Below are 1046845 nucleotides of genomic sequence, written 5' to 3' on the forward strand. Positions count from 1 at the left end.
TCTTGTTATTCATTTATTCATTCACATTCATTCACCAACGAATAAATATGTTCCTGTTAGCAAATGTTGGCTTGCAAAAATAGGAAAACAATTTAAATTAGCTTAATGAGCAAAAAGGATTTACTGGCTCATTTAACTGGAATGTCCAAAGGAAGAGCAGGCTTTAGGGTTGATTTTTTCAGTGGTTCAACAACGTGTTTCTCTTCATAGAGGTATTACTTTTATCCTCAGGCTGCCTAAGTGTCTGTATAAGTTTTAGATTCACATCCTCAAAACAGAAGAGTTCTGTTGTAGCATTCACTCTGCTGGGAACAGCTTAGGCCAGTGGTCCAGGGACTGTGGGCCAAGGAATGGGAAATGCTGACTGACTATGCTAACAAGTGTGTGTATGTGTGAGTGTTGGACATCCATTTGGAAATCTAGCCCTGTAAAGATGAGAAAAGGAAGAAATGCGTGCTGGAGCAGCAGATGGGAAACATTTAGTGCAGAAATTGTTTGTGCTCCATTCCTTGTGTTTGCGTGCTAAGTCGCTTCAGTCATGTCCAGCTCTGTGCGACCCTGTGGATTGTAGCTCGCCAAGCTCCTCTGTCCATGGGATTCTCCAGGCAAGAATACTGGAATAGGTTATCATGCCCTCCTCCAGAGGATCTTCCCAACCCAGTGATCGAACCAGCATCTCTTAAATCTCCCGCATTGGCAGATAGGTTCTTTTACCACTAGCTCCACCTGGGAAGCCTGTGCTCCGCTCATTGGAGATAAAAATGCAAATTAGAGCACTGGCACTCTCCAGGACCTCAAAGGGAGATAGTTGAGAGAAGACTTATTTCCTGAATGACTACACATCAATGTGCTTTCAATACACTATTACCAAACTTTTATGCTGTTATCAGTCTCAAGAGAGAGACCAATGTTACATTTTGCTTGACTTATGGGCACTCAGTTCAGTTGCTCAGTCGTGTCCGACTCTGCCACCCCATGGACTGCAGGACGCCAGGCTTCCCTGTCCATCATCAGCCCCCAGAACTTGCACTCTGGAATCACAGCAGTTGTCTAGTGAAAACACACCCACACACAAAATGTAAAGGAAGCATTGGGTAAGAAGAGAAGAAGCCTAGAACATCTAAGATTCTAATTCTTTTTGTTTGTATTTGTTTGTAACAAGTTTCTCATTCTGCATTGGAGAAAAGAAAATGAAACATATTCTTCCTTCCTAGATCTCCTTTATTTTAGGATATTCCCATGTATTTTAGGTGTTCATGTGACTTGTCTCTCACTTGCAAACTATCATTGTAGTAGACTGAATAATAGCCCCTAAGAGATGTCCTGTCCAAATCTCTGGAACTGTGAACATAACCTTATATCCGAAGGGACTTTGCAGATGTGACTAAGGATTTTTGAGATGGGGCGATTACCCTGGATGATCCAGCTGGGTCTGCTGTAATCACAAGGGTCCTAATAAGAAGGAGGCAAGAAGGTCAAAGATGGAGGGGACGGGATGACAGATATAGAAGTTGGAGGGAGGCACTGTGAAGGGGGAGGAAGTGCATCAGGAGCCAAGCAATGCAGGTGGTCTCTAAAAAGTGGAGAAAACAAGGAAACAGATTCTCCCCTGGAGTCTGCAGAAAGAACCAGCCCTGCCAATACCTTGCTTTTTAACCCCTTAGGATTCCTTTTGGACTTTGGACCTTCAGAACATGAAGAGAATACATTTGTGTTTTAAGCCACTAAATTTGTGATAATTTGTTACAGCAGCAAAGGAAACTAACATAGTACCTCTCCTCTGCTTTCAAACTCACCCCTTTGCTCTCTACCTTGCAGCCACCTTAGAGAGATCTTTAGATTATACATTTTAGGTAATATATAATGCAAACATGTTTGCTTAAAGCTCTTCACAGGCTACTCCATAGTTTAGAAGATAAAGTCCAAATTCCTTTATAAATTGCCTTCATATACCTTCGCCACCCTTACCTTTTCTCCCTCCTCCTGTCTTCCCTTTCCCTTTCTTTTCATTGGTTCTCATTCTAGACGCTGGGCATTTGCCATGCTGTTTCTCTGGCTGGAAGGCGGTGTCACCCTTCTCCGTTTCTTTCAAGGTCTTCTGAACCATGAAGACATCAGGACCGCCCTGGATAGAGTTGATGGCTCTTTTCAAAGTTTCCATCACACTCCCTATGCACCTTGATGATAGGTACACCTTCCTGACCGTGAGTCAGGAAAGGGGCAGGGCTCAAGTTTTAAAAGAATGATATAGCAGTTGACAATATTCCATAAGCTGGTTAGAACCACCCAGGTCCAAGATGGCAGAAGAGTTGACTTCCAGTAGACCTTGAGCCTCATTGTATGTCACTGTAATATATTAACGTATGAAGGAGATCAGCCCTGGGATTTCTTTGGAAGGAATGATGCTAAAGCTGAAACTCCAGTACTTTGGCCACCTCATGCGAAGAGTTGACTCATTGGAAAAGACTCTGATGCTGGGAGGGATTGGGGGCAGGAGGAGAAGGGGACGACAGAGGATGAGATGGCTGGATGGCATCACTGACTCGATGGACGTGAGTCTGAGTGAACTCTGGGAGTTGGTGATGGACAAGGAGGCCTGGCGTGCTGCGATTCATGGGGTTGTGAAGAGTCAGACATGACTGAGCGACTGATCTGATCTGATCTGATCTGATGCTACACAACACAGCCACAGGCACCATGAGAGTTCTGAAGTGAAAGTAAAGTCGCTCAGTCGTGTCAGACTCTTTGCGACCCCATGGACTGGGGTCTACCAGGCTCCTCCGTCGATGGGATTCTCCAGGCAAGAATACTGGACTGGATTGCCATTTCCTTCTCCAGGGGATCTTCCCGACCCAGGGATCGAACCCAGGTCTCCTGCATTGGAAGCAGACACTTTTAACCTCTGAGCCACCAGGGAAGCCCTGAGAGTTCTGAAACTGACCATAAAAGGCTAAAAAGTGGGTGGTGATGCAATTCCTGGAAATTCCCATCCCTTCCCCAAAACAGTCCTCCCACTCATTAGCCTAGGATATTACCCTGTTCATAAAAACTAACCACCCCCACACCTTAGGGCCTGCTCTCCCTTTCTGAGACAGAATGCATTCTATCTCTGAAGAAACCTACTTTTACTGTACAATGGCTGGCTTGCACCTCACTTGGCAGCCAGTCTCAGGGGACTCACTTGAGACCTGAGACATGACTGTCCTCTCACATCCCATTTTTCCCCTGCGGCAATAGCACATACTGCCTGGTGTTCTCATTGTGCCATTTACATATGATGCTTCTGAAAGGCACCGATCCTATGCAAGAAAACCAGAAGAGCTCAAGAAATATTTGTCAAAGGGATCACTTATCATGACTGTGTCACCCAACCTGCCTCTAAGACTCCAGTGAGCCATGCCATCTCTCTTTTCCTCCTCTAGTGCAGTGTAGTTGGGCTTTTTGATGGTTCCTCTGAGTTGACATTTACCAAACAGACCTACATCTTCATAGGTTTTCACCCCTCTTTAGTCATAGACTTTCAAGCCTGACAAATGCTCTAGGAGGCACTGGAGTGGGAGGCTGGGCCAAAGGATGTCCTTAGTTTGAGCACACACCTTATATCTATGGAAACAAACACAGGAAGAGCAGACCTAGCATGGGAATATTTTTAGAAGAAAAGATAGATAAGAATTCCAAGTCATGGGAAATTAAAGTCAACCTTTCAGTTCAGTTCAGTTGCTCAGTTGTGTCCGACTCCTTGCAACCCCATGAACTGCAGCATGCCAGGCTTCCCTGTCCATCACCAACTGTAAGAGTTCACTCATACTCATGTCCATCGAGTCGGTGATGCCATCCAACCATCTCATCCTCTGTCATCTCCTTCTCCTCCTACCTTCAATCTTTCCCAGAATCAGGGTCTTGTCCAATAAGTCAGTTCTTCACATCAGTTCAGTTCAGTCTGTAAGTCATGTCTGACTCTTTGTGACCCCATGGACCACAGCAAGCCAGGCCTCCCTGCCCATCACCAACTCCCGGATTTTACTCAAACTCATGTCCATTGAGTCAGTGATGCCATCCAACTATCTCATCCTCTGGCATCCCCTTCTCCTCCCACCTTCAATCTCTCCCAGCATCAGAGTCTTTTCAAATGAGTCAGTTCTTTGCATCAGGTGGCCAAAGTATTGGAGATTCAGCTTCAACATCAGTCCTTCCAATGAATATTCAGGACTGATTTCCTTCAGGATTGACTGGTTCAATCTCCTTGCAGTCCAAGGGACTCTCAAAAGTCTCCAACACTATAGTTCAAAAGCATCAATTCTTTGGCGCTCAGCTTTCTTTATGGTCCAACTCTCACATCCATACATGACTACTGAAAAAACCATAGCTTTGACTAGATGGACCTTTGTTGGCTGAGTAACATCTCTGCTTTTTAATATGCTGTCTAGGTTGGTCATAGCTTTTCTTCCAAGGAACAAGCATCTTTTAATTTCATGGCTGCAGTCACCATCTGCAGTGATTTTGGAGCCTGAAAATAAACTGTTTCCATTGTTTCTCCATATATTTGCCATGAAGTGATGGGACCCGATGCCTTGATCTTAGTTTTCTGAATGTTGAGCTTTAAGCCAACTTGTTCACTCTCCTCTCTCACTTTCATCAAGAGTCTTTTTAGTTCCTCTTCACTTTCTGCCATAAGGGTGGTGTCATCTGCATATATGAGGTTATTGATATTTCTCCCAGCAATCTTGATTCCAGCTTGTGTTTCTTCCAGTCCAGTGTTTCTCATGATGTACACTGCATATAAGTTAAATAAGCAGGGTGACAATATACAGCCTTGACATACTCCTTTTCCTATTTGGAGCCAGTCTGTTGTTCCATGTCCAGTTCTAACTGTTGCTTCTTGACGTGCATACAGATTTCTCAGGAGGCAGGTCAGGTGATCTGGTATTCCCATCCCTTTAAGAATTTCCCACAGTTTGTTGTGATCCACACAGTCAAAGGCTTGAGCGTAGTCACCGAGGCAGAAGTAGATGCTTTTCTGGAACTCTCTTGCTTTTTCGATGATCCAGTGGGTGTTGGCTATTTGATCTCTGACTCCTCTCCCTTTTCTAAATCCAGCTTGAACATCTGGAAATTCTCGGTTCAGGTACTGTTGAAGCCTTTTAGCCTTTAATGATTTCAAAGTACTTAAAAAAAAACTTACATGAGGGTGGTGATTCCTTCATTATTATTCCTCACCTTTCCCAGGATTGCCTTCCCCACTTCCTTACGTCTGCTTCCGGGGGTTACTCCTCAACAAACCATCTGCCCCCAGGTTCTTGTCTCAGGGTCTATTTTCCAGAAAACCCAAGATAAACTTCATGGTTACACATTAGTGAAAGTCAAGTCTTTGTGACTTAATCAAGGAGATGAAGCTAAGAAAATTTTCCTATCTTTTCATTTAGAAGTCTCACTGCCTATTCTAATCATCTGGCAACTTTGAGGGTACCTGTTTTTCTTTCCCCAACTGGCAGCAATTCCCTCTTGAGGGGCCATGTCTGCCTGCATTCCCAGGTTATAACACCCAGAATCAAGCCAGATCTGATATAGCCCTAATGTAGGACTATCTAATGCAAACATGTCATTAAAAAAATAAAGACTGTTTTCTATCACTCTTGAATTTGACCTGTGAAGCTTTCAAAAAGACACATGGAAGCAATCACAATGAAAAGATTTCATGCATTTTTGGAGCAAAGCTTTTTTATTCAAATTATATTTGGGTTTTGCCATATTAGAGGATTTTGGAGAAGCTCTTAGGTTTTCTTTTCAGAGCTCTAGATTTCTTTCTTTTCATTTATTTATTTGGCTGCATGTGTCTTAGTTGAGGCGCAAGGGCTTAGTTACCCCGTGGCATGTGGGATCTTAGTTCTTCAACCAGAGAGGGAATCCCCATTCCCTGTGTTGGAAAGCAGATTCTTAACCACTGGACCACCAGGGAAGTCCCAGGGCCACAAATTTCTTTCTTTATTTTTTTAAGACCCCAAAACTTTAATAGACCCCAGAACTTTTCATAGTTTTCAACATGAGGCCATAACATATAGCTAATACTATATACTCACTCTGGAAAGCTAAGATAAATTTGCAATGTTAACAGGTTCTAAGAACTGTCCTGAACATAAAATCAGTGTATGGGTTGTTCAACATCAGATTTTTTGTTGTTTCTTTTCATTTAAATGGATTTTTCAACTGTGATAGGTTGAACTATTTATACAACATTTATAAACGGGCACTTATCTGATTGTATGTTCAAAAGCCACAAAACACTACATCAAAGCCACGTCAGTTTAGCAGCAACATAACTGTAATATACAGGCTTTTCTGGTGCATCTTATTTGAATTTACAAGAAATATTTCTCTGATTAATTTTAAAACAAGGTTTGGCAGGAGTATCGCACACCCTACAAAGCCAGAGTGAATAAACGTCTTTTTTCCCCTAAACATATCTGCCCTGATTTGTGAGCATATTCTCTTAGACCACAATTTATCTGTTTTTGAAGTTCACTGAATTTTTACCACTAAAACCTGCTGGCTAAGCCATGAAGCACTCAAACATTCACTCAGTGCAGCATGATGGGGGGAAGGGAGGCTAAGTGGCAATGGTTTACCATTTCATACATCAAATTTCTGCCATACTGTGCCCTACCACTTGTTCCTGTGTCATTAGGCTCACTCCCCTACTTGTCACAAGTTTCTGTATACTCCTGTGGTTCTCTTGGGTTTGTAGTGTTCACGCCCTGCTCATCTTGTTACCTCCTTGACTCAGCTTTGGCTCTTAATAATGCCATTTTTAAGAAAAGGCCATTTGTGCCATTATCAAATCTTTGAACTTTTACTGACTATACTTAAGCTTTGCCTCATACCTTCTTTTCATGTGTTTGTATACTTTGAGGGCAAAGCTGATGCAAGAGAGTGCCCCGGAATAGAATATTTTGTTTATTTGTTTTTTATGTTTTTCTAAGAATCCTTGAAACTACTTGGTCAGGAACAACATGGAAGAAAAATGCTACATATTGTACCTTTCCTCAGGAAATTCAGTCTTAAAATGTTTTATTTAAGGATGCCTGCTCTGTAGCTAAGTCAAGTCTGACTCTTTGAGACCCCATGGACTGTAGCCTGCCAGGCTTCTCTGTCCATGGGATTTTCCAGGCAAGAATACTAGAGTGGGTTGCCCTTTCCTCATCCATATAGATTTCTTATTTGATATTTATTTAGAAATAAAGTGACTCAATTTGAAGTTTCAGTTACAATTTTGTATTATTCACTGGAAATTTTTCCTATTGAATATGTAAATTATTCTTTTGTTTGAGGATCCTGAAGCAGTTGTTTGTAACAATAGCTTCTCACATTTTCATAGAAAGGCCAACTCCATTTAAATTACCAACTGTAGATGTTTTATTTTTTATTCAAATGCATCACAGCCATCTTGACTTTTGATTTTTATAATGTTGAATGTCAGAGAAAATTCATCATCTTGCTCCTTTTAAAGCAGATGCATAATGACCTCAATGTTTAGAATAAAAATGATTAAATTAACCCGAGTTGTCATGCATCCGACTGTGGACTCCAAGAGCTAGGAAAGCTCTGATTTTTCAGAAAATTGAACTTTGGCTCTTGACTCATACTGTAGTATGGAGTCTCGACCTGACACTTTTTAACCTGAATGGAGGTAAGAAAACACAGAGTTCATGTGTTGCCCACAGAAACAGCTGACCCTCGCATTTCCTCCTCAAGGCTTGATTATAAACAAAGAGTGTCTCTGCCTGTTTCTGTAGAAATGGGAGATTCTCTACCCTGACCTTTCAAACACAGTTTAGGTCTGACGCTGAGCCACTTCATGCATACAAACAAAGTTCCTGGAGTAAAACACACTTTGACCACAGATCAGAAAGAAGGGGTCTTACTGGCTTTCACACTCATTTCATATATATTTGTCAAATATGAATATACTGTTACCAATCTACATAGCTTAAAAGAGTGAATTTTACTGTGTATAAATGATACTTCATATGTAATTAAACTCAAGTTAAAAAAAAGTTAATCAGTGCTTGGGAAACAGGTTTTGATGCAGAAAGACTGGAATAAATGGGTTTATTTCATTTAGAAAAGATAAATGTGTGAATTGTTTAATAATGTTTAATAAAATGCCAGTTTTTCCCTCCACCTTAAAGGTCACTATGCACCATTATATTTTATAAAAAGGAAAAAACTTAGATTCAACTATTTGTAGTCTAGTGGTCTTCAGGAGAGTTGTAGTGGGCTTTGTCTTGCCATTCTAGAAGACACACATAGAGTGGTTATTAGTCCCCTGAAGTCCAATCTTCTTTAAGGACTCATTGCAAGGGTGATTTATGCAGATATATTTATTTGTTCTTTTAATTCTCCATAAGGTTACCATTAATGCCACAATACAGCTGCCAGAACTTACACAGGGCTGGGGAAACAGACTCTTGGAGGGCACAAACAAAACCATGTGCCCACCAGGACCCTGAAGAAAGGAGCAGCGACCCCACAAGAGACTGAACCAGACTTGCCTGTGAGTATCCAGAAGTCTCCGTGGAGGTGTGGGTCAGCAATGGTCTGCTGCAGGTTCGGGGACATGGAATGCAGCAGTGCATGCATAAGACTTTCTGAAGGAGGTCGCCATTATCTTCATTACCTCCACCATAGTTTGGCCTCAGGTCAAACAACAGGGAGGGAACACAGCCCCGCCCACCAACAGAAAATTGGATTAAAGATTTACTGAGCATGGCCCCACCCATCAGAACAAGACCCAGTTTCCCCCTCAGTCTCTCCTATCAGGAAGCTTCCATAAGCCTCTTATCCTTATCCATCAGAAGGAAGATAGAATGAAAACCACAGTCACAGAAAACTAACCAGACTGATCACATGGACCACAGCCTTATATAACTCAATGAAAGTATGAGCCATGCCCTGTAGGGCCACCAGAGACAGATGGGTCATGGTGGAGAGCTCTGACAAAATGTGGCCCACTGGAGAAGGGAATGGCAAACCACTTCAGTATTCTTGCCTTGAGAACCCCATGAACAGTATAAAAAGGCAAAAAGATAGGACACTGAAAGATGAACTCCCCAGGTGGGTAGGTGCCAAATTTGCTACTGGAGATCAGTGGAGAACTAACTCCAGAAAGAATGAAGAGATGGAGCCAAAGCAAAAACAACACCCAGTTGTGGATGTGACTGGTGATGGAAGTAAAGTCCGATGATGTAAAGAGCAATACTGCATAGGAACCTGGAATGTTAGGTCCATGAATCAAGGCAAATTGAAAGTGGTCAAACAGGAGATGGCAAGAGTGAACATCAACATTTTAGGAATTAGTGAACTAAAATGGTCTGGAATGGGTGAATTTAACTCAGATGACCATTATATCTACTACTGTGGGCAAGAATCCCTTAGAAGAAATGAAATAGCCCTCATAGTCAATAAAAGAGTCCGAAATGCAGTACTTGGATACAATCTCAAAAATGAGAGAATTATCTCTGTTTGTTTCCAAGGCAAGCCATTCAATATCACAGTAAACCAAGTCTATGCCCCTGACCAGTAATGCTGAAGAAGCAGAAGTTGAATGCTTCTATGAATATCTACAGACCTTCTAGAACTAACAACCAAGAAAAAAAGAGTCCTTTTCATTATATGGAACTGGAATGCAAAAGTAGGAAGAGAAGAGATACCTGGAATAATAGGCAAATTTGGCCTTGGAGTACAAAACGAAGCAGGTCAAAGGTTAACAGAGTTTTGCCAAGAGAACACACTGGTCATAGCAGAAACATAGCAGAAACACCCTCTTCCAACAACACAAGACAAGACTCTACACAAGGACATCACCAGATTACCAGATGGTCAATATTGAAATCAGATTGATTATATTCTTTGCAGCCAAAGATGGAGAGGCTCCATACAGTCAGCAAAAACAAGACCAAAAGCTGGCTGTGGCTCAGATGAAGAACTCCTTATTGCCAAATTTAGACTTAAATTGAAGAAAGTAGGGAAAACCACTAGAACTAGACCATTCAGGTATGACCTAAATCAAATCCCTTATGATTTTACAATTCAGTTCAGCCGCTCAGTTATGTCTGACTCTTTGCAACCCCATGAATCACAGCACGCCAGGCCTCCCTGTCCATCACCAACTCCCAGAGTTCACCCAGACTCATGTGCATCGAGTTGGTGATGCCATCCAGCCATCTCATTCTCTGTCATCCCCTTCTCCTCCTGCCCCCAATCCCTCCCAACATCAGGGTCTTTTCCAATGAGTCAACTCTTCAGATGAGGTGGCCAAAGTATTGGAGTTTCAGCCTCAGCATCAGTCCTTCCAATGAACACCCAGGACTGGTCTCCTTTAGGATGGACTGGTTGGATCTCCTTGCAGTCCAAGGGACTCTCAACAGTCTTCTCCATCATCACAGTTCAAAATCATCAATTCTTCAGCACTCAGCTTCTTCACAGTCCAACTCTCACATCCATACATGACCACTGGAAAAACCATAGCTTTGACTAGACGGACCTTTGTTGGCAAAGTAATATCTCTGCTTTTTAATATGCTATCTAGGTTGGTCATAACTTTCCTTCCAAGGAGCAAATGTCTTTTAATTTCATGGCTGCAATCACCATCTAGAGTGATTTTGGAGTCCAAAAAAATAAAGTCTGACACTGTTTCCACTGTTTTCCCATCTATCTGCCATGAAGTGATGGGCCTTAATCTTAGTTTTCTGAATGTTGAGCATTAAGCCAACTTTTTCACTCTCCTCTTTCACTTTCATCAAGAGCCTTTTTAGTTCCTCTTCACTTTCTGCCATATGGGTGGTGTTGTCTGCATATCTGAGGTTATTGATATTTCTCCCAGCAGTCTTCATTCCAGCTTGTGCTTCTTCCAGCCCAGCATTTCTCATGATGTACTCTGCATATAAGTTAAATAAGCAGGGTGACAATATACAGCCTTGATGTACTCCTTTTCCTATTTGGAACCAGTCTGTTGTTCCATGTTCAGTTCTAACTGTTGCTTCCTGACCTGCATATAGGTTTCTCAAGAGGCAGGTCAGGTGGTCTGGTATGCCCATCTCTTTAAGAATTTCCCACAGTTTATTGTGATCCACACAGTCAAAGGCTTTGGCATAGTCAATAAAGCAGAAATTGATGTTTTTCTGGAACTCTCTTGCTTTTTCCATGATCCAGCGGATGTTGGCAATTTGATCTCTGTTCCTCTGCCTTTCCTAAAACCTGCTTGAACATCTGGAAGTTGACGGTTCACATATTGCTAAAGCCTGGCTTGGAGAATTTTGAGCATTACTTTACTAGCATGTGTGATGAGTGCCATTGTGCGGTAGTTTGAGCATTCTTTGGTATTGCCTTTCTTTGGGATTGGAATGAAAACTGACCTCTTCCAGTCCTGTGGCCACTGCTGAGTTTTCCAAATTTGCTGGCATATTGAGTGCAGCACTTTCACAGCATCATCTTTCAGGATTTGAAATAGCTCAACTGGAATTCCATCACCTCCACTAGCTTTGCTCATAGTGATGCTTCCTAAGGCCCACTTGACTTCACATTCTAGGATGTCTGGCTCTAGGTGAGTGATCACACCATTGTGATTATCTGGGTCGTGAAGATCTTTTTTGTACAGTTCTTCTGTGTATTCTTGCCGCCTCTTCTTAATATCTTCTGCTTCTGTTAGGTCCATACCATTTGTGTCCTTTATTGAGCCCATCTTTGCATGAAATGTTCTCTTGGTATCTCTAATTTTCTTCAAGAGATCTCTAGTCTTTCCCATCCTGTTGTTTTCCTCTATTTCTACAGTGGAAGTGACAAATATTTTCAAGGGATTAGATCTGATAGAGAGTGCCTGAAGAACTATGGATGGAGGTTCATGACATTGTATAGGAGGCAGTGATCAAGACCATCCCCAAGAGAAAGAAATGCAAAAAGGCAAAATGGTTGTCTGAGGAGGCCTTACAAATAGCTGAGAAAAGAAGAAAAGCTAAAGGCAAAGGAGAAAAGGAAAGGTATACCCATTTCAATGCAGAGTTTCAATGAATAGCAGGAGAAATAAGAAAGCCTCAGTGAACAATGCGAAGAAATAGAGAAAAACAATAGAATGGAAAGACGAGATCTCTTCAAGAAAATTGGAGATACAAAGGGAACTTTTCATGCAAAGATGGACACAATAAAGGACAGAAATGGTATGGACCTAACAGAAGCAGAAGATATTAAGAGGTGGCAAGGATACACAGAACAACTATACAAAAAAGATCTTCATGACCCCATTAACTACAATGGTGTGATCACTCACCCAGAGCCAGACATCCTGGAATGTGAAGTCAAGTGGGCCTTAGGAAGTATCACTATGAACAAAGCTAGTGGAGGTGATGGAATTCCAGCTTAGCTATTTCAAATCCTGAAAGATGAAGCTGTGAAAGTGCTGCACTCAATATGCCAGCAAATTTGGAAAACTCAGCAATGGCCACAGGACTGGAAGAGGTCAGTTTTCATTCCAATCCCAAAGAAAGGCAATACTAAAGAATGTTCAGACTACTGCACGATTGCTTCATCTCATATGCTAGCAAAATAATGCTCAAAATTCTCCAAGCCAGGCTTCAGCAATACGTGAACCGTGAACTTCCAGATGTTCAAGCTAGATTTAGAAAAGGCAGAGGAACCAGAGATCAAATTGACAACATCTGCTGGATCATCAAAAAAGCAAGAGAATTCCAGAAAAACATCTGCTTTATTGACTATGCCAAAGCCTTTGACTGTGTGGATCACAATAAACTGTGGAAAATTCTTAAAGAGATGGGCATACCAGACCACCTGACCTGCCCCCTGAGAAATCTGTATGCAGGTCAGGAAGCAACAGTTAGAACTGGACATGGAACAACAGACTGGTTCCAAATCAGTAAAGGAGTCCGTCAAGGATGTTTATTGTCACCCTGCTTATTTAACTTATATGCAGAGTACATCTTGCAAAATGCCTGGCTGGATGAAGCACAAGCTGGAATCAAGATTGCCAGGAGAAATATCAATAACCTCAGATATGCAGATAACACTACGCTTATGGCAGAAAGCAAAGAAGAACTAAAGAGCCTCGTGATGAAAGTGAAAGAGGAGAGTGAAAATGTTGCCTTAAAGCTCAACATTCAGAAAACTAAGATCAAGGCATCTAGTCCCATCACTTCATGGCAAACAGATGGGGAAACAATGGAAACAGTGAGAGATTTTATTTTTGGGGGCTCCTAAATAGCTGCAGATGGTGACTGCAGCCATGAAATTAAAAGATGCTTGCTCCTTGGAAGAACAGTTATGACCAACCTAGGCAGCATATAAAAGCAGAAACATTACTTTACCAACAAAGGTGCATCTAGTCGAATTTATGGTTTTTCTAGTAGTCATGAATGAATGTGAGAGCTGGACCATAAGGAAAGCTGAGCACTGAAGAACTGATGCTTTCGAACTGTGGTGTTGGAGAAGACTCTTGAGGAAGAAGGGAGAAGACTCCCTTCGACTGCAAGGAGATTGAACCAGTCAATCCTGAAGGAAATCAGTCCTGAATATTCATTGGAAGGACTGATGCTGAAGCTGAAACTTCAATGCTTTGGCCACCTGATGGGAAGAACTGATCATTTGAAAAGACCCTGATGCTGGGAGAGATTGAAGGTGGGAGGAGAAGGGGATGACAGAGGATGAGATTTTTGGATGCCATCACCGATGCGATGGACATGAGTTTGAGTAGGCTCTGGGAGTTGGTGATAGACAGGGAAGCCTGCCGTGCTGCAGTCGATGGGGTTGCAAAGAGTCAGACACGACTGAACGACTGAACTGAATACTGTTGGGACACTTGGAGCAGTGTAGATCTGTAGGACACCTGGGAGATCTGTAGGTTGTGGGTGTCCCAAGGCAATGGAGTCAGGGCAGAGCCCTATCACGACCCTTCCTGTTTCCTTTCCATCCTGAGATAGATTGCCTCCTTCCCAGACCACCCTACCCTGCCTTTGGACTTTAAATTCAAAACACTCCCACTCAGGGAAATCTGTTTCCTCTATTTTCTCACCAGTTTTTTCAACCTCAGTTGGGGGGAAGGAATTCACAGTTGCTCAGCATCTGGGTGGGATATATGGGTATTTTCGAGTTGACACCTCGGAGCACACTTCATTGTTCCTGCTTAAGAGTAGATGTGCCTAATATGTAGAATTTTTCAAAAGTTTTTTTTTGTTTGTTTGTTTTTTATTTTTTTTTCCTGACAGCACAAGAAAACAGTTTTAAAATGCTGTTTATATGTTCAGATACCTAAGTGAAGGATTATGCTTTTCTGTCTCCAAATAAAAGAAAATGTGTTAGCAGCCTCACAAACAAATCTCTTCTATGCTTAAAAGAAGGAACCCCTTTGAATGGATGCTTGTGGAACCCCACCCAGACAGACTCATCAGCTTGGTGTACCCATCCCCCAACTCCTGAAAGTGAAAGTCACTCAGTCCTGTCTGATTCTCTGCGACCCCTTGGACTGTAGCCCGCCAGGCTCCTCTGTCAATGGAATTCTCCAAGTCAGGACACTGGAGTTGGTAGGTGTTCCCTTCTCCAGGGCATCTTCCAGACCCAGAGATTGAACCCAGGTCTCCTGCATTGCAGGTGTATTTTTTAGCTTCTGAGTCACCAGGGAAGCCCAATTTTTTCTTTCTTTAGGCTGCGCAGGCTCTAGAATACATGGACTTCAGAAGCCCTGGGATATGTGGGAATCTTAGTTTCCCTGATCAGGGATGGAACCTATATCCCCTGCAGTGGAAGGGCTGATTCTTAACCACTGGATCATCAGGGAAGTCCCTCCTCTGACTACTCTTAAGCAATGGTTGCTGATGGCTCAGGGCTCCCCTTTCTCTGGAGAACTACCCTCTGCCCAAGGGAGTTGGCTTTCTAGAGTTGTCTGGAAACTTTGTCCCCTCTTTGTCCTGCAGCCAATGACGGCCTGATATGGAAGCCCCAAGAAGCTTCTCAGTTCTGCCTTCTTAGCGCAGCAGGCAGCGCATCAGTCTCATAATCTGTAGGTCCAGAGTTCGAACCCCAGAGGGTACAGTTCTTTTGGGGCTTCCTTTGTAGCTCAGTCGGTAAAAAGTCTGCCTGCAATGCAGGAGACCAGGGTTCGATTCCTGAATTGGGAAGATCCTCTGGAGAAGGAAATGGCAACCCACTCCAGTATTCTTGCCTGGAGAATCCCATGAATAGAGGAGCCTAGTGGGATTGCAAACAGTCAGACATGACTGAAGAGACAGCACGCGCACACCCTTGCCTGAAGCAGGCTTAATTGTAGGTGGTCATCTGCATTCAGATCTGGCTGGGTTCCGACTATGGATATCTTTGCTGCCTTCTTTCCAAGACCTCTTGCTTCCCCTTCCTTAACCTACTACTCCTGAGAGCACCTCCAATAATTCACTTGCACTAGAATCCCTGTCTCAGACTCTGCTCCTAGGAAATCCCACCTAAGATAACCTTCAACTAACGGAGAATGTATTAATGTGCTCTTGTTTCAGAATGAAGAACATGGGAAGACTAGAGAACTCTGTGATCCTGGGCCCTCTTCCACATTTTGTTTTCTTTGAAACACATTCCTCAGGAGTGTGTGGTACCATGGCAGTGGAAAATGACTCTTTAAATCCGTGGATGATGGTTTAGGTGGAAGCATTTCAGGCAGGAAAGGAAATGCTACCCATGTCCAGAGTAACTGTCTCCTAGTAAAATAAGGCACTACTCCTTCCATGTTTGAAGTAGGATAATTTAAGCAACACATCACCAGGCAGCTGGCTGACTCCCTGGGGAATGGGGCCATGTTGGAGGTTGCGTGTTGGCCTCTGCTGTTGGCAGACTGGGCACTCAGGAGTGGCTGCAGCCAGATTGACCTGGGTGAGCGAAAGCCCCTGTTGCTGAGTTTCCAAGTAACCTCCATCCCAGTCTCCAGGGCACTTTGTTGCCTCATTGGACGATCACAAGAGTGTTGAAGTGATTGAATCTGCCCATCACGGAAAAGCTGGTGTTTCTATAAAAGCAATCTGTACAATCAAAATCCTTTAGAAAAGAGGTATAAATAAAGGAGCAGTTCAAGGACTTTCGTGGCAGTTGAGAGATTAAGACTCAGAGCTTTCACTGCTGTGGGCTGGGGTTCAGTCCCCAGTTGGGAACTAAGATTCCACAAGCTGCATGGTGTGAGAAAAAAAAATTGTAAATCCCAAGATAGACATCATAGGTTAAGAATTTCAGGAATATCACAGAGCAATATTTTGGGAATACTGAAGAATAAAAGCAAATAATTGAATATACAAAAGGAATGAATGGTTAGTGTTCTCTATCTTCTTTGTTTCTCCTTTTTAATTTGTATCCTACCAAGAAGAACATAAGCTATGTGTGATGCAGCAGGGGCCAGTTAAAATCAGGGAGTCCTCAGGGTCTTCTGAAGGAACAAGTGTTAGGGGCCTGTGGCTCTCTGCAAGTCATTTTTGCTTTCTAAAGCTGTACTTTCTGCTTCTACAGCCCCATTTCCACTTCAAGTTATATGCTATTGTTGCAATTTTCTTCTTCTCAGGGGAGGAAAATGCACCCTGGATTTTTACTTTCCTTATTGTAACTATTTCAGTTCAGAGATGATGTTGCTATCAGTATATAAAATAGTAAGGATGTAGAAGTAAGCATTTGGTGGCCCATGTTTCATTATGTTTAGGTCAGCATTAACTAGTAGAAGTATTGTGTGTATTTGTTACTGGGTCACTTGAGTGGGTTTTTCTAATTAACATTTTGGTGTGTGTCACTGGCTGATAAACTGTTTTCCTTTTGCTCGCTAAAATTAATAGTTCAAAGCCAATTCATAAAAATAACTGAGTTTTAGAACATTTCATTAATAGATTTAACCATCCATGGCATTGTTTACTTTTATGCCTCTGATCCCAACATTTAAAAATGATGTGGAGGAAAAATCACTGGCCAAGGAGTCAGTGGTCTGCGTGGCAGTCCTGGCTTCAAAGACATGGGCACCTCATCCAGCCACTCAACATCTGTGGTCTTCAGTTTATCCATCAGTCAAACTAGGAAGCCGAACCAAGGACCCACTCTGGAGGAGATACTAAAAGGATATTCTTCAAGAAAATAGGGAAAATAATTCGAAATGGAATGAAGAAATGGAGAACAATAAAAAGCATACATATTAAACTATATATATATATATATATATATGCCTAAAATCACAGATTTAAAATACAAAATAGTAACATCAGAGGGAGGTAAATAAAAATATTCTAAAGTCTTTTCATTGATCGTGCCTGTGAGCTCAGTTGCTTCAGTTGGGTTCAACTCTTTGCAACTGCATCAACTGTAGCCAGCCAGGTTCCCCTATCCATAGGATTTTCCAGGCAAGAATACTGGAAAGAGTTACCATTTCCTCCTCCAGGGGATCTTCCTGACCCAGGGATGGAGCCTGTGTCTCCTGTGTCTCCTGCTTTGCAGGTGGATTCTTTACCACTGAACCACTGGGGAAGCCCTTTGTGTTGATCAGGAAGAGGGTAAAAATCCCAGTCAATATTGCATATTGGTTTTTCTATATATGTTAGTATATGCATTTATTTTTGGCTGAGCTGAGCTGAGTCTTCATTGCTGCTCGAAGTTTTCTCTAGTTGTGGCGAGCAGGGGCTACTCTTGCTTGCAGTGGCTTCTCTTGATGCAGAGCAGGGCTCTGGGGCACACGGGCTTCAGTAATTGCAGAGCATGGGCTCATAGCTGCAGCTCCCAGGGTCTAGAGCACAGCCTCTACAGTTGTGGCGCGTGGACTTTGTTGCTCCACTGCATGTGGGATCTTTCCTGACTAAGGATCGAACCCAATGACTCCCGCATCGGCTCACAAATTCTTTACAACTGAGCCACCAGGGAAGTCCTGCATATTGGCTCTTAATGAGTGTGGGTGTAGTTTGCTAGAATTTTGTTTAGGATTTTTGCATATATACATATATACATACTATATATAGAATAGATTATCCTGTATGTAATCTATATGTATATATATACATATATAAAATAATGGATTATGACCAAATTGGGCTGATTTCAGTTTAGTTTCATATTTGAAAATTAATCTGTATACATCACCTATGTAATTTTTTGTTTTTTGGCCAAAAATGTTTAACCTGAATTTAATCATGAGGAATATTATATAAATTCAAACTGAGACATTCTTCTAAATGTCTAACTGGTTGAAGCATTCTAGGTGAAAAGAAACTAAACAGAAGTGACAACTAAATGCTAAGAAGAATCTTTGATAGAATTCTAAATTTGGGAGACTTCCCTGATGGTCTAGTGGTGAAGACTCTGTGCTTCCAACCGCAGGTGGAGGGGATTTGATCCCTGGTTGGGGAACTAAGATCCCACATCTGAGATGTGCTGTACCTCTCAGCCAAAAAGAATTCTGAATTAAAAAAAAAAAAAAGGCTACAAAGGACATTATTGACATAATTAAAAATGTGAATATCAATTATATATTAAATGCTATTATAAACTAATATTAAATGCCCCTAATATAATAATTGATTTGTAGGAGAATGCCCTTGTTTTGGGGAAAGATAAAACTGAAATATTCAGGGTGAATTGCCTTGATGCCAGCAATTAAATTCCCAATGGCCCAAATGGCTTAGTCAAAGCCAAAAAGTACATGTGAAGGTACACAGATAGGAAAGTAAGTGGAGCAAAATATGAACAACTGATGAATCCCAGTGAAGGCTACATGAAATATATAAAACTTTCATGAAAGTTTAAAATTTTTCAAAATAAAAACTTGGGGAAAATATATGAAAACATTAAAATATAACAACAATAATATAACAAAACAAATGGCTATAGATGTGAAGGAAATTAACAATGAATGCCAAGTGATAATATAAGGTGGCTTTAAGAAAATACACAGTTATCCTTCAATTAAAAAAATAAATTAATTTTAAAAAATACATAGTAAAAGTAATTCCTTAAAGAGAAGACTGGACTCTCTGATGAGCAGTTAGTAAGAAGGGATCATGCTATAGAAAGAGAGGCAGCTGATCTGCTGGGAGCCTCAGTAAGACACGTTTGCTCAAGATGGTGGGAGATAAACCCTATGAAGAATCAGGGATCTATCACTTCAGTAAAGTGAATGATGGCCCCGTGCTAGGCACACTCAGTGCTGGCCTTGAAAAGCAGTGGCCAGGGAAGATCTTCCCAGTGCTAGAACTTTGAAAGGTGCACCTGGTCTTCCATGTTGCGTGGGGAAAAAAAAGCAAGCATATATATGCAATCATGAGCAGTGGGGAGTGGTTGCATGGCTGGTCAGGAGCCTGAAAGAATTAGAAAGTCTGTGGCAAAAGGAGGTGTTGGGAAGAGGCATATGAATGAATATATGGAATAAATACCACAGGTTAAGATTTTCTGTGTCACATGTTCATGTCCACCAAAAAGCATCCACTAACAGAAGAAGGCTGAACAACCAAGTAGACAAGATGACTTGGCCGGTTGACATCAGTCACTTGGACATTAGCCACCCCCACAATAGGCATAATGGTACATGAGCAGGGTGGCCAAGGCGGCAGAGATGGAAACAGTTTCTTTCAAGGAGACAAGCACTTTCTCAGCACACAAGGAATGTTCCCAGGAGTACTGACCTGTGCTGTAAAAGGTCTAATGGTCCTGGAATTAACCTTGGTTTCGTAGAAGCAAACCTCAGAGACCTTCATGCTCTCTCCTCTCTACCTGTGAATCAATCTCAGTGCAATCCAACTCAGATCAGATCAGATCAGTCGCTCAGTCGTGTCCTACTCTTTGCGACCCCATGAATCACAGCATGTCAGGCCTCCCTGTCCATCACCAACTCCTGGAGTTCACTCAGACTCACGTCCATTGAGTCAGTGATGCCATCCAGCCATCTCATCCTCTGTCGTCCCCTTCTCCTCCTGCCCCCAATCCCTCCCAGCATCAGAGTCTTTTCCAATGAGTCAACTCTTCGCATCGGGTGGCCAAAGTACTGGAGTTTCAGCTTTAGCATCATTCCTTCCAAAGAAATCCCAGGGCTGATCTCCTTCAGAATGGACTGGTTGGACCTCCTTGCAGTCCAAGGGACTCTCAAGAGTCTTCTCCAACACCACAGTTCAAAAGCATCAATTCTTTGGCGCTCAGCCTTCTTCACAGTCCAACTCTCACATCCATACATGATCACAGGAAAAACCATAGCCTTGACTAGACGGACCTTTGTTAGCAAGGTAATGTCTCTGCTTTTGAATATGCAATCCAGCTCAGACCCATAGTCAATTATACATTTAGGAGACGAAACTATTTTAACAACAAGACCTTGCATTTTCACAGCATTTTATTATGATGAACTCATAAAGGAAGCTTTTTACATTTAATTCCCCCCCCCCCAACATCTTTCTCAGCTATCATGAAACGGCCATAGCAAAATTATGTAACTCATCTTTATAGAACAAAAACCAATGCACAGGGAATTCCCTGGTGGTCCAGTGGTTAGCACGCTGTGTTTTCACTACCACACTACCAGGGCCCAAGTAGTGTTCAATTCCTGGTTGGGCAGTTAAGATCCCACAAGTCATTAGGCACAACCCCAAAACAAAGACCGCTTCCCCCCAAAAAAACCCAACATACAAAGCTTAGTAACTGTTAGGAGGGCAATTGAGAAATAATGAGAAGTCAAGGCTAAAAGTCAAATTTCTTCCAGGTCAGTACTCGCACAAGCCTCCAAGTCTCATGGCACTTGCACATTTAAGGAAGAGATTCTTGAAGTTCTCTCTGTGTGTCAGGGTTGATAGGCTGGATGAGAAGAGGATTGCTTGCAAAGTTAATTTCTCATCTAGTAGCTAAGTGACTTGCCAAGACGACAGTCTGATTAGCCAGAGCCAAGGGGAATGTGGTGCTCTGGCTATTGCTCCAGCTCCATGTTTAAGAGTGTTTCTGGGTCTACTCCTTGTCTGGCCTCTGCACCTGTGCCCTCATCCCCAGAGGATCACGATTAACCTAGTTCCCCAACAGGAGTCCAGATTATTCATTCCCTTCTTCACATTTGCTATGTGATTTTTCCCCAAATGGCTTTTGACTTTACCACCCAACTCTATGATTCTCCGAGAAAGAACAGTACATACTTCTCTGGTCAAAAAAATTTTTTTTTGGTTCTTATCATCTTTTATTTTATTATAGCCATAAATATTTATAAATTAAATCATTAAAGAATTCAATATTTTAAGGCACTAAGTCTCCAAAGTTCAGGAACCTACTGTACTTTACTCTGTCATGTCAAAGATTAAAATATTGAAGTAAAACTGTCAACAATAAATATTTCATTTGATGCTTAAATTGAGTAGAATAAAGGAAGTACTTGCAGAAATCTCAAGGAATTAATAGGCTAAATGCTGAACTAATAGTCTTGACATGGTTTGATTATCATTTGGATTAATCTTATTACTCACTGACTTTATACCTCTGAGTAAATGCAAACATTTCTTTCAGAGGGTACAACAGAGCTTTAACAGAAGGGACATTTGCACTTATCCTCTATAACTCCGGACATTTATATTGTAAAATGCTCATCTCTCACGTCCTGAGCCTCTTGCTGAGCAGTGAATCTGTGCACAATCCATTTCTCTTTTGGCTGGGATTTTCTCTGGATTCCAGGCTGCTGTCTCTGAGCAATTCTGACTGTGCTTCCTTGGGCATCTGTAAGACAAGTGTACAAATTCCAGAGGGCAGCCCACTGCTAACGCGCCCAGCCTCCAGCCTCCGCAGGGCTAACTCCACAGGAATGCGGCATGTGGGAGAACACAAAAGCAACACAGCACAACACAGGAATGCTGTGTTAGGGCGCTGTTCCTCTCGAACACTGACTACTACCTTCCATAGACACCAGAAATGTAATAGCAACCTAAAATCTGGGAGTCCAAGCCAAACTCAGAAAGGCATGCTAACTTTGCTAACTCCACAGTGGCATTTCTGGTGGGGGAACTCTTTTTTCAGAGCCCCTTTTCAATAAGCTCCTTTTCAATGCTTATAGGCTTCCCAGGTGGTGCTAGTAGTAAAGAATCCACCTGCCAATGAAGGAGACGAAAGAGACACTGGTTCCATTTCTGGGTTGGTAAGATCCCCCAGAGGAGGGCATGGCAATCCACTACAGTATTCTTGCCAGAAGATGGACAGAGGAGCCTGGTGAGCTACAGTCCATGGGGTTGCAAAGAGTCAGACACAACTGAGGGTCTGAGCACTTTCCAAAACTTGCTAGATTCAGATAGCCGTGATTCTGCCCCAGACTCTCTATGCGACTCTCACACAGCAGAGAGGAACTGATCCCTAGCATTGGCTTGTATTGCACCAAGAAACAGAAGCACCCTGTGAGCCGATCATTTGCCCTCATTCAAAGGGCCTCATGCTTTTCACTCAGGGAAAGGGCTTTTCTGACTACACTCGATGTGTAGGCGGACTGGAGGTACCGAGGGTTCCTTTATGCGTCAGAGTCATAAACAAATAACAGATTATGCAACAGAGCCTCTCAAGGTTTTGCCTTTCTGTTTCCCGACCTGGGGAGCCCTTTCTTACAGCCTGGGGAGCTTGGGGAGAGAATGGGGAAGCCCTCTGCTGGCAGCACATCAAATGCAGAAACTAGGCCACTCAGCGCCAGACAGTTCCCAGGCCCTGTTGCCAGTCGAAGTTTCTACTTTAATTCAATGGAGGATCAAACTCTGGCATTTTGAAGTCACACCACCGAAGCTTTTGTTGATTAAGAAGTGGGATGTGGGACTTCGAAGCAGTGTCAAGCATCACTCAGAAAAACAGGAAGGAGCTCAGGACATTTGCTATCCTCTCTCTCTATATTTTGAAGGCCCTCGTTGCAAGCCTGAAGGTTATTATGATTATTTTCAGCATGGGAATGACCCTGTAAAAACGGTTCTTTGCTTTTATAGATGTCAAGTGGCATGACACTTGCCTTGGAATTTAATTGTGCACTCAGAATTGCAACAGTAAGCCAACTCTAGCAAAGGTGGGTTTGTTCTAAAAGTCACTGTACAATTTTAAAACATTTGCATTCCTTTTTATTAAATTTCTCCAATTTTAAACTTTTCCCTTAAATATTAAGCAAGTGACTCTTACCTTGGTTCTGCAAGGAGTATTCTTAGAGATCCCACTCTCAGTTTCAGCTCCAATGGCTTCTTCTAAACCTTCATCAAGGTAGATAAGATGGAAAAAACCATAAAACATAAATATAAGACATTTTTAAAAATCCTTAAGAAAAACAAAAAACCCATTTTGGTAACTATAGGGATACTCTTACTAGAGAAAAATAGAGAGGTCCATGTGTTTTAAAATCACTCCTCTTCAACTTTTTTGCATTTCACCATTACGCGTGACTCTCAGCCTGCATTAGCTCCATCTCATTCACATTGTTAAAAGAATTGTCCAGCCCCACTGCTAAAAATGTTCAGGCTCTGAGCTGAATTTTAAGTAATAGTGACATTTGTCCCAACCTGTACTCTGATCCACCTGGCCTTCAAGGGACCAGAGGAAATAGATGTGTGAGGACTGCTGGCCAGGTTTGGGCGTCTCTTAGTCCAAAGACAGTGACCGTATTACAAATAACTTGGGGCTGCCTCTCAACTTTCCAATATTAATGATCTATTTTGTATACTGCACTGATTCCTGGCTTATCAGCCTTATCCCAACCCCAAGAGGCTGAGCGGGAGCAGAGAAGTAAAATTTTAAAAATGTACCTAAAAGCTCCAACATTTGAAAGGGCTTTATGTTTTTCGGTATGGTTTTACATTGCTCCCTTACTTAGCTAATCTCAATTTATGAAAAATAAATTAACCTAATTATTTAATGTATATGCTCAGTCACTCAATCGTGTCCAACTCTTTGTGACCCCATGGATGGTAGCCCACCAGGCTCCTCTGTCCATTGGGATTCTCCAGGCAAGTGATTGCCACTTCCTAATTCAGGGGATCTTCCCAACTCACGGATCAAACCTGCATCTCTTGTGTCTCCTACATTGGCAGGTGAATTCTTAACCACTAGCACCACCTGGGGAGAAGACAATGGCACCCCACTCCAGTACTCTTGCCTGGAAAATCCCATGAACAGAGGAGCCTAATGGGCTGTAGTCCATGGGGTCGCTAGGAGTCGGACACTACTGAGCGACTTCACTTTCACTTTTCACTTTTCACTTTCATGCACTGGAGAAGGCAATGGCAACCCACTCCAGTGTTCTTGCCTGGAGAATCCCAGGGACGGGGGAGCCTGGTGGGCTGCCGTCTATAGGGTCGCACAGAGTCGGACACGACTGAAGCGACTTAGCAGCAGCAGCACCACCACCACCACTTGGGAAGCCCAACCTCATTATTTAACAGAGGTCAAAAAAGATTAATTCCTATGACAGGCTATAATTCTGAATGATGAACAAACCCTCAAAAATGAAATTGTAATAAGTGAAGCGCAAAGTCAAATGAGTCAGGGCATAGCAAATAACTGTTAACCTATAGCCTATAAGTTTTATTAACAACACTTCAAGTATTTTCAGGGTATAAAACTCAAAGACTCTTACACTGCAACATCTGTGGTTTGTGGTACAATGAAGACATGCAATTATTTTTTAAAAGTGAAAATAAATGATAATGTAAATTTACACAGTCATTTCCACCCTCCTTCACTTCTACCATGGACAGCAAGATGCACTGTCGTGTATGACCAGGATGGAGGTGTGGGGGGCATCTTATTTAAAGATCTGTGGACAGACCTGTTAGAATACCATCAAGTTGTTCCACCATAAACTTGGCATCTTCCTCAGTGAAGCACATAGGTGGTTTTATTTTAAGGACGTTTCTGTGAGGTCCGTCAGCACTGAGAAGCACTCGCTTTTCTTTCATCCTAATTAGTGCAGGAAATAGATGTGAGTGCAGAAAAGCAATAACTAAGATGATTTCAGAATGATGTGAACAGACAGCAATTTAGTATATGCATGTAAGAAGTCACGTTTGTAATTGCAAGAGTCTTAAACTTTCCGTATTCAGGGAGAAGAGAGGAAGTAAAAACATTCAAGAGAGTGGACATCATTCAAGCTGAGATACCAAACAGGTGAGGGGTGGTTTACTTGTAGATGACGTGCTGAGCTTCTGCTGTGGCGGGGGTCCTTTGCTGATGGTCCTTCACTAAGTCAATCCCGATAAAAAGGCCAACGCCCCTGAGGGAGATAAAGAAAGGAAACTTGACATACACTCTATCAAGCACCACATTGTCACAGAAAATTAACAGTTGCCAAACTCAAGTTTGATTTGAGGCTGAGTATGAGTCTCTTTAAAGGTAGTTGTTACTAGTTCTAATTAATCCATGATACCAATCCAGTGTCCACAGGACTCCTTAGTTTCTGAAATTAGTTTTTGTAATCCATTTTTTTTTATCACGTAATTGCAAAAAAAAAAAAGGCTTAAAAACAATCTTATACTATTTAGTTTCATATTACATCAATGATGATAAATACATATATGAAAAATAGTGATGTTTCTTAGATGTCATTTGAATTATTTTTTCATAGATCATATAGAGTTACTTTAAGTTTCTTCTTTTCATCTTCTAGCTGTTGAAATTATCCTGGCTTAATTTTTTTTTTTTTTAAGTGTAAGTCAGGAAAGATATATACCCAAAAGTTAATAGTGATATATCTGGGTTCTGAATGAAAAAGGTTTTTTCAGTGTTTTCTAGATTTGGTTTTGTGTAATTTATTTTAAATTTATAAGCTCACCAATATTCATTTGGACATACAAATAACTACAATTCCTTGATAAACATACCTGATGTCTCCTATCAAAGTATGTTTAGTCTTCTGCTTATTCAGTAACTCAATAAGATAATTCCCTACTCTTGTGGCATTTCCTTGAAGGTCTTCATTTTTTATTACATCCAGGACGGCCAAACCAACAGCAGAAGATACTGGATTTCCTCCATACTGCAGAAAAAAGATAAATGAGAAAACAGACTAGTTGAATTCGTGCTGTTGCTTCATCTATGAGAAATCTGGCTCATATTTAAGCAAGTAAAGTTATAATTTCAATAAAATTTTCCCTTGTGATATTAGCTTTTTAAGTTTAGAATATAGCATGATTCTATTCATTCAGGATTGAGAATATAATTCTAAATTATATATATGCTACATAACTGGTATGAAGGACTACTGGAGAATGTATAAGTTCATCCAAACCAAACACAGATATTGTGTTGGGAATTAAGGATTTCAGAGTGTGGTTTAGTTAGAGGGATGTGGATTGCAGCACTTGAATATCTGTGTAAAAAAAAAAGCCAAAAAATGACATTTTCTCCAAGTAATTTATGTTCCTAGATTTTGATTCTGACTTTTAGCCGAAACAAGTCCTATTACACATATTGCACAAACTATAACAGTCTTTCCAAACTTGAGAATTTTACAATTTTGTGGGGCAAAATCAAGGAAATAAAATTTCCAAAAGATAGAAATTTAGTTAATATCTCCTATGACAGCCATATAATATTTATAGTACTGAATCATCTAAACACTTCAGATGTGTTTTGGGGATTTAAATGTGATACAAAACAAAAAAAGATCATATCATCTGTTAATGAAATATCATAACCTCTAGAGTTTACCAGGGCCATCTATCACTGGAACAATCAATAGGAACATTTTAGAAAGGGGAAAGATACAAGAAAAAATACAAGGAGGATTGTGCCAAACAGAATAAAATATGGTTAGATCAAAGTCTGGCTTCAGTTCTGGGGTCATTAGCTGGCAACAGTGAGATTTATTCTTTATTACATTGGAAAGAAATGTAAGAACACACAGAATTTTTCCCTCTTAGCATTAATGTGGGAGGTCAAAATTTACCGTATTGAAATACTCCATCCCAGAGGCACTGAAGGCTTCTGCAATTTCTTTGGTTGTTACCACGCATGCCATTGGGTGCCCATTGCCCATTGGTTTTCCCATTGTGACTATGTCTGGAACGAAGTCTTCACCAAACATTTGGAAACTCCAGAAATGTTTCCCAACTCGGCCAAAGCCTACTTGAACTTCATCAGCGATAAACACACCTCCTGCTCCACGAACATATCTGAAAAGCAAAAGGGCAGCATGATGCTTTCAGGTCACTGACAGCCCCCATATCCTCCCTTCAAGATTCGGATTATTGAGGACTTAAAAAGAATGGTGTTAACCTGAAGTCTGTAATCTTTGTTAAAAACATTTCAGTGCTCAAATCCCCAATGACATCTATGTGATGTCATTGACTTTGAAATATAATCACGTCATTTCCAGATAAGATATAGTTTATGTTGTTTGGGTTTGTGCTGCTTAAAGTAAGCTCTACTGCAGTATTTTAAGTGGCAAGAGAAAAAAGTGAACAAAAAGTAATGTTAGCAGAGTTAGTCTTCAACTTTTTACTAATCAGCAAAGCTTGGACACCAATCAATCAGAGAGGATGCCAGGTGGGTAAAGTGGGGCAGAGCCCTCAAGGACCCCCTGGCTAGACTGTGTGCAAACCCTTTATTAGCTGGGATCTTGGAAGGTGAGGAGTTCCAGGAGTCCTGGGCGGCAGGCACTCCCAAGTGGCTATTTACCATCTAATCCCTGGTGGCTCAGCAGTAAAGAACCTGCCTGCCAGTGCAGGAGACTTGAGTTTGATCCCTGGGTTGGGAAGATCCCCTAGAGAAGGAAATGACAACCCACTCCAGGATTCTTGCCTGGGAAGTCCCATGGACAGAGGAGCTTGGTGGGCTACAGTTGGTCGCAAAAAAGTTTGACATGACTCAGCTACTAAACAACAATGGGAAGTACTTCCATACTTCTCCAACAACCAGATGACCCTGCGGAACTGTCACAGTTCCTTCTGTTTGACCAAAGATGCCCAAGTACATACTCTGCCACTTTCTGGAAGTAGCCTGCTGGAGGAATTATTTGTCCGCCACAACTCTGCATGGATTCAGCAATAAAGGCAGCAATCTATACAAGAGAAGATGGGGTCAAAGTCCATTCGGTCCCCCTCCCGTACCCCCTAAAAAAAAAAGAGGACTTCTTATAGAGAGGGTGACTTAAACATGGTTGGGAATGGACCCCTGGCAAGAGGCAAATTGGCCATTTGATTAAAAAGAAAAGATGTTCATGCTGGAAAAACAAGTGATCTGAAGCATTAGTTTCTGAAATTTTAGGTTTCTTATGAAACTACCACTAGAAATGGTGGAAAAGGTGCCTTCCATCTCTCCATAATTAATTTAAATGCAGTGTTTGCATTAGGATCAACTGAATAAGACGGACATCTTGATCAGTCTTTGATACGAGCCTCTACAAAATTACCCAGGTTGCAAACATATCACTGTAATGCCTATTTACTCAACTTGTTGAATTAGACTGCCTGAGTCTGGAATTTTCACCAGGGAGGTGAGAAGGTGACCTGTGGTCACAAACCTTAGTTACTGGGCTCTTTCTGGTTCTTGCCCTGAACCAGGCTTACAACTTAACCAACGTAGGCAATTCACCATAGAACTGCAGAGGAAATGGTCTAGAGGCCAAGAAAGGAGAAGAAAAAAATCACTAAATTCAGAGGAAGCATGGAAATAGTATGAGATAAGAAGTCAAGCCATCAACTATACTTCAATTAAAAACAAACATACAAGGGAACCAAGGTTCTACTCTAGACTACCTCTTTTAAGATATGAAAAATGAATGGGTTGGGAAGAAAAAGAAGAAAATAGCTAAGAAAGGCAAATGACGCTCCAGTCATTAAGATAAAAATACTTGAACTGGAAAACACAAAGTCTTCATTTTTCTCTCAATTAATAAGTTTTTTTAATTGCCATATTGATGCCATAAATCAATTTGAAGGCAAAGCATATGTCAAATCACATTAAAACTTCATATAAGTAACCCCTACGTGGGTTGAGAATTTAACATTAGGCTGAAGGTGGAAGATAGTAGAGTGAAGGCTGAGAAAACAAAAGCTCTTCCTACTCGGTAGGATTTTGGTTTGTTTTAGAAGTGCAGACCCCGGGATGTCCCTGGCAGTCCAGTGGCTGGGACTTCACCTTCCAATACAGGGAGTGAGGGTTCGATCCCCAGGGAGGGAGCTAAGATTCCACATGCTTTTCAGCCAAACAAAACAAAATAAAACACTAAAACATGAAACAGAAGAAATATTGTAATAAATTCAATGAAGATTAAAAAAAAAAAAAAGTGCGGACACAGATTGGAAGAGCATTTTCCTGCCTGGTCTTACCCAGGCTCAGCACCTTCAGGAAAGCTGAACCAATCCTAGGGAAAACTAAGGCTCCCAGGGTCCAGGAGCCTGCATTGATCCTGAGGCCCTGGGGCTACCCTGCCTCTTCACCTTATGTTAGCCCCTCATGTTACTCTCATTTGGAATGTTCTGTCCATGGGCTATCACCTTTCTTAATTCTCTCCTCCTATCCCTTTGCACCAGAGTCTGCATCCCACTGGGAAGGTTAGAATTTGACCACCAGTTCTGAAACAGGTACAATAATTACATTTCCAGGATAAATAAAAATAGTCTTAGAGGCATGACTACAATAATACATTTTTTGATATATGAACTAAGTGAAAATGTAACCAGAGAAGAACAGAAAGGATTTGCCGTCTAATCCTTTTCCACGTCTCTAGTGTATCATGATAATTTCAATCTATTTTATGAAAGATGTTAACGTGTTTCCAAAGCTGTAAATACAAACCTTCCTTCCGCTGTTATGAGCTTCGTCAATAATTTTCTTCACTTCATCTGCATAAGCACTGGCCGGGTCTGCATGGTCTTCTCTGTATTTTCCTCTGTAAGTATCTGGAGCTGGTGCCTGAAAACATCAAAAGATAACAGTTTCTCATGATCTTTCTCCTGGACAAATGAGCTTTTAAGAACGGGTATTTCCCCACAAGAGCATAATAGAAAGGTGACCTATGGATTTATGTGACGCGAGGTTCTTCTGCTCTTTTTCCTTAACATTTCTGAATTTAGTGACACTTGAAATCTTTGCATTGTGAACAGGAGCTTGGATTTACTTCTAGGCCCTTGGAAGTCAAAATTGCATCCCTGATCACATAAGGGGCAATTCAAACAACAAATGTGATTATGTTATTTGAAAATTTCAGTGAATGGAAACTATACTAACTGTTCTATGTAGAAAATAGGGACCTCCCTGGTGGTCCAATGGTTAAGACTCTGAGCTTCCAAAGCAGGAGGTGTGAGTTCGATCTCTGGTAGGTGAACTAAGATCCTATGTGCTGTCTGGTGAGGCCAAGAAACATTTTTAAAAAAGAAGAAGAAAATAAACCAGCACTTACCAACTATATAGCAAATTGTAATCATTCAGAAATTCAGAGTGCTTTAGGAGTAATTTCAGATCTTAAAATTTTGAAAAAATGTATTCATGATTCTCTTAAAAACATCCACTGATCCTTAATTAAGCCAAATGAGTTTTACTGCTTCATCAACTTGGTTTCTTTATTTTCTTTCATTTAATATTTATTTGACTTAATAAATTTACACAATAATTTAGCATAGAGTAATTTTAAGACAGTCATACACACCTGATGCAACTCTGAGTTTCAAATTGGCTTCAGTGATAGAAAAAGTAATTGAAGATCCAGGGGCAAGAAAAATAAAATAAGAGCTGTGAATAACAGCTGTCACTACCACTGTGCTGATTTGTATGGTACTCATCAATTTTGGAGAAGGAAATGGCAACCCACTCCAGTGTTCTTGCCTGGAGAATCCCAGGGACGGGGGAGCCTGGTGGGCTGCCGTCTATGGGGTCGCATAGAGTCGGACACGACTGAAGTGACTTAGCAGCATCAATGGATTTTAACCCACATCTTGTCATTAACTAACTCTCTGACTTTTAGCAAGTCATATAACAGCTCTGTATCTTAGTTTCCTTCTTCGTGGTTTCATTTCAATGCAAAGATTGGTCTGGATTATCACTGGGCACTCTTCCAGTAGTAACATTCTGATTCTTGAATTCCAAGATACTTACCACATGCACAAATTCTTTCTTGACATCTTTGCCCTTTTGAAATTTATATGGACTGATCTCAATTAAAGATGATAGGTGACCGTGGTAAGCACTGAAACAAAAAAACGGTAACCAACATCATTCAAAGCAGGATGCTCTTCCAGGATGTGAAAAATAGTATTGCGTATCATCCAGGGAGAATCTCAACATTGGTGCCAGATTTAACTATATGGAATCCAATTTTTCATGGTAGGACTGGCCATTAATTTGTCCAGCTCTCCTGATTCAGGCAATAAAACACATAGAAAGCCAAGTATGTATCCTTGTAGGCAGTTTTTAGCCAGAAAAAAGCTTAATTTCTTTGGATTGTATTAGCTCTGCTAAATTAGATTAAGTATAAAATATTATTTTCTCTAGTTTCATGAGAAATATCAGATGTATGTATTCTTTACATGTATTCTTTACATTTATAGTTATATTCTAGTAAATTTTAACAAATTTATATCATAAAATGGGCTGTGTTTCTGTTTAGGATGGTTTCTAAAGGATGTCCAATAGCACATTTTGAACAAATGCAAATTGGTAAGGAATAGGAGGTTTTTTCAAAAAGAACTAAGGTTGAGAGGTGATCAAACTTAGTTCTTCCTAAGGTTGTGAAATTCCTTTCTTTCACTTAAAATACAGGTGGCTATGATATTCCCCTGAATGTTTTTTTCTTCCAAGATATATATAATCAGGAGACTGGAAATTATAAGGGCTTCCCAGGTGGTGCTAGTGGTAAAGAATCTGCCTGTTAATGCAGGAGACATAAGAGACAGGGGTTTGATCCCTGGGTTGGGAAGATCCTCTGGAAGAGGAAATGGCATCCCACTCCAGTATTCTTGTCTGGAGAATCTCCATGGGGTTGCAAAGAGTCAGGCATGACTAAATGTCTGAGCATGTGCACACACACAGTAGATCAAATGTTGATGTCTCTCTTTCTGTGCCAGCACATAACAGGCTCTGTCTCTCTCTGGAAATTATAAAAGGCCTATGAATAGATAAAGCAAAGAGGGAGTACTTCCTCTACCATAGATTAAAACATCCTACAAAGCAATAGCAATGAAATTAGTATGGTATTGGAATAAGAACAAAGTTATGACTGGGACAGAAGCAAGCTCAGCCATACGTAAATGGCAACACAGTGGCCTCTAGGTGGAGTTAAATGAGGAGCAGTTACAGACAGTAGAAGAAAATGAAGAGCATCTTTGTGATCTGAGGGATGGTGATGGATATGTATGGGGGAAAGATTTTAACAAAACTTAGAAAACCAAACCATAGGAAGAAAATGCAAACTCTTGGATTCAATCAAAATTTTTTTTGAATAGATGGATGTCATAGACAAAGTTAAAAGGCAGGTGATAGATTGGGAAAAAATATTTGTAATGTCTCAAATAAAAGAGGCTAACTTCCAAAATGGTCTGTGTGCATAAAGAATCACTTGGGAAACTTGGTTTCCTGGACTCTGCCTCTAGAGACTCTCTTTAACTGGTCTGGGGTGGGGCCTGGGCACTGACTGGCACTATAAAAAGAACATTTCCCCAGATATTTCTAAAACACAGTCCAGGCTGAGATCCTTTGATCCAGTCTATGCATGCAACCACAAAAACAAGGATGGGAATCCCAATGGAAAAACTGGGTAAAGAATATAAGCAGATAATTCTCGAAAAAAAGTGGGTCAGTCGCTTAGGTGTGTCTGACTCTTTGCAACCCCATGGACTGTAGCCCACCAGGCTCCTCTGTCCATGGGATTCTCCAGGCAAGAATACTGGAGTGGGTTACCATTTCTTTTTCCAAGAGATCGTCCCAATCCAGGGATCGAACCTGGCCTGTCTCATTGCAGGCAGATTCTTTACCATCTGAGCCACCAGTGAAGCTAATTCTCAGAAGGGGAGTCACAAATGTATAATAAGTATATGAAGAGATACTCAATCTCATAATTAGAAAATTACAAATACAAACAACATTGATATTATTTCATACTTATTAGACCAGAAACTATTAAAGGAAAAAAAGGCACAATACTCTCAGGCTTTGCCCAGGATATGGGGAAATGGAACATTTCATACACTGGGTAGAGTGTTTCAACCACTCTGGAGACCGACCTGGCAGCATTTATTCAAATCAATGTTTACAGTATCCCTATGGCCTAGCAATCCTGTTTCTGGGTGCTTATTCCTAAGAGATCCTCAGAAAGGTCCATAAGGGCACATGTCTAAGGGTGCTTCCTGCAGTGCTGCCTGGGGTAGCTGGGCACAGAGGGCAGTCAGTGTCCATTCTGTGATAGGCAGCATCAGCCTGCCCTCCCCAAAGATGCCCACGTTCTAATCCTCAGAACCTGAGAATATGTTACATGGCAAAGGGGACCTTGCAGATGTGATTAAGCATCATGAAATGGAGTGATAATCCTGGAGGGGCCAATGTTATCACAAGAGTCTTTCTAAGTGAAAGAAGGCGGCAGGGGGATGGTGGTCAGAGACAGGGATGTGATGGAAGCAGGGGCTGGAGTGATGGCATGGCTGGCTCTGAAGGTGAATGAAGGGGCCCAAAGCCAAGCAAGGCAGGCAGCCTCTAGAAGCTGGGGGCAAGGCAACACATTTCCCCCTAGAGTCTCTAGGACTGCAGCCCTACTGCTACCTAACTTGCAGCCCAGTGAGGCCCATTTTGGACATCCCACCTCCAGAACTGTAAGAGAATAAATTCATGTTGCTTAAACCACTATGTTTGTGATAATTTGCTACAGTCACAATAGAGAATGACTACATCAACCAACACATAAAACAAGAGAAGCCTATAGATGGGCAAGAAATGAGGTGCATGTTCAGTTCAACCCTGTGTGTGAGATTAGTGGGGTGGGCAGGCAGAAACAATTAAAAAAAAAATCTCAGTTAAGATAGAAGTTGTCAAATTGTAATGAATTTGGGACTTCTCTGGCAGTCCAGTGGGTAAGACTTCTGCTCCCAATGCAGGAAGTCTGGGTTTGATTTCTGGTGGGGGAACTAAGATCCTGCATGCTGTACAATGTAGCCAAACCCTACCCCCCCCTTTTTTTTTAAACTTGGCTGCTTGTAGTCATTAAAATTTGCTCTAAATTACTGTCTTTTAAATCAATTACAGTGGATAATCACATTGCAGTGGCTCAGTAAATAGTTAATGTGTGAAAGTAAATTCTAATTCATACAAAGCCCATGAGACCATGACCACAGTACCCAAAAGAGCCTCCAGGTGCTTGGAAAGAATTAAGTGTTCTCTAGGCACGAGTTGGCCTTGAAATCTTAAACATAATAATAAAAAAAAAATCCTTGTGCCATCCAGCCTCCTCTGTACCTACTTCTGGTATTAGTGTAGATAGAATCAATGTGTTTTCATCTCGGAAGGACCTTTCTGCTGAGAAGTTTTGTGTCCAAGACTTACTGGTCAAGAGTGATCACATCTTGGTGGCCTCTGAACTGCCGAGCCAGGCGTAAGGCTAAGTCATTGGCTTCCGATCTATTAAGATAGCAGAGAGAGAGGAACAATGTGACATAAGCTCTTTAAAAATCCTTTGAAATGCTATTTTCAAAGTTGAGGATTTCAACTACACAGAACTGCATAAATAAATAAGTTGAGGTCCTCTCTTCCCCCTCAATCTTGCCCAGCCAGCCATCTCACGTCATCCTCCTAAGTTCCCCAGATGTCTTCAAAAAAGAATGAGATGCACGAGGAAACTCAGCACAAATTAAGGATATACTGCTTATTTCAAACTCTGGCCCAGTTCAGCCATATCATAGGTGACTAAATGTGAGGAGCCCAAGAAACCTATATTAAGTGTGATCTCAATGGGAGGAATTGGAGTCTAAGGTCCCACTAACCAGAGGGCCACTGATCCGTGTTGTGCTGACCTAATACTTGATTAGTTTCTTATCTGGAAAATGAAGATCAGGGCTTCCCTGGTGGCTCAATGGTAAAGAATCCTCCTGCCGATGCAGGAGACAAGGGTTCAACCCCTGGCCCAGGAAGATCCCACATGCTGCTGCTGCTAAGTCGCTTCAGTCGTGTCCAACTCTGTGCGACCCAGGAGATGGCAGCCCACCAGGCTTCCCTGTCCCTGGGATTCTCCAGGCAAGAACACAGGAATGGGTTGCCGTTTCCTTCTCCATCCCGCATGCTAAGGAGCAGCTAAGCCCATGGGCCACAACTACTGCGCCCACTTGTGGCGACTACTGAAGCCCGTGTACCTGGAGCTCATGCTATGCAACAGGAGAAGCTACCAGTGAGAAGCCCACATACCACAACTGGAGAGCAGCCCCGCTCGCTTCAACTAGAGAAAACTCCAAGCTGCAACAAAGACCCAGCACCGCCAAAAATAAGTAGATCGATGGATAAACGAGACTTTAAAAAATGAAGATCGTAATCTTTCTATCTGCTGTAGAGAGTCTAGATATACTACTCAGACACAGGTGGAAAAGTAATCATTTGTGGCATGTTTATCATGTGCCAGCTATTATACTGTTTTACTTATATTGATTCTCATAACTACTCTTCAAGGCAAGTATTGTCATCTTTTTATGGGTGAAGGCTCAGAGAGGTTAAGTAACAAGGATAAGTTCTCACAGCTACGAAGAGGTAGAGCCAGTGTTGACTGAAGCCTGGTTAACTTCCAGAATGTTCTTTGTATTAATACTATTCCAGGCTCTGTCACCTCCAGTCTTTGGTGACAGTGCTCTTTAAGGCTAATCATTCTTTGACAGCATAGGATTCTTTGGAAGGGAAAGTCAAATACTATGCTATTTAATTCACTGAAGGCAAGAATGCTTTAAAACAACAAATTAGATCCTAACATGTCTTAATTCTTTACAAAGAAAAAAAAAAAACAATTTTCTGGTTATAAATTAGGTTTTAGAATACCTCATTGAAAAGAGAAGTGTGGAACTCCCCTGGCAGTCCGATGGTTAGGACTAGTTTCTACTGCAGGGGGCTGGGTTCTATCCCTGGTGGGGAACTAAGATTCCACAAGCCTCAGGCGTGGCCAGAAAGAAAAGGAATCACAGAATCTCTTTTAGTTTTAGTATATATGTACATATATATCATTTAAAAAATAAGAGTCTGTGTTGTATAGACAGCTTTCCTCCTAATAGGTAAGCTTTTCACCTGTCTATAAACATGTATTTTCAAAAACATACTTTTTTTTTTGCTGCACTTCCCGGCTTGTGGGATCTTAGTTCCCTGACCAGGAATCAATCCCAGGCTCTCTGAAGTGGAAGCTTGAAGTCCTAACCACCGGGATGCCAGGGAGTTCCCCCCAAAACATACTTTTTAATGTCTGCATAATATTCAACAGAATGGGATACAATCATTTGAATTTACAGAATTTAAAAGTTGTAACATATCTATTCACTTGAATTTATTCCTTCCTCCTTTGTGTTTGTGCTGGGGAAATGTTTAGGGATTCCCTAAACATTTCTTCCCCATCTATCACCAAAGAAGCGTGGTAGTAAAAAGTCTTGAGTGACACGCACATGTTAATCATGGGATTGCACTTCTGGGCTACATCAAGAGCCTTGGAACACGATGTCACGTATCTTATCTACAAGGAGCTGGTGGGCCCAAGTGAAAGAACCAGGAGGTCAGGTTCCCCATGCAGGGTCATTAGTAAGAGTCTCAGGAAACCTGTTTAGATATTCCTACTCCACCAGCAATCAAAATAGAAAAGACGTGTGAGAGAGGAAACAAGGAGATTCATGGGAATGGGGATGGCTGGAAAAACCTTGAAACCTACCCTGAATTTGTAAAATAGCAAACAGAGAGTCTGTCCGGCAGGGTTGCTGAGAGGCGCTTGGCATACTCAACAATGTTGTCGTGGAGGAATCGAGAATTTGTATTTAGTAGTTCCATCTGTTTCTGGGCAGCTTTGACCACTTCTGGGTGGCAGTGTCCCACTAAAATTTAAAAGACAAAAGTCCTCAAAATGAGTTACAATTCGAAATGCCTGGGAAGTGAGGCAGATTCTGAAGCAAAAAAAAAGAAAAGTTGATCCTGTTCCTCTCCCACATTTTGTTCTAGCTTTTCCCAGCCTAAGACTAAGGGCCCTGTTCAGCTGAGGAACTACAGCCACTGCAAATCCTGGGACAAATATCAATGGTGCCAAAGCTGCCTTAATCCATAAATGTACTCTTCAAGGCACAACAAAGACAGCACATTACCATGGGCAACATTGTTGATGCAATCCAAGTACTGGTCACCTTTCTCGTCAAACATGTACTGCCGCTGGGCTCGCACTATTTTGATGGGATCCGCAGCAAAGAAAACTTTGCATGAAGGCCTAGAAATAATGAAAGGAAACACTTTGGTCTGGTAGGACTGCTCAGTGTTTGCCCTTCTCGGTCAAGGTCACGATGGGTGGAAAATTACAATTACATAAAAGAAAGGGAAAACACAACCTAGGTGACATACTTTTTTCTTTTTTTTAATTTCATATTAGCCTGGAAACTTTTACCTTAATCCCCCATCCGTGACATTGCTCACATTTCTTATGCTTGTTATATTAAATTTGCCACGATCCGACAATACTTTTTAGAGGCACATGGATCAACTCTGACAGCTCGAATTACACAAACCAAGAACTAATTTTCCTTTGGGAAATTTTGTTCAACTAGGAAAAAAAAAATTTTTTTTTTTAGCCTTCCTATATATTAAGAACTGATAGCTACTACAAATATTATCTCATTTAATCCTTCCAACAATACTATAATAGGAGTTATCATCATTCTCACTTTTATAGGTGAGAAAACAGGCACAGAAAAATTAAGAAGCTTGGTTCAAGCCAATAAGAGAGAAAACCAGAGTTTGGAAGTAGATTTTTGTCTTGATTGTAACTAGATTTACCACAGTGACCATATTGAAATGTATGGAAATATTGAATCACTATATTGTATAGTAGGAATTAACACAGTGTTGTAGGTGAATTATGCTTCAAAATAAACTCATAGAAAAAAGAGATTACACTTCTTGGGAAGAGCTGGGAGGCAGGGAAATCAGATGAGTATAGTTAAAAGGTGCAAACTCCCAGTTATAAGGTAAATAAGTATTATGGATATAATTTATATGTACGACATGATAAGGGCATCTTACCTTTTAACATGATTGATTATAACACTGCTGTATGTTTTATACGAAAGTTGTTAAGAAAGCAAACCCTAGGGGATTTTCTATTTCTTAAATTTTGTATTAATGGGATGATGGATGTTCACCAAACTTAACTGTGATAGTCATTTCATGATGTAAGTCAAATCGTTATGCTGAGAAATTCAAACTTAATACAGTGCTGTATGTCAGTTACATACCAATAAAATTGAAAGAAAAAAAAAGACTGTCTTATGCCCTTGCCCAAAATAGAGCTTGCTTGTCATCTAATCTCTCCCTCAAACCTACTTGTAAAGAAATGAATACACTAAAAGCTACTACAAATAACTTAGTGTTAAATAGTGTGCAGGAGATTTTACAGATCATTTTCATGGCTTTTAATTGGTTCTTGTTCTGCAGCAAATGGATTTTCTATTCTTAACTAATACGATCCAATTATTATTCTAACCTTTTAACCCACTCTTTGGAGTCTAATACAATGTCATCCCTATTTATGGTTACTTGGTGGCTGTCTGGAGTACAAGTTTTAGCAACATGAAAACATTACAAACATTTCTGATCTTGGCTCCATGGATGTTTAGAAACTAAACAAGATATATTATTATTATTTATATTTATTTATTTATTTTATTTTGGTCATGCCATGAGGAAATGTGGGATCCTAGTTCCCCAACCAGGATTGAACCCAAGCTCCCTGCATTTGAAGCAAGGGGTCTAATCACTGGACCACTAGAAAAGCTCCCAAAATATCGTTTTATTTTGGTGGCTTTGCATGCACAGAAAACATGTTCCCATGTGCACTAGAGTAGTTTAGAGGGTAAATAGTTATGTATTAAATTGATACACAATAGTTTAGAAAGTATTGTAATTATTGTGAATAAGTAATAAAATTTTAAAAATACCTAAACTTAAGTGTCATTAGCTAAAATGAAACTAATGAGAAGTTCTTATTGGTTCAAATTCAGTTGTTAGTTTATTAACTACAAGTTAAAATCCAGAAAAGTTCTTCCTTATGAATGTGGGCTGAAAACTGTGGACTTGACCTTGCCTCTTTGTTAATGTACTTCCCACCTTGCCACTCAGATTTTCATAGAAGAGGAATTTAATGTGACAGAGATCACAAGGTAACTTGACACTCTTCTAGGACCAGAGCCCAGGTCTGACTTAAGTATGGGTCCTGTACGCTCACTCACCAAGTCGTTTATACTATTAATGTGAGCAAAACGAAAATAGACCCGAGAGAACCCTGCATCTTTACGTTGTAGAGCGGGCACATCTGGGGAGACCAAGGTGAGTAAGGGCATCTTACCCTTTAAAAAGTGTCCACGCTTTTTTTTTCCCCCCTCCACTGGCTAGATTAACCTTTTACTTCTTAACGAAGCGTGCAAAAAGGAAGAGTTCGCTTTCAACAAAAGTTGTCAGAATTAGTTTTCATAGCCATCGTCAAAAATATTTCAGAGTTCATAGTTATGGAAAACTTTCGAGTAGGTGAGTGTGGCGGAGAACTACCCTTCTCCCCTTCCAGAGCCCAGCCCTGGAACGGTGTTCTTCAGTGGCTATCAACCCTCATGGTCAATTCCCCCAACCGGCCCGCAGCCCTCAGCCTCGCCGCGGGCTGCAGAGCGCGGGGATCACCCGGGACCCTGCTGCAAGGAAGCCCCCCTGGGGTGCGGGCGGCGGCGCGTGTACGCAGGTGCGGCGGGCAAGCGGCAGGTCCCGCTCCCCGCGGGACCCCAGCCAGCCAGCTCCCGGCCCCGCTTTAGCTCTTCACTCCCTGCCCTGGTGACCTGGTGATTCCCACTCTCTGCGCCTCTCGTCTGGGCTGGGGAGCCCTTACCCGATGTGCTTTCTCCTCAGCGCCAGCGTCTCTTGCTTGCTGTACAGCTCGCACATGGTGGCAGGGTGCCGGGCGCCCCCAGAGGTCTCCCTCTCCAGTCCCTGCGCCGGCGTCCGGAGCCCGCGGACGGCCTCAGCTGCGGCCCTTCCCTGTTTTCCCTCGTTGGTTCCCCTGGCCCTGGGCGTCGGAGGTCGAGGTCGGTGTCAACCAGCTGGGGTCATCTCCCTTTTAAGTCTTGCCCCGCCTTTGCCCTTCGCCAAGCCCCACCCTCCTCCTCCCTCCTCCGCCTGGTGCCCGCCCGGCCAGTGCCTGGGCTAGCCACTCAGTCGCCACCCCCCACCCCCGCCTCCGCTCTTGCCCCAGGCTAACTCGCTCCCTTCCCGCCCTGCTGCCCACTTCCCCTCCCCATAGTTGTTCTCCTAACTCGCCTTTTATTTTTCTAAGCCTGCCTCGCCTTGGCCTTTCCTCCTCTTCTGCCTATGAATTCCCTCCTTCCCACTCTCTTTTTAAAATATTTATTTATTTGGCTGCACTGAGTCTTAGTTGTGGCACGCAGGATCTGGGCCGCTTGCATAGAGAGCAGGGAGTCTTAGCCACTGGACCACCTGGGAAGACTTCCTTTCTTTTTTTCTTTCTTCTCTTTCTTCCCCCACTTCTTCTTTCCTTTCTCCCTTTATTTGTACACATTCAAAGATAGGCACTCCCTGGAGATAAGAGGACTTTTGTCTCCATTCTCCTTTTGAGCAAGTTTCAATACCAAAATCGGCTTAACAAGAGTAACAAGTCACACGCCCAAAGGGTAAATCACAGGAACTCAGTCTGTTATTTGTTGGGAGGGATAATATATACCCCGGTTTCAAACACCTGCTTTAGAGATAATTGCACTTGTCGTTTCTCTGAAACTGTACAGTTTACAAAACATTGTAACAACCCTGACTGAGGTAAGCCTGCAAGTTACCACCTTATTTAACATATGGTAACAGTTAGTTATTACAGGTCTACCTGATGGGGAACCTGAATTCATTCCTAGGTTTCTTGACTTCCTTCAGGGTTCTCTTCTCTCACTGATCAAATTTAAAGTTAAATATGTGGACAGAAGTAAACCTAATTAACAATACCATTAAATCATAAACTATTTGAAGAGGTAGAGATCATCTGATTTATCCCCTGTGCTTTGTAGATAAGGACACCTAGGTACAGGAAAGGTAAAGTCTTATTATTCAAGGTCACACAACTGCTTAGCCATAGAGTTTAGATGAGATCGTTTCATTCTTTGTGTTTTTAAGACAGCAGAGGAAGCTTATTTTACCAGTAAGAACATGCTTGATAAATGTTTGTAACTTACCTTTCTCTTGAATAAAGTTATTAATTAATATTGATTTCCTGCAGGATTAGTAGGATTATTTCATTGCCTAAAATAGGTTGAGAAATGGAGTTCTATGAGGAAAAACGTGTTAAGAATTCTAGGTGTTATCAATGAAGGGGAGAAGACATTTAGGAAGCTTGCAAGAAATCCCAGTCATGTAATCTTGGTCTTGTTCACACACTTGAAAGATATTGCCAAGTGTACATCGACTCTCAAACCAGCTAGTGAAGCCACATACAGGCAGGCGCCCTCCATAAACCTCCAGCTATTTCCAGTGCTTTAAAGTATGTTCTTTAAATAAATAATCCTGGTCTTGAGCTCTCTTTTATTTATTCTGGCTGCCCTGCTGTAATGTGGGGGTCTTAGTTCCCCAACCAGGGATTAAACGGATGCAGCCTGCAGTGGAAGCTTGGAGTCTTAACCACTAGACTGCCAGGGAAGTCACTAGGGTCTTGGGTTCTTGACCTAGTTCTTGCATAAACTAGCTGGGTTTCTTGACCTTTTGGAGGCCAAATTTCTTTAAAATGTTCAAATTTCGTATTAAAGAAAAAACCTCAATCATTCTCTAACTAAAAGCATTACAAAGCAGGGCTAAAAAGAGATCATGATTGTGAAATGTGTGTCAGGATAATTGTTAAGGTCTCAATGCTCTTGTATTCTTCGTTTTTTATTCTCTGTTTTTTTTGTTTTTTGTTTTTTTAAAAACCAGAACTTTCGGCAGGGCTGGCTACTCCTTTCTTCTTGAAACTCTTCATTTTTTGATTTCTTGACGTGACCACACATTCCTGATTTTCTTCTCTAGCTCAACATTCTCAACATTTCAATGTTGGTATCTCTGCGCATAGGGTCCTAGGCTTTCTCTTTGCTCTGCACTCTTTCCTCAGGTAATCCAGAAATGATTCCCTTGGATTTAGAAATCATCATATAACAAAATTACATCTTCACTCAGATTTCTCTCAGTCCCAGATTCTCATCTCCTCTTTCTTTCTTCCTTCCTTTTCTTCCTTCCTTCCTTCCACCTTTTCCTTCTCTTTTTCTCATTCTTTTACCACCACGTCCCATCCACTTCCTTTCTTGACATCTTCATTGTGAGGTCTCTTAGATGCCTCCGACCAAGTTGTCTGGACCAAGAGGAATCCAAGATGGAAGCTTTGAACCCATCCCCAAAATTATGGCCTCCAATACACACCCCCCATCACTAAGCATCTGTTCGCTCATTCGCGATATATCAAATACTCTCTATGTGCCACTGAATGTTTCAGTTGCTGGAGAAGAACAGTGAACCAGACTGAACATGTCTGCCTTGAGTGCCTGCTACTGCAGATCTGCAGTGCCCACCCGGTACAAAGCCACTAGCCACAGGCGGTTATTAAGGACTTGAACTGTTGCTAGGCTGACTTGAGATGTGCTATCGGTGGAAAAGACACACCATATTTTGAAGACTCAGTATAAAAAAAGTAGTAAAATCTCTCATTATTTCTGATTTTGTTTGCTTATTGAAATAATATTTTGGATTTATGGGATTAAGTAAAATATATCGTGAAAATATATAGTGGTTAAGACTCAGTACTTCCATCACAGGGGGCATGGGTTCAATCCTAGGTTGGGGAATTAAGATCCTGCATGGTGCATGGCCATATATATATATTATATATATAATTTAAATTAAATATATATAATTACACATCTTCTTAATGTGACTATTAGCAAATTAAAAATTTTAAATTACCTATGTGCTTTGCATTACTTTTAATTTTTGATTTTTAAAAAATTGAAGTATAGTTGAATTACAATGCTGTGTTATTTTCATTTGTACAGAAAAGTGATTCAGTGATATGTATATATATGCTTTATATATAAACATACTCTTTTTGAGATTCTTTTCCCTTACAGGTTATTACAAAATATTGACTATAGCTCCCTCTTCCCAGTTGGTTCTTGCTGGTTATCTATTTTAATATATGTTGTTGTTGCCAAGTCATGTCTGACTCTTTGCCACCTATGAACTGTAGCCCATCAGGCTCCTCTGTCCATGGAATTTCCCAGGCAAGAGTACTGGAGTGGATTGCCATTTCCTTCTCCAAATTTATATATACAATAATGTATATATGTGAATCCCAAACTCCTAATTTATCCCTCTTCTCCCTTTCCCCTTTGATAACCATAAGTTTTTTTTTTCCTGTGGGCCTGCCTATTTCTGTTATGTATACAAGTTCATTTGTATCTTTTTTTTTTCTTTTTAACATATAAGCAACATCATATGGTATTTGTCTTTCTGTCTTTGGTTTACTTCTCTCAGTACGACAATCTCTAGGTTCATCCATGTTGCTGCAAATGACATTATTTCATTCTTTTTTATGGCTGAGTTATATTCTATTATATATATGTACTGCACCTTCTTTATCCATTCATTGGTCAGGGGACATTTAGGTGCTTCCTTGTCTTGATTATTGTAAATAGTGCTGCTGTAAACATTGGAGTGCATATAGCTCTTTATGGTATATGCCCTGGAGTGGGATTGCTGGATAATGCATTACTTTTCACCTGGACAGCATTATTCTTCCTGGACTCAGTTCAGTTCAGTTCAGTTCAGTCACTCGGTTGTGTCTGACTCTTTGCGACCCCATGAATCACAGCACGCCAGGCCTCCCTGTCCATCACTAACTTCCACAGTCTACCCAAATCCATGTCCAAAGAGTCGGTGATGCCAACCAGCCATCTCATCCTCTGTTGTCCCCTTCTCCTCCTGCCCCCAATCCTTCCCAGCATCAGGGTCTTTTCCAATGAGTCAACTCTTCACATGAGGTGGCCAAAGTACTGGAATTTCAATTTCAACATCAGTCCTTCCGGTGAACACCCAGGACTGATCTCCTTTAGAATGGACTGGTTGGATCTCCTTGCAGTCCAAGGGACTCTCAAGAGTCTTCTCCAACACCAGAGTTCAAAAGCATCAATTCTTCGGTGCTCAGCTTTCTTCACAGTCCAACCCTCACATCCATATATGACCACTGGGAAAACCATAGCCTTGACTAGTCGGACCTTTGTTGTCAAAGTAACGTCTCTGCTTTTGAATAGCTATCTAGGCTGGTCATAACTTTCCTTCCAAAGAGTAAGCGTCTTTTAATTTCATGCTTAGTGGAGAGTGAAAAAGTTGGCTTAAAGTTCCAACATTCAGAAAACTAAGATCATGGCATCCGGTCCCATCACTTCATGGGAAATAGATGGGGAAACAGTGGAAATAGTGTCAGGCTTTATTTTTTGGGGCTCTAAAATCACTGCAGATGGTGACTGCAGCCATGAAATTAAAAGACACTTACTCCTTGGAAGGAAAGTTATGACCAACCTAGATAGCATATTGAAAAGCAGAGACATTACTTTGCCAACAAAGGTCTGTCTAGTCAAGGCTATGGTTTTTCCAGTGGTCATGTATGGATATGAAGGTTGGACTGTGAAGAAAGCTGAGCACCAAAGGATTGATGTTTTTGAACTGTGGTGTTGGAGAAGACTCTTGAGAGTCCCTTGGACTGCAAGGAGATCCAACCAGTCCATTCTAAAGGAGATCAGTCCTGGGTGTTCTTTGGAAGGAATTATGCTAAAGCTGAAGCTCCAGTACTTTGGCCACCTCATGCAAAGAGTTGACTCACTGGAAAAGACTCTGATGCTGGGAGGGATTGGGGGCAGGAGGAGAAGGGGACAATAGAGAATGAGATGGCTGGATGGCATCACTGACCCGATGGATATGAGTCTCAGTGAACTCTGGGAGTTGGTAATGGACAGGGAGGCCTGGCGCGCTGCGATTCATGGGGTCGCAAAGAATCGGACACGACTGAGCGACTGAACTGAACTGAACTGAATTTCATGCCTGCACTCACCATCTGCAGTGATTTTGGAGCCCCCAAAAATAAAGTCTGACACTGTTTCCACTGTTTCCCCATCTATTTCCCATGAAGTGATGGGACCAGATGCCATGATCATAGTTTTCTGAATGTTGAGCTTTAAGCCAACTTTTTCACTCTCCTCTTTCACTTTCATCAAGAGGCTTTTTAGATGGTGTCATCTGCATATCGGATGTTACTGATATTTCTCCCGGCAATCTTGATTCCAGCTTGTGCTTCTTCCAGCCCAGCGTTTCTCATGATGTACTCTGCATATAAGTTAAATAAGCAGGGTGACAATATACAGCCTTGACATACTCCTTTTCCTATTTGAAACCAGTCTGTTGTTCCATGTCCAATTCTAACTGTTGCTTCCTGACCTGCATACAGGTTTCTCAGGAGGCAGGTCAGATGGTCTGGTATTCCCATCTCTTTCAGAATTTTCCACAGTTTGTTGTGATCCACACAGCCAAAGGCTTTGGCATAGTCAAAGCAGAAATAGATGTTTTTCTGGAACTCTCTTGGTTTTTCGCTGATCTAGCGGATGTTGGCAATTTGATCTCTGGTTCCTCTGCCTTTTCTAAAACCAGCTTGAACATCTGGAAGTTGACGGTTCACATATTGCTGAAGCCTGGCTTGGAGAATTTTGAGCATTACTTTATTAGCGTGTGAGATGAGTGCAATTGTGTGGTAGTTTGGGCATTCTTTGGTATTGCCTTTCTTTGGGATTGGAATGAAAACTGACCTTTTCCAGTCCTGTGGCCACTGCTGAGTTTTCCAAATTTGCTGGCATATTGAGTGCAGCACTTTCACAGCATCATCTTTCAGGATTTAAAATAGCTCAACTGGAATTCCATCACCTCCACTAGCTTTGTTCGTAGTGATGCTTTCTAAGGCCCACTTGACTTCACGTTCCAGGATGTCTGGCTCTAGGTGAGTGATCACACCATCATGATTATCTGGGTCATGAAGATCTTTTTTGTACAGATCTTCTGTGTATTCTTGCCACCTCTTCTTAATATGTTCTGCTTCTGTTAGGTCCATACCATTTGTGTCCTTTATTGAGCCCATCTTTGCATGAAATGTTCCCTTGGTATCTCTAATTTTCTTGAAGAGATAGCTAGTCCTTCCCATTCTGTTGTTTTCCTCTATTTCTTTGCATTGATTGCTGAGGAAGGCTTTTTTTATCTCTCCTTGTTATTCTTTGGAACTCTGCATTCAGATGGGAATATCTTTCCTTTTCTCCTTTGCTGGACTCAGTAAGAAAGTAAACAAATCAACAAGATAATGCCTTAAAAAGCTTTAATTGTGGTAAATGCTTTGAAGGAAATAAACTGAAGGAAATGATCCTAAGCCAGAAGACTAGGAGCCCTGAATAATCTTATCTTTTTCTCAACTCTGTCCTCCTGTTGAATTATTTTAAGTCCTGCTGCCTCCACTTTAAAATATACCTTTAAATCTATGTGCTATCACCTGATCTACTACCACCCTGTGTAAGCCTTCTGCATTTTGCCAACACTCTGTAAATACACTCTATTAACTCATTTCCTTGCTTTCCCTTCCAACCCTATGCAATGTCCCTTCCCTCCTTGAAACCCATCAGTGACTTCCAGCTTTATTCTCCAGGCTCATTTTTGACACCTTCCATCCCACCCCTACCACCCAGCACACACACACCACACCTAACTCCCTTGTCTTTAATCACTTCATATACTGTATTTGTTTCAGTTTATATTCCATAGTCAGCCTCAGAGATGTCATCCTGGACTATTCTATTTCAAACAGTTCTTAGTGAATATAAAAAACTAATATCTCTCCTGTTCCTCTGTCTTAATTCCCTCTTTGTTGGGTCTTTATCTGTTTTATTCATCAACCCCAGGGCTAGCCCAACCCTTGGCATATGGTGGTGGTGGTTTGGTTGCTAAGTAGGTTCTTCTGTCTCTGGGATTCTCCAGGCAAGAATACTGGAGTGGGTTGCCTTTTCCTTCTCCAGGGGATATTCCCCCCCACCCAAGGATCAAACCTGGGTCTCCTGCATTGCAGGGAGATTCTTTACCCACTGAGCTTTGAGGGTGTATGGCAGGCTGATAAATGTTTGTTGACATACTGAAAGGAAAACCCATTTAAAGACTTACTAATCTTGTTTTGAAGATTTTAAAGTTCTTACCATCATTTAGCTCTTGGGTGTTGACTGCCAGCTTACCTCTTAACCATTTTTTTAGGAGAGAAATACTTAGGACTCATTGTCTTTAATGGGAAAGCAAGTTAACAAAAAACATTTCCCCAAATTGTTTAATTTATTTCACACTGTAGGATATATAATATTAACTAAGTACCACAAATGGTCTTTAAATATAAAGACAGACACATAATAGCACCAGAATAAAGATGGATAAAATCAACAGATTGCCCTATGCAATACTTTGTCAAATAACAGAGGTATTTTTGATATATTTTCTCTTGTGCTTCTCCATCCTAGGACTGTTTGGTTAGGGGTGGGTGCAGAAGTGCCTTCCTCCCCACAGATTGACGTTCACTCAGCTTGGGTCCTGACCCTATTGATTGGCTCACCCTGCTGAGTGGGTTCTGACCTGAACATCACTGATTTCTCAACCATCTAGGTTGGATCAAACAAACCACACTGGTACATACATGCCTGAAATGAGAAAGCACAGCCCACACGAGTTTGGGACTTAAAGAATTCCACCCAGTAGTTGCTGAGAAGAGTTTGAACAGCAGGCTTTAATGTTTTGGTCAGTGAGAAACGTGCAAAGGTGAGTGCAGTGTATGTGCCCAGCAGCAGAGGTTCTCCAGCTGTTGCCGGACTCAAGTTTGTGGGTCCGATGCACAGCGAGGCCAAACAAACTGACATGTCAGAGTTTGTAACAGAGAAAGATTTACAACAGAGCCAAACAAGGAGAATGGGTCCTCAAAAACCTTGAAGTCGCTGATGCTTTTCAGAGAAGGCTTTTTAATAGACAAAATTTGGGGTTAGGGCTGCAGGGTATGTGACTCTCTAATGATGGGTTAGTGGTGAGGTAACAGGAGTCTTATGCTCAGCCTGAAGTTACCATCTTCCACCAAGGGGAGGAAGAGGCTTAGTTCTTGCAGAAGAACTCGGAGATATATTGTTATGGATATTCCCTGAGAAGGAATCAGGACCCTAACCCACTGGGTTTCTTGACTTGTTGTTGCTCAGTCGTCATGTCTGACTCTCTGTGATCCCGTGGACTGTAGCACACCAGGCTTCCCTGTCCTTCACCTTCTCCTGGAGTTTGCTCAGTCTCCTGTCCATTGAGTCATGATGCTAACCAACCATGACCTTTTCCAGCATCAGGGTTTTTTTCCAATGAGTTGGCTCTTCGCATCATGTGGCCAAAGTATGGGAGCTTCAGCTTCAGCATCAGTTCTTCCAGTGAATATTCAGGGTTGATTTCCTTTAGGATTGACTGGTTGGATCTCCTTGCTTGACTGCTCCTCCCCTGTTTCTGCATTCCTTTCCTCCCCTGATTAGCACCTGTTTAATCTGCTCTGTGGAACTCAGAGAAGGTCAAGGAGGCCGAATGAACTCTATTTCCTACAAACAAGAAATGGGAGGGAGGGCCAGCATACTAAAAGGATTTGTACCTGGGAGGCCCCCACAGAGTCCTGCTTGGTTTCAAGATGAGGACACAGACATACACATATACAGAGGGAAGACCATGGTAAGACACAGGGAGAAGATGACCATCTGCAAGTCAAGGAGCAAGGCCTCCAAAGAAACCTCTGAAGAAACTTCTAGCTTCCAGAATTGTGAGAAAATAAATTTCTGTTGTCTCAGTAGTTCTATGAGCTTCCCTGGTGGCCCAGTGGTAAAGAATCTGCCTGCAAGGCAGGAGTCTTGGGTTTGACCCTAGGTTTGGGAAGATCCCCTGGAGAAGGAAATGGCAACCCACTCCAGTATTCTTGCCTGGAGAATTCCATAGACAGTGGAGCCTGGTGGGCTACAGTCAATGGGGTTGCAAAGAGCTGGACACAACTGAGTGACTAAACAGCAGCAACAACCATGCCATTCTATTGCAGGAGAATGGGACAGGAAAGAATGATCACATTCCAGGTCAAATCCTTGTCCCAGGCAACTCCCTGGGACAGCACACCAAGTAGGGGTTCTCAGCTTCATGCAGGAAAGAATTCAAGAGTGAGCCACAGTAAAGGAAGAGTGAGTTTATCTAATTCCACATCATATAGCAAAATGTAGTCTGCGTCAGATGCTGAAGATGAAGCTCTGATACTTTGGCCACTTGGCGTGAAGACCCGATTCATTGGATAAGACCCTGATGCTGGGAAAGACTGGAGAAGGGGATGACAGAGGATGAGATGGTTGGATGGCATCTCTGACTCAATGGACATGAGTTTGAGCAAACTCAGGGTGAAAGTGAAGGACAGGGAAGCCTGGCATGCTGGAGTCCACAGGGTGGCAAAGAATTGGACATGACTTAGGGACTGAAGAACAACAATAGTCTGAAACAGAAGGTGAGAGTGGCCCCAGGGTATGGGGTCGTTTAGTTTTTATGGGCTGGGTAATTTTATATGCTAACAAAAAGAGGAATATCGGTTAAGCTTACTATTTTGTTATGTTAATAGTTATGCTATTTTGAAGAAAGGGCAGGAATCTCCAAGAATGGGGCCACCACCCACTTTTTGACCTTTTATGGTCAGCCTGGGAACTGTCATTCAGCATATGCTAATATTACAATGAGAGTACAGTGAAGTTCAAGGTCTACTGGAAGTGGAATCTTCTGCCATCTTGGCCCTAATTGGTTGTAACCAGATTCCCCCCCCCCCACCCCCCTTAATAAAAATATGGAATGCTTCATGAATCCTCATCCATCCTTGCTCAGGGACCATATGAATCTTCTCTGTATCATTCCAGTTTTAGTAAATGTGCTGCCAAAGTGAGCATTTTTTTTTTTCCCCTTTGAAGTAATCATATGATTTTTATTATTTGATTTTTTAATAGTGGCAGGTTACACTACTAGTTTTCTAATACTGGCCCATCCTTGTATTCTTTTTTCCTCTTTTCTCTTTTCTTTTATGTTGGAGTGTAGCTGGTTAATAATGTTGCCATAGTCTCGGGTGCACAGCAAAGCCGCTCAGCTATGCATATACACATGTATCTATCCATTCTCCCCCACTCTCTTCCCATTCAAGTTACTACATAATATTGAGCAGAGTTCCCTGTGGTGAGCACATTTTGTAACCAGTTTTTGTGGTGTCCTCAAAGGCTATTCTTTTAAAGGTTCTGCCCTTGGGACTTGCCTCATGGTTCATTGGTTAAGACACTGTGCTTCCAAAGGGGTCATGGGTCCAATCCCTAGTTGGGGGAGTTCTGCATGCAGTGCTTAGTTAAATAAATAAATACATAATGGGGGACTTCCTTGGTGGTCCAGGGGTTAAGACTCCACCCCTCCAATGCAGGGGCCATGAGTTTGATCCATGGTTGGGAACTAAGATTCCACATGTCTGGTGGCACAACAACAAAAAGTTGTCCCCTTGCCGCTTGTCTCAATTCAATCTGTGGTACTTTGTTATTACAGCCTGAACAAAGTAGTATACCATAATTATTTTGGTTTTCATGTGTGAAAACTGAAAAGCAAAGAGATTAAGTAACTTCTCCAATTAATACCTGAAAGAGATCAGGACTTGAACTTTGGTAGACTGATTCCTAAACTTTTCCTTCTACCCACTGTGTTATGCTCTCTGTGTAGATAAATTGATAGAGGATAACTGGATGGATAAAGTGCAAAAAATTCCTTCTTACTCCACCTGGATCATATGCAACTAAGCCAATATTGGAAAGCATTTTCCAAGCACATAATCCATGTAAGGTCTTGATGTTTTCCTCTGTAGAAGCTGGCAGAGGTTGGGGGCAAGTAAGACGTCCCCAGGTCAGCAGCTGATGGTCGGGAGAGATGGGCTGAGTTCTGCAGGATGTTTATAGAACGAAGATAGAGCTAGATTCTAGCTCCATCTATTGTTCTACAATCCTGCTGTTCCTGGTAGTTTTTGCAGAAGTACCTCCTTTTTGCCTCTCTTGACAGCTGCACATAAATTAATACTACAAGGAAAAAGAAAAAAAAAAAAAGAAGAAGACTCCCCTGGTGGTACAGTGGGTAGGAATCCTCCTGCCAATGCAGGGGACATGGGTTCGATCCGTGGTCCCAGAAGATTCCACTTGCCACAGAGCAACTAAGCCCTGGAGCCGCTACTACTGAGCCTGTGTGCCACGACTACTGAAGCCCAAGCTCCTAGATCTTGTTCTCCACCACTAAAGAAGCCACTGCAAGGAGAAACCCATGCACCATAGCTAGACGGTAGCCCTTGCTCTTTGCAACTAGAGAAAGCCCGCGTGCAGCAACTAAGATCCAGCACAACCAAAAATAAAACAAATAAATTATTAAAAAAAAAAAAAAGAAAAAAGCTCATGTGTGAAGAAACACACCTAAATGTAGGTAAACCACAAATGTAGGTAACCTAAAAGTTGGACCTGTATTACAGCGGAAGTGCCAAGTAGGGAATGCATTCTGTGAACGGTGAGATTTCTCCTGCATCCTCTGCTGACTGAGGTCATGAAAAGCACCATCTTTAGAAACTGAATTATTTTGCAGGGGAAAGGAAGGTCTATTTCTCAGTGTACACTGCAGGGTAACACGGGACAAGTTTGTCTACTGAAAGGAATCCCTCAGGAAGTTTGTTTAAAGTACAGATTCCCAAACTCCACCCCATTGCAGCATGGGACTCTGGGAACCTGTATTTTTAATGAACGTCACAGATTCTTATCAGGCAAGTGTGAGGAACATTTCAGTAGGAGAAAGGCCACAGGGCCATTTCAACATGGCTGTTATTCCTAGTCTGAGATCTCATCATCTCTTGCCTGAATTACACCAGCAGCCTCTTAATTACTGCTCCAGGGTTCTTCATGGGTCCCTTCCACTGCCTCATCCTCAGAGCAGCCAAAGAGACACATTTAGCATGAGAGCTGCGTCATTCCACGTCCCTGCAAATACTTCATGATTTCACATTCATCTTCGGAACACAATCCACAGTCTCAAGCAAGGGCTGCTAGCCCCGTGTCCCACAGCCTTGCTTCTTGCTTGTTCCCTCTTTTCAGCTCACCTCCAGGCGCACTGGCCCTGCTTGGAGCTGCTCTCATGATGCGCACCCTACCCTCATCTCTGCACACTCCACTCAGACCCCAGCTTCAACCATGCTCGATGCTGGTGTCTTCAACCTCCATCACCCTGGCTGCTCCCCACTTAGGAAGCCACCGTGGCTGCAAGTCAGCCTATCTTTTTCCAGTATTTTCACAGCATCTCATCCTTTCCCTTTGTAGCACTTGTCATGATTGTAATTAATAAATTAGGTGTGTTTAAAGCTGAATTTTTCCTCTCAGGAATTAAAGGTCCATGGGCCAGAGACAGGGTCTGACCTTTCCCCACTGCATCCCTCGTGTTTTGTCCAGAGCCTGGCATATAGTAGGTACTCAAAATAATTCTAAGAGTAAATGTAAATTTAGGGACTTCCCTGGGGAGGGAACCCATTGGCATGCTGCAACCTCTGAAGCCCATGTGCCCATGAACCACAGTGAAGACTAACTCCTGCTTGTCACAATTAGAGAAAGCCCACATGTGACAACAAAGACCCAGTGCATCCAAAAAAAAGAGTACACAGGGGAGATGGGAGTGCCAGGGACCCAGGCCAGCCGCCAGCAAGCAGCCTCCCAGAAACTGGCAGGCCTTCGGAGCCGAGTGGCTGCCAAAGACTTGGTCAACGAGATTCCTTTCTTCTCCCTTTGCTGCTGGGATTGAGGGATGTGGAGATGCAGGCTGGAGCAGCCAAGGTTATGAAATATATATGTTTTATTTTTTAAAATGGCAGTCAATTGGTGTCTAGTTTGAAACTATAAACTTCAAAAAAAAAAATATGCTGAGGTTTTCTTGACATTCAGCTTTGGTTGCCTTGAAATTCCTCCCCAGCCCAGGTTGACCTGATGGGAAGATTTAAGGTGGGTTTTGTAGTGGGGGCAGCTGCTGTGGCCAGAGCCAGAGTCATGCCTTTTCTGAAAGGGAGAACTACTGTGGAGAGGAAAATGCCTTAAGGAACTTTCTGGATCTGAGACTGTAGGCGTCAGGGAGGGTCTTGGGTCAGAGGGGTCATGAGACTGAACGGCGCTGCCTGGGAAAGTGGAGGGATTCTTGTTCCGGAGATTTGGGGTTCAAGGTGAAGAGAGCAGGGGGAAGGAGAAAGAGAGGAGGGTCATCAGTGGAAGCTGGAGCTCGGGTGTAGGAGAAAAAAGTCAAGGAAACAGTTCTTTAAAGAGCAGGGTTGTCTGGTATGCACACCTGGGGACTGCTGTGGAAATCAAGGGACTGGGGTTGAATTCCATCATGGGGTCCACGGTGGAGAGTGGGAACCAGGACTCAGCACAGGTGAAAACTGGAAGCTGAGCTGGCCAGGAGAAAACACTTCAACCCCTCCTGGGACTTCTCCCAACATGTACAAAATAGTTTATAGACACTGTTTCCTAGATTTCAAGGGGGCAGGGGAGACCCCAGCTGACATCTGGTTTGCGTCTGCAGAGAGTTCCTTTCCCAGACCTGTCACTCATCTTCATCTTTGGCATCTCTTTTCCTTTTAGGGAAACCATGGTAGAAGGAATAGGAGTTTTGGAGACAGACTGACCTGAATTTGAGCTCTGTTTCAACTGCTTAACCCATTTGAGCCACAATTTTGTGAGCTGTAAAAAGCATCTCCCAGGACAGAATTATGAGTAGGCTTAAATTAAATGACATATCATACGTTCATGGGTTAAGCGTTTAGGTCTTGGAGTCAGATTGCTTGATACAAATGCTGGCTCTGTTGTTTGCTGGCTGTCTAATTTTTGGGGTATATGATTCAATTTCCTTTTATGAAAAATAAGGCAAAAATTAGGTTGTTGGGAAGATCAAATGAGATAAAACAGTAAAGCACTTAGAATTATGCTTGGCATTACAGCTCGTGTTTAATAAGTGTTAGCCATTACTGCGGTTGTTACTATTATTATATATGTAAGATGTCTGGTTTTGATAGGACATTAATTAATGACTTCTGCTCTTTAATTTGTAGGAATGGAAGACCTGAGAATTCCCATGTTACGGACATCTCATTTTCCCGGAGGAATTAACTAAAAGAGAATCAACTGATCACATACATCAATTATGAAGGTTCGTAGAAGCTTTAATCATTTCTTTCCTCACTTCATCCTTCATAAAGATCTGTCGCTAAGGGGTTTAAGATGCTGTTGATACAGAAGTATTTTTATTTGGAAAAAAACAATGCTGTCAGTTTTAAGAAATATACTCTATGTTTTTCTTTGCTCTTCAACAAATCTCCTTGTAATATAAATCGCCAGGCCTCATGCTTTCCTTGTGACGGGTCTGCTCTGCCTTTGATGCTCTTTGACTTTCTTACATTTAAATTCCTACTATTGGGATTTCCCTGGTGATCCAGTGGTTATGGATCTGCCTTGCAATCCAGGAGACATGGTTCAATCCCTGATCGGGGAACTAAGGTCACAGGTGTTGCAGAGTAACTAAGCCACACGGGGCAGTTACTGAGCCTGTGTGTTCCGGGGCCCACGTGCCACACCTAGAGTGCCCGTGTACCCCAACGAAAGATCCTGCCTGATGCTAAGATCCCGAGTGCTGGGACGGAGACCTGACAAAGCCAAACAAATAAATATTTTTTTTAAAGTAGATTCCTATTATTGCTTTAGGTTGATTGTTATCAGATTCCTTTATTTTAAATATAATTTTATTTATTTATGGCTGTGCTGGGTCTTCCCTGGTGCTCAAGGGCTTTCTCTAGTTGCAGAGAGTGAGGGCTACTCTTCATCACAGACTCTAGAGCATGTGGATTTCAGTAGTTGTAACACAAAGGCTTGGTTGTTCCACAGCACGTGGAATCTTCCTGGGCCAGGGACTGAATACATGTCCTCTGCATTGGCAGGCAGATTCTTATCCAGTGCACCACCTGGAAAGTCCAGTTGTTACCAAAACTGCAACATTCACGTGCCAAGATTGTGAAAGCCATTCTATAACTTTATTTAGTTATTTATTTCTGGGTGTGCTGTGCCTTGTTGCTGTGTGGGCTTTCCTCTGGTTGTGGTGAGCGGGGCTACTTTTCCGTGCAGTGAGGGCTTCTCATTGCGGTGGCTTCTCTTGTGGAGCACGGGCTCCAGGGCTCTCGGGCTTCAGTGACTGAGAGGTATGGGTTCCTGGGCTTAGTTGCTCCACGGTATGTAGGGTCTTCCTGGACCAGGGATTGAACCTGTGGCTCCTGCATTGGCAGGTGGACTCTTAACACTGAGCCACCAGAAAAGCCCTGTGAAAGCCTTCTAAATAAAGGGTTTTTACAAGCAAGCTTTCCAGGCCCTGTCACTGTAGAGCGGCACTCTTTAGTGCCCTGGCTGTGGTGGTCCCTCCTGGGGTAAGCGTAACTAGGTGGGCAGACGGCCTGAGTTCAGGGCCTGGCTCTGAGCGTAGGTGTGTGATCTTGGTCAAAATGTGGTCTTATGTTTTCTCTTCTTCAGTTTCCTCAGGTAAAGTAAGATAGCTGATGCTGGAAGGGAGGGAGAGGAAATAGATATCTGTATAGTCCTGAGATGTGGTTAATGCTCTGCAAGCGTTGGGTCTTGCGGTTAATGGCTAGAATACTTTAGTAAATTATTTTGGGCCCCAAACCAGATTCTTTCCCACCCCTGGCTCACAAAGTCATGAAATCTAGTAATGCTGGAATGCCAGGAAGGGCTCAGAGTTGGAGGTTAGTCTTATTCCTCAGCCCTGAAAGGGTACTGTCCTCCTCTATGTCGCTGTCTTCATTTTGTATAAAATGGGTCTGAGCCTCCCCCCTCATTACCTGCAGTCCAGAGATCTTCTCAGACCCGTGTACTTTCTCCTGCCTGGGACAGGATTCAGTCCCCTCTCCTGTGGGGGACTTACAGCCAGGTCATTTCACTTTCTCCAACTGGTTCTTATAGATTCTATAAGATTCAGATGATAAAATCAATGTGAAATGATTTTTAAATTGGGAAATGTTAGAAAAATACGTTATCTTATAATAAGTTGGTAATAATGCTTATAGTAATAAATACCCAGGCTTATCTGGAGCTTGTTTTTGCTTGTAGTCATAATGCTGGTGCTCTTAGGCATCCAATTCCCTAACTTTTGCAATGGTGGTCACACTGAGCAAGGTTCTATATCCAAGAAAGTTTGTGAAATACGTGTTAGTTGATTTTTGCTGATTATTAGCCACAGGATACAATTTGAAACAGGAAGATAGAGATTTTTTTTTGCGGGCGGGGGGGATAATTATGGGGAAGGAAATGGCAACCCACTCCAGTGTTCTTGCCTGGAGAATCCCAGGGACGGGGGAGCCTGGTGGGCTGCCATTTCTGGGGTTGCGCAGAGTCAGACACAACTGAAGTGACTTAGCAGCAGCAAATTATCCATGTGTTTTAAATTTGGATAACCTTGAAGAGTGTAAAAGGGGTTTATTTTCAGGCATTATGTTATAGATGATTTCAAGCTCCAAAATGAGTGAGAATTTCTTTATCTCCAAACGTCTGTCCTTTTTTGGAACCCTCGATCTGCTTTCTCATTTGCACCTCAGGAAGCACAGCTGGTCATCAGTAGAGGTTGTGGGAGAAAGTGCATGCCGTTCTCCTCAATCTAGCTGCACTCTTTACTGGAATGTTTGTAAGTCTGAGCAGGACGACCAGTCTCCATGTTTGGTGGGAAACCCCATTTCAAATTCCTCTAACCTTGAGGGTCACCACTGCCCGAAGTCACCCCTTGTTTCAGGGACAAGCCGCAGGACTCTGGTCTTCTCCAGGACAGGCTTCTGTTCTGCCTGTACAGTGTCCATCAGTAATGTGAGCTTTTCTACACTTCCTTATATGAAAGGTTTTTATATAAAAGGTCCATGCTGCTGCTGCTGCTAAGCCACTTCAGTCACGTCCGACTCTGTGTGACCCCATAGACGGCAGCCCACCAGGCTTCCCCATCCCTGGGATTCTCCAGGCAAGAACACTGGAGTGGGTTGCCATTTCCTTCTCCAATGCATGAAAGTGAAAAGTGAAAGTGAAATCTCTCAGTCGTGTCCGACTCTAGCGACCCCATGGACTGCAGCCTACCAGGCTCCTCCGTCCATGGGATTTTCTAGGCAAAAGTACTGGAGTGGGGTGCCATTGCCTTCTCGGTAAAAGGTCCATATGCAGACACAAACTCATTTGCAAGTGGACCAGAGCCTCTGTTCCTCTCCAGTCAGAATATCTCTTCATGTGCTAAGAAAAATCTGATTCAGGACTTGAAAATCATGACCATAAAGATTGAAGGCAGGAGGAGAAGGGGATGACAGAGGATGAGATGGTTGGATGGCATCACCAACTCAATGAATGTGAGTTTGAGCAAATTCTGGGAGATGGTGAAGGACAGGGAAGCCTGGTGTGCTGCAGTCCATGGGGTCACAAAGAGTTGGACACGACTGAGCAACTGAAATGAACTGAACTGAACTGAATATGAAAGCACCTTTCTTCTGTTTAAGAACCATGAGTTCAAGAACTATTTAATATTTTTCTTGATTTCCCCCACAACATTTTATTTGTGTTACCATTATTAAATTTATTGTATGCGTCCAGGGCTTTCCAGTGGTTGATGGTGTCTGTATAGATTGCACATACCTTGAGGACAGAAACTTCCCTTTGCTCATCATATCTGGGAGCTTTATATGTGTTGTGTGCTAAAGTGTTTTTGACTGGAATAAAGTGTGAGGTTGGGGAAGGTAGCTTGAGAAATATTGAAAGACAGCTACTAGACAATTTTCACTTTTTGAACAATCAAATGGTTTTATATTAATCACAATTTTAGAAATGGCTATCAAATCAGTCACAGTAATTTTATAAAAGATAAGGTTATTGGTTATTGTTTTAAAAAGCACATAATTCATTTAATTTTAAAAAATCAAGGATTTATTAGTGGGAAGACCCTACATACCATGAGGCAACTAAGCTAGTGTAGGTCACAGCTACCCAGCCTGTGCTCCAGAGCCTGTGCTCCAGAGCCTGTGCTCCAGAACAAGAGAAGTCACTCCATGAGAAGCCCGAGCACTGCAGCTAGAGAATAGCCTGCATGCAGCAATGAAGACCCAGTGAAGCCATAATTAAATAAATAATACATAAAATAAAACCCCAAAAGAATTTATCAGCAGTAAGGCAAATTTTTTTCTGCCAGTTTTCAAGTAGGTGGACCTTTCTAGGGCAAATATTTTGTTTATAGCTTATTTATTTTAACCGATGTTTGCCAGTTAGGCCTCAGATTTCTGAGTTTTATCAAATACACATCTGTCCTTGGGTTTGCTGGGAAAGCTGCTAATGGTATATGTAAGTTTTATTCTAATCCTTGCATTATTAGGATTTGGAATTTGTAGAAGCATGTAGTTTGTTTTTGATACTGTTCTCTTAAAAATAAGACCTTACTTCAAATAAATGAAATAAATTTGGGGTCACTAATATAACCAGAAGGACTGGCAGCTATAACTCTTTATTATATGTGAGCTTATATATAAGGAAACTGGGTCCAAGGGCATTTAAGGATACAGTTTTCTGGGCGTTCAGGGTCTGCCCTCTATTGGTGAGATTATTTAAGAAGCCTTTACCCCTCAGAATTCTGTGATGGGAGGACAGAAAACCTTTTTAGCAAGTAGTGTGAGTCCTAATTTCGGTTCTGGTCTTAGAGAGGAGGGGATGATCATCCTTCCAGTTCCCAGTTGTTAGAAGCATACATTTGGAGTCTTTTAGGGTTCGTAGCCCAGGAGAAGGAAATGGCAACCCACTCCAGTATTCTTGCCTAGAGAATCCCATGGACAGAGGAGCCTGGTGGGCTGCCGTCCATAGGGTCACGCAGAGTCAGAAACGACTTAGCATGCATGCATGCATTGGAGAAGAAAATGGCAGCCCACTCCAGTGTTCTTGCCTGGAGAATCCCAGGGACAGAGGAGCCTGGTGGACTGCCGTCTTTGGGGTCGCACAGAATCAGACACGACTGAAGCGACAGCAGCAGCAGCAGCAGTGTTCGTAGCTTCCTTCCTTGAATCCAGCCATAATCCTTTCCAGCATTCTTGACATGCAGAGTGAGAAATGAAGGTAGTTTTGCCGCAATGTCCCTTTGTGCCACACTATATACCCTGAACACACCTCTAACTTTAAATTGACTGCAAGGCCATTAGTTTTAGCCTCGTGGTGAGCGTGGAGAATTAGCTTCGTTTCAGATTCTGGCGCTGCTATTTTCTAGCTGTGTGAGCTTGGAGGAAATCACTTAAGATTTCTTTCAGTTTTGTAGTGTGTAAACTGAGACCAGTGGTTTCTGTTGTTGGTCCCTGGTGGTCCAGGGGTTAAGAATCTTCTTGCCAATGCAGGGGACACAGGTTCTATCTCTGGTCCAGGAACTAAGCCCCTGCGCTGCGACTACTGAGGCCCTCTCACCCTAGAGCCTATGCTCTTCAACAGGAGAAGCCACAGCCGTAAGTCTGTGTACCGCAACTAGAGAGCAGCCCCTGTTTGCCACAACTAGAGAAAGCCCAGAATGAAACGTCAAGCAATGAAGACCCAGCACAGCCAAAAATAAACATAAATGAAATTTAAAAAATCATATCTAAATCCCAGGGTGATATAAACGAGATAATGTTTGTGATGACTTAGCATGCTGGAAGGCGGTGCACACTCATTAAATGACAGCTATTACTATTACCTCTGTACTTGTAGAATCCCTTTGTGTCTTATTTTTACAGACCTTGATAGCAACTTCTGTGACTCTTTGTTGAGCTGAACTGATGGAGTAGAGTTTGGTCACAGGGCCCATGTGATATTAAACTAAGAACCCAGTTAGGTTTGGATGGGTTGGAAGATCCCTTAGATTCAAGCCGTTGGCCTCGAAGGACCTTGAACAAGAGTGCTTTCTTGGTTTGTTGTGAACCTATTGCTAGTATCAGAAAATAGCTCAACTGCATGTGAGAGGCATGGCCTCTGCAGAGGAAACATCATTGGAGTTACTTACTGACTTCTTGCTGAGCTTCAGTGCTAGCTGGTTTTTAGATAAAATGCAAATGTCTTTAAGAGAACACAAGTGTGAACTGAACTGCTATATGACAGAAGAGTTTATGAGTTAACCTTTATTGAGTGTCAATAAAATTCTGCACTATTAACTTAAACAGGAAGAGACTATTTCATGAAAGTCTCAGTACCCTAAGCTTGGTGTTAATCTCTTTGTCTTTGTTACTATTACAGTACATTGTGTAGTGCCAACCTCGGAACACAAAAGTTCAGTGTTCTGGCATGTGGAACTGCTCAAGAAAGACACTGGAATTCTAGCTTGTCCAGCTTTGATTACACTGTGCAAACCACACAGGTGAAAATGTACCAAAATGCCTCTACTTCAGTGGTTCTTAATGCAGCTGTCTCTTGATAGTCTTTCCTCTCATTGTTCATTCCTGAGTCCCATGTATTTCCCTTGTCAATAATAAACTAGTGGTGATATGCATTGTTTTTGAACTCAAGTTGTAGAGGAAAACTATCTGCAGTGTTATTTACAATTGTCAAGATATGGAGGGGCTTCCCTGGTGGCTCAGTGGTAAAGAATACACCTGCCAACGCAGGAAACAAGGGTTTGATCCCTGATCTGGAAAGATCCCACAGGCCTGGAGCAACTAAGCCCTTCCACCACAACTCTTAAGCCTGGGCTCTGGGACCTGGGAACCACAACTACTGAGCCCATGTGCCCTAGAGCTCATACTCTGAAACAAGAGAAGCTACTGGAGTGAAAGCCCAGTAGCCAGAGAGTAGCTCTAGCAGCTAGAGAGTAGCCCCTGCTCGATGCAACTAGAGAAAAGCCTGTGCAGCAACAAAGACCCAGCACAGCCATAAATAAATAAATACAATTTTAAGAAAGGATATGGAAACACTGTAAGTGTCTATCAACAGATGAATGAATAAAGAAGATGTGATATGTAATAAGAAAGAAAAATATTGTGTGATCTCACTTATATGTGGACTCTAAAAAAGTTGAACTTATTAAAGTGGAGAGTAGAATGGTAGTTTCCAGGGTCTAAGGAGTAGGCAAAATGGGTGCAAAAAGTCCAAAGTTTCTGTTATGTAAGATGAATAAATTCTGGAGGTCTAGAGTACAGTTTCATGTAGAATCTAATGACTATGATTAATAATACTGTATTCTCATCATGCACACACACCAATGGTAACCATGTAGGGTGATGAATCTGATAATTAGCTTGATTTTGGCAGTCATTTCAAAATGTATACATATATCAAAACATCATATTATATACTTTAAATATATACAATTTTTATTTGTCAATTATATTTCAATAAAGCTGGGTTGAGGGGAGAAGAAAACTACTTATCCTTCTCATTAGCTCTCCTATCGGAGTCGGTGCTTACATTATACAGATGCTTTTGTGACAGTAAAGGCATCACTGAAATGCAAGAGAAAGCACTTAGCTTTTAGCAACGAATATAGATTGGAACCTTCTAATCGCTGTAATCTTTCACTAAGATAATAGATACGCAAGGCTTCTACTCTGTAGAGAATAATAGCTAGTGCTTACTACTACTGACTCCAGGCCAGGCTCTGACTTAAGCCTGTGTATGTATTAAGTCACTAGTCTAGTCTAGAGTTAGTCGCTCAGTCACGTCTGACTCTTTGCGATCCCAGAGACTGTAGCCCGCCAGTCTTCTCTGTCCATGGAATTCTCCAGGCAATTCTCCAGTACTGGAGTGGGTTGCCATGCCCTCCTGTAGGGGATCTTCCCAGCCCAGGGATCTAACCCAGGTCTTTCACATTGTAGGCAGATTCTTTACCATCTGAGCCACCAGGGAAGCCTGTATTATGAACTCAGTACCTCGAGGGAGTGAAATGAATCCCATTTTACATACTAGGACACTGAAGCCCACTGAGATGAGATAAATTGCCATGGTAAGGGGTCAAACAAGGATTCAAATACAGGCTTTTGACTCCAGCAACTGAGTTCTTAAACATTAAATGACTTGCCTTTTGAATGCCAAGAAAGACTTCAAACATCAATTAAGAACATTCTAGAAATAATTTACTCCTAATATAACCCCCTCAAAATAAACTCAGAAGAAAATGATGAGACTTTAGAATAGATTATTTCCTGCCCCCAAACATCTCATGGAAATACACGTTAAAAAGGCTTTTGGAATATTGTGTGTTTTGCGGGTTTTTGCACTTATATTTCTTGGTGTAGGTCAGTGTTCTAGAAGTTAGGAGACTCTGGTTCTATGGTCTGCTAGGAAAAACTGTGTCATCTGGGCCAATCTTCCTCTTTGAATCATTTTCTCACATAAAATATTAATATACTGCTATTCATCTTGTATGTTGTGAGAATCAGATGTAATTGATATGATGACGGCTTAAGTACACAAAACGCTATGTAAATTTAAAGCGATATTATTGTTGTTTACCGTCACTAGTCACTTATGCAATCATGTCAGTTCAGGGTGGAAGAAATGGTGGTGGTACCAAGCACCTCCAAGAAGGCAGAGAGATGGAACTGTACAGCGGCAGAACTTCCCAGAGCTGTAATGTTTGTCTTGCATTAAGATACTCATGCGGTCACTTATTTCTGGATAACCAGTGATCCAACTTCTCTGAGTCACAGCTTTTCTATTTGTGAAAGAGAGAGAATAATATTTGCTTCTCCCCATTATGAGGATTCAGTGTGGCAGTATGTAAAATAACAGCCGGTCACATGCTCTTTCAGGAAATCCTCAGATAGCTTAATATTTTGAAGATGAATAGAAGTCAATAAAATTTAAATATGACCATATTGAGAAGAGTTTCAAGTATTCTTACTAGTATAGCATGAGAAAGGTATGAGCTATAGATGGCATCTTTATTTTACAAAAAACATTGGTGCTATAACTACTTAAAAATTTTAGCAAATGACAATACTACAAAATCTGATAAAATTATCAGTTCCTTTGAATTTATTTATATACACAATCAAATAATTCAAATAATCTGTGAATAATGGCATGTAGTGAGCAGAATAATGAATCCCCAAAGATGTCCATGTCCTAAATCTCTGGAAAATATGAATATGTTATGCTATCCACCAAAGGAGAATTAAGATGCAGAAAAATTAAGTTTGCTAACCACCTGACTTTACAATAGGGTGAACCCTAGACTATACAGGTAGACGCGTATAATCAAAAGGTCCTTAAAAGAGGAAGAGGGAGGCAGAAAAGGGAGAACCAGAGAGGTGGCAGCCTCAAGAATTGGCCTGATGTTGGCTTTAAAGACAGAGGAAGGAGGCCATGAGCCAAGGGGTGCGGACAGCCACCAGAAGCTGGACAATCCAAGGATGCGTCTTTCTCTCCCTCTAGAGCCACCAAAAAGGGATGCTGACCTGCTAACACCTTGACTTTATCCCAATGAGACCCATTTTGGATTCCAAACTATGGAACTATAAGATAATATATTTGTGCTGTTTCAAGCCACTAAACTTTGCTAATTTATTACAGCTGCCAGAGACAAGGAACACAGGCAGTTTTGTTTCTTTCTTTCTAACACTTTTGCTTCATTTTTAATTTTCTGATTGCATTGACTGAGACTTTCAATACAATGTTTAGTAGCAGTAGTGATATTAAATATCTTTTTCTTGTTTTTGGTTTTAAAGGAAATGTTTCTAACATTTTGCTATTAAGAAACATGTTTGTAAGATTGTGGTGATTTTTTTTTTTTTTTGGTCACCAGGCATGGCTTGCAGGATCTTAGTTCCCCAACCAAGGATTGAACCTGGGTCCCTTCTAGTGAAGGTGCAGAGGCCTAACCATTGGGCTGCCAGGGAATTCCCAAGAAAATGTTCTTGTTTTTTTTTTTTTAATGAACAATGTAGATTTCCATGGCAGTCCAGTGGTTAAGACTCTGCCCTTCCAATGCAGGGGATGCAGTTTCCATCCCTGGTTGGGGAACTGAGATCCTATTAACTGTGTGGCATGGCCAAAACAAAAAGTAAAAAAGAAAGATATTTGCTGTAGGTTTCTAATATACATGCCTATATCATGTTAAGGAAACTCAGTTCTTTTCAATTTTTATCAGGAATAGCTATTGAATTTTATCAAATGCTATATTTCAGTCTCCCCATTCTTTGTTATGTGTTTCCTCTCCCTCCCTCTTTTTTGGTATCAAGAGCATAACATAATTAGATTATTTTCCCTATCCTATATTTTTGGGAGGGGTGATGAGTCAGGGAGGAAAGTACTCTTTTAAAATCAATGAGTCCTTTGGCCCTTAAAGTAGAAAAGGTATCTTTACTGTTGTGGAACTCTCAGAGCACTGCTAAAATGGTTAGATGAATTAAAAAAGAGAAGTGAGAGCTAATTATGACAGTGTTTTGTGGACAGTAAATTTAAAGTAGCAAATAGTGCAAAATATGTCACTAAAATCTTTAAAGATAAGTTCTCTCATCCAACATTTTGAACCAATTTTTCCGTTATCCCTTACATTGGTTTATGTTTGTTTTGACTCATATTTTATGAAAGGGAGACTGAATAGGAAACTCCACAGTTATTCAACACCACGCGGCTCAGATAGTTGATGTTTTATCTACCCATCATTTCAGCCACAGGTGGAGCCAACAGCTCTTTCTTCCACAGTCTGACAACGTCAATGTGCCTGTCTGTTCAGTCTGTGACTTGATATACAGGTTCAATATAAACGTGGTTCACCTGCTTTTCTTGTTCTCATATTCCAACCTGCCCTTCCACTTGTAAGTACAAACTCATAAATTAGCTAGAAAAGTTTGTGTCTGGTTGGCTGCCTATTGTATGCTCTGCTGAAACACGTTTTCCACATGGGACTTTATTACTCTTGGCTCTTGTCATTGCCTTGAATGATAGATTTGAGTTGACACTCAAATCAAGTTCCAATTCAAGCGAATCCGAGTACATTTTAGAGTGGAGACGTGAACCAGGATTGAGGATAGCAATGAAGATGAGAAGGTGGAGTGGAAAAGCATGCCAGAGGGTGAGGTGTATGGACGAGGACAGCTTTGAGGAGAGTCGCTTCTTGGAGCAGCCCCTGTGATAGGAATGCTGACTGAGCTACAAGACACAGGCATGCAGACTCCTGCATGTCTGAGCTGTGGCAGGTGTTGATTTAGATCAAGTACTATTGGAGAGCAGCATTTTCCAAAGTGTTCTCTGGAGACTATATCCTTTATCCTTTTCATGGACATTCCAGTACATATTCTTATATTTAATGATTTTTTTTTTGGTGGAATACCCATTACTAGATCATAAGATATTTCTAGGGAACACAACTTGATCCAAAAGAAATAACGAATAGATCCCTTAAGTCTTTTTTGCTTTCACTATTTGACATTGATATTGATTCGATATTGATGTAAGAGAACAGACAAGAACAGGCCTATAGAACTCTGTTATCATGTCTGAGTTAATGGAATAATCATGCAATTTTTAGCAAGAATTGTACTCTCACTGTTTCATATTTTCACACTCAGTTGCTCATAATATCCTTGGATGGCTTTTCTGTATCCTTGTGGGTTATTGCTTTCTTCCACTTATTTATTCAACAGATATTTATTGAGTGCCAACTCCCTGCCAGGCATTGTGCTGGACATTCAGAACTAAAGAGTAAACAACAGAGACTCTCTGTGGAACAGTACCATGGGAGTGCTGTGAGAAATTAAATCCAAAATGCAAAGGGAGCACAGAGGTAAGAATGTCTAAATTGAGACACGAAGGATAGATAAGAGTTGGGGAGGTGAAGTGGGGTTTTAGGTGAAGAAGGGATGAAAAAGTGACAGACTGGGGCTCTGGAAGTGACAGAGAAGAGCTTGGTTGAAGAACTGAAAGACAAGGGCAGGTTGTAAAAGTACAGGAGAGAGAATGATGAGAGGTAAGGCCAGATAATTTTTTTTTTAAGTTTACTTACTGTTTATTAATTGATTATAAAAGGATATAGATGAAGAGCCAGATGGAAGAAATGAATAGGACAAGGTATGTGGGATGGGCACAGAGCTTCCAGGCCCTTTTTGGGTCCATCAGTCTCCCCAAATCTCCATGCATTCACCAACCTAGAGGCTCTCGGAACCCCGTACTATTAGAATTTTATGGTGGTTCATCAAAGACATTAACTCGATTTCCAGCCCTTCTCTTTTCTCATAAGAATGGGGGGTTAGGCCTGAAAATTCCAAGCTGTCTAATCATGATTTTGTCTTTCTGATGATCAGTCCCCATCCAGGAGCCCACCCAGAGTCACCTCATTGAACAAAAACATTCCTATCACCCAGGAAAGATGGGTGCTTTATCCATTATGTGCATTAATAAAATAGGTAAGTCTAAGTGAGTTTGTTGTTTTTGTAACTTTTGTCTCTCATTTATTCATTTGAAAATATTTACGGAAAATCTATAAAAATTGGGTTCATCTTTGGTACACCATCCAGTAGAGGAGAGAGATAAACATGTAATTATCAACAAGTTGATAAGTGTTTCAGCCGTGACAAGTAAAAGTAATTATTGGAGCATAGAAGATGGGAGAATTTAAAGTTGGCAGGAAGGGGTGTTTAGGATGTTGACACATGGATTGGGTCTTGAAAGAGCAAGAATTCTTTTTTTGACAGAAAAGTAGGATTTACTGGTGGAGAAGGGGATGACAGAGTATGAGATGGCTGGATGGCATCACTGACTCGATGGACGTGAGTCTGAGTGAACTCTGGGAGTTGGTGATGGACAGGGAGGCCTGGTGTGCTGCAATTCATGGGGTCTTAAAGAGTCAGACCCGACTGAGCGACTGAACTGAACTGAACTGATACTTAAGGAGGGGCTTCCCAGGTGGCTCAGTGGTAAAGAATCCGCCTGGCAATGCAGGAGACACAGAAGTCGTGGGTTCAATCCCTGGGTCAGGACGATCCCCTGGAGTAGGAAATGGCAACCCACTCCAATATTGTTTCTTGGAAAATTCCATAGACAGAGGAACTTGGCGGACTATAATCCATGGGGGTCACAAAGAGTCGGACATGACTGAGCACACAACAAAAACTATGAGTAAGGAAGGGACGGCACTAAGGCTCTGCTAACTGCTGCTGCTGCTAAGTCACTTCAGTCATGTCCGACTCTGTGTGACCCCATAGACGGCAGCCCACCAGGCTCCCCCGTCCCTGGGATTTTCTAGGCAAGAATATGGAGTGGGTTGCCATTCCTTTCTCCAATGCATGAAGTGAAAAGTGAAAGTGAAGTTGCTCAGTCGTGTCCAACTCTTTGCGACCCCATGGACTGTAGCCTACCAGGCTTCTCCATCCATGGGATTTTCCCAGGCAAGAGTACTGGAGTGGGGTGCCATTGCCTTCTCCCTGCTAACTGCAGAGACTGTCATTTGTCCAGAGGTCATGGTTAGGGATGTGTCTGACCTGTAGCCACCTGGGATGAGCTGCTTTTCTGCCACCATGTTTTCAAATTCATCCACATTAAACCAGTAAATCCCCATTTCTTGGGGATGTGGATCTTTTGGTAGCCAGGGAACTTGAACTTGGTTCTGCAGAGGGCCTCAACCTCATGCTCCTTGTTCTGCAGCTTGGTGTGGATGGACATAATGTTTCATCTAACATAATGTTTAATGGCTACTGTGCCCTGGGGCTTTCCAAAGGCACCATGCATACCCGTCTGGAGCCTAGATTGGAGATAGCATGCCAATTATAAATGTCCACCAGAAGTTGTCTCCAAGGTCCCTTAGGGCAGCCTATACAGGCCACAGGCTGCGCACACCACCAAGAAGGCTGCTGTTTGCGGCTATTGCACACTGGGCCCCCATGGGGAAAAGAGGAAGGTCAGCTCAATTGGCTGCAAAAAATTTAACAAAAGAGCAAGAATTCTTCAGATGGATGGTGAGGATGGGAGGGAGACTGTTTCAGGCCCAGGAAGCAGACAAAGGGATCCTCATATAGTTTAACATGGGGTGAGGGTTGCTGACCAGCAGGAAATGATGCTAGGCAGAGTGGGATCACAAAGGGCTTGCTACTTTATCCTCAAGTAAATATCTGCATGATAGTGGGGGACCACAGAGGATTTTAAGCAAGGGAATGGCATGGTTAGTCTTCTGAATAACTGTTTTCATTGACGGTTTTGGCACATGCACTTGACGTATAATGAAGAACATTACAAAAATCTGCTGTTGGGTTCATTGTAATTGTGCCCTAAACAATAGCACCCTCCATGAGAAATCTCACATAAGGTATTTCTTGTCAATCAGCTTTGATTCTTTTGAGGAAGTAGTATTTTCACTTTACAGATGATGTAAACATGTTATTGACATATTTCTTTTTTTGTTATGGACACTGGGAAGCTCAGAGTCACACAATTTTAACTCATATCTTTTCACTACAACTTTGTGACCTTGAACTTTGTTTAAGTCTGGTTTTCTTGATTGTTTTTAAATGTATGTATTTCATTTCTTTCTAAGTGTTTGTTTAATTTACTTCAAAGTCTATAGGAAGTGAAATAGATAAATTCATAAATAAGACATGACCATATTTGCTTTCTTTAAATCTATCATTACCCTCAGAGTGACATGGAGTATGATGAGGTGGAGGGGAGTTGGTTATTAGAGGCAGGGAGGCCACTTAGAAGGTTCTTCTAAAAGTCCCCCCAAAAGAACTGGGGGAAGCCTAGACTGACACAATGGTAATGGGGACAAGGAGAAAGGAGGTGGATCTCAAAAGATATTAGGGAGATAGAATTGAAGGGATTTGGTAATTAGATGCTTATGTGTGCAGCAGTGGGTGGGTAACGAGAGGCAGGTGGTGTCTAGAGGGATTCTGACATTTCCATCATGTTTGCTTAGATGGCAGGTGGGGGACAGTACATTCACTATAATATGGAAGCTTGGAAAAGAACCAGATGTGAAGATGAGGACAGCCTGTGGGACATCCAGGTAGACGTGTCTGTAATAGTTGGTTTGGAAGTCAGAAGAAAATCTGCATTGCCAATAATAACTTGATCTTTGTGGGAGTAAATGAGCTTTCCTGGAGGAAAAAATATGGTGGAGAAGAGCAAAAGAAGCATGGAGGTCAGAATCCTGAGGATTATCATTTAATGGTCAGGAAGAGGGGAAAGAGCTGGCAAAAGAAAATGAGAAAGAAAAGCAGGAGATATACTATTGGTGGGAAAGTAAACCAGTACAACCACTATGGAGAACAGTATGGAGGCTCCTCAGAAAACTAAAAATAGAGCTACCATATGATTCAGGAATCCCACCCCTGGGCATGTGTCTGCTTAGTCGCTCAGTCGTGTCCGACTCTCTGTGACCCCACCAGGCTCTTCTGTCCATGGGGATTCTCCAGGCAAGAGTACTGGAGCAGACTGCCATGCCCTCACCCAGGGGATCTTCCCAACCTAGGGATCAAACTGGGGTCTCCCACATTGCAGGTGGATGTTTGTACCATTTGAGCCACCAGGGAAGCCCCCACACAAAACTATAATTCAAAAAGATACATGCAACACAGCAGCACTATTCACAAAAACCAAGACATGGAAGCAACCTCAATGTCCATTGGTAGATGGATGGATAGACAGCATGTGGTATATATATGATGGATATATAGCATGAGTAATGGAATATCACCCAATCATAAAAAAGAATGAAATAAAGCCATTTGCAGTGACATGGATGGACCTAGACATTATCACCCTAAGCAAAGTAAGTCAGAAAAAGACAGGTGTCATATGATATCACTTATATGTGGAACTTAAAATATGACACAAATGAAGATAACTATGAAACAGACTCACAGACACAGAGACTAGGCTTGTGGTTTCCAAGGGGGAGGGGATGGGGAAAAGAAGGATTGGGAGTTTGGGATTTGCAGATGCAAACTTACATATAGAATGGGTAAATAACAAGGTCCTACTGTGTAGCACAAAGAATTATATTCAATATCCTGTAATAAACCATAATGGAAAAGAATGTATATATATATGCATATTATTTGATCACTTTGTTATACAGCAGAAATTAATACAGCATTATAATTCAACTATACTTGAATAAATTTTTTTTTTTTTAATGTAGGAGAAAACAAGAGTGAAGGGACATGATACAGGAACTAAAGGAAAGAGTGTTTAAAAGGGTGGCGATGGTACTCTTGCCTGGAGAATCCCATGGACAGAGGAACCTGGTGGGCTACGGTCCATGGGGCCACAAAGAGCTAGACACGACTGAGCGACTAACACACGACTGTCACCTGCATCGAGCACTATGCGTAAGGGCAAGAAAGACGAGGGCTCTTTTAGTGAGGACCCAAAAATAACTGATGCCTTAGAGAGGCATTCAGTCACTCATTATTCAATACATTGATGTGATTGCTAGGTACTACACTCGAATCCCTGATGTGATGTGGCACAGGTAAGAGTCAACTGAATACAAGGGAGTTTAATTCAAGATGGATGGTTCTGGAAGAAAAGTGAACTTGGAGGAGAGGCTCAGTATAGTTTTTACTATCTAATTAACAGAAAGTATGAGTCTTTTTTTTTTTTTTTTTTTTCCAGAAAATCACTATAGCTGAGCGCTAAGTTGAATGGTAGTGTTACAGTTCTGTAGAAAAGTAGAATAAAATTCTTCATGGACTGTGTTTAAATCAGAGAAGACAGACCGCGCTGTTCGTGAACATCAATAAAGCTTTATAACAATACAATTCATGACCATGTTTGGATTAATATTGTAATAATTACACACTTTTTACATTATGAAAATAAGTCATAAATAGTGTAAAAATAATTATGAAGATCAACTTCTCACAAACTAGGAACCCTGAAAACAAGTTAAAAAAGCAAATAAAAACAAATCAGAAACTGAACACAAGGCAGTTATCTCCAGGCTGCAAATCAAAAACCACTTGTGTCTTTTGATTCCGTAATCTCAGCTGGAGAAATGATCGTGAAATGAAACAAGAAATCAAACAGGGAGAATTCAATCTTTCAATTATTTATACTATCAAGAAAAACAGGTTTGTGCCATATTTACAGTGGTAAGACACAACACATTCTTAGAATAATCAATTACATGAGACTGGCCCACAAAACAGTAAGAAAAATATGCAGTGTAATGCTTGCCAAAATATTTTTTTTGCATTTTCTCTCATTTTGTATTTATGTGATTTTTTTTTGGCAATATAAAAATAGCTGCACATAGAGATGAACTTTAAAATGTAAAAAATACAAATAAAAATATATTTTCTAAAGGAAAATCAGATACATACATCTTTTAAAAATGTTATTAAATTGCATGAAACATTTACAACAGTATAAAGAATATTCACATAAATGTCAATGATATGTAAGACATTCTTTTGTGAATCCAATTTATTAATATTTCTGAGATATATGAGAATATCCACTGCATTTTGAGAAATGTTGGTACTTTGTTATCAGTAAATCAAATGTAATAGGTCAGGTTGAAAAAGTCTTCTTATTCCCCAAAGGACAGTTTTGTCAATAAGCAGCATAGGATAACTTCTGCATTTAAATACATTAAAAAATGAGAAATGCCATTAAAATGTTTCAGTATTGAATTAGCAAAAACAAAATCCACTTAAAATTTAAGTTGTAAGGGTATCTCTGCTATGGCATATAGTAAATCCAGCTGATATGAAGCTATTTCAACAAAAATGGGAAAGATTAGGGACTGAAGGTCTTTATATTCTAAAATAACTTAGCAGAATTATAACTGGTCAAGTATGTTAATTCCACTAGGAATGAATTGTTTTAACAGCCAGAATCACAGGTGACTGTTCTTAATCTTTATTCTTGAGAATATAAGATTAAGTTGTTGTGGTCCTGACTTTTTAGATACAGCAAGGTTTTTGTTTGTTTTGGTAAAAATTTTAAAAGTTCATTTTTGGTAATAGTAACTATTAATATAAATTCATTATCAAGAAGTAGAGAAAAACAAGATTTCAAATATCAATATCTGCATGTTCCTATGATCATTTATTAGGAGACATAAAAACATCACCCACCTTAACAAGCATTGTGTATTTCTGGGCAAGATTATATATAATGGTCAAAAAAAAAAGAATGAAATATTGTGTTAACTTTTTATGCTACAATAGAAACATTAAAAATAAAACTTTAGAAAATTAAGCATGTTTTCTAAGTGATAAAGATATGATACCAGTTATTTTTTCCTTTAATTTCCATTAATTTTTCCATTAATGTCCTAATTTGATCATTGTGATTTGATCATTTCCAAACTAGCAGAGAGGTGTGTGTGTATATATATATACATATAGTAGACAAAGCATATATAGATTGAACTACTGGGTGAATCAGAGTTCTTACTGTCTCATCAGAACATCATGCACAAGGTTTAAGAACAGATAATTTCTGGTAGAAATTAAAGATATTCTCATGTTTTCTATGAAATCAAATAAGAAAAACCTTTCATGACTGCTTTTCATAATGAAAATGAAAACTAGAAGAAAAATTTCAGCATATTTATGTGTCAGGTACTCTATGAATGTATGCAGATTTGTCCAATGTTGGTTTTGTCACTCAATCAAATTATATAAGCTAAAAGATGAAAGTTGATAAAGGCATATGATACATGAAATGAACATGAAATAAGAGGATCCACAATCCAAACAAATACACATCATCTAAGGATACACTGTTTTGTTTTCTTTTACATTAAGAAAGACTGGTCATTGAACCATAATTATAGTAAATCCATAAACTTTAAAATTAAAATCACACACTAACAGTTTAGGAATGCTGTTAAACAGAGAAATGAAATTATCCATAGTAGAATTGCATTTTCCATAAAGAAAGAGAAATACATTAGCACCAACATAAATGGAAAACAATTTAAAAGCTAAAACACATACCAATTTGACATTCTTAAAAGATGCCTATCAGAAATAGAACCTGATCTTGACTTATTTTCAATGTGTCTCTCATGTATTTTTTCTTAATCTTCTATCCAATGAGAAATTAAAAGAAAGAAAACTTAAAGAAAGATATGTATCTGCCAACACATATATCAGCAGACACATTCATGAGTTCATTAGGCAATTACTTGAGGATTTTCTATGTTGATAACAAAATGGATGATTTAAAATATTTTAATAACAAAAGCTGAAAATTATGCAAGATGGTTAAGACCTAGTAATTCCATGGAACAAAGAGGAGGACCACGGTCCTTTGGTTTTCCCCAAAGAAATAAATATATTGAAAGTTTACAGCTTCCTTTAATCATGGAATAAAAATCAATTTTGTCAAATCAGTTATAGAGCAAAACCTCAATATACACATAGGATAGAACAGTATTCTAAAGGGCCATGTTTAAAAAATATATATATTTTTTGTACGTGAAATGTTTCTCTTTTGATGTTGAGGTATTCTCTTTTGAAGCTGTGCAAGTTTTAAATAGTGATCCATCTTGATTCCCCTTTCTGCTGGAGGAGTAGAAAGAAAGATAGACAGGAAGAAATATAGCCACCAGATTTTTCTCAAGACACTACTGTTTGTTCTCCTGAAGAGATTGTAGCTTTACCCGCTTTAGTTCATTTTTCCAAACCATTTAAGACAAATTGTTTCAGACATTGAAAAAACACCATATCCTAGCCAGCTCATACAAGAGATGGGTAGAAAATGCCCTCTTTTGTTTGAAAAATGCTGAATTGGTTTCGGAGTGTGGAATGTTACTAGAAATGTTACCAACTGGATTGATAGATTCGTTCAAACATCTTTCAATTCTCGAAAACGTAATCGAAACAAAAAGAAGGCATTTTGTATAACTGAGCATTTGGTTATATAATCTGAGAGAGATCATAAGGATCTTAGGATCCCTGTCTTACAATCGTATCTTAACTGTTGTCCCCAGAAGCCAGTGGTGAGGTCATTTCCCTTCTGCTGGTGAAAACCTATACACGAAACCAGAAAATTTCCCACAAAACGGCCCGAAATGAGAAACTGTATTGTCTAATGGGTTGGAAGACTGGCTGTCACTGATGATGCCCTCCTGACGTAACCCTTCCACTAGAACAAGTCATTTCAAAACACGCTGGCAACTCTTCCTGTGCAAAGAAATGCTCCGTCTAATACAATTAGGTAACTTTTGAGCAAGTAGTTGAAAAAATACTCTTAATGGCAACTATATTTCACAGCTTTCTGAGATCTCAGATTTGGTCTGTGCATAAGACAAACATTTAGAAATATAAAAAAGATAAAAGAAATTTAAAATATAGATACAACTTAGATCTAAATAGAACTACAAGAAATAGAAATGAGTTAATACTATCAAATGTGACCAAATCTTGACTTTATCAACTGATAATCACTATGTATGTTATAGTCATCCTACAAAAAAAGTCAAAAAGTACTGAAAAATGGCTTAACTTTGATGCTTTACAATGACTGAACTGAAAGTGGAGCTTCTTTTATATTCTCCTCAATTATTCAGAACAAGAGGGAAGTTAGCAAAAGCTCATCTGGACCGTTGGTGTACCAAGTTGCAAGGCTTTGAAGACAAAAAAAAAAAAAAAAATTGTTCAAAATAAATGTGACAAAAGCTGAAAAAAAAAGTTTCCTGAATATTCCTGGGGCTAAAAGAAACAAGTATTAAAAAGAATGGAAAATATTGTTCTGTTTCTAGAAGTTTGTAGAAAATGTTTAGCACGGGTTGGATCTTGGATGGGAGCATGCTCTCACATCAGCTTCTGTAGACAATGTAGGGTGAATTCTCCTACATCTTCAGGAAAGGTTGTCTCATCCACCCGCTTCCTGGGATTTGTGATTTCTTCAGCAACCCAAGCTTTGGTGAGATGTACACATGCTTTGTCTTCAGCAACAGAGACTGCCATTCCAAGAACCTCCTACCCCAAAGAAGTGCAGTACGCCTCTGTCATTTTCCAAACGCACCCATTTTAACACTTGCTGGAATTTGGTTTATTAAAAAAAAAAAAAAAAGTCCACTATTCTGGGTGCCTGCCTTTTTGTAAACCTCTTTTCTGCTTGGTCACACGAGAGACAGCGCAGGAGCCTGAACCAATCCTCTATCCTTGTCTTCACTGCCAAGGGCAGCCCAAGGAAAACTGGTGTCAGCAACTAGCTCAGCCCCTGGACGTTTTAACCAAGGAGGCCACATGAGCCCACAATCCTGGAAGCTGAAGATCTGTAGCTGGGACCGCAGCGCCCGTAAAATACAAGACCATTTGTGTGTGCGCTCTCCGCCACCTTATCACTTTTTGGCAATAAGCCACGGTGTAACCCCCTTGAGATGACAAAAGAAATAAAAGCTCCATTGTGATCAAATGACTCATCACGCGGCATGCTAGCATCTGAAGGTGCACAGCAAGCAGGCTTGGCACACAATCATGCTCTTTAGTCAGTTTCAGTGGGTGGTGTGGGTATGAACAGCAAAGGTGAGGAGGGCTGTGATGATAAACTCTAAACTCAGTCCATATAGTATATTTTCATAGCTTTGAGTTCATATTTGGTCACAATTTCATGTAAACTATCTCATGGCGCTTTTTTTGACCATGCAATTAACAAGCCCAAGGTAGGAAAATAGCAAGAACAATTGATTTCTATCACTGGGTCCATATCTTCACATAAGATAAAGAGATACTGATCTATATTTTCTGCAGGTTTCTTACTGGTTTCACATCTTGCCCGATTTTAGATGTAAGGGAAGAAAAGATGGATATGTGTACTACAGCCAACAGGAAGAAGCAGCTACATGTAAACATATCTCAGACTTGTACAATCTGCAATCCAATTTCAACTATAAATATAAAAAGTGGACCATTATATACACAACGTCATGCTCGGAAGGTTAGATTCATCACTGCAGGAAAACAAACAACAAAAAAGAGAAATACAGAGAATTAGTAGTTTAGGATAAAAATTCTCAATTGGCTTTATTTTAAGAAAACTGGTAGAACCCTGAATAGAAGTTGTTTTTTTTTTTTTTTTTTTTTTTTAAATCAATGAGCCAGTTGATATGTCCTATAGATTACTTTTCTAAAACTCATCAAACATTTTATCCTCGGTTCAACCCACATTTTTATTTTGCTACTGAGAAGTCTGTGGGAAGTGTTTGTCTCAGTAACTATTCTGGGAAAGCAGAAAATTAGAATTTTATCACAGACACACCATAATTAAAATACATGTTCTATGCATGGGTTATGTAATCGTCTCCAAGCATTAGAACACAAGTGCAAAGGCACTGCTTATTTCACTGACACTCAATTGTAACACTCCACTGTCCTTGTTCTTATTTCCTTTTCCAGGCCCTGCCCTGCTGTGAAGGGCGAGCAGGACCGACCTCTGTTGTCAAGTCTTCAAGCTGTATGACAGGTTCTACTGTGATCTAAAGATCTAGAAATGCCCGGTTCCTTGTTCTGGGCGCAGCCATAATTACTAAGGTTGCCCTGGAGCTGAAGCTTTAAGTCTGAGAGAATAGAAGAACAAAAGTCTTTGAGGTATAACTTATAGAGCAGATCTTGGTGGCAAACTTGACTTTTTCGCAAAGAAAAATCAGTGAGAAAAGTAGAATGTCCAGAGAAGGACAATGATAAAGATCTCTCATCTCCCCATCACAATGGTGACTCATCCTCAGTCATCTTTCATTTCACTAATTAAAAATATTTGCTTTTTTCTCTCCAGTAGAAATAGATGCTATATTAAGTATATGTAAGAGGCTGGGTACTCTGTGATCTTTAGCAATAAAGTTCACTTAGTGTTACACACATCATGCTAATGCCAGAGAATGTGTACAGGAAGTATTATTCTTTTCTCCACATACCCACTCATCTCAAATTTCAAACATATTTTTTGAGAAACCAATGTTTTGTAAATAGTCTCCAGAATTTTAAAGATCCTTTTTTCCCCACAAGCTTTTAAAACTTAATTTAAAAAATCGGTCACCTTACTTTAGGAAGATTCTGTTGCAAGCCTGCCCTATCTGAAAAAACAAAATTTCATGAAACATTTAAAAATGTGAAGGCTATAGGTATTTTTCCTATGAAGTGGCTTTTAATCTCCGGATAAGGACAGATGATAACTTTAATAGCTTGTAAGGATTTTCTGAACCATGAGTTCTGCCTTTTACTCACTGTATGAATTACAATGTGAATTGATACATCATTATTCTCCAAATACAGATAACTGAACTATATCTAGAAAGAAAAGTAATTTAAATAAAGATAAAATAGTTTTACATGAAAAAATTATTATTGAGAGCAGCATAAAAACAATAGGAAAGGAAAGGAAAGTCGCTCAGTCATGTCTGACTCTTTGTGACCCCATGGACTGTAGCCTACCAGGCTCCTCTGTCCATGGGATTTTCCAGGCAAGAATACTGGAGTGGATTGCCATTTCCTTCTCCAGGGGATCTTCCTGACCTAGAGATCGAACCCAGGTCTCCCGCATTGTAGAAAGATGCTTTACTGTCTGAGCCACCAGGGAGGGAATTAAAAAAAAAAAAAAAATAGGACTTGTTCATTAATCACAGTGCTTTCTACTGTGGCTACAATCTGAATTTTCAGTCAAACATTTATCACTGAGTCTAGAGACTGTGTGTGTGTGCTCAGTCACATCTGACTCTTTGTGACCCCCATGGACTGTAGCCCACCAGGCTCCTCTGCCTGGGATTTTCCAGGCAAGAATACTGGAGCAGGTTGCCATTTCCCGATCCAGGGGATCTTCCCAATTCAGGGTTTGAACCTGCATCACTCTAGAGACTACTGAACTTAATATTCAAAAACGTGGTCTACTAAAACAGGACTAAGTAATCTCCTGGCCTTCTTTTAATAATATCACTCACTTAAAATTAATTTGATTTGACCAACAGCATATTTGAGATGGCTAAGTTGACCACAGAAGAAATTTTAAAACATTTCACTTTTCTAACTGTTTTTTTTTTTTTTTTAACTGAAGTATTGTTGGTTTACAATGTTGTGCCAACTTCTGCTGTTACAGCAAAGTGACTCAATTTTACCCATGCACACACTTTAAAAAAAATATTCTTTTCCATTATGGCTTATCCCAGGAGATTGGATATAGTTCTTGTGTTATATAGTAGGGCCTTGTTTATCCATTCTAAATTGAATAGCTTGCCTCTACCAACCCCGTCTAATTGTTTTCTTTCTCTCTTTTTGGTGCAGGAAGATGTTGGGAGAGGATGATCACAATGGTTTGCATTTGATTGTGTTGGGGAATGTGGTAAGCAATATTGAAGCTTTATCACTGAGTTATTCTCTTTTTTACCATTTAAAAATTTTTACTGAAGTCTAATTGATTTAAATCTTGTATATACTCTTTATATAAAGAGAGGCTAGATTTAGGACAGCCTTAATCTTATACAGGGCATAGTATATATTCTGGGGAAAAATAAGTACCTAAAAGGGAAATTTCTGATTTTCTGAGCCACTCACATTAGCTCATAAAATGGTCTGGCCATTTTATGAACCAACAAGATGATGAATCCTTTGCTTGTTGCCATTATTTTTATGCCTCACGAAAGGGGCATGGTTTAGAAGAGGCTGAAAATGACGTGAACCCAAGTTCCGAGTAGTGTCAGAGGCTGAATAAGGTAGGCCTTTCACATCTCCCTCCATGTAAAGTGTTCGGATGACTGGATTAAAAAATCATGACAGGATCAGATTACAGGGCCAAGGTTTAAAGAGCAGATGGTAATTCCAGCTCAGGATGGTATTAAAAATTCTGAGAAGAGGGGTTATGACGGTGAAAGGATAGTTTTCTCAGGTGAAGAAGACGATGATGACAGGCTCATCTTCCCAAGAACCAGTTGACCTCCAAAGTGAGGGAGCCAGTGGTCTGACAGGCTGAAAGTGGAGTATGGGAAGCTACTGAATAAATGACTGGGAGAGAAGGGTTTTCTTTCCCTGGCCAAGGCAGTGTGAAAGTAGTTAAGCAAGAGAGGGAGTTTCACAGGATCTCCTCACCAATAGAGTTGATGAGAAGAGAGGTAAATAAGAGTCCTGTCTCTCCATGTCTCTCTGCCTTCCTACAGTTTTGCCCGTGAAGCCTGCCAGTCAAAAACACCTGAAAAATGATAAACAACAAGGTCCGAAAGTATAGCACAGGGAACTATATTCAATATTTTGCAATAAACCATAATGGGAAAGAATATGAAAAAGAATATGTGTATAACTGAATCACTGCTGTACAGAAGGAAGGAACACAATATTACACACTAAATTAACTATACTTCAATCCATTTTTAAAACAATGACTGAATAAGCCACAGTGTTAGAGGAAAAAATTCAAAATGATAAAAATGCACGTATACTTCCCTCTGGTTCCAAATAGGAAAAGGAGTACATCAAGGCTGTATATTGTCACCCTGCTTATTTAACTTATATGCAGAGTACATCATGAGAAATGCTGGGCTGGAAGAAGCACAAGCTGGAATCAAGATTGCCGGGAGAAGTATCAATAACCTCAGATATGCAGATGACACCACCCTTATGGCAGAAAGTGAAGAGGAACAAAAGCCTCTTGATGAAAGTGAAAGAGCAGAGTGAAAAAGTTGGCTTAAAGCTCAACATTCAGAAAATGAAGATCATGGCATCTGGTCCCATCACTTCATGGGAAATAGATGGGGAAACAGTGTCAGACTTTATTTTTGGGGGCTCCAAAATCACTGCAGATGGTGATTGCAGCCATGAAATTAAAAGACACTTACTCCTTGGAAGGAAAGTTATGACCAACCTAGATAGCATATTCAAAAGCAGAGACATTACTTTGTCAACAAAGGTCTGTCTAGTCAAGGCTATGATTTTTCCAGTGGTCATGTATGGATGTGAGAGTTGGACTGTGAAGAAGCTGAGTGCTGAAGAATTGATGCTTTTGAAGTGTGGTGTTGGAGAAGACTCTTGAGAGTCCCTTGGACTGCAAGGAGATCCAACCAGTCCATTCTGAAGGAGATCAGCCCTGGGTGTTCTTTGGAAGGAATGATGCTAAAGCTGAAACTCCAGTATTTTGGCCACCTCATGCGAAGAGTTGACTCATTAGAAAAGACTCGGATGCTGGGAGGCATTGGGGGCAGGAGGAAAAGGGGATGACAGAGGATGAGATGGTTGGATGGCATCACTGACTCGATGGACGTGAGTCTGAGTGAACTTCGGGAGTTGGTGATGGACAGGGAGGCCTGGCGTGCTGCGATTCATGGGGTCACAAAGAGTCGGACACGACTGAGTGACTGAACTGAACTGAACTGAACTGATACTTCCCTCAGCTCATTTTCACATCAGTGGAATTCCTTTAAACTTAGGTAGCGTACGCACAGTGCTTTATGCCGAGGTTTGCACCGTTACAGTGTAAAGGTTTGGTATTCTCTGCACAGCACAGCACACAGATCTTTTCCCTCCTCAAAGTTCTGCCACTGCTTCCCACTGTCTACTTCTACTTCTGTAACATACTAGGTCTGTGCCCTTGGCAGTTACTTAACTTTTCTGAATTTCATTTCCCTCACAGCATTACTGGGGTTTTAACACCCTGTGCCATGTGCCCAGTTGTGTCAACAGGCTCCTCCATCCATGGGATTTCCCCAGCAAGAATACTGGAGCTGGGTGCCGTTTCCTCCTCCAGGGGATCTTCCTGACCCAAGGATCGAACCTGCATCTCCTGCCAATATTGGCAGGTGGATTCTTTACCACTGAGTCACATGGAAAGCCCAGTGATACCCTATAGGATTATGATGAGGATTAAAGTGGTGTCACTTATATGAAAGGGCTTATCACACAGCCTTTGTACACAGGTTCCCTATGAAGAATAAGTTCCCTTCTCTACTGAATACACACATGGTGACTATGGGTGGCTACATGTAGAGTCTAGAGCAAACTGCTATCATAAAGTATATCAACTTAAATATAACCATATTCTCCTAAATAAATCAAGGCATCTCTGAATAAAAAAATCATTCTTACATTTTCTGCTTTCTCAGCTTTGTGACTAATATTGATCGACAGGGTTCTACCGTGTATTTGCATATTTTATCTAAGTAATTGAGTATAAATAGGAAAGGAATCACAATTAAGAATAATTTTAAACAATAGGAAGAAAAGGAATTTGACACAAGCAAACCATTGTCAAGATGCACTGCCCCTTTCCATTTTGAAGAAAAGATTAAACAAGGAGAGGTCCAAATTACAGTGTTTGCTAGGTACTATTTTCACTTATCCATTTAGAAATAAATTAGCAGCAAACACCATCAAAAGGTAGTCCAGAGATGGAATCTTTTGCTTTTTAATACCCATATACATTCCAAGAATGTGAAATTAAAAAAAAATATCTGTTCTAAATGGAAAGGGCTAGGCCAGGTGAAGAGAAAGGGAGAGTGCTTCTTTTAGAAATAACTCCGTAATGCCTACCTTTTGCCAACAGCCAGGCATGGGTAATCCATCTGGCCCCTATTTTAAAAAGAAGAATAAAAATTCCTCAGCTTCCACAAAAGTGATCATACGTCATAATTAATAAGCTCAGAGGCTTAACAATGGATTTATAGCTGTTAGGTGGCTTTAGTCATAGGCATCTTTTATCCACCCCAAATAGACTACCCAACACTAGTTAAAATGAAGGAAATTCAAATGTTTTCCAAAGTGAGTACACATTTTGCAAATAAATAAAATATAAAAATATTTATCCTTAACGTTGAACAATGATTTGTAAAACCTAGTGGTCTACTTGTTATATCTTTAGACAATAAATCTGTACTATTTCTCTTAATTTCATTAAAATGCCTTTTATAATTATCTTTATTCAATAAATGAAAATAACTTCTCTTCCTGATCACTATGTTTTATGGCTAAATGCATAATAATGAGTAATCAGTGATGAACCATTTCTATCTGAAGTTTATAGCTCTTCACATGGCGTATTTTTCAACTTATCTAGATTGAAAGCAGAAAAAGTAGACCATTAAATTGATTGGATTCAAAGATAAGTAGTGTCTATATCTTTACAGTAAAATGTTATCCAAAGTCTTTGTCAATTTTTTAATTGAAATTCTTCAGAAGCCAATTAACAAGTCCTGAGTAAACAAAAATGTTGCAAAATTTATTTTCACTTAAGGTGTAAGCACTCTTCAGATACAAATGATATAAATAAGACAAGAAGAACCGACATACTATGAAGCATGCTTGTGTTTTCTCTCAGCGAAATGATTGTAAACCATTATTTATTGTCAATATCAAGCAAACAAAATAAAAGCCTGGGCACATCATATGGAAATCTTCTAACTGCAATTATTGACTGAATAAAAATTTCTTCTCTTACACAATCTCTTAAAAGACTTGAGAAGCATAAATTTATCTTTAAAGAATCATGCTTAGTACTTAATAATACGAGAACATGCAGACCAAATATAACCATCAACACAATCATACAATTTTCCTTTACACCTCAGAAAGTCAGAGTATACTTTTTAATTGTTTTTTTTTTTTTTTTTAAAAAAAAACAACCTTAAAATGACTTTATTTGGGAAAAAATTGGTAATGCCAGATTGGTACAAGGAGAAGGATCACCCAGTAGAATTTTAGATTTTAGTGTAAGAAGGATTTTGAGTTCATGCCAAATGGAGGTAGGGAAGATCTTTCTACTTTAGGAAAGTGAGTTTCAAAAGGAGAGGCCATTAAATTGAAAAGGTTATGTGACAAAGAAGAGGATATGGGCTACAGACTATTATCACCTTTAGAAGCTTCAAGAAGTTTGGTTTTTGTCTCTATGGTCTCTTAACAGCATTCCCTCGAACTGGTTAAATCTTGACCACAGAAGCTTAACTTTGTAGGTTTGGCCTTGTTTACAGCCTGACAGAAATTTAGTGGAAGTGGCAAAAATGCCTTTATTTCTTTTAAAGAAAAAAAGCTAACTTTAGGGGAAAAACCCAAAGTTAAAGCCTAGCTGTACCTTTACTTTTTTTTAATGTACTTTTAATGTCATCTTGAAATAGTTACTGGATAAATTGACATTCCCCAGGACACAGACATGGCCATGTCAGCTGTGAGAACAACGTCAGGAGGTTAGTTCGCAGTCACTGATTGAAACACATGCTTGCTCTCTTCACTCTGCAGAGTCGCTGAAGGAGCTATTCATGCACATGCATGTGGTGTGTTTATCATGGAAAGCTCGCTCTGGAAGTACCACTTTACACTGAGAGGGATGAATACATAATAAACAAAGGAATGGCATGCAGGGTGGTAGGAAAGAGAAATACTGTACCAATTGGCATGGGGCATCCAGCCCATCCAGGCCAGGCTGGCCTGGCTCCCCTTTTTCCCCCTTAACGCCACGGAATCCCTGTTTGTAAAGATTAACTCATAACGTTACTAAACAGAAGAAATCACTTGAGCACAAATCCTGCTAAAGAAATAACCAAGGTAACAAAAGACTGGGAGAGGAGCAACTCTGAAGGGAAAGGCAACAGCCAGCAAGGTTGGACAAAAGACAACAGAGCTTGACGTGGTCCTATAACCAGGGCTTGTCTGGGCACCTGGACCTGCTCTGGGGAGCGTGAGGGAAGAGTCCTGGTTCCTCCTCTGATCCTGCATTCACACCCTGGATGCACATCAATCCTTGATTGCTGAGAAACCCAAGAAGAGCTAGTGACCAGAGGCAAGGAGTGGCACACACCAGGAAAACCCAAGGGACTTTAAAGTCTATGTTAAAAGACCCCAATCAGGAGAGTGGATACATGTATGTGTATGGGTGGGTCCCTTTGTTGTCTACCTGAAAGTATCACAGCGTTGTTAATCGGCTGTGCTCCCATAACAAAATAAAATGCTTTTTGTCTTTTGAAAACAGACCCAATCAGAACTGCGCTGGTACGGCCCCTCCAGCTTGCTCCTCTCCCAGCTCAGCCTCCGCATGGGACACCTGGAGACGGTTGCACAAGTCAGACATACCAACGGGCACGGTGCATCTAATCCAGGAGCACCCTGTTCTCCTTTCTCCCCTTTAGGCCCCTTTTTGCCTTTCTTTCCCTTTTCCCCCTGTGGATACAAGGGTTTAAATAAAAGACAGTTTTTATTTGGGATGGGGGAAGTAATGGTGATTCAAAAGATGGTTTAGCCAAGAAAGTCTGGAAGGGCATTTACCACCGTTTTCTGGTTTAGATAAGGCATGACGTTATGAAAAAACAGACTTTCAGCGTGGCGATGGATTCTGGGGAGTGAAATACAAGATTTCATTAAAACGACTCAGCAAAATGAAAGAAGAACTTAAAAGCTGACACGTCAGAAAGGAGGATTGGTGCTGACTTAGACCCAATGCCGGGGTCCTTGTGAATGACGTGTTCCCGCCACCGCTCCGGTGAAGACGGCAGATACCAACTGTATTGAAGTCAGCCGGTGGCAGGGGAAGTTGAGAGGAATAATGGAGACTTTCACAGCCAATTTGCAGTACCTACCAACTTTTTTCCTCCCTAATCCTATAAGAGATGAAAGCTGCATGAGCCAGAGGAAAAGGAAAAAATATTAACAGCTTGTATCTTTTTGAAATGTATCCAACTTTCTGACATCATTTTTTGTAGCTCTCATTTAAACATAGTGTGTTAAAAAGATCCTTCTCTTTCTTTTAACATTCTTTTTAAGGAAACTAAAAACAAATACTTCCCTTATTGCCTCAGGTAAATAAATTTTAAAAGTGCTAAGATTTCTTAGCAATGTCAGTTGGAGAAACAGACTTATTTATAAACCAAGAGATGTTTTTTAATTCACACTTATTGATGTCATGCCAGGTATTCACAATGGTAAATGGGTTTCCAGCTCACTCACAAGGTAACAAAAGCAAAAAAAAAAAGTTTTGTTCCAGAGGGGAAAAGCAGTTTGGATTCAGTTGAGCTAACACTAAAAATGAGGTAGGCAGGATAATTACATAGTGGGAATGTAGCCATGGGAATTAGTATTTAGGAATCAAGGTAAAGGTTGTGGAAGTCTGCATGGATCACAGGGATGGAGGAATTAAGGAAAGGAGGCAAAAGGAGGCGAAGGAAGGAATGTACCTCAGCTGTTTCATATTAACATAAATATCTCTGCATATTTATAGACAAGAAGCTGGTGCAGTGCAGAATACAAAATACTATGCGATACATATTTAAATGAGTGTATTCATTCTGCAATCAGAATGAAAGATACAGTAAATCTGAATAATTTCAGAAGCAAAACAGCATCAATATTCAAAGACATATACATAACAGATATAGATGAGATATGCATTCAGATTAATGCATTCATTCTGACTGTGTGAGTGAAACTCCACATTGATCTCCTGTGTGCCAAAAAGATTGCATCAGAAGGCTCAGAATCAAAACCAGTTGGGTTTCTCTACTATTGGGGAAAGAGAAATTCTGTGTGGTTTAGTTGATCGCAATCAAAAACAAAGACTCGAGATGCCAGGGTGAAATGAAATGAGAGCAGGTGTGATAGGAAGGACGATGGGAGGAGCTTTGGGAGTAAATTGCTCACTCATGCGAGATGAATCAACACTCTTCTTCAGCAAACAACATCCGTTCTGTGACATAAAACTGACTTAGACTTATTTGGGAGGCAGTGGACTCCTCCTCACATAGGTGTGACTGACACCAGGTGTGCTGGGTGTTACTAATTTAGGACTCCATTCCTTCTTTGGTTAATCAACTCAGATTAATCATTCAATGAAAAATCGTTGTCATATGAATGCTGACTGTAACAGGCAAAGGGAATCATTTTTTACCAATATTTTAGTGAACCTCAAGCTTTATGGAAAACAGATACTATTGTAGAGAATAATGTGTCAGTGTTATTATTAATCAGCATAGTTTTGCAACTATGTCTTTGTGGGTATGAATACATAGGGGCTCTTGCTAATTTTTATCTCCACTGTCAAAGAATGATATACATAAAGTGCTCACATTTGGATCTAATTTCCTAAGTATAAAACTTCTAATAATGGAATCTGAAGTACAGAAATACTTTTGTATTGAGTGATTAACATTATTCTGAGGATTAAATTTGTAGCTTTAGGTTTTCATAAGTTATAACACTGGTAATTTCTTCTTTGTTTAAAAGATCATTAGAATGAATATCTTCATAATGCTAACATTATTTTGAGTGGATGAAGTTTTAGACTCATACAATCCATTAGGTAAGTATAAAATAAATGTCTATAATCTTGAAGGCACACACACAGACACAAACACACACACACCTTGGGCCCAAAGCTTTTACCTCAAAACATGTATATTTCATAGTTACAATTTATGGTTCAGAATAAAAGAACTTTTTTATGCCTCAGTTTCCTTGCCTATGAAAATGGGGACAATGATAACGCCACCCTTAGGGGGTTGTTATGAAGATTAAAAGACTCTCATATGTAAAGCTCTAGGAAAAACATAAAAACACATCAATAAATGTGATGATATTGACAATGATGATGGTGATGTTTTATATAACCACTCACATGCACTTTCCTAGGAGTGGGAAGCTAAGTATTATTTAAAGCCCAAAGAATACACAGAAGGCTTAATATCCTTTTTGGGGCAACTCTCATTTGGCCTTGCTTTTTAACATCTATGAACTTCACTGTTAAAGAGAATTTATAGGGTTTTGAAAATAGTGTGTTAAGTAGAGCATAAATTAATCTGAGAACTGTGCGTGTGTGTGTGTGTGTGTGTGTGTTCAGTCATTCAGTCATGTCCTACTCTTTGTGACCCCATGGACTGTAGCCTGACAGCCTCCTCTGTCCAGGGGATTTTCCAGGCAAGAATACTGGAGTGAGTTGCTATTTCCTCCTCCAGGGGATCTTCCTGACCCAGGGATCGAACCTGTGTCTCCTGCATCTCCTGCCAATACTGGAAGGCTGATTCTTTACCACTGAGCCACATGGGAGGCCCAATCTGAGAAAGAGAATTGGTTTAAATTTGAACTGTGGAAGTACAATTCAGCCACTTTAGTATTTTCATTATTCTATAGAGGTTTCTTTTTTTCCCCCCTTCTTCATCTGTGTCATATATATATATATAAAACTATATAACTATATATAACTTTTCTTCAAAGAAGAAAAAGTGGTTTAAAATAGCCATAATCCAAACTTTGTTTCCAGACATAAAACCATTTTGTCTGATATTGGCTCCTTATCTATCTTGAGATAGAACCTAAAAACCAGTCTCATAAAATACACTAATATCTTCATTTAAAATGTCTGCGGTGTTTGAAGGCAACAAGTCCTGGTCCCTGTGTAATGGTCTCAGAAACAATGCTTGTCTTCCACTTTCCAACTAAAAAAATCAAGATACAGGACATATCCTGTCTCTACCGGGAATGTTGTGGAGATAAATGAGGTGCTGGCTTTATAGGCTTAGGTGAGCTCTGCCAGAAGACTGCTGCAGATTTGTGCTATTTAATATTATTAATGTAATAAATGCCTACCCCTCTCATTTTTGACACCTCCTGGAAACTTCAGTTTTTCAACTAATTGGTGTCAGGTAGTCCAAAAAATTGTAGCCTGATTTTTGGGGGATTATAATTCTTTTCTTTTACACTAACATTGAGTGCCCTTATTTCTTTCAGTGTAGCCTTCTTTATTCCTCTGTGAAGACCTGGTTCATTAGATCAGACATCAGTGTCTTTTTGGAGCACAGGATGGAGAAAGATGAGATGTAAGAAAGAATCACACAGCTTGAACAGCAAAGCAGACAGAAGCAGAAAAATCAAGCAGGCACATGCTAGGTTGGAGAGGTCACCTTTTCCCCCTTTTCTCCCAGGTCACCCTTCTCGCCTCGCGGACCAGGGAAACCCTACAGGATAAAAAGCAAACCAAAAAGATCTATTGATGTAACTGTGGCAAAACCATACTGAAAGAAACAAGATTTCATGTTTCCGAACGCAAATATAAAGAAACATGGCATGGCCCCAAATCTCAAAACTTAGATGGGTAAAGTAGTGCTTGGAAATAACAGTTTCCTAACATCTCAAGTATCTATAAACAAAGGGTTTCTTGCTGCTTCTCCAAAGAACTGCAGAGTGGAGAGAATATTAAGACCCTAGTGTGAATCCTGGCACTTTCTTGGATTTGTGTGGCTGTGGGCAAATCACTCACCTCAGCATTTTAGTCCTTTGACCATAAAATGAGGTTAATATTTACTACACAACTCCCAATGTGAGCATTAAACTCGAAGATGTATATAAAGTACCAGAATGATGTCTGTACACCACAGTGCCTTATACACAATTACTACTAACACTTTTGCTTCTGCTACTGTTCACATAATACAGGACGAGCAGTACACATTTTAAGAGGGATTGACTTTAACATTATTTTTAGAGAATTATGTTCCTATAAGATATATAGAGACTTTAATGCTAAAAAGAAAAATACTGTATAACAGCTTTAAAAATAAATATAACCGTTTCCCTAAGGGTAGCATGTAAAAGATGTTTCAATTTTATGCATATTTTAAAATAAGTGGTTCAGCCACAGATGTTGAGTGTCTCTAATTTGGGAAAGTATTTTGGAGTATATCAACTGTCAGTTATTAATTTTATACCAAACTAATTATGGTCTTTGCCTCCATGTCTGTCTCATGCAGACACTAGCGGTAGATTTCATATTGCTGTCTACATGCAGAGCAATATATGCTGTATGCGTAACTATGTGCACAGAAAAAAATTAGAACTATTCTTGCTGGGATTGATGATGGAGACCATCAGCATCTATTATAATGGGAGGATGTTTACTGTATGTTTTACTTACATCAAGACCAGGCTCTCCATCTTTCCCCTGCCAAAGAACCACAGTGGCTACATTAGTGTTCCTACGTTTCATGAATAGGCTATTGTTCTATTTAAGGCTGCCTGGACATGCAACACTAGTATTAAAACAACTAATTCAGAAAAGTGAAAAAAATCCTCTATTGATTAGTAATGCAAATTTATTTCACTAAATTGAGTGAAGCGACTGTTAATGTTGCAGTTAAGGGTGATGGACATGTTTTAGTATGTATCAGGTTAAATAGTGTGATATTTTGCTGAAGTTTAATTCTTGGAATCCAAGTTATTTATCTAGGAGTAAGTCAAAAGCAAAAATACTGTTTAGTTGATTTAAAAACACACAAGCACTAATAGAATATGGAAATCAAAACTACTTTACTTTGACAGCTTAATAAATGAGTGAGCAAAGAATGTGAAAACTGTTTGTTAAATACAGCTTTAATTTGTCTAGAGGTGCACCTTGTCTATAAATACTGAGGGTGTGAAGCTCACAATTTTAAAACTGTTTGTAGATGAATGGTCCCCTATCCATTCACCCCTGTGGAGCAGATTTTCTGGGCAATGACTAGGGTCACACAATGGATCCACCCAAAATTTGCTGAGAAGATGCTTGATTCCATCAATTAGATTTTGAAATCTATTTCAAAATCGGCATCTCTTTTAGCACTCAAATAATCATGGCTGACGCTTTTATTTCAGTTTATAAAAACTAGAATGTGCAAGGTATGTAGAAGCTACACAGTGGTTAAAAACCTTGAGATGACAGTAAGTATGTGCTTCTACTGAAGTCCTATCTTACCCCATTGCATCATTCACAATTATCCTAAAAAGAATATTCTGAAGCAGACCCCAGGCCCTCAATTTGAAGTGAGGGTAATTGAGAATTTTCAGAAGATAGAACACTATCAACATTCTCTGTTCTGAAGATCACTTGTCATCACAGTGATTTAGAAAGGTCAGAAACAGCAAAACCATTGTAAATATCAATTTAGAAATAACTTTTATTAGCAAGACAGTTTTTGTAAGTTATCTATGAGAATGGATAAAGTCTGAAGACAGTTGTTTTAAATAAAGCTTCCACACCCACTTCTGGTACAATGACCTCCCAAGGAAGGGCCAAGTATGGGTCCAGTCAGATGGCCCCAAATCCTGCTTTCAGCTTAGCCCTGTCCATCTCATGGACAGCCTCTGATCCTCTCAGTCTTGTGAAGCACGTGGATGAGTGTCCCTAAGTGTGAGAACATGGCACAAATATGACCTATCTCTGAAACACACAGTTACACTGGTGTTGAAGAGAATTAGTGGGTTGCTCTTTGCTCCTCTAATGGGATTAGTCTGCCCATGAGGGGAGAGTTAACTGCGCCAAAAACAGATCGTCTACACATGCTGGGGGAAACACCGAGAGACACAGAACTCACGGGCAGACCATACGGCCCTCGGGGTCCCGGCTCTCCCGTAGCTCCTTTTTCACCCTATAATAAAAGATGAGAGTTCCAGTCATACACAAACGTCTATATTCATACACTTTCTCTAATGCTTTGTGTCTAAAGCCTCTATTTGAAGCATCATTCTATCAAAATTCTAAAAAGGCAGACTCTTCCAGGGTTGCTGCCAGTGATACAGCAAAAGAAAATATTAGTGCATTTTACAGAATCACCTTTGAAAGGGCTGTAGGTCAGACTGACGCTGTCCAACTGTGCAAAAGGACTTGCCTATCTAGTGTGCTGTGCTTGGGTTTCTTTGGCATTCATGTGAAATGTTTATTCATTACTAATTATTTTAAGTTACTACTCTTTCAAAAATGTAAGGATAAAATGGTTTTTTTCCTCCTACCAAATGTCTCCTCTTCAGCAAGCCTTTCCTGCTTTACTCCCCTCCCCTCCATCCTACTTGAGTTGTATTTTACTTGAGAGTGCTCATATACCAGGAGACATACACATGTTATAAATTGTCTATTCTCTGCTGAGTCCCTCCTTAGAATATGCACATCAGGGTATCCGGATCCTGGCTTTGTTCCCTACTGCATGCCCACAGCTTAAATAGTGTCTGGCACATCAGTAAATATTTGTAGAATTAATGAATCAAGTCAAATCACTAAGTCGTGCATGTTTTTCTTCCTTTATGAAAAAGAGGGTTTAAAAACTTTTATGCCTTCTCTTCAATGCTTGATAATGTAGGAATTTACTGCCTTTATTGCTCTCTGCATGTACCTATTGAAGGAGAATAGTTCGCCTTGGCTTAGACAATAATCTGAACACTTATAAAAGTGCAATTGGAGGTGGTCCCAGGAATATGATATAATTGTGATAATAAAGAAATAAATGTTCTGCATTTCAAGTAGTATTTTCTTCTGCTGCCATCTCCAAAGTTTGACAGTCCATGTCTAGTATGAAAACTTGAGGAGGAATGGCAATGTTTATATGAGGGCCAAACAGAAAATGTTACCTTCTTTTATCACCACCCTTGAGGAAGTTTAAAGGTGCTAAATCTCTTTCAACGGTAACATGACAAATTCAGCTGATAACTGTGCATACAGATCCAAGGGTTATTCTGTGTTTCTCTACTCTCTAGATTGCCACGGGGGCAAATTTCAACTCACTGTTAACAATCTTTAAATTTAGGAGTTGTTGGTGCTAATTAACACTGTCACTTAGAGGCACATATAGTATCAGATTACTGGGAATAAATACAATAAAATCTTGTTGAATTTAGTAAAAGTTCAATTAATACTTCATGTTTATTACTGAAAGAACAGGAGTTGCATTCAGGAAAATAGCCAGGCTTTGAAATGAAACAGATTTAAATTTGAATGCCAGTTCTGGCACTTACTAGTGTGGCCTTGAGTAACTTTCTTAACCTTTCTGTGTCTGTTTCACTGGCTGTAAAATCAGAAGAATACATATTCTGCAATAATTTTTCTAAAGATTAAATGTTATTATAAAATATGAAATATATTTTGCTAAATAATATGTCCATAAATAATGACTATCATTGTTATTATACAGTTAAAGGTCTTGTTTTTAATGAAAAGGGCTTGGCAACCCAAAGAGTACTTATTCAAAATAAGTGCTGCCATCTGGCAGTGTTATTTATGATTTTTTTTACAATGTAGTGGTGCTGGCGGTGATGATGTGGGTGGGTGTGTGTGTGTGTGTAGTGGGAGGTGGGGATTTAGAAGGAGAATTCACATAACTTGGAGCCTGTCTAATTTGAAGAAACTCAATGGATTAGAGTAGATCTAGTTTGAAATATCTCCATAGATTATTAAGATATACCTAGTCCCTCCTTCCTCCTCTGATTAAATACCTCAGCTTTATTGTTTTTAAAATTAATACACCATGACTGATTTGAATTAAGCCGTCATGAAGCATTTGTCTATGGAAAACTCCATTTATAGAACTGCCCATCCCAAATAATTACTTTAAGCTAATAATGACCACTGCACCCCCCTCGCCAGTGACTGTTTCAGAAATGGACATATGACCCAATTCTGGTCACTGAGGTGTCAGGGGAAGTCGCTGGGAAGCTTGGGCAGAGGTTTCCTTGATGCTAAGGAAGATAAAGGAGAAGAGGGTTCCTGTGTGTGTTCTCTGCTGATGCCTCTCCAGAGGGGAAGCCTGGAACCACTGTGACCAGCTTGCCTGCGGTCAACAGGCAAAGCCAGCTCAGGGAAAGGGCACAGAAGCAAAGACTAGACTTCCTTCTTCGAATATTTTGCTACATAAAACTATCAATTTCTTTACTGTGTAAAGCCATTTTGAGTTGGGATTCTGTCACTTAGAACCAAAATCATCCTAACGGTCCTCATTTGAAAACTTTAAGGAGTGAAATATTAACACATGGTTTTGAATGCGCCACTTCTTTTCCTGGATTAATTCATTCCAAAAGAATGCTGAACCTCTCTCAAATTTAACACATTCTACAGAGTTTCTAAGTAGTTACAAGGCCAAGATGAAGAAATCAGCTGAAGGGAGGACCATCGGGTGCTCTGAGGAGCTGTATACTAAGACTGCTCGTCATGTGTACTAACACTGCTAGTCACGCGTACTCAATACTGCTAGTCATGCATACTACTACTACTAGTCATGCATACTAATACTGCTAGTCATGTATTTGACAATTCTCAAACAGTACTGTCCATCAAACACCTATTTTCTTTTAGGCTGGTCTCGTTTCATTCAGGATTTTTAATTTGCCTGTCTACACTGAGGGATTAATCTAGAATGGCCCCCTTTCTTGATTCCTGCCTCTTTAAAATGTGAAACTTTTTCAAGAGAGTCCAGATGGCACCTCAACTAATTAACTTTGAGAATCACACTCCAGTTTAGCACTTAGGGTGAGGGACACTTGGAGAGTACTGCTATCTGATCCAGTTAAGATAGTTAACAGGCCGAATAAATATAAGCATAACACTTTACACTGCACACCATTTGACTTAAACTATGCCTGCACAAATTCTTAGTCATTTCATTTGCTCCCCTGGTGCATTCCGCCCCAGCGCTGAGACCTGATACTCTTGTGACACTGCAGAGCTCTCGGAAGTAACAGCTGATTTACCAAACGGTAAACCCTCTTGAGTCCCAGGGCCTTCTGCCAATAGACTACTTGAGATCTGATGCTCCATTTTTAGTTCACGTGCTGGATCTCTTGATACAATGCTTGAATGCATCAGCAGCATGAGACTCTTGGCTTTTAAATATTTCTAAGTAAGATGATCTTCATAAGTCTTTGGTTTGATCTTAGGAATAAGACAGTGATAATCAGGTTCATATGATTTCTTCCTTTAAGAGTCACTTCTTTCTAGAAGCATTCTTGAGTAACACCAGCTTTCCTCATCGCTGAATCCACAGTCTGCACTATTTGTATTCATTTTGGCATCATTATCAAGTTATTCCTTGCAGATATTTTTTTCCTCTACAATTAGATTATAAACTCTTTTAAATCATGGAATACAGCTGATTCCTTTACTGTACTGAGTAAATATATACAGTGTATTAATAAAAGGTTATAGGATCATGAATCAATTATAATAGTATTATGCAATTCACTAGAACAATTAGCAAAACAGATTTCACAAATGGGAGGAGAGCATTTCCATTTCACACTAGAGTACACTGTGTTTTGTATATTGTAATGTGATAAATATTTACTAAGTGATTTCACTTTATAGGACATGATATTATGGGATTGGAATGTATGCCAAAGAAATCTCTATATGGCTCTTTGTTTTAAAGCAAATTATCCCAGACTGATGAAACTCTTATCTAGTTTTAAAAGACCACAAACATGCACAGCAAATCATCCCAACATTTTGAAGACCTCACTATTAGGATACTTTCTTTATATCCATCCTGGATGGTGGGAAAATTGATTACACAGTTCTACTCAGACACAAAAAAACCTGCTAAGTTTTCCAAGGTGAGGAAAAGAAAAAGAGAGAGAAAAACAGAAAAAAAAGGGAGAGAAGTTCTAGAAAGATAACCAGCTGCTGATGCTTTAGTACATTTCTTTTTTGTGTCAGATATTTATCTTCTACACTGAATTTCTTTTTCCCCCTCAAAGATATAGAGAGGTTGTAAAAGGTTTTTGTTTTATAAAGCACTAAAATTATTTCCTTATGATTAAAGAAAGGCTATTCTTTTGCTTAAAATAAAAGAAGCATGTGTAACTGTGCAGAGAATACTTAGGTTTTGTAATTTGCCTTTAAAAAAGGTTATAACTTATTCTGAATGAATACAAGAGCTTTATATAAAAGATTATCCACCAGATTATATAATCCCGGAAATTTTAGCCCTATTGACTTCAACTTTCTGGATAAAGGCCCAATGAAAATATCTTCCTTATGGGTTAAGAAGCAATGGTCTGAGCTATTTATTTTAGCTATGAAAATATATGCATTATTTTTGCTTTTTTTTTAAATTAAAGCAGTCATATTCTAATACTCTGTCATTCTCCCTGTATGAGGACTTTGAGTAGAACTTAAGACGGTATTTATTTCCATTTACTATTAGATGGTCTTTTATTTCTTCTGGGAAATGAACATGTCAGATCAGCTAAACAGGAAAAGCCACACTTTGTGTTTTCTTTAGACCACGGCTCTATAACCTCAGGAGTGACTTACTCTTTCTCCTTTGGGACCTGCAGGGCCATGGGGTCCCATAGGGCCATCTGTACCCTAAAAAAAGATAAAAATAGGAAGATATGAGACATATCCCAAGGGTTGTAAGAAATGCAGTTATAATTTATCCTGGACTTTTCCTGGGTGAATAATGCCTTAGAAAGTAAGACGACACATCTCCTTTCAAACTGCTTTATTCTTGATTCTTTCAGGCCAGTAGTTTTCAAGAAACTCATGCAAAAGGGATGATTTATATAACTGCATATTTCAGTGAAAGGCACACACACAAAACTGTGCATCAACTTTAATTATCTATTTCCTCCCTGGCTAAATGGAACATCTTCACTTTGCCCCTAAAACCATATGAAGAAAAATGTAATTGTTCTTGCTTCACGTCACCTCTTATTCACATCCATTCTCTGGCCCCACAGTTACCCCCCACTCCTCTTGGCCACAAATGCTCTGAAGTCTTGTTTTCAGCAGCTTAAGAGGCTCGAACAGTTATACAAGTAAAAAAAAAAATTCAATAAATAAGAACAATGTTTTAACTGTTCAAACTTTCTTCAGCTCTGTTGGAAGGAGCAGGAGGCTTAGAAGGAAGGAATTCCTCTCCTGGGTTCTGCGGCAGTGGCTCAGGTCTGTGAGCTTGCAAGGCACAAACCAGGCAGCCAGGTGATCTAATGGCATAATTGCCCTCTGGCCTTCTGATTCAGGATTAGGATTTTTGTGGCAGACTAGGCAATATTTGAATGAACAAAGGAACACTGAGGTCCAGTGAAAATAATAACGTCCTGAAACAGGTTTTTAGAATTGAAGAGCTTGGGAATTCCCCGTGGTCCAGTGGTTAGGACTTTGCTCTTCCATTGCAGGGGGGCATTGGTTCGAGGCCTAGTCAGGAAACAAGGATCCTGCAGCCGTGGGGTGTGGCAAAAATAAAAAATAAGTAAATAAATTGAGGAGTTTGGAATTTCTTTTGATGCTTAAAAATGTAGCAAGGGGCTTCCCTGGTGGCTCAGTGGTAAAGATTTCGCCTGCCAACACAGCAGACATGGTTTCAATCCCTGGGTTGGGAAGATCACACATGCCGCGGAGCAACTGAGCCCTTGCACCACAACTATCGCGCCTGCGCTCCAGAGGCCGGGAGCCATAACTACTGAGCCCCTGTGCCCAACTGCTGAAGCCTACGCACCGGGAGCCTGTGCTCAGCAGCAAGACAAGCCACTGCAATCAGAAGACAGAGCTCTGCACCTGGAGAGCAGGCCCCACTCTCTACAACTAGCGAAAAGCCGGGGCAGCAACCAAGACCCGGCACAGCCAAAAATAAAAATAAAATAAATAAAATTATTTTAAAATATCTAGCAAGGACCTCAGATATATTTGTTCATTTTCAGGAAGACTATGCTTAGATTTGTAATGAATTTGTTATGGCATTTACAAACATAGGAGCTATTCCAGCACAATTTTTTTTAAACAGTATTCCTATTTCTCTTTTACTCTTCTTGTTTACAATATTAGAGCCTTGTGACATGAAATAATTCAGGGTTTTAAACTCATTCTAGTGTTGCTGCATTATCATCAAGTTTGATCTCTCTTTTACTGCCTGAACTCCAAGCTCATCTTCAGAAAACTTCTAACTATTGAAGACCTGAAGCTGAACTTTAAGAGAGGGACCTCTGAAGAACCATAGAAAAGAGACAAAATGACAGAAGACAGATGAATCATTTCGATGCACAGAGATCTGAAAGTTAGTTCCAGGGAAGAAGTTACATTTCTAATATAGACATGAACATAAAAAAGGAAAGCAAGTTAAAATGATGTCACATGATTTTGATTCCTTCAGAGGGCCTCTCACATGGAATTGCAGGATGTATCCATTGGTTATGAAAAAAGTCTGTCTGGGATTCTAAGACAATGAAGTCAATCAGACCAGTCATTCTTCCCATGTTGCAAGTTATCCAGACCTGAACCCAGGCTTCAGAAGATGTTCTGGAGTGTAGGCTGTGTCTCAAACAGGCCTGCCACCCATGCTCCCTCTGCTTCTCCCTTTTTTGATCACTCTCTTTGTCCACCTTCTCCTTCCGCTCCAGTCCCATGCACTCCTCATCATTTGATGGGAGTCTGTTCTAGAGCATAAAATTCATAGCCACAAAACATGTTGGAGCAAGTTGAGGTGCTGACTCACCCGGGATCCTGGCTTTCCGTCTAAGCCAGATGCTCCCTGTGTGTAGCAGGGTTGGTGGGTATGACACAAATGACAAGAACAGAGATTAGTATGAGGCGCTGATGAACAAATGTAACACTTTAAACAACATAATACGCGGTCACAGGGTTCTGAGATGAAAATCACATCGCTACAAATTGTTAGTTAAAAAAACAAAACAAAACACATGACAATAAACACCCCACAGATGATGGCATTTTAATGACATTTCCATTCAGCAAATTCTTATTTGGAAATCAAGTGAATGAGGTTTATAAAGTGGGCTTTGAAATAGTTACCAGTAACAGTCCGGGTTGCTAATTTCCATATGAAATTAAATTTTGTAAAGACTGTGCTATTCACAATATATTTCTTTAGGTTCTGGAAAAAAGATAATGGCCAGTCTCCTAGGTAAGGGCTCATTATAATAATCAAGTTAGAATTTCAGAGGAGAGGAAAAGAGCTCTAGTTTTACTTGTTAAAATAGCATTTATGAAAAAAAAATGCAGAATTTTAACATGTCAGGGTGACTCTGGATTTTACACAAAGAATAATTGTTTCTGCGTTGTTCTTACTGTGTTCACATTAGTCACCACTAGAGGGACTTCTAGGAATGGGAAAAAGGCAGAAAAATTTCCTGAGTCCAAACAAAAATTAACTGCCCCAAACATTGTTCCTCAGCTCACTACAAACAATCAAGCATCAGAGTCTGAGTGGGAAATGCTTTAAAAATCTAATGCTGTGTTCAGGCAATGCATGCTTTTATTTCCTCATCCCTAGGCTATGTATAACGTATGACCAAAAGATGACATTTTCAATGCTTAAGAGTAAGCACAATTACTTTTTTAATATGGCTTTTGTATCTCAAAACTCAAATGTTTATTTATAGTCCTTGAAAATGTTGATTTGATCAAGGAGTATTTAAGAAAGACAATGCACTAGTTCTATAAATTCTCTTGGCAAGGTTGCAGAACTATTTCCCCATTTTATGCTTCAGATGTAGTTAATAATATAAAATGGAAGAAAAACAATCTATTCCAGCTGCAAACTCTACCAATGATGCTATATCATACATTTGGGGGTACTTTTAGTTTTTTTATTTTACAATTCCTTATGTACAATCCTATTGTGAATCAGATTATAACTGCAAAATTTAATTTAGCTAGAAATGATTAAAATTTTTAAAAATGTGTTTGTTATTGTTTGTTTAGAGCTAGAAGATGTAGAGCTTTTGGCTAAATGTTGCATAAAAATGGTCGACCATCCTAAATTTGAAATTAGGGCAAATTTCAAAGAAATAAAATTGAGGGTTTAAGTAAAATAGAAATCCAAATTTTTACTTTGCTTTTGTGATACTTTCTTCAGAGCCGCCACTATTATAGCATTTAAAAATAAATAAGGGGATGATAAAATTTTTACACAAATAATATTATATTAATATTTACCTGGAATGTGAATTCCTGACTCACAGTCGTTATAGAGGTTTTGGATTTCACACTTGTGGCATGATTTAATTGGTGTGATTTAACCTATATTCTAATGTAAGACTTACATCATTCATTCAATAAATGAATGCATATTAAGCATCTACTATATGCCTGAAATTATGTAAGGCATTGGTTATCAAGAGGAATACTTTAGTACTTATAATACAGTACCTGTGGAAAAAGTAAAATAAGTAGTCACCAATTTTTTATGCATAAAATATGCATATGAAATATTTTCTATTACCATTTTTATGTAATATTTTAATAATGTAATCTATAATGTTCTCTACTAATTTTTATCTGCATTCACTGAATATAAAGAATATTAAAAAGCTTGAAACTAAAAAAAAAAAAAAGCTTGAAACTAAAGCTCACATTTAGGAATTCCCTGGTAGTTTGGTGATTAGGACTGTGTGTGTCCACTGCAGGGGGCACAGTTCAATCCCCGGTCAGGGAACTAAGATCCTGTATGCCACACAGTGTGGCCCCAAACAAAAAACCCTATATTTAATGATCATTTAATAACTTTTTAGTTATTGCAGAAAGAAGACCGGCATAAAGAGCATGAAAGATGCAATCTTTTCATTCAAAATAAAAAAATCTCTAAATAACTGCGAAATACTTCTTCCATACTATTTATAATTGCCACAAGAACCTCATAAGAGGGCATTTCCAACACAAACAACACACAACATTTAGACCACGATATGACTGATTACTGTAGGAGCCACGGCACTGAACTCACGCCTTCAACAATGGCCAGTTTCATACCTGCCACTGACAAGGGGCTGTGCTTTCCAGTATCGAAGAAGAAAAAATGAAAATTGAGGGAGGATCTTACACTACACTAAACTGTAAAAGCGTTTGGGAGAAATTATGAAACAATCCGTATAACATTTTTTTTAAAGGGGAGGGTGATGGGGGAAGAACTGTCCGCTGTAAAAGAGGAAGGCTGGCACATATGTAATTGAACACTCATGGTGTTGTTTGTTATGGGGTCTTCCTCTGACACATGAGCAGACATCAGAGAAAATAAAACTGGGCTGAGCTCCGCTTGAACACAATATGTTTTCTAATTACAGAAATCTCAACTGTATGGTAGTCACCGAGTAAACCAGAGTTGTTACTTAGGGTAGAAAGAATAGTCTGAGATTTGCACCGAAATGGAAAGTTTTCTTTACTTACTGGAAGACCAAGGGGTCCTCTGTCACCCTTTTGACCTGGTTCACCCTTCAATCCTTTAACACCATTTAACCCTGGTTCACCCTAAATGCAAAAGCAAATGCCAATTTTGGTTGCTATCATGGGTGTTTCAACTGTGAGAGAAGAGAGCCAGTCTGACACGGTTGCAGATTCCAGTTTTAGGTAACAGCAGAGTCAGGCTAGGTTTGTCTTGCACCAGTTCAAAACTAATTTTAAAAATGCAAAAAATGGACAAGCTGGAATTAAATAATGTTCTAGGAAGCAAAATTCCTTAGAAAATCTGCTCCTTATGACCAAAAAAGTATATGGCTGAGCTCCAATATTTTCAGTTTTAGTTCAAGGAAATTAGTGTTATGCTACATTGTTCTGACCAAGCAAATCAAAACAGTCAGAGTAGAGGATGCGCAAGGATGTTCAGCAGGAAAGAGCCAATCTGCTGGAATAGAAAACTGGAATATGCAGGACAGTGTTACAAACGAATATTTTAAGCCTTTAAGCATTTCGTCCAGGGCAATGTGATAAATGTAGAGCCCAATGTTTGAAGTAATGCCATTTGGTGACTCCTCATTCATGGACATTGCCAAGTCAGGTCCCTATGTGGATTAATTGATAGGATAGACAACAAATAGCCAACCCTGGAAGAGAATGTGAAGATCACAAAACTTTTATGGGTTTTACTAACCATAAATAGAGTAGAAAAAAATAGTTAATAAATTAATAAATAACTAGTTAGAATATTCTAAATATTTAGAATAATTAGTTAAAATAAATAATAATAAATAAATAGTTAGAATAAAGGAGGTTTGAAGTTAACTTAATGTGACATTATAAAAGTCACGAAAAGTGATAAATTCTCAACTCTGTTTTTAAAAATCTAAAAATGCAATATGCTCTTTTCTATCAGCAGCAGCATGTTAGAAATAGAACTGTGACCTGTCCACTTTCACTTTTTAAGTATAGATACTAATTTAATCATAAGATCTTGAAAGACTTGAGAAAGAAAGATGGTTTCATTTTCAAATGCCTTATACAATCTTGAGTGGTGGGGGTGGGAGAGGGGAGAGATTATGCCTGCATGGCAGGAAGGATTATTAACCTGGGCAGTATTTCTCCCCTATTTGCCTGAAGATGAAAGTCAGTGCAGTGCTTGGTAAAGAGTCGAGGGCCCCACCTAGGCCACAGTAGCACAAGATTGTTAATAGGAACATTAACATTAATATTAATGATATTGTTAATAGGAACATTAACATTAACGATATTGTTAATAGTAGGAACGATATTGTTAATGTCCCCCAGGTAATTCTCCTCATCAGGAAATTCTAGGGAACAGTGAGCCAGACTCATCCATGGAACCGTGCTCTATATTTGAACTTTCAAAGGGGTCACAAAATAATATACACCTTGGCATGACCTAGTGGATTCAGGCAGTTCCGAGATAGGAAGTCTGCAATTCTGCCACTATAGGAAATCCAAACATGCTATGGTCAGTGACGTATGATCCTGTGACTGTCACAGAGCTAGAATCAATGTGAGATTAAAGCCAAGGCTCAGCAATCAATGTCAGTTAACTGATTTAAACTTGAGATTCATGGCTTTGCCTGTGTGTGGACTTTGATTTAGCAAGTGATCTTGAGATGATGAATAGAAAGGGCAGCCTTGGTAAGCTATGAATTTCTTTGGTGAGGAATCCGCATTGATAGCAGTGAGCATTAATTGAGAAGGTAGCCTACTGCTCAGTTGCTCAGTCATGTTTGACTCTATGCGACCCCACGGACTGCAGCATGCCAGGCTTCCCTGTCCTTCACTATCCTCCAGAGTTTGCTCAGATTCATGTCTGTTGAGTCAGTGATGTCATCCAACCATCTCATCCTCTGTCAACCCCTTCTCCTCTTGCCCTCAATCTTTCCCAGCATCAGGGTCTTTTCCAGTGAGTCAACTCTTTGCATCAGGTGGCCAAACTATTGGAGCTTCAGCTTCAGCATCAGTCCTTTCAATGAATATTTGGGGCTGATTTCCTTTTAGATTGATTGATTTGATCTCCTTGCAGTCCAGGGACTCTCAAGAGTCTTCTCCAGCACCACAATTTGAAAGCATCAATTCTTTGGTGTTCAGCCTTCTTTATGGTCCAACACTCACATCCGTACATGACTACTGGAAAAACCATAGCTTTGACTATTTGGACCTTTGTCAGCAAAGTGATGTCTCTCCTTTTTAATACACTGTCTAGGTTTGTCATAGCTTTCCTTTCAAGGAGCAAAGGTCTTTGAATGTCATGGCTGTAGTCACTGTCTGCAGTGATATTGGAGCCCAAGAAAATAAAATCTGTCACTGCTTCCACTTTTTCCACTTCTAGTTGCCATGAAGTGATGAGACCGGATGCCATGATTTTAGTTTTCTGAATGTTGAGTTTCAAGTCAGCTTTTTCACTCTCCTCTGAACCTCATCAAGAGGCTCTTTAGTTCTTCTTCATTTTCTGCCATTAGAATTGTATCATCTACATATCTGAGGTTCTTGATATTTCTCCTGGCAATCTTGATTCCAGCTTGTGATTCATCTAGCCTGGCATTTTGCATAATATACTCTGCAAATAAGTTAAGTAATATACAGCTTTGTCATACTCCTTTCCCAATTTTGGGCCAAAAATTTCCACTCTGATCCTAAATTCTAGTCCCAGATCTTTCACTTACTTAGCAGTGTAATTTAGGGAAAACAACCTAAATCTCCTGAGCCTATAGTTTAATATTTATAAAATCAAGGGGCTAGCACAGGTAATCTATATAGGGCTTTCAACTTTTTAATTCTCTGAAATCTATGATTTAAGTAACAATTGAAGTTAAGTGTAAGCAAAGTAAATAACTGCATTGTAGATATCAAAAGGATCTTGGGCATCTATTAATTTAATGGTGATGGGGTAACTGAATCACTCATAGAATTAAAAATGATCTTGGTGGCTTTGGCCTGAGTCATTACAATTAATCTGGTCCTTAGCAGTACCTTAAACTCCAAAGAGAGACCAAGAGAAGGAAATAGTATTTAGTCCAGTGTGAGAAGAGAGATCCAAGGAGGTTAGATAAGTACTAAGACAAAGCTGATAGATAATCTCTCTCTTTTGACCCCTCCAACAGTGCCCTTATCTTAAATAATAATTCATGCCACTGAGACACTGTCACTCATTGGCCTTACCAGAAGGTAAAGTATTTTAAGAAGAATAAAGAGGCATGAACTTTTTCCTTTCTTGGCTGAGTCACCTGCTTTACCTCAAAAAGGAAACTCAGGTTTCTGGAGTCAGAGCAATCCCTGTACCACCCCGAAAGTGGGGTGGGCCAGAGGGAATCCTCAGAAGAGACAGTGGGCTGCCTATGGGCTTTTCGACTCAGTGTCAACGTTGCATTTATGTGGTCCCCCAACCCATCTCCACTAAATGCATCAACTCACTACTGAGGAGCTGTCAAGAGTCATGAATCTTCTTTCAAGCAGCCTCACATGCATGCATGCATGCTAAATCGCTTCAATCATGTCCAACTCTTTGTGGCCCTATGGACTATAGCCTGCCAGGCTCCTCTGTCCACAGGATTCTCCAGGCAAGAATACTGGAGTGGGTTGCCATTCTCTTCTCCAGGGGATCTTCCCGACCCAGGGATTGAACCCAGGTCTCCTGCATCGCAGGCAGATTCTTTACCATCAGAGCCATGAGCGAAGCCCCCAAGCAGCCTTGAGCACTAGCTAAATTTTTCTGTTCAGAGCAAAGCATCAAAACAGGAGTGCCACAACAGCTGACATGTAGTGGGTGTTTATCAACAGCTGCACAGACCTTCTGCTAAGTGTTCTATAATCACACCTCATCCAGTCATTACAACCCTCTGAGGCAAGTTCACTCCTTGAGTAAAGGAAGGATTAGAGAGGGGACATGATCTGCCCAAGGTGACGCATGGCCTGTCAGTGACAAAGCTGAGATTAGAAGATGGGTCCTTATCCCAGACGCTCGCTGGAAGAAGTCTGTCTCATATTAATCCTCCAAGGTGTCTTCTTGGTCTACACAAAGGCAAAGAACATATCTTCATCCATCTTCACGATTTGACCTGCACTAATTCTGACAAGGAAGGGCTATCCTCCATTGTTCTCTTGTTAGTTCAAATGTAGAATACATGTATGTGATGTGATCTTCTTCTCAGTAGAGCACACTTGATACGCCCTACCTCATTATACACCAGTGACTTACAGGGAAATGCAAAATTAAGATGCTGGACAATCAAAGCATTTAGATGCAGTGCTGCTATATGACAAACAAGAAGTGTCAACCAATAACATCTGAATATATAACTAGAGACACCACACTAAGAAAGAGCATCTGGACTAGTGTCAGAACCTCATCAGATTCACTTTTTTTTTTTTCCCTTTGGAATGTTGATTTTGAGTATAATATTGTGATTAGTAACTTAAGAAACTGACATAGTGACAAGGAAAAAGGCAAAATGAGGACTAATTAATCTCCAGGTGATATCACTTATATTTGTGGTAAATCATTCCTTGTGAAATTTAAACATCTGGATACTTAAAGGCTTAAAGATTATCAACATTACTTGACAAATAAATAAGACAGGACAGGCATGCGTCTGTCATGCTTCTCCATGATTAACAATGAAATAGAATCAAACAAACAAGGGATCTGTTGGATTACCTTTGGTCCAGGAAGTCCATGGGGTCCCTGAAAATGGAAAACACAGCTTTTAATTAAGAACTGAATCACTGTTTCTCAGCAGAAGTGACTATTATATGAAGTAACAAAAGAGATGTAAAACAAGAATCTTGTTTGATCTACAGCTAGAGGCAGGCCAGTGGGTATTAACACTCAGTGAAAGTTCCTTCCAGCTCGTGGACGGCTCTGCAATAGGAAATACATTAATAGCAATTCTTTCTGCTGAGTATCTCTGACAGGCAGAGGGGAATCTGCCAGGGTTACAAGGGAGGGAAAAAAACACCCAGAAAAAAGTGTTTGTGAACCCATACTACTTCTATTTCTCAAATTCCTATTCAAAAAAAAATCTAGGTGGACTATGTGAGATACATTATGAATTTATATGAAATAGAGGTCAGCCTTAAAAGACAGAAATTTGCCAAAAATACGTTTGGAACTCTTAAGTACCAGTAGAGGAGATCTTTTCAATTATTAACTCCTCTAACCTCAAGGTTTTGAAAAATCTAGAGGAGGAAGAAAGTGAGGAGACTGATAGTCAAGTTTGGAACCCTGTTGGATCATTTCTTTAATTTAAGGCTAAGAAAAGGATTCTAGGAGAGGAGTGCTAAACATTGGTATTTAGAATGCATTTATTTTTACAAAGACGAATTATTCAAGGCTCAAATGTAATAACTCTTTACCAATGGAAGGAAGTCATAACACATCCACGAGTCAGGGCTTTTCCCATGTATTTTGTGGAAAATCTAAATATAGAGACTAATTAGCTAAGCTAAATTAACTAAATAAAGGTTACTGTGGATTGCTTTAAATTTCAAGTCATTTAAACTATTTGGAGACAGTATTTAAATACTTGTCAGCAAAATCATGCAAGAGGAAAAAGTTTTTTTTTTTAATCAAGCAATAGATAGATTTGTTATACATGTCTACTTTGGAATAACATTTTCCCTTTGAATAAGTTGTGGATAAACGTTTTCAGGAAGTGGTCATCTTATCAAGTATTATTTCATTTTAGAAGTGGTTTTAAATTCCTTTAAACTAATTAATTTTGTAATATGAACGGATATAGCATTTTAAATTTAATTTTCTAACAAAGTGGTGGGAGTACAGAAAAGCCAAAGGTATGCCATTTTCTTGATTCTTAAGGAACTGTTTAGGTTTATAAAAATATGGTTAATTATAACTGTTTTGTGGTATGAAATAGAAACCCAGTGGATGATTGGGATCTGGTGCTATGCTCTGTGGTTTAGACCATTCCAATAATGCTCTTTCTTGGAGCACAACTGGAGTAAAGAGAGACTGACACATTGTTTAATCTCTGGGGTTGAAGACATATGGTTTATCAAGACACCTTCGAGATGAATGTGACCTAAGAGGCTGCCTGACTTGTTCCCAATCTGTCCCAGTCAAAAGCATTTGGAGCATTCTGCCTTCTAGTTCCAGCCTTAATACAACAGTCATTAAGTAGACATTTGGAGAATTATGCTGCTTTAATGGCTACCTTCTTCACCGAACATGAATTCTATGAGGACATAGTCATTTCTCCACTGGTCACTGAAAGATATCTGCGGTGAACACTGTATTTGCCAAAGCACTTAAAAAGGGAAAAGAAAAAGATCCAACAATATATTAACATATCACGTGTAGAAGTGAGCTTCTGTTATCATACTGTTTTATAAATGTTCTTATTGAATGTTTCATTAAAGGGTCACAACCCTCAAAGTTGGTTCAGTTCAGTTCAATTCAGTTCAGTTCAGTTGCTCAGTCATGTCTGACTCTTTGCGATCCCATGAATCGCAGCACGCCAGGCCTCCCTGTCCATCACCAACTCCAGGCGTTCACTCAGACTCATGTCCATCGAGTCAGTGATGCCATCCAGCCATCTCATCCTCTGTCGTCAGAAACATGGAATTCCCTGGTGGTCCAGTGGTCGGGACTCTGAGCTCTCACTATCAAGGACCCAGGTTCAGTCCTTGGTCAGGGAACTAAAATCTCAAAAGTCATGTAGGGTTCAGACCCTTCTCTCCCACCAAAGTTTGTTAAAAACATTCATTAATAGCTATAAATATTAAACTTGTTATGGTATTAATGGCCTAGAACAGTGATTGGTTAAAATGATTTTTCAGTGTTCATACTATGCGAAAGTGAAGTGTTAGTTGGTCTGTCGTGTCCAACTCTTTGTGACCCTATAGCTGCCAGGATCTTCTGTCCATGTAATTCTCCAGGCAAGAATACTGGAATGGGTTGCCCTTCCCTTCTCCAGAGGATCTTCCTGATCCAGGGATCAAATGGGGGTCTCCCACATTGCAGATTCTTTATGGTGTTAGTCACCAGAGAGGGTACAGTAAAACTTGCTGAACCTATTTCTTCAAATTTCCTATCACAAAACTACCCTACTGCTTTCCAGCAGATATGTTTGGGACAGTGAAAGACAACACCGTAAAATCAGAACAGCACCTCCTATTTTCCGCCTGGGAAGTACCAGATACAAGCTGGCTGTTTTGAGGGATGAGTTCATGCTTTCTCTGGAGGTATGCTCTTAAACAAATGATTCCATTTTGGAAAGAAGGGAAACTTACCATGGGGCCTGGTGGGCCATGGGGACCTGGTGGGCCTGGTGGGCCTATGACCTGCATGTCAGGAAAATAAACATGGATTTGGTCACTTCATTCAGATAAGGCAGTTAGGCTTGAGTCTCAAGCTAGGGTTCTGCTAAGGCCATTAATGGTTGCAGAGGAAGGATACTGGAAGAAATAACGTGCTTGATTCTGTACATTTGGAAATTCCTTTGTGAGAAAAAAAACAAACTTAAAAAAATACAATTGTTCTACAAAAGCCAGAATAAATCAAAAGCACATTAAAAGAAAAAGAAGCAACTGATTACCAAGAAATGCTATAATGCTACAACCACGATCAAACTCTCAAATATTTCACTAAGCTCTGGAGAAAAAAATCAAGAAAAAAACGTAGGTTCTACATGCACAGAGCTCGACCCACAAGCATCGTGGGAAAACCACTGATTTTCTCCTCAGGATTAGACAGTCCTCTGAGAAATTGCTTCAAACTCAGACCTCTGAGACACTTTTGTCTCTCTCTGTACAAGGTTGACAGATACTTCTTGTATAGCTTGACAGACCAAGAGGATCATGGTCTTTCTACTGTTGATAAGCCATCTGGCATGAGTTGAAGTTGGTGAATAACTGGCCCATTTCAGGGTTTTTCGGGAACCGTGAACGTTGAGCCACCACGGACTTACGGAAGGGCCCTGAGGACCTGGCAATCCCGAGTCTCCTTTTTCTCCTTTCATTCCATTGGCACCCTACAAATAACCATTAAGAGTGGAGCCAGTCAAGTTACTTGCAAAGTATAAGGAACAGCTGAATTTTCTCCCCAAATCCATCATCCTCTTGAAATTGTTATAATATCATGCAACATGATATATAAGACAAGGATTTATCTTCTTGCATTTTAGTTTCAAGCTAAGCAGCAAGCTTCCTCAAATCCCTAGGATTGTGGATGATTTCTGAAATAAACTATAAGGTAAATAAAAACTAAGTTATGCTTGATGGGTTAAATTATACATTGCTAAATATGTCCTATTATAACTTATATTTTAATGGTGGTGCTGACTTTAAATAGCAGTCTTTTAGTTTTCACTGACATTTATGCATTTCCTTGTTTTAAAAAATGATCTAGGGCAGTGAGGTTTTCTATATTTTTTTCCTATATTTTTCTACATTTACCTCTCCAAATTCTCAGCAAAAATTATGGGGAAAACCATAAAAACATCACCCCATAATACTGCACACATAAAGAGAACACTTTCTATTGTAATTTGTTTTCAATTATTCTGTATTTTTTTGGTTTTAAAATTACTATTTATTTAAAAATGATTGGTTACACCTTATGTTAATGACCAACTCTATTTATTTTACTACCTTCTAGTGAAAATAATTCAAGAAAACATAAAGGTTTATTTTGTAATTCATTTGGTTAGATGCTTTAAAACTTCTTCCAGTGCCTTAGTTGTAGTTATTAACCAAAAATACCTCAAATATTTAAAAATAAAAACATTATATAAATCATTGGGTGAGACTGCAGCTAGTAATACAACTATTTTCTGATTATTTGATTTATCTCAATATGAACACATCTTTAAAAGTATAAACATACCGGTAGTCCAGGAAGTCCAATTCCTCCTTTTTCACCTGGCATACCTGGGTCCCCCATGTCTCCCTTTGAGCCTTTGAGTCCCTACAAATGACATGGTTTGCACTTAAGAATCATACTGACCATTGATGGTTACATAGTAGGGAAAATGGAATTCCAGATCAATTTTGTCAACAAATGGATCCTATGCTGAGATGATTCTGATTTTCATTTTTAGGTAGAGTTATCTCTTACAGCAACCTTCTACATTAATCACTATAATTTCCCCTTGTAATGGAAGAGATGAAATTCTACTACTTAGGCCATTTAAGTATGAAAAGCATAAGCATAAGTGTTGACGTAATTTCTTCTGATTCCACGTTTTTACCTGGGAGCTACTTCTATGTCATCAGTCCTGAAAACAACTTAATGGACTTAACGCATAACAGAACAGTACACATTTTGAACCAGGACCTAGTGTTATAGTAACAAAGGTACAAATGAGTTTCTCCCATCTCCATTCATTATACATCCCCTATCCTTCCTTAACTGTAGGCAGAAGTTCCGGTCACCAGTTTTCAATGGTTCAATCTACAGACTGGGAGATCACTCATTACACACTCATGTTCAATTAATGCTTAGAAATACTTCCACTTTGCATTCTTATTTTGTTCTCATGACATCTCTCTGAGGTGATCCAGGATGTGATTTTTATTCTTGTTTTTCAGTGAGGAAATAGATATATGTGGATTCTGAAGGCAAACATAGGAATTTTGCAATACTAATACTGAAATTAATGTACATCATTAAGCATTTTTATCCAAGGAGGCTTACTGCACTATGACCAGATGGCCCACTCTTCAGCAGAGATGATCATAGCTATTTCAGGTATGATTATAGGGCTTCCTGGTTGCAATAACCTGTCCAACTTTTCTGTACTAAAAACTCCTTAAGGATAGGAAGGTTCTTTTCTTGTTACTTACACCTATTTCATAGCACCTACTTCAGAGCCATCTATTAGGAGGACAGGTGGGTACCTAAATAGATAGATGGATCTTAAAGCTAATCAGATCCTGGTTGGTTTTAGGAATCTAGTCATAGCAGCAGGATAGCCAACCCAATGGACCTAGTATAGAAGATTTTGTAAAGCCTATAGAAAAAAATTCAGCTATTGTATGTGTAGGGATGTCTATGTAGTATATAATAATATATATCAAATTATTTATAATGATTAATGGGAAATCCACTGGGTTTTTAAATGCTAATGTGATCTCCGATGGATACAGTGGATCATCTAAAGTCTTTTTTTAGCTACCACGTGTTAACTTAGTGTGACATTATATGATTTCAATATACAACTCTGATATTAAAATAACTCTTCTCTTAATTTACTTATCTAATACAATCTTCTGTTGTGTATTCCACAAGCTGTATAAATAACGTCCTTGATTTCTTATGATCTTCTTGATTTTAGTCATTTCTTGAGTAAATTATGGAAGCCCAGAAAACATCAGATATCTTGAAACTAATTCCTGTGATTGGACTCTCTGAATATTGAATATTGTCCACATTTGCCTGGTCATTTCTTTTAGGGGTGAGCAAACCATGGCATAGGGCCAAAGTCAGCTCAGAAATTGCTTTTGTACAGGCTGAATGTTTAAAATAAAATTTAAACATTTGATAGAGAATGTATATGGTCTGTAAAGCCTAAAACATTTACTCCCTGGTCCTTCATCGAAAATGTTTGCCAATCTCTCTGTTAGGGGGAAACCCTCAGAGATACTGTCATATTCTACAAAACTACAAGTGTCCTGCTTGTTTCTGTCTCTTCTAATGATCTAGAAAATTCGGTGTAATCTTTATTTGGGAAAATAAAACAATATCAAAATAACATGTGTAAGCAACATCTAATTTTGTAGAAACTACGGTCACAGATTTAAATCTTAAATTAATTTGTATTCACTGATAAGAATTAGATAATTCTTACTAAATTGGTAATGATCTTACAAGTCTAATAAAAATTCATATGTCATTGGTAGATTGATCAGAGTTATTAAGACAAATCTAAGGTATTATATAACTTGCATGTTTCTACAAAGAAAAGCAATGTCCAGTTAAAACTAATTGCTTTTTAAAGTTAATGTCGTCTCTAGAACAGAAGGTAAAAAAAGAGAATATTATATATCAACAATGTATTCAAACCTATAATAAAAGGTGATTAATAATGATGCTTTAAATGACAGTGTAAAGCTTTGAAAATTACCTGCTCTCCATCAACTCCTGGGACTCCTGGAGATCCTGGCTCTCCCTGTTAAGACAAAAATTAATGGCTAGCTTCTTCTTTATTATTGGTAGCATACTACACTAAAAATGATGCAAAAAATGATGCTAGCTGGTAACAGTACAATTTAACTTTTCAGCAAATGCATCCTAACTTGAATATGTTATTACATCATACCACATCATTACACAAAGTGAAATAACATTTTTTGAATATTATGTATAATAATATTTATCTGTAGCTAAATAAGATCTAGCATTTTTAAAAATTTTATCCCCTTATATGAGATTCAGGCTAGAAAAATTGCTATCATTTGATGGCAGAGCATATCCTATAGCAACAACCTATATGCCTCAATTAATTTTTTTCTCCTTAAAAAATCTGTATGATGTCTCTTATTTTCAAATTTGAGAAAAGAGCAAAAACATAGAAGTTAACTTAAGAAAAAATAACATGCAAAGCCACATACATTTATAATATTTTACCTGGCATTGTTTGAACAGTGAATACAAATTCATAATGATTGTGAATGTGCTATTTCCAGATAAGCCTCACTGAAGGATATAATAAATCAGATAATATCTTAATCCACAGAAAATTACTTTGGGATCAATTCAATTTCCTATACTATGCTAGGAATGAACTAAAGTTACTATTCATATTATGATTTATTAGAACCCTTGACAAACCTCAAATACATGGATTTATTTTTCTTAACTGAAGATGTTCCATTAAAAACAAATTTAAACAACATGCTGGAGATTTATTCAAACAACAAATGTCCAGTCACCTTTCAGTCAGAAATGTACTGAACAAGCAAATTCTTTGAAAGATAAGATATTGTATCAATGGGTCATTTAGGTAGATCCCATTATAAATATCTCTGATTTCCACATCATGGAAACTTTGTAAAACGAGTTCTTTGGAGTGAGTGAATGGTTTGCCTTACAGACAGATTTCCAAGGAAGCTGACTTGAGGCTGTTTTTTTCTAGAAAGCCTTGTTTGGTGATGTTATAAACCACAATATGGAAATGGTTGGAGCTTCTTTCCCTGGTAAAAACTTTAAGAGCTGTTTGGTCATAGTGTGAAATTTGATCCTTCCAAATGTTAAAGGAAGGCATGACAAACAAATGAAACAAAGAAAAAACCTTTTTTTTCCCTTTAAATTCTAGATTTCCTGCTCTTTGTGGTAGTGGCAAAGTTTATTTTGCCACAAACAAGTCTGCTGAGGTTGGCTGCAACTGGTTAAGCCCTAGTCTCATGCAATCTGAATATCTGTCAGCACTCTGGATTGGATAATGGTTGCTACGTTTTTCCTTCCAAACTGTGACTCACAAATGTTTAAAACAAAAATACAGTTCATGAATTATTTATCCTTTACCCACCAAATGTAGTTTGTAAAGAGTTATTTGATGTATAGGGCTTCCTAGGTGGAGCTAGTGGTAAAGAACCCACCTGCCAATGCAGGAGACATACGACATGGGGGTTCGACCCCTGGGTTGGGAAGATCCCCTGGAGGAGAGCATGGCAACCCACCCCAGTATTCTTTTTTTTTTCTTCTTTTTTCGTTTTTTTGTTATTTTATTTTCTTTTTTATATTTATTTCTTCAACTCCAGTATTCTTGCCTGGAGAATCCCATGAACAGAGGAACCTGGCGGGCCACAGTCCACAGGGTTGCAAAGAGTCAGATGCTACTGAAGCAACTTAGCTTGCACATTTGATATATAAGAAGTCAAACAGTCCTGGTTTGATAAAGAAAGGAGAAATACTCATTGACTTGGTTCACATTCAGTCTGAGGCTCTGAGTTCTGAGCAGGAATGAGTTTTATATTTGACTCACACTGCATTTGCTGACTCCAGTTCATAGGCACATCTCACTCCAATTATCCCAACTTTCTCAAGGGGAGCTCATGGAAAGCATCAAAGACTGTATCAGCTAACCCAGGATCCCAATTACAAGATCATTGTCAGTGTAGGAGGTGGGCCAGCGTACCAGCAAGGTGGGAAGGCTAGCAGGTAAGAGGTAAAGGAGGATGACTAACCCCGTCTCCACCCTACTTGTCTAGACATTCATTTGGCCAATTTCTGTTGCTTTCACTTTCAGTTCGAAGTCAATCTTGACCCCAAGGCAGAGAGCACACTTCCTATATGCTTTTTACCCAATGCACTTACTCTGTGTACTAATAACTGTGCCTTTACTTTCCTTTCTCCATCCTTGAACTGACAGCTCCTTGATGAAACCCTTTACTATATCTTCCTATCTTTACTAGGTAATAGTACTTATCATGGAATAGAGGTCCACCAATTAATTATTGATTGATATGATTACTAAATGAATAGCAGTTGAATTATAAAAAACAGGCGATGTAGGTTTAAACAACATAGATTTCTTGGCTAGGTAGTCCCTCTTGCCTCCATTGGGTCAAGTCCTTTTGGGCTTCTGCAGGCCTCTGAGCTACAAAGAAGAGTCAAGTCTCAAGTTTTTTGAAGTTTGTACAGAATAAGGCACACATTTAGCATTGAGGACAATTTTGCTTCAGGAGACTTAGTCAAGTGAGAGGATAAAGCAGGGAACTCTGACCTTGGTTGACTCTACACAGAGAAAAAAGGAATCTGCAGATTTTCTTTTAGATTTTCTAGTCTAGCTCACCAAGATATTAAAGAACAGGGATCCAATGACTTTTACATACCGTATCAAATACTGCAATGGGATTGCAGATCATGAATTTATTTTATCAAAGAAGAGATAGACTATTTTAATTTAATGACATAAACCACTCTGTATGTCATGACTGTCACCATCTCTTCAAGGAACCTCTAGATGCACATACTATTTAAGTTCTATTTCTTTAAAAAAATGCTTCTTGTCTCTAAAATAACTGAAACAACCTATATTACAAAAATTACAAACTGTACTATCAATATTTTAAATTGTGTACTTAAATCTGAAAGTTTAATTTATTTTTATAAATTTAGTGAATTATATTAAATATTCAAATCTAGGAAAAAAAAATAAAGAAAAGGGATCCAGATCAACTTGTTTACCAGGAATATAGGCTGTATATTATTGGAGCAATTTTTTGTGTTATATCTCTTAGGGACCAGAATGTGGTGGAGAAACAAAAAGTAAAAAATCCCCAAACTTACATTAGTGTTATACATGAAATCTGTTTGAAATTAGAGTCTTACATAGCCAAGGACCTTAGTAATATTTTACTCTGTATTCCTTTTTCTAATAGAAAAATAATTGTTTCTATGTGCTAGTTTTCTGTTTTTAAGTATCTTGAAAGAGAAAAGTACAAAAACTGATGTGTGCATTTGCATGTGAGTGTGATAGATTTTGCAAATAAACTGCCTTAAGAGGCATAAATAAAGGATGGATTTTGACACCACTTGAATCATCTACAAAAAACCCAATGACAAAAGTCATATTTCAACATACGTAGTTCAGTCCTGAAAAGACAGAATTGCTGGCCATGTGTTAACTGATTGAGCATGGTTGAATAAGCTTTAGTTTGCAGAGGAAAAGTTAATGCTACCATTAAATTTTTGATATAATCAAGTAATTTTGTTCCTTCTGTTTATAGTTGGTATGGGATTTTCCAGGCAAGGGGACTGGAGTGGGGTGCCATTGCCTTCTCCAGGTATGTTTTATTAGATGAAGTTTAAATGGCAGAACAACTGAATGTATATACAGTATGTGTTGTCAACATGACTAAAAATTGTTTCTAAAATTATCATTTGTGAATGTGTCATGCTGAAGCTTTTCTCATTCTTTTTTACAAAAGCATTGAAGATAAGGATCTTTCTTAATGTCAGAGCAAATCTTCCTTTAATCCTTCTCGATTTAAACGTTTGCCTTTTTTCCATATACCACATTAAGTGTTTGTTTACACTTACCATTTCTGTAAAACGTATTTCTCCTTTGTTGAATACTCTGTTTTTCTGAGTGTTCTCCCTCTAAACTTAATGCCATTTCTATTTCTTTCACTTCCTTCCTAATTTTTACTTTTTTCTGATTCCTCTTCCTTCAGTCCAGAACTCAGTTTCTATTTTCAGCTCTCTTAAGCAATATTGCTGATCTCAGCTCTTCCAGGATTTCATAAGACTGATTTTCAAAGACACATATATTTAATATGGATTCTCTGCACCATATGTAGTAAATGGAAACAAATAAAACAAAGAATAACCTTTGGCCCTTGTAGTCCTTGAGGTCCAGGTGGTCCAGGGGGACCCTAAATCCAGAAAAGACAAAGTTTTAAAAGATAGCAACTATCTGTATTAAAATGTATGCTTTAAATAATAAGCACACTATACATTTCCCTAATTTCTATCATAATCAAATATCCTCCAGTATTGATTTGCAAAGAGGAAACATTTCACTGGTTACAGAATTACAAAAACTACCTAAATATATGCAAAAAAAACCACCCCACCATATTTGGGTTAAAATAATGCTCTCAAGTTGATTTGTAAGACAATGTAAAATAATTGCTGCCCTGTTCCACATTCATCTTTCAGGGTTGAATTAACTTCCTAATATTTCCTCTGTTTCTAGAAACACTTCTCCCACCCGCCACAAACACTTTAATTTCCCAAACACTAAAGAACAAAGCTGTATTACTGAGATAAGGCCAAAAACTTTCAAGAAAAATAGCAATAAATTTTTTCTTGACTTTTTTTTTTTAACTAAACAGACAAAGTGATTCAACTGGGTCAAATGTTGTAAAAGGTTATTGACATAAGAAAATATATTAACTATCAGATAAAAACAATGGCTACATTAGTACCATTATGACCAGCATGCATCAACACTGAATACAAAGTCACAAACCACAGAAATCATGCAATAGGAGTTACCGTGACTGTTAAGGTGGTAATCCTCTGTTGAGAAAATGTATTGATAAAGACAGTTACCTAATTGTGTGCCAAAGTACAGTAATACATTTCTGAAATAATCAACTTTTAGATTATGTTTTGGTAAGAACTGACAAGAAACTGAGAACATATCATCCTATTTTTGAACAAATACCATAGATTGTAAAGATTCTTTTTACAAATTATTTTTAGAATTTTATTTAAAACCCTATGGATAAAGGAGAAAGAAAATGTCAAAATTTTAATTCACTTGACTTAAATTATGAAGTAAAATAGTCTAGCTCCTGTGATTTGTCAGTATAACTGAGCTAAGCAACTCTGCTATTCATAAAAGCTCTATTTCTAGAGCACCTTGATTAGAGAAAATGAAACATCTAACTGTATAAGTTATGCTTTTGCCTTTTAGTTTGTATCTTGTTTGTTGTATTATAATTAGCTTAAGTGTATGTGTGTGTGTGTGTGTGTGTGTTTGTGACATGACTAAGACAGGAACTGACATGGGATTCACCTTGTTTCTTAAAGGGCTTGAATACTGTATCAAAATATATTCTCTCAAAGTGTGAATCTCTAAAACAGCCAATCCCTAATCTATGAAATGTTTGTGTATTAAGATTTTCTAGTCTAAGTGTTACACAAAAACTTCTGTAAGGCACTTTTTTCTTTTCTTTTCTGCACCACTTTTCTTTTTTGCTGATTTAAAAAAGCTTTTTTTCTTAAAAATTATTTATTTTTGACTGAGCTTGGTCTTCATTGCGGTGCACAGGCTTTCTCTAGTTGCAGCAACCAGGGGCTACAGCCAGTGGTGGCTTCTCATTGCGGCGGCTTCTCTTGTTGCGGAGGATGGACAGTGCTCGGGCTTATTGCCCGCTGAAGGTCTGTGCCACTTTATGGGATTTTAGAGGGGAGAACATTTTCTATTAGGAGCTCTGGTCCTAGAAAAAAACACTGTCCAGTTACATGTGACCTTGTGAATATCAGTTTAACTCCATCCCTTTGTCTTCTACTACTCCATCAGTTCAGTTCAGTCGCTCAGTTGCTCAGTTCTGTCCTACTCTTTGTGACCCCATGGACTGCAGCACGCCAGGCCTCCCTGTCCATCACCAAGCACTACTCCATTCCATTATCTAATTCAAGGTGCTGTTTTTATTGTGTTGTAAAAAATAATTTTAACATTATCCATCTATCTCAGTTCAGACACTTGAATTGTTTGTGATATAGTGTCATCATGTCTTGGAAACAATGTATTTATGCACAGGCAGAGATGGTGCAAGTTTGTATTCTATGGTAAAATCAGTCATAGTCCTTACAGCTTCAGAGAGAACAGGGTAGGAAAAAACAACCCAGTAAGGTTTGCTTCTAAGGTAAAGGGCAAAATGGCCACAAACTGGGGGCAAGGTTATAAAAAAATCAAGGTCCAGATTTTTATACCATCATATATATGTAACATAAGACACCACTTATTTTATACTTAAAGGATTTACCTAGGCCAAGAGTTGAATTTATGGTTATGAGAAAGCTACTTCTCAGCTCCCGTATATAGATGAGTCACTTTTAAAAGGCTATTAGAAAATTACTGAGCAGAAATAATTTCCTTGCCATAGCCTTCCAACTAAAAATTCTTTTTTTTAACTAGAAAGCAAATCCAGAAAAGCTTAGAAAGGGGAGTAGTTTAAAATTTGAACTCTCAGAAGTTTTCCAATCTGTGCCATACATGTTTCATTTTCCACCTAAATGCAAAACTAGTTTGTCTTTTTCTTTTAATTTAGGGATAACAACATGTTTTATAATGAATTGCATAAATAAAAGAATATTATTATTAGAACCTGAACTATTGAACAGATGGGGCTTAAATGACTTTGTTAAATAACTATATTTGTGAGACCTAAAAATTATACAGGGTAGTTTCCACCCAATCAACAGAAGAACAAATGACAGAAAACTAAGGTAACTTCTCAAAAACATAATGTTTACTGCCATCCTGAAGAACCAGTGTGTAGACACTCATGGACTTCGCAAGTATGTTGGCTCACTTTGGATTTCTTGTATGTGGTTCCTCTAAGTTAACATGACATAAACTCGGCAGGATTCTCTGCTGAACTTCAGTAATGATTTGAAAACCAGAATTTTGGGTAGTGATGGAGAAAGCCATGTCATTCTCTACTGAGCTGCGATGTGAAATGGAAGGCATGAGATAGAAAAGCTGTAAATTGGCTGAAGGCTAGAAGGATGCTCGGTGATTTATTCTCTGAGATGCTAATGTGAATCGCTTTAAGATTAAAGGTTATTTTCTTTCATGGCTTATAATGAAGCAAGCTTAAAATCACCTCTGACTTACCCTAGAGAACAGGTTTAGTTTATATGGTGTTGAGAAATTTTAAAAGCTTCAGTTAGAGCTTTTAAGAGCTTTTAAATGAAAAGGTTTTACTGCTAATTGTGGAAACATAATCACCTTAAAAAAAAAATGACTTATGACAAATGTCCATGTAAATACAGGCATACCTTGGAGATATTGTGGGTTAGGGTTTCACACCACTGAAATAAAGTGAATATTGCAATAAAGCAAGTCATACAAATTTTTGATTTCCCAGTGTAAGTAAAATTATGTTTAAACTGTAATGAGGCCTATTAAGTGTGCAATAGCATTATGTCTAAAGAACAATGTACATACCCTAATTGAAAAATACTTTATAGCTCAAGGATATATTGTACAACAGCCAATATTTTATAATAACCATAACCTTTAAAAATGGAAAATCAGTGTATTGTTTACCTGTAACATATGTAATATTGTACATTAATTATACTTCAATAAAAATACTTTAACACTAAAAAATGCTAACTATCATCTGAACTTTCAGAGAGTCTTAATCTTTTTGCAACCGTAACGTCAAAGATCACGGATCACAAGGAATTCCCTGGTGGTCCAGTGGGCTGGGGTTTGATCTGGTCAGGAAACTAAGATCCTGCAAGCCACATGGCAGGGTGAGGAAAAAAAATCACAGATCATCATAACAAATATAATCAAAATCAACAAATTTGCAATATTGTGAGAATTACCAAAATGTGGCCGAAAAACATGTAGTGAGTAAATCCTGTTGGAAAAATGGAGCCAATAGACTTGCTTGGCACAGGGGTGCCATAAACTTTCAATTTGTAAAAAAAAAAAAAAAAAAAAAAAAGGCAGTATCTTCAAAGTGCAATAAAGTGAAGCACAATAAAAGGAGGTGTGCCTGTAACAATTTTCAATAGAGGCAACAGTAAAATTTTATATTTCTGGGGTGATATTTTATAACTATAATATGCTCTTATTTATCTAATTACTCTAGATTTTTTTTTTTTTTTTGCAGGCCTTTTTTTTAAGAGGAGGCGATAGTGACATAGAATTTGCAAAACTGTGACTATCCATCACTGGTTAGAGAACTAGAAGAACAAGTGTCTATTACTTCCTCTCAGTCTAATGGCTATTTAACTTATTTATTAAGTACTCAATCTGCTAGAGTACTATATTGGGAAAACAAAGACATAGTTTTGAAGCGAAAAAATAACAATAAGCTATTTACAAGCACAATGCTTAGTTGCCTAAACAACTCCATAAGAATAATAAATTTTAAGGTTGAGACCAACCTAGACAGCATATTAAAAAGCAGAGACATTATTTTGCCAACAAAGGTCCATATAGTCAAAGCTATGGTTTTTCCAGTAGTTATGTATGGATGAGAAAGTTGGACCATAAAGAAGGCTGAGTGCTGAAGAATTGATGCTTTTTAACTGTGGTGTTGGAGAAGACTCTTTAGAGTCCCTTGCACTGCAAGGAGATCAAACCAGTTAAAACTAAACGAAATCAGTCCTGAAAATTCATTGGAAGGACTGATGCTGAAGCTGAAGCTCTAATACTTTGGCCACCTGATGTGAAGAACTGACTCATTGGAAAAGACCCTGATGCTGGGAAAGATTGAAGGCGGGAGGAGAAGGGGACGACAGAGGATGAGATGGTTGGATGGCATCACCAACTTGATGACCATGAGTTTGAGAAAGCTCCAGGAATTGGTGATGGACAGGAAAGCCTGGTGTGCTGCAGTCCATGGGGTCACAAAGAGTCGGACACAACTGAGAGACTGAACTGACTGAGTGAAGATTGAGATATAAACATGAACTAGTTGATTGTGATGAATAGTGACTGCTTTACAGTCAAATAGAACTGAAGGTGAAAAAAGAAAGTGAGTGCACATCTCTTCTTTCATATCAAGATGTAGGTGTTAAATTTTTAAAAAAGTACAGTGTATTCAGGCACATCAACAAAGAATATTCAGCTCCTAAAAAATACTCTAAGCATAATATTCGATTTTATGGATCTTAGAAAAGATCCATTTAGAAACATTCTCATTTAACGATCAGATCAATGAAATATAGACATTTTGTGATTTCCCCAAAGGGACACACCTAGTTAATAATAGAGGGGAAATCAAAGCAGATTTTGGTTTTAGACTAAGGGTAGTTTGCTTCAGGCCAAGCTCTTGTTCATGTAAAGGCTTTAAAACTCTTCCACAATTTTTCTATAAAATGGCCATGGCCAAAAATATTGGGCATATCTTGGAAGATAAGAGAATGGATACCTCTTAAAGGTAGTTAAAAGAATCACGGTACCACTGGAAGCAGTTCAAGGGAAATTGACAATATTGTTCAGAAAGTTGAAAATGTGTCCCTACATTTTATAAGAACTCTGACAACATAGTAGGCAACCAAAACTTCCTGTTCTTTTCTTTCTTTATACATGCAGACAGCAACTTCTGGGGAACAGGGGGGAATTTAGAAAGCATGTTCTAGAACTCAACAGGAGCCCAGAATCTACTGCTTGAGTCTAATCCACTTGTGCTGAGGAGCACTCATGCAAGCTGTTGACTGAACATACTGCCCAAGGGATGTTTCTCCAAGCAGTAAGCATGCTTTTCTTTGTGCTTTACCAGAAGAAGAAAAAGAATGAAAAATAGGCTAAGCTGAGGATAGATTCTGTAAAAACTAGGTAATAAATGCTTTATTAGTTAAAAATGACAGTTGTAACAAAGGATCCATAGAAGTGTAGTAGATCTACCATAATTTGGTAATGCTAGTTCTTGCCTGGAGAATCCCATGCATGGAGAAGCCTGGTAGGCTGCAGTCCATGGGGTCGCACAGAGTCAGACACGACTGAAGCGACTTAGCAGCAGTAGCAGCAGCAGTGAAATCACATAGATGGAAAAAAATTGAAGCAAGTACAAAATGGAAAAATATTTAAAACAACTAATTCGACTTTTAAGCAGAAAAATGGATTGTGCATATGAACTAAGTGTAGTCACTAATTCAACCAATAACTTTATTTAATATTTACATTCCCAGACCTGGGTTGGACACATTGTGGAGTCAAAATAACCATACAACAAGTTTTCTGTCAACAAGTAATTTACAATTTGGTAAGAGGCAAGACTAAAGTAAATCAGGAGATTTGGGAGAATAATTAAATGTTAAACTACTTGGTCCTGACTGCTAATATTTAAAAGGATTCAGAGGAGGAACTCGTCTGGGTGGCAGCCGTGAACTGTTGAAGAGGATTTAGAGATGAATGAAAGGAAAAGATGAACCAGGAAAACAAAAGGAGCTATTTTTATAGATATGATAACTATGTTGTGGAGAAATAAAAAAATCTGTATAGAAAAGACAGGGTTATAGGGCTTAAACATCAGATAGAGAGGCTTAGACTTGATAGAGTAGGCAAGGGGGTCACTGAGGGTTCTGAACAGATTGGGGTCATCAAAATAGTGATAATTTAGGAAAATCAGAAGAGTAACCCTCTTGACTACCCTCTATGTGTTTTTACTTGATGGAAGAAAAAGTACTGAACAGTAGCAGTATTAAGAAGCAATGATAGAGGACTCATGTGCCAGGCACGTTTCCAAGTATTTAGCCATGTACTTCTCACAACAGCCCTATTTATGCTTTGAGGCAGATGCTATTATTGTCCTCATTTCACAGAGAACTAAATAACTTGCTCTAGCTCATGCACTTAGTAAGCAAGAGACCTGAACCCAGGCAGCTCCAACTCCAGAGCCACAGGGCTCTTAATGGTTTTGCTAAGTTCACTTTTCAAGAAAGGAGACGAAGATTGGCAAAACCAATATAAGTTAAACCAGATAAAGCTAAATATATCTGGAGGAAGAAGGAAAATAAAAGGAAGGATTGAAAAACACTAGGAAATAAAGAGGGTAAACTGGGCCGGGGAGAAGAAGCTGGGTTCAAAAGATGAGGGAAAAGGTGTGCTTTGAGAGGTAGAGCACTCTGAGAGCTGAGGCGGATGGAAGGTGATATTTCCACACATTCCAGGTCTCAGCGGTGTCCCTGTCTGTGTCAGGATGGGGAGCAGTCACTTGCCTGCAAGGCTTCGTGGAGGTTGCCATTGTAGTCTATGATCTCGGTGGCTCCTGGATCTCCCTTTTGACCAGGTGGACCCTATGAAAAAATAAACCAGGAGAACATTAGGCTAGGATGGAGAAGGGACTGTGGCAGAAACAGAAATAGCAACACGCACGCTCTCTCTGACCATCAATTCTCGATTGAGGCCCAAATACATGTTAAAATAAATGAACCATGTTCAAAGTTTGTCCTTATTTCAAAGCAGGCAAACTACTTCCAACTTCCTGCCTGTGGTATGTTAAAGATATTAAGTCAGATAAAAAAGAAAAAAGATTCAATATCAAAAACTGCTCCCTGAAAATTATTATATGTAGGCTAATCTGATTTGACTGACAAAATCTTGCTGGCTTTATCCATATTTCTTAAAGCAACCCCTGACATCTTTCTCCACATCCATACCACAAAGACTGCTTCCTCATTCTTTAAGAAGATAGAACATTATACTATAGGAAATGCTTGCTTTTCCAACAGGAATAGAACTCCATTAAAACTGAATCAAACAGGGAATAAATATGCATGCATATATATATATTTGAATATATATATATATGGAGGGAACAAATATTTTTAAGACATCTACCCTACTCAGTAGCTCTGCCACTGAATTTCCATTAGTTATGTCCTAATTCTCTGTGTTTTAAAAAGGTTCTGAAAATTTGGACTATTTCTTTCTTTACAATTGAGTTACTTGAAAAGTGGAAAGTTCTACTGTTAGATGGCTGTGGGTTTGCGACTGCTCATTTAGCAAAGGGAAAGCAGAGTTCTTCACTTCTTCTTGTGGAGCCTATCTTATGTGTCCAAATTTACAGACTCAGTGCTCCCAGTGACTACACTAAAAAATAGGAAGAAAGGAAGCGGTAGCAGGAATAATCCCAGTGGTCTACCTCCTGTGCTATTATTGGGTATGATTAATCCAAGTGCCTTGTGAAAAGCCACATAGACACATACTTCAAATCTAGGCTTGTCGGAGGCCAAAGCTGTAGACGAGACACACTCACCCTTGGTCCCAGGGCTCCAGAGTCCCCCTTGTCTCCACGATCGCCCTTTCCCCGGTAAAAAGAGAAAAAGAACCTAGTTAGTTAGTAGTGAGGCCAAGAGTCCCCAAATATCTCAAATCCAAGGATTTGATATCCAAGTATTTAATCCAAGGATTTAAATCCAAGTATTTACTATCATTCAGTGGCACCTTTAATATGAACTTTTGACATGTAAAATAGCAACTTGAAATACAATAACCCCTGACATGGCAAACGCTTCTTTAAGATGCCCCTTGAAGTGAATTAAATTTCCCCCTTCAGATGACAGAGTATCTTGAAACGACAATACATACAGTAACTTGTTTACTAGGGATCTTCAAAGGCAAAGTAAGTGGCTTCTATGCCACCCAAAGTTAGGCTTTTATCTCTCAGATTGAGCCATGTTCTTGCCTTTATATGAAGAGATTTGGTGCAAGGGGGAAAAGAGCCAACCGATTAATAGGTTGTATGTTCTTTAAGAAGAAAAAGTGTAGACAATCAGGACAAGGAAGGAAGAGAGATCAACGGGGAGCTCAGTGTTGGGAGATTTAGGAGGGAAAGGTCCCCAGCTGGGTCTCCCTCTGATGATAAGGATCTAAGGAAAACTTTTCTACTTAGGAAGTGCTGAAGAGGACAGCAGCCTGTTAGACCAGGGTGGCCAGGTTGAAGGTCAAGAGCTGGGCAAACCCGGCTCTCTCTCTTTTTTCCAGTGTAATAAGAAAAGTCTTTAAATGTCCATTTATAGTGTTATTGCCACCTCACCCTCCTCCCTGGACAGACACTAGGAATTACCTACGCCTCAAACTCCAAAATATATCACTAAGAATACTTCAGAAAGTCTTGGAAATCTCAACAGAAAATTTGGAGGAGAGATTTGAACCTGTGTAGAACTGAGAGTTCTTTCAAATAGCCTAAAATTTATAGAGCCCTTTTCCTAAACATAATTCAAAGCATTTTTCTGTTATCTTTCTACATATCCTTATAAACTGGATAAGGACCAGTGAAGATAAGCAGTAAAAAGGATTATGATTTTTTCTATCCACAATATGCTAGTAACATGGACCATAATAATTAAATTTGCTTGAATGGAGAATTACTAATATCTGTTTTCTATTTTCCCCATTTCCCATGCTATTCATTAATAGAATTTCAAATAACATGATTCTGCTAATAGTATACAGATTATTGCAGGTTCTATAAGAACATGATAAAGGAGAGAATTTCCACTGGTGGTGAAGTTTTAATGCAATGGAGGGAGTCAACTGACTTAAAAGCAAACTGTAGTTGAACACTTATCACAAAGACAGCCAGGAAATAAAAAATATTATATTGCACATAATGTAAACTAAGTACTTAATTTTTTCCAAATAAGCTATATTTATGAAACAGGAAGTACATTTTCTCTTAAAGAATGGTCTGAAGCACAAGAACACAAAAATAAGATGAAACAAACCAAGATATCATCATAAGGGTGAAATTACTGCAATGCCAGTGTGTGAAAGAGTCTAACCCAAAACATGACTTTCCTGTGGAAAAGGCGAGAAGCACAGCTCTTGATGGCCTCATGTTATGTTAAAATGGTTACCCGGGTACTGACCTTTGACCCTTTCGGGCCTCTAGTTCCTGATTCACCTTGTTTGCCCTATTATAGAAGAATATAAAGATGGAAAAGAGAAAATAATAGAGGGAGACAACAATAGGAAAAGGAAATTAGCAGTGACTCAGAATAATGAAGAAAAATGGAAACACTTTATTTTAACTGCTTTAATAGATGGCTCTCTATAATGTAAACTGTTATAACACTGAACATAAGCATTATCACCACATCATTAGTTCACTCCCTGGTCTGTTCACCAACCTTCACGTCATTATAATTCTAAAGTCTGACCACCCACTGGTGGATGGGAAGAGTTCTGCAGATAATTCTCAGTAGTCTCAAAAGTGTTTGCTTATAAATTTCCTTTTCATCAAAGAGGAAGTCATTTCCCATGTCTCTAGGATGGGTTACTAAAATAAAGTGTTACCATATCAGTTTGCAGGAAGCTTAGAGGAATAGCGTGAACAGTCAAATAAATCCTTAGTTCTCATATTTTCAAGGTGTTACATACCATCAAGTTACCATGGAAACTAACGGTCTGGAACCACATTTTCCTCAGTAGGTTTTTGTTTGCTTGTTTATTTTTGTTTTATATATATATTTTTAAATGCAGGGACTTTTTTGTTTTTGGCCATGCCGCTCAGCTTGAGGGATCTTGGTTTCCTGATTAGGGGTTGAACCTGTGCCTTCTGCAGTGAAAGTGCAGAGTCCTAATCACCCGACTCAGTAGGTTTTAATACGCCTTGAGTGGTAATGTGTTAATGTGACAGCCCCTCCCCATTGACATTTGGATGTGTTATTAAATTTGTTGACCGAATAGAACAGAGTAAACTGGAAAAGTTGAATTGTAAAACCCCTTTTAGAAAATAACAAATTGGTATGCATTTCAATGAATTATTTGTGACTTTGGGCTGTTTTAATACCCCTTGAATAATCTTATTTTAGTTGTATGTTCTAAAAGTAAGTGGTATACATTTCCAAACTGAGAATGTTGTTTTCCAGTGTGAGAATAACTGACCTTCGGTCCAGGGGCTCCGGGCTCCCCTCGATCCCCTCGTCCAGGAGGCCCTGCCTCCCCACGTTCACCCTGTCACAAATCACAAAATAAGTAAATGGTGACCCATCTTCCCCCAACCGGTCCCTGTCGATTAATGAGTGAGGTGAATAAAACCAAAGAAAGTAGAAAGTGACCATTTATTTACAACATGCTCAGCATTGTATTAACTTCAACGTGGATTACCTCATTTAATAATCAAAACAACTATACAGTGTTTGCATTTTCATCCCCATTTTTATAGACAAGGAAATGGTTTGGTAAATGCCTGTCAGACACCTACGTTGGTAAATAGAAAGACCTTTAAAGGGAATTGATACGGGCCATCATTAAGCCTCACCACACACACTGGCATAGTCTTCACTCTGCAGTGACTTTTTAAGATCTACTAGGAAGAAGCATGGCAAAATGACTAAGCACCAGGTTTTGTAATTTGACATTCTCTACTTTAATCTTGGCTCTATTACTTACCAGGTCTGTGTTTGGGGGAAAATTAGTTAAGTTCTGAAAGCCTCAGTTTCCTCTATAAAATGGAGAAAATTATAGTACTGGTTTCATAATTTAAAATAAAAAGTCCTCGTCACAGTATAAGACATGTACGTATTACAGTTTTTGCTATATTTATAGATCTGGGAACGATGATCGTGGCCCTCAGAGGGCCAGTGCTCTAGTAAGATAAGATCCACATGAACAAAATAGTTTAGGGTTAAGGAATAATGTAAAGTCATATGTGAGAGAAGAAGAAACTCCACAGGGTTTTCAATAGTCTGGACTGACTTTTTGCTGAGACCTGGGTCAAGTCCTGAAGGATGCTGCTGCTGCTAAGTCGCTTCAGTCATGTCTGACTCTGTGCGACCCCTGAGATGGCAGCCCACCAGGCTCCCCTGTCCCTGGGATTCTCCAGGCAAGAACACTGGAGTGGCTTGCCATTTCTTTCTCCAATGCATGAAAGTGAAAAGTGAAAGTGAGGTCGCTCAGTTGTGTCCGACTCTGAGCGACCCCATAGACTGCAGCCTACCAGGCTCTTCCATCCATGGGATTTTCCAGGCAAGAGTACTGGAGTGGGGTGCCATTGCCTTCTCCGCCTGAAGGATGGGTAGGGTGTATTTTACAATTATTATTGCTTATGACTGTGCTTTTGATGAGTGCACACAACACTTTACATGCATTATCCTACTGAGTTCTCAAGACAAATGAGAAAGGTGTTAGTATCCATAGTCTACAGATGAGGAGACTGAAGCTCAGAAAGATTAAGTAATTTTCCCAAAGCCTTTAACATGGGAGAGCTGTAATTTAGAATGGATTGTACTCAATCTTCAATTTTTGCATAGATGTTTTGGTATGTAAATATTTTGCACATCTCTGGTCATTTTCTCAGAATAAATTCCTAGTGGGGAAATGTCTGTGTCAAAAATAAAAACATTTTAAAATCTTGCCAAATCACCCTCTAGGAAGATGGTTCTGTTTTTCCCTGAACACAGAATTGAGAGTTCAGCTTCCTGTGTGATGGGTAGAATTTCAGTAATCAAACAAGTTTTGACTTCTGGTGATGGCATGTTAACGGATGAAGGAGGCACCCTCCTCACTAAAGGATAGATTCATCTTGGAAAGGAAAAGAAAGTAGGGTTGGATTTGTTATGGGTGATGGAGAGTTTTGAATTCCAAGATCTTTATCTGTATCATGGCCACTTTGGGAAGACTCTAGTTTTGCAGGGGAGGTGGGATAGATTAGGGCCAGGATTATGGAAGACTCAGTAAATTTCTCATATGAATCAAAAGGGAGTAGGAGAATGGAGAGGCTGGAACTTGACTGGAGGCAGGAGATGGAAAAGATGCTCCAGAAGGGATTTTCCAGGGATTAGAAACTGAAGTGCTTCTACTGGTATATGGAATTTACATTTATAAATGTTTGGTTATTTGCTTAATATTTTACAGATGAATTCTAAAATGGTAACTATAATCTTATTTTAGGGAAAAGCAAAAATCTTAGAAAATCATTTTTGTATAGCATATATATCATAGGTGTGAAGTCTATATATATTTACCTAGAATCACTTATTAACATCATACCCCTAATTAATTGCTTATTATTCTCTGGAATTACATTTTTTTTTTTCCTTCCATCCCTTTCTCACACATATTACAGTGTAAGCTTCAGTAGAAACTGTTTTTCTTGCATTTAATCTCCATTCTCAATAGAAAAATGTCTGGGAAAAAAATGTGTTGAATTAATGAATAAACAATATTATTCAAAGTTTTCTAAATTATTCATGATAAAGTCCTATTTCTTTAGACTGATGTAGATTTCTTGCAGGCACTGATACAGATGCTGAGAATACAGCAGCACATAAAACAGGTTTTTAGATACCATTATACATCTTCATTATGCTCTCTCTTCATTGTGCTGGGGATAAAATATGCAGTGTTAGTTTTTTTTAAATCTGAATTTATTGGTACAAATCCTGACTGTCTACACAACTGGAAAAAGACTAGTATTTGGCTGAAAGAGATTTTTAAATAATCATGATTTTTCCATTATGATACCAATTTCATGTTAGGCAATTTAGCCAAAAATTAACTTCAAAATATTCTTAAATGAATTTCTTATTCACATCCTTTCTGTGGAACTACAAAGCAGTTACAGTACAGTCTTTACTTTTCTTGGGAGTGCAAAGTAATATTTGTTATAAAAGTATGAGATCTGTAAAATCAGCCCAGGTTCTTCATGGACAATAATTAATGTTGATTTTATAGCTCTACATCTGGAATTTTTTGACTATGGAACAGTTTAAAATAAATGAACAAAAGAAAAGATATTTAGGGATGAACTCTACTCTCCAGGGGTCTGTCTGTGTTTCTTCTATTTTTTCTTGTTTCGCAAACAAGATGCCACAAACACTTAGAAATCACATTCATGCCTGGTCCTCGCTGGCACTCAGCAGGTTTCCCGCTTCTCTGCACTTATCCACAAAGCCACCTCTTTCCCTGCCTGACTCTGAGGCTGCAAGCTGTACAACAGTTCTGACATGGACACAGGATGCCCGTTATCCTCCTGATCTAGCTCTCTTGATTCTAGAAAGTGCATTTTGTGTGTAAATCTGTTCAGGCTAAAGAAGGCATTCCTCTTATTTTGTTAATAAGCTTGTCAGCTCATTATGTGAAAAAGAACTTGCTGAGAAAAGAGCAATTTTGCGTAAATTCGACCGAGCTTCAGTCCCCCTTAGGCCACGCATAGTTTCCATTTACTAGGATTAGAGTTATTTTCTCTTGACCAGCGGAAACGAGGACTCCTCTGTCAGAACAGACCAGAAACATATTTCTCGAGCTCTTGGAAGTCATCCTGGCTTATTTCTGGTGAAGGAAATACACATTGAGGCAAAGACTGCTACGGTTTAAAAATAAAAGAATGTAGTTTGATCTAATTTTGCTTTCTTTGATTCATGAGTCTGTCATGAATAAAGTTCCATCCTCAGAACGGCACCTTTTTATGTCTTTCCGGGTAGATAAAAAGGGAACCATGGCTCTGACTGTATCCACAGCAACATAATTTTTTATTTATTTATACATATGCGCATATGTATGCGGCATACAGATTTTGCTTTCAGGGCCCTCTCTTGGGTTGCCAAATGGAAGATCACGAGATGGTTTTCATTACAGGATTTTTCTGCAGACGTTTTTCAGGATGGATCCTTTCGGGATGACGCACTAGGAATCTATATGACATCAGTACTTGCCTTTGCAATCTAGGGAGTGATGGAGGAATAGTAATCATGTTTGATTTACAAGTATGTCTTAAAATGGGTAACGAGGAGCTGGAGTTAATGAGTTCTACCTCTCCTTCTCAGAATTGCCTCACTTTTCCATATGGCCAGAAGACTAACAGCATCACATCAATTTAGGTGCAACTGGGGGACAACTGGAACAATGAATGTATCCCACCATCCTGTTGCCTTGCCTAAGGCTTTCTGGAATTAACTTCCTATTACTCTAATTGTAATAATATGCTATTACTATTAGAAGTGTTGGGAATGGGTGCTAAGCTGATTTTAGTTCTCTATTAGGCAAGACTATCTGGTCACCTGAGTAACAAAATGGACTAAAAATATGCCACAAAAATTTTTCAGAAAGAAAGGAAGGGGAAAACATTCCACTTACCTTGGTTCCTGGTAACCCTGGTAAGCCTGGTTCTCCCTGAGGACCAATGAAACCTGGTTCTCCCTTTAAAAAAAATGGACAGATGAGATCACCACATGTTTGACAGTAAATATGTGAACTATTGTTCATCCCCGGTGGCTCAGCTGATAAAGAATCCGTCTGCAATGTGGGAGACCTGGGTTCAATCCCTGGGTTCTATCCTTGGGTTGGGAAGATCCCCTGGAGAAAGGAACGGCTACCCACTCCACTATTCTGGCCTGGAGAATCTGCATAGTCCATGGGGTTGCAAAGACTGAGCGACTTTCACTTTTCACTTCACTGGGATTTTACTTCTTTGATTGTATACAGCTTTTGCTGAGATCCAGATACTAACTATAAAATTAATTAGAATTGGTTTTGACCAGTGACAACACTTTGAGCAAAACTTTGGAGAAGCTCTGAAAAGTAAAAGTGACAAAGAGACCAGATAAATGTCTTTACAATTTCCTTTCTCATCTATTGTCTCGTGCTTCTTATCATCTACCAAATCAGGTCCATTATGTTGGGGTGGATGTGGTAGGCAGCCTGTAAGATGGGCCTCAATGATACCACTTGCTGGTATTCAATTCCCTTGCAAAACCCCTCTGCTTGAGTGTGCCCAGGATTTACTGACATATCTAATGAGCAGATTATGAAAGAAGTAATAGGATATCATTTCTGAAACGAAGTTATTAAAAGACTGTAGCTTCCATCTTGAGGGCTCTTTCTTGTCCTCTCTCACTTGAGTCAATTTACTTTGGAGAAAACAAGCTGCCATGCTGTGAGTAGCCCTATGGACAGGTCCCCAAGGTAAGGACCAAGGTCGGCCAATGGCCATATGTGTGAACTTGGGAGCAGGTGCTCCATCCCATTAGGGTCTTCAGATGATATCACAGCCCTGGCTGACAGCTGGATTGCATCCTCCTGGGAGACACTGAGCTAGACATCCTCCTTCCAGCTGAGCTGCACTCAGATGCTTATTCCTTCCAAAATGTGAGCTGACTGTAGTTCTAAGTCACTGCCGTTTGGGACACCTATATGGTAGGCAGCAATGCATGACTGATGCAGTGGGTGTGGCTAGGGAAGAGATTCAACAATGTTCAGCATAAAAAGCAAAAAAATCTCTCCTTGCCACACCTCCAAAATCTCTTCTCTATTACCTGGAGGAAACCCAGTTGTGGTATAATAGAAAAATATATTTGGTCTTGTTCCTAGTTTCTAAAATCTTTGGAATTTCCAAGAGTAATAGTCCCTTGGACTGCAAGGAGATCAAATCAGTCAATCCTAAAGGAAATCAGTCCTGAATATCTATTGGAAGAGCTGATGCTGAAGCTGAAGCTCCAATACTTTGGCCACCGGATGCGAAGAGCTGACTCATTGGAAAAGACCCTGATGCTGGGAAAGACTGAGGGCAGGAGGAGAAGGCAGACAGAGGATGAGATGGTTGGATGGCATCACCAACTTGACGGACATGAGTTTGAGCAAGCTCTGGGAGATGGTGATGGACAGGGAAGCCTGGCACGCAGCAGTCCATGGGGTCGAAAGGAGTTGGACACGACTGAGTGACTGAACTGAACTGAAGAGTAAATAGGAGCGTCTTTTGTTACTCGCAACAAGCTCCTTTTAAAAATACCTGTTGCTAATGGGGTGACTGTGGTGGGCCCCTAGAGAGCTTCAGGATCAGGCTGTGATAAGAAGGTTGGAACTCTCAACCTTTCCCCTCCTCTTACCATCTCTCCAGAGGGGAGAGGGCTGGAGACTGAGTTAACTCAGCAGTGGGCAAAGCTTTAATCAATCATGCCAACATAACACAGCCTCCGTAAGATGACCTAGGCAATGGGGACTGGAGAGCCTCTGAGCGGATGAACATCTCCATGTGCTGGCAGGATGGCACCCCAACTCCACTGCGGTCACAGGCTCCTGCACTCAGGACCTTTCTGACTTCACCCTCTGTATCTCTTCATTTGGCTGTAATGGTGAGTATGCATTTTCCTGAGTTCTGTAAGTTATTGTAGCTGATTATCGAGCTTGGATAGGGGTGGGAGTGGGCGGCTGTGAGCACCCTGGAATTTGTAACCAAGTCAGATGGAAGTGCAGGTAAGGAGGGGTGGTACTTGGACTGGGGTCTGAAGTGAGGGCCGTCTTGTGGGACTGAACCCTTAACCTGTGGAATCTGAAGCTAACTCTGAGCAGTGAGTGTCACAATAGGACATGAGTTGGTGTCAGAGAATGAGAGTTGGAGAGCCAGTGTTGGAAAAACACCATATATTTGGCACCAGTGAACACCCGAGACCAGTGTTCACATATAAACTGTAAAGTTTTATTTTCTTCTTAACTACATGAGCTCAAATGTAAAATTCTAACTTCTTGAAATCTGTAATGATGTTTTAAAGCAAAACAAAACAAAAACATAATGACTCTGTTTCCATATTTCCTGGGATTTGTTTGCTTATTTGTTTTCCCCCATTGGATTATTTCTGCTAAAGTTGTTTGATAAATTTGATTTTCTTTTAAAGTAGCTATATTTCAACATTTGTTTTTTTTTAGCGCTGAGCAGAAAGATGCAGAGAAGATGTTTTATATGAAGTGTTAGAATGCCATCAAATATTTTTGAAATACTGAGTTTTTAAAAAATATATGCCATATAAAACCTTGGTATTGGGTAGGGAACAAAAGGATCACATTGATGAATGACTCAAATGGATTTATTTCTAGCTCTGATGCTCATGGTACTGGTTTAAGAAAAAAAAATGTAGGGGAACTAATCTCTAGGTTTATTGTTTGTGAACTTTCTATAACTCTATTCTACCTGTCTCCATACCCTTACACATAGTGGAGAGGAAAAGCTGAACAAATAACCTTGGATGGATCTTGTAATGGCCTAAAATGAGAATCAACTATATTCAGAAAAATCAATGACGACCATTCTACTTCTTGTAAAAAAAAGTTTAACTTATTTGAAACAACAGCAAAAAAAGTTAAGAAACATTTATTTACATGTAAGATATTTCTCTCAATAAAATGATATATACAAGCATAAAAATTTTCCCTTTCCACCCTCAAGAAAAAAGGCTGTATTAAAGTCAATGTATATTATTAGTAACCACTTTCTGTCATGAAAATATTATGAAAATATAATACAACCACATTATATCATGAAAATATAATGCAAGTTAACAGGTGGAAAGTTTAAAGGTAAACAAGATTCATATATCTCCAAGTGGAAATAAAGATTTCACTGCTAGCAAAGCAAATGGAAGCACCATTAAAGCATACTAATGAAAGAGAGGAAAAAAGAGTAAATGCTGCAAAAATGTTTTTCTTATTCAGGCAAGTATTTAGTTTATAAAAAGACAAAGCATGCAATTTCATAATTCACAAATAAATAAGGCTTTGTGATCTCAGTGGCTGAAGTGTTTTTTTTTTTTTTACCTTTTTAAAAACAGAATCTATTTAAGTTCTCCTGAGTAAGATGGATAGAAATTTCCTTCAAGCAGAATGTTCAGGGTAAAAATTTCTATTTCAAGATATAAAATTAGCAAAGGACTGGACTCTCAACAACTTTAGCACTATTAATGCTGGCTAGTTTTAAAGACTTTGAGTATGATTAGTTATACTTTTTCATGCCACTCTAAGAAAGCATTGCCATCTCAATACATTCATTTCTTCCTTCAATTTACTCAAGGGAAACAATAGCATACTTAACTTTAGGACCACAGTTTTATCATTATTTAACTCCAGAGCTCTCAATTACTTTAGAGACATTGTATCCATCTAGTCTATGTCTTGGCAGGATGGGGAGGAAATAATCATTGGTCCCTTTTCTGTCTCAGGCTTGAAAGAATTATTGAAGTAAATAAGGCATAAATATATCTGCTGCTGCTAAGTCGCTTCAGTCATGTCTGACTCTGTGTGACCCCATAGACGGCAGCCCACCAGGCTCCCCCGTCCCTGGGATTCTCCAGGCAAGAATACTGGAGTGGGTTGCCATTTCCTTCTCCAATGCATGAAAGTGAAAAGTGAAAGTGAAGTCGCTCAGTCGTGTCCGACTCTTAGCGACCCCATGGACTACAGCCCACCAGGCCCTCTGTCCATGGGATTTTCCAGGCAAGAGTACTGGAGTGGGGTGCCATTGCCTTCTCCGTAAATATGTCTACTCATGACTTTAAGCTGGTTGGGCTGCTTCTTACTTTCCTAAACTTATACCAGAGGTCTCAGAGTGCCTATTCACTTACCCTTATTATTGTACACAGTAGGAAAGTTTCGTTGACATGGTTTCAGATTTCACATTGTACCTAACCTTTAAGTTGAAACTACCACTTGTAGAGTTTGGGGTAGTATTAAAAAAGAACATGCACACTTTTATAGAAAGGCTATTAAAATAATCTTCCTTTGTCCAATTACATATCTATATGAGGCTGGTTTTCCTTCATGTGCTTCAACCAAGACACACTGCAACAGAATGAAAGTCAAAGCAGGTAAGAGAATCAAGCTGCCTTTGATTAAGCCAGATGTTGAAGAGATTGGAAAAAAAAACAACATAAAACGATAATAATGTCACTATTCCTGTTAATTTTTTGTTTGTTTTGTAAAACTCAGCTATATTTCATAAAAGGTTATTTAATTAACATATAATGACCTGTTTAAATTCCTCTATTTTAATTTCTAATACAGATACATCAATAGGTATAAACAAATAAAAACTCTTTAAATCTTAATTTTTGGGTGTGTAAAAGGGTTTTGAAGTTAAATCTTTGAGAACTGTTGGTACAAACATACAGAATTGAGTTAAAGCCTGACTTTGCAAGCTGGAATCCTGAGGTGCCAAATAATGTAAGATTCTGGTGTTATTTGGGGGTGGCTTAGTCAAGACTTATTAGATAATGCAAACAAAGCAATCAGCACCAACTCTAGAACAAAATAAGTGAATGATAAATGTTATTGTTGCTCTTATCTTACAGGCTCAAAAATGCCAGCTACCATTATTATTATTAGTAGTAGTAGTAGTAATATTAGTAGTATTATTACAACATCTCAATAACTAGTTAGTAATATACATGGTGACTTCTTGACTCTTTTTTTTTTTTTTTTTTTGACTTCTTGACTCTTTACAACCTGTATGGGGTTATATTCAGTACTTCTTCAATTCCTTTCAAGAAGTAACCCTAAATTTTCTCATGTGACTATGTAATCATTTTATGAGTCAATATCCATCTGCCAGAACATTTAGGATTGAAAAGCCAAATACATGTAAGGTAGACAAATGACACGTTTACTAAGAATGAATTTTCTTCCTGTAAGAAAAGAAAAGGAGAAAATGGTCACACCAGTTAAATTTCCCTAAATAATATAATCCTTAAAAAAAAATCTTGCCTCTTTGCAAGGATTGATATAGAGTTTAAAGGTCCTAGAATCTCCTAAAATGTCTAGCAGAAAGGTTATGACAACCTATGGTTCTATAAATACTTTGATGTGATTAAAAAATAAGCAACTGATTATTCTACTCTAGCCATAATTCTAGTTATCCAGGATAAAGGAAGGAGACTGAGTCAAAGCAAGATAGGGGAAAGCAGCTAAAATATGACTCAAACACAAAATGCTTTTGCAAAATCATCTTTGAAGTAAATCAGACTACACAAAAATGAGTTTTTGTAACTTTTCAGGACAATATGCAGGAGAAGTAACTATTTCTATTGAACTGTATGATGATTCACAGAGCTGTTTTTACATATCTAATCTCATATAATCAACAGGAAATAGAATATTGCTAAATTAGAAGTTATCCACACAGATTGCCTGAATAGACAAAGTGTGGGAGAGATGCAATAGAGGAAATTGGCACCATAATGGAATTAAGCTCCTATCATACTTTTAATTAAGAAACAATTAAATCCAGAGTTTTTTTCCCTTTACTTTTCTACAAGGCAATTACCTGAACTAGAAAACCCAATTATAATTTGAGTGGGCCACTGTTGGAATAACATGAGAACATGAGGCAGTGATCCTTTGCAAAGGGCAGATGTTGGCTGTCATTATCAGAGAAATGTAGATTTATACAGGGAAACAGCAAGTAAAATAGCTCTACCATTCAACTGAAAACAATAAAATATGACCTTTTCTGAAACAATATTAATCTTTTCAATTTACAATGTGTTAGTGCTTTTTTAAAAAAAAATGACAACCAAAAAATGTCTAAGAAAATGAGAGAAAGTCAGAGGCGTCAAACATTGGTTTGTTATAAACATCAGGACATCAATGAATAGTATAGGAATAAATTAAGAGCATAATTACTTCAGAGCCACTTTAATCTGCTTTACTCATATATATATGTACACACATATACAGTGCTTCCCTGGTGGCTCAGGCGGTAAAGTGTCTGTCTGCAATGCGGGAGACCTGGGTTCAATCCCTGGGTCAGAAAGATCCCCTGGAGAAGGAAATGGCAGTCCACTCCAGTACTATTGCCTGGAAAATCCCATGGACAGAGGAGCCTGGTAGGCTACAGTCCATGGGGTAGCAAAGAGTCAGACACAACTGAATGACTTCACTTTCACTTTCTTTCACACACACATATATATCTCATATATATATATATATATATTAAATTTTCCTTCATCTCTCTACCTATTCACTCACTATCTCAAATGTGATAACATTTTAGGTTTTTACTTTTGTTATTATTGAGAATAAGATTACAAAGTAAAACAGAGTTCCATTCATATTGGAGTTGTTGATCTCATTGGAAGTGAATCAAAAGAGTGAAGGCAACCAACTAGCGGGGAGAAAGATAGAGGAAGAGAAGAGGGGAAGAATGGAGAGGAACAAGCATCCTAAAATGTTCTATTCCTCTACCATGATCATAACAATTAAACCCAGGATAATCTGCTGTTTTTCTTATTGTTTTGTCTTCACTGGTCCTGGCAATGCCAAATGAGATCTACCCTATTAGCAAACAGAAAAATATAAACAATGTAATGGCTAACTCTTAAAATAAATACAGAGATGTGATTTAACCAAAGCCTGGAGACTAAAAAAAAAAAAAAAAACACAACACTATTTATCAGAACCCTTAATACAATCCAACCTTTTAATTGCTAAAACACAAGTAATGGCTGGCCACCAGGTTCTGCTGCCCAAACCACATGCCTGTCAGGGATCACATTGTCAGAGAAACAGAAATCGCAGCTCTGTACATGCTATTGGAAATGGCATTAATGCAGCATCAAATTTCAAATGAAAAAAAAAAAATGGTTTAACTTTCCTGTCTTACCTTAAATATTTATCTTTAGTTGTTTCATGAGTTTTGTCTTTTGTTTCACCTTAACATCAATTAATTAGCTCACCACCAATTAGTTTGAAAACTAGGTCTCAATACCCAGATGGTAACACATCTTCCTGTGTTGAGCTGGTAGAAAAGGTGAATAATGGGGTGACTGTGGTTTTGGCAAGTAAACTGGGATTTGGGCTGGGCAGAATAAATGCTATTAATTTAGGATAAAGCACAATTGGTAGATCTGGAAATAAACTGGGAGCAGCAGTAGCAGCAAACAGAGCTCTCTGAAAATCTGACACAGGTTGCTAATTTGAATGGGAACTTTAAACAGTGGGGATACTTAAAGATGCAGAATCAAATCTACAAAGAATAGCTATAGCTGAAATCAAAGGTGTACTTTTACATGACCACATTTGGAGGGCCTAAGGATCTCACACTGAGTTTTCTAATTGTAGCTAAACCTTTCAGCAGCCACAGCACTGATCTTGTACTATAAAGCTCAATGAGCATAAGTCATAGTAACTCATATGGGGCTAAATTTCGAAAAATTATCTTCTCTTCATACCTAACAAAACTTTCCCCTGTTGATTAGTGTCAATATTAGAGTTCCTCTCTCTGTTTTCTTCTATAAATTGGCAGTATGTACACAGAGAAATAAAGTAAACCAAAAGATAGTTAAGTTATGGGAAGGTAGGATCTATTCACTCTGCAAGATAAAAGAAGATGTTGCAAAGATAAGATTTTTGACTGAAGCCACTTTTCATTCACCATCACTTTAAAAAAATTTAGACAGTCTATTGAGATAGCTTAAGCTCTATGTATTCTGGCCAAAAAGCCCTCAAAAACAAAACACAAAACCCCCAAACAAAGCAAACAAAAATCGTTACCAATTAATAAGGCAACAAAATCTGGCTTTATTACAAAAGGGTAAAAAAACATGTCCCTTAAAAACATGATCTTTCTGAAATCTAACAATTTACCATTAAGTCATTAAGTCCTGAAATGCCATAATAAAATCCTGATTGACTCACATTTAATACATGGCAAGAAAGTAGGGTCAGCGGGTAAAGAATCTGCCTTCAATGTAGGAGACATAGGAGACACGGGTTCGATTCCTGGGTGGGGAAAATCCCCTGGAGGAGGGCATGGCAACCTACTACAGTATTCTTGCCTGGAAAATCCCATGGACAGAGGAGCCTTGTGGGCTGCAGTCCAAAGAGTCGTAAAGAGTCAGACACGACTGATGACTAAGCACAGCATGTGTACATATATACGTGTACAAGAAAGTATTTTTACCCATCAAATGGCTATTGGGACAGTTCATTTAATACCTCTTTTGGTCAGATATAAAAAGGGTGTCCTTTATATAGGTGAGAAGAGTCAAAAAATATGTTGATGGAATTACTAGTCAAGGTAAGAATGTAGAGACAGCTTCATTCATAAAGAAATGGTTCAGCAGTTGTTTCCCTATAAACTTCTAGAACCTATCATCTGTTAAATGGAATGGTGGCCAGAAAGTCTTAACTGATTAGTTCTTGCCCATAGAAAATTCTCTGGTTTTTCATTTATTACCATTTGTTTTATTTTTATGTCATTATCAATTAAGGAATAAAAGATATTATTTTTTTAACCTAATATACCAGCTTAAACCAAGTCATGCTTTCCATGATATTTATTACCCAGAACACATCCAATTTTCATTGCCCAAAAAATGGTACAACAGGGTTTGGAAAATATGTGCTGATTTGCCTGGGTGCTAAAGGCATCACCAATAATTTTGATTAATTTGTCTTGACACTGAATGCATTAACCATACAATATTCTTCTAGCTTAAGGGCTAATTAGGATTCAAGTCAGCATGATACCTACTTTTGAGGATAACAGCAAGAACATTTGTTGTAATAAGAACCTCCAGGCAGTCAGTTTTGGTAATGATTGATTTGTAAAACTATTGAGGGGGGAAAAAAGAATGAGAAATGGAATCTGTCCCCAAAACACTTACTTCCCTGAAGGATCACATTTGAGTACAAATTAAACATTTTGGTGGCTATGATGAAAATGAAATACAATAGCAAGTTTATTTAAAACTCGCTAAGAGTCGGACACGACTGAGTGACTTCACTTTCACTTTCATGCATTGGAGAAGGAAATGGCAACCCACTCCTGTGTTCTTGCCTGGAGAATCCCAGGGAAGGGGGAGCCTCGTGGGCTGCTGTCTATGGGGTCGCACAGAGTCGGACACGACTGAAGTGACTTAGCAGCAGCAGCAGCAGCAGCAGAAAACATAACTTTTTTTTTTTTGAAAACATAACTTTCTGATTTTTTTTTTCTTCATGGGATTGCATCATGAAAGCATACTTGTATTTATTTATTCGAGGTTTCATTATGGCTGTGAAAAACTCTCTGATTTCTGGCTGTATGAGTTTCCTAATTGAATTCTTAAACTACTTAACTGCTCAGACACACTTTGTGCAAGCAGGAAATAATTATAAGTAACAATAACACAATGTTATCCTTCCAATCAGTATTTCTTCCTTTTCTTTTAGGAATTCATTACACATCCCATGTTACTTCCAAGAACTTTGTTTATTTATTTTTAAAATGTGATTTGGTATTTATGAGGAAGGAACCTCATCTTCAGTGGATTTAGAAGATAAGTTTTCATAGGTTAGTGAGCACTGTTTTTAATCCTAAGAATGACAAAGCAACATTTCTGCCACCTGTAAAAGTTAGTCCTTATATGAGTTAGTGTCAAGGATGATTTTATATAATGAGTTAGTTACTGTCTCCCAATCCTCAAGCTCTTGATCTGAATGTCAAATTTTCACTAATGTGGAAGCCAGAACAAAAATATCAAGCTTTTGAGGGAAAACACTGTAAACATTTCTTTGCCACCCAAATGGTTTGTTTTTCTGATTTATTGTAATTTTTCCTGTATTATGTCTCTCTACTGCATTCATTTTATTGTATCAGCTACATTTTTTTCTGAATTTACTTCCTGAATATGATGAGATAAACTGGTAGTCAATGTTGAAAGGAGAAAAGCCAGCATTGAAAATCCATATCTGTAAAAAATGCCTGGGGTTAGGCAACGCTATGGATGGGGCCTAGAGTATTTCATTATTACATGTCAGGTTTTGCTTTTGCTTTTCCTGTGAACAGTGTCAGGAAGGAGAACTTAGCACCACGTCTTACGCCCAGAAAGCTGTGCTCCTTTATCCTTTGTTCTTGGAATGTACTGGGTCAGAGGAAAAGATGAATGGTGTGATGTAAGAAAGTAGGTTATCTTACTGCTCTTAAAGGTAACATTCAACAATCACTTCAGAGGAGTTTTCAGTTACATCTATGAACCTGCAGGGTATAAATGGCCTTATCATCTCTAGGTTGAAATGACTCACAGGAGCTAAGACTCTATAGAATGGTGCATAATCAATGTTTCCAATATTCTGAGCTGCTCCAAGAGAAAGAATTAACAATGGCTAAAATTTATATCTCATTCACTATATGTTTGGCACTATTTTAGGAGCTGCACATATATTAATTTATTTAATCCTCACAACAACCCCTTGAGTTATGTACAATGATAATTTCCATTTTATAAGGAAACCGAGCACACAGAGATTAGGTAACTTGCACAATATCATGCCACAGCTTCACAACTGGTGAGGGGTAGAACCAGGATCTGCATACTGGCAGTCTGGTTTTAAAGTCAAGGCTATTGATCACTGCCTGTCGCGACTTAATGACTAGGGTAACATAACCATGAAAAGGGTAAATAATGTTTCAAAATGTATGGAAAGGAAAAAAATGTTTAGAAGTAGGAACTTTGAAATCTTCCCCTTTTAAGTGATATTGGAAAAGCTAGTCCCAATAAGCTTTACCCATGAAAAATGTATTTAAAGGCTTATTTATAAAAATAATTTTCTAAGCTCAATTCTTATTCCAGAAGACCGATGTTTGCATGGTACATTGTACATAATTTAATTTTTCCAGTTGAACATCTTAACACTACATGAACCATGAATGCATGAAATAGGAATTCCAAATGTCTTCCACATGGTGAGCGCACTTTCCAATACTTGTGCCGGAAGTTTGAGAGTAGTTTGAAATTAAGCAATGCCTGTTCTTAGTGACTTTTATGTATGCCAAAGGTATTAGCACTTTTCTCTGAGTGGGACTCTGAGGTGATAGATGGATGAGCCTGCTGTCTGTACTCAGGCACTTTGCTCATTTCCTGAGAGCCGTGTGCAAGGGCATATGGATACTCATTAAGTTTCCAACCATTCCCGGAGAGCAACAGGTGGCAATCAAAGCTTCCCTGGTATGTCATGGCTGGTTTCCTCAATGTCTTGGAAATAATGGATGGCATTTGCATGCTCTCTGGAGTACCAGCAGATAAGGAGATGAGTAGCAACAGGAAGCATTTCCAAAGGGTAAACAAAAACACAGGTCTAGGAAGGTTATGACTAATGCTCTTGCTACCACGCATTCTAAATCCATACATAATAGTTTCATCTTCTAAATATTATTACTCATTCAAACTGTGAAATCAAGGTTAACTGTCCTATGGTTAGCTACCTAGTAGAAGCAAGACATATGAAAGGAATAAAGAATATCCCAAATTAATGAAGCTTTATCATAAATTTATAAACTTTTAACTCTACATTTAAAAATATCCAATGACTACTACTATGATGTGTTTTTAAATTGTCTCCTTTACAGAATTACTGATTTATATTGAGCATGTACTACATTATAAGGCAAGCATATTGCTTACATTCTGAACTAGAGAAGATAGAGCTATTAATCCAAAATAGAACTGGTGATTTAAATTGAATACTGACAAGTTACCCAACAGCACTTGATAATTACCTAGAAAAGTATCTCTAGTGAATGACAGAAAGGTTTTTGTCAATCAATAGCTTCCTTTCACCATAGTCACCAGTCAGCTTAGAAAAACAATGGAAAATGTCAGCTATAAGATTTCAACAAAATTTGTCTGGCAACTTCCCATGACCCTAGGAATAAAAACAAAAACATTAAAGATGGCAAATCACCATCTTTCCCAATTTGAAAATGCTCAAAACCTCTGGACTGGTCCACTGATGACTAGAGAAATGCACTGGTTTATCTTTCCTGGCGGGGGACAGAAATCAAAGGTAATGAGAAAAAATAGTAGCTTTGTTTGTTTGTTTTGGAGGGAAAAACCCCAATACCTTCACCTTTATGTACTCTCTCTCAACAAGAAAGCTCACACTCAGGAGAAAGGACAACCGGATTTCCACACAGCACTGAGATTCCCGGCATGTGACTGATGTTGGTGGCAGAGCCCAGCTGACCTACAGGCAAGTACTGCAGGAAATCCTGCCCTAGTCTTTCCAAAACACTCCCCCTTTTAAATGCATCCCCTTCCCCTCTTATTTAAAATGCCATCAGGTTCTTTTAAAGTAGTGCTGAATATAATTTTCTTAAATTTGTTTAAAAAAATCAATGATTTTCCAAATATTAGTAAAAAGTTTTTTTTTTGTTTTTTTTTTTTTTTTTAATGTGTGGGACTCCTAAAGATGGGTAATGTGGGATTACTAATCCCATATTTACAGTATGAGATCACATACAATTTATTAAGTTATTTTTGCTAAATATCAAAAGATAAGGAAATTATTTCAACTCTTTAGTAAACTGTTGTCATAGAGTGTACTTTTCAATGGAGAAGACAAAAGATTATATATTAAAAGGACCTATCCAAACATCTATAATACTAACCTGGAAACATCAAACAAAACACAGAACGAAAATTTCTGAGTGCCAACCTGGAATTCATAGCTTTCATATCTGTTAATTATAACAAATATCCTCATAAAATACTACATATTATACCATATGATGTCTGGGAACTCAGTAATTTAATATATTTATTCTAAAATCATATTATGCATTTAAGACATTTTAAATACAATCTTCATAAAGCAGTATGTACAACTCTCTTACTGAAACTAGGAATGTTAACTTTAGAATCATCTAAAGCACTCTTGAGATTAATTTAAAATCCTATAAGATAAGAACAATGTAATGAAAAATCTACTTGCATTCTGTTTTCATATCAAACAGTTCTAGAATTAAAAAAGAACCTTAAAATAAGAAGCTGATTTTAAGGGAGTGACTACAGCCAAGGCAATAGAACTTTTAAGCCTTGTCAGTTGCCACATGAAAAATTTTAAACAAAAAACCCATTTCTTAACATCTTTAGATGATTTAAAAACGTGTAAAACAATGTTTTCAAACTAAGCTTTAAGCAGTTATTTTAAAAGACACATACAAATTTTATGGGAATAGTACGTGGGTCAATAAAGCTTAGTAATATGATTTGTAGTTTGCAGTGAGAACTATTGACAGGAAGTGGAGGCACAAAACACTTTGGAGGGATTATTATAATGGGTGAATCACAAAAACAGCTGCCTGGATGTTAGATTTATGGGGATGTTAAGACTCTAATTCTGGTCAAAATCTGATAGGATTTTAAGAGTAAATTTAAATGTGAAGGGAGACATTCCTAGACTTGAAAGAATTCCTATGACTTCAAGTGATATGATTTTTACATTTATTTAAGGGGCATAGTAGGTTATATAGTGGAATATATATCCAAATAGCCATGACAAACTCAGAAATGCCTGTGCTTCATTTTCTTTTTTAATTGACGTATAGTTGATTTTCACAATGTTGTGTTAGTTTCAGGTATACGGCAAAGTGATTCAAACTCCTAATCTATCCCCCTCCTTGCTTTCCCCTTTGGTAACTATAAGTTTGTTTTCTGTCTGTAATTCTATTTCTGCTACCTGTGCTTTGTTTTTAATTTAAAAATTTAATTGGTTGAAATGGCTGGTGAGTATTTAAAGAACAGCAGTATATTTTTAGCTTTCACTTTTTTTTTTTTTCATTTTTGTGACTCCCGCAATTACATTTCTACGAAGCCAAGACTGTCAGTGCGTATTTACCTTTATCCCCGGAAGTCCAGGAAGCCCAGGAAGCCCTGGTTCACCCTACATAGATAGGAAAATCACACAGCATTATAGAACAGTATTCACTCAGGCACAGTATCTGAGAAAAACATGGCAAATGCTCCCAGTTGAATTCTTGCTGTAGGTATATATATATAATATATACTGTCTAGCTTCAAGACATTTGGTGAGATTATACAGTTCAGTCAACTCTTGATTCAGGGATGGGTTGACCTTTAGGTTTTTCAGGAGTTTCCCTTTGGGGAATGAGCAGTTCCTTGCTCATTGTTATTACTACCAGAAGGTGAGAGAGGGAAAAGGAGAAGGAACCCGTCTGGTAAATGACTTGCTGCAGAAGCTGAAGCTATCAGCTGAAATGAGGATTACTTGCATTTGAACAATGCACCCTACTCCAGAGGTCTCTTACCTCAGATAATCAAGAGTTGGCTGTATGAACAGATGGTCACATCAAAACAATACACATGAAAAGTCTTCCTCACTTAAAAGTATAACAGTATTTCCTTTCCATTCCTGAATGATGAGAAGATAAACGCATGGTTAAGATTATACTGAACTCCAGCCCATGTAGCTGACAATTGTTGAGTCGGGGTAGCCCTGCTTAGCCACTGAGAGCTAATGGTACCATGCAGCTGTTTCTGAATACAGGTTTGAGATTAAGTGGTACAGTTTGGGTGAGCACACTGGAGTCGAGCTAAATCTTCTCATTTTCACAGGATTGTCTACATTATTTTAAGCACAAAGTATACTGATAGGCAGTTCTATTGCTTAGAAAATCTCCTGAATTCCACTAAAAAAGCATAAAAAAATTGCTAAAATAAAAAATTGCTAAATTTCACGGGATGAAAGCCCATCCCGTGTTGGGCTGAGGTGACCAAATATTGTGGAAATAACATTTGAAGGTAAAAGGGTCACACTGTTTCAGGATTGCAGGCCAGTGCTGTGCCAACCATACCGAAAGAGACAGAAGCATCAAACTCCTTCTACTCTAAACGCTTGAACAATCCTTATTTCAAGGAAAGTCTACTAACAGCAACCAGACATTTGATCTTTAATATTATTACTTTCAAACAATGGAGAACTATAATTTGCTCTGGTATGATCACAAAATGACTTCAGATACTGTTTATATGAAACTGTATAATTAGACATAGGAAGAACAATGACTTTCCTAATGGTTTAGGTCAAAGGTGCTTCAGGAATGCAAAAGAAAAGCTATTCTTTTTGAAACTACATGAATAAAAGTTTGCCTTGTGAACAAGACTAAGATGAGATTAAGCCAGAGAAGAAAGAATCATTATTAAGAATTTGATACTCCATTCAAAGAATACTTATCCAAGCAGATTAAACTTTACACAGATACAACATTATACCTTTGATTTTCTTTTTTCTTTCCCTTTTCCCCTTCAATAAATAACTTTAGAAAGATCTAGTAAAATGATCTTATACATATTTCACTGAAGATTCTCTTTTACAAAGAAAAAAGTATAAGACCCTTCAAAATACAGTAAGCTGCAGTATAATAAGCAAATAATAAAAGTAAGCATATTGCTGACAAGTTCATAGTTTTGTTTTGTCTTAGAGAAGCCCTGCCCCCAAACTCAAGACATCCTATTTAAGACATGTGGAAACCCTATTTAAACATATGGGTTGTAACACTGTTTTTCCAAAAGCTTTCTCACAAACTCTTCCCTCCCACCAAAATAAAAAGATCAATGACTAAAGTAAGATATTTACATACACATGCATACATAGACATACACCCATGTTTCTCACAATGAGAAAGATGTATAAGACATTATGGAATATTTTATAATATAGATTGAATACTTACAGAGTTTCAGCATTTAGCTGTTCCCTATATTATATGCATATGTATGTAGGTATAAACATTATAAATTTACTATTTAATGAACAAATATTTCAGTAATTAATATTTCATAGTCTTGGATTTTTATAAATTTGACCTTTCCAAATTTATGTTTACTTAAAAGTTCACATAATAAAAGATTATAAAACATTTAATTTGACCCTTCGAGAAACATCTCAACACTTTTAGGAAGATGTTTCTTCTTATATAAATTCTCTATCTTTATACCATCAAGGCTTATCTTTTAATTAAGAGACAGTTCTTCAGTTAATATCTCCATTCTTGCCTATTTCTTAACTCAGAGCTTTTTTGAGCTGAGTTCTTGGGCATGTACAGCCCAAGGTCAGGTCTAGGTCATAACTAAGAATTGGTTTGTTATTCCACTCAAAGACTACTTGTCCAAGTAGATTATACTTTATACTGATACATTATACTTCTGGTTTTCTTTTTTTCTCTCCCTTTCATTCTTTATTCCCCATTATTGGAGACGCAGTCTACTGTTAAAGTCAGTTCTCTGCTTTCACCCCATGTCCCTGTGACAATGCCCGGTGTTTCTCGATACACTTCTACTGTGCTGGTCCCTTTCAATGGAGCAACAAGCATTTTCACTCCTTTAAAACTAAAAAATATATATGTATTTCAAAAAGATGTGGAGCAGGCTCACCACCTTACCACCAGTGCCACTGGATGTGGAGAAGTTAGGAAGGAAAAAAATCGTGATGAAACACAATGCCTATTTCATACATCTACACACTCACCTTATAATACATATACCCTAACTCACATATCAATCACAGACTCTCCTGTTGAGTTTATAAAAGAAAAAAAAACTGAAATGAAATCATTCCTACATTATGAACGTTACTAAAAATCAAATTTCATACTGCCAAATACCAGAAAGGGGAGAACTAATCAATGCACTTCAATTCTGTCAGGATATCCTCTACTTTCTGAGAACATCCCCAATGCATAAGCTTAAATATCAAAGAACCCACAACACAGTTCTACGGTGGTGAGACAAACGTTGTTGAAGAGTCCTTGAATGGCTTCTGTACTCATTCTGTTTGTCATTTCCAATCTAAGCAACCAGCAAGCATGGGAACACTCTACTTTTAAATCAATGTTGGAGTAAGTATTGCCAAATCCAGATATTAAACAAAGGAAGTCATAAATATTTGTGGGAAACTGATATTGCATCAAAGGTTAGAATCTGGCCTAAATATTGATGAAAAAGATATTGCTCGTTTCAGGGCACATTTTATTTCAGATGAGTTGTAATATTCATACACATATTCATTCACACACATATTCATTCAGATATAATCTAATTCTCTCAATATAATTTAAAACAGGTTTTAAATAAAATGCAAAGAAAAGCCAATGTTTCCATAAGTAAACCTACAAACTTTCAGAAATGAATCTAAAATGTATTTTTAAGTAATTATGATAAAGGCACAGTTTTATTAACCAATTGAAAATCAATTTGGATCTTCTACCCTGAAAATAGTGAAACCTATATGAAATTATAGCAAATTTGTTTTGTGTTTCAAAAAGACATACCAGTTTTGCAGACATTTCTTTTACCTTATCACAGATTTGGAGAGCAGCTTAAATTTAGCCTTCAATTTTTAAAGACTAAGGAACTTAAAATTAGTTCATTAGAGAAAGTCAGATGCTCTTTCACACCAAAACAGATCATGGATCTCTGTGACATCACTAATTTCAAATTTCTTACATAAAGAATCAGTAGGAAATTTTAGGCATTGGACAGAAAAATTTGCAGCATTCTGCTGGGCTCTTCAGAAAAGTCTCATCTTTATCTAAAACTAAGCTTAATGAATCATTTCTCTCAGATTCTTATTTCAAGAGAAAAACCTATTTTTAAATTAGGGAAATATTAAAAGATGTGAAAGACCTTCTCAAAAAATACTTTAATCCTACGTGCTTAAACAAAGCAATGATCCTCTCAATAACTTCAAGAATGTGGGAATAGTTTTGAATGTTATTTTTTAAGATTCCAAACTACTACAATGGGATTTATTCTCTCTTTCTCTTTATACTAATGAGGTATATTCTATGTCTCTATTCATGTTTTTTCTCTATAACATCAGTTACTGCTAGACAAAGGCAGAGTCATGATCTTAGGAGGTTTAACCTAGTGTGGAATTCACATTTACTTGTTAGCTACATCTGTTATCTGAAATCTGCACTGGGCATTGATATCCAGATGCTTAGACGATAAACTACTAACAGTTGTTTCCAGCTTCAGACTCAAATGAGAATAAACATATTCACTACATGTCCTCTAATTTATCACTAAAGTAAGGCACAAATGATAAAAAAAATTAATGTATGTGACTACAGATTGGTTAAAGTGGTTTGGCTAGTGTCTACAACTAAAGTTTAGTTCATGAACAAATCTCTTTGTACAACATAACATTCATTGCTTAGGTAGATATTATTCACATAAATAAAACTATCAGCTGGGAAGTATTTGAAATGAGAGGAAAGGAATATAATCTTAAAAGAACTGTCCATCATCCCCTACTGACACAGTTTAGTAAATATTCATTTCTTCTCATGAAAGATAGAAACATGCAGAGTATCTTTAAACATGCAAGACAAGTTGTTGGCATTCCAACCCAGATGATCCTTGTTAGTATTAAACAGCTCAGTACATGCAGACTTTAGTTCATAAAACTTCCTTTCACATGTACAGAATGTGTTTATACTTTTGCTATGGTCAGCATCAACCCTTTTAAAATGAAAAACAATAACACTGCATACAAAGCATGAAAACAGCAACATTTTCAATAATTGTTCTCATATTACACAGTGGATAGCAGATATGGTAAAATGGTGAATATAAAATAGTACGAAAACCACACTAGAATAGGGAAATTACCTTTTGCCCTGGACGACCAGATTCTCCGGGTTCTCCCTGGCCAAAGAAAACCAAAGATGGAAAAGGCAGTCTTAAAAGAACTCTCCAGAACCCTTAGACCCCTGGACACTTCCAGCCTCCCTGATGACACATGCATTTCATTCACTCTATTACTCTCTATATTACTAGACATAGGAACCTTTTTTTTTTTTTCTGCTTTCACTATGTCTAAAGCTTACGTACAAATCCACATTTCCATTAAAACCAATCAGAAAGGCATTGTTTAAGCCTTTATTAGACTTCCAGTGGATACTCCCTGTTGTGTTTGGAAGCCAATTATTGCAGGAGAATAGAAACAGAGTTAGAATCATCCAAACTGGTAAAAGAGAAGAGAAACAAGAGACATACAAAAGTCAAAACTGTAACTCTTGGGGTACAAACACTTGAAAGCATATAGTTACCTTAATTCCTGCAGCAGATGATCCTGGGTCACCCTAAAACGAAACCCAGGAGAGATTATTCTACAAGTTATGAGAAGAGGAAACACACAAACACACAGAGAGCCGTTATTGACAGGAGCGCCCAAGGGAAATGCCATGACTAATGGGTCAAACTATGCTCCCTAAGACTTTGTATCCATATGGCTGTGAGGATGTCAATAATTTCCAAGATCCACAATATACTTTCTAAAACTACTTTGAATGCAAAATACATGAGGACTACATTCCTAGAAATAAATAGAAATATATGAATAGGAATCTCTTCCCCTGATAGAGTGCTACCGCTGCTGCTGCTGCTAAGTTGCTTCAGTCGTGTCCGACTCTGTGTGACCCCATAGACGGCAGCCCACCAGGCTCCCCCGTCCCTGGGATTCTCCAGGCAAGAACACTGGAGTGGGTTGCCATTTCCTTCTCCAATGCATGAAAGTGAAAAGTCAAAGTGAAGTCGCTCAGTTGTGTCCGACCCTCAGTGACCCCATGGACTGCAGCCCACCAGGCTCCTCCGTCCATGGGGTTTTCCAGGCAGGAGGACTGGCGTGGGGTGCCACTGCCTTCTCCGATAGAGTGCCACAGATGTATTCTAAAGCAATACATTAGCAGATCTGGAGTTTCCGTTTTCTCCATTTCTGGAATTTATTAATGTCACTGGCTATCATTTGCTAGTTCCGTAACTCTTTTGGTCTTCAGAAAGTCAGGGTTCAACAGATGAAGTCAAAGGGTTAACGATGTTGAGCTGGAAAGAGCCACGGAGCCAGCCAGTTTGCTTTCCTCATGAAGCACACCACAGTTGTGATGGGCACGTTTTTTCTGGCCCTACACTTACTTCACTGTGACACGGTCACCGGAAAGTTACAGGATGATGGATGACTTGTGGGTGACAGGGACACACAGAAGATCTGAGAGGAACTCGTGAGATAGAATCTGGTTTTCTAAAAGGCATTGTATTCCATCTGGATTTCATGGAGGGTGACTTCATTCCTAAGGCAAATCTGCTCTCCATGGGCAGATAGATGCTGCTGGGAGAGAATTCATGGGGTGCTTGGGATGTTGCTTATTTCTGAGGTGATGCCAGACAAAGGCTTTAGATTTCCAAGCTCCTTCTGGTCCTCTCTTTCATGAACAAGGAAAACAAAAGGGAGCAAATGTAGACGATGACTGTTAAGAAAACAGAAACAGCCACAAGGAGAGAGACACCTACTGGGGTCTCCTCGGCTGTTCTCTCTGCGAAAGTGCTCACAGAGTCCCAGGGTCTACCTCCTCGTCATGCGCATCAGTCTCTTCCAGAGAAGAGGCAAACCTCAGGCCTCTGTACAGGGGGTACTTGCTCCCTCCCTCAGTCGCTGTCTTCTTTTCCCACGGCTCGCAGCTTGTCTGTTCAAGTCTTGAGTGGCTTCGCCTCAACTCCTCACCGACCAACCTAGACACTCACCCCTCATATCCACATCTCACTCCGCACATCTCTATGTGTCCTGCATGCTCACTGCCTATGGATTATGTGTGTGTGTTTTCTGCCGAGTCTTTCTTTGTCCCTCCATTAGAAGATCAGCCACATGGGGGTAGGCTTAGTACCTATTTTTATTCAGTGTCTAAATAAAATATGCTGGATACATATATAGTGAATGAATGAACATATCTCAGAAAGAATGGTTTCCAGCAGGTCAATAATCAAGAATCAAAATGAAAAACACAAAAACCTTGAGGAAGGAAAAAAAGAGCTTAGGAAGGAGAAGGAAATAATAAATTAGCTTATTTGAGGAAACATATGATTTTCTTTGACATTTGTAGTTGCTATTACTCAAGGAAAAATTAAAACATGATGAAACATGTAGAAGAGGACCCCAAATACTGTCTTACTGTAAAATGATACTGGTTTCTTTTCCCCAACATTAACACTGAATTGAGCTCTGAATGGGAAGTGAAATACATGTGGTTAATAAAATAGTACTTATTTCTATTTCTACTACATCAAATCTGAGAGCCATCAACACCAATGAGTCAGGGCCGCACTAGTTTGCACAATAAGACCTTTGTATTCATAAAAGCAAGTTTGACTTTGCTAAGTCCCTTTTTTTCATCTCATTTTTACCTCACAACCCTCCCAAGAGATAGGACAGATATTACTACTCTCAATAGATGAGGATATTGAAGCAACTTGAAGCTAAGTAAATTTTGGACTTCTTAAATGCTATTGCCATTTGCTTTTTTTTTATTAGAATAAGAGAAGAATTACTGGTTTATCTCATTTTGACAATAAGGCATAATGGTTGTAGTAAACTTGTAAATAAAAGGAAGTTGCTTGTATTAACTGTAGATAAAAACTTTTTCATTGCAGTGTTTTAATAGAAAGTGAAAGTGAAAGTCGCTCAGCCGTGTCCGACTCTTTGTGACTCCATGGACTATACAGTCCATAGAATTCTCCAGGCCAGAATACTGGAGTGCGTAGCCTTTCCCTTCTCCAGGGGATCTTCCCAATCCAGGGATCGAACCCAGGTCTCCAGCATTGAAGGCAGAAAGTGACAGGATAATCCACTAGTGAGAATAAGGGCTAGATTTAGTTCTCAGAGAAAGGGAATATGAAGAAAAGGTCAGTTTCCTGAAAGGCTGATTTATTTGTGGACACTGGAGTAGTTTCCTTTGATGGACAACTATAAGTGATATTTCAATTTTCTTTTCAAAAATTAGAACTGTGAAATCTCAAGGAATTTTTATAACTTTTAGAAAGTGGCAAGGCAACTGCTGGAAGACATTTCTAAGTTAAACATTTTAAAGGATGATGCTGCAAGTAGTGAAAATAAAACAGTGTTTATAATCCTCTTTCCTCTAAAAGTAAAAATGAATACGGGATTAAAGTAGGAAAAACACCCAACTGTGTCTCTCTAAGTATACTCTTAGCTTCATAAATCTGTTGGTTTTGAAATGAAAGGGTAAATCTGCAGGGTAAATCATAAAATGAAAAATACTTTTAGAAGACACTTGAGGTAGATGAATTTGATTTTGCTATTGATCATTACAAGGCCCCAATGGAAAAGAACTTGATGCTGGGAAAGATTGAAGGCAAAAGGAGAAGGGGGTGGCAGAGGATGAGATGGTTAGACAGCATCACTGACTCACTCAATGGACATGAATCTGAGCAAACTCGGGGAGACAGGGGAACTTGGCGTGTTGTAGTCCATGGAGTCACAGTTGGACATGACTTAGGGACTGAACAACAACAAATCAATCAGTCAAGTACAGAAACTTTCTGTCTTGGGCTGTGATTATTTTTAAACACAACATTGATATGTAGATAAATGAAGTGAATGTGGGGACATTTCTATCACTCATTAATTCATTCAGTAAGTACTTATTGAGCATCGGTTTTGTGCCAGCCATGTTCTGGATGCAGGGATACTAGGAGAGAGGGAGACAAAGTTTCAAACCCTGTCCTTGTTCTGTTCTTACAATACAGTTGCCCCTCCATATCCCTGGGTTCTGCATCTGTGGATTCACCCAACTTCAGATCAAAAATATTTGGAGAAAAGAAAAATTACAGGAAATTCCAAAAAGCAAAACTTGAATTCCTGGGTCCCTGGCAACTGTTTACAAAGTATAGGTATAATAAGTGGTCTAGAGATGCTTTTTAAAGTACAGTTGACCTTTGAACAGCATGAGTTTAAACTGCAAAAGTCCATTTGTATGTGGATTTTTTTTCCAAAAACATCTACAGTAAATACTGTAGTACCACATGATCTGCAGTTGGTTGAATTTGGCAGATGCAGAACCACAATATGGAGGAAATGGGGATATGAAAGAAGCATGTAGAAGGTGGGTCTTTTATAAAATTATATCCTAATTTTCAAACGTGGCAGAGTCTCAGTACCCATAAGGCCCACATTGTTAAAGGGTCAACTGAATATGGGAGAAAGTTCATGGGTTATAGGAAATTCTACCCCACTTTAAATAAGGGACATCCTAGGATTTTGATATCTTCGAGGATCCTGGAATCAATCCCCTTGGGATACCGATGGACTACGGTAATCAATGGTATATATGTATAGAACCTCTCTGCCAATGCAGGAGACCCAAGAGATGCAGGTTTGATCCCTGTTGGGAAGATCCCCTGGCAGAGGGCATGCCAACCCACTCCAGTATTCTTGCCTGGAGAATCCCATGGACAGAAGAGTCTGGTGGGCTATAGTCCACAGGGTTGCAAAGAGTCAGAGATGACCAAAGTGACTTAAATGCACCAACATTTACTTTCAAGTGTGGGAATAAAAGGTAAGAAATCCATTTCTACATTAGTTGGTGAGGTTAACACTCCAAGAGCAGAACCTAACCTTCCCTCAGTAACTCCACGTATGATTAAAATCAGTCTTTGGCAGGTCATTCTTAAGTCCAGAGTGCATCGTAGCTGCTGGCCACAGAGAAAACCCAGTCCTGAGGTTTTTAACAGTCCCACAGCATTTCCAGATGACCAGTCTGAAAAGGTTTAGATTGCTTTACCATCCAAAGGCAGAGTTGGATCAAAGGGAAAAAAATTCTATTAAAGTGAATCAGCCGATGACGTAATTTACTACATCAATGGCAGAAAAGAAGCATTTTTTGATTTTACATCTCAAACTTGGTAAATGATGAATGAGTTTCACATACTGAACCCAAAGGCCGTGAGAAGAGTGTTTCTAACATGCTGGAAACAAATTATATGACAGAAGCAGGAAATGTTTAAAAAACACATCAAAAATTATATTCCAATTACAGCATTCTTGGGAATGAATGCTACAGGTCAGATTACATATTATATGTTACATATTCCTATTTACAACCCTCTGTTTAGACTCATTGAAAGTTTATAGAAATGATTTCCGTTTTAACTGAAGCATTTCTTGTACCTAATTTCAGTTGACTAATAAAACTTTTTGATAAAAAAGAAAAATAGCCAATCTAGTTGATTTCCATTTCCATGTGGTAAGAAAGCTAACATTTATTGAGAGTTTACTATGTGTGAGTCGGTATGGTAAATGATTTGCATTAATATAAAAAATAAAAACAGTATTCCTTTGAGATGAATTTAGCCTTTACAAAGTAAAAAAGTTGCTTTAGTATTACAATGTTAAATTTTAAAAATGTGTGAAATAATTATTGGCCTACATTCAAAATATGAAGCTCTAAAAATACATCTTCTAAAGTTTAAACCTCTCTACAGAAATCCACATAGGTGTAGCTCAGACTTGGCATAGATTGTTTTCACTTGAAGAAACTGCTCTCTGTTTAGAAGATTTCCTTTCTTCAAGCAGAGGTTGGCAATTATGGCCTGGGAGGGCCAAATGCAGCTAGCCACCTGTTTTTGTGTGGCCCAAGAGCTAAGAATGGTTTTTGCATTTTAAATGGTTAAAAAAAGTCAAAAGAATAATATTTCGTGACATGTGAAAAGCACATGAAATTAAAATTTCAGTGTCCAGAAATAAAGTTTTATTGGAATAGAGCCACTCTCATCAGTATACATATTGTCTACGGTTGCTCTCATGCTATGATGACAGAGCTGAGTAGTTGTGACAGACACCATATGGCCCACAGAACCTAAACGATTCATTTTCTGGTCCTTTACAGGGAAAGTTTGCTGACCTCTGCTTTTAAGCAAAACAACAAAGTTAAATATAATATCCATGTTTATAGATCTGGGGTTTGAAATTTTTACTTCAGAAAGTCAGAGAGGTATATCATTGACCTCATTAGTATTAAAACATACTCGTGTTGTGGTGGATTGCAGTGTGACACTTGAATCTAGCAGATAATAAAATGGGTTTTACAGCAATGGTTCTCAACGCGGGGCAGTTTTGTTCCCCAGGGGACAACTGGCGCGCTCTGGAGACAAGGTTGGTTGTTGCAACTTGGGAATGCTATCGGCATCTAGTGGGAGAGGCCAGGAACGACGCTAGACATCCGACATTTACCCCATGGAGGATTATCCAGCCCTGAGTGTCAGTAGAATCGATGCTTTTGAAGTGTGGTGTTGGAGAAGACTCTTGAGAGTCCCTTGGACTGCAAGGAGATCCAACCAGTCCATTTTGAAGGAGATCAGCCCTGGGATTTCTTTGGAAGGAATGATGCTAAAGCTGAAACTCCAGTACTTTGGCCACCTCATGTGAAGAGGTGACTCATTGGAAAAGACTCTGATGCTGAGAGGGGTTGGGGGCAGGAGAAGAAGGGGACGACAGAGGATGAGATGGCTGGATGGCATCACTGACTCGATGGATGTGAGTCTGAGTGAACTCTGGGAGTTGGTGATGGACAGGGAGGCCTGGCATGCTGCGATTCATGGGGTCACAAAGAGTCGGACACGACTGAGCAACTGAACTGAACTGAACTGAACTGAGTGTCAGTAGTGCTGAGGTTAAGAAACCCTGGTCTGCAAGAAACTGACAGTCTATCCTAACATCTAGACTGTGTGTGTGCTCAGTTGCGTCTGACTCTTTGCAACCCCATGGACTGTAATCCACCAGATTCTTCTGCCTGTGGAATTTCCCAGGCAAGAGTACTGGAGCAGGTTGCCATTTCCTACTCAAGCAGATCTTCCCAACCCAGGGATTGAATCCCTGCCTCCTGTGTCTCCTGCATTGGCAGGCGGGTTCTTCACCACTGAGCCATCTGGTGCCAGAGAACTTCTAGACTACCCCTTGAATACAAACACAATTGCTACTCAGTGACACTATCATTAATCTATCCCTACCACCCACGCCATATTTATATTAATATTTATAAGAATAAGAAAGACAAATTTCTCTTTATTTTATGGGTATGGTTTTATGACTAACAATTACCCATCTGTACAGTAATAATTTTCAAATTAGACCATTCCTATTCTCAACTACAAGCCTAAATGAATCGTTCTTTGTCTCATCAATTAGCCTGATTTACATTAAATCTGACTATTCCATTTTCATCTGGGCTTTCCAGGTGGTGTTAGTGGTAAAGAACCCGCCTGCCAATGCAGGAGATGCAAGAGATTTGGGTTTGATCCCTGGGTTGGGAAGGTGCCTGGAGCAGGAAATAGCGACCCGCTCTAGTATTTTTCCTGGGAAATCCCATGGAGAGAGGAGCCTGGTCAGCTACAGTTCTTGAGGTCAAACAGTCAGACACAACTGCGGGGCTGAGCACACATGTTCCACAATTCTTAACATATACCACAAACGAAGTAAAAATTTCCTTTCTACGTCAGAGACATCTGTGAAGTAAGAAACCAAGCAAAAGCTGTGATAGCCTGGGGAAAAAAACACGAGGTAGGAAGATGAACCAAAGATCACTGCAATGTAAAGGCTAGTAACGGTTGAAAATTTTTAAAAAAGGACAATATGAAAGCTGACAAAATATTCGGGTTTGGTACATTTTAAGTCGAGGAAAATTTTCAAGACTGCATTAGAGGTTCTAATCAAGAGACACTAACTTTTACCAAACTCTTACATCTCATCCCAGTCCTGCAATCTTCTGTCCTAAAGCTGGGACAAATGGAATCACTTTAGGAACTCTATTTTTACATCTCTGTGTATAAAGGGAGTGCTCCATTTACACATAAATAGGGGGGTGTTTTTGTCTTGAGTCATATTACTAGAAACCCAGCTACACATTTTCTAGAATTTTTGAAGTACCATTTTACTTCTAAAATATTTAAATTTGTAGCTAGAATAATCACTTCTTATCAATTAAATATTTAAATGCTTTCTAATCTTGTAAAATTATCTCTGATCTTGTCATATTAAGCTATGATCTCTCAACTTTCTCAAAATCTCCCATTTCATGTAAATGAAATAATATTCTTGCTCATATGCTTGCTGTCCTATTTTTGAAAAACACTGTACCTTTTCGCCTGTGTCACCTTTGGGGCCATTCTCTCCAGCATCTCCCTAAGAGGGGAGAAAAGAAATATATGAAAACATAGTGGTGATTCTCAGCAATGAGTATCCTTATTTTGAGTTTTCCTTATTTTAAGTTTCCTTTCAGAGGCACTATATATTAATAGCTGTTGTAAATGTTCAACAGAGCTAATGTACCTTACTTGACCAACTGCTTGATATCAACCCGTCCAAATAAACTTTATTACAATGAAGATGACTGAATAGTTTTAAACTACTCCATGATATTAACAGAAAGTAATTTCTCTGACTTTTAATAGCTTATTCTGGCACTTAGAGCTGCTTTAACTTTCTGTTTCCTCTGCTCACTCTAACAAAGACTTTCTCCTGATTCCCTCCATATGCTTTCTGCTTTATCCCTTCTGTCTCCTTCTTTGTCCCATTCCTGATTCCTGGACTCCTGCCCTCTCCTTTCCCTTCCATCTGTGTAAATTCTACTCTGTCGTTGAGCCCATCTCAAATCTCTAGGCTCTCAAAGTGCATGACACAGCCCTCAAAACTGTGCAGTGAATATTGACTTATCTAGGCATACATGTTTTGCATTGAGAAATAAATGTTTTAATAAAGTCAATAAATAAAAATTTTACCTTATTAGAGAATCTTCAAAAATCATAGCAAAGTAATCTGAGGAGTTTATGCTTCCTTTGTTAGTTTTGAGAGCTCCTATGCCTATTTTGTCACTGATATCTCCTTTCTACCCACAAAGCAATGTAGTAGAAAACAAGTCATTTGTGTATTATCCATGTTTTGTGTCCTAAATTCTGAATTCTTTAAGTCACTCAGCATGTTCTAGTGGAAACATCACAGACTTCGGAGCCTGAGACCTAGCCCAGCTCTAGCACCTACTGAGCAAGTGAAAATCTATTTGCATCAAGTTTCTCCTGTGCAGCACAAGGACGAGAATATTTTACAGGGTTATAAGAAATAATTCCTGTGTCTAAAGCAACTAGGACCATATCTGACACAACGTAAGCTGTTAATGGTGGCCATTAGCAGTAACAATGCATTATTGTTCTTGTATTCCATAAGAATACCCTTCTGGCTCCCATAGGAGGTCCCGATTCTATCATTTAACGTTTTCCATAAAATAAGAGAGAAGCTATTGATAATGATCTCCCTGAGAGAAGAAGGAGTGTTGAGAGAGGGAGATTTTAACGTTTTCTCTTCGGTTTCTCTTCTTGTTTCAACTAAGCATGAGGCTAACCTGCCCGGGAATTCTTTTATGGAGACGGGTACACCAGATTGCCTGGGAGTCTGAGTCACTTTATCCCATGAGCCCCTGGAACCATGCTGGCACTGCTGCTTTCCCCTCCTTACTTTCTACACAAAAGAGTCATCTGATGACTAATTAATTTCACATTAATTACCATGAACTGGTTGGATGCCAAATAAATATACTGATCATCAGTTATGAAGGACTTTTGATAGGCAGCCCATTAGCATGCTTTAAAAAATTGCTTGGAAATCCCTTTGTTAAAAAACAAAACAAATAAACTTTCTTATTAGGAAAACTGGTTCAGAGAGGTCAGGAGGCAAAGGGTTTGACTGAGCAAAGCCACCCTTCTGCTTTGCTCACCTTCCGTTTAAATCAATGTCTTTTATTTTTGTTTTACAATGGTCAAAAATACAGTTAAATTCACAAAGCTTGCTGGATCTGTAGATGTATTTCTTTTGGGGTTAGTGGTGATGATACTGATTTGTCAGAAAGATGTCACTTATGAAGAGCATTATGTGATATCTTGGCGATTGCCTACACAGACATCACACGTTTAAATACCGGTAAAGTACATAGCAAGAGAACATTCCCCAAGGTGGGAAGAAGGGTGTCTGTCTGAGAGAAATTAAACACACTCACTCTGCTTTTCCTTTTGTTTCTCTTTTTAGGTTTTTATGGGAATTCTTTGTGGGACAACTTTCAGTATGTTTGCTGCAGGTAAACATCTGTATCCCTTTAACCTAATGACCTAAGAAGTAATAGAGGTACGGATGCTTAGAACAGTACTGGAATGGCATTGGCAAGCAGGCAGAACAGAAATTTTGCAGGCCTAGAGGTTTTTGAAAGCCATTTTAAAGCCTGACACAGAATGTTTAAATTTGCTTTCTCCTTTCTTTAAATCTTTCTACCCAAACTTCTGAACATACATAAGAATCACCCTACTTTCTCCTTCCATTAATTAGCAGTTTGAAAGAAAAAGTGGCCAGTATATCTATCTACATCTATATCTAGGCATAGCTTGTTTATTGCGCTTTGCTTTATTGCACCTCTAAGACACCGCATTTTTTACAAATTGAAGATTTGTGGCAACCATGTATCAAGCAAGACAAAAGGCACCATTTTTCTAACAGCATCATTTTTCAATTAAGATATACATACTGTTTTGGAGTTATAATGCTATTGAACTCTTAGAGGATTACGGTATAGCATAACTTTTATGTGCTCCGAGAAAACAAAAATTCATGTGCTTCATTTTATTGCAATATACACTTTATCGCTGTGATGTGGAATGGAACCTGCAATATCTCCAAGTTATACTTGTATACCTGTACTTATCTATCCATCCACATATAAATACAGTTTAGTTTGGTACCTCTTGGGGGGAGGAGATTAAAAACAGGCAGAATCATCTCACCTTTACTCCTTGTTCTCCAGGTTCTCCCTGCACAAAAGAACAAAGTGAGTAACACATTAAATTATAAAACACCTAATTAAGCGACATTAAACAAAATCAAATATTGAGAATACTAGTTAAATTATATGTGATATTTTCTATTTTGCCAATATATAGTGAAAGTGAAAGTGAAGTCACTCAGTCATGTCCGACTCTTTGCGACCCCATGGACTGTAGCCTACCAGGCTCCTCCCTCCATGGGATTCTCCAGGCACGAGTACTGGAGTGGGTTGCCATTTCAGTTGCTTTCTAAAAGCAAATGATGAATTTCCTGGAAAATTGAATATGGATATCAATTGCAAATATTACCTTAATTCTTTTCTTTTAAGGACTAAAGATGATCAGCAAAGCCTGGCTTTTAGGGCACTAAGGAGAGCAATGTTGAGGCAATTCTGATATTATGACATCTTATTCCGACCAGACTCAGACTCAGTAAGGTGAGCTAGCACATCCCTCTGTGAAACCTTTCATTCAAAGCACCCCCTGGTGCATGGATTATTTCTGGGGTCTGGAGTACCAGTGTAGTTCACCAGAATATCTTGCCCTGACATGACTAAGGCCTGAACTTGGACCCTTTCACAACGTCATGAATGCTCTTCAATCTGTTGTTAGCCACCGTGTTCTTAAATCAGGTGTACTTTAGGAGTCATTAGTTTTTTCAGAAAAGATACTAGATTGAGGCAGAATCTAAGTGAGTTTAGGAGAGATGTCTTTATACAAAAACGATGATCATGACAGTATAAAGACTAAAACGCAAAACTGTGTTCTGAAAAGCCTCATTTCCATTTTACCCAGGAAGAGACAGGGAACAGAATCAGAGAGTAAATCTATAGCAAATCACACACATTACGATAATATCCTTCTTAAGAAAAGCTTGAGGAAGTGTTGCAAAAAGGTCACACTGCTTTAAAAATTATTTTTAAGGCGGTTATTGCATTAAAAAAAAATCCTAATGCACTCTTAAAGTCAGTTTGAAGGCAGCACTCTTTTCACTCCCTGAAACTTGGCTGGACCCTTTGGCTTTTTGAATTTCTGGTTACCTTTCACTGCTTAACAACCATCCTGATGGTTGCTAGGCAACAGAAGAACAGTACTGAGAACAAGCATTAAGCATTAACTCTTATCATTTGACTTTTTAGCATGGAGCTAGAGAGGGAAGAAGACAGGAAAATGGCTGTAGTCCCAGAAGGAATATTTTCTTTCCTCTCCTGCAGGACAAAGGACAGGTTTATAAATTTTAAGTCTGTTCTAGGCGCCTGTCAATAGCAATGTGATCTGTAAAATCAGCTGACGGGCATCTGTGGGTATGGATACACAGCAGCACAGCTGATGGGATTAGACATTAGTTCTGTACTTCAAGGGATGGTCACTCATCAAAGGATTTGGGATTTGTCTGCCTATCTGGTTTAAACTAAACTGTCACCAATCTTTTTATATTTAACTGATTCATTTGTTCTTCAGAAACAAAGGAAATTTGGAATCACCCCCCAAATCTCCATTGCATTTTTTTCCTATTTAGTAATGCAGACTACATCCATTTTTAAATTTCAAACATGCTACATTTTTCTTATGCTTTTCATTTGATTAACTTGTTGGGTTATATAAGTTTTAGAGGCGGCCAAATCCTGAGGACAAGTCACAGTGGCACTGTAAACATTTTCTCTAGTATATCTCATAAAAATTATGCGAACGTTGGTAGTGTGGATGTGACCTATGTTTTAATACATTCATCAAGTGGGAAAATGACAATAGTCATATTTGAAATACAGGCTTTCTCACATTAAGTATCCCAGAAGTCAAAGTGTAGACAATCATATCCTACACTCTCTGTGTGTTTTTAATGTAATGAGAATCATGAACATCATTTATTCTTTAGTCACAAAGTTTTATACTATACCATATTTTACTATTGACAAGAGATTCCATCCAAGTAAAACCAGTGGGATATAAAAAATTGTAACAGCTTAAAATTTCATGAAAAGTCATGCCTCAAATGACTCTGCTTGGTTTTCTTTGTACCAACCTTTAGCCCTGGTATTCCATTCTGTCCTACTGCTCCAGGTAACCCGGGTTCACCCTCAAAATAAAAAAAAAGATACTACTAAGTAAAACACACAAAGTCAACACGTTATACAGATTGTTAGAGGATATAACCAACCATCCAATAATACTCAAGAAGTACATAGTATGCGAAACTAGTTATACAAGTTAGCTTGTTTGGGCCAAAATTCTGTGCTATGGACCAGGGATACAAGAGGGCTAATTTTCTTGTGTTCAGTCTTTTCTTCACTAAGAAAGCAAAAGCAAATTACCAGTGGAAATGAATATTTAGCACGGTGCTAGGTACACCAAATAAATATTTGCTGAATGAGTAAAAGACATCTGAAAATTTAAGACTTGATGGAGAATTTTCAAGCGATTCCTTAGCTCAGGAAAACACAGACTAAATCATCGTATTTATTAGAATTAAGGAAAATGAGCATCTCCAAACCTAAATCTTAAAGCATACACACATCTACTTAATTCCTTTAGACACATCTGACACAAAAATAAAGATGGCTTTGATTTCTCTCCCCAGTTTCACTGTAAAAATGATTAAAATAAACATTCACAGCTGTGGTTTTCATTGTCATATTGAGTGACAGATATTTGAGAAAATGATGATGGCTATTAGCTAGAAAGATTACACATTTCAGAAAGATAACGAGGTATATCAGTCTTTCTAGACTCTGAACCAACAATTGTTTGCCAAAGAAGAAGAGGAAAAATCTTTTCAAGTCCTCAGAAGCAAAGGAAAAATATTCTTCATGATGACTGCAGTTAACAATACTCTATGGTATATTTGAAAGCTGTTAAGAGAGTAGGTCTTAAAAGTTCTCATCACAAGGAAAAAAAATGTAACTATGTGAGATGATGGATGTTAACCAAACTTATTGTGGTAATCATTTCACAACATATACACATATCAAATCATTATGGTATACACTTAAAACTAATTCAATGTCATATGTCAATTGTAACTCAATAAAACTGGGAGATGACAGAAAGCAGTGTGGCTTTTGTTATTTTCATGAAGCTTAAAAGTACAGCAACTAGAATTTCATGTAAAAACATTCCCAAGTCATTTATTATGTGCTTCAACTACTGGGCAAGTTTCTTTCCACTGAGAGTTAAAAAGCTGCTCCTTAGTTGATTTTTTTTTTTTTAAGTTGACTATTTTTTTAGAGCAGTTTTAGGTTCATAGCAAATTTAGTTGATTTTTTAAGAATGTTCTCTAAGCTGCCTGACTTAGGACTTTCCTGATAAGTCAGTTGGTAAAGAATCCGCCTGCAATCCAGGAGACCCTGGTTCAATACCTGGGTCAGGAAGATCCACTGGAGAAGGGATAGGCTACCCACTCCAGTATACTTAGGCTTCCCTGGTGGCTCAGCTGGTAGAGAATCTGCCTGCAATGCGGGACACCTGGCTTCAATCCCTGGGTTGGGAAGATCCCCTGGAGAAGGGAAAGGCTACCCACTCTGGCATTCTGGCCTGGATAATTCCATGGACTGTATAGGCCATGGGGTCACAAAGAGTAAGACATGACTGAATGACTTTCACTTTCACTTCTTTTTTTTTTTTAATTTAATTTTATTTTTAAACTTTACATAATTGTATTAGTTTTGCCAAATATCAAAATGAATCTGCCACAGGTATACATGTGTTCCCCATCCTGAACCCTCCTCCCTCCTCCCTCCCCTCTCCCCATACCATCCCTCTGGGTCGTCCCAGTGCACTAGCCCCAAGCATCCAGTATCGTGCATCGAACCTGGACTGGCAACTCGTTTCATACATGATATTTTACATGTTTCAATGCCATTCTCCCAAATCTTCCCACCCTCTCCCTCTCACTTTCACTTCTAAGCTGCCCGGAGGGCAGAAATTGTGACATTTTAATATCTGCGCTGTTACCTTCAAAAACACATACCCTAGTAAAATGGTAACATTTTTTAAGTGCCAGGAATTTTACATTCATTAACTCACTTAATTCTCACAAGTTTCTATGAGATAAGTACTATCTTTATTTCTCTTTAACAGGTGAAGAAACTAAGGCACAGAAAGGTAAAGTAATTTTTCCAGATTTACACAACTCTGCCTTAAGAGGTTGTGCTCTTAATACAATTATGCATTGGTGAATGAATGCATCTAGAAATTGGGAGGGCTGGTGATGAATATTTCTATCCTCGTTATCATTTGGTTTATACTCCTCATTAATAAATGACCTCCAGAATGTATACAAACTTGGACTAAATGTAACTTATTTAAAGATGATTTTGTACACCTACCAGATAAAACTAGGCAATGTGAAGCATATAGTGTCTTTCTAAAAGGGCAAAAAATGTTTTACGATCATACTGGGTTATTGTACTATTTGTACAATTGTACAAATAATATTGTACTAATTGCTAATGTCTTAACTTATGGAAGAAATTCTTCTTCCTCTATAAAGTTACATTGCAATCATTTGCATTTTCCTCGAGAAAATGGCAAAAATGTTGACTTGGAATAACGATGGCCATTATAAGAAAATTTTGATATGCCCTTTGTAGGTGGCTCAGATGGTAAAGCGTCTGTCTACGATGGGAGAGACCTGGGTTTGATCCCTGGGTTGGGAAGATTCCCTGGAGAAGGAACTGGCAACCCAGTCCAGTACTCTTGCCTTGAAAATCCCATGGATGGAGGAGCTTGGTGCAGGCTACTATCCATGGGGTCGCAAAGAGTCGGGCACGACTGAGCGACTTCACTCACTTTCACTAAGGGTAAGAATAGAAGATCCCCTAGAGGAGGAGATGGCAACTTGCTTCAGTATTCTTGCCTGGAAAATTCCATGGACAGAGGAGTCTGGGGGATCACACAGTCCATGGGGTCACAAAAAGTCAGACACAACTGAGCGACTGAGCACACACAAGGGTAAGAACTCCATAGGAAATGGAATACACCCCTAAAGAGGACTCTCATTTACCATGTAACCATAAAAAGAGCTACGGAGTCTGCTTCTTCAAAGAACCTACAACAGGATGCACTAATATCATAACTCATGGTTTAATGCAAACAAGAAATGCTGCCAGAGAACAATACAAACTTTGTTTAGACTTTCAAAGAATAACTATGGTAGCCAGAATTATTTTTTTTTTAATGGTTAAGCCCCTGGAACCAGACGAAATACATGCTGAGATTTTGAAGCACGGGAGACAAATGCTGCTTAGGTATCTGCATAACATCCTTCTTAAAATATGAACATCGAGGGACTAAAACTTGATCCTTTTCTTCCTTTGATTTTATGTTTTGTTAAAATAATCTTTTAACGTAAAAGGAAGCAAAACATTGCATCCATAATCCCATCACTCTATAACTGTTTTCATTTTGTCCTGTTTCCTTCTAGTCTCTTAAATTTATGCTTACATATTTCAAGCAATTGTAAACTTATTACATAGTTTGACGTACTGATTTTTTATTATTTTATACTGCATGTTTGGTTTTACACAGTATTTGTGTCTTATAAATAGTTTATCATCTATCAAAGTCAGGTCTGATCATTTGTTTAATCTGCCCCAAATTGTTGAATACTTACATTGTTTCCAATCTTTGCTATTAAAGATAAATTAAACATCTATGTAAATATTTCTAAGTTGCTTTCCAAACAGGATCTGAGCTTTATCTGCTTTTCCAGGCACCCACTCTGTTACTTTTTCCCAACTTCATCAGCATTGTATATCATAAGCTTAATTACTTTTGTGGCTATTTTAATGAGTACAAATAAGAACTTCCTAAAGTTCAGTTCTACATTTATCCCTTGTAAGGTTAAATAGGTATCCAGCAAGATTTTAAAGCTAAAAAGTGAATAAGGCTGTTTCCTGAATGAAGCAAGGCAAGATAAAAAGAAGGAAAAGTGGCTCATAGCATTTTACCTTTCTAAAAAGTTATAATAAGAAAAATACACTCAAATTCAGATTAGGAGGTTATGAAACATTCTACTATTGTTCAAATTTAGTTTCCCAGGTTATGGTAAAGTAATGTTACAGATGAAACATTGTACAACTTTGAGTACCAAGGCCAAGCAGTGGGATTCTGGAAGACATTAATTCTTTCAATTAACATTTAGTGAAGATTTACTACATGTTTTACTCTGAGCAGTGTTTCCTGGGATATAAAGACGAAATAGACATGACAAGTGCCTGTGCCCAGAGAACTTATTTTTGAGTGAGAAAAGAGATATCTACATAAATAACTTAAAAGGATATCTAATTGAGATGGAACTTTTTTCTTTGAGCAAAATGTTCTTCATAAAGAGGCATAATAAATAGAAATCAAAGGAGAGTCTTAATGAAGAATAAAGCATACATCATATAGTGTATTAGTATTTTCTAACATATGAGGACAGAATATTATTAATCTCATGCTGCTGCTGCTGCTGCTGCTAAGTCGCTTCAGTCGTGTGCGACTCTGTGCGACACCATAGACGGCAGCCCACCAGGCTCCCCCGTCCCTGGGATTCTCCAGGCAAGAACACTGGAGTGGGTTGCCATTTCCTTCTCCAATGCATGAAAGTGAAAAGTGAAAGTGAAGTCATTCAGTCGTGTCCGACTCTTCACGACCCCATGGACTGCAGCCCACCAGGCTTGTCCATCCATGGGATTTTCCAGGCAAGAGTACTGGAGTGGGGTGCCATTGCCTTCTCCGTATTAATCTCATGAGGCTTCCTCAAATAGTTACAGCTACATTACTTTATTGTTGTACATAATACAGTATAAAAAGTACATATACAGAGAAATATATCAGAAAAGTATAGACCAAAAAAAGAGGAATTAAGTTTTATGTGTATGTGTGTGTGTGCATGTAGAGAAATAGTCTCGTGTTTATTGGATATTTTATTCATCTGTTTCTGAATGCATCTCATATTCACAAGTACTAGGGACATTATAAAGATAGTAATAAACAAAAATAGCAGCCAACATCTTAACTACAGGTAGATTGATGGATTTTTCTTTATTATACTTTAAATTCCCAGTGTATTACTCTCAAATGACAATTTGTGCATTTAAGCTATAAATAAGTTGAACTGACTTTTGAGAAGGATGACACTACTTTCTTTCTTTTTAAACCAGACAGTCACTCAAGGCTTTTACAATTATTTCAGGTACAGCTATTCAGGGGCGATTTGAAAGAATACTTAAAGGTAGAAAGGAATGTAGTTTCCTTACAAAACTGAGTGCTAAAGAGAAACAGGTCATTTCGTAGTAATACTGCTCCCTGTCACTTCAATCACAATGGGAATTTAAAATGAGTTATTGCTTAAAAATTTTAGCATGGTATAATTTTACATTCACCTTGTCAATATTATTTGTTTCCTTTAAGTACTACATTTTCAGAAAGAACTCATCTAAACAGAAGATGAAAATAATTGCAATTGCCCCCCTTATCCTTAGGTTCGTTTTCTTTAGTTTCAATTGTTTAGTCACTAAGTCGTGTCCAACTCTTTGCGACCCCATGGACGGTAGCCTTCCAGGCTCCTCTGCCCATGGGATTTTCCAAGCAGGAATATTGGAATGGATTGTCATTTCCTTCTTCAGGGCATCTTCCTGACCCAGGGATTGAACCAACATTTCTTATGTCACCTGCATTGGCAGGTGGGTTCTTTACCACTGAGCTACCCAAGGTTTTAGTTATCCATGGTCAACTAAGGTCTGAAAATATCAAAAGGAAAATTCTAGAAACAAACAGTTCTAAACTGGGTGCTGTTTTGAGTAGCATGCTAAAATCAATGTCATCCTGCTCCATCCCACCCAGGACATCAATTATCCCTTTGTCCAGCATATCCCGCCAGCTAGTCACTTCGTAGCCAGGCTACATTATCAGATCGACTGTCTGAGCATCACAGTGCTTGTGCTCGAGTAATCCTTACTTTACTTAATATTCGCTCAGCCATGCCCAACTCTTTGCAACCCCATGGACTGTAGCCTGCCAGGTTCCTCTGTCTATAGAATTTGCCAGGCAAGAATTCTGGAGTGGGTAGCCATCCCCTTCTCCAGATGATCTTCCTGACCCAGGGATTGATCCTCGGTTTCCCACATTGCAGGTAGATTTTTACCGTCTGAACCACCAGGGAAGCCCATTCTACTTAATAATGGCCACAAATGTGAGCAGTTCAGATAGTCTCTTATTGTACCTAATTTCTACATTAAACTTCATCATAGGCATGCACATATAGGAAAAAAACAAGTATACCTTAGTACTCTCCTCCGTTTCAGGCATCCACTATGGGTCTTGGAACATACTCCTTGCAGATAAGAAGGCGGGGCTGCTGCCCAGAACATGCACCAGCAGCAAATGAAGTGAGTGATATTGAGCAAAACATGGTCAGTCTTAAGGCTGTTCTCCTACCTCTGGAGTTGGTATGGTTGGTGCATATGTGTCATAAAGACTACAAATGGGCAGCATTGGTCACTGATACCTCTCTAAAACACTGGATGGACTGGGTCTTTCCTCCTGACAGTGACACTTCACAGAAGGATCTCAGTGGCCGCTGGTGTTTCCTGTCCTGCAGGCAGTCATGGTGGGCAGGGGGGCAACCTTTTGTGAGGCTTCAGGGCTTGAGAAGCTTTGGCAGCTATTAGGTAGATAACCCTTGGTAGAGGAGGATTCTCTGAAGGCAGTGAAGTGCCCATGGGGACTTCCAGCTAGAACTATCCAAGAAAAAGTCAGGAAAATGGGGTTTATGTTCTCCATTCCTGTTTATTCTCTTTCTCTAGAGGCTTTCCTGATGGTTCAGCAGTAAAGAATCCACCTGCAATGCAAGAGATGCAGGAGATGTGGGTTGATCCTTGGGTTGGAAAGAGTCCCTTGGGGGGGAAATGGCAACCCACTTCAGTATTCTTGCTAGGAAAAAATCCCATGGATGGGGAGCTGGGCGGGCATGGAGTTGCAGAGTTGGGCATGACTAAGCAGGCAAGCAATTCAGTGTAGTTTAGTCTCCCATACTAGTCCCTAATGCAAGTGAGGATGAACACAAACTCAGGTGAACACAAGAGGTAGAAAATGACCAACATATTTGACCTTGAAATTTCTAGAATGTATCATTTTACCATACACAAATAAAAAGAATAAGACTCCTATCCCTAACTTTAACGTGTCACTCATGGTCATGTATGGATGTGAGAGTTGGACTGTGAAGAAGGCTGAGCACCAAAGAATTGATGCTTTTGAACAGTGGTGTTGGAGAAGACTCTTGAGAGTCCCTTGGACTGCAAGGAGATCCAACCAGTCCATTCTAAAGGAGATCAGTCCTAGGTGTTCTTTGGAAGGAATGATGCTAAAGCTGAAACTCCAATACTTTGGCCACCTCATGCAAAGAGTTGACTCATTGGAAAAGACCCTGATGCTGGGAGGGATTGGGGGCAGGAGAAGGGGACGACAGAGGATGAGATGGCTGGATGGCATCACTGACTCGATGGACGTGAGTCTGAGTGAACTCCGGGAGTTGGTGATGGACAGGGAGGCCTGGCGTGCTGCGATTCATGGGGTCGCAAAGAGTCGGACACGACTGAGCAGTCTGAGCAGCAGACTGAACTGAACTGAACTGAAATAAATTCTTTTTAGACACTTTAAAAAATGCGGCTAATAGAAAGTTCATATTTACATTTATGGCTTGTTTTTGGAGCTCGTTTTATGTTTCTATCAAACAGCATTGGTTCAAACTATAAAATTTTGTAATTATTATAAGGCATGATAAACAAAATGCCTTTAGAAGCAGAGGATGAGCACATCAGTATTCAAGCAAGTCAACGTACAGTGAGACTTCAGAATGGAGATGCCCACTGTGGTGTTAAAATCGATCACCGGACTCTGCCAAGTTTTGCCAAGACTTTGCCAAGGTGGAAAGCAGAGGGCAGATCTGAAGCAGAGGCTGCTGAAGGGCTGGGGGAGCCACAGTCAGGGTGGGGCTAGAGGCTGACTCTAGCAATCTCCTAACCCATCTCCTTGCCACCCACCCAACTCCAGCAGTCTCCGAAAAACAAGGCAAGCTTATAAATTCCTTCCCTTCGTTCTCGCCAAGGCTGTTCCATCGCACTGAGTGAGGGTCCCAGCCAAGGTCTGGCTTTGCTGTTTCTCTGATCTCCCTTTCTACCACTCCAGCCACACTGAACTCTTTGTTCTCAGATACTAAGCAGGAGCCACCAGGGTCTTTGCATTTGGGCTTCTCTCCTGTGGACCATCTTCCCTCTGATATCCAGGGATTGAGTCTCACCTTCTTACCCTTGGCACAACTGTCCCCTTATTACAGGGGCTGTCCAGAATTCCACCCTCCCTGCCACCACTCCCAGTGTCCACCTATATCTGACTTTGCTTCCTCTACTGCACTAATTACCACCTAAGATAAATTTTTTTCTTTTCTGTTTCCCCTACTAGGATTGCCATATTTGGGAAATAAAAATATAAGAAACCCAGTTAAATGTTGATTCTGGATAAACAACAAAGAGAAGAATTTTTAATTAAATGTATCCTAAATATCAAATAGACATAGCACATGAAAAATGATGGGCTGTTTGTTTATCTGAAATTCAAATTTGATCAGGCATTTTATATTTTACCTGGTGCCCCGATTTCCCACCCCCTCTCCACCACCAGAATATGAACTTGGTTTCTCTTGTTTACTCCTCTTTCCACATTGCCTTGGAACTGTACCTTACGCATAATAATTGTTCAGTACATCTACATTGGAGGAATGAATGAATGAATACAGGAGACGCAAATAATATACATTAAGTCGATATGGAAATGTGAAGCCCGTACAGGCCTGGTGAGAGCTAGAGACAGCAAGTCTTCTCTGCTGGGAAACTGGAAAAGACCAACAACTCTGGTGCAAGAGACAGCTCTTTGTCTCAGCTTTGGCAAAAGAGAGACGAGAAAAGAGACGGGGACCCAGGAAGAAGATGGGAGAGACACTGACCCAGCAGTTACACATCCACGTTCCGCAGGTCAGTCTAAAATAAAGTTGAAAAATAGAGGGACAGCCTGGGGTCAGTGAAGGGTGGGAGGAGTCCCCTGAGAGGCAGGATGCTGAGAATGAGCAGAACGTCCACAGCCACCAAGGAGAAGCACTGAGCCAGGACTCTGTCGGGGGAGAGTGGCTGCCTGGGGGACGGGAGCCTCCAACAGTTGTGCCTGTGAGTACGGGGACCCAGTCTTTATAAACGTTTCCACCTATTCGGTTATCGGCCCTCTTCCATCTGCTCCTCCCCTCACCCTGTGTGCCTCAGTGAAGGGGGAATAGCAGCTGGGACAATGCCAGCTGTGTATTTATCATGTCATCTCAAGTTCTTCCAAGACCCTTTCAGAACCTACGTGTGTCATCATTTACCTTACAGACTCACTCTAACATCTGCATTTCCCTAAGCAGAAGCACTCACAGAATAGGCAACATATACATATATGGTGGTGGTTTAGTTGCTCAGTCCTGTCTGACTCTTTGCAACCCCATGGACTGTAGCCCACCAAGCTCCTCTGTCCATGGGATTCTCCAGGCAAGAATACTGGAGTGGGTTGCCATTTCCTTCTCCAGGGGATCTTCCTGATCCAGGAATTGAACCCGGTCTCCTGCATTGCAGGTGGATTCTTTACCAACTGAGCCACCAGGGAAGCACATTCTGTCAAATGTTTTTTATGCATAAATTGATATGATCATATGGTTTTTCTTTTTTAATCTGCTGATGTGGAAAATTGCATTGATTGATTCTCAAATACTAAACCAACCCTGAATTCCTGGTATAAATGCCATCTGGTCATGATAAGCTACTGTTTTTACATAAAATTGTTGCTAGGTATTCACAGGGGATTGATTCCAGGACTCCCAGGGATACGAAAATCCAGAGATGCTCAAGTTCCACGTAGTCAGTCCTCTGTATCTGAGGGGTCCACATTGGCAGAGTTAACCAACTGCACATCAAAAACTATTATTAGATTTGATTTACTAACATTTTGCTTAGAAATTTTGCATTTATGATCATGAGAAGCTCAGTGCTTCTCATCAAATTTTGCATTATGATCATAGTATTTTTGAGGGGAGGGGCGGGTAATGTCTTGTCTACTTTTGAAATAATAACACTGCTGACCTCACATAGAAATGCTGCCAAAAAAAATTTTGCCATCCAGAGGGATGGTGTGGGGAGGGAGGAGGGAGGAGGGTTCAGGATGGGGAACACATGTATACCTGTGGCGGATTCATTTTGATATTTGGCAAAACTAATACAATTATGTAAAGTTTAAAAATAAAATAAAATTAAAAAAAAATTTTTTTGCCTATAAGATGATTATCACTAGTTGAGTTTATGCTAGGTTGTTTTATTCTTGTCTGACTCTTTGCAACCCTATGAACTGTAGCCCTCCAGGCTCCTCTGTCCATAGGATTCTCCAGGCATGAATACTGGATTGGGTTGCCATGTCTTCCTCCAAGGGATTTTCCCGACCTGGGGATTGAACCCACATCTCTTATGTGTCCTGCATTGGCAGGTGGGTTCTTTTCCACTAGCACCACCTATTAATTTCAGACAAAGTAGATTTCAAAGCAAAGAACATTACCAGGAATATGGAAGATCATTTCAATGGGGTCAATTCATCAAGAGGGCATAGAAATCCTAAATTTTGATGTACCTAATAATACAGCTTCAAAATATGTAAACAAAAACTGATAGAACTGCAAAGAGAAACAGACAAATCCATGATTATGGTTGGAGTTTTCAATACCCCTCACTCAGTAATTAATAGAGCAAGTTAAATATAAAATCAATAGGAATTAGTCAACTTGAACAATATTATCATTGATAATATGGGGATCTTATTTCTTATTATCTTATATGGGGGATCTTATTTCTCTGACCATGGATCAAACCCATGCCCCCTGCAGAGGAAGCACAGAATCTTAACCACTGGACTTCCGGGGAAGTCCCAGGGGCAATGTTTTAGTCAAAAGCAGCCAAGCAAGCCATTCTTGATAGATGAAGAAACACACTCAGAGAGGGAAAGTACCTTTTTCAGAAACAAAAAGCTGCAAAGAGGCAGATGTGAGATTAGAACCCAGGTCTTCCAATTCCCTTCTATTTGAATTTGTGTTCTAAGGAATTTGTGTTCCCTCTATTTGAATAAATTTTGGTTTCTTTGTCTTTCATTTTTGCATAAATAAGAAAGCAGCTTATTAGGAAGGCCTCCATCTAATTTAAGTTTTCTATTCTGGTCTGGGAACACAGAGCAAATAGGTTTAAAGGATTAAGATTTAGTTGTTCTTTTATTAGTAGCAGTTGTTGTTTTCTTGGACTAAAGATGTCAGTGGTGGCTCTGTGTTCCTCCAACATCTGATTAAACTTGCTTCAAGTCCCAATTTCACCCAGTATGGAAGCCCAGGACCTGCTCTGGGGTCCTGTGCTCAAGTTCTTGCATCTGTATGTCTTCTCTGTTTTGCTGCAGGCCAGTGATTCTTCACCAGCTGCCCAGGAAATTCACTCTTCTCAGGCCTTTTGTGAGCTCAGGGTTGAGCACCTGGTGCTCCTGAAAGGTGTGTCATCACAGAGCACTCAGACTTTGCTCATCTCACCGCCTTCCCCTCTCTTCCGCTCCCACCTCACCTTCCTCCTTCCTTCTTCCCACCTTCCTCAGCCACACTGGGAATTCAGCTTCACGCCCTCTGCTGCTGCTGCTGCTGCTAAGTTACTTCAGTCGTGTCCGACTCTGTGTGACCCCATAGACAGCAGCCCACCAGGCTCCCCCGTCCCTGGGGTTCTCCAGGCAAGAACACTGGAGTGGGTTGCCATTTCCTTCTCCAATGCATGAAAGTGAAAAGTGAAAGTGAAGTCGCTCAGTCATGTCCACTCCCAGCGACCCTATGGACTGCAGCCCACCAGGCTCCTCCGTCTGTGGGATTTTCCAGACAAGAGTACTAATGTGGAGCAATTCAGGAGTTTGTAGCTCCTACTTGCATACTCAGTGCCTAATGCTTCTTTTGTTTGTTTCCTGGAGGCAGAGGCTTTGTTACTCATGGAAGAGAAACAGAAAACTCTGACCAGTTGGGTTTGGTCGTACATCAGAGAACTGACATCCCTGTAGGGGAGTGCTGTCTTATTTATCCAATCAGCAAACTCCCTCCCTAAAATGAAAATCTCTTTGTCCTCCTTGGTAATATGAATAACAGTAGAAAAGTAGATGGTTCTATCAGTCAGAAACAATGAAAATATCTTATTTCAGATAATCTACTGAAATGGGTTTAACTGCTTAACATAATACTTAAGCTAAACCTAATAACCAAACATTCATTATACTTTTAAAAAAGTACAAATATCTAAAAATGTAAATGAGAAAACTTGATAGTTGTCTTATTGTCAATACTACTACAGTAAGGAGAAGGCAATGGCACCCCACTCCAGTACTTTTACCTAGAAAATCCCATGGACGGAGGAGCCTGGTGGGCTGCAGTCCATGGGGTCGCTAGAGTCAAGACACGACTGAGCGACTTCACTTTCACTTTTCACTTTCATGCATTGGAGAAGGAAATGGCAACCCACTCCAGTGTTCTTGCCTGGAGAATCCCAGGGATGGGGAAGCCTGGTGGGCTGCACAGAGGTGTCCACACACGACTCCAAAGGCCCTTCCTGAAGAATAAGAGAACTGGAAGAGATCCGGGAGGGAGACATTAGCAGGGGTTGCACAGGGTCTATGGGGTCGCACAGAGTCAGACACGACTGAAGCGACTTAGCAGCAGCAGCAAGGACTATTTCAGAAGTAAGTTCGTGGTTAACACTTTTTAATCGAGTTTTTGTACTGCTAATGCAGACAGAAATGAACAAAATATAATTTGAACAAAGAAATTCAAATGCAAAGATACAGCTAAGAATTTAGGGGTCACAGAAAACAGTTAAATGGAGTTTATTTGGGTGAAATTTACACAAATGAGAAGAATGATCTGCCTTGAGCATACCCCTGAAAGGTCTAGGGAGAAGTACACACAGATGACACCCCCCATCCCAATCCCGCCTGCTAATGTCTCCCTTCTATCTCTTCCAGTTCTCTTATTCTTCAGGAAGGGCCTTGGGAGTCGCGTGTGGACACCGCAGCCTGCAAGCTCTGCCCACAGCTCCCTACCTTAGCTGCTCCAAGCCACTCACAAGTAAATGGGTGCACATGCCAGCTGGTGGTTCACCCTTGGGAAAATGGACCTGAGGAAGAGGCCACTACAGACAATGGAAGCAGACTCAGCACAGCTAGGGCAGGAATTCTTGGGTCCTGGGTACCTGGGCTGTGATCTCCAAGTGGGCAGCTGAGCTCTGAGATGGCTTGTCTCCTAGGCCCTATGGACTCCTTACTCTGGGGTGGGGGATACACCATTAGAGGGACAAAGAGGAGCAGAGGAACACTGCCTGGGTCTAGGGAAAACACTGTCTAGTATTCCCTCTTAAATAACTTATAAAAGGTGCGAAAGTTGCCAAAACCCAGCCAGGGAGCATGATGTCACAGTGTGGGGTGGGCTTCTCTTTTCTGTGTATCAGAGAAATTATTCTCTGTGAGCACTCTTATGGAGAAAAACAGATTAAGAACAAAGGCTTATGTTTCAGGAAGACAAAATATCAAAATGGATGAAGGGGGTACGTGATGCAGAGGAGTTTGTTAGGACTGGGATAAGTCAGAAACAACACACTTGCTCAGCTCCGGTGTCTTACACGAATCTCTCCTAAATTAGATAATTAGTGTTTACTGCAACTTTCCACATGACTGGGGTTGCTAGAAAAGGAACCACAGTGGTAACAGCTAATTAGCATCTGGCATTCCCCTTGCTGGGAAATGAGGAAAAGGAGGGGACCTATGTGTATCCAATAACAAGGAAACTCAAAAGCAGTGTTGGATGTTTGGGGAAAGACACTCACTCTGGATGTAGATAGGAAAGAATGAAGCCCCAGGCATGATCAGCAGCTACCTCAGAACCAGGAGAGAGGGAATTAGGCTGACAGCAGCAACATGAAAGACAGACGATGAAATGGAAGAAATGGGCTCTTAGTGACGAAGCTTAGGTGTCAAGGCTGCAGGCTGTGTTAGTGCTGGATTTCCACGTTGTGAACTGAACGTCGCTCAGTCGTGTCCGACTCTTTGCAACCCCATGGACTATACAGTCCATAGAATTCTCCAGGCCAGAATACTGGAGTGGGTAGCCTTTTCCTTCTCCAGGGGATCTTCCTGACCCAGGAATTGAACCGGGGTCTCCTGCATTTCAGGCGGATTCGTTACCAACTAAGCTATGAGGGAAGCCCTGGAATTCCACGTTACAGACCAATAAATACCTTTATTTAAAAAATTGGCTCTGTTAAGTATTCTGTGACTTGCAATATAACATGGCTTTGATAATATACCCACTTTTAAAGTTCAAAATCCCAGCTAATTTCTTTTTTCCTAAGTACAATTCCTAATAGTAAGTCGATGTATTACTCTTTTCACTTGGGAAAAGATGTGCCTAATTATTCATGGAAATGGTAAATGGTTATGTCTAATGGGAAAAATTGGACATAGTTTTCAAAAAAGATCAGTGAAGAATAGTAGAAAGAGACAATGGCTCTTACAAACATTCATTTACATACTCTGGAGGTTTCTGAGTCATGGAGTTCCTAATGCTCCCATATCAAAGTGGAAAATAGTGTTTCCTTATTTAATAGTGTTTTAAATTAAACAGTTACATTCATTACTTCCTTTATTTTGTCCAATTAAACTCTGCAGTAAACATGGCAATCCTCATTTGACAAATGAGGAAACTAAATTCAGAGAAGGAAAGTAACTTGTCTAAGACCATGCAAATACTGAACGACAGACCTGGGATTCCCTGAATTTAAAATCCATATTCTTGACAGTTGTAGCAGACTGACTGAAGTTGAAATCTACTACAAACACCTTGGTGACCATAGGCAAAATATCCTTTCTGTGCCTTGGTTTCCTCATTAATGCAGTGGAGATAATAATAGTATCCACTTCACAGCACTGCTGTGAGGAATAAGTGGGGTAAACTTAGGAAGCGCTTGACAGTCAATGCTGAATACATGTTAGTAAATATTACACACTGCTCTCTTCTATTGTCTGTGTTAGGCAGAGAAGACACAGCTGGTCGAGAAGGAAATTTGATCTCTCCTAAATTAACCCCACTGATGCTGTTTCATGGTTCCTCTGTGGCTCAGATGACAAAGAATCTGCCTGCAATGTGGGAGACCCAGATTCGAGCCCTAGGTCAGGAAGATTACCTGGAGAAGGGAAAAGCAACCCCCTCCAAGTATTCTTGTGTGGAGAATCCCATGGACAGAGAAGCCTGGTGGTTGCAGAGTCAGACACAGCTGAGCCACTAACACACACATATACACATGCTGTTTCACAGTTGGATAATGGTTCCTATCCCCTTGGCAATGTCACCTGGTATGGAACAGGTGTGGGTGCGTGTGTTTGTGTGTGTGCGCGTGTGTGCTCAGTCGTGTCCGACTCTTTGCAACCCTATGGACTATAGCTCACCAGGCTCCTCTGTCCATGGGATTCTCCAGGCAAGAATAGTGGAGTGGGTTGCCACTTCCTCCTGCAGGGATCTTCCCCACCCAGGGAACAAACTCACATCTCAGTGTCTCCTGCACTGGCAGGCAGATTCTTTACCACTGAGCCACCTGGGAACTGGGTAAAAATTAAGCCACTATAATTGTCAAAATAAGTTATTTCATTGAAGCCTTATTTTTAATGCAAATCTCAAAATCAAGAGTGTCATTCAGAGATCAGATATAATGATAAAAGAACAGGCTTTGTGATTTATATCAACTAACTATTTTAGTGATAAGAAATTTGCACAAAAAAAAAAGAGTAGTCTAGGTCCTATAGTGGTTAATAATATGGTGTTTTAGAAACAAAATTCTAAGACCAAGGTTGTCTAACTTGATCTGGAAATACTGCAATGTGGTGATATTTTCCCTTCCCTTTGCCAACTGCTGTTCACTATTTAAGCTGCACCTAAAGTCGCAAGGAAATCCAACCAGTCCATTCTGAAGGAGATCAGCCCTGGGTGTTCTTTGGAAGGAACGATGCTAAAGCTGAAACTCCAGTACTTTGGCCACCTCATGTGAAGAGTTGACTCATTGGAAAAGACTCTGATGCTGGGAAGGATTGGGGGCAGGAGGAAAAGGGGATGACAGAGGATGAGATGGCTGGATGGCATCACCGACTCGATCGATGTGAGTTTGAGTGAACTCCGGGAGTTGGTGATGGACAGGGAGGCCTGGCGTGCTGCAGTTCATGGGGTTGCAAAGAGTCGGACACAACTGAGCGACTGAACTGACTGCCTGACTGAAAGTCACCTATTCAGGGAAGCATTCCTTGCCTTTTTGCACCAGGACAGACTGCCCTGTGCTTCTCTGCTGTAGTGCTTAACAGTATTGCCATTTAACAGATTTTTAGTGTACCTGTTTATATCATGTCTCTATCCCTTTATTGGCTGAAATTCCATGAGGGCAGAGACCACTTTAATGTCAGTGCTCAGATGTGCCTTGCACTTACTAGTAAGGACTGAAAAAAGATTTGTTGAATGAAAGATTGAAGAAACTGGCAAATAATCAACGAATACATTTAACATAAGTTCCCTGCCCCCGCCCCAAATCACTATGTTATATATGTAGTTTAATTTGATTTAGTAAATAATATTTTGGTGATCCTATCTATAAAATATAGTGCCTTTTCAATTAAAATGGAATATAAGTGGACTTGAAGTCATAATTCAGTCAAAGATATTTGCCTTCTTGTTGCTTTGTTTTGCAACATCCTGTGATCAGGTTTCTTTGCTCTCATACCCAGTCCTATTGGATTTCCCCACCAATCCCATTTCCTCAATTATTTATTCTTACCTCTCCCAGTATCTTCATTTAGTAGGATGGTAATGAGTATTAAAATTTATAGCAATATGCCTAAATGAAGTCAAAGGAAAGTGTATTTTTTAAAAAATTACCATCATTTTTAAAATTTCAAGTCAGGAAGCATTACATTACTTCCTTCAACCAACTTTTTATTGCCTTCTAAAGGAACTTAAATTTAATTATATAAAGGATAGAAATATCTTTTGTTTCACTCAATAGGTAAAATTAAGTGAAAAGTTTCTTTAAGAGTAAGCTTATATATAAAATTGCCTCTGAGTATATGCATAGAACTCAGAGATGATGTGATTTTACTATATGAAATATTCTGTAGATGAATGGCCAACAGGCAGATGAAAAGATGCTCAACATCACTAATCATCAGGGAAATACAAATCAAAACCACAAGGAGATATCTCATGGTGCCTGTCAGAACAGCTATCGTCAAAAAGACACAAAATAACAAACGCTGGTGAGGATGTGGAGAAAAGGGAATCTTGTGCTCTGTTGGTGAGACTGTAAATTGGTATAGCTACTATGGAAAACAGGATGGAGGATCCTCAAAAATTTAAAAATAGAACTACCACATGATCTAGGAATTTCACTTCAGGGAATATATCCAAAGGAAATGAACATGCTAACTTAAAAAGACACCTACATCCCATGTTCACAGCAAAATTATTTACAGTAGCCAAAACATGGAGACAGCCCTAGGGTCCATCGACGATGAGTGGATAAAGAAGTGTATGCACAATGCAATACTATTTAGCCATAATAAACGAGGAAATCCTGCCATTTGTGACAACATGGATGAACCCTGAGGGCATTATGCTAAGTAAAATAAGTCAGACAGAGAAAGATTAAAATACTTTATGATCTCACCTTTATGTGGAATCTAAAACAACAACAACAACAACAACAACAACAAAAACCAAACTCATAGAAAGAGATAAGATCTGTAGTTCTCAGAGGTCGGGGTTGGAGGTTTTGGGGAAGGAAGAATTGAAGGAAGGTGACCCACCTGGGAAAGGTGACCTTCACCAAAGGTACAAACTTCCAATTTATAAGACACTGGAGATGTAAGGCACAAGACGATGCCTATAGTTACCACTGCTGTACGATGTATATGAAAGTTGTTAAGAGAGTAATCCTGAGTGCTCGCTATAGAGAGAAACATTTTTTTCCATTTCTTTTTATTGTATCTACATGAGATGATGGATGTTAGCTAAATTTATTGTGGTAATCATTTCATTATATATGGAAGTCAAACCTTTATGTTGTATATTTTATCTCAATAAAACTAGAAAAAAGAGAAATATCCTACAATAGGAAAGCAATGATGCTGCTTCAAGAAGAAAGAAAGCATCCTATTTTCATAGTTATCAGAGAAAACACAATCATGTATTATTAGAACTATAATGTACACAGTTACCAACTTTCAAAGATAGAAAAATTAATAAAAATAATTTAATTCTCTACTTTAACCAGCAAAGTAGTAAACTGCTGTAACACACTTTCCCCAAACTATTAATTAATCTCAAATAAAAAAATCAGTCACTTTATTTACACTATATATCTTTTCTTAAAGTGTAAAATTGGAAAGTTATAAATACATTTGGTAATAGATCACTGGGTAAATTTAAGCTAACTAGACAGGAAATAAACAGAACTATAATATATTCAAATCCTTCAGGAATTTAACTCAGACATTTTAATGATAAAGTCAAGGTTGCAAAAGAGAAGAGTTTTATTTAGTGGTTGCAGAAAATGAATCAGGAATAAAAAAGTATTGAGTTCATTGTATACAGCTTACTGTATAGACTTGAATAAACAGCTTGACCTTTGAAAGTCTGAGGGCTTCCATTTATCTGCTCTCTAGATATGCTTACAATAAAAATGCCATTAGAAGTACGCTGTGAGGATTAATGTCAGTGAAAAACTGTGAGACTCATGGATAAGAGATGAAAAGGAACTCTAAATACCATAGCCATAAACTAATTAAATTTTAATGTTACTTAAAAAAATCACATAGTTATCTGGGATAGATTCATGGATGATACATTAATATCAATATTTTATTTATATTGTATTTGAAGTTTTAGATATAATAAACCCTAGCAAGCATTTGAAAAATACATGAAACAAGATCATCCGATACTTATCTTTTGCTTTGGAAACAATCCGTGTGATTCTGGGTCCTCAGAAAAATTCTAGCCTGCTTAGACAAAATAATTTGTTCTTAATCCTGAAACTCTAATGTTAATTTTATGGTAACAGAGATAAGGATGTGAACTAAGGGTTGCACAAAGTAGACCTGTAATGTCCCCTCATTATCCCTAGCCCTCTTCTCCTATGGCATTTGCACAGTGCTGGGCACCGCTTGCTATTCAAATACATTGTTATTATGATGATTTATTCCTAATGCAAAAATGTGGAAACAGTAGAAAAATTCAGGGTTCTAATAACATGTTAAGAGTGGAGATGTTTAAAGTTCTGAGATACACATATATATATGTATATACATACAAAAAATTACAGCCAGCCATTTATTGTGTTGAGCATTATTTAGTCTAAAAATTTTTTTATCACAAAATTATTCTGAAGCCCACTTTCCATAATATCTCAGAAGCAGAGTTTAATTGACAAACATTCAGTTATATGGGCTTCCCAGGTGACAGAGTGGTAAAGAATCTGTCTGCCAATGCTGGAGATGCAAGAGATGCAGGTTCAATCCCTGGGTCTGGAAGATCCCCTGGAGTAGGAAATGGCAACCCACTGCAGTATTCTTGCCTGGAAAACTCATGGGCTGAGAGCCTGGTTGGGTTATAGTCTATGGGGTCACATAGAGTTGAGCACGATTGAGCATGTACACATGCTGATATGTATCTCTTCATGTATGTATTATGTGCCTGAGTGTCTGTGTGTGTGTGAGAGAGAGGGGGGGAATGAATCAAATAGGATAAATAAAATGTTTGTAATATCTTTGAACCAACAAGATCTATTTGTGAGAATTACAAAAGTTTCTGTGCTAAATAAATTAGCCAAAGGCAAAGAAGGCAACATTTATTTCTTTTTAGGTAAGACCTAGCATTAAGTTTTCCCTAATTGCTTTGGCTATGGGAAACAAGTTCAAATTATGGAAACAACTGCTTTTAGAATTGGGAACAGAGAATGGAAAAGAGACACCTGTGACTTTTTGTGGATGCACAGTATCTCTAAGAGACTTAGATATAAATTAGAACAGCCCCTTCCCTCACTCTACAATGAAGCCACCTTGAGCCCATACAGGAAGAAGTTTCAAAGGCGGCACATGAGCTGTAAGAGCACAGAGTGTCTGACTCCAGACAGCACTCCTTCAAGACCCCACACCGGTGAGTGAGGTTTCAAAGAGGTGTGAGAAATGTCTTTCTCTTTTCTAAGGTACTTGTATTCCTACTATTGGGAATGGGGTGCATTGCAACTGGAGACATAGCAGGTAGCACAGAAATATTTTACCTTCTTGTGTGAGTTTGCACCTTCATTTTCTTCCTGGCTTCTCATCCCGTTAGAGGGTAAGCCTAGGGCTCATTTGTTGCAATTCTTGAAGTGTTATACTATTAGTACTACAGATAGTTGATAATATTTATTGAGTACCTATTACATTATGTTCACTTTAGACATACTATCTCATTAATATTGCAAAGTCTATATTAATATTTTATGCTGGAGCCTTAGAAACATTAAGTAACTCACACAAAGGAGGACAAAGACTTGAAGCTTCCTCTCTCAGACTGCAGGGACCACAGACCACACTGTCTCCCACTTTTCACAGAAGGGTGTTTAGAAGCCCTTGATAGATTATAAGGCTGCTGCTGCTGCTGCTAGAAGGGGCTAGATTGGAGTTTAATGCCATGTTACTGCTTCTGTAAGTCTGTTTTCCTTATACGATCTGAAGAATTGGAGGACCATTGCAAAAATAAGAAATATTCAGATTAACAATCAAGTTGACCAAAACTGAAAGGAAAGTAATGTAAAAAAAAAAAAAAAAATCACCATCAAGTTACTGGCCAAAGTCAATCACCCCAATCTGAATGGATGGAAAATATTTTAGTGGAAGACAAGTAAAATATTTGCTTAATACAGTCATTTTCTTTCTCTCTTATAAAAGAGAAGTTTCTAAAAATTTTCTAGTTATTTGCCATGTTTCTGATAGCTTAGAAATAATATCCTTTCTTAACCAGTACTTGAAAATGATCCAAGCATCAAAAGTTCTTCTCTGGAAAAAAATGAAATAGTATTATGCAAAGAAGATATTTTCTCTAGACAGTTTAAACACATCAAGGTGCTTAAAAAATTATTAATGTGATTCTAGGCTCTCTTTCTAGAGAAATAAATTTTAGAGAACCAAGGCAAAGTTCATAGCTCTAAGTGTAAATTATTAATATTACTCTATTTTCAACTTTGTTTTTACTGTCTAAATGACCTGCTACTTCAGTGATGTGGACTTAGGTTTTTTTGTACTTTATTGTCCTAAGATGATATAGCAAATATTATAGGTGTTAGATAATGGCTATCATTAAAAGAAATTCTATAAACAAAGTTTTAGTTAAGTTATATGAATTAAAAACAAATCTTGAACTACATTTTGCTGATACCTTCATAAAAGTATGAAATCATTTAGCTTCCCTAGATTTTACAGAAAACCCTTAAAAATGCCACAAAGATGTATAACAAGACATAAAGCTGCAAATATTAACTATTTCCTTGAAATATAATTTAAACTTGGTGACTAGGACAAGAAAATGTCACATTCCTTTCTCTTGCTAAGGAAATTGCATACTTCCTTTGAAAAAAGAAAGAACACACAGTCTTCATAAGCATATATGTGACAGTTTTAAACTTGTGGACTTGTTTTGTTTCAGGGTAAAGTTTTCTATAAATTTTCATGATTATCTCAAAGATGAAACAAAGAAGTAAAAGCAAAACATTAACCTTACGTGTACAAATATTATAAACAACATTTACATTATATTTTGTCCTTTCTAAATATTATCCTCTTATGTAATTTTCAAATTCATCCTAGAATAAATATGCTCTCAAATTTTTACTTATGTTTCCCTCCATGATCTACAATATTCTAAATGGAATAGTAATCCTCTGTCTTTATCAGGATCTGGGAAGCAAACAGGTATGCATTTTACTAAGTGGAAAACGGCAGTGACACGGGCATTGAACTATTGATTAGTGCCCAGTGTTTGATTTATGGACCACAGGCTGCCGTAAGATTTGGTTAAGAACACTAACTTTACTTGGGAGTCAAGGAATTCTGGAAATAGAGAATCTTTTACAACAGAGGTCAATCAAATATCCAGGATTTCACTAAAATGAGCTGAAGAAAAAGTTTAATAGCAATATCAGACATGGATATAAGGGCTTTATGCCTATTTCCTCATTTAATCCTCACAGTAACCTTATGAGGTAGGAATTGCTTGTCTCCTTTTTAAAGATGAAGAAATTGAGGCCAGAGAATTCAAGGACTTTGTCAAAATTTACATTCTCTGAGCTGCAGATCCACATTCTTGGTCACTTCGTAGGTTTTAAATTCCCATCGTCTATATCTCATTGGAGAAAAAAGATGGACGAGCTAGAAGAGGTCAAGAGGAGGTCTATTCTGTCCCTAAGGGCTGGGCCCTTTATGATTTCAATTCAGAATGCCTGGATTTCAAGTCCTCCAGGAAGACAAGCTGGGTCACAGGATCTCAAAGGGCCAGCCCAGAAGCTCTGAGGGAGACAGGAAAGTCCCTGGCTCAGCTCCCCAGCCCCTGCCAGACTGGCCTGCAGCAACTGGTAATTGCTTTGTCCCACTGGCAAATATGTTGCAGGAAAAAATGCACACAGGCACACAGATATGTCTATGTAGAGCTGTGGGTTTTTTTTTTTTTAACTTTTTTTCCCCCTTCATTATTAATAGTACAATAAAAGCATGCTATCAGAGTTTAGCAAATCTATTTAATTCTTAATTTTGCTTAGCTGTAAAAAAAGCTTCTGAATTCACGATTCCAATAGCATCTCTCTGTAGAAATAACTTTTGTTAATGCAAGAAATAATACATATTAGTCTGCAATAACAAGAATAAACCAGAGTGCACTTTATCACAATCAATGTTAAATACTATATTTTTCCTACTCCAAATATATTTATGAGAAAGATACCACTGTATCTCATATATATCAAATAAAATGAAAAATTGTCTAAGAACTTTTGGCTATTTAATGCATTTGTTTAAAAATTAAACTAATTTGATCATTTGCAACACAATTTTTCTATATTTCAAAAGTATATATAATATTTTTATATGCATATAAACTTATTACCAACATTACTGATTAGAACAACTTTGTGATTTTAATCCTCCTCAAATGATCAAAAGTAGTATATTCTATGGAACTCACCTTTTGTCCATTCATCCCTGGAATTCCAGGTACTCCAACAGAACCCTAAGGTGACATATGGTTAAAATAAGTTAGTATCATAAGCACAAAATAATTGAATTCTAAATTTATGTCATATTAATCATGTCAGCTATCACTTTATCTTACTAAAACATATCCGAGAGGCTATGTTTTTCAGATCTTATCCACTGTGTTCTAACACACAATATGGACGTGAGTTTGAGTGAACTCTGGGAGATGGTGATGGACAGGGAGGCCTGGCTTGCTGCAATTCATGGGGTCGCAAAGAGTTGGACACAACTGAGTGACTGAACTAACTAACTAACACACAATAATGTAAACAGAATCATCAAGCTTTTCCAGAAGCCATGAAGTTAAATCTCACCATGTTTGTAAGTATCTACTTGACCCTAATATGATTTTAAAGAATTTCACATCATAAATTGAGATCCAAAGCTATCAGAAGGCCTCATGGCTCCAAATTTGGGTGCTTTTGAGAATTAAATAGGCTTAGTTTCATCTCAAAAAAGCTTAGCTGTACCAGTAACTCTTGAATTTCATGAAATTAAATACCATAAAATAAAAGGTAATGAAAACAGCAACCACTACAAGGGACCCATGTTGTAAAGTGAAGTTTGTTGTATTTGAAGCACTTCCCTCAGACTCAGGGAGTATGTTTAAACCATGTGAGGGTGAATATATCTTCCAAAGTAGACTAGACAGGATGTCGCAAATGGTGAGCATAGACTAGGAACAATACTAGTCCTATACATTGAATATGATAATAATATGTTGTCCGTGTGTATGCACAAGCACTTGGATGTGCGCACACACGAGCACTGGGGTGATTAGAATAGAAAAGAAAAGTAGTTACTACCTGAGAAAATCTTACATTTAACTAGATACAGAAACAGTAACAAATGTTTTCAAATAGCGATGTCATTTTCCTCCACACATCTTCCTTTGAGGCTCTGGAGAAACCATTTTTTAAATAGAATGTGCTTATTTTTTGTTTAGCACTATAAAACAGATTTTTCTTAGTAGGTGTGTGATATTAAATTTTTTTAAGAATAATGGAAAAGATTAAAATAGTAATTAGAAATCCAAAACTTCTCTAAAAAATAAAGTCTATTAAAAATATAGTCATTTCATGCAAAAAAAAAAATTTGAGATGGCAAGCTCCTTAGTGCTTTCTTGGTGATTATATTGAGTGGGTCATTAAAGGACTTCCCAAAGCCTGAGGCAGTAATTTTATCCTGGTAGCATGTGGATTAGGGTAGCTTTACAATTTCACACCATACTTAATAGAGACATTATTGCGAAGGACAAAGTGTTCCTGTACACAAGTTGTCTCACTACACACTGGCTTTTACTTGGTTCGTGGGATCATGTTTCAACAGATGCCACATGCCCAAGCTTGGGGGATAAACGTCTCTATCTTTGATGGATTCCAAAGATAAAGAATAATCACTTTTCCACCTGTTGTAATACAATTATTATTATTATTATTATTTTGGTTATCTGCAGGTTAAATATCCTTTTATGTCCTCCTTGTAGGGTGGGAGGTGGATGGGGAGTGGGGGTTTAGTGATGTTTTGTTCACAAAGGGCCATCTACCTGCTATTGATGCATTTTCTACTGTAGAATTGATGTAATTTTAGAAGTGTTAGACTCTCTTCTCCAGAAGGTAAAGGGTCAAGTCTGATGGCTCTGGATAATGTTGAAATAACAATCGGGAAGCCATTTTTTGGGTTGCTTCAGCAAAGGGGGATACTAGTGGGCCACTTGAACATAGCCACCAAGCAACAAATACATTCTTTGTTCTAGTCTGTTTAATGGTCCTTTGACAATCATATATTTGTGCAAGACCATGCATTTAATTTGCTATGTCTTATGACCCTTCAGATTTCTAAGTTTTGTCACAATATTTTACTAGTATTGGAATTAAAAAACTCAATAACCTACACATTTGGCAGACAGCTTAAAAAAAGTCTGCTCTGGATTTATTGGACTTTCTATAATGAAGTCAATTAGAAATCTAATGGCTCACATTATATGATTGTATTTTTAGAAAGCAGAACGCACAAACCAGACTGCTTTGGTATGGCTCACAGTAGCTAATTCCATTCCCTTCTCACGCCAGTCATTAGGCGATGGGGACATAATTACTTTCACAGTATTTTTTATACTCTACCTTTTGTCCTGGAGGTCCCAGAGGACCCTAAAAAAGAAAAACAATTCAATTAACATAATATTGTAACCATTTTAAACTTAAATGACCAATTAAAGTTGTCGTATTCTGTAAGGTTCTCTTTGCTGAAATATGCTGATGTTGTGTACGTCAAGGAAAACGAGAATTTTCCGTTGGAAGTACACAATGGGTCTTTTCTTCTCTCTTGTTCCCTTTTTTTTTTCCTTTTTTCTTTTTTTTAAATTTTATTTTATCTCTCTTGTTTTCTTTTGAAGAACGTTATGCAGTAGGATCCCGATTTTTGCTTTTAAAAAAAGAATCACAATATTGTAAATCAACTATAAATTAATTAAAAAAATAACCTTTGCCCTTCCAGTGCATCTGTTTCTTCAAACACCTGCAAATCTATCACTTCAGTCGCATTTAAAAGGCTGGAGATGTTGCTTCTAGAAACACTTAAAATGCAATGCAGTTCCCAGCCCACTGACTTGTTCTATGACTTCTGCATCTGCAAAACTTCAGGAAGCAGATTTGCAAAGGAAATCATTGAATGGCATTATGAAGAAACATGTTTTGTTCTATTCTTCCTCTTATGAAATGTGGCCAATCGACCTGCACAAAAACTTGTTTCCAAACTAGGGGATGCCAAAGTCAATTGTGGTAACTAGTGTGCACCAAAAAAGGGAACAAAAGATGCTGTCAGCTGTTGCATAAACTATGACACTGGGGTGGGAGGGAGGGGGGAGAAGAAATATAATATTTAGGAAGATGAATGGGAATATTTACATTTAAAATGGAAATGTGGCAGTTCTGAGATTTAGGGTTCTTTGACCGCCAAGTCAATGTTGGGGATCTGTGGGCTTTATTTAGAGCAAGGCATTCTTTGAGATGGTAGGAAAGAGCACAATGAGAGCTATAATTCTGACTACTGAGGTATATTTTTAAATAAAAATATTAAGCACTTTTCCCCCAATTCTTTCAAAAATGCTTTTAACTTCAGTGTATTTTAACAAAGTTATAGATCCTCCATCATTCCATGTATTAATAAAAAGCTCTTTATTCCATTACACTTAATGGCTAACTTATTTTCAATGTGTGACATTTCAGTTAATCAGCATCTTACATTGGACTCTAACATAAAATAAAGCAAGAGAATGGTAATTAGAGGGAGAATTGGTCATGCATAATTTTTTAATTAAAAATACACTGTTTAAGAACATTCAGAGAATCTGTTCCTCGTAAATTATTTTGCAATCCTCAGGAAGACTAACAATTTCCTCATATAATCAGCCTTAGGTTTTTGAAAGTGCACTGTGCAATATCACCTTTATATATTCCTTTTTTAAAAAATGTAGGATGTAGCTTTATTGACTCAGTGACAATAGGGGTAAGGAGATAGAATGTTCAGACATATGAAAAAAATACTGGCCTACAAGCCTAGGAACTGAAAGAAAGTGAATTTTTTTTTTCCTTTTTATTACAAAAAGTTAAAAGCATGATAAAGGGTAGGAAGAGTAATATAATCTACACTTATGTATCTATCATTTATATGTTACACTTATATGTAACCATTAATGTTTTGCCATATATATTCCTTTTTGATTTACTCAACCAACCATTTTCTTAATGAACTTGTTATCTCATATATCTGCATGGTCTGACTGTCTCACTTATCTTACTCCTTCAATTTAAAATTCTCTGTTTTAGATTTTGCAGAGAAAACAGAGTCTCTAGGAATAAATTTCCCAGCATCATGTCTCTCATCAACTCAAATCCACGTGGCTCTCCTTCCTATATCAGAGGGGGAAGATGCCCTCCTCCCACAGGGTAGAGGCATCCATAGACTCTGGGATCCATCCTTGCCTCCATCCTCAGGGATCTTTCTCAATCAATTATCTCTGTAACCATATCAGAGCCTCCTGCTCTGCACGGGTTCCTTCCGCTTAGCACATAAACATGTGTAATCATTTCCTCACTTGGGTAAATTGTTTGGGAAGTGAATGTTAATGCTAAGTAAAGGCAGAATCTCGAAGCTGCAGTGATAGGAGATCTGAGAGTGAAGAAAAGACTTGGGTTTCATCATTGTCTAGGATTCCATTTTTCCAAGTGTCTCCAGAGTATTTAACTTTTTAAAATGTTGATGTTGAAAAGGAAATCATATAACAAAAAGTACATTAATTCAATGTTTAGACTGAGAATGTATATGTTCAATTCAAAAAGGTTTGTTTCCCATTTTAAACCTAACTGTCACTTGAAAGAATACTGTTCATTAAATTGGACATTTTGTACATTGACATATAACCCTGGAAGGGAAATTTTCAGATGAAAATAAGAGCAAATTTTAAATCAGATGTTTTAACTAGAGATGAACATATCTGGTATTTTCTAATTTTGTCTTTGTTGCATGATCACAGTAAGTCAGAGATTTAGAAAAACTGCTCACAGCTCTAAAATCTGTGAAATCTTATTAGTTGCATATTTTAATACAATACTTAATAAAAGTCAAAGGAGGTTATAAAAATCACATTTTCTCACTGTTAGAAAACTACTGCAATTTTTGCTAAACTCCAAAAGTAAAAGCAGTTTTAAGATGTAGTGTTAATTTTAAATTGTGAATACATATCTTGTATTTTCATGACAACGTTGCCAAGGATATATCCTCAGCTACCAAAAGTATGCATATACTCCTGTGATCGTGCTGGCACGAAAAGTGGTTGCAAGTCAAAGATAGTGTCATTTATCATTAGAAGGGAACTCGGAAAAAGCAGTGTTGAATATAAGACGCAGACACACATTCAAGTGAGTACAGACACACACACATACACACACACAGATAGCTATTTTGATCAGTATTTTGCTTATGTATATATTTTTTGAGTATGCACTAATAATCCCATTATATATCTGTGGCATTGTGGTTATTAAATTTAAGCTTCAGTTCAGTCCAGTTCAGTTGCTCAGTCGTGTCCGACTCTTTGCTACCCCATGAATCGCAGCACGCCAGGCCTCCCTGTCCATCACCAACTCCTGGAGTTCACTTAAACTCATGTCCATCGAGTCGGTGATGCCATCTAGCCATCTCATCCTCTGCTGTCCCCTTCTCCTGCCCCCAACCCCTCCCAGCATCAGGGTCTTTTCCAATGAGTCAACTCTTCTCATGAGGTGGCCAAAGTATTGAAGTTTCAGCTTTAGCATCAGTCCTTCCAATGAACACCCAGGACTGATCTCCTTCAGAATGGACTGGTTGGATCTCCTTGCAGTCCAAGGGACTCTCAAGAGGCTTCTCCAACACCACAGTTCAAAAGCATCAATTCTTCGGTGCTCAGCTTTCTTCACAGTCCAACTCTCACATCCATACATGACCACTGGAAAAATCATAGCCTTGACTAGATGGACCTTTGTTGGCAAAGTAATGTCTCTGTTTTTCAATATGCTATCTAGGTTGGTCATAACTTTCCTTCCAAGGACCAATCAATGAAAGCTTCACTGATCAAAAATTGATTTTGAAGTTAGGGTATGTTGCTACCAGTTGGTTAAGATGTCCACATCTGAGTAGTTTTGTGGCCTCTAGTGTAAATACAAATTTATAAAACAGTGAGCAAATGCCATAGAACCACTGACTGACTTATCTAATCTTTCGTAAACTTACTTATATTCTTAGTCCGAATAATGATTTGGATGAAGACTCATAAATTCATTATTCACCAGTCAAGCTAGTATTTCCTATTATTCCTAAAATTAAAACTGTTCTCATGTTCTAAGTTTTCTAAAATAAATCCATTATTGTTATCCCATGTCTTAAAAGTTTGAATCAAATAGTTTTCAAAACTGAGTCAATCTTTTTAGTTCATTCTTATCAATCAATGAATTGTTCCTTTCTTAAGTATTTCCTTGGCGGGCACTTTGATGTTTGCATTTACTTTGTAGACTCTTTTATTTTCTGTTATCATTTCTTTATCCTTATCTACAGATTGAAAATTGTGTAACATTCAGAATCTCAATATGATAAATTATATTTAAGTTCAATTCTAGAAGTGTTAAACTATATCTTAAAATATACTCACTCTGACATAAGCTCTTGGTCAGAATGTATGAGCTTTTTTCATTAAAGGATCTTGCATAGTGAACATAACTATTCATAAGGATCAAATGAGCCACTGAAAACTTCTAAGCGTGGAGTAATAGCATCACTCATCTGCATATAAATGTTGGCACCTGAGTTTTCATGTTCTTTCAGAAAAGACTATAGACAGTGATGACAAGTTAAGCGAAAAGTTATAAACAAGCAAGAAATTATACAGGGCACTGATTCTCATTCCTGTTCCTGCTCCACTAGATTCCATTTTTAAAGATTATATAAAATATTATGTATAAAAGTGGCAGCCAAGTAAGTTAAAGGAATATTGTAGTTCCCATTTAGTGATTGCCTTTACCAAGTGGTGGATTACTCGGGCTTGAGGGTGATCTTTTACTCCTCCAGATACTTAACTCGAGAACAATCTCCAGTTCACCCTCTTCTTCAGCAGCATTGCTCTGTTCTTGTTCAACCCTCATCTCTCTCACCTAAGCAAATGTCACACCCAGCTAAAAGCCACCGTGTTTTCAGTCTTCTTCAACCCTTTCTGCATAGTGATGCCTAAGGACCTTTCTTAAAAGGCTTTCAGATTCATACCTTTCCTCAGTTGAAAAAGCCATGCTTTCTCATCTCTACACCTCTGCATCGTCTGGCTTTCTGTTCCCTTAATGGCCTTTTCCTCTCTGGTCTTGCCTCCTCCACCCATTACATAATTCAGAGCTCAGGGCCACCCCTCTCAGGCTAGGTCCCCTTCTTTTGTTTTCCAAAGTACCCTTATGACTGCACTTCTTCCCAGAATTTACCAACAGAGTTGTGATTGTTGGGTTACTTTTTTCTTCACTCTAAACTTCTCTTATCATGCACAATAGTTGGCATAGTAAATGCTCAGTTCTTTTGGGTTCATTCATGAATTCATCCACTTAGCAGTTATTTAAATACCCATTAAGTGTCAGGCAATGTTCTAGGCACTGGGGATACAGTAGTGAACAAAATAAATGAAAATACAAGCCTTCCTGGACTTCATAGTCTAGTTAATGGAGAAAGATAGCAAATAAATAAATAAATAAATAAAATAAACAAGTAAAATATAAAGTTGTGTCAGGGGGTAAGTGTTAAAGCAGATAGGGGGTTTGGCACTGGGAGATGTGTATGTGGTGGGATTTTAAATTGGGGATTTGGTGAAGGCCTAGGGATAAAGTGACACTTGGATAGAACTCTAGAAGAGACCAGCAAGACGGTCAAGCATGTAGAAGGAGCAAGGATATTCCAGGCAAGGGAAGAGGAAGTACGAAGGTCAAGAGGTGGGCACATGCTCAGAGTATTCAAAGAACAGCAAGGAGGCAATAGGTGGGTGGTAGAAGGCAGGGCTGTGGAGAGGGAAGGCAGCTCACATGTGTACGGACTACAGATCGTCAGCAAAACGGTGCTTACTCATTACTTCTTGGCAAACAGATGGAGAAATAATGGAAACAGTGAAGACTTTATTTTCTTGGGCTCCAAAATCTCTGCAAATGGTGACTGCAGCCATGAAATTAAAAGATGCTTGCTCCTTGGAAGAAAAGCTATGACCAACCTGGACAGCATATTAGAAAGCAGAGACATTACTTTGCCAACAAAGGTCCATCTAGTCAATGCTGTTTTTTTCAGTGGTCATGTATGTGTGAGACTTGGACCATAAAGAAAGCTGAATGCCAAAGAACTGATGCTTTTGAACTGTGGTGTTGGAGAAGACTCTTGAGAGTCCCTTGGACTGCAAGGAGATCAAACCAGTCAACCCTAAAGGAAATCAGTCCTGAATATTCATTGGAAGGATGGATGCTGAAGCTGAAGCTTCACTACTTTGGCCACGTGGTGCAAAGAATTGACTCATTGGAAAAGACCCTGATGCTGGAAAAGATTGAAGGCAAGAGGAGAAGGGGGTGACAGAGGATGAGATAGTTTGATGGCATCACCAACTCGATGGACATGAGTTTGAGCAAGCTCTGGGAGTTGGTGATGGACAGGGAAGCCTGGAGTGCTTCAGTCCATGAGGCTGCAAAGAATCAGACATAACTGAGCAACTGAAGTGAACTGAGGTTGATAAAAATTATAGGAATGAATAATGAATACATGGAGTAAATCAAGTTTCCCCTGATATCTTAGACAACAGTGTCTCAAGATAAGAATGACAACACAACTTAGAGAATGAATTTCTGGTTGCCAGGGTGAAGGGACAGTTAGAGAGTTTGGGATGGATATGTACACACTGCTATGTTTAAAATGATAACTAACAAGAGCTTACTGTATAGCATATGGAACTCTGCTCAGTGTTAAGTGGCAGCCTGGATAGGAGGGGGGTTTGGGGGAGAATGGATACATTGTATATGTATGGCTGAGTCCCTTCACTAGTTGTGAAACTATGGCAACAATGTTAATTGGCTTACCCCAATACAAAATTAAAAGTTTAAAATAAAAAGAAAACAAACAACAGAAAAAAATTACAATGACAAGATTTTTCACTCCTGTTCACCCAAGTCATTCTAATGCTACAAGCCTAATTTCATAGCCTCTAGATTACCTCTAAGTGCAAGAGTGAGTAGAGTAATTCAATTCATAGTTTCTACATTAAAACTGCAAAACAAAGATCATTTTGTCTACGTGGTCTCATTCGTTCAGACTGTCATGGATGTGAACGTAGGTCTAAGGTCTCTAATGCACTTCAGAAAGCCATCATGCAAAGAGTAAGTAGAATTATCAACCCATGGTAATCTTCAAAGCAGGCAGTTATGAAATGGATATTTCTATAGCTATTATGCATTGGCTTCACTTTCCAGCTTGTAAAAATATCATTTTTTTAATTAAAAAGTCTTTTGTTTGAAAGATCATGGAATAGAAAAAAATTAATGAATTTTTCCGACACTACTGATGTTAGCACAAATTTGATTGAGGCATTAATTACTTAAACAGGATGTAGAGTTTCTAAATGATGTGCTTTAGGATGCCTCTTGGGAGGTGTTTTAAGGCAACTTCTGGTTGCCTGCTATTAGGAGATGATGTTCTGTGTGAGCAGGGGGCGGACATAGTTCCTGCTCTGTCCCTGATGGCTAACAGTAAAACTGAAGCTCTGAAAGCTGCTGGTCATTCCTAGATGCAAGAATATGCAACCAGCTTCTGTAATAAAAAACAAAGGGAACGAAAGAGAGGTGGTCCATCTGTGAAGGAGAGAATAAAAGCCCCAATCTATTAAGCCACTTAAAATTATTTCCTTTTTGAGTTAAGAATTGTTCCATGATTTAATAAAAGTTAGGCAAAATGAAGAAAATACTTTTTAAAGTCTGTTTCTATGGGAAAAATGATAACATGTAATCTAACTTATTGGAGTCATAAAACGTTAATATCAGACTTTCTCCAGAGTTTGCTGCAACAGACTTTAATTATAACTTTGTGAAAGCTATTAACCTGGTCACAAGATCAGAAGATACAAAAAATTGGTTTCAAAGAGTAAGGGGAAATTTGAAATAAATAATAGAAGCTTGTCTTACTTAAGAGGGATTCATGTAAGATGTACTTTTATAACATTTCGTGTTCCACTTGGATGTCTGATGAGAGAGGGTCAAGAAACATAAACTCTAGCCACTATTATATGGGAGTCTGGAGTATAATTCAAGTGATGTTTTACAAGATTCAGATTTCATGGCTTAAGTGTGTGGAAATGCCAAACTAGAAACTTAGGGGAAATGTTTAGAATATAACGTGTGCTGATATGTTTTCAGTACAAAAGCCAATGATTCAGATGGACTGGGTAAGAAGGAGCACAGAATAAACAAAAAAAGAGAAGAGTGGGACAGAGCTGAGCTGAGAGAGCCTCATTTTTGTTTTGAGTCCTCCGTGGATTCTCTCTTCAGTCACACCAAGTCATCCATACATGAAGACTTCATGTAAAGGTCTTCATCCTTTGAGGTTCAGCAACCTTCACTCACTTCCTCTTTGAACCTTCTCCGGTTCACCCAGACAGAGCCTGTTTTTGTCCTCCATGTTTCTCAAGCACATTTTAACTGGCTGAATTTTAGTATATTTATAAAATCTACTTGACTAGGAAGCAAATTCTTCAGGTCATATATTTTACATCCTCAGCACCTAGGTCAGTTCCTAGCAAATAAATCATTATTGACTGCATTGCAACAATGAATTAGTAAATATGAAAATTACAAAACTCCATTTACCAAACTTCTGCCATTGTTTTACAAGTCAGGCTATCTTCCTTCTTATCACTGGAAAGAGCTTGGTGTTTTTTTTTTTTTTTTTTAATAGATGGCTGTCTGAAACTTTTAGTCAAATTTAAAAAGCAAAAATCTCCCAGTATATATAAACAATATTTTGAAATAAAAATGGTTGCCTCACAGTAGTACTTAATAGAATCAAAACACTAGGGTGATTTGTCCATCATTATCTATTTAGAAAATGCATGGACAAGCTCCAATACTTTGGCCAGCTGATGTGAAGAACTGACTCATTAGAAAAGACCCCGATGCTGGGAAAGATTGAAGGCAGGAGCATAAGGGGACGACAGAGGGTGAGATGGTTGGATGGCATCACCGACTCAATGGACATGAGTTTGAGCAAGCTCCGGGAGTTGGTGATGGAGAGCCTGGTGTGCTGTAGTCCATGGGGTCACAAAGAGTTGGACACGACTGAGCAACTGAACTGAACTGAAGCTCTTCTTATGGGAAGTTAGACATCATTCTATTTTTCTCCTTAAAGTCCTCAGTTTTGAGGCAGTTGTTTCTGCTCAAGTATCTGGGATTTTTTCATTTCAATAATATCACTCCATAATTTCTTTTTTTTTTTTAATTTTATTTTATTTTTAAACTTTACATAACTGTATTAGTTTTGCCAAATATTGTTTGAAGAAGTTTCTCTAAAACAGGTCTCCTTTAGAGCCTATCTATAAGATGACATGTTACTATATTTTAATTCATGAATATTTGATGAAAAAAGTTTTAAATGCAGTAATTAATTTTTTTTAAAGAATAAATTATTTTTGACTTCTCTATCTCATGTGCTGACTTTTGGGGAAAAATATTAAACCCAGATGATTCATTTGTTGGTGTTTCTCAAAATCTTGAAGCTCCAGCCTCTTTAAGGGAGGTCTCTTAACGCTCAGGAAATTAAAGAAGCTATACATTTTTCTTACCACTTGATGAAACCAGGACCCAAGACAAAAAACTGAACGTTAACTACAGCAAACAGATTTAAGACAGATCTAGGTATTTGAGAATCTATGCTCTGATTAGATCCCCAAACAGAGACTCTATCACCTCCTACCAGATATCCAGGGCCAAAATTAGCTCACTTTATCCTTTCTAAATATTTAATAAATTGTTTCTCAGTGCTACATCCAAAATGGAAATGATCCGGAAAGAAAGAAAAATGAACAGGCTTCCTCTGCCCTCTGTGATTAGCATACTTCCCCAGTGTACCATAAAGGCAGCAAATTTATGGTTTATGAAGGCCTATCACCTGATACTACGCTCAGGAAAAAATATTTCTAAGGAGTAACGTGTAAGTGCTTTTCCCATGTTAAATCAACAATGCTAAAAAACACTAACTGCTAAAATTTAAATATCCCACAATCAGCAGAAGGAAGACTTAAATTTAGGACCTTAATATATACTCATCTACTGTTCAGATCTGTTTTCTATCTAGACCAGTCCTGTCCAATAGAACTTTCTGGAATAACAGAAATAGTCTCCATTGCTCAACCCAGTATGGTAGCTAGTAACCGCATGTGGCGACTGAGCACTTGACATGCGGCTAGTACAATTATTAGGAACTGAACTTTAAATTTAATTTTGTTTAATTGCAGTTTAAATGGCCACACATGGCTAGTGGCTACTACATTAGAAAGTGTAGATCTAGCAGATCTAGGGTGTAAAATGCATAAGACTGCAATCAAGTGACCTGGATTTGACCCTGCTTCTGCCATGGACTACTTTGTGAGCTTGATCATGTTATTATTCATTCTGATGCTGTTTCTTTATCTTTAAAGTGATTAACTAGATGATTCCCAAGATTTCTTCTAAATCATTTATGCTCTACTTAAAAAATACTCATCGAATGTGACTAAAAATTGTGAGTTATTATTTCACTCTCCTCATGAAAATCAGTCTTTTAGTTACACTATGCCTATTCATGAACATTCATATTGCAAATTATCTATAATACATGAATGAATACACAGTGATGCAGAAGAAAAAGTAGTTTTGTAGTTGTATTTATCCCGCCTAATCCTACTCCTGGTGTGCTATGACAATGGATAAAATAAATATCTAAATAGGATTTCCTTGCATTGGTACTTGATTTATTGAATCATCAATTCATACCATTCAGTCACTCAGTTTATTGAATATACTAAGCTCCAAACACAGTTAATATTATATGTGATGTGATAAATGTGCAGGAGGGGAGAAGACAGTTTCTAACTTAGCTTAGAGAAATGTGAATATCTATGAGTGTGTGTGAAGTTTTCTCAAAGGAAGTGACCGACCAAAGCAGAAGTCTGTTTGTTTGAGTCCATTCAGACACATGGCCTTGGTATTGCCCTTACCCTGGGCATGGGGGTTCTTGCACCGGGGCCCATGCTTTAGAGACCTCTTTCCTGGTTGCAGTCCTCCTCCTTTGGTAGCCCTCTCCTTGACCTTTGACTGTGCTCTGGGTACCTGTGACCCTGGAATTCTCCACCCCAGTGACTGGAGCTCACTTCAGGGACTGTGAGTTGCCGTCTTCCCAGGTCTGCTCTTCTGAGGGTGAGCCATACCACTACTGTGCACTATAGTAATGGGGCAAAGAGGTGGGTATTTTGAAGCACGTGGGAGGAGTTTGATCCTGTGAGCATTCCAGATATCTCCATGTGAGAGCTGGAGTCTAGTAGAGATTTGGATATTAGGTACATGTGAGAGAACAAGGGAGCAGGCCTTGGCCAATTTGGAAAACCAAGTATTATGGGCTCTAGAGAAAAGCACTGTAGGTCAGAAGAACTCTGTTGGTGTGGCATTTACAGGTATTTCGTGGGCAGTTAAATTAACTGAAGATAATAAAGCATTAGAACGGTTGCTAAGGCATCGCAGCAGGCAGTGTGTATAACTGAAGTAACGCAGTTTTATCAAAAAAAATTTCACTGTTAAATCTAGTCTAATAACTAAATACCCTAAGATGATTTAGGTCATTTTGGTTATTTGTGATTTGAAGGCTTGTTTGCTCCACCAGGGTTTCCCTGGTGGCTCAGATGGTAAAGAATCTGCCTGCAATGTTGGAGACCCCAGTTTGATCCGTGGGTTGGGAAGATCCCCTGGAGAAGGGAAAGACTCCCCACTCTAGTATTCTTGCCTGGGGAATTCCATAGACAGAGAAGCTTGGTGGGCTCCAGTCCACAGGGTCTCAGAGTTGGACATGCCTGGGTGCCCATCACTGTCACACTTTTTCTTGCTCCACCAGATTAAAATCATGAAGGGAATCCTTCTGCTGTGTCTGATTTCTATCATCCTGCAGATTAGTAAGGCTGAGAGAGCAAAGTACAATTAAGTAATATGATAAGTTTTTATCAAATCTGTGGCATAGCCGTACATTACAACTAAATATGTTTAAAGTAAATCTTCACATATTGGTTGATTCAATTTTATCTTAAATGAAGCAGAAGCAATGATTTATGCTTATGTTATTAGCTACTATGGAAATACATTGTATTCACTTGAATACAATTCATTGTATTCATTTGAATATTTAATATATTCAAATATATTAAACGTGTTTGCAGACAAAACAAAAATAAACTAAAAAAAAAACCCTATAAATTTTTGGATATGATATAAATTCCACTTTAAGGAACAATAACAGAAAAAAAAATTTCTGAGGTTTAAACTCTCAGACACCACCAGGGCCCAATGAATGACACAGTAAGTACTCTTATAACTCATAAAGAGATGAACGGATACATTATGGAGTTTGCGTTTATATAGGGAGAGGGAGAGGAAGAAAGAGTTCAGTGTAGGGAAAGGGATATGGTCTAGGAAACCTTGCTTATAGATACTTTGGACAAAAAAAATAATTTCCAAGGACTTCCCTTGTGGTCCAACGGCTAAGACTCTGACCTCCCAATGCAGGGGTCTCAGGTTTGATTCCTGGTCAGGGAACTAGATCCCACGTGTTGCAACTAAGAGTTTATATGCTGAAACCAAGGCCCAGTGCAGCCAAATAAATAAATAAATATGAAAAAAAAACCAAACTGGGACAAGTTGGTATACTGAATATACATCATTTATCTTTCATGTTTTTGAGAACTTCTACTTTCGTCAAAGAAAGAAACTGTAAGAATATCAAAAGGAAAGACAGCTTCAAAAATACTATTTCAATACTATTCAAAGTTCTAAAGAACTGAAAAATAAAGATAACTTGTCCTGGGGTTCAGAAATTTAGCAAATCCAGCTGTGGTCAGTTCTTGGTTTGATTCATGAGTCTAGTTTTACAAGCCAGAGCGATTTTCTCCGTATTTAAATAGGGTCCAGTTTATTTTAGCTCAAGATTCTGCCTTTTAAAATCTCCTCCAGAACTACTTGGAAAACCTGAAGGCCTTATTTATGGAATAGATGCACAGCAGGGCTAAATAAATGTGGAACTGCTTGACAAGCAAGACTTCTCTTTTATTCTATCAGAGATGCTGTTAATCTGCAGATGATTATTTTTGCAATATAAAATATACAGCCTGGATTACAAAAACAAATTCCCCACCTGACACACTCATAAACAGTTTTATAAGAGCTAATTTTAGATCATTCTTAGTATTTTTCCATTTCATCATTAGAGATACTTAAACTTTTAAAAAATTCTATAGTGCCTCTCAAGATCCTCATGTAAGCAAACACTCTCCCATGATAGAACCCAACAGATGTAGTGGGTTTAGCATATTATGCAAAAGATGAGAGCAGTGGCATTTATTATCTTCTCTTGGTTGAACTGGTGGTGTATTGTGAAAAGCTGATGATGTAAGAAGATGTGATACATAAGAGAAGGCCAAAAACAAGGACAGCAACAAATAAGACAAAAGGAATAAGGTGCATTATCAATCGCAGTATTTGACACACTCTAATTGATAGCTATAATCACTCTGTTAGCCCTTAGGGCTCATCAAGGGGGCTTTCTGCAAGTGAAGTTATGGCATCTGACATTTTTATCTTAACAGCAATACTTCTCACTTATGGCAAGTTTTTGTTTCATAAAGCATTTTCACATTTTTTGTTATTTCACTTGCTTCTTACCATATCCCAGTGACTGGGGTAGAATAGAAATCATTGCCTACATTTTATAGATCAGTAAAAAGGGTCACAGACTACAGTCATATGCTCTTTAAGTTGTTCTGAGGTCAGAATTACTGGCATGATGTACTTTTCTTTCTACCAGACTTTGAGTCAAAACACACTCACTGCTCTCCATCCCCTACATGTAATATTTGAAAGAAAAAGAAAATTTCAAAGGAAAATTTTCTCCTCATGAAAACTGCTGTTATATTTTTAGTATCTCTTCTTTGAGATAGGTTAAAATACCCAGGTGTTATTTAAGTTAACAAACGTAAATAGTGATTTCTTTAAAAATAGAAATATTTCCCTTTAAGCAAATAATATATAAAAATTTGGTTTTCTGGGAAGAGGAATTAGGGGATTATGTTCCTTTACAAAAAGACTCTGAATAGGATTGCCTTAAATAGCAAAATTTCCCAGTACATTTAAGCTATGTTGATTTATGAAAATCTGATTCATATAGAACTTTACAGGAATACATCTGTTATATAAATCCATGCTCACCTGTAATTTACTCTAGAGGGAACAATTGAGTGATAATAATAATAACATACTCATACAATTCTTCATTATATATTTTAAAGTGCTTTCTCCTAATTTATTGCATTTGTCTTTGGCAACCTCGTAAGGGAGGTAGAGAGGGTATTATTATCCTTTCTTTACAGATGAAAAATTGAGAGGTTAAGTGACTTGCCCAAGGTCAGACAGACTATTCATTCATTTACTGCTATTTGAGTGATGTAGTTTTAACAGGGAAGTCAAGGAAGTAAGGTTCTTCCTCTTAATTTTTTTTTTTTTTTTTTGTAACCAGCTGTGAAGGCTATTAAAATAGAGGTGGATGATCTCACAAATATAACGCCGGATGAAAGAATCCAGACACAAAAGTTACATATTGTAGGATTCTATTACTATAAAATTCAAATGCAGGCAAAATTAATCTATTTCAGCAGAAGGCAGAAGAGGGGGATGGTGAGGAAGCAGGGCAGGTTTTCTAGGATATGAGACATTCTATTTCTTGATCTGGTTTGTGGTTACACAATTATGTACATTGTGAAGATTCATTGAGATGTATACTTATCTACTTTTAATAATATATATTATACAAGTTTTCTTTAAAAGGAGAATTTTACATTGTTAAGAACAGCACAATGCACTTTATAAGATCACTATATTATACACATCCTTCAAACATTTGTGATTTCAACTGAATTTGTTAGCTGCATTTTTAAAAATGAGAGTATGAACTAAATCTGAAGAGTTTAAAGAGAAAAAAAAGTTGAGAAAAAATATCCAAGGATCGCCTTTATCTGAAAAGTAGCTATATGAAATGGGAAATTGGAGCAAATTAAGGCAATGATATAATTCATTTAGGACTAGATGGGACATTTATACTTAATGACATTAAGCTAGGAAGAGTAGGGAATTGGGATTAAGTTGTTCTTCCCAAAGTGTATCATAGAGCACATATATGAATTTAGAGAAGATAAGATTATAATTTTAAAAACAGCCATTTTTATTTTAGAACTTTATCTATTATGGTGCTGCTTTGGACATTGGGGTAGAAAACCATTTATCACTGGCAATGATAAAAATCTGAGTTGACTCTGCATACCTGGGCTCCTGAGAATCCCAAGTAACCTTTGATAAAAGAGTGTATGGGAATAAAATGTTTTGACCATTATCCATGATAAAAATTACAGGTGCATTCAAATGCTTAAAGATTTCCAAAGATCCTTCACCTTCTGTGATCCTATAATCCTGAGAGCTAATGCTGCACTTGTATGAAAAGTTACCACAGATGACAGATGTTTTGTTTAATTTTCACATACGCTCTTTCACTGTTGTTGCTTTTCTTTCATTTTACTTGTTTTTAAAAAAGAATCTGTCCTGCCTGATCATCCATATCAAATATCTATCTTGATCCTATAGGTCAGGAACAGAGAATTTCCAGGCAGTGGGTCAGGTGTGGTCCCAGGATGCTTCCACTTCATCAGTGACGTTCTGAAGACAGCTCCATGACAGCTAGGACTACAGCTTGCTGAGTGTCTTCCCAGGAGGGCTGCTAAAGGCATCCTGTGTAGGGAGAAGCCTTTGACCTTTAGCCTATGCACACATTTGTTTTAATTACTGGCCAACTAGTGTGTTTCTGTGCATTCACTACGACCCAGCTAACTTTTTTTTTTTTAGTACATTTTATATCCTGAACATCTGCAGGCTGCATGTCACACATCGCGTGGAATGGACGTGATCAAGTTGATTGTCATCACTGTATCCAGGGCGAGTGTGAGACATCAGCATCCTCTGGAATTTGGGTTATTAGACCACAACCTGTGTTCCCCAATATTGCTTATGTCACAAAGCAGGGCAGAGAGGCGACTCCAGAGAGAGACAGGCAGGCAGAGACAGGAAGAGGGAGGTTGAAGGAATTCTACTCTTTGGGGCTCAGCAAGCTGCCCCAAATTCTTTATCTCTGGCAAAGGATAAACAAACCTGAGGAGCTGGGACCCACATGTCTATGGGCAAGTCCAAGAGGAATCATTTAATGATCTTTTTTAATGTCAGAAATCAGGAAGGCACAACTGTTTCTGGGTGGAAGCACAAATGATATTCACACCATAACTGCTGATGTTTTAACCATTAACTTTACTGTTTTATTATCAATTTTGGGGGTCAAAAAGGCACAACTGCTCTCTCCCTTCAACAAAAGAAAACCCCCTTGAATCGCTGTGGAAGGTTTGCTCTACTAATTCATGGGAAGTCACACCTGGTTCTTTTGATGTCTCATTTCTGTTTAACAGGCGTATCCCTGAATTTCATCTCTCTTATAGAAGTCTTCCTCAGCGTTCTTTGTCACTTGCTTCACCTGGAATCTCCCTCTTTCTTTTCTTCCTGTATCAGTTCTGCAGATGTGTTTTCATGCTATCCTTACCATGTGATGAACAGAGTCTATCACTTTTTTTGCTTGTTTATTTTAAAGGAGTCCAGGGCCTTCCCAGTGACTCAGTGGGGGAAAGATTCCACGTGTAATGCAGGAGACACAGGAGATGCAAGTTCAATTCCTGGGTCGGGAAGATCTCCTGGAGGAGGAAATGGCATCCCACTCCAGTATTCCTGCCTGAGAAATCCCATGGACAGAGGAGCCTTGTGGGTTACAGTCCATGGGGTTGCAAAGAGTTGGACGTAACTAAGCGAGCACACGCACATACACACACACACACATTTACCATTTGAAAAAAATTGAAGTACAGTTATCTTACAATGTTGTGTTAGCTTCACGGGTACAGCAAAGTGATTCCGTTATCACTATCAGTTTTTGCGCTTTTACTAATTCTTACTCATTTTTGTTATAGGTTACACAATTGATACATTTGTTACACACAGTATTGACCACAGCTTTGAGTAACTTGTCTTTCCATTCTTTTCAGCATAGGAAAAGATAAATTCAGATACTTGCCATCAAGCCTTGTTCTCCTGGTTTCCCTGGTTCACCCTTAAAAAAGAATAATGATAATTTTATTAATGCCATAAACAGTACAAACCAATGTCAATCTTTTTTTTTTGTCTTTTTCACAATATCCACTGGGGATTGAGAATGTAAATACATACTTCTAAGGCTAAAGAGAGGAATGCAAACATAATGAAATTTAAAGAGTACTGAAGTTCTTTCTTCAAATGCATTTTATAAACATTTTAAGATTTAATATGATGACTCTATGTTACTTACTGTAGAAATTTAATAACTATGCCAAGAAGGTTTTCTAAATAAAACTAGTAGGAGTGATTATATTGTAAAGCAGCTATGGCTTTCTCTATCTTTTGGGGTTTCATCCTGAGAAAAAGCGAGACCTTAGAAGACAGTTTTAAGATGAAACCTCTACCTCTGATGGTCCAGTGAAAGCAGTCCTAACAACCAGAAAATTATGCTGAAAGTCATCTTCATTCATAAGACAAATTTACCACAGCTTTTGGAGAGGGGGTTGTCTCAGAAAAGGTTTAAGGTACCCTATATTCACATAAATAAATATGTGAATATAAAAATTAAATAGGCCAAACATTAATGACTATGGCAGATTTTTTTCTTTTTTGGTTACCTTTATTTTCAATTTTTTCTATTTGTGGATTAATATTTTATTATTACCTTTGTACTGTGAAAACACTAATGAAAATAAGTTAAAGCAATATATTAAATAAATAGTTTAATTCAGCAATAAACCTAAACTTCTGGTCCAAAAGTCGTAAGTGTACAAATTTTTTACCTTTTCCATGTATTTCTTTAAATCGCTGACTTGCCTCTACAAAACTAAATCATTTATCTGATGTCTTGTGTCACTCTATTATTGACACTTCACCAATCTAAGTAAGTACTTAGTAAATTAGTACTTAGATTAAAGTATTGAGATGGCTAAGTCATTTCTATTCATAAGCTTCACATATAAAGGACAAAGGATATTCAAATCATAAATGCTGTTGTTTTAACCATTAATTTCACTGTTTTATTAGCAATTACTTGCAAGGGATTAAACATTAGAATGATTTATCTCTTTTACTTTCTGTAAATTGCATACGACTTTATTGTCTCTGTTTTGGTCCTTTGGGATGTTACCAATCTCCTGTCTAGTTTTTCAAGCCAGTCTTCCATTTAAACCAAAGGTTTTGAGGTCCTCCATGGCAGTCAGGACGCATGTGATCAGGCATCTCTACCCGCAGGCTTCTTGAGACTTACCTGAACACCAGGTCAGTCGCTGTTTCCGGGCCTCTCCTGTGGTTTGCATGGGTGCCCAGTGGGTTGAGTGTGGAGCAGAATCCTGTTGGCAGTGGCCTCTCTGACCGGTGACTTTCCTATCATTCCAGTTCCCTCAACTGACTCCACTCACCTGACCTCCACCAGCCCCTCGTCCCCAACTCCATCCCAATTCTCAGCACTTCAAAGGAAACAAAACCAGTGAGAACAACGGATCCAAATGAGCAACTCACGGGCATGCCTGGCATTCCGCGAGGGCCATCCTTCCCTGTGTCCCCAGGCGGCCCTCTTGGGCCCGGTGGGCCTGGAGGGCCTGGCGGCCCAGCCTGACCTTGGTCACCCTGCAGTAGAGAAGGGGACAGACGAACAATAACTGTGAGAGATAAAGACCCAGGTCTTCTTTTCAACACTTTAAATTTGTATTATCTAATCTACATTTATACTATAAAAAGAACCCGAACAACCAGAAATGTAAAGCCTGTAGGCAATTTGCCTGCCAGCAGGAAGCAAATAAATATTCATGCTGGGTGAGCTGAGTAGACACTGTTGAAATCAAAGCTCAGGAACCAGCACTCTCAGCTCTTGGAAGTGGTGTGCACGTTATCATTATATCAGAGCTGGCGGAAAACTTCTGCATAACTTTATCCATGACAATGCTGCATCGGTTATATTCACCTTACTTAATAAAATGGCTGCATTTATAATTGGACAAATATCTACTTTTTCATAACTTATAAAATTTGACACACAACGCTCTAGTCATGCTGAGAAATAATTTATACATTTCTAAAGCTAGAGAGCTTAGAAACTGGATCTATCGCTGGATATAATTTTTAAGCTGTTTTCCTTTTTCTTCATTTAAGAAAAAATTAGATAGACTTTCTATACCTTTTGCTTTGGGTATTTTCATATACATTTCAAACAAATGCAGCTCATGAAACATAATTTCACTGTAGTATATTTTAAAATAAATACCCACCACCCACACCCCACCCATGAAAGATAAATAGTTAAGCAACAGTATACAGAGTAAAAATTGAATGTAAAGGAGAAATCCAACTTGAGCAAGAATAAGCACTACCTTAATCAGGCGGCGTTTAATGAGCTGCTGATCAGCAGAGAGAAACCCATGATTGATTTTAGGAAACACCATCTGATCAGTCAGGTGAGGTCAAAGGTTGGAGTTCAGAGGTGAGAGAATTGAAGAATAGGCATCAGAAGACCCCAAGAAAGAAATAAAGATACACGCATTAGACTTATAATAACCATCCAGAAAAACAGAACTGGTACTTGTGTCTGACATTGGACCCTCTGGCTCTTCTTGAAAGAACCATAACCCTGAAATGGGGTGGTGAAACCAGATTTTTGGTTAGAAATGAATCTTTTTCTGTTTGCTGTGGGTGTTGGGTCTTTTTAAACATTGTATATAGCGAAGCAGATAACGAGTCACCTGTACTCCAAGCAGAAAGTCCAGAGACAAAGTGCCAGTTCAAATTCTGTCAGATTCATCAACCAGCATAATGTGGCGTGAACGCGACTGTCATGTTATTGATGCCCGAAGTCCCGAGTATTTAGGATTATCTGATGTACTGAAAGCTTTCACAGAGCATGGTGATGCATGCCAATCAGACTACCAAGGCATGGCACAGCCTATGAGAGCTTGCCTGCCTTTCTTTGACTTCAATATCCTCCCCTCTTTCGGGCTCAAGAGTCTCCTTTTTAATATACATGTGATCTCACTGATGGAGGTGAGGTCCTGGATGCCTGATGACCTGCTGTGCGGGATGAAAGGGAGTGACTGGACTCGGCAAGCCAGTTGAGCTGTTCTTGCTCACTCTTATGCTGATTGCGGGCTCTGACTGAGCAGCCATGCGTGCCAACCACAAACCTTGACGGTGAGGATCTGATTACTGTGCAGAGCGGCAACTGTGGGGAAGCCTGGCAGACCCTATGGACAGGGCACAGCAGCAAAACAACACGACACAAAACGTCACACAGACATTCCACCCGTGGACAAACAAAACAAGCATGCACCTAAAGCCACCCCATCCCGGCTCTAAGTCTTGCCTTGTTTGACACACCCTAAACAAAATCAGACACAGGAGGTCCCCAGGCCAAGCATTCCTTCAAGGGAATGGTCAACTAGAGAACCCAGGTCCACTGGGATTCCACGTATGTACTCAAGATTTCTGGACTCTTACATATAAAATGTTAGTACAGAATGGAGGTAACTACAGACTCTGTTACAAACACAACACTGTAATTTCCTTCTACTGGAATTCTGTTTACAACTCAGGATATACATGTATTAAATCTTTTTCTGGACAACAGTGAACAGAATTTTGCAGTCAGATCAGACGTATTCCTCCAAATAACTGCAGTATGCCTCACAAAATATAGTCTTACCACCCACATATCAAAATTTCTCTCTCCGATCTTATGATGACTCTCAGGTCTTTCCTGTCTCAGGAATGCCTGCAGAGGTGGTGGATGGAAATCTGTCTCTTATAACATGCGGATTTCGTGTTGGGGGGATTTATGGTCACACTCTGCAGTAATCGCTTCTGTCACGTAACTTTTCCAAGACAGCTTGACAGTTCACACACCCCCCTGAAGCAGAAAAGTGGTTTTGAATTCCGTAACAGAGGAGAGCAAGGGAGGGATGCTTTGAACGGCCTGAACTTTACTAGCTTGTACTAATTTGTCTTCACAGGCTTTATCAATTGGGTAGGTCTGAGAGAGAAATTTTGCCTGTGTTCGATTTCTTTTTCAATGACATGGGATACCAGAGGCTTGTATTCCAATTTTTTTCCCACACAGAATGCGTTTACCATACAAAAAGCAAACAACAACCACGACAATATTTGGCCTTGAGCGTCTGCAAGATTCCTTCCTAGGTTTATGCCTCACTCTCCCCACTTCCCACCCAAATCTATTTTAAGGATATTTTTGGGGAAAAGCCAGACATTTTCTAGTTTTTAAATTTTATTAGTTTGGGTATATTTTCTCCCCTATTTCCCCTTATTAGGAATCTTTTTCTCTTAAGAGAGCCAGTAAAATTATGTTTGTAGTCTGAGACAGCTCTTCAGCCCTAATGCCTTTGGTTCTCCTCCTTTAAGAGTTGGGGCTTCTGAGGAGGCAAAGTCAAGGACATCGCATCGCTTTTGCCAAATCCTTTCCAATAAGGTTATTGGGTGGCTGGGTAGTTTCAGGGTGACCCATAGCCTCTTTTTGTTCTCCTCAAGAAAAGTTCTTTAAACATAGACTCTCCACAAATTCAGCAATGCTACGAGTTGGAAAACAGATGTGTACAATTTGCTTTTGTTTTACTATGGAATATGAGTTTAAAATGTTATTAGATGGTTACGTGCCAGCATCTTTCCATCTGTGACTCATTAGCCCTATATTACACAGTCAGAATTTTATATATAAACCTCATATTTATGTAACAAAGAACAAAAACAGATACAAACAAGAAGTCTATGAGGGATCGGAATCTTGATTAGTGGCGATAAATCATAGTGTCACTTGAAACGGGATTATCTAACAAAAATAATTTAAAAATAAAAAACCTTTTTAACAGCACACATGGTAGATCTTACAAATGTTTTGAAATTTGCATGTATAAATAAGTCACTTTTTTTACTCATATCTGAGCATGACCAGCTTGCTGTTTGATTATATTTTCTAAATGCTTACCAACAAAGCATTAAGTTTTAGAACTTAGTTTGGTTTCCAGTTGCCAGTAAGATCTAAAGAGAGAAGTGGATAGGTGATTCCCATCTCAGACAGACCCTTTTTCTCAAACAGAAAATCTCTGTTTGAGGAAGCTGATTTTATATTCCTCAATCATCTTAACTGTGGACATGCTGCCAATTAGGTGCTTAGAACAACATTTAAAAGATTTCATTAGCAAGCTAGCCAAAAGGACTTCAGGAGCTTACATGCAGTGAAGTAGAAAAGAGACAGGTGGACAATTCTCATGAATTCTAACAAAAAACTCACGGCCTGGGCTACAATATCCTAGGACTCTGCGCGTTTCAAACTGGGATAATGCTTAACCAAGATCACGATGAGAGTGTCCTGTGAAGAGCTTAAAGACAGTAATAAACGTGGTGCCTCTTCCTTAAGACTCAATTTTAATGAATGGTAATTTTTTTTTTTTTTTGGTTGTGGCGCTTGCAGGATCTTAGTTCCCTGACCAGGGATTGAACCCATGCCTCCTGCAGTGGAACTGTGGAGTCCCAACCACTGGATTGCCAGGGAATTCCCAATGGTAAGTAATTTGAAACATTTTGAAATAAAGCAAATGTTGACATAATATGGGGTAGAATGTAACCCTGGCACAAAACTTTAAAACAATGTTACCACTGGACAGTGGTAAAGAGCCTGATCTCACAGGGGAGACCCCCAGGTCACACACGCACCCTGGGCTGACCCTGCTTCCTGCAGGAGGTCCTTGGAGGGCGAGTCTGAAAGCACTGGTGCCGAGTGCCTGTCTGCACACCCAGGCTTCGTGTGACCACAACTGCTAGGCCGCCCTAGCTGTTCACAGAGAGGGCACTTTAGCATTACACATGCCATTCTTCCACAGTATCATTACTTACAGGCCTTTCTAAATAAATGGAATGGACATATTTCACTTGGTTTTACATCCCAGAAAATTTGCCTGGTACACAGATGGTTTGAGTGGGTGTGGAAAGAAAAAATCTGTCTCCAGAAAAACACGGAGAAAGAGCCCAGGAATCAGCTGAAATCCTGAAATAATTTGTACTCATTTTCACCCCCAAAGATTTTGAGTGTTTAAGAAATTGGATACACAAGAGTATAAAATTACTTTTTATAACCCATTTTCCTGGGCATAAAGACTTAGACAACTTCATGAATCTTCCCCACATTCTGTGAAGAAGGTCACCAACCAGGACTAGGGTTCAGATTCCATTACAGGAGGAACTCTCTCCCCCTTCATTGCCTTCTAGAAGGAAAGGTGCTGGCCTGCCCCAGAGGGATGGAGGGCAAATACATAATTCATAAGAAATGCTGCTAACTACTTGGAAGCCATTAAATACAAGATGCTATTGTCATTTTTATTGTGTACTCAGTAAGGATGAGTGTTATGTGATTACATTATACTGAGAAAATTTTGTGTTTTGTCAAAAGTATGCAATAAGGCAATGATAGAGCCAGAAATTTAATCTAGGAATTCTGATTCAGACTTTGTCATCATGAAATTTACATGTTTATAATTTCTCTCTACTGGTTTTATAGTTTAAATATCAGAAAGCTGAAAAACTGACTAACATACAGCAATATTTAAGAAGCATTTACTGAGTGTCTTCTGTGTAGTCTTCACTGGACTAGGCCCTGGGGATTGCATGGCGAGTAAGACCCCAGGCTCACTAGGTTTAATGTGTAGTGGGGAAATAGGGAAAAATAAGTGGGTAAAGATAGGAAGTGATAACCATTATAATGGAGAAATGGAGAGACTGCAAAGGAAATAAGATGTGTACCTAACACTCAGTTGGCAGAGTCATGGAAGACTCCCCAGTCTGGTGAATGAGGGCTCAGGGGTTGGCAGAGCCATAATAAAATCAAAGACAGGATGATCATTTAGGAAAATGTTACAGGTGTCCCTGGTGGCTCAGATGGTAAAGAATCCACCTGCAATGCAGGAAACCTGGATTTGATCTCTGGGTTGGAAGATCCTCTAGAGAAGAGAATGGCAACCCACTCCAGAATTCTTCCCTGGAGAATCCTATGGACAGAGGAGCCTGGCAGGCTACAGTCCACAGGGTCGCAAAGAGTCGGACACGACTGAGTTACTAAGAATGTACAGTGGTCTAGTTGAGGGACTATGTTCTAGAACTAGAGGAGGACAAATTCATAGTTTCATGTGAATTAAGGAGGTAAGACTCACAAGACTTGTAGCTTCGCTGAGAACATGCAGAAGATACAGGAGCAGAGTCCTATGTCGCTACCTTGAGCAACAGGAGGATGGTAAAGGGAACACTAGAAGGAAGCAGGTAGTTGGTTTCGAATGATGGATTCAGTTAGATGGCTGAGTTTGAGGTGTTTATGGACAGCCAAGCGGCAGCAGTTGGATATGCATATAAAACATTCAGGAGAGAGGTAGGAATCTCAAGTCACAGGGCTATGTGAAGTCGCTTAGAGAGGCGGTAGAGAGAATAGACCTAGGGAGGGAGGAACCCTTGGAAAGACTTCAATTTAAGGGATGAACAGAGGAAGAGGCAACTACAAATAGAATTAATAAAAAGTGGTTGTAGAAACAGGAAGAATAGGAACTCTTCTAACAAAAATTCTAAACAGGCAGATGACTCAAAATGGCATACACATATACTTGACTCCAGTGTTTACTGCATCATTAAATAAATGACCCATAGTAAGAGCAGGCTAACAATGGCCAATATTACTAACAATAAATGCTCACTAATAAGCACAAGGGAGTGTCTGTGAGGTTGTAGATGTCTGGAGGAAAATATTAACAATTATGTTAATTATAAAGGTGGTCAAGGGGGCCTCATAGCAAATTTTAAGGAACAAATGATAAATGTTATGCTGAAAAATGAGAAACTCTGAGTATCTCCATAATGTAAATAGTATCATAATTGTTTACCCAAAGCATATCATGCATTGCAGCATAACCATTATAGTGGGTATGTGAGCAGCATAAATAAAGACAAATATTCCCATAAGTTGATAAAATGATTTCTAGCTAAGAGAGACCAGATGGGGAAATATTATAATAGAATGCAAAAATATTTAGGTAAAAGAATTACTTTAGTTTAACAGCAGGAACTCTTAGAAGGCTAAATAAGGGAAAAATTAAAAGAAAGAGATTTGCTGGTAAATCATTCCATATTGTAGTAGATGGTATAATCTGTCTGAATAGAAAAATCAGCTGTATGAAGCTAGAGAGCTAAAAGAATTCTTTGAACAACCAAATAAAATGAGCATCAGAGCCTGTGAAAATCAGTATTTATAGCTGGCTGAAAAAGACCGTCTTATGATAATTATGGAAAGAACTAGCTTTGCATAGTTAAATAAAATATTTGGCTCAGAATATTAATATTTGTTTTTTATGGGTACTCTAAGTTCTATGCTATTGTTCAGTTCAGTTCAGTTCAGTTGCTCAGTCGTGTCCGACTCTTTGCGACCCCATGAATCGCAGCACGCCAGGCCTCCCTGTCCATCACCAACTCCTGGAGTTCACTCAGACTCACGTCCATTGAGTCGGTGATGCCATCCAGCCATCTCATCCTCTGTCGTCCCCTTCTCCTCCTGCCCCCAATCCCTCCCACCATCAGAGACTTTTCCAGTGAGTCAACTCTTCGCATGAGGTGGCCAAAGTACTGGAGTTTCAGCTTTAGCATCATTCCTTCCAAAGAACACCCAGGGCTGATCTCCTTCAGAATGGCCTGGTTGGATCTCCTTGCAGTCCAAGGGACTCTCAGGAGGCTTTTCCAACAGCACACTTCAAAAGCATCAATTCTTCAGTGCTTAGCTTTCTTCACAGTCCAACTCTCCCATCCATACATGACCACAGGAAAAACCATAGCCTTGACTAGACGGACCTTCATTGGCAAAGTAATGTCTCTGCTTTTCAATATGCTATCTAGGTTGGTCATAACTTTCCTTCCAAGAAGTGAGTGTCTTTTACTTTCATGGCTGCAATCACCATCTGCAGTGATTTGGGAGCTCAAAAATATAAAGTCTGACACTGTTTCCCCATCTATTTCCCATGAAGTGATGGGACCAGATGCCATGATCTTCGTTTTCTGAATGTTGAGCTTTAAGCCAACTTTTTCACTCTCCTCCTTCACTTCTATCAAGAGGCTTTTTAGTTCCTCTTCACTTTCTGTCATAAGGGTGGTGTCATCTGCATATCTGAGGTTATTGATATTTCTCCCTGCAATCTTGATTCCAGCTTGTGCTTCTTCCAGCCCAGTGTTTCTCATGATGTACTCTGCATAGAAGTTAAATAAGCAGGGTGATGATATACAGCCTTGACGTACTCCTTTTCCTATTTGGAACCAGTCTGTTGTTCCATATCCAGTTCTGACTGTTGCTTCCTGACCTGCATATAGGTTTCTCAGGAGGCAGTTCAGGTGGTCTGGTATTTCCATCTCCTTCAGAATTTTCCACAGCCTATTGTGATCCACACAGTCAGCTATTGTGTTCTACCATAAATGTTAACCTTAGTTACTCCAGGAATTATCTCTTCATATGTAAAAAATAAGTGTGAGTTTACAAATTATTTAGAAGAGAATAGTGCAATCTCTACATTGACAAAGTCATGTCATTAAATATTATAGCTACTGAAATGCCAAGTAGGCAAAGACAAACTGCAAAGGATCTTGTAACTAAGCAGAAAGATGGTGGATAAATTTCAACACGGGAGGATGTAAAGGATAAGAAAAACTACCTGAACTATACATAGTGAGACAGGATTTCCTTGGTACATACGATCTGAGAAGGGGTTTCAGGAGGTGTTGTGTTTACTAAGGACATACAACTAAGAAATATCAACAAAAGACGAGACCCCCATGAAAACAGGTAGCATTCCTGAAGAATCACTGCCTGAGCCTGAGGAAATCAGAGGTGCATAGATGTGGGACACAGGGAAGAAAACAAAATAGCCTCACAGTATGGGAAATAGTGCAAAATTAAAATTATGTCGATTTTTAAATAAATATTTTGCTATCATTGGATCATAGCATCACCACCTCAATGAACATGAATTTGAGCAAACTCCAGGAGATACTGAAGGACAGGAGAGTCTGGTATACAAACAGTCGGATACGCCTTAGCGACTGAACAACAACGAAGTCATTGGCTCAATCCTGTACTGGGGTTTCTTAATAATAATGAGACAATAAATAATGATAATGATGGTAATGATAGTGGTCAATACTCATATGATACTAGAGCTTTATCAATTTGGGATCTTAGTTCCCCAGTCTAACTTGTGCTCCCTGCAATGGAAGCAAAGAGTCTTAACCAATGGACCAGCAGGGAATTTCAATGTTAGCTTTTTAATCCTCAGAACAACCATCTGAATGATGAGGAATTGGAGGTACAGAGAGGCTATGTGTTTGGCCCAACTAGCAATAAGTAGCAGAGCCAAGATTCACACACTTGCCATCTGCCCCAGAATCTACCGTCTAAGCCACCATACTTTCCATAAATTCTTCACAGTCTCTGAATTTCATTCCCATCTATTCATTCATTTATTCAAGAAGAATTTATACTGCTATAAGAATTTATCCTTACTATAAAAAGGCAATATTTGGATATTGAGATTAGAAAGCCTTGTCCCAGGCTTCATGGAGCTTAGGGTATAATGAAGAAAGGTAGACGTTAAACAGGCAATTATAAATGTGGTTGGGATCTCTTTTCACATACATATTTACGCTCTTTTTCTCTTATATTCCTCCATTTCTTTTAATCTCTCAATAAAGCTTTTGGTTGGCCATCTGCTACTACATCAGGAGAGGTACGAGGAGACAGTGGAAAACAAAACCTGTTTGCCAACATTGCTAGAAACCAAAAATATCCAGGAAGATACTCCCCAAACTGGAAGAGAGAAGGAGATGTGTGGCCCCCAAGAGTAAAGGGGGCCCAGGTTTGGCTTCCCTACAGCACTTCCAGCAAGGCAGTAATACTGCAAAGAAGAAATGGCTATGTGACATGCCTAGATGCACAGGCCTATGGGAAGCCCTGAAAAAGATTTCTGTGTCTGAAGTGTGGCACAGAAACAGCAGAGTCCCCCGTGATGCCCTGGTGACGCAGCAGTGGCACATGGTCTCCAAAGGCCATGCAGTTCAGCTGGGTCACGCTGCCTTCTCAGCAGCAGACTGTGGGCCGATGGTGGAAGACCAGGTGTCTCTCCATTCCCATCCCTAGGCTTTTTGCTGCTAGAAGACCCTAGAACTGTGAACTGGTCCAAAAGGAGAAACAAAAGTGTAGAAATCCCAAGAAGACTGATCTTGATTGTTTTGTTGGCACAGGCAAACGGAGGTTTAGATTCAAAAATCAAGTTGCTATAGAAAATTGAATCATAGTTCTTACTCATTGAGAGTTTGGATTGAGAATCACACCCCCAAAGCGAATATGATGACTGTTGGCAAAACAAAGGCCACAAGAATCCACAGAAAGGGGACCGAAACCGAGGTGAGATGGTCAGGGAGGACTTCCGAGGGAAGTGATGTTTAAGGTAAGACCCGGAGAACCAAGTTCCCTGTGGTGGCTCTCCAAGGGCCCTGACATTCTCCTTCCAGACAGTATCATCAAGATGAATATTAGAGCCAAAGAGAAAGCGTATTTTTCTTTTCCAAAGAAATGCTGAATCTACACTTGGATTACAAAGATTAGGTAATGTTCTAGGTATTTCCTTGAGACCTAGACCTTGTTCTGCACTTGGGGAAGGTTAGGATAAGGGCAATAGCAGTGACCATGGGGTGTGGGATTGCTGTGGGAAGTCAGATTGATGAGCTGAAAGAGATTAACTGAAACGTCCATTCCTTCAGCTAACAAACAATATGCAAAATATAGTAACAGAAGCTGTAGGGGTTTAAATCTAGTGGGGAGGAGAGGTTATCACAAGACTATCAATTCAAATAGAAAATATACTGAATTACTGCTGATTGCTTTGGCTACCTGATGCAAAGAGCCGACTCACTGGAAAAGATCCTGATGCTGGGAAAGATTGAGGGCAGGAGGAGAAGGGGGTAACAAAGGATGAGATGGTTGGATGCCATCACTAACAAAATGGACATGAGTTTGAGCTCTGGGAAATAGTGAAGGACAGGGAAGCCTGGCATGCTGCGGCCCATGGGGCCGCAAAGAGTCAGACTTGACATGACTGAGTGATTGAACAACAACAAAAATGCTGATTACAGGAGCAAGCAGTATGCTCTCTAAGCACATTCTGACTTGGGGATGGAGTGGTGCTTCTGTAAAGTTGGGATTTGAGATGGGCAAAGAAGAATGAAACAGAAAATATATTCGAGGAGGGGTGGGGTGTGGACTTGGGGCCTCTGGAAGAAGGCATTCCAGTCTGAAGTATAGTGAGCAAAAAGGTAGAAGGTATACTTGGAAATTGCTGGTAAGTTGAGTTTAGATGGGGTGAAGCATACAGTTTTTAGGAAAAAACCTAAAAAAGCTGATATAGTATAGAAGCGGGAGGTCTTCAAAGAAGCATTAAAGGCAGACACGGTGGTAAACCATGAAGGTGTTTATACAATGAAGATGCCATGCCATACATGCATTTGAGGAGGACATGCTAAGTCACTTCAGTCATGTCTGACTCTGTGACCCCATGGACTGTAGCCTTCCAGACTTTGTCAATGGGATTCTCCAGGCAAGAATACTGGAGTGGGTTGCCATTTCCTTCTCCAGGGGATCTTCCTGACCTGGGGATCGAACCCATGTCTCTTATGTCTCCTGCATTGGCAGGTGAGTTCTTTACCACTAGCACCACCTAGGAAGCAAACCCTGGCCAAATTACCAAAAAAAGATTAAGAATTAAGATGCAGTTCACGATCCTTTCTCTACAATTCCAAAATCCAAGGTCCCTGAAAACAAAACATCTCTTAAGTTTAACTAAAGATCTTTATAACTTTGCAGCAAACTCATTTGGTGACAAAAACTTTTTTGAGCAGATGTGAGGCTATTTATGGTCACTAATAATCCATCTTAGCATGAACATGCATGTGCTCCACTGCAGAAACTGATGGCTTGATTGCATGGTGCCGCAGGCCTCGCTAACAGTGTCAGACAATATGTGGTGGATGGAAAATAATAACTTTCTAGTGCCTAAAAACTCTAAATTCTGAAACACGTTTGACTCTGTGGGTTTCAAGAAGGGACTGTAAGCTTGTTCCCAAGTTGATGACAAAGATCCTTTGAACAGAATTAAAGATTGTAGAAAGAGTAGTAAGTTGTGAAGTTAAGGCAATGCATTTAGTTTTGAACGGTACAACTTGTTAATATAGGCTAGATTGGCAAATGTCCTGTTTAAATACATGGTAATCTGAATTACATATTATAATTAATATAAGTTTACAGTAATTAGAAATAAATTTCCCTTTATGATTGCAATGTTATATATTAATCAGGACTAGCCTGATCATTTGTTACCTAGTGTCTTTTAACAAATTGCTTTAATGAATAAATAACCACAAGGTTAGCATACATGTTTTGCAAGTAAATGCAAAAACAGACCAGAAAAAAATTTTGATCTTTTAGGAAATTAAAAAAAAATCCAGAGATTTTGTTTAGAGCATTAATCAGATTACAAAGCAGTACATAATAATTTGCTTAACAACCTCCCCCCTTTAAAAAAGGAAATCATGCTAAAGTAAGCTTTAATTCAACCCATCTGATTTGCATAAAATTTGCATTTGAAATACAAATTATGAATTATTTAATAAAAGACTAATAATCTTTTAATTCTCCAAGAATCTTCCCTCAAAGATAGTACAGTATCACGATAACGTACAATACAATAATATGCTGCACGATGAACAGGGAGGCCTGGCGTGCTGCAGTTCATGGGGTCACAAGGAGTTGGACATGACTGAGCGACTGAACTGACTGATACTTCTACAGGGCTTCCCTTGTGGCTCAGATGGTAAAGCATCTGCCTACAATGCAAGAGACCCAGGTCGATCCCTGGGTCAGGAAGATTCTCTGGAGAAGGAAATGGCAACCCACTCCAGTATTCTTGCCTGGAAAATCCCATGGTCAGAGGAGCCCAGTAGGCTACAGTCCATGGGGTTGCAAAGAGTTGGACACAACTGAGCGACTTCACTTCACTTCCTATACTTCTATAAAACCAAGCATGCTTTTCACTTGAGGTTGCCAGTCAAGAGCTTACCTCATATTGAATATATCCTATCCACTTTCTGGAAGGAAATAGTCTATATTTGGGAGAGGAGGCACAGTAGGATTAGGAAAGAGCAGTGCCAGGCAAATAGGGGGTTCATTTACTGATGGTACACTGAAAGGAAAATCAGCATTTGTCCTGTAAGAAAAACTCAATTTTTTTGCATTTTTCATTCTGGGAGAAAAGCATAAAGAAGTGTCCTGTTATTCCCTAGAGACTCTATTTAGTGTCTGGCTTAGTGGGTGTTTGCTAAACTTCCTTTGTATGATATTAGATTGGCTTGACTCTAAAATTCCTTGGGCGTGCTTCCTGGATGGCAGCATCTTTTCTTCTTTCTGCAGACGGGGCAGATGGCTGGAAGCCCACCTATAAAAGAGCTGGCGAGCATCCCATGGGGCTCAGTTATAATGAGTGGACAGTCATCCTCATATTTCCCAATCCAGCTCTGAAGTTCACCCTCCTGCATAAGTAAATTTGAGCCCACAACCAACACCTGATAGCCCCTTGGGATAATGGAACTCTTCAAAACTGACCTTAGCAACAAAAGACCATGGAGTGCTTGGAAGAGTTCACCAGGTAGAACTGTTACTTGGAGTAATACCACTCTAGGTACATTCCTCTAATATTTAACTAGTCCCGTTCTCTAATATCCCCCTTTAGTCCACATCCTAAATTTTAGTGTGTTCCCAGTCTGTTCAACTACTCAAAACTAAAATAGTCTGTGTCTTGAAACATCCTTTAAATTTGCAAGTGTCCATATGGACCTCAAGTACTGGATGCAACTTAGGACATTTGAATGCCCTGCACAGAATATTAATCAAGGAATTGAGAAAGGAATATGTCAAGGCTGTATACTGTCACCCTGCTTATTTAACTTATATCCAATGGCTACAATGGGAGAAACAATATTTATATTTGATGCTATTTGTTGCACATGGGGTAAATGCAAATGGCTATAAGTACCAGGCAGATAACATAAATAAGTGAGCAGGTTTAAGGAAAGAGGAAGTGGGGAGACTTGGCTGAATAGGAGTCAAGCTGGGACTAAAAGGAAATGAGGAGGACTCGAATGATTTTGCCTCAGGGGAAGGTCTACATAGTGCTGCTATATCTTTACATGCTTCAGGAGAAGCAAGAAATCTCAGGTGTTGTTTGTGTGTTTTTGTTTTGTGTGTGTGTAATGAATGCTTCATATTTTAAACATTTGCTACCAATTCAAAGGCCATGCCAAAGAAAGTTCATACTACCGTACAACTGTGCTCATCTCACACACTAGCAAGGTAATGCTCAAAATCCTTCAAGCTAGGCTTCAACAGTATGTGAACCAAGAACTTCCAGATGTACAAGCTGGATTTAGAAAAAGCATAGGAACCAGAGATCAAATTGCTAACATCCATTGACTCATAGAAAAATCAAAGAAATTCCAGAAAAACACATACTTCTGCTTCACTGACTATGCAAAAGCCTTTGACTGTGTGGATCACAATAAGCTGTGGAAAGTTCTTAAGGACATGAGAATACCAGACCACTTTACCTGCCTCCTGAGCAATCTGTGTGCAGGTCAAGAAGCAACAGTTAGAGCTGAGCATGGGACAGCAGACTGGTTCAAAATTGTGAAAGGAATATGTCAAGGCTGTATATTGTCACCCTGCTTATTTTAACATATCCAGAGTCCATCATGGGAAATGCTGGGCTGGATGAATCACAAGCTGGAATCAAGGTTGCTAGGAGAAATATCAACAACCTCAGATATGCAGATGATACTAGTCTAATGGCAGAAAGCAAAGAGGAACTAAAGAGCCTCTTGATGAGACTGAAAGAGGAGAATGAAAAAGCTGGCCTAAAACTCAACATTCAAAAAATGAAGATCATAGCATTTGGTCTCATCACTTCATGGCAAATAGATGGAAAAACAATGGAAACAGTGATAGACATCATTTTCTTGGGCTCCAAAATTACTGCAGATGGTGATTGCAGCCCCCAAATTAATAGATGATTGCTCCTTGGAAAAAAAGCTATGACAAAACTAGACAGCATATCGAAAAGCAGAGATACCACTTGGCTGACAAAGGTCTGTATAGTCAAAGCTATGGTTTTTCCAGTAGTCAAATATGGATGTGAGAGTTGGACCATAAAGAAGGCCGAGTGCTGAAGAATTGATGCTTTTGAACTGAGGTGTTGGAGAAGACTCTTGAGAGTCCCTTGGACTGGAAAGAGATCAAACCATCAATTCTAAAGGAAATCAACCCTGAATATTCCTTGGAAGGACTAATGCTGAAGCTGAAGCTCCAATACTTTGGCCACCTGATGCAAAGAGTCAACTCAGTGGAAAAGATTGAGGGCAGGAGGAGAAGGGGGCAACAGAGGATGAGATGGTTGTATGCCATCACTGACTCAATGGAGATGAATTTGAGTGAACTCTGGGAGATAGTGGAGGGCAGAGGAGCTTGGCATGCTGCAGCCCATGGGGTCACAAAGAGTCAGACACAACTTAGCGATTGAGAAACAACAATAATCAATTCAAGTTTACTTTAAAACACAGGAAGCTTGGGCTGGTGCACTGGGATGACCCAGAGGGATGGTATGGGGAGGGAGGTGGGGGGTGGTTCAGGATGGGGAACACGTGTACACCAGTGGCGGATTCATGTTGATGTATGGCAAAACCAATACAATATTGTAAAGTAATTAGCCTCTAATTAAAATAAATAAATTTAAATTAAAAAAAAATAAAACACTTTATAGTCCAAACAAAAATACATTTGAAGGGTGATTTGGGCCACAGGGAACCAGCTAAAGGTCTCTGATCTATGCTTCTGAATGTTGACTTAGAAACAAGGCAAGTGTGTGAGGGCTTTGCTTCAGAAAGGAAGTGATTTGGTTAATCTCTTGCAGGAACTTTATTTATAACATTTGTCACGTGAAGAAAGGGCTACAGGTTCTCACTGAATCAACTACATGCTGCAATCCAGACCACTGGTTCTTAAATTATAAAAACCTTCAGAATATGACTGTTATCCAGGACTTCCAGGAGACAGAAGAAAACAAGGAATAATTCCTTTCTGGAAACCAAGTCCTGTACCCTATAGTGACGGATCCAGTTGGGAGGAGTTCCATGATTTAAGCTCCTCGTGAAAGAGGCCACTGTAATCTATGTGAGAGTTATGGTTTCTTTGGGAATCTCAGAATGGAAGTCCCTGACTTCTGTGAAATTAAGTCTAAACTTTATAATGATATGGCTATAGAAATCATAATATGAACTTTCTACTTTTTAGTTTTCATTTCCTGGCTATGCTCGTGATGATGTTATTTCATGAAGTGCTATACATTTTAAATACTTAGTTATAACATACTATGATGCTTATTATATCCACTTTTAAAAGTCATATTTATGTGCAGCTGTAACTGACTCGAAATAAATACACTAATACTCAAAGTCTTTTTTAACCTCAAATTTCCTTTTATACCTTCAAGTTTCAAATGTTTAGATGATAATCAGTCAGTCAAAAATGTTTAAAATAAAGATTAACTTGTCTTTGAAAGGTACTGAAAATGAGAGCTCAAAATAAGCTGTAGCTGCAATTTCTGATGGGGTCAATTTTCTCTTTATTTAGAAGTACTTAATCTGCCATGTATCAAAGGAATTTGCCACATGTAACAGGAGCAAGTTTTGTTTTTTTTTTCCTCCCTATGATTATAGGAATTAATTCAAAGTGTAATACTGTCTTTTAATTTAGTAAACATTAAATGAAATGTTTGCCTTATTTGTGGGCTTCCCTGGTGGCTTAGATGGTAAAGAACCCGACTGCAATGTAGAAGACCCAGGTTTGGTCCCTGGGTCAGGAGGATCCGCTGGAGAAGGAAATGGCAACCCACTCCAGTATTCTTGCCTGGAGAATCCCCTGGACAGAGGAGCTTGGTGGGCTACAGTCCACAGTTCGCAAAGGGTCAGACACAACTGAGCCACTAACACTTTCACTCCTTGCCTTATTTACTGGTAAATAACAATAAAAAAGAATGAATGGTGAATAACTGTATCCTGTGTATGAAATGAGGGAATTATACATAAGTAAAACAAAGGACAAATATTTCTCCGTTGTCTTTAAAGATAAGAGTTAATAGCTCAGTTTCCAATTTAAAAACATATTTCATAGGGCTTATTTTTAACTCAATGCATTTCCAATTCCAGTACCCATAAAGAACAAAGTTTACATTTCAAAAACCAAATGGCATCTGGTATACTCAGATAAGTAACCAGCGCTACCACCTCATCAGCTGCAACTTTTATGATTACCATACGTGGCTAAAAAATTACAGATCTATGCCTGTCATATCATTATTGAAACTGAATTACTTATTTACACATAAGGCACTGTCAGCTTTTCTCCTTGAGTGATGTGGAATATTAACAATTACGGTCACAAAGTAAAAAAGAATAATTTACCATTTTCCAGCTCTGGGATGAAGCTTCATAACATTACCAACAGATGAGATGAAGCTTCATAAACATTTACCCATTTGTACAACTGTCCATGCTTCTTGACTTGTGAAATGTTTGGGAAAATTATTCAATATTGGGAAAATGGCATGAAACAAATATGAATAAGAAAAAAATAATTTTCAAAGGCATTGCTAGAGTCAACTTCTGTACAAGGGATCATCAACCAATTTGTGAATTATTAGGCTCTTCATTTCTCTTCTGGGCTTCCCTGATGGTGCAGATGGTGAAGAATCTGCCTGCAATGAAGAAGACCTGGGTTCCATCTCTGGGTTGGGGAGATCTTTAGCAGAAGGGAATGGCTACCCACTCTAGTATGCTTGCCTGGAGAATTCCATGGACAGAGAATCCTGGTGGGTTACAGTCTATGGAGTCACAAAGAGTTGGACATGACTGAATGACTAACACTTTTTTCACTTCCCTTCCACTCTCCCAATCTTTGTTGGATTTCCTTTGTAATGACTGTCTTATTAGATGGAAGGGAGGGGGAAAAAAGGAAGTGAAGTCAAACTACAGATTAATAGAGAAGAGTGGCAGTGAAGGTCAGGAGCACTAAGGCCCCACAGGATCTGGGGGAAAATAATAAGGGTAAGGAGAGCATTTGCCATTAGAACTGGAACCAGAAGAAGAATACAAGAACAGGCTTTTTTCTGGGCCTTCGGTCAACCGAGAGTAAATTGTTAATAATGAAATCAACGGCATCACTTTCCTATTTAGTTTCTAATTCTTTGTCAAACAGAAAAAATACAGATATTTGGATTAAAAATAATAAATACTGGTAGTATAAAATGCTAGTGAAGAAACTATCAATGAAAACTTTGGGAACCTAAATGACAAAATGACTTTTAAAATACTGAGCATTTGCCAAAAAAATTACCAAACCATTCAGATTATTTTTCAGGAAGTATAGAAAGTAAGAGAAGTAACAAGAGAAAACAAGGAAGATGGTAAATCCTGCAAAATATAGATAGACTGGTAGAATTTCATTGACTTAAGACTAAAATAGATTATTATAAGGATTGTTGGTAAAAATCTGGAAAAGTTCAGTTTAAAAATATGATCTTTTTTGCCTTTTTATAAAAAGGTTATTAGATGGATGTACATGTATAACCGGATTACAGAAAGAGGTATGTTATATTATTCTCATATATTAATTGAGAAATATGAACTGAAAGCAAATCATCAAGTGGATTTATAACTAGTTGAACACTTTACCTTGGTAACAAAGCTTAACTCATCCCACAATTCTTGTTTTCAGTCTTAACTCCATTCAATAGTTATATCATGGATTAGGTTAGTCTTCTTAAAATTTAGATCTAGGAATAATTTCTCTCTCTGTGTATCTGTTTCTATAGGCTTCCCTGGTGGCTCAGATGGTAACGAATCTGCCTGCAATGCAGGAGATGCAAGAGATGCAGGTTCTATCTCTGGGTTGGGAAGATCCCTGGAAAAGAGAATGGCTCCAGTATTCTTGCCTGGAGAATTCCATGGACAGAGAAGCCTGTTGGGCTACAGTCTGTGGGGTCACAAAGAGTTGAACACGACTGAGAGACTAACACTTTCATTTTTCGGGTCTTCCCTGGTGGCTCAGATGGTAAAGAATCTGCCTGCAATGCAGGAGACCTGGGGTTCAATCCCTAGGCTGGGAAGATCCCCTGGAGAAGGGAATATCTCAAATCTCCAGAAAATGGAGCCACAGAGAGATGTAATATTTGCTGGATGGCAGAGTCAGACTTTAAGAGAGGATCTCAGCAGGATGGAATATATTTACAATGTGGAGATAAAAGTAAAGAATTGTTTGGGTCCAATAAACAAGCCATATTGATACACAGTGAAGGAATTAAGGGCTAGTAGCGGGGAGAAGGCAATGGCACCCCACTCCAGTACTCTTGCCTGGAAAATCCCATGGATGGAGGAGCCTGGTAGGCTGCAGTCCATGGGGTCGCTAAGAGTCAGATACAACTGAGTGACTTCACTTTCACTTTTCACTTTGATGCATTGGAGAAGGAAATGGCAACCCACTCCAGTGTTCTTGCCTGGAGAATCCCAGGGACGGGGGCGCCTGGTGGGCTGCCATCTATGGGGTCACACAGAGTCGGACACGACTGAAGTGACTTAGCAGCAGCAGCAGTGGAAAAAAAAAAAACCAGGCTTTAGAATTAAAGTTGATAATAAATGTATGTATTCATCAATACACGATATGATTGCCAATGTGTTTTAAAGCTAATCTAATTCCAGGCATATTAATACAAACAGAGATATAAGCAAGTCGGTTCTACCCAGCTTAGGCCAGGCTACATCTGAATTAATGTGTTTAATTTTGGAGTATTACCCTTTAAGGGCAGACAGAAGCACATATAGAGAACAACCAGGAGAGAAAGATACAAAGGTGTCACATGAGGAATGGATGAAGGAGCCGGGATGTTGGAGCAGAAGAAGGTGATCTAGGAAATGAGAGCTGTTTTGAATAGGCTCAGAACTGCCTGGGGCACGTCACAGGGAGTAGTCAGGCTGATGCTCTTCTTGTTGAGAGAAGCACATCTGAACCAACAGGGCTTTAGGGGTCATTGCAATCCTGAACTTCACTCAGTGTTTCTATAAAATCCCTGATGGGTTGTCATGTGGAAGAGGAATTAGTTTAAAAGGCAGGACGAAAACTAAACGATAGGAAGCAGTGAACAGCCGACGTTAATCCAAAAGAAGGAACAATAAATACTTGTTGAATGAATGAATGATTAAGTTACATTGTAATATTTAGAACTGTCTAGGAGTTGGACACGACTGAAGTGACTTAGCAGCAGCAGCAGCAGCAGAATTAGAATAATCTGCTTCTCAAGAGAGCGAGCTCCTTGCCACTAAAGTTGTTGGAACAAAACTCAGGAATCATGAGCTTAGGATACCCTATGTGAATTTTTAGTCAGTTGACTGGCTGTGAAATGAGTTTATTTTGCAGTTATAAGAGAAAATTTAATACAGCAGCAAGTGAATTTCTCTTACTCATATTATCTGCCCTCTCACCTCCCTTTTAGAATAGGACAATCAAGATTTACCTGGAAATCCTTTCTGACATTGCCAAAATATTTTATAATTCTAATAAAAAGTCAGTTTTTAGTTTCTATACTATCCAGAAGTTAAACATACTATAAGAAAAAATGTTTCAAATGCATGCAACTCTTTTTTATAAAGGGAAATATGATCTACTTTATAGGATCCTCTTCATGCCATCTTTTTAAAATCATTTTAACCACACCCTCAGATTCTGTATTTGTTACACTCAGAGAAATCTGGTTTCAATTTATTTTTACATCAAGGAGAATATAGAGAAAAGAGGGTCAAATAATAATGACTCGAATTAGTTCTGTTCCTTAGGATTTGTCAGTATAGGTACAAAGAGCAATACCAAACAATTTATTAACTTATTTTTTTATTGATGCTCCATAAAGGCAATTTATTCAGAAATGTTTATAAGGGGAGATGTTTCCATTAATATAACTAAACAGCCAGAACAACAAAAACCCAGAAGAAATATACAGTGCCTTAAAGTATGGATGTCTCTAGAAGTATACTGACTAATATAAAGGAAATTATTTGGGTCCAATAAAAACATATGGAACTAAACTTTTATTATGATTTTAAATATCTGTGAACTTTAGCTACAATATACTATTATCTTAAGTAATAAGCCAACACACTATATACTGCTAAGAAAAACCTAGAGGAAATTCTGTAATTAGGGGCTGTCGTACTGTTTCTAATTTTAAACATATATAATTAAAGGACTAAAGTATATCTTTTAATATTATTGCATGTCACTTAATTACTATTCTATATATAAAGGGGTAGCTTAATAAAAATTCTGTTATTTGCAATTTATATTTCAACAAAATTTTGAAAGATAGCATAAATTATATTTCCACCTTGGTATAATACTATCACCTTGAACTATTCCTAATTTAGACCTTTGAACAGACTTGGTATATTAATTAAAAAATTCTTTAATACCATAGGTTGACAATTACCACTGTAAGAAGAATTCTATGTAATTTAAAAACAAATTACATGTAAATTAAATCAAAGGCAATAATGTATTCTTATTCCTAGAAGACAAATGATTTGTCATTGGATGTATTGTTACCTGTGTCTGTTTTGATGGGATTGAAACAGTCTCTTACGTCTCTTGCAGGATTGATCCCTGGGTCAGGACGATCCCCTAGAGGAGGGTAAGGCAACCCACTCTGTATTCTGCCTGGCGAATCCTCATGGATAGAGGAGCCAGGCGGGCTGCAGTCCATCAGGTCACAGAGTTGGACACGACTGAAGCGACTTAGCACACATGCACGTCCTTATAATATCAGAAGCAAAATCATCTTCATCTCTAATTTGAGTATTACAAACTCCAGTGCCAACACGGGCTATGCATACATGTAAATAACTGAAGTGGGCAGAATACATGCCCTATCTAAAGCAGAGAGATTCCATCCAGCTTCGGCCAACTGATATTATAAAAGAATATGTACCCAGTGGTGTCAGATTCTCTAATTTTCCAAGAGGAGTCTTAAAATAAGATTTTGTGTGAAACTGCCCAACATTAAAATATTAACAAGTAATCTGGGTAAGCCAAATACATTGTATCTACTATTGGAATCTAGTACATAGTTTGTAGCTTCTAATCTGTCTCATGAGAATTATTGATGCAAAACAAAACATAGAGGGAAGATGGTACAAAATAGTATAGCACATTTCAAAAATAAGGAAAAATAAAGAGATTGCACTCCTCTCCACCACTACAACCAAAGATGTTACTCTCCACCCTAAAAAGAAATCTCATATAAGCTGTGACAACTTCTCAAACTACAACCCTATTGGCACATGCCATTTCATTTGACACATTCTGAAATTTTTGAGTTACTATAAAAGTTACTTTATAAAATTCTAGGTAGATACCATGACTCAAACTCTGCATTCTTCTCTGACACATTTTATTAAAACTATAGGGATCCCAAGTGGAAGTAATACCAAAAGAGTAGGATAGAGTTACACCATTAATGTTCAACATTGTACTGGTGACATAGAAAGCTTTTTCTATGTCGATTTTGTTTGACTTTTCTGCCTCTAAGTGTAAAATGAAAGATAAAGTGGTAAATCTCTACATTAATTTTCTGAACAGATCCAAAATGTCCAAATATTCCCTTCTTCCTGTTATTCCTCAAAGTTCATTTCCTTTTACAATATTATTGACTAATTATGAATGACTGCAAAACAAAAGGTGTAAGGCTGAAAAGTAACTTTGTACTGAGCAAAAAAGGCAACAAAAATGCCTTTATAAAGTTGTACTCTAGAATTTCCCAACACTGAAAATTCTTTAGAAACTTTGCTTTGTCAAAGTAGAAGTAATTTATGTTTATCTATACCAAGAAATAAAAGTGGTGTATGTAAGGGATGAAGTTTTTAATTTAAATATAGTAGTTATCTACTTGGTGGATAAAAAATAACAACATAAAGGTAAAATATTTCTTATTATTGTTTTCATTATCAAAATTATTGCAATTGTCATATAGACTATCAATTTTTTAAACAAGACATAATATCAAATAAATGTAAATAATTAATAAAAATGGTTAATTGTAGCTGGGGGCTTTTTGCCATATGCTGTATCATGCTGTGCTTAGTCACTAAGTTGTGTCCAACTCTTTCTGATCTCATGGACTGTAGCTTGCCAGTCTCCTCTGTCTGTGGGATTTCCCTGGCAAGAATACAGGAGTGGGTAGCAATTTCCTTCTCCAGGGGATCTTCCTAACCCAGGGATCGAGCCCGGGTCTCCTGCATTGCAGGCAGATTCTTTACCATCTGAGCCACCAGGGAAGCCCATGATGTATCATATGTCATGCTAATCATCAGTCATGCTGATTAAGACAAAATAGCTTCCGATTTTCAAAACATCTGATAAAACTATACCAATGATTTACAATTTTTCCAATGTTTACCTTCTCAAAGAACAGTTCTTCAGAATAAAAATAAATTAAAAGTAAGGAAGAGCCAAGACTGAAAAATTACAAGGTGCTTCCATAACTTATGTTAAATGCAAGTGTTAGAGTCTATTCTAGAAAATTCTGATGTCTTCAACCATTAAGAAATATAAAGAAATAAGGTAGCTAAGAAACAGCCTGAAGAACTAAGGACAGAGGTTAGTAACGTACAGAAGATGGTGATCAAAACCAGCCCCAAGAAAAAGAAATGCAAAATGGCAAAATGGTTGTCTGAGGAGGCCTTACAAATAGCTGAGAAAAAGAAGAAAAATGAAAGGCAAAGGAGAAAAGGAAAGATATACCCATCTGAATGCAGAGTTCCAAAGAATAGCAAAGAGACACAAGAAAACCTTCCTAAGTGATCAATGCTAGAAATAGAGGAAAACAATAGAATGGGAAAGACTAGTGGATCTCTTCAAAAAAATTAGCGATACCAAGGGAACATTTCACTCGAAGATGGGCACAACAAAGGACAGAAACAGTATGGACCTAACAGAAGCAAAAGATATTAAGAGGTGGCAAGAATACACAGAACTATACAAAAAAGATCATAATGACCCAGATAACCATGATGGTGTGATCACTCACCTAGAGCCAGACATCCTGGAGTCCAAACTCAAGTAGGCCTTGGGAAGCATCACTACCAAGAATGCTAGTGGAAGTGATGAAATTTTAGCTGAGCTATTTCAAATCCTAAAAGATGATGCTGTGAAAGTGCTGCACTCAATATGCCAGCAAATTTGGAAAACACAGCAGTGGCCACAGGACTGGAAAAGATCTGTTTTCATTCCAATCCCAAAGAAAGGCAATTCCAAAGAATATTCACACTACCGCACAACTGCACTCATCTCTCACACTAACAAAGTAATGCTCAAAATTCTCCAAGCCAGGCTTCAACAGTACGTGAATTGAGAACTTCCAGATGTTTGAGCTGGATTCAGAAAAGGCAGAGGAACCAGAGATCAAATTGCCAACATCTGTTGGATCATATAAAAAGGAAGAGAATTCCAGAAAAACATCTACTTCTGCTTCATTAACTATGCTAAGGTCTTTGTGTGGATCACAACAAACTGTAGAAAATTCTTAAAGAGATGGGAATACCAGACCACCTTCCCTGCCTCCTGAGAAACCTCTCTGCAGGCCAAGAAGCAACAGTTAGAACTGGACATGGAACAGACTGGTTCCAAATTAGGAAAGGAGTAGGTCAAGGCTGTATATTGTCACCCTGCTTATTTAACTTACATGCTGAGTACATCATGTGAAATGCCAGGCTGAATGAAGCACAAGCTGGAATCAAGATTGCAGGGAGAAATATCAATAACCTCAGATATGCAAATAACACCACTCTTATGGCAGAAAGCGAAGAGGAACTGAAGAGTCTCTTGATGAAGGTGAAAGAGGAGAGTGAAAAAGCTAACTTAAAACTCAGCATTCAAAAAACGAAGATCATGGCATCTGATCCCATCACTTCATGGCAAATAGATGGGGAAACAATGGAAACAGTGACAGACTTTATTTTCTTGGGCTCCAAAATCACTGCAGATGGTGACTTCAGCCATAAAATTAAAAGACATTTGTTCCTTAGAAGAAAAGTTATGACCAACCTAGACAGCATATTAAAGAGCAGAGCCATTACTTTGCTAACAAAGGTCCATCTAGTCAAAGCTATGGTTTTTCCAGTAGTCACGTAAGGATGTGAGAGTTGAACCATAAAGAAGGCTGAGTGCCGAAGAATTGATGTTTTTGAACTGTGGTGTTGGAGAAGACTCTTGAGAGTCTCTTGGACTGCAAGGAGATCCAATCAGTCAATCCTAAAGGAAATCAATCCTAAATATTCATTGGGAGGACTAATGATGAAGGTGAAGCTCCAATACTTTAGCCACCTGATGTGAAGAGCCGACTCATTAGAATAGACCCTGATGCTGGGGAAGATTGAAGGCAAGAGGAGAAGGGGACAACAGAGGACAAGATGGTTAGATGGGGTCACTGACTCGATGGACATGAGTTTGAGCAAACTCCAGGAGATGGTCAAGGACAGGGAAGCCTGGCATGCTGCAGTCTATGGGGCTGCAAAGGGTCGGACATGATTGAGCGACTGAACAACTACAACAAAGAAACAGCAACTGAGTTCTGAATTAGATCTCGAACTTTCCTCTGATATTCAAGTCAAGGAAATTCTTTGTTCTTAAAGATGATCATGAGAAAGCTCAGTCAGTAGACCACTGCAGAGTCAGAGCCATGTTGATGTGATTGTCAAGGACTGTCACTGTGATCATTTCCATCTTACTTTGCAAAGGAACATCGAGAACAGTGTTCCTTGCAGGCTAAGACACGCACAAAGACAAATTAAGCATGCAACTATTAAAGTTAATTTATAATCCCTTTAGATAATTCTAAAATGCCACACTGAGCACAAAAATGCTGTTTTAAAAAGCAGCTAAGGAAGAAATATCATTTACTTCCAAAATAACTTAGCAAATCGCTTTCGATATTTACATGCCTTTTTAAATAGGAGTCAGAATATGAACAAGAGTGGGTTGGTTCACATTTCTATGTGTTTATAACTTGTATATATGAATAATAATCTATGCTTATGGAGAACTCTTCGCTAAGACAGTACAGGCGGTGTAATTGTAAGTAAATATCCACATACACATATGTGGATATATCTATCTCTATAAGTAGAATAATTCCTATTAATGAGAATGATATCTGTCTTAACACCTACATACAGAATAACAAGCATTATAATATTTTAAGCCATTGTTGCAAAAAAGCAAGTGTTTGATATGAGAAACCACTTGTACACCTTGAAATAAACAAACTACCAAACACAGGGAACTTGTGTTTTAGAAGATTCTCTGGCGAGTTCTGTGTTTGGGCGCAGCTCCTCAGTCACATCCCTCATTCCACACTTCCTACTTCACCAGTGGAAGAATCTCCCTTCAGCCATCCCGGAAATGTCACATGCTGATAGCCTCTCTTTATGATGCAGTCAAGAGCTGGGTGCGATCTTTCAAAGCTGGGCCACAATTTTAACAATCTAGATAAATAGATTAACTCAGCTTCTAAAAATAAACTGATGAAAGACCCATGCAATCAAACTATGTTTTAAAACCATTGAATGTATTCTTAATTAAAAATCTGGTGGTGTCTCTGGGTAGCTTTTTTCTCACCTGCCAATAAACTTGGAATGTTCAGGCTGACATGTCCTTTTGAAGACATGGCGAATGAGACAGGAATTACCAGCTGTTGTCCCTTTGTACTTCCTAGGGTTATAGTTAGTTCCTTTTATTTCACATCACATCACACAGGCTTCAAGCCAGAAGAGCAGTGACTCTCTGCCATGCCGGTTTCTCCTAGTTACTCACCAGCATTTCGCTATCTTAATTCTAATGAATTCCTTTAGGACTGGAGCTAACTGTACTTCCTGTCCTGGAAAAACAGTCTGACATTCCTAGTTCTTTGATATTTTAATGCTATACTGGAGGATGTGGATGCTACCTTATCCATCACTTAGACTTCTTCATCAACAGATTTATTCTAAACTTACAAGGTCATAAAGTATGAGAAGAAGGTCTGGAAGTTTTCTTGGTAGTGAAATATAAAAACAATAATGTTGCATTGTTATTAATTATTATTACTTGCTATGTGTAAGTCATTTAAAAGTTTACTTGTGAAAATAAAAATAATAGTGGTCAACAAAGGTTCATCTGAATACTAACATTTTTCAAATAAAATTTTACTGACTTCTAAAGAATGACAATCAAATCTTCCTGACTTTCTCTAGTCACTTTAGAATTGTATGAGAAGTAGGACCTCACAACTGACATCTTTTTCCTACAAAGCCAGTCTTGTTGGCCACTTGTGATTTACAGTCTGTGTCTGCTACAAGGAGCTGCTGGACACATTAGTGGAGGTATGCTTATGAAAGGATGCTGCTGTCTGGCACTAAATGACTTTCCAGAGGCCCCTCTCATTCAGACCTACAGGAACTGTTCTCCCTGAACATGATCTGTCAGTGAATAAGCCATTTTCCCACCCATTCTGAAGGGATGAGTCAAAAATATAGTCTTGCATTCTACTCCCTTCTGCAAATCCTGATGCACCATTAAAAATCTGCTGTTTCATACTTTCATGATTTCTATTTGGTTAATCCACCTCATTAACATTTTGTTGCAACTATAATTTTGCATTTAGGAGTGATAGAAAAAGAAAGGTGGTAATTGTGTTGGATTTTATTAGTGTAAATTGCTGTATTTGCTATTTGCAATATGTAAATCATAGCTACATATTATATGGTTTAACAAATCTAATTAACTAATCACTTGAATTCTTGTGAATTCAGGTGAAAACTATCTCACTTAAATATAAGACAAAAGAATAAAATCATCCATCTAGTTTTGCATTTCAGAAAAGATCAATTTTCTATCAAGGAATTCTTTAAATTATTTAGAAAATATTTCACAGAAAGCAGCACTTGCAAAATTCCAACAAGAGAAATATAAATGGGATAATATTAAATATATATATATATATACATCTAAAATCTTTTATTCCACTAGTTTTCAAGAAAAATGTGAAATAAAGGATATTAGCCTGAATAGATTGTAACGTATAAGTCAAGATATATAAATCATGAAAAAAGTAAAATAACTTAAAAAAAATATTGCATTTGATATAAGCAATGAGTACAAGTGTAGACAAATGAAATCTTTCCCTTACTTCATAAAACATAATGAGTAGCTATTTTAGTATGAAGGTCACTGCATTAAAAAAGACTAAAAGGAAATCCAACAGTTATTTAAACCAGCTGGCATTATTCTCCAGAATTCCTTGTCAAAGGATATACTTAGGAATGAATTTGGTTTTATTTTAATACATCTATGGTCATTGATAATTCCACTGTTAATTATTAATTAAAGCTCTTAATTTTCAGTTAAGGACTCAAACCTCAGGCTTTTTCAACTACTCTATGTGTGTGTGTATTGTTTAAATATAAGAGTTTTGTGAAATGTTCACTTTTACTTCCAAATATTTTGTATAAAAGCTTATCCCACTGGATGATTATATGTACTATACTGATACTTCACATTAGACAAAAATGTCAAGACTTAAAGTGATGTAAAGAGAGTCTCTTCCTCAACATCTCATAATACCTCTTTTTCTTTTCCTTAATGGGCACAGTTATAAAGTCAATAACTGAGGTGTAATTTCCAACACTGAATTCCAAGGGAAATATTGTCTACTTACCAAGAATTGTTTGTAAAAATAATTTATTCCTTAAATTAACCCACATTAGGACGAATTTACAAATGCTCCTGGGCTCTTAGCGGTTTGAAGTATGACAGAACACTTAAAAAAGAACTCTGATTATAAATTATAACAAGAACATTTGCAGATTTTAATGAGCTTGCAGTTTCCATGCCAACTTCTCCTGAATCTGGAAATCATTAAAATAATTTTCTCACAATTTATTTCTTTCCATTGTGTTATATTCATTCCCTTTTCACAGGCAATACATTCAGTACCAAATGAGTAGTGTATTCATTAGGGCTAAAGAGAAAGGCAAGGGTTAAGTAAATAAGAACATCAAATTAATATCCAGGCCTAAATGCTTTAGCAGAGCCAAAGAATCTGTTTAATCATTCAAGTCAACAAAGGTTAAGATAATAAAATAAACTTCTAAATGCTTTCCTTTTCTGGAACTTAATCTGTCTTGCTGAAGATGTTTTTAAGATGCTATCAATTTTTCATAGTCCCAGCTGTTATGAAAATTTATTTGAATACACTGGGAAGAGAAGAGAATTTGATGAAAATAGTTAAGCCGTGCTCCTGGGTGGCTCATTGAAACTGTGAGGGCTCAGGACTCATTTAAAACCAGCTGTTGGCTGATGATATTGAGACCAATAACCACTAAATCTTTTATTTATCAGGCCTTTGTGTTATTTGGCAAGGGGATGGTAGCCAACTGATTAGAAGATTAATATGTAGCCAAAAGATAACTTCATCACGTCTGTTCATTTTACTGCCTAAGTTTGACTAACAAATGTACCACAATTTCAGAACAACATAATACTCTAATTTAAAAAGACAGTATGAAACATTAAAATAGCTTTGCTTATTTTTAAGGCTGTTTTTAAGTCACTAAGAAGGAGAAATGAAATTTGAGTCATTAACATCAAAGCCCAGGGCTGTGGTTCATGATGAGGGCAGAAGTCTGCATGAAGTGGGCAAAAGTCCTTTTTGATAATGAAGGAGAGAGAGGTCGGGAGTAAGAGTGGGTGCAGACAACAATGTGGAAATGCTGAAAAGTCTCGAGTCTTTTACGCTTGACATTCAGGTTCAGCTTCTGATCTAGAAATATAACTCAGTCTCTTTTGCAAAGAGAAGCTTTGCCACAAAATCCTCGTAGAACATATAAGCACAGCATTATGAACTACAGAAAGCAGACTTCATTCATTTGGCTATCCTGAAGAAAAAAAATCACTAACAGCAAATTCACCAGGGTCTTGCTATTATACAATTTCCAAATTGGTGCCCCTGAGCTGAGAAGTGAAACTATATCACAACAAGCTAATTGGATATTCTGACACACTTTGGATGGAAGTCAGCATTGCCCTGCCTCTCTAAGCTCCATGACAAGAGGTCCCAGGGTTTACTAAGTGGCACTCAGCCATTCCTTGGTTTCCCGGAGGGTTGACAGCGCATGAATTGTAAAGACTGTGACTACCATGATTGCAAAGAAAAAAGACGCACTTATTTTCATGTGTGCTCCCCAACTTTTTCAAGCTGATTCATAGAGGAATGGATCCTAGAGTTGAAAAAGGTCCTACAAGTGATCTGGAGGCAGCCTAACATTATGGAAAGAGGGAAGAACTTGATTTTCATGTTTGAGTTCCAGCATTGTCTTTTGGGAGGTGTGTGTGAAAGAACTAGAATCGGTCACTTAACCTGTGTGAGCTCAGTCTACATCAGAAAAAAAAAAAAATATATATATATATATATATATATATATATATATATCATATTAAAATCGGTGCTACTGGGACTTCTCTGGCAGTCCAATGGTTGAGACTTTGCCTTCTGGAGCAGTGGGTGGCAGGTTCAATCCTTGGTCGGGGAGTTGGGATCCCACATGCCTTGTGGCCAGAAAGTCAGGGCATAGAACAGAAGCAATGTTGTAACAGGTTCAATGGGGACTTTGAAGGTGGCCCATGTCAAAGAAAAAACAAAAAAATCTGTGCTACTAACTCACCATTGAGAATAAATGATGGAGTACATGGAAAATGCAGTTTGTGAGTAGGTAGGTTTAGTCGCTCAGTCATGTCTGACTCTTGAGAGCCCATGGACTGTAGCCCACCAGGCTCACAGGCAAGAAAACTAGAGTGGGTTGCATTTCCTTCTCCAGCGGATCTTTCCACCCAGAGATCGAACCTACATCTCCTGTATTGACAGGTGATTTTTTGCTGCTGAGTCACCAGGGAAGCCCCCAGAATTGTTGAAACACATGTCTTCATAGCTGCTGCTGCTGCTGCTGCTGCTGCTGCTGCTGCGTCGCTTCAGTCCAACTCTGTACGACCCCACAGACGGCAGCCCACCAGGTTCCGCCGTCCCTGGGATTCTCCAGGCAAGAACACTGGAGTGGGGTGCCATTTCCTTCTCCAGTGCATGTAAGTGAAAAGTGAAAGTGAAGTCGCTCAGTAAGTGTCTGACTCTTCGTGACCCCATGGACTGCAGCCTACCAGGCTCCTCCATGCATGGGATTTTCCAGGCAAGAGTACTGGAGTGGGTTGCCATCGTAGAGTGGCTGGCATATTTTAAGAACTCAATAAATAAATAATCCAGTCTTAGATATTTTGGTAACCCCAGCTTTTCCATATTGAGGTTGATGGCCATACCAACCACTTGATTGACAGGGAAGTAGCATGATCCACTAGGAGATGCACAAACCAGAGGCTGAGAGAGTTGGGTTTGAATCCCACTTCTATCACTTACAAATTGTGTGAACTGGACACGTTACTTTACCCTAGATTCTTCGTGTGAAACTTTAGGAGAATAATCAGCTATGACCTGTTGAGGGCTTATTATAGATTCTTCATACATACATTATTTTATTTAATCCTTCTCATAACCATGAAGACAGATAGTGGCAGAATTAGAACTGATCCCTATCCAGCCTGACCCCAGCCCATGTGGATATAATCAGCTCTCTCTATTGCATTCACTTTTCCTATTTTTCTTTGCTGATAACGTACTTTGCTGAACTGTAGTAAGGCTTAGAGATGATATGTATAATTTACCTAGAAAGATGTTCTGCAAGTTGCACAACTCTAAGTGATGAGCAATTACAACTGTTTCATGAGGTATTATTTCTCAGTCCAACTTTCGTTTGGCTTAGGAAACCCCCTACGACTCCCTTATGGTGGGTCTCCAATTTCTACTTGAACACAAAGTAAATGCTTAGCTTCGACAGTCTGTAAGACAGATCCCTGAGGATGAAATGAAGAAAATTGTGCATGAGTATGGTAACTGACAACATAAAAAAGCACCCTCCTGACCATACAGCCTAAAGGCCTAACTGCTGAAGTGCAATGTCTGACTGCAAAAACAAAGATTAATAGCAAATCTGTAATGACATCTCCCCAAGAATCAAGGAGGGAAGTGCAGTTCCAATGTCAGGATGCATTCATCTGTGGAAATCTAACTCTCAGTTTCTTGTAGAAGAAAACCAAATGATATCTATGGCTGTTACATTATACCTAAAACTGTAGGCTTGAAATTGGTTCAGTGTATACTGACAGAAAGCTCACGCCAAAAAAGTTAATCATTTCTTCTGCATTAAATCATATGCCATCAACAGCATTCAAAGACAGTCATCTTTCCTACCATTTACTTTTAACTTCTTGCAATCTGACTTTCACTCTCACCACTGAACAAAATGCACCTCCTTACTACCCCAGGACTCCAGAACACCAAGTCCAAAAGTTTTTTTTTTTTTTAATTGAAGGGTAATTGCTTTACAGAATTTTGTTGTTTTCTGCTAAATATCAACATGAATCAGCCATAGGTATACATATGTCCCCTCCCTCTGAACCTCCATCCCACCTCCCTCCCCATCCTACCCCTCTAGCCCCTGGTTGTTGTGGTTTTTTTTTTTTTTTTTTAATAGCTCTCATCTCTGTGGCTTTTTTTTTTTTTTTAATTACAAACAGTCTGATAGCCACTTTTTAAAAAGTAATTTGGCCTTATTGTTCAAACATTGCAGTGCTGTGGTTTTCCCTTTGAATGCTCAGTTTCCTGAGTCTCCTTTTCATCCTACTCGCTCAATGTGGATATTTCTAAAATGCTTCTATCTTCCTTCTGTCACCCTTCATTTTTCTCCTCCTATGGTTTCAACTGTTACTCTGTGACAGTTTTGCTATGTTACTGTTCTTTCCAGTTGCAACACCACTTCAGACTTTTAGTCTCATATTTCCAACTGTTCGCTACACTATTCCAATGGAGTAATTCATCAAGATCCCAAATTCAACATAACTAAGATTCAGCTTATCATTTATTCCCTGACTCTCTTCTGGCCAATTTTATCACGGAATCAAGCTGGAAACCTCAGCTCTATCTTTATCTTCATCACCCTCAGCTCCAACATCCAGTTTGCTACAAGACTGCTATTAAATTTTCATCTTGATATTTTTAATTTAATCCCTGATTACTTCTCTTCTTCTTTTTTAGAAAACTTAATATGGTCACAACTTTACCCATGATCACTGATTTTGGATGTAAATCCAGTGTGAGTCAAAATTTTCTCTCACTTTCTGCTTTAAGACTTTACTTTTGTCAAATTCTCCTCTACTAGTAATAATCCTGGTTTTCCCTTTCTGTCTGCCCAGGTTTTTGCTTGGTGCTTGTGGCAGACAAGATTGATGAGATGATGCAACTTTCCTTTCGAATTCTACTGCAAACATAGAGCTTTCTCCAATATTCTGGTCACTCTTTTGGAATATCTGCCTTGGCTTACCAACTTAGCCACACTCCACTGCTCATTATGGTACTGAGTTCTGCTCAGTGTGGCCCTGTACTTCCAATCACACCTGATGAGCCAGTCCATGCCCTCTACTCAGTTCTCCATTGAGGACTGGACATTATCCTTATAGCCCAGACTTTTGTGACCTTGACCAGATGACTGACATCATTTCCTGATCTACTTGGTCTCCTTCCTTTCAGTCTTTTCCAATTCCTTTCCATACTTAATACTATTACCATATAGATTTTCATAAGGAACATTTGGTAATTATACTGAATAGTCTAGTGGTAATATACAATAAATGTTATACTCAAAAATCTTCAATGGTTCCTTATTGCCCACCACACAAGACATTAAAAATGTTCTGCTACTCTGCTCTGCTAAGTCACTTCAGTCGTGTCCAACTCTGTGCGACCCCATAGACGGCGGCCCACCAGGCTCCCCCATCCCTGGGATTCTCCAGGCAAGAACACTGGAGTGGGTTGCCATTTCCTTCTCCAATGCATGAAAGTGTAAAGTGAAAAGTCACTCAGTCATGTCTGACTCTTAGCGACCCCATGGATTGCAGCCCACCAGGCTCCTCCGTCCATGGGACTCTCCAGGCAGGAGTACTGGAGTGGGCTATAATGTAACTTTAATAAAGGTTTTACAGACTTATATGGGTACAATTTTTCTATATTTAACTTATTTCCTTGGCAAATGGAATTTTTTCCTTAAATGAATACTGTCATTTCCTGCTTGTGTAATATTATTTGAACTATTTCTTCTTCTTGGAATGCTTATGTCTTGCTCTTCATTTAATCTTTTAATGATTACCCATTTATCAAGTCCTAGTTCAAATGCCATATTTTCTATAGTCTCCAGTGATTATTTAAAATGGAAGATGCAAACCAATACAATATTGTAAAGTTAAAAAATAAAATAAAATAAAAAATAAATAAAATAAAATACCACAAATAAAAAAAAATGGAAGATGCTTCACTGATCTAGCATGGCTTAGTATAGCTATTCAAGACATATAATCTACAACCACATAGTTTTCTTATTCAGGCACCCATGAGATCACCAGCTCCTTGAAGGCAGTAATGATGAAATAATATTTTCTTTTAACATTAAACAAATATTCATTTAGTTCTTATTGTCCTATGTGATGGAGGTATGAACTAGCCCTTATTCTCATGGAGTTTTTGTTTTAAAGAAGGGCAAGGACTGATGCTAAAGCTGAAGCTTCAATACTTTGGCCACTTGATGTGAAGAGCCGACTCCTTGGAAAAGACCCTGATGCTGGGAAAGACTGACAGCATGAGGAAAAGGAGACGACAGAGGATGAGGTGAGGATGGCATCATTGACTCAATGGACATGAGTTTGAGAAAACTCTGGGAGTGAAGGACAGGGAAACCTGGCATGTTACAGTCCATAGGGTCACGATGAGTCAGACAGAACTGAATGATTGAACAACAATGTTTTGCAGATGCCCTTCCTTAAAAAGAAGCAAGTAAATAAATAAACACAATAGGATAATCTCAGATTTACAATGAAGCTAAGAAGTTCTTCCCAAGGAGATATTTGAGAGGAAATCTCAATGATAAGAAAAACCCAATCACAAGAAGACCAGTAAAGAACAAATGGAAAGTCATCAAGTTGAGAGTGTGCTGTGTTTAAAGAACATGTGGATGGAGCATAGTGGGCGGAGATCAAGACAAGTAGGGAAGGGCAAGAGCAAAAAGGAGCCAAAGCAAAAATAACACCCAGTTGTGGATGTGACTGGTGATGGAAGTAAAATCCAATGCTATAAAGAGCAATACTGCATAGGAACCTGGAATGTTAGGTCCATGAATCAAGGCAATTTGGAAGTGGTCAGTCAAACAGGAGATGGCAAGAGTGAACATTGACATTCTAGGAATCAGCGAGCTAAAATGGACTGCAATGGGTGAATTTAACTCAGATGACTATTATATCTACTACTGTGGGCAAGAATCTCAGGAGAAATGGAGTAGCCATCATAATCAACAAAAGAGTCCAAAATGCAGCAATCTCAAAAATGACAGAATGATCTCTGTTCGCTTCTGAGGAAAACCATTCAATATCACAGTAATCAAAGTCTATGCCCTGACCAGTAATGCTGAAGAAGCTGAAATTGAATGGTTCTATGAAGACCTATGAGACCTTCTAGAACTAAAACCAAAAAGATGTCCTTTTCATTATAGGCGACTGGAATGCAAAAGTAGGAAGTCAAGAAATATCTGGAGTAACAGACAAATTTGGCCTTGGAGCACAGAATGAAGCAGGGCAAAGGTTAATAGAGTTTTGCCAAGAGAATGCACTGGTCATAGCAAATGCCCTCTTCCAACAACCCAAGACAAGACTCTACACATGGACATCACTAGATGGTCAATACCAAAATCAGATTGATTATATTCTTTACAGTCAAAGATGGAGAAGCTCTATACAGTCAGCAAAAACAAGACTGGGAGCTGACTGGGGCTCAGATCATGAACTCCTTATTGACAAATTCAGACTTAAATTGAAGAAAGTAGGGAAAACCACTAGACCATTCAGGTATGACCTAAATCAAATCCCTTATGATTATACAGTGGAAGTGAGAAATAGATTCAAGGGATTAGATCTGATAGACAGAGTGCCTGAAGAACTATGGACGGAGGTTCGTGACATTGTACAGGAGGCAGGGATCAAGACCACCCCCAAGGAAAAGAAATGCAAAAAGGCAAAATGGTTGTCTGAGGAGGCCTTACAAATAGCTGTGAATAGAAGAGAAACAAAAAGCAAAAGAGAAAAAGAAAGATATACCCATTTGAATGCAGAGTTCCAAAGAATAGCAAGGGGAGATAAGAAAGCCTTCCTCAGCAATCAACGCGAAGAAATAGAGGAAAACAACAGAATGGGAAAGTCTAGAGATCTCTTCAAGAAAATTAGAGATACCAAGGGAACATTTCATCCAAAGATGGGCACAATAAAGGACAGAAATGGTATGGACCTAACAGAAGCAGAAGATATAAAGAAGAGGTGGCAAAAATATACAGAAGAACTATACAAAAAAAGAACTTCACGACTCAGATAATCACAATGGTGTGATTACCAACCTAGAGCCAGACATCCTGGAACGTGAAGTCAAGTGGGCCTTAGGATGCATCACTATGAACAGAGCTAGTGGAGGTGATGGAATTCCAGCTTAGCTATTTCAAATCCTAAAAGATGATGCTGTGAAAGTGCTGCACTCAATATGCCAGCAAATTTGGAAAACACAGCAGTGGCCACAGGACTGGAAAAGGCCAGTTTTCACTCCAATCCAAAAGAAAGGCAATGCCAAAGAATGCTCAAACTACTGCACAATTGCACTCATCTCACATGCTAGTAAAATAATGCTCAAAATTCAACAGTACATGAACTGTGAACTTCCAGATGTTCAAGGTTGTTTTAGAAAAGGCAGAGGAACCGGAGATCAAATTGCCAACATCCGTTGGATGACTGAAAAAGCAAGAGAGTTCCAGAAAAACATCTACTTCTGCTTTACTGACTATGCCAAAGGCTTTGACTGTGTGGATCACAACAAACTGTGGAAAATTCTGAAAGAGGTGGGAATACCAGACCATCTGACCTGCCTTCTGAGAAACTTGTGTGCAGGTCAAGAAGCAACAGTTTAAACTGGACATGGAACAACAAACTGGTTCCAAATAGGAAAAGGAGTACATCAAGGCTGTATATTGCCATCCTGTTTATTTAACTTATATACAGAGTGAGTGAGTGAGAGAGTGAGTGAGTGAAGTTGCTCAGTCGTGTCCGACTCTTTGCAACCCCATAGACTATAGCCTACCAGGCTCCTCCGTCCATGGGATTTTCCAGGCAAGAGTACTGGAGTGGGTTGCCATTTCCTTCTCCAGAGGATCTTCCCGACCCAGGGATTGAACCCAGGTCTCCCACATTGCAGGCAGACGCTTTACCGTCTGAGCCACCAGGGAACATCATGAGAAATCCTGGACTGGAAGCACAAGCTGGAATCAAGATTGCTGGTAGAAATATCAGTAACCTCAGATATGCAGATGATACCACCCTTATGGCAGAAAGCGAAGAACTAAAGAGCCTCTTGATGAAAGTGAAAGAGGAGAGTGAAAAAGTTGGCTTAAAGCTCAACATTCAGAAAACTAAGATCATGACATCCGGTCCCATCACTTCATGGCAAATAGATGGGGAAACAGTGGAAACAGTAACAGACTTTATTTTTTGGGGCTCCAAAATCACCTAGATGGTGACTGCTGCCATGAAATTAAAAGATGCTTACTCCTTGGAAGGAAAGTTATGGCCAACCTAGACAACATGTTTAAAAGCAGAGATATTACTTTACCAACAAAGGTCCATCTAGTCAAAGCTATGTTTTTCCAGTAGTCATGTATGGATGTGAGAGTTGGACTATAAAGAAAGCTGAGCACTGAAGAATTGATGCTTTTGAACTGTTGTGTCAGAGAAGACTCTTGAGAGTCCCTTGGACTGCAATGAGATCTAACCAGTCCATCCTAAAGGAGATCAGTCCTGAATATTCATTCGAAGGGCTGATGCTGATGCTGAAACTCCCTTACTTTGGCCACCTGATGTGAAGAACTGATTCATTGGAAAAGACTCTGATGCTGGGAAAGATTGAGGTAGGAGGAAAAGGGGAAGACAGAAGATGAGATGCTTGGATGGCATCACCAACCTAATGGACACGAGTTTGAGTAAACTGCCAGGAGTTGGTGATGGATAAGGAGGTCTGGTGTGCTGCAGTCCATGGGGTCGCAAAGAGTTGGACATGACTGAGCGACTGAACTGAAGTGAACTGAAGGGCAAGATCTTGAAGGTCCATGGAGGCCAAGCAAAGTGGTTTTTAATATAAAGCATAAAATGGTTTCTGGTTGCTGTTTAGGAAATGCATTGTACAGGGTAAGAGCAGAAACAAAATCAATTGGAATAGTACAGTAGCGATGAAGAACTGAGAATAGGCTGAATTTGCTGATATTAGAAGAGAACGAGAGAAGTGGATACATTTGTAGTCTCTATAGTGTTAAGTATGGTACCTTGAGCATAGCAGACACTCAATATATATTGATAAATACATGTCCAAGTATTTCAAGATAGCTCTACTTTCTTAATATTTATTTTATCTTCGAATTTTTCCTTCTTTGATTCACATATTATGACCTATTATATTCCTGTCTGGCATTTGGGGAGCAAAAAAAAAAAAAGAGAGAGAGAACTTCACTTTCAAGAAAATAGCATACATCCCAGTGGAAAGTTAGATAACAAAGAATTAAAATAATGGAAGATCATATAGTTATGGAAAGAAATAAATTACTTGGAATGACGTTTGTTCAAAATTCAAAATTCTATGATAGGATGAAAATGGAAAGGATATTTAAATACAAAGATCTACATTTTTAAAAAGAGAGCCTCTGGCAGCATCGGCTGGAATAGTGTGCTCATAAAGAATATGGGAAATGTTGGTTTTCATTAAAATTAAAGACATGTCCAGTTCTAACTAACTTTGATTTTCCTGGAAATGTAAAATCTTCATTTTGCCATATGATATGTGAATTTTCTAATAAGTAGCTGACACTACTTATATTATAAATCTAAGATTGCTGAATGTGTCCTGCCTTGTTTCTAAATTAGGAATCTGAGAAAAGCCAGGCAATTCCATAAGTTTTCACGTGCACATTCATATATACTTCCCAGGACATTTAAATTTTATCCATAAAGATTCATCTTGCATTATGAATTCAATCGAAATTGTTTCAACCCAAAGCAAAATCCAGATGAAAATGGGATCCATTTTTGCCACTTTCCAGCTAAAATGCTAAGTGGCCCCTGAATTGTGTGAAACTTGGCCCCCGTCAGTGTGAAAATTGGCTGAAATCTGTATGAAAGGCAGTCTGGGTTCGTCAAAGTAGTTCATGAACTTTGGCCACACTTGCAAGGAACCTGGTCCAAGTCTTAGTTTGTAATGCAACATGAAACCAGGTGAATTTCACATGGTTTCAGGTTTCATCCTGAAAATTTGGCCTCGCTTTATAATCAATCATCACTTTTTGGAACGATGAAAGCCAACACACCTTTTTGAAAATGAGGGCTGTGTGCACACTGATGATAGCTAAGCTGTGAACCACCCTTTCATTTCCTTTGCCAAAAGAAGATTTAGAATAGAAACAGTTTCTCTCTTACCTGGAAAGGGCAAATCGAGTGATTTTGATATTGCATGTGGAAAGAAATGATACTCAGTGCATGGGAACATGCCACGAGAAAAAACTGCCACATACAGGGAAAGTGGCTACATTCTAATCATTGAAGGTTATGAGAATTTTATTCCATTCACATCCATGCTACTCATGATGTTAAATCCTTGACCATTAAGATGAAGTTTCAACTGGACATCAGACAGAAAAACTGCCATGAGAAACAGAATGCTCTGAAGCATAGTCATTATTTCTACATGAAGAAATGGCATAAGAATAGAAAGGAAAGTCAATCATACCATAATTTTCATCTAGTTTACTAAATAGGAGGAGTAAGACTACAAGCTTTTCAAGTTTTCATTGACTGTATCTTTCATGATACTGCAGTGTAAGTAAATTCCATAATTAATTTCACAGAGTGAATTTCACAAAGAAACCTACACAGTTCTGTTTTCAACCTGAAAGTTTTAAAAGTGCTTTTCCACTGTAAAAAATGACTCTCTTCAACCAAATACTCGCGTTTGTGCATAGTGACACGAGAAAATTGAGAGGTATGTCTGCACAGAGCCACTACATCATTGGAACAGTATGTCTGAACATTTGGGTAATAAGGCACAGATGTGAGGCAGAGGATTTGGCACTACCAAGGTAACAACAAAGCATTCACTACTGTGTTTTGATGGGTTAAAAAGCCACATTTGAGAAGAATAAAAGAATGCCCCTCCTCCCTGGAATGCTAAATGATATTATACCTTTTATCTGTTTAAAATTCTATAAAGAATAAGAAATTCAAATAACTATTATTCAAACTTTTGAAGAAAATATATAAAATGCATTAATATTTTCATCTATAATACAACATACTTATGCAATGGCACATAGAGTTTAACTGCAAAAAAAGCCAAACTCAATAGGAATCCACATGGCCTCTATGTTACAAAACCATGCATACTAATCTGAAGGACCCAATAGCCAATGGAAGGGTGGTTGTTGCTGACTTTTAGTTGTGATTCTGGCCCTTAATCAGAAGGGATCATTGTTGTAAAGTGTCCTATTTACAGGCATCAAGATAATGCAACAAGATATAAACATTAGTTATAATTAACGCTATTTCAGTTATAAGTAGTATGGTATTTTTGTTAGCCATTACTAAACTACATGACACAACATAGTTATGGGTCCAGGGCTACTTTAATTCAATGAATTTGGAACTAAAAACTAATTTTCTGCCCAGGAAAGGAAGAGAACAACTTACCCGAGGTCCCTGATCACCTTGTTCTCCCTGTAGAGTAGGAAAATGAGAAGATAGATAGTTTTTAGAATAAAGTCTGTAGATGATGCTCATTGAAAAGATCTAAATATAACATAGTATAAATCAGGCCAGTATGGATTTCCACTAACTTAATTTGTTTCTTCTATATACTTTCTTACCTTATCACCTTTTGGACCAGGAGGGCCCTGAAATAAGGAAAAAAGAAAGAGAAAAAAATTTTTTTAATGAATTTTAAAATATAGCTTGAATAGATCAGCTAGGGTTAGTCACAGATTCATGCAAAGGACACAGATTTGTACCTGTCAATGAGGTTTCTCAAGGAATTTTAGGTTCTAAAACTATAATTATATAAACAGGAAAGCATACATGTCATAAGTATATAAAATGCTTAATAAATTTTCACAAGCTAAACATATCTAATGCACATAGAATATAGCTAAAGAAACCCAAAATCTCCTGTTGCAATGTTTCCTTGTTCTTTCTCACCACCAATAATAATAACTATTCTGACCTCTGATAGAAGAGTTTACCTGTTTTTGTACTCTATATAAATGTACTTCTATAAATGGAATCATCCATTCAGTGTTTTAGCCTCTTTTGCTTAGCATGTGTGAAATTCATGCAAAATTTTGTGTGTAGTTGTAGATTGTTCTCACTACCTTATAATATCACTCTGTGTGAATAAACCATTATTTATTTATTTGTCCTACTATTGATATCCATTTGTTTCCAGAAGTTTTTAGGTCTTGGTTATTATAAATATGCTGCTATAAACGTCCTAGTGTATGTCTTTTGCTGAAAAACTGTATACATTTCTATTGGGCGTATATCTAGGAGTGGAATTTTTACATTACAGAGAATACATATGTTCAGATTATTAGTTAGTAGATACTGTCAAACAGTAATTCACTATGGCTGGAAGAAGCACAAGCTGGAATCAAGATTGCCAGGAGAAATATCAATAATCTCAGATATGCAGATGACACCACCCTTATGGCAGAAAATGAAGAGGGACTAAAAAGCCTCTTGATGAAGGTGAAAGAGGAGAGTGAAAAAGTTGGCTTAAAACTCAACATTCAGAAAACGAAGATCATGGCATCTGGCCCCATCACTTCATGGGAAATTGATGGGGAAACAGTGTCAGACTTTATTTTTTTGGGCTCCAAAATCACTGCAGATGGTGACTGCAGCCATGAAATTAAAAGACGCTTACTCCTTGGAAGAAAAGTTATGACCAACCTAGATAGCATATTGAAAAGCAGAGACATTATTTTGCCAACAAAGGTCCATCTAGTCAAGGCTATGGTTTTTCCTGTGGTCATGTATGGATGCGAGATTTGGACTGTGAAGAAAGCTGAGCGCCAGAGAATTGATGCTTTTGAAGTGTGGTGTTGGAGAAGACTCTTGAGAGTCCCTTGGACTGCAAGGAGATCCAACCAGTCCATTCTGAAGGAGATCAACCCTGGGATTTCTTTGGAAGGAATGATGCTAAAGCTGAAACTCCAGTACTTTGGCCACCTCATGCGAAGAGTTGACTCATTGGAAAAGACTCTGATGCTGGGAGGGATTAGGGGCAGGAGGAGAAGGGGATGACAGAGGATGAGATGGCTAGATGGCATCACTGACTCGATGGACATGAGTCTGGGTGAACTCAGGGAGTTGGTGATAGACAGGGAGGTCTGGTGTGCTGCGATTCATGGGGTCGCAAAGAGTCGGACACGACTGAGCGACTGAACTGAACGGAACTGATGGTTCTAACAATTAAACTTCCATCAGCAATGTATGAGAATTTTCAGTTCCCCTGTATCATCACCAATACTTGGTATTTTCCATCTTTTTCATTTTAGACATTCTGGTGGGAGGTATAGTGGTTTTATAGAGTGTTTTAATTTTTGTACTTCTCCAGTGATTAAGTTGAACTCTTTTTAATAAATGTATTGGCTGTTTTGGATCTTTATATCTTCTTCCATACAGTATTTATTCATATCATTTTCTATTGAGTTGTCCTATTATTTGCTAGAGTTCATCATATATTATACATTGGATAAATAGATTAGATAGATAAGAGCTCTTTACATATCTGAATATGAGTCTTTTGTCAGAAAAGAATATATTTATTACAAATATATTCTCCCACACTGCATATTGAGTTTACATTCTCTTAAAGGTGTTTTTGATGAATAGTTCTTAAATTCAATTTAGCATTTTTTATGTTTATAGTTATCTCTTTTAGTGTTCCACTTAAGAAATTTTTGCCTCTTCCAAGGTCATTTATATGATGTGAGGTCAAAGTCAAGATGCTTTTCTTTCCCATATGGCTATCAAATTAACCCAAAAGCATTCACTGAAAATGCCTCCTTTCCCCATCAAAGTACAATGTTATCTTTGTCATAAGTCAGATGATGGGCGGGTCTTTTGGTGATTTTTATTTTGTTGGCCAGTTGTCTATTATTCAGCCACACTGAGATTTTTTTACCTTTGAACAAAAATACTAGCAGGAAACATGAATTCTAGAGGCATCGATTTTTTTTCCCCTAGCTCTCAAAGTTTTTAAGAGCTAAAGATGCAGAGAGCTGATCATCGGAAAAGACCCTAATGCTGGGAAAGACTTAGGACAGGAGGAGAAGGGGACGACAGAGGATTAGATGGTTGGATAGCATCACCGACTCAATGGACATGAAGTCTGAGCAAGCTCTAGGAGATAGTGAAGGACAGGGAAGCATGGTGTGCTGCAGTCCATGGCGTCGCAAAGCACCGAACAGGACTGAGTGACTGAACAACAACAACAAAGACGAAGTCATGTCTCAGGACTCAGCCCACCAGAGGAAGTGGAGCATTTCAGCTACCTTCAGTCTCTCACCATCCTCCTTAGCAGGGTTGGGAGACACACACAAGTTAAGATGGGGGTAAAGCCAAAATCCTAGCAAAGTGTCCCTCCCAAGGTCCCATGAAGACTGCTGTCTCATTTCAGGTGGGAATGTAAGAATGCTCTACCTACCAAAAGATATACTGCTAAACATGAGTTACAGAGGAGCTGTGCCAAATTTCCACTCTGCAGCACTTCTGGCAACAGCTGTAAGGTTAGCATGACATTAACAAGAACATCATGTCTTCTCTTTTGTACATTTTGCCATCAACAAAGGACTTTCACCTGTTACTACATTTACTCTTCTCCCAATCTAATGAGGAAAGTATCATGATATTCCTGTTACAGATTCCAAAAATAAAACTTGAAGATTATCAAGGTTGGGTCTCTTGTAAGTGAGGTGGCCAGGACCATAAGCTAGTCTTGTGTGGCTTTAAAAGCAGTGGATTAGGGTGCTAAGTGTTGGGATGCAGCTCTAGAACTCGATTCTCAGAAAACCTAATGGGTGCCTGCTTTCACTAGATGCTCTCTTGAATGCCTCCCAATTGCCTTTCATAGTGTCAAGGACAGTGAATTCAAGATCTCAAGTTCAAAATGTGGAAAAGAGGAATTTTAGAGCATCTGGGAGAGCAAGATGGGCTAAGATAATGGAAGCAACTAGACAAACCCTTTTTTTTCTTATGCCCTGTTAATTTTGCCATTAAAATGGGAACCTAAGAAAACTATGTTTCTTAACATTTTTCTTAATATTTTCGGTGAATCAAGTAGCATGTAATAAGAACAGTTTGGTATCTCTTAAAATTAAGTTTAAGAAATGTGTTGGTCATTCTTGATGCACACAAAATGCTCACTAATGCTCTACAAGTAGGATTTTGTTTTTGGTGGAGCAGAGGAAACCCAAAGAAAAGAATGAGAGGATATCTAGCATCATGTTTTAGAATTACAATGGAAATTCTGGTCTTGGTTTGATTAGGTAGCATGTTGTTTAACTAATTAGATTTTTATGTACATTCAGTGAATGCCTATAAAGAGTTTGGCAATGTTCTAAACACTGGTGGAGGATATGGTGGGACACGCTGATTTAGAAAAGCTAAACAGACTCTTCTGGAAAAGCTAAATAGCCTATTGCCAAAGTCAAACACTTTTCATACACTGGTGTTAAGAAAAACAACCCCTAAAACAGCCAGCTACTGTAAGGTCACTTACAATTACTGCCAACTCGTCTCCAATCTCTCCCTCCCACCGCCACCAAAAGATTCTCTTTATAGTTTAGTTTTCTTTTGCGTGCAAGATTTCAGAGGCCAAGCGTCTCATTGTTTCCGTCCCCCAAATTCACTTTGTTAGCTGATATGGCAGGTCTGAGGTCAAAGCTTTTTTGAAATTATTTTACAGTGGGCAACAGAAACGACTCTTTTCCCCAAAGTCCAATTACTAACGCGAAAGCCACGTGTGTCCACTAGAGTCCTTTAACAACTTGCCATGAGCGGGGATGCTTAATTCGTGAACACATGAAAATTTGCATTCACAATTGAGCACTAAATACTGCTGCTTCAAAAGGGAGTGTTTCTGAGCAGACAGAATGGCGTCCTGGCACCTGCCAGCTCAAGACAGAGCCGAAGCAGGGGTCAGCCTCCATCCACAGCTGCGGTGGCTGCTCTGGACACTCCAGACCCCATTTGTGCTCCCGGGATTAACGCAGGTGTTTTCTTTTGCTCTGAGTGAAATCCCACCCTTCTTTCTAAACTGGATCCTTTACACTGCAAATATGAGTTAAATGTGCAGAAAAACGTGAGCTACCTTAGCAACATAGGTAGTATTTAAAAATTTGGAAGCCATGACCCTTTTAAATTAAAATATTAGAATTGAAAGAAGGGTTACTTTGATTATTAACTTTTAAAATTAAAGCTGGGTCATGATTTAAGTTTTGTGTTTTGTTTTGGTTTTTTTTTGTCTTTAGAGTAAAACAAAACAAAATCCTCTGGTATAAACTAAAGGATAGGCAGCAATACAAATAAATGAATTATTTGAATCAGAGTATTTTATAATGGCTTTTTGCTGCTTCCACCTACACTGAGCTAACAATCTAATATTTAGTGAACAAATATGTTGCCCAGATATCAGTATCAATGGCTGGTTGGTAACTACTTGAAGGTAAAAGCCTGTTGCTAAAACAAGGTTGAGGTCAGTGGGAAGGAAATGCAGTAAAATTACTCATCACAAATAGGTGAATAGAGTCACAGCTTTATATGAGGCTTTTTTTTAGGATTCCTGTCCTTCCGACCTTGTCTGGTATGTTGAAGTCAGATGTTTAATAATGTCTACTTTAATAAATAAATAAGAATATTTGAAATAATTTTATAAGTAGTTTTATGTAACAAGCTCTAATTGCATAAATTTGAAGGTGTTAACAAAATCTTTATTATTAGTGTTGTTACCTAACAGCTGGAACATTTCTTTTAGAGCATTGTTAGTGTTCTTAACTTACTACCAAAGTATTTATAAATTTCAGTGGCAAACTTCAAATTAGTTCCTATTCAAGTGACTTCAAATACAGAACTTAAAGCAACAAACCTATTCGTAACAAGACTTTAATGTGGGCCTATAATAATTTCAGTCTCCTAAATTCTATTTCTATCCAAACAACTAAGGTTTCAGCTCTTCTTCCACAGTCTATTATCTACTTCAATTAAATGATAAAACCAAATTAAAAGCACAAGAATAAGAGGCACAATAAATGAAATTCAGGAAAATATGAATTTCAATCTACATAAAAGTAATCCAAATATATCTGAAAAAGACAGATATATTCATAGGGGTTGAATGGACCAATAAAGGCATTTCACTCACAAGAACTGTAAATTTTGTCTACTTTGAATTGGCAACAGCTAAAGAGGGAATAATTTTTACAAGACGGCAGTCGTGAAAAAAATAAATAAATTCTGCTAGAGGTATACAAATGGAAAAGGAGCAAACCCTGGAAATTCTTGGCAGCCAGAACTGCTGAAATAAAAATGATGGAATAAGAATCACAGAAAAGTGTAAATCATTTGTATTTTTGATATAAAACAATCCTTTTTCTGATGAATCTCTGCATTACTGTAGAATTGTGAGGACAAGCAAGTTTCATTTTCTAAGCATTTATGACCAACTGTAGTGGCTCAGATGGTAAAGAATCTGCCCGCAATGCAGGAGACCTGGGTTCAATCCCTGGGTCAGGAAGATCCCCTGGAGGAGGACATGACTACCCATTCCAGCATTCTTGCTTGGAGAAGTCCATGGACAGAGGAGCCTAGCGGGGCTACAGCCGGGGGTTGTAAAGAGTCAGATATGGCTGAGTGACTAACACTTTCACTTTTTCATCAGTCAGGCAATGTGCTCTGAGTCTGGACATGCAAATATAATTATAACTAGTGAAATAGATGCTATGTTGTCTGAGTACAGAAAGGAATGAAGGTAGGAGAGCTGGAATTTAAAAGATGATATTGGAACTGGCTCTGGAAAGTTGGCTGGGATAAGGGAGACTGAGGTAGGGGGGTGGGGGGAGTGGGGCTGTTCAGGCAGAAGGAATGAACATGTAAATGTGTGAGAGGCTATCTGGCCATCAGAGAAAGATGAGGAGTTCAGAGTGGTAAGAACCTATGTGGTGTGGGGAGTAGAGATAGGGAATAGCAGGAAAGAGATTTGGGAAGACTGGCTAACAATACCTAGGTCCCTGGGCTGATTTGGTCATCAGTTTAACAAGGGAGTAGCAAGATCAAGTGTGCTTCATGGAACTTTGATGAGAGCATGGAATGCTTTTCTTCTTAGGAAGTTGTTGCCTTGGTCCAAGAGAGACATGGCAAAGATCTGAATTAAAATCATGACAATGAGGACACAGGGAAAGTTCTAGATTTAGGAGACATTTCTGAGGTAGAATTAACAAGCCCAGTTAACTCTTTGGACTTGGGGGCCACTGACAGATCATCATGGTTGAAGAAGTCCTACTTATTTGAAGTTTGCTATTTAGTGCATTTGAAGAAAAGCACTGACCTAAGCTGGTTTAGGGCTTCCCTGGTGGCTCAGATGGTAAAAAATTTGCCTGCAATGTGGGAGACCCGGGTTCGATCCCTGGATCAGGAAGATCCCCTGGTGAAGGAAAGGCTACCCACTCCAGTATCCTTGCCTGGAGAATTCCAAGGACAGAGGAGCCTGGTGGGCTTAGAGTCCATGCTGTAGAGTTGGACACTACTGAACAACTAAAACTTTCACTTTTCAAGCAAGATCAACCCTGATAAACACAGCAGCTCCAGAGGGAAGTGAACCCCACGAAGTATAAAATCTGGTTTTAGGGATGTATTTCAAATCCAAAGAGAGTATTGGCAGATTTGGCTGACCTAATCAAAAATAGCTGAGAGAGAGAGAGAGAGTTCTCTATCATGCTATGCTATGCTATGCTAAGTCACTTCAGTCGTGTCCAACTGTGTGTGACCCCATAGATGGCAGCCCACCAGGCTCCTCCGTCCCTGGGATTCTCCAGGCAAGAACAGTGCAGTGGGTTGCCATTTCCTTCTCCAATGCATGAAAGTGAAAAGTGAAAGTGAAGTCGCTCAGTCGTGTCCGACCCTCAGCAACCCCATGGACTGCAGCCTACCAGGCTCCTCCATCCATGGGATTTTCCAGGCAAGAGTGCTGGAGTGGGGTGCCACTGCCTTCTCCGGTTCTCTATCATACTGTTGGGTAAAAAGAATATGGATGATATACGGTAGTCATACTATGCTGCCACCATACCAAAACCATCCTTCTTCTAGGTTAACTTACACATAAAGTATATTTCCCTTTTAAACTGTAAACTGAACATGGAATCATATATTTTAAAAGCATTTCTGTAGTCTTTTAAGGATAAAGAAGACAGAGTCTGCTACACGGCCATTCTTTGGAAGCACAGCACAACCTCAGTGGCTACTACATGTTTGATGTCTGTGTGCTCAGGCACCCTTGAAGACATTTCTTTATCAATATCCACAGTCTCTCAGGGATGAAGGAAACATGAAGTATCTGTTGTTCTCTTTTAGGATGGAAGCCTCATTTCTAGTCATTGCAAGATTTCCATCTTCTCCCTGACTATATCATTCACTTGGCTCATTGTACCAATGAAGATACTCAAAACCATATAGGCATGAAGAAACTGAATTTGGGACCATGGCTCTCGGCATGCATCTGAAACTGCACAAAATCATACTGCAAATAGCATTAACAATGAAAAAATCTACCATTTACTTGAAAAATAGGGACCCTAGCTATTTGCATGTGAATAAACCTACCTTCCTTATGAATAAAGTGCACTTTCGCATAGGTTCACCTCTAACTAAAATGTGAACATGTGTTCTTCCAAGGCTATACCTCAACCTTGAACTCATACGTATATACCATCTTCTGCTTTAACACCATAATATATTTTTAGGAACATTTCTTTCTCAAATCACCAATTTTTTTGTTTCACAGAATTCCAACTTTGCAAATAACTTCAGTTAATAATGTGCAAATATAAAGATTTTTATGGAAAACCTGATGTGAAAATGTAGGAGCTCCTATGTATAAGTATAGATCAGTGTATGGTTATATGTGTGCTTGTGTATAATTTCTTTTTAAACGTTTCAGAAAACAGTAAAAAAGAAAGAAAAAAAGTATAATTTGGGGGAATTATTTTTAAATAAAATACATAAAATAAATGATCTTGGTGATTAAAAGCTCAAGGTTTGGAGTCAAACAGATCCAGACTTAAATTCTGGTTGTCATCACCTGTGTGATCTTGCAGGTTAAATATTCTCTTTGAGCCTCAGTTTCTTCATCTGAAAAATGGGGTAAGCAATACTTACTGTTTGCTTAAACAAAACATTGTCCATGAAGGAACTTGTAGAATGCCTGATCTACTAATGGTAATAATTATGATTCACACACTCAACATTTAAAACATTTTAACCATTCTAAACATAAAAGTAAATTTCTTTTTCAGATACTTGACCTGAGGATGAAGAAAGTAAACATATTGATTTCCTAAAATCAATAAGCAATGCAGTGAGAAATGTATTAGGTAGAAGGTTGAAAACATTTGAAGACTCTGCAGGTTTACTATAGGTTACTTCAATGTTCAGGAATTATCACCAAAAACAAAATAAAACACTTAATTGTCATTTTAACCACATTACTTTGACAAAATAAGATCAAACTTTAGGCCCTAGAACTACCTAGTCATCCTAGTATACAGTAGGTGCTCAATCAAGTCTTGTGAATTGAACACACAGAAAGATAAAAATGCCTCAAAACTTTCTGTGTTCAAAGAAACAACATACAAAAGAATTATCCAAGAACCAGATTCAATGTTGCTGCAGAAGAACTGTGTTTATTACAATGTCGAACTCTGCTAAGCCAGGGTAGGGAGTTATAGCTATAAACAGATTTATAGCTTCAGACTTTACACCTTTCATTTTGCATTGAAGATTAAAAGAGACGAAGCAGAAAAAGGGGATCAGTATATACAGAAATTTAAAATATCAAAACCAGCCCCTCTTACTGAGAAACTAATCTTTACAGCTCTTATTTCCTGGGCCTTTTCTGTAGTAAGATCGTAAGTGTAAGTTCTTTTGTGATGTCAGCTTGAGCCTTGAACGAGGGACTATATGTACCCATGATCAGTTTTAAATCATGAGTAGCTGCCATAAGGAAACAATTAGTAAAGTCTAGCACTAAAAGAAAATTTAGAAAAACCAAACATTAAAAAAAAGGACTCTCAAAAGCAAGGTTGATGTAGCTCAATGGAGTTAAGGGCTTATAAAACAGCAGGAACCAGGGAAGCTCAACTCTGGCTTTCTTTCCTAACACAATACAAATTAAATACAGTCAAATTACTGCTCCTGCCAATCAAAACCAAGAGGTCCCTTCTTTCTAGAATCATCCTTTACATCCAAATATTCTAAGAGATTGTCAAAACTTTTTTTGTTTAACTTTGCTTTTTTTTCTTTAACTCATTTTTAAGAGGTCAAATAAAATGAACTCCATGGTGAAAGACTTGGAATCCTAAACATTCCTTTTGTCGAAAGAAAGTATCAACTTGCTCTCTAAATGTCCACAGTAGCCCCTGTGATTTTACAGCTAATGGTGTAAACTATCCTACAATACTCTTAGTGTCCTCAACATAACTAAAATGTATTCAGAAGTAGCTTCATCTTTAAACCTTGTGTTTAATTTACAATCGTCTATTTTTGCATGGTTCCTAATATTCTGTCTCCAAATCATTTTGCCCAGGCTATTTAAGAAACACTGGTTTGAAGGTCACTTTGATTCTTGGCTTCACTTGAAGTATCTCACAGAGCAATATTGATTTTGTGAAGGGCACCTAAACAGATCCCAGGGATGGGAGTATCATGTTCCCTTTGAGTCTAAGGAGATTCAGAGATGGGATGGAAAAAAGAACTGTCAGATGGGGCTGGGAGAGCCTGAACGTGGTTCTTCTATGATTCCTGAGCTTCCTATATAAATTAGAAGCCCAACCTCCCTCATTCTCAGCTGATGACTAAATAGAGCAAAAGCTTTTAATGGAAGCTTCTGCAACTACCGTGCTCTCCATCTCGATGTTTTCCTATATCTTCACCTCCTCTCTCCTGGGTGTGAAGGTAATATCAGATTTATTCCCTCAACACTCATGCTGCTCTTCATTGTTGCTCTCACTTGTCTTTTCACCATTACCATTAATTTCCAAAATATATGAACAGTTCATACAACTCAACAACAAAAAAGCAAACAACCCAGTTGAAAAACAGGTATAAGTCCTAAAGGGGCATTTCCCCAAGGAATAAATACAAATTGCCAATAGGCACATGAAAAGATGCTCAACATCGCTAATTATTGGACAAATGCAAATGAAAACTACAATAAGGTACCACCTCACACTGGCCAAAATGGCCATCATTAAAAACTCTACAAATAACAAATGCCAGAGAGGATGTGGAGAAAAGGGAACCCTCCTATACTGTCGGTGTGAATCTAACTTGGTACAGTCACTGTGGAGAACAGTATGGAGGTTCCTCAGACTACTAAACACAGAATTACCATATGATCCAGAAATCCCTACTGAGTATACTTGGACAAAATCATAATTGAAAAAGATACATGCACTCCTATGTTCATAGCAGCACTATTCACAACAGCCAAGGCCTGGAAACAACCAAAATGCTCATCAACAGAGGAATGGATAAAGAAGATGTTTACATAAATACAATGGAATACTACTCAGCTATAAAAAAGAACAAATTAATGCCATTTGCAGCCAAATCAATGCAACCAGAGATTGTCATACTGAGTGAAGTAAGTCAGAAAGACAAATACCACATGACATCACTTATATGTAGAATATAAAATATGACCCAAGTGAACTTATCTATGAAACAAACAATCACAGATACAAAACACAGATTGGTGGCTCCAAACGGGAGACGACTGAGGGACAGGTGGGAAGTTGGGGTTAGAGATGTAAGCTATTACACACAGAATGGATAAACAACAAGGTCCTACTGTATAGCCCAGAGAACTATGTCAGTATCCTATGAAAAACCATAATGGAAAAGAATATTTAAAAAGAATTGTATGTGTATATATATATGTATATATATATCTCTCTGAATCATTTTGCTGTATAGCTGAAATTAATACAACATTGTAAGTCAACTATACTTCAATAAAAAATTTTAAAAAATAAATAAAACTTAAAAACCCATTATAGTGCCCTTGGATTCTTCTTCTCAGTCTTCAAACACATTCCCGCCCCCCCTCTCCTAAAGTCAAAGGGAAGAAAAGTTGCCTTTGCCCTCTATTTCACCATTCTAAGGTCCTAACTTCATACCATCTCCATCAAACTTCCCTAAATAATAGACTGGTCATAGAAAGAAAGGAAATTGAATTTGAGGGAAGAGAAAGGAGGTAGCAGAGTAGAAGTCATATTTTTACATTCTGGCCTTGGGAAAAATAAAGTAACATGAGTTGAAATACATATTGGCCTTGAGGGCATTTCTTTCCATCAGAAAGAAGAAAGCTGAGCTATGGGAAGGGAAACTGCTGAGCCAGTCATCGGAGGCCTGGAAATGAGTTACCTTGGGCTAAACCAAAACTAAATAAACCAGAGCTTTGAGAAGGAGGGTTGACAAAGCCCATAAATGTCAAGATTGCCCACATTTGTGTCTAAACCTTTTGTCTTTTCATTTTACTTCCTTCATCAGCTATCAAATATACTATTTGGCTTTAAGTATTACCTGACTTATGTCCTAAATTCTTTTCCAAGCTGCAATCCTGCATTCACAACTGCTCACCAGATGTCTAAGCCAAGATATGCCATCATCAGCCCAACATTCCCAAACCAAACTTCTCAGTTTCTACTGCAAGCCAGTCATGACTTCTTTTTTTTTTATTTTATTTTTAAACTTTACAAAATTGTATTAGTTTTGCCAAATATTGAAATGAATCCGCCACAGGTATACATGCGTTCCCCATCCTGAACCCTCCTCCCTCCTCCCTCCCCATACCATCCCTCTGGGTCGTCCCAGTGCACCAGCCCCAAGCATCCAGTATCATGCATTGAACATGGACTGGCAACTCGCAGTCATGACTTCTGACTTCCCTCTTTTTGTTGAACACATTGCTACTCTGCAAGCCTAAAAACTCAAGTGTTATCTCTGATTCAGTAAATGGACTCTATTGACAAGTTCAAGATTCATTCTCCCCCAAATCCTTTGAGTCTAGCTGTCCATTTCGTTGCTAGCACCCTGTTCCATGAAAATAAGAATTTAGTGTGTAAGCATCTTTAGTCTTCCTTTATGCTACTTCACCCTACATTCTTTTGTCAGCCTCTGTTTTCTAAGGCACATTTCTGAACATATCACTTCTCAGCTCAAAAAACATCCAGGGTTCATTTGTAATCCACAATGAAAAAGTTGTTAAGGCAATGAGCCTCCAAGGATGCAAAAGCTATTAGTTGACAGGTTGTGGAAAGCAGGCCAATACCACTGACCTGTCAATCAACCAAACATTTTATGCCTCTTGACATGATGACATAAGAAGTAAATTATGCCTTTATAAGAGACTCTTCCTGAAAATCAAGCCAGAACCTAATCAACCCTCTAAATAGAATTTACAGAAGATATTTAAAAGAAATACAGAAGGTAAGAGAATAAGTTAAACAGCACCATAAGAAAGTCAGATCAATCCAGAATGTGGAGCATTCTATATATAGGACAAATGTCCTGGAAAAATTGATGACATGAAAAAATAAAATGAGAAGGAAGGCGACTGTAGAATAAAAGAGATTGGAGAGCTATAGCAATTAAATTCCAAGTGTGGGTTTTGGATCTTGATTCAAACCATCTATAAAGGGATGTTTTTGAGACAACTGAAGTAGTCTTAATATGAACTGGGTATGATGACATTTAAATAATTGTTGTTTTTATTAGAGTCAATAATGAAATGATGGTTATGTTACAGAAAGGTTATCAGTTAGAGATTAATATTTCAGCATTTATACATGTGGTGATATGATATCTAGGTTTTAGTTTTAAATACACCATCAGAAAACAAAAAATAAATGAGAGGGAGAGATTCATGAAACAAGATTAGCCTTGGATAATTCTTTTTTTCAATTTCTTTTTTTATTGAAAGATAATTGCTTTACAGAATTCTGTTGTTTTCTGCCAAACCTCAATATTAATCAGCCATATGTGCACATATATCCCCCCCCTTTTGAAATGCCCACCCATCTCCCACCTCATCCCACCCCTCTAGGTTGATACAGAGCCCCTGTTTGAGTTTCCTGAAAAGCACAGTTGCTCAGTTGTGTCCAACTCTTTGTGGTCCCTTGGATTGTAGCCCACCAGGCTCCTCCATCCATGGGATTTTCCAGGCAAGAATACTGGAGTGGGTTGCCATTTCCTTCTCCAGGGGATCTTCCCAACCCAGGGATCAAAACCAGGTCTCCCACACTATAGGCAGATGTTTTACCGTCTGAGCCACCAGGGAAGTCTCATGAGTTTCCTGAGCCATACAGCAAATTCCCATTGGCTACCTATTTTATATATGGTAATGCGAGTTTCCATGTTACCCTTTCCACACATCTCACCCCCTCCTTCCCTCTCCCCATGTCCATAAGTCTATTCTCTATGTCTGTTTCTCCACTGCTGCCCTGTAAATAAGTTCTTCATTACCATTTTTCTAGATTCTATACATATGTGTTAGAATATGATATTTATGTTTCTCTTTCTGACTCACTTCACTCTGTATAATATGTTCTAGGTTCATCCACCTCATCAGAACTGACTCAAATGTGTTCCTTTTTATGGCTGAGTAATATTCCATTGTGTATATGCACCACAGCTTCTATACCCATTCATCTGTCGATGGACATCTAGGCGGCCTCCATGTTCTAACTATTGTAAATAGTGCTGCAATGAACAATGGGATACATGTGTCTTTTTCAGTTTTGGTTTCCCCAGGATATACGCCCAGGAGTGGGATTGTTGGGTCACATAGTGGTTTTATTCCTAGTTTTTTAAGGAATCTCCATACTGTCTTTCATAGTGGCTGTATCAATTTACATTCCCATTGACAGTGCAAGAGCATTCCCTTTTCTCCACAACTTCTCCAGTATTTATTGTTTGTAGACTTTTTGGTGATGGCCATTCTGACTGGTGTGAGGTGACATCTCATTGTAGTTTTGATTTGCATTTCTCTAATAACTAGTGGTGTTGACCATCTTCTTATGTGTTTGTTAGCCATCTGTATGTCTTCTTTGGAGAAATATCTGTTTAAGTCTTTTTCCCACTTTTTGATTGGGTTGTTTGTTTTTTTGGCATTTAGTTGTATGAGCTGCTTGTATATTTTGAAAATTAATCCTTTGTCAGTTGTTTCATTTGCTATTATTTTCTCCCATTCTGAAGGTTTTCTTTTCACCTTGCTTATAGTTTCCTTTGCTGTGCAAAAGCTTTTAAGGTTAATTAGGTCCCACTTGTTTACTTTTGTTTTTATTTCCGTTACTCTAGGAGGTGGGTCATAGAGGATCTTGCTTGATTTCTCTCAACGAGTGTTCTGCTTATGTTTTCCTCTAAGAGTTTCATAGTTTCTGGTCTTGCATTTAGGTCTTTAATCCATTTTGAGTTTATCTTTGTGTATGGTGTTAGGAAGTATTCTAATTTCATTCTTTTACATGTAGCTGTCCAGTTTCCCCAGCACCATTTATTGAAGAGACTGTCTTTGCCCCATTGTATACTCTTGCCTCCTTTGTCAAAAATAAGGTACCCATACATGCATGGGTTTATTTCTGGGCTATCTTGTTCTATTCGTCTATATTTCTGTTTTTGTGCCAGGACCATACTGTCCTGATGACTGTAGCTTTGTAGTATAACCTGAAGTCAGGAAGGTTGATTCCTCCAGCTTCATTCCATTCCTCCAGCTCCATTTCTCAGGATTATTTTGGCTATTTGGGGTCTTTTGTGTTTCATATGAATTGTGAAATTTTTTGTTCTAGTTCTGTGAAAAATGCCATTGGTAATTTGATAGGGATCACCTTGAATCTGTAGATTGCATTTAGTAGTATAGTCATTTTCACAATATTGATTCTTCCTACCCAGGAACATAGAATATCTCTCCATCTGTTTATGTCATCTTTGATTTCTTTCATTAGTGTCTCATAATTTTCTGTGTACAGTTCTTTTGTCTCCTTAGGTAATTTTATTCCTAGATATTTAATTCTTTTTGTTGTAATGGTGAAAGGGATTGATTCCTTAATTTCTATTTCTGATTTTGTTAATATATAGAAATGTAAGTGATTTCTGTGTATTGATTTTGTATTCTGCAACTTTGCTAAATTCACTGATTAGCTCTAGTAATTTTCTGATACTATCTTTAGAGTTTTCAATGTACAGTATCATGTCATCTGCAAACAGTGAGAGCTTTACTTCTTCTTTTCTGATCTGGATTACTTTTATTTCTTTTTCTTTTCTGATTGCTGTAGCTAGGGCTTCCGGAACTATGTTGAATAATAGTGGTGAAAGTGGACACCCTTGTTTTGTTCCTGATCTTAGGGGGAATGCTTTCAGTTTCTCACCATTGAGAATAATGTTTGCTGTAGGCTTAACAAAGCCTTTGACTGTGTGGATCACTGTAAACTGTGGAAAATTCTGAAAGAGATGGGAATACTAGACCACCTGATCTGCCTCTTGAGAAATTTGTATGCAGGTCAGGAAGCAACAGTTACAACTGGACATGGAACAACAGACTGGTTCCAAACAGGAAAAGGAGTTCGTCAAGGCTGTATATTGTCACCCTGTTTATTTAACATATGCAGAGTACATCATGAGAAACGCTGGACTGGAAGAAGCACAAGCTGGAATCAAGATTGCCGGGAGAAATATCAATAACCTCAGATATGCAGATGACACCACCCTTATGTCAGAAAGTGAAGAGGAACTCAAAAGCCTCTTGATGAAAGTGAAAATGGAGAGTGAAAAAGTTGGCTTAAAGCTCAACATTCAGAAAACTAAGATCATGGCATCTGGTCCCATCACTTCATGGGAAATAGACGGGGAAACAGTGGAAACAGTGTCAGACTTTATTTTTCTGGGCTCCAAAATCACTGCAGATGGTGACTGCAGCCATGAAATTAAAAGACACTTACTCCTTGGAAAGAAAGTTATGACCAACCTAGACAGCATATTGAAAAGCAGAGACATTACTTTGCCAACAAAGGTCTGTCTAGTCAAGGCTATGGTTTTTCCTGTGGTCATGTATGGATGTGAGAGTTGGACTCTGAAGAAGGCTGAGCGCCAAAGAATTGATGCTTTTGAACTGTGGTGTTGGAGAAGACTCTTGAGAGTCTCTTGGACTGCAAGGAGATCCAACCAGGCCATTCTGAAGGAGATCAGCCCTGGGATTTCTTTGGAAGGAATGATGCTAAAGCTGAAACTCCAGTATTTTGGCCACCTCATGCGAAGAGTTGACTCACTGGAAAAGACTCTGATGCTGGGAGGGATTGGGGGCAGGAGGAGAAGGGGACGACAGAGGATGAGATGGCTGGATGGCATCACTGACTCGATGAACGTGAGTCTGGGTGAACTCCAGGAGTTGGTGATGGACAGGGAGGCCTGGCGTGCTGCAATTCATGGGGTTGCCAAGAGTCGGACACGACTGAGTGACTGAACTGAACTGAACTGAGAGTATTTTTAATTTCAGTAATTGTGTTGCTTGTCTCTGTATGTATATTCCTTAATTCTTCTAGGTCTTTGTTAGTTGATTCTTGCATTTTCTCCATTTTGTTTTCAAGGTTTTTGATCATCTTTACTAGCATTATTCTGAATTCTTTTTCAGGTAGTTTGCCTATTTCCTCTTCATTTATTTGGACTTCTGTGTTTCTAGTTTGTTCCTTCATTTGTGTAATATTTCTCTGCCTTTTCATTATATTTTTTTAACTTATTGTGTTTGAGGTCTCCTTTTCCCAGCCTTCAAGGTTGAATTCTTTCTTCCTTTTGGTTTCTGCCCTCTAAGGTTGGTCCAGTGGTTTGTGTAAGCTTTGTATAGGGTGAGTTTTGTCCTGAGTTTTTGTTTGTTTGTTTGATTTTCCTCTCATGGGCAAGGGTGACTGAGGTGGTAATCTTGTCTGCTGATGACTGGGTTTGTATTTTTGTTTTGTTTTGTTTAGATGAGGTGTCCTGCACAGGGTGCTACTGGTGGTTGGGTGTTGCCAGGTCTTGTATTCAAGTGGTTTCCTTTGTGTGAGTTCTCATTATTTGATACTCCTTAGGGTTTGCTGCTGCTGCCGCTAAGTCGCTTCAGTCGTGTCCGACTCTGTGCGACCCCATAGACAGCAGCCCACCAGGCTCCCCCGTCCCTGGGATTCTCCAGGCAAGAACACTGGAGTGGGTTGCCATTTCCTTCTCCAATGCATGAAAGGAAAAGTGAAAGTGAAGTCGCTCAGTCGTGTCCGACTCTTAGCGACCCCATGGACTTCAGCCTACCAGGCTCCTCCGTCCATGGGATTTTCCAGGCGACAGTACTGGAGTGGGTTGCCATTTAGCCTTGGATAATTCTTGAAGTTGGGTGATGGGCCTTGGACAGTTTATGACACTATTTTATCTTCCTTTTAAATATGCTTGAAAATTCCCCAAAGAAGTATTTGCATAAATAAAATTCAGTTGAGATGACCCTTCTGATGCCTACCATATAAAGTTTTAACTCTGTGCCCAAAGTTCTCTATTATCTGCTTCTAACTTTCCGTTTCTGCCTAATCCCCCATTCCACCCCTGTCTCCATTCCCATAAGAATCCTCCCCACCAGTCAGCCTTGAATACCAGCTGTGGTCAGAATGCCCCTCACTCTCCTCACTTTCTGTATCTTTGCTTATGCCATTCTTTCTGCTGAATAAACACCATCCACTTTCATTTTGCTTGGAATAACTACAACACACCTTTCTTGAAACCTCTTACCTGGCAACCTTCATGGCAAATAGATGGGGAAACAGTGAAACAGTGACAGACTTTATTTTGGGGGGCTCGAAAATCACTGCAGATGGTGACTGCAGCCATGAAATTAAAAGATGCTTACTCCTTGGGAGAAAAGTTATGATCAACCTAGACAGCATATTAAAAAGCAGAGACATTACTTTGCCAACAAAGGTCCATCTAGTCAAAGTTATGGTTCTTCCAGTGGTCATGTATGGATGTGAGAGATGGACTGTGAAGAAAGCTGAGCACCGAAGAATTGATGCTTTTGAACTGTGGTGTTGGAGAAGCCTCTTGAGAGTCCCTTGGACTGCAAGGAGATACAACCAGTCCATCATAAAGGAAATCAATCCTGAATATTCATTGGAAGGACAGATGTTGAAGCTGAAATTCCAATACTTTGGCCACCTGATGCAAAGAACTGACTCATTTGAAAAGACCCTGTTGTTGGGAAAGATTGAAGGCAGGAGGAGACAGGGACGACAGAGGATAAGATAGTTGGATAGTATCACGGACTCAGGGGCATGAGTTTGAGTAAACTCTGGGAGTTGGTGATCGACAGAGAGGCCTGGTGTGCTGCTTTTCATGGGATCGCAAAGAGTTCGACATGACTGAGTGACTGAACTGAACTGAACTGACCTGGCAACCTTAACTATGGAGCTACTTGGGGGAAAACACAGTAGGAATTTGAGGGACTTCCCTGGTAGTCAGTGTTTAAGACTCTCTACTTCCAATGATGGGGCCCAGGTTTGACCCCTGGTCAGAGAACTAGATCCCACATGCCACAACTAAAGATCCTGCATGCTATAACAAAGATCAAAGATCCCATGCGCTGCAACCAAGACCCAGTGCAACCAAATCAAATGTTTTTAAAAAAACACAGTAGGAATTTGAGTTTCTAAAAGCAATATTAGTCCTTGCAGTAAAAGTCCCATCTCTGCCTCCTCTGTGATCCCACTACCATTGTTGCTGGTCATTGATGGCTCATCTCAGTGACCTCTCTTCCCTAAGCTTTACTTGACCCTTTTTTGGATATACGCTTTCCTTATTTTTGAACTCCTAAAGTACTTGTAACTTTTTAATAAAACTTAGTTTGTGCTAGCTAGGTATAAGATGTATGCTTCTCACTAAACTGCCAAGACCCTTGAGGGCCAGAGGAGAGGTGTATGTATGAGAGGGAAATGTGACAAACACTGGCTTTGTAGGGTTTACTATATCCCAGCACATAACCTTTGGCAGGTCACTTAACCTCTTTGAGTCTCAGTTTCCACATCTGTAAGATGGAACAAACAATAGTTACCTCATATGGGAGTAACGGGAAGTAACTAAAAGAACATATCATCTTCTGTAAACAGTATTTCCCTTCCCCTACTCTCTTAATGGGCATTCCAGGCGGCACAGTGGTAAAGAATCACCTGCCAATGCAGGAGAGGCAAGAGACGCACATCTGATCATAGGTCGCAAAGATTCCCTGGAGAAGGAAATGGCACCTCACTCCAGTATTCTTCCCTGGAAAATTCCATGGACAGAGGAGGCTGGCAGGCTATAATCCATGGGGTTGCAAAGAGTCGGACATGACTGAGCACACACACACACACACACACACACACACCTATCTTACTAATTCAAATGTGTAGTGTCATACCTTATGTGCAGTAAGTACCCAATAAATACATTAGCAGATTTCCTGCAACAAAGATTTCTAACAAGACATCAGAGCCAAAATTAATATTCTCTTAATACTGTGTTGACAGTCAAAAAGTCACCGATCTGTATGTTCAATGTGCTCTCAATGAATGCTTATGAGGATACATTTGACTTTGGCTAGAAACTATGCCTTTCAAAGTCACTACCATTTCTCATTTGTAGACTCATGACCCTAGTTCAGATGAGCTAAAACTAACAGTAAAAGGAACAAACAACTTCGCACAGTCTCTTGAAGATAAAATGAACTCTGTTCAATGAAAGATTTTTTTTCTCACATCTCAACATGGGCAGATATTTTTGGCTCCTTTCTCCCTCCTGCCTGTGACTCCAAATTTTGGAAAGAGGATATTCTATTTACACTCTCCCTACATTTTCAATACTGAGTCACTCCTAAAACCATGGCATTACTGCTTTGAAAAACCACAGATGACTCAAGTTACTAACTGACCTCCTAATTGTAAACCCAGTAACAAAGTTCACATGGCTGAATTCTCCAGTTTCTTGGCAAAGTTTTCTGGGTCTTCCACTGTCTGATGGGGCTTCCTTTTCCTCGTCCTCTTCTGTACTTCTTGACTAACCCTCCCTCACACCCCTGCCTTCTTCTCCTCCCCTCTATACACACTCCCTTAGCATTTCACTCATTCCCATAGTTTCAGCTGCTGCTTGTCCATCTCCTCTACACTCAGCGGTGGCTTCTCTCCAGGATGATGCCTATTGCCCACCACAGATTTCCTTTTTTTCCCCCCAATAATTTTATTTATTTGTGGGCTTCCCAGGTGGCACTAGTGGTAAAGAGCAGGCTTCCCATAAGAGACTCAGGTTGAATCTCTGAGCTGGGAAGATGCCCTGGAGGAGGAAGTGGCAACCCACTCCAATATTCTTGCCTGGAGAATCCCATGGTCTTCGTTGCTACGTGGGCTTTTCTCCAGGTGTGGCAAGCAGGGGAGACTCTCTAGTTGCAGTGTGCAAGCTTTTCATTGCAAGGGTTTCTTCTTGTTTCACCGCATAGGCTCTAGGGCATGAGGGTTTCAGTAGTTGCTGCACATGGGTTCAGTAGTTGCCACACATGGGTTCAGTACTTGCAACTCCTGGGCTCTAGCACAGGCTCAATAGTTGTGACACACGGCTGAGCTGCTCTGAGGCACGTAGGATCTTCTCAGATCAGGGATAGAACCCGTGTCTCCTGCATTGGCAGGCAGATTCTTTACCACTGAGCCACCAGGGAAGCCCCACACATTTCCTCCTGGATGCACTCTTCTCATCACAGATCCTGATGTCCACCATTAAGACTTCCAATAGTTTTCTTCAGTGTACTCTCCATGCACTTCATTCAGAGTCCTGATGACTCAAATTGAGATTCGCATTAATGAGATAAAGAGGCTTTCCTCCAGGCAGATTTAGCCCCCACCAGCCTGGCAAATTAAGCACAAGCTGAGCAGCCTTGTGCACAACTGGGACAAATGTAAACTGTGCCCTGGTGTTTACTGCAAGGAGTAACATTTCTTTCAGGAACTCAAAACCTCACTATGCTTATTTACTTTTACAAGTAGGACCATAGCTCAGGTTGCCAGGTAAGAGGTTGCAAAGAATCTGTGCCATAACTATTCTAAGCCAAATGCTAATATATGATATTTATTCAACACTATCAACTGAGGATGTATCGCCATTGATTTATTTTTAATTCCATGTATTTTTTAATAAAAATGATATTTGCTGAATGTGAATTACTGCGATAGATTCTGCCTGATCTAAGATCTTAAATAATTAATACTGAATAAATGGATCACTTGAAAAAAATAAACCTGAAATGTAAAGGTTCACATTAGCTTAGCGAGGTAATGGAGCCTTCTTCAGTCATTGTTTAAACTAGGTTTAAATGTGGTCTAGTCAAAAGAAAGAAGATAGGATAAGATGTTTCTTGAGTTATCTTTCTACCTACTGTCTTACAACATTGTTCTATTTTAATCTCTACACAATTCACAATTTATATTTTGTATAAAAATGTGATATCAATTGAAATATGACTGGAAAAAACAGCAAAAGAGACACAGATGTATAGAACAGTCTTATGGACTCTGTGAGAGAGGGAGAGGGTGGGAAGATTTGGGAGAATGGCATTGAAACATGTAAAATATTATGTATGAAACGAGTTGCCAGTCCAGGTTCGATGCACGATACTGGATGCTTGGGGCTGCTGCACTGGGACGACCCAGAGGGATGGAATGGGGAGGGAGGAGGGAGGAGGGTTCAGGATGAGGAACACATGTATACCTGTGGTGGATTCATTTTGATATTTGGCAAAACTAATACAATTATGTAAATTTTAAAAATAAAATAAAATTAAAAAAAAAAGAAATATGACTGGAGATACATAGAAAGAAAATAAATTTAGCTATTAAGAATTCTCATAGGAAAAAAAAAGAATTCTCATAGGATAAGAAATTCATAGACATATATGAGAAATTACATATGTATATATAATAAACTTGAGAACATTTATAAAATTCATAAAGTTTGAAACACTTCAAACTAAATTAGTTTTAATTCACTAAGAACAATATTTCTTTTAAAAATTTTTTAAAGTTTTTATTTAATTTACAATATTATATTAGTTTCAGGTATACGACATCAATTTGGTATTTTTATAGATTATTGTTCTTCTTTGGGCACTAAGTTGTGTCTGACTCTTTTGCAACCCCATGGACTATAGCCCACCAGGCTCCTCTGTCCATGGGATTTTCCAGGCAAGAGTACTGGAGTGGGTTGTCCTTTCCTTCTCCAGGGGATCTTCCTGACCCAGGGATCAAACCCGGGTGTCCTGCATTGGCAGGAGGATTCTTTATCACTGAGCCACCAGGGAAGCCCTACTCTACTTAAAATTACTACAAAATAAGGGCTATAGAGAAATAAAAGTTTGCTGTTTAAGCCACCCAGTCTGTAGCATTCTGTTGCAGCAACTAAGCTAAGACACACATGTACTGATGAGCTGAGCTCTCAGTGGGGACTCTCTACATATCTTCTGAGCTCTTCCCATATGGCTTTTTGCTCTCTAGCCTGACCCCAAAATTCCAACTGCCTTAACCTCCTCCAAGGTCAGAGCCCACTCTGTTTAGGTGCTCCTTTCTGTGCTGCAGCTGAGAAATTCTCTCCAGGCAGTATGCTCAAGCAGTCATAAGGTTCACCTTGTTTGTCTTCCTTCTCTGTGCTGCCTGTTGTCCAGTGCCTTAAAACTATTATTTTACATATTTTTTTCTAGTGATTTAATTGTATAGGGAGGAGGCTAAATCTGGACCCAGTCGTTTCACCACAAACAGGAGCAGAAGTCTTACAGAGTGTTGCAAACTAAGTCTCTACTGTAGACTCAGGGCTCCAATATCTAGCAGGGAAAGTTGTCCCACATTTTTCATTTCAAAATATTCATGGTCACTAGGGTCCCTTTCTCTTTCAAATGAATTGTAGAACTAGCTTGCTAAATTTCTTAAAAAGTCCTCTTGGGTCTTGGACTGGGACTGAATTAAATTTATATAGCAATATGAGATATAACTGATATCCGTACATTTTATATACCTTGCCCTTGTTTGGGATAAGTTAATATTATAAAATACTATGAAGAACGATATTTCTAACTAAAGCTTTTTGAAATCTTTAGAAAGAATTAGATACACAAATGTGCACATAAATGTTTATTTCAGATAGAGAATCTATACAATAAGTATATCTAACAGTGATAATCATTTTTCATGAATTACTTAAGATTAAACTACTATCCTAAACCTCTACCTTTGGAGGCCATTATTCTCTGATGCTGGGAGGGATTGGGGGCAAGAGGAGAAGGGGACGACAGAGGATAGGATGGCTGGATGGCATCACTGACTCGATGGACGTGAGTCTCAGTGAACTCTGGGAGTTGGTGATGGACAGGGAGGCCTGGCGTGCTGCGATTCATGGGGTTGCAAAGAGTGGGACACGACTGAGCGACTGATCTGATCTGATCTGATTCTACTGGATATATATCCATCATAAGAAGTATCAAGGGTAATATATCTTCATGGCTCTGTCTCAGTATGAATGCCTATATAAGAAGGTATGTATGAAGGTGTCTGTGTGTGTGTTAGTCACTCAGTCAAGCTCGACTCTGAGACCCCATGGACTGTAGCCCACCAGGCTCCTCTGTCCATGGAATTCTCTAGGCAAGAATACTGGAATCTTCCTGACCCAGGGATTGAACCTGGGTCTCCTGCATTGCAAAAAGATTCTTTTTTTTTTTTCTTTTAAAAAATTAATTTATTTATTTTAATCGGAGGCTAATTACTTTACAATATTATGGTGGTTTTTGCCAGACATCATATGAATCAGCCACGGGTGCACATGCATCCTCCCATCCTGAACCCCCTCCCACCGCCCTCCCCATCCCAAGCCTCTGGGTTGTCCCAGAGCACTGGCTTTGAGTGCCCTGCTTCATGCACTGAACTTGCACTGGTCATCTATTCTACACATGGTAATATATGTGTTTCAGTGCTATTCTCTCAAATCATCCCACCCTCACCTCCCACAGAGTCCAAAAGTCTGTTCTTCACATCTGTATCTCTTTTGCTGTCTTGCATATAGGGTCATCATTACCATCTTTCTAAATTCCATATATATGCGTTAATATACTGCATTGGTGTTTCTCTTTCTGACTTAACTTTACTCAGTATAATAGGTTCCAATTTCATCCACCTCATTACATCTGACTGAAATGCATTTTTTTAAATAGCTGAGTTATATTCCATTGTATATATGTACCACAACTTCCTTATCCATTCGTCTGTCCATGGACATCTAGGTTGCTTCCATGTCCTAGGTATCGTAAAACAGTGCTACAACGAACACTGGGGTACATGTGTCTCTTTCCACTCTGATTTCCTCAGTGTGTATGCCCAGCAGTGGGACTGATAGGTTGAACGGCCATTCTATTTCCAGTTTTTTAAGGAATCTCCTCCCTGTTCTAGTGGCTGTACTAGCTTGCATTCTGACCAATAGTGTAAGAAGGTTCCCTTTTCTCCACCCATTCTCCAGCATTTATTGTTTGTAGACTTCCTGATGGCAGTGCAGGCAGGTTCTTTACTGTCTGAGCCATCAGGGAAGCCCGTGAAGGTGTTTAAATTTAATACTGACACTCATGAAAGTGTTTAGATTTAATAATAACCTTTATGTGTGCCTACTCTGTTTTAAGTGCTTCATTAAATCACGTAGTAAGTCAAACCAATCACCCTTATATTACATTGAAAAACTTGAGGAAAAACATAACTTGGCCAAAGTCATGCGGCTGGTAAGTGGTAGACCAAGGTGTAAACCCAGGTGTCTTCATGGAGCCCGTCCCCCTAACCTATTCAATGTATTCCATATGCTGCTTTTAAAATGGACTGTTAAAGCTGATATTTTCAGTTCTTTCAGTCATGTCATCAAGAGAATATAAAAATAGTTTTAAATCTAAATTGTTAAATACATTTATTCAACAAAACCTTATTGTACATTTTCTATATATCAACATTGTATTAAAAATTGAGACACAAAAATAAGTGAGTTTGGAGAATGATAACAGTTTCTACATATGCAAATCCGTGTTGGATTAATTATTCATGAAAGATTATGTGTTATTCACCTTTATGCAGGTAGAATTAAAAGGAATATGTTTAGTAGAAACTGGAGAAGGAAATGGCAGCCCACTCCAGTATGCTTGCCTGGAAAATCCCGTGGACGGCGGAGCCTGGTAGCTACCTTCCACGAAGTTGCAAAGAGTCGGACATGACTGAGCAACTTCACTTTCACTTTCACTTTAGTAGAAATCTAATACAGTTTATAAAGTTTAAAAATAAAATAAAATTTAAAAAATAAAATAAAATAAAATAAAATCCTATTAGCACTGTCAAAAAAAAAAAAAAAAAAAAAAGAAAACAAAATACAAAGATGGCAGTAAATTTTCTTCAACTAATTTCAGTAGGAAACAATCCTAAGGTAACATTAAACTTTGAGGTAATGTTACCTCAACGAAGCAATGAAGAACCACATTTCCATTGATTCTTCTGTCTGGGTTTGTTGTTGTTACTGTTGTTTCATAACATAAATCTCTGAAAGAGCTAGGTGTCACAATTTGAGTTCTCTGGAAGCAGATGCTGGGGTAGTTAGAAGAGTGAAATATTTATTGGGGAGAGAACCCGTGAATGGGCGTGAGGAGCAGGAGTGGGCAGAGAGTGCTGTTAGCTTGTGTGCCAGCCTAGAAAAGTGTTTGCCAGCCAAGCGGCAGGTCAGAGCACAGCATGCCCAGTCGAGGGATGCTGCGCTGAGTAGAAATGGCAGACCTTTGTATCTCTGCTTTGTTCAGTCGGTGGCTGGAAGCTGCTGCAAGAAGAGCATGCCCTTAGCTGCCATTGTCTGGCTCAGTCATTGGCTGGGGGCCACCCTACAGGTGGTGTGACATCAGCTGGAAGATGGAGGCAGCCTCTGATGGACTACCAGCTGGAGGCTGAGAGGGCACTACATCCTTCACAGCTGGGCAGCAAGTCCTTTCTGGAAGGGGAATCGGAGTGCCGTATCTCTCTGAGTGCCACATGGTGAACAACACACTTCTCTTTGATTGCAATTCAATAAATATTTTTTTAAAAAGCCATCTTTCTATGTTAAAATGCAATCTGCAAATTATTATTGAAATATTCACTATTTTTTTTTTTATGGAGAGTTACATGAAGTAGCCAGATGCACCTAAGTATGAATTCTCAGGTTTACCTAATGAAAGACCACAGCCTAAGAATAACAGTGGGCATTCAAAATCAGACATTTTACCCACATTGTTTATAACCTTCCAACAACCTTGCAAGATGAGGACTATGATTCAGTTTTTCAGTTGAAGAAGCTGTACGTCACATTGTTTAGGAGATTTTTTTTCTGTAACCTTTAAGTATTAAATGGCAGAGCTGATATGTTAGGTTTTTATATTATTCTGAAGGTACTTTGCATTTTACCAAGATGACTGATGCAAAAAATTACAATATGACTGCCTACTTTGTATTTTGTCAAAATAATTCTTATGTACTTTGGTCCAGATTCTGGGGATATTTGATATAATCTTTATTGTAGTAAAATAAAACATTACAGTTTTTGGCAAAAAAAAAAAATAAAGAAATATGGTTATAGTACAATAAATAAGCTGTTATGTGTACTCTTAATGGTATAAGCTATTTGGAGTACAATGGGGTCTTTCATGTCATGTTAACCATTTACTTAATAAAATACCTCAAAAGTCTTAATCTTAAGACTTTTATAATCATTCTCTTTATCACACAATCACCACATAAAGTGTAGCTAATGGGGCATGATAATACTTTATCATTTCTAATATAGTTTATTCAGAATAGGATACATTACTAATTTGACAGTTGTATAGTGAGTAAAAGACTCTGTACACATGTACACACACATGCACATGCATGCATACACACATGCAGGCACAGACACATGCATTTCAGATTTCTTGGAGAATGAATACATTTTCCCCCTGCCCCCAAGTCAGACTATATGGATCTGACAAAGCCTGGACTAAAACACAAACATGAAATATAGGAATTGCTAAAGTGTTAGCTTAGAAGGAGCTTACAGTATAATTTAAAACATATGAGCAAAAAGTTAAATACTGTCCCCAAAGATAGTATTTTTTTTTTTTCAGGAATAATTCCTTACAAGGCACATGCAGCTTTATTTTTGTAAATTTTAGTAAAATGTTGTGAAATGGCAATGACAATGTCAAAGCAAAAAAAAAAAAACAACAAGAAGTAAAAAAGAGTTTGGGGAAAAAGGCAAAGTGACATCTTCCATTTCTTTTCTAGTGCATCTGAACCAGTACAAATGGAAGGCACACGCGTCCATGTGCAGTTGTCTAATGGTATTTGCTTGCGGTTTTTCTCTTGCATTTTTTTCTCAGTGAGTAATACAGAATTACACCATGCACGCAGCTTTAGTCTTCCAAATTCCTAAGGGAATTGTATCTCCTTTATGTTCACATGCAATTCCAAAGGGGAGTTACAAGGAGGGTTTTATACTTCTACAGAGCTTATGCAAAAGAAATGCCCTTGTCATAGAAGGGGTACCTTTCATTAATGTAATGATTCCACTGTTTCATTATCCTCTACTGACTATGCTGATGGAGTTATTCAGGGTGAAGAGAAGGCCGATATATTTTATAAAGTGTGCAAGACAGAATCTTGAGAAGGTTTTTGTTTTTAAAAAAACAACTAGTTCCTACAATTTGTATTAAATTATTATTAATGGGAGAATATTATTGCTTAAGCAATGCCATGTTGCAACCACCATGAACCACTTTCTATAGCTGTCCTGATTGTTAAAAATTAAATCCGGGCTTTGAACCCTACACATAAATGGCTACAAAATATAATTACACATCATAAGTATAGCCCTGGGCTACTGCTATTTGTTTATTTTCACCAAAAATTAAATATCAACATGAATAAATGACTATAATGAAAGGAAACAAAGGCATCGAAGCCCTTCCAACCACGTGGATGTTAGATATTAACAACAATAAATGTTCAGAAAGATCTCAGAGCTTAGAAACCTCAGACCAGTTTTACATGGTATAATTGATAACAGATGGTATTACTGCCTGGTGCTCTTAGAATTATGAAAAGCTGAAAGTTTTCTCTCCTCCTCAGCTTCCTTTTCCTTAAGCTCTTGTATATACCACTTGTGACTCAGTAAGATTTGTTGAACTTTGACTACATACAAGGAACTGAGTTAGATGTTATAGAGGACACTAAAGACTGAAGAAAGCATGGATTCCACTCCTGAGAATCATCAAAGCTAGTAACAAAAAAGAAAAGATGTTTATAAATGATTATGATAAAATAGAAAGAGGAAAAGGGAGGGAGGGAATTAACATATACTGAGTGCCTGGCACGTAGTAGACGTTGTGTTAAAAGTTGACGTTTGGCAGAAACCAACAAAATTCTGTAAAGCAGTTATCCTTCAATTAAAAAATAAATACATTAAAAAAAGAAAAAAGTTATATACATGTTTAACCCTCACACCCTCCACTGAAATAGGATTTTATCATCTCTGCTTTACAGATGGGGGAAATGAGACTCACAGCGATTGAGTAACTCTCCCAAGATCACAGAGCTTGTAAGTGGTAGAGCTAGGATTTGATTTACGATCTGTCTGGATTAACTGTCTACATTCTCTCTGTTTTAAAACATAAAGTAATATAAAAAGCTGTACAGGATAAAATGCTGTGTGGAATCAGCAAAAGGGAAAAATTATATTCAGCTAAGGGAAGTAACAACATCTTGATGGAAGAAGTAACATGTAAGCATGAAGGGTTATCCTATTTGGGTGTGTAGAATCTGAGTGTATCTAGGTACTGAGAGGGAAGCAGTTCTGGAGAAAATACTGGTTTAAGAAAAGACAAATGAAGGAAAACAGACTTGAAGAGAAGAGAATTAATGGTTTGATTCAGTTTGGATGAAGCATCGTGCCCAGGAAGAAAATTAATTAAAAATCAGTGGGCTAGGGGCTTCCCTGGTGGCTCAGTGGTAAAGAATCCACCTGTCAATGCAGGAGACTAGGTTTAATCCCTGATCCGGGAAGATCCCACATGCTGTGGAGCAACTAAGCCTATGCACCACAACTACTGAGCCTGTGCTCTACTGCCCAGGAGTCACAGCTACTGAGCCCATGCACCCTAGAGCCTGTTCTCCACAAGAAGGGCCACTGCAATGAAAAGACCACGCACCGCAGCTAGAGAGGAGGATTTTACTGCAGTCTAAATGGTAATCATCCTGAGATTTAAAGTTTGTGAGTCAGAAGAATGACATAATAAGAACCATGATAGAAAAACTTTGTCTGGAAAACATATATAAGTTGATACTGATTGATGCTACACTTAATTCCCCCTTGATGATTCCACTACAGGCATAGGAAAACCTAAATGTCTACTTTTTGGACTCAGCTCCTTTGCAGCAGTGACAGGCCAGGCAACAGGCATGTCTGCGCAGTGTGCAGAATGGCAAGAGGGATTCAGGGTCAAGAGAAATAGAAATGGAGAGTCCTGTCAAGGAGGCAGTGAGCTGGAGGCATCGACCTGTTCAGTCAGCCATTAGCAAGGCTGCACAGAGTATACACACCATGACTTAACACCCATGGTGCGTGGGGGCTAAGTCGCTTCCGTCGTGTCTGACTCTTTGCAACTCTATGGACTGTAGCCCACCAGGCTCCCTGTCCATGGGATTCTCCAGGCAAGGATATTGGAGTGGGTTGCCATTTCCAACCCAGGGATCAAACCCCACATCTCCTTCATCTTCTGCATTGCAGGTGGATTCTTTACCGCTGAGCCAGCAGGGCAGCCCAGCAGTAGAGAGGAAAGGAAAAGGAGGACCTTGGATGAAGATGATAATGGAAAAACAGTGTAGACACGTGGAGCTGGGAAAGGACTCAAGTCATCAGAACGGGGTGCCTGGATCTGGGCAGAATCCCATTATTAGGACTAAGGCATGGCACGAGGGCCACACTCGGAGCAGTGGCACTGATGATGGTTCACCTGTGTGTGTAGGAAAAAGGCTTTCTTAAATGCCTCATGTCAAAGTCCCAACAGAACCTGGGGACTAACCAGATGTGCAAACACAGAGTAGGACTCGCAGGTATGATTAAAGTCATCCTCAGAATGGCGGGTCTGCAGAACTGACAGAACTTTGACACTCTACTTGACTATTATTATTAAAAGAACTACCAAAACAACAGAGACTGAGTCTGTCTTGTTCACTACAATTTCACAGCCTTGTACCTAATAGAGGCAAAATAGACACGAGTTATTGAACTGAATTATGTCAATATGGATTAATACAAAATATCAGGGTGACTTTCATTTCAACAGATTAACTTTGCCCCACCCCTGAATAACTCCCACTACCTTTAGTTTGAAATATAAATGTTCATCTGTCTGTTTTCTCATTTCTTCCCCTTCTTTCTTCCTTTACTCTGTTGTCACGTTATTTTTTTTTCTTTTTCTACCCAATTGCTTTTTTCAAGTTTCTGTGACATTATTTACTCTAACCCATCCCTTTTCCTCCCCAAGGATTTGATTTCCTCTGATTCAGTGGATTCACAGCAATATCCTCTTCATTCATTCCCCTGCCTCTTTTCCTATCTTAACCACAGCTGCTAGAACTGCCTTTTTTATTTTTTCTTTCTAATATCCTTTCACCATCTCATTTCCCTTGTCAAGAACCATTTTCTCACCCATTTAGGTAAATGCATAGATTCACCTCTTTTCCCTAAGGTCTATTTTCGTATTCAATTTTGTACTGTTACTGTAACAGAGTTCACTGCTATTTAGCTTTCTAGTCTTTGCAATTTTTTAACAATCTAAGTCCATCCAAGCCGTCTTCAATTTTAGAAAGACGATCAGAACTCCTTGATGATAAGATATTTTCCCTTTTTACCACTGGTCTGCAAAATAAAACCCTATTAATCTGGAAGTCCTTATTAAATAATGTGTGATAGCAAAGAAAGAGTACTGAGTTTTTCTAAGAGTTTTACATCATACAACAATGTGAATAAGATCATGTGGCAATGTTCAACCTATGCAAGAAAACGCTAATTGACATAAACATTTGTATATGAGTAACAAGCAGTTAATAATCATCTAGTACTACGTGAAAACTTCATTAATAATTCTCTAATTTAAAATCTAAAATTGGAAGTTTCTTTTGAAAAATACTATAATGATGTAGGAATAAGAAGAAGGTCAGACTTTTCCTTGGAGACGTAGCAACAAAACTCTTTGCCTATGGTGTAGAAAGACAATGTGGGGGTATCTCTTGGCTTCTTAAAGTGCCACGAAACACTTTCAAATTTCAGCTACCATGATCCCTCCATAGATGTTCCTGGTTCTGACTATTCTTGGCTTCCTGTACTGGTTTATCATCCTTCATCTGCTCATTCACTATGGCTGTGCATTCAAAATTTGTTATGACCATGTTCTTTTTTTCCCATGTTCTTCTTTTATAGTTATCCTCTCTAATGTCTCATGCTTTTCATGCTGTCTTTCTGTCCAGTTTTCTAAGTCCTTATAGCCCTATCTGAGTTTTCCTCTCTATTTCGTCTATAGGACACTGGACTTGAGTGTTGTAGCAGATGTAGGTGCCAACACACGCCGCTGCCTCTCTCCAAGACTGTGCTAGAATGCAGGTCCCATATGTTCTTACGGCTTCCTGCATTCCTTGAACAGCTGGAATGTGTTATACCTTCTAGGGTAGGCCAGAAGTGCCAGGGAGTTAACACCCAGGTACAGCTTTCACCAATGAAGAATGGGAAATTAGTGATTAAATGCATTAGTTTTCCTGCCCTGCAGCAGGGCAGTTCTAAGGCAAGCTCTGCACTGTTTCTCATAGGTTCTCATAGGTTGTGTGTGTACATAGTTCTCACAGGTTCACAGACACAGATACATATATAGATAAGGATATATACAGAAGGTACATATGTGTTCAGTCACATCCAACTCTTTGCGATCCCAGTGACTGTAGCCCACTAGGCTCCTCTGTCCATGGAATTTTTCAGGCAAGATTACTGGTGTGGGTTGCCAGTTTCTACTCCAGGGGATCTTCCTGACTCAGGGACTGAACCTGTATCTCTAGCGTCTCCTGCATTGGCAGGCAAATTCTTTACCACTGCACCACCTGGGGAACCTAGCATATATACAGAATAAGAAGAGATCAAAAATACATATCTCTTAGATCTAGATCTAGGATAATATTACTTTCAGGGCTGTTGTAAGCATTAAATAAAATAAAGCATGCAAAGCAACTTTCACTTTGTTTTCATCTCATTATAATGTAGCAGTTTCGAATTTAGGGAAGAAACTATGACTTTCTTTCATGGGTTTTTTTCCTCTAGTAATTAGCCTGAGATTACTTAGAACATAAGAGTGAAAATTAAGAACAAAGTAATGCCATTTGCAGCAACACAGATGGACCCAGAGGTTGTAATACTGAGTGAAGTAAGACAGACATAGAAAGACAAACATCATATAATGTCATTACATGTGGAATCTAAAAAAGAAGGGTAAAAGTGAACTTATTTACAAAACAGGAGTCACAGACATAGAAAACAAACTTGTGTTTACCAAGGGGTAAAGGAAGGAGGAATAAATTGGGAGGCTGGAACTGACATATACATTATGTTGTTCAGCCACTCAGTCATGTCCAACTCTGCAACCCCAGGACTGCAGTATGCCAGGCTTCCCTGTTCTTCACTTCTCCCAGAGTTTGCTCAAACCCATGTCCATTGAGTCGATGATGCCATTCAACCATCTCATTCTCTGTTGCCCCCTTCTCCTGCCCTCAATCTTTCCCAACATCAGGGTCTTTTCCAATGAGTCAGCTCTTTGCATCAGGTGGCCAAAGTATTGGAGCTTCAGCTTCAGTCCTTTCAAAGAACATTCAGGGTTGATTTCATTTAGGATTGACTGGTTTGAACTTAGATCAATGGCATACTACTATACTACATACTACTATCTATAAAATATATAACTAATAAGGATCTGTCATATAGCACTGGGAACTCTGCTCAGTACTCTGTAATGGTATATGTGGGAAAATAATCTAAAAAAGACTGGATATGTGTATATGTATAACTGATTCACTTTTCTGTACACCTGAAACTAACACAATATTGTAAATCAACTATACTCCAATAAATATTTTTTTAAAAGTGAAAATTATAAATAATGAGAGTATTCATTATTGTGAATAATGAGTGAATATAAATTAATTACTTCTCAAGATATTTCTCATGAGTAGTGTGAAAAGGAATATTCTACCAGGGGGGTTTTTGTTTGTTTTGTTAGATATCCTTATATTCAGAGCTCATAAAAAATAAATATATTATCATGGTCTAGTAGGAGAATCAGCACATAATAGACAGTTTGTGGCATTGGCTCCACTTATTTGGGAAAATCACTTATTTAGGAAACAATCTAGGACAGAAAAAGTATTCAGCATATCGAGGGGAAAAACATGAAAAGGGAACTCAATAAATAACTATTTTATTTACAGGTATTATGGTGTTAGAGGTAAAACATTAATAATGGCATTTCCTTCTCTCTGGTTTCCTACTGACTACAATAATTGCTAATATTGAGGGTTTTTTATTGACTGTTCATTTCTGACAACTCTCTTCTTCTGTGTGTTTCATCTTTATACACATTCCTCCCCTTCCTAATATTTCCTCATTTTCTTCACTATGATTTAGGGCTCAAAAGATTGTCTGTTGACTGCATTCATAATGATAAATCATATCTTCAGCAGTTAGTTTATATTGAAAATGTAGGGAGGGGAGGGAGTTGATATATATTTAATTATGACTGATTTTCACTGCTGTACGGTAGAAACCAACACAACATTAAAGTAATTTTCTCCCAATTAAAAATAAAATTTTTAAAAAAGTTTAAAAAAAGGAAATGCAGAACAAATTAAATATCTATCTATAATAAATCAAAATTAGTTGATAGGATGGCAATCTAAATAATCAGTCTGTGGGGACTGACAACAATGTATTAGTAATGATGAATCAATACCTAATGCCAACCAGTTCCTACTCAACATCTACTACTAAGTCATTTTTTCTTACATTACATCTTACATTTTCTTACATTTCTTACATTTTCTTACATTACAGTGCCCTGTGGCACTGTCTCAGATCTATTAAAGAGTCTTGCTTTATATGATAGTACATTGTTAAACTTGCCATCTGGCCCAACAGCTGATATGACTCACACAATCCTGAAGAGGCCCCAAAGATTTACTCCTGGGAAATATTTGGTCTACTGGGTGGTATCATGATTACTGGTTCATAGCTTTTTTATATGCTTTGAAAAGAATTGCAAAACCTCTAGGCTGGAAAAATCTTAAAGTGAAATTAATTTGTGAGAAGAAAAAGTGTTCACTTACCTGAGGACCAGGCTGACCCTGCAATTGAAAAGGAGAAAGAAAGGAAAATAGTTACAAAATTGCTTCTTAAGTGAGTATTTTCAGTATCAAAACTTAAACTAGTTCTGAACATGTTTTCAAAATACTTCTGAAAATAATAATACCTAACTACAATTTCACTTTGTGTTTTAATAAAGTTATTTCTTAATATTTTTACTCTATGCTATTTATCTAAAATCTTGATGTTATGATCTGTTATAGGTAACTCCAAAATGACTCAAGAGTTTTACTATGCTCTAGAATTAAAATGGAGAAAGAAAAGGCAAAGGGTGAAATACATCTCACATGATAATAATGAATCGGTTACATAAAGGGAGGATCTTCTAGAACATTATTATTATCAGCTACATATTCAGAGATGGCACAGAGAGAAGAAAAAAGAGGCAGCTGTTTAATTTTAGAATTCACCAACTCTTTACATTTCTCATTGTTTCAATAATATTTTAAGTCTATTAAAAAATAAACATCTATCTTTTACTCTGCATAATCCAACCTAAGGGCATTTTAAAAGAATATGAGAGGTCTTTGGCTCAATTAAAGTGCATCATAACTCCTCATACAAACAAGATTATGTAACCTCTGGTCAATCAGATTTATTTTGAACGTCACTTTCTTGTTGCTTAAACTAATAAAAATTTCAGAACAGCATAATTGCAAGTGCTTCTTACTAAAGGAAAATCACCTGTGAATAAAAGTATTGATTATATATCACCTTCTTCAAATCTCCAATTGGATTTTGTATAGATGAGATGAAAGAAAAAGTTCACACTGAATTAGGGAATCTTAAAAAGCAAATAATGTATAATCTCATTATATCACCTGTATGCCACTGAGTATTACACAAAAAAAACAAGGAGCTAATACAATTCCCAAAGAAGGCTTTCTTTCTTTCTCTTTCAGCTTCTCTTCAGACTTGGAATTCCTCTAGGCACATGTTCTCTAACTGACTGGTGATAGAACAGATCCAAGAGCTCTGTCTAGATTTCATCTATCAAACCAGGAAGGGAAGTTATACCAAGCTACTGTGGATGTGACTCACCCCACCCCTGACTCTAGTGATGCAGAGGGATAAGAGAATACCAGTCATTCATTCCTTATAGTCCCAGGCAAATTTGGATGTGTTATTCCATTTATTATAACTGTCCTGCCTTTTATAAATGAAGAAACTGAGACTCATAGAAAAGTGAAGTCGCTCAGTCGCATCCGACTCTTTGCAACCTCATGGACTGTAGCCCACCAGGCTCCTCCATCCATGGAATTTTCTAGGCAAGAGTACTAGAGTGGGTTGCCATTTCCTTCTCCAGGGGATCTTCCTGACCCAGGGATCGAACCCTGGTCTCCCGCATTGCGGGCAGATGCTTTATGGTCTGAACCACCAGGAGATCACAGACTCATAGAAATAAGCTAAAAAATCACACAGTCTATAGGCGAAAAGGGCAGACTTTAAATCCAAACTGATTCCAAAGTTCAAATGTTTTGCAGCAGGCCATTTTGCCTTTCACTCTGGAAGTTTAAACTCAGAGCTGTACGCAGACTTAACTGAGATCAGCATGGTCCCAGAGCATGCTTAACTTGAGTGGGCACTAAACTCCCCAGGTACTCCCAGACTGCAACAGCTTCTCTCTGCTTCCAGATGAAGACCTAGGGCCAGAGGGCACCCAGCCTCCTAACTGATACCTGTACAGAAACTGGGTCAGCAAAGGTTCTTGAGGGTAGCAAACAGCTTTAACATCAGCTCTAAGCATGGAGAACCTGTTCATCTACATATAAATATGGATCTTCCACAAGCTCTTGCATTATCACTCTTCCTCTAGATGCTTTACGTTTTTGATCTTTCCAAACTTTTAAGCTAATGCATACTCTGAAATGTGACCATGAACCTTTTATAGAACCTCAGAATAAATTACCTCTCTTATATAGTTTTTTTTTTCTTTTTGTAAAGGCTAAAATGTAGACATCTCTAAAATCAGAAAGAATTTCTTCAAAGGAATATATTTTAGCATCATTGCTGAGATTTTTTCATACCTATGGTTGTTTTACAAATTACAGGCTTTTCTTGCCTATCTTTAAAAACTAGCATTTTTGCCATTACATTTAACAAATGACTTATAGCACAATGTTTGTATAAACAACACAAATATACATTGCATTATAAACTTTTTATGAGTGATAGTGAGAACAAATAGTAAATGATGGTAAAGATAAAAAGTTGACTTTTATATAGGCACTGGAACATATACAGCACCAGGGAACTCAGATTACCCTAATGTCAGATATGAATCTGAGGTGTGTTTGCTGTGTGTATATGTATGTGTATATGTGCAAGGTGGGGAATGTGAAAAAGAGAGATAGGAGTGGGTTGACAGAGAGGATTCCCAGAAAAACAACGCAAACTAAACGGCAAATTTGGCAACCTCCCTAAAACATGGCTTACACAATGCAAGTCTTACAAATCATACACAGGATTCCAGGGCTGCCTGCACCAAGTCTCCTTAACTCAGTGTGATGCAACAAGCTATTCACCTGGAGACACGTAGAATACCAGGTGTCTCCTAGTGAACACCTATAAGAAAGCAGTCTAGCAGCTGGAATCTGGCAGTCATGGTACAAAGCCATCTGGCTAAGTGAGCGAAGTGTTGGAGGAGAGGTTTCAGAGGGTGTGGAAGTGTTAAGTTCCCCCATGGAGAGCAGAGCATAGAGAGTAGACAAGAGCCCAAGAAGAGCATCTTGGAAATATCCTTGGTGATCCAAGACACTATGTGACGAAGACTTCTTCACAGACAAATCATCCAAAGAAGTATCTCAGAATTTCTTTGTTGCCACTGTGTAGTACAAGTGTTTTCATATACTAGCGGATCATTTTCAAGTCTATTCTAACTTATAGGTAGTGAATATTATTAGCAATCAAAAATGAAAGTGAATTTCTTTTGGTTTTCTAAAATGCACTCTGAGGAGTTAAAAATTATGATGAAGGTAGGCAAATAAAACTTTCAAGTTGAATCTTTAAAAATGGCTGAAAAGGACCTTTTCCCCCCAAGCGAATCATCAAAAATGTTTCTATAAATAAAAACCCCAAAGAGTACAATCTAGCATAATCAGGAGCCATGCCAAGAGAAGTAGTTAAATCACAGAAATACTTAAGTTTAGGCCAGACATTTAAAGATGGAGAATGGAGTTGCTGATTTACTGTACGTCAACAGCTCAGTGCAATGCCCTCAAGGCAGCTAAGGCACCAGCGTGAAGAAAAAGAAACAGCAGGAAAAGCTGACTTGAAAACGTGGTAATCAGAACAGCATGGCGGAAAACAATCAGCCAGTAGCTGATGCTTGACAGAAAAGTCTTCAAAACAAGTTAAAAGTTTCGTGAGGCAAGTAAACCAAGATGGAACGTGATAAATGAGAAGACATATCGCTGGAGTATGTATTGTTACTTTAGGCAATTAAAGAGCAGTATTAACCAGTTTTTGCCAGGCTGTTATCACAGCTATGGTTGCCAGAAAGTACTAACACCCTTTTCTAAATCAACCAAGTTATTTAGATTTTTGACTGAGGCAATTAGTTTCACCACATGATACTTTTTCATGGCTGGTGATTCTGGGTTGTTCTTTTTCAGATGGGACAAATGCCATTTTTCCGTTAGTACATGCACAGACAGGCACACAAAATTTGTACTTTCACATTCCATCTTATTTTGAAATACTGATTAGGATATCAGACCCACATACATTTTTACAGTGATTAGTTTTAAATAAAATTACTTTCAGTTTTAAAAACTTGAGGATGATTGTCCATGAACCTCTAAAAGGTGTTCCCTCTGCTTCAAGGTAATTGCACTTAACTTAGAATCTCAGCATTAAGAAACCTAAGCTTGACTATCACTGTTAGTATACTCAGATTCAGTTTATTTCACTGTCTTGAACTGGAAAAAAAAAGCTTTAAAATAATCATTTCTATGCTTTTGCACTTTCGAACCTTTGCAGTCTAAAAAGATCATTTGAAGATGATTATCGTAATGGCTCTGAGGTTAAAGCGTCTGTCTCCAACTCTGGAGACCCGGGTTCGATCCCTGGGTTGGGAAGATCCCCTGGAGAAGGAAATGGTAACCCACTCCAGTATTCTTGCCTGGAGAATCCCATGCACAGAGAAGCCTGGTAGGCTACGGTCCACGGGGTCGCAAAGAGTCGGACACGACTGAGGGACTTCACTCACTCACTCATCGTAACTTCATCACCTCTCGAAAAGGTTCAAATCCACATATTCAGATGTCAAGTTTATTTTTCTTTTCAGGAGAAAAAAGCACATGAAGCAAGCATGCAGGTAAAGCTTCAGATTGTCTCAGCTGGCAACAGGATTATTCTGGTGGCAGCCATTCTGAGAGTTGGAATCCTATCATAGGAACCATCAAGCTTCCCAGGTGGCACTAGCGGTTAAGAATCTGCCTGCCCATGCAGGCAGACTTAAGAGACGAGAATTCAATATCTGGGTCGGGAAGATCCCCTGGAGCTGGGCACGGCAACCCATGCCAGTATTCTTGCCTGGAGTATACCGTGGACACAGAAGCCTGGCAGGCTGCAGTCCCTAGGGTCGCACAGAGTCAGACACGACTGAAGCAACTGCACGCACACGCACGCACTCATGTAGAACCATCTCAGTGGATCCCTTAACCTTTCCTGAGTTGCAGTTTGACCTAAAGCCTGTGCCAGTAAGCAGAATATGTGTACTCTACATTTGCAGCCCCAGGAAGCAGGAATCTTGCTCATCCTGTGAGTCTATTCACATTTAATCCCTGACAATCACTGAATTGCTGAAAGGTGAGAATTTTGGATTGGTCCTCAAATTGGTTACAGTATTTTTAGAGAACCATTAGAGAGTCGGCTATCCTTACATTTCAGAGTTGTATTTTCAAAATATAACTTCTTAATCTCTTGGCTTCTGCTTATGCAAATAAACACATCTATGTTGAAGAGGAAGTCTCTTCCCTCACTGGAATCTTCTTCAGATGCTAGAGATGGAGCTAAGGCAGAAGCCTGCAAGGGTGTCAGAGGAAGTTTAAACACCTACCTATACGCCTTAGGACAAAAAGCATGAGTCTGATATCTTGAAGAAAAATCACTCCCTAGTTTGATTAAGCCTCTGTATCTAATTAATGTGAGAATATTATATCAAATGACTTTGCAAATTATAAAATGCTATACCATTGTAGCATGGCAATTCAAAGTGGGCTATAAAACCAACACCAACAATTCATTCGACTAATTCAAATTTAGATAAAAAAGTGTCTATTAATTTTAAAAACAAATTAACATGGGAATGATGAACTACAGAGAAAAACAATTGAAGAAATAAAGCAATACAGATTATGTGCATTAAGAAATGGCTTTGCAAAGACTGCCTATTCTCGCAGTGTCTGTAAACTACTCATGCTTCCAAGGACTCTTACACACTTGGCTGAAACAAACCTTATTCATAATTTATACTGCCTGTTGCGTTACCCTGCAGGATAGATATTAATAATTCTTACCTTAGTCACAGTCACATAATATTACTTAGATAAGAGTATTTCAATTTAAGCTTTTCTTTTGAAAAATACTTAATCCTCCATGGTTTTAATTCTGGGAAGGAAAAGTCATACTCTACGCAAGAGGAAAATAAATAGCTATAGACTCAAGCCTGGTGGATATGTCTTTCTTGTTCATTTGAAAGAGAAAAGAGAGAAAGTGAGAGTGAACATGGAGATGGTTTTGTTGGGTTCAATGTAAAGGAAACAAAATTCATGCACAACTTTGAAGATTTCTTCCATGATGTTTACCTTTTATAAATAAATAACATGATTTATTTAAAGATTTACTCATACTTAAGCAGATTAAGTCCTTCCCACAGTAATTTTAAAACATTATTATTTTTCTAACACCATGCTATGTTTATCTTATGATTAAATGGTCACAGTGGGAACATAAGAAAGTAAAGAATTTTATCAGCTGCATTTTTTGTCATTAAAAGTTTCACATACAGAGCATAAGAAAGATAAGGATTTTATTTATGCATTATTTTACAATATTTAAATGTATTGAATGCTTAATATTCCACTGAGGTTGATTCAAATTTTTGCTATTATAAACAGTGTCTACTTATTTCTATACAAATATTTGACTATATATGATTAGTCCTTAGGACTTCCCAGGAGGTGCTAGTGGTAAAGAACCTGCCTGCAATGCAGGAGACGTAAGAGATGAGGGTTCCATCCCGGGTGGGGAAGTTCCCCTGGAGGAGGGCATGGCAATCCACTCCAGTATTCTTGCCTGGAGAATCCCATGGGTAGAGGAGTTGGGTTGGCTACAGTCCATAGGATCCGCAAAGAGACAGACATGACTGAAGCAACTTAGCACGCACAATTAATTCCTTATGATACAACAATGATAAGGCAGTGTTATTCCAACTATACAATTCATATATTTTATTTATTCATATTGTATTATATAAAATGCAGATTATATATTTTTCTGGGGTATAATTCTACATGTATATACATATATGTATTTATTCAGACATATATTTGTAAATATATCTATATGAAGAAAGAAGGAAGGAAATAAAGAAAGAGAAAATGAAGGAAACAAGAAAGGAGGTGAGGGAGGAGAAGATAGGAAGAGAGGAAGGAAGAGAGGAAGAATACATGAAAATGGTAGTTATTTCTTGGTGGTGGAATTATGAGTAATTCTTTCTATCCTGAGACTTTTCTATACTTCCCAACATTTTTCTAGCCCCATGTCTTGATCATAAAAATATTGAGCATGATACCTAATTCACTGCAGAAATTTTTAAACAGAACCAAATTTTTTCCATAGTACATTCATTCACTCAAAGATCTAGGTCAGTGATTTGAATTCCATTTTCCAAGTTTCTCAATTAAGGGTGTTTTTAATTACTTGGAAGAATTTGAAAGATTCTTCAAACTATTCTTTAAAATTCAATAAATAAGGGTTTTGAATTCACCTTCTACGTAAGCACCACCTCATTTCTAGGAATGCGGCTGTCACAGACACGGGTAGGAGAGTTCTAGAGTCAAGAACCAACTATAGAAGGCCACGGTTCATGTAGACTGGAGATCCCTGCTCAGCTGAGTTTGTTGGGAAACTGCAATTTTGCAGACCAAAATATTTGGGCTTGGGGATTTAGCTGTATTATTTTATAAAGCCATTTAAAGATGTATAATTTTGGACATAAATGTATATCAAACTTCTAAAACAAACTACATCTCCAAGTTTTTTCAGCAACTGGCATGGAATCTGGAAGATGTAAATAAATGACAAGTTTACAAACATACGTTTAATAGGATACAATAAACACATAGAATATATGTGAGTCGAGACACCTGCTCAGCTTCCACTGTTTTGAAAATACATGCTTTTTAAAGAATACAAAGGCAATTTCTACTGCCTAACAAATTTTTCTTAAATTGTATATAATGAATAATTTGGCTTCTTCCAATTTTATTACATCTTTAAAAGTGTGCTATTTTGATTGTGCCAGATAATATGAGAAGCCAATTTGTAAACATCTCTCAGTCTGATTAAATTTATGTAAATGCCCAATTTTCTAAATATTGTGCAAAAAATGGACTTCGTGCTCTCTGCAGCTGCCTTACATGTTTGCATTAATAAATTAATTAAAGCAGAGTCAACTAATTGATAATACATGAGTCACATAATGCTTTTTTGCTCCAATGAGACAGAGCCCTAAAAATGGAAACCTATTTCAAAATTCAGGCAGAGAGGCTCTGCAAGCCCAGAAGCTTGTGTACTTTAGGGACCAAGGTCTTTGGGGCTGTATCATAACAACTATAACTTACGTACTCCCACAAGACACCAAGAGCTCCAAGAATGACATTTCTGTTACAATAAGCCTACAAATTAGGGGTCATTTCCATCATTTGTAGTTGAACAAACCAAGTTTCAGAGAGGCTGGGTAACATTCCCAATCACACAACTTCAAAAAAAAGAAAAGCTATGACAAACCTAGAGCATATTCAAAAGCAGAGGCACTACTTTGCTGACAAAGGTCCATCTAGTCAAAGTTATGGTTTTTCCAGTGAAGTCCCTCAGTCGTGTCTGACTCTTTGAGACCCCATGGACTGTAGCCAACCAGTCTCCTCCATCCAGGGGATTCTCCAGGCCAGAATACTGGAGTGGGTTGCCATTTCCTTCTCCAGAGGATTTTTCCGACCCAGGGATCAAACCCGGGTCTCCCGCATTGTAGGCAGACGCTTTACCATCTAAGCCACCAGGGAAGTCTATGGTTTTTCCAGTAGTCATGTATGAATGTGAAAGTTGGACTATAAAGAAGGCTGAGTGCCGAAGAATTGATGCTTTTGAACTGTGGTATTGGAGAAGACTCTTGAGAGTCCCTTGGACTGCAAGGAGATTCAACCAGTCAATCCTAAAGGAGATCAACCCTGAATATTCACTGGAAGATGAAGCTGAGTTCCAATACTTTGGCCACTGGATGTGAAGAGCTGACTCACTGGAAAACCTGTGATACTGGAAAAGACTGAGGGCAAGAGGAGAAGAGGGAGACAGAGGATAAGATGGTTGGATGGCTTCACTGACTCAACAGACATGAGTCTGAGCAAACCTCAGGAGACAGCCAAGGACAGGAAAGCCTGGCGTGTCCACAGGATCGCAAAAATGTCAGACACAACTGAGCGACTGAACAACAATCCAGAGGAAGCAAGTAGCGGTCATTCTTCACTCTCCTTTGAACTGGATAAAAGATATAGCTGCTCTAGCTAGACATATCCATACACCAAACACTTAATATCCAGCACACACAAAACACACATTTTAAGTCCATCCGTGGATTCTCTAGCAAATCTTTCATCCCAGGTTAAGAATCCTTGTGTAGACAAAAATAAACATTTTATGGGGAAGAGAGGAATAGAGTCCCCAGAAGGTAACTGAGGAGGAAGAGAATGAAAAACAATAGCAACAAACATGAGTTTGATAAAGCCAATATTGGAGAGAATTTCAAAAAGAGAATTAAATGAAGACTGCAAAGAGTCCATTGCATTTAACCCACAGGAAGTAAGAATATGAAATGTAATTGTTTGAGCAGTGAGGTGAGAAAGTTAAGGATAAGCTCCAGAAGTGGCAAGCAGGTGTCATCCCAAGTGGCAACTCTAATTGTGAATGGCCACTTGGGATAATGTGTGAAGAGAAGGCTTTGAGGCCGGGTTATAGACTTTGAAAATGGCACTGGGATTAATCAGCAATGTATATAAAAGGCAAAAAGTGGAAAGCATGTGTACCAACTCTTCATCAATCTCAGTCGACAATTCTTTTGAGTAGTTGTGTATAAAGGGAAGAAGAGAAACAGGATAGAAGCTAAAAGGGCTGTAGATTAGAAGTTTTGTTCTTTATTTGTTTTTGCAGTAGAAGGGAAGGATCTGACAATGTTTGCAAACTGAAAGAAAACTCTTAGCTGAGAGGAAACAAAAGGCTTTTAGAGCACCATATATCAATATAAGAGAACACAAAAAGAGGTGGTGTCAGAGAATCAGGGCAAGGAGAAGAGACATCACTCTGAGAAGAGGAGAAAAGAAGTGAGGCTAGACGCAAATAATACATTTGGGTGCTCAGGGGCAGAAAATGGAGGTGTGCTAAAGCCCTAAATCTCAAAGCGCTCTGAAGTAGAAGTTGTCTGGGTGTGGGATGAAGGTGGGAAAACTGTGGTTGATAGCTCATTTATTCAATGAATCAATATTTGTAAGCCACTCCTGTGTGTTAGGCATTTTTCAAATACTAGGAAAAGTAAATATGAGAAATAAAAAAGTCCATGCCAACAAAGACTCAGCTGTTTGTAGGGGGAGACAGACTGTAGGAAAATGTTTATAAATAATCCACCCAGTAGTGATAATGGTTAAGAAGAAAAATATATGAAGATAAGGAGGACAGAGTAAGAGGGCCCTGTTGTATAGGGTCATCATTGAAGGAAAGAGGAAAAGACAGAAAATGAAGAGCAAGAGGAATGCCCACTAAAGAGATAGGATCTTCCAGTCCAGGGTCTGGATGCAAGGGAGCGATAGGAAACAGGCAGGGATGCAGTCATAGAGGTGGAAGAGCCAGGTCATGTAGAACTTTGTAGGTTGTGATAAGAACTTGGCTTTTAGTTGGGGTGAGGTAGAAAGCCATTGAGAGCAGGTTTTTTACAGAGAAGTGACATAACCTAATTATATTTGAAAGGAACTGCATTTACTGTGGGGAAAAGAGTGTAAGAAGGCAAGAGTGTAAGCATGGAGGGAAGTTAGAATCCAAATAAAAGGTAAATGATGGGATGGCCCAGGAGAGCAGTAGAGGAGACAAAATGATTAGATACTGCATATATTGGGAAGTTGCCATCATAGTCAACAAAAGAGTGTGAAATGTAGTACTTGGATATAATCTCAAAAATGATAGAATGATCTCTGTTCATTTCCAAAGCAAAACATTCAATATCACAGTAATGCAAGTCTATGCCCCAACCAGTAATGCTGAAGAAGCTGAAGCTGAACGGTTCTGTGAAGATCTACAAGACCTTCTAGAACTAACAACCAGAAAAGATGTCCTTTTCATTATAGGGGACTGGAATGCAAAAGTAGGAAGTTAAGAAATACCTGGAGTAACATGTAAATTTGGCCTTGGAGTACAGAATGAAGCAGGGCAAAGGATAATCGAGTTCTGCCAAGAGAACGCACTGGTCATAGCAAACACCCTCTTCCAACAACACAGCACAAGACTCTACACATGGACATCACCAGATGGTCAACACCAAAATCAGACTGATTATATGCTTTGCAGACAAAGATGGAGAAGTTCTATACAGTTAGCAAAAACAAGACTGGGAGCTGACTGTGGCACAGACCATGAACTCCTTATTGCCAAATTCAGACTTAAATTGAAGAAAGTAGGGAAAACCACTAGATCATTCAGGTATGACCTAAATCAAATCCCTTACGATTATACAGTGGAAGTGACAAATAGATTCAAGGGATTAGATCTGATAGGCAGAATGCCTGAAGAACTATGGACGGAGGTTCCTGACATTATACAGGAGACAGGGATCAAGACCACCCCCAAGGAAAAGAAATGCAAAAAGGCAAAATGGTTGTCTGAGGAGGCCTTACAAATAGCGGTGGATAGAAGAGAAGCAAAAGGCAAAAGAGAAAAAGAAAGATATACCCATTTGAATGCAAAGTTCCAAAGAATAGCAAGAATAGCTAAGAAAGCCTTCCTCAGTGATCAGTGCAAAGACATAGAGGAAAACAACAGAATGGGAAAGTCTAGCGATCTCTTCCAGAAAATTAGAGATACCAAGGGAACATTTCATCCAAAGATGGGCACAATAAAGGACAGAAATGTTATGGACCTAACAGAAGCAGAAGATATTAAGAAGAGGTGGCAAGATACACAGACGAACTATACAAAAAAGAACTTCACGACCCAGATAATCACGAAGGTGTGATCATTAACCTAGAGCCAAATATCCTGGACTGCAAAGTCCAGTGGGCCTTAGGAAGCATCACTATGAACAAAGCTAGTGGAGGTAATGGAATTCCAGTTGAGCTATTTCAAATCCTAAAAGATGGTGCTGTGAAAGTGCTGCACCCAATATGGCAGCAAATTTGGAAAACTCAGCAGTGGCCACAGGACTGGAAAAGGTTAGTTTTCATTCCAATCTCAAAGAAAGGCAGTGCCAAAGGCAGTGTCTCAAACTACCGCACAATTGCACTCATCTCACACGCTAGTAAAGTAATGCCCAAAATTCTTCAAGCCAGGCTTCAACAGTACATGAACCATGAACTTCTAGATGTTCAAGCTGGATTTATAAAAGACAGAGGAACCAGAGATCAAATTGCCAACATACGCTGGATCATCAAAAAAGGAAGAGAGTTCCAGTAAAACATCTACTTCTGATTTATTGACTATGCCAAAGCCTTTGACTGTGTGGATCAAAACAAACTGTGGAAAATTCTTAGAGATGGGAATACCAGACCACCTGACCTGCCTCCTAAGAAATCTGTATGCAGGTCAGGAAGCAACAGTTAGAAATGGAAATGGAACAACAGACTGGTTCCAAATTGACAAAGAAGTATGTCAAGGCTGTATATTGTCACCCTGCTTATTTAACTTATATGCAGAGTACATCATGAGAAATCCTGGACTGGATGAAGCACAAGCTGGAATCAAGATTGCCGGGAGAAATATCAATAACCTCAAATACGAAGATGACACCACCCTTATGGCAGAAAGCCAAGAAGAACTAAAGAGCCTCTTGATGAAAGTGAAAGAGGAAGAGTGAAAAGTTGGCTTAAAACGCAACATTCAGAAAACTAAGATCATGGCATCTGGTCCCGTCACTTCATGGCAAATAGATGGAGAAACAGTGGAAACAGTGACAGACTTTATTTTGGGAGGCTCCAAAATCACTGCAGATGGTGACTGCAACCATGAAATTAAAAGACTCTTGCTCCTTGGAAAAAAAAGTTATGACCAACCTAGATAGTATATTAAAAAGCAGAGACATTACTTTGCCAACAAAGGTTCATCTAGTCAAAGCTATGGTTTTTACAGAAGTCATGTATGGATGTAAGAGTTGGACTGTGAAGAAAGCTGAGTGCTGAAAAATTGATGCTTTTGAACTGTGATGTTGGAGAAGACTCTTGAGAGTCCCTTGGACTGCAAGGAGATCCAACCAGTCCATCCTAAAGGAAATCAGTCCTGAATGTACATTGGAAGGACTGATGCTGAAGCTGAAATTCCAATACTTTGGCCACCTGATGCAAAGAACTGACTCATTTGAAAAGACCCTGATCCTGGGAAAGAATGAAGGCAGGAGGGGAGGGGGACAACAGAGGATGAGATGGTTGGATGGCATCACCGACTCAATGGACATGAGTTGGAGTAAACTCTGGGAGTTGGCAATGGACAAAGAGGCCTGGTGTGCTGCAGTCCATGGGGTTGCCAAGAGTCGGACCTGAATGAGTTACTGAACTGAACTGAATATTGTGAAGAAAGTGGTATAAGATTTTTAGATCGATTGAATGCAGGGTGTGAGGAAAAAGAGGAGTCAGGAGTGACTCCAAGATTTGCCTGGAGCAACTAAAGGAATGGCGATGTCATTTACTGTTGTGGAGAAGACTAAAGAGGAGCAGGGTTGGAGAATTTGGTTTTGGACATATGGTTTGTGATATCTGTGAAACAGCCATGTAGGGATGTTGAGTAGATACTTAGAAATACAAGTCCAGAGTAAAGGAGAAGTCTAGGCTGCAGATATGAATCTGGGAACCTTTGACATACAGATGATATTAAAACCATGAGATTACATGCAATCACCTAGCAAGTGAATGTAAATAAGGAAGAAAAAAGGTCCAAGGACTGAGCCTTTGAGCACAACATTTAGAGACCAAGAAGTAAACGCGCTAGCCAGGCTGAGGAGAGGCCAGTGAGATTGGAAGAGCACCTTGAAAGAGAGATACCCACCAAAGAGATAAGCAATAAAAGTGTTCCAACAAGAAGAGAGCAATCGGCTCTGTTAAATATGATCTAGTAACATTTGAACAGAACCCTGATCCCTGAATTTTTCATAGTGAAGATAATCAGTGACCCGAACAAGAAGGATTCAGCGGAGTGGCAGATATTAATATCTTGTTTAGTTATGGACAACTCTTCCTAGGAGTTTTGCTGTGGACAGTGGAAGCGAAATGCAACAGTGTCTAGAGAAAGATACAGAGTCAAGGAAATTTTTTTCCCCTGAGATGGATGATATTATGGCTTCATTTGTGTTAACAGAATTATTTAATGGAGAGGAAAAATCGATGATGTAGAAGAGAAACAACAATTGAAGAGCAATGACCTTGAGCAAGGCAGAGGGGATTGGTTCAGCTGCACAAGGAAGGAACAGTTCGTTTCTTGTAGCACGAGGAAAGATCTGAGTAAACTATCAGATTTGGTGGTGGGAGTGCATAGAATTCTATTCTGATGGCTTCTATTTTCTCAGAGAAACAACGAACAATACTTTTTAACAACATTAAGTGTGAAGGAGATGCTAGAAAATTGAGTAAGGAAAAAATCTGAAACAGCTAAGAAAGTTAGACAGTGACTGGATCACAGATGTGGATAGCACTGTGCATCCTCAAGATTAGTGGTTGAGAATTTAAAATGAGGCCAGTTAGCAGGGTTGTTTTCCTCCATACACCTTCAGCTCGGCAGGCGCAGGCGCAGAGTGGAGGGTGACTTGAATTTAAGTAGGTTTGTGGTCTCCCCAGGGCAAGACAGGGGGAGAGAGGGAGTTAGAGGTGTACACAAACAAGAGCAGGAGTGCAATGATCAAACAAGAGCAGGAGTGTAATGATCGAACAAGACATCTAATCTGTTCAGGAGGAAAGTGAGGATATGAGAGGGCCACAGAACAGTGTTTTCCATTTCTTTGTCAGATTAATTTTTTATTCTTTCCACATTACATTTGTGATATACCCAGTAGACTATCTTTAATAAGTTCAATTAGTAGAATGTCTGCTGTGATCTTAATCTATCATCATAGTTTTTAACCAGTGATGTTTTAACAGTTTTTAAAATCATACTTCTAACTTTATTTTAGTTATGTTTGCAGGAATACAGTTTCAATAACATGTACTATAACAATAATAAAAATATTATCTATATTCAATAGAGACTCAAAAATTATTAGAAGTATGGAGCAATTATGCAAAGTATGTTGCCTAGTGAGTGGACACTCAGTTATGTCTGACTCTTTGAGACCCCATGGACTGTAACCTGCCAGGCCCCTCTGTCCATGGGATTTCCCAGGCAAGAATAGTGGAGTGGGTTGTCATTTACTTCTCCAGGGGATCTTCCTGATCCAGGGATCGAACTGCATTTCCTGTGTCTCCTACATTGCAGGCAGATTCTTTATCACTTGAGCCAGCGGGGAAGCCCATATGTTGCCTAAAAGGCTATGGATTTCCTATAACTCACCTTTCCAGACATTGTTCGTGATAAGCTACCATAGAATTTCCATGAATCACAATTTCCTACATTTTCTGTAATAAGGCCAAAGAAACTTTACGAATCAAGTCACAGAACTTTAAGGATTACAGTGGCTATGTAAACAAAGGGCTGCTGAAATGCCAGAGGAAGAAATACAGCACTTGGAGGACTCAAGCAGTCCCAGCAGGATCTGACCCAACTTCAAAACTTCAATTTTGCTCCACCAAAGATAATGACATCTCATCTTGACCAAATCGAGGCCCAGTTAGACGTGGGAATCCAAGCCCCTGGCTCAGCCACTGGAGGGATCCATGGCCCCTGTGTGCGTGTGTGTGCTCAGTTATGTCTGACTCTTTGTGAGTCCACGGGTTGTAGCCCTCCAGGCTTCTCTGTCCATAGAATTTTTCAGGCAAGAATATTGGGGTAGGTGCCATTTCCTCCTCCAGGAGAATCTTCCTGACACAGGTATCGAACCTACATCTTCTGTGCCTCCTGCATTGCAGGCAGATTCTTTACTGACTGAGCCACCTGGGAAGCCATGGTCCTTGTGACCTCCCTCCTACTGCTCCAGGCTCCTGATCTCCTCAGAGATTCTTGTTCCTGCTATCCACCCAGTCTGGCTGCCCTCCTGCCCACTTCACTTGTTGAAATCCCATCCAGGCTTTTAGAGCTTTCATTTCTTTCAAAGACCTGCCTGTTTTCTCACAGCAGATAGGAACTTTATTTCTTCTGAATAGCCACAGATCATTTCTTTAATTATTTTATAACATTATATTCTGCCTTCAACTATGGTTCTTGGTATCTTGCTGCTGCTACTGCTGCTAAGTCGCTTCAGTCGTGTCCGACTCTGTGTGACCCCATAGACGGCAGCCCACTAGGCTCCTCTGTCCCTGGGATTCTCCAGGCAAGAATACTGGAGTGGGTTGCCATTTCCTTCTCCAATGGATGAGAGTGAAAAGTGAAAGTGAAGTTGCTCAGTCATATCCGACTCTTAGCAACCCCATGGACTGCAGCCTACCAGGCTCCTCCGTCCATGGGACTTTCCAGGCAAGAGTACTGAAGTGGGGTGCCATTGCCTTCTCCACTTGGTATCTTACTTCTCCTATTAAAGGGTATGCTCTTTGAACAGCTAACACTTACGGTGCTCTGACAGTTAGACAGTCCTGTGCCTTTTGTTTCGTGAGCGTTAATAGGTACTATTGTTACCCCCATTATACAGTTGTGGAAACTGAGACAGACAGAGTGAATGACTTGCCCAAGATCACACAGCTAGAAAGTGGGAGTACTGAAATATAAATTCAGGTCTTTCAGATTCCAGAACCTGAACTTTTTAGCTATTATTCTAAACTCCATCCTGGATAGTAGCAGGCATATAATATTTGATTTTAAAAGTTTATCTTTATATGAATTTTTATTCAATCAATCCACTAAATGCCAAGCACTATGGTCGTGCTAGAGGAACAAGGGAAAATAAGGCACAGACCCTTCAATGGGGGAATTTGCAGTTACAAGTGACACAGAGAAATTCGTACATTGTCAGATTTCCATATTTTATTGGATTTTTTTCTTCCCAAGCAACTGGAAGACCTTTTGACATAGGTTTGAATTGTGGAAATTAGTTAATCCTCTCTTCTTGCTGTGACAAAAATGATTGAAAAGTAAACTATCTTAATTTATTTTAATAGATACCGTTATGCAGTTAATGATGCTGGGGCTAAATTAGAGATTGTAACATCATCAAGAGTACACTGAATACATTTCAGTTCTCCTATAACATAAATGTTCTCAGTTGAGACTGGGACTGTAACTTAGCATTTTTAGAGCCACTGGCTAAATTACCTCTATTGATGAGGCTTAGCAGTTTCTTTCTGAATGATTCTAAATAGCTGCTGAGGGCTAAAAGATAGTCTTCCCTGGGCTGTGGCCACAGCATGCCAGGAGCCTCCTGGGGAGAGAATAAAGCTCGAGTTCCCATGCATGAATGGTTCTATGTCCTGCCTGGAGCACGCACGCTGACTGGGCATCCTTGAAATTGTATAAATGAAAGGAAGTAGGCACAGGTAGAGGCTTGTATTAATAATTGGTGTGCATGAAGCAAATTAGGCTGACCCACCAGGTCCTTCCGAAAGGGGTGGAGGGGCGGTGCAAGCCTCCAGAAATCAAGTCTGCTAAAGCCATCTCTTCAAAGCTTTTGACAAACTGCAAACCTTAGCCATTTCTTTCTTTTTCCCATGGAACGGGGAGTTCGGGGAGAAGTTTTAGTTCACACACACCCACATGCACACACACCGTATAGGTGTATGAAGCATGAACTAGGACATGAGAGTTATGTAGCACTGTCCTTATTCACAGAGGAAGTCGAGGGACCTGGTTCTGCTATTAAGTCGAGGGAGGATTTTTCACCGATGTCGGAGGCCAGGTGTGGCGCGGTTCCGGGCTCCTTTAGCCCCTGTGTCTATTCCCACGTGCACCATGGGTACTACAGTGGAATCCGGCCTCCTTATTTGTACAGTTCTGTTGTGACTGCGGCAGGCACAGTGAAGGGCAGTCCCCATCAGAAGAGAGAGCTCAAGTATTTCAGCCAAACCATGATTCATTTTCAAATTTTTGAAGGAAACAATATGTTTGAAACCATTTTCCTTTATGACCCTAGATAATAGAGTTTTCACCTATTTTCTGTGTAGACATTTCCCAGGTTTCTAATTCTTTTCAGCATCACCCTTTCATGAAGAGCCCATAGTTGTTAAGGATAATAAGAAATATCAAACCTAACAACGTGGTGGAATCATATTTTCTTCCAACCCTTATAGGAAAAGAAAATAATTTGTTTTTGCAGCAATATCCTTTACAACAAACATACATCTCATTCAGTCTTATGTCATTCTGTAATACATTTTTATCATTTCATTTGCATAATAATTAACTTTGTCTAAATAAGGTTTGAATCCAAAAACCAAAAAAAAAAATAAAGTTTATAAATAACGCCAGTAATTCAAATTCTTCGATAGCAAATAGATTCTCAAGCTTTCTCTTAACCCTATTTTCATTTAAATTAAGGTAAAACAAGCAATTAGAGATCAACAAAGTTTTGAGGTTTAATTCAAGTCATTAGAAACTAATATTATTTAAAAGTAGGAAATATTTCCTTCATGGTGCTATTCTATTTCTTAACCACACAAATATTTTTAAAATGTCAATGTAAAAGCTTATGGCTGATTGAAACTGAAAGGCATCTTTGCCTAAAAGTTCTTTCTTTTAAGAAACCAAAACCAGCATGTGCAGAAACAGAATGCACATGGCTACTTCATCTTGAACAGCACTCAAGAAACACATTTGATGTTGGTTTGTGTCATTATGATAAGAACACAATGAACGGTGAGAAGGGTCATTTCTGGATAATTAGTTGGCCGTAGATCAACAAGAGATGGATCTTTGTAACAGATGTTACATAAGGACCTTGATGAACTGAACTTTTTAAAATAAGGAGGTTTTAAAAGACATCCTCTTAGAAATAAATTACTCTAGATAGAAAATACTGTATGCCATTATTCATAAGTCCATTTTCATCACCGCTGAATAGTTCTATGTCAGTGTGACAATGTCTTTCTTTGTGTTTGGGATCCACTTTTAGTTAATTAATTTAAAAAGTAAAGGGAAAACTTGGACTCTATCTCTGAGGTTATCATCAACTCAAATTCTAATTATAGTATTTTATGCACTCTGAAACTTTCCCTAATTTGAAGATAAAAATCTCAGGAAAAGATCCCTTTTCTAAAAAATTTTTTTCTACTTAACAGAAAAGTTAAGGGTCAGTATTTTGGTCAATTGCTACAGATGAACTATTTCTAAATTTGTTAGAAAGAAATTAAAAGCCAGTAAATGCCAAATATTAGAACGTTAATACTTCATTATGGAGGTTTCAGAATTCCATTACATATACATTTAGATGTTAGATGAGGAGCTAGTTTCACATAAGCACACACATTCATTTACTGGGCTTTATATGATGCCCTTGTTAGATAAAGCCAAACATGTAACTAGCTTTGGTTATAGTTTAAAAGTAAGAAGTTTGAAGATCTGCAATTTAGGATGCTATTTAGATACCATTCTTGATATGCTAAGGTATTTATTCACTAAAAGGCTAGCCAGTACAAAGTGAGACAAAGTGGGAACAAATATACAACAAAAAAAGATGTCATTTTCTAAGAGACTTATAATAATTATTTTAATAGTAAGCCACCTGTGGTAGCTACTGTCAACAAGCAAAGCAGGAAACATTTCACACCTGAAATGTCGCTGACTTCTAGCCCCAAACAAGAAACATTCTAATAAAACCATGCCCTTTGACTGCTACCAATACTCTTCCCCAAAGAAATGTTTATATTGTCTGTGGGGTGTAATCTACCGACAATATAATAAGGATACTATAAATCACTGAAAGTACTAAAGTAGGTCCCATTTTTGTAATCACTGTACTTTATGGCAATGGATTGAGTTCCTACTACTATAGAGAGAAGATTCAGGTCAATTTCCGGTAATAATTTACATAAATGAAAACTTTCTATTTAATTTACTTTAAACAGAACACAAACTTAGAAAATGATCCAGGTGCTCTATATTAGAGCTTTTAGAAAGTATCAAAAGTTACTGAAATGAATAGGAATGAAAGAAATTGCCTCATCTTTAATGCTACTTTTTGATGATAAAATAAAAACTTCTCACTATGATAAATAGGAGGAGTTTCCCAATCTAAATTCATTTGCCTTGTAGTTTTGATTAAATATATGCATATAGGAAATTTCACATTGTAGGAAATACATAATTTCTGTAGTGAGTTTCTTATGAATTACAATACTGGGTACAAGGTCAAGCAATTTTTCATTTTGTTCAAAATGTTCCAACTATCTGAAATCGCCATCCATTTGTTTATGCCCTTCAAAGTCTCTCCTCCTAAACTCTATGAACATTACCAAACCAAAGCTAAAATAAGGAATTTTTTTCTCCTCTAAACATGGGAGCTAATGCCTATGGGAAAATAGCATTCTTAACAAATAAAGCCCAGGGGATCCAGTCAGGCGGAGGAATAAATCCTCATCTTTCACACAACTTTCAAACTGGTAAAGAACACAAGAATTCAAAAATAGTTTCTTTTCAGGTCACACCATATAAGGTACAAAGTAAGTTTGTATGAAATGGTGATGCTGTATCAACTTTCCAGACATGAGGGTCCAATGATTAGAGGCTTAACTTTAATATGCAAAGTAGAGGGTTGGATGGAGATGGGTGGGGGGCATCTGGATAAATAATCCTGCGCAACTGGAAGTGGGAGTTTAGGTCATTTCCTATGTGAGGACATAGAGGGCATATTGGATAATGGTCAGACTACCTGAAGGGAAACCACAAGCTGATTAGTTCCACTCCAAGGGCCGGTTTTTAAAAACCAGTTCTTATTCTTTACCATTGATTAGAAGTCTAAATGAAAGGCTACATATGGTGAAAGATATATCCATCCAGCCATTACAACAGAAGCGCGATAAATTATCCAGGGTGCCTGCAGAGAACCCTCTAATCCACTCTTTCGATTTTCAGTCTCACCTATGAAAAAGTCTGAAACTGTATGCCAATTGGTTGTTAATAATGCGCTCTGGGAGGGAGCAAGTTGAAACTGTTCTCCAAACTGCAAATCAAGAGACAAAGCATGTGTGTCTACTACCGTGGAATGAAATGATATATCAGAACAAAAGATGGTGTCTGCAATACAGGACGAGAGTATGCTTTTATGTGTCCTCTAAAAGCCATGACTCTGGGCAGCAAAGCTCTGGAGCACTTATATTTCTACCCCCAGAAGAGTATGCTAACATAGACGTAGCTAACGGAAGCCTCCAAAAGGAAGTTTGTGATATGAAATTTTAAATAATTGCTTTTAAATTTGTAGTTTCCAGATTGGGTTTCTGCTGAGCCTTCCAAACATTCTTCCTTTTCTGTGGGTTAGCTACACAAATATGGATCTCATTTGTTTACTGATAGGAAGACGTGGTGACTTAGCTGCTTTGTAAAGACACGTTAGTTTTCCTATTTGTACTCTCCTTCCACAGAACACTAAAATAGGACCAGCCTGAAGCTGGGGGGAAGGCAGAGCACAGTGGGGCAGGGTCTAGGAAGAGCAAGCCCCTCACCTCTCTGGTTTGGGCTGCAGCCCAGGCTGCTCCCCTGGGACTCCCTGACTCCTGCTCACCTCAGGCCCAGGCCAGCTCAGGCTGCTCCATTCCTGTCCTTTTTCTCAATCTGGATGTGGGCTCCAATCAGACTTCAGCGTCATCTCCTTCCCCAATCTGCTCTTCTTTCTTTAGTTTCTGTCCTGTGGTCTGCACTATTATTCTCCAGAACAAAGCCTGAGAATCACCCCTACTTCTCTCTCCTCCTCATCCCTTCACCTAGTCACACATCTTGCCATTTCTACCTCATCAATCCACCCTGAATCTATCCCCTTCTTTACATCTCTCCAGGCCCTTTTATTTTTCATCTGAATAATTGCAACTATATCTTAACTATCTCTCTCTCCCCATTTGTCTTCCTCCCATCCTTTAGCAAGAGTGATCTTTCTAAAATGTCTGTCTGATGATGCTACCCAACTTCTTAAATCCTTCAGATTCTATACTTTCAGGACAATTATTAGCATGGCATGCAAGGTCCTTTACAGTCTCTGCTTTCTGTTTACTTCCTCATCTTCTCCTCGAACTTTACATTTCAACCTTATTCAATATGCAGTTTCCCCAAATGCCTTTCTTTCTTGTATCACAAAGGCTTTGAACATGCAACCTCCATGAAAACACTGCTGCTGCTGCTACTGCTAAATCGCTTCAGTCATGTCCGACTCTGCGCAACCCCATAGACGGCAGCCCACCAGGCTCCTCTGTCCCTGGGATTCTCCAGGCAAGAGTACTGGGGTGGGTTGCCATTGCCTTCTCCAGAAAACACCGCATCATTTATTAATAAGATTTTTCATATTGACAACACTGTGACTTAGATTCAGAGGCATCTTGATCTCTTCCCCACCCAGATTTGGATGATTTACCCCTCTGTGATTCTCCCATTGTACCTCGACATATCCTGAGCATATTTTTCACATAATATTACTATGTTTTTGTTTTGTTTAGTTCCCACTAGACTCTAAAGTCTTTGAAGGCAGTGGGTATGTTTACTTGCTATTGTATCCCCATCATATACAGCAGAGGGCATGGCAAATATTAGGCACACAAAATGAGCTTGATGAATGAATCAGTGAATGAATGGGCATTAAATTTTAAATAACTTTATGAACTAATTATCAATAACCCTTTAAAGTCCCTCTTGCCTCTATATCCCATGATTCCATGCTTTATTCATTTCTTATCTCACAGAAATAATTTCTATTAACACATTCTGCAAAAATACAAGCATGAGACATATATATGTATTTTTGAGACTGAAAACATTAATGCATAAGGAAACAATAAAAAGTTTTATTTTATTCAACCCTAAGTAAATCTTAGGGTTAAATCTTAGGATCTTCCCTGTAGCTCAGATGGTAAAGAATCTGCCTGAAATGGAGGAGCCCCGGGTTTGATCCCTGGATCGGGAGGATCCTCTGGAGAAAGGAATGGCAATCCACTTCAGTATTCTTGCCTGGAGAAACCCATAGACAGAGGAGCCTGGTGGGCTACAGTCCATGGGTTTGCAAAGAGTCCGACACGACTGAGCAACTAACACTACGACACTAAGTACATCTTCAGAAAGTATGAGGGCTGTGAAGATAAAAGGTGTCTCAAAAAGAATCATTCATAATGACTTCAAAAAAGCCCCACAAGAACATTTAGGTAACCTGGAGTACTTTAGATTCCAAGGCTTGATGTCCTTTTAATTCCACCAAAGCAAGAACCAAAGTTTATTTCATAACTAAAGGAGGGAATTCTTTCTATGTTATAGTTTAGGACTCAATTCACATCAAACAAGCCACTTAGTTAACTTGGGCCAAATGTAGGTCAGCATCACAGTATATGATCAGAGACTAGGCAGGAGCCACTCTTTGTGTAAGAAAAAATCATAGTATTTATGCAGCCAATTTGGAAGATTGGAGACACTGAGGTCTTCTCTGCAATCATGTGCTGCCAAAGAGTACTAAATGCTTAGCCATTCATAATGAAACAATAATGTAGCCTTAAGTCGCTCATTTGACCTTGTTCAAAATATATATGAATGCATATGTGTGGAATCTAGAAAAATGGTATCTTATTGATGATCTTACTTGGAAAACAGTAATAGAGACACAGACATAGAGAACAAATGTAGGGACACCAAGAAGAGGAGTGAGAGAATGGGATGAACTAGGAGATTGGGATTGCCATACATACACTACTGATACTGTGTATAAAATAGATAACTAATGAAAACCTACTGTAGAGCTCACGGAAACCTACTCAGTGCTCTGTGGTGACCTAAATGGGAAGGAAATCCAAAAAAGAGGGGATATATGTATACATATAGCTGACTTACTTTGCTATACAGTATAAGCTAACCCAACATTGTAAAGCAACTATACTATACTCTAATAGAAATTAATTTTTTTAAATGTTCATTCACAAATGTGTCCAAACTGCTTCTCTCACAGCACTTTATTTTAGAGTGGCTTTCTTGACTATGGCTCATTATTGCCTCATAAATCCATAGAAGTCATATAATTACTTCCCTAATTTGTTGTATTCATCATTACTGGTCTGTATACACAGACAGCCTTAGGAATTTAGCCACACAACTAAGTGTTTGGACATAAGATAGTCAAATAGGAAGAAGTGACATGCCACCCCATTTGTTTATAGATTGGATATTTAAAAAAAGTATGCAGGTGCCCCATCAGCAACTAAAAGCAAAACTGAAGGGCTCATTTTTAAGAGTTCTGCTGGCCTGTGCTACCTGTTTCTTGTTTTTGTTTTTTATTTTTTATCCTAAAAAGAAACACTCTTTTAGCTCTTCCTTATTTCATCCTCCAAGAATCTTTGGAATAGAAAAGATTCATCCCTAAACACTCACGTTTTTGTTTTAATTTGGGCTTCCCAGGTGGTGCTAGTGGTCAAGGCTTGCCTGTCAATGCAGGGGAAGAGCCTCAGGTTCAGTCCCTGGGTTGGGAAGATGCCCTGGAGGAGGGCATGGCAACCCATTCCAGTATCCTTGCCTGGAGAATCCCACGGACAGAGGAGCCTGGCGGGTTATGGTCCATAGGGTTGCGAAGAGTCAGACACGACTGAAGTGACTTCGCATAGCAGCGTGTTTCCCACCACAAGAATGGCAGTTGCTCACTCTTAAAACCTTATAAAAGTGACTCTAAAAGTATATCATTTTTTCATAGACGCATTAGTAAAAGTTAAACTTGGATGTGAGACAATTGGGAATATGAAACAAGATAGATAACAGAACAGTTCCTAGTTAAGAAGGTCACCTTGGATCCACTGCAAGGCAATGAAGTTGGTCAGTGGGATGGGAAACAGTCAGGAGAAGAAAGGCTGGGCTTCCCTGGTGGCTCATCAGTAAAGAATCTGCCTGCCAATTAAGAAGACACAGGTTCAATCCTTGGGTTGGGAAGATCCCCTGGCAAAGGAAATGGCAACCCATTCTAGTAATCTTGGCTCTGGGAAATCCCATGGACAGAGGAGCCTGATGGGCTATAGTCCATGGGGTCACAAAGAGTTGGACACAACTAAGCAACTAAACAACAACAGCTTAATGATGCTTTCAAATCATAGTGTTGGAGAAGACTCTTTAGAGTCCCTTGGACTGCAAGGAGATCAAATCAGTCAATCCTAAAGGAAATCAACCCTGAACATTAATTGGAAGGACTGATGTTAAAGCTGAAGCTCCAATACTTTGGCCACCTAAGGTGATGAGTCAAATCGCTGGAAAAGGTCCCAATGTTAGGAAAGACTGAAGGCAATAGAAGGGGATGGCAGAGGATGAGATGGCTGGATAGCATCATTGACTCGAGGGACATGAATTTGAGCAAACTTTGGGAGATAGTGGAGGACAGAGGAGTCTGGCGTGCTGCATTCCTTGTGGTCACAAAGAGTGAGCCAGGACTTAGTAATTAAATAGCAACAGGGAGAAGAAAGAGAAAACCATAACAGTGTCAGTTGGTGCTTGAAGATTTTGTAAGTGCTTAGAGATAATAAGTCTTCATTATCCATGAAGGTACGAAGTAACTTGGGGAAGCTGGGGATCCTAATTTGGTGTTCATACCCTGTTTTTACAAACCGCACCATAAACTGCTATTTTGCTCTTTTTTTCAAAAAAATATTTTCTCTTCCTGTTTCTGTTCAAAGTTTCTAGTGATAATAGTTTTGATAAAATGTTTCTTTCTAAAATTTTACAAAGACAGAGATGACATTATTCCCCAAGCGATATACCTATATACATCTTTCTGGACATTTCTGGTTCTTTCAATTTCTCCAGGAATTATTTCCAGACAAGGCAGCAGAGATTGGCTATTCACCAACTTCGTTTAGCTTTTCGTCTGAGCCCACAGCTATATTTCTCTCTCTCCCTTGCAGTTAGGTGTGAAAATGTGACTTGACACTTGCCAAAGAAATGTGGTCAGAAATGATATAAACCATAAAATCTTGTACTTCTAGTGCTGGCCAAAAAATTCCTCCCACCTGACCGTCCAATCTCTTTCTTTATTTCTCTTATCCAATGGCTTCATGCCTATGTGCAGGGTAACATCAGAACACACATGTGAAAGATGGTAGAGTCTTGGTGAGTCTGGATTCCTGCAAGAAGCCATGCTCTTTATCATGTGTAAGAAATCAATGTCTATTGTGGTAAGCCACTAACATCTCCGAGTTTGTCTGTTAAAACAGCTAAAGTTATTCTAAAACAGATGGTATCCAGAAATAGACCAAAAGAAAGAATAATCTTGCAAAAATATATTGTCAATATTTTTGTATGTCTTTTCCTCCACCTTCTCCTCCTCCTCTTTCTTTTTTTAACTTTAATGCCTTTATTTATTTCAGTTTGGGGATTTCTTTATCTATTATCTCTGCTACTTCCAGAATTTCAAAGTTCTGCTTAATCTGGCACTAAGTCTATGTAAACAATATCAGAGGAAGCAGTGAAACAAATTGCCACTGCACTCATGTTCCCTCTTCAAACATGGCAGCTTGAACCACTCAAAACAGAAGACATGAAAAACACTGGGGAAATCTATTCTATGTAAGGATTACAGTTGTGTCTCTTTTTCTACCTTTTGTTCCAGGAGATAAGGTCTGAAAATGAACTACCCATCTGTGACAGCCTATGGTCATTCTATTATAACTCTGTTTTCAACAGCCATCAAAAACAAATTAATTCTCCAGGTTTGCTTTGATTGCTTATCTGGTTTGTTACGGTGACTACATCTGAATTAATCAAGCCATCCCAGTATTTTGTAGGGATATTGTTTCCTACAAAATACGTGCTTTGCTTCCCTCCAACAACAATGGCATCTTATTATTATAGAAAAAGTAATAGCAACCACACAGTCAAAAGCACACTATTTGAGCCCAAATAGAAATAAAAATATTTTGATAATTAATCAAGAATATAGAGAAAGTAATTAAAGGAATGTTTGCTGAAAAACTCCATTACAATTTTTATTAAGTTTTCTCAACTTAAGATCCAAAGCTCATGTCTTCACCAATTTACTTCTGTTAGATGAGAATTAGATGATTCATAAGTGTGTTTTGAATCAAGAGCAGTATGAAAGATCACATACGAGATGTAAGATCTAGAGGTAGCTAAGAAAAGCTTAAAATAAACCTTAGATAATAGAAGACAGGATAAGATAAAACAAAGAAGATACTTGCAAAGAAGGTAAAAACACTTAAAGTTTACTTGCCTAAAAAACAACCTGTAGAAATATGGGGGTGAGGGGATGTGGGCTTTGAAGAGAAATAAACCTGGGTTCAAATTCTGATTCTGCTTTCTACTAGATGTGAGTCCTTGGGCTAGATTTACTTGACATGCCTCACCCTCTGTTTCCTCCTCTGTAAAATGGGTGGGTATAATATATCTCTAGTTTACTGGGCTGGTATGGGAATTAGTATGTAAAGTGATACATATTAGGTAGTTATTATAAACTGCAGTTATGGATGTATCTGGAAAAGATTTACTATTGACCTAAAAGTCATATTGGTTTTTTTCCAATATGAAGTAAAGATATCAGAGTTTCTCATCTAAAAGTTCTACAGAGATTTCTTTTCCTAATTCATCTACCACATTGGCAGAAATAGCACTGTAAGCTTAACTTGGCTAAAGTTTGCTTCATTCATCTGTCAACAAGATTCCGGGCTTCAAATCAATTGTTGACAATTGTTGAAGGTGGACAGAACAGAACAGGTGTTGTATTTCACACCTCGGAGGGTTCTACTCTACTAACAATAACATCATATCTTTGTCAGTCAGGCATAACTATAGCACTCGATAGACTGATACAAATGAAAAAGCCAGTTAAAACAGATCTCCTGACTCTGTTCTGGCCACCGTTATAGGACTTGTTTGATTCTGCTGCATGTGAAGCAGAATGGCATCTCCTTTGGGGACAATAGGACAGAGAGAAGGCATCTCCCACTGACTCTAAAAAGGCAAAACCAGCGCACAATCTGCCACACTTAAAAATGCTGAAGTTATTTTGTACATTTTGGTCATACTCTTTGCTTCTTATTGAAACATAAATGTGTTTTTGAGATATCCAAAATAGAAGGTATAATTTCATGCCATCTGGAATCAGGTAACACAGTGGTCAGACAAATCATTCTACCAAATACATTTGTAAAATCCAAGCTAGGTACTCCAAGCACTTGCATGGATTTCTTTATAGCAGTGTTTTAACACATATTACTTTTATAAGAACGAATATAGAAAAAAGCACCTGATATTCACATAAAATAAATTACATACATTATCATAAAATTGTTCCACTGCAGCTGTTTATAGCAAAGATTCCTGTGGTAGCAATATCTTGTTGTCAAAATGGATAAGGCTGAGTAAAAAGCTGAACAACTTCCTAAAGAGTATATCGATATGTGGGATCTATTTCAAGTTTTATTTCAAGTTTTAAATTATAAATGATCTTATTATGCAAGAAATAGAAACTGACAGAAGTAACACTCCAGCCACAAATAATTCTACTGTGATATTGCCAAGTTTTCCAAATATATCAAATAAATATGTTAAAGTTTCTAAATTAAATTCTATTAAATGTTTTTCCCTCATCAGTCTTACTTGAGAGTATTACTGCAGGAGGGTGATAAAAAAAAAAGGTGACTCTCAGTGACAAAAGAGATCTATCTGCTATTGTCCCTTGGGGAAAACCAATCTTCCATCTATTTGTTTGTTTTGATGAGGGCCCCAATGCTGTCTTTTGCACCAGTGATCACATATAACAAAGTGAACGACAAGAAAATATACATCAGGACATAAAGTTACACTTCAGTCTTTCTGTACATGTAAAATTCCAGGACCACAGAGGTTCACCGTTAGATGGAAGTTGGAAGGATTTATTGGATACTTGATACAGATTCTATGCCACGCATTGTTCATCAGAAACAAGGTTATTTATTTTTCAGACTACCTTTCTGTGTTACATTTAATTTACAGAATGGAGGCATGGCAATTATCATTAAAGCCGCTGCATAAACCTTGATATTTTATCCATTTTGCATTTGTTGAGATAAATATTTTGTGTTAAACAGAATTAGGGAAATAACATTTCTAAAAATAAAATTACAGAAACTTTAAAATTTCACTTTATCAAAAAGAAATGGAAGGAAAAATACACATAAAATTAAAATGCTAAAAATAGGAGGAGTATGGTCACTGCAAGTTCCAATTGTCAATAATTGGATACTGCATCTAAAAATATATAAAATTGATCATTCTGTTTAATCACAATAATGTCACTGTTCATCCATTTTTATTCAGATGCAAGAAATACAACAGAAATATTTTACAAAGCCACCTAAAGCAAAATTTGATGAAAAGCAAATACTTCTTAAAAATCATATATGGGGGTTTGGAGACTTGAGGATTTCACCCATAAGGGCTCCAGGAGTATGGGGTCCCAAGTACTTACTACAATACAAGACTATACTTGCTTCTATAGTAAGACTCCATCCTATTAGGAAAGGCAGCACAATGAATAAACATTTTTTTCTTTTTTTCATGAGCAATGGTTTTTTTAATCTTGAGCTAGTTTTTAGTCAACATAAGAACTCACAATTATACCTTATTTCTTTGATTTGATGCAATTTGCTAAACACATTATAGACATTATAACTTCTTTAAATGCAGCTGAGAAGCCATAGTATTAATGCCTGTTATGTTGATTAGCCATTTTACATTTTTATCATGCTTTTATTACATGTAATTATTTATATCAAGAAATATGATTTGGTATTGAATTGTTATGTTGTATCCCTGAAACTAATAATATTGTAAATTAACTATACTTCAGTAAAAAAACAATTATGATTTGGCCCATAGCCTGCCAAAGCCGTGTAGCAATGACCCATGTTATAATATATTCATGATTTTGAGGAAGAAAGATAATGTGGTAAGCAGAAAGTATTTAGAATCGAACATATCTAACTGAATTCAAACTTTGCAAATACTCTTTAGCTGTACATGCATGCCTGCTAAGTCGCTTCAGTCGTGTCCTGCTCTTTGCGACCCCATGGACTATAGCTCACCAGGCTCCTGTACATGGGACTCTCCAGGCAAGAATAATACTGGAGTGGATTGCTATGCCCTCCTCCAGGGTACCTTCCCCACCCAGGGATCCAACCCACATCTCTCATGGCTTGTGTGTTGGCAGGCAGCTTCCTTACCACCAGCACCACCTGGGAGGCCCAACTGATAATTAACCTTCATGAGCCTCAGTTTCCTTGTTGAAAAATGGTAATGTTTAGGGATATTAATGATAATGGGAATGGTAACATCAGAGACGAAATAAACGTTATGTGAAGTGCCTAGAATATTGCCTGTACAATTTTAAAAAGTTAAATCAATTGAAATCCTTTAGAGTAGAGAGCCTGCACTAATAGAAAGCCCCTCAAAAAGCAGGAGCCACATGGCTGTCTAAATTTGTGAAGGACCAAAGAGGAAATTCTAGCATCCTGAATGTCATCATAAAGCAGAGATGAAATAGAACTACCTCTGGTCTACCTAATATGTACATCCACAAAAAGAAGCCTTGAACACTCTATTTTGGATGTAATCTCCAAGGTTTCCTTTGAGTGGTAGTGGTTTGTTTCTAGTTTAAAAGACAGAGGTTTACATATGAAGCCAAAGACCTGGGGCATGCCATCTGCCTAGCATTAAGCCAGAGCTGAAAGTCAGTTACAGAAAAAAAGCCATTTCTAAGATGATTTATGTTCCATCCTTGAACATGGCAGGAAGACTGCAAAAGATATTTGGAAGCCAATGCTTCCTCTGAATCAAGTAAACGAGTATATTCTAAGCCCCTCTCCCTGGACCAAGCTGGCCTGTTAGGGAAGTTGCCAACGCGGAGTCTGTGAACCCTGGAGCACACTGGCTACTTGGGATGAGAAAACAAGGCCAGCGATCACTGCTACTGTAGAAGTACAGCTCATAGAACGGCACTGGGGTCAGACGACAGATATCCAGGATATTACTCAAAAACACATCGAGCTCAAAGCTGACAAGATAATCTGTTCCTGTGAGTGCAAAGCAGACTGGAATGCTGCAGCTATGACCCTACTCAAGGAAAGAAAAAAGAAAGTGCAACTCTCCCAGGGCCCCAACCCAAGCATAAGCAGGCAAAACTCCAGGGGACTTCAAAGAGAGTGTTGCCTATGGAGTGAGCTTGAACCAAGCCCTCTGGGGGTATCACTTCCGTGATCATGTTGCCATCTACATTTCGTGTACTGGCAAATGTAAATATTTCAGATACAGGCTTAAACGAATGAAAAACGTGTGAAAGAGCTTGGGGGTTTGCTCGCAAAGAAACCTCAGGATTCCAGGAAAAACATTTAATATCAGGAGTTATTAATAATTCATAAGTTATTCCAAAATTACCAAGAGAATAATTGGTTTGTGATTATATTAAAAATAAAGTTTTTTTAATCGACACATACTGCACTCTAACACATCATATGATCATACAATAGTATACTTAAAAAAATAATTTCCCAAAGTTAAGTACTAAAGGTCAGCAACATTTTTCTAATTGAAATGCAGACTAGACTTTGATATTTTAACAAAGTTTTAACATACGTGGTCCTGATTAACGCAGAAGAGCCAAAAGTCAGCAAATATACTTACAGGAGGACCTATGATCGGAGGAGAGTGGAGAGAATAAGAAAAAGAGGAGAAGTAAATTAGTGAATATGCCAAATAGTAAGATGAAATAAAACATGAGAGCATCATCATAATCATCAACATAATCCAAGAGACACAGAAGCCACTTAAGAATTCAGTGATTCTCAGTCATTTTTTGATCATGGACCTATAAGACCACATCAGAAAAATACATTTACGTCTATGTGCACACAGAATTATATGTAAAATTTCAAGGAATATTCAGATTCCCTGAGGCCTGTTTATGAATTACTGAGAGGTTCATGTATTTTAAGCAAAGACTGTCTAATTTATATATCCAAAATTTAGATAATATGAATCAGGAGGGTCTTTAGCCTTCATGATTGTAAACAATTGATGGACAATTTTCTTGAGTTTGGTAAAATGGCTAAATCAGAAATGTACCATTATTTTTTTTTAAGAATCTTTACCATTCAGTAGTATTTTCAATCTGTAAAAGACTAAGTCCTGATGTTTATATGTTTCTTTAAAACTGTGTATTCTCATCAAAATACAGGCAAAGTCTAAGAAAATTTCAATGTTTCACACACCATATGCTCAATTAAAGCACCAGTTCTCAGTAGTCAGAAAGTTGGGAACTGATTTTTTATATTTTCTGTAAAATTGCCTAAGTATAACTTTTCACTTTTTTCCCCTTAATCATCTTTCTTTCTTTTGACACAAAGATCAATTCAGTGATTATTTGGGTCCACCAATGTTTTATCATTTTTTTCCTTGAAAACAAATTTATAAAGCATCCTCTATTATAAACCTTCACAATTCATGAAGGGGATATCTATATAACTTTCCAATTATTTAAAGTGAATGAGGTTTAAAGATAACTTTTGAGAATTTCTTTAAAGGAATTAAGCAGATACTTTTTCATAAAGCCTTTTTACTTTGACATAATTTTTCCAAGAGGGAGCAGATGAGACAAAAACCCAATCTGCTGTCTTATCTTTTTTGTTGTGTTAGTATTTCCACTGTTTTAACCCTTAGTGGATTGTTTTTAATGCTAATAAATACTTGTAGGTAGAAAATATTGAAAAATAATATTTCTTACTAAAATCAGACTTTTAATTACCTTCCTCTTATCTTTGAAGAAAGAACTGATACCCTGTTAAGACTTCACATTTACATTTACATTCTTGGAGTCTTAGACTTTATAAAAGTATTAATAATACTGTAACTGAACATACTGATTTGAATATCTTGGTTTCAAAAAATAGTTTTTATTTGACTTTGCATATAGTGATTTGGCCTGAAACCAAAAAAAAAAAGAAAGAGAAAAACACTGAAATGGGTATCAGGACAATTGGTTGTGCTTCAAGTTCTGCTCATAAAAAAAACTGCACGAGCTTTGCTAACCACCTGATCGCTCTGGGCCACCATTTCCTGAACTAGAAAATGAAAACTCTGGACTGATTACTAAGGCTCCTGTCATCACTAAAATGCTATGGCTATACAAGAAGAATAAAAATTCTCAAGTTTTGAAAAGAATGAGAGTAGAAGCATGACAAAATTTTACCAGTTGGATAAAATAATAATAATCTTTCCAAGACATATGCCCTGGTGTCCCAAGGCGGATGTTTCTGCAGAGAATCTGCCTGCCCTGACTGACCACCTATATGTAGATGGAAAGCAGGTGATGTTGTCACACTGTGTGTGGCTAAGAAATTCTCCACTGTACACTGAAAGGGCAGATTTCACCTAAACAAGCCAAAATAGGGGGCCAGGGGTTATTAAATTGTAATTAATAACATTTTGCAAACTTCTCCTTCCTACAGCTTGATGGAAATAAGATTTTTTAAAAAATTCTAGATGTAGCAGAGAAGATTTAAACATCACACACACACGCATAGACACACTACCCAAAAAAACAATGCAATCACTAATTAGGAGGAACAGATGTGGGAACCTAACCAGGATATGAATGACACAGGACAGCTGAAAGAGAGACTTACCAGATTCTCCTCTTCGGCCCCTCTTACCTCGTTTCCCTGGAGGACCTGAAAGACAAAGAACAATTTTTGGAATTTTTTTATTCCAAAATGGCTAGTAAATGATTTCTATATATTTTATCACTGTTTTGACTAACATGAAAAGGACCAGAGATTTGTAAAGGCTAACTTTGTCTCTGGTATTCCAGCATAACTATTTAGCTGCATTTAATTATAAAAGCTGTCCTAGATCTCTAACCAATGATGTGTTACTAGAAACACTAAAGATTCAGAATTTTTGTCCATCCTGCCTAGATATCATCAGTAAGAAAGGGTTTATAAGAAAATTGGTGGTGTTGAGATTTCATGTCTCTTAGGAAAATTTCTTTTCTGAAGATTTCAGTATATTAATAATTAAAAGCACTAAGTAAAAATGATTACAGCTTCTCTTCAGTCACATTCATCAAACTTCTTTTGAAAATATTTAGTTGGCAGTTAGTTAAATATATGTACTAGTAATGTAGATAATTTTACAAATATTTCTATTTTATTAAACATTATTATTTTATTTTATTATTAAATGTGAATTTTTATATATTGGAATTTCTCTAATAACACACTGACTTAAAATCAGAACGCTTTTAATTGGAAAGCATTTAGGGAGTAACTATTGGTCTCATTTTTCTAAAGGGCTAGCTCATTATTGTCATTCAATAAGTGTTTGGTCTTTATGATGATCTCATTTTTAAAGTGGAGAAAAAAACTCTTTTTCTTCAGTGAGTTGCCTATGAAGACCACCAAGCTAGTATGTGTCAGACTTGTACATGTTTCTAGATATTCATGGATTTCAAGCCATTACTCTCAATTATATAATTTCTGCCCTCATTTCCTTGGTTAGGAACAGCTCCCACTGAATTATGATCCCGTTATAATCATGTTAGAAGAGAATAATCAGCTGACAATGAGAATTGAGATCTTATTATATTTGCTGAGAGAAAGAAGCCAAGGAAAATACAGAACTGCCTGGTTTTGAAGAACAAGTTGCAAAGGCAGATCGAAGACTTCTGAACTCTAAGTTCAAGGCACAGAAGCACAGGCCTTGCACCCAGGTGACTCTTAACTGTAATCTTGAGCCACTGACTTCCACATGGAGACACCATCACAGGAAATGAAGACATCAGTGGCCAGATCAGTTTCCCAGCAGGCCCTTAGACAGAGTAAGTCTGGCCATCTGTGTTTTCTAAGAGGTTTAAAAACCAATCAAACAATAAGATCAAATGAAAATATTAGGAGAAGCATTTTTGAAGCAGAGTTCAAATTTGAACTGGCATTTGAAATTTCAGACTTCTTTCTGTATTCTGGAATAAAGAGAGATTTTCATCAGACTCAAGGTATCTTTGGCCAGATGGGGAGCATAAGGAGAAACATAAAAATAGGTAAATAAACCCAGGGAATTCTAATAGGTATGAAAAATATGCATTTATATACACATTCAAAAACATACATATTCATATATATATTGACATTCTGATATATAATATACAATGTCCTTTGGATTAGGAATCAGAATTTTTATATTACAAAATAAAACAAGAAGTGTTTAGCAACTACTAGATACTTATGTTGTCTGTGATCTGCATAGTTAGGACTATAGGTCCTCATGTATTAGATGTATATCTGCTCTGAAGAAGCAAAGAAGTTGAAAAGATTAAAATAACATGCATGAAAAATCCATTAGTAGTATGTTGTAAACTCATGGCACATGAGTTTATGCTCTGATTTGTTCCTTCTACTCTAAACATAGTCAATTATAAAAAGCAAAAAACATTTAGAAGTATTTGTATTTGAAAAAGACGGGCATGTCTGCAGGCCAGAAACAGACGAGAAATGCAAAGTGGAGAGCAGAGATAAAGCATGAACCTGCCTGGCTCTAGTTCTAGGGGTAGAAATGGTGCCCATGGTTTCTATCCCTGAAGAATAAATGCTCAAAACTTCTCTCATCAGAGCCAGACTCACTTTTTGAAGCTGGGGGCTTATAAATGCTGAAGAGAAGCTGAAAAGAACCTAGATCTCTGGAATATAATTTCTCAACTGGAAAATGAAGTAAGCCTCTGTTGGTTTGATACCTAATTCTGTGATATTTCCAACATAAATCTGGGACAGGAGTCCTGAAATGCCATTTTAAAACAAATCTGCTCTAGAAAGCTGGGAAGTCAGGTAAAGACAAACAAAATGATTAGGTAAGAAGGGGTGAATACAGAGAAAAGAAAGGCAGACACACACACAGAGAACACTGTACACCCACAGATACACTCAAAACCTCCAACTTACAAAGAGTTAGAAATCAAAGTTCCAAAACACATGAAGAAATCTAATGCTAAGAAAGGTAGCACTCAATAATCAGATCACGGATTTGTTTCAGGTAAAATTAATTAATTTTAAGAAAGCATCAGACAAAGATTAGTATGTTAATTGTGCTTTAAGAGATAAATTAAATAACATCCATTATAGACCAAGGGATTTTAAATATAAACAAGGAAAAAAGGAACAAGTGGATTTGAAAGAAAATCCTTTAGAAACCTTGAAAATGGCCACTGAAATTTAAATAAAAAGATAAATCTATAAATGCTAACCTGGATATGGTTGAAGAAGGAATAGATTTGGAAGATGTAGAATGCAGCTGAGAGAAACAGATCCAGTATCTATCGATGTATCTAACTATCCACTGTGGTCTGAATGTAAGGGTATCATGCAAATTCACAGGTTGAGATTCTAACCCCCAAAGATGGTGATATTAGGAGTGAGGTCTTTTGGAGGTGTTTAAATCATGAAGCTGGAGCCCTCAAGAATGGAACTTATAAAAAGATCCCATAGAGATTCCTAGTCCCTTCCACTATGTGAGGACACAGTGAAAAGTCGCCAGCTATGAATCAGGAAAAGGGCCCTCATCTGAAGGTGACCGTGCTGGCACCTTGATCTTAGACGTCCCAGCCTCCAAAACATGAGAAATAAATTTCTGTTGTTTATAAGCTACCCATCTGTGGTATTTTATTATAGTAGCCCAAACAGAATAAGACTCTGTCATCTATCTAGCTATCTACTTACCTATCTATCCATCCATTCATCCATCCATCTATTGTTGTTGCTGTTGTTTAGTCACTAAGTCTTGTCTGACTCTTTCATGACCCCATGGACTGTAGCCTGCCAGGCTCCTCTGTCCATGGGATTTCCCAGGCAAGAATACTGGAGTGGGTTGCCATTTCCTTCTCCAGGGGAATCTTCCTGATCCAGGGATCAAACCTGTGTCTCCTACATTGGCAGGCAGGTCCTTTACCATTTAGTCACCAGGGAAGTCTCATCTATCCAGCCTAAGAGGAAAAATTTTACTTATAAGAGAACTCAAAAGAAGTGATAGGGAAGCCTTTGTTTAAGAGATAATATTTGAGACTATGCCAGAATTGAAAACGGGAGATCTAAGATAGAACTTATACTCAAGTGGCAAGTAAAAATAAATCACACAAACACAAAGAAGGAGAAACTTAGAAATATTCTAGGATAAAGAAAAAAATGTTAAGAACTACCAGAGAGAAGATTACCATGGGAGACACTTAAATTGATTGCTGTCTTATCCATAACAAAGGTGCCAGAAGGGTCCAGACCTGATTTTTATGAAAAGTTTTGGAGCCTATAATTATATCTGTTTATTGGAATTACTTTATCACTTTCTTTATTTAAATATTTCTTTTAAATGTTAATAGAATTTATCAAGTAAAAACAATAATTATATAAATGTCTAATAATAATTTGAAACGAACTTTAAAAAATATTTTTAAAATATCAGATTATAAAAGAATGATCAAATAAGCAATATATTTGAAGAAATCAAGCAACAAAGTTAAGGGGACTCCTTGGCAGTCCAGTCGTTAGGACTCAGTGCTTCCATAGTCGTGGGCCTGGGTTCTATCCTGGTTGGAGAACTAAGATACCACAATCCATGTCAGGAAAAAAAAGAACATGTTTACCTTAAATACTTAATTTGAAGACTTACAGAAATGAACCAAATACTGTGGGAAAGTTGCTTATTATTTTGAGAGTTGAGAAAAAAATAAAGTCTAAGGAAACTGAGAAGATATTTGGTAAGACAGATACCTATTGACTATGACAAGGTTTTCCAAAGAGTTTCATAATATTTGAGAGAAAAAATGAAGCTAAACTAAGTTATGGGAAATGAGAATCTAAGCCCTGTTGGATTTACAAAGAAAATACTAGATTTGAGAAGAGCATGTTATAATCGCTGTAAGAAACAGAAGACTGGAATGAGCACTAGACTGATCTTGTGAACTAATAAATTATACAAAACACACGTGACACATAGAGATCTTGCATACAAAGAAAATAAACAGAAGCTTTTAAGAAGTCTACCATGCAGATCATTTGATATTACTTTTGAATTTAAAGCAAAATTAATTTAAAATGATATGCATGGAATGAATTTGACAATGGACAGCTGGCAGAGCACCAGAGTGAAAAAATTAGAAAAGACAAATGATAGATGCTTCCCAGACCAGACCGATGTTAACAATAGTTAACATTAGTTGAAAAAGATAATGACCATTCCTATTCCAAACTGAGTGATGAAGCGTCAGCCAGGCATGAGCTGTAAGAACAAATATAGAAGCTGGAACCTGATTCTTATTCACTGAATTTGGCCAGATCCTTGCAGCATAAATTCTGAGTGAATTTTCTCAGCAGAAAAACATGACTCTACAAAAGAAACTGGTTCAAGAACATGAATGAGAAGAGGAAAAGCAGAAGCTATCAGCAACAGAGGAAGTAAAAACCTACAAATAGACAATTCATGAAATAAAGAATAAATTATAGAAAACAGAGGGAGGTGATAAAACCAGACTGCTCTTCAAAATAAGAAAATTCATGGCAACTGATACTGTTCACGCTTCAGAAAGAGTTTTTGCTTCAAAGATGGTACAAAGGCTGTCATTCTGAGACAGAAATTAGTAAAAATGAGCCATAATGGCAATGTTGTACAGACCAGTGTTGACAACTTCAACTGCAGACAGATCAAGGTCATCAAATCACATCACAGCAAGGTGTCTTAAGCCAACCCAGTTCTTTTGGCTCACAACTAATATTGTTGGAGCCCTCTACTCCTTAGTAATGATGTATCTACCTGTGATTAGGCTATTCTCTAAGGTTAGAGATGTATCTAGAAATAAACATATGCCTGTATATGGGTCTTCCAATGGTCTTCAGGGTGGGTAGTTATTACAGGTGTCTAAAATACCCTTTTCTGGTTTATCAGATAAATTAACAAATCCTGTCAATTCTCTTATGACTTGGGTTGTCTTCTCTTCTCCACTCCTAGTTCAGTTCAGTTCAGTCACTCAGTCGTGTCTGACTCTTTGTGACCCCATGAATCGCAGCACGCCAGGCCTCCCTGCCCATCACCAACTCCTGGAGTTCACTCAGACTCACGTCCATTGAGTCAGTGATGCCATTCAGCCATCTCATCCTCTGTCGTCCCCTTCTCCTCCTGCCCCCAATCCCTCCCAGCATCAGAGTCTTTTCCAATGAGTCAACTCTTCGCATGAGGTGGCCAAAGTATTGGAGTTTCAGCTCTAGCATCAGTCCTTCCAAAGAACACCCAGGACTGATCTCATTTAGAATGGACTGGTTGGATCTCCTTGCACTCCTACTAGCTGAACTGAAACAGACAGATACTTTGAGGAAAGATTTTTTTTAACTGGAATTCTCTTTGTATTAAAAAATATTTTTACTGCTAATAAGCATTTGCAATTAAATACACAGGAAGCATTCAAGAAAAGTTTCAGGATTCATAATTGGCTGGATATTTTGTCTTAACCTCTGGCTTTCTATTTCAACACACATTTCTGCTGTGTGTGCTTTTCAGGGAGAAGAAAAGGTGGATAGAAACAAAGGGAAGAAATCGACTAAAATGGATTAAAGACTTAAACATAAAAGCTGAAACTGTAAAACTCCTAGTAGAAAATACAGTGGAAAAGTTTCTTGACATTGGCCTTGCACTGATTTTTTGGATATGACACCAAAAGTACAAGCAACAAAAGCAAAAATAAATAAATAAATAAAACCAGGATTACCAAACTAAAAAATCTCAACTACAGAATGGAAGAAAATATTCTCAAGTCATGGATATGATAAGGGGTTAATATCCAAAATATGTAATGAACTCCTACAAGTCAATAGCAAAAAGCCAAATTATCCAATTTAAAAAAATGGGCAAAGGACCTGAATAGACATTTTTGCAAAGAAGACAGACAAATGGCCAACATAGATTTGAAAGGATGCTCAACATCACTAATTATCAGATAAATGCAAATTGAAACCACAAGGAAGTATTACCTCACACCTGTTAAGATGGCTATTAGTCAAGGGGAAAAAAAAGTGTTGGAGAGAAGAGCACAGAGAAGAGAGCCCTGCTACACTACTGATGGGAATGTAAAGCGACGCAGCCGCTACAGAAAACAGTATGGAGATTTCTCAAAAAATTAAAACTAGAACTACCATATGATCCAGAAGTCCCATTTGTGGGTATTTATCCAAAGAAATTGAAATCAGAATCTCAAAGAGATACCTGTACTCCCACACCCATTGCAACACTTTCCACAACGGCTGAGATATGGAAACAAATGTCTATTGACAGATGAATGATGGATAAAGAAAACGTGTGGTATATATCATATATACATATATATATATGCAATGGAAAATTAAAGAAGGAAATTCTGGCATTTGCAGCAACATGGATAGATCTGAAGTATACTATGCTAAATGAAATAAGCCAGAAACAGAAAAACAAACACTGTACAATCTCATTTATGTGTAGAATCAAAAACAGTCAAATTCACAGAAGCAGAGAGTAGTGGTTGTTGCCAGGGGATAGAGAAAAGGAGAGATTATGGTTAAGGAGTACACAGTTTTAATTATGCCAGATAAATAAATTCTGGAGATCTACCATACAACATAGTGCCTATAGCTAATAATTCATTGCTAAAATTTGCTAAGAGGGTATATCTTATGTTACGTTCTTACCACAGAACAATAATAAGAATGGTGAAGGAGAGATGATGGATTGTCTATGCCTTTATGATGGTCATGGTTTCATAGACGGATACTTATTCCAAGCTCATCGGCTTCTTCACATTATAGGTACAGCTTTTTACGTGTCACTCATACTTCAACAAAAGTTCTTTTTTTAAAAAAAGAAACGAAGCAAAGGCTCATGCTTTTAGTGACTGTGCTTAGGTCTGCTAATGGTCACTAAAGGCTTGAGTCATCAGGGAATTAATTCTTGACTGAATTTCCATGAAGGTGGGTAATACATGCACAAACTAATGGCTCAATAAATACTAGCTCCCTCTTTTGCTTTATTTATATTCTCTTTGTATATTTAGTCATAAAGCGATCATAATATATTTGAGTATTTGATAAAAAACACCGATTATATGTGTGAATGAAACTGTGACATATTAACATTACCTTCCATATATGGTAGATATATTGTCAAAGTGGCAATTTAGTATAATAAAAAGAATACGACACAGAGAGTTAAAAGACATAGGTTTTCAGTAATGCGTAAATTGAGCTAACTTCCAATTAACCTCTTTGATTTTGGTGTGCCAAAAAAATCTGGTAAATGGCCTTAACTTCACTACGTTTATATGATTATCTTGAGGGTGAAAACTAAACGGCTTTCTATATTAACTGTCTCCTTTATTTTTCATTATTGCAGTAAAACTTATAAGCTATTTCTATGCTAATATTACTGTCACACTGTCTATAAAAATAGCAAGACTTCTAAACAATTCTACCTATTTAATAAAAAGATAAAACTTAGAAGAATTTCATCTCTAGAAACATGGAGACTCTTTAAGGACATCAAAGAAAGTACCATAAAGTACTTCATGGCTGTTCCTTGATATCCACAGGGGAATCAGTTCCAGGACCCCCTTCAGATACTAAAATCTTCGAATGCTCAATTTCCTATATGAAACAGTGTAGCGTTTGCATACAACCCGTGCATGTTCTCCTGCATAATGTAAATCATCTCTAGATCACTTTCAGTACATAATAAATACAATTAAATGCTATGTAAATAGTCAGTAGTGTGCAATAACTTCAAGTTCTGCTTTGGGGAACTTTCTAGAAATTTTTTTCCTCATCTTTTCCATCCACAGTTGGTCGAATCCACAGAACCCACAGATACAAAGGGCCAACTGTACCCTTATCCTAATTCTGAAGACAGAAAAATAGAAATGTAAGGCAAAGGAAATAGCAAGCACCAGGGCTTGTGGGTAAGCAGGGAACGATTGAGTAAGAAGCAATTAGCAGATGGAGAAGCCCTACGGGCAGATAAATGCTGGGGTAAGGAGGCCTAGAGAAGAAACGAGTGCAAAGTTAGGATGCCCCTCCATCTCAATCAGTCCCAGGAACTGGCCTCCAACAGCTGCAAATGCCCCCAGGGAGGGAGGAACCTGTCCAGACACAGAAGAGACGGCGGATCATCCTTTCTGGATGGTCCATCCTCCCCCATCATCCAGCTACTTTCAGAAGTCTAAACCAGGTTTACCTTCAGATCTTCCGGATTAGCCTCACAAGGAGGCACAGTTGAATTTCAGGACTTCCCCAAAGTCCTCTCACCTGCTCACTTGTCTAATGCCTGAGATTCTTTCAACACAGACCAAAGCTCTGCATTCCACAATTAGAAGTAAAGGCTTAAACAGGAAATGCCTAGTAGAAGTCGAATATTAGCTAAAATGTGTTTTCTCCATACTCGTAGAATGTCTGTCCTTTAACAACCCCAGGAGGTGATTCAGCCTAAAAGTTTTCACCCTGTGCTTCGTACTGACTACCAGAGTAGCTCCAATTTGCATACTGAACTGCAACCATTTGCAGTGAAAGTTTGTTGGCTAAATGGGTTTATAAATCAGAATCCTGCAAACAAAAATGAAGGCCAGGAGCAGTGGGTGAAAACAAGCTGCAGAAGGTCCCTCACAGCTCCCTAATGGCAGACTCAGCGCTCTTTGACTCACCGCGTTGTCTCTCCATTTTGAACTCGCACTGCATTCGAATTCCAGAGAGACTGGACACAGCCAGGGCAAACGTTCCAAACTGCTTCATTTGACCAATGAAAGTGTTAGTCGCTTAGTCGTGTCGGACTCTTTGCGACCCCATGGACTGTAACCCGCCAGGCTCCTCTGTTCATGGAATTCTCTAGGCAACAATACCAGAGTGGATCACCATGCCCTTCTCCAGAGGATATGTCTGACCCAGATCAAACCTAGTTCTTCTGTATTGCAGGCTGATTCTTAACCATTTGAGCTACCAGGGAAGACACCCATTTGATCAAGAGCCTACTTCCTATTCTTATAACAGGGCTACTTAGGCAGATGTGTTATTACTTGTTACTGCCTCACGAGACTATGAGCTCTTGAGGGTTGGGATTCCCTTACATCCTTACATCTACAGCAACTGGCACAACACTTATTCCTTGACAAACCTTTAAAGAAATTCAGCCCAAGGGCTACTTGATGCATGCCAATGCTATTTCACACCACATTAATTTTTCAAAGAGATAATTTTTCTTATTCAGGAGATTTACTTCCCAAAGTATTTTAAATCAACCTGTACTTCACTGTACATAACACAGGCTTGTTCATTTTAAATATATTTTATGTGTGTTTTTATTACAAATTTCCTCAAGTTTCTTATCTCCGTGGAATGTCAGCTTATAAAAGAAAGTTAATCATAATAAATAATAGGTAATAATTTAAGTTTACAATAACCAAGCTCCATAACTCTCACTACAGAGAATTTTCCAGATATACAGTATTTATTTTAAAAGCAATGAATTTAATTGAAAAGCTGTAAAAGTATTTCCTGTTTTTAAACAACACAGGAGACATACTATCAAATGTTTCAGGGATTCTATTCTTATAAGTTATCAGAGTAATAAAAAAATGAATAGTTTCTTAGCACAAATAGTTCATTAGTATTTTAGTTATAAGCACTAAGCAAGAAGTTGCAAAATTTTAATTTCATACCCTTACCAGGCCAAATCACAATTTTAATAGACTGTGGTGGTGGTTTAGTCACTAAGTCGTAGCCAACTCTTTGAGATCCCCATGGACTGTAGCCCACCAGACTCTTCTGTCCATGGGATTTCCCAGGCAAGAAAACTGGAGTGGGTTGCCATTTCCTTCTCCAGGATATCTTCCTGACTCAGGGATAGAACCGGAGTCTCCTACTTGGCAGGCAGATTTTTTAATCACTGTGCCACCTGGGAAGCCCTTTAATGGACTATGAATATCTAAAATGTACTAGCACCCTAAGATTAATAATTAAGGTTGTTTTGCCAAAATCTATAGGGGATTTAAACAAATCGAATAAAAACACCAAATCTTTAAAGTAATTTTGTGAATATTCCTTTCATAAACATGCTTATTATAAAGCTTTCATACCAAGAACTTTTTGACAATTCCAAGTAAAACTTATGAAACAGAAAATATACACCAAAAATGTCTCCAATTAATGAGGATAAAACTGTAGGACACATGGAAGGTACAAAAAGAGAAAAATGGCCAGTAAGTTTGAGTACATTAATAGTGTACACATTAGGCCACCTAAAGACAAGTGGGTGAATAGGTATGGGTGCCCTGGTTTAAATGTAAAATGCAGCAGGTGCATACCTTGTTTTATTGTGCTTCATTTTGTTCTTTACAAATACTATGTTTTTTGTTTTGATTTTACAGATTAAAGGTTTTTGGCAACCCTGAGTCCAGGAAGTCTATCAGTGTTATTTCTTTTCAAAAAACATTTGCTCACTTCCTGTCTCTGTGTCACATTTTGGCAATTCTTGCAACAGTCATACTTTTTCATCATCGTTATTATGTTTGCTATGGTGCTCTGTGGTCAGTGATTTTTGATGTTACTACTGTGACTCATTTTTTGAAGGCTCAGAAAATGGTTATCAGTTTTTAGTAATAAAATATTTTAAAACTAAACTATATACTTTTTAAAAGCATAATGCTATTGCACACTTAATAGACTACAGTATGGTATAAACACTACTCTTATATGCACTGGGAAGCCAACAAATTTGTGTGACTGGCTTTGTGTGATATTCGCTTTATTCTGGTGGTCTGGGACTGAAGCTATAATATCTCTGTGATACGCCTGTACTTCTTTGGGGTAGTAGCCAAAATTGTGAATAGCCACTAGTTTAGAAGAAAATCGGAGAAGGCAATGGCACCCCACTCCAGTACTCTTGCCTGGAAAATCCCATGGACGGAGGAGCCTGGTGGGCTGCAGTCCATGGTGTTGCAAAGAGTCGGACACGACTGAGCGACTTCACTTTCATGCATTGGAGAAGGAAATGGCAACCCACTCCAGTGTTCTTGCCTGGAGAATCCCAGGGACAGGGGAGCCCGGTGGGTTGCCATCTATGGGGTCGCACAGAGTCGGACAAGACTGAAGCGACTTAGCAGCAGCAGCAGTAGAAGAAAATGGGCTAGTTATTACAGAATACACTGCTCACTAGAGGAGCCCTTAAGCAGTAAGCTATACCTTTCTGGCAGAGTACGTTTTTACTTTCTCATGAAATACACTGAGAGCAGGACTTTTGTCTTATCTAGTTCTATATTTTTCCAATTTTAAATAAAGGAAAATTTCAGGGTGGGGAACACATGTACACCTGTGGTGGATTCATTTTGATATTTGGCAAAACTAATACAATTATGTAAAGTTTAAAAATAAAATAAAATTAAAACAAACAAACAAAAAAAATTTAAAAAAAACAATTGTAATTAAATAAATTTAATTACAAATAAAATAAATTTAACTTAAATTAACTTAATTATTTACTTTAAACAAATCAATACAACTTACATCAGAATTGTGGTGAATCTAATTCTTGACATTACTTGATCATTAGGATTGTTTTTAAAGTGGCTGAGTTTCTACTCCTTGTGGAGATAGGCCAATGGCCTTCTGAAACTTTTTGTTCCCAGTTATCTCACTGTAAGTTCAGTTCTTGCCTAGACTAGGCTTAAATGAAGCATTTCATGTTTACCCAAGAATTAACTGATATTTATACATTTTATAAGGAGAAATGAGCATATTTATGAGATAAATGGAAACTCTCACAAGAATATACTAGAAAAGTACTGCACATAAAGGGATTTCTAAATCTAGTGCAATGAAATGTTTTCTGAGCTTTGTGCAGATGCTTTGCTTTCAGAAGCGGAATTCTCGCAAATGAGGAGCTATCCCTATTGCTGTTTTCAATAGTTAAATAATAAATATAGTAGAATATTGAATAGAAACTGTTCAAGACTACAAATAACCGGTGTTGCAGTTCATTGACTTTAATGAGGGCTGATGTGGCACAGTTGTTATTTCTATCATTCTCCCACACATAAAGTGTTTCATTATTATGGTACTAGAATGTTTTACCCTGTGATCCTACAGGGGATTTGTCATGACAGCTTTTTAAAAAATCTCTACTTGCAGGGGAGAGGGGCCGCAAGATGTCAGAGAATAGGGGTTGGGAAATGGGAAAGATGTGTTTCTTTGTGAGATTATATGCTACATAATGAATGATCGTTACCTATACAATGTCACATATTAACACGAAAAAAAGTTCAGTTCCCAAGCTTGCAAAAAGGTTTAAATAAGGTCTCTAGATTCCATGTTTTGATGGAATGTGGGGTGGTAAACAGATCTTTTAAAGATTAAGAGATCAAGGGTTGAATGTAGTTTGTCATACACTCAATGAATTAAATAATACTAATTCTTAACTTATCGAAGATTGAAACAATCTTCCTTATGGGAAATGGAAAAAGGAAAGTGGGCTAATGGAAACCGGGACTTGTTTTCACTGATGACTTTGCAATGCTATAAACTTTTGCCAAATAGCGATGGATGATGAATATAGGAGCAGCAATACACCAATACACACATGTAAATGGCCCACAAGCCTTTAAGCTGACGCTAAATTAATTATTCATGCCTTTGCCAAAATTAGTCATAATAGGAAAAGTAATCATAACAGCACTGGCTTAACTCTGATAATTAGTCATAGAGAATGAGTAAACAAAAGTCAAGATGAAGCCACCAAGGCAGGAAGAGGAGCACAGCAGAGGAAAAGGGCAACGTGGAGGTCTGGACCTGATGAAACAAGCATCAAGCCCCAGTGCAGTAGAGCAATGAGAACAGGAAAGAGAGAATAGGAGGCTGGCCCTGGAAGCCAGCAAACACGATGACCACACGTGCCCTGGGAAAAGAAATCCACAAAATACCTGAACATGACACAAAGGGGAATGATGGTGGTTAATATTCATGAGTGTTCATCACCCCTCTGGCACTGACTGACCAAGCATTGTTCCATTTATTCATACTAATTGTATGATCACAATGCAAGTTTGGAAAGTCAGGATACGGAGAGACTAAGTCAACTGCTCAACATCACATATCTAATAAGTGGTGGGTTAGGAATTTATACCCAGAGAGTCTGATTCCCAAATCGTGAATTCTAAAACTAAAAGATGGGCTCGTTTACCAAGCACAATATGGATCACTATTTTCTGATACAAACACTGAGACCTGCCATTAAGGAAAATAGGAGCTTTAAATAAACTCAGAAAGAACAGGTTCAAGAGTATTTCTGCAAGTCTGTGTTTACAATTTCAGTTTATAGGCTTATTTTTTGGCTTCTTATTTTAAATGTAAAATAATCATGAGAAATCACTGGACAAAAACTGATAAACTTTATTTTATAAAAGTAGAAAGGAACTGTTCTCTCTCCATACACTGAAAACATTTATAGTTAACCTATTGGGGTGTGATAGTACATATTTATGTAGAAGCTCAGTTAATATACCCTTACACAATGCATGCAATTTTTAAAAATTTTTATTGATGGTAAGAACACTTAGCATGAAACCCATCTTTTAAACAAAATTTTAAATGTATCATACAGTGTTGTTAACTACAGCATGCACACCAGTTTTAACAAATCTTTTACATGTAAGTATTTAGAATGAGATAAATAAGAAAAATATTGATCTTTTAAAAATATTGGGAGAATGGCATTGAAACATGTAAAATATCATGTATGAAACGAGTTGACAGTCCAGGTTCGATGCACGATACTGGATGCTTGGGGCTGGTGCACTGGGACGACCCAGAGGGATGGAATGGGGAGGGAGGAGGGAGGAGGGTTCAGGATGGGGAACACATGTATACCTGTGGCGGATTCATTTTGATATTTGGCAAAACTAATACAATTATGTAAGTTTAAAAATAAAATAAAATTATTAAAAAAAAAAAAAGATAAAACTAAGGGATAGTGTCTGTCTTGTTCACTATTTTGTTCTCAGAACCTGGATATGTTAGTTAAATGGATGACTGTGTTTTTTAAAAGATGAAATAACAATAGCATTTTTGTAACATTTCTTCTGGTTAAAAACAGCACAATACAATTAAAAAAAATAAGCCTGTTATAAATAAAACAACAGGCCCAAAGTGGAGTTACTTATGCTAGACCTTACATCACTGAATCAAGACTTGATTACAGTTTTGGTCTCTCCCAGAAATGGATTCTTTAACCAGTCAGTCAGGAATAGCTTGATTAGCACCAGTTAGGTAATCTGCCTGATACACCCTTGTCATTTCCTAAAGGAAAGTAAGCCTGCAAAACCAAACCACCTTTTGGCTAGTAGAACTCACTTGTTCCTTCTCCCTTTTGCCTATAATAGTTTCCATTTTGTGCAGTTCCTCAAGCCCCTTTCTAGCTACTAGATGAGATGTTCCCCAATTTACAAATTGTTGAATAAAGCCAGTAAAGCTCTTTGAAATGTACTAGGTTGGATTTTGTTAACAAGCCACAGAGACATATGTTTGAACTTGACTCTGCCACATACAAGTTGTGTGACTGTAGACAGATTAACCTTTTACAACCTGCTTCTTTATCTACAAAACATAGAGAATATCTACCTCAGATGTTTTGGGTTTTTACTCTTCAGCTCTGAATGCTTATTGATCTCTCTCAAATCCATCTGCATATAAGTACTGGGGTGATTATTTTAATACATTTTCACTGTGCAATTCTCCGGATCAATAAGCTTCCATATATATGGAGGAAAATATACTGGCCCAAAAGATAAGGTTTTCCCACCAGTGAAACTGAGCAAGACCCTGCAGGGCCTTCCTGGGTACAAAAGCCCTTCTGTGGTCCACACTTCTCATTTGCAGAAAAAAGACTTTAGTCTCCTAGCCCTTTCCTGAGTTCCAAAGAACGGACCCAGTTAGTAATTAGGGAAGTAAGGGAATGAAGAAAAACAGGAAGAGCAAACAGTTCAGTGATAAAACAGCCTTGAGTGCCTTCTCAAGGGATATCCATGGCAATCTGACAGGTATCTTTGAGTTGCTCTGTAGAAACCAAGACCCCCCTCCCCATGGAAGATGGTGACAGCACATGCACTAGACCCCAGACTGGCTGGAACCAAGCTGATGATAAAGACGCCCAAAGCATCACCTCATACCTCACCACCAACCCACCAGAAGAAAGTCCACAAGCTGCAGCTCTCATGCAAAATGTTCTTCAAAACCTTCCCTAAGGGTATACCTATGGGCGATTCATGTTGCTATATGGCAGAAACCAACACACTATTGTAAAGCAATTATCCTCCAATTAAATTTTTAAAAAAAAAAAAAAAAGAAAAAAGAGGAGGAGGAAAAGAAAACACTTTGAGATTATATTCAAACATAAAAAAGAGAAAAAGTCCAGAGTCTAGGTCTTTTGAGCATGAACTGCCCATTCTCCTTGCTTGGCAGTCTGCAATAAATGCTATACTTTCCTTCACTGCAACCCAGCATCGGTAGAGCAGCTTTGCTGTGTGGTGAGTGAGCAAATTCAGGTTTCTGTTTGGTAACACTGGGAACACCTAACCCCACTATTACTCAACCCCAAGTCTCCACCCTACATAAGAGTCTCTTTTGCCTAGATCCTGGTTTTTCATCATTCCTGTTATCTTCTTACTTAAACTTTTTTCCCCTATCATATATTTCTGTTGGCCCATTGTTCTCCTCCAACCTTTCTCCCAATATGCTGCTCAGGTGGTCATCACACCGTGAACTGTAGCCCACCATGCTCCTCTGTCCATGGAATTTTCCAGGCAAGAGTACTGGAGTGGGTTGCCATTTCCTTCTTCAGGATAGAACTCATGTCTCTTGTGTCTCTTGCACTGACAGGTGAATTCTTTAGAATAGGCCCCCTAGGCATACTCATGAATTTATTCTGTTGTGATATAAATTCTGTCTTCTTACAACATCACTATCATAATCATTTTAACAGAGTTGTTAAGTAAAAACACACAATTCTTTTATCATTATTCTGGGTTTCCTAAATAACAATAGGAATGGCATTTCATCCTTCATACCATAGTTTAAGCAGGAACTACCATTTGCCTATACAAGGAATTAATTTACTCAATGCTATGAGGTATTTGAAATGTCATGCATATGAAACGTACTCTACAGAATGTCAAATTATCTTGTTAAACTAACTGAGAACAAAATGCGGTGCAGGTTAGGATAATGATTGGCCTCTCATAGAAATGCTAATATAGGTGATCTTCACCAGAAAATCAAGTCCCACTTGGCCATTAAAAAGATACTTGAAATCTCCCAACCACTCCACAGAGTTTCATTGCCTCCTTCAAAATAAACAGAGTTGTTTCCTTACAGTTAAATCTCAGATTCATCCTGACAGGCAAATTCCCTAGAATACAAAAACATTATGAACAGATTATTATGTATAAAACGTTTCCCCATATGATTCCATAATAATTCTGGCACCTCACTGCTGCTATTTCCATCACATGGCAAGCAAACATTTTCCAATGCGACTGTGGAAGGGCCAGTCCAAGACATACGATTTTAACTTGGGAAAGCTGAGTTTCTTTTCTATGCAGTACATGAACCAACACAGAGGTTTTTTTTTTAAAAATAGCAAGTCGTTTATCTTGGTAGACACACACTCTTACAGCCTTAAGTAACAAAGAAAACATATACCAAAATTGTATTGGCTTTCTACCTGACGTCCTTTGTTCTAATCAAGATGGAAGCCTCAAGGCACACCAAGGTTTGGATGCATGTCAGAGGCCAGTAAGTAATATGTTTAAGACCAACCTCAAATGCCAGTTATCCTTAACAGACGTATGAAAGAGCCCTGATAAAGTAGACCAGGAACTCAGGAACTAACTATCAAGGGTGAAAGTTCAAGAGTTACAACTTTAGGTTATAAGGAAGAGGGTAATTTCAAAATAAAATTTGAGTTCTTTTATTTTGCAACTTGCTCTCACGAGAGTTTTTCATAAAATAGAACAATTTTAAAATATGGCATTTTATAATGATACCAGGTAACATTAGAGGGGAAACCTTCAGGGAAAAGATTGACTGTAGTGAATATAGAAGGAACCATGATGCTCAGAATGGAATTGGTACTATAAAACCTATTTTATGCTCTTTAGTAAAATGACTCATATTTTTAGTGTGCCAGTAAATGAGCTCATTAGTTGTCTTTCAAAACACAAAAGAAGATATCCTGAATAAGACAACTGTACACTATGATTAAAATGAATTTCTTACACAAAGAGCTTTATGTAAAATCTTCAATAGGATAATTTTTCATTTATAGTGATTCTCCATATCTATATTTAGATGTGAACAAGATGAGGATATTAGGATTTTAATCAATTTTGTCATTTATATTCCATCAGCATGCATATTTGTGAAAATGTATGACTTGATCAGGTCGTACATCATTCTCCATATTCAGCCTCCTTATTACACAATGATCATTAAGGAATTCGTAAGTTCTACCAGGAGGCTTTGAAGTTAGTTGTTAATATTCAAGGTGTAAAAGGAACCCTATAAATAAAATAAATCCCTTAGATACTTGATTGAGTTTGATTGTTCTCTGAATATCTCCTGCTGAGATAAAAGTGGGCATACCTAAAAAAGTTGTTGACTTTTAAAATACTTTAACTCAAAGAATAGGCAAGAATGCCTCATGTTATTAGCAGCATGTATGTATGGATTCTTCCTGAAAAGATCTTGTGATCTTGTTAGACATACAGGCCTAAAACAAAAACAAGACAATAAGCATGAAGGAGTAATATTAGCCAGCATATAACACTGTGTTGTACTGTACATGGCATTGGTTATAACACAAAAGCTCAGAGAAGAGAATCAAGAGATGCTTTTCAAAGAGGTGAAACTCTAGCTTGATTTAAAAGAGTACTCAAAAAAAGGACAAGGCAGAATATTAGAGCAAGACATGAATAAATACAGCTAACCATGTGCACTGCAGCTAACCATGAGCCCACCTTCATAGGAATATGAATTTTTGGTTGAAATGAGGTTGGATAAGTAAGGTGAGTCTAGAATATGGAAACCCTCAAATGACCAGAGAAGAAGTTAGGAAATTCTCCAACAGATAATAGGAAGCCGTTATAGACTGAGTAACAAGATAATGACAGGAAGAAAGTGGTACATACTTCGGGGAAACTAATGCGGCAGGAGTTATCAAAGCCAATTTTGAATCTCTCATAAAAGCTGTGGCATAAAGTTATATAGTGGCAATAGGGACAAAAATAAGATACTAAAAGTAATTTGATAAGAAAAATCAAACATGGAGACTTAACTAGATACCAAGCATGAGTAGGGAAGATTGAAAGTCAAAACTGGCTCTTAGGATCTAAGCCTTATAGAATAAAAACCTGATGGTACTATTTACATATGTTGGGTAGATAAAACAAAATGTCCTTTTATTATTAACACAGTAATCAAATGTCAATCTTGTGCCTTAGACATGGTATCAGAATTCTGACATGTTAATATGAATGAGATTCTCTGCAGAGTCTGTATTTTTTTTTCTTTCAAGATGTAACACACATGCCTTTACAATTGAAGGTGCAAGCCCTCAAACTAGGAAAACCTTGCTCTTGTATTTAGACATTGATAGCATTCAAGGTCACTTTCAGAGACATAATTACAAATTACAAATTACAAAGACAAAATTCCACCCAAGCAAAATAAGTAATTATTTGATGATGATATTACATAATCTGCAACAAGTCACAAAACTGAGGCCAAACCTATTAGGGTTATTTGTATCTTTCTATTGGTTTCATTGGAGAAGGCAATGGCACCCCACTCCAGTACTTTTGCCTAGAAAATCCCATGTACAGAGGAGGCTGGTAGGCTGCAGTCCATGGGGTTGCTAGAGTCGAACACGCCTGAGCGACTTCACTTTCACTTTTCACTTTCATGCATTGGAGAAGGAAACGGCAGGCCACTCCAGTGTTCTTGCCTGGAGAATCCCAGGGACGGGGGAACCTCGTGGGCTGCCGTCTATGGGGTCGCACAGAGTTGGACACGACTGAAGTGACTTAGCAGCAGCGGCAGCAGCAGCATTGCTTTCATTTAGAATCTGTGAAACCATTTCCAATATTTCTACTCACATAAAGTGAATGAATTCAGGATTTCCATCAGCAATTATTGATTTGCATTATCCCTGAAATAAGGATGTAGCAGGATAAGTGGCTTGAGAACCAGAGACCACTTATGCTCTGTTGTCATGGAGTTTTGCAGAATCTTAGACTTTTTATGTCTAACACCAAAAGATTGTACTAAAGCACCTTTCGGCAACATGCTTCTCTAGGAAACAAAATGATTTATTTCCTAATACCCACTCTCAAAAGTGGCAACTCTAGGTCCACCAAAGTAAAGACAAGAATGTCAGTCAACTGATTCTACATCAAATAGGCAGGCATATCATTAAGCAGGTATCATAACAGCTGCCATCTTTTTCTGCCTTGAGGAGGTGGAAGGTAGAGATTGAAGCTGTATCAAATGAAACGCAAGGAGGTCAGCCAGGGCCCCCAATTCTTTGGTTCTTCAGAACTGTGGCAAGAACAAGGCAGTGGTAATGAATGAGAGCAACGTGGTCTGTTTCTTTCAGGCTCATCTAACCCTTAGGACTGATGGCTGCAGCTGAGAAATTCCACAGGGATTGTGGAGGGGAAGTGCCCAGGGCATGATGCAGGCACACAAATCCCCCTGGAGTCCTAGTCATTCTGCCTGAGTACCCACAATCATGAAGCACAGTTGTTTGATCTTGCTACACACTCTGGCTCCCTCAAAAGAAATATTCGGAAGTAAGACCATGTCCATTCAATTGGATCACAAGTTGTAATAAATCAATGGCCAGTCTTTGTTCAGCTTTGTGAATTGCAATCTAACCAGATGAGTTCTACATTCCAGAATAAAGTAGAGACCCATCTTCTGCAGTTACCTGACAGAAACACTTGGCTGTGATGTAAAACATTGACGCAGTAACCCAAATAATGCCAAAAGACTTGTAAATACCTCTTTTTGTGTTTTATAGATGCGAGTATGTGTGTTTAAAGAATAAGTTTCTTTTCAACTTTCTTTACTTTTTTCTATTGGATGAAGACGAAAAATATTAATTTAGAAGAACACATACAAAGATAACTACGGAATAACCTATATTTTTACTTAAAGACTAGCACCAGTTTGGTCATTAGCCTAGATTTCTTGAGCCAACATTGACAAAGCCTTCTTTATGATGACAGATTAAAGTATTCACTGTATGGCAAGGTTTTTCATTTCACTGCAGCAACCAACGATGAAATGCAATATGGTCAGATTAAAGGTAGTAACAGAGCTACCCTTTTGTAATAGTAATATCTTTGGTGAACGCACACATGCAATCAGTCATTTAAATCCAGAACCTCAAGCTGAGCAGAATCCCATCAAAGTATTTACATGGCCCACCTGCCCTAGGGTGATACATACATCATTTGAAACAAAGCTTAGTGACAGCTGCAGAAATGTACTCAATGAATCTAAAATAGACAGCAATCTAGAATAATCGTCCTGGCACTATCTGGACATTCATATTTAAATGAATTGCAACATTCCAAATCCAGAGCTGTTTTGCAGCTGGTATACATAAGCCCTACCTCATTGGTTGTTAGTTAGCCAGTTTTGAAGGCACCCCCCACCCATCAACTCCCTGCCAAATACCTCTCCTCTTAATAACCCTGGCCATGATGGTTCCTTGTTGGAAGCCTCCAGGATCTCCATGCAAAAAAAAAAAAAAAAATGACCTAGCCAGCAGGATATCTCTCAAACTCTGTTCCAGAATGAATGCTGGTATCTATTCTGATTCAAAGATAGATGGCAAAATGAGAAGGGGACAGCAGAGGATGAGATGGTTAGATAGCATCACCGACTCAATGGACATGAATCTGAGCAAACTCTGGGAGACAGTGGAGGAAAGGGGAGCCTGGTGTGCTACAGTCTATGGGGTCTCAAAGAATCAGACACAACTTAGCAACTGAACAATAACACAACAACAACTATTCTGATTCATGGTCCCTGAACCACACTGTTTGATTGATATTTTGAATATCATCTTGCCCACCTCCATCACCTTTATAGCACCTATTAAAGTTGTACTGTGATTATTCCTGTAAAAGTTGCATCTACCATTCTCAAGTACTTGAGGACAAGGAATCAGTCTAATTCATCTTTGAGCCTTAGTGCCTAAGAGAATGATTCAGTATTAATAGATGTCTGGTGAATCTATGAACAAACAAGCTACCAAAAAAAACACACCATATTTCATTGTGTCACTTTGAGAGTTTAACATTTATAGATAAAGTATTCTCATACTTACACAGTATTTGTGATTGCTTGCAAGGATTTTCCTTTAGACACTATAACCTTCAAATTTTCTTTGACTTTTATGTAGAGAGGTAACAATAATGAACTGAAAATCCCAAGAGAAAAGCCTTTTGAGTTAATTGTGCTTTTTATGTTATTCCTGCTACTTTCCAGGAGGTATGATAAGGTTTATAAGAGATATCCAATAAATAAAAAAATATGAGAAAAAATTTAAAAACCGCTTTTATCTGACTCACTATAGAAATCATTTTTAGAACTCGCATTCTTCAGATATCCATACTTTTTGATTCCTGAGTGACTCCATCATGCCCTCAGCACCCCCTTCCCCTGCTTGAATGGGTAGGCTCATCATCTAAATACAGTGTAACTCTTTGACCTTCAGGGGGAAAGTACTGAAACATTTTTTTACCTCTACAACACTTTAAAACACAAGTCACAGAATGTTTTTAATGCTTTGGTGCCAGATGAGAACCCACATTTTGTTTCATCACATTGGGGAACATTTAGACTATCAGGGCACGCAGTGGGGAAAAAAATCTCTTTATAAAGAATATATTCTATAGCTCCTGCTGAACGCTTTTTGTTTTCTTTTCCAGGGAGTAGTTTATGTGCTATGTTTAGGCCACACATGAAAGTAATATATCCCTCATGAGACTGCCTTTGGCTTATGCTGATTTTTTGAGGCCAAAATTATGGTAATGATTTCAGGCAGAAAGAAGCAAAAATGAATAGAAGGAGAAGACAGAAGACAAGGGATTAGAGAGGTGAAAAAAATGTCCCAGTCTACTTCTGTGTAATTAAAGAATGCCTTAGGACACTGAGAGGAGAGTCTGATTGCAAATAAAATCAAGACACTGGGATAATTCTTCATCAAGCAAACACTACCGTGTGTTCTTTAGCCTGATGCACCAAAGGAATGTCAGAGGCCAGCAATAACCTAAAACTGAAAGCCTGTCTTTTAAGTGTAGGTCCTACTCTACAAAATACCCAGAAGCCTCCTGCGGCACGTGCCATGGCTTTCAGAGGCTCCTCCAAGGCCAGCTGCACATATCTTCAGTGGCTTGGATACTGGCCAGTACAGTAAGCCTGTGCTGGACTTGGGAAGCTAATCCCCTCTATTATTGCTTTTTCACAGGTGAGACACCTGCCCTTTTCTTTTATCAAGGTCTTCCTAATGGCACATTAAAGGCTCCCCACACTCAACACAGCGTTTATATCATTATACTTGAATGAAAAGATGAATTCTATGAAGAAACACTGGCAATGGGTAAACAGGATATTTGGTCTAAGGGCCTAGTGACCATGCAACAGATTTATCCTCTTTGACAGACCAAAAGGGAGGGAGGGAGGAAAGGAGGAGGAAGGAAGAGAGAACTCAGTGCAAATCACAACACGTGCACTTTAAGGGTTCTATGAAACATGAAATACTCATATCTATCTCTGGCTCAATTTTCTGGGAGAGAAACAAGAGAACTGGAGTTGCCTAGGAGACACGGAAGCCTCTGGCATCTAACAATTTGAAAACTCATTGTATTTATTCATTTATAAAATAGGCATAATGTTGCTTACCTTAAATAGCTAATTTTTTTAAAGATGCAATTTTTAAAAAATGAAAAAGCAAGATAACTATATAACAGGCAATTTCGAAATTTTTCATTTTTTAAAAAAATTGTTTGTTATTGGCCATGCCACGAGGCACAGAGGATCTTAGCTCCCCAAGCAAGGATCAAATCCACACCCCCTGCACTAGAAGCAGAGTCTTAATCACCAAACCTCCAGGGAAGTCCCCAGTTTAGAAAGTTTTAAAAAACAATTTAAAATAACTCTCAAGTCCCTAACAGAACTACTGTTTTACTACAGTATATTTTCATGACTATATATTTGATATGCTTGTTTCACATACACAGAATTTTTAATTCTTTAATTTTTTCCTTTTTAAACTTAATCTCACATAATAAGCATTTCCCATATTTTATCAGTGTTCATAATCATTATCTATAATCATGTTTGTTAGGTAAAGTTTTCCTTTTACAGTAATGTTTGATCCTGTCGAACATTTTGGTTGCCCACACATCTGGTCTATTGTTAACAACAAATCATGATGAACCTATTTGTGCATATGGTTAGTGATGATTTGAATGTTTGTGTCCTAAAAATTCATATGTTGAAATCCTAACTTGCAAGGTGATGGTATTTGGGGAGGTGGTGCCTCCATGAATAGGACTAGTGCCTTTATAAAAGAGGCTCCAGAGGGACCCCTTACCCCTTTCACCCTGTGGGGATGGCAAGACATTGGCAGTCTGCAGTCAGAAAGAGGGCCTTTGCCAGAACCCACCAATGCTACTGCTGTGTCCTTGGACTGCCAGTCTCCATAATTGTGAAAGATAAATTTCAGTTGTTTATAAGCTACTCAATCTATGGTGTTCTGTTACAGCAACCTGGATAGACTACGACAAGCTGTTGTTGTTTTTTTTTCCTTAATAGAAATTATTTCCTTGGGAAGTAATCTCAGAAATACAACCACTGAGCTAAGAAGTCAAAGATCCTTCTTGTGGAAATTGACTAGAAACATATGATACTTGAGGTCTTCACTTCTGCGCCAGCACTATATAATGCCATTAATCTTGAAATTTCTAAGTTAATAGATGAAAGATGCTATTTAGAATTAACTAACATTTCTTTCTTTACTAATTGGAGTAAACATTTTTTATTTACTAGTTGTTTAACCTCAGATATGCAGATGACACCACCCTTATGGCAGAAGGTGAAGAGGAACTCAAAAGCGTCTTGATGAAAGTGAAAGAGGAGAGTGAAAAAGTTGGCTTAAAGCTCAACATTCAGAAAACTAAGATCATGGCGTCTGGTTCCATCACTTCATGGGAAATAGATGGGGGAACAGTGGAAACAGTGTCAGACTTTATTTTTCTGGGCTCCAAAATCACTGCAGATGGTGACTGCAACCATGAAATTAAAAGACACTTACTCCTTGGAAGGAAAGTTCTGACCAACCTAGATAGCATATTCAAAAGCAGAGACATTACTTTGCCAACAAAGGTCTGTCTAGTCAAGGCTATGGTTTTTCCAATGGTCATGTACAGATGTGAAAGTTGGACTGTGAAGAAGGCTGAGTGCCGAAGAATTGATGCTTTTGAACTGTGGTGTTGGAGAAGACTCTTGAGAGGCCCTTGAACTGCAAGGAGATCCAACCAGTCCATTCTAAAGGAGATCAGTCCTGGGTGTTCTTTGGAAGGACTGATGCTAAAGCTGAAACTCCAAAACTTCGGCCACCTCATGCGAAGAGTTGACTCATTGGAAAAGACTCTGATGCTGGGAGAGATTGGGGGCAGGAGGAGAAGGGGACGACAGAGGATGAGATGGCTGGATGGCATCACCGACTCGATGGACAAGAGTTTGGGTGAACTCCGGGAGTTGGTGATGGACAGGGAGGCCTGGCGTGCTGCAATTGATGGGGTCGCTAAGAGTCGGACACGACTGAATGACTGAACTGAACAGAACTGAATCTCATTTATAAACTCAGTTTACAGCTTTTGTATGGGTGAATTTGGAAAGAGAATGAAACAATGAGAATCCTTTGTGTTATTTTCAAAATAGGTATTTGAGGTCATTATTATCACTAAAGTATTTTTTCCAGTCTAAAGCATAACTCATATTACAAGGATCCCAGATTTTGGAACTTTGTTCTTCCTGCAATTATAAGATCAATATGGGTCTCTCGTATCTAGTGGCTGATAGTGATTTTATCATTTCTTTCCTTCCTGAAGTCTGTAGTACAGATTCACCCACATTCTCAGCTTGCAAACCCCTCTGCAAATTTTCTGTCTTCTTTCCAAAGCCTTCTGATTACTCTGAAATGACATGCACCATGACCACTGCAGGCTCCCAACCTCACCAAGATGTCTTATTTCTCAACAGTAAGTGTTGCAATCAGCATTACAGTTGCCAAGCTATTCCTTGCCCAGATGTGCTAAATCAGTTACATGACTCTATAGGGGGCCCACAAAAAAGTTTACATTCCTCCTCACCACCCCACTCAAGCTCCCAACAAGAGCTGCCCCAACTTACACAGTGTAGGGTTTAATGGTTTATTCTCCTTCTCAACTGTGTTCTGGGCTGAGGCCGAGACCTGTAATCTGGTTTTATCAGGTTGGGGCTTTTCTCTGAGGACAGATTTACCATTATTCCTGGTGTTTCCAGATGGGATCACTCTACTGTTATACACACAATCTGGGCTATCTCAGAGAATCTCTGATAAATTCCGTGTGTGTGTGTGCATGTGTGTGGGTGGGTGTCAGGTAGATGGAAGAAATTGGGGAGTGCTTTAGAATGAGAAACCAAGACCTGGACAACTCACCTCAGAATAAACAAACTCTTTATATACTATTTAAACTCCAGAACATAATTTCTGCTGTCAATTTTCTTTGTTTTTAACTTTTTAAAAAAATATTGGAGTGAACAATGTTGTGTTATTTTCAGGTGTATGGCAAAGTAATTCTGTTATACACAAACATACATCTATTCTTTTTCAAATTCTTTTCCCATGTAGGTTGTCAAATAATATTGAGCAGAGTTCCCCATGTTAAACAGCAGGTCCTGTATTGGTTATCCATTTTAAATATAACAGCATGTACCTGCCAATCCCAAACTCCCAATCTATTCCTCCCCACCATCCTTCCCCTTGCTAACCATAAGTTCGTTCTCTAACTCTGTGAGTTTGTTTTGTAAATAAGTTCGTTTGTATAATTTCTTTTTAGATTTCACATATAAGTCATATCATACAATATTTGTCTTTGACTCATCTCACTCAGGATGACAATCTCGAGGTCCATCCGTGTTGCTGTAAATCATCTTCTATTAACAACTCTCTAGGGTTTGAAAATGATCCTAGAGATAACCTCCATGAGACTATTGAGACCTATTAGACCAAAGATTGCATAATGACAAAACCCATTTTCATCCTTTGGGCAGGCTCCTTCACCTAGGGTGTATTTGTTCTAAAAGAATAACACAGTTGCAGCAGATCTTCTTTAGGAAGTATTCCTTGGAATTTTAGCTTCAAAACATAGCATTTCACTGGTAATGCTAGCTACTTATGGTTTAGCTATGCATCACGACAAAATATTGCAGCTTTACCTGTTTCTGTGGCCTACTGAAAATTAACTTTCTTTTATTTATTCTAGCATTACTTTACTTTATATAATTTAAGATGCAGTCATATCTTTCTTGGTTTTTTCCATCAAGGCTGAAAACACTCAATTCTTCAATATCCTCTAATAGATCATAGCTTCAAGCCTCTTTTATTTTGCTGTTTACCCTTGGATCCTACTAATTTTTTTTTTTACTGTTGTTTCCATGACACAATAGCCACAATTAAGAACAGTGGTTAATATACAAAAAGAAAAACCAAAACAATGCCCTTCTGCTGAGACACTAATCATTTGACTCACATAAAAAGATGTAATAAATTATTCAATCGGGGTCAACAGTCAGATTTACATAGCAGTTTGAATCAGTCGAAAAATGAATCAAAAGGGATCCAGAGACTATGACCAACTCTAGCCACCACACCCCATATCCCTGCTTCACACACACAGTATTACTGGCTTTTTTGCTTCAAAGGAGAAATAAATAACTACTCTTGAAATTTTCTATTGCTATCATAGAGCAAAACATACAACATGAATATACCAAATGATACAAAATATTAAACTGGGTTAGCTAGTGTATAAAATTCAAAGTGTTCTCTCCAGCTAGTTAAACTGCATCCAAACCTAATTTACAGGCAGATGGATTCCTGATGATGTGACTTATGAGAGTAATGAAATTAACATAAGATTCAAAGGGAGCTCTGTGTATTATTCTCATTAATTATGAGGGTATGATTAAATGATTTATACCACAATAGTGCCTTCATTTAGGCGTTCAGTAGAATATTATAGTTCAAGAAAATCACAGATCTTTCATTTAAGAAAACCGTGTTTGTTTTATTTTTATAAATTTTTATAAAATTACTAGAGTGCCATTGACACTACTCAGGCCCTAGTAAAATACAAAGTTCTTTCTTAATAAGACTGAAAGGGGTATGCACACGGCTAAAACACTGGTGATCCCAACTCTTATGTATCTACCCAAAAAAGTTTTCTACCCACAATAGTTCCCCTTAGAAAATACTCAAGTAAGGTGAGCCTTTTATTATATGTAACCCTAGCAAAAAAACAAAAAAGGCAAAAAGTCAAGGAAAATGTAATTTCCCACCCAAACAGTGATAGATTTTCTCAGTAACAGATACAGACAGATCCTCTAAAGGCTGGTAACATTGCTCATATGGCAACATCATCTCACAGTTTTATGATGGGAAAATAATTGTCAGATATCAATTCAAAACCCAGAAAACACCAACATTTACTGAATTTTAGTATCTATGATGGTGGTCCTAATAACCAGGACAGAGTATCATTATTAGTCTTATTATTTTGATCTTTGAAACTTAATTTTCAAGTGGTTTATAAACACTTTCTATCCTATTGTTATTAAATACTGAATTACTAGATTAGTCATCTATATATACATTAAAATGGGAAATATTTTAGATGTACATCCTAGATGCGCATATAGTTAGGTGTACATACTAACAAATAAAGAAGAAATTTTAAGTTATTCTATAAATTTTGGAGTACAGTCAAGACATGACCAGAATCATGTTTGAAGGGGAAAACAGTCATAAGAGCTAATATTTTGTAATCTGAAAAAGAATGAAAAAATTGACAAAAAAAAATCTCATTTTGTATGTGTTAGATTTTCTCCATAAAATTGTGGGAGAGTATACATACTTTTATATTTTATATTTTCCCTCAAAAATTGTCATTAACATTGAAAAGTAAATATATATATATATATTTTATTAACACTAAAAATATATATAGCCCAAAGGAAAAACAGTTAACACAATCTATAATAAAAATATATTAAGAATTTTAATGTTTACATTTTTAATCTGTTTACATTTTCTGTGTATATTTTCCTTCCACCTAATCCATTTAGATTCAGTCAAATCACCAATCTGTATAATTTATGTGTTCACTTCAACGTTCATATAAATGTACAAATCATGTGCTTCCTGGGGTTCTGACTGACAATGTAAAACCTGAAGGTTTAAACATTCACAATAAATATGTCTATATTCTTAGCATTTAGCAGAATTTCCTAAATGGAAGAGTCACATATACATGATTTTTCAGGTGTTTTAAACCATGTAAGTAATACCTGCTTTATGCTGCTGCTGCTGCTGCTAAGTTGCTTCAGTCGTGTCCGACTCTGTGCGACCCCATAGACGGCAGCCCAACAGGCTCCCCTGTCCCTGGGATTCTCCAGGCAAGAACACTGGAGTGGGTTGCCATTTCCTTCTCCAATGCATGAAAGTGAAAAGGGAAAGTGAAGTCGCTCAGTCGTGTCTGACTCTTCGCGACCCCATGGACTGCAGCCTACCAGGCTCCTCCGTCCATGGGATTTTCCAGGCAAGAGTACTGGAGTGGGGTGCCATCGCCTTCTCCGACCTGCTTTATACTTCACAGTAAAATTATAACTTTCTCTTTAAGTAGAACTTATTCTCTTGTCCCACTCACTATCCACCTTTATTGACCTTAGGTAATTGTTCATTTATTAATCAATGACCATTTATTGAGTGCTTATTATGTGCCTAACCCTGGTGTTCAGAGACTCCTAATTGAGAAAGTGACCAAAAAATTTGCATATCATTCCTAATAGGAATACCTATTACGTTAATAAGTAGACCTGAGGTTCCCTGGTGGGTCAGTGGTAAAGAATCTACCTGCCAATGTAGGAGAGGCATCTGGGTTGGGAAGATCCCCTGGCGAAGGAAATGGCAACCTACTCCAGTATTCTTGCCTGGGAAACCCTATAGACAGAGAAACTTGATGGGCTATAGTCCATGGGGGTCGCAAAATAGTTAGACACAACTGAGCGACTAAACAACAACAATAAGTAGAGTCAGAGGATCCTGCAATGATGCTAATGCTCTGTTTAAAGTAAATCATGAGGTAAGCTAATTGCCACATACGAAGTGAACAGTTTGATAAGTGAACAAGGGCTAAATGAAAATGGAAAACCAAAATCAGGTAGCATTAAAATCATGTAAAGGAGAAAATTTAAGCCAATAAATTTTTAGAACAGAAATGTAGTAGAGAGCAAAAGATGGTGGGATAGCTATATACAACAATGTTTCAGCACAAGGCCAAGTCGCCGCTCCAGAGAACACAGGACAGACTGTAAGTCTGTGCAATTTCTTTCCAGATTTATAATTTCATAATTCCATTAAAAACAAAGCCAGCCTCCCACTTCTTCCTTCTTCCCCACCAGCCACCAGGGGGAAAAAGGTAGCAACACCTTTAAACAGCTCAGTTAACACTGCTACTGCATCTGGCAGTCACAGGGCCTAAAGGCAGCCTGTGGGCCCATATCAGTATTAGACCCCACTGAACACCAGCCTCAAGCACTTCAGCCCCAGAACAATGAGCAGCCATTGACACATGATGTCAACTGTCTGAAGGGTAAGAATAAAGCCATTTCAAAACAGAAACCAACAAAAAGGCAAACTCCCTCAAGCATTTTCAAACTAGATCATCATCGATGGTGTTGAAGGCTGTACTGAGATCAAGTGTGGAAGGATAAGACTGGAGGAGAAAGCAAAGTCTGCCCTGTAAGGAAGTCATTTGTTACTCTGATGAGGGTAGTCTCCCCAACATTGTGGTAGGTGACTGAAATCTTCACATTTAGAGTAGTCTGGCAGATATACACTCGACTCTTTGGCTATCACCCACCGAGGGTAATTCCGGATCACCCATAGAGGACGGGTGTGATTTGGTTGTAGCCCATGGTGGTGAGGTGTTTTCTTGTCTTTGCTCTTGGCTGATCCTGGAATATCACCATTTCCAGGGTCCATCCCGAGAGCCTCTTGACTAGTCTGTTTCCTAAGAAGCTTTTTGCTATGTTTGAGTTTCTTGGTTAAATTAATTTTTCTAAACCCTCCAGAACGCAAAGAAACATTGGAATAATATCACACATGATTCATTTCCTAGAACATGCTGGAAGTTTTTGTTTTAACTTTAAAATAAGAATCAATGGCTGTAGTACTATTTAAAAGTACCTTGATATTTATGATTCTCCTTTGGAGGGTTATTATAGTCTAATTAAATTAATTGTACTACTTTGAGGCATTTAAGCATAATTTAAGTAATTTTTGAGATTATCTACTTCTCATATATTGCCAGACACTCTCAAATCTGTATTTTTCTTTAGCTGAATAAAATGAAAGACATGAAGCATTTGCATCATCAGAACTGCCAAGCAGGCTTTTGTCAAAAACCCAAAAAACTAATAATGCTTTTAAAAAGTATTTATCATAAAGCTGCTTTTCAGTGCTTTCTAGCATCAGATTAAAAATATACATTTATTGAAACAGATCAAGATTCAAGTGGATTATGGCAAAAAAAAAAAAGGCACCATTTAATCATAACCCCATTCAAATGTGTAAGTAGGGCTTATAACATGTAGAAGAGTTATTTCTAGGTGAAATGCTAAAATTTATAGAGGGAAAAACTTAACTAGCAGAATCACAAGGCAGGAGCGTAGTGTGGACTATGTTGTGTGAGAGCAGGAACACTGCAGAGTGTCTGCAACTCAGCATCACGGGCCACCTTGTGTGGAAGCCCATGCTGAAATCCTGGGGGGTGTTCTTCCTGTGGGCCCTTGTCTTAAAGTCCGGCACCTCCCTGGTGTGTCCAACAGCTGCAGCTGGCTCCCAAGGATGGTTCTGAAGGTGAGTGTTGGCAGAAACTCAGCCCACAGAACTTGTGAAACTTGATTTTTGTTTCTCCCACTGCATGGTGCACCAAATGCAAAAGGCAAAAAGAAAAACATGCATGTTTTCACTGGCAAGCTTACAGAGCCTCGTGGTCAGAGGGATCTTACAATTTCTGCTGATGTTCTTGGAAACAGATTGATGATCTAGGTTACTGTGCCTTTTTTTTTTTTTCCAGGAGGAGAATGAAAGAATGGTGTTAAGTAAGACAGATCACTCTGAAATATAGTTTCATAATAATCTTGAGCCTCAGACTGAACTAAAGCAAAACCTCACAATCTCTTAGATGGATTTTCTTCTACCTAAGATTTTCATTTTTTCTTGATGTCTAGACAGATTCTCCTGCTAGTCAGTTGAATGCTCTCATTGTTCTATTGGGGAATATTCCCCATTATTCACTATTAATCCACTTGAACTGTATAGGATTGTATTTAATATACACTAACTTTAGAATAACTTGAGCAATCCTTTTGAATTGACTCATACATTCATTCAACAACAGCAAAAATGTTGGTGCTTTCTGGGCTAGAAACTGTGCTAAACCGGTAGGGGGTGAAAAGCTGAAAAATAACACATTCTCTTATCCACAGGAGGATACCAGTATATAAGGGGAGACACACAAATAATTAATACCATAAAATTATGATAAAAGCCATAAATCTTCCCTGGTGGCTCAGCTGGTAAAGAATCCGCCTGCAATGCAGAATCCGGGTTCTATCCCTGGGTTGGGAAGATCCCCTGGAGAAGGGAATGGCTACCCACTCCAGTATTCTTCCTGGAGAATTCCATGGACTGTATAGTTCTTGGGGTTGCAAAGAGTCAGACACGACTGAGTGACTTTCACTTTCACAAACCATAAAAATTCAAGTTCAGAGAGCTAAAATTTTTCCACAACAAAAGAAGTTAATTCTGTCTTATTGTGGCAGTGGCTGAGAAAAGTCTGTCTTTCCACTGCAAAAAATAAGAAGACAAAGATTTTTATTTATTCAGAGCAGGTTTCCTCATTTTGGAGCTGACACACCAATTTTTGTGTCAGATGCTTCCAGTCTTCCTGAAAAAGTTTTATTTTACATTTCCAAGAGTTGAAGTGAGTCAAAGCTAGTAGTTTTGAAATCACTTCAAATCTACTGAAATAACTAAAGTTGACAGTAGCAATGTGGAATAGGAATCAATGATATGGAATTCAAACTCAGACCACGAAAGGGATAGAAATGGGAAGTGACTCAAACGACTTGCTTTCCAGCCAGTATAAAGCTGTTTATACTCACAGAAGGTGCCTGCCTGTTTTACTCAAGAAAACTGGACTGTGCCAGGTTCTATTTGCATGTAATCATCACAAAATTGTGTTTCATCACCACTACCATATTAATAACAACCAACACATATACAGCACAAGCCACTCTGCCAGGCACTGTGCTATTACAAACATTAATTCACTTAATCTTCACTTAACTTTATATGATAGATACTATTATCCCCATTTTACAGATAAGAAAATGGAGGCATAGGGAAGTTAAGTATCTTCTTAACCACTTAGTAAGTAGCTGCTGCTGCTGCTGCTAAGTCACTTCAGTCGTATCCAACTCTGTGCGACCCCATAGACGGAAGGCCACCAGGCTCCCCCGTCCCTGGGATTCTCCAGGCAAGAACACTGGAGTAGGTTGCCATTTCCTTCTCCAATGTGTGAAAGTTCCTTTATATTTCTCACCTAATTAAACACAATTTGGGAAATTAATTTTAAATATGTTATTCATTAAGCTTACCTTAAGGACAGTGATGAGCAGCCATATTTTTCATGTAACTATCAAAAGATGTTAAACCCAGAGCTCCAATGAGTAGCAGATGGGATTCCTACATGCTTTATGTTCTTTGGACATCTCAGACTCAAACTCCCTCATATTTATTACTATTTTTTCACAACTGTACTATTAAATTAAATCGCTCAAATTTTATGAATATTTCCTAACTATATCCCTCCCTTCTCATTCTCAATGAAAGTGTCCTCTTTTTAGCTTTTATCTCTCACGTGAATTATTGAAATAAACCCCCTTAAATTACTGAGTTCTTATTATATGCTATTTATTGTGATAGAAGCATAGTATATTCATCTCATTTGTTCCTCATAAAAGTTCTGAGCAGAGGAGTAGTATCCACACTGAACAGGAAAGGAAAAGTTTCAGAGATTCAGTCACTTGCCCAAGGTTGCACTACGGGTGAGCGATACACCTGGGAGAATTCAAGACCATTTTGCTTATGTTTCGCATTTTCCCCAAGATTCCACCCTATTTTATGGGCAACTCCTCTGCCTCACACATATGAATTGATTAAGACCTGCTTGATGCATAACAGGAAAAATGTACAAAGCTCTTTCAGTCTACTATTCCGTAACAATTTAGCTTTCAATACTCTATCACCCACTGGAATTTTTTGCTTCATATCAAGTAACTATGCTTGGATCATCTCTTCAGAAAAAAGAAAGGAAAATCTTGAGTAAATGTCTTTAGATCTGAAAGATAGAAATTAATTCCATTTTTTTTCAATTTTTCACTGTTAAAAATTTTAATAAGCATTAGTGATTAACCCAAAAATATCTATGTGTACTGTATTTTCAGGATTGATATTTTAAACAAAACAATATTGTTTCCTTAAGAAAAGAATCCCTCCCAGAATATTATTGGATGAGAAATACAATACGATGAGAGAAGGAAATGTATGAAAATGGTAGTATATAAAACAAGTTTTATAAAACAGCCATTTTCTAAAACAAAACTTTCTAGAGGAAACATGTGGCTTAAAAATCTGATATTGTAATGAAAATTTAATAGGACTTCAAAACAAAGAAGCATTCATCTGTTTCAGGATTTTTTGAGAAACAAATCCAAGTATTTGCCTAAGAAATCTAGCCTAAATTTTCTGATATTGCTAACTGTAAAATAAAAAATATATTAATTTGGCTTCCCGATATACATTAGATTAATTACTGCTTCTGAAAGCCAAAAAAAGTGATTGTGACAAGCTAAAAAGTGAAAAACAACTTCTCAAGGAAAGTATAACAATTTGCATTACTCCATATATTCCAGACTGCTCTATTTCTTAACTACATATTCATTATAATCAAAACATAGTAATGCCAATAATTATGCTAAATTAAAATAGCTTTATGCAGTACTTTCACAAAGAGTAGGCAGGTTTCTGTAATTAGCTTCCAGAAAGATACAGAATAAGGGGACAAAAAACCCCAAAACCTAACCTTTCATCTCCCTAGTTTTTCAAGTCGGCTTCCCTTCCATCTTTTCTCTTTTCCCTCTCATCTATTCTTTTAAATTCAGCAATAGAAAGACAACTTAAATTGAAGGGAGAAAGATTACATGTACTCTTTTGTAAGAGGAAAGAACAATCCATCTACCCATATTTCAAGACTTCAGTGTCACAAACTTTCCAAAGCTTGTTCCTAATGACTCTGCCCACAAGTAGAACAGAGTTCTCTTGTTTTGTATCCTCTGAAATCATGTATATTGTCTTAGAGGCCACAACACATTACTGCATTCATTTGTTTCATCTGTTTCCACTACAGGGCTAGAAGTTCCTTGAGGGTAAAGGACACATTTTCTTCATCTTTGATTCCTTGGCACCTGGTACAGATTTTGGAAAGGACTTAATTAACTAATATTTGTTGAAAGAATAAAAGATGTGAACGAAAAAAAGGAATACAGAATACAGAGCTCAAAGAATAGCAAGGAGACATAAGAAAGCCTTCCTCAGTGATCAGTACAAAGACATAGAGGAAAACAATAGAATGAGAAAGACTAGAGATTTCTTCAAGGAAATTAGAGATACTAAGGAACACTTCATGCAAGTGGGCACAATAAAGGACAGAAATGGTATGGACCTAACAGAAGCAGAAGATATTAAGAAGAAGTAGCAACAATACACGAAGAACTGCACAAAATAGATCTTCACAACCCAGATGACCATGATAGTGTGATCACTCACCTAGAACCAGACATCCTGGAATGCAAAGTCAAGTGGGCCTTAGGGAGCATCCTTATGGACAAAGCTACTGGAGGTAATGGAATTCCAGTTGAGCTATTTCAAATCCTGAAAGATGATGCTGTGAAAGTGCTACACTCAATATCCAAGCAAATTTAGAAAACTCAGCAATGGCCACAGGACTGGAAATGGTCAGTTTTCATTCTAATCCCAAAGAAAGGCAAAGCCAAAGAATGCTCAAACTACTGCACAATTGCACTCATCTCATACACTGGTAAAGTAATGCTCAAAATTCTCCAAGCCAGGCTTCAACAGTATGTGAACCACAAATTTACAGATGTTCAAGCTGGATTTAGAAAAGGCAGAGGAACCAGAGATCAAATTGCCAACATCCATTGGATCATAGAAAAAGCAAGAGTATTCCAGAAAAACAATCTACTTCTGCTTTATTGACTATGCCAAAGCCCTTGACTGCGTAGATCACAACAAACTGGAAAATTCTTCAAGAGATGGGAATACCTGACCACCTGACCTGCCTCCTAAGAAATCTGTATGCAGGTCAAGAAGCAACAGTTAGAACTGGACATGGAACAACAGACTGGTTCCAAATAGGGAAAGGAGTATGTTAAGACTATATATTGTCACCTGTTTCTTTAATTTATATTCAGAGTAAGTCATGAGAAATGCTGGACTGGATGAAGCACAAGCTGGAATCAGGATTGCTGGGAGAAATATCAATAACCTCAGGTATGCAGATGACACCACACTTTGGCAGAAAGGGAAGCACTGAAGAGCCTCTTGATGAAAGTGAGAGGAGTGAAAAAGTTGGCTTAAAGCTCAACATTCAGAAAACTAAGATCATGGCAACCGGTCCCATCACTTCATGGCAAACAGATGGGGAAACAATGGAAACAGTGACAGACTTTATTTTTTTGGGCTCCAAAATCACTGCAGATGGTGACTGCAGCCATGAAATTAAAAGACGCTTGCTCTTTGAAAGAAAAATTATGACCAACCTAGACAGCATATTAAAAAGCAGAGACATTACTTTGCCAACAAAGGTCCGTCTAGTCAAAGCTATGGTTTTTCCAGTGGTCATGTATGGATGTGAGAGTTGGACTATAAAGAAGGCTGAGTGCCAAAGAATTGATGCTTTTGAACTGTGGTGTTGGAGAAGACTCTTGAGAGTCCCTTGGACAGCAAAGAGATCCAACCAGTCCATCCTAATGGAAATCAGTCCTGAATATTCATTGGAAGGACTGATGCTGAAGCTGAAACTCTAATACTTTAGCCACCTGATGTGAGGAACTGACTCATTTGAAAAGACACTGATTCTGGGAAAGATTGAGGGCAGGAGGAGAAGGGGACGACAGAGAATGAGAGGGTTGGATGGCATCACCGACTCTATGGACATGAGTTTTAGTGAACTCCGGGAGTTGGTGATGGACAGGGAGGCCTGGCGTGCTGCAGTCCATGGGGTCGCAAAGAGTCAGACAGGACTGAGTGATTTAACTGAACTGAACAGATGCTTTTCCCTAATTAAGGCCACAGTATTAATATTTTTCTTGCAGAGTTGAAATGTAAAAACCAAAACTGTAATGAAGGAAACTACTTAAAATTACCTCTTAAAAAATCAGCAATACAAAGTATCAAAAAATCTATTTTCCACTGAAAATTCTCAAGATATGATCATTTTTGGTAACTGAGATTGTTGAAACATGTTTATTTTCACATCACATACTTAATCTCTCTAACACTACAGGGGAGCCTAAACTACTTTTTACATTAAATTGAATTTCTTGAGAATTTATTCTGGTATGATACTATATAAGCAACACCATATCAAGAACCACATACCAGATTTTATGCCCAGGGTTCAAGCTCATGTTCCACTATGTCCTGTGGGCCCAGTATGACTTATTTATGATGCAATACCAATCTCTCACTTTGTATAAATCAGTGGTTTGCACTATTAGTTGGTGTCTAGATTGTTTTATTTCATTCCGTTTTGTTTTCTGGGACATATGCTTAGTGCTCCTCTGTTTTCTCAAACAGTGATCCTAATTAACATTTCTATATATGTCTATTCTTTCTTGCATTTTGATTTTTATCCTACAATTCCAAAAGAGCTCTCTCAATATTCACCAATAACTTTCCAAATGGAATGACCTTTTTCTTTTTTCTAAGTCCTGTCCTTAGACTTCACAGCAGCATTTGAAGCATTTGATAATTCTCCTCTGGCTTCTGGGGCGTCAGTTATTCAGTTCTCATCCCACTTCTGACCTTTGCTTTTCAGTCACCCTTAATATCTGTGTGCCTGTTCTCCACATTTCGGTTCTTCCTTGTCTCACTGACTTCCCTGTACATTGTCTCATTTTCTGTATCCTGGGCTCCGTCCCCTTGTTTAAAGAGCCAGCCCTAGGACGCATACAAGATACAAGCCTGCACTCCTAATAGTCTTATATGTCTACACAGAGAACTTTCCAATTTCTCCAATACAAAATTTTCAAAACATAACTTATCTTGCCCTCATATGTACCCCTTGGGTTTCATTTCTCTTAAGTGTTATACTTTCCTTCAGGTTCTAACCTTACAAACTTTGACTACTTGCTTTCTTTCTTGCCCATTCTGCAATATATCTTACACCAATTATTTCTTCTGATTCCACTTATTTTGCCTCAATTTAGGTCTTCAATTCCATCTACCCAGATAATTATAAAATTCTAAGTGAAAAAAAAATGAAAAAAAAATTCTAAGTGCAATCCTAGCTCCCCCCTCCAACATAATAAACATATTGCCCTTAATCTTCCTTACGGACATCTCTGACTACATACTTCCACTGCACAAAGTGCCATCAAGGGATAGAATGTAAAAACTTTAGTCTAGCATTCAGAATTCTCTGCACTATCTACCACTTTTCCAATCTCATCTTCCTCTGTTCCCTCCAGGTATTCAGCATCTCAGCAGAACCGACTTAGTAATTCTTCTTTGTGCGTGCTCCAAGTGAATATGTTATGTTCCTCTAGGCACAGCTAGCACCAGGGACATTGCCTAGCACATAAAAACGCTCAATAAAAAATTGTTAAGAAAATAAATGAGAACACATAAGAGTTTCCAACCCTAAAAGTAGTCCCAGTATATTTTAAAAGGATAAAGTAGAAGCTACCACAATGTTTGTTAAATGCAGAGAGTAGAGTAAGCCAAAGGGGTAATAGATGTGGAAGCTCTAAGGAAGCTCCAGGAGGACCCTGCCCTAAAAATATTATTAACTCTGCTGGAAAGCACATGAGGTTTCTAGACTTAAAGTAAAAGGGCAAGTGGTAACTTGCCAAAGAAGCTCCCAGTACTACACATTTTTTTAAAAGAAGAAATTCTGCTTTTGCTGTTCTTTATTTACTTAAAAATGGGTGTGACCTATCAGAGTCATCTGTCAAGGACTGAACAGTTGCAGCATAACAAATGTGAACCTTTCACTATGAGTAATGCATAATTACGGAGACGGCAATGGCACCCCACTCCAGTACTCTTGCCTGGAAAATCCCATGGATGGAGGAGCCTGGTAGGCTACAGTCCATGGGGTCGAGAAGAGTCAGACATGACTGAGCGACTTCACTTTCCCTTTTCACTTTCATGCATTGGAGAAGGAAATGGCAACCCACTCCAGTGTTCTTGCCTGGAGAATCCCAGGGACAGGGGAGCCTGGTGGGCTGCCATCTATGGGGTCACACAGAGTCGGACACGACTGAAGTGACTTAGCAGCAGCAGCAGCAGAATGCATAATTAACATACGAGCCGAAGGATGCTGAATGTTCAACTCAGAAACATTTGGGTACCAAAAGGAAAATAAAGAATTTTACTTGGTAAATTAAAACATATGTTGTATGTTTGACTCTCAACATCCATAAAACTGAAGGAATAGATGCCAATTTGCCTAATAATGATAAAGTTGAAGAATGAGGTGGGGGAGGGAAATTAGCCTTTAAGTGACTATACTCCAGGTAACATCTCTCCTATCTATGCTTTGAGATATGTTTTGTGATGGAATCTTTGTAATAGGATTGGAACTATATAACATTGAAATTATTAAAAAATAAATAGAGGAGCTGTGTGGGCTCTTCTCTAATTAATTAACAATCTTGATTCTGTCTTTATTTTAAAATATAGAGCTCTTAATATTTCTCAATAAGAAAGCACTGTTATATCTTGCCCTATGCTTGACCATTGGAATTATTTCTGGACTATTAATAATTATTCATCACCCACACCTGACTATTTTAGTTAACTCTTCTAAGATGTGTCCCCTCTAACTCATAGGAATCTAGGAAAATTGCATTTTCAAAATATCAGAATCCCTTAGTTAAAGGTGTTAGTTGAAAGTCTCTTGAAAGTACCCAAAGAATTATTGTGCTTAGTTGCTCAGTCCTGTTCAGCTCTTTGCAACCACATGGACTTTAGCCTGCCAGGCTCCTCTATGGGGATTCCCCAGGCAAGAATACTGGAGTGGGTTGCCCTTTCCCACTCCAGGGGATCTTCCCAACCCAGGTTTCCCATGTTGGCTTACCGTCTAAACCAAAGTACCGCAAATATGGAGAATCCAATCAGTGATTTAGCCATATGATTAAAGTCAACAACAGTCATAAATCCTGTAGAGAATAACTACTTTTGATATGATGTGATGAAAAGGGTACTTTATCTCTGTGGTCTTCCTCCCCAAAATCCATAGCCCCAATCTAATTATTAAAAACATCTGAAATATCCCAACTGAAGGACAGTCTACAAAATAGCTGATGAGTAAGTAATCTTCAAAACAGTCAAGGTCATTAAAAACAAGGAAAGTCTGAGAAACTGTCAAACTCAAAAGGAGTCCAAAGAGAGAGTATGATGACTGAATGTGATGTGGTATCATAGATGAGATCTGCAATAGGAAAATGACATTAGGTAAGAAGAAATGTGAATAATACATGGACTTCAGTTTATATTACTGCTATCAATGTAGTTCATTAATTGTAACAAATGAGCCATGCTAATGTAAGATGTTACTAATAGAGAAGGCTGTGAAGCAGTGATGGGGTGTATGGAAACTCTCTGAACTATTTGTTAATTGTTTGTAAATCTAAAATCATTCTAAAAATATTCATTCCAAGAAAAAAACCCTATTAATTTTAAAATATCACACTAAGTTCACTGATCGGACCTTTGACACAGGGGGGCTGTATGACATGGTTCAGCTGGGAGAGGTGGTGGGGGGGCAGGGCAAGGAAAGGGTCTGGCAGATAGTGAACAACAGGACACCTGCTATCACCTAGCTGGTGTGGAAATGTGACTGTGAGTATGATGAGGGATGATGACGGACCTGCCTAACAATCACTCAGTGGGTGGGCAGGATGTTCCAGGGAGCTAGTGAAGACAAAACTTTCAAGTACTCCCAGAGCCATGGCTTAATCCTAGCCTTTAGTAATGCTACTGTTAGTACTCATGCTTTGGCATCATTTTTTATTTTAGTAAAAAAGAAAACCCAAAACTCTTTGAGAGAAACAGCATATATAGGATGACTAAGGTCAACATCAACAGTCGTCAATTACGTAGACAGCAAATACCCTAGGTTTCATAAAGTCTTTCAACTGGACAGAGCAAATAAGAGGCTCAGCACCCATAACATAAATACAAACATACTCCTCATCCCCTACCCTTCCCTCCTAACACCAAAATGGCAACAAAACCACCTAACCTATTCCTTGAAGTCTCACAACCTTCTCTCAAGTGATCCATGCAGCACACTTTCCTGTAGATGTAAGTGGACTCTAACTCATCTGCACACACGAAATAGACTCTTCTCCAACATGCAAGGTCCCTGTTTCACATTGGGTGGCTCCCTGCTCTTTCTGACCACTTCAGGTTTAAGATCATTTAATCTATTACTGACTGACCTGGTTGCTACACCTCTAGGAATATATGTTACTTTTATTCTGCCTTCTTTATTCTAAAAAGCTCTCTTATTAAATACTGATACTCAATCATGAACATTAGAATTTATATTCCTCAAAAATTTATTGCCTTCTTCATACTATGTCTTACCTGTATTTTTTCTTGAATAATTAGAATTCCCATAATAGTTATATATTGGGTCAATAGCTGCAGTGTACTCAGATATACACTGTTCTCTGATTATTATTTAAGCCTTATTCTATATACTATTCATATCATTATGTTTTAAAAATAACATACAACTTGACTGGCATCCAAAAAGTTAGTACAGGAGTTATTTAATACCCTGAAGTTTCTGGGAGGTAATGAATAGACTCTAAGTTTCTTTTTTTTAATTGAAAATGCTTTTATAAGAAACTTATTTAAATTTGAAATAATATTAAAAAAATAATCAACACACATGAAAAGGCATAGTTTATGCTGCATCTTAGTATTAGGTAAGTGCTTTGCAAATTTTAATCTTACCAATTTTGCCTGATACTTGAGGATGTTAGCTTACACAGCTCAAGGCCTGTCTCAGCTGAGTCTAATTTTTGAAAAGTATCTTACACAGTGTTCTGCACAAGTGTTCACCAAAACATTATTCTGCAGATACAAAGAGAAGATGATTTATAAACCAGAGAAAAAATCATCAAAAAAACCTTTTAATCTTAGATACTATACTAATCATTAAAATACCTATTAAAAAGGAAAAGGGGACAATGAGATATATCATGCAATTTAGGTAAAATATCAGAGGTATTTTATGTAATCCACAATTATCAAAGTTAGTGCTAATACCTGTGATTCTGTTTTATAGATTCTGTAACCTCATCATTCTCTAAGTTGCAAAAACAAGCAATAGGTATGCAACATTAAAAATATTTCTTCTCTAATCTCATGACATACAAAGTTAAGTTTAAGGTCACAAATGATAGTGAAATGTAAACAAAAGTAAACTGAAGACTTTCTCAGCTTCCTGAGTCTACATTTCTAATATCTAATATCAGTAGATGACAAAAATAATTCTGAATTTAAGAACTGGAGTAATTGTGGCTTTACAATGAGGGACAGGCATAATGGCACAATTTAAGGTTCTGGTGCCAACTGTAGCCAAATAGAACTGAGGTTCAAGTCAGTGATTCTGAGATCTCGGCCACACACAAGTTGCAAAAACCAGTTCAAAAGTAAAAAGTTCGCCTGAAACCATAAATTCTTAAAACTTTCTAGTAGTAAGAGGACTAAGTTGTTTTCAATCCATAAATAAAATTCCTAGCCTGCTAATAAATATTTCACCATGAATATGTTCATAATGGAGAAATTATTAAACAAGATCAAAGTTTACTTTTCCAATTTTACTGATCCAAAAAATACAACATTCAAACTACATAAATGAGAAAACTTTGCATTGTCAAGTTCTGTTGGGAGGATCAAGATGAAAGTCATCAATGGTAAATAATTTTGCCGTTTCATGAAAACACCAGTATCTTTAGTAAATTTTTTAATAGCTTATATTTATTGTTTGTAATGTTCCAGGTACTATGCTAAGTTCCATGCTCATTATCTACAAAGGTTACAAAATGTATGCCAATTCAGTCTTCGCTACCCACTAGAAACAGAAGTAAAGATGAATCCAATGATAAAGTCTTAAGGTACATTTTAAGAGAATTATTCAATTTTTAAAGTATCTTATTTTAATTTTGCCATAATCCCACAAATTAGGACCAAGTATCTTTTCCCACTGCTAGATAAATTCCCTAGTAGAACTTAAGATCGGATCCAGGACTAGAATCCAGTTTATTATCTAAATTGCACTAAAGACATTAAAATTAAATCTACTATAAAAACTGTGCATGCGTGCATGTTAAGTCACTTTGTGTCCAACTCTTTGCGACCCTATGGACTGTAGCCCACCAGGCTGCTTTGTCCATGGGATTCTCCAGGCAAGAACACTGGAGTGGGTTGCCATGCCCTCCTTCAGGGGATCTTCCTGACCCAGGGATCGAACCAGTATTTCTCAAGACTCTCGCATCTGCGGATGGGTTCTTTACCAGTAGCGTCACCAGGGAAGCCTGAAATACAGCAGTGACTTTTAACAGGATTTTTTTTTTTTAAGTTCTCAGAATATTCAAGGAATAGATCTGAGATATTTGTTCTTTCAGTGAACTTACTGGGTACCACTATTACCATACGCATCATGAATGTACTAAACTGGTTGGTTTAATCTGTCTGTCTCCCCATAAATCTGTAAACTTCTAGACATCAGGGACTTTCTTCCATTCAACTTGGTCTCAGGAAACTTGGGGCTTCCCTGGTGGCTCAGAGGTTAAAGCATCTGCCTGGAACGCGGGAGACTCGCGTTTGATCTCTGGGTCGGGAAGATCCCTTGGAGAAGGAAATGGCAATCCACTCCAGTACTCTTGCCTGGAGAATCCCATGGAGGGAGGAGCCTGGTAGGCTATAGTCCATGGGTTCGCAAAGAGTTGGACACGACTGATCGAATTCACTTTCACTTTTCACTTTCATGAAACTTAACAATTCTTTATCAATAAAAAGTTTGAGAGGACTTAAAAGGGAGCTGTGCCTTACACCCGAAGAAGACAGCTGGACAAGCACAATGGGAAACTCGGAAAGAGTAGCTCAAGAAATCCAAAACAAAGGAAGATATAAACTACTTCCAGGAAAACGAACACAGGGTAATCAAACTGGAGACATAAAATTTACAAACAAAGGGTCATTTAATCATCCTGACAGAAAGATCCGGTCATTACTAAGAGAGAGAAAAAATCAAACTGACCCCCACCTTCCCCATGAGAAAACTCAATAATAAAAGATAACAGAGTCATGCCTATAAAAACCCAGGAAATAAGTGTTCTTCCAATGAAACAACTGCAACCCATTTTGAGCAGGTCAGTTTTATTTCTGATCATCAATTTATTCATTAGAATGCCTACCTCACAGAATGTAGGGAAGGTGCATGGCATCACCTATTATTAATAAACCTTAGGTTTTCTTCCTTTCTACAAAGTGGAGAATTCAAAAGTGCTGAGAAGTAATTTCTCATATGTAACTGTACCGATTTGATTACTCTGTTCTTTCATTAAAAATGCAAAGGTAAACTTCACCTCCATTCTTATATGAGTGATCATAAACAATGAGGTCAGATCTGCTTGAGACGTTTAGTGCAGTTACATCTACTATGTGACTTATTTGAATATATTTTACAATTATAATTGCTGAATAGGTAATATTTTCTATAGATTCAATTGAACTGACAAAAATATGAAGCACTATATTCTGCATGGTTTCAGTTTACAAAATTCATTATATATAAATATAAAATGCTTCTATTTCAGAATAAAGTTACTCTTTAAGCAAATTTCATTTTCTCTACATAGAGTTTAAGTTCAGATTAGTACCTTTGAGTTACAAAAGTATAAGGAGCTGATTATTCTACATAATCCCTTCTTGTAACAAGCCTTTGATATTTTTTATCTATGAAAGTCTAATCTGAGTCTTTATCTTCTACTGTTTCCTTGTTAACAGGTTTCTTTATTTTTCTTCTACACTCTATCTTCACATAATAATTTTTTCCCTTTGGCAAATGACTTTGCATCTTAAACACAGAGGAAGATATCTTTCATCAGTAATTTCATTACATTTATCAAAAATTCAAGAAGCTGTTAGGAAATCCTGAATGTGTTTTCAGAAAGTAAATTAAAAATATATAGTTCTAGAATTTATAGCAACCAGAACTAAACAAATTGCTTGCAAGTGCTGAAATGTAGTTATGTTATGTCTAAATGTCTTATTAAAGATAATATAAGTAAGTGCTATTTTTTAAAAAACAAAACATTCTTTACTCCTTAGGTTTCATATATTAGTACTTACTCTTGGTCAGAATGCCAAGAAGAACATATCAGTTTTAAATTCCACTTGAAAGTTTATTTTCTGAATTAACATCATTGAGAACTGTACTGAATCACATGACATGATATAACAATGAAGGAAACTGTCTTTTGGACTCAGCCTAGGGGCTGGCATTTTTAAAAGATGAATGCATATCACCAAACTGAAGTCAAGGTTGCTAATAATTACAGCCGGGATTGAACACAGAGGTAATTTTTGTGAAAAAGATCTGGGGAAAGTCTTCTCTTCAGCAAAGCCTATATTTTTTATGTACAGGAATAGATTCTAAATTTGCTCAGTTTCTTTTCTTTTGGAGAAAGAAATGGCAACCCACTCCAGTGTTCTTGCCTGGAGAACCCCAGGGACGGGGGAGCCTGGTGGGCTGCTGTCTATGGGGTCGCACAGAGTCGGACACGACTGAAGTGACTTAGCAGCAGCAAAGGGCAAAATATTAATACAAATTTGGCAACAGCCCCTAGAAGACAAAGTGTTGTATAAATAGCTGAATAGGAAGTTGGTGAAAGCTTTTTTTGCAGCGCTTCAGGGTAAAGCTGGGTCCATTTAAGGGCTTCTGTAATCTGGCCTACAGTCTTTCTGCTTGTTTTTAGTATTTATTTATTTACTAGGCTGTACCAGGTCTTGATGGTCACTCGAGGGATCGTCCATCTTCCTTGCAACATCTGTAATTGTTTCATGGGAGCTCTTAACGGTGGCATGTGGGATCTAGTTTTCCTACTAGGATTGAACCCAAGTCCCTGAATTGGGAGCCTGGAGTCTTAGCCACTGGACCACCAAGGAAGAACCTGGACCACAGTCTTAATTTCTACTTTGTTTGCTTCGATTCTCCTTCCTGTAAACTCTTAACTACAGTTAGACTCATTTCCCTACTCTCCTAAAAGGCTTTCACTTTTTCTATTATTTTGCTCATGAATACTCTCCTTTTTGTCCCTTCAAATCCCATCACTCTTTAAAATACAACTCAAACTTATTTCACTAAGGAAGTCTTCCTCAGTGCCAAGTACTTCTCTGCCCTCAAAACTTTAGAGCCATTATCTATACAATTCTCATGCGTTTCTGAGTTGTCCAATATTTTTGCTTAAAAGTTATTTTAATTTGAATTGTCTTTGTGTGTGTGTCCATCCTGTACTTTAAAACATATCCACAACACTTAACAGAGTTCACAGTAGAGTGCTCAAGAGCATATATCACTTCCTGAGAGCTCTTTTAGAAGTCAGCCAAAGCATTTCCAGGACAATTCTTCCCTTTCCTGCATAATGGCTCATATGTCTGACTAATAACTCTTTGGGTGAAAAAAAGCCCTGTGCAATACTGTTGTCCTTAACACTAGACTCACAGGGAATCCATTTTAATCTGAAATAGGCCAGGACATATCACCACTTATTTTGAAGAGTCTGCCTGCTCTGCATGAACACACAAATGCAAGAGCAAGTTTTCCAAGATTCATTGAGATGTGAGCCCGAGCTGTAGACCTCAGATTAGAACCACGCTGAAAGAGCTGCAGAGTCTTAAAACATTTATGACATGTTGGTCAGAGGCAATGGATGACAGCCCAAGGAAACAGTAACGTGATACTGAGCTTTTCACCTTGAGGTGACTGGTTAAAACTCAGCTTGGGATCACGAAAAATTTATAGCCCTCTAAAGCAATAAAGAAAGCTATTTGTGACCCAGGGAAAGTGACCATAAGACAGGGGCCACGACCACTGGTCCACAGTGAGATCTGAGACCAAGGCATGCAGACCGACGAGAAGTTAAAACATATAAATGCACGTATTCTTGCAAACACATACCCCCACACACACCCAGGGGAATAAATATTGCTTTCAGCAAAGAACAGGGGCTTCCCAGGCAGTTCAGTGGTAAAGAATCCACCTGCCAAGGCAGGAGACTCTGGTTTAACCCCTGGATCAGGAAATCCCCTGGAGGAGGGCACGGCAACCGACTCCAGTATTCCTGCCTGGAGAATCCCACAGACAGAGGAGCCTAGCAGGCTACAGTTCATAGGGTCATTGAGTCAGACATAACCCAGCGCACACGCACAAGATTTATTCCCTTACCCTCTTACTCTTTTAGAAGTTACCTTGAATTTTAAGGTATTAAATTATGGGCAAAATGAAACTTCAAAAACTTGTTTCCATTGAAAGTGAAAATGTTACTCACTCATTTATTTTGCTACCCCATGACCTTTAGCCCACCAGGCTCCTCTGTCCATGGGATTCTCCAGGCAAGAATACTGGAGTGGGTTGCCATTTCCTTCTCCAGGAGATCTTCCTGACCCTGGGATCAAACCCGGGTCTCCTGCATTGCAGGCAGACTCTTTACCATCTGAGACACCAGGGAATGCCAAGTTAAAAAAAAAAAAAAAAATATATATATATATATATATATATATATATATATGAATTTCTAACTTCATAGGTAAATAATGGCTTCCCTGGAGGCTTAGATGGTAAAGAATCTGCCTACAATGCGGCAGACCTGGGTTTGATCCTTGGGTAGGGCAGATCTCCAGGAGAAGGAAAAGGAAACCCACTCCAGTATTCTTGCCTGGAGAATTCCATGGATGGAAGAACCTGACAGTCCTTGAGGTCGAAAAGAGTTGGACACAAGTGAGTGACTAACACTTTAGTGACTAACACTTTTCATTTTAGGTAAATAACAATGTTTACAAAACAATGCTAGTTCCTCCTACATGCATAGCATTTTTTTTACGAATCCCCAAGATTTCTTGGAGGTTCCTAAGTTGTAATGAAAGAGCATATATCTTGGCATGAGAAGATTTAGTTTGAGTCTCTGTCCAACTGAAGTTGGAGGACCTTGAGCAACTCCATCTGTATGAACCCCAGACTGCTTATCTACAGAACAGAGATAACAATCAACTGCGATCTCAAGAGGTTCAGAAAGTTGAAGGTTAAATTAAAACACATTAATAGAAAAAATTTTAACTCTGACTACCACTTTACAAACTAATATAAAACCACAGTCACTTTTTTGTCTTTACTGGTGAAAGTTACACCAAACACTGGTCAAATTTACTGCTCTGGGTCTGAACAAAGCAGGAAATCTTGGACGCAGCTGATCTTCTAAGCACATACAGAGCATGGATTTTAAATTAAAAGAGGACTATTGGACACAACTTTAATAACGTTTTGAAAAAGACAAACTGAAACTAAAAATCACACCCCCATTTCCTCCATTAGTGTAAAATGGACTTTCCAGCCCTTTTTAGGATTACAACTAAAAATCCTCTGACCTATTAACTAATTTAATCCCTCTTCTTAAAAAGTACACACAGCCAAACATGCACATACACAAACATATAGTTGTTTCCTAAGAGTCACGTTCTAAGAAAAATTGCCAGAACTAATAACTTGTTAAATAATATCTGAGGCAAAGCATATTGGGACCAAAAATTTTAATAGCATGTTTTTGCATCAATTAGTCATGTAATCTGGATGATAATATTTTGGTTACTTCAAAATTATCATCAAAAGACTTTAGCTTTTTCTGAGTCCATTGTAAATTTTAACTGATTTCTTTCAGTATTTCTCACTGCAAAAGTGTTTTTAACTTTTTAAGGGAGTTGAGTTGGAAAACATCCATGACAAATCAAAGAAGCCATAATTTTTAAAGGTCGGTTCTTTAATATTATGTGTTTATTCAAATTCAGCACACTGCTTTGAAGTGCTTCAATAAATGTTTGTTGAATAAATGAAAAGATAAATGAAAGAAATAATTTGCCTTGCAGGGTTTTCTAAATCTTTCTCCTTATGTATAATATCCTTCTAGTGGGGGTCAGTGAGCTTTTCCTTTCTTCATTGACAATTGCATAAAAATACAAAGGAAGTCCATCCAAGCCACAGGCACATGTTGGATAAGAGATAATATCTAGGGTTGACTAGTCAAACAAGTCCTCATTCAGATCCTGCCAGAAGAACTGAGGTTTCATAAAGCAAACTCTTGAATTTAATTTTCCTCATTTCCATTACATTTGCTTGGCACAGACACTGGAACTCCATCAGAAGAGAACCATTAAATACATCACCATAATCCTCTTGAATATTCAAGTTCACTTTGTGCCATGATTTTTTTTTAACTTTCCTTCCTTTTTTAAAAAAAAGTTTTAAAAATGATTCCTCAAAAATAATGTGTGGCTTTATATTTATTAAGTTAGGAATCTTCGATTCTTTTACTTGTCGCTGTGACTTTCTTTTGGACTTAGTTTGATTCATATTCATACCTAGTACTTGACATAAGGTTCTTATGTTTGGTAGTTGACTGTCAACTTAATCAAATCATTTACATCACACAGCATTAAGATACTGCATTTTGGCACTACACTTCATGCCACATGTCTGAAAACTTTAGGATTTCAGACATTCATCAGTGGAAATGTGGACTGTTGATGATTAGTTTGAAAATCCTCCCTCTTTGGAAGTCAAAATAAGCCTTCTTTTAAGTCATCTGATGAATAACAAAGACTACATTTGAAAACAGGTTTTTCAACAACCACAGAAGGTAAAGCAGAGACTTTCTCACGATTAGTCAAGAACAAGTAGCTTAAATATGTGCCAGTCTTGCCTTTGAATGATCAGCTCACCTTTCTTGTCTATTTTGTCCAGATTTTTAAAAGAAAATCATTTGCTTTATTCTCAGCCCATATAATCAGCCATCACTTGAAGTTCATATGGAAAAACATTGTCCCAAATAAAAGTTTTTAGCTTGAATATTTTTGCAACACCTGGAAATTTCAAGTAGCTGCAACAAAAGGTTATTCAAACATTCAAAGTGATGAATTAAAATTTCTGATACTCTGCAAATCCTAATTCTTTAAATGATAGTGAATAGATATATACTAACACTGCTGCTGCTGCTGCGTTGCTTCAGTCGTGTCTGACTCTGTGCGACCCCATAGACGGCAGCCCACCAGGCTCCCCCGTCCCTGGGATTCTCCAGGCAAGAATACTGGAGTGGGTTGCCATTTCCTTCTCCAATGCATGGAAGTGAAAAGTGAAAGTGAAGTCGCTCAGTCGTGTCCGACTCTTAGCGACCCCATGGACTGGAGCCTACCAGGGTCCTCCGTCCATGGGATTCTCCAGGCAAGAGTACTGGAGTCGGGTGTCATTGCCTTCTCCTCAGAAATGACTCCGTGGCTCAGTGGTAAAGAATCCATCTGCCAATGCAGGAGACCTGGGTTCAATCCCTGGGTTGGAAAAATTCCCTAGAGAAGGAAATGGCAAACCACTCCAGTACTCTTGCCTGAGAAATCCCATGGACAGAGAAGCTTGGCGGGCTACAGTCCATGGGGTCGGATATAACTTAGTGACTAAACGGCAACATGCACTGATAATTCCTTCCATTTCATGACTATCAAAATGCCAACTATGTACTTTCTAAAGATTCAGCATCCATTAGAAGAAAATAAATGAATAATCGATACAACAAGGCTGTATATTGTCACCCTGCTTATTTAACTTATATGCGGAGCACATCAGGCAAAAAGCTGGGCTAGGTGAATCACAAGCTGGAATCAAGATTGCCGGAAAAAATAACAACAACCTCAAATATGCAGATGATACCACTCTAATGGCAGAAAGTGAAGAGGAACTAAAGAGCCTCTTGAGGAGGGAAAAAGGGGAGAGTGAAAAATCTGGCTTAAAACTCCACATAACAAAACTAAGATAGCGACATCCAGTCCCATCACTTCATGGAAAATAGAAGGGGAAAAAGTGGAAACAGTGACAGATTTTATTTTCCTGGGTTCCCAAATCACTGCAGATGGTGACCGCAGCCCTGAAATTAAGACTCTTGCTCCTTGGAAGGAAAACTATGACAGATCTAGACAGCATATTAAAAAGTAGAGACATCACTTTGCCGACAAACATCCATATAGTCAAAACTATGGCTTTTCCAGTAGTCAAGTATAGGTGTGAGTTGGACCATAATGAAGACTGAGACGGAAGAATTGATGCTTTCGAACTGTGGTGCTGGAGAAGATTCTTGAGAGTCCCTTGGACAGCAAGGAGATCAAACCAGTCTAAAGGAAGTCAACCTAGAATATTCATTGGAAAGACTAATGCTGAAGCTCCAATGCTTTGGCCACCTGATACAAAGAGCTAACTCATTGGCAAAAAGACCTCAACGCAGCAGTCCACAGGGTGGCGAAGAGTCAGACATGATTTAGTGATTGAACAACTAAAGACTCAGCTTCCATTAAAACAAAACAGATGAATGATGCATTAAAAAAAAAAAAAATACACTAGTGGGTTTTTTTAAAACCCAGAAAGTGTGAAAACTGGGGGCCGAATCGTGCTTTCTGAAACAAAAGAAACTCCTCCCATTATTCTTCGTTAGAATGGGGCATAACAATGCAAGACCAAAATGCCAGGAAACAGATATAGACTGTGGATTCTCTGACTTATCTTCTCAAGAGCACACAACTGGACTGCAGCACATGTGCAGCCAATATGTCCAGGCCCAAAGGCTTCATACCAAGAGATCATACAGAGACAACGCATGAGCAGCTCATGCTTCTCTTGGGGAAGCTTGAAGGATCCTAAGCCAAAGCTCCCCAGACTGTGAAAATCAGCTGCTCTTCTGAAAAGCCTTTGAAGTATGTTTCTGAATAAGACAACGGTAAAATGAACCAAGATGGGGTTGGAGGCCAGGGTATTTGTAAAACAAGGCCTAGCTGGACTTAATAAGGTGACCCTCATACTTACCTAAGGCTTTTATCTAGAAAATGCGAAAGGAGATCAAGTTATCATATTATTCTTGGCAACCCCTGATGGGCATGTCCACATGCACAGAACTAATCACATAAAGACAGCAATAGAAAAAAGTAGGCATTAGCTCTTTGCCTTGCTGTTACTGTTTAGTCACTAAGTCGTGTCTGACTCTTTTGTGACCCCATGGACTGTAGTCCACCAGGCTCCTCTATCTGTGGGATTTCCCAGGCAAGAATAGTGGAGTGAGTTTCCATTTCCTTCTCCAGGGGACCTTCCCAACCCAGGGACAGAACCTGTAGCTCTTGCACTGCAACCAAATGCTTTACCACTGAGCCACCAGAGAAGCGTAGTTCTTTGTATACCCAAAGATTTACATTTACCCAGAAGTTGAATAGGAATCCATTAACTGAGCAAAGATTTAGGGAATTAAAATGGAGTAAAAGTGTTTGGAATTGGAATGAAGAGTTAGACAGCTATAGAAAATAGTTGATTGGTGACATGAGAGCAAATAGACATTGTCATTATCATGTGACATTTAATGCTTATTTTTGTCATGCACAGCAAAATAGAGTATTAAAAAATTTTGCCGTATTATTTCCTCAGCAGAGAATAGTTTGTTCTTCAAGCGCACTTCTAAGACTCCTGCTTTATTATTGTTATTATTAAGTTCTGCTGCTGCTACTAAGTCGCTTCAGTCGTGTCCGACTCTGTGGGACCCCATAGATGGCAGCCTGGCAAGCTCCCCCTCCCCTGGGATTCTCCAGGCAAGAACACTGGAGCGGGTTGCCATTTCCTTCTCCAATGCATGAAAGTGAAAAGTGAAAGTGAGGTCACTCAGTCGTGTCCGACTCTTAGTGACCCCATGGACTGCAGCGCACCAGGCTCCTCCGTCCATGGGATTTTCCAGGCAAGAGTACTGGAGTGGGGTGCCATTGCCTTCTCTGATTATTAAGTTCTATATATTTATAATTCCATTTGCCAACTAGTTAACCAAGTTTAGCTACTCCTATTTTTAATTTTATATAAACACACCAACCAGAGCATGCCTGTCACAGAATGTCACTCAACAGCACAGCTCCCAGCCAAGAGCTCTTTCCACTGTCTGATTGTGGCAGAAGAGGCTGACTGGTGAACCACGATCACTGCAAGTATATTATCTCACATAAACAACAAATGTCACCTTTTAAAATGTAAATAACACTCATTTGGATGATGGAAGAATAACATTTACCAGGCACAGAAAGCATATCAATTTCGTAGAAGTCTCTGCTTCAGTAAACTGTTTCCATTGCTCTCTGAACGCACATACATGGAGGCCTTTCCATTGTTCTAGACAGCATTTTGAGCGCCTTTATCTGTATCATATACTTCCTGAAAATTCTCGATTTATGGGATGCTATGGTGTGCTATGTTTCTTTAAACAGAAAAGGAAGTGTTAAGTTGCTTAAGGTGATACCTAGTTTCTAAGACCCAAGCTGTCCTGCAGATAAGCAACCATGAGCCAGAGGAAGGCCCCAGGTAATCTGATGCAGAACCTGGTGGTTGAGCAAAGATGCTCTAAAATACAGGGAGACTGGGGACGAAGAGAACATATCTCTGGACAAGTGCGTGTTTCTGCTGTGATACCAGCACTTGCTTCAAGTGAGAAGCCCCATAATCCATGTGCAGATATAACATTTTTTAATTAGATGATCAAGGAAACTGTCCTATTTAGGTAAGTAAATGTTTTTCTGTGTGGTAGAGGCAATTTAAGTATAATTCAAACATCTTTGATATTATGAACCATTTTCACTTTCTGAGTAATAATTAAAAACTCTTATTCTCAAAGAAAAAACAAAACTTTGATCTCTTCTTTATTTACATTTGTTTTCTTTACTAATTTAAATATCTGTACTGTCTGTGCCAGGTAATTTCAACTGAAAACAAGAAATATAACTCATCAAGAAGATAAAAAACAAAAGGACCCATACTTTCCAAACCACTTCAAGAATAGGACATTTATATAATCACTGTTAATCATAAAATTTGAGAGACTAGAAAACCAAATGAAATAATGTAGAGGTCATATTAACTCTACTGATTCTATGGATTTTGGAATCATACTGTCTTGAGTTGTTACTGGCTCTAGTACTTATTAGTTTTGTGATACTGGATAGGTTACTCAACCTGTGAAAACTCAGTCTCCTTATCTGTAAAATGGGTATTTTAACATAAACTACTTCAAAGCATGTGGTCCTTGTAAAGTATTCAGGGTATACAGGACTCACAACACATGCAGGAGGAATGTTAACTGTTATTATTTCACACAATTTTCTATTGATCTATATATCTTTAAAAGATGCTTTCCTTTAAGAGATTTTATGTACAGTAATAAAAATATAGTCAAGTCAAAACTTCTAAACTGAATCTTTTGCAGAATTTTATACAGAGTCAGAATATTGCTTTTTTTGGGAAAGAAAGATTTAACAATAAATATGGAACTATTAATAGAAATCTATGTTAACATAAAGATTGTGTTAAACTGACTTGGAAAAGCCAAAATTAATCTGATATCCATCTGAAGTATTTGAATTTCTAGATAAGAGGAAAACATATTTAATGTTATATGTAGCTTTTTTTTTTATAGAAAAGAGAATATATGGCAAAAATATAGCATTCTATTTTTACCAAATGTTCTGTTTAACTTCCATGAAAGTGATGCTTTGGCTATATTAGGAATAGAATATTTATATATAATGTTGCAAACAAATGTTGAGAAAAATTCAAGAAACTATGAGAACATAAAAGAAACATGCAAGATAATAAAGATCTTTAGAGAGGGGTGCAGAAATACAGAATATATAAGCACATTTATGAGGGCCAAGACTATTTACGACAAAATTTAAGGTTAAACTAGATTTAAATTATGTGCAGGCACCTTAAAGTTGATTAGGAAACGTTAAAACAGTATTGCAAGTTGAGGATGCCTGCTTATTGCCCCTCTAGCATTTCTAAACCGAAAGAATGAAAATTTTTATTAAATAATCTCCTTCTTAATACCTTTACCATCAAGTTTATCTTTCCAGAGAAAAAGTTAACCTCTAATAATTAAAGCTAATCATAAATTTCCACACAAATAACTCTGAGAAGGTGTGTTTCAGAGGGTGCACAGTTTCAGATGTGACATTGAAAAAGGATGTCACATGCTATATCCTGTATAGCTATTTCTGGTCTCAGAATTCTAGAATCAGCATTGCAGGAAAATTTAAGTGACTACTTCAGAGGAGCTTTAAATGAAAATCTAAGTGGACGATAAGGGGACTGGGAGACAATTCATAATTTCCTTTTTAAAGTATGATGAGACTATGTTGTTTACATCATGAAATACCTCTGGACAATTTGAAAATACTTCAAAGTAGAATTCAAACAGTCGGAAAAACCATAAATATTCAACATATTTTGTCAAACCCTATGAGTCTTAGCCATAAACATGAAAGGTAGAGGCTGAGGAGGAATGGACAGGTAAAGCCGAACTCGCAATGATTACAAAGTGAATAAAAATGCAGTAAGCAGTGAAGTTTGCTAAAAAAGCTAAAGTAAATAGTTTTTGATGCTCCAAACCTAAGTTAAACTGACCTCTTGAAAGATAAAGTTGAAAACAAATTGTTTGCAAAAGAATAGTGTGATTCAGGGGTGGGGGGGCGGTAAGAAGCTTTAAAACAGAGATTGAAGATACATAAAAATGTAAAAAGTATACAAAGGAAAAAAAAATCTTTCTCAAGGTAACCATCAGTCACTTTGTTTGCAGAAGCTAATACAACTCTCCTGCTTTCCTAGACTCATCAATCTGTTTTCTCCAAAAACAAGTCTAAGTGTTTCTTAAATTCACCTAAGCTCTCCTCCAACTGCCTTTCCCAGTAATTTATTCCATACATTTATCATCTCGCTCATGACATACTCTCCCCATCATGGAAAGCAGACAAGGCTACCCTTCAGGCTGACATCTGGCTCTTTCACAAAGCTGAGACCCTTTCAATGCTCTTCTTAGGTTTCCCTTTCACACACTCTGAACTGATTGAGCTACTGCTGAAATGTTCTTCCTCATCCCCTGTGAAAACTCACAACTCACAACCAAAAGTTCAGTGAACTTCATTCTATAAATAAATAACCCATTACACATGTCCAGGCTATTATTTTTATAAAAAAGCTTAAAGAGTAACATTAAATGCTCTGTATTTCTATTTTTGTGATATTTTGCTCCCTTTGGGAATTAACTTCTTTATAAGAAGCATTTTCCATTATACAGAGTTGCAGCATGATTATCATGCTTGCCCTATAGAAATCTATCAGTTACATTTAATTATTCTAACTCCATTTATTTCAAAGAAGTATGAAACTTCTAACTTTAAATGTATGCATGCACATATATTTATATGTAAATGTAACATATAAAACCATAAATGTATAAAAATCACTTACACAGGTGGATAAACATGTATTTGATAATCTTGTGATTTTTTTTTTTCTTAAACTTTGTACAGACATAGAAAACAAACTTACGGTTGCCAAAGGGGAAAGGGAGAGGGAGAGGAACAAATAGGAGTTTGGGATTAGCAGATACAAACTACTAAATATAAAATAGATAAACAATAAGTTTCTATGGTATAGCTTAGGTATAATTGATTATGGTATAATCAATAGCCTATAATAAACCATAATGGAAAAGAATATGAAAAAGAATATATATATTACTGAATCACTTTGCTGTGCACCAGAAACGAACACAAGTTGTAAATCAACCGTACATCATTTAAAAAAATCTATTTTGTCTAATATTAAAATAGCCACTCCAGCTTTCTTTAATTTCTGAATATATATATGGTTGAGTCTTGCAATTTATCCAAAATAATACTATCTGCCTTTTAATTGGGGACGTGTTTAGACCATTTATACTTAATGTAATTATCATTGTGCTTAGTTTTAAAATCTACCCTTTTGCTAAGTAAATACTTACAGGTCACATAAACACTGAACTCTCACAGTGGCTTGATAATAGCACTACCACTCAAGAAAAAAAAAGATTCCTTAACACAAAGAACTTTAAGAGTCACAGACACAAACTAATGTTCTGAAACTTTCATTCTTGTCCCCAGAGAGTGCTACAAAGAAATCTAATTTCATTAACTTCAATCAACTATGTTAAATACATAAGAGACCATTATCAAATTATTTGTTTTCATAGTAAACTCATTCTATTTCTTAGCACCCAATCATACTTTTTAAGTGATGGTTTCACAATCAAATTTGCATGTCAAATTGTTAACTCTATAGACAAATTCAGCAGGACATTCAAACTACATTCCTTTAGGCAGCATTCAGTTCAGTTCAGTTCAGTCGCTCAGTCATGTCCAACTCTTTGCGACCCCATGAATTGCAGCACGCCAGGCCTCCCTGTCCATCACCAACTCCCGGAGTTCACCCAAACTCACATCCATCGAGTCGGTGATGCCATCCAGCCATCTCATCCTCTGTCGTCCCCTCCTCCTCCCGCCCCCAATCCCTCCCAGCATCAGAGTCTTTTCCAATGAGTCATCTCTTCGCATGAGGTGGCCAAAGTACTGGAGTTACAGCTTTAGCATCATTCCTTCCAAAGAACACCCAGGACTGATCTCCTTTAGAATGGACTGGTTGGATCTCCTTGCAGTCCAAGGGACTCTCAAGAGTCTTCTCCAACACCACAGTTCAAAAGCATCAATTCTTCGGCACTCAGCTTTCTTTACAGTCCAACTCTCACATCCATACATGACCACTGTAAAAACCATAGCCTTGACTAGACGAACCTTTGTTGGCAAAGTAATGTCTCTGCTTTTGAATATGCTATCTAGGTTGGTCATAACTTTCCATCTAAGGAGTAAGCGTTACCAAATACTTTCATTTTCTGCCTTACATTATGCACTCAAAGTCTGTGCTAGTCAACAGTTCCATTATTAAAATAAAAATTAATTTATCACCTATGTTTTAGGATCATGTCTAAAGTCATGCGATCAAGCCTACAAAGCACTAATATTTTATTTGTATCTGTAGCCATGTATCTACTTTCATAAAGTAGCAAACAAATTTCAAAGTAACAGTTCTTCCAGAAACCAAAAAACCCAGAATGTTGACATTAAAATACCACTTGCCATGGAAAGAAACTAGAATTCCTTGGAGAAATGTCTAAGTTCAGGTCTGGGATAGGAAATAATCAAGAGGAACCTGCAGTTTTTTGTCAAACTATGTAAAAAGGAAGTTATCAAGACAACCAGAGTTTTGTGAAAGGGCTCAGAAGCCAGTTTGGATAAAACATGGGGCAATTTAAGTACTAATAAAGATAATAACTACAAAGTATTGACACATTAAATTCATGAGTTTTTAATGATATTAAAAACACAGACAGACATTGATCAATTTGGGCAGATGCTAGGAAACCAATTCATTATTCTGAACAGTGATAAATGAAGGGAAAGAATTAGGTATGGCTCCTTCCTTTTCTATAGAAATTGTAGCTCAGAGTAATTCGAATAGATGATGATAAGAAGTTCCTCTTTCAAAAATATTTCAACTAATAAGTGAAAAAGGAATACTAAATTAGAAAAATCACTTTTTTTTTGCAATCCTTAATGCATTGACAGTTCCAATGAGTGTTCATCTAAGTCAGATTAGAGAGAGCAAAAATCAGATATTATTTTCCTCCCAGCAGAAGCCCCAAATTCCCATTGTGGTACAGTTTTGCCAAAACATGAACTTAAAGCTGATTAAGCCTCAAACTCTAACTACCAATTTGAAGGAAATACTGGGAACAGAGGGACACATTAAAAGACACCTTTGGGAATGCAATAATAAAGTCCAGACTGTAGGAAACTATAGGACAATTACCTAACTTCTTCACCAACAGTAATGAATGAGAGAGGCAACCTACAGATGAAAAATATGTATGAGACATATCAACCAATTTTGAAAAGCTTGGATTCTGATTCAAACAAGAGAAACACTAAGTTTATATAAAATCAAGGAAATGAAAATACTTGTGAATCTTTGGTGATATTCAGCAATTATTGCTAAGTATTATGTATGATAACAGGATTGTGATTACAACAGAGTCCTAAACTCTTAGAGATAAATAATGAAATATCTGCATATAAAAGAATATTTTATTTTGAAACTTTTCAAAATAATCTTAGCATTGGGAGAAAGAAGGTAGGAATACAGGCTGTATATGGATCATTGTTCAGGCTGGTTGAGGAAAAATTAATTTCATTAAGCTAGTCTCTATGCTTTTGCATTTGTTTGTAATTATCTATGACAAAAAATTATATTAAAAAACTCTGGTCGTTTTATTCAAACTAAATGACAAAGAAATTGGAGAAATATAAATAATTTTATATTTGATAATCTCATACTGCATAACAAAAAGAAAATGGAGAGATATGAAAAGGTAAAATCAAGAACTATGAAAATGTCTCCAACTACTTGGAAATAGGCCATTTTCCTTCTTTTAAAGAGTGCAAAACATCCTAGGAAGAGTTCTGGTACTTGTCCTTAAGACTGCTTTTCTCAAGGAAACAGACAGTAAAGATATTAAATAAAACCCCAAAACTTCTTCAGCAAACTTTACTGTACCAAGCAGCAGCTTTTCGTTTTAAATACACTTCAGTCTCCCCCATAAAATCTATCAATTATATTTCCATTTATTGAATATGGTTCATTCTAGAAGAAACTTCTAGAAAAAATTTCCTGTCAAAACGACCTTACTCTATAACAATCCTAAGTACCACTTTTATTCAGGAATATATTATTTTCTTGGAGAAGGAAAATGGCAACCCACTCCAGTATTCTTGCCTAGAAAACCCCAGGGACAGAGGAACCTGGTGGGCTGACGTCTATGGGGTCACATGCATGCATTGGAGAAGGAAATGGCAACCCACTCCAGTGTTCCTGCCTGGAGAATCCCAGGGACGGAGGAGCCTGGTGGGCTGCCATCAGTGGGGTCGCACAGAGTCGGACACGACTGAAGTGACTTAGCAGCAGCAGCAACATATTATTTTCTAGGATGTCAAACATGATCCCCGAATGCATTTAATGACAAACTGTTGGGGTCTTCTACATTTTAGTGTGAGAGCTACCGCTCATACAATCAAGATGAGAACACAGGGAAAGGGACATTCTTAATCTCTTTACTAAAAGAAAACAAATTTTTAACACAATTATCTTTCTTCTCTGTCTCCCCAGTTCCATCCCAGAATATCCTGTTACAGATTATTGTTACAGTGACCTATGACATATTTTTTAAATCTTGAGAAAGATGAGCAGTGATTTTCTACTTCAATTGGTCATGCCTCATCTTTTGCACAAACTGCTGCTGCTGCTAAGTCACTTCAGTCGTGTCCAACTCTGTGTGACCCCATAGACGGAAGCCCACCAGGCTCCGCCATCCCTGGGATTCTCCAGGCAAGAACACTAGAGTGGGTTGCCATTTCCTTTTCCAATGCATGAAAGTGAAAAGTGAAAGTGAAGTCACTCAGTCTGCCTGACTCTTAGCTACCCCATGGACTGCAGCCTACCAGGCTCCTCTGTCCATGGGATTTTCCAGGCTAGAGTACTGGAGTGGGGTGCCATTGCCTTCTCCTTCGCACAAACTACACCTACTTAAAACATTGACATTTATATTTATTTTGTGAGTGCAAGGGTGTTTTCTTTACCTTAAAATTTGCCCTCCCCAAAAGGGAGATCTACGAAATTCTGAAACTATATATTTTATGAGAGGCTGGCCATAAAGACTGACATGCTTTTTCATCACAGCTACTTTATAGTATTATTCATGACACATGAATACCTTGAAGAAGCATTCAGCTATTTCAGAAGCCATAGAGAATAAATAAATAAAATTGCTACATAGGAAGAATACAAATAAAAGCATTTGTCTCTATGTCTTATCAACAATGGACAGAATATATTAAAGAACAGAAATTAAAGTTCTCATCCAAACGGAGCAATATTTCATTTTGCATGTATAATTCCATGCATGTATAATTCTCAATATTCTTTCAGAATGTAATAAGTGCTCCAATAAAAGGTTTCTTAACTTAGTTTAGTGTAAAACCTAATAATAGATACAGTACTTACCATAAGTCCCAATGAAACAATTTAGACAAAAAGTGATATTAAAGAAAATGAGGCTGTTTCTAAAAACACTTTTCCCCACCTCCATGAAATTCCCAAGGAAACATTTTTTTCTAGGTTTCTTACCTTCATGAGATCTCCAAGAGGTATTTTCCACAAAATCTATTATTTACAGATTTCACCCCCATGTCATCCTCAAAGATGACTAGACATTTTAATGTTTAGACCTCAACATAACAGTTCAGAAGTGGGTAATATGTATTACAGTTCCCCTTGAACTAATATAAAATTTTTCATCTATTTCTATCACGAGAAGAAACTAACCAATTGTCATATAGCAAGATAACACTTTTTACTGTTGACAAGAGAAACATGGAAATGTCTGGGGTGGGGAGAGGAAAACAGAGGAGATTAAAGTGAGTTATCCCTCCCCTTTCATCATGCAACTTCACCTAAAATGAACAGAGAGCAATACCATCCCCTGTACAGAGAATAATGCTGACATCTCTAAAGTCACAGGAACAAGTATCAGAAACGGATGGGCTTTCCCCAAAACCGGGTCACCAGTATGACTACTAATGACTTCTCAAAACAAAGACATACTTTAAAATAAATCCAAACTCTTTGTTCTTTTTCTCATTGTCTGTGTCTCATGGGTACATAGCGTACCTTTGAGTAGAGAAAGGGATCGATGTATAACAACATTTTTTCTTTAAATTCCTTTAACTTTGAATTCCATGTGATCAACTCTTCCCATCCTTTTGTTTTTAAAATACAAATCTAAAAAGTATCAGCATAAAATGTTCAACATACCTTATAAACCTATTTATGTACATGTCCAAGTTACATGAAATCTATATCTTGTGTGAAAATACAGCCAATTGTTTAGAGCATTTGGTAGGAAACGTTTTTTAAAATTTTACCCTTTAGGTTAAAAAAATGCCTACTTTTTTCCTTGGACATAGAAATAAAATATTGTGTTTAGTTTATATTTATTTCTGTGCAGACTCTGAAACACAAAATATATACATATGCATACATTATAGAAACATTAAAATATATGCATGTGAAAGTGAAAGTCACTCAGTCACATCCAACTCTTTGCAACCCCATGGACTATACAGACCATGAAATTCTCCAGGCCAGAATACTGGAGTGGGTAGCTGTTCCCTTCTCCAGGGATCTTCCCAACCCAAGGATCAAACCCAGGTCTCCCGCATTGCAGGTGGATTCTTTACCAGCTGAGCCACCAGGGAAGCCCAAGAATACCAGAGTGGGGAGCCTATCCCTTCTCCAGGGGATCTTCCCAACCTAGGAATCGAATCAGGGTCTCCTGCATGGCAGGCATATTCTTTACCAGCTAAGCTACCAAGGAAGCCAAATATATAAATAGAGTATTTAAAAATTCAAATAATTTTATTTCTAATGTAGATACACCTTGAATAACATGAGAAGATTCAGAGAGACTGAGTGTGTGCTATAGAGTCAAAGAACAAATAATTGCTGGGAAGAGCTTTTCTTTTAAAGTTCTGCATTAACTCCTCATCACTCAGGGTAGAAGAAAGTAGTAGCCATGGATCACCAGAAATGTCCAAGATCACCATCTACTCACGTCTTCTGTATTTCTTTCCCTTCAGGCCACACCACATTGTCTCCCTTAAGGCAGGGGTCCCCAACCCCCAGGCCACAGACCTCTCCCCGTCTGTGGCCTGTTAGGAACTGGGCCGCACAGCACAAGGTGAGTGGTAAGCAAGCAAAGCTTCATCTGTATTTACAGTCGCTCCCCATCCCTCACATTACCACCTGAGCTCAGGAAAACAAGTTCCGGGCTCCCACTGATTCTGTATTATGGTGAGCTGTATAATTATTTCATTATATATCACAATGTAACAATAATAGAAATAAAGTGCACAATAAATGTAATGCTCTTGAATCATCCCCAAACTATCCCCCTTGCCCCTCCCCCATCCACAGAACTGTCTTCCATGAAACCAGTCCCTTGTACAAAAAGGTTGTTGTGGACGGCTGTTATAAGGTACAAATTTAAGGAAATTCCTGGTCCTGTCATTCAGTGGTGAGCGAGTGCTACTGAGAATGCTCAGGACACCCACCACAAAGGACAAGGGGGCTGCAAACGCTGTTCCAGGAGCACTCAGAGATTTGAGTGAGCACCCACTCCATTTTTCCCCTTCTCTATTCTCGCCAACCTATAGCTATTTGTTACTTACTGTCTATTGACCAAAAACTATTAGTACCATCCTACTTTGGACCTTTCTACTATATTATAAATAACTCCCCATTGGCACCCCACTCCAGTACTCTTGCCTGGAAAATCCCATGGACGGAGGAGCCTGGTGCGCTGTAGTCCATGGGGTCGCTAAGAGTCGGACACGACTGAGCGACTTCACTTTCACTTTTCACTTTCATGCATTGGAGAAGGAAATGGCAACCCACTCCAGTGTTCTTGCCTGGAGAATCCCAGGGATGGGGAAGCCTGGTGGACTGCCATCTATGGGGTCGCACAGAGTTGGACACGACTGAAGCGACTTAGCAGCAGCAGTCCTCTATCCTCCACTAAGATGATGTCAAGTAAAACATTAAAAGAGCTTTCATTGTCATTTCTTCTGATATTACCTAATGGCCATGTTTCCTAAAACAGTCTTGAATCACAAGGCTGGAGGAAACCAGGTACATCTAAAAAGGGACTACATCACTGATTTGAAATCTGTCCCCTAGGGTTGATATTCAGCTGGTATTTATTCAGGAAGCCTTATTACTTCCTGGATAAATTCTCTATCATGTTTATCATGTTTATGTTTTAGCAGTCACTTTGAAATTTCTTTACTTTTGTTTTCCATAATTCCATTTTGTGATTTACAGACTCACTCCACTTTTTCTCACTGTCCCTGGAATGTTAATGCTTTCCAAAATTCATATCCTTTACTCTCTTCTCTGTTAGCTCTTTTTCTTGTAGGAGTTTACCTACCTCTATGGCTCAACCTCGGAGAAGGCAATGGCAAGCCACTCCAGTACTCTTGCCTGGAAAATCCCATGGATGGAGAAGCCTGGTAGGCTGCAGTCCATGGGGTCACGAGGAGTCAGACATGACTAAGCGACTTCACTTTCACTTTTCACTTTCATGCATTGGAGAAGGAAATGGCAACCCACTCCAGTATTCTTGCCTGGAGAATCCCAGGGACAGGGGAGCCTGGTGGGCTACCGTCTACGGGGTCGCACAGAGTCAGACACAACTGAAGCAACTTAGCAGCAGCAGCAGCATGGCTCAACCTAAATATTTATGCCTCTCAAATCCGTAGCTTTAAGTCACATATCACTCCTAATCTCTAGGTAAATGTCACCAGTTTCACATGGGCAAAGTCTCCAAATGCCTCGTTTACAATTTGCACAAAACTGAATTTTTCAGGTTATTCCTTCACTCTTCCCCATTCCTAGCCTCAAACTCATGCTTTACAAGCCCTCAGTTTATCCTGTTCCTATTCATTCTCTAATTTCAATCAAGAGTAATGGCACCACTGTCCACCAAGAAATTGGAGACAGTGGACAGTGGATAAAAGTCCATTATCCTGGACTCTTAGTGTCACCGCATCTAATAGGTTTTCAAAATCTATAGAGACTGGATAACATATATACGTTTCCCTTCTCCCTTTCCATACCTACTACCACGGGTTCAGCTTGGCCCTTCGTCTGCTCTTGTCTGCAATTGCAACTGCATCCTACCTGGTCTCCGTGACTACAATTACAATCCCATTTCCCTGAAAGGTATTTCCAAGTCAGCTCCAGAGTGATCTTTCTAAGATTTTAAGCAGATAACATTTATCCTTCAAGAATTCCTCATGGATAGGATCAGTTCAAAACTTCTACATGGCACACTAGGCCCTTCAGAATCTTTCCCTAGTCACTGCTTCATATTTTCACTCAGCTTCTCCTTGTACATCTACACATAGGATCCTTATTCAGCCATAGTTGTGTTTCCTCAGTGTACTGTGGTATATTTTTGCAAATACTATTCATTCTATGTGGAATGTCTTTCCTTCCTCTTCTCTGCATCCAGCAGGAATTAACTGCTATATGTTTATGCTTTCTGGCTCAGTAGCAAGCCAGTAGAGTGCCCTGTCTTGGCTTTGGAACCCTACCCCTGGAACTTCCCTGATGGACACTGGTGGGTACAGTCCAGTGCTTCCGGACTAGATTTGGCCTCGGCCAGTTGGGTAATGGCTAGACCACCTGGAAAATTCTTTTTATTCTTTAAGCCTCAGCCCAAACATTATACTCCTTTGTGAAGCTATCCCTGATCTTCCATCCCTGATCTTCTTGGACTTTAAATACATTCCATTACACAGCTTTCGTAATGTTGTAGCCAAGTGCTTACTTTTCTCCTTCATTAGTTTATCAGCTCTTTAAAGGAAGAATATAGTATTTATTTTAAATCAACAATACCAAATAATGTCAGGAATATAGTAGATGTTTAATGCTTAACACATAATGATTTAAAAAAGTTTATTTTTCAATGTCATTTTTCTACAGTGAATATTACCCTAAAACTAAAGAAATGCACACTTTAATACACTGGAAGAATCTCATATTTAGTCTTTGAGACTGAGATTATGGTTTCCTCAGATTTCTGTTTATTCTCTCTAGTTTCTGTTTGTCTATTTCTATCCTACTGCCTTTAATGTAATCTTTTTTTTTTATTTGCACTAAATAAATATTTACTGAGTAAAGAAATGGTAAATAAATGGATTAATTTAGTAGTACAAATGAAATCATATCATTATATTTCCATTTTCTTATAAATAAACATGGGCAATAACTGTTGGATGTTTTAGAAGATCCTCTAGATATTTAAATTAAGTCTGAGGCTCCTCCTCATTCTGTAGTGATTTATTTCTTCTCATGGGAAGTAGATGTGATTAATGATAATGACTGTCTACTCTTCTTAAGAAACATTAAGGTATTATACATATGTCCTTTTAAGATACATATATCCTTTACAGGTTAAAGCTTATCTGTCCATAGTAAATGTGGTGAATTGTGGGTTAGAAATCTCCTTCACCCCAAATTCCTGTTTGAAAAATATGCTTCTTTGCTCTTTCAGTTCAGTCGCTCAGTCAAGTCCACCTCTTTGCGGTCCCATGGACTGCAGCATGCCAGGCTTCCCTGTTCATCACCAACTCCCGGAGTTTACCCAGACTCATGTCTATTGCGTTGGTGATGCCGTCCAACAATCTCATCCTCTGTCGCCCCCTTATCCTCCTGTCTTCAATCTTTCCCAGCATCAGACTCTTTTCTAACGAGTCAGTTCTTCGCATCAGGTGGCCAAAGTATTGGAGTTTCAGCTTCAGCATCAGTCCTTCCAATGAATATTCAGGACTGGTTTCCTTTAGGATGAACTGGATGGATCTCCTTGCAGTCCAAGGGACTCTCAAGAGTTTTCTCCAACATCACACTTTGCTCAACTTTACTTTTTAGAATATGTGATTGTTGCAAAAGATTAGAGAAAACTGCTTGAGAATCTAGTATTAAACTTTTCATAGCCTGTGGTTAAGAGCACAGGCTAAGAAGCAGCAACCTGCTTGGGTCTGGACTTCAGGCTACAACTTGTTAGTATATATGAGATGTTGTTGGCCACCTCTCCAGCAGCCATAGTCCCCTGCCCACTAATCTTCCTTGCTAACAAAGCCCCATTTTGTTCACTTTTCTCTGAGGGTCTATTTGGAGGAGAAATAGAAAACAAAGGTAAAAAGGCAAAAAGAGAGGACACTGAAAGATGAACTCCCCAGGTCAGTAGGTGCCCAATATGCTACTGGAGATCAGTGGAGAAATAACTCCAGAAAGAAGGAAAGGATGGAGTCAAAGCAAAAACAACACCCAGTTATGGATGTCACTGGTGATAGAGGCAAGGTCCGATGCTGTAAGACCAATATTGCATAGGAACCTGGAATGTTAGGTCCATGAATCAAGGCAAATTGGAAGTGGTCAAACAGGAGATGGTAAAAGTGAACATAGACATTCTAGGAATCAGCGAACTAAAATGGACTGGAATGGGTGAATTTAACTCAGATGACCATTATATCTACTACTGCTGGCAGGAATCCCTTAGAAGAAATGGAGTAGCCATCACAGTCAACTAGAGTCCGAAATGCAGTACTTGGATGCAATCTCAAAAATGACAGAGTGATCTCTATTCATTTCCAAGGCAAACCATTCAATATCACGGTAATCCAAGTCTATGCCCCAACCAGTAACGCTGAAGAAGCTGAAGTTGAACGGTTCTATGAAGACCTACAAGACCTTTTAGATGTCTTTTTCATTATAGGGGACTGGAATGCAAAAAAGATGTCCTTTTCATTATAGGGGACTGGAATGCAAAAGTAGGAAGTCAAGAAACACCTGGAGTAACAGGCAAATTTAGCCTTGGAGTACAGAATGAAGCAGGGCAAAGGCTAATAGAGTTTTGCCAAGAGAATGCACTGGTCATAGCAAACACTCTCTTCCAACAACACAAGAGAAGACTCTACACATGGACATCACCAGATGGTCAATACCAAAATCAGACTGATTATATTCTAGGCAGCCAAAGATGGAGAAGCTCTATACATTCAGCAAAAACAAGACCGGGAGCTGACTGTGGTTCAGATCATGAACTCCTTATTGCCAAATTCAGACTTAAATTGAAGAAAGTAGGGAAAACCACTAGACCATTCAGGTATGATCTAAATCAAATCCCTTATGATTATACAGTGAAAGTGAAAAATAGATTTAAGGGACTAGATCTGATAGACAGAGTGCCCGATGAACTATGGACGGAGGTTCAAGACATTGTACAGGAGACAGGGATCAAGAGCACCCCCAAGGGAAAAAATGCAAAAAAGAAAAATGGCTGTCTGAGGAGGCCTTACAAATAGTTGTGATAAGAATGGAAGCGAAAAGCAAAGAAGAAAAGGCAAGATATTCCCATTTGAATGCAGAGTCCAAAGAATAGCAAGAAGAGTTAAGAAAGCCTTCCTCAGCGATCAATGCAAAGAAATAGAGGAAAAGAATAGAATGGGAAAGACTAGAGATCTCTTCAAGAGAATTAGAGATACCAAGGGAACATTTCATGCAAAGATGGGCTCGATAAAGGACAGAAATTGTATGGACCTAACAGAAGCAGAAGATATTAAGAAGTGGTGGCAAGAATACACAGAAGAACTGTACAAAAAAGATCTTCATGACCCAGATAATCATGATGGTGTGATCACTCACCTAGAGCCAGACATCCTGGAATGTGAAGTCAAGTGGGCCTTAGAAAGCATCACTATGAACAAAGCTAGTGGAGGTGATGAAATTCCAGGTGAGCTATTTCAAATCCTGAAAGATGATGCTGTGAAAGTGCTGCACTCAACATGCCAGCAAATTTAGAAAACTCAGCAGTGGCTACAGGACTGGAAAAGGTCAGTTTTCATTCCAATCCCAAAGAAAGGCAATGCCAAAGAATGCTCAAACTACTGCACAATTGCACTCATCTCACACGCTAGCAAAGTAATGCTCAAAATTCTGTAAGCCAGGCTTCAGCAATACGTGAACCGTGAACTTCCAGATGTTCAAGCTAGTTTTAGAAAAGGCAGAGGAACCAGAGATCAAATTGCCAACATGTGATGGATCATCGAAAAAGCAAGAGAGTTCCAGAAAAACATTTATTTCTACTTTATTGACTATGCCAAAGCCTTTGACTGTGTGGATCACAATAAACTGTGGAAAATTCTGAAAGAGATGGAAATACCAGACCATCTGACCTGCCTTTGAGAAACCTGTATGCAGGTCAGGAAGCAACAGTTAGAACTGGATATGGAACACCAGACTGGTTCCAAATAGGAAAAGGAGTACGTCAAGGCTGTACATTGTCACCCTGCTTATTTAACTTATATGCAGAGTACATCATGAGAAACACTGGGCTGGAGGAAGCACAAGCTGGAATCAAGATTGCTGGGAGAAATATCAATAACCTCAGATATGCAGATGACACCACCCTTATAGCAGAAAGTGAAGAAGAACTAAAAAGCCTCTTGATGAAAGTGAATGAGGAGAGTGAAAAAGTTGGCTTAAAGCTCAACATTCAGAAAACGAAGATCATGGCATCCAGTCCCATCACTTCATGGGAAATAGGGAAACAGTGGCTGACTTTATTTTGGGGGCCTCCAAAATCACTACAGATGGTGATTGCAGTCATGAAATTAAAAGATGCTTACTACTTAGAAGGAAAGTTATGACCAACCTAGACAGCATATTAAAAACCAGAGACATTACTTTGTCAACAAAGGTCCATCTACTCAAAGCTATGGTTTTTCCAGTGGTCATGTATGGATGTGAGATTTGGACTACAAAGAAAGATGAGTGCATAAAAATTGATGCTTTTGAACTGTGGTGTTGGAGAAGATTCTTGAGAGTCCCTTGGACTGCAAGGAGATCCAACCAGTCCATCCTAAAGGAGATCAGTCCTGGGTCATTGGAAGGACTGATGTTGAAGCTGAAACTCCAATACTTAGGCCACCCAATGCAAAGAGCTGACTCATTTGAAAAGTCCCTGATGCTGGGAAAGATTGAAGGCAGGAGGAGAAGGGGATGACAGAGGATGAGATGGTTGGACGGCATCACCGACTCAATGGACATGAGTTTGGGGAAACTCTGGGAGTTTGATGGACAGGAAGGCCTGGCATGCTGCATTTCATGGGGTCACAAAGAGTCAGACACAACTGAGTGACTGAACTGAACTGGAGTGAATCTTTACTGGGATAGGCCAATTGTGTGGGAATTGTCTCCTTTCCTTGGTGATTGGTTTAGACTTGAGCATATAATGTGATTCCAGCCAATGAGGTGACAGTACAAGACTGCCTATAGAATATCCTGGAAGGGACTCCTCTTTCTTAAAAAGAGAGCTGAGAAAAGCGCTTCTTCCTTTTTCTTTCTCTCTGGTGACAAAGTTTTCTGCCTACGATGTCTGAAAATATAGCAGCCTGTGGCGGATTCATTTCGATATTTGGTAAAACCAATACAATATTGTAAAGTTTAAAAATAAAATAAAATTTTAAAAAATAAATAAATAAATAAATGGTAGCTGGACAAGACAATTTGCTAAGGACAGCAAAGTAGAAAGATGAGAAGAAAACAGGTCTCTGATGATGTCACTGACTTAACCCTGGAGTAGCTCTAACTCTGGACTGATAGTTAGGTCAGATAGTAAATGTCCCTACTGTTTTATTTTCTCTTCTTGTCATCAAAAGCATACTAACTGAAATACTGTCTGTCCTTAGGAAATTTTCTTAACTTCTCTATACTTCATTTTCCTGTTTTGGAGAAGGCAAATAAGTAAATTAATCCTCATAAGATTCTTGTGACAATTAAATAAAATGATATATGTAAAACACAGATGAAAGTTCCTATTTATAAAAATTAAATAAGTGCTCAATAAATGATTATTATTTTTGCCACTGTTACTATTAATGAATTTAATTAAGAAACCATAGAATTTTTCTTCCCTGATGCCTTCAAAGGTTATCTAAATAGGTGAATAAATGATAAAATCCAACATTTCTATTTTGGTATGCTATCTATTAAAAAGGCAATTTTTTTTTCCTCTCTCTAATATCTCTTCTCAGTCTATATTAAAATTTTAAGTAAAGTGAATATACAAATATTTCCTTATTAAAAATTCTCAAAAAATAAATAAAAATTAGAGTAGTTCCAAAGAAAGTAAATTTTACATTTGATATAGCCTGAAAAATTCATATCATTACAGAGCAGAGAAAAATGAGGAAGCACATGATATAAACTACTCTATCACATTCCCACAAAGGTTTTTGTATTCTCTATGTAGTGTTATTCCTATTCTTATCCCAGATCTCTTAGAGATGGAATCTTGCCAAGAATGCAAAAGTCTGCTGAACTCTGTAGTAGTTTTACAAAATTGGCACATGTCCACAAAGACTTGAAGAAGGACCACCAAATTCAGCTGAGCTTTGAACTAAAGCTCCCTATACAACCAAGTTAAAATCTGATTGATAAGGGGGAAACCAGAGAACTGAAACAGCAGAGGTGGCATAGGAGCACTTATTCAATTTCTTTGATAAGTGAACAACAGGAAAGGCTTCCACACAGGAGAGACAAAAAACAACCATTTTAGTAGCACTGGGGCAAATGTGAGTAATCTTCTCTTCTGATGTATTTCCCTGACCTCCTAGGGAAAAAAAAGTCTCTCAACAGCACAGGAAGAAAACTGCCTCTTTAACCCCCTGATGACAGAAACAAATTGTTTTGCAGCTCTGGGAAGAGATTTGTCACAAATGTGCAAACCAGATCCTGTATCCTGGACACTGTGCAGAGACGTAATATCACATTTTTAGAGAATTCCAAAGTGATCCCTTAATATCACAAGAGATTTTTTTCTAAAGCAAAGCTCTATCTTGACGGCTTAACATGTATGGATTTTTGTGTGTGTGATATCAAATGTAACTTTTAGTTTAAGTGTTGTTATTAATTTTCTGTAATTCTCAAAGTGTCCAGGGGACTTTATTTTTATAGCAGCATAGTTTCTGAAAATGCTCACTGTGGTTGTTTAATGGACATGTTTAAGGCCAAATATATTTAAAACTGAATAGCTACTTATGATAAGTTGGGGAATATAAGGGTATGATGACTGAGCTAACCATTCTATGAATCACTCCTTTAATGCTATTTCCATACATAAGGATCTTCTTCTAGGAACCTTTCATGAGCACTTTCTATACATCAAAATAAATACAACATACATAGTGCAAAAAGGAGGAGCTCTAAATAATTGATAGACTTAGAATCCAGATCCTAGCTCTGCCATTTAGCAGATATGAAATTGAAGGGTTCAGGATGGGGAACACATGTATACCTGTGGCGGATTCATTTTGATATTTGGCAAAACTAATACAGTTATGTAAAGTTTAAAAATAAAATAAAATTAAAAAAAAAAAAGAAATTGAAAAAATTACTTAGCATTTCTTAGTGTCTAGGTCCTTGATTATAAAGTGAATAAAATAAAAAACCAATCTTAAAGGGTCATCACAAGCATTAAATGAGAAAATATACTAATCTAGCAGATCTAGCAATCACAGATGATCAGTAATTGTCAATGTCCATCTATCACACACATACAAAGAACAATAATGATAATAGTTCCAGGAAAAGGTCCAAATATTTTAAGAAATAAAAAGTCTTCTCTATAGAATATGTGGGTGACTTAGTGGATTGGTGAGCTTCACATACATCATCCAGGTACAATAGAAAAACCAGAATGAATGCTTTGATAAGTACCCACAAGCAATATTTCCCTCAGTTCATTAAATATTAACTGGTCATCTACTATGTGCTGACAATACAGACATAAGTGGCATTAGTTCCTAAGATCACTGGGCTTACCAATTAGGAGAGATTTATAAAGCTATAAACATGTAAAGGCAGATAATTTTGTGTAAGTATAACTGCAGGGTGGACATTCAATCCAGGCTTCTCCAGACGGAGAAGGCAGAATTGAAAAGCTTTCCAAAGGATATGACATCTGAGCTGAGTTTTGAAGGATAAGGAGTTATGCAGGTGTAGAAGGTGATGGAGAATGGGGCTGAGAGGTGGAATGTGACTTCTGAACTAAGGGAACAGTGTGTGGAAGTCATGAAAACATAAGAAAATAGTCTATATCCTGGGAATTCAAACCGCTTCAGTAAGTCTGGAGCATAAGATTCAAACACATTTACAAAGAATAGCAATGTGATGTAGAGCAATTTCATTTTTGGCAGGTAGTAGAGTGTGAGGTTGCCAAAGATAGGTAATTGGGTATTTTCTTTATGCAAGGCATGCATAGCACTGGTAGCATATAAGTGGCAATCTGAATGCTGAAATTACTCTTGCATTTAAATTGTGTTAGTACTACATCTTCAAGACCACCCAATTTTTGGTCTTCTGAAGGAAGGAATGATTATATATTTAAGGCATAAGAAAACTGCCAGACAGTAAAGAACAACTTCAATAGAGTATTTGTTAAGGCAAGAATCAAACTTCAATCAAATTAGACAGCTAGACCAGTAATTCTTAGAACACTAAGAAATTATTAAAAATTTGTGAATATAGCTAGCCATTGAAATACTTGTAAGATGGAAACAAAATGCATCAGTCCAAAAATCAAATTCCCATGTTTAAATAAAATTCAAAATAAGGTGTAACATTTTTGTAGTGATGCAATGAACATTTTGTAGCTGCAATGAACATTGGGGCTTGTGATCTATTTAAAGTGAAGTTGCTCAGTCATATCCAACTCTTTGCCACCCAATGGGCTGTAGCTTACCAGGCTCCTCTGTCCATGGGATTTTCCAGGCAAGAGTACTGGAGTGGGTTGCCATTTCCTTCTCCAGGAGATCTTCCCAACCCAGGGATTGAACCCAGCTCACCCACATTGTAGGCAGATGCTTTACCGTCTGAGCCAGCAGGGAAGATCTGATGTTTACATAAAATTCAAAATAAGGTGTAACATTTTTGTAGTGTTTAGAATCATAAAATTATACATCAGAAGTTTTCATTAAAATTATCCAGTAGATTTTAAGCAGCAACTGAAATACCTGGACCCTGACTTCTGGGGGATTGGCTCGAACAGAAACAAAATGGATCTCTTCATTTTTCTCCTTTCCATGTCCAAAGATTATTATAAGTGACATGTTAGCTAAGAATTTGAGTTGGCATGAGCTACAGGAAAGTATAGCTTTTAAGACCATGTTAAGACAGCTAGGGAGTGGCCATCAATTGGCAGGTAACGCATAAGCCTGGTAATGGACTATTACTTATGGTAACGGACTATTCCTTATGTAATATTGACCTCTGAGTATGAAATGGTAGTAGAATGGTTATGGGCACAGGAATCTGCAAGTTAGGTTATATTTAGGAAAATATATTTAGCTAGTATGAATCTCTACTGTTCTTTAACAAAAATTACTTTTATATTTGTCTGTGTGTAGATGTATATGGGCACATGAGTGTATTTGATCCAATAGTTGGCCACTCTACAATCATAAAGATGAAGGTGCAGAGCAATAGTTTGTATGCTCAGGGAGACTTCAAAAGGATATAGAATTAAAGTAGAAAAGCCCACCCAGATGGTTCTGCTGGAGTTTTACCATTTCACATAGCATTTCTTTTCCCATGCTAAACAGTATTTCAGACTGTGCGAGCTGCTGTAGGATTCATGATCTCAAAGACTTTCTTGTGTAGGAAGAAAGATAAATCCTAAGGACACTAAGGTCTATGGGGTGGGACTGCTGGGTACAGGCAAACAGAAAGTCAAAAGGTAGGTTTATGAAGAACTCTGTCAAAAGCCAAGAAAATGAAGTGTGCAGGGCTTAATATTCTTAGTTTTTTACATTTGAACTAGATGGACAGTCATAACATTGATTTTATATCTATTTTTTTTCTGTTCTACTTTCCATCATCCATTTCCATTCCTTGGGTAATGTTGATGAAAACTGTAGAAAGGAGTGTGGAGATGTGACAGGGGTTTCAGTGGGGAGAAGGGTGAGATATTAGGCAATAAAAAGAACTGTGTAGCTTTTCTTACAAAACCCCTCTCCTGAAGCTAGGGTAGAATAGATGCATCAAGGAGTCAGTAGTTCCAGAATTCCAGCTCCTGGTGCATCCATGTGAGAAGCAGCCCCAGCAGTGCTTAGATCTGCGAAAGGAGCATGAGATCTAGAGAAGCTGCTGCCAAGATGATGTCTCAACAGTACACACGAAACCCCCTCTGCTTAACATGTATCTTAGAGAAGGTGACCTTTGACCATATGATTGAAGTTGGGACAAATTCCAGTCACATATTTCAATTGTAGATTCACTGTCCAGACTTGCAACAGTGGAGATGTCACACTTTAGGACAGATGAGTAAAAGCAAAACAAAACAGAATTTCAACAGTAGAAAGGGATCACAAAACAATTTTTGACAGTGTAGACACATATCTAGTCATTCATTTGAGAGGACTGAGAACTAACTACATAGGAGCACCATGACAATTACACTGCTGCTGCTGCTGCTGCTAAGTCCCTTCAGTCGTGTCCAACTCTGTGCAACCCCATAGACGGCAGCCCACCAGGCTCCCCCATCCCTGGGATTCTCCAGGCAAGAACACTGCAGTGGGTTGCCATTTCCTTCTCCAATGCATGAAAGTGAAAAGTGAAAGGGAAGTCGCTCAGTTGTGTCCAACTCATGTGTGACCCCATGGACTACAGCCTACCAGGCTCCTCCATCCATGGGATTTTCCAGGCAAGAGTACTGCAGTGGGGTGCCATCGCCTTCTCCGATAATTACATTAAGGGGATGTATAAAGATGACTTATACATAATCAGTGCTTTCAAGGAACACATGTAACTTTAAGTTTCCAGTCCCACAGATAAAGAAGCTTAAAAGTTACCATTCTTCCCTAACAACAAGTAAAAAAGCTTTAAACCAACTAAAAAATCAATAACTCATTCTTTCAGAGAAGTTAGGTGACATGGCACACAGCAAGCCCAAATTAGAGAGAAAGACTGGCAGAAAAAGAGAATCACAGCGTTCACAACATGAAAGAGGAAACCCACAAGCAAAAACCACCAGCAGAACTAGTGCCAGGGTAGGGAAATGTACAGTATCACTGATGAATTGCTGGAGGCTCAGTGTGGACAAGTCTGAGAGTTAAAAATTCCACAAGGTCTCAATTATAAGGATGCCCACATACTTCTGTTTTATCTCTAGGAGTTCAAACATGTCCTCATAGGAATACTGAAGACAAATTCTCTCAAAGTTCTGGAACCATTCTGAAATATGGCAGAGTATTCTGTTCTTCTTTAAAAGGCCCACCCTCAGGCCTTTTATCAGTGGAAACAATTTTACCACTGCAAAACCTGTTGGGGTTATAGCAGAACCTAACACAGAGGAAGGAAAACACCCCCTCAAGCCATTCTGTCCCACCTGAGAGGAGGAAAAAAAACAATAAGCACTGCTGAAACTGACAGTCCATGATCAGAGGCTCACTAAAGACTGAGATCTAATCATAGAACTGTAGACATCTCCTCTCTCCCAACATCTATCACATTACTAAAGGCCTAAATACCACACTTGCCTTTTCTAATATATCATGTCCATTTTCCAACAAAAAATTACAAGACATACTAAAAGGTAAAGAAAAAAAAATACAGTTTGAAGACAATAAACAAGCACCAGAGTCAGAAATGGCAAAGATGTTGCCATTATCAGACCAGGGTTTTTTTTGTTTTTTCTTTTTTTAAACTATGACTAACATGCTAAAGATGTTAATGGGAAAAGTACACAACATGCAAGAACAGATATAGATAATGTCGGCAGAGAGGTGAAAATTCTAAGAAAGAATCAAAAAGAAAAGCTAGAGATCAAAATCACTGTAACAGAAATGATGAATGCCTTTGGTGGGCTGACTCATTAGTAGATTGGACATGGCTAGGAAAAAAATCTCTGAATTTAAGAATAGGACAATCGAAATTTCCAAAACTAAAAAATAAATCAAGAAAAGACTTTTAAAAAAGAACCAAATATCCAAGAACTATGTGACAATTGTAAGAAGTGTAACATATGCCTAATGAGAACACTAGAAGGAAAAGAAAGAGAAAAAGGAAAGAGGCAATATTTAAAATATTGTGCTCGGTTGCAACTCTTTTGCGACCCCATGGAATGTAGACCACCAGGCTCCTCTGTCCGTGGAATTTTCCAGGCAAGAATACTGGAGCGGGTTGCCATTTCCTCCTCCAGGGGATCTTCCTGCCCAGGGACTGAACTCCTGTCTCTTGCATTTCCTGCACTGGCAGGTGAACTCTACCATTGTGTCACCTGGGGAGCCCATTAAGGGCTAAGAATTTCCTCAAATTGATGTCAGACATCAAACCACAGGTCCAGGAAGCTCAGAGAACATCAAACTATAAATGGGGGTGGGGGGGTGGGGGGAAGGACACTTAGGCATATCATATTCAAACTTGAGAAAAATCACAGATTTTTTTTTTAATCTTGAAAAAGTCAAGGGGTGAGAGTGAGGAAAACACCATACCTATTGAGCAGCAATGATAAGAATTACATCCAACTTCTCAAAAAACACTCTAAATACTTTAAGTGTTGAAAATTCTGTACCCTTTGAACCTATGCTTTAAAATTGAAACCACTAACCTAGAATTCTATACTCTGTGAAATTATCCTTCGAAAGTGATGAAGAAATAAAGACTATTTTAGAAAAAGAAATTGAGGAAATTTGTTGCCAGTAGACTTGTCATGCAAGAAATGGTAAAACAACTTCCACATAAAAAAGAAAAATGAAGTAGTTCAGAAACTGGGATCTACATAAAAAAGGAGGCATCAGAGAAGGAATGAGTGCAGGTAAAATAAAAACTTTTATTTTTCTTCTGCTTAACTGATCTAGCAGATAACAGCTTGTTTAAAATAATAATGACAATAATATATTCAATTATGTACAAGTATGTACAAATGTACATTATATATATTTACAAATTCTTTGAATTGAATGACAACAAAGAGACAAGGTACGAAGGAAAGGAATTAAGATTATTTTGTAAATATAAGATATTCACACTATCCATGAAGTGGTATAGTGTTCTTTGGAAGACGACGGGGATAAGTTGTAAATGTATATTGTGAACTCTAGGGAGACCATCAAAGAAAAGTGAAAAAAGAAGTGTAACTGATATGTTAAGAAAGGACAGAAAATAGAATCATATAAAAAGCTCAATTCAAACCTAAAGAGCAGAAAAATTACAGAAGACAAAAATAAGAACAAAAACAAGGGCAACAAAATAAAAAATAGTAATAAATACGGTAGATATGAATCCAGCTATATCAGTACCCAATTTAAATTTCAATGATATAATCACTGCTGCTGCTGCTGCTAAGTCGCTTCAGTTGTGTCTGACTCTGTGCGACCCCATGGACTGCAGCTCCCAGGCTCCTCCATCCATGGGATTTTCCAGGCAAGAGCACTGGAGTGGGGTGCCATCGCCTTCTCCGGATATAATCACACCAATGATCATATTATAAAACAAGGCTCAACTGTACGTTATCTATAAGAAGCCCACTTTTAATAAAAAGACACTTAAAAGTAAGTGAATGAAGAAATAGATCTAGGTCTAGATATACCTTGTTGATGCTACTCAAAAGAAAGCTGGAATACCTATATTAATTTCAGACAGAGCAGACTCCAGAGCAAGGAAAGTTATCAGGGACAAGGCGGGGCATTACACAATCATAAGGGTCAAATATTCTAAGAAGACATAACAATCCTCAGGTGTAGGCACCTAACAAAAAAGCATCAAATCACACAAGGCAAAAACTGATAGCACAACAAGGAGAAATAGATGAGGCTACTATGGTAACTGGAACTCCAACACCTCTCTATCAGAAATGATCAGTAAGGATGTAGTTGAATTTAATAGTGCCATCAACCACCTTTTAACAACTGACATCTATGGATGTCTACTTTATCCAACAATAGCACATTGTGCAGCTCATCACTACTCATATTCATTACACTCAGGTGATGAAGTAAGTTATCTGCAGTGAACATTGCAGACCCTCTAAGGCTGTGCAAGAGGAATCAAATATTCTTATACTTAAGCTCACTATTGAGAGGCTGTAAAGACTTCTCAAAAATTCCAGTGATATTTATTTGACACCTTTCACATGCAGAGCAGATTATAATGACTGATGTGTGGGGAGTTTAATTTTTCTCTGTTAACAAGAACTTTAATAAGGAAGTCTTCCCTTCTCAAAAAATAATCAGGAGCTAGAAAAATAAGGAACCAATGTTAACGATGCCAGATTTACTGCCCCAAACCACAAACTTTTTGGTTTAATTTAAATCTAGAGATCTCTGCTTAACACAGCAAAATCATATCATTCCATTAATTGTGTCCTTCTAAATGAAAATTCATTTTTCATTATTTTCACAATCTGACCAATAAAACCAATAAATAAGTCCCTATTTATAGTAATAACATTTGTTGAATGGATGAATAAATGATTAAGATGCAATGATTAAATTATGGCATAAACAGGGCTTGGTTAAATCAATAAGTACATGGAAATACAGTTAAGTATACTGAACTTCTCCCTAACAAAATATGTATGTAGTAATGTTTATTTGGAGGCCAATAGTTAAGAAATAAGGCATCCCACAATTACAAAGAAAAAATACTCATTGATACTGAAATTGAAAACTGAAATTATTTCCACATTTGTGTAAAGAACCATAATATATTCTTAATTATTTTAAGCATTTGATGGGGCCAGCTGTTGTTCTTGGACCTGGGCCTGGGCCCTAAAGCCACCGTGGATTACTTCTGTCTCCCTAGGATTTCAAGTTCATCTTGAAATTCTGCATCTCCTGATGGTTCCTCATGGCCTCTGACACACAATTGCAAACAAACAGCAAGGTAAGTTTATACAAGTTGAGGGACAGATATATAAAACCTACATGCTGTTTCAATCCACTCTCCTGAGGCCCAGAATGTGCACCGATGACCTCACATTAAAAGTTCAGAGTATATTTGATTCATGAAGAAAAAGAAATTCACAAAATGCAAGTCTAGACACACAAGAAGTAAAATAATACATTCTCTGATCATTTTTATCACACTATTCCACACTTGAATAGTGTCAACATGAACTTTAAAACATATCAAATTAGCATTTTACTTTGTGCAAGATGGTATTTTTTTTTTTTTGCAATCTCTGCTCCCTATTTAATCAATGTTTAATTTAATACAGTAAGACAGTTATTCAGCTTCCACTCCCACTCCCATATCCCATGTATTTCTCAGAATTTTATCCTGACTTAAATTGAAGGTTTTAATTAACATCCTAAAATGTAATGTTAAATTACACCATGTAATTATGTGGGCAAACTACTCAGTGGAGGCTAGACATTATTAGCTATAATCATTCTCTAAAATAAAAGTCTAAAATACATGATTTTGTGAAGTTTTCCATTCTGGCTACAATCTTTCCTTAATGATGCACAAATTTTTTATTTTTCTGTTCTACAAACAATTTTTAAAGGAATATCACATAAACTCACAAAGATAGATGTGAAAATAGAAACTGTAAAAATGGAAATATTTTCTTTATTTTCCTTCCAGAGTTTAATCTTTTACTGATAGTGGAGAATGAATAGTTGTTATACTTTTTTTAAAGGTGTATTAATAGTTGAAAACTAATAAAGTTTTCAATATCGTTGAAATATTAGTTTTCAATAGTTGAAAACTAATAAAGTCTATGGCAGACACTCAACAATAACTGAATTATTCTAATTTCTAAAGAGGAACAATTGTACCCAAAATCAAACAAGCAAAGCACAGACTTAAATAGCCAAATAGTTCAGTTCTACTAATTCATTATCTATTTTGGATAGAGAAACATTCTCTATTCTCTTCTTTGGATAGAGCAAAAGATTAAAAATACTTATTTTATTCTCCCTTTTATTATAACTGGGAATTTCTCAATAAATACATTTAACTTGTTTGATACTTGTCCTAAAACTGTGAAGTAGCCTATTTGTTTATCATGTTTGCTTAATACTTATAGAATTTTTTAAAACAAAGAAAACCCTCATTTTTTCCCTTAGAATAACAATAGCAACAAATCAAGGGGAGGACTCTGACATGGAATTCTACCTAACAGGCCCCTACTCTGCAATTGAACCAATGTCAACAGATAGGATACTTCTTTCTTAGAGCTATCAAAGGGATGTTTAATATTTAACTTTTGTACTCAGTTGCTAAGTCATGTCTGACTCTTTGCGACCTTATGGACTATAGGCTACCAGGCTTCTCTGTCCATGGGATTTCCCAGGCAAGAATACTGGAGTGGGTTGCCATTTCCTTCTCCCAGGGATCTTCCTGACTCAGAGATCAAAACCTGCCTCTCCTGCCTGTGTCTCCTGCATTGGCAAGAGGATTCTTTACCACTTGAGCCACCTGGGAAGCTGCTAAACATCAACTTTTAATCCTACATGAATGTGTGGAAGAAAGTCATGTAGCAGATTGCTTTCCCTTAGGGAAAAATATGATGATATGACATTACTAATGGTTACAAGGATTTTTTTTTTCAAGGCAGTTTGCTATAATCTAGGTAGTCCATTCAATACATAGATTTATCCCCAGTGAAAGAGAACCCCTCACTTTGGTGGGCTGACAAGATGAAAATTGCAACTGCCAGTAGATATAAACATAGAAAGAATGGCTCACTAAACATGATTTCAATATCACATAAAAACAACTTTTGCCAGTTTTCTGGTAAGGTTATTAGGAAAGAAGTATTTTGTGACTTTAGAAGTACGACTATAGACAACAAAACATTGCCTGCTATCAAGCCATATGCCACTGCAGCAGCTCCTGGATGGTTTGCCTGGAGGGGAATTCAAGATAGAGAAAAAGAGGATACAGGCCCTAGATATTTGAGTATCAAAGGAATAACTTCAAAAGTCCAGACTCTTACATCTTCCCATACATATATTTGGCAAAACTAATACAGTTATGTAAAGTTTAAAAATAAAATAAAATTAAAAAAAAAAAAAAAAAAGAAAGGCACTGAAATCATTAACTTGAGATGTTTGTTTTTTGTGGTTAGCAGTAATTTTTTAATGTTTGTCTACGTCTTTTTTTCTTTCCTAGCATAAACTCCTATATATTCTGGCTCCTCCCTTACCTGTTTGGAAAAGTCCCTCAGAGCTATCTGAGAGGCTTTATCCCAGGTTGTAGTTCTCAGTAAGGTTCCTGCTGCTGCTGCTGCTAAGTCGCTTCAGTCGTGTTCAACTCTGTGTGACCCCATAGACGGCAGCCCACTGGGCTCCCCCATCCCTGGGATTCTCCAGGCAAGAACACTGCAGTGGGTTGCCACTTCCTTCTCCAATGCATGAAAATGAAAAGTGAAAGTGAAGTCGCTCAGTCGTGTCCAACTCTTCGCGACCCCATGGACTGCAGCCTTCCAGGCTCCTCCGTCCATGGGATTTTCCAGGCAAGAGTACTGGAGTGGGGTGCCATTGCCTTCTCCGAAGGTTCCTGAATAAAACATAATTCTCAAATTTTAGGTTGTGATTTTTTTTTCCTTCAGTCAATGCTACCTGTTATTGGTTCTTCTTTTGAAGAAAACAAAAAGGTGGGAAGAGAGGCACAGAGTAATTTCAATTCCTATTCCAACACCAAGTCTTGTTCTCATTCACCAAGATCTATAATTAACTTCTATGTGCTTTGTTGTGCTGTAGCCTTCTTCTTAAGGAAGAAAATGTGTATGTGGAAAGTCTCACCGTTTTGCTAATTTAAATGAAAAAAAGATTTAAAATTCTAGAATTTTTTCATACATCTCATGATAAAAAAGTAAAGTACACAAATGAAAAACATACTTTCTTGATAAATGTTCAAGTTCTTTCTAAAACAAGACAAACTGACTCATTAGAAGCCAATTTACTCCATTTTGTACCCACTTTTAAATCAAGGCTTTTAGGTATCTGAACATTTGTAAGCAGTGAAATTCATACCTTAAATTTATTTCTGGAAACAGGAAGGTAGAACAATATTTCCTAAACTGACATGCTCTGATTTGAGAATAGAATTCAAGCATATGTCATCATCATATCACCATGTCCTGTACTAAGAATAAAAACAAAACACAATAACGAAATTCGATAGTAATATAAACACAAACTAGTGCACATTTTAATAATATTCCAAAATATAGCAAATCTTCTTGTTTCAAGGACAAATAAAACTAAATTACACCAGATATCTATTACAGTCTAACACAAAGTCTATTGCATTTATTCCAAATATGAGATAAGTGGTGACCTGATAACTTTCACTTTAAAAGCTATGGGATTCTAGGACTTCCCTGGAGGTGCAGTGGTTAAGAATCTGCCTTGCACAAGAACAGAGACACAGACAAAGAGAACAGGCTTGAAGAAACAGTTGGGGACAGAGAGGGTGGGATGAGAAAGCAGTATTGAAATGTATGCATTTACATTATTATATGTAAATAGATAGCTAGTGGGAAGTTGCTGTATAACACAAGCTCAACCCAGAGCTCTGTGACAACCTAGGGGGGTGGGATGGGGTGAAGGGTGAGAAAGAGGTTCAAGAGGGAGGGGATGTATGTATACTTAGAGCTGATTCACGATGTACCAACACAACATTGTAAAGCAATTATCCTCCAATGAAAAAAAAAAAAGCTTATCTTAAAAAAAAGAATCCGCCTCAATACTAGGGATGTGGATTTGACCCCTGGTCAGGGAACTCAGCCTGTGAGCCGCAGTTACTGAGCCCACACACCACAACTAGAGAGTCTGCTCCGCAACAATGTTGCACAATGCAACTAAGACCCGACACAGCCAAATAAACAAATATTTAAAGATAAATAAAAGCTATAGGATTATGCTTAATAGGATACTTCTCTCCTCACTTTACAGTCTCACTTTCAGAACAACTCATTTTTTCATTCATTAAAGAATTAGATAAGTGTGATAAGAGAAAGGGAGGAAAAGCTTCAAAATATTGAATAAGAATCACTCATGACCAGGCAGAACATTACATTGGAACAGCATATTCTATCCTAGCCATAAAACATTCTACAGCGCTTTGACCCATTTGAGTATTAGGACCAGTCCTTCATTCCTAAGTATGTGCTGCTTGAATCAAACATTTATAAGGTATAATGGAACCTCAACATGGTTGAGTTACAGTTAGTCCACTATTCTTTCCAGTACCCAAAGAGAGGATGAGTTATTGATGCAGAAATAAGCTCTAGTTGAAATGGTGTGCTAAAGTAGGAAAGTCATTGATTTTGGATCGAGACGTATGAGGCATGGAAACACAGCTCTATCATTTACTAGTTGGGTGATCTCAGGTAGGTTACTCTTTAAGCCTTAGATTCCTCATCGGTTAAAAGAAAAAAAAAAAAAAAGGGACAGTAAAACCAATCTTGGAGGGCTGGTATGAGGACTAACTGGACTAAACACCACTTAGTAAACAGCCAATGTTAGTTCCTTTTGAGATATTGTTTGTTTATGTTATGTACCTATACACAACGTGGATCTAGTTAGCAAAGGAATATTGTTGAACGTGATGATGGAGTGGTGGCCATCAACATTCGAGTGGGGAACAGTGCATATTGATCTGTACACACCCCAAACGTAAACACAACACCTTGACACCTGTATGAACAAAGGCAACACTCATACCATACGTCAGTAGTGAAGGGCAGGGAAGCCTGGCATGCTGCAGTCCGTGGCGTTACAGAGAGTCGGACATATCTGAGTGACTGAACAACAGCAAAACTTTGCATAAAAGAAACTTAAATAGAATTGAAATCGTCAAAAACAATGAGAAATGACAAATTTACTCCCTGAAGCCTCCTCTGGGCTTCCCCAGTGGCTCAGCAATGAGGAATCTGCCTGCAATGCAGGAGACGTGGCTTCAATCCCTGGGTGGAGGAGGGCATGCCAACGCACTCCAGTAATTCTTGCCTGGAGAATCTTATGGACTGAGGAACCTGGCGGGCTATAGTTCATAGGGCCGCAAAGAGTCAGACATGACTGAAGCAACACAGCACACATGCATGCATGCCTCCTCTGGTATCTAAAGAGATGCTATATTCCGTTCTATAGCAACTGAGCCCCCACCTCTCCAAGGAATATTTCAGCCAATAAATCATGGTAGGGATTTGGCTTTGCAGTCAGCTCTATACCAAAGTGTGTTTGGCTTTTCTGTGCCTGAAAATGCTTGAATATCTATGGCTAAGAGTTTAGCCTTGGCCAGGGAACATCCACTCCAGCTTGAGAGTTAACCTGGCCCTAAGAAATGAACATGATGAAGCTGTTATCTTGCAGTGCATCCCAGAGTAGGGCAGGGACTGTCTTTATACTAGAGTAGGATTAAAACAATGACCCATGGTACACAGGAGGAAACCTCACAATGGTGATTTCAGGGGACTGTCTGCTATCTAATCACCAAAGACTCATCTGGAGAGGAGAGAATCAGAAAAGTTAATACCCAGATTCTTTTCCAGTTTATCTGTCTGGAATTACTACTACTTTAAGAAGTTTAGTAAGGGATTCCCAAACTAGAGAGAGTATAAAACAGATTCCAAGGCTAAGAGAGCTTGGATCATCTCTTTTCATCTTGTAAAACTGAAACTATGTACCCATCAAACAATAATTTCCCTTTCCCTTATTTATTTGTACGTATCTTATTTTGTCAAATATTTTCTAACACTTTTGTGTAATTTTCACTCAAATCCCAATTGCTGTGCTCAAATATAACAAACCTTATAAAATAACTTCTCATTTTCTTCAAAACTAAAGAGATAACACAAAAATGTTCAGAGAGGACAATATACCACTAACACAGGTGAAATATGAGTTAAATGGTGACTGTATGATGTGATGACACTGGAACCTGGGCCAAGCTGGGGTTTGATTTGTGAAATTTGTCCCGTTCCTTTGACGGACGTCAAATGTTATCTTCTCACCTATATCATGTGACAACATTTCTGCTAATAAACCACCCTATATTTCCATTCCTGCCAGATTGTCACAAATTATGGAAGATTATATAGAGTTAGCCAAGTTTACTAAGCCTTTCAGGGAAAGTCTCTAAATTATCCTTATCTCTTACAAAGACAAAGTTGTTTAAGGATAAAAACCATGGAGTTCTGAGATATCATGGAGTCATGAGATAACAGAAAATTTCTTGGCTACACAAAGCAACTATTTATTAAACCCATATTTCCATAGAACATACACATTTATCAATAAAATCCCTCTAGACCACAGAGAATAAGATAGGCCATCACAATGAGGATGATTAAGGTTAAAAACAGGAGTATTTAAACCTTAATTTTGTTTCAGCCTAGTGTTAATTTATATAATGTTATGAAGCTCTGTACACTATAATAGGTGCTAAAAGGTCAACAAAAGACACACAATGTCCCTGCTTTAAAATACATAAAATCAGTTGAGAAAACAGATTATATACATTAAAAAAAAAGGTAAACAATAATAAAAGATCGTCTATAGATAGATGTCAAAATAAATAGCACCAAAAAAAAAAAAAAATACAAGAATTCAAGTCAAAAAGATAGTAACATAGGATGGAGTAACCATTCTAGTATGATTTCCAGGAAGTGGAAATTGTGCTGAATCCTGAAAGAAAAGATTATTTATTAGGTAAAAAGATGAAAGAGAAGCAAACAAGAACATAAGCTTGAGCAAAATCACAGATACAAGAAATAAAATGTTGAGTTAGAGCACACAAATCAAGGAGAATCAGGCTTTCTTTGGTGGCCTTAACTTAGAGGAAACATGGGGGAAGGCACTGGTAGTTTCAGTGGGGTTAATATGTGGGTAAAGTAAAAGGTTCCAAATAGGAAAAGGAGTACGTCAAGGCTGTATATTGTCACCCTGCTTATTTAACTTATATGCAGAGTACATCATGATAAATGCTGGGCTGGAAGAAGCACAAGCTGGAATCAAGATTGCCAGGAGAAATATCAATAACCTCAGATATGCAGATGACACCACCCTTATGGCAGAAAGTGAAGAGAAACTAAACAAGCCTCTTGATCAAAGTGAAAGAGGAGAGTGAAAAAGTTGCCTTAAAGCTCAACATTCAGAAAACAAAGATCATGGCATCCAGTCCCATCACTTCATGGGAAATAGATGGGGAAACAGTGTCAGACTTTATTTTTTGGGCTCCAAAATCACTGCAGATGGTGACTGCAGCCATGAAATTAAAAGACGCTTACTCCTTGGAAGGAAAGTTATGACCAACCTAGATAGCATATTCAAAAGCAGATATATTACTTTGCCAACAAAGGTCTGTCTAGTCAAGGCTATGGTTTTTCCAGTAGTCATGTATGGATGTGAGAGTTGGACCATGAAGAAAGCTGGGTGCCGAAGAATTGATGCTTTTGAACTGTGGTGTTGGAGAAGACTCTTGAGAGACCCCTGGACTGCAAGGAGATCCAACCAGTCCATCCTAAAGGAGATCAGTCCTGGGTATTCATTGGAAGGAATGATGCTAAAGCTGAAACTCCAATACTTTGGCCACCTGATGCGAAGAGTTGACTCATTGGAAAAGACCCTGATGCTGGGAGGGATTGGGGGCAGGAGGAGAAGGAGAAGACAGAGGATGAGATGGCTGGATGGCATCACCGACTTGATGGACATGAGTTTGAGTAAACTCCGGGAGTTGGTGATGGACAGGGAGGCCTAGCATGCTGCAATTCATGGGGTCGCAAAGAGTCAGACACAACTGAGCGACTGAACTGAACTGAACTGAAAGTAAAAGGACCTTAAAAATGAACTGAAATATTTGGACTTTACCCTGTATACCAATGGTCATCAAGTATTTTTGAACCTGCATTTATAATGTATTTATATTTATTTATAAATTATATTCATCATCCACTAGTTTATAATTCATATATAAAAATAGAGATTTTTAAAGAATAATATAAAAAGACAATTTTAAATACCTTGCTCATCACAATAGTTCCATACCATCACTACTTAATATCTCAAGGCACATTAGCTACTGAGGATGCATTGCAGCATAACAGCAGTGAATGAAAGCTCTTAATTCACTTGATCTTAGCCAAAAGGCTGAGAAGAGATGAAAGTTCACATTTCTAACAAGCTTTTGGCTTGTTTCAGATTTTTTGGCAATAATATCTGATTAGACAATTACGTTTAACCTTATAAGACAAAGAGCTCTTAAAAGGAGATATAGAAGTTTAGTACAGCAGAGGATTCCCAAAGGACAGCAAGGGATTCCCAAACTGGAGAGAGTATAAAATGGCTGTGCCATTTTTGAAGACTTAGAATGGAAAAAAAAAAAAAGAATGACAAAATCTCAGTAATGTTTTTGTCGATTGTTTGTTGAAAAAATATTTTTGGATACATATTTGGATACTGGGTTAAATAAAATATATTATTAAAACTAGTTTCACCTGTTTCTTTTTACTTTTTTAAATGTAGCTATGAGAAAATTTTAAATTGTGCAAGTGGATAGCACTGTGTTTTTATTGTACTGCTCTAGATATCGAAGTGACTGAAATGTGAAAGATGATTGAAAGCAAGATTATTCTGAATAAAGTTTTTAATATACTGTTGCATTCACTGTCTGATTTAATCAAACTATCATTTCTAGGCCATATAATTTGCTCTGTTAATATCACATATTTTATTAATATTCAATGAGAATATACAAGCAAAAAAGATGAGGAGAGTCTGAGAGGTACAGGGGGTTGAAAGATACAACCAACCAGGACTGTAAAATCCTTCATCTTATCATCATAATCCAGATATAACCTGTATTTGAGAGATGAAGAGCGGGGTGCATATGGAAAGCAAGACAGCACATACCAGGGCAAATCCATCACAGAAGCCAGCCCCCCTCAACTCTACCTTCATCAGGAACCCAGCCAGTACACATGAATATTGACAGTGTAAGACCAGGTATGCTGTAGTGCCTGATGACAAGCATGTGCCACTGCTGGACAATGTCAGCACAGTTGCCAATGACATCATTTAATGGAGGGCAGGGGGGCAGAGGGGTGCCTCCAGCTCTTCCCCAGTACCCAGCTGCCATGGAGCCAGGCAGGAAAGAGGAGCCAGACTGCAAGGAGCACTAGCCTCTGAAACAGATAAAGGTCACTAAGTCAGTTCATTAGAACTGGATTTGGAGACCCATGGTGCTGAAAAGCGTCAGTGAGGTTTTAAGGTTAAAAATGTTAGATCTGAAAAAGAAAAAAGAATGGGGTAGAGGAACAGGGTAAGGGCTTCCCTGGTAGCTCAGCTGGTAAAGAATACACTTGCAATGCAGAAGACCCTGGTTTGATTCCTGGGCTGGGAAGATCCCCTGGAGAAGGGATAGGCTACCCATTCCAGTATTCTTGGGCTTCCCTGATGGCTCAGCTGGTAAAGAATCCACTTGCAATGCAGGAAACCCTGGCTTGATTCCATAGACTGTACAGTCCATGGGGTCACAAACAGTAGGACATGACTGAACGACTTTCGCTTTCAGAAGAATGGTTAGTTCACAAATGCATCAGTAAACAATGGGAGTGAGATAAACAATGGTTGGTGCTCATTGAAGCAGCAGTAAATGAGGGAGGAAAAGCCAACAGATTTTAATTAAAGTCTCTATATATAGCTTTAGTTTCTTATTGAAATTCTGCTCCCAGATTCTCAAGAAAAGTTTTCAATGAGGCTACTTCCAACACCCTTTGGAGAACTAATTTCTTGGAACCTAATACTGCTAGATAGGCTATGAATGGTAGGTAAAGGATAGGGTCTTATCTCAGACTTGCAATTACCCACTTTCATTCCCCCACCCAACCAGGGATGGAACCTAGATCCTGGCAGTGGAAGAGCTGAGTCCTAACCACTGGACTGGCCGGCAATTCCCACTTTCATCCTTGCTATGCTATGCTAAGTCACTTCAGTCGTGTCCAACTGTGGGACCCCATAAACAGCAGCCCACCAGGGTCCTCCATCCACAGGATTCTCCAGGCAAGAATACTGGAGTGGGTTGCCATTTACTTTCATCCTTGACAATATGTTAAAAAGTTTTAATTTAAATAAAACTTCAAAAAGTCTAGTAATTTGATTCAATAACCACATTTTGAATAAATTATATTAAAATTTTAATTTAATCATAGAAGCAATATTTTTTTAAAGTGAAAGAAGAAATTTTGATGTTATTAAGAAAACCTGTTGAGCCAAAATAAAGGTTTTGATATATTGGAGCGTGCTTTGGGGAGTTATGCATTATCATCTGAAAATAAGGAATTAATGGTACAGGTGCTTTTGTTTTTTTGTTTTTTTCATTTTTAGGAAACATAAGGGTGGAAATGATAATTTTCAAGTTTTCTAATAACATAATTCTTTAAATCTTCCAGCATCTACCATTACTTTGTGGAAATATATAAACAGCCCATTTGTGAAAATATATTCTATTTTCATTTTACCAACTGAAAATACTAAATAGTAGTATTTAGGTCGTGAGGATTGATTCATGGTGATATGTAATGCCATAAAAAGTAGCAATATTCGTGTTACGTGTTCATTTACATTTTTCCTAATGAAATAATTGATTTGTGAACCTGACTTTTTCCTCCCTAAAATGACTATATTATGGTTTAGAATGACAACTATTAATAAACAGCCCATTTATAATATTAATTAGTAAAGCATTTACTACTGTTAGACTAGAGCTATAGACCTTTTTTCTACACTCCTAGTTTCAAAGATAAGATATAATTCCTCTTTCTGGACATGATATTTAGTAAGAAATGTCTGTAGTGAAACCAATTTTACAATTTCAATTTGTCCAAGTATTGGAGAAATAACATATTTTGTAATAATAAGATATTAAAGAAACGTTTAGTGTTGTGGGCCAAGTAACAGAAGTTAAAATTTAACTGAAACACAAGATCCTATTTTGATATTATTTTCTACTATTGTCCAATACTTTTTAGTATTCACTATGGTTTATTTGTGATTTATAGGTTTTTTTCATAATTCTACCTAATAAATGTTTGCCCAGGAGAAAATGTTGGAGGAAGAAATATCCAAAGTACAAATTTGAAAAATACTTGGCAGAGATTCATTCATTCACCAAGAAAAAGCCTAACTTGTTGAATGTTTATCAAAATGTTCATGTAACTATCAACAGCTATTATATCAACCCATATTAGCAAAATAATCTATGGGGGCAGGAATTTTTTAACTTTTATAAAAAGTTTTTACTACAGCAATCTGTGTACAGAGTGATGACTGTCACACAGTAGGTATGCAATAAAAATATTTAAGTGAAAGAAATGGATAAACAGCTTAAATCTATTAATTCACCTTTCTCTTCCACAAACATTTATAAACATACAAAAAACCCATATACACACTAGAGACAAAGATGAATGAGATATGGTCCTCAACCTCAAAATATTCTCAGTAAATGGAAAGAAAATAAAAACACATACTAACAGTAAACATGTGCACATGCAATTATTTTAATTTTCACAAAATTCTACGTGCACATGTGGAACACTTAGAACACACTGATTTGGGGAGGACTGTGGGGCGAGGGATGGGGGTCAGGAAATGTTTCTTGGAAGAAATGAGTATTAAATGATGGACAACTGTCAGTCAAATAAAAAACAAAGAAAATACTACCTCAGACAGAGGAAGGGGATACTCAGAAAGGATGAGTTCCATGGAACTGTGAACTAAACAAAAGGCAGAGAACTGGGAAGGAAGACAAAGGCCAGACTATAGAACTACTTATGGGTAATGGTGAACCTTTAAAAGTCTCAAGTGGAGATAATAGGTTTTTATATTAGATAATTACTCAGGTAATTATGTAAAAGATAGATTAGACTGAAGGTGAAACAATATTCCAGTCATCAAGTAGAGAACTGGGATAAGGGTTACCACTAAATCAGAAGCATCTGCTAGCTAGAGAGCATCCGATTCTCACAGCAGTTAGGACAGCAATTCTCAATCTCTGAAAGCTATAAGAATCATGTAGAGGCTTGTTTCAGACTACCCATGGCCCCTCCACTCCCTCTAAGGATTTCCCCTAAGGAGTGCACCCTTATTTCCAATAAGAATCACTGACATTGTGACCCATTGTTAATGACATCTATACGTCTGTCACAGCTCTCAGGTGTGTAGAGGAGAAAAAGGTTGAAAACCATATATTTAGAAGGTAATAATAAAATCATCTGGACTTAGTAATTAAATCATTGCATGGGAGAGTGGACAATAAAATCTAGAATCATTGTGTGAATTGGATGCATATGACAGAGCCATCGACTGAGATGCACGAGAGGGTACAAAGAAGAAGCAAGTTTCAGAGTTTGAAGTGCTTGCAGAACATTTGGGTAAAAAGGTTAAAAGTGAAAGAAAAGTGAAGTCGCTCAGTCTTTGCAACCCCATGGACTGTAGCCCATCAGGCTCCTCTATCCATGGAATTTTCCAGGCAAGAGTCTGGAGTGGGTTGCCATTTCCTTCTTCAGGATATCTTCCTGACCCAGGGATCAAACCCCAGTCTCCTGCATTGCAGGCAGACGCTTTACCACCTGAGCCCTCAGGGAAGCCCCAAAAAGGTCAAGAGAGGGAAATGAAAGTCTGAGGCCTGGGGAAGAAGTCTGAGCTGGAAACTTGAAGTCATCAAGATATAAGTGACAGATAAAATACAAGTAAAAGAATTTCTTGTAGACCAAGAAGAATTGGAGGGTCCAAATAGAAGCTGTAGAGCCCTCCTTAGGGAGTGGGAAAAGAGGAGCTCCAGAAGACAGCTGAGAAGAAACTGCAAGAAAAAAAAAAGTGATGAAGAAAAAGGAAGAGAAGAAAGAGGAGAACCACCACCGCCACCAGCAGAGTCCTATTCTGAAACCTCCAAGTGAGAAGAGTTTCAAAAAAGAGGCAGTGATCAAGAGTGCAATGCATTAGAAAGTTTCCACTAGATAAACGCCGGGAACCTCCTGCTTTGGGCAGTAAGTCGGTTTCGTAAGCTTTGCCAGAAGAAATTCCACGAAGACACAGAGATAGGAGACACGTTATATGGGACTGAGGAGTTGGAATTGTGGAAATGACTAAGACACAAAAAGTCTGCTCTTTGAAGAAGTTAAAATACATTAATTATTTCTCTCCGCTCTGCTTCATTTTTGTGTTTACTCACGAAAAAGGATTTGTTCTCATTTTTTTTAACTGAAAAGAAATGCATAATCACGTAAAGTTGCCCCAACTGTGAAGCCAGAAAATACAAACTATCATGTCCACATTTTCAATGCAAAAATTTTAAAACCACTTATGACTCCACCTAGACTGAAAGTAAATATACTCAAACTAAATCCTTTTTGATTCTTGGCATTGCCTGCTATCAACTTTGAAAAAAAGTGAGGACAGTTTAAGTCAAAACAAGGTCTGGTTTCTGCCAAACAATTGAAAACAAACTTTGCTTAAACAGAGCTTTTTTCCTTACTCTTACTCTCTTAACTCCAAACTCAATCTGTAGCATAGTCATAAAACTGGGAGGAGAAAATAGAGAACATTATATAAAATAGAAATTGGCTTTTTTAAAGCAACAAACTTGGGACGTAGGTCAATGAAATGTATTCAGAGGCTGTTACACATAGTGGCTCTCTGATCCATATTTATGGCACTATAAGCTTGTTGCAACTCTGTATTCACATGGGTATATCTTTCCTTATCTCCTTTGCCTTTTGCTTCTCTTCTTTTCTCAGCTATTTGTAAGGCCTCCTCAGACAACCATTTTGCCTTTTGGCATTTCTTTTTCATTGGAAAAGATCCTGATGCTGGGAAAGATTGAGGGCAATAGAAGATGAAACGGTTGAATAGCATCATCGACTCAATGAACATGCATTTGAGCAAATTCCAGAGACAGTGAAGGACAGGATAGCCTGGTGTGCTGAAGTCCAAAATCCATGGGATCGCAAAGAGCCAGACAAGACTGAGCAACTGAACAACAACAGCAACAAAATAAGTTTGTTGATCACACTGACCACATTTTATGGTATTCATTCAGCTATTCATTTAACAAATATTAATAAGTATCTAGTATTGTGCCAGGGAGAAGCCCTTGTGTTAAGGATATAGCTTACGGTTGGTAGAAAAGGCACACTAGTAAAAAGCAAGAATCTTAAATCTGACACATGCTAAACTTGAAGAAGTTCAGTTCAGTTCAGTCCAGTCACTCAGTCGTGTCCGAGCTTTTAGGAAATTGAGGGGACTGGGAAAACACAGTGAGGAAATGCTTCCTGAGGAAGGGTACATGAGCTGGAATCTACGGGACACGTGTGAGTTAGCCAAGTGAAGAGGGGAAAGTCTGCAAGCAAGCGAGAGCATGGAGCATTTCAGGAGCTGAAGGAAGTTTGACTTGGCTGGAGTCTAGTGTGAGTGGAAACCTGGCAAGGCATGAAACTGGAGAGTTGGGTAGTTAGGGTCCAGATGATGTCAGCCATGTGTGGTAGGCGGCCTCTGAGAAAGCCACAGGGATCCCTGGCTTGTGTAGCCTTTAGTTCTGGAGTGTGGGCTGAATTATTGCCTCGCTCCTAATTAATAGCTTACAGGCACAGTTCAAAGATACTGCAGGTTCGGTTCCAGAACACCTCAATAAAGCAAACACGCAATAAAGCAAGTCACACAAAATTTTGGTTTCTCAACATATGTAAAGGTTATGTTTACACTATTCTGTAGTGCATTAACTGTGCAAGAGCATTACCTCTAAAAAAACAACGTACAAATCTTCACTTAAAAATACTTTATTTCTAAGAAAAACCACTAACCATCACCTGAGCCTTCAGTGAATTGTAATCTTGTTGCTGGTGGAGGGTTTGAAATATCGTGAGAATTATCAGAACATGACTCAGACACAAAGTGAGCAAATGCTATGGGGACAATGACACTGATCGACTTGCTTGTTGCAGGGTTGCCATAAACCTTCAATTTGTGAAAAATAAAAGATCTTGAAACACAATACAATGAGACATGCCTGTACAGCAAAAGTGATGGGCTGTCACTTCCACGATTAGGTTATTCAAAGACTGTGGCTTCTGGCGTGAGTGTTGCCTCTCCTTCTGGACCACTCATTTATCTCTCACTCTGGGAGAAGCCAAGTGACATGTCATGAGGCAGTCTTTTGGAGCCCACATGTCCTCTGAGGTTCACATGAGTAAGCCTGGAAGCAAATTCTTTCCAAGTTGTGCCTTGAGATGACTGCAGTTCTGGCTGACACCTTGACTGCAGCTTTGTGAGAGACCATGAAGTTAGTACTATATATGTGTGTGTGCTCAGTCATTAAGCCACGTCTGACTCTCTGTGACTCCATGGACTTGTAGCCCACCAGGCTCCTCTGTCCATGGAATTTCCCAGGCAAGAATACTGGAGTGGGTTACCATCATCTTCTCCAAGGTATCTTCCCAACCCAGGGATTGAATCCATGTCTCCTACATTGGCAGGTGGATTCCTTACTGCTGAGCCACCAGGAAGTCAGTATTACCCACTCCTTAACACCTGACCCAGAGAAACTGTGGGATAATAAATGTGCGTTGCTTCCAGCCGCTAAGTTTTGGAGTAGTTTGCTAATACAGCAGAAGATAGCTAATATACTATGTTTAAAAATTGGGTTGAGCATTAACCTAATGGAATGAGAATATGTTAAAGGATTTTAAGGAGAAAGTATTAAACATATCTCTACTTGCAATTTTAGATATTCTATAAAACTGTCACAATAAGCCTGAAAGAATAACCTAGATCCATCCAGGAAAATAAACATTTAAACAAATAACAATTTCTTTTTTTGTCAAAGTCGTATTTATTAATATTAAACTTTTCTGAGGCAAAAATGAGCATTGCATGTTATACAAACAAAAAGACTTTGATGCATTTTAAGTGTTCTTATAAAATTAGATTGCTATACATTGTAAGGGATTTTTACAGATTCTTAGAATAGGATCTCCTTTATATGGAAGATGGGCATGGGGGCAGGCAGGGCGGGAGAGAGAATGTACTGATAACAAGAACAGGTCAAGTATGTCTTTGGCTGACCAAAGAGAACAATGTAAATTCCTTACTTCATTTATAAGTCCTGACTCTGTTGTCCCAGAAGCACTCTGGAGCTACTGATAATCTACTCAGTTGGGGGGTGGGGGGGTTCCCAATAAACAACAATTTCTGCTACAAAATTCTAGTCTAAAGTTCAATACCCTGTGTAAAACTTCCACCTCAATAATCACATTAATCAGTCAACAATCAACCTGATCAATTTCTTAAAAATCCCCCTTCTGCTTCACTGATTTAATTTAGGCCTCTGTCATCTCCAGTCTAGACCACTGGCATGTGGGCATGCTCAGTCACTCAGTCGTGTCTATGGACTGTAGACTGCCAGGCTCCTCCTGGAATTTTCCAGGCAAGAATACTGGAGTGGGTTGCCATTGCCTATTCCAGGGGCTCTTCCTGACCCAGGAACTAAACGTCTCCTGCACCTCCTGCATGACAGGCAGATTCTTTACAACTGAGCCACCTGGGAAGCTCCGAGACCACTGGCAATGCCCTATTTATTTCCCCACCTAGAGTCTGTTGCCTCCCAACCCATTCTCAAACTGCTGCTGCTGCTGCTGCTGCTAAGTTGCTTCAGTCGTGTCCAACTCTTAGCGACCCCATGGACTACAGGCTACCAGGCTCCTCCATCCATGGGATTTTCCAGGCAAAAGTACTGGAGTGGGTTGCCATTGCCTTCTCCGATTCTCAAACTACTACCCCCCAAAAAAGGTAGTCTAAAGGGATTACAAAAGGAAGTCTAATCACATTATATTCCATCAGATTATAGGGAGAAATTTGATCTGCTCTGCCAGTCATACATACATATTAATGACATGGTGCCTGCCTCTTTTGCATCAGCTCCCAAATCACAGCTTGTTACACTACACCAAATTCAATGGGCTCTCAATCTGTAGAGTGCTTAGGATAACTTTCCATCAAAGTAAAGGAGTTGAATCCCTTAATCAAGAAGTTTGTCCTCGGTGCATCTCAAAGACAGAGCATTTTCAATTGTTTTCACAACTTCCAGATATAAGCTCCAATTTAGAGAAATTTTATAAAACACTGGAAAGAAAAAAAAATCAATTTCACTCTGTTTGATCAGTGAAGACAAACTCATTAGGGAAGAAGTTTCAGACGCACATCTCATCAGGAAACTATTCCATTTACCAGCTTGACACCTCAGTGTAGCTCTTCACAACATAGCATCAGTCCCTGACCCACTCAGGGAGACACAATTCTGTAAGTATTCAGAAACACGGGAAGGTTAGTACCTGAGGAACCATTAGCATTTCCAAATGCATTATATGAATTGTTCCTGTGTGAGACATTTAATTGTAAAAAGGAAACTGGTAATTAATTCACAGTCATTTCAACTGCATGATTGTTTCAAGTAACATTGATGTCATAAAATCCTTTAGCCAAGTAACAAACTATTAAACGAAGACAAAAAATTCCAATAATCAAGAAAGGAAAGGTCACTTTCTCCTTTAAAATCCAATAATATTAAAATTTAAAATCCAAGCAATAAAAGTAAACAGAAGTGTTCAACTAAAACCTTAGTTGTTATTTATCTAAATGATGTGGCCATCTTCTGAAGATTAATGAAAAATTACACATAATCATTTATTCTTAAAATTGCATTCATTGAGCAAAACTCTAATCTTTTTCATCATTCCTTTTATTACTTTTGACAAGGTCAAATATTGAAGTTCAGAGGTACCATCAAAGTAGAAAATGAAAAATATTCTTTTTAACCACTACAATATACTTCCAAATATGAAATAATCCTCCATTCTAGAGTAATGCTAATTAGTCTATGAGGTAATTCTGCAGATTGAAACCCATTTTTTAAAACCATTTGTGTGTAAGTCAAAATTAATGTTAAAAAAGCTTCTGTAACTTATTAAGTAAACAATCAAATAAATTATTCATTAACATTCAGAAATATTAGCATCAAAAGGAAATGTTCAACTTGCTGTAAGGTCAGTTTAGAATGACTCTGAAGAAATCTTTAGAGATTTTTTTTTTTTTTAATTCTAATCAAGATTAGAATAACCATGATGAAGAAGTTTAGATAACTATTAGGTAAACATATATTTTCTAACATTTTTGAGAAACTGTCATTAAGTAATATCACCTCTATAAATACTACATAACAAGAAAAATCCATTTATGTCTTCTTTGCAATTTACACTTCACTTAGATGGTTCAGAATCATAAAAGCATCTATGAAGAGAGATTTAAAAATCATTATATGACAATGTTTGTTTAATAGAAAGTGATGGCTTAAATGCTACAATATGTTTCTTGAATATCTTCACATTAAATAGTAATTGAACAAAAAGCCCCCTGGTTCTCCTCAAGGGCAAGTCCCACAAAGCTCCTCATTATTGGAATTTCCAACTTGGAAGCCAAACTAAATAACAAGGAGTAATTTGCCAATTAGAACTTCCTGCTCTTTTCTCTTTATTCCTTAAACACCATTCAGGGGCTGAACTGGTCAAACACTTTTAGCTTCAAAACAGCAACTGAAAGGATTTAATTTGTGTCTCTCCAAGGTGAAGCTGTCAAGAGGCAGCCGTGATGCAGTCCATGTCCCCCTGCAGCGATTTCCCTTCAGGACACAGAAATAGGTTTCCACTCTTACAGAATACGGAGTTTCCTTTTCTCATTTCCCATTATTTCATTTCAATTAATGACCTCCAAATTTTATACTTGTATAACTACTGGGCTTGAGAAGCTCGAGCCAATGTGTCTCTGGAACCTGCTAATGTCTTCTGACCAAACCTGTGTTTATACCGGAAATAAAGAACTTCACAGGGGCCTGACATGGATTGGAATGAGGACCAAGAAAACTGTGTTAAATCCCAAACTGTGTGGGCCAAGACAGGATCACATTATTCTCGTATTAGTGTAAGTCATGGCGAGAGAAGGAGTAAAATAACTTAGAAATCCTTCACAACATTTGCATGCCTTCACAGTATTTGCATTTCTTGCCTGCATTTTCCTAATTTTAATCCCAGTCGACATCTCAGCTTGTTATTCAGTTTTAAATGCCCCAAGATGAACAGAACTTACATGCAGACTTCTAAATTGCAAACATACTTCAAATTAACACTACATCATGAAATCTGGTCCTCTTTTTCCACCTAAGGAGTCCTGACTTGAGCACAAGGCTTCTCCATCATAGACTTGCTAGCACTAGAAAAAGAGGTTTCACTTTCCTCACTCTGAGCCTGCACATGACCCCAAGGGACTGCTCACTCCTCTGAACCCTGGGCCAGGAAAATCAGTTCAGGAGAAATTATTTTTCAAATGTCTACTTGCAGTAAGTATTGATATTTGTAATCAGGGTGTCCCCCCTGCCCTTTATACTATTTTGGATCTGTACTGATAATTGACTGAAAATACAGTAGAGTATTTCTATTTGTATATCTAAAAATCAATCTTAAAATGAGAATGTGTTACCTCTATTAATGAACCGCTTCAAAGATTACCCAGGTTAAGAGAAGTTATTTTTGTCATTGTAGATAGCAGATGGTCAAGATCTCTGAACTAAGATATGATGAAGATTGTCTTCATGGCCAAACTTAAGTCAAGCTCCTCTGATCTCTTTTTCAACTAGTCCTCAACTTCTGGGCTTCCATGTTCTTCTCTGTGTTATCCAATATTAGTGAGAATCTTACTAAGTTGGTTTAACCAGAACCTCTATGATCACCTTCAATATCTGATTGACCTGGTGATGTGTGATCACTCAGGCCCGCCTTCAGCAAGAATCCTGTTAGTTCACTGTAACCAGAACTAGTCTTAAACCTGAGATTTCCTCTTAGTAATTTTCATCTGCTGATCCCCAGCCTGCTCTTTGGCTACAAGTCCCCACTTTTCCTTGTTGTATTTGGAGCTGACTGCAATTTCTCTCTCCACTGCCCCCGCTGCAAAACTCCATCACAGTGGTTCTTATACCTATCCTAAAATTCCCCTGAAAAAAATTTGCCTTACTGTTCTTTCACAGTATCGTGAATAATTTTTTCTTTAGCAGAGGTCAGGAGAGATTAATCCTTTTTAAAGTAATTGTTAGGACAAATTTCCTCACTTCCTACTCGGTTTATGACCACCTAGATAGCATATTCAAAAGCAGGGACATTACTTTGCCAACAAAGCTCCATCTAGTCAAGGCTATGGTTTTTCCTGTGGTCATGTATGGATGTGAGAGTTGGACTGTGAAGAAGGCTGAGCGCCGAAGAATTGATGCTTTTGAACTGTGGTGTTGGAGAAGACTCTTGAGAGTCCCTTGGACTGCAAGGAGATCCAACCAGGCCATTCTGAAGGAGATCAGCCCTGGGATTTCTTTGGAAGGAATGATGCTAAAGCTGAAACTCCAGTACTTTGGCCACCTCATGCAAAGAGTTGACTCATTGGAAAAGACTCTGATGCTGGGAGGGATTGGGGGCAGGAGGAGAAGGGGACGAGAGAGGATGAAATGGCTGGATGGCATCACTGACTCGATGGACTTGAGTCTGAGTGAACTCCGGGAGTTGGTGATGGACAGGGAGGCCTGGCCTGCTGCGATTCATGGGGTCGCAAAGAGTCGGACACGAATGAGCGACTGATCTGATCTGAGGCAGTGTAAATTAAAGTGAAAATAAATATTGTAGAGATAAGGTATCAGGAAATATAAAGAACTTGAACTTCATACAGTGTCTTCCCATCACTGTACTACTATGGGAAAGTTTCAGTTCAAAAAAACTAGATCAACAGAAATTTATAGTCACAGAATTTAGAACTTGAGCAAATCTTAATGATTAATGAATTAACGATCATTTAATTCTTAACCTAAGCCACACAATTTTCTGGATAAAGAATTAAACTTACAGAAATAAGACTTAATAACAATATTTTTAAATTATAACAGAGGTTGCTTTTACTTATACATATTTTGCTATCAATTTTAACTATCACTTAACATGGGAAAAGAGTAGCTTATTCTTACCTTCATAAAAGAACTTCAAAATCAATTTATTCAAAGGAAATATCCATTCTACCATCTTGTCACGTGCCCAAATTAGAAAAAATGAAACTTTTATTGATGCCTGTTCATCTGTCAGCACTCAGATGTGTCCTGAATCTGCAACTTGCTCTCCCTCTCTTCCCAGGAAATCATCACATATCTCCCTGTGCCAGGCTTGCTCAGTTCCAAGGCACCCTCCATACTGTTGCAATAATGATTTCTCATCCACAGTTTCGTCTTGTCATTCTCTCACTTTCCAAGTTCTGGTGGTGCCTCGTCACCCTCCTCTGCCCCAAACACAGCATGGCAGTCAATGACTTCTTACCCTCTTGCTTTAATTTCTGACCAGTGTCCTCTGTGGTCCTTCCTCCACTCATTTTAGGGTGCAGCTGCATCCGCCTTCAACCTTTCACAAATATTCATACCTCTGTGACTTGACTTATGCTTCTCACTCTTTTGGAGTCTTCTTCCCCCCCACTTCTATTCTCTCCTTTCTCTATTTTGCATATTTCCATATATCTTCACCTTTCATGTATCTTCTCTTTGAAGTCTTTCTCCAAAATCACCAGATTTCCCCAGTGGCTTGAAGGGTAAAGAATCTGCCTGCAGTGCAGGAGACCTGGGTTCAATCCCTGGGTCAGGAAGATCCCATGGAGAAGGGAATGGCAACCCACTCCAGGATTCTTGCTTGGAGAATCCCATGGATAGAGGAGCCTGGCGGGCTACAATCCATGGTGTCACAAAGAGTCTGTACTGAAAGACTTTCACTTTCCAAAAACACACAATATATCAATTGATTACTCCCCCACAACAGTTTCTTATCACAGCACATTTATTTGGATTATTATATCCACATCTTTGAAATAAATTTAATCTCAATCTCTCTTCCACATACACTCCAAAATTGAGACCTGCCTATTTTTGAAGCCCTATTTTCCTTACAACACAGCGCTTGTATACGGGGGGTGGGAAGTGAAAGCATCAGTCACTCAGTTATGTCCGACTCAACTCTTTGCAACCCCATGAACTGTAGTCCACCAGGCTCCTCTGTTCATGGAATTCACCAGGCAAGAATATTGGAGTGGGTTGCCATGCCCTTCTCCAGGGGATGTTCAGGGTCCAGGGATCGAACCCAGGTCTCTCATATTGCAGGCAGATTCTTTACCATTCGAGCCACCAGGGAAGCCCATCTGAGCCACCAGGGAAGACTGGTATACAGAAATAAAGTAACCTTTTTTGTAAATGTGGAATAGAATCGCTTTGGCAATGAATCCAAATCGTCAATTGTCAATGGTCAAGAGTCATTTCAAAATGATTTCCTACTGGATCACTTGCCATCATTAAAGAAAGCTGAAAATCATTGAAAAGTTTAATTATATATTAAATTTTAGCAATCAAGTAATGAAATATATGGAAGGCTACACTACTCTTAGATGTTCATTGATTAATATTAATTGAACCTATTGAAGTACATGTCAGAGCTATGCCCTGAGGTGATTTTAAATAGCATTAATAAAATATAATCTCTGCCCATGGGAATTTAGAATCTAAAAATATGACACTGGCAACATACACAGTTCTGACTATAAGCCGTAAGAATAACATATGTCACTGAGGTTGGGAGTTGCTAAATATAAATGAGTCTACAAAACACAGAAAAGCAGACATCAATAGGAACAATGAATTGAGATCATTGGGAAATACTTGGCTCAGAACTATATATTTTACTTACAGCTTCTTTCTTAAATAATTAGGATTTTTAAAAAATGGATGTAATATATATATTAATGAAAAATGATGTGAAGCATGTAATAACTGGCTGCTCTATTGGATTAGATGGATGATAATGTGGAAATACATAAATGATCAAGAGGCCATTTCTGGTTTTCAAATGTAATGAATGTTTTTGGATTGATTGTTCCTGAGAATGATTTTATATGAATGCCTAATGAACACGTAATGTAAATACATACAGTCTCTAATTTACCTAATCTACTTCCCAAAATTGGTTATTATTACTTTGAGATAAAGAAAGTAAAGCCATACAGAGGCCATTGCAATATTATGAATGATCACATTTTGATCTATTTTTTCTGTGATTTTTCTAAAAGTTGTCTAGCCCCACTGCGATTCTTAAAATGAGAAACTATTAGGCTTCTTAAGTTTCGAAGGTCTTTGGCCATTCTCTCCTGTCTAGTTAATCAAGTAATACCTCCTAAGGGTACTTACGAGATGAGTAAAAACTGTGGTCATAATTTCTAAACTGTCAAGAAAATGGGAATTTATACTTTGGATAAACCCCAGGGATGTTACATAGCAAGCAGTTCTATTTCAGTCTAGGGGGTAAGAAAGAAAAGGAGAAATATAGAGATGTGGTGAAAAGTTTCTTGCAGCTATCCAATTTATTTTAACAGCATGTTTCTAAAATAATTATCATTAATAGAATCAACAGTTATGTAAGACAGGAAAATCGCACCCAGAGTGAACGTGGGAGAAACAACTGTTCTATAAGAATTAAACTTGACACTGGGATCTTCATGTCTAATGACAAATTTCAATACTGAAATATATTATGTGTACATTTATATTCTTCATTATTCTGCTATCTGAATAATTTTAGATCTCAAGATGACCTATACATCAAAATGTCACCGAATTTGTTGTGAAACTGTTTACCTTTTTGAAAAAACTGAAGTATAATTGACTTAGAATAGGATACTAGTTTCAGGCGTCCAACATAGTGATTCAATATTTTTATACATTACAAATGATCATCACAATAAGTCTGGTTAAAATGTGTCAGTACATGAAGTTATTACAATCTCAGATCAGATCAGTCGCTCAGTCGTGTCCGACTCTTTGCGACCCCATGAATCGCAGCACACCAGGCCTCTCTATCCATCACCAACTCCCGGAGTTCACTCAGACTCATGTCCATCGAGTCATTGATGCCATCCAGCCATCTCATCCTCTGTCATCCCCTTCTCCTCCTGCCCCCAATCCCTCCCAGCATCAGAGTCTTTTCCAATGAGTCAACTCTTCGCATGAGGTAGCCAAAGTACTGGAGTTTCAGCTTTAGCATCATTCCTTCCAAAGAAATCCCAGGGCTGATCTCCTTCAGAATTGACTAACTTTTCTATGCTGCATATTACATCCCCATGACTTATTTACTTTATAACTCCAAGTTTGAAATTCTCAATCCCCTTTACCCATTTCCCTTCCCTCGCCTCTCTGACAGCTACCACTTTGTTCTCTGCATCTATGAGTCTATTTCTGCTTTGATACATTTTTTTATTTGTTCTGTTTTTTAGATTTCGCATATAAGTGAAATCACGCAACTGTTTACCCTTAATATTAAATTCCTTGACTGAAGCTTTGAAATTGCAAATTACGTTCTCTATTCATTTATCAATTTAATAGTTCCAATTGAATCAGCTTTGCAAATGCAGGGAAAATAATTATAAGATATCAAACCCTGTTTTCCTGACTTCTCTTTTGGTTGGTTGAAAATCAATTAGGTATGATCTGCAAAGAGACAAATTTCAAACCTTTTAAAAAGGCTCTTAACTTGATAAGTAATTTCTAAGAATGCCACAGATTTTATTATTTAGCACTTAGTAAAAAAAATAATATATTGTTTTCACAGCATTGTAAATGTACATAATACCACTGAATTATACGTATTAAAATGATTAATTTTTTCCTATGTAAATTTCACCTCAGTAAAAGAAATGTGAATGTTTTAGAGGTCATTTCTATGCCACTGAGATTTACCTACAAATTAACAAATGTCCTGATGAATGATGTCTCCTTAAATACAAAGAACCTTCTAGAATTACTGACCATTTCATGTCTCTTCTAGGACACACTAGACTTAGCTGGCATTCACTTCATCAACTCTCCCATAATAATATAACTGACACTGACTATTGAGTAATCATGGAAAAGTATTTTATATCCTTTAGAGTTTTAGCATTACTGTTTTACTAAAATTTGCTTGTGGAGTAGTAATTTATGTAAGATAGATATAGATTTTTTTTCCCTCCATTAACCTGACTTTTTAAAAATTCTTAATTGTCCTGAAAAAAAAAAAATTGAGTGACATCAGAAATTCTTCAATTAGAATCAGTTGGTTTCAAGAAGCCCTCCAGGTTATCCCTAGGAATCCTAGAAATATTTGGAAATAACATTTCACACTCTTGGAATACACAAACTATCATTGTCTGACTAACCTTTCACTTACTCCAAAGTTGGTTCATCTCTCATTGATTCTTAGAAATAGAACCTTTTATGTTTCAAAAGATACTCTGGCTATATGACTAATCTTTTTATCTGATCTAATTACATCAGGCAATATAAACTAAGACTAAAGAAATAGTTGTTGCTGTTGTTCAGCTGCCTAGTCATGTCCTACTCTTTGTGACCCCATGGACTGCAGCATGTCAGGCCTCCCTGTCTCTCACTATCTCCCAGAGTTTGCCCAAGTTCATGTTCATTGGTTGGTGATGCCGTCCAGTCATCTCATCCTCTGACACTCTCTTCTCCTTCTGTCCTCAATCTTTCCCAGCATCAGGGACTTTTCCAATGAGTTGTCTGTTCACATTAGATGACCAAAATACTGGAGCTTCAGCATCAGTCCTTCCAGTGAATATCCAGGGTTGATCTCCCTTAAGATTGACTGGTTTGATCTCCTTGCAGTCCAAGGTACTCTCAAGAGTCTTCTCCAACACCACAGTTCAAAGGCATCAATTCTTCAGTGATCAGCTTTCTTTACAGCCCAACTCTCATATCCATTCATGACTACTGGAAAAACCATAGGTTTGACTAGATGGACTTTACTTTATTTGTAAAATAATAAAGTAAATACTTTGTCAGCAAAGTAATTCTCTGTTTTTTAATATGCTGTCTAGGTTGGTCATAAGTCCACCGGGTCGCAAAGAGTCGGACATGACTGAGCGACTTCACTTTCTTCACTTTCACTTTCAATAACTATACAGAAATATCCTTAACTGCCTAGAACCAATAAGTTCCCAGTCTTTGCTGATGGCCAGTATGTGTGTGTTGGGGCATGTCGTTCAACTTTCTTCCAAGGAGCAAGTGTCTTTTAATTTCATGGCTACAGTCACCATCTGCAGTGATTTTGGAGCCCAAGAAAATAAAATCTCTCACTGTTTCCATTGTTTCTCCATGTATTTGCTATGAAGTGATGGGACCAGATGTCATGATCTTAGTTTTTTAATGTTGAGTTTTAAGCCAGGTTTTACACTCTCCTCTTTCACTTTCCATGAAAGGGGACGCTTGACTAGATCTAGCCAAATATTCCCTAATGGTGTTCCTAGATGAAGCATATGTGTTTAGAAGAACTGCAAGTTCAAGTTTACCAATTCTCTATACGAACAGGTAATTTCAAGAGAAAGCATGTCTTTTTAATCAAAAGAAAGTGAGAAATTAAAATCCCAAAGTGTGTCAAGTGAAGCAAAACATGCAGGAAGTTTCTCTTCTAATTTAATTTCCCTATTCTTGAGATTTCAATCATGAGGAATATTTTCTAACACTTAGAGACTCTTTCTTTAGTGGGCATGAAGAAGGGCCTGGCAAATACATTATTAACAAGCAAAGAGGAAAAAGATGATCCTATTATATCTCCATATACATAGACCTTTCAGACTGCAAAGGAAGCTCTGGTATTAGTCAAAGTATTTAAAGCAAGGCAGGAATGGCCAATAAATACATGAAAAGATGCTCTACATTGCTCATTATTAGAGAAATATAAATCAAAACCACAATGAGGTATCACGTCACACCTGTCAGAATGGCCATCATCAAAAAATCTATAAACAATAAGTGCTGGAGAGGATGTGGAGAAAAGGGAACCCTCTGCATTCCTGGTGTGAATGCAAACTGATACAGTCATTATGGAGAACAGTATGGAAATTTCTTAAAAATCTAGGAATAAATCTACCATTCAGTTCAGTTCAGTCTCTCAGTCGTGTCCAACTCTTTGCGATCCCATGAATCACAGCACACCAGGCTTCCCTGTCCATCACCAACTCCTGGAGTTTACTCAAACTCACGTCCATCGAGTTGGTGATGCCATCCAGCCATCTCATCCTCTGTCGTCCCCTTCTCCTCCTGCCCCCAATCCCTCCCAGCATCAGAGTCTTTTCCAATGAGTCAACTCTTTGCATGAGGTGGCCAAAGTACTGGAGTTTCAGCTTTAGCATCATTCCTTCCAAAGAAATCCCAGGGCTGATCTCCTTCAGAATGGACTGGTTGGATCTCCTTGCAGTCCAAGGGACTCTCAAGAGTCTTCTCCAACACTACAGTTCAAAAGCATCAATTCTTCAGCACTCAGCCTTCTTCACAGTCCAACTCTCACATCCATACATGACCACTGCAAAAACCATAGCCTTGACTAGATGGACCTTTGTTGGCAAAGTAATGTCATAAGACCCAGCAATTTCACTAGTAGGCATTACCCTGAGAAAATCACACTTCTAAAAGACACATGTACCCCGAAGTATATTGCAACACTATTTACAATAGCCAAGACATGGGAGCAACCTGGATGACATGTCAATGTCATCCATTGACAGATGAGTGGATAAAGATGCAGTACATATATACAATGGACTATTACTCAGATATTAAAAGGAATGCATTTGAGTCAGTGATAGCGAAGTGGACAAATCCAGAGCCTGTTATACAGAGTGAAGTAAGTCAGAAAGAGAAAACAAATATCGTATATTAAAGTTTATATATGGAATCTATAAAAATGGTACTGATGAACCTATTTTCCAGAAAGGAACGGAGATACAGATGTAGAGAAGGACTTGTGGACACAGCAGGGGAAGGAGAGAATGAGATGAATTGAGAGAGTAAAATTGACATATATACACCACGCTGTGTAAAACATATAGCTAGTGGGAAGTTGTCCTATAACTCAGGAAGCCCAGCCTGGCGCTCTGTGATGACCTAGAGGGGTGGGATGGGAGAGGGGAGGGAGACTCAAGAGGGAGGGTATATGTGTACAAAATTTTGACTGGTTCGTGTTGTTGTAAAGGAGAAACCAACACCACATTGTAAAACAATTTTCTTCCAATTAAAAAATAAATTTAAAAAAGAATATACTAAAATAATAAATTACTATTTACAAAAACAAAACAAGGCAGGAAAGATGTTCATGAGGTTAAGTATATTCATAATATTAAATTTTCCCTTTTTTAAAAAAAAATTATTTATTTATAGGCTGCTTCGTCACTGCACAGGCTTTCACTAGTTGTGAGCGGAGGCTAAGGTCCACGGGCTTCTCACCGTGGGGGCCTCCTGTTACAGAGCAAGGGCTCTAGGCTCTGCAGGCTTTAGTAGTTGGACACATGAGCTCAGCTGCTCTGAGGCACATGGGATCTTCCCAGACCAGGGACCAAACCAATTTCCCCTGCATTGCAAGGTGAACTCCCAACAACTGGACCACCAGGAAGCCCCTGATTTTCCCATTTTAAGCAATTCTGGTCACGCGAGCAGAAAACTAACCAAACTTCATAGTATTTAAAGATAGGAATCACTTGGCACTCTTATTTCCACTTTTCAGAAAAAATACCTCTCCTTCTTCTGCAAGAATATGACAAAACCAAAGACAGAGAAACAGACTTAAGTTGTCTGACCTCCACTGTTATCCCTCAGGCTGTTGGGGAAAAGCAACACATACCTCCATCTTCAATTTATCACTTCTATTTTCACAGTCATAAATTACTTCTCAGGCTTTAAAACAACAGGATTCTAAAAGGACACTGTAAGGTACTTAAATTCCAGTACCTTAGATGAGCTTAGATGTATGAGGCAATTTAAAATCTTTATAAAAACTTCCTGTTTCAAAATTACCCAAAATGGAATCCTAGAAAATCTGTGTGCCAAAATGCTACAGAAGGTTAAAATGAATGCGCTAAAATCTTGGTACCTGGTTGAAAAATCTATGAATCTTTGGCAGGTGTCTTCAGTTATATCCTGTCTTTGCTAAACAATTAATTTTGGTTGTGATAATGCTGAATGTAAGTTATTACCACCTAATCTATCATGCATTATCTTCATCAACAGACCAACAGAACAGTCTAGGTGTTCAAAGTTTTGTTTCATTCAATCAAGCAGAGTGAATTTTCCTAAGAGGTTAATACATCCAAAAGGCTGATTAAGCCAGTCACCCTTACGTCAGTATGCTAGATAAACATACATAAACAAGAAACACTTGCAAATGTTTTTGAACAAACTGAACCATGGCAAACAAAAGGCAAAAGCAAAGAGAACAAAGCAGAAATAGAGTGCTTAAGGAAAAACGATGGTTTTGGCACTGCTCCAGAAGAAAAACAAAAAATGTCTATTAGGTACACAGTCAGAGTAGGGCCATTTGTCAAAAGTCTGTAGGAACAAGCGCTAAGTGGCTGTCTTACGTATCTCAAGGGGAGGAACCGAGCTGCTGCTGTCAACGGCCAGGGCTGTAGTCCCAGTCTCAGGAGCTCTAATTTGACCCTCCTGAGAAAGAATCCCAATTAGAAACACATAAAGGAAGCCTTTTAGACGTGGTGCTTTGGGACAAGTCTGACCCAGTGTGGCAATGTCAACTGAGACAAAAGAACTAAAGGAACTTTCTCAAGTGCGTTGTCTGTTCTAGATAAAAGCTAAGGATCTTTGAGACCCAGTTTTTGAAGTAGGCCTCCCTGGATGAGAATGAGGACAACTAAAAAACTGAAAGCTGGCTTGCTTTTTTATTTCCATGTCTACTGGTATGCTAAATAAAAAAAAGCAGGAGAACCAAAGCAAGTTGTATGTCATATTCTAGCAAAATTAGCTAGTTAAAAATGTTTAATTCTAAACGGTCAAGCAGCAAGCTCTGAAGAGCATTCATCTGTAAGTGATTTTAAATCTGGTTTTCCATCTAAATTTGCCACTTCTGACTATTCCTTTTGGAATTGCCTCAAATCTATACTATGTTGGTGTTACCTCAACTACAAGGCAAAGTGATGTGTAGAGATACAACAACTAGGGCCTGTTTGGGGATTTAAGTGGGTAAGAGATATGGAAAAAAAAGAGGATAATTTAGGATTTCAACTGTAAATCACACAGAAACAAGAAAAGAGAATAAACAAAACAAATATTCACTCTATTTCCTCCAGTTCTTGTTACCAGTGAACCACAAACAGATCAAGGGTTCTTACTCTCACTTCAGCAAGTCTTTGATCCTCTTAAGATTACAAGCAAAAAGCTTCACATGAGTACTTTTTTCTGTGTATGGCTAGACTCTCAAAGGAGTCTGCAATCCAATAAAAGTCAGGAGTCACTGTTGTAAATCTATGTGATTTTGCATGTGAATTCTAGCTACCCAGAATAACATCTGGAGACCTTTTTCATTTTCAGCCTAAGCTTGATGAAAGCACAGGCATCTAGCAGACAAGAACACAAGATCCAGTGCAAGATCCTACACTTAAATTCAAGTTTTTAACGGATAGTCAATTGCCTTACAGATAGCTCCTGAATTTGAAGACACTGAGATGAAAGTTCACAAAATGAATTTTGACTCCACAAAAATTACTGGGATTCTAGAACGCTCATATCTTCAAGATCAAGTCTCAACTGAAAAACTTGAGTTAAGACAACTAAAATCCAAAGAGCATACTCCAGTAAGATGATAACAATTTTCAATTAACTCGCCTTGGGAAACTCTCCTTGGCAGGTGACCTCCAGAGTACAGTGCAGAGAGTCAAGTGGTTCCATAATTTAGTCAACAAAATAACTTCTGGTGTTTCCTGTGGGGCTTCCCCAATACATTTACCTGTACTATTCCATAACTCCTCAAGGGAACCTTGAAGACAGTATGTACAACATGTTTTAGCTCCTTAAAGAAAGATGGCAATAAATTCAAAAGCATATTAATACTCTTGCTTCTGATATATATTCTTAGCTATAACTAACTGAAGCAAAATAAAACCACTGCTGCAACTTTATTTCATATTTATTTTAAAATCACAGTCTTGCTTTGTAAGAATTTTGAAGGCTATTGGTAACAAGACAACCATGTAGTATATAAAAAATACATCTTTTGCAAATACAGCTGCTTGTTCCTGCCCAGGAGGAGCAGTCACTGACTGCTGTTGGCACAGAGAAACCAGCCTGCTGGCGCTGAGCACACAGTCCCACAGGCTCTGCCACAGAGTGGCGTGGAGTGCCGTGCCATGCCCGACACCAAAGCACACACGGGATCAAAGGCATGCACATAGCTGGCATGCCATCATTGACAGCCTAAAGCCTCTGAATACTCCTATATAAAATTACATGGATGTTGACAAACCACCTGTTGGACTAAAGAAAAAAATAAATGAAACTGTGCATCACTTTTCCCTATATGCTCCTATAAAATTTATTGATTTTTTTTCAATGCAAATACTCTATTTTAAATGTATTGCAGTATCTAGCCTGTGGAAAGTTATGACAATTTAAAATAAGAAAGAAAAGAAAACAGAAAAATAGTTTTCAGTTTTAGCTTATCAAAATGCTCTAAAGCTGGCAGGGTTAGGTGGAGGTGGGGCAGGGGAATTATCCTTGTTATTTACCAATCTGTGTGCCTTCCTATTGTTGGCAATATTTTAAAGTTAATGAAAAACACAGATAAGACATTTTTTTCAGTGACACTTCTAACTCTCCCCACTAAAAGTTTCTAGGAAATGCTATCAAGAAGCTGCATTATGATATGCTATATAGTCCTTTATTCAAAACATGTTGAATATACAGCACAATGGTAATAAGGCAAGGTAGAAACAAACATAAAACCCATCAAACAAGATGCTTACTCAATCATTAAATTCCTATTTAAGTAAGCACAATATTCTAGTAGCAAATCTGGGCTCCAGATAAAAAGAAGAATGAGTCATGGCCCTACCATCAAAGTTATCTGTAAAGGAGACAGAGAGATGGACAATTGCTGGAATTAAATATAATCAGTGGATTCATAGAGGTATGTACATGGTACTGTGCTTCAGTGATTTATGGAAGGTTTTACAGGGAGCAAGCTTCAGAATTTTAAAGAGAATACCTTAAGCTCTAAAGATTTAACATGATTTTTTAATAGGTAGTATCATCACCTGGTTCAAAATTCAAAAGAAACAAATGGCTATACAGTGAAAAACTTTCCTTGCCACACCTAGTTGCTCTCCCTATAAACATCCAATATTAACATAAGAGTTTCTTATAACACCAAATTCTGTTTATCTGCTTATAAAGACTTTGGCTACACTCATAAGTCTATAATAACACTCTCATAAGTCTATTATATTTTATTACATATTGATGTAATATACATTTAATTGTATGATTAAAAGCAATTCTGTAGTTGCATTCATTAACTAGATGGGAGGAAACCTGTTCAGAATGAGATATATGGATATCACATCATCACAATGTACACTTTTAAACATCTTACAATTTTATTTGTTGACTATACCTCAATAGAGCTGAAAGAGAAAAAAGCAACTCTAGTAAGTGGCACAATCCATATAAACAGACTTTCAATGTTACAAATTATCAAGTAAAAATATTTATCATATGCTAAAATTTCTTATAGTACTCCAAAATAGAGATAATGAACAGAAAAAAACTAAAAAAATATGATACATTCTACATGAAAAAAGAAAATGGCAAGAATGTTGTGAAAGTATTCTCTAGCATAGGAGGCTTTACTCAGTCGTTAAAAAGAATGAAATAATGCATCCAGCAACTTGGACGGACCCAGAGATTGTCATACTGAGTGAAGTGAGTCAGACAGAGAAAGACCAATATCAAATGATATTGCTTATATGTGGAATCTAAGAAGAAATGATACAAATGAACTTATTTACAAAACAGAAACAGACTCACAGACTATAGAGAATGACCTTAGGGGGAAAGGATGGGGAAAGGGATAAATAGGGAGTTTGAGATTAATTTCTACACACTGGTTTATTTAAAAATGGATAACTAACAAGGACCTACTGTATAGCACAGGAAACGCTACTCAATATTATGTAACAATCTAAAAGAAAAGATATATATATATATATGCAAAAAAATAAGTAAATAAAATAAAGAACAAATAGCTATGAAAAAATAAAGATACTGTCACAAGTTCAGTAGAATATACTACTCAACTGGCTCTTACTACAATCTGAATTTCTCTAATGCTAATAGTGCTTTTGGTGACAGGTGTTTTTTGGGGTTTTTTTTTTTTGGTGACAGTTTTTTAAGGAAATAAAAATATAATTTATGAGTGAGTTCTCACCTTTCTTCATAATGAAGACATCATGAGAACACTAAAGTATGATGGAGAACCATCTGCTCCTACGTCTCACCATCAGCACCATCCTACTCTGCTGGGTCCTTCCCCTCACTGCACGAACTCCCCTCAGGCTTTCTTCCAAAATCACAATGGCCAACAGTTAAGTAATTGGACAGTAAGAAGCAGGATGTGCAGTACACAATAGGTGACTAAAAAAGAATGAGCCATGGAAAGCATTCATTGTGAAGAAAAGGATCAAAAAAAGACCTCAACCTTGGGTACTCCAAACTCACAAGACAGGTTTCTGGATTTGGGGTTGGAATGGCTGCGGATCTGGTATATTATCAACACTGGGAACCAGTGCAGCATTCTGAAAGGGAGGAGTGGAATCCGTAGGAACAGAAGACATATTGGTAGGCTAACTGAGAGGGTCGAAAGTATGAAAGGCTGTTCTCTATGTCTGCTTCTCCACTGCTGCCCTGCAAATAAATTCTTCAGTACCATCTTTCTAGATTCTTTATATATGCCTTAGTATACAAAATCACTTTTCACTTTCTTGCACTGGAGAAGGAAATGGCAACCCACTCCAGTGTTCTTGCCTGGAGAATCCCAGGAACAGAGGAGCCTAGTGGGCTGCCGTCTATGGGGTCGCACAGAGTCGGACACGACTGAAACGACTTAGCAGCAGCATACGATATTTATCTTTCTCTTTCTGACTTACTTCACTCTGTATAATAGGCTCTAGGTTCATACACCTGAACAGGCTTATGGACACAGGGAGAGGGGAGGAGAGGGTGAGATGTATGGAAAGAGTAACATGGAAACTTACATTACCATATGTAAAATAGATAGCAAATGGGAATTTGGAGTATGACTCAGGGAACTCAAATAGGGGCTCTGTATCAACCGAGGGGGTGAGATGGAGAGGGAGATGGGAAGGAGGTTCAAAAGGGAGGGGATATATACATATATGCCTATGGCTGATTCATGTTCTGGTTTGACAGAAAAGAACAAAATTCTGTAAAGCAATTATCCTTCAATTAAAGAAATAAATTAAATTTTTTTAAAATAAATTAAAACAAAAAAAGTACGAAAGGAAGGCATTAGGAACAAACAGAATAATCTACGTAAAAAAACAAGACAATCAGAACAAAGAGATTAGTAGCACAATAGGAAATAAAATTGATTACCAAAGAATAAGTAGAAAATAAAGTAAATACTGAATACCACACACTTTTGAAGAGGTCAGAGGGTAAAACAACAAAAAATTATAACTGACTAAACCAATGTCTCTTAGAATATGTAAATAAAAAACAAAAAGGCATCATGCTTAGGTAGGAATAGAATAACAAAACGATGACTACAGTTTAAACACAAGGGCCAAGATCCTCATTGCTTTTTCCAAATTATGTTCTAGAATAGAAATTTACATTTTTTTTCTTAACTTAGGGTCAAGAGGTATCCATGAATGAGTAAATGTCTAAGTAAAAATATAATTCCATTACTCAATATAAGAGCTCCCTGAAAACTGAGCATATGTAAAAAGTTGAAGAAAAGAAAATAACAGTCTTTGGTTCATTTTTAGAAACGCTGAATTAGTAATATGAAGTTAACAAAAATTTTATTATGTTTATAAATAGAGTAAACTGTTAGAAAATAAAACTGCCTTGGAAATTGGCCATAATTTAACCCAAAGTAATAAATATTGTCATGCATTTATCACTCATTTTTAAGGATGTAGAAGCCAAACCAATTTTAAATTAAAGGAAAAGAAATGCTGAGGAGACTTTCACTTATTTTATGTTTTCATCACTAAGTTTGCTTTGCTTCAATTGATTGTGGATAAGCAACCACCACCCAAAAGTTCTCTGGTGACCAGGCTCTGTCCATCTGCACAATTTAACACATTTGCTCTAATTACTGCAAGAGTGGCTTATTGTTGCTCCAACAGACAGCCAGGGAGCCAGAGGTCAGCAGGAAGAGCTATGTGACCCAACCACTGACCCCAAGGGACTGCCAGTGACCTGTTGGCCTGACCTGTAAGTGAGGAAAGAACTAAAAATTCTCATTAGGATTCACTGTTTTTCAAATTCAAAAAATACAGTTTTAAAATAAAGGTACCCCCAAATCCTTTTAACATCCTACATACTAAATAATTGAATTATTTCTCCTCATTATAATTAATAATTTCATAAATTTGAATATTGTTAGACTCTGGATATTATATACAATCAATACAAGAAATACAATACTTTACATATTTCAACTCCTTTATATGGATTTCAACATGTTCTAATTCAGTGATTCTCAACCAGGGCAATTCTGCCCCCAGTGGCATTTGATAAATTCTGGAAATATTGATTCTCATGAGTGGAGGGTGGTATTGGCTTCCAGTGGGTAAAGACCGCAGAATCCTGCTAAACGTTTTATCATGCATAGGACAAGCCCTTCAAAACAAAGAATTATCAGGTCCAAAATGTCAAGAGAGTCTACACTGTTCTCAATGATTGAAAATCACATTAGTTCTTTTTACTCGATTTTGCTTTATGACCTAATAGATCAATTCTTCTTTTCTTTATCTCAAACTATCTACATCCAGTAATATTATATCATACCTATAACAGAATACCTGGATTGACTGTTTAAGCCTCCTGAACCCTTGACACTGAGTCTGAGTTGTTAGGGAAGGGATGAGAGAATTTACATTTATACCTAGACCCTGTTGCTTTTCCAGCACTCTAAATTTTAAAGCCAAATATTATCTTCATTTTACATAATAAAGGGTTTCTTTTCCACACTTAAATTCCAAAATTTATGGTCTATTTCCTTACACAATTCAGAAAATATATGTTATTCCAGTACTACATTAATATTTTAAAGTTATACTGAGGTTAGAAAAGATGTTGCAGTTCATTATAAGACTCATTTTTAGATGTGAAAAGTCAGATAAGATCACAGAACCAGTTAGTGATGTAACCAGGGATCTTATGTGAACTAGTATAAAGTATGAAGAAGCGGTTCACGTCCAACCTCGCGCAATGTACTACATACTGAACCTCTCTCTACATAGCCCTGAATCTCCTAAGTGGTATCTGCCAGTCATTCCAACACTTTTGCCCAAGGCTCTGCACATGGGGCCAGGAGAGCAATGTTGAATAAAGAACTCTGAAAGCGACTTAAGAACGTGTTTAAGATACTATAGAAATCGGTTCAAATTAACATAATATAAAGCAGTTGACATAAATACAGGCAATTGAAGATATAACAAGGGGAAAGCATATCAGGAAAGGCTTCCTGTAGCAGGTGAGTTTTTAATCAAATTTTGAAGGATGAACAGGAGAAAAATTAATCAGGAAGAATGGAGGGCATTTTTTTATTCAAGTACTGATACAAGTAAAAACCCCAAAATAAAATTAGCAAGTCAAATATGGAGGACTGCAAATAGTTTCAAGTTTCTGGATTGGGAAGACCATGTTGGAGAGGAATCCGAGATGAATTTGTTGAAGTTAGCAAGGCAACAGAGAGAGGCAGGGAAAATGGTAAAAGCCTCCAAACACCAAGCTGTATGGATTCTCAGCACCTGCAATGACTATACGTCACCCTGCTTTGTTTTCTAAATGGTACTTGCTGTTCCATGAAATTATCACAGACTGTTTTACCTGACTTTTCTCAGTCTCCCTAACTACAACGGAAGTTCAAGACACTAAGAATTTAGATTGCAGTGAGGAATGTCTAGAGTCAAGGAGATCACTTTAATATGAATTGCACTCATATGACAGTTATGGAAACCAGAATGGGCATGGCTAGAGCGAGATGCAAGAATCCCAGTTTACTGCACTCAGTTTACACGCCCTCATCCTTTCCTCCTACTCCCCTCCCCCAATTCGGACACTGCTTTCTGGCCAGAAGAGCCTCAGCAGTCGTGACTCCTGAGGTCCTGCAGACAGTGGCTGCCACAGCAGACGCACTGGCTCAGATGCAGGGGCCCTGGGAAGCCCTGTCTAAGTGAGACTAGCAGGACCAGAATCAGGGGCAACTGCCTGGAGATGCAAACGATACAACCTGAAAGGGCTGAGAGTTAGTGCCCTTCTCCCTCGGGGAGGGAATTTTAACGAATTTTAACAGGAGAGAGCCAGTGAATAGATTCTGTTTTCCACTTCCTGAGAGACTGCTCTGACAGGCAGTAGCTCCTTTGTCCTCTTCGACGATGTGTGAAGCCGTGGCCTGGTTGGAAACACACTCCTTGTACCTTCCACCCTCCCTGCCTTGCTCTACATTTCTCCTCACTTCTGCTTCCCTGGGTTTGCACTCCCCAATAAAGTGCTAACAAGTAAACTTCTTAGGCTGTTTCCTTGGCATCCCAGGCTAAGACAAAAGTTATCCTATCTGGTAAGTGAAATACAACCCAAGAACTTAGCTGCACTGATTTCCAGTCTCTTTGAGTAAATCCGGCAAGGTTTAGAGGTGTGTAAAAGGTTAAACTGGTGGCATCAACTTTAAGTTGCCAGTTCATCAGCCCAAAATTGTTTCCACCAGACACTGTGGTCTTTGCTGCAGCTATGTAGCAATCAAAACTCCAGAGTGCATTGTTTATGTGACTAGAGGATATGCAAGATAGGCTATGAAAGAACTGAGGGTGAGAAGGAGGTGGGCTAGAAACATGCCGAAGGGAAGCAGTGGGAAATTGAAGCAGACTAATTGCAGAAGATCAACCATTTCCCCATAGCAGGAAATTCTGCTGCGAGTGTTGCATGGCAGCCTTTGGAAGCCTAAGCAGCATAAATGGCTAAAGGTGTTTTTTGATGAATAGGCTTTACTTCCTTGGCAGGTAACCCAAATCTGACTTTGGGAACAGGAACACCTGGAAGCCAGCTCAGCTCTTGAACTGCTCCAAATTTCTCATATCGGGTTCATTATGGGAAGCCACCTGTGTCTCTGCTCATCCAATCCTACCAGTTTCTGGTTCTGATCTGTTGCAATACACCAAAGAGTCATTTCTAATTATAAAAGTAAAACAAATAATTCAGGGGGATTTCCTGACCTCTTCAGCTTAGAACCAATGTAAAACTGGTCTATGTTGATGATCACAGAACTGCAAATTGCTTCAACACTTTTGCTAAGTAATTACCTAGCCCAAGTTGTAAAACCTAAGTAATGTGGTACGAGTGGGATGGTCAGTCTTAATTAGTGAAAATTATGAACTGCAAAATCTTTCTTCAGGAAATGCTTGTGGATGAGAGTGCTGTGTATTCACCAAACTGTTTCCTTTTGTGCTTGGGCACATAATGGGATGTGAACAGAAATAATATGGACCACTCTTAGCCCTAGTGTTAGTCGCTCAGTCCTGTCCAATTCTTTGCTACCCCATGGACTGTAGCCTGTCAGGCTCCTCTGTCCATGGAATTCTCCAAGCAAGAATACTGGAGTGGGTTGCCATTCCCTTCTCCAGGGGACCTTCCCACCCAGAGATTGAACCTGGCTCCTGCTTTACAGGCAAGATTCTTTACCGTCTGAGCCACCAGGTAAGTCCTTTTAGCCCTGGCTTATGCAAAAAGCCCTCTATGCAAATCCTCCAAGATTTTCCTCTTTTCTTAGCCACTGTGGAAGACAAGGCCTTGAATGGATGTTAGCACAGAGATACAACGAAAGGATCCTGGAACCCTGAATGAATGCAAGAGCAGAGACAATTCCTCCATCTCACACCTCCACACCACCCCCACACGCTGGAGTGGACCTGAGCAAGAAATACACATCTTTATGCTAAGAGACTGGATTTAGGGAGAATTGTTAGTTAAAATAGTGTTGCCTCCTCTGACTAGTTCAAGATAATTTTAATTTAGTAATCCAGACTAAGTTACAGCAGTCATTTAATCATTTACTTAACAAGGGTTATTCTTCTTATTCATTCAACAGGTCTATGGGAATCATGTGTTAATGAATAATTATGCTGATCAATTTCTCTAAATAATTCAGTCATGAGTCTGTTAGTCGCCCTGTTGTGTCCAGCTCCTTGTGACCCCAAGGACTATCACTCCCCAGGCTCCTCTGTCCATGGAATTCTCCAGGCAAGAATACCGGAGTGGGTAGCCATTCCCTTTTCCAGGGGATCTTCCTGACCCAGGATCAAATCCAGATCTGCATTGCAAGCGAATTCTTTACCATTTGAGTCACCAGGAAGCCCAATTCTCTCAAATGTGGGTGTTTTTTGTTCTCTTAAATATTTGAAGCATTTTCACAACTTGGTTTATATTATCAATATGAACTTTCAGCCCAGGCTGTATCTGAATAATCACTATTAAGCCTACTTTGATATATGACTATCTTCTCGCTGTTTTAATAATTCATTTCTTACCAAGTCTGGTTGGATGGCTTGGAGGAATGTGATCCCTGAACTCCTATTTAGGTTCCAGACCTGAACTCAGAGAGGCATCTTTCAAATGTATTATCTTCAATATACAATGACAGCCAAGTAACACCATCTGTACCTAGAACTAGATTCTCTAAGTTCAGATAATCTAAGTTCTCTTAGATTCTCTAATTTAACTTCGAGAACTAGATTCTCTAAATAAGAATCTAGTTCTCTAAGTTAAATAAGAATTCAAGTAGATAAATTAGCTCAAGTTTAGGCTTTAACTTCAATAGTTAATAAATTAAAAAATGGCAATTTTTTAAATATTTAAATAAAGTTCATAACTTTCAAGCAGAATATATAGAGTTGTCACAAAGTCCGTGTGCATTAGGTTGAGTCAGAAAAAGCTTGTCAACTCTAACAACACTAAAGACCCCAAATCAGATATCAGTGTCATCTCTAATAATTTTCAACCATCAACAAGAAAAAAGAAAACCAAGAAAACATGGATACAAATTAAAATTAGTACATACATATTCATTTTAAAGGTTTTTGAAGGGAATTTTGGGCTTCCCAGGTGGCAGAGTGGTAAAGAATCCACCTGCTAATGCAGGAGACACCAGAGACATAGGTTCGATCCCTGGGTCAGGAAGATCCCCTGGAGGAAGAAATGGCAACCCACTCCAGTATTTTTGCCCAGAAAATTCCATGGACAAAGGAGCCTGGCGGGCAACAGTCCATGGAGTTGCAAAGCGTTGAGCACGACTGAGCACACACACACCACAAAGGCAGTTTTAGACATTCTACATTATTTAAAAAAGAAAAAGTCATGCTGGTGTACCTGGTAGGAAATTACAATTCATATCAAGCATGTGCTATTTCAGTATCATTGTGTGCTAAGTCACTTCAGTCATGTCTGACTCTGAGATCCTATGGCCAGGAGCCTGCGAGGCTCTACAGTCAGAGAGATTCTCTAGGCAAGAATACTGGAGTGGCTTTCCATGCCCTCCTCCAGGGGATCTCTGACCCAGGGATCGAACCCGTGTCCCTTATGTCTCCTGCATTGGCAAACAGTTCCTTTACCATTAGTGCCACCTGAATGTAATGTAAATAATTTGTTTTTATAGGGTTTGTTTTAAGGATAGGGCTTGTACATAAATAGGTGTTCAAATAAATGTTTCCTGAGACTGAAGCATCTTCAGCATCTGAAAGCACCTGGGATTTCAACATTAAAAAACTCTGATTTCTTGAGCCCTTGCTTTACAAAGATGACATTAAGTTTAGATTTCCATTTTTATTTTTTGAAAACCATGGAAAATGAATAAAATTAGTTCAAATTTTCTATTTAATAAGAGTGATAAACATGGTACTTGAATTTCAAATCAGTGCAGTTCAAATCAATGTGAGTTTTCTATGAGTGTGTGACAGTATGTGTATTTTTAGTTACAATGTATAAGATGAGATGAGCTAAAGGTATTCAGTGGCATAGTCCAGAGGCCCCACTGAACAACAAATGGATTTCATTTGCCGTGTCTGTTAGATCAATTATCCCAATCTCCTTCCTTCCATGACTATTCATGCTTTAAAAACCTTAAAGCTTCTCTTTTAAATACAGCTGGGACTCATTAGCTTCTTTCTGCCAATCTAACTATCATTCTGTCACTTTTTCTTCTTTCTCTTTATGTCCTCAATCAAATAAGTGTCATTTTCCTGCTTTCATTTTGGCTGGAAATTCAACTGAATCTGCTTTCCAACCAATCTGGTGTATAAAATTCCAATCTTCCCTATTACTTTTGGCTCAAAAATAAAAACAATGAAGCCAACTTCTAGTGGTGCTCTGACTCTGCTGTTTATTTGGGTTCTGCATTCAGAGTTGGAACAGGTGCCATTTTTTCCTAGGGCCTAAACATCAAAATATTTGTGAAATGGGCTTTGCACTCTGCTGATCTGTATCAAGTCGGTTACAGTGAAGCATATTTCCAATGAAAAGATTTCCTGGAGCTGTGAGAACACAAGTCTTATTAAGGTTCTGATTGTTGCACTACGCCATTGCTTTTGTCTTTGGAAATTAATGCCAAATAACGCATTCATTAATATAAACCAAATATGTAAATTATAGTCTGTGGCTAGTGGCTTTTTCAAGAATTCTGAATTCCTTTATTTTTTTATTGCTGAGTGATATTAGACATCTTTAGTGAATTCGATGTATCTGACAGTTTTCATTCTAGTTAGGATTGGGAAATCTGCGAGAAGAAATTTGTTTACAGGCAGTGGAAAAGAATCATGTAAATAACATGCCACTGAAATTGGAAAGTGAATTTTAATCAAATTTCTAGAAAATGGATATGCTCAATGAAGTCTTTGTTAGGAATTTTTTAACAAGTATGGTTTTCTTCAATTTCATGAAATGGAAGGAAAATGGAAACTTTGTCCTTTAGACAAAAGTTTGTAAGAGGGAACAAAAACCCTATAGGAATTTCTATAACATCTTAAGTAGATTTAAATAATCCTTGAAATTGAACCAGAAGTCCATTTTATAAAACTCATCTTTCTCTCTCAAGAGTCCCATTCAAGATAACATGTGTGCAAATCCTAGGCAATATATGGCTGCAAAGTGAGGCAAGGGACACATCAAGAGTTGAGCCAAGTTCTTCCTGAGTTATGCCCCATAACTCCTCTATATTTTCTATCACTAATTCCACCTACGTAGCACAAAGTAAAGCCTTTTGCCCACAGCTTATTCAATGCATGAAGAACAAGTTTGAGAACATTCAAGAAAAACAAATATTCTTTGTTTCAGGGACTGCTCTTGAAATGTATCATCATAATGTTTTTAGCATTTTAAGAAAAGGGTCAGTATAATTACACTTGTAACAGTGATTAAAATGATGAGATTTTGTCTTGTCTTCTACTTTCTGAGACTAGCTTCCCCTCTTTTTTCTCTCCCTCCAAGCTTCCCTCTCCCTTTCTTTTGAGACATACTTAATGTGCATTAGCTTAGGGCCAGACACCCCATTGACAACATGGATATATAGGCTCTTACGGTCTAGTAGAAAAAGACCACCACTGATCAACTTATCAACAATTTTAGATAGATAGAGGTGGAAGGTTGATGGATTCCTGATTTCTAGAACTAGAGAAACAATTTAGTAAAGACTGTTCATCTTGCCCTCCATTCATATATTAATATATCCTTAAATCCTTACACCAATAAATCTGGGCAGAGAGAACACGGATTACAGCAACCAGTTGAACCTTTAGATTGCCATTTCTGAGGATCCTAAGAAAGAAAGATGAACTAAGAATTGACCATCCAACTCTCCCATAATGGCTCATTAGTTCTTCTGAAGGAGTCTCTGCACCTTCTTGAAAAATTAAATGAATCATGACAGTCCCTTGACCAGGACTATTTTCAAGGTGAAGTGAAATTTCAGCGATCTCTCTCTAAACGCTTCCTACACATTCTTGGTTTCTTTTCTGGCTTTAAAATGCTGAAGATTTTAAGTGAATTTATTACAGAACTCTCACCATCACAGATGCAAGAAATACTACCAAATAAATACTAAAGATCAAAGCAAGTACCAGCAAGAGAGGGGAAGTTTTTGCTAGATCACTTTGCAAATGCAATGTAGTTCTCTTGCTTTGCAGTTTCTCTGTGAGTTAAAGTTCTTTCTTTAACTTACAAATAGGAAGAAATAATTATTATATCATTCCAATGCATTCTACCACATGCATCTCACACAAACATGCATATAAACAATGCTCAGTCATAAGATTCCAAATTTATATTATTATTATCATTATTATTTATAGTATGTCCTTTGCTAAACTCAAAATATACCTATGAAGTTCCAGTTCCTGTTGACATATATGACTCTCAGGAGCTGTTATATATCATATTAACATTTCCTTGCAGGGGATGCTATTTCAAGGCTGTGCCAAAAATTTAATCTGGAACCAGACAAAACTAAACCAAGCTGTGATTCAAACTATGCCAAAATTTGACTCAGAAAGTATTACAAGCTTATAAGACAAATGAAATATTAACCATAGTAGAGAGAATCTAATATTTTTAAATTAAATTTCCTTGCATCTCTTTAGAAACTTATGATGAGAATTCATCCAACGGCTCCAAGTTGCCCTTCTTCATCCCCATGTCCAGGGGCTCAGCACCTCTCACCTGAGCTATTGCATGTGTCTTGGGCTACTCTTCCCAAATTCCCCCTGCTCACACTATTCTGAAAATCATCTGGCTAAAAATCTAATAATGTCTTTAAAATCCTCTGCATGCTCCCCACTCTCTACAGGATACCCTTTAGTTTCCTTTACATGGCCTAAATGTCCTTATTCAAGTTCACTCCCACAGCACCTCTCCAGCCTCAGCTACTATTCCACTTCACTCACTCACTGTGTCCAGCTACACTCGATACCTCACATCTGCCTGTGTGGGGTCCTTGGTAAATTTTGTCCTGTACATACTACTTTGCGTAAATTTTCTTTCCCTCTGTTCTCAGCCTTCTCTAATTTAGCCAGGAATGATTAGCAACACTGTCACAGGAATCTGTTCACCTCTGTTATGACATTTACTCATATTTGTCTATATTCTCTTGCTGTATAAGACCATGTCTCTATTATCTTAGTGTGTGTACATATACATCTATAGCTACCTACCTATCACCTACCTGATGCTTAATATAAGCACTCAATGACAGCTAAATAAACAAATTTTCAAAATGCATATTTAGGCTGAGTTGGATCATTTTGGTTAGGTTGATCAGATTCCACCCAGTTCTAGGGATTTTAATGAAGACTAAATAGTCCAAATTAATATATGTTAACGACTTATTTCTATCCTAATATAATGAAACATAGCTTTCCTTTAACTAATTTGTTTGGATTTATATTTAAAATCTTATCTAAAGTCAAATGAATATTTTTTCCTCCCAAAATGGCAAGCAACAAAAGAGACAAACTAAAGCATTTTATATTTTCGTATCACAGAGCATGTTTCCTGGTAGTATATTGTTATATTGATATTGTCAAATTAGCCCCAAGAATTCCAGAATTCAATATTTTCAATTCCATGATTTATTTTTAAAAACAATGTAATTTCATATATTCATTTATATATGTGTATTACATAATACATGATTTAACCTCCATATTAATTGTACAAATCAATGAAATAATTTGTAAAATAAAGGATTTGGTGTTTCCAGCTATGAACATTAGTTCAAAGGAAAATAAACGTCATAGAACTAATCTGAACAGAGGGTGTAATCCATAGCATTTTCTAAATCAATATTTTCCACTGGGGAAAAAATGCAAGTAAGGAGGAAATTAAACAGTGTATTATATTTTTTTCTGACATTTTATTCATTAGGGAGAAGAAACAATTCCTTAATAGGAAAGATGAAAATTAGAGATAAAATTTACTTACCTGCTAAAAACATATTGCTCTTGAAACAGGAAATCTATAGCAGGTCCTTCTAAAAAATACTCTTAATAAGCAGTTTTCATAAGCTCTTTTGTTTAGTTCAAGTGGAGAAATGAATTTACTATAGTTGAATGCAGGCTACGCAATTCACACTTTTTAGGTCTTTCAACGCCCGTAACCAGTGAGAACTTTTGCTGTTGCCATAGGCTGGGGTAAGGGGGTATGGGGTGATGCTGGCAAAAAGGTACAAAGTTTTGGTTGTGAAAATGAGTAATTTCTGGAACTCTAATGTACTGCATGGTGGCAACAGTAAACAATACTGTATTGTTTACTAGTCATTTGCCAAGAGGATAGATCTTAAAATTAAACCTTTCTAACACATACACAATCATGCAGAGGTAATGATAATAAAGAGTTTCTCCTCAAGGGATTAGAACCTGACAAACAGCTCCAGGCATCTGAAGGTCTAATATGTTCTGCTGGGTCACCTGAACCACCGTGCTGGAAGCCTGCGAGAACGCAGGGACTAAGCCATTTGCTTCTTGCTCACTGAGAACATTTCCTGGTACTTAAACCTCCCTTTGTTTCTCCCTCTACTCACTGTTCAGCAAACATTCATTCTGTGAGGCATGCGCTAAGGGATAGAGATTAAAAACAGTAAACAACATAGTTACAGTCTTTGCCATCCTAAGATTTATAGTCTAGCAGGGGAAGCGTATTTCAGGAAGCAAATACAATCAAATGTGATAGAAGAGAATAGAGGAAGAATAATAAGACACTTGGCAAGGACACTATCCCAAGGGGTGGCAGGAGGGGATAGAAAGGCATCCCTGAGGTCCTAATGCCCTGGTTGGGACCTGAAGATGAATTTGGTTGATTTTAGCCTTCCTACAAATCCATGTCCTGACCACAATTGGATCCTGCTTGCCTCCTGTGGGTCTAAGTGTCCTGCCTGTAACACCATAATCCATCTTGATTATAATCCATCTTGATTATACCACTTTGCCACAAGCCATTTCAATTCTCCAACTAATGACTAGACTCCTTTTGGTACTATTAGAACACTAAAATTCAGAATCCCTCTTTGAGACCAACATTTAAAAGCTTTTGTTTTCAATGCAATTCAGTTAAGTAAACAGCATCCTAGAATCTCTAAGGCTGAGAGTAGCGCTATAATCTCCTGTGGGCCTTTAAATCAGTCACCCTCCCCTTCTGTCAAGCACTCACTATACCTATGCTGAATGGGAAAATAAATCAAATCTACATCATGGAAAAGATCATGGTGGGATAAACAGTAAACATGGTTGACTAGTCAACTATAAATACAAGATACCATAAAAATACTCAAAATAAAATGTCATACTTAAGCACTTAAGATGCCTTAGAGTAAGAATATCCTAAATAGTAGCTTTCAATACAGAAGAGCTTGATCCTTAAGAAGGTACTGCTAGGAGTTGCTGGAGTTCTTAAAATTGAACATGGTAAAAACCATGCAGTGAGATGTGAGAAAATTTTTGATAAAATAAATGTCCTTCATTGAGAGTCTTATGTATCTGAAACAAAACAGGAAATATTGAGTGTATCAATAAATTGCACTAAAGAAATATGTAATTTTACTGTACTTAAGGGCATGCGAAGTTACTTTTTTTTAGTAAGACATCTACAGTGATTGTTTCTCTCTGAACCTGTTTTATGAGCCAACGGCAAGCCTGAATTGGCAAAAATACTAGTGTAAAAAAAATCAATTATAGATCTTCCTCAACATATGATGATGAAGTTACGTCCTGATAAAACCATGTTAAATTGAAAATATCAGAAGTCCAGTCACCTAAGAGATTATAGCCTAGACACATTATAGCTTAGCTTCACCTACCCTAAACACGCTCAGAACATTTACAGTTGGGAAAAATCATCTAAGACAATGCCTATCCTATAATAAAGTGTGAATCCTGTACTGGTAGCAAAAATTAAAATGGGTACAGAATGATTCTACATTTATTGAAAGTTGATTACATGCCTATTGATTACATGCCTGATGGGGAGCTGCTGCTGCTGACACTGCCCAACATATCAAGAGAGTATCATACTGCATATCACTAGACCAGAAAAAATATCAAAATTCAAAAGTCCAGTTTCTACTGAATGTCCATTGCTTTTGCACCATCATAAAGTTGAAAAATTGTTAAGTTGAACCATGATTAAGTCAGGGATCATCTTTATAAAAATTCTCATAGAGTTAAGAACTCTGTTACCAAAGCAACAAAACAATAATTACAGTCTGCTTAAAATAAATCATTCTAAACTCAAAATGTAATCATTGTCAGATACAATTCTCACATATACTGAATATGCTATATTGTCAAATATAAAAGCTAAATGTTGAGAGAGGTGCTGCTGCTGCTGCTAAGTTGCTTCAGTCGTGTCCAACTCTGTGCGACCCCAGAGACAGCAGCCCACCAGGCTCCCCCGTCCCTGGGATTCTCCAGGCAAGAACACTGGAGTGGGGTGCCATTTCCTTCTCCAATGCATGAAAGTGAAAAGTGAAAGTGAAGTCAGTCAGTCGTTTCCTAGTCTTTGCGACCCCATGGACTGCAGCCTACCAGCCTCCTCCGCCCATGGGATTTTCCAGGCAAGAGTACTGGAGTGGGTTGCCATTGCCTTCTCCAGAGAGAGAGGTGCTAGAACTTGTAAAACATAAACCTTAGGCCACCTTCTAAGTCCTGTCCATAGACTCCAAGAAAAAATTGATCACCCCTGAGTCCTTGATGTCTATGAGAAATGAATATACTTCTGTGCCTAAAAATATTAAAACCCTGTGAATCACAAGTAACAAGTGAAGCATAAGGACTAAAATTAAGACCCATATTATGTGCTCTCTTGACATTTAGTAAAACTGGGAGGGCCTCAAATGGCCTACGCTCCCCTCCCATCTTGCTCCCACAAGTCCTCTAGCCAAAATACCCTTTTATCAAGGGGCATAGGCACAGTTCTTGCTAATCCCTGAGCAGTGAGTTTCAGTTCCTTGTCAATTGATAGAATTTTTCAAGCAAGCCAATTACATCCTCCCATAGGAACCAGGGCCACCGCACCCTCTTCATACTCTGAAGCCTGCCTCTCACAGCTTTTGGTTATGCAAACCCTGTGTGACCCTCCATGACATGCAGTGTCCTCCTCCCCCAGCTATGAGATTACGTGTGACCAGTAAACTGCTGTCCATCTGATCTGTCCAATCTCAGGTGCTCTGAGCTCAGGCATCCCTATAACTCTTGGGCAGGAATCCTTCCTCCACTAGTAGGGTGAAAAGAAGGCAATTAAAATAGCAACTTAATTGGTTGTTCTAATGCAAAATCACAGACTTGCCTTGTTTTATACATACAAATCATTTTAGTTGCATGTTAAGCTTTATTACCAAAAAAGGATATGGAAACTTCCATGGGCTTCTACTCAGGGTCAAGGTCATGAAAAATGACATTAAATTTCTAGTACTACAAAGCACATGGTTTGTACCATTTTCAAAGCTGGTTTTTGCACAGCTAACATATTTTATTTGAAAGTTGGGCTCCTGAGAATGAATCTTTACCACTCAATGATTATTCCATAAAGTAATCATTATTAGGCTTCCCTGGTGGCTCAGATGTAGCCGGACTGCAATGCAAGAGACCCGAGTTTGATCCCTGGGTCAGGAAGATCCCCTGGAGAAGGAAATGGCAAGCCACTCCAGTACTCTTGCCTGGAAAATCCCAAGAACAGAGGAGCCTGGCAGGTATAGTCCATGGGGGTCACAAAGAGTCCGACACAACTGAGCAACTAACATACACAATCATTATTAACTAACTTTAGTTTATACTGGTGATAGGTTAGGGAAATCTTGTCTAACTGAGGCACAAGATTGGTGAATGTACATTATCCCAGTAAAGTTACTCATACAAAATACACAATTGTGATTGTATCTTAAAAACATAATTTTTTTTTATCTTCATACATTTTAAGATTAAATACTTCCCTGCTGGTACATAACGTCAATCTACCCAAGTATTCAAAAATATTACTTATTTATTTATCCCAAGATATTTAATTTTTGCAAACAAATAGTCTTTCTGAGAATAAAGTGCTTCAAAATCTGTTGAATTTGTAGTCGTTCAACAGGTAGATCTAAAACCACACAAAATACCATCAGTTCGGTTCAGTTCAGTCGCTCAGTCGTGTCCGACTCTTTGCGACCCCATGAATTGCAGCACACCAGGCTTCCCTGTCCATCACCAACTCCCAGAGTTCACCCAGACTCATGTCCATCGAGTCAGTGATGCCATCCAGCCATCTCATCCTCTGTCGTCCCCTTCTCCTCTTGCCCCCAATCCCTCCCAGCATCAGAGTCTTTTCCAATGAGTCAACTCTTTGCATGAGGTGGCCAAAGTACTGGAGTTTCAGCTTTAGCATCATTCCTTCCAAAGAAATCCCAGGGCTGATCTCCTTCAGAATGGACTGGTTGGATCTCCTTGCAGTCCAAGGGACTCTCAACAGTCTTCTCCAACACCACAGTTCAAAGGCATCAATCCTTCAGTGCTCAGCCTTCTTCAGAGTCCAACTCTCACATCCATACATGACCACAGGAAAAACCATAGCCTTGACTAGACGGACCTTTGTTGGCAAAGTAATGTCTCTGCTTTTCAATATGCTGTCTAGGTTGGTCATAACTTTCCTTCCAAGGAGTGTCTTTTAATTTCATGGCTGCAGTCACCATCTGCAGTGATTTTGGAGCCCAAAAAAATAAAGTCTGACACTGTTTCCACTGTTTCCCCATCTATTTCCCCTGTTTCCCCATCTATTTCCCATGAAGTGCTGGGATCAGATGCCATGATCTTAGTTTTCTGAATGTTGAGCTTTAAGCCAACTTTTTCTCTCCTCTTTCACTTTCATCAAGAGGCTTTTGAGTTCCTCTTCACTTTCTGCCATAAGGGTGGTGTCATCTGCATATCTGAGGTTATTGATATTTCTCCCGGCAATCTTGATTCCAGCTTGTGCTTCTTTCATAGCAGAGCTAAAAATTCAGACCAAATACTGTCTAATGAAGACCTACAGATGTGTATGTGTGCTAAGCTGCTTTAGCTGTGTCCAACTCTTTTGTGATCCTATGGACTATAGCCTGCCAGGCTCCTCTGTCTATGGGATTCTCTAGACAAGAATTCTGGGGTGGGTTGCCATGCCCTCCTCCAGGGGATCTTTCCACTTGGGGATCGACCACACCTCTCTTAGGTTCCCTGCACTGTCGGGCGGGTTCTTTACCATTAGCGCCACCTGGGAAGGATTTGCACCTAGTAAGTTTTTCAGTTCAGTTCAGTAGCTCAGTCGTGTCTGACTCTTTGCTACCCCATGGACTGCAGCACACCAGGCTTCCCTGTCCATCTCCCAGAGCTTATTCAAACTACATCTTTATAGAGGGCCCATGGTATCAGTATTTTGTCATTTTAAATAATTTTTAAACCACATTTCATGACCTACCAAATGCCTTTTCCAATAAGCATCAATCTCTACATTAAAAATGTTGTTTGATAGAACTGCATTAGAGAATAGTATAATGGATCATGAACATTTGAAAGGTTCTACTAATTGTCATACAGCCATTCATCTATTCAACACTTACCAGACACATACCAGGGCCACCCACTGTAGCTACAAAGATAAAATACATAGCCTTGTTCCCTAAGGAGTTGACAGAGTATCTAGAGAGGGGACTTGACTCATCAGAATAGAGGACCCATTAATGATACAGAAAACATTAATGATAATTAATGTTTCTCTCAGAGACTAAAAAGGGTCAGTAAAAACAGGTTGCAATAGGGAAAAAAAGTTAAAAATGAGAAAGTTCCTATAAACAGAGGATTGAGTGAATTAAGACAGCATGAAAATGGCACAGTGGATTGAATTGTGTCCCACTCCCCGAAAAAGATATGTCCAAGTCTGAACCCCAGTGTCCATGAATGAGACTTGTTTGGAAAAGGGGGTTTTGCAGCTATAATTAAAGAAGGGTCTTGAGATCATCCTGGATTAACCAGGTGGGCTCTAAATTCAATGACAAATGTCCTTGTGGTAAGAGGAGAAGACACAGAGGAGGAGAAACACAGAGAAGGCCACGTGAAGACAGAGGAAGAGATCTGAGTTATGCTGCCATAAGCCAAGAAATGCCTGGAAATGCTGGCAGAGAAAAGGTAGGATACCCCCTAGAGTTCAGAGGAAGAATGGCCCTGCTGACATCTCGATTTTGGACTGCTGGCCTCCAGAACCATAAGAGAATAAATCTCTGTTTTCAGCTACCAGGTTGGTGGTAGTTTATTACAACAGCCCTAGGAAATTAACACAGGTTGAGTATCTGTATATTGATTTCCTGGTCTGGGGACAAATAGCACAAACAAATACACAAACAAAATCAAGTTTCTAAATTGGGAAATAACCTTCTCCCGTATAATGACAAGAGATGGAAGGGAGAGAAGCCTGTGTTGGCCTGAATTAGGAGCCCCCGTCTGTCACCGCTTCACTGTGTCACTTGGACACATTCCTCTCAGAGTTTCAGTTTCATTGCCTGTAGAGTGAGATGGAGGAAGAAAAGTTTAAAGGTAAAATACACAGGGTAAACAAAACTTGAACAATCGCCGAGAGAACTACCCACCCATCCTAGCACTTGTGGGTTGCTGGTAAAAATCTAAACTCAAAAACAAAACAGAGGATCCAGGGACCAAAGTGAGAATACAAAACTTTATTCGCACAGGTTTCTTCCTAGGACTTGCCCCCATCTCCAGACCCTATTCCTTCATTTTTAAACTGAACCTTTTAGGCCAGATGGAGTGGGCACCATCTGCTATCAATACAGCCGACACTCTTCCCAGCCAAGATGAGTCCCAGGCCAAGTTTATTTTGTGAGTTAACAGGAGGCGACAAGCCTGGCAGGACACGAATTCTCCCTGCGTGATTGACTCAGCCTGGCTGACTAGCTCCATGCTAATGAGGATGTGCCAGAGCTCACAACAAAAACATTTTTGAATAATTTAAACTTTAGAGCCCGATTTGCCAGATAATGTGACTCACTGTGTAATTATGGCCCCAGTTAAATCTGCTTCTGTGGGTGCCTCTGCAGCAAATATCAGAGACTACAAACTGCCCGTTATCAAAATTAACTATATAAATAATGCAAAAGAGCAGAGATATGTTAATCTTGTGAGGAAGACAGCAAAGGTAACACTGACCTAAGCTGTCACAAACTGCTGCTTCATAAAGAACTGAGTAGTGTTTTGAACGTAGTACTCTAAAACGGGTCAGTGACTTAAATGCAAGCAAAATATCTATTTTCATCTCATATTGTAGGCTTAATATAGACTGATCTTACAATTTCTGGGGAATTAACTTTAATTTATTACCCTAATTCAGTTATCTACTTGAGTAAGTTTCTTTTTACTATTCTGGTTGATGTTCCCTCCTTTATACATCCCCATGCCAGTAATTCAAATACAATATAACAAATTCAAATATCTGAAACATTCTTGAAAAGAGGGAATTGTCAAGTGCCTTTCTCCTGAGGAAAGGAAACTCCAAAATGTTCTTATCTGTCGCCGGTCAGAGTTTAACTATGGACCCACAAGGTATTTTTTAAAAACAAACATGAAATTAAGGGAAAAATAACAATAATTAGGGGGCTTCGCTGGTGGCTCAGTGGTAAAGAATCTGCCTGCAAATGCAGAAGACGTGGGATCAATCCCTGGCTTGGGAAGATCCCCTGGAGAAGGAAATGGCAATCTACTCTTGCCTGGAAAATCCCATGAACAGAGGAGCCTGGCTGGCTACGGTCCATGGGGTGGCAAAAGAGTCAGACATGACTTAGCAACTAAACAACAACAGACAATAACTAGAACTTTCCATCTAGACGGAGCATTGTATTGTAGAAAGAGCACTTAAACCAAATGTGAAGCCAATCAATTTAGACTGACACTTCACCTTGCATTTGTTGGCTATGGTGTTCCAGTGACAAACTAATCTAAGTTTCAGTTTCTTCATCTGAAAAATAGATTTCATAATACCTAGCCGACATTTGAGCTTCAGATCTAATGGAAGAGCTTACAGTTTTTCTGTAACAGCAGGCCTGAAATAGGAGAGTAGGATATCACGCAAGCAGGCAACATCAAGGAATAAACTCATGGGAGCAATATCAGACTTCCATTTTTAAAAATAGGGGGAAACAATTGTCCAGAAATGTTTTTCCAAGCATCGCCTGTCACTGAAGACAAGCCTCCGGGCAATTATATCTTCACTTCCTAATCTGAAGGCACAGCAAATCATCTGCCACTAATGACAGGAAGACCGTCAAGGTGACAGTCACCACCTGTGTCCCACTCTATTAAATCAACATCTCTGAGATGCCTCTGAACTGGCACACGCCGCATATCCTCTTCTGAGTCACCGACGGCCTTCCGAGCAACCTGCCCGAACCAGCCTCCCCTCCCCCCACGCCCCCCGCACCTGACACAGCAACTGTTTGGGCAGCTCCCGCAAGGGCTGAGGATTTCAGAGCTATGCACGTCCATCCCATCCTCTGACACCACAGTCATCTGAGACCCCAGATATGCATTCGTGATCCTAAACATTTGCTCCTCACTTCAATTTCTCTGAATTTCAGAAACCAGACTCCCTGTTAGAAACCTGGCCGGCTAGGGAAGAGAAAGGTAGTGTCCATGTGAGTATGCAGTCTCCATTTGTTTCACAAATTACTTGATTTCAGATAACCAGTCACAAAAGCACTTAACCAACACCTGTCACTGATTACTTCCTGGGTTATAAACCTATATATACATACTTTTTCAGATCATCTGCACAACCAAATTTGAAGAGTTTATCTTGTGTTTTTGTTAATGCAGTCTTCTCTAGAATTTGAACTCTTGGAGACGTACTAGAAAAGCTTATCAGAACGCTGCTTTATTTTTAAATAGAGGATTGGAAAGTTCTGTGTATGTTTCTTATTATTTAATCAACAATTAAAACTTAATAACAAAATGCTTCACATCTGAAATCAATTGGGATTTTCTATGAGCAATGACTGTAAAATCAGGCCATTATGAAGAGATTTGCATACTTTAATTATTGTGTTCCAAGGCTTTTGTCAAACAGATGCTGCAATGCGGTAAGCACCATGCGATTTTGGTAAAGGGTGAACTTTCTGCTCTTAGAATATGTTGTTAAAAGGATAAATACATTAAGACAGGAATATGTTTGGTTAGAGTGAGGTCTTCACTTTAGTGCAAATGTTTAATATCTTGCTCTAAAATTTTATTTAGAGAATGGGAAATTTAGGAAGACTAAAATGCTGACAAATTGCTTGTAGATCTCAAGTTAGTAAACATATGCAAATGACCATAATATAAGATCTTAGGCAACACTGCAAAAGCAGCTTCAAAATTCAAAGCTAAATTCTGAAATAAATTTGATTTTGAAGCCCAGATAATGAGTCAAATGCATGTGTTCAGGCTTTTAATACCCCAGCTCTGATGACCAGATATAAAGAAAAACCAGGATAGTGAAATTTAAACATACATTTTTTTCACACATTTAAATTACAGGGAGAAAGTATGTTGGGCAACATATTTAACTTCTTTTTGTTTCAGTTTTCTTATCATATAATGGGGCTAATAGTAGTACTTACTGCATAGGATTATTATAATTACATGAATTAATACATGAAAAGTACTTACAACTGTGCCTGGCACAGTTGGCGATGGTGATGATTATCTACAGGACTTTCAGAATTCAAAAACATTTTTTTAAATCTCTTATATTAAGAAGGTCTCCACTAAGAAATTTGTAAAGCACACTTCAAATTTGTATTTTTGAAATTTAAAAGCCCTTTGAAATAATGTCATAAGGGCTGACATTCTAGAAAATAAAATCAGTTATTGCAAATTACTTAAATTTTCAAAGGAAAAAATGGTTATTTTTTTTAGAATTTGTAAAATACACTACTACAATAATACTTTGATACACATTTATAACATTTATAGAGCTTTTTGTTTTCAGAAGAAAAAAGAATTGAACATATAATATCCTAATTCCTAACACTAATGTCATCTATGCAGTGAAGGTCCTCGGAAGGTCTGTACCAAAGGAAGAAAGTTCTATACAACAGGAAGCACTTGGAAGCAGTCTTAGAAATAAATCCTTAAAATCTTTTCACCAGCTCACCAAGTTTTTGCTAGTCCCTTCTACTTTATATTAATCCTCTGATTCTTGAATATTGTGTGTGTTTGAGGGTATGGGTGAGGGACAGAATCTCTATGAGAATGACAAAAATTATGGACCTTCTCCCCAAAAGGTTCACATACATGAATGATTTTACATTCAGTTTCAGGGGCTTCACAGACCAGAGTTCCATCCAGAAAACTCCCTACTTTGAATGGTGACTACTTGATTTGAAATTAAATAAACTTAATATTAATAATTCATAAAACTTACCCAAATGAAGATCAAATTAATTAATAGAAATTTAATTTCTATGGGAAAAGATTATATTATTACCTATATTAAAGATATTACTATCTTTTGAAAATAGAGACCAATTTCTAATTGTCCAAATAGGATACACTATACTCCTTAAAGGTAGTTTGCTATAATTTTAAATTATTTGTAAAAAGCACAGAGCAGGGGATATGGGCAGAGGGTAGGTTTCATTCAATATTAAGTAAAAGTAATCCAAAAGGATGAGCTATATGGCATGATTATATTGATCCCAACAGCTATATATAATAATGTTTGAATAAGACAGACATCAGTTTTAAAAAAAAAATCAATATAACTATTTGAAAGTAAAACATTTGGTAAACAAGGTAAAAGTTGAGGCAACGTTTCTGGTTCATAGGTGCTACTGGCATTTCCCAACTGTTCTACAGAGTGTTCTAAAGCACTAAGGATGCCCAGGTAATAGCTGCAAACAAAATTCATTTAGATAGCTCTACACACAGTTCATCAAAACATTCTTATTAAACAAAGCTTGGGCTATAGAGACTTAAAGTTCCCTCACTGTATGAGCGAGGAACTGAAATCACACACACCATAAGGCCCCTGGAATTAGAGGCAGACTCAGAGCCTGGGGCCTACCACAGCAGGTGTTAGGATAAATTGCAAACTTGCAGCCTGAGAACTTTTTGTACTATAATATAGAAAAGGTTTCCTATTAGCCCTTCAGGCTTCAAGCTGCTTTTCTGAGAACAACAGAGGTTACAACATTAAAAAAGAAAAAGTGGAACCAGCCTAACTTTATCAGAATCCTTTTTGTCCCCACTTCACTGTTCATTATACTGCAACATTTTTACCTAGTGTCAGGAATATTTAAAACAAGGGTTGGCCTAGTTACTTTCATTATATGCAACCATTAAAACTATCATGTTAAAAAAGAATGAAATAATTCCATTTGCAGCAACACAGGTAGACCAAGAGATTGTCATACGGAGTGAAGTAAGTCAGAGAAAAAGAAATATCGTGTGATATCGCTTACATACGGAATCTTAAAAAATGTTACAAACGAACTTATTTACAAACCAGAAACAGACTCACAGACTTAAGGAACAAACTTATGCTTACCTGGTATGGGGAGACATAGTTAGGGAGTTCGGGATTGACATGTACACGCTATATTTAAATAACCAAATAGAAAAAAAAAACCTATCATATATTAAATCTTATAGGACCATTAACCTAAGTGATATGGTGACTGAGAGAAGCCCCTCTCCCCTCCCATAGCTATTATCATATTTCAGGATACCTTAAAATAAATTGAAATAAAACAACGAGATTGTTCACCATTCCCCAGCATCCTGATTATACAATATCAAGTCCTATACCCACCTGCCACAAATCTAGAAAGGAGAAAAAGAGAAGAGAATGTAAAGCAAGAGTGAGGCAGAAAAACTGATGATGAAGTTTATACTCGTACCAAATGGTGAACAAAAATGAAGTTCATAGGGTTCCTTTCATCAACCACATCTCAAGTCCCAGGAGCAAAGAACAAACATTTGTTTGGTAGCTGGTGGGAAAAAATGCGAAAACTTTCATTTTACAAACTCCACTTTCCTGTGCTTTTTTTCTTTCTCTTTCTCCTACCCTCAAGTGATTTCAAATATAAAAGGTCATTTTAAGGACAACTCAGAGATACAGCAAGCACAGTTTTTCATCTGTACACTGGTCAACTATATGATGCATTTCAGATTCTCTAGATCATCTCAAAAACATCTGAAACTCTAACGTGAAAAAAATGCTGTGCACTTTAAAGCATTCTTTGTCTTTAGAAATAAATGCTGATCCTAAAAGCACAAAATTTCAAGGCAGGCACAACACAGAGGCCGGTATATACATTTCCCTTGCTGGATTTTAATAAGACAGCTAGAATACTCAGAATGGCTTTGTGATTTACAGTGTCCAAGCCGAAATAGTAAAGACTAAATTGATTTTTAAACTTAAAGTATTCATGAAGCCTATTTGCTAATACCTTTAAAACACACAGCAGCTTTTAAAAAATGACTGAGCTCCGGAAACTCCTTTAAAGGTTCTTTCACAAGTTTCCTTTGAAGCTCCCTTCGTGAAAATGCTGCTGTCGACAATTCTTCAGTTTGGAGAATACAATGTTGTTATTGTCTTGCCTTCAGAGCTAGGGAAAGTATATATTAGTCTTTCTGGCTCTAGGTTTCCACGACTGAGCAAGCATATGGCTTTGTTCCAGATGGAAGTTTTCAAGGAATTTTGCTTACAAGGAAGTCCTAAACCCTGTATTTTAATTAATATTCATATTTACTTTGTTGCTAAATGAAGCTACACATTCTATTGGCATGGATTAACTCTCACTCTCATAAACCCAAAACCCTCTAGAGAATTCTACTCTGGGAAGAGAGTGAGATGCATTAACACTCCATTAATATCTTCCTTGGAAACATTCTTTTTAACATTTATCTCTTCATCATTTCCTGAATCTGTAATGAAATGCTTGCGCTGGCATCTAACAACAGGATCATGTCCAGAGCCTAATGAAGTGTTAGACACCAAGGTAAGAAGGAAGTCTGCTGCACTGGCTGAGTGGCTGGACACACAATGGTACTTTCTAGGCTATTTTTAGCTCCAAAGTCATCATCAGGAGCCCTAAGACATAAGGAACAATCTGAAAGAACTTCAAGTTCCACAGCTGCCTGAACAGACCAATCAGGGTTCTATTTTCTAAGTCATAAGCCAGACACTGAGGTAACTGCCGTTTGCACATCCTTTTCTAAAGTGAGAGACTTCCTGAAAATGACATTCTGTAATCACAGAAGTTTAAACTAGAAGAAGTCTCTGAAGTCCTATAAGCAGCTTCCTGTCCTCTTCTTGAAACCCTACAATATTCCTGCCAAGTGGTCCTTGTTCAGAGATAAGGAACTCACCACCTCATGAGAAAACTCATTCCTTATTCAAATAGCTCAGACTGTTCTGCAGTTCTCTCTTTAGTTGAAATTAAATCTTTCTTCCACAAAAGCCCATCACTTGGTCCTGATTCTGCCCTCTGGGATCCCCAGAAGAAGGTGAGTCAGTGATAACTCTTCCCTGGTATAAAATGATTTAAAAATTCAAAGATTTGTAGAGAAAAAGTGTTATAAACAGTCAAGAATCTTAAGGCCAAAGAAAATAATTTCAAAGCCATTTTTTAAGGTATATATAGCTTTGCTTCTTCCCTAAATACACACATAATTATAGCTTTACTTCTCCTAAGATTATTCATATCATAAAATACTTTAAAGACTAGGGAATATTTGCTTACAATAGTTTTTCTCGGATAAGGCAAATTGAGTCCTTGCTCTATACTAAATCTATGAGCTAGTAATAGTAATCATTTTCATATATTGAGCACTTGACCATATGAACAGCACTGTGCTAAGTGCATTCTACAGTAGTCATGAAGCATTATCATTACCATTTTACAAATGAGAACACCAAGACTCAGAAAGATTAAAGAATTCATCCATGGTCATATAGGTACTAAATAAAGGAGCCACAGGATCAAATCCAGATGTGTCTCATACAAGATCTAAGTTTCTTCCCTCTTGCCTATGATTCAGATAAAACTAAATGTGTTCCCTGCTATGATTAGGAAACACTACAGTTTTGTTATGCATTGAGTATTTGCATCCCCCCCCAACCCTTAGAGTTCATATGAACCCCCTAACCCCCAGTGTGGCTGTATTTGGGGCTAGGGCCTCTAAGGAACTAATTAAGGTTAAATGAGGTCTTTAGGGTGGGGCCCTAATCTAATAGTATCAGTGTCCTTATAAGAAAAAGACATCAGAGAGCTCATTCTCCCTCTGTTGTCATGTGCTAATACAGCAAGAAGGTGACCATCTTTGAGCCAGGAAGAAAGCTCTCAGCAGAAACCAACTCTGCCAGACCTTGATCTGAGACTTCTAGACTCTATAATGGTGAAAAAATCAATTTCTGTTGTTTAAGCCACCCAGACTGTAGTATTTTGTTATGGCAGCTGAAGCGGACTAAGGTAGGGTCTTTCTGCTATTTGTCATATAGCATATTGAAAAGCAGAGTTATTACTTTGCCAACAAAGGTCCGTCTAGTCAAGGCTATGGTTTTTCCAGTGGTCACGTATGGATGTGAGAGTTGGACTGTGAAGAAAGCTGAGCGCCAAAGAATTGATGCTTTTGAACTGTGGTGTTGGAGAAGACTCTTGAGAGTCCCTTGGACTGCAAGGAGATCCAACCAGTCCATTCTGAAGGAGATCAGCCCTGGGTGTTCTTTGGAGGGAATGATGCTAAAGCTAAAACTCCAGTACTGTGGCCACCTCACATGAAGAACTGACTCATTGGAAAAGACTCTGATGCTGGGAGGGATTGGGGGCAGGAGGAGAAGGGGACGACAGAGGATGAGATGGCTGGATGGCATCACCGACTCGATGGACATGAGTTTGAGTGAACTCCGGGAGATGGTGATGGACAGGGAGGCCTGGCCTGCTGTGATTCATGGGGTCACAAAGACTCGGACACGACTGAGTGACTGAACTGAACTGAACTGAACTGAATATCTGAGAGAAGAACAGCAATGAGGCATCTTTCTCACCAGAACTTTGGTTATTCTCCCAACCTTTAAGTGACGTGACCTGGTGGAATGAAAGTGAACCACACTGAAGTCTCTTTTCCATGGCCCAGTTGCTGCCTGTGTCATTTTAGAGAAATCAATTCCTTGTGATTCAGTCTTCTTAGTAAACTGAAAGACCTCACTTCTAACACTCCATCATCTTATATGTCTGAATCAAACTTTTTAAAAAATATCTATTCATTTATTGCATGCTTCTTCCACTGTCCTCTTTTCTCGAATGCTTCTTACATCTTTGGATTTTTAAAGTAAAAACACTGAAGAAATACTTGGGAGAACTATAAAATGGTAGAAATATTCAGGGGGAAAAAGGACCTTCGGTTTTAAAGTTAATTTTGTTTGTGAATGCATGCCATACCTCATCTTTTATATTATTGCATGATGCCTACCAAAACAACCCAAAACATTTTTTAAAGCATCCCAAGAATGTTCTAGTAGATTCAGGAATTCTTGAAAATGAAAAAACAAAAAAACCTCACCAAAGACATTGAAGGCCCTTCTGGGGTAGCCCTTTCAAATGGTCCTCTCCAGAAGGGTAGCTCATTCCACAATGTGACAAATGACGCACGGTTGCTACACCCAGGAGACAATAAAATGTAGACTTCTCCACCTGGGGATAATTCTGAGTCCCTCTAAACAAACATGGGAAGGAGAAGCATTTACATAATATGTGCCTTCCAGATGTAAATAATCTGTTCCCAGGAGCTGATTTGATTAGAGAATGTTTCTGAAAAGATCCAAGCCATGAATTTAACATTACTGTATGATTTGCTCTCTTTTATGGCCAAAACCTAGGCTCAAAACTGTGTTTATCCATCTCACAAATTCAAACTATTGATGGTCTATGGAAAGTGGTATGAGAAAATAAAGAATCAGCCAATGCAATTTTTTCATTCTTATAGCGGAAAACTCTTATGAGTATGATACTGGGAAATCACGGGTATTATCTCTATATACCAAAGAAGGCAAAGTTATAAAAATTACTTTCAAAATACTCGGACGAAAAGAGAAACAATAGAAAGAGGTTATTGTGCTGGAATAGTACCCTTTTCAATATTAACATACAATGGACTTCTCTGGGGGTGCGTGTGTGCTCAGCTGCTTCAGTCGTGTCTGACTCTTTGCGACCCCATGGACTATAGCCCACCAGGCTCTTCTGTCCATGGGATTTTCCTAGGCAAGCATATTGAAGTAGGTTGCCATTTTCTTCTCCACGTGGTGCCGTGGATGGGACTCCACCTGCCAGTGCAGAGGACATGGGTTCAAACTCTGGTCCAGGAAGATTTCATATGCCACAGAGCAGCTAAGCCCATATGACACACCACTGAACCCAAGCTCCAGAGCCCACAAGCCACAGCTACTGAAGCCCATGTCTCCAAGAGCCTGTGCTCCACAGAGAAGCCGCACAACGGGAAGCCTGTGCACCACAAGGAAGAGAAGACTCCACTTACCACAACTAGAGAAAGCACTTACAAAACAATGAAGACCCAGTGCAGACATAAATAAATACATTTTTAAAAAATATATATAAAGTTCTGTGTTTGTGTTTCTGTGTATTATAGGTTAGATATAGACATAGATAACAATCAACAAACTTTTCCATCCTTCTTCTCAAAGACTTCTCCAGGTTTCTTTACTTATATTTAGATTACTAATAAAATTTAAAAAAAACAAAACAAAAAAAAAACCCTGAATTTGGGATTTTAGGAGAAAAAATTTACAACGCTCTTTTTTTTTTTTTTTTTAAGCCACACTGCACAGCCCATGACCTCAGCAATGAAAGTGCAGTGTCCCAACCACTGGACCACCAGGAAATTCCCTAGAATGCCACCTCTGACAGTTACCAGCTATAACACTTTGAGCAAGTTACTTGACTTCTCCATACCTCAGGTTCTTCATCTGTAAGACTTTAAAAAGAATACTTACCTCGTAGAGTTAATGGGAGAATTAAATGAATTAATAAATACAAAATGTTCAAAACAGTACCTGGCACATTGTAAGAGCTACAGGAGTTAGCATTCTGAATTCATACATTTACATCATGGCATAGCTTCAACATGAAGCTACTGTATAATTCCATATAATTATGTTTTTTTTCTACTCTCAGTGACTGGCAGCTTCATTTGATTACAATGACATAATGTGGCAAAGCTAAGTGCAATGGAAAAATGTGATCATTTTGCTAAAATAAGCTGTACTGCTTGCCCAAGCTACAGAGATATGCCATCTTCTCTCTCATACTAGAGCAAGTAAAGTACAGTAACTGGAGAAGAATGGTTTAAGGATTAAAAACATCTTTTTCTCCTTCTTCCTACTTAAAATTGTATTTCATTAAGCAGCCCCTGAAGCAGTCTTTTCCAACTTCATAATAAAGTTTCCAACTATAAGTATGAAGATAGCCTCTCAACATGAGAAAAGTCACATTATAAAAAAACGAGAGTAATGGGAGAGCTACGAATCTGGAATAATATGCCACTAATGACCAAGCCAATGAGACAAATCAGGAAATCACAATCGATAGGGAGTAACCGCAGTGTCAACTCTAATGTGGGCCTAGAGAGCCTGTGTTCCTCCCCTACCATCTCTTCTCTGGTTCACAAACACAAAGGTGACCACAAACAAAACTGGCCAGCTACTCTTTTTCCTGCTTGCTTCTCAAGCCAGCTACCCTATCCTGTTCTCTCCTCGCTAACAAAAACCAAGCTAGAAATACTTGGGCATCAAGATTGGGAACAACTGGTGATACATATCTCTAAACACAATCCCTCCATGTAAGTTTCTCATGATTCCATTTGTTCCCAGTGTCAGAGAAATGTGCAGTAAAGGGAAAGCACAAGAGAAACCACCATTTCAGCCCAGCTGAGCTGTACTAGATGAACGTCAACCAGACAGGCAACATTGGGCAAGATAAATGAATCAAACTTCTAGGGCACCGTAGAACTTAAGAGTGGGATTGCACTCAAGTGGTCCAAGCATGAGGCCAACGGTAACTCACTGGCCATCATCAATCATAGGCTGATCTCTCATCTCAAGACTGCATAAAGAAAAATCCAATTCATAACCTAAGGAGAAAGGTACTGCAAAACAAAGTAAGGAGACATCTAAACATATTTACGGGAGGAAATCTTCCATACGACACAAGATGGCATGCCTTCCATGATAAAGGAGAAATTCAGAAGAGAATGGGCTGTGGTTAAAAGATCAAAGGATGAACTAAATAGTAATAATAATAAATGAAGAGTGTGTGTGTATGTGTGTGTGCATGTGTATGTAGACAGAAAACAACAGGTTATTTAGTTAATGAGAATCATACACAATCTTTATCCTTTATTTCCATTAATATTAAAATGTTTTTCCCACATCCAAAAATTCTCTTTTAAAACAGATTTTTTAAAAGATGCATATTACACCATATATGTATTCTATCATGTATGATTCTCTTGAATCGGATATTTAACTTTTTTATTTTCTAATTTTTTAAATTTATTTATTTTAATTGGAGGCTAATTACAATTTTAAAGCATAAGAAGCATCCCTGTACTTATACTTTTCATAAGACCTTTGATAATTTCTTTACAATAACTTTCCACAAGTAAGATTGCTGGATCAGTGAATTCTTTTTTCCTTTTTAAGTTTCTTGACATATATCAATAAATTGGCTTCAAGAAGTTTATTAAAGTTTGCTCTGCTGTTAGCAAGATTTGTGATTATCCATTAAGCAAATATACTTCAGCATTGTATCTACTGTTTAATCTTGAAAGTTTATATTTAAAAATTATGTTGGTTAAAATAATAAACAATATATTTACTGATTAGGTTTAGCACTTGTCCTGAGTTTGTCTATTTGTCATCTTCCATCAATTGCTTGCAATTGCCTCTGATAGCTTCTCTCTTAGAGAATTGTGAAAATATAGAAAAAAATATATGTGTGTATGTATATATAATATATATTGGTCTCTGCCTCAGGCCATAGCACACACCCCTAAAGTCTCTGTGATATCCTAAGTGATAAGAGTATTAGAAGCAACTTTTGTTCTCATATTTGGTCTTTGACCCCAGTTCCTGACACAGGGCTCCTGAAACACTTTGAATTTCCTGGTTAATAGGAGTGTGTTTTGTTCCAAGGAGGCGACTCTGGGTGGGCTCCAGGATGGGAGCTTGTCACCACAAAGAACAAGGAGTCTGGAATTTTCAGCCTCGCCCCTGTTCTCTTGAGAAAGGAGGACTGAAAATGGAGGTAATGATTGCTCATGCCTAAATGAGGAAACCTCCAAAAATCTCAATCGCACGGTGTTCAGAAAGATTCCAGGCTGGTAAATCCAGATACAAGAAAGGTAATGCACTCTGACTCCAGGACTGAAGCTGTGCTCAGGACCCTCCCAGACCTCACCCTACGTACCTCCTCAATGGGCCATTCATCTGTATCCTTTATCCTGCATATGTGTGTGCTCAGCCACTTTAGTCATGTCCGACTCTTTGCAACCACCCCATGGACTGTAGCCCACCAGGCTCCTCTGTCCATGGGATTCTCCAGGCAAGAATACTAGAGTGAGTTGCTGTGCCCTCCTCCAGGGAATCTTCCCGACACAGGGATCGAACCCACGTCTCCTACACCTCCTGCATTGCAGGCAGACTCTTTACCCAATGAGCCACCTGGGAAGCCCATCCCTTATCATATCCTTTGATAAACTGGTAAATATAAGTAAGTGTTTCTCTGAGTTTTGTGAACTGCTCCAGCAAATTAATCAAACCTAAGGAAGGGGTGGGAGAAGGCAATGGCAACCCACTCCAGTACTCTTGCCTGGAAAATCCCATGGACAGAGGAGCCTGGTAGGCTGCAGTCCATGGGGTCGCTAAGAGTCGGACACTACTGAGCGACTTCACTTTCACTTTTCACTTTCATGCATTGGAGAAGGAAATGGCAACCCACTCCAGTGGTCTTGCCTGGAGAATCCCAGGGACGGGGGAGCCTGGTGGGCTGCCATCTATGGGGTCGCACAGAGTTGGACACGACTGAAGTGACTTAGCAGTAGCAAGGAAGGGGTCATGGGAACCTCAGACATAACAACTGATCAGCAGCACTGAAGTACAGGCAACAACCTGCCCTTGTGATTGGCATCTGAAGCGGGGGACAGTCTCAGGAGACTGAGTCCTCAGCCTCAGGAGGATAGTGTTAGAATTATGTTGCAGGAAAATCAGCTGGTGTTGCAGAGAATTACTTGGTGGTGTAAGGAAAAACCCCTGACATTTGGTGACCAGAAGTGTCAGAGTGGAGAAGACAATGGCACCCCACTGCAGTACTCTTGCCTGGAAAATCCCATGGAGGGAGGAGCCTGGTGGGCTGCAGTCCATGGGGTCGCTAAGAGTCGGACACCACTGAGCGACTTCACTTTCACTTTTCACTTTCCTGCATTGGAGAAGGAAATGGCAACCCACTCCAGTGTTCTTGCCTGGAGAATCCCAGGGACGGCGGAGCATGGTGGGCTGCAGTCCATGGGGTCGCTAAGAGTCGGACACGACTGAGAGACTTCACTTTCACTTTTCACTTTCCTGCATTGGAGAAGGAAATGGCAACCCACTCCAGTATTCTTGCCTGGAGAATCCCAGGGACGGCGGAGCATGGTGGGCTGCCGTCTATGGGGTCGCACAGAGTCGGATACGACTGAAGCGACTTAGCAGCAGCAGCAGCAGTGTCAGAAGTGAAATGTTTTGTGCGATAATGAAAGAGACACACAGGAAGCAAGGACTGCAGGTTCTTTAAAACAGGTATGGATACTTTTCTCAGTTGAAAGAGCTGTTTTCATTAAGCTTATAAACCTCAATACTGGTGGGGTTTTCTTCCTCCACCAAATATTTGTCCTTTGCCTTTCATTTCATTTGTGGTATTTAAAAAATAAATGATGTTTCAAAATTTCATGTTTAAAAAAAAAAATCTAACCAGGCAGGGATAAAATAAATTGAGCAGAAAGGCAATAAAGAGCAAAATTATGCTTCATAAAATACAACCAGTAATGTGAAGGGAAAACTTCAGATGTTCTCTATTAATGAGAAAGAAAACAAATTTAAAAAAACAAGAGCGAAGATGACATGTTTGTAGACAAAAGAATGGAGAGACAGCCAATGATTTTGGTATTTCACTAAATCGACTGGAACAGAAACAATAATAAAAGACAAATCAAAGAAAAACTTCCTTAGACTGAAACAAATCCCAGGTATTCAAACGAATGGACTCATCATGTTTCCAGCAAAATCTATGGGAAAAAAACCAATGCTAAGAAACATATTGACAAATATTTTAATCATAAGAATAAGGAAAATATTCACTAAGCATTCAAATAGAGAAGGAAGTAAGGGAGCAAGGAAGGGAGGAAGAAAGATACATATTCACATATGTATATCCACATATACATATATACATATGTATATCCACACATATACATATGTATATATGTATATCAACACCCTTGTAATCTAGTCAGTTCCAGTGTGGAGCTCCCCTGATTCTGCACCATAAACAGTGCAGTCTGGCAGATGCAGGTGAGAGACTGCAGTTATAAGTAGAACAGTAGCTTGGTCAGTGTCTTAGGGAAAGTCGTGTGTGACATTAACAAACTTAATGAGTGTGTACAATGGAAATTTTTTAAAAAATGGATCTTGAAATTATCTGATCAGCTGATTCAATTTCTTCTTGGAGAAAATATGAAAGAGATGGATATAATAGGAATTGATTAGTTATTTTGTAGAGCCTATATATTCTAAACACTGCTATTTCATTACTGTTTCATAATCCATATCTTTTTTCTTTTCTTTATTAGTCCATAGATTTTAATGCTAACTAATAAAATCAGGCACACACATCAGACCTGACATTTAGAGCTGCTGAGAGGCATCTTTCATGCACCGCGACACATAAGGAAGCAAAATGGTGATCCAAAATAAGACTTGGAGAATAGCCTTAATTCTTGAGTTCAGAAATTATTTTATATCTGCTGCATAAAGCATATCACCCTTCTGGGCTAGAATAGTGTTATTTTTAAGAGAAGATGGCAAATTGCTTCAGCATTTTCCCGCAAGGCTACTAATACACACCAGATCGTTATCCCAAAGCAGAAAGTTTGCAGGAATAATATACAGAAAGCAGTACTTTAAATAAGCCACAAACCATGCTTCTTGGTTTTGTTTACATTGATTCCACACGCTAGGAAAACAGTTGGTTTCATAGTAAATTCAGTGATGAAGCAACTTATGCATTTGCCCATCTGCTGCTGCTGCTGCTAAGTCGCTTTAGTCATGTCCGACTGTGTGACCCCATCGACGGCAGCCCACCAGGCTCCCCCATCCCTGGGATTTTCCAGGCAAGAGTACTGGAGTGGGGTGCCATTGCCTTCTTCAGCATTTGCCCATCAGGTCGGGGAAAAATCACATTCTTGTAGGAAGCTGAGAAAGACCACGCTAAAGGGAGAAGAGAATTTGTGCTATTTGAGCAGAGTGACAAATTCAAACAGCTGAGGCCATGAACCCCAAATTCTCATTTTCATACCCTTGCGTGCCTTAGAGATTTGGTACTTGTCACCCACAAGAAAGGGACACACGAAACACAGAAACCTCAGCAGCTGCTCAGAAAGATTGAGGGCTTAGTAGGCTGCTTGCCTTTAGCCACATTACTGAAAGCCACTCCCTGGGACCAACCACCTTTGGCTTTGAGGTCTCCCCTGCACTCCACAAGGAACACATTCTGCCTTAAGAGTATCCACTACATTTTGGGTTAACAGATCCAATATCTACCATCCCCCCAAAATGGATATTACAGCTTAAATCATTTATTGAGTGTTGATAGCAATAAGAACTATGAAAAGCACTTACGCATGCTGCAATATTCTGACTTTTAAAACATTATGCCCCAAATTGCTGAATCTCTGAATAAGATAGCACACTCGGCATCTGAGAGCCCTCTAAGAGTGAGTTTCTATTCCACCAACTGTAAGAAGGCACTAGAGGAAACACAAGATTCAGTCTCTGCGCTAAAGGAATTTACACACTGGTACCAAAGAGAAGCATCCTATAAATCACTACAATCAAGGAGAAATGGCAACTTCTCTAAGAAAAATGAAGTGCAATAAGAATGTGCTGAGAGAGAAATTAGTTCCAAAAAGGATGACAGCAAGAGCTATATAAGTTACGTAACCATTTAAGCTGATTCTTACAGTTGGATTAGAACTAGAGAGGGATGGCCCAGGGAAACACAGAATCTGCTTGGGATGCAGCAGTAATTTCGCTTGACTAGAACAGAGGGTATGTTGAGTAACTATAGCACCCAATCCTGGAAAGTCAGACGTGGCCATGTGGTGGATGACCATGTATTTCAGGCCATCAGACATCAGTCAGTGCTGGTCACAGAAACAGCAACACCAAAAAGTGAGGATGAGAGCTATGCAGGCCCCCAGGAGAGGGAAGGGTGGTGCTGGTGAGGTTTAGACCCACCATCACCCAAAAATGAAGAAAGGGGATGAGAGGTGAAAAGCAGATGGATAGCCCCCACCCTCTGCAAATCCTGAGAGCAGCTGGTTAAGTCAGCCACAGGCCGAAGAGAGGACAGAAGATTTAAGTCAAGTTTGAGATTAAAGTTCTGACCTGGACTGAATTTTCAATCAATGAAAATGACCAGAAAATTATATCATTTAAGATATCATTAAGAAATAGAAAAAGAGAATTCAACTGAAAATTAAAGGCAGTGACTGGAAACATTTTTAAAGTTTCATGGTGGGACTCCTATAAAGTTGTGACTCTTCAATAAACTAGCTGTTCACGCAAATCTTCGTATGCCAAGCACTGTGTTCTATGCATCTGTTTATTCCAGGAAGCCTACATAGATGAATGGATACTTTTGAACTGTGGTGTTGGAGAAGACTCTTGAGAGTCCCTTGGACTGCAAGGAGATCCAACCAGTCCATCCTAAAGGAGACCAGTCCTGGGTGTTCATTGGAAGGACTGATGTTGAAGCTTAGACTCCATTACTTTGGCCACCTGATGAAAAGAGCTGACTCATTTGAAAAGACCCTGATGCTGGGAAAGATTGAGGGCAGGAGAAGAAGGGGACGACAGAGGATGAGATGGTTGGATGGCATCATTGACTCGATGGACATGGGTTTGGATGAACTCGGGAGTGGGGGGTGGACAGGGAGGCCTGGCGTGCTGCGGTTAATGGGGTCGCAAAGAGTCGGACACAACTGAGCGACTGAACTGACTGACATAGTGTTGAGAACAGAAATGGTTAATACTTTAAATGCAAAATTTAAAAAGGCCCAAGGAGTAGTTAGTTTGCGGTACCACTACAGAGAGGCAAAGGATGACACAGCTTAAGAAAAAGTTGTGTCATCTGCGTCACAAGCCCTCCTGCAGTAAAACAGTCCCTCATTAGCTTACTGTGGGCTCAGAAAGTGAAACTGAAATTCCATCCTAAACTCTCTAGAAGTGATTACTGGATATATTGTTAATGCGCTCTTTATATAGGCCATTTTGGAAACATTTAGTATATGCTACAAAGAGTCCTTAAAACATAAATTCTTTTTGAAAAAAAAAGAAAAAAAGCTTTGGATTAGGAACTCGATCCTCAGGAAGCAGTGGCAGAAGTGGGGTCAGTCTGGAATATGGCAGGTAAAAGAGGAGGTGGGCGCTAAGGAACTGGAAACAGCCCAGGAAGTATACATAATGCCTTCAAGAAATTTGCCAGTGGAAAGAAGAGAGATGGTATGGTAGCTTTAAGAAGTCAGATCAAAGTTTTAGGATATAATCAACTTGATTCTTTTATATATCAAGAGGAAGAAACCACCGAAAAGGGAGAGAGGAATCAAGATATTAATTGATGAAAATAATAACTAATACCTTTCTCTTTCCTTAAAAATTAGACCCTTTTTTGTCAAACACGAAATTTCTTTTAAGCACTAACTGTTAAAGTATTTCAACTATATCCAGTTAAATATCCAGACTCAACGATAAGATCTCAAACATTCACGTAAGACAGAATAAGTTTGTTAGCTCAAAAAGATATGATAAATAAGTAAATACTTTTTAAAAGATATCTGCGCCCCCATATCCACTGAAGCATTATTCACAATAGCCAAGACATGGAAACAACCTAGGTATCCACCAGTCAAATAAAGAAAATGCGGGGTGTATATTCAATACAATGGAGTATTATTTAGCCAAAAAAAGAAGGAAATTCTGCCATTTGAGACCACATGGATGCTTCTTGAAAGCATCTTTTGCTAAGTGAAATAAGTCATCAGAGAAAGACAAATATTCTATGATCTTACTTATATAGTGAATCTTTAAAAACAAACAAACATAAATCCAGAGAGCAGACTGTTAGTTCCCAGAAGCGGAGTGCAGGTGAAATGGGTGAAGGTCGTCAAAAAGTACAAACCCTCCATTGTAAATAATTCCTGGGGGTATAATGTAGAGCATGGTGAGTATAGTTAACAAAGCTGTACTGTGCATTTGAAAGTTGCTAAGACAGTAGATCTTATTAGCCTTCATCACAAGAAAAAAAATTGCAACAATGTGTGGTAATGGATGTTAACTAAATTTATTTGTTATCTAGCTATATAATTATGTTGTATGCCTAAAACTAATAAAATGGTATATGTCAATTATATCTCAGTTAAAAAATCAATGAGTTTGTTTTCCTAACTGATTCTGGGAGAAGCCTAACTTTAATGTTCACTAATTCATTGAAATAATGTATGTTTTGCTTTCATGCCAACAACTATTCTAGATCCTGGGCATAATATAACAAAGAAGATGTCATTACTCTGGGCTTCCCTGATAGCTCAGTTGGTAAAGGATCCACCTGCAATGTGGGAGACCTGGGTTCGATCCCTGGGTCGGGAAGAACTCCTGGAGAAGGGAAAGGCTACCCACTCTAGTATTCTGGCTGGAGAATTCCATAGTCTGTATAGTCCGTGGGGTTGCCAAGAGTCAGACACGACTGAGTGACTTTTTCTCTTTTTTCTCATCATTACTCCACAGAGCATATAGAGGCAGGAGAAAAGCGTATAATTAGGCAATTATATATTTAATCAAACAATTTAATAGACCAGTATTATTACTTTGTAAACTTCTTCCTTTGATTCCTTCAATTCAGTCTATTTGAATGTTCTGTTCTTATCAAGAGTATGAGAAAAAGCAATAACCCTTATGGTAAGCTGCGTTAATGGCTTTAGTTCTTTACCACTCCCTATAACCAGGTATTTTTGAATTCCTCCAGTAGAGAGGATGAAAATATTTCTCTGCTCCTTGACTTTGGATTTATCCATGTACCAAGCTTTGACCAATAGAACACTAATGGATATAATGTGACACCTCCCCTTTAAAACACCGATCTGCACATGTATGATTGAGCTTGCCCTCTTATACTTCTACTGCTGCTGCAAGAAAAACATGGCAGGTATAGCCCTCTGTCCCAAGAGGAGAAAGAGATATGTGGAGCAGAGCAGCCCCAGCCAGTTGCCCTAGATGAGATCTGCTGCCCAGTCTAGATCTGCTGACCTCCACAAACATAAGAACTTAATACATGCTTTTTGTTTTATGTCATAGTGTGGCTACTTGTTACATGGCATTATTATAACAATAAGTGGCTGGTACACCTTTATGTATATTTATCTTAATAGATCCTAACGTTCATCTGATAGAATAGAATGGATGCCAAACAAACAGAAAAAAACATAAAGTAGGACACGCCTGGACACATAATGAGGTGCTCCAATCTCAACAGTGAGAACTAAAATCCAATAATGTGAGTTGCATAAATGAAACAAACAACTAGAATATCAGTTCATTTCTCATTACCAGACTTCTTATCCTAACCAAAATGGAGTTCACGACTCAGCCCTAAGACCTTGGTAAAATTTACCATTTCCTAGTCTGTCATATTGAACAGATCATGACATACAGAAGCCAAGGAAAACAAATGAAATTCTTGTTTCACTGGGTCCCACATGCTGTGATGTTTTCAAACCCACATGCATCCACCAAGAAGCATTCAGAATGCTTGATACTGAAAATGAATCCGTAACAAGAATAGAGTACAGAACAAAAATCAACTCAACAAGTCACCCCATGTGTTTTTCATTTTCTGGTATTCTAAAAAGGAAGTCAATGTGGTATAGCATACTTGGCTCCCAACATAGAGATTTCCAGCTATTCTTTTAAATTTCATATTTACAGAGAGCTCTTTTTTCCCCTCTGTCCTGTCTCTGAAAGAGCAGCAGCAGTGAAGGAAGCAATCCACCAAGGAGTAAATGTGGTATCTTTCCTGGGGTAATTGGTCTGGGCTCATGCTCCATGTCTAATACAAAGATGTTCTCTGTGTATTGCAAACAGGTTGCTGGGACTTGCTAGAGAAGATAACAGACCTTCATTACAGGGAGATGAGACCTCTGGCAAAGCACTACTGCAGTGCTGAAAGCAAACTCAACCAGACAGCCTTCTTTCCTCTTTAAACCCAAAGCAATATTTAATGACATGAACACAATCTGATTACTTACTTAAATTCAGTTATCTAAACAATAAAAGAGAGAAATCGCTCTCATAGTTAGGAATGTGTTAACATATATGTATAAATATACTATATACGCTATAACATATGTATACAGTGGAAGTGAGAAATAGATTTAAGGGACTAGATCTGATAGACAGAGTACCTGATGAACTATGGATGGAGGTTCGTGACATTGTACGGGAGACAGGTATCAAGACCATCCCCATGGAAAAGCATTGCAAAAAAGCAAAACAGCTGTCTGAAGAGGCTTTACAAATAATTGTGAAAAGAAGGGAAGTGAAAAGCAAAGGAGAAAAGGAAAGATATTCCCATTTGAATGCAGAGTTTCAAAGAACAGCAAGGAGAGATAAGAAAGCCTTCCTCAGCAATCAATGCAAAGAAATAGAGGAAAACAACAGAATGGGAAAGACTAGAGATCTCTTCCAGAAAATTAGAGATACCAAGGGAACATTTCATGCAAAGATGGGCTCGATAAAGGACAGAAATGGTATGGACCTAACAGAAGCAGAAGATATTAAGAAGAGGTGGCAAGAATACACAGAAGAACTGTACAAAAAAGATCTTCACGACCCAGATAATCACGATAGTGTGATCACTCACCTAGAGCCAGACATCCTGGAATGTGAAGTCCAGTGGGCCTTAGAAAGCATCACTACGAACAAAGCTAGTGGAGGTGATGGAATTCCAGTTGAGCTATTTCAAATCCTGAAAGATGATGCTGTGAAAGTGCTGCACTCAATATGCCAGCAAATTTGGAAAACTCAGCAGTGGCCACAGGACTGGAAAAGGTCAGTTTTCATTCCAATCCCAAAGAAAGACAATGCCAAAGAATGCTCAAACTGCCGCACAATTGCACTCATCTCACACGCTAGTAAAGTAATGCTCAAAATTCTCCAAGCCAGGCTTCAGCAATACATGAACGGTGAACTTCCAGTTGTTCAAGCTGGTTTTAGGAAAGGCAGAGGAACCAGAGATCAAATTGCCAACATCCGCTGGATCATCAAAAAAGCAAGAGAGTTCCAGAAAAACATCTATTTCTGCTTTCTTGACTATGCCAAAGCCTTTGACTGTGTGGATCACACTAAACTGTGGAAAATTCTGAAAGAGATGGGAATACCAGACCACCTGACCTGCCTCTTGAGAAACCTATATGCAGGTCAGGAAGCAACAGTTAGAACTGGACATGGAACACCAGACTGGTTCCAAATAGGAAAAGGAGTACGTCAAGGCTGTACATTGTCACCCTGCTTATTTAACTTATATGTGAGTACATAATGAGAAACGATGGGCTGAAAGAAGCACAAGCTGGAATCAAGATTGCCGAGAGAAATATCAATAACCTCAGATATGCAGATGACACCACCCTTATGGCAGAAAGTGAAGAGGAACTCAAAAGCCTCTTGATGAAAGTGAAAGAGGAGAGAAAAAGTTGGTTTAAAGCTCAACATTCAGAAAACTAAGATCATGGCATCTGATCCCACCACTTCATGGGAAATAGATGGGGAAACAGTGGAAACAGTGTCAGACTTTATTTTTTGGGGCTCCAAAATCACTGCAGATGGTGACTGCAGCCATGAAATTAAAAGACACTTACTCCTTGGAAGGAAAGTTATGACCAACCTAGACAGCATATTGAAAAGCAGAGACATTACTTTGCCAACAAAGGTCCATCTAGTCAAGGCTATGGCTTTTCCAGTGGTCATGTATGGATGTGAGAGTTGGACTGTGAAGAAGGCTGAGCACCAAAGAATTGATGCTTTTGAACTGTGGTGCTGGAGAAGACTCTTGAGAGTCCCTTGGACTGCAAGGAGATCCAACCAGTCCATTCTAAAGGAGACCAGTCCTGGGTGTTCTTTGGAAGGACTGATGATGAGGCTGAAACTCCAATACTCTGGCCACCTCATGCAAAGAGTTGACTCAACTGGAAAAGATCCTGATGCTGGGAGGCATTGGGGGCAGGAGGAGAAGGGGACGACAGAGGGTGAGATGGCTGGATGGCATAACCGACTTAATGCACATGAGTTGGGCTGAACTCCAGGAATTGGTGATGGACAGGGAGGCCTGGCGTGCTGCGATTCATGAGGTCGCAAAGAGTCAGACATGACTAAGCGACTGAAGTGAACTGAACTGATACATATACAAAGATATGTATATGTTAAATGTGTTTGCTCTAATTCAGTTGTAATCCTAGACACAAATCATGCATCCTCACTTGCATCTCTACCAGGATTCTATACAATGAGTACGACAGTACTCTCCACTTTAAATCTTTCAGAAGAAGGTGTTTTTTTAAATTTGGCCTCAGAAATATGGAGCCTATAATTTATAAAAATTTAATGCAGCTCACAGATAAAGTGCAGCTATTACCAAGCATTCTTCTGTGTGCGAGGAACTAAAAATAGAAAACTGTACTTCATCTTACAAATCTTATACCTCAAAACCACTACCTCTGTAGTGGTAGTAAATTTAACAAGAAAGCTCTATGGTGCTCCTGCTGCTGTTGCTGCTGCTGCTAAGTCACTTCAGTTGTGTCCGACTGTGCAACCCCATAGACAGCAGCCCACCAGGCTCCCCTGTCCCTGGGATTCTCCAGGCAAGAACACTGGAGTGGGTTGCCATTTCCTTCTCCAATGCATGAAAGTGAAAAGTGAAAGGGAAGTCGCTCATTCGTGTCTGACTCTTAGCGACCTCATGGGCTGCGGCTACCAGGCTCCTCCATCCATGGGATTTTCCAGGAGAGAGTACTGGAGTGGAGTGCCATCGCCTTTTCCGATGGCGCTCCCGCACAGCACAGAAAATCAATCAACCACTGAGACATTTTGATTATCAGTGTGTAAATACTGATAGGTGCCAGAGTTATTTTACAGAGATTCATCTTTAACCTAGTCATCATGCAATGTTAAAACACAAACTTTTAGATAAATAATATGGCTATTACTTATTACTTATGGTCCATTTAAAATCTATTAACCTATGTAAAAAATCTATTAATCTATGCAAATCCCACAAACACATATATTTAGTCAAACTATATGCTCAAATATTAAATGAAGTCACGTGACAATATTTTTAAATTTCACATTAAAATCTATAAGTACTCATGCATGCTCAGTTGTGTCCAACTCTTTGCAACACATGGACTGTAGCCTTCCAGGTTCCTCTGTCCGTGGGATTTCCCAGGCAAGATTATTGGAGTGGGGTGCCACTTCCTACTCCAGGGCATCTTCCCAACCCAGAGATCGAACCCACATTTCCTGCACTGGCAGGTAGATTCTTTACCAACAGCACCACCTCGGAAGTACTCATGGGAAATACCTAAATTCAAAAGCCTATATCTTATTTTCATGAAAATAATATTATTCAGGCTGTTTCTAAGCCTCAATTCCACTTAACATTCCAGGCCAACATCTTAAAGAAAAAAAATTCCAGGCCAACATTTTAATTCAAAATCCTTGAAATCAACTAAAGAGTTCTAAGACTTTATACCTGACAATATGCTGAGTATTATTAGATTTAAGGTGACTGGTTCAGCAGATGAATAAGTCACTTATCCTGTCAAAATATTTTATATTTCATTAAATAATTAACATGTATCGTGGAAGTGCACATGAATTTGAACAAATTCCAGGAGATAGTGGAGGACAGAGGAGCCTGGCGTGCTGCAGTTCACCGGGTTGCAAAGAGTCAGACGTGACTTAGCCACTGAACAACAACAGCAGCAAATCAGTGGAAGGCCTCTCTAGTATAAGCTAAAATTTTATTTAACTTATACGCAGAGTACATCATGAGAAACGCTGGACTGGAAGAAACACAAACTGGAATCAAGATTGCCAGGAGAAATCTCAATAACCTCAGATATGCAGATGACACCACCCTTATGGCAGAAAGTGAAGAGGAACTCAAAAGCCTCTTGATGAAAGTGAAAGAGGAGAGTGAAAAAGTTGGCTTAAAGCTCAACATTCAGAAAACGAAGATCATGGCATCTGGTCCCATCACTTCATGGGAAATAGATGGGGAAACAGTGGAAACAGTGTCAGACTTTATTTTTTTGGGCTCCAAAATCACTGCAGATGGTGACTGCAGCCATGAAATTAAAAGACACTTACTCCTTGGAAGGAAAGTTATGACCAACCTAGACAGCATATTGAAAAGCAGAGACATTACTTTGCCAACAAAGGTTCGTCTAGTCAAGGCTATGGTTTTTCCTGTGGTCATGTATGGATGTGAGAGTTGGACTGTGAAGAAGGCTGAGCGCCAAAGAATTGATGCTTTTGAGGTGTTGGAGAAGACTCTTGAGAGTCCCTTGGACTGCAAGGAGATCCAACCAGTCCATTCTGAAGGAGATCAGCCCTGGGATTTCTTTGGAAGGAATGATGCTAAAGCTGAAACTCCAGTACTTTGGCCACCTCATGTGAAGAGTTAACTCATTGGAAAAGACTCTGATGCTGGGAGGGATTGGGGGCAAGAGGAGAAGGGGACGACAGAGGATGAGATGGCTGGATGGCATCACTGACTCGATGGACGTGAGTCTCAGTGAACTCCGGGTGTTGGTGATGGACAGGGAGGCCTGGTGTGCTGCGATTCATGGGGTCGCAAAGAGTCGGACACGTCTGATCGACTGATCGACTGATCTGATCTGATCTGATTCATGATACACATGAAACTATATGTTCCCAGTGGTTATATCCAAGCAATACGTTTTCTCATTAATAAAAATCTATTTCAGAGCTTCCCTGGGGGCTCAACAGTAAAGAATCCACCTCCCAGTGCAGGAGAATGGGCTTGTTCCTTGTTCAGGGAAGATTCCCACACACCGTGGAGCAGCTAATCCTGTGTACCACGCCTATTGAGCCTGTGCTGTAGAGCCCGGCAGCCACAGCTACTGAAGCCCACATTTCTAGAGCCCATGCTCTGCAACAAGAGAACACCAAGGCACTACAAGTAGAGAGTAGTCCCCACTCACCACCACTAGAGAAAAGCCCGAGCAGAAATGAAGACCCAGCACAGTCAAAAATAAATAAGTAAAATTACTTTTAAAAAATCTATTTTAAACAAGCCCTGATCCTTGATAACAAAAATATTTTGATTTTTTTTCTTGGATTGTATATGTCTTAGAATTAATTTTTCCTCGTACTTTTACACTGTTTGCTTTTACTTTGAACCTCTTCCATTTTGTCTTACTCCGGTTGCTTAAAAAATGAGTGTGGTGTCTAGCCAACACTTACCTCTTTTGTAGATTCTTTAAACCAACACAACCCTAGTCAAAAGGCCCTTTTTGGAAATAACTAACATGTCTAGTCAAGGCTATGGTTTTTCCTGTGGTCATGTATGGATGGGAGAGTTGGACTGTGAAGAAGGCTGAGCACTGAAGAATTGATGCTTTTGAACTGTGGTGTTGGAAAAGACTCTTGAGAGTCCCTTGGACTGCAAGGAGATCCAACCAGTCCATTCTAAAGGAGATCAGTCCTGGGATTTCTTTGGAAGGAATGATGCTAAAGCTGAAACTCCAGTACTTTGGCCACCTCATGCGAAGAGTTGACTCATTGGAAAAGACTCTGATGCTGGGAGGGATTGGGGACAGGAGGAGTAGGGAATGACAGAGGATGAGATGGCTGGATGGCATCACTGACTTGATGGACGTGAGTCTGAGTGAACTCTGGGAGTTGGTGATGAACAGGGAGGCCTGGAGTGCTGCGATTCATGGGGTCCCAAAGGGCCAGACACGACTGAGTGGCTGAAGTGAACTGAACACTCTCTTCTCAGCTCCCTAAACAGTAAAGTCTACCTTTTTTTAACCACATCAGATTCTACCTAGGCACCCAAACACACACACCAAACTTATATGTAGCTTTAACACTATGCACTTAATCAGGAGAAAAACAATGGCTAAAGCACATTGCATTTTATCTCTCTGGCAGGCTTCTAGACATCTGATTTCATTCCTTTTATGTTCCAAAGAAACTTTATTAGTACTGCAGAGAGAGTCTCCTTTTACTCTCTTAAATTCACTGACAGCCAGGTAAAACTCACTCAACAATCACGTCCTACAGAGAAACTCTCGCAAGACTATACAGGACATCAAGGAAATGGATGTCACCCAACAGTAAAAGCACCCTGACTGCGTTCTATTCTGGCCCTGGATCCTTTTTAACAGACACAGCAAAGTATTGCAGATAGGTCTGTTACAACTGTGATGAGAAAATATTTCAAAATCCATAAAATTACCACACCTGCCATCCCCATACTTAAAATCGTTTACAATCTAAATCCCTATTAATGCTACAAATGTCTAGGACGCTTCTCTGAAGACTTCTAAATAAGTATATTTGTGAAGAAGCTGTCAGATTCATGAGATGATGCAGAAACTTGAAACTAGGATAATGAAGTATAATTCTTGTTTGAACACTAAACACTTCCCTGTACAGCATTTATAAGTTGCAACTGGGAACTGAATCTACGCTGAACCAAACGGGTACCATCACTTGTACAAAGGAAATGTTTCCTGTTGGGATAATACGGAATGTTTTAAACTGCAACTGTACAGTTAGAGGGAACTAAACTCTTAGCCTGAGAATTGGGTCAGATCTTTGTTTCATCTTCTATTTTCCTCCTTTATAGAACCTGACACTATTTAAAGGAATTATCTAGAATTTTAAAGAATGAAAAGGGTCTTTAGTCAACAAGTTCTCAGAAAAAATGTTACTTTTTTTTACCAAAGTTCATTATTTCACATTTAAAAGTGATAATTTGTAAAACCCAATGTATTCCTTTTATGTTTCTATTATCATATTGTATACTTCTGAGACAGAGTTCTGAAAATGACATTGTAACTGTAAATGAGCTCTAATTCCAATCATATTTTCCCCTTAGGAGCAAAGTTGTAGTATAGGATTATTATCCTGAAGAAAAATGTACTGCTCAACTATTTATAGAAATGATCATAAATGTTAGATTTTTGATAACTGTAACTCAAAATGTAGTACTCCAGGTAAATATATTCCTTATGGTGCTCATTAGGACTGTTTGCAAATACTCTGGTTTGCAAATATTCTGCTCTCCTTCCTGGAAAGTATTAAATTAAGATTGTACTTCCCATCCCTGGGGAGACAGCACAGCCATGTGACTTGATTTGGTGAATGAACTGTGAGGGCAAGTGACCAAAAGTCACTTACAACTGAAAGCTTAAGAAGTCAGTGTTTAATTTATCATGTCTCTTTTTTCCTGTACCAGAGTGACTAGCAATCCTCAGAAAAAGAGCTGTTCTATTACCCTGGATCCTACAGTAAGAATGAACTGCAGCAAAATCCCCAGCTGACCTGTTACATGATATACATGGAGTGTCAGCAAGAAATACAACTTAGTTCTTTTAAGCCACTGAGACTTGGGGATTGTGGATTACTGAAGAACAGCCTCAGCTAAACTAACTGATATACACCTTTATATAGTAAAGCTTTCTAAAAGACATCTAAATCATTCAGTAACCGATCACTTACATGTTGGCTTATTTTGAGGCAGTATTAAATGGCAACCTCATTCTGTCTAATATTCCCTTTCCATCTTGAATCTTCACACTATCTCTCCAGCGTCTCCTTTGACGCAGCAATCAGACATGCTAAAACCTTACTGCTGATGAGATACCTCCTTCAATCTTGCTATGCCTTTGAATTAACTTCTCTCTTCTTTTCACTGTCAACATTTCCGAAAGCATAGCCTACAATCACTGCCTCCACTTCCTGTTTTACCTTATGCATTCTAACGTCCACTCCTTATACTTTAAAGGGAAAAGTTTTATCAATGAACTTATATTTATCAAATACATGGCTCTTTGTTTGGCTCCCGTTTTTCCAATTTTTCTTTCACATTCATTGTTGATTACAATCCTTGGTCCTTGCAATTCCTTCTTTTACTTCTGTGATATTATAACATTTTGGTTCTCCACTGATATGCATCTTCTCTATCTCTTGTTGATTCTCTTTTATCTATCTATGTATAAGTATTCCTGAGTGTCCATTTCAAACCTTTCATCTTTTTTCCATTCCCCCACTTAACAATATCATACACTTATACAGCTTCAACTGTCACTAATACATAGACAATTTCCAAAATTCTCTGTCTTCAACTTATTTTCTGCTTATTCAGTTACTTAGATACATACCTCTTTCTGGCCATAATACTGATGCTGCTAAGTCACTTCAGTTGTGTCCAACTCTGTGCAACCCCATAGACTGCAGCCCACCAGGCTCCGCCATCCCTGGGATTCTCCAGGCAAGAACACTGGAGTGGGTTGCCATTCCCTTCTCCAATGCATGAAAGTGAAAAGTCAAAGTGAAGTTGCCCAGTCGAGTCCGACTCTTAGGGACCCCATGGACTGCAACCTTCCAGGCTCCTCCATCCATGGGATTTTCCAGGCAAAAGTACTGGAGTGGGGTGCCATTGCCTTCTCCAGCCATAATACTAGAACCACGAAAATAAGTATTCTTTAATATCTTTTGAAATACTTTATTTTTGAATATCTATTTCTCCTCTTTTCTTTTCCATCTCTTGTCTTTTCCTTCTCAACAAATCTCAACTGTTTAGAGTGATCTTCAGTCATGTCCTCTTACTCACCAAACACAATCAGTTTCTAAATCCTATCTATATTAAGAAACATTTATTACAAGACTACTATGAAAAAAAGGCTACATTTTCTGTTGGTGATTACTTGGTTCAGTAATTTATCATAAAGAACACAGTAAATAAACATTATAGAGAAATTGAATCCTATTATGTTTAAAAATAACTATATGCCACAGGCAAGTAAGATTTATTCCAGCCGTGCAAGACTGGTTCAATATTCAAAAATCAATTAATGTAATCCACCATATCAACAGGCTACAGGAAGAAAATCCCTATGATCATATCAACAGATGCAGAAAAAAATACCTGGCAAAATCCAATGCCCATTCATTATAAAATTTCCCAGAAAACTAACAGAAGAGGAGAACTTCTTCAACTTGACAAAGAACATCTACTAAACACAAACTTACATCAGACCTAATGCTGAGAAACTAGAAGCTTTGTCTCTAATACGAGGTCAACACAAGGATGCCCACTCTTACTACTCCCATTAAACATCATACTGAAAGTTCCAGGTAATGCAACAAGACAAGAAAAGGATATTAAAAGTATACAGATTGAGAAGAAATAAATAAAACTATTTTTTCCATAGATGGCAAGTTCTTAATGTAGAAAACCCCAAAGAACTGGAAAAAGAAAAAGAAACCTCCTGGAACTAATAAGCAATTATAGCAAGACTGCAGGATACAAAGTTAATAAACAGACACAATTGCTTTCCCATGTACCAACAATAAAAATTGGAATTTGAAACAAATACCATTTAATTTACAAAAATAAAAAATAAAAAGGTATAAATCTAATAAAATATGTAAAGATCCATGTGAGAAAAACTATAAAACTCAAATGAAAGAAATCAAAGGACAAAATTAATGAAGAGATATACCACAATCATGGATAAGAAGACTCAATATTGTTAGAATGTCAGCTCTTCCTAACTTGATCCACAGACTCAATGCAATACCAATCAAGATTCCAGCAAGTTCTTTTGTGGATACTGACAGACTGGTTTTAATATTTAAATGGAAAGGCAATAGACTCAGAATAGCCAACACAATGTTGAAGAAGAGCAAAGTTGGAGGACTGACACTACCAACTTCAAGACTTATTACAAAGCTACAATAATCAAGACAGTGTGCTATTAGCAATATATATATATACAAATAGATAAATGAAACAGAAGAGACATCCTAGAACTAGATTCACACAAATAGAGGCAACTGATCCTTGAAAGAGGAGCAAAGGCAATACAATGTGGAGCAAAGATACTTTTCTCAACAAACGGTGCTAGCACCTCTGGACGTTCACATACAAAAGCAGAATCTAAACACAGACCCTGTACCTTTCACAGAAATTAACTCAAAATGGACTGCAGACCTAAATGCAAAAAGTATAACTACAAAAGTCCTAGAAGACAACATTTGAGAAAACCATGTGACTTTAGATCTGGCAATGACCTTTCAGATACAATACCAAAACCACAATACATGAAAGAAAAAAAACTGATAAACTGGACTTCATTAAAATTTAAAACTTCTGATCTGCAAAAGACATTGTTAAAAGAATGAAAAGACAAAGTCACAGACTGGGAGAAAACATTTGCAAAACACACTCCCTATCTATCTCCCTATCTATATATCCATCCATCTGTATCTGTGTCTTTATAAGTGTGCAGACAGATAGATATATAGGTATATATCTAAACATATAATTCTTATATAGTTATATTTTTATAGATTATATATATGTATATGGAGACTGAGAGAGATAGAGGGAGACAAGAGAGAATGAATGAGATGAGTAGTGGCAACAGAGGGATAGAAATAACGAAATAATACTCTCTTCTCCTAAAATCCTAGAACAAAGGAAATTATAGATTGAAAAGTGCTTTCCATGAGTATCCATCTTACTGACTGAAAATAGTCACACAAAAGTGTATCACACTAAAATTTCAGACAATTGTAGATAAACAAGAGCTTCATAAAACAAAGACAGAAAAACAGGGCACATATGAAGAATAGAGAATCAGTAAGGCACTAGAGTTCTCTAATACAATAGTGGTAATCTGGTAACTAGAAGACAAATGGAGCCATGCTTTCAATTTTTTGAGCTAAAATGATTTCCAACTTAGAATTCTTTACTAGCTAAGTATAAAATACAGACATCTTTAGAAATAAAAGGCCTGAAAAACTTACTTCCCATATACCCTTTCTCAGGAATTAATGGCTGATGTAGTCCACTCAACACAGAGATTCACCCAAGAAAGAGAATATGGAATAAAGGGAGGAGGAAGAGGAAGCAAAAGAAATTCATAGGCTGATGCTGGACAATGCTTCTCAGGCCCAGAGAACACCAGTCTAGAAGGGACGAAGACTGGGAGTTCTAAGAATGTCGCCAAGAAAACAAAAAGAGCCCTATAGGTTGTCTGAGTTTTTTGTTTGCTTTTTGTGTCTTGGTTTTGTTTTTTTGTTTTTTTTTACCATAGTGAGATGAATTTAATCTCTTTGGCAATGTTTTAAGGTGAAGTAATGGTGAGATGAAATAGAAAGATAAAGAAAAAACAAAGCAATGTTTAATTCCAAAAGAAAATATAATCATAAAACACTCCATGGCTCATCTCTGATCAATTTCTATATAATCATAGTACTATAACCACTGAACTGTGACTGAAGCACAAATAATAAAACAGCTCTTGAAAGGGAGGATATCTATGTATACTGAGGGCATATGTAGTGGCAGGCAGAGTACAATAAAATTGTTAAAAGCTAGACATCAATTTTTAAAATGCATGCTTTTTACTTTAAAAAGACTTAAAAATAGTCCCACAAGCATTTTATTTAGAAATAGAGAAATAAATAACAGAAACAATGGCTAAATAGTTTCAAGTGTTTGCTTCTGTGGAATAGAAATTAAGGGTAGAAAGAGTGTGGGGCAGAGAAAAGTTTTTTTATCATCAGCATTTAGATTTCTTAAACTATCTGCCTGCTGCTGCTACTGCTAAGTCGCTTCAGTTGTGTCCGATTCTGTGTGACCCCATAGACGGCAGCCCAACAGGCTCCCCCATCCCTGGGATTCTCCAGGCAAGAACACTGGAGTGGGTTGCCATTTCCTTCTCCAATGCAGGAAAGTGAAAAGTGAAAGTGAAGTTGCTCAGTCGTGTCCGACTCTTAGCGACTCCATGGACTGCAGCCCACCAGGCTTCTCCCTCCATGGGATTTTCCAGGCAAGAGTACTGGAGTGGGGTGCCATTGCCTTCTCCGAACTATATGCCTATATTAGTGCAATTTAAAAATTTAAAGAAAAATATTCAATCCCAAAGGATCCCAAAATGGATGGATCATTCCCAACTGGACTTCAGCAAAGGTTAATATTTGCATTATAAGCTGAAAGATTCTGTACCAAAGAGTGAGAGACATATCACAGCCAGAAAGCTCTTTTCCTTCACATCTTAGGAACAGTTTGGAAAAGTGGCCTAATACACTTTTATTAAGACCAAAAAAGCCAAAAACAGTAAAAGCAATTAACAAAACAAACAACTATGGCAAGCAATAGAGTATTTAGAAAATAATATAAATATTGCACTAAGGTCATATGGGGCTTCCCTGCCGGCTCAGTGGTAAAGAATCTGCCTGCAACGCAGGAGACTCGGGAGAGAAGGGTTTGATCACTGGGTCGGGAAGATCCCTTGGAGCAGGAAATGGCAACCCACTCCAGTATTCTTGCCATGGACAAGAGGAGCCTGGCAGCCTACAGTCCTTAGGGTCGCAAAGAGTCAGACACGACTGAAGCAACTGAGCAAGGTTATATGAACAATTATGAAATTTAAAGAAACTGAAACCAAAGAGAACTTTTGTTTATAGAAAGATAGGCTGCTTATAGACACAACACAGCTACTTCTTTGATATCAAACAGAAACAGATATTTTCATAAGTTCAATCCAGTAAGTAAAAATATTTTCTAAAATCTTTCAAAAAAACATTTTTTAAAGTTGTTGCAATACTTATGAGACCAAAGAAGAAAAATATATACCTTCACCCCTAAAAACTAATCTTTAGTATTCTGGTCAAATGGCTCCTCACCCTTTCTTGTAGCTAAATGGTATTTCTAATTCTACCATGACTGACAAATTTGATTTTGTAATATAGAGTTGATAAATAAGTAAATTCTTAGTATTTCTTCCAATTTTACTATCTTAATGTGTGTGTTGAGAGTAGGGAGGAGTGTTAGGGAATTTTTTACCAAACTATGATTACTCCAATGCAAAGTACTACGGAACACGGCAAAAGTAACCAAATTTATATTCACCCTTTTAATATAAAAATACACAATTCGTTATCTTAATGATTTAGCTGTCACAAATCTCAATTGAGTTAAGGAAATCTATCAGATGATAGACATATTCATATATTCATCACCAATGTTGTCTAGAAAGCACATTTTTATTCTGTTGTTTAGTTGTTAAGTCATGTCCAGCTCTTGCAACCCCATGGACTGTAGCCCGCCAGGCTCCTCTGTCCATGGGATTCTCCAGGCAAGAATACTGGAGTGGGTTGCCATTTCCTGCTCCAGGGGATTCACCCAGGGATTGAACCCATAGCTCCTGTCGCATCTCCTGCGTTGCAGGCAATTCTTTACCACTAAGCCACCAGGGAAGCCCCAGAAAGCACACTGGGTAACATTTAACTCTAAAATAATCATAGAATTGATACATTTCAAAATAGATTAAAATTTTGCCCCATATATTTCTGTGCTGGAGACTGCTGGGTTTTCCTCAATATACTTTCTCCCCTTCTTGACTTAGTATCAGCCCTTCACATTTTAGCCGAGCATATGGCTACCTAGCTAAAGACTTTATGTCCCAGGCTCTTTCAAACTAAATGTGTCCATAGGACTCAGGTTTGACCAATGGATAGTGGATCTCTCTTGCAAAGTCACTCAGCTGTGTCCAACTCCTTATGATCCCACGGACTGTAGTCCACCAGGCTCCTCTGTCCATGGAGTTCTCCTGGCACGAATACTAGAGTGAGTAGCCATTCCCTTCTCCAGGGGATTTTCCCAACCCAGGCATCAAACCAGGGTCTCCCACATTATGGGCAGATTCTTTACCATTTGAGCCACCAGGGAAGCCAAGTGGATAAACACTGATATATAGGGCTCTGATTGGTACACTGTCTCTTCCCCAACCTTCAACCCCCCAGCGATTGGAATATTGACATGGTAAAGAAAATAAGGATCAACTCAGACCATAAAATGAAACACTGAATTAAAAGACAGAAGGATCCTAGGTTCCCGATACTGTCAAGCTGCCAGACCACCCTGGCCACTTACCCAGACTTACAAAAAAGGACGAAAACTTCTATCCTGGTTGTCGAGATATTTTTAGATTCTGTTGCCTTAGAAAACCTTGTATCCTATCTAATAAAATTCCCCCTAACACTTTCCTCAAGTATACTTCAGGGATTCTTGACAACATACTTAATTTACCAAACACCTTTTTTTCCAAAAGAGTCCAATTCAGTTCCCATAATTTTACATCATTTTTTTCTTCACAGCATCTCTGATGTAATACAGTAACAATGCTTTAAATCTGGCTCAACCCCCAGACTCTGTGACCAAGGTGTTCATGTCAGGCTGCTTTCTACTCTGGAAAATAACATCTGGTTCTGTTTCGTTACTGCTGGACAAGTTACATTTCCAGTTTCTAAGGACCAAGAAAAAGATTATTTTAACCCATTTTCCAGACAAGTTTGTTTTCGTGCATAACTTGTTCAATTCACCAAAACCAGACAATATACAAAGTGATTTAATAGCAACTTATGCTTACCCTCTGAAGTTATCATATGGCACAAAATGGCTAACACCTTTCTACTGTATACAACGCGCCCATAATAAATAGCTTCCTCATATAATAAAGAGTATTTTCATCTATTTGGAAAGAAAAACACTACAAAACATAAACATTCTGTGACTCTCTGGTTTCTCTGGACACCCCATTTCTCTCTCCATAGAGTGGATAATTATACCTGCCACAGACTGTTTCATGCTGATGTTATGAAGATAAATGAGATAACCCATATATGAAAGCATTTTGTGGTCTTAGGAAGAATAAATGCACCTAAATCCAAGATGGTATAATTCTTCATAATGTTTTCCAGGGACTTTCTGAATAGCTCCAGAGAGGTCATTACCCACAACAAACTTTTGGCACCAAAGAACTACCTTCCTAAAAAAAAATTCATTTCTGCACCTGACAACACTTTTCCATTAATTGGGGGCAAGTCCAGATGCTGTTCTGTTTGGTCATCTCCAGTGCTCTAAAAGGATCCAGATTTCTCACTTTAATTTCTTGCACCAATGAAATGAACAAAAAGCCTTCTAAATCACAGGGGTTTCAGTTGACAGGTTAACAGTGAGACCCATTTCAATCAACTTCAAATGCAAAGCAGACTTGGCAAGAACCAGGGAGGGGATATGGGGGGCGGGAGGAAAGCCCCGGTGGCAGTCTGACAACTCCCTCATGTCTACCGTCTGGTGTAATACATCAGTGGCCCCCAAGGACCCATCCAATCAGCTGAACTGGGCCTCAAACTCCACCAAATGGGGTTCTTTCTGTTGAAATTCCTCAGAAGTGTATAAAAATCTGCTTTCCGTACCTAATTTCTGCACAGAACTTAGAAATAAAATTTACGATTGCAAACAAAAAAAGCCGGAATCTTACCAATACAACCCATAAATTACACCCCTTAACCTGAAATCCAACACATTAGAGACCCTAGTTAACATCCCGTTTACCCTCAGGCGAGGGTTCACCAACGGGACTTTGCTTTTCGGTGAAGAGCCCGGCATTTCTGCTGCCCCACGCTGCCTTAGGAAGTTGCCCAACAAAGAAGTCGGCGGTGTGGATGCCGGCGGCCTCGGGACCGCACTGTGTGTATGCGATACGGCTGAGTCAAGACATCCGGGTCCGATCATCAGTTAGCTCTGGGGGGCTGGAGAGGGAAACCCGGACATCTTGGCAGTCTTCCTGGAGCCTGGTTATAGTGATGTAGGGGAATAGCGGAGTCTGAGTGAATCGCGAGAGGATCGCTCAAGGTCCTCAGCGCAGTTCTGTTCTCACTCGTGATGGCTTGTCCCTGAGGCGTCCGTCACTGACAAAACACGTAGGATACAGGTCAGGTGCCTACTGGCACTTTTCATGGAAATTCTTCAGAACACTACTTTTCTAGTTAGTGCATAGTTTTTCCTTAGGCAAATGTTAGTGAGAAAAGAGCAGTTTATTTGTTTGACTAATGCATAAGAGAAGAGAAAAAAAAACAGGCTATCAATTGTTTTGAAATAAGCACTAAACATTGCCCCATAATGTAAGAAATGTTCCTAACTTTATTTACATCAAGTTAGTGATTACTATAGGGTCGCAGAGAGTCAGACACGACTGAAGCAATTTAGCACACATAGTGATTACTAGGGATTCCCACGTGGCCTTAGTGGTAAAGAACCCGCTCCTGCCAATGCGGGAGCCGCAGGATACGTGGATTTGATCCCTGGGTTGGGAAGATCCCTTGGAGGAGGGTATGGCAACCCACTCCAGTATTCTTGCCTGGAGAACCCCCTGGACAGAGGAGCCTGGCAGGCTACAGTCCATGGGGTTGCGCAGAGTCGGACACGTCTGAGCAACTAAATACACATGCGTGCACAGTGATTACTAACCATATTCATTATTGTTCATTGAAGAGAATCTTCAGGATGTTGAAAAAGCTTAGAAACAAAAGGGAATGTTTATTTGGCAATTCATCCAAATAGACCTGAAGGGTTATGTTTTGCAGAGCAATCTAACCTGCACAGAGCTTCCCGGAACAGTAGTAGGCACACTCCATTAAAGAATAACTTTCCTGGGACTTCCCTGATGGTCCAGCAGTTAAGAATCCACCTTGCAATACAAGAGATGTGGGGTTCAATCCCTCGTCAGGGAACTAAGTCCCACATGCTGTGGGGCAACTAACCCTGAACACTACAACTAGAGAGTCCACGTGCTACAAAAAAGATCCTGCATGATGCAATGGGCCGCAACTAAGATCCGCAACTAAGAAGCCAAAAATACGTAAATAATTTTTTTTTAAGTTTTCCAACATGATATCACGAAACCTGTTGCTAAGACATTCTAAAGCTTCTTCCACAATCACTGAAAGGCCTTTCCTAGTCTTTCTAAAGGAGACACATGGTAATCACCTCTTTTCCCAGGGATCATAAACTAGGTGCCTTGTGGCTTAAAAGAGAATTATAGAGACACACATGTGTACCCTTCCCGTATGTCCTCAGCCAATTAGAGTTTAACGTGCAATAATAGAAAATCATATGACTGGAAGAGCTAAAATATAAGCACTGAATAACAACTCTGAAGTGAACCCTTCCATTTACCATGCATCAGTCTAGGAAAAACTGCTTTGACTGGAGCTTTTAGGCTGATGTTTATGCTTCTGAACACAGGCAACCCAGTAAACCAAAAATAATAATCACTTAGCACGGCATGTTCTTGTGGACTACCTGCATTCATTCAGCAAACATCTACCAAGGCCTCTCTTTTTGTAGCACACTGCTCCATACTCTAAACATAGCTGCAGCCTCTACCTCACTTCGCCCAGCAGACCTTGCAGATCCCTGAAGGCAAAAGTTTTTTTCCAAGAAAAAAAAAATTTAGTCAATAAGAAAAACTGATATTTTTAGATCTCATTCAGGTGGTTTAAAAACAGGAATTTTTCTCAGAAGGTATCAGCACAGTGATTTTAGTTAGTTTATTGTTGTTTTTTAATCCAATCTACTGTTCTGTAAAGACTATTTATTTTATCAACGACTCTACAAAGACTCATATTAGGGAGGAAAATGTTAACTCAAATATTTTTGCTTCCATTTTGGAGAGCAGCAGGTACAAATACATCATGAGTCCGCATGCTTTTCTTCAATGTACCGCATTTCCTGAATACTCACCTGTGGGTGTGAGGCACCATCTCACACGGAACACAAGGTGCCCTGAGCATGACCATTTCCTTCTCCATCCTCTGGCTTCTCATTCAAGCACACAGACATAAACCAGACATTTCTTAACAGTTTCCTACTTCCTGCTCTTACCACTGCCCTAAGAAAATAAGTAGTGTATAATTTTAACTGAACGAAAGTTACTTTATTATTATATTATTGATCATATTCAGTGAATATGTCTTCCATTTTTATGATCAAAAATGTTAAATATGGCATTTTTTTGCAAATCTTCCTTCTCCAGATATCTGTGGTGAAAGCAAGAAGACTTCTTAACATTTCAAGTAAATTTAACAGCCTCAGTGAGAGTTCTATGCAAGAAAGAAAGGCCAGAAAACAATGGGTATAACCTGCTCCACACATACTGGGAATAAGCTAGCATCTATTTCTGTTTCCAAAAGCAGGTGAAGTTAAGCACATAATAATACTGAATGGTAAAGACTTTATTTTGATTATACCAAACAGCTGATAGGAGATTAAATGAGAGATCCTGATTTGACTGGATGACCCAGTGAACTCCTTCAGAGATAAAATCTCATCCTAATCAATAAGAGTATTTTACTCAATAAAAATAAAGGCAGCATTAAAATGTAGGAAAAATCAGAGAAGACTAACTGACAAGCTCTTTCTTTCCAGATATGCAGCAGTAGATTTTCATATCTGGAAAGAAAGAGCTTATCAGTTCATCTTTTCTGTTTTATTTTACATTTAATGCTGCCTTTACTTTTAATGAGTAAAAGACTCTTATTTATTTGAATGAGATTTAAAAATTTTGAGTTTCCCAGGTGGTGACAGTGGTAGAGAACCAGCCTGCCAGTGAAGGAGACATAAGAGACTCAGGTTCAGGTTCCCTGGAGAAGGGTATGGCAACCCACTCCAGTACTGTTGCCTGCGAAATCCCAAGGACAGAAGAGCCTGGTGGGCTGTAGTCCATAGGGTCGCAAAGAGTCGAACATGACTGAAATGAATGAGTGTGCAGCAATAAATTTTAATGTCTTTGGGGAAAATAATAATTCATTTACAAATCCAAAAAATACAACAGAAAAGGTCATCAGTAATGACATTAATAAATTTCCTTTGCTTTATTTCAACAATGTTTGGTTAGTAAAACACAATCATTATCTTTGCATGAAATATGAGCATTTCTATATAATTATCTGTCTCATTAAAAAGATTATATGATGTTGCTATGTGGGAAATAGATGGGGAAACAGTAGAAACAATGTCAGACTTTATTTTTTTGGGCTCCAAAATCACTGCAGATGGTGACTGCAGCCATGAAATTCAAAGACACTTACTCCTTGGAAGGAAAGTTATGACCAACCTAGATAGCATATTGAAAAGCAGAGACATTACTTTGCTAACAAAGGTCCGTCTAGTCAAGGCTATGGTTTTTCCTGTGGTCATGTATGGATGTGAGAGTTGGACTGTGAAGAAGGCTGAGTGCCAAAGAATTGATGCTTTTGAACTGTGGTGTTGGAGAAGACTGTTGAGAGTCCCTTGGACTGCAAGGAGATCCAACCAGGCCATTCTGAAGGAGATCAGCCCTGGGATTTTTTTGGAAGGAATGATGCTAAAGCTGAAACTCCAGTACTTTGGCCACCTCATGTGAAGAGTTGGCTCTTTGGAAAAGACTCTGATGCTGGGAGAGATTGGGGGCAGGAGGAGAAGGGGACAACAGAGGATGAAATGGCTGGATGGCATCACGGACTTGATGGACTTGAGTCTGAGTGAACTCTGGGAGTTGGTGATGGACAGGGAGGCCTGGCGTGCTGAGATTCATGAGGTCACAGAGTCAGACACGACTGAGTGACTGAACTGGACTGTTTATTAACACTAAACCTTCAACAGAAACACTTGCTTTCAAGAATAACTATCAAAATATAATATTTGTGCTTTGTTATATATTAATTTTGTTATAGTTTGGTGATGAACCAATTTCAGGAAGGGAAAAGAGAGGGAGTAAGATAAAGGAGAGAAGCCTTAAAAAAATTACCTGAAAAGTTGAAAGGCCTCTAACAGCATCATCATCAAAACGAAATGCAAGTCACATAATATGGTTATTAGAAAACTCCATTTTATATTGAATAATTATAATATTTTTACTGAAATTTTAAGTTTTAATAAAAAAGGTATAGAGTCTCTGAGTACGTCTATTCTCTCCACAAAGAGATCTTTCTTTGCTTAAAAATTTTAAATTCACTTCCATTCCAAAAGAGCTCATAATCTAACCACATTCATTCTTAGGTTTCTGCTCACCCTATGAAACACTGCACAGTGCAATTTAGCTGCAACATAACATAGGTGACATAGCAGCCCAACTCAACAGATAAAATCGCAATGACCTAATTTAGTCTCCCACTGTCTTCAGAATTTACGCAGTGGGTCAATTTTTTCCCTTGCCATGGCTGGAAACTCACACAATCATGACACTTTTGATAACTCCTAGATAATAAAAATGCCTATATTTTCTTTAAGTTGGAAAATATCTCAATCTGATAATCTATAAAGCCAGTCTCATGTTATTATTAAGATTGCCATTATCACTCCCCAGTCCAGCAATTTCACCTACCCCTAGGCAAAGCTGGGCTTCGCTGGTGGCTCAGATGGTAAAGAATCTGCCTGCAATGTGGTAAACCAAGGTTGGAGTCCTGGGTCAGGAAAAATCCCCTAGAGAAGGGATTGGCAACCTACTCCAGTATTCTTGCCTGGAGAATTCCATGGACAGAGAAGCCTGAGAGCTACAGTCCATGAGGTCACAAAGAGTCAGACATGACTGAACGACTAACACAGACAAAGCTTTCCTGTGACCTGGGAGGCAGCTGAATGGACTTATCTAACTCACCTCCTATCCTGCTCACCAACTCCCTATTCTGACCCTTCCAGAACTGGGTGGGGAATGGATGATCATAATTTTGGAGACAGAAGAGGTATGGGCAACAAGAAATTCTTGTTTAACTGTTGTTGCTGTAAACTGGTGTCCTACTCTATTAACCTGGAAGATTTTTAAAGCTTTTTCTTTTGTAGGATGACTACAGGGTTTTTCAGAAACACCTCCATTGCTAGGGGTTCCTGACACTGCCAATTACTTTTCTAATCTGGCTGGGGTTTGTTTGTTTGTTTGCCTCTTTCCAAGCCCTGAGGAATCCAAGGATCCAACAAAAGCTTCTACCTGCCATGGTCTGTTTGTGCTCAGTTGCTTCATGTTCAATTCTTTGCAGCTCCATGGACTGCAGCCCGCCAGGCTCCTCTGCCCAAGGAATTTTCGAGGCAAGAATACTGGAGTGGAGTGCCATTACTCCACTCCAGTGGAGTTGGTTGGGATCTTCCCAATGCAGGGATCGAACCCACATCTCTTGAATCTCCTGCATTGGCAGGCGGATTCTTTACAATTAGAGCCACCTGGGAAGCCCTACTATGGGCTGTTTAGCAAACCAGATAACCATGTTGAATGACATTAATACTATTTCACAGTGACATGCAGTCTGACATGAAGAATGCTGCAGTAGAAAGAATATAAGTTCTCATATCCAAAAGACCTGCGTTTTTAATTCCAGACCCTCTCTTCCTGACAATTTGACCTTAAAGAGATTAACTAATGTCTCTGAGCCTCAGTTTCCTTGTCTATAAAAAACACACATTTTAATGTTCTTAATGAGATTCTTTAGTCATGACTCATGTGTGTGTTTGTGTGTGTGTGTGTGTGTGTTAGTTGCTCAGTTGTGTCTGACTGTTTGCGACCCCACGGACTGTAGCCCACCAGGCTTCTCTGTCCGTGGAATTCTCCAGGCAAGAATACTGGAGTAGGTTGCCATTTCCTTCTCCAGAGTCATGACTCATAGGAGGGCATTAATAATTGGAAGACCAATCAATAGCATAAGGAAGAATATGTTCTGGTTATCTACTGCTGCATAACAAACTGCCTATAAACTTAGTGACTTAAAAGAACAATTTGCTCTTTTCTCTCATCATTCTGGAAGCTTGACTGGGTGCTTCTCTAACATGGTCACAGACGATGGCTGGGACTAGAGTCATCTGAAGGCATGAGTGGGTTGGACATCCAAGATGACACACTCACCTGGCTTTCAGCTGGAGTGGCAACAGGAGCACGTACACACAGATGATCTATATGGCTGGGCATTCTCACAACAAGGAAGGCTAAGTTCTAAAAGAGGACATTCCAAGAGACAACATTCTAAAAGGCCTAGAGGGAGGTTGCATGCCTTCACAGAACTTCAGACCTCATACAACCTAACTTCTGCTACATTCTACTGATCAGGATAACACCAAGCCCAGCCCAGATTAAAGAGGAGAGGAATTAGATCCCCTTTCTTAAGATGAAGAATGAAACGCTCATATCAAGAGAGAAGGAACTATTTTCAGACTGTGTGCCAAAAATGAATAGAGAATAAGGTGGAAAGCCAAAGAAAGAGAAAAAAACAGTACTCTAGAGTTCCCTACAATGAGGTGTGCAAACCCAGGCACACAAGGATAATACATTATAAGTTCTTAATTTTTTTTTTTTACTTTTTTAATTCCTAATATTTTTTAAGGGAAATAAAATATTAGTAGTCTGATACGTACTCAAAAATTTTCATTCACAGAGACGGAGGCAAGGAACCATCTGTCCTCTTCTGCAGGAATAATAAAATATAACATTCTTCACTATAGATGGAAAAAAATAGAAGAAACTTTTTTACAAGTAATTATAGAGATGCATAATCCACCTCATGCGAAGAGTTGACTCATTGGAAAAGACTCTAATGCTGGGAGGGATTGGGGGCAGGAGGAGAAGGGGACGACAGAGGATGAGATGGCTGGATGGCATCACTGACTCGATGGACGTGAGTCTCAGTGAACTCCAGGAGTTGGTGATGGACAGGGAGGCTTGGCGTGCTGCGATTCATGGGGTCGCAAGGAGTCAGACACGACTGAGCGACTGATCTGATCTGATAATAGAAAATATTTTGGGACCACTGACAAAAGGATGGATTATTTCTGCCTAGAAATGATGATGACTTCAAGTTTACTATAGGAGATTCATGTGTTGGTACACACCTAGAAAGAGAAAAATACGCAAAAAAGGTAGAGTGGATTTCTAGAATGCTGCTTGTCAGATCATGATATCTGTTGACCTGATTCCATTGTTTTGGGATGTGACTGACAGATTCTAACCTAAGATTACAGAAGTGGCCAAGTGCCTATATTTTCCCAGAAACAGTGATAATCTTCCCTACTCACTATAAGGAATATGATGATAGATTACTTGACATTCTTTCCACCAAGGGGTGAAGGTTATGTTCCCTCCCGGTACATCTGAGTGGGTTCTGTGACCAGTAGAATTTAGCACAAGAGATAGTGAGCCAGTTTCTAGACCCATGTCTTGATACGCTGGCATAACCTGTTTCCCGTCTTTTGGAACACTGCTCTGGGAATCCAGCTGCCATGCCGTTGAGGAAGCCCAAAGAGCCCAACAGGGAGGCCCACATGGAAAGGACCTGAGAAGCCTGGTTAACAGCCCCAGGTAAACTGCAGTCAACAGTCAGTACCAACCTGTGAGGCATGTGATGAGCCATCTTTGAAACAGGTTCTGAAGCCCTATTTGAACTACCTTGTTGATTCCATGTCAAACAAAGACAGACTCCCTCCTAACTGCATAATTGTGAGCAAATTAAATGACTGCTGCTATTTTGGAGGTGGCTTATTCCACAAAAATAGATAACCAGAACAATGTCCCAACCATAGCTGTCCCAAGTGTAAGCTTGCTTATTAAATGCCTTTATTTCTCAATAAATTAAAAAGAATGAGTTTCATCTAACATGAGAACTCACCATCTTATTTTATGACAAGTAACACAACAGATGGCAACCCATTCTAGTATTCTTGCCTGGGAAATCCCACGGACAGAGGGGCCCGGTGGGCTATAGTCCATAGCGGTGCAAAGAGTTGGACACAACTTAGCAACTAAACAGCAAATGCAACAGAACTCTGCTATAACATGACACAGACAGGGTTGTGTGCTCTACCCAACATCCATCACACATGAAAGTAACCCTACTGTTACACATGAGAAGCTGGTGTCTCAAAGTGATTAGCCTCAAACCATTCCACCATTTTGCTTGAATTCTCTGTGTAGTCAATGACACACATATGGTGAGATTGCTGATCTGTGATTAAAGGGACAATGTGTGATCAGGAAAGAGAATAAAACTTCAGATTCAGAGGGAATACATTTGTTTCTTTAGCCTCACAAATGTTGCATTTTAACCAACCTAAATCCCAAGCAAAAAAAAAACCAACAAAATACATTAAAAATTTCGTAATATCAATTACACTGTTTCATACTATAGAATTAAAATAAAATTCCATTGTAGTAAACCCAAAAATTCTAGAAGAAATATAGATAGCATGATTCCCTGACTTATAGTTAATAATACATATACTTAGTCTATAGGAAACTGGGAGTGGCCCGGAAATCAATACACATTGTTCGTGTATAAAACCACTAAGGTCAAGAAAAGTCCTAGATTATCGACTTTGTTAGAAAAACCAATAAGCAGTAGTTTCACAATTATTAAAATGTATATGTTTTATTTCCTAACAGTCTCAGCTTGGATATAATAAAAATATGTAAAACAAGTTACATATTGGAGGAGGGCCAAGTGGAGAGAATAAAAAAAGTATCAACTTGAGATAAAACACACCACAAAAGGGAGGCAAGGACACATCTACCCTCTGCGTCAGTAAAGCTGGAGAGCATCAGAACCCGAGATGTAATTCAGTCAAAGATGCCAGACAGGACGCTTACTAAGCACTCACTGAACGCCATGGGTGCCCTTGGATCTTAGCATGACTGGCATAACACCAGTGAAGAAGATCTTGGCGGGTTCCATTCTGGTTTAATCTGGTTTTCAGGCCAGTAACAGATGCGTTCCATAATTTTTGTTTTAACATGATATATAAGAAAATCTACACGTACAATCTGCCTGTGTGTCTGGAGACTTTTCCTTTAGCTTGATGCATTACCTTTTGATGAACATTTAGCTCAGCAAATTTTATTTCTGTACACTAAGGAATTTTATAGTTCTAAAAGAGCTTTTAAATCCTCTGGCAGAGATTCATTCATCTTAGTAAAACAATAGCTGGCAGATATACACAGTCTACAGGAAATCAGGGTAACAACTTGGGTCATTTTTTTTTTTAGGTGAGCTACTCAGCAAACTTCGATTTGTCCTCTAAGAAATGAAGATTTGTTTTCTTAAATGAAAGTACATGGTTTCTTTTGGTTTTATATTCTAAAAGTCAATAAACAAATCGTCAAATAAAATTTGGTCTCTCCCAGCTTTCGTATTTCACAGCTGGGCTATGCAGCTCATAATAATATTTTCCACTATAATATTTCTGTAAAAATAACCCAAAACTTTAAACCAAGGAAAACAACATAGTTTATCTGAGGTTAGCCATCAGCACTCATACCCCAAATTTTCTTCCTCCCTAAAATATTGATACATGGCCTTTAATCAATAAGCTATGAATATTTAAAAGATATCATTTCAACAACTAATGAATTACATTCCATTCTTTTGCTTTGAGATCAGCAGGAAACACATTAGTAAAGTCAGATTCAAACTGACTCTTCCTCACATATACCAAAGAGCTGCTGGGTCTTTGTTATCTGAGAATGATTTCCACATTACATCAGGATTTGAGGGGCAGCCCTATAACATACAGTTCCAGGAGGGCAGAAGCTGCCTTTTTCTGCTTACAATTTTGTATCTCCCGCACCTGGCAGAGCTCTTGGCACACAGAATACACATAACACTGGTTAGCTGAATGAATACAGCAAGGGACATTCCTCAAAGCCATTTTTATAAAAATCAAGTTTGTATTATCTATATTCGACCACTTGTCTAACTTTAGGAATTATTTCTAGGAGGATGTTTTTACTATATTACATGAATGAGTCAACACATTGGCTAGTGATCACCAACAAGTTCAGATGTATTCATTTAGCAGAGCAAAGAGCTGACACTGATTATCCTGTCTGAAATGTAGCTGCCGTGCACACGCCATGCCTATCATCCCCACATTTCTTGATATTCTTTCATGCCTAATTTATCTTCATAAAGTGAAAGTGTTAGTCAGTCAGTTGTGTCCGACTCTTTGCAACCCCATGGACTATAGCCCACCAGGCTCCTCTGCCCATGGAATTTTCCAGGCAAGAATACTGGAGTGGGTTGCTATTCCTTCTCCAGGGGATCTTCCTGACCGAGGGAATGGACTTGGATCTCCTGCGTTGCAGGCAGATTCTTTACCCTCTGAGCCACTTATCTTTGTAAGTTATTATGAAAAAATGCTTTTATATTTTTAATGGCTTGATTGTCTGTCAACCTCTAATAGAATGTAAGTACAGGCTGTCACACAGTAGGTTTAGTTTTGTTTGTTGGATGGATGGATGAATCAATGAAACAAACAAGATTCAAAGATATAGTAAACTGAATGGATTTTCACAGAAGCGCTTAGGAAACTAAAGATAATATATAGGCTGAATTGTGTCCTTCCAAAAGAGATGTTCAACTCCTAATCACTTACACCTGTGAATGCAATCTTGGGAATGGGGTATTTGTCAACCAAGTGAAGATGAAGTCATACTAGATTAGAATGAGCCCTAATCCAATATGACTATTGTCCTTATGAAAAGGAGAGAAGAGACATTGATACAGACAGAGAGATGACATGGGTGTAAAGACAGAGGCATTGACTGGGTGATGCTGCCATGTACCAAAGAACACCTGGGGCTCAAAGCTGGAAAAGGGAAGGAAGGATCCTTCCCTAGAAGCTTCGGGGAGGGGGGGGGGGTGGAGCATGACCCTGCCAGCATCTTGGTTTCTAATTTCTAGCCTAAAGAATTGTGAGAAAATAGGTTTCTGTTGTTTTAGGCCCACAGTTTGTGATGCTTTGTTAAGGAACTAATACAACCGTACATATTAAAGAGAAGTAGAAGATACTAAAGACAAACTTTGCCTACCTAAGGCATGTGCCTTCATACTGATCCAAAGCAACTAAGAAAATCTGTACTAGGAGTTTTACTTAAAAGGTAAATTCTGAGAGCAACAGGTAAATTATTCTTTTTAAAAATCAGGGTTTTTTTCTTGATTTTCTAAGTTAATCTCTTAGTTTAAAATATCTAATTTTTAAGAAAGGGAAGTAGGAGAGAGATTCAAGAGGGAGGGGACATATGTACACCTATGGTTAACTCATGTTGACGTATGACAGAAATCAAACCAATATTATAAAGCTATCATCACTCAACTAAAAAAACAAATATAAAAAATCTAATTTTTACTGTGTTTGCCTAACAAATGCTTTATGTAAGGTTTCCAAGATCTTAAGAAAAAGTCTAAAGTCAAAGTTCAGCTTCTCAATGAGTCAATATTTTACTTCAGATGTCAAAGTGTAACTTTTCAGACTGCAGCTATCTAATTATTGCTACTTTTATTATTTTGGTAATTTCATTACATTTGTTATTATGAATGTTTTAAAGAGGAGACCACTAACTTGGAGATACTTTCTATTTCATTAAACTTCTTTTCCATTAAATCACTAAAATGCTTTCCCCAGCCTAGTAAGTTCAAAGATCATTTTTCAAATTACTTAGCTGGTAAAAATATTTGGTCTCTACTTTCAGTCTTTTAAAAAGCTAAAATATAACTTAAAACAGGTACATCAGGAGGTGGTTAGCTTTATAAAAACTTTTTATATTATCATTTTACAATGGTAATCTGATTGGTAAACTTGACTTGTATATTTTAAATTATTCTATTTGTAAACATTTAATTTGCAATTTTCAGGAATATCATTACCGTATATAGTATGGTACAAACATGAAAGGAACTCTTGGTGCAAGCCAGTCCCTTAACCATCACCAGACCCATTATGCGGATGGGAGAGAGAACAGGAGCTCATGAAGAGAAAATCAAGACTGAATGAAAGGGTCCTCCCTGGTGGTCCAGTGGCTAAGATGCTATGCTCGTAAAGCAACGGGCTCGGGTTCAATCACTGGTCAGGGAACTAGATCCCAAATGCCTCAACTAAAGATCCTGCATGCTACAACTAAGACCCAGAGCGGCCAAATAAATAATCTTAAAGAAAAAAAAAAGACTGAATGAGAGACTAGAGAACTAGGTTTTGGGTTCATTTAGCCCTAGCTGATGAGGTCCTTGAATTTAATTTTATCATCAGCTTCTTCAAATCCATTAAGGAAGTTTGGAGAAATGAATTTTAACCAGTTGAATAAAATCCCCAATAATCAAAGAGTATCAAGATATTGCTACCAAAGAGGGCACAGATTTTATTATATTTTTCATTAAAGTTTCTAAGAGGAAAAAAGTTAACTTACCTTCACGTTCAAATTTCACTTTTTCCAAGTCCACACAAAATCTGAACACCTGATGGATTTTGCCAATAGCACTAGCATGTCATTGCATGAGAGTGTTAGGGGTTACGTTAGAATTTGTAATTGACATTATGGCCTTAGTAAGCCTAAAAGGTACATGAGAAAAGGAGAGAGACTGTGAGACTGCAAAGGTGATATCTAAATTTTGGCAACTGAATTAATCAAATAGATGTGGCTTATTTTGTAGCTTGTGCAGGACCCAGGCAAGACAATGTTTCATAAAAAGGAAATTCTGGGAAATAATAATAAATTTGCAATTTGAGTATACTGGGGTTTACAGAAAGGGTAATGGAGGATTTCATTATGTAAGTTTTACTTCTGTTTTGGAAATTATACTAGATTTTTAAGTAAATTTCTTCTGAGAGCTATGAAACGTCTCCCAATCTCTCTAATTGTGTTAATGTTAGAATTATTCTATATGACCCTTTAGTTATACAATATTATTTTTTTGACTACTAAAGATATCTGTTAGGGGTTTCCCTAGTGGTTCAGATGGTAAAAAAATCTACCTGTAATGCAGAAGACCCAGGTTTGATCCCTGAGTCGGGAAGATCCCCAGGAGGAGGAAATGGCAACCCACTCCAGTATTCTTGCCTGGAGAATTCCATGGGCAGAGGAGCCTGGTGGGCTACCAGTCCATGGGGTTGCAAAGAGTCAGACACAACTGAGTGACTCAAACACACACACCCACACCCACACCCACACACATACACACACATCAACAAATGAATTAAAGAACTAGAAATACAAGGGATGTACAACTCAAATTCTTTCTTTTAGTAGACACAGGCAACTTCCATTCAAATTAATATTTTTCCTCTGAGTATAAGGAACATTTAAGTAGAAAGTTAATTTAGTAAAACATTGCAAGGAAGACAAAGGTCATTTGACTTACAGAAATAAAAGAAAATTAGTTTCAGCTGAAACATAAAAAACTTGGTGTACTAATAACAAAGAAACTGCCAATGGAAATGATTTATCAATTGGATGAAAGGAAAGGAGACTTTATTATAAAGTATATTTAAGAAAAATCATACTCAGTTTTCCATTTAACTGGAACAAATTAGATAAAGTCTAGAATTTAAAAAGGATATGGGACTTATATTTATAGTCAACTGATTTTTGACACAGGAGCCAAGACCATTTAATAGAGAAAAGACCACCTTTTCAATAAATGGTGCTGGGACAACTGGATGTCCATGAGCAAAATAATGAAGTTTAACCTCTACCTCTCATCAGACACAAAAATTAATTCAAAATGACTCACAGACTTAAATGTAATAGCTAATAACTATAAAAACTCAGAGGAAAAAAAAAGCAAATCTTCATGACCTTAGATTAGGCATTTTTTTTTAATTTTATATCAAAAGAAAAAATAGATTAAGTAGACACCAAAATAAAACATCTGTGATTTCAAGAACATCATAAAAAAATGAAAAGACAATCCAGAGAATGGGAGAAAATATTTGTAAATCGTACATTTGATAAGAGACGTATCCAGAATGAAGAACTTCTAAAAGTCAATAAAAAAAGACAAATTTTATCAAAAAGACAATTTAAAAATGAGCAAATAATTTGAATAGATATTTCTCCAAAGACATTATACAAATAGCCAGTAAGTGTACAGAAAGATGCTCACTACTAAAAGAACTCGGTTTTCTTCCAAGCAGTATAATCACCATTGTTGTGGAGCTCTCTCTTGTGCTTGGAACGAGGCTTTCTTGCTATACTTTCAACCATGATTGAAAGTTGGAAAAAAAAATAACATCTGGTATGGCTTGTACATAAAATGATTGTAACAATCAGTCCTCTTTACATTTCTTTGAAATGAGATTTTAGATTTTCTTTGGCCATATTTTAAGGCTAATTCCATTTGTTTCTTTGGCTATCTGACCATTAACGCTGTATTTCATTGAAACGTAAAACAAATATAATCATATAATAACTAATATTTAGCACTTAGACACACGACCTTTTTTGTGGACTAGATAATTAAACCTCAAAAACAGCCTTAACAGATACAATTAATATCCTAATATTAATCCTGAAGCTTTGAAATGTTTAATGCAACAGATCTCAAAGATGTCAATTCAGTTATAGGTAGGACCTGACAAGCCAGAAGCTGAGTCACGTGAAGTCACATGTAATCTGTACATTCCCACAGCCCAGGCGATCTGGCTCCACAGACTATGCCTTTGTGTACTATTCTATACTCATGTCGTCTTCTTGGAGGTATGTGTTTATCCTAAAGTTGACTTACTCATATAGATGATTGACAGTAGTATCACATATCAAGTAAGAGCTGTACAGTAAAATCATTTCTCAGTTGCCAATAATGATGAAAATAACATTCACCTTTAGGATAAATCCTATAATATGGGTTGTTCTGTTTGACAAGATGCAATTTGGAGGCTCCACAATACTTTATAGACTAGGAAACATGATTTATTATTGTACTACAGTGGAAAGTGTTACTAAATACTAAAGTTCTGTAGAATCAATCACTACTATTTTTTTTTTTTCTTTTTGGCTTTTGAACTAAACTTACACTTTATGGCAGCTAAGGGGCTTCATGTTATCCAAACGCTGGATAATCTAAATGTTATCCAAACTCAAGACAATCCAGTCTCTGTGTAGATTTTGCTTCCACCCATTTCAAATTTTGATATAATTTGTCATTCTGCCATGTCCTTGTTCAAATTATGCAATCTGTATTTTCTCAGCTCTTAGGCCAGAAACCATGTAAGTCTCCTAACTTCAGGAAAATGTTGGATACATATTCTTACCCATTGAAATGCTTTTGAACTTTTATTGGTTTGAAACTAATATGAAGTGTGAAAGTGAAAGTGTTAGTCACTAAGTCCTGTCCAACTCTCTGCTACCATGGACTGCAGCCTGCTAGGCTCCTCTGCCCATGGAATTCTGCAGTAAAGAATACTGGAATGGGTTGCCATTCCCTCTCCAGGGGATCTTCCTGACCCAGGGATCGAACCAGGGTCCCCGCATTAGAGGCAGATTCTTTACCATCTGAGCCACCAGGGAAGACCCAAACCTAATATATATATCTCACTAATTTTCATCTTCTTCACTTTAAAAAAATTACCCTTTAAATACATATTCTGAATAAGTACACCCTGAATTCATCTAGCAAAAATGACCAAATGAGTACCATTTTCATGGGAGCTAATGAGATTATACTGATCTCTACAATTTAAATCTAAAATAGATTTAAGATCAAAGTGATTATCAAAAAAAAAAAAACAAAGAAAAAGTTTAAAAAATGACACCAAAATGATCATTTTCCTCCTTCATAACATTCTCTACCTAATAGGTTCATAGCTAGAATACCTCCACAAGACTCTTGATGCCTCACTAGACTTTTGTAATCTAATGGATCTCAACTATGTCAATCTAGCTATTGGTGGCATTTGACTAGCCAGTTATAAATTCAAGAAATTAATCAAGGATAAACAAATTTAAATTTGTATAAATGAATCAATATAAACTTTTCCTGGTAAGTTGTCTAGTTGGAATCGTTCAAGTAGAAAAGCAAGTAAGCTAGTCCAGTTTATTTATAGAATTACCAAATCACAATAAGATAGGACTAGAAGGTATTGTACAGATAATGTTTTATAGGTGATAAAGTTGGGGCCACAAAGAACTTTGATTTACACATGACTAGATTTCCGGGTTCTTTTATTTCTGACTTAGTGTATTATCCAGTTTCCCACTTGTCAGAAGTGTGCATTTCAAGGCAGTTACTATAAATGGTCATAGTAAGATTGAGGTTTTATGTTTGGGGGTTTTTAAGGTACAAGAAAGGCTGAAAACAAATAATTTAAGTCTTTTAATGGCCAGATTTTAACCTCAGTCTCCATTCCATGTTACTGGCCTCTTCTTCCTACTCTCCTTCCCGTGACCCTTAAGCTCCTGCCCCCTCACTCTGTGCCACCCACCAGAAGGAAACACAAACCTAGGTATCAGGTTTTAATTTCTTTTTACCTCTCATATGCCAGGCTTTTATTTTCACCAATTCCTGTCTATCATTCTCAGTGAGATTGACAGAATCATTGTACATCCTAGTATAAACAGCCTCTCATGACTTTGTAGAGTTTACTTTAGTGTAGCTTAGCCTGAAGAAAAAGGCTAACACTTCCTTGATGTCTAAGCTATAGCTATAATTTTCATTTCTATCTTGAGATCACCTACCACATGACATTATAAAGTTACAAAATATCAATTTATCCTCTAATAAATCAGCTTCTTTTGCGATCCTGTTTTGAAAAGTCATATTAAAATAAAAATGGCTCTATGTTTATTGTTTCTATACTATTTTAATCCCTTGAAAAACAAGTCATGTGTATTTGTATCTGTGCTCATTAATGCAATGGAAAATCTGTATCTATTATTTGTTTCCTAATTAGAAAGCAGGCTAGAAGGTGCCATATGTCGTTTTTAGCCTTACTTCTAATCTAATAAAGGAGTTCTCAGTCAATTGAGTCTTTGTATATTCTAAAAGAGAAAAATTCAGCAAAATCATACTATGAGAAGATGTCTATTTCCTGGAATACATTTAGTATGATGTCAGCGACTTGAACTGTAGTTCTTTTATTGGTTCATTATATTTTATTTTAAAGATTAACTGATCTTGCTTTTCAGTGAACCCATATTTCTGAACCTAAAGGTTCCTTGAGATTAAGCAGACATGTAGTTCACTTTAGGTACTTGTGGTTTATCTCAAATGAAGAGATACTCAGAAGTAAGTCTACATCACAGATGTTTATGAACAAAAGCAACTCAAACTGGACACAAAGACTATCCAAAAAGTTTTTCATCAAGCACCCTGTGGTTACCCCAATGAAATACAGATAATGTTAATGTTATTTTTTAATGAAGATCTGAAAATTGAATACACTGCATGTTTTAAAATGGTAATAATATTTTTACTATCATATCCATAGCACTGTCTATAAAGAGTAGAATTTTTTCATAATATACAGAAATGTGTTTTGCTATTAAGATCAAATCAAACCTAACAGGAATAACGTCACTCAGATTAAAATAATAGAAAAAAGCTCAAAAGTACATTATTAAAATCTAAATTTGGGGAACTAAATTCAAATTTCTTTAAGAACATGGAAATAATTTTCTTTTCTTTTAGTAACCAAACATAATATGATTTATTTCCAATAATACTGTTATTTCACTTTTCAGAATCACATTATTTATGAGGTTTCTACATTTACAATTTCTCTGAAAAAAATATAAAATCAACAAGTATCTTACTAGTATATATAAACATTTTTCCAGAAAATTTTATAGCTGACATATAAAACTAAGACTTAACAATGCACAAACTGAATATGAGGGTAGGTCTTTAGATCCAAAATTCCTAGGAAACAAGAGTTTCCCAACCTAGCATAGTGTCTTATCCATATCAAGGGCTAAATAATTTGGAGTAAATTACTGATAAAACCCTATAGGGGAAAAAAAGCCCATATTACTCTTTGTGTGAATAAATTATTCACTGAAAACTGAGGCAGTTTCAAATTTTCTCAAGTTTGCTTAATTTCCATTAAATTAGAGTAGAATGAAAATTTATGTGATTTCTTTGATGAGTTCTGAAAGCCTCAACCCATAGGGATCACAGAAAACTACTAAATTTCTTTGAAATAGTAATGGATGAAATCCCAGGTAATGTTTTCAAGAATTTGCAGAAATATATCTGAACCCAGCAGGTTTCTGCTGTCCTTAAAACACATTATGTAAATGCTTCATTTCTAATACCCCAAAACACATATTCATATCTGTTATAACAAGAAATTGGGTTTAAAAGGCAATTAAGATATAAATACAAAATAACTCTTTTAAAAAACTTGTATTATTTTAAGCAATAGTGCTTTTGAATATCAGATTGAGGGCATGCAATACTGTTAACAGTCAGGAGACTCAACGCATACCTTCTGTGTAAGGGGCTCCACACCAAGGTTACTACACACCTGGCTGTCTTGGCCTTCCTTTCACGATTAACCTACTACATGCATGGACTCATGATCACATCTGAAATGCAAAGGCTTTATCATTCAATAACTATAGCTTAATATTCCCTTTATGTCAGTCTTCTTCAGTGATATAAATTTTAAAGATCTTGTTTGCCAATAAAACCCTCATAAGGGCACGGTCATGGGCCAATGTTGCTGTGATATAACCCCTAAAAGAGGTGGCAGGAGGATCGAGTGAGTGCAAACTCAGCATACAGACATAAAAGCATCAAGAAACTCATAAAATTTTAAAATAAAATTAGACATAAATCATATTTTTGAAATTATATTACCATGTATTTTCATTTAAGCACAGTGTTCCAAAAAACTCTTTATTCTTCAACCTCAATTCTAATACTTCTCAACATTTGAAACAATACTATTTTTTTAAAAGTTGATATTCAGAGAAACTTGATAAACTAAAAATTCAACTATATAAGCTCTGGGCTTTACTAAGTACTTATTAGGGTTTATTTCTCAAAAATTAATATTAAGCTATTTAATAATCAACTTAATAATTACTATACAAACATCTTAATATGTTAACTTATAAATTTCATCTCTTTAGATTAATGCTAAATGTAGAATGTAGAAGCCTTACTTCACACACCTAGTCAACTATTTCCTCAGTGACCCAAGAGAGTTTTAAAAGGTCATATTGTCTTTGCAGCTATAAACCAGACATGTTCCCAAAGGAAGCTGTCGGTCCTGGGCTCAGGATGAAGTAAATCTACATTGCTGAGCGGAAAAGCTGCGCTGCTGCCTTTCGGGTTTTGTTTTCCAGTGTTCTAAATAATTCCCTAAACAGATTCTCTACAAATCCACTTTATTGTTTCAATAACTCTGTCTTCTATACATCTAGAAAGAAATCTGATTAGTTTCATTAATTGCCTAAAAATGATTAGCACTAAAAAACTAATTAAAAAATGGATGGTTGCATGTATATGAGCATGTAGGTACATGTATCGGAGAAGGCAATGGCACCCCACTCCAGTACTCTTGCCTGGAAAATCCCATGGATGAGGAGTCTGGTAGGCTGCAGTCCATGGGGTCGCTAAGAGTCGGACACGACTGAGCGACTTCACTTTCACTTTTCACTTTCCTGCATTGGAGAAGGAAATGGCAACTCATTCCAGTGTTCTTGCCTGGAGAATCCCAGGGACGGGGGAGCCTGGTGGGCTGCCGTCTATGGGGTCGCACAGAGTCGGACACGACTGAAGTGACTTAGCAGGTACATGTGTGGTGTATTCTGAGGACTAAACAGTACCACAGAAGCGGATCCTCTTGCCTTCAGCTGATATTACACATAAACCAACTCAAAGAGACTAAGGATTGACTCTAAGAGTGAAATTTCAGTATTTTTTCCTACATATGCTCTAAGTCCATACATGATCAGGAAGTGCTTCTTTATTTTCAGGCTAAATCTCCTAATGCTATAATTTTTAATTTTATGTCATCCATAGAAATAAAGAAATAATTTAAATTAAAATGTAAATTTATGTTGTTATAGATATTTGCACTTTTCTAATCTGTATCAGCCTATTTATCAGGCCACCATAGCAGACCTTATCTAAAAATAAACATTACTATCTTAATATATCTATTGTAACCAAGCAGGTCTCAATCTTATTCTTAAATTTTCCCACAGAAATCTGGAGTACATTTTTACATGAAAACACTGGACATTATTATTACAAGTTCACCAGCAAAACTGCACTATGAAGATTCTGTGTCCTAAATACTGATTTAAAAACCCTGAATCCCCAAAGTTTAGGCCTAGGGGGAATCAGTTGTTGAGAGTTTCTAATAGCTAGCAGCACTGAAACAAAGTCAGCAAAGGGTTCTGAGAGAAAGGGAATGGGGCTGATCTCTTCCATCCCCACCTTGATCTTAATTAATAGGGAAATCAAACTATATCTTTATTTGAGTAAAGATGATTCTCTTCCTAAAACATTATAAGCTTAGTAGACTCAAAACTCCATGGAACTCAGGAAAGTGCATCTTATCTACTGTATTTATTAGTTAAATCTTATTAATCAGTCTATTAAGAATTTTCCACAGTTTGTTGTGATCCACACAGCCAAAGGCTTTGGCATAGTCAATAAAGCAGAAGTAGATATTTTTCTGGAACTCTCTAGCTTTTTCAATGATCCAATGCATGTTGGCAATTTGATCTCTGGTGCCTCTGCCTTTTCTAAATCCAGCTTGAACATATGGAAGTTCACAGTTCACATATTGCTGAAGCCTGGCTTGGAGAATTTTGAGCATTACTTTGCTAGCGTGTGAGATGAGTGCAATTGTGCAGTAGTTTGAGCATTCTTTGGCATTGCCTTTCTTTGGGATTGGAATGAAAACTGCCCTTTTCCAGTCCTGTGGCCACTGCTGAGTTTTCCAAATTTGCTGGCATATTGAGTGCAGCACTTTCACAATACCATCTTTTAGGATTTGAAATAGCTCAACTGGAATTCCATCACCTCCACTAGCTTTGTTCGTAGTGATGTTTCCTAAGGCCCACTTGACTTCACATTCCAGGATATCCGGATTTAGGTAAGTGATCACAGCATTGTGGTTGTATGGATTATTAAGCTCTTCTTTCTTTTTGTATAGTTCTTTGGTATATTCTTGCCACCTCTTCTTAATATCTTCTGCTTCTGTTAAGTCCATACCATTTCTGTCCTTTATTGAGCCCATCTTTGCATGAAATGTTCCCTTGGTATCTCTAATTTTCTTGAAGAGATCTCTAGTCTTTCCCATTCTATTTTTTTCCCTTTATTTCTTGCATTGATCATTGAGGAAGGCTTTCTTATCTCTCCTTGCTGTTCTTTGGAACTCTGCATTCAAATGGGTATATCTTTCCTTTTCTCCTTTGCCTTTCACTTCTCTTCTTTTCACAGCTATTTGTAAGGCCTCCTCAGACAACCATTTTTGCCTTTTTGGATTTATTTTTCTTGGGATGGTTTAGTCACTGCCTCCTGTACAATGTCACGAACCTCTGTCCACAGTTCTTCAGGTGCACTGTCTATAGATCTAACCCCTTGAATCTATTAGTCATTTCCACTGTGTAATCATATATCGTCACCCTGCTTATTTAATTTATATGCAGAATACATCATGAGAAATGCTGGGCTGAATGAAGCACAAGCTGGAATCAAGACTGCCAGGAGAAATATCAATAACCTCAGATATGCAGATGATACCACCCTTATGGCAGAAAGTGAAGAAGAACTAAAGGGCCTCTTGATGAAAGTGAAAGAGGAGAGTGAAACAGTTGGCTTAAAACTCAACATCCAGAAAACTAACATCATAGCATCTGGTCCCACCACTTCATGGCAAATAGATGGGGAAACAATGCAAATAGTGACAGACTTTGTTTTGGGGCTCCAAAATCACTTCAGATGGTGACTGCAGCCGTGAAATTAAAAGACACTTGCTCCTTGGAAGAAAAGCCATGAACAACCTAGATAGCATATTAAAAAGCAGAGACATTACTTTGCCAACAAAGGTCCGTCTAGTCAAGGCTATGGTTTTTCCTGTGGTCATGTATGGATGTGAGAGTTGGACTATAAAGAAAGCTGAGCACCAAAGAATTGATGCTTTTGAACTGTGGTGTTGGAGAAGACTCTTGAGAGTCCCTTGGACTGAAAGGAGATCCAACCAGTCCATCCTAAAGGAAATCAGTCCTGAATATTCATTAGAAGGACTGATGCTGAAGCTGAAACTCCAATACTGTGGCCACCTGATGCAAAGAACTGACTCATTAGAAAAGACTCTGATGCTGGGAAAGATTAAAGGCAGGAGGAGAAGGGGACGACAGAGGATGAGATAGTTGGATGCCATCACCGACTCAATGGACATGAGCTTGAGTAAACTCTGGGAGTTGGTGATGACGGTGAAGCCTGGCATGCTGCAGTCCATGGGGTTGCAAAGTGTGGGACACGACTGGACTGAACTGAACTGAATCAGGCCATTGCTTAACAAAATGTATCCAGTAGGCTCAGTAAAGGTAGTAAATAATAATGTCCTCCACATTTATTACTAAATAATGCCTTTTACAGCCAAGCATAGCATATAAACTAGCTTACGTCTAGTGTTGAATATAAGATGTTTATATCAGTAAGGATATATGAGTATATAACTATCAATATTAATAGGAAATATACCTATATCTACTAATTTTGAAACATACATCTCAGAACTTCCATCATCCTCTTCCAAGTAAGCACCTTAAGATGTTATCTTGATATTTATTTCATTGTTTTAAACAGATTCTGAACTCCTGTTTTGGTATTTTTAATATCCTCAGCATTTTCTTTTTTTTTTTTTAATTTTATTTTATTTTTAAACTTTACATAATTGTATTAGTTTTGCCAAATATCAAAATGAATCTGCCACAGGTATACATGTGTTCCCCACCCTGAACCCTCCTCCCTCCTCCCTCCCCATACCATCCCTCTGCATTTTCTTTTAAAAGTACAAGTGACTTTTAGAAATAGTCACAGTTATTCTGAGCCAGGACTTATGATAACCTGATGAACCTGATGGATAATGTCATTTGTATTTAAAAAGAAAGAAGAAGGAGAAGGCGAAAAAAGTGACCAGACTGCTTTGGGAAGTTATCAATCAGGTTCTGAAAAAATCTGAAATACCAAAAAAAAAAAAGTCAGAGGAATTGCCCACATGGGGAAAACATGTATGAAAGGATATGTGGAAGACCTATACATGGAGGTCCCTTGAGTGATTGCACTGAAAGTAATAAGACTTCATACTTCTAAGTTAGACATACAGCTCTAAATATCATAGCACCTTAGAGTTTATCTCTATTTTCACATATTAGGTTTACTTAATGTGGGCTATATCTGTACTCCTTGGAGATTTTTTTGAAAACCAAATCTATTTTTGGCAAAGAATGTAATTCACTTGATTAAATAATATATAACACTCTGGTTTTCCACAAACTCAGTAGAAGAGTAGTGTACCCAACATGTTTGTTAAAAAAATACAGGTACATGAGCAACACTCCCAGAAAATCTGATTTAATCAAGCTGGAGTGGGTCCCTAGGGAATTTGCAAACTTCATAATCCCCCAGCTAATCACAGGGCAGGTGACCTTGGAATCACACTTTGAAGAACACAGCAGTCAGATCTCAAGAAGGTGAGACTTTCTAATTATATGATCATTTATCAGTAGGTGTCTGACAACTACTTCTAAAATAACCCACAAAGAACTGTTAAAAGATAAACTGAGGCATATTAAAATTTTTAAGAGTTTATTTGAACAAAACCAGATTCGAACTGAGCAACACTGGAAGTGGTCAGGAACATTCCACCAACTGGAGCTCAGGAGAGACTTATAGAGAAAAGGCAGAAGTAAAGCAAGGAAGTTATTGACTGGCTTCAGCTTAAAGCCTAGTGGGCTATTTGTGATGGGCTGTTCTTAGGTTTTGATTTCATAACCTTGAGGCATTTATGGGCTTAGATTTTGGTTTGCTTTCATAGGCTACCCATGGCATCAGACACCTTGTTTTAATTAATTTAACAGAACTGTTTTCAGAAAAATTACCCATAGAAAAACAGCAGAGATTTATGCCAAGCACCATTCAATCCCTAAATAACCATAGTAATATGTTCAATGTTAATCAAGCCACATCTCCTATCCAAGTTCAGCTCAACTCAGTTGCTCAGTCATGTCCAACTCTTTGCGACCCCATAGCCCACAGCACACCAGGCCTCCCTGTCCATCACCAACTCCCGGAGTTTACTCAAACTCATGTCTTTTGAGTCGGTGATGTCATCCAACCATCTCATCCTGTCTTCCCCTTCTCCTCCCGCCTTCAATCTTTCCCAGCATCGGGGGCTTTTCAAATGAGTCAGCTCTTTGCATCAGGTGGCCAGTTATGGAGTTTCAATTTCAACATCAGTCTTTCCTTTGAATATTCAGGACTGATTTCCTTTAGGATAGACTGGTTGGATCTCCTTTCAGTCCAAGGGACTCTCAAGAGTCTTTTCCAACACCACAGTTCAATTCTTCAGCATTCAGCTTTCTTTATAGTCCAATTCTCACATCCATACATGACTACCGGAAAAACCATAGCCCTGACTAGACAGACCTTTGTTGGCAAAGTAATGTCTCTGCTTTTTAATATGCTGTCTAGGTTGGTTATAACTTTTCTCCCAAGGAGTAAGCGTCTTTTAATTTCATGGTTGCAGTCACCATGTGCAGCAAAGCACCATTCAATTGCTACTTAACATACTAATATGTTCAATAGTAATCAAGCCTCATCTCCTATCAATCCAAAGGGAAACATCTAAAGAGTTCTCTCCTTTTTTGGGCCATCAGAATGAATTCTTCCAAGGCTTTTCCTACAATGTGAAAACCTACTACAGCTTTCTAAAGATCCCTTCTTAACCAGAGACCAACTACAGTAGGAACATCATCCCTTTTTTTTTTTTTTAATTTATTTATTTATTTTAATTGGAGGCTAATTACTTTACAATATTGTAGCGATTTTTGCCCTACATTGACATGAATTAGCCATGGGTGTACATGGGAACATCATCCCTTAATATGCAGGGTCCACTGAAGTTTGTCGCATTGCAATTCCTAATAGTTCAGTAACTGAGTGAACTGTAAGGGAGACTTTTTCTATCTCTCTGCTTATGAATAGCTTATCTTGTAGTTATTTGCATTAGTCTTTAAACAAAATTTCTTTTAAAAGCCCAACTGCATAACTAACTAAAATGTCATTTTTGTACAATTATACAATAAGTTGCAGTATATGTCTAAAGAAGCAGTAAAATTTGAAAGCGAGAATGAACAAAATGTACAAGAGTAATGTTAATACCTTAAGAGAAATCCCAGGAGAAGCATCTGGCAAAAGCATAAAATAGCTTTACGTTGTGGGGTTGCCCCCCCTTCCCTAAGAAAAATTGATTTCAAAAATAACAACATTTGAAAAATCTCCCTAACAATTTTGGAGCTATTTTGTTGTGACTCGAACTGTAGTCTATTCTTTTTATTTACAATAGTTAAGTTTTATAAAGTCACCACACATGTTAAATTAGCAAATTCTGAAGCACTGGTGTTCTGAATGGAAAGAGGAAGTTAGGTTCCAGTGAGCTTTTGATTCACACCATTTTTGTCAACTGCTTTATATATAAGCTATTTTATGAGTGTTTCCATTTAAAAATATCTTTTTAATAGATATTTTTGATTCATTAATGTTGAACAGGTTGGCACTCAAGATTAAACAATGCTTGCCTAATACAGAATCTGTCACATCCTGGCTTTCCTGTGCTTAGAAACTCTAGATAGCACTTAGCATTATACCTGAGGTCATATGAAACGGTGAGACAATAAACAAAAAACACAAAAATCCCCCCAAAAAATATGGTACTAAATAGACTGAAAAAAAAAAAAAGTATTTGCTGTTCAGTTGTTGAACCAAGAAGGGCAATCATCACCTTGTTGACTTCAGTTGGACATGTGAGCTTTGGGCAACTCAAATTTTTCACCACTCTATGCATATCCATGAATAACTGCAAAAGTGCTGCAGGAACTGACTTGAGGGTTACAAACAAATTTTTGCAAGTAGGTAAATTGTAAATATGGAATCTATGAATAATAAGAATCTACTGTACTTTCACTATCAAGGTAAAAGTCTTTATCTTAGGTTTGATACACACACACAGCAATTTTCCTAAAATCCTTTTTAAGTGATATAATACTGTAATGAATTATATTATTGCACCATAGTGATGTTATTTGTAACATTTCCAATGATTTATCTTTCCTGCCTCAGGACAATCAACAGCTGTGACATTTAATTAAAAGTTTCTGAAATAGTCTTAATTACAGATATGTGTTTAACATTGTTTAAGGATGCAGAAGTTGCCAGAAAGTGTACCACCAATATGTTAATAACCACAAATGTACTGTTTCAACTATCAAAAGGGGGAGCACTTTGGCCAATTCAAAGGTTCTATTTCAAAAGCACTTAATTTAAAAAAATTTTAAAGATGGAAAAAGTACATTCAAACAGATTACTTAAATTGGTGGCACAGAAAACAAATGGACGTTAGGTGTCATAGAAACAGAAATAGATTTCTACTACCAAAAATATAAGCTCAAAAGTGCTGATAAAAATTAGAAGTTAAACAATAAAATTATTCCTGGTCAGTGAAGGTTACTCAATGTAACTACTGCTATGACTTATGGATTGCATTTCAGTCTTCAAAAACTACTTATTGACTTATAGTCAAGACCCATGTTACATGACAAACTCATCTGTACATCTTGGAATTCTACAGTTTAGAAGTTCCAAGATAGAGCTGTTTTTCATTCAACATCCTCATTTTACACATAAGACTTTAGTGACTACAAGTTCCGCTTAAGCCAGTCTCAAGCTGCATCACATTCTTGTTTGTGATGTGTGATATTATATATCAAAGAGGGCAAACTTTCCCAGGGAAATCCAGGAAAGACAACTGCAAGGAGACAGTGGCTCTTTTTACATGACATGAGGTGTGTGGTCAGGGATGTGATAAAAGAAGTCTATTTGGATGGGTACTGTGACTCGGCTTGCTTTATTTTTTTATACTATGAATTCTATCCTGATGGTTGAAACTAAATGGCATTTTCTAAGCAGATTTATTTGTGTTTACTGAAATAGATGTTTCTCTATGGCTGACTGGCAACAGGACAGAAGAAAAAGCGTGCCTTGAAATTCACAGACCTGGTTTAAACCTCAGCTCTCCCAGTTACTGTGTGTAATTTGGCAAGTGAGAAACTTGCTGAGATTGTTTCCTCAAGTGCAAAATAAGGAAATTAGATCCTTACACTAAAGGTTGTGTTGTGAAAACGACAAAGGCTAAAGCATAAATAGCATCTCATATAGAACTTATATATAACTACTCAACACATGACAGTTCTTTGACATAGGATAATCAATTTCTAAGGATTCTGAAGTCATCACTTCAATATCTTGGGTTAACCAGATGTTCGTAAAAATCCAAATATGATTACTATTGATTTCAGAAGTCACCCAGTTCTCTACACAATCAGTTTGTAGAGTAAGTGGATAAAAAGAGAGAAATGTACCTTCGACTCATAAGTACAAGCATCAGAACTTTGATAATAAGCCACACCATGAGCAAGAGAACATATCAGAATCCATTGCTGACAATTTTTCTCTACCGGTCTCGGACACAAAATACTCAGAATTCATCACATTGATTGATTTTCTAACATGTCACAGAGAAAAAAATGAAACAGGTAAATATTACTATTTCAGTCAATAAAACTGCAAGATGACTTTAGATATTGGATCAGAAAATGTTGGTGCTAAGCAACACTCCTGTAATTTTGGCTGAAATTCTGACTTACTTTTTATACATATAGAATGAACAAAACTTTGTCTTCAACAAAAACACTTTCGGACTGAATTATCCTAGTAGCTGTGTCATTGTTTTAATGCCTTTGTGAAGCTATCAAGAAAGACATCAAGAACCTTAGTCCATAATAATTCCCAAACGGAAGATGCATTATTCTTTAGCATGAAAAAAGTCCATTCAATTGTTCTGCAGTTACTTCAATAGCATTTTTTTTCCTAAGTGATATACATAGGTAACCTCTGTGACAAATCACGTAATCTGGTCTAGATCAGAGAACAATACATTATAAATCAGTGTCTCATTTTGCTATTATTGCCTCCTTAAAATAGCTGTAGCAGGATCAATGTCTCAGATTCTGTTTTATTATACACGCATTCTTAAAAACATCAATGACAGAACACTAACTGACTAAGGCAGAAGAGCAGCTGGCTCCATGGCTCCATGAAAAGAATGTTCTGAAAACAGTTCAAGAATGCTTGATGCACTTCACAAAGATTCTGTTCTAAAATTTCAAAGCCACATTAAAAAGTGATAATTGCTATCTTCAGTGGAAAAGAGGAAGTCCAAAATGTTGGAATTAGACCGAACGTTAGCAACAACTATCTTTGGATACTTAATGAATTTTGCCTTCTTCCTTTCTGTCAAATACGGCTTTACCCTACATATTATGAATTGCAGGACTTGGGGCTGGTTTTATTTTTTTAAGGGAGTCACAACTCCTTAATGCTAATCAGCTGTATACAGCATTCAAATTCACTTAGCAAGACAGAGGAATGTGCTGCCTAATGAAAATATAATCACTCTCATAATTAAGTATAATAAATATATTATCTATAATTTTACTTTGAGGCTGCTAAACCATATTCTCTTTCTCTTGTTCTTTCTTTGTTCCTCTATGTTAATTACCCTGGATTTCCTTCTATAGTACCCTGGCTGCCAGATTCATTCTAGTTCAACAAATACAAAACTATCTCACCTCATGAACATCAGGAAACAGAGAATATTAAAAGATAGTATGTAGATATTTTTCTTTTCCTGAATATTGGAAGAAATAATATTTAAGGCTGTTTGTCAAAGGAAGCTCATTGAATGAGCACTGAACAAACACTGGAAGAAATAATTGAAACATTCATAATATAAGCTATGTGCATGATCTTTAGTAATGTGATTCATATTTTTGAGATTCAATGTATTCATCATGTAGGAGACAGGTAATGACCTATAATAACACTGATCCACTTCACAAAGATAATAAATGGGCCATCTGACATTACTCTATAGAGCACGAAGCTCCATTACTCATGCTGCAGTGTTCTGCAGTGGGTAATTAGAAGCTTCTAGGGGCCAAAGAACACAATGTACCATACTTAATACCACTTAATAGGTACAATCCTGTTACCATTCTCCAGCTACTGAATAATTTCATGTTCTAAAGATCATAGTTATTGCTTCCAAACATAATAGTGTTCCCCAGCTTGAATAATAGAAATTCGGTAGAATATTTCTCAGTTTCAAATATTTTCTGATTTCCTACCTACCTACTCCTTACAAACTTTTTCTCAGTGTTCATTACATTGCCCCACACTGTTTCTTGAAGCAACCTCATTCAAATCTTACTGCATTACAGAAAATTTAAAAAACGAGTAGAAGCTTATACAGACAAATTTGAAAATTAATTTTAGTGTGACTAAAGTAAATATTCTTCCCACAACAAACTTCATCTTTGCATAAATAAAGATGAAGGCAAGAACAAAAAGCCAAGCCTTGGGCAAGAATTCTCAATCATTGTCTCCAGTCTTCCATTTTTGAGCTGTTTCTATCTTTCAAGACTGTGCCTTTCCCTTATTGAAGGTTATTCTCCAGAAGTTAACTCTGCTAGCCATGTGGTTGGCTCTCTAACACTCATTCCAACTCCAAATGTTTAAATTGAGCCAACTATGACCATGTTCTTCACTCTGCCAGCAATTAACATTAGTTTCAGGGAAGACTTAGTCTACGTCGATTTGGTTTGCTCAAAGAAGCTGGTTCCCTCTGCCCACCCTCCCACCCCAAGGAATGTGCGGTACCAGTTGCTGCCGGCAGCCATCTTAGAACACGAGAGAAACCTGTCCCAAAATAGAGACTTACTGTATTGATTTGAAGCATTTAAAGAAATCTCTACTCAGTCATCAGCTAACAATTAAGCTAACTGAGCAGAGATTTCAGTGGCAGCATCTGACAAAGAGCACAGACCTCACCAAGTTCAGTCAATTAATAAAGTCATGAAACGAACGACAAGGAACAGGCGAAGCTCAGACTATGCCATGCACTGTGCAATCAGGTCTCTCGTCACCTGCTTGTGTAGTACAGATGTTGCAGTAGAGTTCAGGGGAAATATCCTCTATATCAGGGATATTTATTAATTATTTATGGCAAAGTTATGTCTAAGTATATAACCTGCTAATCGGCACAAATTCGGCAGTTAGCTCTAGGTATAACCTTTTCTGTGTGCTTAAATATCTAACACTGATTTCTTGTATACTGATTATACTTAGTAACTATTTCATTTGTATTCTTCATAAAATTGCTTGAAGATAAAACTTTACAGCCTATTGTAAAATAATAATAGTTCAAAAAAACACAAAGTTACAAATATTTGGAATATAAAACCTTGGAGAAATTTTGCCAAACATTTCTTCACTCTTGTAATATTTAAATAAGTTCCAGTATGTATTTAAAAATCTAACTTATAAAACTTTGTTATACAAAAATTTTTCTAATTTAAATTTATTTAATTAGAGGGAAAAAAATTTTTTTCAAGACTACATCTGTTGAATAAAACAAGATACACTTCAGAAACTAAGATAAATTTGTATACATAATAGCCATTTTGAACTTTCTTATTTGCCAGGCATCAGAAGCAATAGAAGCTAGCAGAGAATATTAGTCCTGAATTGGAGGAAACCCAAAGCCATTCCCCAAACATGTTTAACTTCTCCAGTTTACTCTTTGGTTTTTTTAAATTAATTTATTTTTTTTAATTGGAGGCTAATTACTCTACACTATTGTAGTGGTTCTACATTGACATGAATCAGCCACGGGTGTACATGTGTTCTGCATCCTGAACCCCCCTCCCACCTCCCTCCTCATCTCATCCCTCAGGGTTGTCCCTCCAGTTCATTCTTAAAAGCTCTCATAAAATTTATGGGTACAACCATAAATGGCCACTTCCCCCATTCAGTACTTCAGGAAATGAATAAATAATGGTCAGTCCATAAGCCTGGCACAAAATGTAGTTGATTGTTAAATATTGTTTATATTGAAAAAGTTATCCTAATCCACGAAAGGTATTTTGACTCTGAGTCTCCTCTGAATAACTATTTTCTAGAAATACATCATTATTTATTATTTTACACTTTAAGATTATCTTGTTTGTTTTGAGATTTAATATTTCTCTCTAATGATTTATATTTTCTAAATATCAATTTATAGACCATGTTAAAAGCTAGACATATTATATATTAGTCTTTTTATTATCTTTGTTCCTCAACAGGAATTTATATAGAAGATAATCAGACAATAGTGAGCTCTTTTTTGCTCCTCAAAAAATTTTTCTAAAACATTGAAGGAAAATTTTCTAGAAACATTGTTATAAATTATGTATAATGATTACTGAAAATGAAGGAATGGCTTCCAACTGTTAGAAATATGTAACATTAAAGTTTATAAAGAAATATTTTGACTAGCAGCTATGCTACCAGTTGGTCAGTTGAACATGCTAAAAAGCTAAGTGACTGATCTGAATCAGTTATTACAAGAGATGTAATTTACAACAAGCCCTATTTTATTACCATGCTAGATATTATCCCAGCATTCAAGTAGCAGTACTTTGTTCTCTTTTGTGGATAACCAGAAAGGAAATATAAAAACATCTCCAATGTGATCTACACATTACAAACAATAGGTGCTGAGACATGACTGCTCAAATAAATGGCACAACCAGAAAAATGAAAAGCAAGAGTAATTCATCTGTCAGTGGAGATGAATAAAACATCTCATGCCTCAGGCATTTTGAAAAATTCTCTTTCAGAATTCAACATATTTGGGGAGAAATTGGGTTTCAACCAGATGGAACTCTTCAAATACAAAGTTTACAAGGGTATAAACCTTCAACTGAGGCAGTAAAAAGAGAAATAAAAATTATATGAGTAAACAAGGGAGTTACCCTAAGGATTATTTAAAGCCAAGATTGGAGAATTTCCACTCTTATTACTGCACAGAATGTACATTGGTAAAGGAATGGTTCAATGGCAATCTTTGAACCAACTATTCTGGAATCCATTCCATTATTGCTCAAAGAAGATATGACATCTTTAAACTTTCAGGATCATGCTTCTCAATAATATCCAACTAAAATTTACCATCCTTCAAAGGCCATTACAAGGACCACCATCTCCCAGAGACCTATTTCCAAGCCTACCCTCCACCTTGGTCCAAGCAATTTTCTCCAATAATCTTTCAGTTCCACGTAGAAGTCCATATACATCTTTCCTACAGTACACTTACTAGTGTACCGCCTTGTATCGTCAAAGGCACAGTAGTGTCAGTTATGAACAGACTCTGCAGAAAGATAGACTTGAGTTCAAACCCTGAGACTCTCACTTGAGCTAGCGGTTTCATCTCTCTATGGTTCAGTTTATTGAGCTGTAAAATAGGGAGGATAATAATATTAGGACCTTATAAGGTCAATGTAAGAATTAAATAAGATAATACACTTGCCTGCCTCGGAGTTTAGCAGTCCATTAAGTTCAACCACTGCTACTGAATTGTGATCACTTGTACATCTTATCTCATATAAAATTATAAATCTTTTCTGAAAATTATAAATCTTTTACAACTAAAAAAATTACAGATCTTTTTAATTCCATGAAAGCACTTAATTGCTTTTCCTAATATCAATTTATTATGTGTTACTTTGAATGAAGATTAATTCTTCCAGAACACTACACAATACCTCCCACATTTATTTGTTGAATAACTGTTCACTTCCTTAGTATTCATCCCACCAGTGTTTCAGTTGAATACAAAGACAAAAGAAAGGAAGAATTTTCTGCACCTCAGGGTATCTGTCTGCTTGTTTGCTATTAATCTATAAATTTAAAGGACTAAACTAGACAATCTCTAAGGTGTCTTTAAATCTTCACATTCTGGAAACCTGTAATATCCATGAGAGTCAAATCATTCTTGTTCTCCAGTGAAGCTGCTGCTTTTTAGCTTTGCCAGAATTCTTTATCTTCCCACTTGAATGCCCTCTTTCTTTCCAAAACATCATCTATAAGGTTTATATTTTCTAGAGTGCCATATTTCTTTATTTTCACCTTCTTTGTCCAGTCCCTAAAATAACAGACACCTTGTTTAAATCATCAAGATCTATTGCTAAAAATTGTATTAAGTCATATATATATATATATATATACACACACACACACCAAAGAGGGTGGTCTTATTTTCTAGATGGTTTCTGAACACACTGTCATTAAATCACCTGTTAGCTACTTAATGGGAGATCTTTAAAGGCAACAAGTCATGAGATATCTCAAATCTATGAAATGTTTACCTAGCAGAAAACATTTGACCTGAGAAATAAACACTACCAGTTTTAGCCTTGGCACTCCTTTAGTCCTCAAGTCCTTCTGAGTTTACAGATGGTCTTAATTAAAAAACAAGTAGTTTCTAATTTATAGCACAGGAAACATTTAGAATTTGTTGTTGAAGTAGAGTTAGTGGAACCTAGTAACCCCAATCTTACCCCCAGAAAACTACCTCCATGACTTTAATTCATCTGTACAGATTCCTGATGTGTTCATAAGTCTTTTTTATTACATATATAATACACTTCTATTGCACTTTAAAAAAACTGACATAAAGACACCATATCAAGTCTTGACTTTTTCCACCTGTGTCCTTAAGTTGTGTCAAGCATGTAAGTGTTGCTGAATACAAAGACCAAGAGCCCTGGGTCTGGAATATTCATGGCTGATGGGCTTCATCTTTCACAGACCCCACATTCTCTAACTGTGACATCAGTGTCCTGAGCCTTTATAAAGTGGAACACTGCTTGCTTTGCACATGCCTGTGTGCTTGTCATCCCAGCTTTTCCTACAAAAACTCCAATAGCTGCTGTGTTTCACAGCCACGTTTCCTCACCTTTATATCATTTGTGTAACAAGTCATTTTCCACCACCAGTTTTTCTAATAGTCTATTCTGCTTGAAAGTCTTCAGCCTCATTTTTTAAAGGCAAACTCTAATCTTGGAATAATGAATGTTCTTAACCCATATGCACTCCATTTCACTCCCTGTAATAAACACACACACCAACACACAATCTGTCAAAGTTTGTCAAGAGGTGGAGCGGTGGGGTTGAAGGTCAAATTAAGAATGGTAGCTTTATGGTCTGGGAGACTAGCCAATATTAGTGTTCATAAGATGTAGCTTGAGCTGGACAGGGTTTGTGGTATAAACCCAGTAGACCAGAAGTCATATACTATATTTGAATTATTCTTCTTTGTTACTTAAAACTCACATTCTATGTAAAAGTTACCTTGATATTGACATTATTTGCATTTAGACACTCACACTTTTATAATAACAAGTGTAAGTAATTGGCATTTTTATTTCATGAAAACTTTCTTCGCTCTTTTACTCCCACAGTTAGAGACATTCTTTACACAAATGATTATTCATTGTTAACTTAGCAAACCTATTTGTATTTCTTTCATTAAACTAAAAGAAGCTTCCTCTAAGCTGTTTTTTATATCTTTAAAAACTTTAATTTTTCAATATTAACTAGCCTACTTAAAATACCACTTCAACTAATAGTTATATTCATAAACTAAATAAAATTTTGCAATGTAGGAGGGGGAAGAAAATAGGAGTAAATGGAGTATCACCTTAATATTAGGGCTTCATCTCTTTTTGACCCCATGAGTCTTCATGCCATCAACACACATGGAAAACATTGTGCTGTGAACTTGGAAGGAAAAGGTTTAGGAACCAACTCTGTCTCTGGGATGAAAGGGGCCTCTGGGTGCAGCTGGAACACTGCCAAAAGCTTCAAGGACCAGATAGTTGCTCTTTATTCTAAAAGGAATGGTTTTTTAAAACCTGTACCCAATTTGTTGGGTCCAAATTTAACTCTACTAAAGTGGAGAAGAGCCACAAAGATGATTAAAGGGTTGGAAAGTAATATCTATGGGGAAAGATTAAAGCAACAGAGATTATTGCGCCTGCTGAAGGGAAGACTGATGGATGATTTAATAACATTCTTAAGGTATTTGATCAGTTATCCCAGTGACCAGCTGTTCTCTATCGACAATGAGGACAGAACCAAAGGAAATAACCTTAAATTCCAATATGAAGGACTTAGGTGAGATCTAAGAGATCTCTCAGAGAGCTGGGTTGTTTAATAATGGAATGGGCTATCATCTCTAAAAGTCTTCATGTCTGACATAGATGACCCTCTCTGGAGTTGGGAGCTGTGGTGCTAATGGAAAGTTAGGAGGATAAATTCTCTCGTGTCTCTTCTGTATCTATACATCTGTGATTTTGAGTCAGATTCTCTTATGTCTATTTTAATACACACATGAATTGTGTAAAAAATTACTGGAGGCAGTGAAGTTAAAAGTCAAAGTCAAAAGAGATCTGGAAGATAAAACTTCTACATAAAGGGTTTTTAGAACTTGCCCAAAGCCCCAGACTACAGTAGACCTCCTTTCTTGACTTTACAATCATGTTAAAACACTATCCTCTTTACCTATCCTGAAATAGGCAGAAGGATATCAGAAGAAAAGAAACAGAAGCAAATCTGTTTCATCATAAAAATAGCCCAAACATAAGACACTGAACTCCCTAAGTCAAGGTAAATTACGCATGTGTAATGGAAAAGCATAGTGTCTATACTATGGGTTATTCTTTTTTCCAGATCTTAGTATCCATTGAAATATTAGGAAAAGCAGGATAGTAATATCTGTAAAGTTCACAGAATTATCAGAAAAAGTGCTGTGTCACCTTGTAGGCCTTCCAATGATTATATTTTTCACTTAAATGTACTCACAAGATCCCACTGTTTTCTTTCTGTTGAAGTAATTTGCAATAATTTTAGGGGACTTTACAAAGTGAATAAAAAAGGAACTGAAGCATCTGCAATTCAAGGCATTTAAGCTTTAATTCACAGACGGCAGCCCTGAGAATAATTACCAGGGCCTAGTCATTTTCTGCTGCACTGAACTTGAAAGGCACGCTAGCACTATTTTTTAAAAGATATCTTGAGATGCTGTATTTTTAGAATTGTTATAATTCCTCACTTGAGTGATTCAGTAACTGCATTACTTGCTATATGGTCCCCAAAAGAGCTTACATAACTAAACATATACAATTATAGGCAATCAAAATTAAGTGTCTTGGACAGTGGGCTGCTTTCCAGAATATGTGATAAGGGGAAATGAAACAAATCTTTTAAAATTGGCTTCCTAGGAATTCTTAAGCCTATAATAATATATTATCCAGAAATGTGCGGACCTTGAGAAAAATCTTTGTGTCTTGATCTGTCCATTTTATATCCTTATATATTTTTTTTTGACTTTTACTTATTTATTTGTTTTTTTTTCTTTTCTTTTTTTTTAATTTTATTTTATTTTTAAACTTTACATAACTGTATAATGTCTTTTCAAATAGCTGTAAACTGAAAATCATTTCATAAACTACACAGTTTATGTGATCTGATTTTAAAAACTAAACCTCAAAGTTCCTCAATATGGCACTAAAATTGAAACACACAAAACAAAATGTTAAAGTTTGGCTACTGTCACATCTTAGGAGGAGGTTGCTGCTGCTGCTGCCGCTGCTAAGTCGTCAGTCGTGTCCGACTCGTCGCAAGCCCATGGACTGTAGCCCACCAGGCTCCTCCGGTGACCATATTACATATCTTACTTTTGAGAGTGAAGGGGGTTCTATTAATAATTAAACCAGAATAGCAGGCAAAACCCAGAATTGTCCTAGGCAAACTAGGAAATAGAGACACCTGTCTCCTAGACCAACATGATCCTGTTTGTTATAAGCAAAGACAGAAGCCTGAAAGGTCTCCAGGTACTTGGCACTCTGGGTTGGGACTGGTATGCAGGACATAATTAACTAGTATGAAGGTGTGGAAAGAAAGCTTATTTTGAAGGTCAAAGCATCTATTGAAGGGTCACTCCAGAGAAGTGAAATAACATTTCTGAAATAACAGAGATGTTCTACCATATGTAGAGAGCATAGTGATGGGCAAAGAAAAGGCAGAAAAAACTCAAGACAAGAAGAAATACAATCAGCAAATAGCAGGTTTGATTGGAATTCAAGAGGTGGATCCATTCATCCAGTCTGTGCAGATATTAAATGAACACGGACTAGATTAACCCTGACTGAGGGACTAGAGCAGTGGTGATTACAAAGGCAGAGTATCGGGCAAAAACACAGCAGATGATAATTAAGAAAAGTGCAGCACAAAGTAAGGATTAAATCTGAAAGAAAAATATAAAGAAGCCTTATGTAAAGAAGTATATCTAAGAAGGAAGGGGGGGAATGCAGAGACGGGGCCTTAGCTACTGGTTTTGGGGGGTTTTTTTGTTTTGTTTTTTTTAATAGGTGATCTTCTAGTTGTGTTTTATTAAGTAATAAAAAATAATATTCTAAAAAAGCATAAGTAATACACAAAACAAAAACACTAACAACAATAAAAGCATCCAAAGTGTCAGAAAATCATTTTTTAAGTAGGAAGATAGACATTATCTCAGAGGGATATTTCAAATTCCGTAAGTCTGCTCAGAAGCAACATTATAAACAGGGCAATTATACTGATCAATGTTCAGATTTTCCTTACAATACTGCATGTAAAATTGCATGTTTTATTATAAAACTAAGGCAGGAGAAGAAGGGGACAACAGAGGATGAGATGGCTGGATGGCATCACCGACTTGATGGACATGAGTTTGAATAAACCCCGGGAGTTGGTGATGGACAGGGAGGCCTGGCGTGCTGCGATTCATGGGGTCGCAAAGAGTCAGAAACGACTGAGCGACTGACCTGAGCTGCACTGAAGCACATGCATGTGATAAACCTTTATAGTCAGCATTACAGGAGAGCCAGGGAGCTACTAGTTCCAACAGCAAGCGAGTCCTTACAGAGAAAGCTTCCGAGACAAAATCACTGTCAGTTCCATCAGTGAAATTTGGATCACTGGATATTAAAACAATGTAAGAAATGTACACAGTGTTCTAATTGGTGATGAGTGAGTTCCCCATCTTCCCTGGTGGCTCAATGGTAAAGTATCCACCTGCAACGCAGGAGATGCACAAGACACGGGTTTGATCCCTGGGTCAGAAAGATCCCCTGGAGAAGGAAATGGCAACCCACTCCAGTATTCTTGCCTGGAGAATCCCATGGACAAAGGAGTCTCGTGGGCTACAGTCCATAGGATGGCAAAGAGTCGCACACAACTGAAGCAACTTGGCACTCACGCACACGTGAGTTCCCCATCATAACTCAAGGCACTCATTTCTCAGAAGTGATTTGAGATCATACTGTATGAACTTTCTTAACATATTTATTATAATTAGTGTATCTGTATAGCCAAATCAAAATATATCTGAATACACACTCAACAAATCCTAAAATTTTATAAATATTTTAGGATTAAATTGCACTCTAATTTAATTCTTTTGCAGAGTTGACTCCACTGTGCTCATTTTTCCTTCACATATGAATCGATCCTCTTTCTCCTATTCATTCCTCCCAGCTCTCTCATTAAGCATCTTCATTAATATACGTAGTCATTCTACAAACTTGTTAAGTCATCTAGGAAGAGGTCTCTGTTCTGGAGTTTGTGAGGGAATCAAAGATGAAACCACATGAGTTTTACCTTTAAGAAGCTGATATGAAAAAATCCACATAAATAAACAGTGGAGTAAAAATATTATAATCACTGTAATCAAAAAGAAACAGAAACAAAAAGAAAACAATAAATGAATAAACCAAATAAACACATACATACAGAGAACAGAGTAGTGATTACCAGAAGGGACGAGAGAGGAAGGGTGAAATGAGTAAAGGAGATCAACTGTATGGTGACACATGAAAGCTAAGCTTTAGGTAGTTAACACGCTGTAGTGTGTACAGACGGAGAGGGCAATGGCACCCCACTCCAGTACTCTTGCCTGGAAAATCCCATGGATGGAGGGCCTGGTAGGCTGTAGTCCATGGGGTCGCTAAGAGTCGGACACGACTGAGCGACTTCACTTTGACTTTTCACTTTCATGCATTGGAGAAGGAAATGGCAACCCACTCCAGTGTTCTTGCCTGGAGAATCCCAGGGACGGGGGAGCCTGTTGGGCTGCCATCTATGGGGTCGCACAGAGTCAGACATGACTGAAGTGACTTAGCAGTGTGTACAGAAGTTAAAATACAATGCGGTGCAAGCGAAAGTTATAAAATGTTACAAAACCAATGTTACCTCAATTTAAAATGTTTAAGAAACAGAATAGGTGCTCTAAAGTTTCAGATGTTTGTCTGAAACATCAACCCAGCTCTCTGGAAGACAGCTGATTAGTGAGGGGTATGGGAAATAGCCACCAAGCAGCTGCACCATTTTTCAGGGATAAAGCCTGATGCTTAATGAAGATGAATGTAGGGCAACTAAGCAGTTAAAGCCCTTGATAAGTGCAGAGGCATTGCTTAAGTCGGCACCTGGGCAGAAATTTTCCAATTATTTTTCTGACAGCATTCTTATAAGGAAGACAGCTAGTGGCATGCAATTAACCTTCTGGTTCATGCACGTATTCAGCAACAATACTGAATGCCCACTGGATGCTGGAAATGGTAGTAAGAACTAGATATTTTAACCACCTTAACTAATTCATAGGCTTCCCTGGTGGCTCAGCGGTAAAAAAAAAAAATCCACCTGCTAATGCAGGAGATGCAGAAGACATGGGTTCAATCCTTGGGTGAGGAAGATCCCCTGGAGAAGGAAATCATAACTCACTCCACTATTCTTGCCTGGAAAATCACATTGACAGGGGACCTTGTGGGCTACAGTTCATGAGGTCACAAAAGAGTCAGACATGACTTAGTGACTAAACAACAAACTAATTCATATACATAGTGGAAAATGTTCAGAAATACCTTCCTTATGCTCAAATCCAGTCTTGCCTTTAAGAGCCCAGCTCAAATGCCAGCTCCTCTAGAAAGGTTTTCTCGAGTCTCTCAGGCCAAAGTAACAGCTCTTTTCTCTAAATTCTCACAGCATCTTGTTTGGATCTTTTCGATGGGACATGATATTATCCCCACATTGTAATTATTTCTTCATATCACCTCTTAATAGACTACTGGCTTTTCCCTAGTGGCTCAGATGATAAAGAATCTGTCTGCAATACGGGAGACCTGGGTTTGATCCTCAGGTTGGGAAGATCCCCTGGAGAAGGGAATGGCAACCCACTCCAGTATTCTTGCCTGGAAATTCCCATGGACAGAAGAGCCTGACAGGATACAGTCCACAGGGTCCCAAAGAGTTGGAAACAACTGAGCAACTAACACACAATAGACTACAAGTAACTTGAAGCCAAGAGTCATTCATCTTAACATTCTCATCATCTTCTTATTCCTCAGGGCATAAGGTAGTTCCTTGCAAAATGAATTAATGAGCTACCTTCTGTCCACCCTGGTCCAAAACAAATTATTATATATCTGGGGGAAAAAAACATTGTCTTATTCTCTATAGTCAAAAACAATCTCGAGGAATAAACAAAGATTTTATATATGTATGTGTGTGTGTGTGTGTGTGTGTATATACACATGCAACACAGTAATAACCATAGTTTTAGAGTCTATCACATTTTCAAGATTAAACTTAACCTGTGCATCTACTAAAGAAAGTGTTTATTTAAAAAAATAACCTGTAAAGCAATTATTCTCCCATTAAAAATAAATTTTAAATGATAGAAAAAAATTACCAAAGTAAATATGCATGACCTACTTAAACTTCCTAGGTGAACTGTTTTTAAGTACTTTAGAACATTAATTACACTTGAGCTTTTTAGGCTCATTAAAGCATGCCCAGTAAGATTTCTACTGCCCTCTATGCACACAACATTAGTTAGCAAGAAAATTGGGTTACTGTGTGTACTTTAAATATTTTAAATTTATGCTTACTTAGAAATAACCTGTAATTCATATAGTTTGCTAATCCAGGCACATTTCCTTCAATGCCCTAATTAGTGAAAGAAAGCTTAAAATTCTGGAAATATACTGAAACACTTATGGGTTACACCAACTAAGTCAATGGAAGGTGGGAATTAAAACCCACTTTCTTTCTTGAGAATTCACCTGCAATGCTGGAGACCTGGGTTCGATCTCTGGGTTGGGAAGATATCCTGGAGAAGGGAAAGGCTACCCACTTCAGTATTCCGGCCTAGAGAATTTCATGAACTGAATAGTCCATGGGGTCACAAAGAATCGGACATGACTGACTTTCACTTCACTTCTTTCCTGAGAAGCTGTATATGGTATAATGGAAAGAATAATGGGTTATAAGTTTTAGAGACCTGGACTCTACAACGTGTTATGTGTACATGTGCATATGTTTATATTATATATGTGAATGTGTGTGTGCATGTATATACACACACACATATATATAATGTTACATTATGTTGAATATATGTCCCCCTCATTTTAATCAACCATGGATTATAAGCTACATAGAAATTATGTTGCACTCATCTTTCTATCCCCTAAAATGTCTATTTAAGTGCCTTGTGTGTGGTAGATAGCAAATACATTTTTATTAACTTGAGCTGAATTTAAAGAAATTCCTTTAATAAGCTTGCCTGTTACTACATTTTGATCAACATGCTTGAGAATGAGACACACTGCTCAGCAGTGAGATTTTTCCAATTTTTGACAGGGCTTCCAAATCAATAGATAAATTCACTGAAATAAATTCTGTATGTCTTTTGAGAAGAAAGAAAACAGAAAAAAAAGAAAATTAACATTTCTTGGGCTTTACCATGCACCAAGCACTGTGCTAGGTATTTATGCAGAATTCTCTTAGTTTCAAAAAGCTAATGCAAATTTAAAGCCTACAAAAATCTCATTTGTTAGGGATGCCTTGGTGTCACTGGGCAAAGAAAATGCTATCTTTTTTCTACAAGGTGAAATCTGGCAGTTGAACTAATAGAAAAAAAATGTATCTTGTTTGAGTGGGGAAAACACCTCTTCCCAGTGAAAATTTTTACTTAATGGGAGTATTCTGTTACTTGGAGCAAATAAAAAACAAAAAAAAAATAAAACTTTTGATACTTTTCAAGAATTCTGAGCTTAGCCATAATGAAAAATTATTTTGCTCATAAATAGTATCCTTGTGACATCTGAATTCATAGATTTCAAGAGTAACTTCATATACTACAATTTAATTTAAAAATAAAACTTAAATCATCAAACCCAAAAAGTGCCATATTGCTAAAACAAACCCAGACTCTATTGAAGTTGAAAATTTGGTGCAAAGCTCACAGGCCTTGTGGTTTGGGTGACTTCCAAATTTATTTTAATTCATTGCTCCAGAGCCATGGTTCTGCCCAAGACGCTGTGTCTCTGAACGGGAAACAGGGTGAATATTTGTGGTTGGGAAGGCCATCCAGAGAATTCCTGTGTGCTTCCCCTTCTCTCCCCTCAACTACACTCCCTCCCAAATGAAAACTACTGCTTGCTCATTCATTCAAATAATCTTTATTAATATGTTCTAGACTATTTTTTAAAAACCTTTATACATTTTTTTTTGGTTTTCCCCTAAACCAATAAAGCAGAAGTGAGAAGCTGATGAAAAATCAAAACAGCAACATCATATAAATTCCTCTCATTAAAATAATGGGTAACTTCAAACTACTGACACTTTCTGGCAATCTCAAATATATTAAACTCACAATGAATACTGCATCTGTTATACACTCTAACCAGATTTTTTTTGTTTTGAGTTTTGAATATATCCATTCTGCCCTTGTATCTTTACTTAGTTAAAATGGGTATTTTACAGATTTCAAATGACAGTCCAGAAGTCATAACTGGGCTTTAGAACAGAGCAAATCAAGTTCCCACACTGTCTGCTCATTAATGCTAATCTCACCTCCTCCACAGGAATCTGAAGCCTTTCAGAAAAGAGCCATATAGAGAAACTACACAGAGATGGGAAACTGTTAGTCACTGTCCTATGTGTATGACGTATATGCAAAGTACATCATACAAAATGCTGGTCTGGATGAGGCACAAGCTGGAACCAAGATTGCCGGAAGAAATATCAATAACTTCAGATACACAGATGACACCACCCTTATGGCAAAAAATGAAGAGGAACTAAAGAGCCTCTTGATGAAAGTGAGAGGAGGGTGAAAAAGCTGCCTTAAAATTCAACTTTCAAAAAACTAAGATCATGGCATCTGGTCCCATCACTTCATGGCAAATAGAAGGGGAAACAATGGAAACAGTGAGAGATTTTATTTTCTTGGTCTCCAAAATCACTGCAGATGGGGACTGCAGCCATGAAATTAAAAGACACTTGCTCCTTGGAAGAAAAGCTATGACCAACCTAGACAGCATATTAAAAAGCAGACGTTACTTTACTGACAAATGTCCCTCTAGTCAAAGCTGTGGTTTTTCCAGTAGTCATGTATGGATGTGAAAGTTGGACTATAAAGAAAGCAGAGCACCGAAGAATTGATGCTTTTGAACTGTGGTGTTGGAGAAGACTCTTGAGAGTCCCTTGGACTGCAAGGAGATCCAACCAGTCCATTCTGAAGGAGATCAGTCCTGAGTATTCATTGGAAGGACTGATGCTGAAACTCCAATACTTTGGCCACCTGAGGCAAAGAACTAACTCCTTGGAAAACACCCTGATACTGGGAAAGATTGAAGGTGGGAGGAGAAGGGGACGACAGCATGTGAGATCGTTGGATGGTATCACCAACTCGATGGACATGAGTTTGAGCAAGCTCTGGGAGTTGGTGATGGACAGGGAAGTCTGGCATGCTGCAGTCCATTGGGTCTCAAAGAGTCGGACACGACTGAGTGGCAAAACTGAACTGTCCTGTGTGTGTGTGTGTGTGCATGCGTGTGTGTGTGCATGTGTGTGTCAGTGTATGTATGGGTGTTGGTATTGATCTAACTTAAGCAGGAATGCAAAAGAGTTTACCACATTGTTTTAAAGTGGCCTTCTGGTAAAGTAAAGTCAAAGTCAAGTCGCTCAGTCGTGTCCGACTCTTTGCGACCCCATGGACTATAGCCCACCAGGCTTCTCCGTCCATGGGATTTTCCAGGCAAGAATACTGGAGTGGGTTGCCATTTCCTTCTCCGGCCTTCTGGTACTATATTTCTAATAATTTTCAAAAAAAATCAAATTTGATCAACAGCTAAACTGTAAGAGTTCTTTTCTCATTCAGAAAATGTGTAACAGTTATTAATAAATTAATTTTTTCAAATCAAATTCACCTTGGGTGAATGTGTACAACTGCAACTATCCTGACCATAAGTGGCTTTTGAGGCATCCTCTCAAACTGGAGTTCAGGTCCTCCAGTGGATGTCAGAGCACAAGGTACCAGAGTGACAGATATTCCTGAAGCATCCATTTCATGTGAATATTTGAGGATAGCTGAATTTTTGTGATCTCAGAAGTCTATAAATACTCCCCCAATTTTTTTCAATTTCTCAGAAGCCTCATTTCTAGACCAGTGTTTGGTTGAAATACTGTTCATGCTTATGGGGCTTTTGTGGTAGAGTGGCAAGAATACTGGGAATTAAGAGACTTAAGTTTGACCTCTGACTTACCACTGTCGTTATTGGGCATCCTAGCCAAGTTCCAATCTCTAAACCTCAGTTTCTGCCTCTCTAAAACAATGGGTGTATACTAGATCATACCTAAAACCTCTACACTCTATGTTCTGAGATTATTTTTAATATTTTACTCTTGAGATCAGTTCAGTCACTCAGTCGTGTCTGACTCTTTGTGAGCCCATGGACTGCAGCACGCCAGGCCTCCCTGTCCATTACCAGCTCCTGGAGTTTACTCAAGCTCATGTCCATTGAATCAGTGATGCCATCCAACCATCTCATCCTCTATTGTCTCCTTCTCCCCCTGGCCTTCAATGTTTCCCAGCATCAAGGTCTTTTCCAATCAGTCAGTTCTTCACATCAGGTGGCCAAAGTATTGGACTTTCAGCTTCAGCATCAGTCCTTCCAATGAATATTCAGGACTGATTTCTTTTAGGATGGACTGGTTGGATCTCCTTGCAGTTCAAGGGACTCTCAACAGTCTTCTGCAACATCACAGTTCAAAAGCATCAATTCTTTGGCACTCAGCTTTCTTTATGGTCCAACTCTCACATCCATACATGACTACTAGAAAAACCATAGCTTTGACTAGATGGACAATTGGAGTTCAAAAAGTTAACTGATTCAGAAAAGAGTCGCTTGTGGGTCATCTTCAAATCCTTAATAAGAACTTACCTAATTTGATCTCAGGGCTTCCCCGGTGGCTCAACAGCAAAGAATTCACCTGCTATGCAGAAGATGCAGGTTCGATCCCTGAGTTGAAAAATCCCCTGGAAGATGGCATGGAAACCCACTCCAGTATTCTTGCCTGTAGAATCCCATGGACAGAGAAGCCTGGTGGGATACAGTCCATAGGGTCGCAAAGAGATGGAAACAACTAAAGACTGAAGTGACTAAGCACTCATGTAAGTTGAACTCACTGACTGGTTGACCAGTAGCAAATATTATTGTCTCACCCATCTGCAAAGATAGTGCTTCCTATTAATCTATGTGCATCAGCATCTTACTGAGATCCATACTCTTCACAACAGCATTTTCAATCAAATGAAATCCCCATTCTAACTGCTATATAAAAGATCAATCATTGTATCATTCATAACATCTGTATAAATAAAATTTCTAGATACGTCAGAGCTGTGGAAATTTCTATATTTCACATATCATGTTCCCACAGCTTGTTTTCATACTGCACTTAAGCCGATCTGAAGATAAATTTTCACCCCTAGTCTGAAATGTAATTTCACATAAAACCAGTTTATGATTCCACCTCTTTGTAGTTCATATCTTATTTTTTTTTTAGAGTATTAACTCATTCCATGTTTAAAACAGAAAGACAATCACTGTGCTATTAATCCATGAATGATGATAATGTAGAGCTTAACATCTGGCAAGCAAAAGAAAATCACAACTATTCCTCCAAAGGTAGGGAGAGCCTCCATCAGGGAAACTTGAACTGAAGGAAAATATTTGAAGAGGAGTAAGAGGAACAAAAGGAGCAAATAGAAGAGGACATCCCTTGTGGTCCAGTGGTTAAGACTCTGTGCTTCCAATGCAGGGAGTGCGGGTTCCATTCCTGGTTGGGGAACTAAGATCCCACATGCCCAGAGCCAAAAAATCCAAAAAAAAAAAATTCTTTTAAGGAACAAATAAAATTTGGTAAGGAACTAGTGTGTTTGGAGCTTTTTCCCTGGATTCATTTAGTACTCATAATAACTGCATAAGGCAGGTATCCTTCCCATTTATAAATGAGCGAATTAAGATCAAAGGCATTGTTATTCCACAGCTACTAATGTGTCGTTGGGACTCAGGCCCAGCACTTCCTCCTTCCATGAGGCCACACTGCCCCTGGATTAAAAGTTAACTGGACAGCATATACACTCTATCATGAAGTGGGCATGTGAAAGTAAAAGAAATGTTTCAGATTGAGGCTTTGAAGACTTTGCACTACAGGAAAAAACTCTGAAGGAGGAATTAGGTAAGACGAAAACCAAGATTTAACAATCGTCACCAGCAGAAAGAAGGAAAAAGAACTTCAAAAGAAGGTTAGTTGAAATGTTAAGTATTCGGAAGGTGGTTAAAGGCGAGGACAGACCACCTCCTAATGAGATCACCATTAGCCGAAGTCAAACAGCTGCAAGTCATCACTGACACCTCGGTCTCCCTTACCAAGCAGTAACAAAGCCCAGTTGAATCCTCCTTTCTGGCACTTCCTTCCCATTCTTCCTGCTCCCTTCCAGTCTCAGGCCCTTACAGTTTCACAGCTGAAAACTGCAGCAGCTTGGTCTCCTGCCTTCCAGTCTGTGTCATTTACACTTTTGAGCTTAATCTCCCTAAAACACTGTCTGACCATATTATTCTTTGGTATAGAAATCAAAATGGTTTTCTACTAACCACACAACATTCATCCTGATAGTCTTTTCCGTTACCCATAGGCATTTTAAATTTAACTGCTCCCATTACACTATACATCTTAAACTCATATGTCAATTACATCTCAATAAAACTGGAAAAAAAATTAAAATTTTAAGAGTTGAAAAAAATAAATAAATATATAACCTATTCCCCAATATAACCCTAGTCAACCTTATGAGCTCTGTGACCATTATACTAGCCATTGGACTTAGTGCAAGTCTATCTGTGCCTAGTTTATCATCAATGAAATAGGAATAAATAATACTTGCCTCATAATTAAATGGCAACCCACTCCAGTGTTCTTGCCTGGAGAATCCCAGGGACGGGGGAGCCTGGTGGGCTGCCGTCTATGGGGTCGCACAGAGTCGGACACAACTGAAGCAACTTAGCAGCAGCAGCAGCAGCAACAGCCTCATAATTACTTTGAGAATAAAATGAATTTAATGCACATAAAACACTTGAAACAGTGGCTGTACTGCTCAATAAGTGCTCAATAAACATTAACAATCATTATTATCATTTTAAATTATTGCTTTTACTACCTTTACAGTCAAATATTATACAACACCACAACATAAATGTAATCTGTAAATCCATAAATAATGATACAAACTATTGTTATAATTATTATCATTTTAAAAATAAAGCAACCAAGGGAGATTTCCTATGAAGACTAGGAGGTAATAAAAACCATAAAAATGTTTAGCAGCCTTATTCCAAAGTATAGTATTTCAACGTTATGTTTAACTTCTTAAAGTAAAAAAGAACACTCCTCAAAGCCAACATCATTTCATGTTTATTATACATTACTATTGAGGCTTTTGAACTGTGGTGTTGGAGAAGACTCTTGAGAGTCCCTTGGACTGCAAGGAGATCCAACCAGTCCATTCTGAAGGAGATCAGCCCTGGGATTTCTTTGGAAGGAATGATGCTAAAGCTGAAACTTCAGTACTTTGGCCACCTCATGCAAAGAGTTGACTCATTGGAAAAGACTATGATGCTGGGAGGAATTGGGGGCAGGAGGAGAAGGGGACGACACAGGATGAGATGGCTGGATGGCATCACTGACTCGATGGACGTGAGTCTGAGTGAACTCCAGGAGTTAGTGATGGACAGGGAGGCCTGGCGTGCTGCAATTCATGGGGTCACAAAGAGTCGGACACGACTGAGCGACTGATCTGATCTGATCTGATACCATTGTTCAAGACATGAGGTTCCTCCCAAGACTGTTTAATTTAGTTCATAACTGAGATACAATGACATGAAATAAACAATGCAAGAAGATAAATTATTCGAGGCTACATCAGAGGTCAATATGTTAACACCACAGCAAAGTCTGAGGAAGAAATCACACAGCTAGGATCTGTCAGAAGTGCTTCATGCAGGAGGTGGGAAAGGGGAAAATAAGCAGTGTTCATTTAAGTATACAGGATCTGAGGATCATATGTGATTTAACCATTGGGCATGCATACGAGCTCAGTCATATCCAACTCTTTGCAACTCCATGGACTGTACTCCACCAGGCTCCTCTGTCCATGGGATTCCCCAGGCAAGAATACTGGAGTGGGTTGCCATTTCCTCCTCCAGAGGATCTTTTTGACCCAGGGATTGAACCTGCGTCTCCTGCATTGCAGGTAGATTCTTTACCATTGACTACCTGAGAAGAGTTAACAGTACTATACTATATATTTGAAAGTTGCTAAGAGAATAGATCTTAAAAGTTCTCATCACAAGAAAACAAATTTTTTAAATATTGCTCCTCACAGTATACAGTTTAGTGCTAGACATATTACAAATGCTAAGTAAATACTCCTTGAATGGAAATCAGCTTTTACGTATAAAGAAATTAACAGTGTTCTCCTCTAACAGGTGACTTTGCCCACTTGAGCATCTCTGAAGCATCTATCAAGGTACTCTTATAGCAAATCATTGATGTAGTAATAATATTTTATTTCAATGTACAGTAATTTTATTTTATATTTTAAAATACAGTAATTTTAAATGTCCTTGGCCTATATTATTTCCCTTTTGTTCTCTCATAACAAGGAACTTTTGATTCCTGTAAGGTGAAGGTCAGCCTGATCTGGATTTCTGGCCTGTACATTTTCAGAGCAATTCTCCCATTTTCCCATACATTTACCTACTCTACTCTTAAAAGCATAGTGTAATGCAAGCTTTAAAACTCCCCCATCCTAGCCATAACTGATTAAAAAAATTATAGCATATAATACAGCATCATTCTATATATCTAAACCACAGTGGGCCAGACAGAGCCATTCTTAGTTTATTAGCAAAAGTTTCTTTTTTTAAAAGTATCATCTAATTTGCAAAGTGCATATTCCTGCCTTCAGCTTTTATTTGTCAAAAGGGTCATAATTAAGCTCAATCTGGAAAAAATGCTGAGAAAAATATATTTATTTTTAAGTTTTTTATGCACAGTAGCATTTTATTAGAAGGAATGATTTTGGGGCAATTTGTCCATCGAAATCTTTCAGATTAAGGGCAATACTTTTTTTAGTCACAAATTATGAAATCCTTTACAATATATCAGGCAGAGATTTGCTAGAGACATATTTCAAAAGAACACAATAATCAGCCTTAAAAGTAGTAATCCTTTCACTGTATTCATTACTAACCAGTTTTTGATGACTCTGGTTTATGACATAAAGGATGGCATGCTGCTGCTGCTGCTAAGTCGCTTCAGTCGTGTCCAACTCTGTGCGACCCCATGGACTGCAGCCTTCCTGGCTCCTTCATCCATGGGATTTTCCAGGCAAGAGTACTGGACTGAGTTGCCATTGCCTTCTCCGAAAGGATGGCATACTCAGGTTCAAATACTGGCAATAAGTGGGAGGGAGGTTCAGGAGCGAGGGAACATATGTACACCTATGGCTGATTCATGTTGATGTTTGGCAGAAACCAACACAATTCTGTAAAGCAATTGTCCTTCAATTTAAAAAAAATAAATTTTAAAAAGTACTAGCAATAAGAATAATTAAAAGATTAGAAAATAAGATACAATATGAAAGAAAGAGGAAAAAAGAAACCTCATATATTGGAGGAAAACAGAAAAACATGGTAGTAACACAAGTAGGTGTATAAAGTTCTTAATTTCACCTAAGATCAGAAATGAGTTTATATTACAGCAAAAGAAATTAGTTTAGATATTAGAAAGACATGTCTAATTTGAGGTTTTTGGTTCCTACAATCCAGCTACAGACTCTGTTTCAACAGAAATTGTTATAAGGTTGATGGATAGATTAATAATCTGAACATTGTTTAAAACAAAGTCCTCTCTGCCTCTGGAATTTTATACTATATTCCTGCCTCATTTTCTGTCACTGAGCCATGTGTGTTCTCCCACTTACATTTTCTAAATGTTCTTCTTTCGTGCTACCTTGAGAATGTACTTTGCATAGTAATGAAAAAGCCACTACGTGCTGTGCTATGCTTAGTCGCTCAGTCCTGTCGATTCTTTGTGAGCCCATGGACCGAGCTCCTCTGTCCATGGGGATTCTCCAGGCAAGAATACTGGAGTGGGTTGCCATGCCCTCCTCCAGGGGATCTTCCCAACCCAGAGATCAAACTCAGGTCTCCCACCTTGCAGGCGGAGCCTTTACTGTCTAGGCCACCAGGGAAGTCCAAGAATACTGGAGTGTAGCCTATCCTTTCTTCGGGGGATCTTCCTGACCCAGGAATCAAACCCAGGTCTCCTGCATTGCAGGTGGATTCTTTACCAGCTGAGCTATCAGGGAAGCCCAAGAGCTACTACACTCTACCACCCATCCCCCCAAAAAAGGCATACCTGAATCATTCATACATTAAATAAATATCTGCTAAGTGTTCTCCATGGGCTATGAGAAACTCTTGAACTTTGGGCACACAACACTGGGGGAAAAAAGTTCCTTCTTACATGTACTTTAGAGTCAAACCATCTTAACATATTATAAAAAAGAATTACAAGTGCAGAAAAAATTTTTAAGGACTGCATTCTATGGAATCCAGACAAAAGAACATAAGCAGGAGAACTTAAGCTCCAGGAAGAGAAGAAGGTTTAAGCAGGAACTGGAGGCTGAGGAGGACGAAGAGTCTCCTGTGACGTCATGGGTGGAGGTCCAGAGGTTGCAAAGAAGCACACGGCATGGGAGAGCAGAAAAGAGTGCTATATGGCTCAAGAACAGCCGGAAGGGCTCGAGATGAGGGTGGAAGGCGGATGCAGCTCCAGTAGAGGTCCGCCCTGTTCAGATATTTGGAGTTGTTTCCAGAGTCACCAGACTCCACTTTGGAAAGACCACTCTGGCTACAGTGTGGAAAACAGACTGGAAGAAAGCAATAACGAAGTAGGGGAAATCAGGCTGTTACCATCACCCAAGGAAAGATATGGGTGGGCAGGACGAGAGTTGCAGCAGAAGCAGCAGAGAAGAACAGACAGATCTGAGACATCTAGGAGGACAGACATGACCCGGTGAATGAAAAATTACAAAGTCAAGAATAGTTCTCAAGAGGTTGGTTTGGACAATGAGCACCATTCACTGAGAAAGGTGCAAAGGGAGGAGCAAAGTTGATTTTTATTATTTATTATTTATTAGGGAATAATAAATTCAGTTCAATCTGCTTTGAGTTTTGAGCTGCCCAACCAGAGATCAGGCTGATCAAGTCCCTCTAAGGAGATTTCAAATGAAATCCAACAATGCATGGTTTTCACCGCTGATGTTGAGAAATTAATTAATTGTATTATATTTTGAAGACACTAACACCACTTTTGTTGAAGGAAGTAAATGTTTTCTAACTTAGAAACACAGTCTTGCTAAAAGACAGGTTAATAGGTACACTATAATTTCTAGTTAATCTACTTATAATGTCTTTTTTTAATAAAGAAAATTGAAAACAAGTCCAGGCTCAAGTCCATGAATCACACTCTTGTTCAGGCATTTTTGACATTTCCAATTTTAACCATGTCACTAAGATGGAAAAATTCATGATTTAGTAAGCTGAGCAGCACTGACTGATCATCCAGTATTTAATTAGAAAATCCTCAGGTTTTCAGGGCAAATCATGAGCTATGTCGGTTCAACTCTCTTATTCAAATCTATTAACCTATCTATTAAAATTTGAGAACTGAGACATTGCAAAATATTCAGCATGGGCTAAAACTTTGGACTAAAGATCACATCTGCAAAAAACACTAGCTGAAAGTCAAAGGAGCAGTTTAAACAGCACCACTTTCTTTAAATAAACTATGCTTTCTCTTTGGTATTTTTTATCAATTAACAGTGATATTTTAATATGTTTTCACTAAGATGACATAATTAAGGCAATAGATACCTATTTTAACATGCACTTTTTTGTGTAATAACAGTATATACTATAAATCATTTGAATTACACAAGGAATTAAAGATATAACAGCAGAATACAAATGAATGTCAGGATTATTCTCCAAAACAGCCATTGTTGTGGCCCCATGCTATATACCACCAGACTTTTTAAAATTTCACTTTCAGAAAAACTGATCTGCTTTTTCTGATAATCTGCATACTAAATGGCTATTAAAAACAGGCAACATTAAGAAGGTAAGTACTCAGAAAATCAACCTAAAAAAATTAAAGCAGTACATGATGTATCGAATTTTACTGGTATACTTGTTTTCAAAGCACAGAAACTATACAGGAGCCATTTCAGTGAATACAGCCCTTTTTCTGCAGTCCTTTCATATTAACATAAGACGGAGACTCATGCTGGAGAAGACTCTTGAGAGTCCCTTGGACTGCAAGGAGATCCAACCAGTCCATCCTAAAGGAAATTCCTGAATATTCATTGGAAGGACTGATGTTGAAGCTGAAACTCCAATACTTTGACCGCCTGATGTGAAGAGCTGGCTCATTGGAAAAGACCCTGATGCTGGGAAAGACTGAAGGCAGGAGGAGAAGGGGATGACAGAGGATGAGATGGTTGGATGGCATCACCAACTCATTGGACAGGAGTTTGAGCAAATTCCAGGAGATGGTGAGGGACAGAGAGGCCTGGCATGCTGCGGTTCATGGGGTCACAAAGAGCTGGACACAACTGAGCAACTAAACAACAACATATTAACATAATTCTTTTCAACAGTCCTCTTCTCCCAGGTGCTCTTTTATTCCCTATGCATCCTTCCTGCTACTAACAGTACCTCCAAATATTTACTTTGCTAAAGTTTTCTTTTTTTTAATAGTCTCTTATAGTAATAGGTATACATGCTTGCCTGTTGAGTTGCTTCAGTCATGTCTGACTCTTTGCAACCCTACGGACTGTAGCCCACCAGGCTTCTCTGTCCATGGGATTCTCCAGGCAAGAATACTGGAGTGGTTTGCCATGCCCTCCTTCAGGCGATCTTCCCGATACAGGGATTGTACCCATGTCTCCTGTGGCTCCTGCACTGCAGGTGGATTCTTTACTGCTGAGCCACTGGGGAAGTTCCTAATAGGTATAATAGTTAAGAAGTATAAGCTTGGACTCCATAATAACTAAGAACTAAGCTCAGGGAGTTGGAAAGGGAAGCCTGGCATGCTGCAGTCCATGGGGTTGCAGAGTTGGATAAGACTGAGTGACTGAACTGAACTGAACCTCTATTTTAAAAAGCACCTGATATGTGAAAGTTATTTAGCCTCCTGGGGGGCTCATTTATCCCATCTATAAAATTGGGTTAATAGGTTATTATAAGGATTAACTGAGATATTATGTGAAAAATACTTAATGCTTGATACTTGGTATAAAGCATATCAGCTAATACTTTTATTATTTTCTGGAAGGCTATGGAAGAGCAGCTAAGGAAGCTACTCTTATTCTCTAGAAATAAAGAGGCAAAGATAAATGACCTTCAGAAACATGCATAAAAATGGGATATATCAAAGAAAGAATGCTAATAACCGAGCTTATGCTTTAAGCATAACATCCAATATCCTAAAAAGTCCCCATTCACCTCAAAATATACTTTATAGATTGCTTTTGTTGTTGGCACTAGGTTTGTCAAGAGAAAGAAGCCAGGAAAGAATGTATTAATAATCTAGGGCGAACCTTCAAAACTAAATGGGTGCCTCCTGACCAGTCAGCACGACCTCCTCAGTCCATAATGTTTACACCCATTTACTAGTAAATACCAACTTTTAGTTAGATATTTTGGGGAATTCCCTTGCAGTCCAGTGGTTAGAACTTGGTGCTTTCATTGCCATGGGCCCAGCGGTGTGCCCCGCTCCCCCAAAGAGGTATTCTCTGAGGGGAAAAAAAAGACCAATAAATGAGTATTCACTGCAGAAGACAGGGTAAAGATTATTCTCAGCCACAGGAAAAGTGACATAAAAATATAGACACAAATCTTTTTCTGTACAGTTGAATTGCATGTTTGTTCAAGTGAAAAACAAGTAGTCATTTTGGTTATAAACTGAACCCAGGACTTTCATTGTGCCAGCCTTTTGGGGGTTCTTTGAGAACCTTCACTACTGTGTTTCAAGCTTACTTTGCATTATGTCTTAATTAGATTAAACTACATCACTTGAATCTGAGATCATCCTAAATCACATGATGGAAAAGCTAATGAACTCAAATGCTGAGCTACAGCTCTTAAAATCAGTGAGAAACATCTACAGAGTTTTTGATGGGTTTGTAAAAACTGTCCTTTTAGTCACCTTTCCAAATACACTATCAGAAACCTCCATTTATCTAGCCCTACTGGTAGCAAATACAAGCCCAAGCTCTCATTCCTATGACTGACAAAATAAGAGGGCTTAATACATCTGCTTAAATCCCATATTTACCCATTATTTGAATAAAAGTTTTCCAAACACACAAAAGTTCTTTTCACATTCAAAACATTAAATGTTCTTTACTATTCAATTGTATTTATAAGGATCTAAAAATGAAAAAAAAAAAAAACTCAAAGAAACTAGGAAATAAGCCAACTTTTTAAAAATATTCAATGTCCCTGATCAAGTTAAACAAAATTCCATTGTCAGTTTTCAGTATAATAGTCAAACAAAAAAATTTCACACTTCATATTTTTTTTTAATTTAGTCAGTACAGCTTTGTATATGTCCTTTATGAATAACCTTTATGAATAGTACAAAACTACCCAAAAGACCTTTAATCAAATTAGACTTTATCTGAGGTTTGGATTTAGCTCATATTGTCTTATCTTATTTATGACACCCATTCATCAAGATTATTTTGTGTTAGTATGGAAAAATTGTAAGAGAGATTATCTGGGAGAAAGAAATCTAAAACTTTAAAATGCTGAATTAAAGTTACCATAAAATTTGGACTATAAGTAAATCATCACACTGACGGAAACTCACCTTTAAACATTTTTTAAAAGGTGTGAATATCTGCAGTGTATTACAAAGACAATACTGTTTGAACAAAGCTCAATTATTTTCACCACAGGTAATAGCATATGCATGAAGAGACTGGAGTGACCAAAGGATGTCTATCTGCAGCTATTTGAACTTTTTTTTCCCATTGTTTTTTCTTTTCAAGAAACTGTTACAATTAGGGTAGGTACTTATGCACATTTAATCACAAGGTTTGTGTACACTTTATGTTGCAAACTCCTGCTGTTGTGAGGTCATAAGTGGTGACTATTGTCCTAATAAAGCATATGGAACCTACATGAAACAAAAAGCTGACAGTGATAGTCGCTCAGTCGTATCTGACTCTTTACGACCCCATGGATGTAGCCTAGAAGGCTCCTCTGTCCATGGAATTCTCCAGGCAAGTATGCTGGAGTAGGTAGCCATTCCCTTCTCCAGGGGATCTTCCTGAGCCAGGGATCGAACCTGGGTCTCCTGCACTGCAGGCAGATTCTTTACCATCTGAGCCACAAAGGTATACTTGCATGCATAAACCACCTCTGGAAAGATTATGCAAGAAACAAACTACTGTGATGTCTTCTGGAGAAAAGAGCAGATTTTTAGGAAAAAAATACTTCTTTTATCTTTATATTCTTGTACAATGAACCTGGGTAACTCCTTCAAAAATAAACTATTCTGGAATGAAATAAGTGGAGCCAAAGACATGCACAAATTTAATACTGTTTATGTTTATGAAACAGAAAAAGATTAAAAGTCAGTCATGATAACCTAATATGTATGAACCAGAAAAGGTATTTGCTAAATGGGACTACTTCCACTGCTCAGGAGGGCAAATCCATACATCCAGGCCTCAGCACAAGGCTGGCCTTAGAGTGTGAGTTGGTTTAACAGAAGGTACCCAGTCTCTGAGATCTGAGGGCACCCCTTGTTAAGGAGACCGCCTCCTCTTGGTTCCCTCCTTCATGGTGGCTCACCATGTTGCCTCTTTACCATCCACATAAATCTGTAGAGAATTAAAGGGGAGGACCCTCTCCTGGAACCTTCCCCCAGAGGATGCAGTCCAGCCCTGCTTCATGACAGCTCAGGCATTTAGAGCTACTTCTCCAACTCCTCCCAGTTGGTGCAGTGGTAAAGAATCCATGTGCCAATGCAGGAGACACGGGTTCAGTCCCTGGGTTGGAAAGATCCCCTGGCATAGGAAATAGCAACTAGCTCCAGTATTCTGCCTGGAAAATTCCACAGGCTACAGTCCATGGAGTATCCAAAGAGTTGAACATGACTGAGCACACACACACACACACTCCACTCGACCTTTTTCTCAGTTTTCCCTGTTTACTATTTATACTACACAGCACCAGTGGTTTACGTGAGCAGGCCCTTCTTGCACAAAATCACACTAGTTCATTTACTTGGTAAATATTTACCAAGACTCTGCCATGTGTCAGGCTAAGTGTTAGGCACTGAAAATTTTATGGAATTAATTCTTTCAATAAAAACTAGAATTTAAAGACCAGAGGCATCTACAACTTAGCCACCAAAATTATTCTATTCCATTTGTTTAACACCTTCCTGTGTGACAGCATGATGCTAGATGCCTACTATACTTTGTTCCTGATTCTTAATGGATGTTAGCATTTCTATTTTATGAATGAGAAAACTGAGGCTGGATGGATTTCAGTCATGTGCCCAAGGTCAAACAGTTGGTAAGTCTGAGCATCAGAGCCAGTTCTATCTGGTTCCAAAGCCTAAGTTCCACTCACTGGCTACACCCCTGCTGCCTCTGTGAAAAACAATCAACTTTCTTGTTTGCATTAATTTAGAATATAGTGCCATTTTCTCTTCCATTTATTATTTTTACTCAAAAACACTTAAATGCAAAATTCCTAACAACATAGAAAAGCAGAAGCTAAAATGTAAATTTAAGGAAGGCAAATAAAATAATGTTGGCTGTTAAAGAAAGCTGGGAGAGAAAATGCCAAATTTTATAGTGCACTACATTCTATAAAATAGAACCTAACTGAAATTGACATCACTTCCTCTGGCCTTCTTTACCCTTTGGCCTTAAATAAGTGGCTATTAAAGAGAATAGTCTTTCTTTCGCTAAAATAAATTAAGTGAATATAGCTCCTTCATTCGTGTGATGAAACACCCCCAGGAGGCCAACTATGTCAACTTCTACCCTGTCTTCACAGTCATGTGAAAATCCCATCTACCATCTTGGATTTGGTCTTTAGAGGCCTAAATTTTCAAAGACTCTGTAATTCATTATATTAAATATTATTGAATACCAGTTACATGCTATGAACTGTGCAAAAGAGAAATTTGACCAGCACCTTTCCAGGGAATTCTTTATGTAAAAAACTTCAACCCTGGACACCATAGTTGTTTTTCATACTGATGAATTCCTTTTTACTTCAAATTTTAAGATGTGACTTAGAACCTGGGGAGAAAGCATATAATTTTTATAGTGTTCATGCTAAACGTTTTCAAAGAATCAGCAGGGGTAGGGGGAGGGAAATTAAATCCTTCCAAAATTCCACCAATGTTTTCATTGTAAAGACTTTTTCTCTGGAAGTCTTCACTTAGCATGCAGGGCATTTTTGTAAATTTTTGAAAAGCTGGGTTAAGAATCAAGAAGCCTCTTTCCAATTATATCACAGTGAAATCATGGAGGGGGCTGAAGTTTTTCTTTAATGTGTGGAACAGTGTGCAAATGAAACACCACTTCCTACATGCCATTATTAAAATATATCACATTGTTACTCTCCTTCAGTTCAGTTCAGTTCAATGGCTCAGTCGTGTCCAACTCTTTGCGACCCCATGAATCGCAACACGCCAGGCCTCCCTGTCCATCACCAACTCCCAGAGTTCACTCAGACTCATGTCCATCGAGTCAGTGATGCCATCCAGCCATCTCATCCTCTGTCGTCCCCTTCTCCTCCTGCCCCCAATCCCTCCCAGCATCAGAGTCTTTTCCAACGAGTCAACTCTTCGCATGAGGTGGCCAAAGTACTGGAGTTTCCTCTCCTTACATGGCCAAATTTTAAGCAAGTATATACTTTGGAAATCATTTAATCCAACTCCATAATTTAAAGGATATAGAAACTAAGATAATCATGAGAGCATTATCTATGATTAGCCAAAAAATCTTTTTTGTAACCTGAGTTCATTGATAGTTGGGTTACCCAACTCTTCATAAAGCTCTTTGAAAGCAGAGATTCTCCAGCAAATGCTCACTGAGTATACACTATGAGGGAGGCACTGTGTAGGGTAGACAGGCCCCCAAATAAATAACTGAGATGTGAAGAAGTATTCCTATGAGAGCAATCTATCGAAATCCTCAATAGAGGTTCTAACTATGCCTGGAAGACTTGAGGAGAGGCATGTCACCTGGATTGACATTTGAGCAGGTTTTGAAGCATAAGGAGGCAGAGATGAATAGAGAACACTTCAGGCAAAAATAAGAAAGCAAAGACACAAAGTAGAAACCAGCATATCTGAGGGAATGAAGACTATAAGCACAGTGTCAAGTGGGCTTCATCCTAAAAGCAATGGGGAGGGCTCTCCCGGTGGCTGTGGTAGAGTCCACGTGCCAATGCTGGAGACACGGGTCCAATCCCTGACCTGAGAAGATCCCAAGGCCTTGGAGCACCTAAGACCGTGTGCCACAGCTATTGAGTCTGTGCTCTAGAGCCTGGGAGTGGCAGCTACTGAAGTCCATGCACCCAAGAGCCTGTGCTCCAAAAAAAGAGCGTGGCCTTCCCACTCACTGAAACCAGAGAAAAATATCAGAGCAGCAACGAAGGCCTAGCACAACCAAAAATAAATAAAGTAAAATTATTTTTAAAAGCATAGTGAGTGAATGGAGATATTTAAGCATGACATAAGACTTGCATTTTAGAAATGTCCTCAGACGGCCTTTTGAAGAACCACCAGAGGTAGAGATGTAAAGGATTGGGTAACATCTGAACTAAGTTCCAGACAGAGAAGATCAAGAGACATTAGATGCCACACATTGGATTGCTTTCTTTGTAACCCCACCCAGCTCGGCAAAATACTCCAATCTCACCAGAGTCTCAATTAATACAAAAAGAAAGATTATTATAATTGTCTGAATTACTAAGTCAGTACTTTGGAAGTCACTAAGTCACCAAATTGGAAGACTAAGTCTTCCAACAAAAAGTAATGAGATTTAAAAAAAATAAATAAAATAAAGTGATCAGGTAGGAAAAAAAAAAAAGTAATGAGATTTTTAAAAACTAAGCATGAGTTGATTGTTTAAGAAATATATCCCCAGATATTTATTGAACTAAATGCTAATAAATGAAATTTCAAATCTACCTCAAATTTGCCAAGTACCACATAGAATCTTATATAGTCTTGTGGAAGAACTAAATTGGCACTGAACTACATCAGCAAATTGGGCTGCTTAAAAATCATTAATCTACAGAAAATGAATGTAACTTTTGCATTTCTTGCTTGCCAGAAGATAATAATACACCAAGTTCTCAAAATAATGTGTTTTCATATGATTATTACTTCTGAATAGATGTAATTAGTTGATTGAAAGCAATTATGTTTGACCCAATGGTTTCTAATAGCATCAAAGGTACTAATGGCCACCTGTCTCGGTATGTCAGCAATCCTATTTTAAGGAAATTATTACTCTTTGCATAAGCAGGAGACCCAGCCTAGCAATCAGAAAAAGAAAAGGCTGACACCTCCAACTTGGACAAGTGTGGCATTACCTGTGGGTCTTGGTTTTCTTCTGTGCAAATTGTGATAATAATGCCTGTCATACCTGCTGTCCAGGTTGCTGTAGAGATCAAATGAGTATAAAAACAAAGAATTTTTAAAGGACATTTCTTCTTTACGTGGCAAAACACAGGGTTACCTGACACACAGACGCAAATCCTCTTTCCTCCAGATAGCACATACCATCAGTACCACTCACCTTAGAAACCAGTCATGTATCATGTGATGCCTCTTTGTATTTATATTACACAATCTCCAATTTGTCAAAGTATATTTTATTTTCCTGTCAATCAGATGTTTTATTCTCTCAATTTGAAAAAAAGTTGACAATCAAAACTCAATTCAAAATCTGCTTTTCTGGTTCTTTAATTAAAAAACACCTTAATTTTCTATGTAAAGATTATTTTCATCTCAAATTTCCAATTTTGAATATAACAGAAAGAGATGAAAAGAAAAATACACGATTTAATAAGATTCTAATAAATTAAACCGATATTATTCTTTTTAGCTTTAGACTAGTTTACAGTGGGAGAAGTCATTTCCACAGATTAATTGACAACTATCAAAAGCAGATTATATTTCATTTAGTGAATTTATATAAAATTCTTTCATCTAATATTTTATATTAATATTGTTGAATATGTAGGAAATATGCCAAGTCCTAAGGGACAGAAGCAATCGCATAAAAATGCTAGAAATTATCTTTCCAATTAATTTCTATTAAAACAAATAATCTAAGAATTCAAAGAAATATACAAAGCTACCTCTTTCTTTGTAAAGCTAAATTAAGTATTTAGGACACTTGAAAGTATAAATGGAAAACCATATTCTATGTATAACTGAAAAATTATGACTAAATTCAGCAATTAAAACTGGTATAATAGATATTTAAGTAGCTTGGTATAGTACATATGGTTATGATACTTAAATTGTCTAGAAATAATATACTGTGTATCTTATATAATACACAGATGATTAACTTTCTCTATGAAAATTTTCAGCATGCATTAACACAATAAAAACCATTGATTATATTTTACCACAAATAATTGAGACCCAGAGTTATTGATTGTTGAACTTTCCTTTGACTGTGTTTAAAATACGTTAGTTTTTACACTGAAGGTACATGTATACACAATGACCCTCTTTATGGAGCCAGTGTTTTACTAAATCCCTTTTTGTCCCTCTACAAAAGGGCAAGCTTAGCCTACCGACAAAACAGCTGAAAAGAACAGTAGCAACGAGTAAATGTCCCCCTGCTGGGTCTATAAAAAGTGTCCGTTCCCATCATGAAGAAGGCGGGCATGTAACATGGTTAGAAGCAAGTACTGGAGCTATTGTGCATTGTGTATGATCTCGAGTAGAGAAAACCATCTGTCCTTTTGCCCTGAAAAAGGACCCCCTGTGAGCCTCTTCTCATGGACCATTACAGCTTCCGTCAACCCTAACACTGCACAGGCTTTGAACTGATGTCTGTCTGTCACAGAAGTTCATCACTGACCACTTTTCCCCAGGGGTTTCATGGGGTTTTAGGCTGAAGTGACCAACCACGACCTAACAAAAAGATTAGTGTGTCCAGACACAAAGCAAGATAGAGATATGAGGGACCCTCTTTGTAACATCCTGCCACACAGAATAGAAAACAGTGGATGTAGTCAACTACAGAATATGCAGAGGCGCCCGAGGGAGAAGAAAAGAGGATTTGGAAAGGGACTCTGTCTTCCCTTGGAAACAAGTGCTCTTTACTGCCAACAGGCATTTTCCTGAAGAGTTGTAATAATTCTGTCTCTTTATATAAGAAATATTACCAGAAATGACAATTTCATTCAACCTCAGGCAAAATGAAGAATAGAGTGCAATGTTAGGTTTCTCTCTGTAAAGTTTTATTTTAGAAGGCAATCATTGGTAGAGCTATAGAATTATAACAGGCCCTGGGGTTTGTCTACATACCACCCTGCTGCCAAAGCAGTAAACGCCTTCCTACAAAACCTCTGACAGGAAGCCACGTGAGGGTCCTCTCTCAGCCTCCCTCCTCTGGGCAAACGCCCATACACTGTCCAATGTTAACCTCAAAGACAATCTCTTCTCTAGTCCTCCCTGGCTCACTCTTCTCTGCTTACACTGCTCTCACAGAACTGATAACATTTAACTATGCTTATTACATGTGTCTCTTTTTACTAGATGATAAGCTCTCAAGGATAAAGGGGCTTCCCTGGTAGCTCAGCTGGTAAAGAATCCTCCTACAAAGCAGGAGACCCAGGTTCAATTCCTGGGTCAGGAAGATCCCCTGGAGAAGGGATAGGCTACCCACTCCAGTATTCTTGGGCTTCCCTGGTAGCTCAGCTGATAAAGAATCCACCTGCAGTGCAGGAGACCTGGGTTCAATCCCTGGGTTGGGAAGATCCCCTGAAGAAGAGAAAAGCTACCCACTCCAATATTCTGGCCTGGAGAAATCCATGGACTGTATAGACCCTGAGGTCCCAAAGAGTCAGACATGACTGAGCAAATTTCACCTTCACTTTACAAAGATAAAGATTATGTCATATTATTGCATATACCTAAGACAGTGCTTGACACATAGTAGGCAATTAATAACTATTTTCACTGTCATTCTTGAAATCTCCCCATGATAGACAGCCCACCACAGCAAAAGGAAGCCACTTTTTGAAAAATTGAAATGTAGTTGATTTACATTGTTGTGTTAGAAAGGAAGCCATTTTTAAACAAGAACGTTGTTGGGAGTAAGGTACCAAGATTTACTCCTGTTAACTTCTTCCCAGATCCAAGTTCTGCCCTGCAGTTCTAAGCAGACATCATCCACCACACATCTGACAATAGCCACCCTGCTTCCTTAACATCACTACCATCTCTAGCTCTTGTCTTTTTCAAGCTAAGTGTTCCTATTTTCTTCTGCTGTTATTCCTTTAAGATAAATTTCAGATGTTAAAAAATATATATTTTTTGGATGATTTTCATCCTCATTGCCTTTCATCCCTCTAGAACTGCTCTCATTTGTCAGTATTTCCTTCAAAACTAAACAAAATACCACATGCATGGTTCAGTCTGTGCATCACACAGGAGAACTGCTACCTACTTGTCCCAGGCACAAGTTACAAATGCAGCCTTATATGTTCCTCTTCACCTTCTCCTTCTGCCTGTGCTTCTGAAAGGGATGATTGAAAACTTCAGTGGGATTAGCACCTCTGTTTTCTCCATGAAAATATATTTTACCAACCAGACAGGAAACCCCTGTGCAAAGTCCGTCATCATTCACACGTTTATACTAATTTCTAAAAAGCCTCAAATAAGCAGTTGCTTCGAGTAATTAGCCTGATTGAAAGACAAGAGGCAGGAGTGGGGCAAGAGATGGAGGAAGGAAAATCTTACTGATTTCTCCAGTTTTGAAAGAGAATTTCTTCTCAAAGTATGTAGCAACTAATTTGGATTTTTCCTGTAATAAATATCAGAACTATGTCCCAAGAAAATCTGGTTTCCTACACTTCAATAACAAATAAGAGTCTTTATTGAAAATATTAACACATAGTTTCATAGAGAAATTTCACTTAGTAGTAAATATCAATGCCTTGGAAGTCTTTCATAGACCTGAGATCATTTCCATGTATCTGATTCTGTTAGGGGAAGCACACTGACTGAAACTGCCCCCACCCTCCACCCCGGCCAGGCCCGTTAGTAACCATTCGCATGAGTTGTTTTATGACATGAGATCCTGGTAAGGAATACAGAACTAATAAGCCACCACCAACCGGAAGAGTTCGGGAAAGGTCAAAAGGAGACACCTCGTGTCCGTCCACTTCCCAGAATCCCTCTCGCTAGCATCCATCTTGGCTGGGCGATGCGTGCGCCACCAGGAAAGACTCTGAATTAGAATGATTGGCCAAAGACAACCCGGAAACTAATTCCATCACCATAAAACCCGAGACTGCGAGACACATGGCAGATCAGTTCTCCTGGGTTCCCTTACCCTGCTGCTCTCCACCCGGGTGCTGTTTCCCAATAAAATCTCTTGCTTTGTCAGCACATGTGTCTCCTCGGACAATTCATTTCCAAGTGTTAGACAAGAGCCCAGTTTAGGGCCCTGGAAGGGGTCCCCTTTCCTGCAACAATTCTACTTCTTGCAGTTCAATATTAGAGTTTTTCTGGCCCAATTAATATATCTTATTATCATTATGTTACACCATGACTTGCATGTGAGTATTTTCTCAACTCAATATGTGCTGTTATTTTAATGAACTTGAGTTGAATCAGCACATCAATCCAGGCCACCTCTCTGCAAACACAATAATAGAACTTGATCTATTCATTTTCAAATCCATTATAGTCTACTAGTCAGACAGCATGCAACTATGGAACTTTATAAATGTACAATGATTATATCTTCTGTCTAGCATTCATATTTCATATATGTTAAAATGGTATACTGAAATAAATATTTGGCAGCTTCATCAAAGAAAAAGGCTAGATGCCTTAAACTATATATTTTTTAAAATTTAGTCCTATAGTTTCTTGAGAAATGTTTTTTATGTTCTTCCTATGAAAGCTATTTTATAGAACTGAATGGCCATTTATCAGTTCTTACAGAATTCTAAAGAACTAAATATACTATCATACATATAAGAAATGCATTTCTTATGAAAATTTACAATATGCTACACTGAGTCCTTAGGTCTGGCTAATTATGAGAAACAGCCTTCTCTTAATGAGGTAGTTAAAATAAGAATATTTCCCCCAAGGACTACCTTTCAGTTTCAATTCTGTTCATGAAGAATTTGGTGACTTGGACAAGGGGTTCACCTCCCTTGAAGAACTCTCAACAAATGATTTTTTTTAAGAAAGTAAACTAATCCTCCAATTTGTTACAACTGGTTTAATGTTTAAGTTTAAAATCTTTTTAAACTGTAGTTATGAGATTTTCATAGTCAAGGACCAAGGAATGCAATTGATTTAGTGTTTAGCCATTAAGAAGGTAATTTTGTGATTTTTTAAAATATATATATATATACCTCTCATAATTAAAAGCAAACTATAAGTTCTTGAAAAGTTAAAAAAAGTGTATAAAAGCAAATAATCTAATATAAAAGATATGTTAAAAAAATATGTTTTCTAAAGAACAGATCACTTATGAAAAAAAATCCTACAATTAAGGGTTCAAACATGAGTCATTGTTGTGTTGTGAAGTTGCTCAGTCGTGTCCAACTCTTTGCGAGTCCATGGACTGTAGCCTACCAGGCTCCTCCCTCCATGGGATTCTCCAGGCTAGAGTACTGGAGTGGGTTGCCATTTCCTTCTCCAGGGAATCTTCCCAACCCAGGGATTGAACCCGGGTCTCCTGCATTCCAGGCAGACACTTTAACCTCTGCACCACCAGGGAAGCCCCTTAGTCAGATCTAATAAAGAAATCCCAATCTAATGATTCTAAGGGTACTGAAAGATGTGCCAGGGTCTAGCAGCTAGCAAAGGGTCTACATCATCTTATGAGGCAGCTACTTTTCATAGAGGTCTTCCACAAACTGACCTACACTCCCCTGCTTCAGAGCAAGCATATTCTCATAGAAGCCTTCAGAACAGAGCCAATGCAAAAACACTTTCTTCTTTGGTGATGATCCTTTTAACAGCCTAAATAATCACACTGAGATTCAAACATTTTCATTGACCTTCAACTGTTGTCTTTCACATAGTGAACGCTCCCTCTCTGGGTCTGCTTTAGGACCGAAGAAAGCATACAAATATTAAACACTTCAACAAAGGCCTGAACAAAGAAGATGAAAATATGAGCAAATTTCAAGTATTCTCCTCTCTTTACCAAAGTGCGTTACTCTATGTTGAAAAGATATTTTAAGGTGAAAAACAACCCAAATGTTTATCCATTGACAGTCTTGTTTCAATTATACATCCATTCAGTGGGATTGTATTTAGCTGTTAAAGCAACAAAGAATGAGACAGTATTGCCTATAAAAAATTCTTGCCAAAAATGCTTAACCTGAATCTTATCGATTTTAAAGGAAACACACCCTTTTGGCTCTGCGAGCAGCACCATGGCGGCTGGCAAGAACAAAAGCCTTATGGAAGGCAGAAAAAACGGAGCCGAGAAGAAAATGGTTGATCTATTTTCTAAAAAAGATTGGTAGGACAGGAAAGCACGAGCTATGAGAACTATGGAAAACACTAGTCACAAGAAGTCAAGAAACCAAAATTGACCTGATGGCCTCAAGGGTCATGTTTTTGAAACAAGCCTTGCTGATCTGCAGAATGATAATTGCATTCAGAAAATCCAAGATAATTACTGACGATGTTCAGAGAAAAAAAACTGCATGACTAACTTCTGTGGTATGGATCTTACTTATAAAAAACGTACTCTATGATCAAAAAAACAGCAGACCATGATTGAAGCTCATGTTGATGTCAAGGCTAGTGTTCGTTATTTACTTCATCTGTTCTGTGTTGGCTTTACTAAAAATCTCGATAATCAGAGTCAGAAGACCTCTTACACCAAACACTAGTAGAAAGACCTACTGAAAAAACCTACAACTTTTTAAGACATTGTTTAATTTTTCTTTTGTGATTAAGAATGAAACCCAGCAACTATAGATTATGAGGTTGCTATGAACTGACTTTATGTCACAACCTGAAAATTGCTGTCTTGAACAAATCCCTGACATCAGCTTGCTATATTTTTAGAATTTTTCTCTTTTCCAAAAACAGGAAAGAAAACCTAGGTTCCAAATAAATGCGGTATTTTTTAAAGTTGGGGGTGTGGGAAGAACAGTTATTTTGACATTTTTAGATTGCTTTTTAATCAAACAGTAGAAATTCTAACTTTGCAAGGACGGACTAGCACTCCATATCTCAAGCCATCTTTGGAATGTTTAATTGGCCTGAGTGTCCATTCTGGAAGGTGCATGGATCTGAGCTGACTATGCCCTAAAGGGGCAACTTGGTCCCGCAATGGTCACAACTAATAATCTACTCAAAGCATATTTTTATATGCAAGAAGTACAATAGCTTTCAATGGGAAAGGCCACCTCCAAGTTCTTAATGGTTATTAATCTGTTTTTCCCCAAAATACTGGATTAACAGATTATGCCCAGCTGGTTAATAAGGAGCGACACTAAAGTAAAGGGGCTTCCCTGGTGGTTCAGTGGTGAAGAATCCGCCTGCCAGTGCTGGAGACTCAGGAGACGTGGGTTAGATCCCAGGGGTGGGAAGATCCTCTGGCAAAGGAAATGGCAACCCACTCCAGTATTCTTGCTTGGAAAATCCCATGGACAGAGGAACCTGGTGGGCTACAGTCCATGGGATCGCAAAAGAGTTGGAAACAATTTAGGGACTAAACAAAAACAACTAAAGTAAAGTGATTAATAGAAGGTGTTTTGTTTTAAGACTATAGCTCTATTTTGTAGTAATATAAGCCCATTTCCTAGGCACTGTAGTAACTTTCTTCCTTGAAAACACTTCTCTTCTCTGAAAACCTCTAGAACAGGGACCATTCTTTCTAAGTTACAGTCAAATGCAATTCCATTAATATAATCATGTATTCTCACTGAGTTTCCAGAACATGTCAATATGCCATCTTGCAGGCAACAGAAAACCAACCTAATGGGAAACTGATGAGTCACACTGTTAAATTATGTTTTTGCTTCAAGTATATTTTTGAAACTAGTTCACCTCTCCATGAAATCCTGTTTTTATATGAAGAATAAAGTTCATACTAAGCAATTCTTCAAATATTCCAAAAATACAGTAGAATGTTGATAGGCTTCTGGCTGCATTTTAAATCCATCTTTCCAATGAATAAAAGCAATAGAAATCAAAGTTTCTGCAAAGCCTCAGGACAAAATTTCAAGAACAGTCAAGTGCTTCAGAAATGATTATTATAATCAGAATACTGGCTTCCCTGGTGGCTCAGTGGTAAAGAGCTCGACTGCCAATGCAGGAGACTTAAGAGACATGGGTTCGATCCCTGGGTGGGGAAGATCCCCTAAAGGAGGTGATGGCAACCCACTCCAGCATTCATGCCTGGAGAATCTGATGGACAGAAGAGCCTGGCAGGCTACAGTCTATAGGATTGCTGAGTCAGAGATGATCGAAGTGACTTAGCACGCACTCACTCTTATGAACTTACGAAACTACAATATTTTCCCATTTATAGCACAAAAACTAAACTAGAGCTAAAGGGTGAAAAAATGAACAGACTTTGGAAGGAATTATGAGGAGATTTCACTTAACTATAGAATCAAGAAGAATTTTTAAATATTTTAAAATACCATTTCCTAATTCCTTTTACTATGGCTGTATTACCACCCCACTTCAAGAATTCCCTACCATGCTAGAGAGGGCGCCAAGAGACCAACGCTTTTATTCACTTTCTATGTAATTCGTATGCATTATGGGATGTAGAAACATTCATAATATTTGAATTACCAATTCTATTTATAGGTAATATAGGCAATCCACACAAAGGCATAAAGATATAAGATTATTCACTGTGAAGTTATTTTTTATAACTTAAAAATAATCAAAAGGCATAAAAAGAGAAAAATTGTTAATGGGGAAAGGGAGCAACATAAAGGTAAGGGAATAAGAGATACAAATTACTAGGTGTAAAATAAGCTACAAGAATATATTATACAACATGAAGAATATAGACAATATTTTATAACCACCACAAATGGACTATAATTTTAAAAATTGTGACTCATTATACTGTACACCTGTAACCCATAAATACTATGTAGTAGATCAGTAAGTTGCTCAGTCGTGTCCAACTCTTTGCAACCCCATGGACTGTAGCCCGCCACGCTCCTCTATCCATGGAATTCTCCAGGAAAGAACACTGGATTTCCTGGAGTGGGTTGCCATGCCTCCTCCAGGGCATCTTCCCAACTGCAGGGATGAACCCAGGTCTCCTGCATTGCAGGCGGGTTCTCTACCTGGGCCACCAGGGCTATACTTGAAAAGAAGAATGTTTTAAGTTATCTGAATGCTGTTAGGTGGCTGTTACACTCCAATCTGAAGACAGAACACCCTAGTTTAACGAAAGCATTTATCCACCCATGAACAGGTGGCTCTTAGACATATAATTTTATCTAAACAGAAAAGTGTTCCATGACCATAAATGTTTAAAACATGATACATTATATTCCCCATTTTGGACATCACAATACACATATCCTACAGTAAATAAATCTGCTTACTCAGTGCATCTCTAACTTGTCTTGAAACTTGTTTGTTAACATGAAGAAGAAATGGTGTTCTAGGGAACACAGCTGGACACATTGAGATAAACAAAAGACAACAGTACATGGATAACTGTTATAAAGACAATTCCTAAGGTTCTTATAAATAGATGAATGGTAAGCAAAAGGGAAAGACTACTAGAAAGCCATTTGGTTCTCTCCTGAGCTCTCTTAAGCTTGGGCATTTCATCACAGAATCAGAAGAAAACCATGTTGGTCAGTTCATCAAATTTCCAGATCATATGAAGCCAAGAAAAGTTGGAAATGTATTGAAAGAATCACAATCCCAGCAAGTCCTGAAAGGCTGGGATTTGGGTCTATAAAAATAGATGAAAATCTAGTGAATACAATAGAAAGTCTTGATTTGCCTCCCCACTCCCCAAAAAACCAAAACTGCAAAATCAAGAGTGAGAAAGACCTTAACAGAAGCATATGTGAAAAATACTTAGAGGTTTTCATCAATATTAAACTCAGTGTCAGTTAATAGAATTATGGAACCAGAAAGAAAATTACTGTCATATTAGGCTGCATTTGCAGTAGAGTATATAAAACCAGGGAAGTTTTCTTCTCTTTCCTCCTCATAGATGACCACCAGGCATCTGAGGCTTTATTCAAATCAATGTGCAACATTTTAAGAAAGAAGCAGACACCCTGAAATGTCTCAATAAGTCAATGGCATTTTAGAACAAAACTCTCAATAAGAAATTAGAATAGATGATATCACATATTTGAAGAGTTGTCACAAGACAGAGATATTTGAATTCTTTTTTATGATGCAGGGCGGGATGGTATACAGAATCAAATGGTGAATGCCCAAAAGATGAATTTTAACCTAACAAACAGAAGAAGCTTTGTAATAAACTGCTCGAAAGATTGAATGGTCTATTCAAGACATAATAATGAGTTATGATCATTTAGTCAGAATGTCACCGAGGGAATTCAACTATCAGGTACAATGTTAAGTTTGGATAGCCTTTAAAGATCTTCACAACACTGAGATTCTAAAATACTATCAAAGACAGCATTAACATTTGGAGACATTATCAAGAACCACAAAATACATTCTATATGGAATCAGGGATACCAGTGCCAATGGGTACTGGAGGCTGACTCGGGAAATCCAATTTTCACTTTTCAGGATTTAGGAAGTTTATCGTTAAAACAGTCATTATTAAAATTTAAACTATATAACCTTACAATGAGATAAATTATATGAAAAACAAAACTAGTCAACACCCAAACTTATCGCTTCCTAATGTCACTTTGTTAGCTTTCAAGTGACTCTGGTGGGATAGTCACATCTTGGAAATCTACAAATGCTATAAATTGGGGCTTCTTTTTTTAGAGCAGTTGTTAAATATTTGTCATCAGCATATCACTAGAAAACTCAGCAGTGGCCACAGGACTGGAAAAGGTCAGTTTTCATTCCAATCCCAAGGAAAGGCAATGCCAAAGAATGCTCAAACTACTGCACAATTGCACTCATCTCACATGCTAGTAAAGTAATGTTCAAATTTCTCCAAGCCAGGCTTCAGCAATACGTGAACCGTGAACTTCCAGATGTTCAAGCTGGTTTTAGAAAAGGCAGAGAAACCAGAGATCAAATTGCCAACAATTGCCGCTGGATCATTGAAAAAGCAAGAGAGTTCCAGAAAAACATTTATTTGTGCTTTATTGACTATGCCAAAGCCTTTGACTGTGTGGATCACAATTCTGAAAGAGATGGGAATACCAGACCACCTGACCTGCCTCTTGAGAAACCTGTATGCAGGTCAGAAAGCAAAAGTTAGAAATGGACATGGAACACCAGACTGGTTCCAAATAGGAAAAGGAGTACGTCAAGGCTGTATATTGTCACCCTGCTTATTTAACTTATATGCAGAGTACATCATGAGAAATGCTGGGCTGGAGAAAGCACAAGCTGGAATCAAGATTGTCGGGAGAAATATCAATAACCTCAGATATGCAGATGACACCACCCTTATGGCAGAAAGTGAAGAACTAAAGAGCCTCTTGACGAAAGTGCAAGAGCAGAGTGAAAAGTTGGCTTAAAGCTGAACATTCACTTCATGGAAAATAGATGGGGAAACAGTGGGAACAATGTCAGACTTTATTTTGGGGGGCTCCAAAATCACTGCAGATGGTGATTGCAGCCATGAAATTAAAAGACGCTTACTCCTTGGAAGGAAAGTTATGACCAACCTAGAAAGCATATTAAAAAGCAGAGACATTACTTTGCCAACAAAGGTCCATCTAGTCAAGGCTATGGTTTTTCCAGTAGTCACGTATGGTTGTGAGAGTTGGACTATAAAGAAAGCTGAGCACAGAAGAATTGATGCTTTTGAACTGTGGTGTTGGAGAAGACTCTTGAGAGTCCCTTGGATTGCCAGGAGATTCAACCAGTCCATCCTAAAGGAGATCAGTCCTGGGTATTCACTGGAAGGACTGACGTTGAAGCTGAAACTTCAATACTTTGGCCACCTCATGCGAAGAGCTGATTGAAAAGACCCTGATGCTGGGAAAGATTGAAGGCAGGAGGAGAAGGGGACGACAGAGGATGAGATGGCTGGATGGCATCACCGACTCAATGGACATGAGTTTGGGTGAACTCCAGGAGGTGGTGATGGACAGGGAGGACTGGTGTGCTGCGGTTCATGGGGTCGCAAAGAGTCGGACACAACTGAGCGACTGAACTGAACTGAATACCTTTCATCAACGAGTATTTATTAAGCTGCCACATGTACAACATCAGGGTGTGTAGAACAAAAGTACAAATCAAAGCAATCTTCCTTCAGGAAATAGGAAAAGAACTAGGTAGCAATGCTTAAACTTTTTTAAGTGATCTGTCTTCTTATTGTATATATTGTGGTATGTCTATACAACAGATTACTCTATAGCCTTGAAAAAGAATGATGTAAATCAATTTGTATTGGGAAGATACACAACAAACTAGTAACAGCAGACTCCTCTGGGGGAGGCATTGTGTGCCATACAAATGTTTGTTTGTTGTCATGTCATATGTATGTATGATTTAATAATAATAACAATGTTATAATCAAACACAAAGAAGGAGGTCGACCTGGGGCAATACTTTCTCTCTTTTACCACAAGGAGGAGAGAAGGGAGCAACCTTGACAAAAGCAGTAGAAGCAGAGATAGAATGCTTAAAGCTCAGAGGGTCCTACACCGGCTGCCTCCAGATGAGGGGATGATACTGTTAATACGTCCTGAGTGTTCTGATCACCTTCCATCTCCTATTCTTCTAGAGGAGCCTGCTGAGGAGCTGATATTCCTGCCTTCCTTACTCACTGGGTATCCAGATGGCTCAGTGGTAAAGAATCTGCTTGCAACGCATGAGTCGCAGGAGCTGCGGGTTTGATCCCTGGGTCAGGAAGATCCCCCTGGAGGAGGAAAAACCAACCCACTCCAGTAGTCTTGCCTGGAGAATCCCACGAACAGAGGAGCCTGGCAGTCTACAGTCCATGGAGTTGCACAAGACTGAGCATACAATCACATCCTGCAATCACTGGCAGTGATTTCGACCCCTGGGGAACATCTGGCAATGTTGAAACATTTGGTGTATTCTAGAAAGGGAGTGCAACTAGCATCTAGTGAGGAGAGCCCAGGGATGCTGCTAAACATTCCACAGTGCACAGGACCACCCCACAACACAGAATTATCCAGCCCGCAGTGTCAACAGTGACAAAGCTCAGAATCCCTGCACTCCTGTTTCCTTAAGGCCACCTGAATGGACTCTGTCCTTTAAAAGCCAAAAGTCTAGCCAAGTCCCAGAGATTCTGTCCTCACTAGAAAACATGGCCATAGAATCTGAACTGACTTTTAAGAAAGCCTGCAACTCTCTGTAAAAATAACTGCCAATGGAAAGTAGCCTGCAGAAGGGTTAAAAACGTTACACTTGACCTAACAACCAACTCACAGAGATAATTTATCCTGAGAAAAATCACCTAATTGGCATGTAGCCAGCATTTCTCCAAAGTATCACAACATTCATTAGAGAACTTTTCCATTTTCTAGAAAAAGTTTTTTAAAAAATCCAAGTAACTTCTTTAATAACATGTTGCTATTTTTGAATTCATGAAAAGTAAATGAACTAGAATTATGAGTTCAAATACCAATTATCATTGTAGTTTTAAACCCATTAAAATTAGATACAGTTGGCTACAGGCTATATTTTTCTAGCTTTTACTTCCCTTGTAGTCCAGTCTGCAGTTTCAACACCACTGTTCCTTTGTAAGAGTTTAGCAGCCTACTTATTTCTTTAAATAGTAAGGCATATGGCACAGGGTGTCATTCATAGTAAATGGCAATATATATTTTATTAGTTGAATAAAAAGATATTTAAAGACTACTGTACACACGATCCCTTAGTCTTTGTTAGAGTTGGTTGGAGTTAGGTAATACCAGAGGTCAGTTACTACCTATAAAATAGAAATTTTACATACTAATATACAAAATATTTAATATTTATAATTAACTCGCTCCTCCATCTAGTAATGAGACTCTCAGAACATAAACTGCTTCTGAAGAAGGTAAATATTTCCCTACCAAAAAAGCTGGCCAATGACCATGTAGTTCAATGCATCACCACCCACCCAGCCCCTATTCTAACACACTTTCTTCCAAGAACATATGGGAGGGCCATTATATAGCTTCAGTCCTTCTTCTGCCAAAAGTTCAGTGGGTTTAGTCAAAAGGTGGAAGCAACTGAAACAGGCTGGAGCAGAGAAGAGTGTCTATACCCCTGGGCAGCTGAGGGCTGAGCTCTTTGAGATGGTAAGTGAACAGTGTCCACAGGTATCAGGAGAAGGGAGGAAGATCAAATAAAACAGAGACAACAGGAGAGGTAACTGGCCAAGAACAGGAAATAAATCTCAGAAAGTGAAAGTGTTAGTCTCTCAGTCATATCCGACTCTTGGCGACCCCATGGACTGTTGCCCACCAGGCTCCTCTGCCCATGGAATTTCCCAGGCAAGAATACTGGTGTGGGCTGCCATTTCTTACTCCAGGGGATCTTCCCGACCCAGGGATCGAACCCAGGTCTCTCACATTGCAGGCAGATTCTTATACCATCTGAGCCACCAAGGAAGCCCAGTATGGACTAAAGACAACTATCTGAACTGGAAACACATGAATGAATATGAAGGGAATTGGTTGGAGTGCCCAGTGAAAAGCCAAAGTAGTAAATAAGATAACTGAAGTCAAAGCCAGGACGTCCAAAATAGCAGCACAGAACCCCAGAGCCAGCCACATGCTCACACCAAGCACATGTGGTCTGTGTAGAAATAATTGCTTGGGCATCGTATCCCAAAACACAAGAGCAAGGTCAGCAATTCCTCCTTTTACATTAGAAGAACTACTCATTGATACCCAAACACAGGAAGCTGAGTCTTCCAAAGTGGTTTCTCCCTTAAACAAATTTTCAGCGTTACCATTTTAAAGGCCACTTATGTCCAGGATACTAGTAATACAGGCCTAGCAATCAACACTGCCACCAAGGGTCTAGTAAATGAAGCATTTAAAGTCAAACTGAAAGGACAAACATTTTTTTTTTAACCTAAAAGAATTTTTTCCTGTAAAGTTGCTTTCATGTAATGTGGGGGAAAACATATGCTCCAACAGAAAACTATGCATAATCTAGAGCACACCTGTCCCACTTACCCGATTCTTTGGAAGGTATTGTAAAATGCTGTAAGTTGTAGATAACTAATACCAAAGTCACATAACTAGACACATGGGTGGACCTACAGACTGTCACACAGAATGAAGTAAATTCAGAAAAAGAAAAAGAGATATCATATATTAAAGCATATATGTGGAATCTAGAAAAATGGTACAGATGTACAGAGGCACAGACATAGAGAACAAATACATGGATACTAAGGAAGGAGATCCAACCAGTCCATTCTGAAGATCACCCCTGAGATTTCTTTGGAAGGAATGATGCTGAAGCTGAAACTCCAGTACTTTGGCCACCTCATGTAAAGAGTTGACTCATTGGAAAAGATTCTGATGCTGGGAGGGATTGGGGGCAGGAGGAGAAGGGGATGACAGAGGATGAGATGGCTGGATGGCATCACCGACTCGATGGGCGTGAGTTTGAGTGAACTCCGGGAGTTGGTGATGGACAGGGAGGCCTGACATGCTGCGATTCACGGGGTCGCAAAGAGTTGGACACGACTGAGTGACTGAACTGAACTGAACTGAACTGAAGGAAGGGAAGGAGGGGTGGATGAGATGGGAGATTAGGATTGACATATACACTACTATGTATGAAATAAATAATTAATGAGAACCTATTTTACAGCTCAGGGGATTCTACTCAATGCTCTGTGCTAAATGGAAAGGAAATTCAAAAAAGAGGGGAATTTATGTATACATATAACTGATTCACTTAGCTGTGCAGCAGAAACTAACACCACACTGTAAAACAACTAAGCTCCAATTTAAAAAACTTAGTGCATTAAAAAAATTAACTGTTGTCTATAGACATGCAAATTCTGCGTGCAACTGATTTATCTCCCTTACTGAGGAAAAGTCCAGTTTTCCCTCCATTTATATATTAATTTCAATATTCTAGATCTATAAATATATCTGTCTTTAAATTCTACTTTGAACTGGTTATCACATCTTACCAGTTACTTCTTTATTGATTCAAGTAAAATCCTTAACACATGTTCATTGATTTTACCTTTTTTGGAAAATTATCTTTTAACAGTAATTTTGGGGAAGCAGTTACTTTCTGAAATTTGATAGAATACTGACATTTGCCATTGATGTTTTCTCAGTTATGTTGCTGGATTTAATCACAAGTATAATATTGCCCAGGAAAAGCCTAGAGGTTTGGGGACCTAAGGATGACAAAGCTTCTGAATGGTCAATTTAGAGGCAGACTATAAGCCAGGTAAAGTGTTATCCACAGAGTAGAGGAAAAATAGAGTTATATTCATGCTAGAGAAGAAGAGAGGATGGAGAGGAGAGAGGTTTGACTAGAATGGGAGCTTTTATTTGAGAGCATAGAAGATCCTCTATTTTTGCAGTTTCACAGATACATGGCTACACCCCAAAGATAACCTTGTCCATTCTATTTGCCAACAACAGCTCACTTTAGCGCAATGCTTATTCATGGATACAGCCTGATAGAGAATCACATCTGTCTCTGGGTGTGTTTGCTGCATTCATTCTTGGTAAATTTTTAGGAGTTCAATGAACATTATTAATTTCACCACATCCTATAACTGCAAAAGCAGTGTGAACATTCAAAATGCTAGTGGTATAGCATTACAGTTAAACAAAAATGGAGACCTCAAAAACCAGAAAGTGTACCTCAGACGTCTCAACTCAAGGATACTTTCTGCCTTAACTTTTGGGGGCTTCCCTGGTGGCTTAATGGTAAAGAATCTGCCTGCCAATTCAGGAGACACGAATTTGATCCCTAATCTGTGAAGATCCCACACGCCACGGGGCAACTAAACCCGTGTGCCGTAACTGCTGAGCCTCTGCTCCACAGCAAAAGAAGCCGCTGCAATGAGAAGCCCATTCACCGCAAGTAGAGAGTAACCCCCGCTCACCAAAACTTGGGAAAAGCCAATGCAGCAACAAAGACCCAGAACAACCATAAATAGATTTTAAAAATGTTTAAGTTTTTCTAAAATTAACTTTTTAACATTCTAAAACTGGCATTAATAACATAAATTTTACTACCAACACATAGCATTCCTTATACAGAACTTGATTGCAGAACCAAAGCAATATTCAGGACTATATCCTCAGAAATAGTGGAAATCTAGAACATTAAATAACTATGCACAGAAGGAAACTATACAAGAACATAAAGGCCCTAGCTCCTTTACGTGTGTAATTTCTCCATGCTAGAGTTCTTTTATTAAAAACTTCCAGATGCATAACATGTATCGTAATACTAAGCCACGCTGTCAAGCTCACTGCTTAAACTCCTGGGAAGTTGTCAGTATATCTCTACCGTTTTACAGTAAATTCAGGGAATACAGTTTGTTTGATTAGACTTTTTACAGCTCACAGTAGCTTTGGCTGGCATAAATGGTCTTTCCAGCCATTAGTACCAGGTCAGCCTATCTTTGCTGCTCTGTCTTCTCTCAAAAGGCAAAGTAACTACAAAGTCATTTAAAAAAGAAAAGTCATTTTTCTCTTCCAGACTTCCTGAAAGCCCATAGTGTATTAAGAAGAAAATAAACTGCTCACCAAAGTTCAGTAACATGTACAGTTGTCTCTTATCTGCCCAATAAGACAATCAATGTGTTGCACTTGCCCAAACTACTGTCCACGACTAGCTACTCAGTACAGTAAACAGCACCGCGGAGGATACTGGATGTTCATTTCAGAGGGAGGAAGAGTTCAGTCTTTCAAACTTATTTTTGAAGTATTTGCTACAGAATGCTTGTACCCAGATTTACACTTTCTTTCTGAAAGGTATTACATACATCCCTTCAGCATTGGCTAAAATGTTTTTAATTCCTATTATTATTTAAACACAGATGTGCAATTCACATATTCACATTACCCTGTCAATTTAAATTTTAATACATAAACATCAGTTTAACACAATAAGAATCAGATCAAAAAGACAGTCTCAAAGATCTTACAAGTATCTTTAATGACAACTTTTCCACAATATAAATTTTCTATAAATAATATAATTTGGGGATAGTTATCCTTTTTATCAGTTCAGTTCAGTCGCTCAGTCGTGTCCGACTCTTTGCAACCCCATGAATCACAGCACGCCAGGCCTCCCTGTCCATCACCATCTTTTGTATACTACTTTGCAAACCAAGTATTCACTATTAGTTTAGAAAATCAATTCCTTTAAATACATATATAAAAGAGGCAATGGATTGCTCTAACTTGGTTAGGAAGCTTCATAGACATATCCAAAATTACAGAATAAATAAAAATACATAGGAAAAAATATGAAAACACACACACACACAAAACTGTCAAAGAAAAACAACAATACTGCGACTTGGAAGCTTAAAAAATAAGTGACTTTAAGAAAAGGGATGAGATGATTACCTGACAACATAGTCCCACGTTCAGTTATACAATGCACTTTTACAGCTTTCCAGCGCTAATTCTATTATTACATCTCCTTTGCTAGACTACTAAAACTATTAAAGGACAATATTTTATTAACAGTCCTTTCTGGATTCCATTCATTTTAACATACAATTTTGTTTCCATCCTCCCTTGTAATGTTTCTAGTTACAGAATTTTGGAGAGGGTTTATGTATCAACAAACACATAGTGTGTCTAAACACAGGAGCTGGGATCACACTGGGGCTTGGACTTTGAGTAAACTATTAACAGTATCCAAAGGATTTCTAAAATTCTCTGGAGTTCTTCAGGGGCCACTATGGGGGAGTGAGGTGAGCAATGGAAAAAAAGATCAAATAAGGTTTTGGCCTCTGTCTCCTCTGACCTCCAAGGTTAATCACTGTGTGTGTGGCTAACATTATATACAATTTTATATACTGGATTTCCTCATAAGATTTCATTTTTTTCTAAAGTTTCAGGCTCTTTGAGAAATGTTGGAAAAACCCCTGAACCACTTGACCTCTAAGATTTGTATTAACTTTAATATGCTTTGGCCCTGAAAATCCTCAGAGAAAATGTTTAAAAAGCCTAGGGATAAGGATAATTAGTGTATGTAGAGATAAACCACAAAAAAAGTTCTCAACCAAATCAAGTTGACAGATCTTCATTATGATCATTATGAACTTTTATAGCTAACTTTCTATAGAGAACTCTACAATAAGCCCTAGAGATACACAGATACAAACCAGAACCCCAGCCATGGAGCTTATAAATGAGATTGGTAGAAATGGACTCCCAATCCACTCCCTCAGGAAGTCGACTGCAATTACTCTGTGAAACCACATAGTAATTAGCATTAGGATCTGCCCATGAGAGACACATGGCCCTTGACACATTTAACTCATCTGACACCCAACCAGGTTGATAACCATCCTCAGAAAGGCATATATTTAAGATCCTTGTGTCCATTCAAACTTTGTCTGCTCTGACATTGAGCCCTAATTTTTTCAGTAGAAAGATGATTTTTAGTATTCCAAAGTTCACTGGCAAAGCCCTAGAATTTGCCAGCAATTCTATATGACTTTCAGGTCAAAAGGTTGTTTTTTTTCCATGGTTTATGGGAATGTGTTATCTTATGATCATGTCCTGCACATTTTTAAAATGCCAGCTGGATTTTGGAGCCCTTAAGACACAAATCAATCCTGGGTGTTCACTGGAAGGACTGATGTTGAAGCTGAAACTCCAATACTTTGGCCATCTGATGCGAAGAGCTGACTCATTTGAAAAGACCCTGCTGCTGGGCAAGATTGAGGGCAGGCGGAGAAGGGGACAACAGAGGATGAGATGGTTGGATGGCATCACTGACTCAATGGACATGAGTTTGGGTGGACTCCGGGAGTTGGTGATGGACAGGGAGGCCTGGTGTGCTGCAGTCCATGGGGTCGCAAAGAGTCGGACACGACTGAGCAACTAAACTGATTTGAAGACACAAATTGGAGTTTCACAATTCCTAGAAAGGTAATACAAACAACTTACCTTTAATAACTGTCAGAACTGACCTAAAGATACAGGAATATTGAGAAAGAACTGTGTCAAAGTTCCAGGCACATTTGACTTTAGTATATAAAGGATCAAAAATAATACCACCATTCTGGCTTTGTAATTGACTGGATGGAGAGACTCCTACAAGATTTTTCTCTCCCATTAGCTTCTGCAAGAGTAAAAGAGGATGTTGGAGACAGAGAAAATTGCTCTTACTCTCTTAACCATTGTCCAGATTTATAATAGGAACTCTAAAGTACCAAGCTTGCTACATGATGGTAAAGAGATATGATTTCAAGAGATTACAAGATATAGGTGGCTTTTTTCTCCCTTCCCACTCTCCTTACATCTGAAATATTTGAGAAAAGAAGAATACATTTTACCTTTGCCACAACCAGACCTATTTCTGCTGTTGTTGCTGCTAAATCGCTTCAGTCATGTCCAACTCTGTGTGACCCCATAGACAGCAGCCTTCCAGGCTCCTCTGTCCCTGGGATTCTCCAAGCAAGAATACTGGAGTGGAAGTGACATATTCTGACTATATTACCATAATGCACAAGCTAGGGCTGGCTACAATTCATTCACTTAGCCTAAATGTGAAAACAATATTTAAATATGTGCTGATTACATTTAAAATATAAAAATAAAAACTTTGTGTACATAATCCAGAAGCCTAGAACTCCTAAAATCAAAATTGTTATTGTTGTTTAGACACTAAGTAGTGTCCAAGTCTTCTGCCACTCCATGAACCATAGCCCGCCAGGCTCCTTTATCTGTAGGAATTCCCAGGCAAGAATACTGGAGTGGGATGCCATTTCCTTCTCCAGGGATCTTCCTGACCCAGGAATCGAACCCTCAACTCCTGCATTGGCAGGCAGATTCTTTACCACTCAGTCACCTGGGAAGAAGCCCAAAATCAAAATTATGATTATCCAAATGAACACATAGTTTTTGGCATTTCTGGCAAATCAGACAAACCAATCAGACTAAGAGGCACAGTTTGACAAAAATTAAGAATACATTCCAACTAACGTATTATGTGATGACTGAAGTTGCAATGGAGCCTCCAAATGAAATTATGTCAAAAGCATGATAGCAATTCCAAACAATTCTTGATTCTGAGAAAGTACAAAATAGAAGCACAAAATCTTCAACTGATAAGCTCAATTACATTTAGTTCGTTTATTCTAGTGGAATACCAGCCTCAAGTTCATATATGTGAATTTATCTGCTAAATAACTAAATTTTTGACTAATACAGAAGTGCAATTTACTAGATTATTTTAAATATTTTAAAGCTGATAAGACAGCCTAGTCTTCAAATACAGATGGAAGAGATTACTTGTTCCTTCCATTAAATTTTTTTTTTTTTTGAAATTAGACAAAGCATTTATTTAAAAATCCATGGGTTATTGGCAGAAAAATGGGAAAAGGAAACAAAGATCTAATGGGATAAATAGCAAAACAACAAACAAAGTGATAGATTTAAACTTCATCATTATTAATAATTATACTGAGTCCATTAAACTTTTCCACAGTAAACAATTTGAGAGGTAGAAGTCTACTAGGAATTTAAGTGAGAAGCAGGTGACATAGTCCTACTGGTTCAGCTCAGTTTCTCCTCCTAGTGGTCACAAAGGGAAGGTGCCTGCCCTCTGGTGGCATTTCTTCAAGGAATCCTGTTACTTAAACAACACAGAATATTCCTATGAAGAAATATATGATACCAGTGAAAAGTGCTCAATTTTAAGTCATAAGTGAATTTCCAATTACTTTTGCCTCCCACTTAAAGCATCTCCTCCTTTTTAAAAGTTGACCATAAAACATTTTTACGTTGCAAGGTTGCCGAACACAATCCAAATGAAACAGCAATGACGCATGTCTACACCTTATCTGGGTGTGCCGCAATCATTTTTAACACAAATTCTTTAAAAAGGTGTTAAGTATCATGGTGCATTAAATCACTGCATGGAACTTGACATGTATTGGCAAACCAGGGAGGACGGGAATGATTCTGGGTTTAGCTGGGCTACTGCGTCAACCCAGACTGACTCATAACATGGTTTTCATATTCTCAGCTCCCAGCAAACCACCAAGTAGCCTTTATGAAGTGGTTCATCCTCAGTTGCTCCACCATGTCCAACTCTGCGACCCTACGGATTGTAGCCTGCCAGGCTCCTCTGTCCATGGAATCTTCCAGGCAAGAATACTGCAGTGGGGTGCCATTTCCTCCTCCATTAAATGAAAGGAGGAACTAAAAACACTTTTTCATAATAGCTTTTAGATGGTATCCACTCAAGATAACATAGATTGATGTCATTTTGATGAGTGTCTAGTGAGGCTCCCCCTGCAGAAAACAGTGTCCCCTTGAACTGTAAGAGTCCTGATTCTGGCGTGTTCCCCACTAGCCCTCCATTCACCTAATCTTGTCAATGAAGCAATGCCCTCCTTCTCCATCCCTAAACCTAATCTTGACATTCAAACATGCCAGGAAGTTGGCTTTGAACACTTACAAACCATCAGAAGCACAGAGGTTATCAAGGTCCTGAGAGGCTACTTGTACCTATACATTCTTCAGCTGAGCTGGAAACAACAAACCCCTGCACAGAATGTATACCCTTCTCTTAAATAACTCCCAGCTTGAGGAAAGAAAAACAGAATTACTAAAGTAAGAAGGAGAAAAGAGTATTTGAAGGATTTGCTTCTCAATGACTTTCAGACAAGAGAAACAGAAGAGAAGCTTAAAAAGAAGAGAACCTGCTTCAACAAGCAATTTGTCCTCCGCTCTTCAGGTGAGAGGGCATTTTGTCAGCTGTCACTGCTGGACCAACTAAAAGTGTTACACTCAAACGGCTGTACTCATTAGGACTGAAACCATTTAACGTGAAGGCTTGGAGGCACTCAGATGTCACATTGTATTGTTTGGCCTGAGTAGAGGAGGGGAATGCCTGCTAGTCTCATTTAAATAACATTTATGGCATTTTAATTTGCTTTCTTTCTGCAAACTGCTTCTGACTATTCTTTGCCTAACATAATTGAAAATCTATACATTATTATGTCCTTACTTGATTCACTCTTTCCATTCATTTTGTAGCCGGTAAAGAAAAATGTACAGCGGTAAGTGAAAAACCATGTTAGTAGGAAATACAGTTTTATATGATAAAGCAGATTTATGTTAGCAAGGTAATTTAAAGGTCTTTTCATGTGATGGGGAAGGACGCACAACCTTAAAGTTACAGCTAACATTTTCCACCCCAAATCGAGAAGTTGCCACAAGAGGAGTCACCAGAGACTGTGGCATTCATATTTCTGAATCAGAGGTATTTCTACTTACCGACATTTAATATGACTTTGTATCCAACCATTTTCATGCACTTGAAGGGTGTGGAAGGACCTCAGAAATTATGGGATAAACCTTTTTATTTCTGGCTAGACTCACTGAGTAGATGACTAGATGCGCTACACTACGTCATCATAACCTGCAAATGCAGAGGAGCCAGATTCAGTGGAACTTTTCAGTACCACCAAGTAGGAAGTTTCACCTCTTATTCAGCCCAAATCTCACTGTTTTCCGAAGAAATGTAGAAAAACAGATCAACCTGCTCTCTACCACAGCCTTTTATATACTAGAGGCGCTTTTTGTTTCAGTTGGAAGCAGTGTAAACAGCTATCAGTGTACCTTCATCTGGCCATAAATTCTTGGAAAGACAAAAGCCAGGTGCACTTTTATCCATTGCTAAAGTTCTTATTTGTAATCAGAAGCCAGATTGTCTCATGTTATGAGTTTCTCCTACTATGAAAGTCTCTTCCCGCACGAAAAGGAAAGAAAATCCATAGTATTAACAGTATGGATGAAATTTTGGTCATGTGCTCCAAAGCACACTGTACTTTCTCTGGGTTGTACTTGTCAGGCTGGTGAATTCAAGTCATTTCAAATATCTGCCATCCTCATTGAAATGTAAGTGCCATGAGGGCAGATATCAAGTCTGCCTTGTTCATCAGCCTTTTCCCTGTATCAAGATATTTAGCACACAACAGGCTCTTCATACCTGGAGGATTGACAAATGCCCTTCGAAATCATTCTAGTCCAACACTGCTATCTGGGAGATACGAAAATAGAGTCTGTAAAAGTCATTCCTGAAAGTGATTTCCCTGAGATTGTATAACACATTAATGGCAAAACCAGGGTTAGAACTCTGGGTTTTTTTTTTTTTTCCACTATATTTTTATCAAAATTTTGTTATAAGAGAATTAATATACCTTATTCAAAAATAAGATTTAAGAATAACCTATATATACTCAATCCTAAAGGAAATCAACCCTGAATATTCATTGGAATGATTGATGCTGAAGCTGAAGGTCCAATACTTTGGCCACCTGATGCAAAGAGCTGACTCTAGAAAAGACTGATGGTGGGAAAGATATAACGCAGGAGGAGAAGGGGATGATAGAGGACAAGATGATTGGATGGCATCACCGACTCAATGGACATGAGTTTGAGCAAGTTGTGGGAGATGGTGAAGGACAGGGAAGCCTGGTGTGCTGTAGTCCATGGGGTCACAAAGAGTTGGACATGACTGAGCAACTGAACAACTCTTTGGGACTCCCCCAAAGTTCTCTCACTTGCCAGACAAAATAGCTTCAGGATTTTTTGTTGAACTAATTTACAGATCTATAGTCCATGACCCCAATGACAAATAAGCAACCCCTTGGTCAGGACAGGCTCTCTATCTGAATATACCAGGGTCTATCATTAAAACAGTCCTACTGGTAGATCCTGATTGCTCCTCCAGAAATGCTGTCATGGAAGAAAGTTCACTACCAATCATCACAATTAGAACTCTGGATTCTTTATTGCCCATTCACCTTCTCTGCCCATTTCGCCACAGAGGTTCTTTTCTCTAAGACTCTGGGCAGGCACAGCTGATGAGTAAGGTACAGAAACCTTTGTTATCTAAATACCATTTGTTTATCTGTCTGGTTCCCAGTGGTCTTTATAACTGGAACATAGAAGCCTTCCCATAAATATGCCTAATCTGTACATACCTTATGTAGGACTCTAAGAACAGAACCCCAAATGGGATTCTACAGCCATTGGAAAGAGCCGATTTATTCTCTCCTATGAGGCTCAAGCTTTACAGAGGCCAAGCCACAGAAGTCAGCTGAATTTCCATGGTTCAGCTACTGCTAAATCAAATATTCTACTAAACAGAACTCTAATTTGTATGGTTTTTAACTTTTTATTTTGAGGTTTCTTTAAAGCAAATATTCAAAAAATAGACCTTCTCCTGAGCACCTGAAAAAAGTAAATGTGAATTTTGGGGAATAATGAAGTGATCTAAAATTGGGTTGTGGTGATGGCTTCCCAGCTCCATAAATTGTTTTTAATTTTTTAAATCATATCCTTAAATACTATAAAATATACTTCAATAAAGCTGTTAAAAAATAAGCATGAAAATTAGTCAAAGTACTTCTTTTTGTAAACATCTGGCATCAAAACTGCAAAGACATTCTTTATTCCCATACTCTTTTAAGCCATGGTTCTATCCACTACAATCATAATTTACCTACAAGGTCAAAACCTTTTCCTAGAATTTTGGTAAAAATAATTTAGTAGACTAATATAGTATCTGTAACATCTTCACTGATGTAGCACCAAGAGATACTGACTCCTTTGATTATCTGCATAAATGGCCTACAGATATGTTTGCTTAATTAAGCACAGTGTTCCCATCCAAAACCTGTCATTAACTAGCCATGGGGTTTTGAGTAAGTTACACATCTTCAGGTCTTAGTTTTCCCACCTATAATCACATGTCCCCATGGACCAGATCAGAGTCAAGTAACACACAATATATTAAAAAGAATAGTAACTGATATCATCTAATGAATAGCCACTAATATGCCAGAATTTAGGTAAACTATCAACTTATGAGGAAAATAATATTAGTCCCTTTTTTAACAGATGGAAACTGGAACACAGGGAGGTTCATTAGTCTGACCAAGGTAATACAGTTATTTAGTAGCAGACCTAGGATTCTAATCCAGAGCTGTTGAGCTCCAAAACCTATACGCATCTTCAATTCCTCATTAGACTTTGTGTTTGACTCAGTCAGATGTGGGCATGAATCCTGACCTTGCCTTTACCATGTTAAGTTAGTCATCTTCTCTGAGTCCCAGTTTCTCCACCTATAAAATGAGATTACTAATATTTAACTCTTAGGGCTGTTGTGAAGATTAAATGCAAGATTGCTTCCCCTACAATGAAAAACGGTTTGACAATAGTTTATTATCAAATAAACTCTCCCACAAAATTTCCTTCTTCTGTTAAGCTTTCAATAGACGTGCAGACATAGAGAAGGGACTTGTGGACACAGGGCAGGGAATAGGGGGGAGTTTGGGAGGAGAAGGGGGGGTGAATAGCGAGAGGAGCACTGACATATACCCACTACCCCGTACAAAGCAGACAGCTAGTAGGCAGCCGCTGCATAGCACAAGGAGCTCAGCTTGGTGTTCTGTGATGACCTAGAGGGTGATTGGGGGAGCTGGTGGGGAAAAGGCTCAAGAAGAAGGGTTTGTATGTATACATATAGCTGGTTCACGTTGTTGTACAGCAGAAACTAACACACTGTAAAGCAATTATACTCCAATTTAAAGGAAAAAAAAATTCTATGATTGTTTATAGCCTACCTAGATAAACCTCACTGGTATTGAATTCTACCAAAAAGTGAACACAAATAACACAGCAGCCCTCTGCTATCAGTCCTTGGCTCTGTGATGGAGGCTGTCAACAAGAGTGTCAACTTCAAGGGGTGGGCATCTCTCCACAGGAACTGAGCTGAGGTCACAGACTTGTCTCACTCTGCCCTGCAAACAGATGTCTGGGTGACAACTCTGAGTCACTGCAAACAAAGGGGAAAGCCAAACCAGGTGGGAAGTGCTGTATCTCCTTTCTAATCCTCTTGGCCAGCCCATTCCCTAAAACAATATCTTGCTGACCATAACGCAAAATAGCTGGTTTTCCCCCAGGATACTATTTTCAACATATTGCCTTTATTTTGATGATGTCTCATTCTTCCACAAGCAGAGTACAGTGTTTTCTATAACAGCAATTTGTCAGCAAGAAACCCGTCTAATTCTGTGTATTGGAATATGCACCTTCAAAAGTTTACCTCTGAAGTAACCTGGTGAAAACTGGTGTAATGTGGAGCTCTAGTGGTGGCAAGAAAGTAAAGCAGCCATCCTAAGAGCCAACAGGAATGCCCAGGAAATCACTTACTTAACTGTTATTATGGTGAAATGGCCGTTTATTGTTAAATTATGTTTAGAAGAAAAATGGTTCCAAATGATCATCCCAGATTATCTCCGGTAGACTCTAAACGTAATGACTTTCTTCCAGATTGCAAATTAGACCTCAACAACCAACTCACATCAAACATCATGAAGCAGTTAAAACCCCTAAAAACACAGAACTCGGGGCTGTGGTTGTCACTTTTCTACTTTTTACCAAGTTCACTAAGAATCCCATTAATTAAATACTAAGCATTTTTCACACAGCTAGAGAGAATATTCTATACAGAAAACGCTGCATTCTGAGTGGTATGATCAGTGAAGTCCTGTACCAACTGTCTTGGGAATTTAAATAATCCCTACAGGCTGATGAGGTTGTTGTGGGCTAATTCCTGCACTAGAAAAGGGCCTTTCTTGAATTTCTGACTTCTGAGATCTTTCCCAACTTGAAACAACTAAGAATGAAACATGCAATGTAAACATTAATTCTTTGTTTTCCTGTTACCTAATTTATATGCCTTCTCAATTGAAAGGGCTTCATTTTCCAAAAATACAGCTCCATTATGGTCGATAATATAGCAAAATATAAACAGTGACATTTTAATGACATATGATCAGGAGCTGACATTTGAAATTTCTAAATATGGTACCTGGTTTAGCTGTGTCAAAACAAATTGTCATGAGGCAAAAACCTCAGAATGTGAAAAAAATATAGGAACTAGTCTTTCCATACAGTGTAAGTAACTAAGTATCATATTCCTGAACATGAAAGAAAATGTAAGAGGCTTACTTTCCTATACATGATGATAAAAGAAACTAATTTGTTCAGAAATACATTAACAACATTTATCTGAAACAAAAATCTCAAGACTCATGGGAGTTTTTCATGACTTCTCTCAGCTGAAGCCACTAGATACTTTCCAATGGACATATTCCAAAGGCTTTTAAATTGTAGGTCTACAGAAGACTGACCACCAAGCCTCAGAGGTCTGTGAAGGAAGATTTAATGATTACCCAGAGATTTTGATTCATTGATGTCTTTCTCCTCCCTCCTTCTACGAATATAGAAGGAGGTCATTAATATAGTTTCCTAAAGCCACACAGAAAAATGGTAAAAATGTAACAGCCTTTTCTGAGAAGTCATTGAGAACACAGTAGTTGGTAATGAGAAGCTCAAGAGAAACAACTAATTTCTTTTCAGTCCTCATTGCTATAGGATAGGAGAGAGAACCTTTCTTATAGAAAATAAAAGCAGGCAAAGAAGTGAAGGTGGTTTGCTATCATGATCGTCCATCAAGGGGAACAAACAGAAATCTGTACTAATGCAGTATCAGCCACGAAGGAGTTCAAGTTTAATGTGTTCTGCAATCCTTCTCACTATAGATAACAAAAGGAAGTAAAACCAAAGAATAATTTTCAATCTGTGAAACTAAGAACTTTGTTTTTGGACATCATCTTGCAGGTATTTTCTTTGATGAAGATCTCTATCTTCTTCGCTTGCCCTTAGCAGACCTTGGTATGCTGCTTAAAATAATATTTGTGGCTTTATCTGCCATTCTTTTACCCAGACATGTTGATTTTATTAAAGTAAGTTGGGTCTGCATTCTTTCTTTACTATTATTACAGGTAGACTTGACAGACATAGGACCTTTGTTTTAAAATGCTCTGCTATGGAGGAAACCTTATGAAATAAGTTCCATTTTACCTGCCGGGCAATTGCATTCTGAAGGTGCTTCTCTCGCGATTCTTATTTTAGCCATATGTTCATAGGACTTCTGGAGGAAAAGAAGAGGTATTAACAATCATCAGTAGCATTGCAGAGAAATGGATTCTTTAGGGACTCTCTGGCTATATGCCTGATTTACCAGCCTGCATAACTAACGTTTACATATGTACTTGGACTCTAGTCAAAAGGTAACAGTACCCAGGCCCTAAAAAAAAGAAAACGACCATTGAGATGGTATCAAGACTGTGGGACTTGTATAACATCGTTCTTCATTCTTCAACTACCATCACCCTCCCTCTCAGCTCAGGCACATGCAGTCATTGTACAGAATCAGTATTAACATGCTGCAGTTTTAGGTAAGCTAAGAGTTTTAAAACAACCAATATTTTACCCATAAATGTCAACTACTTATCCTGCTGTGCTGCCACTACTGCCAGACAACCTCTCTGTTGAAAGAGCAAGTCCCAGAAAATCCCCTAACTGGACTCTAAAGCACTCCTGGTTTTGATGAACAAAACACAGATTCCTTTCAACTCTCAACTCCAATGGCTCTGCATTCACAAACACCCATGGCACTGCATCCTTTACCAAAAATAAATAAACAAGGCAACTATTTTTTTCTTTTAAACATTTAACATGAAAATATTCAATGCGTGAAGTAATAAAATCACATGTAGTTATTTCACTTTTAAGAGTGATTTCCAATCCTATCGCTATGTTAATGACACAAATGACCCTAACCTTCTTATACCGTATGAAGGATCTAACAGATGTTATCTCTGCAAGAAATATTCTCCACATTGGGAAAGATCCACACACAGCTTCAGAAACTAAAAAGAGCTAAAATGCCAGCCTAGGTGCCATTCTAGCCACCTTTCCCCCTTTTAGACTTCCATATATGTTTAGCATGCAAACATTAAGAAGAGTAAGGGAAGATGATACAGAGAGGGTGGTATGAGAGGATGTGCATATACAAATATATGCTACAGTAAGCAGAGACGGTGGCCTAACACATATGTGTACACAAGCCATACCACATCTGCATATAGTAAGGCAGAGGTTGGTCATGTACACAGACTCGCGACTGTAAGATGTTATCCACGTACAAAATACACCCAGCCTTTCACACCTGAGCCAGAAGTCGCTCCACTTTCTCTTGCACCATTGCTTTGAGCTGATCCACACAATCAGGCAGCAGACGGATGGAAGGGTCTCCTTTGGCAGACTCGAGGGCAGCGATCCTCGCCTGGAGGTCGTTGGTTTTCACCCCCAGGTACAGACAAGACATCACGGCCACCACCGACAGGAGGGTCGCCAGGGCCGCGCACGGCGACACGGGGCGGGCACAACGCTGCCCGGCTGGGCTCCGGTCCTCTGAGCCCGGCTCCCGCCCCCCTCCTTTCCCTGCTTGCTTCTTCACCAGCATTGTGGCGGGGTCGGCTGTCTCGGCTTCGCCTCCCACCCTCTAGCACTTCCAATAATCTTAAAAGAAAAAGGATGATTCCTGCAAAGTTCGTCCCGATAGCTGCACAACTAGTTGGCGGAGTCGGAGCCGGAGCCGGAGCGCAAGGATGGATCAGCGCCGAGAACAGCAGACCTGGACCATCCTCCGCTTTCTTCTCCCCTCCCAGCTGCGAGGGGAAAGCACCCTCAGTCCGCGGACCGGTGGCGATAAGGTAAAATCCCGAATGAAACCCACCCCCCGGTGTCCCTCCTGGCCCCTCCGAGGACGGGGACCTCCTCTGAAGAGAGCGGCCGCGCGGGGTCCAGGGGACAGCGGCAGAGGCGCTGCGATGGGCCGCCGCTGACCCTTGCCACAGAGCACCGGACCTGTTGCGCCTCTGTTAGTTTCCCTTATTTCTACCTATTCGGTGTTTTATCTCCGTTTCCCACCTAGATTCAGTTCCAGGCAAAAAGGCTGACACAGACCACGAGAGCGCAGTGCAAAAAGGGTGGCCAAGTGGGGAAGAGCAGAGAGGAGAAAGAAATACCCAAGGAGAAAACGCGAGTCGCGAGGCCCGAGTCGCGGCCGCCCGAAGTATCTCCGCAGCCCGGCGTGTACGAGCCTTAAATACCCTTCGGGATGCTCGTGTATGAGCGCGCGCGCGCTCCGACGAGCGGCGTCCCTCCCCCGACCCACTCTCGACGAGCGGCCTCCAGCCCGCGGCTCCCGTGGCAGTGCGCCCCCCTTCCCGAGGCTGGCAGAGGCCCGCCTTATTAGCATAATATATTCACCTTCGCCCAGCCCGTGGGCGGGACCGGGGAGAGCCCCGGAGGGGCGGGCCGCTCGGGTGGGAGCGGAGCCGGAGGTCTTTCATTAGCATAATAGATGCAAATAACTGGAGCTGCCAAGGCGATTGGAGAGCAGCTTGGCGAACCCTCCCTCTTTCTCCGAGTAACTTCAGCGTCCCCTAAGGCCAGTTCGCCCCGCCTGGGCCGGGGGCCGAAGCAGGGTCGGCAGTTGGGGGATGGCGATCCTGGCTTGCTCTGACTCGGCGCGGTGCCCCCATTTTATCCCGGTTAAATGTGGAGAAATGGCCTCCAGGAGAGAAGAGGGGGAAGCAGAAAGCTCTAGCTCTCTATATCTTCCCTCGGAAGCAGTGGCGGGAGCTCCGGCGATCTCGACTTGGTGCAGAGCCTTCTTCCCTCCTCCCTCGCCTTCCCACATGCCTGGAGGCCGAGTGTCTGGCTGACGCCTGAAGTACATTTCCCCACTTCCCTGTCTTCCCACGGCCGCACTGCCGTCTCCGACTCGGGAGATTCTCTCTCCCCTCCCCCAGTTTCCTTCTGGCTTGCTGGTGTTGAGCCTCCTCTCCGCCCGGTGCTCCTAATCTGTACTAGGGTGCTAATGCATTTTCCTGATTCCCTGTTTTGTGGGACTAAAGAACGGAGTGTTGAGATACACACATTTCTCAGAATTTCTGAAAGGACTGAAGAATGAGGTCAACTTTTCCTTTTACCTGTCTCTCCTCCTGCTGAGCCCTCTGGATCAAATTACAAGTTTCCAGGGGGGTTTTTGAAAGTAGGTAACAAGTAGCATTCTATATCTAATCGACTTCAAAGAAAAAAACAATTCTACCTCTTACTCCAGAGTTCCTTCTTAGCTCCTTCTCCCCACGAGAAATACAACATCATGTTTTTCATATCCTTCTTAATCAAGATTAATCGGCAAATTGTTGCTCACTCTTGTAAACAATCAACAAAATAGTAAACTGATATGTCATAAATGTAAACAAGTATTGCTAGGTACAAGGGCTTCCCAGATGGCTCAGTGGTAGAGAACCTGCCTGCCAATGGGAGTCGAAGGTTCCATCCTTAGGTGGGGAAGATCCCTTGGAAAAGGAAATGGCAACACACTCCAATATTCTTGCCTGGGAAATCCCATGGACAGAGGAGCTTGGTGGGTTACAGTCCATGGGATTGCAAAGAGTTGGACAGGACTGAATGACTGAACAACAGCATTACTAGGTGTGAAGCAGGGTAGAGATATTTCAACAACCTTGCTGATGGAGGACACAACTTTAAAAAAAATTAGGGTATAAAACCCAAATCAGAGGAAAACAGTGAATTCTGCTATAAAATCAAAAGCCTAATTCCTTACATTTGCACTACACAATGGATTACACAGTAGTTCTCATAGAGGGGCTCCAGACTGAAACATCAGTATCTTCTGAGATCTTATGCAAAATTCAGATTCTAGGTCTTCACCCACCACCTAGAGCCTCTCAGGTGGTGCTAGTGGTAAAGAACCTGCCTGCAATGCAGGAGATCTAAGAGATATGGGTTCCATCCCTGGATGGGGAAGATTCCCCTGGAGGAGAAAATGGCAATCCACTCCAGTATTCTTGCTTAGAGAATCCCATGGACAGGAGGAGTTTGGCGGGCTACAGTCCATGGGGTCTCAAAGAGTCTAACACACCTGAAGCGACTTATCATGCACCCAACATCTACTGACTCAGAAACTACTACTTATTAATCAGAAACACTGCAATCTGCATTTTAACACATCTTCCTAATGATTTTGAGGCAAACTAAAATTTGAGACCACTGGAGTAACACTTTGCAAAATATTTTCAAATATACTTTTTTCATTTAAAACACATAATCCTGTGATGCAAGGAAGAAATTACTGGCTCCATTTTAGATATAAGGAAACAATTTGCAAGTCACATTTAGCTGTGATTAAACATGCTTCAGTATTCTTGCCTTAGAACCCCATGAACAGTATGAAAAGGCAAAAAGATAGGACACTGAAAGATGAACTCCCCAAGTCGGTAGGTGCCCAATATGCTACTAGAGATCAGTAGAGAAATAACTCCAGAAAGAATGAAGAGAGGGAGCCAAAGCAAAAACAATACCCAGTTGTGGATGTGACTGGTGATGGAAGTAAAGTCCAATGATGTAAAGAGCAATATTGCATAGGAAGCTGGAATGTTAGGTCCATGAATCAAGGCAAATTGGAAGTGGTCAAACAGGAGATGGCGAGAGTGAACATTGACATTTTAGGAATCAGAGAAGTAAAATGGACTGGAATGGGTGAATTTAACTCAAATGACCATTATATCTACTACTGTGAGCAAGAATCCCTTAGAAGAAATGGAGTAGCCATCATAGTCAACAAAAGAGTCCAAAATGCAGTACTTGGAGGCAATCTCAAAAACAACAGAATGATCTCTGTTTATTTCCAAAGCAAACCATTCAATATCACAGTAATCGAAGTCTATGTCCCAACCAGTAATGCTGAAGAAGCTGAAGATGAAGACCTATAAGACCCTCTATAACTAACACCCAAAAATATGTCCTTTTCATAATAGGGGACTGGAATGCAAAAGTAGGAAGTCAAGAAACACCTGGAGTAACCGGCAAATTTGGCTTTGGAGTACAGAACAAAGCAGGGCAAAGGCTAATAGAGTTTTGCCAAGAGAACACACTGGTCATAGCAAACACCCTCTTCCAACAACACAAGAGAAAACTCTGCACATGGACATCACCAGATGGTCAACACCGAAATCATACTGATTATATTCTTTGCAGCCAAAGATGGAGAACTCTATACAGTCAGCAAAAACAAGACCAGGAGCTGAATGTAGCTCAGATCATAAACTCCTTATTGACATTAACAGACTTAAATTGAAGAAAATAGGGAAAACCACCAGACCATTCATGTATGACCTAAATCAAATCCCTTATGATTATACAGTGGAAGTGACAAATAGATTCAAAGGATTAGATCTGATAGACAGACAGAGTGCCTGAAGAACTACAGACGGAGGTTCATGACATTGTACAGGAGGCAGTGATCAAGACCACCCCCAAGATAAAGAAATCCAAAAAGGCAAAATGGTTGTCTGAAGAGGCCTTACAAATAGATCTGAAAAGAAGAAAAGTGAAAGGCAAAGGAGAAAGGGAAAGATATACCCATTTGAATGCAGAATTCCAAATACAAGGAGAGATAAGAAAGCCTTCCTCAATGATCAATGAAAAGAAATAGAGGAAAACAATAGAATGGGAAAGACTAGAGATCTCTTCAAGAAAATTAGAGATACCAAGGGAATATTTCATGCAAGATGGGCACAATAAAGGACAGAAATGGTATGAACCTAACAGAAGCAGAAGATATTTAGAAGAGGTGGCAAGAATACACAAAAGAACTATACAAAAAAGATCTTCATGACCCAGATAACCATGATGGTGTGATCATTCACCTTGAGTCAGACATCCTGGATTATGAAGTCCAGTGGGCCTTAGGAAGCATCACTATGGACAAAGCTAGTGGAGGTGATGGAATTCCAGTTGAGCTATTTCAAATCAGCTAAAAGTTGATGCTGTGAAAGTGCTACACACAATATGCCAGCAAATTTGGAGAACTCAGCAGTGGCCACAGGACTGAAAAAGGTCAGTTTTCATTCTAATCCCAAAGAAAGGCAATGCCAAAGAGTGCTCAAACTACTGCACAATTGCACTCATCTCACACGCTAGCAAAGTAATGCTCAAAATTCTCCAAGACAGGCTTCAACAGTACATGAACTGAAAACTTCCAGATGTTCAAGCTGGTTTTAGAAAAGGCAGAGGAAACAGAGATCAAATTGCCAACATCCACTGGATCAATAAAAAAGTGAGCGAGTTCCAGAAAACATCGATTTCTGCTTTATTGACTATGCCAAAGCTTTTGACTGTGTGGATCACCACAAACTGTGGAAAATCCTTCAAGAGATGGGAGTACCAGACCACCACCTGACTTGCCTCTTAAGAAATCTGTATGTAGGTCCAGAAGCAACAGTTAGAACTGGACATAGAACAACAGACTGGTTCCAAATAGGAAAAGGAGTATGTCAAGGCTGTATATTGTCACCTGTTTATTTAACTTATATGCAGAGTACATCATGAGAAATTCTGGACTGGATGAAGCACAAGCTGGAATCAAGATTGCAGGGAGAAATATCAATAACCTCAGATATGCAGATAACACCACCCTTATGGCAGAAAGCAAAGAAGAACTAGAGAGCCTCTTCATGAAAGTGAAAGAGGAGAGTGAAAAAGTTGGCTTAAAGCTCAACATTCAGAAAACTAAGATCATGGCATCTGGTCCCATCACTTCTTGGCAAATAGATGGGAAAACAATGGAAACAGTGAGAGACTTTATTTTCTTGGTCTCCAAAATCACTGCAGATGGGGACTGCAGCCATGAAATTAAAAGAAGCTTGCTCCTTGGAAGAAAAGTTATGACCATCCTAGACAGCATATTAAAAACCAGAGACATTACTTTGCCAACAAAGGTCCATCTAGTCAAAGCTATGGTTTTTCCAGTAGTCATGTATGGATGTGAGAGTTGGACTATAATGAAAACTGAGCGCAGAAGAATTGATGCTTTTGAACTGTGGTGTTGGAGAAGACTCTTGAGAGTCCCTTGGACTGTAAGGAGATCCAACCAGTTCATCCTAAAGGAGATCAGTCTTGAATATTCATTGGAAGGACTGGTGCTGAAGCTGAAAGTCCAATTCTTTGGCCACCTGATGTGAAGAAATGACTCATTTGAAAAGACCCTGATGCTGGGAAAGATTGAAGGCCAGGGGAGAAGGAGACAACAGAGGATGAGATGGTTGGATTGTATCACCGACTCAATGGACATGAGTTCGAGTAAACTCCGGGAGTTGGTGATGCACAGGGAAGCCTGTTGTGCTGCAGTCCATGGGGTCACAAAGAGTCAGACACGACTGAGCGACTGAACTGAACTGAACCAAAACATATTTCCAATAATAGCTCCCAAGGCATGGGTACAAAATTTTTAACACGTCAACTCTTGCAGATTTCCCAGTTACCTGTTTTACCATTCCTTAAGCTTCTTTTCAGGCTTTTCCTCTCCCTATTCTCTAAATATCAGTGCTCCTCGGGACTCTATCTTGTGCCATCTTCTCTTCTAACTCTGTACACTGTCTCCAGTCTTGCTCTGTGTTACTGTATTTACACTGATGAATGATAAACCCATATTACAAGCCCAAACCTCTCTCCTGAGCCATATAACCATTTCCACTTGGATGTCCTAAGCAATTACAACTTGACCTGCATCTTCCCTCCAAACCCTGCTCTTCCTCCTTTATTCAGTGAATGGAGCCGCCATTCATCCAGCATCCCCAAGCCAAAATACGCAGTAAATAACCCTTGACTTCTCCCATGTCCTCCTCTCCCTATCCACCTAAATTCCTTCAATACTTTCTATTGTCCCAAGGGTGGTAAACCCTGTCTTATACGTCAACACCTGATGTCTGTCATCTCACCTTCCTCTTTGTTCATCTTTCCGCTCACACTCTCCATGCCAGTTTCTCTAATGAAGGTACAGAAACAAAGAGTATGAGGAACTTTTCTTTGGGGCAAGGCACCATGCTGTTAACACTTAAATAGAAAAGCCATTTTCTGTGCTGATGGAGGCTGACAGTAGGTCACACATTTAATTAGGGTGATGTAATGTTCTTATACTATCCTTTGTGGAAATTGGCCCTGAGAAGGTATATTAACAATTCTTAAATGTACCAACAAGGACCTATTGTATAGCACAAGGAACTCTGCTCAGTGTTATGTGGCAGCCTAGATGGGAGGGAAGCTTAGAGGAACATGGATACATGTACATGTATTGCTGAGTCCAATTGCTGTCCACTTGAAACTCTTACAACTTTGTTAATCAGCTATACTCTAATATAAAATAAAAAGTTGAAAAAAAGAATTCTCACAGCCTCTCAGAATTGCCAGATCTCAGTGGAAAGGGAGAGCTGGAATTCTGTGGATTTGGAATCATTATCCAGAGGATCAGTGTTCCTTTATTTGTTTGATGGGCATTGTATACCAGAAATGTACCAGTCATTAGCGCTAGGATTTCAAAACCTTGATTTCTCTGCATCAAGCACAGAGAATATCTGGATCAAGGATACTCTGGGCATTTGAAACCCTGTTGTTCTGTTTGTTTTGGCTCCTTGTATGAATAAGGATTCAAAAAAGTAAAAATCGCACTAAAAATGGTGGAGTCTAGCTGACCCCAATTTATCTCTTGGATAATATCAATGGCAGCTGGTTGGTGATTGGAAAAATAATGGATTTCCAAAGATGTCTACATTCCAAAGATGTCTACAGGTCTTCCAAAACCTGTAATGAGGAATGTTACCTTACTTGACAAAATGGATTGCAGGTGTGAGAAGTTAAGGATCTTGAGATAGGGAGATTTTCTTTGATTATGTGGGTGGGCCCAATATAACTGCAAGGGTCCTTGTAAGAGGAAAACAAGATTTCAGAGTAGGAGGAGATGCAGAGGTCAGAGTGATGTGAATACTAGCTTTGAAATTGGAACTCAAAGCCAAAGTCTATGGGCAGTTTCTAGACAACGAAGAAGTCAAGAAAGAAATTCTCCCCTAGAGTGTCCAGAAGGAATATGGCTTTGCCAGTTCTTTGATTTTAGGACTTTTTATTATCAGAAATATAATTAATGTTTGTATTGTTTCATTCACTGTGGTAATAATAATTGTGGTTACAATAGATAATCTGTTAGAAGCTAACAGATTCAGAGTCACAAGAAATCAGTCTTTATCTGTGACAGCTTCGTAAGCGGTATCGTAAACAGCAGAATGGCAAGCAGGCCCCACAATAACAATCTCTTTTGATGCATTCTTGTTTTACTGACACACCCACCGGGAAAAAATTGGAAAGATATGTCTTCTATCGCAGCAAAATTAGGATGCCCTCTATTAAGACATATTAAGCAGTAAAATATGTTCTGTTTCTTTGATGCCTCCCATTGGTGCGACTCAAAAAGAATCAACTAGTCAAGCTATTCAATCACTCTCATCTCTCCTCCTTCTAATGCTAGCCTAGCCAGCGTCCTGACCCAGAAGACAGCGCTTCTGCTACAATTCCTGTTATCAATGTTCAGACCCCAGAAAAAAGAAATAAACAAAGACTTCTGACAGAGAGACACAGTAGGAAGTTAAAGTAAGAAAAAAAGGTGAATGTAAGAAAAACAAGATAAAGAGGAAAATTGAAGATAGAAGGAAAATATTTTAATGTAGTTAAATGTGTTCATTTTTTTAAAAAGGCAGGGGAGAACATAATCCATTCCCATAGGCTTCTAAGAGGTTTATCAATAGTGGATATATAGCAGAGAGGTGAATTAACACACACTCCAAATTTTGATGTCTTACTTGTATTTAGAAAGATTCTCTGACCAAAATAAGGCATTGAATAATCATGTTATGTTATTTTTAGATATTATTATGTGAGAGAAAAATATTTCACTTTAGAAAATATCTTTTTTTAGCACTATTAATTTTTGAGGTTAACTTGTCCTCCAAAATCCCATTTCTCTCTGCAGAGTCAGTTTTATGTGGTTTGCTATTTTGTTTTTGTTTTGTTTTATTTGTCTTTAGAGAAGAGGTGAATTTTTTCTTAAACCTTAAATTATGTGGGATTATAATCTCACTTTGGAGAAGGAAATGGCAACCCACTCCAGTATTCTTGCCTAGAGAATCCTGTGGACAGAGGAGTCTGGTGGGGTTACCATCTATGGGGTTGCACAGAGTCGGACATGATTGAAGCGACTTGGCATGCATACATGTATACATAATCTCACTTACTGGATTTTCCCAAAAATATGCCAATTATATTGCTAATTCTAATAAGAAGCAACATTTCATTGAATTTACCAAATCAACCGACTTTTTGTTATAATGCTAAGTAGACAAAACATGTTTGTAGCATTGACTCAGATCATGGTTACAAGTCCAGACTCCAAGGCCAGACAACCTAAACCCATAATCCAGCTGCACCATTTGATAGCTATGTAATTGGGGGTAAATTGCTTAACTTTTCTGTGCCTCAGTTTTCTCATCAGTTTAGTATGCCTCTATAGAGCATGCTTTTGGTATGGTTCTCAACTTTCAAAGTTGAGTGGGTCTCAGCATTGCATGCTGAAATCACCTGGACTCTCTGGAGCCAGGAGCCTTACTGTCATTTGCATTTCTCAGCTCTAGTACCTGTTCCCTCAGGGCCTCTTCCTCTTCACTTAGCTTCTTTGTATAGTTTTTCTGTGCTTCCCTGGTGGCTCAGTAGTTAAGAATCCACCTGCCAATGCAAGAGACACAGGCTCAATCCTTGAATCGTGAAGATCCCCTGGAGAAGGAAATGGCAACCCACCCCAGAATTCTTGCCTGGGAAATCCTATGGACAGAGGAGCTGGGTGGGCTACAGTCCATGGGGTCACAAAAGAGCTGGACATGTCTTAGGGACTAAACAACAAAAGTGGTCCTTTCACATGGTCCCTCCAGCAGGGTAGCTAGGCTTCTCAAACAGCAGTGTCCTTTCTACCACATTTTAGGGGTTAAAGCACGTCACATAGCTAGCATTATTTCTAGTGGGGGTTGGGGGTTGGGGGGGACTACACAAGGGCATGAATACTAGAGGCAGGATTCACTGGGGGCCGTCAATATAACCACATAAGGAAAGTATAAACGCTAGAGGTATGAGGGACAGTGAAAAGATGCTGAGATGAGTCGATTATAAATTCCAATGGAAGATTTACTGGAATTAGTTTATTCAAACCAGTGAGATGGAAAATTAGCAGGTAGCACCTGAGGAGTGGAGTATTTGATATGAGGCATGTTATAAAGTGATTGGTGATGGCAGTGTCTGGGCAGTGATTCTCAACCCTGGTGTCACATTGGAAATGAGGATGCTCAGGTCATATCCCAGGAGGCTTTGATGTAATTATGCTGGAGAAGGACTATCACTGATATCATTTAAAAACTCCCCAACCAATTCTAATTAAGAGCTAATTCTGATTCTAACTGAGGACTACTGATCTAGAATATGACCTTGGAGGCAAATGGCTGAGGTAAGCTGTACAACAAGATTATTAGGTTAAATAAAATACAGACACACCAGGATATTTGAACAATCATCTGCATGGGCCTTGAAATCTATTTTTTTTTTTTTTTGAAAGGAATAGTGATAGAGAATGGGGCAGTGATCACTCACAGGCATAGAGGTTTTCCTCCAGGGTGATGAAATAGTCTTAGAACTAGGAAGCGGTGGTGGTTACACAACAGTGTGAATAAACTAAATGACACGAATTGTATACTTTTAAATGGCTAATTGTGCATCGTGAACTTTACCTCAGTTTTTAAAATCAGAAAAAAACTTGGTTATTAAACCGCTTTCCATTAAACCAAGTATTCAACAAAATGCAAACATTAAAATCATCAAGATTTAGCATCTCATTCATAAACCTATCTACCACAGACACGTATAAAAATTGAAAGACAATATTACAGTTAGAATCTATAGCTAAAAAGAAAAAAAAAATTAACAAATTGTATTCAATTCTCCCAACAGGACACGTCTGACATGTTGTTCCAACACCCCTAAATAATCATTAAAACTAAAAGTGCTTGTTTGTGAAAAGCAATCATTTTCCTCAAGCATGTTGACATTGCGAAGAATATTTGAGGTCTCACGTTTTGAGATGTCATTTACTATAATGAACAAGGGATATGTAGCTCACTGCTAATATGGTAGACATGTTCTTACTCTTGTCACTAATGCGTCCGATAGACATGTGTTTACATAAATTCCTAGAAGTTAGTATTGGATGAAAATCATTGCAAATGGGTAGAGTGTGGCATCAGGAGGGGTCTGGCAGTAGGCTATAGGCAAAAATCCAGGTAAGTTATGTATTTTAATCACCTCATTATGTTTTTCAGACCACTCATTATATAGTCATCTATTACACATCTCACACCTGAATAGGAAATTTCTCTGACTGGTCTTACACCAAGACTGATGTGAAATACAATTTTATCAACAAGTTGGCAGCTCGTCATGTTATCATAGCAACAAGTCCAATTCAGGGAACCTTATACAATCTCAGCTTCACAAAGTTCCTAGAATGATTGACTGTTTCTTTTCAGTAACCTTTTTCTCAACTAAGTAACCTCTTTTCCAAACACTTTTGTAATGATAGCAGATGGTGAATTTATACAACTTGCAAGTTAAAATACAATGCATACAAAACTTGTCTAGCGAACAATTAGAAAAGCATCATTTACAAAAGTAAATCTGCTTCAAGTGGCTAAAGAACTCAAGCCCCATATTTTGATAATTATTGATATGTGAGTCTCCAAGGTCTCCATCTTTTTTCCAATTCTATCCCACCTATGGGTTTCTTCCTCCTTCCCTCTGTCTCCTTCTACTCAGTCTGAAGGCCCCCATGAAGAATAAAAGATGTATCTGTTCACCAGTGTGCGCTCTTACACTCCCTCTGTGTTCTCAGAGCAATTCCCCATTATTTTGTTCAGCTTTTGATGTTCTTAACAAGCGTAGCTGCTCAGTCACATCTGACTCTTTGCGACCCTATGGACCATAGCCGGCTAGGCTGCTTTGTTCATGAGATTCTCCAGGCAAGGATACTGGAGTGAGTTGCCATTTCCTCCTCCATGGGATCTTCCTGACAGAGGAATCAAATCCATGTCTCCTGCATTGGCAGGCAGATTCTTTACTGCTGAGCTCTAGGGGAAGCCCCTTGATGTTCTTAATAAGATGTTTTCTATATTTATTTTACAAAAAAATTTGGAATGAATTATCATCAACTATCACTGAAAGTGGAAATCCCAAAATGGCTTTCAGATACTTGTTTTTTGGCAAATTATGTTTCAGCAAATGGGCCCCACGTAGAGTTTTTGATTTCCCCGGACTAGCTTTGCGCTTGCATTAACAAACACTTGTCAAGCCAGCACTGACTGAGTGTTGCTCTATTTAAAGCTCTATAGAAAACCACAGAGAAGATAGGAAACTGAACAAGATGCAAGTCGTGCCATCCAAAGAATGTATCGTCTTGAGGGGGCATCAGACATGTGTGTAAATAATAAAAGAGTGAAGGAGGAAGGTGAAGTACAGAGAATGAACTGATTCTGGAAGGAGCAAGCCTCGGGATTACAAACTGGAACCGAAACGTCCTGTTCCACGAGGGCTATAAATCAAAGGTCTCAGAATGGTAGGCCACAGGCTGAATGCAGCCCATAATCATGTTTGGTTTGGCCCTCACGGCATTTTAAAAATAGGAGATTTCCCATTTTAAAAAAAATCTGGATTTCCATCTTCTGAAAACTCAGAAGGTCTGGCAACTGTTTTCATTGCCAACTGGCAGCCATCAGCTGGGGCTAAGTAGACGCTGCGTCCCCGGAGAAAGATTAATTTTTCCTGCTGGCCACATTTCCCATCAGTCCCCCACCATCACCTTTCACACCCTCCACGTTCACTTTCTCAATCTAATGAAAAACGTCCTATAAATGCAGCTTTCAGCCCTTTTCCTTGCCATCAGTGAATTTTAGACCCTCAAATCCACACCCCCTACACACATACACGCACACACATTTTAATCCTATTTTTCTCTATGAAAAATCTAGACAATAAGGCCTCACCACCTCTGCAGTCAGTCATTTAAATAAATGTCCCTTCTGTAGATATATGAGTTTATGATCTCTGTGTATTGATCCTGTACCCACAGAGATGAAGAAAGGGCATATTTCAAGATCCACCACTCCTTGTTCTCCCCTTAAGAGAAAGACACCAGGCTCTCTTTGTCATAGACGACTGGGGAAGGAAAGAAGAGACCGCAGCTCACACTGAAGGATGATCAAAGGGAAGCAGAGGCTGCATGTAGGGGTGGGGAGAGTTGAAGGCCAGCCTCACAGAGAGAGGGAGGGTCACCCTAAGGAGCTCCATTCAAGTGCACAGGAGCCGTATTGTGCTGTGTCTTTGCCAAGGATGAGCCAAGCTTTCCTGAGAGAGATCTCCCACCACCTCCCTCACCTGCTGATTGCTTCGTGTGGATGTGATCCAGCTCTCATGGATGAAAAAAGGGACCTAGTGGGGGCGTGAGGATGGCCTTCTCTTTTTGGTAAGAGCTGAGTTGTAAGGAAGACTTACAGGTACATTCACTGAGATTTGAAAGCATTTTTATGTCTGATGGCTAAATATAGTTGACAGGATAAAACTGAATACAGTCTGCAGTCAGACTAACCTGGCCTTGAACCCTGGCTCTGCCCCTCATCACTGTACACCTTTTCCTCTAAGTTGCAGGATAATTGTGAGAATTAAACAAGACAGTGTAGATGTAAAATGTTAAGGACAGTGTCTCATATACAACAAGTACTCAGTAACCGTTAGCTTTTTTTATTGCTTCACTTTACCTGGGATCCACAAATCAGTTGTTGTTCAGTTTTTAAGTAGAATCCAACTCTTTGCGACCCTATGGACTGCAGCACACCAGGCTTCCTTGTCCTTCTCTATCTTCTGGAGTTTGCTCAACTCACGCCCAATGAATGGATGATGCCATCCAACCATCTGTCAACCATAAATCAGTGGGAATTTTATTTGGGGTCTTTTTCAGTCTTAATTGTAACTCTGTATCAAAAAAGACTGGGAATGAAATGAGTAAATAAGATCTGGTTTACTGGGACTTCCCTGGTGGTCCAGTGGTTGGGACTCCGCCTTGCAATGCAGAGAACATGGGTTTGATCCCCAGTCAGGGAGCTAAGATCCCACATGCTCTCTGGAGCCCGTCTGCCACAACAGAAGATCCCACATTCCACAACTAAGACCTGATGCAGCCTAATTAATTAATTTTTAAATATCTGACTTGCTTGTTACACCATGTTTTACGTGTAGAAGTCAGAGCATAGTTTGAAAAACAGAAGGAAATTTACAAGTAGCAGATCAGATCAGATCAGTTGCTCAGTCGTGTCCGACTCTTTGTGACCCCATGAATCGCAGCACGCCAGGCCTCCCTGTCCAGTATAGGGCATGACTATGTGATAACTGATTTATAAATAAAATGGTAAGTCATGAAGTCATGTCATTTTGTTTTCCAGCCTTCCATATAAACCTTACAAAGTTGCCCAGGCCTCATGCATGAGCAACAGAACTTTAAACCCACTCATGGTTTTGCAGGCCCTTCATTCCAAAGTACCATATGATACTCTGTTTATATATCAACAGTTTGCCTTTTCAACTCTGGCATTTCATCTTGTCTTCTAGTCTTATTTGTCCCTGTTCTTTTGAAAACCATATCTGTGACTATTCTGACTTAAGCTTGAATCTCCTCAGATTTTCTGAATATTAATGGTGAGTCTATATTATTATTTATCATGACCTCAGATTTTATCAAAATACTCATTGTATTCCCTTAAGTGATCATAGACTGAAGGCATTGACCACAACACTCTCCCAATTTTTCTTCCCTTTTGTAGAAAAGGGAAGTTCTTCCCTAAAGTTCTTCCCTTAGGGCTTGAGTTCCCAAGCTTCCATGAGGCCTATACTTATTGAGGATGAAAGTAAATTTTTTATTGAAAGCTAACATGCATCCAAAAATAGAAAACTGCACAAATCAAAAGTGTCCGGCTCCATAAATGCTCACTAACTGAACCCTGCTGGGTAACCTATGCCCAGATTAAGAAACAGGCACGACTCGCTCTGCCATTCCACAAAGAACTGAAGCCTGCTTCTTTTTAACTTTCTATAAATGGATTCAAACAGAACAGACTTGTCTTCCCCTGACTTCTTTGCTCAATGCTATGTTTCTGAGATTCCATGTAGTATCCATATTTATTCCTGTTACTGTATCCATTGAGTTGCCCAAAATTCGAGTTATATCTTATGGAAAAACCTAAACTAACTTTTTGGCCAACCCAATATTTCTATGCTTGACTATAACACAATTTATTTATCCATATTACAATTGATGGATATTTAGGTTGGATGCAATCTTTGGCTATTACAAATAGTGTTCTATAACTTGCTTGAGTCTTTAGGTAAATATCTATGCATTTCCATTGTGTGTGTACCTAGAAGATGATTGGTTCATACATTTTGCAAATGCTCAGCACTAAGAAATACCGCCACACCATTTTTCAAAGTGGGCACAATTGATACTCCCACCAGCTATGTATGAGAGCTCCAGGTGCTCTACACACGCCCCAACACTTGGTATTACAAAGCCCCTTTTTAAAAATATTTATTTTATTTATTTGGCTGCACTAGGTCTTAGTTGTGGTATGAGGAATCTTTATCAATATGCAAACTCTAGCTGCTGCATGTGGGATCTGGTTCCCTGACTACGGGTGGAACCCAGGCTCACTGCATTGGGAGAATGGAGTCTTAGCCACTGGTCCACCAGGGAAGTCCTGCAGAGCCCTTTTTAATTCTTTTGAATATATGCAATTTTCAGTTTCCCATCCCACCCTCTATGCCAGCCCTCCCAGTAGCCTCATCTTAGCAACATCACTATAGTAATTAGTATTTACATTAAAACTAAATTCACCCTTCTAGTTCTGGTACTACTGTGTATGCACTATCAGTGAAGAAATGATATTGCACATCATATAGTCTTCTTAGGCTTCCCATAGTTATTAATAATTTTCCTAACTTAGAGCTGGTTGTTTAAACAGTACCCAGTATGTACATCTGATGCTAGTGCAGTGGAATAAGCAAATTTTATAAACCTTCTGTTTCAAAAATATTGCTGTATTAGGTCTTAAAATCTATAGGATCCTTTAAAATGATTAAAAATTAAAGTGGATTGGAAGGAGATAGCAATATTAGAGACTTACTGTTTTATAATAAGTATGACTTCAGTACCATAATACTAGAGATATAGACTAAAGGATTAAAGCTTAATGCAAATGCATGATATCAAGTCCCTCTAAGATCTGCTTCTTATTAAACTAAACCAAAAGAGAACTCTCTCACATTCTTCTTCCTAAATGTAGTTCCTTTTGCTAGAAAAAAAGATCACGTCAGTACTGACGCATTCAACTTCTGTCTAAAGCATTTCTCAGTGCTAAACCCAACTTTTTCCAAAAGCAGAGGAAAGATAAGACACTTCAAAGAAAACACTTCAAGCAAGACATTTTTTATTTCCAAATCCACTTTCATCTTCATTTATTCATCTTTACTTAAATATTTGAGAACCTATTTAATACACATAGAATCATGAGGACTAAGGCAAAGGATTACAACATGCCTGGTTTCAAATAATGCATGGCTTATAAGACATAAGTAGTAAATACTCATAAAGAAAACTTTTATTTGTAACCATTAACTTTTTTCTATAAAGAAAAACATCCTTAGTTTTCTATCTCTTCTGGATGAAGAACTTTATTGTTCACTTGAACTACTGCAAAGTAATCACAAGGTTTCTTCCAGAAACAATTTCTCCCTTGATTATGAGATTTCCATCTGCTAGTTTGTGTACCATTATGCATTTTCTTCAGAGAAGGCAATGGCACCCCACTCCAGTACTCTTGCCTGGAAAATCCCACGGACAGAGGAGCCTGGTAGGCTGCTCCATGGGGTCGCGAAGAGTTGGACACAACTGGGCGACTTCACTTTCCTTTTCACTTTCATGCATTGGAGAAGGAAATGGCAACCCACTGTAGTGTTCTTGCCTGGAGAATCCTAGGGATGGGGGAGCCTGGTGGGCTGCCGTCTATGGGGTCGCACAGAGTCGGACACGACTGAAGCGACTTAGCAGCAGCAGCATGCATCTTCTTAAAAATTTGGTTTGATTATGCTCCGTTTTATAAATAACCAAAGAGCAGAGTTTTGTCTCTGTGTAAATGAATCTATCTCTGACTGTCTCTGTCTCTCTCTCTCTCTTTCTTTCTCTCTCTTCTTTCTGACTATGAAAGCTAGGAAAAATGGACAGTAGTTTGAATTCCTTATATGACTTCTAATTTGAATACAAATTATAAATCTTTCACAAGGGATCAATTTTACCATTTAGAGCACAAAATATATCATTTACCTTTAAGCAATAATTTTAAGAGCTAAATTTAGGCTTATTTCCATTTGCCATTTTTATAACTTCTGTCTTAAGTGAAAGAAAAACACATTATTCCATTGATTAAAATTAAACACCTTTCTTGCAGATCTCTATAAGTCTATTAGAGTCCTGAACTATCATCTGTGGTTTTTAACTGACTTTTCCTAGACTTCATTTAACTGCATATACACAAGTCACTCTATTCTCTGCGTGAGTCATGCAGTTAGGTCTATTAACACTAATGGAATTTATATGTATGCACGCTGAGGGAGAATAAGCCCTTTAAACACCTTTTTAATGGAACAGTTTTGTTTCTTTCCATTTCTCTTCACACTCCTCTGTTTGGACTTTTTCTTACCAGTGCGTGCTTCCAAATTAATGTAGTTCTGATTTCTTTTTCAGCTCTTTTACTTGGTTCTTTATTGAACTCCAGTGTTCAAAGTAGGACTTGACTTCCCCTCTTTTATTGATCACGCCTGGAAAAAGCAGCATGACGAAATCATTATTACTGTATTAGATTTTCTGGTTTCAGAGTGAAATTCAGATGTTGCTTTCATTCCACTCCTATAGTTTCCAGCAAAAGTATTTTACCCACAGACTATTTTTTATCCTCCCAAAGACTTAACTAGCCAGAAGTCAATTAAGATAATGAATATTTACCCAGGAGGCTAAAGAGTTTTCCACCTTAACATGAAAAATAAACAGGCATGTTTTCAGACTTTCCCACTTTCTAATGTTTTTATTTGTTTACACTTTAGGAAGTTTCTTTTCATTTTCTTTTTTAAGTACCTATGACATAGGACTTCATCAACATGTTCAAAATGTAGAACAGTAAAGTATCAGGAAAATGAATGGTCCCACAGGAGCTGTCAATCCACAGGAAGCAAAACTACACCTCCAATGCATATACTAACAAGCATATTTTTGTTTAGCTCTTAGAAATGTATTATTCTTTATTGTTCTTATAATAGTTTTATCAACAGACGTTACAAGCTAGCTTTATTTTCCTTTCTCATTTGTAAAGTGAGGGACTGGATAAGACCATTCTAACTAAGCACTTAACAGAGTCCCAGACATACAGCATTTATTTGACTCACATGAAATTGCCATTTTGGTAGATCAAACATAGTTGAGTAAGTGTTGGAAAATATCTAATGAAAACATCTGTTTAAAAAAGAGTGAATGAACGAATGAATTTTCTTTCAAGTCTAGAACTTAATCTTTATTCTACTTTCAAAAATTAAAAATACAGAGTAATTACTCTAAGGTGGTAAAAATGTTGGAGAAGGAAATGGCAACCCTCTCCAGTGTTCTTGCCTGGGAACTTGCACGGGCAGAGCAAACCTGGCAGCCTACAGTCCCAGGAGTCCCAAAGAGCCGGACGTGACTGAGCAACTGAGCATGCGTACATGCATGCATATATTAAAAAATAATTTAGAAAAACTTTAATTTCATATTGAACCTATCCAAGATTTACTCTTTTAAGAAGTCCAAGTTGGAAGATGAGAAGTTAGAGTAGAAAAGGAGAACCCAGCCCCCTTCTAAGTGATCTTAGTTTGACTTCCCAATATTCCTTCCTTTATCTGATTCCTCACTAGTTTCCATCCACTTTCTTCTCACAGTTGACTGGCACTTTAGGTAGTATGGCCAGAATGGAATAAGAAAAATAGCATTCAAGTGCCTAAGTTTTCCTGCTGTAAGCCTCAGTGCAGCCTCATTATTTTGACATTAAATTTTGCATGAATTCAATAAAATAATTTTCACTATATTACAATGACATAAAAAGTGTAAGACAGTAATAAAATTCATGAAAACTATGACTTTGTATTCACTGACTTTCAAGGTTGGAGAATTTTAACTCTGCAAAAACGTATCTACAAAATTTTTCATTACTATATTCTCCATTATGTCTAATTTATTATGGAAATATATCTTTTCTCCAATAATTAATCAAATCAAATAATTTGGGGCACATTCTGAAGCTGTGATGTCTGGAATCCTTGCATACGAAAGTGAGCATTATGCACGATGTATGGTACTTAGTACTTACTTAATCAGGAAAGATTTTAAGTTAGTCTTGCAGTTGAAGGAGGGACATAATGAAATAATGGCATTTCACATTAGCACCCTGATGACTCAAGACAAAAAGGAGCCCAGAAGTGGGGACCAGATCAGAAGCAAAATAACTCAAAAGGGGAGAAATAAAATAGGTAGTATTCAAAAAGAAAAACCTTCAATGGACCCATGTCTAAGAAAGTCTCTCTGTTGGTGAAAAATGGCAACCCCCACCCCAGGTCTGCTGAGAGTCCTCTGGGAGTGAAAACCTACAGCAACCCCAAGACTACAATGCACTCAAATTCCAGCTGGAGTTCCAAGGTGCAAGCCATTGGCAGCCTCCTCCTACATAAGAGGTGCTTCCAGACCATTGCTCTAACTTGCTCAATCAAAAACCATTTTTCTGTGAGTCCCTCAGCATCTTTTGTAACCATTTTCTTAAGAGAACAAGCAAAGCATATTGCGATTGTGCTAAGTATGGTAAATCGCTTCAGTCGTGTCTGACTCTTTGTGACCCCATGGCTCCTCTGTCCATGGAATTCTCCAGGCAAGAATACTCGAGTGGGTTGCATTTCCTTCTCCAGGGGATCTTTCCAACCCAGGGATCGAACCTGCGTCCCTTGTGTCTCCTGCATTGGCAGACATGTTCTCTACCACTAGCACCACCTGTGAATTGCAATTAGGAGTATGAACTCCTAGGTTATATCTGAGTTTTAACCCCAACTTCTCCACTTACTGGGTATGTAACCTTGTCAAATTACTTTTACTTCTTTGGCTCTCAAGTTCCTCATCTGCAAAATGTGAGAAATAATAGTACCTGTCTCATAGAGTTGCTATGAGTATTAAGTGATTTATCACATGAAAAAGAACAGTGCCAGGCACATAATAAGTACAGTATAAATGCCAGCTGTTGTTAAACAGGCTGAACTCAATTGGGTCTCTCTCTCTCACTCTTCCTCTGTCACTCTCATATACATATACAAACACACACACACAGTCCCTTTAAATCCAATCTAAGAACTCGTTTCTTCCTATACTTTGAATGAAATCATGAACTGGGCCTATAACTTTTCCATCATTTTCTTCTTGACTCCAGTCTCTCTCTTCCCCAAGAGGTTATATTTGAATAATTAAGATATCCAGTTATGTGAAATCATCATCTCTAACTTTTATTTACTGTAGAGATTTTCCTCTATCAGTTCAAAGCCCTTTCGACCTGGAAGGCTTTGTGTGGTGGACAGAGTGGGAGAGAATGGTATGTGTCATCTTTTATTCTCCCTCCTAATTTCGCCTCCTTCTATTCCAGCATCCTGTCAGTATCCTTGACCTTTCCATGGTCTGCACCAGGGAAAAGGGTATTATGGGAAAGCCTGCAGTCATGGTTGTTATGGTAGCTGCTGCCACTGTGATCTAACACTGGAACACTCGGAGCCTGGCTGTTGATTAGAGCTGGAACTTTCTCCAGCAGAGTGGTTTTGAAGTTTCCTCAGAAGTCTACATTTTTTAAAGGAAGGGGCCTTTTTCTCTGCTGGTCACTAATAACCCCAACTCTAATCTCCAGAGCATTTGGCAGTACACTCCAGATTCTCTCTGTTGGGATTCCATAACCCTCCAGGCAGCCCTCTTGGCACGATGACTTTTAAGTTGGCTCTAGGCTGAGTCTATTCCTCTGTCCCCAGTCCTGATGGTTTTACTTGCTCCAAAGGAAAATTCGTGTATCCTTTCCTTGCAGTTAGTGACGTACACAGCTCTCCCTTTTAATCTTCCCAGTGGTGTGTCAGTATCAGCACATATGCATTGTCAACCCCAGCGGACATGTGCCAGGTTTCCAGAAGGGCTCCTTGAAGCCTCTCTCACGTAGCTTACAGTGTGAATGTGTACAACCCAAACATACCCACTCCCTTCGCCCATAGGAGAACCGGCTACTCATACCACAGTTCTTTCCCCCAGATCTTTTTCTTAGAGCTTCTTCGACCTCCATCATGTAGCCTGTCCTGAAGGCAGAATTCAGGACCTACCTCTATGCGTGACTGTGACCGGGCATGTCCTGTTTTATTCTCAGTCTTTGGAGGCTCAGCCCAAACTGTGATTGGAAGTTCCCTATCTTATACGCGTCACACTTGTTTTTAACAACTGCTCACCTCCAAGCCACTCTCCACATTCTCTGAGGTCTTTGACTGCTATATCAGTTTTCTTCTACATCCAGATGTCTCTTTCAGTAGAGGGATTTAAATTATGTGAATTTAATTATACGTGCTTGTGGAGTGAAGGGTGGGGATCCTGAGAATATAAATAATTTAAACAATTCCTGCAGTTCTATGGCTGTTCCTCTCAATGAATGTATAACCCTGTGTAAGCTTGAGCTACAATAAGATCTGCTATTCCTTGGGACATATTCTGTTCCTGACACTCTCTTTTACTATGAGTACCTCACCTTACTGAGCATGTGTCTATGATCTAAGATATATCTTTTTCATACAATAGCCCCCTAAATATGTCAACTATTGAATATGGTTCTTAATGAAGAAACACTGATCTTTTCTAAAAATGGAGAGAAAACTTAAAACTAGCTTGTGTTTTAAAAAAGAGTTGTTGCTGTTGTTCAGACACTAAGTCCTGTCTGACTCTTCGTGATCCCAAGGACTACAGCACACCAGGCTCCTCTGTCCTCCACTATCTCCTGGAGTTTGCTCAAATTCATATCCACTGAGTGTGATGCTATCTAAAAAAAAAAATCCATATGTTTATTTTCTATGTCTGTGTCTCTATTTCTGCTTTGCAAATAAGATCATCTATATATACCATTTTTCGAGACTCCACATAAATGCATTAACATGCGATATTTGTTTTTCTGACTGGGATTGATACATGTACACTATTGATCCTATATATAAAATAGATAATGAATGAGAACACACTGTATTACACAGGGAACTCAACTCAATGCACCTGAATAGAAAGGAAGTTCGAAGGGGAGGGGACATACATATTATATGTGGCTGATTCATTCTGCTATATAGTAGAAACTAATACAACATTGTAAAGCAACTATACTCCAATAAAAATTAATTTTAAGAAAAGAGAGAGAACACAAGAAGGTTGACTAGCTCATCCTGATTTGCTCAGGTTTCCTGGTTTGAACACTAAAAGTCCCACATTCTGGGACCCATTCCCCCCAGTCTCAGACAAACAGGAATGGTTGATCACTCTACCAGAAGAGTTTGGGCATTAGAAGGAATAGAGAGTCTTATCATAGAAGAGTGTGAGGCTGCGTCTGAGCACATGGAAGACCTGGTTCCAGCCAACTCTCCTTCTCCACATCACCCTCTCCCAGGTCATCTCCTGCCTTTCTCACTGTTTTTGCCTCAGGTAGGTGGCACAGTGGTAAAGAATCCGCCTGCCAATGCAGGAGACATGGGTTCAGTCCCTGGGTTTGGAAGATCCTCTGGAGCATGAAATTGCAGCCCGCTCCACTATTATTGCCTGGAAAATTCCATGGAGAGAGGAGCCTGGGGGGCTACAGTCCATACGGTTGCAAAGAGTCAGACATGACTGAACACACACACACACACCAGAAAGAAAACTAAGCCTCAACGGAGTCTTGACTTAAGCCAAAGGACTAGAAAGTTACGTTACTAATATTTTATGCAAAGTTTTTTTTAATGGATCTCTAGAACTTTTCAATGTATGTTTCTCAGAGTCTTTTACACCGCAAGGAGGAAAAGGAAATGAACCACAGATAGCAGCAGGATCTACCCTTAGCCACACAGTAATTATGAGGAAGATCTAGGGTTTCCTGTTCTTGGCCTGGCCTATGGAACCATTTTGTCTTAGAAAGTTACTTAACCCCATCTGGGCCTCAGTTCTGTTTTGTTTTCAAATAAACTTTTAAAAAAAGATATAATCTACTTTCTAGTCAACTCATTGAGTACTTTTTCCCAGGATCAATTTTTGGCTGCCTTCAATGTATGTATTTTGTTCCATTAAGTCTTTAAAAAGAGGATGGGGTAATCCTTTTGAAGGGGAGAAAAATTTCTAGATGATCTAGATGAACACAGAGGGTTAATAATCCAGAAGATGAGATTGCAAAAGCCAACGTGGATTTTTATGAAAATAAAGGTCAACAGGTAATTAATCCAGAGAAGTAGCTGGTAGACTACAGTGGCTGAAAGTGGGTTTTCATACTGTTTTGGGGCTTCTGTCAAGTTACTCAACTGACATAAGGCTTCTTGTGAAGTACATTAACCATGTGGTGTCTTTACCTAGTCGATAGTATTAAATATTAGAAAAGTTCCATAATGGACACTGTGGATTAGAGGCACGATGAGCAGACGTGATCTCTGGAAAAAAGAAGGTAGAGCAAGACTGTGAACCCTGACTTGCTGTTATAATTGCATGCTAATTAAACTCTTATAACTACAAGTTAACCAAACTCTTAATCAATTAGGTACTTTATTCTTCAAAATTAAAAAATGAATGTTGCCTCTCACCAGCATTAAACTTCAGAATCAGCAGGCCTAGGTTTGAACTCCAGCTCCACCCTTTTCTAACTTAGGAGACCTGGGCAAAAACACTCAACCTTAGTTTCGTTACTGGTAAAAATCAGGAACTAATAGCTACATCAAAGTATTATTTATGTGTTCAAATGATGTAGCCTGTGTGTAGTAAATACTGTACTGCCAAGCCTACAGTATATTCCCAGTAAGTAGCAGCATTATATACACTCTCTTTGCTCTTCAACAGACAGAAACTCTTAGCTAACAAGTGTACCAAGACAGAATTCTTTCAGGAAGTATTTTAATACTTTGAAAAATGTATAAGTATTGGGTGAGTTTCATTTCAATGATAAGAATCGTATTAAGATTCAATCCTTGCACCTTTTAGTATCATCAGAATGTGGTGAGAAAGAAAAAAAAAAGTTTATTTTAAAAGTTTCTAATAGCAGGTATCTGAAAACCAGCGCAGAACATCTTTTACAGAACTCTGGCCAAGGAGTATAATTTTGTCACTGAGGCCCAGGGTGCTATTTAGTGATTAGAAATCTAAAATAGAATGGATTGACACATATGTGTACTCACTTGTCCATTCAGTTAGTATTTACTGAGTATTTACTATGGGCCAAACCCTGTCTTAGGCACTGGGAATTGAGCTCTGAAGAACACAGGAATGAGTCCTGCCCTGCGGTCTATGGGGTAGGGAGGAAAAGAAAAGCATAACAGTTACACGAACAACTCTACACTGCAAGAAGCGTTGCTCACACCAGGACGTGCGATTCAGTCTCAGCGCTGTTGCAAAGAATGTAGTCCAGGAACTAACAGGTAATTCCAACAGGGAAGAAATACTTATCCTCAGCAACACTTCCACAAATTCCCTCTCCTTGTCACTTGACTCATTCCTTGAAGTCACAAAACATTTCAGCCCCCAGCCTGAGGCCATGGCGGCCCTTTATTTCTACTTTGTTCCCCATTTCTCACCTCCCTGGTGTCTTCTCCACTTCCCCTTTCCCCCCACCTTATATAAAAATTTCCCTGGAAGTTGTGAAAGTGGAAGAAACAAACTAACACACTCTTTAGCAGCTGAAATGGAAAAGGCCAGGATCATCCTGTGATCGAAATTTTTATTTCTACACAGAAGGAAAGCTACAGTTGTTTCATGGAAGTGTTCAATAGGAGCCCTAACTGGCCTGGTTTTAAAATGGAGAAAGTTCCCTGGGAAGGTAACATTAAAGTTGAGACTAGAAAGGGAATGGATTAGGCAAGAGAAAGAAGAAAATCAGACACTGTGAGTGAGAGAGAAAAGCACATGGTGTTGGAGGGGGAAGGAGAAATTTAGGTAACAATGCAGATCAGTGCAGAGCAGAGAGATTCGGGAGATAAGGCTAGGCAGGCAGGGAGGGGCCTGGTCATACAGGGTTTTTATCCGCAAAGCAATAGGAAGTCACGCATGAGTATTTCATTTTTTTTTTTAATTTTATTTTTTAAACTTTACATAATTGTATTAGTTTTGCCAAATATCAAAATGAATCCGCCACAGGTATACATGTGTTCCCCATCCTGCACCCTCCTCCCTCCTCCCTCCCCATACCATCCCTCTGGGTCATCCCAGTGCACTAGCCCCAAGCATCCAGTATCGTGCATCAAACCTGGACAGGCAACTCGTTTCATACATGATATTTTACATGTTTCAATGCCATTCTCCCAAATCTTCCCACCCTCTCCCTCTCCCACAAAGTCCATAAGACTGTTCTATACATCAGTGTCTCTTTTGCTGTCTCGTACACAGGGTTATTGTTACCATCTTTCTAAATTCCATATATATGTGTTAGTATACTGTATTGGTGTTTTTCTTTCTGGCTTACTTCACTCTGTATAATAGGCTCCAGTTTCATCCACCATATTAGAACTGATTCAAATGTATTCTTTTTAATGGCTGAGTAATACTCCATTGTGTATATGTACCACTGCTTTCTTATCCATTCATCTGCTGATGGACATCTAGGTTGCTTCCATGTCCTGGCTATTCTAAACAGTGCTGCGATGAACATTGGGGTACACGTGTCTCTTTCCCTTCTGGTTTCCTCAGTGTGTATGCCCAGCAGTGGGATTGCTGGATCATAAGGCGGTTCTATTTCCAGTTTTTTAAGGAATCTCCACACTGTTCTCCATAGAGGCTGTACTAGTTTGCATTCCCACCAACAGTGTAAGAGGGTTCCCTTTTCTCCACACCCTCTCCAGCATTTATTGCTTGTAGACTTTTGGATCGCAGCCATTCTGACTGGTGTGAAATGGTACCTCATAGTGGTTTTGATTTGCATTTCTCTGATAATGAGTGACGTTGAGCATCTTTTCATGTGTTTGTTAGCCATCTGTATGTCTTCTTTGGAGAAATGTCTATTTAGTTCTTTGGCCCATTTTTTGATTGGGTCATTTATTTTTCTGGAGTTGAGCTGTAGGAGTTGCTTGTATATTTTTGAGATTAGTTGTTTGTCAGTTGCTTCATTTGCTAGTATTTCATTTTTTAAAATAATTTTATTTATTCATTTATTTATTTCGGGCTGTGCTGGACCTTTGCTGCTGAGCGGGCTTTTCTCTAGCTGCTGCAAGCAGAGGCTACTCCCTAGTTGCAGTGCTTGGGCTTCTCATTGTGGTGGCCTCTCATCGTGGAGCACAGGCTCTGGAGTGCACAGGCTTCAGTAGTTGAGGCGTGTGGGCTCAGTAGTTGTGATTCGCAGGCTCTAGAGCATGGGCTCAATAGCTGTGGCACACAGGCTTCGTTGCTCCTTAGCATGTGGGATCTTCCCAGACCAGGGATCAAACCCGTGTCTCCTCCATTGGCAGACAAATTCTAAGCCACCAGGGAAGCCCTATGTCATCTTTATGAACGTAAATACTCTTTATATTTTCAGATCAAATTTTATTATTGTTTTTGGTAAATACTATTCTTTTACCAGGGCTTCCCTGGTGGCTTAGATAGTAAAGAAACTGCCTGCAGTGCAGGAGACCCAGGTTTGATTCCTGGGATAGCAAGATCTCCTGGAGAAGGGAATGACTACCCACTCCAGAATTCTTGTCTGGAGAATTCCATGGACAGAGGAGCCTGGCGTGCTACAGTCCAGGGGGCTGCAAAGAGTCAGACATAACTGATTAACACACATGCATTCTTTTAAAGCCAAGACCTATGATCTTTTACTCTGAACCGTTCTTATTCACTGCGCAACATTCACCAAAGGTTTTTATTTTGGGATGAGAGTGATCTACATCCATTCTGTTTGTCTAATTCACTATTCTTTAGGAGGAAAAAAAAATCACGGGAAAAATAAATGTATCCTCCATCTATGCGAACTTATCCCAGTTTGTATTGCTATAGACTCTGTGCTAAAACAAACACTTCAACTAAGGTTGTTCCAAGAAATAGAGAACAATTGTAGCTTGACATGTAGCTCTCCTGGACTATATTGTGAAACCCAGAGTGGACTCGTGTCATAGGTTAGTTTGTAAGCATTCAGACCCACCAATTGTGGGCTTCTCATTGTGGTGGCTTCTCTTGGCTTGGTGGTAAAGAATCCACCTGCCAGTGCAGGAGACACGTGTTCCATCCCTGATCCGGGAGATCCCACATGCCACAAAGAAACTAAGCCCTTCCGCCACAGCTATGGAACCTGCGCTCTACAGCCAGGAGCCACAACTTCTGAGCCCACGTGCCGCGGCTGCTGAAGCTGGCGTACCCCAGAGCCCGTGCTCCACAGCAAGAGAAGACACTGCAGTGAGAAGCCCACGCACCTCAACCAGAGAATAGCCACCGCTTGCTGCAGCTGGAGAAAAGCCCGCGCAGCAACAAAGACCCAGGACAGCTAATATCAATACACTATTATTAAAAAAACAAATTCGCCATTTTTTGTCTTCCTCTATGCTTGTCACAAAGATTCCTTTTCTCTGTTCACAGTGAATGCTTGTGTTCAGCAGGAAAGAAACCAGTCTCTCATGCTATTCTTTTCCTAAACACCTGGTTGTTCAGTTTTAACAAGGTGACTGGTTTCCACCATAACTCAGCTATTTTTTCCACTTGGCTGGGCTCCCCTGGACCTTACAGTAAAAATCTATGTAACATTAGCTTTCCTGCCAACACTGTGCGGGGTTTCTCGCCTACATCACGTCACTAATTTATGGGTGATTCTATGAGTAATGCAAATGGGGATTCCTCCCTCTGTTCTTTTTTTTAAATTTCTGTTCACTATATTGTGAGGCAATATGGGTCAGGTCTTTTTGGTTCTGTGTTCTATCACAATCTGTATTTCACTGATTTCTAAGAACCAATAGATTTTTGCTTCTGCTACTGGCTCCTTTCCTACTTAATTGTGTATTTGAAGTAACCATAAAGTGAAAGGCTTTTTCAGCTTCTCTTATTTATAGGATTAGAATAATGGATACCATTTACCTTTCAGACCAAAGTTCTGTCAAATATAACTAACTGGGAGGAGATGAGTCTGCATTTGCAGTCACCCTTCCAAAGGCTATAGAAAATGCAAGGGAGGCATGATCTCCACGTGGAACCACCGGGTTTCATATTTTATGTTCAGCAGTAAAGAGTCTACCTTGTCTTACTGAAATCGTTCCCAGTTTGAGAGCAGATGGGCCATAAACACCAGGTAAATAATTACTGGCTTTAACCGTACTTAATTAAATGGAGAATTTAGAAGTTAACCACAATGTCTTCCTCCCTGCCTGGCCATGGAGGGAACAATATTATAGACTTCGAGGTTTGAAAGAAAAGTATTGTCCTAGACCCAGGTAAAGGGGCCCTTGTCTCGAGCTTCGCGCTGATGAGTGCTCCTATCTGGCTCCCCTCCAGCCCTACCCTTCCCCCTGCTGCAGGGGAGTGGGATGTGCCCCCTCAGAGCCTGAGCTTTCCCTCTGGACCACTTTCTGAATTCTAGGACCATAGAACTCCCAGCTTAAATAGTCCCCAACCTGCTTCCAAAATTCCTAGTTCTAAGGTGACCAAGGGGTAGCTATAGGCAAGCAGATGGAGCCTAGACATGTGAGTTGGGGCATTAATACATGTGCACACGGGCTTCCCAGATGGTGCTAGTGGTAAAGGATCTTCCTGCCAATGCAGGAGACACATGAGATGCAGGTTTGATCCCGGGTCAGGAAGATCCCTTGGAGGAGGGTGTGGCAACCTATGCCAGTATTCTTGCCTGGAAAGTTCCATGGGGAGAGGAGCCTGGCGGGCTACAGTCCATGGGATCACAAAGAGTTGGTCATGACTGAGCGACTAAACACACGTGTGCACATGGAGCCCCAGGTGATGGAACAGAGTCAGTGATGGCAGAAGAATAGGACTGACTTCCTCCACACGTCCCTACTCTGGTAGGCAAGTCCAGGTTAGGAGAAAGAACACCTCCCATTTAACAATTTGCTAGCTTGATTTATAACTGATAAATTTGTGGATCTAAGATAGGTGGGCCTTATTTATTTTCTTATCCCAAACCTCACAAATGTGAGAGGTAGGTTTTCAGAAGAGCATACTGAATTCAGAGAAATCATTGGCTAATGATAAATTGGGAAACTTTATATCCTTTTCTAAACACAGATCACTAAGACTGTAATACAAAAGATGGGAGAGAGGGTCCAGGGAATAAAGCTCCACCATTTAGATCAAACAGTAGGTTCAATCTCTTAAGTTACGCTCTTTGTTCATAAAGCTTGGGGAGCCAGATAGAACATTCTTCTCTCTGCCGCAAGAATTCCATCTGTAGAACAGTGGCTCCCAGGCTGCCAGCTGCTCTTCACTCCCCTGTTGTAAGAATGCAGCTGAGGTTGAAAACTTGTCCCCAAGTTGGAGCCAATATCCACCTGTCCCTCTTGTCAGTCTCATTCTGCAAAGTCTTCCTGGGATTTAAAAACTGGAGCCATAAAAATGGGATTTGCCTTGACTCTTTCTAGAGCAGCAACACGCCATACATGCACGCATCATATATCCCAGGATGACGGTGTCTCTTTAAAATTGTGATATTTAAGTAAAATAACAGTTGTGCAGGACTATGAACAGCTATTACACGTATTTCGTAAGAATTGTTTTCTTATTTAAATCTTTGGTTGTGGATGCTATTTTTCTCTAGTTTTTAAAGTATTTCTTTATCCATTTTAAAATTCATTTTTCGTTATTTCATACTTTTTGTTAGTTTGGGGTGTTATTTTTTTTAAGTGAAACCCCCCAAAAGAATGATGAAAGAAGAGAGATATTCACAATTATAATTTATATAAACATCTTATCAGTAAATTAAGTCCACTTCTCATAAAAATTAAATATGTAATTATATATGTCATGAGCATATGTTTTTCCCCTGTAGCATGAAAGTATTTTTGTATAGTGTTATTTGATTAGTCGTGTCCAACTCTTGGTAACTGTATGGACTGTAGCCCACCAGTTTCTTCTGTCCGTGAAATTTTCCAGGATTGGATAGCCATTCCCTTCTCCAGGGGATCTTCCCAACCCAGGGAATGAACCCGGGTCTCCTGCATTGCAGGCAGATTCTTTACCATCTGAGCCACCAGGGAAGCCCACTTTTATACAATAGGCATATTAACACACTATTTTTGTGGTTCTTTTCAATTTTTTAATTTAACATACTATTGTTTTAATATATCATATATTTTGAAAATATATGAAGCCTTAGGGGATTTTGCTTCAATGTTTAAATTATATTTTAAAACATGTTTATCTTTTCATCAGATCATTCATAAATGGAAATGGTTATACATGACATTTAAAAATAAACTATATGGAAGAAAAGTAGTATATAAAGATGTTTTACGTAATCTCAAAACTTTTGTCTAAAATCAGAGGCAAAGTTTCTTCAGGGTCTAAAAAGTGTCTAAAAAGTGAATGGAGACTCGCCCAGGCCCCAGCTATAGATCCACATGCAAGGACCCCCTGCAGCAGACTAGAACAGGGTGATATGAGTTCCAATCAGGTCACTATTGGGGGACAGTGAGCAAGTATTCATACATCCTGAAATAATTCCCTTGTTTCATGATTGTCCCTGTTGCCAAAAATGTGTGTGTTTTAAAACAGCTTTGCAAAACCTGTGATCTGCTCAACCCTTTCAATGAAGAATTCAAGAAGAGGAGAGAAAGTTGACTTCTACACCTCTCAGCACTACGCAGCTGTTACTTTGGAACCAGAAGGAGTCATGAGTTAGGTGTTGTGTATGCTAAGTTTATTCGTTTTGATTCTACAGATATGGATTTCCAAAAGGACATCTTTTTCACATCTCTGAACAGTGCTCAAGCCGCATATACTAAGACCATTGGAATAATTAAAATGCAAGAGAACATGGGAATTCCCTGGCGATCCAGTGGTTAATACTCTGTGTTTTAATTGTGTAGGGCCCTGGAAGGCATGGGATCAATTCCTGGTTGGGGAACAAAGATCCCACAAGCTGCATGGCATGGCCAAAAAAAAAAATACAGGAGAAGAAGAGCCAGTAGACTGTTATTGTTGTTTAGTCAGCTCAGTCATGTCCAGCTCTTTCGTGACCGTATGGGCTATAGCCTTCCAGGCTCCTCTGTCCACGGAATTTCCCAGCAAGAATACTGCAGTTTCCATTTCTTTCTCCAGGAATTCTTCCTGACCCAGGGATTGAACCTTTGTCTCCTGCATTGGCAGGTGGATTCTATACTACTGAGCCACCTGGGAAGCCCTCAGTAGGCAGACTAGAGCAAGACAGATTACATCTACCAACACAGAATTACTATGGTAGAGTCATGGAGAGCAGATTCTTAGAGCACAGTCACTCATTCTCTCCTTCAGAGTCAAATCTTTAAAGAGGGCATCCAATTGAGAGATTTGGGGTGAGCTCAAGAGAATGACTGAAAAATGATATTGATCCAATTTGGATATACAGTGATCTTTGAAAATCTTTCTTAATTCTAATTTTTCAAAGAGAAAACATGTATTTCTCTATTTGAGAGGTTGAAAGTGGGTATATCTCTGAGAAAACATACTGGGTACTTACAGAACCTCTGAACATATACTTTTTGTTCTGCTGACACTGAGGTCATTAAGTAATAAAGGAAAGGGATTGCAGTCATTGACTCCATGTGGCTCAGCTATTCCTGGAACAGAGCTTATCAGTGAGAAATTGGCTTGGAAAGTCACTTCTCAGCTCTCAGTATTTCAATCAGGGAAAGTGACATAAATGTCACAATCACATTTTTCTAACTCCCTGATTTGTTTTTCCTTGTGCATACCACTGTTGCCTTTGGAAAGCAAGTAGCAACTGGAAGCCAGCTGCTGAGAGTTGGTCCACTCAGCCCGTTCACTTACTTCACACTCCTCGTTGCCTCTCACTTTACCACCGTCTTCACCTTTAATGCCATGAGGTTCCAACATACACCAGGGAGCCAGGAAGAGCTTTGTAGTAAAGCTAAGGTTTAACAAAACCTCAAATCTGTTCAATCCCTTCCTAAATCAGAACATGTTACTCCATCTGGTAAGGACATAGCCTTTTAAATGATCCACTGTACCCAGCTTCAGTGTGAGCTCTCAGTACTAAGCATGTTAAATAGTAGTAACTTCAACATTTGCTCACCATAACCTCTGTGTATGTTCAAATATCACTGGCTACTAAAATTTCACCACACATGTACTCTTCTACCACCTCTCCTACACAGAAAGCTCATTCAAATTTAAGTCTCAGCAGCATTGGAACATGTTTATTTATAAGAGTATTTTCCAGTTTGGGTGGAGAGCCAATTTACACACTTGCAATCATTTCAATAAATAAATAGACTGTATCCTTCCTATCATAGTCTTCAGTGTGAGTCTATTATGTACAACAAGATTATTTTATTAATATTGATCATGCCACATGTGTATGTGTGTGTACATTGATAGGGACCTAGACGTAGATGCAAAGAGCTGCCATTCATCAAATGCTTACTACATGCCAGCAATGTGTGAATCACTTACTTCTTTTATTTAACAAGTATTTGTTGACCACTTCTGATGTGTCTGGTACTTGGATTAGGTACTAACTAGGTGGGAACTCAGCAGACAAAGTCCTAGTCTTCATGAAGCTTATAGTCCAGCAAAGAAGACGGGCATCTAAGGAAAACATCATAGCAAGGTATCTAAGAGAGGATCTGCCTCCATGATAAAGTAGCCTTTCCGCTGAGACCTGAAGTACAGTTCAACAGATGAAAAGTGGGGGCAGAATGGACTTGTCAGAGGAAAGAGTATGTGAGGAAGAAAAAAGAACTCAAAAGGAAGGAAAGAGGTAACTGATGATATTGGAGGAACGGTTTTTTAAAGCAAGCTGAGATACCTGGACTTTCCCCTGAAGGCAATGGGAAGGAGTTTAGAAACTTTAAACAGATTGGTGAGACGATCAAATTTGCATTTCCTGAGATACTCTTGCCTCGGTATGGACCACAGGTTAGAGATTCAGCGATTATTTAGAAGCCACTGCAAGTAACTAGGTTGGAGATAAAGATGATCTGGACTAAGGTGCAAAAGTGGAGAGGAGCAAGGGGAATGTATTCAAAAAATTGATGTGTTGGTTTCATCAGGACCTGGGAACAAATTGATCTGTGGGAAGGTAGGTGAGACCTGTAGGGGAGACCTGTAGGGGAGAGAGCAATCAAGGTCTCAATAATTGTCTAATGGGTGTAACTGTGCTAAAGTGTCAAACCAGATACTCCACATGGAACACAGCCAATGGTTTCTTTAATGTTGTGCCTCAACTGTCTTAGTTTTCCATTTGGAAGACAGATACTCCTAGGTCCCTACAATGAGGAAGACTCAAAACATTTTTTAATTGATTAGCAAGTGCTATCTTCATTCCACTCATGAAGAAAAAACATATTTTATAAAAAATGATTATTTCCACTTCTCTCCTTAGATTCATCAAAAGCTTTTTGTGAGGGCATGAATAGAAATTAAGATAAAACTTCCAAAGGAGTATATTTTTCTAACATTATATCTCATCATTAAAATTGTCATGTTATCTTCTCAAGTACTTTATATCCTAATGTTAGTTTTAATTATTGTCAGGAATCACAGAAATAAGTGGTTTTGAGAATCCAACAAGCAGACTCTTAAAAAGTATTTAGTTGCTTAGTGATCATGCTTACAGTATCATGGGATTCCCTGGTGCCTCAGATGGTAAAGAGTCTGCCTGCAATGCAGGAGACCCGAGTTCAATCCCTGGGTTAGGAAGATCCCCTGGAGAAGGAAATGGCAAGCCACTCCAGTACTCTTGCCTGGAAAATCCCATGGATGGAGGAGACTGGGGGGCTATAGTCCATGGGGTCGCAAAGAGTCAGACATGACTGAGTGACTTCACTTCATTTACAGTATCATAAAATCTAAAGCTGGTGAGAAACCAACAGCACCCATTTCAAAAACCAGCAAAAATCTATCCCAATAACTTCCTGTAAGCTTCTAAAACTTGAAAATTAGCCCTTAAGAATAGTAAGGGATTGTTAAGGGAAAGACTGGAAGTAACCCCACAGAGCACACTTATCGATAGGATAAAGTGCCATTCCTTCTGAATGTAGGTAGAGGTTCCTATAGGTCAGATGTGGGAGTGGAGAAAATAAAGTGAAAGAGCGACATTGATAACTCCATCTTTCCCAAAATATACACAAAGTCATTGTTAAGATGGCTCAATGGTGTCTGCTGCCTCTTCCAGTGGTGTCATTATAAGAATCAACTTCTGTGTGAGAGCTCCCTAGGATAGAGTTCAAATCTCTGCTTACATGATAGGGAAAGAGAGAGGTGGAGTGGGGCATCTGCTGAATGCTTTTTCTTATTCTACAAATAATTTCCCCCAAATAATGCAATGCTGATTCTTTCATCACTTACAGAATGAAAACAAGAAAGAATTAAAATTTAGGACAATGTCACCCAAATGACACACACAGGAAAAACAAGCCAAGTCAAGTGATTGAAGTCTTGCTCCAAAATGGCAATATATAAAAATAGATTCTCTGAGACACTGACTAAATGGGCAAAGATGGATATTATTCACAGCTGACCATGAAGAATATGACGGAATTCACAAGTTGAACTATCTAGCGGAAATGCACACAGCTACACAAGGCTATGCACTCTGATTGCCCTAGAACACCACAGAAGTGCTTTACTTTTTAACAAAAGCGGTCAACTCGTTGTTCTTATGTTACAAATGTGAAAATGTACTAGTTGGAACCAACTCACAGAAGATTGTCTCTGATGGCTTTTACATACATAAAGAAGAGCTGGTGTCAGAGGAACAGTGTCAAAAGAACAGAAATCACCATCCTAATCAACAAGGAGGATAGAGGTCAGTAAATCTGCTTTCCTCAGGGAAACCACAAAACCTCTATCTCTTCTCTGGAAAAAAAATGATGTAGAGATCATCTTTCCCAGGATGAGTACTTTAAGTCACAACCTACTATAAGCCAAGCTTCCTAAATATTATTAACAATGATGAGTGAATTCACCAAGGGCTCATAACTAGTGCTAGCAGAAAAGGTCATGATATCATCTATTTCAACAGGAGAAAGAGAGGAGTGGGGAGAGGAAAAGAGGGAAAGGAGAAGGGAGAAAGGAGATGGAAGGAAGGAAGGAAGAGGACAGAAGGAAGGAAGGAAGGTGGGAGGGAGGAAAGAAGAAAAAGAACAAAAAATAAAAATCTACAAAATGGTAAGTAATCTATCAGTTCAGTTCAATTAAATCACTCAGTCATGTCCGACTCTTTGCAAACCCATGGACCACAGCACTCCAGGCCTCCCTGTCCATCACCAACTCCTGGAGTTCACTCAAACTCATGTCCATTGAGTCGGTGATGCCATCCCCTTCTCTGTTGTCCCCTTCTTCTCCTGCTTTCAATCTTTCCCAACATCAGGGTCTTTTTAAATGAGTCAGCTCTTCTCCTTAGGTGGCCAAAATATTTGAGTTTCAGCTTCACCATCAGTCCTTCCAATGAACATTCAGGACCGATCTCCTTTAGGATGGACTGGTTGGATCTCCTTGCAGTCCAAGGGACTCTCAAGAGTCTTCTCCAACACCACAGTTCAAAACCATCAATTCTTTCAGCACTCAGCTTTCTTTATAGTCCAACTCTCACACCCATACATGACTACTGGGCAAACCATAGCCTTGACTAGATGGACCTTTGTTGGCAAAGTAATGTCTCTGCTTTTCAATATGCTGTCTAGGTTGGTCATAACTTTCCTTCCAGAAATAAGCGTCTTTTTATTTCATGGCTGCAGTCACCATCTGCAGTGATTTTAGAGCCCCCTAAAATAAAATCTGCCACTGTTTCCACTGTTCCTCCATCTATTTTCCGTGAAGTGATGGGATCGGATGCCATGATCTTTGTTTTCTGAATGTTGAGCTTTAAGCCAACTTTTCACTCTCCTCTTTCACTTTCATCAGGAGGGTCCTTAGCTCTTCTTCACTTTCTGCCATAAGGGTGGTGTCACCTGCATATCTGAGGTTATTGACATTTCTCCCAGCAATCTTGATTCCAGCTTGTGCTTCCTCCAGCCCAGCGTTTCTCATGATGTACTCTGCATAGAAGTTAAATAAGCAGGGTGACAATATACAGCCTTGACATACTCCTTTTCCTATTTGGAACCAGTCTGTTGTTCCATGTCCAGTTCTAACTATTGCTTCCTGACCTGCATACAGGTTTCTCAATAGGCAGGTCAGGTGATCTGGTATTCCCATCTCTTTCAGAATTGTCCACAGTTTATTCTGATCCACACAGTCAAAGGCTTTGGCATAGTCAATAAAGCAGAAATAGATGTTTTTCTGGAACTCTCTTGCTTTTTCCATGATCAAGCAGATGTTGGCACTTTGATCACTGGTTCCTCTGCCTTTTCTAAAACCAGCTTGAACATCTCGAAGTTCACGGTTCACATATTGTAGAAGCCTGGCTTGGAGAATTTTGAGCATTACTTTACTAGCGTGTGAGATGAGTGCAATTGTGTGATAGTTTGAGCATTCTTTGGCATTGCCTTTCTTTGGGATTGGAATGAAAACTGCCCTTTTCCAGTCCTGTGGCCACTGCTGAGTTTTCCAAATTTGCTGGCATATTGGGAGCAGCACTCTCAAAGCATCATCTTTCAGGATTTGAAATAGCTCAACTGGAATTCCATCACCTCCACTAGCTTTGTTCGTAGTGATGCTTCCTAAGGCCCATTTGACTTCACATTCTAGGATGTCTGGGTCTAGGTGAGTTATCACACCATCATGATTATCTGGGTCATGAAGATCTTTTTTGTACAGCTCTTCCGTGTATTCTTGCCACCTCTTCTTAATATCTTCTGCTTCTGTTAGGTCCATACCATTTCTGTCCTTTATTAAGCCCATCTTTGCATGAAATGTTCCCTTGGTATCTCTAATTTTCTTGAAGAGATCTCTAGTCTTTCCCATTCTATTTTTCCTCTATTTCTTTGCAATGATCACTGAGGAAGGCTTTCTTATCTCTCCTTGCTGTTCTTTGGAACTCTGCATACAAACGGGTATATCTTTCCTTTCCTCCTTTGCTTTTCGCTTCTCTTCTTTTCACAGCTATTTGTAAGGCCTCCTCAGACAGCCATTTTGCTTTTTTGCATTTCTTTATCTTGGGGATGATCTTGCTCTCTGTGTCCTGTACAATGTCACAAATCTCTGTCCATAGTTCATCAGGCACTCTGTCTATCAGATCTAGGCCCTGACATCTATTTCTCACTTCCACTGTATAATCATAAGGGATTTGATTTAGGTCATACCTGAATGGTCTAGTGGTTTTCCCTACTTTCTTCAATTTAAGTCTGAATTTGGCAATAGGGAGTTCATGATCTGAACCACAGTCAGCTCCTGGTCTTGTTTTTGCTGACTCTATAGAGCTTCTCCATCTTTGGCTGCAAAGAATATAATCAACCTGATTTCAGTGTTGACCATCTAGTAATGTCCATGTGTAGAGTCTTCTCTTGTGTTGTTGGAAGAGGGTGTTTGCTATGACCAGTGCATTCTCTTGGCAAAACTCTATTAGCCTTTGCCCTGCTTCATTCTGTACTCCAAGGCCAAATTTGCCTGTTACTCCAGGTGTTTCTTGACTTCCTACTTTTGCATTCCAGTCCCCTATAATGAAAAGGACATCTTTTTTGGGTGTTTATTCTAAAAGGTCTTGTAGGTCTTCATAGAACCATTCAACTTCAGTCTCTTCAGCATTTCTGGTCGGGGCATAGACTTGGATTACTGTGATATTGAATGGTTTGCCTTGGAAATGAACAGAGATCATTCTGTCATTTTTGAGACTACATCCAAGTACTGCATTTTGGACTCTTTTGTTGACAATAACGGCTACTCTATTTCTTCTAAGGGATTCGTGCCCATAGTTGTAGATATAATGGTCATCTGAGTTAAATTCACCCGTTCCAGTCCATTTTACTTCTGTTTCCTAAAATGTCAACGTTCACTCTTGCCATCTCCTGTTTAATCACTTCCAATTTGCCTTGATTCATAGACCTAACATTCAAGGTTCCTAAGCTATATTGCTCTTTACAGCATCAGACCTTGCTTTCATCACCAGTCACATCCACAACTGGGTGTTGTTTTTGCTTTGGCTCCATCTCTTCATTCTTTCTGGAGTTATTTCTCCACTGATCTCCAGTAGCATACTGGGCAACTACCGACCTGGGGAGTTCATCTTTCAGTGTGGTATCTTTTTGCCTTTTCATACTGTTCATGGGGTTCTCAAGGCAGGGATATTGATCAAAATCTAACCAATCTAATCACATGGACCACAGCCTTGTCCAACTCAATCAAACTATGAGCCATGCCATGTAGGGCCACCCAAGACGGACAGGTCATGTGGAGAGTTCTGACAAAATGTTGTCCACTGGACAAGTAATCTATAAGAGAGTGGAAGCAAATCACCTTAGTTCCTATAAGACCAAAATTTACTTTTAACGTTTCCCCAATAATAATAGCAAAATCTTACATGGTACTTTCTTGATGCCAGGCTTTGTTCTAAAGTTTACACATCAATGAATTCACAGATACAATTAATATGTCCACTTGACAAATGAGATTCCTGAAATACAACAAGGTAAGTAACTCACCTAGAATTGCTGAACAGTGGAATCAGGATTTGAACCTAGGCAGTTCAAAGGCTTCTGGGTCCTTTTCACGATGTCCATAATCTTTATTCTAAGCTTCCAGGAAACAGAGCTACTGCAAGTGCTGGTCCATGGAATATTTGTCACTGATCCACGATGAGATGAGGCACTTGTATAGAGCGTAAGGACTAGGTGACTAGACACTGTCCAGTTCAGATGATTTTTTTGTTTTGTTTTGTTTCAGTCGGTTTCCTGGATAAAAGAAGCAGTGCACCTAATTTACGGATCAAGCTGCTAATCTCACTTCTAACCAGGAACAAACAGTTCATGGATGAGTGACAGTCTGGAAATTACCCTTTGCATAGCACAATTCTAGATTTACTTCCCTGGATGCAGAAGAGGGCAGGGTAGATATTTTTGAGCAACAAAGCCATCTTTAGCTGTGTCCAGTGCCTTTTGATCCTGACAACAACGTTTTGAGGTGGGTGGTGATCCACAAGCTGAAGCAGAGACTCAGGAGCTATTGAAATGTCTAAGGTCCATCTCACAACTACTAAGGGGAACAGTCAGGATGAGAACTCAGCTCTGACCAGAACCCATGCCAGGCAAGACTAAGAACAAGGAAGAGAGCAGGTCCAGGTCTCTGGATTTGTGAAGTAGGAAAATTTGCGGACGGCTCTCTAAGCTTCCTGTCCTTGCTTAAACAGCATCCTTCTACCCCTCTCTTACCCATTCACCCTCCAGAGATGTCCTCTTTTGACACATGTACTCAGAAATGTCTCCTTGAGTTCCTCTCAAATTAAGCTAGATGATTTGTTTCATCAAGCTCCTTCCTGCCTGAGCAATGATGAGTTTTCCTGTAAGTCTGATTAACATGTGCCTGATTACAAATAAGGGCAAAGAACCATGGGGTGTGAGTTTAATCCCACTGCATTCATATTGGGAAAACAATTTTACATTTAGGAAATAAGAGTGCTTCCTCCTATCCATCTCCAAGGCGCCTTCGGCAGAGAGGTTGCTTCTCTTTCCTATGCCCATGAAGCTGTCTCACGCTGTCCCACCCTGACACTGCCTTGGGTGCCTAAGGAAGCCACCAGGTAAAGGGCAGAGGAATCACAAAATTCACAAGTTAGAAAAGCAACCTTTACCTAAAGAACCTTATTCCAGAGAGTTGGTCATCGAAGTCTGCATAAACTTTCGTGACAAAGAAAGACTCACTTTGAGCAGTAGAATATATTAACTCAGTACAGCCCCAGTGGTTAAAAAGGTCTTTCTTAACATTAGGCTAAAATCTGCTCTTCTGTCTTGTTTCCATGGCAAGTTTTAGTTCTGTCCTTCTACAGCAACATAAAGATTTCACCCTTCCACCTCATCCCTTCACACACTGGAAAAAGTCAGGTCCTCAGAAATGTTCTCTTTTCTGAATAAAATACTAGTCCCTTCAGCCTTCTGTCCAATGGCATGGTTTCTGGAATCCGGTCACTCTGCTGTAGATACACTCTGGCTCTAATGAGTGGTTAAAAATATGGATTCTGAAGTCAGTTGCTTGAATTTGAATCCTGGTTCTACCAGCTCTTAACTGTGTGACTGGGGCAACTGGCTTAACCTTTCTATGTCCCTTTTTATTTTTCACTGACAAAACAGGGTCATACTTTATCACACTGCTGTGAATAGGAGGTATAATCGTGTATATAAAGCATATAGTAAGTGCTCCAAATTTTTAACACTTACCGTTACTCCAGAGCACAATGGAACGACACATTCCCTGGAAAAAAAAAGGGGGGGAAGGAGGAAGGAAGGGAGGGGAAAAGAGAGAAGGGGGAGAGGGAAAGACTCTATTTTCTACCATTTTTGTGGCCAGGAGTCCATACTACTGTTCAGGCCCATAAGATTAAGCAGAAGTTTTGAATCCCTGATATTTATGTATGGAAAACACGTTTCTCTTCATCACTTCTTCAGGCATGCAAATGGATGTGATGCCAGAGGCCATGAGATGGCTATCAGGAGAAAAGCCACATGTCAAGGAGGGTAAAGAGAAAGCTGGAGGAGCCTGGTATGTCATAGTGTGGAGCTGCGACTCCAGCCCTGAATGCCTGCCTCCAGACTTCTTGCTACCTGAAGACCACAAACCCTCTTTGGGCTAAGTCACTAATGCAGACTTCCTGTTCTGTGCAGCAGAACTTATACACAAATACGTGGATAGAACCTGGCAAGCTGCCAGCCAACGCAGCAGCCCTAGGAACCCACTACTCTCTCCGTCTCTCCCCCTTTCCAATTGCTACGTGGTCTGTTTCTCACGTATTTTTTTTTTCCTGGTGAACATTTATTTATTTATATTATTTGCTCTAACTACTTGCTTCCTTGTCTAATCACTGTATCTATCCTCTAAGCCAAACCTGCTACTCACTAGTCATTTCTACCATCTCATAACTTCAGTTTACCTACAATCCACCATGACCTTTCCAGCACATCTTTATATCATAAGCTTCAGCTTTCAGTTCCCATGCTAATATTCTTATGCTTCATGATTCCAAGTTCTGGAAAGAAAGAGATTGTCTTGTTTTGTTTAGGCCACAGGCCAAGCTACTGACTGGCCACCTGTGGGTCTGTTGTCCGGCTCCAACCCAGCCAGCTGTGGTTTGGAGGGTGGATCGGTTTAGGAATATGCAGGATACTGGCCCTCAAAGATGCTTCTCGGCAAGGACTATGGGAAGTCTGGGATGGCAAGCAACAGGGTGAACCTTTGATCTAGTTCAGAAATCTCAGTCACGTCTGCAGACCAAATACAATTAAAATCTCATTTTTAATTATTCAAATTTCAGAAAATAACAACCTAATAAACTACGGCTGGAAATTCCAGGGCTTGAGTCCTAATCCCAGTCTTTGTATTAATACACTATGTGAAAGTCTGAAGATCTCTTTGTGCCTTACTTTCTCCATCTGTAAAAATAGGGAGCGCATATCTATTGCCTCTCGAGGTTGCAGAGAGGAACAATAAAATTGATTTGCAAAGTGTTTTATTGCCATAAAGTGCTATGTTGAAAATGCCCTGTATTTAAATAGCCTGATTTGTTGCAGTGGGTGATAAAGAGAGCTATTTTTAAAATACATTTTAAATAAATACATGCTTAATCTCAGTTTTCTTTCTGTTGGTTACTTTTCTGAAAGTCATTAAAATCAAGGAAGAATGGTTTTAGATGCTAATTAAAAGCTTTAATCACACTATTTTTTTTTCTACCCAAAAGATAAAATTCCAGCCCTATAGCTTTATTTTCTTCTCTCAGATTTTATTCATCAAACATGTGGGTACAGCTATGCCTTAAATTATATACTTAAATGTGTAAAATTAAAATTAATGGTAGACAGACAGAGAAAAAAAACCTGTGGTTACCAAACGGGAAAGCAGGAAAGGGATGAATTAGGATTTGGGGATCCTAATAGTGTGTATTAACATATACACATTATTATATATAAAATAGATGGACAACAGGGACCTACTGTGTAGCACAAGGAACTATACTCAAAATTTTGAAATAACCTATATGGGAAAAAAAATCTCAAAAAGAACAGATGGATAGATGTATAATTGAATCACTTTGCTGTACATCTGAAACTAACAACATTGTATATCAACTATGCTCCAATTTTTAAAAAATAATCAGTGGGTAGAGGCAGTACTTTTGAGAGTTGACTATGCTGATCTCTTCCCCACTCCACATCTCTTCTCAGCTCCATTTTCAGAGACGTCATGTTGACACCTTGAAATTGGCCATAGTGGGAGTTTTTACATGGCAGAAACTAGTGAATCCTATAATTGATGTCTTTCCTTTTCTTTTTCCAGAGAGCTGGTTAAACATTTCCTAGCACACCACTGGAATTGATGTACTTAAACACACACACTGATACAAATATACATCATTGTCGTCAACACCACCACCAAAACAGGCCTAATAAGCATCAAACAGAGAGATTAATTTTTCAAAGGCTAGACTGTCTCTTCTTTTAAAAACTTTTCCAGAGGTATCTGTAGGAACACTCTGAATACTTGCTGCAAGTGGATGCAGATGGTTTCTTAACCTACAGCAATAACTTCCAAACACTAACATGCCATCAAAATCAACCAGAGGGCTTATGAGAAATCACTGAGTGTCAACTCCTAAGATTCTGATTCAGTAGCTCTGGTATGGACCCTATAATTTACATTTTTAACAAGTTCCCAAGTGATGTTGATGTGATTGGGTTAAAAATATATGGAGTAGTATAAAACAAAAGAATAAATAGGAAGATTAGAGAATGGCACTGATAACTATGGTTTGGACCAGTGCAAATTTAGTAAAACATACATAATGAGGGTAATGTGTTTGGAAACTATGATTCAGGATGCTGAATACCCAAGATGTGTCCTTTTTTCTAGGCCTGCTCACAGTGATCGAGGTTATTAGCATTTGTTCTTGATAGACCTAAAATGTTGTGAATTTGGAGTCGGGGTTTTCTCCATACCAGAAGATCACTTTGTTTCACTGGGACTCGATTTCCTTACCAGTTAAAACTGAAAATTTAATCCCATGTTCAAATTTCTGTGTTAATCAGCTTTAAAATGAAAAAGAATTCATCACAAGTTTCCTTAATGAGTGAAGGACTGTTGTAAAATCACAATCATAACAATACAACGGGAAATAAGAAAACAGGATCTTATTCCCCAAAGATATGGACAAACAGGGCCTAGAGCAAAGCAAATTGATTATATTTTTTGAAGTTGAAGATGGAGAAGCTCTATACATGCAGTAAAACCAACACTGGGAGCTGACTGTGGCTCAGATCATGAACTCCTTATTGCCAAATTCAGACTTAAATTGAAGAAAGTAGGGAAAAGCACTAGACCATTCAGATATAATCTAAATCAAATCCCTTATGATCATATGGTGGAAGTGACAAATAGATTGAAGGGATTAGATCTGATAGACAGAGTGCCTAAAGAACTATGGACAGAGGTTCGTGACATTGTATAGGAGGCAGTGATCAAGACCATCCCCAAGAAAAAGAAATGCAAAAAGGCAAAATGGTTGTCTGAGAAGCCCTTACAAGTAGTTGAAGAAAAGAAGAGAAGCTAAAGGCAAAGGAGAAATTGAAAGATATATCCATCTGAATGCAGAGTTCCAAAGAATAGCAAGGAGACATAAGAAAACCTTCCTCAGTGATCATTGCAAAGAAATAGAGGAAAACAATAGAATGGGAAAGACTAGAGATCTCTTCAAGAAAATCAGAGATTCCAAGGGAACATTTCATGCAAAGATGGGCACAATAAAGGACAGAAATGGTATGGACCCAACAGAAACAGAAGATATTAAGAAGAGGTGGCAAGAATACACAGAAGAACTATACAAAAAAGATCTTCATGACCCAGATAACCACAATGGTGTGATCATTCACCTAGAGCCAGACATCCTGGATTGCAAAGTCCAGTGGGCCTTAGGAAGCATCACTACGAACAAAGCTAGTGGAGGTGATGGAATTCCAGCTGAGTTATTTCAAATCCTAAAAGATGATGCTGTTAAAGTGCTGCACTCAATATGCCAGCAAATTTGGAGAACTTAGCAGTGGCCACAGGACTGGAAAAGGTCACCTTAGTTTTCATTCCAATCCCAAAGAAAAGCAATGCCAAAGAATGCTCAAACTACCACACAATTACACTCTTCTCACATACTAACAAAGTAATGCTTAACATTCTCCTGAATATTCATTGAAAGGACTGATGCTGAAGCTGAAACTCCAGTACTTTGGCCATCTGATGCGAAGAATTGACTCATTGGAAAAGACCCTGATTCTGGGAAAGATTGAAGGCAGGAGGAGAAGGGGACAACAGAGGATGAGATGGTTGGATGGCATCACCGATTTGATGGACATGAGTTTGAGTAAGCTCCAGGAGTTGGTGATGGACAGGGAAGCCTGGCATGCTGCAGTCCATGGGGTTGCAAAGAGTCGAGCACAACTGAGCGACTGAACTGAACAGCAAAGCCAGCTTTCAGAGACAAGTGGAGTCTGGAAACCAGGTGGTCCTTTAGAATCCAATGCAGCTTTTATAAGTCAGTTACCTTGCCACCATCTCATCAGCAGGTTTGTGGTATGTCCATTCTAGAGTCCCAGCATTACCATGACTTTGCCCCTTTCTGTCTCTGCTTAACTCTATCTTAACTTCGTCTTCCACTGTCATATGGGCGTGACTCTCTCCCTTCTGTGGCTTTTGCATTTCTGTGTGACAATACCCATTGTATACCCCCTAGCTTTGGCCACCATTTCCTGCTTGCCATCTCTATAAGCATTACTTTCAGAGACTAATAAAGGATTGAATTTATATCTGCTTTGTTCATAGCTTTACACAATGCTGAGAGTAGTAGTTGGCACATTGTAGAGTTTCAATAAATATTTTTTTAATGAATGAGTGAATGAATGAATGGCAACTTAATTTAGGCCAATTCACAGACTGGCCCACTGCTAATCTATCTATTTGTAGCCAAGGAGGTTGCATGGTATAAAACATGACCAATTATGTGTAAAAAAGCTGAAAATCTGCTTTTCTCAGCAGGAGTCTGTGGACCAGCCCTCAAAACATGACTATTCATCTCTGTACATTGACCTATGGAAGTTCCTTACCCTGTCTGGCTCTAGCAAAGGAAAGAAAAATTGGATTGGTTAAGGGGTATTGGGGGATTGCCAGCAGTTAATATAATTACCCTTCCCAATTTTCTAGGATCACCTAAATGCTTCCACCAATTAATCACTCTGTAGAACTCTGTGGGCCAAATCTCAGAGTTATCCCACTGTGAGAGCAAAATTGGGGTATTTATGCACTTACTTCCATCAGTTATTGATGGGATTTGGGGGTGGGGGGGAAGGAGGCATCAATTCTCTAGAATATCCAGCCCACCAACACTACCACAGAAATCCTTCAGGCCATTGAAGTTCAGCCATTGGAGTTACTATAGTGATAAGGCAGAGAAGAAATGAGCCAGCCACTGACAGTGGTCGTTACAGACTCTCTCCCACCTTACAGTCATGACTGAGAATTTCACTGCCCTCAGAATACCAGAATTCCATCAGTAAGCATAATTCTCTTTTGTTCTTTAATTCTCTAACCCTTAACAGCTATATCCAGCAATGGTTCCATAATTCACAATCCCCTTCCGCCAGAAACTATAGAAGTATAGCTACCAACTATCCATACTTTACTACTAAAACCAAAAATAGAAAATAAAGTCATTATAGTAATTGCCACACACTAATGCAATTTTCTGCTGACTTGCTCTCCACCCAAATTCCCCCCACCCTCATCCTCATACACCATAAGCTTATTGAAAGAAAGGCCTCTTTGTTACTCATTCTTAAATCCCCTAAAAGTGTACTGGGCATGTAGTTGGCACTCAAATGTTCCTTCAATGAATTAACTAAATTGACAAGCTTAGTTTAGATCCATGGAATCACAAAGTTTAGCCTCAGAATCCTCCACACACTATTCTTGCCCTTTAGTTCCAAAACAGCATGTTCACTGCATGATTGGAACTGACCACTTTGCCCAATTCAGTCATCATTTCTGATACTTGAGAACACTGCTACTTCTCTATCAAAGCTGTGTTATATACTTTATGAATTAGGAACTATGAAACTGTAGTGCTATATTGACCACTTATTGAAGAGAGGAAAAATACTAAAAAGACTTTTATTTCCTGAACACCCACTAGTAACACGAGTGCCCTTGGCACAGGAGTAACACCTCTGTTACTAAAGGCAGCGAGTACCCTATAAGGAAGAGAGCTTTTTTTTTGTTTTGTCTTTTATGTTTACAGTTCTTTATTTGTTTGTGTTCTCTCTGGTTCTCATTAAATCGTAAACTCCCCAAGAATTTATGACTTCATGTGTGTCTTCTGCTTCTTTTGTAGAGTGCATATAAAGAAACATTAACAAACCGTGACTGGTGGATTGAATTGCCCTGTAAGTAGGTGGAACAACCCTAAGCAAGCATTAATAGCTAGAGTTTCTTGAGACCTGAAAGTAGTCAGTGTCTAAAACAGGCTGCTTTGACCACATCTGTGCTCAGAAATGACTAAACATTTCATTTCTGCAGCCACTGAGTTGTTTTTTTTTTTTAAGTCATCTCTGAAAGCCAGTACTAAACATATTGTGACTTTAATCTTTCATTTTTATGGCCCACTGGTATACAATCAACAGTAACCAACAGATGACATAAGACTATTCATTCTCAAGGTAGGCATCAAGCTGGAAAATATAACTGATTTTTGTTAGCATCTAAGTGAGGTTTTTGCACTCGAGTTCCTGAAATACCACTCTCTTTGCTTCTCAGGCCTTCTTTTGGTTCCTCTGAGTAAAATCAAAAGTGGTGTGTGGAGCACAATAAAAATTAGGAACTTCAACTATATAAGAATAACTCCCGCTCTGTGATTCCATAGGGTCAGGAGCTAGGTGGAAGGATCCAATTTTCAGCAGCTCTGTTTGGTCCCTGCAGCCTGCCATGTGTTCCAGCTGGGCCCTGATGGGCAGCCGTCACTGTTTACTATGTGACAGACAGCTGTTCCCTCCCAGCTCTCCCCTCATTCTTCCACCTAGAGCCGCAGCCCCATGTGACAGGAGGCACTTCCGGAAAAGGCCGCCCAACGTGAGCAGTGGTCTTTGAAAGGAAATCAATATCAGACCAGAGCTGATCATCAGAGGTTCTCCCAAGGGACAGATTTTAAAAAGGCAGGCAGAAAAGAAAATTTGCTAGTCTGTAAGACTACCAAGAAAGAAAGCTTACTATTAAAGTGTTAGTTGCTCAGTCGCGTCCAACTCTTTGCGACCCCGCCAGGCTCCCCTGTGCATAGCATTCTCCAGGGAAGAATACTGGAGTGGCTTGCTAGTCCCTTCTCCAAAAAGCTTACTATATGCCACCAAAACTCTACTAGTGCTTTTTATCATATTTGGTTCTAGTTTCAGCTGTTACAGCTTTCCCTTCACCTGCAGGGCTCTTTTTGAAACAGAGATGCCAGGAGAGGGAAGCTCGGTGCAGCTCAGGATTGAGAGCAGCCTGCACCAGCACAGAAATCAGACCTGGGGACTGAGCCGCGTTGTGTCTAGCACGGGCCCGCCACCTGGAAAGTGTCCAGTCCCCGGTATCAAGTTCAGCCTTCTCCTCACCACATTTTTATTGAATATTTTAAGCATTGTTTACAAAAATAAATTGAGGTGGCCTGAAATAAAGTGCACAAATACATGTGTGTTCGTATGTTATATATTCTTTAGTAGCCTGTGTATATATGTTCATGCACCATTAGAATAAAGAATAAAAATTAATGCCCATGCAGGGGGCACAGGTTTGATCTCTGGTCTGAGAAGATTCCACATGCCACGCCACAACTACTGAAGCCCAAGTTACGCAACTACACAGCCTTTGTGCTACAATTACTGAAGTCTAGAGTCTATGCTCCACAACAAGAGACGCCACTGCAATAAGAAGACCACACACCCCAACAAAGCGTAGCCACAACTCACTACAACTAGAGAAAGCCCACATGCAGCAGTGAAGACCCACAGCAGCCAAAAATTAATGAATCATTTTAAATTTATGAAATAAAAGATTGCCTTTCTTTCTATAGATATAGATTTTTTAACACAGTATCCTAGTTTACTTTTATTTTTTTATTCTGTGCCTGGAAGACAATGATAAAAATGAAGTGGAAAGGACTGTGAAACTAAAACTACAAAAATTCACCTCTTTCGTTAGAATGGCTTATTTTATCATTTTGAATGATAAAGGGCCTGGTTGGCTGACTGTCAGACTGTAGAGGGAATGCCTGGACCTGCCATCTCCCCTGTTCCTTCCAAATTAGCCGTTTTATAATCTTCACATGCTAGGCAAATGGCTTTTAAAATGTTTTTCCGAGAAAACTGTCAAATTCAAAAGTACTGATTCATACAGATAATTGGTAATACTCGGTGTCTTCTGTTCAAACAGAAAGATAAGAGTAGGGAGCAGCAGCTCCATGGTAGAAAGGAGAGAAATCCATTCAGCAGGCGAGTGAGTCTGTGTCAGCTTCAAATTTGCAATACCGTCATTGTATCATTGAGTTGCCATTTCCATTATAGGTCCCGATTTCAGACCTTTGTAATTCACACCTAACGACATTACCAACTTAAACAGGAAGGAAATATTCATATGAAAAACTGTGACATTTACTTTACCAATTTGCTTTAGAGATGAGACAACTAAGAAAAACAAAAAGCACAGAAATACTTTAAAATTTTAAGAAATCTCTTTTCTGTGTCTAGTTTCTTTAACTTACTATGGACTCTTGGGTCTTTTTTTTTTTTTTCCACCAACCCTCACGATATTAGCTCCCCAACAGGGATTGAACTCTGGGTCAAGGTAGTGAAAGGGTCCAGTCTGAATCACTGTATGGTCTGAATTCCTGGGTCACCTTTTCAATTAAATAAGGAATTAAGGTGGAGAAAAGGGAACCCTCTTACACTGTTGGTGGGAATGCAAACTAGTACAGCCACTATGGAGAGCAGTGTGGAGATCCCTTAAAAAACTGGAAATAGAACTGCCTTATGACCCAGCAATCCCACTGCTGGGCATACACACTGAGGAAACCAGAATTGAAAGAGACACGTGTACCCCAATGTTCATCGCAGCACTGTTTATAATAGCCAGGACATGGAAGCAACCTAGATGTCCATCAGCAGATAAATGGATAAGAAAGCTGTGGTACTTATACACAATGGAGTATTACTCGGCCATTAAAAAGAATACATTTGAATCAGTTCTAATGAGGTGAATGAAACTGGAGCCTATTATACAGAGTGAAGTAAGCCAGAAAGAAAAACACCAATACAGTATACTAATGCATATATATGGAATTTAGAAAGAAGGTAATGATAACCCTGTATGCAAGACAGCAAAAGAGACACAGATGTATTGAACAGTCTTTTGGACTCTGTAAGAGAGGGCGAGGGCAGGATGATATGGGAGAATGGCATTGAAATATGTAAAATATCATATGTGAAACGAATCAGCAGTCCAGGTTTGATGCATGATACAGGGTGCTTGGGGCTGGTGCACTGGGATAACCCAGAGGGATGGTATGGGGAGGGAGGTGGGAGGGGAGTTCAGGATGGGGAACATGTGTACACCCGTGGCGGATTCAAGTCAATGTATGGCAAAACCAATACAATATTGTAAAGTAAACTAAATCAATTAATTTAATTAAAAAATAAATAAATAAAATATTTTTTTTAAAAAGGAATTCATAAATACAGCAATGGTCACCCAAAGGAAACAGAAAAAGTCCTAGCATAACGGACCCCCAAAACATTTTTATGCTGGGGAAACCTGGTGAAAATTAAAATCTGGAGTAGCTTTGAAGAATGAAAGAAGTTGTGGGGGTTTTTTAATGGAGGAGTGTAATACTGTTGCTAACTGCTAACCCCAAACCTGGAGCAAAGCAAGTTTAAAGAATAATTGTATGGACTGTTTATGACTGTCTTAAATTATTTTTAGCACCAGCTGGTAGGATCAGCTTCCACACCCTCTAATGATGCTCCTTAATACCTACTCAGGGCACAGCACTTGGGCAATTACCCAGCTGAAAATAATCACAGATGAGAACTTCCACCATGAGATAACATTTCTGTCATCCTTACGAGTAAGTACTTACAGCACCAGAGTCAGATACTCAGTATTATCTCTTCCATTACACAGATGAGGAATGAAGCTCATACTGCTAGGAGTCTCTGCTACAGACTTTGAAACTCCATTTGGCTAATCAGAGTTCACGCTCTTCCCACTAAGGGCTTCCCCGGGTGGCTCAGTGATAAAGAATCCGCCTGCAACGCAGGAGCCGCAGGAGACTCAGGTGCAATCCCTGGGTTGGGGAGATCCTCTGGCAGAGAAAATGGCAACCTACTCCAGTATTCTTGCCTGGGAAATCCCATGCACAGAGGAGCCCGGCGGGTTACAGTCCATGGGGTTGAAAAGAGACAGCCACAAATGAGCACACACGCACACTCCTCCCACTGCACTAGTCTGACTTTCAACCATGTCTCCCTGTTGAAGGGAAAGCTCTGTATACAATTTTTGTCACTAACAAGAGCAATGGATCTGCATTCCTCTGGAGTACATTGTTCTTAAATTAGAACAATTAATGGAGAAACTCTGTTTTCTTAAGACCAATAACTAAAATATAAAAGTTTACACATCAGAAATTAACGTATCAAAACAGTTGTTCATTTGGCTATAGAAACATTTCTACTGGCAGAATGAATGTCTTGAGATACAAAATAGCTGCCAATTTTAGTAATGCTTTTCAAGTGGTAGCCCTTAAAATGAGAAATTTCCTGGTAAAGCTTCATTTGTTTAATAAAGAGATACATACACTGAAAATTGGATTACCACCAAATCACAAATGGCATTCAAGATGACAATTACAGTGAAGCATAATTTTGATCACTTGGGGCAGAATGAAAAAGAGCACTGGGCAAGGAATGAGGATGATGCGGGATCTGATCTTGGCTTTCCACTACCATAGTCAAATTTCTTAAGCTCAGTGAATCTGAAATTCTTGTTCTATAAAATGCACTAAATAATATCTAGCACCACTGAGCTATAAATTTCTATGATATATTCAACATAGCCACTCGCTATTTAGAAGTTTTGGTTAGAGACCACCTCTGAACAGTATTATTTTTTAAAAAATGATTTGAAGGATTCATCACTGATACTTTGATTACATCCACATGTTCCAACATTTTCCAATAATACTGCATTGTCTGAGTTCAATCGATGAGCATCCGTTCTCACGTGTAGTCTCTCGAGAGCTACCTATAAGGTAGAATGGAAACCACTTCAGAGATAATGAGCAGACTGTCAAGACTATCTGTGAAGCCCCTGTCACTGCTCTCTCTCTCTCCATTCCCCACATACTCACCAGTTTAATTGAAGAACAATCTATAAAAATGCCTGGCTTCTATTCTCCAAAAGTAACAAGACTGATGAAAAAAAAAGGTTGATGAAACTGTTGCAGATTAAAGGAAAGTAAAGAGATTTGACAATTAAATACAGTATATGCACCCTGATTGGATCCTAGACTAGGGAAAAAGAAAGGATACTATCGATTTAACTGCTAAAATTTGAACAGGGACTATAGATTAGATAATAGTATAAAATCAATAATAAATTTTCTGAGTTTGTGACTGCAATTTCAATTATGTAAGAAAATTATTTGTGCTTAGCAAAACACACTCAAGTATTTAAGGATAAAAAGGCATAATACCTCTAACACACTCTCAAATGGTTCAGAGAAAAAATATGAATATATTTTTACACAAATATAATATATAGAGTGCATATATCTATACAGACATATGTATCTATGAAGACATATATGTGTTATATATACATATGTCTGTAGGTATAGAGAATAGTATAAAAACAAATGGGAGACTTCCCTGGTGGTCCAGTGGTTAAGAGTCCACCTATCAATGCAGGGAAGAAGGGTTTGATCCCTACTCTGGAAAGATCTCAAATGCCAAGGGGCAACAGAGCCCGTGTGCAATTACGAAGCCTGCTCATGCAACTTCTAAAGGCCTCACATTCTAGAGTCATGCTCTGCAACAAGATAAGCCACCGCAGTGAGAAGCCCACACACGACAACTAGAGAGGAAAGTGTTAGTCCTTCAGTTGTGTCCACCTCTTTGCAACCCCATGGACTGTAGCCCACCAGGCTCCTCTGTCCATGAGATTTTCCAGGCAAGAATACAGGAATGGGTTGCCATTCTCTTCTCCAGGGAACCTTCCCAATCCAGGGATCAAACACTGGTCTTCTGTTTTGTAGGTAGATTCTTTACTGTCTGAACCATCCAAAAAAATAAAATAATTAATCTCACTTAAAATTTTATTTATTGAATTGAGTTGAATATAGTTCCCTGTGCTATGCAGTAGGACCTTGTTTGTGAATAAAACTTTCAAATACATAAAAAAAAAAAAAATTATTTATTTATTTATTTTTGGCTGTGCTGGGTCTTATTGCTTTCTCTAGTTGTTGCCCTCAAGACCCAGCACAGCCAAAAATAAATAAAGAAATAATCTTTAAAATAAGATTAATTTTTTAAATGGAGCATATACAAATAGCAAATCATTCTGAAAACTAATAGAATGTTGTATATCAATTATACTTCAATTAAAAAAGAAGAGAGAAAGTTTTAAATAAATGGGACAAAATGTAAACCACTGGTAAATCTGAACAATAGGCATTTGATAGTTCTTCATACTATTCTTGTAACTTTTCTCTAAGTTTGAAATTATTTTAAAACAAAGTTACCCACCCCCCCAAAAAATGCTTAGGACAAACATTTTATAAAACATGCTCTTAACCACTTTGTGAGTCAAGACCTATTATTTCATATACCAAACCAAGGCATCATCCAACATATATCCTGTCTTCAGTGAGTGATATCTGTCAACCCTGTCAAGGATTCCACAAGCAATTAAAATCACAAAACAAATCTGAGTTGGGGTTCTGTTACGTAGCCAGAGAAGCCTGACTATTAGCCTTATTATGATATTATCACCTCCATCCCTATGATAAGATACCAATATTTTTGCCCTAAAATCCTATCATGTAAATGTGATCAAAGTAGAGTAACAGAACAGTTGGACTTCCCTAGCCATCCAGTGGTTGAAACTCCATGCTTCTAATGGAGGGGGTGTAGTTTTGATTCCTGTTTGAGGAACTAGGATTTTGTATGCCAAGAGGCCAAATAAAGAAATAAAATAATAATCTGTCAAAGCAACGAATTAATGTCCTGTAATTAAAAAAAAAAAAAAGGTAGAGTAGGGCTTCCCTGCTGGCTCAGTGGTAAAGAACTCGCCTGCCAATGCAGGAGAGATGGGTTCAATCCCTGGTCAGGGAGGATCCCACATGCCACAGAGCAACTCAGCCCATGTGCCACAGCTGCTGAGCCTGTGCGCTAGAGTCTGGGAGCCATGACTGCTAAGCCTGCATGCTGCAACCACTGAAGCCAGACTGCTCTAGAGCCCGTGCTCTGCACAAGAGAAGGCACCACAATGAGAACCTGTGCACCGGCAGAGTAGCCAAGGCTCACAGCAACTAGATAAAAGCCCACGCAGCAATTCAGACCCAACACAGCCAGAAATAAATAAATAAATAAAATTGTAAATGTAGAGTAACAAATATTGTCTGTATTTCCCTCCATAGCAGGATATTGCTTTACTTATTTTTAAATTGAAGCTACTTTTTAAATTTCCTCAAATATTTTCTTTCTTTATCCACTGCAGTATATATCATTGAAAAACTAAAACTCATTGGACTTAGTAAAGCGTTCTCCATCTATTTTGTGAATAATTTTATGAAAAAAGTATTGAATGATTTCTATCTCTAGAAAGGACTTTACTTTTTTTTTTTAAAGAAATGTGTTTGCTAGGTATAGATTTTATACTAACTTAAAAAAGTCTGGTGGTAAAAAAAAAAAAAGTTAAAAGGAAGTTAAATACAATTTAGCTTGGAAAAACAACCCAAATGATTTGTTTTGGAGGGCAGGAAATAAAGACATTCATTTCTCAATCCTGAAAACTCAGCAGTGTTTTGATCCTTAAAGAAGATGCAGAATTTAATGTATAGATAAGTTGAAAAAAAAGAAAAAAACCCAATATATATGATATTGATATATATATTATGATCAATATATAATACATTTTATAGACAACTGACTTAAAAAAACTCCCCAGACACATTTTTACATTTCTCATCAGTTTTTGGAATTTATACTACAAAAGCATAAAGGGAATATATGTGAGTTAGGACGTCATCAAATCAATGATATAGGAATGCAGGTCATGGGGTGACTCCATCACCAGTTTTTCCAAACCCCACATTGCCTATTTAACTATGAAAACTCTCGTGCTCAGGCTCATTTTTCCTTCCTGGAGTAATATTTCAAGTCATTATACAGGATATTTTAGTATAAGATATACCTTAAAAGGAGCTGCTCCGGTGACTCAGTGGTAATGCAGGAGACACGGAAGACACAGGTTCAGTCCTTGGGTCAAGAAGTTCCTCTGGAGAAGGAAATGGCAATCCAACCCAGTATTCTTGTCTGGAAAGTTCCATGGACAGAGGAACCTGGCAGGCTACAGTCTATGAGGCTGCAAAGAGTTGGACATGACTGAACACACAGATGCACAACTATTTACTTAGCCTCTCTGCTCTCAGTTTTCACTTTAATAAAGCTTGAATATTAATATACCTTGTTGATAAAGTTGTAGTAAGGATTAAATGAGATAAACTTAGTAAAACACTTAGAAAGTAATTGAATATAGAACAGATAAATAACAAAGTCTTACTGTACAGCACAGAGAACAGAGAACTATTCTCAATATCCTGCAATAAACCATAATGGAAAAGATATGAAAAAGATTATATATATATATATGAGTGAGTCACTTTGCTATACAGTAGAAATTAACACAACATTGTAAATCAACTATACATCAATGAAATTTTTTTTGAAAGAAAGTAATTGAAATCACATGTCTCATAGAGAAAGTTGTACACCCATGTTCATAGCAGCACTGTTCACAAGAGCCAAAAATGTAGAAGCATTCCAAGTTTCTATGAATGGAATAATGGATAAATAAAATATGATTATACATGGAGTGGTATATTATTCAGTCTTAAAAAGGAAGGAGAGGAGAAGGACTTCCCTGGTGGTCTGGTGGTTAGGACTCCGAGCTTCCACCACTGCAGAGAACACAGGTTGCATCTCTGGTTGGGGAAGTAAGATCTCACCGCACTGCAGCATGGCAAAAAAAAAAAAAAAAAAAAAGAAGAAGGAGATTCTCACTTATGCTACCATGAAGGAAAGAACCTTGAGGACATTCTGCTGAGTGAAATAAACCAGTTCCAAAAAGACACTGTCTGATTTCACTCTCTGAGGTATCAAGAGTCCTCAGACGCAGAGAAACAAAGTAGAATGATTATTGCCAGGGGTTGGAGGGAGGGATTAGTGGGTGGCTATTATTTAATGGGTATAGAGTTTCAGTTTTGTAAGATGAAAAAGTTCTAGGGATCGGTTGCACAACAACGTGCATGAGCTTAGCACTTTTGAACCGTACACTTAAAAAATTTATGATGGTAATTTTTGTTATATGTATTTCACCACAGTTCTTTGCTGGAAAAAAAAATAGAAAAGAAAAAAAAATTTTAATGTAAGATTTTATTTTACCTTAAAAAAAAAAACCACTTGAAAAGTGCGTGGTATAAAGAGTTTCAAGAGAAAAGGACCACTATTATCTTTATTTTCCTACTTTTAAAATTTTCTGATTGAAGACCAGGCTCATTTGTATGTTCTGCAATCCTGAATTGCTATTTAATCAATATAGGAACAATTCTCTGGGGTCAAATGGAAACAAGCAATTGACTTTCTTCTAGGGTAGTTGGGGGTGGGGGAGCCCTGGGTGGGGACGAGCTCTGTGAGGAAGGAAGTGCCTGGAATCAGATATCCAAGCAGGGATCAGAAGCACAAGTGGTGAGCCCTCCGTGGAGGGGCACTAAAGGCTGGCAGCCAACCAGTTAGCTGTTTATGTAAATGAAGGCGAGCTACTACAGCTCCTGGTCCTTGCTCCAGCAGAGGGGCACTGCAAACTCTCTACAGGCCATAAAAGGAGACTAAGAGGTGGTCAGCTCAAGCCCACAGAGAATAAATAATATCCATCAGACTGATGGCATGTGAACCTCCCGTCAACTGCTCTGACAGCAGGGGACCTGAGGGATGCTGAGTGATATAAAAGGACACAAAGTCGAAAGAGCACCATAAAGTAATCTAATCACCAGGGAAGGGGCATAAATTTCCAGTACCTTGGAGTGAGCTTAACAAGAAATATGCTTGCCGGCATACAGACACACACAAAATTTTACTGGGGAATATGAAAGTAGTGGTAAATGAATGGAGGAAAACCTGTTCTCAGATGAGAAAAATTCATGTTGCAAAATCTCAGATCTCCTACATTTCATTTATAAATTTAATGTAATTAGATTTAAATGTGCATGTCCAGAGCTATGCAGCAAAAGAATAAAGAATGGATTTAAAACTCTTAAGCAAAAATAACTAGACGATATGTTTCCAACCTGATACTAGACAGACAGTTTAATGAAACAGACCCTAAATTCTGTGATACACCCAAGAATTTAGAATTAGTGAAGCACTTTGGTTCTCAGTACAGAACAAGTAGCTTTTTAATGAATGGCAACTTAATGGGGAAATATAATTAGATTCTTTACCTAACACCATATACTAACCTATATTTGCATTTTTACATACAGTTTGAATCATATACTGTGAAAATGAAATCAATGTATTACATAGTTAAAAAAGCAGAAAAAGATTTTTTAAAGAGCTTAAATTATTAATAAAACTTTGAAATAGTCTTCAAACTCATTGCAACTTAGAACATGAAAAATTAAAATAATGAGATACGAGTGTAACCCATAAAATTGGAATTTAGAAAACGATTGCACAAGTGCCAATGAGAGTTCAAGAAAGGGGCCTATCCATTCACTGCAGGTGAGAATGTAAATTGGTATAATTTTTCAAAGGGCAATTTGGCAATATTCTTCCAAAGTGTTGAAAAAAATTGTTCAGACCTTTTTCACCCAGCTTTTACCTCCAGAATACAATAAGAAATAATGAGGACATCAATATCTAGAACCATCATGACTATGTAAACTGAAAATATGAAATAAGCTCTTACTGCAAAACACCAAGAAATGTTGGATTAAAAATAAACTTATTTTTTTAAATGTTGGAGGGGGAAACAAAATAAATATGTTTATGAGCTAAAATATTGGCAGCCCCAGAGGGGTTTATTAATATCAACAAAAGAGGGGGGTTTGTAGTGTAGGAAATATATTCAAATAATCCAAATTTCAAGTCTTATAAAAGAGATATAGGGAAAAGACTTATTCCTAAACCTTTCTTCAAACCACTCCCCAGAAGCAAATCTGTACTTGTAAAGACTTATGTGTATTGTGGCAAAAGGTATTTGTAGACTGATTTTTAATCCATATGGCAGCACACTATAACACTCACTTCAGATAAGATTTTCTCATTTCAACATAGAAAGAGCTTTCTCATTCTTTGTTTACCAATACACAGTACTCCATTCAACAGCTGAACTATAATTATGTAACCAATCTCCTATGCACAGACATTTAGACTTTTACCAGTCTTTAACAACAACAAATAAAACTTTAATTAATAACATTGAAGGTAGGTCATTTTGCACTTACACAAGTATATCTGTAGGAAAAATTCCAAGTGGAATAACTACAGGGAAGGAAACAGCAGTTAAATACATATTATCAAAGTATCCTTCTTACATGTTACAGCAGTCCGTACACTTACTGTCTGTGTGGAAGACTACCAGCTTCCCCAAACTCATGCCAACATAGTGTGGTATGCAATTTGTGGCTATCTGCCCCGTTAGGAATGCAGAAACAGTGTCAGTGGTGCCTTAATTTGAATTTTTCTCAGTGAGGTTGAGTATTGTCTCTGTTTTAAGGTCCAATTATATTTTCTTTTTCATGAACTGCTCATATCATTTATTCACTTTTCAGCTGTGTTTTCTTGTTTTCTAAGTGATTTTGTGCAGATTTTATATTAAGGAAATTAGCCCTTTGATTATGATTTTAAAGTATTCTTTTAATTTTCATTTGCCTTCTGATTCTTTTAACAACTTTCTTGAGATAGAATTGACTTACAATAAACTGCTTATATTTAAAGTGTACTACTTGGAACTTCCCTGGTGGTCCAGTGGTTAAGATTCTGCACTTCCAATGCAGGGGGCATGGGTTTGATCCCTGGTCAGGGAACTAAGATTGCATATGCTGTGTGGCCAAAAAAATACAAACTTAAAAAAACAAAGTGTACAACTTGAAAAGTTTTGAACACATTTATTGAGCTACAGTTGACATGTAATAAAGTATACACATTAAAGTGTACAGTTTAATAAAATTTTACCTATTTTCAGCAGTAAAGAATCTGCCTTTGAATGCAGGAGATGAAGTTTCTGTCCCTGGGTTGGGAAGATCTCCTGGGGAAAGAAATGGCAATCCACTCCAGTATTCTTGCCTGGAGAATCCCATGGACAGAGGAGCCTGGTGGGTTATGGTCCATGGGGTCACAAAGAGTTGGACATGACTGAGCATGCACAAACCACCACCATACACTTAGGAAATCATCACCGCAATCAAGACAATGGTCTATAATCCCTCTCTCTTGTTCCTCTCAGCCTCCCATTCTATCCCTCAGACAACAGATCTGCTCTCTGCGCATGTGGATTGGTTTGCATTCTCCATAGTTTTATGTAAATGGTAACATCCAGTATATAGTCTTTTTCTTGCCTAGCTTCTTTCATTCTGCATGAGATTCATCTGTGTCATACGTGTTGATAGATAATTTTTTTATTACTGAGTAGTATTCCACAGTCATCCCCAAATCATCCCAGATGATTTACAAATGGTTTCAGAAAAGACGCATAGAAAGAATATGAAAAAGTAAATGGAGCAAAATGTAAACAATTGATGAAACTGGGCAAAGAATAGACGGGAGTTCATTGAATCATTTTTTAAAAAGAAAAAAAGCTTTATTGAGATCAAATTCACACACTGTATAATTTACCCTTTAAAGTGTACAATTTAACATTTTTTAGGGAATTCCCTGGACGTCCAGTGGTTAGGTCTTTGCACTTTCACAGGCTCCAAGGATTAGAAAAAGGGCGTATTTGGGAGGGTCATCATTTTGCACAGCAGTGTCTACTCACTGCTCATTTTAAAATTGTTATTTGTTTTGTTATTATTGAGTTTTGTTCTTTATATTATATATTATATAATGTTATAATACATTCTGAATACAAATCTCTTATCACATACATGTTTTGCATTTATTTTCTGCTATTCCATGGTTATCTTTCCACTTTCTTGATGGTGTCCTTTGAATCACAAAAGTTTTAAATTTTAATAAAGTTAAATTTACCTACAGTTTCTTTTGTTGTTTGTGTGCTGTTTAACCTAAGGCCATGAAAATTTATTCCTATGTTTTCTTCTAAAAGTTTCATCATTTTAGCTCTTACGTTTCAGTATTCCATTCTTAGTTACCTTTTATTTTTATTGATGGTGAGAGACAAAAGTCCAACTTTTATTCTTTTCCATGCAGATATATCTAGTTGCTCTAACAACATTTGTTGAAAATACTGTTCTTTTCCCACTGAATGGTCTTGGTAACCTTGGCAAAAATCCCATGACCATGAATGTAAGGGCTTATTTCTGGACCCTCAGTTCTATTTCACTAATATATATGTCTACCCTTAGGTCAGAAGCATACCATCTTTATTACTATCACTTCATGATAAGTTTTGAAATCAGGAAATATGAGTTCTCCAACACTGTTTCTCCTTTCCAGATTGCCCTGGGTATTCAGGTTTCCTTTCCACATGATTTGAGGATCAGCTTGTCAACTTTTGCAAAAAAAAGCTAGGAGTCTCACTGGAATTGTCATAAATCTGTATGAATTTAAGAACAATTTGGGAAATAATGCCATCTTAAAAATGTTGTCTTCCAATTCATGAACATAAGATGTGTTTCCATTTACTTAAATCTTCTTTCTCTCAACAACATTTAGTAATTTTCAGTATACATGACTTGCACTTCTTCCATTAAAAGTATATCTAAGGATTTTATTCTTTTTCATGCTATCATAATTGGAACTATTTCCTTAGTATCATTTTTCAAAATATTTGCTAGGATATAGAAATACAATTGATTTCTGTGTGTTGATCTTATATCCTGAAATTAATTATTTATTTAAGTATAGTAATTTAATTATAATTACATACTTACACTTAAAAATGTTCCTTGCCTACTGCAATTTCTGGTAACTCTTGGCATTCCTCACCATGTAGCCACATCCTTCTAGCCTCTGCCTCCATCTTCACATTTCTTTTTCCTCTGTGTCTGTCTTCTCCTCTGTGTGTCTTTTATAAGGATACATGTCATTCGATTTAGGTTCTATATGGCTAATCCACAACAGTCTCCTCATCACATCTTTTAGTCTACAAAATCTTTTTCCAAATAAAGTATCAGTCATAGATTCTGAGGATAAAAAATAAACATATCTTTGGTGCGGCTACCATTCAGCCCCCTACAATTATCAAGTGATAGTGTTGAGTAAGCAGTGAGAAATATGAGATTTGGAGTCATCATTTTATAGATGTTTTTAAAGCCATGGAGCTGAATGGCATAACTTAGGAAGGACAAAAATTATCTAAGGACCGAAGCTTGGGGCCCTACATAATTTAAACATCAGAAAAAGGGTAAGAGCTCAACAAAGAAACAGGGAAATACACGCTCTGTGAGGACAGAAGCTGTCTGTTTTGTTCCTTAACTATTTGCTATTATCTTAAACAGTGCCTGCCATTTGGAAAATACTTTAAAAAAACTCCAAACACTCCAAAGTACTGCTTTTGATTGGGTGGCCAGTGAGGTAAGGAAAAAACAAAAACATGCCAATGCAGTACCCCAGAATTCCGGTGAGAAAGGCAGGTTTTCATGCAGAGGCATTTCCAGCTGTGACGCTCCTTGGGGAGGCATCCTTGTCTCTGCCGGCCGCCCTACTTCCCGAGGGTCCACTGCAGTCTGTGCAGGTCTTGGGAAGCAAGTAGGCGACCACAGCCTCAGTACAGCACGAAGAGCCGACTGTTTGTACAACTGAACAGTGGTCCCTGTAGGTGACTGGGCCGCTTGCTCTGCGCTATATATACATGCTCCTGGAGCCCAATCTGTTCCCGGGCAAAGAGCATTTCCCCTGCATGGACATCCATCCCCATGTGAAGGGTGACCCACATTTATGCCAGGGGCTAGCCCATCTCCAAAACCCTGGTGGCATATTACCAGAAATACACGGATGGGTCTTGAAGGAGGAAATCAAAGACATATTCATCTGGCAGGACCACACACTCTCCACTAGTAGCTGACCCCATCTCTGCAAATCCAAAAAGTTCAGAGGCCTTGGTACACACATTGGCTACCAGAAGTCTTTTTATATTTTCTTTTTTATTTTTTGGCTGTGCCAAACTGCATGCAGGATCTTATCTCCCCGACCAGGGATCATACCCATGTTCCCTGCAGTGGAAGCACAGAGTCCCAACCACTGGACCAGGAAATTCCCAGCTACCAGAAGTCTCAGGGAGAAACCAACCACCAGGAAGAGAGTTCACCTTTATATTAAAGAAAGGTTGTGGGATTTTTAAGGTTTAAAGAAAGCAGTGGGTGGGGGCGTGGCTTTTCCAGGTGAAGGTGATGTAAGTACACACATCTAAATTTCTCCCTCCCAAAAGGCCTTGGAATTATGATAAATGAGTTTTGTTCTAAACATACACGTGTGGGGAAAGCAGTAGAGGAAAAAACAGCAACAAAATTTTGAGAGTTAGAAAGCAGATGGATGTGCGATAACTGAGTTAGCACCTCCAAGAGACTCAAATCCCAAGTTGGCTGCAAGGAAAGTTCAAAATCAACATAATTTGCACCACAGCCTCAAAAAGATCAGAAATTAGCAATGTTAGGAAAAATCTGAAACGGAATGTGAAGGAGCATCCCTAAAAAAGGAGGTGGAGGTAAAAGCTGTTTGAGAAACAGTAAAAATCTCAGGTCACTTACTCCAGCCCAGGAAAAAGAGCAGGGGTGCCATGAGAGCAGATGGCTAGTGAATCGCTGAATCTAGCCTTCTTCCCCGACCCAACTCCCAGCATGCTGGCAGCCAGATATTTACCCTCCAGAAAAGAAACTGAAACTCCTTTCCACAGACTCTGACCTAAGATCAAGACCTAAAGGCACTGACCTCAGAGTTTCCCTGATAAATGACCCACCCATATACCTATTCAATGAGATTCACGGTTGAAACGTCCTTCCCACAGGCCCAGTGTGAATCCATTTTTAGTCTCACACTTTCTTGATTATGCCCTGGAGAAGGAAGTGGCAACCTACTCCAGTATTCTTGCCTGGAGAACTCCATGGACAGAGGAGCCTAGTGGGCTACAGTCCGTGGGATCGCAAAGAGTTAGACACGACTGAGTGACTAACACTTCTTGATTATGAGCAGAGAGCCGAGAAATGACAAGCCCAAAGAAGAAAGTCTCTGCCACAGAAAATGGAAATCAACATAAATAAAGAGTGACTTCCCTGGTTGTCCAGTGGTAAAGACTTCACCCTCCCGATGCAGGGAGCCCGAGTTCAATCCCAGGTGGGGAAAAGATCCCACATGCCACAGGGAACAGTCAGAAAAAAAGTAAAGAGAAAAAAAAGGCAACTGTGGAGGAGAGAAGAACTAGATCCAACATGATCAGCTGTGAATTGATAACTGTGGGAGCAGAAAGATAGCAGGTAAGGATTCATTTGTGCTCATTGTAGATATTAACATTTTCTGTAATGTGGAGTTTGTTTGTTTTTTTAAAGGAATGGTAGGGAAGATTTGGATTTCTCAGCAGTACTGGAAACAAAAAGAAATGAAGCAATGCCCTCAAAAAGTCTGATAATTGAAAATTATTTCCAAACTAGGATTCTGTAACTAAACAAACTATAAATCAAGTGCAAAAGTGTCCGAATAGATGGATTGGCCTTAATGAATCAATGGCAGTCCAGTCATTCTACTAGGAAGTAAGACCGAATATTTAGGTGTACACTCAGGTAGGCTGGTATATTTGATAATGGAAATAGGGGCCAGTTCTCTTCTGATTGCTTTATTTTGAGGAGTTCATAGTCCAGTGGGACATTTGGATACATAAACAGATAGTGTTTATATGTACTAAAATAAAATGGCTAAGTTCTGTTACACAGCTATGTACAGTCTTATGGGACCCCAGCCTTTTGGCTCAGGTAAAGCTTTATCGGGTAGGTGATGTCTTAAGGAATGAATAGTGGTTACCCAGAGAAGAAGGAAGGGAAAAGCATTCAAACTAGAAAGATTGTCATTAACAAAGGCACAGAGGAATAAAACATCATAGTATGTATAGAATATAGTACATCAAGCACAAGAAAGTATGCAGTACATACTTCGTGGCATCAAGTAAATCACTTGGCATTTTCATGGTCTTGGCATATATAGTGTGCAGCTAAGTCACTTCAGTCATGTCTGACTCTGTGCGACCCCATAGACGGCAGCCCACTAGGCTCCCCCATCACTGGGATTCTCCAGGCAAGAACACTGGAGTGGGTTGCCATTTCCTTCTCCAATGCATGAAAGTGAAAAGTGAAAGTGAAGTAACTCAGTCGTGTCCAACCCTCAGTGACCCCATGGACTGCAGCCTTCCAGGCTCCTCCGTCCATGGGATTTTCTAGGCAAGAGTACTGGAGTGGGGTGCCATTGACTGGAGGCTAAAGATAAAACCAGAAAGTATTCTGCAACTGTCTGTTATCCAAGTGTTGCGTTTATCATTATGAAACAGCGTAGACAAGAAACAAGATGCTGAAATCTGTATTCTGAAAGAGGTGTGAAGGAGCTGGAAAATAAGAAACAACCAAGACTGTAAGTTCTTTTGCATCTTAAGTTCTCCTATGGATGGATGGCAGCACTTACTTTTCAGAATATTCTGATTGATTAATGTGTCAAAAATTGTTTTTAAACTAAGATTGTATTTAACCTTGGCTAATATTGCATATGTTTAATACAGCAGCGTTTATCTTTACTCATTCTTTTGCTAGTCCACTCTACAAAAATGTTTAAGTATCCACTTGTACAGACACTTTTTATAAAAGAGTTCTTGGGTGTTTGCAGCCTGGAGGGAGAGGCAGATGCTAAAGAAATTATGCACAATTAAATATACAAATGATATTTTTACATGGCACATGGCTCCTGCCATATGACACAACCAGAATGTTCAAATATTTCAATACCAATCAGGTCAGCTTCAATCTTTAAAAATATTCCTAAGTACGACAGAAATTTTTAGTGCATATTATCAAGGGCCAGGATGGGGAGGAAAAAAATGGATCTTTATATGTGCTCATTTTTAATGAAAATACTATTTACCTATTCATGTGAAACTCTATATATTTTTTTTCAAGTTGAGTCCAGGCCTATTGGATAGACTTTGAATACTATTAAAATGAAAGAGTATACTACAAGGAAAGTATAAGAACATATAGACCCATTTTCTAAGTTTGAAAAAAAGTCTTTGACTCAAATGGAGCTTCTGTTTGATGAATTAATGGGTCACCATAAACAAACAATTGTAAGTCACAATTTAACTGAAAACCAGAAGGATAAAAATAGCAGAGACTAAACATATAATATCCTTCTTTCTTCATCATTACCTCTGGAAGGTGTGTCTTTCCTGAGCTATGAATCACTGCCCAGACCTTGCAGACTTGTTCCATGAGCGGGAAGTACCAGAGCAGCAGCAATACTCTCATTGTGGGCGTCCCTGCTCAGGAGCGAAAAGGTGCACAGTCCACAGCTTGGATAACTCTCCTTCCCCATAACACGGAAACGACTGTGAAAAGAAAAATAATTCAAGTAGTTTCAAACTTTCCTTTCTATAACAACTGTAGTGACTATACTAATAAGGGCATGGCAGCCCACTCCAGTATTCTTGCCTAGAGAATCCCATGCACAGAGGAACCTGGCGAGCTACAGTCAATAGGGTTGCACAGAGTCGGACGTGACTGAGCAACTGAGCACGCATGCATACTAATGTTTAATAGACGGAAGATCTTATTGCCTCTTAGCCTTCTTCAACTTGTCTGGAGTGTTGTCATAACTAGCCACACCATAGGACTTCCCTGGTGGCACAGTGGATGAAAATCCGTGTGCCAATGCAGGAGGACACAGGTTTGCTCCCTAGTCAGCGAAGATTACACGTGCAGCGGAGCAACTAAAGAAAGCCCACAAGCCACAACCGCTAAGCCTGTGTGCTGCAAGCCACAGCACCCTAGAGCCTGTGCTCTACAACAAGAGAAGCCACCACGGTGAGAAGCCAGGGCTCCACAAGTAGCGAGGAAGCCTCACGCACAACTAGAGCAAAGCCCACTCAGCAACGAAGACACAGCACAGCCAAAAACAAGTGCACAAATTATGTATCTATAAAATGAGCCACATCATACAACTTCCAACAGCTCATCATAAGAGGTAAATGGAAGTGCAGGTCATTAAATGTACGGTGAATACTAGATGTTTTGGCAACTGTTACTACTCTATAAGCCTAGAAATAAAATGATTACATCTTGAGTTTTGAACCAGAATCAAAATTGAGGTTTTCTTTCTTTCCAGACTTAGTTTGACTGCCACAGAATTTTACCAGATTTTCAGACTAAGAATCATTATATTAACAAAATTTTTTTCAACATTGTTAAAAGTATAGTGTTGTCTTTAGTCTATGCATGTTCCTTATTTATGATTTTTTGCATTCCCTATAATTTCTATTTTATAGATTCCTTGTAGTTATTTTAATAAAAAATAAAAATTAAGGTTATTTAAATTAAGAAAATAAAATTTTTCTTTTTTAGCTATTCTCCTAAGACATTTTGCTTTCTGTATATGAAACAAATGTTTCAAATGACAATGTCTTCAAAATTACATAAAAATAAGTTAGGTACCATTTATTCTCTTGTCTTCCCAACAGTACTTGCTTAAACAATCATGAAAACCAACTTGTGGGTGAAATTATTATTTGTACTTCTTTAAGCTCTCCTGGCTAATTCAGTGTACAACAGCAACACCTACTGGACATTTTTGTACTTCTCAGCTAAGAAACATCTCTACCTTTCAGAGTAAGAAATCGGCTAAGGAATACAATTTATATGGATACTACTGATGATTTTATATCCCAACATTGCCCTAGTGAGCAAATGTGTGAATGTATAGAGTTCACCTGAAATAAACAATGATAATCAACCTCACAATCTTTGAGTATTTAAAGAGAAGAGAGAAGTATGTGAAATGTGTGAAGGTACACATATAGTCTGTGCTTCAAATTTAATGTCATATTAATTATTTCCTAAAACTGACTTTATAGGAGAAGCAGAGCCAATGCCTGAATTGTTGATAGTAAAAATCTCACTCACATTCCTGTGTATCTGTAGAAAGATGCTTAACAGAGCTAATTGATGCTGCTGTGATAAAACCTAGGCACAAAGGAGAAAATAATGTATGCTGTCCCAGGAGTTGATATGTAAATACAGTTAACAAGGGGGAAAGCTATGCTAATACCAACATTCTCATTTTCTCTTGCCTCAGGAAAGTTGGATTTGTCAGAATTCAATTAAAATCAGCATGGAAGGGAGGATTTTACACATTCATGGAGAAACATGAATACCTGCCATCCAAATGCAATAATAATAATATTGTTCTAATATTCTCACCACTTTTCTCCCCAGAATAATTGAACCTAACTGCACACAGCTCCCCTGCTAGTTTGGATCAAAGCCTAGTTGTGTGGAAGAAGCAACTCATTTCTGGCTCTACGCTCTGGGGATTTCATCCCATTTGTTCCTAGAATCAGACACACTGGAGAGATTCTGGTTCAGAGTGTGAGGGCACAAAACGGAGTCCTTTGCAAGAGGCAAAGAACAGCGGCATCCCTTAAGCACTCATCATGTAATCACTCATGAAATTAATCAGATATTTCTTGGTTAAAGTCTATATCCACAAAGCACTGATCTGGGTACTATAGGAGGGGTCTGCAAGCTAAAGCCAGTGTGAAGCCTGTTTTTGCACAACCTGTGAGCTAGAGATGAATTTTGCATTTTCAAAGGTTATTTGAAATAGAAAATGTGTATTGGGAAAAACTCATTTTTCCCCCTCCTGTGCGTCTCCTTCACTCTCATGCTTCTACCAGACTCATAGCACTTCTGATACCAGATATGGCTGTTTTCCCCCAACCAGGCAATTCATTGACACCAGCCAATTGTCTTACAATTTAACTCAATTCTGACACTGCCTACTTGGAGACAGCATCTCATTCCACAGATTAAGGGCTCAGTCCCATGTGACTGTCCCTCCCTTCAGATGGACCCCAAGTTACCCAGAACTTCTGTCCAAGTTGTTGATAAGTCAGGGGTTCTCATAACCCTCTCCTGGAGGTTTTTACTTTCCTAGAGTGGATCATACAACTCAGGAAACATTTACCAGTATTGAAGGATATGATAAAGGATGGGAAATAGATGGGGAAACAGTGGAAACAGTGTCAGACTTTATCTTTTTGGGCTTCAAAATCACTGCAGATGGTGACTGCAGCCATGAAATTAAAAGATGCTTACTCCTTGGAAGAAAAGTTATGACCAACCTAGATAGCATATTCAAAAGCAGAGACATTACTTTGTCAACAAAGGTCCGTCTAGTCAAGGCTATGGTTTTTCCTGTGGTCATGTATGGATGTTAGAATTGGACTGTGAAGAAAGCTGAGCACCGAAGAATTGATGCTTTGGAACTGTGGTGTTGGAGAAGACTCTTGAGAGTCCCTTGGACTGCAAGGACATCCAACCAGTCCATTCTAGAGATCAGCCCTGGGTGTTCTTTGGAAGGAATGATGCTAAAGCTGAAACTCCAGTACTTTGGCCACCTCATGCGAAGAGTTGACTCATTGGAAAAGACTCTGATGCTGGGAAGGATTGGGGGCAGGAGGAGAAGGGGACAACAGAGGATGAGATGGCTGGATGGCATCACTGACTCAATGGACGTGAGTCTGAGTGAACTCCGGGAGATGGTGATGGACAGGGAGGCCTGGCGTGCTGCGATTCATGGGGTCGCAAAGAGTCGGACATGACTGAGCGACTGAACTGAACTGAACTGAGGCGGAGTCTGGGAGGGTCCCGAGCTTAGAAGCTTCTGTTCCCTTGCAGTTGAAGTGGGTCACCCTCCCAGTGTGTGGATCTGTTCACCATTCTGAAAGCAATCTTAACCCCATATGATTGGGATTTTGTGGAGGTTTCCTCATCTAGGCATGACCAAATATTAATTCTGTGTCTAGCCCCTCTCATCTCTCTCTGGAGAAGAAGGAGAGGTTGTGAGCTGAACATTCTAAGATTCTTATCATGGCTTGGTCTTTCTGGTGACCAGTCCCCTTCCAAGAATCATCCAGGAATCCACCTAGAATCCTTTCTTTAGAGGGACTTCTCTGGCTGTCCAGTGGTTAAGACTGTGCTCCCAGTGCAGAGGGCACTAGTTTGATCCCTGGTCGAGGAACTAAGATTTCACATGCAGTAGGGCACAGTTAAAAAATAAGTAATTTATTTATTAAAAAGAGAGAGAATCACCTCATTAGGACAAAAGACACTTCCAACACCAGAAGATTATAAGGTTTTCAGGAGCCCTGTGTCAGCTGCTGCTGCCGCCGCTGCTACTGCTAAGTCACTTCAGTCGTGCCCGACTCTGTGCAACCCCATAGACGGCAGCCCACTAGGCTCCCCCGTCCCTGGGATTCTCCAGGCAAGAACACTGGAGTGGGGTGCCATTTCCTTCTCCAATGCAGGAAAGTGAAAAGTGAAAGTGAAGTCGCTCAGTCGTGTCCGACTCTTAGCAACCCCATGGACCGCAGCCTTCCAGGCTCCTCTGTCCATGGGATTTTCCAGGCAAGAGTACTGGAGTGGGGTGCCATTGCCTTCTCCTGGACACTGCTTATTTCACTTTGTGGGTTTACAATGCAGCAGCTGTGCTTCAGTTTCTCCTGTAAAGCTAGCTGCAGAGAAATATAATGAATTAAATCAGACCCAAAAAGACCACAAATTACTTCATCAGTTACCCTCAAGTTGACAGTTTATAGATTACAGCTGAATCTTAAAGTGTTTTGCTGGTCAACTGCATTTTTCTGTAGCTCTTAAGTGTCTATGGGAAGACCTAAAGCAGGTTGATGTTTTCGGTCCAGAACCAGAGTTTCAAACTTATGTCATAGAATGTAAGCCTACCTACAGTTTTATGAGAATTTCTGTTAAGCTTTCGGGGATTTGGGGCTGTATACTGTCATCCTTCTTTTTAAAGGAAGACATTTTTTGATGATGGTGTTTCCCGTATATATACTTCCTACTGTGGGCTGCATCCACCCCGTGTTATTTATAAACTGCTGTCAAACTTTTAAAACGTTTCTGCCTCATAGCATCCTGATCTTGATTCCTTCTTCTCTCTCTCTCACGAGGGATGCAGAAACAGATGATCACAACACTTTCAGGGAAGCTTGGTAGGTTTGCATGATCTAGGAGAGAGCTTGTGGGGAGAAAGGAGGTTTTGGGAGAGTAGAGAAACAGGAACCGTTCTTGGCAAAACAGCTTTGCATGGGAATCAGTCCATCTGTGTGATATCTTGGTGCCAGCCTATAAGAAGAGTGGGCAGGTGGTAGAGACACTCAGGGCGGCTCGCTGGGGAAGAGTGACGGTTCCTGTAGACTGGGGCAGCAAGAGTTTGTCCTCCCTTTTCAAAATGCTGCCAAGAGACTTCTTTGTCAGTGAATGTGCCCTTGGACCACTGAAAGGGACAAACAAATTTACATATATGCCTTCAGGTGAAGAGAATTAAAAAAAAAAGATTTCCTCTCCCCTGTACCTAGGAGAGATCTTGCCCCATGTCTCAATGGTAAAGAATCGGCCTGCAATGCAGGAGACTCAGGTTCGATTCCTGGGTGGGGAAGATCCCTGGAGAACGGCATGGCAACCCACTCCAGTATTCTTTCCTGGAGAATGCCCATGGACAGAGGAACCTGGTGGGGTACAGTCCTTAGGGTCACAAAGAGTTGAACACAATTGAAGTGACTTAGCACACACACACACACATGTATCTGGGAGATCTGGGTTCTAGTTCTCATTTTATTGACAACTAGTTGTGTGGCCCAGAATAAAGATCATTTAGCATCTACAACTTCTAGCTATCTTTTGTGAATAAAGGGAAGATCTGAGTAAATAATCTCCCTGGGCCTAAAATTTCCTGGGCCTACAATCCATTATGTATCTGGTAGCCTCGATAGAAGCCAAAGTCTGGTGCAGCATTTCCTCTAAAGCCTCTATTGTCTGGTCCGTCTGCAACTGGGCCAAGTCCCATAGTTTGTGGGATTAACATGAGGCACAAAATAACTGTATGTCATCAGAAACAAAGAGTTTGGAAAGGACATTTCACCTAACGAAATTAAATATCACTACTTAAAAATAATAAAAGGCTATAGAAAGAAAATATCAATGCCATCACAAATCAACATCTGAGGAACAGCTCTAGAAAACATCTGGAAAATAGCATTGCGTTAACAAACCCCTAGATAAAATGCTTGATTTCCCAGTCGCTGATGTTACTAACTGCAAAAGCAGTTAAGAGGCCTTATGAGGAGTAATATCTTGGCAGTGGATGAACAGCAAGAAACCCAGCTGTTTGCACTTGCTGCGTAACAAGTGCCAATGTTCATAGTGTAATCCACGCAGTCTGCTGAGGATGAAACAGCCAACCACGTGATGTGATGGAGTCCTCAGGGGTGCAAGTGATCAGGCCGTGGGGACTAAGGGCCGGGCATCGGCCTCTTTTCACTGCAACAGCCCACTTTCAGGGCAACTTCCTTGTGAAATGTCATTTCTTGCTATATTTTCATTCATTTGCTTTTACTAGAAATTTATCTCATGGCCTGGAAAGAACTTCTATTTTCAGACAAGGGTCCCCTCTAAAGCATAACAGATGTGGGAAACGTTGTGAGGTCAAAAAAGAAAAGGAAGGCCTTCCCTGGTGGTTCGTTGGTTAAGAATCTGCACTCCCTATGCAGGGGCACAGGTTTGATCCCTGGTCAAGGAACTAAGATCCCACATGATTCATGGCCTAACAAAAAAAAAAAAGAAAGAAAGAAAAAGAAAAAGAGGCGTGGTGGCACAGTGGATAAGAAGCTGCCTGCCAATGCAGGGGACACAGGTTGGATCTCTGGCCTGGAAACATTCCACATGTCAAGGGGCAACTAAGCCCGCACACAACCACTGAGCCTGTGCTCTAGAGCCTACGACCTGTAATTCCTGAAGCCTGGGGGCCCAGAGCCCATTCTCTGCAACAAGAGAAACCACCACAAAGAGAAGCTCTTGCACCTCAATGAAGAGTAGCCCCCGCTAGCCATAACTAGAGAAAAGCCTGTGCAAAGCAACAAATACCCAGTGCAGCAAAAATAAATAGATAAATAATTTTTTTAAAAAGAATATTGACAAGGCAGAGGGGATATCAGCAAGTACTGTATCAGTGGCAGACAGAAAAGGAAGGGCCCTTAGGTGAGTAGATGTGAAGAAAGAGAAGCTGATAAACACGTGAAAGCAAAATAAATATGTATCCTTCAACTGCCTCACCTCAAATGAATAGAGGATCCTATTCATTCTGCTAATGAGATATTGAAACAGACTTATGTAAACTTGAAGACAAAGGGAAAGAAAGGGAACATTTCAGACAATGTGTTTATTTGCAAAGCTTCTTAGGCACTCCTTCAAATCAGCAGTTCTTTGGAATTTAAACCTAAAGTCATGACCAACCTAGACAGCATATTCAAAAGCAGAGACATTACTTTGTCAACAAAGGTCCATCTAGTCAAGGCTATGGTTTTTCCTGTGGTCATGTATGGATGTGAGAGCTGGACTGTGAAGAAGGCTGAGCGCCGAAGAATTGATGCTTTTGAACTTTGGTGTTGGAGAAGACTCTTGAGAGTCTCTTGGACTGCAAGGAGATCCAACCAGTCCATTCTAAAGGAGATCAGCCCTGGGATTTCTTTGGAAGGAATGATGCTAAAACTGAAACTCCAATACTTTGGCCGCCTCATGCGAAGAGTTGACTCATTGGAAAAGACTCTGATGCTGGGAGGGATTGGGGGCAGGAGGAGAAGGGGACGACAGAGGATGAGATGGCTGGATGGTGAGTCTGAGTGAACTCCAGGAGTTGGTGATGGACAGGGAGGCCTGGCGTGCTGCGATTCATGGGGTCGCAAAGAGTCGGACATGACTGAGTGACTGAACTGAACTGACTTTGCATTCCTAGGACTGACAAGCACTGTTCATTGCACAGAGCAAGCACTTTTGAAATATTTACTGTATGAAACAACTTCAAGCCCATACAAGGTGATTAAACTGTAATAGTGAGATGGGGGATTGACTTTTGAACTGGGTCTGAAGACATTTCCTTTAATAATTTTATCCGGAGTCATGCAAGAACCTGGGAGGAGGGTGTCAGCTTAAACTCACTTAACTACAAGAAACAAAGTGTCTTAAATGGAAAGGAGGGGAGATTATTCCTATAAGGAGCAGAACTGCAGTGGAAACTGAAACGAGCTGTAATCAGGTCCTTCGTCACCTGTCCCCAGCAGGCAGGAGTGTTCTCTGTTCCTCCTCTTAGCATGTCTTCTGCTTTGGTCCGCCTGCTCACAGTGCCTTTCATTCATTCCTTCATCCTTTTACTCCTTTCTTTTCTTCCCTGATAACTATGATGGAATCACAGGCAAGGGAGGAAAAGCTGTTGAAAAGCATTCCCTAAGGTTGTCAATAGCCTCCTAGAGCTCCAACATGCATAGCTCCTCCTTTCAAGAGAGGTTCCAAACTGAGACTAGATTATTTTATCCAGCCCCACCCAGAGTGAAGGAACTGTGATTTAACTGGTTTGCCAAGCTGCCTACTCAAGTAGTCCACTCAACTCTGCTGCTGTTGCTAAATTGCTTCAGTTGTGTCTGACTCTGTGCGACCCCATAGATGGCAGCCCACCAGGCTCCCCCATCCCTGGGATTCTCCAGGCAAGAACACTGGAGTGGGGTGCCATTTCCTTCTCCAATGCATGAAAGTGAAAAGTGAAAGTGAAGTCGCTCAGTCGTGTCTGACTCTTCGCAATCCCATGGACTTCAGCCTACCAGGCTCCTCCGCCCATGGGATTTTCCAGGCAAGAGTACTGGAGTGGGGTGCCATTGCCTTCTCCCCACTCATCTCTAGGGTCTTGCAACACATCTACACATAGTCCACCAGATGGTGATGGAAGCCCACCATCAGTTTATACCATAGCAGAAGAAAATCAAGACAAGGGGCTGTGGGGATGCTGTAAATAGAGGAAGGCTGTTGCATTTTAGTGCCTCAGATACTGGGTTTTTTAAAAAGTCCAACTATAAAAGAGAACTTTTTGAAAGATTCGTTAGTGACAAAGTATTTTTAGTAATCTAACTAGAGGATGAGATGGCTGGATGGCATCACTGACTCAATGGACCATGAGTTTGAAAAAACTCCTAGAGATGGTGAAGTTTAGGGAAGCCTGGCATGCTGCAGTTCATGGGGTCACAAAGAGTTGGACAAGACTTAGCTACTGAACAGCAACAACAACTAGATTACGTTTTCTGGTAATTTTTAAAAATGAAACAAAATGGTACTGAACATCATCACTGCCTGGGTAAAATTTGCTAAGATATATACTTTTTAAGTTCTCAGTAATCTGCTGATTGAAGTGTCTAGGCTTGGGGAGGAGTAGAATATGGTTTTTTTCTCTATATGCTTGTAATCTCTCATACTTTTTCTCACTCAACTAAGGCACAGAAGAGAAAATCCTCTTGATGGACATCACCAGCTACTGGAAACTGGGTCAGCTAACTTTGCGTGGGAATCCTGGAGTCTTCCAGGCAACCATCCCTTCTTCCTCTGTGACTGTCCTCATTTCTTATCCCACTCACTAAATTACTGGCATAATTGTGAGCTTGAGGGGAGTTTCTTAAGCATTTTGACTTTCAGAGTTCTCCTCCTTAGAATTATGTTTTAAAAGTCTACTATTTTGTGGAAATAACATTTTAATGAACCTAGAAGAATGTCCGGTGTTTCCTGGATGCTCAAGAAATAGCAACAATCATTATTTTTGCCTCCAACTTCTACTTTATTTTGAAAGTGAACCTGTGACTTATGAAAGTCAAGTGATTTGCATCTAGTTCTTATCACTTGTGCCTCATGATCTTGCAACAGAATTATGACTTTGTCTATAGTTTATGTGTGCAGATGAACCATCAAAATTTACACATTTCATGTTGGCAAAGAATGCAAGAATTTGTGTATTTGCAGCCATTGCAATTTTTGGTTTCTTTAGCCTTGTAGGCCAATTACAACATAAAACACACAAAGAGGGGTGGTACTAAGATGGCAGAGGAATAGGACAGGGAGACCACTTTCTCCCCCACAAATTCATCAAAAGTTCATTTGAATGCTGAGCAACTTTCACAAAACAACTTCTGAACACTGACAGAAGACACCAGACACCCAGAAAGGCAGCCCATTCTCTTCCAAAGGAAGTAGGACAAAATATAAAAGACAAAAAGAGAGACAAAAGTTAGGGACAGAGACCTGTCCCAGGGAGGGAGTTGTGAAGGAGAACCGCAACTCCCAGGGGAGAAGTAGCCCAGACGCTTGCATCCACCACCAGTGAGTGTGGGCTGAACACGGAGGTGCGGGCTGCATTGCTTAGGGTAAGAACTGGGCCTGAAAGCCCTGAGGACAATCTGAGGGAGCTAACAGTGAGATAGCAACCAAAATAGTGGGATCGCCAGAGAGAGGAAAAAAAAAACAGAGTGAGAGATAGAGAGAACATTCCCACAAAAAGCTCTAACCTGAGGCACAGCCTGACCAGCTCACAGAATGAAGGACTGAGTGAATACCAAAGGAGAGCTAGCCAGCCATGGACCTGCCCATCCCACCTCTGGAGGCAGAGAGGCAGGTGGGCTACAGCCAGAACTGGAAGGCAAGGGGTAATCTCAGCCCCAGAGACGGCATCCTCCACCAAACTGTGAGCAGGCTCCCAGTTGCTAACCAAGTCTTCCTGGGATCCTGGACAGTTGACATTTGCCAAGAGGGCCGCAGCCAGAGATCAGCTCCCCAGAGGAGACACACAGCACACCTGAGATGGTGCTCTCACGGCGCACCCAGAAAACCCAGCAGTTGGGGCTGGGGAGGTGATTAAGACACACAGCCCACCTGGGACAGTGTGCTTGCCAAGTACCTGGTCACCTGAGCTGCTCGGACCTGGGAAGGGCACCAAACGCACGCCCAACTGAGTCTGTGCCTTTGTGGAGTACCCAAGAACCTGAACGTGAGCAGCTTAGACCTGGGAAGTGCACGAAACTCAGGGTCCGCTTTGGACAGTTTCCCTGCAGAGCAACACTGGGAAAGCACACATGCCATGAGCTGGGGCAAACCCAGTGTGGTCCATATACTGCGAGCACTCCCCAAATGCACCAGCGGTATTTGTTTGCAGTGTTCCTCCCTCCCCACAGCACAACTGAACAAGTGAGGCTAAATAAGTGACCACCTTTGCCCCCTTGTGTCAGGGTGGAAATTAGACAGTGAAGAGACTTGCAAACAGAGGAAGCCAAAATAAACAAAGAAGAGGGAACCACTCTGGAAATGACAGGTGCAACAGATTAAACAGTAGTTAGCATTGACTAAGAATTGGAAGGGGACTATAGACCTTGAGAAGAAGTATAAGCTGGAACAAGGAATTATCTGAAACTGAACTGACCCCACACGGCCCTCAACAGCACCAGAGAAATTCCTAGATATATTTTTACTATTCAGTTCCATTCAGTTCAGTCACTCAGTCATGTCCGATTCTTTGCGACCCCATGAATCGCAGCACGCCAGGCCTCCCTGTCCATCACCAACTCCCGGAGTTCACTCAGACTCATGTCCATTGAATCAGTGATGCCATCCAGCCATCTCATCCTCTGTTGTCCCCTTCTCCTCCTGCCCCCAATCCTTCCCAGCATCAGAGTCTTTTCCAATGAGTCAACTCTTCACATGAGGTGGCCAAAGTACTGGAGTTTTAGCTTTAGCATCATTCCTTCCAAAGAAATCCCAGGGCTGATCTCCTTTAGAATGGACTGGTTGGATCTCCTTGCAGTCCAAGGGACTCTCAAGAGTCTTCTCCAACACCACAGTTCAAAAGCATCAATTCTTCGGTGCTCAGCTTTCTTCACAGTCCAACTCTCACATCCATACATGACCACAGGAAAAACCATAGCCTTGAATAGACGGACCTTTGTTGGTAAAGTAATGTCTCTGCTTTTCAATATGCTATCTGCTGCTGCTGCTAAGTAGCGTCAGTCTGTCCGACTCTGTGCGACCCCATAGACGGCAGCCCAACAGGCTCCCCCGTCCCTGGGATTCTCCAGGCAAGAACATTGGAGTGGGTTGCCATTGCCTTCTCCAATGCATGAAAGTGAAAAGGGAAAGTGAAGTCGCTCAATCGTTTCCAACTCTGTGCGACCCATGGACTGCAGCCTACCAGGCTCCTCCATCCAAGGGATTCTCTAGGCAAGAGTACTGGAGTGGGGTGCCATTGCCTTCTCCAAATATGCTATCTAGGTCAGTCATAACTTTTCTTCCAAGGAGTAAGCGTCTTCTAATTTCATGGCTGCAGTCACCATCTGCAGTGATTTTGGAGCCCAAACAAATAAAGTCTGACACTGTTTCCACTGTTTCCCCAACTATTTCCCATGAAGTGATGGAACCAGAAGCCATGATGTTCGTTTTCTGAATGTTGAGTTTTAAGCCAACTTTTTCACTCTCCTCTTTCACTCTCATCAAGAGGTTTTTAAGTTCCTCTTGACTTTCTGCCATAAGGGTGGTGTCATCTGCATATATGAGGTTCTTGATATTTCTCCCAGCAATCTTGATTCCAACTTGTGCTTCTTCCAGTCCAGCGTTTCTCATGATGTACTCTGCATAGAAGTTAAATAAGCAGGGTGACAATATACAGCCTTGACATACGCCTTTTTCTATTTGGAACCAGTCTGTTGTTCTATGTCCAGTTCTAACTGTTGCTTCTTGACCTGCATACAGATTTCTCAAGAGGCAGGTCAGGTGGTCTGGTATTCCCATCTTTTGAAGAATTTTCCACAGTTTATTGTGATCCACACAGTCAAAGGCTTTGGCATAGTCAATAAAGCAGAAATAGATGTTTTTCTGGAACTCTCTTGCTTTTTCCATGATCCAGCAGATGTTGGCAATTTGATCTCTGGTTCCTCTGCCTTTTCTAAAATCAGCTTGAACATCTGGAAGTTCACGGTTCATGTATTGTTGAAGCCTGGCTTGGAGAATTTTGAGCATTACTTTACTAGCATGTGAGATGAGTGCAATTGTGTAGTAGTTTGAGCATTCTTTGGCATTGCCTTTCTTTGGGATTGGAATGAAAACTGACCTTTTCCAGTCCTGTGGCCACTGCTGAGTTTTCCAAATTTGCTGGCATATTGAGTGCAGCACTTTCACGGCATCATCTTTCAGGATTTGAAATAGCTCAACTGGAATTCCGTCACCTCCATTAACTTTGTTTGTAGTGATGCTTTCTAAGGCCCACTTGACTTCACAATCCAGGATGTCTGGCTCTAGGTGAGTGATCACACCATCGTGATTATCTGGGTTGTGAAGATCTTTTTTGTACAGTTCTTCTGTGTATTCCTGCCACCTCTTCTTAATATCTTCTGCTTCTGTTAGGTCCATACGATTTCTGTCCTTTATCGAGCCCATCTTTGCATGAAATGTTCCCTTGGTATCTCTAATTTTCTTGAAGAGATCTCTAGTCTTTCCCATTCTATTGTTTGCCTCTATTTCTTTGCATTGATCGCTGAGGAAGGCTTTCTTATCTCTTCTTGCTATTCTTTGGAACTCTGCATTCAGATGCTTATATCTTTCCTTTTCTCCTTTGTTTTTTGCTTCTCTTCTTTTCATAGCTATTTGTAAGGCCTCCCCAGACAGCCATTTTGGTTTTTGCATTTCTTTATCTTGGGGATGATCTTGCTCTCTGTGCCCTGTACAGTGCCACAAACCTCTGTCCATAGTTCATCAGGCACTTTGTCTATCAGATCTAGGCCCTTAAATCTATTTCTCACTTCCACTGTATAATCATAAGGGATTTGATTTAGGTCATACCTGAATGGTCTAGTGGTTTTCCCTACTTTCTTCAATTTAAGTCTGAATTTGGCAATAAGGAGTTCATGATCTGAGCCACAGTCAGTTCCTGGTCTTGTTTTTGTTGACTGTATAGAGCTTCTCCATCTTTGGCTGCAAAGAATATAATCAATCTGATTTCGGTGTTGACCATCTGGTGATGTCCATGTGGAGAGTCTTCTCTTGTGTTGTTGGAAGAGGGTGTTTGCTATGACCAGTGCGTTTTCTTGGCAAAACTGTATTAGTTTGCCCTGCTTCATTCTGTATTCCAAGGCCAAATTTGCCTGTTACTCCAGGTGTTTCTTGACTTCCTATTTTTGCATTCTAATCCCCTATAATAAAAAGGACATCTTTTTTGGGTGTTAGTTCTAAAAGGTCTTGTAGGTCTTCATAGAACTGTTCAACTTCAGCTTCTTCAGCGTTAGTGGTTGGGGCATAGACTTGGATTACTGTGATATTGAAGGCCAGGGGCAGCGGCCAGGAGGAGCTACCCCACATGTGAGGTGAAGGGTGGCGGTCAGGAGGAGCAACCCCACGTCCAAGGTAAGAGAAACCCAAGTAAGATGGTAGGTGTTGCAAGAGGGCATCAGATGGCAGACACACTGAAACCATAATCACAGAAAACTAGTCAATCTAATCACACTAGGACCACAACCTTATCTAACTCAATGAAACTAAGCCATGCCTGTGGGGCCACCCAAGACGGGCGGGTCATGGTGGTGAGGTCTGACAGAACGTGGTCCACTGGAGAAGGGAATGGCAAACCACTTCAGTATTCTTGCCTTGAGAACCCCATGAACAGTATGAAAAGGTAAAATGATAGGATACTGAAAGAGGAACGCCCCAGGTCAGTAGGTGTCCAATATGCTACTGGAGATCAGTGGAGAAATAACTCCAGAAAGAATGAAGGGGTGGAGCCAAAGCAAAAACAATACCCAGTTGTGGATGTGACTTGTAATAGAAGCAAGGTCCGATGCTGTAAAGAGCAATATTGCATAGGAACCTGGAATGTCAGGTCCATGAATCAAGGCAAATTGGAAGTGGTCAAACAGGAGATGGCAAGAGTGAACGTTGACATTCTAGGAATCAGTGAACTGAAATGGACGGGAATGGGTGAATTTAACTCAGATGACCATTATAACTACTACTGTGGGCAGGAATCCCTTAGAAGAAATGGAGTAGCCATCATGGTCAACAAAAGAGTCTGAAATGCAGTACTTGGATGCAATCTCAAAAATGACAGAATGATCTCTGTTCATTTCCAAGGCAAACCATTCAATATTTTTACTATTATCATTTTTTAATTTTTTTATGTTTAAGTTCTTTATGACTACTTTAATTTTCATTTTTATAATCTACTATTATCTTCCAAAAAAAGACCCTATTTTTAAAGCAAATTTCATGTATATTTTAAAATAATTTTTGTGATTGATTTTGTTTTGTATTTATAATATTATATTTTTCAGAGTCTAACCTCTACTCTAGATTTTTAATCTTTGCTTTTTGGTATTTGTTATCAATTTTGTACCTTTAAGAATCTGATCTTCAGTACCCATGTTTGCTTAGGGGTGTGATTACTAGCTTGATTGCTCTCTCCCCTTTTGACTCTCCCTTTTCTCCCCCAGGTCACTGCTATCTCCTCCCTCCCCCTCTCTTCTCTAAACTCTGTGAATCTATCTGGGTGTTCTGGGCTGTGGAGAACACTTAGGGAACTGATCACTGGCTAGATTGGTCTCTCCCCTTTTGACTCCCCCTCTTCTCCTCTTGGTCACCTCTATCCCCTTCCTCCCTCTTCTCTTCTCTATGTAACTCCGTGAACCTCTTTGGGTGTTCTAGACTGTGGAGAATCTTTTCACCATTAACCTAGATGTTTTATCATCTGTGCTGTATGGATGGAGAAGTCTTGAGGCTACTGTAAGAATTAGACTGAAAGCCAGAGGCAGGAGGCTTAAATCCAAAACTTGAGAAGACCAGAAAACTCCTGACTCCAGGGAACATTAATCAACAAGCGCTCATCCAAAAGCCTCCATACCTACACTGAAACCATGCTCCACCCAGAGCCAACAAGTTCCAGAACAAGACATACCATGCCAATTCTCCAGCAACACAGGAACATAGCCCTGAGCATTAAAATACAGCCTGCTCAAAGTCACACCAAACCCACAGGCACCTCAAAACACACTACTGAACATTTCTTCACTCCAGAGAGAAGAGATCCAGCTCCACCTACCAGAACACCGATGCAAGCTTCCTTAACCAGGAAACCTTGACAAGCCACTCGTCCAACCCCACCCACAGGGAGCAGGCTCCACAATAAAGAGGAGCCACAATCTTCTAGCATACAGAAAGGCCACCCCGAACACAGCAACCTAAACAAAATGAAAAGGCAGAGAAATATTCAGCAGGTAAAGGAACATGATAAATGCCCACCAAACCAAACAAAAGAGGAGGAGATAGGGAGTCTACCTGAAAAAGAATTCAGAATAATGATAGTAAAGACAATCCAGCATCTTGAAAACAAAATGGAGTTACAGATAAATAGCCTAGAGACAAGGATTGAGAAGATGCAAGAAATGTTTAACAAGGACCTAGAAGAAATAAAAAGGGTCAATCAGTAATGAATAATGCACCAGATCAGAAGCACTCTGAAGGGAACCAACACTATAACAACTGAGGCAGAAGATAGGATAAGTGAGGTGGAAGATTGAATGGTGGAAATAAATGAAGCAGAGAGGAAAAAAGAAAAAAGAATTTTAAAAAATGAGGACAACCTCAGAGACCTCTGGGACAATGTTAAACAGCCCAACATTCAAATCATAGGAGAAGAAGAATCATCCCAGAGAAGAAGACAAAAAGAAAGGCCATGAGAAAATACTTGAGGAGATAATAGTTGAAAACTTCCCTAAAATGGGGAAGGAAATAGCCACCCAAGTCCATGAAACCCAGAGAGTCCCAAACAGGATAAACCTCTGAGCTAAAACACCCCAACACAAAACACCCCAAGACACATATTAATAAAACACAAAGCTCAGATATTAAAAGTAGCAAAGGAAAAGCAACAAATAACACACAAGGGGATTCCCATAAGGATAACAGTTGATCTTTCAATAGAAACTCTTCAAACCAGAAGGGAGTGGCAAGACATACTTAAAGGGATGAAAGAGAAAAACCTACAACCCAGATTACTATAGCCAGAAAGGATCTCATTCATATATGAAGGAGAAATCAAATGCTTTACAGACAAACAAAAGCTGACAGAATTCAGCACCACCAAGCCAGTTCTTCAACAAATGCTAAAGGATCTTCTCTAGACAGGAATCACAGAAAAGGTTTATAAACTTGAACCCAAAACAACAAAGTAAATGGCAACAGGATCACACTTATCAATAATTACCTTAAATGTAAATGGGTTGAATGCTTCAACCAAAAGACAAAGACTGGCTGAATGGATACAAAAATAAGACCCCTATATATGCTGTCTACAAGAGACTCACCTCAAAACAAGGGACACATACAGACTGAAGGTGAAGGGCTGGAAAAAGAAATTTCATGCAAATGGAGACCAAAAGAAAGCAGGAGTAGCAATACTCATATGGGATAAAATAGACTTTGAAATTAAGGCCGTGAAAAGAGACAAAGAAGGACACTACATAATGATCAAAGGATCAATCCAAGAAGAAGATATAACAATTATAAATATATATGCACCCAACATAGGAGCACCACAATATGTAAGGCAAATGCTAACTATGAAAGGGGAAATTAACAATAACACAATAATGTGGGAGACTTTAATACCCCACCCACACCTATGGATAGATCAACTAAACAGAAAATTAGCAAGAAACATAAACTTTAAATGATGCAATGGACCAGTTAGACCTAATTGGTATCTGTAAGACACTTCACCCAAAAACAATGAATTTCACCTTTTTCTCAAGTGCACACAGAACATTCTCCAGGATAGATCATATCCTGGACCATAAATCTAGCCTTGGTAAATTCAAAAAAATTAAAATCATTTCAAGCATCTTTTCTGACCAGTGTGGTAAGATTAGATGTCACCTACAGGAAAAAAAAAAAAAAAAACTATTAAAAATACAAACATATGGAGGCTAAACAACACACTTCTGAATAACCAACAAATCACAGAAGAAATCAACATATGCATAGAAATGAATGAAAAGGAAAACACAACAACCCAAAGCTTATGGGATTCAGTAAAAGCAGTGCTAAGGGGAAGGTTCATAGTAATACAAGCTTACCTCAAGAAACAAGAGAAAAATCAAATAAATAACCTAACTTTACACCTAAAGCAACTAGAAAAAGAAGAAATCAAGAACCCCAGAGTTAGTAGAAAGAAAGACATAAAAATTACAGCAGAAATAAATGAAAAAGAAACAAAGAAGACTATAGCAAAAATCAACAAAACTAAAAGCTGGTTCTTTGAGAAGATAAATAAAATAGACAAACCATTAGCCAGACTCATCAAGAAAGACAGGGAGAAGAATCAAACCAACAAAATTAGAAATGAAAATGGAGAAATCACAATAGACAACACAGAAATACAAAGGATCATAAGAGACTACTCTCAGCAACTATATGCCAATAAAATGGACAACATTGAAAGAAATGGACAAATTCTTAGAAAAGTATAACCTTCCAAAAGTGAACCAGAAAGAAATAGAAAATCTTAACAGACCCATCACAAGCACAGAAATAGAAACTGTAATAAAAAATCTTCCAACAAACAAAGCCCAGGACCAGATGGCTTCACAGGTGAATTCTACCAAAAATTTAGAGAAGAGCTTAATGGCAACCCACTCCAGTATTCTTGCCTGGAAAACCCCATGGACGGAGGAGCCTGTAGGCTACAGTCGGTGGGGTCACAAAGAGTCGGACATGACTGAATGACTTCACTTTCACTTCCTTTCAACACCTATCCTACTCAAAGTCTGCCAGAAAATTGCAGAGGAAGGTAAACTTCCAAACTCATTCTATGAGGCCACCATCACCCTAATACAAAAACCAGACAAAGATGCCACAAAAAAAGAAAACTGCAGGCCAATATCACTGATGAACATAGATGCAAAAATCCTCAACAAAATTCTGGCAAACAGAATCCAACAACATATTAAAAAGATCAAACATCATGACCAAGTGGGCTTTATCCCAGGGATGCAAGGATTCTTCAATATTCACAAATCAATCAATGTGATACACCACATTAACAAATTGAAAGATAAAAACCATATGATTATCTCAATAGATGCAGAGAAAGCCTGTGACAAAATTCAGCATCCATTTATAATAAAAACCCTCCAGAAAGCAGGCATAGAAGGAACATACCTCAACATAATAAAAGCCATATATGATAAACCCACAGCAAACATTAAACATTATCCTCAACGGCGAAAAATTGAAAGAATTTCCCCTAAAGTCAGGAATAAGACAAGGGTGCCCACTCTCACCACTATATTCAACATAGTTTTAGAAGTTTTAGCCACAGCATTCAGAGAAGAAACAAGGGATAAAAGGAATCCAGATTGGAAAAGAAGAAGTAAAACTCTCACTGTTTGCAGATGACATGATCCTCTACATAGAAAACCCTAAAGACTCCACCAGAAAATTACTAGAACTAATCAATGAATATAGTAAAGTTGCAGGACATAAAATTAACACACACAGAAATCCCTTGCATTCCTATACACTAATAATGAGAAAACAAAGAGAAATTAAGGAAACAATTCCATTCACCATTGCAGAGAAAAGAATAAAATACTTAGGAATAAATCTACCTAAAGGGACAAAATACTTATATATAGAAAACTATAAAACACTGATAAAAAAAATCAAAGATGACACAAATAGATGGAGAAATATACCATGTTCATGGATCGGAAGAATCAATATGGTGAAAATGTGTATACTACCCAAAGCAATCTATAGATTCAATGCAATCCCTATCAAGCTACCAACGGTATTTTTCAGAGAACTAGAACAAATAATTTCACAATTTGTATGGAAATACAAAAAACCTTGAATAGCCAAAGCAATCTTAAGAAAGAAGAATGGAACTGGAGGAATCAACCTGCCTGACTTCAGGCTATATACTATATACTACAAAGCTACAGTCACCAAGACAGAACTGTCTGCTGCCGCCGCCACTGCTGCTAAGTTGCTTCAGTCGTGTCCGACTCCGTGCGACCCCATAGACGGTAGCCCACCAGGCTCCCCCGTCCCTGGGACTCTCCAGGGAAGAACACTAGAGTGGGTTGCCATTTCCTTCTCCAATTCATGCAAGTGAGAAGTGAAAGTGAAGCCGCTCAGTCGTGTCTGACTCTTAGCGACCCCATGGACTGCAGCCCACCAGGCTCCTCCATCCATAGGATTTTCCAGGCAAGAGTACTGGAGTGGGGTGCCATTGCCTTCTCCAACAGAACTGGCACTAAGACAGAAATATAGATCAATGGAACAAAACAGAAAGCCTAGAGATAAATCCATGCACTTATGGACACCTTATTTTTGACAAAGGAGGCAAGAATATACAATGGAGAAAAGACAATGTCTTTAACAAGTGGTGCTGGGAAAAATTGGTCAGCCACTTGTAAAAGAATGAAGCTAGAACTCAAAATGGATTAAAGATCTAAATGTAAGACCAGAAACTATAAAACTCCTAGAGGAGAACATAGGCAAAACACTCTCTGACATAAATCACAGCAAGATCCTCTATGACCCACCTCCCAGAGTAATGTAAATAAAAGCAAAAATAAACAAATGGGACCTAATTAAACTTAAAAGCTTTTGCACAACAAAGGAAACTACAAGCAAGGTGAAAAGACAGCCTTCAGAATGGGAGCAAATAAAAGCAAATGAAGCAACTGACAGAATTAATCTCAAAAATATACAAGCAGCTCATGCAGCTCAATTCCAGAAAAATAAACGACCCAATCAAAAAATGGGCCAAAGAACTAAACAGACATTTCCCCAAAGAAGACATACAGATAGCTAACAAACACATGAAAAGATGCTCAACATCACTCATTATCAGAGAAATGCAAATCAAAATCACAATGAGGTACCATCTCACCCCGGTCAGAATGGCTGCTATCAAAAAGTCTATAAACAATAAATGCTGGAGAGGGTGCAGAGAAAAGGGAACCCTCTTACACTGTTGGCAGGAAAGCAAACTAGTACAGCCATTACGGAGAACAGTGTTGAGATTCCTCAAACAACTGGAAATAGAACTGCCATACGACCCAGCAATCCCACTGCTGTACATACACTCCAAGGAAACCAGAAATGAAAGAGACACCTGACCCCAATGTTCATCACAGCACTGTTTACAAAAGGTAGGCCATGGAAGCAACCTAGATGTCCACTGGCAGATGAATGGATAAGAAAGTTGGGGTACATATACACAATGGAATATTATTCAGCTATTAAAAAGAAAGCATTTGAATCAGTTCTAATGAGGTGGATAAAACTGGAGCCTATTATACAAAGTGAAGTAAATCAGAAAGAAAAATGCCAGTACAGTATATTAAAGCACATATATATGGAATTTAGAAAGATGGTAAAGATGACCCTATATGTGAGACAGCAAAAGAGACACACATGTATAGAACAGTCTTTTGGACTCTGGGAGAGGGCGAGGGTGGGATGATTTGAGAGACAGCATTGAAACATGTATATTACCATATGTGAAATGGATCGCCAGTCCAGGTTCCATGCATGAGACAGGGCACTCAGGGCTGGTACACTGGGATGACCCAGAGGGATGGGATGGGGAGGGAAGTGGGAGGAGGGGTTCAGAATGGGGGACACATGTACACCTGTGGCGGATTCATGTCAATGTATGGCAAAACCAATACAATATTGTAATTAGCCTCCAATTAATATAAATAAATTAATTTACAAAAAATAAAAATAAAACACACAGAGAAGAAATGTTAACTCAGCCCAGAGTGTGTCTCAAAGCACATATTTTCCAAACTTTAGTTGAAGGGGGAGAAACTAATAGACATCAGGACTGCAAATTTTCCCACTAGTAGTTATGGAGAAAGTACATGGATTAGATTATATGCTTCAGCTATGCAACTTAGAGCTCCACTACAGTTTCATGGAAAATAAAGAACTTTTTTTTTTCTTGTCTTGGAAAGTAGGCAGGAAAGGCCCGCTTTACTCATATATCAAACCTCCCCCAGATCCAGGAAATAACAATGAGGACTGGAAATTCTTTTTGGATTGTTTGTTCAGTCTACAACTGGGTACCATGTGATCCGGTGTCTGTGAGGCGTCTCATTCAAAGATAATGGGACTAATTTTGTAAGTAATAAAGATTCTTAGTATTAAAAGTGTCCTTAAAGGAAACTTATTTACAAAATTAGTCCCATTATCTTTGAATGAGATGCCTCACAGACACTGGATCACATGGTACCCAGTGGTAGACTGAACAAATTTAATCCAAAAAAGGATTTAGAAGTTTCTTTAGAGATGTATGGTGGCTTCCCTCCTAGCTCAGTCAGTAAAGAAACCGCCTGCAATGTGGGAGACCTGGGTTCGATGCCTGGGTCAGGAAAATCCCCTGGAGAAGGAAATGGCAATCCACTCCAGTATTCCTGCCTGGGAAACCCCATGGTCAGAGGAGCCTGGCAGGCTACAAGTCCTTGGGGGGTTGAGGAAGGGCAGTCGCAAGAGTCGGACACAACTTAGCGACTAAACCATCACCATAGAGATGTATTAATACTGAGGCCTTTTACTGAAAAAGCAAAAAGGAAAGCCTCCTACAGCATAATCTCTTCTCTCTCTGAAGCTTCTTACGACCTCATTACTCATGACAGCTAAAACCTCCTCCTGCTCTTTCTTTTTTTTTAATGTTTATTTTTTATTTGACTGTGCAGGTCTTAGCTGTGGCATGTGGGATCTAACTCCCTGACTAGGGATGGAACTCAGGCCCTCTACATTGGGACTGCGGAATCTTAGCCACTGGACCACCACGGAAGTCCCTCCTCCTGCTCTTTCAATCCCCGAGTCCCTCAGACTTTTGCTTCTACTCTGTTCCCTACCTTTTCCTACGTTTTCCCTACGTGGTGTAAAAGTGAGAAGCCATGGGGTGAGGTGTACCTGGGCTCCAGTCACACCAAGGAGATGACTGGAGGCTTTTCACTATTCTTCTCTTAGAGCATGTGGCATCCCTTAGAATATGCAATCTTTTTTCCTGAATGTTTGTCTACATTCCCTACTTTGTTATAGTTAAAAGGAGAAAATCTCCTGGGAGAAGTTCTTGTTTAAAATGACCCCTTCTTATACCAAGTTTCCTGTAACTTGAACCCTATAACATCATATGTTTGCTAGAGTGTGATAAGGACTATTTTAGTCTATTACATAGCAACTGTCTTTAGGAATCTCCTTGATTTCTACTTTTCATTAGCGAAGAAGAAGGCTGTTCTAAGAAAAAAAAAACTTTTTGAAAGAGATGAAGAGATGGTGAACCAAGGAAGTAAAGAAACTCTCCTTCAATATAGTTTAGAGAAAAGGAAGGACCCCCACAGGAAGGACATTGTTTAGTCTGCTAGAGTTGCCATAACAAAATACCACAGACTGGTTGACTTAAAACAATAAAAATTTATTTTCTTAGTCCTGGGGGCTAGCGGTCAGTGTTTCAGCAGGGTTCACTGGCTTGCAGATGGTGCCTGAGGGCTAGCTGTCCATGGTCAGTGTTTCAGCAGGGTTCACTGGCTTGCAGATGGTGCCTTCTCTCTGTGTCTTAACAGGATCCTTCCTCTTCTCATAAAGACACCAGCCATAATGGATTAGGACCCATCTATATGACCTCACTTTGCCTTAATTACCTCTTTAAAGGTCCTATCTCCAAATACAGTCACATTCTGAGTTACTAGGGGTTGGAACTTCAACATCTGAATTATGAAAACTGAAAGTCGCTCAGTCATGTCCGACTCTTTGCAACCCCAGGGACTATACAGTCCATGGAATTCTCCAGGCCAGGATACTGGAGTGGGTAGCCTTTCCCTTCTCCAGGGGATCTTCCCAACCCAAGGATTGATGCCAGGTCTCCTGGATTGGAGGTGGATTCTTTACCAAGTGAGCTATCAGGGAAGCCTTTTTTGAATTATGAGGGAACACAATTCAGCCCATAACACGTTTAAATTTTACTGGAATTAGACTTGGATATGACTTTGAAGACTTTAAGGATATTAATAAAAGTTTTTTTTTAATTACTGAAAATATCAAACTAAACAAAATCCAAATGACAATAGAATGACAGACTGTGGAATCTGGAATTGGGTGCAAGTTGCTGAACTTTTGTCCCAATGTGTGGATACCTTCAACCCTGCAAATTCTTGGACGTTTTTAATAAGGCAAGCTTTTTAGACATCTTGCCATCATAGTTGTTTTTTAAAGTATGTCCTCTCTAAATGAATTGAGATGAAATTTTTGAAATTTCATACCAATTTGAATTTTTTTCAATCTGGCATTTTCTGAATAGTGAATTGTCTCACACAACTGATTCTTTTTCAGCTAACTGAAGTTTATCCTTTAAAGTGGTTTAAAATTTTTAAACTAGTTTTCTGTAATAAAGAAACTCCTTATATTTTAACTTAGATAGTTTCATTAAAAAAAAAAAATCAGCTTTCTGGAGCAACAGTATATCAATTTTGCCTGCTTCCAGCAGATGGCACTAAAGATTGTACAAAGTAATTTTCTTCTGGGGTAGAGCTTTCCAGCTCCTTCATGTCAGAGCAGAGCTGGAAAATAAGAGTATTTTCACTTAATAAGTAAACAAGGGTTTTGCAGCCAAAGGAGACTAGCAGTTGGATCACCTAAAGGCCCCTCTGATTCTGATTTGTTGCTTCTACATTCACATGTTGAAGCCGTAGCCACCACCATCCCTCATGTGACTGTATTGGAAATAGGGCCTTTGAGGAGGTGATTAAGGTTAAACGAGGTCAGAAGTTTGGAACCCTGATCTGATAGAACTGGTGCCCTTATAAGAAGAGACACAAGAGAGAGAGCTCTCCCCACACCATGAGAAAACGCAGTGAGAAGGCAGAGCCCTGCAAGCTAGGAAGAGAGCTCTCACTAGAACCCTGATCTCAGACTTCCAGCTGCAAGAGCGGGGAGACAAGAAATTTCTGTTGTTTAAGCCAATCAGGCTATGGTATTTTGTCATGGCTGCTGCTGCTGCTGCTAAGTCGCTTCAGTCGTGTCCGACTCTGTGCGAACCCAGAGACGGCAGCCCACCAGGCTCCAGGCTCCTCCGTCCATGAGACTTTCCAGGCAAGAACACTGGAGTGGGGTGCCATGGCAGCCTGTGCTAATACAGTATTTTTCTAGGACAAACAATATCCAGCCAGAGGGAAAGTAATTGGCAAAATGGAAACATCGTTGAATGGGTGGCAAGATGATTAATGTCAACATCAAGCATAGTAACCCATTAGGAGGCGGTTCACTATCTTTTTTATTTTTAACATTGCAAAGGAAACTTTAGAGTCAATGAAAATACAGTACTTTGGATTGACCAAAATGCACAATGCACGTGAGACAAAAGTCATATAGTTTATTTGTTGACCATGTGGCTACTGTTCAAAAAGTCCCTGCTTCTAAAGTTGTACTTAGTAATCTTCTAAAATTTTAAATAAAGTTCTTAAATTGTAGCAATAAACAAAAAGATAAGATACACTTAAACAATACTGAGATTTACCAAAAGATGGTTAAGAAATTTCAACTCTCAAGTCTGACAGTTATAAAAAATCAATATTTTGGCTAAATTATAAATATGTTTATAATGCAATTATTTGCAATGATATGCAACTGTATAACTCTAATAATGCTAACAACTGCTATAAGATCAGAATAGGTTTTTTGAAAAATACTAAAAACATAAAAATATATAACCCCATTAATTACTTATAGAACATGTTCAATTTATGCCTAAATTTCAGCATTTACTGTATCACCACAGCTCTAATTTAAAAAATCACATCTAAGGGTAAGGCAAAACCACCTAAGAATGACATATTTGTTCATGTCTCAATTTGTTCATCAATTTGTTGATGTATCAAACAAATTTCAACTCTGCTAGGCAAAGAACAGAAGATAATCTGCTTTGCAATGAGTTTAAAGTTCAGTTGTACACAGGCAACATTCTATAGATGAAAAAAAAAAATTACTAACTGAACTATAGGTATTAAATACTGAAAAAAGTTAACAGTTTATTATAATTTATTCTATTTAACAATCTAGGAAGTTCCTAGCTATCAGCAATTCCAGGGCAATTTCAGGTGTAATTGGGAATTCAGGAATCTCCATGGAATGAAACTTGTAGGTGAAATACATGCATACTTTTTGGTAGCACATGTGAAGAGATTTCTCTAAAATTGACTACATTAGTTTCGTTCTCAGCAAATTGACCTGGACCACTCAACATGGCTTTAATTGTTCCTGATGTTAGATCATGTTCTTTTTTTACAATAAATTCATGACCATCAGAAGATACTGATTTGACATACATGGCACCAAGGCCCACACGACCACCATAGGTTTTCTCTTTGCCATCCATTAGATTCTTATGAAATTCTACTTTGCATCCAGAAGAACGTTAGTAGTTGCTTGCCATTCCCACAGTCCGCAGTCACCACACCTGGTCCCCAGATCTACGCCACGGCTCCCCACCTACCCCCAACTGCCTGCCACCAAGGGTTCTGGGGAAGTTGGAGGAATCATTTCTGCTGGGTCACCGGTGGGTCAGTATCTTAAAAAAGTACTACTCGTGTAGAAAGCCACAGATGTGCCAGACCCATTTAAATCTATACTTCAACATGTTATTGTTGTTCAGTTGCTCAGTCTTCTCTGACTCTTTGTGACCCCATGGACTACAGTATGCCAGGCTTCCCTGTTCTTCACCATCTCCCAGAGCTTGCTCAAACTCATGTCCATCGAGTTGGTGATGCCATCCAACCATCTCATCCTCTGTCGTCCCCTTCTCCTCTTGCCTTCAGTCTTTCCCAGCATCAGGGTCTTTTCCAATGAGTCAGCTCTTTGCATCAGGTGGCCAAAGTATTAGAGCTTCAGCTTCAGCATCAGTCTTTCCAGTGAATATTCAGGATTGATTTCCTTTAGGATTGACTGGTTTGATCTCCTTGCAGTCCAAAGGACTCTCAAGTGTCTTCTCCAACACTGCAAATCAAAAGCATCAATTCTTTGGCACTCAGCCTTCTTTATGGTCCAACTCTCACATTCATACATGACCACTGGTAAAACCATAGCTTTGACTATATGGATCTTTGTCGGCAAAGTAATGCTTATGTTTTTTAATATGCTGTCTAGGTTTGTCATAGCTTTTCTTCCAAGGAGCAAGCATCTTTTCATTTCATGGCTGCAGTCACCATCTGCAGTGATTTTGGAGCCCCAGAAAATAAAGTGTGTCATGGTTTCCATTGTTTCCCCATCTATTTGCCATGAAGTGATGTGGCTAGCTGCTATGATCTTCATTTTTGAATGTTGAGTTTGAAGCTAGCTTTTTCATTCTCTTCTTTCATCCACATGAGTGGGTGGGAATACACAGTAGCTGCTAAAGGGCTCCCTTCGGAGGGCATTCCTTTCCTCAGTGCACTTTGAAATGTAAATGAAAAGATGCCTTTGGAACCTTGTTGCTCACAGAGTGGTTGTGGACCACAAGCATCAGTATCTCCTGGGAGCTGGCCAGAAACTCAGAACCTCAGCCCTTCCAAAGTCTACCAAATCAGAAGTTGCATTTTAATGAGATCTTCAAATGATTCACAGGCACATTGTAGTTTGAGATGCACCACGTTACATCTTATATCAACAGAAAAGAGATGAGTAAGCTTGGTTCTAAAGCTTCAAAGAAACTCACTTTTCTATTTGGTGGAAATACATTTGTGACCTACGAAGAGTTCACCCTGGATTTGTGAGTATTGAGACTTCTGAAGAAAGGAGCTTTGGGAACCTAACCTGTTCATATGTGAAAGTTTCTAAGATTCTAAAAATGGGCTGTGTATCCTTGTTTTCTGGAACAGAGTGTAGAGCATAGATTTCTTAGTAGTTGAGAGGCAAAGCTATGAATATCTGTATATAAAAGAGTGATATTCTAAAGAGTTTTCAAGTTATATAGTAGATGCTCAGTAAATGAGTGTCCGCTCTATTCAATTCCCTTCAGAATACCAGCTTAGAAAGTCTCAGATGGTAGAGACCTGTGGGCTATGTTTATCATATTCTCAGTGGAATATATAAGGTTGTTCAGTTGAGCTAATTGCCTCAGGCTGCTATGTGTTTTCACTTCTACCTTCTCAATTTTCTTGCCTCTCCTGTATCTATTCTACCAACTACTGGTGTTGCTGTTGCCATTGTGCCTATATCCACAGCGTTTCCTTCCTCGGCCTCATGATTCATTCTTTCTAACCTGCTGTGGGCTGGGTGAGTGGATAGTCACAGAAATTACCGTATAGCTAAAATAACAGCCACATATTCTAAGTGAGAACTTGAGAGGATTTTCTGTAAGTGCACTTTTGCACATAGGCTATGTGGTAATTATTTGCCTAATAGTCCCACTTTTTTTTTTTTTTAATCTTTTAGAATCTTAGTTGTCTTAGACACTTCAGACTTAAATGCTAGTTAAATGACATCAACATAGGTGATCAAATGATATGAACAAGTGAAATTATTTGTTCCTATCATAATATGAGTCTTGGAACTCAACTTAGGATGCCCTAATAAAAAGAAGAAATGAAGATAAATGAGAAAAAATAAAAGTAAGTTTTGAGAAAAAGAAAAATCAAAGAAATCCATATATAAGAAAGTCAGTAGTGATATATGTAAAAGATATATATGTATACATATATATATGGGGACAGGTTACATCCTATTAATCTTTGTATCCCCAATACCTGGCCTATTAAAAATGCAATAAATCTGTAAACAGATCAGAATAAGGAGAAGAAAAAAGAAAACTGTGTCTTCATATTGGTAGAGGGACTCCTAAGAGGGAATGCCACTAAAAGAGGAAAGGTGTTCTACAAAGGTCAAATGTAATTTAAAAACTTAGAAGGGGTAAAAAAAAAAGCTGTGGAAGATGGAAGCCAGAGACAACAGAGAAGGAACTGGATTAGCATCTTTTATATATATATATAAATAGATGTTCAGTTGTTCAAGGCTCCCACAACTTCTGTTACAGAGCATGAGTCCCAAATTGGGGGTGACAAATAGTGGCACGTGTCAGAATTTGACATTCAGCAAAAATGTCCCTCCTGCACCTGTAGCAGAGCTCACTTTCAATAACAGCATTTTTTCTTTTTGGACACAGATCTGGTCTCAGCATTACCCATCAAAACAAGCAGGATTGACACTCCCATACTGGGGACTCTGACACTAGTCACATAGCTACAAAAGATCACTTTCAATGATTGGTAAAAAATTGGAGAAATGTGTTGAAGAAAAGAACTATTATCCCCCAATGTAAAAAAACAATGGACCAATTCAGCTTCATTTTGCTATTCAAAGCAGTGGTTCTCAAATTTTAAAGTACATCAGAATTACCAGGAGAGCTTGCTCTTGGCTCCCATCTCCAGAGTTCAGTAGGTCTGGGGTGGGACCTGAGAATTTGCATTTCAAACACTTTAAGATTCACCATTCAAAAGAATACTGGAACAAAATCTAAATATGTAAAACTGAAAATCTTTTGACAAGCAAAATAGTACGTTGTAATTAGCATAGGTTTATGAAGAAAAATGTAAATTAACCAACTATAGCTTGTAGTGAATAGAGCAAAGATTTTGATGCTAAAGAGACTCTGGTTTAAGCTCTGGTTCTGCTATTTACAGATTCATGATTTTTACCAAGATTACTTAAACTTTATATAAGCCTTAGTTTCCTCTGGTAAAATGGGGATAAGAAAAACAACCCCTGGAGTTACTGTGAGGACTAAACGGGGGAAATATATCTAAAAAGACTAGCACAGTGCCTGGTACCTAGTAAGCATTCATTCCGTCCTTCATCCTTTTCCTCTTCTTGGCTGACAGCAGTCGTGGGTCTTGAAGCAGTAGAGTGAAATAATATATTTTCATAAAGACTGTAGAATCTGTCATGCAAAAAGACTCATAAAAATGCTAGAAAATATTACGATGAATTAGTGGACAAGTGTAAGCAGCTTAGGTAATAAAGATCGCAGGGAGGTCCAGTGGTTAAGACTCTGTGCTCCCAAAGCAGGGGGCATGGGTTCGATTCCTAGTCGCGGAATTGAGATTCCCCATGGCTGACCAAAGGAAGAAGAAAAAGATTGTAGGGGAGAAGTGTTAAAGCAGCATTCTAGTCCTCCTCTTAGAAGACTCTCCCCTAAAGAGACAAGGTTCAACTTCATCCCCTACACCTGTGATTAAAATGGGCTTCTTACACCCCAGAGGATACATTCCAGGGGCAGAAAGCCAACTGCCTAATTATTCCCTTAAGTGGCTTTTTTTTTTTTTTTTTTTTTCCTGAGCCACTTTTCAAAGGACTCCTAGGAAGTGTTGAAAACTGTTATTGTATAATCTTCTTGATGAAGCAAGGTGTGACCTTTTGCTCACACAGAGGCTTAGGTTTTTGTGGAAAAGCTGCCAGTGCTGTGGAAAAGCACTTGCTCATTTTGTGTAGATGAAATATAATGTATTGTTGAAAATCCTAAAACTCAAAAGTACAAACTATTACAAAACACAACTGTTAATTGTATATTTGATGATATACATTATTTTTAATGATTTTAGGTATAACAGTATTGTGATGATGTTATGCATTTAAAGATACATGTTTAATGCTTACCTATAAAATAGTAACTCTGAGATTTGTTTCAAAATAATCTCAGGAGAGTAGAGGTTGGTGCCAGTATAGATGAAACAAGATTATCCAGAATTGACAAATGTTGACTAGTTGATGGGTATATGATAGCCCATTATACTATTTTCTCTTACATTATATTTCATTATCTACCTAAAATATTAAAAATTCAAGTAGTTTTTATCAATATGATACTGTTTTCTAGGACAGGATTGTCTGATATGCGTAATTTTCTCTAAAGATTCTGAAAATTTACATTTAACAAAATCATAGGTTTTAAACCTAAGAATCTGACAATGTATCTTCCACATGCAGGAACGAGTATATTTTAGCATTTGGTACTGTTTGGGTCCTTTATTAGTGTAAATGTATAAAATGGAAAGGAAAAATTAGCCAGAATTGTGGAAATAAGAATAAATTCCAAAAATAAAAACTACAAATCCAACTACTGAAACCCTATTTGTAATTCATCTGGTGCATTAAAGCACCAAGTATCATTAATTCATGGCAACAATTAAAAGGGGAACTTTGCATTATTCCAGGCCTACAACTCACTTTATGGTCGGCATAATCATTCAGTAATTAGAAATATCATCTTGCTGGATTCCATTCGGAATTCGATGTTTTTGAACAATTTCATTTCTAACACAGAGTAACTGTGGCCAGAATAAGATGGCAAAACGACTTGGGTAATGTAGTCCAGGGCTTGCTTGCCAGTTAGCACGCTGGGACATGCCAGAGATTCAGATTTCCCTCACGAAGACACACGAAGCTGAGTTCTTGCTTTGGATGCTACAGCTTCTCTTCTGAATACCAACAGGATGAGCCAACCCTTGGCAAAAATCTTGAGGAGGTTGTTTGTCTTTCAGTTTCTCTTACTCCATCCTCCCCTTTGCTCTTCCCGGTATGTAAGTCAGTGAGAAAAGTTCTCCGTTCTGACTGAGATTCTGTGTTTATCATAGAGAAATGTTTCTTTTTCCTTTGCCTTGGATTATAATTGCCGAAGGACTGGGAGCTTGAATGCCTATTTCCTTTAGAATTTAATATTAAGGGGGGGAAACACCTCAACATGAGAAAAACAAAGACAAACCCCGGGTTCCTCTTCGGAGGAAGGGTGAATGGGGTCAGTCCGGCCAGACGTAGCTCTGGGCTCCGGATGTCACCCCGCACGCAGCGCTCGAACTCCCTCCCCACCGCCGCCCCGCGCGGGAGCCGCCCCCTCGCGCCTTCGATCCAGGTCCACCACTCTCGCCCCGGGAGGCCGCCGCCCCGAGCCCCGCCTCCGGCCTGGGTGCGCCAGGATCCGCCTGCAGGGGGCGCTGCGGCGAGCGCAGCCGGTGCCTGCGGGGAGCGACCCGGGGTGGGAGTCCCGCGGCTCCGGGCTTGGGGCGGCGGCAGGGCAGGGGCCGGGCGGGGTCCCGGTGCCCGCGGCGGCCCAGTTGGGCTGCGGGGTGGAGCGCGAGCATTCCAGCCGCGGTCCCGGGTGACTCCCTCGGTGACGCCGGCCGCGTTCTTTCCTCTTCCTCTCGCCTCTCCGGCCCCGCCTTCCCTTTTCCTCCGCCCACCCCACCGAAGCCGAGCCGCCGTCGCCAGCAGCGCCGTCATGTCGGCCCCCGCCGGGTCCCCTCATCCGGCCGCCAGCGCTCGCATCCCGCCCAAGCTTGGCGGAGCCGCCGCCTCAGGAGCCGCCGCGCCGGCAGGCCCGGGCCCGGGGCCGCACCAGCAGAACGGTGAGGAGGGCGGCCCGGGCGGAGCGCGGGGCCTAGTGCCGGCGGGGCAGCCTGCGCGGCGCGATCGGGCGGGGAGGTAGGGCGGGCGGTGGGAGTTGGGGGCTGCCGGGCTGGGGGCGGGGGGCGCACGGCGAGAGCCTGACTGGGGACTGGGCGAGGGGGGACGAACGCCCCGGCGCGGGGCCGACCCGGGGCCTCGGGGACTCGGGCTGCTTCTGGAGTGTGGCCCCAGGCCCTAAACCTCCGGGGCGAGTTGGGGCGTAGAAAAGGGGCAGCCCGGAGACCACGTGAATCCCGGTTATCCCGCCCCGGGCGCGGGCGAGATGCCCAGAGCGACCCCTGTCGCGGAGAGACCCGGGGCCGCAGAGTGCGCGGTCCGGGGAGGGCTGCTTGAAGCCATGGAGCTGGGGAGGGTTGTGCCCTTCCTGTCTCGGGGAAAATTGCTCTGATTTCTGAGGCCCGGCGAGCACGCTGCCTGGAAGGAAACTTAAGTTAGTGCTCAAGTTTGTAGACAAAGGGTGTAAATAGGCAACACAAGTGTAACTGTAACCCTGACCCAGTTCGGCCTCGAGATCTGTCATTGCTGCTGCGGCTGCTACTCGAGCGTCTGGAGCTGGCTGGTCGTGTTTGAAAAGGAGCCGGTGTCAAATGGATTTAAACGAATACTTTTAGATCTGGGTGTTCCCCCCCGCCCCCCAGCTTCACTTTCAGAAACACAAAACGTGCCAGATTTGGCCCCGTTTGAGGCAAGGCCTTCATACTGGCAGCAGGCAATGCAACGTGAAGGCCGCTTTCACACTAAGGTCGTGGGCTTTGGGGATGTAACAGCCTCCGCTGAAAAATGATGCTTGCAGGATATCCATTCCCTCAGTTAGTGGATGGGGCCCGGGGACAGGGGCCCTCTCTGTATAAACGATAATGTTTCAGATGAGAACTCTCGAAACTAATTGACTGAATACTTTAGAAGAATATGTCTGGTTCTCTGTTTGTATAAGAGAACAAAGTCTGGTGGTGCTCTTCAAATGATTGTTGGACTGACCTATTTTAAAAACCCAGTCTGCTAGTGAAAACTTACTGGACTTTATAAATCAGTTCAGCGAACATTTAATTTTTACAGCTGATGCTGTTCATGCTTGCAGTTTATCGTTTATCCTGAGAACCAGAAGTTGAATTTTTTTTTTTTTATAAGTCAGACGTGATGGCTTAGTCTTCATAATCCTTTGGATCAGCCATAATTGTCAGTGTTACATGCAGTACTTTCTCTGGTCATTGTTTACTGTATGGGTTTTGAATGTGAACAGTGTAGTACGTTTTGTTCTTCTGCCCTGAACCAACATGAAGATATTATTTGTGAGCAGTTTTTGTTCTTGTAAACTTAAACATAAATTTTTGTTTTTGTTTAGTTTTTTAAATAGCTTTGTGTGTGGAAGAACTGAAAGAAGAGATCCCCAGTCTTTTAGAATATTGTAAATCCATGTTTAATAGTGACCCGAGGATTGTGTCTTTTCTTGATTTCCTGAGTATGCATTATTGTCATAGTGTACAATTTTTAAGGTGGCAGATATTTGCCTTAGTCTTAAAATTTTGTGAATACTCAGAGTGGCAGGATATCAGTTGTCATCAAGATGTTAAATATGTAAAAGATCAGTTAATATATTTAGAAGCCAGATATAGATGATGCTTGATTTCTGCTGTTTATAATCATTGCTTTCCTTTGATATAATTCATTTCAGCATTTGTTGCATGCTTGCAGTTGGGGACTTGAGATTAGCCTAAAAGATAAAACAAAATCCCTGCCTTTCTCCTAAATTGACATGTATTTTGGTGACATTCAAGTTGGTTATGACCTTGAGGGATTTGACAGATACAGGTAGGAGGGGAGGGAGGGCTGTTGGCGGGGCATGAACCAAAGTTGAAAAATTTAGGAACCAAGAGGCAAAAAGAGTGCTAGATGAGAGGGAAAACCCAAGCGATTAAAGCTGAAGAGAATACTTAAAAGCGGCCAGATTACAGAAAGGTCTTGAGTGTTAAGGAATTTGGAAATTAAGATAAAGGACTAGAGTTAATTTTTGTTTGTTTTTGTGAAAATAAGTGGCTTAAGTAGATAAATAACAAGATCAAGTCTGTTTTTGTTTTGCTTGTTCATCTCAGAGAAAAGTTACTTTTGTTTTTGGAATCCGAAGATAATGGTTAAGCAATCCTTTGGGTTTGTGATTGATTCTTCAGTCCTGTATAAACTAGTTTGCCTTTTTATATCTCTGTGGAATTCCAGACATGGTGAAAAAGAAATAGATCAGAAGTATGAGTTTGAAACATCACAGAAGACAGAGTTGTAAAACTGGATTGGTACCCAGCAATCACTTACTTTAGTGTTTATCAAACATTTTGAAAAACAGATTTCTTTTCCCAGAGGAGTTTGTAGAGCCCTGCTACAGACATCTGAAAAAAGCAGAGCTGTTGTGGTTAAAATTGAGGTGGAGATCCAGGTAAGACACCTAGTTCGATTCCCTAATTAAACAGATGAAATCAAGATCCAGAAAGGTTTGGGTGGGTGTTATTCACCAGTGCCTAAATAAGCTTCTTGAGGGTAGCTGCCTGCATCCTTCCACTGCTATATTATTCAGTATTTTCGAGGCCTAGAACAGGTTATAGTTTCATTTGTTAAATGAAGTCTAATACCGTCTTTCTAGTTCTAAGTCCAGATCTCTTTCTATTACCAGACTCTAAGAAGTCTCTTACTAGACACTTTGACTTTGGAAAGGGTTGGGAGGCAGAAGCCCAGACTTCATTAATATTTTTCCTTGTTTTCTGTGTTTAACTGTTAACATACTTTTCCCCACTTATTCCTCCCCGTACCCCACACACACTTATTTGAAGATACAATTTGACTTCTTTGAGTTTGTGACATATTTCTTTTTGAACTTCCTTGGAGTTACATTTCTGTATTTCGGTTTTTCACTGAGCAGCATATGGGCAGTTTAGAATCATTGTATTTTCATAGAAAGTATTAGTTGAATATTTTTCAGCTTACACTTTGCCTTTTGAGAGTCCTTCCGAAACAGAGTCCTCAAACAAGGAAAGACTGAGTGAATAACATCCTGGTAATTGCAGCGTAACTCCATTGTTGTTGTTTAGTTGCTAAGTCATGTCTAATTCTTTTTTGGGTCTGTGGACTGTAGCCTGCCAAGCTCCTCCATCCACGGGATTCTGAAGGCAAGAATACTGGAGGAGTGGGTTGCCATTTCCTTATCCAGGGACTCTTCCCAACCCAGGGGTTGCACCCACATCTCCTGCATTGGCAGGCGGATTCTTTACCTTGAGCCACCAGGGAACCTGGCATAACTCCGTAATTTCTCCCCGTTGACTTAAATTGAAAGAGGTATTTTAGAAGTGGGTTTTTTTGTTTGTTTTGGTGGGGGGGCACTCAGATTTATCAGTAAAACTCTGCTTTCTGATTCTTTTAGGAAGCAAATGGTGCTCATTTTCAAATGAAAAAGTGTTTTCTTCCTACCATGTGCCTTTCCCAAGAATGATACTATCGGCAGTTTTGTCATTTCATTGTCCATAATGCAAGAAAGATGAGATAGTAATGGGAATTATCAGACTTCATTACTTTATTATTAGACTTCTTTACATAAACCGGAGAAGGTGATGGCACCTTACTCCAGTACTCTTGCCTAGAGAATCCCATGGACGGAGGAGCCTTAGTCTGTGGGGTTGCACAGAGTCAGACACGATGGAGCGACTTTACTTTCACTTTTCACTTTCATGCATTGGAGAAGGAAATGGCAACCCACTCCAGTGTTCTTGCCTGGAGAATCCCAGGGACAGAGGAGCCTGGTGGGCTGCCGTCTATGGGCTCGCACAGAGTCGGACACGACTGAAGCGACTTAGCAGCAGCAGCAGCATTACATAAACATACCTTTCACTCAGGAATACTGTCTGGTGGGTTATAGGAAACTCTTCAACTTTGAGAGCACATGCAAAATTTAAAATGATACAAGTGTACATACAGATACTAGTGTATCTGTATCTGAAGTGAGTTCTTTTTGATTAGAGCAGTGTCTTTGTTTCAAGTTTCTAGTCTTCCTTTATAGCCAACCAGAAGCATCTGGTCCTCTCATGAAGACAGTGCCATGCTATAATAGAACTTTCTGCATACATAATTTCCTCCTAAACTGATTAATAGATGTTTCAAGGATCTTCTAAAATACATACACAAGTGTCTGGTATCTGGATTGTTTTTACTTTTTTGTTGTTGTGTTGCTTTAGTTATTTTTATTGTATTTTCATTCCCACCCCACACCTCCCCCTCAGTTTCTGAGATAATATGTGTAATAATTTTTGTGGATCACGTTCATTGCCACTGATCTCGGTATTTCAGCTAACTTCCATCTTTCTGATTCGTCTGTAAACCCTGAAGTATTAGATGCTAAAGACGTTGAAATAGAAGGGATTTTGAGCCAGTCTTCAATGGACTTTCCTAGAAATGAGAGCATCTTCAGAGTTAACACTGTGTGTTAGAGCAGATCTTGTATTCAGCCCTGGGGAAGCCACTATTATTTCCAGTAGGTTAAGCATACTCAGACTTGCCAGAAAATGTAGGCTAGTGAGAAAGGTGTAGGCTCTGTTACAGCCCAGGGTTTTGTGGAGAAAATTACTTAACATCTCTGAGCTTCAGGGAATAATAATACCTTCCTCTTAAGGTTGTTGAGAAGATTACATTAAATGAGGTGCTGTTTTTTAAAGTACCTGGTGTTTAGTAAAATGAGGTGCTTTGCAATTGAGGGGCTCCTTCATTTCATTTCCTTCAAAACACCTGGATATAAATTCTTCAGGCAGCAGAGACCATGTGAGTTTTCCTCATCGTATTTCCAGCAGCAGAATGCGATAGGCACTCAGTGGAGTACGTGAACTTGGCTACTAACTTTCTTACACTGTCCAGCCCTCCCTACAAAGAATCTGCTTTTGGAAGTTTTCCTCCAATAGGCCACTACTTCAGCTAGCTGCTTTATGGGAAGAGGGGTTTTAAGTTTTATACGACTGCATACTGAAAGCTGCCAGGAAAAGGAATTGAGGAAAAGGGAGATGAAATAGGGAGGCAAGAGGGAGTAGTAAAATGCCTTGCCTAGACCGTAGCCAAGTCCTAACTCACTGTTTTTCCTAGTGTTTCTGAGAAATAGGTGTTGTGAAATGGGTTTGGAACCTTCACTGACTCGCATCTTCACTGCTTCCGAACTGTGTGAAATTGTATGAATTAATAACCTTTCACGTCCTTGTTTGTTTGTAAAGTGAGGATAGTGATACTTACAGGATTTTATGAGAATTATATGAGATTATGGATAGAAAAGCAGAGTACCTTGCATGTAGTAGGTTTTCAGCCAATATTGGTTTTCTTTTGGCCCCTTCACTCTTAGCAGTCATGATGGCATCCAAGAGGACACCTGATGGAGTGGCAGGAATAATCTATACTTGGTGCAGTGAGAGTTCATCTGAATGGTTCCATATGCTGTCTGCCAGGCATGACTGGAACAGTTACCTCTGTAGCTGTTAGCCTTCCATCAGGAAGAAGAATACAGGGTAATCAGATGTGATCCAGACTCCCCATTTTTTAAATCACTAGGGTTTTAATTGCAGACTTTTTAGAGGTGTATGTGTCTGTATACATTTTATGCTCATTAAAAATGTATTTTAGCAATATTATTGATACTTTATATTCAAAATATTTAGTAATTAGTACTTAACATACTGACCACCCAGCCTTGACACTGGAGCAGAATTGTGTCAGACTGTAATGTGCCTAGCATTACTCCTTTAGTTGCTGGATCGTCATTGGGTCTGGGGCAAGGGACCAGCATGGTGGGATGTAACAGGGAAGCAGGGTCAGGACTGTGACTGTTCACCAACTGGCTCAGCAATGTTTTAATGAAGATGATTGTTAAAGTACATACAGGCTGAGTATTGAATTATTTCTTGGTAGTTCAGTGATGAATGAAATAAATTTTTAGTAATTAATTACTTTTCCAAATTAGTATGAATTGTATTTCAGTAGGACAGAGGAGCTTGTAGTTTGCTGACCTTGTTGTTCTTTTGAAAATAATAAAAACTTTGTAATCTGCCTTTTTACAAAAGTTGAAATTCTGGAATTCCTGGCAGTCCCGTGGTTAGCACTGTGCACTTCCTCTGCAGGGGACTCAGGTTCTATCCCTGGTTGGGAAACTAAGATCCTGCATGTGGTGTGGCATGACCAAAAACTAAGAATAAATTTTAAAAAAATGTTAAAATTTTTTAAATTTCAGGAATGTGATTCAGGAATTCAATTTTTTCCTGAATTAATTCAGTCTTTTCAATTCAGGAAAAGATTAATGAAGCAAACATTTTTATATTCAAAATGTTGCTTCTCTATGGAATGAGGGGAATGAGGAAACATTTAAGAGCCTATGATTTTTTTGGTATAGTGACTAGATGTTCCATAAGATACTTGCTGTGTAAATTTTGATTTTCATATCGAGTTTGCATAAAGCAGGAATAGAATCAGTTTTCCTTTGGTGAGAATCTGATCTCAGGAAGGAAATTATGTCACTGAGGCAGATCTATCCTTTGGGTAGATTTTATGATAATTTTCTCTCAATAAGGATAGCAAGGGTGCTTATAGAAAACCAGAGGCTGTATCTCGCTTGTGTATGATAATATCAGTCAGGCTGACCATCTAAAACCTTTGCAGCTGTGATTAGAGCTAGGGAGATTATCCTGGATCTGGGTGGGCCTGATATACTTGCAACCATCCTTATTGGAAACTGGAGGAGTCAGCCTACAGAGAAAGTAGTAACAAGACCACAGGAGCAGAGGTTAGAATGATGTACTTTGAAGATGGAGGGAAGGGGCCACAAGCCAAGGAATGCAGGTGACCATTAGAAGCTGAACAAGGTAAGGAAATGGATTCATTCCTCAGGCTTCAGAAAGAACCAGCTTTGCCCATGACACCTTGACATTAGCTCAATGAAACTGATTTTGGACTTCTGACTTCCAAACTGTAAAGTAATAAATTTGTACTATTTTAAGCCACTAAATTTGTAGTAATTTATTACACTGTACTAGGAAACTCATACATCTAATAAGAAGGAAAAAAAGCGGCAATGTCCAAACACTTTAGATGCAATGAAATGCAGTAGATTTTTACTTTCCTTTTGTTTCGAATGTTCTTATACTTGAACTGCTAAAGAATAAAAAGTGTAGAATGGCAGAGAAAAAATATTCAGACTTGTAATTTGTTCTGGTTAGTAGAGTATAAGTCTTAAGTTTTGAATTCTTTTTCTTTATATATCATGCACATGCATGCATACTGTCGCTCAGTCTGTCTGACTCTTTGGGACCTCATGGACCATAGCCCACCAGCCTCCTCTGTCCTTGAGATTTCCCAGGCAAGAATACTAGAGTGGGTTGCCATTTCCTTCTCCAGGGGACCTTCCCAACACAGATACTGCACCTGCATCTCTTAAGTCTCCTGCATTGGCAGGCGGATTCTTTACCACTGAGCCACCAGGGAAGCCCTTAAATATCATGTAGTTGTGGACAATTGTGATGAGATAAATGCCTGATACAGAAATATTTGATGATTATTTACTGGGCTTATTTTTTTTTTCTTCAAAACACAGCAATGGAATCCATGAGCCAGTCAGTATCCTAAGCCTTAAGGATATGATAGAGCGGAGAGCAAAGTAGGCCCAGGTTTTTGACTTACAGAGTGTACACTTAGTTACAGTCCCAGGTGGAAAGCACTGTCACAGAGGTCCAATATACTGCAGTACAACATTAAACGGGCATCAACTTGTAGAATTACAGAATGTTTTCTAGAGGAAGAGCTGAGAGCTGAAGGATGAGTAAGAGTTGGTCAGGAGAAGCGGGTAGAAGGGGACCTCGAAGGTTCCCGGTAGAAGGAAGAGCCTGTGTGAACAGTCAGAAGTGAACAAGCATGACTTGAGAACTCTCTATGCTAAGAGTGAGTGTATGTGGAATAGAGATTTTCAGCCTTTTCACTCATGGCTACTTTAGTGCTAAAGTTTTTGGTGACATTCTTGAAGGAGTTAAACTTAGAACACATGTATTTTAAAACAGCAAGTTCCAGGAAAAATATATTAACATGATCCTCTTCAGAAGTCTTTATAAAGCAACTTAATATTCTGCCCTAGTCAACCTCTTTGCTGGCCTTTTGACACAAAGCTGTAGCATGCAGCCTTACCTGATGTTGTGCTGTGGCTCCTTTGCTTTTCTTGTGGCAAGTTATACTTCTTTACCAGCTCAGCATTCTGTGTCACTTCATCATAACACTAGGCATTTCTAGTTGTAGCAGAGCTTTTGATACATTTTATTGATCAAAGTTTGGCAGACTCAGGTGAGGACTTGCAGTATATTAAGGTATACCTTTAGGAAATCATTGTGAGAAGGAGGAGTAGTGAGCTGTGAGTGGCAGAGGTTTCCCCAGTGGCTCAGTGGTAAACAATCTGCCTGCCGATGCAGGAGACACGGGTTCGATCCCTGGTTGGGGAAGGAAATGGCAACCCCCTCCAGTATTCTTACCTGGGAAATCCCCAAAACAGAGGAGCCTGGCGCGCTGCAGACCATGGGGTCACAGAGTCGGGCACAACTTGGCAACTGAGCACAAGCACACAGACAAGCAGGGCGGGGTCGGGTCATAAAAAGTCTCTGCTTTGGTTTTATCTTTGCTGCTGTAACAAGTAACCACAAACTGGTGGCTTAAAACAACATGAATTCATCTTCTGTAGGTTGGAAGTCTAACTGGGCTAAAATCCAGGTGTCATTAGGGCTGCATTCACTTCCAGAGGCTCTAGGAGAGAATCCATTTCTTAGCTTTTTCCAGCTTCCAGAGGCTGTGCACATTCCTTGGCTCTTGGCCACTCTTTCCATCTTCAGAGCCAGCAACATTGCCTCTCTCAGAGGAGTATTCTGTGATCACATCTCCTTCTGACTCTCTTCTGCCTCCCTTTTCCACTTATAAGGCCTCTCATGATTGTGTGGAGCTTACCTGGATTATATATTCCCCCTTTGAAGGTCCACTGACTTAACAGCCCTAATGCTATCTGTAATGTTACCACCCATGTAACCTAGCATTTTCACTGGTTCTAGGGATTAGGACATGAATGTGGGGTGAGGGAGGGATTATCATGTCTCCCACTATCTTACAGGCCATATTAGAGAATTTGAATTTATTCTTGATGGCAAGAGAAACCGTTAGAAAGCTTTAAACAAGGAACAATCTGCTATTCTTCAAAGTTCCGCCCCCCCCCCCATTGTAGTACCTTGCCTTTCCTTAGAAATTTTAGAATCTTCTTGTTGGTATTTATTTAAAAAAAAAAAAGCCTTCATGTGTTTTTGTTGGGATTGTATTGAATCTGAAGATCAAAGTTAAGATAACTTACATCTTAATGTCAAGCCTTCCTGTCCACAAAGATGGTATATCATTCCATTTATTTAAGTCCTGGATTTCTTTCGTCAGTGTTTTGTAGTTTTCTACATATAGATTCTTCACATATTTCATTAGATTTGTATTTTCAGTACTACTTTTTGTGTGAGCTGTTGTAAATAGTATTTTGGCTTTAGAATCTGAATCCTGAATTTTTTAAAATAGTGATTGCTATTACTACATAATAAATTACAACAGAACTTAGGGGTTAAATAACCATTATTCTCACAGCTTGTGTTGAGCTAAGAATTTGAACAGGGCACGGCAAAGATGGCTTTTCTCTGCTCTAGGACGTCTAGGGCCAGAGCTGGGAAGATGCAAAGGTTATTTTGATGGCTGGAGATTAGGATGACCTTGAAGGCTCATTTATTCACACATCTGGCACTTAGACTAGAATATATCAGACTTGTACTTCAAACCAGAGTGCCTAGCAGTGACCGCTCTGTGTGTTTTTGGCATCCTTAGACCATGGCAGCTGTGGAGTAAATGGGCTTCTAATGGAGTTGCTTAGGGATCCACATGCAAATAATCCCATCAAACAATACAGGTGCTCAATTATCTATGACTGAGTCTGGGAATTTATACAGCTTTGCTTCTGCCATTCTTTATTGGTGGAAGCTGTTACAAGCCTGCTGAAATTCAGGAGGAGTAGACAGAGCCTACCCTTTAATCAGCAGAGTGTCAATAGAGTTTGGTGACCATGCTTTAAAACTGCCACTGTTACTGAGGCAATTATCGGGAATATAAGTAAGTGAAAATGCTAATACTAGTGAAATTCCCATAATTTACAGAGTGTCGTTTTTTTTTTTTTTTCTTTTTTAAAGAGAATGGGTGCATTTGTGATCTTTGCCAGGCTTATTTTTTAGTTTATACAGAAGAAATATAACTTTAATATTCACAACCCCTGGGCTTCCCTGTTTGCTCAGAAGGTAAAAAATCTGCCTGCCATGTAGGAAACCCAAGTTTGATCCCTGGGTTGGGATGATCCCCTGGAGTAGGAAATGACAGTCCCCTCCAGTATTCCTGCCTGGAGAATCCCATGGACAGAGGAGCTTGGTGGGCTACAGTCCATGGGGTCTCAAAGAGTCAGACACGACTGAGCAACTAATCATTCACTATTAATATACTCTAAGAAAAAGTTAAGAATTATCTAATACATTTTAAAGTTGAAGAAAATGCACAACTTGTTAGGTCACAGTAAGACAAATTTTTTAAAAATTATTTTCTTGTCCTAGCATTTTCTTTAAATTTAAACTGATCTTTATTTTTTTTTAGTGCAGGTTTAAAAAAATTGATTTTAAATATTCAAAAAATTATTTTACTTTGAAAGGAGTTAATTCAGATACTATTTTGGTTAAATTATACTAGAATTTTGGGGGAGGGTACTCTTGGATCATTTAGATTTTGATAAGGAATGGTATGCATCGACATATAATTAGCTATTCTTACCTTTGCACCCTCTTTCCAAAGTAAGTACCTTCCTTTTCCTTGATGGATGGAAAAGTAAATAGACTTTTTTGGGTGGGTAATTTACTTCTGATAAATGTTACCAGTTCCAACATTCCTGTTATTTTTAGAAGAATGGCATTTGAGTAGCTTGGACAAGATCATGGTTATTGTCCTGCTTTCAGAGATCATTTAGCGTAGATAAGCCAAATCAAATCATAGAGGGAGTAGATATTTAAACAGATTTATCTGATCTCTTGATTAGTAAATGTGTACATTGTTGGGTTTTCTCGGGCTATAATGAAGAGTAGCAAAACCATTTTTTAAGATCTATTTTAGTAAGAGGAGAAGAACATTTTACACTTTTTTTTAAGGCATGTTAATGAAAGATTTGTATTAAGACTTGTTTCCTTTTAAGTAAAATTCTTTTAAGTCAACTATGATCATGTGAAATATCCTATAAGAAAAGTAAATTATATACCTAGTAAAATAGTGTTACCTGAGTTTTGGTTCCTTGTATACTTGGAATTACAGAAATTTGGACATTATTTTTGTTTACAGCTTGATTGTGTAGTTATCTTTGGAGAATGTATTTAAATGACTAAATGCTAAAGATTATTTAGTAGGAATTGAAAATAGAATAAGGAAATTATTCATGTATCTTTTATGAGTACATATTTTCTATTTTATACATTATTATGGCAAGGAATACAGTGACACCTTCCTCTGTGTCAGTGAACTTGAAGCAGCTTGAAATTTATATACGTATATCTTTGCGTGTGTGTGTATGTGTGTATGTGTGTGTGTGTGTATTTGATTATCCTTTCATTTGGGCTTCCCTGGTGGCTCAGACAGTAAAAAATCCACCTGCAATGTGAGAGACCTGGGTTTGAACCCTGGGTTCGGAAGATCCCCTGGAGAAGGGAACAGCTACCCACTCCAGTATTCTTGCCTGGAGAATTCCATGGAGAGACGAGCCTGGCAGGCTACAGTCCACAGGGTCGCAAAGAGTCGAACATGACCAAGAGACTTTTACTTTCACTTTTCATTTCAGAGGCTTCCCTGGTGGCTCAGGGGTTAAAGCGTCTGCCTGCAATGCGGGAGACCCGGGTTCAGTCCCTAGGTCGGGAAGATCCCCTGGAGAAGGAAATGGCAATCCGCTCCAGTATTTTTGCCTGGAGAATCCCGTGGAAGGAGAAGCCGGGTAGGCTACAGTCCACGGGGTCGCAAAGAGTTGGACACGACTGAGCTATTTCACTTCACTTCACAGATACCTATTTCATTCCAAAAGACAAGCAAATTAGATTCTAGGATAATTCAAGTTTGCCCTTGGAACCAAAACTAGAATTCCATTGTTTGAGATAATTGACCTTCTGGGCTGAAGAAAGCTAGTAGGATTTTAGTGTAGCGAGGGCCAGCAGATCACTGTTTAAAAGCATGGACTTGAGCCAGATTATCTAAATCAAATCCCAGCCCTATTACTTTCTAAGTATGTGACTTTATTAACTTAAATTTTGTTTCATTTATCTTATTATAAAGTAGTTATAATGATACTCTTTATTTCAGGTTGTTATGAGGAGGAATAAAGGAGTGAATATATATAAAACAGAACAGTGAGTGGCACAAAGTGTAATGTTTAGACTATTAATAAAATTAAGTTATGATAAATTTAATGATACTGGTAAAATAAATACATTCTGTAGTGAACAAAGATAAATATGTAAAAATGAAAGTATTAAAAGCACTAGAGGAAAACATGGGTAGTTTTATAATATTGGAGTGGGGGAGGCTCTATGAAGTATGAATTAAAATTTTATCAAGCATGAAAGATTTTACTACATGATAATTGAGAAACTATAGCAGGAGACAACGTGAACAAAGTTAAGTAATCTGAAGGAAATACAGGCAGCACATAATGGTAACATATGGTTAAATTGCTTAATGTATATGAACATTTATAAATTATTAAAGGACACACAATCCTTTGGGGAGAGGGTAGATAACAAAGATACCCAAGTGGCTAAGAAACATTTGTAAGGATTCTCAGCATCACTCAAAGTTTAGTACTGCAAGATAAAATGTTTTTCTCTTATTAGATTGGCAGAGATTAAAACGTTACTCAGTGTTGCGAAGATGAGGCATTCTGAAGCATCATTGACGAGAGGTACAAATTGATAGACATTTTTGGAGGTATTTGGCAATAATGGTCAATTTTCAGTTCAGTCGCTCAGTTGTGTCCGACTCTTTGCGACCCCATGAATCGCAGCACACCAGGCCTCCCTGTCCATCACCAACACCTGGAGTTTACTCAGACTCATGTGCATCGAGTCGGTGATGCCATCCAACCATCTCATCCTCTGTCATCCCCTTCTCCTCCTGCCTCCAATCCCTCCCAGCATCAGGGTCTTTTCCAATGAGTCAACTCTTCACATGAGGTGGCCAAAGTATTGGAGTTTCAGCTTTTAGCATCAGTCCTTCCGATGAACACCCAGGACTGATCTCCTTTAGGATGGACTGGTTGGATCTCCTTGCAGTCCAAGGGACTCAAGAGTCTTCTCCAACACCATAGTTCAAAAGCATAAATTCTTGGGTGCTCAGCTTTCTTCACAGTCCAACTCTCACATCCATACAGGACCACTGGAAAAACCATAGCCTTGACTAGATGGACTTTTGTTGGCAAAGTAATGTCTCTGCTGTTCAATATGCTATCTAGGTTGGTCATAACTTTCCTTCCAATTTTAATTGCCCCTAAGCCCTTTGAACCTCCAGTTTCAATTCTAGGAAATTATCCTGCAGATTCATCACAGAGGTAGACCTCATAAATTAGTTCACTCCCTGGAATAAATATTCATCATGGGGATTTGGTAAATAATGTTATGTTTCTACAATGAAATATTATTAGATTCTTTTAGAAGAATAATAAAGATTTATATATGTTAACACAGAAGGATATCCTTGCCGAACTGTAGTATGGTCTTTGTGGTTAAGTACATATATATATGTGTATGTATATATTACATATATTGTACATATAGGTATCCAAAGAATACACAAGAAACCATTACCTAAACTACATCTGGGAAGTAGGATTTCAGCTACCAGGGAAAGAAGGGGACTTGTACTTTTCACTTTATGTTCTTCATTGTTTGAATTTTTTAAATAGTAGATAATATGTTAGTTTTATAATTAAAAAAAGGAGGGGGGCAGTAAGAAAGGTTTGAACTTCGACTTTGGTAGGTGTATTGTTATCATGACAAAATAGCCTAAAACTTACCAATTTAAAACAACAAGTACTAATCTCATAGTTTCTTTGGGACATGAAGCAGTCTAGCTGGGAGATTCTGGATTAGGGTCTCAAGCATGAGATTGTAGTCAGGCTGTCAGCTGGGGCGCCGGTTATCTTTAAGACTCTATTACTTGGTGTGAAGAGTCTGCTTCCAGACTCACTCTTGAGGTTGTGTGCAGACCTCAGTTTCTCTCTGGCTGTTGGTCATGAGAATGTGATTCCTCACTGTATGGGTTTTTCCAGAGAGCTCTTCACGACTTGGCAACTTTGATCTTCCGCACTGAGAGATCTATGCGTGCCAGTGCCTGAGACAGGACAAGTCTTGGGAGTGATAGCATTGCCTCTGCTGTATGCTGCTGGGCACACAGTCCAATACGGGCATATCGTGGGAGGGTATGAGTACCAGAGCATGGAGGTAACTGGGCACCATCTTGGAGGCTGACTACCATGGCGGGTCTGTTAGAGTACAGTCTCTTGTAACAGTTTGGGATTATGAAGAAGTAAATTAGGGCAACATTTAGATGGGAACTGTACTTAAACATTAGTTGCCTTCTTACTAATCCCTGTCAATACTTGCTTTTCTTTTTCAGGTCCAGCACAGAATCAAATGCAGGTTCCATCTGAGTATGGATTGCCTCCTCAAAACTATATTGTTCCCTCAGGACATTACTCTCAAGGACCTGGGAAAATGACCTCATTGCCATTGGAAAGCCAGAGTGGTGATTACTACTCTGGTCTCTATACGGTACCAACCCAGAACGTGGCGACTCCTAACACAGCCAGCCAGCAAGCAGGAGCACAGCAGATGTATGGCAGGGCTCCTCCCGCCCCTCACGCTGTGGGATCCACTCCGGGATCTTTCCAAGGTGCCTCGTCCTCCGCATCGCATTTGCATACGAGTGCCTCCCAGCCGTACTCCTCTTTTGTGAATCATTACAACAGTCCAGCCACGTACTCTGCCAGTTCCTCTGTTGCTTCTCAGGGATTTCCCTCTACTTGTGGTCACTATGCTTTGTCAACTGTTTCTAATGCTGCGTATCCTAGCATTTCATATCCCTCTCTACCTGCTGGTGATCCATACGGGCAACAAATGTTTACCTCACAGAATGCTCCAGCTGTCAGGCCAATTAGAGATAATTCATTTTCTGGTCAAAACACCGCTGTCAGCCATCCGTCCCCACTTCCACCTCCACCATCACGACAGTACCACCAGCAGCAGAGTCTTTCAGGATACAGTACTTTTTCGTGGTCAGCCCCAGGCCTTCCATCAACCCAAGACAATCTGATTCAAAACCACACCTCCCTGGCTACAGCCAGCAACCCAACAAATACCGGTAGGTTGAATGAAAAGTCCACCAAAGCATGGTTGAAAGTCAGTGCATTTCCAATCCGTTTTTATTGCATGACGGTTAAAGATGATATTGCCCATTAGAAAAATCAGAAATTAGCTTACTTTTGCTATTTATTTGCTTTTATTTACTGTAAAATTTTGCAGCATCTCCTTGAACCCTTCCCCTTCATTTGTTCACAGCTAGCCACCTGACCATCTGCCTTGTATAGCATGGTTCCTTGCCCCGAGTAGGATCTCAGTTGGTGTTTACTGATATGTTTTCTTGCCTCTGCAGTAGTAGTCTTTAATGTGAGTTAGGAATAGGGCACAGTGGAAAAGTCCATTTGAGGATATGTTTTGTTAGCTGCTTTCTTTTTTATATTAGTTCGGCTTTGGGACAGTTATTCTTCCAGCCATAGACCCAGTTCTCTGTAGAAAAAATTATGGCCTGAAATACCAAACTGGTTAGGTGAACCCTTATTTGCAACTTTCACAGAAGATATGTTTCCTATACATTAAAGCTGATGTTTTCTCAGCCCCAGATAGATAAGTTAGAATGAAGGACAGTGAAGATGGAGAAAGATGCATGAAGAATACCCTTGTAATTAGTTTTTCTCACCTTCCTAGACTAAGATATGATTAAATTTATTTGTTTAAAAAAGTTATGTACACAAGCTATATATGTAGTTTATTTAGTGTGGGGTTTGCATAAAATATACTCATTTTAATTCATCTTGTCACTTTGACCTTAACAAAATCTGCTCTTGAACTGAATGAAACAGTATGTAAAGAATGAGTACTGGAAATCTGTGATAGTTTTCTGAATGATGTCTCTAGATGGTTTATCAGAGTCTAGATAGCCACATGTCAAGGATGTTATAGAAAAGTATCCTTCCCTGGACAGTTAGATTATTTAAAGTTAGGCCGTTAGAATCTTAGATCTGAGCTGCACATTTGAGATCACCTGTTCTTTCAGTGCTGTTATTTAGAAACACCTTGGGTTACAAGCAACTAATAGTGGTTTAAATAGAAAAGGTGTTTTTTTCCTCACATAACAAGGAGTCAAGAAGTCTAGGCAGATGCAGATCCAGATGTCCTCTTTGTCTTCTCTGCCATCCTTAGTATGTTGGTTTATAGAAACAAGATAACTTACTTACCTGTCAAAATTAAAAGCAGAAAAAAGGGAGAGGAAAGACAATGGGTTCGTGGCACTGACAGGCTTCATTTTCCGTGTCATTTGCCATTGCTGTTTTAAAAGACCATGTCTAATTTAAGGGAAGGCCAGAAAATGAATAGTTCGCTTTGGAGCCTCCATGGTAGAGACAGGCATGAAAAAAGGGGTTAGCATTGACTGGGTCTTAGGTAAGTCAGCTTGAAGCATCCGTCACAATTCCCAAATCTGGCTCTGCACCAGAATCCCTTGCGTAGAATCCCTCAAACCCAACTGACTGAGCTAGAATAGAATAATCTCCAGGGTAGTCTTGGGAATCTGAATTTCTGACTGGATCTTGAGTGATGTCTGGTAACAGATCCAAATTCTAGTGCTGTCCCTTTGCTTTACAAACTAGGAAAGCCTGTAGTCCTGAGTACTGGAAGAAGTTCAGTTGCTTCTGACTCTTAGTCTGCCCATCTTGGAACCAGGGCTTTCTGTCCCGTAGAAATCCTGTTTTCTTTTTCCTTTCAGCAATCCTTTTACAGATCAGCTTATCTAAGGTCCCTCTGACCTAAGGATTTTATGACTTTTGTGACCGAAAAAAAGAAGAAAGTCAGGTAATTCCTATCTTATTTCTGAGATGGGAATAGGACTGGTAGGATGAATTTATATTAAGATATAGGATTGAAAAATGTGGGGCCACTTGGCTTATGAGTAGAATACCTATTGGCAAGGGCCTGCTATTGAAAAAAATATCGAATAAATAGTAAGGAGAATTACAAAATTACCTTCTATTTGAATGACTAGTAATTAGTCCATTAGGCAAAGAGTCCATTAAAACAAAGTCCATTGTTTTAATTGTAATACTATATTATGAAAGCCATAATAAATATAATTTTAGAAGTTAATGTGTAAAGAAGTGGGTTTCCCCCCCTTAGATTGGTAAATGACTTTTTAATTGTAGTTCAGAAGTTGACAAATTAGATACATCTCAGGTTAATATGGCCTGTTGTTTGTCATCATGTTAAAAGAGATTACTTTTAAAACTTACTTTAAAATTCAGTATTACAGAAGTTCCTAAACTTCCTCAGTTGATGTTTCTCTATTTTTTTCCAGTGCCCCACACTATATCGTAGTAATAGTTCATAAGGTTTTCTGACAGATGTTACTAATTTCTCTTGGAAAATGTAAAACATCCCTTGGAACTGCAAGTTTGTTGCAAGGGCAACTTGGGTACCTAAGTACAAGGTTTGGGAACCATACGTATATTGATTGTAACTTTCTAGAAAGACAAGCAGTTTAATTGCTTTGGACACTTAAATTATATTATCAAAGTAGGAATCTTATATATTAAGCATGGTTTTGTATGAAAACTAATCTTTGAGTAATTGATAAGAATGATTGCATTTATTACTTGATTATATTAGCTTCATTTTCAGGTAATATAGTTAAACTTCAGCAATTCATGAAGGGTTGAGATCCAAAAGCATAACCTGAGTTAAGTGAAGTCGCTCAGTTGTGTCCGACTCTTTATGACCCCATGAACTGTAGCCTACCATGCTCCTCTGTCCATGGGATTTTCCAGGCAAGAGTACTGGAGTGGGTTGCCATTTCCTTCTCTAAGGGATCTTCCCAACCCAGGGATCGAACCCCAGTCTCCCGCATTGTAGGTGGATGCTTTACCATCTGCACCACCTGAGTTAAATGATTATCAAAAATACAGTGATTGATACAAGCTGTTACTTTTAGGCAGTTGAGTTCATATTCAGAAATGTGGAATAAAAGAGACATTTAAACATTATCTCATTTGCCTCTTTATTTTAGAAAAGCACATTAATATAATTTAGCACTAGAATTTCAGATTATTTTTGTTAAAAACATAGTGATGTATGTTTTGAGTGCTATGTTAAGTTAATTTAGGGTGAAATTTTGGCTAGTGTTTAAAAGGTATCATTAGGCCATTAAATATTTTTTTAACTGTCTCTATAGGTAAATTTCTCAAGGTTCAGAAGCTCTTTCCTAGTTTGAGGTGAAGTTGGTTGAGTAATACAAGTTCAACAAGGATCACATCTTGCTGGAATATTGTAAAATAGTAGTATCTGATTAATGCTATTTTACCAAGTACAATTTTATTTTTTTTAAAAAGAAACTTTAAAAAATCTACTCATAAAAATAATAATAAACATTGATAAAATCCTTGTGTAAAAATCTACAACTTACATGATACTAAGGTGTAATCACTGATATGTTAATATATGTCTGTCATCTTGAGGTGATGATGTGCCTGAGGAAGAGCAAAGTAGATACTAGGAGGTGACTCTCTGGATAAAGAAATCAAGTTAGAAATGTTAGAAAACTACATTGGAGGTACAAACAGTACAGTTAAGAGATTATTTTCAGCTTCGGGGACGTGTGTTGAGACTGCAGAGTTGTGAGATAATAATAATTTTGCTCCCTCATAGTCCTTCAGTTTTTCATAGGCACTCTTGAACCTTATCTTTTCTCACCTTTGTACCTCCCACCTGAAGATTTTCGATACTTACTTCCTTAAGCTCAGAAGATGAAATGTTCATCTTTATGACCACTTCCTTCAAAACTTGGTTTTATCGGTTATTCCTTTTCTGGTGTCTCAGTTTCCCAGTTTCTGCTGGGCTGTGGCATTGGGAAGATGAGAGGAAAGGACGAGGCGAAGGAAAAACATAAGCTTGGTTCTGTCTGTAATCAGCAACCATCAGAAGTTTTTAAGCACAGTGGTGACTGTCAGGTTTGTGATTTAGATCTTCCTGTGAGCAGCGTGGTAGGTGAACTGGATGAGGAAGAACTTGGAGACAAGACCAACTAGGAAGGAATTAGCTACAACTATCTAGATGAAGGATGCTAACACAGGTTGGGATTCATTTAGACAGAAGACAGGTGGCAAGAGATGATTTCCAGAAGTGGTTGATAGGGTTTATGAAGGAAAAGGAATAATAGAAGTTGACTTAAAATTTTCTAGTTTGAACAGCTTGAATGGGTAATGGTGTTATTAGTTGAGAATTTAATCTCCCTAGTTCCAACAGAGTTGTATGTACACTTACTGAGGAGCTGCTAAGAACTAACAAGGGAACTACCTTAATGCCAACAAATAAATAGATAAACGGTTTATTTTTGAATTGTGTTCTGTTGTTACATATACTGTATTTCATCTGTCACATTCTCTTTATGAAAGGGGTAGTTTTGTTGTTTTTTTTCCTGGCATTTTTTTTTTTTTTTTTGGTGGTCTTTAATATTTGTGGAACTTGTCTTCATTTATTTGACAGATATTTGAAAGCCAACTATGTGACAGGCATTTATTTTAGTGCTGGGAGATAAAATAGCAAATAAAAAGACTTGATGCCATACCTCATGAAGTTGTAATCTTCATGGGAAGGCAAACATTATACAAATAAATGCAAATAAATGTGAAATTGCTATTGTCATTTAAGTATCATGAGGCAGAGATTTATGGTGCTTGGTGAAGAGTATTCTAGGTACATCTGGCCTGTTAGTCGTGGAGCTTAGCAAAGTTTTCCTTGATATTTGATATGTGAGCTGCAATCTGAAGAATGAAGTTTCCATGTATAAGAGATTACATATAAAACAAGTGTCTAAATGCAAAAAGGCAAAACTTCAAAACTTTTCAGAGAAAATGTGGAAGAACCTTCAAGTAGGGAAGAATTTCTGAAGGACACTACACATAATGTTAGCTAGCCAACTAATTTCTAATTAAGAACTTTACTTGCCATTAACTGGGAGAAAAAAATTTATAGTATTTTATCCAAAATTACACAAGTAACATATAAGATCAATAAGAAAAAGAAAAATACACAACCAAGAAAAAAACACAAACAGGCATTTCACAAACAAAAACATACTTGGTCTCATTAATAATCAGGGAAAAGCAGCTTAGAATGGGAAAACTACTTATACCTAGTGTCAGGATGAGGAAACTTTGAGAGACTGAGCATACCAGGTCATGGCAAGGATGTGGAATAAAAAAAAATCTTAGACACTGTTTGTTGGAGGATCTATTGGTTTAATATTTTAGGGAAATTCGGCATTAGTGGAATTGAAGGTGACCATACTCTAGAACACAGCTATCCTACTTCTGTGCACTCTAGAGAAGTGTTCTTCTCACACTTTGTGTGTACGAGTTACCCAGGGTCCTGTTAAAATGCAGGTCTTGATTCATCAGGGCTAGTGTGGCCCTGCCTAAAGATTTTGTCAAGTTTCTGACTAAGGTGTTGGTACCCTATAGAGTACAGTTTGAATAAGGAGGCCCTAGAGCACGGCTGAGCGACTTCCCTTTCACTTTTCACTTTCATGCATTGGAGAAGGAAATGGCAACCCACTCCAGTGTTCTTGCCTGGAGAATCCCAGGGACGGGGGAGCCTGGTGGGCTGCCGTCTATGGGGTCACACACAGTTGGACATGACTAAAGTGACTTAGCAGCAGCAGCAGCAGCAAAACACCACTTCCTGTTTTAGATGTGTAGTGCTAGTAGGATGGAGAAGGCAATGGCACCCCACTTCAGTACTCTTGCCTGGAAAATCCCATGGACGGAGGAGCCTGGTGAGCTGCAGTTCGTGGGGTCGCTAAGAGTGGGACACGACGGAGCGACTTCACTTTCACTTTTCACTTTCATGCATTGGAGAAGGAAATGGCAACCCACTCCAGTGTTCTTGCCTGGAGAATCCCAGGGATGGGGGAGCCTGGTGGGCTGCCATCTATGGGGTCACACAGAGTCGGACACGACTGAAGCGACTTAGCAGCAGCAGCAGCAGCAGCAGTTCTAGTAGGAAATGACATTTTGGGGATTCTGAGCTAAACAGACTAGTCTGTTCCCTTGGCCAAAGAGCTCACTTCCCACAGGCTACCCCTGGGGCCAAGGGAGTTTTCATTCCTTGCTGCGCAGCTGCACACTTGGGAGTTGTGGCGCAGGCATTAAGAAGCTCCACCCCAGAGAAGCCACATGTGTGCGCCAGGGACAGGTCTGTGAGTGTTCCTGAAGTTCTGCGTGTGAAAATGAAAACATCAGAACCCTGGTGTCCATTTGTAGTTGAATGGATAAATCATGTATATCCTTCCAATGGACTGCTGAATAGAGCTGCACTCATTAACACAAATAAATCCTGGAAATACAGGATTCATGGAAGAATATATGTAATATGCTATTGTGATAAAGTTAAAAAACAAGCAGAAATAATATTTAGAGATACTTATCTGCGTGGTAAACTATTGAATAACAAAAGCAAGGGGTTAGTGAACACAATCAGGAGGGAGGCAAGGGAATGCCTTCTGTGAGGAGTGCACCAAGAGCGTCAGCAATATTGGAAACGCTTTCTTTTCACAGTTGGATGCTGAGTTCATGGGTATTCCTTTTATTATGATTTTATAACTATATACACATATGTAAGGCATAGACTTATTTGTATCAATTATTTTATTAAAGCAAAAAGTCTGTTACATCTAAAGGGGCTTACGTGTAATTCCCTTTAATGGAAGAGAGCACAGCAAGTTCAAGGGACTCAAAGACTATGAAGCTAGAGGAGGACCATGGACCAGGAGGAGGCTGGGATCATTCAGGGCCTGGTTGACCGCATTAAGTTATTCAGGATAAGATGTTTTGTCTTCACCCTCGAGCACTGGCAGAATATTGAAGGACTATAAGCAGGATGATGCCATGTATCAAGCTGGAGCCTGGAGAATACAGAGGGCCCTGTACACACCTGAACTACTTCTCTTCGACTTGGTGCTTGGAATTTTGTTTTTGAAAAATTACTTGTGGGACCATCTAGAGGCCCAGGATGATGGAATCATTCTCCAGAGAGGATTTATATTTCCTTCTGCCAGTTTCCTCCAAGAACTGCCAGCTTGTCATCACATTCATCCCAGTCTAAGGCCCTAGGTGTAGTGGACTGTGTAGATGTTCTGAATCAAAGCTGCTGGCTTTTGTAAGGCTTGGCTTCCTGGTTTATCCTGGTCCTGAGGTTATAACCCTTCAGATACTATCCTAAAAGTGAAGGTACGGGCTGCCGTAGCAGGCGCCCTATCTTGGGTGTGCTGTGGGAGACCTCTTATTTTCCACACTCTGCAGGGCCACCAAGAACAGCACATCTGGTTTATGACAGATATCCACAGGGTGAAAGCAGCTCTGAGTGTTGGGCTTATTTCTCTTGAGTTTTCAATTTCTTATAGATTTTCCCCCGGAGATTAGTTTATGTCATGTTAGATTTTTGGTGATTTTAAGAAAATCTTTTTAAATATAGTTTTTAAAGTTATCTTCCTTAGAAGATTTAGTCATAAATACCTACATCACCATTACCAGAGGCAGAATATTTTCTATGTTTTTATACAGTGTCTTTTAGTTTCTCATATGAGCAAAGGTAAAATTAGTATATTTACTGTTTTCCATACCCCTTTTCTCTGTCACTCAATTTTAAGTGATTATATCTTTCTTAATTTTTACCTTGTGCTGTTGAATATACTCATCACTCTTGTTACTTTGACATTTTGAACGACTTTATCGGTTATCTAATGCTGGTTGAAAACCAGAATTATTTATTACTTTTCACAGTTCTGTGGGTTGGTTGGGCAGTTCCTCTGCTTGTTTTCCTGGACTTCTGTGACTTCATTTAGCTTGACAGTTGGCGGGGCTGAAAGATCCTAGGGCTTCACTCACATGTCTAGCCGTTGGTGCCCACTGTTCACGCGAGTACTTAGGTTTTTCTCCACATTGACCAGATCCGCTTCCTTACATGACGGGGTCAGGGCAGCATTTCAAGAGAAGAAAGGTATAAGCTTCAGTGCCTCTCAAAACCTGAGGTCCTGAGCTTGTACACCATTACTTTTGCCACATTCTGCTGGTGAAAGCCAGTCGAAAGTTGAACCTCAATTCAGGGAGTGGGAAAATAGATTCCCATTTCTTAATGAGAGGAACTGAAAAATATTGCTGACTGTGTGTCTCACAGTGACGTTTGTCCTTACTAAAAATAATGTGGCAGTCAGCGCTTTTAGACCACAGTCCACCGTCTTTCTCCATTCCTCATATTTGTATCATTTGTACACTCTTGGGAAATATATCACATTTTGTTCTGTTACTATATATATTGTTACATTTGTTTCAGTCTTAGACCTGAGTTTGTTCATGTACATATACACATACTGGAGAAGGAAATGGCAACCCACTCCAGTGTTCTTGCCTGGAGAATCCCAGGGACGGGGGAGCCTGATGGGCCGTCTGTGGGGTTGCACAGAGTCGGACACGACTGAAGCGACTGAGCAGCAGCATATACACATACACACATCGTGCATATAATACACATACATACCTGTCTGTATGTGTGTGTATACTGTTGTGTAAGTTTAAGATGTGCCGCATAATGATACACAAATTTATTGCCAAATGACTACCATAGTAGGGTTAGTCACCTCTCATAATTGCCTTTTTTGTGTGTTTGGTGAGAACATTTAAGATATACTGTCTTAATAACTTTCAAATATATTGTAATAGCGCTTTTAAGTATAGTCACCATTACTGTGCATTAGAGCTCCAGAACCTACTCCTAACTGAGAGTTTGTACCCTTTGACCAGTATCTCCCTATTTTCCTCACCTCCCTGCTTCTGGTAACCAAAACTTTTTGTAAGTTTGGCTTTTTTAGATTCCATATATAAATTAGACCATACACTATTTTTCTGACTTAACCTCAATTAGCATAATGACCTCAGGGTCCACTCATGTTGTCACATGGCAGCATTTCCTGCATTTTTATGGTTGAATGATATTCCAGTGTATGTGTGTGTGTTTTCTTTATTTCCACATTTTCTGTATCCATTCATGCACTGTATGTGTGTGTATACACACACACACACGTATTTTTGCATACACATACCTCCAAGTGTATATATCCAGATCCACCACATTTTTAAAGTCCATTCATCCGCCAGTGAACACCTAGGTTGTCATCGTAGGTTTGTCCATTATCTCTTGGTTGGCTGAAGATCTTGCAGGTCGGGCAGTTGGAGCTGTCACAGAGACCGACTGAATCACATGCGCTTTGCTCCAGAAGTCCAACGTAATGTTAATCTCAGAACCTTACTTAGCTACCTGTGAGACAGGACATCTGACTAGAGACAGCAAATGAGACGTGGCAGTTTACAGTACAAAATGGGATCAGAGCTAGTACTGGAAACATCTGTATGATTCACAAATCACATTACTGTTGACGCAGACCACCTCTATCATCTGAGGTACATCGCTGCACGGTGCAATAGTCCGTATTAATAACACTGATCTTTAGTAAAGATCGTTGGGGTTCATTTTGTTTAAGAAGGTTTGGAAACTTGTGGAATATTTTAGGAAAATTGCCATTAAAGGTTATTAAAACATTTAGTGAGTTAAGTTTTTCGTTTTTTGGGAAATCATTTCTTTGGACCTGTTATTTCCTAGATAGAGACATACCAGATAAATGTGATGCTGCTGAAGTTTCTACAAGAACTTCAGATAAACTGTGTTTTGTTGGTATTTTAATGTATTTCAAGCTTATTGCCGTGGGTGAAACAGTTTCTTGTCTTCAGTTGCAGATTCCTTGTCCTGTTCTGTAATGCAAAATGTTCAGCCTCTTAAGTCCAGCCCAGTAGTGTCCACTGTTGTGTCAGGAGCCTCGTCGACTAGAATGCCTCCTGCTGCAAATCGTCCAGTGGAGCCTGTGGCCTCGGTTACACAGCCGTCAGAGCTATTACAGCAGAAAGGTATTTGAGAAATCCGTTATACTAGGTATAGTACATACATACATGTATGTACATGCTAATTCAAATAGCTGATTTAAAAAAATCAAACTGAATAACCATAATTTATAGAAAATATGAAAAAACTAATTTATAGTTTCTATTCAGATGATTATGTTTTAATATATTCCAGCCTCTGTTTGATTTTATATATGTTGTAGAATTTTGTTAAATCTGTTATGTATTTTATATAATTGTAATCAGTTTACATAATATTTTGTATTTTGCTTTTACATGTGTTAAATTATGCAGTTCTCCATATATGTCTGTATAGTTTTGTAATCATGATGACTAATTCATTGTGTCAGTGTATTATAATTTACTAATCATCCCTCTATTATGGACCACTTCATTTCTTTCTTTTTTTTTATTTTTTTATAGATTATTGTTGTTTCTTCTAGGATAAAACAACCAAGATTTCCTTATTTAGTGAATTTACACATCCTCTTTGATGACTTCTTTGCTTGTCTTTATAATTAATAGAAAGTAACTTTTGACCCAGTTTTGAGAATGAGAGGATGAAAATGAAATTGTAAGCCACACTCTTGCCTTGTTGACAAACAATGTGGTTTATTTGTTTGCTCGTTTAATAGTCTGCATGTGTTAAGTGACAGGTGTTCTTTTAACCCTGTCTCCCCACACTGCGTTTTCTTTTGGCAGTATTCTTGATTGTTTTCTGTCTGGCTAAAATTGGAGATCTGTTGAAGTTTCAGGTTAAGGTACTGTACTTCTCATTTGATGAGAAAGAACTGTTTTGGGGGATGTGTGCCTTGTGTTCCCATCATAATCATTAGTAATGTTTTAGGCAGTGCATCACTGTGTGATGACAAGCCCTCACCTTGAGTCTGAAGAACCCTTTTTTGTTTTGAAACTTGGGAAAAGCAACATAAATCCTTCAACTTGTCTCACTGCTCTTACCCGCTAAGTGTCCTGTGGTCAGCAGAGGCTTATCTATCATTTGATTGGATTGTACATTATAGATTTTCTTACTCTTTTTTTTTTTAAGAAAAGCCAACTGCAGCACCAAAGGGTGTCCATTGTTTCCCAATAAGGAATAGAATCTAGTTATTACAGCATTTACCTTCAAAGTGAGGGACTGTTGGGAGAGTTTTACTTATCATGAGTAGAAGAAACTTAAGGAAATGGCAACCCACTCCAGTGTTCTTGCCTGGAGAATCCCAGGGACGGGGGAGCCCGGTGGGCTGCCGTCTATGGGGTCGCACAGAGTCGGACACGACTGTAGTGACTGAGCAGCAGCAGTAGCAGGAGCCCTAACTAAATGAGTGGTGTGTTTCCTAACCATTGGTGACCACCTTCCAGATATTACATGTCTTGCTTGTTTTGGCCCTTTACGTTGCCCCCTCTAATTTATTTTAATCCCTTTATCAATTCTACTAGGTAGACATCCTGGTTTTACAGATGAGAAAAGTGACATTCACAGCAATTAGGTAACTTGCTCAAGATTATAAATTAGGAAATAGTAGAATGAAAGATCTTTAACTCTCACCTTCCTATCTTGTGCTGTCTCTATGAGGCTGAATTATTGTTTTTGTCAGCTGTTAAGCTCTTATCTTACTCAAGATAATGCTTCTTGAATAAGTAACAGAAAAGATAATGCTGGAGACATTTGAATTGCAGCTTTCATTGTTCTGTTTTCTGAAGTAGAAGGTTGGCTACTGAGTGGTCTCTGCCTCTGGATAGGTTTGGAATACACACAGGTCTGTGTGAGCTCTGGCACCAAGCGTGCTGTGCACATAGTGGTTTGTGGGCCTGATACTTCTGGTAGTTGTGCAGCCACAGCTGTGCATGGTATGCTCTGGGTCTGATACAACTTCTGGAATATTGATACTTGAAAGAGATCAGTCTTTTTCTCCTGTGAATGAACAATGTTGCCTGCTGTATAACAAAGAATGGGGCAGCCACCAAGGCACTGTAGCTGCCCGCCATCAGTCAGCCCTGAGGGAACTCAGGACAGGCAGTGGGGCTGCCTGCTGCCTTGCCCTAAACCGCCTTACCCTAAACCGCTGCAGCGGTGCGCCTGAGGGAGCTCGGAAAGGGAAAGAACTGGACATTGGCCTCCATAGCGGCGGTGCATATCAAAGGAGTGATTTCAGTGCATCTTCCCGTATGTAGAAAAGTGCTACATCCATTAACTGGTTTTCTTTAATTAATGGTGATCTTTTGATGTTCCAGCTGCCTGGTCTTTGTCCCCCAAATCTCTATATATCCTGGCTCATCCCTTACCCCTTCAGAACAGCCCCTCACAGCTGTCTGAGATACAGGCCTCCAGGCTTGAAGTCCTCAGAAAGCCAGCCAGATAAAACATAGTTCTCAGCCTTTAGGTTGTGCTTTTTTCCCAGTGTTTCAGAGATACCCTTTCTTAGTTATTCTCTCAGCAATTTTTACTGGTTTTTAGAGGAGAGACTTTTTTGCTTGCATACCTCCTAAAATTTTTTTGAAGGAAACTAGAACTACTTGAACATTTTTAGATCGACATCTAAAATTTTTCACCAGAAGTTTAAATACTTGCAGTTATATAATTTTCAGTGTACTGCATATATTGACTTTTAAAACAAAGATGTTGTGTTTTTCGTTGTATCCACTGGGATGAAGTCTGTCATCCTTTAAAAAAAATAGTGAAATTAGCCCTTCTTTAACAATTAGAAAGTTTACATTTTTCCTTTTTCTTCTTAATATCATATCTCCTCTCTTGAATGTAGTAAAAATATATACTTAAGCTAGAAACTTTTTAACACTCCATCATGCTTCTCTGCTACTATATATATATGCATATATATATATATGCATATGAAGTTTTAAAATTTGTGTTATTGTCTATAACCACAGGTGTCTAAGCGTTAACACTTTTTCTTCTTGATTATTCTACCAATACAGTTATTTTGAGTTTCTAGTTGGTGAAAACAATAAACATTATGAATTTTGGTGTTTTTTAAATGGAAAGTACCTTTTCGTTGGAAATACATCTTTCATTAAAGTTAATGGCTTTCCCTCCTCCCCACCATAGCTTTCTGTACTTGGGTTGCATATGGTTCATTATTAAAATAAGGTAAATTTTAGAAAAATGTCGTTTATAGTTGTTTATTTTTGTACAGATAACTACTGAGAAAATTTTGTTCATGTAAGGTAGATAGGAATGGTATTGGAAGGGTTTTATTAAAGTAATATTGTTCTTTTAGGTTTTTTAACCTTCTGAGTTTATTTTCCCGGTTGTAGATAGCTGGTAACATTATTTCATGTAGCAGTTTACAGTTTAAAAATACCTTTAGGTTTTATTGTCTCACTTGATCATCATGTGAAGCAGACATACCATATATTTCTTTTATAGAAGAGAGAAGTTGAGGTTTAGAGATGTTTGTTTTACTGAGTTAGCAGTTATTCAAAATACTGTAAATTTCATTATACTGAAGCGACTCAGCAGCAGTATAATATCGCATACTTTTATCTCACAGGTAGTATCTCCACATAACCGAATTGGCAAAGGCAGTCCTCATTTTCAAACCAGTGAGGCACATTTTATTCTTTGTCAAATAGTCTGATTTAATTTTTAATCCAATGAAATGTGTTCCTAAAGTTTCAGGAGGTATCATAATTCCACTGAGAAATAAATTTCATCTTCTGTCTCATAAGCCAAAATTACTAAAAGCTGTCAAGTTTAAATGTCAAAGTTATTCTTTTTTATAGTAAGTTATAAAAACTAGCTTGGAGAAGGCAATGGCACCCCACTCCAGTACTCTTGCCTGGAAAATCCCATGGGCGGAGGAGCCTGGTAGGCTGCAGTCCATGGGGTCGCCAAGAGTTGGAGATGACTGAGTGACTTCACTTTCACTTTTCACTTGCATGCACTGGAGAAGGAAATGGCAACCCACTCCAGTGTTCTTGCTTGGAGAATCCCAGGGACGGCGGAGCCTGGTGGGCTGCCGTCTATGGTGTCGCACAGAGTCGGACACGACTGAAGTGACTTAGCATCAGCAGCAGCAGCATAAAAACTAGACAGTGAATCAATATGCTGTTTCTCATTGCCAAATTTGAAACAAAGCATTGTAATATGTACCTAATATTAGGCTATTTGTGAAGCAAGGATTGTCTTAAAAAACATTGTATTCCTGTGGTAAAATACATGCATAGTGTCAGTCTCTCCAGTCACGTCCAGCTCGCGACCCCACACTGTAGCCTGCCAGGCTCCTCTGTCCATGGAATTCTCCAGCCAAGAATACTGGAGCAGGTTGCCATTCCCTTCTCCAGGGGATCTGCAGGCAGATTCTTTATCTTCTGAGCCACCAGGGAAGCCCCAAATATATGCCTAGTGTTTATCAAACTCTGTTATTTGACATTTTTTTTTTTAGTATTTATTTAAATAGGAATCATGCATAAAAGTTAAAAATGATTCCATTAATTTCATCAGACATAGTAAAAATTTGTACATGTACAAATATATATACAGTATGTATATGTATTTTATAAAATATATATATATATACTACTAAGTGCTAATAGATTTATTGTTGTTTAGTTGCTAAGGTGTGTACGACTGTTTTGTGACACCATGGACTTGTAGCTTGCCAGTCTCCTCTGTCCCTGGGATTTCGGAGGGAAGAATACTAGGATGGGTTGCCATTTCCTCCTCCAGGGGTTCTTCCTGACCCAGGGATAGAATCCATGTCTCCTGCATTGGTGGGCAGATTCTTTACCACTGAGCCACCTGGAAAGCCCAGTTAATAGGTTTACCTGCTGGTATATTTTTTGTTGTTGGTTTTAAAAGAAGGTAGAAGGAAGTAAATATTGTATAAAATAGAAGGAGATATGAAGTGGTTATAATTATTATAAATATTTTATGATAAAATGTGTTGTAAAGTACTTTATTGAATATCTCATAGACTTCAAGAGAAATCCAGTGTATCTTGAAAAAGACTGGTAGTCCTAGAAAATATTCTACTTGTTTTTAAAGGAACTGGCCCTACTCAAAATATTGCTCAGATTGGTGGAAGGTTTTTTTTCTAATGACTTGCCCTAGGGATAAGTATTAAGAATAGTTGAAAATAATTGTTTTCATTTAAATATACACAAAAACATGTTTTGAAGTTCAATAGTGAGTGTAGTGAATACTTGTGTAGTATTTACTGTATTTCAGGTTCCATTCTAAGGTGTAAAATATATTAATTCATTTAATCCTCCCAGCAACCATTTGAGGTAGTCATTGCCCTGTCTTACAGATGATATAAATGAGGAACAGAGAGGTTAGTAATTTGCCCAAAGACACACAGCTAGTAAGTGGTATTTCCTGGAATTGAACTCAGAGACCCCATTTTATCCATAATGTCCTGCTGCTTGTCTGTTTAATATTTCTTACTGTTTTTGCTTTGTTCTCATCGAACTCTGAAAAGCAGTGGCTTCTTTGATAGTAGTGATTGGGGCCTGCATACGTGCAGAATCATTAAATAAATCATTATTCCCACTACCCTACTTTATAATATTTCTAAATTAATAAAGCCAACCCTGTTTCTAATATGTTTAATTTTTAACTGAAGCATGTATGGGAAGGTAAAAGAAAGTCTGTAGATTTAAGGTGCCTTGATTAATCATTTAAAGGAGGAAACTTTCCTATATTAAGATTTAGGATAAGTTAAGGGAATGTGTTTCCTTCGTAAGTTGAGAAAAAGTCTGTTCTTAACACAGGTACTTTCTTAGATGGATAAAGTATAGGAAAGAAAGTAATGTGGAAAGTGATTCCCGTAAAAACCATTCTTTTGTGGGACCCTTGCAAAGTTCTCTAGTGTATGTGCTTAGAAGACTAGGTTAGGAAAGGTAACAGTCGCTCAAAAGTCTGAGCTCTTGAATTTAAAAAAGCTAGCCTCCCCAAGGGATTTATTTTCTCTTTAGACTGGTTTTATTTATTCCCAGTGTAACTGTATCTAGGGAACAGTAGAGATGCCCTTTATTAAGCAACTCCAACTCTCTGAAGAGAATAATGACAGGTAGTTTAAAGAGAATGTCTTTTTTTAAAAATACTGGGGACCTGTTAGTAACAGGTTCTTTATCATGTCATTCAGTCTGTGAAATAATGCTGTCCCTCTTGGTTTTCTAGATTTATACCTTGAAAGCTCTGACAGAGTGAAATAGGAATGTGGCTTTGCTTCCTTGTGTGATGGTGGTGGTGGTGGCTGAGGTGGGAGGTGCCCATGTGCATTTCTACAGTGTACTGGGTACGTCTAGAGCAGGGCATTTAATATGGATTGATAGCTTTTCTGGTTGTTTTCTGTTTTCAGTTTTCTGGACTGATTGTTTTTCTTACCATTCTTCTGTGGATTAAATAGAATGTTATATTCTTGTACCATTAGTATTCCTAAACTTTTTACAAAGTTTAATTAAAGGAGCAAAGAAAGGTTAAATTCAGAGTAGATTGAGTCATAATTGGGAAAGAGCTTAAATATTGATGCATTCATCTCTAGCACTTCTCAAAAGAGATTGCCTCTTTTTAGGACAGTAAAATTGAGTATGTTGTGTGACATTCAGTTAATATAATATGTTGACAACCATTGAATGATCTAAAATGATATTATAATAAATAATACTACTGGTCCATCTTATTTTTAGGTTTGTTCCAGTGCATTAAGTAGTTGCTCTATAAAATTTTTTTTTTTTTTGCTTCGAATTCAGCATTGGATATTTTCCCAGTAATACGTGAAACCTGTTTTTATTCAGTAAATCTGGAAAAAGAGGAAAATATTTATCTTATAACACATATAGTTTTGCCCTATGCTTTGACTCCTCTGATTAGATACAAAATCAGCAGTCTACACAGTCATGAAAAGAATGGATTTTCTTCCTGTTTTTTGGCCTCTCTTACCTTAGCATAGTAGATAGAAATTTCTTGTTTTCTTCTTTCTCTTGTTTCTTATTATATACACACACATACTTGTACTTTTTAAAGTGCAGTGCTAATTGGGGTTTTGAGAAAGTATTTCATGTTTAAAGAAGTCCTTAAATTGAAGAATTTTTCTATAAAATATTTTTACTGTTAACATGTCTAAATATAAACTTCTTAGTCTGTTTAACCTAAAGTCTAATATTAGTCAAATTTTCATTTTAACTAGGCTTTTATTAGAGGAACTTGCCACTCTGAATTTGGTCTTTCAAGGTATCAAGTTTATTTTTTGTGTTGCCTGAACTTACTTTGCACTGATTTTTACTTTTTCAGTGAATTTGTTAAAACTGCCATTTTATCTGTATTTAAAACATATTTCAGTAAAGCTAGCAGATTTGTCAGTGACGTCTTTAGTCATGAAGATCAGAGCTTTACTCATATACAGTTTAACCTTTGCTGTCTTCTAAGTTCAGACTTTACTTCGTTAAAATTTTTTTCTTACAATACACATGAGTTATGTTTCTCCATGCTAATTAGGAAGGTCACCTGGAAAAAAAAAACAAACGAGCATGAGAGGACTACCACATGATTTTTTAGTGATGCAGGGCTTCATTGTACTTCGAATATTGTGACATGTTCTTGAAAATCCACGTTATGTTTCTGGGTTATTTTTTTTTCTTTTTCAAATTGAGCTCTAAGATTTTTCTTTGTAAGGATGTTTATTCTTATTTGTGAAGAGTATGTATTTTTGATCTGATCTGATATATATATGTTTTTAAAATTTTCCCTCTTAAAAATTTTGTGGATCTTAGTTTTTGTCCTGATTTTGCTAGAATAATTCAATAATGAACATACGCAGCCAGCTTTTTTGTTTGAAAGGGAGGTATTGTACAGTTACCAGTTGTGCCTTTTCCACAGGCTGCCTTCTCTTGCTGTATCTCCCACTGCAGACCAGTCTCCTTCACTTAATTCAGTCTCACATATAGGCAGTAGGCTGATGCTGAGATGATTTGCTGTCTCTGAAAATTCACTTTAATTGTCTCACTTGTAGGGCCACAGTTAATAAGCACCTCCCCCTCTTTTTTTTCTTTTGAGCATCTCCTCTGAGCAGAGAACTATGCTAGATACAGTTCTTTTCTTTAACTGTCATTCTTTTTCCGTTATGAGAACTGAGTTACCATCAGGGTGGCATTAGCAGAAGGAAGGTACCGAGGATTTGTATGTGTGTTGTATGCTATATAAATTCATTTCAGTAGAAATGATCACTGCTCACCAAGAATACATGGTCCCAAAGGAAGTATACCACAAGGGCCCCAAGGTCAAAGAAGGTAAACATGTGTAGAGCTCAGTAAAATGTTCAGAGAGTATCAGTGGAGTTTCCTAAATATTATCGATGTCAGACATGGTGCTTTTTTTTTTTTTAACACTTAAACTAGTTCATATTAAAGCTGCTTTTACTAAACTGCTTCGCAGAGATTTCTAACAGTTTCAGTTTGGATTATAAATTAGCTAATATTAATATGCATGCTGGGGTGTTCTTTGGAATGTCAGAGTTCTTTCTCACTTTTGATGCAATGTCAAAATTTTATTTCTCATCTTTCCTGTTGGTTTGACTCTTGTGTTTGTGCTTTCCACTTTACAGGCATGCAGTATGGTGAATATGTTAATAATCAAGCTAGCTCCGCACCAACTCCCTTGTCATCAACTTCCGATGATGAGGAAGAGGAGGAGGAGGATGAGGAAGCAGGTCTGCTTTAGCTTTACCCCAGTTCTTGAACTTTTTCCTACTCAAGTTTTCTTTTTATGTCCATAGTCTTACTCGTCCTTAAAACAATGTGTCTGCAGATTTAGCTCAATAGATTGGTTTGGGTTATAGAAGGTGGGGGTCACTGGAGGTGTTTTGCTTGTTTGTTTTGTGTCTCCTCTTTTGGACATCTTTACCATTTTGTAAGTAACAATGCATTTTTCATGATGACAGAGTGCTTTCTTCTTTCAGAAGTTTATTTTCTCTCATGCCACATGCTAAAGAATGAGTCCTGACTGATGCTTTTGGCTGATGATTGCTGTAGCACCCTTTTAGGAATGTTTTATTTTCTGCTTTGCATGCTACTTTGGGATAATCAAAATGAATCATGTGGGTTTTATAAAACTGATATAAAAGTTGGAGAGCGTTTCTCTGAGGTCTTCTCTTTGTGGCCCATCCTGCCATATATTTTGAAGACCCCATATTTGTAGTTGTTTTCCTACCTCATGAAGCAGAAGTTCACATCTTGCTAGTGGAAGGAATTGTGCATGCGATGATGTGTTGCAGCCTGTTTAATATCTTTTTCTACCTTTGATAAGTATACCTGCTAAATTTTAAGTCGTTCAGTTGCTCTGTTAATTCTAATATTTTAAGACTGAATCAATAAGTGATGATCTTTCAAGTTATACATGACCATGATTCTCTGTTATCTTTATAACTGAGTGGAAGGATTTGCTCTGTAAACAGTCTGTTTAAATAGAGCTTTCTGTTTCCTTTGCATTTTTTAAACATTCAAATCCTTATGCATGATTTGTGGGGGCAGGGTGAAAGTTAAGGGTTCCAGAAGGATGGTATTTTCTTCTTCCCTTAAAAATCCAGATACCCATTTATCTTTATGAATTTTTGGTAGCTTTTTATTTTACATAATTTCAGTCTTACAGAAGAGTGGAAGAAACTACCATATATACTTTACCAAGATAAACCATTTTTGCCTCATTCTCACTATATACATTTTTTCCTGTGTCATTTGAATGTAAGGTGGAGATACCATGAACCTTTACCTCTACATATTTCAATGTGTATTTCCTGACTGTAAGGACAGTGTCTTATGTAACACAAACATAATATAGTTATCAGGAAACCAGTCACTGTTACCTTAATATCTGTTATACAGTCCGTAGTCAGATCTTAACAGTTGTCTTAATAAGATCTTTTATAGCCATTTCCATGGCCTAGGATCCAATCCAGGGTCATGGTGTTGAATTTAGTTGCCATTTATTTAGACTTCTTCAACCTACAACAGTCCCTTAACCTTTTTTTATTTTTCTGACTTTTGATTAAATTGAAATCACACATTTTTGGCAAGATTACCACTGAGGCAGTGTGTTCTCAGTGCCTCCTGTCAAGAGGCGCTGATTTGTTCCCATATTGATGATATTAACTTTGATGACTTGATTAAGATGGTGTCTGCCAGATTTCTCGGAGAAGGCAATGGCACCCCACTCCAGTACTATTGCCTGAAAAATTCCATGGATGGAGGAGCCTGGTGGGCTGCAGTCCAAGGAGTCACTAAGAGTCGGACATGACTGAGCGACTTCACTTTCACATTTCACTTTCATGCATTGGAGAAGGAAATGGCAACCCACTCCAGTGTTCTTGCCTGGAGAATCCCAGGGACGGGGAAGCCTGGTGGGCTGCCGTCTATGGGGTCGCACAGAGTCGGACACGACTGAAGTGACTTAGCAGCAGCAGCTGCAGCAGCCAGATTTCTCAACTGTAAAGGTACTTCTCTTTTCCCTTGAAATTAGTAAGTAAGTTGTGGGGAAGTTCTTTGATACTATTATAAATATCCTGTTCTTTATTAAACTAGCATACATTAGTTTGAACATTCTTCGGAGATTTTCCAGTTCTAACATTCCTTCTTTGTTTATGAGTTCAAGTTTCACTGTGAAGAAGAGCTTTCTCTTCTCCCTTACTGATTTCTTTGGGTTTATAATGACTCATGGATTCTTGTTTTATTCTGTGGGTAATAATCCATTACTGTCATTAGTTATTCTAATAGCATTTTGTCCTCAACCTGGCCAGCAGCAGTTCCTTCAAGCTGTCTTTTAAAAATGTTCCCATGAATCTTTAAGCACTTATTTTAAGTCCGTTAAGTCCTCATTAAGATGTTCCTAGCTCATCTTGTGTTTGGGTGGCTGCAACCTGGGATGGACCATTTCCTTCAGTCCTGGTACCTGTAGTGGAGAAGGGCATTTTAGGAACCAAGATCTTACTGTAATTGATGGCCCTTGCTGCTGATGGGCCACTGCTCCCAGGCCCTGGTATTCTAATTATTTAATGCATGTGTTATTCAGATCCTACAACTGTCTCAGTTTTTAATCTTATGATCCTAATTTTACACAGTTCAAAAATGTGTTACTTTGTGTAATGTTGTCAGCCTAAATTGCCCTGTTTTTGTTCTGCTGAACAATTAGGTGCGTTGGTTGGAAATCCTGTTTCCTTTGATGGAAAAAAATCAGAAAATCAAAAACATTTAGCATTTATGGCTTTTCTCCTGTCACCTTACATTATTTAACTAAAGCTGTGGGTTTTTGTATCATTTCTTCTAGATTCAAACCCCCATTTTGTCACTTACTAGCTTTGTGACCTTAGACAAGTCTTAAACTCATTGAGTCTCAATTTACTCATCTTGTCAGTGGAGAATAATAGTAACAGTTACACGTGGTTGTTTTGAGGATTGAAGGTGTTCTCTGTCAAGAGCTTAGAACAGTGTCTGGCAAATGCTAAAATCTCTCTAAAAATTAATTGTCATTAATAATGTTGAGAACATGTTCTTATCTCAGTTTTATTCTTCCCTACAATCCTGCAATGCAGAGATAATTGGCTCCATTTTGCAGATGAGTTGATTGAGATGGAAAAAATGCATTTGCCTCAAACTAGGTCTCTCTCTCTGCTGAGAGGTATGAACAGCGTAGTCTTCATCTCCTCATGAGAACATGAAGCCCTGAAGTAGAGGGGACTAAAGAGCACATGCAGTGGTCACCGTGGTGTTGCTTAAGTATTGTCTTCCTCCTTTGCCTTTTTATCGTGCAGCAGGATAATAAGGGCTTCCCTTGTGGCTCAGCTGGTAAAGAATCCGCCTGCAATGCAGGAGACCTGGGTTCGATCCCGGTGTTGGGAAGATCCCCTGCAGAATGGAAAGGCTACCCACTCCAGTACTCTGGCCTGGAGAATTCCATGAACTGTATATAATCCATGGGGTCGCAAAGAGTCAACACGACTGAGTGACTTTCACTGTTCACACTAAAATAAAATAAGACTGTATTATGGACATTTTTCCTAGGATGCTGGTGTTATCTCCTTATGGTTTGTAAATAAAAATCCTGTTTTTGTTGGTTGCAAATTAAAGGGACATTCTGAGTGAGGGGAAAGAAAAAATAGAAAGGAAATTTAGCTTTAAAATGATTTTTTAAAAGTCCTAGTCAGTTACAGTATTTTTTCCATATGTAAAATGGTAAAAGAAAGTGCTTCAAATTGGTGTGGAGGTTACATATAAGTAGCTCTAAGAAGTAGAGAATTTGGAGTGTTCTATTTGTTAAGTGTTTCAGTGGTGTTTTTTTCCTATAATCATTAGATTCTTGTGTGTTTAGTTCATGTGAAATTATGCTCCAATTTTGGAAAAATTTGTTAAGCAGTAGTAAAATATCAACTAACAGGTTTGGAAATCATAATATTAATATTCTTTATGCTGTGCTGTGTGTGCTTAGTCACTCAGTCATGTCCAGCTCTTTGCGACCACGTTGACAGTAGCCCACCAGGCTCCTCCGTCCGTGGGATTCTCCAGGCAAGAATACAGGAGGGGTTGCCATGCCCTCCTCCAGGGGATCTTCCAACCCAGGGATCCAACTCAGGTCTCCCGCACTGGAGGCGGATTCTTTACTGTCTGAGCCACCAGGGAAGCCCATGTATATTCTTTATAGTTACGGTTAAAGTAACTCTCCACTGATTTTAGCTTCTCATTTATTAAAGCTTAAGGTTTGCTTGACAGCGTGTCTGTCTAGGAGTCAAGTACAGGGATATTTCTTTAAAGCTTTCATTTCTTTTTCTTTTTTTTTTTTTAAAGCTTTCGGATTTAAAAGAAAATTTTAATTTCAGTTCTGATTTTACATTAAACCATCTAATTATATCTTTAAAATTACATGCTACAAATAGGCTTCCTTTTTCAAGTTTCCTTGTTAAATGCATACTTGGAAACTGAAATAGGATTTTGTACTGGAGACAGTCTTAGGTTTTGTTGGAAGTTGGTGAAAGTTCAGAATTGTTAGAGAATAAACCTAAATTTAAAGAAAGCAGATAGCAAGCTGCTCATAATGGTTATATCTTAAATTCCTCACTAAGTTTATTCAGTTACAGATATTCTCTCCTTCAGTTGTTAGTGCTAGAGTGGACCTTTGGTGGACAAATACCATCATACCTGTACTAGTAAGGGATGCTAACTTGAAAATGGGAGTGAAAAGTAACAAGCAGTGAACTGAAATTGAGAAGTAAGATAAAGTGAAAGTCGCGGAGTAGGGGGTTGGGGGGGAGGGCGGTAAAAAGCCAAAGCCCAGTGCCAGCCCTAGTCCCTGGAAGACACTGTTGTCTAACATTCTGTCACCTGCTCCCCATATGCCCCATCGCCTTTCCTCTAGGGAATTTTCAGGTTGGGAAGAGGCCGGACAAGAGGAAGTTCTCTCCCATAATGTGACAGCTTGATGCTTTATTTTGTAAATAATGTTAGAAGAAAAAAAACTTTTTTTGTTTCATAATGAGTTTTAAGGTGCTGGTCAGTTTTTACTTGACTTTCACGCGGACTAATAATTATTTAGCACCAGGCACTACCTCAGAGAGAATATGTTTTTGGTTGACTTGGTTATTTTAAAAGGTAATGCTGCATTTTGACATAGAACAAGTTAAGTCAACTCATAAAGAACAGGACAGTATTGATCTTATTTCTAACTTCCAAAGAAACTTCCTTTTTTTTTTTTAATAGTTCAAGTGTATCATGCAGTATTACTAACTATAATCATTATGTGCTATACATTAGATTCCCAGGTCCCTAGAAGTTTTATAACTGGAAGATTTTCTTCTTTGATCAACATCTTCCCTTTTCCTCCACCATCCTACCACCCCTTGCCAAAGAAAATCCCTAAAAGGGTTCATTCTGACTTTCTGTCTTTTTAATAATTTTATTTATTTTTGGCTCTGCTTGGTCTTCATTGCTGCATGGGCTTTTTCTCTAGTTGCAGAGAGGGGGGCTACTTTCCAGTTGAGGTGCACAGGCTTGTTGTGGTGGCTCCTCTTTTTGTGGATCACGGGCTCAGTAGTTGCAGTGCAGGGCTCGGTAGCTGCTATCATGAGCTCCAGATCACGGGCTCAGTAGATGTGGCACATGGGCTTAGTTGTTCTTCAGCATGCGGGATCTTCCCAGACCAGGGATTGAACCCATCTCTCTTGCATTGGCAGGCTGATTCTTTTACCGCTGAGGGAAGCCCCAATCTATCTTTCTCACTAACTGATGTACTACTATTTGATTATTTTAAAAAGTAAATATCTTCCAACTAAATTCAGTACATATTTAGTATATTTTTAAAATTTTAGAAATTGAGCACATATACTGGGTCTGTGAAGGAAGTAAAATGATACCAATGCCACTAAGAACAGTATTAGTTTGAGGGTCTTCAGTATTCATTGAAATCAGCCAGTTCAGTTGACAGTCATGTCTGACTCTTTGTGACCCCATGGACTGCAACATGCAAGGCTTCCCTGTCCATCACCAACTCCCAGAGCTTGCTCAAACTCATGTCCATCGAGTTGGTGATGAGCCATCCAACCATCTCATCTTCTGTCGTCCCCTTCTACTCTTGCCTTCAGCCTTCCCAGCATCAAGATCTTTTCCAAGGAGTCAGTTCTTCACATCAGGTAGCCAAAGTATTGGAGTTTCAGCTTCAGCATCAGTCCTTCCAATGAATATTCTGTACTGATTTCCTTTAGGATTTACTGGTTTGATCTTCTTGCAGTCCAAGGGACTCTTAAGAGTCTTCTCTAAAACCACAGGTCAAAAGCATCAGTTCTTCAGTCCTCAGTTTTCTTTATAGTCCAGCTCACACCCATGCACGACTCCTGGAAAAACCATAGCTTTGACTAGATGAACCTTTGTTGCCAAAGTATTGTCTGCTTTCTAGGTTGTCTAGGTTGCTGTCTAGGTTGGTCATAGCTTTTCTTCCAAGGAGCAGTCGTCTTTTAATTTCATGTCTACAGTCGCCATCTGCAGTGATTTTGGAGCCCCCCCAAAATAAAGTCTGTCAGTTTCCATTGTTTTCCCATCTATTTGCCATGAAGTGATGGGACCAGATGCCATAATCTTAAGTTTTCTGAATATTGAGTTTTAAGCCAACTTTTTCACTCTCTTCTTTCGCTTTCATTAAGAGGCTTTTTATTTCTTCTTTGTTTTCTGCCGTAAGGGTGGTGTCATCTGCATATCTGAGGTTATTGATATTTCTCTTGGCAATCTTGATTCCAGCTTGTGCTTCATCCAGCCTGGCATTTCGCATAATGTACTCTGCATATAAGTTAAATTAGTAGGGTGACAATATACAGCCTTGACGGACTTCTTTCCCAATTTGGAACCAATCTGTTGTTCCATGTCCAGTTCTAACTGTTGCTTCCTGATCTGCATACAGGTTTCTCAAGAGGCAGGTAAGATGGTCTGGTATTCCCATCTCTTGAAGAATAGTCCCCAGTTTGTTGTCATCACACAGTCAAAGGCTTTGGTGTAGTCAATAAAGCAGAAGTAGATGTTTTGCTGGAACTCCTTGCTTTTTCGATGATCCAGTGGATGTTGGCAATTTGATCTCTGGTTCCTCTGCCTTTTCTAAATCCAGCTTGAACATCTGGAAGTTTTCAGTACATGTACTGTTGTACTGTTGAATCCTGGCTTGGAGAATTTTGAGTATTACTTTGCTAGTGTGTGAGATTAGTGAAATTGTGTAGTAGTTTGAACATTCTTTGGCATTGCCTTTGTTTGGGACTGGAATGACAATTGACCTTTTCCAGTCCTGTAGCCACTGCTGAGTTTTCCAAGTTTGCTGGCATATTGAGTGCAGCACTTTAACAGCATCATCTTTTAGGATTTGAAATAGCTCAACTGAAATTCAGTCACTTCCACTAGCTTTGTTTGTAGTGATGCTTCCCAAGGACCATTTGACTTCTCATTCTGGGATGTCTGACTCTAGGTGGGTGATCATACCATCATGGTTATCTGGGTCATGAAGATCTTTTTGTATAGTTACTCTGTATTTTTGCCACCTCTTCTTAATATCTTCTTCTTCTGTTAGGTTGATACTATTTCTGTCCTTTATTGTGTCCATTTTTACATGAACTATTCCCTTGCTGTCTCTAATTTTCTTGAAGAGATCTCTAGTCTTTCCCATTCTATTGTTTTCCTCTATTTCTTTGCATTGATCACTGAGGAAGGCTTTCTTATCTCTCCTTGCTATTCTTTGGAACTCTGCATTCAAATGGGTATATCTTTCCTCTTCTCCTTTGCCTTTAGCTTCTCTTCTTTTCTCAGCTATTTGCAAGGCCTCACCAGTCATTTGCCTTTTTGCATTTCTTTTTCTTGGGGATGGTGTTGATCACTGCCTCCTGTACAATGTCACGAGCCTCTGTCCAAAGTTCTTCAGGGACTTTGTCTGTCAGATCTAATCCCTTGAATCTATTTCTCACTTCCACTGTATAATCATAAGGGATTTGATTTAGGTCATACCTGAATGGTCTAGTGGTTTTCCCTACTTTTTTCAATTTAAGTCTGAATTTTGCAATAAGGAGTTCATGGTCTGAGCCACAGTCAGCTCCTGGTCTTGTTTTTGCTGACTGTATAGAGCTTCTCCATCTTTGGCCTCAAAGAATATAATCAATCTGATTTTGGTCTTGACTGAACTGGGATAATAAAACCAGTTATTTTATTGTTTCTCTGAAAAATGTTTTGAGTTCTGAACAACCAAATTATAAACAGATTAACAATGCTCCATATGTGAGCTTGATGGAAAACCCAAGAAGCTCACAGTCTGATTTGGAATATAGAATGGAATTACAGTCGGTCCTGTGTTAATTGTGGTGCTTTATAGGAATACATAGGAGAATCTAGAACCAAATGTAGGGTGGAGATGACTGGGAGGGTTCTGGAGGGCAGACAGGGGAACCTGAACTGAATCTGAAAGAACTTGGAATTGAGCAAGTGAGGGACCTCGGGAGAGGCAGAGACACTTTTTTGAAATAAAGCAAGAAGCATGAGAGATAGTGGCATATTTGGGGAACTTTAGCGAGTTTGGACCTGTTGTTTGCAGAGGGGAAGTGGTAAGAAGATTTGGCATGAAGGTGAGTAGGCTGGATAAGATCTTTAATAACCTCACATTTCCTCGTAAGGAGTTTGAGTTTTATCTTTAAGGTAGTGAGAGGTGAAGGAATTTACATGGGAAAATAACGTAACCAATTTGTGTTTTAGAAATGCAAGTTGATTTTCATTAACAGAAGAAATTGATTAGCGCTAGAGGCTTTTTGAAATAAGCAATAAGCTAGTGAGAAATAAGACTAAGGTAGCAGAAATTTGGAGGAGGGAAGCATATTAGCAGAGTATTCCCGAAAGAAGGGAACCATTTTTACAAATCAAAAGAAACTTGGTTAGCAGTGATAAATGTTAAGTTTGGGTTGAGGCTTGAGAATAAATGCTTGGCTTTATCAATCAGGAGGTTTTGTCTTGTTCTTTCTTTTCCTCTCTTTTGTAGCGGTTTTAGGGTAGGAAGAGGGAAGAGAAAAAATGAAGAATGTTTTCTCAGTCTTTGGCTAGTAACTATTTAGTTTATATCTGTTATAGCTCTTTAATCTTAACATTACCCCTGTGGAGTTATAAAATCTGTTGTTACAAATAATAAATCACTAGAAATGTTAGGAGTCCTGTCCACTTTCTCTCAGGCTTCACTTATAGCTCAGTTGGTAAAGAATCTGCCTGCAATGTGGGAGACCTGGGTTCGATTCCTGGGGTGGGAAGATCCTCTGGAGAAGGAAATGGCAACCCACTCCAGTATTCTTGCCTGGAGAATCCCATGGACAGAGGAGCCTGGTGGGCTGCAGTCCACGGGGTCGTGAGAGCCAGACACGCCTGAGCAACTAAACTCCACCTCCCGTTTTCTCTCACCTGCTAAGTGGCAGAGGTGGGATTTGGCTTACACTTTTTCTGTGTTTTATACATGTTATGAGGAAATGCAATTTCAAATTGCCTCGTTCCTTTCAAGTTGAAAAATATTAATAAGTGCATTTGGCTTTGTTGACCCAAGCAGAGAGAGTGGCTTAAGTCTTTTTTAGAAGGCTTTAGTGTACCGTGGTTTGTTTTCCCCCAGCTTCACAGATTCTGAGCTATTTACTTGACCTTACTTCTGATTCAGCTCCCACTCTTTTTCAGCTTCTTGTCTTCTCTCAGCCCGTGACATAGAGCCAGTAAAAGAATGAGGAAAAATGTTCCCTGAGTGTTACATCCATTTGATCTCAGAATATTTGTTATCAGTAGCTGTACTGGGAAGTGACTGAGGCAGACTTGATGTAACGTTTAAGAGTGGCAACAAGTGCCAGAGCTTCTCATTCAGCTAAAACTAGTTTGGATGCAGAAAGCAGTATTTTACTTGGTATCATGGTTCCAAATATCAATATAGTAGCATAGCTGCCTCTGTGTATGCATACTGTGATTACTCTGCAGTACAGTGTATGATTACAGTACAGCTTGGAAAGTGCAGGAATTTGTCCCAGCCCCTTTTCCTTTAGCAGCCATAAGTTTGCTTTCTATGTCTGTGAGTCTGTATTTTGTATATAAATTCATTTGTATTATTTTTTAGATTCTCTGCATAAGTGATACCATACAGTGTTTGTCTGACTTCACTAACTACAATTTTCCCTAGGTCCATCCATGTTGTTGCAAATGGTGATATTTCATTCTGTTTTTAATGGCTGCTTAGTACTTTTACATATATTTATATATCACACCTCCTTAAGCCAGTTGTCTGTTGACGGGCACTTGGGTTGTCTTCATGTCTTGGCTGTTGTAAATAGTACTGCTATGAACATTGGGGTGCACGTATCTTTTCTAATTAGAGTTTTTGTTTTTCTCTGGGTGTATACCCCCAGCAGTAGGATTGCTGGATCATGTGATAGCTTTGTTAGTACTTTTTTAAGAAACCCGCATACTGGTGTCCATAGTGGTTGAACCAGTTTACATTCCCATCTACAGTGAATGAAGGTTCTCTCTCCACACCCTCCATAGCATTTCTTAATGGTAGTTTTTGATGATGGCCAGTCTGATCAGGGTGTGGTGATACCTCGTAGTTTTGATTGGCATTTTTCTAATTAGTAATGTTGAGCATCTTTTCATGTGCTTATTGGCCATTTGTTTATTTTTTTTGTAATAAATGTCTGTTTAGATCCTTTGCTCATTTTAATTTGATTATTTGTCTTTTTATTGTTGAGTTTTTTATTTAAAAGCTTATTTAACAGTTCTGTAAATATTTTATTTATAGAACTTTATTTAAGAGTTCTGTAAATATTTTGGATATTAGTGAAAGTCACTCAGTTGTGTCTGAGTCTGTGACCCCATGGACTGTAGCCTGCTTTGTTCCTCTGTCCATGGAATTCTCCAGGCCAGCATACTGGAGTGGGTAGCAGTTTCCTTCTCCAGGGGATCTTCCCAACCCAGGGATCAAACCCAGGTCTCCCGCATTGCACAGTGTATTCTTTACCATCTGAGCCACCAGGGAAGCCCAAAAATACTGGAATGGGTAGCCTATCCCTTTTCTAGGGGATCTTCCTGACCCAGGAATTGAACTGGGGTCTCCTGCATTGCAGGAGGATTCTTTACCAGCTGAGCTACCAGGGAAGCCCAAGTTTGGATATTAGATCTTTATTAATTAGATATATGATTTGATATTCTCTCATTCTGGGGTTATCTCTTAACTTGCTTGATAATATCATTGGAACACAAGTTTTTAACTTGATGAAGTCCATTATATCTATTTTCTTTCTTCTGTTGCTTGTGCCTTTGATGTCATATCTAAAAATCTATTGCTTAATCCAAGGTCGTGAAGATTTACTCCCATATTTTAAGAGTTTTAGCAGTTAGGTCTGTGATAGTTAATTTTAGCGTAAGGTGTAAGAAAGGGATCTAACCTCTGTCTTCATTTCTTCATCTCCTCCTCCTCTCAGTCCTTGGTAACCACCAATCTACTTTCTACCTCTGTGGATTTACTCTTCTGGGTGTTTCATATAAATCATACATGTGACCTTTTGTGTCTGGCTTCTTTCATTTAACATGTTTCAAGGGTCATTCATATTGTGGCCTGTATCTGTACTTAATTCCTTTCTATTGCTGAATAATATCCCATTGTATAGATATACTACATATAGTCCATTTTGTTTATCCATTCATCTCCTCGTGAATATTTGGGTTTTGGTTTATTGTTTTTTAATCCTATTACTTCAAGACTTTTGACCTTACATATCAGCATGCTTCTTTAGATATAAATTCACAAATACAAGAAACAAAAAGGAAGAGCCTATACTTCTCACTCTTAATTAAGAGTAATGACAAAAATATGCAACAATTTTCTATTGACCACCAAGAAATCACTTTGTATTAGTGTCTTTTGCCTGTTATTTATTTTATAGCCTTCATGTTTTGTAAGTTGCTTAATATCCACTGCCTCATTTAAGCATCACAAGAACATTAACAAGCACACATAGGGCATTTAAAAAATTGTTCTTGTTTTTCAGGAGAGAGTATTATTGATGGTTGTCACTTACCCAAAGTTGTGTAGCACTTAAGTGGCCAAGTCTAATGTAACTATAATCTTTTGCCTCTAAATCATGTTGTTTACTAATAACAATATGTTCCTACACAAAGAATTTTAGCTATTATGCTCTGAGTCAGTACACTGAATTCTTGCTGTTAACCTAAATTATTCAATGAAAGATATTGTGCATACTTATTCTTTTTATATCACAATTGAAAATTAACCTAAAATATAGTTTTAACCCCAGTTATAGTATTGGTATTAAGAGCTAGGGATCATCTCTGTAACTGAGAATTTTGTTTTCTGGTGAAAAAAAGCCAACACAAGAGGGGCCATATGCATTTTCAGTTTTATTTAGTAGTATATACTTTAGTGTATCTATGTTAACTATAGGCTTTCAATAAAGTGTTTGTTGAGTGAATAACTGAGAGGATTTATATTGTATTGTACTATCTGTGTGACATTACTAAATATTATCATAAATTGCCACTGAACATTCCAATTAATCTTACAAGTTTTGAATGAACACAGTAATAAAAGTTTTCATAGTCTAACACATATTTAATAGAGTACCACTTATTTTTGTTATCTTATTAAAATCGCAGATATTATTTAATCTTTATTGAGCAGATGAATAAGCCAAGACATAGAAAAGCTTAGTAACATGCTAGGTGGCAACCCAAGCCAGAGAGTCCTCTTATGTGGGTTTCATACAGCTGCACTGAGTTATAAAAGTCATTAAAATTTAATTATCTTAAAATAACCTAATATCGATAAGATGTATTTAATAGCTTGCGATTTGGTAGAGCCTGTCTTTGAGGTGTGATTATATTAACATTTCTGTCATTCTAAATTGATATTTGTGTTTTACTACTTCTAAAGTTATATATTGTTCAGATGCCTTCATGTGTGTCTGATTAAATTTTATTCTACTCATCAGCTCCGTATTCTTCCTACTTTGATCCTCTGTTCTTATCAGAAATTTATATATGGGTTTTTAAATGTCATTAAACATCAGTCATCTCATGTTGTTTGGATCAGGAATTTTCCTAGATCAGCAAAACATCTTTTTTCAAAATTGCCAAAGCTCTAAGATACATGGTCATTTTCGACTTAGCAGATACTTTGATTGTCCTTTTAGGTGTTGACAGCTCTTCTGCGACAAGCAGTGCTTCCCCAGTGCCCAGCAGTTACGACGCTCTAGAAGGAGGCAGCTATCCAGGTGACTTGTTTTGTGCATAGTTGAAGTCTATTTGAAAAGTTACTGACCATCAATTACTTTCAAACATGAACACTTACTGTACATAATTAGCAGGCTATATTTTTAACAGAGAAAGGAAACATTTTCCTGTTATTTTCAGCCTTAATTTCATGGTGTAATTGTCATGTAACAACTATGGATGCTGTCTCTGGGAGGCCTAAGGAAATGTAGTATTTGATTTTTGTTACCATGCTCTTTATCCTTTTCCTCTTCCTAGAAGACTTAATACTGAATAATTTTTCTCTTCTTTCCCTTCTTTTTTATGCTAGTAACGCCTTTAAATTTATATTTCTGTTCTCATGCTTAGGTCCTTGAATTTCTTCCAACTAGCCTCTGAGTATAAAGTCTTTGACTCTTTCCTCCCTCTATGGCTCCTGCCTGCCTCCACAAGTAAATAGATTAACCAATTTGGGGGTAGGTTTTGGAGGCATTACTTTTAACCATATCTGGAAATAATTTTGGTCATCATGTAGGAGCAAGAGTGGTGGATAGCGTTCAAAAATCTAAAATTCGACTTCTATAATGGATAGTTGTTTCATTCTAGCGTCTTGTACTGTTATTTTCCTTATTTGCCTGTCTCCTAACACCAACAGCCTGACAACCACACCTGACCGTCTGCCTTTTCTTTTTAATGATTCCACATTTAAGACTAACAAAACAACTTTTTGTGCTCTTCTCTTTCTTATCACATTGGTAATTATCCAGGATGAAGCTTAATTGAAATTGGAATGTGCTGGACTTCACACACTGTCTTGCTATCACTGTCATATGAATCAGTAGAAAACTTCAATTTTCTCAGCTTAATATAGAGTTCCCTTTTAATATTTCAAGAATACTTAAATGAGCTACTCAGTCTTTGTGGTTAAGGGCTTTTTCTCCTAGGAATCTGTGGATCTGTGTGTATGTGTATGGGTGAGAAGTTGTGGACCATTCCAGAAGCAATCCCCATTATCAGTATATTCTAGAAGAGTCACTTCATTCACTAAAAGATGAAAACTATAACTATAGTATTTCATGAGCATCAGGTTAGCCCGAAGTAAAACATCCAATGTAGTGGAGTTAAAAGATGGTGGCCTTAGAGTTAGATCTTGCTGTGTTTGTCTGTATTCATGTAATCAGCAGATCTTAATCTTGTTATGGACTGTGCCTTGACAGTAAGTGAATGACCCTGGGCAAGTTTTCTGGCTATTTGTGCTACACCAAAATTAAGGAAAGATGAGAATCTGTCAGAGTAAGATTAAGTGAAATAAGTCTGTATGTCAGATACTAGATAGGTCTTAGGGACTGTAGAGATGTATGAAATATTGTCCCTTTCCTAAATAAGGCGAAAAGCATTGGACCCTCATATTTAGGACTCCAGTTCTTCATTTCTTAAGCTGATGACTCTTGCTGTGTTAAGAGACCCTTCTATTAATACTTCTATTCCTATCACCGTCAGGAGAGACAAGCAGGAAATCTAAGGAAATGACATGACGTTGATGCTTTTGTCCTTTTAAGAATGTCCAGGAAGGTCTCTTCAAAAATGAGAGCTAATAGAGTCAGTATAAGGATGGGATTCCTCAGTAAACTTTGAAAAAATAAATTTATTAAAGTCAGATGCTTTTAAGAATTTTTTTTGCAGAATCTGATTGCTAGTGAAGAATATAATTTTTATATGAAAAACAGATTAAAATACATATATTTTATTTTTTAAAAAAACTTTTTATTTAGTTTTGGAGTATAGCTGATTAACAATGTTGTGAGAGTTTCAGGCGGACAGGGAAGGGACTCAGCCATATATATACATGTACCCATTCTCCCCCTAACTCCCCTCTTGTCCAGGCTGTCACATAACATTAAACAGAGTTCCATGTGCTGTTCAGTAGGTCCTTTTAAATATAACAGTGTAAAATACACATATATTTTAGATTTAACTTTAAAAATAAGACTAACAGGATAACAAAATGTTAATAATGGTTTTGTGCAGTAGAGTAATAGGCTTTCTTTTGTTGATGTTACTCATATATGATAATTCAATTTTCTACAGTTATTTTTCCCCTACAGTTTTCATCAAGTTTTAGTTTCTGTTTTAAATTTAAATGAAGGAAAAGCATTCCTTCATTAAATCTCATTTGGCCTCTGTTATATACCAGACATTGTTTTAGGAGCCGGACACTGTTCTAGACACTGTCTTTCATAGTTTCACAGTTCGCCTCTGAAAATAAAGCAGACTTCTGGGGGACTGTGGAGATAGGCCACTTCTTCCATGGGTCTTTTTTTTTTTTTAAATAAATGTCAAGGTCAGATAAAAAAGCAAGTTGGAGAAGAGAGTAATTGACACTCTTTTTATTGCTTTGCTTTGTTTTCTGCTTCTTAGCCCCATTTCTGCTGAGAGAATAAAGGGAAAAAATAACTTTTCATATATATAAATATATATTTATACTATAACATATTCTATATTGTATTTATTATATACATTTAATATGTTATCTGTTAGTAATATCAGCTGCAGTATGTGTCAGTGAAATGATACAAGATGGAGTTTTCCTGTAATACATTTGTTAAAAAAAATAAAGATGGAGTAGGAACATGTGAAATAAGATTAGCAAAATATTTAAAGCTAAGTAATGGATATATGGGTTTATTATTTTGTTCCATTCTTGTGTACAGTCACAATTTCTCATAATAAAAAGTTTTAATAAAGGAAAGTGTCAAAAGTAGTGGCTCACCCGGGCGTCTTTGTGGAGTGCTGCTTTTCAGTAAACACCGTGCTTTTTCCTTTGTTAGATGTGCTTTCCTCATCAGCAAGTAGTCCTGCTCCTGACCCCGCTCCTGACCCTGCTCCAGCGCCAGCTCCAGCTGCTCCTCAGCCTTCAAAAATGCCTAAGCCATTTGGGTATGGTTATCCGACTCTTCAGCCTGGGTATCAGAATGCCACAGCACCACTTAATTCTGGAGGACCCCCCAGTAGTCCAGTGTATTCTGGATTCCAGCAGTATGCTCAAGTATGTATTTAGTCATATAAAGTTATAAAAATTGTGAAACGTAGCAATTCTGACAAGTCCCTGGTGATTCAAATGGATCATAGGTGCTAATATAGATAAGCCTAGATTAAACATGCACAGACTTTGATTCCAGTTTGTATGTGCGTGTTTATGTGTGTATGTATACAGAGAAGAAGATAAAACTGATTTTTCTTTTCTGCCTTGTACTTTTATTTTTCAGAGCCTCTGTAATGTGCAGATATTCATTCTATGATCAGGAAATTAAATCTTATTTTAAATTTTGTATTACTAAGCTGGCTTTCTCAAAAACTGACATGATATAAATGTAGTTTGGGATTTTGGTTTCAGCACTCAACTTGAAGAAGTCTCTGTGACGTATAACTAAAATTGGTAAAAGCTTCAACAAATGCTCATTAATACATTTGTTCATTATTTTTGACTTGACCTTTCATGGAGTTACCTCTTAAATACCCTAGCAGTTTATTAAAAGAACAATAAGTATTTTGCATTTATACTTGTTGAGAGAAAGTAAAATACAAGGAAACAGTTTAAATGACAAAAGCATTCTACTTATAATAAAAAACTGCTCTCAGTAGACTGACTTTACAGAGATCTCATCTTATGGTGAACTGATGAAAATTAGAGAAGAAAAAAAACATTTCTTCCTGGAATTTAATTTTAGAATTAAAGTACTGAAGGAAGAAGGAGACTGGGAAAGGCACTGGAGAAATATGGTTGGTTAGTTCAGGTTTCCCTGCCTTCCGTTTTGTTAGATTTTCTTTAGGGCTATATTGGTCCAAATGGAATTCCATTTCAGGATAAGTGGACAATAATGATTTAAGTACATAGCAAGGATGTGCATTTAAATTCTTATCTGTCTACTTAAAAAAAGATTATAGATTTTAATCTAATATTAACATTAACAAGCTAATTTTAAAAGAAGCCATTTATTTTTCAAGTCCTATTTAGAATAGGAGTATTCTACTTTAAATAGCTTTCTGTAGTAAAGTTGAAAAGTGAAAGTGAAAGTCACTCAGTCATGTCCGACTCTTTGCGACCCCATGGTCTATACATTCCATGGAATTCTCCAGGCCAGAAGACTGGAGTGGGTAGCCTTTCCCTTCTCCAAGGGGATCTTCCAAACCCAGGGATCGAACCCAGGTCTCCCACATGGCAGGCAGATTCTTTACCAGCTGAGCTACAAGGAGTAAAATTGAAATGACTCTAAATATTGCATTTAGTACAACCCAGTGGGAGGGCCCTGAATCTTAAGGGCTTTCTTGGTATTCATGTATTTGAGATGACCTTTACTAAGTAGAGGGAAACCCCAGTGGTTGCCCTTCGAGGAAGAAAAAAACTTAAAATTCATTTTTCAGAGTTGAAAAACAGAAAAAGTTGATGTTTTAAAAAGAAGGGAATTCCCTCAGTCCAGTGTTTGAGACTTGGTGCTTTCACTGCCTTGGGCTCAGGTTCAGTCACTGGTTGGGAAAATAAGATCCCACAAGCCACGTTGTATGGCCCAAAAAAACCCCCTAAAAATTAAAAAATAAATTAATTTTAAGAGAAAAATTAGAAAAATATTTTAGGGCTTCCCTGGTGGTTCAGAGGTTGAGAATCTGCCTTATAATGCAAGGGACACAGTTCAGTCCCTTGTCCAGGAATATCCCATATGCCAAGGAGCAACTAAGCCCGTACGTTACAACTATTGAACCTGGGTGCTGAGAGCCTGTGCTCCAAAACAGGAGAAGCCCCCGCAGTGAGAAGCCCTTGTACCACAACTGGAGAGTGGCCCCCGCTCACCACAACTAGAGAAAGCCCATGTGCAACAGCAAAGACCCTTCACAGCCAAAAATTTTTTTTAAATCTTTAAAAATATATATTTTAGTGAATATGTAAAAAAAAAAAAAAAAGATACAGATACAGTATGGCTTTTTTTAAAAAATTAAAAAGCGGTGCATGAGCACTTGTAGGATGATGCAGATAAGCAGAAAAGAAGAAAATAAATACCAGCCAGTATTCCCACCATCAAGATATAAACAGTAACACTTGCAGTTTGTCCTTCCAGGTTTCTTGCTATATGCATCTAGGGGAGAAAGCCAGTAAAGGAGCTGGGCATCTAAATGACTTATTTACACAGACAAGTTGATAAATATGAGCTTCATTTTACATTTTTTTAAAAAATCCTTGAACAGCATGAGAGGGAACCTTTCCATATTATTTTATACCTTTCCTCTAATAGCCGTGTAATGTTTTATAATCGCCCAGCCTACTGCTATTGGTCATAACTGAGCGTCAAAATCAACATGTACGAGTGTGCACAGACCGTTGTGCATTTGTCTCATTATTTCCTTAGATGAAATTTCTTCAGGCAAGATTAGTCAATCACAGCTGCTAATACCTTAGAATTTCTCCCTGCTTATGCATTCAGTGAAAACTGAGTTTCTTCTATGTGACAGCCCTACTCTAGGCACTGAGGCTACTAGAGGAAGCCAAGTGAACAAAACCGAGTTCCTTCTCTCAAGAAACTTGGTGGGAAGGCTGGACCAATAGGACAAAAGTAAATCCATAAATTAACAAGCTGATTTCAAACAATTACAAATGCTGTGAAACAAGATGAGTTGAAGAAATTGCAGGGCTTGGGTATATAGAGTAAACAGGAAAGCCCTCACTGTAGAAGTTAAGTTTAGTTAATATTTGAATGACAGGAAAAGCCAGACAAGGATAAATATGAGGGTAGAGAATTTCAGGCTGAGGAGACATATACAGAAACGTAAGGCAGAGGCAACTTTGACGTGTTTCAGAACTGAAGTCCCAGTGTGGCTCTAGCTCAGCTGGCAAAAGGAAGAATAATAGTAATAAAATCAGAGAGTTTGGGAAAGACCATAGTCAGAAACTTGAGTTTTACACCAGTGCAGAGGAAAGACATAGGAGATTTTATGGAATGGAATGAAATCTGGTTTATGTATTTAGAGAATCATTTGGCTACTAAGTGAAGAACGGATTAGGGATGGGAGTATTTGAAAAGATAAAAATGGAAACAGGGAGACAGATGGAAGCTTTGCATCATCCCAGAAATAGATGATTATGCTTTGTTCTAAGGTGGCATTGGCAGAGATAGTAAAAAGTGGATGGATAAGGGATATCTTTTGACTGATGTGGTGGGTGAGAGAAAGGAAGCATTAAGGATAACTCTTAGGTTTTTGGCAGGACAGCTGGATAGAAGGTAGTGTATTTATTTAGATGAAAGACAGAGGAATAGTTCTGGAAATGGGAATCAACTTTTCCAGATTAATTTAAAATGCCCAGTAGACATCCAAGTGGAGATGTCTAGCAGACAGTAGTTTTTGGTGCTCAGATATGAAGAAATAATGTACCAATTAATATTCCTAGCAAAAGTGTCTATGACTGCACTTCTCAGTATGCCAAGAATTATTTTTTTGTAAGCAAAAATGTTTTACTATTGTCATAATTATTAGTTGTGTTTCTTTACTGAAATCCTTGTTCATATTCTTTCACCATTATTCTGTTCAGGTCCTTCTGGTTTGTAAAAGCTGTCTGTAATAAGTACATTAACCTTTTTTTGTCTAATTTATATTATAGTTTTTTCCCCCCAGCTTGACATTTGTTTTCAATTTTAATATTTTTTAATACATTAGAGAAATGTTTATATAGTCATATTATAATTTCTTTTGTTTTTACCTTTATATCCTTAAAAGTCTTTCAATATTAAGATAGGAAAAATTCCCTCTGTATATTTTAGTTCTTTGGTGACTTTACTTTTGCATCTTTTAAGGTTTTATTTTGGTATATAAATATAAATCTCATTCTCTCTCCAAAATAGTTCTAATTTCACTGATATTAAATAATCTGTTCTTTCTTATTGATTAAATATTCTACCTTTATTTTATATCCTAAATTCTTAAATTTAAATTCTAAATTCTTATCCTAAACTTGGGTCTGTTTGGGGTTTTCTCTTATACACTGTTACTAATTCATATAATCATTTTTCTCCCCTCCTTTACAGCTCTACTGTAAACTCAGAGAATCCCTTTTATTATGCAGGGCTTTTTTCCTTTTGCTTAGCTTCAGCAGCTTCAATTACTATCAACAATTTGCTCTACTTGTTTTACCTATCCTCAACACGCACACACACATGCACACACACACACACACACACACACACACACACACACACACCCTTTTCTTGCAGAGGGTCTTAAAGCTAACCCTGGGCAGGGCAAAGCAGGGAGATGAAAAAGATAATTTCTTGCAAACTGTAATACCACTATTAGAGCCAACAAAATTAACAGTAATTTCTAAATGTCGTTTAAAATTCAGTCAGCTTTCAGAGTTGCCTGGTAGTTTCCAGGTTGCTATTCTGTAGTTGGTTTGTTCAAATCAAGACTCACTAATTGTATTAGCGTTATGTCTCTTAATTCTCTTTTTAACTCTAACACAAAACTCTGCCCCTATTTTTTGTGCCTTTGATCTTTTGAAAAAAACTAAGTCTCTTGATCTATAGACTGTCCCACATTCTGAATTTGACTAATTGCTTCTTGTGGTATCATTTGACTTGTTCCTCTGTTTCATTTTCTGTGGACTAGAAATTAGATCCAGTGGCTTGATTAAATTCAGTATATTACTTCATTTATTTATTTTGTAAGCCAAAATATATATTCTGATTCTGTGTACAACATAATAATACCTGGGTATCTCACTTGAGTGGTGCTAAGATAGATTAGAGGGTTCATTTGGTGACAGCCTGATCTTTTCATTGTGAAGTTCCTCGTTAAGCTTTCACTCATCTCTTGGTATCTGTTTGTCATCTATTCCAGATGACCATTACTTGTATCATTTATTCCCATATGGGTTGTAAAATAGTGATTTTCCTGACTTTATCATTCTGTACTGATTAGCTGGAATTCCTCAGTATGTTCACATAATGGAGTGTTTGATAACTATACAAAAGAATGTGGAGAATCTCTATATACAGATGTAGAGTTACTGCTAGCACTTTTTTTTAGGTGAAAAGGTCACATTTAGAGCAGTATATATATTAGTTTATATTGTATTATTAAGAAGAGACAATGGAAGGTAAGACCAAAAGCTAATAGTTAGCTTAGGGAGAGGGATCAAGAGTGAAACAAGATATTTCTGAATTATTGTAAAGTTTTGACATTAAAACTACATAAATTTTATTCAAAAAAACATAAAATGAATGAAAGATAGAAAGCAATCCTTGAAAATTAAAATCAAACAAAAAGAAGTGAACCAGTCTATCAAATTGAATACATTCTGATATAGAAAAAAGTATTGTTTTAACAAATCTTAAAACTCAGTATTTTGTATGTTCTGAATGGAAAATAATCTAAGGACAAAAGAACTACAAAGAAATCTTTAAGTAACCTTACACTTATAATAATATTAGTGTTGTTATATTGGAACTATCTAGGATATTGTAGGATGAAACGAATAAGGCTATTATCAGAGCTTCCCAGATGGCTCAGTGATAAAGAACCCACCTGTCAACACAGAAGATGGAGTTTGATCCCTGGGTTGGGAATTTCCTGTGGAGGAGGAAATGGCAACTCACTCCGGTATTCTTGCCTGGAATATTCCAGGACAGAGGAGCCTGGCAGGTGCAGTCCATGGGGATGCAGGGTTGGACTTGACTGAGCACATATGCATAAGGCTGTTACCATTAGAATTCAAGATTTTCAGCAAAAGAGAAGAGCGATATAGGCATAAAATCAAAAAAATTAAAATGCCATTACCTAAAATTGAATTGGAAATGTCAGTGTGAACTCATTATTTTTTTTTTTTCTTCTATGATTTCTGTCTCTATTGTAGAAGTCTGGAAGTAATAACAACACAATAACAATGTTATCTAGATTATGGTCTCTAGATACCATCCCAATTTAAAAGGAACCAGGAATCTTTTTTGGATAAATGGCTAATTTCAGTTCTGAAGGGGGAGTGATACAGAATGTCATGCCAGAAAACAAGGAAACTAACAGAGACAACGGGTTCATATCAGAAGGACACTGGAATCAGCTGCAGGGGGCTGTCACTGGCAAAAGATTGGGTAGTGTGGGCTTCAGAGCGAATAGTAACTACAGTTCAAGTCACTCTCAGTTAATAAGAGCCATGACTTCATAATAATACTAAAAATATAAAAGGAAACAAAAACTAAGCAAGCAGAATTCATGGAACATCATTATCATTCCTATGGCAGCAACACATTGTGAAAATTGAAAAACTTTAAGCATTTATCCTGCCTTTCCAGTATGAAAGGTATTCAGAGAAACCAAATTCTTGATGTTGAAAAGCATTGTCGAAATTTTGTTGTTTAACCATTCACATAAGGTTTAAATTTTTTCAGTATTTTTGCTTTGAGTTTTTTAAAGAGTGCTTTAAACTGAGCTGCCCAATTAGGTTTTTCTGTTACAAAGCTAGATTTCAAATTTTATCTTCTTGCTTTCCTGTATGTTAATTTCCTATACATAGTATAAAAATTGTATTCAGGTTTGATACATTGTTCTTTTGTGTTGTTTCAAATTGCCCTTTCAGCAGTATCCTGGTATGAACCAGCTGTCCTCCAGTCTGGGAGGATTGAGTCTCCAGAGTTCTTCACAGCCAGAAAGCTTGAGACCTGTCAACCTTACTCAGGAGAGGAATATTTTACCTATGACTCCTGTTTGGGCTCCTGTACCCAACTTGAATTTAGACCTCAAGAAATTAAACTGTAGCCCAGAGTAAGTATTTATAATCTTTAGTAAGTAAAACCTTGTCAAAAACATTACATGACTTTCAAACATAGTAAAAATACTGTGAGTATTAATTCCTTGACTGGAAGTTTTCTTAATGGGAACTCTTGTAATTTAGTTTGTGTAGAAATTCTAGATGTAAAATTTAGTTTAAATCATCGGTTCCTGTCCTCTTTGTTGCTGCTGCTGCTGCTAAGTTGCTTCAGTCGTGTCCGACTCTGTGCGACCCTAGAGACGGCAGCCCACCAGGTTCCCCCGTCCCTGGAATTCTGCAGGCAAAAACACTGGAGTGGGTTGCCATTGCCTTTGTTGCTATCAAGTCATAATTCCCTATTATCTAATGCTAGGGAAAGTTTATTCTATTTTAGTGAAGGGTTTTAGAAACCCAAATCTAACTATATTTTTCTTAAATTTCTTTTTCCTCACTTTTCACCAGTAGTAACTTCTGATGCCTTTTAAATTAGGTGAAATCTTAATTTAATGCAATTCAATCTCTGCTTGAAAAGGATACAGATTAGATAAGTAGTTTTATTTCAAAATTTTCTTTTCCCACTTAGTGTTGAATGAGAAGACCCTTACCCCAATGTGTATTTATCCATTTATTTAGCCTGAATATTGATTTGGATTTTCTTTATTGAGTATTTCCTCACCTCACGGAGAAGTTTAGTTGGCAGCCTCCATCTGATGGCCACAAGCCACTGGTGTATGCTGAGCTCTGTTACTCAGCTCGCAATGCCCCCCAAACCAAAATTTCTCTGTTAGTGCCTGCTTTCTGTTTTTCTGTCTCCTAAGTCTAGAATGTTTCTCTCTACCCAGACACCGTCCTGCTTCTGGAATCTCTCCTCATAAACTCTGATTCACAGACAACACTGTCTTCCTTGCATTAGAATTAGTGTTCTTTAGAGGCAACATATATATATGTATTTTTAAGGCAATAGTTTTCTAGCTTAAAAAAATTAAAAAGCTGTATGTATGTTTAAGGCAATAGTTTTCTGGCTTAAAAAAAAAAAAAAAGCTAACAAGTTCCTCTCTTTTTAACCAGAGTCTTACATAGATTTCTAATACAGGAAACAGAAAATGGAGGTGCTTTGAGGGTCCACCTCTTCCACCACACCCTACACCAGTCCCCAGTCAATGCCTAAGGTAGTGCCAAGACCATTTCTATAAAAATGCATAACCATTGATACCAGATTGAAAGTAGCTGCCCAAACTACGTGTAAGTTGCTATCAGGTCAATAAGTATGTGAATTATGGCCCTGTACTATGAATGATTAAGCACACCCCCCCTGCCCCCCGCCAAGTAGGTAAATACAGTATATGTTTTTGTGTAAGAGATCACATAAATAGGGAATAGTTCTATGTTTCTACTCAATTATGTGTAAAATACATAAAATACCTCGTACCTAAATAGCAGAGTATTAGGCTTTAGAGCATAGATTTAGAGTTTGACAGACCTAGGTACTTATCGTGGTTCCACTCAGTGTCTCAAATCTGTGTTGTCAACTGTATAACAGGAATAGTAATTGTGTCTGCATATTAAGATGAGTCATTCAGTATTTCAGTCAGTTCAGTTCAGTCACTCAGTCGTGTCCGACTCTGTGCGATCCCATGGACTGCAGCATGACAGGCTTTCCTGTCCATCACTAACTCCTGGAGCTTGCTTAAACTCATGTCCATCACGTGAGTGATGCCATCCAACCATCTCACCCTCTGTCGTTCCCTTCTCCTGCCTTCAGTCTTTCCCAGCATCAGGGACTTTTCCAGTGAGTCAGTTCTTCGTATCAGGTGGCCGAAGTATTGAAGCTTCAGCTTCAGTCCTTCCAATGAATATTCAGGACTGATCTCCTTTAGGATGGACTGGTTGGATCTCCTTGCAGTCCAAGGGACTCTCAAGAGTCTTCTCTAACACCACAGTTCAAAAGCATCAATTTTTCGGCACTCCGCTTTCTTTATAGTCCAACTCTCACATCCATACATGACCACTGGAACTGAATGCTTTCTAAATTAGGTGCCAGACACTGTTTCTAGGTGCTGGGAATGAAGCGGTAAACCAAACAAAGTTCTCAGTCTCGTACAGCCTGTATCCTATTAGGGAAGACACACTGTGAATAATCAAACCAATGGGTATGCACTGTAATCTCAGAATAACTGAAGTAGGGAATAGAAAGGATTGAGGTTGATTACTTTTAATTGAAGAGTCAGGATAGATTTTCCCAAGGAGTTAACATTTGAATAGAGGTCTGAATGAAATGAGAGAGCAAAATGTGACTCTGGAAAGAGAATGCTAAGCTGCATGAACAACAAATGCAGTGGTCCTGAAGCAGAAACCAGCTTGGTGTGTTCGGGGAACTCACCAGTGTGGAGTCAACCCATATCTGGATTATCTCTACATACTGTCAACCACTCTTCTTAAAATTCCTGTCACCGTTTCCAGCACCTCTGCTTTGTATCTCTGGTTGCTCCTTTATTGATTCTGTGTCTACTGATCTCAAGCACTAGTCTGTGAGAGGAATAGTGCTGGGGTGACACAGTGAACAAAAGGTTGCTGATAGAGAAGATAAGGTGCACAACTAAAGCAGGTCAGACTAACTGATGCCATAGAAGCATAAGTAGACCTCAGAGCACAGAGGAAGAAGTCTTTCCTTCTGACTTGTGATCAGGGTGAGGGTGGTTTCACAGGAAGCTAGAACTCTGATGAGTCTTAGAAAAAGGAGGCATTCAACAGGTGAAGGATGCACAGTAGAGCAGGAGCCGCATCCTTAAGATGCAAAAGTACCTTTTCACTCATGTTTTCTGCCCCCTCCTGTTCACGCCCTGATGGTCATACTAGAGTTACTGTGTTTTCCTGAGTGTGTTGTACTTTTTCGCCATGAAAATGTTGAGTCCTTAATTTGCATCTTTTGACATATAAATTACATATATACCTGTTAAGTCATCAGGACCCTCATAGTTCTGTAGTATGTCCAGTGATTTTCACGTATCCTCTTGACTGTCTAGCTGTCTGCAAGTATCCACATCAGTATTAATATTTTTCCTGATAGCTAACATAGTCCCTTTTGTTTCTGTCTTTACAGTTCATTTCGGTGTACTTTAACAAATATTCCACAGACACAGGCGTTACTGAATAAAGCTAAGCTTCCTTTAGGATTGTTATTACATCCCTTCAGAGACCTAACGGTAAAGTAACATATTTTAAGGTATTTGTGGGTGTTGACCTCTGTACTTATGTGCAAGATGTTTGGATTGTATATTTTCTTAGAATGTTTATTTCGTTTTATTGAAGGTAGAATTAATTATTTCAGTTTCGATACAACAAACGTTTTCTGTCACCTGCTGACAGGAGCAAAAACATAGAGGCAGATAATTGCGGTGCAAGATGACTAATACCTGTAACTAATCAGAATCTGTGACGTAGTTAGGTAATGAACACAGTACTGGAGGGGTTTCCTCTGGGTACAGTAGCAGGTGTTTTCTACAACAATGAGATCTGAGCTGGGTTTGGAAAAAGTAGTAGTTTTAGTGGTACTGTGGAATGGCCATAGGTAACAAACTTTAGCAGTTATTTTTAAACCTAAAGGAAATACCACCAGCGGTGCACAGTTAGGGAGGAAAACCATACAATTGTTCCCAACTGTATCAATCAAGTAACCCTTGTAATAATAAAGTCTAAATTCTTGAAGTCTATTGAATTAAAATGTTATTTTTTAAAGTTTCCATAGTCTATTTGACATAATACCTAGCATGCTGGATTTTTATACATATTCTGGTATTTCATGCAAGTATATTGTATTTAAACTAAAATTCCTAAACTTCAGAAGAAACATTTAATCAGATACATTTTATTTATACTTTATAAGTTGTATTTCGCCCTCATACTTCTTTATAACTGTGGTTTTTTTACCCTCTATTGCTAATGAGTTTCTTTTGCTCTCATTCAACCAAAAAATATTTTTTGATTACCTGTCATGCTGAGTGCTGAGGATACAAAGGTCATTAAGCTTCCTTGTGGAGTTTTCTTTCCTCAAGTGAAATAGAAAATAAAATAATTATAATATATGATAAGTACCTTCATTATATTCATTCAGTAAGTACTATTTGACCAGCTGTAATAAAATTGCAGCCTTTATTTCTAAACCAACATAGGTAATTTCCCAGATTCTGGAAGTGTAAATGCTAAATTGGAAGCAGTGACTTCCTTGGGAATGTAGAATTCTGGGTAATTTTTAATTTTCTCATTTTCAGTTAAATATATTTCCTGATATTTTCACAAATAACATGTAGTTACTTATGTATAAAGTTCCTGTCCCACACTAAGCCTTGAGAGCTGTACTGTCTTTAAGGCACGTTGTCCTTGGTTTCTGGCGACCGTGGTCCCCATCCAGGCTCTATGGTTGCCTAACGAGCAGGGCCTTGGAGTCTGGTACCAGGTGCAGTCAGGCAGCAAAGACAGACATCTTATACACTAGGAGTTTCTCACTCTTGCTTCTTATCAGTTTAGCTGATAAGCTGAGGTTATTATATTATCTTGGCCAACCAGACTTTTCTTCTCTGCCAGTAACTTTCATTACATTTGATTTGGCTTTATTTAGTGTTATTTTACAGTTTGTGTCAGAAGAGGGGGAAACTTGATAGCTGCTTATGTTGCTCAGCGCACCACTGGAATTTATTAAAATACTTCCGTTTCAAAACACAAATGTGTTTTCTGTTCTGCATAGGGAGCAGAGCAGTATGTGGTCCATTTTTCCTCTGGGGTGTTTTTTCTGCTACAACATCTTTATTCTTTTTCCTAGCAATTGCCAGTGATAACATCCAATACCATTGTGAGGTGCCGATCTTGTCGAACATATATCAACCCTTTTGTATCCTTCATTGATCAACGTAGATGGAAATGCAATTTGTGCTATAGAGTTAATGATGGTGAGTTTCATATTCTTTTTTAATATTTGTTTCATTTATTTGTCTGTTCCAGGTCTTAGTTGAGGATGTATAGTTGTGGCATGTGGAATCTTTAGTTAACAGCAGGTGAGCTCTAGATCTCGGACTAGGGATCAAAGCTGGGCCACCTGCATTGGGAGCAGAGTCTTAGCCATTGGACTATCAGGGAAGTCCCTCAGATTCTTAAAATAACGTGTCTTAGATTATTTTAGACATTTTGACATTGTTGCTATTATCTGGTGTCTCCTCACTGTTTATAAACTTTCATGACACTTTTAATGAAGAGAATGCAGGCTAGGGACACTTCATTTTTGGCTGGCCAAGGGGATAATTGATAATGCGGACTGCGACAGGGAGGGGAGAAGGTAAAAAGAACTCATAGATTATTTTTGAAGAAGTGAAGTGCAGCAGTGCAGCTCTGACAGATGAGAGCATGCGCACTAATCATGCTTGACCCTGACAGGTTTACGTTGTCTTCTTTCTGTACATGTGGTTCATTCAGCTCAGTGTAGATCTCTGCCGGTGTGTGTGGACACACGTGTGCATGTGCTTCTGCTGTCCCCTTCAGGGACATGTCTTAGATCCTCTTACGATGATTGCTTTCAAATCCGTGTTTCTGATTTCTTTCCCATGTCATGTGACATAATAAATAGGACATAAGCCTAAGAAGCAAGGTTACTTGTGTCCTGGTTTTCTCATCTGATTTCAGAAGATAAGTTTTCTTGTCCTCCTGATTTGTTTTTTTAAAGAAGGTTTAGGGGATTAGTTTTTACCATTCAGTTCAGTTCAGTCGCTCAGTCGTGTCCAGCTGTTTGCGACCCCATGAATCGCAGCACACCAAGCCTCCCTGTCCATCACCAACTCCTGGAGTTCACTCAGACTCACATCCATCGAGTCAGTGATGCCATCCAGCCATCTCATCCTCTGTCGTCCCCTTCTCCTCCTGCCCCCAATCCCTCCCAGCATCAGAGTCTTTTCCAATGAGTCAACTCTTCCCATGAGGTGGCCAAAGTACTGGAGTTTCAGCTTTAGCATCATTCCTTCCAAAGAAATCCCAGGGCTGATCTCCTTTAGAATGGACTGGCTGGATCTCCTTGCAGTCCAAGGGACTCTCAAGAGTCTTCTCCAACACCACAGTTCAAAAGCATCAATTCTTTGGCGCTCAGCTTTCTTCACAGTCCAGCTCTCGCATCCATACATGAGCACAGGAAAAACCATAGCCTTAACTAGATGGACCTTTGTTGGCAACCATTAGATCTTCACAAAGCTTTTATAAACTTCATAAATATTAATGAGAGAGGTATTTATTTCTAGGCATATATATGTATTTAGAAATTGTGCTACTAACTTTGTACTGGATTCCTAATCTTTTCTAGTTCCTGAAGAATTTATGTATAATCCCCTTACTCGATCCTATGGAGAGCCTCATAAACGGCCAGAAGTTCAGAATTCAACAGTGGAGTTCATTGCTTCTTCAGATTACATGGTAACTATTCAGTATTAAAATTAGTCCTGTAGTGCAATTGTATCGGTCATTTGGTAGTTTACTCTTAAGTGAATTCTTGTCTAAATTTTTAAATTGTCCATAGTATGATTTTTTTGAAATAGTGCTGAAACCTTGTACTTAACAAATAGTTAACTCTTTGTATCTTTGTAAAGATTACTTGATCTCCTAAAAGAACGCAGTTACATCACTAAGAAATGTTTCCTAAGAAATGTTTCCTAAGAAATATGTTTCCTAATTATCTACAATTTGTTGCCATTTTGATTTCATTACTTGCTTGTAATGAATATAAATATTCTTTTTACCATTTAGTATTTAAGATCCTTCAACAGAAAAACTCGTATTTTTGTCAAAAATTGCTTTTAAGAACTTGCTTTGCACTTAGCACTTAACCCTTGGGATTCAACTGCCATCAGGTGACCCAATGGTACTAATGATTGTCAGGTTTAAAAATATAAATGTTTAAAGTAAAATATTTTTAGGAGTAGGGAGAGGGTTTAAAGGTTAATATTTAATAATAAATGTTTAATTTTCCTTGGAAAGATATCTCAGCTATTACTGTATCAGGAAGACATTTAGCCCATCTGCTTAACCATTACTGTGTAATTACTGCCAAATCATGTTTAATCCATGAACAAATTTAAAAGAAAAAAAATCAAAGGAATGCCATTTTCATTACCTAAGATCTTATAAAATATTGATTCTATTTGTGTAGATACATATATATATATTACAATCAGTAAATATCCAGTACTAGTTGTGATATAAAAAGAATGACTTATACCTACTAAATATGTTACATTATTTCTATTCCTTTCAGCTCCGTCCACCTCAACCTGCAGTTTACTTGTTTGTTTTAGATGTGTCTCATAATGCAGTAGAAGCTGGATATTTGACAATTTTGTGCCAGTCACTGTTAGAAAATCTAGACAAGTAAGAATTTTTTTTTACTCATTGTGTGTGTGTGTGTGTGTGTGTATAAATGTATAAAATGTGAAGTGTGTTTATTAGCAATTTATGGGGTTGACTTTTATTAAGTTTGATTTCATTTATCACTAAAAGAGTACATCCTATCTACTTTAGAATAAAGCTCTATGTATATTATTTGGATTTATAACTTTATATCTGAATCTTAAAACCATAATAGTTTTAATACTTAGGAATTTAGATTTTATCTAACTATCCCCCTGACTTAGCAGTCTGTGCACTTAGATCCAGAAAACTCAACCTAGCCAGGGTATCAAGGATCTGGATGAGAGAAATCGAGCTGTAATTTATGCCTGAGCAAGAAGTTTTTCATAAGATAGTTTCAGATGTGCTAATGAGAAAATGAGCCAGATAAAGGGAAAGAGGGAATTGATACTGTGCTGAATATTTTAAGAAGCCAGAAACTGAACTGGCACATTAGTAAGAAGCTTTATGGTGAAAGGGGAAACAAAGTATAGGATAAGGTGATTAAACTTATTAGTCTATCTACCAGTATTAATCACGAAGGAGACCCTTAACTAACTTAAAAAGTGGATGTTCCAGGTCTCTGGGAAACAAAGTTGTTTGTACATTTCTTTTTCTACTCCAACACCCGTGAGAAGTATGACTTCAGGTTGTTTGTAATAGTAGCTTCCTACTGCAGTGGTTCTGGACTTGTGTAGAGGTGTAGGGGTGAATATATATTGAATATATATAAATTCTATATATAGTATATATTGAATATATTATATATATTGTGTATATATAATATATATAGTCAATATATATTGAATATATTGTGTATATATAATATATATATTCAATATATATTGAAATATATTTCAATATTCAAAATACATGAATGTTTTGTCAGAAGTACTTGGTAATTCCAAAAGGTTCTTCTCTCCCATTTTCCATTTGAGTTTGAGAGTCCTTATTCTGTTGAGTGCTAGCTCTAGTCACTATAATTGCATATCACTGATCTTGGCCTGTGCCTAAACTGATAACATTGAAACATTCAAGATTAAAAACATCCAGAGATATTAAATGATTTGCTTTAAGTTTCTGTTAGTAACTTAGTGATTTCATATTTTTGTCCTTGATTGAAGCATTTGCCCTTTTTAAGTCACAAGTGCTTAATTCAGACATGACTTTAGCAGTGAGTAGCAAAGGAAGACGCTCTGCAAAGAAATAGCTGTTAAGACTGAAGAGTTAGCTTGCTGGGAAGGTATTTGATGATACAGCATTAGAAATAGGAGCCAGTGCAGTGCAAGAGACCAGGGCTCAGTCCCAAGGTCGGGAAGATCCCCTGGAGAAGGAAGTGGCAGCCTACTCCAGTATTCTTGCCTGGAGAATTCTATGGATAGAGGAGCCTGGTGAACTACATACAGTCCATGGGGTTGCAAACAGTCAGACACGACTGAGACAAACACATTCACTTTTCACTTTCAGCAAAGATAAGTGATTATTTGCAAATTAAATGGTCTATGGAAAGCCAAAAAGATAATATTGGGAATGAAAAATAGTTTTTAAAGTGTATATGTTTGATTAAAGTGGAAATTAAAAGTATCAGAAAAGTAAAAAAGTAAAGGTTATAGGATAGCAATAAGATATTATCATGCTTTTGGAAAGGGCTGTGTATATAACTTTGAGAAAGGAAATTTGATGCTGGAGCGGTTCTAGCTCAGCTTTGTATTTTGGCCTAGAGGTATGTAGTCTCCATTGTGATTGCTAACAAATGACTGTAATAATCAGTGACCTTAGAAATCTCAAAGAAGTGAAGAAATTAGTCTGTAGAAACAAGATAAACCTTGACCAGTATTGCTAAGCTAAACACCTACATAACTCGTTGTTTTCTGTGTTCTGAAATGCCTTTTTTAAAAATTGGAATATAATTGCTTTACAGTGTTGTGTTAGTTTCTGCTTTACAGTGTCATGAATCAGCCTCTGAGTAGCCTGATTGATCCTTCATAATAATCACAGTGCTGCTTGCTTTGATGCACACTGTTTTGGCATCCTGTAATATTAAAAAATATCTTTAAAGACATTGCTAAAACAATAAATTACATAAAAAATTGTAATAAATTACATGTAAAAATTATAGCAGTTAACATGATGGTACTTAGAAATATACTGATACTTTTGTAAGACAAGGCATCTATCTTATTAATAAAGATAGCTTTTTTTTTGACAGACTTTAAATGGTTATTTATTCTTTGCTATATTATTGACTTGAATACTGACAGAAAATTTGAATACTTGAATACTCAGAAAATTTTTAAAAGAGTGATCATAGATAAAATGTCTTGATGTTTCTGAATGTGGTTTTTATTTAAAATTTTACATGTTAAAATCTTTTCTTGAATAGTACTCATTTTGTCAATCTGTCCTTAAAATACTGAAACAACATACATGATTTTTGTAATATTGAAACTGAAAATATGAGCAATTTTTACTTAAAAGAGTTTGTTTCAGAGGAAAGTTAGCAAGAAATCTTTGTTTTTTAAGCATATCATTTTAAGTTTTGATTTATTATTTGAAGATAGTAATGTTATCAGAGGCATGAACTCTAAACATGTCTGGTTTCATCTGAAAATGGAATGTTTTATACTTATTCTTTTCTGATATGCATTGGTTTAGATAGGGGTAACTATTCTGTCCTGTATATAAAAACATAAACAATTATTATTAGTTTTTTTTTTAAAATAGAATATGTCACTTAGCAGTTTGAATTTAAAATTATCATTTTTATCTTTAGGCTCCCTGGAGATTCACGAACAAGAATAGGATTCGTGACCTTTGATAGCACTATTCATTTCTACAATTTGCAAGAAGGATTATCACAGCCTCAAATGTTGATTGTATCTGATATAGATGGTAAGCAGTGAATAAAACAAAACTCTATTAATAAAACAGAATTTTGAAATTAAGGATACTTTTTTTTTTACAATACATCTTGTCATAATGCTGTACAGATAATTTAGCTCATTAGATATTTGTTTTAAAATAATTGCTTTCCTGGAAAGTACTTGAGTCAAAGTTTTTTACACCTACGTATGTGTACTTACACATGCTCACACACACACATGTATGATATGTACAGAGGATATATATTAAATAAAGCAATATTGTGCATACCCTTTATATGTATGGACTTAGAAAACTAAGATTTTTTTAATTCAAAATTCTTTTGAGTTTATTTATATTTTGGTTAAAATATATGTTTTCCCTATAGATGTTTTTCTACCTACTCCGGATAGCTTACTTGTGAATCTATATGAAAGTAAAGAGGTGAGATTGAATTTTTTTTTTTTTTTAAGTATTAAAGTATTTCTGTTACTTCAACTGATTGTAATGTTGAACATGTGTTTCCTTGGTATATATTAACATTGCAGTAAACAATGTAGGTAGCGTATCTGTTGACTACTCACTTTACAGTCCTCCAAAATGTAGTGGCATATACTGTACTCTGGAATATTTTAAAGAAGACTATTGCCCTTCCTTCTCAGTAATTCAACTTTTAATCTTTGTTTTCCCAGCTTATAAAAGACTTATTGAATGCATTACCAAATATGTTCACCAATACAAGAGAAACACACAGTGCCCTGGGTCCTGCTCTCCAGGCTGCCTTTAAATTAATGTCTCCAACAGGTGGCCGTGTGTCTGTATTTCAGACACAGTTACCTTCCTTGGGGGCAGGACTTCTGCAGTCCAGAGAAGATCCTAATCAGAGATCAAGCACAAAGGTATTTTATATTAGTTCCTCTCTTATATTCAAGATCATGGCATCTACCTCTATTGACTTGTTTAATTATTTTTTAGTCTATTTTTCTAATTCTTTGATAGTAAAAAAAAAAAAAAAACAACTGGTAAGAGAGTTTAATTCAAATTACCATTTTGTTGTTGTGTTGCAGTGTGTTCTTTTTAATATTTTGTTTATGAGTCATAGAAATTTAGAAATTATCTACTATAAGCCTTTTTTTACAGATGAGGAAACAGATTAAAGTCTTGCCAAAAGTTAAATAAATATTTAATGGTAAAGATGTGACTTGGATTTTCTGACTCTAGTGTTCTTTTCTATTTCACAATTGATAAAACTTATTAAATCTGAGATGTAATTTAATATGCACATATTAATAAACTTTTAATGAAGGTAATACAAATCACTGTATAAAACATGGAACGTGCAAACATATAGATGATCGGTTATCTTACTGTCAAGATAATAGTAGTTAAATAAATATAAGTAAGCGCAGTTGGGCATCATACATATATACTATATTTTTTTGTTGACTTTTTTCACTAAAGTGAGCATTTACTCATAGTGAGCATTTTTGGAGGTCCCTAAAAATTCTACTTAAGAAAGGTTTTTTAGTAAATGTGAGAAACATGATTTTGTTAATTGCCTTCTTGCTGTTTAAGAGTGAAATGAGGCTGAATGTTCCGAGGGTTTTACAGTGAAGTCTTGGTCAGGGTATTTTAACCCCAATTTCAAATACTCGTTTTTGTTCTGTAAATAAGTTTTGTCTGACCTCAACTTGTATATATGAAAATGTCCATTGCAACTAGTTATGAGTATGAATTAAACAGTTTTAATAGTGTTGTAAATCTTTGGCCACATATTCAGTTTTTCCCTAAGATAAATTCCTAGAAGTGAAATTATTGGATCGATGAGTATAAACTGTATTTAACATTATTATTTTATTTTACTTATTGGGATTTTTAATCAACCTGTACTCTTAAGGACTCTGACCTTCTGGGCACCAGTAAGGATTGCTACTGTTTTATTCTTTACCAATTTGCTAAAGAAGAATAGCACTGTGTTTTACTTTTGAATAGCACCGTATTTTACTTTTTATGAAATTGTGTTTTTAAATTGCTTTTGAGAAAGAAGCTAATTTCAAAATAAACTGGGGACAAGTATATTTTTTAACTCATCAACAAGTACAGCTAGCTTTATCCAGTGCGTTGATCCATCATAATCCATTATGAAATACTGAACAAAAGCAGTGTTTACTGATTTCTTTGATACAGTTTTGGGTTTTTTGTTCTCATGTAACTCTTAGAAGTATTGTCTATCTGCCTGAGACTCAAGAATTTAAGTGTCTGTTCTGTTTTAAACTCTAATATAATAATCATACACTATAATTGAAACATTTTGTTGTGCAATGTAGTGAAATAATTAAGAACTTGGAGCCTGGCTCTTGCATTCTTAACTCTTCTCTAGTGCCATCTCCTCAGCTTAAGTGTCCTGATACCAACTGGAAAGACTTTGCTTAATCTGTTAGTCTCTCCTGTTATTGTGTAACAATATACATATAATAATTGGTAACAGCACTCATTCTGGAGCCAGACTGCTTGGATATTCCAGCATCTACCACTCAATAACTATGTAATTAGTCATTTGTTTGCCTCAGTTTCCTCATCTGTAAAATGTTGTTAACTCTGTGAAATATATATTATTATGAGGATTAAATAATTTTAATTATATAAGACATCTATGCTGCCCTGCTGCTGCTAAGTCGCTTCAGTCATGTCTGACTCTGTGTGACCCCATAGACGGCAGCCTACCAGGCTCCCCTGTCCCTGGGATTCTCCAGGCAAGAACACTGGAGTGGGTTGCCATTTCCTTCTCCAATGCTGCCCTATATGTGCTTTTATAAATGTTAGTGATTATTCTCATAGGAAATCTATGCCAGCTACCTAGACATAAAAAAAAAAAAAATCCATAGTTTGATAGGGGGACAGACAATATTCTCTTCCTGATTGTAACAGACAGAAATATATGCGTAATTCAAGATTTTCTAGCTCTTACTTTATGACCTATTGACTTAGGTTGTACAACATCTTGGCCCTGCAACTGATTTTTATAAGAAACTCGCTTTAGACTGCTCAGGGCAGCAGACTGCAGTGGATCTGTTCCTTTTAAGTTCACAGTATTCTGATCTCGCTTCTCTAGGTAAGGAGATAACATTGTATTTATCTGTTTTTACATAAACATTTTTAGCATATAATTAAATGTAAATTCTTTACTAAGAGTTCTCAGTTGTTTGGGGAGAAAGACCTGTGAATTAGATAACGTCTATGAAAATTACCACTAAACTTTAAAAAAAAACCCTAACCCTATACAAATATAAAATGCCAATCTGGGTTGTTGTTTTTATTTAAATACAATTCTTTTACCATTCTGCTCAACAGTAAACTTAATATAATGTTTTATAAATATATCTTTCTCAGATTTATATATTATCCCCATTTTTGACCACTGTATGTTTTTTTTTCATTATAACTTAGATTTCTTCATAATACAGAATCTGTACTGCTGTTGGACAAGTAAAATGTTATCATTTTCAGTAGCTAATACTTTTCCTTTTTCTCTCTAAAGCTTGCATGTCCAAGTATTCTGCAGGGTGCATCTATTATTACCCATCTTTCCACTATACTCACAATCCGTCGCAAGCAGAAAAGTTACAAAAAGATCTAAAACGGTATCTCACAAGAAAAATTGGATTTGAAGCTGTTATGAGAATAAGGTGTACTAAAGGTATGAAATTATAAAAATTATGCTTTATATTATATACTTTTTTCAAAATTAATAAGCATTCACATATTGACAACCTGTGACCACCTTTCATTATCATAAAAAAGATTTTCTACTTGATCCAACTAGCTGTACTGTTTTAAATATTATTATTAAATAATCATTGTTCAATTTTTTAAGTAATTTGAATAAGTAGGCAGAGGAAATGCTTTGCCTTATTAGGAGGAAGTCAAGAGAAAGCCCATATTGGAGGTGATTTCAGATGAATTTGAGGAATAGGGAGGATCTTAAGTGAAAATTGTCAAATTCATGAATGACCTTTGCCTTCCTCATCAAACAGCCTTCAGTTTGGGTTATCTCTGTTTTATGTGAAAAGTATTGCTCCCCAGTAATCCTTTTGATTCAAAATCAGAGATATTTTTTATTTAAAAAGTAGCTTTAACCTGAGGTAAAGAGACTAGTGCTACCTCATGTTTTATAACAAGTTTTCTTTTCCCTAGGTCTTTCCATGCACACTTTTCATGGAAATTTCTTTGTCCGTTCCACTGATTTGTTATCCCTCGCCAACATCAATCCCGATGCTGGATTTGCAGTACAACTCTCTATCGAAGAAAGTTTGACAGATACTTCCTTAGTGTGCTTTCAAACAGCCCTATTATATACATCTAGCAAAGGTAATGTTGACAGAAGTGAAATGTAACCTGCCCCAGTAATTCTCCCCTCTTTTCACCTACCGGGAGACTGGGTGGGGATAGTGAACACCAATGGGAAATAATGGAATTTGTGTTCATCAAATATACGTTCCGTTCTTTTTTTTAATACTCATTTTTGAATCTTCAGAGAGTACCTTTTTTGACCTGTGGAAGACTTGGACTCCCAAAATCATATTAGCATAATAACTCAAACTAAATCTGTCTGGGTTATCCTGAGCGTTATTTCTTTATCCATAACATGAGAAATTCTCCATGGCACTTAAGGTCTATGTGGTCTGTTTTCTGACATTATACCTTGTAACATAATTTAGAATGAGTAATGCTAAGATGAAAACCAGAACCTAGTGTTCAAAATATAGTGTATGTTCATAGTCTATGTTCAGGTTTAGAGAATGTTTAATTTTCTTTAAAACATGTTCATTGTAAAACTTTGGTTTTGCCATTTCAAAATTCTGTTGGTAATTTCATACCATCAAACAATAACTTGAATAATATTTTGACCTATTTGCTTCCTTTATTTCTTGGCCTAATGTATTTTGCAATGACATGGATTCACCCTTTGACTAGGTGAGCGGAGAATCAGAGTGCACACTCTTTGCTTGCCAGTGGTCAGTTCACTAGCAGATGTATACGCAGGAGTGGATGTACAAGCTGCCATCTGCCTCCTGGCAAATATGGGTAAGTAAAAAAGTGACGCAACGGGTGAAATATATTTTTCTATACTAAAAACTGAAGCCTGGGCATTGTTTTACCCTAGAAATTCCTCATTTAAAAAGTATTTATATTTTACATTTTCATTTACAACAGTGTGAATTGGGCTGTTCTCATTCTTACAAATTCTTTAGTTTAAAAATCATGTGTGGGATTCATAATCATTAAAAACTGGTAGCATCTCAAGTGTTTTTCAAATGGGGACTTCATGAACAAACTGTGGTACCTCCATATGATGAAATACAACTCGGCAATAAAAAGGAATGAACTGTTGATATGTGAACAGACGTGGATGACTCTCAAAGGCGTTATGCTAAGTGAAAGAAGCTAAACTCAAAACGCTACATACAAAGGATTCATTCATTCAACATTCTGGAAAAGTGAAAAGTATCAGAAGAATAGCTGACTGATGATCAGGGTTGGTGGCAGGAGGAGGATTTTTACTACAAAGGGGCAGCCACACTCAAGGGAACAACTGAAATGTATTTTTCTAATCTAAAAATGAACTTTCTGTTTCTTAAGTACTGCATGTAAATTTTCTCTCTCACAGTATTCACTGGCATCTAATGCTTAAAAACTTTTTCATTTTGGTTGCTTTATAGCTGTGGATCGATCAATTTCCTCAAGTCTATCGGATGCAAGAGATGCCTTAGTGAATGCTGTGGTGGATTCCTTATCTGCATATGGCTCAACTGTCTCAAATGTGCAGCACTCGGGGTTGATAGCACCCAGCTCCCTCAAGTTATTTCCTCTCTATGTTTTGGCCCTTCTCAAACAGGTAGCTCTCTATATACTGTTAGATTTAATAGTCTTTTGAAATTTTCAATATATAGGTTTCCAAACCTAGTTTTTCTGGTGGGTGGTAGGGGATTAAATACTTGATTAAGTTGCAGCTTAGCATTGGAAGAGTCATAAGCAGGAAGAGATGAATGGAAAATGAAGGTGTGCAAATACATGATGACCCTCATGAAACTGTATGCTCTCACTCTAGTGTGTGGGAGCAGTGTGAATAATGGTGTGCATGTAGCACACTCCTAGTGTGTGCTCCGGGAAAGAGACTCTAAGGAAAGGGCCTGCTGTTCACTGAGCATCTTCCCAAGCCTCAGGCACCGTAATACGTGTTATATACACATCATCATATTTAATCCTTACAACTGCCTAGAGGTATTATTTCCCCCTTTTTTCTTACGATGTCAATATACCTTTGAGAAGCTAAGTAACTTGCTCACGTATCTACCAATTAAATTCTGAGAGCTGAAAACTGAATCCAGGCCTGTCTGGCGTGAAGGCTGTGCTTTCCCGTGGCTGATGGCATATATCTGTTTTAATATTTGTCCCCTATATTTATGTTTTACTGAAAATGTATATTGTTTCTCCATGTAGAAAGCATTTAGAACCGGCACAAGCACACGCCTGGATGATCGTGTATATGCCATGTGTCAGATAAAGTGTCAGCCACTTGTTCATCTAATGAAAATGATTCATCCCAACCTGTACAGGATAGACAGATTGACAGATGAGGTATGGTTTTTTTTTTCATTGTGTTTGAAATTTTTTAATTTAAATTTATTTGGGTGTCTTGATTCTGCATCTAAGATAGCAGTGTATTGTTAACAATTTCTTCCATCTCTTTTTCCCCTGTGACAATAATACATTAAATACAGACGTTAACTACGGATTTGATTAGACAACAGGACTAGTAGATAGTGTCATGGTTATGGCATTTTCAAAAATAGTTTCGTATGGGAAGTGATTCACAAAGCTGCATTATAGAAGGGTATTTCCATTTGTATTTTGAAGATACTGACAGTTTCTGATGTGATCAGAGTGCAACTTTCACTATATTATTGTAAAATAATCTGGTATGCAACAGTATGTTTAGTATGCAAATATGTAATGTCTTTTTTCCTACTCTTTGGACTCAAAAAGTCCTTTGTAGCAGATATTGTAGTTGTACTTTTAATATATCCTGACCCCAGAAGGGAAGGAAATGGGCAGATCTTTTTACCTAGTCAAGTTTTTGTCTTTTAAATTTAAATACCTTTGTTCAAAGGTCAACTGTAGTTTTTACATATTACAAAATTATCAAGTATCATTTTTCAGTATCAGAGCTAGTGGCCATTAGCTTCCAGCCTGGGATAATAGTAATGGAAGGTCATTCACATTCTATCTTTTTTCTTTTCAGGGGGCAATACACGTTAATGACAGGGTTGTACCTCAGCCACCTCTTCAAAAATTGTCTGCAGAAAAACTGACACGAGAAGGTGCTTTCCTTATGGACTGTGGCTCTGTAAGTACCTTTTAGTGACAAAGCTCCTTTTGCAGCTGGCAAAAGGAGAAACACAGGATCTGTTACCACAGATGAGGCAATGAAAGGTGGATTGGGAACTCAGGGACAATAAATTGGAACTGGCTCAGGAGATCAATTTATTGAAGAGAAGTAAAGAGATAAATTCCTTACTTCAAGGAATTTTTCTTCTAGAATCATAAAATTTTAAGGGACCTCAAGAATTTTTCTAGTTCAACTTGATCTATTGTCTGAAATGCCATTAATAATTAGGATTTCATGAGATGTCATTGGACAGGGTGGTGGTGAAGGGTGTCAGAACAGGCAGGGTGGCTTCATGAATGACACCTTGTGACCAGGAAAAGAAGTCCAATAGCCACAGTACGGGGTGGGGCAGTGGTAGGGGGCAGGGGACATTAGTACAGAGACAGTGATTGAAATAATGGAAACAGTGGGTAGGAAATACAGTAAGTCATATATCTTGGTTGAAGCATTGGGGAAAGAGTAAGGAAAATGGTAAATGTATTTTATGAGAAGCTTGAAATTTAAGCAGAAGAGATATGAGCCATTCTGGATTCCTGGATGCAGGTTCCAATATGCAGGTTCCAGGTTTCCTTTTTACTTTCATGTTTGTTCCTACTTGATTCGAGCTAGTGTACTGTGCCTCTTTTATGCTTGATGATTTTGAGAAAATTAGCTGTAATGGGTTTCCAATTAGGGAGTGTTACTGTGATTTGTTTTGTTTTTAGGTTTTTTACATTTGGATTGGAAAGAGCTGTGACAATAACTTTATAGAGGATGTGCTTGGGTATCCTGATTTTGCATCAATACCACAGAAAATGGTCAGTGGATTCATATAGCTTTAACTTTTTGTGTACTTGTTTAATTTTTTTTTTTTTGAGATATAATGCACATAAGAGTCACCATTTTAATCATTTTAAAATGTACAATGCATTTGTTTTTATTATATTCACAGTGTTTACAACCATTTCCAGTATATAATTTCAGAGCATTTACATCACCTCAGAAAGAAACCTGTATCTCCCAACCTTTCTGTTTTCCCTGGGCAGCCACTAACCTACTTTCTATCTGTGTGAATTTGCCTATTCTGGACAGTTCATATATATGAATCACACAGTGTAAGGCCTTTTGAGTTTGGCTTCTTCTCACCATGATTTCAACATCCATGTTGTAATGTGTGTCAGTACTTCCTCCTTTTTTATGACTAAATAATAGTCCATTGTATGAATATATCACATTTTGTTTATCCAGTCATCTCTTCTTGGACATTTAGGTTATCTCTACTCTGGTGCTATTGTGAGAAGTGCTTCCATGAGCAGTTTGTGTACAAATGTTTGTGTCAACATGTTTTCAAGTTCTCTTGGATATGTAACTAGAAGTAGAATTGTTGGGTCATATGGTAAATTTTTTAAGCAACTCCAGACTATTTTCCTGGAGAAGGCAATGGCAACCCACTCCAGTACTCTTGCCTGGAAAATCCCATGGATGGAGGAGCCTGGTAGGCTGCAGTCCATGGGGTCGCTAAGGATTGGACGCGACTGAGCGACTTCTCTTTCACTTTTCACTTTCACACATTGGAGAAGGAAATGGCAACCCACTCCAGTGTTCTTGCCTGGAGAATCCCAGGGACGGGGGAGCCTGGTGGTCTGCCGTCTATGGGGTCGCACAGAGTCGGACACGACTGAAGTGATTTGGCATAGCGTAGCAGACTATTTTCCAACAACTTTAACTTGTCTAATTTAAATTATTTTGCTGATAATAAACATAATTTTTTCAGTAAGCCTGTACTGTATGTATGTAGATACCAAAGAAAGGTGATTCCGAAAGCAGTTCTCTATGCTACTTAATGGAAAAGGCCTACCTTATTCTTGGATATTGTAAATATTCCCTTTCTCCTAAAATTAACATAAGTCAATGTAATTCTTAACCACATTCTCTGTTTGATTTATTTTTTTAAATTTGCCACATTAATCCAGAGTTTATTTCTAAGACTCAACAAAGAAGAAAAATGAGAAAATGATTTGAACAGGTAATTCATAGGTGGAAATTATAGTAGTGGCCATATGGATCAATGTTCAGCTTCATTTATAATTAAGAAAACAAAATAAACTATTAATAACAGCATAGTATTTCTTTCATTTATCAGATTTTGCTCCCTGGTAAAAATTTTTTTTAATCTGATAATAGGCAATAATGCAGAGGGGATAGGTCAGCAGGCCTATTGATTGGACTGTATACATTTACACAGTCTTTAGGAGGGCCATTTGACAATATCTGTTGAAATTAAAATCACACAGCATATGACACAGTAAATTATTTACTCCTAAGAATGTATCCTGTAGATATACTCATGGAAGTATTCATATGTACACATATACTTAAGAGGATATCGTGCTTGTATGCCAAGTCTCTTCAGTCATGTCCAACTGTTAGCGACCTTTGGACTGTAGCCCAAGCTTCTCTGTCCATGGGATTATCCAGGCAAGAATACAGGAGTGCGTTGCCATGCCCTCCTCCAGGGGGATCTTTCCGACCCAGGGACTGAACCCGCATCTCCTGCGGCTCTTACATTGCTGGTGGATTCTTTATCACTGAGCCACCAGGGAAGCCCCAGTTAAATCTATGAATCTATTAAAAAGAATACAATCTGAAAAAGAAAACAGTGTGCATAATATCCATTTGTATTTTCAAAATGTGTTTCTATATATAATAGTGGCTATATTATATATCGGAGAAGGCAATGGCACCCCGCTCCAGTACTCTTGCCTGGAAAATCCCATGGATGGAGGAGCCTGGTGGGCTGCAGTCCATGGGGTCACTAAGAGTCGGACACGACTGAGCGACTTCACTTTCACTTTTCACTTGCTTCATTGGAGAAGGAAATGGCAACCCACTCCAGTGTTCTTGCCTGGAGAATCCCAGGGACGGGGGAGCCTGGTGGGCTGCCGTCTATGGGGTCGCACAGAGTCGGACACGACTGAAGCGACTTAGCAGCATATTATATATATTTAGAAAATATATGAAAGAATGTACATAAAAACATGTTTTTCTTGTACTTTTTAAATCCTGATATAAATTTAAATATAATTAACCCAAACTTTTCTGTTTAAATTTTTGTATACTATGTACTTTGGAAAAAACTCATTGCACACATAGAAGAATATACTTTTTCTTCATTGCAGGTGGATTCTTTACTGTCTGAGCCACCAGGGAAGCCCTCAGATATACATATACACACACATATACATAAAAGAATAGATTCTTTAGGTCTTTTAAAAAATAGTCTTGATATGGTTTTTAAATATAACTAAACATTCACACTATTCTTTTAACTTTCTTGCCCTTAAATATTAAGGACAAAGGAAACATAAAATTCTGTAAGAATGTCTGTTATTAGAATAATGTATAATTGTTTATAAGTGAAATTGAAGCTTAATGATAGCCCCCCTGATCTGAATATTTCCTTTGGAAGAAACAAAAAGTATAATACAATATGAGTAACATACTAATTGTGTGTGTTTTATTGACTTGTCTGGAAAAACTATAATATTCAGGTAAAATATCAGTGGCATGCTTATCATTAAATATGTCTTATTAGTCAGAAAAACAGATTTATCAACAATATAATAAATTTCTTGTGTTTGGTTGCTGCTGTTGGGGCTGTAATCAAGTGCTGGTGTTTGGTGGTGGTGGTGATTATGATTGAGTTCTAATACTGCCTAAGTCTGTGAGAAAGAAAATGACTTCCTAATTGCATTTTTTGCCAGACACATCTTCCAGAGCTAGACACACTTTCATCAGAGAGAGCCAGATCCTTTATAACTTGGCTTAGAGACAGCAGACCATTAAGCCCAGTTCTTCATGTGGTAAAGTAAGTACTTCTGTAACTTAATTATGAAATTGTCTTATCCTGTCCAATCCATGTGAAATTGTTTGTCTTCAAATCAAATTTTAAATAATAATATCAGAACACATTGTAGTGGTAGAAGGCTGTTATTTGATTAACATCCCCTATCCTTTTTCGTAAAAGTCCCCACATATTTTTTCTAATGTATAAGTATTCTTTTTAATAATATGCATTTTTAGATAAATATTCCTTTTTCTTTTTCAGAGATGAGAGTCCTGCCAAAACAGAATTTTTTCAACATTTGATTGAAGACCGGACAGAAGCCGCCTTCTCTTACTATGAATTTTTGCTTCATGTTCAGCAGCAGATTTGTAAGTGAAGTGAAATAAAGTTGAATAAGAAGAAAGAGATCTATAACCTAGGTAAAGCATAATCTGTCAGAGAAGCACTTGGGAAATTTGAAATGAAGGCACTTGTTACAAGAGGCAGCGCGTAGCATAGCGCCTTGTCTGTTAGCAAAAGGTAAAGAGGAAGAAGGAACAGATTTTCTTCACCCTGTTTGATGCTGATGATGCTGTCTCACCAAGTATATTTTGAATTGGTTTCCACACATTTCCAGAGTGCCGCAGTACAGTTCTCTGTTCATTGCAAGCTGGCAAACTTCTGTAGCTATGTGGGATGATATGTCAATGAAAAATTAGATAAATTCTTTTTTCTTATAATTAATATAACACTTCTGGACTTAAACTTTGACAGGAGATGCCAAAAGGCAGTGGTACCGTGTTATTTGTTTATATGAATTACTTTTTAACAAGGAATGATTCATATTCATTAAATGAATTCAATATTTTCCCTGTAAAAACAATAGAGTTTCAGTACATGAACTATAGAAAAAAATATATATATAATGTACATAAATGTTACATTTGTAAAAAAAATGTAAAAATGTAACTACAGAATATGAATTGCTTAAACTGTGCTGCATTGTTGGATGACAACTCTTTTTGTCGCAGTTAGAGAATGAGGTTGACTAATGCATATTATGAATTGAGTCCACAAAAGAAACACAAAACTCTTTGTAATTCTGTTAAATCTTTTATGTGGATTTATTTATGATCAGCCTACTAATTAAAAATATTTTGCTTGACAATATGGCTTGGTGTTTTGTGTGTTTATGGTTGGGGGAGAATTGGTGGTATTCTTACATCTAGGATGTATTGGATTTACTGCTCGAGGAAATGCAATGATACTGTATTTCAACTAGTAATATATGTGAACATGTTTTCATTAATTTTGTGGACATTACCAAGTACTTACTCTGTTTGTATTTGAAAACAAACCCTACTTTCAAAATATATATGACTGTTAACTAATCATAACCTTAATTTGTCTTTCTTGGTTAAATTAGGCATTCTTTTTCCTTGCACATTCATAGCAAAATTTTTATAACATGTGACTATCCTATTTAATTGACTTTTAAGATTACCATCTGGAACTTTGAGAGCGATCTTATTCTGATTTTAAAAAAATCTCGTTTACTAACATTTATTTACTATAAAAACTGTTAATGATCCATTAGGTTGTAGAATAAAATTTTATTATAAACACTATAAAAGTCCTACTGATGAACTTTGGAAGGGAAAAGGCTCTTGATGTGTGTGATGAGTGGTTTTGCGCTTGTTGGATCTCTTTTCTTTGGATAAAAATAAAAGTACTCTCTCCCATTCCCTGCTGGAAATGAGAGGTTAAATGACTCACCCTAAATGACATTACTAATTAGTGACAGAGCTGATAGTAGAAGTCAGATGTTCTACCCACCCACCACCTACTCCGAGCCCAGCCCACCCCCAGCGCTGTGTGTGTCCCCGTGCCCTGCGGCCTCCAGCAGGAGAGAATCTTACAGAATCAGGAGAAACTGCAGTGTTCCACGGGCAGCTATATACTGTAATTACACAATACGGAGTATTGTGTTTCTAAATATTTTTGTCTTTGGATAGTTTGTTCCTCATTTAATAGGTATTTATTAGCACTTAATACTTGCTAGATATTGGTTTATGCTCAAAACACAGAAAATCCTGATTTCACAGTGCTTACACTCCAGAGTGAGTGTGTGGACTGGGGAAAAGAGCACATTTGTGTGTCAGGTGTGGGAAATACAACGGGGAAAAATAAGGCAGAAAAAGTATCAAGAATGCTGGTTTTGACAGTAACTAGGGAGGCCCTTCTGAAAAGGTGACCATTGAAGAGAGCCATGTGGCTATCTGGAAGGAGAGGCATCCGGGGGGTGAATCTTTATGGTAGGTAAATGTGGAAGTTAACCTGGTCACTGTGGTGTTCCCTATTAAAGAAGCACTTGGAGTCATCAGTTGAGAAAGGGTAAAGAGTATTAGAATCCCAAGAAATAGTCTCCTAAGAAGAGTAAGAGATTGGTTGACCAGTGGCTTGTAGTAGGGTTGTCAGGCAGCATGAACTTCAGCCAGTTAGCATGCCTTTTCCTTCTAGCCACATTTACTGCTTGGTGGAAAGTTGGATTTAAGTTAGAACAGAAGAGCAGGGGAACTGTGGATGTATACAAGGAAGCTCCTCTGTCATTCAGGTGAAAGGGATGCAAAGCGAGTGATAGACAAGAGCTCGGTAGTGGCAAGTAGATAGAGAAGGGCTTAGTAGTGTGAAGGTCCTGTTGAGGTCAGAGAGCTATCCGAGGGTGGAGACCAGAGGGAATGAACTGGAAAGACAGGAAGTGGCGGTCAGGATATGGGATGCTTGAAATTGAGGTTTGGGGAAGTTTAATCTAGATGTCTACAAATGTGCGGAGAGATGCCTACCTGGGGTTGAGATCAAAAAGAGCCACCTTGAAAAGCCTTGTCCTCTAAAGGCAGCCAGACTTCAGTCAGAGAATGGAGATTGACATCAGTGGGAACATAGGTGTGAGGAGGTTGATCCTAATGGGCTGTAGACAGATTATCTATCATCCTCACTCCCTCCTATGGGACAAGTCTCTGGCCATTTGTTTTCTGAGGTGGGGAGTGATGAGAGAAAGGGGCATGCTCACCAGGAGTTCTCTGAGCCCCGTTTCACCAAATTGAAACTGTCATTAAAGTTAACAGTTTAGGGGTATCCCAGGTGATGTGAATGTCTGCCAATCTGCTATTCGAACCATTGATTCATAGGAACATACAATTTGATTTATAGTTTACACACTACTCTTAAGGAATATATCCTAGTACAAATTGAGTGCATTGATGGAAAAAGAATTCTATTTTTCATTTATACATTAATGTATATTTGTGTGCTAAAAACTATTTGAAAGCTGTTTATAGATAGGAATCTGTTGTAGTCAACCTGTGAGGCTATGAAATGCATATATTATTAATAGCAAAGTGTTAAAGAAAACCATGACTCCTCTGTTCAAAGTAACTTTTGAAGACACTGAAAATACTTTTAAAGGCCAAAAAAGATGAAAATTAACCAGACTGGAAGCAGCACTGCAGGTATTATTTAGGTGGAATCTCTACTGAAGACATGGTGGAATAATTACTGAAGACAGTTTAAAAAAAAACAAACAAATCTTTGGCACATGAAACAAAGACCTCCTGAAAAATAAAAATGATAGATACTTCATGAATCACTCACCTTTTATCTCTAAATTCAGAGATGGGATCTGTGTCAAACAGAAAACCGGGCATCCTCCTCCTCTTAGGATACCTCCGAGAGGCAGAGAAGTGAGCCATGATTAGGGGACACAGGCTTTTAACCCATTGCCTTCTCATGCATCTTGAGTTGAGCCAAAAATGAAAGCCCTTTCTTTAGTTCCCATTAGTTAACAAGGCACAGTTTTGTAGATTTTCATTTCAGTTTTGGGGCTGAAAAGCATTGCTTACCAACAACCCACGAAATGAGTTTGCCAAAGATTGCTAAGTTTGCAGTCAAGTGAAAATCAGTTTTTATTAGAGATTACTCCTAAGAAACCTGGTTCCTGTGCAAGTTTGTCATTTTGCAAAAACTCCCCAAAGTGCACGTATACAGATTCTGGGTTGCAACCTCCTTAGAAGCTTCTTGGGTAGAATCTGGAACACACCCTCACACGTGCAGAGGCCAAGGAGAGGCCGAAGGAAGAGGCTGCTCCTGATGGGTGGATGGCAGTTTTCATAAACAAAAACACAGCTTGTCTTGGGTGGCCATAGTCACGCATCCAGTCCTCAAGACCACACTTCTATTTCAAGGCTAGATCCTTGGAACAGCTTCTGGCAAGTAGGGCAGGCAAGCAGGATCCAAGGACTGGGAGTGAGTGGGTGTGAGAGTTTCCAGCTTTTGGGTCAATGGCCTGTCAGACAATTGACAGAAACTACCCTATAGTCAGTGATGGGCCAGTTTTTTATGACTGCGTCATCACTGCTCAGAGATGTTCATGGTTTTTACTGCTGTTTTTGCTTTTCAGGTACGTATTATTTTAGCTTATTAGCCAACTAATTTGATGATTATTGGATTAGTGTGTAGTGACGCATATGCTTAGATTTACACTATAATTTTCTAAAACTAGATTTTAAAATGCATTTTGGGTGGACATAAAATGATTATACTGTCATTGTTAAAACAGAAATATATGTAACCTGCACCTCTGCCTTGCTTGTAAACTTTACTGATGATGTAGCTGGTACATATGTACGAATTTAAGTAATTTGTAAATAGAATTAAGGTAAGTGCAAAATAATTACTGGGTTCTTTTAAAGGTAGTGGCAATGACTTTATAATATTAACTCATGTTCTCTTTAGAAATAAATAATAAACAATTATCATGTTTCTCTCAGTTCTTTATTACATAGAAATTTACTTTAAATCAGGGTATTATTTAGTCTTTTTAGTACTCCCAACTCACATATTAACCTTTCTTAACAATGGAAGAATTTCATAATGACCCTTGGAAAAGCTGTGAAACATTGTACCAGTTTGGAAAGCTGGTACCAGTTTAGAAAGTACCAGTTTGGAAATTTTAATGAAAATTTTACAGAAATTTTTTCTGTATTTCAATTTCAAATTCTGCTCCTTTGGGACTTAATGTTTTATGATTTGCATAGTAACAATAGGAAAGGCCTGTTAGTATGTGCTTCCTATTGAAACCTGAGTAATTCTACTAGAATGAAAGGTACCTCCTATTATCGGAAACTGATAAGTAATTTTTAGAGTTAAGAATAACAGGGAGACAGAAAGATGAAAGAATTTGATGTTTAAGCAAGAAAGATCAAAGCTTAAAGCCGTCAAAGGGCGTTGAACAGAGGGGTGATGTGATCTGACCCCAAAAGGTGACATCTAGCAAGCCTACCATCGGAGGCTGAAGAAGCGAAGGGTGGACACGGTGAACAAACAGCCCCCAAGCCTGGTTTAGATGGGGTATGTTTGGATTAAGAGAACGTGAAATTTGGAGATTGACCTTGGCGGCTTGGATGAATTTTTACTTGATCATTCTTTTGTTACACTGCTGGGTTCCATTTGCTAACACTTCATTTAGGATCTTTTATTTACTTTAGAAGACTGGTCTGTGACTTGCTTTTACAGTGTGTACTTGTTTAATTTTGATATCCGCATTATGCTAGTTTTGTTAAATGAATTGGATAGCTTCCCATCTGTTTTGAGGTTTTGGAACATTTTGTAAAGAAGTTAGCTAAAGTCTAGGTATGTAAGATAGGTATTATTAATTCTGGAACTTTTGGTTGAACTTGCTCAGTAATCTCTGGGCTTGGGGCATTTTTCCAGGTGTATTATTAACCACTGTTACAATCTGTGACCGTTGATCTCTTCAGGTTCTCTTTGTTGAGCCAAGGTTAGTTTTTATAGTTTTAACTTGATTGATACAAGCAAGTATCTGGGGCTAGTTTTTATATCCTTTCTGTTACGTTTATGTATTCCTTCTTTCTCTTAATCATTCTTGTTTCAGGTTTGTCAGTCTTGGTGCCTTTAAAAAAATAACTACTTTTGGTTTTATTGACTCACTATCTCTGAGAGAGGTTGCTTTAGAACAGACAGGAAGTTTGATTCGTTTTCTGGTTTTTCCTTTATCGTTTTCTTCCCACTACATCTCTAGGTTTATTTTTGCTGCTGTTTTTATAGCTTCTTAGATTGTAAGCTTACTTTCAGACTTCCCTGTTTTCTAATAAATGCATTTAAGACTATACATTTTCCTGAATAGTGAAGATCTTAATGTCAAGTGCTTTCATTGCTGTATAGTTTAAAAATAGCTCTCAACCTCTACTTATTTTCCACTTAATCTATGAATATTTATAAGTTTGTTATTCAAATTACAGTGGTAATGATGCTTTCTCTTTTTGTTAATTTCTAATTTCATAAACAGAGCTTATATGTTTGCAAGTTAAAAAAAATTTTTTTTGAGATTTCCTCTGAGGCCTCAATTATGGTCATTACATTGTGACTCTTCCATATGAGCTTGAAAATAATATGTATTCTTATTGGGCACAAAGTCCTTTGTGACTCTTAATTGTTGAAAGCCAAAGCCTTGGGCCTGGAGGCAGAATAGGGAAGAGGAGTATTCTCAGGTCACCACTAGAATTCAATCAGTGTGGAGGCCTCCAAATGACGTACTTGAGGGGGACCTAGTCTCAGGGATCTGCCAGTCTGCTCTGCAAGCCAGTGATGTGAGCATCTGCAGAGGATGTGGTAAAGCTGCTCCATTCAGAGGATTTTACAAGACCAGGTGACATAAATAAAAAACTTTCTGTGGAAATTAACTTTCTTTCCACCTTGACTGAAGCTAACTCCTTTGCCAGTGGCTGGCAAGCGGTCCCATCAATAGATAATCCAATATTATTATTGGTCAATTTATCTGTGAAGAACTGAGTTCTCAAACGGTAGTTTGAGGACGTTAAGTGAATAAACTGCAAAGACAGATGGTATGAAAGTTAATGGATGAAATTTGGTACCTGCCTTGATTAGAAGTTAAAGCATGAAGTGGATGTTCACATCTTCATTCAGCGTGTGACACCAGGCTAAAAGTAGGACATGTCCAGGGCACCAAATACATCACAAAATTCAGCCATTGAGATAACATTTTAATGTAATATTTTTAAAATCACAATTAATGGAAAAAATCCATGAACAGAATATCAAATGTTAAAGAAAGAAAGGATTTGACTCTGCAGCTGATTCACCTCACACGCTGACCCCAGCTGTATCTATGAGAAGGTCGGTGGTTAAGTGATGTCAGAAGAGACAGGCAATGTAAGGTCAAGGTTATTATCTTGGGGTCTTGGAGTGGAAAACATGGTGTCACAGCTACACAGTTCTAGGCTTGAATTCTGACTGTGTGTGTGCTTAGTCACTCAGTTGTGTCCAACCCTTTGTGACTGTATGGACTGGAGCCTGCCAGGCTTCTCTGTCCATGGGGATTCTCCAGGCAGGAATACTGGAGTGGGTTGCCAAGCCATTCTCGAGGGGATCTTCCCAAACCAGAGATCGAACCCAGGTCTCCTGCATTGTAGGCGGATTCTTTACCAGCTGAGCCACAAGGGAAGCCCGAATTCTGACTATGACTTTAAATAAGTTACTTAACCTATTAGCTACTTTCTTCGCCTGTAATGGGGATCTAATAACAGGTATCCCATAAGGCTTTTATAATGACTAAACAAGATAACACAAAATGCTTATGCCTGACCCACAGAGGCAGATCCAAGTTTTGTGGAGCCTGAGGTTATATAATTTGGGAGAACTTCTTTTAAGAAAAATACTAAAAAATTAGCAATGCAAAGTTGGCATGGTAATGAATACTTAAGAGTGTATGAATGCTTAAGTGTAATGCTTAAGTGTAATGAATACTTAAGAGTGTATAAGATAAATAACAAACTTTTTAAAAGCACAACCCCCGCCACAATAATTTTTTAAAAATTAGTTGCCGCTCACATTACTGTAACACCCTTTTTTCCCATGACAGTTTTCTGGTTATGTTTCCTATAATTGCCTTTTCCCAGGGCAGCAATTTTATAATGTTTTCTATAGAGAGAAGAGAAAAGATCATCTTCTCTAGCATGTTGTTTTCTCATCATTTTAGTTTAGAAAAGTGTCTCTGAACTTTATAACTCAGCACTGATAATGTCATGTCAATTCTTGAAGTGTTTTTCATATGTGAGCTGTAATATTTGAAGAATGTTCCACAGGCCAGTGTCTGGGCATTCATGTCGCATGTTGCTTCTTTTTACTGGCCACACAGTAACTAGTAACTTGGGGAGCCGGCAAAGTGAGAGAGCTCTGGACGCTGCAGATAGACAGGCTCCAGGGCTGCCCTGTTCACACAGTGGCTCGTGTGTGCAACACACTTCACCACCACGTGCGGGAATCTGGGTGAGACTGATTACTCACAGCTAGTTCATTAACACTACTGACATATTACAACCTCTTTGCATTTGAATCTTAGTTTTCCCTTTTCAGGAAAAAAAAAAAAAAAACAACCTTAAACAGCTTTATTGCTATCATTTATATATCATAAATTTCACTCAAAAGTGTACAGATGAGTATTAGCAAATTTAAAGACTTAAACAACAATAACCACAATCCAACTTAGGTCATTTCCAGCACCCCCAAAATATTCCTCATGCTCATTTATTTGCCTCACTCCCAATTCTACCTTCAGCCCCAGGCAACTACTAATCTACTTTCCATCTCCATGAATTTTCCCCTTCTGGACATCTTATATAAATAGAATCACCTTGTGGCTTTAAAGGTCCTTCCTGTACCTGTCTTACACTTCGTTAGTTCTGAGGTCTCTGGTCCTCACCCTCCAGCACTTGCAGGGCACTCCTTCTCTGAATATTGTTATCCATAGCACCCAAACCTTTCCTCCGTGGCATCTGTCTTAAGTTCTTGCAATTTATCTTCCTGCCCTTTAGCAGTTTCATCTGTTCCTCACTGATTGAGTGTCTAATTTAAAGCAGGTCTTGTGCTAGGCACTCTGATGCAGCACCTGCCCTGCTGCTGCTGCTAAGTTGCTTCAGTCGTGTCCGACTGTGCGACCCCATAGATGGCAGCCCACCAGGCTCCCCCGTCCCTGGGATTCTCCAGGCAAGAACACTGGAGTGGGTTGCCATTTCCTTCTCCAATGCATGAAAGTGAAAAGTCAAAGTGAAGTCGCTCAGTCATGTCTGACTCTTCGTGACCCCATGAACTGCAGCCCACTAGGCTCCTCCATCCATGGGACTTTCCAGGAAACAGTACTGGAGTGGGGTATCATCGCCTTCTCTGCAGCACCTGCCCCCTGCATTTCTAATCTAGCTGGAGAGTTAACTCATAGTTAACTATGAGTGTAACTAAATAGTGTGACAAGTTCTATAAACTATGCAGGCGCTAAGTGCTATGGAATGGTTTGGAGTAATAGCATATTTTGAGGACTTAAAAGTTAATCACTCAGTCATGTCCGACTCTTTGCGACCCCATGGACTGTAGCCCGCCAAGCTCCTCTGTCCATGGAATTCTCCAGGCAAGAATACTGGAGTGGGTAGCCACTGCCTTCTCCAGGGGATCTTCTTGACCCAGGGATTGAACCCACGTCTCTTGTGTCTCCTGCATTGCAAGCTGATTTCTTTGCCACTGAGCCACCAGGGGATCCCCTTTTGAGGACTTAGGTGTCAGCAAACTTGATTTAGCTTAAACGTCAAGGGTCTTTACTTGCATAAACCCTTCCCAAGTCCCCTGTGGGGGGCAAGCCCTAGTGATACATTCACTTGGTGATATGTTTCTTAATATTTGTAAAATATTTTAACTGGAATCAGTTAAGACCACTGTCACCTTCCTATCCAATCACCCTCCTGTCGTATGTTCCCTTGTGCCAGGTGGCTGAGTGGCCATGGCCATTTTCAAAATCCAACAAAAACTGAGTTGAAAATACATTTAGTTTGGGTTTAGTGGGATAATTGTATGTGGCTCACCATCATTTCCAAATATTATTAAATATCATTAGCCATGCCCTTGTAGGCATGACTTCCAAGAATACTATCCCCTACTGTTGTGACAAAAGTGCAGGACCAGAGATTGCATTGAATTATGAATGTTCCCTGCAGTGCCACATGACCAGTGTATGTGGCTAGTAAAAAAGAAATGATGCTTGGAATCAGTGGATTCAGAAGCTAGTCTGCGAACTATGCTTCCAACTGTTAACAGCTCACGTATGAAAAACACTTGATAGAAACTTTTCCAAATTTAAGAACAATCATAAGAATTTTCATGACATTACCAATAGTGAATTGTAATGCTTAAAGACTTTTCTAAACTATTAATGATATGTAAAAACAAATTAATGTGCTAGAGAAAAGACAATTATCTTTTCTATTTTCTCCAGAGAAAATATTACAAAATTGTTGTCCCATAAAAAGGCAACTGAAGGGAATGTAGCCCCAAAAAACCTGTAGAAAAAAGAGTATTACAGTGATATAGCAGCAGAGTCTGTGCTCAAAATGAACATTTTCTCCTCTTCTTCATTTCCCTCCAAATAAAATTCTTCTTTTTTTTTTCTCCCCATCCCCAGCTCTACTGAGGTATAATTAACTGACAAATAAAAAGTGTATATATTAACTTGAACAAAGTGATGGTTTGATATCTGTATACATTGTGAATAATAACCACAATCAAATTGATTAACACATTCATCACTTCATAAAGTTGTTTTTTTTTGGTGTGGTTAGTCCAGTTAGGGAGAAGGCAATGGCAACCCACTCCAGTACTCTTGCCTGGAAAATCCCATGGACGGAAGAGCCTGTTAGGCTGCAGTCCATGGGGTCGCTAAGAGTCAGACACGACTGAAGCGACGCAGCAACAGCAAGCAAGCAAGTCCAGTTAAGAACTGCTAAGTCACTTCAGTCGTGTCCAACTCTGTGCAACCCCATAGACGGCGGCCCACCAGGCTCCCCCGTCCCTGGGATTCTCCAGGCAAGAACACTGGAGTGGGTTGCCATTTCCTTCTCCAGTGCATGAAAGTGAAAAGTGAAAGGGAAGTCGCTCAGTCGTGTCTGACTCCAAGCGACCCTATGGACTGCAGCCCACCAGGCTCCTCCATCCATGGGATTTTCCAGGCAAGAGTACTGGAGTGGGGTGCCATTGCCTTCTCCGAGTTAAGAACTACTCTTAGCAAAATTTCAAGTACTACTAACTATAGTCACCACACTGTACATTAGATCATCAGAACTTTTTCATATTATAACTGAAAGTAAGTTTTGACCAACATCTCCCCATTTTCCCCATCTCCCAGTCCCTGGAAACTACTGTTCTACTCTGGTTCTGTGGATTTAACTTTTTTAGGTTCCATATATTAGTGAGATCATATAGTATTTGTCTTTCTCTGACATTTCATTTAGCATAATGTTCTCTCCGTTTATCTATATTGTCCATATGGCAGAATTTCCTTCTATTTTATAGGTAACTAATATCCCATTATGAATATATGTATGTCATCTATATATAATTTTCTTTGTCTGGTCATCCCTTGGACCCGTTGAATTGTTTCCATATCTAGGCTACTGGAGAAAAGGGAACCCTTGTACCCTGCTGGTGGGAATGTAAATCGGTACAGCCATTATGGAAATCAGTATGAGTTTCCTCAAAAAATTAAAATAGAATTACCACAGATCCAGCAATCCCATTACTAGATAAATATCCAAAAGAAATGAAATAAGTATCTCAGAAACATATCTGCACTTGCTCGTTTATTGCAACATTATTCACAGTAGACAAGCTAAATCTCTCATTGGGAGTACTAGCAAATACTAGCAAATTTCCTTCTAGGACTCAGGTAAAGTAAATTACTTCCCATGCAGACTTATTGTTTAATGTGTCACTCTCAGTGAAGAGTAATGGTATTTTGAAACGCAGATGCTCATTAACACATATGAATAAGCCTTGACCGATGACAGTTTTTGCTATCATAGAAACTTACCTTTTTTTTCAATAAAGAAAGGAGATAGTCATCAGGTGAGATTTGCCACTTGTTGGATTGTTTGCCAACTAATTCATTATTCAAGCCTCTTGCAGATTTAGCACATAAAAATGGAGCATGCCCAGTTAAATCTGAATTACAGATAATAAATAATTTAGTATAAGTACGTCCCAAACATTCTAGGAAAAAAGAATGTGTGACCCATGCAATACTTGGGCCATGTTTATACTAAAAAAGGGCTTCCTCATAGCTCGATTGGTCAAGAATCCGCCTACAATGCAGGAAACCCGGATTTGATTCCTGGGTGGGGAAGATCCACTGGAGAAGGAAAAGGCTACCCACTCCAGTATACTGGCCTAGAGAGCTGCATGGAGTGTATAGTCCATAGGGTCGCCAAGAGTCGGACACCACTGAGCGAATTTCACTATACTAAAAAAAATTATGTTGTGTATCGGAGAATCATATTTAACTGGGCATCCTGTGTTTTGAAAGTTGGACTAGGCTCCTTTTAGATGGTTTGTGTTTGTTTTTACAAACAAAATGTCTCCAAGTCAAACATGAGATCTCCCAATCACAGGGAAGACTAAGAACTTTCACCTCCTTCAGTTAAACCCGTGCTTCAAAGAAGAAGCCACTTGGGCTGTGGGCAAGACTGTCCCAAAGAGCTCTGGGTGGGTCACCATTTTAGTGAACCGCAAACCTCTGGGGCCTGGGACGACCACAGCCCAACGCCTTAAGCCAACTGAGAGGTGGCACCTCGGTGGACCTGTTTGTCTTCCTCCTCTCTGCTCAGTCCACGAGGGAAACTTCCAGAGAGCCCCCGCTTCTCCCCAGATGGCCGTGGCTCTTCTCCGCTCACCCCGCCTCGCGGGCTGGAATGGAGCAGACGGCCCCTAGGGCACCGAGGACCCAGATTTACTCGCGAGTTTTGAAATCAGCCCGCAAGGTGCAAGGGGGCCGGCCGCCTTCATTCCAGAAAGGGCTTACGCGGCAAGGAGGCCGGCCCAGCATCCGCGCTCCCCCTCGAAACCCGAGATGCGGAGGGCGGCTCCCTCGCGCTTCATTTCCACCCCTCCCTCACCCGCTTTTCAAATTTTGGTCGGAGGAGAGAAAACAGCCTCGCGCCCGGGTGCGCGCGAAGACGAGCCGAGGGGAGACGGACACACCCTCCGGTCAGCCCTCCCCGCGCTGCGCGGCGCCAGGAGGCGGGGGCCCGGCGAGGCTGCGCCGACTGAGAACGTCGGCTCCCCGCGGCGAGGCGCCGACGATGGCCCGTTGACTGGAGCGGGAGCGCTGCGCCCGGCGGGATGATGCTCCGGAGGGGCCCCTGGCCCTGGCGCGCGCGGCTGCTGCCGACCCCCGGAACCCAAGGCCGGGCGCACCCGCGGCCGCCGATGCCCCAGGTAAGCCCGAGCCCGGGGCGAGGGAGGCGACCGGAAAACTTTGCGTGGGGCAAGTTCGGCGGGCGCGAAAGCCCGGCGGAGGGACATGCCTTGCGTTTTGCTGGATCGTCCGCCCGGCTTCGCGGGCGGGAGGACCCCCCCGGCAAGTGGTCGCCCGGGCTGCGGACGCGGGCCGGGTGTCCACAACCGGAGTCACCCCCGGGAGCCCAGGGCGGCGGGGACGTGCGCCGGCGCATCACCTCGGTTAAGTTGGGGTGCAGGGACCGTGAGGCTGCAGCTCGGGGGTGGGGGGCAGCACAGATACCCCGGGAGGCAGTTTGTCGGCGTCCAGACTGCTGTCTGGAATAAGTTTTCAGAGCCGTTCTGCTGTCGGCTCGATCATCGGTGCCGAAGGGGGCTAAGGAAACGGTAGGGCGAGCTGGAGTACTGCCCCGAGTGAGCACTGTGGTAGGAAAGCGAAATGTCCATCCTGAAAACCAGCAGCACCTCCCTTTCGAAGAGGGAAGAAAAACTCGCGTTTCGTTCCGAGACTCGAGAGGCGGGTGAATCATGAGTGTGTGCTGGTGAGTAACAGTTGGCCTGACACGGTTGTATGTGGTCTGTGTAGAACCGTCGCTTGGAGGAGGAGGGGGGAATGGATGTGCCCTAAAGAGGTAAGGAAGACGGGGAGACAGTGCTGGTAGTAACTGGGATTGCGGCGGAGCGGATAGGACCTCAGGTGCCCTAACTCCGAGCCTGATGAGGAAAGACAGACTTTTTAAATCGAGCCTTCCAGGTGTGTGCGGTTGGGGAGCGCGTGGTTTGATTGACTTCCTAACACCGCCTCCCAACCTCATAAATCAGTTTCAGATTGTTAACGAGAAAAAGATGTGCTTTTCCGTTCGGTTGTGCACTGTAAAAGAAAAGCGAAAAGTGATGCCGTAACCATTTTCTTGTCACTTTCACTTCCTGTTCATTTTTTTCTTTTTTCTTTTCGTCTCCAAGTCTCTCAGGGCTTGAAATGATGAAAAAAAAAAATCTTTAAATGCCTTCCCTAAAAGTTTGAAAGAGAATGAGGAAGGACATTTTGTGCCTTATAACTAGGAAAAGGGCAAACTTCTTAAGATGTGAAATGGTAGACTTAATTGGAGAGAGGCTTTTTTTCATTTTGTGAAATTTGTGTCTTAGTATAAATGTTGTACTTTACAGTCAAAAATATACCAAATAGTAAAGCAACCCAGTACAAGGACCGCCCCCCCCTTCACTATATACCATTTAAATTTAAATAACTGAGTCAGTTTTCTGTTAAATGCATTTAACATTTTGAGTAGAATGTTTATGGGTCCTCAGACTGGCTGCTCTTTCTCAGATTGTCAACTCGAAGCTTTTTTCTCCATGTTTCCCGCCTGATGCTGTCCAAGGAGTGCCATTGCATTCTTCAGCAGGAATTGGGTGCTCTTTTAAAGAGGTCGAAAATGATACCGTGGGGCTTACTTGGCTTAATTATAGGAGAACTCTGGTTAGCACTTTGCCTCTGTGTAATCATCTGAAGAAGCCTTATGTTTGACTGTTTCTAATTTGCAGATTTTTAAGTCTTCACTGTGCTGTTAAGTCAATTTGCTGAACTTTAGAAATGGAAATGCTTCCATCGTTTTACTTGTCTAATTGAAGACCCCCAAAGAATAAAGAGAAGTTTTGAGTGTACTTCTTTATATGCTCTTCGAAATTGTACCATGAAGAAACTGACAGAAATATCTTGGCTTCCTGGAGTTTTAGTTAGGGCTGCTAAACCATTTTCTGTAAATCAAATTAACTGATTGTGAAGGACATCTTTCATTCTAAGATCTCACTGATTTGTGATTGCCCCATTTGATATGAAAAATCCTGTGACTAAAGACAAGCATTATTTCTCTTTATATCTTGTTGTAAACATTCAGATCCCTAGAGCCTCTGAAAGCAGCAGGAAAAAAAAAAGTGATGTATGTGACCTGACAGCTCATAAAATCCTAGCTTGCAAGGACTTGTCATTAATAGTATCTCAAGTAAGCATTCCCAATTATATTTGGCCTTTTCTGAAAGTATGAATGTGCCTTACAGGAGCATTTGGTGACTAGAAAAATAGTTTATATGTTTCACATGGTAGGTGAGTAATTGCAAGTATTTGGCGGGTAGAAAGAAAGTTTGTCAACATGAGTATCTTTAATATAGCTGAATTGCTTTTTAAAGGACACATTTAGTCTGAGGCATAAGAGAGACAGAGCACGCCGTGTTGCCTTTGGCTGGGCATGGCCTAGCATCCACAGTCATGTTCAGGGGTGGAGGGGAGTGGAAGGGGGTCCCACATCTCTGTTTGTCTCCTGGGCTGTGGCTGAGTGGTTGTCGGGGCAGCCCACGGCTCCTGCTGGCCTTTCTGTTTCCTTCGAGGACACAGCTTCAAGTGATCATGCTGCCTAATGAATTAATCACTAAACAGAAAGCGCCTGCCTTATTGTGCCTTCCTTAATTTGGGTCTTCTGTTACTTGGTTGAAGAGATTCCCTGATGTGATTTCAAGCCACCGGCACTGTATGTAAAATTTTAAAAAATCAAGTGTACTTTGCAGAGAAGTTAAGTATTGCCTGTGCTTCCGCCGCCCCCCACCCCCACCCCCTAGAAACAAAGCATAAACATGTTTCAACTCAGTTGTGTCCAACTCTTTGTAGACCCCATGGATTGTAGCCCACTAGGCTCCTCTGTCCATGGAATTCTCAAGGCAAGAATACTGGAGTGGATAGCCATTCCCTTCGCCAGGGAATCTTCCCGATCCAGGGATCAAACCCTGGTCTGCAGTATTACAGGCAGATTCTTTACCATCTGAGGCACCAGGGAAGGAAGGCTTTAATGCCGCCACCAAATGTCAATTTAGAAGTTGTTTTCATCTTTAATAAACGTGTCATTCTTTTGATACTTTCCTGTGATTCTCTGTCACGTGTTTGTAACTGGCAAGTTATAGTCTATAATCCTGGTTTCAGACCTGTCTCCTGGTGACTGTGCTTACACTGGGGAACAGACATGGATGCTTTGGTCTCAAAGTAATTCTAGACCGATTTGCCTATTAAATGTTAAACATTGCTACTTTTCCTGCGCTTAGGTATTAGTGCTGGGTTTTATTTATTTTTTAAAATTTTACTGTTTATTGCTGGTTAACAAGATTCTGTCTTACAGCAAGTTCTAAGTTGAAAAATCATTTAGTAGCTTGACAGATAAATATTCAATATTTGTTGAATGCGGTCCTTATGAAACTGCAGTAGAAAACCGGAGGCTAAATATTGGTTGATCAGTAGCTGTGTCAATGAAATGTGTTTACTTCATAGAATAAAAAGGAGCAGCTGATTTCGTTGGTGTTAAGCAGTTGGAGCGTTGGACGGTCAACCCGGCCCTGCCGCCACTTAGCTCCTAACCTTAGCCAAGTCATTCAGCCTACTTGAGCCTGTTTCTCTCCCTTTTCAAAACAAGATTTGTCTAAGTGGTCTCAAAAGCCTTTTTCATCTCTCAAATTGCCATTTTATTATTTTTACCACGGGTTGTAAATACACTGTTGAGTAAAATATTGTCAGTGTCAGAATGCTTAGTGGTTGCAAATCCTCTTTTATGATCTTAGGCAGTCAGTAAAGTGGCAGTTTTAACTAATGATTTTAATAACTGTTTTCCCCTTTAAAAAGAAACTGGAATTTATTTGACATGGGGTGAGCATGGCATAGTAGTATTAGGAATTATGATTTGTCATGTTCTAATACTTAATTCTGTCATTACTAGTGATTTCATCTGTGAAATGTTGTTTTTCAAGAGAATCTAGCTTTAGAACCGTAAACCCATTATATAATAGACATCTTGGCCTAACCTACAGGCTAGAAACCAATAGATATTAATAATAAAATAGCATTATCTGAGCTGTATTCGAGAAGTATCTGATTTTTGATCCCATTTAACTTACCACGGTATTAATCTTCCTGGTTTTTAAAACAAATGCCAGCTCTTTTTTCTGAGCTACGTGTTTAGACTGCATGGTGTGGGATCCACCACCCAAATGTTTTACTCAGCTTTCTTCACTGGCATACCTTTTAAGAAACAGCACTGTAAAATGTAGTGGTCAGTTAAGAGGCAGCTTTTCCAAGGACCTAGGGAAGATACTACGGTCTAGCCTTAGTCTTAGAATTGGGTTTCCCCTGAGCTGATTTGGGGTTTATTATGCAGACAGTGAAGTATACAGCCAGGGGTGTTCACTCTATGCTCTGGCTGCCAGAAAGCCTTAAGTCAGATTTTCAACCCACCTTCTAACGGATGGGAAAGATCTTATGACGTGCCTGCCTTTTATGTATTTACCATACTCATTTACTATACTCAGAGAGGTTTCATCATCTCTGCCTTCATTTTTCCCTTCATTCATATCTTAACCCATTTTTCTGTAATTAACTTTTAATGGGGAAAAGTGGTACATAAAGGTTTTATTAAATTTTAAAAATCAGCTCTTTGGTGTTTTAAACAAATACGTTCAAGGGCTTTCCTGATGGCTCAGTGGGTGAAGAATCCACCTGCATTGCAGGAGACGTAGACAATCCCTGGATTTGATCCCACAGGTTTGATCCCTAGGATCGGAAGATTCTCCTGGGGGAGAAAATGGCAATCCACTCAGTATTCTTGCCTGGAAAATCTCATGGACTGAGAAGCATGGTGGGCTACAGTCCAAAGGGTTGCCAAGAGTCAGACCCGACTGATCGACTGAGCACAGCACCGTTGATGACAGAAGCATGGCAGATCAGTCTGCTGTGCAGTCTCCTTGGTGCTTCACCCATAGACAGTGCACCGCACATATTGAGTGTATTGTATTGAGTTGCCTTAAGGATCTACTTTTGATGCCATGGTTCTCTTTTTTGTTTTGAAATATAATTGACAAGTGTGATTGTCTCTTAAAGGCAATGGTACTGAGTTTATTGACTCTCGTCTCACCTTTTTGTTTCTTACTACCCTTACTTGTCCTAAATCTTCCTAGCTCCTTCTTACCTCCACTGGGTAAGCCTCACCTGGGTAAAAAATAAGAGATTGGGTCAACTCTTTATTCTGAGTCTCCTATTTAACTCATAAATGGTGCCATTTGATTTTACATTGTTTTTACCTTCGTTTACAGGAACAGAAAGCGTGCAGTCCAGGCATTTGTTCAGCAGCTTTTTGGGGGACAATTAGAGCTCTATCTAGGATTCATCGGCTTGATGCTGATGAGAAGTGATGTGTGAAACCTGCACTGTCAACAGAGTCCATTGAAGAGACTTCTCTGAATAGATTTGAGGGCGGGAAATAGGGAACAGTGGAAAGAGAGGCAAGAAATGGAGCAAGAGTTGAAATCGCAGTAGCCTGTGCGCAGAATCAAGAAGTGGCATGAAACATTGAACCTCATATCAGGAAACTGACAGATGCACAGTTTTATTGTGGTAAACTTAAGGGCGGAAAAAGTCTTCAAGATTGACCAGGGTCGGAGAAGGAAATGGCAACCCACTCCAGTGTTCTTGCCTGGAGAATCCCAGGGACAGAGGAGCCTGGTGGGCTGCCGTCTATGGGGTCGCAGAGTCGGACACGACTGAAGCAACTTAGCAGTAGCAGCAGCAGCTTTTGTTCTGTCTTGTACAGAAAACAGTAATAGTATCATTGAATATGTTTTTTTCAGAACCATATATGTCTGTAACATTAATACTTCCTTTTAAGACAAATATAAATTCAAAAGAGATTTTATTTAGAGAAACTGTTCTAATTAAAATTGTTTTCCTTCACGCTAAGTGTATATTTAGATTCATAATTGTTGAGAGAAAAGAATTCACTGTAAAATAATGCCAACCTATATAATGCTGTAATAAATTATTTTGTACTTAAAAAAAAAAAAAGATTGACCAGGGTCACAATGAGTCTGGCTTTTCTACCCGAGGTTCTTATTACCTGATTGAGTAAGATGGTTTGGTTTATAAAACTGCTGTGGACACAGGTGGTAATTTTAGTATATTTAACTCCACTGGGAACTCTCAGTTATTTTGTTGTAGGAGTGTTTTTATACTGAATGTGCTGCTTAAATTACATTTCTGAGACTGAAGGATGAATTCTCTTATCTTAAAGCCCTTAGGTATGACAGTAAAAATAAATGCCCTTAGCCTGATTGGAGGAAAGAAGTTATACATTTTCTTGACAAATCCTTGTTATTTTTCTGACTGCGTGTTTATTTGTGTGTGTGTGTGTGTGTTCATGTGTGGCTGTCTCTTTGTGTCAGATATTTTGTTTGTTTTGCTATGAGTTTCACTAGTAGCTCAGTTCAGTTGCTTAGTCACGTTTGACTCTTTGCGACCCTATGGACTGCAACACGCCAGGCCTCCCTGTCTATCACCAACTCCTGGAGTTTACTCAGATTTATGTCCATTGAGTTGGTGATGCCATCCAACCGTCTCATCCTCTGTCGTTCACTTCTCCTCCTGCCTTCAATCTTTCCTAGCATCAGAGTCTTTTCCAATGGAGGCCAAAGTATTGGAGTTTCAGCTTCAGCATCAGTCCTTCCAGTGAATATTCAGGACTGATTTTCTTTAGGATGGACTGATTGGATCTCCTTGTAGTCCAAGGGACTCTCAAGAGTCTTCTCCAACAGCACAGTTCAAAAGCATCAATTCTTTGGCACTCAGCTTTCTTTATAGTCCAACTCTCACATCCATACATGAGTACTGGAAAAACCATAGCTTTGACTAGATGGACTTTTGTTGGCAAAGAAATGTCTCTGCTTTTTAATATGCTGTCTAGGTTGGTCATAACTTTTCTTCCAAGGAGCAGGTGTCTTTTAATTTCATGGCTGCAGTCACCATCTGCAGTGATTTTGGAGCCCCCCAAAATAAAGACAGCCACTGTTTCCACTGTTTCCCCATCTATTTGCCATGAAGTGATGGGATCAGATGCCACGATCTTAGTTTTCTGAATGTTGGGTTTTAAGCCAACTTTTTCACTCTCCTTTCACTTTCACCAAGAGGCTCTTTAGTTCTTCTTTGCTTTCTGCCATAAGAGAATCTGTAGAAAATCTGCAATCATCTGCACATCTGAGGTTATTGATATTTTTCCCAGCAGTCTTGATTCCAGCTTGTGCTTCATCCAGCCCAGCATTTCTTATGATGTACTTTGCGTATAAGTTACACAAGCAGGGTGACAATATACAGCCTTGACATACTCCTTTTCCTATTTGGAATCAGTCTGTTGGTCCATGTCCAGTTCTAACTGTTGCTTCCTGACCTGCATACAGATTTCTCAGGAGGCAAGTAAGGTGGTCTGCTATTCTCATCTCTTTAAGAATTTTCTACAGTTTGTTGTGATCCACACAGTCATAGGCTTTCGCATAGTCAATAAAGCAGAAGTAGATGTTTTTCTGGAACTCTCTTGCTTTTTCGATGATCCAATGGATGTTGGCAATTTGATCAATGGCTCCTCTGCCTTTTCGAAATCCAGTGTGAACACTAGTAGATGAATGGGATATTTGAAGAGGGGATTTTTAAAAGCTGTCGATGAAAAACTGCTTTTTCAGCCAGTAATGTAACTGAAATACAAGTGTGCATTTTTATTAGAGAGACTGACAGTAATGTGACCATAAACCTGAAATTTTGTTTTAGAAACTGTGTGCAAACAGAACAGCCTAGTGCTGGCTGTCTAAGCCCTTGCTCGAGGATGTTTGTCATGGCGTTTTACAGTCTGATGACTCATTTCTGTAACTCTGCTTTGGGAATGTTTCAGAGAATGTGCCATGTAGCAGTTTTCATTTTTTCAGGCAAATGTATGGTTTACTTTGACCTTGTAAATACGCTTTTGTGGGTTTGCTGTTAGTGAAACCAAGGTAAGCAAGCTTTGAACATAAGCTACAGTTGACCCAGAAATCATGTGTTTTCATCTCTCCAGTCCCACTTTCTACTGCATGCTCTGCAAGGCCCACATCTGCCACAAGGGACTCCTACCTCTTCTTGTCGCTTGTCCCTGTCGCCTTTATGACGTTACTCTGGCAACGTTGCCCCCGATCACTCTCCCTTTCACCTTTTTGAAGTCTCCTGAGTTCCAGTACCCGCCCACCCTACCCCAGTCTTTATGCAGTCTCTGTAGGTCTCTGCCAGCAGAATTAATTACACTTCCTTTTCACTCCCACAGTACCTGCCGTACTGGAGAAGGGAATGGCAAACCAGTTCAGTGTTCTTGCCTTGAGAACCCCATGAACAGTATGAAAAGACTTCACTCTAACCTGCATTAGCATTAGTTGGGTTCATATGATTTTCCCATGTGGATTCTCTCAGCCCTTTGTGGTCAGAACTGTTTCTCCTGATCTCTGGCTTCTGCCCTGTCACAGTAGGTACATAATAAATGCTTATTGGGTAGAGGAATGAAGGGCTGAATGATAAAGAACTCAATATAATGTAGGTTACCTTCATGGTGCATTCTCGTCAGATCTGACCTGCTCAATTTCCTCTTCCCCACTGACTCCAGCCAGGGAGATACCTAAAGTGTTCTTACCTACCTCTTGCAATTTGACCTTTGAATGTTGAAGATTGTTTTAAGGTTAATCAAAATAATCTTCATATATCATATTTACATTAAAGCTGTGGTTTTCAAGTAGATTTTGGTTCATTGTTTTGTTTCAGATGTGCTTTCATGTCAGGCTTTTTAAAGGACATAAGTCAACACGCTTTAATGAAACATAAATTTTGTCAGGATAGCCTGGCGTGTGTTTTCTGGGCTGTTCCGTAAGCGTGGTGGTGATTTTGGGTGATTCCTTACATTGGGGAAGGCAGCGCTTTTCTCTACTGATGAGGAGGTTCGTAAATGGAATTCTCAGCGCATTAAATCATACTGGTTTTTGTTTTGTGACGTGCTATTTTGTGATTGCCCAAAATTATTAGTGTTAGTACTAAAAGCTCTGGAGAAGAAAATGGCAACACTCTAGTATTCTTGCCTGGAAAATTCCATGGACAGAGGAACCTGGAGGGCTACAGTCCAGGGGGTCGCAACGAGTCAGCCACGACTGAGCACATCAGCACTAAAAACTTAATCATTAAAACTTCAATAATTTAAAATGATAATCCCCTTAAAATCCATTATAAAATGGGAGTTGTGGTTCGTGCTAGGTCTGAAAGCTTGCAGAAAAGATCCTTAAAAATTACATGGAAGACAATGTAGCTATACATAAAAGAGATACATGTTTATTCACCATTTGGCTTACGAGAGTCAAATATCAGAGACAGTAAATACTGGAAGAATTCAGAGAAGAAACAGCATTAGAAATTGAAGAGATGAAAAGAGGTGAGATTTCAACTAAGCTCTGAGAGCAGGGGGTGAGGAAGAGGCTAGCAGACACATCTAGAGTAGGAAGAAGGGGTATAAGCACAGAGAGTTGGACTCGCAGAGGAACTGGGGGTCTAGTAGGCCCTCTGATCAGGTGGCAGGAAGCTTTCTCTGTGAAGTATGGTCCTTGATTTGACCTGGACTAGAGTTTTAAATGCCATGTTAAAACCTTGTAGAAATTACATTTATTAAATTAAAGTGTATAACACACTGATATCCTGTAGTTGGACATTGATTCCTAGGGTGTTAATAGATGATATAGAAGAAACAAATTGCCTGCTCTTTTAAGTCTGAAGAATTCTGGGCTAAGCCATACCAAGTTAGACGTGTTCCTTCGCTACACACCTTTGCTGTTGGGCATCAGAATGATCTGAGAGTGGGGAGGAAGTTGATCACAGCCCTCTGTTACTCCACAGCATTCCTAATAGCTTCTCTCAGAAGAGTGGTCTGTAGGAATCAATTTGGGGAACACTGCACTAAAAAATTAGATTGGGGATGGAATATGTTGGAAAAAACAGGTGAAATCCTCCTAGTTCCTAGCCTGCTTCCTCTGGCATCACTGTCTTGGCACTCTGGCTCTAGTGTATTGGACCATTCCAAAATGTGGTGTTCTTCAGCCTTCTTTGCAGCCAGCTCATGACTAAGTTCCGGATAGCCCACATGGCATAAATGTGTAATTTCTGGTCCACATCCTTAATTAGGAGACTGATTTCTGTTCTGTCTTCTACGTTTTTCTCCCTCCCATGGGCTGGAATGTGGATGTGGAAGGGATGGGCCAGCTGGACCCTGTGGAGGCACATCACCCCCTAGGTGATGGTGGAACAACTAGATAGAAGGAACCTGGATCCCTGGAAGGCGTTAATGCCTCTTTCCCTCCACTGCCCACCTACCAGAAAAGGAAACATTTCTGGAGCCCCATGTGCTCTTCGGTCTCTTTGTTACAACAGCTTAGCTTGTGCCTTATCTTGTCTAGTGGAAGAGCAGACTGGCTGAAAGTCTCTGAATGGAGAGATTAAAGCAGAAGAGCGAGAAAAACGGGGAGATGAGCCAGAGACGTTATGAGGCGGATGCTGTTGGAGGCTCTCAGAAAGCAGTACTCCAGATGCCCAAAGCATCATTGCCAGTGGTTGAAACACGAAGTTGAAAAACAATATACGGATGGGATATGTTTTAAAGACTGTAACAGTTTGCCTTGTGCGGCCTTCATCCACTATGCAGCCGCTCCATTCCTGGTTAAAAGTCTTCCTTTGGCTTCATCATTTCCATAAAACCTGTCTTGATTAGTAGATGGAAATCACCTTTCCTCCTTTTTTTGAAATTGAGATATATTTGATCTATAATATTACATTAGTTTTAGGTGTATAACATAATATGATATTTGTATATATTACGAAAAGATCATCACAATAAGTCCAGTTAACATCCATCACCATGCATAGTTACAAGTTTTTCTTCACATAATGAGAATTTTTAGGACTTACTGTTAACAACTTTCAAATATACAATGCAGCATTATTAACTGTAGTCACATGCTATGCATCACATGCCCAGGACTTATTTATTATATAGCTAGAAGTTTGTACCTTTTGGTCTCCTTCATTCATTTCACCCACCCCTCAAATAGCAGTATTTCCTTCTTTTTTATGGCCAAATAATATTCCATTGCACTGTCGTTATCCATTCATCCATTGATGGACAGTAAGCTTATTTCCATGTCTTGGCTACTGTAAATAATGCTGCAGTGAGCACAGAGGTGTAGATATCTTTTCTAACTGGTGTTTTCAAATTGCTGGATCATAGGGTAGTTCTATTTTTAATTTTTTGAGGGCCCACCATGCTGTTTTCCGTAGTGACCGCACCAATTTATGTGCCCACTGACAGTGCAGAAGGGTTCCCTTTTCCTTACATCCTCTCCAGTACTTACTTCTTGCCTTTTTGAAGGGAGTCATTCTAATAGGTGGGGCTTCCCTGGTGGCACATGATAAAGAATCCCCCTACCAATGCAGGAGACGCAAGAGATCCAGGTTCAATCCCTGGGTTGGGAAAATCCTCTGGTGTAGGAAATGGCAACCCGTTCCAGTATTCTTGCCTAAAAAATTCCAGGGACAGAGGAGCCTGGTGGGCTGCAGCCCATGGGATTGCAAAGACCTGAACATGATTGAGCATGCATGCATGCAGGCACCATTCTAGCAGGTTGAGGTGATTCTTCGTTGTAGTTTTGATTTCCATTTCTCTAATGATTAGTGATGTTGAGCACCTTTTCATGTCCATGTTAGCCATCTGTATATCTTCTTTGGGAAAATGTACATTCAGATCCTCTGCCCATTTTTTCCCTATCTTTCCTTCCTGTGTCTGCCTAGTTGACTCATTTTACTACTCATTAGGGCTTTTTGTGTATATATCTTACCAGCATGAGTATTCATTTTCTATGTACACTAATAACTCCTAAAGAGTAAGTAGCATATCTTTTATATCCTTGGTAACGTGTATATACATATATATGTTTGTTTATCTTTGGTTTTCTTATTCTGCTAGTTCAGGTGCTTGTAATGGTGCTAAATGAATGAGGCATAAGAAGGTAACTGCCATTGTCTTTATGAGACGTGATGTTGGCCTGTACCAGCTGTTGGTAAACTTGTAAAGGTCCAGATGGTAAGTATTTTAGTCTTTGCAGCCTGTGATGTCACAGCTGCTCAGTGTTGCCATTGCAGTACAAAAGCTGTGTTATAGGGCATGGCTATGTTCCAATAAACTTTATTTACAAAAATGGCAATAGGCCAGATTTGGCCCATAGACCATAATTTGCCAGTCCCTAATCGGTAGACTCCATTTTTGGCAGTAGTCATAGAGATGCTATTCTAGGAGATGAATCTGGATTTAGCAACCCAGTATATGTATAATGGGATGAGACCAGTGACTTCATTAGTAAGGAACAACCACAAAGTCCTGGTCACTGTACATGGAGCTAAAATAACAGGCACTGGTAGAACGGACAAACAAGAGGAAGAATATGAAAACGGGTAGGAATTCCAGCAGTTTTCCGTGATTAGGCTTGTACCTGACCATGAAGCCATGGTGTCTGGCACTTGAGAGCAGGGAAAGAATCCATGGCTGGGACTAAGATGATGAGCGCCATCTGAAGCCAAAGGAAGAATCAGAGTTCTGGGGTGAGTTCTCATTCCTGTGGGAGATGTGGCATGATGGGTGAGAAGGTGAAGATGTGGCTGAGTGATGTTCAAGAGGCAGTGCCCTGGCTCAGGGTTTATTCCAGTAGGTTATTTCCCTTTGGGATTATTAAACCATGGGCGCCACTTGTTTTTCGTCTGAACCCAGTGTTAGAATTTGCAGTCATTATGTATGTTTCTCCTCACTTTTCCTTTCGCAGAAGGTTTGATGCAGGATATAGGAAGCTCGGGGATGGTGCACTGGGATGACACAGAGGGATGGTACGGGGAGGGAGGTGGGAGGGAGGTTCAGGATGGGGAGTACGTGTACACCCGTGGCGGATTCATGTTGATGTATGGCAAAACCAATACAATATTGTAAAGTAATTAGCCTCCAATTAAAATAAATAAATTTATATTTTAAAAAACCCAACAAATTAAAAAAAAAAAAGGAATTTTCTGTTACCTAAGCTGTGCTGCTGAAACAAAAGACCCAAAAGTCCATGAACTTCTGTATGCTTTAAGTCACTATTCCCTCTCAGGAAATGCATCTGCAGTAAGCTTTGCAGGTCAGCAGTAACTCTGCTCCATGTAGTTGCTCAGGGACCCTAACCTGACCAGTCCCTCTGCCGTCTTCAGAATGTGGCTTCCAAACTCAAAAAGAGTGTGGAAGGGTTTTTTCCAAGGCATTACAGGCTGGGCCTGGCAATGCCACATAATGCTGGTGCTCATGTTCCATTGAATATTTCATTGAATGGGTCAGATGCCACCCTGAGCTGCCAGGGGGGCTGAGAGATGTGCTGGGTGGGAGCCACATTCCAGCAAACACATGAAAAGCGTGGAAAAAGGGAGATCAAATTTTAGTGGACGTTTAGCTTTTGGGCTGTAGTCCCCCTTGGCCAGAAACAGGACAGTTTTGCTTTTTGTGAGCACTGAATTGTCAAGGCTCTATTCTGCCTTGTTTATATGGTATTCCTCAGCAGCAGAGATTTTCAGAGAAACTTTTTTTCCCCTTGGAAAACTTAAAAAGGAAATGCTGGAAATGGAGCATTTTTAATTTGGGTTAGAGCAGGAACATTTGACACCTGGTCAGCTTCATTATAAGCTGCCCTCAGGGCTGCAAGTCTATAGGAAAGGGTGTGGTCTCACTTATACTTGTTAAACTAAGGAAAAGAGAAAAGTAAATTCTAATGGTTCAATTAGGATTTGAAGCCAAGTTTGTGCAGTGACACCTGATGAGGAAAAGAGGCGAAGATGCTGACAATGTAAGTCTCGGGGAAGGACTTACTGTAGAGGAATCATGGTCATTAATAGATAAAGGAGCTGTAGTGAAAGTTATGAAGTATCATGCATATCTAATATTTGAGTTTAGTGGCATTTTGTAGGCTAACCTATTATAAATATGGTCTAAAACAGGGAAATCTTGGGTAGATGCGTGTGTGTTAATCAGTCATGTCTGACTCTTTGTGACCTCATGGACTATAAGCCACTAGGCTCCTCTGTCCATGGAATTCTCCAGGCAAGAATACTGGAGTGGGTTGCCATTTCCTTCTCCAGGGGATCTTCCCAACCCAGGGATTGAACCTGGGTCTCCTGCATTGGGGGCAGACTCTTTACTGACTGAGCCACCAGGGAAATAGATACTTAGGATGGTTGAAAGATGCAACTGAGTCTTAGAGTAAAATGTATCGTAGTATATAACATAATGGCTTCCCAGGTGGCTCAGTAGTAAAGAATTGGCCTGCCAAGTTGGAGATGGAGGTTCGATCCCTGGGTCAGGAAGATCCCCTAGAGAAGGGCATGGCAACCCACTCCAGTATTATTGCCTGGAGAATTCTAGGGACAGAGGCTCCTGGAGGGACTGCAGTCCATGGGGTCACAGAGTCGGACATAACTTAGCGACTAAACAACAACAACAATATAACATAATACTGAGACTAATCTACCATAGGTCAGGACATATTCAAAAAGAGTTATTCATAGGACCTTGTATAATGTCTCCTCACCACATTATTTACTGAATCACATCTTTGTAATCACAGACTTTTAAATTTTAATTTGTCAGGTTTAGTGATACCACTGCTAAGTCACTTCAGTCGTGTCCGACTCTGTGCGACCCCAGAGACGGCAGCCCACCAGGCTCCCCCGTCCCCAGGATTCTCCAGGCAAGAACACTGGAGTGGGTTGCCATTTCCTTCTCCAATGCATGAAAGTGAAAAGTGAAAGGGAAGTCGCTCAGTCCTGTCTGACTCTTAGCGACTCCATGGACTGCAGCCCACCAGGCTCCTCCATCCATGGGATTCTCCAGGCAAGAGTACTGGAGTAGGGTGCCATTGCCCAGTGATACCACTGTGGAAAGTCAAGTGTTAATCGCTTAGTCGTGTCTGGCTCTTTGAGACCCCATGGACTGTAGCCCTCGGGGCTCCTCTGTTCATGGAATTCTCCAGGCAAGAATGCTGGAATGGGTTCACATTTCCTTCTCCAGGGGATCTTCCTGACCTAGGGATCGAACCTGGGTCTTCTGCAGTGGCATGCATTCTTTACCATCTGAGCACCAGCGAAGCCCAATAGCACTATTGATCAACCTTAAATGCATAACTTTGACTTTGGAATATTAGAAATGTTTTACTTTCTCATTGCTTTTCATGCATTTCAACACAGTTATTGCTTTATATAATGAAGTACAAGATTTTCGTAGATTCCTACACATTCCTTGAACTTGGACAATATATTGTCCATGAAACAGTAAATGAGACTTCAATGAAAGAGTTGTTCAAAGGGCTATTTTGGGAGCCAGAGAATTTATGTCTTTGAACTCTGGTGTTGGAGAAGACTCTAGAGAGTCCCTTGGACTGCAAGGAGATCAAACCAGTCAATCCTAAAGGAAGTCAACCCTGAATTTTCGTCGGAAGGACTGATGATGAAGCTGAAGCTCCAGTACTTTGGCCACCATTGGAAAAGACCCTGATGGAAAGACCCTAGAAAGCTTGAAGGCAGGAGGAGAAGGGGATGACATAGGATGAGATGGTTGAATGACATCACCAACTAGATGGACATGAGTTTGAGCAAGCTCCTGGAGATGGTGATGGTCAGGGAAGCCTGATATGCTGCAGTCCATGGGGTTGCAAAGAGTCAGACATGACTGAACAACTAAGCATAGCACACAGCACATTGCTTTAAGAATAGTAGGGGAAAAAAACAATTTAGCAGTGCTAGAAGAAAGCAGTCTCTCTCTTGATGGGGGAGAAGGAAGTATACGATCAGTAAATCCTACTTGATAGTTGTGTGCAGAGATCTAGGCGTTTCAGTTGACCCGCAAGCCACCTTTGAACACTGAATTTCCAGAATGCTAGTGTGGCTCCTAACTCATTGAAGGGAGATGCAGAGTGTTAATCACAAGCAATAGTCCTGTTACACTGCACCAGGCTGTCAGACCATATGAGGAATTATGTTTTGTTACTGGGGCAGGGCTTTGGAAGGGATGCTGCCAAGCTGGTGGAAGGGAGGTGCATCCAGAAGGCAGTTAAGATGATAAGGATTTATATCAGAGATGATTAAAGGGACTGGATGTGTTTAATCTGGTGAAAAGAAGGTAAAGCAGAAGCAAAATCTTTGTTTTCAAACATCGGAGAAGGTATGTGAAAGATTTGTCATTCTGTGTTGCTTCAGAGCAAGGAAATCACTCCTAAGATTGGGAAGAAAGGGTGGGCAGAGTTCAGCTTAGTTTAAGAAATCACATATATTCTGCTTGTTCACTGCTTTTAATTGAAGTATAGTTGATTTACAATCTTATGTTTGAGATGATTTGGTATTTTTATATACTCCATTCAGAGTTATTATAAAATGTTGGGAATATAAAATACATTCCCTGTACTGTACATCTTTATATCTTATTTTAGACCTATTGGTTTATACCTCTCAGTCACCTTCACTTACCTTGCCCCTCCCCTAACCCCTTCCCCACTGGTAACCACTAGTCTGTTCTCTGTATCTGTGAGCCTGTTTTTGTTATATTCATTGTTTTATTTTTTGGATTCCACATATAAGTGAAAAGACAGTATTTGTTTTTCTCTGACTCATTTCGCTAAACATAATACTCTCCAGGTCCATCCATTTTGTTACAAATGGAAAGTTTTCTTTCTTTTTTATGGCTGAGTAATGGTCTATTATATATGTATGTGCTGCATCTTCTTCACCCATTCATCTGTGGATACACACTGAGGTTGCTTCCATATCTTAGCAACTATAAATAATGCTGCTGTGAACATTGGAGTGTATATGTTTTCAAACTAGTGTTTTCATTTTCTTCTGATTTATACCAGGAAGTGGAATTGCTAGATTATGTAACAGTTCTGCTTTTAACTTTTTTTGAGATCCTCCATACTGTTCTCCATAGTGGCTATTCCGATTTACGTTTCTACCAACAGTGTACCAGGGTTCCCTTTTTCCATGTTCTCACCTGCATTTATTTTTGTTGTCTTTTTGATAATAGTCATTCTGACAGGGGCAAGATGATACAGCTCATTGTGGTTTTGATTTTCGTTTCCGTGATTAGTGATGTTGTTGAGCATCTTTTCATGTGCCTGTTGGCCATTTGTATGTCTTCCCTGGAAAAATGTCCATTCGGGTCTTCTGTCCATTTTTAAATCAGATTGCTTTTTTTAATATTGAGTTGTAGGAGCTCTTTGTATAGTTGGGATATTAGTGCCTAATCAAACATCATTTTCAAATATATTCTCTCGCAGTAGGATGTCTTTTTTGTTTCTGTTGATGCACGATATCTGATTAGATCCCACTTGTTCATTTTTGTTTTTGTTTTCCTTGCCTGAGGAGACAAAGTCAAAAAATATTGCTAGGACTTTTGTCAAAGAATGTACTGTGTATGTTTTCTTCTGGGACTTTTATGGTTTCTGGTCTTAGACCTTTAATCCATTTTGAGGTTATTTTTGTTTATGGAGTGAAAAAATGTTCTAATTTCATTGTTTTACACGTGCCTGTTTTCTCAGCATCTCCTGTTGAAGAGACTGGGTAGACTGCTCCTTGAATTATCAGACAAACCTCAAGCGGAAGCTCGAGAGCACTGGAGGAGCCTCTGGTGCTGCAGGAGCCTGCTCAGTGCGAACACCGGGAACAGGAAGCAAAACTCCTTTACCTCCGTCAGTGCCTCTTCAGCACCTCCCACTGACAGAACTTGAGGGCCAACCATCAAAGGAAAAACAGTGAAAGAACTCAGGTTCCTGTTCACAGAGCAGTGAAAGAGGGTGAATCTGGAGCTTATAGGCGTGAGCGTCTGGCCATCACAGGCGGGGCGAGGCAACGCCTGTGCAGGGCTTGCAGCACGGCCGCACTCGTCGGGCAGGCCAAGGTGCGCAGGGAGACAGGCCAGGCTGCGGTTGGCGCGGGTAAAGCAGTGGTCGCTTTGATTACAGTGCGATCGCCTAGACCAGGAATCAGGGAACTTGACTGTTTTGGGAACAGAGAGTGCGATCCAAATGGGAGCAGGTAAGGCAGAGAGAGATTAAAAAAAAAAAAAGTATGAGATGTGTAAGTGCAGGGGGCAGTTAGACTGAGTAGATAGGACGGCAAGGGGTGAACGGTGGAGAAACCAAGAAGTAGGCTGAAGTGGAGGTGGTTAAAACCTGAGTGGGGTCCAGGTCAAAATGGGAGGTCAGCTGAGGTGAACTCTGAGGTTCCTTTCATACCTATTGTTCTGTGTCTCTCAGGTCCTCAGCCTCTGATATTCATCACAGAGTCAGAAACTGCTGTAGCCTGATGGTTGATAAACCCAAACATTTAGCTAAATATTTGTCCACTGCTGTGCATCCCTTGCTGACCACCCCTGCCGTCTGCCTTCCCCACCAAGAAAAGGCTTTGGATTGCTTATAGTGTATTAACTACTTAGCTGAGGTGGTTTGTGTTTTGACTCTTTATGTAAATGATATTAATCTTTCTGCGAAGCCTGGGTTTATAATGTTTGCTGTGAGGTTTTGCTCGAAGTGATCCAGCTGTGCTGTTGACAACTGGTGTCCATTGAAGCTTTAAGCGGGGATGTTCTTCTAAGAGGCTATAACAGTTTTTTACATACAAAATCCACTTTATAATGAATCCAGGCAGTTTCATTTAATGAGTTATTCTACTTAGTGGGATTGTACCTCCATTTAATTAGCGAAGTCTGAATTTGTGGCAGTGACTAAGCTTTGTAATCAACAGTTGTTTTGATGCCTGCAGTTATGTGGAAAGATCCAAGTGTAACCTCTCTTGCAGAGTAATTATATCACCTGAATGTATCTTTGGAACAGAATTAGGATGAAATATGTTATTATTTGTAATTATCCTGCTTACTGAAAGCTATTAGATCTTAGAAAAGGTTTCATAAGCACAGCAGTGATTGTTAAAACTACCAGTATTATATTTTAGCATAGTAATGGTCTTGGTTTTGAAATTTTAGGAACCGCTATTATGGTCTCAGCTGGTCATCTTGCTTTCTCTGGAAATTTCCTTGCTCTTAAATACATGATTATAAGAGAACTGGTCATCTTAGTAGAACATGGCTTTCATCCAGTTGGTCACCTGACTGAGGAAAGGGGCTTGAGTGCAGGATTGCCATCTCTGCTGGCTGCTCCTTTGAATAGTGGAGTTACATGCTTGGAGCTGCTCGGTAATGATCGTTTTCTATCGTGTACCTGGAAGCAGTGCAGAGCATTTTGTAGTGATAAAGCAGATGACACTGGCATGCAGAGAAAAGGAGGAATGAAACATGGATCAAGAGGACTTCCTAATCTCAGTATGACACTCCAGTCCCTAGTTCTAGTCCATTCCCAAGGCTCAGCTGAATCCTTAATTTAGGCCATATGAGAGACTTTAGCCATGAAATTAAAAGACTTGCTTCTTGGAAGAAAAGCTATGACCAACCTAGACAGAATGCTAAAAAGCAGAGACATTACTTTGCCAACAAAGGTCTGTCTAGTCAAAGCTATGGTATTTCCAGTAGTCATGCATGGATGTGAGAGTTGGACCATAAAGAAGGCTGAGCATCGAAGAATTGATGCTTTTGAACTGTGGTGTTGGAGAAGACTCTTGAGAGTACCTTGGACTGCAAGAAGACCAAACCAGTCCATCCTAAAGGAAGTCAGTCCTGAATATTCATTGGAAGGACTGATGCTGAAGCTGAAACTCCAATACCTTGGCCACCTGACTCAAAGAACTGACTCATTGGAAAAGACCCTGATGCAGGAGGAGGAGGGGACGACAGAGGGTGAGATGGTTGGATTGCATTACCAACTCAATGGACATGAGTTTGAGCAAGCTTCAGGGAGTTGGTGATAGACAGGGAAGCCTGGTGTGCTGCGGTTCATTGGGTTGCAAAGAGTCGGACGCGACTGGGTGAGTGAACTGAATAAATGTATGAAAAATAGTAAGTATAGAAGTGTTAGTCACTCACTCGTGTCCAACTCTTTGGAACCCCATACACTGTAGTCCACCAGGCTCCTCTGTCCATGGAATTCTCCAGGCAAGAATACTGGAGTGGGTTGTCATTCCCTTCTCCAGGGCATTTTCCAGACCCAGGGATTGAACCCAGGTCTCCTGTGTTGCAAGCACATTCTTTACCATTTAAGCTTCCAGAGAAGCCCAAAAAAATGATAGTCAAAAAATAAAAAAACAACAAATAGCAGAGAAAAACAGATACTCAAAGCTTAAAACATGTCATGATGCAGGAACTCTTCTGTACTGTTAGTGTGTGAAGTGATTGTATAATTTAGTCCCAACAGGAAACAGATGGCTCAGTTAGATAAGGCTAATTAGAGGAGGGTTTATACATAGAGGGCTGTTCACAGCATTTGGGGTACAGGGGAACCACGAGGGCTGGTGCAGTAATCCTGGGATGGTGGTGGTGGAGGTTGGGGTGAGGTGGAGCCAAGGCCACCTCAAGGGGTGTAGTGGCCCTGAATTGAAGGGCCCAGCCAGACAGTGACTCAGAAATTATTTTCTTATTGGACCTTTAAGTATTAACATTCATTAAAGCTGAAATTGCAAAATTCTCAGTCTTACTGGTCCCGCTTAAGACTTACTGTGTTTTATTAACTCATTTTTAATGAAGAAGCTGGCTTCCCTGGTGGTTCAGATGGTAAAGATGCAATGCAGGAGACCCATTTTGATCCTTGGATTGGGGAGATCCCCTGGAGAAGGGCATGGCAACCCACTCCAGTATTCTTGCCTGGAGAATTCCATGGACAGAGGAGCCTGGCAATCTATAAGTCCATGGGGTTGCAAAGAGTCAGACAGGACTGAGTGACTAACACTTTCCTTCTAAGTCAAGCCTCTAGGGATCGTTTGCCCTCTTTGCACTAGGGGCAGTGGAGGTCAGCACTGCTTTCGTTGGATGCATCCTGTACGTGACACGGGCTCAGGGCAGGGCGCTGGTGTCGGCTCTCTCCCTGCCTTGTCTCACAGACGTTCCTCCAAGTCCTATGGGATGCTGCCCAGATTACCCACCATTCATCATCTAAGAAAGCAACTAAGGTGCTTAGAAATTCACAGTGTGGGGGGTGATTTCTGGTTCTCTTTAATAGCATATTTTATTTGTTGGATTGATTAAACCTCACATTTAAATAAACTTCACATTTAAATAAAAGCAGGGCTACCATGTAGAGTTATGTAGGCTCTGTATTATTCAAGGGAACACGTCTGAGTGGTGACATTTTATCATAGACATTGTGATGTCAGTTACGATGCTTTTCTGATAAATGGTCATAAATGTATCTGAGGAAGGGGAAGAGAGTTTTAAATTAATTCATAGGTAACTATGGGCCAGTGCAGAACTTCTCACCACTGCCACATAGAAGAGATTTATCTATTGTTGTTATTCAGTCACTCAGTCGTGTCCAACTCTTTGCAACCCCACGAACTGCAGCACGCCAGGCTTCCCTGGGCTTCACCATCTCCCAGAGCTTGCTCAAACTCATCTCCATAGAGTCGGTAAGGCCATCCAACCATCTTATCCTCTGTCGTCCCCTTCTCCTCCTCCTGCCTTCAGTCTTTCCCAGCATCAGGGTCTTTTCTATGTATTATAGTCAACTTTAAATTCATCCAGAGGTTGAGTCAAAACAAAAATATTTGAAGTCTGACTGAAAATGACAATTAGATGGAAGGAGAAATAACCAAATCCCTGTAACAGAACAAAAAACTTTTGGAAAATTACTTTTACAACAACCTTGAAACAAAAGTTTATGGAACTCAGAGTATTCTCTTAAAAGAGTTCTAGGTTTTAATAAGAAACAGTGACTAAATGACTAAGTTATAAAACCATATTTTAAGTGTTCCATCATTATTGAGATCATAACATTTTTTGAAGACCTTGTTATTGTTGGTTAGTTATTAAGTTGTGGCCTACTCTTTTGTGACCCCAAGGACTATAGCCTACAAGGATCCCCTGTCCATGGGATTTCCCAGGCAAGAATACTGGAGTGGGTAGCCATTTCCTTCTCCAGGGGATCTTCCCAAGCCAGGTATCAAACCCGAGTCTCCTCTACATTGCAGTCAGATTGTTTGCCACTGAACCACCAGAGAAACCCCTTTCTAAGACCTGGGCACATATGAAAACACATATAAGCCTATGCTGGAAGCTTTATAAATGAATTAATTTCCAAAGTATTTATTTCTTTTCTCAGACATTTTAAGTAGTAATTTTGCTGCCTTTGTTGTACTGGAAAATTATCACAGTAGAACTGAAAACTTGTTAACTATTTCAGTTGATATATTTGAAATAATTAGAAGCAAAATCCTAAATGGTTAATAGCTATAATATCTAAAAATCAGAAACTTGAAAGAGCTACGTCCAGGACCTAAGGGACAGATATTAAAAGGTTCATTTGTTTGTCACGTAAGAAGTTAGTTTTGTTTTTTTTAATCAGTAATCTTCAGTTTATATTCATAGAAGCCAAACCACAACTTTCACCTTAATGTCCCAGCTGAAGGGCCAGGTAGAATTGTGTCTGAACTGGCAAGAACACATCTTACAGAATATATCACCTGTTTCTCATAGGCATAGAACTAACTTTCAAGTACCTGGAGCTTCAATAAGTGTCTTCCCTCCTGCTGCAAACATGGATGCCATGCTGGATACCTTAGGTTTCACCCCCCCCCACCTGCTTTAGGTGAAAGCAGTAAAGAGAACCCTTCAGTTAGGCATCTTGGGCAAAGTTATACAAATAACCTTCATTTCAGTCACCTTCATTCCTATAGGAATATGGAAATTGAGATGTAGACAGACTTTCTTTTATGGAATTGTCTTTTCATTGGTCTTAAGATTAGTCCCTGGGTGAATGTTAATCACTTTTCTCATGGTATTTTTCTTTCTTTCAGTTCTGCTGATCAGGGATCATGTTCATTTCATATCCCCAGGGCCTGGAGTAGGACCTAGCACATTACAGGTGTGCAGTGCCCTTGGCACTAATTTCACATGCTAGCAAGGTTATGCTCAAAATCCTTCAAGCTAGGCTTCAGCAGTGTGTGAACTGAGAACTTCCAGATGTACAAGCTGGGTTTCAGAGAGGCAGAGGAACTAGAGATCAAATTACCAACATTCATTGGATCATAGAGAAAGCAAGGAAATTTCAGAAAAACATCTACTTCTGCTTCATTGACTATGCTAAAGCCTTTGACTGTGTGGATCACAACAAACTGTGCAATGTTCTTCAAGAGACCACCTTACTTGTCTCCTGAGAAACCTGTATGCGGGTCAAGAAGCAACGTTTAGAAACAAACATGGAACAACTGACTGGTTCCAAACTGGGAAAGGAGTACGTCAGGGCTGTATATTGTCACCCTGCTTATTTAACTTCTATGCAGAGTACATCATGTGAAATCCTGGGCTGGATGAATCATAAGCTGGAGTCAAGATTGCTGGGAGAAATATCAACAACCTCAAATATACAGATGATACCACTCTAATGGCTGACAGTGAAAAGGAACTAAAGACCCTCTTGATGAGAGTGAAAAAGCTAGCTTGAAACTCAACATTCAAAAAAACTAAAATTATGTCATTTGGTCCCATCATTTCATGGCAAATAGAAGGGGAAAAACACACAAGCAGTGACAGGTTTTCTTTTCTTGGGCTCTAAAATCACTGCAGATGGTGACTGCAGCCATGAAATGAAAAGATGCTTATCCCTTGGAAGGAAAGCTATGACAAACCTAGTCAGTGTATTAAAAAGCAGAGACATCATTTTGCCAACAAAGGTCCATATAGTCAAGGCTATAAATTGGACCATAAAGAAGGCTGAGTGCTGAAGAATTGATGCTTTTAAGCTGTGGTGCTGCAGAAGAGTCTTGAGAGTCCCTTGGACTGCAAGGAGAACAAACTAGTGAATCCTAAAGGCAATCAACCCTGAATGTTCTTGAAAAGACTGATGCTGAAGCTGAAGCTCCAATACTTTGGCCACCTGATGGGAAGAGCCGACTCATTGGAAAAGCCCAAGGCTGGGAAAGATTGAAGGCAAAAGAAGGGGGTGGCAGAAGAAGAGATGGTTGGATAGTATCGCAGACTCAATAGACATGAATTTGAACAAACTCTGGGAGATAGTGGAGGATAGAGGAGCCTGCTGAGCCACAGTCGATGAGGTCACAGAGTCAGATATGACTTAGCAACTGAATAACAGAAACAATATATGTTACTTTGCTGTCTGACTTTTGTCTATCTGCCTGATCATGTAGGAATCCTACTATTTTTGGACACAGAGCTGCGTTATCATAGGACTATTTTATGTTTCTTCACTCTAGTTGATACGGGTGCAAAAAAATTACCATTGACAATTTATCTGGTGGTAAGCTCCCTACATTGTTTCTTTTCTTTTTTTTTAACTAAGAGATTCACCTCAAGAGACAAATTCTCATCAGTTATCTTTTTGTTTTTGTCATTTTGCAAGGAGGGAATATCCTTTTTTGTAACAGGTTTTTAAATCGAAGTATAGTTGATTTACAGTATTGTGCCAGTCTCTGCTATACAGTAAATAGAGTCAGTTCAGTTCAGTTCAGTTCAGTCGCTCAGTCGTGTCCGACTCTTTGCAACCCCATGAATCGCAGCACGCCAGGCCTCCCTGTCCATCACCAACTCCCGGAGTTCACTCAGACTCACGTCCATCGAGTCAGTGATGCCATCCAGCCATCGCATCCTCTGTCATCCCCTTCTCCTCCTGCCCCCAATCCCTCCCAGCATCAGAGTCTTTTCCAATGAGTCAACTCTTCGCATGAGGTGGCCAAAGTATTGGAGTTTCAGCTTCAGCATCAGTCCCCATATATACATTATTTTTTATATTCTTTTCCATTATGGTTAAATCATAGGATATTGAATGTAGTTCCCTGTGCTATACATGATGACCTTTTTGTTTATCCATTCTAAATGTAGTAATAATTTGCACCTACCAACGCTAGATTCCCAGTCCATCCCTCTCCCTCCCCACATTCCCCCTTGGCAACCACAAATCTGTTCTCTATGGGTCTGTTTCTGTTTTGTAGACAGGTTCATTTGTGGCATATTTTAGATTCCATATAAAAGTGATAGCATATGGTATTTTTTTCTCTTTCTGGTTTACTTCACTTCGTATGATAATCTCTATTTGCATCCATTTTGCTGCAGATGGCATTATTTCTTTCTTATGGCTGAGGGATATGCCATTGTATGCATGCACCACTTGATGCATTCATCTGCTGATGGACATCGAGGTTGTCTCCATGTCTTGGCTATTGTGAATAGTGCTACTATGAGCATAGGGGTGCGTGTGTATTTTTGAATCATAGTTCTGTCCAGGTATAATCCCACGGGTGGGATTGCTGGATCATATGGTAGCTCTATTTTTAGTTTTCTGCCGAACCTCCATGCTGTTTCCCATAGTGGCTGCTCCAACTTACCTTCCCACCAACAGGGTAGGAGGGTTCAAGGAAGGAACATTCTTAAATTTTTTTCTACTAGAAGGCTGCTAGAATTATGCTAAGAGTAATATCATAAGTCTGCTTTCTCTTAGTTCTTAGGATAAGTTAGTAACCTTCTGATCCCCAGTTTCTCCATCTTTGGGTATGTCTATGAATACAGGCATGTTTGGAAGTATTCTGCTAACAGTAAGGTGCTTGTGATGTTGTCATTGGTCTGTACCTGACTTCCTTTTGCTTTTGTTTGCTTATAGTTTGCATCCTTTCTAATCTAGTTTTTAAGTATTGTTTGATCAGAATACTGACAAGTACATCTAATGTGGTCTCATCTTATCTATCTGTTCTATGAGATTTTAAAATTGAATTTCTTGGAAAGGCTGTTTAAAAAAAAAAGGGTAAACAAAAAAAACCAATTTTTAAAACTTAGTTTTTCTTTTTATTGTGTTTGTATGTGCAGTCATTAGAAGTCAGATAGTTATACAAGTTGCTGTGAAAAACATTACTTCCTAAAAGCAGACATTTAGACTTTTTAACTCATAAGTTTCATTTACCATCATGGCTGTGAAATCATTCACAAATGCTTGTATTGCTCTCCTTGGATATTTCAATTTGAGGCATTTCCTGTAGACTTCTGTGGAAGATGAGAATTCAGCTGTCCTCTCTCCTACCCTGTGCTTCTGTCTCCCATTCTTTCTATACAGTTATACGTGGCTCAGTGTTCAGGGCTTGCTTTTCCTTTTCTGTCCAGGATTTGTCTTGTCTGAAGTTACCAATTGCTGGTCTAAATGCATGTGTGCACACACACTTGCGCTGAATTTTCTTCCTACTCCTCAGTAATTCAGTCTCAGACCTCCCTTTGGTTGGGTGAATCTCCTCTCAGTGTGTGGACACTCATTAGAGGTGCTTCCAGTTGCACCTTCCTGCGGAGCTCTTTCTGAGACTTCTGCCTGCAGCTGCCCTCCTGATCGTCCCTTGCTGTCTTCCTCTTGCATGTTGGAGAGCTTTCTTGGTTTGTTCAGTCAATTTGGTAGAGCAGCTCTTCCAGTGGATTTGTACATATGTGAATGATAAATGTGTTAAAGACTTTACATTGAGTAGTTTGCTTGCATTGGCTGTGTGTTAAACTCTGGATCCAGAGCACTTTCCTTGAAATTTTGGAGGCATTTCTTAAATCCACTGTCATTCTGCTTCTTGGTTCTTAGTATGCAATCTTTTTTTTTTTTTTTTTAATCTTTGGAAACTTATGGGGCCTTTTCTTTGCCCTAAAAGAAATTTCACGTTCAGAAATTTCATAAAGATGGGCCTGTGACGGATAGCTTCCTCATTGTGCTGTCAACTGTTCATTTCCATTCAGTTCAGCTGCTCAGTCATGTCCGACTCTTTACGATCCCATGGACTGCAGCACCCAAGACTTCCCTGTCCATCACCAACTCCGGGAGTTTGCTCAGACTCATGTTGAGTCGGTGATGCCAGCCAACCATCTCATCCTCTGTCGTCCCCTTCTCCTCCTTCCTTCAATCTTTCCCAGCGTTAGGGTCTTTTCTAATGAGTCAGTTCTTTCTCTCAGGTGGCCAGAGTATTGGAGCTTCAGCATCAGTCCTTCCAATGAATATTCAGGACTGATTTCCTTTAGGATTGACTGGTTTGATCTCCTTGCAGCCCAAGGGACTCTCAAGAGTTTTCTCCAGGGGAATTCCCTGGTGGTCCAATGGTTGAGACTCTGTGCTTCCAATGCAGGGGGTGTAGGTTTGATCCCTGGTCAGGGAACTAGGATCCCACATGCTGGGAGGCATAAAAAATAAAAAAAAAAAATAGAAAAAAAAAGTGTTTTCAAAAAGCATCAGTTGTTAGGCCCTTTGAATCTGGAAATTGTATCCTTGAGCTCAGGGAATTTTTTAATTGGTAGGTTCTCAGATTCTGGGTGCTGCTTCAGCTTGTAGTGTAGAAAGATGTTCTAGGGTGTTCTAGGTTGTATTTTTGTTGCCATAACCTTGGACTTAGCTTTTTCTCCAAAGAATCCGGTTTTCTTTCGGTTCAGTTCAGTTCAGTCGCTCAGTTGTGTCTCTCTTTGCGACCCCATGGACTGTGGCATGCCAGGCCTCCCTGTGCATCAGCAACTCCTGGGGTCTACCCAAACTCATGTCCATTGAGTCAGTGATGCCATCCAACCATCTCATCCTTTGTTGTCCCCTTCTCCTGCCCTCAATCTTTCCCAGCATCAGGGTCTTTTCAAATGAGTCAGCTTTTTGCATCAGGTGGCCAAAGTGTTGGAGCTTCAGCTTCAACATCAGTCCTTCCAATGAACACCCAGGACTGATCTCCTTTAGGATGGACTGGTTGGATCTCCTTGCAGTCCAAGGGACTCTCAAGAGTCTTCTCCAACACCATAGTTCAAAAGCATCAGTTCTTTGGCACTCAGCTTTTATGCAGTCCAACTCTTACATCCATACATGACCACTGGAACAACCATACCCTTGACTAGATGGACGTTTGTTCGCAAAGTAATGTCTCTGCTTTTGAATATGCTGTGTAGGTTGGTCATAACTTTCCTTCCAAGGAGTAAGCGTCTTTTAATTTCATGGCTGCAGTCACCATCTGCAGTGATTTTGGAGCCCCCCAAAATAAAGTCAGCCATTGTTTCCCCATCTGTTTCCCATGAAGTGATGGGACCAGATGCCATGATCTTCGTTTTCTGAATGTTGAGCTGTAAGCCAGCTTTTTCACTCTCCTCTTTCACTTTCATCAAGAGGCTTTTTAGTTCCCCTTCACTTTCTGCCATAAGGGTGGTGTCATCTGTATATCTGAGGTTATTGATATTTCTCCCGGCAATCTTGATTCCAGCTTGTGCTTCATTCAGCCCAGCGTTTCTCATGATGTACTCTGCATATTGAGTTAAACAAGCAGGGTGACAGTATACAGCCTTGACGTACCCTTTTCCTATTTGGAACCAGTTTGTTGTTCCATGTCCTTTGGTGGCTAATGGTAATTTAAACACCAAGATCTGGTGGCTGTGTGTCTTCCTTCCTGCCAGTTGAAGACCAGACTAGTAAGAAAAATAATAAGTGAGTGTATGTATATTATTCCTGTATATTTTATAAGTGTATTTTATATAACACACACACACACACACACATATACCGTAAGTTCATATTTGATACCAACAATTGCAGTCTAACACCAGAAGTTGCATATTTAACAGTGAGGAAACTTTCTGCCTCATTTCAGTTTATTTAATCATTTGTTCAAGCCTTGAATACACATAAAAATAGAAGTTCTAAAATAAGCATTCTGTGCCACTGCTTAGAAAATCTAATCCCTAGAGTTCAGTATCTGTTTATAGTTCTTTTTTAGGTAAAATGTACATCCAGTAAAATACACACATCCTCTGTGCACAACTTATGAGTTTTGACAGGACACAGATCTGTGTAACCTGTCCCTCTATAAAGCTGAGAATATTTTCGTCACAGCTGAAAGTTCCCTTAGGCTTTTTCCTCCATTAGTCATGAGAAGAATATAAAAGCAGTAATGTCCACATGGAGATACTGGAAGTAAGAGAGCCAGAAAAAACATTAAGGTATGTTCTGTGTTATATATTCAGTCTGTTTTAGACACTTACTTGGGAGACTCCACTCATTATTTAATGTTTGCTTTATTATTTGCAGACAGCAGACTAATGTTTCCTTCAATGCTGAAAAGTGTCAGTCTCGCTTCAGTGCCAGAGCATGTGGCTCTGTATATGTGTGCAAGTATAAATACACACATCTTATTTCATATTGAAAATTCAGTATGAAAAATTTCATACTGAAAATTCATATCAGCATTTTCCTACATAATTAAGAAAAATAGGTGCTTTCCCTAAAGATTGGGGCAGTGTGCAGGGAATCACTAGAATGATAAGACACACTCAAATCCAGCCTTTTGTTGAAAAAGACTTGAGAAAAGTACCAAACTCTCTTAATTTCCAGTTTTCTCATGAAGTTGGGTAAAGCGGCTGTTGGAACTTGAAGAGTCATCTGCTGCAGCCCTCTTGCCTTTCAAGTACATGTAAGGCAGAGGCTGAATGATTATCTAGGGTCACTTCTGATGGCAACCCTCTCCAATAAGCTTGCCTGGAAGATCCCACGGATGGAGGAGCCCGGCAGGTACAGTCCGTGGGGTTGCCAAGAGTCGGACATGACTGAGCGACTTCCAATAAGCTTGCCTGGAAGATCCCACAGATGGAGGAGCCCGGCAGGTACAGTCCGTGGGGTTGCCAAGAGTCGGACATGACTGAGCGACTTCACTTTCACTTTCCCTGGGCTTTCTGGGAACTGTGTCCCATTCCTTTCTGTGTTCTCGTGTAATAATAATCAGGTAAAGCGTCCAAAGTGTGAAATGATAGTTTTTAGTAGAATTTATTTAGAACACCAAGGTGAATCTTCTTATTCAGAATGGTGGAAAAGACTTATGGTGACCAGACCCTGTAATTGAGAGAACTTGGTTCCGATTGTTAGTGTACTATACACTTAAATCTCCTACTTTGCATCTAGTCATAAAGTGAGCTAATGATCCCACAGTAGCAGTTTTAGCCATTTTAAATTTTTCTGTAATTTGTCATCTTCAGTAAATATATTTTCTGGATCATTTAGTCCAATTACTCCCTGGCATTTTACCAGAGAGATGCAGTTAGGGAGGCAGAACCTAAGTCTGCCTAATCTTCCCTGGCATTGCCTGTCTGCCTTTTGAACGGTGTAGTCAGTGCAGGGGTGATGTCAGCCCTCCGGAAGTACTTGTCAGCTTATCCCCAGATGCAGTTACTGGCCAAGTGTTGCTTGTCTCACTGGAGGAGAAAAAGCCTGAGGGAAGAGATGTAGCCTTCTTCCATTTTCATTTGATGACGCCTGCTGCCCCTTCTAGATTCAGCAGATTGTTGAGAATTTCTGCAACAGGGCACTTAACATGGCGTGCAGCCTGTGTGAATTTTGGGCACTCAGTAAATATCTGCCTAAAAATCACTTCATAGATTCTCTGCAGGTTGTGTGAGTATGGTTCTGTTGTGAGGGTTACAGTGGGGACCAGTTTGTGTGTGTGCTTCAGGGAGGCCACAGCAGTTTACCTGCCGGCCTATTTGAGATTTCTCAGCTTTCCAGGCCGTGAGGGGCACCATGGGGCGTATATCAGGTTACTAGACTCTGGCATTAAAAAGAGGGAGGGAAAGGCAGCCGTCTCGCTAGTCCCTGGAGAGAATGCCTTACAAAGACATGGCAGCTCAGCCTGCAGTGCGGATGGAAGGGGGCGACCAGAAGTGTCCCAGGCTGGGACAGAAAAACACTGGGGAGGACCTGTGAGCCAGGGTCTTCCGGGTGAGCTTAAACCTTGGGAACACTGGGCCAGCTTCTCTTTTACTTGCAGTCTGGGGCCTTGATTTTTCATATTGGCAGTGAGACTTGATTAAAAAGAAAAGAATTTGAGAACTTAAAGCTAAGACTTCTTTCGTTTAACTCCTTTTAAAGTACGTATATGCAGTTGTCTTTCCATAGTCAAATGGTGAATGTTGTTTTGTTCTCTAAATTGGCATCAAAAGAAATAAATTGTGAATGTATTTCAATATGCCAATTTATGTCCAGCTGTTCAGAATATAGTCAGTCAGCGATTCTATGTTAGCCAAATGTTGTGTCAGAATAAATAGGGTGGACATTTATCTTCTCTGAACAGTGCTTAAATTTTAACTTTTGGATAAAAAGGATTGAATATCCATGACATTTAATATATTTTTAAAAAATCCAATCGGCTGTCATTCATTTGGAGAAAAAAAGGTGAAAGTGGAGAAGGTAGAAGGTATTCTTAATAGGGCTTCCCTGGTGGCTCAGACGGTAAAGAATCTGACTGCAACGTGGGAGATCCTTGGGTACTTCATTTGCAGAAAAGTGAAGGTGGAAGAATAGAATTGGATATCATGGCTTACAGTGGAATTTGAAGCCTTACTTAATTAAATACTGAGCTTTATTGGGATTGAATGTCAAGTTAAGTGAAACCTGTAATACATCATTTTCACTGAGGACTCCCTTCCACCCCTCCCAGAGTTGTGTGATTCTCATGGACCTCACTGTATATCTTGTATGAGAGAGAAAGTCTCAGAAGCTATGGCCAACACCAGAACTACTGGAAACAACTTTTCAGTTTTTACTTCTTTTTTTTATCTTAAATATTTTTAGCCCCAAAGTCTGTGTTTAGAGTATCTGAAGTCTTTACAGCACTGTTGAGGCAAAGGAGAAGGGAAAAGGGAAAGATACCCAACTGAATGCAGAGTTACAGAGAATAGCAAGGAGAGATAAGAAACCCTTAAGTGAATAATGCAAAGAAATGGAGGAAAACAATAGAATGGAAAAGACTATAGATCTCTTTTAAGAAAATTTGAGATAACAAGGGAACATTTCATGCAAAGATAGGCACAATAAAGGACAAAAATGGCAAGGACCTAACAGAAGCAGAATAGGTTAAGAAAAGGTGGCACAGAACTGTACAAAAAAGCTCTTAATGACCCAGATAACCACAGTGGTGGGTCACTCACCTAGAACCAGACATCCTGAAGTGTGAAGTCAAGTGGGCCTTAGGACGCATTACTACCAACAAAGCTAGTGGAGGTGATGGAATTCCAGCTGAGTGCTGTTAACATGTTGCACTTATTATGCCAACAAATTTGGAAAACTCAGCAGTGGCCACAGGACTGGAAAAGGTCAGTTTTCATTCTAATTCCAAAGAAAGGCAATGCCAAAGAATGTTCAAACTACTGTATAACTGCACACATGCTAGCAAGATTATGCTCAAAATCCTTCAAGACAGGCTTCAGCAGTATGTGAACTGAGAGCTTCCAGATGTACAAGCTGGATTTTGAAAAGGCAGAAGAACCAGAGATCAAATTGCCAACATATGCTGGATCATTGGAAAAAACAAGGGAATTCCAGAAAAAATCTACTTCTGCTTCATTGTCTGTGCTAAAGCCTTTGACTGTGTGGATCACAACAAACTGTGGAATATTCTTCAAAAGATGGGAATACCAGACCACCTTACCTGCCTCCTAAGAAATCTGTATGCAGGACAAGAAACAACAGTTAGAACTGGACATGGAACAATGGAATAATTCAAAATTGGGAAAGGAGTACATTAAGTCTGTATATTGTCACCCTGCTTGTTTAACTTATATGCAGAGTACATCATACAAAATGCAGGGCTGGATGAAGCACAAGCTGGAAGCAAGATTTCTGGAGAAATATCAACAACCCCAGATAGGCAAATGATAGATACCATTTCAATGGCAGAAAGTGAAGAGGAACTAAAGAGCCTCTTGATGAAGGTGAAAGAGGAGAGTGAAAAAGCTGACTTAAAACTCAGCATTGAAAAAACAAAGATCATGGAATCCAGTCCCATCACTTCATGGCAAATAGATGGGGAAAAGGTGGAAACAGTGTCAGATTTCATTTTCTTGGGCTTCAAAATCAATGCAGATGGTGACTGCAACCGCGGGAATTAAAAGACACTTGGTCGCTGGAAGAATAGCTATAGCAAACCTAGACAGTGTATTAAAAGCAGAGATATCACTTGCTTTGCCAACAAAGGTTCATACAGTCCAAGCTATAGTTTTGCCAGTAGTCATGTATGGTTGTACAAGTTGAACCATAAAGAAGACTGAGTGCCAAAGAATTGATGCTTTTGAACTGTGGTGTTGGAGAAGATTCTTCAGAGTCCCTTGGACTGCAAGGAAATCAAACCAATGAATCCTAAAGGAAATCAGCCCTGAATATTCATTGGAAGGACTGTTGCTGAAGCTGAAGCTCCACTATTTTGGCCACCTGATGGGAAGAGCCAACTCCTTGGAAAAGACCCCTGTGCTGGGAAAGATTTTAAGGTCAAGAGGAGAAGGGGGTGAAAGAGGATGAGATGGTTGGATGGCATCACCAATTCAATGGATATGAGTTTGAGCAAACTCCGAGAAGTAGTGAAGGACAGGGAAGCCTGGCATGCTGCAGTCCGTAGTGTCACATGACTTAGTGACTGAACAACAAATTGAGCAAAGGCTGTCTAGAAGGTCCTTGGAGGTGACTCTGCCTTAGACTGTTCTTCTCTGCAGGATCCTATGAGAGGTCTCAAGTTGTCAAAAACCTTGGTTTTATCTGTTCCCTGGGCTGGTCCAGTTCCAGTAAGAAGTGAGCTGTACTGACCTCTTATTAAAGCCATGGAACATGACTTGGTAGTTAGAAATGCTGTATGTCAGATGTGCGACAGTGTAGTATTGAGGTACCTTGGAGGTACCAGCCAATCAAGAGGTTGCTCTTTGGACAAAGGCTTAAGGGCTATATTGTCCAGGTTGTGATGAACAATTCATTTCCACTATAGGAAATGCACCTTTTTAATGATTAAGTAGCAAATGTACTTTATTGTGATTCAAGAGACCTGGGTTCCTCTCGGCCTTAGCACCATCTTCTGAGAAACTTCTGCACCTTGAGAGGGAAGTAGACAAAGAAGTGAATGTGCAAGCTGAAGATCAAAAGAAGAAAGATGAGGCCCAAGTAAACTTGTGCACCCATGGAAGCCACAGGAGCAGAAACAAGGGGAGCCAGAGGCCAGGGACACTGATACAAATTGTTGGACTGTATTCCTGCTGTTTAGAACTTGTCTCAGTGGATCTAGGACATCTGTGGCCATTGTGATCACCTCAGCCACCTTTGAGAGACCCACCTTGCTCTTTGAAAATGGTTCCATTTGGCCCTTTGCCTGGGCCTGTGACATTCTGGACTAGTTCTCAGTTGCAGCTGTATGTGGCACATGTATGATAAATCATCTCTTGTTGCCTTAGCTGAAGGGAAACAAGAAAAAAGACCTGGGTTCTAGTTGTAATTTTGCCACTACCTTTATGACCTTTGGCATGTGCATGCTCAGTTGTGTCCGACTCATTGTGACCCCACGAACTGTAGCCTGCCAGACTTCTCTGTCCATGGGCTCTCCAGGGAAGAATATCAGAGTAAGCTGCCATTTCGTATTTCAGGGGATCTTCCTGACCCAGGGATCAATCCTGCATCTTCTTCCTTGGCACGTGGGTTCTTTACCACTGAGCCACCAGGGAAGCCCACCTGTATGATTTTAGCAGTCCTGTTACCTTTTGGGGTCCTAATGCCCTTGTCTGAAAAAGAAGGGATGGAATTCAGATGGCTGGAGTCCGAGCCTTCACAGTTCAGACGCAGCATTTGCCTTGCCTCTAATAAGAGCTTGATGCTTGTAATAAATTCCAACTCTCATCCAGATGCCAAGAGTAGCCTACATTTCCTTCCTTCTGCTCTTTTGGTGCTTATGGTAATAAAATGGTTGACTCATAGATTAAAAGCTGTTTTAAAGATCAGTCCAACACAGTCATCCATCTGATACTTGGGGAAGCCCACAGTGACTTCAGAGCAATCAGCTCTTTGGGTCTGAAACATTGCGCTAGATGCTTAGACTTCCCTGGGGCCCTCCCAGCTAGTGGTTAGAGTAGATCTGAGAGGGGGCTGGAAAAATCCTGGTTCCTGAACTTAGCTTGGAGAACAGGGACTACTTAGAATGGGGTAGAATTGAGACCCATGGCCCTTCCATGGGGAATCTTGGAGGGGTTGAGACATATTTTTAATATATTGTTTAATTCCATGATCCTATATGACACTCTTACCTCTGAGGAGGCTTTTTCTGTGAGATTTAATCTCAAATATACTGAGGGAATCTCTTTTGCTTCCTAGTGGGTATTCCTTTTCTAACTTGCTTGCTTGCTCTTAGGTTTGTTAACCTGGACTGTTAAAATTTATAAAAATTTATAAAAAGGTTTGAGACACTAGCTTACTGGTGTAGTTATGTGACGTGTGTGTGTGTGTGTGTGTGTGTGTGTGTGTGTGTGTGTGTGAAGATGGGACATCTGGGTCAGGAAAAAGAGTTCTTTATTGACACAACCAGATCCACAATCAGAGTACCATTGCTCTGTTGGTCCCCCATAACTAGACCCACAGGCAGCACATGAGAGCTCATGGAATTTCTCTTAGTAGGTGGAAGGTTTCACCCCACTGATTTGAGACAGAGAACACTATTTTCTTCATTTAGAGGCAGTTCCTCCCCTCCTCTCCTTCCCCTAAAAGAGAGAGGAAGACCTTTGCTCCTTTGAGATAGAGGAAAGGGTCCTGGGTTCTGACTCTAAACTTCTATTAATAGAATGTAAATGTGTCTTTGTGAGGGCAGGTTAAGCATTCCTGTCTGCACATTCTTATGACCAGGAGATGTCTCAAAGTCCTCGGCTTCTGTAAGAACCTAGAGAGAGAAGGAAAGCTGTCTGGAGATAGCTCTCCAGTCTTCCTGGCAGTTTGGGAGCTCAGCCAGTGGACCTAGTCTGGAATGTCACCATTTGGCTTCTTGTGGAGATAAAAAAAGTTTTATCATCCCTTTCAGAAGAGAGCAATTAACTAGACTGATCGCTATAGATCGAATCCTCAGGGTATGTGAAAAGTAAAATGGTTCTAAGGATGAGAGCAAGCGTTCATTATCTTTATATTGTGTGTATTTCTATGTCTCAGGGAGCTGGGGCCTTTTACAGGAGCACTGAGAAATCCAGGGATATTTTATTTCCCCACATCCACCAATGATGCTTACATGATTCTGGCATTCCTTTTTTGCTTTTTAAATAGAAACTTAAAAGAGAAGTAAAAGGAGTAATTCAGTTGCTTCTGTATCATATGAGTGGAGATTTCTGGAAATTAGGGCCAAATCTCACTGTGATTCTAATAGAATCCATAGTCTAGGCATGTATTTCTTTTTCTCTGGAAAAAGGGCGGATGTTTGAAGACTATTTCTTTTTACTGGTTTTGCTCTTGCTGGTGAAAATGAAGCAGATGGCAAACTGGGGCATTTTAAATTCCACTGCTGGCTAAAACTATAAGGACATAAAGCCCTCTGATTATGCTACATTGATCAAATGATTAAAATGAAAAAACTCATTTTGTAACAGAATTCTCATTTTCCATACTAGACTTACGATGTGAAAATTTTAGAATAAAATGACTGTCGTTTAAAAGAGACTGCTTGTTAATTTGTCTCATTAATTTTGTCAGTCTCATGATATCTTAGCATTCCAGGCCGCCATGACAAAATACCACTGACTGGGCAGTCTGAACAACAGTCGTTTATTTCTCAGAGTCCTCGAGACTGGAAGTCCAAGATCAAGGTGCTGAAAGATTTGGTTCCGGGTGAGAATCCTCTTCTTGGCTAGCTGACGGCTGCCTTCTTACGTGGCAGAGAGAGAAAGTTCTAGTGTCTCTTCCTCTTCTAAGGGCACTGGTCCCATCATGGGGGCTCCACCCTCAAGATTTCATCTAAACCTAAAGAAAAGAAAGAAAGAAAATGAAGTCGCTCAGTCGTGTCCAACTCTTTGCGACCCTATGGATTGTAGCCTACCAGGCTTCCCTGTCCATGGGATTTTCCAGGCAAGAATACTGGAGTGGGTTGCCATTTCCTTCTCCAGGGGATCTTCCCGACTCAGGGATGGAACCTGGGTCTCCCGCATTGTAGGCAGATGCTTTTACCGTCTGAGCCATCAGGGAGAATCATCTAAATCTAATTGCTTCCCAAAGTACCACCATCTTTAGGGTTAGGGCCTCAACACACGAATCTGGGAGCAGGGGAACACAATTAGTTTATAACAAGATTTGAGAGTGACTTGCAGTAAAAAATGGCAGGTTCAACAAATACATAATGGTTTCCTTCCTGTAACCCTAAGAAAGGAAGAATACGGGAATAAAAAAGAGATACAAACCCACAAGAATAAAGAAATGAAGCAACAAAATACTGGAGCCAGAAAGAGGGATTAAAAAAATAAGAAGGCTGTATTAGTTATCTGTCATTATATAGCAAAATATGTCAAAAGTTAGTGGCTTAAAGGTACACACTTTTTTTCTGTGGTTCAGGAGTCCAGGCACGTTTCAGGGTCTCTCAGGGTGAAGTCGGGTGTCTGCTGGAGCTGAGTCACCTTGGGGCTTCCAAGCTTACTCCCTGGCTGTTGGCAGAGTTCAGTTCCTCAACAGGGGAATGGGCTGCAGGTCTCATGTCTCTCTGTCTCTTGGCCAGAGGTCACCCTCAGTTCCTTGCCCTGTGGCCTCTCTCAGGGACCTTCATCAAAGTGTGCAAGCTAAGGGACTGTGCAGTAGACAGAGTCAGTCTTTTGAAACCTAATCATAGAAGTAACTAGCTCAGTCAGTAAAGAATCTGCCTGCAATGCAGGAGACCCGGGTTTTATTCCTGGGTCGGGAAGATCCCCTGGAGAAGGAAATGGCAGCCCACTCCAGTCTTCTTGCCTGCAGAATCCCACGGACAGAGGAGCCTGGCAGGTTCCCAGTCCATGGGGTCACAGGAGTTGAACATGACTTAGTGACTCAACCACCACCACTTTTGCTGTGTTGCATTCATTAGAAGCACATCACTGGGTCCCTCTCACACTCAAGAGGAAGGGAATATGCAGGGCTGGGGATGCCCAGGAATGGGAGCTCACACGGTTGTCTTTTTAATTGAAATATTTATTGAGATATTTGCAGATTCACAGGGAGTTGTTAAGAAATCATACAGAGAGATCTGGTGTGCGCTGCACCCCGTCTCCCCGAAGGTGTCATTTTGTAAAAGTAGTATAATAGCACAGCCAGGATGTTGTTACTGTTGTTCAGTCGTCACTCATGTCCGTGTCCAACTCTTTGCAACCCCATGGACTGCAGCACGCCAGGCTTCCCTGTCCTTCACCAACTCCCGGAACTTGCTCAAACTCATGCCCATTGAGTCAGTGATGCCATCCAACCATTTCATCCTCTGTCATCCCCTTCTCCTGCCTTCAATCTTTCCCAGCACCAGGGTCTTTTCCCATGAGTCAGCTCTTTGCATCAGGTGGCCAAAGTATTGGAGCATCAGTCCTTCCAATGAATATTCAGGACTGATTTCCTTCAGGATTGACTGGTTTGATCTCCTTGCAGTCCAAGGGACTCTCAAGTCTTGTTATATCTTAACAGTGATACAATCTACCAGTCTTATTCACATTTCCCCGTTTTCCTTGTCCTCATTTGTGTGTTTAGTTCTATACAAGTTTGTATGGTTTTGTTTCACGTGGAGGTTTGTACATTCTCCCCCACAGGGTGGGATTCCTCATGTTGGAGGACCATATTGAAAACCGTGTACCACTGTCCACCTGATGATTCACATCCTTCCAACATGCAAACATAACTTCACCTCCAACCAAGGCCTCAGAAGTGTCATCCCGTCCCAGCATCAGTTCAGAGTCCAGGATCGTGTGGTCTGGGTCAGGCCAGGCCTTTAAGAACAGCTCCATGAGCACAGTGCCTCTCCCTCCGCAGACCCATGAAGCTAAAGAGACAGGTTATTGGCCCCAACTTTTGTTGCTGAGCCGATGACACCTCGCTGGAGTGAAGCAGCAGCTGGACCTGGACCTGCTCCATCTCCCCCTGGGTCCTCCTTAGTGTCTCTGGCTCCCGGGCCAGTCGTGTGTGTTTCCCCCTCTGAGGGAGGGCTCCGGCTTCTGCAGAGAACCCTTGTCACCAAGGTCAGAGCAGCAGGAAATGATACAGGTTTTGAGAATGATACAGATTTCACAGGCTCCAGGTTGTGCTGTGGTTTTTAGCTTTTCTCTCCCCAACTTGCCTCCATCTTCCTTGACTGCCTGCTTGCTCTGTGGATCTTAATACTGGAGTGGGTAGCCTTTCCCTTCTCCAGGGTATCTTCCCAACCCAGGAATCAAACCCAGGTCTCCCACATTGCAGGCAGATTCTTTACCAGCTGAGCCACACACACTCACACACACACTCACACACACACACACAGTGGTTTGCTTCTTTGGTTGAACTCCAACTGATAGTCATTCCAGAAAGCTTATCTTTAGGCTATGGCGGAGAAGGCAACCCTCAACCAGACTTAAGTCAATGCTGCAACCTCCTGTGTTCCAGATGGAGAATCCTGGGAGATATTTAAAATGCTTCTCATGGGTCCTGGCAGAATCCATCCCCTATTGTCTCTAGCAGTGAGTTCAGTAATGCTCATAGTTTCAGCTTTTCTTCCTTCCCTGTCTCATACCTCCCCTCTCTCACTCCTGCTTCATAGGATCCCCTCCAAAATAAATGAATACATCCACATCCTTGTCATAGGCTCTGCTTCAGAGAAACCCAAACAAATTCTCATAGAATAATTGATTTTTTTGGTTACTATGTTTATTAAATTATTGCATTTTTACCTAACCAAATGGCAACTGAGGAAACAGCCTAGCAACAAATTAAAATTAGCAAAGATACAGAAACATTAGGCCGAAGTCAAGTAGCAACGGTAGAAGTAAAATAATCATATGGCCTGACTGAGGGTATGATTTTTCTAGTAAATGTCGTTAGTCTTTAAATAGTTACATTGTCTAAAATGTACTTAATTTTTTTCCATGGGCTCTTTCTTGCTTATGAGTTGCATGCAGCAAAGAAAATTATCAACTGAATAAGTTTCTTAAAGGATGTGCTTACTACCCTCCCCAAACCGGTGTTTGATATGCCAGCCATCCCGGTTGGTTTCAAGTCCATTATTGATCTCTTTCTGTGTTGTGCTGTTCTTCCTGAAATTAACAAGGGCTTTTAGGTTATCAGTGGAGTTTGCCCATAATTGTGTTTTGGGGTCATGTTGCTTCTGCCTGAGAGCTTACAATCGTAATAACGGGTAATGGTGATGATGTTGGACTGACTGAGTGCTCAGGTACTTTACACACCTGCTCAGCTTTAATGCTTATGCAAACCCCAAGAGGTAGCACTGTGGTCCCTATTGTGTAGGTGAGCACACTTGAGATTCAGAGAAGTTAATGCACCCAGATCACAGAGCTACTGAGTGACAGGTTAGATGCTCATCCCTGTCTGCCTGTCTTAGCTCTGCCTTTAAATACGTCATCCTTTCTCATCAGATAGTGTCTGAGGCCTTTGGAGACTGACATGATGTCCCCGAGGACAGTGTTACAGGCACCGCCTCCTCCACTTTTCGTGCACAGGCCCTGCAAGTGCCAGGCAGATTCCTTGACAGCCTCTAACCCTAAGGTCAGCTTGAATTCTGGAACACCATAGCAGGGGTTTACAGTAACTCCTTCTGGCTCACCAGCCTCAGTGACAGGATAGGAGTGAGGCCTGCCCTTATCTCTTACTGATTTCTGTCTTATCACACATTGTGGGCAGGAAATAGTTCATCACTGAAAGTACTAATTATAAGCTATTGCATCACAATTACCTTCCTTCTAACCTTATTATTCAAGGTTATATCATAGGGGGGTTTTAGTTGGTCCTATTCACTGATGTGATTTATTGTACCCGTGCCCTAAGGGGCTACTTACGAAGAAACTCCAAATAACTTATTCGATGTAAAAGAGAATGAGGTTAAGAAAAAGGAATGTTTGTTGAGAGCTTCCTCAAATGCCAGTTATTGTAATCTCACACATGCTCACATTAATGTTCTGTTTTTATTGTAACTGATTCTGTGCACCAGCGATTTGATGGCAATACCTGTGCTTTTTCTGTTTATTATTGATAAAGAGATAGGGAGTTGAGTAAGAATAAAGAGCAATTAACCAAAAATCAGGCCTTTGGACAGGTGCATAGCATAGTAAGTTTAGCTTATTTCTTCTATTTGATTGTAATAACAATGTTCACTCGAGTATTTTTGGTCATGTTTGAACTAGATATGTTTTTAAAATTGGTTTCAAAATTTTACCTTAGTATGGGATACTTTTCATATAAACAGAATACCATACTTCACATTGTATTGTGATATAATAAATATTTTTAAACAAACAAAAAAGTAAAGAACATTTCTTCTATTAATCAGTTCAGTCACTCAGTCATGTCTGACTCTGCATCCCCATGGACTACAGCATGGCAGGCCTCCCTGTCCATCACCAACTCCCGTAGTTTCTCAAACTCATGTCCATCAAGTTGGTGATGCCATCCAACCACCTCATCCTCTGTGTCCTCTTCTTCTCCTGCCTTCAATTTTTCCGAGCATTAGGGTTTTTCCAGTGAATCAGTTCTTCACATCAGGTAGCCCAAGTAATGGTGTTTCAGCTTCAGCATCAGTCCTTCCAATGAACACTCAAGACTGATTTCCTTGCAGTCCAAGGGAATCTCAAGAGTCTTCTCCAACACCACAGTTCAAAAGCATCAATTCTTCGGTGCTCAGCTCTTTTTATAGTCCAACTCTCACATCCATACATGACTATTGGAAAAACCATAGATAGACCTTTGTCAGCAAGGTAATGTCTCTGCTTTTTAATATGCTGTCTAGGTTGGTCATAACTTTTCTTTCAAGGAGCAAGTGTCTTTTAATGTCATGGCTGCAGTCACCATCTGCAGTGATTTTGGAGCCCAAGAAAATAAAGTCTGCCACTGTCCATTGTTTCCCCATCTATTTGCTATGAAGTGATGGGACCAGATGCCGTGATCTTCATTTTTTGAATGTTAAGTTTTAAGCCAGCTTTTTCGCTCTCCTCTTTGACTTTCATCAAGAGGCTGTTTAGTTCTTCTTCACTTTCTGCCATAAGGGTGGTGTCATCTGCATATCTGAGGTTATTGATAGTTCTCCCAGCAATCTCGATTCCAGCCTGTGCTTCATCCAGCCCAGCATTTCACATGATGTACTCTGCACATATGTTAAATAAGCAGGGTGACAATATACAACCTTGACATACTGCTTCCCCAATTTGGAACCAGTTTGTTGTCTCATGTCTGGTTCTAACTATTGCTTCTTGACCTGCATACAGGTTTCTCAGGAGGCAGGTAAGGTGGTCTGATATTCCCATCTCTTTAAGAATTTTCTGCAGTCAAACGTTTTGGTGTAGTCAGTAAAGCAGAAGTAGATGTTTTTCTGGAACTCTTGCTTTTTCCATGATCCAGTGGATGTTGGCAATTTGATCTCTGATTCCTCTGCCTTTTCTAAATCCAGCTTGAATATCTGGAAGTTCTCAGTTCACATACTGTTGGAGCCTCGCTTGGAGAATTTTGAGCATTACTTTGCTAGTGTGTGAGATGAGTGCAATTATGTGATAGTTTGAACATTTCTTTGGCATTGCCTTTCTTTGGAATTGGAATGAAAACTGCCCTTTTCCAATCCTGTGGCCACTGCTGAGTTTTCCAAATTTGCTGGCATATTGAGTGCAGCACTTTCACAGCATTATCTTTTAGGATTTGAAATAGCTCAACTGGAATTCCATCACCTCCACTAGCTTTGTTCGTAGTGATGCTTTCTAAGGCCCACTTGACTTCACATTCCAGGTGTCTGGCTCTAGTGTGAGTGATCACACCATCAATTATATTAATAACATGTATTTATGATGCTTGATGAATTCACAGACCCTCTTCCTCTGTGCTTTTAAGCACCTCCAGGTGGTAAAGAGGCAACTTGATCCCCACTTACAGGTGGTGAGACTGAAGCTAAGAGGGACTAGATAACTTGCCCAAGAAGCCACAGTGTTGACATCTTCTAGCTGAAAGCTAGAGTAAACCTCACCAGTTTGGTTGAATTTTTTCTTTGATTTTCCATAACTATTAATAGACTGGATTGGTTGGAAAGAAAGAATGTGTTGAAGAGGAAAGATTGAGACTAGAAAGAGTGTTGATTCTAAATTATACAATCAAAGGCTCGGAGTCTGGGTGGTACAAAGAGATTGTATACTGCATCATCTTTATCCTACATGTTTGAGAGAAGTTAGTGATTACTCCAGTTATTTCTAACATGCCCTGCAGAAATGTTGCACCAGAGATGAAATGAAGGCTTTCTTAACACTGTGAAATGCTTAGAAGACAAAGTATGTTATTCTGAGTATTGAATTATAATACCCTGAGAGAAAGGAACACAGTATTCTACAGTAGCTGCACACAGAAGAAATGAAGCAAATTTTATCCATCAAGAGTTTATAGAAAATACTCTAATAAAATAAGGGGCAGAGTACATAAAATGGAGCAGGATCATTTTGTGCTTGTTTCTGCTTAATGCCAAGTCACAAAATTACAATATCACCACCAGAATTATTACCCAACAATAATTAAATCACAGTGAAATGATTCTGGTGTCCTTGCATCTCTGTAGTTGATCCATAGAAAATATGAACATAGTGTGTGGATTTTGTGGCACTATTAATAGACGTATATGTTTCTGAATTACAAAAGGAATATGTGCTTATTGTAAACAACTTAAAAAATCATTCTCCATGTTCCCTCTTCCTTCCCACACCCAGTGGCAACAAGTAATAATAAATGTTTGTTTATTTTAAGGTGGGATAAGGAATATAAAAGCTAGTGTTTTTGAAACTTGAGATGAAATGTGTAAAATAATGAAGTTATTTATTGGCAAAATATTTGAATGGATGGAAACTAAAAAAGTTAAAACCTACTAGGAAAGATCTTAAAGGAAGATCTTAGGATTCTAGAAAGTAATTGTGTGACTTCAGGGCTGTTTTATTTTTAACAGAAATGTCAGTGTGATTTAAGAGTGAGGACCATCTGAGGCATTTAAAACACCAATTATTTCATTTTGTTAAAGCATGCTCTAATTACTTCAAGATTTTGCCACGTATGTGTCTCTGTGGATGAACTCAGAGCACTCTGACCTATCACAGACTTTATCACGCAGCATTACAACTGTTAATTTACTCATCTGTCTCACAGTATAAGGATTATATTTTGCTTACCAGTGTATTTCCAGGGTCTGGTAAACCGTATATAGCAAATATAATTACTCATTAAATGGTTTGGGATGAAGGGGAAGGAGGATGCAGGATAAAAGCACCTCGTCATTCTGAATAGAATACCGTTTTTCCAGTGGGAGTAGTCAGAAATAGCTTCACGTAGATTATCTGGCCTAGTCATTTCCTTCGTGGTCTTTTCAGAATGCATTGGTCCTCATTGTTACAGCTCAGAAGGGATTGAGTCTTTTTCTCTTCTGTTGTCATTTCAATTACAAATGCGTGTCCTAGATTAGGGTTCATGTTAGCCCGCGTCCTACCTTCTGAGGTAGCACCCCAAATGTAGTATAGATAGATGTCTGAGACTGCCAATACTGCCTCATCAGCCCTGATTACTCTTAGCACTGGATCCTTCCTACTTCATTAAGTCTACAATTCTCCCCTATCCCAAATGTCTTCTAGAAATTTCTTACAGGAAATATATAAAACTTTAAGATTTTTTCCAGCAGAGAAAATTTACAAGCAAAAATTTTTATCACAGTTTTCTTATCCTTTTAAAAAGAAGCTATGTTGAAGAAGAGTACAAAGGCTTTTTAAAGAAGAGATTTAGTTAACATTCAAAAATTTAATATTCAGAATCATGGCTCTAGTACATAAGTGATATCATATCAGTTGCCACATGAATAATTATAATTCTGAATACTCAGATTTATGATAAGTCCTTTTAAATCCAGCAAGTTTTGAAAGTAATAATATTAAAGACACTGTGGCCTGGTGACCTTGAAGTCAGACGAGCCCGCATGTGAATGAACTCGGACCTTATGACTTGGGCCCTGCAAGCTACTTAATCCTTGGAGTCCTATTAGGGAAACAGGAAGAACACCTACCTTAGGAGATTTAGTTGAATACTGAATCATGCTAACACGGACAAGTGCTGCTATTAATCTATAGATTTTCAGCACATGGTAGCTCCTTTCTCGACAGTAATGTTAGAGCAGTACAGCATATTTGTATTGTTCATGCTTGGACTGCAAGGAGATCAACCAGTCCATACTAAAGGAGATCAGTCCTGGGTGTTCTTTGGAAGGACTGATGCTAAAGCTGAAACTCCAAAACTTTGGCCACCTCATGCGAAGAGTTGACTCATTGGAAAAGACTCTGATGCTGGGAGGAATTGGGGGCAGGAGGACAAGGGGACGACAGAGGATGAGATGGCTGGATGGCATCACCGACTCAATGGACATGAGTCTGAGTGAACTCCGGGAGTTGGTGATGGACAGGGAGGCCTGGCGTGCTGTGATACATGGGGTCGCAAGGAGTTGGACACAACTGAGCGACTGAACTGAACTGATACCTTTCCTGTATTAATCATGATTAATCTTGGTGGAAAAAATAGAATCCAACTCTTTCTTAAATGAAGAAATCTATTGAAAGAACATTTTAGTAGCTTCTGGAAGGAATAGCTGGATAGATACCTGTCTTCTGGAGGGAGGGGAACCAGAGCAAGTCCTTGAACTTTGCAGCAGGGAGTCATCTGTCTCTCCAGGGCTCCCCCATGAGATGTTTCAGCCACCTCGGTCACTTCCTGTCTGTTCAGATTTTCACATTCACAGGAGAAGGTGGAGGCCCGACTCAGGTCTTACAGCCCTGCTCAGCCAAGAAGGCCAGAGAGAGTCTGGCCACTGGGAGTCACTCTAGACAGGACAGCTGCCTAACTGTGTCTCCTCTATGTAACATTTGAAGTATTTTTTAATTTTTTCCATTTTAATTTATAAAATGTAAGCTCTTGAGGTAAGAAGCCAAACTGTGTACGTATTTGTCTACTCATTTATTCATTTAACAAACTTTTGTGTGTACTTACCCTGTGCCAGTCCCTGTGCCTGATTTAACAAATGACGAAGGATTTATTTCTCCTAAGACGTCGGAGAAGGCAATGGCACCCCACTCCAGTACTCTTGCCTGGCAAATCCCATGGACGGAGGAGCCTGGTGGGCTGCAGTCCATGGGGTCGCACAGAATCAGACACGACTGAAGCAACTTAGCAGCAGCAGCCTAAGACATACGCTTACTGGCAGTCTGACTGTTTTGCAGTTTACCTCAGAGACATAATCAGAGTAACTTTGAAATTTGATCACCAGTAGGCACCCAATATAACCTGTTCTTCACTTCCCCCTACCATCCGGCCGTGTCAGTTTCCTTGTGAAAACACTGCATCTCTTTTCTTAGGAAATGATGGTTTTATTTATTGACATTCGTGTTTTCTGAATTTATTTGTAGTATTAATTGTTGTAATTATTTATGATTTTTCACAAGGACAGAATGTCAAAGATGATGGTAATATAGAAATCATCTTGTCCCATCCCATCTTTTTCAGATGAATAAATTGTGGCCCCAAGTGGTTAGGTGCTTGTCAAAGTCATTCATTTTGTCCCACAGTCAGGATTGGTGCTCTAGCTGTTACTCATTTCAATCCATTTCAGAAATCCAATATTTCCTCCATGTATGAAAATGTTCACATAGTTTGGGATAAAGATATGTGGGACACAAATGAGAGACTTTTGAAATAGGAAGGTATAGCAGATGCTGAATTTCTCTGGGAAAATGCTTATACTATACCTGCCTGTTTGGAGAAGGAAATGGCAACCCACTCCAGTATTCTTGCCTAGAGAATCCTGTGGACGGAGGAGCCTGGTGGGCTGCTGTCCATAGGGTCGCACAGAGTCGGACACAACTGCAGCGACTTAGCATGCATGCATGCATTGGAAAAGGAACTGGCAACCCACTCCAGTATTTTTCCCTGGAGAATCCCAGGGACAGAGGAGCCTGGTGGGCTGCCGCCTATGGGGTCGCACAGAGTTGGACACGACTGAAGCAACTTAGCAGCAGCAGCAGCACATCTACCTATTACCATTAAATGCTCACCTTTTTAAACTTGTACAAACTTTGATCTTAATATATTTTCTTGAAGAAATCATGACTATAATGTATAAGTGACGTATGTTACTTACCAATCAAGTGCATAGTTACCAGTTCAGCTATTTGGACTTAATTATGCTTTCAAGGTAGTGTTTGAGTGCTTTGCCTAATTTGTTTTCATTTTGTAGGCTAGGGTTTGGGTTTCAAAGAAACAGCTGAAATTCTAAAAGGGTGGATGCTCTTTTCTACAGCTTTTGGAAATTACAGCTAGGTTTTAAGATGAAGTTAAATGGGAGCTGGCAGAAATGGTAGGAATTCACTGTTAATTATTTGTGTTTCTAAGAAGAATTCTATTTTGAGGATGCCTGGATAGCAGTCATACTTGCAGGACTGAACTGAATAAGTTGAGGTATATTTGCTGTGTTTTACTATATTATGATTAAAACAGGCTCGTTTTTTCAACCATCACACAACAAGTTGTGGATACTTGTTAAACACTGAAGCATAGAGATGAGAAAAGGAAGAATCGTGGGGATTAATATGTAAAAAACAACACTAGTATTACATGTTAGAGTAATGGATAAATGATTCCATTATACACTTTTGCTAGGGATATCAGTTTCTGTTGTTGTTGAATTTCTAATAAAATTAACATAGCTCAAGATGCACCACAGCTTTCAATTCTTCTGACCATTATTATCATTATTTCTAAAGTTCACTTCAGTTCAGTTGCTCAGTCATGTCCAACTCTTTGCGACCCCATGAATTGCAGCACGCCAGGCCTCCCTGTCCATCACCAACTCCCAGAGTTCACTCAGACTCATGTCCATAGAGTCAGTGATATCATCCAGCCATCTCATCCTCTGTCGTCCCCTTCTCCTCCTGCCCCCAATCCCTCGCAGCATCAGAGTCTTTTGCAATGAGTCAGCTCTTCACATGAGGTGGCCAAAGTATTGGAGTTTCAGCTTCAGCATCAGTCCTTCCAAAGAACACCTAGGACTGATCTCCTTTAAAATGGACAGGTTGGGTCTCCTTGCAGTCCAAGGGACTCTCAAGAGTCTTCTCCAACACCACAGTTCAAAAGCATCAATTCTTCAGCGCTCAGCTTTCTTCACAGTCCAACTCTCACATCCATACATGACCACTGGAAAAACCATAGCCTTGACTAGATGGACCTTTGTTGCAAAGTAATGTCTCTGCTTTTGAATATGCTGTCTAGGTTGGTCATAACTTTCCTTCCAAGGAGCAAGCGTCTTTTAATTTCATGGCTGCAGTCACCATCTACAGTGATTTTGGAGCCCCAAAAAACAAAATCTGACACTGTTTCCACTGTTTCCCCATCTGTTTCCCATGAAGTGATGGGACCAGATGCCATGATCTTAGTTTTCTGAATGTTGAGCTTTAAGCCAGGATTTTCACTCTCCTCTTTCACTTTCATCAAGAGGCCTTTTAGTTCCTTTTCACTCTCTGCCATAAGGGTGGTGTCATCTGTATATCTGAGGTTATTGATATTTCTCCTGGCAATCTTGATTCCAGCTTGTGCTTCTTCCAGCCAGCATTTCTCATGATGTACTCTGCACAGAAGTTAAATAAGCAGGGTGACAATATACAGCCTTGATGTATTTGGAACCAGTCTGTTGTTCCATGTCCAGTTCTAACTGTTGCTTCCTGACCTGCCTATAGGTTTCTCAAGAGGCAGGTCAGGTGGTTGGTATTCCCATCTCTTTCAGAATTTTCCACCGTTTATTGTGATCCACACAGTCAAAGGCTTTGGCATAGTCAAGAAAGCAGAAATAGATGTTTTTCTGGAACTCTGTTGCTTTTTCCATGATCCAGCGGATGTTGGCAATTTGATCTCTGGTTCCTCTGCCTTTTCTAAAACCAGCTTGAACATCTGGGCATTCACAGTTCATGTATTGCTGAAGCCTGGCTTGAAGAATTAGGCTTTTGAAATTTAAAAAAATTTCCTCAAAAGATACTAGTTTTATCCCCAAGTAGATCTTAATCCTTCCAGTTTTTCTGTGACCATTGGAAGATGACCTATGTTTACTGGCATGTATCTGGAAGCATTTTGGAAGAAATGACAAAAGAAGTTTAATTTTTTATTGAAATATTTAGAGTAACCAAAAACATCTATAGGTATAGAGGAAGAATTAAATTGATCTCAGTAATTATTTAAGTATAAGTTGATGTGCTGCATGATTTAGGAGAATCAAAGGGCTCAGGTTTTGCCTCTTCAAATGGAATCCATTAAGTAATTTAGGAAGTGAATAGCTTTTGATGAGGTTCAGGATGCATGACCCCAAAATATGACTGCTTGACAAGAGAACACAAGAGTCAAGGTCCCTGTTCTCTTGAACTTTTAGTGGGGATAGACCAGTGAAAAGTGAATCTGTAACTGATTTAATTGCAGGTCAAGAGAAGAACTGGGAAGGAATTAAAACAAAGCAAGATGAGAGACAAGAAGTCCTGCAGGAGGAATAGCCTTGAACAGCATGATGGGAAGTCCACTTGAGGAGGCAGCGTTTGAGTGAGAGCTGAATGACGCATGTCAGCGATGCACAGACTAGATGGAGGGCTGTTCCAGGCAGAGGAAGTAGTGTGTGCAAAGTCCCGGGGCAAGAACGAAATGGATGAATTTCAGGAGGAAGCCTGTATGCCTAGAGCGCCTAGAGCGAAGAGAAGTCAGAAAGGGAGACAGAGGCCAGGCATGGGAAGACATCAGATTTTATTCTAAGTGCAAAGGGTGGGCTACTGAGCTCTTAGCAAGGGTGTGACAAGATTTAATTTATACTTGTAGAAGATCATTTTGGCTCTTGTATAGAGAACAGATTGAAGAGGGCAAGAGTAGCCATAGAGATGTGCTGGTGGCTTGGAAAAGGTTGACAACAGTGTAAAAAGGGAAGAATTCGATCAATTTTGGAGTTTGTTTTGGAACTCGAGCAGATAGCACTTGGTGAGGGATTGTATGTATGAAAAGAAAGGGCAGTGAAGAAGACTTCTTGAATTTTGAATAGCTGAGTGGATGGTAGTAGCATTTATTGAGATGGGAAGAGTCAGCAGGGGCTGATGTGGGGGAGAGAATCATTTATCCCCTTCTCCTAAATTGGGGTTTTCTTGAGGGAGACGATGAGGACTAGAAGGTTAAGACCCTGAGCCTGGGTCCTGTGGACAGGACCAGGAGTCGAATTCAAACAGCCCTGCTCCTATCTTTACACCCTTGTTTGGCTTCATGGCTAGAATTTTAAGGATAGAGTCAAGGAGGGGAGGGCATTTAGGGCTGAGGGAACTGTGGGCCACAAAGTGTGAAGCCTTAAGCAGCAATTTGGGACTTGTCACTGGAGAAGAGTTCTTCGTGGGTCCTGGTTAGTTAGGGTCTCAGAGAAACCTAGATCTAATTTCCTTCTTAATCTCCCTCGATTAAAATGTAGTCCATCCTCTTGAGAACTTTTAAGACCTGAATCTAGAGTATTTGTCCAGGCTGGATGGTTTACTCGAAATTTGATTTGGGAAAGTGAAGTAGCTCAGTCGTGTCTGACTCTTTGTGACCCCGTGGACTGTAGCCTACCAGGCTCCTTCCTCAATGGGGTTCTCCAGGCAAGAATACTGGAGTGGGTTGCCATTTCCTTCTCCAGGGGTTCTTCCCCACCCAGGGATCGAACCGGGGTCTCCCGCGTTGCAGGCAGATGCTTTTAACCTCTGAGAAACATGGCTTCTTTTTTTCTTTATCTTTTATCGGATTAAAAAAGAACCTCTAAAGGTTTTCTTCTGAAGGGTTATTTTTAGCTACACAAGTTGTCCTCTTTTCCCCCTGAATTATATGAACGGCCATCCTTGGATTCTTGTGTTATATGAGCTAACTTGTTATTTGTATGGTTACTGAGCTTCTTCATTGCACAGATTTCGGAGCACTTAGAATTCCTTTTAATTCTTTATGCAGTAGTTTGCTCTCTCCCTTCCTCTTCTCTGCCTAAATATTCAATCTCTGGGTGAGGTCAGTGGCATCGCAGATGTGACCAAGCTAGCGTATTTTGCCATACAGGAAATTCTTTCAGAGGAAGCAAGCAATAAATAATTTCTGCTCAGGAAACGACTGAGTCCACATCCAGCCTCTGTCATTCTGTTTAGTGTAGCATTTACCACCACACCATACACAGACGGTTGACCTGCGACTTTCTGATGATAAAGAGCGTATTTCTGATTTATGAGGATTACTCCGTCTCTTATGCTTTAGGACTTAGGAATTTGTTTTTCAGCTATCACACTTCCTCTCCCCGCTCTCCCAACACTGGATAGCTAGATAGGGAATGCGATACTCCTTCAATTCACTTGAAGTCTTTCTAACTCTGAAAATAAGTTTCAAATAGAATTTGAGAGCCTTTGGCTTGTTTACTAAATACAGTGATAAATATTGAATCTCACAACATATGCTTATGCTTTTCCTTTAATAAAGGGGGTGGGGGCAAAGTGGATGAGAAAAAAGAGAAAGTACGGTGGCAGTTGTGCGTGCATGCTCAGTCTCTGTGACCCCGTGGACTGTAGCCCACCAGGCTCCTCTGTGCATTGGATTCTCCAGGCAAGAATACTGGAGGGGGTTACCATTTCCTCCTCCAGGGGATCTTGCTGACCCAGGGATGGAACCTACACCTCCTGTGTCTCCTGCGTTGGCAGGCAAGTTCTTCACCACTGAGCCATTTGAGCAGCTGCTGACACTTGGTGGCAGTTAATAGTTTATTATCCACCCACTTCCAGCCTCCACTTCTTTGCTGTGTGATCTTGGGATTGGACCTGTAAACCTTGCCCTCTTGCCAGCTGGTGCGTTGTCGACAGAGGGACTAGAGAGACGCTGTGAGCTGTATGATCGTGCCACTCAGCGGGCTGTCCTCTTGCTCTCTGTGCATCTCATGCCCCACCAGTGCCTGCCTCACCTATACCCTGCTTGGACGACTGGCCTTCTTACATACTTGCCGCAGGCCCCAGTGAGTGAGCCGTCTTATCAAAGGGGTGGTGGATGCCCCACTGCTGGTTTCCCTGGTAACTGATGAGCCAACCTGATGCCAGTTCCCTGCCAGTGGAAGTGCGGAGTCCTAACCACTGGACAGCCAGGGAACTCTCTACATGTAATTGTTTTTAAGTGTACTCAGTGATGGTTACTAAGTGTTGACAAGAAGACAGTCTTGCAAACCCAGCTCTTTATCTAGAAATTCAATTAATGAAATAATGTATAATTAACACACAATTACATATAAACAGCAGCTTCTAAAATACTTAATTTAGATGGAAGTAAGCACAGTAAAAGTGCTGTCTCCTACAGGAGAGTTCCAGGGTGGTCCAGTCCCTGGGCTGTGGTTTTCCTTCCTCATGTGTCTATTTTATACATTCCTCCTGTGTAGGAATGGATTTGGACGTATAAGGGTTTCACAATTAAAAAGAAATATTTGAAATGACTTATCTACTTATTAATTATACCCTTGAACAGGTCCTGGAAGAAGGTGTGGGATTTGCCCAAGGGAACATAGGTAGAGTGAGTCAGTGAGAGAACCAACAGGAAAAAAGCCCTAGGGAGCTGACGCCTCTACATGAATTTCCTGTTTCACCATGCTGTCTCCTTGATACATTAATTTCTGAGAGAATGCTTTTTATTTTCCATTCTTTCCTTTACAAGTCTTTTAACCTTATATTGTATGTACATAAACTTTAACTGCCTCTTGCCAAATTCAAAATTCAACAAATAGAAGTCTAATGAGCTTTTACTATTATACTGAAATAACAACTTGCTGTTGTTAAAAATGATGCTGTTTTGACCTGTCATAGAGCAAAACTAAACTGGAGTGTATGTATTAAACACTTTATTTCATCTTTTCTGGCATCAAGCCCACCAGTTCTCTGCTCTCCATTCCTCACTGTGCGAGTGCCTGCTTCTCATCTCTTGGCTTTGCTGACCCTCCACTAAATACTTTCCCCTGGGCCTTTCTTCTTTACACATCTGCCTGTCTTGCGCTTGTAATCTGCCCCATGCCCCTTAGCAACCAATTACCTGCTTTTTTTTCCTTCTGAGGTTCGGTTGTCTTCATAGCCAGAGGGCTGCTTGCTTGAGGGTGAAGTGTTCAGTTCCTACTGTGGTCCTAGACTCATATACATTCTGTCCTTTCGTGTTCGGCTAATTGTCTATTGGTTTGCATATAATGGTTTCACTGAATCACCTTAAAAATAAGCATCTTTTCTATATTTAATTTGAAAGAGCTCAACTGGAATTCCATCACCTCCACTAGCTTTGTTCGTAGTGATGCTTCCTAAGGCCCACTTGACTTCACATTCCAGATGTCTGGCTGTGGTGAGTGATCACACCATCATGATTATCTGTGTCATGAAGATCTTTTTTGTACAGTTCTGTGTATTCTTGCCACCTCCTCTTAATATCTTCTGCTTCTGTTAGGTCCATACCATTTCTGTCCTTTACTGAGCCCATCATTGCATGAAATGTTCCACAGTATCTCTAATTTTCTTGAAGAGATCTCTAGTCTTTCCCATTCTGTTGTTTTCCTTATTTCTTTGCAATGATCACTGAGGAAGGCTTTCTTATCTCCCCTTGCTATTCTTTGGAACTCTGCATTCAAATTGATATCTTTCATTTCCTCCTTTGCTTTTCTCTTCTCTTCTTTTCACAGCTATTTGTAAGGCCTCTGCAGACAGCCATTTTGCTTTTTTGCATTTCTTTTTCTTGGGGATGGTCTTGCTCCCTGCCTCCAGTACAATGCCACGAACCTCCATCCATCGTTCATCAGGCACTCTGTCTATCAGATCTAGTTCCTTAAATCTATTTGTTCCACTGTATAATCATAAGGGATTTGATTTAGGTCATACCTAAATGGTTTTCCCTACTTTCTTCAATTTAAGTCTGAATTTGGCAATAAGGAGTTCATGATCTGAGCCACCGTCAGCTCCTGATCTTGTTTTTGCTGACTGTATAGAGCCTCTCCATCTTTGGCTGCAAAGAATATAATCAGTATCATTCTGGTGTTGACCATCTGGTGATGTCCATGTGTAGAGTCTTCTCTTGTGTTGTCGGAAGAGGGTGTTTGCTGTGACCAGTGCATTCTCTTGGTAAAACTCTATTAGCCTTTTCCCTGCTTCATTCTGTACTCCAAGGCCAAATTTGCTTGTTACTCCAGGTATTTCTTGACTTCCTACTTTTGCATTCTAGTCCCCTGTAATGAAAAGGATCTTTTTTGGGTGTTAATTCTAAAAGGTCTTGTAGGTCTTCATAGAACCGTTCAACTTCAGCTTCTTCAGTGTTACAGGTCTGGGCATAGACTTGGATTACTGTGATATTGAAGGTTTGCCTTGGAAATGAACAGAGATCATTCTGTCATATTTAGGATTGCACCCAAGTACTGCATTTCGGACTCTTGTTGACTATGATGACTACTCCATTTCTTCTAAAGGATTCTTGCCCCCTGTCATAGATATAATGGTCATCTGAGTTAAATTCACCCATTCCAGTCCATTTCAGTTTGCTGATTCCTAAAATGTTGATGTCCTATTTGACCACTTCCTATTTGCCTTGATTCGTGGACCTAACATTCCAGGTTCCTATGCATTATTGCTCTTTACAGCATCAGACCTTTCTTCAATCACCAGTCACATCCACAACTGGATGTTGTTTTTGCTTTTGCTCCATCTCTTCATTCTTTCTGGAGTTATTTCTCCACTGATCTCCAGTAGTATATTGGGCACCTACCGACCTGGGGAGTTCATCTTTCAGTGTCCTATCTTTTTGCCTTTTCATACTCTTCATCGGGTCCTCAAGACAAGAATACTGAAGTGGTTTGCCATCCCCTTCTCCAGTGAGGTGATGGAATTCCAGTTGAGCTGTTTCAAATCCTAAAAGATGATGCTGTTAAAGTGCTGCATTCAATATGCCAGCAAATTTGGAAAACTCAGCAGTGGCCACAGGACTGGAAAAGGTCAGTTTTCATTCCAATCCCAAAGAAAGGCAATGCCAAAGAATGCTTAAACTACCACACAATTGCACTCATCTCACACGCTAGTAAAGTAATACTCAAAATTCTCCAAGCCAGGCTTCAGCAATACATGAACCGTGAATTTCCTGATGTTCAAGCTGGTTTTCGAAAAGGCAGAGGAACCAGAGATCAAATTGCCAACATCCACTGGATCATGGAAAAAGCAAGAGAGTTCCAAAAAACATCTGTTTCTGCTTTATTGACTATGCCAAAGCCTTTGACTGTGTGGATCACAATAAACTGTGGAAAATTCTGAAAAAGATGGGAATATCAGAGCACCTTACCTGCCTCCTGAGAAATCTGTATGCAGATCAGGAAGCAACAGTTAGAACTGGACATGGAGCAACAGACTGGTTCCAAATAGGAAAAGGAGTACGTCAAGGCTGTATATTGTCACCCTGCTTATTTAACTTCTATGCAGAGTACATCATGAGAAACGCTGGGCTGGATGAAGCACAAGCTGGAATCAAGATTCCCGGGAGAAATATCAATAACCTCAGATATGCAGATGACACCACCCTCATGGCAGAAAGTGAAGAAGAACTAAAGAGCCTGTTGATGAAAGTGAAAGAGGAGAGTGAAAAAGTTGGTTTAAAACTCAACATTCAGAAAACTAAGATCATGGCATCTGGTCCCATCACTTCATGGCAAATAGATGAGGAAACAGTGTCAGACTTTATTTTTGGGGGCTCCAAAATCACTGTAGATGGTGACTGCAGCCATGAAATTAAGACGCTTACTCCTTGGAAGAAAAGTTATGACCAACCTAGACAGGATATTTGGAGAAGGAAATGGCACCCCACTCCAGTACTCTTGCCTGGAAAATCCCATGGACGGAGGAACCTGGTAGGCTGCAGTCCATGGGGTCACTAGGAGTCAGACATGACTGAGCGACTTCACTTTCATGCATTGGAGAAGGAAATGGCAACCCACTCCAGTGTTCTTGCCTGGAGAATCCCAGGGACAGGGGAGCCTGGTGGGCTGCCATCTGTGGGGTCGCACAGAGTTGGAGACGACTGAAGCGACTTAGCAGCAGCAGCAGCAGCAGCAGCAGACAGGATATTAAAAAGCAGAGCCATTAGTTTGCCAACAAAGGCCCATCTAGTCATGGCTATGGTTTTTCCAGTAGTTATGTATGGATGTGAGAGTTGGACTATAAAGAAAGCTGAGCACTGAAGAATTGATGCTTTTGAACTGTGGTGTTGGAGAAGACTCTTGAGAGTCCCTTGGACTGCAAGGAGATCCAACCAGTCCATCCTAAAGGAGATCAGTCCTGGGTGTTCACTGGAAGGAGTGATGTTGAAGCTGAAACTCTAATACTTTGGCCACCTGATGCGAATAACCGACTCATTTGGAAAGACCCTGATGCTGGGAAAGACTGAAGGCAGGAGGAGAAGGAACGACAGAGGATGAGATGGTTGGCGTCACCATCATGGATGGCATCACCGATTCAATGGAGATGAGTTTGGGTGAACTCCAGGAGTTGGTGATAGACAGGGAGGCCTGGCGTGCTGCGGTCCATGGGGTTACAAAAAGTCGGACACGACTGAGCGACTAAACTGAACTGAGCTATATTTAATTTGACCTTTGTGTCAGTTTCCTTTCAGTTTTCTTTCTTTCCTAAAATAAATTACTGGATGCCAGTAGACCTAAAAGAGCATGTTGCCATTAGATTTGTTCTGCCGTATAGTAATTTCCAGGGGTGACTTACTGTGTGGTGATGATATTTTTAGTTGGTTTTTATTTTTTATTCCCTTTGAGTCTTCTGTCATTGCCAGTTTCTGTTTCAGCACCATCTTGATATGTGTCAGGGTGTGGTGGCCAAGTGAATGTCAGGCCCTGAGGCTGAGACTACAAACTGATGACTACGAGACTATGATGGAGGCAGTAAGATGTGAGGTTAGAAAGTAGTCGAGCTTTAAGAGGCGGACAGAAGATAGAAATATATCCATTGTGTTTTAGGAAGGAATCCAAAATGAGATATATAATTACAGATTCATAACATTAGAAATGACAGACGCGAAGACATGCCTTTTAAAGTTTAAGTCATCCTGGGTTTAAGCTGATGTCTTTTGTTTTGCTTTTATTAAAATAGAACATGATATTTTACGAGAAATTAAAAAAAAAAAAACCTGTAAGTATGCCTGCAGTGGGATAGATTGAAAGCATTTTGTGTGTTAGTTTGCAGAACTTGAGTGGAGTTGCCAACTGTGCTTCCCCCGGGGCCCTCAGCCTTCTATCATCCCAGACATCCAGGCATCAAAGCCAGGAAGACAACTTGATTAGCTCCATCTGGTCAGGCCTTTCATATCTTGATTCTCTTCCTTTGAGATAATTCTGGATAATAATTAGCTTAGATAAGGAGCAAACAATTGGTAAATGTTCTTATCTGAAAGGCACCTCCCATAGAAATTTTTTCTTCCTAAATGATTTCTTTCTCTGGGCTCTATTATACTTTATTCGTTCTCTCTGTTATATTCCCTCTCATTATCCCTGTATTAAATCTATTATTGTAAGGAATTACAAATGTCATTTCGAGAGTCTAGTTCAGATTTAGCTGATAATCTTGGAGAATAACATGCATATAGAAAATGCCCTGTGCCTAAGTTTAATGCATTTTCAGAGTGAACATACCTATGTTATTAAAACCCAGATAAATAAACAATATTATCAACACCCTGCTGCTGCTGCTGCTAAGTCGCTTCAGTCGTGTCCGACTCTGTGCGACTCCATAGACGGCAGCCAACCAGGCTGCCCCATCCCTGGGATTCTCCAGGCAAGAACACTGGAATGGGTTGCCATTTCCTTCTCCAATGCATGAAAGTGAAAAGTGAAAGTGAAGTCGCTCAGTCATGTCCGACTCTTAGCGACCCCATGGACTGCAGCCCACCAGGCTCCTCTGTCCATGGGATTTTTCCAGGCAAGAGTACTGGAGTAGGGTGCCATTGCCTTCTCCAATCAACACCCTAGAAGTCCCTTATACTCCCTTTTAGTCACTGCCTAAATCCTGAAGTATTTGCCTGTTTTTGAAATTTATAAAAATGGAATCTTAGAGCATGTACTCTTTTGTGCCACTTTGCTGCATATGTGTGAGATTCATTCATGTTGATTGCTACAACATTCCATCTGATGTATACCTCCTTTTTTCATAATACCAATGAAGATTTCTGTAGTTTCCAGTGTTTGCTTATTATAGAGAGTGCTTCTATGAATGTTCTTATATTTGTCTTTTGAGCACATATGCAATTATTTCTCTTGTTTTATATCTAGGAGTAGATTGATGGGTCATTAAGTATGTATGTATTTGGAGATATTGCCAGTTTTCAAAGTTGTAGATTATACAATCAACCAGCAGTGTTTGAGAATTCCAGTTTGAACACAGATTTAGTCTCAGATTCCTGGCTTGGGAATCTGATCAACCCAGCTTGGAACAGATGTCTGGTCCATTGTGATGAAGGGACTGGGGCTCACGTAATACAGACCTCATTTGGGGGCATCCATCATACTACATTTGAAGTGGAACAAGAGGCAGTTTTTAGAAAATAGAAAATTGTATGATCTAGGTAGATAGCCTGAAACGTTTTATCATGTATATAGATTAGATGCACAAAGAGAGGCTCTGAACTGGAAATTCATACAGCTGTGAATCATCAGAAAAGTAATGTAATTGAAGCCATGTGACTAGGTGAAACGAGTGAGTAGTTCCACTAGCATATAATAGAACTCTGGGAAACACTAACATTTAAAGGATGACAAGATGAGGAATCTCGAAAGAAGGCTGACTGAGAAGATGTGATCAGAGATCCAAGGGAACATGATAGCATGGAAGCCAGAAGAGAGAATGTTTCAAGGACAAGGGTTAATCAAGAGTGATCGAGTATCAAGTGATCAAGTATGATGATTGCTCCTATGAAGTCAGTGACTAAAAAGTTTTCATTTGCTTTAGAGATAAGGAGAGCAGTGGCCTTCTGAAAGTAATTTCAGGGAAACCATAGAACAGAAGCCAGATTGCAATAGGTAAAGAATAAGTGAAAGCTAAGGAAATAAGGACAAACCTCGACAGCATATTAAAAAGCAGAGACATTACTTTGCCAACAAAGGTCCATCTAGTAAAAGCTATGATTTTTCCAGTAGTCATGTATGGATGTGAGAGTTGGACTATAAAAAAAGCTGAGCACCAAAGAATTGATGCTTTTGAACTGTGGTATTGGAGAAGACTCTTGAGAGTCCCTTGGACTGCAAGGAGATCCAACCAGTCCATCCTAAAGGAGATCAGTCCTAAATATTCATTGGAAGGACTGATGGCTGAAGCTCCAATATTTTGTCCACCTGATGCAAAGAATTCATTCACTGGAAAAGATCCTGATGCTGGGAATGATTGAAGGCAGGAGGAGAAGGGGACAACAGAGGATGAGATGGTTTGTTGGCATCACCGACTTGATGGACATGAGTTTGAGCAAGTTCCGGGAGTTGGTGATGGACAGGGAAGCCTGGCGTGCTGTGGTCCATGGGGTCGCAAAGAGTCAGACATGACTGAGCAACTGAACTGAACTGAAGGAAGTAAGACAGCAAATATGACCCACCCTTTGAAGTCAGTTAACTACGAACAGGGTGGAGATGGAAGGAAGATAGCCAGAAGGTAGGAGATGGTAGAGCGAGCTTACTTGCTGATGGGAAAGATCTGATTGGGAAAACATTCGGAAAAATGAGGTCTGGTGTAGCAGGAAAGGACGGGATCCTGAGCTCTGGGGAAATGTGTTAGCCTTACGGGGAACAGAAGAGGACTTCATCTCTGTGACAGTAAGAAAGTGGGGAAGGATGGCTGGATGGGTACAGAAACTTGAAAGAGTCACTCAGCACATAGCAGATGCTCGGTAAATATTTGTTGACTTAATTGTTGAATGGAAGACTTCGTATTTTCAGGCATTAAATGCTGCAGTTTCATTTATCAGTTCCCAACACACTCAGATCTCCGGTGACAGAGATCTTCTTAGTTTCTGTCACTCAGGGAACAGTCACTTCCACATCCCCACAGCAGAGTGTGTCATAGCTTGGAATTCTGTGCTTGCTAAAGAAATCCAGATGTGTTTCGTTTATATAGTGCCCATGTGTTTCCCACTATGGAACTACCTGCTTTGTCATGCAATGATCTTCAAGGACTTCTCCAATATATAAAGTTGTAACTAGAAACATATGCACTGATTTAAAGATATACATATGTATATATTCATTCTAATATATATAAATATTATGTGTATTCATATATAAATATACATGCTGCTGCTAAGTCACTTCAGTCGTGTCCGACTCTGTGCGACCCCATAGATGGCAGCGCACCAGGCTCCCCCGTCCCTGGGATTCTCCAGGCAAGAACACTGGAGTGGGTTGCCATTTCCTTCTCCAATAAATACATATAAATGTACATAAATATATACATATATGTATAACACATACTAGACCAGACCAAACAGTATCTAAAGAAATACCTTTAGTTTGGGAAAATTACATAATAATTACATTGACTTGGTAAAATATTACGACAACATTTTTGGAGTTGTTTTTTGACCATGTTATTTTGAATATCTTGTAAAGGTGGTAAGAACTCACCACTTGATAGTTTTGAACAGCCAAATGTTAGGAACCAAGTCTGTTGCTTTTTCTTATCCAGCTTCTGTCTTAAATCTTTTTACAGTAAATTACACGATCTAATGATACCTGTGGGATACACTCACACAGTCCCTGAAAGAAGCAGTGATAGTGGAGCTTACACTTGGGCCTGTGGGAAGGGCAGAGGTGGGAGCACACTGCTGCTGAAAGCCTGCTGCTGAGACTAGTGTCGCATGGAGTGCTTTTGGAGCAGCGTAATTAACGTCCTCCTAAAAAGGCTTCTATGTGGAAGTACTCTGATTTTATTTTTTCTCTATCAATGTATCACTGTTGCCTTTCAGCTAAGAAATTTAAATAAACTGCTGCTCTCTGATTTTTATTCGTTATACAAACCAGGCTAGTTCCTGCTACTGACCGTTATACACCAGTATCTCTTCTTCACCTCACGTGGAAAAGTTGTTTCCTTTTCAAATGAGCTAGACTTCTTTTTAGGCCATATTTTCTACTTTCCTGATACTTGTCATTTTCTTAATATATTTAGAATATAAGGTTGGAGCACAAAACGCTGCTACTGCTCCTTGAAAGGGATGAAAACAGTGAATTTTTTTTAAACTTAATTTTTTTTTCCTTCAGTCACACTCCCTGACTTATTTTTAGTGAAATGCCATGTAGTGGAGTTATTGTGATATACTCTCTACTAGACTTTAATACTGAAAATACTTGGCCATTTGTTAACATCCAAGAAAAGCAATAGTATTCAAATTTGACTGTATAGGTCAGTTTATTTTACAAATAGCTGATGCTGTCCTGGAAACGTGAGGCCCTGACTGGTTAGTAACTAACAGACTCCTCAAGATGGGTCATAGATGGGATGTAAATTGAAAGAAGCAGCTGATTTTGTGTTAATCAATCTTCAAATAATTAAACTCTGCGTATGTGGTGGGCTTGTGTAAGATTTTCAGAATGATCTTAAATAATATCCTGCTAAGAAACGGTTGTCGTACGATAAATATGATAGTTTCTCTTTTAAGCTTTACTAACATACGTCAGAAGAATAATGGTAGTCTTCGAGTTCCTAAGTAAGAACTTGTAAAGAGTACGAGTTTTTGTGCTTTTTAAAAAAAAATTTTGTAATTAAAAATTTTTTTTCTTTAAGTAATTATAGCTTCCCAGTGATGTGCAAAAAAGTTTTTTTTAATGTTTGACTTCTTGTTAATAGATCACTTCTCTACATAACTGGCAATCTTGGTGTTTCACTAAGCCTATTACTCTTAGCATTGTTTTACTTTGAAACAATCACCAACTGTAGAAAAGTTGTACAAACACTTTGTATCTGAACTAATTGAGAATAAGTTGTTGACATAATGCCATTTCCTCTCAAACTCAAGAACATTCTCCAACTTAACGATAAATGACGATCAAAATCAGAAAATTAACCTTGCTGCTGCTAAGTCACTTCAGTCGTGTCCGACTCTGTGCGACCTCATAGACGAAAGCACTATCTAATTCTTAAACCCCATGCAAATTTTGCCAGTTTTCCCAGTAATGTTTTCTGATGTGAAAAGTTCAGAATCACAGTTGAGTTTAGTTATCTCCAGTCTGAAATAGTATCACATTTTTTCCCTTGACTCGTGATGGTTTTGACTCTTCTGAAGATTACAGTTGTTCTGTAGAGTGTCTCTCTTTGGGCATGTCTGTTGTTTCCTTCTGGTTTGACTCAGATTATACATCTTTGTCAGGAATATCACAGAAGTATTACATGTGTTCTCTCTCACTGCATGACATCAGTTTGCCCTGTGACTGATAATGTGCATTTTGATCGCTTAATTGAGGTCAGACTTCTCTTTTTTGCAGTCACTATTTTCCCTTTGGTATTAATGCCTTTGTTTGGAGGCATATTAAAACTATGTAAATATCTTGTTCTTTATCATTTGTTTACTTCATTATATCAGAGTGGGCTCATAGTTTCCTATTCAATGGATTATAATCTTTTACTATTGTTTAATGCCCAGATCATTCCAGATTTGATCATTGAGACTCCTTTTAAGCTGACTGATGCGAAGAAAGTAGGGAAAACCACTAGACCATTCAGGTATCACTTAAATCAAATCCCTTATGATTATACAGTGGAAGTGAGAAATAGATTTAAGGAACTAGATCTGATAGAGTGTCTGATGAACTATGGACTGAGGTTCGTGACATTGTACAGGAGACAGGGATCAAGACCATCCCCATGGAAAAGAAATGCAAAAAAGCAAAATGGCTGTCTGGGGAGGCCTTATACATAGCCGTGAAAAGAAGAGAAGTGAAAAGCAAAGGAGAAAAGGAAAGATATAAGCATCTGAATGCAGAGTTCCAAAGAATAGCAAGAAGAGATAAGAAAGCCTTCCTCAGTGATCGATGCAAAGAAATAGAGGAAAACATCAGAAAGGGAAAGACTAGAGATCGCTTCCAGAAAATTAGAGATACCAAGGGAACATTTCATGCAAAGATGGGCTTGATAAAGGACAGAAATGGTATGGACCTAACAGAAGCAGAAGATATTAAGAAGAGGTGGCAAGAATACACAGAAGAACTGTACAAAAAAGATCTTCATGACCAAGATAATCACGATGGTGTGATCACTCATCTAGAGCCAGACATCCTGGATTGTGAAGTCAAGTGGGCCTTAGAAAGCATCACTACGAACAAAGCTAGTGGAGGTGATGGAATTCCAGTTGAGCTATTCCAAATCCTGAAAGATGATGCTGTGAAAGTGCTGCACTCAATATGCCAGCAAATTTAGAAAACTCAGCAGTGGCCACAGGACTGGAAAATGTCAGTTTTCATTCCAATCCCAAAGAAAGGCAGTGCCAAAGAATGCTCAAACTACTGCACAATTGCACTCATCTCACACATTAGTAAGGTAATGCTCAAAATTCTCCAAGCCAGGCTTCAGCAATACGTGAACCGTGAACTTCCAGATATTCAAGCTGGTTTTCGAAAAGGCAGAGGAACCAGAGATCAAATTGCCAACATCCGCTGGATCATAGAAAAAGCAAGAGAGTTCCAAAAAACATCTATTTCTGCTTTATTGACTATGCTAAAGCCTTTGACTGTGTGCATCAGAATAAACTGTGGAAAATTCTGAAAGAGATGGGAATACCAGACCACCTGACCTGCCTCTTGAGAAACCTATATACAGGTCAGGAAGCAACAGTTAGAACTGGACATGGAACAACAGACTAGTTCCAAATAGGAAAAGGAGTACGTCAAGGCTGTATATTGTCACCCTGCTTATTTAACTTATATGCAGAGTACATCATGAGAAACGCTGGGCTGGAAGAAGCACAAGCTAGAATCAAGATTGCCAGGAGAAATTTCAGTAACCTCAGATATGCAGATGACACCACCCTTATGGCAGAAAGTGAAGAGTAACTAAAAAGCCTCTTGATGAGAGTGAAAGAGGAGAGTGGAAAAGTTGGCTTAAAGCTTAACATTCAGAAAATGAAGATTATGGCATCTGTTTCCATCACTTCATGGGAAATAGATGGGGAAACAGTGGAAACAGTGTCAGACTTTATTTTGAGGGGCTCCAAAATCACTGCAGATGGTTACTGCAGCCATGAAATTAAAAGATGCTTACTCCTTGGAAGGAAAGTTATGACCAACCTAGATAGCATATTCAAAAGCAGAGACATTACTTTGCCAACAAAGGTCCATCTAGTCAAGGCTATGTTTTTTCCAGTGATCATGTATGGATGCGAGAGTTGGACTGTGAAGAAAGCTAAGCACCAAAGAATTGATGCTTTTGAACTGTGGTGTTGGAGAAGACTCTTGAGAGTCCCTTGGACTGCAAGGAGATCCACCCAGTCCATTCTAAAGGAGATCAGTCCTAGGTGTTCTTTGGAAGGAATGATGCTAAAGCTGAAACTCCAGTACTTTGGCCACCTCATGCGAAGAGTTGACTCATTGGGAAAGACTCTGATGCTGGGAGGTATTGGGGGCAAGAGGAGAAGGGGACGACAGAGGATGAGATGGCTGGATGGCATCACTGACTCGATGGACATGAGTCTGAGTGAACTCCGGTAATTGGTGATGGACAGGGAGGCCTGGCGTGCTGCGATTCATGGGGTCGCAAAGAGTCGGACACGACTGAGCAACTGAACTGAACTGATGCATCCTTTTAATATGTCTCCCATCATTCATTGAGCACTTCCTTGCTTTCCAAGCTCATCTTGTCCTTTTCATGCCCCAGCCCTGGAATTAGCCGTTTCTCCAAGGAGCTCTGGTTCCTTTTGGATAAGAATGGTATTTAGAAGCCAAGATCTTGATGCCATGGTTTCATTATTGAGAGTGGTACTGTCCCTTTCAAAAAATATTGTATATATTTTTATTTATAGAAAAATATATAAAACTTAAATCTTTTACATTTATATATACATACATATTCAGTCTTTTTTGAAGTTTTATATGTATTTTGTTGGTTTTATTTATATTTTTAGATGTTAAAAACCATGAGTTCATACCAATACTTCCAAATTCATTCCAGTACTACAGGGTTTATTCCAGTTTTCTCCCTTTCCATGGTGTAGCTCCCTTCTTTGACAGAATAAATCTGACTTCCGTTATTCTTGATACTAATATATTTCCTCATTTGGTCAGTTTTCTGGTTGTGACAGCCTTTCCTTGCATGGATGCCTTCCTCACCCGATGGGCTCCAACATCTTGTTCTGAGCCTTCTTCCCCTGCATATGCCCTCTTCACCCCATTCAGGCTCTGCTACCCTACACTAACCCCCTTTTCACCGTGTGGACACCCTCCTCACCATGCTTAGGCTCCGATACCCCCATGCCAGCTGCCCCTCTGTGTGCATGCCCTCCAGCCACACTTGGATTCAGACTCCCAACCTCACCTCAGGCCCCTCCACTCCCCATGAGAACCCTTCTCAGAAATAATCTTTAAATGAGTCCCAAGCATAAAAATGAAATTAGACCTCTGTCTGACACACTTTGGGGAAATTGTGGAATCCCAGAAGCAGAAAGATGAAAGAAAATCTTTCAGAAAATCTTAAATTTATAGAAGATGTGTTTATAGAGGTCAGAAGGCAAAGGAATAGCTTCAAAGTTCTGAGAGGAAGTAACCATCTGGAATTTTATATCCAGTAAACTATACTTTTCAACAGCATTAAGTTTGAGAGATTAAAAGATTCTTATTGAAAGTTCTCAGGAAGCATGAAATTGAACACATAAGTGAACAGGATGTAAGAAGAAATGGAGAGCAAAATAGTTGGATAACTTACAGGTGACTCCAAGAAACAGCCACTGTGTAAAACAACATCAGACGCCGTTTAGTCAGTGAAAGAGAGTAGTGTCCGACTCTTTGTGACCCCAGGGACTATACAGTCCATGGAGTTCTCGAGGCCAGAATACTGGAATGGATAGCCTTTCCCTTCTCCAGGGGATCTTCCCAACCCAGGAACTGAACCCAAGTCTATTTGGGGGAGGGTTCTAAAAAATAAGGTCAAAATAATTTGTTGTTAATTGTGATTGGTACTAAGATCCTGTTGTTCAGCCATAGGATAGAGAAATTTACACTCTAAGCCAAGTAAGCGTATCTGAGAATGTAAAGGACAAACACTAAGAGGACACAGAGAAAAAAACCCAAATACTTCCAAACCAACAGAGAAAGATAACGGAGTCTAAAGGAACAGATTATTAGAAGATAACAAAGAAGGAAGCAAAAGACAATCACTGTAAGCAGAAAGCACAAAATAAGATGACAGATATCCAAATTTATCTCATATAGCAACAAATATAAACAGATTAAATTCAACAGGAAAATGACAAGTTGAATTTATAACATAGACGAAGGGTTTACTACTCTACATAGGCTCTCAGTGAAAGCACTGATCAAAGCTCTAGTGAGCAAATTTTAACATGAAAGGAATAAGGATGCAGAAGAAATGTTGAACAAGGAAATGGGTAAAAGACAAGCATAGAAAAGAATGGAACTCAATAATTTTAAACCGTATTTTACGTACCACCTACGGTGCAGTTTTGTGGAATGTGTGAAGCAAGCAGATGAACTCCTTGGTTATATAACTGTTGTGCTTTGAAGCTCATCCGTGGGTTCATTAGTTTTCCACCTGTGGTGCATCATGATTTTCTGCAGAACCTCACACTGAGTTCCAGGCTTTCATGATTTCTTTTTTGCTTCCCTGGACAAAAGCAAAAATCAAACTGCTGTATAGCAACTTTCTTTTGATGAACTCTTCTGACTTGTCTCTAGATTTATATTTTAAATCTGCCCAACAAAAATTGCATTTTGTCGCACACACTAGGCATTCATCTTAATTAATGTTCCAGTCTCTTTCACATGCTACATGAATAATCACTGTTAAAATAAATTTTTCGTTTTGATCTGGGCAGACTAAGAAGCGTAGTTAATACATAGCAAGATTGAAACAGAAAAGATACAGGAGTAATGCATACAGTACTTTATTCATAGCCAATAATAACTTTCACCTAGAGTCTCAGCCAGGCCCATTTACATCCCTGTAAACACTTGGTGTTTAAGCCAGTCATCCTTTGTTCCCTGGACTGACCTCAGCAGGACCCCTGAAATTATATTTTTGTGTGTGTCTTTATGTGTATTTCTTCCTCTCTTCCTGCTTTCCTCCTTCTCCTTTCCTTCCTCTCCTCCTTTCCTTCCTTTCTCTCCTTCTTTCCTTCTTTCTTCCTTTAACAAGGAAATGGCTTTTGAGAGCAAAATTCTAAAGGATTACAACCAAGAGAGAAGAAATACTAGACTAATTTGCTTGTCCCACCCTAGTCTGTTGCAAAACATATCGAAACATTAGAATATATTGGTGGAAAAATAAATTACAATTAATAAATTGGTTTCAACATTATTGTGTGAATGCAATTAAGGTTTGTAATAGAAGTAGCAAATATTTTATTCCTCTGGTTCAGTTCACTTACACCTGGGAGCCTCCTGTACAAGGGTTTCAATAGTGTGGAGCCGGCATTGACCGTTGTTTCTGTCCTCCCAGGACCCCTTCTGTACTCTTCATCTGAAAACAGAACCCACTGCTCCGCACAGATGTGGGCACAGCAGGTGATAACCTGAGCCAGGATCCCTTTTCCCACAGGATGACAGTGCAGTGAAGCAATTTAAAAAGGAGGGCAGGGCGGGGTGGGGGGGGGGGGGCGGCGTGCTCCTGATAGCTTTACTGTGCTCACTCATTAGCTGTGTGACTTCAGACAGATTACTTAATCTCCTTGTGTTCCAATACTCTGATAATTAAAATCTGAGAAGTAACCTGCACATGGATGTTTATAGCAGCCTTATTCTTAATTGCCAAAACTTGAAGCATTCAACTAAGTTAATCAATAAACTGTGATACATCCAGACAAAGCGATATTAAAGCACTAAAAAGAAATGAGCAATACAGACAGTAATATTGTGTTAGCAAGTTCAATGATTATAAGAAACTAGATCTTAATTAGTCCTACCACAAAAAAGAAATAATTATGAGATATGATAGAGCTGCTAACTGTCATGACAGTGGCAGTTATATTACAATATATAAATGCATCAAATCAACATCTGAACACCTTAAATTTACAGAATGTTATATGCGAAATGTATTTCAATAAAAAATTTAAAAGAACAAAGAAATGAGCTATCAAGCTATGAAAGGACATTGAACCATCTTAAGTGCATATTACTAAGTGAAAGAAGCCAATCTGAAAAGTCTACAGACTATATAATTCCAACTACATGACGTTCTGAAAAAGGCAAAACTATGGAGACAGTAAAAGGATCTTTGGCAGCCAGGGGCTAGGGAGGAAGGAGTGTGTGTGAGAGGCAGTGGTTAAGGGGGAGTTAAAGCTTTGCGATGCGTAAGATGGAGAGTATCTGAGGAGGCACTGGCCTTTGTAAGGGGTGATCCCCTGACTTCAGTAGGAGGGGCGGGTGCAGTGGGGGGCTCAGATGAAGTTATGTAGGCTTTACAGAGGGAACATGAGAGCTGACGTGCAAGGCGGGTACACCGGGCAGGGCTTCCTAGGCAGGAGGGGAATGAGCGCGCAGACCAGGAAGCATGAACAGTGTTCCTTACTTGAGAAACACCCTCGGCATGTCTGAAATAGAGGGTTGGGAGGTGGGCAGAGCTGGTGTTGGTAAGGGGAGGTGGGAGAAGCTGATGAGAATCAGCTCATGGAAAGTGTACTTTGGAATGGTTTCCCTTTGCAACAACTTTATGTAATTGTAGAAAAGTAGTGATCTTCACCTGGAATGGATTGGTGGGAGAGACTGGTTAGGAAGCCATCACGGTGACCTGGGGAGACGGCGAGGATCTGAACTGGGGTGGTGGAGGTGGAGGTGGGAGGAGAGGGTGGAGCGGGGCGCCACAAAGAAGCGGAGCTGCTGGTCTACCAGCTGACTTTATGGAATATCAACTGTTTGAGTAACACTCAGGCCTCTAGTTCTAATGACTGGTAATTAGTGGTGAGTCCATCAAGGAGAAAACTGGGTCCATGGAGGAAGAAGAGAGAGCTCAGTTGAGGAGCTGCTGAGCTTGTGGAACCTGTGGGCTGTCTTGGTGAATATGTCTGGTGAGCCTGTCTGGGGATGCGCCTCCAGAGGGAAACTTCTCCTTCCAGGGATGCCCAACTGGGTCTGTTATTGTTTGATTCTGAACTTTATGCAAGTTTGCTTGTTTGGATTCAGATTAATCATTTCGTGGTTATACTGAGTAAAACAACATGAAAAAAATAAAATATTACTCCCAAAGTTTGATAATATGATATCAGGATCCTAAAACTATTACTACTTTATGATTCAGTCATTCTGCAGTCTACCCTAAAGGAAAAAATCCTAACAAAGATTTACGTGCAAAGATGTTTTGAATCAGTTTAGTCGTAATGGTGAGAACAAACAGTATACTTAGAAAATAAACTAGAAGGTATATAACTGTGGTGTGTGCGTGCTAAGTTGCTTCAGTCATGTCTGACTCTTTGTGACCCTATGGACTGTAGCCCACCAGGCTCCTCTGTCCATGGGATTCTCCAGGCAAGAATACTGGAGTGGGTTGCCATTTCCTCCTCCAGGGGATCTTCCTGACTCAGGGATCAAACCTACGTCTCTTATGTCTCCAGCATCGGCAAGCAGGTTCTTTATCACTAGTGCCACCGGAGAAGTGAGACTCTAGATAATGACCTTATTGGTGACTTTTATTTTCTTCTTTTTGAGAGTCTGTGATTTATAGATTTTCTAAAATGAGCATGCATTATACTCTCTGACATGGAAAAAAATTTGTAGAAATGTATAAAATGTCCAACAATAGGTAAATAGTAAATTCTGCTATACCTATAGGATATGTGGTTACGGAGCTATTTATTTTTGTTTATGAAAAGTATTTAATGAAGAAAATACTTATAAAACACTAATGATCAGCTCTATAATTATATGAGGATATATATCTCTGGAAAGGCTGGCATAGGCTAGGGGTGGTGGGATTGTAGATGCTCATTTTCTCTATTTCCAAGTTTCCACAGTGATTTTTATTATATTTCTTTTCATCTTTTTTTTTTTTAATTTTCTGGTTTCTGTAGGGCTTTTTTCTTCTTTCTCCTGCTTTTCTTGAGAAATTTTGTTATTTTTTCCTTTTCTACCACTGTAGAAACTACAGATTGTGTATGAATGGTTTCCTTTAAGTGTTTAACATACTCAGTTATAACTTTCCTAACAAAGTCTTGGTTTCTCACTATTTTCGCCCTTCTTCTGATGTGATGAGGATCTTTACATGTTGTAAGAATCCACAAAAGATAGCATGCCACATCTTGTTTAGCTTTCCACTCATTTTAACACAAAAAAAAATGGTTTAAAATTTCTTACCGTAAGTAGTTTGTTTATTAATGTTTTTTACAGCTCTGGTTCTGTATTAGTTTCTTAGGGCTTCCATAACAGAGTTCCTCAGATTTTAAACAACAGATTCATTTTCTCATGATTCTGAAAGCCAGGATTCCAGGGTAAAAGTGTCTGCAGGGTTGGTTTCTTCTGAGGCTTTTCTCCTTGGCTTGCAAACGGCCACCTTCTGTTCGTGTCCCCATAGGGTCTTCCTCTGCATGTGCGTGTCTGTGTCCAGAGCTCTCCTTGTAAAGACACCAGTGATGCTGGATCAGGGTCCACACTCATGACCTCATTTTAACTTAATTATCTCTTTCAAATACAGTCATACTCTGAGGTCCTGGGGGTTAAGACGTCAACATATGAGTTTGGTGGGGAAGGGAGGACACATTTCAGCCCATAACTGTATTCTCCTGCCTGGGTGTAAGTTCCCTTCTCTCTAGGAAGTTCTTTAGCAAAGATGTGTGGGGAAAGAGACTATGTACATCTCTGTACATCTGAAAATCTCTTCACTTCCTTCAACCTTAAGTAGTGTTCCTAAATATAATGTTTTAGGTTGATCGTTCTTTTCCCTTAGCACCATGAGAATCTGTATACATCCATTTATCATATATTTATTGAGTCCCTATACTGTGTCAGGTACTGTACAGGTGCTGGGAATACACTAGTGAACCAGGGAGTATTCAACTCTAGAGGGAGGAAAAAGCATTTGTGCAGTTGTGTGAACATAAGTTTTCATTTCTCTTGGGTAAACTGGGAGGAGTGGGAATGCCTGGGTCACATGGAAGTGTGTGTTTAGTCTTATATGAAACTGCTGAAAGTTTTCCAGAATGGTTGTACTGAAGGGGATGACAGAGGATGAGATGGTTGGATGGCATCACCAACTAAATGGACATGAGTTTTATTAAACTCCAGGAGTTAGTGATGGATAGGGAAGCCTGGTGTGGTACAGTCCATAGGGTCGCAAAGAGCTGGACACGACTGAGCAACTGAATTGAACTGTACCATTTTACGTTCAATGTATGAGATTGATTGCTTTTTAAAATTTTAAAGTTTCTATATCACTCTGTTTTGTACCTGGGTGAAGTATTGTCTAATTCACTAATTCTCTTTTCTGTTGACTGTATCTAGTCTAGAATTTATCTAGTTCATTAAACTGGGTTTTTTACATGTATATAGATTTTTTTCCATTTCTAGAAATCTTAGTTGATCCAACTTACTAATATTTGTTTTATTTCTACAAGTTTAATATCATAATTTCTTATTAGTTTTCTGGAAGCTAATTTTCCTGTTTATCTCTTTGAAGACTCTATAATTTGTATTAAAGTCAGTTTTGGATGACTCTCTTTACTTTCTCTAAATGGAATTAATCTTCTTAGTAAACTTGGTTCCTTCTTAGCATTTAATTTTTCATATAGTAAAATTCTGGGTTACAGACTCGAAGTAGAAGTTTATTTTTCATTCTGACCTCACCCCTTTCTGACTAGTAATTTTATATTGCCTCCAACTAGGCTTGTGTAGCCAGAGCTCAGAAATGGTTCTTAAATTGCCACCTAAAGGTCCCTGACCAGGTTACAGTGATATTGGATGTATCACAGATTAGGTCATCAGATCACTGGGAATCTTGACTCAATCTTGTCATGGGCTACTTTAGTCTTTCCTACCCCCAAAGAGTCAGACTCTCAGTTACTTCCGTTCTGGACTATTAAAACACAATTTTGGGGAAAAGATAAAAATATGACTCTCATACAGTTATAAGAATGAATATGCATTAAAAAATTTATTCTACTCTTATGATATGAAGGAACCAGGAACATGTTTTATCCAGTTAAAAGGAAAAGTCAAAACATCACAAATTTATATGGAGGAAAGAATGTTAAGATGAACTTCAGGTAGAGATAAAACTGGTGTTTGGGTTGGGGTGGGGAACTCATAGATTACTACCAGATTGGACAAAATTTGTATACCTACCAATTACCTACAGTTTACAAATAGTTCCAAAATGGCTTCAAACCAGCGAACAGGGTTGGAATGTGATAACTTGAAAAAGCGGGCCGTACATTCTTCACAATAGCCAAGGCATGGAAACAACCAAACAACCTAAATGTTCATTGAAAGACAAATGAATAAAGATGTGGTACATATATGCAATGGAGCACTACTCAGCCATTCCAGAGAAGACATACAGATGGCCAAGAGGCACATGAAAAGGTGCTCAACATTGCCAATTATTAGAGAAATGCAAATCAAAACTACAATAAGATGCTACCTATTACTAGTCAGAATGGCCACCATCAAAAAAGCTGCAAACAGTAAATGCTGGAGAGGATGTGCAGAAAAGTCACTCCTACAATGTTGGTGGGAATGTAAGTTGGTGCATCCACTATGGAGAATGGTATGGAGGTTACTCAGAAGACTAAAAATAGAATTACCATATGAGCCAGCATTCCCACTTCTGGGAATATATCCAGATGAAACTATAGTTCAAAACGGTACATGCACCCCGTGTCCACAGCAGCAGTATTCACAACAGCCAAGACGCAGAAACGACCTAGATGCCCATCAGTCGATGCATGGATAAAGAAGACGTGGCACAAATATATACTGGAAAATTCTCAGCCACAAAAGGAACAAAATAATGCCATTTGCAGCAGCATGGCTGCAACTAGAGATTACCATACTAAGCATAAGCAAGCCAGAAGGAGAAAGACAAATACCATATGATATCATATGTGGAATCTAAAATACGACACAAATGAACCCATCTACAAAACAAAGTCCCCAGGTCGCGCTAGTGGTAAAGAACCCACGTGCTAATTGCAGGAGATGTAAGAGATGTGGGTTCAATCCCTGGGTCAGGAAGACCCCCTGGAGGAGGAAACAGCAACCCACTTCAGTATTCTTGCCTGGAAGATCCTATGGGCATAGGAGCCTGGCAGGCTATAGTCCGTAGGGTCCCAAAGAGTCATACACGACTGAAGCAACTTAGCCCATGAAACAGACTCACAGACATAGAGGACAGACCGGTGGTTGCCAGTCGGGGGGAGCGGGGTGGGGGGAATGGAGTTGGGGGCTGGGGTTAGCAGATATAAGCTTTTATATACAGGATGGATAAACAAGGTCCTACTGGATAGCATGGAGAACAATATTCAATATCCTGTGATAAACCACAATGGAAAAGAGTATGATAAAGAATATATAATATATATCTGATATACATATATATATAACTGAATCACTTTGCTGTACAACAGAAATTAACACATTATAAATCAACTGCACTTCAATAAAAATATATTGATTGAAAAAAGAAACTAGAATCATTAATACTCCCTTCCCCAAGGAAAGTGTGGTATAAACAGTGCATCATTTTCCATTGAAACCCTTTTCCTGTAGAATAGAGAACCTTCGTGGACTCCCTACTTTCTTGAGTCTTGCTTATCACATTGTTTTGCTCTTGGTGTTGCTACAAGGGGAACATGTATTCTTTTTGAACATGGAGCAGAGATGTTGCTTAAGTATTAATTTATACTGTCTTGAGTGGGAAGTACATCTTGTTTTACTTAATAATAAAGATACATAATCTAAAATATGTTAAAACTCTCAAAGCAATCTGATCTTGTTAATTGGCCCAACATGTGATCATAATACATTTCCTTTCCACTAACACCTGCCTCCCTTTTACTTTGAAACTCAAACAGATCTTTCTCATGTTAGTGCTGTTTTCCTTTTCTTACTAAAGCCCTGGCTCTTTTTCTTTTCTTTTTTTCTACTAGCAAACTTGCCATTTTCTTTCTCTCACAACCCATTTCTTCCTGAAACTTCCTCTGCATGTCAGAGATCATGGCAGTTAGTGTATCTTGAAGCTGGGATTTCAACTTGGTTCTGATGGCAAAGCCATCGCACTCAACCATCATGACCCTGCAAAAGGACTTAGAGCTGGGCATGGAGGGAAAGACAGGGTCTGTTAGGCAGAAGGGAATAAAGAAGGCATTTCAATATGTCAGTGGCACACAGCTCATCTGGCTGGGGCCCAAGTTCCTGCTGAAAGAGAATAATAAGCGATGGAGCTGTAAAGAGGAGGGGGCCTGTACTGCTCTGGTGAGGCTCACAGACTATACTGACCCTTGCTCGATACTTTGTGTTGTTTAATCCTTATATTGACTCCACAAGACCCACAAGATATGGGTATCCCCACCTAAGGCTTCAGAGAACAAAAGTACAGTCCTATGACTTCTCTGTGATCTCCTGCCATCAGAGAATACCAGTCCTTTCAACTATGGGGTCACTGTGCTTTCTATCAGTACTTTATATAAGCTATTGAAGTCTTTAGGGTTTTAAGTGAAGTGGTTAGAATTGTATTTAAGAAAAAGATGTGATGAAAGAGAAGCCTGATTCTTCTTTTGACCTGATACTGAATATCATTTGAAGGCAGTAGCCCTTGTCCAACACTGAAATTGGGATTTCAAAATGATTCCATGCTGAAATTTAGAAGTAGTGACCTGAAAGCCACAGAGGGTCTTCTAGAACCCAGCTACTCTTAAGTATGGTCTTCACACCTATAACTTGAGTATAACCTTGGGGCTTATTAAAAATGCAAATTCTCATCCACGCACCTATGGATACCTTATCTTCGACAAAGGAGGCAAGAATATACAATGGAGAAAAGACAATCTCTTTAACAAGTGGTGCTGGGAAAACTGGTCAACCACTTGTAAAAGAATGAAACTAGAACACTTTCTAACACCACACACAAAAATAAACTCAAAATGGATTAAAGATATAAATGTAAGACCAGAAACTATAAAACTCCTAGAGGAAAACATAGGCAAGACACTCTCTGACATAAATCATAGCAGGATTCTCTATGACCCACCTCCCAGAATATTGGAAATAAAAGCAAAAATAAGCAAATGGGACCTAATTAAACTTAAAAGCTTTTGCATGACAAAGGAAACTATAAGCAAGGTGAAAAGACAACCTTCAGAATGGGAGAAAATAATAACAAATGAAGCAACTGACAAAGAATTAATCTCAAAAATATACAAGCAACTCCTGCAGCTCAATTCCAGAAAAATAAACGACCCAAAAAATGGGCCAAAGAACTAAACAGACATTTCTCCAAAGAAGACATACACATGGCTAACAAACACATGAAAAGATGCTCAACGTCACTCATGATCAGAGAAATGCAAATCAAAACCACAGTGAGGTACCATTTCACGCCAGTCAGAATGGCTGCTATCCAAAAGTCTACAAGCAATAAATGCAGGAGAGGGTGTGGAGAAAAGGGAACCCTCTTACACTGTTGGTGGGAATGCAAACTAGTACAGCCACTATGGAGAACAGTGTGGAGATTCCTTAAAAAACTGGAAATAGAACTGCCATATGACCCAGCAATCCCACTGCTGGGCATACACACTGAGGAAACCAGAATTGAAAGAGACACGTGTACCCCAGTGTTAATTGCAGCACTGTTTATAATAGCCAGGATATGGAAGCAACCTTGATGTCCATCAGCGGACCAATGGATAAGAAAGCTTTGGTACATATACACAGTGGAATATTACTCTACCATTAAAAAGAGTACATTTGAATCAGTTCTAATGAGGTGGATGAGATTGGAGCTTATTGTACAGAGTGAAGTAAGCCAGAAAGAAAAACACCAATACAGTATACTAACACATATATATGGAATCTAGAAAGATGGTAACGATAACCCTGTATGCGAGATAGCAAAAGAGACACAGATGTATAGAACAGTCTTTTGGACTCTGTGGAAGAGGGTGAGGGTGGGATGATTTGGGAGAATGGCATTGAAACATGTATATTATCATATAGTGAAATGGATCACCAGTCTAGTTCCGACGCATGAGACAGGGTGCTCAGGGCTGGTGCACTGGGATGACCCAGAGGGATGGGATGGTGAGGGAGGTGGAAGGGGGGTTCAGGATGCGGAACACATGTACACCCAGGGTGGATTCATTTCAATGGATGGCAAAACCAACACAATATTGTAAAGTAATTAGCCTCCAATTAAATAAATTTATATTAAAAAAAATGCGAAATCTCATACCCCTACCTCAGACTTAACTAGATCAAAAATCTCTGGGAGTGGAGTCCAGAAAGCTGTGCTTTTAACAAGCCCTGTTTATTTAGCAATGGACACTATTATGGTGTCCAGATGATTATTAGGTATGCAGAAGCTTGAGAAAGCTTTGATATTTTCCCTGGGCACTTGACCTGCTTTCAGCATTTCCTGGTTGTCTAATGACTGCCTCTAAAATGATTTCTTCAATAGTAGTACAGAAACGTCATCAGCACATTAAACAATAAGTACTTTATGAGCAATGTATCATCATTGGCATCTAGGAACCTGACTTATAAACTGTCTTTAGCATTCAGTTTAACTCTAGCATAAAATTTAACTTGCACGTGAAGGTGGAGCATATGCAAAAACATTTGGGAGGCTGTACACCAAAGCACTGTGAAGGAAGGGGTTATTCATGACACTTGTTAAGGGATGTGAGGTCAACTTTGTTCAGGGGGACTGCCATGGGAAAAGTGGGGATTTGTGTCCAAGGAGCAAAGTTGGGCACACGTTGGGGGGAGGTGGTGGATGGGAAATTACTAAGAGGATAGGGTAATTTTTTGCTAACTTGACCTGGCAGGATTCGTGTTGAAGACAGACTGGGGTGATCAGATAATACCTGGGGAATGGTGGAGGACGAGGAATGTGATCAGATACTGAGGGCTGTGTGTGTGGGGGGAGGGGGTGGCTAAGCTAACTTGACAATATTCTTGCTTAACTCCCAGAGGACATGCACAAGTTGGGATTTAGTCAGGCTCAGAGGATCCCAACTAAAGTTTGGTCCAGGAGCGTCTTCGTCATCTCTACTGTGATTATCTTTGGGGAAAGTTGGGGGACTGTGAAGAAGTAAAGGGAGGGGCTTTAACTTTTACCACCTACATTTAAAAAACATTTTATAGGAGGGTAGTTTCTACCTTCCCCTACCTTTTATAGTATACTCTTATACATGGATAATCATTTATATCATTATAGGTTTTGTGTGTGAAACTGTGTGGAAACCTGAAATTCCATCAGTCAAATGTTTATAGTACACTGGTGCCATCTGATGGTAAGCTTTCTTATCACTTCTTTGATTTCCCCAGGCTAATTTTTCATCTTTCTAAATTAAGTGAGAAATGTGAGTTTTGAGCAAAACAGACTTTTCTTGTGTTGCCCCTTCCACTCGTCCCCCATCAGAGTTCAGTTTCTGCCTTCTCTGCTCCCATAAGATCTGATGTCTTTTGGCAAACTCCCATCCCAGTAATCAAAGGAGTTAGAGATGACTTGGAAGTAGTTTCTGCCCTCAGTAAATTTTTACCTAGGAAGACTCTAAGCAGATAATTATAACAAAGTGTGGTACACACTTAATAAAATGTTAATAGAATGGTGGGGGGAATATGTTAACTGGTATAATGAAGGCACTGTAAGAGTGATACAAATTATTACAGGAATTCAGAGGGTTATGAATTCCATATTTAGGTATTCCTTCTAGAATTTTTGTTGTTCATAATGGTTAGTAATAATTTTAAAGTTATTTTGAAAAGTACATTTTATCCATCCTCTATTATCAACTTTTTTTTTTCTTAACAGAAATCACAATTAGTTATAAACATGGCCTTCCCTTGATAACACTTACTCTGCCGTCCAGAAAAGAGCGCTGTCAATTTGTAGTCAAGCCAATGTTATCGACAGTGGGTTCATTCCTTCAGGACCTACAAAATGAAGACACAGGCATCAGGACAGCTGCCATCTTCACAGCAGGTGTATATGTATATATTTCCAGCTTTGTCTTTTTCCTCTTCTTTTGAACCTTTGTTTTGTTTCTTTACTTTCTACAAAATTATTATATAATAAATGGTTGGTCTTTATTGAGTCCTTCATTTTTGAACATGAGTGATGTAAAAAAAAAAATGAACTCTAATGGAGAAAAAAGAAATGGAAGTTTAATTCATGTTTTGGTTATTTATTTCATAAACTTAGCCCCCAGATTTTTCTGAGAAAATTTTAATGACATAGTAATTGGCATCTAGTTTTCTGTAAGAAATGTGAATAATTAGAAAATGAAATGCAGGCTCCATGATTGAAATAGACAGTGAATAATAAATAGTTCATTGATCTTTGTTATAAAGCAGTTATGGAGTGTTTTTTGACAATTAATTGACAGAATTAATTCTCAGGAAACTAGTTTGATACCAGCAGAGGTAGTTAATCAGATAGACTTTTAAATGTAGGATATAGCTTTTATATTTGTATGATCTAAGGACATAAAAGCAGGCCCTACTGCCCCTAAAAGAGAATGAAGAATTCTTTACCCCAGCCCGATATACCAGGCTACTATAAATATAAACAAATGAATAAATTTGCACTGTTATTTTATTGTAGTATTTACATTCTTAGAATAAGCTGATTTAAAAGTTAATGATTACTATGACAGTTTTGGAAAGGAAATTAACTTGGTTCTGTCCAAGTTCAGAACCAATTAAGGGATAGATATAAAAGTTGGAAGAGTAGAGATTAACAACTAATTTACTTAACAAACGTTGAGCAGCTAACAGATGTGACCTGAAACAAATAGACTGCCAGATATTTCTCCAGCAAAGACGGCTTTATTGCAGAGAGTGGAGAACTGCAGTTCAGTGTCTGCAGCCGCTCACACGAGTCACGTGTGAGGACTTGCAAGACAAGGGAAGGAGGATGCTTCTGTAGAAGGAAAGGAAGCGGGGAGGACAGCGGCAAACAGAGGGTCCCTGACTTTTCACTGGCTGGGTCCTTGGGAAAGAGGAGGCGCCCTCTTCCTGCTGGGCTGTGCCCACAGGGTGTGAGAGCTCCCCCTTCTGGTCTCCAGACTCTATTTAATTGAGGTTCCTGTGTATTAATCCTATATGCCAGGCCTTGTTCTAGATGCTAGAGACAGCAAAGAACAATAGAGATTAAACTCCTGTTCTTATGGAACTAACATTTTACAAGGAGAAGGAAACAAATAATTTATAAATTATATAAACTTTAAATTTGTATATTAGATAATAAGTGTTCCAGTGAAAAGGCAGAGTGATGGGGAGGTGGGAGTGTGTGTGTTTGGGGGAGGTAGTCACTAAGGTCACATTTGAGTGAAGACCTGGAAGAGATCTGACAGGGATTGGAGAAGAGCTTTCCAGACAGAGACCCTCAGGTGGGAGCCAACTCCACCCTCAGCCGTAAAGGGAGGGAGCTGGATACAGATAGGAGGGGCAGGGCAGACTAGGGAAAGCCTCCATGTAGGTTGTTGGAAGGACTTTGGATTCAACTGGTAGGGGAGTTTCTTCCTGGTAAAACCAAGATCAGAGAAATGAGGATTTAGCCCTGTGGCCACAATGGCCTAATACTTCATCCCTGACTGGACGTATTCCTGCCAGTCGCAGGAACACCGAATCCCCGGGGCCTTCCCTACAGGGCAAGGCCTGCCTTCCTCAGAAGGGGCAGAATTCAGAAGGGCACCAAACACAGTGCTTGCCTGGAGTGTCGCCAGAAAAGCCCCAGAATTCTTAGAGTACAGGTGCTCTTTGGACTGAATGAAAACACTTTCTTGGGGTTCATGTCAGTACTTGCCCAAGAATAGGTGAGAAATTCATCACTGTATCATGAGCTCCTTATAAGTGTTTCATATCCGTCTCTAGCTGATCCTGTATTAGTATAAAGGAGAATGTAGTACTTCAACTGAGAAATCATACTCAGCTGATTTCTTTTTATTATACTATTTTAAGGAGCAGGTTTGAAGTCATTTAAATGTAAATTTTTAAATGACACTTGCAAATCAGATAAAGCAGATTTGGTGTGTTGCTGATCTTTTTTTTTTTTTTTTTAAAGAGGCTCTGTGGGTGGAATTTGCCGGCATTTAATTTGGGCTTGAAATGAGTGTTCTAAGCTTGTCACAGTTTTGCCCATAACGTGGGTGGAGTTATTTGGCAATTCCTGGGAAGATGATCTCACCGCAGCTGATGAACAGGAACCCAAACAGCCAAATTCTAGGAACAGACCCAGGTGCAGACTTGAGTTGCTGCCTTCTGGAACAAAAGAACTGCTGAGAACCAGACAGGAGGCAGGCATCCGGGTTCTTCCTGATTTTACTAGCAACGTTACTCTTACCATGCGTATTAGTGTAGCTGAAACCTCTCTGGTTGAATGCAGCCAAGCAGATGCCAGGCCAGGCGAGAATATACGTCTTAGACTTTATATCAGGTAATCATGTGTAGACTGTTCTGAAAGAATAATGATAGAGAAACCCCTCCCAGCACTTTTTTTTTGCTTATTATTCAATGGGTTTGAATCTTAACCCCTGGGTTACATTAAACTTCAAAAATATAACAACAGCTAGGTTAGATAGGAAGCTGTGCAAAGCACACTGACTGAAATTTTCCTAGAGATTTTTTTTCTGAAATGTTCCTAGGATATTTGAAATCACTGTTGGAATCTCTCCTGCCTCTCTCCAGCCTTTAAACATGCCACACAGGTGCATGCTTGCTCCTGCCACAGTTTTGCCTTTTTTCACTTTCCTAAGCTAGAAAGGGAGGCAGCCCTGTGTGGTGGTGGTTTGAGGTGGTTTAAACAATACAACTCACTCACCTTTAGTAATTAAAAATAAAAGAAAAGTGTTAGTCACTCAGTCGCATCTGACTCTTTGCGACCCCGTGGACTGTAGCCCACCAGGCTTCTCCGTCCGTGGCATTCTCCAGGCAAGAATACTGGAATGTGTTGTATTTCCTTCTCCAGGGGATCTTCCCGACCCAGGAATTGAACCTGTGTCTCCCTCACTGCAGGCAGATTCTTTACTGTCTAAGCCACCAGGGAAAGCAAAAGTTACTCAGTTGTGTCTGACTCTTTGTGACTCCATGGACTGTATAGTCCGTGGAATTCTCCAGGCCAGAATACTGGAGTGGGTAGCCTTTCCCTTCTCCCAGGGGTCTTCCCAACCCAGGGATCGAACCCAGGTCTTCCACATTGCAGGTGGATTCTTTACCAGCTGAGCCACAAAGGAAGTTCGAAAAAAATAAGAGAAAGGTGGGCTTTTTTAAAATGTTAACTACCTGTGTTCCTCCACCACGAAGTCAGGGGCTTGGCCATAAGCCACAGAGATGGACACTGGCTGAGCTGAGGAGTGTGTCAGCAGGCTTTCTAATTGGAACTGACAGAAAACCAGGCTCAGAAGAGGGCAGGAGCCGCAGAAGGACGTGGGTGAAGAAGTTAGCCTGAGAATGGTTGACGGGCTTTGCAGCTGGCACCCCGCCCCCCAGCCTCCACCTCTGCCTCCACTGGCCTTGCTGCGATGAGTCCCTGCCTCCCACCCCGGAATCTGTGCATGACTGTCTGTAGGAACTGTCCAGTCTCACCAGGGGCATCAGTCTGGGCCCCAGCCCTGCTGACAGAGAGTGGGTGATGGGGTGTCTGCTTATTGGTCTCGGTCCAGGGTAACCGGCAGTATTGGGAGCATTACTCCCAGTGGGAACAGCATTGGGTATTGGGGAGCTTCTGCCCACCCAAAAAGGCAAATGTCCACTGCTGTATTATAAAGACCTGTTGAAAAATGGTTCTTATTCTAAAACAAGGACATATTTTTGCATTTCAGATGGCACTGAAATTGCAGCTTCAACCTTGATGGAAATCTTGCTAAAGAATGATTTTAAACTTGTTATTGATAAAATAACATATGATGTACAGTGCCCTAAGAAAGGTAAGAAGCACAGCTGTGAACTATCTTACATTTCCCTGTTGCTGTGGGCCTTTTTTCAGGGAGCAGGCTTATCCTGAGAATCTTTTTAATTAACCAAATGACCAAGAAGGCTTTGGAGAACCAGTATGTAAGCTTTTCTAGCAAGGGTAGAAATGATTGGTAGAAGTTGGGTGTCAGGGCTTAATGTAGTCTCACATACTCTTTTTAGACTTTTAAGACTTTGTTCTAGGATCTTGAATGCTTAATCCGATATTATTGGGTTAAGAAGAAGTGGACCTGAAAATCATGAACTCAAGTGTATACTGTTGTACAGTTTTTAGCTCTTTTTTTTTTTTTTTAAGTAGGCTTTACTTTATTTTTTAAAGGGCAGTTTCAAGTTCATAGCAAGATTGAGCAGATAGTACAGAGGTCCTGTATACTAATGTACCCATTCCCCACAGACTCCCCTACTGTAAACACCGGAATGGAACATTTCTTTTTAGTCGTGAACCTACATCAAAACATCATTATCACTCCAAGTCCATACTTTACATTATGGTTTGCTCTTGGTGTTGTATGTTTTATGGGGTTTTAAGGCTATATTTTATTACTGAACTGTAGTTGCTTTACAGTGTTTCAGAGTTCCACACAGTGATTCAGTTATGTGTGTGTGTGTACGTGTGTGTATATGAATGAGATTCTTGTCCGTTATAGATGATTACAAGGTACTGAATGTAGTTCCCTGTGCTGTACAGCACTTGCTGTTTGCTTTATTGTTGTTTTCCAGTCCCTAAGTTGTGTCCATCTCTTTGACACCCCATGAACTGCAGCATGCTGGGCTTCACTGACCGTCACTATCTCACAGATAGGATGAGATGGCTGGATGGCATCACTGACTCAGTGGACATACGTTTGAGCAAATCCTGGCAGATAGTGTTTATTTTGTATGTAGTAGTATGTATATGTCAATTCCAGATTTCCAGTTTATCTCCCGCTTGTTTTATGGGTTTTGATAAATGTATAATAACATGGATTCATCATTCCATTGTCATTTCACAGAGAATAGCTCCACTGCCCCCAAAATCCTCTGTGCTCTCCTCCTCCATCTCTACCTAACCCCTAACTTCTGGCAGCCGCTAATCTTTTTCCTGTCTCCATAGTTTTGCCTTTCCAGAATGTTGTATAGTTGAAATGGTACAACACATAACTTTTTTTCAGACTGGCTTCTTTCACTGAGTAGTATGCATTTAAGTTTTCTTGTCTTTTCATGGCTTTACAGTTCATTTCTTGTGAGCGCTATTATTCCATTGCCTGGATGTATCATAGGTTATGTATCTGTTCACCTACTGAGGGACATCTTGGAGGTTTCCAAGTCTTGACCATTACAAATAAAATGGCTACAAATGTGTATGCAGGTTTTTATGTGGACATAATTTTTCAGTTTTTTGGGGTAAATGCCAAGGAGCATGATTGCCCATATAATGCATATATTTCATTGTGTAAGAAACTGGTAGACTTTCTTCCAAACAAGCTGCACCATTTTGTATTCCCATCAGCAGTGAATGAGAGTTACTGTTGCTCCACATCTTTACCAGCATTTAGTATTGCCAGTGTCTTGGATTTTGGCCCTTCTTAAGGTGTGAAGTAGCAGCATTTCATTGTTTCAGTCCGCACTTGCCTGGTAATGTATTTCACATGTTTACTTACTATCTATGTATCTTGTTTGGTGTGGTGTCGCTTCAAGCTTTTGACCCGCTTTTTAAGCATGTTGTTAATTTTTAAGGTTTCTTTGTATGTCTTGGGTAACAATTCATTATCAGATCTCTGTTGTGCAGGTGTTTCTCCCACTGTTTTTCCTTTGGTTGTCACAGCCTTTTGCAGAGGAGAGGTTTTGTTTTAATGAAGCTGAGTTTATCAGTTATCTCTTTTGTGGACTGTGCTTTGGCTGTTGTGTCTAAAAAGTCATGGCCAAACCTGTTCTTGCATGTTGCCTACTTTTCCCATCACGGGCCTTACCATATTAATCACATCTGTCTTGATTTCCTGGTCTGATAATTCCAAAATCCCTACCATATCAGATTCTGATGTTTGCCTTGTTTCTTCAGATTTTTTTTTTTTTGCCTTTTACCTGCTTTGCAATTTTTTGTTGAAAGCTGGACATGATACTATTGAAAACAGAAGCTGAAGCAAGTAGGTCTCTATTGTGAGGTACTACGTGAGTCTGACCAGGAGTTCAGCTGTTTGCTATAGCTGTAGGTATCAGAGGCTTCAGTTTCTTCTAGTGACCCTGTTTTCTCTCCCCTGTTATGTTCAAGTTTCTCCAGAAATTCTTACTTGAATAGAGTCTGTGTCTTGCACAGAACTGGAGCCCTGTTGATGTAATGTTAAGGTATTGGGGAGGAGAAGCAGTGTGTAATCTTATGATTAAGTCTCAGGGTTTTTACTGGGCCAGGATTACTGTGCTGTGACCTTCAGAAGAGTTTATCTTTTTTTTCTCTTTCCATTATGAGACAAGAAGGTTAGAGGGGCCTGGAGTTGGCTCATTGCCCTTCCTCCAGGCCAAATTAGGCTCTGGTAGAGCACAGTGATGGAGAAGGCAATGGCACCCCACTCCAGTACTCTTGCCTGGAAAATCCCATGGACGGAGGAGCCTGGTGGGTTGCAGTCCATGGGGTCGCTAAGAGTTGGACACGACTGAGCGACTTCACTTTCACTTTTCACTTTCATGCATTGGAGAAGGAAATGGCAACCCACTCCAGTGTTCTTGCCTGGAGAATCCCAGGGATGGGGGAGCCTAGTGGGCTGCCGTCTATGGGGTTGCACAGAGTCGGACACAACTGAAGCGACTTAGCAGCAGCAGCAGCATAGCACAGTGCATCCTTGAACAGCACAGGTTAGAACTGTGTGGGTCCACTGACATGCAGGTCTGTTTCAGTGAGCACTGCAGTACCACGTGGTCCAGTTGGTTGAGTCCATAGAATCATGGACACAGAGGGCCAGCTATGAAGTTACATGTGGATTTTTGACTGCGTGGGGAGTCGGTGCTCCTAACCCCCACGTTATTTGAGGGTCAACTGGTTATTTCCTAGGTACAGAGAAAGTAATGCTCAGGGGTATTTCAGAATGGTTAATTTTCTACTGTCTCTGCTGGAAGCAGATCTCTGACCTTCACTGTGAGAAGCTGATGGGACTGCTGGAGATAAAACTCATCACTGTGAGTGTGTTTATTTCTCTAACTAGTCAGCACTGAGCCTCCAGCATTTCAACAGTTGTAGTTTAGTGTTCCTACCTGTATTGGCTCCAGAGGATTCTGCTCTCAGTTAAACTGTGATTGTGGACTGCTGAGGGTAGGGTGAATAGTGAGTCTGTGCCTTAATAAACAGATGATGAGACAAGTAAATCAACATGTAAGGGAGGGCCCATGTTTATAATTAGAATGCCAGGTTCTGACTGGTAAATATGGGAGGGCTGCTGTAGTTGAAAAACCATTATATTGCAGCCAAATTCAGGCAAGAATCATCAACAGATGCCAAGGGGATTGAGAGGAGTGGGAGAAGGTGATTTAGATAAAATAAAAAACAGTGAAGAACTACAAAAACAATTGGAAAACAAGTAATAAAATGGCGATAAGTACATACTTATCAATAATTACTTTAAATGTCAATGGACTGACTGCTCCAATCGAAAGACATAGGGCAGCCGTTTGCATTAAAAAAGACAAGAACCTTTTGTATGTGGCCAACAAGAGAGTCACTTGAGAGCTAAAGACACATACAGACTGAAAGTAAGGGATGGAAAAAGATGTTTCATGCAAATGGAAAATGAGTGAAAGACCTCAGTAGGCATTTCTCCAAAGAAGACATACAGATGACCAGCAGGCACATGAACAGATGCTCAGCATCACTAATTATCAGAGAAATGCAGATCCAGACAATGCAATATCACTTCACACCTGCTAGGAGTGACTGTCATCAAAAAGTCCACAAATAACAAATGCTGGCCAGGATGCAGAGAAAAGGGAGCCCTTGTGCACTGTAGGGAGGAATGTAAATCAGTGCAGGCATTTGGGAAACGCTGTGGAGGTCCCTCAAAAAGCTAAAAATAGCACCTGCACTAGCATATGCCCCAGCGATTCCACGCCGGGTATGCATATGGAAAAAATGAAAGCATGAACTGGAGAAGATACATGCGCCCCAGTGTTCCTAGCAGTGCTGGTCACAGTAGCCAAGATATGGAGCAGCCCAGGTGTCCACCAACAGAGGTGTGTGTGTGCATTGGAGTACTGCTGTATATACTCAGACCTCAGTAGCCAAGATATGGAGCAGCCCAGGTGTCCACCAACAGAGGTGTGTGTGTGCATTGGAGTACTGCTGTATATACTCAGACCTCAGTAGCCAAGATATGGAGCAGCCCAGGTGTCCACCAACAGAGGTGTGTGTGCATTGGAATACTGCTATATATACTCAGACCTCAGTAGCCAAGATATGGAGCAGCCCAGGTGTCCACCAACAGAGGTGTGTGTGTGCATTGGAATACTGCTGTATATACTCAGACCTCAGTAGCCAAGATATGGAGCAGCCCAGGTGTCCACCAACAGAGGTGTGTGTGCATTGGAATACTGCTGTATATACTCAGACCTCAGTAGCCAAGATATGGAACAGCCCAGGTGTCCACCAACAGAGGTGTGTGTGCATTGGAATACTGCTGTATATACTCAGACCTCAGTAGCCAAGATATGGAGCAGCCCAGGTGTCCACCAACAGAGGTGTGTGTGCATTGGAGTACTGCTGTATATACTCAGACCTCAGTAGACATTTTGGAATGTCTGCTCAGCCATAAAAAAGAATGAATATTGCTCAGCCATAAAAAAAAAAAAATGAAATTCTGCCATCTGCTGCAACATGAATGGACCTAGAGAGTATTATGCTTAGTCAGACAAAGACACATACTATATGATATCATTTATATGTGAAATCTAAAAAATAAAGCAAATTAATGTATATAGTGAAACAGAAGCAGACTCACAGATATAGAAAACAAACTAGTGGGAACCAGTGGGGAGAAAGAAAGGGCGGGGGGGAGGCAAGACAGGGGTAGGGGATTAAGAAATACAAACTACTATGTATAAAATAAGCAAGAATACAGCACAGAAAATTGTAGCCATTATTTTCTAATAACTTTTAATGGAGTATAATATGTAAAAATACAGAATCACTATGCTGTACACCTGAAACTAATATAATATTATGTCAACTATATATATATGGTGGTAAAAAAAAAAAAAAGGAAATGCTGACAAAAATGGGAGTAAGCCATAAGGACACAGGAGCCAGCTGGAGGGTCTCCCACTCACCATATCTGGTACAGTTTGAACATCCTTGGCTCCCATGCTTGTGACTTGCCTGCCCCTTTTTATTTTAAACATTTTCTTTCTTTCTCATGTAACTAGATGATTCAGGCTGATCTTATACTCCAGCACTGATACCAGCCTTTTCTCTGAAGATACCTCCAAGAAAAATATTTCTAAAAATGTAAAAAAGAAAAAATTTAAATAATTAAAAAAAGCAGAAACTGTGGCTCCCCTCAGATCTATATCTTATTGAAAGTAACTTACACTTGAATCGCTTTTCAAATGCATACTGTACCGTTGTTACATGTTTGTACACCAGCTTCCCTCCCTGGTGGACCCTAAAGTGATTTTGGACAGAGAGTTGAGGGTTAAGAAGGATCTTAGGTTAACTCAGGTATAAAAGTGAACCTGTAAACTGATGTGTTACAGACTCAGGTGAGGTATTTACCTGGGTTCTGGTACACGGATACTCCTTTTTCCTGTATTACTCTTCCTTTTTTTTTTTTTTTTTTAAAAAGAAAGTGCTGGTCATATTACAAAAGAAAAAAAGACAAAAACATAATGTATTTTAAACTTACTGTCTGGTTATTATTATTCCAGAAAGAGATGAATGTCATCACCTGAGACAGAAATAAAGGCCGATATCAAATGTCCCCCAAGGAGTGGGGAGCGCCCAGACAGGCAGCCATGGGGGCGCAGATTTGGTTCCCTGGGAAAAGATGTGGTGGCTGCCTCACGTTTCCTTTGTGTCTTCTTTTCTCAGAAAACCTGAGCAGCGAGCAGGCTACTGAGATGGAAAACATGAAATCTTTGGTTTACAGACTGTTCACCGCCTTGCATTTAGAAGAGTTTCAGAAGAAGAGAGAGCACCATCTGCTGGAGAAAATTGACCACCTGAAGGGACAGCTGCAGCCCCTCGAACAGGTTTGGAAGCATCTCAATTGAGTCTATTTGTAAATAATCATCGTTTGGTCACAAAGTCGTGTCTGACTCTTCAGCGACCCAATAGACTGTAGGCCGCCAGGCGCCTCTGTCCATGAGATTTTAATACTCAGTATTGGTATAACTGCTCCCTCCATCTGAGCGTTTTTCTGAATGCTTCACATGGGTTTATTTTCTCCTTTAATCCTCGCAGTGAACCTGTGAATTCGGTATTATCAGCCTCATTCTTTGCATGAGGAAACTAAGACAGCAAAGGTACATAGCTACTATGTGGAAGAGAACTTGAGCTCTGGCAGTCTGACTCTGCTGCCGTCTTAGACTCTGTGCTGCGCGTTCTGTCTGTGGATGGGCCAGTGTCTCAGTGAGTGTGTATAAGATTAACTGCGATACACTAGCTGGAGCACTACCATTTTTTTTTTTTAAGACAATAGGCCCTCCACTCCCACTCTGCTCAACTGAATTGCAATTGGAAAGTGAGCAGTGGCTTCCTAACATCTGAAGTTAATCAGTGGTGGAAGGAAAACAAAACCACAAACTTTTCTAGGGAGGAGGGGCAGGAGTCTGTTTTAAGGGAAAAATGCATTTTTTTTAAACCTCGTGTTCCTATTTGTGATTTTTAAAAATGGGTAGGTGTATGTGTATCTTTGTGTATGAATAAAGAGTTTCTGGAGATAGAAAAAATGTTTTATTGAAGTATAGGTGACTTACAGTATTGTGTTCTCTTGTACAGCAAAGTGATTCACACATTCTTTTTTACATTCTTTGTCTATTATAGTTTGTCATAGGATATAGAGCTATGAAGGGACAGGCTACCCACTCCAGTATTCTTGGGCTTCCCTTGTGGCTCAGCTGGTAAAGAATCTGCCTGCAATGCAGGAGACCTGGGTTCAGTCCCTGGGTTGGGAATATCCCCTGGAGAAGGGATAGGCTACCCACTCCAGTGTTCTGGGCTGGAGAATTCCATGGACTGTATAGTCCATGGGGTTGCAGAGAGTCAGGCATGATTGAGAGACTTTCACAGGATATTGAATATAGTCCCCTGTTCTATACAGTAGTACCTTGTTGCTGAAAGGAAGCTTTTGATAGTAATTAGCTCTAAGGATACTTAGGGGATGCCAGAGAGAGGGACTTTGTTTTTGGATTGTGTACCCACATTTTCAGGCTTCCCTGGTAGTTCAGACATCTGCCTGCAATGTGGGAGACCTGGGTTTGATCCCTGGTTTGGGAAGATACCCTGGAGGGGAGGGTACGGCAACCTACTCCAGTATTCTTGCCTGGACAATCCCCATGGACACAGGAGCCTGGCAGGCTACAGTCCATGGGGTCACAGAGTTGGACACGACTGAGCAACTAAGCACACCCACATTTTCATTTTTTCTTTACTTAAAGTTGATAATACATTTCACTTGTGTTAAGATTAAAAAATCTAAAAAAATGGCTAATAGAAAGTTTTCCTTCTACTGTCCTCTCAGCACCATATTCCTGAACTGTGAATCATTTCAGACTTTATCTGTGTACAAATGCAAATATATGATTTTGTTCCCTTTTCCAGTAAAGAGTATATACTGTTGTACACTAGTCTCACCTTTTTTCACTGATGGTATATCCAGGAAAGATCTCCACATTGTACCTAGAGAGCCTTCTCACTAAAGCTGCATGATAGCTTCATGAAAAATTGATAATTTTTGGTTTTTTACCCTTAAGAATGAACCTATAACAAAGCGTGTGTGTGCAAGTACTACCTGTAGGATACACAGAAGTGAAATTTCTGGGTCAAAGAAAGTAGACATAATTTTAGCTAGGTTTAGAAGGTGACTTCTGAGCTTTTCATTGTATACCCTTCTGTTTATTTTTTCCATGACCAGGTATTACCGTTATAATTTAAAAAATGGTTGACTAATGAATTGATTTGGAAATAAGGGATCACTCATGAACGTACATGTTTTATAAATTCTGATTTTTCACAAATCTTACCTCTCTAATGCAGATGTGTATCACTTTCATTCCTTTGCTTTTTTTTTAATTGGTGCACTGTAAACAACTAACACTGAAACCATACTCGCAGGAAACTAGTCAATCTAATCACACTAGGACCACAGCCTTGTCTAACTCAATGAAACTAAGCCATGCCCGTGGGGCAACCCAAGATGGGCGGGTCATGGTGGAGAGATCTGACAGAATGTGGTTCACTGGAGAAGGGAATGGCAAACCACTTCAGTATTCTTGCCTTGAGAACTCCATGAACAGTACGAAAAGGCAAAATGATAGGATACTGAAAGAGAAACTCCCCAGGTCAGTAGGTGCCCATTATGCTACTGGAGATCAGTGGAGAAATAACTCCAGAAAGAATGAAGGGATGGAGCCAAAGCAAAAAGAATACCCAGCTGTGGATGTGACTGGTGATAGAAGCAAGGTCCGATGCTGTAAAGAGCAGTATTGCATAGGAACCTGGAATGTCAGGTCCATGATTCAAGGCAAATTGGAAGTGGTCAAACAAGAGATGGCAAGAGTGAATGTCGACATTCTAGGAATCAGCGAACTCAAATGGACTGGAATGGGTGAATTTAACTCAGATGACCATTATATCTACTACTGTGGGCAGGAATCCCTCAGAAAGAAAGGGAGTAGCCATCATGGTCAACAAAAGAGTCCGAAATGCAGTACTTGGATGCAATCTCAAAAACAACAGAATGATCTCTCTTTGTTTCCAAGGCAAACCATTCAGTATCACAGTATCCAAGTCTATGCCCCAACCACTAACGCTGAAGAAGCTGAAGTTGAATGGTTCTATGAAGACCTACAAGACCTTTTAGAACTAACACCCAAAAAAGATGTCCTTTTCATTATAGGGGACTGGAATGCAAAAAGTAGGAAGTTAAGAAACACCTGGAGTAACAGGCAAATTTGGCCTTGGAATATGGAACGAAGCAGGGCAAACTAATACAGTTTTGCCAAGAAAATGCACTGGTCATAACAAACACCCTCTTCCAACAACACAAGAGAAGACTCTAAACATGGACATCACCAGATGGTCAACACCGAAATCAGATTGATTATATTCTTTGCAGCCAAAGATGGAGAAGCTCTATACAGTCAACAAAAACGAGACCAGGAGCTGACTGTGGCTCAGATCATGAACTCCTTATTGCCAAATTCAGACTGAAATTGAAGAAAGTAGAGAAAACCACTAGACCATTCCGGTATGACCTAAATCAAATCCCTTATGATTATACAGTGGAAGTGAGAAATAGATTTAAGGGCCTAGATCTGATAGAGTGCCTGATGAACTATGGAACGAGGTTCGTGACATTGTACAGGAGACAGGGATCAAGACCATCCCCATGGAAAAGAAATACAAAAAAGCAAAATGGCTGTCTGGGGAGGCCTTATAAATAGCTGTGAAATGAAGAGAAGCAAAAAGCAAAGGAGAAAAGGAAAGATATAAGCATCTGAATGCTGGGTTCCAAAGAATGGCAAGAAGAGATAAGAAAGCCTTCCTCAGCGATCAATGCAAAGAAATAGAGGGAAAAAAACAGAATGGGAAAGACTAGAGATCTCTTCAAGAAAATTAGAGATACCAAGGGAACATTTCATGCAAAGATGGGCTCAATAAAGGACAGAAATGGTATGGACCTAACAGAAGCAGAAGATATTAAGAAAAGGTGGCAAGAATACACAGAAGAACTGTACAAAAAAGATCTTCACGACCCAGATAATCATGATGGTGTGATCACTCACCTAGAGCCAGACATCCTGGAATGTGAAGTCAAGTGGGCCTTAGAAAGCATCACTACAAACAAAGCTAGTGGAGGTGATAGAATTCCAGTTGAGCTATTTCAAGTCCTGAAAGATGATGTTGTGAAAGTGCTGCACTCAATATGCCAGCAAATCTGGAAAACTCAGCAGTGGCCACAGGACTGGAAAAGGTCAGTTTTCATCCCAATCCCAAAGAAAGACAGTGTCAAAGAATGCTCAAACTACCGCACAATTGCACTCATCTCACATGCTAGTAAAGTAATGCTCAAAATTCTCCAAGCCAGGCTTCAGCAATATGTGAACCGTGAACTTCCTGATGTTCAAGCTGGTTTTCGAAAAGGCAGAGGAACCAGAGATCAAATTGCCAACATCCGCTGGATCATCGAAAAAGTGAGAGTTCCAGAAAAACATCTATTTCTGCTTTATTGACTATGCCAAAGCCTTTGACTGTGTGGATCACAATAAACTGTGGGAAATTCTGAAAGAGATGGGAATACCAGACCACCTGACCTGCCTCTTGAGAAATCTGTATGCAGGTCAGGAAGCAACAGTTAGAACTGGACATGGACCAACAGACTGATTCCAAATAGGAAAAGGAGTATGTCAAGGCTGTATATTGTCACCCTGCTTATTTAACTTACGTGCAGAGTACATCATGAGAAATGCTGGACTGGAAGAAACACAAGCTGGAATCAAGATTGCCGGGAGAAATATCAATAGCCTCAGATATGCAGATGACACCACCTTTATGGCAGAAGGTGAAGAGGAACTAAAAAGCCTCTTGATCAAAGTGAAAGAGGAGAGTGAAAAAGTTGGCTTAAAGCTCAACATTTAGAAAACGAGATCATAGCATCTGGTCCCATCACTCCATGGGAAAAAGATGGGGTAACAGTGGAAACAGTGTCAGACTTTATTTTTGTGGGCTCCAAAATCACTGCAGATGGTGACTGCAGCCATGAAATTAAAAGACGCTTACTCCTTGGAAGGAAAGTTTTGACCAACCTAGATAGCATATTCAAAAGCAGAGACATTACTTTGCCAACAAAGGTTCGTCTAGTCAAGGCTATGGTTTTTCCTGTGGTCATGTATGGATGTGAGAGTTGGACTGTGAAGAAGGCTGAGCGCCGAAGAATTGATGCTTTTGAACTGTGGTGTTGGAGAAGACTCTTGAGGGTCCCTGGGACTGCAAGGAGATCCAACCAGTCCATTCTGAAGGAGATCAGCCCTAGGATTTCTTTGGAAGGAATGATGCTAAAGCTGAAACTCCAGTACTTCGGCCACCTCATGCGAAGAATTGATTCATTAGAAAAGACTCTGATGCTGGGAGGGATTGGGGGCAAGAGGAGAAGGGGACGACAGAGGATGAGATGGCTGGATGGCATCAGTGACTCGATGGACGTCAGTCTGAGTGAACTCTGGGAGTTGGTGATGGACAGGGAGGCCTCCCATGCTGCGATTCATGGGGTCGCAGAGTCGGACACAACTGACTGAACTGAACTGAAACAACTAAGAGTCATTTGTTTTTTCCTCAGATGAAAGCTAGAATCGAAGCTCGCTCAGAAGCCAAAATCAGTGGACTCCTGTGGGCTGGATTAGCGATGCTGTCTGTTCAGGGCGGAGCAATGGCCTGGCTCACCTGGTGGGTGTACTCCTGGGATATCATGGAACCAGTTACATACTTCATCACATTTGCAAATTCCATGGTCTTTTTTGCATACTTTATAGTCACTCGACAGGTAAGTAGAGTGTTTAGAAAATGGTTAAGTTATAATGTCTTTTGTAAATAATTCCTCACTCAAGTAATGAGCAAAAAATCCTTCTTACTTACTGAATTACTGCTACCTGGGTTCTTTTCAGCTGTTAAATTTTGTTGTTTTTCCAGATGGAGATTTATATTAGCACAGAGAAAGTGTGTATAACCTCTATAGTGAAAATACAGTGCAACTTAAACTCCTCCTTTGAGATACACACATCAAATTTGTGTACTCTGTGTCCTGTTTATAAATGAATTTATATTTCAAACCACCCAGAAACTTTAGCTTTGTCTTGTGATTCTTTTGCTAAAAGTGTCCATTTTCCATTTCCTCTCTTCTATCCCTGCATGTGTGATTTCTCTTCCCTGCTTGCTTGCTTTTGAAAGGAACAGCTGATCTCGAGTGAGACTAAATGTTTGTTTCACTTGCGTTGCCTTACGCTGGCTCTGATGGCTACAGATATGATGGCAAATATTTTACTGATGTGCCTTCCTCTGCTTTGTTGTTGCTAAGACAAGTGTCTTTCTTGCCGAGGTATTATGTTCATTTAAAGCATGTTCTATTTTGCTTTGATTTTTTTTTAGGATTATACTTACTCAGCTGTAAAGAGTAGGCAGTTTCTTCACTTCTTCCATAAGAGATCAAAGCAACAGCATTTTGATGTGGAACAGTACAACAAGCTAAAAGATGACCTTGCTAAGGTACCTCATTGCAAATATGACATCTTACAGCTGGTCTTATTTGGGAGCCAGAATTTAGGGTCAGGGAAGCATCCTCGGTGGCTCACTCACACAGGTTAAATCTTGGTCCTACATAGGCTTCTCTGTATTTTGGTTTGTTCAGTGAAACAGCTGACATGTCCTGATACTGATTTCCTACAGTTTTTTGGTCATCTGTATTCTACATGGGGATAGCTTTAAATGTAGATAGGAAAAGTCTTAAATGACTCTGAGATAATAATAGTTTTCAATAGAAATCTGTTTCTAAGTGAAGATGTGTTTTTAAAGAAAGAAGTCCAATATCAAGCTCAATTGCAAATTTTGAACCCATTAAGAACATAAGACTTTTAGGAAGGTGAGCACTCTGATAAAAGAATTTTAAACTCTAAATACTTTCCAGGTTTCTTCTTCTTAAAAACAGAAGCCATATGGCATTCCTCCTTTCATCTTTTTCTTCTTTCAGATGAGAAAACAGAGGTGTATACTCTGTTGGAAAGTGGGGAAACCAGGGTATGAAGCCAAAAGTTTGGCTCTGGAGCGGTACTCTGGAGCACTTCCATATAGTCTGATTCCTAGGCAGCTGTTATCTCTGGCCTCTCAGCAGACCCATTAGTTTTTAAATTTTTCTTAGCAATTTTATAACAAAGTTTTAGAAAAAAATGTCTTCTACTGTTCAATACATAATCATTTAATAGCCAGTGATCAATCATATCTTTTATTACCTGTATCTTCTAAACTACCCATCCCTCAAATTTTTTAAAAAAGAAAGATATAACAGGAATTTATAGTCCAAAAGTTGGAGATAAAGAGGCTTTAAAAATACATTTACATTCCATATAATCATTACTTAGGAAAAATGTAATGATGCTTTTTGGGATACTTACATTTAAATGATGCAATCCAAGAAGACTAAAGAATGTTCTCCTAACTAGTTTCCAGCACTGGGCATTGAAGATTTAGATTTTTAAGGTAATAAAGTTGAGAAAAAGGGGAAGCTAATAGGTCAGATTAATGGAGTTTTTGCTGTTGTTGTTTTGTTGCTGCTATTGTTTTTCATGAGCTAGAAAAACCACTATAGAGGGGAAAATGAACATAATAAGAACTATAAGGAAGTACTATAAACTCATAATTTACTATATATATATATAATATAGTATAGTGTGTATATATATATATAGTATATAAAGCATATACTATAAACTCATACTATAAAACTCTTTTACAAAAGCAGCCACATAAATTGAAATATTGTGGGCAGTTGCCACTTGTCTTTTCGGTCTGTGTGTTGGCCTCAGGAGATGTTAGTTATGAACTTCTTGGAGCAGTCATCTGACGTGCTCGTGGTCCTCTCTGATGAGTGCCCCTCCTCTTCCCTTGGACAGGCCACCGAAGCCCTGAGACACGTGCGCCGCTCTCTCTATTTGCGGATGCAAGTAGAGGAACTCGAGGAAAAGAAGTAATCTTAAATTTTTAATGTCAGTGAATTTTTCCATGATGTGTTTATTTTGCAACTGGAACTTTTTGAATCCCACAGTTCATTTGCATTTGACTGTTTCAATCTCTTGTTAATAAAAAAAAAAAAATGCTTGCAAAACACAGGTATTCTTTGATGCTCTCATTTGAGATTTTCGGTCTGTGGATTTTCACGGCTTGTTGAGGTTTACTGCTGGAAGGATCTGGGCTGCACCCATCAAAATCAAAGCTGCTGCTGTTACAGCTCATCATTTAAGCAGCTCTATCAGCCTGTCCCGTGTTCCTTCCCGTGCGGACGTGAAACGGCCAGTGTGCTTGGGCTCCCTTTCTTAGGCTTCATTTAAAATCATCTGGTCATTACTTTCTTTTTAATTCACAGTAGTTGGAAGATTTTTATCATTTGATAGTTAAAATTATTATAAAATGTCATTTGAAATGTTTCATCTTAATATTTACTCAAGTTACTGTTTATCATTTGTTGTCAAGTATTGTTCTAGGCACTTTACATAAAATTATTTGTAATCCTATAATCCTATGGGGTTGCTGTTTTTAATCCCAATAAGGAAACTAAGCTTTAGCATGGTTAATTTGCCCAGGTGTACATAGCCAGAAAAGATTTAAGCACCTACTCAGAGTAGATGATAAATCTTTATAAATGTACAACTCATGGTGTTCAATCCATTACCTAGGATGTCACCTTTTCAGTGATTGACTACGGGACAGAAAGGGTAATGATGACACCCTGATACTGAGATTTGCTTTAAGAAAAAGAACACTGTTTTAAGGGTATACCTTTCAGTCAAATCAGATTCAAACTTCAAACACCTTAATTAGAGCAACACCCAGTGATCCAAGTGCTAGTCTGTATCAGTATCTCTGAAACCCGCAGAGTCTGGATTAGCAGTATGTTAAGTGTTTTATTAACAAGCTAAGAATATGCACTTATGACATGTTCTGCCTTTGAGGAACCCTGTTCCCAGGAAGGGCCAAGACCACCAATACAATGAAAGTTAAGAGAAACCAGTTGGGCAAGGTGGGCCTTACCTCTTGGGAGTGCCATTTGCTGTACTCAATTCACTGATGCTTCCATCCCCAGCATCAAGAAGAATGCCTGGCCCCTATGACATACCCGAGAGAGACAGGTGTCTATGGCATTTTCAGGTATAGAGCTAGGAGAAAGCTGGGACCAGGAAAGAGAAAGGATGGCTTCTGAATTCTCAAACAGTCTAAAGGAAAACCTGGGAAGAGGTGTAGACTAGAGCAGGGGTTGGCAAACTAATACCTTTACTTGTTTTTGTAAACAAAATCCTATTGGAACACAAGTATGAACACCGATGCACCGTCTATGGCTGTTCTCACGATATGGCATCAAGGTTTGATTGCAGCAGACAGCGTGGCCTGCAAAGCCAAACACAGTTCATCTCTGGCTCTGTACAGAAAAATTTTACTGACCTCTGAAAAAGAATGTGAAAAACAATTATCAAAGAATACTTCTGTGTCTTTAGAGCTTCAGAAAATTTGTCATGTGAAAAATGAATGAATTCTTGGTAAAGATAGTTCCTTTGATTAGTGTCATCTCTCTTTACAAAGTAAAATAGTCTTTACTTTTAAAATAGAGTTTAATTCTTCAGAGGAGGAGCTGCACATAGGTCACATTGTACTTTTTTTCTGACAGGTGAAACTGATTTCTGAGCACCGGGGATGACAGCTCAGTGATCAGAGGCAGGACATTCTGACCTTTTTTGGTCCTTAAATTGTAGTTTCTCAAATGGGAGATGTCATATATGTTAAAATGTTATTGATGAGAGATCATTTATTAACGCACAGAGTACGATCTTTCTACTCAAGTTCCAAGTTAAACAGACTGAAACCAAAACTAAAGGATTCCAAAGAAATTGCATGGTAATTGTATTATGAAAGGGTTGTCTTACCGTGAGACAACTGTTATAAACAAAATTAAGCTGTGTCCCTATTGTTTCCACAGCTCAGATTTGATGGCATTTTGGTGCCCAGATACATTGGTACCAGTGCCACTGCATCTGAACAAGAGGATTTTATTCAAATAAACCCTCTGACTGATCACTGAAGGAAAAAAAAAAAAAGTGTGTGTATGCATGTGGTGGGTGGCAGGGGTTGAGCTTTTTAATAACATCAGCTAACTTAGGTAACCAGAGCTATACAATCTTTGCCTAGAGGGCTGGCCTGTGCTCACTGGATGAGCTAAGGAGAGTTTCTGTAGTCATTCACCCTTGCAAGGAGAGCCATGGAGATAGCAGCACCTGAGGGTCAGAAGTTAAACTGTTCAACTGACAGTGAAACCCCTACCATGACCACCGGAAAAGGGATAAATGCCCCACTGACCTTGGCATGTAGTTGGCACATGTTTTGAACTATACCTGAAACAGCACAAACTACTGCTGAACCAGCAGGTCCCAAGTTGGTTATCAAAACCCAGACTGTTAACCATCTTCAGCCGCTGGCAGATTATTAACAAAGCATATTACTCAAATTTTACATATCATATTAGTAAGAGATGAATCTTAAAAATAACATCTGGGACTCCCCAGGCAGTCCAGTTGTTAAGACTCTGCACTTGCATGCAGGGGGCATGGGTTCAGTCCCTCATCCGGGAACTAAGATCCCACATGCTGCACAGCACTGGCAAAAAAAAAAAAGCCACATCTAGGACTCCATAAATATGACGAGGGCCTGTGAGTGGGACTACCAGACGGTGCATAGGAACTCACCATGCAAGACACTGACAGAATCAAACTTGGCAAGTTTGTGGCCTCTACTGACTAAGAATTAACTGCTTTATATTTCTTCTTCAAAATGCCATATAATAGTTCTCGAAGGCTTTTTTTAAAACAGTCTTGTACAAAAAAGTGGTAATTCATATGTAGATTAATTTTTATGACCAAGTAAAACAAGCCATCTATAAATTATTCAAGTAAGAATGGAAATTAGAAAAATTTAATTAAAAATTTTCAAATATTAAAGGAAAACAAGTTCTTAGATTTCAAAAGCCCTTAAAAACATTATGAAGTTTTATAAAAAAGTCACAAAATACAAGTTAAATCAGCCAGAGATTGAGTAAACTTGCAATTTACTACAAAAGTCTAGTATTACAAATGCTTGTGGATTTTTCTCTATAGGAATTCCCTGAGGATTTCATTTCTCCATATATCAAAACCCCTTCACCATGTCCAATATGAACTATTTTAAGTTATTACAGCTTAAAACATTTAAAATTGCTATACCATTTAAATTGCTTCAACCAAGTGATACTCCTTTATATGAAAAGAGAGAATCTATTTTGAATACATAAAACAAAATAGCACCTATCATTTAGATTTTGGAGAGAAGTGCAGCTTTTTAGTTAGCATTGAGGCAAAGCAGGGAACCTGCTTCTTTCCAATAGCATTTGGGTCTCTGCAGAAGTCGACTCGGCGCTGAGAAACCTTCCTGTTCACCAGGGTGAGGAGCTCTGTGAACTCCAAAGAGGAGCCGAATTTCCCCAGCATCTCACACAAATCTTGAATATACCATGAACCATTCACAGTTTCCCGATGAGAATAATAACCTGAAAAAGACAGGAGAAGCCACTGAAGTTTCCTTGTTACCTACTGTGACAGAAAATCACTTTTCAAGTCCGAGTTCTCAAAAATCATTGGGCGAGACTAACATGTGTCCATGATATAGTTTAAAATTTTTTCTCTGCTGACTCTTCTCATGTGGAAAAAAAAGATTAATTCCACACAGTTCTATAAAAATGGTGTTGATGCTATGTAATTTTCTCCACTTCCTAAAAATTCCCAAGCTAGTAGTAAACTAGGCAAAGATTTTTGAGACCAGTGATGAGAAAAAAGAAAAACATAAAATTACTACAATAGAGAACTGTCATCAAAATATTTTTCAGGGACTTCCCTGGTGGTCCAGTGGTTTAGATACCACACTTAAAAATTTTTTTTTCAACAATGTTTTCCACAAGTGTTAACCATAAAAACGGTATCACCATCACTGACACATTCTGCTGCCAAGATATTCAATATAATTAGCCTTAGAGCTTTATTTAACATATAGTAGTTTTCAGGAAGGATTTTTCTATAAGGTACTTTTTAGTTTTAAATGTCATTCTGATCACATGGCCCAAGATGTCCATTAAGCTTGTGAGCTTCACGACCAGATCTCATGTCCCATTAGAAAGACCTCACCTAAATCAAGCCGAGATGAAACGTACAGAAACTTAGCCAAGAAAGCCAATTATACATTTGTATTAAACACCCACACACCTTCTGCCACAGAGTAGCACATCAGGAAGTCGGCTCCAGCAGGAAGTGTATAAACCGAGGCCGCGTCCACCTGGGTTAGGTTGGCATCCGGCATGTCTGTCCCGTGATCGACTGCATCCAGAGGGATGACCGGCACGTCGTGCTGGCTGCCCCGACACGCCTGCGGGACACGGAGGAAAATCCCCTCCTCAGTTACCGGTTCTGCCCCGCGCTTCACGCTCACAGTCAATGCGTCGTTCAGCGCGCCTTTACAGCAGCATCGACAGAACCCGCTTCACAGGCGTTTCACCAACAGTGCATTCAGGGTTAGAGCAGGCCAAAGCTGACAGTTCTTTGTTTCCTACTTACGTTTTCTCATAGTTGATGATTTAAAAAACTGGCATCCTCAACTAGACACCAAATTATGTTGATCGAAAGGTATACTGTAGAGGGGAAAACATCTGTGGTTTTAAAGTTTCTTACGCATTACACACACCACAGCACCAAGAGCCACCCCTTCTTTTAGAAAATTACAGTACATCCCTAAGTGTTTCTATGTAATCAGGTAATATATTCCCAGCTTGGGTTTTCCTTGCCAAGCTGCTTTTAAGGGTCAAAATGATACCACCTGACCTGACAGTCTTTATCAATGTGCCTCCTGCCTTCTGCTCCTACTTTAAAGTGAGGGCTCAAATTCTTACTAATTCTGACTCATACAAAAGCTAACATTAAATGACTATTATGGGCTTTTTGTCCCCAGTCCGTTTATTCATTTTTTGGCAGGGTCCTTCTCCCTGGGAGTTTGGTCTTCTTTCAGTCAGTAGGTCCCACCCCCCTTTATATACTGAGGGCTTCAATATAAAACATATAACCTCCAGTATTTCAAATGTAACTGTATATGGGGATATGGTCTTTAAAGAGGTAATTAAAGTAAAATGAGGACTATTGGTGGGCCCTAACCCCCTATGACTGGTGTCCTTATAAAAAGAGGCCAGGGCACAGACAGCACAGAGAAAAGCCTATGTGAAGATAAGAGAGACAAGAATCAACCTCCCATCCAAGGAGAGAGGCCTCAGAGGAAATCAACCCTGCTGACACCTTGATCTCAGGCTTCTAACTGCAAGAAAATAAACGTCAGTTGTCTAAGCCACCCAGTCTTTGTACAGGCAGACCTCGGAGATACTGCAGCTTCAGTGCCAGATCACTACTACAACATAGTGAATACTGCTACAGAGTGAGTCACATGCATTTTTTTGTTTCCTAGTGCATATAAAAGTTATGTTTATACTATACTGTAGCCTATTAAAGTGTGCAGTAGCATTAATTCTAAAAAAAAGTACAGACCTTAATTAAATACTCTGTTGCTAAAAAAATGCTACCCATCACCTGCATCTTCAGCTAGCCATAATCTTTTTACAATAGTAATGTCAAAATCACCCATCATGACAATTTAAAAAGTGTGAAATGTCAAAGTTACCCAAATGGGACACAGAGACACAAAGGGAGCAAATGCTGTTGGAACAATGGCATCAACACAGGGTTGCCACAGACCTTCAGTTTGTTTTAAAAAAGCCAAAGTGTAAAAATACGCCAAGTACCATAAAGCGAGGTATGCCTGCACGCTGTTCTGGCAGCCCTCGTAAACTTAGCGCAGTGCTCTAACAAGATTCTGCTGTAGTATTATAAATGCGTCCATCAATTCTGAAATGGCTGAAGAATTACAAGCTTTAAAAGAAACATTCTGATGGATTTCAGAGTTACCAGATAAACAGAAGATTCCTAATACCCTATTTTTACAGGGAGATTTTAATCTTATTTTGTATCATCAGGCTTATTTTCAGACATTTTCTACTGTCTTCCTAAATGGAATGTAGAGCATGTGGAACTCAATGCCATCACTTGTCAAATCAACTGCAGTAAGCGTAAGAGCGGCCTTTCCTGGCTGGGGTGTGCCACTTCCTAGGCACTGTTCAAAGCGTTTTTCATCTTAGGCCACGTCATCTTATCCTCTCAATCACCCTATGAGGCAGTGCGCCTGTTATGAAGAATCTGAGGCATAGAGAAATAAAATAACCTCACAAAACATTTCCCCTGATTTAATGCCTGACAGTGCTGGCTACCCTCTTTTTCATGAACAATCACCTATCATTCTTGTGATTTTTCTCCTGTTGTTCTGAGTCATCCTCCTCATTGTCTTCCCTCCGCCCATTCCTCATCAGTATCCCTCAGTTCTGCTCTACACTCGTTTTTGGTGGCACCACGCAGCTCGTGGGGTCTTAGTTTTCCAACAGGGACTGAAGCCGGGCCCTGGCAGTGATAGCACTGAATGCTGTCAGTGGACCACACAGGAACTCCCTCTCTACATGCCTGCTTCAGGGGATCCTTGACACGGAGAAGCTCATCTACTCCATGCCTCCCAGAGCCATCTATCCGCTCATTACTGCCCCAATGTACTTCTCTAACCCGGGCCGCCTGTCTCAAGTTTTGACCTGCATTTCCAGCACGTCTCACAGATGCCCCAGTGCTGCAGTCCAAACAAGAAACCAGGGAGTATTCTTGACTTCTTTTTAAGTAGCCCCCTACTCCTTCTCTCAAAGAATTGTGGGGTGTGAAAGGTGGCCGTGTCCTTCATGAAGCCTGGCAACATCAAGAATTCCCATTTTTCCCCAGAAATCCTTACTGGGGTAACAAAGGGGATGTTATTCAGGCCCCCCCAAAATATTTTTATTCTTACTACAAGTTGGGCAGTGGCTAGCCACAGCTTGGCTTATGGGAAAATGTGAAAGGACTAGAAGTCTAGCTGGAACTAGAAGTCTTCATGCCCACCTTCTCCTCCCTGGCTGGCACGTTCTCCAGCCCCCAGACTACACCTGGTCTGAACAGGCGGCGCCCCACTGCACTGGTCCATCCGCAGTCACCTTTTCCAAAGGCCCTACCTTGACACTGGGCTGGGCCAGGGAGTCATTTCCAAGTAATAAAGATTCTGAGCATCTTTATGTTAAAGAACTACCACTAAAGCTGAAGCTGCAACTCTGATTGGCTAGGATTCAAAAAGGGCCTTTTATGATTACTGGAGAAAGTTAACTTCCAAAATCAGCTTTAGTTCTTTCTAATCACATGTACAGAACCATGGTCTTTATAATTAAGATTATAACATAATCAGTCTTACCTGAATGATAAATATCTTGGGTTTTCCAACCAGGCTCTGACACTTGTCTCCTTTGAACAAGCCTGTTAACGTCTGAATTTCAATTTTGGCATCATATGCATAGATGTGGTTGCCTTCACCGTGACTCAGGAAAACACACAAAAAGCAGTCTGCATCTACGTGGCTAGCAGTTGATGCTAAAAAGGACCCCAAAAGTTATTCAGAAATGAAAATAAGGTACTTATTATCTACATATGAAATTTTAATTTACTAATTATTAGAATAAAGTTTCAGATAATTGAGGGAAAATTTACTATAAAATGTCTAATGAAACAACTTATTTAATTAAGCAACGATTTATACAATACAGTATCTGACTTTTAAACATCCAAATTATTACAGTTCAAAGAAATAAGAGTTTGAACAGGTTTTTGTTAGCTTTTTTAAAACACAGAATAATGACATGGAAAACCTAAAGGGATTATTATGGGGAACCCCTAAGAAGTTTCTTTGAACCAGCAGCGACCTTCTTAGGGCAGACTGGAAAGGCGCAGGAACTCCCCCATAACACTGCCCTCTGTGTTGCTGCACCTCGGCGGGAGGCAGCGCCGCCACTGCTCTGTGCACGGTGCTTGGGCCTTCCCCAAGAGTGAAGCCACGAGGCGGATGCCCTCCAACGCTGAGGAGCGAGCAAAGCAGGAAAGCTGGTGAGCAGCCAGGTGAAATTATTTACAGAAGAACCCTGGTATGAGGGTCCTCAAAAAATTAAAAACAGAGCTACCATATCCTACATCTCCACTTCTGGGTATATATCCAAAGACAGCGAAAACGCTAACTTGTAAAGATACACGAGCCCTTGCATTCTCTGCAGCATTATTGCAACAGCCAAGATACAGAAACAACCTACATGTCCACTAACGGATGAATGGACAAAGTGTGGTCTGTGCATATACAATGGATGAGCATTCAGTCATTAAGAAAAGGAAAATGTGCCGTTTGCAACAACACGGATGAACCCTGAGGGCATTATGCTAAGTGACCCGAGTCAGAGAAGGACATAATACGTGGGAACTAAAAACCCAGCAAACTGGCAAGCAAAACCAAATTCAAAGTTGCAGGGAGCAGACTGGTGGCAGCTGGGGCAGGGGAAAGGAGAAGTGTGAGGCAAAATGGTGAAGGGGTCAAAAGGTATCAACTTGCAGTTACAAAATATATAAGTCCTGGGGATGTTAATGTACAGCATGGTGACTACAGTTAGCAGTACTGCACTGCATATTGGAAAGTTGCTAAGAAAATCTTAAAAGTCACGAGAAAAGAGTTTGTAACTATGAATGGTGACAGATGGTAACTAGACTTATGGTGGCAATCGTTCCCCAATGTACACAAATGCGGCCCCACGGCCTGCAGCACACCAGGCTCCTCTGTATGTCAATTATACCTCAATCAAAAAAAAAAGTTCTGAAGTTTAATGATGCAATTGATCTAATAGTCCATTGACAAATTACTTAAAAACCCATGGCATGTGGTGATTATTATACACATTAAGTTGTTAATTTACCTACTGCATGCTGCTGCTGCTGCTAAGTCATTTTAGTCGCGTCCGACTCTGTGCAACCCCATAGACGGCAGCCCACCAGGCTCCTCCATCCCTGGGATTCTCCAGGCAAGAACACTGGAGTGGGTTGCCATTTCCTTCTCCAGTGCACGCATGCATGTTAAGTCGCTTCAGCTGTGTCCAACTCTGCAACCCTATGGACAGCAGCCCTCCAGGCTCCTCTGTCGGATTCTCTAGGCAAGAGTACTGGAGTGGGTTGCCATTTCCTTCTCCAACCTACTGCATAGTGATGTAGAAATTATGAGATAATGTATGTAAATCAGCAGTATTTTGAAGTCAGTAAAAAACTTGGGTATGGAAGGAGTCAGTTAAAAATGACTGCCCAGCATCTGTAGTATTTGCATCTTAGGCTTTTAATTGCCAAATGAAAAGATCATTACATTCATTTCCAGAGTAACAGACTGTAACTAGTGGTCTATAACTTGGTAGGCAGTTAGAGACTTTGCAAAGGTCCCTAAATCTGCTGAGTAATGTATAATCAGAGAGGCACAACCAAAACCTATAACCCATGCTAAATTAATTGACAAGTCTTTTTTACAACAGTTAATTATTTGGACCTGTCTCCATACAAGGATAATTCAAAACTACTCAGTCCCATCAAAGGAAGATGAATAGGAAAACTACTTACCCTCATGAATTTTGAGCAATAGTTCTTCTGCTCTAAGATCATCAAAACATTTTACTTCAAATCCTAGATCTGAAAACCTGGAGATTAAATTGGATACTAGCTTATGAGCTATTCAAAACTGTCATATTCTCCTAATTATTTGAGGAATCTATACACATTTTTATGACAGATAAATTGACTTTTCTTTAGGGAGAAAGAAAAATCAAATATGAAAGTGATGGTTTTCCTCGATTACCCACGGCAGGAAGGGAGTTATTCATAGTAACTGATTTAAGTTAGAATACTGCCATCTACTATGCAGATATATTTATAAGAATGCAAAGACTGTTAACATTTAATAGAACAGGATTAGGGGGAAGATTCAGGCAAGGGGGAGGCTTGAGCCCAAGTGAGGTTCATCCTCAAATACTCTTGCTCTGTTATTTCTACAGTGCGGACATGTAGTTATCACTTAAATATCTGACCACCTGGATGTTAAATAAAACACTACTACCTGCGCCTCAGATTGTCTCTGTCAGCACTGGTGCCCGGCCTGTTTGGCAGGGTTAAGTGCCAGAAGAACCTCTCATGATTGAAGATTAACGCAATTCCTCTCCTCCTGTGGTCCATTTTGTACTTTTCAGTTGGATCAAATATTTCTCTGTTTAGGAAAAGTTTAAAAAACAATCACTCTAGGTCATATTAAATAATAAGCTCCTCCAAGCCTGAGGTCAATGCACAGAACAGACAGAGGCCTGCTACATCGGCCTCCACCAGGCCAACAGGCCACTGCTGTGCCCGGCAGGCCTCCCAGCCGCACTGGTCAGGGAAGTCCTAAAACATCTCTGTACCAGCTGGCAAACGGCAGCCATCCTGAGCAAACCCCTCCCACCCCTTCCCAATTCCTCTGCTTGGGTGTCTTTCCTCCAGAGCTCCAGGTACAGGGGACCAAAGACAATGGTCTGGCCCAGGCCAAGGCCATCCCAGTTGTTCAACATCTTGAGCCTCAGTCTAGGTCCCTTCAGAACCAGAGGAAGCAACCAACCCGCACACCTACAAGCCAGCCCTCCAGATGCTAAAACCTGACATTCTCTGCTCTGCTTTTCACTGCCCATGTCCCTTTCTTACTTTGATTTCTGTAGGCTAATGATGGCCACTAAAGGAAAAGACCTTAATGAGTAAACAGAACATTATTACCTCCTAGGGAAGGCATCTATTTCAGTCATGTTTTGTTCTTCACCTATTAAAAGAAAGTAGGGTTTTGTTAATATACTTTTTGATTTATGGTCATAAAACACATTAGGAACTCCCAGCTACCTTGATACCTATCCACTAAGCTCCTGTCTTGGTTGGTTTAAAAGTCAAAGGATGTGAGAAGGGGTAAAGGAGAAGGAAGGGAAAGTGCTGTTAATAATAAATGAACTGTACGTGCCACAACTAGAGAAGCCTGCACACCACAACTACAGAAAGCCCACGCACTTCAAGGAAGACCCAGTGCAGCCAAAATAAACAAACGAACCGTAAACGCACGGCTCAGTTCTTTCTCACCTCCAACTCTTACATGCAAAATAAAAAAAGATCATAAACAGAAATGGAAAAATACTACTCACATTCATTTGCTGCACACTATGCCAAAAGTAACAAATGTAGCTCTGTGATTATGAAGCTCAAATGAAATATGAAATTGCTTTATTTTGCAGCAAATGTTTTTTGCAAATATTCTCTGAAGCAGAGGAGGAGTGAAGTCAAGCAAGAGAACTGAACACAGTGTGGTTGACACTGGATTATCCTACCGCCTGGAAGCGGCAGACGTTTTGGTGGAGGAAGAAAAGGGCAAAGACTCAGATTCTGATCTCCTGCATGACACATGTGCTTGTTATGATCCTATAATGGGGACCCTCTTCTCCTAACCCCAAATCAGACTTTCCCACCCAGAAGACCTCTCACTGAATCCCTCTCCTCCCAGGAACAGTTCTGTGCAACAGAGCCTTCTGCAGTGACAGAATGCCCTATACCTGAGCTGTCTCTGGGGGCAGCCAATGACCACGTGTGCTTTTGAGCCCTTGAACTTTGCCTAGTGCAACTGAGGAACTCAATTTTTAATTAACTTCAACTAATTTAAATTTATATAACGTGTGGCCAGTGGCTTCTCTACTGGACAGCAATAGTGAGTCTAACATCTTCTACCAGAAGAGTGCATATGCTCATGAATCTGCTTTTACCTGATAAAGAGCTTGAGGGGGGACAGAAGGTGACGACTACACAAATACTAATAATGTAGCACGATGCCCCTTTCAGTTGAGGGCTTTGAAAGAAGGCGGATGGACCTTCAGGCTAAACTCCTACCCATCATCTCCCTGCCAAGAGGGTAGTGTTCCCCTCACTCCTTGGAGTCTCCCCCCACCCCACCCCCCCACGCCTGATGGTTCTAACCTCATGTCTCCTCACTGACAAAAATCCACCTAGGCAGAGAGGATGAGGAGAGGGAGAATTCAACTCCAGGGCCCTTTACCAGTCACTCTCAGCCTGCTCCTCCTGGACTGCATCCAGCATTCAAACCAGCCAAGACCCCAGAGAGGCATCACCCTTCCCCTGTCCAATAGGCCCCAATCAGTTTTCCTTAACCTTCCGCATCAATCCCTGGCCTGGGTGATAAAATGCAGATTCCTCGTCCCTAACCCAGATTTACAGAATCAGAATCCTGGGAGATGTGCCAAGGTGATTTTCACTTACACCAAAGATTAGGAGTCAGAAAGCAGCCTCTCTAATGCATCCTCGCCACTCTCCTGAGGCTTCCATGCTACCCTCATCTTGCTTTACAGCGGATCCTGCAAATTCTACACCTTGTTGTACTGCAGACACTTCCTACCAAGCTCTCCTCTATCAGGGGACCTCCCTACCATGCAGCTGCTTACTGGGGGATCTCCTATTTCACACAATGCTCTACTGAAGACACGCCCTACCCCACACAATGTTCTAGAAGGGGTCCCGCCCACTCCACACACTGCTCTACTAAGGTCACGTGGTACCTCGTACCCTGTCCCACCAGGAGACTTCTACTCCACACACTGACCCTGGGGATTATTAATACTTCCTGCTGGACACTGTCCCACCGGAGACATTCCACACACTTTTCTACTAGAACTCTTCCTGCCCTGTGCACTGGATACGAGAGACACTTCCTCCTCCCAAACTCCTCTATCCAGAATACTCCCTCCGTCACACACTGCGCTCCTGCCAGGACGCTCCCTACTCCACACACTGCCGAACAGCCGATGCTTCCTAATCAGACGCACTGCACTTGGGATGCTGACCCAGTGAACACACAGCTCTAGGGGGCACTTCTGGTTCCACCCTCTGCTGGGCGCAGCACACCTCCTCCTACCAGGATTACTTCCGACACCACACGCTGTTCTCCCCGGGACACTTAAAATCTGCTGTACCCGGAATACTTCCTAGTCCACACGACGATGTGCTGGCATACTTCGCAGCTCACACACTGCTGAAGGGAAAGCAGCCAGCGCCACACCCTGCTCTACGACAGGAACTCTGAATCCACACACGGTCTACCCTGCGGACTTCGTCCTCCACACACTGACCTACCAAGGTACCACCTATATATACCCTGCTGTATCCGGGACACACCCTACTCCACACACTACTTTGCCAGGGTACGTCCCATCACACTGCTCTACTCTGGATACAACCTCTCCTTCCTCTACAAATACTTTGCCCAGAATCCTCCCTGCTCCACACACTGCTCTGTGGACGGTTATTTCCTTCTCTGCACACTTTGCACCAGTGACTTCCTACTCCACTCAGCGCTCACCCGAGGAGACATCCTCCCTTCTTATGCCACAAGCTGCCAGATGTCCGACTCCACACAACACTCCACAAGAGGTGTCTCCCACTCCACGCTCTGCTCTACACCTGGGATCTCCCTACTCCACCGTGTTCTCCGTGGTTACCTACTCCACACACAGCTCTATGTGACATACGTCCTCTACTACCACAGTGCTCCATCAAGGGTAGTTCCTTCACTGTTCCTTCAGGCCTCTTTACCTAGAGATCTGCTCAACAGCGCTATACAAGGGACCCTTCCCTGCTGCGCTCAGCGCTCAGCGAGGATACTCCCTACCCCAGGCACTGCCCCACTGAATGTACGTCCTGCTCTTCCCACGCTACACACCGCCACACACACAATACATCCTGCTGCACACGCTGCTGTGCCAGGGAGAACTTCCTGCTCCACACTGCTCCACGGGCTGCATTTCCTACCAAGACTCCCCTCTGCTCAGGGATGCTGCCCTTCTGAACACACAACTCTTCTAGGCTGACTTCCCACTCTACATACCAAGCTACCCAAAATCCCTCCGAGCCCATAAACTCCTCCACCCAGAATAGTCCCTACAACACAATGATACAGGAGGATACTTTCTCGTCCACACACTGCTCCCCGGGACACTTCCCACTCCACACAGTGCTCTACTGGGGCTACTTCCTAGTCACACACTGTTCTAACTGGGATTCCTCCTACCCCACAGATTGCCCTCCCAGAAGACCTCTTATTCCACACACTGTCTACTGGGGTTCCTTCCTGCTCCCCACACCGCTCTACTAAGCAATATGCAGGGTTTCCTCTCCTTCCATTTTCAAAAGCATTCCATGATCTACTTTTTTTTTCCTACCTCCTTTTAATACCCTTCAGTTCAGTTCAGGTCAGTCGTGTCCAACTCTTTGAGACCCCATGAATCACAGCACGCCAGGCCTCCCTGTCCATTACCAACTCCCGGAGTTCACTCAGACTCACATCCATCGAGTCAGTGACGCCATCCAGCCATCTCATCCTCTGTCGTCCCCTTCTCCTCCTGCCCCCAATCCCTCCCAGCATCAGAGTCTTTTCCAATGAGTCAACTCTTCGCATGAGGTGGCCAAAGTACTGGAGTTTCAGCTTTAGCATCATTCCTTCCAAAGAAATCCCAGGGCTGATCTCCTTCAGAATGGACTGGTTGGATGTCCCTGCAGTCCAAGGGACTCTCAAGAGTCTTCTCCAACACCACAGTTCAAAAGCATCAATTCTTTGGTGCTCAGCTTTCTTCACAGTCCAACTCTCACATCCATACATGACCACAGGAAAAACCATAGCCTTGACTAGACAAACCTTGGTTGGCAAAGTAATGTCTCTGCTTTTGAATATGCTATCTAGGTTGGTCAGAACTTTCCTTCCAAGGAGTATTGGAAGCGTCTTTTAATTTCATGGCTGCAGTCACCATCTGCAGTGATTTTGGAGCCCACAAAAATAAAGTCTGACACTGTTTCCACTGTTTTCCCATCTATTTCCCATGAAGTGATGGGACCAGATGCCATGATCTTCATTTTCTGAATGTTGAGCTTTAAGCCAACTTTTTCACTCTCCTCTTTCACTTTCATCAAGAGGCTTTTTAGTTCCTCTTCACTTTCTGCCATAAGGGTGGTGTCATCTGCATATCTGAGGTTATTGATATTTCTCTCGGCAATCTTGATTCCAGCTTGTGTTTCTTCCAGTCCAGCGTTTCTAATGATGTACTCTGCATAGAAGTTAAATAAACAGGGTGACAATATACAGCCTTGACGTACTCCTTTTCCTATTTGGAACCAGTCTGTTGGTCCATGTCCAGTTCTAACTGTTGCTTCCTGACCTGCATACAGGTTTCTCAAGAGGCAGGTCAGGTGGCCTGGTATTCCCATCTCTTTCAGAATTTTCCAGTTTATTGTGATCCACACAGTCAAAGGCTTTGGCATAGTCAATAAAGCAGAAATAGATGTTTTTCTGGAACTCTCTCGCTTTTTCCATGATCCAGCGGATGTTGGCAATTTGATCTCTGGTTCCTCTGCCTTTTCTAAAACCAGCTTGAACATCAGGAAGTTCACGGTTCACGTATTACTGAAGCCTGGCTTGGAGAATTTTGAGCATTACTTTACTAGTGTGTGAGATGAGTGCAATTGTGCGGTAGTTTGAGCATTATTTGGCATTGCCTTACCTCCTTATCATTAATAACAATCACATAAGAAAGAAATAGAATCACTCAAACTAAACACATTAAATCTATATCTAAAATTCAATCTCATCTCAAGAAACAAAGAAAAATCTCACTCTGACCTTACACCTAAAGCAACTAGAGAAAGAACATCAATATCAACACCATCACCACCAAAGTGTAGTAGAAGGAATGAATGATAGCAGAAATAAATGAAATAGAAATGAAGAAAACAATAGCAAAAATCAATAAAACTAAAAGTTGGTTCTTTGAGAAGATAAACAAAAGTGATAGGCCTTTAGCCAGAATCATTAAGAAAAAAAGGATAGGATTCAAATCAACAAATTTAGAAATGAAAAAGGAGAAATTAACAACTAATAATGCAGAAATACAAAGCATAAGAGACTATTATAAGCAACTATATGATAATAAAATAGACAACCTGGAAGAAATGGACAAATTCTTGGAAAGGTACAACTTTTCAAGACTGGACCAAGAAGAATTAGAAAATATAAACAGACCAATCACAAGTAAGGAAATTGAAATTGTAATGAAAAATCTTTCAACAAACAAAAGGCCAGGACCAGACGGCTTCACAGGCAAATTCTGTCACACATTTAGAGAAGAGATAGCACCTATCTTTCTTAAACTCTTCCCAAAAATTGCAGAGGAAGGAACATTCCCAAACTCATTCTACAAGGCCACTGTCACCCTGATACCAAAATCAGACAAATAAATTACCAAAAAAAAAAAAATTACAGATCAATACCACTGATGAACAAAGACACAAAATCCTCAACAAAATACTAGCAAAAAGAGTCCAGCAACACATTAAAAGGCTCATACACCATGATGAAGTGGGATTTATCCCAGGGGTGTAGGGATTCTTCAATATATTCAAATAAATATGATACACCATATTAAATAAAAACCATATTATCATCTCAATAGATGCAGAAAACGTTTTTGACAAAATTTAACACCCATGTATGATAAAAAAAAAACTCTTCAGAAAGTGGGCATAGAGGGGATCTACCTCAATATAATAATAGCCATATACAATAGGCCCACAGCAAACATCATTGTTAATGGTGAAAAACTGAAAGCATTTCCTCTAAGATCAGGAATGAGACAAAGATGTTCACTCTCACTTTTATTATTCAGCATGGCCTTGGAAGTTGGTGGCTCAGACGGTAAAGAATCTGCCTGCAATTCAGGAGACCTGAATTCAATCCCTGGGTTGGGAAGATTCTCCTGGAGAAGGGAATGGCTACCCACTCCAGTATTCTTGCCTGGAGAATTCCATGGACAATTATACAATCCACGGGCTGCAAAGAGTTGGACATGACTAAGTGATTAACACTTTCACTTGGAAGTCCTAGCCATGGCACTCAGAGAAGAAAAAGAAATAAAAGGAATACAATTGTAAAAGCAGAAATAAAACTGTCCCTGTTTGAAGATGACATGATACTATACATAGAAAATCCTAAAGAGGCCATCAGAAAACTACTGGAGCTTATCAATGAATTTGATAAATTTGCATGATACAAAATCAATGCACAGAAGTCTACTGCCTTCTATACACTGACAATGAAAGATCAGAAAGAGAAATCAAGGAAACAATCCCATTTACCATCATAACCAAAATAATAAAACACCTAGGAATAAACCTACCTAAAGAGGCAAAAGACCTGTACTCAGAAAACTATAAAACACTAGTCAAAGACATAAAGATGACACAAACAGGTGGAGAAATACACCATATTCTTGGATGGGTCAATATGACTTTATTACCCAAAGCAATCTACAGATGCAATGCAATCCCTATCAAATTATCAGTGACATTTTTCACAGAATTAAAACAAAAAATTTTACAATTTGTATGGAAATACAAAAGATGCTGAAAGCAACTGTCAAATTGCTGAAAGCAAATAGTCAAAGCAATTGTGAACAGGAAAAATGAAGCTGGAGGAATCAGGCGCCTCAACTTCAGACTATACTACAAAGCTGCAGTAATCAAAACAGTATGGTATTGACATAAAAACAGAAAAAAAAAAAAAGATCAGTGGTACAGGACAGAAAGCCCAGAGATAAATCCACTCACCTATGGTCACCTAATCTATGACAAAGGAAGCTAGAATATACAATGGAGAAAAAGTCTCTTCAAGAAGTGGTGCTGGGAAAACTGGACAGCTACACGGAAAAGAATGAAATTAGAACAGTACTTAACACCATACAAAAAAATAAACTAAAAATGGATCAAAGACCTAATTTAAGACAGGGCACTATAAAACTCCTAGAGGAAAACAATAAGAAAAACATTCATTGACATAAAACACAGCAAGATCTTTTGACCCACTTCTTAAGAGTAATGAAAACCAAAAATAAACAAATGGGGCCTAATTAAACTCAAAAGCTTTTACACAGCAAAGGAAACCATAAACAAGATGAAGAGACAACTCTCAGAATGGGAGACAATGACTGCAAAGGAAGCAACGGATAAAGGCTTCATCTCCAAAATATACAAACAGCTCATGCAGCTCAATATAAAAAATAAAAAACAGGGACTTTGCTGGTGGTCCAGGGGCTAAGACTCCAAGCTCCCAATGCAGGAGGCCAGGGTACAACCCCTGGTTAGGGAACTAGATCCCACAAGCCACAACTAAGAGTTCAAGTGCACAACTAAAGATCCTACATGCTGCAACACAGATCGAAGATCCCCTGTGCTGCAACTAAGACCCAGCCCAGCCAAACAAATAAATGTTAAAAAATACAAACAACCCTATCAAAAAATGGGAGGAAGACCTAAATAGACATTGCTCCAAAGAAGACATACAGATGGCCAACAAACCCATGAAAAGATGCTCGACATTGCTAATTATTATAGAAAGGCAAATTAAAACTACGAGGTATCACCGCACACCAGTCAGAATGCTAATGCTAAGTCACTTCAGTCATGTCCGACTCTGTGTGACCCCATAGACGGCAGCCCACCAGGCTCGGCCATCCCTGGGATTCTCCAGGCAAGAATACTGGAGTGGGTTGCCATTTTCTTCTCCAGTGCATGAAAGAGAAAAGTGAAAGTGAAGTCACTCAGTCGTGTCTGACTCTTAGCGACCCCATGGACTGCAGCCTACCAGGCTCCTCTGTCCATGGATTTTCCAGGCAAGAGTACCGGAGTGGGGTGCCATTGCCTTCTCCGCCAGTCAGAATGGACATCATCAAAAAATCTACAAACAATAAATGCTGGAGAGGATGTGGAGAAAAGGGAACCCTCTTGCACGGTTGGGAATGTAAGTTGCTACAGCCATTATGGAGAACGGTATGGAGATTCCTTTAAAAAGGTAGGAACAAAACTACCACATGATCCAGCAACTCCCACTACTGGGCATATACCCTAAGGAAACCAGAATTGAAAAAGACACATGTGCCCCAATGTTCACTGCAGGGCTGTTTACAAAAGACAGGACATGCAAACAGCCTAAGTGTCCACTGACAGATGAGTGGACAAAGACGATGTGGCACAAACATGCAATGATGGCATATTACTCAGACATAAGAAGGAATGAAATGAGGTCATTTGTAGAGATTTGGATGGACCCATAGTCTCTCCTACGGTCAAGTAAGTCAGAAAGAGAAAAACAAATATTGTATATTACTGGATGTATGTGGAAATCTAGAAAAATGGTAGATGAACCTAGTTCCAGGAGAGGAAGAGAGGCAGCTGTAGAGAATAGACATTTGGACACAGTAGGAGAAGGCGAGGGTAGGATGAACTGGAAAATCATGATTGACATATATACACTACCACATGTAAAACGATAGCGTCGTGGGAACCTGCCATGACAGCATGGAGAACCAGCTCAGGGCTTTGTAATGACCCAGATAGATGGCACAGAGCAGTGGGCGGTGGGAAGGAGGCCCGTGAGGGAGGGTCTATATGTATACATGTAGCTGATTCACATCTTTGAACAGCAGAAACTAACACACATTGTAAAGGAATTACACTCCAAATAAAAAAAAAATATGTATCTGAAAGCCAATCACTTCCTTCCACCTCCAAGAATCTGCATGGGTTGCAAAGCACAGAGTCTCTTCTGAGAACCCCAGAGGAGCGGCAGATCCAGCAGCTCCCCTCCCCCAGCTTCTGCACCTTGTTCGTAGTGAGCCTAAGGCAGCCTGAAGTGTCCCCAGCAGAGGTTATGCCAAGTGGCTGGTCACCAAACTCACTCCAGTCCTTGAGAGTGAAAGCACTGCAGATGTACACGCTATTGGGTCTCTAAGGCTTCTTTTTCATAGTCTCAGGAAGGAGCATCACAGTTCTCCTGGGCTGATGACTCAAAAGCTGTGCGTTTGAGTCATCTCAAATATTGCCGTCAGCTTACAGATTTAGGGAAGACAGCTAGTATTAAGTAGTTCAAGATTAATTTGTTTAAAATGACATTCAGTTTCAAAGTTAACAGGACAGTCTCATTGAGGCATTTAAGTTTTTTTTTGTTGTCACTGTTAACACAGTAGACGTAGAAAGAAACTGGGCTCTGAAAACTTAATTCTGAACCTCACAGGCTCTAACCTTCACTCTGCTATAAACAGGCGCCCCGTAACCTACAATATCAACACTGACCTGGTCCAGCTGCCAGTCTGTTCTAGCAGTTTGCTGAATCGGAATAGAAAGCTATGGAGACAGACATTAGAACGGAAGTTCCGAAACTTCCTCGGAGCTGATCAATTTTACCCAGCTTCAGAGAACAGACATTATTGAGGCAGGAGACAGTTGGGCTCTAGAACAGACATTTACAACAGACATTTACAGACCTTTGATCACAATTCCTGGGGGCAGAAAAAGATAGGCTCCAGGCCAGACACTACCAGCCCTCTGCTTACATTTCCTGAGGGCTTTGGGCTTTGGGCTATGTATTTATAACCAGACTGCTATCTACATTTCAAGATCTGCTCTTAGATATAAAAAAACAGGAATACAGTGGATAACCAGACCTTATGGGTTATCCACTGGGTACCTTATGGCAGGAACAGAGAGGGGCTAAACTCTGTTAGAAGATCAAGAGGTCATACATTTCCCATTCTTAGGGCAAAGGAGACACTACACATGTCCAAAAGGCTTCAAGGGGCCAAAAAAGGCAGGCAATGTCAGACCACGGTAAGTCTTGCTATTCCCCCCACCTTATGCCTCTGCAATGAAATCCATCTTGACTGAGGGGTGCAGGCACACCCAGGGCAGGGTCCTCAGACAAACTGACTGCAGGGTGGAGAGTAGGAGATATAGGGGTGTCAAAACAAGACAACTGGCCAAAGGTAAACAAAGACCAGGAGTCGCTCAGTCGTGTCTGACTCTTTGCGACCCCATGGACTGTAGCCCACCAGGCTCCTCTGTCCATGGGATTCTCCAGGCAACAATACTGGAGTAGGTTGCCATGCCCTTGTCCAGGGGATCTTCCCAACCCAGGGATCAAACCCTCACTGCAGGCAGCTTCTTTACCGTCTTAGCCACCAGCACTGTCCTATATAAATGACGTAACCATCTCGCAAAGAGTCGGCCACGACTGAGAGACTGAACTGAAACTTCTTTTTCCTGTGTTCCTCATTAGAGAGGACACGCCCGCACGCTTTCTCTGCAGGTGTGTGTCTCTGGCTTGTGTCTATCTTAACAGTCTCTCTGTGTTCGCTCCCATTTGTCACTGTGCTATGTCTCTAATCATAAACTTTGTACCTGCATTTACAGTTTTTGCCTCTGTGAAAAATGCATTTTTCACTGGGGGCAAGAGTCAGGGGAAAACAGGTTCTAGCCTCTAGCCCTTACTGGTCTGGAAGCTGGGATTCCTGGTTTTTATTGAGGCTACCCAGATTCAACTCCTGGGCAGGGAATTACAATCTCGCTTTGTGCCAAAGCTCACTGCTGCCACTGCGAGATCATTATGATTCTGTCACAGTCATTTTAAACTGTATGTGCCCAACAGGCCAGCTTTCAGGAAGGGTGCACATAATGCGAAGAGCCGACTCACTGGAAAAGACCCTGATGCTGGGAAAGACTGAGCGCAGGAGAAGGAGAAGACAGAGGATGAGATGGTTGGATGGCATCACTGACTCAATGGACATGAGTTTGAGCAAGCTCCAGGGATGGTGAAGGACAGGGAAGCCTGGCATGCTGCAGTCCATAGGGTTGCACAGAGTTGGACACAACTTAGCGACTGAATGACATACTGCATGAATACAAATAAACTGGTTTTGTTAACATGGAGAAAATAAATCTTAGTGAGGGAGATACTCTGTATAAGATTTATAAATTCCTTTTCATCTGCAATTATTCTCAGAAATGGGTCAACCAGACTCTTGACCTCCTCCCTTCTCCTTGTCTCTGATTTATGCAATTTTCCTCTCCATCATAATGTAACTGTCTCTTTGTTCAAACTCGTTTTTTACAAAGCCAATCAATCATTCTTTTTCCTCCACACCTTAACCTGAGAATGCCTCCAGCTACCATTTGTTGATGGCTTGGCACATGAGATAACTTTATCTCACTCTGCTCCATAGGCCCTTTGAGACAGAGAAAGTGCAAGGGGCTTATCTAAGGTTGGTGCCTTGGTATTGGTACCGAAAGGCCCGGTTCTGCCTGCAGATTCCAAAGTCCATGCACTAGCTGTTAACATGGTAAAACCACTCCCACCAGGGAGAAACCAGAAACCTTTCTAAACCAAGTGCTCACTTCTCCAAACGTCTTCAGTATCTACTGTTATCATCATTCACTGCAGTATCTGTGACAATCTACTCATATTCCTTATTAAGGACTGGTTTAATAATCCTACCTTCATTGCCTCATGTCAGGCCTGGAATACACAGGAAAAGGAGTCATGTGGACAAAGAAAGGGGAGAAAGTAGGAAAAGGAAGGAAACCATTACAAGAATGGCTGGGATGTGCAGTGAGTGACTAGCGGTGCCTCAAGCATTCTGCCCTCCTTCCCAGCCCTCCCCCCGGATTCCAAAAGGGAAATGGTTGCTGGACCTCGCACTGTCCCATCAGGGTAACCACACTTCCTGAACAACCGTGGTGACTTTTACAACCTGCCTCTGGGACAAGGCTTGTTTTATGTAGCAAAGAACAGAAAGCTCTGAAATGAAGGCACTCTGTGGACTGACCGCAGGCGAGTCAAACCACTCTCCACCTTCCTCCCCCGACCCCGCCCCGCCCCGCCCTTTTAAAAAACTATGGCCAGGCTCAGAGTTTCTAAACCTTATCAGTAATATAATTATAAGTGACAGGGAAGAACGTCCTAAAGCATGTGTTTAGAAGCTGATTATTTTGTAGAGAAAAGTTGTTTGCTGTTTTAGTCGCTGTGTCCAACTCTTTGAGACCCCATGGACCTCAGCCCGCCAGGCTCCTCTGTCCGTGGGATTCTCCAGGCAAGAATACTGGGGTGGGTGGCTGTGCCCCCCTCCAGGGGATCTGCCCGATCCAGGGATCCGACTCAGGTCTCCTGCTTTAGCAGACGGATTCTTTACCATCTGAGCCATCAGGGAAACCCCCAGAGAAAAGTTACCGTGGCCTTAAGTTAAACTCACAAATAACTGCAGGTTTCCCGGATGCAGGAGAACCATGGGGGCTGTGCAGCTCCCAAGGCCTGACTTTCAACTCCAGTTTCCGTGCGGGCAAGCCCGGGGCTTCTCTCTGTTCGGGCGCCCCCGCGGGCTGCTCACGCTCCTCTGTTACTACAGCCAACCACTTATTTTTACGTAGAAGTGAAAAAAATAAGGCCCAACATGCCCCAAAAGTTAACTTTTCTTATGACCAGGCGCAGTTCAAGTTCAAATAGCCACGACAGCTAGACAGAGATCAGCGCCCGGAGGACAAAAGCGGCCGGGGAACTCCCCAGCGCCGGACGCCGCCACCAGGGACCGCAAGGAGGCGGCGGCTAGGTCCCGGAGTTGTTTTTCTTGAGCCCAGAAGCCTAGCTGCGCCCACCCGACCCAAGTGTTTCCCTCCAAGACCCTCAACTTCTCCCGGCCACCGAGCAAAGCGGGGGGAACCCGCGTCCCCACTCGCGCCCGCGCGCCCCTCTCGGCACCCGCCACCTACCTGGACCGCGAGCCCGGTGAGGCGCAGGCTCAGAGCTCATCGCAGCGGAGAGCTTAGCGCCGACGCCCGGGCGGCCTCCGCTTCCTGAAGCCTGACCGCTGCCCCCGCCCCTTCCTCCGCCCCGGCTCCCTGCCTTCCAGCGGTGGAGGCGGGGTTTGAGGGGGGTCCGCTGGTGCCCTTTCCTTCGCTCCGAGTTCGCCGGGGCCGGAGCGCCCGGCAAGGCAGAGGACGCGGTCTCGCCCGCCTGGCGCCTGGGGAACCTAAGCCGGGCCCCGGGAGATGTCAGCAACGATTCCGAAGACAACCGGGCAGATTCTTTACCGACTGAGCGCCACCTGGGGTGGGAGGCTGCAGGCAATTACAGATCACCTGCGGCGAGCCCCGTGTCGCTCGAGCTCCGCGCCGCCCCCCCCCCCCCCCCCCACCCCGTCTCTGCTCCTCCAGGGTCTCAAAGGTGTGCGCTGCTGTGTTTTCCTTTTCCCTAGTAGTCCTTTTCCCAGTGCCGGTGACTTGTTAGGAGGATTTTAAAACGCTCTTTGTTTGTATAGCGGATTCGGGACAAAGTAAACTAGAGGCAACTCCAGAATTTTAAAGTCTGACTTTCATATGTAGTGTTAATTATGGCAAGGAATCATGCAGAAATTCGGAGACCCGATTTTGGGCTCTGTAGATTATGACCTTTACTGAGCTAGAGCATGTTTGCTGCATTTAATTGAGCTCCTCTTCGGGTGGCTGGTTATTCTGTAAATTTGCTTCAACGAGTAACTCCTGAGACTGGAAGAAAACGTGGCCTCATCTTTTCCAACTTCTCATGGTCTCGTCATTTAAAAAGTAACCAGTGGTAGACGGGGGGGAATGTGTAAGACACGACTTCCAATATATTAGCCTGAGATCCGATTTCTAGAAATGGGGTTTCCCAGGTGGCGCTCAGTCGGTGAAGAATCTGCCTGCAATGCAGGAAACTGGGTTCGATCCTTGGGTGGGGAAGAACCCCTGGAGAAGGAAATGGCAACCCACTTTAGTATTCTTGCCTGGAAAATCCCATGGACAGAGGAGCTTGGCAGGCTACAGTCCATGGGCTCTCTAGAGTCCGACACGACTTAGTGACTAAACCATCACCACAGGAGGCACTAGTGGTCAAGAACTGGCCTGCCACTGCTGGAGATGCCAGAGACAAGGTTCAATCCCTGGGTCAGGAAGATCCCCTGGAGGAGCTCATGGTAACCCACTCCAGTATTCCTACCTGGAGAATCGCATGGCCAGAGGAGCCTGGCAGGCTATGGTCCATAGGGTCGCAAAAAGTCAGACATGACTGAAGCAACTTAGCATTCACACTTCTATAAATATCACCCTTTTATATGAGAGAGAAAAATAAAATCTAACTTCCTACATGTGCTGTGGTTCAAAAAAGCACACGGAATATGAAATCAAAGGATTTTACTCACCCCATGCCATTTCAGTTCAGTTCAGTCGCTCAGTCGTCTCTCACTCTTTGCGACCCCATGAACCTCAGCATGCCAGGCCTCCCTGTCCATCACCAACTCCCGGAGTCCACCCAAACCCATGTCCATAGAGTCGGTGATGCCATCCAACCATCTCATGGTCTGTGGTCCCCTTCTCCTCCTGCCCTCAATCTTTCCCAGCATCAGGGTCTTTCCCAATGAATCAGGTCTTCGCATCACGTGGCCAAAGCATTGGGAGTTTCAGCTTCAACATCAGTCCTTCCAATGAACACTCAGGACTGATCTCCTTTATGATGGACTGGTTGGATCTCCTTGCAGTCCAAGGGACTCTCAAGAGTCTTCTCCAACACCACAGTTCAAAAGCATCAATTCAGCGCTCAGCTTTCTTCACAGTCCAACTCTCACATCCATACATGACCACAGGAAAAACCATAGCCTTGACTAGGTGGACCTTTGTTGGCAAAGTAATGTCTCTGCTTTTTAATATGCTGTCTAGGTTGGTCATAACTTTCCTTCCATGCCATTTACTGTTCGTTTTATTGTAGGCATAAAATATTTCTGAAATCACTTTGTTCCTAGTGCAGTGAAGACATGGGATATCAGTATCTCCCTCATAAGCTGGTTGAGACAATTGAGTTAAATTACTGAATTCAGAACAGTGCCTGGCTTGTGAAAAGCTCAGTAAATTTTTATTGCCACCATCTTAAGCATATTGAAAGCAGACTTGGCCTTCTTTTGGTTTGACTATTACCAGGAAGTTGCTTAGGATGTAGGAGGTACTCAATAAATATTTATCCATTGAATGAGATTCATAATTTCAGCATTTGTACTCCAGACTTTACCCAGTTTGAATGAGTTATCTGACCACCAGAGCTTCCTGTTCTTCAGCCTACTTTTCATGGTCTCCTCTACTTGAGCCCTAAAAATACTCCTTATACAGAAGTGGAACTGCAATTGGCTAACCTTCCATTTACCTGAAAGGAACAGATGAAAGGAATTAAATTTTTCCCCCAGATGTTTGCTATCTCAGAATACTGTATTGTCTTTAGAGCATATGGGGTGATATATTTTAAAGATTTATTTACCTTAGGAAATGTTAAGTATAAAGTATTACGATAGCCATTTCAAAATTTTAAGTGCTAAATTTTAGCCTTTTAAAGCAATAGCTATCCCCTCACCCTAACCCCATGAAAAAGGGTGTCTGTGATTGGGAAATAGGCTGCCAAGGTTCTAATCCTTGCTCCATCAGTTTATTGGCTGTGAGGCTTTGGACAATTAAGGCAGTTTAACCACTCCCAGCTTCAGATTCTTCTCTTTAAAATGGGGACCAAATTAATTCAATAGTTGAGACTGAGACAGAAACTGCCAAACTCCTAGAATAATACCCAGCCCACAGTAAGCTTTCAGTCGGTGGTATTTTTAGCTACTGAAGGTTATCTAGACAGTTCTGAAACTGTGGCTTCTGAACCAGCCGTGTTCACATCACCTGGGAACGTACTAGAAATGCAAACTCTTGGGACCTATACAGTCAGAGATTATGGATGAGAAACTGCAGGTGGGGTCCAGGAGTATATTTTAACAAGCCCTCCAGTGACTCTGCAGCATGCTCTCATTTGAGACATAGACGGATTAGAATTCTACCGAGCAATCTCGTCCTTCTCAAAGGAAAAAAAAGAACACATGGCATATCCATATTGTTAAAATAATTAAGATATACTAAAGACCAAAAGTTACCTGACAGGATGGCTTGATTCTTGCCATTATAAATAGTCACTTTTATGGAATTTACTGAAACCGAAGCTCTTAGTCAACTGTTACCTATCCAAGGAATGAAATATATGGGCTAAAATTAAATTCAGAGAGAATTCTAAAACTTAAAATGTGGCCTTTCTTTTTTTCAGTGTTTATCCCCACTAAACCTTGTTTTTTCCTATACCGAATTTTTATAATTCTGATTCCAACATTTGAGAGCCAACGAAGACATTGTTAAGCAGTCAGGAAGGAGACTGAAGGATGTTTCAGAAACCAAATTAAGCCTGAGACCAAACCAAAGCATAACATCACTGCAGCCTGAATGCAAAGATGACACGGTTGGTCTAGTTTCAGGTATTTTGATTGGTAACTCTTCATTTAGTTCTGTTTCATATACTGGTTGAACCAATACTCGGAGGAAAAACAGCAAACTAAGGGGCTGTTTCAAACATCAGAGCCAGGCGTTCTACAAGACTTGGCTGCACTGCGGGCAGTGTCTGTGAACTGTGGCCAATGCAACGTTATCTGTGTGCAAGGGTCCTTACCTAATCAGTCTCACTCTACTCCCACAAGTTAATAAAGCCAGTCTACTAAAGAGAGTTGTTTTTACAGAAAGACTCCATTATCTTCACTTTATTAGATGTTATTCCTGTTTTGTACATAAAATAATGATCATTTTGACCTGACAATCTTGCACTTCTATCCTTACTGACAGAAATAGCACATTTTCACTTTAGGGAGAAGTAGTTATAAGCTAACAAAACAACCTTTTAATTAATACTACTAGTCTAGACTATTCTGGGGGGTCACTGAAGAAAGCCTGTTTAAGAAGATGGGTTTAATTTGCTTTTGCCCTCGTCTTTTAATTGTCTTCATTGCAACTTCTTGGTACCTCGGTTTCTCCACCTATGAAATGAGTACAGCCATATCTGTCCCTGGAAGAGGTGAGTCAAAAGACTTTAAAAAGACAGGCATTGTTTGAAGGCAATATAGTTTTATTATTTTAAAATATCAATATATGTCATGCAAAGAGCTGCTAAAAGCTAGTTTTTTGGCATGTGATTTTGTTTTTTCATTAATGTATTCTTTAGATAAGGAAAATACCATCCTTAAAACTTAAATATATGCCCTGTTGTACAGAATTCAAGTGAAGACAGCTTAATATATATACACATAAGTAATTACAGATATGTACATGGGTTAGTATACATATATTTCCTAGCTCTGTTTGGTGGGAGGGTCTTGAAGCAGTGACACCCCAGTAGAAACAAGCTATCCACTGTCTAGATCTTGGTTTCTACGTGCCATTGGAAACCATTCTTCAATCAAAGTAACCTTTGAAAAGATGCTGATTCTAGGGCTGGGGAGGGGAATATATAAGATGAACCTGAAGCAACTTTCCTACTTTCTGGCTAGAAAGTATGGAGATGCTCAAAAGTTAAAAGGAGGGTGCAGGTTAAACACATACAGAGTCAACCTGACCTAATTCCCAACAGCCAAGCTGAAAGGATTTGTATATATTACCCAGAGTACAAAAGAAATAAGCATGAATCCATACTAATACAAACAATTGAATAATAAGTGGGTGAGGGGGAGATTAACAAGAATTTCAAGTAGTATATCTAGATATAATCCCCTATCAAAATGTGGAATGTAATCTTGCCCATCCCCCACCTACCACAGCCAGGACTTGGTGACTGGTTTCCAAAGAACAGAAGCATAGGAAGGGAAAAATAGTAACTTTAGAATGGAGAAAACTAACAATTACTACCTTAACCAAATGTCTAGAGTTAACCTAATGAGCTGGTAACAATCAACTACCAATATGATTTGATGAGAAGAACTGGTCAACTCTTGGTTTTCTTCCTAAAAATCTATAACCCTAGTCCAAACACAAGGAAAGACTAACCCAAATTGAGGGACATTCTACAGGACACCCGACTGGTACTTCTCAAAACTGTCGAGGTTATGAAAAACAAGGAAAGACAGAGGAACCATCACAGACTAGAGGCTAATTAGACATGATGACCAACTGCAGTGTGGTATTAGAGTGGATCCTGGAAAAGGAAAATGCCATTAGTGGAGAAACTAGTGCAAGTCAAATCAAGTCTGCTGCTGCTAAGTCACTTCAGTCGTGTCCGACTCTGTGCAACCCCATAGACGGCAGCCCACCAGGCTCCCCCGTCCCTGGGATTCTCCAGGCAAGAACACTGGAGTGGGTTGCCATTTCCTTCTCCAATGCATGAAAGTGAAAAGTGAAAGTGAAGTCGCTCAGTCGTGTCCAACCCTCAGCGACCCCATGGACTGCAGCCCACCAGGCTCCTCCATCCACGGGATTTTCCAGGCAAGAGTACTGGAGTGGGGTGCCATTGCCTTCTCCAAATAAAGTCTAGAGTTGCATTAATAGAACCAACTGATGTTGGCACCTCAGTTAACATTAGGGATAAAGTGTATATGAGAAGCCTCTATACTATCTTTGCAACTTTTTGGTAAATCTAAAATTATTCCTAGACAAGTTTTTAAAAATCTGAACATAAAAGCTGCTTCTACTGATATCTGTACATTTATGATAATGAATTAAATATTTTACAAAGACATTCTGACTTTGTCCTCTTGATAAAGCCAAGGTTGCCAAGAAAATCCATGAATCTATTGTAAGTTTAAAGCTACGGTCAAATATTGCTGACTGGAGTCTAGTTTGCTTACTTAGCCCTGAGGCACACACTTGCTTTAACAGAGGACATCTGTTAGCAGAACAGCGCCATCATCTCAGTTGGGGAAGCTATCAAGTTCTTAGCAATGACATACATTCCAAGTTAGGAAATGTGGTCTTTTTCCAAAACATATTTTAGCTCTTCTCAATGATTTAAAAAGATGTATTTAGTGATTTAAAAAGAACCATTTCCCCTGGTATTGTCTTTCTCTGACTTTCCAAGCGGTTTATCTTAATAACTTGGCCATAGGTTACCCAGAAGACATACACAGCTTGCGCTAGGGAAAGTCAACAGCCAGTGGTAAGCAAAGAACAGTAGAGAGACACAGCTGAGCTTTGCAAGGGGCTGAAGAGATTTTCAGAGGCAGCTAAAGTTCTGGGATTTGCTCTTAAATATGCATTAATAATTTTCAGCACAAATTGAGCTCTATAAAAGACAGTTTTTTGTATCTTGTTTTCCATCTCTTTTGATTCCGAAGTTAAAGACTTAAAAAAAAAAAACCAACAATATCAAGAACAATTTTGTTAAGGCCAGTATTAGTAAAAGGTTTACAGTCTTTTAAAAATATCCCCAAACTATTATGAAGAGCAAGTACTAAGGAGTAAATACCAAAGCATAATAGATTATATTGCTCTGATGTGTGTTAAACAACTCGTCATTTTGTCTTACTGAATCCATCTTTTCTCCAATAGGCAAAGATTATAGCAAAAATGGCATTTGTCATGAGTGGTTCATAAAATGGGAATGGCTACGCTTCTGATTTTTGTTCATGTCATCTTATAGGCACATTATATTAATACCTAGATATCCTAGTTTTGCTTCCTAAGAGGTCCCAGCAGATGGTTCCAATTTTACAAGAGAAACAGACATGCCCTTGTCCTTGTGACTAGTCCCATCATTCACAGAAATGTGACTTATTCATTATGTTTCAGTGGGCTATGGAAAAACTGTATAGTATGTGTTAATTAAAAGAGCAAAAATAAAAGTCAGATCCTTCTGGGCATATATGTATATTTTAAATTTTACAGAAAACAAACATACTTCTAAGTGAAGACTTCACCATATTTCCAAATAAGATGATGTTGAACATACCTTATCATGAATTTCACGTTTGACCTTATTTTTTGGTAAATACAGTTGTGAAAACTGAGTCATACTCTTTCTTAAAAAATCCCCCCTTAACATGCACCGCTTTCTGTGACCGCTCAAGACAATGTGGCACACTAAGGCAGCAACATCTGGGAAGATAACCTGCATTTGTTTCTTTAGCTTGAAGTTTTAATGTCAACATAAGGTCTTAAAATAATCCTTTCACAAAAATAAGGCAACTTTAGGCTGTAAAAACATTAGCTCTTTGTCAAGGGTTATGTTCTTCTGTCCTCATCTGTTGTCACCACTTGTCAGCATCTTCTTCAAAGATCGGTTTTTTCTTCATAGCGACACCTACATGCGGCTCGTTGGCTGTCCAAGTACGGCTTACAGCCTAAGTGTATGACGCTGTCAAACAAGAGCTCCACGGTGGTTTCACAGGCTGCAAAGTAAGAAAGTGCCATCACTGCTGGGCAACTGCAAAGCATCACTCACTCGTCACATACATTACATGTTTCAGCCCAGTGTCGGGCACGGCCTTGGTGGGCGTTTAAATCTATTTTAGGTGAAAGTCTTCCCAAGCGCTCCCAAACTAGTCACATAAACATACATACAAAGACTTTTCATTTCAGCCTCTTCACCTGTATGTTTTCTTTGCATGCAACTATTCAACCCAACTTTTTGTACCAGACAATGAGTCTCTCTCAGTAGCACTGATAAGCTCATCACTGTTAATTTCCCTTGTATCTGAAAAATACCATTAACAGAGAAGCCTGATAACACTCTTCAGTTTGCACTTTAAGGAGTGACTTTTAGGTGCAGAAAAAAGTGAAGGTTAAAAATGGAGAAACCTCAAAACATTTAATTATAAGCCAATAGCTTTTAATGGTCACACATTTAAGATGCTTAAAGTAAATGGACCTCGGTCTCTCTCTTTGACCAATATCCAAATGTGGCTATGGAGGGGAGACACAGGAAGTGAAGGTGTTTTTCCTCTGGTGGGAATTCTTAATTTTTTGAAAGACTGTAAGAAAAGACAATAGATTTAACTTTTCTTATTCTAAGAAACCTAGAACACCCAGGTAAGATGATCTCTTTTTTAACATTTTTAAAAAATTTTCTTGGCTGCACTGGGTCTTCGTTTTTGTGCACCGGCTTTCTCGAGCCTCAGGGAGTGGGGGCTATGCTTTGTGGTGGTGCGTGGCCTTTGCTCGCTGCAGTGACTTCTCCTGCAGCCCAGGATGGGCTCTAGGGCAAGCGGGCTTCAGTAGTTGTGGCTCGCGGGCTCTAGAGCACAGGCTCTAGCTGTGGCACGTGGGCTTCGTTGCTCCATGGCATGTGGGATCTTCCCAGACCAGGGACCGAACCTGTGTCTCCTGGATTGGCAGGCGGATTCTTATCCACGGCACCAGCAGCGAAGTCCAAGATTATCTTAATATACTTACAGAGACGTGGCACAGAGTGATTTTTAGTTATTCGAATACTTCTAGTTTCCAACATTCAGGTTAAGAAAGAAACTTTTCATTACAAATTCTTGGCATTTTCAAAGTTTCCAAAAGACTGCGCCATTAAGGAATACAACTAAATGCAGAAGTGTAAAGGTTATGATTATTAAATAGGAGAGTGCAAGGAAATTGGTTTCATCATTTAACATTAGTATATCCTTTGGTCAGAAAGCAGAAAGGACATGTATCTGTGCTTCAGCTGGACAACTAGTTTACCTTAGCCAAAAGCATTTAAAGGGATCCAGAGAGAGTGAGTTCAAGCTTCACTTGGAACAAAGATTTCCTCCGTCTTATTACTTCCTAGTTATTACTAATAATAGGATTTCAAAATCCAAGACACCTGTGAGACTTGGGGAATACTGGAGTAGACAGATGTATGTAACTTGGGACAAGTTACTTCTTTCTGAACCTCAGTTTCCTTCCTTTAGAAAGGGGCATAATGCCAACTAGTACTTTGGGTTTCTGTGAACATCAATGAAAACATGTCTCAAGTATCTAGCATGGTATCTTATGGAAAGTGCTTAAAAATGGCAATTTCCTTTCCTGCCTCTTCTTATTGCCCTTCCTCTTGTTGTTTCAGTGTATGGTATATTCTTTGGCTTGTCAGTAGGGGAAAAAAAAATCTTGTTAACTACTGGTATTTGTACAGCAATGTGTATTTCTACAAATAGCTCATTTTACCCTTATGACAACTCTACAAGATGGGTATTATCATTCTCATTCTATAAATGAGGATACTGAAACACCCAGTCATCTTTGCTGACTCTGCGATAACCATCACCATGAACAGGACTCCATGCTGAGCCCCGTGAGTCCACTTAGCAAATCACTGAGCCTGGGGGTGGGTTTTGAGGACCTTCCCAACACAGAGACAGAGTTAAGATGCAAATCTTTGGAACTTCCTATTCCAAATCCACTGTGCTATACTGGGAACTTCACTGGATCCAGAGTTTCGAACTTCAGGCTCTGGAGAATTAGGACTGTACTACAGGGCACAAGATCTTGGATGAATTCTTCTCCGCCTCAAACACCCTCCTCCCAAGGTTCCCTACCACTTTTTGCTTCCGTGACTGTAAATCATTTTAGATGACAAAATCATCTCGGGAAATTGATAGGACTGTGTCACAACAGATAAGGTAATACTGAGTGAGAGATTTCTGTCAGTAAATCTGATACTAACACACGCTCACCCCCATGGCATGAAATCAGCCTTACCCTGCACGTGCTGAGCCAGCCCCAGCGTTTTCTGCACATCTCTGCAAATCTTGGACAGGCAAGACTGAAACGCCTCGTCACAGTCGTTTTTGCTTTTGCCGCAGGTCTCATAGCACCGGTCATGTTGGTTGCAGCACTTTGTCAGGGAAGGGATGCCGATGTTAAGCTGAAAGCGATATTTGGATGGATTATTGCTGATGAAATTCAACCTTTCTCTGAAGTAGGACATTCAAAGAGACTTAGAAATCAAAGACAATACTGTTATATAGATAATTTTCAAAATTTGTTTCTGCCTCCAAATGTTTTTCAGGTTAAATCTCTCTCCATTACTCGCACTTGCACCCCCCATGTTACTGCGTCCTCTCCCTCAAAACCGTGCCCCAAAGCTCCCTATTTTGCCAGCTTAGAGTATCTGCAATCATCTGCTGATAGCAAACAATTTCCAAGACATAAAACATAGTTTTAAAAACAGAAAGATAAAGGACTTTAGAAGATCTTTGCAGGGGCTACACAAGTATGATTTTTGGCCATTCCAAAGTATTTTGTGCCTCCTCCCTCAATACAATGTTAGTGTTACTCACTCAGTTGTATCTGACTCTTTGCGACCCCATGGACTGTAGCCCGTCAGGCTCCACTGTCCATGAGGTTCTCCAGGCAAGAATACTGGAGTGGGTAGCCATGCCCTCCTCCAGGGGATCTTCTGACCCAGAGATTGAAACTGGGTCTCCTGCATTGCAGGCAGATTCTCAATACAATGTCCTTTTTATGAAATGTCACTGATAACGTCTAAGCTCCTACAACTGAATTTTTTGTTTTGTTTTTATGTTTAATCTTTAAATGTTCACCAATTCCCTAAAGATATTATTATTCCTTTGAATTCATAGTTATCTTCAACTATTTTAAATAATTTTATATGCAAAAGATTTGTGTCCAGGAATCACTTTCATAAAACATTTTCTTCCCATAATACTGGCTCAAATTCAGCCTCCCTTATAACAAACACACAGCTATCCCATTCAGTCTGGTTTCAACACAGACAATACTATGCTTTCCTATACTTTTTCATCCTAAGTAGTGTTACTTCTATACTCCAAACTTTTCAATCATATTTGTGACATAAAGGAAATATCATTTAAATGGTATTAACATCTACAGGATTAGAAAAAACAAAACATGACTTTTACATTATTTAGTTTCATTAGAACTTATTGTGTTTTAGCTATAGAAGATCACTATTATAACAAAGAAAATTATTTCTGAAGCTGAGAACACACTGATGGTTTATCAAGCGTTACAAAGACTACCAATAATAAAAACTTACAAATAAAAAATAATATTTACATGAACACCAAACAGTGGGGAGCCACATCCATTCGGTGGGGAGGGTTTATATCCATAACGTGGGAAAGGCTTAGATCCTATAAAATACAAATGTTATAAAAATTAATTCTCAAATATGTTAGAAAATACACAGTTTACAATATGCTGGACTAGCATTGGAAATATTTACTGTTTGATGCTGACATAAGTGAATATGTGTTAAATTGGATGAGCATTAAAAATGCTGATTTGTCTACCAAATTATTTTTACTTCTCAAGCAAAATACGTACAAATGTACACACATACACATAGACGGCAGTTCATAAAGTGTTCTGACAGTTTATTTGTAATTCTACACCATACGCACATATAAATCCTTATTCTGGACTTCTATTTCAGAGCTTACAGGCCAGACTGGGTCCATATGTATGAAACATAAATCCAACCTATTTTCCTGCACATTCTAATGCTTTTATTTTTAGGTTAAAATCTACAGGGCAAGAACTGTATCTTACGAACCTCAGTCACTGCTCCATTGCACACAAACCTCCATAACTACTGTGTGTGTGTTAGTTGCTCAGTCATCTGGGATTCTTTGCGACCCCACAGACTGTCGTCTGTCAGGCTCCTCTGTCCATGGGATTTCCCAGGCAAGAATACTGGAGTGGGTTGCCATTTCCTCCTCCAGGGGATCTTCCCAACCCAGGGACAGAACTGGCATCTCCTAAATTGCAGGCCTATTCTTTACCATTGAGAAACAACCTGAATGTCTATCAACAGATGAATGGATAAAATGTGGTACGTAAATACAATGGCATATTCCTCAGCCATAAAAAAGGATGAAATAATGCCATTTGCAGCAACATGGATGGCCCTAGAGACTATCATACTAAGTGAAGTAAGACAGAGAAAGACAAATCACTTATGCTGCTGCTGCTGCTAAGTCGCTTCAGTCGTGTCCGACTCTGTATGACCCCATAGACGGCAGCCCACCAGGCTCCCCCGTCCCTGGGATTCTCCAGGCAAGAACACTGGAGTGGGTTGCCACTTCCTTCTCCAATGCATGAAAGTGAAAAGTGAAAGTGAAGCCGCTCAGTTGTATCCGACCCTCAGCGACCCCATGGACTGCAGCCTTCCAGACTCCTCCGTCCATGGGGTTTTCCAGGCAAGAGTACTGGAGTGGGGTGCCATTGTCTTCTCCGATATCACTTATATCTGAAATCTAAAAGAATGGTACAAATCAATCTATTCACAAAACAGAAATACTTACAGACTTAGAAAACAAACTTATGGTTACCAAATGGAAAAGGTGTAGGGGGAGGGATACACTAGGTGTTTGGGATTAACATACACATACTACTATATAAAATAATCAACCCACACCTATGGTACAACACAGGGAACTCCACTCAATACTGTGTAATAATCTATATGGGAAAAGAATCTGAAAAAGAATAGATATATGTACCTGTATAACTAAACATGGATGTGAGAGTTGGACCATAAAGAAGGCTGAGCACCGAAGAACTGACACTTTCAAACTGTGGTGCTAGAGAAGACTTGAGAGTCCCTTGGACTGCAAGGAGATCCAGTCAGTTCTAAAGGAAATCAACCCTGAATATTCATTGGAAGGACTGATGCTGAAGCTGAAGCTCCAATACTTTGGTCACCTGATGCAAAGAGCTGACTCGGTGGAAAAGACCCTGACTGACTCAATGCACATGAGTTTGAGGAAACTCAGGGAGACAGTGATGGACAGAGAAGCCCGCATACTGCAGTTCACGGGGTGGCAAAGAGCCAGACACGACTTAGCGACTGAACAACAACAATAACTAAATAGCTCTGCCATATACCTGAAACTAACACAACACTGTAAAGCAACTATACGCAAATATAAAATTTTAAAAATTTTAAATAAATAGAGAAGAGTTTAAGAAAAATAAAAAAAGGTTAATTCGATATGGATACCAAGATTACAACTGTATTAATACTATTTTAAATGTTGTTATAAATGGTATTAGAAGCTGCTGAACATTAAAAGTACTTAGCATGTCTACTGGGTGCCAGTTTTTACTAAGTGCTAGGAATTAAACTGTGTTTCCCCGCACCCAAATTTATATGCTGCAGCCTTACCTATCAATGCATTTGGTGATAGGTTCTTTAGGAGGTAATTATGTTTAGACGAGGTCACAAGGGTAGGGGCCTCATGACGGGATTTGGTACCCTTTTAAGAAGAGGCCCAGAGAACTTGCTTTCCTTGCACTCCCCGCCCCCACCATGCATGAAGGCCGAGGTCTGCAAGCCAGGAAGAGGGCCCTCGCCATAGAGAAGGGTTGGCTCAACCTTGATCTCGGACTTTTTAGCCTTCAGAACTGTAAGAAATAATCTGTGGTTTACATCACCCAGTCTGTGGTATTTCATTACATCAACCTGAGTAGGCTAATACACAGTGCAAGTAAAAACTTAACAGCAGAAGAAACAACATGAGTCAAACCAAAAATCCATAGTGTGTTGTGGTCACTGTCTCCTAAAATACATAAGCAGAAATTACAAAGTATAATTTCTCAGCATTTGTGTACAGAAAGCTAAAGGGGAAATGGGCTATGAATAAGAGTTTTAAAAACAAACCAAACCCACTTCACACAACTACACACAAATACTATTCACTGACCTCATTTTTTACCTCAACAACTGCTCTTATCTTGATGCTTTCCATTTTATCATCTGCATGGGCAGTTGAAATCTAAAGATCCACCTGGACTAAGACAAAGATAGTTCTTTTCTACATATGTTTCTTAATTTGGTTTAAATATTTTCAACAGACTAATGTCTTTCACCTGAAAGACACTGAAGCAGATGAGAGGCATAAGGGGAAGGCTACTGGGTCTCAGAAAGCTCTTACTACTGCGTTTTGCAGGAAGCACAGTACAGAACTCCAACCTGTTTTCTCAAACACTTGAGAATTTAAATTTCTGATTATTAATCTCCAAAAAGCCCTAATGCCACTTTTTCCCCCTAGTACACTCACTCTCCTATTTTCTTCAATCTCCAATACTTCCTGGGGAAATGGCAACCCACTGCAGTATTCTTCCTAGGAAAATCCTATGGACAGAGGAGCCTGGTGGCCTACAGTCCACGGGGTTGAAAAAGAAATCGGACATCACTGACTGACTAAACAACAACAACCAACATTTTCATTCCCACCTTCTCACTCAGCGGATCACCTCTATTCCTACTTCACTGAGAAAAGCAAGGAATGAGAAGAGAACGTGCACATTACCCCAACCGGCATCTGCGCACGTATCCTACACCTTTGTTGCAATTAACAGAGAAACGCCATCACTGCTCCTGGCCAATCTATTTATGTACTAGAACTCACTCCTCTCATTTACCAAAGGCTGTAACTCCAGAAATTCTCTTTTCTCTTTTCCTCATTAGTGTTTTTACTCTCTACTACTCATTCTCAAAAGCATACAAATATGATATTATTTTCCTAATGAATCACAAAACTGTCTTTTCCATCATATCCCCCCTTTCAGTTGACATCAACTCTATCTTCACAATTACTCAAGACTAACAACTCTGGAATCCTTTTTTACTCTACTCACACCCTCCTTCTAAGCTGTTAGTAAACCTTTTAAGCTCTTCCTTCAAAATATATCCAAAATCCAACCACTTCTCACCACTTTTATTCCTACCAACCTGAACAAAAGGACCACCATTTTTGGTCTGAATTTCTGCACTTGTCACTCTACCTCCATTCTTGCTACCTGCCCTCCATCTCCCTTGATTCTTTTTATTCTCAGTACAACAGCCAAAGGGATCCTGTTAAGACATCAATCACTGAATGAATTAATGGCTTACTCATAATTAAAAACACTTTACAAGCCAATTTTTATTTTCTATATTTCAAAGGAAATTGGAAATTTTTTTTCCCTCAATCCTCTCTGCTATCAAGGAGAAAAAAGTTAAAAAAAAATAGTGGCCATTAAGTTTGCTCCCCTCAGTTACTTTATTTCACTCTCAATAAAGCCTTGTTCCCACTCCAGGGAGGATGGCCGGGGGGAGAAAGTCTTCATACTGCTGCTCCTTCCACAGAACAAAGATAAATGAATGCAACAAATCTGTGCCCTTTAATTCAACACCTCTTCTGCCATTAAGTTGTTTTTTTTTTTTTAAAGGTTCCCTTGACTTCTTTATTGCTGCTGCTGCTGCTAAGTCGCTTCAGTCGTGTCCAACTCTGTGCGACCCCATGGACAACAGCCCACCAGGCTCCTCTGTCCACGGGATTCTCCAGGCAAGAACACTGGAGTGGGCTGCCATGTCCTTTATTGCTACATCCCTTAATTACCATGCTCCTCCAGTTTTGAGATTTGTCTATTTGGTTCTGATAAGGTCATTCAACACTTCAAAATACAGGAAAGGTTGAAACACTGTTCCAGGGAGACTTCTCAAGTAATAGCAATTAAAGAACAATTTTCATTATGTCAAAATTATTAATTTGGTGACTTGGAACCTATGAGTCCTATATGAGCAGACAGTACTTACTAAGACACAAAAAGATTTTCACTGAAACATACTATTTCCTAAATTCTCAAGTTCATTTGTGTTTTTTATGCTGGAAACTTTGCTCTAAAGGGTAAATTTAGTGAGGATGTGGAAGAGGTTTAAGTAAAAGGGAAGATTAAAACAATATTTTTAATAAGAATAGTATCCATGGATCCTAGAGATTGTCACACTGAGTGAAGTCAGACAGATAAGGAGAATTAGACACCCCTTATACGTGAAATCTAAAAAGAAATTGTACAAATGAACTTATTTACAAAACAGAAACGGATTCACAGACTTAGAGAACAATATATGGTTGCTGGGGGAAAGGGCAGGGTGAAGGAATAGTTAGGGAGTTTGGGATAGTCATATACACATCGCTATGTTTAAAATGTCTAACCAACAAGGTCCTGCTGTACAGCGTAGGGAACTCTGCTCAGTGTTATGTGGCAGCCAGGATGGGAGGGGAGTCTGGGGGAGAATGGATACATGTACATGTATGGCTGAGTCCCTTTACTGTCCACCTGAATCTATGGCAACATTGTTAATCGGCTATACTCCAATACACAACAAGTTAAAAGAAAAAGAATAGCATCCGTTTAACTTCAGAGACATTTTAAACATAATAAAATAAACTCTAGAACCCTTACTCATAATCAATTTATGAAGACTGATCCTTCCAACTTTCCTCTCTCAGTAAATGGCAACTACATCCTTCCTTTGGCTCAGGCCAAAACCTACAGAGTCATCCTTGCCTGGCCCTTCAATTCTGGTGCTTTACGCTTGTTGTTCCCTCTGCCTAGATTGTTCTTTCCCTAGCTCATCACGGTGTCACCTTCACCCTTTCAGACTTCTTCTAAAGTAGTATCTCATCAGTGAGGCCTTCCTTGAACCTGTTTAAAAGAGTAAACTAACCGCCTCCCAGCACCACCACCGTCGGCTTCTTGCTGCACTCTTCTGAAAGTGCTGGCACGCTTCAGACCTCCACACACTGCAGACCTGGCTGATTTTACTTAGTCTTCAGTTTATTGTCTCTCCGAACTAGAATGTAAGCGCCATGGACACAGATTATGTCAGTTTTATTTCACATTTTCCCCCCATTTTTCCTGTCGGTTTTGTTCACTGCCAAATCTCCAGTTGGTGGAACACCTGCCATAAACCAGGCACTCAAATATTTGTTTAATGAATGGGGATGACTAAGTAAAACGGTGACGTCTGTGTCCAGAAAAGCAACCATTTAATCTTCAAGCTACTCTCTTATTCCTCCTAACAAGCTCTAAAAGGACAAAAACACCTTTCCTGATCGAATACTGGTAGTAGCATTCAGGCATACATTTAAGAAGGAATGATATTTGGCAGTTCATAGCATACAACATATAATTCATTCTTTACCTGCATTAACAGAAAAGCAGAAATTATGACTGCATGTTACATCATGCTTTCACATGACAGAGTCCCTTTAAATTCACCTATGTATAGTTCAGTTTTACCACTAAAGTCACCGAGTTGCCTTTTACTTTGAGCTGCCAAACATGAAATTAACTATGCCCCACACTTGTCCACATATATGGGAAACATGGTCTCCCAATTACTCTTAGCATTCTGAATTTCAAAAAAGAAGCCCAAGTACCTCATCTGAGGCATTCAAAAAAGTCAAGGGCTTCAAAAGAAAGATCTCTGCCTGAAATACCAAGTTATCACCTACAATGACACCAAACAAGTCCTCAGATTCAAACAGAATTCAAGTTTAAAAATATGAAAAAGTAAATCAAAAGAATAATATTAATAGCAACCAACAATGAGAAGGCAGGTCACTGACATCTAAGGAAAGAAAATTCCCGTCAAGTATTGATAGAATCGTTCTAGAAGAGTCAATCGGAACTCTTTCTCAACAATAAAGTACACCAAAGTCTGTACAAAGGTCGCAATTTATTTTCTGTAGCTTTAAAACTTAAACCAATTCTTGAAAAAGTTATCATAAAACAGCATGACTTGAAAATTCTCCGTATGTTTTGCATAGTCAGCTAATTTAAAGGCTCTAAATTCAGTCTGTTTCACTCCATCCCCATGAAGCGTATGTCACTAAGTTCTTAGGCAATCGTCATCATGGAATTGCAAAAAAAAAAAAAAAAAAAAATGTAATTCAGATGCAATGAAACAGAATGGAGAGTACTCTCAGGCGACCTCTCACATTTTAAAAGCAATGGTGTGAACTTATCAGCAGGTTGCTCAATCACAAGAACGGCAAGATCCTAGCGGTGCTTACGTTTTTCCAATCCAGGGCCAGAAAGACACCGACAAGGTTCGCCGGGTATCTCACACCTCCACGACCCCAGTCCCCCCAAGAGCCCCGAACGCATGGGCCCCGCAGGGCCTGGGGTCCCCCTCACCGTCACTGCACTTATACTGGCAGAGCCCGTCCTCGCCTCCCAGGAGGTCCAAGGCGGCGTTCAGGTACATGTCAATCTTGTGAACGCCGTTCCGGATGGTCTTCAGGGTGGCCCTCCAGTCGGTGGTCTGGGCTTGCTCCTGGCACCTCCCAGCGGCGGTCAGGAAGAGGACCAGGAGGACGGCGAGCAGGGCCATCCGCGCAGCGCCAGGCCGCGCCCGGCCCACCCCACAGAGACCTCGGGGCGCCCCAGGTAGAGGCGCGGGTCCGGGGCTAGGCAGCTGCGGCCGTCTCCATGCCCACGCCCCCAGCCCGGCTGGAAGGCGGGGCTCGCCGCGCGCAATGAGCTCTCCCGCCGGGAGACCGTGCAGCGGCACAGACGCCGGGCCATGCGCACGCGCGGACCCGGGCCGGCCGCTGCGCTGTGCGCCTGCGCGGAGCGTAGTGCGTCAGAGGCGCGGGGCAGGTGGGAACGCAGAGTGGCCTCGGGTCCATGCCTGCTCGCCTGCATGGTGCTCCCGATTGGCCGGGGAGGCAGTACCACCTGGTGCTCGTTAGTACTACTTTAGGGGTTGGTTGTACTAACTAAATACCGTGCCGGGCCCCATATCCCAGACAGGCTGATTAAGTTCATCCCGGCGTCAGTGGGCATTGTTATATTTTGAAAGCTCTTCAAATTGAAGGGTGTTAGCGAGGTGGTGAACCCCCGTGACCTCCTCTGACTTGAGGGCGTGCGGCCCAGCTATCCCGAACCGAGAGACAAGCTATTCAAGGTGTAGAAAACGTCGGAGAAACAAGCCCCCCGTGGTCCCTTGCAGAGAGCGTTGGGAGGGAACCAGCTGAATCTGGGGTTTGAAACCGTGATTCTGCATGATTCATGGGATGAGAGTTCAGATTCACAACTCCAGGTCTTGGGTCCTCACCGGTCTTCTTGGACTGCGGTGGCCGCGGTTGGCGGATGGGGACTGGAACATGTTAACCCAGGCCCTGTGGTGCCTGGCTGACAAATGTAGATGCTGGCTGAGAAATTTTAGAAGAAAATGGTTTGATAATAAAAACCATGAGTTTTCTTCTGTAATAGGGAAGAAGCCATACTATAAACTTCAAAGCATTAAAAACACACACACACACACACAATTTTCCTACTGAAGATGATATGTTGTAGCTTCATGGCTCCAGTGACGTTTCCCTGTATTTTTAATCCCAGCGCAGTGCAGAATCCTGAAATAACAATTGCAGTAGTTTTTACCAGAGCTATAAATACCTAGTTATTTTAGTATCCTGGCAGTTTCCAAGAATTTTACAATAAGATCCAGGGTAATACTGCAAGTGTTGAAAATGGATGTGACCTTTCTATAAGAATTACACCAATAATTCTAGTTTGGCGTTTTGTGTTTGTTAAGCTTCGTGAGTTTATAATAAATGTGCAATGCAGAGCTCATAAGAATTTTATGTGTCTTTATTTAGAGCTTACTCTGTGCCAGGCATTTCACAGACTAGCTCTCTTACACTCAACGCTTTTCAGGAATACAGCCTTTGGACAAATTAGAACCAGAAAAGGGCGTCCCTCCCCAGCTGACCTATGAGCCTACCCCCAGGCTAGGTTACTGGGGAGCAGCCAGGCTTAAGTCTGCCTTCAGATGTTCAGATGAGGTTCAGGAACCTCAGGGCTGTGATCAACTCGAACCACAGTGGAGGAAGAGGAGAAACGTGCTTGAGGGGTATTAAACTTTGTACAGTAGGGGAGTTGAAGTGCCTACAGAGAAGTCATGTGATAGGATCCAGTCAAATCAAGGCCTCTTTCTCACCAGTTGCAGAATGAGAGCAAACAGTCCTAACCACTGGACCACCAGCAAATTCCCAAGACCTCTTTCTGCCATCACAAGATGCCAAAGATTTTTTTTTTTTCTTAATTTTTGGACAGCACATTTCAACAGCTGGGAAAAGGAAACACAGAGTTCTTCTTTTTTTGGTCTGCTTTCTGGAGCTTTGGGTTTCTCATCTCTGAAGTGTGGATGTTCTTCTACAGTACCTCTGAGGTCCCACCTAGCTCCCTTGACCAGGCTTGGTTCTTTCAGAGAAACTTGGTGGTATGGGAATAAGTCTCCTAAAGAAAAGACAAAATATAGCAATGTTACCTGGTTCCAGCCTGTTATAGATGCCCCAAGTCTCTCCTTTATACCTTTTCTGTATATGTATTCCTGGTAATCTCACCTAATTTCGTATACTCTAAATGTAACCTCAGGTTTCCCAGGGGGCTCAGTGGTAAAGGAATTCACCTACCAATGCAGGAGACATGGGTTCAATCCCTGGGTTGGGAAGATCCCGTGGAGAAGGAAATGGCCAGGTATTCTTGCCTGGGAAATCCCGTGGACAGAGAAACCTGGTGGGCTATAGTCTATGAGGTTGCAAAAGACATGACTTGGCAACTAAACCGCAACAAATACAGCTCCAGCTCTGCAAATTCAGATTTTGTCCTCTTTGTCTCAGCTTTCCTTTAGGGGTTAAATCCTCAAACTCCATTTCCTCTGGCTGATAGAGATCTCTTTTTTTCTCAAACAAATCTTCTTTTCTACTATGCTCTTCATGGAAATCACTGCTATCTTCCCAGTAAATAAGATTTTAAGTTTTATTTTCACCTTCTCTTCATAGTCAATCATTAGATACTTGTTCTGCTGTAGTGATTCCAAGATTTACTTTTTCCTCTCAATTCCTGCTGTCAGATACCACGGTATGGCATTGATCACCTGATCAGCTACATAATCAGGGCTGATCATGCAGGGATCAGCACAATATAAAAATCCAGGTCTCCTTGTTCAAAAATTATTAAGAATTTCAGGGTGTTAATGGGAGATATAGTCTGGAACCCTTCTGAGTCCAGGGCCTTGTGCAAATGCACAGGATGCTTGCTCATGAAGCCAGGCCTGATTGATAATATCATATAACTCCTAGATGACCCACTTTCATCTTTTCTTCTAACTAGTTAGCTTCAGTTCAGTCGCTCAATCGTGTCTGACTCTTTGCGACCCCATAGTTAGCTTAGAATGTTTGAAAAGAGCCTCCTTTACAGGACACATTCATCTAATCAGGAAAGCCTGTATTTATTGTGACAGATACTATTGGTTGGAAACCCATGGCTTCCAGATCTTTCCTGCTAGCAAATGGCTAGTTTTATCTATATACACTTTGCCTGTGGATTGGGCAGGAGCTGAAGCCAGGAAGCCAGTTAAGACATAGTAAACTAGGTAAGATATTATTATGGCTTGGCCCAAGGGAGAAGAAGTGGAAGTATGAAAAGTGGTCACATTCTAGATATAACTTGATGGTAGAGCCAACAGGATTTATTGATGGATTGACTATAGTAAAAAGGGAAAGAGAAAACTCAAGGATGACAATAAAGTTTTGACTTAAACAATTGGAAGGATAGAGAGTTCTTACTAACTAAAATGGGGAGGATCCCAGAAGTAAAAGATTTCAGGGAAAAATTAGAAAATTATTTTCAGACATACCATGTTTGAGAAGAGTATTCTGAATTCACAGTTCAGAATGGGGTAAGAGCTGGAACTAAATTTGGAAAATGTCAGCATAGAAATAGCTTTTAAAGCCATGGAACTAGATGAGATCCTCTAAAAAGTGAATGCATAAAGAGAAGCAGAACAGGGTCTAAGAAGATGTTGGAGATCAAGTAACTAAGAATTGGTAGAAGAGACCAGGAAGAAACAGCCAAATGCAGCAGTGTATCTAAAAAAGAAGCATCGGTTCAACTGGTGTGGAGGAAGATGAAGACAGAATGCTGATCATGGGATTTAATAACATGGAAGTTATTGGTGAGTTTTATGAGCACCTCTGTAGGGTACTGGGGTCAAAATACAGTTGTAGTCCAAGGAAGAAAAGATAGGAAGAGGAACTAGGGAAACCAATTATGGTGAAAACTATCAAAGCTAATTCTGAAAATATAAAATATTCTATTTTTGTGCTGATTCTTGTCTGAATGATTAAATGCCTTGGAATGGGAACTTCTGGGCAGCTGCAACTACATCATTTTTTATAGAGAACTTCCCAGTACAGTTATAAGTAAGATCAGTCAGATACCCTTCTAAAAACTTCTTATGGTCTCTTCACTGGACATGGACATCATGGTACATGATAGTATTAATGAAGTAAGAATGCAAAATGTATTGGGTTTAATGTAACATATTAACTCAGAATGCTTGGAAACTAGAATATTATGCAATCCTTTGACTTGTGTGAAATAAAAAAAAAATGAATGAAATGCTAATAATCATGGGAAGTTTCTGTTTTTAGTCTTTCCCAGTGTCTCATTAAATGGCTTCAGCAGTGTTATCATGATAAAGATAAATGCCATGTGGTGAAACAATTCCAGCCATAATGATCAATTTTGACCCAATGCAAAGGCTGGAAGGTTAGTTTCTAAAAGAGGCTCAAATTAAGGGGGAATAAGTGCTAGATGGGGCTTCCCTGATGGCTCAGATGGTAAAGAATCTGCCCGCAATGCAAAAGACCTGGGTTTGATCCCTGGGTCAGGAAGATCCCCTGGAGAAGGGAATGGCAACCCACTGCAGTACTCTTGCCCGGAGAATTCCATGGACAGAGGAACCTGGAGGGCTACAGTTAATGGGGTTGCAAAGAATTAGACACGACTGAGTGACTAGGCAATGGCACCCCACTCCAGTACTCTTGCCTGGAAAATCCCATGGACGGAGGAGCCTGGTGGGCTGCAGTCCATGGGGTCGCTAAGAGTCGGACACGACTGAACGACTTCACTTTCACTTTTCACTTTCCTGCATTGGAGAAGGAAATGGAAACCCACTCCAGTGTTCTTGCCTGGAGAATCCCAGGGATGGGGGAGCCTGGTGGGCTGCCATCTATGGGGTCGCACAGAGTTGGACACGACTGAAGCGACTTAGCAGCAGCAGCAGAGCGACTAACACTTTCTCTTTCAAGTGCTAGGTTCTAGCCTCTGCCTTAAAAAAATTAATGGTTTGATAGCTTTCAAGCTGGAAATGAAGTGAAGGACAAGAAATGGCTGCATCAGATCTGTGAACAAGGTCTGCTTCCATAATCTTAATATGTTGAAGGTAATGACTCTTTGCTTGGGAAGGTCTACCATCAGACCTTTGGGCTTCTGTACCAAAATACCATAGACTGGGAGACTTACAAACAACAAAAGTTTATTTCTCATAGTTGTGGAGGCTAGAAGTTCAAGATCAGGGTGCCAGAATGGTGGGGTTCTGGAGAAAGCCCTTTTCAGGGTTGTGGACTGCTGGCTTTCCACCGTGTCGTCACATGGTGGAAGAGGTGTGGGACCTCTGGGGTCTCCTTTATAAGGATACTAATCTCATTCGAGAGGGTTCCAACCTCATGACCTAGACACCTCTGAAAGATCCCACTTCCTGATACCATTATTTAACTTATATGCAGAGTACATCATGAGAAACACTGGGCTGGAAGAAGCACAAGCTAGAATCAAGATTGCCGGGAGAAGTATCAATAACCTCAGATATGCAGATGACACCACCCTTATGGTAAAAAGTGAAGAAGAACTAAAGAGCCTCTTGATAAAAGTGAAAGAGGAGAGTGAAAAAGTTGGCTTAAAGCTCAACATTCAGAAAACTAAGATCATGGCATCTGGTCCCATCACTTCATGGCAAATAGATGGGAAAACAGTGGAAACAGTGGCTGACTTTATTTTTCAGGGCTTCAAAATCACTGCAGATGGTGACTGCAGCCATGAAATTAAAAGATGCTTACTCCTTGGAAGGAAAGTTATGATCAACCTAGATAGCATATTCAAAAGAAGAGACATTACTTTGACAACAAAGGTTCGTCTAGTCAAGACTATGGTTTTTCCACTGGTCATGTATGGATGTGAGAGTTGGACTAAAAGAAAGCTGAGCACCGAAGAATTGATGCTTTTGAACTGTAGTGTTGGAGAAGACTCTTGAGAGTCCCTTGGATTGCAAGGAGATCCAACCAGTACATCCTAAAGGAGATCAGTCCTGAGTGTTCATTGGAAGGACTGATACTGAGGCTGAAACTCCAATACTTTGGCCACCTGATGTGAGGAACTGACTCATTTGAAAAGACCCTGATGCTGGGAAAGATTGAGGGCAGAAGAAGGGGACAACAGAGGATGAGATGGTTGGATGGCATCACCGCCATCCAATGGACTCAATGGACATGAATTTGGGTAGACTCTGGCAGTTGGTGATGGACAGGGAAGCCTGGTGTGCTGTGGTTCATGCAGTCGCAAAGAATCAGAAAGGACTGAGCGACTGAACTGAACTGATACCATCACACTGGGTATTAGAATTTCAACATATAAGTATGGAGGGTCAATGTAAAACAATAAAACAGCCAGTTATTTTCCCAATAAAACAGGTTTATTCTGGAGCAGCAAAGAATTACAACTCAAGACATGCCATTGTCCTGAACCACATCCAAGTCCACATTGCAAACAAAGGAAAGGAAAGTCTTTTATAGAGGATATCAGGAAGTTGGGAGGGGCCTGTTATAAATGAAAAGGCCATTGGAGAAAACTCTGAGCTTGATGTATACTGGCTTTTCACTGGCCAATTTGTGACACTCTCTCATTGGCTGAGCTGTTACCAGACAAGAAGAAAATCTTTTTTCCTTTTGCTGGTGGTAGTAAAGTAGTGTCACTTCCTCCTGAAAATGCAAAGTAGTTTCTTCCTGTTGGGATCTGTACCATTGATTGATATATAGAGGGCATATGCATGACAGCTTCCCTTTCTGATCACCCAACTGCATTTTAGTGAGGTTTCCCTTTATTAATTTTCACAGTGGAGCACAAATTTTCAGACCATAGTAATCAGGGAGGGAGATTTTCAAGTGACCTTTGTGGCTAGAATGTACGATTACTTGGCACACAAAGAGGAAGCACTGGAGAAGATGGAAAGAAATCCACTTAAGTGAAATTGCAGGTTTTAGACCATCAGGATAAATTCAGGTGTGTGATTTCTCTCAGTAGGGTTTCTGACTACTTTCAAACCTCTGATTGATTTTGAATTTTTTATTTCCTACTTTATATTTTCCTACTATTTATCTTCGCCAGACTCCCATAGACAGCATAGCTTCCAGATATTCCTGACTAAACCTACTTCTATTCCTCTCTTCCCTTTATTTCTGCAATCAGTGTCAACACCGATCACCTCATTATCCAAGAGAAAACCTGGGAATTACCCTAGACTCCTATCCCTCTCCCTAGTGCCATATGTCTTCTGTCCACAGATATCATCTGTTTTGCTCCTTAACGTATCTAGAATTAGTTCCATTCTCTTTATAGGGGCCCTGCTTTGGTTTCTCCATTCATTATTTTTCATTTGGATTATTCCAATTATCTCTTAACTCTCTTCCCTACCTCATCTCACTCCCTCCAATATATCTTCCGCAATGCCTCCAGCATGAACTTTCCAAAGTCTTTCATTGGTGCCAACTCTTTGACACAGGCCCTCCCTGACGTGACCTTTTCTTTGTCTCCAGCTCCTCAGCTGCGCCCTGGGCTCCAGTCATGCTGAACTGCTCTCCATCCCTTTGGTGTTGTTTGGTTCCTCAAGTCACAGGGCTTTTGTATTCGTATCTGCCTGGAAAGTTCTTCCATAATTCAGATTAAGCTCATCTCTGGGGAAGTCTTCTTGGACTCTTAAAGCTGATTTATGATTCTCTGATGAGGTTTCTTACCATTGTACCGGTCAAGTGCAGCTTTGTAATTTATTTTCCCATCTGCCTTATAAGCTGGTGAGTTCTGCTGCTGCTAAGTCGTGTCCGACTCTGTGCGACCCCATAGACGGCAGCCCACCAGGCTCCTCAGGGTTAAATGTGGAGACAGCAGAGTTCCACATCTAGTGACCTCTGTTTGTTGACCACCTTCAGGGAAGACCATGCTAACTCCCAGAAGCAGTGATGGCAGAGGGTCAATCAGCTGCGTCCAATGCCCAGCCTCTGCAGTAGGAGCTAGGCGTAGAGCCTGGGACCAAGCTAGTGCCAGTGGGAATCTCTGATGAGCGGTCCTACAGTGGTCTTTGTTGCCTCCAACTTTCTGGCTTTTTTGGAGATTCTGTGAACTGCACAAGATATTTGAATAAATCTTTTTTTTTTTCATTTAAGCAATTGATTATATTCTTTGCAGCCAAAGATGGAGAAGCTCTATACAGTCAACAAAAACAAGACCAGGAGCTGACTGTGGCTCAGATCATGAACTCCTTATTACCAAATTTAGACTTAAATTGAAGAAAGTAGGGAAAACCACTAGACCATTCAGGTATGACCTAAATCAAATCCCTTATGATTATACAGTGGAAGTGAGAAACAGATTTAAGGGCCTAGATCTGATAGATAGAGTGCCTGATGAACTATGGAATGAGGTTCGTGACATTGTACAGGAGACAGGGATCAAGACCATCCCCATGGAAAAGAAATGCAAAAAAGCAAAATGGCTGTCTGGGGAGGCCTTACAAATAGCTGTTTCACAGAAGAGAAGTGAAAAGCAAAGGAGCAAAGGAAAGATATAAGCATCTGAATGCAGAGTTCCAAAGAATAGCAAGAAGAGATAAGAAAGCCTTCCTCAGCGATCAGTGCAAAGAAATAGAGGAAAACAACAGAAAGGGAAAGACTACAGATCTCTTTAAGAAAATTAGATATACCAAGGGAACATTGCATGCAAAGATGGGCTCGATAAAGGACAGAAATGGTATGGACCTAACAGAAGCAGAAGATATTAAGAAGAGGTGGCAAGAATACACAGAAGAACTGTACAAAAGAGATCTTCAAGACCCAGATAATCACGATGGTGTGATCACTGACCTAGAGCCAGACATCCTGGAATGTGAAGTCAAGTGGGCCTTAGAAAGCATCACTACGAACAAAGCTAGTGGAGGTGATGGAATTCCAGTTGAGCTACTTCAAATCCTGAAAGATGATGCTGTGAAAGTGCTGCACTCAATATGCCAGCAAATTTGGAAAACTCAGCAGTGGCCACAGGACTGGAGAAGGTCAGTTTTCATTCCAATCCCAAAGAAAGGCAACGCCAAAGAATGCTTAAACTACCGCACAATTGCACTCATCTCACATGCTAGTAAAGTAATGCTCAAAATTCTCCAAGCCAGGCTTCAGCAATATGTGAACCGTGAACTTCCTGATGTTCAAGCTGGTTTTAGAAAAGGCAGAGGAACCAGAGATCAAATTGCCAACATCTGCTGGATCATGGAAAAAGCAAGAGAGTTCCAGAAAAACATCTATTTCTGCTTTATTGACTATGCCAAAGCCTTTGACTGTGTGGATCACAATAAACTGTGGAAAATTCTGAAAGAGATGGGAATACCAGACCACCTGACCTGCCTCTTGAGAAACGTATACACAGGTCAGGAAGCAACAGTTAGAACTGGACATGGAACAACAGACTGGTTCCAAATAGGAAAAGGAGTACATCAAGGCTGTATATTGTCACCCTGCTTATTTAACTTATATGCAGAGTACATCATTAGAAACGCTGGACTCGAAGAAGCACAAGCTGGAATCAAGATTGCCAGGAGAAATATCAATAACCTCAGATATGCAGATGACACCACCCTTATGGCAGAAAGTGAAGAGGAACTAAAAAGCCTCTTGATGAAAGTGAAAGAGGAGAGTGAAAAAGTTGGCTTAAAGCTCACCATTCAGGAGACTAAGATCATTGCATCTGGTCCCATCACTTCCTGGGAAATAGATGGGGAAACAGTGTCAGACTTTATTTCTTTGGGCTCCAAAATCGCTGCAGATGGTGACTGCAGCCATGAAATTAAAAGATGCTTACTCCTTGGAAGGAAAGTTATGACCAACCTAGATAGCATATTCAAAAGCAGAGACATTACTTTGCCAATAAAGGTCCGACTAGTCAAGACTATGGTTTTTCCTGTGGTTATGTATGGATGTGAGATTTGGACTGTGAAGAAGGCTGAGCACCGAAGAATTGATGCTTTTGAACTGTGGTGTTGGAGAAGACTCTTGAGAGTCCCTTGGACTGCAAGGAGATCCAACCAGTCCATTCTGAAGGAGATCAGCCCTGGGATTTCTTTGGAAGGAATGATGCTAAAGCTGAAACTCCAGTACTTTGGCCACCTCATGCGAAGAGTTGACTCACTGGAAAAGACTCTGATGCTGGGAGGGATTGGGGGCAGGAGGAGAAGGGGACAACAGAGGATGAGATGGCTGGATGGCATCACTGACTCGATGGACGTGAGTCTGAGTGAACTCTGGGAGTTGGTGATGGACAGGGAGGCCTGGCGTGCTGCTGTTCATGGGGTTGCAAAGAGTCGGACATGACTGAGCGACTGAACTGAACTGAACTGAACTGATTGGCTTCTGTGGTGTGCAACCAGGAGCCCTCACACAAACCTCCAAACTGGCTGCTGCTGCTAAGCCGCTTCAGTCGTGTCCAACTCTGTGTGACCCCAGAGACGGCAGCCCACCAGTCTCCCCCGTTCCTGGGATTCTCCAGGCACGAACCTTCAAACTGGGAGAGCCGTCAAATCAGGTTATCCCACCCTTGCTGTTCCCAGTGTCTACCACATGGGGTCACTATGGAGAAGGTGGCTCCTCTCCTTGCCTCACTCTGGTCCACTCTTGTGTGCGGTCTCCGGTCACTGTGCGGACTGGTCCATCGAGTTGCCACGGTGCTGCTCCTTCCTGGGTCAGCTGAGGGTGCCCGTATGTGGAGTTTCCCAGCTTGTAGCCCTTAGTACTCTTCTCTTTTTGCTCAAAAACAGATACCTGCTAAAGGGGTATGTGCTCCAAGTTGGCTGAGCTGTTGTCAGGCAGGGAGAAAATCTTTCTTCCTTCTGCTGGTGGTAGTAAAGTACTGGTGTCACTTCCTGCTGGAAATGCAAAGTACCCTCTTCCTGTTGGGATCTGTACTATTGATTGATATATGGAATGGTATGTGCGTGAGGGCTTCACCTTCTGATCCACAAAATGGTGGTTTTAAAACACGCCACAAATTGTTTGACACCCCTCCTGTCGAGAGATGGGTTATGTTTCTTCCCCTTGACCCGGTCCGGTCTTTGTGATGGAAGCTAATCTAATGTAAGCTTTCCAGGCAAGGTTTAGAAAGCCAGTGCAGGTTCTGCAGGTTCTCTTGAGACACTTGTCAACTGCTATGTAAGAAGTCTGGTGACCCCAAGTCACCTGGTTGAGAGCTCATGTGGAAAGACCACATAGAGAGAGATGCCTGAGAACCCCAGCTGCTGAGTCTCCCAGCCCAGCCACCCGACACCAGCCATGAGTAAAGAAGGCTTTGAGATTATCCTTGTCCCAGCCCCGTGTAATGGCAGCTGTATGAGAGGACGGAGGAGCTTCCTAGCCAGTCCGGTCAACCCCAGGATGCAGGAGCAAAATCATAAACAATTGTTAGGTAATCACTGTTTTGGGGGCCTGTCTTTCACAGCTGTAAGTAACCAGATGCTCTCTTGCATTCAATGACAAAAGGAATTAAAAATGAGCAGCATGGGAGGGAAGGAGGAATTACTGCTTCACGGGGCAGTTTCAGTTTGCGAAGACAAAAGATTTCTGGAGATGGCTGCATAAAAAATGTGAATATGCTTAATGCCACTGAACTGCACTGTTCAAAATGGTTAAAATGGTAAAAACAAACAAGCAAAAAAACTTTATGTTTATTTTACTAAAAGTTTTAAAAGGAAAAAAAATCTGGGCAATAACTGATTTTGGAGTAAATGTAGAAATGGACATTCATATTATTAATGCAACTGGAATCTATCCAGAACTGGTTCTGGCTCTCAGGTTTTAAACGTAATATTTATGTGAAAAAATACACCTCTGTCTTCAGGACGTTGATAGCTGCCCTTAAAAAAAAAAATAATAGTAAAAGCAGCGAGCACTGTTCATGGACAAAGTGCTAGGGATGTGATAAGAAGAAGACAAAGTCTCCTGTGTCTTGCAGTGTAGTGGGGGCTGTGGGGGGGGGGGTGGGTGGTGGGTGTTTTGGGGAAGGGGTAGATAAATGAAAACAGAATGTGTTGGGTGATGACATGTGGTGAGATTAAAGGAGGCTCATGTGATAGAGAGCAACTGCATGCCCAGTGTACGCTGAGGCCACAGGGGATTTACTAAGGTGGGAAGAATAGGTTGAAGAATAGGGGTAGAGTTTGGGGTTGGCCTTTCTTTGAAAATGCTATCAGGCATCCAGGAGACATGTTAAGTGCTCGGTGAGATGCACAGTCTGGACTTTAGGAAAGGCCAGGGCTGGAAATACGGATTTGTGTGGTGCTGGACTGTGGTGGGATTTAAGGAGGACTTGTGAAATAAGGAACTAAACGTTTTCGGGAACTTTGAATACTTAAAGAAACAGAAAAGTGGGACAAGAGCTGTGCGCTCCATTATTTTCCTGTGACAAGTATTATGGCAACGGTTTTTCTGTAACATGTAGCTTCATTTTCTCAAAACTCCAGTTTCCTTTTTAAAAGTGGGAAATGAGGCACAAAAAAGATAGTAAATTGCCCAGGGCCAACCCACAAGCAGGTGCTAGAGTTGGGGTTTGAACTGGGCTTATGGGAATCCAATGTCCTTCCACTTGCTAAACCTTGGTACAGTCAATACAACACTCCCAGGCTTCCCTGGTGTCCAGGGGTTAAGAATCCACCTTGCAATGCAAGGGACATGGGTTCAATCCCTAGTCCAGGCAGATCCCACACACTTCGGAGCAACTAAGCCTGTGGGCCACAACTACTGAGCCCACAGCGCTGCACCTACTGAAGCCCTTGCGCCTAGAGCATGTGCTCCGCAACAAGATGAGAAGCTACCGCGATGAGGAGCCAGGGCACCGCCATGAAGAGTAGCCCCCACTCGTGGTGACTAGAGAAAGTCCACATGCAGCAAGCAACAAAGACCCACAGTCAAAAAATAAATACATAAATCTTAAAAAAAAAACATACAGCACTCCTGAATGAACAGATTATCCAGGTCTCTTATAAATAAAATAAAATATATACGCTTGACTGAAATATTTATTTGAGAATTATACAGCAAAATTCCAAAATGGCATAAACTTTGTAAAGACCTTTAAAAAATGTCCCATCAAACCGCCTCTATTTTTTTCCTTGAAGAGGTACTAATTATTCAGTATCATTTCAATTAAAATTGAGCTCCTGAGAGAAAAAGAGTAGAGAGAAGAGAGATCATAGTTTTATACATTGTGCTGAGAAATAAGAGACCTTCCTACATGTTGACTAATCCAGTCAAAATAATTGGCCACTTTGGTGTAAACGCCTGGGAACTCTGATTTTCCGCAGTTTTCACCCCAACTCACAACACCCCAAACGTAAGTCACATTGTTGACATCCTGACAGACTAAGGGGCCTCCAGAGTCCCCTTTACAGGCATCAATAGAACCATCGTCTGTACCTGAGGAAGACAAGGGACAAAGAAAATCACACATTTACTTTCATTGTCAAGGCTGTTCTTCCACCAATGCCTGTACTGACACGGACTTTCTTTTTATTTTTTGCAAGTTTTTTGTTTGTAGTTTTTGAACGTGCTGTGTGGCATGTGGGATCTTAGTTCCCTGACCAGGGATTGAACTCCCACCCCCTGCCTTGGAAGCGTGCAGTCTTAACAACTGGACCTCCAGCAAAGTCGCAAACACTGACTTTCTTACACTTCCCTAACAGGCAATAACGATGGGCTCCCTTACAGAGCAGGCCCAAAGAGTTGTGGAAATGCAGGTTGGAAAATACTGTGTCTTTTATTAATACTCATTCTCCAAGTTTAGCAAGTATTCTCCTGCTTCCTCTACTTTGTGGAAGCATATTTCATAATGAGATGGCAATCTCAAAGTAGCATCAGTGGCTGAGTGGAAAAATAATAGGAGTATCTAGTACTCACTGAATGCTTAATATGTATTAATTGTTCACTGTTTTAATCCTCATCACAACCCTATGAGGGAAAGATCATTAGTATCCGTATTTTAAGATGAGATAAGGGCCCAGAGACATTAATGAACCTGTCTAGGGTCACACAGCTAATAAGTGGCAGAGCCTGAACTTGAACCCAGGTAGCCAGACTTCAGAGCTTATCGTCTTAACTGTGCAATCGTGCCTGGGGAGATTGTGTGCTGTTCTCTCCTTTCGTGCTCTGAAATCCTTAGCTCCCTTTTAAGCTGGTGGGGTGGGGGGAGCACAGGGGATGGTCTGTTTACTTCTCACTCTTGTGACTTTCCAAGATTTTCAACGCTGTATCCAAGAAGTTGGGGCTTCCCTGATGGCTCAGCAATAAAGAATCTGCTTGCAGTGCAGGAGATGCAGGAGACTCAGGTTTGATCCCTGGGTTGGGAAGATCCCCTGGAGGAGGGCACGGCAACCCACTCCAGTATTCTTGTGTGGAGAATTCCATGGACAGAGGAGCCTGGCAGGCTATGGTCCAAAATGTCACAAAGAGTTGGATGCGACTGCACAGAGACGCATCCAGGGAGTTACAGGATGTCAATAACTCTGCCTTTTTCTATAACCCAGTGTTTGTAAGTGACTTCAATAAAGTGTGCTAAACGCCCTGCCCTGGCTGGCACCCTGCCTTCGGGTCACCACCAGAAGTAGGAACTGATGTAGCTGTGTTAGGAGGTGGCACTAGCATCCCTGGGACATTGAAGGAGGGAGGGGCAGGGGTCCTGAGAAGCCAAAGGGATTTCTGAGGGGGCAGAGCTGACTTCCAACTGGACGCATTTGAAATGAGACCCTCTGGATTTTTACTTAGAAGTCTAGGCTTTGAGCCTGAATATACCATTGCTTGTCTGTAAGACTTTGTCGTGATGATGTTTAGTTGCTAAGTTGTGTCTGACTCTTTGTGACCCACCGCCCCCCCCCCCTCCCCCACGGACTGTAGCCTGCCAGGCTCCTCTGTGCATGGGATTTCCCAAGCAAGAATACTGGGATAGGTTGTCATTTCCTTCTCTAGGGGATCTTCCTGACCCAGGGATCAAATGTGCATCTCCTGCGTCTCCTGCATTGCAGGTGGATTCTTTACCACTGAGCCACCAGGAAGCCCCTATAAGACTTGGGGTAACTTGCATAACTGCTCTGCATCTCACTTTTCTCATGTCTTAAGATCACCAATGTTGCAGGTGAGGAAACTTGCTCAAGGTCACAAAGTAGTAATTGGTAAGAACTGGAATGTAAACCCAGGCAGTCTGGTTCCAGAGTCTGTGCTCTTAATCACCTTGTTGGACTGCTGTATAATGGCTTAGAGAAGATTTTTCCTCTGGGTATTAGATTGCAGGAACTTGAGCTAAGGGAAAGGGACTGAAAGAGTCTGATAATGCAACAGCCAGTGGTGGTTTAGTTGCTAAGTGGTGTCTGACTCTTGGCGACCCCATGGACTGTAGCCTGCCAGGCTCCTCTGTCCAAAGAATTTTTCAGGCAAGAATGCTGGAGTGGGTTGCCATTTCCTTCTCCAGGGGATCTTTATATCCAGAGGCCAAAGGAAAAGCTTGGAGGCCCAGAACAAGGCGGTGACTCAGTGGGGAGGACAAAGGTGTTTGGTAGGGACCATGGAGACATCTCCCAGAAGCCACTTTGTGCTTACCTGCACATTCCATTTCTTTTTCAAAGTAGCGACCTGGGTAGAACTCTGAGCAGTTGTTTATTAGATGAACTTCACCCCACCTAAGTGAATATACTTTTTGGTTATCTAAACAAAGTGAAACAAAGAGGCATTTAGAAGTTACAGATGAGGAATCTAAGTATTTACTTTCATAATTTAGTAAACCATTAGGAACATAAAGAATATATATACTCTTTAACACAAATGTAAACTTTTGAGATGAACTCACTAGCAAATTTAGTCATACACTGCTCGTATCCCATTTCTATAATTGTCTTTCTAAAAATAGTCAAGAAGCCTTATTGAATATCTCGCCTGGGTACTGTGAGATGGGCTTTCCTGGTGGCTCAGTCAGTAAAGAATCTGCCTGCAATGCAGGAGACCAGGGTTCAATCCCTGAGTTGGGAAGATCCCCTGGAGAAGGAAATGGCAACCCACTCCAGTATTCTTGCCTGGAGAATCCCATGGACAGAGGAGTTTGGAGGGCTATATGGTCCGTGGGGTCACAAAGAGTTGGACATGACTGAGTGACTAAGACACAGTACAGTGTGAAATGAATGGGATAGACTCCTTCTGATCACTGAGTCTAGTGGTAAGGTGGGGTGGGGGTGGGGGGTGGCTAGAAATCTGTGATCAGGGTCTTCTCACATAAATAGTTCCAGTCTTCTTATAGTCCCTTATTTGCTTAAAAGTCCTTGTTAGGGTGAAAACAACTTTTAAATACAAAAACTTAAAATGACAATACACATGATGTAATTGGTATCTATGAGTTTTTGTGTCTGTGAGGAACTCCATCTCCTAAATGATTTGAAAGTGACTGAAAGAGGATTTAGGATTTCCCTTTAAGTCACAGATTTGGGACTTGAACTTGGTTCAAGGAAAGAGAAGGACCAGGAGCTGTTGCTGATTGACAGTCCAGGGAAGATGAGAAAGACCTAAGAACACAGATTCATATACCTCAGGTATAAGCAGTGAATTTTTGTCCCATCTCCCCTCTTCCTTTTTCCCACCCTACAGCAATTTGTATGTGCTCCAGGAGGGCAGGGGCTGGGCCTGACCTTATTCATTCACTGCTGCACCTAGCCTCATGCTGGTACCAAGTAGTTACTTAATAAATATTTATGTAATTAATGCATGAACTCAGTAATTCCATTATACAATAAACATTTTATGCCAAATGACTTGGCTCAATTAATCTATAAATCTCTGTCTCTACCTGGGGACAGAGACCTCTGGTTTACCCTGCAAGGACACCCCCACAGATCCTACCCAGGTTGTTGTGGGCTAATACTCTTCTCTTCTGGGAAACAGAGGGAGAAACGAATGCTTTCTAACACATTCCTCCAACAAATATGGCAAATCAGGAAAGAGTTTCTTTTTTCTCCTTCAAGTCACACTTCACATTAGTCTTTTTTTTTTTCTTTTTAATATTTATTTTTATTTATTTGGCTGGCCCTCCCTGGTGGTTCAGTGGTAAACAATCTACCTGCAGTGCAGGAGACCTGGGTTTGAACTCTGGGTTGGGAAGAGCCTCTGGAGAAGGAAATGGCAAGCCATTCCAGTATTCTTGCCTGGGAAATCCCATGGACAGAGGAGTCTGGAGGCTACAGCCCATGGGGGTCACAGAGTTGGGCATGACTTAGCAACTAAAAATCCTTTATTTGGCTGCACTGGGACTTAATTGTGGCATGTGAGTTTTAGTTCTCTGACCAGGGATCGAACCCAGGCTCTCTGCATAGGGAGCTCAGAATCTCAGCTACTAGACCACCAGGGAAGTCCCTCAAGTTAATCTTAAGATGACTGCCTTCTTCAGGATAAGAGCTTTCCAAAGATTAGCAAGTTATTATTTCCCCTAACTCAGGATAAGCCTTCCAAAACTGGGCGCTCTTGTAACACACAAGTGATTTTGAGCCTCCAGAGACTGTTTCCTCCCTGAACTCTTGTTTTGATGCTCCTTGAAGCCTCCCTCACAGTCTGCTCTCTGATGGCATTTCTGTCTGATGGCGCCTCTGCACTGTAAGTCCCTGGAGAGCTGACCTTTGTCATTCCACTTTGTAGCCTTAGCACCTCTTGTTTGTTGGCTATGTCCATGGTTTTCATCAGTGAGATTCTAGCACTTTTAGCGTTACTATCTTGCACTCACAGTTAGGGCTCAATAAATGTGATGATTAACAAATAAGCCAACGTATAAGAACAAATCTACTAGCTTATAGAAAATACGTGGAATAGGAGCACATGTTAAACGCTGCATCAAGAATACAATCAGCAAATTTCAAGGTGTGGGAATTCTAAAATAAGAATGACCCAGATTTATTTAAAATAAATACATTTTAAATAAAAGAAAGACGTAACTGTTCTAGATTTAAAAGGTTTAAGAAAAATAGCCGCTGAATGCAACATGTAGACTTTGGATCCCAGTGGAAATAATCTGTAAAAATGTTTTGTAAATGATTAAGTCATGTTCAACACAACTGGTTATTGGATGATCTTATGGAATTGTTTTTATTAGGCAATGCCAAAGAATGCTCAAACTACCGCACAATTGCACTCATCTCACACGCTAGCAAAATAATGCTCAAAATTCTCCAAGCCAGGCTTCAACGGTATGTGAACCGTGAACTTCCAGATGTTCAAGCTGGTTTTCTAAAAGGCAGAGGAACCAGAGATCAAATTGCCAACATCCGCTAGATCATGGAAAAAGCAAGAGAGTACCAGAAAAACATCTACTTATGTTTTATTGACTATGCCAAAGTCTTTGAGTGTGTGGATCACAATAAACTGGAAAATTCTGAAAGAGATGGGAATACCAGACCACCTGACCTGCTTCTTAAGAAATCTGTATGCAAGTCAGGAAGGAACAGTTAGAACTGGACATGGAACAACAGATTGGTTCCAGATAGGAAAAGGAGTACATCAAGGCTGTATATTGTCACCCGGCTTATTTAAATTATATGCAGAGTACATCATGAGAAACGCTGGGCTGGATGAAGCACAAGTGGGAATCAAGATTGCCGGGAGAATATCAATAACCTCAGATATGCAGATGACACCACCCTTATGGCAGAAAGTGAAGAACTAAAGAGCCTCTTGATGAAAGTGAAAGAGGAGAGTGAAAAAGTTGGCTTAAAGCTCAACATTCAGGAAACTAAGATCATGGCATCCGGTCCCATTCACTTCATGGCAAATAGATGGAGAAACAGTGGAAACAGTGTCAGACTTTATTTTTGGGGGGCTCCAAAATCACTGCAGATGGTGACTGCAGCCATGATTATTAAAAGATGCTTACTCCTTTGAAGGAAAGTTATGACCAACCTAGACAGCATATTCAAAAGCAGAGACATTACTTTGCCAACAAAGGTCTGTCTAGTCAAGGCTATGGTTTTTCCAGTGGTCATGTATGGATGTGAGAGTTGGACTATCAAGAAAGCTGAGCACCAAAGAATTGATGCTTTTGAACTGTGGTGGTGGAGAAGACTCTTGAGAGTCTCTTGGACTGTAAGGATATCCAATCAGTCCATCCTAGAGGAAATCAGTCCTGAATGTTCATTGGAAGTACTGATGTTGAAGCTGAAACTCCAATACTTTGGCCATCCAATGTGAAGAGCTGACTTATTTGAAAAGACCCGATGCTGGGAAAGATTGAAGGTGGAAGGAGAAGGGGACAACAGAGGATGAGATGGTTGGATGGCATCACCGACTCAATGGACATGAGTTTGGGCAAACTCCAGGAGTTGGTGATGGACAGGGAGGCCTAGTGTGCTGCAGTCCATGGGGTCGCAAAGAGTCAGACATGACTGAGCGACTAAATTGAACTGAACTGATGAAGGGTTGGTTTTGTTTTTTTAAGTTTTCACCTGGTAAAGATTGCATATTTGTGGGTGAGATTACTTGGTGTCTAAGATTTGATTTGATATCCTCCAGGGGAAAAAAAATAAATTCACCGTGGGGGAATATGTTGATAAGCTCCTACGGTCATTCAGATCCTTTCTCCACCCTTCAATGCTCCGCCCCCTACCCCGAGGGCTGGAGGGACTGCCTCAACGAGAGTGAACTCGGCCCTGGTTTCCAGCTGCTTTCCGACAAAGGACTCAGCAAAAGGAGAAGCAGGGAAGGAGAGAGGATAATGAGACTGGGGCTGGCTATAGCCTTCAACCCGAGGTCATTGCTTCTAGCAAGGTAGCTTGCTGTGCCCAAGACTCTCCTTCTGGTAACTTCTTCACCTTATACCTTCAGATCTAGGAAAGGTCTCAGTTCTGGGACTGTTTGACCTGGATTCCTGCACAGCCCTTGTGGTTCCCCAACCTCTCACCCACTTTGTTATTAACTCCTTTATAAATAAACTTTCCTATTATCCTATTGTGCTTGTGATTGATTCAGGGAGCTAAAACAAGAATGGGGAATGTTGGTAACTGAAAACTGCATGGTGAAAAGCAGGTTTATTATACTTTTATCTCTACTTTTGTGATCACATATAAATGTACACAATAAAAGTTTTTTAAAAAGAAAACAGGGAATTCCTTTGTGGTCCAGTCGTTAGGACTCTCACTGCTGAGGGCCCAGATTCAACCCCTGTTTGGGACACTAAGATCTGGTAAGCCATGCAGTGCAGCCAAAATAAAATAAAATGTTGGTATTTTAAAAAAGAACAAATAAAAGAACATAATACTCTCTGGATAAATTAATTACTAATAAAATTTTAGCATTTTGTAAGTCTTGGGTATTCAAACATACTACAAATTCAGGTTCATTTCTATGCATATTTTACACTTTTCTCATGGCTCAGCTGGTAAAGACTCTGCCTGCAATGTGGGAGACCTGGGTTCAATCCCTGGGTTGGGAAGATCCCCTGGAGAAGGGAACGGCTACCCACTCCAGTATTCTGGCCTGGAGAATTCCATGGACTGAATAGTCCATGTGGTTGCAAAGAGTCGAACACAACTGAGTAACTTTCACTTTATACTTTTCAATATGGCATTTATAAAGAGTGTGTTGCAATAGGAGTCTGTTAGGCAAATGCAGTGAAGCTATTTACGAAGAAAGTTTAAGAGATCGGAAGGAAGCTAAATTTCTAGGCTGACTTCAAGATGAGGGGACAAGTACTGTCTAAATTAATTCTAATCTGTCTCTAATTTAGTAGGTCCTTCTAATAAGGTGAAGTCACTCAGTCGTGTCCGACTTTTTGCGACCCGACAGACTGTAGCCTACCAGGCTCTTCCATCCATGGGATTTCCCAAGCAAGAATACTAGAGTGGGTTGCTATTTCCTTCTCCAGTGCATCTTCCCGACCCAGGGATTGAACCCAGGTCTCCTGCATTGTAGGCAGATGATTTACCGTCTGAGCCACCAGGGAAGTCTCTTCTAATAATTTGCCCCTAAGCAAAGTAGATCTCTTATTCATATGAATGTTGACCTCAAGTCATCTTAGAAGCTCAAAGGATAAATTCTTTACGTTATCTCTCTCTTTGTGGGATGTTGGGGTGTGAGGCTCGGAGAACGGGGGAGGGCAGAGGAGAGAGGGGAAGGCTGTGGGATCACTGACTCGGCACATACTGTGACAATACCTTTGAAAAACATTTTATCTTTCATTCATGTCATTCCAAGCAATCCCCAAAGTTCATGCTATATGTCCCCTGTCACTCTGCTTTTTCCTTGGTGAATGGTTACCCCTCAATGGATGTTTCACTATCGCAGAGTATAGGTATCCTTGAAACTCTGGGTCAGGATCAGTTACATAATTCGCAGAGCCAAATTAAATTTAATTTTAAAAATTAAACATGTGAGGTGGGGCCACTGCAAACATGACTGAGAATCTCATGAGGGTGACAATAGAGTAGTACAGGAAGCACAAGGCCCTTCGGTGCCCAGAGCTTGGGGTGCTGGGCCACCACGCAGGGCCTCTTGCCTGTGAGGGGCCCCGGCTGGACACTCACTTTTCTGGATTTGATGCACTGTTTCTCTCTGAACCCTGGGAGATTAGCTCCTATGCATTTCTCTTCCTATTCATTTTTCAACCCCCGCATTCTGATGAACAAACTGTAAAACATACCTTTATCTCGCCCCCAGCCAGAAATAATGCACTTATCATTAGGTTGAAATAGGTACGGAGACCAGGGAACACAGGCAGGGATGGATTTACTCAACACACATTCTTTTTCGTTTGGGCGCTTTTTCATTTCAATCAAAGCTATGTCGTTTTGGTAGGTAGTTCCATTGTAGTTTTCATGGATAATAATTCGATTCACCGAGTGAACAACTGTCTGAAAGCCAGGTCTTAACCAGTCTGTAAATGATGTCCATATTTGGTAACGATGCATTCTGCTGATTCTGTAACAGATAGGAAAGGCGGAAAATATATTGAGTTGGGATGGGGGGAAGCAAGTATAAATTGGACTTCTGATGCTTCATCTTTAAATTCTCCCCTTTTAAGGAGCTTTTTCATTTTCCCAGATTTTTTAAATCCTCGCTGCCATGAAGCATTGCAATGAAATTGTCTTAGGACAGAATTAAAGTCAGTGGATAAATGTAGAAAGGAATAGTTCATCTACCTGCTAAATATTAGGGACATAAAGGTCTCACTACTTACCAGAGATGCCAACAGTAGAATGAGTTGGCTACCTCTGAAGTAAGAGTGTGGGAATTGAGGATATTTAAGCAGAAACCAGAGAGCATCTAGCCAGGAACGTGCTTGAGGAAGTGGGGAGTCAGAGCACAGGATCCTAGAGGTTCCTGGGGTGAAGACCTGGGAATCATCATTGTAACCTTTAAAACTGACTTCATCCTAACTTTGCGTTGTATTATTTGCTCAAGAACCTTTACTGGGTCTTATTCATCTACAGACAGATACCTGAGTTGAGTATTGTATCTGGAACACAGTAGCTGTTTCAAAATTTGGTTGAAATGGTGAATTGGTTAAATATCGCCTGTCCTCACGCCTCCCTCCATTTTCTTACCAATTTTCCTTTTGTGGTTTCCAGCAAATTTGGCATCTACTATCACTTTCTTGGGTTTCCCAGGTAGCTCAGCTGGAAAAGAATCTGCCTGCAATGCAGGAGACCCTGGTTTGATTCCTGTCGGGAAGCTTGCCTGGAGAATGGATAGGCTACCCACTCCAGTATTCTTGGGGTTCCCTGGTGGCTCAGACAGTAAAGAATCTGCCTATGATGCAGGAGACCAGGGTTTGATCCCTGGGTTGGGAAGAGCCCCTGGAGGAGGGCATGGCCACTCGAGTATTCTTGCCTGGAGAATCTCTGTGGACAGAGGAGCCTGGTGGGCCACAGTCCATTGGGCTCAAAGAGTCAGACATGACTCAACAACTAAGCACAGCACAGCTTACGTCACTTTCTCAGGGAAACACCTTACCATTCAACAGTGGTGTCCTAGGAGCTAATGAGGTGTTTAGGATGTTTTTATTTACACTCAGTGTTCTAAGAATGCTGTGCTTCATATTAATTTTGGTTATATTTCAGGATCAGAGGTCCTGAATATTGTTCAAAGGTTAACTGTTCATCCATTCAATTTACTTAATAAATATTTAATGTGCCGAGTGAATGTGGGCAAGCCAGTTAGGAAGCAGATGGTACAATCCAGGAGAGAGGTGGGAGCATGGTAATAGTGGAGATAAAAAGAGACTTTGAGAATCAAATAACTGGCAATTAAAAACACCATCTGGAAGAAATTGTAGTACATATACACAATGGAATGTTACTTAGCCATAAAAAGAAACACATTTGAGTCAGTTCTAGTGAGGTGGACGAACCTAGAGCCTGTTATGCAGAGTGAAGTAAGTCAGAAAGAGAAAAACAAATATTGTATATGAGCACATATATATGGAATCTAGAAAAATGGTACTGATGAACTTATTTGCAGGGCAGGAATAGAGACTCAGACATAGAGAACAGACTTACAGACACAATGAGGGAAGGAGAGGGTGGGACGGATTGAAAGAGTAGCATTGAAATATATACACCAGCATGTGTAAAACAGCCAGCCAGTGGGAAGCCGCAATGTGGTGCAAGGAGCTCATCCTGGCGCCCTGTGCCAACCTAGAAGGGTGGGATGGGGTGGGAGGGAAGCTCAAGAGGGAGGGGGCATATGTGTACCTATGGCTGACTCATGCTGATGTATGGCAGAAACCAACATAACATTGTAAAGCAATTCTCCTCCAACTAAAAATGTAAAAAAAATTTTAAATGACATCTGGAGTTGGTGATACATAGCTGAGCTGTGTGGTAGGGTTGAGGGAATGAAATGCAATCATTTCTAGATTTCTGCCTTGTATAGCTAGATGAATGGTGTTGCCATCTGCTGGGATAGGGAACAGTAGGTCAGGACAATATTTGGGGGAAGGGGCAAATCATGAGTTCAGTCTTATTATTTTTTATATTTAATTTCTTGGCCGCAGTGTGGGGCAGGTGGGATCTTAGTTCCCCGACCAGGGATCAAACTGCTATCCCCCTGCATTGGAAGTACGGAGTCTTAACCACTGGATCACTAGGGAAATCTCGGAGCTCAGTCTTAGACCTTTTGAATTTGATGTACTAATACTTCTATACAGCCAAGATAGTGTACTATAGGGTCAGGGTTGGAGACGTCTAGACTGAAGATATCACTGTGTCAGCATGCGGTGGTATTTTAAAGTACAGATAACTTTAGAAAGAAGAGAAGAGGAAGCCAGGATACACATCAAGGAACTTCAGTATTTCACTTGAGCCATAATGCTCAGTCACTGGAGGAGGAAGCTGCAAAGAAGGCAGAGAAGGTGTGGCCAGAGGGGTAGGTAGAAAACCAGAAGAGCGTTGTGTTACAGAAGCCAAGGGAAAAGGGTCATTCAGAAGGAAGAAACAAGATTTGGTGCTTTGCTCCAATCCATGAGGATCTTTATGGGTGTCATTCAACAGATTTCCTGTCCCTCTGAAGTTTGGGTCACCTGCAGAGTTTCTAAACAGGCCTTCATCTAAGTTACTGTCACATATGCTGACCTTGGTTTTACCCTGGCTCTGCTACAGACTGGGCTTCCCAGGTGGTGCTGTGGAGAAGAATCTGCCTGCCAACGCAGGAGATACAAGACCCGTGGGTTCGATCCCTGAGCCAGGAAGATCCCATAGAGTAGGAAATGGTAACCCACTCCAGTATTCTTGCCTGGAGAACCCCATGGTCAGAGGAGCCTGGTGGGCTACAGTGAGGTGGCTACAGTTATGGTGTGAAAGAGAGCTGGACAGGACTGAAGCAACTTAGCAGACACGCAAGCTCTGCTGCAGACCTGTAGTGTTTGTTGTTTTGGCCAAGTTAAAACTTCTAGTTTCAGTCCGCCTATCTAGAAAATGGGAGGAATAATATTTGCCTCTCAAGAATGTTAAGAATGTTAAAACAAAAATAACATCTATGAAAGCTCTGGGCACAGTATCGGGTCTGTAAGAGGTACTCCATACATGGTGTTTTTTCAATCATTCTTAAGGTCAGAACTGAAGCCAGAATTCCGAACTTTGTCCTTGACCCATGCAAATGAGCCAAGTGAAACAACTCGGTGCCTACAGGCTCGATCCGTCCTTGCCAGCTGAGGTCAACACCTTGGTCTGTGGGGAACATACTGGGTTCTGAGCAACTGGCCTCTGGACTCCTGATCGTGAACATCCGAGAAGGTGTTTAGTGGACAACAGAGTAGAACTTGGTGATTTTTCTTACATAGGTTTTTATTTATTATTTGACTTTATCACAACCTCTATTACTTAATTTCATTGTTTCAGAAATCAGGAATCTACTGGGGAGGGTTTTTTTTTAATTTTTACCTGACACAATGGGCAGCAGTCAGAATCCAACAGCCACCGATGTAAATTCCTCCACAGTAGATTTTGTCTCCTTCCTTGATTGCTATCTGCCACGGGAATTCTCCCTGTAAAGACACTCATGTGGTCACTGCCATCCTGCCAGACAGCTGGCTTGAAGATTTCCATCGCAAGGTTCTTAGTCTCTAATAATTACCATCCCTCCCCCTCACTTTTTTTTCCCCCCGCAAACTTGGGCGGCTCCTGGGAAATGACATTATAACTTTTTGTGCCGGTTTACCATTTTTGCTGGCTTGCCTCCTACGACTCGTTTCCTTCGAATGTGCATGTTGTTTTTAACTCCACAGGATAGTTTAGGCAAAAATGACTTTGTAAATTTTCTTTCTTTAAGAAAAGAAGAGATTGTATCATTATGATTTTTGAAACCATTACCTTCTGGGCAAACTTCTTGATTATCTATGCCACATAAACAGCAGAGTCACATCTAATATGAAGCAGCCCAGATTCATTAGTGAGTTGTTTTGGATGCTATTCACCTTGTTTAAAAATTCTGGCTTCATATTAAAAATTAAGCTTAAAGTTGGCTTGATTCTCTGAAGTTCTACTGAAAGGTGGACTTGTGGCCGAAGGAGGTTGCCTGAGGGGTCACTCACTGACCAGCCTCTGGCAGAGAAGAGAAGCCACATGCCCAGACATTATTACTGTAACAGTTTGAGATGGGGTGACAGCTCTGGATGAGGTTCACAAGCAGAACTCCACAGTCTACTTTCATAGTTCTTACTTTCTAGAGACTGTTTAGGTGGGACTCTTCAGTAATATTAATATTAACATTAATGATGTTAATGTAGAGTTCTTTCTATGTGTCAGATCCCATACTAAATACTTTGTATATGGTTTGTATCACTTAATCATCGTATTAACACTGAGAGGTAATATGCCAGGAACCCCTGGACAATCCAGGATCAGGAGGCTGGGAGGGGACCGTGTTTTTGGCCACTTAACGTGTGATGGTGTTTCCTTCCTCAGTCAGCACTCAGACACAGCACACGTCACTGGGAGGCATGCTAGAGTCAGGCTTAAGACATGAATTTGCAAGGGAATTCATGACAAAGGAAGAAAGTAAAAGTATAAGATGCTCTTCTTATTATCTCGCTCTATTTTATCATGTCATGAAAATTTTTGTAAACTTGCTTCTTAGTCCCAAATGAGAAAGGAAAATTAATATCACTGTCAATTACTTTGAGCACATAAGAAACAGGTAGGTCCTCAGGGGAGAGAAGTTGTGAACGAATGTGGATAAAAGATTTTGGGGGCGTCCCATCCAGCCTAAGAACTGGGTTAGGGGAAGATGTGATGATAAATTTTAAATTTCTGCTTGTACCTTTAAGAAGGGAGACCCCCCCCCCCCATCTATTGAGGACTGTCAAATCAGCTTGGATTGAACCTGAAAATTAATTTATTACCCTGAGTAGAAAATAAAGGGCCTTTGTTGGAAATCCCTCTGACTGATATCTGCAGCGTTGAGATCTAAATCTTCCACTCATTGCCTGATTTTTAAAAAATTGCTGATGAACTCTGGGGCCTGGCAATCAGAAGGGAGTCTTACATGGGCTTCAGTTTTCAATCCTCCTAAAATAGGGAGATATTTCACTCCCAATTTATATTTGAGCTTGTTACTAATCTAAGGTCACACAGCTAACAAATAACTAAGTCAGGAATTAATATGTCAGTTTGACTCAAAAATTCCTATCAGTTACTGTCTTCCCAGGAACTTAATACTTTGTTTAAATTTGGCTCTCAGTGTAGACTTGGCCAAAAAACAGATCTTTGCAGATTTCCTGTTATCATGGTTTAAAATATTGCAAAAGAATCTATTATTTTTGTACTTAAAATGTAAGTCCTGGGTCACAAATCTGGTTGGCTTTGACAAAACTGATCTGACAAAGCTCATAGCAAATAGAAAAATTGTATGTAGAACTAGACTATTTTTTTCCATTTCAAAATAAGCCATATATATTAACCCATTTTAAAAGTAGTTCTCAAGAAGTATTTAAGCTTGTTTTTCTTAAAAATGATAAGAAAAGTAGTAATGGTTTTTTCTGTTTAAATTGAAATCAAAGGAAATTAGTACTTGAATCAATTATATTGCGTATATGCATATATACTCACATACACGCACATGACATTAAAATGCACATTTGACCAGTGAAGCACTAGTAAAAAAGAATAATGTTAACTTACCTGCATCCATATCAGCAGTCAACATTTCTGCTGCTTCTATAATCAAACAAAAGTTCTAATGTTTAAGTTATGTTTATAGTAAAAATTAAATCATTAAAATCATTTAAACTTTGATAATAATTTTCTGTCTAAACTCTGTCCTACCTTTAAAAAGGACAATACGAAATCATCTTATTTCCTTTCTGTAGGTAGGTAATTGTGAAGGCTCAAGACAGTGACCAAAAGAGTCCTGAGCTGACATTAAAAAGGGTCTTCGCATTTTGTATATAATAAGGTATCTCTTAACAGGGGTCATGCAATAATTCATCAGTTTCAGTATCCAGCAGGGTTATTATTAGTCATCTGGGATGCAGAAGTCACAAGTTAAACAAAAACAAGAACAGATTTGCTCTTTTTCTTTCTTAGACTTCGGCTTGAAGTTATATAGGATGATTCCATCTTCACTCTGCTGTCCTGAAACATTTCAGTTGTGAACAGAATCATGATTTCTTTGACCTGAGCATCCAAAGGTGAATTCCCACAAAAGGTTGCTCTGTCTTGGATGAGGTTGCAGCCCAGAGAGGCAATGTTACTTTGTTGCAGCTGTCCTGGGCATTATTACTGTATTTCCCACATTTTGGGGAGGGGAAGACTTACATGTATCTGTTACACTACACATCTAGGTTATTTTCTGCTCAGAGCTTTCACAAAAGCAGTAAGATAAACCAAAGAGAAGACTTCATATTAAATGCTCAACAAAGGGTGATGGGGAAAGTCCAGTATAGCTGAGATATACTGGATATTACAAGACAAGCAGAAAGCTCCAAAGCACAGATCATAAGAAAAACAATCAATGACTTTGATTAAATAAAGATTATAAAATTTAAAGATTAAAGACTTGTATTCAACAAAGCTCACGATGGCCAAAGTTAATAGGTGGGTGACAGAATGGAAGAAGGTATTTGCATGTCTAAAACGGAAAATGGATTAATATCTAGAATGCTAGAAGAAAGAAGACTGCGTCCCCAATATGAAATGAGGCAAAAGATGGTAATTAGCAAAAGGATAGACGAAAAGGAAGAGGAAACTCAAAAGGCTAGTATGCATGTGAAAAGATACCCAGAATCATTGGTTATGCCAAAAGTTCAAATAAATAAGCAATGCCCTATCACTTGAGAGTATGAGACCAGGAAAATTAGAAAGCTGGATAGTACTAAATGTTAGTGGAGCGGAGGCAAGCCCTTGGGGGGTGGTATTGGTGGAGGTGAGCAGCTTTGCCACAGAATATGTAGGCACCAGTTTGTCAAATGACTCTAACAATTTCTGGCCCAGCTCGATGCCTCAGAGAAATCTCCCACACATCCTTAAGGAGAGGATATTCATCGCTGCATGTGAGTGTGGGCTGAGAGTCCAGTACTGAGCAGGTAGAGAGTAACTTGTGAAAGGTGAACACCACATAGTGTTTAATTATGTGGCAGTTAGAAGCAACGGATTAGACAGAAACATCACAACATGGGCAGATCTAAAAAATGCAATGCTTTGTGAAAAGATAAAAAGGAAATAGAGGATACACAACACCATACCCTGTGAATTACAAATGTACCCTCACAAGAGAACAACCGACACTGGATAGGAATGTATACGAACAAAAAGCCACACATGTTAAATCACATTACAGTGGTTGCTATGGGGAATGAGCGAGTCTAAGGTACAGGAGTGATGGAGAATCGGTGAAGCAAGAGAGGGGCCTTGCCTGAACCAGAGATGACTGTGTACTGCTCATCTCTGGTGAGGAGTCGTCACTGGGCTGAGGAGTGTCATTAACTCATCACTTTGCACCTGAAGTCTGAAACTAGAAAGGAAGGAAGGGCAAGAGGGAGGGAAGGGGGAAAGCAATTAAGACGAGGAAACAAGCAAGTATCAAAATGAAAGAAAAAGGACAGCAGCAGCCTTGGAGGGCAAAATGACAAGAGGGAGGGAATACAAAGAAACAGTGGAAATTAGCCATTTAGAACAGGGGTGATCTTGGCTATATAAAAGTCACTCAGGAATCCTGAGAAACCCTGAGGAGGACCAAAAGCCTCTGGCGGTCATTTTAGATGAATAACGAAGAAAAGGATGACTCTAAAGAGCTGGAAGATTTGGGGATGTCTGTTACAAAAGTAAATAAGAAAATATCTAAGGTGAAAAGATGTTATCTTTCCTCTGAAGACAGTTTCTTCAGCAGTTGCCTTGGTTCTGAGGAGAAAGGAAAGGAAGAGAAGGCTTCCTCTGCCAGATTGGCAGAGGTGCAATGTGCAGAGAAGGCACTTGGCAGGCTGTAAGCGGGGAGTGTGAGAAGGGGTTTACCCCACTGCGGGACAAGGCCTCTGTGCCTAAGCAAATGGTCAAACTGGTCATATATATCATCCTCGGTTAATGGTTACCTTCAAATATAACAATATAACATATAAGCAGTGCTTGTGTTTTGTTTCAATTCTGCAACATCCCAAGACTTTAATAAAATTTTTACTTTGAGCTACAAGTAAAGGGCATGAAAAAAAACCCCAAAAATTTACCACAGGAAAGCATCATTTTTACGTGAAAAGAAAAATACACACCATTTCAAGCTAGGACCCTTTATTCTTCTTTTCAGTTCTACAATATAAATTTTCTATGATAAAACTATCTTTACCTTTAATTTCAGGGTGTTCAGTTCCTAAAAACAAAAGAAAAAAACTCACTGTAGCAAAGAGATCATTTTCACTTAAATTAAATGTACACTAATCATCAATTTTCAGTACAGAATAACAACTTAACATTTATAAAAAGATAAAAGGGGCCCACACTATGCCACTTTTTGTAGCAAATACTTTGATTTTTAATAGTGCCTAACAAATGTTTCCTCTTGCATTTAAACACACACCAACTTTACCACAGCAAGGAAATCATTTTCACTTGAGCTTAAAAGAGATTCATATGTTAGATATATTTGAATACATACCTAACAGCAGATTTATTATATAGTTAGACAAAAAATTTGTCTGGAAGTTCACAGTTCACGTATTGCTGAAGCCTGGCTTGGAGAATTTTAAGCATTACTTTACTAGCATGTGAGATGAGTGCAATTGTGCCATAGTTTGAGCATTCCAGATGTTCAAGTTGGTTTTAGAAAAGGCAGAGGAACCAGAGATCAAATTGCCATCTGCTGGATCATCGAAAAAGCAAGAGAGTTCCAGAAAAACATCTATTTCTGCTTTATTGACTATGCCAAAGCCTTTGACTGTGTGGATCACAATAAACTGTGGAAAATTCTGAAAGAGATGGGAATACCAGACCACCTAACCTGCCTTTGAGAAACCTGTATTCAGGTCAGGAAGCAACAGTTAGAACTGGACATGGAACAACAGACTGGTTCCAAATAGGAAAAGGAGTACGTCAAGGCTGTATGTTGTCACGCTGCTTATTTAACTTATATGCAGAGCACATCATGAGAAATGCTGGGCTTGAAGAAGCACAAGCTGGAATGAAGATTGCTGGGAGAAATATCAATAACCTCAGATATGCAGATGACACCACCCTTATGGCAGAAAGTGACGAGGAACTAAAAGGCCTCTTGTTGAAAGTGAAAGAGGAGAGTGAAAAAGTTGGCTTAAAGCTCAACAATCAGAAAACGAAGATCATGGCATCTGGTCCCATCACTTCATGGCAGATAGATGGGCAAACAGTGGAAACAGTGGCTGACTTTATTTTTCAGGGCTTCAAAATCACTACAGATGGTAACTGCAGCCATGATTAATAAAAGACACTTACTCCTTGGAAGAAAAGTATGACCAACCTAGACAGCATATTAAAAAGCAGAGACATTACTTTGCCAACAGAGGTCTGTCTAGTCAAGGCTATGGTTTTTCCAGGGGTCATGTATGGATGTGAGAGTTGGACTGTGAAGAAAGCTGAGTGCCAAAGATTTGATGCTTTTGAACTGTGGTGTTGGAGAAGACTCTTGATAGTCTCTTGGACTGCAAGGAGATCCAACCAGTCCATCCTAAAGGAGATCAGTCCTGGGTGTTCATTGGAAGGACTGATGTTGAAGCTGGAAACTCCAATACTTTGGCCACCTGATGCGAAGAGCTGACTCATTGGAAAAGACCCTGATGCTGGGAAAGATTGAGGGCAGGAGGAGACGAGGACAACAGAGGATGAGATGGTTGGACGGCATCATCGACTCAATGGATATGGGTTTGGGTGGACTCCAGGAGTTGCTGTTGCACAGGGAGGCCTGGCGTGTTGTGGTTCATGGGGTCGCAAAGAGTTGGACATGACTGAGCAACTGAATTGAACTGAACTTGAGCATTCTTTGGCATTCCCTTTCTTTGGGATTGGAATGAAAACTGACCTTTTCCAGTCCTGTGGCCACTGCTGAGTTTTCTAAATTTGCTGGCATATTGAGTGCAGGACTTTCACAGCGTCATCTTCCAGGATTTGAAATAGCTCAACTGGAATTCCATCACCTCCACTGGCTTTGTTTGTAGTGATGCTTCCTAAGGCCCACTTGACTTCACATTCCAGGATCTGGCTCTAGGTCAGTGATCACACCATCGTGATGATCTGAGTCATGAAGATCTTTTTTGTACACTTTTTCTGTGTATTCTTGCCACCTCTTCTTTATATCTTCTACTTCTCTTAGGTCCATAACATTTCTGTCCTTTATCGAGCCCATCTTTGCATGCAATGTTCCCTTGGTATCTCTAATTTTCTTGAAGAGATCTCTAGTCTTTCCCATTCTATTGTTTTCCTCTATTTCTTTGCACTGATCTCTGAGGAAGGCTTTCTTATCTCTCCTTGCTATTCTTCGGAACTCTGCATTCAAATGGGTATACCTTTCCTTTCCTCCTTTGCTTTTCCCTTCCCTTCTTTTCATAGCTATTTGTAAAAACTCCTCAGACAGCCATTTTGCTTTTTTGCATTTCTTTTCCATGGGGATGGTCTTGATCCCTGTCTCCTGTACAATGTCATGAACCTTCATCCATAGTTCATCGGGCACTCTATCTATCAGATCTAGTCCCTTAAATCTATTTCTCACTTCTACCGTACAATCATAAGGGATTTGATTTAGGTCATACCTGAATGGTCTAGTGATTTTCTCCACTTTCTTCAATTTCAGTCTGAATTTGGCAATAAGGAGTTCATGATCCAAGCCACAGTCAGCTCCCAGTCTTGTTTTTGCTGACTGTTAGAGTTTCTCCATCTTTGGCTGCAAAGAATATAATCAACCTGATTTCGGTGTTGACCATCTGGTGATATCCATGTGTAGAGTCTTCTCTTGTGTTGTTGGAAGAGGGTGTTTGCTATAACCAGTGCGTTCGTTCTCTTGGCAGAACTCTATTAGCCTTTGCCCTGCTTCGTTCTGTACTCCAAGGCCAAATTTGCCTGTTATTCCAGGTGTTTCTTGACTTCCTACTTTTGCATTCTAGTCCCCTATAATGAAAAGGACATCTTTTTTGGGTATTAGTTCTAGAAGGTCTTGTAGGTCTTCATAGAACTGTTCAACTTCAGCTTCTTCAGCATTACCGGTTGGGGCATAGACTTGGATTACCATGATATTGAATGGTTTGCCTTGGAAACGAACAGAGATCATTCTGTCATTTTATGAGACTGCATCCAAGTACTGCATTTTGGAGTCTTTTGTTGACTATGATGGCTACTCCATTTCTTCTAAGGGATTCCTGCCCACAGTAGTAGATATAATGGTCATCTGAGTTAAATTCACCCATTCCGGTCCATCTTAGTTCACTGATTCCTAGAATGTCAATGTTCACTCTTGTCATCTCCTGTTTGACCACTTCCAATTTGCCTTGATTCATGGACCTAACATCCAGGTTTCTATGCACTTTAAAGAAGGCATTTTACCGGGGGTGTTTGGAATGTAAAAATAGTTAGCCTCTGTTTTAAAGGCATGTACTGTTGAAAAGGGAAGGTAAGAAAGGTATAAAACACTACAATAAACCATTAACAGTAACGCAGTGGTGTCCTGACACAGACACGACCACTATACAAGAGGCTGTTGTGTCACTTCGCAGCTTGTGTAAAGTGACATCACGTCAGTGGCTTGAAATCATCCATGGTGGGAATAATTTACACCATAGAAATTAGCAAAAGCTGCAAATTAGGGAGTCCCTCTCCCTCTTCAAAGCCCACTGTTAAACATTTACCAGCACACCACCAGATTCGCTCCATGTAAGTCAGGTGGATGCAAGGACCCGCACACACTCCTCCAGCAGCCTTGCCTATCTTTGAGGAAGGGAGCTCCATCCTTTCCGTTCTTAAGCCAAAATCCCTGGAGTCATCCTTGACTGATCATTTGTTCTCACACCCCCATCCAATCCATAAGCAAATCATTCTCACTCTAGTTTTAAAGTATATCCAGAATCTGACTGCTTCTCATCATTTCCATTCCTACCAGCTTATCCTAGTCACTGTCATCTTCCCTGGATTACTCAGTAGCTTCATCCCTGGTCTCCCTGCTTCTCCCCTCACCCTCATACAGCCTATTCCCCACGCAGCAGCCAGAGTAATCTTGATTTAAAAATGTAACTCAGATCATGCTATTCCTCTGCTTAGAGTCCCCATTTCATTCCTTAACAGATGTCCCTAGATCTTCCCTGATCACCCCAACCAAGCACCTCTCCAACCTCTCCTATTGCCTGTTTTTTTTTTTAAATTTATTTATTTGGCTGCCCTGGGTCTCAGTTGCAGCACAAGGGAACTTTTAGTTGTGGCATGTGAACTCTTAGTTGGGGCATGTGGGGTCTAGTTCCCTGGCCAGGAATTGAACCTGGGACCCTTGCATTGGGACTGTGGAGTCTTAGCCACTGGACCCCCAGGGAAGTCCCCTCCTGCTTGTCTCTTAATCTCTCACTACGCACAGGTGGAACTCCTGCCACATAAGCCTCCTTGCTGACTGTCCCATACTGGAATGTTCCTATCTTAGCAGAACCACACTGGTTGTTGCCTCTGCCTAGAACACTCTTCTGCAGACGTCTGCATAGCTGGATCATCATTTCCTTCAGTTCTTTACCTAAAAACAAAAGTGAGTGAGCCTTCCCAAGCCACCTTATCTACACTTCCAGAATTTATCCCCCCTTTTATATCTTCCTTTCCTGCTTTTTTAAAAAAAGTACTTATTATTTTACTAGATATTTTTACTTATTTTTCTTTATTGTTTCTCTTCCTCCACTAGAATATAAGATCTATGAAGGCACAGGTATTTTGAAATGTTATTTACAGTGGTAACCCCAGCGTCTTAGAATAGATTTCAGCACACACAGTAAGAACTCAATAAATATCCATTGAGTAGATGAATAAATATATTAACTTAGGAAGATTTTTCCTCCAGAATGCATTAATGGGAGAATGAGGTCAGTCTGGGTGGGATGCATTAGGTTCCGTTCAGTTTAGTCGCTCAGTCATGTCCAACTCTCTGCGACCCCGTGGACTGCAGCATGCATTAGGTACCTAGTAAATATTCCCCACCTTTGGAGGTTTTCCAGTGAGCACTAAAAAACAAAGAGCACCTGCTCACTGCTGTGAAATTTAGTAAGCAAAAGGAAGGCATTAAATAAAACTTTGCCTTTCACTAATGAACTGCATTTCATGGAAACAAAATAGTTCTTCTCTACAAGATTCCAGTTCATAAATGCAGAAGGAATGTTGAATTAGAAATTGCCATTTTTTAAAAGAAGAGAGGAGGGATAAATTAGGAGTTTGGGATTAATAAACATAGACACACACACACCCCCCAACACACAATGGATAACCAACAAAGATCTACTGTATAGCATAGGAAAATATATTCAATATATTGTAATAACCTCTAAGAGAAAAGAATCTGGAAGAGAACATATATATATATATATATATATATATATATATATATATATATATGGATATCACTATGAAGTGAAGTGAAGTGTCCCTCAGTCGTGTCCAACTCTTTGCGACCCCATAGATTATAGCCTGCCAGGCTCCTCTGTCCATGGAATTCTCCAGGCCAGAATACTGGAGGGGGTAGCTGTTCCCTTCTCCAGCAGATCTTCCCAACCCAGGGATCAAACATTGCAGTTTCAATTCTTTATCACTGGAGCTACCAGAGAAGCCCACACCTAAAACTAACACAATATTGTAAGTTGATTATACTTCAGTAAAAACTTTAGAAAAAGAAATTGCCATTTTACAGTCCCTATTGACAAATTGGATCTAGGCAATAATTACAAAGTCTGCTAAAACCCCTGGGTCAAATAATAATAATAAAACATAACCACAAAACTTTAAATTACCTTCACAACCAACTTCATCTTCTCCCGTGATACAGTCCAGCTCACCATTGCACTTATACTGCTTTGGAATACAAACACCCGATTTACAGAGAAAACCTTCACCTCGGCAGTCTGTGCAAACACAAATAGAAGAGGGGATATTTTTTTCATTCTTAAGATGCAATAAGATGGGATCTTAAGTCAATGGGAAAGCTGCTTCTGTTTTCTTAGAAGAAAGCACTTGGGAGTTTAAAGGCTGGGTGCATCTCTACCTTTACAGCACAGCTCATCACTCTTGTCTACACAGTCATTGACACCATCACAGGCCTTCTTCTGAGGAATGCGTTTCCCATTCACACATTGAAAGGAGTCCTTTTTTGGAGGAGCTGTAAAGTAGAATTGTCTGTGTGAAATTTATTTAGGAAGTTGTGGATGACATCTTTATCACAGGTTTGGAATAATGGGGGCATGAAGATAAATTCAGGCACAGATAAAAAGTGATATAAAATGCACAAGTGGTAGAATTACCATAATATATTAATAGGGAAAATAAATGCCAAAGCTGGCTTATGGAGGCCCTTTGCTAATCTCTGAAAGCCAGCATTTATTGTGGAGGCTTCTTCTGAGACTGGGGAAGGGCATCGGGGAATCCGGAGTCCTTGCAAACACTGGTGCTCACGCACTCCTTTCATGCTGACCCAGCCCCACCCCGAGGCTTACTTGGGCGGTGCCATTTACATTTTGATGGCTCTTTTTTTTAGCACCAAAAAGGATATGATCTTTAACACTATATATATAGCTAAAATATTCCAACGTCAGGATGAAGGAGAAAAGCGGCAGTGATTGTCTCAAGCATAGATGCGATCACTTAACCATTTTAAAGGAATATGTAATCAGCTGGACTCCTCAAAGGAGATGCTGAGTTTCTTCTAATATTTACTTGTGTTTGCTACATCAATTTTAATCCATATGTTCAAAGAATCAAAGGGGAATCAAACAACTTTACTTCCCATGTAGGAAGTAAAGGCTAGAAGGATATTTGAATGGAAAAAAGGTACAATAGGGGAAAAGCGCTAATTTGGGCTCTAAAACCCAAAATGTGATTTTGTCATTGTGTGTGATTGGCAACAGGATATCTGTAATTTGTTTGTTTACTCCAGACTTGGTGTGAAATAAACAGTCTCTAAGGAAGGGAAAATATTGGGCAAGTACTCCACTAACCTGCACTCTCTGTGTAACACACCACGCCAGCCAACCCCTCCGAATTGTGTACTCCCTTAGTGAAAGTACATTCAGCCAAACTGGTCTCTAATCCTCGACAACGCACATGCAGACATTCAGCAGAATTTAGATCAGGATCTCTTCTATAAGTATCCAGAGCACCCCTGCAAATCAAACAAATGAAATGTTAAAGTAGAATAATTAGTGCTTTGTGTTTATAATTCTACTGAAGGAGGTGAGGGACTAATTTCCTTTTATTTTCTATGTATGGGTGATAGGTTAGGCAAGATGCTTACAATCTCTGAGCTTCCATATCTTCCCCAGTAACAAGGAATATAACTCCCTCACTGAGTTTTGTAAAGATAAACAAAAACAGTCAATTTAAACTGACTAGAAAAGTTCAAAATACGACAAGCAACCAAAAATATTGGTTTCTCCTCCTCTGTTTCTTGTTAAGAAGAAGTGCCTCTTTGATCAAACATTCCTGATTTCTTTCCAACCTGGGATGTGTCATCCTTGGCCTCTCCACCGGGTAACTCCTCTTTTCTCCAGAAAAGGGAGAAGATTAATTTAATCAGGAAATATTGGAAATAAAAAGCAGGCCAGGTCAACCCTGCTCTTCCATTCTCCCCCTGCCCCATGCTGAGTCTTACCTGGTTGGCCCCATGGTTACCTGGGATCAGGGAGGTTGAGTTAGTTTAATTCTAACAGTTGCCTTAATTCTCTACTTCTATGCTAAGCTATGACCTCAATTCAGTCTTGACAGTGTTAAGTGGTATTTTGACATCTATATGCCATTGCTTGGACTTCTCAGTTTGTTCAGAATTTGTGTAGCTAAGAGGCTACCTCAATGACCCAGTATCCTAGAGATGGTGAGTTACAGTGAGCTTCCAGAACATTCAATTGCTCTCTGCTTTTCTCTAGAAGTTAATGAGGGAAATGGGTTAAAAATAAAAGGTTCATCAAAGATGCAGGAGGCAAATGTAAGCACAAAATTAAGCAGTAATGGAAATGTAAATATCCGATAAATTACAATGGAAGGGAAAAAGAGAACAATTAGAGGGAACAAAGATCCATAATGAAGATATAGTAGTCATGAAACTGTGCCAAACTGAGTCGAAATATGAGAACAAATGGGAGTCATTTGGGACAGTCTGACAGGTGAATAAGCTGAGAAATCTCTCAACGTATGACTATCTGAGAGTACTAGATAAATGCCCTCAATGAGCTCTTAAGGAATTAAGGGACATACCCACTGGCTAAATCAGAGAAGTCTGTTCATGAGCTTATACAAAGTATGATAAGAACAAAATACTGGGAGATCAAAGAGTGAGAGAGTTTGCCATTAGGTTGAATCATAGGTTGTAGGTCACAAACTGTCAAAAATAAGAACTATCTCATGACTCAATTTAATGGTAAGAGACTCTCACTAATGAACTACTAGCAGATGTGGTTTAGGAAGAAGAAAATTGAATGAAAAATGAAGAAGTGAGATGCAAGAAGCAACAACAAACCAAGAAGTTGGCAAACATGAAGTCCATCTGAATAACCACTGACCGAACAACAGTACTGATAATTACTTATTACATAATGATAGCAATTAACTTCAGGAATATATACAAATAAGGTGGAAAAAAATACTGAAAAGTTGATATGGAAACGACATTCTTTGTATTATTTCTGAAGAGGGCAAGAACTTCATAATTTAAGGATTCATGGTATAAATGTGAAGATAACCATTAATGGAATAGAAATAGGATGTATATGATTTTCAAACCAGGTAGAGGAAGAAAAAGAAGATTAAGAAAACAACAACAGCTTTATTAACCCAACAGAATTTTTAAAAGGAAGAAACAAAGAGGATATGAAAAGGGCAAATAATAAGCCCCAAATAAGACAGGAAAATCAACAACGTAAATAATCACAATAATGTAAATGGACTAAACTCTTCAGCTATCATATTGTATTAAAAAAAAAAACAAAACACGAGATATATGCTGTTCATAAGGGACACACTCAAAAGATAAAGACCTTGAAAACTTATAAATAAATAAATGGGAAAATATTTGAATAAAGCAATTGACATGATTTTTTATTCTAATGGAATAAAAATTTTTATTCTAACACATCTATTACATAGAACCCTGCATATGAAGCATTTGAAATATATTCAGTACAAAGGAAGTCTCAAAAAATGTTTAAACAATTGTCCTTATGTGGAGAAATTCTCTCTCCACAATACAATTAAATAGGAAATTTATAACAAAAAGTTAACCAAAAGCAAACTAATATATTCATTAGGAAAGTAAAAAAACAAACTTCTAAATTATGTTTGAGTCAAGGGGGAATTATACTGAAAATTAGAAATATTTTGAACTGAACAATAAATAGAATACTCACAAGTAAAGGCATGCAGATGAAGCATTAACTAGAGGGAAATTTGTACCTTAAATGCTTATATTAGAAAGTAAGAAAAACTGAAAATTGACAAGCTAAGGATTTAACTCACAGAATTAGAAAGAGTACAGTAGGGAAAAGCAGAGAGAGAGAGAGAGAGAGCACCAAAGATAACAGCAAACATTAATGAAAACAAAGAAACAAGAAAAGATTTACAAATATAAAAGTCAAAGACATTAATCCAATAGACAAATCTTTGCAAGGTTGATGAGAAAAAATGAGAAGGAAAGAGTATACAAACAACATTAGGTACAAAGGAATGGACATAATCATAGATGAATAGAGACAGTTATGCATGCAACTGTACGGATGCAAATGTAGAGTATGCAGCTCTACAGATCAGCAAAGGATTTGCATCCAGAGACCTGAGCAAACCTACAGTTTGTGCGCTCAGCAGTGTTCTAAGTACTAGTCAAGCATAAACACATTTCATCCTCATGACTACACTGTGAGGCAGGTAGTATTCTCAGGTTACATTTGAGGAAGTTGAGGCATGGAAAGACAGGGTAATCAAAAGACGAATAGTTGGAAGAATAAAATCAGCCCTGGGAAAAACCATTATATCTACTACTGCAGGCAGGAATCCCTCAGAAGAAATGCAGTAGCCATTATGGTCTACAATAGAGTCCAAAATGCAGTACTTGGATGCAATCTCAAAAACGACAGAATGATCTCTGTTTGTTTCCATGGCAAATCATTTAATATCATAGTAATCTAAGTCTATGCCCCAACCAGTAACGCTGAAGAAGCTGAAGTTGAACGGTTCTATGAAGACCTACAAGACCTTTTAGAACTAACACCCAAAAAAGATGTCCTTTTCATTATAGGGGACTGGAATGCAAAAGTAGGAAGTCAAGAAACACCTGGAGTAACAGGCAAATTTGGCCTTGGAATACGGAATGAAGCAGGGCAAAGACTAATAGGGTTTTGCCAAGAAAATGCACTGGTCATAGCAAACATCCTCTTCCAACAACACAAGAGAAGACTCTACACACGGACATCGCCAGATGGTCAACGCCGAAATCAGGTTGATTATATTCTTTGCAGCCAAAGATGGAGAAGCTCTATACAGTCAGCTAAAACAAGAACAGGAGCTGACTGTGGCTCAGATCATGAACTCCTTATTGCCAAATTCAGACTTAAATTGAAGAAGTAGGGAAAACCACTAGACCATACAGGTATGACCTAAATCAAATCCCTTATGATTATACAGTGGAAGTGAGAAATAGATTTAAGGGACTAGATCTGATAAGACAGAGTGCCTGATGAACTATGGAACGAGGTTTGTGACATTGTACAGGAGACAGGGATCAAGACCATCCCCATGGAAAAGAAGTGCAAAAAAGCAAAATGGCTGTCTGGGGAGGCCTTACAAATAGCTGTTTCACAGAAGAGAAGTGAAAAGCAAAGGAGCAAAGGAAAGATATAAGCATCTGAATGCAGAGTTCCAAAGAACAGCAAGAAGAGATAAGAAAGCCTTCCTCAGCGATCAATGCAAAGAAATAGAGGAAAACAACAGAATGGGAAAGACTAGAGATCTCTTCAAGAAAATTAGAGATACCAAAAGAGACACTGATGTATAGAACAGTCTTATGGACTCTGGGAGAGGGAGAGGGTGGGAAGATTTGGGAGAATGGCATTGAAACATGTAAAATATCATGTATGAAATGAGTTGCCAGTCCAGGTTCGATGCACGATACTGGATGCTTGGGACTGGTGCACTGGGACGACCCAGAGGGATGGTATGGGGAGGGAGGAGGGAGGAGGGTTCAGGATGGGGAACACATGTATACCTGTGGCAGATTCATTTTGATGTTTGGCAAAACTAATACAATTATGTAAAGTTTAAAAATAAAACAAAACTAAAAAAAAAACAGAAAAAAAGAAAATTAGAGATACCAAGGGAACATTTCATGCAAAGATGGGCTCGATAAAGGACAGAAATGGTATGGACCTAACAGAAGCAGAAGATATTAAGAAAAGGTGGCAAGAATACACAGAGGAACTGTACAAAAAAGATCTTCATGACCAAGATAATCATGATGGTGTGATCACTGACCTAGAGCCAGACATCCTGGCATGTGAAGTCAAGTGGGCCTTAGAAAGCATCACTATGAACAAAGCTAGTGGAGGTGATGGAATTCCAGTTGAGCTATTCCAAATCCTGAAAGATGATGCTGTGAAAGTGCTGCACTCAATATGCCAGCAAATTTGGAAAACTCATCAGTGGCCACAGGACTGGAGAAGGTCAGTTTTCATTCCAATCCCAAAGAAAGGCAATGCCAAAGAATGCTCAAACTACCGCACAATTGCACTCATCTCACACGTTAGTAAAGTAATGCTCAAAATTCTCCAAGCCAGACTTCAGCAATATGTGAACCATGAACTTCCTGATGTTCAAGCTGGCTTTAGAAAAGGCAGAGGAACCAGAGATCAAATGCCAACATCCGCTGGATCATGGAAAAAGCAAGAGAGTTCCAGAAAAACATCTATTTCTGCTTTATTGACTATGCCAAAGCCTTTGACTGTGTGGATCACAATAAACTGTGGAAAATTCTGAAAGAGATGGGAATACCAGACCACCTGACCTGCCTCTTGAGAAACGTATACACAGGTCAGGAAGCAACAGTTAGAACTGGACATGGAACAACAGACTGGTTCCAAATAGGAAAAGGAGTACGTCAAGGCTGTATATTGTCACCCTGCTTATTTAACTTATATGCAGAGTACATCATGAGAAATGCTGGGCTGGAAGAAACACAATCTGGAATCAAGATTGCCAGGAGAAATATCAATCACCTCAGATATGCAGATGACACCACCCTTATGGCAGAAAGTGAAGAGGAACTAAAAAGCCTCTTGATGAAAGTGAAAGTGGGGAGTGAAAAAGTTGGCTTAAAGCTCAACATTCAGAAAACGAAGATCATGGCATCCGGTCCCATCACTTCATGGGAAATAGATGGGGAAACAGTGGAAACAGGGTCAGACTTTATTTCTTTGGGCTCCAAAATCACTGTAGATGGTGACTGCAGCCATGAAATTAAAAGACGCTTGCTCCTTGGAAGGAAAGTTATGTCCAACCTAGATAGCATATTCAAAAGCAGAAACATTACTTTGCCAACAAAGGTCCGTCTAGTCAAGGCTATGGTTTTTCCTGTGGTCATGTATGGATGTGAGAGTTGGACTGTGAAGAAGGCTGAGCGCCGAAGAATTGATGCTTTTGAACTGTGGTGTTGGAGAAGACTCTTGAGAGTCCCTTGGACTGCAAGGACATCCAACCAGTCCATTCTGAAGGAGATCAGCCCTGGGATTTCTTTGGAAGGAATGATGCTAAAGCTGAAACTCCAGTAGTTTGGCCACCTCATGCGAAGAGTTGACTCATTGGAAAAGACTCTGATGCTGGGAGGGATTGGGGGCAGGAGGAGAAGGGGATGACAGAGGATGAGATGGCTGGATGGCATCACTGACTCGATGGACGTGAGTCTGAGTGAACTCCAGGAGTTGGTGATGGACAGGGAGGCCTGGCGTGCTGCGATTCATGGGGTCGCAAAGAGTCGGACATGACTGAGCGACTGAACGGAACTGAACTGGGAAAATTCAGTGAGCATGCACTCACAGTTGAAATCCACGGTCAATGCAGGCCACGTTGGCCTCAGTAATGCTCCAGCTGTCTCCACACACAAACATTTTTGTATCTTGGTCTGCAAGTTTTACTGCAACAATTCCTTCTGAATCTTGTTTTCCATTTGATAAGGAAACACTAAATTGCCCTGAAATTTAAAAAAAAAATTTTTTTTAAAGAATTAGCAACAGTCAGGCATTCATTTTTTCTCCTCTTGATTAAAAGCCTCTAAAGAAATAAAATGCATAATTTTTAATTAACTTTGAAAACTATGAAGATGTTAACAAATAATGGTAAACAATTATTTTATGAGTTTATTATGTATCAGTGGCTGAACTACCCAGTTGTAAAAAAAAAAAAATCATAAAATCCTTACATCAATTTTATGAAGACTAGGTGATATTTATTTCTGTTTTTACACATGAGGAACCTACATTTATCCAGTTTTATACATGAGATTAAGTTGCTTGCTCAAGGTGTGAAGCCAGGAATCTGTACTTGCCATATTGATCTGACTCCAAAATCCATGCTCTTAAAAGTAAGCCAAACAAGTAAAGAAAATGTAAGCAAGATTTACGTATTCTCACATACTTAGGGCACTGCATGCCTGAAGAGAACGGAAGTCTGACACTGATGAATAATCTCCACTATTGCTTTCCTCCTCTCCAACAGGTAAGAGAGCTGGACTCAGGGATCTTCCTTCCTCCTGTCCACAATACCTCAGCATCTTAACTCAGCAACACAAAAATATTTAGGCTACTGTGTTCTGGTGCACGTCATGGTATCTTTAAAAAGAGTGTTTCAAGCATTCTTCTGTAAATTCATGAAATGTCTGTGATAATTCATATCCAAAGACAATGAGCTTGAAACTTGCTGTCATAGTTCAAATTTCATGAGCACTTCTTGTTCACTCTCCACAGAGCTTTATGTACATGCTTTAAGTTTCACAAGAATCTTATGAGTTAGGAACTACTGTTACTCACATTTTACAGATGCGGAAACTGCAGTCCAGGGAGGCTGTACAGCTTGTCAATAATGGAGGGGGTGCTTGGAGGGGCTTGCAACTAAATCTGACTGACAGTGAGACCCTCAATCTTCTTATTTATTTTTGGTTGCACTGGGTCTTCATTGCCCCCCATGGGCTTCTCATTGCAGGGGCTTCTCTTGCCGTGGTACACAGGCTCTAAGGAGCATGGGCTTCAGTAGTTGTGGCTCCTGGGCTCTAGAGCGCAGGCTTGGTAGTTGTGGTGCAGGGGCTTAGTTGCTCCAAGGAATGTGGGATCTTTCTGGACCAGGGATTGAACCCATGTCTCCTGCATTGGCAGGCTGATTCTTTACCACTGAGTCACCAGGGCAGCCCAAGAGTCTTTTCATCTTAATCACTCCACTAATTCACGTATTAGGGTCCCAGCCTCCTCACTACATTAGGCACCTGGATGAAGTCTTGATAAGCTCTCTGATCTGATGTGTCGTTTGCTCGGGTGGAGTATGTCCTTGGCCAGCAGTGACCTGAGCTAAACCTCGGATCAGGGCTGATGAGGCTGGGGCTAGGGAGAGGGATAGGGATTGGTGGGATGGAAACTGGAAGAAATGACTGGGGTTGGGGGTCCAAAGAGGTTCTAGTTCAGTCCCAATCTCATGTAAAGCATTTCCCCCGGGGTTCTAAAGCAACTCAACAGCTCTGGGAACAATCCCTTTAGCCAAGTAGAAGTGAGAGTAGGGATGGTTCTGATGGGCTGGGCAGCATACAGTGGCATAGGCACTGGGATGGGAAGGACCAGTCTCAGGGTCACATGCTCTAGATTCAATGGCTGGCTGTGTTCTGATGATTCCTAATTTCTTTATTATCACCCCAACTACTACTGAGGGTCTAGAGAAGAATTTTGAGTTGTCATTATAACATTCCAAAGGAAAAGTATTTTCTAATAGAAAATATAGTAGACAATTTTCTTCTTAATATAATAAACTAGGCTTTTCCTACCTCCACCTGTGCATGCTCCAGTTTTTAAAAACTTTGCCTCAGGACGATAACATTCAAAACTCTTCTGCTGACAGTAAGTTGAGTAGCTTTTCCCATTAGTTGAACACACCCTGGTACCATTCTTCGGGCACTGATAAGGAAGTTTACAAAGACACGTCCCATCGATGCATTTCTGCCATGGTTGGCAGAAGACTTTGTTGCAGGAGAGATGTGTGTGTTTTTCAGTTAAGCACTTTTTATCCACGAAATCTTTTTGAGATGTGTCTTGTGTTGAAGTGGGCTATAAAGCATAAAATAAACATTAACTTAGCAACAAACTAAAATATTTTTAAAGATGAAAACCTGAAGGAAAGAAACAAAACTGACTCACCTACTCGACAGCATAGATAAGGGTGATGTGGTCTGGTGGTTTTTAGACTCAAACAACCCTGGCTTCTAGTCCCAACTTGGGCACTTACGGTTAAATTGGTCTTGAGCAAGTTACCTACCCTCATGAAACATGAGCTTCCTCATCTGTAAAATGGGGATATTATCTTCTATTTCACAAGGTTATTGCCAGGATTAGAAATAAGATGTGTATAATAGCTGAGAGGTACTAGGCATGAAATCAGTGGGAGCTGTAATTATTCAAAAGTCAAATAAAATTCTGCCTTTGAAGAAATCAACGTATCTCACCAGTCACCTTGCTGCTGCTGCTAAGTCACTTCAGTTGTGTCTGACTCTGTGCGACCCCACAGATGGCAGCCCCCCAGGCTCTCCCGTCCCTGGGATTCTCCAGGCAAGAACACTGGAGTGGATTGCCATTTCCTTCTCCAACGCATGAAAGGGAAAAGTGAAAGTGAAGTCGCTCAGTCGTGTCCGATTCTGTGCGACCCCATGGACTGCAGCCTACCAGGCTCCTCCGTCCATGGGATTTTCCAGGCAAGAGTTCTAGAGTGGGGTGCCATTGCCTTCTCTGCACCAGTCACCTTAAGGAGTAGCAAATTCGGTGCTGATTATAGTCTCATGGAATGAACTGATGAATGAAGTTGATTAATTCTATTAATAAATGCAAAACCATTTGCCAAACTCCTACTTTGTGCAAAATCCTGGTAAAATGAACATGACATTGGCTCCGTCTTTCAAGGGTTTGACATCTAGACAGTAAGATAGAAATACACATAATAACTAGGGTAAGTGATGCAACAGTCATACAAACAAGATGCAGTACTCTTGGAGATCCAGAGTGGGAGAGACTACATCTTTCCAGGGGCTTTTTTTGTTGTTGTTGCCACTCCATGGGGCATCGGGGATCTTAGTTTCCCAACTAGGGATCAGACTCTTGACCCTTGCAGTGGAAATGCAGAATCTTAACCACTGAACCACCAGGGAAGTCCCTCCAGGTGCATTTTAAAAGGCCTCACAGAGCATCTAAGCAGAGCGAGGAAAGTCAGGTGTTAGCAGAGGGTTGGTGCTAGCAAAACACAGGAAGGGTGGTGCACATCATGAGCAGTCCCACCTGATGGCTCTAGGCTTGTGTGTGCTTCAGCTGGGGTGGTCACGGGTTAGGAAACCCTGCCTAAGGAGTATACCAGCCAGAAGGGAGACAGGCAAGCCCATCTCTGGTAGACATGAGTCGAGGTAGACATGCTCAAGCTCCCTGGTAGACATGGGCCAAAGATGCCATCAGGACTGTGTTCTGGGTCCTTGGCCTAACTAGGAGGCTTAGGAACATTTCGAAGAAGAGCTGATGTCTGGATTGAGTTCTGAGAGTGCTCAGGAGGAGTCTACTGGCAGGGTGGGGTGGAGACACACTCCAGGCAGAACTGTGAAACCCTGACAGTAAAAACAGTGCATTTCAGGCTGAGGGATAGAGCAAGAGGGTGGTGGGGGATAAGGTAGCAGGTCCTGAGGGAGTCCCTGGGAGACTTTTTTTGAATTTCCTTAAATTTGCATTGGAGGAAGATCTTTCTGGAGATCAGCTCAGACAGCTAGGCAGGAGGCCAATTAGACCTGTGGGGGAATTCTCTGGCAGTCCAGTGGTTAAGACTCCACGCTTCCATTGCAGGGGCCCCTGGTCCATCCTTGGTTGGGAAACTAAGATCCTGTATATGATCAGTGCTGCTAAAAAAAAAAAAAAAAAAAAAAAAAGACCTGCAGGAATCCAGAGGAGATACAGTGAAGGCTGGAAATAGTTCAATTGAGTCAAAAGCCAGTTGTGGAAAGTTAATGCTCGCTCGCTCTCTGTGTGCTCAGGTATCCCTCTGAAGGATGGGCATCCTTTTATCTGGTCTCCCCAGCCTCAGGCCATAAGAGTCCCCAGCCCTCCCCAACCCCTACTCTTGCTCAGTGGGCAGAAACAAGTTAAACAATCTTTAAGGGCTGTGATGAAGAAAAAAATCAGTCACTTAAAGACCACATCAAACTTTGCAAAAGCTGTGAAAGTCATTCTATCTGACGTGATTTTTAGTAAACTTTATCAAATAACCAGGAAATTTGACAAATTTATCATTAAATACACCAATTTTTGATACACTGGTCTAGAATAAAATCTACTACTTAATACTTTCCATGGTTCCATGTACCTTTTTTTGGTAGCACTTATTAGAGTTGAACTTTGTAATTATTTAGCTCCTGTACCTTCTACTGATAAAATTTAAGTGCCCTGACAGCTAGGACAGTCACCCTTTTAGGGACAATCACCTTTCTATTGAAAAATCAATATTTTAATTGGGTGAAAATTTTTCTTTTTTCCCCAAATTTATCCCTTTCTGAGGTGTCATTTTCCCCTGAGTTTTAGACTGAAACCTGGACAAGTGTCTTCGACTTTTCAGTCATTCTTAGAGCAAAAACAACAAATTAAAAGACACTTGGTCTCACGAAGAGTCACATATTGAAGGAGGAAACAGAACAGGCTCCATCTTGAGAGCAGGACTCAATCTCGGGCTGGACTGTGGACTTTGAGTTATTTATGCCCAGTATCTATGGAAGCAACATACCAACTGGAAAACCAGAACCCCCCCACCGCCCCCCACCCCATGGAAGAGCCCCAGGGCTTGTACCTAGACTCTCGGGGCCTAAAAGAATACCCTAATTATCTGTGTAACCGAACAGAATCATAAAATCTATTAATGCTTATTGGAGTATGACCACAGGCCTATTGATAATTGTCCACTGTTAACTACCTAGGCTTAAGGCCTATGAATCATGGGTTAACTTTGATTGTATCTTTCTTTTCCTTTGTTCAGACTAGTTTCAGGCAATCTGGGGAGGTGGGTTTGGGGACATACACTTAGGGTATATAGATCAGATCAGATCAGTCGCTCAGTCGTGTCCAACTCTTTGCGACCCCATGAATCGCAGGGTATATAAGGTCTTCACAAAAACTGGTCGGGGTCCTTGGCTAAGAGGAGACTCTGCCTTGGGCCCGCCGCTGTAATAAACTGCACTCCACTATCTGCATTGCCCTTCTGAGTGAGTTTGTTTCCCGGAATGTGTGGCTACAACAACATAACAGCAAGGAATTATATAGACTCTGACCTTCACTTCAGATGAAGCTTCTGTCTCCTTGCTCAGACTTGCTTCAGGGGCATGGTGAGCCTGGAATGCATTGAATGAACGGTGAAAAACAAAACACACAAACAACCCAAAAGACCCCCAAAAAACAAACCAAAAAAAAAAAAAAAAAAACCCACCCACACACACACACACACACAAAGAACACTGAGGAGAATTTTACCCTTTTTAGTAGCTGAAGATGTGGAATAAGCAGAAGATATTTTGCTTTTCAGCCAGAGAGATGTTGCTCATGTGTCTAATTTTGCAGAGAGCTTCAGAAGAGGAAGCTGAAAAAAAGGCCACTGAATTTGATGAACAAAGATGACTGGGATCCTTGAGGCAGAAGTTTTAGCTGAATGTCAGAGGCAGAGACCAGACCTTGGTGAGCTGAGGCCAGAATGGGCAGTGAAGAAATGGAAACAGAAGCATGTGCTAACTCTGTTGATTGGTCCTGTACTCAGACATGGGAGACTGAACACAGACTTTACAGAAACTTCTGCCTCCTCTCCAAGTTTCATCAAAATGAGAGTAATATAATTAAAAAAAAAAGGCATAATCAATAAGGCCAAGGAGAATGGGGGAGAGGATTATAGACTTGGGATATTATTGAAAGGTTGGAAGCTGGAAAGCAGATGGGCAGGTGGTAATAGGTTTAGCACACGACAGAGCAATGAAACCCAAACCTAATGAGGGAAGTCCATAAGAATAAAGCAAATTAACCCCCAGAGGACCCCAGAAAAGCTTAGGAACTGGGGCCCCTACTACTTCTGAAGAAGATGGAGTGGCTAAAAGAACCAAAGGATTAGTTAAAAGAATGGCTGTATGAATATGTTTTTAAGGAATCTCATATAAACAACAGAAGAAACAACAAATATTTGAAAGTTGTCGTCTCTAGTTAGAGAGAATCAAGGGTGAGGAGGTGTGTGTGAGAGAGGTGTTTAATGTTATGTGTATCTGTGTTAGTCGCTCGGTCATGTCTGACCCTTTGTGACCTCAAGGACTGTAGCCTTCCAGGCTCCTCTGTCCATGGGATTCTCCAGGCAAGAATACTGGAGTGGATTGTTATTCCTTTCTCCAGAGGATCTTCCTGACCCAGGGATTGAACCTGGGTCTCCTACATTGCAGGCAGATTCTTTACCATCTGAGCCACCAGGGAAGTCCATCTAAGCCCAACCAATTGTTAAATAAATTATTAAATATTTTAATATCACCATGATTTTAAGCCATGTGGTATTATTTGCCTTTGTAATTGTATATAGAATTAATTTAGTAAAAAACAGCTAAATGAAAAAGAAGGTCATCATGCTTTCAGTATAGAAAGCATTAAGGTTAGGCTTTGAAGGGGAAAAAAATGGAAAGATAGTATCATAAAGGGACACAGTAAAGAGAGATTTTTGTTGTTAGGTGAGATTTCATCATGAGTAAAGGGTAAGGTCAGTAATCCAATGGAATGGGAAAGATGGAAGCTTTAAGAGAGAAAGGGCAAAATTGTTAGAATAAGGTTGAGGATGGGATGGGAGAAGGTGTAACCAGAGCATGGGGGAGCAGATTGCCTTTGGAATTAAGCAGTTTTCTATTTCTTAAATTTCTTATTGTAAGTGCAATCAATTTTATGATAATATTACCATTTAAAATTTAAGATTGATGGTAATGGCAAATACCAACACTGTGGCTGCTGACAATGGCAATAATCAAAGGAAAGTTAGAAAATTATTTGTGATGGCTGAAAACAGTAAAAGTAAGGCTTTCTTATTCACTGTGTAAAACCTGATGGCAAAAAGTTTTACCCTAAAGGGACTGGGTAAGTCACAGTTGCCCATGGATCCTCAATGTCTAGAGCAGTAGGCTGATGATCTTAGAGGACATTATTAAAGGGGTTTGTACATGCATTTTTACACCAGTGTTTGCTGTAGACAGAATATAAACTATTCCTCATACATTCATGTGTATTTATCTTTTCAATGTGTGTGGAAGCTGTTAAAATTAATAAGAAGCAAAGTTATTTAAATCATCACTGAAATTATATTGATTGTGTAACTTCCTTCCTTCCTACAATAACGGATACTAAAATTACAGCTACTATTCTGCCTATGGTTGATGGTGAAAGGTAGAGTGGTGGATCTAAGTATTTTCTTAGGATTTGTTTTTGTGGTAAACATAATACTATTTACTAAAATCTTATGTAACTCTTACTTCCAAGCAAATGGTGAGGCTGCATTTCCTTCTTGTGGCTGGATGTGGTGGTGACTTGCTTTGCCCACAGAAATGTGAGCTGAAGTAACATGTATTGGTTTCGGGTAGAAACATTTAATTTCCAGTGCTCAACAATGCTACTTACTTCTGCTCTGCTATGGTGATCAGGGGAACATGTGTTTCAGAGGCACCACAGAATCAAACCAGCTCAGAAGGTTGGGCCAACACATGGAGGACGTGTTCACTGGAGAGTTACCCAGACCCACAGTCTTTGCACGAGAAAAAATTAACTTTTCTTATGCCAAGCCACTAAGATTTGAGGATTGGTTCTTATTGGAGTGTAGCCAAAACTGACTGATACAGATAGCCATCTAGAAATAGTCTTTATAATCCCAAACCTTGAGAACCACTTATCTAGGGAGATTGGGACCAACTGAATCATTCTGTGTGTGAGCTACGTGTGAGCTGATGGAGTACGCTACAGAAGCCTTTTCCCCATTTTTATTGAGCCTGGAATTTAAAGCTGAAAAAGAAGAGTGCCAAATACATGAAAAGTACTCCCAGTTGTAGCTGGGACTGTCTGCCTCACTCATGTGAGGTGTATAATTGTGCAAATGCAGATTCTTGGACCCAAGCAGTAGACCTCCTGAATTAGAATTTCTGAGGGGAGATCTTGAATCTGTACTGTAAACAAGCTCCATAAAGATTCTTATACTCCCCAAGGATGGAGAGCCACTCCTATTGTGCAATAATTTTCAAAGTGGATTACATAAACCCCGGAGATGTGAAGATAACCCAGAGGGTGAAATAACTTTGTATATTTTATTGAAAAAGTAGAAAGACAGAAATGAACCTTTTCTAATATTTGAATATGGATTGGCTCTTCACAGCATATTCACTCACTATTTATTGAGAGCCTACTATGTGCTGGGCACTGTTCTGGGTCCTGGGGACACAAGCGCAAAAAGTAAATAAAGAATAAACATAGGGACCTCCCTGGTGATCCAGTGGCTAAGACTCTGTGTTTCCAATGCAGGGGGCCCAGGTTCAGTCCCCGGACATGCATGACATCCCACACGTCACAATTAAAGATTCCAAATAAGACCCAGTGCAGACAAATAAATAAATATTTTTTTAAAAAAGAATAAATATGTAGTATGACACAAGGTGACAAATACAAACACACAGTAAGAGAAAGAGAGAAATTGTGGAGAGTGAGGGGAAGGATTGCTATTTTTGCATATAGGGTTGTCAAGGAAGACTTTGAGGAAAAGTTTACCTTGGAGCAGATGCCTGAAGGTGAGTGAGGAAGCCACGCAGATATCTAGGGGTGAAGTGTCAGAGTCAGAGGAAACAGCCAGAGCAAAAGTTGAGGGCTAGAAGTATATGTGATGTGCTCTTGGACCAGGACACTGGTGTGGCTGGAGGGCTGTGAATGGCTGAAGGGAGAACAGGAGGAGATGAGGCCAGAGAATTGGAGGGATGTGTGATTGATCCCATAGGACCTTGTTGGCTACTGGAAAGACTTTGGCTTATCCACTGGAGGATGTGAGCAAATGATGTTGAGAGGGTAGGCCGATAATGAAGAATTGGTAAAGGAGATAAGAAGACGTGGCCAGTGAAGTAAAAGACAAATAAACAGAAAATGGTGACACAGAGGCAGAGAGAAGGAAGGGATGATTAGCAGTTGTGTGATACTCCTCCAGTAAGACGGGGATCTTGACAAAGGTTATTTTGGTAGAATGTGGGAACTCAAGCCAGACTGGGTTGGGAAGCCCCAAGAAATAATAGAAAGAGAAATTGAGCATAGCAACTTTTTTGAAGATTAGATGTCAAGAAGCACAGAGAAATGGGGTCATAATTGGAGGGCATTATTGACTACACTAAAGCCTTTGACTCTGTGGATCACAGCAAACTGGAAAATTCTTAAAGAGATGGGAACACCAGACCACCTTACCTGACTCCTGTGAAACCTGTGTGCAGGTCAAGAAGCAACAGTTAGAACCGGACATGGAACAACAGACTAGTTCAAAATTGGGAAAGGAGTACGTCAAGGCTGTATATTGTCACCCTGCTTATTTAACTTATATGCAGAGTACATCATGTGAAATGCCAGGCTGGACGAAGCACAAACTGGAATCAAGATCACCAGGAGAAATATCAATAACCTCAAATATGCAGATGACACCACCCTATGGCAGAAAGTGAAGAGGAACTAAAGAGCCTCTTGATGAAGGTAAAAGAGGAGAGTGAAAAAGCTGGCTTAAAATTCAACATTCAGAAAACTAATATCATGGCATCTGATCTCATCACTTTATGGCAAATAGATGGGAAACAATGGAAACAGTGACAGACTATTTTCTTGGGCTCCAAAATCACTGCAGATGGTGACTGCAACAATGAAATTAAAGGAGACATGCTCTTTGGAAGAAAACCTATGATAAACCTAGACGGCATATTAAAAAGCAGAGACATTACTATGCCAACAAAAGTCCGTCTTGTCAAAGCTATAGTTTTTCCTGTAGTCATGCATGGATGTGAGAATTCGAAGGCTGAGCATTGACAAATTGTTGATTTTGAACTGTGGTGTTGGAGAAGACTCTTGAGAGTCCCTTGGACTGCAAGGAGTTTAAACCAGTCAATCCTAAAGAAATCAGTCCCAAATATTCATTGGAAGAACTGATGTTGAAGCTGAAGCTCCAATACTTTGACCACCTGATGTGAAGAGCTGACTCAGAAGAAAAGACCCTGACGCTGGGAAAGATTGAAGGCAGGAAGAGAAAGGGATGACAGAGGATGAGATGGTTGGATGGCATCATCAACTCAAGCTCCAGGAGATGGTGAAGGTCAGGGAAGTCTGGCGTGCTGCAGTCCATGGGGTTGCAAAGAGTTGGACATGACTGAGTGACTAAACAACAACATGGGGTCAAGAGAAGGTTTCTCTTTTAGGATGGCGAATCATATTCATGTGCTTGATTATGGGACATTATAGACTATATCATCTAGTTTTAGCTGAAATAATCTTCGCAGATGGACAAGTGATTTAGAGATGCATGTAGTGAAATGATACCAGATTGACAATAATGCCAAAATACAGCATCAATAAACAAGAATGGCAGAGTCTACACTTCCAGCTACAGCAGAAGCTGTTCATTAGCCACACCATGGGCTTCAAGATCCCACAATCCATGTGAATCCAATAGAAAGCTAATCAGATATGAAAAGAAGCCAACCCTCCCCCAATCAATAATATTAAAGAGACTAACTGAAATATAGGTTTCCATCAAATATCATTATTGAAACTTTCCCTGTCTTTATTATGTGTGTTGACTTAGCAGCAGCAGCTCTTTGTAAGGTATCTTTTCCAACTAATATGATATTAAAATCAAATGAAAAAATTTAAAAATAGTGTATTTGATGATGATATGTCATTAAAGATTAACAGTAAGATTATTATTAAAGTACTTGTTTTTAAAATTTTCTTTTTTAAAGTATATTTATACAGTAGAGTATATATTATTTATAAATAAATAAATTCACATATACTGGGGGAACATGCACAAAAATTTTTAGTGAGTACTACTATAGCCTAGTTATCTCTAAAACATGACTCAATTCCCTTAGCTGCTGTTTCTTTTTTTTTTAGGGGGGATCATTTCTTTGGTATTTGTGATTCTGTGATAATTATCCTGCTGTAAACTTTATCTTTTTATTCTAGGCAGGAGTACGGGTTAGCCTTTTTGTTAGCCATGGCACGTGGATTGTGGGATCTTAGTTCCTCGACCAGGGATTGATCCTGCACCCTTGGCAGTGAAAGCATGGTGAAAGGCCTAAGCACTTGACCTCCAGGGAATTTCCCAGTGAAGCCATTTTAGATGCACAGTTGGTTATTAGACAACAAACAAGAAAAAAAAAAGCAATCTACTATCCCACCCTGGTATACAGCCATATAGCTTTACCTGTGATTTCTTCACTGCCTTTGACTTTCCTCTTTTTCTAAAATTATCCTATAAACAAAAGAAAAAAATGATCAGTTATGACCAAGTAGAGCAAAAGTCCACCATTTTCCGTCCTACTGCTTGCTGTAAAAAAGTCGAAAATTCCCCTTCTACTGCTAACTAGTTGTGTAATTTTTTGTAAATGACTTTACCTTTATGGTTGTTTCTTCTTCTGTGAAATGTGGAAAAGAAAAATAATATCCTCACAGAGCTGTTGTGAATAGCAAGTGCAAAATACATGGGACGGCACAAATAAACACTCAAGATCCTGCACAGACGCTAATGTGATGCTGACCGCGGTAGACTGCTTATGGCCCCAGGCCTACTGCTCTTCATCCTGTCCTTTGCTGTTATCTCTTCCTCCAGAGAGGGGAGGTATATTTTCCTACTTCCAGATTCTGGGCCTGGCCAGTGACTTGCTTTGGACAATAGGAAGTCAGCATATGTGACGTAAGAGATGCTTGGAGGGTACTTGTGCAACTGGGTTTGTCCTTCTGCTTCTCTGCCATAGCTGTGGGAAGAAGATGATCAGGCCAGCAAAGAAGAATCACTCCAGCTGAGCCCACCTTAGATGAGATGATCTCCAGCTAACCTGTAGGCGAGTAAACTAAATCAAGTTACATGCCACTGAGATTTTGTGATGATTGTATCATGATGACCAACAGGTACAATCAGGGTTTCCCTGGAAAACACTGAGGAATAAGATGGAAAAGTTTCAAAAAGAGTAAGCAATATAAACTTTTGTCTTTCTTCCAGAAGTGAATAAACAGCTCATATCCTGAAAGTTAACAGTCATATCAGAACATTTCCACTGAAAGAGTTTTAGGCCCTATGCAGCCTCAGTTCCTTCTCATCGTGGTCTTCACTAGCAATTTTCCCCTCCAATTTTATTTCAGGGTCATTTCCATCACTTTTGCCTCAGAGAGTACAAAACAAAACAAAACAATGGTGTAGTTTCTTGGTCTTGTTTTGTTATAATGAATGTAAAATGGATGAAAAATTTTTTTCATTTTTAATTGATATTTTTTAAAATAGAAAACACATAAAAATATTACAAACATGTTCAAAAGGGTGCCTGTAAAAATTATATTTCTCTCCTGTTTTCCATTCAGTCACTCAAGCACTACGCAGAGTCAACCACTTAATAGTTCCTAGTGAACCTTTCCGGAGAAGGCAATGGCACCCCACTCCAGTACTCTTGCCTGGAAAATCCCATGGATGGAGGAGCCTGGTGGGCTGCAGTCCATGGGGTCGCCGAGAGTTGGACATGACTGAGCGCCCACTTTCACTTTTCACTTTCATGCATTGGAGAAGGAAATGGCAACCCACTCCAGTGTTCTTGCCTGGAGAATCCCAGGGACAGGGGAGCCTGGTGGGCTGCCATCTACGGGGTCGCACAGAGTAGGACACGACTGAGGCGACTTAGCAGCAGCAGCAGCAGTGAACCTTTCCAGAGATCATCACTGTATATGTGAACCCATACTTTACTAATTCTGCACCCCCAACACCAGTATAGTTTACAACCAGTAGCCAACAAAGGGAATTTAGATTGTTTTCAATGTTCTGTTATTATAAAGTGTTGTGATAAATCTCCTCGTATAATACACATTATTTCCCCCATATGCTAAGTATATTTGTCAGTACTTACCTGGGAGTAACACTGCTGAATCAAAGAAATGAGCAGTTTTAGTTTAGAAAGATATTGGCTAATTTCTCTCTCTAGTGTGCATGCTCAGTTGCAAACTCTTGTGACCCCATGGACTGTAGCCCACCAAGCTCCTCTGTTCATGAAATTTTCCAGGCAAGAATACTGGAGTGAGTTGTCATTTCCTACTACAGGAGATCTTCTCCACCCAGGGATGAACCTGGGTCTCCTGAATTGGAAGGTGGATTCTTTACCACTGAGCCACCTGAGAAGCCCTTCTCTCTCTAGAAATTGCTCAAATTTGAACTCTTATCATCAATATATCAGTTCAGTTCAGTCGCTCAGTCATGTCCAACTCTTTGCAACCTCATGAACTGCAGCACGTCAGGCTTCCCCGTTCTCACCAACCCCTGGAGCTTGCTCAAAGACATGTACATTGAGTTGGTGATGCCATCCAATCATCTCATCCTCTGATGTCCCCTTTGTCTCCTGCCTTCAATCTTTTCCAGCAATATGATCTTTTCCAATGAGTCATTTCTTTGCATCAAGTGACCAAGTATTCGAGTTTCAGGTTTGTTGAAACAGTTTCAGCTTCAGCATCAGTCCTTCCAACAAATATTCAGGACTGATTTCTTTTAGGATTGACTGGTTGGATCTCCTTTCAGTCCAAGGGACTCTCAAGAGTCTTCTCCAACACACAGTTCAAAAGCATCAGTTCTTCGGCACTCAGCTTTCTTTATGGTCCAACTCTCACATCCATATATGACTACTGGAAAAACCATATCTTTGACTAGATGGACCTTTGTCCATTATAGAGAGGTGAAGTCATGTCTCTGCTTTTTAATATACTGTCTAGGTTGGTCATAGCTTTTTTTCCAAGGAGCAAGTGTCTTTTAATTTCATGGCTGCAGTCACCACGTGCAGTGATTTTGGAGCCCCCCAAAATAAAGACAGCCACTGTTTCCATTGTTTCCCCATCTACTTACCATGAAGTGATGGGACTGGATGCCATGATCCCAGGTTTTTGAATGTTGAATTTTAAGCCGCATTTTCACTCTCCTCTTTCACTTTCATCAAGAGGCTCTTTAGTTCTTCTTAGCTTTCTGTCATAAGGGTGGTGTTATCTGCATATCTGTGGTTATTGATATTTCTCCAACCCCATGGACTATACAGTCCATTGTATTCTCCAGGCCAGAATATTGGAGTGGGTAGCTTATCCCTTCTCCAGGGGTCATCAGTATATGACAGGGCCTATTTTCCATCTTCTTGACCACAGAACAGAAAACATTAAACATTTTTATCTTTGTCAATTAGGTATATAAGAATGTCATTAGAGAATAGTTTTATCTGCATTTTTTCCCCAACGACTGAGGTTGAACACCTTTTTTTTTTAATTAACTGATCTGTGGCTGTTCTGGGCCTTCACTGCTGCATATAGGCCCTCTCTAGGTGCTGCAAGTGGAGCCTCCTCCCCAGTTGTGGTGCTTCTCATGGCAGTGGCTTTGCTTGTTGCGAAGCACAGGCTCCAGAGTGCATGCGCCCGGCGGTTGTGGTGCAGGGGCTTAGCTGCCCCACAGCATGTGGGATCCTCCCAGACCAGGGATGGAACCCGTGTCCCCTGCGTTGTCAGGCGGATTCTTAGCCACCGGATCACCAGGGACATTCTAGGTTCATTATCTTTTATCAAATTTCAGAAGTTTTTGGTTATTACTTCTTCAAATATTCTCCGACTATCTCTTCTCCTTCTGAGATTCCAATTGTGTGTATACTGATGGTTTCTCTTTTTATTATTCTTTCTGCTCCTCAGATAATTTAATTGACCAATCTTCAGCTTCACTTACTCTTCTGCCTGCTCAAATCTGCTGTTAAAACCCTCTAGTGAATTCTTTGTTATACTTTTCAGTCTAATTCCTTTTATAATTTCTATCTTTCATGGATATTCTCTATTTGTTCCTACATCCTCCTTGTTTTTTTTTTGGGGGGGGGCGGGTATTTGAATATATTTAAGATGTTTGACTTAAAGTCTTTGGTGAGTTCAAAGTCTGTTCTTCCTCAGAAATAATTTCTCCTGTGAATGGGCCATATTTTCTTGTTTCATTGCATGCTTCATATTCTTTGTTGGAGACTGGATATTTTTAATATTATAATTTGTAATTCTTGAAATCAAATTCTTTCTTCTTCTCAGGGTTTGCTTTCCTTGATTCCTGTAGACTATAGCTATTTACTAATTTTTCAAAACTGTTTCTATAAAGGTTTTTTTTTTCTTTTTTGTCATGTGTGGTTTCTGAAGTCTTGGTTTCTTTACCTTGCATTTAGCTAGGATTTAGACAAAGATTTCCTTCAACACAAGCAACCAGAGAGAGAGGAAGAGAAAGGGAAATGGACAGGGAGGGGAAAAAAGAGAAAGGAAAGAAGAAGGAAATGAAAGAAAGGAAAGAAGGAAAGAAAAGAATAAGGAATCCTTGAAATTGAAAACAACAAAAAAACCTATTCCGAGCTTGCAAATTGGCTGTGTGCTGGGGCACTTCAGTGCTCAGTACTTAACCAGAGTGTTGACAATTCTGTCTTAGCTTTTACTTCACATTTGCACTGAGCCTGGAGGTCTAGGCTTAGGGTCTTCTTAGGTGTTTTCTGGGCTTCTTGCCCTTGGCATGTGCGTTGCTTTCTTAATTCCCCAGGATACACAGGGGCTTTTGAATGCCCTAACTTCCAGCTGAAACTCTAACTTTCCCTTCCAAGCTTCCGCACTCTGTTGTAGGCCTCAACTGTTTTGTCTCAGGTGGTGGTAGATTGTTTGCTTGCCTTTATAATGTTTTTGAGGAATGCCTGCTGCCTTTCCACTCTGAGTTCCAAGTTAGATGAAACAAAGACAAATTTATTGTCCAGTCTTTCAAGTAGCCCCTGGATAGGTTAGAACAGACAAACACAATTTCTTTTTAAATAAAGTCTGCTCTGCTCCATTTAGAACTGGGACTAGAGTTCCACACTGGGAATCTGGATTGCTATCTTCAAGACCGCCACTGAGTTGGTATCTGGGTGGGGTAAGGGCAAGTAGAAATACTGCAGTTTTCCTGCCATTTTTAAGTTGCCTTTTTCCTTCATTCAGCAGTCACTTGGGTACTGTAGGACTTTGATAACTGGAGTTCTGACAAAGTTGGTTTTGAACGTTTGCTTGACTTTTCTGGTTTTTTTTTCTTGGTGGAGGGACAAGTGTTTGGATTTGCCTACTCTGCCTTGCTGGCTGACATCACTCTCTACACTGTGTATTGCCTCTGTGCATATTCTCTTTCCAGATCTCATCACTCTGTTGACCATCACCCCAGTTCTTTCCTTCCAAAATACTACCCATATAAACCGAATTTTATAATATGCTTTTAGGGTTAAAAAAAAAAAATTAAAGGTTTTGGTCAGGGATTATGTCACAGCCAAGTATATCACAGTATTTAACCATAGTGACTAAAATATTTGGCTTCCCTATTCATTACTGGGACTTCCCTGGTGGCTTTGATGGTAAAGAAACTGCCTGCAATGCAGGAGACGGTTGGATCCTTAGGTTGGGAAGGTCCTGTGGCGAAGGGAATGGTATGTACTCCAGAATTTTTGCCTGGGGAATTCCAAGGACCGAGATCCCTGTTCCTTAATACCCCTTTGTTATTGACACAGCAGCCACTCCCTCTGCACTCTGAGTTTCTTTCCCACCCTTTCCTAAGTCCCCTTACCTCTTTGTCCAGGTAGGTTCAGTAAAACCAGGATTCTCATCTCACTGTTCAGAACAACTTCATTGCCAGCCCACCCATTGACATAATCCACTTTCAAATCAGTACATCGAAATGTTTTGATATAAAAAGGGAGTGGGGCTTTTTATCCCCTAGAAGGAAATCTGCTCCCAGCTTTTAAAATACAAAACTTTCTCCCAGCTGTACATATTTTATTTCATGTTGAAAATGTAGATATTTTAAAACTTAGAACATATTTATGTTGTCTCTATGGTTGTTGCTCTTCAACCGCTAAATCAGGTCTGATTCTTTGTGACCCCATGGACTGTAGCCCACCAGGCTCCTCTGTCCATGGGATTCTCCAGGCAAAAATACTGGAGTGGTTGCCATTGCCTTTTCCAGGGGATCTTCCCAACCCAGGGAAGAACCCAGGTCTCCTGCATTGGCAGGTGGATTCTTTACTGCTGAGCCACCAGGGAAGCCCCTATCTCTATGGTAAACTCCATTTAAAAATGATTATTTCTCAGCAGGTGGCATAAAAAATCATTCCATTTTCTTTTATAAAGAAATAATAATAGTATTTTACGAAGTCATGGTTTCAAAATGCTGTTTCTTAAAGGAATGAAGACAATTTTATGATTGGATGATTGTTCAGTAAAAGAAAGAGGCTCTTTTCCTTTGTGTAAGTGAAAACTATTTTCAGTTTTCTTTTTTATTCTGTTTTTGTTCCAGGAACCCAAAATGTGGCTGAAATACCTTTTTTCAGAAAACAAATTTCTCTTGTTATCATGCAACACACATTTATCTGGTATTTAAAAAAGAAAAATGAGAATGAATAAGACAAAATTTTTGAACTCTGAAAATTCATTAATACATAAAACATAAAAATCATGAGTAATCCCATTACTCAGAGATACTAACTGTTATCTGTTTAATATACACTCCTCATGAACTTTTAAACTGCCATTTATATAAGCATTTATTAATATATTTGTGTATTTATGTGTGTGTGTATTTTTCTTAACAAAAATAAGATTTTAGTGAGGCATTTTTTAATTTCAATAAATATAAAAGCACCATTTTAATGTGGTAGTTATTTCTGGATGTGCAATAATTTAATCTATTTTAATCAACAAGCACTTACTTTATTTCCATTTGTTTTATACTCTAAACATTGCATATATAGTTTAGAACTTATAAGTTTAGAACTATAGTTCTATAGTTTAGAACTATACTTAAACTTATAGTTTAGAACTTAAGTATTTAATTCTGATATCTTAGGTAGTTCTCTTTAAACATTTTCTGGTATAAACAGACTTTAAAACAAAACAATTTTTGGAATTATTTCAACTCTTTGATCACAAAAGTAGGCAATCATCAGCAAGTCTCCAAAATGTCTTAAACATTTCTAACCTTAACAGGCTACCTTCCAGACTGGCTACAATCTGTTGTTTTGGCTTTAACTCCTTGAGTTGCCTACAAAGTCTCTACTCTGATCAAGTGGGTTTATTCATGGAGAGGAGCCCAGTGCTTTGCTGTCTTTCTGGCCATACCACTTGCTGTTTTTCAGGCTGAAAATCATTTCCTCTTTCTCTCCACTGATCAGATCTAATCCAGAATTATGCTGCTGCTGCTAAGTCGCTTCAGTCGTGTCCGACTGTGTGTGACCCCATAGCTCAAATCCCACTTGGCCCATAAACCCTTCCCAATCTCTGAGCAGGAAGGGATTTTTCCTCTCATTAAAGTCCCTTGGCAGATGATGATATTTGTGCCATTTTTTGGCAATTAAATATATATGTCTTATAACAGTTCCTTCTCATGTTTTCAAATATTTTTCAAATTATGCTTATTATTTCCTCATTGGTATATTTGTATCTTCTTTCTACAACTGTACAAAAGGCTATTGAAGGAAGGATCAGTCTTGCCTATCTCTATACCTTGCACATAGATAGGGCTTGATAAATGTTTACTGATTTAATAATTACTATAAATCATAGATTTATTAGTAAAATTTTCATTCAGTCCAATCTCTATGCACAGATAATAGCATATGAAAAAAAGCAATTTCTTCAAGCTCTTTCATCAAGATATAACATAAAATCTTGGTTACTGACTAAATACTGTCATCGTTGGCAAGTGAACTATGTAATCTTTAAGTCAAAATAATATCCTTGAGATTTTTTTCTGTATTTTTACAATATTTGAAATACCTACTTAAAAGTTTGTATAAATATTGAATTGCTTACCTCACAAAAACTTAAGTAGAAGCACAAAAGTAAGAGAATGACATGACCAAGCTTCATGTTGGAGACAATCAAGGTCTGTGTCTCTACTGTGGACTCCTCTGCACCCCAGGTATTCTTTGAAATTTAATTTTTAACCTCTGAAAAAATATTTAAAAAGAGCAGGCCTCCTAAAGAGCTTTGTACTTTTGAACTCGTGGAGAATTTGGCAAAAATCCAGAGTTTTACCGTAAATGAAACCAAAAAGACCTCAGCAAATAGCTGAGGGACTGTTTCCCGCAGAGAAAACTGATGCCCCACCTCAGTACTGAACAATGCCTTATTCTGTTTGCTACAGTAGGCAGAAACCACGAAATTTCTTATGCTTTGGTAAACACAGAATCATATTTTTCTTTAAGGACGAAGACTAGGAAATGGTAAGGAGTAAAAAGTCCATTGTATTGAATGCTATGCTGAACACTAAAAATCCTCACCAAAATGCTTCTTTATCAATCATGGGTTGTCCTGTGATAAATTCTTTTTCTCTCAGCAGAAATGCTGTCACGGTTTGATTCTCCTGAAGCAGATGTGAGACAGAGTTTGGGGTGGGAGATACTTGTCAGGAATCAGCTCCTGGGAAAGGAAAGGAGGAGAAGCAGGAATGAACAGAAAGAGAAAGCAAACTGCAATGTGGGTTCAACAAAGCCTTGGCCAGCTTGGGGGAGTGGTGGGGTGGTGGGGTGGCTCTGGAGTGACAGCGGCCAGTCACAGGGGCCCTGGGTCATGCAGAAATGGCTGGGTCCTGCCTGCTTTACTCAGTGACGTGACCTGGTGACAGTTGCCCAGGAAATGCACGCCCTGGGGTGAGGTGGGTCTTCAGTTGCTGTCAGACAGAAGTGTCCACTGACCACACTCTTCACAGCCAGTCAGACCTTTCTTGAAAGGGGGATCTGGGAAACTCATCTCCTGGTCTTTCAGAGTCTACCATTTGCACCTTTGAGGTCTACTTTCCATGTATGTTTCAAGGGTGGCTCCTTCGAAATTGCAGTGGGCCTCTCTTCCTGAGAGATAATTTAGGAGAGGGAAGTTGCAGGGGGTCGGGGTGGGGGAAGGAACTGTAGCCCCTGGCCTTGTGGTTGATCTTGGGGCTGCAGTTAATCCTCAGCCTCTGCCTCTTTCCTGTCCATTCTAGATTCCCTTCACCCTGAGTCTCCCCCTCTGCTGGCCTCAGTGGCTTACCTGGTGGCATGACCCTTAACCTCTTCCTGGAGTGGCCTGAGCCCCTGAATACCATTCCCTTCTCAGACCATGGCTGCTGTTCCCATCCCTTTACTGTCACAAGAGATACCTGAGTAGCTCATACCGTTCCCCACACATTTCTCCCTACCCTGGCTGTGTAACAGCAGATTTCCTTCCTCTGAAGTGATAGGTTACTCCTGTCAAGATGGTGACTCCTCCTCTCCCCAGGCAGCTCAGTGTGCGCCAGGCAGAAGGCAGAGCATATAGTTCACTGGGATTCTTGTTGTGCCCCAGGGCAACGGTGTGTTTCCTTTGAGAAACAGACCTCAGAGTGCAAAGTGTGGGGACAGGAAGCACATGGCCTCCAGTCGGTTGTCAGAAGTGATGGCAAGCGTGGCCATTCCTGCTTCTGCTTCTTGGGTCACAGACCTGAGTCTTCTCTCTATTGCAGACATGGTGCGGCATGACAGTCCTTCGATTCAATACATATACTGCTTCTTGGAGGACAGCACCCAGTCCTCAGAGTATTATCTTAAGTGGCACCTCAGTTCGGCCTTCAGCAGGTTACTCCAGTGTTCCGTAGGCTGTCAGCTTCACAGCAGTGCAGTTATATGGTATGACCAGTGAATTGCTTGGCCAGAGCTCCAAGCTCACATCTCCTTTGCTAGAAAGTGGGTTCCCCTATCTAGCAGGATGTTACATGGGATCCCTTGTTGGAGGATTAAATACTCTGTAATCCTTTGACTCATGACCCTGTGGCCCTGCAGGTAGGAAAGGTACCTGACTTTATGTCTGTTTATTTCTGTCTATTCCTGTGAGGATGTTCCTCTGGCCTTTTTAAGAGTGAAACAACCGAATGATCAATTTACCACCGAGTGGCTAGCTGGTATCCTTGATGAGCTGTGCCATCTTGGGGGCTCAGCATTGGTCTCTGTTGCTGTCAGATTGGACATTTGTTGGTGGCAGTAGCCAAAGAAACCTTCAGGGCCTGTGCTGTTACTGGCCATCTCTGTCACCATAGCCATTTTATCCTTGTGCCTGCTGTGTTAGTACTGAGGTGGTTGATGACTGAGACTGGCGGATATCAATTAGCTGAGTCATTTTGTTGATTGATTACTTTTCTCTAATGGATGTTCTCTGGTGGTGTTAACATGCATTACAAAGATTTTTATACTTCATTCCCACTCCTATAGGTATGTCCACAAGTTTCTACTCAGAGCTTCTTGTTCTTAATCTTTGAATATCTTTCATTATAGGGAAAAAAACCATCAGGCAATTACTACTGCCTGTGATTCCATATCCAGTCTAACCTTAGGCCTCTTTTTTTTCCACACAAAGTGGACAGCCATGTGTACAAGCTGAAGCTCTGCCCACTGGGAGGACTTTCTTCCACCACTGTCTTTCAGACAATTACCAAGCATGGCTGTCATTCAGCTGCCACTTTCAGGTTGTACCTACATACAGAGCCAACCCATCTGTGAAGCAAACTCAAACGTTTCTCTCCTCCTTCAGCTGCTCATACCAGGCTTCCCATAGAGCCACAGGTGTGAGCTGAGGGACACGGGTGCAACAGTTTAGATTTGGGGGGAAAAGAGAGAAATCTGGGCCACCTGCTCAAGTACTTTGCTTGTGCCCTTTGCTCCTCTGTGCTCTTTGTTCTAGATGTGACAGGTTCATCTTATGTTTTTGCTAGGCCTGTTCAACCTTGTACTTCATGGGTCTGTTAGGACCCTGCTCATAGTGTGCATTTCTCACACAGTGACATATCAGTCATTCCACATTTACCAGTGTTCAGTAGTGTGAGGGTTGTTTCTCAAAAAGAATATAATTCTCTGCTGCAGATGCCATGGCCTTGCTGCAGAACTTGAGGGTGCTGTTCTTCCACTGGGTCTTCCTCAAACACTCGGTGCTGTTTTTTCCCACCTGTGATACCTCCAAAACCACAGGGTCTTCTGGATAACCACTGCAGAACTCTTTCCTGCTCTGGGAACCAAAGCATTCTTCTTCAGTGTGAAATATTTGCCCCCAAATCAAATATTCCCCAAAAGGAATATCTCCAAAAAGACTAAATTTTATGCTTCCTTCTTTGTGAAATGAAATACAAGACAAAATAATTTGTCTTTTACTTTAGATATCTTGGAAGAAATCTAGCTCTGTTTTCTCATAATTTTACTCATGTGCCACTTGTTGCCTGCTCTCTGGAGCATGTATATCTTATCAAGGCACTCAGCATGCTGGCCACCTCTTACTTATCTGCTCTGATTAAGGCAATGCCATCAGTGTAATAAAACAATTTAATGTTCTATAAGAAATCTCAGTGATACCCAGATCTCTTCAGACTTTCTTATGGCAGAAGTTGGAAGATAAGACTTATGAGAAAATTATAAATGTATACTGTTGTTCATCCCATGTGAATGCAAACTGTTTGATATTCTTTTCTGCTCAAAATACTTACAGTGGTTTCAGTTTTCCTGAAAACATTGATATACTTTATAATATTGCTGAAACTAGAATCAAGGTTCTTATCTCTAAAAGAAATTTGATTGAAACAAATATTAAACCCTAGTAGGGGTGGAATTTCTAAGGTTAGAAAGAATAGAAGAAAACAAAAACACATTTATATATCCAAATTATATTAAACATTTAATAACAAAAAAGCACTGAAAAGTGAACTAAGCATATAACTCAGGATACTATTTAAAAAATAATGAAAAAGAATCAAAGTGGCACAAAGGAACTAATAAAGACATAAGCAATAGTAAATAAACCAGAAAGTAAAAAACTAGTAGACTTGATAAGTAACATGAGTCATTAAGAGAAAAAATTTTTAAAAAGAGAGAGTAAAACCATTTTAGAGGAAAATTTGGCTATTGAAGTGGTCATTTCTAGGGGGCTGCCAACATCCATTGTCCTTCATAATAGGTTCCCAATTTTCTGTGTGGAATTATCTTTCTTCTATTATGAGTTGTTTTGGTAGGAGAGTAATTCCAGGCACCTGCTTTCCAAATGGAAGTTGAGAAATCCATATCCAGCCTCCTTCCATTCCTTTTTATAGCCCAGGGACTGATCAAAGAGTCTCTGTCTCTCTGGTGTTTGGGTCTTGAATTAAGTGATAAGAGAACAAAAGAAACAGTTGTGAATTATTTATTGCAGCAAAAGAAGAGCATACTGGTCAGACTGTTTCAGCTACAGATAAGCTTCCTTGGATTCCTTCAGGCCTTATTAAGTATCTTTAGTTCTTAAGCCTAGTTTCTTAGCCACCTGTCAGTACTTGCGAACATCCTGTTATTTTCTACTGAATTTTCTTTTACTAAAGTTAGCCAGTGAGGCTTGGTGGCTTGTCACTTAAAAATTTAAGTGATAAAGTCATGTGCAATTTATCAAATAACCTGAAGATCCGAAAAAAAAAAAATGTCAAGGAAAATACAATTATCAGAATCGACTTGGGATGAGATAGAAAATTCAAATAAATTAATAGCTAAGATGAAATGGAAATATTAAAGATTTTAAACTCCCAAAGTCACTAAGTTTTACCAACTTTTTTAAGAAAAATCATTCTTCTGTTATTTAAACTTTTTCAGAACATGAAAAAAGATAAAAAGCTCTCTGACTTACTAGCAATACTCTGACATACTTATCCAAAACTGGGTAAGATAAGCCTTTGAAAGAAATCTATAAGCTAATCTTAATTATTAATATACATGCAATGATCAATAAAATGTTAGCAAACCATATACCATAAACCACAATATAGCAAAAGAATAACATATCATGACCAAGTGTGGACCATTTCAGAAAATATGGGGGTGTTCAACATTAGGATATCTATTAGTGTTGTTGTTCAGTTACTGTATCAGGTCAGATTTGCAACCCCATGAAATGCAGCATGCCAGGATTTCATATCCTTCAATATCTCCTGGAGTTTGCTCAAACTCATGTCCATTGAGTCAGTGATGCCATCCAACCATTTAATCCTCTGTTGCCCCCCTTTTCCTCCTGCCTTCAACCTTTCCCAGCCCCAGGGTCTTTTCCAATGAGTTGGCTTTTTGATTCAGGTGGCCAAATTATTGGAGCCTCAGCTTCAGCATCAGTCCTTCCAATGAATATTTAGGACTGATTTCCTTTAGGATTGACTGGTTTGATTTCCTTACAGTTCACGGGACTGTCAAGAGTCTTCTCCAGTACCACAGTTCAAAAGAATCAATTCTTGGGGCTCAGCCTTCTTTATGGTCCAACTCTCATGTCCATACATGACTACTGGAAAAACCATAGGTTTGACTATATGGGCCTTTGTTGGCAAAATGATGTCTCTGTCTTTTTAATATGCTGTCTAGGTTTGTCATAGCTTTTCTTCCAAGGAGCATGCATTTTTTAATTTCATGGCTGCGGTCACCGTCTGCAGTGATTTTGGAGAGCAAGGAAATAAAATCTGCCACTGTTTCCATTTCTTCCCCATCTATTTGCCATGAAGTCATGGGATCAAATACCATGATCTTCATTTTTTGAATGTTGAGTTTTAAGCCAGTTTTTTCATTCTTTTTTAATCTTCATCAAGAGGCTCTTTAGTTTCTCTTTGCTTTCTGCCATTAGGATGGTATTATCTGCCTCTCTGAGGTTGTTGATATTTCTTCTGAGTGTAATTCAGTATACTAAAATATTTAATTAAAATAATAGATTAGATAAGAGAATCTGTATTATTATACCACAAGATATGGAAAAGGTATACGATATGAGTTTAACACCAATTTTTAATTTTTAAAAAGTGAGTAATCTAGGAAAAGAACAAATATCATTAACCTGATAAAATGTAGAAACCAACCACATATACTAGTGAAACACTGGAGCCAAACTCAGAGTCTGGAATAAAATCAAGGATGCTATATTTCAATACTGTTGTTATAATCAGAGGCAACAAATATGGAAAATTTATAAATGTTGGAGTAGAAGAGACAAAATTGCTGTAATTTGTAGTTGAGATGATTGTCTACTTAGATAAAATGAATTGAAAACTATTAGACCTAAAGTCAAAGTTTGTTAAAGCGACTGCATATGAAGTCAAGGTAAGAAAATGAATTTCCTATTTGTCAGCAGTTAACAAAGAGAAAATGCAACAAATAGCTCACAATGACTGACATTCTCTACAGTTTATATCTCTTACCTCTCAACATCTCAGTGAAAATAAATATAAAAATAATTCCATTACAGCACTGAAAAATGAAGAGGGAATCCATCAAGAGGACACAGTGAGGATTTACTCGAAGACATACAATAGAGAGGAAGAGATTAACTGCAAACTGATGTAGCTCCAAAATCACTGCTGATGGTGACTGCAGCCATGAAATTAAAAGACGCTTACTCCTTGGAAGGAAAGTTATGACCAACCTAGACAGCGTATTAAAAAGTAGAGACATTACTTTGCCAACAAAGGTCCATCTAGTCAAGGCTATGGTTTTTCCAGTAGTCAGGTATGGATGTAAGAGTTGGACTATCAAGAAAGCTGAGCGCCAAAGAATTGACGCTTTTGAACTATAGTGTTGGAGAAGACTCTTGAGAGTCCCTTGGACTGCAAGGAGATCCAACCAGTCCATCCTAAAGGAGATCAGTCCTGGGTGTTCATTGGAGGGACTGATGTTGAAGCTGAAACTCCAATACTTTGGTCACTTGATGTGAAGAATTGACTCATTTGAAAAGACCCTGATGCTGGGAAAGACTGAAGGCAGGAGGAGAAGGGGATGAGGGAGGATGAGATGGTTGGATGGCATCACCGACTCAATGGACATGAATTTGGGTGGGCTCTGGGAGTTGGTGATGGACAGGGAGGCAGGCATGCTGCAGTTCATGGGGTCACAAAGAGTCGGACATGACTGAGCGACTGAACTGAACTGATTGTACAACGATAACATATAATATTATACAGTAACTCTAATTTGATAAAAATTTTAAAAAAAATTGAGATCCTTTGTGAGGAGGAGGAAATGACACAGAGTAGGCCAATGAGTTTTAGTCCTGGACAAAAATAAACAGATTCATAGAAAAACACCATTCTTTAAACAGCACTGAGGTGCACAATGTGAACCATTTAACTATGCACTTCAAAATGATTAATGTGGTACAGTTTATATTATGCATATTTTACTATAGTTGGAAAAAAAGAGCATTGATAATTATTATTGGATTCTTATGTCTGCTGATCATGTTAATGTACTGGGATGGAGACTTGTGCTGTGTGCTCAGTTGCTCAGTTGTGTCCAACTCTTTGTGACCCCATGGAGCATGGCCTGCCAGGCTTCTCTGTCCATGGGATTTTCCAGACCAGACAAGAATACTGGAGTGGGTTGCCATTTCCTTCTCTAGGGGATCTTCCCAACCCAGGGGTTGAACACACACCTCTTGTGTCTCCTGCATTGGTAGGCAGATTCTTCATCACTGTGTCACCTGGGTATATAACATTTTTATGCAGGATTTTCTGAGACATAAAAACTAATTCAATGGTTCTTTCAGGGTAAAAGGATAGAAAAAGGCTGATCTAATGGATGGGAAATGGAGCTCTTCCAAGAAGGAGGTGATTGCCCGTGGCAGAGAAAGAGAAGCAAGGCAATGATGCTGGTCTGATGGGGCAGAAAAATGGTGTAGAGCACTGGAGGGAAACAAAATTAATTATACAGAAGCCCTAGTCAATGGAGAAATTTTACTTTAGACTTGTTACTAAAGGAAATGGGAAACTATTTAGGGTCCTGAAGATGGCTATGGTATGAGGAAACTCTATTAAGTTCAGTATGTCATCACATGCATTACAGATGGAGGGAAGAAAAGAGTGGAGGCATTTATTTCAAGACAACAAAGATGCTCAGAATGTGAGGATGTTGTAGTTCACTGCAATTATTTCTCGACTTTTGAGTTGTTGTAGATTATGTTGGGTGATTTAGGATAGGAATAACAGAGGAGAGTGTAGTAGCGGCAACAGGAGGCTTGTATCGACAGTATGAATCTACTTTAGGTGTAATGAATAGAAATAGATGGCTTTAAATAAAGAGACTGCCACCGAGGTTTGGTGGGGATGATGATAGGAGACTGCTCAGATGTCGGAGTCCAAAGATTCAGAAACCAAGAGTATGATGCTACCATGAAGACAAACAGGGAACTGGAATGATGAAAAACTTGAAAAGAGGAAGGAGGTGGTCATACAGCGAAGGATTGATGGGGTATGAGAATCCATGGTTTCACTTTGTCCCTCTAATTAGTTGGGGAAGTTTCTTCCCTTCTGTTAGTTTCTTACATGTAAAACAAAGAGATATCATGTAATCTTGAAGGTTCCATAGGAGTTCAATGGTTTCAACACATTGAGTTGGAGAAAACAGACACCAAGACTGCACAGTCCATGGAGTCGCAGAGTTGGACATGACTGAGTGACTGAACTGAATGTCACTCAGTCGTGTCCGACTCTTTGCGACCCCATGAATTGCAGCACGCCAGGCCTCCCTGGCCATCACTATCTCCCGGAGTCCACTCAAACTCATGTCCATCGAGATGCCATCCAGCCATCTCATCCTCTGTCGTCCCCTTTTCCTCCTGCCCCCAATCCCTCCTAGCATCAGAGTCTTTCCAATGAGTCAACTCTTCGCATGAGGTGGCCAAAGTACTGGAGTTTCAGCTTTAGCATTATTCCTTCCAAAGAAATCCCAGGACTGATCTCCTTTAGAATGGACTATGGACTGGTTTGTATCTCCTTGCAGTCCAAGGGACTCAAGAGTCTTCTCCAACACCACAGTTCAAAAGCATCAATTCTTCGGCGCTCAGCTTTCTTCACAGTCCAACTCTCGCATCCATACATGACCACTGGAAAAACCATAGCCTTGACTAGACGGACCTTTGTTGGCAAAGTAATGTCTCTGCTTTTCAATATGCTTATCTAGGTTGGTCATAACTTTCCTTCCAAGGAGTAAGTGTCTTTTAATTTCATGGCTGCAGTCACCACTGCAGTGATTTTGGAGCCCCCCAAAATAAAGTCTGACACTGTTTTCATTGTTTCCCCATCTATTTCCCATGAAGTGATGGGACCATATGCCATGATCTTCGTTTTCTGAATGTTGAGCTTTAAGCCAACTTTTTCACTCTCCTCTTTCACTCTCATCAAGAGGCTTTTTAGTTCCTCTTCACTTTCTGCCTTAAGGGTGGTGACCATAGGATAAAACGATGGGCACAGTACTGCCCACAATCTTGCGTACTTCAAAGGATCCGGAAGAAACAAACGACTTGAAAGAACTCAGACAAGCCCTTTCATTGGATTCGGATGCGGACAGATCCACCTTCCGGCAGAGCGCGGCTCAAATCTCCTCAGCAGACAACTCGGGGAGCCGCAACCAACTGTCGAGCAAGAGGACCGCAGCGCAGTCTAACAATACAGCACGCACCTCCACTCAGCTCCCAACCGGAACTCGTTGGGCCGCGGAGAGAGGGGCGGGCCCTGACGCCAGTCATCGCCAAGGGCAACGCCGCAGAGCGGAACTTCCTGCAACGTCATGCTTCAAAGGACGCCGATATTGTGTGTCACTTCCTCTGCTCGCCGTAGGCAAGTAAAGCTGATTGTCGTAAAGTAACGGTTGATGTTGAGATATTACTGATACTCTTCCAGCATTGAAGGCTCTTTCGGACAGGCGACAGCGTACCTGCTTCCGCAGGTGCCTGGCTTTTTTTCTAAACCAGTTATTCGAGTTTCTAGGTGATTCCCTCCCCACCTTCAGTTTTGTCCCGGTACGGTGGCCGAAGAGGCTCGTGTGAGGCGGAAGTACCGGGCGGGTGGGTGTGAGCACCCGGGCCTGAGGTGCACGTGGCGCCGGTAAGTAGCAGGAGGAGGGTAAGCGGTCTGAGAATGTTGGACGTGGAACCCAGCGGAGGGAGGGAGGGAGGGAGGGAATGCGGCTGAGGCCCTTCCTGCCTGCTGGGGGAGGAGGTATTCACCCGGGGCGACGGGGCTCGTGATGAGTGGTCGGTCGGCGCTCACAGGGCTGTCGGCAGGTCACACTCACCTTTCGGGCGAGTCTCTGGCCCTCTGGCCGTGGTTGAGGTGGCAGAGTTGCTGTTATCATTGTTGTCCGCGTTTACGGTTTCTGACTGAGGCCCAGAGGCCCCAGTGACTGAATGGCACGCACTGTTTGTCTCACCAGATAGGAGCGAACATGTCTTTTCGAGGTGGAGGTCGCGGAGGATTTAATCGAGGTGGCGGCTTCGGTCGCGGCGGCAGCAACAACAACCACTTCCGAGGTGGAGGCGGCGGTAATTTCAGAGGCGGCGGCGGCAGAGGAGGATTCGGACGAGGGGGAGGCCGTGGAGGCTTTAACAAAGGCCAAGACCAAGGACCTCCAGAACAAGTAGTTTGTATGTAGGCTTCAGAGCTTGACCTACTTGGGCGCGGAGGGTGGAATGGAGTCGGGGGCGGAGGTTGTAGGTGTGTGTTATTAGGAAGTTTGACTAGGAGTCTGGTGCTGAAAGGTAGATGCAGCAGCTGTCTTTCTCAGGGGGTTGGTTCTTAGTTGTGGAGTCAAGCCTACGGAGAGGCGGTAAACTGACTTCACACCGTGCTGTAGAAAGTAAGAAAGCTGAAGGACACCTAAAATGCATTATGGAAACAGAACTAGAGTTTTGGCTAAAAGGGAGATATAAATAGGTATTTTATGTCCTTACCCGTACTGTTTCCATTTTACAGATAAGAAAATTGATTCAGAGTTAAGTTTCTTTGCTAGGGTCATAGTGATGAGTGATCAGTAAGGATATATTTGAGATACAAAGCCAAGTTTCCTGACTCTTAATTGCCACTCTTAAGTAAATGAAGTGAGTTAAAAAAAAAAAAAAAAAAAACATAACTTGCTGAGAAGGGAAACTGCACAGGGGAGTAAAAAAAAATAAAGACCTAATTAGAGCAGTTTTGGGGTAATTATCAAAGAGATAGGGTAGAAGTTTTAGAAAGTGAGACAAAATTTGATAGTAGACAAAGAGGAGACAGGATAAATAGAGTCTAATACATGAAGAGAAAGGTGGATCAGTATGCAAAATGGTGTAAAGAGGTCAGTGGCTAGAGTCAAAGGTCCTGTCCCCGTAACAGTCCATGCATGACACATTGAGAGCATTGCGAAAGTGAAGAAAAAAGAAAGGGTTAGATGGGAGAGAGATTTCAGTGGAAACAAACTTAGAACTTGACTAATACTAGAAATAAAAGGTTCTTGATTTTGAACCTGGGTGATGGGAATTGAGATTTGGTTTTATAGGAATATGGTGAGTATTTTAGTTTGGGGTGGATGTAAGTTAGATATAAAAGTAGTTATATGAAATTCCAGACTTTCTTGATAAGGATCGAAGAGTCAGTGAAAAGGTGGTAGTGGGAAGTTTTAAAAGGGGAAGGAGGGAAAAAAGGCAGGAGAACAATAGATTGTCTTAGAGTTATGGATGGGGAGAAGGAAGAAGAGACAATAGAATGAAGCATAGTATTTAATCAAATAATAATAGTAACTATAATAAAATAACTTACAAGTTGAGTGGTCTCAATGTGCCAGGCACTTTCTAAGCACTTGACACTTATTGTTGTACTTAATCCTCACAGTACTAGGTGTTAGGCGAGGGTTTTGTTGTTAGCCCTACATTAAAGAGGAAGACACTGAAGAATAGAAAAGGTTAGACCCTTACTCCAGGTCACATAGCTAGTATTTGGTGGAGTTAGTACTAAGCCAGGAAGGCTTTTTTGCCTTAAGACAGATATGGTGAAATCCCAGGCAGCCAAGAGGAAAGCTTCTAGAAGAGATTGGTCAATATCATTTGAAACTGTTTTATATTTTAACAATTTCATGTCCTATTTCAGTGTTAGGAGAGTTCCTGCACCCTTGTGAAGATGACATAGTGTGTAAATGTACCACAGATGAAAATAAAGTACCTTATTTCAATGCTCCAGTTTATTTAGAAAACAAAGAACAAATTGGAAAAGTGGATGAAATATTTGGACAGCTTAGAGATTTTGTATCCTTTTTAATTGAAGATGTAGCAATCCTGTTGAAAGGTCATGATTTGTTTTTTCTGGAGTTAAGTATTGATTAAACTGAACTTGGTGCTTCATTGAAATGGATGCAGTATTGCTAAGATTGGACCATAAAGGAGAACCAAGACAGGGGAATGCATTTCCACATAAATTGAAAAGATAGGCCTCTTAAGTGTGCCTTCCTTTTTGGAAGGTTTTGGAAATGATTGTCACTTGGATCAGTGCCACTTGAGTTACTTTGCTTTCACTATGATGATGCTACTGCAATAGTATGGTGGAACTGGAAGTTTTAAAACAAAAACTTCACTTCTGTTTGGAAACCTCATTTCTTACTTTTCGTGAATATTTCTGTATATTCTAACCTTGTTATTTTAAAAATGACATGTGAATTCAGAAGATTATCTTTCATTATAATTGCTTATTCCTTAATAAAATTAATAGTATTTCTCAGTTAAATTATCAGAGAACATGAAAGCATCATCCTTTAAAAAACTACAGAAGGTGAGTCAAGCTGACACCTAGATCCTTGGTTTTTTAAATGAATGACCTACCTTAGGACAGTTTTACTTAAAGGTACTTGAGACTTCCTCAGTGTATCACTAGTGAAGTTAGAGGGTTGGGATTTGACCCAGGCAGTTTTGAGTCTAGTGTGTCGGTTCTTAATGATTATATTATATTACCCCCCAGCTCATCACACTAATTGTTTCTATTATACTTCCAGTTTTATATAGACCCATATAAGCTGCTGCCGTTGCAGAGGTTTCTACCTCGACCTCCTGGTGAAAAGGGACCTCCAAGAGGTGGTGGCAGGGGAGGTCAAGGAGGAGGAAGAGGCAGAGGTGGCAGAGGTGGTAGAGGTGGTAAGTTCCCCATGGAGGAAAATTTCTAATGAGATTTCAAAGTCACAGCCTATTTAAAGAGTACAATTTAATTTTGAATATAAGCCAACTTCTCTTATGGTTATTTATTTCTTTTAGTAAAGCTCTTTTCAAATCTTGGCAGATTACTATAGTAATAATGCTTAGTTTCTATAACGTATAGGATTATCTTAATTGAATTTTTTTAATTAGTATTTAACAAAACTTCATGAAGGTGGGTGATATCTTTATTTTTATGGATGAGGAAATGGAAGCTTAGAAATGTTAATTTGTCCTAATCAAACAAGTGGTGGCTCAGAAATAAAACCAGTATCTTCTGATGTCATGTCAAAGACTATTACCAATAAATTCATTGCTTTGATTTCAGTATGTTGATATTATGTATTTCCCCACAGCTTTGGTACATTTACTGTGTAGGCAGCCAGGTGATAAGCAAGGTTGGGGATGAGCTAGGATGCGGCATCTGGGAATGATGTGCTAGGTGGGTGACAGGATGATGGGCAGAGCCAAAGTGGTAAGGAAGAGGAGCTGCCAAGTGGGTTACTGTATCAGAAAAGAGAATTCTGTTTTCACTTTTGCCTGTCAATTTAACGAATGTTTCACTCTGTAAATGTGCCTTTTTGGGATCTAGATAACTTGGAGATAATCTCTTAAGAGATATGTTTATATTTATTTCTTTGGAAGTATCCCTTTAAGAATTTGAATGCAGATCCCCTCATTCCCATTTTATATTCAGTCTTATATATAATAGTTCAAAAAATTCACAACTCTATTTTCTTAAAATCTTAATCTTTTTATATTGTATTTTGGACATATATGTTTGTTTCTGTATAATTTCTCTTTTTATGTTTCATCATTCTTTTACAAAGCTATCCCCCAAAATAAGTAAAAGTAGGGACTGCAGTAGGAAGCCAAATGTATTGAATAATAGAAAAAAATTATTTAAAATTTTAAAATTTCAAAGCTCTTCAGCATATGAACATCAGTGTCTGTTTCCAGCTCAGTTAACCTTAAATGTTGTATCCATGGTACTTCCCAGGTGGCGCTAGTGGTAAAGAATCCACCTGCCAATATAGGAGACTTAAGGGACATGGGTTCGATCCCTGGGTTGGGAAGATTCCTTGGAGGAGGGCATGCCAACCCATTCCAGTCTTCTTGCCTGGAGAATCCGATAGACAGAGGGGCCTGGTGGGCTACAGTCCATCAGGTCACAAAGAGTTGGACACGACTGAAGCAGCTTAGCAGGCATGGTAGTACTCCCAAAACCAAACCACCCATGTCTGCTACTTTTTGTTCTTAGAATTAAGAAGCCTTAGTGCAGTTTAAAAAGTATATACCATAAGCAAAAGTTGAGGTACAAATACCTTTAACAATAGGGCTAAATTGAACTTTAAAGTAACAAGCTTTTCTAATGTAGTAAAACAAAACTTGTTTAAAAAGTTGTAACCAAGGATTTTACCTTTCCGCTGGATTGAGAAACTACTACTGTTTCTCCATTTTTATCTTTTAAAAAATTCTGTGGGATAAAATAAGTGAATATATGTTAGGTTGGTGCAGAAACAATTGTAATTTTGCATTGTTGAACTTTGCCCTTTGATATTAGAATACATTCTTAAATATGATTATATTATACCTCATTTTAATGCACATTTCTTTATATTTTTTGCTAATGACATTAGCAATAAAAATACAAAGATCATGGCATCCGGTCCTATCACTTCATGACAAATAGGTGGGGAAAATGTGGAAACAGTGTCAGATTTCATTTTCTTGGGCTCCAAAATCACTGCAGATGGTGACTGAAGCCACAAAATTAAAAGATGCTTGCTCCTTGGAAGGAAAGCTGTGACAAACCTAGACCACGTTTTAAAAAGCAGAGATGTTACTTTGCTGACAAAAGTCCGTCTAGTCAAAGCTGTGGTTTTTCCAGTAGTCATGTGTGAATATGAGAATTGGACAATAAAGAAAGCTGAGTGTCAAAGAACTGGTGCTTTCAAATTGTGGTGCTGGAGAGGACTCTTTGAGAGTCCCTTGAACTGCAAAGAGATCAGATCAGTCAATTCTAAAGGAAATCAGTCCAGAATATTCATTGGAAGGACTGGTGCTGAATTTGAAGGTCCAATATTTTGGCCCCCTGATTTTAAGAGCCGACTCATTGGAAAAGACCCTGATGCTGGGAACGATTGAAGGCAGGAGAAGGGACCACAGAGGATGAAATGGTTGGATGGCATGACTGACTCAATGGACATGTTTGAGCAAACTCAACATGATAGTGAAGGACAGGAAAGCCTGGCATGCTGCATGCAGTTCATGGGGTCAGAAAGAGTCAGACACGATGTAGTGATTGAACAACAACAACAATGACATATTACTTGCTGTTTATTTTGTATGTATTTTAGACTATGGAAATGATGTTAGACAAAAAGCAAAATCGAGCAGTTTTCTTATTTGAGTTCAAAAATGGGTCATGAAGCAGTGGAGATAACTTGCAACATCAAGAACTCATTTGGCCCGGGAACTAACAAATGTACAGCGCAGTGGTGGTTCAAGAAGTTTTGCAAAGGAAACGAGAGCCTTGATGAGTGCAGAGGCTGGCCACTGGAAAGTGACTTCGAGCCATTGAGAGCCCCATTAAAGCCAATCCTCTTAAAAGTACACGAGAAGTTGCCGAAGAACTTATTGACCATTCTATGGTGGTTTACATTTGAAGCAAATTGGAAAGGTGAAAAAGCTTGACGAGAGGGTGCCTCATGAGCTGCTGCAAAAAAAAAATCATTTCAGTGTGTCATCCTCTTTTATTCTATGCAACAACAATGAGGCATTTCTTGATTGAATTGTGACGTGCAACAAAAAGTGGATTTTATATGATGCCAGTGATGACCAGCTCAGTGGTTGGATTGATAAGAGGCTGTAAAAGACTTCCCTAAGCCAAACTTGCACCAAAAAAAGGGTAATGGTCACCATTTGGTGGTCTGCTGCCAGGCTTCTGATCCGCTACAGCTTTCTGAATCCTGGTGAAACCATTACATCTGAGAAGTATCCTCAGCAAATTGATGAGATGCACCGAAAACTTGCAGTGCTTGCAGCTGGATCAATAGAATGGGCCCTATTCTTTTCCGTGACAACACTTGATCTAATGTCGAACAGCCAGCACTTCAAAACTTGAACAAATTGGGCTGTGAAGTTTTGCCTCATTTGCTGAATTCACCAGACCTCTAGCCTTATTCATCTGACCTCTTGGCAAATGACTACAACTTCTTCAAGCATCTTGACAACTTTTTGCAGGGAAGAAGCTTCCACAACCAGCAGGATACAGAAAATGCTCTCCAAGAGTTCGTTGAATCCCATAGCATGGGTTTTTATGTTACAGGAATAAACAAACTTATTTCTCGTTGGCAAAAGTGTGTTGGTTGTAATGGTTCCTGTTTTGATTAATAAGGAAGTGCTTGAGCCTAGTTATAATTTAAAATTCAGGGTCTGAAACTGCAGTGACTTTTGTAACAACCTAATACTGTTCTTTATAATTGTAAGAAATATATTGATGTTTATAGCTTATCAAAATATGATAGGTTACAGTTATTTAATTAATATTTCCTTTATTTTTAGGCGGTTTTAGAGGTGGAAGAGGAGGTGGAGGTTTCAGAGGAGGAAGAGGGGGTGGTGGTTTCAGAGGTGAGTGGGAAAAAAAAAACTTGAAATAACTGAATTTCTAGAAATGGTATTGTCTACTAACTTTTATTTCTTTTTGCCAGCAAGTATGTAGAACACCATGGTATTCCTTTTTTTAGCTGAATATACAGTTTCATTTTATATCACGTTTACTTTTGAATTTTTTCACCTGCTTCTGCTTTACTTTGCTGTATTATTAATTTGAAAAGCAAAAAGGTGGTAATATGAATGATAGTTAAATTTGGTAAAGTATGTTTGTTGAACTTTACCAGAACTAATGCTGATTTTAAACTTGAGTTCTGGCTAATAGTGTTATTTAAAGTTCACTTTTCTATATTTTTAATATTTTCATTTTCTCTTAATCAGGAAGAGGACATTAAGTGTAACAGTTGACAGAAACTTCACCAGTTGACTTCTGCATTAACCTCATAATCTGCTTCAGTGGATCAGAAACTTGTTTCTTGAGCACATTTTGAAGAACTGGTCTTTTAGGACAGTGGAGCTAAAATGTCAACATCATGCAAAAATGAGTGTGGCAGAACAGGCAGCTTTGCCTCAGAAGAGTATGAATAAGTGTTTTAACATTTTGTACAATGTTCGGAACTTTGTGGGTGTTTAATAAAGGGACAGCTTTTAATTGGAGCATATTTGAATTTTGTAAATAAAGTGTTTTATTTCTTTAAGTAATTTAGAGCTGTGTTTATTAAACCAGAGTTTAAAGGGACAGCCTACTAGATTTAAGATAGAAAAAGAGGATGTTTACATATCTAACTGAGCTTTAAAGAAAAAACAGGCTAGTAGAGCAGTATTTCACATTATTTATAAATTAACACTCCCTTTAAAATGTTAGCATTTTGTATATGAGAACATCAGCACCCTTTATCACATTTTTTCCCTTTTGTGTGTTAGGACACAAATCAAAGAAAGACAACTTCTCTAATTGTAACTCATAATTGATTAGAAAATTTTAGTGTCAATTATGAATCTATTAAAGTTGGAAAAACTCTGTTCAGGTTGAGAACTAGAAATTCAAGACATTTCTGAAGAAATATTTAACTTTTTCATTCAATATAGATGGAATGTTGAAAGCTTCACTGAATGTTTTTATTTTCCTTTTTTAAGGGACTCCAGGTTTAAGGTTTTACTGACCATAAATAAATATTTGATTGCTTGCTACGTGTTCATATTCTTGGATAGGGACATTACAAATGAAATTGGTTCTGGCCCTCAATGCTGTTACAGTATCAAGATGTAATAATGATAGCAAGTTAGAATACTGTGATATAGGATAATTTCCCCTACCATTGATTCCAACCTGCCCTCCCTCCCCAACATGGTTCATTCTTGGATTGAGTTGTCGTGTTATTTCTTCAGTTTTCTAGCATGCTTTACCTAACACTTGGTTAACTCTTGAATGCTTCTTTGAGTAGCATATAGTATTGCCTAAGTCAGTATTTGCGTTTTCCTTATGCTTTTTGATTAATGGAATTGTAGCAGGATTAATAAATGTATAAAACATAAGTATGTATGATGAACAAATATGTTGAAAATTTTTCACAGAAGCAGTTATTCTATTATAACTTGGGAAAGGAATCTGTTTGATTTAGAATTCTTGGGTTGAAACTCTCAGTTAAAGTTAGGGCCAGGGTTTTTACTCTTTTTCTGTAAAAGACATAGCAAGCACTAAAGTGACTATGGTATTGTCCTACGGACAAATAATACACAGTTCCTACACCTTTTTTTAACATTAAAAAAAAAGTCTTTAAAATGGCTGTGTAGAAGTAATGTATAGGTTGTAGACAAACCACTTTTGAGATTTTCTTCACCTTTTAACTTGGATATATCTATCTTAGTCACTCAGTTCAGTCATCTCCTTGCAGTCCAAGGGACTTTCAAGATTCTTCTCCAACACCACAGTTCAAAAGCATCCGTTCTTTGGTGCTCAACTTTCCTTATAGTTCAACTCTCACATCCATATGTGACTACTGGAAAAACCATAGCTTTGACTAGACGGACCTTTGTTAGCAAAGTCACGTCTCGGCTTTTTAATATGCTGTCTAGATTGGTCATTGGAGAAGGAAATGGCAACCCACTCCAGTGTTCTTGCCTGGAGAATCCCAGGGACAGGGGAGCCTGGTGGGCTGCCATCTATGGGGTTGCACAGAGTCAGACACGACTGAAACGACTTAGCAGATAGGTCATAGCTTTTCTTCCAAGGAGCAAGCGTCTTTTTATTTCATGGCTGCAGTCACCATCTGCAGTGATCTAGGAGCCCAAGAAAATAAAGTCTCACTGTTTCCATTGTTTCCCCATCTATTTACCATGAAGTGAATGTTAAGTTTTAAGCCAGCCTTTTCACTTCTCTTTTATTTTCATGAAGAGGTTCTTTAGTTCCTGTTGCTTTCTCTCATAAGGGTGGTGTCATCTGCATATCTGAGGTTATTGATATTTCTCCCAGCGATCTTGATTCTGTTTTGTGCTTCATCCAGCCCGGCATTTCACATGATGTACTTTGCATATAAGTTAAATAAGCAGGGTGACAATATAAAGCCTTGACATACTCCTTTCCCAATTTGGAACCAGTCTGTTCCATGTCCGGTCCTAACTGTTGATGTGTATACAGATTTTGCAGGAGACAGGTAAGGTGGTCTGGTATTCCCATTTCTTGAAGAATTTTCCAGTTTGTTGTGATCCACACAGTCAAAGGCTTTGGCATAGTCAATAAAGCAGAAGTAGATGTTTTTTTCTGAAATTTTCTTGCTTTTTCTGTGATCCAACAGATGTTGACAGTTTAATCTCTGGTTCCTCTGCCTTTTCTAAATCCAGCTTGAACATCTGGAAGTTCTCGGTTCATGTACTGTTGAAGCCTGACTTGGAGAATTTTGAGCATTTGCCAGCATGTGAAATGAATGCAATTGTGCAGTATTTTGAATATTTTTGGGGGATTGGAATGAAAACTGACCTTTTCCAGTCCTGTGTCCACTGCTGAGTTTTCCAAATTTGCTGGTGTATTGAGTGCAGCACTTTTACAGCATCATCTTATAGGATTTGAAATAGCTCAGCTGAATTCCATCACCTCCAGTAGCTTTGTTCATAGTCATGCTTCATAAGCCCCACTTGACTTCGAATTCCAGGATGTCTGGCTCTAGATGAGTGATCACACTATTGCAGTTATCTGGACCATTAAGACCTTTTTTACAGTTCTGTGTATTCTTGCCACCTCTTAATATCTTCTGCTTCTGTTAGGTCCATACCATTTCTGTCCTTTATTGTGCCCATCTTTGCATGAAATGTTCCCTTGGTGTATCTAATTTTCTTGAAGTGCTGTCTAGTCTTTCCCATTCTATTGTTTTCCTCTGCAGTGATCACTTGGGAAGGCTTTCTTATCTCTCTCCTTGCTATTCTTTAGAACTCTGCATTCAGATGGGTATATCTTTCTTTTTCTCCAAAGCCTTTTGCTTCTCTTCTCAGCTATTTGTAAGGCCTCCTCAGACAACCTTTTTGCATTTCTTTTTCTTGGGGATGGTTTTGATCACTGCCTCCTATATAATGTCAGGAACCTCCATTCATAGTTCTTCAGGCACTCTTGTCTATGAGATCTAATCCCTTGAATCTGCTTGTCACTTCTACTGTATAATCATAAGGGATTTGATTTAGGTCGTGCCTGAATGATCTAGTGGTTTTCCCTACTTTCTTCAATTTAAATCTGAATTTTGCAGTAAGGAGTTCATGATCTGAGCCACAGACAGCTCCTGGTCTTCTTTTTGCTGACTGTAGAGAGCTTCTCCATCTTTGGCTGCAGAGAATATAATTAGTCTGATTTCTGTATTGACCATCTGGTGATGTCCATATGTAGAGTTGTCTCTTATGTTGTTGGAAGAGGGTGTTTGCTATGACCAGTGCATTAGGCATTAGCCATCTTTAAACTTTTATTTCCACATCCTATTTTTCTTTTTTCTTTTCCTTATAGTAGTTCTTCTGGGTTTCCTTTGGTATATTAGTGGTGTTTTTTTGTGTGTGTGTGTGTGGCCTTACTGAATGGCATGTGGGATCTTAGTTCCCTGACCAGGTATTGACTCTCTGCCCCCTGGACTGCTAGGGAAGTCCCTAGGGCATTTGGTTTTGAATCTAGTTCATATGTTTAGGAAACCTAACATTAATACATTTTGTACTGTGGTATCACTGAGCTCCATTGTAAAAGATACTTCAATAGTTCAGTTCAGTCAGTGCAGTTGCTCAGTCGTGTCCGACTCTTTGCTACCCCGTGAATCGCAGCACGCCAGGCCTCCCTGTCCATCACCAACTCCTGGAGTTCACTCAGACTCACGTCTATAGAGTCAGTGATGCCATCCAGCCATCTCATCCTCTGTCATCCCCTTCTTCTCCTGCCCCCAATGCCTCCCAGCATCAGAGTCTTTTCCAATGAGTCAACTCTTCGCATGAGGTGGCCAAAGTACTGGAGTTTCAGCTTTAGCATCTTTCCCTCCAAAGAAATCCCAGGGCTGATCTCCTTCAGAATGGACTGGTTGGATCTCCTTGCAGTCCAAGGGACTCTCAAGAGTCTTCTCCAACACCACAGTTCAAAAGCATCAATTTTTCGGCCCTCAGCCTTCTTCACAGTCCAACTCTCACATCCATACATGACCACAGGAGAAACCATAGCCTTGACTAGACGAACCTTTGTTGGCAAAGTAATGTCTCTGCTTTTGAATATGCTGTCTAGGTTGGTCATAACTTTCCTTCCAAGGAGTAAGCATCTTTTAATTTCATGGCTGCAGTCATCATCTGCAGTGATTTTGGAGCCCCCCAAAAAATAAAAGTCTGACACTGTTTCTACTGTTTCCCCATCTATTTCCCATGAAGTGATGGGACCGGATGCCATGATCTTAGTCTCCTGAATGTTGAGCTTTAAGCCAACTTTTTCACTCTCCACTTTCACTTTCATCAAGAGGCTTTTGAGTTCCTCTTCACTTTCTGCCATAAGGGTGGTGTCATCTGCATATCTGAGGTTATTGATATTTCTCCCAGCAATCTTGATTCCAGCTTGTGCTTCTTCCAGTCCAGCGTTTCTCACGATGTACTCTACATATAAGTTAAATAAGCAGGGTGACAATATACAGCCTTGACGTACTCCTTTTCCTATTTGGAACCAGTCTGTTGTTCCATGTCCAGTTCTAACTGTTGCTTCCTGACCTGCATACACATTTCTCAAGAGGCAGGTCAAGTGGTCTGGTATTCCCATCTCTTTCAGAATTTTCCACAGTTTATTGTGATCCACACAGTCAAAGGCTTTGGCATAGTCAATAAAGCAGAAATAGATGTTTTTCTGGAACTCTCTTGCTTTTTCGATGATCCAGCGGATGTTGGCAATTTGATCTCTGGTTCCTCTGCCCTTTCTAAAACCAGCTTGAACATCAGGAAGTTCACGGTTCACGTGTAGTTACTAACATATTAAATCTTTTGACATGTTAGCTGAATAACTTTCTGAGTGCTTGCATCATGCTAAAATGTACTTGTTGCCATAGCAATGAAAAGGCTTAGTGGAATACAAACAATATTACCTGGTATCCCTGAGCATTTGAGAAGAGTTATGAAAGGAGGACTTATTTTAAGCCAGTTAAAGTTTATAAAATCGAAGAATCATGAGCTGTGTTAACTTGACATGCTCATCACAATATAGTTTTTCCATGTGACTTATGAAGGAAGCATAAAAAATTATTTAGAATGTACCTATCACAATCATAATCTGTAAAACTTTTATCAATAGCAAATAGTCATCTTTGGAATTATTTTTCTTCAGTTTTTATAAATAGAGCTAATTATTTCTGGAAAATTTAAATGGTGGTACAGCTAGGCATAATCCTTTACAGAAAAGATAGGAACTATGAACAAAAGCAAACTCAAAACGTTTTGAGTGAATAGTGATTGAAAAAAAAAAAAAAAGACTTGAAACCTAATAACCCATGGTTTTTTAAACAGAGAGGTCATTTTAGGATTATGTTAATTGCTTTAGGGTTGTTCGAAAATATTTTGATATTGGAATACTAATGAGATTCACTTTTCTAGTATACTCTTCACAATATTACTATATGTGTCATAAAAATTTGAATACTAGTAGCTGTCAGATCTGGGACAGATGAACCCACCTGGTTTCAACTTCTTCAGTTTATTCAAGTATATGGCTGAAAATTGAGGCAAAAGGATTACGTTGTGTCCCCTTCCTGCTAGGCCATGCTAAGATTATAGAATTAAGAGGGTAAATATAGCCCTCTAGTGGTTCTGTTATATACTTACACTGTTAACTTTGGTGCATCTATCATTTTTCTTAAGTTGCCGATTTTTAGGAATTTCACTATTGAGTAGAATCAGATTTTTATAATATATGGCATAAAAAATTACAAAGAAAAAAGATGGTAGGGATATCTTATTCTAACAATAAGTGTTCATATTAGATTATCATCCATTTATGTAATACACTTTTGGAGTTAAGATAATCCAGAATATTAGAATTGCTCTGTAGTTTATGAGGTGAATTGTTCACTCTAGATACTTTGCTGGTGTATGCTATGATTATTAACCAGATAACAACTGACACATATCAAAATGTAGGGTAAATGAACTTAGGTGGATTATGAAGTAGATCATGTTATATCTGTGCTTTGAAATATATAGTTATTAATAACTTAGATTTAGGTTTCTTGACCTGGAATTTATGGTATAGCTTTAGGGGAAAACAAATTGCAGAATTATTTTGTATATATATAACTCCCCATTTTTTGAAAAGAAAGGGGGGAAAAATGGAGGAAACAAATAGTCTATAAATAAATGTTTCTGTAAGCAAAGAAAAAGAATATATAGGAAGCTATTATTATCATTAGGAGAGTGAAATTTGTAAGGTTGGAGGGGATTACTTCTTTATCTCTAATGATTTAAATTCTTATGAAAAAACAAAAGGAACTGGAATGGAAAACTTGAAAGGATCAACAGAAAACAGTCACCCTAACCTGTATAGTTTTAGAGGACTAATGCTGACTCTTAATTTCCAGCAGAAATCAGTTAATTCAGGTCCTGATCTGATTTTCTGAGTTTGTTCATTGTTTAAATGGGACGTGTGCACTTGATAATCTCCTTGGATACAAAGCTGATGCCCAAATTGGCTAAAATGTGTATTGTTTGGTATTTCTCTTTATTTTGCTAGTAAGCTTTTCCCTTCTTCTGGGGATTAAAATCCTTTCTTCTGTAGCCCAATTAGATTTGTTAAAGGAGGGCCTCTATGAAAAGGTCCTTCTTTGAGGTCTTTAGGTGGAGATGGAAATGATTGGTTCTGAAAATTTTTCTCTCACTGGCTTTTGAAACATTTTGTAGATATTGAAAGCTCATTATGAAGGATGTCTCAATATCTTCACTCCAAAATGCTAAGGAATAATTTAGGCAACAGTTCAGACTGTAAAAATGAAAACGGCTCTGTCTTTTCACAGACTGAACACAACATTGTTGCAGCTTACTTGATTACCGCAGGTACGGATGTTTACTCCATTAACAGTTATTTTGCTTTTGAATGAGTGAAGACAAGCTGCGGTTTTTAGCATAAGGTAGTAGAAGAAGTATGGGTTCAGAGATAGTGTTTCAAGTTCTGTACTGTTGGCCAACCTCGACAAGTCACTTATCCTTTCTCAGTTGTTGTGTGCATGTGATAAATAAGCATGTAAAGATCAAATAAGAGAATATAGGTGAAAGGATAAATGGGAACATTGTTAATGGTGGTTAATCTAACAAGTTATTTTGAATTTTGATAGGCAGTGAGATGGGGCTGAGAAAAGTTTTCTAGAAAACAAATAATCATCTGTATGTGTGGTTATTGTCAAATGAATTTTTATTAGGGGAGAATGTGCACTGTGGCAAAAATGTATTTTTATGGCATTTACTGTTCTCATACATACTTTCTGTACTTTTGTCATCAGTGGTGGAATCTAGTTCAGATTGAAAGATCCTGGAAAGAAAATTAGTTGTAAAAAGAGAGAGCAGATTGCATTATCATTGAGGACAGAGTTTGACGATTGAGCTCGTTTTTTAATGCTGTCTTGGAAAACTGAAGTTTGGTTTTCATTTTTTAGTCTCTTTGCAGCAGTGAGCAAGTTCCTTTATCTTTTTGTTCTTCCATTTTCATATCTATAAAATGGGGATAAAATAAGCTACCAGTTGGGATTGTTGTGAAAAGTAAAAAAAAAAATAATGCACAAATATACCTAAATGATATATACAGTGTATGTTGGACAAATACTAATGAATTTCAGAAGTAACTCTTATTATTTTTTGGATTGACTTATGAAAAATTGTAAGTATATTCAAAAGTAGAGTAAAAGCATAGCAAATCCTACTATACCCAGTTTATTCTTTATAATTGCTTCATCTCCCCATTACTCACAACTAGAGTATCACTTCTCTGCTAGAAACTATGGTTCCTCAGTTAATTTTCATAAATTTTAGTGACATGCTAATAACTTTTTCATTTGAATACCTCTGTATGATAAGCCCTGGGTGAGTTCTGTTTTCTTTTTTTGTGTGTGTTGCAACAAAAGGAGAAAACAATATGCTACCTAATGAGATAATCTCCTTATCACAACTACACAGGAATACTTTGTGTACCAACTTTTGGTTTAGTTAGTTTTTGGTAGAGGACCAAGAAAAGCTATCTTCTTTGATCTGGTTACAAAGGAAGATTTGCTGTTAAGAAAATGTCCCCTGTCGTTCTTACTCCTGTAACAACAATAACAGCAGTAGCGGTCTCACTAGGACAGTGATGAATCTGCTGCTACTGTTGCCATGACTACAACCACCTCACCACCACTACCGCCCCTGTTATTGTTCGAATTCTTGGTGTATACCAAGCACTGCTATAAGCACTTATGTGTATGGAATAATTCATCCTCAAACTAATTCAGTAAGTAAATTTGTTTTATTTTCTCCATTTATACCGATAGAGTTTAAGTAACTTTACCAACACACACACATCTACTAAGTAGCTACACCAGTATTGAACTCAGGTTCTTTGGCTCTAGAACCCTCATGTATAATCACAAGGATCAGTTTTAATGTGTATGTGTTGTATTTTTAGGAGGTGAACTGAAGGGAGCGTGTCTTGCCTCATTATGCTTTTGTTTAAATGTTTAATGTTCTTTGGGCTCCCAAAACCCCACCTTCAACAAAACTCACTTAAACCAAAACTATGAGGAAAAAAGTTTAGTCAAAGCATTTATTTCATTTGCTACTGTTACAAAAAGCCTATTTTTCATTTTAAATTTGATTTTTAATTTAATAGTTCTCTTTGGATTTTAGCTCTTACAAACTTTTACCAACTTAAGCTCTTCCTTTTTCCAGTTTATTCTGGTGGTAAGAAGGCATGGTGAATTAAGGATCTGAAATAGATTCATTATGGGTGCATTATAGGCTAAAGGATAAGAGATATTAGGCTGAAACAATGACTGCATACCAGCTAATGAGGAACCTTAGCTGTGAAGGCAGTAGGGGGCCACTAAATGACATGATCCAATTTGCGTTTTAGATATATGCTGTAATGGTAGCTAACAGACCAGGTAGGAGGCACGCTAGGTAGGAGGTATGGTAAAGGTTAAGAAGGCTTCTGAGGAGGAAGTAGTGGCAATGGAGATAGAAAGAGCTAGAATTTAGAATCCATGGTGGTTGGATGTGGAGACTGGGGGAGAAGGTGAGGGAGCATCAAAGATGACAAGTAGGTTTCTTTTTTTGGGCCATTGGATAAATGGTGAAGCTATTCACACCTGGAGAAGAACATGTTTGGGGCAGGAATGAAAATCTCTGGGTTCAGTCTGAGAGAAGTCTCATAAAAAGCTGGACACATGGGTTTGAATTTTATGAGATTGATCTGGAAAGTATCAGCATATAGCCTTGACTCTGAACTCACTGAGTGTATGTTGAATGTGAAAAGAAAGAGGTCTAGGACAGAAACTTGGACAATGCATATGTTTAACAAGGTGGAGATGAAGAAAGAAAGACCAGGAAGTAGATTGAGAAGGATCTTCTGAAGAGATTGGAGAAGAGCCACAGAAGCCGAAGGGAAATTAAGTGAAAGTGTGTTAATTGCTCAGTCATGTACGACTGTTTGCAACCCTGTGGACTGTAGCCCACCAGGGTGCTCTGTCAATGGATTCTCCAGGCAAGAATACTGGCATGGGTTGCCATGGCCTTCTCCAGGGGATTTTCCCAACCCAGGGATCAAACCCGTGTCTCCTGTATTGCAGGCAGATTCTTTACCTCTGAGCCCCCAGGGAAGTCCCTAAATTAAGTGAACTTAGACCTAACTACTAAATAATCTGTTGTCTACTCATTAGAAAACATGGGTTTCCATGGTTGCTCAGTCAGTAAAGAATCTGCCTGCAGTGCAGGAGATATGGGTTTGATTCCTGGGTCAGGAAGATTCCCCTGGGGAAGGGAATGGCTACCCACTCCAGTATTCCTGCCTGGAGAATCCCATGGAGAGAGCAGCCTGGTGGGCTATAGTCCATGAGGTCTCAAAGTCAGACACAATTGACTAACACTTTCACAGCTAGAAAATCGAGCAGAGTGCTTGAGACAGCTGCAGAGAAAATAAAAGGACTTAACTGTTTCCCTTATTCCCCACATTATATCTAAAACTACCCCATAAGTACAATTACTTTATTCTAGTTGCATACTTGGTAGGCAACAAATTTACTACACTGTGTTTTTATCTGACTTTTAAAAAATCCACAAATCTGTAACTAACCAGAAAGATTCTTCAGTTCACTAAACTTTTTGGAGCTACAATACTGGATGCAAAAATAATGAGCCAAAGAATCATCAAATTTTATATCATTTTGTCTTAATTATGCTTGCAGGAATAATAGATATTAAGCAATATGAGTTTTAGTCATCTATTAAATAAATCTGCTATATGTCACATACTCAACATAGAAGCCATTAGAAGCCTATAATTTACACAGGAAGATTAGGAATATAAGAGTTAAATAATATAGCATCACGTAAGATGAAGTATAATATAGACAAGTACTTTGAAAATTTATAAGTGATGAGAGGATACTATGAGGAAGACAAGCCTTGGAGGGCAGAATCAGGCTTGAACAGAATTTTGAAGCGTGGGTAGCATTTGGATAGGTAAAGGAGTAGGGTGTTCTAAGTGGGAGAAATGAGAGTTGAAATTTACCACACACCTGGTGTGTCTGATAGATACTAGATGGAGGGCTTCTTTGACAAGTGTGAACATTTGCTTAGAGAAGGTAAAAACAGTTCGAAGCAGAGACTGGGGTATCAGGTTGGGACATGTGAACTTTTATCCCACAGACGTTGGGGAGTAAATTGAGAAGAGTCTGAGTTAATTCTATGTTGTAGCAAGCTTATTCTGCCAGCAGCATGCAGGAGGAAAAGAACAGGAACCTGGAAGATTAGTATAACAGAATGTTCAAAGGAAGTTTTGACAAGGTGCCAAATATAATAGAAGTTCTTCCTTAGCTGATACCTTTGTGTGTTAGTACTTGGAAACCTTCCTTCTCTCGGGCAATAGCTGGGTCTGCTCACCAGAGTTCTCTTCATGATGGTGAACACCCTCTATTCCTTTTGTCCTTTACCCATCCTTTAGCCCTGAGGAGTCTGGTTATGGCTCTACGCTCTCTCAGTTGTTAGGACCTAGTATGGCTTACATCTGGCTGATGGGAAACTTATATTTCAGATGGGGGTGTTAAGCAGGCTAACATTCACATCCAGTCTACTCAACAGTATTTCTCATTGTAAATTAATACATTGGCATTCAGATTAAGAATTTCAGTCATCAGTCTACCTGAATCCAGCCAATTCTGGGGCACTGACAACATTGAGTCTCTGGACCTGCAGGGCTAAGAGTCAGATCCCAGACTGTGGAAACTTCACTAGGGTGATGTGGCTTGTGAGGTTTCTCAGTGGATCTGAGAGCCAGCTAGCCAAACCTTGTTGTGTGCATTCTTATTTAGGGATGTACGTGTTTGTGTGTGTGTAATCAGATTTGAACATGTTAAGTTTTAATATTGAAACAGTCATATGATCTTACATACTGTAGATGCTTAATAAACGTCTAATGGCAATGAGTTGTATGAAAAGGGATGAGGGACTAGAGCGTATTTCAGGAATAGAAAGTGACAGAAGTGCTGTTAGGATAGAATGATAGCTGAGGCCTGAGAAACAATAGAGAAAGAAGAGCCTCCATCTTCAGGAAGGAGGAGAGGAAATTAAGCTGCCAAAGGAGACTATATGGTCATACACACACACACACACACACAACTATATGTATCCTAAAAATCAGCATTGGTATCAATGGGAGTCACTTCAAGGACGGAGTGATCAATAGTGATGTTGTTAAATGCCAGCCTTTGGTGCTGGTTTATACAAGTGGCAGATTCTTTGTGTTTTGATTTTTATATTTCTGTTTTCACAAGAGGGCTGGGACAGTATTGCAACTAGTTTGAAGAATAGCTGGAGCTCTTCCAGTGAATGAACCAAAACCGATTTGTGAATTTGCTTTGTTTCTGAAGGAATTTAAATATTTAATTTTTATTTTAGTTTTGCACGTTCAAATTAAGTGAAGTGTGTGATTTTTTTATGTTCTCAGGTGTGATAAGTATCCTCAGCAACATAATTGTTCTAGGCATCTTCATTAAGTTCAAGGCGCTTCGGACACCCACAAATGCAATTATCATCAACCTGGCTGTTACTGATATAGGGGTCAGTAGCATTGGCTACCCCATGTCTGCTGCTTCAGATCTGCATGGAAGCTGGAAATTTGGATATGCAGGATGTCAGGTATCAGAGAGCCTTAGAATCAAAGCAAAATGAACTAGATTAAGAACTTATAAGTTTAAGTGTCTTTACAAAATCAAATAGTTTTATGTAGCATAATAGATATGGTGCTCTTATTGAAAATAGCTTCAGGAGTGACTGGGAAATATATTCTTTAATAAGAGAAATGAAAGCAGTAGCCATCATTATATTTTCAAAATTTCCCCAACCTAAAGGAAAAAATTAAACTAGCAAAAAATTAGAAATCAGTTAGAGAAGAAAAGTGAACATTTGCATATTCAAATAAAAACTTGCATATTGCAAATTCAAAAAGAAATACTCTGCTTTCATTTGAAACAATAAAATATTTAATGACCATATTATAATGTCTAAGTAATATAGTTAAACTACATGTTGTTGATTTTTTTCTGTGGTAAGTTCTTTGTGAGAATTGCTGGTAAATATATCTGCTATAATTTTTACTGACAAGAAAATAAATTAATATAGTTTGCAGTAATGACTTTTGGCCCAATTTTTTAAGAACTGTTTGCTGTTTTAAGCTATATAGCTGTAGAGAATAAAATGAAAACGGTAGAGAATAGTGAATACCCATTTATGCACCAACAGGTTTTGTCAAATCTTGATGTTTTGCAATATGACCTTCAGGTTGTTTGGGGCTTCTTGCTTTTTGTTTTCGGTTGTGCTTCAGGGCTTGTAGGATCTTAGTTCCCCAACCAGGGATGGAACCCAGGGCCCTGGCAATGAAAGTGCAGAGTCCTAACCACTGGACTGCCAGGGAATTCTCTGTTCTCAATTTTTTTAAATCACAAATGTTCTCATACATGTCTCATTCTGCAATATATGAGAGTTTCTTTAGATACATTACTAGAGGAGGAATGGTTTGGTTGTAGATAACATGACGTCAACTTTATCAGGTGTGGCCAAATTAGTCTTCAAAATGGTTGTGCCAATTACGAGAACTTCTGTTGCTCCACATTTTCGCCAGTGCTTGGGATTGTCAGACTTTTAAATTTGTAGTGTTATGATGGATGTAAAATAGTATCTTATGATTTGCATTTCTTTCAATATTTAATGTGATTGTACATCTTATGTCATAGACACTCTGGTTTCCTCTTGTGTGAATAGCCCATTTTTCTGTTTGTCTTTTCCCCTTAGTGAATTGTCTGTTTTCTGAATACCAGTCTTGTTGGTTATATGCACAGCACTTGATTTATGGTTTGTTTTTGCCCTCTTTAGAGTATGTATCGAAGTTTTACTTTAAATCTTAGCTTTTTTAAAAAAGCTTATTTTAATTAATGAAGTCCCAGAATGTTTTCTATAAGTACCTTTATTAAGCCATTTACAATTTGACAATAGATGATGTATTTTAACATTAGTAAGATAGAAAATGGTGCTTCCCTGGTGGCTCAGTGGTAAAGAATCTGCCCACAGTGCAGGAAATGCAGGTGTGATCCCTGGGTTGTGAAGATTTCCTGGAGGAGGAAATGGAACCCACTCTAGTACTCTTGCCTGTGAAATCCCATGGACAGAGCAGTCAGCATGCAAAGAGTTGGACATGACTGAGCAACGGAACACACACACAAAACAGAAAACACTCAATGTATTTATTTACTGTTTAATGTATTTAAAATATATTTTAGCAATGGGATAAAAGTATAAATGTCTCTTGGGAGGGTGTGTAGAATGGTGGAATCATTCCAATTTTGATTTTCAGATTTATGCTGGGTTGAATATTTTTTTTGGAATGGCAAGTATTGGATTGCTCACGGTTGTGGCCGTGGATCGATACCTGACCATCTGCCATCCTGATGCAGGTACAGCACTTTTCTCAGCTTTTGCAATGAACCCATTTGCCTAAGTTCTGCTTGTCACACCTTCACTTCAAAATGTATTAATAAATGTAATGACTTGCTACATGGTCAGCCTTCTTTCTCTGATAATCCTTAATTGGAAGTTTCAGTGGTTTTCTATTATACCTAGAATAAAATTCAAATTCATAACACGGCCCCCAAGACCCTGCGTGTTCTGACCCTTGACTACCTTTGTAGCATAGCCTGGGATCTTGTCACTTTGGGGTACTGGCGAAGCCCTTTCCCAATTTGGGGTCTTTGTAAATGCTATTTCCCTAGTGCTTCTCCCTGCCTATCCTCTGATTCATTATTTTATCATTCAAGTTTCAGCTTAAATGTTATTTTTTTCCAGAATATGAATTCATAGGTTTTGTGTGAACTAAAGTGCTCTGTAAAGAATCTACTTGGTGATAATTTTGAATAATCAGTTAAAACAACATGAAGATATGAGTCACATCATTGGGAAATGATTTAATATTCCATATATTTGTTAATAGGAAGAAGAATGACCACCAACACTTACATCAGCATGATTCTGGGGGCCTGGACAAATGGCCTGTTTTGGGCTTTGATGCCTATCATTGGGTGGGCTAGTTATGCCCCAGATCCTACTGGGGCCACCTGTACCATACACTGGCGGAAAAATGATGTGTAAGAAACGTATATGCAGTTTATAATTAAATGCTTCTAATGCAGACAGACACGTTTTCACCATTTCAAATTTAACCTCAGATCTGATGTTTCTCATATAGAGTGTGGCAGAGGGTTTCCTTGGTTTAGATGATGTGATTTTGACTAGAGACGAATTGAGAAATGTGAGAACTAGAGAAACATGAATTATGTTAATTTGCAAGGACAGGCATCCCTTTGTCTCCCTGCTCTGCTCCCTCCTTTCTGTCCTTTGGCAGCAAAGGGGTTAACAGAGCCTCCTTTAGCTGCACCTTAGAGGTAGGACCTGAGGGGAAAGGACTGGAGAAAGTTCTGGAGAAAGCCCAGGCTTTCTTTTCTGGTGCTAAAGCATCTTCTGAGAATTACACAGCAAAAGCGCCGTTGCTGCAAGGATTGCTGACTCATCAGTGATGCTCTTCTATGTTTACTAAGGAAAAGAAGGTAATTTAGTTCATTAAAGGAAGTGAAAGATTACTCAGAAAAGTAAACAGAAAATTTCTCTCAAACTAAATCTAAGTCTAAACATTTTTCTGTACAGGGTCAAAAAATAAATATTTTAGATTTTACAGGCAAGGTTGTCTCCATTGCAACTATTCAACTCTGCCTGTGGAAGCAGCCATAGACAGTAAGCAAATGACTGTGGTTCCAATAAAATTTTATTTACAAAAACAGGCAACAGGCTGGATTTGCCCACAGGTCATAGTTTGCCAGCCCCTAGTCTGAATGAACTAAAAGTCGAATGTACCTCCTAAGCTGTTTACTAATACTAGACAATGCCAGTATTACTTCTGCTAATTATTCTGTTTCCCTTCCCCTATTTAATATGTTAGATGAATAGTGTTAATGTCATGATTTAATTATTTCCTTTTCTTACTTTCAGGTCTTTTGTTTCGTACACGATGATGGTAGTTGCGATAAATTTTATCATGCCCTTAACAGTGATGTTTTACTGTTATTACCATGTCACTCAGTCCATTAAGCATCATGGTACTAATGACTGCACTGAGTACCTCAACAGAGATTGGTCAGATCAGGTAGATGTAACAAAGGTAAGGCATTAAAATCCTTTAATCAAGCTTCTATACAGATATGGTTCCTTGGCCCTGTAGTCATCTCTCCCCAACTCCCGGTTCTTATTTTCTGGCTATTTTTTCTAGTGTTGGCCTCCATATTTCTAAACAATGTGCTTATCTCCTGTTTCAGGTATTTTTGTTTGCTGTTACTTCTTGATTTCCTACTGTGAACAAAGACTTTCTCTTATACCACCATCTTTTCCTTCTCCCCACCAACACCTCTCATCTTGTCAATAAAATGTTAATATTTGGCTAGATGAAAAGTCAATTTTACATTATTGTGACTATCTAAATTTCATTTATTGCAGATCTCTATAGGGCTGTATGACTTATATTTCTTTTTCTTATACAACTATTCCCCCTTTGGAGTTAACAGTTCATTCCTTTTCTTTTTCTTTCTTGTCTTCTGTCCATCTCTCTCCCCTTCTCTTCTTCTCTCCCTCTCTCCTCCCCCTCCACCCCCTATCTCTCTGTAGCTTTGTTTCCTGACTGTTCTGTGTGAAAATGAAGTGATTTTGGAAAGTGGAAGCTTTAGTCACTCAGTTGTGTCCAACTGTTTGTGACCCCATGGACTGTAGCCCACCAGGCTCCTCTGTCCATGGGATTCTCCAGGCAGTGGAGTCAGTAACCGTTTCCTTCTCCAGGGTGATCTTCCCAACTCAGGGATCGAACCCAGGTCTCCTGCATTGCAGGCAGATTCTTTATTGAATGAGCCACCAGGGGAGCCTGACTGTCCTATGTACCTGTCCCTAATTCATCTCTAAATAATCTATCAGATGCTTCAGTTTCCTCTTAGTATTTTCATATGCATCAGAGACTAAATTGACTTCATCCTTTTCTTAGTTATCCTCCTGACACCCCCAGATCTCCTGCTCCAGATTACACTGGCTCTTCTTTAAGATGACTACCTAGAGAGTCAGTATCCCCACATCTCCTTTATCACAAGCTGAGAATGCCTTTGGCCTGTCTCCTGGATCAGATCACGTGTTTTCTGGATTGCATGTCTTCCTTTTTTTTTTTTGGTTGATTTTCTCACAGTTGGTGGAACACATCCCCTAACAGAGTCCTGAGAACATTATAGGGAAGTAAAATTTTTAAGATTTGGCATGCCTGAAAATGTCTTAATGCTCCTATTATATTTGATTGATTGTTCACTTGGCATAGAATTCAAAGTAGAAAAATGATTTTCAGAGATTTTTGAAAGCATTACTATATAGTCTCTCAGTTTTAGGTGTTGCTGTTGAGAAGACTGACCGTTTACTGGTGGTCTGTGTTCTCTCTGGAAGCTTGTCACTTTCTCTGTGTCTCCAGTTTTCTCTCTGAAATGTGATGCTGATGTGCCTTGGTATAGCTCTTTATTCACCTACGTGCCGGATACGGGGTGAGTGCTTTCAATATCGAGACTCAGATCTCCCCTTCTGGGAGCTTCCTTGTATTATTTCTCTCGTGAATTTCACTTCCCTTTTTGTTTTCTCTATTCTCTTTTTATTTGGATATTTAATCTCCTGGATTTATCTTTTAATTTTCTTAAATATTCTCTCCTACACTGTCTCTCTTTGGGGTTTTGTTTGTTTGTCTTGGTTTCTACTTTCTGAGAGATTTCCTCAACCATGTCCAGGACTGAGGTTGGCTGAGGAGATGCTCAAGCCTGGGTTGTAAAATTTAAGCAAGCACTGAAAAACTCAGTAACCCAAAAAAGATAAATCCAGCTGTATTCTCCTCAGCTCACCAGCAGAAAGAGGGCATTCTTTACATTCATGAACCAGTTCATCCATTTCACAAGCTCCAGTTATCATAGCTGGCTTTAGGTGTATTAACAGAGTACAATGAGGGGAAATTTTCAGTGTTTCCTCTATGTCTTCAACATCATAAACTTATTCAAGTTCCAATCCAGATAATTTTTCATGCAGTTTTAGATATACTAGCTATTTTGATATTTTAGTTATTGGGCTTGGTGAATACTGATTTCTTTTACAGATGTCTGTGATAATGATACTCATGTTTCTGGTGGCGTGGTCCCCTTATTCCATCGTGTGCTTATGGGCATCTTTTGGTGACCCAAAGAAGATTCCTCCCTCAATGGCCATCATAGCTCCTCTGTTTGCAAAATCTTCTACATTCTACAATCCTTGTATTTATGTGATTGCTAATAAAAAGTAAGTCATGGCTAAAATGCTTCTCAACTAAAAAAAAAAAAGTGTATACAGAAAGAATGTTAGAAAGGCAATGGATAATGTTCTAAATTTTGGGGGGGGTAAATGACATAAACTCGCTTCAGGTGAAATTAAGAGTTATTTGGTTCATGCAACTGCACTGCAGAAGCATTCAGGACCTGAAATGTCTAGGACTCCAGTTCTGTGACAGACTCTTCCCACATGGAGGTGAGATGATCATGGGTAATTCAAGACCAAGTTCCACCAGCTAAGCATCCCCAAATGCAAGTTTCATCTTTGATGGCCCTTTGGCAGCAATGACCCTGGAAGGTTTTGCAAAGAAAACCTGTAATCAGTTTTGCAAAGAAAAGAGTGATTCTGTTACTGGAAAGTGGACAAAGCAAGGCCAGTTGGGTTCCGTATGTGGGTAGCATAACTGTATATTTACTAGAAGGAAGACATATCATTCAGATGCAAGAGAAAAATTCATTGTTAACATAACAGGCTTCAGGACTGTGTAGTCACTGAGGATAATGGAGACTTCCTTTCCACCTTTTGCTGAGCCTCTGAGCAAGGATTTCTTTCCTGCCTCCTCAATGCAGCTTTTGTCGTTTAGTCGCTAAGTCGTGTCTGATCCTTTTGCGACTCCATGGGCTGTCCATGGGATTTCCAGGCAAGAATACTGGAATGGGTTGCCATTTCCTTCTCCAGGGGATCTTCCTGACCCAGGGATAGAACCTGCGGCTCCTGCTGAGTCTCCTGCATTGCAGGCAGTTTCTTTACTCTTGAGCCTCTGGGTAGGGCAGCTTAGACTACTTCATTTCCTGTTACTGCTTAAAGGTGGATTGAACCAATCTACTGTGCTCAAATATTTGACTGGAAAATCTCAGTAGATGTGAAGTACTGATAATTTGATCCTGGATTGCCAGTGCTGCTTCTATTAAGCTTATATATTTATGCACATGTTTGGGAAAGCAACTTTAGCCATAGGTATATGAAGAAACATAAAAACTTTTAAGATCAAATAGACCACATAAGAAGAATAAAGAACACATCTTAAATTTAGAGTCTATTAGTAGTTCTTTTGGAAAGGTCAGGCATTAAACTGGCCTTTGCTCATTAGAATAAATGTCTGAAATACCCATCCTTAGTTCAAGTAAATGATTCCTTGCAACTGACATTGTCATCTTAGACATAGTGTCATCTTAGACATAGTTATTGCAATGTTTACAATCAGTGGTGCAAAATTGATCTTTAATTGTACTGTATACTTTATAATACATTTATAAAGGATCTCAATAGGATATGTTAAAGTTGGAAGCAGAAATTTATTTGGAGATGCTAATTGGAAGTAGTGGCATCTTAGTCATATTTGAAAGTTCTTTAAGCATTCCAAGTCATCATGTGATAATGCCAGATTTTCCCTTTTTATTATAGGTTTCGAAGGGCGATGCTTGCCATGTTCAAATGTCAGACTACCCAAACAATGCCTGTGACGAGTGTTTTACCAATGGATGTACCTCAAAACCCACTGACTTCTGGAAAAGTCTGAAATAAGAGGAACTCACACATTTACCAAAACATTTTCTTTACTCTTTTTTGTAGTGGTTTAATTTCATTTTAAATGTGAGCTCATTTCAATCAAATAGAGACATAGAATATTGTCTTAATAGACTATAAATTTCTCAAGTGTCGTTTATAGTTCTGTTTGTGCACTGGCTACCATTGGGAATGTTTCACTATTTCCTTATATGTAAACATACTACTCATCTAGTTTGATGAATAGAGGCACATGAGATTAAGGCCTCTTCTCTTTCTCCCTATCATGGTATATATTACAGTGTATCAATGACCTGGTGTTTTGCCTAGTTCCTCCACTAGACCAGAAGCAACTGTTATTTTAATGTTCAGTTCAGTTCAGTTCAGTTCCGTCACTCAGTCATCTCTGACTCTTTGCGACCCCATGAACTGCAGCACGCCAGGCCTCCCTGTAATTTTAATGTTAGAATAAATTAATAGTAATAATAGTTATTATCATCAAAAAAGCAAGAGAGTTCCAGAAAAACATCTATTTCTGCTTTATTGACTATGCCAAAGCCTTTGACTGTGTGGATCACAATAAACTGTGGAAAATTCTGAAAGAGATGGGAATACCAGACCACCTGACCTGCCTCTTGAGAAATCTGTATGTAGGTCAGGAAGCAACAGTTAGAACTGGACATGGAACAACAGACTGGTTCCAAATAGGAAAAGGAGTACATCAAGGCTGTATATTGTCACCCTGCTTATTTAACTTATATGCAGAGTACATCATGAGAAAGGCTGGGCTGGAAGAAGTACAAGCTGGAATCAAGATTGCCGGGAGAAATATCAATAACCTCAGATATGCAGATGACACCACCCTTATGGCAGAAAGTGAAGAAGAACTAAAGACCCTCTTGATGAAAGTGTAAGAGGAGAGTGACAAAGTTGGCTTAACTTCAGAAAACGAAGATCATGGCATCTGGTCCCATCACTTCATGGCAAATAGGTGGGGAAACAGTGGAAACAGTAGCTGACTTCATTTTTTGGGGCTCCAAAATCACTGCAGATGGTGATTGCAGCCATGAAATTAAAAGACACTTACTCCTTGGAAGGAAAGTTATGACCAACCTAGACAGAATATTAAAAAGCAGAGACATTACTTTGTCAACAAAGGTCCGTCTAGTCAAGGCTATGTATGGTTTTTCCGGTAGTCATGTATGGATGTGAGAGTTGGACTATCAAGAAAGTTGAGCACCAAATAATTGATGCTTTTGAAATGTGGTGTTAGAGAAGACTCTTGAGAGTCCCTTGGACTGCAAGGATATCCAACCAGTCCATCCTAAAGGAGACCAGTCCTGGGTGTTCATTGGAAGGACTGATGTTGAAGCTGAAACTCCAATACTTTGACCACCTGATACAAGGAGCTGACTCATTGGAAAAGACCCTGATGCTGGGAGGGATTGGGGGCAGGAGGAGAAGGGGACGACAGAGGATGGTATGTTGGATGGCATCACCGACTCAATGGAGATGAGTTTGGGTAAACTCTGGGAGTTGATGATGGACAGGGAGGCCTGGCGTGCTGCGGTTCATGGGGTTGCAAGGAATTGGACACGACTGAGCAACTGAACTGAACTGAACGGAATAATAGTTAATGGGCTTCCCTAGTGGCTCAATGGTAAAGAGTCCGCTTGCCAATGCAGGAATTATGGGTTCAATCCCTGGGTCAGGAAGATCCCCTGGAAAAAGAAATGGCAACTCACTCCAGTATTCTAGGAAATTCCGCAGACAGAGGAGCCTCAGGGTATAGTCCATGGGGTCGCCAAAGAGTTGGAGACGACTTATCAACTAAAAAACACAACAACAAATAACAGTTAATAGTCTTTAATAAATAATTACTGAAATAAGTTGTTGGAATTTATTTCTAGCTAGAATGGGAAACTGTCAAGATTTCACAATTTTCAAATTTTAATGCAATTATTCACTTAACTATTTAACAAAAATGATCAAATGAATATTAAGCACTATTGTTTTTAAATCACATGTCAGTCAATGCCATATATATTTCATGTAACACTATAACCTGTGCATATTAATATGTGTTCTACTTTTTTAACTACTATTTTTATGTGTATGTATTTCCATATATTTGACATGAGAATTAAGTTTAATCAGAGTGGAGTGGGGGTTTCTGTATGTTTGTTCTCTTTTTCGTATCTTGTTTTGTTGATGAAAAAATTAATCAATAGTCAGTGTAGGAAAGGAATAGGAAATTTTATTCAAGCTAGCCTCAAGTTTATAACCCAAGAGACGGTCTTTCAGAAAGCTCTGAGGACTGTTCCAGAAGGGTGAATGGGGAGGCCGGTATATATGTGCAATGAAGAACATATCTTGGTAAAAAGTCACTGCTTTTTCAAGGAACAGGTATCTTAGCTAATGTTTTTAGTGCTCTTTTAAGTATGGAAAAATGCAAGAAACTGGGTTCATAAAATTTTCTTCTTAAAATACATAACCATCTGAGGGTCAGTTCTGCCTGTTTCCCCAGAGCAAAAAGTGCTTCATCCTGACCTTCACCCTGAATTCCTACAATTCCCTGAATTGTAGGTCAATGCCTACTGTGGCTAATGACTTGATTCTTGTAGAACTGGATAGTGGGCACCATTGTTTATTTTATAATCCCCTTGTTTGGGTAATAATTTTGGCCAAGGTTAGAGAAGGATTTTGTGACTTATGTGTCCCTCAGTACTAGCAATGCTCATTCCCAGGTCAGGTGGGGATTTTGTTGATAGGCCAGTCCATTTGCTGTTCCTGGACAAGGCCCCGTTAACAGCAACCAAAAGCCTCTGGGCTACCTGTCTTACCAGTCTGTTATGGTCCAGGAACTGTTCCCTCTTGTTGATTATCCCTGTATATAGACTTCCACTGTTACAATCCTTGATCTTATTATAGAACTATATATTTGGTCAATTGTTTTAAGTGCTCTAGTCATGATCACTTTTATCTGAGGCTCAGTCATACATCTGGTAATGCAGGAAACAATAATCTGGTAAAACAGACTGAATACAAATAATATAGCTAGTAACTTTAATAAGGTCATAAGCAAGCATTTAAGCTAAGAATTTCCATTACGTGTGGCCCAGTATATCCCCAGGTCATCTGACCCAGTCTGTTCTGTACTAATTGTGGACCAATAATGGATATTTAAATGGCTGAAATATTCCCAGTGGTTCATCCACAACTCTTAAGAATTGTGGATGAACCACTGGGAATATTTTAGTACAAATACTTTTTGTGTGGGGAAGGCAAGGAGAAATTACTCTATCTGAGTGTTTCCTCAGAGTAGAATTACTGGATAAAAGTATAGAAACAGTATTATTGTTGTGAGCTTGCGCTCTGGAAAGACTGAACTAATTTCCATGGCCACTGGCAGTGAAGAAGTTCGCTTTCCCATTATAGTCCTGCTAATAGTGCTGTATCAGTTCTTTAAAACTAAAAGCTATATACTTTAACAAATTCATTTCATTTCACATTTTTTTAACTGCTAGTGAGGCTGTGTATCTTTGCATATTGTGTTTTCTTATGTATTTATTTTTGTGGGCTGTTTCTTTAGCACCTTTGACTGCAAATAAAGGAAAACCAGGACACTAATCCAAATATATACAACTGTCCATATGCTTGTATTGGTAAACTGCTATAATAATCTGCTAATTTATTTCTCCATCCTCTGCCTTTCTCCACTGTAATCAATGTATCAGCTTTATAACTGGAATACTCTTCTTTTAAAAATAAAACTCCCATCCCCCAAATCTTCAGCTCAGAAAACCTTCAGTCGGTACTTCCCTGGTAGTCCGATGTCTAAGACTCCGAGCCCCCAGGGCAGGAGGCCTGGGTTTAGTCGCTGGTCAGGGATCTAGATCCCACGTACCACAACTAGGAGTTCTCGTGCTGCAGCCAAAAAGATCCACATGCCACAACTAAAGGGCCTGCACGCCACAACCAAGACTGAGGGTCCCAGTGCTGCAGCGGAGACCCAGCACTGCCAAAAAAATAAATACTTGAAACAAAGAAATAGAAGTAATTTCTCCTTTTTGAAAAAAAAAAAAGCACATATCTTAAACCAAAAAAATCAATCATCTGCCAAGTAACTATAAGTCTGTCAGTTGGACCCTCATGAGCCTTTTCAACATGGTCCCACAGGGACTTTTCAGCTTTTTGTCTTGCTCCTATGTGTGTGTTTCATACATACAACCTGAAATGCTTATATTTCTCTAAGAACCACATGCTCTTTCTTGCTTCCTCCCTTGGTTCCTGCTGTTCCTCTGCTTGCCACTTTCAGATTTTCCACTGAATACATTGGTGTGCCTCAAAGGGGCATCTCAGGTACCACTTGCTCTAGGAAGCCTTTCCCCACCAATACTGTTGGGTCTGGTGATCTCTTGTGCTTCTTCCAAGTGTATTCTGTGCCTCTCTCTATTATGTGATTCCTTTTGTGTAGTGATGGTGTCTTATCCATCTTTCTACCCTTCAGTTCAGTTCAGTCACTTAGTTGTATCTGACTCTTTGCAACCCCATGAACCGCAGCAGGCCAGGCCTCCCTTTCCATCACCAACTCCCGGAGTTTACTCAAACCCATGTCCATTGTGTCGGTGATGCCATCCAACCATTTCATCCTCTCTCATCCCCTTCTCCTCTCACTTTCAATCTTTCCCAGCATCAGGGTCTTTTCAAATGAGTTGGTTTTTTGCATCAGGTGGCCAAAGTATTGGAGTTTCAGGTTCAGCATCAGTTCTTCCGATGAATATTCAGGACTGATCTCCTTTAGGATGGACTGGTTGGATCTCCTTGCAGTCCAAGGGACTCTCAAGAATCTTCTCCAACACCACAGTTCAAAAGCATCAATTCTACCCTTAGGACTTAGTTTAGTGCTTTGTACATAGTACAAAGCACTGAATTCTTTAAATGCTCAGTAAATACTGAATGAGCAAATGAATTGTGCAGATTCTGCAGCTTTCCAGTATTTTATTTTGAGAAAATTCATTTGATGCTGCTGTTTGTGTATGTGTATTATTCGTTTTAAATAGTGTTTTCCATAATCTTATTTTTATGAAATTAATTTTCTTTTAAAAAGTTTTTTGATTAAAAGATGATGAATAGAACCATGTCAAAAGAAAATTAAGTGCCTTATATATTTATTACCTAAATCCTTGACTATTTCATTCCATGTTATGTGTATGGAAGTAGTTTTTTAAATATTTAATTTTTATTTTTGGACAGAGCCTAATATATGCTAGCAGACAGGAGAATTGAGCTTCAGATAAGGTTTGATTGCTCATAACTTGAGAAGTTAGCTTGGAGCAAAATATGTTCTAGAACAAAGATAATAGCCTTTACTGAAAAATAAATGTGTTGATCATGAGCCTGCAGTGCATAGTGAGGACCTGGGAGCATCGCAGGATGCTTTCTTACCATAGTCTCATTGCTGCTGTGACCATGGTGAATTCAAGCATTTTGCCTAAAATACTCTAGGTACTGGACTTTATTTAGTTTGTTTTTGGGGGCTAAGCAGAACGTGGCAATATTGATTAAATTAATTTTATGTCATGCACTTCTATCTTTAAAGCTAAATTTTATAAAACTGAATATTATGCATGATGCTACCTGTAAGTCGCTTCAGTCGTGTCTGACTCTGTGCGACCCCATAGATGGCAGCCCACCAGGCTCCCCTGTCCCTGGGATTCTCCAGGCAAGAACACTGGAGTGGGTTGCCATTTTCTTCTCCAATGCATGAAAGTGAAAAGTGAAAGGGAATTCGCTCAGTCGTGTGCGACTCTTAGCGACCCCATGGACTTCAGCCTACCAGGCTCCTCCATCCGTGGGATTTTCCAGGCAAGAGTACTGGAGTGGGGTACCATTGCTTCTCCAATTATGCATGCTGGTAGAAAGCAAAAAGTAAAATTTGTAATGTTTAACATGCAAGTAATCTACAGTGTTTCCTAACATCTGATAAGACACTGAAGTATTTTGAACATTATGTGTTTCTTCAAGGTATAGTAGCAATACATCTAAGGAAAAGGGATTTGATAGGCATTTCCTTGCAAATTTAGATATGAGAAACTATTGAATTTTCTTGACACTTGTTTGATTTTTTTTTAATTTAAATTTATTTATTTTTAATTGGAGGCTAATTACTTTACAATATTGTATTGGTTTTGCCATACATCAACATGAATCCACCATGGGTGTACACGTGTTCCCCATCCTGAACCCCCCTTCCTCCTCCCTCCTTGCACCATCCCTTTGGGCCATCCCAGTGCACCAGCCCCAAGCATCCTGTATCCTGCATTGAACCCGGACTGGCAATTCATTTCATATATGATATTATACATGTTTCAATGCCATTCTCCGAAATCATCCCACCCTCTCCTTCTCCCACAGAGTCCAAAAGACTGTTCTATACATCTGTGTCTCTTTTGCTGTCTCGCATACAGGGTTATCTTTACCATCTTTCTAAATTCCATATATATGCGTTAGTATACTGTATTGGTGTTTTTTTTCTGGCTTACTTCACTCTGTATAATAGGCTCCAGTTTCAACCACCTCATTAGAACTGATTCAAATGTATTCTTTATAATGGCTGAGTAATACTCCATTGTGTATATGTACCACAGCTTTCTTATCCATTCGTCTGCTGATGGACATCTAGGTCGCTTCCATGTCCTGGCTATTATAGACAGTGCTGCGATGAACATTGGGGTACATGTGTCTCTTTCAATTCTGGTTTCCTTGGTGTGTATGCCCAGCAGTGGGAGTGCTGGATCATAAGGGAGTTCTATTTCCAGTTTTTTAAGGAATCTCCACACTGTTCTCCATAGTGGCTGTACTAGTTTGCATTCCCACCAACAGTGTAAGAGGGTTCCCTTTTCTCCACACCCTCTCCAGCATTTATTGCTTGTAGACTTTCAGATCGCAGCCATTCTGACTGGCATGAAATGGTATCTCATTGTGGTTTTGATTTTCATTTCTCTGATAATGAGTGATGTTGAGCATCTTTTCATGTGTTTGTTAGCCATCCGTATGTCTTCTTTGGAGAAATGTCTATTTAGTTCTTTGGCCCATTTTTTGATTGGGTCGTTTATTTTTCTGGAAGCCCAGAGATAAACCCGTGCACCTATGGACACCTTATCTTTAACAAAGGAGGCAAGAATATACAATGGAGAAAAGACAATCTCTTTAACAAGTGGTGCTGGGAAAACCACTTGTAAAAGAATGAAACTAGAACACTTTCTAACACCATACACAAAAATAAACTCAAAATGGATTAAAGATCTAAACCTAAGACCAGAAACTGTAAAACTCCTAGAGGAGAACATAGGCAAAACACTCTCCAACATACATCACAGCACGATCCTCTATGACCCACCTCCCAGAATACTGGAAATAAAAGCAAAAATAAACAAATGGGACCTAATTAAAAGCTTCTGCACAACAAAGGAAACTATAAGCAAGGTGAAAAGACAGCCTTCAGAATGGGAGAGAATAATAGCAAATGAAGCAACTGACAAACAACTAATCTCAAAAATATACAAGCAACTCCTGCAGCTCAATTCCAGAAAAATAAACGACCCAATCACTTGTTTGATTTTTACTTCTCTTAGAATGTGTTACTTTGCTGAAAACAGTTTCAAAGTCTAGGCGGATTGATCCCCTGCAAGCTACACTTGAAGGTTAAGTAACTACAGATCTCAGCTAATCCTGTGTAATCTGCTGGTACTAAATGGCCATTTGTATGCCTGGCGCACCAGTTTCTGAATGCTTAGGGTTTGGTTTTTACCTTTTGTCCAAATAACCTCTAAAAGGAGCCATGCATCTCTTTGCAGGTCTGTGCATTGCACTGAGCCTATTGGAGAGAGCGAACTGTTTATGTCCTTCTCAGTGCTCCTGTGATTATCACGGCAGAAATGATGGCCTGCGATCAAGGTATGCTTCTCTCCTTGCTACTCAGTGTTCTGATGATTCGGAGGAAAAGGACTCAAACCAGATGGCTTTGTTTTGAAAACAGTTGACTCTGCTCAGAAATCAGAGAGGAGGCTTAATTTAGATAAGCTTTAACGTACCTGTGTTAATCCTGGTTGCCTACTCCATTGTTTGCACTTCGAGCAGTTTAACTCCTTCAAAGCCCCTCAAATTGTTTGAGACTCTCAAACACATTGTGTTACTAAAATATTCATTGCACTTGTATTCACACAGTGAACCTGGCAGGAGGTCAAACCACTGAAATTTGTGTGGCCAGTTCAACCTGTTTATAGAAAGCAAAAGGGGGCAGGGCTGATCAGAATGTGTGTGACAAGCCCAGATCATTTGTTTCCAGGGTTTTCCCTTTCAATTAGAGGATTATTTATACCAACTGAATAGACTTTAGGAAGTGGGAAGGACAATCACATGAGTGAAATGAGAGACGTTCATAATCAGAATTTTTCATTTTAAGATGTTAGAGTTTGAAAGAAATGGGTCAGCCTTTTGTGTTGGACACTGTGGGACCTTGCAGAAGCTACTTAACCTCTGTGTTTCTTTAATATATGCTTGTGAAGTGAGAACAAGTGTTTAGTTATAATATGCATGAGTCCTTTCAGATAGAAGTTAAATACAAAACAGAACTCTTACTGGCTAAACATAGTAAACGTTTTTTTTTGAGAGAGAATTTTTAACAACAAACTCAGATTTTTTGTGTGACTCAGTTGAAGTGAACAGTAAGCTTCAAAGTAATTTGTTAAAAGAATCACTCTATTTATGTCTTATAAATTTATACAAATAACTAATAAATAACATATTTTTGTATAATTTTCATGTTATTGTATAAAATTTACTAACTCCTGGTATCTGTTTGAGATATCCACTCAAGGTGGGTTAAAGACAGTGAGAAGAATGTAACAATTTAAGACCTACTTGGCAAAAGATATACTGCAGTTAATGACTCAGATCAGACTGTCTTTCAGAAAACAGGAAACAGAAGTGTTTCCTTCTTCATGGTGGCCCCATTATTGATGCATTTTATAAAATCATAGCATGTTATGCCTGACAAGAACTCCAGAAACAATCTAGTTTGGCCACTGTAATTTTTTAAATGAATAAATCATATAGAGATAAAATGGCTTGTCCGAGATCACAGTGCTGAGTTGTTGACTGGCTGACAGAGACTGGGTCTTTTAGTTTCCAATTGAGGCTTTCTCCGATACAATGCACTAGAATGCCGACTTAATGAGGAGAAGCTGGATCATTCTGGTATAAAGTACACTGAAATTTGTGATTCAGAATAGAGATGAAGAGGTATGTCAGAGAATTCCAGTGACACATAGGCACTTCCCCTGAAGAGAGGAGACGAGGCAACTAGCACATTGCTTAGCCTTCTCTTTACATCATGGCCTGGCTTTAAAAATTCACTGTTTTAATGTGATGTGTTTTACTGAATGACTGTTTTATTGACTGTTTACTAATGTGTAATGTATCATAATTCAGATGATGCTTTATATTAATCATTTTCAGCAATCTGGTGGAGCTGAATATATAATGGGAGATAAATAGGCATTTTTTTTCAGGTTTAAATGAATCTAAATTTTCTGATTTTTCATACTTGACACCCACACACGGACAGGCTTGTTTTCCTATGCCTGTTTTTCTACATGCCACAAATAAGATCATGATGTCATTTGCTCAAGGTCACTTAAATTGTGAGCAGTAAAAAAAAAAAATAAACTTGCAGTTAGTTGGTTTATTTCTTAGGCTGAAAGCAATGCATTGGTCACATTATTAAAACAGAGCTTAATTTTAGTCATCCAATATGAACACTTGCCATTTCTTTCCTCCCTTCCCTCCTTTCTTTCTTCCTTTCTCTTGTGCTCGTCTTCATAAGGATCAATTTATAACTTCAATAGGGGGTTCTTTTAAAATGGGGCATTTCCTAAAGAGGTTTAAAGTGTCCACTTTGGAGCTGGCAGATGTGGCTTTGAAAGATGGTTGTGTAACCACTAGCTCTGTGACTCTGGTAAGTTACCGAATGTTGATGGGCCTAGTTATTTTATCTATAAAAATGAGATTGATGATAATAATAGCAAACACCTATTGAGTGCTTGTTAGTAAACACCTACTGAGTGCCAAGAAGGTGTAAACTTTTCCATCCATCTCAAGTACTCACCATAAGGGTACCACGTGGGAAAATGAGTTGAGACTGGTGAAGTGGCTTTCCATGGCCACAACGATGATAGAGCTTACAGTCAAACCAAGACCAGACTGACTCTAGAGCTGGTACCTTTACCTATTCCCTGATATTGGTTCATTGGGTTGTTGTGATGATTAAAAAGGGGTGGAATGTGATGTATATTGCACATGCCTGACACATAAAAAGCTCAGGTTGAGTCACATGAAAATAATGATATTTGATGGTTTTTAATGTGGCCATGGTTTTTAAAATGGCCATTTCATATGGTTCAACCTAGAAGAAGATGATGAGGATGACAAATTATTACTGAGCATTCATCTAGGCTGAATGGATACTTTGTGCAAACCAGTAGGGAATGAAAAATTCAATGCATAGTTCAAATAAGTATTACTTTTTTCAAATGAGCCTCAGGAAACAGATTTCCTTCCGTTGCTTTGTGACACTAGGGCGGTGCTATGTAATGACCTTGATATGAATGAGGTACCTACAAACTTTCCCGTGGACACTGTGAAGCTTCGCATAGAAAGGACCGTTGTCCGTAGGATCCCCGCCGAGGCCTTCTACTACCTGGTGGAGCTTCAGTACCTCTGGCTGACTTACAATTCTGTGGCCAGCCTTGACATCAGCAGCTTTTACAACCTAAAGCATCTACATGAATTGCGCTTGGATGGAAATTCTCTGACGGCTTTCCCTTGGACATCTCTGAGGGACATGCCCCGTCTGAGGACCCTGGATTTGCACAATAACAGAATAACCAATGTGCCAAAGGAGGCAGTCAGGTACCTGAAGAACCTCACCTACTTGGATTTATCAAGCAACAGATTAACCACACTGCCACCAGATTTCCTGGAAGGCTGGTCCCACTTAGTGACAGCATCATCCAGAAGCCTGGACCTTCCACCAAGAAGAATTGTTCTCGGTAAGCTCACAGCCTCTGCGCTTCTCAGGTCCAGACAGTTAGCTCTGTGTACCTTTTTCAGTTGTCCAGTATTTTCGCATCTCTTGAATTTGGTGTTTTACTCTGTACTTGCACTTTTGATGGAATAGTACTTTATCATTTGACCGAGGTCAGTTTTCCGGTCTGCCCTGTGTAAGGTATAATGACTCTTTTTGTGTCTGTATGCGTGCACACCATGTGTGTAGTGTATGAGCGTGAATGCATCCATGTTTGTGGAATGAGGGCAGCAGGTGTTTGTGTGTGCATGTGACGGGAGGGAAGGAAATTTGCCTCATAAACTGAGAGGCAAATGCTGCTCTTAGAGAACCTGGAGAAGAATGACAAAATCTATCAACCTGCTCTGATTCTTATGAGCACATCAGTGCTCCATACTCTGCCACAACTGACGTTTTGCTCTGGTCTGTTTTCAGCCCTTTATCAGGGTCTTCAGGAGTGAGGGGAGGGCATCTGCATCTTTATTAAGTAGCAGTGGTTTAGTTGGTTAGGAAGTATAGCTTCCAGATGTGTGTGTATATATGTGAGTCACTCAGTTGTGTCCAAATTGTTGCAACCCCATGGACTGTAGCCCACCAGGCTGCTTTGTCCATGGGATTCTCCAGGCAAGAATACTGAGTGGGTATCCATTTCCTTCCCAGGGGATCTTCCCGACCCAGGGTTCAAACCCAGGTCTCCTGCATTGCAGGCAGATTCTTTACCATCTGAGCCAACAGGAAAGCCCGGTAGCCTCCATACATTCTTAATTTAAAAAACAAACAAATAAACAAACTAGTCTAAACACCAGTTATTTTACTGACCCTAGATGGGTCTCCTAATGGATTTAATCTCTTAGTTTAGCTGTGTTTAATCTTGTGTACTTTGGTCCTGAATTTGTTCAGATTCTATGGATATTTATCTTGGATTCTTAACATGTAAGCTCCTTCTAGCAAGCCCTTCTCTTCTATTTGTCTTTCTACAGTGCTTTGCACACTGCTCTGGTGAATGCCCAGTAAACGTGACTGCCCAGTTGAAGTCAGTGAACTGAGACCCTTCTCAACAGTATCTGTGGGCAGCGAGGCCTTTTCCCACCTTTGTATGAGACACAGACCTGGGCTTTGACAAAGCAATTTGATTTGCTAAAGCATCTGCCTGCAATGCAGGAGACCCGGGTTCAATCCCTGGGTCAGGAAAATCCCCTGGAGAAGGAAATGGCAACCCACTCCAGTACTCTTGCCCGGAAAATCCCATGGTCGGAGGAGCCTCGTAGGTTACAGTCCATGGGGTCACAAAGACTCCAACATGACTGAGCAAAAACACACGTTTTGTTCATGCCATAAGGCTTTTTGGAATTACACAAGATATGTTCATCATGGCTGCAGAAGAAGTTGTAATTCTCAGAAAAATGAAAGAAATTTTGAGTGTTTGGTCAGTGAAATGACTTATAAGACTTTGGAATGAGAAGCAACTGGATGCTAAGAAATTGTGCCAGAAATTTCTACTGACCAATATCACTTGCTAAATATTTTCTGAAATAAAGTATAAATGAAAGATAATTTTGATATTTTTTATAGAAAGGAAATTACTATGTATTTTATAATAATTGTAAATGGAGTATAACCTTTAAAAAGTTTGAATCACTATATCGTACACCTATATCATATATTGTATCTTAACTACACTTCAATAAAAAGTGTTTTAATTGGGAAAAAAATGAAATACTGTGACAGCACTTAAATGGCTTTAGCATTACTTTTTGAAATGTATATGCATTTTAGTGCTTATGAAACTAAAAATATTTTCTCCACAAGAACCAAATAGAGAAAAAGTCACAAAATTTTTCTTGCATAGCTGTTTCATGTTTTGACCACTATCTATCCTTCAGACATTTTTGTTTATATAATAAGAGAAGCATTTTAGGGTGGGTTAGAGAAAAAAATTAGTTTAATTTAGCAATAGTTGTGGAGTCCTTAAATGTTAATAAGTATACTGTGATAGGAGCCATGCAAAACCATACTGTAGTACCTAATTACTTTATTCTAGTGACTAATTTGATTCTTATGAGTAACACTAATGGCTAAAAACTTTCATAACTTAAAATCCATAACATTGGAATTTTATTTCGCTATGTATTTTTAAAAGTTTCTTTGAATGCAATTCCTAATTCTAATAATATTACTCAATAGATATATAGACTAGAAAATAAAATCAAATTGCTAAATGGCTACTAATAGCTCTCTAATGATTAGTTGCTAATATTAATATAAAGAAATAATTTTATAGAACATTAATATTTTCCTTTTTGCTTTCCTTGCCTTTGGAGTCAGATCCACAAAACATGACTTAGACCAAAGTCAGTGAGGTTATCACCTACATTTTCTTCTAGAAATTTTATGGTTTGAAGTCTTATATTCAAGTCTTGAATCCATTTTGACTTAATTTTTGTGTATAGTGTAAGGTAGTGGTCTGGTGCTGCTGCTGCTGCTGCTAAGTCGCTTCAGTCGTGTCCGACTCTGTGCGACCCCATAGATGGCAGCCCAGCAGGCTCCCCCATCCCTGGGATTCTCCAGGCAAGAACACTGGAGTGGGTTGCCATTTCCTTCTCCAATGCATGAAAGTGAAAAGTGAAAGTGAAGTCGCTCAGTCGTGTCCGACTCCTAGCGACCCCGTGGACTGCATCCTACCAGGCTCTTCCGTCCATGGGATTTTCCAGGCAAGAGGACTGGAGTGGGGTGCCATTGCCTTCTCCAAGGTAGTGGTCTAGTTTCATTCTTTTTCATGTGGCTGTCCAGCTTTCCTCACACCACTTATTGAAGACCACCCTTTCTCGTTTTCATGTTCTTTATTCCTTTGTTGTAAATTGTCCACACCTGTGTGGATTTGTTTCCAGGCTCTCAGTTCTGTTCCACTGATCTGTGTGCCTGTTTTTGTGCTTGTACTATACTCTTTAATTTTTACAGCTTTGTAGTATAATTTGAAGTCAGGAACCATAATATCTCCAGCTTTTTTCTTTCTCAAGATTATTCTGGCTATTTGGGATCCTCTGTGGTCCAATACAAATTTTAGAATTATTTGTTGTAGTTCTGTGAACTATGCCATTGAAATTTTGATTAGATAGCACTGAATATATGGATCACTTTGGGTAATAGAGTTATTTAAAAAATATTAATTCTTTCAATCTATGAGCACAGTATATCATTCCACTTATTTTCATCATCCTCAATGTCTTTCATTAGTGTCTTATAGTTTTTAGTGTACAGATTTTCATTTTCTTAGTTAAATTTATTTCCAGGTATTTTATTATTTTTGTTGTAATTATAAATGGGATTGTTTTCTTAATTTTTCTTTCTGATTTCTTGTTGTTAGTGTATAGAAATGCCACAGATTTCTGTATATTGATTTAGTATCATGTGAGTTTATTGAATTCATGGTTCTTTTTTTTTGGTGGTTTTTTAGTGTTTTCTATATATAGTTTCATGTCATCTGCAAATAGTGACAGTTTTGCTTCTTCCTTTCTAGATACAAGTGCCTTTTATTTCTTTCCTTTTTCTTTTTTTTTGGCTAGTACTTCCAATATAGTGTTGAATCAAAGTGGTGAGACTAAGCATCCTTATCTTGTTTCTAATCTTAGTGGAAAAGCTTTCAGCTTTCCATCCTTGAGTATGGTGTTAACTATGAGTTTGTCATATATGGCTTTTAACATGTTGAGGTACATTCCCTCTATACCCATTTTGTTGAGAGTTTTTTTTAAAAATCATAAATGGATTTTTAATTTTGTCAGATGCTTTTTCTGTATCTATTGAGAGGATCATGTGTTTCATCCTTCAATTTGCTAAATGATATGTTACACTGATTAAATTGTGGATGTTAAACCATCTTTGCATCCTTGGAATAAATCCCACTTGATTATGGTATATGATCCTTTTACTGTATTCTGGGGTTTGGTTTGCTAATATTTTATTGAGGAACAGTTCAGATTATTTAAAAACTTACACAAGAATACTTTTAGTATAACATTAAATTTATGTAATTTTACATGATCATGCAATAATGCATGATCATGAGTATTTTACAATTTGCAAAGAAAAAGACTAAAAGTTATACTAATTGATTAACTGTTCTCTTTGACATCTTTCTGCTTTTCTGTATTTTCAAAATGTTCTGCAATTATCATGCATTACTTTTTATAATCAGAATAATAAGCAACAAAAGATATTTTGAAACATGTCCAGCCACGTGTGGCAGCTGACCAAAGCAAAGTCATGACTGCTGCGTAACAAAATGGGGAAAGAAGTGCTACCCTCTGCAAAGAAGACTTGTTCATGTGTGTGTATCACACACAGAAAACTCAGTTTTCACATCTGGAAAATGGAGATAACAGGATTTACTCCATCTTGCCAATAGAAATGTAATGAGAATGCAGTTTATGTGACAGTCCTTTAGAAAATAAATTGGACAGTTTCTGAGGCTATGATTTTAGATCAACAAAAATCCATAGCAATTGTGACTGAGAAGTGAGTATCTTGAAAAGAAGGACTTCTCTAGTTTGACTTTTTTGTTAGTTTAACTATAATGTACCTAAGTCTTCCAATTTCATTGTTTAAATATGGTAGTGAGAAGCAGCTCTATTTAGAACTCAAGTGCTTAACTGTAGCAATTATATCTTTCCAGGTGCCCTGTAAAATTTACTTTTGTACTATTATAATGGGATACATTCTCTTTTCATTTCTTTTTTATTACCCTATGTTTATTGTTGTTAACAGATTCTATTTATAATAGTAATAGTAGCTAGTACTGATGGATGCTAGTCCAAGCCTAGTTCTTATAATTTATGGATATAACTCCTTCTAGTCTCACATTAACCCCATGATAAGTACTGTTTCATCGCTATTTTATAGATGAAGAAATGAGGCACAAGTTAAAACACTTGCCCAGATTCATTTATTCCATAGTGATGGAGGTAGGGTTTGAATATAAACCATTTGGTTGTAGAACCCTTGCTCTTCCCCACTGCTTTGTAATATAAGGTATGTAGTAATACCAGAGTTATTTTCCTTATATATATTATTTTACTGATCTATTTAAGTCAAATATTTATTTAATAAAAAATAATTTAGGGAGAGGCTTTTCAGTTACTCCACTTCTCTTCTGTGTGAATAAAAATATCAACCTAATAAAATTGTCCTTTAATATAGTTATAAAAATGTAAAGTAGTGTCCTGCAAATAACCATTTAAATTAACTATGAAACTAGATTGATTTGCAGTACAGGTAAATTTCCATGACCTCTTTCTCAAGAATAAGAAAATATTTACACAGGCAAAGTCTGTAAGGCCTAACACTGTTTATCTTGGAGGAAAAACACTGTAGTAGAAGAGTATAAATTGCTTTTTTGTGTCCTTATGGGAACCTAAAGTTGCTTAGTTGTAAAGGGCTCTTCTATTCAGAATGGCTTCCTTGGTGGCTCGGGAGTAAAGAAGCCACCTGCCAATGCAGGAGATGGTTTTGATTCCTGGGTTGGGAAAGTCCCCTGGAGAAGGACATGGCAACCCACTCCAGTGTTTTTGCCTGGGAAACCCCATGGACAGAGGAGTCTGGTGGGGTACAGTCTATGCAGTCATAAAAGAGTCAGACACGATTTAGCAACTAAACAACAAAAAATTCAGAATGGAGTTTGCCAAAGGGCAGTGGTGGCCCTGAGTATTCCCACAGGGTTCTGTAAAATGGCATTAATTTAGTTCTACAAATACTTCTGATGCTCTATTGGCTTACCTGCTCTTTCCTAGGCACAGAGGAGACAAATCCATACAATTAAGGCTTACCCTTTGCCAGACATGCATCTGAGGACTGCCTGGCAGTATCTCAGCCTCCAGGACAACCCATGAGGTGGGTCTGTAACTGTCATCACCTTCTTTTTCCAGCTGGTAAAGAGGCAGAGTCAAGTTTCAACTTCACAGTCCATCTCCAGAGACATCACTTTTATTTTTTAAACTTTAAAAAAATTTTATTTTTAAAAATTTAATAAAAAATTTTTTTTTGGCTGCACTGTATGGCTTATGGGATCTCAGTTCCCTGACCAGCGATTGAGCCCAGGCCACGGCAGTGAAAGCTGGGAATCCTAACCACTAGGCAATCAGGGAACTCCTTAAACTATTTTTTAATTTGAGGAATTGAGATATCATATGCATTCCGTGACTCTTGTGTACAATTTAGCAAATGATGGTAAACCTATACCTGCACAAAACACACACCCTCATCAAGATACAGAGCATTTTCATCACCCTAGAAAGTTTCCCTGTGCCGTCTCATCAGTCTTCCCCCACCCCAGAGAACTACTACTTTTATTTCTACGACCATAAGTTAACTTTACCTATTCTATAATTTCATTTGAGGTGCTTTTGTGCTTGGCTTCTTTCACTCAACATTATATATTTTTTTGAGATTCAACCATGTCATTGCACATCTTGGTAGTTTCTTATTGCTCAGTCTATTCAACTGTATAAGTGTACCAGTTATTGATCTTCTGTCCTGTTGTTGGACAGATGGGCTGTTTCCAGTTTTTAGCTTTATTATGAATTAAGCTGCTTGGAGAAGGCAATGTCAAGCCACTCCAGTACTCCTGCCTAGAAAATCCCATGGATGGAGGAGCCTGGTGGGCTGCAGTCCACGGGGTCGCCACGAGTCGGTCGTGACTGAGCGACTTCACTTTCACTTTTCACTTTCACACAATGGAGAAGGAACTGGCAACCCACTCCAGTGTTCTTGCCTGGATAATCCCAGGGACGGCAGAGTCTGGTGGGCTGCTGTCTATGGGGTCGCGCAGAGTCGGACACGACTGGAGCGACTTAGCAGCAGCAGCAAGCTGCTATTAACATTTTTGTGCAAAGTTTTTGTGGCTATGTTCTCATTTCTCTTGGATAAATTCCTAGGATTGAAATTGTTAAGTCATAGGGTGGCTAGATATATAACTTTTTAAGAAAGAAACTGCCAGTTTTCCAGAGGTTGTACCGTTCTACACTTCCATTAGCACAGTCTGTTTGTTCCACATCCTCAGCAGCACTTGACATTGTCAGTCTTTATTATTTTCATTATTCTTGGGAGTGGTCATGTCAGGGGAGTGGTATTATATTGTCATTTTAGTTTGCATTTCCCTGATGAGTAATGGTATTGGCCATTTACATTTACTTATTGACCATTGGTATATTTATAATTTTTAATGTTGTTCATCTTTTTATTACTGAGTATGTCTTCATTAATTATATGTGTTATGAATATTTTCTCAAGTCTGTGACTTGTCTATTGATTATCTTCATGATGTCTTTTTTTTTTTTAATTTTCTTCATGATGTCTTTTGTAAGAAAGCTTAAAATTTTGATGACATCTAATTTATCAGTTTTTTCCTTTTATTGTTAGTGATTTCTGTGTACCATCTAAGAAATATTTGCATACCTATAGATCACAGGAAGCCTCCTTGTGGCTCAGAGGGTAAAGAGTCTGCTTGCAATGCATGAGACCCAGGTTCGATCCCTGGGTTGGGAAGATCCCCTGGAGAAGAAAATGGCAACCCACTCTAGTAATTTTGCCTGGAAAATCCCATGGATAGAGGAGCCTGGCAGGTACAGTCCATGGGGTCACAAAGAGTCGGACACGGCTGAGCGACTTCACTTTCACTTTCACAGGTCACAGAGATAGTCTTTCTTTGTAGTTTTAACTTTTATATTCAGTTTTTAGCTTTATATTCTTAGCTTTTATGCTTATGACTATGACCCAGCTCAAAACAGTTTTTGAGTCTAGTGTGAGGTAGGGGTTAAGGTCTATTTGTTCCCAAATAAATGTCCAGTAGTTCTAGCACCATTTGTTAAAAAGCCTTTAACAAAGTAAAACTGCCTCCACAAAGTTGACTAAGGCATGGTTTTGCCTTCAAGAGCTTACAGTCTACACAATAACTTTTGTACTGGAATTTATTGCTGACTTTTCATAAAGAATAGCATATCCAATTACTGTGATGCACAAAAAACATTATCCTTTGAGAAACAGGACATGGCAAAGTTCATTTACCCCTATCCAAGAGTAGTTTAAAATTAATTAATGCAAACTGCTGGTTGTGATTGGTGCTTTGCCAAGGAATGCAGTACAAGTAATAGTTTAACTTTCAGAGAGTTCTTGTATCTTTGTCCCCAGAAGAAAAAAACACATGAATGTGTTCAGCTCTAGATTACTATTATTATTAAGGCTTTAAAAGTTGTACCCTTAACTTTAGATGTTCATAGCATGAATAAACATTTTATTTTTGAGGGTTTTAAAAATAAACACGTCACTTTTAGATGTAATCCTTTAGATTAATTTTTAAAGAATTTTGTTTTACCATTAACACTTTTTTTTTAACAGTTTCAAAGTATAAATGAAACTCTTAATTTTATAGCTCTCTTGATCTTTCCCTATATAGACAGTTATGCTGTAGACATTGCTGTTTTAACACTTGTTAAAACAGTGTTATTTGTAGCTGCCACCCATACTCTAGATGCTTTTAGGTGGCAAAGAGATAAGTGAGTTATGGTGGAAGAAGCACTAGACTAGGAGGCTCAAACACCTAGGACTTGGGACTCTAAGCTACTTACAATGTTAAGGCAGTAATTTCTTTGTGCCTTAATGTCTTCTGGTATGAAATTGGAAGAATCATACTAGCTTCCTGAGGTCAGTATAACACATATATACGGTTGTTAAGAATTAGAGCTTTAACATCAGGATAGTGAAAGTGAAAATTGTTCGGTTGTGTCTGACTCTTTGCGACCCCATGGACTATACAGTCCATGGAATTCTCCAAGCCAGAATACTGGAGTGGGTAGCCATACCCTCCTCCAGGGGATTTTTCTGACCCAGGGATCCAACCCAGGTCTCCTGCATTGCAGGCAGACTCTTTACCAGCTGAGCCACCAGGGAAGCTCAAGAATACTGGAGTGGGTAGCCTATCCCTTCTCCAGTGGATCTTCCCAACCCAGGAATCAAACCTGGGTCTCCTGCGTTGCAGGTGGATTCTTTACCAGCTGAGCTACCAGGTCACCCTAAAGCAGGGTAAAAGTAGACCCTTTACAATCTTTGATAAGTGCAGTATTTGTCTCATAGGAAGCAACCAACAACTGCTGTTTTATGTTATTATTTTAACTTTTATTAAAGTATGATTGACTTACAATGTGTTTAATTTCGGCTGCATAGCAAAGTGACTCAGTTATACATGTATCTGTTCTCTTCCATATGCTTTATCACAGGATATTGAACGTAGCTTCCTGTGCTGCACAGTAGGCCCTTGTTGTCTCTCCATCCTGTATGTCATAGTTTGTACCTGCTAAGCCCAAACTCCCAGTCTTTCCCTCGCCTCCTCCACTCCCCCCTTGACAACCACAAGCCTGTTCTCTATATCTGTAAGTCTGTTTTTGTTATTATTTTATAAAGAAAAAAATCTGGCATACAAAGTCAAAGTCTTTTGAAAGTATGAGTATTCTACAAGTATTATATTATATGACAGAATGAATTTTATATTTATTGGCAGGCTGAGTAGAATTTAAATCAGTATTAGAGAACTGATTATAGATTCGTGGGACTAAATGTGAGAAGAAGGTTAAGGTAATTCATCCATGAAAGAAAAGAAATTTCTAATATAGAAGATAGTAGAAATTGTAAGCTTTACCAACACTGGCAGAAAAATATGAACCACTCACAAAGTGCTGTTATAATAAAAATAGGCATAGATATAAATCTGGAATTTATGAGTGAATAGTTAAGTCTTGCACCATGGTTAGACTTTTTTAAACTTGTGGTTCTGTTTTTTCTTCTTAAAAATCAATACAAATCCACTCCACAACCACAAATCTCTTTGAGATAAATCTTTTCTAACCTTGGGCTTTTTTTGTAAAGCTGGTATGGGACATCACCCTTAAGATCCTCAAGATTTCTGTCTGACTGAATGCTCTGAAGGCACCATCTTAGATCTTTCTGAGATCCTAGCAACTAATTGGAGAAGGCAATGGCACCCCACTCCAGTACTCTTGCCTGGAAAATCCCATGGACGGAGGAGCCTGGTGGGCTGCAGTCCATGGGGTCGCTAAGAGTCAGACACGATGAGCGACTTCACTTTCACTTTTCACTTTCATGCATTGGAGAAGGAGATGGCAACCCACTCCAGTGTTCTTTGCCTGGAGAATCCCAGGGACGGGGGAGCCTGGTGGGCTGCCGTCTATGGGGTCGCACAGAGTCGGACACGGCTGAAGCGACTTAGCAGCAGCAGCAGTAGCAACAACTAATTGTATAGAACCACCCACCAGAATTTGACTTTTGCTCTGAGACCCTTCCTTAATTTGAGAATTTTGGAGAGGGTGGTGTAAGAAGCAGGTTTATTGGGTTTCACTCCTTTACATTTAACGATTCTTCCTTTAGCTGTTGTCTCTCCTTTATGTTTTACTATGAGCAGCAAGAAGACGCCAGGCAGCAGTGTCAATACCATGTGGAAATATCCTTAGCCAGAATATTCATTTCATTGAGTACATTTTCTACTTTCCGTGTTAACCACCTGTGATAGTGTTGCTAAGCTTCCTCCTGCTTCATAACAAGGGTGTGTCCTTTTGTTTCCTTTCCAATAATATTTTTCTCACTTTTCTTTAAGCTTTCGCTGTCAGTCTCTTTGAAAGGTACAACACTTTGGCTAACAGTCCTGAAAGCCAAGGCAGATCCTGAAGGTTCTTGCAACTGGAGGCTGTCAGCTAACTGTATTTCCTGCTGCTGATTCTCTCTTGAAGGGGGATTTGAGCAGTGTACCTCCATGGCCACCACATGTGACATTCATGCCAAGCCATGTTCTACTACTTTTTTTCCAATCTTGTCACCTAACTTTGCCTATGTCTCACTCTATGCTTTGGTTACACAGAAATTGTACTACCTCAAAGTCACACAAAATACTGACATATTTCAGGTTGAGTTAGGTGCCTCTAAGCACCCTATAATAATATTTATAATAATATAAATACTTTCTGGCACTCTAGAATCTGTCACCATATTTATGACATTCTGTGATACTTGGATTCAGATCTTGACTTTGACACTAATCAGCTGCATGACCTTGGTCAAGTTATTTGGTTTCTCTGTGTCTCAGCTTCTTCATTTTTAAAATGGGGGAAATAATATTCTTTTCCTAGAACTGTAGGGATTAAATCAAATGATAACAGGTAAGTGCTTAGAACAGAGCCTAGTCTGTAATAAATGTTCAATAACTATTAGCTGTGATCATTAAAGGATTCCCAGGTGGCTCAATGGTAAAGAGTCTGCCTGCAATGCAGGAAACCCAAGTTTGATCCCTGGGTTGGGAAGATCCCCTGGAGAAGGAAATGGAAACCCACTCCAGTATTCTTGCCAGGAAAGTCCAGTGGACAGAGGAAGCTGGCAGGCTACAAGTCCATGGGGTCACAGAGGCGGACACAACTGAGTACACACGCATACACACATGATCATTGATGATCTGAACTACAGGACACGTTGAATTTGGTGGCTGGTGTGCACGGTAAAACTGACAGGCAACTCTGATCTCTCAAAATACTTATGTTTTTAGGGCCAGAGTGCAGAAATGCCATCCCACGAGGCTGTGAGTAGACGGATGTCATCAGGAAAAACTTTATCAACCTTTTTCTCCCTTTTGGTCTAGGTCTGCAGGACAACCCATGGTTCTGTGACTGTCACATTTCCAAAATAATGTCATTGTCAAAAGTCGCTGACCCTGCAATAGTACTTCTTGATCCGATGATGGTGTGTAGTGAACCGGAACGCCTCACAGGGATTTCATTTCAGCGAGCTGAGCTGGAGCAGTGTGTGAAGCCATCAGTGATGACCTCGGCTACCCAGATCACATCAGCTCTGGGCAGCAATGTCCTGCTGCGGTGTGACGCCACTGGCTACCCCACCCCGCAGCTCACGTGGACCAGACCAGATAGCTCGCCAGTCAATTATACAGGTATCTTCTTAATTCAGGCCTTTGAAATAAGATGTTTACAAATGTGTGACCTTAATCTTGTGTTTTTGTATGGTTTGAAATTGTCTGGCTATTTCTAATAAAATATTGCTAAGAGTGTTGAATGGAAAAATTTTGAAAGGTACACTTTACTGATCAATATTTTCCTCCGTTTGTCTGATTAGCCACATAGATGAAATTAGACAATCTGATTTTTTTTTTCTTAGATGGAAAACAACGTGATTCAGCATTTGGGTGGTTGCAGATAGGCCTCTGTCTTTAACTTTCCTCCATCAGAGGAAAATTAAAAAAAAAAAACAAAACTCATGGTTTACCAGGTTATCTAAATGAAATATACTGTGAAAGAAAGGAACAGAAATTATGACTCCTCCATGCTAGACAATGATCCAGATGCCTTCTGACTGTGTGGATGGTTGGCATTTTATTACAATGAAAAAATATTTTGAGAAGTATTTAAATAATATCTTGTGATAAACATTTTATAGAATCACATTGGGTTAAAATTGGAAGCAATATCTGAGATGCCTTTGTCGTATCCCCTTATTTAAAAAATGTGGAAACAGAGGTCTAAAAACTGATAGCTTGTCTAGAATCACATACTAGTGACAAAAGTTTACTCAGGCCCAAGTTTCTTAATTCTCAGCCGCATGTATTTTTAAAATACTATTTCCCATACAAACCTCATGTCACCTGGCATGCCCTGGATTTCCATATAAACCACTTACAGAACCATCACCTGCCTTCAGAGACTTGCAGTGTGCCACTTCTCTCTTCGCTTATGTGAGAGGTCTACGTGTAGGACCAGAAATTGTTTACTTTTCAGTTGGCATGTTGCTTGAGTCTTTCCTTTCTTTTTTTCTCACAGAGTATGCATTTTTCTTTATTCCAGTAATTCAGGAATCTCCAGGGGAGGGAGTCAGATGGTCCATAATAAGCTTGACGGGCATTTCTTACGTGGATGCTGGGGATTACAAATGTAAGGCCAAAAATTTGGCTGGGATGTCAGAAGCTGTGGTCACTGTGACAGTGGCCGGTGTTGTCAGAACCACCATCTCATCAGATACTTCTGAGAGAAGAACTGGGAAGCACCCTGAGCAAGAGGTCCAGCCGGGATCTAGACGCCCTGCATCTCTGCCTGGTTCATCATCGTCTCCCTGGCCTTATTCCTCCTCTTCTTCCACTTCTCCTCCTACTTCAACTTCATCTCCTCCCTCCACTGCTTCCTTCTCCTTGTCTCCTTTCTTCTCCTCCACTGTTTCTTCAGCTACAACTCCAAGCACTAGAATATCCGCAAGCACCACCATGGCTAGCCGACAGTCGCTCAGCCCAGATGGGAAAAGAAGTGCTAAAGCAGAGATGGGTGGTGGGAAGCTTCCCCCAGCTAGTGCAAGTAGAAGAGAAGAGTTGGCACTGTTGGATCGAGCCCTGCGGATGGAAGCGAATGCCACAATAGAAAACCTCCAGGTGGTCAGCGAAACAGAAGAAAGCGTGGTTTTGACATGGGACACCATTAACACCACCCAGAACTCGGAAGTGACTGTGTTTTATTCCAAATATGGTGAGAAGGACCTGCTGCTGCTTAATGTGAACTCCAGCAAGAACCAAGTCACCATAAACGGCTTGCTGCCTGGTTGGCAGTATATAGCGTGTGTCTGTCCAAAGGGAATGCCTCCCCAGAAAGACCAATGTGTCACCTTTTCTACTGGCAGAGCTGAAGAAGGAGATTCTCAAGAGTTTTTCCTGATGGTGCTGAGTGGTGCTGCCTGCGTTGCTGTCTTGCCGTTGATTTTTTTCCTGTTGTACAAAGTTTGCAAACTTCAGTGTAAGCCAGACTCCCTCTGGGAAGATGATTTGGCAAAAGAGACTTATATCCAGTTTGAGACACTGTCCCCCAGGTCTCAAAGTGTAGGGGAACTGTGGGCGCGAAGGCCCAGAGCCGAATCAGAAAAACTGCCGCTTTGCTCTAGGTCAAGTATGGAGTCTCCTGACTATTAAAAGTGAGGGTTCTGGATCGGAGTATTATTGCTAAGGTTTTACAGCTCACGCACATGTGAGCTCCACAGAATTTCTTTCACAAAATTAAGTATCTAGGGGTATCGTTGACCCTCTCTTTGGATGACTTTTGGACGCTTTTCACATCCTTTATGAAAAAAAATCACAGATGGAGTGCTTTTAAGTCTGTTTAAAAAAATCATGAGACTTCTGAACTGAAAAGACAAATAATTTTGATTTTTTTTCTGTAGAAAATGTCCATAGAAATCATTTTTAGGGTAGTGCTAAGTCAGTTAATAATATATTTTAGGATAATGCTTTAGTTCTTAAAAATAAATTCATGTGAAAATAGTCATAAAAAGTAAACTCTGAATTTTACAAAGCTAGCTTTTTGGGGCAGTGAAGAAAGATTAGTACAACCAGTTAAGCCTTGATGTTACTTCTTGTTCAAAGTGCTCTATGGCATTTGCTGTGCCCTTTTGCTGCCATTGCCCGGTGGAGTGGAACAGTACATAATTTTGCTTTCACTATGGTTAAATGCAACCCAGTGGGTGGGGAGGGCTCCAGCTCTTAGTACCATTATGCATTATAATATAGTATAGTGGTATTCGTATTGAAAGTATGAAAAAAATTTCCCTTGTCCTTAGAAATATGGGTACTAGCAAAAATAAGTTAAAAAGAAGATCATGGCAAATAGTTAGACCATTTTGAGAAGATAGTAACTGTTGCATTCTAATACATCTGCTAACAGACTGTATGGGGTCTTTTTAAAAAATGTACTCATTTTAAAACAATCTCTTTAACAGTTTTATATTTACACTTCTTTTCCCCTTCCCTCTTTTCTTCTCTCCCTCCACTCCCCCTACTTTCTTCACTTTTTTTTTTCTTTCTGCTTTGTCAGAAAATATTCATGCAGCCAAAGGACCGTGGCTAAAGGGTTTGTCTTTTGCCATGTTATATTTTGATTACCTGGATAAAGGAATGATCTTTGAAAGTCTTTTAGATCCAAAAAGGATGTCTTAGGATTTTGAAAGAGCAAATTCAGTGGATTGATTTAGTCAAACTCAAGGTTAAAAACATCAGGGAAATTTGATTGGAGTGGGCCACATGATTAGATAGGAAAGGGAATTGATAAATAAAATTTAGCTTTTCTAAAGAAATTTTTTAACCATATTTACTAAATATTATATTCTCTACATTGAAGATTTAGGAGTATAGAGCAGATTTATAAAGGTGTCATGAAATATACTGAGAAGCAAGTTCTAAGAAAATATATTTTACATAAGAAACAAATCGGCTTTAATGTAACACATTGTGGAAATCATAATATAAGCAGCCAGAGGATGAAAACCTTCTCATTCCAAATGGCTTTTAATTAAAAAGAAAAAGAGAAATCTAGTTTCACTGTTATCTGTATTAGAAGATTGGCATGGATAGATGTCCTGCTCAGAACTCCCAAACCTCGCCTTCTTATCCTCTTTCCTGTCCTTTCCAACCTGTTTGACCTTGGTGCTTTCATCACTATGTGCATTGTCTAATGATCTAACAGTTTTAAATTCAGTATCCATTTTTTGGATTTTTTAAAAAATAAAATACCTTTTAAAGACAGTTTTGTGTTCAACTTATGTTACATGATTTATTTTAAATTTAATGATGGCAAAAACATGCATTTCTTTACTCTAAAAGCATCATGGAATTTCATTGCCATATTTAAAAAGTTCATATAAACAGACTGCCAAAATACTACCATCTTAGAAATAATATAGCTGTGGGCGAATGTTACAGACTGTTGAGCCAAAAGACACCCAAACCGTACAAAGGCAGGCTATTTGTCAAGAAAAGATACAAGGATCAGTTCAGTTCAGTCACTCAGTCATGTCTGACTCTTTGCGACCCCATGAATCACAGCACGCCAGGCCTCCCTGTCCATCACCAACTCCCGGATTCACCCAAACTCATGTGCATTGAGTCAGTGATGCCATCCAGCCATCTCATCCTCTGTCGTCCCCTTCTCCTCCTGCTCCCAATCCGTCCCAGCATCAGGGTCTTTTCCAATGAGTCAGCTCTTTGCATCAGGTGGTCAACATCAGTCCTTCCAATGAACACCCAGGACTGGTCTCTTTTAGGATGGACTGGTTGGATCTCCTTGCAGTCCCAGGGACTCTCAAGAGTCTTCTCCAACACCACAGTTCAAAAGCATCAATTCTTCAGCACTCAGCTTTCTTCACTTGGATCATCCTGATGAAATAAATTACTGACTGCTCTCATAATTAAAATCAAGTGCAGCCTGGATTTAATTTTGCCCAGCAAGGAAAAGCTAATTGGTGGTGGAAAGGGGATAGGAATGGCAGGAGAAAACACTTTTGTCATCCTCAACTTGGACTTGGCATAGGAGGTGAGTCACAAGCAACTTGTTACTCATAGTAAGAGCAAATTGTAAATCATCTAGTTTCTCAAAATACATACATTTGAACGTAGGGTTATCCTGATGATATCATTGCTCTTATGTTCTTACAAGTATGTGCTTCTTTGAGTGGGAGGGGAAGGCTGATATTATAGCAAGCAACATGGAGTTCCACATGAGCAGCAGCCTGTTTTTCACTATCACTATAAGCTGGTGGCTCAGATGGTAGAGTCTGCCTGCAATGCAGGAGACCAGGGTTTGATCCCTGGGTCGGGAAGATCCCCTGGAGAAGAGCATGGCAACCCACTCCAGTATTCTTGCCTGGAAAATTCCATGGACAGAGGAGCCTGGCAGGCTACAGCCCATGGGGTCGCAAACAGTCAGATACAACTGAGCAACTGACATATATGCCTTGTGAAGAGCAGTCATAAATGATAAATAGTAATATATATGGTAATTAAATATGACTACAATATGTTACTTTCAGACCAAATATATTTGAAGTTGTAAAACTCGGGATCCATGGTGAGGGAGTGTCACACGTGAGGCTGTCATCAGTGATGTGCTGTGACATACGGAACATTGAGAGCGCCATGCAAACTGCTCTCAGTGTCCGGAAAAGCAAACCCGAAGAGAGAGAGGGGCCTTGGGAAACTTTTGCAAAAAGTTCAAAGAAGAAACTTTTGACCCAGGGACTTGAATCCAAAAAGGGATTATGGCTAACAAAGAGAGATTTTAAACACACACACACACACACACACACACACACTTCTGCTGCATAATTATGAAATAATTTTAATAGAGTGAGAGAAAGCTTAGGAAAGTTGACTGGTTGTTTAGTAATCTCAAATTTCAAACTGTATGTATAAAAGATATAAAGAAGAAAGAGTAGCTAAGATAACTGTAGAAATTAGGAAATCTATTATAAAAATGTTGTAAATTAAGGCCCTAAGGTTAAGGGACAGAGACTTGTGACTTTCTGTTAAGAGACCATTTCATGCTGGTGAAGGCATTTGTGAACACACTTATATAACAGGTGAAGAAACCAAATCTTGAAAAGTATCTTAATAAGATGGCATGTTGAAGCTAACAGGGATAAATGTAAATTTTTATGTTTTGATTAGCATAAATATGGGTGTTCAAGTAAAAAGCAAAATCCATGACTTCAGCTGATTACAATCATTCAATGAACTGATACAGTTATGTATGCATGTGTGTGCTGAGTCCTGTCTGACTCTTTTGAAACCCCATGGATTGTGGCCTGCCAGGCTTCTCTGTCCATGGAAGTTTCCAGGCAAGAACACTGGAAAAGTGAAAGTGAAAGTCACTCAGTCGTGTCTGACTCTTTGTGACCCCATGGACAGTTCATGGAATTCTCCAGGCCCCAGAATACTGGAGTGGGTAGCCTTTCCCTTCTCCAGGGTATCTTCTTGACCTGTAAATCAAACCGGGGTCTTCTGCATTGCAGGCGGATTCTTTACCGACTGAGCTATCAGGGAAGCTCAAGAACACTGGAGTTGGTTGGCATTTCCTACTCCAGGGAATCTTCCTGACCCAGGGATGGAACCCACGTCTCCTGCTCTGGCAGGTGGATTCTTTACCACTGCACTGCCTGGGCTTCCCCAAGTTATGTATGGTAACTGCTAAAAATGCTAGCATTAGGTTACTCTAGCGTAGGTAACCGGAGAAGGCGATGGCACCCCACTCCAGTACTGTTGACTGGAAAATCCCATGGATAGAGGAGCCTGGAAGGCTGCAGTCCATGGGGTCGCGAAGAGTCAGACACGACTGAGCGACTTCATTTTCACTTTTCACTTTCATGCATTGGAGAAGGAAATGGCAACCCACTCCAGTGTTCTTGCCTGGAGAATCTCAGGGACGGCGGAGCCTGGTGGGCTGCCGTCTGTGGGGTTACACAGAGTTGGACACGACTGAAGTAACATAGCAGCAGCAGCAGCAGCAGCAGTGTAGGTAACAGATCAAAGAAGGCAAGTGGTCTGTTATCCTCTGCATTAATAGAATATTTCTACAGGATCACGTTTAATTTGGGGTGCCAAATTTAAATAATTATGAACCTTGATCACAACTATGGGCTGTCCATTAGAAAGCAACTAAGATCACCCACTCCAGTGTTCTTGCCTGGAGAATCCCATGGATGGAGGAGCCTGGTGGGCTGCCGTCTATGGGGTCGCACAGAGTTGGACACGACTGAAGCGACTTAGCAGCAGCAGCAAGATCACCAAGCATTTGGAAACTTTATCATGCATGAAAGGGTTCAGGATCTGGAGCACAGACTGTGGGGAGACCAGACTAACTTGGTGCAGCACAAGGTGCTAACTTCCCTGGAGGACTATGTTTAGGACCATCTGCTTGGGTTGTTAAAATGGAGGCTACTAGGTTCTACAAGTAGAAATATGAATTCAGCAGCCTGGGGTCTTGGAAACTGCACTTTGATACTCAACCCAGGGGAATGATGAAGGTGATGTAATGACTTTGAGAAACACTGTTTTGTGCAATGGATATAGAAGCAATATTGGGATGACAAAGAAGCAGAACTACTCCACATTAAAAACAAATTTTTTTTCTAACAGTCAGAATTAGAAAACAGTGGAGTAAGTCATATTGTCATAATATTACTCAGGACTTTCATAGATATTCCAGAAGTCAGGAATGATGAAAGATACCCTAAAGGACATTGTGGACTAAAAAGTTCAGTCATTTGGACTGTAGCAGAAAGAAAGGAATATCAATAAAATTGTATCCTTTGGTTTCAGTGGAAGAGAATGCTAATATTTATATTAAGTAGCCTCTTTTGTTTAATTATAATAAAATTTATTTCATGTGTAAACATCTGAGTCTTAATTTCTTAAAATAGTGGAAAAATTAGGCTACAAACTATTGGGTAGGTTTGTGTTGTCCTCTTTTTATGCAATTAATTTCAACTAAGTGGTTGGATGCAGCAGCAGCAGCAGCAGCAGCAGCTAGTCGCTTCAGTTGTGTCCGACTCTGTGCGACCCCATAGACGGCAGCCCACCAGGCTCCTCCGTCCCTGGGATTCTCCAGGCAAGAACACTGGAGTGGGTTGTCATCTCCTTCTCCAACGCATGAAAGTGAAAAGTGAAAGTGAAGTCGCTCAGTCATTTCCGACTCTTCATGACCCCATGGACTGCAGCCCACCAGGCTCCTCTGTCCATGGGATTCTCCAGGCAAGAGGACTGGAGTGGGTTGCCATTTCCTTCTCCAAAGTGGTTGGATGAGAGTCACTGTAATTTTTCTTTTCCTTGATATAGGTTATAACACAGATGACTCATTCCTTAACTATTCAGAAAAAAAGCCCAGTGTTTTTATGAATTAATTTGATATAATTTATAAACACAGTTAAGTCTTTATATCAAAGCAGCAATTTTCTGATCATTGGCATTATTTTAATATACCATTTATTAAGTGTGCTAGTTGTTTTTATCTTAAGGAATTTCCAAAGTATTTAATACTGTGACAATAGTAAGGAGTTAAATTCTTGAAGTAATTACATAGATAAGCATTGATGCTGGGTTTCTTGTCATATTCTCTGTGATTCCTAGGAACTAAGAAAGAAGGGTAAAAGTACAGAAGAATTTTGAAAGAAAGCATCTCAAAAACAAGATAGCAATCTGAGGATAACAGTAGCCACCTGAATCCTCTTATTTTCATGCATTCTCCCCTCAGAAGAATCTATTAGTTTAACTAAAAACTCAAAACCCCTTCATATGACCACATTTTTAGCATTAATAGGAGATAGAAGATACCATGAACTTCGCAGTCCTTGTAAGAGAAATAAACATCAAATTCCAAAGATGTCTTGCCGTTGCTGCAAGCCTGGAGAGCAAGAGAAGGAAGAGAAGGAAGGTGAGCGTCAAAGGACACCTTTTAAGAATTATAGATCAGATGTGTGTTTGCTCAGTTGCTTCAGTTGTGTCTGACTCTTTGCAACCCTACAGACTGTAGCCCTCCAGGCTCCGCCGTGCGTGGGATTCTCCAGGAAGAATACTGGAGAGGGTTCTCCAGGGGACCTTCCTGACCCAGGGATCAAATGTCTCTTGTCTCCTGCATTGGCAGGTGGGTTCTTTACCACTAACATCACTTGGAAAGCCTATAGATCACATAGAAAAATGTTAAGTGGGGTGGGGGGACGGAGATTTAAAGGTATTTAAAAAGACTCTTTGAAGCAACAAAAACAAAATGCATGCCTTCCTTAAAAAACAAGGGAAATTAAGACAAACAAACAAAAAAGGCAAGCAAGCCACCAAATGCAGAAAGATTAAAACCATTACTCTTTAAAGACAATGAAAAACATCCTCAGGGCCTCCAAGCAAAAAAAAAAAAAAAAAAAAAATCAAATTAGTTATAAGGTTAAGGAAATTAGGCTGCCATTGGACTTCTAAAAAGCCACATATAAAACAAACTACAGCAGAGCTGTATTTTCAGAAAATTCAAGGAAAGAAGATACAGTCTACTACTATAGCACCCTGAATGTGCCCGATCTCGTCTAATCTCAAATGCTAAGCAGGGTTGAGCCTGGTTAGTACTTAGACCAGAGAAAATGAAAGCCAAAACTCTTCTATACAGCTACGCTGCCTTTTAAGACTAGAAGAGATAAAAAACTGTTTTCTCTATTTCCTAAGAGGTTTGAACTTTGTGACTCAAAATTTAGTGATTTAAAACATTATATTTGCACATGATTTTGTGGGTGAGGAATTTGTAAAAAGCTCTACTAGTTGGTTCATTTCTGATCCTGTGTTGTCAGCTGGGATAGCTTGGTTGGATGATACACTTCAAAGATGGCTTCTCCAAGCGTGTCCGGTGCCTTGGCGGGAATGAGGCATGGAAGGCTGAGTCCCTTCCCTTCTCTGTGGTTTCAGGGCTCTGCACACGGTCTGTTGTGGTCAGACTCCTGTGTGGTGGTATGTCATATCAATGGTATTTGACATTTCCAAATCTGTGATCTGTGATATCAGAATATTGTACATAAAGTCAGTATTCACCAATTTTTATTTTCCTCAATGTTTTTATTAGAAATGAATGTTGAAATTTTTCAGAGGCCTTTTCAGAACAATCAATGCATTAATATATTTGTATTAATAAATTTTCTAACATTGAATCATCTTTGCATTTCTTTATAAACCCTTCTCATTTTGAGATAATTATAGATTTACAAGTAGTTGTAATTGAGGAAGTGTGGGGATATCTCTTTTCAGCCCAGGAAGGGTGAAAATCCAGGGTCCCCAGTTGGTCTTTGCTGGCATGGGGTGGGGGTGGGACCCAGGTTTTTCTGTGATATTTTGTTGGAGGAGGGCACTTATTATCCAAATGATTTCCATCTTGCTAGGCTATGATTTCTAGTTCTTTGGCTAAGAGAGCCAGTTTTTGTTCTTATTGTGTTTATCTATGCCTATTGAAATTTCTGGATTGCCAGCTTCTTCAGTTCCAAGTGTGGGATACAGAGGCAAAAAGAAAACCCATGGAACTCACCATCATTTTATTCCTTGGGTCTTCTCTCCACTTTTCAGTTTTCTTATGTTTGATTTATATATAAAGTCCAGGGTTTTTAATTGTACTGAACAGAAGAAATAAAGATAAGCATGTTTATCCTATCTTTCTAGAAGTGAAATTTCCCCTCAAATATCTTTTGAATATAGCCCTTTATGTATACTCTGTCTAGGGGGAGAAAATGACCCGCAAATGAATCTTGAATTCTTTTTTTTTTTCTTTTCAGATTTGCTTTTCAGAATATTATAGGAGTAGCAATTCTAAAATTATTTCTTATGAGTTGTAGGAATAAGGAAATGAGTGAATGGATTCATATTCTTGGAAACCAAGGTTTTTTCTGTGCAGGAAGATACAAATACAGGATAGGGAAAGGCAAGAAACAACCTTGTGAGGTGGATTGAAATTTGAAATTGAAGGTATGAACTGATTATTTCACATCTATCTATCAATATCATCTATCTATGTACTTATGTTTTTCCTCTCTTAGCACTATCTTTGGAACAGCTAGAAGCAATTACACTCCAGCAAAATGAGCACACCCAGCACCAAACTCTTGTCTTCTAATATTATGCCACACTAAGAGAAACCCGTGTTTCCTTGGAGAAATAGCTGATTTCAAGACTGTGATGGGGAAGATAACATCTTTTTGTGCCGGAATATAAGTAAGTAAGTGTTAGTCACTCAGTCGTGCCCGACTCTTTGCGACCCCATGGACTGCAGCCCACCAGGCTCCGCTGTCCATGAGATTTTTCAGGCAAGGATACTGGAGTGGGTTGCATAAGGAGGTACTCAAATGATAGGAAAAATAAATCTAGCTTGAAGGCTCTCCTGGCTAAAACTGGAAAAATTTAAGCATAAACAGAAATAAAGACAGTAATAGTTTATAAGCCACTGAATAAAATAGAAATCCATGAGTCATTACTGATAGTTTATAGTAGACAGTAGATAGATAGATAGGTAGACAGAGATGGGAAGTGAAAGCTCTTATAGTAGAAAGCTGACTGATAAATCAGGAGTCACCATTTTGTAATCATTATCGTAAAGATTGGTTTGGGTGAGAATCATCAATGGGTCATAAATCCAGGGGAAATTTTTGAGGAGAATTAGGATATTTTCATGGTCTCTAAATGCCTCCCCACAGCTTGCTCACTGATGCAATGGGAAAAAATAGTTACTATGCAGTGGATGAGCAGAACCCTTTGACTGGATAGCAAAATGAATGTCACTGATGGGAGACACCAGACATAACCTGCCCCTATATACCATTTCATGAGAAAGATACAATATCACTTATGTAGTGTTTCTGGGTGGGGATGCAATAGACTGAATCTAATCATGAGAAAATAGCGGATAAACCCCAGTTGAAGAACATTCTCAAAAATAATAAGAATTATTCCAGATTAAAGGAGAATAAAGACTGAATAACAACTAAATGCAATATATTATCCTGGACTGGATCCTGGACTTTGAAGAGTAAAAGTATATAGGACATTATTGAGATAATTGATGAACATGGGATAAGGATGATTGATTAGGTAAAAGCAATATATTAATATTAAATTCTCTGAATAGCTATACTAAGGTTATAAAAGAGAAAAAAGTCAATATTTGTGTTCCTTGTTTAGTAACTAAGTCATGTCTGACTCTTTTGGAGACCCCATGGACTTTAGCCCATCAGGCTCCTCTGTCCATGGGATTTTCCAGGCAAGAATACTAGAATGGATTGCCTTTACCTTCCCCAGGGGATCTTCCCAACCCAGGGATTGAACTTGGGTCTCCTGCATTGGCAGGCATATCTTTACCACTGACCTACCTAGGAAGCCCATTTGTGTTCTTAGGAGATGCATATATACTATTGAAGAGTAAAGGAGTGTGCTGTGTTATGATTTATGCAACCCAAACTTAAACATATGTTTGGAGGAAACAAGAGACTGGTAGTGCAAATGTGGCAAAATGCCAGCACCTGGTGAGTGTGGATAAAGGATCTTTTGGAGTTCATTTGCAACCTTTTTGTGAGTTTGAAATTGTTTCCAAAAAGAATAAAAATTATTTTTTTAAAAAGGAAAAAAAGAAATACAGGATAGTTGATCAAAGATTAGAATGAAATAGGGAAGAGAAACCCAGCTAAAGCTTCACCTCTGAATTACAGACAGAAATCTGTTATGAAACTATTTTTTCAGCTTGGCAGAGCTTATGATTATCATTTTTCATATGTTCAACCTGAACTAGAAAATACACCAGAGCTTAAGTGAACGTAGGCGATTAGATCAGGTTCCTAAGCTTAAGGAAAGATGAACATTTAAGGAAAAGTAGTGAAAATTGGCAATGGCACCCCACTCCAGTACTCTTGCCTGGAAAATCCCATAGATGTAGGAGCCTGGTAGGCTGCAGTCCATGGGGTCGCTAAGAGTCAGACACGACTGAGCGACTTCACTTTGACTTTTCACTTCCATGCATTGGAGAAGGAAATGGCAACCCACTCCAGTGTTCTTGCCTGGAGAATCCCAGAGACGGGGGAGCCTGGTGGCTGCCGTCTATGGGGTCACACAGAGTCGGACACGACTGAAATGACTTAGCAGCAGCAGCAGCAGTGAAAATTGACTCTGATATTAGTGCAATTTAGGTGAATCTTCAGATAGAATTCAATGGTGCATATATATTATTAGAATATGACTGCTTTAGGCAGGCATTTTTGGTATTTGTTTTAATATGATCTTTGCCATATGTTAGGGTCCAAACACAGCAACTGATTCTTTTTCTTCTGGACAAATGGAGTAGTTTCCTTATCCCAAGGAAATACTTACAAATTCAACATTCATTGAATTCTCTTTCCTTAGGACTCCTTCACCTCCCTTCCCACGCAGCCCTGCCAAGCCTGATATCCTTTTACTTTTAGCAGAATCTTATTTCACTTTAGCAATTTGCACATTTGTAAAGTTGGATACCTAGGGTTTTAGTGTTCAAAACCTTGCTCAAGGGGTGTATCCCAGCTTCTTGACTTCTTTAAATATGCTTGTGCATCTGTGTGTTCATGCTTATGCGCATACATGACAGTCTGCTCCTAGGTAAACTGGCCCTGTGCTACTCTCTTGGAATTCAAATAAAGTTCTTGATGTATGGCTACAAGTTTCTTCATTGTGGTCAAGTTTTAGAGGTCAAACTCTCAGAAGGAAACAACCATGTCTGTCCATTTGTCAGGTGTTTAATGAGTGTTATGATGACCAGCGAAATTCTTCTGGACAATAGTTTTGTGATTCTGATATCCACTAATATATTTACTAAGTATGAGCTATATTATTATCTTTTTCTCAATGGCAGTAAACAAAATCCTTACAAAGGATGATAGAAGATGTACATGTAATACTGAGGAGTGGAGGGGTGTGATGTATTATGATGTATGCAATCTATTCTTCAATATATATTTCAGAAGAGCAAGAGGTTAATGATGCACATGTGGCAAAATGTTAACAACTGGTGAAGGTGAATAAAGACTATTTTGGGGAGTTACTACCCTGCCAAGAGGACCAAGTTCTCCTTAGAGTCCTGTAAATGGCCAAACATTTCTTTATAATTTCAATTTGAGGTAATTTTTTCCTCACTGAGATTGAATATCTATCTATATATTTTGGTTGTCTATATTTCTTTTGTGAATAGCTTATTTTTTGACTTTTACATTTTTCTAATGTGGATTGGTGGTCTTTGCCTTTTTAATTTGCCCAAGAATAGTTAAATATTAAGGATATTAACTGTATATCTTATATATATATATCAGAAATATTCTTACCTGGCTTTTTTTTTTTTAATTTTATTTTATTTTTAAACTTTACATAACTGTATTAGATTTGCCAAATATCAAAATGAATCCGCCACAGGTATACATGTGTTCCCCATCCTGAACCCTCCTCCCTCCTCCCTCCCCATTCCATCCCTCTGGGTCGTCCCAGTGCACCAGCCCCAAGCATCCAGTATCGTGCATCGAACCTGGACTGGCAACTCATTTCATACATGATATTTTACATGTTTCAATGCCATTCTCCCAAATCTTCCCACCCTCTCCCTCTCCCACAGAGTCCATAAGACTGTTCTATACATCAGTGTCTCTTTTGCTGTCTCGTACACAGGGTTATTGTTACCATCTTTCTAAATTCCATATATATGCGTTAGTATACTGTATTGGTGTTTTTCTTTCTGGCTTACTTCACTCTGTATAATAGGCTCCAGTTTCATCCACCTCATTAGAACTGATTCAAATGTATTCTTTTTAATGGCTGAATAATACTCCATTGTGTATATGTACCACAGCTTTCTTACCCATTCATCTGCTGATGGACATCTAGGTTGCTTCCATGTCCTGGCTATTATAAACAGTGCTGCGATGAACATTGGGGTACTCGTGTCTCTTTCCCTTCTGGTTTTCTCAGTGTGTATGCCCAGCAGTGGGATTGCTGGATCATAAGGTGGTTCTATTTCCAGTTTTTTAAGGAATCTGCACACTGTTCTCCATAGTGGCTGTACTAGTTTGCATTCCCACCAACAGTGGAAGAGGGTTCCCTTTTCTCCACACCCTCCAGCATTTATTACTTGTAGACTTTTGGATCGCAGCCATTCTGACTGGTGTGAAATGGTACCTCATAGTGGTTTTGATTTGCATTTCTCTGATAATGAGTGATGTTGAGCATCTTTTCATGTGTTTGTTAGCCATCTGTATGTCTTCTTTGGAGAAATGTCTATTTAGTTCTTTGGCCCATTTTTTGATTGGGTCATTTATTTTTCTGGAGTTGAGCTGTAGGAGTTGCTTGTATATTCTCGAGATTAGTTGTTTGTCAGTTGCTTCATTTGCTATTATCTTCTCCCATTCTGAAGGCTGTCTTTTCACCTTGCTAATAGTTTCCTTTGATGTGCAGAAGCTTTTAAGGTTAATTAGGTCCCATTTGTTTATTTTTGCTTTTATTTCCAATATTCTGGGAGGTGGGTCATAGAGGATCCTGCTGTGATGTATGTCAGAGAGTGTTTTGCCTATGTTCTCCTCTAGGAGTTTTATAGTTTCTGGTCTTACGTTTAGATCTTTAATCCATTTTGAGTTTATTTTTGTGTATGGTGTTAGAAAGTGTTCTAGTTTCATTCTTTTACAAGTGGTTGACCAGAGTTCCCAGCACCACTTGTTAAAGAGATTGTCTTTAATCCATTGTATATTCTTGCCTCCTTTGTCGAAGATAAGGTGTCCATATGTGCGTGGATTTATCTCTGGGCTTTCTATTTTGTTCCATTGATCTATATTTCTGTCTTTGTGCCAGTACCATACTGTCTTGATAACTGTGGCTTTGTAGTAGAGCCTGAAGTCAGGTAGGTTGATTCCTCCAGTTCCATTCTTCTTTCTCAAGATCGCTTTGGCTATTCGAGGTTTTTTGTTTTTCCATACAAATTGGGAAATTATTTGTTCTAGCTCTGTGAAGAATGCTATTGGTAGCTTGATAGGGATTGCATTGAATCTATAGATTGCTTTGGGTAGTATACTCATTTTACTACATTGATTCTTCCAATCCATGAACATGGTATACTTCTCCATCTGTTAGTGTCCTCTTTGATTTCTTTCACCAGTGTTTTATAGTTTTCTATATATAGGTCTTTAGTTTCTTTAGGTAGATATATTCCTAAGTATTTTATTCTTTCCGTTGCAATGGTGAATGGAATTGTTTCCTTAATTTCTCTTTCTGTTTTCTCATTATTAGTGTATAGGAATGCAAGGGATTTCTGGGTGTTGATTTTATATCCTGCAACTTTACTATAGTCATTGATTAGTTCTAGTAATTTTCTGGTGGAGTCTTTAGGGTTTTCTATGTAGAGGATCATGTCATCTGCAAACAGTGAGAGTTTTACTTCTTCTTTTCCAATTTGGATTCCTTTTATTTCTTTTTCTGTTCTGATTGCTGTGGCCAAAACTTCCAAAACTATGTTGAATAGTAATGGTGAAAGTGGGCACCCTTGTCTTGTTCCTGACTTTAGAGGAAATGCTTTCAATTTTTCACCATTGAGGATAATGTTTGCTGTGGGTTTGTCATATATAGCTTTGATTATGTTGAGGTATGTTCCTTCTATTCCTGCTTTCTGGAGAGTTTTTATCATAAATGGATGTTGAATTTTGTCAAAGGCTTTCTCTGCATCTATTGAGATAATCATATGGTTTTTATTTTTCAATTTGTTAATATGGTGTATTACATTGATTGATTTGCGGATATTGAAGAATCCTTGCATCCCTGGGATAAAGCCCACTTGGTCATGGTGTATGATCTTTTTAATGTGTTGTTGGATTCTGATTGCTAGAATTTTGTTAAGGATTTTTGCATCTATGTTCATCAGTGATATTGGCCTGTAGTTTTCTTTTTTTTGTGGGATCTTTGTCAGGTTTTGGTATTAGGGTGATGGTGGCCTCATAGAATGAGTTTGGAAGTTTACCATCCTCTGCAATTTTCTGGAAGAGTTTGAGCAGGATAGGTGTTAGCTCTTCTCTAAATTTTTGGTAGAATTCAGCTGTGAAGCCGTCTGGACCTGGGCTTTTGTTTGCTGGAAGATTTTTGATTACAGTTTCAATTTCCGTGCTTGTGATGGGTCTGTTAAGGTTTTCTATTTCTTCCTGATCGAGTTTTGGAAAGTTGTACTTTTCTAAGAATTTGTCCATTTCTTCCTCGTTGTCCATTTTATTGGCATATAATTGTTGATAGTAGTCTCTTATGATCCTTTGTATTTCTGTGTTGTCTGTTGTGATCTCTCCATTTTCATTTCTAATTTTATTGATTTGATTTTTCTCCCTTTGTTTCTTGATGAGTCTGGCTAATGGTTTGTCAATTTTATTTATCCTTTCAAAGAACCAGCTTTTGGTTTTGTTGATTTTTGCTATGGTCTCTTTTGTTTCTTTTGCATTTATTTCTGCTCTAATTTTTAAGATTTCTTTCCTTCTACTAACCCTGGGGTTCTTCATTTCTTCCTTTTCTAGTTGCTTTAGGTGTAGAGTTAGGTTATTTATTTGACTTTTTTCTTGTTTCTTGAGGAGTGCCTGTATTGCTATGAACTTTCCCCTTAGGACTGCTTTTACCGTGTCCCACAGGTTTTGGGTTGTTGTGTTTTCATTTTCATTCGTTTCTATGCAAATTTTGATTTCTTTTTTGATTTCTTCTGTGATTTGTTGGTTATTCAGCAGTGTGTTGTTCAGCCTCCATATGTTGGATTTTTTAATAGTTTTTCTCCTGTAATTGAGATCTAATCTTACTGCATTGTGGTCAGAAAAGATGCTTGGAATGATTTCTATTTTTTTGAATTTACCAAGGCTAGCTTTATGGCCCAGGATGTGATCTATCCTGGAGAAGGTTCCATGTGCGCTTGAGAAGAAGGTGAAATTCATTATTTTGGGATGAAATGTCCTATAGATATCAATTAGGTCTAACTGGTCTATTGTATCGTTTAAAGTTTGTGTTTCCTTGTTAATTTTCTGTTTAGTTGATCTATCCATAGGTGTGAGTGGGGTATTAAAGTCTCCCACTATTATTGTGTTATTGTTAATTTCTTCTTTCATACTTGTTAGCATTTGTCTTACATACTGTGGTGCTCCCGTGTTGGGTGCATATATATTTATAATTGTTATATCTTCTTCTTGGATTGATCCTTTGATCATTATGTAGTGACCTTCTTTGTCTCTTTTCACAGTCTTTGTTTTAAAGTCTATTTTATCTGATGTGAGTATTGCTACTCCTGCTTTCTTTTGGTCCCTATTCGCATGGAAAATCTTTTTCCAGCCCTTCACTTTCAGTCTGTATGTGTCCCCTGTTTTGAGGTGGGTCTCTTGTAGACAACATATGCAGGGGTCTTGTTTTTGTATCCATTCAGCCAGTCTTTGTCTTTTGGTTGGAGCATTCAACCCATTTACGTTTAAGGTAATTACTGATAAGTATGACCCCGGTGCCATTTACTTTATTGTTTTGGGTTCGAATTTATACACAATTTTTGTGTTTCCTGTCTAGAGAATATCCTTTAGTATTTGTTGGAGAGCTGGTTTGGTGGTGCAGAATTCTCTCAGCTTTTGCTTGTCTGAAAAGCTTTTGATTTCTCCTTCATACTTGAATGAGATCCTTGCTGGGTACAATAATCTGGGCTGTAGGTTATTTTCTTTCATCATTTTAAGTATGTCTTGCCATTCCCTCCTGGCTTGAAGAGTTTCTATTGAAAGATCAGCTGTTATCCTTATGGGAATTCCCTTGTGTGTTATTTGTTGTTTTTCCCTTGCTGCTTTTAATATTTGTTCTTTGTGTTTGATCTTTGTTAATTTGATTACTATGTGTCTTGGGGTGTTTCGCCTTGGGTTTATCCTGTTTGGGACTCTCTGGGTTTCTTGGACTTGGGTGATTATTTCCTTCCCCATTTTAGGGAAGTTTTCAACTATTATCTCCTCAAGTATTTTCTCATGGTCTTTCTTTTTGTCTTCTTCTTCTGGGATCCCTATGATTCGAACGTTGTAGCGTTTAATATTGTCCTGGAGGTCTCTGAGATTGTCCTCATTTCTTTTAATTCGTTTTTCTTTTATCCTCTCTGATTCATTTATTTCTACCATTCTATCTTCTAATTCACTAATCCTATCTTCTGCCTCTGTTATTCTACTATTTGTTGCCTCCAGAGTGTTTTTAATTTCACTTATTGCATTATTCATTATATATTGACTCTTTTTTATTTCTTCTAAGTCCTTGTTAAACCTTTCTTGCATCTTCTCAATCCTTGCCTCCAGGCTATTTATCTGTGATTCCATTTTAATTTCAAGATTTTGGATCAATTTCACTATCATTATTTGGAATTCTTTATCAGGTAGATTCCCTATCTCTTCCTCTTTTGTTTGGTTTGGTGGGCATTTATCCTGTTCCTTTATCTGCTGGGTATTCCTCTGTCTCTTCATCTTGTTTAAATTGCTGAGTTTGGGGTGTCCTTTCTGTATTCTGGCAGTTTGTGGAGTTCTCTTTATTGTGGCGTTTCCTCGCTGTGTGTGGGTTTGTACAGGTGGCTTGTCAAGGTTTCCTGGTTAGGGAAGCTTGTGTCGATGTTCTGGTGGATGGAGCTGTATTTCTTCTCTCTGGAGTGTAATGAAATGTCCAGTAATGAGTTATGAGATGTCTATGGTTTTGGGGTGACTTTGGGCAGCCTGTATCTTGAAGCTCAGGGCTGTGTTCCTTGTTGCTGGAGAATTTGCTTATTATGTCTTTCCCTGGAACTTGTTGGCCCTTGTGTGGTGCTTGGTTTCAGTGTCGGTATGGAGGCGTTTGATGAGCTCCTGTCAATTAATGTTCCTTGGAGTCAGGAGTTCCCTGGAGTCAGGGTTTGGACTTAAGCCTCCTACTTCCAGTTATCGGTCTTAATTTTACAGTAGTTTCAAAACTTCTCCTTCTATACAGCACCACTGATAAAACATCTACGTTAAAGATGAAAAGTTTCTCTACTGTGAGGATCACCCAGAGAGGTTCACAGCATTACATGGAGAAGAGAAGAGGGAGGAGGGAGTTAGAGGTGACCCAAATGAGATGAGGTGGAATCCATAGTGGAGAGAGTGGGCTAGCCAGTAGTCACTTCCTTATGTGCACTCCACAACTGGACTGCTCAGAGATGTTCACGGAGTTATACAGGGAAGAGAAGAAGGAGGCAGGAGACAGAGGTGGCCAGAAGGATAAAAGGGGGAAATGAAAAGGAGGGAGACAGATCCAGCCAGTAATCAGTTCCTTAAGTGTTCTCCACCGTCTGGAACACACAGAAATTCACAGAGTTGGGTAGAGTAGAGAGGGGTTAGGGAGGAGATACAGGTGACCTGGTGGAGAAAATGGAGAGTCCAAAGGGAGAGAGAGCAGTCAAGCCAGTAATCTTGTACACTAGTGAAAAATGGGTCCTGAAGATTGGGTTCTTAAAGGTACAAAATTGGTAACAAATACATAAAAACAAAAATTAGAAATCTAGAGTAGAGTTTGGAATTTCAAAAATGCGATGTTAATGAAAAGAAGAAGGAAAAGAAAGAGAGAAAAAACGAACAAAGAAAAACAAACAAGGTCGTGAAAGTAATAAAGAAACTACAGGTACAAAATTGATAACTAATACCAAAAAGCAAAAATTAAAAATCTAGAGTAGAGTTTGGAATTTCAAAAATACAACGTTAAAAAAAAAAAAAGAAGAAGAAGAAAAATAAAGAGAGAAAACAAACCAACAAAAACAATGTCGCAAAAATTATAAAGAAAATACAGGTACAAAATTGATATCAAATACCAAAAAGCATAAATTAAAAATCTTGAGTAGAGTTTGGAATTGCAGATATACGATGTTATATAAAAGAAGAAGAGAAAGAAACAGAGGGAAAAAAAAGTCACAGAAATTATGAAAAAAACTATAGGTACAAAATTGATAACATATATCAAAAGGCTAAAATTAAAAATCTAGAGTAGAGTTTGGAATTTCAAAAATACAATGTTAAAGAAAAGAAGAAAAAGAAAAAAGAAAAAAAAAAAACCACAGTCAAAAAATTATAAAATATATATATGAAGTTTGCTGAAGAAGAAAAAAAAAATAGGGTCTTTTTTTTTTTTTTTTTTGCAAAGTAATAGTTATAAAAGTGAAAATTAAAGGACAATAGAGGACTTTAAAAAAATTTTTTTTTAATTAAAAAAAAAAAAGAAAGAAAGATTGATCGTAAAAATAGTAAAAATATATCTAGGTCTTTCTCTGGTTTTGTTGTGAGTATTGTGGGTTCAGTTCATTTTTGGCAGTTCCTTAGTCCGACTTATATTTCTCAAGATCTATAGGCCCCTTCCTATGTAGTCTGTAGTAACCACAGGGTTTTAATCTAAGGCCTGTAGCTTCCAAGGCGTTTCCCTCTGTTATAGCTTCTTCTGTTTGCTGGTCTCTTCAGTGTCTGGTTCCCGCCCTGACACAAAGGGGACGGTGGAGGACACTATTTTCTTTTATTTTATTTAGGCTCACTTGTTCAGCCGCGCTGTGGGGAGGGAGGGAGGGATGCTGCAAACAGATAACACTGGCGTGCGCTCGCAGTGCCTCAGCCACACTGGGTCTGCCCCCGCTCACGGTGCGTGTAGCCTCCCTGCCCACACTGCTCGGGCTCTGGGTTGTTCCGCCGGGAACAATCAGAGGCCGGCCCTGGGCTGAGCTCCCAGGTCCAAGCCGCTCAGGTTCAGGCACTCGGGTAGTCCTCAGAGGCGCAGACTCGGTTGGGCCTGCGTTTTGTGTTCTTCCCAGATCCGAGCAGCTCAGGTGATGAGGTGTTTGGCGGGCGCCAATGCTGCGACTTATCGCCTCCCCGCCACTCGGTTATCTGGGTGTAAAACTGGCGCACCTTCTCAGGCAGATGTTGACTGTCCAGACCCCCAAGAAGTTTTAGTTAGCAAAGAAGCCTGCTTACAGTTTTATAGATAGTGGCTCTCTGGGGCTGCGATTGCCCCCTTCCGGCTCTGGCTGCCTGTCACCTGAGGGGGAAGGTCTGCAGCCAACTATTTCTGTTCAGTCCTTTGTTCTGTGCGCGGGCCTGGTGGTGTCTTAGGTTAGGGCTGGCTTTTCGCGTGGTAGATATCCCACAGTCTGGTTTGCTAGCCCAAATTATTTCGCTCAGATAGCGCTCAGGACATTCGGCCCGATTCTTACTCTAAGGGACACAGCCCGCGCCGCGCTTCCCTGCCCAGCCCCCGCTTGCTAATGCCGTGTGCAGGCGTCTGCGCTGCTTCTCCGCTGGGGGAGTTACCGTAGGGCTCACAATCCGCGATTTTTAATTGTTTATTTTTTTCCCCCTCCCTTTTATGTTGCCCTCTGTGCTTCCAAAGCTCGGCACAGATTCGGCAGTGAGAGGGTTTCCTGGTGTTTGGAAACTTCTCTCTTTTTAAGACTCCCTTCCCGGGACAGAACTCCGTCCCTCCCTCTTTTGTCTCTTTTTTTGTCTTTTATATTTTTTCCTACCTCCTTTCGAAGAGTTGGGCTGCTTTTCTGGGTGCCTGATGTCCTCTGCCGGCATTCAGAAGTTGTTTTGTGGAGTTTACTCGACGTTTAAATGCTCTTTTGATGAATTTGTGGGGGAGAAAGTGTTCTCCCTGTCCTACTCCTCCGCCATCTTGGCTCCTCCCCTCCTTACCTGGCTTTTTATATATATCTTTTAGCTTTATTTATGGCGTTTTGCACAGAGGTTTGTCACATAGTTAAATCAGTCACATTCACACTTTTTTTTTAAATTTCTGGCCTTATTATTGTGATTAAAAAGCACCCCATCCCCAAATTGCATATATA

At 39.3% G+C, this 1046845-nt stretch overlaps 10 protein-coding genes, 3 long non-coding RNA genes, 2 other non-coding genes and 2 pseudogenes across 34 annotated transcripts; 7 read left to right on the forward strand and 10 right to left on the reverse strand.

Moving 5' to 3' along the window:
- Positions 1-21169: 21169 nt before the first annotated feature.
- Positions 21170-40278, reverse strand: ETNPPL (ethanolamine-phosphate phospho-lyase). 4 transcript variants are annotated; one of them, XM_055587936.1, is made up of 13 exons: positions 40046-40277; positions 37269-37387; positions 36845-37004; positions 34501-34575; positions 31069-31159; positions 29773-29889; positions 27951-28033; positions 26921-27146; positions 25854-26008; positions 25157-25246; positions 24803-24933; positions 23164-23231; positions 21170-21738 (listed from the first exon to the last, which is right to left on the reverse strand). In XM_055587936.1, the coding sequence occupies exons 1-13, from the start codon at positions 40099-40101 to the stop codon at positions 21616-21618; spliced, it is 1494 nt and encodes a 497-aa protein (XP_055443911.1). In that variant the 5' UTR covers positions 40102-40277; the 3' UTR covers positions 21170-21615. The 4 variants fall into 4 exon arrangements, with proteins under 4 accessions (XP_055443911.1, XP_055443912.1, XP_055443914.1 ...); XM_055587937.1 differs by lacking the exon at positions 34501-34575 and having other exon boundaries at positions 40046-40278; XM_055587939.1 differs by lacking the exon at positions 37269-37387 and having other exon boundaries at positions 40046-40275.
- Positions 39378-81591, forward strand: LOC129657598 (uncharacterized). Of its 8 annotated transcripts, none has more exons than XR_008716869.1 (7): positions 40580-40986; positions 47908-48060; positions 54431-54528; positions 65993-66132; positions 66650-66751; positions 78578-78635; positions 80913-81591. It is a non-coding gene; the product is annotated as an uncharacterized LOC129657598 (long non-coding RNA). The 8 variants fall into 8 exon arrangements; XR_008716871.1 differs by lacking the exons at positions 47908-48060; positions 78578-78635; positions 80913-81591 and adding exons at positions 69256-69345; positions 70483-70815; positions 70959-71102; XR_008716872.1 differs by lacking the exon at positions 47908-48060 and adding an exon at positions 69256-69345 and having other exon boundaries at positions 40581-40986.
- Positions 50123-50228, reverse strand: LOC129658255 (U6 spliceosomal RNA). Its single transcript, XR_008717348.1, has one exon. It is a non-coding gene; the product is annotated as a U6 spliceosomal RNA (small nuclear RNA).
- LOC129658211 (small nucleolar RNA SNORA70) lies at positions 68127-68261 on the reverse strand. The gene has a single exon (XR_008717311.1). It is a non-coding gene; the product is annotated as a small nucleolar RNA SNORA70 (small nucleolar RNA).
- A 36-nt stretch (positions 81592-81627) lies between the features above and the next one.
- COL25A1 (collagen type XXV alpha 1 chain) lies at positions 81628-575698 on the reverse strand. Its single transcript, XM_055587935.1, has 36 exons — positions 574601-575698; positions 573451-573520; positions 315705-315749; positions 313705-313712; positions 282300-282317; positions 247380-247406; positions 247204-247230; positions 207356-207427; positions 206508-206615; positions 204988-205023; positions 188133-188159; positions 185939-185983; positions 162593-162646; positions 160531-160557; positions 157847-157891; positions 149976-150008; positions 149536-149571; positions 144740-144784; positions 130457-130519; positions 126266-126334; positions 125248-125292; positions 123633-123677; positions 122593-122670; positions 116173-116196; positions 115503-115547; positions 111293-111337; positions 109054-109134; positions 108137-108199; positions 107460-107510; positions 104866-104892; positions 95301-95354; positions 90598-90651; positions 89163-89189; positions 88153-88206; positions 83655-83732; positions 81628-81847 (listed from the first exon to the last, which is right to left on the reverse strand). The coding sequence occupies exons 1-36, from the start codon at positions 574895-574897 to the stop codon at positions 81749-81751; spliced, it is 2022 nt and encodes a 673-aa protein (XP_055443910.1). The 5' UTR covers positions 574898-575698; the 3' UTR covers positions 81628-81748.
- LOC129657599 (uncharacterized) lies at positions 520869-544832 on the reverse strand. Its single transcript, XR_008716876.1, has 3 exons — positions 544773-544832; positions 544567-544634; positions 520869-523069 (listed from the first exon to the last, which is right to left on the reverse strand). It is a non-coding gene; the product is annotated as an uncharacterized LOC129657599 (long non-coding RNA).
- LOC129657597 (40S ribosomal protein S3a-like) lies at positions 550627-551091 on the forward strand (annotated as a pseudogene).
- A 90040-nt stretch (positions 575699-665738) lies between the features above and the next one.
- LOC129657177 (elongin-C-like) lies at positions 665739-666066 on the reverse strand (annotated as a pseudogene).
- A 5630-nt stretch (positions 666067-671696) lies between these two features.
- On the forward strand, positions 671697-751755 carry SEC24B (SEC24 homolog B, COPII coat complex component). Of its 5 annotated transcripts, none has more exons than XM_055587941.1 (24): positions 671701-672061; positions 686865-687608; positions 697354-697527; positions 706089-706193; positions 719208-719288; positions 722094-722311; positions 728882-729066; positions 732153-732255; positions 733869-733995; positions 735390-735499; positions 736338-736450; positions 739242-739360; positions 739719-739774; positions 740023-740229; positions 742319-742442; positions 742869-743027; positions 743525-743698; positions 744305-744415; positions 745051-745226; positions 745832-745969; positions 746634-746738; positions 747485-747577; positions 750524-750627; positions 750868-751755. In XM_055587941.1, the coding sequence occupies exons 1-24, from the start codon at positions 671935-671937 to the stop codon at positions 750980-750982; spliced, it is 3768 nt and encodes a 1255-aa protein (XP_055443916.1). In that variant the 5' UTR covers positions 671701-671934; the 3' UTR covers positions 750983-751755. The 5 variants fall into 5 exon arrangements, 4 of the variants coding, with proteins under 4 accessions (XP_055443916.1, XP_055443918.1, XP_055443919.1 ...); XM_055587943.1 differs by having other exon boundaries at positions 728885-729066; XR_008716877.1 differs by lacking the exon at positions 750868-751755 and having other exon boundaries at positions 671697-672061; positions 746634-746740; positions 747486-747577.
- An 11909-nt stretch (positions 751756-763664) lies between these two features.
- MCUB (mitochondrial calcium uniporter dominant negative subunit beta) lies at positions 763665-860718 on the forward strand. The gene is made up of 8 exons (XM_055587946.1): positions 763665-763932; positions 841611-841686; positions 842208-842378; positions 846217-846321; positions 852414-852574; positions 857881-858084; positions 858687-858803; positions 860204-860718. The coding sequence occupies exons 1-8, from the start codon at positions 763837-763839 to the stop codon at positions 860279-860281; spliced, it is 1008 nt and encodes a 335-aa protein (XP_055443921.1). The 5' UTR covers positions 763665-763836; the 3' UTR covers positions 860282-860718.
- LOC129657604 (uncharacterized) lies at positions 819266-831774 on the reverse strand. Of its 3 annotated transcripts, none has more exons than XR_008716880.1 (4): positions 831616-831774; positions 830676-830852; positions 829935-830142; positions 819266-819598 (listed from the first exon to the last, which is right to left on the reverse strand). It is a non-coding gene; the product is annotated as an uncharacterized LOC129657604 (long non-coding RNA). The 3 variants fall into 3 exon arrangements; XR_008716879.1 differs by lacking the exon at positions 819266-819598 and adding an exon at positions 828963-829000; XR_008716878.1 differs by lacking the exon at positions 819266-819598 and having other exon boundaries at positions 829228-830142.
- A 2533-nt stretch (positions 860719-863251) lies between the features above and the next one.
- Positions 863252-886404, reverse strand: CASP6 (caspase 6). Of its 3 annotated transcripts, none has more exons than XM_055587947.1 (7): positions 885487-886404; positions 871133-871175; positions 870450-870596; positions 869957-870033; positions 867735-867910; positions 864587-864746; positions 863252-863877 (listed from the first exon to the last, which is right to left on the reverse strand). In XM_055587947.1, exons 1-7 carry the CDS (start codon positions 885494-885496, stop codon positions 863639-863641), a joined length of 852 nt encoding a protein of 283 aa, XP_055443922.1. In that variant the 5' UTR covers positions 885497-886404; the 3' UTR covers positions 863252-863638. The 3 variants fall into 3 exon arrangements, with proteins under 3 accessions (XP_055443922.1, XP_055443924.1, XP_055443923.1); XM_055587949.1 differs by lacking the exon at positions 885487-886404 and adding an exon at positions 884042-884397; XM_055587948.1 differs by lacking the exon at positions 885487-886404 and adding an exon at positions 871546-871625.
- A 4560-nt stretch (positions 886405-890964) lies between these two features.
- PLA2G12A (phospholipase A2 group XIIA) lies at positions 890965-902470 on the reverse strand. Its single transcript, XM_055587950.1, has 4 exons — positions 902039-902470; positions 895121-895197; positions 893780-893945; positions 890965-891501 (listed from the first exon to the last, which is right to left on the reverse strand). Exons 1-4 carry the CDS (start codon positions 902232-902234, stop codon positions 891383-891385), a joined length of 558 nt encoding a protein of 185 aa, XP_055443925.1. The 5' UTR covers positions 902235-902470; the 3' UTR covers positions 890965-891382.
- A 12596-nt stretch (positions 902471-915066) lies between these two features.
- Positions 915067-964663, reverse strand: CFI (complement factor I). Its single transcript, XM_055587956.1, has 15 exons — positions 964574-964663; positions 956928-956975; positions 950758-950817; positions 947239-947518; positions 945252-945405; positions 939179-939342; positions 938230-938343; positions 937979-938089; positions 932338-932361; positions 929685-929720; positions 927724-927827; positions 927447-927550; positions 923708-923985; positions 917644-917748; positions 915067-915471 (listed from the first exon to the last, which is right to left on the reverse strand). The coding sequence occupies exons 1-15, from the start codon at positions 964628-964630 to the stop codon at positions 915254-915256; spliced, it is 1857 nt and encodes a 618-aa protein (XP_055443931.1). The 5' UTR covers positions 964631-964663; the 3' UTR covers positions 915067-915253.
- A 9665-nt stretch (positions 964664-974328) lies between these two features.
- Positions 974329-982045, forward strand: GAR1 (GAR1 ribonucleoprotein). 2 transcript variants are annotated; one of them, XM_055587953.1, is made up of 7 exons: positions 974329-974466; positions 974953-975163; positions 976638-976792; positions 977253-977312; positions 977533-977671; positions 981296-981361; positions 981725-982045. In XM_055587953.1, the coding sequence occupies exons 2-7, from the start codon at positions 974965-974967 to the stop codon at positions 981736-981738; spliced, it is 633 nt and encodes a 210-aa protein (XP_055443928.1). In that variant the 5' UTR covers positions 974329-974466; positions 974953-974964; the 3' UTR covers positions 981739-982045. The 2 variants fall into 2 exon arrangements, with proteins under 2 accessions (XP_055443928.1, XP_055443927.1); XM_055587952.1 differs by having other exon boundaries at positions 974404-974624.
- A 6288-nt stretch (positions 982046-988333) lies between these two features.
- RRH (retinal pigment epithelium-derived rhodopsin homolog) lies at positions 988334-1001981 on the forward strand. The gene is made up of 7 exons (XM_055587957.1): positions 988334-988876; positions 994011-994201; positions 995913-996012; positions 996546-996699; positions 997598-997766; positions 999768-999946; positions 1001381-1001981. The coding sequence occupies exons 1-7, from the start codon at positions 988747-988749 to the stop codon at positions 1001493-1001495; spliced, it is 1038 nt and encodes a 345-aa protein (XP_055443932.1). The 5' UTR covers positions 988334-988746; the 3' UTR covers positions 1001496-1001981.
- A 7199-nt stretch (positions 1001982-1009180) lies between these two features.
- LRIT3 (leucine rich repeat, Ig-like and transmembrane domains 3) lies at positions 1009181-1028205 on the forward strand. The gene is made up of 4 exons (XM_055587955.1): positions 1009181-1009441; positions 1012124-1012596; positions 1024297-1024602; positions 1025510-1028205. The coding sequence occupies exons 1-4, from the start codon at positions 1009326-1009328 to the stop codon at positions 1026613-1026615; spliced, it is 2001 nt and encodes a 666-aa protein (XP_055443930.1). The 5' UTR covers positions 1009181-1009325; the 3' UTR covers positions 1026616-1028205.
- The last annotated feature ends 18640 nt before the right edge of the window (positions 1028206-1046845 follow it).

This window comes from Bubalus kerabau, chromosome 7, assembly GCF_029407905.1.
Source record: "Bubalus kerabau isolate K-KA32 ecotype Philippines breed swamp buffalo chromosome 7, PCC_UOA_SB_1v2, whole genome shotgun sequence".
Lineage (NCBI taxonomy): Eukaryota > Metazoa > Chordata > Mammalia > Artiodactyla > Bovidae > Bubalus > Bubalus kerabau.

Bases quoted from the DNA above. Each gene is read 5' to 3' on its own strand.
- ETNPPL (XM_055587936.1), bottom strand. From the start codon at position 40,101: ATGTGCGAGCTGTACAGCAAGCAAGAGACGCTGGCGCTGAGGAGAAAG. The intron at 31,160-34,500 runs GTAAGTCTTGGA...TTTTTGTTTCAG, and splicing joins GATGTGATCACTCTTGACCA to TGCTTACCACGGTCACCTAT. The intron at 27,147-27,950 runs GTATGTACTTGG...TTTGCTTTTCAG, and splicing joins TACTTCCAGAAAGTGGCAGA to ATATGTTCGTGGAGCAGGAG.
- COL25A1 (XM_055587935.1), bottom strand. From the start codon at position 574,897: ATGCTGGTGAAGAAGCAAGCAGGGAAAGGAGGGGGGCGGGAGCCGGGC. The intron at 315,750-573,450 runs GTAAAATGGAAC...TTTGTCTTTCAG, and splicing joins AGAATGCAATTGCCCGGCAG to GTCCTCCAGGGAAACGAGGT. The intron at 185,984-188,132 runs GTAGAGTATAAA...ATGTCACCTTAG, and splicing joins TGGGACCTCCAGGACAAAAG to GGTTCTGTTGGAGTACCTGG.
- SEC24B (XM_055587941.1), top strand. From the start codon at position 671,935: ATGTCGGCCCCCGCCGGGTCCCCTCATCCGGCCGCCAGCGCTCGCATC. The intron at 739,361-739,718 runs GTAAGCAGTGAA...TTTTCCCTATAG, and splicing joins GATTGTATCTGATATAGATG to ATGTTTTTCTACCTACTCCG. The intron at 745,970-746,633 runs GTATGGTTTTTT...TTTTCTTTTCAG, and splicing joins TAGACAGATTGACAGATGAG to GGGGCAATACACGTTAATGA.
- MCUB (XM_055587946.1), top strand. From the start codon at position 763,837: ATGATGCTCCGGAGGGGCCCCTGGCCCTGGCGCGCGCGGCTGCTGCCG. The intron at 842,379-846,216 runs GTGTATATGTAT...TTTGCATTTCAG, and splicing joins AGCTGCCATCTTCACAGCAG to ATGGCACTGAAATTGCAGCT. The intron at 858,804-860,203 runs GTACCTCATTGC...TCCCTTGGACAG, and splicing joins TAAAAGATGACCTTGCTAAG to GCCACCGAAGCCCTGAGACA.
- CASP6 (XM_055587949.1), bottom strand. From the start codon at position 884,081: ATGAGCTCTGAGCCTGCGCCTCACCGGGCTCGCGGTCCAG. The intron at 864,747-867,734 runs GTAAGACTGATT...CGTGTCCCGCAG, and splicing joins CCAAGATATTTATCATTCAG to GCGTGTCGGGGCAGCCAGCA. The intron at 863,878-864,586 runs GTGTGTGGGTGT...TGTCTTTTTCAG, and splicing joins GTGCTACTCTGTGGCAGAAG to GTTATTATTCTCATCGGGAA.
- PLA2G12A (XM_055587950.1), bottom strand. From the start codon at position 902,234: ATGGCCCTGCTCGCCGTCCTCCTGGTCCTCTTCCTGACCGCCGCTGGG. The intron at 895,198-902,038 runs GTGAGGGGGACC...TGTATTTTATAG, and splicing joins CCAGTATAAGTGCAGTGACG to GATCTAAGCCTTTCCCACGT. The intron at 893,946-895,120 runs GTAAATATTATT...TATCGCTTTCAG, and splicing joins CCCCACTGTTTGGTGTTCAT to CTTAACATCGGCATCCCTTC.
- CFI (XM_055587956.1), bottom strand. From the start codon at position 964,630: ATGAAGCTTGGTCATGTCATTCTCTTACTTTTGTGCTTCTACTTAAGT. The intron at 938,344-939,178 runs GTTAGTGGAGTA...TCTACTTTACAG, and splicing joins GTGTTACACAGAGAGTGCAG to CTCCTCCAAAAAAGGACTCC. The intron at 923,986-927,446 runs GTAAAAATTAAA...TATCTGTTACAG, and splicing joins ACTGCTGCCCATTGTGTCAG to AATCAGCAGAATGCATCGTT.
- GAR1 (XM_055587953.1), top strand. From the start codon at position 974,965: ATGTCTTTTCGAGGTGGAGGTCGCGGAGGATTTAATCGAGGTGGCGGC. The intron at 977,313-977,532 runs GTGAGTCAAGCT...TTATACTTCCAG, and splicing joins CCTTTAAAAAACTACAGAAG to TTTTATATAGACCCATATAA. The intron at 977,672-981,295 runs GTAAGTTCCCCA...CTTTATTTTTAG, and splicing joins TGGCAGAGGTGGTAGAGGTG to GCGGTTTTAGAGGTGGAAGA.
- RRH (XM_055587957.1), top strand. From the start codon at position 988,747: ATGTCTCAATATCTTCACTCCAAAATGCTAAGGAATAATTTAGGCAAC. The intron at 988,877-994,010 runs GTACGGATGTTT...TTATGTTCTCAG, and splicing joins AGCTTACTTGATTACCGCAG to GTGTGATAAGTATCCTCAGC. The intron at 997,767-999,767 runs GTAAGGCATTAA...TTTCTTTTACAG, and splicing joins ATCAGGTAGATGTAACAAAG to ATGTCTGTGATAATGATACT.
- LRIT3 (XM_055587955.1), top strand. From the start codon at position 1,009,326: ATGCATCTCTTTGCAGGTCTGTGCATTGCACTGAGCCTATTGGAGAGA. The intron at 1,012,597-1,024,296 runs GTAAGCTCACAG...CTTTTGGTCTAG, and splicing joins ACCAAGAAGAATTGTTCTCG to GTCTGCAGGACAACCCATGG. The intron at 1,024,603-1,025,509 runs GTATCTTCTTAA...TCTTTATTCCAG, and splicing joins CTCGCCAGTCAATTATACAG to TAATTCAGGAATCTCCAGGG.